This window comes from Oryctolagus cuniculus, chromosome 9 (assembly GCF_051225735.1).
Source record: "Oryctolagus cuniculus isolate XC-2025 breed Fujian yellow rabbit chromosome 9, ASM5122573v1, whole genome shotgun sequence".
Taxonomy (NCBI): domain Eukaryota; kingdom Metazoa; phylum Chordata; class Mammalia; order Lagomorpha; family Leporidae; genus Oryctolagus; species Oryctolagus cuniculus.
The window spans coordinates 98042391-99017565 of NC_142875.1; the positions used below are offsets into that span (position 1 = coordinate 98042391).

The 975175-nt window shown below is 48.2% G+C and overlaps 11 protein-coding genes, 5 long non-coding RNA genes, 2 other non-coding genes and 4 pseudogenes across 130 annotated transcripts; 11 read left to right on the forward strand and 11 right to left on the reverse strand.

The window, feature by feature from the left end:
* The first annotated feature begins 3113 nt into the window (after window positions 1–3113).
* On the forward strand, window positions 3114–11950 carry LOC149124677 (uncharacterized). Its single transcript, XR_016213430.1, has 2 exons — window positions 3114–3233; window positions 8411–11950. It is a non-coding gene; the product is annotated as an uncharacterized LOC149124677 (long non-coding RNA).
* Window positions 11951–30557: 18607 nt separating this feature from the next.
* LOC103349015 (uncharacterized) lies at window positions 30558–59302 on the reverse strand. The gene is given in 9 exon segments (XM_089303315.1): window positions 30558–30747; window positions 31325–31500; window positions 34799–34991; window positions 43276–43558; window positions 43778–43892; window positions 44283–46672; window positions 48017–48187; window positions 49450–49669; window positions 59123–59302. Coding segments are annotated over 9 exon segments (3918 nt in total).
* Window positions 59303–114035: 54733 nt separating this feature from the next.
* Window positions 114036–217768, forward strand: IQSEC3 (IQ motif and Sec7 domain ArfGEF 3). Of its 5 annotated transcripts, none has more exons than XR_007921003.3 (15): window positions 114037–114886; window positions 143853–143936; window positions 163640–163919; window positions 176672–177789; window positions 179732–179893; window positions 193652–193774; window positions 194035–194201; window positions 201099–201238; window positions 203279–203404; window positions 205317–205416; window positions 205580–205741; window positions 209529–209621; window positions 211300–211349; window positions 211435–212388; window positions 214455–214591. XR_007921003.3 is itself a non-coding variant. In XM_002712787.6 (14 exons), exons 1-14 carry the CDS (start codon window positions 114342–114344, stop codon window positions 214894–214896), a joined length of 3609 nt encoding a protein of 1202 aa, XP_002712833.4. In that variant the 5' UTR covers window positions 114036–114341; the 3' UTR covers window positions 214897–217768. The 5 variants fall into 5 exon arrangements, 3 of the variants coding, with proteins under 3 accessions (XP_002712833.4, XP_008258092.4, XP_051706059.3); XR_007921002.3 differs by having other exon boundaries at window positions 214438–214573; XM_002712787.6 differs by lacking the exon at window positions 211435–212388 and having other exon boundaries at window positions 114036–114886; window positions 214438–217768.
* Window positions 217769–221542: 3774 nt separating this feature from the next.
* On the reverse strand, window positions 221543–222063 carry LOC108176421 (small ribosomal subunit protein eS27-like). The gene has a single exon (XM_089304434.1). It carries the CDS (start codon window positions 221974–221976, stop codon window positions 221722–221724), a length of 255 nt encoding a protein of 84 aa, XP_089160560.1. The 5' UTR covers window positions 221977–222063; the 3' UTR covers window positions 221543–221721.
* Window positions 222064–225852: 3789 nt separating this feature from the next.
* On the reverse strand, window positions 225853–252330 carry SLC6A12 (solute carrier family 6 member 12). Of its 5 annotated transcripts, XM_070048303.2 has the most exons (17): window positions 252212–252330; window positions 251741–251824; window positions 250174–250250; window positions 247879–248135; window positions 240436–240570; window positions 238548–238688; window positions 237781–237868; window positions 236583–236715; window positions 235327–235461; window positions 233538–233641; window positions 232880–233004; window positions 232517–232629; window positions 231986–232123; window positions 231324–231426; window positions 230360–230460; window positions 229899–230069; window positions 225863–226365 (listed from the first exon to the last, which is right to left on the reverse strand). In XM_070048303.2, exons 4-17 carry the CDS (start codon window positions 248090–248092, stop codon window positions 226222–226224), a joined length of 1845 nt encoding a protein of 614 aa, XP_069904404.2. In that variant the 5' UTR covers window positions 248093–248135; window positions 250174–250250; window positions 251741–251824; window positions 252212–252330; the 3' UTR covers window positions 225863–226221.
* A 4569-nt stretch (window positions 252331–256899) lies between these two features.
* On the reverse strand, window positions 256900–293566 carry SLC6A13 (solute carrier family 6 member 13). Of its 5 annotated transcripts, none has more exons than XR_016213431.1 (15): window positions 293435–293566; window positions 290610–290816; window positions 280255–280389; window positions 278265–278405; window positions 273843–273927; window positions 273107–273239; window positions 271934–272068; window positions 265646–265749; window positions 264152–264276; window positions 261258–261370; window positions 260862–260986; window positions 260256–260358; window positions 259589–259689; window positions 257557–257727; window positions 256900–257345 (listed from the first exon to the last, which is right to left on the reverse strand). XR_016213431.1 is itself a non-coding variant. In XM_002712785.6 (15 exons), exons 2-15 carry the CDS (start codon window positions 290809–290811, stop codon window positions 257223–257225), a joined length of 1809 nt encoding a protein of 602 aa, XP_002712831.1. In that variant the 5' UTR covers window positions 290812–290816; window positions 293435–293566; the 3' UTR covers window positions 256900–257222. The 5 variants fall into 5 exon arrangements, 3 of the variants coding, with proteins under 3 accessions (XP_002712831.1, XP_051706062.1, XP_051706061.1); XM_002712785.6 differs by having other exon boundaries at window positions 260862–260999; XM_051850102.3 differs by having other exon boundaries at window positions 260862–260999; window positions 290684–290816; window positions 293435–293560.
* Window positions 293567–314276: 20710 nt separating this feature from the next.
* LOC100355619 (twinfilin-1 pseudogene) lies at window positions 314277–315701 on the forward strand (annotated as a pseudogene). Its single transcript, XR_016213433.1, has one exon. The product of XR_016213433.1 is annotated as a twinfilin-1 pseudogene (transcript).
* Window positions 315702–319952: 4251 nt separating this feature from the next.
* KDM5A (lysine demethylase 5A) lies at window positions 319953–414545 on the reverse strand. The gene is given in 30 exon segments (XM_089304435.1): window positions 319953–323857; window positions 324329–324391; window positions 324393–324410; window positions 331029–331439; window positions 333885–334105; window positions 335989–336148; window positions 342979–343122; window positions 343492–344043; window positions 345788–345949; window positions 346540–346719; window positions 348473–348611; window positions 352740–353095; window positions 357371–357485; window positions 363675–363825; window positions 364449–364573; window positions 364925–365106; window positions 367513–367707; window positions 370946–371065; window positions 373701–373863; window positions 375779–375960; window positions 380194–380352; window positions 381669–381788; window positions 384272–384430; window positions 385331–385422; window positions 386734–386839; window positions 395497–395631; window positions 399513–399683; window positions 408319–408441; window positions 409847–409924; window positions 413851–414545. Coding segments are annotated over 30 exon segments (5154 nt in total). The 5' UTR covers window positions 414016–414545; the 3' UTR covers window positions 319953–323650.
* A 7227-nt stretch (window positions 414546–421772) lies between these two features.
* CCDC77 (coiled-coil domain containing 77) lies at window positions 421773–462841 on the forward strand. 35 transcript variants are annotated; one of them, XR_016213436.1, is made up of 14 exons: window positions 421792–421924; window positions 426084–426137; window positions 429997–430049; window positions 433823–434006; window positions 438551–438693; window positions 448250–448346; window positions 450897–450969; window positions 452235–452323; window positions 453868–454016; window positions 458316–458535; window positions 459588–459861; window positions 460932–461057; window positions 461148–461300; window positions 462015–462841. XR_016213436.1 is itself a non-coding variant. In XM_070049210.2 (14 exons), the coding sequence occupies exons 4-14, from the start codon at window positions 430012–430014 to the stop codon at window positions 462159–462161; spliced, it is 1437 nt and encodes a 478-aa protein (XP_069905311.1). In that variant the 5' UTR covers window positions 421792–421924; window positions 426084–426137; window positions 428316–428365; window positions 429997–430011; the 3' UTR covers window positions 462162–462841. The 35 variants fall into 35 exon arrangements, 33 of the variants coding, with proteins under 33 accessions (XP_069905316.1, XP_069905313.1, XP_051706069.1 ...); XM_070049210.2 differs by lacking the exon at window positions 459588–459861 and adding an exon at window positions 428316–428365 and having other exon boundaries at window positions 433805–434006; XM_089304439.1 differs by lacking the exon at window positions 459588–459861 and adding an exon at window positions 428316–428365.
* Window positions 429637–429744, forward strand: LOC127492190 (U6 spliceosomal RNA). The gene has a single exon (XR_007921350.1). It is a non-coding gene; the product is annotated as a U6 spliceosomal RNA (small nuclear RNA).
* LOC127492256 (U2 spliceosomal RNA) lies at window positions 435754–435958 on the reverse strand (annotated as a pseudogene).
* A 7099-nt stretch (window positions 462842–469940) lies between the features above and the next one.
* LOC100355799 (small nuclear ribonucleoprotein-associated protein B pseudogene) lies at window positions 469941–470793 on the reverse strand (annotated as a pseudogene).
* A 12663-nt stretch (window positions 470794–483456) lies between these two features.
* B4GALNT3 (beta-1,4-N-acetyl-galactosaminyltransferase 3) lies at window positions 483457–600168 on the forward strand. Of its 6 annotated transcripts, XR_016213438.1 has the most exons (22): window positions 483461–484042; window positions 566423–566526; window positions 567682–567759; window positions 576530–576625; window positions 576980–577070; window positions 577339–577439; window positions 577786–577853; window positions 578605–578683; window positions 578778–578844; window positions 580672–580815; window positions 581983–582092; window positions 582752–582852; window positions 583035–583096; window positions 583453–583491; window positions 584277–585072; window positions 586288–586607; window positions 587379–587532; window positions 587671–587743; window positions 588812–588965; window positions 589452–589578; window positions 598469–598566; window positions 599584–600168. XR_016213438.1 is itself a non-coding variant. In XM_051850758.3 (21 exons), exons 1-21 carry the CDS (start codon window positions 483877–483879, stop codon window positions 598497–598499), a joined length of 2961 nt encoding a protein of 986 aa, XP_051706718.3. In that variant the 5' UTR covers window positions 483461–483876; the 3' UTR covers window positions 598500–598604. The 6 variants fall into 6 exon arrangements, 5 of the variants coding, with proteins under 5 accessions (XP_089160578.1, XP_051706718.3, XP_008258073.4 ...); XM_051850758.3 differs by lacking the exon at window positions 599584–600168 and having other exon boundaries at window positions 598469–598604; XM_008259851.5 differs by lacking the exons at window positions 598469–598566; window positions 599584–600168 and adding an exon at window positions 594740–595281 and having other exon boundaries at window positions 483462–484042.
* On the reverse strand, window positions 597666–773106 carry NINJ2 (ninjurin 2). Of its 2 annotated transcripts, none has more exons than XM_089304453.1 (4): window positions 772725–773106; window positions 599110–599341; window positions 598465–598648; window positions 597666–598029 (listed from the first exon to the last, which is right to left on the reverse strand). In XM_089304453.1, exons 2-3 carry the CDS (start codon window positions 599261–599263, stop codon window positions 598482–598484), a joined length of 321 nt encoding a protein of 106 aa, XP_089160579.1. In that variant the 5' UTR covers window positions 599264–599341; window positions 772725–773106; the 3' UTR covers window positions 597666–598029; window positions 598465–598481. The 2 variants fall into 2 exon arrangements, with proteins under 2 accessions (XP_089160579.1, XP_051706721.1); XM_051850761.3 differs by lacking the exon at window positions 772725–773106 and adding an exon at window positions 695658–696119.
* LOC149124678 (uncharacterized) lies at window positions 603183–619479 on the reverse strand. The gene is made up of 2 exons (XR_016213442.1): window positions 618218–619479; window positions 603183–615156 (listed from the first exon to the last, which is right to left on the reverse strand). It is a non-coding gene; the product is annotated as an uncharacterized LOC149124678 (long non-coding RNA).
* On the forward strand, window positions 640852–643402 carry LOC149124679 (uncharacterized). The gene is made up of 2 exons (XR_016213443.1): window positions 640852–641553; window positions 642882–643402. It is a non-coding gene; the product is annotated as an uncharacterized LOC149124679 (long non-coding RNA).
* LOC149124680 (uncharacterized) lies at window positions 664436–669529 on the forward strand. Of its 2 annotated transcripts, XR_016213441.1 has the most exons (3): window positions 664436–664709; window positions 665820–665965; window positions 669297–669529. It is a non-coding gene; the product is annotated as an uncharacterized LOC149124680 (long non-coding RNA). The 2 variants fall into 2 exon arrangements; XR_016213440.1 differs by lacking the exon at window positions 665820–665965 and having other exon boundaries at window positions 664437–664709.
* Window positions 708629–742959, forward strand: LOC103349012 (uncharacterized). 3 transcript variants are annotated; one of them, XR_007921228.3, is made up of 5 exons: window positions 708629–708800; window positions 734950–735162; window positions 738865–739085; window positions 741133–741298; window positions 742730–742959. It is a non-coding gene; the product is annotated as an uncharacterized LOC103349012 (long non-coding RNA). The 3 variants fall into 3 exon arrangements; XR_016213439.1 differs by having other exon boundaries at window positions 738979–739085; XR_001793726.4 differs by having other exon boundaries at window positions 708633–708800; window positions 738858–739085.
* On the forward strand, window positions 754075–755486 carry LOC100354862 (mitochondrial-processing peptidase subunit beta pseudogene; annotated as a pseudogene).
* Window positions 773107–774745: 1639 nt separating the features above from the next.
* Window positions 774746–946330, forward strand: WNK1 (WNK lysine deficient protein kinase 1). Of its 50 annotated transcripts, XM_089304486.1 has the most exons (33): window positions 774746–775691; window positions 837755–837927; window positions 862071–862291; window positions 864917–865074; window positions 891012–891100; window positions 895025–895244; window positions 896701–897031; window positions 898789–898976; window positions 902155–902412; window positions 904164–905402; window positions 907739–907822; window positions 912862–913011; window positions 914163–914621; window positions 915344–915625; window positions 916308–916405; window positions 917598–917760; window positions 918665–918781; window positions 919116–919289; window positions 919494–919551; window positions 919689–919811; window positions 920315–921768; window positions 923155–923238; window positions 926690–926773; window positions 927696–927756; window positions 928540–928616; window positions 929904–930565; window positions 930987–931189; window positions 936080–936274; window positions 937122–937214; window positions 939773–939814; window positions 941639–941665; window positions 942573–942760; window positions 943455–946330. In XM_089304486.1, the coding sequence occupies exons 1-33, from the start codon at window positions 774927–774929 to the stop codon at window positions 943770–943772; spliced, it is 8838 nt and encodes a 2945-aa protein (XP_089160612.1). In that variant the 5' UTR covers window positions 774746–774926; the 3' UTR covers window positions 943773–946330. The 50 variants fall into 50 exon arrangements, with proteins under 50 accessions (XP_089160612.1, XP_089160580.1, XP_089160582.1 ...); XM_089304454.1 differs by lacking the exon at window positions 902155–902412; XM_089304456.1 differs by lacking the exon at window positions 902155–902412 and having other exon boundaries at window positions 937122–937193.
* On the reverse strand, window positions 789118–789224 carry LOC149124681 (U6 spliceosomal RNA). The gene has a single exon (XR_016213798.1). It is a non-coding gene; the product is annotated as a U6 spliceosomal RNA (small nuclear RNA).
* A 1919-nt stretch (window positions 946331–948249) lies between the features above and the next one.
* Window positions 948250–974913, reverse strand: RAD52 (RAD52 DNA repair protein). Of its 8 annotated transcripts, none has more exons than XR_016213446.1 (13): window positions 974317–974899; window positions 969440–969517; window positions 964035–964139; window positions 961382–961483; window positions 959737–959830; window positions 959548–959615; window positions 956526–956644; window positions 955776–955851; window positions 951340–951459; window positions 950960–951102; window positions 950179–950262; window positions 949635–949865; window positions 948250–948635 (listed from the first exon to the last, which is right to left on the reverse strand). XR_016213446.1 is itself a non-coding variant. In XM_070049257.2 (13 exons), exons 2-13 carry the CDS (start codon window positions 969452–969454, stop codon window positions 948574–948576), a joined length of 1296 nt encoding a protein of 431 aa, XP_069905358.2. In that variant the 5' UTR covers window positions 969455–969517; window positions 974317–974899; the 3' UTR covers window positions 948250–948573. The 8 variants fall into 8 exon arrangements, 6 of the variants coding, with proteins under 6 accessions (XP_069905358.2, XP_089160614.1, XP_051706720.3 ...); XM_070049257.2 differs by having other exon boundaries at window positions 951263–951459; XM_089304488.1 differs by lacking the exon at window positions 969440–969517 and adding an exon at window positions 970172–970291 and having other exon boundaries at window positions 951263–951459; window positions 974317–974448.
* Window positions 974914–975175: the final 262 nt, after the last annotated feature.

Here is a 975175-nt window from a genome sequence, read left to right on the forward strand (position 1 = left end):
AAACAAGAGTAAGGAAGACACCATGACTCCTGCAAAGGAGTACAATAGTATTTCAATATTAGAATGTGAAGATGAAGAGATTGAGGAAATGACAGAAATGGAATTCAAAAAATTCACCATAGGATTATTCAAAAGTAATCAGAAGCAAATCCACGAGCTAAAAAAACCCACATATGACATGAATTAAAATTTCTCACATGAAATTCAGATTTTAGAGAGAAATCAAATGAAATACTAGAAATGAGGAATTCAATAGATCAAATAAAAAACACAGTGGAAAGCTTCAACAAAGGAATTGCTGAGGCAGAATAAATAATATCCGAGTTAGAAGACAAATCTCAGGAAATTTCACAGTCAGACCAAAAATAAGAGAAAGAAATTAGAAAACTTAAAAACAATGTTGGAGATATATGAGACACTATCAAATGACCCAACATATGGTCTTGGGAGTGCCTGAAAGAGCAGAAAAAGAGAAGGGAATAGAAGGCCTACTTAGTGAAATAATTACAGAAAACTTCCCTAACTCGAAGAAGGAAGGAAGGTCCAAGTACAGAAGTACAGGAAGCATGTAGAACTCTTTTTTTTTTTAATTTGACAGGTAGAGTTATAGACAATCAGAGAGAGAGAGAGAGACAGAGAGAAAGGTCTTCCTTCCATTGGTAGAAGGCCTACTTAGTGAAATAATTACAGAAAACTTCCCTAACTCAAAGAAGAAAGGAAGGTCCAAGTACAGGAAGCACGTAGAACTTTTTTTTTTTTTTTTGAATCTGACAGGTAGAGTTATAGACAGTCAAAGAGAGACAGAGAGAAAGGTCTTTCTTTCATTGGTTCACTCACCCAAATGGCTGCTATGGCTGGTGCTGTGCCAATCTGAAGCCAGGAGCCAGGTGCCTCCTCCTGGTCTCCCATGCGGGTGCAGGAGCCCAAGCACTTGGGTCATCCTCCACTACCCTCCTGGGCCACAGCAGAGAGCTGGAATGGAAGAGAAGCAACCAGGACTAGAACCCAGCACCCACATGGGATGCTGGCGCCGCAGGCGGAAGATTAACCAAGTGAGCCACGGCGCCAGCCCGCACGTAGAACTCTTAATAGATATAACCACAAAAGATTTTCACCACAACACATTGTAGTCAAACTTTCCACAGTAAAGCATAAAGAAAATATTTTAAAATGTGCATGAGAGAAATGCTAGATTACCTTCAGAGGATCTACAATTAGACTCACAACTGATTTCTCATCAGAAACCCTACAGGCTAGAAGACAATGGCAAAATACAGTCCAAATCTTAAGAGAAAAAATTGTCAACCCACAATAATGTACTCTCCAGAGCTCTCATTTATAAATGAAGGGGAAACAAAGACCTTCTATAACAGAGAAATTGAAAGATTTTGTCAACCTTGTGTCCAGCCTTATAAGAGATGCTAAAGGATGTGCTACACATAGAAACACAGAAAGAAACCCAGAGTCATGAAAAAACGCGAAGATAGAAAGTCCCCCAGTAAAAGCACAAAAGAAACCCAAAGTAAACAATAGGAATATTCACAGGAAAATGACAGGTCCAAGTAGTTACTTATCAATAGTTACCTTGAATGTAAATGGCCTCAACTTTCCAGTTAAAAGATACAGAATCACCTAATGGATTGGAAAACATAATCTATGTACCTGCTGCATACAAGAAACACACCTCACCAACAATAATACATGTAGACTGAAAGTGAAAGGATGGAAAAATATATTCCACGTAAATGAAAAAAAAAATGGCAGGTGTAGCCATTCTAATATCAGACAAAATAGACATTAACACAAAAACTGTTAAAAGAGACAAAGAAGGACACTATGTGATGATAAAAAGATCAATTCAACAGGAAGACATGACTATAATAAATGTATATGCACCCAATTAAAGGGTGCCTGGCTATCTAAAAGATCTGTTAACATATCTAAAAGAAGACATAAACTCCAATACAATAGTAATGGTGGACTTGGACACCCCATTTTCATCAATGGATAGATCAATCCGACAGAAAATCAACAGTCTTATCTATAAATCAGCAGTATATCAGTATATAGCAGTATATCAACTGTCTTATCTATAGTGTGAAACTTATCACACTTATCTAAAGTGTGAAACAAATTACTAGAGAATACCAGGGAAACCCTGGGGAACCGGCTCCTCTCCGCGAAGCCTCCTCGGGGCCCCACGGCTCTCCCCGCGTCCCGGCCCTGGCAGGGCAGCCACGCTGGCCGCTCAGGCCGCTCCGCGGGCGCCGCACGAACCGCTCTCCGCCGGCGCTTCCTGAAGCAGGCGCTCGGAAAGGCTGAGGGCGGCCGAGCTCGCGCCCCGCGGGACTCGGGAGAACCCGCGCCCGCCGGTGTGCAGGTGCTGGGTGGCGCTCTCGGGTCTGCGAGCGCGCTCGGCCCGAGGCTGGGCTGCAGCTCCGCGGGTCCGGACGCCGCCGCAGACCCGGCCCCTCGGCAGCGCCTCCCCTCGCGACTGGGGGCTCCCGCACCACCCGGCCGCGGCCGCGGCGAGCAGCGCGGGCCCGAGCGCCTCACGCACCGCCGCTCTAGAGGCCGGGGGCCCAACTCAGGGTCCCCGAGGCTCGGCCTCCGCGCTGGGCGCTCCGGGGCGGATCCAGTGAGAGGACTGTCGCGCTCAGGGGCGGACGGTCTGTCGCGCATCTCTGCCCTGGCCGGAGGGGTGAAGGACGGCGCCAGGCCCAGGGTTCCAGTCACGGCGCCCCCACAGCCTCCGACCGTCAGACTTGGGGATTCGGGGCTTCCCAAGCTCCACAGAGCGGGCCCCCGGCGCGCCGAAACCCGCGCCCCTGAGAATCCCGGCAGGTGCACGCGCCGCGGCGAGGGGCGTGGCCAGTCGCGCGCTCCGCGTTGGCCGCTCCTCGCGGCCGGACGGTTGGAAGCGGTGCTGCCTTGAAGAGGGTGAGCGCCGAGCTGCGTGAGGACGGGGGAGAAACAGGTGAGAACCGACGGTCTCCGGCGGGAGCGCTCGTGAGGACTGAGCGCTGCGGCTCCTTGTGTGTGAAGGACGCGGCGCGCCATCGGCGGGGAGCGTTTTCGTCGTGATGGACAGGTGAGGACCCCACGCGAGGGGCGGGGCAGCCGCGAGGCCCACGGGGCGGGGTCCTCCGGTTCTGTAGCTCGTGTTCCGGCGCGAGGGAAGAGTGTGGACGATGTCGGTGTTTAGCGCTGTGGAGACGCGCGGCCGTAGAAAAGTAAAGGAAGGCAGTCGGGATGGGGCTGCAGGGAGGGGCTGGCCAGCGCACACGGGGCGGCCGGTACCGCAGGTGGCGCGGGGGCCAGACCGGCCCGGGAGGTCAGCCGAGTCCTGGGCGCTGAGGCGTGCGTGGGATCGGCGGGGGCCGTGCCGGTGTGCGCGCTCACCAGTTTCCAGTCGGGAGAGCAGCGGCTGGCCACTCGCTGTCTTGGTATTCCCAGCTCGGAGAAGACTCTTGGCTTGGGACAGGAGCTGGAGCGGGAAGGCGGGGGAGGCCGGGGAAGCAGGCGCTGGGCGGGACGCGGCGCGGGAGTCCGCGGTGCTCTGCTTGCTGGGGCCGTTCCTGGAGCTGTCTGCACAGCTCTGGGCTGCAGAAGGGGCCGCCTGCCCGGGGCGCCTGTGGGGCTTCCCCAGGTGGTCTGTGGTCTTCACCTCTCTGGAGGTGTCCTTTCAGGAAGCCTCCCCACATGAACCAGGGGTTTGAATGCCTGGAGCAATTGATTACGTTGCATAATCGAGTGCCTGCCCACCAGCCATCCCTCCACCTCTGGTCATTATGAGTCCCCTAAAGGATGCCGGGAAAGCAGCGTGGCAGTGACCTTCCCTCATAACCAGACTGACAGACGCCCCACAAGTCTTTGAAGCGGGGGTAGTAACCATGGGCCTTGGGTTTATTACTACTAATAAATGGGTTTACATTTGTTAGTATGTGTGCCTAGGAGAGAGGGACCTACCAGATAGCTAGAAGTGACTTCTTCTTATTTATTTATTTAGTTTTTTTTTTTTTTTTTTTTTTTTTTTTTTTTTTTTTTTACAGGCAGAGTGGGCAGTGAAAGAGACAGAGAGAAAGGTCTTCCTTTTCCGTTGGTTCACCCCCCAATGGCCGCTGCGCCTGGCGCACCGTACTGATCCGAAGCCAGGAGCCAGGTACTTCTCCAGGTCTCCCATGCTGGTGCAGGGCCCAAGTCATCCTCCACCGTGCTCCCGGGCCACAGCAGAGAGCTGGACTGGAAGAGGAACAACCGGGACAGAATCCGGCGCCCCGGGATGCCGGCTCTGCAGCTCACTAGGCTAATCCTCCACCTGCGGCGCCAGTACTCCGGGTTTCTTCCCAGTTGGGGCGCCGGATTCTGTCCCGGTTGCTCCTCTTCCAGTCCAGCTCTCTGCTGTGGCCCGTGAGTGCAGTGGAGGATGGCCCAGGTCCTTGGGCCCTGCACCAGCATGGGAGACCAGGAGGAAGCACCTGGCTCCTGGCTTTGGATCGGCGCAGTGGCGCCAGCCGTAGCAGCCATTTGGGGTGTGAACCAACGGAAAGAAGACCTTCTCTCTGTCTCTCTCTTTCACTGTCTAACTCTGCCTGTCAAAAATAGAAAAAAGAAAAGAAAGTGATCTTAGTGCGGGAAGGAGGGCCCGCAGCTGTCTGAGGCCCGTGAAATCCTGTGGCCTGGTGCTGCCCAGGCAGCCGCAGCTGGGGCTCAGAATTCCATCAAGTTGACAATCTGTGGCCTGCAGTGGATGCTATAAATGTCCAAATGGCCCTTGGCAGAAAAGGGGCTCCCGGGCCCTGGGAGGAGGAGCAGGTGTGTCCTGGGAGCCTGGTGATAAAGCCAAGTGTGGAGACCTTGACCCGGCTGAGAGGCAGGAGGCCCGAGGACTGTGCAGGTTCCCGGGACCTGGTGCAGGTGTGTGTGCCTTCTCCAGGGACGGCTTCAGAGCAGCGAGGAGCTGGCTCCTCTGGCTCAGAGTCCCCGGTCCCTCCAGGCTGGGGCGTCCCTTCTTCCACTTAGTAAAGGGTCAGCTGTCTCCCAAGGCCTGGTGAAACACAGATTGCTGGCACACGTCAGGGAGCTTGCTGCAGCGAGTTTCATGGCTTCTTTTCCTCAGCTCAGTACAAAAATAAAAAGCCAGGAAACAGTTTGCAAAGAGGCAGAAATTTCTTAAAAGAAAAGCATCTGGTCCAAGAGGATGCCAGGCAGAGTGCCCGAACGGGACATTGGATTTCAGGAATTGCCTGGGGTTTTTAAGGCATTACTATTTTTTCTTGGGTCATCCTATGGGTTGGCCTATTGGACGGTGGGTTTACATACGTATGTTGATTGGCTTGGGGTTCATGGAGGCAACAGAGGTCTCTTAGAGGCAGCCCAATCCTCCTTAGGGGCTCAGACCCCTCCTCTGCTAGCTCTGGGTGGAAGATTGCAACTAACTTGAAGGTGTGATTTGAAACTGCAAGGTCACACAAGCACAAGAAGCTGTAGTGGGGGAGGTGTCGGCAGGTCTGGGAAGAAGCTTTTCAGCCACAGCTGGCAGCCTGCTTATGAAGAACTTTCCACCTATGTCTGCAGAGCCACAGAACCCCAGCCCCCCTGGGCAGCCTCATTTAGGAACCGCTGAACAATATCTCAGATGCAAGAAGAGCCACTCTCCTCATTGAAGAAATGGTGGAGGATGTGGTCCATTGTATGTGTGTGCAGTGCCCATTTCTGAGACTTCTTGTTTTCACTTCCAGTCAGCCAGCCAGCTGTTACATCCCTGACCTGGTTTCCCTGCCTTCTCTGGGCTGTAGTAAACAGAGAAATGGGAGGAATGCAAGTGGTGCTCAGGGTGAGAAAGGGTGGCTGTGTGTGCTGAGATGCTGTGCACACCCTGCCAGTTGGCACCGCACCTGCAGCACTTCCTGTCCCTCCAGAGCCCTGTTGATGTCCTAGCCGCTATTCAGCGCCCTGCTCCTTCTGCTCCTCCAATGTCCTCCACACCAAACTGACCTCAGTCCTGCTGCTCAGGCCAGGTGGGATATGGCTGATAGGGGCCCTGATGCACTGGGTCTGCAGTTCTCACGTGACCTTGGTGAGTTTGGGGAGGTCTACTGGGCACTGCACCATGGCACCAAGACTTGCCATCCCCAGCCACCCTCTCTCCAGCCACAGCTCCTTTGTATACCTGGTGTGGAGCCTGTGTCTTGGAGCAAATGGTAGAGATCTGCTGTTCATTTGGGGTAGGTGGAGGCAGGCTGGGCAGTAGCCCCAGAAAGCCTGGGACTAGCATGAGGAGTTCTATTTGTGCAGAACAGTGCTCTGGCCTGGTTCCGTTTTCACAGTCAATCTCCAGGCATAACTCCCAGCTCTGCCTCCTTACCTGGGCACGGGGTGCAGAAGGTGTTGTGTAAAAGTCACGTTTCCGGCCGGCGCCGCGGCTCACTAGGCTAATCCTCCGCCTTGCAGTGCTGGCACACCTGGTTCTAGTCCCGGTCCGGGCCCCAAATTCTGTCCCGGTTGCCCCTCTTCCAGGCCAGCTCTCTGCTGTGGCCCGGGAGTGCAGTGGAGGATGGCCCAAGTGCTTGGGCCCTGCACCCCATGGGAGACCAGGATAAGTACCTGGCTCCTGCCAGCGGATCAGCGTGGTACGCCGGCCACAGCGCACCGGCCGCGGCAGCCACTGGAGGGTGAACCAATGGCAAAGGAAGACCTTTCTCTTTGTCTCTCTCTCTCACTGTCCACTCTGCCTGTCAAAAAAAAAAAAAAAAAAAAGTCACGTTTCCTTTGTGTGCCATGGTGCCCTCGTCTCTAGAAATCTGTGATCTCCAGGGTGGGTACCCTCGAAGGCCCACCATGGTTCAGGTCCCAGAAGAGGCACTTGGAGGCCTGGCCTTCAGGGCCCCAGGATGCCACAGGGCAAATAATTAATTAGTGATTTGGACTAGTTTGTGGTGGGCTAGGGGCTTTTTGCCACCGGTGTTTTTCTAGGTGTTGTGAAAGTGTTGGTGCTATAGGATCCCAGTCTCAGGCGTCCCCTTCCCCAAAGCATAGACATTCACAGTGATGATCACTCAGCCTGCTCTCTCTCATTTCAGCCCATTACCATGCCAGCACTGTGGGGTTCCTTGGCTGCTGTAAATTGCATTCTTTGACTGTGGTATTTCTCAGTCTTCATTGCATCCTGAACTCAGTCTGTTCCATTCACTCATCAAGCAAATCACCTGCTACTTTAATACACAGCCCCCTGTCAGATGCCTGTGTTTGAGGACCTCATGTGTCTAGGGTCAGCAGTGTGGCTGGACATCTCACAGTTCTGGTACTGTGCTCCTGTGGCCCAGAGTGGAATGTTAATGAAAGACAAGGCTGTGGGAGTAGATTGAGCAAGACCAGGCCCACCTCCCTGTCTCCAAGTGGACGCATTGTTTCTTCTGTCTTTTCTATTCTGAGGTGAAGCCTGCAGAGCTTTCTGTTTTTGTTGTTGCATTTTCCAGTTCTAAAGTTTCCATTTGGTTTTTCCTTGTATCATCTTTTTATTTGCTGTGATTTTGTTTGTTTGTTGAGCTATCCATTTTATTTGTTTTAAGTATGTTTGCAAGTGCTCATTCAAGCATTTTTATCACAGGCACTTTAAAATCTTTGTCCAAAGGTTACAGCATCCCTGTCATCTCATTTTTAGTGTCTGTTGATTCTTTTTTTTTTCACTCCCTTTGATATATTCCTGGTTCTTGGCATAATGAATTATTTTCTATTCAAATCTATACATGTTTTATTCTTTTGATAACCTGCATCTGATTTGCATCTTACATTTAACTTTTTTTTTTTTTTTTTTTTTTTTTTTTTTTTTTTCTTTTCTGATACTGCTTCAGCTGTGATGGGAGGAGGCACAGCTTCATTACATCCAGGGCAGGTAGAAATCCAGGCTCCCCGCTTAGCCTCTGTTGACACTCATGAGAGGAAGGAGCTCCTCATTGCCCTTGGGAGGGGACAGGAGTCCCATCTTCCTGTGTGGTCTCCTTGATCCTGCAGTAGTGAGTGGTGTTCCCTGTCCATCTTCAGTATGATGTCTCAGAATCACATCTCTTCCTGGACAGCACTGAGCAGGGTCACTGGGCCTTGTGGCTGCTTGTCAAGGGTGGGAGTCTAGGAACATGCTCAGCCTTCACAGCTGTGGTTGTGTATGAGATTGTTGAATAGATAATACCCAAGGTTTTAGTTGCACTTAGTGGAAAGAATAGGGAACAGTGTATCTAGTCCATTTACCCTCTCTGTGTGGGTTGAAAATTGTGTATACAAAGGTGCTTGATAGGAGTAATATTGAGTATAGTACTTTCAATTATCAAGTGTCTCCTCCTGCACTCTACTGTGTTGCTGTTATGGGTTAGTATTGCTCAGTAACTTGTGTTACACTCTGCTTCCCTTCCAGCCCAGAAGTTCTGGAGTGCAGCATGTCCTTTGTTCTTCTCTGCAGCCAGGTTACCTAAATCACGCTAAGTCATTGGTTGGTTAATACTTTACATGCTTAAGTTTTGAGCAAATATTACTCTAGAATTGGTTACATTTTCTTGGAGAAGAACTTCAGCTGGAATTGAATTCATGACTTTTTTTTCAAAATGACTTGATTTGGGAAGATCACAGGATGGGATATAAAAATTAAATTGTGGGGGTGATGCTTAAATTTACTCCTATAATAAAGTTATTGTAAGCACAGTGGATCACAAGAAGATAAATAGCCATGTTAGTAGAGGACACCTGAATACTGCTACAAAAGTAGAAGTGTGAAGAGTTTAGGGTATCTCATACCTTCTGTCTCTGTGTCTGTATGTGCTGTGTGTATTTTACAAAGTGGGAGCATGACTGTACCACCTTGTTTTGAAAATATTTTCCTGTGTCAACAAATAGTATCTGAAGTCATGGGTTTTTAAAATGATTTATATGTAATTGTAAGTTAAGCAAGTCAAAAATAGAGACAGAGATGGATCATATGCTGGTTCATTCCCCAAATGCTTGCAACACCCAGGCTTAGGTCAGAGTGAAGTCAGGAGCTTAGATCTCATCTGGGTCTCTCATGTGGATGGCAGGGATCTGACAACTTGAACCATCCCATGCTGTCTTCTGAATGTGTGTTAGCAGGAAGCTGGACTAGGAAGTGGAGCCAGGACTCAAACCTGGGCAGTCCACTATGGTATGTGTGTACCCCAAGCAGCGTGTTAACTGCTGTACCGAATGCCTACCCCAAGACGTGTCTACTCATGGTCACTCAAGCAGAATGGCCCAACATGGAGCTTCTCCAGCATAGGTAATAGAATGATACTTGAAACAGACATTTCCATAGGCCCTTGATACTGAGTATTTTACCAAAATGTGTATAAATGAAAACTGTCAGGTGAAGGCATGTGCTTATAGCTCTTCCACAGTGCTAGAAGAAAACAATTTGCAAATGAAATGCAGACCTTCAGGATGAACATAATTCACCCGAGCGATATCTGTTTTGCTGAAATCCAACTTCAGCTGCGAATGTGAAGGAGGCATTTGCTCTTTGGGATTATCTCCATGTGCCCCCTGCCCCCTTTTCTCCTGCCAGGTTGCTGTGTTTGCACCGCAGTCAGCTACGGGGTGTGCAGCGCATCATCTGGCTTTCCAGGGGCATGCCCACATGACTTCCTCCTGTCCCTGCGTTCTTTTCTGCTGGTCACTGGTGTATGAGGGTTGCAGCATTCAGTACTTGTCAGTACAGTTCTAAATGCAAATTTTGGCCATGGAGGGAGAGCCTTCCCTTGTAAGATGACCCTTATTCAAGACCATGCTGATGGATTTTAAGATCACTCTGGAGATGAAAATTGAACATGGAAAACAGTTCTTTGTTGGATGTCAGATCCCTGAAGACATGTCTTTGGATCCCACCTGGAACAGTCCTGTGCAGGGTACAAAGCGTGGCCTCTGGCGAGTCTGAGGTTGGATTCCAGGGAGCCACCAGTGCTTTGTGGGTTGGTGAATGCTTCTTTATCTTTCTGAGCCTGAATGTCTGAATCTGTACAATGGAGCAAATGGTCTCTTGAAGCTGTTGATTGAACAGGTATAGCTCTCAGGAGTGCAGATTGAATGATTCTGTTTCTCTCCAGGCAGAGTGCCCACGTGTGCTTTGTTGAAGTCTCCCTTCCCCAGGGGGCAGATCACTTGGTGATAGCTTGGCTGACTTCACAGCCTTCTGCTCACTGTGGGTCATTGACAGTTCACCATTTGAAAATTCCATGTATCTAACTGAAAGCTCTATCTGCTTCTCTTACTGGCCAGATGTATGTCTCTGGGGATGTGAAATGGGAAGAGATAGATTTGTTTATTTTTCTACTCTCATCCCTGTACCTTGTGTTGGGGCGTGCAGGGCAGGAGGAGGCACACTCTCTCAGATGTTTCTTGCCTGTGCTTTTTCAGGTTTTGTAGGGCTGAGTAGGAGGACAAGGGACAGGGGAGTGTCCCTTAATTGGCAGCTGTTAAGTCACTCTTGATCACATTTACTGGTTGCCAGGCCAGTGCTACCTGAGTGTGAGTTCTGTGGAGGGTGGACTCCCTCATGCACTGTCCCTGCTTCTGGAGAAGAAATTAAATTATGATCTGTCAGTTTCTTTCTAACCACTCCTCTTTGGATACCCCCAGCTGTTGTCTGTGTGCTCAAGGGGCAGCCCTCTTGGGTGGAGGTCTGAAGGGCAAGAATCTCCATGGGAATGTGTGACCCCGAGGATTTACCTCCATGCCAATCTGTGGAGTGACAACACTTGTTCTTCTTCTTGCCCGTTTCCTTTCCTCTGTCAAGGTTACTGCAGACAGTCGATTGCTGAGCAGATAGTCACCAGGCATTACAATATGTAAAAGTTCCTGCTCCACACTTTTTCTATTCAGATCCACTAATCTCTCTTAGATTCCACCGAGGGGTAGGGGAAATACCATCCCCAAATTCAATACTTTCCTGTAGGTTAAGGGACATCGGACTTCCCCCTCCCCAGTACTTATTTGTGGACTGTGACAGGGACAGGACAGTACAGAGGCAAATAGGGTGTTAAGTTGGAAGATCTTAGTATGTAGCTTCTTAATGCATGAGGTAACCTTGCCCTAGTTGCTGACTTTTTTTTTAAACTTCTTCATCTGTAGATGTAAGATCTTATTTGCAGGGGCCAGTGCTGTGGCACAGCTGGTTAAAGCCCTGGTCTGAAGCACTGGCATCCCATATGGATGTCAGTTCTAGTCCCGGCTGCTCCTCTTCCCATCCAGCTCTCTGCTATGGCCTGGGGAAGCAGTAGATGGCTCAAGTCCTTGGGCCCTTATACCCATGTGGGAGTCCCAGAAGAGGCTCCTGGCTCCTGGCTTTGGATCGGTGCACTCTCTGGCCGTTGCAGCCATCTGGGGAATAAACCAGCGGATGTAAGACCTCTCTCTCTGTCTGTACCTCTCTCGGTAACTTTGTCTTTCAAATAAATAAAATAAATTAAAAAAAAAAAAGAAAAAGAAATCGTTCTTAAAAAAAAAAAAAAGATCCTGTTTGCAAATGGTGGGATGCTTGGAAAGTCCCACTCAACATCCTCTTAAATAGCTACATTACAGGTTGATGTGGTATTTTTTTTCTTGACAGGCAGAGTTAGTGAGAGAGAGAGACAGAGAGAAAGGTCTTCCTTTTGTTGGTTCACCCTGCAAATGGCCACTACGGCTGGCGCGTTGTGCCGATCTGAAGCCAGGATCCAGGTGCTTCTTTCTGGTCTCCCATGCAGGTGCAGGGCCCAAGCACTTGGACCATCCTCCACTGCCTTCCCAGGCCACTGCAGAGAGCTGGACTGGAAGAAGACCAACCAGGACAGAACCGGCACCCCAACTGGGACTCGAACCTGGAGTGCTGGCACTGCAGGTAGAGGATTAGCATAGTGAGCCGTGGCGCCGACCCAATGTTGTTGTGGTATTAAAGGTGATAATTTCCAACTTATTTATTTGTAAGAATTTTGATGCATGAAACTAAATTGAATGTCATGAATGATAGAATTTTGAATTTTGGCCTCCCCGATCTACACTGATGTTGAAAATTACAAATATTTTATGAAAACATGACAGAGTTCACTAGGGGACTGTGGGGCCTGAAGTCATCTGGAAGTGTCTTCCTGCATCTGCCACCAGGCTCAGCACCCTCCCGTGTCGTGTCTGCATAGCTAGAGTCTCAGTATTTCTGAAGCTGCACTGGAGTTGAGCCTGACTGGGTGAGAAGGAGGAGTGTGCAGGATGGTGTTGGGAATGAGGACCATGTCCTGTTTCCTTGTTTACGCCGTCTTTCCCTATTGGGCCAGAAGGGGCCAGGTTCTCTTTACATCCACTTCCTGAGTGGCCAGGGCTTCTATGTCAGATCCTCCTTTGCAGCTCAGGCTCATTGTAAGCAAGGAGATGGTGCTTGTGTGTGTTGTATGAGGAGACATTGTCCCATCAGGAGAGACAGACTAGGATGCATTTCGCACATGACTCAGCGGTGGCAGGTGTAACTGTAGACTAGCTTCCTTCCTCCAGACCGCATTTTCACAACTCCTGCAGCATCAGGCTGTTTGCAAGGCTGTGCCAGGACGATATGGGGCACTGTCAGGACTCTCAGTGCTGCTTCATCCCTGCTGCTGACTAAAGGAATAGATCCTGGGGCCTCAGCTTTCTGTTAAATGAAATTAGTCTTCTGATTTCAGTTATTACCAGTTTAGTATGATTGCTAAAAGAGTACTTGGATGTTTTACTACTGAAAAGCCATGCAAAGCTCAGTTTACCATGCAATGATTTCTACAAGTTCCTCACAATAAGTGCTTTCAAATGACCTAGTGAGCTTTAAAAATGTCTAAAGCCCACATGCTCTTGTCTAAGTAAATCAGCACCTCTGGGGGCTGTGGCTCAGTGCTGTGTGTTGTTAACATGTTTACATGGCATTGCAATCCTCCTTATTAAAAACCTCTGCAAAGAAATACTGCAGATATAATATGTGCTGTCCAGGGAGTAGTCTATTTCTTAAAAGATTTATTTATTTATTTGAAAGTCAGAGTTACAGAAAGAGAGAGAGGAGAGACAGAGGGAGATCTTACATCTACTGGTTCACTCCTCAAATGGCTGCAATGCCTGGGACTGGGACAGGCCAAAGCCAGGAGTCAGGAACTTCATTTAGGTCTTCCACATGGTGACAGAGTCCCAAGGATTTGGGCCATATTACGCTGCTTTCCCAGGCATATGAGAAGGGAACTGTATCAGAAATAGAGGAGCTGGGACTCAAACCTGTGCCTATATGGGATGCTGGTGCTGCACACTGTAGCTTGACCTGCTATGCCACAATGCCCTCCCTGGAGTGAATCTTTTTTTTTTTTTTTTTTTTTTGACAGGCAGAGTGGACAGTGAGAGAGAGAGACAGAGAGAAAGGTCTTCCTTTGCCGTTGGTTTCACCCTCCAATGGCCGCCGCGGCCAGCGCAATGTGGCCGGTGCACCGCGCTGATCCGAAGCCAGGAGCCAGGTGCTTCTCCTGGTCTCCCATGGGGTGCAGGGCCCAAGCACTTGGGCCATCCTCCACTGCACTCCCTGGCCACAGCAGAGAGCTGGCCTGGAAGAGGGGCAACCGGGACAGAATCCGGTGCCCCGACCGGGACTAGAACCCGGTGTTCCGGTGCTGCAAGGCAGAGGATTAGCCTAGTGAGCCGTGGCTGCGGCCAGGATGAATCATTTTTTAAACATACACATATAAATTGTAGATCATGAAGTATGTATGTGATGTGTTGATGCATTTATATGTTGTGGAATGTTCATATCAAGGTAAGCATATCTGTATCCTTAAAGATTTCTCATTTATTTGGGGTGGAAAATGTTTAGGTTTCAGAAACACATAGTGGGCTGTCACTATTTATAGCCACCCTACTGTGCAGTAGGGTGGCAGAGCTTATCTCTCCTCTCCTGTAACTTACTACCTGTTGAGCAACATTTCCCCATGGCTGCTTCCCCTCTACTAACCTCAGCCTCTAGTAGCCAGCTTTCTTTCCTCAGATTATGAGCTGAAATGTTGTAGAGTCCATATTTGAGTTACATCGTGTATCAGGTATACTGATTTACATCATGTTACATCATGTGTATAGGTATACTGACTGCATTTCTCTTGGGTGTGCACTATGTAGTAGGATTTCTGCCTCAATGTACAGTGGTTCTATTTATAATCACTTGAGGAACTTCCATAATGTTTTACATAGTGACTGTACTAACTTGACTCCTCAGCAAGAGTTTGTAAGTGTTCCTTTTTTTTTTTTTTTTTTTTTTTTTTTTGCCATATCCTCACCACAACTAGTTGCTGCTGTCTTTTTGATAGTAGCCAGTGTAAGTGGACTGAAGTGGCAGCTCCCTGCCGTTTGATCTGCTTTGCCTTCATGACTAGTGATGCTGAATTTTTTCATATACCTGTTGACCTTTGTAAGTCTTCTTCTGAGAAGTCTCTATTTCCTTTTTGTTTTTGGTGTAGAGTTGTTTGCATCTTCTATATGTTGGATATTACCACTTTATCAGATGTGTAGTTTGAAAATACTTTCTTCCCTTGTGTAGTTTTTCTCTTCAGGCTGTTGATTGTTGCATTTACTTTTTTGTTTGATGTGATCCCATTTTTCTGTTTTTGCTTTTGTTTCATTTGCTTTTGGGGTCATATGCAACAAATCCTTGTGCACTGCAGTATCCCATAGCATGTCACTTTGGTGTTCTTCTAATAGTTTCTTGTTTTCAGGACTTACACTTCAGTCTCCAGTGCATTTTTAATTGATTTTTAACGTGATGGGAGACAAGGGAGTCCAGTATGGTTCTGCCTGTCGATAAATTGTTCTCCCAGTAGATTTTATTAAAGTGATGGCTTCTGCCTGTGTATGCTGTTAGCACATTTGTTAAATCTATACCATAAAAAGCATTTACCGAATCAAATAGGTCCCATTCAAAATTTCAGTGACATTCTTCTCAGATATAGAAAAAATATGCTAAAATTCATATGGAAACACAAGAGACCCCAGATAGCTAAAGCCATCTTAAACAACAGAACAAAACTGGAGAGGCATCACAATACCAGGTTTGAAGACATACCACAGGGCAGTTATAATCAAACAGCCTGGTACTGGCACAAAAATAGCCATGATTTTGCTTCTCCTGTCCTCTGAGAAATCCTGTGATCCTTCTTTTGAACTCCTTTCCAGGCACTTCATCAGTCTCTTTGTCTTCACACTGTAATATTGAAGTGTTGCTGTGTTCCTTTGAGGGAGTCATGTTGTCTTCCTTGTTATCATTTCTAGTATTTCGACTTTTACTTTTAGGCCTTTGTGGAAACACTTGTTGGTTTTCTCCACTGATGCATTTTATCTTTGGCCTATGCCTCTGTGGCTTAGTGGAGCGTCTGCCCCTGGTCAGTGTTCAAGGATGAGGCAAGAATCTCAGATGACATGCACGTTGGCATGATACGTCTCTTCTGTTGTCAGTAGGAGGAGAGTGTGATCCCATCTGCTAGTGTATTCACAACCTCACCTTCTCTCTTCCACGGTGGTCAGTGCCTGAGTCCAGTCCACCTGGGTACAGCCCTCATCCATGCTGGTGCATGAACTACAGACAGGATCTGTGCAGTCTTCATTGGAAGCATGACCCCTCTACATTGACCTTGCATGGGCAGTTAGGGAGCTCTGAGCTTCTGATGCCAGACTCAGTGATTTCCCAGAGACCCAGCAACCCCGCCCCACACCCTACTGTGAAGTCACAGATCTCCTACAGTCACAGTGAGCAATGCTCTCACAGTCATGGGTTTCAGAGAATCCTTTCTCAGTCCCATGATCCTGCCCAGTCCATGGAGAGAGCACAGGCATTCCCAGAATCAGCTACCTACAGGTGCTCTGCCTTGGCATTTTGAACCCCAGAGCCTGTGATAGGTAAGAGGATGTGAGCACCTCAAGGTCCTATTTGGCTGCCCTCCTCAACCCTCCTGGCCACACTCAAATTTAGTGGGAAATGCAGATTTTCCCCTCTGGTAGAATCCCCTGGTCGCGCCCTTGTGAGCCTTCACAGGCTCTACTGGTGTCAGAATGGCGCCTTCTCACCAGATGCAGGGTGCTCTTGTGGGGGGTTGGGGAGAAGAAATGTGCTTTTCCATGTGGATTTGGTGGTTTCTTGGGGCCAGTTCTGTGGTGTAGCGGGTAAAACTGCCACCTGCAGTGCTGGTATCCCATATGGGCGCTGGTTTGAGTCCTGGCTGCTCCACTTCCACTCCAGCTCTCTTCTATGGCTTGGGAAAGCAGTAGAAGATGGCCCGAGTCCTTGGGCCCCTGCACCCATGTGGCAGACCTGGGAGAAGCTCCTGGCTCCTGGCTCCTTATCTTCGCAGCTCCGGCCATTGTGGCCAATTGAGGAGTGATCCAGCGGACCTCTCCTTCTCCCTGCCTCTCCTTCTTTCTCTGTGTAACTCTGAATTTAACATACATAAATAAATCTTTAAAAAAGAAAAGAAAAAAAAGAAATTTGGTGGTTTCAGGTCTTCAGTTTAGGTCCTTGATTCATGATTTGATTTTTGTATAGGATACAAGGATGGTGTCTTGTTTCACACTTCTACATTGAGAAGTCCATCTTCCCATCAGCATGTGTTGAAGAGACTTTCCTTTCTCCAGGGAATGATTTTAGCTCATTTGCCAGGGATTAGTTGGTTATAGATACATGGGTTAATTTCTGTTGTGTTCCATTAGTCTATGTTTCTGTTTTTGGGCCAGTACCAGAATGTTTTGATAATAACATCCCAGTATTATGTTTGAAATCTGGTATTGTGGTATCTCTTGATTTATTGCTTAAGATTGCTTTAGCTATTGGGGTCACATGTGTTCCCATCTTTTTTTTTTTTTTTTTTTGCTTTGTGAAGAATGTCTTTGACATTTTGATTGGGATCTCATTGAATCAGTAAATTGCTTTGTGTAGTATAGACATTTTGATGACATTAATTCTATCAAGTCATTAATATGAAATATTTCTTCCATTTTTGATGTCTGCTTCTGTTACTTTCATTAATTTTTTATAATTTTCCTTATATAATTTCATGGTATAATTTTTCATTTTTCCTATTCTTGGGAAAATTTATCCCCTTATATTTATTTTTTTGTAGCTACTGTAAAAAGGGGTGTGTTGTTTGTATATGCTAAATTTTCCAAATTATTTTATCAGTTCTAATGGTCTCTTCATGGATTCTTTTGTTTTCTCTTCAAAAAGGATCGTGCCATCTGCAAACACTGATAATTTGACTTCCTGCTTTCCAGTTTACATCCATGTTATTTCTTGTCCTTGTCTAACATGTCTGGCTAAAATTTCCAGAACTATATTGAATAATAGTATTGAGAGTGGTCCTCCATGTGGCTCTAAAATTAACCCATTCAATAGGTTTCTTATTGTGGATTTGTCATATATTTCCTTTATTGTGTTGTGATATGTTGCTTCTGTCTCCAATTTTGATTTTTTTTTTTTAGGAAAGGAGGTTGTATTTCATCAAATGCTTTCTCAACTCCATCATATCATTTTTAGGATGTGATATAGCATATTTATTGATTTGCGTATGTTGAACGATCTCTGCATCCTGGTATAAAGCCACTAGGTCAGGGTGGATGATCTTTTGATGTGTTGATGGATTTGATTTGTTAGTATTTTGTTCAGGATTGTTGCATCTATGTTCATCAGGGATATTGATCTCTAGTTCAATGACTAGAGAAAATACAAAACTGTTAAGCACAGTCAGAATAGGGTAATATAGTATGTTGCCAGGCAGCATTATGGGGTCATTTGAGGTTAATGTTTATTTAAAATACGGCTAGTCCACAAGTTCAAATGTTTTATGGAAGCCACATTCCACCACTAGTGTGCAGTCATGGAGCAGGCAGAGAAAACTGTATATCATCTGGACTATAGCCAGCCACGGACTACCTCAAAGCAATACAGGAGCAAAGGAAATGGAGTGAAGTGTTTACAAGGGATCCATTATAATTATTTGTCGCTCCCCCTCTTCATGGAGGAACGACACTGAACCCTGCCTAGGCTTCATATCCGAGTCACGGCACCATTATGTCGCTCCCCCTCTTCGTGGAGGAACAACACAGGACCCTGCGCTGTTCTTTCGTCTGCTCGGCCCTCCCCGGGTTTGCTGCTGGTTCTTCCCGGGTTGGCTACTGTCCCTTCCACCTCCGTGGAAGGGCGGTTCCCCCTGGCCACTTTCCCCACTTCCGCAGGGGAGCGGCACACCGCCGGCCGGCTCTCTCGGGGGCTGCACAGGTGTTCCTTCAGATGTTCCCCTTAGATGTTCCTGGTGCATGTCGTCTCTCTCCTCCTTTATAGTCCTCCTCCGCCAATCCCAACTCGGCTGCCCACACGCCGAGCACGCCGCTCTCCTCCAATCAGGAGCAGGATCAGCTCCTGGAGGTCATCACTCAAGTTGGCAAGAGGCAGCTGTGTAGAAGCTGCTTTCTCCTCTCCCAGCGCCACATTGTGGGAGAGCAGATGCATAGAATAAGTCTTAATTCCAGTAACTCAGTCCAGTCCGGGTTGCTCCCCACATTATTGACCATGGAATTTGAATGGAGTGACAAACATGTGGATGTGAGTGGGCTAGGGAGTGTAAGAGAGCAGTCGAATCAATGATGTAAATGTTGCTGTGGAGAAAATTGTTGCAGTTGGGGTACTGGAGGTATGAGCTATCAACAGATGATATTTGGAGAATAACACATTTGAAAGAGACTATGGGAAGGTTGCAGTTCTCTGTTTTTGTAATGACAAATTAAAGATTTTGACCAGTGGCTAAAAGACTACATCATTGGAGAGGGTATTTTAAAAATATCAGAAGCCAAGTATTGGAAAGACCTATGGAATATTGAAGTTGCTGGGACTTCTGACTGATACAGTGATGATGAACAAGGAGGAGGTATTGCTGTAACATCTAGGGTGATAAGTGGTAGACAGTCTGTAGTAGGTGAGTTAAAATAGACTATTTTGGGGGAGAAGAGGGGAATGGTCTGGGAGTAGTGTTGAGGAGTGAGGACTCCCCTCTGTCATTTATAGCCAAGAGATAAGGAGGATATGGAAGTTAACAGGTGTATCTGAGAGAGCTGCAGGTGAGGCAGTGTTATCAAGTGAGGGCCAGAGGTCAGTTGCTGCTCTATATGTTGTGAGGTCATATTGTTATAAACGTCTGTATTAATGATCACTACACATTTTTTATCCACAGTTCCCAATTGTCCCTCATGATGATTTTACCTTCAAATCTATTTTTGTCTGATGATGGTCGTCCTCCTGGCTTTTTTTTTCTTGGTTCATATTTACATTGTTCCATTCCTTTTCTTCCTTCCTTCCTTCCTTCCTTCCTTCCTTCCTTCCTTCCTTCCTTCCTTCCTTCCTTCCTTTCTTTCTTTCGACAGGCAGAGTGGACAGTGAGAGAGAGAGACAGAGAGAAAGGTCTTCCTTTTGCCGTTGGTTCATCCTCCAATGGCCGCCGTGGCTGGTGCGTTGCGGCCGGCATACCGTGCTGATCCAAAGGCAGGAGCCAGGTACTTATCCTGGTCTCCCAGGGGGTGCAGGGCCCTAGCACTTGGGCTATCCTCCACTGCACTCCCGGGCCACAGCAGAGAGCTGGCCTGGAAGGGGGGCAACCAGGACAGAATCTGGCGCCCCAACCGAGACTAGAACCTGGTGTGCCGGCGCAGCTAGGTGGAGGATTAGCCTATTGAGCCGCGGCGCTGGCCCCATTCCTTTTTTATTTGTCCTACCCTTTTTTGAAACTTGTCTCTTCTAGACTGTGTATTGCTAGGTCGTATGTTTTAATACAGTGTGGGAATTATTTTTCTATGAATGAGTCACTTTCATGTTAGAGCTTTGTATTCCACTTTAGTTGGTATTTTTTACTTTGTTTATTTCTTCAAACAGATCATTTTTTTCCCTATGGCTTTGAAAGACATGCATCTTCTTCTGAGTCCCATGTGGCTGCAGGGGCTCAAGGACTTGGGCCATCTTCTACTGCTTTCCCAGGCCATAGCAGAGAGCTGGATTGGAAGAGGAGCAGTTGGACCTAGAAACCGGAGCCCATGTGGGATGCTGGCACTTCAGGCTGGGCCTTTAACCAACTGTGCCATTCGTCAGCCCCATCATTCTTACTCTTATATTTCATAGTATTTCTTAACTGTTTCTGTTTAATAAATTAGTACTCCAAGAGTATTTTCTAAGAGGGTCTTTATGATAGTCTACTCAGACTTGGAGGTCTGGGAATACAGTTATTGTGTCCTAACAGGTAAATGCTAGCTTCATTGAACATAGAATTTTAGAGTTAAAATTTTTTTCAGTGTTTTGAAAAGGCTACAGAATTGTTTTCCTGCTTCTGATGGTTCTCTTGAAAATCCTGATAGCATTCTGAACCTCATTCTTTATGGGTGAGCTGCTCTTTGAAAGTCAGCTTTTTTTTCTTTGCTTAGTCAACATGATCAAGAATTCATCTTCAGTTCCATTGAAGTATCTCTGAGTATTCATATTTCCCTCTCAACCCTATTTGTCACTCCATAGTCATTTCAGGATTTACCTTTCTTTGGAAGATCTTACGTGTTTTTTCATATTTCATTTTCTTTCCCTTCAATACTTGTTTTAAAGATTTTATTTATTGATTTGAGAGGTAGAGTTACAGATAGAGAAAAGGAGAGACAGAGAGAAAGGTCTTCCATCTGCTGGTTCACCCCCCCAAATAGCTGCAATGGCTATAGCGGGGCTGTTCTAGAGCAAGGAGCCAGGGGCTTCTTCTAGGTCTCGCACATGGGTTTAGGAGCGCAAGCACTTGGGCCATCTTCTGCTGCTTTCCAAGGCCATAGCTAGAGCTGGGTTGTAAGAGGAGCAGCCCAGACATGAACCAGCGCTCATATGGCATAAGCCGCTGATCCACAGCACTGGTGCCTCCAATGCATTTGTTAAAATAATTTTTATAAAGATTAATATATGTTAAAAGCAAAGGGAGGGAGGGAGGGAGGGAGAGAGAGAGAGAGAGAGAAGGAGCTGTTCCACCCAATGGTTCACTCCCAAAATGGACACAAGCTGGTTTTGGGCCAGACTGAGGCCAGGAGCCATGAACTCCATCCTGATCTCCTACAAAGGGTGGCAGGGAACCAAGTATTTGGGCCACCATAACCTGCCTTCCAGGGTGCATTAGCAAGAAGCTAGATCCAAAGTAGAGTAACCAGGACTTGAACCATTGCTCTGATATGGGATGCCAGAGGGACAAGCAGTGGTTTAACCCACTACACCATAATCATGGCTCCAATTTTAAAAATTGAAAGGGAGGGACAGAGCAAGGGAAAGAAAGAGAGAGAGAGAGAGAGAGAGAGAGAGAGAGAGAGAGAGAGAAAGAAAGAAAGAGGGGAAGGAGGGAGTTGGGGGAGGAAGAAAAAGAAAAGAAAAGAAAAAAGAAAGGTAGATGAATCAATCTCCCATTTTCCAGGTCAAATCCAGGAAGTGGTAGCACAATCCAGGTCTCCCTTTGGATGGCGAGCTCCCAAGTACTTTAATCATTACCTGCTGCCTCCCAGGGTGTGCATTAGCAGGAAGCTCTATTGGAGTAAGAGTAGCTGGGACTTGAACAAGGCACTCTGATGTGGGATGCAGGCATCCCAAGCAGCAGTTAATGGCTGTGACAATGGCTGCTCCTCCTCTATTTTTCTCTCTTGTTAGGATTCCTATTATAAGAAGGTTGTCATTTCTGTGTCTCCTGTATTTCTTTTGTATTTTTCATCTATTCTTTCTTCTAAATGCCTTTGTAAAGTACCTTGACCTAATACTGGTCTATGTCCATTTTCCTGTGTATCTCATCTAATTTATAAGTAGGGTTTGAATACATAATAATCCTACTACTTTGTTTTTTACAATTGTACATGATTCATCACTTCCTTCTATGGCTTGAGTTTTGCTAGTCTTGTCATCTAGGAAGATATCTTAATTTATTCCCTTTGTGGTTGTCTAGTTATTTTATATATAAAATCTTTTCTCCCTTCTCTACCAAGTCATAACCACTTTCTGATTCTCTAGGGGTTTCTTCTGCTATTTGTCTAAAGATTTCTTTACTTGTTTGAAAGCAGAGTTAGAGAGAGAGAGAGAGTCAGAGGAAGAGACAGAAAGCGAGAGCACTCTTCATCTGCTGCTTCACTCCCCAGATGGCTCAGATGGCCGGAGCTGGGCAAGTCTGAAGTCAGGAGCCAGGAGCTTCTTCTTGATCTCCCATGTGGGTGCAGGAGCCTAAGGATTTGGGCCATCCTCTGCTGCTTTCGCAGGTACATTAGCAGGGTCCAGGATCTGAAGTGGAGCACCTGGGACTAGAATTGGCACCCATTTGGGATGCTAGCATTGGCGGTGGCACTTTACTGACTATATCACATCAAGGGCCCCTTGTTTTCCTTCTTACATCCATTCATCACTTCTGTTGCATCTTTGGGTTTGGATTTTTGGAAGTAAGACTGTGCCACTTTGCTTTCATTTCAGGGGCTCTGACATGTCCCACCCCCTTTTTTTAAGATTTATTCATTCCTTTGAAAGTCTCTACGTTACACACAGAGAGAAGGAGAGGGAGAGAGGGAAGGAGGGAGAGAGGGAGAGGGAGAGAGAGAGTCTTCCATCTGCTAGTTTGCTCCCCAGTTGGCTGTAATGGCCTGAGTTGGGCTGATCCGAGGCCACGAGCCAGGCACTTCTTCCCAGTCTCCCACATGGGTAGAGGGGCCCAAGGACTTGGGCCACCTTCTACTGCTTTCCCAGGCCATAGCAGAGAGCAGGACTGGAAGTAGAGCAGCCAAGACCCGCACCCACGCCCATATGGATTGCCGGTACTGCAGGCAATGGATTTACCCACTACGCCACAGCACTGGCCCCTGATATATCCCTTTTCTGACTCAGCCCTCACCAGGGTTTGCTTAAACTTTGCTTCCAGTGAACTAGAGCAGAAGATATTCTCTTTAAGTAATCATAGTAGTTGTCTGGAAATTAAAATGTTCATTCTAAGAAAATGTAGCAGGACATAAATGCAAAAGACAGATCAAGCCATGCATGAAAAACAAACTGGGCATTTTATTGAAACAGTGAAATTTGTTTTGAACATGCTTGTATTGAATTTTTATAGTCACTTAGGTGTCTTCTTAATCCTGGGAGTGAAACAAGAAAATATTATTACAAATTGCTCAGAAACACATTTGTGGGATATAGGTAAATCATAGGAACCTAAGAGAGCCTTCAGAACTCACAAGGCAAGCTTAGTAAAGTCAGTTTGTAATCCATATTCATGAAAGTCATATTAAAGGACAGAATGTCTTCCAGGACAAAAAAAAAAAAGAGCACTGTGTGACAAAAGCTAATTGCTTACCAGGTAGTATTTTTTAAAATTCATTTGAAAGAGTAGAGGGAGGTTGGGGGGGGGAGAGTGAGAGAGCGAGAGCAAGAGAGAGAGAGGAAGAGAGTGAGAGAGCGAGAGTGTGAGAGGAAGAGAGATCTTCCATCTGCTTGTTCACTCCCCAAATGCCAGCAATATCTGGGATTATGTCACTCATCCAGCTGAGTGACAAGGATTCAAATACTTGAGCCATCCGTTGCTATCTCCTAAGGTGTTTATTAGCAGGAAGCTGGATCGGAACTGTAGGTGGAACTCAAACTCAGACACTTTAATATGAGATGTGAGTGTCTCAAGTGGCATCTTAATCGCTGTTCATGCTCGACCCATTCCACAATATTCTTATCTCTAAAGTTAAAACATGGCTTCAGAATTAACAATGGTTGTTATTTCTGGGGGTAGAATTCATTTCCAATGTTCTACAGCAAGGATGCATTGCTTTTGTAATTAAAATATTTAATGGCATTTTCATAGGGTAATAATTGTATCAGTATGGCAATCACTGCAAGGAAAAATGGAGCAATATTCTTATAATGTTGACAGTTGTCCTAATTTCTATCAGAAAGAGCAGAACAGTACTATAAGTTATCATGCATTTGTATGATTGACTATCATGTAATCAAAAGAATGACAATGTAGGTCTACATTAATATAGGAAAACTTCAAACATATGCTGTTAAGTGAAACAAAAGCAAGTTTAAAAACATACACAATGTGAGCTCATTTTCACTTGGTACATTATGTCTATATTTGGAGAAAAATGCAAGGTATACTAACAAGCAAAAAATAAAACAGAGCACTGCTTAAGAGACAGAGCAAGCCTCAGAATGCGAGCCAGGTGTGATAGGAATGTTGGAATTTTCAGACCAGTATTTAAAGGAATCATGAGAAGTGTGCCATGGAGCGCCAAATGTAAAAAGTAATTAAATACCAAAACAGGTAGAAAATGTAAGCAGAGAAATGGAAATTCTAAGAAAAATTGAAAAAAAAAAAGTTGAAGATCAGAAACGCTAACAGAAATGAAGAATGACTTTGATAGGCTCATTCATAAATTGTACACAACTAAGGAAAGACATCCTGAACTTGAGAATGTGGTGATAGAATCTTCCCAAACCAGAAAGCAAAGTTGGAAAAGGCTGAAAAACAGAATATACAAGAACTGTTGGAAAGTCACAAAAGGTATCACATATGAGTCATGGAAATTCCAGAAGAAGAAAGAAAAACTAACAGAGAAACTTTGAAGCATTAATGACTGAGAATTTTTCCATCTTGACATCAGGAACCAAACCATATCCATGACGCTCAGAGAGCACTAAGGTGTATAAATCCCAAAAGATTCCACTTGATCAATGGAGTAGGAGAAAAAGCCAAGAAGACACCAATCTATGGTCAATTGGTTTTAATCAAGATACATGATGACTGTATATGGGTGAAGTGGTCATTTTTCCCATTCAATTTTTGCTTGTAGCAGTTGTTTGTATTTCCACTAAAGTAGGGTTGTGAGTGATCAGAGCCTGTCACTCCAGGCGTCTACCTCACAGACAACAGTTGATGACTTAGGAGAGCTCCAACAGTGAAAATGACAAGGTAGCAAACAAGGTAGCAAACAATGTGGCAATGCCTAGTCACCCACCCCCCACATACCCGTGGGATGAACTTAGAGGACCTTGAGACAATAACTGATGGGAGGTCATCCCATCCGCACCCAGTGAGGATCCCCACATTTGTGGCAGTACTCAGGTACCCCAGGCTCTCAGGACAGCCGCTAGACCTCATCCCACCTGCATGTTTGCCATTAATATAGAAGTGAACACAAAATTCAGGCCCTGGATTCCAACACCTGTAAAAAGGCTTCTGCTAACCAAGGGCTGAGGATATGCTTGTGTCTTTCCAGAGAATGCAGGTCAGCCCATTTGGGTACCAGCCAGAAATATCAAGCCTGTGACTGACAGCCAACCAGAACCAGCTGAACAAGACTGAGAGCCTGCCTTGTTAGCAGACGCACCTGCCCTAACATCCTACCTTGAGAAACTGCCCATAGCCACAGTCCGATACTGTTTTATACCCCACTAGCTCTGGTCAGCCACTCAAATGGCCCACAGCCTGTGTGCGGTCATGCCATTCCGGATTACCATTGTTCCTCATTCCTACCCCTATCTGAGCAAGAACTCCTGTGGTCTCTTGTTTTGAGCGCTGGTTAGTCAATGACGGGTAAGATCCCCTGGGGGACAACCTAAGACAGGCACAGCCGCGTACGGAGACCACATGGAAACGGGGTCAACAATGGTATGGTCAAGAATCATGCCTCCCGTTGCTCAAAAATAAATGAAAAGGGGGAATGGTGGTGGAATGAGAAGGCCATGCCAGGATGGCCACTGGTAAGCAAGCGTCAGTTACTCAGGAATGGCTTTGAAACCCACCTGGCAATGGAGTCTGCCTGGCAACAGGCTGTGATTGGATGGCTTTGGAAACCACATGGCCAACGGAGCCTGCCTGGCAACAGGCTGTGATTGGATGGCTTCGGATACTGCCTGGCAACAGGCTGTGATTGGTTAGGGCATAAACCGCCCCTTGACCGGATTGGCTGCCTTGGCTATATAAGCTGTGGTACCAACTGAAATAAATGAGTCTGTGGGCTGCTCGCCTCTGGCCCACTTTCACCCGACTCCCAGGGTCTGTGTGGTGACTCCATGCCTCTTGCCCCCACCACGCTCCTCTTCTCAGAGCAAATCAACCTCAACATTGGGTCTCTTTGCTTTTCTACTTGCTCAACTTCTTATTTGGTGTAGTATTAAGCCCTTTTACTGTAATGCAAATTTAAAATGTTATCTCAAAAACAAGGGAAGAGGAAGGAGTGGGGATAGGGAGGAAGGGAATATTATTGTGTTCTTAGAATTGCGTCTACATATCACATTGAATCTGTTAAAAACTTAATTAAAAATAAAAATTTTAACAATTTTTAAGAAAATACATGATTGGGAAAAGACAGTCCATTCAACAAATTTTGCTGAGAAAGCTGCTATCAGTAAGCAGAAGAATGAAATTGGATCCATGTGGGACTTTATCTCTCTCTTATCCAAGAATTCACTAAAAATGGATGAAAGATTTATAAGACCTGAAATAGTGATACCACTACAAGAACACAGAAACTTCCATGGCATTAGATGAGGTGGTGATCTCTGAGATATGACTCCACAAGTCTGGTCATTGAAAGTAAAAATATGTAAATGGGTTTACATCAAATTAAAATGTTTCAGCATGCCGGGGCCAGCACTGTGGTACAATGGGTTAGAGCCATGGCCTGCAGCACCTGCAAGCCAAATGGGTGCCAGTTCCAATCCTGGCTGCTGCACTTCTGATACAGCTCCCCACTAGTGTGCCTGGGAAAGCAGTGGAAAATGACATAAGTCTTTGGACCTATGCACCAACACAGAAGACCTGAAGAAGCTCTTAAGTCCTGGCTTCAGCTTGGCCAAGCTGGGTCAGTGTGGCCATTTTGGGAGTGAACCAGCAGATGGAAGATTCATATTCTCTTTCTCTCTCTCTCTCTCTCTTCCTCCTTCACCCCTCCCTCCTTCACACCTTCTCTCTCTTTCTCTGACTGTGCATTTCAAATAAATAAAAATCTCAAGTTTCTGTATGCCAAGGTGAGGAAATTACCCAAAGAGTCTAAAAAAATTTTTCAAATCATACATCAAAGAAGGGACTACAACCCAAAGTATGTAAGAAACTTAAACTACTCAATAACAAGAAAATAAATAATCCAAATAGACAAAAGTACCCAACTTGACATTTTTGTCAAGAGAAGACATGCAAATGGCCAACAGATACATGAAATAAAAAACTCAACAGTTTTAATCAGGGAATGCAAATTGAAACCATAATGAGATTATTACCTCTCACCTGTTAGAATAGCTCTTATGAAGAAGATGATAACAAGCACCAGTTATGGTTTGGACAAAAGGAAACCCTTGCACACTGTTGGCAGGAATAAGTTAGTCTAGTCATTTTGAAATCTAGTATGGTGGTTCCTCAAAAAATGAAAAGTAGAATTACCCTAGGATTGAGCAATCCCACTTCTGGGTACATATCAACCGAACTGAAATCAGTGCATTGGAGAGATGTTTGTACTTCCAAGCAACATTGTCACAGTACTCAAGATCTGAAAACAACTTAATGTCCAGCAGCAGATGAACAGGTAAAGAATAGGTGGAATACATGCATAATGGCATACTATTTAGCTTTTAAAAATAAAGAAGTTCTGTCATTTGCAACAACATGAATGTATCTAGAAGACACTCTGCCAAGTAAAACAAGTCAAGAACATAGAGACAGATAGTACATGATCTCACTTATACATGGAACCCAGAGAGTTGAATTCATAACAGTAGAGCAGATTGATGATTACCAGAGACTGAAGCAAGGGAGTTCTCAGGAAGAAGGGACATGTTTGTCAAAGGATGCAAAGTTTTCTTTAGACAGGAGGAGTAATTCCTAGGATTCTCTTACACAACATAATTGTCAGAGTTTCTGTAGCATATGTCACAAAATTGCCTGTGATTTTTGTCAAATATTTATTCATTCATTTGAAAGGTAGAGTGATCAGGAGAGATTGAGCATCTTCTACCCAGTGATTCACTTCCCAAATGCTTGCAATAGCTGAAGATTGGCCAGGACAAAGCCAGAAGCCCAGAACTCCATCTGGGCCTCTGAAGGGTGTCAGCTGGGACTCATGCACGTGGTCCATCATGCACTACCTTCCCTGGCACATCAATGGGAAATTGGATCTGACATGGTATAGCCAGGACACAAACCCACCTTTTGATAGGATGTGGGCAATCCCAAGCTTAAGGTGCTGTGCCACACTGCCTACCATGAAAGAGTAGATTTTAAGTTTCTATACCACAAAGAAATGATGTGTCTGTGGATACATGTGATACTAAGCCTGATTTGATCATTCTCCAATATATGCATATATTGAACAATCATATTGTACTGCGTAAGTATATACAGCTACTATTTTCAAGAGAAATGCGAAATACTTAAATGTATTATTAATGTTTTGCACTGTCAGCTAGATACTGTCAACTACATGGTAGACATAGTGCTGGCTAAAAATAAAGCTTGAGAAGGAGAGAAAACAACAATATCACTATACAGTGATGTTTTAGTGACAAATTTACTTTTTCTTTTTTTTGAAAGGTAGAGTTATAGACAGAGAGAGAGAGAGACAGAGAGAAAGGTCTTCCTTCTGTTGGTTCATCCCCCAAATGACCGCTACAGCCGGTGCTCCACCGATCTGAAGCCAGGAGCCAGGTGCTTCTTTCTGGTCTCCCATGCGGGTGCAGGGCCCAAGGACTTGGGCCATCCTCCACTGCCCTCCCGGGCCACAGCTGAGAGCTGGACTGGAAGAGGAGCAACCGGGACTAGAACCCAGCATCCATATGGAATGCCAGCACTGCAGGCAGAGGATTAACCAAGTGAGCCACAGCGCTGGCCCCGACAAATTTGCTTTTTTTTTTCTTAATTTTTTGACAGGCAGAGTGGACGGTGAGAGAGAGAGACAGAGAGAAAGGTCTTCCTTTTGCCAGCGCACCGCGCTGATCCGATGGCAGGAGCCAGGTACTTACCCTGGTCTCCCATGGGGTGCAGGGCCCAAGCACTTGGGCCATCCTCCACTGCACTCCCTGGCCACAGCAGAGAGCTGACCTGGAAGAGGGGCAACCGGGACAGAATCCGGCACCCCGAGCGGGACTAGAACCCGGTGTGCCGGCGCCGCAAGGCGGAGGATTAGCCTATTGAGCCGCGGCACCGGCCCTGACAAATTTGCTTTTAACATTTACTTTCATCTGTTTGAAAGGTAGAGAGAGAGAGAGAGAGAGAGAGACAGACAGACAGACAGACAGATTTAGTACTCCAGTGCCCACAACAACCTAAGGCTGGGTCAGGCTTAAATCAGGAGCTGGGAACTCAATGTTGTTCTCCCACATGGGTGGCAAGGACCCAGATACTTGAGCCATCAGCACCTGCTGCCTCCCAGGATGTGCATTAGCAGGAGTCTGAATTGGAACTCCAGATGCAGCTCAAACCCAGTGACCACCATTTGGGATGGGGGAGTCCCAGCAGCTTCTTAATTACTGTGCCAAAGGCCTGTAGTTTTTCTTCTTTTTCCGTGCTTATATTTTATTTATTTTCCTGAAAGTTGTTTGTTAAAATATACCTAGTGTATATTCTGAAAAAAGAAATTTCATTTTAGCAAAACAAAATAATTTCAGTTATTTAAGGAAAGAAAAAAAGGACATGGAGTGGCAGACGGGTCAGCAGGAGAACATGACAGGGTCAGGGAGTTGTCTCGGGTTGTCCACAACCAGCATGTACGGCCAGGGTGCATGTCAGGTACATCCTTGCAGCAGAGACAAATCGAAATCGTGATCTTAAGTCCCAGTCATATTGATGTCCCATGATTAGTATCTGCCCTGATTCTGTACTCACCAACCAACTTTCTAGTTTATAATTTGTATCTGAAGTAGCTTTTTAAAGTAGAAGGCAAATGTTCTAACAAGTCAATGCAAACATCTGAAAATTAAGATTATCATATACTTAGTTTCAATAATGCAAAGCCCTAGCTAAGACCTATACAGGGAAGCAAAGGATTTTGATGTAGCATACTATGTGCCAGCTGTGAGTTTTCAACAAAGATTTAATGATAAAATTCCAAGAGCCAAAGAGTCACAGAGACACAGGCTGAGTGAAAAGAGAAATGGCAGACAGTCATTCTCAGAGCCCTGATCTCACCCTATTTGGTAAGATTTTCCTGATTTGATTCAGCATGGAAACTCTGCAGTTGACAGTCTGTTTCATGTGTCTGTGATGTGGCACAGGAACATATCTGAAATTCTGCTTCCCCTTAACTTCTGCATCTAAAATGCCTGACCCTGGGAGTTGGCATTGCAGTACGGTGGGTTAAGCTGACTCTTGAGATGCCTGGTTGGTTCGTTGGTTTTATATTTTTCAGAAATGAAATCCTCATGTCTGTGACACACCAAACTCTTACTTTTGGCAACTGCCTGGTGCCACAGGAGAAAGGTTAGGGAAACAAAAGCCAGATGATGAAAAACCTACTTTCCAGGGTGCTCCCAGTCCTTACCGTGTTTTAATGGACGTGAGAGATTTCCTGAAGGTAGACTGGATGTCTAACTCGAGCAGCCTCGGAATGTCTGGATATCCACCCAGCTGGTCCCAGGGTACATTTGTTGGTGTCTTCTCTGTTATTGGGTAGCTTGAATCGCATATATCAGTTTTCCAGATGGCATCCATCTGGTCATCTTGGTGTCTGCAGAGTCAGAGAAGCATTAAGTGAAAGTGCGTGGCTGGGCTGTGCCAATAGCCAATCAAAATGTCTGAGTCTTTCTCTCCCCTCAGTGCTTCACCACGGCCTTGTCCTGTTTTGCCCTCCCCTTGCACTGACAAGCATCAGCTATGCCCACTATGACAGACAGGTGGATGAAAAACTAGAACTTTCTGAAATGGTTAACAAGGCTGAATTTCCATGACTTCACCTAGAAATCCATATTAAAATACCTTCTTAGCATTATGAAGTACAGCAGACGTGGGTGTTTTCTGCTCCCTTCCCAGAGCTCCTCCGGGAGTTAATGCTTCTAAGCTTTTTTATTATACATTCTTAATGTAATTTATTTCTTAATGAGGAAGAATGCATTCCCCCTTTGTGTTTTTAGAAAGGAACTCAAGACCAATAAATCAACCTTTTGGTAAATAGTTCAGAGCATTAATACTGCCTTAGACTCTCCCCTGCACCGTATCATAGTGGTGGGGAAGAGGAGGATCTTGGATGGAAAAACTACTCTAGGTTTTATGCATCATCTGAACGTGTCAGTCTTTCCACCACATACCTAATATTCTTGACAGGTTGCATATCCTCTTCTGCTGGTGGCTGTTGGAATGTCTGCTGTTGGAATGTCTGTTGTTGGAATGTCTGTTGAACAAATTCTCTAGAGGAAGGTATCTCCTTTTTATGGATGCGCAAAGGAATTGGTCGACTAAGATTCAATTTGTATGTCTCTTGGAGCTATAAAAAGTTAAATCAGAAGGAGGATGTCATAAAAAGAAAGGAGCAGACTCTTTAGGGAGATCTTCTGAACTGGCCCTACCCTGAACTCCAGCTCCTTCTTTACCCTGCACTTGCAAGTCTTCCTCCTCCTCCAACTCCCCTCCTACATGCGCAATTTCAGAGATGGAATCTATGGGAACTCAAAACCTGGGTCCCAGTTAAGCTCCAGTCTTGGTCCTAATTGTGAAACTTTGTGTTAGTTGCTTATTTATCTACACCTGTTTATCTTTATTTCTAAAATAGGAATAACAGGAGTGTGGACATTGTATAAGGCAGCATATGTGGAATATAAATTATGATGCACTATGCAAACCTAAGATAGCCAGCATTTACTGAATACTCACTGAATGGCAGACACTGAGCCTGGCACTTCCCACGTCAGCTCATTTGGAATTTACAACTACCTTAGGGTTGGGAATTTTTATTTGTGTCTTACATATGGAGGAGCTAAGGAAAACTTCAGTTTTGGGGCATGTATTATGGTGCAGCTTATTTTTTTTTAGAGATTTATTTATTTGAAAGTTGGAGTTACACAGAGAGAGAAGGAGAGGCAGAGTTAGAGAGAGAGAGGTCTTCCATCCGCTGGTTCACTCCCCAGTTGACCACAACAGCTAGAGCTGTGTTGATCCAAAGCCTGGAACCAGGAGATTTTTCCTGGTCTCCCATGTGGATACAGGGGACCAAGGACTTGGGCCATCTCTGCTGCTTTCCCAGGCCATAGTAGAGAGCAGGATCGGAAATGGAGCACCAGGATTTGAACTTGCACCCATATGGAATGCCATCACAATAGGCAGCAGCTTTACTCACTATGCCACAGCGCCCGCCCCTGTGATGCAGCTTATTAACCTGCTCAGGAATCCTGCATCACATATCAGAGTGTTTGAGGTTGAGTCCATCTCTGCCTTTCAACCCAGCTTCCTGCTAATGCTCCTGGAAGGCAGCAGAAAATGGCCCAAATTCTCAAGACCTTGCCACCTATGTGGGAGACCAGAGTCAATTTCATGGCTCCTGGTTTTGGCCATGTTGAGAGCATGAAATCTTAAGGTGTCCAGGTATCTTACCTGGCATGTGGTGAAAGTGATTTGAATCCAGATAACCTGGTAACAGAGCCAGTCCTCTTAATGATCACTCCAATTCAGTGTAAAGTATTCATTCCTAGCTGCCCTCTTACCCATTTTGCTTTTTACTGTCTCTTCTTAATGCCTTCATACCAGTATGTCAGAATCCAACATTCCTGGACTCAGACCCTTACTCATCATCTGAAATGTGCTAGACCTGTGATTCCTGTTCGAAGGCTCATGTCACATCTTGCTGGGCTCCATGCACAATTGGCCATATTTCCAAATCAAAAAGTCAGGGATGATCTTTTTTTAAGATTTTATTTATTTATTTGAGAGGTAGAGTTACAGACAGTGAGAGGGCGAGACAGAGAGAAAGGTCTTCTGTCCATTGGTTCACTCCCCAAATGGCCGCAATGGTCAGAGCAGTACCGATCTGAAGCCAGGAGCCAGGAGCTTCTTCTGGGTCTCCCATGTGGGTGCAGGGGCCCAAGGACTTGGGCCATCTTCTTGCTTTTGCAGGCCACTGCAGAGAGCTTGATTGGAAGAGAAGCAGCCGGGACTAGAACCGGTGCCCAAATGGGATGCCGGTGCTGCAGGCGGAGGATTAACCCAGTCCACCACAGTGCCAAAGAGTTAATAATATTTAGAGAGAAAATGGTCCTAGAACTGCAGCTTGTGTTGTTTATTCTTAGAACTTCAGTTAGTGCTAGGAGCTTTCAAACACATAATCCCAGGGGGAAAATTCCCATCTCAGCTTTTGGAAGGCTGCTGTCACTCCCAAAACATATTGGCAGTTTTCTTAGAAGGGGCTCTAGGCCATAGTGAGTGTATGGCTGCTTGAACAGGGTTGTCTGGCCTAGTGTTATGGAAGCAGGTTGTCTCCCTTCTTGTCAAATCATGAGAGTAAACCCAGCTGTTTGAGAGTTTTGATGAGAAAGGTAACCAACCACCCAGGATTAGGGAGCAGTGACTTCAAGAGGGTTCACCTCTGGAGTCAGGGAGAGGTGGGATGACCAGGAAGGAGCTGAACGTTTCTGAAACTTGCACCTATTCTCCTCTAGAGATCTACCAAGTATTCCTGTTGTCCATCTATCAGTGTCACTGGTCATGGTGTCATGGTGAGTTGAATCATCTCAAAAGCTTATGCACTCGGAACCTCTGAAAATGTCCTTACTTGGAAGAGGGGGCTTTACATATGTAATTTGGTTGGCGATCTCAAGGTAAGATCACCATGGATTAACCAAGATGTCACTGTGTCCTAAGTCTGATGGCATGTGGCCTCCAAAGAGACCAAAGTGAATCCAGAACACACATGCTGAGGTGGTCATTTGGAAGATGGAGGCAAAGATGGAGTTTAGTGGCTGCAAGCTTAGGAATACCAAGGATTTCCAGTGGCACTGCAGTCTAGAACAGAAGCCTGGGACAGAGTTCTCCCTCAGAGGACCCAGAAGAAACCAGGCCTGCAGCACCTTGATTTCATACATTTCTGACCTCTGGAACCATGGCAGATTTCCTTGGGGGACTTTGTATTCTGCCAGGGCGCATTTGGATATTTATGCCATCATTCATGGCTATAGAAAATTGTCAACTTAAAAATTAGCCTCTTATAAATTCCTTAAATTGCAAGTCTTGCCCGTGGTTGCCTTGCCAGGGCCAAACAAATGATTTCATGGACCTTGTCTGGCCCATGGGCAGAACATTCCCCACACTGTACCATCAAGTTTCTGGTAATTTGTTAGGGTGTCCCTGGAAAAGTGGCATTTGTGGTCTGTGCAGGTTGGTGTTAAACTTTCAAAACATGGTACTGGGGCTGGTGCTATTGCTCAGTGGGTTAAAGCCCTGGCCTGAAGTGCCAGCATCCCATATGGGCACCAGTTCTAATCTCAGCTGCTCCTCTTCTGATCCAGTTCTCTGCAGTGGCCTGGGATAGCAGTAGGTGATGGCCCAAGTCCTTGGTACCCTGCACCCACATGGGAGACCTGGAGGAAGCTCCTGGCTCCTTTCTTTGGATCAGTGCAGCACTGGCCACTGTGGCCATCTGGGGAGTGAAACTGTGGATGGAAGACATCTCTCTCTGTCTCTACCTCTCTCTGTAACACTGTCTTTCAAATAAATAAAGTAAATCTTAAAAAAAGTGTAGTGATTTCGTATTTCTGTCATAACACACTGCAGACAGGGAACAGAAAACAGATTACCTGGCCAAATAAAGGTATCATTTTCCTCAGGCATTGATTCCGTTTCTCTTCCAGAAGCTTCTGCTTCTCAGTCCAGACATGCATCACTCTTTTCTGATAGCCATCAATTTTGCTCAGCATGACATAGAGTTTCTGCATCTCATAACCTTTCCCAGTGTTTCGGGTGGCTTTCACTCGACAGATTATGTAGTTTCTTGAAAAAAAAAAAGGGGGGGGGGATTAGATTGATTAGTTAAAGAGCTTAAGTTTTCTCATTCCTCAAATCATTCCTTGTTTCCCTCATTTCCCTCATTACTCACATCATCTCTTGCATGTAGAGAGCAATGGGATGGGATGGGAACAAGGGCTTTTGTTTCTACTTTTTAACCAGACATTAATCTACTTCTCTATGCGAATACACTTCCAATAATCTATATGGCCACTGAATTTTCATGAACTATTTAGAGTATTTTAGCATTCAAAAGCATTGCTTGTCATTTCAATGTTAAGATGTTTAAATACAAGTATTTTTTAAAAATTGTCTCAATGGGCACAATTCTCCATTTTTAAGAAACTGATATGTAAGACATGTAGCAAGTACTTAATACAGTTATTAAAAGACAGTGTCCATTCCTCCAAAACACTTATATTTTTAATAGTAAACTTTTATTTAATAAATATAAATTTTGAAAGTACAACTTTTGGATTATAGCAGTTCTTCCCCCCATAACCACCCTCTGATTTGCAAACCATTCCATCTGCTACTCCCTATCCCATCCCATTCTTCACCAAGATTCATTTTTAATAATCTTTATATAGAGAATATCAACTTAATATATACTAAATAAAGATTGCAGCAGTTTGCATCTGCACAGACACACAAAGTATAAAGTACTGTGTGAAGACTAGTTTTACCCTTAATTCTCATAGTACAACACATTAAGGACAGGGGTTCTACATGGGGAGCAAGTGCACAGTGACTCTTGTTGATTTAACAATTGACACCCTTATTTATGACATCAGTAATCACTCAAGGCTCTTTGTCATGAGCTGCCAAGGCTATGGAAACCTCTTGAATTCACAAACTCTGACCTTATTTAGACAAGGCCATAATCAAAGTGGGAGTTCACTCCTCCCTTCAGGGAAAGGTACCCCCTTCTTTGATGGCCCCTTCATTCCACGGGGATCTCACTCACAGAGATCTTTCATTTAGTTCATTTTTCACTACAGTGTCTTGGCTTTCCATGGCTGAGATACTCTGATGGGCTTTTTAGTCATATCTGAATGCCTTAAGGGCTGATTCTGAGGCCAGAGTGCCAACACACTTATAAATGAGATAGGGATTGACAAAGTAGCTGTGTAAAAGATACAATGAATAAATGCTAAACAAAATGAAAACAATGCTCTGTGAGCAAAAAGAAAGCATAATTAATAGAAGAGTAATAAAAAAGCTTTAAAATCTTTTAAATTTCATTTTAATTGAAAGGCAGAAAGCACTTCCATCCACTGGTTGACTCCTCAAATGCCAGTAGCAACCAGAGCTGTGGCATGCCAAAAACCATTGTCAGGAACTCAAACTAGGACTCCTATGTGTGTAGAATGGATCCAAGCACATGAGCATCTTAACCAGTGTGCCAAATGCTCATGTGATGAAGATTTTTAGGAATGTACCAAGTAAATCTTGAAGAAATGGCATACACCACCCTCTCCCAAGTTTTGCCATTCTCATTTCTACAGGAGGTAGAATGGGTATTTCCCAAAGTGTGGTCCCTGAGCACCTGGACTTCATCATTGAGGGCGCTTGTTGGAAGTGCAGATTCCAGGGTGCTTCCTCAGACATTTTGAGTCACTATCTTGCTGATAGTCTTTTGGAATCTGCAGTTTCAACAAAACCTTAGGTAAATTTTCTTTTACTAGAATTTGAAAACCATTATGCTAACCACCAGCATGGGAAGAAGAGGATGAAGAGTTTCAGGTTGCCTGGGCAAGCAGTAGAAGATGGCCCAAGTGCTTGGGCCCCTGTACCTGCATGGGAGACCAGGAAGAAGCACGTGGCTCCTGGCTTCAGATCAGGGCAGCTTTGGGGCCATTTGGGGAGTGAACCAATGGAAGGAAGACCTTTCTCTCATCTTTTCCTCTCACTATCTGTAACTCTACCTCTCAAATAAATAAAATATTTTTTTAAAAAAAGAATACTACGGGCCGGCGCCGCGGCTCACTAGGCTAATCCTCTGCCTAGCGGCGCCGGCACACCAGGTTCTAGTCCCGGTTGGGGCGCCGGATTCTGTCCCGGTTGCCCCTCTTCCAGGCCAGCTCTCTGCTGTGGCCCGGGCGTGCAGTGGAGGATGGCCCAGGTGCTTGGGCCCTGCACCCCATGGGAGACCAGGAAAAGCACCTGGCTCCTGGCTCCTGTCATCGGATCAGCACAGTGCGCCGGCCGCAGCGCGCCGGCCGCGGCGGCCATTGGAGGGTGAACCAACGGCAAAGGAAGACCTTTCTCTCTGTCTCTCTCTCTCACTGTCCACTCTGCCTGTCAAAAAAAAAAAAAAAAAAAAAAAGAATACTACCAACAAGCAGAAAATGACAGTTACATTGAGGGTGGTGAGTAGTCTGGGAGAATACAGAAGTATGAGAAGATGTGTCAAGATGTAGTGAGAGAATGAGACAAGGATGGCTGGGTAAAGGAGGATCTTCATAGGTATTTTAAAGAGTTTGGAATGTTTTTGTGGGTAATAGAGACCCTTCAAATATTTTCCTCAGTATATATAAATTTAGAAATCCATGATTACTTTTTTCATAATATGCATTGTTTTCCATGAACTTTTTAGGAGTCATATGCGTGAGCTTCAAAAAATTTTTGGTGCCAGAATAATGTTATAACTATTTCCCATGAATTTAATGAAGTACCTACCTCTGTGTGTGTGTGTGTGTGTGTGTGTGTGTTGATATATTCACTCAGGTGAATCCATACAATTTACCTGAAATTCTGTTTGAAAAATCGCCTTTCTATGGAATGCTACTCAGCCATTGTTTTGCAACAACAAAATGGGTGCAACTGGAAACCATTATACTTAGTAAAATAAGCCAGTCCTAAAAGGACAAATACCATATGTTTTCCCTGAACTGTGGTACCTACTAGAGTACCAAAATTATAATGTATATGAGTGAAATTGACATTTTGAGATTAAGTGATTATTTATGGCCCTTGTCTCTACTGTTGAGGTACAGTGTTTGTTTCTTCTGTTTGTTGAGTGTTTTACTTAGTGTAGGGCTAATCTTATGAGTATGAAGTAGAGTGAGAGTAGATCATTATGAAAATTAAAGGAAGGAATGATACAGAAAGGAGGAGGCTGGGTAGAGTGGGAAGTATTACTATGCTCCAAAATCTGTGTATGTGAAATATTTTTAAAAAGATTTTAAAAGCAAATTTTTTAATTAAAAATATTTTTTTTCTTCTTTCTTCCTCCCTCACTTCCTTTCTTTCTTCCTTTTCTTTCTAGAGATAATAACTTTGCTTATAGGTCTCTTTTTAAGTGGATATAATTAATAATTTGAAACCTGCCGTATATATTGATGTTTTAATACTAATGTGTATTAACTTTTATTTTTTCCCATAAGCCTTTTTTTCACAACACATGTTTTCTATCATTTTCTATTTACTAAATGTGGTCTTTTGAGATCTCTCCCCCCATAATTTTTCCCTTTTGGTATTTCACTACTTGGTAACATTTTGTTCCTTTTCATTTTAGGTATATTATGTTTCATGTATCTTTAGAGATAATTCATTCTGAACTACTCATACTCAGCCTAGGGAGAACCATGGGAATTATCTGCTCATTTAAAAGTCCCTGCACAGAAGCAAGACTATTCATCCTCGTAACCTTTTGCTTCCACTCTCTTAGCCAGTGCCATTTGTATTGATAACATATTGCCCCCATTGTAAGGAATGGTTTTTATCTGCTTTACGTTTACCATGGTTTGCGTTTACGGAATATCTACTTAGAGTCAGGTCAAGTACTAGAAATTATACATCAATCCTCTCAACTATTCGTTGAAGCAAATATCATTGCATTCACAGTATAAACATCACATTTGCATCTCAGAGAGGTTCAAAATTAGACATTTAAACCCAAGTCTGCCTGATTTCCATAACCAAATTTGAGTAGTATATTTTCATGGGGTTTAACCTTGTTCATGTGATGTTTCTTCAAACAATTCTAGATTAGACAAGTTTGAGTCTCCCACAAAAGTTTCTTTTTGTAATTTTACTTATTTGAGAGACAGAGATAGGCAGAGAGAGCTCCCTTCTATAGCTGGGACTGGGCCAGGCCAAAGCTGGGAGCCAAGAAGTCAAACCAGGTCTCCCACATGGGGAGCAGGAACCAAATTACTTGAGCCATCACCAGGGCCTCCCAGGGTTCACATTAGCAGGGAGTTGGAGTCAAGATCCAGACTCAGAGTCAGCTGTTGAACCCAGGGACACAGTGGGGTGGGATGTGAACATTTAACTGCTAGGCTGAATGCCCACCCACCCCCTACAAAATTCATATTTCCTTTGGCCTATCGATTTTTACTGTTTCAAAAGGTCAGTGAATCCACTTTCAATTACAAACCCCACAGCTTTCCCTCAGTTAACTGGAGTTACAGTTAACTGGAGTTACAGTGTGGAAATTCCACCAAGGCAGAGTGTCCTTTAGGACAACAGGAAACCCTGCAGTAGTAATTTCACTGCCACCTTTATATTCCTTCAGGAGTTAGGTGGATGCCCTCTGTTCCTAGCTTATGGCTGTGCATGAAGCTTTACTCCCCCTTAGATCCATCCTCCACATGAATGGCTTTCACTGCCCTAGAAAGGTTCTTCAGTTACCCTCTGTCTTGTGCAGACTGAGTTACAAGATCTTTAGTGTACTATTTAAGATTCTCTGTTAGCTGGCCATCCCTTGGGGTTCTTGTGTCCCATAGCAGAGTGCCTGGTTCAAGTACTGGCTCCTCCGCTTCTAATTTAGCTTCCTGATAATGCACATCCCAAGAGGCAGCAGTTAATGGCTCAAGGACTTGGGTCTCTGCCATGCCCATGGGAGACCTGGAGTTCCAGACTTCCAAGTTCAGCCTGGCCCAGTTGTGGGCATCTGGGACAATTAGGGAGTTAATCATTGGATGGGTATTTCTCTCTCTCTCTCTCTCTGTGTCTCTCCCTTTCATTCTGTTGTTCAAATAAGGAACATCAGCACATTTAAAAAACACTTCCTGTTTAAAAATATTAAATATTAAATAAATTTCTAATAAGATAAATTTATCTGGATGGGATTAAAGTTATATGAAGTTAAATATTCTGGAATGTTGATTTATATATTTCAATTTTTAAATTATTTTACTGAAGTAAGTGTTCCTGTTGCTGAGGTATTCAACATCATCAATAAATCTTTCAAATAAGCTGTTATGTAAACACTGGAAAGCTGTCAAAGAACTCCAAAAGAGTGCCAAGTCCCTATAATATCATAGGTGAAATCCACCAAATATTCAAAGATCAGCTAACTTTCCTATTAAACTTTTTCAGAGTATAAAAAGATGAACATCCATACTTCTTTTAATGGTACAAAATTAGAATCATAACAAAATTTGATAAAGATAAACCATAGAAGTAAACCATCTGCCAAACTTACTCATGAATACCAGTTAAAAAGCCCCTAATAAAATATTACAGATTTCACAACACATTCCAGGAAGTTTATACTGGGAGTGAAACTGACCAAGTTTAAGGATGTTTTGTATTTTCTCTGCCATTGTTGTGAGTGTGCCTGACTCTGCCTTGCCAAGTCTTCTCATAAGACTTTCACAGAAAGAGATTCCTGGGCAAAAGGCAAAAATTCACCCCATTCTTCAGTGGATTCAGTTGAAAACTAGTAATGAAATCAGGTGGCACTCCCAGAGGAGACAATGGAAAAGAATCAGGCTGCAGCTATAAGGAGCTGCAACAGGAAAGGCGCACCTACTGATCCTGCATCAGGGGCACTGCCATCTTAATCCTATCAAGCTGAAGAGGTCACCGTTGTCTGGAAAGCAGGACATGCTTAGGGGTTGACTTTCTCTTTTTCCCCAAGTCCTGTGTTACTGGTTGGTTCAGTTATACATCTGTGCTACTTAAGAAAACAAAAAGTACTTCACAACTTCTCAAAAAGGAGAATGTAAAGGTAAATGGTATTTTTAAACCCGTTGAATGTGGAATTTTCCTAGAAAAAAAACATGGGGAGCAAGTTTTGTGGCAGAGTGGGTTGAGGGACCGCGTGATGCTCACGTCCCATATCAGAGTGCAGGTTTGAGTTTCAGCTACTGGCCTTCTGACTCAGGTCCCTGCTAATAAACCAGGTATAGCAGTAGAAAATGACTCGAGTACTTTGGCCCTTTATCACCCTGTGAGAGACCTGAAAGTGAAAGTCCTGGCTCCTGGCTAGAGCCTGGCCCAGACCTGTCAGATATGGCCATATGGTAAGTGAATCATCAGAAGGAAGATCTCTTTCTCCATCGCTGTGGCATTCAAATGAATAAATAATTTAAAAACGCTAGGCGGCAACTGAGTAGCCATGTGAAAAACACCCCAGCAAAGTCCATCTACTACTGTAGAAAATTAAGGATCTGACTTAACTGTAAGACAAGCAATGAAGCTAATAACCAACCTTAAAGACACCCAAAGAAATCCAGGAAAACATTTAGTAATCTCAGAATGCAGAAGGCCTATCTTAATAAATCAAACCAGCAAATAAAAATAAGAATTTTCTACAAACCCAAAATTACCAAGAGTGGAGTAAAAACACAAATGGGTGAAACTGGCTAGGGGCTACTTTTCCAAATATTTGAATAGGACACATGAATCCATTTCATGAAAACTTGGTAACTATTGAAAAATGGGCAAAGTATTTGAATAGGATCTTCACAGGAAATGAAATGCAGATGGATCTGATGTCTATGAAAGATACTTAGCCTCACCCACAACAAAGCAATGCAAACTAAAACAATGAGATTCCACATTTGATCTGTTGTATTGGCAATGAACACAAAGTGTAATACCCCATGCTAGTCTTTTTAAACATCTGTTCATTGAGGTGGACATTCGACACAGTGGTTTGGGTGACACTTGGGAAGCTCACCATCATGAATTGGAGTTCTTGGGTTCCATACCTGCTTCCTGCTCCCAGTGCAGCTTCCTGCTGATGCACACCCTAGGAGGCAGAGGTGATGGCTCAAGGAGTTGGGTTCCTACCAGCCACATGGGAAATGTGCATTGAGTTCCTGGCTCCTGGCTGCAGCTTGGCCCAGCCCAACTGTTGAAGGTATTTGGGGGAGTAAATCACTGGGTGGGTGGGAGATTCTCTCTCTCAGTCTCTCTGCCTTTCAAGTAGGTAAAATGAACAACTTGTTAAAAAATTAACTTCTCTTTTTAAAAATGCTTATTTCAAAGCAGAAAAAGGGAGACAGAGCAGGAACTCCCATTTGCTGGTTACTCCCTCAAATACCTGCCACACCGAGGCGGTGGTCGGTGTGCTAAACTGTGAGCCGGGAACTCAACCAGGGCTCCCATGTGGTTGACAGGAACCCAGTCACTTGGCCATCACCTCTGTCTCCCAGGATCTGCATTAGTAGGAATCTGGAATCAGGATCGGGAGCCGGATCCAGGGATTCAACACAGTTACTCTGATATAGGACATAAGGATGCTAACAGGTTGTCTTAGCTGATAGGCCATCCATCAGTGTCCATCTCCATTTTTAAAGATCATACATCAACTGGGGTAGTTGATTTGGTCTAGCCGGTAAGTCACCCATTAAGCTAGTGGCTAAGATGCCCATTTCCATATCAAAGTGTCAGGATTTGATACCTACTCTGCTTCCTGATTTCAGGTTCCTGTTACTGCAGACCCTGGGAGGCAGCAGTGATGATGCAAGTTGGGTCTCTGCCAATTTGAGGAGACTAGGATTTTATTCTTAGCTCTGAGCTTTAGTCCTGATCCACTTCTGCCCCACGTGGGCATTTGGGGAGTGAACCAGGAGTTGGAAGTATTCTCTCTGTCTCTCTGTCTCACAAGTGAATTTTAAAAATGAATGTAATTAAACATTATTTTTAAAAAAAGAAATAAAAATCCTACATCTTCTGGTGAACTGAAGATGAAAGAAACTCAGAGTGACCAGCCGGCATCTCTGACCTTTAGAAGTTGATCTTTTGGAGATCAACCATGATTCACAAAACATGCCTTAGCATCTCTGCTTGAGATATGAAAGAATGAAATGGATCTTGTTATTCCCCATTTCTTATTCACTTAAAAATGTCTCCTTTTGCTGTCTTAAACAGGCTTCCATCCTACATATCTTCAATGAAAGGTTCTCTCACAATATACAATCTGACAAACATGACTATACTTCTAGGGCAAGGAGGGAGGATATTTGATATCAGACTGTTCAGGAAAAAGCTGGGCATAGATCAGCTAGATCATTGGAGAATTGTCTACCTGAAGCGCTGGATCAGCCTGTGGGCAGTGTACTTGTGGAACAGGTATCCTAGCCGAACCTGGTCTGTGTGAAGGGTCTCGATGATGAGATTCCTAGCTGTTGTGTGGAGCGGGGAAGGGAGTCCATTAGTTGTTAAGGCCTGATTCAATAGCATCAGGTTCTTCCTCTGAGCCTTCACGTCAACAAAATACATCCTCCCTTCAAGCTCTTTGGGAGAGGAAGGGGGCACCATCATTTTGTCTTTGTTGATGTCTGAAGCTGGCTTCATGAACCGTGGTGTATCTAGAGAGGGGTGTTGGGATTTCGAGGCCCACTGAGAAAGAGGTTTCTGTGATGTCCTGGATATCTGAGGAGTGGCAGAAGGCAGGGCCATTCTCGACCTCTGTCGAGTGTGCAGGATTTCCTCATTAGTGAAAGGGACCTGTGATGCTGGTGTTAGTTGAGGAGCGAGAGAAGGCAGTGATGTTTTAGGCTTCTGCAGAGAGTGCAGGGTCCCCTCACCGGTGTAAGTGATGCATGATGTTGGTGTGCTGTCGCTGGAGAGATGGGACTGAGGCTCCATGGGTGAAGCAATCCTTACCAGTCCTTTCTTCCTCCCAGAAGAGGCCACACCTTTCTGGGGCATTCCAGCAGCTGAGGGGGTCCATGATGTGGAGGGATGCGCAGAGCCGGGAGCGATCCATGGTAAAGTTTCTCCAGGAAGGGTTGATGGTGCCACATGTTGTGCAAGGGCAGAAGGGGCCTGGAGAGAGGGGGGCTGCCCAGTGGAGACAGGAGGCTGGTGTGCCGGAGGCTGTGCAGAGGAGGGTCCAGACTCCAAGAGCGCTCCAGGGAAGGAAGGCGGCCCAGGAGCCAAGGACTGGCCAGGAGAGAGAGGACCATGGAGAACTGGGCTCTTTGTAGAGGTGGATGTTGTTCCAGATCTAATAGGCCACCTGGGAGTGAGTGGGGCCTTCATTGCTGGAGGTGGCCAGGCAGTTTGAGGAAAGTCCTGCTTTGGCCTCACTGCCTCCAGCTCAAGGGGCTGCCCTGGAGTAGGAGGGGCCGTGTCAGGGGTAAGGTGGGCCCCCTGAGTCTGAGTGTGGTGAGGGGCCAGAGTGGTCCTCAGGGCCAGGGCCTGAGTGATCCCTAGGTCCTGGGCTTGCAGGGTGGTCAGAGAGGTCCCCAGGGCCTGGGCCTGCTGATCGGTAAGAGTGGTTCCCATGGCCTGGGCCTGCTGCAGGGTCAGAGAGGTCCCCACTGCCTGTGCCTGCTGTGGGGTGAGAGTGGTCCCCAGGGCGTGGGCCTGCTGGGGGCTCAGAGTGGTCCCCAAGGCCTGGGCCTGCTGATGGGTAAGAGTAGTCCCCATGCCCTGGCTCTGCTGATTAGTAAGAGTGGTCCCCATGCCCTGGCCCTGCTGATTAGTAAGAGAGGTCCCCAGGACCTGGGCCTGCTGTAGGGTCAGAGTGGTCCCCCGCACCTGGGCCTGCTGCAGGGTCAGAGTGGTCCCCACAGCCTGGGCCTGCAGATGGGTAAGAGTGGTCCCCATGCCCATGCCCTGCTGATTAGTAAGAGTGGTCCCCCGGGCCTGGGCCTGCTGCAGGGTCAGAGTGGTCCCCACGGCCTGGGCCTGCTGATTAGTAAGAGTGGTCCCCACAGCCTGGGCCTGCAGATGGGTGAGAGTGGTCCCCATGCCCTGGCCCTGCTGATTAGTAGGAGAGGTCCCCAGGGCCTGGGCCTGCTGATTGGTTAGAGTGGTCCCCCGGGCCTGGGCCTGCTGTAGGGTCAGAGTGGTCCCCAGGGCCTGGGCCTGCTGATTAGTAAGAGTGGTCCCCACAGCCTGGGCCTGCTGATGGGTAAGAGTGGTCCCCCCTGCTTGTGCCTGCTGGGTGGTGAGAGTGGTCCCCATGCCCTGGTCCTGCTGATGGGTTAGAGTGGTCCCCACAGCCTGGGCCTGCTGATTAGTAAGAGTGGTCCCCACCACCTGTGCCTGCTGGGGGGTGAGAGTGGTCCCCACCGCCTGTGCCTGCTGGGGGGTGAGAGTGGTCCCCATGCCCTCATCCTGCTGCAGGGTCAGAGTGGTCCCCACGGCCTGGGCCTGCTGATGGGTAAGAGTGGTCCCCATGCCCATGCCCTGCTGATTAGTAAGAGAGGTCCCCAGGGCCTGGGCTTTCTGATGGGTAACAGTGGTCCCCAGGGCCTGGGCCTGCTGAGGGATTAGTGTTTTCCCCAGGGCCTGGGCCAGCTGAGGAGTCATAGTCTCCACATCTTGGGCCAACTGAGGGGTTAGAGGCCTGATAGCCTTGGCTTTTGGGGGGATCAGAGTGGTCCCCAGAGTCTGGGCCTGCTGAGGGGTAAGAGTGGTCCTCAGGGCCTCTGCCTGCTGGGTGGTCAGAGTGGTACCCAGGGCCTGGGCCTGCTGGGTGGTCAGAGTGGTCATTAGGGCCTGGGCCTGCTGGGATGTCAGAGTGGTCCCCAGGGCCTCTGCCTGCTGGGGTGTCAGAGTGGTCATCAGGGCCTGGGTTTTCAGAGGAGTGAGGGGTTTGTATTTTGGGTGGGGCTGTGGGTAAACAGGAGGGGCTCCAGGTTGTGAGGACTCGGTGAAGGGGGGAGCGGCGTTTGTGTTCAGCTCCAGCTGTCTCTCTCTCTTCAGGCCCTGGCTCAGCTTCGCCTCATTTTCCTCTGAGACCACCTTTTGCTGTTTTGTTGGCTCCAGTGTTTTCAAGTCAGCAGTACCCTTCAAAGGCCCAGGACCCATTTGCTGATGGTCTTCAGGTGGATGGTATTGTTGTCCCGGCAAGTCTGGGGTCAGTACAGCTGGGGCTTTAAGTGAAGAGCCCCACTTTATCTCGGAGGATTTGATATTTTTTGTTGGAGATTTATATAACGTATTTTCCAGTTCCTTGGCTAAAATATTGTCCATACTGTCTGCTATGTCCCCAGCCTTGATATGGGTCCTGGATGTGGGCACTGATGTATATTCTTGCTGGCCTGCACGAACTGTGGATTGAATTAGCTGTTCATAGGTTTCTTCTCTCTCTTGCAGTTTTCATTGCAGCAGCTCGTTTTGCTCGCTAAGGTCACAGATCATCCTTCTGGAGAGTTCTTTTTCTGTTTCGTACTTTTCGAAAAACATGCTGTCACTTACAATGTTAGAAACATTGACTTGTTCACACATGGCACTCAAGGCTTTGTAAAGATTTAATATAGTTGCTGAGATATATTTGATTGCAGTGTTTTCCATTTTGTTGAACATTGAAGAACCTATGAGTTCTTGTAACATACGTTGAATTTCCAAAACCTTGGTGTTGGTTGTAAATTGATCAGAGATCATTTGATCTGGTCTTAGTGCAAGGGCTGTTGCAGGTCGCTTTATAAATCTGTCTTTCCATGTTTTCCATAGAGCACCTCTAGATACTGGAAGCAAAAAAAGTAAAACAAAACAATGAGATCGTATTGCTTCTTTTGTGCTGTGCTCTATGTTTAAGCCTAATGAATTTAGCCCAAATGGACAGGTAACTGTATGTTGAAGATTAGTCAGAAAACTTTAGCTATGACCCTGGCCTTGTGCCACACCAGATTAATCCACAACTTATGACCCTGTCATCCCATGTTGGAGCACTCACTGGAGTCCCAGATGCCCTGCTTCTGATCCATCTCCCTGCTAATGTGCCTAGGAGGATGGTGGGGGATGGCCTGAGTTCCCAGCCTCTGTCACCCACATGGGGATAAACTAGATGGAGTTCCAAGCTTCTGACTTCACCCTGGCCCAGCCAACTGGGAAGTGAACCAGTAGATGGACGATCTCGTTCTCTCTGTGTCTCCTTCTGTCTGTCACTCTACCTTTCAAATGAGTAAATCTTTGAAAAAAGAAAAACAGAGAGAAAACTGTAGCTCTAAAAGTTTTGGTTTTAGAATCATGTTTTCTTGCAATCACCCAGAGTTGCTTCCAGAGGCAAGGAGATGAACTCAGTTGTGACATCATTAACTCACTGTTACTTGAACTTTGGGTTTCGATAGAATACAAATCCAACTTTCCCCTGAGTTTGGCTGCTTGATGTGTTCAGTTTTCTCTTTTGGGTTCCTGACCCCTTTTCTACCTTTTCTTACTGTGAGAAACTTTGATTCTTTCAAAAGGGCCATTAATCAACAGACAAAAGATATACTGAATGGCTGAAGGAGAAACTCAGCAACTTTCCCTGCACAACCAATGACTGAAGTGTCTGGGTCCCAACTGCCCATGTGGAACACCTGGATTGTCAGACATGTATGAAAAGAAAAAGTCCCACAAGATCCAACTACAGGTGACACGCCTTGGATTCAAAGACACAGAGAGCAGAAGTAAAGTGATAGAAAAAAGATACACTGTGAATATGTGGGAGCTGAAGATTATATACTATCTGACAAAACAGGTATCAGCACAACAACAATGGTTCTAGAGACAGTGAGGGTCAATATATCAGCAAGCTGTAATGATTATAAACATACAGCACACAGCCAAGCCCCCAAACACACAGAGACTGACGGAATTAAAGGGAGAAGTAGATAACGTCATAGTGTGGGGGAATACAATTTCTCACTGTCAATAGTGGGTGGAACATGGGCCTGTGTTGGGGCCCTCTGATTGGATTTCAGAGGTCTTGAAAGGTACTGAGAATCATTTAACATGTTGAGTTTTATGGTCTATAAATGATACTTCCACCAACCTGCATTTTGAGAAAAAAAGAAAACTCCATTTGCAAAGTCACAAAACACAATTACCTGTTTTTTTCTTCTGTGTCTTCTTATCGTTAAGGAAAGTGGTGCTGATGCTACATAGTATATTGACATTGTTCTCAATGGCTCTCAGTGTTTCTGGAAACATCTCCATTTGTACTATCCAATGGTAGTGTTCCTCAACATCAAATGCAGTTATTTCAGACAAAATAACATCTTGGAGAGAAGAAAAGCATTATTTTGTGCATACAAAGAGATAAGCATAACCATATAGCTTTATAACATCAGGTAACTATGAAATAAATTGTATTCAGGAGTACAGTCATGGTTATCATGCATTTAGTGCTATTCTGAGGCTTTTCTCAATGAAACAGGTAAAGACTTGGAGGAAGAAGCTGAGTAGTAAGTTTATGAATCAAGTTTTTGAAAGGTATCTGTTTGGTTTTGTTCTTTATCTCCAAGGAAATCAGTGTCTAAAATAGGAATAGATGCTTTCATATTGGGTGTCTAAATGTAAATCGACCTGTTTGGGCAGTTTTCTAGTGTTTCCTAACCCCCATTACATGGAATTTCTTGTAAGGAGATGAAATATTTTAAACAAATGGTGAAGGGCCCAGCATTGTGGCGTGGATTGCAGGATTCTCCTTATTCTACATATCAGAGTGCCGGTTTGGGCCTCAGCTGATCTGCTTCCAATCTCTCTTTTTGTGAATGTGCCTCAAAATGCAGCAGAATATGGACAAAGTTCTTGGGCCCATGCCACCAGTATGTGAGACAGGATGGGGTTCCAGGCTCTTAGCTATGGCCTGGAACATCCTGGGCCATTGTGGCCATTTGGAGAATGAATCAGCGAATGAAACGTCTGTCTGTCTATCCATCTATCTATCTATCTGTCTATCCCTGTTTATCTCTCTCCTTCTTTCTCTGATGCTGTGCTTATTATTGTATGCTTGTTCATTCTTTAATTCAACCAGTGTCTATTCAGATGTGTACTGTTGCGAATCTTGCTGATACAGCCTTAAATACAACAAGTTCCCTAACTTCCTACTGCTTACATTCTAGTGAAAGGAGACAGACAGGAAATAAAAATTAAATTGTGTGGTATGGCAGATACGAATGTGTGTAGACAAAGGTAAAGATGCTTGGTAATGCAGAGTGTGAGGTAACAGGGAATGGGGATGTCAGAAAACACATTGTTTTTAAAGTGAAATTTAGGCAAGGAATGAGTGACAAATGTTCCAGGCAAGCAAACAGGAAGCATAAAGACATTGGGCTGGGGCATTACTGGCATGCTTGAAGAAAAACAAGGAAGTCAGCATGTTCACTAAGTGAGCAAATCTATATTTCCTTCTTACTGGGAAATGAGACAGACATTTTCTGAAAAACCTCCTTAGTGTTTTCTTCTTTAATCTGACTAATGCTCCACAGTAGAGTTGTTGACTTTGTGATTTTTCTCTGAAACACTTCTAGACACTTACTCCATTCCTCTAACCAGGCCAGAATGTAGGCAAGTATCTTCTCTCTGTTTTCAGCGTTCTTAGAGTAAGTACCCATTCTCTCCAGAAACAGGGATCTCTGTTTCCTCATGTGTTCTGTAAGAGAGATGCGGTGTCCAGAGGACAAGTCAAAGTCAAGACTGTAGCGAGCCATTATTCGGTGCACGTTGCTCATTATTTCAGTCATCTGTGTTTTAATGTTCTGAAGAAAACAAAGAGATAATATGTAAACAAAAGCTTTGAAGGAGGGGCTTGTAGAACTGCATTGAAGGAAATTTAAGTCTCAGAAATGGAGAGCTGCACCATCTCACAGATTGAAAGACAGCATTGTAGAGATCTCATGGCTCCCCAGATTAATCAAGATGCTCAGTAGAGATCCAGGCAAAATTCAAACATGTGTTTCACAATGGATTTTAAACTTCTCAGTCCAGTTCCAGAAATTGTACAGATAGAAGAGTAAATGGCTAAAAATTTCCAAGACTTTCCCAGGTAAAAACATTTGATAGTGATGTTGTAAGATTTGATTGGTCACCATTCTGATACTATGAGGGCATCAGAGTTTTATTAGGCCCTTTTCTACACTTGTGGTAATCGGGCTGTGTAGTACTGCAAATCGACCAGTGAGTCAGAATGGAGACCACCAACAGGCCCACACACATACACAGAAAGCCGCTTTATGAAAGAACCAGTTTTACACATCAGTGGGGAAAGAATGAACTTATCTCCAAGTGGTGTTGACACAAGCACTTATCCATCCAGAAAAAGCATAGTAAATTGAACTTCTGCCCCATACTTTCACAAAAAGCAGTTTAGGGTAGCCTAAAGACAAATGTGGGAATGAAAATTATAAAATTTTTATAAGATTCCAAAAAATGTGTTCACTACTAGTTTAGGTAGGAAATGATCGCCCCACAGCCAACTTGTATCTAGCTCTTAAAAAAGATGAAAATAAATGGTTTAATGTGATATAAAGTGAGTGCCAAGCCATAAAGTTAAGTCTAAAAAAAGTAAATGCAGAAGACCATATCCTTCATGTATGAACAAAGAAGATATGATTCATTATGCCTGAGTACTGTCTATTGAGCTCCTTTGCCTATTTTGTAACTGGACCTGTTGGTTTTTTGTTGTTGTATTTTTGAATTGCTGATGTATTCTGGATTCTAATCCTTTTTCAGATAAGTAGCTTATAAATATTTTTCCCACTCTGTTGGCTGTCTCTTCACTCTGATGTTTGATTCCTTTGCTGGGAAACATCTCCTGAGTTTGATAGGATCCTCTTTGTCTAGATTTGCTTTTGTTGCCTGTGCTTTGGGTAAAGTCTTACCCAGGAAGTCATCACCTACACCAGTGTCTTGAAGTGTTTTCCCTATGTTTTCTTCCAAGTCTCAGGCCTTCAATTTAGGTCTTTGAACTATCATGAGTTGTTTGGGGTTTTTTGATATTTGATGAGAGGTAGGGATCTAATTTCATTCATCTCTATCTCTATATCTATAAATATATAGCTATATCAGTTTTTCCAGCACCATTTATTTATAGATGAGACACCCTACCTTTCAAATAAATCTTTTTTAAACAGTAAGGAAACTGGTAAAATTCAGTTCAAATGATACCTGATACCCTTAGAAATCTGCCCTTATTCATGGGCGATACATGCCAAGACCCCCAGTGGATGCCTAAAATGGTGGCTCTACCTAATTCTATGCTTAGCTGGTAACCAAGGTTACTGCTAAGTGACTAATAGGTAGGTAGCATATCCAGCATGAATACACTGGATAAATGGATGATTCACATCTGGGAGAGATGTAACAGTAGTATATGAGATTTCATCACACTTAACCAGAACAGCATGCGATTTAAAACATGCAGCTACTTACTTCTGAAGTTTTCTGTTTAATATTTTCAGACTGCCATTGGCCATGAGTAACCAAAAACCATGGAGTTTGAAACTGGACAAGGCAAGTGGGGAGGCAGTTATAATGATGCAGTGATTCCAGTCATAAAGTTCATGCACACATGCATCAAAAGATATGAACAAAACATTTGTAGCAATAATATTTATAGCGACCACAAATAGCAGAGTGGATGAAATTATAAAATGGAATGATAGTAATGAAACTTAAGGCACTGACAGTGATGTCATCAAGATGATGAAGTAGAATATAACCAGCCTTGATCCTCTACAAAAAACAACTATAGACAACTATGTACATACCAGAATGGGCAAGGACGTATCAGAGGTCCATTTAAAAATCTGTAGCAGGGGCTGGCATTGTGGTGTAGCAGGTAAAACAGCCACCTGCAAGGCCAGCAGCCCTAATGGGCAACAGTTTGAGTTCCAGTTGCTCCACTTCCAATCTAGCGCCCTGCTAGTGTGCCTGGGAAATGGCCCAAGTTCTTGGGGCCCTGACCCCCCATGGGAGACCTAGTAGAAGCTCCTGGCTCCTGGCTTCAGACCAGCCCAGTCTGGCCATTGGAGCCACTTCAGGAATGAATCGCAGATGGAAGATAGTGTCTGTCTCTCTCTTTGTAAATATTGGAAGGAGTCAGCTAGAAAAAGTAAAGGTAGATTTTACTATTTTTTAAGACTTAATTATTTATTTGATTGTCAGAGTTATGTGCACACAGACACACACACACACAGACACACCCCGAGAGAGAGAGAGAGAGAGAGAGAGAGAGAGAGAGGTCTTCCATCCTCTTGTTCACTCCCCAATTGACCGCAACAGCCAGAGCTGCACTAATCCAAAGCCAGGGGCCAGGAGCTTCATCCTGGTCTCCCACACAGGTGCAGGGGCCCAAACACTTGGGCCTTCTTCTTCTGCTTTCCCAGGCCATAGCAGAGAGCTGGATTGGAAGTGGAGCAGCTGGTACTCAAACTGGCACCCATATGGGACGCTGGCACTGCAAGTGGTGGCTTTACCCACTATGCCACAGTGCCAGCCCTAGGTAGATATAACTGTCACATTGTAGGAACCTTTATGTCCCACTGGCCTGCTCCACAAGGAACACTGGCATCTTTGGGCACTGAGGTAACCAATAACCATTCTGACTAGAGAACCAGAGAGCAGGACATGCCTCTTCCTCAAGAAACAGGTCTGTTTGATGCTCTGGGACCAGAGTTATCACCCCTCACCAACCCACTGGTGCCCTGTCTCTGAGCCATGGCTGCTCCATGAGTGCCTACACACTTTGTGTCTCTGTGGCTTCACTGCACTTGCTTGCACTTCAGACACTGGAGCCATCACCATAGTGAGCTAGGTCACAAGCCAGGTCCTAGAAGGAAGGTCTCTCTGTGCAAGCACACATTCTGTTCACAGGGACAACCACCATCGAGAGCCAGGCCCCACCCAGACCCCCAGAGACACTGAGGCTCTGTTCATGCCCATGCTCCCATCCCTGGTTCCTGAACTACTTCACAAGCACCTGTGCTTTCCACAGAGTTGCCAGCATTGCAGAGGAAGTGCCTGTACCCTGGGATCTGGTACCATTATCACCCCAGGCTCCAGAACCATAGTCCCTCCCCATGTGTATGTGCTTCGGGCCTCTGTTACATAGCTGTGCACATGTACCACACAGCAAACACCAGTGCACTGACACAAGTCATTCCACAGCCAGGCCAATGCCAAGAAGGATTCTTTCAGTCATGACTGTGCAGTAGGTGAAGAAGACATTGGGAGAACTGTAGCCTTCCAACAGCTCTTGCCTAGACTGGAAATCCACCATGTTGGAGCTGAGTGTCCCTGAAATCTCTAACACCTTCTTAGCAAATATGCACAGAGACTACACATCTGCACCCTCACTGGCTCCAGACCACTGTAACCGATGCAGATAGTGTCCTTTTACTCTTCTGTCCATAGAAGATATGTATCCAACAGAATTACAACAGATATGAAGTCTCAAAGAAGTGACTGCTCCACCAATTGTATAGACATAATTGCTTTACAGAAACATAACCAAGGCCTAGCATTATGCTACAGTAGCTTAAGCTACTACTTAAAGTGCAGACGTCACATATTGGGGTGGCAGGTTGGTTTGAGTCCCAGCTGGTCTGCTTCTGATCCAGTTTTCTCCTAATGTGCCTGGGGAGGCAGTGGAGGATCTCCTGCAACCCCTGTTGGCAATCCAGATGGAATTCCAGGCCCTTGGCCTGCCCCATCCCTGGTTGTTGTGGCCTTGTGGCCATTTGGAGAGTGAAGCAGCAGATGGGAGAACTCTCTCTCTCTCTATCTCTCTTTCCCTCCCTTCCTCCCTCCCTGCCTCCCTCCCTTCCTCCCCCCTTCTCTCTATCCATAAATCTATCTTTCAAATAAATAAATAAATCTTTTTTAAAAAGAATATGAAAAATAAGATGATAAAGACAATTCAGAAAACAGCAAATGACAAGGAGCATCTAACATGCAAGGACATTTGATAAGACTATCAGTGGATTTCGCAACAGAAATAATACAGATTAAGGTGCAATGGAATGATATGTTCCAATTATTGAAGAAAAATCACTGCCAACAAAATATTTACTTGCAAAGCTGTCCTTAAAAATTAAAGCCTCTCCCAGGAAAACAAAAGCTGTGACATGAACCATAACCATAACCCTTAGCCCCTAACCTCAACCACTTTCTTTACAAATTGTCAAAAATCCACAGTGTCAGGTTTAGCCTAGCAGTTAGTTCATGCTACAGCATGGACTTGCCTTACAATAAATGCTAAAGGTAGTTCTTCAGCAGAGAGAAAAGGATACTGATTAGTAACATGAAAGTATAAAACTCATTTATTAAACTGCATACACAGTAAGATCAGAATGGTTTAATGGTGTAATGATGGAGTGAAAATCATTTATGTCTTTAATGATGAAAAGTAAAGCTATTCAAAGTAATAATGTCTGTGACAATTTGTTAAGGGAAATACAATATCAAAGATGTAAATTGACCTCAAAAACAATGTAGAAGTGAAAATAAAAATGTAGAGTTTTTTTTTTCTAATGTGGTTAAAGTTCAGTTGTTATTACCTTAGTATAGCCAGTTTTACTATAAGGTGTTCTATGTAAGTCTCACAATACAAAAACTATAGTAGATAAGGTGTTTAAATTTGCCCAAGTAGCAGTTATAATCAAAACAGCAAGGTATCAGTACAAAAACAGATGGATAGACCAATGAACAGAATAGAAACACCAGAAATCAATCCAAACATCTATAGCCAACTTACATTTGATCAAGGATCTAAAACCAATTCCTGGAGCAAGGACAGTCTGTTCAACAAATGGTGCTGGGAAAACTGGATTTCCACATGCAGAAGCATGAAGCAAGACCCCTACCTTACACCTTACACAAAAATCCACTCAACATGGATTAAAGATCTAAATCTATGACCTGACACCATCAAATTATTAGAGAACATTGGAGAAACCCTGCAAGATACAGGCACAGGCAAAGACTTCTTGGAAAAGACCCAGAAGCACAGGCAGTCAAAGCCAAAATTAACAAATGAGATTGCATCAAATTGAGAAGTTTCTGTACTGCAAAAGAAACAGGAAAGTGAAGAGGCAACCAACAGAATGGGAAAAAATATTTGCAAACTATGCAACCGATAAAGGATTAATAACCAGAATCTAGAAAGAGATCAAGAAACTCCACAACAACAAAACAAAAAATCCACTTAAGAGATGGGCCAAGGACCTCAATAGGCATTTTTCAAAAGAGGAAATCCAAATGGCCAACAGGCACATGAAAAAATGTTCAGGATCACTAGGCATCAGGGAAATGCAAATCAAAACCACAATGAGGTTTCACCTCACCCTGGTTAGAATGGCTTACATACAGAAATCTACCAACAACAGATGCTGGTGAAGATGTGGGCAAAAGGGACACCCACTGTTGGTGGGAATCCAAACTGGTAAAGCCACAATGGAAGACAGTTTGAAGATTCCTCAGAAACCTGAATATAACCCTGCCATACAACCCAGCCATCCCAATTCTTGGAATTTACCCAAAGGAATTTAAATTGGTAAATAACAGAGCTGTCTGCAACTCAATGTTTATTGCAGCTCAATTCACAATAGCTAAGACATGGAATCAAACTAAATGCCCATCAACAGAACACTGGATAAAGAAATTATGGGATATCTACTCTATAGAATACTTTACAGCAGTAAAAAAAAAATGAAATCTGGTCATTTGCAACAAAATGGAGGAATCTGGAAAACATCATGCTGAGTGAAATAAGCCAGTCCCAAAGGGACAAATGTATGTTCTCTGTGATTGGTGACAACTAACTGAGCACCTAAAAGGAAACCTGTTGAAGTGAAATGAACACTATGATAAACAATGACTTATTCAGCCCTTGTCCTGACTGTTGAGGAACAACTTTATACTTTATTCTTTTTAGTATTTTTTTGTTCTACTTAATACCATTGGTTGAACTCTTTAATTAATACACAATTATTCTTAGGTGTTTAAATTTAACTGAAAATTGATCCCTGTTAAAAATAAGAGTGGGAATAAGAAAGGGAGGAGATGTACAGTTTGGCACATGCTCAGTTGGACTTACCCCTAATGGTAGAACTAGAAACATGCCATGGGATTCCAATTCAATCCCATTAAGTTGGCATGTACCAATGCCATTTTACTAGTTAAAGTGATCAGTTTCCATTCATAATTGATCATAAAGATAGGATTAAGTGTCAAAGGGTTCACATACACAAGACCAGTGTCTGCTAATAATAGCTGATAGAATTAAAAAGGAGAGAACGATCCAACATGGGAAGCGGGATACACAGCAGACTCATAGAATGGCAGATGCCCTAAATAGCACTCTGGCCTTAGAATCAGCCCTTAAGGCATTTGGATCTGGCTAAAAAGCCCATGAGAGTATTTCAGGCATGGAAAGCCAAGATACTGTGGCAAAAGAAAAAAATGACCTAAATGGAAGATCTCTGTGAGTGAGATCCCAGCGGAAAGAACAGGGCAACAAAGAAGGAGGTACCTTTCTCTGAAGGGAGGAGAGAACTCCCACTTTGATTATGGCCTTGTCTAAATAAGGTCAGAGTTTGTGAACTCAAGAGGCTTCCATACCCTTGGCAGCTCATGACAAGTGCCTTGGGTGATTACTGACATCATAAATAAGAGTGTCAATTGCCAAATCAACAACAGGAGTCACTGTGCACTTACTCCCCATGTAGGATCTCTTTCCTTAATGTGTTCTACTATGTGAATTAATGGTAAAACTAGTCTTAACACAATACTTTATACTTGGTGTGTCTGTGTGGGTGCAAACTGTTGAAATATTTACGTAGTATATACTAAGTTGATCTTCTGTATATAAAGATAATTGAAAATGAATTTTAATGAAGAGTGGGATGGGAGAGAGAGTTGGAGATGGGATGGTTGGCAGGTGGGAGGGTTGTTATGGGGGGGGAACCGCTATAATCAAAAAGTTGTACTTTCAAAATTTATTAAATAAAAGTTAAAAAAAAGAAAAAGAAATAATAAAAAAAAACATTCAGGTTCTAGGAGTTCCTGAAGGCATGGAGAGAGAGAAAGGATTGGAAGACCTTTTTTAGTGAGATACTAGCAGAAAACTTCCCGGGTTTGGAGATTGAAAGAGACATCCAAGTATAGGAAGCCCACAGAACTCCCAATGGACATGACCAGAAAAGATCCTCACCATGACACATTGTAATCAAGCTCACCACAGTGAAACATAAAAGATTCTATAATGTGCAAAAGAGAAATGCCAGATTACTTTGAAAGGATCTCCAATTAGACTCACAGCAGACATCTCATCAGAAACCCTATAGGCTACGAGAGAATGGTGTGATACAGCTCAAGTACTAGGAGGAAAAAACACTGCCATCCAACAATGTTATATCCTGCAAAGCTCTCATTTGTGAATGAAGGTGAAATAAAGACCTTTCTTAATAAACAGAAATTGAAAGAATTTGTCACCACTAGTCCAGCCTGCAAAAGATGCTTAAAGATATGTTACACTCAGAAACACAGAAACACAGTCATCAATACAAAAGAAGCTCTCTGCTATGGCCTGGGAAAGTAATAGAAGATAGCCCAAGTCCTTGGGCGCAGGCACCCACATGAAGACCTGGAAGAAGTTCCTGGCTCCTGGCTCCGGATCAACACAGCTCCAGCTGTTGCGGCCAAATGGGGAGTGAACTACTCTCTCTCTCTCTCTCTCTCTCTCTCTGTAACTCTTTCAAATAAATAAATCTTTAAAAAATTGAAATAAGGTGGGCAAAATATTTAACCACCCAGAAAGACTTACCCAGTGCAGATAACCCCAAGGAAAGCGTCTCAGCACCATTTGTTACTATGAAAGTGCAAATGGATACAATTATGTCACTTTTGAGTGGCTGATAGTTAAAAGATTGACCACAGCAAGTGTTGATGAAGGTGTAGAGCAACTGAAACTCTTGTATATTGCTCATGGGAATGTATAGCAGGATGACCACATTTCAGAGAGTTTGATGGGTGTTTTAAAGACATCAATTTGTTTGAAAGGCAGAATTTCAGACTGAGGGGAGAGAGAGAAAGAGAGAGAGAGAGAGAGAGATTGACTCTTTAAAGTCTGGGACAGGCTGAAGCTAGGAGCCAGGAACTCCATGCTGGCTCCCTTCATGGGTGGCAGGGCCCGAGCACTTGGGCCATTCTCTGTTGCTTTCCCAGGCACATTAGTAGGAAGTTGGATCAGAAGAAGGGAAGCCACCATATAAGATGCTGGCCTCCCAAGAGCAGCTTCACCCTCTGTGCCTTATCTCGACCACATGTGCTGTATTTCTTAAGTTCTTGATTAATTCTGACAAGAAGAGATTGATATCAGGTTGGAGCTTTATTAATCAAAGAATCAGAGTCAAGTGACATCATTTGAAGTCTGTTACCGCAAAGTCAAATATTGTGAAATCAGTGAGCTTTAAAAAGAACTTATGGCTCAATAGGCTAATCCTCCGCCTTGCGGCGCCAGCACACCAGGTTCTAGTCCTGGTCGGGGCGCTGGATTCTGTCCCGGTTGCCCCTCTTCCAGGCCAGCTCTCTGCTGTGGCCCGGGCGTGCAGTGGAGGATGGCCCAAGTGCTTAGGCCCTGCACCCGCATGGGAGACCAAGAGAAGCACCTGGCTCCTGGCTTTGGATCAGCGTGATGCGCCGGCTGCAGCGCGCCGGCCGCAGCACGCCGGCCGCAGCAGCCATTGGAGGGTGAACCAACGGCAAAAGGAAGACCTTTCTCTCTGTCTCTCTCTCTCAATGTCCACTCTGCCTGTGAAAAATTTAAAAAAAAAAAAAAAAGAAAAAGAACTTACTGGTCCTGGAAAGATTTTTAAAAGTGCAAGGGTGGGCATCTGGCCTAAGCACTTAAGACAGGTGTTGGGATGCCTGCACCCTGTGGATTGCCTGAGTTTGAGTCCTGGTTCCACTCCCCATTACAGCTTCCTGCACAAATGCACCCTGGGAGGCAGCAAGGGATGGCTCACCTACCTGTCACCTACCTGGAATACTTGGACTGGGTTCCTGGCTCCTGGCTTCAGCCTGGCCAAGTTCCAGCTCTTACAGGAACCTGAAGAATGAACCACTGATCTCTTTCTCTCCCCCCACCCTGTCTCTGAAATAGAAATAATTTTTTTAGCGATGCAGTCTGTATATTTCTGGTTCATTCCTACCTCTCTGGCTCGAACAGCCTGTGCTTGCTCAATCCGAGAGAGGATGTCCTGTACGGAGGCTGGGATTTCAAGTGTTGAGACCGCTGGAACATCCTCAGCGTTCCTGGGGTTTCTTCTCGTGGTGGGGGATTGCTTGGCATTTTTTTCTAATTCAGATTCACCATCTTTCTCACTTGACATTTTGATAAAAATGTGGAGAAATTCAGTGATTTTATTCTTTTTCACAGAATCTAGGCAAGTACTATCAATGGTATCCACTAGGAAGCTAAGAAAATGGGTTTCCTGCTCCCACAGGCAGTGGCTAACCGTTCTAGGAACTGATTGTTAACCATCACCTCCCAGTCCTGGTGATGTCATAGGAGACCCACTGTGACATTCCCCACTGACTCACAGATTCTCTAAAGGGGCCTTCCCATATGTATATGCTGTGAGGGTAGCAAAGAATCAACAACAGGAACACAAAAAGAAGTAGGAGATGAGCCCTGCAGAAATGAGCTTAAAATGCATGGTTAGAGTTCAGAATAGGGTGTATTAAATGTAATTATGTTTTCTTTTCCTGGGATTTTGCTTAAATATCTTTTTAAAGATTTATTTCATTCCAAAGGAAAAATTACATGGTGTGGGGGGGAGAACTCAGATAGATCTCTCCCAACCACTCGTTCACTCCCCAAATGGCTGCAACAGCCGGAGCTGGGCCAATGAGAAGTCAGGAGCCAGGAGCTTCTTCCAAGACTCCCACATGGGTGTAGGACCCAAGCACTTGGGCCATCTTCCACTGATCCCAGGCACACTAGAAGGGAGCTGGATTGGAAGTGGATCATCCAGGACTTGAACTGGTGCCCATAAGGATGCTGACATTGCAGGCAGTGGCTTTACTCGCTATGCCACAGCATTGGCCCCTTGCTTAAATAAGTATTTTAACTTATTTAAGTTAAATAAGTATTTTAACTTCCTCAGGTGTCCCTTAATTTTTCTTAGGTAGAAACTTGGAAGATATCATTTGGATGCTGACAAAGACCACACTCCCTGCCCTTCCATCTGCTGGTTCACTTTCCAAATGTTCCCAAGATCTGGGGCTGGACTAGGCTCAAGCCAGTAGCTGAGAATTCAATGTCCATCTCCCATATTGAATTAGGAAATGAAGTACTTGAGCCAAACTGTCCCCTGCCTCCTAGGATGCACATTAGTAGGAAGCTAGAATTCAGAAGCAGAGCGAGTACTGGAACCCAGATTTTCCAATATGGAATGGCATCTTAACCACTGCATCAAGTGCCCACCCCAAGGGCTATCATTTTTTAAGTGATGATAACCAAAAAGTGGAGTTTGTGATCTTGGCTATAATCTTCATGACTGATGTATTCCTTGTGAAGTGCTATTGGGAGAATGACATTGTTCTCATAGGGTCACCTGTGCAGCCTGATACTGATCACCCTGTATCTTTGTCTCTGATGTATTTTAAATAATTGTCTATGATAGCCCAAAGTCTGAGGTCAGCGTGAGGTCAGGTGGTCACACTCTGTGAGTGGATCTGTCCAGGGATCAGCATTTTTCATCACATTAAAAAGTCACTCTTGAAGCAGGTGGAGGGTGGAGGGGAGGAGCTTAGCCTGCATCGCTGGTCTCCTTCATCCCTGGCCTGACTCAGTTCTCACTGCCCTGGAAGGGTGCACAGAGAGGGCCGCACCACTGCACATGGTGTGTGAGTGTGAGCACTTTGTAGACAAACCCTAGGGAGAGAAGACAGAAATGCAAAGCTATGTTGTCTTGGATGGCTGAGAAGATACTGGCAGCTGCCCAGCTCCAGTTCTACTGGGAGGTTGCCTGAGAGGGGCTGGGGTCAGGGTGCTGTCTGCACAGGTGGGGCAGCCTCAGACCTGCCCCTGAAGTGGATACGAAAGGAGAAAGGCCCAGCCCTAGCACAGCACACCCTCTGTGCAAGAGAAGACACTGTGACTTTTCCAGGTGGTCACACTGGGGCTGCCTCAGTGGCCCCTTAGGAAAGACAGTCATTGGCTACTGAAGCACACGTGTGCTCATTAATAGGCAGTCGGTGTGACTGCAGCCCAGGGAATAGGCAGGGTCAGCAAAGCCGAGTGAGCCGCCCTTGGGTCATCAGCTGCTAGGGTGGAGAAGGCTGACCACAGCCAGCAGAGGAGAAGTCACAGCTGCATGCTGGACACCATACCGCTGGCATCCAAATGAAGATGACACGGCATTGAAATATTCTACTAAGGCCTTTTAAACATGAGTTTGTATGGAAAGAGGGGCTGGCAGGATTGAAATCAGCTCTGTAGGGGCTGGCATCTTGGCACAGTGGGTTAAGCTGCCACTGCTTGCAATGCTGGTGTCCCACATGAGGGCTAGTTTGAGACCTGCTACTCTGCTTCTGATCCAGCTCCCTGATAATGGGCCTGGGAAAGGACTTGGGCCCCTGCAACCGGTGTGGGAGATGGGATGGAGCTCTGGGCTCCCGGCTTCAGCCTGGCCCAGCCCCAACCACTTTGACCATTTGGACAGTGAACCAGCAGATAGAGGATCTCTCTGTCCCACTCTCCGTCACTTTGTTAAATAAGTAAAATAAATCTTTCTAAAACATCAACTGAAGTTCTGGCGGAAAATAGGCTGCCTGCTGTGCGCTGTTGCAGTGGCACTGGGCAGCACATCAGAGCTGGTCATTGTCACCATCGCCAGTTTCCCGGCACTAGCACACCTGAGCAGGATTCGTCCATGAGCCTTCTTGGCCGTGACATCACTCCTCATCCTCGCTCCTCCTTCCTCCCTGTCAGGGTGGCCCAGTGAAGCACAGGGTTGCCTGTTAGAGATGCGTTTCAGATAAGTGATCCAGTTTTTTAGTGTGTCTCCAGGATTGCCCAGTACACACACTAAAAAATTGTGCCAAGCTCTGAAGTGCCTGGTGCATTTATTTGCTGATTCCAGTGCCCTCCTCCGTCCGGGTGCCTGAATTCCTTACTGCACGTCCTCAGGGGCTTCTGGGGATATGGCCTAAGCTCTACTGCTCTGTTTGTTGCTAAGCCAACAATGAAAACACTCAGATTTTCTCTTTTCACCAGGTCAGTCTCTCCCAAGAGCCCACGAGAGGTGGACTCACCTGAGATGGCCAACCTGAGTGTGGGCATAAGGGCTTTGGTTTATTGTTAAACCAAATACCACTTTAGCCAGAAAATTGTTTCAGGGCCATGGGGATTCAATGCTCTTCTCAAAACCAGTTTTTAGTTCTTAGAGGTCACCAGCAGAGGGAGCACATTCCACAAGGCCACTGTGGACATGCGGTGCAGGACACAAGGCTGAGCTCATGGCTGGTCTGGGCCACCTGGGATTGGTCAGGCCCCAGGAATTGATAGAGCACCCCCAGGCGGTGAAATCTCTGTCAAGTACTTCATTTCTGACAGCCCAGGAGAGCTTGGGCAAACAAACCAAACACCCAGACGACAGCAGATAATGAAAGAAACACTCCATGTAGCTGATATGTTGAAGGAACTGCTGAGCTATAGCCAGCCCATAAACAAGAGTGTCAGTTGTTAAATCAACAACAGGAGTCACTGTGCACTTACTCCCCATGTGGGATCTCTGTCCTTAATGTGTTGTACTGTGTGAATTAACGGTATAACTAGTACTCAAACAGTACTTTATACTTTGTGTTTCTGTGTGGGTGCAAACTGTTGAAATCTTTACTTAGTATGGACTGGGAGATGGGATGGTTGCAGGTGGGAGGTAGATTATGGGGGGAAAAAACCACTAAAATCCAAAACTTGTACTTGGGAAATTTATATTGATTAATAAAAGTTTAAAAAAAAGAAACACTCCAGCATTTATCAGCATGAAGTTAGAAGATCTAAAAGGAGGGGCCAGCGCTGTTGTGCAGTGGGTTAACGCTCTGGCCTGAAGCACCAGCATCCCATATAGGCACTGGTTCGAGACCCGGCTGCTCTACTTCCCATCCAGCTCTCTGCTATGGCCTGGGAAAGCAGTAGAGGATGACCCCTGCACCCACGTGGGAGACCCGGAAGAAGCTCCTGGCTCCCAGCTTCAGATCAGCTCAGCTCCGGCCATTGTGGCCACTTTGGAAGTGAACCATCAGATGGAAGACCTGTCTCTCCCTCTCTCTGCCTCTCCTCTTTCTGTGTGACTCTGACTTTCAAATAAATAAATAAATATTTTAAAAAATCTGAAAGGAAAAGCTTCTCTAGGGCTGTGGAATTGGGAAACCGTGTTCAGCCCCCGAGACTTGCATCCTCCAGTGTTCTCTGAGCAGCGGCGCCTTCTCCGCTTTCTCCCGGGAGCTGGACCTGCCTCCGACCACTGCCTTTCATTCACTTCCCCGAGGGGCTGTACATACACTCTTTGAGGCCACCTTGGACTTTGTTTCGGTCCCTCAGGGGCACCGCTGTGGTGTCCGGCATGTAGTGGGCCTCTTCACATACCGATACTCTTGGGAGAATTGAAAGAATGTTTTAAACTATCATTTAAAAGCAGAGCCCACAACTCTCCACCATGAACTTTTGTACTCAAGAAAGTTTTGTCTGGGGCTGGCGTTGGGCACGGTGGGTTCAGCTACCGCCTGTAACACCAGTGTCCCATATGGGCACCAGTTCAAGTCTCAGCTTCTCCACTTCCAATCCAGCTCCCTGCTAATGCACCTGGGAAAACAGCAAAAGATGGCCCAAATGCGGGCCACTGCCACCCACATGCCAGACCCGGATGGAGTTCCAGGCTCCTGGCTTCAGCCAGGTCCAGCCGCAGCTGTTGCAGACATTTGAGGATGAACGAGTAAGTGGAAGATTCTCTCCCTTTTTTTCTCCCCCTCACTTTCCCTCCCCACAACTCCCCCACCATAACTGCATTTCTAATAAATAAATACGTCTTTTTTAAAAAAAATTGCGCTGCTGGCTGCTGGAACTGTGTGTTGGGAAGTTAGCCCTTTACTGTGAGCAACACAAACTGTCCTTTACTTCTTCCCTCTGAAGTGCTGAGCCAGCGTGTCCTTTGTGGAAGCCATGGTCAGTCCCGCTGAATTCTCCTTCCCCTTCTCATCAACCAGCGGAGAAATGGACGGGCGAGCCCATTGGGAGGGAGGAGGAGTGAAAGCAGCAGGAGCTGACTTGAGAAGCAACAAACTGTGAAGAAGAAACTGGACATCAGCCTCCATTGCCTTTGAGGCTTAAGCTGGCTGAGGCCAGAGGCAGGGGATAGAGGCAGACTGCGGAGTCGCTTCCATTTGTTTGATGTGCACACCTAACACTTGCACACAGTGAATTTCTCCATCATTTCCAGCACTAATGTCTTTTGCTTCTTTTTCTTACTGCACTGAGTTAGTCTGTAGCTCATGACTTTAAGTGGAATACTTTTAATGTTTCATTGTTAACCTTGATTCTTTTTGGTAGATGCTCTTTATCAGGTTAAGGAAAGTGTTTTTTAATTAAAAATGTATTTATTTGAAGCAGAGGGAGAATCTCCCATCCACTGGTTCACTCCCCTGAATGCCTGCTTGCAAAATCTAGGACTGGGTCAGGCTGAAGCTGGGAGCCAGGAACCCCGTCCTGGACTCCCTTGTTGGGGGCAGGGACCCAGGTACCTGCGCCATCACTTGCTGCCTCTCCGAGTGCACATTAGCAGAAAACTGGAATCAGAACTAAAGCCAAGACTCAAACCTAAGCATCAGATATTGGGTATGGGTGTCCACAGTGGCATCTTTTAAAATATATGTATTTTTAAAATTTATTTGAAAGGCAAAGTTGCAGAGCAAGACGGAGAGAGAGAAAGATCTTCTGTCCCCTGGTACACTCTCCACATGGCCACAACATTTGGGTCAGAGCTGTGCCAGGCTGAAGCCGGGGGCTGGGAATGCAATCCAGGTCAACCATATGAGTACAGGGGCCCAAGTTCTTGGGCCATCTTCTGCTGCTTTTACCAGACACATTAGCAGGGAGCTGAATCAGCTTTTGCCTGCTACACCACAGTGCCAGCCCATTATTTGCCTTTTTCTTACTAATTTGATGAACTTGCATCATTTTCTTTTGGAAAAAAAAGTGCCAGGAAACAAATGGACCCTTCTGCCTTGTTGTTAGCAGTGGCTTAGTCTGGGGAGGCCTAGCGCCTGGCCATGAGCAGAGAGCAGTCACTGGCATCTTTAGGATGGAGTTGCATAGCCACAGGCAGGCATCAAAAGTACGTGGCAACCTTGGTCCTTCCCAAAGTCACGTGGCCAGGAGTCCCAGCCAGGTGTGTCTTATCAAGACATATAAGAAGCGGGATTGGTTTGGACAGCCAAGCAGGCATCTGGCATCTCTGCTCTCCAACCCCTCTCCAGGGCCTGCATCTGAAGGCTCTTATATCTCAGGACCCCAAATGTGTCCCCAGTGTAGGAACCTCAGGCCCAAGCACATGTCCAGGGGCCACCTCTATCTGGAGCATGACCTGCACTTGAGGAAACGGGATACGGCCCTGACCGGTTGGGCTGGCCCTTCTCCCTGAAAGGGCCAGGAGCTCCTGGAGGCCTGAGGCTGAGCCTGGGGCCTCGGGCCTGGTGAAGTCCGTGGCTTCGTGGCCTTGTGGAGGGAGGCAGGAGAGGGGTGAGGAGGGAGTAGAGCTGAGATGGGTTTCTGGCCTGATCTCAGGCAGGTCTGTCAGCTGCTTTAAGCCCCAGTTCCATCCACTGTAGATGGAGATCCGTCAGCTGCTTTAAGCCCCAGTTCCGTCCACTGTAGATGGAGATGATGACAACTGAAGGGGTTAAACGAGGTGCCACGTTCCCTGTGTTTAGAGCTGTGGATCCCAGGGTCTTGCCCCTGGTGTAGGGGGGGTGGGCAGGCTACTTCCTACAGCAGATGGAATGACCAAATGTGCTGTCTTCTCCCCTGGAGCTTCCCTGTCCCCTGTGAGCAAGCAGGACAATGCGGCAGTGCCCCTGTTGTCTGGGTCACTGGGCAGTCACCCCCGAGGCTCTGGGCCTGGTGTTGTCTTCTGGAACTGGGGTCGTGACATCTGTTGAGTCCCTGTGCTGAACACCGAGTGAAGTGACAGACGTGAGTGGATAATGTGACTTTCCACCTGCTGCCCTGCCTGCCCTGCCTCACCTCGTGGCAGCTGCCAGAGCTTCCAGTGCTGCAGTGTGATTGCTCCAAGGTTCCTGCTGCCATCCCATGTCAGGACAGAGGTTTTGGCCCCCGTCTCGGAGCCTCAGCCCCTGCCCAGAGCTTACAGCCCTGTTACATGGAGACCCTGCAGAGGGAATCAGGAATGCATCGATGCTCTGGGGTGGCACCCTTCTTGGCTCAGGCAGAATCCTAAAGGGCAGGTTGCAGGGGTGGGCTCACCTGGAGCCCTGGAGCTGCTGGCTGGTGGCCCCGTGGAAGGCCAGGGCATCATTCCTGTGCCTGCTCAGCTGCTCCACCACCTGCAGGCTCTCATGCTTGAGCTTGTCATAGAGCATGCGGAACTGAAGTCCTCTAGGGTCTGGGCCAGGGCTGGTGCCCCCTGCAGGTTGAGGCCTTGGAGTGAGACTTTGGGATGAGCAGCAGCCTGGAGTCAGGCCCCAGTGCAAGTGGTTCAGCCCTTCTTCCCTTCCCAGAGATTGGGGCTTTGCAGGAGGACTAGCAGGCAGGGAGAGGGAGGGAGGCCTGCCTGCAGGAAGAGGAGGAGCCCACTGGAGAGGGAAACTGGGATAGGCCAGATGAAGGCAAGAAGTGGCAGTGGCCCCAGGAGGAGCCTTCTCTGAGTAGGTGTGATTGACAGGGCCTTCCTGGCACCAGAGCAAGGCGTGGTGGTGCCTCCCTTGTGGGTGGGTCTCCCTGTCCTCAACCATCTTCCTGAGGAGGCTATTGACTGGGTCTGCCCAGGCCCTCCCTGAGGCTTTGCCTCTACCCTGCCTCCAGCTGTGTCCATCTCTCTGTCTCCAGCTCCCACAACCACCTGCACTCCCCTGCCCTTACCCTGTCTCTCCCCACTGTGCTGTGAGCCCAGGTCCAGCTGGGCTCTTCTAGCACCCCAAGCCCAGGTGTCCGTTGTGCCAAGGGCCATGTTTGGCAGGCACTCACTTGGCTGAGGGGCTCCTAGCTTCATAGGAGCAGGGATCAGGGGCCTCCATCCAGGCGGCCAACGACCCTGCCTCTGCCCAAGTGACTTTCCTGTTCTGCAGGCCCTTCCCGTGGTGTCCTCCTCCTGAAAAAGGACAGCTGTGGCTGGGGGGGGGGGGGCGGCTCCTTTCCAACTGCTCTACTCAAGGGATTGAGGATCATGCAGTCTCCCAAGAATTCTGTATCCAGCAAAACTGCCCTTCAGCAGTGAGGGATACACTAGGAAATTCCCAGCTGAGCAAAACCTGAGCGTTCATCACCACCTTCCCTGCAAGAAATGCTCACAGGATCCCTGAAAAGAAAGGATACCAGACAAGAACCTGAAATGCTAGGAAGAGTAAAGATCTAAGTGAAGGCGAATATGAGGGCAGCGATAAAAGCCAGCATTGTAGCAAAGGTTTCTAACTCCATATTCAGTATTCTATACAATTTAAAAGACAAATACACTCTTAAAAACTATCTATCTGAAAGCTAGTAGTATTATGACTTTGGTTTGTTAATTCCACATTTTGTTTTCTATATAACTTAATAGGTATTTAGAAGAATATTAGCTATTTTATATTAGGTATTTAGAAGAATATTAGGACACATTGGCCGGCGCTGCAGCTCACTAGGCTAATCCTCCGCCTGCGGCACCGGTACTCCAGGTTCTAGTCCCGGTTGTGGCACTGGTCTGTCCCGGTTGCTCCTCTTCCAGTCCAGCTCTCTGCTGTGGCCCGGGAAGGCAGTGGAGGATGGCCCAAGTACTTGGGCCCTGCACCCGCATGGGAGACCAGGAGGAACCACCTGGCTCCTGGCTTTGGATCGGCACAACACCGGCTGTGGTGGCCATTTGGGGAGTGACCAATGGAAGGAAGACCTTTCTCTCTGTCTCTCTCTCTGTCTAACTCTGCCTGTCCAAAAAAAAAAAAAAAAAAAAAAAAAAAAGACACATGGTATATAGAGATGTAATTCTGTGACATTACAATGACAGAGGTGTGGACATAGCTGTGCGGGAGCAAGGTCCTGTGTGTTATTGAGGCTGAGCTGTTGCAGACACAGATCAGGGTGTGACAGCTTTCAGACGTTAAAGCTGATCCCCAGGGTAATCACGAAGAAAATAGCCATAAATATATACAAATGGGAATGAGAAATTTAAACATTCACTAAGAAAAAATAAATTAAATGGAAAAAAAGACAATAGTGCAGGAAAAAAAGAGCTATAAGGCATATAGAAAACAAATAGCAAGTGACAGAATTAAATCCCTTATCCATATTGCTTTTTTATATTTATTTATTTATTTGAAAGGCAGAATGTGTGTGAGAGAGAGGAGGAGAGAGAGAGAGAGAGAGAATTATTCATTTCACTGTTTCACTCCCCAAATGGCCACAGTACCAAGGTCTGGGAAAAGCCAAAGCCAAGACCCAGGAACTCCATCTGTGTCTGCCACATGGGTGGCAGGGAACTTAGCACTCGGGCCATCTTCCACTGCCTTTCCAGGTGCATTAGCAGGCAGCTGGATCAGAAGCAGAAGGGCAGGATTCAAACCAGATATTCATATATCAGTATTCCAACATCACAAACACTGGCTTAACCCTCTATGCAACAACACTAATTCCCAGTAATTATTTTTTTAAGATTTTTTTTTTTATTTATTTGAAAGGCAGAGTTACAGAGAGAAGTAGAGTCAGAGAGAGGCCTTCCATTTGCTGGTTCACTCCCCAGATGCCACAATGGCCAGAACTGTGCCGATCCAAAGCCAAGAGCCAGGAGCTTCTTCAGGGTCTCCCACATGAGTGCAGGGGCCCAAGGACTTGGGCCATATTCTACTGCTATCCCAGGCCATAGCAGAGAGACTGGATCGGAAAAGGATCAGCCGGGACTAGAACCAACAGCCATATGGGATGCCGGCACTTCAGGCCAGGGCTTTAACCCACTGCACCACAGCGCCGCCCCTCCCCCCCCCGTAATTACTTTAAATGTAAGCAAGTTAGGCTCTCCAACCAAAAAAGAAAAAACAGAGATTGGAAGAATGGATAAAAGTGCTTTATCCAACTGTGTGTTGTCTACAAAGCCTCTCTTTAGATCCAAAGACCAAAGAAAAAAGATTGAAAATGAAAGTATGGAAAAAAATATTTATGCAAATTATAGCCAAAAGAGAGCAGCAGTTCCTGCTATGCAAATATCCATAGACTTAAAATCAACAAAGCTTACAAGAGATAAAAAGGACATTGTACATCAATAAAGTATCCATACAACAAGAAAACACATTAGGTAAAATATTTATGAGCTTAATCAAAGACCATCGAAATATAGAAAGTGAAACCTGACAGTTCTAAAATGGTTGGAGACCAATACCGCAGTCTCCATAGTGGGCAGAATAACCAAGACAGGAGCTAAGTTAGGAAACAGAGGACTTAACATAATAAACCAACTGATCTAATGGATGTACATAGACCCTTACTCAACACAGCACACATCCATTTCCCATGGGACATTTCCCAAGATAGACCATATGATAGGTCACCACTAAGTCTCAATGGATGAAAAAGACAGACACCATCTGTTCACCATGGGGTGAAGTTAGGAATCACTATCAGAGGGAAAACTGGAGAAACCAAAAATTGTGGGAATTAAAACAATACACCCCTTTTAAATGAAGTAGATACTCTTATTAGCTACGTCTTACTCTTTTTAATCTATTTTTTTTTTACAGGCAGAGTGGACAGTGAGAGAGACAGAGAGAAAGGTCTTCCTTTTGCCGTTGGTTCACCCTCCAATGGCTGCCGCGGCCGGCGCACCGCGGCCGGCGCGCTGCAGCCGGCGCACCACACTGATCTGATGGCAGGAGCCACGTGCTTCTCCTGATCTCCCATGGGGTGCAGGGCCCAAGTACTCTGGCCATCCTCCACTGCACTCCCTGGCCACAGCAGAGAGCTGGCCTGGAAGACTGGAAGAGGGGCAACCGGGACAGAATCCGGCGCCCCGAGAGGGACTAGAACCCGGTGTGCTGGCGCCGCAAGGGGGAGGATTAGCCTAGTGAGCTGTGGCGCTGGCCTCTTTTTAATCTAGAAACCTTTTATTTAAGGTATACAAACTTCATGTATTACATATATACAAATTTAGGAACCTAGTGATTCTTCCTACCCTACCCTCCCTCCCACCTGCACTCTCACCCTTCTTCCTCCTCCCTCTCCTATTCCTATTATTTTTACAAAGATCTATTTTTAAGTTTATACTCATAGGATTAACCTACACTAAGTAAAGAGTTCAATAAATAGCATGAAAAAAAAAAAGCACCTGCTCCTCAACAGTCAAGACAAAGGCTGTTTGAAATCATTGCATTTCAAAATGTCAATTTCACTTCTATAGATTACCTTTTAGGTGCTCTATTAGTTACCACAGATCAGAGAGAAAATACTGTATTTGTTGTTTTGGGACTGGTTCATTTCACTAAGTATAATGGTTTCCAGTCGCATACATTTGTGGCAAATGACAGGATTTCATTTTTTTATATTCATATTTTTTATGTATGGTATACATATACCATAATTTCTTTATCCAGTCTTCAATTGATGGACACCTGGGTTGACTGCCTATCTTAGCTATTGTGAATTGAGCTGCAATAGCTAATGTCTTTGCCCTTGGGTAAATTCCCAGGAGTGGAATGTCTGGGTCATATGGTAGGTCTGTATTCAGATTTCTGAGGTATTTCCATCCTGTCTTCCACAGTGACTGTACCAGATTACATTCCCACCAACAGTGGATTAAGGTACCCTTTTCCTAACATCCTCACTAGCATTTGTTGTTTGTCGATTTCTGTATGAAAGCCATTCTAATGGGGGTGTGGTGAAACCTCATTGCGGTTTTGATTTGCATTCCCCTGACAGCTTGTGATCCTGAGCATTTTTTCATGTGTCTGTTGGCCATTTGGATTTCCTCTCTTGAAAAATGCCTGTTCAAGGGGGTTCTAAGATAGCAGAATAGCGACAGGGCAGTCTACGCTAGGCTAGGTGGGAATAGTAGAAAAAAAAAGTGGAGAACGTGCTCTCTCTGGGGGAAAGTTGCAGGGAAAATTGAAGTGGAGATTCTGTGGAAGCAGTGGAGACTCCATGGACCTGTATGGAAGGTGCAGACAGGCAGCAGTGAGCACAGACAGAACAAATGACCCCAGCAGCCCTGATCCAGGGAGAGTGCCTGCTCTGGCGAGCAACGTGAGCTCAAACTGCGCAGGCCTGCACCACTGTTGCACAGCTGGATGGAGCTCTCCACCTTGTCAGTGGACAACAGCAGCAGCTCCACTGTGCCCACCAGCAGCGGGTGGGGTGGGGGAGCCATTCTGATGGAAGTGCCACCTGCATGGACTCTTTTTTTTATTTTATTTTTTTTTTATTTACTCCTGCCAAAGTTCGTTTGTAAGTTAAACTTGCATGAAGGCTGATGAGGGGAAGGGAGGCATTGGCTGCACAGGGAATTCTGGCTCCTTTTCAGATTAATTCTTTTCTTCATCCAGAGTATTCCTTATGGGAAGCCAATGATTTGGGATCTAGAAATCAAGGGAGAAATAAAGCACATGATATTGACTACAACATATCTGTGTATATGTGTTTCCTTCCTATGTGTATACATATCTTAAGATTTGCATAATAGTTGAGTCATATCACTTTGTGTTTTAGATTTCTCACTGAAGTTCACAATGATTTCATTATTGACCCAAGTTTATGTAATTAGGCTTACAGATGCACAAAAATATAGAAACAGGGGCAGGCATTTGGTGTCGCACCTAAGATGCTGCTTGGGATGCCCACATCCCATCACTGGGTTTAAGTCCTGGTCCCACTCCTAATTCTAGCTTCCTGTTAATGCACACTCTGAAAGGCAGCAGGTGATGGATCAAGTACTTAGATGCTTGCTGCCCACAAGGGAGACCCAGCTTGAGTTCCCGGCTCCTGGCTTTGGCCTGGCCCAGTCTGGTCTGTTGGAAGCATTTGAGGAGTGATCCTGCAACTGGGAGATGTCTGGTTCTCTGTTTCTCTCTCTCTCTCTCTCTCTCTCTCTCTCTCTCTCTCTCTCTCTCTCTCTCCTGTTCAGTAAATAAAATTATACAGATGCAGAGTAAATATATCAACAGTGGGGGCACTAAAGGAGAAAAGGCACATTTTTTACACAGAATTTCTCCAGCCTTTTTTTTTTTTTCTTTTTGAGGGAGAGGGAGACAGAGAGGCCTCCCATCTGCTGGTTCACTCTACATATGGCTGCTGGGCTGATCCAAAGCTAGGAGCTTCTTCCAGGTTTCCCACGTGGGTGCAGGGGCCCAAGCACTTGGGCCACCCTCTGCCGCTTTTCCAGGGGCATTAACAGGGAGGTGGATGGGAAGTGGAGCAGCTGGGACTCGAACCAGCGCCCACATGGGATGCTGGCACTGCAGGTGGTGGTTTAACCTATTATACCACAGCACAAACCCTCTCAGACTTTTTGAAGACCAATACCAACACATTAAATTTTTTAGAAAACCTTACTATATGTATTGGGTAAAAACAATCTATTGAAAACCTTTCATTTTGCTACATATTCTACTAAATTCTACTTTCAGTATTTTAATATTTCACCGATATACATCTGTGTCTTACATTTTCGGTAACAGGTTTCTGCAGAAGTTTCAGTGATGTGTTGGAATGTGTTAAATGGGTCTCAGGGAGCAGAGTTTCCCCTGCTCCCAGCGTGTACTGCTCTCTAGTTAAAGGCCTTGCCAAGTTCATGTCAATGACTCACTTGTCCAGCAGGAATGATCTGACCTTACGAGAAAACCTCACCTGCCTGACAAAGATGCACGGACTTCACTGTAGCGTGGGGATGGCTCACTCTTCGTGTTCTTGAGCACAGCAAGGCTGGAGCCCAGGCTCATTCCATGGAGGTTGCAGGGCTTGGGCTTCTGTCCAGGGTGAGTTGTCTGGTGGTTTAGAAGATAGTGAGAGGGACCGGTGCTGTGGCATAGCTGGTAAAGTCACTGCTTGCCATGCCAGCATCCTACATGGGTGCCAGTTTGAAACCCAGCGGCTCCACTTCTGATCCAACTCTCTGCTATGGCCTGGGAAAGCAGCAGATGATGGCCAAGTGCACCTGTGTGGGAGACCTGGAAGAAGCCCCTGCTCCTGGCTTCAGATCAGCCCAGTTGCAGCCATTTGGGGAATGACCAGCAGATGGAAAATTCTCTCTCTCTCCCTCCCTTTCTCCCTCTCTCCCTCTCCCCCCCTCCGCCTCTGCCTCTCTAACTCTGCCTTTCAAATAAATAAATCTTAAATAAATAAATAAAAGCAGTGACAGCAGGGGCTAGTGTTATGATGCACTGGGTTAAGCTGCAACCCCTGGGGGCCCTGTTTCAAGTCCCAGCTGTTCCATTTCCAATCCAGTTCCCTGCTATGGCCTGGGAAAGCAGAAGATGGTCCCAAGTGCTTGGGGCCCTGCACCCACATGGGAGATTCAGATGGAGTTCCTTGCCCAGCCCTAGCCAGTGAGGTCATTTGAGGAGTGAACCAGTGATAGGAAGATATCTCTCCCTCCCCCCTGCTTTCCCCTCTCCATCTAGAATTCTGTGTTTCAAATAAATAAATAAATATATTCTAAAAAGCAGGCATGCACCAGGTCTAACCACATTGACTGCAGCCTGGATCTCATGTTGAACGGCACTCTGGAAAGTTCATGGAAACAGAATTGGAAGATAAGCTTATTTTAGTACCAAAAAAAAAAAAATGCTTGGTCTTTTCATAAAATGCTTTTTCCATGAGTTGTTTGAAGACTTGCAACTGTCCCCATCTTGTTTGCTGGCTCCAAGTTTTTATTTTTCTTTATTTTTTTTTTAAAAAAGATTTATTTATTTATTTGAAAGGTAGAGTTACAGAGAGGCAGAGAGAGAGGGAGGTCTTCCATCCGCTGGTTCATTCCCCAGATGGCTGCAATGGCTGGAGTTGTGCAGATCTGAAGCCAGAAGCCAGGAGCCTCCTCCGGTCTCCCACATGAGTGTAGGGGCCCAAGGACTTGAGCCATCTTCTACTGCTATCCCAGGCCACAGCAGAGAGCTGGATCAGAAGTGGGGTAGCTAGGACTCAAACTGGTTCCTATATGGGATGCCAGCAACTGCAGGCAGCAGCCCTACATACTACGCCACAGCGCTGGCCCTGTGGCTCCAAATTTTTAAAAAGGAAAAGGGAGTGAGCATTGGGCACAGTGTTTAAGATGCTCCCATCTCTTGTCAGAGCATCTGGTGCTAGTTCCGGCCCTGCTTCCAGTCCCAGCCTCCTGTTACTGTGGGCCCCAGGAGGCAGCACACCATGGCTCAAGCACTTGCGTTCCTGCCACCCAGTGGGAGTCCAGGATTGAGCTCCTGGTTCCTGGCTTCTGCACCGCCCCAGCTGGTGCAGCCATTTGGAAAGTGAACCAGCAGATGAAGTAACTCTGTCTCTTTGCCTTTTGAATAAATAAATATTTTGATTAAAAATAAGTAAAATAAAACATTAAAGGAAGAGAAAGGAAGAATAAAAAAGGGAGAGGGTGAGGAGGGAGGGAGGAAGGAAAAACCAGCTGAGGTCACATACAGGTGCGGGAGGCTGCAAGCTGTGCACCAGCAGGGGGCGACATTCCCCTGGCTTGCAAAGGTGATGGCACTTCCTGGAACTGTGCACTGTAGGTGCCTGACCTCAGGTACCTCCAGATGGTCACCATCCTGGTCCAGAACCCAGGTGGGCAGAAATGGTCCACTTGGTTCCACACCACTCCCTGCCACCCACGCGAGAGACCCAAATTCTGGGGCTCTTGACTTCAGCCTGGCCCAGCCCCAGCTGTTGCAGGTATTTGGGAAGTTATGGAAGATTGATTCCATGGCAGATGGAATGTTGATTCATTCTCTCTCTCTCTCTCTGCCTTTCAAGTGAAGTGAAAATAAATAATAAATACATTTAAAAATCGGGGTCTCCATTTGCTGCGTTCTCACACGTGCCTGCAGGCGGCGCCGTGCAGAGAGTGGTCAGCAGAAAGGAGCCCGCCCAGTGTGCGGGCCTGGGTCGGGCCCAGCTGCCCCTGCCCTCGGAAGCTCCGGATGGGTCTTGGCGCGGTGGGCTGCGGCCCATCCCGTGCCCCGCGAGGCCGTGCGGTCTACGCCCCCTGATTCCCACCCTCGCCTACTGCCTCTTCCCAACACAGCTCTCCGGCTTCACGGCGGCGCTGCGGGGCCGTTCGGGGCGGGGGAGGGCGGGGGACGTGTGTCAGAAGGACCAAGGGCCCGGGCGAGGACGCCGACCCGACCTCCGGGAGAGTCCAGGAGCCAACGCGTGGAGGAGCCCTTGCGACCACCCCCGTACCGCCCTGGCGACTAGGAACCGGAGGCCCCGGGGCAAGCAGTGGAGACGGGGTGCACAGGGTCTGCGTCCTCTAGGTCAGGGCTCCTGGACGAGCCCAGCAACCGCCGGGCCCGAGGGCGGGCGGCTCTGGGCCTCAGCTCTCCCACCTGAGAACGGAGGGGCCAGGGCTGGGGCCGCCCTGGAGGATGGTGGGAGGGAGGTGAAGGAACAGGAGCCTCCCCTCGTGCCTCCTCCACCGACTCTGTCGCGCAGACGGATTCGGCACCCCGCCCGTTGGTGAGGGAGTGCCGGGCAGTGGTCATCGCGGGGGACACCTTGCAGCCGGTGAGGACACCTGTAACGGCCTCTGCGCGGGGACCCGGGCGGGAATGGATGCACCCTGAGCTCCTGCTCCTTCGTGGGCCCCAACTCCGAGGGAGGGCAGCTCGAACAGGAGCAGGTCCAGCAGCGGCCACGAGGGGGCAATGCTGCACCGTCTCGCTGCCTGGCCTGGGCGCGGGAGCTAGCAGTCGCGGCCCCGCCCTTTGCTACTTACGTGGCTGGGGACGCGTCCCATGGGGAGAGCTGTCTGCACCCTCCTGAAGGTGTTTCTGACTGCTCCCTGCCTGCACCAGCCTCGAAGCCTTTTCTCTCTTGCAAACTGAGGCTTATAAATATTACATTTTAACTAAAAAGCAAAAACGGGGAAATAGAGCATAATCTCACCAATCTGTTAGAATAGCCTATGCATCATTTTTACAGATATGCGTGCGTATTTTTAAAATAAAGATAGTAACGTCTCTACATGCTGTTACGCTTTTTTTAAAACTCAGTAACAAAATGTGTTTTTGTTTAAATCTGGTATTTTAATTTATATGAGAGGCAGAGAGAGTGAGAGAGCACTCCCATACACTGGTTCACTCCCCTCAATGGCCAAAAGCCGGGAGCAGGAACTCAACCCAGGTCTCCCATGTGGGTGGCAGGGGCCTAATTACTTCAGCCATCACCAGTGCCTCCCAGGGTGTGAATATCAGGAGCTGGAGCAGAAGCTGGGCCAGGGCATCAGACCCAGGCCTCAGGCATCTTAGCCACTGGGCAAAACGCCCAACCCTTGCAAACATGTTTCTTTGTTGGCAAATATATGATTATTCCACCGTATCCTGGCCATGCTGTATCCCCACGGATACACTATATAGCCACTCCTCAGGTGTTAGGTATTTAGGCTATTTCTAGTTTCTCCATTTTGAGCAATACGGTGACAGATAGAGCCAGGTCTGCACAGTGCTGATTTCCTTAGGTTGCATCCTAGCAGGTCATTCACTGGCTGGACGGCTGTTCAGAGCTCCGAGTTCCTGCCCCAGATACCTGTTGGACTCACCCCCAAGGCGGCTCTGTATAGATTTGAAGGTTCTCCATTTACCCAGAGGGTTAATGTTGTTCAAGGTCGTTACTGTTTTCAAACCTGGCTGTTGGGGCACCCTCCCTGCTGCCATTGGCCCTTGTCACAGGGCCCCATCAGTCCTTGCTCTCTGCACAAAATATCCAAGGCTCGGCTAATATGAGGATTTTTCAGAGATCTGGAAGTGTAATTAAAAATGCGTTCATTTTGTTGCAAATATTTGAATTCCAGGCCTGGGGCTTTCATGGTTCTCAGTTTCCATGATCTCTCTGAAGATGACTGCTACCTTCCTTGCTTCAGAGCTGGAGCTACTCAGTTCCCCAAGGTGCCTTGTTGTCTCTGAGTGGGAATGAGCTTTAGAAACCGTGATTTGAATGCCAGGTGCCCTGGGTTATCTCTGCTTCTGGGGCATTTTGAGGACCCACAAAATATGCAATGCACGCATAGCTTGTTCATAATACGCAATTTCCATGAAACTGGTTCTCAAAAATCTTGAGCCCATACTGATGTTTCCAAGTCAAAATCAAAGGATTTATTTGACTTGGTTCAAGTCCCGGCTGCTCCACTTCTGATCCAGATCCCTGCTAATGTGCCAGGGAAGGCAGCAGAAGATGGCCCAAGTGCTGGGGTCTCTGCACCCACGTGGGAGACCTGGATGGAGTTTTGGGCTCCTGGCTTCAACCTGGCCCAGACCTGGCTCTTGTAACAGTTTGGGGAGTGAACCAGCAGATTGAAACTAACTCTCTCTCTCTCCCTGTCTTCCTCTCTGTAACTCTGCCTTTCAAATACATAAATGAATTAATCTTTAAAAAAAAAAAGATAAGTTTGGGAGAGTTCACTTCTGACCCCTACTATCCTGCCCTCATTTTTATGAACCACTATCCTGTATTTGCAGTCATTTTGTTTATTTATTTTTTGTGTTGCAAAAATAAGCAAACATCTGAGCACACTCCAAAAAGGTCATGGAAAATGGAATTAAAGGATAAGTTTATTTTGGTGCAAAAAAGAAAAAGAAACCCATGCACAGTTTGTCCATAGTATGCAATTTCCATGGACTCTTGGAAGTACCCTCTGCAATGCATGAAATAATGTCAAATCCTGCCCCCCCCCCACCACCACCAAGAGTTGTACTCCCTGTGTCCCAACAATGACTCACACGGTGTCTGCTGCTCCACCAAATGGACAAACTGAATCTGCCAATCTGACAGGTGAAACCCTGGAGACCTTCATTCAGTGGCTTGGGCTGGGCCCGGCCATGTGCGTTTGTTAAAACCCCCACAGCTGCTTCTCACGCACGGCCAGCACAGAGAATCCTGTGCCACATTAGCCCATATCCTTGGCTGCTCCCATGAGCAGTTTCAATGAGATGGCCCATACGCGTGTCATTAACAGTTCCCTTCTTTTTGCTGAATTGTTGGCAGTTTTTGTTTTTTACCTCCCTTTCCTGTTCCTGTGGACTTCCTGCCACCCAGCCCACATCCTCCCCTCCCTGCCAAGGCTTCTCCACACCTGCCTTCACACCCAAGCCCCTGCAAACCTCTGGGAGGTCTCCGGACACAGGTGCCAGTGCAAGCAAGTCTGCGGGATGGGTGGGGAGATCAGTGCAGAGCTTGGGTGTTTGCCTGGGGCCACCTGCCAGTCAGAAGCAGAGGCCTTGCTGTGCCAGGGACACCACCACCTGCCGCCACAGCCGCTCTCTCTTGCTGATGGACAGTGGGGCGTGGAACAGCTCCTCCCCCATCTCTGCGCCGGCATCATGGGGTCTGCAGATGTTCCTGGTGCTGAGTGCCCAGCTCCCAGGGGTCTTGGCTGCAGCACCAGCCTGGGTCAAGGAAGACATTTCCTGAGCTACAGGAGGCTAGGGGACCAGGTCAGAGAAACTCTCTCTTCCAGGCCCTGGTTCCTGAACTCTTGCGGCTTCCCAGGCCTTACAAGCCAGAGCAAAGCGCTCAGCTCCTGCTGCCCCACTAGACCCAGCCAGGCCTCCCAGCCTCCCAGCAAGGGCCCCCGCCTGGCTGCACAGGTTCGCAGTGGTGTTGGAAGAGCAGCAAGGAGCTGACGGAGCTGATAGTGTGGGAGGCCCCCAAGCCCCTCCTCGGCTTCACCCTCAGCGCAGGCTTGGTGTTCACACATGGGGAAGTATTTCAGCTTCCTCTGGGGGCAGAGCTGAGAGGACAGAGGTGGGGGATTTCAGTGCTGGGCCCTCAGCTATCCCCAAGGTATCCTCTTGGAGGACAGAAGCCTCCAGTGGGCCCTTGGTGCCTCCCAGCCCCCAGAGCCTCCAGGTGTGCGATGAGTGTGGCCCTGACACCTGTGGAGTCATCCAGGGGTTGGCACCTGCATGCCAGGGTCCTGGGTACCCAAGAAGATGGAGCTATGTTGCTGTAGCCGCTGGGAGCTGCATACCTGGCACAGGAGATCAGCTGCACACAGAGGGACGCATCTGGGACTTGAAGCTCTTGAGAGTGAGGGAGGTTGGCAGGCTTGGGGGACAGACTGTGGGGAGAGCAGGGACATGGTGAGAGGGAAGAACTGGCCGCCCACCCCATGGGCCTCCTCACTAGCCTTCTTGCTGGCACAGGCCCACTTTCCAGTGAGTGAATGACTGGGTCCCTGTGCCTTACCCTTCATTCTGGAAGCCTCGCTTAGGCCTTTCCGCATTCCCACAGTGAGGTTTCTCCCACTGCAGGGTCTACTCTGACTCACACCTGCCACGGACTCCTCCTCCGGGTCACCCCTCCAGCTCCCCTGCCCACACTGGCCATGACCCCCATCCAGAGCAGGCGTCACTTGGCACTCACCTGGCCAGAGCACATGCGTGTCCACGAGGCAGGAGAGACAAGGAGGCAGAGAGCAAGCGTCACTCATGGGGAAGGGTAGGAGGGCCTGGTGGGAGGGCAGCGGGGCCCCTCTGTCCCTGGGGTCAGAGACTCCAGCCCAGGGAATGCCAGGATTTCTCCACAGATTGACAGCCACAGGCAAGAATCTGGCCCAAAGTTCCAGAACCACCTCCAGCACCTCATGGAGTCAGCCCTGATGCCTACAGGGGCAGGGGCACAGGCAGGTGCCGGAACAGCCCAGTTCTCCCTGACATGTGGGGGGAGGCTGGCAGCACCCCAAGGAGGGAAGAGGACGGCCCATCTCCTTCCAGTCAGGGAAGTGGAACCGCCCAACCCCCAGGCTCCATATGTTGGGGCAAGGAGAGGGGTCTTGAGCACAGGCACTGTTTTAACTCACACAAGCCCCAAACGCAGCCATCCTGCACCTCTTCCAGCTGTCCGTGGTTACAGAGGCACAGCAAGTGCACAAGGAGACCCAGAACTGGAGAGGGCAGAGGCCACTCTGTCCTGGCCCTGCCGTGGAGGACAGAGCACAGGGCATGATTTCTCAGAGCGGCACACATCAAGCGTAGCGTTCGGCCCCGGCCAGTGTCTGGAGCGGGCTATTCCATGCAGGGTCTGGAAGCACACAGCACAGGGGGAGGTGAGTCCCAGGGGCCAGGGCTGTTCGAGATTCACCTCGCTTCTTTCCCTGGTGCCAGTGTCAGACTGACGCATCACGGAAAGCCTGAGCCCAGTGCATTTTGAGTCAGCATGGATTCTAACAGCATCCTGTGGATGCAGTGGGCACCAGGGCCTGGAGGAGAGCACAGGAAGAAAAAGCAGAGCCAGAAAGACAATAGGGCGCAAATGTGGTCCCCCTGCTGACACAGGGAAAAAAAATTTCTTCCAGGCTTCATCGCGCTCATTCAACACTCAGAAAACTGGGGAGTGGCATACCTGCATTTCAAACCTGGCTCCGACTCCTGACCCCAGCTTCCTGCTAATGCAGAGCCCGGGAACCAGCAGTGCTGGCTGAAATGACAGGGCCCCTGCCACTGATGTGGGAGGCCAGATTGAATTCCTGGCTCCTGGCTGTGGCCATTGCAGACATCTGGGCAGTGAACCAGCAGATGGGAGTTCCCTCTGTGTCTCACTACCTTGCAAATGAATAAATAAAATTAAAAAAAAAGAAAATTGGATACAGACCATGGGGAGGGTCCAGGTGAGCTGCATGGTGAATCACCCGAGTCATCTGAGACCAGAGAACGGAGCAGTCAACAAGGCCAGTGTACAAGAAGTGGCAGGAAGCCCACCATTTAGGTTCAAAGCACACAGAGAGTGAAAGTAAAGGCAACTGGTATACCAGCAAAGACTTAAGCTAGCTCTAAGCTCAGCTGGAGCTAAAATCATATTAATCAGCTTAGAAAAGAAATCAGATCTTAGGGTACACAGTTCATCTCCGTCCATCTCTTACCCCACTTCCTTCTCAACAGGGAACGCTCATGCTCTCTCGGAGGCACCAGAGGGAAAGCAGAGCCCTCACATTGTGAGAACAGACTCTTGTCAGCACCAGGCTCATGCAGTGCTCAAGAGGACCCCTTGGGGGCACCAGTTCCGGGCCCACCTGCTTCACTTCCTAGCCAGTTCCCTGTTAATGCATGTGGGAAGAAAGCTGAAGATGGCCCAAGTGCTTGTGCACCTGCCACCCACATGGGAGACCCATACAAAATTCCTAGCTCCTGGCTTTGGCCTGGCCCAGATCTGGCCATTACAGCCGTTTGGGGAGTTGACCAGCAGATGGAAGATCTCCCTATTTCTCCCTTTCTTTCTGTGACTGTATCTTTCACATAATAAATAAATCTTAAAGAAGACACTGAGCTCCCTTCTAGACAGAAGAATCTGCCCTACTCACTGCTGTATCCTCAGAAGCCGGGACCATGCCCAACACCCAATAAATGCTGGCTGAACAGAAAGTGACAGATACACCTGCACCCTAAGAATGATAGGGCACTGGTGACAGGTGGGGGGAACTCATGTCACATGAAGACAGCTGAAGGGTGTCCTGCTAATGATGAGATGGCTCCGTGACAGTGGCCATTCCTTCCAGGTTGCAGAGCTGTCAAAAGGGCTACAGGGGGCCGGCGCCGTGCTGCACTAGGTTGGTCCTTCGCCTGAGGCACTGGCATCCCATATGGGCACTGGTTCTTGTCCCAGTTGCTCCTCTTCCAGTCCAGCTCTCTGATATGACCTGGGATAGCAATAGAGGATGGCCCAAGTGCTTGGGTCCCTGCACCCACATGGGAGACTAGGAGGAAGCACCTGGCTCCTGGCTTCAGATTGGCACAGCTCCGGCTGTTGTGGCCATTTGGAGAGTGAACTCTGTCTCTCTCACTGTCTGTAAGTTTACCTGTCAAATAAATTAAAAAAAAAAAATCTTAAAAAAAAAGAGCTGCCAAGCAGGAGCCATCATTCTCTGACACTGCCTGGGGCTGCATCAAGACTACTGACGTGGTGCCGAGGGAGAGAGCAGGCCCCCCAATGAGAAGAGCACCCCATCGGTTTGCCATCTCAGTGGGCCGGCAGTAGCGGTCTGGTGGGCTGTGGTAGGAAGGCTGTTGGGCCGCACTAGGGCTGGGATGCTGATGACCTGAGGGTGATTGCCATGCCTGGTCTGCTCAAACTGGGGCCTCGCTGTGAGTCCATCTTCTCAAACATCACTCTCCTTGTCCTCCTAGCCTCACTGACCAGCTGGTAACTAGTAACGTGGGTGCATTCAGTGTGTAAGACACAGCGCTGGGGACTAGGGGGGGCAGAGCTGAGCCACACAAGAGACATCTGTCTTCCCTCGGGGCGGCTCAAATCTCTAGTAGCCGTGTGACCTTGGGCAGGTCACTTACTGGCCAGTGCCTTGGCTCCTGCAGCTGGGAAACAGGAACTCTACCTTCTGCCTGGAGGCCTGACTGTGAGGGCCACTGGGAGCTAAGGTACAGGGCCCTTGTGCCAGCTGCCACATTGCCAGTGCACCCATGCTCAGGTGACACCGCACTGGGAAGGAGGAGGGGCTGCAGCACTCGCAGGAAATGGAGAACATGTGCAGGGTTGGGGAAGTGCATGGAAGAGGCCGCCACAGCAAGTGGAGAGGAAGGCTACCGGCAGGGCCAACAGGCGCCTCCCGAGAGCAGCCCAGGCAGAGGAGCCGCTGAGCCAGGCCAGGCAGCTCCTCTGCCTTTCAGGGAAGGGCTCTGGATGGGGTGGAGCTTGGCTCCTGGCCCACCCCCTCCAGTGACAGTGGGTTGGCTCCCCAGGAAGGCAGGCAGACCGGGGCCCCTGCAGGGCTCCCATGGCAGGCACCCTCAGCTGGATACTCCCCACCCAGCCTGCCTGCTGAGGAGGCACCCCCACTCCTGACCTGATTTGCTTGCCTCTGTCGGAACTCAGGGGAGGCAGTCCCTGAACCCAGAACCTGGGCTCTATCTTCTTCACTCTCTGGGATCATTAAGAATGATCCGCTAATTATGGCTAATTATGCAGGCGGCCTAGTAAGCACTTGGTAATGCTGGGGCTGCCAGGTGCCATCGGTAGGTGGGGAGTGAGAGCAGTGGGGAGGGAGAGGGAAAGCAGAAAGAGGGAGGAAGGAGGGGAAAGAGCGGGGCAGAGAGGGGTGCCAGACAGCGCCCCCCACTGGTGGGCTGATGGTGGGGAACAGAGGAGGGCAGCAGAACCTCCACACCCACCAAGGCCCTGCTCCTCCCCAGGGGCATTCCAGCCCCTCCAGGAAGTCATGTGGACCATGTGATGAAGCAGGAGACGGGGCCAGACAGATATTTCGGGTGCTGACATCTCCCGGGAGAAAACGGGTCAGCTGGAAGGGCTGGCAGGAGTGGGCTGCAGTGGGCCGCAGGGGTCCTTGTCCCTCTCAGCCTCGTTGGGCCCCTGCCGCGGCAGCACAGGAGGAAGGAGGCCAGCTCCCAATGCTCGTGGGCTGCGAGCTCCTGCTCCATGCAAAGGGCCGACTCCAGTGCTGCACAGCGGTGGGGAGGAGATGCAGTGTCTCTTCTCTACCCTCCTCTCTCTGCAAACAGGAGGAGCACGTTTCAGGGGAGATTTGGCCCACCTGTGCGTCCATTGCTGCAGGATGGGAAGCAGGCCTGGGGACAAGGACAGGGGTCACCGCACCCCAGCCCGGCCCCATTCATCACTGCCTCCTCTCTGCCCCTCCTCCTCCTTCCTGTTCTGCCATCACGTGCTTCACTGTTCCCTCTGCTCCACCCAGCCCTGCTGCAACTCCCCTGGACTGCAGCCTCAGCCCCTCCCTGCCCTGACCACAGCCCTGGAAGCCATCGCTCCCCGCTCCCATCTGCCCTGGATGATCTCCTGAAGAGCCAAAGTCTGCTGGTCCCATCACCCCCCTGCTCTAGAAGCTGTGACCTCCTCTGTCACACTCATGCGCTGCTGCGCCTGGCCTGGCTTTCCCCCACCCCACCCCACTACCCCTGCCATGGGGCGCTGAAGCAGACATACCTGGCGGCACTCTGGGGACACAGGATCCAGGGGGAAGCCAGGCCCAGACACACAGAAGTACGTACTGCACACCTGGCCTGCAGCGAAGGAGCTCAAGGCAAGGGGCAGGCGGCAACATCTGGAAGCAAAGCACCCCCATAGGGCCGGCCTCCCCTCAGCCCGCGATGCACCTCATTCCAGACCACAGTAAGGTTCTCTCTATGCCTGTGGCCCCCAGTTGGAGGCTTCCCTGGGTGACCTGCACCTTCCTATCCCTGCCTGCTATGTCCTGTCCCTCTTATGGCCTTATCCCTGCCCTCGCCTCCAGCAGCCATCCCTGAGCACGTGCAGCAGGCATGGGGTTCCCTCTCTGGCATTCACTGCCCCCCTCTGATCACTGCCCTGTGGCCTCTGGGGAAGCCCTGTCTCCCAGGGCTCAGTCTCTGCTGGGGTGATGCCCAGGCAGTAGAGCTCCTCAGACCCAGGCCTGAGCTCCTCAGTGTGTCATAGCCCCCCACCCAGCAACTGCATCCGGGAGAGAAGTGAGGACGCAGCCAGGCCACGGGGACGAGTGTGACTTCTGGGGGAAAGGCTGCCACAGTGCACAGCTTCTCTCCTCCTGGCTCTGAACCTGACTGCACGGAGCTCTGGCTCCCATGGCTGTCACCTTGCCACTGCCCCAGCAAGTAGCCTGAGTCATCCCCTACCCCACCCCACCCCGGTGCCTGTCTGGGACTGGAGCCAACCAGAATCTGCAGGTGAGATGGAGCAAGAGCAAAACCAGGTCCCCAGGGCACCACCTGAGCCCTAGACCCCGCAGCCTGCTCTCTGGTGGTCTGTGCTTAGGTTGGCTTGGGAGGGGTTGGGGGGAGTGCCGGGTTCTGATGGACAGATGCACCGCCAAATCTCACTCCTCTCTCCTCTAGCTCCCTAGCGCCAGCACAGCTCATGCCACACAACCAAGAATCAACCCCGCCTGGCCTTTCCTGACTCTGAGCTCCTTAGAGTGGGAGATGGATGAGGAGCCTAGTGGACCCAGATTCAGCCACGTGGAGGGCTGGTGACAGTGCTCAACAAACTCACCCCTGCCAGGAGAAGGCCCTCCCACCCTCTCCTCATCCCATCCACTGGCCAGACCGCCATCTGCAAGGTACCAAACACCAAAACCTCATGCTCACCCCAGAGATAAGGGGAGCCTTCAGCCACAATCCTGGTGACACGGTGCAGCTCTACAGGAACTCACAGCACCATTCATGCCTGGCACAGGGCACGAAGTGGCCATCACCTGAGGCTGGTGGCTCTTACGGACCCGTGTCCTCTTGTGGTTGTGACCTGTGAGGCATTTAGCTCAGAAACAAGCACCAGGGGGCATCTCACACTTTCTGTAGCCACCGATAGGATGCTACAGGCAGCAGTCATATACACAGGACTGCAACAGATGAGAGCGAACACCTGCTGAGCGCTGGCTGCATGCCAGCACGTTCTCATTCAGTGTATTATTACCTGTGAGGAAGACACCTCCATCATCTCCATTTACAGAACTGAACATGGAGACTTGGGAGGGGTCACAGGATGGGCACATGGTTACAGAGCGCACAAATGGGTAGCAACGCACCTGCTCCACAGGTGACCCTGTGCCCACTCCAGGGCCATGGTCACACTCTGGGCAGGCCCGGGGCAGCCAGGTGAGGCAGTGTACATGGAAGAGCCAGAGGAGTCCAGGGGACCCAGCTGGAGACCATGGCTGCACTCTCTGCTGGGGGTGGGGGGCTTCCGGGAAGAGGTGGACTCCCAGGTGGTCCAGGAAGAGGACACTGCATGGAGAAGGAGAGGACTCCAGGCCTGGGGAGCCCCAGGATGGGGTGGGGGCAACTTGGACCCCAGGAAGCAGCTGAGTCAGGCAGGCAAATACTGCACACTGGGCGGGAGAGAAGGGCAGTGGGTGTGAGGCGGCTCACTGCCAGGCAGACAGGGCCTGGGCACCAGAGCCTAAGGGCTTTGCAAGAACACAGCCAACACCACTCGTTCATTCCCATCCCATAAACATCGAATGAGAAATCACCGTAGCCCAAGGAATGTTCCAGAAAGGGCGGGAGCAACAAACACCTACAGCTCTCTAGCTCAAAGCATCAATGACCCCTACAGCCCTGCCCGCTTCACCAGCCTCTCCTTGCTTCCTCCCAGGCCATTCCCAGCTCCACAGCTCAGCTCATGTCTTTCTTTCTGGAACACTCGCTTCCCCACCTATGCCCCCACACAGATTTTACCACAAATATTATTTCCTCACATCCGCCTTCCTGATCTGCCAGACCAAGCATTACGAATCCTGTGGCACCTCCTCTCGGTGACCATTCCACAGCAGCTGGAGCCAAAAGCCATGGGCTTGAAGCCTGGCTCTGCCACCCAGCCACGTCGCTCAGCCATTGTGTGCCTCAGTTTCTTCCTCTGTAAAATGGGTGTGTAGCAGCATGAGATGAGTTAATGCTCTCAGGTGAACGGAGGCGCACAGCTAATGCAAACACTATTATAAATAGGTCTCACCGTCACGATAATGAAGTAGCTAACCATGCACTTGGATACTGCAGCCACTCTCCTGCGGGCATACCCTACCCTCTTGTTGCCGGGGGCCCCGCCTCAGTCACTGCTGTATCTGAAAACATCAGCGCAGTGCCTCACACACCAGAAGGGCTGAGCAAATCATTTCCTGACTGCAGCAAGAAGTGAAGGAACGTGGCCCCCAGTGGGAGAAACAGCACCAGACAGGAGAGCAGAGCCACGGCTGGGGCCCGTGGGACACACGTGGGACAGCTGGTAGGGAGCTCTCAGGCTCCAGGGACCAAGCATCGCCAGAGGAGCTGCGTGAGGACCCGCCACGATCATGGACAGTCCCTGAGCGGGTGAGGCGGGCAGAAGCACCCAGCTGCTGACGATGTCTGCAGACACCTTCGGCAGGTACTGCAGGGCCCCTGCCAGCTGCTGGGTGGCCTCCTCCCACCGCAGGTCCAGCTGCTGTGCTGGGCCACCGCATAGGGCTGGCCTGCCAAGGTGTGCCTGGGCCCTGATGGGACTCACGCTGGGAACCAGGGTTTGAGAAGTGCTCCATGTCACACCCACAGCCACACCCCACAGGGCCGGGCAGTGTCTCAAATCCAGCCCTCACCCTACGTGCTGTCCAGGTTCAGCCTGTGCAGAGGGTGCGTCAGGGGCTCACAGGAAACGGGATTCTGCTGCTGGCTGCTGAGCAGATGAGGGAGGGGAGTGCCAGACAAGAGGCTGGGAAACTGGCAGGCACAATGGGGAGCTCAGACGAGGCGCGGCCCTGCTGACCCCGCCATGGTGCTTGGTGCGCTGCTAGGCGCCCTTTCCATTCAGTGTCTCAGCTCCACCTCCCACACTTGGACAAACACAGAAGAAACCCTGGCTGCTGAGGCAAAGGGGGGCTGCAAGCAGAGGGATGGGGTTGGGTGGGAATCACCTGGATCACTGCTGGACGGTCCCAGACCTGAAAAGCACAGGAAATGCGGACATGGGTCTCCCTCTTGGGCCCCTGAGGAACTCGGGGCCTGGTCCTGCCATGGACTAGGCTGCAGCTAGTGGTGGTGGTGGTGTCCAGACTCTGCCCCTCCCAGCTAGAGCCAAGGGGCAGGGGGAGGAGGTGCATGTGGGGGTGGAAGACAGGAAGAAAGCATCCTTGGAATCGCACCGCGAGGGCAGAGTCTATTTATATTGGGCTTAATTAACTCTGCTCCCTGCTGCCACTAACGCAGCAATCACACTGCAGACGGCACTGATTTGATTGGCAAGAGGCACACCACGCGGAATATTAAGGATCCAGGCCCCTATAAATAGGCCTAATCCAGCCCCTCACGGGCAGACAGTGGAGAGGACATTAATCAGACCTAGCACTGTGTCCCAACCTAGCTCTGCTGGGCAACACAGTGGGGTCCTTGGTTACAATAGAGGTGTGAGTGGGGTGGGCATGAAGTGCTGTGTGACCTTAAGCAGGTAGCTTGCCTTCTCTGAATCTCTGATTCTTTTTTTTTCCATTCTGCAGAGGGAACTGGCACTGCTAAGGAGAGGTTGTTCTCTGGAGCTGGCACTGTGGCATAGTAGGTTAAGCCTCCACCTGTGGCACAGGCACCTCATATGGATGCCAGTTCATGTCCCGCTGTTCCTATTCTGATCCAGCTTTCTGCTTATAGCCTGGGAAAGCAGCAGAAGATGACCCAAGCACTTGGGCCCCTGCACCCCCATGGAAGACCTAGAAGAAGCTCCTGGCTCCTGGCTTTGATTGGCTGAGCTGTGGCCATTGCAGCCATTTGGGGAGTGAATCAGCAGATGGAAGACCTTTCTCTGTGTCTCCCTATCCCTGTAACTCTGCCTCTCAAATAAATAAAATCTTTTTTTTTTATTTGACAGATAGAGTTAGTGAGAGAGAAAGAGAGAGAGAGAAAGGTCTTCCTTCCATTGGCCTTCCTTCCAAATGGCCGCAACAGCCGGCGCTGTGCTAATCTGAAGCCAGGAGCCAGGTGCTTCCTCCTGGTCTCCCATGTGGGTGCAGGGCCCCAAGCACTTGGGCCATCCTCCACTGCCTTCCTGGGCCACAGCAGAGAGCTGGACTGGAAGAGGAGCAACCGGGACAGAATCCGGCGCCCATATGGGATGCCGGTGCAACAGGCAGAGATTAACCAAGTGAGCCACGGCGCCAGCAATAAATAAAATCTTAAAAAAAAAGTGGTTGCCTATTATTATTATTGCCATATTATCACTATTGGGAAGCTGATAGAATGTCCATCCAGCGGTTCAGTTCCCCGAATGCTGCAACACCCCCAGCTGGAGCCAAAGCCAGGTGCCTCTCACAAGAGTGGCAGGACCCAATCACTCAAGCCAACACTTCTGCCTTCTAGGGTCTGCTTCAGCAGGAAGCTGGAGTCAGGAGTGAAGCTGGGAGCCAAACCCAGTTCTCTGACATGGGATGAAGGTATTAAGTGGCATCTTCACCACTAGATCAAATGCCTGCCCCTGGTAAGTTTTGTGTGTGTGTGTGTGGAAAAAAAAAAAACAAAACTTTTGAAACCCCTGAATTTTGTTGGCATAATGGGCATTTTCCTGGAACATTTTGCAGGCCCCCTTATACACACCACACAGTGTGTCATGCCTACATCCCACCCCCCCCACCCCCCGCTGCACCTGCCACTTTGCTCCTCTGACTTCTGCCCTCCTCGGGCTGGCCTGCACAGGATCTCAGAGGACAGCCCTGGTTTCTACCTCTTCCTCCAGCAGTGCGCTCCTCCTTTGCACTCAGGCATCAAGGACAGACATCCTGGGTTTCCCAGACGGAATCAGCCTTGGATTCTCCTCCAAGCCAGAAGTCACTCCTCACCTCCTCACTTTTCTTCCTAGCAAATAACCAACGTGGGACCAGCCAAACCCCATCCATTTGAAGACCCTAACCCAAGGCACCATCGTACCCATATCAAGAAATTTCCCCCCCTCCTTTGTCTTTAAGATTTTGTTTTTATTTATTTGAAAGAGAGAGCCAGAAAGAGAGAGGGAGAGGGAGAGAGAGGAGAGGGAAAGGAAGAGGGTTGGGGTGGGGGGGGAGAAAGCGAGCTTCCATCTTCTGGTTCAATCCCCAAATGGCTGCAACATCCAGGGCTGGGCTGGAATGAAGCCAGGAGTCAGGAGCTTCATCCAGGTCTCCCACATGAGCGGCAAAGCCCAAGCACTTGGGCCATCCTCTGTTGCTTTCCCAGGCACATTAGTGGGAAGCTGAATTGGAAGTGGAGTAGCTGGGACTTGAACTGGCACCCATATGGGATGCCTGCGTGGCAGGCAGTAGCTTATGAGACCACAATGCCAGCTCCGTTTTTGTCTTTCCATGGATGTAAGTTTGGCCACCCTAGCTTTGTTCTATGCTTCAGTTCTTGTATGTGTCAGACAAGGAAAACACCATCTATGCACATCTGGAAAAGAATCCCTCCTTCGTCCCCACATCTGGCCCGCGTGTGCTGGTGCGTGTACACAGTGAGAGAGCTCCATGCCTCAACAATTAAGGAGCAAATCCACTCAGACCCCAGGAGTCAAAGCACAGCTTAATGGGCTCCCCAGTCTATCTGCAAACATGGACTGACCATCTCCCTGGGCACAGGCATGACCTCAGCACTGGCCAGGGAGAGCCCCACAAACACTGCAACTGTATGTGAGAAGCGCTCTAGACCCGGCTGTGAGCACAGTGCTGAGTCGCGATCATCAGTGCTGACCCGTGCCGGGGCAGAGGGTCAGGAAAAGCCTCTTAACAGGACGCACGGCTCCCCATACCAGACCCAGGCAGAAGGAGCAGCTGGCACAGGGCACATGGGCAATGGCGAGTTCCCTGGAGTGGTGGGGGCATAAGTATCCTTGGGGCAGCAGCAAGAAAGAGAAAGGTCAAAGAGAGGCCAGATGGTGGAAAACACTGCTTACCATGGCTAAGAGTTTAGCCTTGAACCAGGAATGAAATCCTTAAACTCTAATATGGTAGCCATCAGCCACACGGGGCCTACTGAGTACTTGGATTTGGGCCTGATTGAACTGAGATGTGCTGTGAGCATAAGATACACACCAAATGTCAACAACTTAGTAGGGAAAAGAATGTAAAATGTCTTAATTTAATGTTCTTATATTGATTATATTCTTAAATGCTCTATTTTGAATCCACTGGGCTAAATAAAAATGCTATCACCAATTTCATCTGTTCCCTGTTAATTTTAAGAAGACACATTTATTTATTTATTTATTTGAGAGACAGACAAGGAGAGACACAGAGAGAGTGAGAGTGCTCTCATCCACTGGACACTTCCCCCCCACCAAATGCCCACAGGATTTCTGAAGCCAGGAGCTGGGAAGTCAACCCATGCCTCCCATGTGGGTGGCGGGAGCCCGGCCACCTGAGCCATCCCTGCTGCCTCCCCAGGTTCCGTACGATCAGGATGTTGGAGTCAGGAATCAGAGCTCAGGATGGAACCCACGCACTCTGATAGGGACTCGGGCATATTAACCACCAGGCCAAAGCCTACTTCTCTTTATACTTTTAAAATCAATGACTCACGTTTTATTTGTGTGTGTGTGTGTGTGTGCATGTCCTGTTATTCTAAAGAAATGAGTCTCTGTTCTTCTTTTGGGGCAAAAGATATCCTGAAACAGGAGCCTAAGCATCAGAATTAATCATAACATTGTCACTTTATTGCTCCTCCCCCTTATGCAGTAGCTGGTAGATGACTATCTATATGATTTATTGTTACATTTTTGTTAGTGAAAGATAACCTATGTTATTCCTCTTTCAGTAGATAATATTTCCTTATAACAATACTACTAATATTACTCATAACACTAATTCCTACCTATAATCATTGCTAGGAATATTAGCTATAATATAAATGTTAAAAGTACACTAACTCAAGTGTTAAAAGCCCCTGCACTAGGACTGCCAAACCCAGAGAAACCCTAATATCCAGAGGGGAAAAAAAAGTACACTAACTCCTAGTCACAAATTCTCATTTAATCCTTAATATCAGTGAATTTATCATCATCCCCAATGTTAGGTAAGGAAATAGGATTTTTAACAAATAACATTTTTCCAACATCAACTGCTAGCTGTGATCAAGCCCAGACCTGAGCCTCACCTGTCAGGATCCTGAGCTGGTGTTATTTATCGGTACATTTTAATGATTCTTATACATAAAAATGCAAACCTTGATGTTCAAAAATCTTGCCAGCACCAACTGGGAGACCGTTTACCTTGACATTCTGTCCTTCCATGAATCTACAGATTTGTTTTTGAGACTAAAGGAGGAACAGAGAATCAACCACGAACTGCGCCCCTCCTGAGTGGCAGACACCCTCCAGTTCCGTTAGCATGCACCATCTGGGCTCTCCACACCACAACAGGCTAGGGACTTATGCATCACTCAGTTCTTTGTATGAGAAATACATAGGTGCTATGGGTCCCTGCCACCCATGTAGGAGACCCAGATGGAGTTCCTGGCTCCAGCCTGGTTTAGCCCCAACTGTTGTAAGCTTTGGGGAGCAAACTAGTGGATGAAAGCTCTCTCTCTCAGTCTCTCTACTTTTCTCTATAATGTAAAAGTAGTATGTAGTGTGTGTGTATGTATATATATGTAGTCTTCTAAGGGATGACCATAATTCAGCCTGTCTTTGAACTTCCTGCTTATCTACTTTTATTGTTTTCTAATGCACTGCATCAATGCATAACTATTTCTAATAATGGTATTTTTCTTGTGTCTAGGCCATGCTCATCAAGATTTTTTTTCAGTTTCAAAAAACTCAACAAGAATGACCTGTATTACCGAGAGCTTGCGCAGTACACAGCGTGGCCCCAGAGAAGCAGCTGAACCCCAGGGCCTGGCCGTGAACGACTGCCCAGGGCCACAGCCCTCTCTTATCCACGGCTTCTCCTGTCCCAAGCTCTGGGCCGTTTTCTGCAAGCCCACCTAGGTCACCACGCCTGCAGGCTCTGCACTCCGCGTTACAAACCTCTGCGGCTGGCCGGCACCGGTGCCTCCGGGCACTGGCCGAGCTCGCCCTCCCGCGCCCCATGGGCCTGCGGCTCCCCAGCACGCCCGCCACTGGGTCCCAGCGCCATCAGCCGGGAGCGCTGCTGGCTGCTGCTCGTCCATGTCTACACAGAGCACACAGAGACACATACCACACCTGGCTGTGCTACTTGGCACCCCGGGGTCTAGAGCCAGAGCAGCAAGATGGGCTTCATAACGGGTCTCTACCCAAGCCACTGACAGGCGCATCCCCGACCTAACTAAACTGAGGAGGTCCTGGAAGCTGAATCACATCATGGAGATACCTAACCTCAGCCCCTTGAGCTGCCACGGGGGTAAGAAAAGCTGGCTGCTTGTGTGTGTGCGTGCAGCACGTGGCTGCTGCTTTTGCAGCCAGCTGTGCTCCGAGAGCCCCGGCTGTCCTGGCTCCCTCTCAGACAACCCGGGATCCACCAGCATTGACCTCAGAAATTCCTCGGGGAGGTGTAAAGAGACAGGGCAGGGCGTTCAGGCACCATTACAGGCAGAAAACTGGAGACAAGACCGGGAACTTAATGTGAGTTGTTCCTACTGCTGCAGCCCGTGGAGCAGCGCCCCGTCTCCCGGAAGCCACTCGCCTGACCAGCGGGAAATTTCACCAGAGGCCGTGCTTCTGGGGAAGGAAGAGAGGGATGTTCCACCCCCTAGAAATGATGCGTCTGGCTTCTCCTTCCTGGGGTTTCTAACACATTTGGATGCCTGGGTTCATACTCCAGCCAGAGAGCACTGTGGACACAAAATGCCCCCTTTGGCAGCCTTGGACTGCAGGGCTTGAGTGCTGGGGGTTTCGATTTTCCACATCACAGGACGGGGTGCAGGCAGGACAGAACGGATAGGACAGCTCCGTAGGGCCTTCGGGAGCCTTAGCACTAGGTACTAATCTTGACAGCTGTAATGGGAAGGCTCTTCAAGAAGTACATGGAAAATGATGAAAAAACTTTGCATGGTTTTCAAATATGTTTGCACCAAAGTAAGCTAATCTTTTTAAACACATTTAATTACTGATTTGAGAGACAGGCAGCACTCCCATCTGCTGGTTCACTCCTCAGACGCCCAAACGGGGAGCCAGGAACTCAACCCCACGTCTCCCACGTGGATGGCAGGGACCCAACAACTTGAGGCACCATCCTGCACCTCCTGGTGGGCATTAATGAGAAGCCGAAGTCAGGATGGAGCTGAGCCCCAAACCAAGGCACTCCAGGATGGGTTGTGTGTGTCCCAAGCACTCCTTTAACTGCCAGACCAAACACTGACAACCGTAAACATACATTTCTTTAAAAAGGTTTATTTATATAGTTGAAAGGCAGAGTTAGAGAGAAACACTACAGAGAGAGGGAGAGAAAGAGAATCTTCTATCCACTGGGTCACTTCCCAAATGGCTGCAACATCTGGGATTAGGCTAAACTGAAGCCAAGAGCCTGGAACTCCATCTGGGTCTCCCCTGTGGGTGGCAGGAACCTGAATACTTGGATCAGCCTGTACTGCTTTACCAAGCACCTTTGCAGTAAGTAAGGTGTATCAGAAGTGGAGCAGTCAGGACTGGAATCCACATTCTTATGGGATGCCAGCATCGCAGACAGTGGCTCAACCCACTGCACCACATCGTGGGTCCCAAAACTTCCCTTTTAACTCCATTCTCACACAGACATCTTGAAGGACTCTCCATTCCCAGGCATTGCCTGAGCTGCAGGTTTGAAGAAGACGAGCACAAAGAGAAAAGATAAAGGGGAGACACGCGCTTTCCCAAAACTCTCCACCAGCTCCTGTCTCTAGTTGCTTCAGGCCTGGATCACGTGACTGCTTCTAGCTGCAAGAGAGCCTTGGAAAGTAAATATTCATAGCAAAGTATGTTAGCAGCCTGAACAACGTTGAGCTTGTACTGGAGGAAATGGGAGAATGGGGGGGGGGGGTGTTACTGTGCAGCATCTGTGAGAGGCACCTAACTAACCCTTTATGAAGACTGGGAGAATTGTTTGGAGGATTCCCATTGGATGTGACGGCAGAGGGGAAGCTTGAAGGATCAGGAGGAATTATCTCGGCAAAGCAGAATGGGGTCACAAGCATTCCAGGGACATGTGACAGTGCGTGTGCATTAATTAAGGAAAGCCACACAGCTGTGGCAGACTAAAAATAAATAGATGAGCACAGAATGACTGACACACAATGGAGGCTCCTTTCTCACTCACAGAACGCCCCAACAGTGGCCAGCTCTCGGTGACACTTCAAGACGGGGTACTTTCCATCAAGGACTCTGTCATCTGTAGCATGGGGCTCAATGATTGGGAGCAGAAAAGGTTGGAGAAGAGTGCGTGGGAGGTCTGCCGGGACAGACCTGGAAGCAGCGCACGTCGCTCTTGGTCGTGTTACATTGGCTAGAGCGTGTAGCTGCGAACCCAGGAAGAAAGCCAGTCTCTGCTCCAACGAGCATGAGGTGAAGGTGGGGTGAGACTGTGGGCTCCGGTGCTGCTGAAGGGCACAGAGCATGGGGCTGAGGTTGGCGAGGTGGCAGGAGCCACACCACACAAGAGCAGGTACCATTTTTTGGAGTTTCTGGCTTGTGCCAGCCAATGTGCTTTGCTCCTGACACACAGGATCTAAGTTTGTTTAGGTTATCTGCCCTGTGAGAGATGAGTTGGGACAGCCTGCACATTGATTTGTTGTGAATAACGATCCTTTTTCCTAACATATATACACTGTTTCATTGTGTGCAAAACATAAGAGCACTTGGAAAAGTTTGTGGAAAATGGAATTAAAATATAAGCTTATTTTGATGCAAAAAGAATTGAAAGCTATGCACTTAAGAGGTCTTCAAAAATTCGTGGAGGGGTGGGCACCGTGTGGAGTGTCTCATGGCAGAGTGTCTGGGTTCAAGTTCCTGATCCAGTCCCCATTCTGCCCTTATTGCTAATACACACTCTGGGAGGCATCAAGTGATGGCTCAGGTGGCTGGGTCACTGCTGTCCATGTGGGAAACCTGGGCATTTGGAGAGTGAACCTGCAGATGGGGAAAATCTCTGTCCATCTCTCTCTCTCTTTCTCTCCCCCTCTGTCTCTGTCTCTGTCTCTGTCTCTCAAAATAAATAATACATAGATAAATACATTTTAAAAGTTCATGGAAAATGCATATTATGATAGAACTAAGCATGGATTTCAAAAGTTTTGCACTGGGGCCAGCGCTGTGGCATAGCAGGTTAATGCCTCAGCCTGAAGCGCCGACATCCGACATGGGCGTTGGTTCGAGACTCGACTGCTCCACTTCCAATCCAGCTCTCTGCTATGGCCTGGGAAAGCAGTAGAAGATGGTCCAAGTCCTTGGGTCCCTGCTCCAGCATGGGAGGCCGGAAGAAGCTCCCGGCTCCTGGCTTTGGATCAGTGCAGCTCCGGCCGTTGCAGCCATCTGGGGAGTGAACCATCAGGTGGAAGATCTCTTTCTCTCCCTCCCTCCCTCCCTCCCTCCCTCCCTCCCTCCCTCTCCTCTCTCTGTGTAACTCTGACTTTCAAATAAATAAATAAATCACAATTTGCACCAAAACAAACTTCTCTTTGGCTTCCATTTTCCATGGGCTTTTTGAAGGCCCTAATACCATTATGCACACAATGTTAACGCTTAGGAGAATTTGGTAAGGAAAATCTTGCCACCAGTGCCTTCTACAGTTGGAGAGAAGTGCATTCAGAGATTTTGGAACTGGGCCAAGGTCAGTCAGGCCGGCCCACCTCTTAATTAGTACTCTTCTCGCCTGCGTCACGGCACCTCTGACAGAGCGGCTGGCGTGTCCTAGAAAGGAGTCTGGATGCCAGCCAGGGGAGGCTGAGCCCTGGGAGCATGGCCAGTGGGTTTAGGAGAAACCATTCCCTTCTGACACCAAAAGTGGCTCCTTCAGACTTGCATGCACTTACCTGTAATCACAACACCGGGGTCAGGAAGAACTTCAAGAAGCTGCAAATGCATCCTTCCTGGGGCAGCCCCTGGCTCTCCGGGGTGGTGGGGGAGGACTCCGACTTCAGAGGGAGGGCGCTGGAGCTTTGGGAGCCCCTCTGGCCCAGAATGACCCTCAGAGGGATGCCCTCGGCTCCCCTCCCCTCCCCCTCCCTGTTGTTCCCGCTTCCTCTGCACTTGTGGAGGAGGCTGGGAGCTGAGGGAGCTGCCCTGGCAGGGTGAGAAAGGCCAGGGCAAGAGGCCACAGCCAGGCCTGGGAGGCAAGATGTGTGAGGAGCACAGGGCAGGGCTGTGGCCAAGCTGATGGATCCGCCAGGCACAGGGTGCACAGTGCCCAGGCCCCCAGAACGTTCTGAACTGAAATCGTAAGGAAACAGGAACTTACAATGGAAAAACACATTTGAATACTTAACATTAATATATTCATCTTGGATATATCAATATTATTGTAAAATATAACATTTCTTTTGGACACACAGTATACATATTTATGGGGTGTAAGAAATAGGGGCGCAAATTGGTGCCTCCTCACGGGGGGCACCAAATGTAAGAAAAGGGGCACAGAGCAGAAAGAAGACAGAATACAAACTCACAGCCAAACCAAATTTATTCAAAGAGAATAAATCCGCAGAGCTGGGTGACCAACTGCCAGTGTGCACACGGACCAAACACGTGGCCAAGGGCCCAGACCCCAGGGGCTGGGCTGTTTTCTGTCTTAGGTGGGCTAGCGGTAGGGGTGTCCAGAAGAGAGCTCCTCCACACAGGTTTTACCAGTTTAGCTCACTGCCTTCCAAACCTGGGGAAGAATGCAGGAGGTGGGTAGAGAATAGGGTGTGAGACTGAACTGGGCTCTTGAAAGAAGGCAGGGTAACAAGAATGTAAAATGGCTGAGACTCATGTCCTTGTTCCCTAACGGGGTACCGTGTGTTTCCTTTTGTTTAAGTAATGAATGAATTTTATTTCATTTGAAAAGTAGAGAGAGATACCCAAAGATCTCCCATCTGTGTACTGGTTCACTCCCCAAATGCTCAGAGCAACCAGGACTGGAACAGGCCAAAGCCAGGAGTTGGGAACCCAATCCAAGTCTCCCACATGAGTGGCAGGGACCCAAGTATTTGAGTCATCACCTGCCACTTCCCAGGGTGTGGATTAGCAGGGGCTGGATGGGAAGCAGAGCCAGCACACAAACCCAGGCACCCGATGTTGGATGTGGGCGTCTTAACCACCAGGCCGAATGCCCGCTCACATGTGATGTTTTGATCCATGTGCACATTCCAAGGTGTTCAAATCAAGATAAGCTTATCTAGCTCCTCAGTTATTTAAATATAATTTTTAAAAGATTTACTTATTATTATTTGAAAGGCAGTGTTACAGAGAGAGAGAGAGAGAAATCTTCCACTTGCTGGTTCACTCCCCAAATGTCCACAACTGCCAGAGCTAGGCTGATCTGGAGCCAGGAGCTTCTTCCAAGTCTCCCATGTGGGTGCAGGGGCCCAAGGACTTGAGCCATCTTCCACTGCTTTCCCAGGACATATCAGAGAGCTGGATTGGAAGTGGAGCAACTAGGACTCGAACCAGCACCCATATGGGATGCCGGCACTGTAGGTAGCAGCTTTACCTGCTATGCCACAGCACCAGTCCCTCTAAATATAATTTTCAACACCTTTTTAAATGGAGAAAAGGGCCCCACGAAACTAAAGTGGCTAGTCTGTGGATGTTGTAATTAAGACATGAATGTGAGAGGGGAATGAGATGGGTGTGCATGTACGTTGTGTGTGTGCGTGCATGGTGTGTGTGGGCACCTGCATGTGTGAGGCTGAGGTCCTGGGACTGCAGATTCAGCTCTGTAGCTCCTCGTGGTTCTATTTAGGGCCGCAGAGAGCATCCATGTCACTGTTCTCCGATGCCCAGGACACACTACCAGGACCCCAGAGCCCAGAGCCGGTGTCCACTTCCCTTCTTGGATCTGCAGTCCGGAAGCTGCCCCTCCCTCCCTGGCAGTGTCCACAGCCCTGCACCTTGCTTGTGTGGGAGCTGGGCACAGGGCAACAGGACTAATCCTTGAAATAGCTCCGGGAGGATTATCCCAGCCTCCCTCCGCAGTAGGCCCCTGGGCTCACGCCTGGGGCGGGCAGGCCAGAGCCGCTGCCCACCCCCATTGCAGGCCAGGGATGGCAGATGTTCAGCAGTGGCTTCCTGGCTGGGGTGGCCACGAAGGAGAGCTTGGGGGTGGGACAGAATCTCAGAGTGGAATTGTATAAATGAAGCCCACTCTATGCACAGATCTGAAGTTTGAAAAAACTTGGCCTGGGGCAAAGAATTTAAATTATAAAAAATTTAAAAGTATGAAATATGAAAAAAAATGTTCCTTAAGGTGCTCATTTAACAACCAAATCATTTGACACAATGAGCCATGTGTGAAAAGCGTCCCCGCTGCACGCCCACCTATGCTCTGCATCTCCCCTGTCTTCCTTCCCTGTGGCCAAAAGCCCCCTGCCTCCTACACCGAGGATCCACTGAAGGCCCACCCCCTGCAGACCCCGGCAGGAAGGCAAGCCCCCATCTCCGTGTCCCCATCTGGTGAGGGAGAATGCCTCCTAATCCTGAAAGCGTGGATTTGATTAGCGCAGGAATCATCAGTATGCAAATTGGCTTGTGTTTTTGCTAATGTTGATGTGCAGAGATGATCATGTTGATAGAAGGAGCAGGGGAGCCTGGGAGGGGCCTGAGAGCCATGGGTGGCTTGGCTATGGACCAGAGAGAAACTGATTCTAAGGAGAGCTGGAGGTGGGGGTGCAGGGAGGGAGGGGCAGTAGTCACTCGTGCATCTGGGTGGAGAAGCTGAGGATCTGGCTGACTTTCAGAGACCAAGTGGTGGAGCTGGGACCTAGACAGAGGAGGCTGCCTGTGGCTGCGGTCACTCATGAGTGACAGGACCCATGTGTGTGACTGACAGCTTGCATTGTTCATGTGCTTAATTTTAACTAATTGGAAAACAAATTGAAGATGCTCCATTAGACTATTGGAAAGCTTAAGTATGTGTATCAGTCAGCTTTTGGTTGCTTGAACTGAAATACCTGAAAGCAGAGTTACCTTCTAGAGGGAGAGGGTTTCTCCTGGCTCACTGTTTCGCAGGTCTGGGTGGCCACATTTGCCTGGAGTCTGATGATGGTGGTAGAGAGTGAAGCGACTGGGGTGGGAGGATGACGTGGTGACCCAGGGTGCAGGTGGGCAGCAGCTGAGCTGGACCAGGCTTCTACAGGCAACCCTCTCCTGAGAACTGCCTTCCTAGGGCGCCCTCAGGGACCCAAATACCTCCCTTGGCACCTACCTGCTAATCCCCACCCTTCGTCTACTGGCCATTAGCCATTAGCATAAGACTTGGGGGACCAAAGAACCAGTGAGAGGGGAATGAGACAGGTGCATGTGTGCGTGTGCATGTGTGGGTGTGGGGGGGGGGACATCCAAGCTGTAACAGTATATGTGAGGCAGCTTGGGTGCCTGAATCTACTTCCGCAATGTGAGTTTTCTGAAATCTAAATGCAGCCCACACAGCTGCAGAACTTAGTACCCACACTGAGATGCGCCGTGTCAACTACATGAAAAACTTCTAGGACTTCCTATGAACAAAGGGTTTTTCTCTACTACCATATAGTTTTTTATATGATTACGTGCTGAAATGATCCCATTTTGGATGCGATGGGTTAAATCAGTGTATTGTTAAAGTTAATTCCACTTAAAATTTTTCATGTAGCTACTGGAAAATTTTGAATTCCATATGTTGCCCATGTCGTATTTACAAGGGACAGTTCCTTTGTAGACATAATGACTATTAAACAAGACCTAACTCTGGCTTCTGGTGGAAGAGGGAAATTGCCAAAAGCAGAATGAAAGTCTCTCTAGGAAGGGCCAAAGGCAGGTTGGTGGGGGTGAAAGGAGAGGCTGGGTGAAGACCACTCCCACCCAGTGATGCTAAGACTGCATTTCATGGGGCAGGCCACTACCTACTACCTTATACCATGAGGCTCAGGTGCCCCTTAGATACCCCTAGATCTGCCCTTCTGAATACCCCCTGTGCCCCCTTCTCTACATCTTTATGAGCTGCCAGAGTGGGCCTGGCCCTCAGCAGCACAAGCATTGCCAGCATTCCTGCTACTCCCAGGCTATGCTCAGAGAAGACATCATGCCGATGTCGGTGACAGACCGAATGGCGGGTGCAGTGCCACCTGCTTCAGTCGGTGAAGTCTGGATTGGGCTGAAGACAGGAGAGGCTGGGGCCTGAGAGAAGTTGAAAGGGCGCAGTGAAAGCCTGTGGAGGACCAAGTCTCCATATCCCCCGGGAGCACTCCAGGGACCTTAAGAAGTGGAAGGGAGGGGGTGCCTGTGTCAGTCCGACAACACAGCCCCAGACGCCATTGTCTATCTCTCCCTCATGGAAACCTCTCAGCTGGGCTCCTGCTCCCATTCTCCCCCTTCAGTCTATTCCAAATGACAGCCAGAGGTGTCTTTTCAAAACATGTCCCATCATGTGAATTCCCAGCCCCAAACCCTGTCACATCAGGGTGCCCTGGGTGGTGACAGACAGACGCGAGGTTGCTGCATCTCCAGCCTCTCAGGTCCTGGCAGAACCTGGGCCTCGCTTCTTACAGAGAGAAAGCAGCAGGGAGGGCAGGACATGCAGGACTGGAGCCAGCTCTTGCTGTCTTGCAGGAGCAGGTTGATGTGCTGCAGGCTGCCATGTGGCAAAGGCCGTGCAGTCAGAGCCACGGTCAGCAGCCTGGCGGGGAACCCAGAACTCATCCTGCACGTAGGATGCCCGTTCAGAGAAGTCACCTTGACCAAGGTCACTCTTATTTATTTCCAGAACCAGAAGCGAGAAAGGAGATCTTGTGACTGAGCCCACAGCCAGAGAGAGTGGCTTGCTGGGAAAGCTTCCCTGGGAAAGACTGACCCCCTGGAATAACAGTGGGGTGCTAGGGATTCAAATCCAGCCCCACCCCAGATGCCAGGTGTCCTGGGGGCCAGCTTTCTGCAAGCCAGCATAGTGCACTGGGCTGAATGTGGGCCACCTGCTGAGCACTTAGGGATAAGGAGGAGGAGGACCGGAGAGCCCTTGGCTGATGCGCAGAAGGAGGTTGAGAGCAGCAGGCCTGGCAGGGCAGGGAGACTGGGGGAAGCTCAGCCTGGCCTTGCACGCTCTGTGCATCCGGGACACACCTTTCTCTCCCAACCCCTCCTTCATTGCCCAACTCCCTGCTCTGTCTTCTGCCTTCTTCCTCATTTCCAGTCACTCTCCCTGCTTCTTCATCTTCACCTCTCTGGGTTTCGCAGTCCCTTTGGTGTTTATCTCTGCCCCGGGGTCTTCATCTTTCCCTTCCCTCCCATCCCTTCCACTGCTGCTTCTTCTTGCCTTTCTCAACCTCTCCTCCAAGCCCAGGTTGTCGGGGTCAGCCACCTCTACCCCACACCCCAGAGCTGCTCAGGGACTATGGGAGCTTTGACCAGCCCCGCGGAGGACCTGGGTGGGGACTGGGGTGATTCCTGGGCCTGGAGAGCACTTTGCTAAGACAGCTCTCTGGCCAGGCTGTGACTGGGAGGGTGGGATGGGGGGACTCTGCACTGGGGTCCACACTCCACACACTGGACACATCCACTGTTCTACTCCTGAACCAGCTATGTAGCCTTGGAAAAGTCCCTCGACCTCTCTGAGCCCCTCTTTTCTGTATCCAAATTTGAAGTCTCACCTCATAGAGCTGCGTGAGCATTCAGTTGGCTGGACGAAGCACCCCCTACTGATCCAATGTGCCAGGCACCGTGTTAGTCACAGAGGAAAATAATGATGAAGTAGATACAGACCCAATACTGGAGGCAGCTGGGAGAAACTGACATTTGAATTAACCTTTATTCAAGCAGAATGAAATATGCTAACGAGAGGTATATGCAAATGTGCTTCGGATCAAAGAGGAATACGTGATGAGCTGTGATTGGGGAGAAAGCTGGGATTTTTCACAGGTGTCTTGTCAAATAGAATTGCAATAGGCAGAGAAGGGGATGGAAAGACAAAGACTGAGGAAGTGACAGGAGCCGAGTCAGAGAGGCAAGAGGGGGCTTTGGAGGGGTGTCTTGGTGCGGCCCCAGTGCAGGATATGCGTGCCCATGTGAGTGACAGGAAGCAGGGAAAGCAAGTGGTGCACCAATGCAGCAATATTCTTTCTGCTTCCAAACATTTGCCCACGATCCACAACAAGAGCTACATGTCAGGGGAGGGTGGTTGGCACCGTGGTTACCGCACCCTGGGATGCCTGGGCTTCACATAGGAGGGCCTGGGTTCGAGTCCTGATTTCTCTCCTGATTCCAGCTTCCCACCAGTTCTCATCCTGGGAGGCAGCAGGTGATGGCTCAAGTAGTTGGGTCCCTGCCACCCACGTGGTTTGGGTTGGGTTCCTGGCTCCCAGCTGCAGCTTAGCCCTGCCCAGACCATTGTGGGCATTTGGGGAATGAACCAATAGGTTGGAGATCTCTGTCTCTCTGCTTCTTAAGAAAACATAAAAGTAATTTTTTTTTATTTTTTGCCAGGCATAGTTAGACAGTGAGAGAGAGAGAGAGACAGAGAGAGAGACATAAAAGTAATTTTAAAATGTTAAATCTCTAGTCAGGACATAAAAATACACATATATTTAGAAATATGCAGACCTAACTGAAACAAGCTGTGAAGAGATGATGTTCAGCACTCTGCGATGCCTTCTGACATTTTCCTCTCTTTTCTATTTTTTTCTCTGTTTTTAAAATGACCCATGTCACTGATCCAGGACCCACTGCTACCTGCTACTGCAAAGCCCTGCTTAGGGACAGGAGAACCACTGCAGATTTTTGAAGAAGGTAGTGACACAAGCTTCCTTTGTCCGGGAAGACCCTCTGGTGGCGGGGGCAGGGGGGAGGTCGTCTGCAGCAGAGGGGAGGGACTGGACGCAAGCTGGGCTGTCCTGAGGCTGTTGTGACAGTCCTGGGGAGAGATCACATCCAGATGGCTGGGCTGGGCATCTCACGAGCCCAGGGCTGGGAAAAGGTCTGGATGTGGTCATCCTCAGCTAACACTTACACGAAGTGGGAGGACGGAGAGCTGTGGCAATGTTCAGATGCCTGGCGCATCAGGGCAGGCTGCAGATCTTGCTGTGGCTCTCTAGGTGTTTGGTAGGTGCAGGAAAATCCCCCATCCGTGCCGGTCATCTTGCTGGTGTTTCCACTGGGTGCAGTGAGAACTGGCCTGGGGAATATGGGGGGCTCAGGGCAAGGCCATCATCACACGGGCCCCCCCCCCCACCTTGTAAGCTCAGTGCCCGTGCAGTCGGTGATGGGGCAGGAACGTCATCTTCAGATGTGAAGATCAGCACGATTTTTTTTCGGATGAAGGCCCAACCCTCAAGGCCATTGCCTTTGTTGCTCCACAAGGACTTGGGGCCCCTTCCTGCTTGCTCCTTCTGTTCAGTCATGGGCCAGGCCTGGTTCCAGAAAGAACCTGATGACCAGCACCTGCACGTGCTGTCCCCTCTGTCTGAGCACTCTTCCCCTTCTCCTTACCTCCCTAACTCCTGCTTAATCTTCACATCTCATTCAAATATCACCTCTTCAGGGAAGTCTTCCTGATGCTAAGACTCAGTGAGGCTGCCTAATACTATCCCCTTCAAAGAGCCCTGTAATTTTCTCCCATAGCACTCATCAGCTTATAAGGACGTATTTCTGAAGTATGCAATCAAAGTATGTTTCTGTCAATGGATTAGTAAATTGTGTGAGGGCAGGGACTGTGTTATTCATCCTGTGGCCCCCAGCTACATAACATGGGGACCCAGGGGTAAATGAAAATTGCCCTGTACACAGCAGGAAAGGGGCAGGTGTTGTGGCACAGTGGGCTAAGCCACTCCTTGGGACACCCACATCCCATACCAGAGTGTCAGTCTGAGTCCTGGGTACTCCACTTCCAATTCAGCTTCCCATAGCAGATGATGACACAGTAATTGGGTCCCTGCCACCCACACAGAAGATCTGGATGGAGTTCCAGGGTCCTGGCTTTCTGCCTGCCCAGCCCTGGCTATTGTAGGCATTTGGGGAGTGAATCACTGGATAGAAGATCTCTCAGCCAGCGCTGCAGCTCACTAGGCTAATCCTCTGCCTGCGGCACCAGCACCCCGAGTTCTAGTCCTGGTTGGGGTGCCGGATTCTGTCCCGGTTGCTCCTCTTCCGGTCCAGCTCTCTGCTGTGGCCCGGGAGTGCCGTGGAGGATGGCCCAAGTGCTTGGGCCCTGCACCCCATGGGAGACCAGGAGAAGCACCTGGCTCTTGGCTTCCGATCAGCTCAGTGCGCCAGCTGTAGTGGCCACTGGGGGGTGAACCAACAGAAAAAAGACCTTTCTCTCTCTCTCTCTCTCTCTCTCATTGTCCACTCTGCCTGTCAAAAAAAAAAAAAAAGATAGAAGATCTCTCTCTCTCTCTCTCTCTCTCTGTCTGCTTTTCAAATGCATTTCAGAAAATAAATTTGAAAATTCAAATCCATACAAGTATCTTTAACAAAAGTATACAGGAAAATGTGCATAGATTATATGTAAATTATGTCATATATAAGAGACTGGCACATTCACAGTTCGCAGAGACACTGAAATATACCTGTACTTTCCCCCCAAGTCTCCTGCACTCCCCTGGAGTGTGGGCTAACCAGAATTCCGTGCCCATAGGCCACAGGTGAATGGGGTGCAATGAATGTGGACACTCACGTCACAGGTGTCTCCTCCATCATGGACATCCATCATTGCTCTACTGTACCAATGGGTAGAAAAGAACATGAAAAAATGCAGGCCAGTGACAGCAGAGTATTAAGCTAAGTGCAGGGACCCTCTGAGTCAAGGATCCTAAGTGACAGCACACATAACACATACAATGGTGGCCCTGCTAACACCCACCACGTGGTAGATGCTCAGTGAGCATGTGTTAATTTAATGTAGGAATGACTGTCACTTGATATAAACAATTTTTTGGTTTGGGTAAAAGCTAAAGGTCTCCGTATTAGTCAGGTTTTGCTACTATAATGAACTACTGGCAGCAGACTAACTTTAAAAAGAAAAGTAGCTCATCTTCACTGACGGTTCTGGAGGTTCACCGTCCAAGATCTGGCAAGTCCCTTTGGTTTGTCCTGCAATGACAGTGTTCTTGTTGGCAGGGTCCTAAGTGACCCAGGGCACCATGGGGAAAGAGACAGGGAGTGTACTTCTCCAAGTGGGGTCTTTCTCCTTATGAAGCTGCCAGGATCTGATCACGGGGCTACAGCCTAATCCAATGTAATCACTTCCCAAAGACCCCTTCTCTAAACACCACAATGGGATTAGCACTCTGCCTTCTTAGTATCATTCACTTATGACTCTGGAATTTAAACTCCTGCAAGAATCTGGGGGACAGGGCTGGCGCTGTGGCATAGCAGGTAAAGCTGCTGCCTGCAATGCTGGTATCCCATATAGGCACTGGTTCAAGTCCCAGCTGCTCCACTTCCGATCCAGCTCCCTGCTATGGCCTGGGAAAACAGTAGAAAATGGCCCCAGTCCTTGGGCCCCTGCACCCATGTGGGAGACTGGGAAGAGGCTCCTGGCTCCTGGCTTCGGATTGGCACAGCTCTGGCTGTTGTGGCCATCTAGGGAGTGAACAAGCGGATGGAAGACCTCTCTCTCTCTCTCTCTCTCTCTCTCTCTCTCTCCCTCTGCCTCTCTGTGACTCTGCCTTTCAAATAAATAAATAAATCTTTAAGAAAAAAAAAAAAAAGAATCTGGGGGCCAAATCACACCATCGGTGCCTCCCTCTTCCATCACCTTGGAGGTCCAACATAAAACTCAGAGGAGTGCCACTGCCTGGGATGGCCTGTCTCAAGGACAGATAGTCCTCAAATATTTCAGAGACAGAGAGAGATGGACTGAGGGGGTACAGAGAGGCTGGCGAGTCTCACCTGTCCATTCCCCCCTGCACTTGCATAGACAGCAAGGAATACCTTGTAGCCTGTGCCCTTAAGACACAGCAATAAGTGTGAATTAAGTTTCACAGCTCCCTGTCCTCATCCATCTCCACCCCTGCTCTGAAAGAGAGTTAAGAGTTGCTACTTCATTAGCACATGACCTTGAGGCCTCATCTTGGAGGGGATGTGGAGCACAGCAGCCCAGCCAAGGTCAGCCCAACAGGCTAAGGAATGTGCTCAGTTCCTGGTCCTCAGCCCCAGCTCAGCACATGCAGAAAGATCTCAGTGAATTGCCAAGGCCAAGAGCCCAGAGACCTCAGCTGAAGGTCTGGTTTCAACACGCCTACTCCACTGTGTGCCCTCAGCCCCTCCCATCACTTCCTGTGCCACATAGAAAAGCGCCGGATGAACAGATGAAAAGCTCTGCTCCTGGAAGCTCTGATGTCTCGGGAATCTTGCTGGCCAGGGGGTGGGAAAGCCTCGCCACCTTGTCGGCAGGGACAATAATGCTGCACCAGAGGACATCACTGCCCCAGTGCTCTCCTGAATGCTTCGCACACATCAATTCCTTCAGTAGTCACGTTTCCTGTGAGATGGGATTTAACGATCGTGCCCATTTTCAGTTGAGAAACTGAGGTGCTGAATGGGTAACAGACTTAGGAGATTACACAGTCAGTAAACAACATAGCAACAGAGCAGGGGTTCCAACCCCTGGCTCTGGACTATGTCTATCCACACTACTAATCTCCTTTTATTTACCTACCTACCTACCCACCCACCCATCCTCCATCCGTCATCCACTCAGCCAAGCTCCACGTAAGAGTTTCTTTGATAAAGGAGTCTTCTGAAACAATTCTAAAAATAATTTGAAAGCTGAGAACTACTGAGTATTGCCGTTCAAACTGGAGCAGCCCCTGGAGGTGGATGCTATGACTGCTTCCCACTTCCCGGGTCATTCTCAGAGCAGTTTCTGTAGGTGGGGGGAGGAAGAGTTGGCAGCAAGCAGGAAAAGAGAATATTTTGAAACAGTTTGTCCAATATGACAGCCCACAGCTTGTGTGTGTAGACAGATGCTGTATAAGAAGCTCAGGCGGTCTGAAGTCTGACTTCCTTATCTCTTCCCTCCTTCCTACCTCCTCTTCTTTTCCTGGGAAGGCAGAGCATAGAAGGGCTTTATGGGTTGACGTGAAGAAGAATGGGGCTCCAGAGGGCTGGACTCAGAATGGTGAGTGAAAGATAAAGGAAGGCAGTCACAGCTCAGTATAAGAAAAATCTTCCCAGCCATTCTGTCCTTGTGATGGTGGGTACTCATCTTGTGATGTGGGGACCTGAATGTCCCGGGAGATTCGGGACAGAGCCTACTGATCAGGGTAGATGTATTTGGTGCCTGCATGGGGTGGAAGCAATCCTAGGGTAGGCAAGCTCCCCACTTCTTCTCCCTTCTAGACTCTGTGATTCCACCCCATCCTACTCCACCATGGGGCTCCTGAGGTCCAGAGAAAGACAGATCTTGGCCCAGTTTATGCCACTGTCAGGGACAGAGGACAGGTGAGAGCAGGACCAAGAGTCTCCCGCCTGTGGCTGCAGCTCAATAATCTCTCGAGTGCACCCAATTTCATCTCCGCAGTGCCCTCCTCAAATCAGTGTTGAAAAAGGAGGAGAAGGCTTCCCATACTCTTCTGCAGGGTGAGCAGGTTTGTCCAGCGTGCCCGTCACAGAGGCTGCCAGCCTTCTTCGGGACTGAGGCAGGCCACTGACTGGACGGAAGTTGTGGACACAATGGGGAAGAGAAGGCTCTTTTCAGATGAGTTCAACCCCTAACACTTTGCTCACGTTCTTGTTCATGGAGAACTTTCCAGATGGGAGCTCAGGGAGCACTGGTACTGACCCGTTTCACAGGCAACACTGGGGAAGCTCAGTGAGAGTAAGAGACCCACCCCAGTTACCACATTGAGAGGAGTGAACTGACTTCAGGGAGATCTTCCCCACTCCTACTAAAAACTAAAAACTATTAATTATGTGTTACAGGAGCGGTCTTCAAAGGGTCCATGGAGATTGCATAGTATGAAAAAAAAAACTATGCATGGATTTCAAATGTTTTTGTTCCAAAATATATTTGTCTTTTAATTCCATTTGCCAAGACCTTTTTGCAGTACCCCCGCATGCCAGCGTATTATTCAGTTTGCTGTTCGTACAACTGAAACATCAGAGAGAGGCTACTTACGAAGGAAGAAGCTTTATTTTGGCTCAGTTTTAAAGGTTCATAGCCCAAGTTCACGCAGTCCCCCTGGCCTGGTGTCTGCGGAGGGTGCTGGGTGGCACTAGGTGTGTCAAGGACGGAGCAGCTGTGGAGACCAGGAGCACACAGGGAACACGCTCGGCCACATGGGCTCTGTTTGGTGAGCCACTGTGAGTCCATCATGCGGCTGCACTCTAGCAACCTAATCCAACCCAGCCACTTCCCCAGGCGCCCTCTTCAGACACCATAACTAGATCAAGCCTCTGTCCTGCTATTTCCATCAGTCGGTGGCTTTGGGACTGAAATATCTGCATGGGTTGGGGAGCCAAATCCTGCTCAGATTGCAGCCCCAGGCACGGTGCTTCCACAATGCCCCCTGACCCTTTGTCCAGGTGAGGAATCAGTGGCTCAGAGAAGTGACTTCCCCAAGGTCACGTTGTTGGGAGGGGCAGAAGGAGGGCTCGGATCCATGTCTGCCTATTTCAGAATCCATACACTTCTTTACGCTCTGCTCCATTCCCAAGTGCAGAGAAACCCCAAGGAAATGACATTCTGGGAGAAGGGCTCCACCCAAGCTGGGAAGCATGGGTGCATCAGAATGGCTGGGAGCTGGCAGGCCTGCTCCGCGACATCGAGCAGAAAATTAGAGGTGACGAGGCCTGAAGGTGGGACTGCAGCCTGGCGGTAGAGCCCCCTCCAAGGCCCAAACCATTAACCACATGCCCTCAACTGACACTTGCTGTGTGACATGCGGCTGCACTTAAGGGAAGCCCTGTCTGAGAGAACCGAAGACAGCCTGCTCCGAGTGGGGTTCCTGACCCTGGTATCTACTGGCCGAGGGCAAGTCACTTGATTTCTGCCACTTCTGTTCCTTTTCTGCAAGGCGGGGCTCATAAAAAAGCCCACAGGCTTCTTGTGAGGACCAAAGGCACTTGTGTGTCAGAGTACCATGGGCACAGTGCGGCGCTGACTCCTCCATGATAAAGCAGCCTGCCTTGGGCGCAGCCTCTGTGCTGGGCACCATGCTAAGTGCTTCCCTGCTCTGCATCACTGAACCACGCTTCCACTGTTAGGGTTGGGGCCAAACCCCTCCCCCAAGGATCCTCTCCATATCAGATTCCTAATGTGTGGTGCAGAGCAAACAAGGCAGGCTGAGAATAGATCTGATCCAGTTCTACCTTACTGGCTCTGCAACTTCAAGACAGTTGACCACCCTCCCTGAGCTTCATTTGCTACATCTGAGAAACAGGACTAACAGCAGTGCACATGCCGTGTTTGTCATTCATTAGGTATCAAATAAAACAAGTACGTGTGATCACACTCGACATACATTAGATTTTTATTCTTGAAATAAATTATGGTTGGATCCCATTATTATCCCCATTTTACAGTTGTGAAAACTGAGACCCAGAGATACTGAAAGCCATTAAGTGTGGCCGGTGCTGTGGCACAGTGGGTTAAAGCCCCAGCCTGTAGTGCCAGCATCCCATGTGGGCACCAGTTCTAGTCCCCAGCTGCTCCCGTTCTGATCCAGCTCTCTGCTATGGCTTGGGAAAGCAGTAGAAGATGGCCCAAGTCCTTGGACCCTTGCACCCATGTGGGAGACCCAGAGGAGGCTCCTGGCTCCTGGGTTCGGATCAGCTCAGCTCTGGCCATTACGGTTATTTGGGGAGTGAACCAGTGGATGGAATACCTCTCTCTTTCTCTCTCTCTCTGGCTCTACCTCTCTCTGCATCTCTGTCTTTCAAATAAGAACAAATACAAAAACAACAACAATGAAAAAGAAAGCCATTAAGTGGGATGCAAATGCTGGCTAAGATTATCATCACCATTTTTATATACCCATAAAGCCAACACCCACAGAAACAGATCCAAAAGGGCATAGGAGAAGCTGTATTTGTTTTACTTCTCTGCAGGCTGATAACCTGATTTATTAAATATATAAAATGCATGTGCAAACCAGAAGTTCTGCGTTCTGGCTGTGTGTGTGGCAGGAGGTGTGGAGCAGACTAGAGGTCAGCTGCTCTTCTAGCCAGAGTCAGAGGGCTGCAGGGAATGACCCTTGTACAACTTCTTTAGTCGATTTCATGCTTAAAATATTTGTGTGTAAAAATAAACTTATCACAAACATTTTGAAGCACTCCTGCATATGTAGAAAAATTGTGTATGTCTACATGTATGTATTATAGATAGGTATATATAAATACACATATGTAATTTAATCAATATATCACCACCTCATTTATTTTATTGTTTTATTTGAAAGCAAAAGAGAGAGAGCGCACGCTCTTCCATCTAGTGATTCATTCCTCAACTGTCTGCAACAGCTGAGGCTGGGCCAGCTTGAAGCCTAGAGTTTGAAACTTAGTCTGGGTCTCCTATGTGTGTGGCAGGAGCCCAAGTACTGAGCCATCTTCTGCTGCCTTCCAGGGAGCACATTACTGGGAAGCCATAAAAGGTTAGATCCAGCCTCTAAGCCAGGAACTGGATGCACATGTCCCAGGCAGCATCTGAACCACTGTGTTGAACACCTGTCCAACAACATTAGCTGTGAAGAAAACACTTATTAGAACCATAATGATATATTAGTACATACCCATGTTGGTAAAACATAAAAGGGATAAAAATACCAAATATTCTCAAGGATGTGAAATGCCTGAGTCTCATTTTTGCTGGTGAGAACAAAAGATAGCCTAACCACTTGGGAAAGCAGTTTGGCCTTTTCTTATTAAGTTAAATATACACTGTTATTTGATCCAGCAATTCCAGTCCTAGATTTTGACTTTTCATAAGACATGAAATATGAGGCACATGAAGCTATGTGAATGTGTCCACATGAAGACTTCTCCATTAATAATCATAACAGTTTTATTCAAAATAATGAGGACTTGGAAGCAACTGAAATATCTCTCAAGTGAAGAGAAAAACACATTAAGGTATATCTATTGTGATACTATTGTGAGTGGCAAAAAAATGGACAAACTCATCATGTTTGTCACACAGTAGATGAGCCTCTAAAACAGTAATCTGAGGGAAAAGATAGACACAGGGGCCAGCGCTGTGGCACAGAGAGTTAAGGCCCCTGCCTGCAGTGTCAGCATCCCATGTGGGCACCAGTTTGAGCCCCAGCTGCTCCACTTCTGATCCAGCTCTCTGCTGATGCTCCTGGGAAAACAGCAGAGAATGGCCCAAGTCCTTGGGCCCCTGCACCTGCATGGGGGCCCAGAGGAAGCTCCTGGCTCCTGGCTTCAGATCAGCACAGCTCCAGCCATTGCAGACATTTGGGGAGTAAGCCAGTGGGTGGAAGATCTCTCTCTCTGTCTCTGCCTATTTCTTTCTCTGTAACTCTGACTTTCAAATAAATATAATAAATCTTTTTTAAAAAATAAACACAAAAGAGTACATATTCTGTGATTTCCATTGAAATGTAAATCTATAACAGGCAAAACTAAGTATATTTACAGAAAGAACAGCAGTTAACAGGCTGGAGCATGAGAGGAATCAACTGCAAAGGGGTATGAGGGTCCTTTTTTTGCAATTTTGCTTGTGGTGCTGGTTACATGGGTTCATCTGTCAAAATGTATTGACCTGTGCACTCAAAACAGGTGCATACAGTTTATCATCACATGCAAATTACAACTCATGAGTTTTTTTTTAAGTGAAAGAAGAAGACAAAACTGGAAGCACTTGGGCCCCATCCCAAGTGATTCCATACACCAGAATTGATACTGGGTCCAGAAATCTGCATTTGAAGAAAGCCCCATGGGTAATGGTGCTGCCATTGTTCCATGTACAGAAGCAGTATGGTTCTCTGCCAGCACCCAGCTCTCGGACAGTGAACCAATCAAGCTAGAGAAGGGAGCACAGAAGAGTGCTCTTGTCCCATCCCCAGCCTCCACTCTTTGGTAGGAGACCCGATCCTTCCTGAAGTTTTTTCCTATTCTCCCAATGCGGCCCCAGCTGTGGATAAGCTTCCTTCATCCTTTTTAATTCCAGGTTTGCCTGGAAGATAAATGGGAGAAAAACAAAGAAAAATATTTAAGTGCAGAGAAGCCAATTTATTTGCAAAGCACAGGCCGGCGCCGCGGCTCACTAGGCTAATCCTCCGCCTTGCAGCGCCAGCACACCGGGTTCTAGTCCCGGTCGGGGCACCGGATTCTGTCCCAGTTGCCCCTCTTCCAGGCCAGCTCTCTGCTGTGGCCAGGGAGTGCAGTGGAGGATGGCCCAAGTGCTTGGGCCCTGCACCCCATGGGAGACCAGGATAAGTACCTGGCTCCTGCCATCGGATCAGCGCGGTGCGCCAGCCGTGGCAGCCATTGGAGGGTGAACCAACGGCAAAGGAAGACCTTTCTCTCTGTCTCTCTCACTGTCCACTCTGCCTGTCAAAAAAAATTAAAAAAAAAGAATATTTGCAAAGCACAAATTCCTTCCCAGAAGGTCACTCAACTCTGATATTAGATCGGTGTGGCTGTTCCAGCTGTGGACACCTGATAGCCACAAATATGCCTACACCAGGAGAATGGCAGACAGGGAAGTCTGATGTTCTAACATGCAACGACAGGTATGCGAGGATCACCCACCGCCCTGCCTCCTTCCTCGCCCTGGCCTGAGGTCTCACTCCCAGAGGAAACCCCCCACAAACAGCCGTCCCACCCTCAGCTTCCTCAGGGCTGGGAGAAAGCGCAGGCGGAGATGGTATCTAGGGTCCCTTACAGTCCTGTGACCACTGTGCACCAGGGAATTCCCCAGCATTAGAGACTGTTAGACGAGGCCTCTCCTCAGAAGGTCTTTAAGAGACCCCCAACCCCTGGGAGGTGGGGCATAGGAAACAGAGCTCACGACCGGAACGCCTGCCTCTTGTCCCCGTTCGTCCCCACCTTCCTTCCTTCTCCTTCCTCCTTCTGCCAGCCTCTCCCTATTCTCCCCTCTCCTGAGCTGCTTCTCTTCTCCCATTTCCCAGCGCCGCTGCTCCCTTCTCCCTCCCCTCTGGTAGGGCGCATCTCAGTGGTGTCAGGGCCCCGGCGCGCCCTGCTCTGCCACGGCCTCGGCCGGCCGCACGCGCTCACGCGGGGCCCTGGCTGCCGCCCCTCCTCTCTGCCTGCAGGAAGCGGAGCCTCCTCCCGCAGCCAGGAGGGGAGGCCCTGGCGCCGCAGTCCCGCCCTCGGGGCGGGTGTGAGTCTCCGTGGCGCTGACGCGGCGCCGGCGGCGGTGAGGAGGCTGCCACTGCCGGAGAGCGAAGCGAACCAGCCGCGGCGCTGCTCCGCTTCAGCGCGCCCCGGCGCTGCCCGCCGCCAGCCCAGGCAGGCGCAGGGAGGCGCAGGCGGCGGCGGGCGGCATGGAGAGCCTGCTGGAGAACCCGGTGCGGGCCGTGCTCTACCTCAAGGAGCTCACGGCCATCGTGCAGAACCAGCAGAGCCTCATCCACACGCAGCGCCAGCGCATCGACGAGCTGGAGCGGAGGCTGGACGAGCTGAGCGCCGAGAACCGCAGCCTGGGTGAGCAGCAGCAGCGGCTGCAAGCTCAGCCTCCGCCCGGGCCCGTGGCCCCGTCGCCAGCCCCGCCACCGGCATCCCCTGTCGCCGTTCCCGCCTCCGCCGCCGCCGGGGCCCAGGAGCCTCTCCAGGACCACGGACAGCGCGCGCCCTCTGCGCCTGAGCCGCCGGCGCTTCAGCACCACGGGCAGCTCCTGGTGCAGCCCCAACCAGGCCCCAGCAGCAGGGCTCAGGCACCGCAGTCGCCCCAGCAGCCTGCGGGGACGCTCTCGGCCGGCGCCCACAAGGACAAGGAGCGTCCCTCGAGTTGCTGCGCCGCCGCCGGAGCCCTCCTTCAACACAAATCCCCCGCCGCCCTAGGCAAGGGCGTCCTGGGCAGGAGACCCGAGTGAGTGGGGCAGAGGGAAGGAAGGGAAGGGAGTGGGTGTGAGGAGGGGAAGTGGTGTTGTACAAGGGAGTTTGAAGGAAAGGGTGATGCGAAGGGAAGGGTTAAACAGACACTTGGGGTAGAAGAGATCTGGGGGTAAGCGGGGGCGATATGGGGGAGGGGGTGTGATTTGGACGATGTCGGATCAAAAGGAAGTATCCAGCCCTTCTGGAGGGAAGGAGCGAAACGGATTTAAGTGATTGGGGATATTGGAAACTGGCAGGCTTTCAAAGGTACAAAATTAGGGGAAAGTTGGTTGAAGATTAAACTGAAGAAATAAGATCCATTGAAGGATTTTAAGTTCGGAAAAATTTGGGAGTTTGGATGGTAAAATTACTGAGAGGGAGGGTGATACATGAAAGCGACAGAGGCTTGGCAGAGGCATGTTAAGTGCTTTAAAAGGACTGCACTCAGGAAGAGCAGGTTTGGGACCAGGGGAATACAGGAGGAAGAGGATGAAAATGGAAGGCAGGGAGCTGGACTCAGGAAGATCAAGGGTGGGAGAGAGCATTTCCCAGGGGAACGAGCTGGCTCTTTAACTGATGCAGTGGGAGTCAAAGCCAAGAGTGGCTCATCTAGGGAAGCTGACTCTGCTCCGACCTGAGTGGCCACCTTTTTTCTGAATCCCTGCAGAGCGGGGAAAAGGAGAAATCCACCAGACAGACCAATGGAGAGCTCGCTTGCAGCTTGAGTACTCAGTCTGGTGACAGCTTTTTCCTCTGACTCAAGGAGGATGTCAGTGCAGGTCGCTGGCAATTGTGGAAAGGGAACAGTGATCGAGAGACAGCTGGCAAACAGAGTTGCTATTTGAAGGAAAGGGCAGTTTAAATCTCCATATGGCTACTACATGTGAACATTATTTCCTCCTGGTTAATTGGTGATAAGCAGAATCTCACGTTAGGTTTTGAAGGAAATGTTTACTCTTCCAATGAGACCCTCTAAGGACCCAGCTTTTTCATGTTACACAGTCCATACCCTCGTAATATGAAAAGTAAGATAAAAAAGGATGCCAGAATCTTCTTTCTCCTGTATCGAGAAGGCTGTGACCATATCAGCCCCCCTTCTCTGATGAGACTGGTGATAGAATAACTGCCTGGAAGGGCAGCTCAGGGGAAGTCAGTACCTGATTAGCACCTGACCCTGATGATGGCAATGCTAAAGGAGGGAGTGGGTGAGGGGAGAGGGAGAGACAAGCATACCATCTTTATTCAGTTTCAACTATACTTTCATAAGGGGACACTTGTGAAGAATTATCCCCAAAAACTCATTTTCTTCTTCCATCCCCTGCAGAGCTCCAGAAGTTGGGCCATGGCCTATTAGCTCACAGGGTAGCTTTGTTCAGAACCATATGAAATTAAGGATGAAGCTACAGGGGGATCTGCCTCGGCAAGCCTAAAGCATCTGGTCCAAGTCCCAAGAAGATACAGTTTTCTTCCTCAACCTCCTCAGTGGTCCATTTGCTTATGCCCTCAGTTTTATGGTTTTCTTATCTGGCATACAAAGTAAAAGTGGGCTTTTCCTCAGTGCCCACTGTTTAGCAGGAGGTAACACTCTTCTGAGACACTGTGTGTAGCCTTTTCATCACCAGGGGAGAAGTCCTAGTCCATTCCATATCCCTGGGGACAGCCTCAGCTTCCTGAGAATCCAGTTCTTCACCTGCTTCCTCTCCTCCTGATATTTGATATCTTCCTTCTCCAGCACTGCATCACTTCCTTAGCATCCCTTCAGGGGACTGTCTGGGCAAGACAGGTGCAGGAAACGTCATTTTTCTTGGATTAGGTCTGGACCATAGCTCTCACTGTGGTCTAAGGAGCCCAAACCTTTGGCCCAGACGGTCCTACTGGGAATACAGGGATTTAGGAGTCACCTGATTCCTATACAGCCTTACCTGTCAACACCAGCAAGAAACTGCAGTGTCCTCTACCCTTCACCCCACCCTGCTTTTGCTTCCCAAGGGAAACAACAAAACTAAGACACAATTAGCAGGGTGGAGCAGAGGGTACATTGTGGGAAATCGTCCCCTGGAAAGTTGTACCAGGCACTAAGAGGTTAATAACACCAGTGATTCCTTGCTTTTCCCATGCTCCCCAAGGCTGTCTACCCAGAGACTTAGAGAGCAAGGACACGCCTCCTGCTGCAGTCCCTTCCCTGGGATGTGGTGGCAGAGACGTCTTGATTGATTGATTGAATGCCTTTTGGACCACCCACTTCTTTCCCCATTTTTTGCCCAACTTCAACCCAAGTTTTCCCAAGAACCTTGGGAAAAAAAATCACCCTCATTGACTCCATATTTGGCTCCTCTTGCTATGTACCTATGACCCCCACTTTATGTTTGTCTTTCTCTGCCCGCATGTCTCTACAGAGCAGGACTAGATGGAGTTTGGAGGCAGGGAATGGCCCCCATGAAGAGGGGCAGAGAAGAGCAGCACCAGCAGACCTCTCCCTGGTATTTCTCCCAGGGAGTTCCCTGCTCAATCATTTCCCTGCTGAGCATGCTAAAGTTGGTGCAAGGGACAGCAGAGAGCATCTTAGGAGCATAATTTTGCTGTAAACCTTTCTCATTCCCTCTCTGGCCACAGTAGAGTGAGACTGTGGCATCAGTAAGGAGGCTAAAGGCCCCTGTGGCCCAGTTTCTCTTACCCCCAGAACTCCTGCTTCCCACCAATTCCAGGAGAGGCCGGTGCCCTGAGAACCTGGGGCTTGGAAATCATGGATCCTTTAACTGCCATCTGATCTGCACTAATAAACAGCTCAGTCTCTCTGCCTCCTTCAGCTGGGGGAGGCACATAGGTATGGTGGCCTTAGACATAAGGCCAAGGAAGCCATGATGTGGGGGTGGGTGAGGGCAGAGATATGATGGAAGAAAACCACTGCAGGGGTTAAAATTCTCTCTGCCTACTTCTTGGCTCTTGCTAAGCTCTGGCCCCCACTGCTTATGCACTTTAATGAAAGCAGCAAACACAGCTTCCTCCTGTTTATTTTTTCAATCAAGGCTCACAGCATCTCCAGAATTTATTATTATCCCGTACCTGGCTGAAGTCAGTGCCTCAGCCTGGCATGGCCAAGTCCCCTTGCATTGGAAACACATAATGCTCTCTGAAGCTCCTGGCTTCATTGTGACCACAGCATCACCACATGAGCACATGACTCCCCTCCCCATTCCTCTCTCCCACCATGCATTTAGAGTTTGTGATTCCAGGGTCTGTCCATGTCCCCAAGGTCTGAGATGGATGGTTGTTGGAGCTTATTTAAGGGTCCTGCATTATGATCCACATTCAGCTGCTACCCCAGGATCCCCACCTCAACATCACAATAAAGCCTGAATGGCTCAGCAGTTCCTGTCCTCTTCTATCCCTCTTCCTCCCTAGTCTTCCTTTTACATTCTCCCTCTTTTTTTTAAGACATTTTTATTTGTATTTTTAAAAATTTCTTTGAAAGGTGGGGAGAGGGGAGAACTTTCATCAGTGGGCTCACTACCCTATTGGTTGCAACAGACAATGCTGGGCCAAGCCAAAGCCAGGAGCCTGGAACTCCACCCAGATCTCCTGTGTGGGTGGCAGGGGCTTAAGTACTTGAGCCATCACCTGCTGCCTCCCAGTGTGTGCAACAGCAGGATGAAGGAATTGAAAGTGGAGCTGAAACCTGAACCTAGGCAACATCCTTCTTCCTCCCTCTTTTCTCCCACCTCTTTTTCCTTCCTTCTCTTTTCCCCTGTGTTTTCCCTCCATCAAACATTTTCTCTCTCATATCTCTCCATCCTTCTACCCTTTGCTTCCACTTAAGTATCATAGGACGGCAATATCTTTCCTCCCTATGCTCATCCTTTCAGCATAAAATAAATCATGAGTCATCTTTTCAGCTCCTCGGACTCATAGCGACTGGAGGCTGAGGAGGCTAGTTCATCCTGGATGTGCTTTTTAGCCTGACTTGTCTCAGATGCCGATTGGAGTAGGTGTCTCTGCTCCTCTTGAATGAGAGCTGTCTGATTGAAGGTGGCAGCTCATGACTGGTCCATCCTGGAAGCTATTAAGAGAGTATGAAGGTCTATCAGTCAATCAACCAAATGTATGAAGTGTCTTGTTCATTCACAATCCTGCATTCTGTGATGCAGAGAGATAGGAAAGAAGCAAGTGGCCCCTGCTCAGCACACAGGGAAACACAGATGTAGGAACATCTAAACAAGTGAAGCATACTGTAGCTGCTGGGGCTACCCTCTGTCAGAACAGCACAGAATAAAAAGCGTGAACATACAAATCATGTCTACAGCCAGAGGGAAGGTTTTCTTGATTGGAGTCCATGGTTCAAGTCAAGGAATGATAAGAGACAAGGAGAGCTGGAAAGGGAACAGAGCCCTGAACATTCCATTCATGCAGATGTGTGTATTGCATGTGCACATCACCCCACCCTGTGATGGTACAGTACATAGTGCCTGCTTCCCCTTCCCCACCAGGCTTAACCTATCTCCAAGGCAAGGAGAATCTCAGCACACAGGGACCATATCGACCTTGTGTCTGAAAGGCCTATTCATTGAGGAAGCTTCTTTCGGCCAAGGTTCACCAATCAGCCTCTCTTCTTCCTCAGCCCCCACCAAGGGGCTGCCGGCCTATGGTGAAGACTGAGAATGGGCCCAGGATGGAGTCAGTCCTCTGAGCATAGGGAGTGTGTGTCTTTTGGCTCATACCTGGAAGCTGCCATGAGGGAGAGATTTGCTGTCTCCCACTTTTCCAAGAGCCTAGACTCTACCCTCTTTTTTTATATACAAAGCAAAAAGAAACAAATCATTCTCTGCCTCTGGGTAACCCCAAGTGTCTCCCTACTCCTCCCCAGCCCCTGTGACTTGCTTTAGCCCAATCTTCTCCTTCCTCCCAACCCCTCCCCAGACCCACAGCATCAACACACAGGGCCTGACAAAGGCCTCCAGGCATATTGCCCGGCTGCCCCCAACCAAGCAAGAGGAATGGCAGCCCATCCTGCTGACTCAGCAAATATCCCTGCAACCTGAGTTCCAAAGGCTTCTTGGGGCAGAGCCAGTTGGATTCCAGGCTAGGTGAGAGGGAAGGTAAGGGATGGGGAAATAGCTGGGCCTGTGGTGGGAAAGAGACTCAACTCCTGAGTTTAAGTCCTGTGGAAAGGGTTTTAGGCAAACTGCCTTTGCTGGAGGGAGAGGGCTAAACACCTCGACACACTGCCAGTGCCCCTGGACACAGGGCAGCAGCATTGCAGTAAGGAGTTTCTTAGCGAGAGATCCTGGGGACACTCACACTGCCTTGGCAGGCTCCCAGATGTGAGGCTATCTGGCAGAGTCTCCCAGGCCAGGCCCCTGAAGCAACTTCCTCCTCTGTCCCTGGAAAAGCACGAAGTGCAAGCCCCCACAGGCTGCAAGGAGCTCTGTGTTTCCATGGAGGAAACGGGTGGCTGTTGGCATCTCCAACAGCAAGGACATTAACAAGGAGCAAGGAACCCGGGTAAGCAAGGGAGAAGGTCGCCCTTCAGGCTGATAGGAACTTCGGGAACCCACAGGATCATAGAACATCCAGGGGCTAGGCTTCGGGCAGGCACACCCTGGCAGGGGTCCTGCTCCCCACCTACCAGCTGTGAGACCCTTCGTTCATTATTGACTTCAGCCTCTGTTTCTCCACGTACAAATTAAGGAGCAACATCTACTTTAAAGGGTTGTTGCAAAGTTTAAATTAGTATTGCTCCAGGCACACAGTCAGTGCTCAATCATTGCAGTCCTGCTGCAGATACAGAACCCAGGGCCAGGAAAAGAGGCCTCTCTGATGCCAGACGGCAGTGATAGAGCAGCCAAAAGCCAGGCTCAGGATTCCTCCACTCTGCCAGGCCACCTCCCCCCCACCCCAGGCTCTTTCCCCATGGACTCCTCTGCCTGCAGTTGAGCCATTCCAGATCCATGAATCTGAGCTCACCTTGGAAAGTGCCAGGCAAGACCAGTCCACCATCCCCAAGTGATCTACAATGAGGCCCCCACACCCTCAGAGATGGACATGATCTCTAAGCCCAACTCGATTCTCTGCCATTGCTCCTTAAGATCAGGAACTCAGAGACCCCGGTTGCCCCCCAGTGCCCTGTGGCCCTGAGGATGGACTCCCCCATCCCTAAGCAGGGAAACCACAGTCACCCAGGAAAAGGCGCAGTGACTTGGCAAGGACAGCGTGCAAGTGGGGGCAGTTTCCCCCAGTTCTGCTTCCTGGGGATGGAAGTCAGACCTCTCTCTTGTAGGACGTGCAGATGGAAAAGGAGGGCGAGTTCCAGAGGAGAGGAGGCCTGGTGTGGTGGTGTGGGTTCCGGAGTGGCCTTAGGGGCAGGACTCTGGTTTCATTGCCTAAGCCTACAGGGTAAAAGAGGTTCCTTCTCTTCAAGGCTTTTCTTAGGTGGGAGACCTGCTAGGAAAGAGAAAGCATAAGGAAAAGATAGTGGCTTCCACACTTCTCTTACTTCTCTTCCAGGGTAGTGGTGGCTCTAAGGCCACCATGGGCAGTGGCCAGGTATGGCACTGGGGCTGGAGAGATGGGGACAGGTTGTGTGCTCTTCATCTATAATATCAAATCTGGGCAGGTTTGGTCACTCTGAGCCCAGCGGCTGAGCTAAGTGCTACCTTTCCTCCCCAGTGCGTGGCACCTGTGGGCAGAGGGCATGCAGGCAGCCTGTCGGTGTCCCTGTCCAGAGAAGGGCCATGTTGTGTGCTGGCATCAGGCCATTCTCTCAGTGCCATGGCTGCAGGGACTCGGGGCTCTATGTGCTGGATCAGGGCCCCCAGCCCCTCTGGGAAGTCAAGCATGTGTCAGATCTGGAGGGATCCTGTAAGATCACCTGACCCAAACTTTTCTTTTGGTCCATGAGAATACTAAGGCTTGAGAGAGAAATGGCTGCTGTCTCCAAACTAGTTAGTGGCAGAACCAGGTTTAGAGCTCTGCACTTCTTCATGCAATGCTCTTGGCACTTCATGGTGATGAACCAAAAGAGTGGGTCAGGGCAGCTCCGTGGTTGTGCGGGGCCAAACCGAGAGCTGGTTCCTGGGACATGGAAAGAGATCTCTCTGCCCTCCTCAATCTTGCCTATGACAACAACTCCACAACCAGAGGGCGCTTCGGCGCATCAAGGCCATCCTCTCTGTGCAAGGTCTCCTAGGACAGGCACGTTTACTCCTCCCAGTCTTTTACTTCAGTACAAAGAGCTTATCTGAGCAGCTTCCGCGAGCAGGATGGAAAGAGAAGAGGATACCAGGGTAGCACTGCTTGGGTGACGGCCAGGGCAGGAGGCTCAGGAGGGAGGCAGTGGAGTCTCAGCATATCTTTTTATTATATTATTATTATTATTTGAAAGGCAGAGTTACAGAGAGGGAGGGAGGGAGGGAGAGGAAGGGAGGGAGAGAGAGGGAGGGGGGGAGAGAGAGAGAGAGAGAGAGAGAGAGAGAGAGAGAAATAGCGATCTTTCATCTGCTGGTTCACTCCCCAAATGGTTGCAACGGCCAGAGCTGTACTGATCCGAAGCCAGGAGCCAGGACTTTCTTCTGGGTCTCCCACATGGGTGCAGGAGCCCAAGGCCTTGGGCCATCTTCTACTGCTTTCCCAGACCATAGCAGAGAGTGAGATTGAAACAGGAGCAGCTGGGACTCAAACCAATGCCCATATGATATGCTGGCACTGCAGGTGCTACAGCACAGCACCAGCCCCCCTCACTGTATCTTTATTTCCTGTTCATTTTGCAGGGACTTGGAATTACTTTGCATGGCCCTGGTAAGGAAAAGGCAGTGACAGAGAGCACACCCACACTGAGTTGTCATGGAAAATTCATGGGCTATAGAAGGGAGACTTTCCCAATGGGTTTCATGTGCAAAGGTCATAAGAAAAGGAGTTAGGCAGCATCGTGGTGCTCGGTCAGCTCCTTTGCTCCGTTTCAGGATCTGAAAGTCATCTGGGGGATGGCAAAATAGTCACATGGTTCTACTAGGGTTTACTATGGGGTGGGAAGATGTGGGCAGGAAGGACCAGAAGGCCAGAGGGTGGTGACCCATGGGGCCACAGAGGATGGGAAATGAGACCCAGCCTTAATATGGAAATTCCCAGTGTGAAGTTACTGACTGGAGGGAGAGGAGACGGTGTCAGCGCCAAGGAAGAGCTGGGTTGGGGAAGGTCCCAAGGGAGCAGGCCCACGGCTGAGCATGGGTGAAATACCAGATTCAGAGCCCGGGCTCTTAGGGCTGGCTGGGGACTGAAGGGGACCAAGGCTGGAGGGAGACTGCCATCCCAGGGAAGCCACCTGAGCCTTCCTGTCCAGGAGCAAGGAGAGGCCGCCTCTCTGTCTGTCCGCAGCCTCTCCCTCTTCTGCCAGCCTGGGAAGCTGCAAAGACTGAGCCAGCGCCAGCAGGAAGTGCTGCGTCTCCATCACGCACGTGCAGCCCAGGCCGCAGGTCCAACAAGCTGTGAGCAATGGTCTGTGAGGATGCGAAGGAAAGGAGGCCTGGGCTGTGGCCCCTCCTCAGCAGGAAAGAGGAGAGACAGCTGGGTCCTGGGCCCACAACTTGGCCCAGGATGTTCACCAGGAACCAGCACCCAGGCTCAAAGCCTTCTCTTCTTACTTAATTAGGTGTGACAGCTCTGGCAAACCATCAGGAGGGGAGTGTGTGTGGTGCCATCGGTGGGGACAGCTGCGCATAGACCAGTGTGCTATGGGCGTAGGCTAGGAGAGCAGGTTGCGGACCTAACCCACACCCAACAACCCGTAGGTCTCACAGCAAGGCTGGGCATAGCTTTATCTTCTGTCCCCCAAGGACACTGCCGCCTGGTCACACTGTCAGGCTCCACGTCCCCTCCTTTCTCTGCCTGACAAGCTACATCCCTTTGGGCCAGCAGGTTCCTCCTGCATCTTCCCACTGTGAGATGGGGCTGGGTCAACAGGGCCCCCACCTACCCGTCCTTCTGATTCCTCACTCTGCCTGGGACAGCGCTGGGCCAGAGTGCGCAGGTGCAGGGGCTGTGCACGGAGGGAAGTGACTGGAGGCCCAGGAACAGAGCAGTGCGGTGGCTGACTTTCCCTGCAGCTGACTGTGGCCTCGCCTTGGCCAGGGACCACGCCCTCTCAGGGGTTGGGAAATGCCCTGTGCCAGCCTCAAGCCAGGAGTGCAGAAGCAAGGGAAATCCACCATTTCTTCTTTGATGAATGATTCCGACCTACCACATTTTTCATTCAATGCTTCTGATTCAGCACGGTTAAAAAGAACAGAAACAAAGCTCTGCAGAGCAGGTGGAAATTTCGTGCTTGGGTCTTAGCCTCAGGGTTTTCTGCCTAGTCTTTAGGGACCGGTGCCGTGCACGCCCCCAAACAGGCTCACCTGGCATCCTCAGGCACGCGTGATGCCACTTAACGCACAGCGGCCAGAGGGATCGCCAGGGACAGGGAGAGGCATTCGTGGGGCAGCACGGGAGAGAGCTGCTCTTTTCCATCCATGACACCAGCGCTCCGCTGCAGCGCCCTCCCTCGTAGATCCACAATGGAAGCTTGGAACAAGCCCCTCCCCTCTCCGGGGGCCTCCCGTTCAATGGGGATAACCACTCCTTCCTTGCCCCGGGCTCACCAGGTCTGCGGCGAAGCAGAGCTGGAAGGGAGCCGCTGCCGCCCGAAGGACCCGGCTTAGCCTGTGCAAAACGTGCTCAAGGCCAAGCCGGAGGAGGAAAGCTGGGCGCGCGCGGGGGGTGGGGGTGGGGGTGGGAGTGGGGGGGGCGCAGCGGGAGACTCGAAACTCATCCTCCCTTTCGAGAACAACGGGAAGCAGACCCCTGTGGTCTCCCGCGCAGGAGGAGGTGAAATCTGCACAGGCTTCCAGCTTCCAGGGACACTGGAAATTTCCACTGCGCTCCCGCCGGCTGTGACTGCCTAAAAGCAGGAGGGGGGCGCGGGCTCCAGAGCGCCCCTCCGCCCCCGCGCCCGCCTCCCTGGCCCCCTGCGCGCAGGAGCTCCGCGAGCCTGGGGAAAGCCCCGGCTCCCCCGCCGGCCCACTCCCGCTGCGCGCTTCCTCGCGGGGGCGGACACCTCCGGCGCGGGGAAGCCGCACGCCCCCCGCCGCCCCTGTGCGCCCCGCCCGCGCTCGTCGGCAGACCTCGCTCCGCAGACCTGGGCCGGTTCCGCGCCTGGCTGCTTCCCGCGGCCCCTCCCACTCGGTCAGGAGCTCGCCTCCGCCCGCCTACGAGTCTGGAAGCGCAGCTCTCCCCCTGCCCCCCGCCTCCGCCGCTTGGGCCGCTCCTCCCGGGGATCCACGGGGAGCGGAGGGGGCTGCGTCACCGCTCGCCGCTGCGGCTCGTGGGGCCCCGCGTCCTGGGATTGCACCCGGGTTGCGCACTCCTTTTCCGGACCCCCAAAGGCGCCTGCACAGGCTGAGGCACACGGATCGCCTCTGGAGCAGGGAAATTAAGGCGGGAGCGATCAAGAGGGTCCGGGAGCAGGATGATGTCTCCGAGGTCCCCCTTCTGCTCAGCGGTCACCGCTCAGTCTTCACAAAGTGGCCCTTGCAGGAGGGTCCCAGCTGTGCCTTGGCCTTCTCTAAATATATTTGTATTTAAAGAATCATATTCTGAGGATTGCCAAGGTGGTAGCTCTGTGATAAGAGCCTAATAGTTGCAAGGGTAGCGCTAGGGTTGAATCTTGACTCAGTCCTTTACTTGCTATGATCTCCTGCTGTGATGGCCTCAGTTTTCCCGTCTGTAAAATGGGGACTATGAGTAGTGCCTACCTCATTGGGAAAGCTAGGAAATATCAGAGGTCATGCAGATAAAGCACCCAGGAAGCCGAGTTTCCCCGGGGCAGGGCCCAAAGTGTGATCATTGCTGTTTTTTGAGGACCCTTCAGGGGACAAGAATTGAGACAGTGATTTTGAAAGGGGTGGGGGGCAGTGCAGGGGGAGAGAGGTGTCTCCGGCCCGTAGCTCCCAGAGGACTCCGGGATGTGCCAGCCCTCACAAATCCGCAGAGCCATGTCTGCGCCAAGTGGCCTTGTGGGCAGCTGTGCCAGAACACGGGAGGCTGGAGGGAGCCCTCAGCCGGGCAGGTCCAGGACCCATGCCTCCCTTCAGATGTCACCTGGAAGCTGCCAGCCTGGAGGAGGCATCCAGCCCCAGGTCAGCCACAGCCAGGCCTGCCTCACTTGAATAACTGAGGCTTCTGGCATCTGGACTTGTGCCGGCTGCTTTTTTTTTTTTTTTTTTTTTTAACACCAAAAAAGTCTTACTCTTTACACAGCCCTGTTTGTCCATTCTGTTAATCGAGTTGTATTCCTTTATAAATTTCATTTACTGTTTTTCCAATAGATCATAGATTGACCTAGTACCAGATTTAAAGATACAAGAGTTCCCAGGAAAAACTTCCACCCCTGACCACTTATCCCTTCCCCCGGCCCCAGCTGGCAGCAACCACTGCGGGCAGTTTCTCTTGTAGCTTTGCCCTTTTTAGACTTTTGTCTGTGAACATTCAAGCTGTGTGTGTGTGTGTGTTCACACAAATGGTAGTGGACAGCAGTCTGTTCTGCACCTTGATTTCCCCATAATAATGTATCTTAGTGATCCTTCCAGATTCAGTATAAAAAGAGCTGCCCTCCTCTTTAACACCTGCTCGGTGTTCTGTGTCCGCTGAGAGTTTTGGTAGGCAGGCTCTGGGTAGCTGTGATCACTGCCCTGGAGGCTGGGGCGGGCGAGGGGGTTTTGCTGAGGGCCAAGGTTGGGGAGGCGGGCACACACTGGGGGGAGGGGCTCCACTTGAAATGGCCCCTCTGGCTGTTGACCAACTGCAGAAGAAAGATTGAGCAAATGTGCTTCCCAGCCGGAAAGCACTCTAACCTGGCTCGCTTTTGTTCCCTGGGCTGCTTTGTTGCCAGCAGTCAGCCCGCTTGGGGGAAACCACGAGGGCTTCCAATCTTGTTCAAAACAAGGTGAGGCCTAAAGGCCCATGGGAAGCCTTGGCGAATAGCTCAGAGACAAGACGTAAACCAAGTGCTCACAGCCTGTGCGCTTTCCTTCCTCGCCGCCCCCCCCCCCCTTCCCCAGGCTGAGCACACTCCTGTCTTTGCTAAGAGCAAAATTGATTCTTCATTCCTGTGGCTTGGGAAACCTCACTTTCTTCTGTGCATAGGTGTATCGTTTCATGCAGCCTTTCAATCACTTTACTTGCTGCATATCCACCGTGTGCCAGTGCAGTGCTGAACACAAAACTCCCAGATCCTTCAAGAAGCAGACAGAGGCCAACAAGGACTAATAATGAAGATGCCGGGCTTCTGATGGGGAAGTGCTCTAGAGAAAAGGAAAGCTGAGCAACCTGGGGCCCGGGGAGGGCCTCCCCTGGAAGCTGAGCCCTGAGCAAAGGTGGAGGAGGGGAGGAAGGGCTTCTGGGCTTATCTGGGGAACAGTCGGCACCGCACCGAGGCCCAGAGCAGGGCGCCTGCCTGGTTGCTCAAGGGGCTCAGGAAGAGCAGCCTACGGTGAAATGGGAGAGTGCTGGGTGTAGGGCGGGTGGGAGAGTCTCAGCTGGGATTTCCAGACCCACCGGGCAGGGTGGAAGTACGTAGGACATTGTAGCTCTCACGATGGCTGCTGGGGCTGGGGGTCAGCGGAGGCTGTTGCTCTACTGGCACTGAGCGGGCAAGAGCCTTGGCAAACATCAACCAGCAAGGCAAGAACCAGAGACCAGGCCACTGGCGATCCTGCAGAGCAGAGTTTTAGGAGGGCAGTGGGGTGCAGGCTTGTAGTGTGGATTTCAGTGAGAAACACAGAGGCTGATGTTGTGGCACAGCAGGTTAAGCCGCCGCTCGCGAAGCTGGCATCCCGTATCGAGCACCAGCTCAAGTTCTAGTTGCGCTGCTCCTCATCCATCCAGCTCCCTGCTAACACACCTGGGAAGAAAGTGGAAGGTGACCCGAGTACCAGGGCCCCTGCCACCCACAGGGGACACCCAGATGGAGTTCCAGGCTCCTGACTTTGGCCTGGCCAGCCATTGCAACCATCTGGGGAGTGAACCAGTGGATGGAAGATATCTCTCTCTTCCTCTGTCTCATCACTCTCCCTTTCAAACAAACAAAATAAATCTTTTTTTAAAAAAAGAGAAGGAGAAATAGAAGATATATCCAATGTAATGTGTTGACCCTTACTGGGTCTTAATACAAACCAAGCAGCTGGAAAAAGACGTTTTTAAAGCAATCAAGGAAATTAGAACAGAGAGGGCATATTACCTAATATGCGAGAACTCCTGTGACTTTAGTGAGGACAATGATACTGCTACAGTATCTTTTGGATTTTCTTGCCTGTGACAGAATTGTTGCACAGCAGGTTAAACCACCACCTGTGATGCCCAGCATCTTGTATGAACACCAGTTCAAGTCCCAGCTGCTCCACTTCTCTTCCAGCTCCCTGTTAATGTGCCTGGGAAAGCAGCAGATGATGGCTCAAGTGCTTGGGCCCTGCTACTCAGTGGGAGACCCGGATGGAGCTCCAGGCTTCTGGCTTCGACCTGGCCAAGCCATGGCTGTTGTGGCTATTTGGAGAGTGAGCCAAAACCTCTCCCCCCCCCCCATTTCCCTATCACTCTGCCTTCCAAATAATACAATAACATTTGAAATTCTTACCTTTTAGAGATGTATTTTTTAAATATTTTTAAAAAGATTTATTTATTTATTTGAAAGGCTTTTAGAGAGAGAGAAGAATGAATCTTCCATTCATTGGTTCACTCCCCAAATAGCTGCAGCAGCCAGGCTGGGCAAGGCCCTAGACAGGAGCCAGGAACTCCATCTGAGTCTCCCACATGAGTGGCTGGGGCCCAAACACTTGAGCCATCCTCCAGTGCTTTTCCCAGACCATTAACAGAGAGCTGGATCGGAAGTGGAGCAGCCAGGATTTGAACTGGTGTCCAACACCAGCCCCTCAGACTTCTTCTCAGTATGTCCTAATAAAACTCCCTGCATTAGGCTCCCTTCTGCATCCCAGCAGCATGAGATTGCTTGTCCAGGGATGCGGATCCAAGCAATACAGTTCTGGCAGGTGCGGCTCTAGGCCTCTGCTTTCCACTGCCTTCCTGCCGGCAAGTGCTGTAACATGCACACAAATTCCCAAGAGAGGTTTGTTCAGAATGCACTTGGCTGGCACTCAGCCCTGGAGACTGTCATTCAGTGGGGGAGTTCGGGAAGGAGGGTGACGTGTGCGTTAAACATGCTCTCCAAGGCTCCTGATGCCACTCGCTGCTTAAAAGTCCATTAGAACAGATCAGGCTGAACCCACTCATTCATCAGCAGGCACACAGACATCCAGGCCAGTGCTGTGTGCAGTGAGGCTAGTTGGGGCAGGTGGGATTAAAACAAGGTGAGCTGTGCTGCCCAGGAGATCCCGAGCATGCTGTTGTTACTTCAAGATGGTTCTTCCAGGGCAGGGAAGGATTCACGGAGCACCTAGTACGTGTCAGGCTCTGTGACAGGCTCTGGGGACTCCTGGTGACCAGGTCAAAGACTGCCGTGACACGGCTCAGGTGCAAGAGAAGACAGCAAAGGAGGAAATCCAGATGGTGGGGTATCAACTCCTAAGGACAGAAAGTCAGACAAGAGGGTGAGTGGCAGGAGAGCAGCTTTGACAGGCGAGACTTCTTAGGAGGTCCCCTCCGGGCGAGAGAGTAGATCGAGCAGAGTCACGTGGAGACGTGGGGGAAAGCGTGCCATGCAGAGACCCTGGGGCGGCGGAGCAGAGGGAGGGGAAGGAGGCCAGAGAGGAGAGGGCTCGGGCCTGGGCCGGGCGGGTAATGGGGACTTGGGGCTGGAGAGTGACGTGGTCCCTGCGGGCAGAAGCGGCCAGGCGTTTGGGCGGAGAGAGCCCTGGAGTGCGATTCACACTCTCTCAGCATTGGCTCGCTGGTTTCCTTCAACATCCAGGCATTTGTACCCACTCATTACCCTGAAGGGAAGGTGCTTCCATCTCTGCTTCTTGGAAGTGACATCTGAGGTCACACAGCCACTGCGGTATCTGCAGGACTCCTGGGCGAGCTGTCGCCTATGGCGCCAGAGCAGAACTGTCCCCACCTTAAGGGGACTCCCCTGTGGTAGGAGGAGCACGTCCCATGGACAAAGCCCAATCTGGGACAGTCAGGAAGCAAAAAGCCTGTGGCTCCATGCCCACTTGACAGTTGTTCCTGGTGTTGCAGCTCTGAACTTGGCCCTTGGCCCATGCCTCTCTCGTGTCAGGCAGGACACATGGCCACAAGATAGAGGGTCTGCAGCCCTGGACCACAGTGTATACCACCACAGCCAACGTGGCCAGGAGGGTTCACACAGGGGACAAAACACCATTGGTCTCTGGGTGTGTGCTTATGTGTGCATATGCACGTGTGTGCACCCCAGGGTTGTATGTGTAAGTGTGTATGAGGGGACTTCAAAAAGTCCAGTGAAGTAGAATTAAAAGACAAGTTTATTTTGGTGCAAAAAGTTTCTGCAATTCCTGCGTGCTCATGCGCGTATACATATGTAAATATGGCTAAGAGTGAGTGTGTGTGCATGCACGTATGTAGGCATGTATGCCCGCCTGTGTGCGCATAGGTCTGGCATGTTTTACGGAGGACCAGACTGGGAGTTCACTCAAACTTCTCTGCATTTAGGCACGAGCTCCAAATGTGTGCAGGAATGGAGATGTGTGTGTCAAGCACTGTATGTGTATGTGCATCCAGGGCGTGTGGATGAATATTCTTGTCCTGTGTACAAATCCTTGCACAGCCAAGCCACCGGATATAAGTCAGTTGAATACTAGGGTTTAGCCAATTGCCCAGGAGAAAACGGGTGTCTCTCTGGGTAGGCAGGTAGCAGAGTGGGAGTGCAGGGATGCCGTGAGGAGAGCTGGTACTTGGAAGCTGGTTAAAGCTGTGAGATTGATTAGGGGTTGGCAGGATGAGGTTTTGTGTTTCTGTCTGGCTTCAAGAGTCTGGCTGTGCTGTGAAGAGCAAGATCAAGGTCAAGGGGAGGCCACCTCCCCTGTGGCTGTCTGGAGTTGAGTGGTGTGGTGAGAGCACCAGGGGCAGTGTGCAACAGGGGATGGGGCCAGTGTCTTTCCTGGGGGTTCTCAGAAGGGCGTCACACCTCCCCTAGCCTTTGCTTCCTCATCAAACAGCGTTGGTAATAATAATAATAATGATGATAATAATATAGCATTTGCTACAGGTCTGTTCTTAGGGCCTTTGAAAGTGTTCTGTAAGTCAGAAACACTGCCATTGTCATAGATTGGACCACGCCGTCCCCAAGCCGACAGCACTGCATGAGCAGAGCTGACTATAGGTGGACTCATGGCGCAGACTGTGGGGATGGGTGGCTGTGGGGATGGGACGGCAGGCTTGGCAAGCCCCTGAGGCTGGCACAGGTCTGATGGCCTTGATCTGTCCGCACCAGCCAGCTTTGCCCAGGCACATGTCTGCCAGGTAGGAATGAGAGCTCCTGTGAGGAAGCTGGCAAGATGCAGCCAGGGGCCCGGCTCCATCACTTGGGCTCCATTGCCCAGCCTGGCACTGGAAGCTGTCCTGGCTCCCTGCAGGAGGTCAAAGAGGCTTCGAGCCAGGCACCTGGATGGCTCTGGGGTTGCTGGCAGAGGCACTCGGCTGGCCTGGGAGGAGAGAGGGCAGCATGAGGAAGCCCTGATTCTCTGTGGGACTGGGCTGGGGCAACGTGGACAAAGGAGAAGGCTGTTCCACTCCAGCTGCACACTGAGATGCCTGCTCGAGAGCCAGGCTGGTACCAAGACTGTGTGACAGTAAGCAGGTATCTCAGTGTCTCGGAGCCTCCTCTTCTGTAAAGCAAGGATTGGAGTGAGGTGATGTTTGCAAAGTGCCGGCGCTCTGCCTTGAACGTGTGACAGGCAGGACAAAGAGGTCTGCAAGTTTGTGGCCTGGACTTGTGCTTTTGTCCCCATGCCTGTGCATGCTCCGTGTATGTGCAGGTTCCCTGCACATGCCTGCTTCATGACTGTGCAGGCTCCATTCATGGGGATGTTTCATGTGTGTACGTGCTTCATCCCCCACTTCTGTCCAGCATCCCGAGGAACAAGGACTTAGCATTCAGGTGACAAATGATATATGGGAGATGCCATGGACCCGGCCACGTTCTGTACTGGATGTAGAGGTGAACCAGCCGGTCAGATATGGCTCTGGGAATCCCACTCTGTGTGCGGAGACACAGCATGCATATTAGCATCAGTGATGCCTGGTAGACAAATGAATGCTGCGGCCCCTAATACCTTAGGGAAGCTTCTGAGGTGAGCACCTCTGGCCTCGCAGGGCAGAGGGCTGGGGGTCAGGCCCAAGAGCGAAATCAGGGAAGACCGCAGGAGCAGTGTTGTGGGCACTGGGTCCTGCAGGGGGCGCAGCATCTGGAAAGCAGGATTTGGAGGGCGTCTGGGGTCTCTGGCAGAGGCTCCCACCCCACCTAGTCCGCTTCCTAGTTGGGAAATGGGGGTGTGGATACAGCCTCTGCTGTGTCCACGGTCTTTTTGAGTGGCTTCTCAGTCTACAGCCCCAAGGCTGCCAGAGGAGCCACTGGGCCTTGGGCCCCCAAGGGCATCCTGAGTCAGACCTGGCTCCGGCATGATAGACAGCTCAGCTCACTCATTCATCACACAGCTGTCGGCGCCTTCTACTGCAGGTGAAGAAGCTGAGGCTGGGTCGGGCAGAGGGAGCCCAGCCCCAGGACTGGTCCTGTCCCCGGATCAGCGTCTCGCCCCGTGCAGGGCATTGGCCAGACAGGACGTGGGTTATCTTCTTTGACCTTCACAACAGCCTACTTAGGGCCTTCCTTTTATGACCTCCCCTTGACAGCTGGGTAGACTGAGGCTGAAGACAGTCAAATCACCTGCCTGTGGTTTCACTGCCATCCTGGTGGGAAGGCAAGGACTGACTGCAGGTCTTCCCAAAAGGAAAGCTGCTGACGTGCCTTGAACCTGGCTGTCTCCCATGGTTTGAGAGGGAGGTTCAATGCCGTTCCTTCCTCACAGTGTCTGTGGCTCCCACACAGCTCCGGTTCCATGCAGACCTGCTCCCAGTACATGAGGCAACCCCCACAATATGTTCACAGGAGCTCATAACCAATGAACCGCAAACTTGGGGTCCAAAACCATCCTGGACCCCAAATGACAAATACATGCAGTGTGGGCAGGACTCGCAGGGCGGCTCCTTCCCACTCCAGACGCCATCAGCGGTGGGGGGGGGGGGGCTGACAGCGGCTGGAGGTTCTCTTGTAGCTGGCAAGGTGGCATTTGGTTCCTTTCCACACAGGCCTCTCCTTTGGAGTCGCCTGGGCTCTGGTCACCATCATGGAAAAAAGGAGGAGGAGGAGAAACGGGAAGAGGAGGGGAAGGAAAGGGAAGAGGAGGAGGGGGAGGGAAAGGGGGAGGGGGGTCGGCAGTCCACTTCCCAGGAAGCCAGTGGGGGAGGGTGTTTCAAGAAGGAGGCTGTGGCCCAGGGATGCTGCAGTCAGGCTGAGGCAGTCAGGATCTGGGGCTTCCTCTTGGATTTAGCAACCTGGAGATCACTGGGGATCCCTCTGCCCAGGGGAATCTCTGCTAGGGCTGAGGGGGAGGAACCAGAAAGAGCAATGGCAGGAGATCCCGGGGAAGGAGTTCCAGGCAAGCAGACGCCTCCTTCTGGGAGAAGGTGCAGTTATAACAAGGGGAGAAGAGTTGTGGCAAAGAGTGTTTCTGGAGTGAGAGACTTGAGCCTGCTTTGTGTGTGCTGAAGAGAAAGGGGCTATGCGACTAAGACCCCTGAAGACCAGCAGGGGAGGAGAGGGCTTGGAGAGGCAGTGAGCATCACTTCCTGAGACCAAAGGGAGAGAGCCCAGCGCAGTGGGACGTGCTGGCTACTGCCGCTGCTCATTAAGCCAAGCTGGGCTGGAGTTCTTGAGCTCGCTGTTTTAGCTCATTTCCCCTTCATACAACCCTTAACTCTTGTTCTACTACTGCTCTGGTTTGGGTGTGCTGTGCTCCTGCCAAACTCATATTGAAATCTGGTCCCCAGGTAATGGTATTGAAAGATGGTGGGACCTGTGAGAGGTGGAGGTGGTGGGAGGTGGAGTTGGTGGGGAGGCAGAGGTGATAGGGCCATGGCTGCCCTCCTGTAGGGATCGGCCTCAGAGTGCATCAGGTCTGGCAGGATGGGTCAGTTCTCTCGAGAGCACGATAGAGCTTAGCATCCTCCCCACACTTTTATTTCCTGTCTTGCCACGTGAGCTGTCTTGCACACAGTCCCATCATGCCATCTGCCTGTGTGACACAGCCAGGAGGTCCTTGCACCACACCACCAGAATCATGAGCCAAATAGACCTCTGATCTTCATCCACTACCCAGCACCAACTATTTTGGTATAGCAACAAAAAACAGACCAAGAGAATTATTAGCCCCGTTTTACAGATGGGGAGACAGAGGCGATATCTGTACAGAGACAGCTTCTTACAGGCATTAGGGAAAGAAGGGCTGAGAAGGGCCATTGCAGGGAGGAGGGTGGCCAGCAGCTCCTCTCAAGACCAGGATGGCTCAGCAAGGCAGAGCAAGCTTTGGTAGCTGGAGTAGAAGGGTTTTGTTAGGTGCACCTGATGGACACCTGTAATACATAAAAGGGACCAAGTCAGAGCTTTGCTAACTGAGGTGCACGTGTCCATGCTCTGCCTACTCCACTTTCCTCGTGCCCTGAACAGGGCCCCTGGAGCAGCTGGTAGAGCCCTGGGAGTTTTTGCAGCATAAGAGGAAAAATCCGGCCTCTCCAGGAACAGACCTGAATTCTCCATGTGAGCACCTGAAGAAGTGCCGCATGTCTGCAGGACAAACCTGCCTGGAAAGGAGAGGCAGGCTGCCCTGGCCTGGGACTTGCCCATCCTTCTTAAGACCCCCGAAGCGTCCCCGAGGGAAAGAGAGCAGCCAACCGAATCGGAGCCAGCCAGGCTTCAAGTGGAAGCCTCGGTGGAGATTTCAGCCATGGGTAGGCTTGGGGCAGGACATCGAAGCTGGCTGGCCGTCCCGGGTCTGGACGCCAACAGGACAAGGATTCCTGCAGCCTTCTCCCCGGCTGCTAGACCAGCTACCACCACTTGCCTTATCATGATCTTTCTAATGCTTTCGGTGGAAGGCTGGGCAGTGGCAGATGGTACCAGTGAGGGAGGGAAAGCTCTCCCTCCCTCCACAGCCCTTAGGTCTGGCCCCGGGGAGGAGCAGGACCAGGAAGGAAGTCCAGATGCAGCCTGCAGAGTTCCTAGGGGGCAGAGGCGCATCCAATCAGTGGCAGTCATCCTGAGATTTTGCATTTGTGCAGGGTTTATTATGTTGCTCCCTGGGTAGTTTCATAGTCAAAGTCTCAGCAAATCCCCACAACTCAGTAAGACAAGCAGGGCACAGAGAGGAGCCTCATTTACCCTGAGCCTCCTCCCGAGGGCCAGCAGGGCAGGGGAGTGGGGGACGGAGAGTGTCTACCCCACTTTCCCAAGCCATTAGTCCCGGGTCTTGGGGTTCCCCAATTGTCCCCCTTTCTGTCCCCTGGCATGGCTTTGACTCAGTGACGAGCCATCTGCTCTCTGAAAATGTGATCTAGCCATGGAGGAAAGGAAAATACACAGCGACTTCTACTATGGAACAGACTTCATAACCAGGCGCTCTGGGGGTTATGGGTGGCCATCAGAAATCTCCATAAGGCCTTTGATGAAGTAGCAAGAAATGAGAAGATGGAGACAACAATTTGTGTCTTTTTCCTGCTAAAATCAATTGTTATTTTGTATTTTTTCTTTTTTTTTAAAGATTTTTATTTATTTATTTGACAGGTAGAGTTACAGACAGTGAGAAAGACAGAGAGAAAGGTCTTCCTTCCGTTGGTTCACTCCCCGAATGGCCGCTATGGCCGGAGCTGCGCCGATCTGAAGCCAGGAGCCAGGTGCTTCTTCCTGGTCTCCCACATGGGTGCAGGGGCCCAAGGACTTGGGCCATCCTCCACTGCCTTCCCGGGACACAGCAGAGAGCTGGAACCCGGTGCCCATATGGTATGCCGGCACCACAGGCAGAGGATTAACCTAGCGCACCACAGCGCTGGCCCTGTTATTTTGTAATATTTTTTTAAAATTTATTTGAAAGGCAGAATAAAAGAAAGAGAGAGAGAGAGATCTTCCATCTGCCAGCCAACAGCCAAATCTAGGCCAGATCAAAGCCAGGATCTGGGAACTCCACCCTGGTGTCCCACATGGGTAGTAGGGACCCAAATACTTGGGCCATCTTCTGCTGCTCTCCCAGGCGCATTAGCAAGAAGCTGGATCCAAAGTGAAGTAGCCAGGACTTAAACTGACACTTTGATATGAGATGCCAGTGTTGCAAGGGGCAGCTTAAGCCAGAAAATCAGTTGTTTAAAGAAATAATTGCATACCGTAAAATTCAGCTCTTTAAGGTGCATAGTGAGTTTTGACCATTGTATGACCGTCTCAGTTGAGAGACAGAACATTTTCACCAGCCCAAATGACTCCTTAGTCCCTCTTACTGTCAATCCTCCTCTCCCACATTGCCAAGCCTTAATCCTCTTTCTGTCATTGTAGTTTTTGTCTTTTGTGTGATGCTATCTACATAGAATCATGCAGGGCCAGTGGTCCTGTCTGACTCACTTTCTTGTTTAGTATAATGCTTTTGAAATTCATCCAAGTTTCTCCTCCTGTGAGCTGGTCCCTGTTTGTTGCTGAATAATATCCCATTCTACAGGTATGCTACTATTTATCTGTTTACCACTTAATGGACATTTAATTGTTGCTGGTTTTGTTTGCTTGTTTGTTTTTGCTGCTATGAATGTGTAAATGGCCCTATGAATAGTTTTGGGTCTGTGTATGTTTTTATTTTTCTTCGGTAAATACATGGGGATGTAATTGTAGTGCATGTGATAAATTCATGTCTAATTGTATAAGAATCTGCCAGGATGTTCCAACTGTTGTCCCATCAAAAGTGCAAGGGAGTTCCAGGTGCTCCACACGCATGTCAACACCTGCTATTGTCAGACATAGATTACAGTCATTGTAGCAATGGTGTAATGCTATCTCATTATGGTTTTAAATTGTATTTCCCCTAATAGCTAATGTTGTTGAGCCTTTTCTCATGGGACTACTGGTCATCAGTATATTTTCTTTGATCAAGTGTCTGTTCAAATCTTTTGTACAACTATTAGGTTGTTAGTCTTTGTATTATTGATTTGCAAGAGTTCTTCATTTTCTTAACAGTGTCACAAAGAAAAGTTGGTGGGTTTTTTTTTTTTTTTAATGAAATCTAACTTGCCAGTGTTTTTCTTTTTGTGTTTTTGAACACATTCAAGAAATCTGTGTTTACTTTGAAGTCACCAATTATCTGTGTGCTGTTTGAGGAGCTGTACAGTTTTGTTTGTGATTTGTGAGCTCCATTTAGTTTTGCTTTTTGTTCACAGTGCAAGACATAGATTGAACTTCAACTTTTCCCACTTGCTAATCAATCGTCTCAGCACCATCTGCTAAAAAGATGATCATTTCTTCTGAGTTGTCTTGGTACAATTGACGATTTTTGCCTGGGGCTGTTTCTAATCTCTCTCTTTGGCTAATTCAGTCTGTTTGCCAATTCTTATGGCAATAGCACACTGTGTCACTTCAGGTGGCTTTATCTGGTCATGAAATCACACAGTATAGAGCTTGTTCTTGTCTAGCAAGCTTCTTTTGGCTATGCAATCTTCTCCACACCCCAGTTATGGGAGAGACTTTTGAGAAAGAAGGAGTGTCTTCTCTTCCTATTATCATGCTTAGATAAAGATGGCTTCCTGGAGCAGATGAGATAACAAAGAGCTAGTGGAAGAAAAGAAATCAAGTCTTCAGGTTCTACCAGTACCAGGGATGGTGGCACTAGGATGGCTGGGGCTGTGTGATGGTGGTGGTGGGCAGAGGCGGGGGAGGTACAAAAGACTTGAGGGTTCCTCCCTTTTCCTGGAACTCAAGACACCTCTTTCAAAGGCCCCTCCAGTTGGTTCCTCCCAAAGCCTGAGGTGTAAATATGCTGTCTTCAGCTTGGTGAACAGGTGGGTGAGGTCTCCTCCTGCAAAACTGCCCCTCTGTGCCCCCTGGCATTCCCTCCCTTTTCCTCCCACTGGGAGTCCCTGTCCCCATCCCTCGCCCACCTCGCCCACTGCAGCACTGCACACACCATCAGTTCTTCTATTTTTACAGCCAGGCAGTGGGATTCTGTCTCAAGCTAAATATAGACATGTAAAGTTACAGGTGCACAGCCTCTCGTGATGCCGAGAGCCTGGCCTGGCTGAAGCTTGGCACTTGATGGCCCTTCTCCTTCCAGCCAGCCCGCGCCTCCACTCTGCTTCTCCCCTGGCCCCACCATGCTCTGATCATCACAGCTCTTTAAGAAATGGGACCCTCTCCGGTCTAGCCTCAGCATCCCTTGATCCTCCTGGTGCACAGTGCTTCTCTGCAGACCCTTCCCTCCTGGCTTGCTTGAGCAAAGCCTTGGAATTCCCTGCTGTGAGCTGCTTGTCTCCAGCTGAAGAACTCAGACTCCCACTTCACTGCTCTCTCCTTCCACAAGTTCCCTGAGCTCCTTTCCAAGCCGTCCTCCTGGCAGGAGCAGGGAAATGCAGCCCGTGGGAAGCGTGGCTCTCGGGCCACAGGGTGCCTCACAATTTAGGTTTCACCGCACCATCCACCATCCTGCTACCCCAATACCCATCCGTCCTAGTCCGCTTTTCAATGCTATAATGAAATACACGAGGCCGCCTAGCTTTATAAAGGAAAGAGGCCGTTTAGCTCACAGCTGGGGAGGTTCAGAGCCCACACAGTGTGGTGCAGGCTTTGGCTGCAGCAAGGGGCCCAGGGCAGATGGCAGAGGATGACATGCCAAACCGGGAAGCAGAGGGAGAGGGGCTTGCCTCGCTCCCCCCACCACCAAGCTTTTCTAACAGGCCCGTCATGAGGAGACCTCCAAGGGCACGCCCCCAGTGAGCTAAGGGCTGCCTGCTGACCAGCCCACCTCCTTAACGCCACAACTGGGCCAGGATTCCACCCTCCTTACCCCATTCACTTACAGTTTGGGAGCCTAGAGAGCCTGCATGAGTCTGGGGCCACACCATATTCAAACCACAGCCCCGTCGATATGGGCACTTGAGATTGCTACAGCCGGACAGAGATGTAAAGTCATGGATCCTGGAATTCGGAGTTCACAAAACCAGCTTTTGGCCTGGATGCCATAGGCATCCCTCTCACTGAGAATTCCAAGAGCCAATGGCTGAGAAGGGGCCATGTCCCTTCCACTGCCAATTTCCTTAGGTCCCCCACCTCTTACCTCCCCCTCCCCCAGCTCCAGAATTCCTGGGGCCTCAGCTAGAGCAGAAAACCCTACAGGCTACATGGCTACAGGGTGACATGATGTCCCCCCCCCCCCCGGTGGTGCTGAGAATGCCCCTCCCAGGCTCATGCTGTAGGGCAGGCTGGGGACGTGAAGGGCCCTCCACACCCAGCCTCACCCAGAAGGTGGCGACTACCCTCATCCCCATGGGAACCTTGCTCCTGCCCTTGCTTCTCGAGTAGTAATGGGAAGCAGCTGCAGTCCGGGTCCCAGACACTCGGCTGGAAGGCCCAGCATCTTTGGGGTTGGTGAGACCTACTGGGACTCTTCCTGCTCTGCACCAATCTCGATTTCTGCCCCAGTGAAATGGGGATGCAGTGGCGTGTGAGGAATTAGGTACAGAGAGAATGTTCGGGAAGCAGATTCAGAGAGCTGTCCATCTCTGCTCTTTGACTGAGGGGACGTTTCTGGCCTCCGGGTATCCACAAAACACAGCCCTGCTGACTTCAGGGGTGCAAGGAACGTTGCTGGTGGAAGAAAGACCCCTTCCCGTCTTCCTGTCACTTGGACGGATGAGGAAAGTGCGGGGTCAGGACGGCGAGTGGGTAAAAGGCCACGCGTGTAGGCGTCCCTTCACCATGCGCCTTTGCATTCGCTGCTGTATTTATCCTGGTGAGGATTTCTTGGTGAACAAACTGAGGCTTTGAGAGACAAGGGGCTTGAAGAACACACCCAAGGGCTGTGATCCATGTGTGGGCAGTCAGGACCCCTGCCAGAGGGCCCGCATGCTTATCTGGGCAGGGGCGGTGGCAAGACGTCAAGCCCACCCCCCTGAGGACAGAGAGACTTAAGGTTCTGTGGACAGAGTCAAGCTGTGCCCATGGGCCCTGCCTCACGTCCAGAAAGGTTGGGATGGGACATCCCAATCATTCCAGCAGGGCCCCTCCTGTCCTCTGTGCTCCTTCCCAGCCTCTGCTGCCCAGTGGTGGCAGTGGGCCCAGAGAGGAGAAGGGAGATGGGCCCAGGACAGCTGCTCCAGGGCGGCATCAGGCTGAGCCACAGATGCAGGCTCATCACGGCTCCTTTCCAGCTTCAACGAACAGGAACTTGCACCTGCGTTAACGTGGTGTGCTCTTAGCCAGGTGGCTCCCGCAGTGGAAGAGGCACAGCTGGAAGACGGACTGGCCAGTGCCTGGGGAGCAGCTCGAGGTGAATTGCTTCCTTGTGGGCCTCGGTTTTCTCACCTGCAAATTAGGCATTAGCTGCATTAGTTATAAAAGCTTTATTTATTTATTTATTTATTTATTTATTTATTTGAAAGTCAGAGTTACACAGAGAGAAAAGGAGAAGCAGAGAGAGAGAGAGAGGTCTTCCACCCACTGGTTGACTCCCCTGTTGGCCGCAATGGCCGGAGCTGTGCCAATCTGAACCTAGGAGCCAGCAGCTTCCTCCGGGTGGGTCTCCCACGTGGGTGCAGGAACCCCCAAGGACCTGGGCCATCTTCTACTGCTTTCCCAGGCCATAGCAGAGAGCTGGATCAGAAGTGGAGCAGCCATGACTCGAACTGGTGCCCATATGGGATGCCTTACCCACTATGCCACAGTGCCGGCCTCTGCATTAGTTATTAATCTATGGATTATAAAGCATATGTAATCAATAATCTAGTCACAAAAGTCCCATTTAAAAATCGCCCATGTCTTTTCTTAAAATGACTTCAGTATCCCTGCTAATTTCTGATACTTTCTGGTCCTTGTTCAAACCCATGTTGAATTTGTTTGTAGACTTAGTTCTTCAATTGACAGTGATAGAGAAGGGCAGGGGGTGGGGGAGAGAAAGAGAGAAAGGGAGAGGGAGAGGAACAATCTTTCATCCACTGGTTTGCCCCCCAAATGATTGCCAACAGCCAGGGCTGGGCCAGGCCAAAGCAGGGAGCTAGAACTCCACCCTGGTCTCTCACATGGGTGCAGGGGCTCAAGTACTTGGGCCATCTTTGCTGCTTTCCCAGGTGTATTAGCAGGGAGCTGGATATGAAGTAGAGCAGCTGGGACTCAAACCTGTGCTCTGATATAGAATGCCAGTGTTGCAGATGACAGCTCAACCCACTGTTCCTTTTGATTACCCAAAAGACCTGGGAAAATGCACAGCTACACTCACCTTCCCACCTCCTCTCCAGCACTTGTCATTAGCAGGCTTTTGAAGATTTACCCATCTGCTGGATGGAGAAATGGAGTTTCAGTGCTACTTTAACTGGCATTTTCCTGTTGACCCAGCACGGTGGGGGCACCTTTCCATGTATTTATTGGCTCTTTATTCTTCCTCTTTTGTCTACTGCTCTTCACTTCCATAACCGAATTTTTTCTACCAGGTTTGTTAGACATTTGTTGCGGTCAGTTTAGGATATTTCCCAGTCTATGCCTTATCTTATAGCACATTAGGGCATCTTTTTCCATACAAGATGCTGTCATTTAATGTCAGCTAACATGTCTATGTGTTCCCTAATGGCTTTTCAGTTTCCTGTTTGGTTTTAAAATCTCCCCATATATAAGTAATATGCTTAAGTTTCCTTCTGAGCCTTTTCCAGTGTGCGTGTGCTTTAATTTAATCACATCATCTCTCTGGAATTATTTTTTGTAGCATTAAGATAGACTCCAATGCTATTTTCTACCACAAAGACAGCCAGCCTCATCATTTAAGGCCTGCGCCCCAAGCCTAAGGGCTCCCAGAGGTGCCTGAGAGGTGCTGGGGAGTCTGGGAAGTGGCCTCACAGCCCAGCCCTGACCATGGAGCTGTTTGGCTTCTGTTGTTTACAAAACGGGCTTCCAGGGGCCAGTGCCATGGCTCACTTGATTAATCCTGCACCTGCGGCGCTGGCATCCCATATGGGTGTTGGGTTCCAGTCCTGGTTGCTCTTCTTCCAGTCCAGCTCTCTGCTGTGGCCCAAGAAGGCAGTGGAGGATGGCCCAAGTGGGCCCAAGTGCTTGGGCCCTGCACCCACATGGGAGACCAGGAGGAAGCACCTGGTTCCTGGCTTTGGATCAGCACAGAGCCAGCTATGGTGGCCATTTAGGGGGTGAACCAATGCAAGGAAGACCTTTCTCTCTGTCTCTCTCACACTGTTTATAACTTTACCTGGCAAATTAAAAAAATTAAAAAAAAAAAAACGGCTTCCAGTCACCCTTTGGTATGGACAAAGGGTCCTACCTCTGAACTAAGTGTGGAAATCCCTTTCAGATGGCCCCCAGGGACCAGACAATGGGTCTGCACCACTGCATCCCAAAGGGATCCCAGTGTTAACTCCAGGTTGGCTCACAGTGGACACCAAAATCCTAGCACGGTCAAGGTGTCAGGTATTGAAATCATCATCTAGGTCAGCACCCTTCAGTCCCTCTGCCTTGACCCTCTTAGCCCTGGGGCCTTGGAGCCCTGCCAGACCACGTGACTTGGAGCCCCTGTAGCACAGGGCCTGGGCACCCCTATTTCTGAAAATCTCCTGTGACAAATATGCAGCGAGGCTTGAGGGCTGAGAAGCACTTCTCTAGGCCCACTGCCCGATTTCCACAGTAATGAATGGAGACCCAGAAAAGGTGTCCGATGTTTCATACCTCTGGCCAGCTAGTGACTGAACCTTGGCCCAGACCCCTGCCTCCTGGACAGGCTTCTTCCTCTCCCTCAGTAAATCCCTCACCAAGGTCCCAGTGGTGGATTTTCAGCTGACAAAAGTCTCCTTGTGAGTACTTCATATCTTTGCTGATGATCGGCTCAAGCATGCTCAGCACATCGTGCAAGAACAGACCTGGTTCTCCCTCATAAGACCTTAGTGTGGAACCAGATAGCAAAGAATTGTCCCACTGGGATAGACCCTGGCCTGGCAGTTATGACACCTACGCCCCATATTGGAGTGCCTCAGTTCCAGTCCCGGCTCTGGCTCCCAATACCAACTTCCTGTTAATGCAAACCCTAAGAGAGATCACACCTGAGCTATCACCATAGCTCAGCTACATGGGTCCCTTCCACCCATGTGGGACACCTGGATTAACCTCCAGTTTCTGGCTTTCAGGCATCTGTGTTGTGAACCAGCAGATGTACATCTGTCTGTTTAGTTCTCTGCCTCTCAAACAAATGCATATTTTGGTAGATAGATGGTTAGTTATAGAAGGCAGATAGATGATAGAGATAAATAGATGAGAGAGAGAGAGAGAGAGAGAGAGAGAGAGAGAGACAAAAGAACTAACTAACCATGAGAAAAGAAAGGGCAAGTAATGGTCAGTTGCTGCAGGAGAGCCCACTGCAGGGCAGGGGTTTAAGGGGAGACTGGGTGGAGCAGGGAGGTGGGGGACACTCCATGCAGGAGGCTGTGTTTGAGTTGGGCCATAAATGATAGACATAACATCAATGGATCATGACCACCCTCTTCCTTGGAGCAGTTTTTGGCTACTCAGTGGCATACAGGGGCTCCAAAGTCAGGGATAGGGGTAGCCAAACTTCAGGGCAGAGGTGTCATAGCATCTGGTAGAGCCGGGGTCCAGTCTGCCTCAGCCCTCCTCCATCTCACTGCATCTGCCTGATCTTCTCCTTCTGTTCTGCCCACAGGAATGAGACTGTGCTGCACCAGTTCTGCTGCCCAGCTGCCGATGCCGAGCAGAAGCCTGCCTGCTCTGACCTGGCCTCCCAAAGGTGGGATTGGTGAACCCTCCTCCCTCCCCAACCCTTCCTTCCTTCCTCAGAAGCAAGGCACACACCATCAGGCCTCCTGAGTCTTATGTGGTCTTGTTGGTTTCTAGCTCATTCCTTTCACTTTCATTTCTCTTCCCTTCCTCTGGACTCCAGATAAGTAATTCCTGCCTTTAAAGGCCATTATCCCCCATCATTCAAATCCCAAGGATACGCTTCTTCCATCTCAGGATCCTATGTATAATATGATTTTTGCCAACATCCAGGGAAATTCCTTTGTTTATACATACATGTTATGCACTCATACCAATCGCATGGTAGGGGTTCTGGACTCAGTGGGTCCCAACCAATTGATAGAGCCTGATCATCCTTCTAGATCAAAGATGCATACCCTCTCTCCTCCCACAAAGGAGCCAGGGCCACTGACCTTAATGTTAAAGATGTCTCAACCCTCACCGTGTTAGTTTAGAAGGCAAGAGAAACATTGAGGAGTCGGAGTTTGGTGTCACTGCCCTGAGCTTTCATCTTTGTTTTTGCTCAATATTCCAATGGCTCCTGTCCTCTTGACTCTGCTGGTGGGGTGCTCCATCTCTCTTCCTCCTTGCCCACACCCATGTCCCTCCCTCTCAACAGGATCTGCGTGCACCTCAGCCTGACACTTGGTTCTTCTCTTTTCCACCAAGCATTTGACCTCAGCTCTACACATTCCTCTTTTCTTGGCTTATTCTTGACTTCTTTTGAATTTCGATCTGAGATTTGCACCACTTCCAGTCTCCTGGGTAGGGATGAATTGGGGCAAGTGTCAGAACTCCCTGGGGCCTTCATTTCCTTCTGTGTGCGTTGAAGGAATTGGCCTCTCTAGAAAGCAGCACTGATGCAGATGCTCACTGAGCCTCAGACCAGCAGGCTATTCCCTCTGCCTCATGGGGAGGGCTGCAGGGGGAGGCAGAAGACTCGAGAGACTGGCCCACAGTCACACAGTACCAGTGCCTGTACTTGAGCATCAGACAGTCAACTCGTACTGTTCACCATTGTCAGGCTTAAGGTCCAGTGATTCTATGTTCATTCTCCCTTTGTTCCTCAGACACTAACCAGAGACGGGGCCTGCGACCTTGGGGTGTACAAAACCATCCCCTGAAAGGCATTAGTGCTCACTTTCCCTTGAAGGGAAGGCAGTTAGGGTCAGAGACAGAGCAGGGCTCTGAATCAGGGACAATGGGAAGTGAGCCCCAAAGAGGGGCACACCTTGGGGGTCCTTAAACCCAGGCCTGAGAAAAGCATGGGAGTTCCTAAGGGCCATCAGGTTGTACAACAGGAAGTAGAAGCGAAGGACCAAGAGCAGTGCTGATGCCCTGGGTGGCCGCTGCCAGATTTCAGCCAGGCTGAGGGATGCAAAGACCAATAAGGCCCACCTGGGCACCTGAGATGCTCTCCACCCAGTGGGCATTGGGAAGACCCCCAAAGGGTAAGTAGTTTACCTGGAAATGAGAACCAAAGAAGGAAACAGTGGGAAAGAAGAGGAGAGAGGCAAAGGGCAGCTCTGGGGGGCACCAGGGTGGCAGGGAGACGCTGAAGCACACTGGCTCCCTCCTGGGATGCCCCTGGCTCCAACATGCACCCTGAGTCCCTGTCCTGAAAAATGCCCCTATTTTGGCTGTTTTGTCTTCCTCCCCACATCAGATCAGCTCAATTCAATGAGCACAGTAAGTGCCAGGCTCTGGGCAGGTGGGATAGCTTATACCCTCTGGAAACCCAGGCCTGGGCAGGTGTAGGCCATGGGGCTTCTCAATGAGTTGGCTATGGTATTTCACTTCATTTCTTCTCCCGCCTCCCCTCCTGTGGACCGAAGCGCCTCTGCCCCTGCACATCCCTGCCCTGCAGCCCCGGGCCCCAGGTGGGAAGCAGTGGGAGGTGCTGGTGAAGGGCAGAGCAGGCAGGAGCACAGGCAGTTTGCTCCCCACCCAGACCTGGAGCTCCAAGGGAAGCTGAGTGTCTCCAATGTTTGCTGTGGGTGCTAGGAAAACCCATTGCCTTAGTTCCTAAAAACCTTGCTTTCTGCCTTTCCTTTGAAGGGACAGGGGGCAAGACTGGGGGCGGGAGGTGTTCTGGGGAGGTTGGGAGTGTGTTCTTGAACATGGGTTCATGGAGGGGCCAGTAAGCCCCGCCTACTGCAGCCTTCCGTGTGGGGCAGGGAGACTTGTCCCTGAGATGACCCAGGGCTCCAGCCACTGTCTAGCACCCAGTTACCCCAGGATGTCCTGTGTGTCTGTCTGGTTTGTAGTTTCCCCAGAGCCTGTTTTGTCTGCCTGTCTGTCTGATGTCAGTTCCGTGGCTTCTTCTGGGAGGAAGGCCTGTGGATGTGTCCGTCCATCTGTGTGCTCTTGGCTTCTCAGGGAATTCCATTCTAAGCTCACCCCTCCGCCATCAGCCTCTCAACATCCTGCTCCTGACCCCGTCAATGATGCCTCTGCCGCCGCTCCCCTTCCCCACCCTCCCTGCCTTCCCCCAGCCCAGAGTTCCCAGCTGCAGAGAGTATAGCCCAGACTTGGTGGGGAGGGTCCCTCAGGAGGGCCATGTCCAGGCGTCAAGGTCGGGGATAGGCCAAGGGACTAGCAGAGGGTCTGGGTCACAAGGCCCTCTGGGCAGCCCATGGATTGCAGAGACCACTCTGCGTCCCTGCGCACAGCCCCTGTAGACTGACCTTCCCTGGGGGTTCCTAGAGGTCAGCCCGGGTGAGTCAGTGCTCAGGCCTTTGTGTTTGATTTACCCCAGGAGTCCCCTCTTCCTCTGCACCCTGACTGAGGCCAAGGACAGCGGGAGCATGTGGGGTCCCTCCCCTCCCTGCCCCACTGCGAGCTGCGGGCCGAGCACAAGACCCCTTCCTGGAGCCGGTGGGCCCTTCCCGGGGTGGGTGGGGGGACCAGACAGCTTACCTATCTGGACGAAATGCTCCTTCCTGGAAAGCTACAGCCTCCCAAAGAAGCCCTACGAAGGCCAGGACAGCCTTTCCCAGCCTCCCACAGGGGAGCAGCAGGGCCTGGGGTCTGCAGTAGCTCTGTTTTGGGGCCTGGAACCTGCCAGGGAGTGAAGCCTCCTGGAGTGGGAAGCCTTGAAACTGAGCAAGTCGAGAAGCAGTGGGGCCAGTGAGGGGGGCCTGCTGGGCAGCAGTGTTGGGTAGCAGGGAGCTGGGGTACAGGGGAGCGGTTACACGGCCAGGTTGTTTATGATGGGCTCCACTGTCTGCTGTTCCCCAACAGCGCCGGGCACACAACCTGTACCTTGGGAACAAGGTGGGGCCTGGGGTGGGACTGTGGCCACTTCCTCCCGAGAGGCCGGGAGCTGGTCCTCCTTCTGCTGAGAGCTCGTGCCAGGACTTGCTTCTTGGGAGCAGAACGGGCTGAGAACTGCCCTGCTTCCCATCCCACAGGCCACCGCCAGGCTCTCAGTGACACTGCGACCTGAGCTGGCCGCAGCCTCCCAGCACCCAGTAGAACTGCAGGGTTGCTGTCTCCATGGGTGACCACTGGACCACCAAGAGGAAGATTGGTTTCTGTTAGAGGGATGGGAGGAGGAGCATCACTAGGGAGGAGGAGGAGCAACCCAGGCCTGGGAGGGAGAAGGGGTCAGGGGTCCTGGGGCTTGCTCCGGCTGACCGAGCTGACTCAGTGTGGACACTTGCTCTTTCCTGCTCAATCCTGCCCCCCCCCCCCCACACACACAGTGGAAGAGACATCAGGATTGATTAAACATGCGCTGGGTGGTGCAGATGCTACTTGGCCAGTCCCTTATCAGAGTACCTGGGTATGAGTCCCAGTTCTGCACGATTCCCTCTTCCCGCTGTCATGCACCCTGGGAGGCAGCAGTGATGGCACAAGGAACCGGGTTCCTGCCATCCACGTGGGAGACCTGGATTGGTTCCCAGCTTCTGCCTCCATCCTGGCACAGCCCAGCCATTGCAGGCACTTAAAGAGTGAACCAGTGAGTGGGATAGCTCTTTCTCTCTCTCTCCTCTTCCCTCTCAAATAAATACATAAATAAAATTTGAAAATGTATTTGTGAAACCTGCCAGGGATCCTGCATTAAGCACACTATTTTATCTCCCTTAATTCTGTGAGCTGGATGCGGCTCCCACTTAGAGACAAGGACCTAGAGCTGAAGTGACGTCAGCGGGACCTCACTGCCCATCAGAGCTGGAGCTGGAGGGAGGGTCCAGGCGCAATCCCGCGCACAGCCTCTTCCCAGGGAACTGCTGCTGCACATGTTGATTCCAGAGCGTGCGCGCGAGAGAAATCCTCCCAGCTATTTCACACGATCTGAAATGACATCTTTTCTCTGGTTCTAAAGTGTGTGCGCCAAGGCCCCTGAAATAGGAAGAAAATAAAAACTGCATCCAATCATGAAGAATTAACCGCAGTTCGCATGTAGCGGGCAACGTTCCAATGTTTTTTCTCCGCAGTCCCCTACCCCTCCGTCCCCATTATTTGTAGCCTGCATTTCCCACGCGGAATCCTCTGCTCCAGGCACGCCCTCCCCAGCCCACCCCACCCTGGGGGCACGTGTGGCTCCCAAGGGCCCCAGGAAGCAACTGGGGACGCTGGGCTGACTCTAGGATCCTCTAGCAATGCCTGGTGCCTTTTGTGAGGATGGCTGTCAGGAAGAGCCCCGCACTGCCGAGTGCCCCCCCTGCCCCGCGGCCCTCCTCTCCCTCCTCGCCACGGCTCACCCCTACTGGCCGCCAGGGGCGCTGGGCGGGGCGGCGTGAGCCAAGCAGCAGATGCTGACAGAGCGGGGCGGGGTGGGGGCGTGTCGCCGTAGAGGCTGCCGGGAACCCGCCGCCCAAGCGGCCGGGTAGCCGAGAACCCCGGTAGGGGGCTGGGGGCGCTGCCCTGGTCCCGCCTGGCCCCAGTCACTGGGCTCTGTGACCGCTCACCCCGGGGAGGCCTGGCGTGGGAGGGGCGGCCAGGAGCAGTTGTCTGCGTTGCCCTGAGGGCTCAAGAGTAGCTGAGCGTGGCCTGCAGGAGAGGTTGGGGTGCTGAGGCGGTCCCCCCCAGGCAGGACTCAGGTGTGAAGAGCCGGTGGGAGGGAGGCCCTGCCCATAGCCCGGGATGCGGCCAGGCTGTGCTCCATGCCTGGGGGAACTGTGTCCCCATGAACCATGTGACTTGTCGCCTCCCCTTTCTGCGCTGTGCCCCTTCTGCACCTTCCTTGCCAGATCCAAGAGGCCCAAGCAACAAAATCCATGTCCGTGGACCTTAACGCCAGGGGAGGAGACTGTTTTATGTTTCTAGAGAGCGTCAGAAAGGTGCTACCTTGTGGCACTTGACCTCTGCCTTAGGAAGCTGTCCCCTTGGACTTCAGACTCACTGCCCTGGCCGATTCCCTGGTGTGACTTCCCCACCCAGGCCTTTCGTTGTTGTTTGGGAAGGTGAAGTGACAGAGAGAGGGAGGTCTTCCATCTGCTGATTCGCTCCCCAAATGGTGAAACAGCCCGGCTGGGCCAGCCCAAAGCCGAGAGCCCAGGACTCTTATCTGGGTCTGTTTGCCCTCCTCTTCTGCCTTCCCAGGCACATCGGTAGGTGACTGAACACAGATGTATGCCCCAGCCATTTTGGTGTTCTAACAGCAGGGAGCTGGATTGGAAGCAGAGCAGCCGAGACTTGAACCAGTGCTTCAGTAAGAGATGCTGGTGTCATAGGCGGTGGCTTAACCCACTGCACCACAGTGCTGTTCCCCCACCCCCACCCAGGCTGCCTGGGTTGTGCAGAGGGCACTTAGGAGACTCCTGTCCACGCCAGGGGCTATGCAGTGTTCTGACAGACCCCTCTCTGTGAGCGGCTTGTTTAGAAGATTCCTCTTAAATGTTTCTATGCCGTGTCTCCCACCCATGAGAGAGGGAAAGAGAGAGCCAGCTGTTGGTAGGGAACGCTTGCCTGTGCTCCGCAAGTGTGATCTTATTTAACCAACCCTCAGGAGAAGTTTGTGAAATATGACTCCCATTTTTTTAAGATTTTTTTAAACTTATTTGAAAGGCACAGTTAGAGAGAGAGAGGGAAAGGGAGATCTTCCATCTGCTGGTTCACTCCCCAAATGGCTGCTATGGCTAGGACTGGGCCAGGCAGAAGCCAGGAGCCAGGAGCTTCTTCCTGGTCTCCCACATGGGTGCAGGGACCCAAGGACTTGGGCCATCCTCCACTGCCTTCCCAGGAGCACCAGCAGGGAGCTGGATTGGAAGTGGAGCAGCCAGGATGCCCCTATAGATGCCAATGTTGCAGGCATTGGCTTTGCCTGCTACATCACGGTGCTGCCCCCTTTACTCCCATTTTACAGTCAAGAAAACTGAGGCTCAGAGAGACAGTGAATGCCAGGGACCAGAGAGCAGGTAAAGACAAGACCTGGGATTGGAAGCAAGCATCCAGTGCACCCTCTAACTGCTGTCAGATGACAGCAGCAGAGGGCGGGGTCAAGTGCAGGAAGTGATGGGGGCAGCTCCCTGCTCAGGGCCAGTCCCCCAGAGGCCTGGTGTATGATTCAGGGACTGAGAAACTGGGCCCATCCTGGCCTGCACCCTTACCTGTGAGGCTGTTTTCAGACCCAGGCAGGGGGGAGCCATGACCGAGAGGATACTGTTAGGGAAAGGAAAAAAAAAAAAAAGCAGCTCTAGGCTTCAGTGGCCAAGGCAAGGCAGTTCTTCCAGCCCAAGAAAGCAAAAGCTGTGATCTGGCGCTGTGTTTGCTCCGAGTTCACTCACACAGCTCCGCCCAGTTGTCAGGGGGCGTGTCCTGGTTTCATGGACTGCAACCTTGTCCTAAGCTGGAGGATATGATTTTCTCGTTCTCTGGAACATCGCCATCTCACAGGCCTCAAGACTTCTGTTTTGATTGCTGTTCTTTTCTGAAAAAGAGCCATTCGTGTGTCTTTTAACCAGTAACACAACCACGGGACAACGCGTAACTTCAGTAAGCCTGTCGGATGCATGACAGGAAGGTTTTCCACGTGTTCCATGAAGCCAGAAGAGGAAATCCTCTATGGCGAGATCACTGTAATGAGATCAGGCAATTCTCCCAAGGCCTTGGAAGAGGGCTTAAGGAAGGAGGGTGTCAGAGAGTCAGCTGTGTACCTGAGATGCTGATGGGGAGTTCTGCCTTGGACCATGAATGCCCACAGGCCAAAGCACTGGGTTTTCCCTTAAAAAAAGTATTTATTTATTTGAAAGGCAGAGTTATAGAGAGAAAGAGAGAGAGATCTTCCATCTGCTGGTTTACTCCCCAAACACCCATATTAGCCAGGGTTGGGCCAAGCTGCAGCTAGGAACCCATGGGTCCCCCCATGAACTTGGCAGGGACTCAAGTATTTGAGTCGTCACCCGCTGCCTCCAAGGGTGCACATCAGCAGGAAGCTGGAACAGGAAGCAGAGCTGGGACTCCAGGCGGATGATGAGATGGGGGCGGGGGAGTGGAGTAGAATCCCATGCAGTGTCCTAACCGCTGTGCTCTGTGCCAAATGCCCACCTCTGCAGGAGGGTTTTCATGGGTCCCCTTCAGGGTTGCAAAGGCAGTGCGGGGTGAGGAGGTGAGCAAAGGCCTGCTCAGAGTGGAAGATGAGCCCTGGAAGACTTGGGAGACACAGTCATGGTGCGGGGCAGGGCGTGGGCTGCAGCATTCAAATCCAATTTCAAAGCCTGGCCTGGCCACTTAGAAACTCTGTGACCTTGGTCAAATTCCTTGAGCTTTCTACTCCTCAGTTTCCTCATCTGTAAATTGGAGATGACAACATCTGGACACACAGTGAAGACTCGGTGGGCATCACTGATTTTAGAGCTGGATTTTCAAGGGCACAGAGGGAGCCATCAGCCACAATCAAGTCTAGGGGCTCTGTTCTGGCGTAGGAAGGCATGGGAAGAGTGGCCTGACTGCTTCAGGGGAGAGAGGCCCTGCCATGGCAAGCGGGAGGGGACTGGAAACCTTGCGTGTGGTCCATGGTCGCCCAGCTGTGCCCCCCAGAGAGAGGGGTTGGGCCTCCTTTGGGATCACGGCTAACAGGTACAGAGGAGGAGGTGGTCTTGCAGCCATGTGTTTGTGCCTGACCTGTCACAAATGCAGTGCTGGCTAGAAACAGTGCAGGATGAGAGAGAGAGAGCGAGAGAGCGCGCGCTCTGAGAACTGAGGGACCCATTTGGGGAAGAGATCACAGAAGCTTGCAGGTCCGGTCAACAGGCTCGAGGGGAGGTTTGCCAAACATCTGGGTAGGAGCGGAGATGACAGAAGCCAGCGCCCGTGGTCACCACAAAGGCTGGGAGGGGAGCGCGGGCAGAGACATTATACCAGGCACATCCTGCTGCCTCGTTTCCCGAGGGGAACTGTTCAGTCCTGGTAGGCAAAGGCTTAGGGCCTGGCCCTGCCCTCTGCTCTGCCCGCCACATGGGCTGCTCCCCAAGCTGGGGTCTCTGAGGCTTCCTCCAAAGCTGCAGAGACAGCAAGCGGATGTTCCACCCTCACGCTCACCGCAGCAGCCAGCAGCGTCCCTTTCTCCCAAATGCTCACAGCACTGACCCACAAAACTCCCAAGGAAACAATGTGGCCACTCAGACTGCTTGTGTGTGGTTTCTGCAGCATCAAGAAAGACTGAAGCTAGATGTCAGGAAGGACTTCCAGCAGGAACAGGATGAGAAGGAAGGATAGGGAAGCGGATTTAGGGAATCCTGCCCAATGGTAAAGAGGTGAATGGCCAGACCCACGTCCTATCCCACTGCCACTTCTGCCTTTCCCAGCTGTTGGGCCTGTACAAGGCTCCTGTGTTCAGCAGGCACACCCCTGCTTCCGTAGGCACTAGAGGCGTCAAAGACCTTCCCCTTGGTGCATGGTAAGACTGAGACTGTGAGGAGAGCTCCAGACCAAAGAAACACGTACACTGGAAAACGCTTGAGAAGTGTGAGTTTATTTTGACACAAATATTTTGGGGAAAATAATTTTTTGTGCTCTGTGGAAGAAGCGTATTAAGAAAAAGCTCTGTGTGTATTTCAAAATTGTTCCTGATCCAGAATAAATTCATATTGAAAAAAAAAGTTTAAGAGGAAATGAGAGGGAGAGCGAGCGCATGCTCCCATCTGCTGGTTCACTCCCTCCCCAGAGGCCAGGGCTGTGCCCGACTGGACAGCTCCACTTTCTTTCCTGAACATCTGCGTGCGAGAGCCCAGCCACAGTCGGGCCCTGAGTCCGCTCCAGTCCCACCAGAGGGGCAGGGGGCCCCTGCCTTGGAGGTGGTCCCTGACGCCCTTGGGATCCAGGTGCCTCCCTGGGCACCGTGCAGACTTGTCTTTGTGCCACACAGCCATCGCCGTTCGCGGTGGGGCGGCAAGGAAATGTCTGGGGATAAACGCAGGGTGATCAACGCAGGCCAGCCGTACAGGGCTCCTCCGCGGACTGAGGCCGGCAGAGTTCACAGAGCACTGGGGTCCCTCCCCTGGCTGTGGCTGGCGCTGGGGACAGGCGACTGGTTTTCTTTCTTCCTCACATCTCGGAGGGGGCTTCAGAAAGTCACTTGGAAGTGACATCAACAGATATATTCAGTGGGGGAGGCATTGGGGCCGCCACTTGGGACACCCATACCCCATGTTGGAGTGCCCGGTTGAGTCCTAGCTGCTCTGCTTGGAGCCCCACTTCCTGCCGGTGTGCATGCTGGGAGGTAGCAGGTGATGGCTCAGGAGCTTGGGCCCCTGCCACCCACGTGAAGACCCAGAATTCTTGGCTCCTGGTTTCAGCCTGGCCCAGCCCTGGTTGTTGAGAAGTGGATACTGGGCAGAGGATCTTTTTTCTCTCTTTGCCTCTCAATTAGAATGAAAATAATTAAATATATATATATATATGTAAAAGTAACAGTGTATCCCGGCGCCGCAGCTCACTAGGCTAATCCTCTGCCTTGTAGCGCCAGCACACCGGGTTCTAGTCCCGGTCGGGGTGCCGGATTCTGTCCCGGTTGCCCCTCTTCCAGGCCAGCTCTCTGCTGTGGCCAGGGAGTGCAGTGGAGGATGGCCCAAGTACTTGGGCCCTGCACCCCATGGGAGACCAGGAGAAGCACCTGGCTCCTGCCATCGGATCAGTGCAGTACACCGGCCGCAGCGCGCCGGCCGCGGCGGCCATTGGAGGGTCTCTCTCTCTCTCACTGTCCACTCTGCCTGTCAAAAAAAAAAAAAAAGTAACAGTGTAAAAATTTCCAAAACCCATTCATATGAGAGATCTTAACTGTGATAGAAAGTGCACACTGTGAAAAAACTATGTATGGATTTCCAAATTGTTTTTCACCGAAATCCACTTGTCTTTTAATTCTGTTTCTCCCGGAAGCTGTTGAAGTCCCCGCCTATGTTCTATGTATTTCCGTAGACAAAATAATCCCTAACGCACAAAAGAGATTCAGCCGCGGCCTGAGCTCCCAGTAGCTGCAGCCAGAGGACTTCAGCCTCTGTGTTCAGGGCCGTGCTTGGAGGCTGGGGTTGCAGGGCCTGGGAGTGGCAGGAGCTGGGGCCCGCTTCCCCCAGGGCCGGCAGCACAAGCAGATGGATAGGGAGAGAAAATGCTGGGCACGCGGAGATGCACAGAGAGCTCGCTTAGAGGGCGGGGCATGCGTGAGGAGCTGGCCTGTGCTGCCATGTGCAGGCCCATTGATGAGAACATTGAGTGCTGGGACGTGCTAGGAGCTCGGGCCTCTGATGTACCATGAGCCTGCATGGCCCAGCTTGGGAGCCCAAGAGGGAAAGGGCACACTGAGGAGGGCCGAGAGAGCTTCCAAAGGAGGACTCTCGGGAGCACGTGAGGGTCTGTCTTGCCCTGTGGAGTGGGCTAAGCAGGGGAGGTTACCACACGGAGCCCCTGGGACAACCTGTTCCCCTGGCCCAACTTGAGCAAGTGGCCTGGCTGTTGTGGGTCTAGGGAGGGCTTGGCCCTGCAGAAGTGGCTGGGATGCCTTTTATGGGACCCACAGAGACAAACCAACCTGACCAGAACCTTCTGAAAATGCATTTATTTATTTTGAAGGTCAGAATTACAGAGAGCAAGGGAGAGACAGAGACAGAGACAGACAGAGAGAGAGTGCTTCCATTGGCTGGTTTACTCCCCAGATAGCTGCAAAGGTCAGTGCTGAGTCAGACTGAAGCCAGGAGCCTGGAACTCCATGTGTGTCTCCCATGTGGGTGACAAGGGCCCAAGCACTTGGGCCATCCTCTGCTGCTCTCCCAGGAGCATTAGCAAGGAGCTGGAATGGGAGTGGAGCAGCCCGGACTAGAGCCTGCGCCCACATGGGATGCTGGTGCTGCAAGCGGAGGCTTAATCTGCTACGCCACAGCACCAGCCCCATCTCTAGCACCTTGTGGAACAGCAATGGGACCAGAGCCAGGAGTCTCCAAGGAGCCAAGGAGAGAACCTAATGCAGGGCCCTGGGGAGCTGGGCCGAAAAGCACCTGCCACAGGAGCGGTGTCGGGGCAGCCTCCAGAAGCCATGTCGGCCCTTCTGCAGGGGTTTCTCCCCGATTCCTGGCTCCCTGCAGGGGCGGTGGCTGCCAAGGAGTCATGGACCAGGGACAGCTGCTAGTTTGGGCTGGCAGGGCTGTTTCCCACTTTGTCGCTGGGTGTTGGGGGCAGCTGGTGGCAGCGAGGATGAGCAGGGATGGAGCCCTGTGGACGTGGGGCCAAAGGAAGTGGAAGGTGGAGGGCGCTAGGCCACCTCTTCCCAAGGCCAATGCCTCTTGTCCCAACTGCCCAGTTTTACAGGGAGGCTGCAGAAGTCCAGAGAGGGGTCGTGAGCGGCCCAAGGCTCCGCCGAATGCGCAGGCAGAAGCGGAGTTGTGCCTGCTCCCGGCCCAGCGCGCCTCCTGCTACCTCGGGCAGTTTCCAGCCTGTCCGTGGACTCGCCATGCAGTGAATTTCATTCCCGTCCTGTAGCTGACACTGGCCCTCTACTCACCCACCCACTCCCCAGAACCGTCTGAGACCCCAAAAGATATGTGGTTTCCCACACCCAACACCTTCATTCTGACCGTATAAAAATCACCGCCGAGCCAGTGAGGGAGAAAAACAAGAGTTTAGCAAAGGTTGGAAAAGCGTGCAGCGCCGTGAGGCCTGGGGCAGCGTTGGTCTGGGGAATGCGTCATCTCCGCGCCCACAGTTACACGGCTGCAGAGGGGCAGCAGGGTCTGGGAGGGGCCAGTGCTGTCGGCCTGCTGGGCTGGAGGCATCTTGCAGGCTGAGGGCTCCTTCAGCCTCCAAAATACTCCCAGCAAGGTCCCAGAAGTTCCTACTGCAGCCACTGCAGAGATGAGAAACCAGACCACAGACTCGCCCTCTCACCTGCACGCCGAGCCAGAGAGAGAGCACTCATTGCCCCGAGTCAGGTGCCTGTGGGGCTGCACAGCCCCAAGCTGCCCCATGTCCTCTCTTCCTGCCCGCTCCTTCGGTACAAGGCTAGATTCTCATGGAGCCAGGCACATGGATCTGCAAGGTCAGTCCACCATCATCGCTGTCCAGGAAAGGAGGTGTCTGCTCCTCGCTACGAAGCTGCAGCCAAGTTAGACGTCTCACTCACCACCGCCCAGCTCCTGAGCGGCAGAGCCCTGCTGGGGGCCTGCCATGTGCTCTTCCCCGGGGACTAGGATCCCGCCGGAGCCCCAGCCTCTGAAGAGCTCTGTGGTGTTAGGTTGCCACCGTGCCCGGGGCTGCCCACAGGCACAGTTCTCTGCGCACGGAAGGTGCTCCGTGATTCTCTCTTCCTAATGCTGCTCCTCAGCCTGGTCTCTCTCGGAGTCCACTGGGACGGGATGTCCCTGACGCAAAGATAAAATTGGGTGTGTGTGAAATAATGGGCATCTCTCTGTGGCAAGTTCCCAGAACCCTTAGCAGCGGTATCTAGAACCCAGAAAAAGTCTACAGGTCTGGGCAGGGAGGCCAGGGGAATCCTGGCTATTGGGGGGGGAGGGGAGTCAAGTGTGGCAGTTACGCCACCACCAGGATGCCCGCATCCCGTCTCAGAGTGCCTGACTCTGCTCTCCATTCCAGCTTCCTGCCCATACACACCCTAGGAGGCAACTGTGACAGTCAAGTAGTGGGGTTCCTGCCACCTTGATGGGAGACCTGGATTGAGTTCTGGGCTCCCTGCTTCAGCCTGGCCCAGTGCTGGCCACTGGGGCATTTGGGGAGTGAACCAGCAGATGGGAGATGGAACATGCTCTCACTCTCTCTCTCTCTTAAATTAAAAAAAAAAAAGAAAAAGAAAAAAGAAAAAAAGGCTAGAAAGTCTGGGTAGCCATTGTGACCTGGGTTCTCTAGAAAGCAGAGTTGGGGCTGACGGTTTACTGGGGACACCTTTGGGAAGGATACCCATCGAAGGGAGTAGGGAGACGAAGCATGGGGCGAAGTCGCATGGCAGGAGGCCGGCAGCAGCCTCGGTCCATCCCAGAGGAGCTCCGGAGCGAGTACAACTGGCACACTTGCTGCACGGCAGTCAGCACGCTAGGGCCTTCGCCTCCCCGTCTGCGCTGATCGTGGGCTGTGGGCAGCCCTGGGAGGACGGGCCGAGCAGCTCTGTAGCTGAACAGGGTCCACGCGGGTGATGGGGCCGCCAGCGGGAAGCAGCCTCCTACAGCACTCCCGGCCACGGGGCGGGAAGTCAGTCTTGGCTGGAGAATCTGCGTGGGACATCACCAAGCCCAGCCGACTCTCTCTGCCCTTGGGAAAAGAGCAGAGACTGAGTGAAGCTATCCATATACCCAGGATGCCACACTCATTCAGCCTTTATTTAACACACCTTGTGAGCCAATACGCCTGTAATAAAAAGGTGCACACGTGGGGTGGGTGGTGTGGTGCAGCAGGTTAAGCCATGGCTGGGATGTCTGTATCCCATACCAGAGCACCTGGTTCTGGTCCTCGCTCCTCTGTGCTTCTGATCCAGCTTCACACTAATGCGCCTGGGAAGGCAGCAGCAGATGGTCCAGGTACCTGGGTTCCTGCCAGCTACACGAAAGATCCAGGCTCCTGGTATTTGAGGAGTGAACCAGCAGACAGAAGATCTCTCCCTCCCTCTCCCTCTCCCTCTCCCTCTCCCTCTCCCTCTCCCTCTCCCTCTCCCTCTCCCTCTCCCTCTTTCACCCACCCCCACTTCTGCTTTCAAATGAATCAAGAAATCTGTTTTAAAAAGGTCTTGTGTGGGGGCAGAGACATCAATGAATTACCAGAGCAGAGGCAAGTACCAAGGATTATCACAGCACACAGGACTGCAGGACCTACCTTTCCTGGAGACAGTGAATATGTCTTTAAAATGTTTTCATCTATTTATTTGAGATGAGATAGGAAGAGAGAGGTGGTCCAAATGCCTGCAACAGCAGGATCTGGGAACTCAATCCAGTTCTCCTACACCGCTGGCAGGGACCCCACGACTTCAGCCTCCCAGTGTGTGGCAGGCGAGTGGAGTCGCAGCCAGAGCCAGGAAGCAAGCCCGGGTAGCCAGATACTGGAGGTGGCATCCTCCTAGGTGGTGTAACCACTAGGCCAAATGCCTGTCTGGCATGCATCTTGAAAGAGTTGACAAGGCAGACAGAGGAGTGGGCAGAGGGCAGAGGAGTGGAGAGAAGGCATTTGAGATGGGAGGAAGTCACGGGAGGGGTGTGCTGGGCTGAGAGGGCGCAGGAGACCTGCGGAGAGGTTTGGTGTGGACTGAGTGCGTGAGTCATCCAGCGGGGGTGAGGCCAGAAGGGGACGGAGAGGTCAGACTGTGGGCTTTGAGAGCATCCACACTCTAGGAGGTCAGCTTTGATGCGGAGCCCACAGACAGTGCGGGTGGTCCCCAGGATCCCTGGGCAGCCACAGGTGTGTGAGGAGCAGGCACCCGGCGTCCTCTGAGCCCTGCCAGCACAGGCCTGCTCCTCTGCTGCCCTCCCTCTTCCCACTCCCTCTCTTCCTTCTCCCCTTTCCCCTCTCTCTCTCCCTCTCCTCTCTCCCCCCTCCTTCTCTCTCCCCCCTCCTCTCTCCCCCCTCCTCTCTCCCCACTCCTCTCTCCCATTCCCCCCTCCCCTTCCTCTCTACTCCTCTCTCTTCCCCTCCCCCCATCTCCCCTCTCCTCTCTCCCCCTCCCTCCTCTCTCTCCTGTCTCCCTCCCTTTCCTCTTCCTCCCTTCTCTCTCCCCACTCCTCTCTCTCCCATCCCCCCTCCTCTCCCCCTCCTTTTCTCTCCCCTCCTTCTCTCTCCACCCTCCTCTCTCCCCCTCTTCTCTTCCCTCCTCTCCCTCCTTTCTCTCCCATCTCCCCTCTCCCCCCTCCCCACTCCTCCCCCATCCCTCTCTCTCCTCTCCCCCCACCTCTCTTCCCCCTCCTCTCTCCCCGGTCTCCCCTCTCTCCCCCCTCTCCCTGTCTCCCCTGTCCAACACCTCTTCCTGGGCACATGCTCTGTTCCCCAAGGTAACTGCTTGTCCCCCGAATTTCTCAAGGATTTGCATGACCTGTACTCAAACCCCATGGCATGGAAGGACCTCTGTGGGAGCTCACACACTTCCGCAGAAATCAGCCGAGGGTCAGGTGGACGCAGCAAAAGCTGCTTCAGAGCTGCCTTGCTCTGGTGCCACCCGTGTTCGGCTTTTTGCCTGGGAATAACTTGTGAGCGGCGCCATTCAACCAGCGGGATAAGCGGTGCCCCCCAGCTGCGGCGTGCTGGTCTCCAGGCCAGGGGCTCCCACTCAAGGCATTTGTCTCTGCAGCTGGATATGGAGCTGGGGAGAGCTGAGGTCACCAGGCCCCGCCCCCAGCAGGCTGGGGAGGGCCTTTTAGCAGCTGTTGAGGTCACAGAGAAAGCTCAGATCCAGATCCAGGCTGCCTGGGGTCTCCTCTGCCCAGCAGACTCGGGATGGAAGAGTCACAGCCTGCATCTGGGCAGAGTGAGCTTCAGAGGCGTGTCGCTGAGTGGGAACAGGATGGAGAGTCCAGCCTCCTTCCTCAGACCACGCTTGAAGATGGAGGTCAGAGAGGGAGCCAGGCCGAGAACGCTCTGTGAGGCTCAGCCACCAAGTGAGGGTTCTGGAGACTCAAGCCTCTGCCCGCGACAGAGCGCCACATAGCGGACACCGGGGGCTGCCTGCCAGTGCTGACCGCGCAGATTCCCCCGAGACCCGGAAGCCCGTGAGTGGGTGACCCCCCAGGCCCAAGGCCCCTGCATGGAGCAGGAGTAAGAGGAGACCTCAAGGAAGCTGGTCCATCTGGAGGGCTGGGAAAGGCCGAGAGGGGTGATGGGGGCAACCTGCGGCTCCAGGCTAGGGAAGGCGCACCAGGAGGACAACCAGTGAGCGCCTCCTGCATTTCGGAACTCTCCACGTTGTCTTTCTGGGCTTCCTTTGCGGCTCGATGCTGTGGGGTTCTGCCTCAGCAAGCCACCGCCACCACCACTCTCACGGTTTATTAAGGACCCCTGTATGAAAGTTGGAGTTACACACAGAGAGAAGGAGAGGCAGAGAAAGAGAGAGAGAGGTCTTCCATCCGCTGGTTCACTCCCCAGTTGGCCGCAATGGCTGGAGCTGCGCCAATCTGAAACCAAGAGCCAGGAGCTTCTTCCAGGTCTCCCATGTGGGTGCAGGGGTCCAACCACTTGGGCCATCTTCTACTGCTTTCCCAGGCCACAGCAGAGAGCTGGATGAGAAGTGGACCAATCGGGACTCGAACTGGCACCCATGTGGGATGCCGGCACTGCAGGAGGCGGCTTTCCCCACTACACCACAGCGCTGGCCCCCCACAATTATTTTTTATTTCTGGGGCAACCTTGTACAGTGGTTACTCGGATGTCCATTTTGTGAGTTGAAGAGGTTGGGTGACTTGCTCAAGGTCACATAGCGATTAGCAGAATCAGGATTCGGACCCAGATCGTCCCAATCCCAAGGCCGTGTTCTTTGTTCCCCACTATGTAACCTTAAACTTTGCTCTGTTGCCAAGAGCAGTACTGGGTTCCATGGCCGCCTCTTCCACCCACGCCTGCAGGGAGGTCGGTGGAAGGACGGAAGGACATTGTCCTCTTTCCAGCACTTTTTCACCATGGAGCGGGGTGGGGGACACAGTCTCTCAGGTCCATGTGCGTGTGGATGGATGACAATGGAGTGGGTTCCATCGCCAGAGGACCTGAACCTGGCTGGTCCAGAGGAGCTGGGCTGGGTTCTGCACTGGGATCCAAGCCCCAGGATATCCAAAACAGAAGGCTCCTCAGAGACGAGCAAGCTCCGCCTCATGTGACAACTCAGGGAGCAGGTTCAGGAAGACATGAGTTTCCCAGAGGCACTGCGTGTACATGCATGTGCACGCGTGGGTGAGCATGTCACGCAGGTGTGTGCATGTGTCCGTGCGTGTGTGTGCATATGAGCACGTGCAGAAATGCACCCCCCAGCCTATGAGAGGTGGCCCACAAAAACAGCCCATTTGAGAATTGTATTTTGTTTTTGTGCAGGTAGTTTATCTGGGACAAGGTGTCTCTAGGAAGTGGCTGTAGACAGGTGGGGGAATGAGACACAGCAGAGAAGGAAGCCAGTGCAGGGCTGTCAGGGGCCGACTCACTGCTCTGGGCCATGGAGGCCCAATCCCACTGAGTGCTTCAGAGTTGGCCCTCCCAGGGCCCAGGGGCTGGGGTCATCACCCACCGCATGATTGCTGGCTGAGCACTGTGGCCCAGAGCCGTCGACTTGCCAGGCCTCCTTGCCAGGCACACTCCAGCAGTCAAAGGAAGCCAAGGGCTGTTGTTCAAGTGATCTGTGGTGCTGAGGGGTCCCCAGTACTGAAAGAGTGAGGAGGTGAGGAGGTCCTGGGCATCAACTGCGTGCTGCCCTCCCAGCTCTGAACCCGAGTGCTGCTGGAGGCGGGAAGAGCTGTTCCCGTGCACACACAAGGACGAGAGGAGTCCAAGTGAGACCTTAAAAAGAGCTTCCGTGCAATGCTAGCAGGATAATGCATCAAAGATCTCTACAGACACGTCCTTCCCTGTGGCGTGGTGGCATGGCAGAGTGGTCACCCGGAACTGGCGGGCAAGGAACCACACAGGGGCCGTGAGGGGCTGCAGTACACTCACCTGTGCCGGCGGGGGCGAGGGTGGTGCCAGCAGAACAGGTAGGGGGAAGCCGCTCCCCCCCCCCCCCCGTGAGCACGCTGTGGGGCGGACAGGGAGAAGGGAGGCAGGGCCACATCTCTGGCAGGGAGAGGCTGTGCTGCCGGCCCAGCCCTGGGCACTGAATGCGGGGGGGCCGGGTCTTGGAGGTAGGAAGTGCTGAGGTTGCCCGCTGTCCTGTGCCAGGGCCAGCCCGCCTCCCTGGGCCCCCGGGCCTCGCCCGAGAAAGGAGCGGCTGCAGGGCTGCACGGGATGACCTCACGCTCCCTCCAGGCCTGACCTGGCCCCGTCCGCTGCTGAGGCCACCCCACAGCCCTCGGGGCCCCTTCAAATCACCCATCAGCAAGCAGTGCCTGAACTCAGCACGGGCCCAGCGCCGACTGGGGGGACAGGGGCGAGACGTAGAGAAAATAAGGGCTCTGGTCTCTGGGAAGAGGACACAGGAAGGAAGCCCGCATTTTCTGTGCATGAGCCCTGTGCTGAATGCTTTCCGTCTGCGGGCGCCTTGATTCCTCACCCACACCCCGCGAGCTGGGGGCCCAGATGAGGAAACCAAGGCTCAGAGGGAAGCGGCTTGGCCAAAGCCATGCAGGATTGCAGCTCAGCTTGAGCCTGTCCTGTGCCACGGAGCTTCCCCTCCTCTGTGAAACAACAGTGACCCTCTGGGGACAGGTCCTTGTGCTTGAGGAGGTAGAACTGAGAGCTGCAGTCCCCCAGGAAGGCCTCCTGGAGGAGGTGGGCCGTGAGGGAGGGTCAGAACTCAGAGGCTGGAAGCAGCTTGAGTGAGCTAATTCCCCAGTGCAGACTGGACTGTGGCTGCTGCAGCCAGTGAGGTGTCTTCTTAGGGCATCAGGAGGGCACAGTGCTGCCTCAGCCGGCTGGTGACCCCTCGGGAGCAGGAGAGGGGCCAGGGAGGGATGGGTGCCTTCCTTAAGCCAGCAGGGCAAGGATTCTCTTCTTGGCGGTCCCAGCCTCCCAGCCCCTGGCATCTGCCCATCCCAGGTGGCTTATCCCAAGCCAGACTCAGTGGGCCTGGGTAAAGATGGAGCTGGTTTCAGTGGGCGTCAGCTCCCTCCCAGTTGAGCCAATGGCCCGGAGCCAAACCACTGCTAATTGCAGCAGAGAACACCCAGAGAGCTGTGCCTGGAGCCAGGCCCAGTTGTAAGAATCTAAGCCTCCTGACAGCCCTTGAGGCAGGTGCTGCTCTGTGCCCATTTTACAGATAGGGCAACAGGTGCAGTGAGGTTGCAGAGCTCACAAGAAGCTGGGCCCAGATGTGAACCCAGACAATCACTCTCCATCGCTCTGTGGTTCAGCTGGTAAGCAGGGGTTCGTGAGCTCCGGCCAGAGCTGCTCCTGCCCTCTACCTGGGATGCTCTGCCCAGTTCAGCTTCTCCTTCATGCTCTTCCCACTTCCTGTTTGTGGGGGGCTCTTCCCTGCCATGACAGCCCCTCCCTTGAAGGGACAGGAGGAGGCAGCCCCACCAGTCCCCACCAACAGAAAGGGGCCTCAGTGCCCCCATTGCTCCCCTCAACCCTGCACCTGCACGCACCCCTCCCCGTCTTCCCCAACCGAGCACCGTTGCCTTTTGTTCACAGTGATGGCTCCTGCGCCCAGGCCGGTGGGGGCATGGAGGACTCCGTGGTGGCAGCGGCAGCGGTGGCAGCCGGCAGACCCAGTGCCCATGCCCCGAAGGCTCAAGCCCAGGAGCTGCAGGAGGAGGAGGAGCGGCCAGGGGCAGGGGGTGGCTCCCCCAGGGCCGGCCCCCAGCACGTGGCCTCCCCTGGTCGGCAGCAGCCTGCCCTGGCGACGGCGCCCTGCTCCCACGCCCCTGCAGCCTCCGATTACGAACTCTCCCTTGACCTAAAGAATAAACAGGTACCCAGGGCCTCCCGGGGGGTGGGGCGGGTGGGGCAGGGGCCCTGCCTTTGGGGTCTGGCCAGGGCTCTAGGGATCTCCCCATCTGGGCCCACCTCTGCTGCAGGCTTGGTTCCCCCCAACCCTGTGGAGCTCCCTCCTCTGCCCTCCCCTGGAGTCCAGGTCCTCAGGGCACTAGCCCCAGGCCACTGCCCAGCTTACCACCAGAGACTTGCTATGACAGGCTCTGCTTGCTGCAATGCAAGGCCCTTCAGCAGCAAACCAAGTGCTGTGCTCCCTTCACAAGGCGCAGGGAGCCTAAACTGCCCCTGCCACAAAGCACAGGGCAGATCTCCTGGCGTTCTGTGGAGTGGCCTCACCTCCACCCGCTGCTTAGAAGACAGAGCCTGGCTTCATGCCCACACACAAGCTCAGGGCCTGGACACACAGCCCACACAGGGTGCAGAGACAGGGATCTCCTCCGAAGGGATTGAAGATTCCCAAGGTTAATCCAGCTGGGGACAGGGGGCGCTAACTGTCCCCTGCAGGAGAACAAATCCCACGGAGTATTCATCTCCGTTGCCAGTTCCATAAAGCAGGAGGAGAAAGGGGTCAGTCGTGGGGCCCCCACTGAACCCTCCCCCAAAAATAAGTGCACGATGTGTCTTAGTGAGCAGTTACGAGACCCAGAGAAAGAGCCGTCTGTTGGTGTGTGTATGCATGTGTGTGTGCACGTGCGTAGAGAAAGATATGAACACGTGGTACTGGAAAGAAAGAGTTTGAATCTGGAGACCTGGATGTGAAATCCGATCCTCGTTCTTCTCTCCAACCCTGTGACTTTGGGAATGCCAGTTAAGCATTCTGGGCATTGGTTTCCTCATTAGCAAAACTGGGAATCAGACCTTGAATTGCCACCAAGGTCCCATCTGGCTCTAAAACGTGCAAGTGCTAAAGGGCCATCCCCAAGCCCGGGGGTCAAGCTGAATTACAGGGAAGAAGGGTGGTGGGAAGGTTGCTGGGGCTGAGTCAAGCCAAACGGACCTGATTTCTCTGAGCACTGAGGCCAAGCTCTTGTTCTGGCCGAGAGGGTGGCTGTAGGCAGTGCTCCCGGCTTCCTGGGAAGTATTTGGCAGAATCCCCGCAGGAAGTCTAGGTGGACAAGACAGGACTATGTGGATTAGATGTCAGTGAAGTTAAGTAGATTGTTGCCAAGCGGAATTTCTGGAAAGTGTTGATTTCCACCCCCTCAGTGCCAGTTCCGGGGAGCCAAGTAGGGTGCTGTCCTTGGTTCTGTCTGGCTCAATCCTATAGACAAGGCATGGAAGAAAGGGGAATAGGAGTTACATTTGCCAGACTTTCCAATGACAAGAAGCTGAAGGAGGACAGCTGATACCTTGATGACAGGATCCACGGGTCTTAATTTTAAAAACCCGTCAAAACAGAAACATGCTTTCAATGAGGAAAGTCCGTTGAAATGGGGGAAGTCTAAAGTTTTGCTCTTTGCTTTGAAAAACCCACAGGACTAGCGTTACATGGGCAGGCTCGGTCCTGGGAGGAAAGCCTGAGAGTCTCAGTTGACTGGAAGCTCAGATGCAGTGAGCAGCAGGGGAGGAGCAGCTAGCTCGCTGGCATCCCACACTGAGCACATCTGGTCTGGCATCGCCTGGAGCCTGTGCTGGGTTCAGAGGATGCACTGCACAGGACAAGCGAGACTCCTGAGGCTCCTGAAAGAGAACAGGGTGGGCTGAGGTCACGTGGCAAACCTGCAGACAGGAAGGGACGTTTTAAGAATGGAAGGGCTGGGGCGGCGCTGTGGTATAATGGATTAAGCCACTGCTGGCAACACCAGCATTCCATATGGGTGCTGGTTAATGTCTCGGCTGCTCCACTTCCAATCTAGCTTCCTGCTAATGTGCCTAGAAAAGCAGCAGAGGGTGGCCCAAGTGTTTGGGCTCCTGCAACCACATGGGGAACTCAGAAGAAGCTCCTGGTTCCTGGCTTCAGCCCGACCTGGCCCAGCCCTGGCCGTTGTGGCCATCTGGGAAGTGAACCAGCAGTTGAAAGATATCTGTTTGTCTCTCTACCCCCAAATAAATAAATAAACCTTGAAAAAAAAAGAATAGAAGGGCTGGCACAGGAAAAGGGGGTAGATGTATTCTTAATTGATTTATTTTATTTGGAAGGGAGAGACAGGCTGATAGACAAAGATCTTCCATGCAGCTGGTTCACTCTCCAAATGTCTGCAACAACTGGGATTGGGTCAGGCTAAAGCCAGGAGCTCAGACCTCAATCTGGAGCTCCCACAAGGATGGCAGGGACTCAAATACCTGCTGCCTGCCAGTGTGCATTTTAGCAGGAAGCAGGAATGGGAAGTGGAGCCGGCACTTGAACCCAGGCACTCTGATATGGGATGCAAGTATCCCAAATGACATCTTAACCTCTGTGCTGAATGCCCACCCCTAGATGTAGTTTCTGTCATTCCAAGTAAAGCAGTGGTACCAACAACTGAAAGCTGTAGACGGTGAGATTTTAGCGTCATTGACTATTGGAGTTGTTAGATACCTAAAAAGCCCTGCTTGTGAGGCAGTGAGCGGCTGATGGCTGGGAGTGCGCAGTAGGAGCTGGCTGATGACCCCCGTGAAAGGTACTGAGTGATGTGGCCAGTCTGTTGGCACAGATGATGGATTTCTCTCAAATTCCTTGTCACTCTGCCACTTTAAGATGTAAACCAGTTCGAGTTCACTTTTGTACCCTGCCCCCAGCACCTGGCAGAACGTTTTGGAGAAAGTAAAACCTCACTGAGTCATTTTTAACCTGTGATGTGCACAGCAACAAGGGAGCAGTGCACCAGGAAGTGAAAATCGTGCTCCCGCCTTGCCCCCAGACATTGCAGCTCCCTCTCCAGGAGGCGTGCGTGGCTTCCCTCCTGCCTGGATGGAGGACGGAGAACAGGGTCAGGAAAGATGAGAGTGGGCGGTCTGCGTTACCAGGGGTCCCTAAGACCAAGTGGGTCCAGCAGCAGGGCATGTGCCTCCCTTGCCTGGGGCTGCGAGGGAGAGGGCAGAGAGGCATTGAGGGGCCATAGCGAGGCTCCAGGGCACTGACCCTACTCCCTCCTCTTCTAGCCTGGGGTAATTTGCCTGACTTTCCCAGGACGGGGCTCCGCCTGCTGGTCCCTTTGCCTCTTCCTCTGAAGTTGCTCCTCCCCCAAGGCCCCTGCTCTTGGCCTTCTCTTGCTTTCGGTGCCCTGTCTCTGGGCACCCTGCCGAGGCAGCCCCGGTGCCCCTTCCCAGGTGTATCACAGCACCCAGGTGCCAGCCCTGTGCCAGTGTTCCCTGTACTGTCCCCGGAAGGCAGGGTGTTGCCATCAAGCCATCCTCGTTTCCCTGGTGCCTACCTCACTGCCTGGCACAAAACTGCCCAGAGGGTGAAAAAGATCCTGACAACTGAGTAACACAAAGGGGAACTGGGGCGGGCGTGCAGCCTGGGACCAGGATGGGAGTCTGTCTTTCGGTCATCCTGAGAGCTTAGATTTAGAATCTGACCTCCGGACACCTTCCCAGCATCCCCCGCCGCCCCTCCCCCCATACACACTAGGAATCCCATGGTCATGGGACTGGAAAGAGTCTGGGGCAACATCCCCATCCACCACCCCCCAGGCCTCCTGCCAGCCAGTCCAGAACCCAGGAGTGTTTTCCTTGGCTCCACCCCACCCCCACACAGGCGGCTACCTCTTATCCACTTCCCCAGCCCCACTCTCTCTTGCTGTCCTCACTGCCCGCCACCGTCATCACCTCCTGGGGCACCCCCTACTGTGCCGCTGCCTCTTCAGCTGAGTCATCTTTGCAAAGTGCACAGCTGATGATGTGGCTCCCCCACTGAGAGCCTGTGCCAGCCTCATTGTGCGCAGACAAAGCCTCCTCCTGCCTCCCCTCCCGCTGACTCTCAGGCTTCCACAGGCCTCTGGTCTTCCACAGGTTTTATTTCCTCTGCTGGGGACATTTCCCACCCATCCCCCAGTCCCACTTGGCTTGGGTGGTCTCCACTCCTACTCAGCTGTCCGCATAGGCGTCCCAAGCCTGGGCATAGGAATCCCTGTGGCCTGTGACTTAACTCTGTGCTGTCCAGTAGCTGTCCCACTCCTAAGAGCAAGGACCCTGCTGTTCCTGAGGCTGGTGACGAGCTGAGCAGGTTGCACACCTGCAGGGTCGCCATTTGGAGTCCACTTGGAGAACAAAGACTCCCAGCCCCAAGTGCTGCCCTGCGGGCCCACGCTTGTCCTCCTGCCTCCAGCATGGTCCAGGTGCCCAGGATATGCTCAACGTGAAAGGCGCACATGAATGAGTGAACAGGTGAATGACAGTGAACGAGGCCCTCCCTGACTTTCTTTGACCTCTGAGCTGGCCCCCTCCCCAGTCTCCTCTTGCAGTCGCGCATCTAAGAGGGTCCTCCCACATAGCACTGTCTTCTCCTGTAACAGGACGTCTCCCAAACGGGGTCCACTCACCCAATACACAGCAAGCCAATCACCAGGGTGGTGGAAGAAATAGGTGTTTATTGCAAACATAGAGTAAGGAGCTAGGCGGGTACTGATGGCAGCAAGGATGAATTAATCTTTCTCCAGGCTCTTGTCTCCCACAAAGATTACTAAGTGTAGACACCTGTAAGGTGCACAAAGTGACAACAAAATTGACTCCCAAGTGTGGGTCACCCCACACGGAGAAGTACCCATCATGAGAGGGCCAGAGGTTTGTCCAAAGAGAGAAGGGGTGGGGGAGGGAGAGAGCACCTGTGTTACACCTCCAGCCCTGGGAGAGAGAGAGAGCACTCCCCCAGCTATTGGCCTCTTCTGTAAGGTACCAAGTGCTGCTTCCACAGGCAGGAAGCCACCTGAGAATTTCATGACACCTCCACAGTTTCCATGTGGAGTTTCAGATCCACATTTTCACAGCCTCCTCCCTCAGGCCTGGATGGAGCAGGTGCATGCTGGGAAAGGGGGCGTTTGGATTGACAAGTAGGAGGGTAGTGTTACACTTGGGGCCTGCAGAGGCTTCCAGCTCCTGCAGGCCTGTCCAGCAAGTTCATTATCACCACCACGGCATTCTCGGGTCCCTGTGGGCGGAGGGGTGAAGGGTCTTCTAGATCGAGGCTGGGGATCAAAGGGGCTCCGGGCTGGTCCTTTGAGTGGTTGGTGATACGGTGTTCTTTACAGATCCTTGCTGATGGCTAAGCGACTTCCAGCCTGGGGGCTGTGTGCAGGTGGCAGCTACCTTTTTGCTTAGAGCCTGGAGTTCCTGGAAAGAAACCCCTCAAGACAAGAGCAACCATCAGGGTCTTACCTCTGGGGAGATCAGTGACCTCACGAGCCTGTGCCAAGGCCCCCGGAGGGCTGGGCAGGCTGCACCACTCCCTCGAGTCAGTGAGCTGATTTTCATAAAAGTGGGACGAGGAAACGTTAAGCTGTGGGAAGGAGGCTGGGAGACAGTGGGAGACCAGGACTTGAGAGCATCTAGCATCAGCTTCAGAGGCAGTGCACAGGGGCTCGGTTTTACCCAGATCCCTCTGCCCTTGACTCTCTTGCCTCCTCACACTCTGATCCTGGGGCCACCACCTAGGGAGACAGGGACAGAGCAGCTGGTCACTTTGGGGGTGCTTTGGAAAGTGGCTATAGAGGGCCCAGGTTTTCTTTCCAAATTATTCAAGGTCTCTCAGGAGTCCGTGTCCTCTTCTCCAGCACTGGGAGACTCTTGGCGCCCACATGGGCTGTCCGAACTACAGAGCTGGCTGTGCTGTCCAAGCCCGAGGGCCATGGCGCTGTGGTCTAGCATCGGGGCCCTGTTCCCAAGCCAGGGCGGGCCCTGGACGGATGTCACAATCTCCTAGACAGCAGCCCCCTTCCCCCTGGGGCCCAGCTTCCCCGTGGGACGCCTCTCCAAGGCAAAGTGGCAGCTGGGTTTGCAAGGCCCTTGCCCTCGCAGGGCCTCAGACTACTGCTTTGGGAAGCAAGGGCTTCTACACTGTGAAGGCGAGGTTTCCACCGGGGGCATGGAGGGCACTGGGAGCCGCCTGCAAAGGATGGGGTGATGGCATGGGAGGAATCCCCCAGAGAACAGCGTCGCCAGCTGCTCTGTCCCCAGCCCTGTGCTAAGCCTGCGGACAGCACTGTACCATAGCCCCAGTCCCAGGCTCATGGCTCCCCGGGGCTGCCCATACACACACCCGGCAGAGGTGAACGCTGACATGTGTCTGGTACAGTGCCAAGCCTTTGCCCTGTGCTAGCTCCTGGATCTGCACGGAGTTCCTGGGAGGCAGGCACCTCTGCCAGCCCCGTCTCCGGAAGAAAACTGAGACGCAGCCTCAGGACTGCACAGGCCAGGCCAGAAGGTTAACCGGCTGCCCTGACCATCTCTTGTCATGACGGCCCAGGGCACAGGCTCCCGGGAGCCGTCGGAGCAGCCTGAGCTGGGGGTTCCTGAGCGGCTCTTCCTGAAGGAGTGTCTGTGTCCCAGGTGCCTGCTGACCGTAGGGCTCCTCCCACCCCCGCCCCCACCTGAAGACGCTCCCAAGGGCAACCTGCTCCCAGAGTGCCCTGTGCTGTTGCATTTCAGACAGCAGGGCTGGGCCATGGGTGCACACAGAGACACAGCCCAGCATCCTCCCTCGGCCCCCCAGGGCCCCTTTTCTGGGGAAACCCCTAGGCATCCCCAGGACCCCCTCCCTCTCTGGACTGCCTGCTCCTCAGCCTTGCCCTGTTCCGGGGCCCCCTAGCAAGCAGTGTTCCACTGTTCTCAAGGGAGAAACCCCAGCTCCAAGGAAACCCTCGCTCCTGTTTGTAAGCCTCCCACACACGGACCCAGGCCCCTGTTCCCACTGTGGTCTGTGCCTAGCTGACCTCTGCCCCCAGCCCACTGCTGCCATCTCTCTACAGCCCTCTTCAGGGTTGGCTGCTGCAGCGACCTGAAAGAGAGGCTACTGCTGTTCCAGTTACCACCGAGGCTCATCCAGGCCCCTCCACCACCGCTTCTGCCAGAAGCTGGGAGATGGTTCTCTTGGGAGAAGGCATGGCCACAGTTGCCCATGATTCCTTTATCGAGAAGTGGACAGACCTGCTCCTTGGCTTAGAGACCCCACCCTGCCCGGGGCCACACACCCTCTACTCCCAGGTGCCTCTGGCCATGCTTACCCGCAGGACTGGGATGGATGGGAAGGCTTGGCTGGGGCAGGGGAGGAGCCTGGGTCCATGTACTGGGGGAAGAAGGGTGGAGCACCCAAGGCCTGATCTGGGAGTCTGTCCAGCTCAGTTCATGTCCACCTGTGACGCCCCAGGCGTGGGTCTGGAACGTGTGGACATGAGGGGCACAGGCTCAGGTGCTAGTACGGTGCCTGTGGGGAAAGTCTGCTCACGGGTGGCTCCCAGCAGGGACGCAGCAGTGACGGCTGAGGGTGCAGGCGACCAAGGCTGGGAAGAAAGTGGCGAGGGGCAGGGCAGGCTGGGGTGCACCAGGCTGGGCCTGGGGGAGATGGTGGGGCCCGACTGATAGGAAGGTGAGGAGCCAATGCCTAGATTAAAAATCTCTCTGTAAGCTCTGTGCCAGGCACCATGCTGGGTGCTGCAATGGATCCGATGACAGCTGGGACAGGTTAGAGGCCCAGTGTCCATGCGTGTTTTTTTTTTCATGACATGCATTTTTCATGAACTTTTGGATGGATTCCTGTTGTTTTAGCACCAGAGTACACTTACATTTAAATTCCATTTGCCACAAGCTCTTTGAAGCACCCTCTCATTTTGGGCAATGCCTCTCAACAACAACAACAAAAGGCCTGCTGTATACATCTACCCTTTGAGAGGCAGGAGCGGGTTCAGATAGTGTCAGGGGCCAGTTAGGAGACTGACAGAGCTGCACAAGCAAACAAGTAGACTTGCTGGTACAAAGATCAAGGATAATTGCAACAGGCATTGGGAGTAGGGGACCATGGGACTCCGAGGCTGACAAACACAAGTTTCCCAAACTGAGTGTTGTAAGAACCAAGGGCTGATTTAGGCAGGGTGGGGAAAGACAATGCTTCATATAGGCAGAGAGATGGGCCCAGGAGGCTGTCAGGAATGTAGTTCTAGGATCGAGGCTAGAAATGGAGATTCGAGAGGCACTCACATCACCACTGTCAGCATCAAATAGCCGCCACTTACTGAGCACCTGCTGTGTGCCTGGTGCTGCACGAAATAATTTCATCCTCAACACAAACTACGGAGTCAGCAGGATTTACGTCACATGACAGACAAGAACACTGAGAGTCAGAGACATCAAGACACTTGGCCAAGTTCAACCAGCGAGTAAGAGACAGATCTGGGGTTGGATATTCCCCGTTTTAATGCTTACTTGTCAGTCTGTTCAAGTTGGGTGAAATTATGATCGCAGAGGAGGTTCTCGAACTGGGAAGACACTGACCTGTGAAACACACTCAGAGGCATCACAGAGGCTCTGCCTGCCATGGTCCCTTCTTAATGAGCTGTCAGCCATCAGCTCTCAGGGGCTCCCTTAATGACTCCCAACAGGGACATCATGGACATTGCCCAGGAGTGCACGAGGAAATAATTAAGCTGTAAGCCAGCGCCGTGGCTCACTAGGCTAATCCTCCTCTTGCGGCGCTGGCACACCGGGTTCTAGTCCTGGTCGGGGTGCCAGATTCCGTCCCGGTTGCCCCTCTTACAGGCCAGCTCTCTGCTGTGGCCAGGGAGTACAGTGGAGGATGGCCCAAGTGCTTAGGCCCTGCACCCCATGGGAGACCAGGATAAGTACCTGGCTCCTGCCATCGGATCAGTGCAGTACACCGGCCACAGCGCGCCGGCCGTGGCGGCCATTGGAGGGTGAACCAACGGCAAAGGAAGACCTTTCTCTCTGTCTCTCTTTCTCACTGTCCACTCTGCCTGTAAAAAAAAAAAAAAAAAAAAAAAAAAGAAAGAAAGAAAGAAAAGAAATAATTACACTATGTGTGGAAAGTGGGAGCCAGCACTGATGTGACCTGTAACCAGCACACTTCAGGATTCTATAGCTGGAATGGAGATTAAGGAGCTGCATGGAGACAGGAAAACCAAGACGGAGTCATGCAAGCTGGTGGCAGAAAGATCGAGAGCTGCAGAAGGGAGAGAGGTTGAGGGTGGGCCATTGGCTTTGGTGGTAAGAAGGTCACTGCTGACCTTTCCGAAAGCCATTTCAGGAGCCTTGCAGGAGAGGAGCCGGAGTGCAAGGTGTTAGGCCATCCGGGGCTGGATCAGGGCTTGCCATTTGCTCATGGGGCAAGGCAGAGGGTAGGTGGGCCTTCCAAGCGGACCAATAGAAATAGAAAGAGATTGGGTTAGCATAGCAGAGGCTGGGAAGTCAAGCAGAGCTATGGCTTGGTCGGGGGAGATCTGGGAGGGTCTGCAGGCACGTGGCAAGTGGCACATTGAAGGGCAGAGATTGGAAATGCAAGTCAGATGGTAGGGGTCAGCTCCTCCACCCTGGGAGAGAAGAGCTATGGTTCATGTGAGGGAGGATTCTGAGAGTTGCAAGGACAACTTTGGAATTAATTCTCTAATGTATGTGATATATATTCATTCACTGAAGACCTCCTTTGTACACTGTCTACATATTTGGGGTGAGGCAGTGACCATGGCAGGCAGTCTCTTGCCTCCCTGGGCCTTAAAGTCTAGTGGCGGAGCTGATGGGACAGATCTAAGGATTTAAACTCTGGTTTTCTTTTCCATGTGGGTGAAACATAGACACTGAGTGTAGCAGGAGGCTACGGGGTTAACCTCACCCAGGCTTCTGCCTCCAAGTGGGACGGCAGCAGAACATGAGGATGGCCCCTTACTATGGGGGTCACTCCTCGGGCAGAGTGCCTGGGTGCAATTCCGGGCTCAGGCTCCTGAATCCAGCTTCCTGCTGATGCAGACCCTTGGGTTCCTGCCATCCATGTGGGAGATCCAGATTGAGTTTCCAGTTCCAGGCCCTGGGCCCTCCTTCCCCCAGCTGCAGGATTTGAGGAGAGAACCAGTAAGTAGGATCCCTCTCTCTTCCCCTCAGACAAATAAATAATAGTTTTAGAAGCCATGGCTCAGAGAGTCACTCTCGTATAGGCTTTGAAGGAGCAGGCCACCACGTAGTAGAGAGGAGCATGTAGCAGGGGGCAGCAAGGCAGCCTTTGGGACCCGAGAGTCTCAGGCCTGCAGTCTGGCGAGGAGCTGAATTCTGCTGGCCACAGTGAGCTTGAGAGGCCCACATACAGAGGCACCTTAATGCCAGCCTGCCGACACGCCGAGCAAAGAGCCGAGCTGAGCTGTGCCCAGGCTGCCAACACGCACAACTCTGAGGACAGAGACATGGGTGTGAACTGGAGCTGGTAAGCGTTGGCACATTTGCAGCAATAGATATGAACACTGGTGGGTTCTTCAAAAGCACCCTGAAGACCTTGAACACATAAGGGTCTTGACACCATGGGCAGAGCTGCCAGCTTCTGCTTAGGGCCTTGTACCCTGTGAAAAACAGACTTCTTGGGAAAGTCAGACAGGGGGCCTTGTGGGCCGTGTACACCTATTCTAAAGAGCTGCTTAGAGCCCCATGGAGTAGGGAGCAGGGGTGAATGTGGAGATGGACACCTGATGTCTCTAGGTGTAGGAATGGCAAAGGGCACCGAAATGGCAAGGTTGGAAGAGCTGCAGACAAGCACTGAGGTGGCCCAGTTTACCCGGGATTGTCCCTGAGGGTTGGAGTTGTTTCTATAAGAGGGTGCCTGTGCTGTGGGGTGCCATCCCACATCCCAGTGTGACCATGAAGATGTCATTCTCACCTTGAGTGGCTGAGCTCAGCCCTCCCCTATCCCATCACAACTCACAGCTCAGGAGCCACAAGCATGCAGGGGAAAGGTGGCTGTGAACAGGGGGACCTGATTTCAAGGCCGGGGACACTTTCTCAAGTCCCAGTCTTCTCTGATCACAGTCTGACCATGGGCCACCAATGAAGCCCACCCCCTTCACATGGGCCTTGTCCTTTATTTAAATGCAAAACTGTCCTGCAGGCAGCCTTAAATGCTATTGGCTCATCCATCGCGGAGAGGGGGTATCTTTCCAGCCCTTCCCTGAGAAGGCTTGATAAAAGAGAGAGATGAGGACAGAGCCACCTCAGGGGAGAAAAGGCCACAGACATGGGGCACAGACCTGAGAGGAGACAAGGAGGGGCCCAAAGGACAAACCAGCCCATGAGATGCTCTCCTGGGCTCAGACCTGCCCAGGTGAGGTAGCAGCATCCGGCTGGCCCTGCCCTGTCCTGAGAGGACAGCTCCCATTGTGGAGAACAGAGGCGAAGAGAAGTGTAACTGTGGGTAGCCTGGGGGGACTCCCACTCTGGAGACATCCACCCATCTTTTCATTAAATTCACATTTATTAAACATCTGCAGAGGCCAGACCTGGGCTGGGTGCTGAGATGGCAGAGATGGCCAAATCCCAGTTCCAACCCTTATCCTGCTCCCCAGGAGATGGGAGGGTGCCAGTGTGTGGCACCAGTGCCGACAGGGGCAGCAGGTGCACAGCAGTAGCAGCAGATTTTTTCCACATTTCTGTTTAATTTTTCATTATTATTTTAAAGGTGCACAAAAGTAGAATCAACGGTCATAAACACAGCCATCATCCAGCGTCAACCATATTTATTAATATTAATATGGTACTGTCTAAGCTAGCCACTTTTTTGGGCAAAGTATCTTAATGCAAATTCAAGACATGCATTTCATCTGTTAATATTGCTGTGTGCATTGCTGACACAAGCAGTTTAAAATTTTATTTATTTTCATTTTATTTGAAAGGCAGAAAGAGAGAGACAACTCTCCCATTTGCTGGTTCACTCCCCCAAATGCCCATAACGGCTGGGACTGGGCCAAGCTGAAGCTGGGAGCCTGGAACTCACTCCAGGTCTCCCACGTAGGTGGCAAGGACCCAGGTGCTTGAGCCATCTCCAGCTGCCTCCAGGGTGCACCTTAGCAGGAAGCTGGAATCAGGAGCAGAGCCAGGGTGCAAACCAAGGGCTGGGATGCGGGATATAGGCGCCCCAAGCAGCAATTTAATTGCTGAGTCAAAATTCTACCGGCACTTTTTTTTTTTTATTTTTTTGACAGGCAGAGTGGACAGTGAGAGAGAGAGACAGAGAGAAAGGTCTTCCTTTTTGCCGTTGGTTCATTTTCCAATGGTCACCGCGGCTGGCGCGCTGCGCCGGCGCACCACGCTGATCCGATGGCAGGAGCCAGGTACTTATCCTGGTCTCCCATGGGGTGCAGGGCCCAAGCACTTGGGCCATCCTCCACTGCCCTCCCTGGCCACAGCAGAGAGCTGGCCTGGAAGAGGGGCAACCGGGACAGAATCCGGTGCCCCGACCGGGACTAGAACCCGGTGTGCCGGCGCCGCAAGACGGAGGATTAGCCTAGTGAGCCGCGGGGCCTCTACCGGCACGTTTTAAAATAATCACCCCAGCAGCCGTGTCTGAGACCGTCAGTAGCTCCTCTATGCCTTGCCCCCTTGGAACATCAAGAAGTCCCACAATGGAACCCTAAATCCTGCATTTCTGGGAGCCTGGCCAAGAACCCCGGAGCACAGCAGTCCAGATTTGGGCGCTAGGAGTCCCCCGCTTTGCGTTCCTGGGCCCTGCCCAAGTGTGGCCGGGGGTCTCGCCCCGTGGGTGGAGCATTCGGGAGCACGGTGCCACCCCTTCCCCTGCTGAGCCCTTCCCCATCTCTGTCCCCGCTGCAGATTGAAATGCTAGAACACAAGTACGGGGGCCACCTGGTATCCCGGCGCGCCGCCTGCACCATCCAAACCGCCTTCCGCCAGTACCAGCTCAGCAAGAACTTCGAGAAGATCCGCAACTCGCTCCTGGAGAGCCGCCTGCCGCGGCGCATCTCCCTGCGCAAGGTGCGGGCGCCCATGGCCGAGAGCCTGGCGGCCGAGAAGGCGTTCATGGAGGGCTGCGGCCTCGTGGGGCTGCCGCTGGGACGCTCGCCCTCTCTGCCGCCCAGCCTGGCGGGCGCGCTCACCGAGCTGGAGGACTCCTTCAGTGAGCAGGTGCAGTCCCTGGCCAAGTCCATCGACGACGCCCTCAGCACCTGGAGCCTCAAGACCATGTGCTCCCTGCAGGAGAGCGGTGCGTACCAGATCCACCAGGCCCTGCGCGCCGGCGCGGGGCCGCCGGGCCTGGAGGCCGAGAGCCGGGAGCTTTCCGGAGCGGGCCCAGGGCCTGGGGAGGAGGCCGCCGAAGGCGGGGGCCTGCCCCAGGGTCACAGCGGCACCCTCATGATGGCGTTTCGGGACGTCACGGTGCAGATCGCCAGCCAGAACATCTCTGTCTCCTCGTCCACGGCCCTGTCGGTGGCCAACTGCCTGGGCGCGCAGGCTGCCCCGGCCGCCGCAGAGCCCTCGGAGAGCGCCAACGAGGAGGGCGAGCATCCCGGGCAGGAGGCCCCAGAGACGCCCCCTGCGGGTCAGGGGGACGCGCCCGCCGAGGACCCGCGAGCAGAGGCAGGGACGGCCCTGCCAGGGGCCGCAGAGGCCGTGGCGGAGGAAGCCGCAGCAGTGGAGGCCCAGGAGGAAGAGGAGGAGGAAGAAGAGTCAGGGGAAGCGTGCAGAGCGGCTGAGGCCGAGGCGGATGTAGGCGACCACTCGGAGCAGCTGAGCAGCAGTAGCACATCCACCAAATCGGCCAAGTCGGGCTCCGAGGCCTCGGCGACCGCTTCCAAAGAGGCGCTGCAGGCCATGATCCTGAGCCTGCCCCGGTACCACTGCGAGAATCCGGCCAGCTGCAAGTCGCCCACGCTCTCCACCGACACGCTGCGCAAGCGGCTCTACCGCATTGGCCTCAACCTCTTCAACATGTGCGTGAGCCCTGGGACGGTCTGGGACACCCCCTACCCCCACACACATAATATACACACGTGCGCTCGCACCTCAGCCAGCAGGGTGCTGGGTGGTTCATCAAGATATCCCACTGCCCTCCCTGGGGTGGGGGGGCCCCAGATAATGTCCAGGAAGCACACATTTTCTTTTTCACCATGCTGGGTTTATTTCAAGAAGGGTTAGGCGGGCGAAATAACACAACATACGTTTTCACAACTACTGGGGTGCTCCAAAAAGTTGGTGGGAAAGTGGAATTAAGAGAATTTATTTCATGGTGTTTTTTTGTGGTGTGCACTTCCCATGACCTCATATGCATCGATTTTGAATACTCTGCCCCAAAATAATCTTCTCTTTAATTCCCTTTCTGCATGAATTTATGGAAGTACTCTGGTACTACTGTTATTGTTTGAAAATCAAAATAATTGAAAAGAAAATCTAATATTACGTAAATAAGAGTCCAGGCAGTGCAAGAACCACAGAAATCATTGAGGTGGAAAATAAAGACAGGGGAAGCAGGGTGGCCTCCAGGGGTGGGTGAGATGAGGGGCAGGGTGTGCAGGCACGGCAGACCCCAGGAGAAAGGAGATGAGTTGAGAGCTGGAGAGCAGAGTGGGTGACGGAGGAAGGAGGGGAGACAGGGAAGAGAGTTATGGAGCAAGCAGAGGGCGAGGAGAGAAAGGCGCCTGGGGGAGAGCCGTGAACAACTGCCAGGGCTCAGGTCCCCAACCAGATAGGAATGTATACACCCGGTGCCAAGCAGAGGAAGCACACACGCCCTCCCATGGAAAAGTACAAGAAGACACTCAGAACCCTCCACTCAGCCTTGCTCCTGAGACAGGAACATGACGTCATTGCTGCCCGCCTGTGTGTTCCTCTGTCCCTTCAACTGGGATTTCCTGAGTGCCAGGCGTTGTGACCACAATGACGCGTGAGGCACATCCTCTGCTCTCAGGAAGCTCCTGTCCTAGGGGCAGTCGCCGCTGTTCAGAGCTCCCCAGACACCCAGCATCTGCAAACTTCCCAACAGGCTCTAGAGCAGGCATTTCCATGCCACTTTCCAGACAAGGAAACAGGCTCACACAGGCGAGGTGAGCTCGTGAGACCAGACACGCGGGGCTCTAAATCCCTGCTCTGTTCTTCCACACCTGGCTGGCATCCTGGGAGAAAGCCCCCCAGCCGCCCCCGCCCACAGCATCATTGCCACATGCTCAAGAAAACCCCCAGACCCTCGTACCACTCAACAGCAGTGCTTCTCAAACTATGGGTAGCAAAGGACCAGTCTGGTATCCCCACCTCAATATGTTGTGGCTGATACTCTTGTAAAATACGGTAAAAGTGAACTGTCCCGCAAATGACACCGTGCCATAAAGGGTTCCAAATGCTCACCCTCTATTTCCATTCTTACCTTCTCCCAGCGCGGTAAGAAACAGCTCAGGCAGCGGCAGGGATCTGCTTAAGACACAGCCCTACACCCACACACGGAGAGTCCAGACGGGGAAAAGCAGCCTGGAAGAACAGGAGGGCCCCGTGGGAGATGTCACCTGTCTCCCTACCCTCATTCCTGCCTCCAGGTGGGGACTGGGGATTTGGCCCAGACTGCAGGCAGGGAGAAAGGGCCACTGGGGAATGGAGCTCCATGGAGAAGGGCCCTTCTCCTCCACCTCCACACTGGGCCCCTGCACCATCCCCAGAAAGGAAGCCTTGGAGGCTGGCCTCAGGTTTGAGAGATGCTTCCCTTGGGGGGGGGGGGGGGCACCTGTGCAGCATTCAGGATCCTGGCGTTTCCCGAGAGCTCGGTTTCCAAGGATCTGAAGGCACTTTTCATGGCTGCATGGGCGTGGAGGTAGCTATCGAAGACTCCGAGGCCAGCTTGGCTCACTCTGCTGCTTCTTTCCCCCCTCCACCTCCACGCCACTCCAGAAACCCGGACAAGGGCATCCAGTTCCTGATCTCGCGCGGCTTCATCCCCGACACCCCCATCGGCGTGGCCCACTTCCTCCTGCAGCGTAAGGGCCTCAGCCGCCAGATGATCGGAGAGTTCCTGGGCAACAGCAAGAAGCAGTTCAACCGGGACGTCCTTGAGTGAGTGCCCCGCGCTCCGCGGCAGCCCCACCCTGCCCCAGGGCGCCAGGGACTCTCAGGCCAAAGCAGCGTCCTGATTGGCCACAGGGGCCAGAGTCACGTGGTCTTTAACCAATCACGCCAGCTGAGTGAGCCCGTTCCCTGTGAGTGCTCTAGGGCCAGGCACAGTGGTGGCACCAGCGATTTTGTATCAGAGAAGGAGACAAGTCCCTCAAGACTCCCTCCCTCCCAGGACCCATGTTCTTATCAGTGGAGGCAAAACAGGAAGCAGGGAAAAAGAAGTGGGGTGGACATGAGCAGCAGGCGCCACCGTCCTCAGGGCTGAGGAGCAGGGCCTTGGAGCCAGTCGCTGAAACAGGGGGCTTGGGCCCCTGAAGGCTACTCCAGACCCCTCCGTGGGCCACGTTTTTCCTTGCTAGCACTGGGCATGCTGTGCCCACTTCCACCTTCAAGGTCACCATTTTGTAGGATCCACCCCCCCCCCATACACCTCCTTGGGCACAGTCAGTAGGAGTCCTGGGAAAACCCCTCACTGAGGCACTTGCCACTGGGGCATCTATAAGGCCTGCTGGAGAGGGTTTGGGAGGTTGGGCAGTCACCAGCCCATTGGCCATGCCCTGGTTGGGGGCGGGGGGGGGTGGGGCTCCAAGATGTGGCTTCAGTTCATGGAGCTATCTCGCAGCTGTGTCTGCAGGTGGACAAGCCAGGGCCTTTGCTCCATGCCTGTAGAGTTGGGGCAGGTGTGCACCTGAGCTTTGGACCAGCTGTCCCCTGCAGCCCCTGTCACACCCGTGAATTCACTGTTGGGGGCCGTGTGATTGAGTGTGCTCAGAAAGTGAGGGCTCTGGGCGGCCTGAGGGTCCCTGAAGCCCTGGGTGGCCTCAGCTGGGCAGAAGGAGGTCCTGCCTCCAACTTGGTGCTTTCCACCAAGACCCAGACCCTGACCGTCTGTTGTCTGCTTCCCCCCGGCCGGCCCTGGAACTCTCACCTGCCAGCCCACATTGATCTGGGTGCTGGGAACACGCAGTCTTTCTGTGGCGCAGGTTGTGCTGAGCAGCACAATGAAAACTAATTGCTGGTCCTCCCCAGGAGCCTGTGCGTGGGCGTGAGCTGGCTGCACATGGAGGGGAGCCTGGCTGGAGACTGGGCTAGCAGCTGACACAGAGTCAGCCCCAGCTGAGCTCTTCCAGGCAGAGGGGCAGTGGAGGGTGGGTAAGAGAATGGTTGCGCCTGAGCAAGAAGACCCAGATTCCTATGTCTGCTCCTATGTGCTTTACAGCTTTGCTGAGTTACTTCTGTCTAAACCTCAGTCTTCCCATCTGTAAAATGAGAGAGCTGGGCAGTGGGATCACAAAGGTATCTCCAAGCCCTGTGAATCTATCATCTTTTGCATTCCTTACTGCATTTTTAAAAAATGTATTTGAGAGGCAAAAAGAGTGTGGGAGGGCTCTCATCTTGCTCATTCACTCCCCCAAGTGCTTACAATAGCCAGGGCTGGTCCAGGCTGAAACAGAGAACTGGGAACTCAACCCAGATCTCCCATGTGGGTAGCAGGGACCCAAGCACTTGAGCCATCACCTGCTGCCTCCCGGGTGTGCATTAACAGGAGGCTAGAACCAGGAATCAAACCCAGCTCGCCCGATGTGGGATGCAGGCATCTTAACCGCTAGGCCAAATGCCTGCCCCTCCTTGGTGCATTTGTAGCCCACTGGTTGGTGTCATGGAGAGAATCCTCCACCTTATATGCTGGGGCAGCGTCGCAGCATCCTGCCAGAGCACCCGGAACAGGGCAGTGCTGGGCACCAGGTTCGTGGGAGAATGAGATGACCTTTTATGATTCATTCAGCAAATATGGAGTGCTTGCCATGTGTGAAGAATGGGGCTGAGCTAGGCCCCCTGTGTGTGTACGTGGGGCTGGGCATGGCTCATGGTCTCGTGGAAATTACAGATATGTGCGTCAGTGGGGCCTCCAGCCGGCATCCTGTGTTTGGGAAGGGTCACACACAGAGCTGAGCCCCAGTGCTGCCCCTGTGAGATCCTCCATTCTCCACACTTTATTCTGCAGCCACGAAGGCTGGGCTCCAAGGCCCTAGCAGGCTCAGCGTCTGCACACTGACTCAGGAAGCCGCCCCCTCCCCTCCCATGGAGAAGAGCATGGGGAAGATGGAGAAGCAGGAAGAGGCAGGTTGTAGCAGAGCAGCCAGGACACTGAGGGCACCAGCCTTGCCCAGCCCCTCCAGCCGGTCATCCTGGAGCCTTTCGGGAGCCGCCGCCTGCTCCCTCCTCCCACCAGAGCAAACAGGTGCAGTCCCAGAGCCGCCCACTGCTGCTTTCTTTGCCCAGGCCTGGAGGGCCTGCAGGGCTCCCCTGCTGCTGCCGCCCCCCCTCTCCCCCACCCTCCACCTTCCATGCCAGTTCTGTGCGGGGCTGCTTGCTGAATAGAAGGGCATCAATCACCCATCCCTCAGCACGGACATGGCCCAGCACTTTCAAAAAGGGGAGGGATGCAGGTGGGAGGCCCCCTGGAGGGGAAGGGAGGGAGGAGCAGGAGCAGGATCTGCCTCAGCTGCCGGGCTGTGTCTGGTGACGTTTGCACCCAGAGTCGGGTGCTCAAGACCCCGGGAGCTGGCGTCTCCATCCTTCTGGGTCTCGTTTCCACACGAGACCCGCTGCAGGAGTCTGTGCAGATTATCTGCCCATTACCAGATAATCACCAACGGCTCTGAGCGCGCCGTCCCTGGGCCGCGCACTGCTTCCCTGCAGAGGGCCGTTTGGTTTTCGTGGGTTTTTTTGTTTTGTTTCTTCTCATGGTGACTGGCAGGCTTTATTATTCAGCAAAAATTAAGTCCATTGTACACATTAAAAATATAGGACGTTTCTGACGAGGGAGAAACCAACCTCAGTTTCCTCATTTGCAAAACCTGATGACAGTATCTGCCTCATGTGAATGAAATGTTGAAAATGCAGGTGAGAGGCTTAGCTCAGCGCTTAGCAAGTCCCCATCAGCGTCAGCTGTTTCTGGAACCTTCTTTGTCGTTTGAAAGCACAAGGCATTAGAGGCCCCCAGCATTCGCCCCTCCCCCCCCCCCACACACACACAAACACACACACAGCGAGACCCAGGAGATCCTAGCTGCTCCCAAGGTGATGAGGACTGCCCAGGGAGGGCGAGGGCAGGGGGCATCCCTGGAGGTCTCGCACTCCAGCTGAGGGGAGATGAACCCTGCAGCCCCTGCAGTAGGATCCAGGCAGCGGCCAGCCCCTCTGGGGCTGGAAACATTTTCCTCTCAGTTCTCACATGGCTGGGAAAGTTGGCTCTGCTCTATTTGCTTTCTGGAATGTTCACTTTAGCAGGTGCGCGCGCCGGCGGACGGGCGAATGTTCTCTGCTGGCGTGATTCTTTCCGATGTGAATCACATCCATGGGGAGGGCGTAGGCGTCTACCAAGTCTCTGACAGTGCACGAAGGGCAGTCCTGGGCTGACCACCGGGAGGACGCTTCCACAGGTTCCTGCCCTCCACTGCACCTACTCCCTCCTTTGCTCAATTCCAAGCTGTATTAGAGTGTGACGTCTGGGGCAGAGCTCAGGATTTCATTCCGTGGAAGTGTATTCTTCTTAGGGGACACTGAGAAATGAAGGCAGAGTGTCTGTCACACCCAACATTCGGGAAGCCTCTAGCCTTTCTTTTTCTTTTTTTTTTTTTAGATTTATTTATTTGAAAGTCAGAGTTACACAGAGAGAGAAGGAGAGGCAGAGAGAGATAGAGGTCTTTCATCTGCTGGTTCACTCCCCAACAGCCGGAGCTGAGCTGATTCGAAGCCAGGAGCTTATTGCATGTCTTCCTGGAAGGGGCCCAAGGACTTGGTCCATCTTCCACTGCTTCCCCAGGCCGTAACAGAGCTGGATCAGAACTGAAGCAGCCAGGACTCGAACAGGTGCCCATATGGGATGCCGGCACTGCAGGTGGTGGCTTTATCCACTACACCACAGCGCCTTCCACTGTTGTGGCCTTTCTTTGCCAGGAAGGGATTACTGGAGACTGTCCTGGCCCTCAGAGGGACACTTAGCCATAATCCCACAGAACTGCTGCAACAAGGGGCACAACAGATGGGAACGAGGCAGGCGGGGTCAGCGACTTGGGGTTATTTCCATTGCTTCCAAAGCTTTACGCTGCCACGGCTCAGAGGAGTGGAAGGAGGGGGTCTTCTGGTCTATGACCTTGACCCTTCATCCCTCTGGCACCCCACGCCCCACCCCACCACACTCAGATGAAGGATTCTACCAATAGTGAGCCATCACGGGAGTTGAGCGCCTGCTCATTCTTATACATGTGTGGGCATCTTGGAACCCCACATAGGGACTGAATGCATCCAGGGTTGAGACGGCCTTTGGTTAGATCACTTTAGTGTAGAAACCAGACTTCTGCACGAGAAATGACCAGGCCTGCCACCCAGCCCCTTCCTGAGTGCCCAAGCCCAGGTCTGGAAGGGGAAGGGGATCCCTTTCCATCTCTGTGAGGTTGGGCTTCTAGGAGGGACTTCTAGGAGTCATCCTCTCATGGGGTTTTTGGGGGGCAGCGCTGTTGGTAAGCGTGCAGACCACAACATAATTCATGGCAGCTCATAGACACTGAACGCCGGCCGTGAGCCAGCAGGTGCCGCTCCAAGAACCTCGCACCCAGAAGCTCATTCCAGCTTTGCAGCCCGCTGAGAGAGCAGTGCTGCTGATCTGTACCAAATGAAGGAACAGAGAGGTTAGGCACAGAGAGCATCCGGGGCTTAGATCGGGAGTCCCCGGGGTTCTGTGCTTCAGCTGAGAGGAGAGAGAATTTCATGCGTTTACAGTCCTTGTCCACCCCCACATGCACACGACGGCACCAGGAGGCTGCGCCGCGATCAGCTTAGCCAGCCCTCTCCTCTGACCCAGGCAGAGGCAAAGGCCCAGAGGGAGGACACGGCCAGTCTCCCGCCAGTGCAGAGAAGCTGGGCAGAATCAGGTGCTCTCCCACCCTGTGGCCACGCTTCGTTTGCTGCACTCCCATCCTCCCAGCTAGGAGGAAAGCCGGACAGAGAAGCTGATTCATACGTCTCCGGAGGGCTGCGCTAGATTCTCTTTTCTCTCTCCTGTGTGTGTACTTTCAAAGGCCAGTGGGTGACTGTCTAAAGATGCCATTTCAGGCAGAGCTAAATGGTGGCAGAGGAAAGAGCCATCTTCACTCGGAAGCTGGGGCGGGGGAGTACTAAGAAGCCCCTCACAGACCGGGTGTTGCCAGCCTGGGCTTAGTCTCCAGGCACAAAACAAGAGCCACCATTTATTAAGCCCTGATACTCCCAGGAACTCTATATGCATTATGTTTTTTTACAGCAGTTTGGGATTTTGTTTGTTTGTTTTTGGTTTATTGGAAATGCAGTTACAGAGAGAAGAGGAGAGATGGACAGAGAGGAGCTCTCCCATCCACTGGTTCACTTCTCAAATGCTGCACCAGCTAGGGCTGAACTGGGCTGAAGCCAGGAGCCGGGAACCCCACCCAGGTCTCCCACATGGGTGGCAGAAACCCAAGTACTTGAGCCATTATCTGCTGTCTCCCAGGTGCCTTAGCAGGGAGTTGGATCAGAAGTGGAGACAGGACTCAAGCCCAGGCACTCCAATATGGGATTGTAAGCAGCAGCTTAACCTACTGCACCATAACACCCACCCCACACACTGTTACCTTTTAAAACTGGCAGCAGCCCTGCCTAGATGTCACAGGCACTATCTGCATGCTGCAGGTGGGGAAGGTGCAGCATAGAGAGGCTAAGCGACTCGAACTGAACAGCTTAGAGTCGAACCCAAAAGTGTCTGACCCCAAGGGTCTGGCGTCTTCCATGCCACCCCCGGTACTGGCAAAGTGCCTCCTCTGGCAATGCAGAGTCTCAGGCCCCACTCTAGGCCCACACAGCCAGCACTGGGGTGAGGCCCAGCACTCTGTGTTAATAAGCCCGGCAGGTGTTTCCACTGCACGCTGAAGCGTGAGAAGCTCCGGCACACAGGGCTGCTGCCGAGGCCAGCAGAAGGGGGTCATCCGAGGCATCAGTGGTCTCTGGCTTGTCTGGGTGGTCTGCACTTCCTTCTGTGGTTTCCGGTGTCTTCAGGCTGTGACTGGCAGCTGTCCCCTCAGAGGACTCCTCAGAGGACACTGTCCTTGTCCCTGCCGTCCCCAGGAGAACCAGCAGGTCCTCCTGAGTCAGCGTCCTCCTGCTCTATTTTCTTAGCCTCATCACATTTTCCTAAAAGGCCTTGACCTTTGTGGAGCTTCTTTATGAGCGCTGACCAATAAAAATAACTCTGTTGGACAGAGATATTTTTAATTAAATTGTGTGAGCCAAGAACTGCAGAATAAAACCAGGGTCCCTACAGCCCATGGCACTGGGCAGTTTGGTTTTCCATCCTAATCCTGAGACCTGGGCTCGGCTTCCGCGTGGAAGCTCTCACACATCTTCCCAGGCTGCAACAGCGACCTCACCTTTCCATCTCGGCTGTACCATCCAGCCCAATAAAAATCCTTTCGGGTGGGGCCAGTGCTGTGGCACAGCAGGTTAAGCCACTGCTTGCCACACTGGCATCAGCATCAGCTACTCTGCTTCTGGTCCAGCTCCCTGCTAATGTGCCTGGGAAAGCACCAGAAAATGGCCCCACCTGGGAGAGCCTGATGGAGTTCCAGGCTCCTGGCTTCAGCCTGGCCCAGCCCGTTGTTGCAGCCATCTGGGGAGTGAACCAGCAGATGGAAGAAAGATTCTCTCTCTCTCTCTCTCTCTCCACTCCCAACCCCCGTCACTCTGCTTTCCAAATAAATAAAAAATAAATCTTAAAAAAAAAAAGAGAAGGTCTCTGGTGTTGTGGTGCACGTTTGGCACAGCAGTTAAGATGCTGGTCAGGATGCCTGCTTCACATGTCAGAGGGCCTGGTTAAGACCCAGCCGCACTCCCAGTTCTGGCTTCAAGGGGTTTGGTTCCTGACATCCACATGGGAGCCCCAGGTTGAGTCTCCAGGCTCCTGGCTGTTGTGAGAATTTGAGAGGTGAACCAGTTGTGTCTGCCTCTCAAATAAATTTCTTTAAAAAAATTTTTTTAATCCCCACTGTTGCCATTATCTTTTTTTTTTTTTTTTTTTTTTTGGACAGGCAGAATGGATAGTGAGAGAGAGAGAGAGACAGAGAGAAAGGTCTTCCTTTGCCGTTGGTTCACCCTCCAATGGCCGCCACGGCTGGCGCGCTGCGGCCGGTGCACCGCACTGATCCGATGGCAGGAGCCAGGTGCTTCTCCCGGTCTCCCATGGGGTGCAGGGCCCAAGCACTTGGGCCATCCTCCACTGCCTTCCCGGGCCACAGCAGAGAGCTGGCCTGGAAGAGGGGCAGCCGGGACAGAATCTGGCACCCCGACTGGGACTAGAACCCGGTGTGCCAGCGCCGCTAGGCGGAGGATTAGCCTATTGAGCAGCGGCGCCGGCGCCATTATCTATTTTCAGCCCCCATTTTTTAAAAGTTGAGATGACAAAATTCGTTTTGATCACGGTCGTGTAGGGCTCTTCATTTCCCTGCAACATAAACTGATGCCACGCACCCATCAGCGTGAACAAGCAATTTCATGCAAGGCTGTACCTGTTTATGCACGGAACATCTGTGCTGCTGGCTCCCTGCCCTCCTGAGGTATTCGCCGCAGTCCCTGCAAAAGCCCACAGGGAAGAGAGGGAGGCCCGGGCAAGGCTGGCAGCCCTCACCCTTCGCTCATGTATCCAGGCGGCTCCGAGCCAGGTCCAGACACGCTCAGCTGGAAGCAATATAATCAGTGCCATTTTGCCCGCTTGTCGTCACTCACCTGCTCATAGGCAGCCGAGAAAGGGGAAAGCGTGTGCGCCCTGTCTGATCCTCAGGCCATTTCCCTGGCAGCCGTGTCCAGATCTCAGGAAGAGCTCCAGGCGATCTTGGGCAGATCTTGAGAGGAGCAACCCTGGACCCCTGGGGAGAGCTTGCGGGGTTGCGGGTGCCGTCTGGCGGGGCCGCTTCTCCAGCTGACGGGGTGCCCAGGTCCTGCTTGCTGACTCGGTGGCTCAGGCACTCCCTCTTCCTGTGAAGCCCTGAGTCCAGTGTACACCAGGATGCAGAGAGGAAAGAACCAGCCTCTGCTGAAGGAGCTCACGGCCTGGTGGGGAGACCAGCAAGGAGTGCAGACACAGGGTGTAAAATGCAGCGGTAGACAGGAGGCCTGTCTGGGTGCAGGACAGGTGGAGGACGACTCCGAGAGTTCCTCAGCCAGAGACCTGCGAGGCTGGGGTGCGGCGGCAGGGGCCAGGTATGGCGGCCTGGGGGCAGGATGCAGGGGGCAGCCTAGATGGGATAGAGCACGAGAAGCTGGGATGCTCCCAGGGCCTGGCTTGCTCCACTGAGGAACTTGACCTGCACACCAGGGATGTGGGAAGCCCTTGAGGACACAGAGACCAGTGAGTGTCCTTAGAAGGAGCCCTCTGGAAGGCGGGGTTGCAGGGGTGCTGGTTGCAGTTTTGGTGAGAGCAGGTGAGGTCCTGAACCACAGCTGTGGTCCCGGAGAGGGGAGGAGCAGGCAGAGCCCAGAGCTGTGACAGGCGTGGGAGAAAGCCAGGTCCTGAGCTGATGAGAACTGGGGACATTCGGTCTCTGTTTGCTGAGCCTGTCTGTGGATCAGGCCCACTATGTTGGCACCAACTCTGCCAATACTGCTGCGTGTATTTCCAATTTAAGGGGAAGAGCGATATCGGCTGGCTCTGGGGACTTTTCATCCGAAGAACATATCAAACCTATCATTGTCGAATATTTACTCAAAGCGAGTTAAATAGGTGAAGCCTGACTTTGCCTGCAAGAGATGCTGGCACAACCCACGGCCTTGTGAACCTTGCCCAGCGACTGGCAGCCACCTCACAGCACCCTGGATGCCTTCCGCCAGCCGGAATGCCCGAAGCGTGCTGGCCGAGTTCTGATGAGGTGCACAGCCCCCTGGTTCACACGAGCCCGCCACGCGCACTGGCACCACAGCTTTGCATGGTCTTTTACACACCATGGAGGGCAACCAAACAGAAAATCATTTAGTGGGTGAACCAGAAATGAGTGATTGTGCGCCCGCTGCACTTGGAGGCTTTTACGGCCTTGGGAATGGGTGAGGTTGCACAGAGAGACATTGGTGAGAGAGAGAAAAAGGCGGGGGCCTGCCCTAAGTCAGAGCTCAGGGCAAAGGGCCCAGGGTGGGTGTTGGGGTGCAATGGAGGAGGGCCCCCTCCCAAGAGAGACAGGGGTGTGTGACGGGAGCCAAAGAGAAGGGAGTGATCGGTGGTGTTGACAGTGCCGAGGAGCTGTGGAGCTGAGGACAGAGGGGAGGCCATTAGAGCTGGCAGTGTGGTGTGGACAATTCAGTGTTGTGAGCAGGTTGCAGAACAAATGGAAGTGGCAAAGCAGAGACAGTCTGAGTGAGACAGACTTCTACAAGTTTGGGTCCAAGAAAGAGTACAGAAGACAGTGGGGGATAGAGAGCCATGAGGGGTCAAGGAAGGGTGTTAACCTATTAAATTAAAAAGCTGAACCTCTGAGTGCTTAACAGAGAGGCAGAAACTGCAGCTGCGAGAGGGACCTCTCAATCCCTGCCCCTGCCTGTGTCCCCGGCTTACGCCCTCCTTGCAAAGAACAGCGCCTCCATCCACAGTCCCTCTACCGCCTGTCCCATCCCAGATGGCGCCCTCAGTCGGTGCCCGCTGCTCCTCCCTTAGCCCACGCCTCCTCAGCTCTTGTCTAGACACCGCAGCAGCATCCCAACCGACCCTCCCCTTGGTCCCTGCCCCCTCCCTTCCGTCCACTCTCCCCTAATAGCCAGAGAGATCAGCTGGAAGCAAACAGGGTCCCATCACTCCTCTGATCACGCCCTGCTGTTGTCTCCTGCTGCATCCAGGAGAAACTTATGACCTGCGAAGCTCTGCCCCTCCCAGCCCCAGCCACTGTCCTTCCATCAGCCTCCCCCGGCCCCATCCCCAGGGCCTTTCTTGAAAGCTCTTTCCTCCACACAGCCTCTGCCTGGGCTCCACCCCACCCCACCTCAGAGCACCCCCAGTCCTGCCCCGACCTCTAGTTGACTCTCGCTGCTAGTTCAGATCCCAGCTCCAGTGCCATGTTCCCCCAGGAGGCCTTTCCAGACCCAGCAGGATGGACTCCATGTGTGTCTCCTTTGTCTCCTCATGGAACCTTGACTTCTTCCTACATTTGCTTTGTCACTGTGGTTCAGGGATCGTTTTTGACTGCGTTCACCGCCTGCCTCTCAGATCGGAGTCTTGTCTTGCCCGGCCTGGCCTCGACAGCCGGCCACTATCAGGGTGGGGAAAGACAGGAAGGCAGGGGTACCGGCGCCTACAGAGAGCTCTGTGCACTCAGGCCAGCTCCGGCCCTGTGCGTAATCCCGTGGCCACGCTGCTGGCCACAGCCGACAAAGCAGCTCCTCACTTACCAACAGCCAGGCCTCTAGGGCCAGGTCCACATGGCCCTTCCCGGGCACCCACCAAGTACAATAGCAGCCTTCTGAGGACAGAGCTGGAGGGGGGCTCCCACAGGGAACGAGACTTGTACAGTCCCCCTGCAGGGCTGGCTCTCCTGTGAGCACGGAACAGAAATCAAGGGGTGATGATGGCGCAGCACTGGTTTGCAAAGCCTGAGCCGAGCCCTTGTGCCCTTGGGGAAGCCCTAAGCACAGCACCCAGCAAAGAGCTCGAAGGGGGCTTCCCACCACTGGGGGAGCCACCCCGCCCACACAGACTTGAGGGGAAGAGGCCTCCCCCCGACCAGGAAGCCAAGAACCTGCTCTTCCTCATTGTGGGAGCAAGGGGCAAACGTCTGTGAGGTCTTACTTTTGCCTCCTGTGAAATGGGGAGGTTACGCATCAGCAAAGAGCAGCTGGAAGCGTGCGATGGTTCCATCTTAAGGAAACCACCGTCCTGGGTCCTGCGTCCAAGGCCACAGACCCGACTGTAAGTGCTGGCAGACGCTGCAGAGTGAGACGCCCGCGGGTCAGGAGGTGCAGGCTGCAGCTTCCACTGAGGCGTGAAAGACAGCTGTGCTGTGAGGGCACGAGGGCTGTGCGCACCGGGCGAGCACGCGCCCCCACCGCAGGCTCCTTCCCCAGGACGACACAGGCTGGCTGGGGCAGGGCGGGGTGGGGCTCCCAGAGCCTGGGCAGAGAAGGCCCAGGAGGGAAGAGGGCTCCTGAGGGCTCACCTGGGAGGACAGGGAGGTGGCCTGCCCCGTGGACGAGAGCAGCGCCTTGCCACCACCCAACATGGCCTCCTCCCTCCTGGTGGCCGGTGGCCATTGCAGACACCCCCTGGGAAAAGCGTCCCCAGCAACCTGGTGGCCCACTAGTTGCTGATGACCATAGCAGCAGCCCCCAGGCCCCTCCCACTCAGCTCAGCCCCTGGTTTTCACAGCTTAAGAATCCCCTGGGGTGCAAGGCCTCCCCACTCCAACCCCCTCCCCCACCCTGTATTCTCAGGATCTGGGGAGGACTCCGGGGATCTGTATTTCAGTAAATTGTCTTGGAACCTGAGCTGGGGTCCTCAGAACACACTGGGAGGGTCCCCTGGCTCCTGGGCCCAGGGGCTCCCCAGGCCCCCCACGTTGGGGGCCTATGGGGGCTGTCCTCAGTGCACCTGGTTTCATGGGCTGGCACTCCCACCAAGGCGGCTCCTCAGCCTGCCCAGAGCGAGAGAGAGAGAGGGCTGCACATCACCTAAGTGAACGGCTGGAAACTAGGCCACCACGCTTGGCAGCGCAGGGCCGCCCTTACCAGCTGCTGCCTCCCCCACTATGCCCCGGCCTGCAGCAGTCACCCCACCACTGTGGCCCAAGGCCTGTGCAGAGCTCTGGGGCCTGGGGCCTGGACAGAGGGTCTGGATGGGCCATGGGGGGAGGAAGCTGGGTGCCAGGACCTGGAGTGAGGAAGCCACAGGGAGAAAGCAGGAGCGGGGAGCTGGGCTGAGGTGGGCCAGTCCCAGGAATCAGCTGGATACCAGGCCAGAGGGACCAAGCACCCGTCAGGGCCCTCCGAGGAGCCAGGCCTCTCGGTCAGGGTGGGCTGTGTCAGGGGCCTGCAGTGAGGGGGTGCAAGGTGGGTACCCTCTGCCCCATGCCCGTATCCCACCCCATCTACCGTGTCTTCCTTGATTCTCATCTGTGTCCTGCATCCTCTCTTTCTCCCCCTCCCCTTTCCGCACCCGTATCTCTGTTTTCCTGTTTTCTGCCTCCCTCCCATCTCTCCCTCCCTTTTGATCATTTCTCTCTCTCTCTCCCCCTCTCCCCTGCTGCCCGTCTGTTTCACTTGTTCTTTGCCTCTTTCTCTGTCTCCCCCTTTGGTTCTCTCCGTGTTCTCCTTGTCTGCACCTCCCCTCCCAGCGGCTCTCTGTCCCTCTCCTTCCCCGGCCCCCTCACTCTGGCCTGATCCCGGCTGCGTGGCTGCACTGGGCCTTCTCCAGGAATGCTTCCCCAGTCGCCACTGCACCATGGGCGTCTCAGGCCGCAGCCCCAGTCGGCATCACTTGTGGCTGCAGCTGACCTGGGCCATGGGGACAGGCAGATGGGGGCCCCATAAGGCAGCCCTCGGAGCAGCTAGGGAGGACCCAAGGTACAGGTGACAAGGGCCACTGGCAAATCAGAGTGGCCTCTCACCTGGCTGGACCTGGAGGCCTCGGCTCCCCATTGCCCATTCTCACATTTGGGCAGCATTCTCATCCCCCAGCCCCCATTCACCGCCAGCCCACAAACCTGAGAGACACAGAGCCTGACCCAGCCGAGGCTGAGCTCATAGCTGAAGCTGGCCCTGCCCTCGGGAGAGGGAAGGGAAGAGTCTCAGCCCCCAGCGCCCTTCCTTCCCTGTCTAGGAGCCCTTGGGGATGCGCTCTCCTCCTTCTTCCCCCCGAAATGAGGGGGAAGAAGGCCGGAGGAAAGAGACTGCTTATCTGGGGGACTGGCACCACCACCCCTTCCCCATTGGATGCCCACCCTCCAGGCCCAGGGACGGCATCTCAGAGGTGGCCTTTGGGGAGTGGGCACTCTTACCTCCTCCCTGTCAGAACAAACCAGGACTCCCAAAGTGAGTCATGAGCCAAAGTCAGTGGGAAGGCCAGGCCCCAATCTAGGCCTCCTGTCTCTCTGTCCCATCCCACAGGAAGCTAAATTTGACATTGGATCCGCTGAGGCCCTCTCTGGCCCCAGCACAGCCCCTTGAGAGCTGGGGGCTGGCTAGAGAGGGAAGCAGGTTGGCTGTGAGGATGGCCCCAGAGCTTGGCGGGGGTGTGGTCCCCTCCCTACGAGCCCATGCAGAAGGGGGACTTCTGTCACCTGGAGACGCAGATGGGAGACAAACGTTAAACTGGGGAGAAACCACAGCTGCCCCAGGTCTCCAAGAATGGGAGAGCACCTTGCATGGGTTCTGCACTGAAAGCTTTGTGGACCCAGAGGAGTTCTGAGGCTGAGAGGACAGAACTGGGGGTTTAGAGCTGGAGGAGCTGAGTCCCGCCTCCCCCTAGCTCCATGGCCTCAGCTGTGAATGCTGCCAGGGTGCGGTGTTAGATGGCCAAAGACATCCCCTTAGGTTACGGAAAGAGACTTCCCCAGACCTGCAGCCAGTGGGGTGGGAAGGGGGCGGTGCTGTGCCTTGCTCCTCAGCCCCAGCAGGCGTAGCTGCTCCCTCACGGCCCCTCCTCCTTCCCGCCCCCAGCTGCGTGGTGGACGAGATGGACTTCTCCAGCATGGAGCTGGACGAGGCCCTGCGCAAGTTCCAGGCTCACATCCGCGTGCAAGGAGAGGCCCAGAAGGTGGAGCGGCTCATCGAGGCCTTCAGGTAGGACCGTCCGCTGGCCCCACTGCGAGCCGCAAGCCAGGAGGGGTGCTGGGGAGAAGCCCCAGTGGGACAGGACACCCTCCCTTGTCTCTCGCTAAGCACATCTGTATTGAGCAGCTGTGCAAGACGAGGTCCTGGTGGGCAGAGGACTGGTGTAGGGAGCAGGGAGCTAGGCTGCCCCCTCCACCATCCTCTGTTGCCGCACTGTGGGGCCAGGCCGGGGCGAGGGCTCACTGTCCACTCCACATGTGTCCCCGCAGCCAGCGCTACTGCATGTGCAACCCCGAGGTGGTGCAGCAGTTCCACAACCCCGACACCATCTTCATCCTGGCCTTTGCCATCATCCTCCTCAACACCGACATGTACAGCCCCAACATCAAGCCCGACCGCAAGATGATGCTGGAGGACTTCATCCGCAACCTGCGAGGTGAGGCTGCACCCGCCGAGGCCCAGAGCTGTGAGTCGGGGCCCCCGGGGCTGCTCCTCACCTGCTCCCGGGGCCTGGTCCCCCACTGGCAGGCTGAGAAAGCTGTGTGTGTGCCAGGCATCTGGGCCCACTGCCACTGCCCTGCTCAAAGCATCAGGGGTCTTGGGCACTGCTGAGTGGGACATCTTCCCTGGACTGCTCTCCAGGCCCTTGGGCCAGAGTGGTGGCTGGGTGACTCCAGGCCTTCCCACCACACAACCTGTGAGGGAGGAGCCAGGAGCAGGTGCTTCAGGGCTGCGCGTCAGTCAGCCTCTGCCTGCCCGTCAGTCAGCCTCTGCCTGCCCAGTCGTTTGTGATGTATACCTTGCAGCCCTGGTAGGGATCCAGTCAAAACCCACAGAGTGAGATATGTGCACCATTGAGTTTTGGCATTTAAAAAATTAAAAACATACGTGCACATCATTTAATAAAGTGAAATCAGTCCACAGGCTTACTACAGAAAAGTCAGGGCCTGGCCCTCTGTCCACTCTTAAGAGTGCAGTGGGGCCGGCGCCACGGCTCACTAGGCTAATCCTCCACCTTGCGGCACCGGCACACCGGGTTCTAGTCCTGGTCGGGGCGCCAGATTCTGTCCTGGTTGCCCCTCTTCCAGGCCAGCTCTCTGCTGTGGCCCGGGAGTGCAGTGGAGGTTGGCCCAAGTGCTTGGGCCCTGCACCCCATGGGAGACCAGGAGAAGCACCTGGCTCCTGCCTTTGGATCAGCGTGGTGCACCGGCCGCAGCACGCCGGCCACGGCGGCCATTGGAGGGTGTACCAATGGCAAAGGAAGACCTTTCTCTGTCTCTCTCTCTCTCTCTCACTATCCACTCTGCCTGTAAAAAAAAAAAAAAAAAAAAAAAAAAAAAAATGCAGTGGGATTCGTGAACAAAGACCAGACACCAAGGCCAAGACGCAGTCTTGTATCATTATGCCAGCATAAGGCCAGTTGGGTTCACATCCAAAAAGCCAGCACCCAACAAAGAAGGGTGCTCCTTATCTATGGTTTAAGCCTCTTTGTCTCCTTATATGGCTTTCTGCTTAGGTGTGATTAGGTATTCTAATGCTACATGGAGGCCACAGGATTGATACACTGCTGGGCAGGTGTCCATAGTTACTGATGGTGTTTCTTTCACTCATGTACTGAGCTGCACGCTGTCTGGCAAGGGTAAAAGGGTTAATGGCCTTGCCAGTACTAGCATGCAGAAGCCGACATGGTTACATAGAAGCAGATGATAGCCACAGTTGCTGCATTGATAGGCAAGCCGATGCTGCCCACATTCCATTCCCAGGGTAAGTTTCTTTTTTTTCTTTTTTCTGACCTTGGGAAGGCCTCTACCACTAGAGGACCACCAGTTTCAACCTTTTCAGCTATTTACTTCATTTCTTCTGATTCATAATAACGTGCTTCTGTTGCTTTCCATCCTCTCTCGCTTTTGCTTGTTGGAATAGAATACACACGATGATATTTCAAAAAAGTCTGTGATGGAACCAGCATTGTGGCGTAGCAGTAAAGCCACCACCTGCAACCCCAGCATCCCATATGGGCACTGGTTCATGTCCAGGCTGCTTTGCTTCCTGTCCAACTCTCTGCTAATGGCCTGGGAAAAGCAGTGGAGGATGGCCCAACTGCTTCGGCCTCAGCCACCTGGGTGGAAGATCTGAAAGAAGCTCCTGGCTCCTGGCTCCTGGCTTTGGCCTGGACCAGTCCTAGCCATTGTGACTATCTGGGGAGCAAACCAGCGAATGGAAGATCTCTCTTTCTGTCTCTCCTTCTATCTCTGAAACTGTTACTTTCAAATAAATAAATAAATGAGTCTTTTTTTAATTCACACATGAAAAAAGTTTGTGCAAAAATTGAATTGAAAGGTAAGTCAGTTTTGGTGCAAAAATATTTTGAAGTCATTATGTATGTGTGTTTCATGAACTTTTTAAAAAAAAAACTGATTTTTAAAAGGCAGACAGAGAAAGAAAAAGAGAAATCTTCTATCTGCTGGTTCACTCTCCAGATGACTGCAACAACCAGGACTGGGCTAGGATGAACCCTGAAGCTAGGAACTCCATCTGGGTCTCCCACGTGGGTGGCAGGGGCCCAAGTACTCAGGCCGTCATGTGCTGTTATCCCAGCTGCATTAGTAGAGAGCTGATCAGAAACAGAGCAACCAGGACTCGAACCGGCACCCTGAGACTGGATGCCTGCATCTGGAGCCGTGGCTTACCCTGCCGTGCCACGATGACAACCCTTGTCCACGAACTTTTTGAAGACCCCTAGATAGGCAGATCTTTCACAATTCTTCACAGAAAATAAATGTATCTGTTCGTTACATCTCTGACGAACTTTATGAAGCCCTATTCTACCATATAAAGTACATAGGAAGCTTAAGAGCTTGATGGACACGTGCGTTGGTTCAGACCTACGCACCAGGCATGGGTCATTTCCATCACCCAGAACACTCTGTCCCATCCCATTCAACACCTTGGCCCAGGGGTAGCAACTATTTTGCTTTCGTCACTGCTGATTAGTTTTGCTGGCCCTTGAACTTCACATCTAGGACACACACTCAGGGGTCTGGTTTCCCCTGTTAGATGCTGCTCTTGTTAGGTTTTTTGATTTTCACCGTTACCTAGAATATAAATCTTTAGCTCTCTCTCCTATACTTCCCCCAGCCATGTGCTAAGATCAGTGCTTGTGTTACGAGAGCCAGGTAAGCCCATGCAGAGCTGAGCCCTGAGCTTACAGGAGCTTACAGTTCTTTCTGCTCCTGTGTCTCTTGGGGCTAATGTTTGTGCTCTTCTTCCATTTGCCTGGCTTTCAATGTGCCAGCCACTAATTTAGCCCCGCACTTCTCACCTCAAGTGTCAACTTTCTCTCAATCTATTTGGTCCTCGCACATCGTGCAGGGGTTCCCAGAGCTCTGTCTGCACCCGTTACTGGACCAGCCACACAGCTGCTGCATCCGTCAACATCTTCTGTATCTCTGGAATTCTCAGGCAGCCTAACTGCATGAAGGAGAGAGGTGGATTTGGGCTCCTGGTTCTGGAACTTCACAGCCCAAAATGGGGCAGCCCCATTGGCTCAGCAGCCGCTGATGATGCTGTGGCTGGCTGAGTCCGGAGACGGGGGCTCACCTGCCTGTGTCTGCGAAGTCTCTTATAAAACCACCAGCATTCAAGTGCGGGGGCCACCCTGGAACACCATGATTGGATGATGTCTCCACCCTCTTAGATCATTTACGTGAGTGTTTAGGCCCCAAAGCCCTGAATTGGCAAAGACCGACTCATAGCACAGCAGCCGTCATGCTGGGGTCTCCTTCACCTTGCTCTTGGAGTGGATTCCTGGTTCCTGGGTTCCACAGATTCCCCCATTTTGGGTTTCCTTCCAGGGGAAAAGGCACATCAGAGGTAAACTGAGAACTTGTGCCTTGTGATCTGTCTTCCTGTCTTCACCCCTGACTGGGAGTTTGCTGGGAGTGGAACTCCGGGTTCGAACCATGGAAACAAGAGTCGAAGGCCTTGCTGCGATGGGTTTCCTGCTCTGCCACGGCCAATTCCTGGCCTTTCGTGGGTTGTGTTTCTTTCTGTCTCTGAAAACACGTAGGTTCTTCTGTTTGCCTTCGTGTTCTGAGTTCCCACGAATGTGTGCCTTGGCGCGGCTCTTCTCCCGTTCACTGTCTCTGTGCTAGGGTGGTCCTTTCAGTGTAGAGGCAAGTGCTCCGATTGTGCGAGCTTTCTCAGAGATTCTATTTCTTTTTGAAAGAGTTACACAGAGAGAGGAGAGGCAGAGAGAGAGAGAGAGAGAGAGAGAGAGAGAGAGGTCTTCCATCCGCTGGTTCACTCCCCAATTGGCCACAATGGCCGGAGCTGTGCTGATCTGAAGCTAAGAGCCAGGAGCTTCTTCCAGGTCTCCCACGCGGGTGCAGGGACCCAGGGACTTGGGCCATCTTCTACTGCTTTCCCAGGCCATAGCAGAGGGAAAGAGGAGCAGCCGGGTCTCAAACCGGTGCCAATATGGGATGCTGGCGCTTCAGGCCAGGGCATTAACCTGCCGCACCACAGTGTTGGCCCTTAGAGATTATATTTGAAATCGCCCTCTCCCCATTTTCTCTGTACTCTCTCTTTTGAGCTGCTAATATTCCAATGTTGGAGTGCCTAGTTGTTTTTATCTGCTTAAAGATTTATTTATTTATTTGAATTCAGAGCTACAGAGAGAAAGAGAAAGGCAGACGGAGGAGAGATCTTCAAGCTACTAGTTCATTCCCTAGGGCTGGGCCAGGTCGAAGCCAGGAGCTTCATCTGGGTCTCCCAAGTGGGTAGCAGGGGCCCAAGGATGTGGGTCATCTGCTGCTGCTTTTCCCAGGCCATTAGCAAGGAGGGGGCCGGATTGGAAGTGGAGCAGTGGAGACTTGAACCTGTGACCGTATGGGGTGCCGGCATTGCAGGTGGTGGCTTTCCCTGCATTGCAGTGGAGCTCCTGGCTTTGAGTTCCAGTTTTTTGAGTTTTCTCTGGGCCATCTTCGCTCCCTTGCTTGCCTTTCTGGACGATGCCCCTCAGGCTTGTCTTCCAAGGTCTGTCCTCCCACGGTTTTCATTCCCACCTTCGAATTCTTGTCTTCAGGGGCTCGTCTTGTTCTCTCAGTGTCTCCTCTGTGGTATTTGAGTCTTGTTGCATAGATGCAATATCTCCTGTCTGTTTGAAGAGATGATGATGCTTATATCTGTTGCAGTTCCTTCCTCCTTGCCTACGTGTCTCTTCCTCTCCATGTTACTGACCTGAATACAGTTGCTGAGATGTGCTTGCCCATGAGTATTTAAGAGTGCGTGGCTAGAGATGCTGTGAGCTCGGATGACAGCTGCTGATTGCCAAGCTTTGCATGAGAGGCTTGTGGTCGGGCTGTTTTGCTAGAGGCTTGTGGTCGGGCTGTTTTGCTCGGAGCCCTGGCTACAATGTCTTTAGGTATTCCTTCCTGTGCTTATCTTTAAAAAAAAAAAAAGTATTATTTATTTGTTTATTTGAAAGAGTTACAGAGAGCAACAGAGAAAGATCTTCCATCTACTGGTGCATTCCCCAAATGGCCGCAATAGTCAGATCTGAGCCAGGCCAAAGCCAGGAGCCAGGAGCTTCTTCCTAGTCTCCTATATAGGTGGCAAGGACCCAAGCACTTAGGCCATTCTCCACTGCTTTGCCACGTGCATTAGCAGGGAGCTGGATTGGGAGTGGAGCAGCCAGGACTTGAATCGGTGCCCATATGGGATGCCGGCGTTACGGGTGGAGGCTTTATCGGCTACGCCACAGCGCCAGCTCCTTCTTGTGCTTAATGATGCCTGGGAAGAATCACATGCAGGCTGTCGCCCAGACAGTCTGATTGCAGCTGCCAGCTTTCTGCGGATCTTTGTGGGAGACAGACTCGGGGAGTCTCTTAATGCATAGATGCTGACTTCACCCCCACTTTGCAGCACAGGTACCCCCCGCCCTTGTCTGGGCTTAGAGTCCCCAGTCCAGAGTCCCTGGTTCATCCACAGAGGAGGGGATAGGGAAGTCTCCATGGGTTTTTTTCCTCTGATTTTCCATCTGCTTTCCTATTTTACCTCCACATTCAGGCATCCGCACTGCCCCCTCTAGCTGTCTCTGTATCATGCTGAGCACTGGCCTGGGTTCCAGGTGCCTCCGATTGCGCTTCCACACACACTCACACGCACTTCCCGGTCCCACGGTGCTACTGTCTCTCGTGCTGTTCTCTTTGTCTGTGCGGGTTTCTGCCATTCCAAGAAACACCTCCCACCAGGGCTATGCCTGCTGCTCTGCTGACCTGGGAGCCTCTGAGTGGCCACTCCTTCTCCCTGCTCTTTCTCATTGGAAGCCCCCAGGCCCTTGGCCTGAGCTGAACCTAGATCCGACCTGGAAGCCCCAGGGCCAAGCCAGGGAGTTCTGCATAGAAGGCAGCGGGTCCTCCCCAGAGTTGGGAGAAGGCCTCTGGGGGCATGTACCCAAGCTGATATATTTTTAATTGTTTCATCTTACAAAAGAATGTTAATCATTGAGGAAAGATTTGGAAAAGCAAAAGGAAGAAATATTTTATTGCCTCTGTTTTTTAATCTCCAAAGAATATATATTTCTATATTGCCGCAGGAGGGTACATCACAAAGTTCACGGACAAAATGGAATTCAAGGATGTTTATTTTGGGTGGGGGAAAGCATGCATTGATATTTGAAAGCGTGCATTGATATTTCATAATGTGTATGTTGGTGCAAAAAAATGTTTAAATGTGTGCATAGACCTCTTCATAATACGCACTCCCTATGAGCTTTCTGGAGACCTCTGTTGCTAGAGTGTTAGCATTCCTAGGAAGTGGGCGTGGAGCAGAGAGTCTGCCCTGTCCTGCTCCTCAGTGAATCCCTCGCCCCCTCACCCCGTGCTCCTGCTGCAGGGAAGGGGAGGGGAGGGCCCTGGAAGGGGAAAAGCCAAAGCAAAGCACACAGAACACCGTCAGGAGGCTCACGTGGCAACGCAGGGGGAGGTAAAGACCACAGCGCGGGAGGCGACAGAACTGCAGAAGCAAAGACGCTGGGCAGGAGACCGGGGCACCGTGGCTGACGGGCAAGACAGAGTCCTGGGAGATTCGGGCCGCAGGCTCCAGCTGGGGAACGTCAGGAGAGGAGGCAGGAGATACAGGTTGGGCCGCACTGTGGGAGTTTGGGAGTTGTCCTTATTTGAATGGGTATGGCGAGCCAACCATGGGAGGCTTTGGAACAGGGGTATGGCAAAGTCAAGGCTGCCCTCTGGGGGATTCTGTCTGATAGGGCTGGCGGGGCTCTGACCCTCGTCCCCTCCCCGTCCTCTGCCTGCCCCCTCTGTGTTGGCAGGTGTTGATGATGGTGCTGACATCCCCAGGGAGCTGGTGGTGGGCATCTACGAAAGGATACAGCAGAAGGAGCTCAAGTCCAATGAGGACCACGTCACATATGTCACCAAGGTGGAGAAGTCCATCGTGGGCATGAAGACAGTGAGTGCCCGTTGCCCAGCAGTGTCCCTGGGGGGCCAGCTTCCTGCCAAGCCCCTCCCACCTCCTCCCCTTTCTTTCCTCCCGGTGTCTCCTTCCGTCTCCTTCTGTTACTCATGCACTTGGCAGTTACCAAGTGCCTACTGTGGCCAGGCTCTGCCACCTTTCTCCCAGGCCAAATTTCCGTGTTTCCTCTTAGCCACCAGATACTGCAGCAGCCGAGACAGGGGAGATGTCAAAAGGACTGCCCACAGCCTAGGGCCAAGGCCTCTGGGTGTCCAGATGGGGAGGTTGTGGACCCTGTCCCAGGAGGGGGTGGATACCAAGCAATCCCAGGTGGTCCTGCTGAGCAGGGCCTGGCAGTGGGCTCCAGACCTGGTGTCTCACCACCACCTGCCCTGTGAGCTGTGACAGGCGACACACAGCAGGTGTGCAGGGACTTTGAGAGCGAGCGTCCTCTGCAGGATGCGACACTGCTTAGCCATCAGCACAGGTGCATCACCCCACACAAGCAAAGGAGGTGGCGCTGGCTCAGGGAGACTCTGGGAGCCCCTTAAGGTCCTACACTGGTGCATCTGCCCAGCCTGCGCAGGAGTGGACGCTTCGCCCTACAGCCCTTGTCCTGAGGTCCTCGCATCTGTCCACTTTGCTGGCGACTGGCTTTACTTACACACTGGAGCAGTTCCCCCTCCCCTGCTCCTGCACCCTTGCATTTCGGTATGCAGTGGTGAGAGGGGAGGTGTCAAAGGTGCAGGCCCCAGCCCAGGACATGGGGACACCCTCAAGGTCATGGACTGGGAAAGGTTAATAATGGCTGGATTTCTTTTTTAATAAGTTTATTATTTGACAGGCAGAGAGAGAAAGAGAGAGGAGGACTGATAAACAGAGGCAAGAGAGAGAGAGAGAGAGAGAGAGCAAGCTCCCTTCCACTGTTCACTCCCCAAATGCCCACAATGACCGTGGTTGGGCCAGGCTGAAACCAGGAGCAGAGACTCCATCCGGCTTTCCCATGACAAAGACCCGGCTACTTGCACCACCACTACTGCCTCCCAGGGCCCACATTAACAGGAAATTGGAGTGAGGAGAGCTGGCGCAGGGTATTGAACCCAGGTGCTCTGGGTTCTAGGCATCCTTTTTTTTTTTTAAGATTTATTTTATTTATTTGAAAGACAGAGTTACAGAGAGATGTAGAGACAGAGAGAGAGGTTGTCCATCTGATGGTTCACTCCCCAGATGGCCACAATGACCAGAACTGCGCCGATCTGAAGCCAGGAGCCAGGAGCTTCCTCCAGGTCTCCCACATGGGCAGGGGCCCAAGCACTTGGGCCATCCTCCACTGCTTTCCTAGGCCATAGCAGAGAGCTGGAACGGAAGAGGAGCAGCCAGGACTAGAACCAGCATCCATAGGGAATGCCAGCACCTCAGGCCAGGGCTTTAACCTGCTGAGCCACACGCCAGCCCCTGTAGGCATCTTAATCAGTAACACAACCTCTAGGCCAAATACCCACCCCCAGTGGCTGGATTTAATTGTCCTGAAACTAATTTTTTTAATTTATTAATTTTCATTTTTATTCGAAAGACAGAGAGACAGTCAGACAGAGATCTACCATACACCGGTTCACGCCCCAAATGGCCAAGCTGAACCTAATCCAGGTCTCTCATGCAGACTGTGGGGACGCGAGCACTTGAGTCACCATCGGCTTCCGCCCAGGGTGCACATTAGCAGGGAGCTGGATCCCAAGTGCAGGGATGGGACTCAAACGAGGCACTCAGATACAGAATGCAAGCATCACCCAGCCCCCGAAATTACTTTTGATTTCCATCTCAAAACCTTCGTCTCTCCATGGCCTCCAGCATAATGAACCACTCCTGTTCTGGTCTTGCTCTCCTTGCTCCCATTGAAGGGGACCGAGCCCTGGATAGGGGTGCAGGGTTGGGGGAAGGGGAGGAAGTCCGGGTCAGGCCCTGCAGCAGACCTGTTGTCCTAGCCCCTCTCCCGGCTGCACCGGCGGGGCCGCAGGCTGAGCACCACCTCCGTCCCAGGTGCTGTCTGTGCCGCACCGCCGCCTGGTCTGCTGCAGCCGGCTCTTCGAGGTGACTGACGTGAACAAGCTGCAGAAGCAGGCAGCGCATCAAAGGGAGGTGTTCCTCTTCAACGACCTGCTGGTGGTGAGCACCCTGGCTGGCTCCCTGGGACCCCATGGTGGACGGGCAGGGGCGCCGGAGACCTCAGCCAGGAGCACTCCCCGCGCAGTGACAGGGAGGCCGCTGTCGCATGCACCTGCACACTACAGGGGTAATAAGGCTCAGGTTTTCCACATCATGAAACCAAGGTGCAGGCACCGTCAATCGCCTGCTCATGGCTGCAGTCAAGGTGGACATGAGCTAAGCCCAGGCCATCTGCACCTCCCGAGGCCGGCAGGGCACAGCGGTGAGCTTCACGTCGCACGGCCTAGCAGGGACAGAGGGCACCAGTGAGCAGGCACTGTCCCTGGGCCTGGGGAGATGCTGAGGGTGTTAGCACCCACATGTGTGCACGTGTGTGTGCTCATGGTATGCATGTGTGCACACGTGTGTGTGTGCGTGCATATGTGCACGTGCTCCTGAGAACAGACATCCACTCCACACACAGCTTCCCTGGGTCACCGGGGGCCCGCCCTTGTTCTGAATGCTGGGAACCAGGGCCGTGCAGGGTTCCTCTGTCGAGGAGCCCTGGGGTCCCCTGGCCCCATTGCCTCTCCCTGCCTTGCCTGCTGCACTCCAGTCTTCCCACAGAAGCCTCCACTTGGCCTCCCCGCCGCTGTGGGCTGCCTTACGCAGAGCTCTGCGCCTGATGCTGCCTGCCTGCCGCCTGCCGCAGACCAAGCCCAGTCTCTCCCCACACTGCCCTGCTCCCGGAACTTCCTCCCAGGGACCAGGCCTCCCGCCGGCCAGGTCCTTGCTCCTGCAGCTCTTTGTTCCCGAGCAGCTTCTGTGGGCCTTGGCCTGACCTGGCCACTGCATGGTCTCCTCCCTGCTTCGTGCAGGTCTCCATCACGTGTCACCTCCCTCCCACAGGAGCCCTCCCTGCCCGCTGAGCAAGGGCGCCTGGGCGGTGGCTTTCTCCTCCTGACCCTGTGTCACTTCCTTTGAGTCCCTGCGCGGTTTCGGGGCAGCCCATGTTATCCCTTTCTTGGCTCTGTTTCTTTGCTAAGCAGCTTCATGGTCAGTGGGTTGGTTTCCACCTTGGCTGTCCCTGTCCATCATCGCAGAAGCACCTTGGGGGCAGAGCCCCTCTGTCCGGTTGTTCTCCGGCATCCCCAAAGCCCAGCTCACAAAGAAGCAGTATTTCTGTATTGAGCTTTCACTGCAGCGGGGGGGGACATAGAATCAAACAAAGAATACAAATAAGCAAGGTACTCTCCAGTGGGGAGAAGGTCCCAGGATAATAGGCCAGGGACAAGGTTAAGGTGGAGGGTCCAGGAGGGCATCCCTAAGGATGGAGCATTTGAGTTAAGACGTAAGTAATGACAGCAGTACAGCTGTGCAGAAGTTACAGGGAGAGTTGCGGGAAGGGGAGAGCATGTGCAAAGGGCCTGTGGTGGGGGCTGAGTGTGGCCGGATGGGGGACAGTGTGGCTCAAGCAGAAAGCCCAGAGTAAGATAGGCAGTGGATCAAGAAGTGTGGATTCGCTCGCCAGAGAGTCACAACAGTGAAGACAAGGATTTTGATCCAGAGTATGTGCGTCTCTGCATAGGTACAAAACCACTTTAAAACATTCCTGGTAAATGAGATTGAAATGTAAGCTTATGTTTGTACCAAAAAAATTCAATCATGAGTATGAGGCATCTTCAGGAAGTTTATGGGAATGTGAAGAAGCTATGCATGGTTTCAACACGTCATCTTTTCATTCCATTTTCCCATGAACTGTTTGAAGTACCTTCATGTATGTGTGTGCAAAAGGATGTATCTGAGATCTGAGGGTTGTGTGTGTGTGCACCGTTGTGTGTTCCTGAATGTCCTCAGGGTCCAGGCATGCATGTGTGCACACGCGTGTTGACACGAGCGTGCACCTGTTAGCCTGTGGCCGTCTCTTGGACAGATTCTCAAACTCTGCCCGAAGAAGAAGAGCTCCTCCACCTACACCTTCTGCAAGTCGGTCGGCCTGCTGGGCATGCAGTTCCACCTCTTCGAGAACGAGTGTGAGTCCTTGACGATGAATGAGTGACACCAGAGACTCCGCACAGCGTGGCTTGGGGGAGGCTGGGCGGTATGGGGCAGGAGGGCACGTGCCCCGAACCCGCCCCCTCTCCTCTGCCGCTGCTGCCACTCACGGACCACTGGGCACGGGGGTCTGACTTCCAGATTACTCTCACGGCATCACACTGGTGACCCCGCTGTCCGGCTCTGAGAAGAAGCAGGTGCTGCATTTCTGTGCCCTGGGCTCCGACGAGATGCAGAAGTTCGTGGAGGACCTGAAGGAGTCCATTGCCGAGGTGACGGAGCTGGAGCAGGTCCGGATAGAGTGTAAGGACCGGGTGCCCCGGGCTCCCTCAACAGTCGGCATGGAGGAGGGGTGGCTCTGTGGGCAGACACAGCTCTGACGCTGGGGGGCAGCCTGCGGAGGCTTCTGCCCTCTCTAAGCCTCCGCTCTCCCAGGCCTAGCGGGCGGGCGGGACACACCGTGTATAGCTTCCTGGCCCTTGGATCCGAGATCAAAGAAGCTGACCAGGCAGACCCAAGGGGTTCCGGGGGCTCGGCCTTGCCCCTGGGTCAGTGCCAGGGCCGCCCAGCATCGGGCCGGGTTCCTGTCTTAATCCTTGTTCCTCAAGACCCCTCCTTATTTTCTTACAACACCCTCTATTCCCAGAGGCCAGGCTGCTTTTCTTACTATTCCTTCTTGGCACCATGTCCCTGTTCCTCTAAGGGATACCTAGTTTCTCCAGTAGTCCAGCACGGGCACTTTAGTAAATCCACAGGTCTCTTCATCTCGCCAGGCCTTGGCTTAAGACGTGAGCAGCGTGGGCCCACAGCCTGTGGCGTGCATAGCAGGTGTCCAGGTGGTGCACACACCCAAGTCTTCCCAAAGGTCATGGGAAAAAGAAACTTTCTTTGAAACCCAGTTTCCCACTATTTTATCTTTTTTGGTTTGTTTATTAAAGATCTATTTGAAAGGCAAAGTTAGAGGGAGAAAGAGGGAAAGGGAAGCAGAGACAGCTTTCATCTGCTGGTTCACTTCCCCAAATGGCCATAACAGCCAGGGCCGGGCCAGGCTGAAGCCAGGAGCCAGGACCTTCTTCTGGTCTCTCACATGGGTGCAGGGGCCACTACGCCACAATCCACGAACTTCTTATCAGAAGTGGAGGGACAGGACCAGTGCTGTGGTATAGTAGGTTAAGCTTCTGCCTGTGGCACCGGCATCCCATATGGGCAATGATTCACGTCCCGGCTGCTTCTCTCTGATCCAGCTCCCTGCTATGGCTGGGAAAGCAGTAGAGGATGGCCCAAGTGCTAGGGCCCCTGCACCCGCATGGGAGACCCGGGAGAAACTCCTGGCTCCTGGCTTTGGATTGGCCCAGCTCCAGCCATTGTGGCCATCTGGGGAGTTAAACCAGCAGATGGAAGACCTTTCTGTCTATCTCTCCCTCTCTCTGTAACTCTGCCTCTCAAACAAATAAATAAAATCTAAAAAAGGAAAAAAAAAAAAAAAAAGGAAGTGGAGGGCTGGCATGTGCATTTCCGTCTGCTCCCAAGGCTCCTATTGTGTGGCTCTGTGAGTAAGAGACCTGCGGTCTAATGCCCTGAGAACACGACCCGATTCAGCTAACCAGAAACCAGCGAGCGAGACCGCAGGGCTCCGGGAAGGGGGGCCTCATTTCCCACCCTACCCTGCAGCTTGTCGGCTTCCCTGCTTCCTGGGGTGGAACAGAATGTTCTCAAGGGCTGGTCTCAATACCCACGGGGGCCTGCTTCTCAAAGACCCACCTTGAAATTGACTTCACTTCTCTTGTCGTCAAAATGTCACCGATGGCTCTCCTACTGCCCTGGGGTGCCCCAGTACCTGGCCTGGTCCCAGCATTGCAGCAAGAGGCAGCCTCCCCACCCCTGCCAGCCCCCAAAACAGCACATGTGCCCTCTCCCAAGCATGTACCGGGGGAGCAGCTGCCAATGAACCCACTAGGTCCCGAGGTGGACCCCTTTCCTGACGCCTGGAGGGCGGGGAGCAGGGAGGTGGACTTGCACTTGACTCTCAGCCTTCAGATGGAGAGAAGGGGCGGGCACGGCTGACCAGCCATGAGGGCTGGCCCAGGAGGTCAGAGATTGAAAACCTATGGCAGCTGCCTGTTCGCTGAGCACCTACTGCATGCCAGAGCCTGGGCTGCTTGCTGAGTCCATTGTTTCATTGGTACAACTTTTTCTGAGTGGGAGGTAGGATTCCCCAGATTAGATACAAGGAAATGGAGGCTAACAGGGCTGAAGGAGATTGTCCCAGTTCACACAGCCATAACAAAGCAAGATCTGCATCCAGGTTCCCGGGGCTCCTTGCTTATAATTATGACACCGGAGGCCAGAGAGCACCCCCGGGAGAGGGTCAACCCGCAGTTCTGTACAGGTGTCTCGGGTCTTGGATGGTGGGATTTGGATGATCAGGACAAACTGCTGGTTTGGGGGTTTGAAGTTCAGTGTCCCTGGATTCGAGACAGCAAACAGAGCCCAGGCAGGAGAGTAGCTTTAGTAAAAGGAGCATGAAGTACGTCTTCTGGAAAAGAGAAGCCGAAGCAAGGGGTTACTGTCTGTGGTCAGGGTTAGTGTCCATGGTCAGGGTTAGTGTCCATGGTCAGGGGGTTAGTGTCCATGGTCGGGGTTAGTGTCCGTGGTCAGGGGGTTAGTGTCCGTGGTTGGGGTTAGTGTCCGTGGTCGGGGTTAGTGTCCGTGGTCGGGGTTAGTGTCCGTGGTCAGGGGGTTAGTGTCCGTGGTCATGGGGTTAGTGTCCATGGCCGGGATTAGTGTCTGTGTTCAGGGGGTTAGTGTCCGTGGTCAGGGTTAGTGTCCGTGGTCAGGGGGTTAGTGTCCGTGGTCAGGGGGTTAGTGTCCGTGGTCAGGGTTAGTGTCCATGGTCAGGGGGTTAGTGTCCGTGGTCAGGGGGTTAGTGTCCGTGGTCGGGGTTAGTGTCCATGGTCAGGGGTTTAGTGTCCGTGGTCGGGGTTAGTGTCCATGGTCAGGGGGTTAGTGTCCGTGGTCGGGGTTAGTGTCCATGGTCAGGGGGTTAGTGTCCATGGTCAGGGTTAGTGTCCATGGTCAGGGGGTTAGTGTCCGTGGTCGGGGTTAGTGTCCGTGGTCGGGGTTAGTGTCCATGGTCAGGGGTTTAGTGTCCGTGGTCGGGGTTAGTGTCCATGGTCAGGTTAGTGTCCGTGGTCAGGGGGTTAGTGTCTGTGGTCGGGGTTAGTGTCCGTGTTCAGGGGGTTAGTGTCCGTGGTCAGGGGGTTAGTGTCCATGGTCAGGGGGTTAGTGTCCATGGTCAGGGGGTTAGTGTCTGTGGTCAGGGGGTGAGTGTCCATGGTCAGGGGGTTAGTGTCCGTGGTCGGGGTTAGTGTCTGTGTTCAGAGGGTTAGTGTCTGTTCAGAGGGTTAGTGTCTGTTCAGAGGGTTAGTGTCTGTGGTCAGGGGGTTAGTGTCTGTGGTCAGGGGTGAGTGTCCATGGTCAGGGGGTTAGTGTCCATGGTCAGGTCCCCACGGACGGTGACAGGGCAGCTCTTGCCACGGCAAGCACACACATGACCCAATTTGCAGTCCAGTGAGAGGAGCAGGGCTGCGTACCAAGACAGATGCCCTCAGGCCTCTGGATCTCCTGCTTAGGAGAGCTGGAAGAGGCTGCGCTGCTCAGCTGGCTGGGGCGGGCTCAGGCCAGCCGCCACACTGCGGGCTGATGCCTGCCACCCACTGTGACGAAGGCTGCTGTGCCAAGTGCCTCGTGCGTTGTCCTGGAAGCTGGCAGATGTGGCGCGCTAGCCACACACAAGGCTTCCCTAAGGCAGGATGTCCCAAAACCATGCAGGCAGGACGTGTCAGAACGAGGACGTCCCGCCTGCTACGGCCCAGCAGGGGCATCGTCCCCGTGGACAGGCTCCGAGAAGGGCACCATCGAGTGCTGCTGTCAGATGCTGGTTTGTGTCGTGTGGCCCACAGTTGGGGGTGGGGGGACTGCAGGGGGAGGTCCCGGCCTCCTCTGCTGCTCTCGCCTTACTTCCTTGCTCTCCTCGAGGTGGCTGAGCTCCAGGTTTCTCTCTCTGGTCACTGGTCTCTCCCTTCCTCAGGGGAGCTGGAGAAGCAGCGAGGAACAAAGACGCTCTCCTTCAGGTCCGGGGGAGCCCAGGCAGACTCACAGTCGAAGCAAGGATCGCCTACAGGTGAGCCTGCACTCGGGGCCTGGGCTTAGCCACCTGCCTCCCAGGGCGAGCATGAGCAGGAATGCTGGAGTCAGGAGCCAGGGGCCAGGAACTGCACCCAGGTCCTCCGATTTGGTGTCGTGACTGGCCTCTTAGCCACTAGGGCCAAATGCCCACCCCTTGGTTTCCTTTGTTTAATTCCATGGGTAGCAGAGAGGGGGAAGGTGTGTGAGAAATGCCTGCCTTTTGCCAGCTACACCAGCATTGCAGAGCCCGTGTGGAATGTCAGCATCTGCCCTGGAGGAGTCAGGCCACGAGTCCCAGGCAAGAGCAGGGTGGCCAGAAGGGCCTGGAAAGTTTGCCCTGGCCTGGGAGTCCCTTCCCAGATGCGCCATCAGCACTCTCTAATCCCAGGCCCAGGGCAGCCTGCTCCCAAATGCAGATGAGCCCCAAACTCAGTTTCTCAAGTGGCACTGTTCAGTTGGTGCAATGAAGCATTCCAGACCAGGGAGGGCAGCTTGGCACTTGGTGTTTCCTGGGCCACACTCTGCAGACCAGCCAGCTCCCTCCTTTCCACCTGCTGCTCCTAACCTTACCCACCTCCACGTCTCACCAGCCCCAGATAAAAAGGAATCAGAAGCAGGAGATGGTGTAAGAGTTAAATCCCATCCCCAGAAAACTATCTAGAACCATCAGCCAATTCAGCCAGCCCCGGCTGAGTGCCTGCTGCGAGACCCCAGCTCCAGCTGAGTAACACCAGGAGCTCCCACAGGGTCTGGGCTCTCAGCAGATGGCCCTGACACCAGGCATAGGACGGACAGCAGCTCAAACACTTGTGACACCAGCTGGGACCCAGGATCCATTTTCTAAGGAGGACCGTGGCCCTCTGTGCTGGGTGGGGATTCTTGGTGTGGGGGCATCTTACCTGCCACCAGTGTTCGTCATCCCCACTGTGCCTGGTGCCAGTGGGCCCCTTGATTTCTATGAGGCCACAGGACCTGGGGAACTTCTGCTATTCACAACCGTCTGAACCCCAGGGCCAATCCTCAGCCGTGACTCATTCCTAGCGTCCCCAGCCTGTTTCGGGGGAAAGCCACACCAGGCTCGCCTGTCCCCAGGGCCTGCATGTGCATCAGTCACCGCCACAGTGGGATGCTTGCCTCAGACCCCAACAATGGCCAGGCTGCCTCTCGTGTGGCCGAGCTCAGAGAGGGGAAGTCAGGCATGGAGAAACCCCAGGGGCTTGCTGGGGGAGGAGGTAGAAGGCAGGACTGACTTAGCCAGAAAGAGTGCTCAGCCCCTGGGGGTTGCGGGCTCCCTGCTGCTTCTCCAGGCCAGTCGGAAGGCCCTGGCAGAGCCGTTATCAGCTCTTACTGTGCAGGTCCCCGCTTGGTCACAGGAAGTCACAAGGACAGGAATAAAGAAGGGTCCCCATGCATGCCCCCCAAGTCTTGCACAGCCTATATTGGTGGGGGGGTTTATTGGACTCAACCATGCCAGAAGATCCGTAGATCTTCTGGTCTACAGAGGACCAGAGAAGTGCAGTATCCTACCCAGGGCTGCACAGCTACAGAGGGGCCTCTATGCTGGAGGTCTTGCCGCCCTCACTGGCGGCCAGTGGCCATGGCAGGGCAGGGGCAGGCGGCAGGGCTCCTTGGGACCGGTGGAGAATGAGCCCCTGTGCTGTTTGCATTCAAAGCCAAAAGGGAAGCGGCCATCGGGGAGAAGCCAGTGGAGAGCCCGGTGGAGGTAAGTGGAGGCCTGGTCGCCCAGGTGAGTGATCCCGTGCCCCGCTGCTCCCTCTTCTCACCATCTGTGTTGTTTCTCTTCTCAGGTATTAATCAATGCCTCCCCAGCCCGACTCACCATTTTTCCAATTTCAAGAGACACAATTAAAAGTTACTGCTAGCATGGGTCTCACCACTGTTCCAGTGCCCAGTTAAGCTGCAAGCACTCTGGCCCCACTCCCCAGCCCCTTGCCCTCCGGGACCCAGCTCCCAGTCTGACATCATGGCGGTGAAGCCTCCAAGGCCACACCCCCCACACGCCTGCTTCCCCAGCAAAGCACCCAGTGCTCCCCAGTGCTTGCTATCTCGGAGAACCCCCATCCCCTCCCCAAGTCGCTCTGTCCTCATCTGGGCTCCCTCTGAGAGTTACCACTCAAATCAAGTCCCCAGGCAGTCAGTTCTGGGGCAGACCTGCCCATTTGGATGTGTCTTGGGGAAGCCGGGACGTGCGAGTGGGGGCAGCTGGGAAGGACCGGGCTTCTGGAAAGCTAGCTGGGGCCGGAGGTGTGCAGAAGAGCCAAAGTGCATCTGGGGCTGGCTTAGGGCTTCCAGACAACGCTGATCCATCTGCAGCATGTCCATGTTGGAAGGGACAGGGTGCCCATCCCCGGACCACATGGAAGGGATTTGGGGAGAGGGAATGGTGGCAGCCAGCCCCCGCGGGACACCCCCACCTCAGCGGATCCCCTTCACCCCCATGACCGCCACCCGTACTCCTTTCAGGCCAGGCCTGGGGCGGGGGTGCGCCAGCTACTCACATAGCTGCTCTTTTCCCAACCCCCACTACAAGCTGGAGGGACCCCACTAAGACGGCCGAGGGAGGAGCCTGGCCCTCCCAGCCTAAGCCCTAGGAAGCAGCAGGACTGTCCCCCGCCACTCCTCCCACCCCGGGCAGCTCAGCTTCTCTGTCCCCACGGCCCCCACGCCCCACACAGCCCTGTCTGGAGGAGGCACCTTGACACGGAGGAGCTTCCTGTCCCAGCAGCTGACCAGCCCCCAGGGTGGGTATTCCAGCCCCGTCCCCTCCCCCATCCTCCCGCCGCCACCGCCCATGCTCTGGCCTTGCAGATAAACACGCCAAGTTGCCAGCCCTCCAGCTTGCCCACCCGCCCTGCCCATGCCTCAGCCTGGGCTGCCCGTCTTCCTGCCCCTGCCCCGAAGGCCCCCGTGGCTATCTGCAAGGCTGCCAGCCCTCAGCCAGCTCCAGGGCCCGCAGCCTGTGCTCTCCCACACAGAGGGCAGCCCCGCGCCCCTCGCCTCTCAGCTGGACCTGAGCTGCCGCGGCCTCCGCCCTGTCTCCCTCATTGCCTGGCCGTGCCCCTCTGGCAGGCGCTTCTCCATCTTCTCTGAGCTGTTCTGACCCGCTGCCCATGCCCCATCTCCTCTCCTCCCTCTCCTCTGCTCTCCTCTCTCTGTCTGTCTATCTCTCTCTCCTTTATGAGCAGGGAGGTGAGAAGGGGGTTAGAAGGAGAGGTGTTTGCTGTCACTTCCTGCTGTTCACTTCCTGACCTTGAGAGACAAATGGTCCCTGCCAGGGTGGAGACAGAGATGCCGAGGGGAGAAAGGGAGTTGGGACACGAGAAGTGCTGAGCAGGTGCAAGATGAAGCCGAAGGGAGCCTGGGCCACAGAGGAGCCGCAGGGGAGGAGGAGAAAGACCCTCAGAGGGCGGCAGTGGGGGTGGGCTGGGCGTCCATGCTCTGCAAATGAGGCACAAGCCTGACCAGCAAGTGGGGAAGGGAGCCCTGCCCCCCAGCAGCAGCAGCCACAGCGATGTTCTGCCCCAGCCACGGATGGGGGCCATAGGGGGCACCCCTGGGCAGACGTGGCCCCCAGCCCAGCCCCTGCTTGCCGTGTGTCTTGGCAGGGCAGGAGGATTCAGGCCTGGGAAGTGCTGCTGAGGTTGGAGGCCAAGAAGGAGGAAGAAAGCACCCAAGTGCTGAATGTGGCTGCAGGGGCTTGTGACGGTCAAGGGTGCGGGCAAAGACCCAGGGAGCCTCGAGAGCAGCGCAGAATCCCGGCAGGGGCCCTGCGGTCACACTGTTAGCCAGTCCACAGGACTCAGTCCGCCTGCCGGGTGGCCTCAGTTTCTCCATGTGCTCTGAGCAGCCTGCACCTGTGCACGGGAAACACCCTCAGAAAGGCTGGGGTCTTCCCAGGGGATTGCGATGCATCCTGGCTATAGGCTGAGGACTGGTGGGGGGAGGGGGGACAGAATTAAATCCTCTGCCTTCCAGAATCCTCTAGCCGCCCCCCTCCCCCCCATCTGCCTACTCGCTCCACCTCCTGCTGCTGGCCGGACGAGGCCGAGCTTTCCACACTGACCTGTCTCAGGGTGGGGCGCACAGCTCCATCTGGGCCACCCCCGCGTGCTCCAGCCAGGGAGAAGATTAGGGTCCTCTCTGCTGATTTAACCAGGACCAAGCTTGGCGAGAGAAGCAGCTGGGGCCCTGACTCTGCCCTCAGCTCTCTGAGCTACTATGGAATGTACAGGCCTGGCCCTGGGGAGCCCAGGAGGGAGGGGTAGGTCCGGATCACCCTTTCTGGGGTCCCTGGCCTTCTGGGGTTTGGGTGCCTTTATGAGGGCAACTGTGCCAATGAGGCTTCCTCGTTAACCAAGCTGACTGGAAAGGCTCAAAACTGCTTGACTGTCCCCGGGTCAACATTGTCCTGGGCAGGCAGGAAGCAAGGGGCAGGTCCAGTAACGCTGCTTGTTCCCAAGCTGCAGTTCAGCGAGAGGGAAGCAGGACAAGCTTGATGGTCCAGGGCCACCGTGCAGCCCACGAGGCCAGACTGCTGGGCTGTGCAGAGGCCCTTCTCTCAGATGAGTCAGCTGAGGCCAGGACATAGCCCCTGGAGACCAGCGAGGGTCAGCACCCAGCTTCCCTCTGTGTGGCGGTGGGGAGAGGATTCCAGTGAGGGCTCAGAACACCTGAGGGCAGCAGGAAACGGGAGAAGGAGGGAGGCCCGAGGGAGGCTCAGGGTAGCCAGCCCCAGCAGCTGGGAAGTAGTCTTGTAACATTTCATGCTTCTCTGGCTGTTTCTAAACTAGGTGTCAATTCACAACAGGCTTCAATCGTCCCAGCACAGCTCCGGGCTGGGGGCCGAGAGGGGCGTGCCGGTACCACCGCAGCCAGACCTGCAGCCTAGCCCGGCCAGAGAGCAGCCCCCGCCACCCACACCGCTGCCGCCGCCGCCGCCGCCGCCACCACCCACTCCCCCAGGCACGCTGGTGCAGTGCCAGCAAATCGTCAAGGTCATTGTCCTGGACAAGCCCTGCTTGGCCCGCATGGAACCCCTGCTGAGCCAGGCCCTCTCCTGCTACGCCTCATCCTCCTCCGACTCCTGCGGCTCCACACCCCTGGGCGGCCCAGGCTCCCCGGTCAAGGTCATCCACCAGCCTCCGCTGCCCCCACCCCCACCCCCTTACAACCACCCCCACCAGTTCTGCCCACCCGGCTCCCTGCTGCACCGGCGCCGCTACTCCAGCGGCTCCAGGAGCCTGGTGTAGACTCTGCCCTAGACACCCTGCTGTCTGTCCCATAGGGCCACCATTGCTGCTCCCCACACCCTGGCACCACACGTTCCAGGTCATTGGTCACTGTTGTTTTGGAAAGAGAACCCCAACCCCCAGCACTGGGTTTGCCTGGTCCCACTATCCCTCCCTTACACAGGTGAGCCACACACACATGCACACACACAACCAGCTCATGCTCCTGGGCCCCACACAGCCAGATGAGACAGGGCCATCCCTCTCCCCAGTTGGAACCGTGGTTGGAAGATAAGCTGAGGCTTTGTGTCTAGCATCCAGGGGCCTCGGGCTGGTGGGCAGGAGCAAGGGGCTGGGGGGCACAGCAGTGGCGCCCTGGGTGGAAGGCAGGCTCGGCTCAGCCCCAGGACAGCTGTATTTGTGGCCTCACAGGATGGCCTCAGCTCCCTGGAGGGGCCGCTGTGAAGAAGGGGGCTTTCTCAGCTGCCCCCATTCCCTGGAGCCTGGCCGTCTCGGAAGGCTGCTCCTCCACCTCCAGGGACACTGGTCCTGCCCACCAGACTCCAGGAAAGGCTTTGAGAAGCAGAGGAGGGGGTGGGAGTGCTCTCAGCTCTGTCAAAGCCAGCTGAACACGGCCCTGGAATCCCCAGATCAGATACCTGCCAAAGGCACCTTTTTCCAAGTTTCTTGGTTCCCTACCCAACAACACCAAGTGCACACAGGAGAGCCAGGTTAACTTTGCCCACTGTGGAAGCAGAAAAGGGGTGAGGGAGGTCGATTCGCCCTGAGGAGGTGGGACTTCACCTGGCTTGGACCTCCCTTTTGTGTACCTTCTGTGGCCTCCACAAAGGCTGGGTGCAGATGTGGGTGAGAGAAGCGGGAGCTCCCGAGGCACCTGTATCTCCCCTGCTGCCCCTCAAATCTTCCTCCTTCTGGAAGGTACCAGACCCACCTCCAGCAGAGGTCCGGGCACCCTGAAAACTGCAGAGCCAAGCAGGGCTCGCGGGCCTGCCAGGGCTGGGTATGATGGGGTGCAAACCCCTCCCCGGCCAGATGAGAGGCAGCCGCCTCCAAAGACCCCATGGGCAGCACCGCAGCCTGTGCCCTGCACAGACTGTTCAGCAGTGTCCAGCCCCGCTGGGCCAGACTCCCCGGGCCCGCGCCAGCAGCTCCTAGCTTCCCTGCTAAGGCTCCCTCCCGCTCGGAGCCCATTGGTAATGCCTCTTGGGGGACAGCAGCAAACATCAACCAAGTCCAAGGTGGATTTGCTTCTTCCCAGCCCCCACCGGCTCCCCAGGCTGCAGTGCCCTGGGCCGGGTAGGAGGCGTGGACAATTCCTGGCTCACCGAGGTTCTACATGACCTAGTTTCATGTGTGTCTGTGTGGTCACCCAGACGTCAGTACGATGTCACCCAGCAAGCTTATTTTTGGCCCTGTCTTTGTCAGCCCAGGTTCCTTCACGTTCAGCCAATCTCCTGTCGTCCCCCTCTAGTCCCCACCCCCGCCCACGCCTCCGCTTCCCAGCCATTGCCCCTCCCCCTGGGACTCCTCTGTCACTGGGTGTTCCAATCAGAGCCCCTAACAGAGCAGCTGGCACAAGGGGCGCCGGGATTCAGAGGCCTCTGCTGCCTTTGGCTGGGGCAGCAGGTGTTAGGGCTGTGGGAGAAAGTGCAGCAGTGGCCTGAGAGCAGATTTGTCTCGAATGAGGGGCCTGGAAGTGGAGGGGAAATACGAACAGGGAGGAAGTGGTGGGCACAGAGAGTGGGCCGAGGTGGGGGAGGGGTGGGGAGGGGGCGTGGCTGCGGAGGAAAGAGCCAGCCTCAGCCTCAGCCAGCCCAGAACCCACAGCCAGGGCCCTCGTCGCCGGCTCACACTCTGCTTCAAGCTCACCAAGTGCCCGGCTCCCCTGCTGACAGTCCCCCCTTGCCCCCCTGGTGGGGACCCGCAGAGGCCCTCGGTGCCCCACCACCACCACCGCCCCGCCTGCCCATGGTGAGTTGCGGCTGGCGGCTCAAGGGGCTGGGATTCGCAGGGTCCACAGCTGCTTCTGCACGCACCACACTGGGGGTGGTGCTTACCTCCCGGTGGCCAAAGGGGGCTGGGGGGGCTGTATCTGACCCTCCCCACTGTCAGGGGAAACCAGAGCCCCAGGCAGCTGTGGCTCTTTTGCCCTGAGTGGCCAGCAGGCTAAGTGGGTACCTGCCTGGACCCCTCTTCCCAGAGGCCTGGCAGAAGCCTCTGCCCCTTCGGTGGCTGTGGTCATGTCAGGGCCATGTCAGGGCCTCCAGCCTCCTAGAGGGCCCATGGAGGGTGCTGGCTGAGCCCCGACCCTCGGCCCACCCCCCAGGCCTTACTCCACAGCACCCGGATCCCTCTCTCTCCCAGTTTATCCACTTGGCCAAGTCCACAACCCAGAGTGGGAGAAAATGTTAGCTTTCCTGCCCGTTTGTGGGGACAGGTCCCTCTTCCAGACCCAAGGGCCTTGTCCTGGCAGTCTGTCCTGGGAGTCTGCCTTCCCATCTGTCTGTCCGTCTGTCCATCTGTCTGTCTCCAAAGGCGTTTTGCTCCCCCACCCATTTATTGGCCCTGGGCCTTTGACTTCCCAGGCGCCTGTCCCCTCAGAGCCTGCCAGGCATTCTGTCATGCCCAGCAGGCTTTCGAGACTCCCATCTGTCCTTCCGTCTGTCCCCATGTCCGCTGTACAGACCTGCACTCCTCCCGCGCACACCCTCCCCTCCACCCGCATTGGAGAGAAACCTCTCTGGGGAAAGGTGGGGTGGCTGCACCCAGCAACTAATCCAAATGGCAAATATTTTGTAACAAAATAGCCCAGAGGTATTTTATCTGTCCAATTCATAGAGTTTTAGAGATTATATTGAAATATGTCACTTGAGCGCACTGTGTCGGTGTCTTCTATGCCCCCAGGGGAGGGGCCTATCGGAACCTCTCGCTGGGCAGGAAAAACAGCTGCTGACAGCCCCGGAGCTGCGGGTCGGAGCCTGGGGTGTCTGCACATGTGTGGTGCTTTGGTCCCAGGACAGCGCAATGGCAGGCATTGCTGTGACCCGTTGCTGTCTTAACTAAAAGAGGCCTGGCTGAGGGATGAGCGCAAGGGCAGAGCTGGGGGGAAGCACCAGAAAACTAATGGCTTGTGAGGCCTGCCTGGCCCCCACCAGCATGCCCGTGGCACCCACAGAGCCAGCAGAGGGGGCAGGTGCCAGCCAAAGTGTATGCGAGCTGCAGGTGGTGCGAGTGTGGACCCCTGCGGCCTGCCTCGTTGGCTGCAGTGGAGAGCAATGGTGTGTTGGGGGCGAGGGAAGCCGTCCCCGGGTCAGGGCTGACCAGTAGCCTCTGGTGATTTGCCCCTGAGGGCAGCTCCCAAGGTCTGAGACCAAATCTGCCAAGACCCTGGGCACGAGCTGCCTGCAGTGGAGGGGTGAGGATTAGGGGAACGTGGCTGGGGAAAAGCATGGAGCCACAGAGAGCAATTTAGCAAACCCTGCTGTGTGCCAGGTCTCCTGCTGGAAGGGAGGCAGATTGGGAAGGAGGCTATGACAGGAGGAAGGGCTTGGGCTAGTGTGCCCGGCTCAGCTCTGTGGACAGGCACTGGCCACACAGTGGTTCTCCTAGACAGGAGGTGAGAGCAGAGCCTTCTAGCAACCCTAAGTCATCAAGGGCACTGCACCCGGCCAGGATGCCGGGCCTGGGACAGCTGGACAGAGGGCCCTCCTGCGGAGCAGAACTTAGACCATCCAGGAGCCCAGACTGCACCCCTCCGCTGGGTCCCCTTGTTTCCTGGCCAAGGAAGAGGGAAGGGAGCATGACCTCCTCCTCCTCCTCCCAGGAAATGGGGAATTGCAGAGGAAACCGGAGGCTAGCGAGGGCCTATCCCATCTTGGGAATTCTCTGACCCAAGAAGCTGAAGACTGGCCCTTTAAGAGCACTCTGGAGAGAACCCAGCTCTGCCCAGGCCTGGGACAGGGGCCTAGGGCCAAAAGGACCCCCTGCTGCCTTGGCCAGGGATGTGAGACAGCCACTGGCTCTCTCCAAACCTTCTGGTGAGAGAGGGAGGCCTCTACGGAGATGCACCGCTTTGGCGGTCCAGGCCTCTGCCTTGGGACACAGCACTGTGCTCAGGGCAATCCCCTTTGTAAGACCCTTTGCAGAGTGGGGAGTGGAAACTCATCACTGACCCATTGACCGAGGGTGTGTCCTGGGATTCATGGGCTTCAGGCTGGGAGCCACGAGCCGAGCCAGAAGGAGAGGCCAGTGCTAAGCACCAGAGTGGCTTCTGCACCAGCGGCTGAGCACCTGCCATGCAGCGGCCCCCGGGCAAGTGCGGGGGCTGGAAATGGCGCTAGTGAAGAGCCGGCTGGCAAGTCCACACTGGGGGTTGGGAGGTATCAAAGCTAAACAAGAAATGGACCGACTGAGGGAGGATTTAGGAGAGCACTCAGGAGGCCTCTGCAAGGCCAAGGCCAGGTGACCAGAGGCTACCCCTGCAGCAATGGATGAGCACGTCGTTTTGAGATGGAAACCAGGACAATCTGCCAATAGTGTGTGAATTTACTCACATAAAAAGCTCTTACTGGGCTGGCTCTGTGGCGTAGCAGATAAAGCTGCCGCCTGCGGTGCCAGCATCCTGCATGGGTACCGGTTCAAGTCCCCGCTGCTCCACTTCTGATCCAGCTCTCTGCTATGGCCTGGGAAAGCAGCCCAGGATGGCCCAAGTCCCTGGGCACCAACACCCATGTGGGAGACCCGGAAGAAACTCCTGGCTCCTGGCTTCTGGCTTCAGATCAGCAAAGCTCCAGCCATTGTGGCCATTTGGGGAGTGAACCAGCAGTTGAAAGACCTTCTCTCTCTCTATGCCTCTGCCTCTCTGTAACTTGGCCTTTCAAATAAATGAATAAATCTAAAAACCAAAACAAAACAAAGCAAAACAAAAAAAAATACCTCTTACCAAAGTGTAAATATGGAATTAAAAACCACTTTTATCTAGGAAATCCTAAAATTGGTCTTCCAGAAAACAAAAAGCAGATGGTCATAGACCGAGCAAAGAAGGAGCCGCAGGGACACATCCAGGTAAGGGGTCAGGGGCAGCCCCTACAGGAGGCCGCAGGCCCCCAAAGTAGGCCCTAGACAGACACCAGCGACAGGGGGCGCTGAGGAGGCTGTGAGTGCGGGGCCTGAGTCTGTGCAGACGGCACTCTGGCTCCCGATGCCAGGGGCCCTGTGGCCACTCCCACTGGGCTCTGGCAGGACAGTCCTGCCCACTGACGCAGGAACTCCAGCAAACCAGAGCAAGGCGAGATTGCTGTGTCCCCGGTGCGGCCGGCGCTGCCTGACCATGCTGGCTGTGATCCTGGCTTTCCAGGAGTCACATCCATCAGTGCCTGCTGACCCCAGGGTGACAGGAAGTGGCCGCCCAGCCCTGTGGTGTCCTGCAGGAAGGCACTACAAACAGAGACAGCTGCAGCGCGGGGGGCAGCAGGCCAAGGCTGGGACCTTCCCAGGCCCAGAGCGGAAGCAGCGTTGAGAGGGGCACTCGTGTGTGTCCCTCTGCCTGGCCCTGGGACCCTTGGGGCTGCCAGCCCGCCCTGTTCCCTCTCCCTGTCCCTCGGACCCCTCAAGCAACTCCTCCCACCCCACAAACTCCTTCCCTCCCACCCACGGGGCGGGCGGTGGCAGCTGGGGTCCCAGATGCAGCTCCAGGGTGGGGTGAGGAGGGGAGAGGCCACATCAGGGGGCAAGGGTCCTTGTGCCCTTGCTGCAGGCAGGGGGCTGTCCCTTCTGGAGGACGCGAGACCCAGCTGACATCTGCCAGTCCAGAACTGGTCCCACCAGGAAAATTCCACTCTGAATGTGGCTGGAGGATGGGAGAGCCGCAGTGTGGGTGCTGGGAGGGAGGATGGGAACGCGGCTCACCCCACCCTGCTGCACACCCCCGCAGGGGACCAGGCAGCCCAACTCCCCAGCTGGGTCCCTGGCACCTGGGCAGTTCCTGCTCCCATGACCTTGGCCCTGACTCTGGGAAAAACTTTGAGGACAACCTCAGGGGAGGTTGTCCAACAGTTCCCCCCCCCCCCAACAGTTTCCCACTTGCTAGACAGACCTGCCTCACCTCTTCCCTCCCCAAAGCTCCCAACCCCCTCTCCTTCCAGCCCTCAGGGCACAGAAGTTCCCCTGAGGGTAGCCTCCTGGGTTTGTTAGTTCAAGGCTGAAAAAGTCACAAAAAGGACAGCAGGACAAACCCAGAGCAGTAGGAGGAAGACAAAAGCCGTGAGAATAAAGACGAAAGCAGGAAGTGTAAGCAGAAAATTCGCAGACAGTCTGAAGGATTATCAAGTCAGAAAGTCATTCTCCCAAAGGCCGAAGCTCTGATGCCGCTGACCGCGAGAGAGGGGCAGAGAGCTGACTGCCAGCGGTGCGCAGACAGCGTATTACAAGTTAACTGCAAACCTCGTGGCTCGACGTACAGCCACCTTCATGGGATGAGCACAACCTTACACAAACACAAGGGTTGGAACCGAAAGCAGGCATTTATTTTTTGATGCAGAAGAATTGAGATACGTGCATAATGTTTTCATAACATGCATTTTCATGTACTATGGAAAAATTTGCACCAAAATAGACTCACACTTTTACTTCCATTTTTCCATGAACATTTTTTTTTTTTTTGCCCATAATCAAAACTTTATTGAAAAACTGACATCAAAATAGGGGATAACTTGTATACCTTATAAAATCAAACAAAATTACATTATCTTAGTAGATTCACTAGAATCACTGAACTTATGATAAGGCTTTCTGTGAGAACACAAATCCAGGAGGTTGTGTGGGTCACTAGTGTTGCTTTCTTCTAAAGGAACAGCCTTCTGTGAGTCGGGCCTTCCCTCCTGTAGGCTGGCACAAAACTGTAGAACAGCCTACACAAAGAACCACTGTTTGGGCATGGCTGAAAACCGTGGTGATCTTGTAGCAACCTGGGCATTTTACGTCCATAAAATAAGAATTCGGACTTTGAACTAGCCGTTTCTTTTTATGTTTCTTCTTTTCCTCCTCCAAAGAGGGATGGAGTAAATCTCTAGCCAAGGGCATGTCGGCGGTCCGCGAGCCCGGCGCCTCTCGCTGGTTCTGGCTACTCCCCTAGTGACTCCATGAACATTTTGAAGTTCCCTCATGTCTCCCCAAGCGTTGCATAAGAATAAGTGGAAAATTTGAGACATACAGTCAATGAAGAAATTTGAATATGTAGTTCAAAGTTCATAAGCCCCACCCCCACCCAAAAAAAGGAACCTACACGTGGAGCCAGGCATTTGGCCTAGCAGTTAAGATGTTGGTCAAGACACCCGCATCCCAGTCCTGGCTGCTGGGAGCAGCTGCCTGGGTTCCACTCCATCTCCTGAGTCCAGTACCCTGCTGATGCAGACCCAGGGAGGCCACAGTGATGGCCCCCCTGTTGGGTTCCTGCCACTCGCGAGCAGGACCTGAGCTGAGTTCCAGCCTGCAGGCCCAGCCCTGGCCTGCCACACTTGGAGGATGAACCAGTGCATAGGAGCTCATTCGTCCTTTCTCATTCTCCCTCCTCTCCCCCCTCCTCCTCCTTCTCCCGCTCCCGTTATTAACATAGCAACAGTTAAAGGCAAAGAACCCACACGCAACCAGGACAGACAGTTGTACAAAAGCCCACCATTCATCCAGAAACACACGGGCCAATCTCATCTGAACTCTTTCAGAAACGAGGGATAGAGAGAATGTTGCCAACCTCCTTTTTATGGACCTAGCATAACCTTAAAAAGCCAAAGCCGGCGAGGACACTATGGGCAAAGACAATTGTGGCCAATTTTGCTTAGGAGCATAAAAACAAAAATTCTAACCAAAATATTAACAAACTGAAACTAGCATTGAATAACCCATAAATGTTACACCATGACCGAGGTAAGTTGTCCCAGAGACCAAAAGTTGGTCAAATATTAGGAAAATTGATGAATATAATTCATCCCACTAACAAAATAAAGGGAAAAAAACCAATAAGATCATCTCAATAGAGACACAGAGCAATCAATAAAATTCAACCCTTATTCTTGATTTGAAACAAAAACCTCAGCAAACTTGCAACAGAAGAAAACTTCATAGCCTAATAAATGCGGCCTAAAAAACTCCATGTTGGCCCTCATATTTGATGCGAAATATTAGGATTCTCGTCAAGACGAGGAAGGAGGTGGAGGGGTTGGCTGCCACCCAGGACCCAGCTCACCGCCTCATGCAGAAAGACGAGAGGAGAGAATAAAAGGATTCGACGATCAGAGAAATACAACCGTGGTGATTTCCAGTCCGACTGCTTATGTAAAAGGTCCAGGAGAATCGGGAGAAAACCAAAGTGCAGAGGAAGGGGCTGTGGGCCCCAGGGGCCCAGCGTCCTGCCAGCTGGCTGGCCAAGGGCTGCCCTGGCGGCTGCTCTCTCCTGGGTCCCAAGGAGCAATGACTGTGGCCGCGGAGGGTCTCCCTACCAGGAGCAGCCCTGGCATTGCTGGAATGGGCCAGTGGGGGTTCGAGCCTCAGGCCTGGGGTTCCATGCTAGCCTGCGCCGACCTCGGCAGGTTGGGGAGTCCGCTGTGGGTGGAGACGCGGTGGCCAGAGCCCTGGGAGGGCAGTGGGGCTGGGCACTGATCCTGCAGGAGGCCCTGAGGATTCAGTGTAGAGAGGGAGTGCGCGCTCCCCGCTGCCTAGGGCTCCACGACTCCAGAGCTGCCTCCCTGGCCCAGGGACCTGCTGGCATCAGACTAGACACAGAGAGGGCCAGAATGCAGGATGCCATGCCAGGGCCCTGGCCTGCCAGGCCTGGCTCTCGTCCGTCCCTTGCCCTCCCATCCTCCCCCTGCACGCGTGGCCTCCCCTGGCCTCGCTGCATCCATGGATGGTTAACAACAAGCTTTTCATCCCTGTCAGACCTAATCAGCCCTTGTGACTTCACTGAGAGCAGCCGAACCCGCAGGGAGGCCACGTGGGCTCAATCAGCAGGGAGCCGGGCACGTGAGCACGCAGCAGGGCGGGGGCGGCCCCACCTGCCCAGAGCGAGGAGGAGGGCTCGAGTCAGGGGCAGCAGAGGGCCTCCAGGGGACAGAAGAAGCAAGGAAGTGGGAGGCAAGGAAAGGACTCAGACAGGAAGGGTGCCACGGGGCTCCCCTCGTTCCCGGGTGCTGCGCTCACCTCTGCTGGGGCCACACCTGACCCCTCCCCACCCCCAAAGAGGGCCATTCCCATCCTCAGGGCGGCCAAGGGCTGGTGTCAGGCACGCACTGCTGCCGCACACCCCACTCCAGACCTCAGTGGCTGGAAGCCACCGCACACATTTCCTGTCTGCGGCCACAGGGCAGGAACAGAGGGCGCACTTGGAGGGACCGTGGTGGCTCAAGGCCTCCTGAGGTTGCATCAATCAGCCAGGGCTTCCTCCACCTGGCCCCCAGGTTGGTGACAGCTGGGGGCAGGAGGCCAAATAAAGCTGCCGGAATAGGCCTCTGGCCACCAGTCTGAAACCCCAAAAGCCTGGGAGTGAGATAAACACACACACACACACACCCGCTGCTCCTCACACACACATGTGTGTACACAGTGCACACTCTCAAGAGAAAAACTGCTGCTGCTTGTCCACACTGTGGGTCTGATGAGTGGGTCCCTGTAGGCCGGGACGCTGCCCTGATGTCCCCTCCCCCCCACTCCCTCTTCCACCAAGCCCCACCCCCGCCCCGTCCCACCCCAACCAGCAGAGAATGGAAGAGAGGAGGGAGGAAGTGGCCCGGTCGGCCTCCCTCCAGCCTTGTAGGTTGAGAGCCGAGAGCCGGGGCCTGGAGCAGCTCAGAGAACGTGCATGGGGCAAAGGGGAGCGAGCAGCGGTGTCCACAGTCTCTGAGAGTGTCCACAGGGCTTGGGGGCTGCGTCCAGCTTGTGCCCCAACTGGCCCACCACGGAAACGGGGCTGTGTGGTTGCAAAGGCGGCTGCTTGACCTCAGCAGCTGAGGCTGCCCCCCAGCCAGAGACTCGCTCCTGGGGGACGCCATCGCCACCACTCCGCACTGGAACCCAGCGCGAAGGACGCAGGAGGTTTCAGCCGTCCACAGGAGGCGCACTTCCACAGCGCAGGAGAGCAGTGCTCACCCCCCACCCAGCTCAGCGACCCCACCACCACCACTTGAGTGCGGCAGGGTATCTGAGATGCACAGGGCACGTGTGCTGCTCCCCTCCGCCACCGGGAGGCAGCAGCGAGCACCCTGCCAGCCACACCCTCCTGTCCCCCTAGGCTGTGTCTTGAATGCAGCGCAAGGCTGAAACACTTTTCCTCCAGGCCTTGCTCCTGGGTCTCCCTCCTGCCCCCAGCAGCTCCAAGAAGGCTGAGCACAGGTGCACAGAGCAGTGCAGAGGGACCGTGAAGCCGGGGCGGGGACACCTGCCTGTGCCCAGTGTGTCAGAAGGTGTGCCCTCACAATCTAAGACCCTACACTAAGTCCCCTGCCTCTGGGGCACACCGCTCCATGCACTCTCCCCTCCCAGGACACTGTCCGGAAGCGCTCCACCCTCTCACCTCTCCCACTTCCCTCTGAACACAAGAGCCTGGAACTTATCCAGACCCTGCCTTCCTCCCCCAGGAAGCCCTCCAGAGCCAGACCAGGACTGCAGTGGTCTGCGGGGGCGTGGGCAGAGGAGGGCTGTGTGGAAGGGGAGCAGGGGGGTGAGGAAGACACGGAGCAGGCATGGTAGCAACAGCCGCCTGCTTCTCTCACGGCCCCATGTCGGCCCCTAGAGGAGAGAAGGGGCAGACGGCAAGAACTACAGGGTCCAGAGGGGAAGTCTGGTCAGAGGAGGCTGAACCGGAAGTGAAGATACTCAGGCAGGGGCGCCAATCTGGGGAGGGCCCTCCCCCAGGAGAGACAGGACCTCTGTGCTCCCACCCCAGGACAGTGAGACGGAGCAGCAGCAGGCAGTGGCAGGAGATCCACACACATTTGTTAGCTAAGGCAGGAGGGTGTGACAGCAGTGCCACCCGCTTCAGCACAGGGGGCCGGGGCACGGTCCTGTCCCTGACTCTGAAAACGTCACTGTGTCTCTTGGGTCCTCGGTTTCTCATCCGTGCAGTCAGGGCGGTGGGTTACAAGCAGGATGGCCGGTGGGACTGCCTGGACCGTCAGGAAGGACCTCGAGGTCTACAAGCGGCCATCTGCAGGGGGCGCCCCAGAGCTTGTCTGAGAAGCTGTGCTGGGGAAACGGAGGCAGCGGCTGTCTCCAGGGGCGCAGGGTGGCCCTGACCTAAGTTCCTGGTCCAGGGACCACCCGGCCTCTGGCCACGTCCTACAAGTGAGTCTCCTTCTCCACGGTGACGAGTCCCTCTTTCGCTGGGGACGGCCTGCGGTCCTGGCCAGGGCCGCTGTCCAGACGCAGCTGCTGCGTGGGCTGTGGCAGGCTCGGGTCGGGGGTGATGAGCTGTCGGAGGCGCTGTGGAGAGAAGACGCCAAGATGGAGCCTCAGATATGCAGCCCCTGGGCCCAGCCAGAGCCGGGCACACAGGGCAGCTCAAGACAACGCAAGTAGATAAGCGAACAAGGATTTGAAGAGGAGAGGCATGACATGGTGATTAAGAACGTGGACTGTCGGGGTGCCTGTGCAACCTGAGGCATCCCACTTAACCCTCTGTTCATGTATTCCTCTCCATTTCTTTTCTTTTCTTTTTTTTTTTTTTTTTTTTTTTTTTTTGACAGGCAGAGTGGACAGTGAGAGAGAGAGACAGAGATAAAGGTCTTCCTTTGCCGTTGGTTCACCCTCCAATGGCCACCGCGGCCCGTGCACTGCGGCCGGCGCACCGCGCTGATCCGAAGCCAGGAGCCAGGTACTTATCCTGGTCTCCCATGGGGTGCAGGGCCCAAGGACTTGGGCCACCCTCCACTGCACTCCCTGGCCACAACAGAGGGCTGGCCTGGAAGAGGGGCAACCAGGACAGAATCCGGCGCCCCAACCGGGACTAGAACCTGGTGTGCCGGCGCCACAAGGATTAGCCTAGTGAGCAGCGGCGCCGGCCCTCCATTTCCTCATCTTAAAAAGAGCATATTAGGGGCCAGCATGGTGCTGCAGCTGGTTGAGCTGACCTGGCATCCCAAGAACGCCAGTTCAAGCCCCAGCTGCTCCACTTCTGATCTGGCTCCCTGCTAATGCACCTGGAAAAGTAGAGTGGAAGCCCCTACACCCACATGGGACACCCGGATGGAGTTTCAGGCTCCTGCGTCAGCCTGGTCCAGCCCTGACTGTTGTGGCCATCCGGGGAGTGAGCCAGTGGATGCATGATCTCTCTGTCTCTGTCTCTCCCTCTCTGTAACTCTGCCTTTCAAATAAATAAATAAATCTTTACTTTAAAAAGTATAATAGAACACACCGCATAGAACAGTGCCTGGCCCAGAGTCAGTGATAAATAGATAACCTGTTTTTTATAGCATCAGGACCAACCATCCTGTGCTACGTTAGTGTCTACTGGTTTTTCTCATTATTAGCAGTACCATCTCCATTGCTATTGTTGTCATTGGTACCATCTCCTCCTCCCTTCTTTTTTTTTTTTTTATTAGATTTTATTTATTTGCTTGAAAGGCAGAGTTACAGAGAGGCAGAGGCAGAGAGAGAGAGAGGTCTTCCATCTGCTGGTTCACTCCCCAGATGGCTGTGATGGCCAGGGAGCCAGGAGCTTCTTCCGGGTCTCCCATGCAGGTGCAGGGGCCCAAGACATGGGCCATCTTCTTTTTTTTTTTTTTTTTTTTTTTTTTTGACAGGCAGAGTGGACAGTGAGAGAGAGAGACAGAGAGAGAAAGGTCTTCCTTTGCCGTTGGTTCACCCTCCAATGGCCGCCGCTGCAGCCGGCGCACCGCGCTGATCCTGGCAGGAGCCAGGAGCCAGGTGCTTTTCCTGGTCTCCCATGGGGTGCAGGGCCCAAGCACCTGGGCCATCCTCCACTGCACTCCCTGGCCATAGCAGAGAGCTGGCCTGGAAGAGGGGCAACCGGGACAGAATCCGGCGCCCCAACCGGGACTAGAACCCGGTGTGCCGGCGCCGCAAGGTGGAGGATTAGCCTATTGAGCCACGGCGCCGGCCGACATGGGCCATCTTCTACTGCTTTCCCAGGCCATAGCAGAGAGCTGCATTGGGAATGGAGCAGCCAGGGCTCGAACCGGCGCCCATATGGGATGCCGGCATCACAGGCAGCTGCTTTACCCACTATGCCACAGCACTGGCCCCAATGCCCCAGCGCTGGCCACTCCTCCTCCCTTCTTAAGTGCAGATGTGTTGACAAGGATCATGGCAGCCTTGCTGCAACCATGAGGAAGATAAGCACAATGTTGAAAAGACAGCAGATGGAGGCACAGAAATATAGGAAGAGTTTGGGCCCTAACGGCCTCGTTAGGCAGCCACACCCGATGCCAGCAGCCTCTCTGATCTTTTTTTTTTTTTTTTTTGACAGGCAGAGTGGACAAGTGGACAGTGAGAGAGAGAGAGACAGAGACAAAGGTCTTCCTTTGCCGTTGGTTCACCCTCCAATGGCCACTGCGGCTGGCGCGCTACAGCTGGCACACCGCGCTGATCTGATGGCAGGAGCCAGGTACTTATCCTGGTCTCCTGTGGGGTGCAGGGCCCAAGCACTTGGGCCATCCTCCACTGCACTCCCTGGCCACAGCAGAGAGCTGGCCTGGAAGAGGGGCAACCGGGACAGAATCCGGCGCCCCAACCGGGACTAAAACCCGGTGTGCCGGCGCCGCAAGGCAGAGGATTAGCCTAGTGAGCTGCGGCACCGGCCCTCTCTGATCTTGATAGCAGCAAATAAATAGGTCTCCGGCTTGTACTGCTGTGGCCTGCGCTTTCTCTTACTCGTAGGCCAGAGAGATCTCTGCAGAGGCGCTGTCTTTGGGTCACAGGCTCTGCTCCCTCCAGGGGCTCTCAGCAGGAGGAATCTGTGTGGCGTGCGTTGTGCTAACTGGTGGTCCCCTCTCCAAGAGCGACAACTCTGTGCTTACAGGCTTCCACGTCCGGACGCCCTCACGTGCCTGCTGCTGACTTCATTTCCGCTCAGCCCTTCGGCAGTCAGCCCTGGGTCTGCCCGCCAGGCGACCCGCCGGAGGCCAGCGCAGGGCCAGCAACCCAGGACCCGTGAGAGCCGTGGTGGGTGGGCACCGGGTGTAGCAGTGAGGCTGCCGCTCGGGGCACCAGCACCGGGTTCGCGTCCTCGCTCCACTCCCAGCTCCAGCTTCCCTCTAACGCACTGCCTGGAGGCAGCAGACCCTGCCACCCACACGGGAGACCTGGGTTTGAGTCCTCATCTCCCAGGTTCAGCCTGGCTCAGCCCTGGCTTTTACAGACATATGGAGAGTGAACCGGCAGATGGTAGGGGGAGCTCACTCGCGCTCTCTTTCTCTCCTTTTCAAATAAATACCTGCATTTTTTTTCCCCCAAAGAGACAAGCTTGCAACAGGGAGAACTTTTTTTTTTTTTTTTTTTTTTTTTACAGGAAGAGTGGACAGTGAGAGAGAGAGAGACAGAGAGAAAGGTCTTCCTTTTTGCCGTTGGTTCACCCTCCAATGGCCGCCGCAGCCGGCGCGCTGCGGCCAGCGCACTGCGCTGATCCGATGGCAGGAGCCAGGAGCCAGGTGCTTTTCCTGGTCTCCCATGGGGTGCAGGGCCCAAGCACCTGGGCCATCCTCCACTGCACTCCCTGGCCACAGCAGAGAGCTGGCCTGGAAGAGGGGCAACCGGGACAGAATCCGGCGCCCCAACCGGGACTAGAACCCGGTGTGCCGGCGCCGCTAGGTGGAGGATTAGCCTAGTGAGCCGCGGCGCCGGCAGGGAGAACTTTTTATAAAAAATCTGAAAATGAAGCCATTGGACCAGTCTTCAAAAATCTTTAAGAGTCCAAGTGGCAAAAGAGCTGCCCCACACTACGAGTGTGCGTGGGCTCCCCGGGCCCACCTCTCGGGGGTCAATCCCTGGCCACCTACCTTCGTGAAGGAACCCTGGGCCTTCAGGAGGGCGATGACGATGCAGAGTGGGACGCAGGCCATGGAGGAGAACGCCAAGAACCAGCCGACGCAGTAGCCCCAGGCGGGATACACGTAGACGTTGTTGTATCGGAGAGGGCTGTACTTGCTCAAGGAGAAGAGGAAAGTGGCCTGGGGAGAGGGGTGCCCAGCGGGTCAGAGGCCACGGGTGCCGCAGGAGCCCCGCACGGAGGACACCAGGGGCCCCCACGCACTCCCACCGGCACTGGGGCACACAGAGATGGAGAGCTGGGACATGGGGCAGCGAAAGGAGGGGAGCAGGAACTGCAACAGACGGTGGCAGTGACGAAACACCGGCTGCGGGGGAGTGGACCAGCCCCGGAAGTCAGCCGCGCCCCCACCCCACGCATCCCCACAAGTCCAGGGCAGCGGCAGCAGGTGGCAGCTGGGTGGGCACATACCAGGCAAAGTCCAGGGGTCAGAAACAGCCAGGAGATCTTCACCAGGGGCCAGGGCCGGTAGCCAATCATGTCCTGGATGTTGTCATAGAAACGATCCGCCCCTGACAGGTGCGGGGAGGGGAGATTGTGAGACCCCAGAGCTCTGCGTCCCCTTCTGCCCCAGCCATGAAGGTGTGGTTCAAGTGGAAGCAGTAAACCGGCCAGGGGAAACCCCCCAGGCCCTGGGGACCCGTGAGGCAGCAGCCCCGATTCAGAGAGCCAGGGAGTTCCACCTGGGTTCCCCAGGGAGGCCCGGCTCACCTTGCCTTTGCTTGCCCTCTCCACGTGTGCCCAGGCTGTAGGCAGAGCCAGGCCGGTCAGAAGGGAGGAGCCACTGCCAGGAGGGTCAGCACCCCAACCCCACACTCACAGCGGACCCCACCCTCAGGAACCCAAGGTTAGAAAGCAGCCGCTGCTGGGCGGGGGGAACACATGGAGGTTTATCAACCATGTGGGGTGTTGGTGGGGGGAGAAGGTAAGAGACAGCTCCAAGGAGAGAGAAAGGCACTGGGGAGGAAGGCTTGGGCTAGCAAAAGAACAGGACCTGGAGCAGTGGAGCCCAGGGGGTATGGTCGGTGACAGCTCCCGCCCCTACTGGCTGCGGCAGGAGACCCAACCTGCCCGAGCCTCCCCTTCCCTGTGGAGGGAGGCTGTGCAGATGGCGCGCGCGCTCGTGTGTGTGTGTGTGTGTGTGTGTGTGGCCACAGCACCAGCCCAGCACATCCAAGCTTCTCCGCCTCGCGGTTCTCAGGCACGACAGTCAAGGACGTCAGCTGTCACCCTCCCAGGCGCTGCCTGCCCTGGCCTGCCCCGTGTCCCAGGTGTGAGGCAGCTACTGTCACACCAGGACGCACAGAGAGCAGCCCCACCCTCCGCCAGGCCCCGGGGGCTCTCCACCCGCCCCCGGACGCCCCTCCCCACTCACCGTACACCCAGCTGATGGAGACCACCTCGAACACGGAGAGGAAGAGCAAGCATATGCCACTGCAAGCGTAGTAATCGAACAGCTGGAAGATGTACATCCCGCCCTGCGGACAGGGCGCGGAGCTGACACCTCGGGCCCTCGGCCAGGCCACAGACACCTGCTTGGGGCGCCACCCTGCCCGGCCGTGCTGGACGGACGTTGCCTTATGTGCCCAGCACCCCACCTTCTGGAAGCTGGCAGCACCTTCCTCTGCCTCTTTTAGTTCGGGGTGTCCCGTTCCCTGCTCCAAGCTGCACTCGGGAGAAGGCCCTCTCTTCCGTCTGCGGTTGGAAAGACGAGCCCGACGCTGCAGGAGCCACCTCATCTCACAGGAGGGAACCCTGCCTGGCCACAAACTTACAGGAAGACAGGGGCCTTCCTGCCAATGGCGTCTGAGCTGCTGGATCCAGCCATGCCTGAAACCCATATCTCTAGACTTATCTGTTACTCAACCCAATCGATTCCCCTCCTGCTTAAGCCACCTTGCGCTTGGTTTGTCACTTCAACCAAAGGAGATCCAAGTGAAGAGATTCTGAATGGTCACAGGGAGGGAGGAAGGGCCGAGGTCACCACCCCCACCCAGCAGAGAGTGTGCCTCCGTGTGCAGCTGCCAGCCCACTCACCTCGGTGACCAGCAGGAGCCCTATCAGGTAGCACACAACTGCGATGGCCAGGATGAGGAGCTCACGCCGCCCGCTCTTGCGCAGCTGCCTGGGGAACATGTCCACGGAGGCTGTCACCAGGCACTCCATGCAGACAAACTGTGGGCCAGGAGGGGCGGGCCAGATGAGAGGGGCACGCACCTGCCCCTCCTCCCTTCACTCACCCTGGTGCCCTGGGGTGCAGGATGGGAGGGCCGTGGGCCACAAAGTGTCCCATCAGAGAGGGCTGCAGGGGAACGATCTGTCCCCAAGGCCAGCGGGCTGTGGGGCTGGGCAGCTGGAGCAGCATGGGGCAACAGCACCCGGCCTCTTCTCAGAGGAGGGGCCCAGGGCCCGCGCCACCCAACCCACCCCAAGCAAAAGCCCTGGGCACCAGAGGGGACCTCCGATTCGTGGGCAGGGGAAGGGGTGTGCGGGAGGCGGTCCCAGCTGCCAGGCCAGGCAGAGGCCGGGAAGGGGTCACGGAGGCAGGGCGGAGCTGGGGGGCCGCACCTGACTGTCCAGCCCGAGGAATATGAGCATGATGAAGAACAGGCAGGACCACAGCTGGGACAAGGGCATCATGGTCACGGCCTTGGGGAACGCGATGAAGGCCAGGCCAGGACCTGCCGGGCACACACAGCACAGTAGGGTGGGCTCGGGGCCTCTCCCAGGCACCGTGTGCGTGCGGGTCCCCACACACGCATGCGCGGGCAGAGGGCTTCCGTCCACTGCTCTGTTCCTTCCGTGCACCCGCCCACGGGGCAGCCTTGGGCCACCCCCGTCCACGCGCCCTGCCCCAGTTCTTGGAACTGCCCAGGGCTCCGGGCGCTCCGCCTCCCGCTCCCGGCAGGCCCCACACAGCACAGCACCCACCTGACTCGGCCACCTCGGAAATGGGCACCCCCTGCTCCTGGGACATGAAGCCCAGGACCGAGAAGACGACGAACCCAGCCACGAAGCTGGTGGCGCTGTTCAGGAAGCAGAGGGCGATGGAGTCCCTGGGGGGGTGCAGACAAGGAGGAGGAAGGAGGGGGGTGAGGAGGACAGGGAGTGAAGGGAGGGGGGAGTGGGGGAAGACCCAGCCCAGAGCCCAGGCACCAGGAGGGGAAGGGGGACAGGCGAGCGAGAAAAGGGTGCAAGAAAGAACTTCAGTCTGGGGAGTGAACCTAGTGTCAGCCCGACAGGGCTCGGGCCTCCCTGCCTGGGCGGAGCTGTGGCACAGCAGGTGCAGCTGCCCCCGGTGACACCAGCATCCCCAGTGAGCACCTGTTCCCATCCCGGCCAGCTCCCTGCTAATGGCCTAGGAACGCAGTGGAAGATGGCCCAAGTGCTTGGGCACCTGCCACCCACGTGAAGATTCTAGAGGGAGTTCCAGGCTCCTGGTTTTGGCCTGGTCCTGCCCCAGCCATTATGGCCTTATGGGGAGTGAACTAGCACACCCCTCTCTCTCTTTTTCTATTACTCTGCCTTTCAGGGGCCCTGCCCTCAGCTCCCAGGGAGGCCCGGGGCCCCCAGCACAGCCGGCGCTCACCGGTAGCAGTTGTTGTGGTACTTGTTGTAGCTGCCCAGGGCCGTCAGGCAGCCCTGGCAGATGGCGAAGGAGAAGAAGATCTGGGTGCCCGCGTCCATCCACACCTACAGGAGACCCCAAGAATGTTGTCGATGGAGAGCGGGAGGGGGCCCCAGGACCTGACCAGGGAGACCAGGGACGCTCAGCTGTCACCCCACCGTGAGCGTCACACTCGGCTTCCCTCTCATGAGTGGGGCCGTCCCTGTTCCCATAGCGACCCTCCCCCAGGCAGGGAACATTTGCAACTGGTAACCCCCCCAACACTGGTGCCCCCTGAATGCCTCCGGCGAGTCTGCACACCACGGGTGTGCCCCGGGGAGCAGGGCACAGCTGAGAGCCGCTTGCTCGCGCTCAGCTAGTACCTGTCTACCGAGGGCACTGGAGGCCACCGTCACCTGGGGCACAGAGGCCACTTCATGAAAACACAAAGAAAGACATCAAGATGTGAGCAGGGGGACAAAAAAAAAATGTGTGTTCCAAGGAGTCCTGGAGGAGATGCAAACAGTCCCATAAATGTGGGAGGCGGTCAACCCAATTCTCAGTAAAAGATAATTAGAGGCCAGCACTGTGGCGTGGCAGGTTAAGCCACAGTCCTCAACACCAGCATCCTCCATTTGGGCACCAGTTGGAGTCCCAGCTGCTCCACTTTCAATCCAGCTCTCTGTTAATGCAGCTGGGGAAGCAGTGGAGGATGGCCCAAGTGTTTGGACCTCTGCCACCCACACGGGAGACCTGGAAGAAACTGCTGGCTCCCTGCTTTGGCCCAGCCCAGCCCCAGCCATTGCAGCCATTTGGGGAGTAAATCAACGGATGGACAATCTCTCTCGGCCTCTGCCTCTGTCTCTCTGTAACTCTCTCAAATCAGTAAGTCAATCTTTAAAAAAAAAAAAAATAGATGCCCATCCCTTATCAGAGCACATGAGCTCAACACCACCCCCTGCTCCCGACTCCCGCCTCCTGCTGATGCAGACCCTGGGGGGCAGCAGCGATGGCTCAAGTAATTGAGTGGGAGACTTGGATTCAGTTCCTGGCTCCCAGATTCAGCCCCAGCCCGGTCCAGTCCCAGACACTGCAGGCAACAAGCAGAAGGGATATCTACCAGGGGCTGGTGCTGTGGCATAGTGGGCTAAGCCTCTGCCTGTGGCGGCGCCGGCATCCCATATGGGCTCCGGTTCACATCCCGGCTGCTCCTCTTCCTATCCTGCTCCCTGCTATGGCCTGGGAAAGCAGTGGAAGAGACCCAAGTGCTTGGGCCCCTGCACCCACGTGAGAGACCTGGAGGAAACTCCTGGCTCCTGGTTTCAGATTGGTCCAGTTCTGGCTGTTGCAGCCATTTGGGGAGTGAAGCAGCAGTCAGAAGACCTCTCCCTCTCTCTCTCTCTCTCTCTCTCTCTCTATCACTCCCTTTCTGCGTCTATAACTCTGGCTCTCAAATAAATAAATAAATAAAATCTTTTAGGAAAAAAAAGACTATATATCTGTCTTTTATCCATCTCCCTCTCTACTTCTCAGATAAACACACACACATGATACACATCGCCTAGAAAGACAATTTGGATGGAAATATACTAAACGCCAACAGAGACTATGTCCCAGTGGTGGGATTACATGAGATTTTTAGCTCCTTTTCCTTAGCGTCCTCTCGCACGTTCCCTGGTTTTCTGCAGTGGGCATCAGGTACTTTAGAACCCCTGAAAGCACAGTGACAGCCCTGGGAAGATGAGGCCTGGGGGTGGGGTGGGGGCGCCACCTGGGGGTCCTTGAGGCGCAGCAAATCCGGCTTCAAGTAATAGACGATGCCCTGGTAGGCTCCAGGAAGCGTCACGCCGCGGATCAGCAGGATGACCAGCATCAGGTAGGGAAACGTGGCTGTGAAATAAACAACCTGGGGGGAGGGGGGAGCCAAGGTCACTGCTTGTGGGGACCCCCGGCCCAGGCAGCACCAGCTGCACTGAGCTCCCTCGGGGCCGCCGGGGGGTGGGCACTGGGGACTTTCCACCTCTGCCTCTGCACATCCCAGCAGGGTGTGAGATAGACGTCAGCAGGGACGGGGGCGCAGAGGGGGGCAGGAGGGGTGCCCATCTCCAGGCGATAGCCTTTCACGGACTGTTTAAAACCCAGAATCTGGTCTCCCTTAATCCCCGACCCTGGCAGCTCCCCCGACATCCCCCGGGCCCACTCTACCCTGGCAAGGGTGGGCCTGCCCCTCACCAGGGGGAGGGATCAGACTTGTTCAAGAATTCGCTGGGAAATTTAGACTGTACTTTTCCAGGCTTATGGCTGGGACAGCAACGGCCGCCTGACAGCCCAGGTCCCGAGCTGGCGAGCTGGCGTGTGCACACACACACAAAGGGTGTTTTCACTCTGCCCCAGGCGAGCCGGCTCCTGGCCCCAGGTGGCCACCTTTCTCTGCTATTATTACCACAATGGCCACTTTTATCATGACTGTGACTGCTATGATTGCAACAATCCACAGGCCCGGGTTAATCAGAGAATCCAGGGCTCTGTTCAGTCCTGGCTTTTAATAAAGCACAAGGCGAGGGTGGGAAACACTCTGCCACCTGAGGCTTCCCTAACAAGCCCACCAGTGTTCCCTCCTGGCTCGAACGTTGCGCTCTGATGGGAAATTCGCCATGTCAAAGACAGTTCTGTTTGCTGCTTTGTCCCGCAAACGGCCTTCGTGCGCTGTTAGATGCTTTAAGCTAGTCCACAGACACACAGGCAAGGTCCTGCGTACGACAGAAACCAGAAGCAGCGCGGCAGAAGTCCACAGCATTAGCAGGTCACCCTGATGGCGCACTCCAGCACCAGGACGTCCGTATTTCCTGTTTTGCTTTGAGTATCACTCATGCAAACAGGTCTCTCAAAGCCTTATGGAAACCCACAGTCTTCCATTGTATGGAGCCAAGCCCGGCCTTCCGGTTCTCACTACACCTTTCCCCACCTTTGCAGGGGCACTCCCCCCAGGCAATCCCAGAGAGCTCCCCAGGGGCCAGCGCTCCTCACCTTGCCCGTGTACTTGACGCCCTTCCAGATGCAGAAGTAGCAGACGATCCAGGCGAGCAGGAGGCACAGGGCCAGCTCCCAGCGCAGGGCGCCCAGGTCATGGATGCCCGCCGTGATGCCCAGCACCCGTCTCCTGACGGATGGGGCAGAGTTGAGCACTGGGGCGAGGCGACGGGCACAACCCGCCTTGTCTTCTAGCCTCCCGACCCTTGGCTGCCCCTCCGAGCTCCAGTCGCAGCTCTTCCCCACCCCACCCCGCTCCTTCCTCACAGCCCCGTTCCCACCACGTCTGCATGCTCTTGGCTGCCCCACAGGAATCCTGGCTTTCTAACTCACCAGATCCCTCTGCTGTCCAGAGACAAAGACAGAGGTGAGGGTGGAGAGGGAGGCATGAAGGAGCGTACCGGGGACCTCAAAGGACGTGTGGGAAACACCATTTAGGGAAAGTATGGAAGTGGGCAGCAGGTAAGACACCACTTGGGACTCCTGCACCCTATTTTGGAGGGCCTGGATTCAAGCCCTGGCTCTGCTCCTGATTCCAGCTTCCTGCTAAATATAGACCCTGGGAGGCAACGGTGATGGCTCAAGTGTTGGGTAAGTGCACCCAAAGGAGAGACCCCAGTGGAGTTCCTGTCTCCTGGGCATTTGCAGACCGAACCAGCAGATGAGAGACCTCTGTCCGCCTTCCAGATAACTTAAATAAATACAAAATTTTTAGTTATAAAAGTTTTGGTGAAAAAAATTTTGAATAGTGTGCATACAAGGGGTCTTCAAAAGAGTTCGTAGAAAAGGCTTGTTATGAAAAAAGACTATACACACATCAGTTTTTTCAAAATTTTCTGCACCAAAATAAACTTATGTGTTAATTCCATTTTCCATGAAGTTTTGGGGTACCCTTGTGTGGTGTGAGTGTACGGGTGAGGGTGGATGTGAGGGCATGGACGGACATGAGAACATGATTAGGAAGTGCAAGCACAAGTCTAGTGGGCGTGCGTGGGTTTGGGGTGGGTGGACAAGGGTGGTGGGTGCCCGAGTGCCCCTCACCGCTGCGTGGTGGGTGGGGTCGGGGGACGAGTGGGAAGGGAGCAAGTGCTACAAAGTGTTGCACAGCCAACCTTAACCTTGAACCCTGGACATTCAGACTGCACGGCTCAGCCACCCAAAGCCCCCCTGCTTGGGGCCCCCGGCCCACACGTACTCCCAGAACTCCATGACGGGTGAGGTGAAGTTCTCAGTGGAGCTCCCTATGCCGGCTCCCGAGTGGTTCAGAGCGTGCTGGCAGTACTCTGTAGAGGACAAGGCAGGGGGTAGACCAGTGAGGGACAAGACAGGGAGAGCGGCCCCCTGGCCCTGCAGCCTGGTGGTCCCCACCCTCCCTGTCCCTGGGTGTCCTGGACCGGATCTCCTCTCCCACCCCCGCACTCCCCCACACAGCTACTCTAATTCCCAGAGAGCCCGGCCAACTCCAGGCCCAACCCAGACTTCACAGCCCCATGCGCCTCACTTGGCCCTGTGCTCGGCATGAAACGGACGTGGGAGACTCCTCCTCTGCAGGCTGCACAGGGAGCCTCCCCCCCCCCCCTTGGCTACAACTGCTGCACTGTGAATTTCACCCAGGGTAAGTTGTGGCTGGTTCACACATGTGTTTCTACCACTGCACTACGAGCTCCCATCGGCTGGGACCACGTGACTCGCGTTCAGCAGCAGACCTGGCACATAGTAGGTGCCCAGTGAACATTTGTTAAATGCATGAGTGGTGATAACCCCTTGCCATTGGACGCTACAGTCCCACTACATTCCCGCAATCCTAGTGGGCTCACCTAGCGGCCAACCCACACAAGGAACAGCCAACAGAACTGGCACGGAGCCCACCTGGCTTGGCTTTCAGGCCAGTTCTGCCACGTCCTCTGTCGCTATCGGGCCATCACCAGCCAGCACGGCCCAGCCTGGAGGGGGGCGGCTTACCTGTGTTCCAGGAGTTGGTGCAGGTGGTCCAGGGCAGCTCAGAGGTGAAGGAGCTGAACAGGTAGAAGAGAGCCCAGGCGAGGATGATGATGTAGTAGACGTTCAAATAGGACTCAATGACCACGGATGCCAGCCCGATGCCTTCCAGGGTTAGGTGGTAGCAAGAAGACAAATCAGAGGAGTCACATTAGCCAAAAATAACAAGCACAGAGAAACCACAGGCTACGAGGGTTCTGGGGGCTCCACAGAGCAAACTAGCAGGATTACTGTATAGACGTGAAAAGCCATTTTCAGCACACTTGTTCGAAGCGAGAGAGGTGACAGAACAGCTCCCTACACGTTCTTCTTTGGTGACACATCCTTGAATGCACATGCGCAAACTCCAGCAGAGTCTTCACCCAAAACTCCACAAGCGGTTTGCTAGGTCTTGGGATTTCAGCACACTTTGTCAAGTATTTTTTCTATTACTTGTCCTATTACAATCATGTGTTGCTTGTAAAATAAAGGAGACAGGCAGAATACAGGGCTAAGCAGGAGGGATGCAGGGCACCCAGTCTCAGCATAAGAGCCAGAACACAAGGCAGAGAGGATGAGGCAGAAACCCCCAGGCCTGGGGCTCCGGGGTCTGAGCAGCGCCCCACACCACCTCTGACACCAGCGCGGACTCTCAGGGTTGGCGGGGACACACGGTCTCCTGGGGCACACGTGTTCTGCAAAGTGGAATCATGTCACAGTCAAAAAGTGGCAGCTGTCATCCTGTGGGACAGGATCCTAGTGAGAGCCCATCCCGCCCCCACCATCCTGGGAAGCTTCCCAGCTGTTTAATGGAGGCCAATGGACGTTGGAGAACAAGCCCTCGCCGGAGAACGCCCCAGACTTGGGGACTGGGCGCGGGGCGCAGGGTGCTGACACTCACAGGTCCCCAGCAGACTCCTGGCCGACATGCGCAGCACCTGGGGTGAGCCAAGCTTCAGGCTGTTCCAGCACCAAACTGGCCTTGGCTCGAAAGAACCCACGTGAGTGCCACCTGCTCACCACCATCCAGCCCGCTGGTTAGGCCCCTTGCCCAGGGGACAGGAGTCCCCGGATAGCCTAGTCCCTAGGCGCCTACAGGGACTGGCATGAGGGCAGGGGTCTGCTCACCACCTCAAACGCACAAGGAAATGCTTCCCACTGGGCCCCAGGGGATCAGTCCAGTCAACTAAAGAGAGGGGAAGGCACCCCAGCCTGCTCACACATCCCATGTGATCCAAGGAGGCAGAAGCCGGGGCTGTCTCCGGCACAGTCCAGCAGGAGGGCGGAGGAGCAGCCTCCCGCTCAGGGGTGGGCTGAGTGACCTCGTTTGCCTTATCTTCAGATCAGGGGTCGCTGGGGTTTTTGGAGGATTGACAGGAGGCGCATGCTCAGTGCTCACCGGGCCCTGACACACAGTAGGGCTCGAGAGATACCAGAGCGCCCCCCATCATGATCGTCACTAGTGCACAGGGACGCTTCTCAGCACTCAGGGAGAGACAGAATTCAAGTTTGTGTCTAAAATCCATGCACGGTTTTCTCAGCATGAGCGTTCTGCATGGCTTTCTTGAAGACCCTGCAAACTTTGGAGGCCTGCCGGGACCAGGCCACATACCCAGAAATGCATTCCCTGTGAGGTTACTGAACACGAAGTTCATGGGCCCTCCCTTGCAGGGGCCCCCGCCAAAGCCCTGCACCTGATTTGCTACCTGCAATTTTCTATGATTTTTTTTCTTGCTTCCTCCAAGATTTGATAGAGCTGGCGCCACCAGGCCTGATTATGCATTTGGCCCAGGATGAGAGTGGGTGCATGAGTAGGAGGGTGAACAGGTCAGCAAGGCGGGTCGACAGCCCCACGAAGAGGAAGGCCACTCACCCTGGAAGAGAGGGCAGATCTTCTTCCAGGCTGTGACACTCCCCTGGCTCGTGTACTGACCCAGCGCCACCTCCAGGAAGAACACCGGGATGCCACAGCTGAAGAAGAAGATAAAGTAGGGGACGAAGAAGGCTCCTGCAAAAGAGAGGGCAGGGGCTGAACCAACCCTTGCTCCTCCCCTCCCAGCCCACCCAGAGAGCTACCCTCCAGCACCCCCACCCCTCAACTTCCTGTACCTCCCACAGGCCCACATCAGCTAGAGGTGTCAGGCAGGTAAGGGTGGCAGCTTTGTGGCCTGAGCCCTTCATGGGACGGGAAAGAGCTTTGAAGGTCAGAGTGGAAATTAAAGAGTCGGTCCCCAGCACATGCACCGTTTCTTTTCATGGTGAGCTTTGTGGGTATAATCTATGTATTATTTCCAGAAGCCACACCTGTGTTCTGTAGAACTCGTAATGTTTGTGAAATTATCAAATTTATGACATGTTAGAGGACCACAAACCAACACACAGACCTTGGAAGCATGGTTTCCTCTCTAATAATTTCGAGAGGGTTTCCTCTCCCTCACCGGGCTCCCGGCCGAGAAGGCGCTGACCTACAGGTGCCGAAGGCAGGCCAGGCTGAGAGCCACCAGGCAGATTATCCGAGGGCAGAGTGGGAAGGCGGCTCTGAGCGCGGCCATCCAGGCGCGCGCTTCGCCCAGAAATCCAGCCGCGGGTGAGCGCCTCGCTGCTCGCCACAGAGCAGCCTTGGCAATGAGCAGGTACTGACAGTCACCAGCTTCAGCATCCCCCCAGAGCAGCCTCCCACGGGGTAGGGACCATGGGACCCCCATCTTACAGATGAGAAAACTGAGGCCAGTTTAAAGATTGGCAAAAACAGAAGCACACATGAGGAAACTCTGGCACAACCCCCTTGGTCTGGTCCCGAGCCTCTGCTCCTAAACCCAACCTTACGCCCCTGAAGGTGACCCTCTTACTTTGTGGAACAGGTAGGAAGTCCAGAGGGAGAGAAGCCTGCTATGTCCTTCCAGACCCCTTCTAAGCACGTATGTCTCCTACTCCTGCGTTATTTGATAACCATTTACAGTTTACACTGCAGGGCCAGGGCTGGGGCACGGTGGGCTAAGCCGCCACCTGTGCGGCCAGCATCCCATAGCGGAGCACGAGTTTGAGCCCTGGCTAATGTGCCTGAGGAAGCAGCAGAGGACGGCCCAAGTGCTTGGGCCCCTGCCATTCACGTGGGAGACTCAGATGGAGTTCAGGGCTCCTTGCTTCGGCCTGATCCATTCTCGGCCATTTGCAACCATGAGTGAATCAGCAAATGGAAGATCTCGCTCTCACTCTCATTCTGTCTCCTTCTTTCTCTGTAGCTCTGCCTTTCAAATAAATAAATAATCTTTTTAACATTTATATTGTGAACTTCTTTATAGCAATACATATATACCTATATCATCATTTTCCAGAGTGTGTAATATTCCACCATATGCATCTATCCTTAAGTCCCTTGTCACTGGACATTCTGGTGGCTTCATGAGGAACCCTGCCGCGTGAGACCAGCGCCCACATCTTGGTGGTCTGGCTAGCTTACTCCTTAGCACACATTTCCAGTAGAGGACTTGCTGAGGCAGGGGCTGTGTACATTTGGGGGCAGGCCACTACAACCATCTGGAAGTGTAGAGTTCGCTGGCATTACGTGGGTTCTCAGTTTTGCTCAGCCGGCACTGTCACCCACCCCCAGAACACTGCCACCATGCGAACTGCGACTCTGCACGCGTTACACGTGAGCAGCCCCGGCTCTCCTCTCTGCTGGCGTGACTGTCCTTTTCCAGGGACCTCACCTCAGGGGAAGCCTGCAGCATTCGTGCCCCGCGAGGTCACCCGCGCCAGGCCCAGTGCTGTTCCTGCGCTCTGGCCCCACAGCAGCTCCGGCCGCGCATGCATTAGTGGAGCGCTGGCTGCCGCCTTCGGGGAATGCACAGTTTTAAGGTCACTGACGCACATTTCCAAATTGCCCTTCAAAACGCTTGTCCCCCTCTGTACTCTGCACTGGCCTCTGTGCAAGAAAAGGACAAGGGCCTGTGTCTTCTGGAGCCCCGGGAGGCACCACAGCCAGGAGCCCTCCGCAGAGTCCTGGAGCTCCTTCGAACCCCACGTCTGCCTTTCCCACCTGGGCAAGACTGCAGCGTTGGCAAACACTGCCTGGAAGGCCCTGCCTCGTCTGGACAGTGCCCAGGAGAAGGGCCTCCCCCACAGGGCCCATCACAGGAAGTCTGGGGGGCAGGGGCACGAGGCCCACGGACCCCTCCCCACCAGCTTCTGTCCTACCCCCTGGCATGTGAACTGTGTCCCACACAAGACGGGCTGACCTCAGTCCAGGGCCACCCTGACCCGGCAGCAGCAGGCCCGGGCCCTCGGGGGGTTCCAGATCGGGGCAGGGGTGCCCACCCCCAAAGCCCCCTCGTCCTTTGAACCTACCAGAACCCATGCTTTGGGCTCCAGCCTCGTCCACAGTGGCCTCAGTGCATGGCCAGGCTGTGGACACGGGGGTCTATGCAGGCACTGTGATTGGCACTTGTGCCAAGTGTAAAGCCTCCCCCACCCCCTCGGCTCTAAGTCACACCAGAGTCTCCGCGCCAACAAAGGATCTCAGGACGGGCTCTTGTCTAGCGGCTTGAACCACTTCCTGCAGCTGGCCTGCCTTAGCAGCCCCTCTCTGTCAAAGACCTACTGAGACCAACGACCATATAACTGCTTTTTTCTTTTGTCTCTTGTGAACGATTTTTCTCTATAGAACTGTGCTTATTAACAAACAATTTCCCTGCATGTTTTAATAAAGACTGTATTTAGCTGCTCATCAGGGTGTATGATTAGCTTAAGAGGAACCCTATCACCACAAAACAGGGCCCTTGGGTTCATCTGTGATGTCCTGGTCCCTCTTCAGTCTCTTCCCAGGCTGTTGGGAAACTCATCTCCTCGCTTTTCTGCCTTCCTAGATCACCAAAGACCAACAACCCCAGACTGGAATCCCAGACTGCTTCAGCCCTCTTGCGTTAAAGACAAATGAAAGACCCCGGATGGCAGCACAGTCGGCCTCCGTGTCCACGGCTCTGCCTCTGCCTGTTCAGCCCATCACAGGTAGAGAACAGTCCGCCAGCCACTGCCTCTGTGCCGCACACGTCCTCGCCCCCTCAGCAGTACAGGAGCAGGGCCATTTGCACGGCGTTTGTAGGTGCTCCATACTGTCAGTCACACAGAGGATTTCTTTTAAAGGTTTGGTTCCTGACTCCAGATCCTGCTTCCAGTTTGCTGCTAATACGATCTCTAGGCGTCATCTGGTTCCTGCCACCCATGTCAGGACCTGGCTTCTGCCCAGCTGCGGACCACCGCAGGCACTTGGAGAGGGAACCATCAAGTTGGAACGCCCCCTCTGTATCTCAAATCCATTACTCGTTTTTTTTTTCTTTACAACAAGAAACCACTGGCAGGGCAGAGGCAGGGTGGACACTGCTGGAGCCCGAGGCCCCATTCAGGTGGAGCAGTGGGCTGCATGCAGGGTGGTGGGGCCCAGGCAGCCTGGGTGCCAGGAGCCCCTGCCGTCCTCCACCACCGTGGTGCTGGGCAGGTCCTGCTCTGCAGCATGAGGGCTAGCGCCTGCCCTGGCTCCAATAGCCTGTAGGTCCAGGAAACTGTGGCTTGCGATGGACCCACATTCCCAGCCTGGCCCCCTCTGATTGCCTCCCTAATGTCCATGTTGTACTGGTCTCCTGCGTACAGCCACGGCACCACGGCCCTGGCCCACCGAGCAACCTCATTCCCATGTCTTTGTACTCACTGAGGCTGGCAGCTTGTGGATGAACCACAACATAAAGATGATTATTTGGAAGGCAAAGTAACAGAGAGGCAAAGGCCAAGAGAGAGGTCTTCTATCCGCTGGTTCACTCCCCAGATGGATGCAATGGCCAGAGCTGGGTCGATCCGAAGCCAGGAGTCAGGAGCTTCTTCTGAGTCCCCCATGCGGGTGCAGGGGCCCAAGGACTTGGGCCATCTTCTACTGCTTTCCCAGGCACATTAGCAGGGAGCTGGATTAGAAGTGGAACAGCCGGGACTCGAACAGGTGCCCCTATGGGATGCCGGCACTGCAGTCGGTGGTTTTACCCGCTACGCCACAACGCTGGCCCCTGGTGAAGGATTTTCTAAACAGTGTTTATTTCCAAATGGGAGTGTTTCTAATAGTTATCATCTTCCTTTCCACCAGAAGAATAAAAATCATCTCCCCGAAGGCAAATACAAATCTGTTCCGTCGCAGAGAACGACATACTGAGCAATCCTGCCTATATGAAATATTCCAAATGGGTTGATCCAGAGACAGGCGGCAGCTTGGTGGATGCCAAGGCCTGGCGCTGAGGGTGGGCGGAGATTAGGGAATGACGGCTGATGGATACTGAATGGAAATGTTTTAAAATTGATTGTGGCCGGCGCCGCGGCTCACTAGGCTAATCCTCCGCCTTGCGGCGCCGGCACACCGGGTTCTAGTCCCGGTTGGGGTGCCGGATTCTGTCCCGGTTGCCCCTCTTCCAGGCCAGCTCTCTGCTGTGGCCAGGGAGTGCAGTGCAGGATGGCCCGAGTACTTGGGCCCTGCACCCCATGGGAGACCAGGAGAAGTACCTGGCTCCTGCCATCAGATCAGCGCGGTGCTTCGGCCACGGCGGCCATTGGAGGGTGAACCAATGGCAAAAGGAAGACCTTTCTCTGTCTCTCTCTCTCTCACTGTCCACTCTGCCTGTCAAAAAAAAAAAAAAAAAAAGTAAAAAAAAAAATTGATTGTGGTGATAGTTGCCCAATTTGGTGAATATACGAAAATCCATTGAATTTCACACATAAAAAATAATAACAGGCTGGCACTGTGGCATAGTGAGTAAAGTTACCACCTGCAGCTCCAGCATCGCATTTGGATGCTGGTTCAAGTCCCAGCTGTTCCATTTCCAATCTAGATCCCTACTAACGCACCTGGGAAAGCAGCAGAGAATGGTTCAGGTGCTCGGGACCCTGCACCCTTGTGGAAGACCCAAAGAGGGGCCGGTGCTGTGGCTCACTTGGTTAATCCTCTGCCTGCAGCGCCGGCATCCCATATGGGTTTTAGTCCAGGTTGCTCCTCTTCCAGTCCAGCTCTCTGCTGTGGCCCGGGAGGGCAGTGAAGGATGGCTCAAGTGCTTGGGCCCTGCACCCACATGGGAGACCAGGAAGAAACACCTGGCTCCTAGCTTCGGATCGGTGCAGTGCCGGCCATAGCGGCCATTTGGGGAATAACCCAACGGAAGGAAGACCTTTCTCTCTGTCTCACTCTCTCACTGTCTATAACTCTAAGACCCAGAAGAAACTCCTGGCATTGGTGGCTATTTGTGGGATGAACCTGCAGATGAAGGATCTCTTTCTCCCTCTCTCTCTCTCCCCCCTTCTCTCTGCCCCTGCCTCTCTGTAACTCTACCTTTCAAATAAATAAATAAATATTTAAAAAATTAATAACAACTGTATATATGAAATACACGAAATTTGTTCACCTTATATAACTTAAAAATTTTAATTTAAAAATAATGATAATAGGGGCCAGCACCGTGGCTCACTTGGTTAATCCTCTGCCTGCGGTGCCGGCATCCCATATGGGCACTGGGTTTTAGTCCCGGTTGCTCCTCTTCCACTCCAGCTCTCTGCTGTAGCCCGGGAGGGCAGTGGAGGATGGCCCAAGTGCTTGGGCCCTGCACCCACATGGGAGACCAGGAGGAAGCACCTGGCTCCTGGCTTCAGATCGGCGCAGTTCCAGCTGTAGTGGCCATTTGGGGGGTGAGCCAAAGGAAGGAAGACCTTTCTCTCTGTCTCTCTCTCTGTCTATAACTCTACCTGTCAAATAAATAATGATAATAATTATTATCTGACCCCTCCACACCCTGACTCTGCTCATTTTTGCTACCATTGCCAAACAATAATAATAAAAATATGTTTCTTGAGGCCAGCATTGTGGCATAATGGGTTAAGCTGCCACCTTTGATACTAGCATCTCATATGGGTATCGGTTCAAGTCCCAGCTGCTCCACTTCTGATCCGGTTCCCTGCCAATGAGCCTGGGAAAGCAGCAGGGGGTGGCCCAAGTACTTGAGCCCTTGTACCAACATGGGAGACCTGGGAGAAGCTCCTGACTCCTGGCTTTGGCCTGGCCCAGCCTTGGCTGTTTCAGCTATTTGGGGAGTGAACCAGAGGATGGAAGATCTCTCTCTCTCCTCTCTCCTCCCCCCCCCCCCCGTAACTCTGCCTTACAAATAAATAAAATGAATCTTTTAAAACAAAAAAGTATGTTTCTTCAGTCTGCAGACATCATTTCTCAGATAACAGTTCTTCACGGCTGCCATCCCACGCAGGGCACAGGCACCAGCTGTGCTCCCTGCCTGCCCCTGACAGCACTCCTGCCTTTCCACTCCAGCCACTTGGCCTCTGCAAGCAGGCCAGCTGTACCCTCACCCCAGGACCTTTGCACTCGCTGTTCTGGCTGTTGAGAGACTCGCTCCTTCACCTCCCCCAGGTCCCGGCTCACGTATCGCCTTCCTGATCACCCACCTCCCCTGCTTTCCTCTGCTCCACTCGCCACATCTGACCTGCCACATGTGTCACTCATTTGAAATCTGCCCCTCCATCAGAACACAGCGGCCGGAGTGCATTGTGTGCGTCTCTGCAATAGTGTCTGGCACACAGTAGGCCTGAAGTGATATTAGTTGAATGAATCGATTCTATGACCTCACATTTGTATACATTTGGGGGGTGAACCAGAGGACGGAAGATCTCTCTCTTTCTCTCTCTCTCTCTCTCTCTCTCTCTCCCTCTGTCTCTCTTAAAGAACCAGCTTATCAGAAGCTCAGATTCTGGGCTGGGTGTTTTAGCATAGCAGAGATCAAGAGGCCACCTGGGAAGCCTACAGCTAATATCAGAGCGCTGGCTTCAGGCCCAGCTCTGCTCCTGACTCCAGGTTCTTGCTAACGCAACCCCTGGGAGGCAACAGACGACGGCTTTGGTAGCTGAGGCTCTGGCACTCACGTGGGAGACCCAGACTGAGTTCCAGGCGCCTGGCTAGCAGCCTGGCCCTGCCCTTGTGGTCGTGGGTACTTGGGGAGCGAACCAGTGGACGGTGGTGCTTGCTATCTCGCTCTCTGTCTCTGGTTTTCTTTCTGTCCCTCAAATTAAGTAAATGCATGCTTTCAAAATGAAACTGGCCCTGCCCGTTGCCTCATTCAAACTTCGGCACAGCCCTGTTTGCCAACATCCCCGCTTCACAGAGCGGCCCTGAGGCTGGGGGTGGAGCCGGGCCTGCCTCCAACTCCAGCGCCTGCCCCCTCCCGCTCCACTGCGCTGCCCGGGCAGGAGGGGCCCAGCCACCACGCCTACCTCCAAGTGAACTCACCACCTCCATTTTTGTAGCAGAGATAAGGAAACCTCCAGACATTGCCCAACCCAATGATCTCCCCGGCCACTGACAGCACAAACTCCATCTTGTTGGTCCATTGGCCCCGATCCTTCGCCTGGTCCTCGCCTTCCTGCTCCAGTTTCTCGCCCTCCTCGGGGACCCAGGAGACCAGGGGAGGCGCATCCTCGTGGACTGCCAGCTTTGTGTCCATGGCCCCGGGATGGACTGGGAAGCCCCGCGGGGAGGGGCAGAGCCTGGGGGGAGGAGAGGGGTGAGCTGTGACCGCGACACGCGCCCGGCCCTCCTGTCCCCGCCGTAACCTCCGCGGCTGTGACCTGGTGTGTCTCCCCAGAGTCTCCATACTACTCACACCTCAAGTTGCACTCAGCTCCCCTGACTCCCACAGCAAACAGGGAGCCGGTCTCAGCCGATATTTTTGGAAGGTGGATTTATGTATTTATTTATTTATTTGAAAGGCACAGCCAGAGAGAGAAAGGGAGCGACAGAGACAGACAGAGAATCTTCCATTGGCTGGTTCACTCCCCATGTGACTGCTAGGGTTGGACCAAGCTGAAGCCAAGGAGCCTGGAAGTCCACCTGCGTCTCCCACGTGGGTGCAGGGGCCCCAGCACTTGGGCCGTCTTCTGCTGCCTCCCCAGGCCCATTAGCAGGGAGCCGGATGAGATGCGGAGCACCCAGGTCTCAAAGTGGTGCTCTGATGTGGGCCAGCGACATCACAAGCCGCTGCTGACTTTTCAGATGGAAAAATCCAGGCCGCCAGTTGATGAAGAGCACAACTGGGATGAAAAAGCCAGGGTGGAGCCCTTACTTCAAGTCCCCTTTGACCTTCACAGCCAAACACCACTCCAGGGGACCTGTGGCCTCCAGGTCAAGGGGATCGAAGGCTGTTGGGGTGGCCGAGGTGACTGCACAGCACAGCACGCTGCTGGCCAGCTGTGTGCTCACCCCTGTGCTGGGCAATCGACAGACTCAGGGTAAACAGGGCAGCCTGGGAGCTCTCGCATCTGATTGGGCGGGGAGGAGAAGGTGGGGCCTCTGCACAAGGCCACAGGAGCACCAGGCTTGGCCCCAGGGCCAGGCACAGGTCTTCGAGGGAACCCTGGCTCCTCTGCTCTCGGCCACCTCTGTCCTGAGAAAACATGACACTACCACTCCCACCTGCGATGACCAAATGACAGGGCCCCACAAAAGTAGGGCATGCACACCAGGACAGGTCACTGCCCTTGGCCTTGCCTTTGCCCTCCTAAAGGGCTCAAAGCTCCCTGGACCTCCAGAAAAACGACACGGGTCACGGAGTTTCACTCTGTCCCCCCTACCATGTGTTTGTCAGTTGCCAGGCGACAGTGCAGCCCTGTCACGTTGGATGGTATTTGCCTTCCCCCCTCCCCCATGGACAAACAGCTTGAGGCCACCTCTGCCTTGGTGTCCAGGGACTTGCAGGAGGGGTGCCCTGGCTGTGGAGGAAGTCTCCCCAAGGCACCGCCCTCACTTCCGGGGGCCGCTGGGGGGGGAATCAAAGTGACCAAGCCTACCAGGGGCTCCGAGAAACACAAGGATTCCCTGTATGAAGGAAGCGTCTGTGTTTATTTGTTGGTCCTTTCAACCCAGGCAACAGCCCAAGCCCCAGTCAATTAGAGAGGCGTGGGCGGGAGCCCTTGAGGGTGATGGAAATTTTTGAAGGTGACTTGGAGTGCTCAGGTTACCCCAGGAAGGGGGAAAGTGTGTCCGGGTGGAATTCCAGTATGGGGACCTACTTGGGGCTTCTCATGCCAGCTCAGGCTAGGAGGGAAGACCAGGAGAAAGTCACCCAGTGGAGAGCAAAGGCCTTGAACCTCTGATCTAAGGGAGGAGGGAGATGGAGAGGAAGAAAGACAGCTCCAGGGTTGGAGACCCAGCGAGAGGTTTGGGCTCAGGGGAGAAGCTGGAGACACCTGAACCCCAACATGGATGTTGCTACAGAATCAGGACTGGGGCACCCAGAGCAGTGACCCCAGAATCATTGGCAAGCAAATGAATGAACATGGGTGATAGAGCACCAGACAGGAAACTCAAGTTCTAGACCAGACCTAACTCAAAGTTCACAGTAATAATAAATAATTGTAGAACACACATTTCTTCATATGCTGAGATAGAAGGCACAGTCTTTGTGGTAGGTACTGCCTTTAGCTCCACTTTATGCTTGAGCACACGAAGCTCAGAGAGACTAAAGGAACAACACCTGGCACCCAGCAGCGCTCAATAAAACTGTGTGTGAATGGTGAATACACTTACCAAGACAAAAAGGGGCGGAGCTGGGTCTTGCAGTGTGACCTCAGGCAAAGCACAGCTGCTCTGAGCTTCACTTGTCCCTGGAAAAAAAAATGACTCCCGCTCAATAGGGTTATCCGAGGGAGAGAGGAATGGGGTCAAAAAGAAATTCTAGTGTTGTCAAGCCACAGGGGAGCTCGACCCAGGGCAAGAACGGAGCACAGGGTTCCCCATGATGATGATGATAATGATGATGACAGGAGAGGAATAGTCCAGCCCCTGTCTGCAGAGCTGAGGCATGGGGGTGAGGGGGGACCCCATTGCAGCGGAGAGGAAGTGGAGAGAAAGCTGAGGAGAGCCAGAGCAGGGACACAGGGCTCAGGCTGTATCAGAGAGGGAGAAGCAGAGGACAAAACACACGGTGACAAACTGACACTGACATCTTTTTGTAAAGTAAACTAAAAAAGTTAAATGGGAGGGGCATAACTCCTTGGTAACGATGAAAACCCGGAAGGGCAGAAGGAAGCAAGAGCAGACGACTGGGAAAGCTGGCCCCGAGCCATGGGGGCTCAAGGGAAACCGACTTCCCTCGCAGCAAGAGTGACTGGAGCCAGACTCAAGGAAGAAATGTGCTAGGGACGCTGGACACCGAAACGAGCCGTGTGGAGGTAAGGATGGCGCGCACCACCGCCACGGTGGCCGGCTGCGAGGAATCTCGTCACAACGGAGTCATCCACTGTCAAGACAACTTCTGGGGCTCCCCTTCCCCAGGGTCCACCCCAGCACCTTGTCCCCAGGTTTCCCGCTTGCTTTGCTAACCCAAGGCGGGGACTGGGGGACAGAGGATGACCCTCACCATACGTCAGTGCCTTCCAGAAGCAAAGACCTACTGGTCTAGTCTTCCCAAATGAGCGAGTGCAAAGTCAGCTCAGTTTTCAGGAGCCGGGGGTGGGGGGTGGACAGAAGCCTGGTGGGGGGCTAGCAGAGGGGCGTGCAGGGGTTGCTCCCCACGTGCAGGTGCTCCAGCGCAGTCTCCTTCCCTCCCCAGAGTGGCCCACACCCACATACCAACACCCAGTCCCCTCCACACGCAGTGCCATTCCCGTCACGTCCCTTTGCACACACATACCTGTGTGCACGGCACCAAAGCCTGCCTGCCCCTGCGCTCCCTCACGCCCCGTGGGCGGTCCACGCCTCCCCCTCACGGCCCTCCTGAGGCACCTGCTGGCCTGTGCCTCCCCCACCCAAGGCCCAGGCTGCTTCCTTCTTCTGGGAGACACTGGTTCCAGCCAGGCCCCGAGGGGAGGGCAGGAGGTGCACCTTCGGTAGCCGACTGCAGACCTGTGCCTTCAGCACCACCCCGGCTTCTCCACCCCCTCTCGCTTCCCACCTTGCTGGACACCAGCCGTCACCCGCCTCTGCCACTCACTGCAACAGTGGCCTTTCTCGCCACACGGCCTCAGCCCCGACCAGGCAGGGGAGCTATGGGGCGCCCCACTTCCACCAGAGCTTTTCTCCCAGCCCTCACCCCCGTGCCCCCCCACCCCCCCAGGATGGTCCAACCTGAGCTGGCCCCTGGTTCCCTGCTCACCTCCGTCCCAAGTCAGGCTCCGGCGGTCAGCGGAGCCCCGTGCATCAGGTCTCCGGCGAATCCCAGGAAAGTGGCTTCCGGGAGCTGAAAGGGAAGCCGTCCTCCACCTTCACCCCTCCTGCTCCTCCCCGTGTGGAATCTCATCCCAGCTGATCTGGGACTCCAGAGTGTGTGTGTGTGTGTGTGTGTGTGTGTGAATGCACTGGGAAGTGAAGACACAGAAACACCACAAGCAACAGAACGGACTGAGGCCAAAAGTTTGTGAACCAAGATTACAACACCGACCTCAGGAAGCCAAGTCCCCGTGCCGCCCCGGGCTCCTCCCACCCATCCAGACCGGTGTTCCCTCGGGCAAGGGAAAGGGGCTCAGGGACCCACATCCCAGCCCCACCTGCCCTCTTTCTCATCCCTTGTCCCTGGCCGGCGAGCCCCCTCCCAGGGAGGACCCCAGCAAGATGCGGCCCCTCTTACCCGAGCGGGAGGATGCAGCCACCAAGTCCCAGCTGGACACTGAGCTGCGGGAGGGGCTGGCCGCCAGGCCAGAGCAGGGAGGAGGGTGAATCAGACTCTGGAGTTTTCCACCAAGTACCTGCTCTGGGTGCTACCCGTGCGGCTCCAGAATTTCCCAACCACCGCCCTTCTCCTTGGCATGGTTAGGGCAAGTTCCTAGCCCAGGGTGGCAGCCACGCCCCCTGGGGGTTCACTGGGGGAGCCTCAGTTTCCCCATCTGTCCAAGGTGAATCACAGGACCTGGTTGGCCGGGATACTGTGGGGGTTTTAAAGCGGGAGCAAGAGGCTGCTCGGGAGGTCACAGTGGCTGGGGGCGGGGAGGGTACTCGGTGGCCGGTGGCCCGGGCCGGGGATTCCTCCAGAAGCAGGCGGGGGCGGGGGGGGGGGGCGGCGCTGAGATCATGGGGTGGCGGGGCCGGGCAACACTGAGGCAGGCTCGCCGACCGGGGGCCCTGCTCAGAACAAGGACGATGCTTTTGCGGCCAGGTGCTGTGGCGGGAAAGGACGCCGCGGAGAGGAGGGGAAATTTCCCTTCGCGCGAGCTTCCTCTCTGGGTGCCGGCGCTCCCCGGCGGGGGCGGGCTGGGGAGCGAGCGCCTCCGGCTGTAGTTTTCCATCGGGCACCCCGACTCGGCGCCTCGCCTTGGGGCGCGGGGCAAGAGAGATTCAGTTGGAAGCCACGCCGGGGTGCGCTGCCGCCTGAGGCGGTGGCCACCCCGGCTCCACGAGGCCGAGCAAGCAAGCGCACCCCTGCCAGTGCAGATGGCGGACACACCGCAGGGGGCCACCCAACTCCAGGGGACCGCCGGGGTGCAGCTGCTTCGGAACCCAACACCAGGCTCTCTCCAAAGGCTCCCTCTTTTCCCAGCTGATGCGGGCGTCTCTGTCTTCCCAGAGAGCAGAGTTGGCTGTTATACCCGGAAAAGCCTGCCCACCCCTCCCAGGCTTTTATCTGAGCGCCTCTGGCCTTGGTCTCATCATCTTAAGCTAGAGCCCTCCCTTGTTCAAGGCCACCCCCAATTGGAAAGCTGAAGGCCTCAGATGCCAGAGACCCCCCCTCTTTGCAAAAGGTAGGAGTCCTGGGATGTCTCTGTCACCCTGGACTGTCCAGAGTTGAAATGAAACACGGTGACAGGAATCCACCATCTTGCTGCAGTAAGAACTGCTGGACCCCTTGAGTGTTCTCCTCACCACGCTCAGCAGCCAGTCCCTGCGTCCTGGGCGTCTGACTCAGGCCAGGCACCTCGCGGTCAACCTCGCTTGTCCCCATGGAGCCTTGAGACACAGCAGGTGGCAGCCCTGTTTGACAGACAAAATGACGGATGCTGAGGAGCTAGGTGGTCTGTGCCAAGGCCATGCACCAGTCAGTGACACAGCTGGGCTGTGAACCTGGATGCACACATCCACCCGTGCTCCACGCCGCCGTATTGCCCCGTCTCGTAGCACAACTCTTTGTTTCAACCGCTAGCATTTAATGTATGTGGCTTTGGAGTAATCACTGTTTATTAGCTGGATGGATGGACAGATGGAAAGATGGATGGGTGGATGGAGAGGTGGATGAGTGGATGGGTGGACAGCTGGGTGGATGGAGGGGTGGACAGGTGAGTGGATGGAGGGATGGAGGGGTGGACAGGTGGGTGGATGGAGGGATGGAGGGGTGGACAGATGAGTGGATGGAGGGATAGAGGGTGGACAGGTGAGTGGATGGAGGGGTGGACAGGTGAGTGGATGGAGGGATGGAGGGGTGGACAGGTGAGTGGATGGAGGGATGGAGGGGTGGACAGGTGAGTGGATGGAGGGGTGGAGGGGTGGACAGGTGAGTGGATGGAGGGGTGGAGGGGTGGACAGGTGAGTGGATGGAGGGATGGAGGGGTGGACAGGTGGGTGGATGGAGGGATGGAGGGGTGGACAGTTGGGTGGATGGAGGGATGGAGGGATGGAGTGTGGACAGGTGGGTGGATGGAAGGATGGATGGATGGACATCTGGGTGGATGGAGGGTGGACAGGTGGGTGGATGGAGGGATGGAGTGTGGACAGGTGGGTGGATGGAGGGATGGAGGGTGGACAGGTGGGTGGATGGAGGGATGGAGTGTGGACAGGTGGGTGGATGGAGGGGTGGAGGGGTGGACAGGTGGGTGGATGGAGGGGTGGAGGGGTGGACAGGTGGGTGGATGGAGGGATAGACCCAACTTAAGAGAGGAAAATTATCCCAATCTTCCCTCATCTGGGAAGGGCTGTTCTCCCAGAATGGGAAATTGACAATGGTGTAGAGGGTGAGGTCTTGCTCTCCCGGACAGCACTGCTGTGCTGAGCAGCACGCTCAGGCCACAGGATGCAGGGGCACTCCAGGGCCACCTGTTGCTGCCTCCTTCTAACAATGGTTATGTCACTGACGGTGTGGCCTTGCCCCAGGGGCCCAGCACAACCCCACGTCTGGGGCAGGGGGAGCAGGGGCCAGCAAGGCTGTGTCTGAGCTCTGCATGGGCTTTTCCGTTGCACGCACAGCTGACGTGGTATGGCTGCAGTCATGGGAAACAGGGCGCATTTGCTGGAGTGTGTTCCAGTGACACTGTGATGAGGGTCGTGTCACTCTTGTTTCACAGAAGAGACAGGGTAGCTTGCTCCAGGCCACACAGCTGGGAGGTACAGGGGCTGGATCCCAGCCAGGACTGCCAGCCTTGTGCAGCAGCGGGCTCGGTGGACAATGGGGTCTCACGTGCACATGTGAGGACAGCGAGGGCCTGTGTGCACGCCCATATGGAAATGCAAGAGTTGGTGACACCTGCACAAGGGCTGAAGTCTGAGGCCCAGGGCTGCCGTCCATAACTCACCAGCCCCCACGCTTGGCTGTCTCCTCTCAGCATCACCTGCCCCAAGGCTGTCCCTGCCTCCCTGTCTTCTCTCACAGAGTTCGCCTCTGGACAAGAGAGAGCTCCTCTTCCCTTTGGATCTGCAGGCTCCAGGTTCTGCCCTTTCAGGCAGACAGGACTGACACAGCAGCCCCTCCATGCCCACTGCCATCCCCGTTCTTCAACTCGTTGGCCAGAGCCAAATCCAGGCATTGCTGCTCCCAGCCCTGACCTTGGCCCGCAGAGTTTCTGCAGTGCCGCCTGTCGGCCTATCCAGTTGGAAGAGCATCTCTCCCCCAGCCGTGCCTTCACTGGGTTTGGCACCAAGTGATGGGAACGGCCCTCGTGTGAGCCTCTTGCACACCGGTGTGTAGGGGGCATGCCCAGTATGAGCTTTCTCTGAAAAGCAACAACCAGGCATTCCAAGGAGCTTCCACACAGGCACACAGCTAGTTAGAGGCAAGTCCGGGCCAGCACGCATCTCCTGGGCCTCATGCCAAGGGGTGGCTCCCACCCCAAGCAGACCCCCTCAGTCAGGATCCAGTCACCATCACAGAGATGCCTGCCTGCACAGCTTCCTGGACCCGATGGGTTCTGGCACCTTGATCAAATGTGTGGACAGAGAGACAGATACAAGGCAACTGCAAGAAGTCCACGGAAAAAGGAAGCTTGTCTTGGTGCAAAAAACACAGGGATCTTCAAAAAGTTCATGAAAATGTGCGTCATAAAAACCAGGTGCACAGATTTCCTTTTTCCTTGCTTGTCTTTTTTTTTTTTTTTTTTTTTTGCTCCAAAATAAACTCGCCTTTCAACCCCACTTTTCCAGGTACGCCCGCAGAACAGCTCCGTGCACCTGCCCAGAGAGCAGCTACTCCCAGCCCATCACCCTTTTCCTTCATGGCGTTTGTCACCACTTGTGGTTTAGGAAATCATGTCTGATTTTGCCCAGCACGCTTTACGAGCGCAGCCCAGTCCAACACAGCTGGCGTTCCGGAAGCGCAGCCAGGTGGCGGGAGATGCCAGGTGCGTGGCAGCTCGCCTCCAGCACCTGCCTCCAGAAAGTCCGATTCTCCCACCGAGCCCTGGGGGTGAGCCTGGCAGCTTTGGGGAAGACCCGCCCCGCCCCTCTCCGGGAAGGAGTAGTGAAACCAACGTACGGCAGAGCCCCCAACACTGATTTTTTTTTTTCCCCAACTTCCAGCAACAAGAAATCAAATGCTGAAGACTGGCAAAGATGTCAGTGCGGATTAGGCCCTGACAGGGGAGCTGTGCTTGTGGCAATGCCCCCTCGCGGCCATGTCTGGTAGTGACACCACCCCTCGTGCAGTCCTCCGGCAAGCCTAAGAGCCAGGCGGTCCTAAGACGGTGAGCTCCCTCTGCTGGCAGAGCTGGAGTAGTGCCCTCTGCCCAGGCTAAGACGTGCCAGCTTTTGCCTCGTGCACCAGGCCTTGGAGGTGGTGGGGCATACCCACAGGGAGGCAGTTTGGGCAACCGGGGGCAGGTGAGGACCAGCAAGGAAAATGTGGGCAGGAAGACTTCGAGTGGTGGTTCCCTTAGCCAGAGCCTGGCTCTCCTTTCTTACTCCACTGCTAAAGAGGAGCAGAGGGCCTCTGGGGGGCGGGGGTGGCAGCCTCCTCCCGTCCCCAAGTGTGGCGATGGCAGATCTCCATCACGGCTGCTGCCTGGGGAACTCAGCGAAGGGAGGCAGCATGGGGAGCGGGCAGGGCCCCAGGGCTGCGACCTCAAAGCAGGCCAGCGGTCCATGCAGCAAGGCAGAGGGGCACAAACCAGACACGACAGCTGGCCGCAGGAAGGACTTGGATTTAATGGAACGACAGGCAGAAGGGCCCAGAGGCCAGCCACACACACACACACTGCCTCCCCTGCAGCCCTCGCCCAGCCTCCTGGCCCCGCCAAAGGGATGCTCCTGACACTAGCATTTCCTTGTCTGTCCCTGCCACTCCCAGGCCAGGGAGCTTCCAGCCGACAGGGCCAGCTCCAGAACAGCCCCTTGTGTCTTATCCACCCCATGTGGGGGAGGGGGGGGCTGCTTCTGCTCACGCAAGCACACCCCCTCAGCTGTTCCCGCAGCCAGGCCGGCAGGCACCCTCCGAGGGCCTGGCCCTAGCAGTGAGACTCCAGCTCTGTGACTCTGAGAAGGGATGTCCTGGGTGTGGCAGGAGCAGGGGGTCCCGCTGGGCTCCTCTGGGGCAGGTCCTCAGCTGGGCACACAAGCTGGCGGAGTCTCTGCGAGGGGAGAACAGGTGGCTGTCACGATGCAGGGGTCAGTCTGGGCTTCTCCCCAGACCTGGACCCTCAGTGAGGCTTCCAGACGCCCACCCTGTATCTCCCTAGGCGGGCACCAGACTCGCTGGCCCCTCCTGGGCACCAGCCCCGCCCCAGCAGGAAGCTCACCATCTCACAGGGCCCCCCTTTCGGCCTGCTCCTAGCCCCCTACCTCTCGGAGGGGGCCCTTGAGGGTGCTGAGTTTGTAGAGGCCCCAGGCGGGGATGCAGACCATGGAGGACAGAGCCAGGAGCCAGCCCAGGGCGTCGCCCCACCAGGGGTACGTGTACTTCTTGTTGTAGGTCAGGGGCGTGTACTTGACCAAGGAGAAGAGGAAGGTGCCCTGAGGGTGACAGCGAAGGACACAGGGGCTGAGGGGCGGACCCCTGCACCCGCAGAGCCCCCCCACCCCACCCCACGAACTGGCCTGGGAGCCCTCACACTCCAAGCTGGATTTGTCCCCATGCTTGTCTGGGCCTCCAACTTGTACCCACCTGCGCCCCAACCTGCACACTACCCCCTGTAGGTATTTCTTTAAAAAAAAAAAAAAAAAAGATTGGTTTATTTGAAAGGCAGAGAGACGGAGACAGAGAGAGAAGTCTTCCACATACTGGTTCACTCCCCAAATGGCTACAATGGCCAGAGTTGCACCATTCAAAGCCAGGAGGTAGGAGCTTTCTCCAGGTCTCCCACGTGGATGAAGGGGCCCAAGGACTTGGGCCATCTTCCACTGCTTTCCCAGGCCATGGCAGAGAGCCGGATCGGAAGTGGAGCAGCTGAGACTCGAACTGGCGCCCATATGGGATGCTGGCACAGCAGGCGGGCTTAACCAGCTATGCCACAAGGTCACCCCCCCAACACACACAGGGCCCTGTGCCCCCAGGCACCCCAGCACCAGCCTGGCTCCCTATGAGGACGCAGTTAGGTGTTGCTGGGGGCTTTGAGGTGTTTGCATTCTGGAGCACCATTTGGGGCTGGCGGTACCTCAAGGGCAGGATCCACACCCCCCACCCCCGCCCTTCCTCCTCTGTAACCTGCACACAGCGGGGCTGGGCAGCTGCTCCCCTAGGCAGCTCCAGGCTCTGCCACTTTCCAGCTGAGGTCTCACCTGCAAAGTGAGGATCGCAGAGCACAGCTGGCTCCACGCCCAGGAGCTCCGCAGGGGCGACCTCAACCAACCACAGACTGGGAAGATTAAAGAGGAGGGGCGGGCGTTCGACCCGGTGGTTAATCCGCCAGTTGGGACACCTGCATCCCAAATTCCGGCGCCTGGGTCCAGGTATTGGCTCCGCTCCCAACTCTAGCTTCCTGCTACCACAGACCCTGGGAGGCAGCCCGTGATGGCTCAAGTGTTTGGGTCCCTGCCACCCACATGGGAGACTTCAGTTCCTGGCTCCTGGCCTGGCCTGGCCTTGGCCACTTCAGGCATTTAGGGAGTGAACCAGCAGATGAGAACAATCTTTCTCTCTCTCTCTCTCTCTCTCTCTCTATCTCTCTATCTCTCTATCTCTCTATCTCTCTATCTCTCTATCATCTTTCCCTGTCTCTGAAGAAAAAGAAAAATAATCTTTAAATTCGTAGTAAAAAAGAAAACACTTTTTCAAATGTTTCTGTACTGAGTCGTGCAGTCTCCTTCTTGCCATGTCCCTAAGCGACCGCGTAGCGTGATGTCCGCAGCATTTACAGCGTGCTGGCTGAGACGATTTAAAGTCTGCAACACTACACCGCGTCACAGAGGGACCTGAGAGACACACCTAGGGTGTGCTGGAACCAAGCTCCTGGGGACACTGAGGGGTCATCTCCACTGATCCTATGAGGATGAAATGAGTGGCTGCAGGCACGGCGCTGTGAGCCCAGCACGGAGCAAGTGCTTGGCTGCCCCGGCTGCTGTTACTGCCAGGGGACCTCAGTACTGCTCTGAGCTAGCCCCGCCCTCGGGTTTCCGTCCCGCCCACCACGTGCCATGCACACTGCGGGTGGTGCAGGTGGAAGTGCCTGCTCTGGCCCTCAATTCACCATCTGTGAGATGGAAAGGAAGACCCTATCTTGCTGGGCTTTCTAGACTCCCACAGAAGGCAGGACTGTCCCAGAGAACTTTGCTCTGCTGGGGAGAAGTCCCCTGGAGGGCTGACGGCCTCCCCATGCCGCCACCACCACCACCATCTCCTCCACCTCCCCTCGGCTCTGCCTGAGGGCTGTCTCACCGTGCACACAGCCGGGGTGAAGAAGAGCCAGCAGTACTTGATGAGGGGCCACGGCCGGTATCCAATCATGTCCTCGATGTTGTCGTAGAAGCGCCTGGCTCCTACCGCGGAGGAGAGGAGGCGGGGAGGGGGGGACACCTTTAGCACCCGAAGCACGAGCATGGAGGCCACACGGACGAGGGCGGCAGGGGCACAGAAGGCGCCGTGGTTTTCCGTCCTGCTTGCTGTGGGGACAGGAACCCTGCCTGCCATCCTCAGGCACAAACGGAGGGCAGAACTGGGTTGAGTGGCAGCAGTGGCTTCCTGACCAAGGGGGTGAGAAGGTGAACAGGCCTGGGTAGGACAGGGCCCCCCTGAAACGCACGGGCGCGGCTCTCACCACGAGGTGGGCACAGCGACCCCTGCAAGGCCCTTCTCCTGGGAGGCATTGAAAGCCAAGGCTGGGCTGGGGTCAGAATCAGGAGCCAGGAACCCAGTTCCTGTCTGAGTGGCAGGGACCTGACACCTGGCGCCCCCACTGCTGCCTCCCAGGGTCTGCCTTAGCAGGGTGCTAGGGCTGAAGGACCACCCAAGGAGTCTTGGGGTTTGGGGGGGGTGAGATTTCATCCACGGGCCCAGAGACGCAGGCGAGTGGTGGGGTTGGGACCCTGGGGGACAAGTCACTCACCGTAAACCCAAGCCACACAGAAGGACTCAAAGATCGCCACAAAGAGCAGGCACATGCCGCTGGCTGCGTAGTAGTCAAACAGCTGGAAGACGTACATGCCGCCCTGCCGGGAAGGAGGCAGCGACTTTCAGTGACTGTGTCTGGGGAGGCCCACCTCGCCCTGCCCCCACCCCCAGCCTCACACTGCGGGGACACGGGGCGTGGTTGGAGACACATAGGAAAGGAGAATTTAGCGTGTGAGCCCCAGAGCAGCAGGCAGCTGCACCACAGGTGGCTGTTTTTGCGCAATGCAGATGGCCGTGCAACCTTCCCGAGAACACTGAGCGGGTACCCAGAGCCGTCGGTGGTGTGAGGAGCGCACTCTCAGGGCTGTCTTGGGGTTCAGCCAGTGACGCGCTCTGCACCCCCTTCCTCCTCTTCAGAGATGCCATCCATGCGCCAAGAAGCTTCCGGGGGTGACCCCAATGCGCGCCTTCCCAATCACCCCTTAGCGCAAAGTACCCAGAGGAAGGCGGCCGGCTCCCCGAGGCCGGAGGAGGCGCTTGCCTACTTTCCCCTTGCTGCGCAGGGGCCCTGCGCCCCCACCCCCTGCCCCCTGCCCCTCACCTCTGTGAGCATCACCAGGCCCACCAGGAAGGAGGCAACAGACACGGCCAGGATGAGGAACTCCCTGCGGTTTTTCTTGCGGAACAGGCCGGGGTACATGTCCACCAGCGCCGTCACCAGGCTTTCTACACACACAAACTGGATGAGAGGGGAGAGAATTGGAGGGAAAGAGAGCTCCCAAAACAAGCCCTGGCCACCAGCCCTGGCTTCCTGCTCTGGCAGGCTCCCCCGTCCCCAGCGCTGCCACCTTTGCAGCTTCAGGATCTCCCCCCGGGGGCCCTGCAAGGGCTCCCACCTCTGACATTGGCCTGGGGCCCTGGGAAATCAAGGCCAACCTCAGGTGCTCTGCTCTGCCTCCCCCAGCCCACACCCAGCCACTCGGCCACTTCTCGGTACCTGGCTATCCAGTCCCAGGAGAACGACCATGAAGAAGAAGCAGCAGGCCCAGAGAGGGGAGAAGGGCAGCATCACCACCGCCCGCGGGTAGGCGATGAAAGCCAGGCCAGGCCCTGCAGCAGGGAGCAGAGGAACACAGCCAGTGCCTGGCCAGCTCCCGGCCGGCGGTGACCCTGCGCTTCCCAGAGTGAGGCGGTGGGAGAGCAGACCCTGGGGGAAACTTCACCCCAAAGTTCCCATCCTCATCCTGAAGGAGCCCCCCCCCCAACCTCTACCTGCTCCTCAGATTCCCAAGCCACCACCTGCTGTGTCCTTAGTGGCAAGAACAGAGGCTGGAGACGACATGGACAGAAGACTCTGCACGGTGAGGCGCTGTGGATCCCCAAGCCGGAGGACTCAAACTCAGGGTGAACCCAGGGGTGGCCAGCACCCAGTTCAAAACAAGAGGAAGTGGCCAGGCCTGGTGGAGCTGCAGCTCTTGTGCCCCAGCCGAGGGCGGTGACTTGGTTGTGTTTATGAGGCAGAGGGGTTCAAAGACAAGACGTCCCTGGGCACATCTGGCTGGGGCCTGCGGCCAACTGCTCTGCACCTGTCCCCCTCCAAGGAGTGAACTGGCGTGCGTCTCGGAACACAGCAGACACACACCCCGCCAAGCGCATGGTTGTTCCTCTCGGCCAACTCAAGTGGCAGCAACAACTTGCCGAGCCAGAGCCTGGCTGGGTCCCCAGGAAATTTCCTCCGAAAAATAAAGAGCATCCCTGTGGCCCTGGAGACTCCTAGACTTCTTCAGGCCCAGGGTGGGGTGAGGGTGGGGAGGCTGGGACTAGAATTAGTACCCGTATCTGCACCACGGGACAAGCAAAAACCATTCGTGCTGCGTTTGGCAGTTGCCAGGTGCTTAATAAAGCAGAAATGAGGCAAGTGTTGGGCACAGCAGTCGAGACGCCGCCTGGGACGCCCACGTCCTGTATCAGAGTGCCTGGCTGTGAGCGCTGGCTCTGCTTTCTGATTCCAGGTTCCTGCTAATGTGCACCCTGAGAGGAAGCAGGTGGTGACCTGGGTCCTCACCACCTGTACGGAAGATCCAGCTCCCGGCTTCAGCCTGGGCCAGCCCTAGCTGTTGGGGAGTGAACCATTTGAAGGAAGATCCTTGCTGTTTGTCTGTCGGTCTCTGTCTCCCCACCTCCCTCCCCCTGTCTCTCTCTGCTTTCAAATAAACAAATAAATTTTTAAATGAAGATATTATCCTTTCTAATTAAAAAAAAAAGTTGCTCAGTCCTTGGCATTGTGGGTAATAGGTGTGGATGCATAGATAAAAAATGATCTTGCTACAGTAAAAGTGTGTGGTCCACAAGAATGGGGGACAGTAGGGGTCATCTGACAGCTCAACCATATGGGGAACCAGTCTCTGAACTGATTTAAAAGCAACAACATTGAGGCTGGCGCTCTGCAATGCCAGCTTCCTACAGGGGCACCAGTTCGAGTCCCAGCTGTTCCACTTCCCATCCAGCTCCCTGCTAATGCATCTGGGAAAGCAGCAGAAGATGGCCCAATTCTTTGGGTCCCTGCACCCATGTGGGAGACTGGGATGAAGCTCCTGGCTTCAGCCTGACCCAGGTCCAGCCACTGGGGTCATTTGGGGAGTGAACCATCTAATGGAAGATGTCTCTCTTTCCCCTTCTGCCTCTAGCTGTCTTTCAGTAATTCTGCCTTTCAAATAAATAAGATAAATTTTTAAAATAAATAAAGAAAAATAAAAGCAACATCGCTGCCTGGTAGGAAGGCAGTCACTAAGGGAGGGGGATCTCTACTTGCCCCTGACACTGATCTCCAAGATACACTTTAAAGTGAACAAAATAAGGCAGGGGCAGATTACATAAAGTAACAACAAAGTAGCTAGTATGGGGGCCAGCACTGTGGCACCACAGGTTAAGTCACTGTCATCCCATATAGGAGCAAGTTTGAGTCTCGGCTACTCCACTTCTAATCCAGCTCCCTGCTAATGCACCTGGGAAAGCAGCAGAGGATGGCCCAAGTGCTTGGGCCCCTGCCACCCATGTGGGAGACCCTGAGGAAGCTCCTGGCTCCTGGCTTTTGCCTGGCCCAGCCCCGGCCATTGCAGCCATCTGGAAAGTGAACCAGAAGATGGAAGACCTCTCTGTCTCTCCCTCTCTCCCTCTCTCTGTAATTCTGATCCATAAATAAATAAAATAAATATTTTTTAAAAGTAGCTAGTATGTTATCATTGGATTTTAAGAAGGAGGTAAGAGTGATATGTGTGAATGTATGAATGTGTATGGGTGTATGTAAGCCTAAACTATTTCCAGAAGAGTAAACATGAAGTTGACAACACTGGTTGCCTCCAGAGTAAGGAACTAGAGGCCAGCGATGGGAGATAGCTGTTCACTAGTACCCAGGTCCTCCTTGAAGCTGTTTAAACCCTCCAGCAGCGGGCACCTGGTACACACTTAAAACACCTCTTGGGATACCCACCTCCCATATCCAAGTGTCTGGGTTTGAGCCCCAGCTCCACTCCCTCTTCCAGCTTCCTGCTAATGCACACTCTGGGAGATAGCAGGTGATGACCTGCGGGCTTGGATCACTGCCACCCACATGGGAAACCTGGGCTGAGTTCCCAGCTCGCTTCCCAGGGAGGCATTTGGGGAGTAAACCAGCAGATGGGAGTGTGTGTGTGTGTGTCTCTCTCTCCCCCTCCCTCCCTCCCTCCCTCCCTCTCAAGTCAATAAACCCTTCCCCAATTCTAACCAGCAGGTGTTCACTGCAAAGTGACCACAGCTCACCTAGAGTGCAGGTGCCAATGGCCACGCCCCCAGATCCTGACTGCCAAATGCTCAGAGCAGGCTCAGGCCCCGCTGCCCTGCCCCGCTACTCACCTGACTCGGCCACCTCGGAAATGGGCACCCCCTGTTCCTGGGACATGAAGCCCAGGATGGAGAAGATGGCAAAGCCGGCCACGAAGCTGGTGCCGCTGTTGAGGAGGCAGAGGGCCAGGCAGTCTCTGTGGGGCGGGGCAGGGGAGGGTGCAGTCAGGAGGCTGCCATACCCATCAGGGCCCCAAGAACCCTGGGGACGACGGAGGGGCAGTCCCTGGCAGAATCCAGAGGCCTGTTCCAGGCGCAGACTGCTCCACCAGCCTGGACCCCCGCGGGCTCAGCTGTGAAATGCAGCGAGGTGGTCCCATAAGGCGCAAAGGGAGTGAAGCACTCATCTCAATATCACACGCGGCCTCCCCTCCCTGCCACGTTGCGGCCACACAGCTGCCCTGTGTGACATGTTTGCAGGCTGGAGGAGGGGATACAGACATAGATCCCTGCAAACGAGAGGGAATTCTGAGGCCCTAAATTCCAGCGTGAAACGTATGATCGGATTTTTTTTTTTCAGCCATAGTGCTGAAATTGACTTAAATTCCCTGAGCATGAACCAGGTAGGCAGGAGGAGACAACAGGAGAGGACATGCAGTGAGGGAATAGCAGATAGGAGGCTTCTGAGGGGGCTTCCACGATAGGTTAAAACCCCGACTGCAGCGCCCCCTGCAGGGCTTCAGGTCTCAGTTCCATTCCTGACTCCAGCTTCCCGCGAATGCAGACCCTGGGAGGAAGTGCCCATGGCTCAAGTAGTTGGGTTTCTGCCACCCATGTGAGAGATCTGGATGGAGTGCCCAGATCCTGGCTTCAGCCCAGCTCGGCCCAGACAGCTGCAGGCATGGAGTGAACCAGCAGATGGGGGTGCTGTGTGTGTGTGTGTGTGTGTGTGTATCTTCCTACCTCTCAAATAAATAAATACAAATTTTAAAACGTGCTTGTGGGGCATGGAATTAAAAGATACACTCACTGAAGTGGAAGAAGTTTTTCATAGGATACATTTTCCACAATCTTTATAGGAAGCCGCCTGGTAGGCAGGGGCTTCAACCTTTTATGCACCAAAGTAAATGTATCTTTCATCTGACTTTCCACCTCCTGTGCGGGAGGTGAGTTGGGATTGGGTGAGTCTGCATGCTTGCGGGGACACCGCGATCAAGCAGGATGGACCTCGGCTGCCCTGTGTGACGTTTCTGCTGATTGCTCAGGCCTGCCTGCCTGGTGCCCCTGAGCCCACTGACCTCCCCGTTAGCCAGACTAATCAAGAAATCCACGCCTCCCTGGCCAAGCCTCACTACGGCCTCCGGGCTGACCAGGACCCTCGTACCCTTCCGGAAGCGGGGCCCCCGCCCCTGCTGCAGGTGGCTCCTGGTAGCCCTGGGATTTTGGAGACTGGGAGGAGGCACAGATCCTGCGGCTGCTGCCCCCTGCACCTCAACCCTGGTCTGGCATGGCTGGAGAGACAGGAGAGAGACAGGTGTGTGACTCGGGCCCACGGCCGCCACTCACCGGTAGCAGTTGTTGTGGTACTTGTTGTAGCTGCCCAGGGCCGTCAGGCAGCCCAGACAGATGGCGAAGGAGAAGAAGATCTGGGTGCCCGCGTCCATCCACACCTAGGAAGGGAAGAAGCAGGAAGCCTGAAGTCCCAGGGTGCCAGGCCCTCTGGGCCTCCGGGGGAGGGCGTAGGTGGGGATAAACCTGTTCCGAGCCAATGCAGCCACCCCCGGGGGAACCCTGTGTGCTCTGCTCCCTGGGCTCCTGCCTGCAGTTTCTTGGTCACCACCAGGATAGCAACAGGCATTCAGCGGCCAGAGAAGATGAAAAGTCCCGTGCTGCAGAGGTATGCGTGGGGCCCCAGGACAAAGCCAGGTCTGGGGTCCAGCTGTGGACGGAGGGAATGTGGCCCTGGGCTCTGTCCCATCTCTCCTCTCACGGGCCTCCACGGCAGTGTGGCCAGTGACGAGGGAATCCAGACTCAGCATCCGCAGACAGCTGAGCCCTTAACTCCAAGGCCGTCACATCTCAGAACCTTCGGGAAAACAGGGAGTCGTGCACAGCTCACAGGGAGCCAAGGGGTGAACAGAAATACAGCTGGAAAGGCTTTGTACTCCTTGGGGGGAAAATAACTTCTGGCTAAACACAGGGCATGGCTGTTCCCATTATTATCTCAGCTGGCTGCCCCAGCCTGCGCGTGCTGTGATTTCGATTGAACAGCTAGAATAACACCCCAAAGAGGACGGCCATAGAGCATCCAGACCTGCAGGTGGCGGGCCCTGGGGCTGCAGGCCCTCCCCAGCCACTCCTGCCTCCGGCTATGGACACAGGCACTGCCCAGCAGGCGTTCCCGCTCCTCACAGAAAGGGCGCTGGACCACCCCACCTCAATGCCCCCATTCTCCCCTCACTTCCTGTGTCCAACATCAGGCCTGCGACTCCCACACACACCAAAGCCTTGGTTTCTTTCTGGGCAAAGCTCTTCGGTCACCATGGCCATCACCCAGAGCCCCAACCCCTGGCTCCATCTTGTCACACTCACCCCATCACAGTGCCCACTGTCCACGGCATCACAGGGTCCCAGGGACCCCCTGGCAGGCTGACCACCTCAGAATCACACTGATGCCCCTGCCCCCAGTCGAGACACCGAAGGAGGGCCAGGGACTGCCCCTTTCCCGGACTCCCAGGTGAGGCCATGCTCAGAGCCAGCTGCGGGATTACTCCCTCCAGCACCTGGGAAGGGGCATCAGGGATTCCACAGGGGTCTCCTCCTCTTCTCACACTTCCACTTCCGCGGGAACGTGGACAGGGCAGGGGGACACCTTGGGAGAGAGGAGCCGGCCCCAGCCCTGGCCCTGTGTGGTTCACGTGCCAGGCAGGAGCGGAGAGGCACAGAGGAGAGTGGGGAGGGGCCAAAGTGAAGCAGGGAGGAGGGAAACTAGGAAAGACAGGAGAAGGCAGGCAGGAGACGTGAGGCAGGTGCTTGCAGACCCCCAGGCTGCAGGGACGCCTTGGCCAGCCCCTGCCCCGCTCCCAGGTATCTCAAGCCCTTTCCCACAGCCCCGGGGGAACGGTCCTTTGCCGTGAAGGTTACCGTGTTCCCTGCCCTTCCTGCTTCTCTTCACTAAAAGCTTTGCCCAGGGTGGGAGCTGGCTGGATGGGGGGTGGGGGGAGGGCCTCAGCACACGCTCAGGATGCGACCCCAGAGCCTTGAGATCGAAGCCTGGGACTCACTCCCCATACAAGATGTGCACAGGCGCCACTAGTCGGCAAGGCCACTCCCGAGCGCCCTCACAGGTGGGCAGGCGCTCCGGCCTTTGCTGGTGATGCGTTCTGTTCCGTGAACTTGTGCATGCAGAGTCAGAGGCAGCGTGACTTGGCTGCCCACTGGGCCGGTGGGGGGCAGCCCCAGAGGGAGCTGGGAGGAGGGGGTGATGGGAATAGAGAGGAGCTCCGCAGGAGGGCTGAGTTCAGAGCCTCCGCCCAGAGCCCCCATGCCGGGAGCTTGGCAAGCCCAGCTCTCGGCACAGCTGCAGCCTGGCAGGCCTGCCGGGCCGGCGGGAGGGGATGGAATGGGGTCAGAAGGCCGAGCGGAGCGTGCTGTCCTGTTCCCCGCCTCAGGCGACCACCCCCTGCCCATTCCAGGAGCCCTGACTTCTCAACAAACCTCTGATGTGTCTTTGGCTGGGGCAGAGGACTGACCAAGAGGAAAAGCAAGTGCAAAAGGCACTGACTAAGTGCAGGTAAACAGAGGCATCGGTGGGGCCAGAGGAAGCCCCCCGGGAGGTCCAGGAAAGCAAGCCCCAGCACCGGGAAGACCGACCTCACTATTTTAGGGAAAAGTACCCCGAAGCTGATCTGGGCGCAAATCCTCACTCCAGTCACGCATGAGTCCTTTCACCTCTGGCCCCCTGCCCCCGCCCTGTTCTCAGTAGGAAATGGGTATCATGACAAATAATACAAAGTATGTGAAACGCCTACCACATGAGTAAATGCTAGTTCCCTCTCTAGTTCCTGGAATATTCAAAAGCAGCCCTCCAAACACGCAAGCAGGGGTGAGAATTGCGGCACAGTGGCTACGCCTCTGCTTGGGAACCCTGCGCCCCATATCAGAGTGCCTGGTTTGAATCTTGGCTACGCCGCTTCCAACCCAGCCTCCTGCTAACGCACATCCCGGGAGGTGGCAGAGGACGGCTCCAGTGCCTGAGTCTTTCCCACCCAGGTGGGAGAGCCTGATTCAGTCCCACAATCCCGGCTTTGGCCTGGCCTGGCCTAACTCTGGTTGTCACAAGCATACGGGGAGTGAACCAACAGGTAGAAAATTCTCTCTCCGTGTCACTTGTTCTTCAAATAAAATGACAGTAAATAAACAATTTTTTAAACTCTCAATTAATTCATGAACTTTGGAAAATACCTATCACGGCGACTAAGACAGCAGACTTAGAGATGACTTGGGATGAAAGCTGAGCTCCACCACGTGCTGGCTCTGTGTTCTAGGCAGTGCCTGCCTGCCTGCCTTCCTCCCTTCCTCCCTCCCTTTCTTCCTCCCTTCCTACCTTTCTACGTGAAAGGCAGAGCAGCAGAGTGAAAAATGAAACAGAGAGAGAGCGAGCTCCCATCTGCTGGCCCACATCCCAGATACCCCCAACAACCAGGACTGGGCCAGGCCTAAGCCAGAAACTCATTCTGGGTCCCCATGCAGGTGGCAGGGACCCAGCCACTAGAGCCATCACTTGCTGCCTCCATTAGCAGGAAGCTGGATGGGAAACAGAGGAGCCGGGGCTCGAGCCGGAACTCTGATATGGGATATGGGTGTCCTAAACAGCAGCTTCACCACTGCCCCACAGCGCCAGCCCTGTGAGCAAATTTCTTAAGTCTTGTCCGCTTCCATTCCTCCCTAGCCACCCACTAGCTCACTGGGTCAGGCCCTCAGTGCTGTGCCTGGCAAGTGACAAGCACATGAACACATGAAGAGGGGTCAGCTTTTGCAGCTGTTTGTGGTTGCTGTTATTTTTTTTTTAATTCAGCTTTCTGTGCTACTGGGGCATCATCGCAGACGTAAGGTGTTACACCAAACTGTACGCATGCATTAGCCTTCTGAGCCTTGCTTAACCCCGGGACTGCAAAGGCTCAGCTCAGGCTCTCTGGACAGTCTCCTCCCAATCCCGCTACCCTTATCTATCTGCCAAAGTTCAATACAAACAGAGGGAGGTCGAGGGGAAGAGGCGAGTGGCCTGCTCCAAGCACACACTGTTCAGTGGCACTCCGTGGCCCCAGAGGTCATGCCCAGCGAGAGAGAGGCAAACCTGGGAGCACAGGACAGGCAAGGACTGGCCCAGCACCTGGCCAGCCAGGCAGAAGAAGAGGAGGGAACAAGACACAGGCACTGCATTCCCATGGCCTGGCTCCCAGCTCCCAGCCCTGGTGCTTGGCAGAGGGAAAGTCTTGGGTTTTCGCAATGGTTAGCAGGCGTTTTGCAGCTCTCAAGCACCTGGCAAATGCCAGTTGGAATGATCGCGCTTCCCAGGGAGAGCCAGCTAGATCCAATGAGGGCTGTGGCAGGGTGTTCCACCGCGCGGGTGCCTCTCTGTCTCCCGGCAACAAAGGCCACGCTTCAGTGGGGGCCTGCAGCTCAGGACCGAGTCTGGCTGTCGCAACACCTCCCTCCCTGCAGCCTTGAAGCACTTGGACGCCAGGAGCAGCCTGCACAGTCTGCAGTTGGCCAGGGTTGAGGGGTGACACCCTGGGGTGCAGATGAAAAGAGCCCCCATCTCCTGCAGTCACTCACACACGGCCTGATCAGTCGTCAGAGCTGAGAGAACCTGGCTGCTCTTCACACGGCTGCACCTGGCACCGGCCCAGCACGGAGCAGATGCTCAACAAGTTTTGCAGAAGGAACAAACTGTGAGAGCGACTAACAGGAGCCAACAGGGGCCTTGCCTTTCGGAGGGATCGTAAAACATTTGTGGGACTTTTCACGACTCCAGCCTGGCTCCACAGGAAATTCTTCCCTGAAAATAGAAGCTAGCACGTCATTAAGCTCTCTGGCCTCAATTTCCCTGTCTGTGAACAGGGCAGTCACCCGCCTGCTGCCTAGGATCTGCGGGAATGATGCATGCACACCTCCTACCGAGGCCGAGAGGAGCTTCAGAAAGTTCTCAGAAAACGTCTAGCAGGAAAAATACTCCATGGATTGTATGTGTGTGTGTGTGTGCGCGCGCGCGTGCCAAAATAAACTTATCTTCTAATTCCATTTCCCACAAACTGTTTGGAGTGATCTCATAAGCAGCCACCAGTTGTTAACCACACAAAGCCACAGTGGGTTCTGGAAACCCCAGGCCTCCCTCCTTTTTCTCTTTCCCGGCCCGTGTTGTCTCCCTGCCCAAGTGCACCCCTGCCCCTGGGCCCTGTCTGACCTCTGCCATGGATGGCAAGGGCTCCCTTTGGGGTGGGGGATCCCAGCTACAACGCTTCACCCGGCCCTCAACGCCTCCCCTCCAATCTGTTGCCCCCATCTTCTGCTTTGTGCCCACCTCTCTGCTTCCCAGTACATTGAAGGGCTTGGGATTCGCAAAGCCACCTTGGCCTGCCACCCACATGCTGCATGAGTTGGGGCCACAACTTGCTCCTTTGTGCAACAAGAAGACTGTGGGAGACAACCCTGGGGTTCATGCAGCACCCACGGCTCTGGCTCTATGGCTGGATTCCAAACCCCGAGCACAGCCCTGGTGCCCAGTGTGGAAATGAGGCCGGAGCCACTGGGGTCTCCAGGACATCCAAGACAGGTGGAGGGGAGGACACCCGGAAGATGGCTAAGAAACACCCGGCACCGGACTCTAGGCGGAGGTTCCTGAGTGGAGCCCCGGCAGTCCCAGTGGAAGAAAGCTTTGGCTGGGGGACTTGGGATCAGCTCAGCTCGTGGATCACCCCAAACCCTGTTTCAGGACAGCACTGCCTCATGGTTAACCTGACTCCTGGGCCCCCGAGGGAACCCCGGCACTGGGTGCCCAGCCCTTCCCCTGGCATCCCATCATGCTTGCAGAGACTGTGCACTCCGTGTAAGTTTGGAAAGCCACTGAGTGCCTCTGCCTTGGGAACCGTCCACCCTTCAGTCTCCCTGGTGCCCTCTTGTCCACCCAGGGCACAGCCAGCACTACACGTCCCACCCAGGGGCCAACTGGATGGCACTTCAGGGGCCGTGGTGGGAGCTGCCCAAGAGGAGAAAATAGGAGACCTGTCAGCACCAGGCCTGGCTCCGCAAACCCCTCCAAGCCCAGCAGCTCCGCCCTCCTGCCGGCCACAAGGAAGCTGGCAGCAGAGGACCAGGGAGGGGGTGGGGGTGGGGGTGGGGGGTGGGCCTGGACAGCTGACGGGAAACCCAACACCAGCCCAGCTGGCACAGGGGCTGGGGAAGCGGGCACAGAGGGCCGCAGAGGGTGTCAGGTGGAGGGGCAAAACAGAAGGCGGCTGATAGGAGACGAGAAGACGCCAAGATGAGCAAATTAGGTGGCTGGAGAGGAAAGGGGCTTAGTGACAGGCGTTCAGCCCCCAGGGAACATTCCACGGGCCCCCGGGGCTCCCTGGCAGCCACGAACCAAGGAGTGACACTCAGGACCCCAGGACATCTTATGAACCACAGGCAGTGGCTGACAGGTGTCTGGCAAAGGCAGGGGCGCTCCGCCACCCTAGGGGATGCTCCAGGGTCAGGCCAAGAGCAGGAATCCCCAGCAGAGCAGAGGGGAGGCCTGCGGGCCCATGCACCTCCATAGCCACCCAAGGACCCCCGTCCATGACTAAGTCTTACCTGGGGATCCCACAGGCGAGTGAGGTTTGGGTACAGGTAAAACTGAATTCCTTGGGCCGCTCCAGGCAGCGTCACCCCGCGAATTAGCAGGACCACCAGCATGAGGTATGGGAACGTGGCTGTGAAGTACACCACCTGGCAAGAGTAGGTGGGAGACAAGGAGCCCGTGCGTTAGGAAGCAGCAGCCCGGGGAGGCCACCGTGGGGGCGAGGGGCTGAGGCGGGAGCTGCCACCCCCCGGGAAAGGCAAGGGCGTCCCTCTCCTGGCTCTGTCGCTCCGCTCCGTCTCCCCTGTGCTTTGAGCCACAGCCTCCTCTCTTCCTCCCCTGGTGCACATGCAGTAACTCTTGTGTTGAGTGACCACATGAACTTGGGCATCCTCCCAGCAAGAGTGCCTGGAGTGATGGCACGGGCCGTCAGGTAGGAAGAGATCTCAGCACAGGGTCCCTTCCCCACTCAGCTGATGAGTCTGGCTCCACCTATCAGCCTGACGGGGACAGGAAGTGTCCCCTGAACCCTCGCATTGGCCGAGTACCCCTTTGAGAAGAACAGTCTTCACGGATTCTTTTTCCAAAGAATCATTGCGTGAAATAGGAAGCCATGAATGGTACTCAGGGCAGCATGTCCACAGGTGTGGTTGACTGCGAGATCAGGTTTCTTGCAAGGGCGCTTCCTGTTTCTCTCTCTCTCCCTCCCCCCTTTCACCTCCCTAAACACCAGCAGGACATGGGAGCCCCGCCAAGTCTCTCCTGGTCATTCCCTTGTGGAGGCCACCCAGGACCTGGCTCCTCGACTCCTGCATAACTTAGTGGTCCTGAGTGGTTAGAGACTTGATCAATTCTAGTATCTGGAAGGCCGGCCCAGTGACAGGTCATTGAGGGAGTACCCTTGGAAGGCAGTTGGTTATAAAAGCCTGAGAACCAGGCCCAGCCACTTCCTGGCTCAACGTGTGATGCCCACCCTCCACCTTCCCATCTACCCCCTCACCGGAAGTCCCCCCCCAGGTGGCTACCAATTTTGGACTGTGAGCCACCAAAGCTGTGAGCCACAGTCAACCTCCTTCCTTCATAAGTAGCTTCTCCCGGGCATTGCCTACAGCGATGAAAGGCTGACTAACCCATTAGGGGAGTCCTGAGTGCCAGCCCCCTGTGAGGGCAGTGCTCTCCACACACACCTTGCCCGTGGACTTGACACCCTTCCAGATGCAGAAGTAACAGATGACCCAGGCGAGCAGGAGGCACAGGACCAGCTCCCAGCGCAGGGCGCCCAGGTGCTGGATGCCATCCGAGATCTTCAGGACCCTCCTCCTGGGGAGAGAAGGGCCGAGCGTGGCTCCACTCTGTCTTTCAGCCTCTGTGTGAGAACCCACGGAGCCTCAGGCCGCAGGGCCAGGCCTCCAGGCTCTTGTCCAAAGGCTGGTCCACCCTTTTCGCTAGAGCTGATGAGGCTCTCCTTTGCCCAAAGATGCAGGTAGATGTAAAGGATGGCGAATATAAACTGTCGCCCGGCAAGTTTGCTGTGAGCACGCACTTCACCCAGGGAAGGTGGTGCAAACGTGTGCTTTCACAGCCATGGTTTCAGGATGCTTTGCTATCAGGAACTGTGCCCTGGGCGAGTCGGTACTAGGGGAAGAGGAGGGTGGGTGGGAGAGTGGCTGCCCCTGCACCTGCACCGCCCGCCATGGGGGCAGGGACGTGGGTGAGGAAAGGGCAGAAAGAGAAGAATTGCAAAATTCCCCTCTCTGAAACCAGGCCAGCATTCAATGCAGGCGCAAGAGGAAGGAGCCACGCCGGTGACAGTTCCAGCAAAGCAGGAGATGGCCACTCCGCCCTCGCTGCATAGCAGGAGGGGCCACTGCGCACAGCCCGCCCCCTGCCCTCCGAGGTCAAGGGGGGAGGGGCCTCACTTACTCCCAGAACTCGATGACGGGGGAGGTGGCGTTCTCAGACGTGACGTTCAGGGAGCCATTTGTCTTCTGGAACTCCACGCAGTGCTCTACCCGGGGACCCAGGGCAGGGAGAAAGAGGAAGGGCATCAGGCCACATTGCAAGGCTAGAGAGCGTGGGTGGGGGTTTTAGGAGAATGGGAGGAAGGGGGTCTGGAAGGAGCCAAGGCTGAAGCTGTCTGCACAAAGCACCCTGGCAGACAGAGGGACTCAGCGCTCCCCGCCCCCCCTGCCCACGCACGCACACACACACACACACACCCCACACGGGAGTCTGTATCTGGCTATGTTTTCTCACTGCTGCGCTATTGCATGGTGCTAGGAAAGAGACTCGGAGTGTCAGCTGCTTCAGAGCCCACAGATGTCTCCGGGCAGCTGTCCTGCATAAAGTCACAGCCTTGGAGGAATAATGATGCCTTCCAGGTGCCAGGTCAGAAAGCGCTGGCTCGGGGCCGGCGCTGTGGCACAGTGTGCAGAGCTGCCTCGGACACTGCCAGCTCCCATGTGGGCGCCGGCTCAAGTCTCGGCTGCTCTGACTCCTATCCAGCTCCCTGCTAAGGCGCTTCGGGAAAGCAGCGGAAGATGGTCCAAATATTCGAGAATATGGCCCCTGCTCCCCACACTGCAGCTCCAGGCTCCAGGCTTCAGCCTGGCCCAAGTGCTGGCCGTTGCAGCCATTTGGGGAGTTAACCAGTGGGTGGAAGAACTCTCTCTGTCTCTCCCTTTCTGTCACTCTTTCAAAATAAATAAACATTTAAAAAAAAAACCAAGTGGCCTGTCACAGCTCGTCAATGACCGCATGTCGGCTAGACTCCAGGCCGTCAAATTATCAAGGTTCTACCTTCCAAATACCTAGAATCGGCCCTTTCGCATTATCGCCACTACACTACACTGCACCAGTAACCTGGTGCGGGCTACTGCTATCTCATGGCCCCAGGATGCCCCCAGCCCCCCCAGTTAGAGCTCCATACTGGGCCACCTTGTTGAACCTTGAGTCACTTTTTGTCCCTCCCCAGCTTAAAACCCTGCAACGGACTTCCCAGCTCACTCCGAGAAAAAAGCCAAAACTGTTCCAGGCACCTTCCAGCCCTGTTCTATCAATCCTGCCGCACCCGACCTCACCACCTGTGCCCCTGGCTACTCCCCGCACTCTTCAGCCACAGTGCACCCAGGGCCTTTGCACGTAGGGTGCTGGTCCCCGTCTCAGCTGCACGGTCCGCCGCCTCCCTCAGACCGTCATAGCTGAAGTCATCTGAGTTAGGCTTTTTCTGACCACATGACTGAAGATTACAACCCCGCACTCCCCACCCCCCACCCCACCCCACCCCCACCCCACCCCCGGCGCTGTGGCATAGCAGATACAGCTGCTACCTGCGGTGAAATCAAATCCTGTCGTTTGCAACAAAATGGATGCAACTGGAAAACATCACACTTAGTGAAGTAAGCCAGTCCCATAAGGACAAACATATGTTCTCCCTGACCTGTGATGACTAATAGAGCACCTAAAAAGGTAATCTATAGAAGTGAAATTGACACTACAAGATGCAATGACTTTGAACAGCCCTTGTTTCCACTGTTGAAGAACAGGTTTTTTTTTTTTCATACAACTTGTTGAACTCCTTACTTAGTATAAAGTTAATCAAAAATAGATCTTAGTAAAAAAAAATAAGAATGGGAGGGGCCAGCACTGTGGCGTAGAGGGTAAAGCTGCCTCCTGCGGTGCCAGCATCCCATATGGGCACTGGTTCAAGACCTGGCTGCTCCTCTTCCAATCCAGCTCTCTGCTATGGCCTGGGAAAGTAGTGGAAGATGGCCCAAGTCCTTGGGCTCCTGCACCCACATGGGAGACCCGGAGGAAGCTCCTGGCACCTAGCTTTGGATCGGCGCAACTACCGCTGTTGTGGCCAACTGGGGAGTGAACCAGCGGATGGAAGACCTCTCTCTCTCTCTGTTTCTCCTCTCTCTGTGTAACTCTGTCTTTCAAATAAATAATAAATCTTAAAAAAAAAAAAAAAAGAATGGGAATAAGAGAGGGAGGAAGAGGGCCGGGAAGGCGGGTATGGTGGGAAGAATCACCATGTTCCTAAAATTGTACTTATGAAATGCATGAAGTTTGTATTCCTTAAATAAAAGGGTTTTTTTTTTGGGGGGGGGGTACAAAAACATTAGAATAAAGTAGATTTTTGAAACCTTTATTCATTCAACCAATGTTTCCAAGGGCTTATAAGACAGCCAACACTGTGCTCAGCAGGAAGGCTGCAGAGACAAACGTCCTCAAAAAAAATAGTCTGCACTTGAGATCTTACTATCAAGGGCAAAATCCGAGGCAATAAGCAGACAGGAAGCAGGGGAATGGCCGCGGTGGCGCCGGGGTCCTCACAGGTGCTGATCCACTGGAGAAAAATCGAACGGAGGCCTGGGGCGACCAGGGATGCACCGCCAGGGTGTCCCTCAAGAAAGGATGGTGGGACGGAGGTGGTGGCAGGGACTGCAAGGGCATGTCTGAAGGGGAGGCTGGGGAATGAGGGCAGGCATGGTCCCGGCAAACTGGGAGCAGCAAGCGAGGGCAGAAAGGCTGCCGGGAGACGTGCAGCAAAGGTGCCATTCCCTGCAAGCAAAGGACGCAGCTCTGGTGCGGGGCTGGGGATCTATCTGAACAAGAACAGAGTAATTAGCCAGCGCCACAGCTCACTAGGCTAATCCTCCACCTAGCGGCACCAGCACACCGGGTTCTAGTCCCGGTCGGGGCGCCGGATTCTGTCCCAGTTGCCCCTCTTCCAGGCCAGCTCTCTGCTGTGGCCAGGGAGTGCAGTGGAGGATGGCCCAAGTGCTAGGGCCCTGCACCCCATGGGAGACCAGGGAGAAGCACCTGGATCCTGCCATCGGATCAGCGTGGTGCGCCAGACGCAGCGCGCCGGCCGTGGCGGCCATTGGAGGGTGAACCAACAGCAAAAGGAAGACCTTTCTCTCTGTCTCTCTCTCTCTCTCTCACTATCCACTCTGCATTCTGCCTGTAAAAAAAAAAAAAAAAAAAAAACAGAGGCTAACACCACTTCAAAACGGGGGTCTCGTGGACAGACCCCGACTGGTATTGGAGCAACCAGCACCGAGAAGCCGAACAACTCTGTCCAACATGCTCTCCATCTGTGCTGGCCAAGAGGGCAGCCGCTAGCCGTACGTGGCTACTTAAATGAAAACATTGACCTCCTGCTCTTCACACACACTAGCCACATTTCAGGGGCCCAATAGTCATGTGTCCCTAGTGGCTACCATGTGGCTAGTGCAGAGAACATTTTCATCTTCACAAGCACATGACAGTCCTACCCTAGACATTGCTGTTGATTTTCGTATGTTCGATCCAGTGATTCTATCGCCCTAGAAGGTTTGTGCAGTCTTATAAGCCCAGGTCAAGTTCACTGATGTTCTAAATTATAGTGGTGACACACAAAAGAGCTCATCCCCTAATTAAGTTAAGATGAATATAAGCTTGAAAGATCTAAAATAGTCTTAGAAAGAAGATACGAGGAAAAAAACCAAATGAACAAATAATATATACATTTATCAAACTAACCACATTTCAAATAGAAATACATAGCTACACCACATTTTTAAAAATCAGTTCTATTTACCAAATACATGAATTGAATGCTTCAAGTCTTTTCTTAAAGTCTGTGATGCAGAGAGAGACTATCAGACAGAGAGCTGCCATCCACTGGTTCATTCTTCAAATGCCCCCAGTGGCCAGGGCTGGGTCAAGCTAAAGCCAGGAGCCTGGAACATGATGCAGGTCTCCCATGTGGGTAGGAGAGACCCAACTAGTTGCATCATCACTGCTGTCTCCCAGGGAGTGCCTTAGCAGGAAGCTAGCACTGGGCGTGGAGCTGGGATTCCAATGCAGGGTCTCCAGTATGAGATGGCCAAACACCTGCCACAGTCTTATTTTTTTTTTAAGTTCTATTTATTTATTTATTTATTTGAGAGGCAGAGTTACAGACAGAGAGGTCTTCCATCCGCTGGTTCACTCCCCAAATGGCCACATCGGCCAGGGCTGGACCAGGAACCTAGAAACCATCCAGGTCTCCCACCTGGGTGCAGGGACCCAAGAACTTGGGCCATCTTCCACTGCTTTCTCAGGCCACAGCAGAGAGCTGGATTGGAAGAGGAACAGCCGCGACTCGAACTGGCGCCCATATGGGATGCCGGCACTGCAGGCAATGGCTTCACCTGCTGCGCCACAGTGCCAGACCACAGATCTTATTTTTGACGTAAGCTCTCCTTATCTACATGTCCTGAGAGGGCACTGGGCTACCTGGGATGCAGAGCTATCGCACTCCTGGTTAATGTGGCAGAGTGGGAGGCGGGGGAGGGCCTCCGGTGGCAGCCTTACCTGTATTCCACTCGTGGTGGCAGCTTCCCCAGGGCAGGTCGAGAGTGAAGCTGCTGAAGAGGTAGAAGAGGGCCCAGGCCAGCACAATGATGTAGTAGACGTTGAGAAGGACAACGATCATCTGGGAGGCATAGCCGATGCCTGCGAGGGGAGCTGCAGGGTTGGGCTGGGGACGTGGCCGCAGTGCCCAGCCCAGGGAGGAGAGCGCGCGCTCCATGGACAGCGCTCCAAAGCAGGCCTGGGGCCTCGGCTCCTGGCTCCCGGCTCGTTCCTCTGCACCCCAGCCCCCACCCTCTGCAGGTCAGAGGGGACTGCCCTCCCTTTCACGGCTGCGCACGTTCCCTGTTTCCTGCACACATTCATCCAGATCCTGTCCTGAGAGTTCACCAGCTCAAAGTTCCTTTTAAAAGTGTGAGACTAACTCCAAGGCCCCCATAGTGCATGTTGCCCAGGTGATACCTTCTGAAACAGGGAAGCACAAGCTAAGAGCAGGGACCAACAATTCTCACAGAACAAAGTGCAGGGAGTCTCTGCAATACGCTCACCCGGCCATTGCAGGTGTGCGAAATGAAACTACAAGGAGGTCCCATTCTGCACTCACAGCCTTGGTGAGTGTTTTTAGAAATTCCATCATTCAGAGGTTTCCAGGCTTGTCTGCTGATCAGAATTACTTAGGGATACTTTAAAACATCCCGTAGTCCCGGATGGAGCTCCAGCTACAGTGTACTTTGAAGGTCCCTGGGCGATACCCATGTTCCGGAACCACTGAAAGAACGCAGCAGTAGGCACGCCAATTGTGCCTGGTGACACTGGAAGTCAGTAAAATACTTCCACAGGACAACTTGGTCCACAAGATCAAGAGACAGCAACCTGATTACACACTGGATCCAGTCATTCTCATCAAGGACTTTTTTTCCCAAAGAAATCATTCCCAAAGGTGGGGGTGCTATCTACAGGCATAGACCCAATAGCAGAATATAAAAATCTTACGAGTAAGCAAATGACGCTGTATTTATCACCTTGATGAAAGTTTGTGCAATTAAATGATCAGCATGCAGAAAATAAAAAACACAGCTAACTGAAAAAAAGGAGAACATAACTGGTCCCATTCTCTGTTAATAGATACAGAAATTGTGTGGAAAAAATAATGAAATAAAACCCACCATACAGGAAACAACTCAGTTCTTCAGGGTGTGAAGGGTTAGACTGTGGAACTGCTACACTGGGGAACACTGCTCTCCACAAGGAAAAGGAACAAGTCGTGGACACACGATCTAGCTGGATCACTGGGCCTTGAGGGCATCACGCGGAGTGGGAAAGTCAGTCTTGAAAGGTTACATTCTGCATGATTCTATTTCTAGAACTTTCTCAACATGCCAAATGTATAGAGGTGGACAACAAAGGCACTGGTCATTTCCAGAGGGCAGACGTTGGGGGCAGGGAAGTTTGGCCATGAAGGGGGAGTGTGACAGACAGCCTGGTGCGGAGGTGGTGGCATGAATCTGCCATCACGACAGAACTGCAGAGTCGCACTCACACACTCACAGATGGCTGCAAGGAAAACTGGTGGGACCTCATAAGGCCTGGGGACGGTACTAAGGTCGCCTTCCCCGTTCCGACACTGTGCTGTAATTCGGTAGGATGCTGTCACTGGGGGAAATGGAGGAAGGGTACACAGGCCCTCTGAGTTTTTGAGTCTCTATTGCAAAATAAAACTTAAAAGAAAATTACAAACATACATATACAAATTACAAAGTTACATGCACACACATACATATGCAGTTTTCTTGGTTTTTATTTTGGAGTAAAATGCTCCCCCAGCATCTGGTGGGCCAGGTGACCAGTTGAGAGTTGAGCCCAGACACAGAAGTTCAACACAGAGACACCAAGTCTAACCTGGACCCCACCTGCTGCTCAGCACCCGGCCCTTGCAAATGAGGCTTGAAGCGACGAGTGGGGAGACCCCGGAGTCAGGCATAAAGTTACTCACCCTCAAAGATGGGACAGATCTTCCTCCAGGCTGTGACGCCACCCTGGCTAGTGTACTGGCCCAGTGCTGTCTCCAAGAGGAAGACAGGAATGCCGCAGGTAAAGAGGAAAATGAGGTAGGGGATGAAGAAGGCACCTGTGGGTAGAAGGCAGGCTGTGTGTCACCTGGCGATATCCTCTTGGCGGTCCACATTCGCCTCCTCCCATTATCACCCCATCCTGCCAGCCGGAATCTTGGGGTGGGCAACATGCAGAACTACAGGAGACACCTGTCCAGATGCCTAGAGCTGCAGCAGGGAGGAGCCAGAGGTTCCAAATGACCTAGGAGCGACACAGCCTCATGCCTCGTTTCCAACCACATCTACCCAGGTCTGCTCCTCGCTGAACATCAGCCACTGCCTAGACGGCGTGACGGATGGCGGACACCCAGGAGCAGCAGCAAAGTCCCCAGGCCATCATTCTCCTCCAAAGAATAACTGCCTGCAGGGAAGCAGGCAGCGACACTCGGCGGGCTGAAATCAGATTTCCCTAGAGGAACCTCTCTGCTTCTGTTTGGCTGACATGAGCCTGCCAATGCCAGAGATGCCGGTACTGTCTCTGCCCGGCACCTCCATCTCCTGGAGAGGAAGCCCACGGGAAGGACCCAAGAGCAGGGCAGGGAGAACCGCACAGAGAGGGACACCGGAGCCCCTGGGAGAGTCCCCTCCGGCTCCCTGCGGGTGCGGGTCAGGACACTGTGTGCAGGAATGACCCGAGGCAGGTGATAGACCGTGCTCACACAGCCTCCTCCCACTGGTTGGACACCACCTCCAGAGTCACTGGGCAACCATAGAGCGCGCAGCAGCCCATCTCCTCAGCAGAATGGAATAATTCACCCTGGACCAAGCGCAATTTCAGTCCCACCTATGAAATCTTCGAAGCAGCATACAAAAGGATCAACTGGCTTCACGGGTTCCAGAACAGAGCTCAAGAAAATCTATGGAAACACAGAACTATCCAGCATGCAAGAAGGCAGGAATTTCCCCAGCTCTGGCATCTATTCAAAAACCCCAAGGAAAGCAAGGAAGGAGGAAAACGTGACTCACAGGTGTCCGTCGACACACGGGTGTGTAAAGAAGATGTGAAACCCACGCACAGTGGAATATTACTCAGCCACTAAACCAATGTCATTTATGGCAGCATGGACGGAACTGGGGGACGTTATGTTGAAGTGAAAGAAGCCAGGCATGGCCGGCGCCGCGGCTCACTAGGCTAATCCTCCGCCTAGCGGCGCCGGCACACCGGGTTCTAGTCCCGGTCGGGGCACCGGATTCTGTCCCGGTTGCCCCTCTTCCAGGCCAGCTCTCTGCTGTGGCCCGGGAGTGCAGTGGAGGATGGCCCAGGTGCTTGGGCCCTGCACCCCATGGGAGACCAGGAAAAGCACCTGGCTCCTGGCTCCTGCCATCGGATCAGCGCGGTGCGCCGGCCGCAGCGCGCCAGCCGCGGCGGCCATTGGAGAGTGAACCAACGGCAAAGGAAGACCTTTCTCTCTGTCTCTCTCTCTCACTGTCCACTCTGCCTGTCAAAAAAAAAAAAAAAAAAGAAGCCAGGCATGGAACAACAAATCCTGCACGTTCTCATTCCTAGGCAGAAGCTTCAACAGTTAATGTCGTGCAAGCAGAGAGTAGAATGGTGGTCGCTAAAGGGAAGGAAGGCTGGGCGGAGGGAGGACGGAGAGGTGGATAAGGACACCAAAATACAGTTAGATTGGGGGGGGGGGGTGCAGCAGATCAAGCTGCCGCTTACGGTGCCCACATGCTAAATCAGAGGGCCAGTTCAAGTCCCAGCTGCTCTACTTTGGGTCCAGCTTCCTGCTAATGCATCCTGGGAAGCAACAGATGATGGCTCAAGTGCTTGGACCCCTGCCACCCATGTGGGAGACCTGGGTGGAGTTCTGGGCTCCAGCTTCAGTCTGGCCCAGCCCTGTCTGTTGCAGCCACTTAGGGAAAGAACCAGAAGATGGAAGATTGATCTCTCCCCTCACTCCCCACTCTCTGCTCTTCAAGTAGATGAAATAAATTTTTTTTTTTTTTAAATACAGTTAGGTAGAATAAACAAGTTCTTTTGTTCTATAGCACTGCATAGTGATTATAGCTTATAACAATTTATTATTTATTTTATAAAGAACTAAAGAAAAAGAGTTCAAAAATTCTCAACACAAAGAAATGATAATTGCTTAAGCAGAGGGAAACGCTAATCACCCTCCTTTGATCATTATGCATTGCATACAAGTATCAAATTATCACAGAGTACCCCATAAATACATACAATTTGTATGTGTTAATTAAAATTTCAAAAAGATCTGTTAAGTTTTTCAGCTATAAAATTGAAAAGACAGGGACTGGCATTTTGGAGCAGTGGGTTAGACCACCGCCTTCATTCCATACAAACACTAATTCACATCCCTGCTGCTCCACTTCCAATCTGACTCCCTGCTAATGCACCTGGGAAAGCTGTGGAGGATGGCCCAAGTGCTTGGGCCCCTGCCACCCACATTAGAGACCCAGATGGAGTTTCAGGCTCCTAGCCTCAGTCTGGCCCAGCCCTGGCTGTCGTAGCCATTTAGGGAGTGAACCAACAGGTGGAAGATATCTTTCTCTCTCTGTCACTCTCTCTCTCTGTAACTCTGACTTTCAAACAAATAAATATTTAAAAAAAAAAAACTGAAAAGACAATTATAAAAGAAGCAATTCTTCATTCACTTTTAGTAAATCCATGATCTAACATTAAAGCAAGCTATTTTAATATTAAAAAGCTACTCATACTAAACAAATAAACCAATGAATTGAATCTCACAGACATTGGAATTAGCATATGAGGAAATTTAAAAAACTATTACAGAGGCCAGTGCTGTGGTGTAGCAGGTAAAGCCGCTGCCTGCAGTGCCGGCATCCTGTATAGGCACCCATTCAAGTCCTGCCTGCTCCACTTCCAATCCCACTCCCTGCTAGTGTGCCTAGGAAAGCAGTGGAAGATGGCCCAAGTGTTTGGGGCCCTGCACCCATGTGGGAGACCCAGAAGAAGCTACTGGCTCCTGGCTTCGGATCAGCACAACTCTGGCTGTTGCGGCCAACTGGGGAGTAAACCAGTGGATGGAAGACCTCTCTCCTTCTCTCTCTGTGTAACTCTGACTTTCAAATAAATCTTTAAAAACATAAACAAACAAACAATAAAAGCTATTACAGGAGGCAGCACTGTGGCATAGCAGGTAAAGCCTCCACCTGCAGTGCCGGCATCCCATATGGGTGCTGGTTCATGTCCCAGCTGCTCCACCTTGGATCCAACTCCCTGCTAATGTGCCTGGGAAATCAGCAGAGGATGGTGCAAGTTCTTGGGCCCCTGTTCCCATATAGGAGACCCAGATGAAGCTCCTGGCTCCTGGCCCGGGCCTGGCTCAGCCCTGGCCATTGCAGCTATTTGGAGAGTGAAACAGGAAATGGAAGATCTCTCTCTCCCTGCCTCCAACTCTGCTTTTCAAATGCTATTACAGCTGTATTGCACATGTTCAGAACATTATAGGCTTGAAAGTTATTGGGAGACGGCGCCGTGGCTCAATAGGCTAATCCTCACCTAGCGGCACCGGCACACCGGGTTCTAGTCCCGGTCGGGGCGCCAGATTCTTTCCCGGTTGCCCCTCTTCCAGGCCAGCTCTCTGCTGTGGCCAGGGAGTGCAGTGGAGGATGGCCCAAGTGCTTGGGCCCTGCACCCCATGGGAGACCAGGAGAAGCACCTGGCTCCTGCCTTCGGATCAGCGCGGTGCGCCGGCCGCAGCACACCGGCCGTGGCGGCCATTGGAGGGTGAACCAACAGCAAAAGGAAGACCTTTCTCTCTGTCTCTCTCTCTCTCACTGTCCACTCTGCCTGTCAAAAAAAAAAAGTTATTGGAAAAGACCTAAATCAGACTTCTAAAAATGAAAATAACAATGTATGGAATGAAAAGTGCGCTGGATGGTATTGATGCCAGGAGGCACAGCAGAAGAAAAGACTGGTGAACATGAAAACTGGCAGAAACTATTCAAATAAAACACAGTGAAAAAAAAACAAAAACAAAAACAAGATAGATTTTATTTATTTGAAAGGCACAGTGAGAGGGAGACAGAGTGAGATATTCCATCCACTGGTTCACTCTCCACATAGCCACAGCATCCAGGGTTGGGCCAAGACAAAGCCAGGAGCCAAGAACTCCACCCTGTTCTCCCATGTGAGTGGCAGTGGCCCAAGCACTTGATCCACCTTCCACTGCTTTCCTGGGCACATTAGCAGGGAGCTGGCTTGGAAGTGGAGCAGCCAGGTCTAGAACCAGTGCTCCTATATGAAATACCAGCATTGCAAACAGTGACTTAACCCACTGGACAACAATGCTCGTCCCCAGAAAAGAAATCTTTTGAAAAGAACCAGTATCAGTGAGCTATGGGACAACTTCAAACTAATATACTGATAATTAGATCACCTAAGAAAATAAAAAGAGAGAAGGAACAGAAGAAAAATTTAAAGGAATAACGACTGAAATTTTTACAAATTTAATGTAATCTATAAATCTATAGATCCAAGAAGCTCAACAAACACCAAATCAAGAAACATGAGGAAAACTAAACCAAGACACATCATTGTCACATTATTTAAACCAGTGATAACAAGGTTTTTAGAGGACATCTTGAAGGTAACCACACACACACCAAGAAACCCATAAATACAGAAGAACATACACCAAAAAACTATTCCATCAAATTTCTTGTTGGAAACAATGCAAATGAGAACACAGATAGAGGAGCAATTTGTTAAAGGAAAAAATGCTGTCAACATGAAATTTTATACTCCACAAAAGGTTGTGTGGGACCCCTGTTGTGGTACAGTGGGCTGAGTTGCTGTGGGCATCCCATATGGGTGCCAATTCTAGTCTCAGCTGCTCCACTTCTGATCCAGGTCTCTGCTAATGTGCCCGGGAAAGCATCAGAAGATGACCCAAGTGCTTGGGCCCCTGCATCTACATGGGAGACCCAGATGGAGTTCCTGGCTCCTGGCTTCAGCCTGGCCCAGCCCTGGCCTTTGCAGCCATTTGCGGAAATGGAAGTTTCTCTCTCTCTGTTCTCTCTCTGTGTGTGTGTGTGTGTGTGTGTGTTCTCTCTCTCTCTCCCCCACACACACGCACCCCATAGCTCTGCTTCTTAAATAAATAATGTAAATATTAAAAAAAAAGAAGTCAGGATAATAAGGGTTCAACTATTGACATGAGGAAATGATACATGGATGAATCTCAAGATAATTATGTGTGTGAAAGGAGCCAGATAAAGGGTCCGGCGCTGTGGTATAGCTGGTTAAGCCGTTGTCTGCAGTGCCAGCATCCCATATGGGCGCATGTTCGAGTCCTGGCTGCTCTACATCTTAGGAGGCTCCCTGCTAATGCTCCTGGGAAAGCAGCAGAGGATGGCCCAAGTATTTGAGCCCCTGAACCCCCATGGGAGACCCAGTTGAAGCTCCTGGCTCCTGGCTTCAGCCTGGCCCAGCCCTGGCTGTTGCAGCCATTTGGGGAGTGAATCAGCAGATGGAAGATTCTCTCTCTCTCTCTCTCTCTAATTCTGACTTTCAAATAAATAAGTAAATATTTTAAAAAGAAGAAGCCAGATAAAGAAAGTGCATGATGTATGAGTCTGTGCATATAAAACTTGAGAGCAAAATGCATGTATGGTGACAGAACAGACGTGGCTGTGTTGGGGTGCGGTGGGGAGGGGGCAGAGATGGGGGGAGGATGAGAATGGAGATGATGGATGAGTTCGTTTTCTTGACAAGGCAGTGGTTTCAGGGGTGTACACACCCTGGAATGAGGGGGGTCTTCAAAAGTTCACAGAAATGTTTACCATAAAAAATTATGCATGGACTTCATTTTTTTTTGCACCAAAAGAAACTTATCTTCTAATTCAGTTTTCTATGAACTTTTTGATGTACCCTCAACTGATCGAGTTGTGCACTTCAAATACGTGTGAAGCGGAGTCCTGGGCTCTTCTACACGTCCTGAGGCAGTGAGCGCCTGCACAGTGCAGGCACTCAGGGGGCTCTGGAGGATCCTGAGGGGGAAGAAATAAAGATTACAGGCAATGCAGCCTCATCGGGCCATAAATTAATCCAAGACTTAGTGAGCAAGAGGGGAAACTTAGGCCGGAAAGGACCCAGTAGCCGATAGGAACAGCTCCTGAAAGGAAGCGACCAGGCTGGGGCTCAAGCCCTCCCCCTATTTGCGTGGCCTGCTCTTGCCCAATCAACCGGGCCAATCTTTAACCGCAGTGGGTTCCCGCCTCCTCTGACTGCGAGCACCTAGGCCGCCTGGCACAGGAGTAAAGTCCACACCTGCCAGGAGGACCTGCTGCCCTGGAAGTGCAGGAGGTGCCCAGGAGGAACCCAGGTGCCGACCAGGGCGTCCTGAGCGGCTACTTGGTCCCCCCCAATCACCGCTCTCAAAAGACAAGAGTCAGGCCCGGAGTCGGCAGATGGCATGCCCCGGTGCCTGTGCCCCTGTGTCACCCGCACTGGCCTCGTGAAAATGCTAACAGGTGCCGGCGTCTCCCCTGTGACACAGGCGAGACCGACTCGCATCTAGAGAGTTGCTAGGTGCTCTGGAAAGGAGCACAGTCTCCCAGCTGCTGTCACAGAGAGAAACCGGCCATGGGCTGTAGCAGCCGGGCCACAGGGAGCGCCGTGAAGCGGCACCAGCGGTGGGCATCGAGGAAAGGCAGGGAAATGGTGACAAACTGTCCCACGATGACTGTTCGGACACAAATGGAAGAGAAGTGCTCCCCCTTCCTCTGGTTGTGATCCCTACAAGCACATCAGCTTACGGGGTGTCCCCATGTGCCCTCTCCTCACCTCCTCACCCTCCAGAGCTGAGGTGGGCTCTGCTGCCGCCCACCCCACAGTCCTTCCCCACAAGACACCCATGCTCAGGGCCCGGCTGCGGGGGCTCCAGTCGCACGGATCCTGGGTACTGAGGAGCTCAGGGAGCTGGAGAAGCTCCTGCCAAAGACCCAGATTCCGGAGGAAGCATCGGGGCCAGGTGTTGGGGTGACCACCCACTGGGAGAGAAAGAAGGAGTGCAGGGGGATTCCCAGAGCTTCTGCTCTCCCTCCTCCCTCCTCCACCCTCCACACAGCCCCAGCTCAAAACCCCTGCTCGCTCCACAGGGCACTTCAATAAACGCTGAGACCTTGCAATGGCCCGTAAGGCCCTCCCTGATCTGCCCCCAGCCCAGCCCACCCATTTTCTCCTGGACCTGACCTTCTGCTCACTGCACCTGCTCCAGGCTCCTCCAACCAGCCTCTGCTGCTCTGCCCTCTGCACCTGCCTCCTGGCAAGCCTTCTCTCAGACGCTCTCCACGAGGCCTCCAGGCCACCGTACCCACACTCCTGCTCTCCTGTCCCCACTGCACTCAGGAACTCCTGACAACTGTCTAATTTGTGTTTATTATCTGTCCCCACCCTACCCCCCGCCACCACCACGAGGACAGGGTATGGTCTGGTTTAGCTGCCAAGTGCTAGGAAGCACCTGTGATCCACCTCAGCCAGCCAGGGCATGGCCAGCTGTGTGCCGATGCACCTGAGACTGGAGAATCAAAAAAGCCACAAGCATGAGAAGAGGCTTGGAGGTGGATGCGTGACGGGTCCTGCACAAGCAGGAAGACTGCCCAGGGATGGCAGAGACGGGCAGCCCTCCCGACCACGTCCCTAAAAGCCCACCTGTTGCTTCTGATGTGTGTGCGGGCTCCTTTATCCAGGTTAAGTATCATTCAAAATGTCTGGGGCCTTGGGGTGGGTGTTGTGGCTTACTAGGGTAGGCCGCCACCTGCAGCCCCACCATCCCATATGCCACTCCAATCCAGCTCCTTTCGAATGTACCTGGGAAAGCAGCAGAAGATGGCCCTAGTACTTGGACCCCTGCCATTCACATGAGAGACCTGGGTAGACTTCCTGGCTCCCAGCTTTGCCCTGACCCAGCCCCAGCCATTGTGACCACTTGGGAAATAAATCAGCTGATGAAAGATCTCTCTCTCTCTCTCTCTCTCTCTCTCTACCTTCCAAAGAAAATTTTAAAATATCTTGAAAGAATTTAAAAAAAAAAAAAAAAAACAAGACATGAAGATGACAGGAGGAAGCGCCAGGGCTGGTTCTCTGCTGGGCTGGTTTTCCTTGGGGATGAGTTAGTTGGAGGCGTTCCCCTGTCCCCCTGTCCTGCTCTTGACTCCGCCCCTTCCCTGCTCTGGAACTCACTTCAAATGAGATCTACTGTATCTTGACATCTTTAGAGTATTTGCATATGAGTATGTGCACACACACACACACACACATACGTATGGCAAATATATAAAGTTCCCCCTGTAGGAGTCATTTGATGACAGAGTGACCTGGGAACACCAGAAAACAGAAAACGAGGCAGGTGTGAGTTCCTCTAACGACCATACTCATCCTTGATCAGAGGCCTGTCTGTCAATTCCCCCAGTGGCCCTGGGTGACTTGCGACAGCAAACCTGCGATTAGCATCTGGCTCCAAAGTCCCTCCGTACGCTCCCTTCCGGCTGTCGGCTCTGTGCTTCCTCAGGGGGAGAAAGTGTCAGGGTGGTAAAAGGGTTAAACAGAATGTGCCTGGATCACAGGACCCCTAAGAATGTCTGACTACCCATTGGGATCACGTGCGGGAAGGCAGGTCCTATCCACGCAGCAAGAACCCACCACAGCCACCCCACCACCTCCACCACGGGCCACAGGCCACAGACCATGGGCACGTTTTGCTTCCTGCTTCTGCACTTCCACACACCACGCAGCCAGCACATTCCCGCACACACTCGCCCCACCGCCCTGTGGCATAGCCTGAACCCACGCACTGCCAGACAAATCAAACAGGGCGAGCCCCACTCCCCACACTCCCCTCCGCTGCCCCTGCTTCAGGCCTGGACGCCACTCCCTCCCAGCTCCGGGAGCCATTCCTGCTAATTCCCAGGCCAACCTTTACCCAATTCCAGAGAGGCTTGGGAAAAGCTGCTCACCTCCTAATCCTCCTGCCACGTGAGGCGCTAAGCCGGTTACTGGGTTCCAGATACCGAGTCCCAGATGCCCGCTTACATCCCCGGCCTCCTGTCTGTGCCCTGGCCAGCCCCACCCCTCACCTACTTCTCTAACGCAGGGCCGATCAGGCCTGAATTCCTGAACAAGCATGCGGTGGGTCCAGGGCTAGGGAAGAAGTGGGAAGGCCTCCCTCCTTCCCTCACGATATGTGTCCTGAACAAAGTCCTGTGATTTCAGGCCACTGGCCAGAAACTCCTGGGGAGCAAGGACATGATAGCCCATTCCCTTCCCTCTGGAAAAACACAACCCAGGGCCAGTCTGCAGCCGACCCCACCTCCGGTCTGGGCTCCGTGTGTTCCCGCTCTGAAGCCAGCACGAGACAGCCACATGAGGGTGGGTGTCGCGATAGAGGCCCCTCCAAGCCTCGGGATGGCTGCCACTGCCACCGCCACTGCTGTTGGCATTTTCCCCGGTGACCTGCTTCTGCCTCCTGCTGCCGGCTCCACACAGAACCTGACCTACTCGCCAACAAGATCTCGCTAAGCCACAGATCAGCCAGAACACCTCTCAGTACCCAGGAAACCCCTCAGGGGCTCCCCAACAGAAACTTGCCATCCCCTGGCAGTAGGTAACAAAGCGCCCCGGCCGCTGTGGGCATAACAGCGAGCTTAGCCCAGAGAAGGAGAAGCCAGTAGTAACAGTGAAGAACTGCACAAGTGCACAGACACGCATGCGCACACTTGTCCCGGGAAGTTTTCAAAGGCAGAGCCACTCATGTCAAAGGTCACAGTGCAGTCCTGGCAAGGGCTTGTGATGAGTGGCTCCAGGGACATCATGCAGCCAGCAGAGGAGGTGGCAGATGCCAGGTCAAGGCTCAGGAATCTGAAGACCACACAGCAATGTGGTGTCAACAGCAGCAGCAGCATTGCAGCTGTTTATTAACCACTGCATGTGCATCAGCAACCTGGAAAAGCAAGGCTTATCATCTCAGCTGAGACTCTGAGAGCTTACAAACTTGGCCACAACCACAGACAGCCTAAGGAGCAGATGCTGAACCCAGACCCTGGTGCATCCAGTTCCAAGTCTGCACTCCTATTTCTATGACGTCACACTCAGAGAAAGAGCCCTGCAAACACCACGTGATTTTTTTCTAGGTCCTTCCTGACCACCAGCATCCTACACATCTAAGGACTCCCAGAGGGCCAGCAGGTGCAGGAGGCGAAGGCGTCCTCCTTCCAGGGGTGGGTGGCATGGCACAGCGGCTCTCACCTCCCCCATTTTTGTAGCACAGATAAGGAAACCTCCAAACGTTGCCTAAGCCAACGATCTCCCCAACCACTGACAGCACAAACTCCATCTTGTTGTTCCAGTGTCCCCGCTCCAGCGTGCCATCTTCCTCCGCCTTTTCCACGACTGGATACACTGGTTTCGTCTCTCCATTACTGGTTGTGCCTGAGACCCTGCTATCCATCCCACCTGAAAAACAAGTGGGGTGCTGTGTTACTTACTGCTGGAAACCTCAAAATCAAAGCCCTCCTCCTCCTCACTCCCTTTACGAGTCAGGTCCCAAGGGAACGAATACCCTGGGAGAGGGTGCATGCCTTCCCCCCCCATCCCCCCCACCCACCGCAGGCTCTGGCCCTCCTCTGGCATCCGAGAATGGGCGAGCTGGGTCATGACCCCGGAGAATACATTGTCCTGCCCTTTTTCAGGAAGGGCAGGCTTGGCTTCCACTGCACAGGTCCCTGGGGTTCCAAGTTCTCCCTGCCACCCTCCAGCCAGGCTCGTCTGTATTGGCTGGTGCTTCTGTTCCTTTACTCTGTGTGCTGGGGACTGTTAGAAAGACCTCAAAGCCAATGGGTGAATGTACCCTAAGGAAATCATTGTGACTGAGGGTCAGGATTTGGTTTAGGTACATAATGCTAATACAAACAAAGGGCGTAAAGGTAGAGAGGATGGCGGGCGTCTGGTACAGTAGTTAATGCCGCCACTTGGGGAGCCGGCATCCCATGTTTGAGTGCCTTTGGTTCAAGTCTTGGTTCCACTCTCCATCCCAGCTTCCTGCTAAAGCTCCCCTAGAGAGGCAACAGGTGATGGCTCAGGTAATTGGGCTCCCATCACCCATGTGGGAGATCTGGATTGAGTTCCTGGCTTCAGCCTGGTCCAGCTCTGGCAGTTGTGGGGCGCTTGGCAAGTGAACCAGCAGATGGGAAGTCTCTATGTGTCTGTTAATCTCACTCTCTCAAATAGAGGAAATCTTAAAAATTTTAAGTGGTAGACAGGTTAGTAAACCATGGCACCCATATGCACACAACGGACTACCATAGACTCATTTAAAACTGTGTTGGAAGAAATGTAGTGAAATGAGAGGTTGTTTACAACATATGGAGTGAAGACATCACATGCAATACAATTGTGCTTGCCAAGTATGAAGCATTTACCAGCACTGAAAGATAGGCTGTCCACCAAAATGTTCCTCTCTTAGTGGTCAGACCCTGGGAATATTTTCCTTATCTGTATACTCTACAGCCTCACTGAAGAATGTGTTTTTATTTGAGTACTCTGAAAAAGTAAAACCGTTTTTTCCTAGAAATCCCCCTAAGGGGATGCAAGAGGCTGAGTGGGACCGGAGACTGTGAGCAGGCAGCCTGACCTGTCTGGACGCTCCCTCCACCTCTCTCTGAAATCAGCCAGGGGCTCTTCCTTCCCTGTCGGTGACGACACACGAAGGGAGGACGGACAACAGAGCCGCCGTTCGAAACCTTTCACGGTCAACGTGCTCCCTTCCCGACTGCTGTTGGGGCTGAGGGTGAGACTGCACGTGGGGACACGTAGTGCACTGGGTATTTTCACATACATCTGTGCACTTCATTCTCACAAGTGCCCTGAGAGGCGGGCGGCGTCCCTGCTGCTTCCTGGGGGAAGAGAGGACGGCGCAGCTCGGGGAGGAGCCTGTTGCCAAAGAGCTGGGGAGTTGCACAGCCAGGACTCGAACCCAGTCCAGCTCGCCTACACTTCCAGCTCCTGGAGCCGTCACGCGTCTAATAGAAGCATCCTCCAGTGAGCCCTCTCTGCCCACTTTTGGATGTGGATGGCTGGGCTTAGTCTTAGGCCCCAAAAACACTCTCAGCAGGGCGCCCCTCCTGGCCACAGACTCCCCCCAAACAGACTTTGCCTCCCCAGCGAGAAGTCAGCATTCACTGAGCACCTTTGCTTATTTGACAGATTAGGAGCAGGCTACAAAGATCGTGCATGGGCCAAGTGGAGAAATTTTAGCCACGGGACCCACGAGGGCTCCTCTGTCCTTTGGAGGAGTTGGTTTAAGGTCTAGTGTTGGTTCGGGGCTGCCGTCCCCACCTAAAGGACATGGCCCGGCGCTGGGGACTCGTCACCCTCCGCTTCCTGACCCTCCCCTAGGGTGGCCTCACTAGGGTGGCCGCTCAAGGGAGCAGGTTGAAGTTGAAAGGACACCGGCTGCAGAGGGGCACCAGCCTGGGTTCCGACCCGAGCTTTTTCTCATGCCGCTGCCTGACTTCGGGGAAGTTAATGAGTAACTCTGAGATGAGAGGATTCACGTTGCAACAGAATTAAGTGAGGAGATAGCCGAGGAAACGCCAACAAGCTCGTGAAAAACGGAATCAGCACGTCAGTCCGGGTTACTGCAAAAACTGTGAAATGCAGGCGGTTTGCTCTTCCTACCCCATTGCCGTGAACTTCTGGAAGACCCCTCGCGCGGTGCCCTAACAGACACTCAGCTATTCATTTTCTGTCAGTCCTGTCAAAGACTTGATCATGGTCTCATTTCACAGAGGAGAACGCCTTGATTTTCTTGGAGTTAAATTCAGACATGCTTCCTCTCCATCTAGGGTTCTCGTTCTCGAAATCACACTGTCCCTTAAGTCATCAGCCACCCATGCTTCCAAAAGTCAGGAGAACAGCCCAGTGTCTGCACATGCACACTGAAGTATCAGCCGATCAGGGCTTTCTTGGGTTGTCAGTCCCATGGATCCACCAACCCGCAGTCTGAGACCCAGAGACAGAAGAGGGAGGGGGGGAGAGAGAGAGAGAGAGAGAGAGGAGAAAACATTCCGAACCTTAAGAGAAGTGGCTGCCGGAGGTCCAGTTCCCAGGAGAATTGTCCAAGGGAGCAGGGGCGGGTCCTGGCTATTTAAAGTGTGGTTCCAGCAGGCCTCTGTGCCACTTGTAATTCGAAACCTGGCCCAGCCCACATTCCGCCCTCATGCCTCCCCCCTCCCCTCCGCCCCCCTCCCCTCGGCCACCAGACAACCCACAGGAGAGTAACTTTGCAGCCTGGGGCCTGTGTGCACACCCTGGCAGCCAGGCCAGTCGCCTGGGAACTTAATGGTAGCACGTGCGCTGTTCCTGCAGCTCCCGGATCTCCCATCCTGGTGACCCCAAGGTCTCCCCAAAGGGATCCTGCCTTGCATCACTTTCTCCAGCTCATCCATCCATCAAGAATAGGTGTTTTGGGCGGCGCCGTGGCTCACTAGGCTAATCCTCTGCCTTGTGGCGCCGGCACACCGGGTTCTAGTCCCGGTCGGGGCGCCAGATTCTGTCCCGGTTGCCCCTCTTCCAGGCCAGCTCTCTGCTGTGGCCAGGGAGTGCAGTGGAAGATGGGCTGAGTACTTGGGCCCTGCACCCCATGGAAGACCAGGAGAAGCACCTGGCTCCTGCCATCAGATTAGCGCGATGTGCCGGCCGCAGCGCGCCGGCCGTGGCGGCCATTGGAGGGTGAATCAACGACAAAGGAAGACCTTTCTCACTGTCTCTCTCTCACTGTCCACTCTGCCTGTCAAAAAAAAAAAAAAAAAAAAAAGAATAGGTGTTTCAGGGCTGGTGCTGTGGCGCAGCAGGTTAAAGCCCTGGCCTGCGGCGCTGGCATCCCTTATGGGCGCTAGTTGAAGTCCCAGCTGCTGCACTTCTGATCCGGCTCCTGCTATGGCCTGGGAAAGCACTAGAAGATGACCCAAGTGCTTGGGCCCCTGCACCCATGTAGAAGACCAAGAAGAAGCTCCTGGCTCCTGGCTTCAGATCAGCTCAGCTCTACCCATTGCAGCCACAATGTGTGTGGAAGACCACACACCCCCATCTCTACCTCTGTAACTCTGTCTTTCAAGTAAATAAATTAAATATTTTTAATTGTCATTTAAAAAAATAGGTGTTTTTTCGGGCAGGGGCTGTGAAGACTAACGTAAAAGGATGCTTGTCTTACCCACTTGCAGCTTTCCATCTGCAATGCACAAGGAAGGAAGATATGTCGATACAGAACTCTGAGAAGCCTGAAACGCTTCCTAAACATGCACGCATTCATTCAAAAAAGTCTGAGACACCTAACGCCACAGCTGAGAGTGATTCCATTGGGTGAGTGGTAGGACTGAGGTCGGGAGATGGCTGTAGAGGAGATTTTTCACTTCTGCTCAATAAGTTTCAGTACTGAGTCCTTAAAACACGTGCTCGAAAAAAAATTTTAAAGATGTAGTTATTTATTTGACAGGCAGAGAGCGATCTTCCATCTGCTAGTTCACCACCCAAATGGCTGTAACAGCGAGAGCTGCTCCAGGCCAAAGCCAGGAACCAGGAATTCCATCCGACTCTCCCACAAGAGTGGCAGAGGCCCGAATATCTAGGCCATTCTCCACTGCCTTCCCAGGTGTAGTAGCAGGGAAATGGAGCAGCTGGGACTTGAACCGGTGTCCATAGGGGATGCTAGCACAGCAGGCGGCGGCTTAATCTTCTGCACCACAGCACCTGCCCGGAAATTTTTTTTTTTTTTTTTGACAGGCAGAGTGGACAGTGAGAGAGAGAGACAGAGAGAAAGGTCTTCCTTTGCTGTTGGTTCACCCTCCAATGGCCGCCACAGCCGGCGCGCCGCGGCCGGCGCACCGTGCTGATCCGATGGCAGGAGCCAGGAGCCAGGTGCTTTTCCTGGTCTCCCATGGGGTGCAGGGCCCAAGCACCTGGGCCATCCTCCACTGCACTCCCTGGCCACAGCAGAGAGCTGGCCTGGAAGAGGGGCAACCGGGACAGAATCCGGCACCCCAACCAGGACTAGAACCCGGTGTGCCGGCGCCGCAAGGCGGAGGATTAGCCTAGTGAGCCGTGGCGCCGGCCCTGTTTTTATAATTTTTAAAATCAATAAAGAAAAGGAGGTGCCATGGTTTAGAACAGCACAGTCCTACACTGGGTCAGTGAGGAAGGTGGCGGTGAGGCCGAGGCGGGCCCAGCCCGAGCAGGCAGCCGTGCAGAGCAAGGTCTCCTTCTGGCCCCCGGGTCCCAAACACCAGGGACACAGGCCCAGTCAGTCACTCGCTGAAGTGCAGCGCAGGGTAGCAGACAATCGCTTAAACTGAGACAGCAGCAAGGCAGGGCCTGTGCTCTGCTTCTGTCACCTCCTAGCTTGGGGTCTCGAGCAAGAAATCCAACTTCTGCATGTCCTCTTCTCATCTGTAAATGGGGAGACTGCTCCTGACCTTGTGGCTGGTGTGAGACTGTCCCTCGGTACCCACAGGGGACCTCTCTGGATCACTCACAATCCAATAAAGGTGGACATGAACACAGGGCATTTACAGTGTAAACACCAAACACATAATAATGGCTGCACTCTGTTGTATACAATATGTTGTATGCCACACAGCAAGAATGACGAGGGAAAGGTGTCCGTTCAATACAAGGTTGGGTGAATCCAGAGGCAAAACCCGGGACCTGCGGAGCCAAATGCACCTGCAAAAGGCCTGGCACGAAGCAACCCTCAGACAGGAGCTGCTGCCTGCTCATCCTAAGGCACACTCCAGAGTAGGGACATCATTGTCATCTCTTTTTTAAGTTGTTTTTTAAGATGTATTGATTTGTTTATTGGAAAGGCAGAGCAACAGAGAGAGGGAGAGAGAGAGAGAGAGAGGGCAGGGAGAGGGGGAGAGACAGATCTTCTACCTGTTAGCTTACTCCCCAAATGACCACAGCAGCCAGGGATGGTCCAGGCCAAAGCCAGGAGGAACCAGGAACTCTATCCAGATCTCCCTTGTGGCAGGCAGGGGCCCGCGTACCTGGGCCATTCTCCATTGCTTTGCCAAGTGCAACAGCAGGAAGCTGGACCACAGCAGAGCACCTGGGACTCAAACCCACGCTCAGACATGGAATGCCAGCTGTGCCACAATGCCGGCTCCTTTTTATAGTTTTCAATGATTTATTTTCATCTTATTTGAAATGCAGAGAGACAGACGAGCAATCTCCCAAACACTATTTCACACCCAAATGCCCACAACAGCCAGGGCTGGGCCAGGCCGAAGCCAGGAGCCCAGAATTCAATCCAGATCTACATGTGGTGCTCGAGCCATCATCTGCTGCTTTTCAGGCTGCAGGTTTGCAGGAAGCTGTGACTGGAGGCGGAGCCGGGATTGAACCAGGCCCTCTGAGGGTGTCTTAAATAGCATCATAACCTCTGCACCAAACGCACACCTGGAGATGATGATTCTTACATTTTAGTTCTTCTTTGTCCTCTCCCTTCTAACTCTCCACCTGTTTGATTTAACTATGCAAAGCTCAGGCTGCAAACTCACGCAAAAAAAAAAGTCCATCTTCAAAGCAATCTCACGGAGTCTTATTTTTCCTTACCATCGGGTGATGCTTCCCAATGGCCTACGAATGGAGCACCCAAGCATTACAAACTTCGGCCTCTGTAGTCTAAAATTACTGGATGACTTGTGTTTACTGAGGACTCAAGTTCACTGTTGACGTTGACATTGACGTTGGTATGCGCAACGGCCTAGGCAGCACTGCGCAGCCCCTCTTGTGTCCTTGTGTCCCTGTGTCCCTGCACATGCAAGCTGCCAGCACTTTCAGTTCTCAGGGAAGACTGTCAGTGACCAGGGCATCACCTGGGTTATTCTGAGTTGGTCTTGCATTGCCGCTCTTGCATTAAGGAATGTCGATCCTTTTTACCTAACTTTTGCCATATTAATGTTTTGATTCCTCTCCAAGTCTTTGTCATTGCTAATTTCTTTTTCCTCTTGATGTGGGAATAGATATGATAGGTCTTTTGCCCTGCTCAAGTTGATTAAAATAATAAAAAAAGTTTGAGGGGCTGGTGTCATGGCATCGTGGGGTAAGCCACTGCTTACGCCAACAGCATGATCAGAGTGCCAGCTGGGTTCCAGCTGCTGTTTCTGATCCAGCTCCTTGTTAATGAGCCTGGAAAAGCAGCAGATGATGGTTCAAGGGTGGAGCTCCTGGCTCCTGGCTTTAACCTGGCTCAGACCTGGTTGCTGGGGTCACTGGGGAGTGAACCAGTGGATGGAGGATCTCTCTGTTTCTCTCTGCCTTTTGAATAAATATATTTTTCTAAAGTTTGCCAAGTGGTAAACAGGTGTTGGTGACAGTCCCTCACAAATCAAGTAAAAATAGCTTTGTACCTATCACTTGTTTAAAAAGATTTATTCAGTTAGTTGTAAGGCAGAGTTGGAGGGGAGCAGAAAGAGAGAGAGAGAGAGAGAGAGATCTTCCATTTGCTGGTTCACTTTCCAAATGGCCACAATGGCCGAAGCTGGGAAGGTATGAAGCCAGGAGCCAGGAGCTTCTTCCAGGTCTCCTACGTGAGTACAGGAGCCCTTGGATTTGAACCATCTTCTGCTGCTTTCCCAGGCCACAGCAGGGAGCTGGTCTGGAAGTAGAGCAGCCAGGACATGAACTGGGGCCCATATGGGATGCCAGCACTGCAGGTGGTAGCTTAGCCTGCTACGCCACAGTGCCTACCCCTGCATCTGTCTCATGTTGCCATCATCCTTCGGTCTCTTGGGTACAAGGTTGAGAAACCCAGAAAAAGATATCAGAGTTCGCCTTCAAGAAGGTTTTTTGAAAGATTTATTTATTTATTTAAAAGGCAGAGAACAAGACATCTATCTGCTGGTTCATTCCCTGAAATGGCCAGGAGCCAGAAACTTGATCCAGGCCTCCCACTTGGGTGGCAAGGACCCAAGTACTTACACCATCATCCACTGTTTTCCAGGCGCATTGGCAGGAAGCTGGATGAGAAGCAGAGTAGCCACAAGACCCACCCTAGCACTCAAGAGTTTCTAAGGGAGAAGCAGCTAAAGTTCCAAGACTCACCAGGGATTGCTATTGAAGGTAAATGGAGCCTCCCAAAGCAGAAGTGCATGAAACAAAGTGAACCATAGAAAAAGCAGGCCTAGGAAGGCTTGGTGTATCAAATTGATCCTGGGTATATTTCAATGCCAACAAGCTATGATGTACCCTTGCAACAATTGTTTGTCTCTACTAGGAGTAGAACAAGAACAAAAAGACTAAAAGAAGATGATTTCTTTCAATAGGAACATATCTGGGGTCGACGATGTGACACAGCAGGTTAAGCTGCCAGCATCCCATTTGAGCACCAGTTTGAGCACCAGTTTGAACCCCAGCTGCTCTACTTCTGATCCAGCTCCTTACTAATTCACCTGGGATAGCAGTGGAAGATGGCCCAGGTGCTTGGGCCCACGTGGGAAACTTGAATAAAGCTCCTGGCTCCTGGTTTCAGCCTGGCCCAGCTGTAGCCCTTGTGGCCATCTAGGGAGTGAATCAGTGGATGGAAAAAAATCTCTCTTTCTGTAACTCTGTCTTTCAAATAAATAACTAAATAAATCTACCTTTAAATTAAAAAAAAAAAAAAGAACAGTTCTGAGCAACCTAAATTCCACCCTTGGGACCGTGGTAGAGGGAGCAGTGGGATCTCCTCCTCTGAACCTTTACATTAGAGGCGCAGTGGGGAGGGGGCGCTTCCTCAACCCCTTTTCAAACATCACAAAGAACAGAAAGACAAAGGAGCTCGCAGAGTGATGGAGACAACAAAGTGTGGCCACCTAGGATCGGGCCGATCTGAACAGCAAAATGAATAAGGAAAGTATTGGATTACAGTGCACAGAACAAAATTCATTCACAAGTTCATGCTTATCTAATTGAATAAATCAGTGGGACAGAAAGGACAGCTCTTCCTTACAACAGCACCGAATTAACAGTGGAACAGGAAAGAGAAACAGAAAGTCGCTATTGGACAAACATCACTGTAAAACTGTTGCATTTGAGATCTATGGACAAGCGTTCAAATCCATGGGCGAAAAGTTTGAGGAGAAACAGAATTTATGACATCTCAGAGTGTCTCCCCACAAGGTATTTACTAACGTCAGAGGGAAAGGTGGTGACTAACAGAGAAGCCAAGCAGGAGCCACCTCACGACCAATGTCAACATCACCACGAGAAGACGTGTCCAGCCCATGTCGTGAGCCACATGATAGTACGTGCTGAGAGGGACACAACATTTCTGGGGCATTCTTGCCCAAAATAGGTTCAATCATGAGAAAGCATAAACCCAAAATGAGCAGCATTCAAAGGAGTCCAAGTCTTAGAGGACAGGGAAGGAATAAGGAATTGTTTTAGGCTGCAGGAGAGTAAGGAAAAGTAACAGCCAAAAGCAAGGATCCTGGAGAGGATCATGGGACTAGAAAAGGACATTAACATGCAAACTGGTGAAATCTGAATAAAGTCTTCAATATTATTCCCTTTTTTTTAAAGATTGTGTTTATTTATTTGAGAGGTAGAGTTACAGACAGTGAGAGACAGAGAGGAAGGTCTTCCATCCGCTGGTTCACTCCCCACATGGCTGCAATGGCTGGAGCTGGGCTGATCTGAAGCCAGGAGCCAGGAGCTTCTTCCAGGTCTCCCACACGGGTGCAGGGGCTCAAACATTTGGGCCATCTTCTACTGCTATCCCAGGCCATAGCAGAGAGATGGATGGGAAGAGGAGCAGCCAGGACTAGAACTGGCACCCATATGGGATGCTGGTGCCACAGGCAGAGGCTTAACCTACTGCACCACAGTGCCAGCCCTCAGTACTATTCTACCAATGTTCATTTCTTGATTCTGATGATGGACTATGGTTATGTAAGATGTTAAGATTCGGGGAAGCTGGCTGAAAGATATGTGGGAACTCTGCATTGCTTTTGCAACTTTTCTGTAAGTCCAGTTAGTTTAAGATGCAAAGTTTTGCACTTTGGAAAGAATATGGTTTACTCCCTGACCACTGGGAACCTGACCCTGCTGGGAGAAGTTCCGGGATATTAGACATAGAACCCAAAGGTGGGGCTGCATACTCTGACAGGTTTTCCTCTGGGTTTGATTCCAGATAAGATAATTAACCTGAATTCCATAATTCCAAAGCCTTAAAGAAACAAGACTTATGACAGAGATTGTCAGCGTGCTAGGTGTTGTGCTGGCACCATCTCATTTTATCCTCAGAACAAATCCTTAACACGGGATCACCACTGTGACCACCTGAGAGAGAGAGAGAGAGAGAGGGCGAAGTGACTCATTCAAGATCACATACGGGTGAGCAGTAAAGGGCTGGAGTCTGAACTCCGGTCTGTAGGATTCCAAAGTCCCTTACGCATAACTGCCAGGCGATCCTTTAGTCCTAGGAGGAGGAGAAAAGACCAGGACAAGCCTGAACAACGGCAGGTCTGGTGCTGTGCCTAGTGTGGCTGCTGCAGGGCCATGAGACGAAACACAGCTTGCTCAGGAAGGAGGCGAGTGACCAACGAAAAGGACAAGAAAAACGTTGCTTTCGCCGAAAAGTCCATCTGACTTGGAAGGATTGTTTAAAAATCTAGCGAGCAGGCTCTCTCCTGCCCCAGCAGGGGTCTCCTGCAATCCTCTCCCGCTGCCCCCCCCCCCCCCCCGCACAGCGGGGAACCACCTTACCTCTTTAACTCCAGAGAACTGTGATTTTCCAATTGCATCTGTTTCTTCTGATCACTGCTTCCCTGATTTCTGGGCACGGTAAGAGTTTGCGCCATTTATGTAACTAGTTCCCAGCAGGAAGCTCATGGCTGATTAGCAGTTGGCGAGCAGGGATCCTGAGCAAGGGACAAATTCCTCCCATAGCTCCTACCCTGATGCTCCTGAGCTGTGGCGAGGGATTAGGGCAGAGAAGCAACATTTTAAAAGAGCAGTTTCAACCACTGGGCCCCCTTTTACCCAGACATTTTTAAAGGAGCATGTTTATGAAGAACAAGAAGGTATGTTGACGCCCTGGTGACGTGGGTGAGTGACGGAGAACGCCACAGTCTCAGCCCTCCCTGCTCCTGACTACACGGCTCTCCTCTGACCTGGTGTCCCCAACGAGAAAAAGCAGACAGGCACCTGCTAATGCGCCTGAGAGGGCACAGAGGATGGCCCAGGTGCTTGGGCTCCTGCACCCATGTGGGAGACCCGGAAGAAGCTCCCAGCTTGGCCCAGCCCTGGCTGTTGGAGCCATTTGGGGAGTGAACCAGCACATGGAAGACCTCCCTCTCTCCGTCACTCCTCGTCTCTCTGTAACTCTGCCTCTCAAATAAATGAAATATATCTTAAAAAAAAAACTGTGATTAATCAAGTTGAGTTTATTACTCTTTTTTTAAAATTTTCATATATACAGGTTTTTTAAAAGATTTATTTATTTATTAGAAAGGCAGAGTTACAGAGAGGCAGAGAGAGAGAGAGAGAGGTCTTCCATCCGCTGGTTCATTCCCCAGATGGCTTCAATGGCCAGAGCTGCACCAATCCAAAGCCAGGAGCCAGGGGCTTCTTCAGGGTCTCCCATGTGGGTAAAAGGACCAAAGGATTTGGGCCATCTTCTACCGCTTTCCCAGACCTTAGCAGAGAGCTGGATTGGAAGTGGAGCAACCAGGACTCAAACCAGTGCCTTCATGGGATGCCGGCACTGCAGGCGGTGGCTTTACCCATTATGCCACAGCACCGGCCTGTGGGTTTATTACTCTTGAGACAGGCAGCTGGAGGAAGGGGTATTGGTAAGGATTTATTACAGGACAGACTTGTGACAGGGAGGGTACAGGAAGCAGGGCTCTGCTTGGGACTGGATGTTGCTAGCCAGCAGGGTTAACTTTGTGATCGATGTCCCCCAGATCTCACCCAGAAGGCAGGAAGACTGAGGGAAGATCTTGTTTGCTCAAATCTGATCAGAGTGGTCCCATGTGTGCATGGATCTATTATGACCCCACGAGGCCCGGTCTGATGGCGGTGGACGGAATTGAGTAGGTAGAACAGAATGCCAGGCCCAGCTGGGACAGCCCCACAGGGTCAGTCCAGTCTCTGGCTGACAGGGGCTTCTTTCCTCCTACTCAGAACTGAGGGGAGCAAGATGGTGACTCCAGGGTGACTTGCAAGTGACCCTTTCTCCCAAGGCCTGAGCTGCGGGTTGTCATTTCCTCTTCCCCACTTCCTCTTCCTCTTTCAGATGAAGCCCAATCCCAGGTTCCCTTGCTCTTGTGTTTTATCCCTATCCTTCCATTAAAAACATATTTTTTTCTAGCATCAATTGCACCGTTGAACCATTTTCCTCTCAATTCTTCCATCAGATCAAAACTTGACATTGTCTGAACCAGAAACCATAAAGCAGGGGCAGGCATTTGGTACAGTGGATAACGCACCAAAGATGCCAAAGATGCCCACGTCCCATAGCAGAGTCTCTGGGTTTGAGTCCCAGCTCTGCTTTCAATTCCAGCTTCCAGCTTCCAGCAAATGCACACCTGGGAGGCAGCAAGTGATGGCTCAAGATGGACTTCCTGGCTCCTGGCTTGGAAAGCCTGGCCCAGTTGTACTGTTACAGGCATATAGGGAGGAGGATGGGTGAACCAGCAGATTGAAGATCTCTCTCTCTCTCTCTCTCTCTGATTCTCTGCCTTTCAAATTTCTTTTCTTAAAGAACTCTATACTAGGGCTAATGGCCACACCCACCCCTCCGGATTGACTTCCCTCCTAGTTTCAACCTCTTCTTCCTCCAAACTCCTTCTCTCCAGGCCCCCCAAGGATGTCCTCCTGGTTCCCATCTCTCTGGCATACCCTTCTTCATTCATTTTTCCAAAGCCTTGTCTGTTCTCTGCTAAAATCCCATGCGTTCCTGGAAGTTATCACTTGCTGAGCCACCTGAGTGGGCAGTTAGTCTCTCTTGTGTTTCTTGTGTTGTTCTCCAACTGGCTTCTTGCTTTTTCTTTTCTTCTTCTTCTTTTTTTTTTTTTTTTTTTTTGGTAAGACTTATTTATTTAGCAACCAGCGCTGTGGCCTAGCAGATAAAGCCACCACATGTGGCACTGGTATCCCATCTTGTCGCTCCCCCTCTTCGTGGAGGAATGACACTAAACCCTGCCTAGGCTTCATATCCGAGTCACGGCACCATTATGTCGCTCCCCGTCTTCGTGGAGGAACGACACAGGACCCTGTGCTGTTCTTTTGTCTGCTCGGCCCTCCCCGGGTTTGCTGCTGGTTCTTCCCGGGTTGGCTACCGTCCCTTCCACCTCCGTGGAAGGGCGGTTCCCCCTGCCACCTTCCCCACTTCCGCGGGGGAGCGGCACACCGCCGGCTGGCTCTCTCGGGGGCTGCACAGGTGTTCCTTCAGATAGATGTTCCTGGTGCATGTTGTCTCTCTCCTCCTTTATAGTCCTCTTCCGCCAATCCCAACTCTGCTGCCCACACGCCGAGTACGCTGCTCTCCTCCAATCAGGAGCAGCTCCTGCTGTTTATTGGTTGAACTGGAGGCAGCTGTGTAGAAGCTATTTCCTCCTCTCCCAGCGCCATATTGTGGGAGAGCAGATGCATAGAATAAGTCTTAATTCCAGTAACTTAGTCTAGTCCGAGTTGCTCCCAGTTGCTCCCCACACCATCTGGGTGCCAGTTTAAGACCAGGCTGCTCCACTTCTGATCCAGCTCTCTGCTATGGCCTAGGAAAGCTGTAGAAGATGGCCCAAGTGCTTGGGCCCCTGCACCCACATGGGAGACCTGGAAGAAGATCCTGGCTCCTGGTTTCGGGTTGGCCCAACTCTGGCCATTGCGGCCATCTGGGGAGTAAACACACACATGGAAGACAGCAGCTTTACCCACTACACCACAACACCAGGCCCTAATTAATTTCAGTGCAGGAGCTTGTGAATTCCTTCAAAGGGTAAAATATCTGTTTCCTCTATTCCTAAGGGATCCAGTGGTACCAAAAACATCGTAGGTGCTTATCCTCTTTTGCTGACTGATGGGGCAAGGCTCCCAACCTCAGCTTAGCATACACATGGGATTCACTAGGGAAGGGGGTGTGGAATATAGGACATGCTCAGTGGTGTTGTTCAAGATGAATTAATGCTGTCGAAATCTGCAATGCCTTCATCCCAGGGGGGATGCTATGAGGGGTGTGGCCTGCCTGGGAAACCCAGTGAATGCAATCCTCACTAGACGGTGAGTCCCCTGCTGGCACTGGGTCGGAATCACCCAGAGCAGTGTATGAATTTATATAGAGCTCGCTAGCTATCCACATTGCACAGGAATTTAAGTGCAATCAAGGCCCCCACCTAACAGATTTCGATCCCATATTTCTGGGGTGAGGTCCAAATACCCATTACTTAAAAATTTTTTAAATGTATTTGAAAGGGGCCGGCGCCGCAGCTCACTAGGCTAATCCTCCGCCTTGCGGCGCTGGCACCCCGGGTTCTAGTCCCGGTCGGGGCGCCGGATTCTGTCCCGGTTGCCCCTCTTCCAGGCCAGCTCTCTGCTGTGGCCAGGGAGTGCAGTGGAGGATGGCCCAAGTGCTTGGGCCCTGCACCCCATGGGAGACCAGGATAAGTACCTGGCTCCTGCCATCAGATCAGCGCAGTGCGCCGGCTGCAGCGCACCGGCCGTGGCAGCCATTGGAGGGTGAACCAACGGCAAAGGAAGACCTTTCTCTCTGTCTCTCTCTCTCACTGTCCACTCTGCCTGTCAAAAAAAAAATTATATATTTGAAAGGCAGAGAGACCAACAGAGATCTCTCATCATCTACTCCCCAAATCCCCACAACAGCCTCGACTGGGCCAGGCCAAGGCTAAGAGCCAGAAACTCAATCCAGGTCTCCCATGCGGATGGCAGGGAGCAATTCTGAGCCTCACCTGCTGCCTCTGTGTATTAGCAGGAAGCTGGAAGCGGAAGCGGGGCAGGGATTCAAACCTGGGCGCTGGGACATGGAATGCAGGGGTCTCCGGGGGAATCTTAAAACCGCTGCAACACATGCCGGCCCCTGCACGCACTCAATCCCGCTGCACAGCTACAGGGTTGAGGCCGTCTGAGGAAGGCCGGCCTCTGAACTCCGTCCCAGAAGCTCTGAGTCTTAGACCATTTCCAAGCGGGAAGACGGCACACCCCAGACCACGTAATCCCCGGCAGTTGAAGAGCTTTGATCCTGCCCAGAGCCCAGGGCTTCTGCATCTTAGCCGCCCACTGAGGTCACCCGGGAAACGAGGAAGCCATGAGAGGCCCGGCCCCTGTGTGGCGGGGCGGTCACAGGAATTTAAACCCGCTCCCCAGGTGTCTCCAAGAGGGCAGCTCCATTTGCAAACTCCGGCGGCCTCTCCCCTCTAATTTCTCCTTCTAGCGTCAGGAGAGAGGTACTACACTGGATCTGAAACACTGTCCAAAGCCACCCTCAGCTGTCTCTCCTCCAAGATAAATAACCCAAATCCTTTCATCCTGCCTGAGTTCTGACTCTCTCCCCACCGCTGTTTACACTGCTTTCCTCTGGAGGCTCTCCAGACTCACAGCTTCCATGACATCCTCAGGGCTCCCTGGCGCTGCGTTCCTGTCCACCGCCCACCGGCCGTGCTTGCTTGGACGGAGGTTCCGCATTGCCATCCGAGTTCGTGGCTCCCACCCGTGCAGACACTCAGCGATGGAGAGAGCTCTGCCTCCCCACTAGGGGCCTGCGAGGGCCAAGCCTGAAAGGACCCAGAAGACAGACAGTTCTGCAGCATGGCCCATGGAGAGCGGAAACGTTACTCGAAAGAAAGGGCTTAAGTGCAGGATGAGATGAGAGCAAATTTCAGCGTGATTGAAATGACAGACGGCACGACAGGGAAGCCACCGCGCAGGACGCCGGCATCCCACATCAGTGTCCTGAGGCCCAAGCCTGGCTCTACTCCGGATCCAGCTTTCTACAAATGCACACCCCAGGGGGCAACAGCGATGGCTTCGGGGCTCCTCCCTCCCCTGCGCCTGGTTTTGAAGTCTTGATTCTGCAGTATTTTTCATAAAGAGGACTCCCTGCAATTGCCTAAGCTTCAAGGCATACAAAACCTCGATCCGCTTCTGTACTCGGCTCCCGAGTTAACATAAACACTACCATCTTCTTTGGTAATTTCAGAGTGAGGGTATTCAGCAAACATAAATTTAAGACCGATCTGGCTGGCTGTCAGCTCTAGAAAACCTATGGTGGTTTTTTTGTTTGTTTGGTTGGTTTTTTTTTAAGATTTATTTATTTAAAAGAGTTAGAGGCTGGCGCCACGGCTCACTAGGCTAATCCTCCGCCTGCGGCGCCGGCACACCGGATTCTAGTCCTGGTTGGGGTGCCGGATTCTGTCCCGGTCACTCCTCTTCCAGTCCAGCTGTCTGCTGTGGCCAGGGAGTGCAGTGGAGGATGGCCCAAGTGCTTGGGCCCTGCACTCACATGGGCGACCAGGAGAAGCACCTGGCTCCTGGCTTCGGATCAGCGACAAACCGGTCGTAGCAGCCACCTGGGGGGTGAACCAACAGAAAAAGAAAGACCTTTCTCTTTGTCTCTTTCTCTAACTCTGCCTGTCAAAAAAAAAAAAAAAAAAAAAAAAGAGAGAGAGAAAGAGAGAGTTAGAGAGATAGAGCCAGAGAGAGAGAGAGATTCTTCCATTCACTGGTTCACTCCCCAAATGACCACAACAGCCAGAGCTGAGCTGATCTGAAGCCAGGAGCTTCCTCTGGGTCTCCCACATGGGTGCAGGGGCCCAAGCACTTGGGCCACCTTCCACTGCTTTCCCAGGCCATAGCAGAGAGCTGGATTGGAAGTGGAGCAGCCGGGACATGAACCAGCACCTATATGGAATGTCAGTGCTGCAGGCTGGGGCTTTAACCCGTTGTGGCACAGTGCCGGCCCCAGGTACTTTAAAAAAAAAAAGCAACAATACAGGGGCCAGTGTTGTGGCTCAGGTAAGCCACTGCCTGTGATGCTGTCATCTCATATGAGCAGGGTGGAGTCCCAACTGCTTCATTTCTGATCCAGCTCCCTGCTAATGCACCTGGGAAAACAGTGAAAGATGACCCAGGTGCCTGGGTCCCTGCCACCCACGTGGACCATCTTCCCTAGCTTTCTTAGGTGCACTAGCAGGGATCTGGATCAGAAGTGAAGCAGCCAGGACTTGAACTGGTGCTCATATGGGATTCCAGCACCCCAGGTGGTGGCTTTACCTGCTATGCCACAGCACTGGCTCCCAAATAAAGCAGTTTTTGCTAACAACTCCAAAAGCATTTTTCCTTTTTTTTTTTTTTTTTTTGCAGAAGAAAAATAAAACATATAGAAGAACAAATTTGCAAACTTAACCATGCATAAAAATATAAAAACTCAAGGAGACCGCATTCCTTCATTCAGAATTTTAGTTTGAAAATTAAAATGAGGCTTTGCATTGATATGAAAAGGACCTGAAGTTGTTGAACCAGTAGGATCAAAGAACTCAGAACATATGAAAATAGACTTGATGAGAGTCAGAGTTCTCTGTTTTTCTGAAAAATGGAAAAGACAAATTCTCTCTCTCTCTCTCTCGCTCTCCCCTCTAAGATTTATTTATTTATTTGAAAGTCAGAGTTACACAGAGAAGGGAGAGTCAGAGAGAGAGAGAGAGAGGTCTTCCACCCAATGGTTCATTCTCCAGTTGGCTGCAACAGCCGGAGCTGCGCCAATCCGAAGCCAGGAGCCAGGTGCTTCTTCCAGGTCTCCCACATGGGTGCAGGAGCCAAAATGACCTTGGCCATCTTCTGCTGCTTTCCCAGGCCACAGCAGAGAGCTGGATCAGAAGTAGAGCAGCCAGGGCTCGAACTGGCGCTCATATGGGATGCCAGAGCTTCAGGCCAGGGTGTTAACCCGCTGCGTCAAAGCGTCAGCCCCTCTCTCTTTTTTAAAATTATTTATTTATTTGAAAGAGATACACAGAAAGAGGAATTGAGAGAGAGAATCTTTCATCCACTGGTTCACTCCCCAAATTGCCCCAATGGCTGAGTCTGGGCCAGGCCAGAGCCAGCAGCCAGGAGCTTCTTCGGGTCTCCCATGTGAATGCAGGAAGCCAAGCACTTGGGCCACCTTCTGCAGTTTTCTCAGGCACATTAGCAAGGAGCTGGACCAGAAGTGGAGCAGCCAGGTCTCAAACTGGCACCCATATGGGATGTTGGCATTGCAAGTGGTAGCTTAACCTACTGTGCCATAGCACCAGCTCCAAGACCTGTTCTCTGGAATACAGGAGATTGGCCAAAGAGCAGTTATAAATATTTCAATTTGTAGCCATGTTACAAAATTTTATCCCAGGTGAAAAAAAAAGCTTGTTTTTCATGAATATTAGAAAAACAAAGACATCACACTTTCTCTTTGCAACTGAACTTGAATAGAAAGAATAGAGAGAACAAAGTTTATGAATTCCTAGGAAGTTGGCATCTTTCCCCAGGCACCGCAGACTTCGTGGGATGCAGCGTATTCCTCCCCCGCCACCCCACCCACCCCCGGCTATGTGAGTGTGGCCTCACGCAATCCCTGTCTTCTGGAGTTCACACGCTTCCGGGATCTCCTCCTGCTGGGAGCAGCTCCTGTGACCTGCTTCCACCTCACAGAATACGGCCAAGATGCGTCCAAGATGCTTATGTTTACCTCCACCTTGCCAGGACACTCTCCTCCTCGCCGGCTTTGAGGAAGCAAGTGTCCATGTTGGGAAAGCTCAGGAAGCAAGGAAAGGGAAGCTGGCTCAGACTGGGGGTCAAGCGGAAGCAGAGGTGCTCAATCCCACCCCCCACAAGGATCAAGATGCTGCCCACAACTGCCTGTGCTTGGAAGTAGATGCTTGCCCAGCTAGCTTCATCTGGGTCTCCCATGGGGGTTCAGGGGCTCAAACACTTGGGCCAGCCTCTGCTGCTTTCCCAGGAGCATTAGCAGGGAGCCTCCTAAGATGTAGAGCAGCCAGGACTCGAACAGGCGCCCATATGGGATGCTGGCACTGCAGACAACGGCTTAACCCGCTATACCACAGCGCCGGACCCTTTATCTGGCTCCTTTCACACACATAATTATCTTGAGATTCATCCATGTATCATTTCCTCATGTCAGTAGTTGAACCCTTGTTATCCAGACTTCTTTTTTTTAAGATTTATGTTATTTATTTGAGAAGCAGAGCTACGGGGTGGAGGGGGTGACCCCAGCCTCAAACACCGCCCTGACGGCAGCCTTGTGAGACTTTGAAGTGGAGTAACCAGGGAAGGGGTACTGACTCTGGGGCCGAGAAACTGAGAGGGAATAAGTACGGGTTGTTTTAAACTACTAAATTTTTAGCAATGTTATACCGCAAATAGAAACCTACTGCCATGAGTATACGGAATGTACACACATATGTAAAGTTGTGCTTGGTGTTAGAGGCCTGGGGGTAACAAGATATATACATGTGCGGAAATGCAAGACGTGTACCCAAATACTCTGAAGAGTCAGTGAGTGTATTAAAAAAAACCTGAGAGAGATAGGGGCCGGTGTTGTGGCGTAGCGGGGTAAGCTGCCACCTGCAACGATGATCTATCATACAGGTCCTGGTTCGTGTCCCCGCTGCTCCACTTCCCATCCAGCTCTCTGTTTATGCACCTGGGAAAGCAGTGGAAGATGGTTCAAGTGCTTGGGCCCCTGCACCCACATGAGAGATCTGGATGAAGCTCCTGGCTTCAGCCTGACCCAGCCTTGGCTGTTGCGACCTGGAAGTTGGGCCATCTTCTACTGTTTTCCCAGGCCATAGCAGAGAGCTGGATCAAAGAGGAGCAGGCAGAACTAGAATCAGCACTCACTAAGCCACAGTGTTGCCCTGAGAGATCATTCTAAGGATGTCAGGAATACCAGGAATTATAAAACTGAAGAGGTCAAGTTTACATCATTAAACTTTGTTACTTCTAAAAAAGAAAAAAATAAATAAGGTTAGAGGACTAATAAGCTGGCCAAATTTTGCAACACAAAACAAAGGAAGAATGGCTCAATATAGAAAGGTCTTTAAAACCATTAAAATCCCATATAAGGGGCTGGCGCTGTGGCATAGCAGGTAAAGCCACTGCCTGCAGTGCCAGCATCCCATATGGGCGCCGGTTTGAGACCCGGCTGCTCCACTTCCAGTCCAGCTCTCTGCTATGGCCTGGGAAAGCAGTAGAAGATGGCCCAAGTGCTTGGGCCCCTGCACCCTGGTGGGAGACCTGGAGAAAGCTCCTGGCTCCGGGCTCCGGATCAGCATAGCTCTGGCCACTGCAGCCAATTGGAGGAGTGAACCAGCAGATGGAAGACTTGTCTGTCTGTCTGTCTCTCTCTCTCTCTGCCCCTTCTTCTCTCTCTGTGTAACTCTTTCAAATAAACATATCTCTTTTTTTTTTTTTTTTTTTGACAGGCAGAGTGGACAGTGAGAGAGAGAGAGAGACAGAGAGAAAGGTCTTCCTTTGCCGTTGGTTCACCCTCCAATGGCCGCCATGGCCAGCGCGCTGCGGCTGGCGTACCGCGCTGATCCGGTGGCAGGAGCCAGGTACTTCTGGTCTCCCATGGGGTGCAGGGCCCAAGCACTTGGGCCATCCTCCACTGCACTCCCTGGCCACAGCAGAGAGCTGGCCTGGAAGAGGGGCAACCGGGACAGAATCCGGTGCCCCGACCGGGACTAGAACCCGGTGTGCCGGCGCCGCAAGGCAGAGGATTAGCCTAGTGAGCCGCGGCGCCGGCCCAACATATCTTTAAAAACAAAACAATACAGCTTATATTTATGATGACATACAAATGTTCTCAAAATGAAGTGAAAGAAGCAAGAAAGCAAGCAGTCTGCGTAGAGAGGTAAACAGCTGGATAGATGTGCAGCCATGACTGGCGGGAAATAAATTCAGTTAAATCTTAACAGGGGTTACTTGAAGGTGGAAGATGATTTTTCATTTTTTGTCAGTTTAAAACAAACATACTTTCCAAAAACTGTTTTGGAAATATTCATTTGCCTATAAGCAAAAATCTATTATTTGGCAGGGAAGTTAATCAGAACCACTGAGGGCAATTTCTGGTGTCCACATTATCTCAGGCAGGCTGCTCCTCACACACCTCCCAGTGTCGTTTACCTACAGGGAAAGGCAGCCGACAGGTGTTTCTGAATAACTCGCAGAAAGCATGAGAGGCCATTTTGGATGATTCTAATATGTGTAAAGGAAAAATAACAAAATGGTCTACTATGTTCCATTACCAAATTGATGATCTTTGTCATACTAGTGGTGAAAGCACGCATGGGCATAGGTGGGCATAGTGGGCCTAAGTGTGAAAGTATGTGAAGCATCCTTCTTACACGCAGTTCTTAAATATCACCGAGATTCCTCACAACGCACTGTAGAACTGTGGTTCTCAGCCCTACTCACATGTAAAAAATCATCTGAGAGCTTGAAAACCATCCTGGTGTGGGGTCTCCAAAGGGCAAAGCTTTGGAGACAAAGAACAGGGAGAGTCTGTGAGCAGACGTCACAGCTTTTGCTTGTTTTTGTTTTGTTTAAGATTTACTTATGTATTATTTGAAAGACAGAAGATGACAGAGACAGAGAGAGAGAATGAGAGAACCTTTCTTCTATTGGTTCACTCCACAAACGGCCACAACAGCCCAGGCTGGGCCAGGCTGAAGCCAGAAGGCAGGAGCTCCAGCCAGGTCTCCCACGTGAGAGTCATCCTCTGCTGCTTCCCAGGCGCATTAGCAGGGAGTTGGATTGGAAGTGGAGCAGCCAGGGTTCACAAAGTGCTACAATGTGGGACATGTGCACCCCAAGCAGCAGCTCAATCTGCAACACCTACCCATAGTGTTTCTTTTAGGGGTCATGGAAACATTTCCAAGTTTGTATGATGTGGTGATGGCTGCACAAGTCTGTAAATGTACTAAGAAGCATTCATCAACGTTAAAATGAGTCAATTTAGTGGCAGGTAAATTATACCTCCTTAAAGCTCTTCCAAAAAAGACTGATGCGGCAGGTATCTGGCATGGTGGTAATGATGCTGCTTGAGATCCCCGATCGTGTATCAGAGGGCCTCGGTTCAAGTCCTGGCCGTTCCTGATTCTAGAGCGCTGTTAATGCGCACCCTTGGGAAGCAGCGGGTGGTGGCTGAAATACACGGGCCCCTGCCACCTACATGGGAGACCTGGACCCGGTTCCTGGCTCCTGGCTTCAGGCTGGCCCAGCCCCTGCTTTTGCAAGCATTTAAGGAGTGAATCAGTAAATGGGAGATCTCTGTTTCTGTGTCTCTGCCTTTCAAAATCAATAAACAAAACAATTTTTAAAAAATATTCATGGGGTCGGCACTGTGGCACAGTGGGTTAATGCCCTGGCCTGAAGCGCTGGCATCCCATATGGGTGTCGGTTCTAGTCCCAGCTGCTCCTCTTCGATCCAGCTCTCTGCTGTGGCCTGGGAGAGCAGAAGATGGCCCAAGTCCTTGAACCCCTGCACCCACGTGGGAGACCCAGAGGAAGCTCCTGGCTTTGGATCAGTGCAGCTCCAGCCATTGCAGTCATTGGGGAGTGAACCACCAGATGGAAGATCTCTCTCCTTCTCTCTGGCTCCATCTCTCTCTGCAGTTCTTTCAAATAAATAAAATAGATTTTTTTAAAAAATGCTGATGCTTGAGCTCCACCCTGGGACACTTGCGGTTCGAGCAGTCTGGAGCAGCAGTGGCAGCATGTTTTATGAAAGCTCTCCAGGCAGGTCTACTGTGCCACCAGGGCTCAGAACCACCGAAGCCATTACCAGAAACCATGCTGCAGAATGACTTCCATGCCACCAAGGCCAGGCGAACACAGGCAACATCGCTGGTTTCCACTGCACACCAACTGCACAGACGCAGCGCTGATCATGCTCACTGCAAACTGTCTCCCACTGGGGTGATCTTACAGAGTTCCACCATGCAGAACTGTAGCTTGAAAACTAAAACCAACTCTGATATGTTTAAGATGGGCATGCAGTAAGGTGGAATTTGCTCAGATAAATCCAATGAGGAAGGCAAAGGGATCCAAAGTCATGACACACTAGAATTAGTGACATTAAACCAGACAGGCAGAGGATGAGGACTGGGCAGGTAGAGACGGTGACTACGATCAAACTGTTGAAAGGCTGCCAGAGAGGCACTTGAACGAGTTTCTCGTCCCTTTACCATACTCCTGTCCTAGGCGCCGTATTAGGTCTTGGGGATAGAAACGTAAGGACTGCATCTACTGAGTGAGTCTCAAACGCCCGTGTGCATCCCAGCTCCCCAGGGGCGTTGGCCTCAGCCACAGACTTTCTGATTCCAGGTGCCTGGGGTGGGGCCTGGGAATGTGCATGTCTAAAAGTTTCCAGGTGGCGCTGATGCTACCGATCCAGAGGCCACGCTTGAGGGCATGGCCGTCCACACATGGAGAACAACAAACAGGCAAGAACGTGAGCATGGAGGAACCAAGGCATGAAACGGCTCTCATCCACAGTTATCTATTGAATATTCTAGTTGCTGGGTACAGAGAGACAGAGGACACAAGCCTCCACTCTCGGGGAGCTGATAAACAAATCCGTCACCTACACCAAGGCCCGTCAGGAGGAAAGGAGGCTGCTGTGAGAGCCAACAAGGTGCTCTGAAGAAGCAGCACTGAGGCTGACATCGCCAGAATGAAAACACGGGCATTGCAGGAAGGAAGCCTAGCGTATGGAGAGAGAAAGAAAAGGAAGAAAAAAATAAGTGAGGGAGGAAGCAAGGAAGGGGAGGGAGGGAGGGAGGGAGGGAGGGAGGGAGGGCCAGGCCTCAGTATGGCTGAAGCACGGTGCCTGGGGCATGTGTGGCAGCTGATGTGCTTAGAGAGGTACAGGACCAAGGCAGGCGCAGACCGGCTCCTTAGACGGTTCGTTCTGGCGGTAACCTGGAAGATAAGCTGAGTGACCACCCTAAAGCCTAGCAAAGAAATCAGGGTGGCAGTGACGACAGCATCACAAGGGAAACAGATGGGAGTGGCCACCGCCGCGTCCCACCAGCCCGGCATGCAAGCAAGCCAGAGCCAGAAGTGGAAGTACAGACCTCCGAAGGCGCCCGTGGAAAATGAGCAACTTGTGATTGGCTCCTGCCATCAGCCCACAGACTCCTGGGATAAGGGTTATGATCCCCCTGCTCTGCCCCTGTTGCAGCACAAAGAGCCGTGCTACATGTTGTTCAGGTTAGATTCTCACAATGGCCAGGGCTGTCAATGGATATTCTCCAGATCAGTCTCATGCTCATCAAGAAATGCAGGCTGCAGCAGCAAGAGCGACTGAAAGGCGAGTCTGCAGGTGGCCCATTAAAGGTGAAGTGTTTGGAGCAGTGAAGGAAGATGTATCCTTACATGGATATAAAAAACAGCTGCCGGGGAGAAGTGACAGCAGATGAAAATCAGTGAGGTACAGACTGACCTGGGTGTGGACACTCAGCGTCAGACACTACAAGGAGAAACGTTTCCTAATTCTCGAGACGCTTTGCAGGCTTTGGAAAAGTTGAGTAACAGCTCAAATGCATGAAGTTGGAAATAGATATAAAAAATGAAATTATAATTTGGCCAACACAACAAAGACAGAACTGAAAGATTTGCCAAAGAGGATTCCCAAGGATTCAGCACGCTCCCGTTTCTTCGTGTATAACCATTCCCACGGGGGAGACTATTTTGAGTCCATAGTTTGTATTTCCATGCCTGCGTACACATGCACTGTGACAGAACGGTTGTGCGCTCCAGCTGCGAGCCCTCTGCTAGTGATTATAGAAAGACAACGAACTACAAGTGGATGCAATGAGGTGGAGACAGAGCACAGGGATGGGCTGACGGCGACTTCCTCTGAGAAGATGTGCACCCCAAGCAGCACGCGTACAGCAGAGTTCTGCAAAACTCAAAGGCCCTGCAAGAAAAAGAGGAATCCGAAGACTAATTAGGGGTCCAGCTGAAATGGAAGCCACTGCTGATTACAATCATTACATTTCACATTACAATACTAGTTTAGAAAAAGAAGAGAGAGATGGAGATAAAAGACAGGTCAATCTAAAGGATTTTTGCATGCAAAAAGTGCATGGGCAGAAAGAATACCGTGATGGCTCACAGGGTTTTGGCTTGGGCAACTGGTCATTTGTTTGAACAGGGAATAAAGGATGTAGAACTGGTTTGGAGTGGAAAGAAGGTTAAGTTTGGTTTTTGAAACAATAAGTTTGGAGGGATTAAAACAGAGGGCCGGCACCGTGGCTCACTTGGTTAATCCTCTGCCTGCGGCACTGGCATCCCATATGGGTGCTGGGTTCTAGTCCCGGTTGCTCCTCTTCCAGTCCAGCTCTCTGCTGTGGCCCGAAAGGGCAGTGGAGGATGGCCCAAGTGCTTGGGCTCTTGTACCCGCATGGGAGACCAGGAGGAAGCACCTGGCTCCTGGCTTCGGATTGGTGTAGTTCCGGCCATAGCAGCCATTTGTGGGGTGAACCAATGGAAGGAAGACCTCTCTATCTCTCTCCCTCACTATCTAACTCTATCTGTCAAATAAAAAAAAATTAACCTAGTGGAAATGGTTACCAGTCGATTCAAGAACTCAGAGAGCAAGCAGGGGATGCTGATTTGGGCATCACTTGAAGAGAAGGGGTAACTGGGAATGGGTTAGGGCATGTAGATATATAAAGAAGAACCCCATGACACTCTTTTAAGGGGATTCGCAGAAAAGGGAGCTGATTAAAGAGCAGCTGGAGACAAAGTTAGCAGAGTAGTGGCATTCGAGAAGTTTGAAGAACAGACAACCATATCAAACATCAAAGAGAGGTCAATCAAGAACAGGAGTGTTCACTGGGCACCACTGATTTCAGTGAGACGGCGAAGGGAGGATCCACATTACAGCAGGCACAGGAGCGATGGACGAGACGAGACCGGGCGCTTTCAGGGCAGTGCGGCCGCACACCACAGGAGTGAGTTGGCAGTACGAGATGCCAGCATCCCACATCAGAATGCCAGTTCAAGCCCCAGTCGCTCCATTTCCAATCCAGCCCCCTTCTAACGCCTCTGGGAAGGTAGGAGAAGATGGCCCACATGCTTCTCAGCCTGGCCCAGCCCTGGCCTTTGTGGCCATTTGGGGAGTGAGCTAGCAGATGGAAGATCTCCAATTCTTTCTCTGTATCTTCCTCTGTCATGCTGCCTTTCAAATAAATAAATGTTTCTTTAAAAAACAATAAATGAAAGGAGTGAGGCCAGAATGATCTGACAAACTAGAAGGAAAAGGCCATTTAAGGAACTGAGGTAAGTTGCATACACTAAGAAATACATCAAAGGTCAAGACATTAAAATCAAAGTAGATGAACAGGATCCTAGCATTCAGTGTTTTAGGAACGGTGCTGAGACATGACATGAAAACCACTATGGGAAGCAGACGTCCAGAAACTGCAGCTCCTCAAGATCAGTGACACTGCCCTGGATGATGGCAGCGCTGGGGACAGAGATGCCGCAAAGCCATCCAAGTCCCTCAGAGACGACACTCCGGAGGACAGATGGTACAGCTAAATAGCAGAGGCCTCCTTTTCGCTCAGCGAGGCTCAGGTTCCAGCTAACCAGTAGCAGGGCTCCTTACAAAGGAACAGAAGAGTGACCTCAGCAATCACAAACCAGCAGTACTGAAGGTCATGACCTAACGCAGACGTGCTTGAATTGTTCCGGGTTCCAAAGAGAGCCTTACTACTAAGCTGGTCTTCCACCAAGCTTAGCCCCAGTGAAAGACTAAAGTTGCCAGTGCCCGGGGCATACCAAGCCACAAAGTATGGAAGCAGGGCCTCGTCTTTTGATTGGGGAAAAAATTACTAATTGAGGCAGCTTTCCCAGAGCATTAGCAGGAAGCTGGATCAGAACTGGAGCAGCTGGGACTTGAACTGGTGTCCACACAGAGAATGCTAGCACTGCAGGCGGGAGCTTAAACCACTACACCACAGCACCAGCCCCACAATAAACATTCTTAAAAATCCCATCTTACCGGGCCGGCGCCGCGGCTCACTAGGCTAATCCTCCGCCTAGCGGCGCCGGCACACCGGGTTCTAGTCCCGGTCGGGGCGCCAGATTCTGTCCCGGTTGCCCCTCTTCCAGGCCAGCTCTCTGCTGTGGCCCGGGAGTGCAGTGGAGGATGGCCCAGGTGCTTGGGCCCTGCACCCCATGGGAGACCAGGAAAAGCACCTGGCTCCTGGCTCCTGCCATCGGATCAGCGCGGTGTGCCGGCCGCAGCGCGCCGGCCGTGGCGGCCATTGGAGGGTGAACCAACGGCAAAGGAAGACCTTTCTCTCTGTCTCTCTCTCTCACTGTCCACTCTGCCTGTCAAAAAATTTAAAATAATAATAATAATAAAATAAAAAATAATTTAAAAAAATCCCATCTTACCCTGTTAAGGAGTGGGGCTGTGACTTACATGTCTTCATATCTGTGTGAGCTAACTCGATATGGTAGGAACCCAGTTCCAGAGGAGCTGGGTAACCAACTGAATGGCACACAGTTACAGACCACAAACCCAGCTTCTTACCCAGTTTTTTTTCCCCAAGATGTATCCTATTTTAAAGGCAGAGTTACAGAGAGACACAAGGAGAGACAAAGAGGTCTTCCATCTGCTGGTTCATTCCCCAAGCAGCCACAATGGCTGAGACTGGGCCAGGCCCAAGGCCAGGAGCCAGGAGCTTCTTTCCGACTTCCCACATTGGTGCAGGGGCCCAAGCACTTGGGCCACTCTGCTACTTTTCCAGGCACATTAGCAGGGTGCTGGATTAAGTGGAGCAGCCAGGGCTTGAACCAGTACCTATGTGGGATGCCAGTGTCACGGGTGGCAGCTCTGGCTGCTACACCACAATGCTGGCCCCTATCCAGTGTTCTTTACGTTATATAACACTCAGCTTGGTAGTCTCAGATAAGACTTCATCACTGTGTCCAAGAACTCAAAAAGGTTCCTTAGCAAAATTTCACCATCTGACCATTCTTGGGGTGCTTTTTTTCTCTACTGACAAGACACAGAAGGTAGCTCCAAAGACAAGGTTAGAGAAGTCTCATCTAATGAAGACATTCATGGGACTTTACAGAAATATGAAATCCTTCTACTAGAGTAGAAATACACTTAAAAGAGCTAAGGGGCGGGGGGATGAGAAGAAACTCAAAAGCTACTCTGTGTTTATCTGACTGTATTCCTTCGTACCGTTCTCTACTTTTTATCATGCGTGAATTTCCAATCATTGGCCAAGTGTTCCAAGAAGAAATTCCGGATCCTCCATTCATAGGTATCAACCAGTGTCAAAGACTCAAGAAAAAATGTGATCTAGACAATTCTAGAAAGGATTTGTCACTTTATGAAATTTCATGGATCTTTGTGGGCAGGAAAACTTCTAAGTAATGGGATAACCAGAATTCTCTCCCCTCTTAACAACCAACTCTTCCACTACCCCCAACACAGACACACAGTCACACACCTCATGAAACTGTCAATTTCACTGCAAGCATAACCTTAACATTCGCCCTTCACATGTGCATCACCTGGGAACCTGGCGATGGAGGAAGGAGTGTCATTTACTTCTCTGAAGTCCCTTGAGGTCTGAACTAGTTGTGAGCATCTGGATCCTCATCTCCCCTGCAAAGGAGCACATTTCTCAAGAACCAAGGATGGACTCACGTCTGCTGGTCATCAAGGGGCTCTTGTGGAAAATCAAGGACCCGGGATATCTTCCGGAGTCACTTCCTGTACTTCAGTTTCAAAAACATTATTCTTAGTAATAACAATGGGCTAATCACACCACTGACCAGATTATTTCGGCTCAGTTCTTTATTGTATAGTTAGCAAGTAATACTAAAAAACTGCTTTGGCACAGGTTAGAAGTAGCTCTCATGTACTTGCTAATTTTCCTTAGGATTATCAATAATCATTACCAAAATTTACCTTTACTTGGTTCCCATTTAAAGTCGCCACAATGTAAATGAAGGGGGTGAGAGTAAGGGGGCAGGGGTGGAAACGATTAGGAATCTGAGCACAAAGAGATTTTTAGACGTAATGCAATTAATCATACCGAATACTCATTCAAAAAACCAAAGAAATACAAAACATGCTCAAATGTCAAGAAATCAAGTTATATTTTTCATAAGGCACCACCAATAACTCTGGTAAACTGTAATAAATATGTAAGGGAATACCCGTTAGAGGTCCTGAGGCTCACAAGAGACATTCCCAGGAGACAGCTCTATCAGCTGCAAAAGAACAAGCAGGACGCATCTCCAAAACCCCGCCACATGCCTCCCCAGAGCCCGTCGTCTGTTGCACAGTGGTGACTGGGAACGACCCAGGCCGAGAGAAGACACGGAGACAGGGATTCCAGAATCTATCAGCGTCCATTCTTTCCCTCTCCTGCTGTAAACACTTCTTTGGCACATCTGTGTCCAGACATGGGGTATGCTTTAATGTAAGGAGGTGGGCAGAGGTACTCAACAGGAATTCTACTTAAGGACTGACTGACTGCAAAAGCAACTTTCTACACATGAAGATAACGCACATGTGAAACTTTATTGAACCTAGTTATATGTGGGGCCAACAACTCAATTTCCCCAATTTACAGTTTTCAAATCCCACTCCAAATGGTCACCTTCTCTTCTATAAAAGTGGATAATCCCAACCCTTTGGGTTTCTTAATTTTTCCTTTCATCCTACTTTACAGAGTCCTGGATGATATTCACACAAATGTATTACAGAATCAGAATACTGACAAGGCAGGGAGTTTCTTTACATGCACTGAATTGCATCCAGAATCTAAAAATTAGGAAAAACAAATTAACTGACAGCTCTTGTGCACCTGTTATGAATAAAAGCAGAGAAGAACATGAGCAAAGCACACATCAAATCATGCTACTCTTACAGGTCTGTCAGTGTGTGCAGTTTTTTGATTATTAAAGTAGACTGTGGGCAATCACAGATTTAATGTCTGCCTTCTAACTATTCAAAAAAATATGACACGCAGTAATTTGTACTTTTACTGAGGCACAAATGTGAATCACGCAGGCCAAGCTGTTCTGCAGCATCCCTACGAGGGAGCCAGCATCTACACCTCGACACGGCTGTGCTGCAGTACCGTCGAACGCTGCGCTTGTGCTTCTGACCTGGGGATCCCTACAGTTCCAACGACTCACCCCTTTTAAGAATATCGAAGACCTATCATTTTTAAAAAATTTTCCTTTATTTAACCTTTGCCAAAATGTCTGTAATGAAGGCAGTGAAAAATTCCTTTGAAAGAATTAAAACACGCAAGATAAAATACCAATGAAAAACTGAAACTCTGCAAGTTAGGGAAGGTAGAGAAAACATTTAAAATCAAGATAAAATGTTACAATACAGAAGACTAGAGTTAAGTTGTAAATAAGTAATTTCTTCTAAGTGAAAACAACACTTTATAGAACACCAACATTTCTCTAAATGGATGTACCTTATTTCATTAATTCAAAAACTACAAATTTGAATTTTGAGTTTGTTTTGATTCCTTTTGGTGGGGGAGGAGGGAGGCACTAATCTCTGTTTTTCTCAGCCTTGGTCTTAATCTGTGGTCAGGTCAGACCAAATCCTCCATGACTTCCAAATATATACAGAAAATCTCACAGTACCAGTTAAATGACACACTTCAATTTCAAAATATTAGGACATAACAGGAAGCTATTCATGGTTGGAGACTGCCTTGTATTTTTCTCAGGTCTCCTACAGGCAAATACCATATCAAGCACATAAATGACTCCCCAAACAGCCATCCACTCCATCTCCTTTTCAAGTACTTCAACGTGCCAAGCAGCTTAACAACCACCTTTCTTAGCATCCTCAACACTCTCCATGGACAACAGAATGGATGATTGGAAAGGAAAGGTAAAATTTTAAATATGTTCCAGGGATCCATCACTGAAAATTACATTCAATCTTTAATCCACACGTATTTGAAGACTTTACAAAGATCCAATGGCAAAAAAAAATAATAATAATAATAATCGTGCTTTCTTCTATAACATCAACCAGATGAAAGTCTCAATTGAGATAATCTTTATATAGTTGGCAAAATGAAAACTTGGTACACTGGTTAATTACCTTAAGATATCCCTTGAAATCTCCAATCATACACACACTTACTTGAGATGAGCTCAAGACACATGCTACAGCAACTCTTACAAACCTTTTAATAGGCCAAAGCACTCAAAATGTTATCTAGTATTAAGGGAAGAGTGACCAAAAAGTAGGTAGTATAAACCACACAGAAAGCATTTATAGAAATTGGATTTTATAAGAAAGCTTTTGCTGTTTTGTTTTTTTTTAAAGTAAGATGCCTTTTGAGTTAAATCTCATACCCACTCAAACTGTAACTGGACAGTACATTTCACTTCTAGGTACTAGAAGACATTTCTTTAAAAGAGACTGGGGCAAAAATGGAAGAGGAAGCTACAAAGCAGTTTCTAGGTCCAGCCCACTACCCCCTTTAAGGGAAAGTTGATGAGTTTAAGTCGAACCACAGATTTTTAAACCAAAATAAAGGACACAGGCTACTGAAGACAAAAGCTTTTTAGTAACTTTTTTTGTCCTTTAAAAAATTAGCCCCATTCTAATAAAAGTTTACATACAGCTTACCTAACACCTTAATCAGAACAGAGAACAGAACAGAGGGAAGAGGACACAGCACCATAGTTTCAAACATTCACATATAAAAGAAAAAACAGCCAGCAAAGGCTAGAGTAAGACCAAATTTTCCAAAAGACAGGGTTAATTCCCAACACACAGAGGAAGTTTAACCGTCTATTTGAACAAAAGCAACATGGTCAAGCTAGGATGGAGAAGAGAGTGCTACTCCTTGTACTACAAGGAATGGGGTTTCTTTATTACAAAGCAAAAAAAAAAAAAAAAAAAAAAAAAAAAAAAGCCCCCAAATGGATTTTTGATGCTGAAACTCTGTCATATGTTGCTGGTAACAGTAAATATATATATTTATATATTTATATATTCAGATATGTATATTAAAAAAAGAAAAATAATCTATTTATAGAACAGTCAGTAGTCAGAGACATTTAGAAAAAAGTAAAAACAAGTCCTTTTTTGTTTTCTTTTTAAAAATGGATTTACTAAAACAACTTCATCCACCAGAGGTGCTACAACCCCACATCCTCTGATGAAGCCAAGCTGTTACTCAATAGCATCTGCTGTGGGCTGATGTAGGGAACAGTAGACATCAGGGTCAAGGCTGCAGGGCAAAAAGCTGTTATTTGCTGGTCTTGCTCATGGCCATGCCTGAAGCCTGGTGGTGTCTGGAATACTTTGAATGAAGGTTTCCCCCAAATACATGCATCATTGTGATTCTGTAAGACAATTTTACTGGTCTTCTTCTTCCTCCTTTTGCAGGAACCTGGATCCACATACCTGCTCTCCTCTAAAGTGCAGACCCAAGACAGCCAGATTGCTCAAAACCAGAAAAAGGGGGAAGGGGGTTCTTGCCTTGAAATAAGAAAAGCTCTTCTTCCATTATCCAACTGGACTTCTGAATTAGATTACATCTTCCTCCTTAGGAAGATGAGGTGATCTGCCCCAGATGGTGAGAGGTTCTTTTTTTTTTTTTTTTTTTTTTTTTAGAGGTTCTCTTATTTGGGGCTTTCTTCTTGGTAGAAACAAGCACAGGTAACCAAGAGACGGTGCCACTATATACCATGACTGCTAACAGAAGTAACTTCAGTCCTGCTTCTCCTGGTTCTATCTGTAGGGCATGAAATGCCAGGTAACAGTGAAAGGAGGGTGTGCCGATTCCTTTCCAAATATTCCAACTAAAGAGACCCAAACAATCAGTATTCAGTTGGTGCTGCCCTAGGTCATAAGCCTCTAAGTAGTATCAACTGGTTTTAAGCCACATCCTACACACCTTGCCAGCACATCACTGAATTTAATGCCCACCACCACCCTAGAGCTCAATCAAGTGTTTGACCTTAATGCAGTAAACCATACCCAAGGGAGACAGGCAGCTGTACCAAATACACCCTTCGCATAGATGTGCTGCTAGAGAGTGTAGCCCACACAGTCCATGCAAAGAGGAAGCCAGCACTAACGGGACTTTCTCTGAAGGTCATTCATCTTTGGAAGAAACATTCTGAGTGGATCTACACCACTCTAATTGATGACCAAGGTCTCAAATGTGGTCCATTGTCCCCCATGTCCCAGACTAAACAAGCATCTGCTAACTGGTCTCTTTAAGATCCTCCATGGGTAGTTTGTAGCTCATTATGAAGGAAGGAGGCGGTGCTTGACCTGGGCTATCTGGGCCCTGCTTCTTTGCACAGTTTATACAGATGTAATCTTCATTTTCAGCCATTTCTGGAGATACACCCACACAAACTTGATGAAACCACTCATCACAGCCACCATCACATTGTACCCAGTCTACCTGTAGGAGACAAGATCGGGGAATGTTTAGGTTACATAAATATTTAGCCTAGAGTAAAAGCAAACCAAAGAGCTTTCTTGGCTTAAATGATAGCAAACAATTGGAATGTCCTCAGACAGACAATGACTTCGTATGGGGTTATTTTTTTTAAATGAAAGAAGCTGAGAAGTTAAAACCCCCAAATTATATTTTACCATAGTGTGTCCACAAAATTAGGCCTCTTAGGTACTCCATTACCTCATGAATACCTGGGGCTCCTTGTGAGGCAGAAACATGTTTGAGAAAAACTTGACAAAAAAAAGGAACTTCTAATAAGAGCAGTCAAGTAGTTTTAGCTAATATTAACAATTTCTAGGCTCTAAGACAATGCAATTATCAATCAAGAAAGGAGGAATACAACAACGTGAAGGCAATCCTGTGTATTAGCTTTATTTCAAAGAGATAAGCCAAAGTACTAAGAACATTAAATACCTTTTTAGAAAAGCAGTCACATAGGCCACTTTTAAAACTAATATTTTTTATTCTTCTCTTCTTCCGTTACAAATACAACTCCCTATAAAAAGTTAGCAAATATCAGAGGTCAAATCTTACAAATTAACCAATTATAACAGTAAAAGACACAGGTCAATAGATCACTCTGGGCTTCAAAATTCAAGTCTGGGAAACTGATAGGTCAGTGGCAGGTGCCAGGCAAACTTTGCCCTGCAGAGAATACTGATTATAGGAGGCCAGAAAGGGAATGCAGTTTAGTGACTTTAAGCCTTGTACTTAACCTTTGTCACTGAACAATAAAGTGACTTTTGGCTTTTATATTTGGAGCATGATTTTTATAGCTAATGTCATGGCAGATGAGAACCTTTAAGATGAAAAGTGCTACTCTCCCTCTCCAAAGCTCAAAGGTGACCATTTCATTGACAAAATAGAGCCACTTAAAACCATGAGCAGATTATCAGAGCAAAGAGAGGTGTATAAAGGAATCAAAGAGGTATGTCAGGACAGTTTATGAGAAAGAACAGAGGAAAGAGGTTTTGGCTAGGTAAAAGAATTTCATTCAGGGAAACTGAGAGGGTTTCAAAATTGGTTTCCATATCCCATAAAGATAATCAAAACCATGTTATAGTTTTAGGCTTGTAATAAAGGATGGAAAATAATTTTTCAAAATAATCTCCCTACTTTTATGTTTGCTAGAGTTCTAGATCTTAAGAGGTAGTGTTGTTTAGTATAAAGACTTTGCTAGACTCCATCACATAATTTCATTTAATCTCACTGAGGCCCAACTGCCACAACTGTAAAATGGAAATAACATCTGAATACAAGATTATTGAGAAGGCCCAAGAAATAATATATGGCAAGGGGCTGGCATTGTGGCACAGTGGGTTAAGTTGCCACCTGCAATGCCAGCATCCTATCTGGATGCCAGTTCAAGTCCTAAGTTGATCCACTTCTGATCCAGCTCCCTACTAATGCATATGGGAAGGCACCAGAAGATGGCTCAAATGCTTGGGCCCCCGTGGGAGACCCAAAAGAAGCTCCTGACTCCCAGCTTCAGCCCAGTCCCAGCCATTTTGGCCAAATAAATAAATCTTTAAAAAATAATAATAATATATGACAAAACACCTAGTTCACTGCCTGAGATACTGAAGCTATTTCTTAAAATTAGTCTCATGGCGCTACTCATTATCGTATACAAAACATTGTATACTTTGCTGTAACAGTTTGCAGCATTGCTACTCAAAATGTGTGGACCTCCTGCAACAGAATCACCTATTTTGTTTGTTAAAAATGGAGCTAGGACCCATCCCAAATCTCCAGTCTTAGACTATGTAGGGAGTCTACAAGTCATTCTCACATATTCTAAGTTTGATCATCACTGGCACTTCGTGAGACTCACAACAATTTAATGATTCCTTCCTAAACTGAATTGTTTTTGTCCTGTAACTATGTTTAGTTTCTCAAGTTTATGAAAAAAAAAAAAAAACTGATCAAAATGTTCCTGTTGCGGGAAACTTATCAAGAAAAAAGGTAAGGGGATAAAGGCTTCTGTGCAACAAAGATAAAGGTACTACAAGCAGGTGAAGATTTACAAAGTGCCCGATGGACAGGTGGTGAATCCGGGATAAATATTTTGGCTGTCTGGAGATAGTAAAGGGAATTGGAAAGATGAACTGTATTTCTTTGGGCTGTCCAAGTTTAAGAAATTATGCTGTTAATAGTGCTACCCCTGAACCAACAGATATCTCTACTCCTAATTCTAAAAATCTCTTAAATTTAGTCCAGTCCACAGGATAACAGAGTTATTAATTTTTCAGTATCTGCTATCAAATAAGGTGTACCAAGCTTTTTTTTTTTTTTTTTTTTTTTTTTTTTTTTGACAGGCAGAGTGGACAGTGAGAGAGAGAGACAGAGAGAAAGGTCTTCCTTTGCCGTTGGTTCACCCTCCAATGGCCGGCCGGCGCACCGCGCTGATCCGATGGCAGGAGCCAGGAGCCAGGTGCTTTTCCTGGTCTCCCATGGGGTGCAGGGCCCAAGCACCTGGGCCAAGCTTTTTTAAGTCTAGTTTTTCACTGGACCTACTCATTGGCTTCCAGTTTCCAAAATTATATCACTCTCTTTCAAATCCAACAGTATTTTCCTTTTTCTGATTCTGACTAGAGGTCAAAGCCTGAAGTCCTAAGGTCACGGGTCCCAAGCCTAGCTCTCCCATGATTTCCAGAGAATACATAACTTTCCTTGAGATAGTCATTGGTATACAGATTCTATTAAATAACCTGCAGGATTCTATTGCAATCTGCAGGTTTTTTAAGAATTTAACCCAAAAATATGGCAAAGAAAAATAGTCCTTCTCTTATCACTATCTTCTTATCATGTTCATCTATTAACAATCCTTTGTTTGAAAAGGCCCATTGGATCGTCAGCAAACTAAAGTTTGGAATTTCCACTGAATCTACAAAAATCTAACACAGGGGCAACAGACTAGGTAATAGCCTGGCAAATCAAGAGTTTAGAGTCTGGATGATGGCACATTAAATTCTAGTAGCAATCTACCCTTTTGTGCCTAGTGAATTACAGAAAAAACTGTTAAAAGCTTCACAACCATGAGCCATTTAATTATTAACAGATCACAGATTTAAATTATAGCATAAATAGGTTACCTTATCCAGATCTGAGAGAAATGTCTGTTTAAAAGACAAATATATGACATAGAAGAAATAATTTTTTGACATTTATGCTTTGCTATTTGGTTTCACATTTATACTTAAGAATTTGGCATATTATAGTTTGTTAATTTCTTACAGCCTATTACTGCAGTAGGGAAAAAGAAAATTTGTGATATTCTTAGCTTACTCAATTGAGTTTTTGTTATTTGGATATTCAATCTCTTTTGTACCAAGGTTCCTTGCAAAGGCCAGATTTGAAAAACAAAAACAATTCACTTAGAGAAGTTCATTTGTTCAGTATCCCTGTGTATAATTTTTTGGTGCTCTAAACATTAAGTGGTGAGTTTACCTAGCTTGCCCAGAAATGATAAATTTTCCCATAGTGAAAATTTCCACGTTAAAACTGGTGAAGTCTCAGGTAAGCTGGGGTAGTTGGTTACCCCATCTCTACACCACCACTGTGTGTAAGACACACATTTATGTAATCCAACCTTTGACTATCTGTGCTAAAAGGAGCTATGAACTGGTAAAGATGGCAATAATGCAAATATTTTGGTAGAGACAACACCTCCACACAAATCCTTGAAAATCAGAGTGCCATAAATTTATGAACTTCAATCCTTTAATTCACAATGCCAAACTTTTTATGGGAATAGTAATGGGTAAATAAAAGGTCCCTAGAGGGTGAAAAAACCTCTTTTCAAATGGAAAAAGTGATTAAGTATTTATCCTAACACTAAAAACAAAATGCTATGTAAATATATCAGCCCTAAAGAAATTTGTTCTGTTAAGTAAACTTTTTTTTATTCTTAGTACCAATAAAACTGAATAAAGGGATAGAATTCAAGAAGAAAAAGATTCTGAACTTTAATTTTTTATATTTTATTGATTGATTTATTTGAGACACAGAGAGAGAAAGAAAGACAGAACTCCTATCTGCTAGTTTACTTCCCAAATTTGCACAACAGCCTGGGCCTTGCCAGGCTAAAGCCAGAAACTAGGAATTTAATCCCAGTCTCCCAAGTGGGTGGCAGAGAGCTAAGTACTTGAGTCACCGCCTGCTGCCTTCAAGGTGTGTGTTAGCCAAGAAGCTGGAATTCGGAGGAGAGCCAGGATTCAAACCCACTTGCATTCAGAACTGCTAGGTCAAAAGCCCACCCCTAAAACTCATTTTTGGAAAATAGTTATATTTTTAAAATTAAGTTTAGCTTGAAATTAATCTGATAATTGATAGAGGAGTGGTACTGAAAAACACCTAGTACACATTCTGTTATTTTCTAAAACATCTTGAAATTGAGGCAGGGTACATTTAAGTAACCATTCCTCTAATTTTTAAAAGATATTTCTCAATCTGCATTTTTCTAGGGAAAGTAATAATAATTACCGGTTACAGAAATAATACAGGTACACTTATCTGAAAACAAGTGAACCCTAGAAGTAAATTTTTGCTGCATATTTTAAAGAATGGCCTTCCCCAAAAAGCATTTTCTTATCATTTTGTTTGAAAACATGCGCCATGCATTAATTAGATCTCCTTAGAGAAACACTATAAACTGAGAAAGCTGTAAATTTTTTTTATTTAAATAAATACACCTTTTATTTATTGAAACTAGTGTTAAGAACATACAGGGAAAATTATGAAAGACTGCAAAGTGTAATGATAGGTGAAATATTTATAATCTGAAATAATTTGTTTAAAATTAAATACACAGAAATCTAACACTAAGGTTATTTTATGTAAGCTAATGACAGGGTAAGCACACTCTGCTCACCTTTACATACTTTAACAGTTTAAAATAGATATTTTCTCTGAATAGTTAGCTAAATCCCCAATGTTTCATAAAATGTAAATAACTTTCTAGATTTAAAGAAAGTATATAGAAACAAACCTCAGAGTTCATTAAAGTTAATCATCACATTTTAACAGTTGTATTGCATTTTTGGTTAACAAGTGCTTTCATAGAGATTATGACCTTTTCCTCTTAACCCTTTGAGGGCATGTGTTAACAATTTTGTAACAAATGTAAAAAAGTCAGGCCTGTGGTGCTTACAGGCCACAGCAAATATAACAAGGATAAAAAGACTGAATCATATTCAAATACTGAGCAGAGAACAGGGGAAAGATTAAGTGACAAAGAAAAAAAGTGAAAAAAGAGAAGATAAAACATGAAAGTTAAAAAAAAAAACCCACTGGGGAAGGGCGTGGGGAGGGCATTGTGGCACAGTGGTTTGGGTTGCTTCTTGGGAAGCCTGCAACACGTGGTGGAGTCCCTGGGAGCAAGTCCTCACTGCATGTCTGGCTAACGCACACCCTGGGGGCAGCAGATGATGGCTCAAGTGCTTGAATTTCTACACCCATGCGGGAGACCCAGGTGCAGCTCCAGGTTTTGGCCTGGCCTGGAGTGCTGCAGGCATCTGGGAAGTGATCCAGAGTATAGAAGATGCCCTTATCTCTACCTCTTCCTCTCTGTCACTCTGGCTTTCAAATAAATTAAATAAACTTTTTAAAAAGAAAAAAAAAAAAAAAAACAGAGAAAGAAACATATCTTTCTGCTGGTCTTCAACTTTCTTGTCGATAGTCTTGAAACTGCCATAAAATTGATTAAAGGAGAAAGAAACAGAAGGTTCTCCCAACAGTGAACCTCCCAATTAACCTCTTTACTAAACTCAGACAGAAGTAGAATTCAAAGTGAAAGAAAAAAATTATGTATACACATGAGATGTATCTACTAAAATTCTTGAAAATGTTTATAATACAGGAAAATGCTTATGAAGAGATTAAAATAAGACACAAAGTGAACAGATAATATGACAATGATACAAAAAAGAACTATAGAAAAAGAATTGGAAAGAAACACACCAAAATATTAATAGCTGTTATCTGAGTTATCTTAAATATGTAATTTACATATATAAGTATCACTGAGTTTTAGAATGTGCTTTTGTACTTACATCTCATTTATCAGTGGGACTGGGATATTTATTTGAAGAGAGATCCTAGTGTGACAGCCAGGGAACCAGGGGTCTACTTCTGGTTTTACCACTAATTAGTTTGACTTTGATGACATCATTTATCATCACTGAGTCCTGGTGTCACCATGTGTGAAATGAGGAGCCTGACCAAGGCCACCTGCTGGCCTCTTCTAGCTCTAAAAAATGTAGCAGGTATTTGAGGAGGGAAGTGAGGGTACAACCCGCTGTGACCGTGACACAGCTTTACTGATTCTGCTCATCTTTTTAAACTGAGGCGCTAGTAATATTCTAAATATCAAGTGGTATAAAGAGCATAATAAATAAAACTATGAATTTATATTCTTAATGAGAACTTTATGCTTCCAATCACTTAAAGAACTGGATTTTTTTTTCATAAAGTCTGTCCATTTTTCTCAGGAATTCTTATCCTCAATATAATAGCCATCACAGAACACTCTGCTTAAAACTTAGTGTTACAAAATTTTAAATAGTATCTCTAAGGGTCTGAATTATTTGTTACAAAGGATTTGGAAGAGTTAATGTTCCATTTTGGAGAGTAAACACAGGCCTGAGAGTGGGTAAAACACAGTTAGTTTTAGGTTTTTAGAACACAATCTTAAAATTAATGCAATTTACCAAAATCTTAAAATACAGGCCCAGGATTTTTTCAGGCCATTGTAGTTAATTGACAAGGGAATTAGTTCTCTGGCTCATCCTATAGGGAAGGCGTAATACTATTCTATAACTTGTTTTGTCCACTGCATAGGAAATACACCACCTGCCGGACAGGTCACATAGCTTCTCTCTGCTCCTGTCCCACGCTCACGAGGTTCATGACTTTTAAAATACAACACTGCATCTATTCAGCACACTGACCTAGGAACTTCTTTATTCAAAAGAGTTTATAGAAACTGTAGAAAATAATTATGTTAGGAGTCCAAATCCTGGAATCAAAACACACTATCAGCTCATCAAACAGATCTCCACAGCTGCTGGGCCTTGACGCCTCGCACACTCGAGCGTGAGGAGCGAGAACTCACCTTGTCTTTGCAGGGCCTCTGGCAGTTCTGCGCGGCACACACGGCATTCTCATCATCAGACTCCTCCGCTCCCGACCAGTCATACTTGGAGGGAATGTCTAGCACTTTTTTCTCTCTTTTCTTCTCTGTATTCTCTTTCACAAGTTCAACTTTGGCTGCAGTAGCCTTCTCCTTCTTTTTCTTTCTTTCTTCTTCTTTTGCTAGCTTCTTGGCCAGTTTGTTCAGCTCCTTTGATTTGTCTGCATTTAATTTTAATTTTTTCTTTTTAGGTTTGTCCATTTTCTTTAACTCCTTAGACTTCTGTTTTCCTTCCCCAAAAAGCTGTTCTACCTTTTCCAGCTTCCGTTTCCGTTTCTTCTCTGAAGAATCCTTTCCCTTCATTTTTAGTGGTTTCTCTTCCACGCTGTCATCCTTGAAAAATACAATATTTGAAACAATTTTAAAGCAAGACATTTAAAAACAGTGCTATCCTCCTGAGGTGCCCACAGGAGGCAAATTCAGAGGCAAAGCAGAATACAAGTTGCTGGGGCTGGGAGGGAGAGGAAGCAGAGACTGCGGCTTCCTGGGCTCCGAGTTCCTTTTAGGAAATGGGCTCTGAAGACAGCTGCCCGACACATGAACATACTGACACAACTGATGGTCCACCTAAAAAGGGCTCAAATGGTGAGTTCTCTATCATGCCACAACACAAAAAGATAAAAAAAAAATACTGCTGCTCTAAAGACTTTTAAAAGATATTTTTAAAAGGCAGTTACAACAGTCAATGAATACAACTCAAGAGTAGAAAGTAATGAAAGCCCTACATATAATATGAGATTTAGTTGTGGGTAGTTGCTAGGGGGATAGGGCAAAAAAATGTTTTCAATGTTAATACATATTAATATAATTTGCAGCATTTCTGAGATGAAAACCTTCAAAGAAAAACAGCTGTACTTAATCATGTACTTAATACTAAAATTCTTTAAACAATAAATTCCTGGTGGTTATCAAAAATGTTTGGAATACATATAAAAATTGTATCCATGATTCATTACAACAGGTGTGCAGTGACTTTCACAAGGGTTAGAGCATAGTTCGTGTGACAAAGTAAAAAATCAAGTAATTTATCTTCTCAGCTTTCTAATATTGTTCCCATTACGTATCTACATAATAAACATTGAAAATTTAATAGAAAAAGTGTGCCTAGTAACTGAAAAAAAGCGAGGGGATTAGAAAAATACTGAAAAACATAATAAAATTTGAGAATTTCATTAAAAATACGGGAATTCATCCTTCTGCAGATTTGAGACTTGAGAACCTTTGCAGCAATCTAAGCAAAAGAATTCAGAAGAACGCTGGGTTATAAATGTCTGAAGTTTGTAACACCTTGAACAAAATACTTATCCTCTAATTTTTTGTTTTCCTTATATGGAATGAAAAGATTCAGTAAGATAATGGGTGCGCAGAAAATGTTTTGTAGACCAGAAAACAATCTCTAAATTAGGCCACCAACAAGGAGGAGTCAGATGTCAGAGTTAGAATCGAGGTGTTTTATTTTTACTAGCTGTATAAGCTTCATTTCACACCTCTTTGCGCCTTCATTTCCCTGCATGCAGAATGGAAACAATCAGCCTGTATTTCCTTTGGCCTCCACACCCTCTACCCCCTCAGAATTACGATGAAGATCAAATGAGATTCCAGATACAAAAAAAATTATATGTACTACAAACTGCTAGGCAAGTTTACTATATGAATGCAGATTCTCCCTCCCACCCAAACACTTCTATTTAACCAATACCCTTGATTCTTTTTAAAAAATTTTAAGATTGACTTATTTGAGAGGCAGAGAGACAGTGAGAGACCAACAGACAGACAACACAGTTCCTCATCTGCTGATTCACACCCCCAAATGTCCATAACGTTCAGAAGTAGGCCAAGCCAAATTTATGAACTCAAAAATCTTAATTCGGGTCTCCCACGTCGGGGCAGAGACTTGAGCCATCCCCTGCTGACTCCCAGGAGGAGTATTACCAGGAAGCTAAAACTAGGAGCAAGCCTTAAACCCAAGCATTCCAATATGGGATGCAGGTATCCTAATCAGTTATCTTAACTACCAGCCCAAAGGCTCACCTCACCTAAATGGTTTAAGCATTAAATTCATACCTCTGGGGCTGGCGCTATGGCGTAGAAGGTTAAGCCTCTGCCTGCAGTGCAAGCATCCCATAGGGCACCTGTTTGAGTCCTGGCTGCTCCACTTCTGATCCAGCTCCCTGTTAATGCACCTGAGAAAAGCCCTGGAAGATGGCCCAAATACTTGGGCCCCTGTACCCATGTGGGAGACCTGGAGGAAACTCCTGGCTCCTGGCTTTGGCCTAGCCTAGCCTCAGCCATTGTGGCCATTTGGGGAGTGAAGCAGCAGATAGAGGATCTGTCCCCCTCTCTCTCTCCCCTTCTCACCCTGTATCTCTGCCTTTCAAATAAATAAATAAATCTTTAAAAAAATAAAAAGAAAAAAGGGGCCGGCACTGTGACGTAGTGGTTAAAAGCCGCTGACTGCAGTGCCAGCATCCCATATGGGCACCAGTTCAAGTCCTGGCTGCTCTACCTCCAGTCCAGCTCTCTGCTATGGCCTGGAAAGGCAGTGGAAAATGGCCCAAGTCCTTGGGCCCCTGCACCCATGTGGGAGACCCGGAAGAAGCTCCTGGCTTCGGATCGGCGTAGCTCTGGCTGTTGTGGCCATCTGCGGAATGAACCAGCGGATGGAAAACCTCTCTCCCTCTCTCTCTCTCTCTCTCTCTGAACCTCAGCCTCCCTGTAACTCTGCCTTTCAAACAAAATAAATAAATCTTAAAAAAAAAGAAAAGAAAAAATCCATACCTCCATGATATGCAGGAATCTGTCTTCAGAGGGTGGGTGTGTCGCCTGCAAAATGCGCCATATGTGTTGAGTCTCATCCAGAGACACTTCTAGGAGATCTCCCACCATCATCAGCTCTTCCAGCTGGGCTTTGGCTCCAGGTGACAACTCCAACACTGGAGGTTCCAAACTTCGGGGCACCAAAGGGCTCTTCCGAGGTTGTTTCCTTGGTGTGCTAGAACCTTTCCCAAAATAAAACATAAAACAAAAGAGGAAAACTATGGAAAAAATGTATTGTTTTGAAGTAAATACTTAGGGATAATTACTGACTTTAGGTATCTGGATTTACTGCATCAGTAAGAAGTAAAATTGAATTAAAAACACACACAGAAAACAAAACACTTAGAATTCTAAAGCCCACTCTAAATAATAGACTTAAGAGTTTAAAATTGGTTTTTTATCCTGATTATTTGTCCTTATGAATTTTTTAATCCTGTGGCAACAGGAGTGGAGGCAGATTCTCTTAAGTCATTTTCTCTAAACCATAATAAAAAACTGAGCAGTTAGCTGCCTTGTGTAAATAGTTATCTTCCTAATGAACCAACGATAATATGCTGTTCCACAAAGGCCTAATTTATTATAGAGGAACACCTCCATCTTGCAGAATTGTGACCTAAAGCAGTGTGAACTTGTTTTCACAGGCAAGAGAATAAGTGAACAACATGGAGAAATCATCTACCAAGAAAAGAATTTCCTAAAACTTAAAACTACCCAAAACCAAATTCTATCTTAAAAAGAGTGAGTTCCTCAGGGAGTTGGCACTGTGGTGTGGCGGGTAAAGCCACTGCCTGCAGTACCAGCATCTCATATGGGCGCCAAGTTTAAGACTTTGCTGCTCCACTTCCAATCCAGCTCTCTACTATGGCCTGGGAAAGCAGAAGAGGACCCAAGTTCTGGGGACCCCCTGCACCCATGTGGGAGATCTGGAAGGAGCCATCTGGGGCAAGAACTAGCAGATGGAAGATCTCTCTCTCTCTCTCTCTGCCTCTCTGTAACTTTGCCTTTCAAATAAATAAATTAATTAAAGAAAAAAAAAAGTGAGTTCCTCAACAACTGGTCAGAATCACGTAAGAAAGGTAGATAACTGGGGCCGGTGCTGGGGCATAGCAGGTGGGGCTGCCACCTGTAATGCCAGCATCCCATGTGGGCATCAGTTGGAGTCCCGGCTGCTCCACTTCCTAACCAGCACTCTGCTGTGGCCTGGGAAAGCAGTGGAAGATGGCCCAAGCCCTTGGGTCCCTGCACCCACATAGAAGACCCGGGAGAGGCTTCTGGCTCCTGACTTCAGCATAGCTCCAGCCGTTGGGGCCAACTGGGGAGTGAACCAGCAGATAGAAGACCTCTCTCTCTCTGCCTCTCTTTCTCTCTGTGTAACTCTTTCAATTAAAATAAATCTTAGGGCCGGCGCCGCAGCTCACTAGGCTAATCCTCCGCTTTGCGGCGCCGGCACACCGGGTTCTAGTCCCGGTCGGGGCGCCGGATTCTTTCCCGGTTGCCCCTCTTCCAGGCCAGCTCTCTGCTGTGGCCAGGGAGTACAGTGGAGGATGGCCCAAGTGCTTGGGCCCTGCACCCCATGGGAGACCAGGAGAAATACCTGGCTCCTGCCATCGGATCAGTGCGGTGTGCCGGCCGCAGCGTGCTGGCTACGGCGGCCATTGGAGGGTGAACCAACGGCAAAGGAAGACCTTTCTCTCTGTCTCTCTCTCCCTCACTGTCCACTCTGCCTGTCAAAAAAAAAAAAAAAAATCTTAAAAAAAAAAGGTAAATAATTACTGATCAGAGATTTTACACAAATGAGAAATGGGACTTGATGGCTTCTAAAGTTCTTCTAATGAAAACTGTATATATACTTCTATTTATGTTTCTAGGTTGTAATCTAATGATAATAAATGCAACCAGGAACTACCTTTTTTTTGTCAAAATAGCATTTTCAGGTTCTATTAGTATATCATGGCCTGGCAGCACATTCAATGCAAGACGAACTCACAGTCTTGATTCATACAGTATTTCTTTTCCTCATTGGTGTTAAGTTTACCTTCTCCCCATTTTCATAAAGCAGTATTACCTTGAGAACAACTCTTAGAAGCAGAAGAATAGGCATGTTCTGCACAGAACGAGGGTGCTGTCCACATGTGAGTTACTACCTCCTCTGACTTGATGGGAATCTCTTCATCACAAAAAAGATTGGGTTCCAGACTACTAGAGGACTTCACACTAGCTGTGTCCTAGAGAAACAAACAAGAACCCTAAGAACCACTTTACCCATTCTATGACAAAGCTCTAAAGTTGTCTTCAGGTTGAGCTTTCAAGTTAAAGCTATTATAATATACTAAAAACACATTAAAACTTAACATATTCAATAAGATAGAAAGTCTTACTGGGGAGAAAATCTGTAATGACTACAGTTTCAAGCCAAAATGAAGAACAAAACTCAAAAATAATTCAGAGAGCCGATGCTGCAGCTCACTAGGCTAATCCTCTGCCTGCGGTGCTGGCACCCCGGGTTCTAGTCCCGGTCGGGGCGCCGGATTCTGTCCCGGTTGCTCCTCTTCCAGTCCAGCTCTCTGCTGTGGCCCAGGCAGGCAGTGGAGGATGGCCCAAGTGTTTGGGCCCTCCACCCTCATGGGAGACCAAGAGGAAGCAGCTGGCTCCGGGCTTTGGATTGGCGCAGCACGCCAGCCATAGCGGCCATTTGAGGGGTGACCAATGGAAGGAAAACCTTTCTCTCTCTAACTCTGCCTGTCCAAAAAAAAAAATCCAGAGATAATAAATCTATGAAGAAATTACTATTAAGTAATCTACAATCTATAATTAGCATACATAAAACACTGACATCACAAGTTAAATGCATTATATCCCATCATCCTACAAACACTTAAGCAATAAATACACTACAATTGTAACTGTAAACCTGTACTTGCAGAATTGAAACTGAAACTTAGTGGGTGAAGGAACCTTGATCCTTTAAAAGAAAATAAAATGAACTTAAGAGGGGAAAAAAGTTTTAGATGTGACATCTTAAAGACACACAAACTATTTAATTTTCTCTAAAGGTTTCTAAGATAAGAATCTCACCAACTGCTCTTATCAGTCCAATGAAGAGCCTGACTGACAGTATAGAAATTTTACACCTGACAGCTGTAGTTAGTATCAGTTGATTCTCCCATGGAATGATTTTCACAAGCCCATCTGTACAACTTTAAAAGTCAGAGTGTGAGGCCGGCGCTCTGGCTTAATAGACTAAGCCTCCGCCTGAGGCAACAGCATTCCATATAGGCATCAGTTAATGTCCTGGCTGCTCCTCTTCTGATCCAGCTCTCTGCTATAGCAAGGGAAAGCAGCAGAAGATGGCCCAAGTGCTTGGGTCACTGCACCCAACTGAGAAACCCAGAAGAAGCCCCTGGCTCCTGGCCCAGCTCCAGCTGTTGCAGCCATTTGAATAGAAGACATTTCTGTCTCTCCCTCTCTCTGTAAGGCTACCTCTCAAATAAACAAATAAAAAAATAGAAGAAGAAAAAAAAAAAGTACAATCAAGAAGACAGAAATTGTACCAGGTATTTCAATAGGGAGAATTTAATATAAGAAACTAGTTAAATGTGTATTAAAAGACTGAAAAGGCAAAAGGGAAACAATGAGTTAACAAATCAAGATAATTGCAGAAAAGAGCTACCATCTGTCACAGTTTAAATAGGATTTGTCGGCAGGTGCCGCGGCTCACTAGGCTAATCCTCCGCCTGCGGCACTGGTACACCGGTTCTAGTCCAGGTCGGGGCACCGGATTCTGTCCCGGTCGCTCCTCTTCCTGTCCAGCTCTCTGCTGTGGCCCGGGAGTGCAGTGGAGGATGGCCCAAGTGCTTAGGTCCTGCACCCGCATGGGAGACCAGGAGAAGCACCTGGCTCCTGCCTTCAGATCAGCGCGGTGCGCCGGCCGCAGCGGCCATTGTGGGGTGAACCAACGGAAAAAGGAAGACCTTTCTCTCTCTCTGTCTCTCTCACTCTCTACTCTGCCTGTCCAAAAATAAAAAATAGGATTTGTCTCCCAAACTCACCCAGACGTTTATTTTACATTTCTTCCTTCTTTCCTTCCTTCTCTCTCCTTTCTTGCTTTAATTTGAAAGGCAGAATCACAAAGAAAGAAAAAGTAGTGATCTTCCACCCACTGCTTCACTCCCCAATGACCCAACAGCCAGGGCTACGATTGAAGCCAGGAGCTTCATCTTGGTCTCCCACATGGGTGGCAGAGGTCCAAGTATTTGGGCCATCCTCTGCTGCTCTCCCAGGAAAATTAGCAGGAAGCTGCATCAGAAGCAGAGTAGGCAGGACTCGAACTGGCACTCTTCTAAGATGCTGGCATCAACAGAGCAGCTTAACGTGCTGCAGCATGCCAGCCCCATGCAGACTTTCAAATCTTTGAAGCTTAGGAGCTGGAGTTGCGGCACAGTAGGTTAAGCACCATCTGCAATATCCTCATCCCATGTGAGCATCGATCGATAGTGCCCCAGCGGCTCTACTTCCGATCCAGCTCTCTAATGGCCTCGGAAAAACATCAGAAAATGGAAACAGTGCTTGGGCTCCTGCCACTCAATGGGAGACTTGGATGGAGCTTCAGGTTCCTAGCCTCAGCTTAGCCCAGCCCTGGCCATTGTGGCCATCTGGAGAGTGAACAAGTGGATGCAAGATCTCTCTCTCTCTTCTCCATATCTCTGTCTTTCAAATAAATATGCTTTAAAAACAAAACAAAACAAAACAAAAAAACCACCTTCGCAGTTTTTATATTAACAGTTAACAGACTGAGAGTGGGAACTTGATGCAATCTCAGTGTCTAGAAGGCGGGTCCAGTGAAAGATCCTTAGGTCTCTGGGGAATGTCCTGAGAAGACAGTTCTGCTGAGAAGGTTGCTATTTAAAGTGAGATTGGCCTTTCTTGGGGGCTAGGATGGGGGAGGGGTGTATCCTTCTGCTTTCTGGTTCATCACATGGTCCTCCCTCTACACTTGTTCTACTGTCTTCAGACCAGAATGGGTGCCAGAATAATGGGACCACCCATCTTGCACTGTAAGCCCCCAAAACCGAGCCAAAAATAAACTTTTTTTCCTTCACAAGTAGCTTCTCTCAGGTATTTTAGTTACAGTAATGAAAAACTAGCATACTATCCCTAGAGCTGGAGGCGACAAAGGGTAGGAGATACAGGCTTAGAAAAAAGAGTCCTGCAGAGCTGCCATCTAGACCTCTGAGTAGGAAGTGCTGACGTGGTTGGTTTAGCAGTATAGGGGAAAAACTGCAAACTGGAACCAGTTAGCTGACTCTGCCAGGGTGGAAAAAAATGTAATAAGCATACAATTCAGAAAATGATGTCAGGAATAGGTTAATAAATAGGGAACAGATCACATTCCTTCTTATTGTTCAGATCTTTTAATTTTCTCTAATAGCTCCCATGGGCAGAAGAGAAACACCTGGCTAAGGACAAATGTATACAGCAGTGGCTGGCAAACTATAACTTGTGGGCCAAACCCAGTTGGCAACCTGTTTTTATATAGACTGTGAGTCAAAGATAGTTTTTATATTTTTTAACAGTTGCAAATAAATAAACAAATACTGTGCAATACAGACCAAAATATTTACTACCTGGCCTTTTAGAGAAAAGTGGATACCCAGCCTCAGCATCACAAAGCAGAGTGGGTTAGAAGATAAGAGACAACAGCTTAGTAACTAACCCAACACTTAAATCTTTTTGTAAGGTGCACGAGAAGGATCTATCACTATCATGAGTCTGTTCTTAATTAAACAGGATAATTTCCAAAAATCAAGACGTTTCAAAGTAATAATTAGCTTTGGAAAATATAACTCAGAGGCAAAAGGGTTTGACAAGAGGAATCTGTAAGACAATGCCATTCACTCATATTTAGGAATAACAGTTCATAGTCGTCTTCTACTCAAGTCACCAAAGGCAAAAGAACAACAAGTACAAACCCCTACACCTTCAGTTCCCAGGTGCTTTTTCTTCCTAATGAGAGTGGTCTGTTTTTGTCCTTGACTTCTCTCATTTCATTCTAACTCATGCAGGGGTCTTTCACTTAAACTTTCAAAATGGAAAAGAAGTGACCAGAAAATAACATAATGCAAAGTTAAAAAATTTTTGAAATTATTTTCCTGGTGTGAAGTATGTAATGTGAAAAGATACAATATTGGATTTGTTGAGTTAAAGATGCATTGTTGGGGCCAGTGCAGGCATCCCATGTGGGCACCAGTTCTAAGTCCTGGCTACTCCACTTAAAATTCAGCTCCCTGCTGATGGCCAGGGAAGGCAGTGTGGCCTAAGTGCTTGGGCCCCTGCACCCAAGTGGGAGACACAGAGGAGGCTGCTGGCTTCAGATCTGCCCAGCTATAGCCATTGCAGCCTTAGGGGAGTGAACTAGCGGATGGAGGATCTCTCAGTCTGTGTCTCTCCCTCTGTCTGTAACTCTGCCTTTCAAATAAAATAAATAAATATTTAAAAAAAAAAAAAAGATGCATTGTTATGGGCCAGTATTATGGCATAGCAAGTGATGTTGCTATGATGCCAGCATCCCAAATGGGCACCATTTTGTTTCTCAGCTGCACCAATTCCAATACAGTTCCCTGCTAATGGCCTGGAAAAAGCAGCTGAAGATGGCTCAAGTATTTGTCCTTGATGAAGCTCCTAGCTCCTGCCTTTGGCCTGGCGCAGCCATGGGGGAGTGAACCAACAGATGGAAGACCCCCTCTCTCTCTGTAACTCAGCCTTTCAAATAAATAAATAAATCTTTAAGAGGAGGTTATCCCAAAAGATTCATTTCAGATTTTGCTTCACTAAATATGTATCTTCCTAAATCTTAATGCTGGTCAGATTGTTTTAGTGGTGATTGCAGACTGTTACATGCAAAATGAAATAATCAAACTATACAAAGTACAAAATGCTTTAATATTCAAATGATATTGCAACTAAGATCAAAAGACTCATATTATTTTACATTCTAAGTACCAGCTTTTCTTTCTAAACCAGCAAGGGGCTCTTCCTCAAGCAAAAATACTGCAGTATTTTAAGCAGAATTCATGGTCACAACAGCAGATACCACATAAGAGGAAAAAAATCACCAAAAGAAATATAGTAAGTTAGCAAATTTGCAAGTAAGTGCTTTATAGAAAAATGCTGAAGAAGGGTATAATTCTTTTCATCCAAAAATACTAACATCAACATAAATTTGACCCTGAATTACAAGTCTTTACCACATTCTTCCATTCTATTAAGCTATCAAATACACTGCTAAAACTATAAAATTTGTAATTTCATTTTTCTAGTCTGCCAGTATCCTCTACCAAAGAGCCTATAAGCTAAGAGTCCCACAAAAACTTTACAAAACATCAAACCAGAGTTTTAATTCCTACCCCTGAAAATCATGCAATATTTGTGTTTTATTTTCACCAGTTACCAACCTGCTTCCAAGCAAAGCCCATCATGTTTAGCCCAGTCACAGTATCAATACTAATGTGCTAGAAAGCAAATACCACAGTACTGGAGGCCTCGAAGCTATGGCAAATAGGTGATCTACTACGAGTAGAAAGCCAGCTAACTAATATTTAGCTTGTGCAATATTCCCTTTCAGCTGCTCCTGGTCATTCTACACAATTTTATAAACAAAGACAATCATTAAATTCAGGCTAACAAGAAGTTCAGAAGCTTACTTGAAAAAGCTAATGCCAGCTTCAACTTTTCTCAAATTTAATTCACTTAACCGAAAAGTTCCTCATTGAAACATCCCATGCAGGGATACATTTTTATATTCAGAACAGTATTTTCCAGAAGACAAATTGGCAAGCATCTATGAGGGATGATTTTAATTAACATCCTAGGAGTTTTAATCCTGATGAGATTCATGCTCTAAAAATGAGCAGTACCTACCCCTGATCTGCAAGCTGAAAAGACAAAGTCAAGGCAACAGAACCTCCCTCATTCTTTGGAGGCAGTGTCATTTTAAAGTACAAACTCTCACGTTACAGGCACAAATTCTAAACAGAGTAACTGAATATCACCTAAATCAATAGATGAACTGTATTCTGGCAGGATGTCTGCCTAGATGATGATGTAATTACTAGGTCAAAAGCAAAAGATCTGTATGTGACATGGACAGGCCAACAGTATCCAACTCTAACTTGCCAGGGCAAGTGCTGTGGTGAAGTGGGTAAAGCTTCTGCCTACATTGCCAGCATCCTATATGGCCGCCAGTTGGAATCCCTGCTGTTCCATTTCCAATTCAACTCTGTGCTATAGCCTGGGAAAACAGTAGAAGATGACCCAAGTCCTTGGGCCCCTGCACCCACATGGGAGACCCAGAGGAAGCTCCTGGCTCCTGGCTTTGGATTAGTGCAGTTCCGGCCATTGCAGCCATCTGGGGAGTGAACCAGCAGACCTCTCTCTCTGCCTCTGCCTCTCTGTAACTCTGCCTTTCAAATAAATCCTTAAAAAAAAAAAAAAGAAAAGGAAAAAAAACTTGCCAACACCTTTTCACCATCAGTGTGGTGTTTTTATCCAAAGAATCATATTTACAGGATATAATTTGTTCTAACTGTAACTACACAAATCCCAATCACGGGCCCAAGCATTTCCCATCTCCAAATACGACATTCTATTTAATCCCATGCAAACAAGAGAACAGAGCAGAAGACTCCTAACACAGGCAGAACAGGATTCTCAAAATCTAACTATATAGATTTTAACAACTCAAGAAAAAAAAATCTGAAACACTGATATTGGCCATGAAAGCTTTCAATAACATTAACACAAAATTTTTCTACTCCTACTGTCATAAGGAGTTGGAAGACGAGGAAACTAAATGTAGGATTAAAATCCCCTTTAAAAAAAAAAACAGTATTTCAGCAATCTGTACTCCTGTAGAGTTTTGAAAAAATTGTATCACCATAGACTCAGGACAGATAACTAGCTTTCCTGTCCCCTTTTACACCTCAAACATCAGCATTCAATAGCTTTTCCACAAATCAAACAATCAGGTATGTACCCACACAGCCTGCCATGGAAATACCTTCATGTCATAGCCATAGGTCTCCCGAATGTCTTCATCAGAATCTGTTTCTTCATCATCATAGTCCATCGTTTGTCGAGGAGAAGATGATACACTGCTCACCGCCCGGTTAAAAGCAGACTGCTGGAAACTAGATAAGTGTCCCTAAACAGCAAGTGATCCCAAGGTGAACAGAGAGCAACACTATACAAACATGGACAATTAATACATGTTTAAGGAATGTAATGAACTCATACAGTGCACACCAGAGTTATTCAACAGTTAGTAGAAATTAAATTACTTGATTATGACACCAAGATCCACCTGGATTATATTTCCAGTTAATATTTTACTAAAACAACCAATCTATTTACCCAAAGAAAAGGCTCTGGGTTTATGCAGAAGGAAGATGCCATGGTTATAAACTGCAGGCAAGTTACTGCTGTTTTCTTAGCCAATTAGTAAGACAGATTTACTATGTATATACTGACACTATTAAACAAAACAGAAAAAGAATATAAATCCTACACTTGCCTGTAAGTCTGGATTGGCAGCTGCTTTTTGGAGTTCTGCACTAATGATCTTTTCAGTTTTTTCTCGAGCTGCCTGTTCCACCATACGCTGGCTCAACACAGACAGCTTGGCCAGTGCAGAGGACAATTCATCAGTGGCTAGGGCCTGCCGGGCTCTATCTTGCCAACTCATAGCACGTTCTGTCAAACACTGTAGGGCCTCTCCTTCTGGCAACCGTACAGGCAACTTCTGAAGAGACACCAAGAGTGATAGAATAGTCTCTAGCCTCGGCCTCCGAGAACGCATGCAGAGAGGGCAAAGGAATTTTACTTCTTTGGCCTGCCAACTGGATGCTTTCTTCTGGGAACTTGATTTAGGAAGGGGAACACAGCTGTTATGGAACCAGTCTTTACATAGCTCACACTGTAGCATAAACCCACTTGCTGTCTTGCGGCAAATGCAAAATTTTACTTCCTCTATGCGGTCCACCATCGTCATCTTGGCTAGGTTGGCTGCTCTGAGGGAATGCATGGCTTCAATCTCCTTTTGCTCCCGTTCTTTGAAAACTGCCACCTATAAAAAATAAACATTTAATTAAAAACAGTCACTGCAGGACACTCCTCCACCATACACCAAATCTTCAAGGCTTAGTGTTTTTTCTCCCCAAGTTATGGCCTCGAAGTAAGAACAAATCAGCTTCCACATACTCTTCATCTATGTTATGGACAAAGGGCTACCACATTTGCCAATCCACATTAGTACATGCTCTGAACACCTTACAGAGTACAACATAAAATGGTATACTTTGATATCACGCAACCTGGGAACAAGCCTGACTCCTGTACTTGCAGATGGTTGATCTGCAGCACAAGTTTTCTGAATCTCAGTTTTCTGAAAAATGAGGCTAACACCAATGCCTACATCAGTACCTGGCACAAAGTAAACAGAATTAGCTACCCTGGTACTTCACTCTCAGAAGACAAGTTCTATGCAAATGAATTTGTTATTTCTCACCACAAGAACTCTCCAGTTCAGCTGGAAGTAGAATATGAAAGTCTGGTGACCAATTATAACATTAATGTTTTATGAAGTTCATTTCAATAAAGTAAATACAAGCAAACAAAATTATCATAAATATCATCAGTGTATTTTTTTTAAACTTCTGGCAGTGCCTTTCTCTCTCTCTCTCTCAATCTCCTTCCCTCCATGCCTCCCTGATTTCAAATGAATGAAAAAAATAAAACTGGAAAAAAAAAAAAAAAAACAGGTGTGGGCAGCATTCAACCTAGTAATTAAGCGGCTTCTTAAGATATCCATATCTGTGGCTCACTTGGCTAATCCTCTGCCTTTGGCGCCGGTATCCCATATGGGCGCCAGATCTAGTCCCGGCAGCTCCTCTTCCAGTCCGGCTCTCTGCTGTGGCCCTGGAGTGCAGTGGAGGATGGCCCAAGTCCTTGGGTCCCTGCACCCACATGGGAGACCAGGAAGAAGCTCCTGGCTTCGGATGGGCAGAGTTCCAGCCATATGGGGTCATTTCGGGGGTGAACCAACGGAAGGAAGACCTTTCTCTCTGTCTCTTTCTGTCTATAACTCTGTCAAATAAAAAATAAAAAAATAAAAAAAAAAGATACCCACATCCCATCAGAATGCGTGGGTTCAATACCCTGTTCCAACTCCTGACTCCAGCTTCTTACTACCATGGCAGGGATGATCCAATTGATCGGGCTCCTTCCACCCCTGCAGGAGACTTGGATTGTTCCCAGCTCCCAGCTTTCTTGCAGCATCTGGGGAGTGAACCAGTGCACGGAAGATTTCAACCTCTCTCAATCTCTCTCTCTCTCTTGCTCTGTCTCTCAAATAAATTAAAAAAAAATTTTTTTTTAAAGTAAACTACTGGTAGCTTTGAAACAATTTCAAAATAATTTCCAGTCCCACTTGTCTGGAAACATTGACTTACTATTAGGCTACGCTGTAATAAGAGATGATTTTCATTGGCACCAAAACAGGATGATTTGTAGGCAGAAAGAATCTTTTCAAGTTGGCTGGTATACACAATTCTCTATTATTATTATTATGCATTGCTCCAAATTCTATCTTCACTGTATACTTCCTCAGGTTCCTAATAAACTTAACACATTCTTCTTTGCCATCAAAAAAGCATAATTATCACCAGCTACTAACATTTTATTGCATACTCACTATACTGTTGAAAGCTAAAAGAAAGGAGACATTTTTAAAAGCAACTGAGGTTTGCTAGTGTTTTCACAGAATTCTCAAGTCACAAGGTGAACTCAGGATACATTACATCATTTCTTACCACCACAGCTGTGTCTCTGGTTTCCTCCAATCCTTCCTCCAAATCACTCAAAGGCTCAAGGTCCAGATCCTTTTCTTTTTCTTTTTCTATTAGTTCTTTCACTTTTTTCCTTCTATTTTTACCACTTCCATATATACCAATGTCAGTCCGGGGACTTAGCACCTACAAAAATATGAGCTTGAGCTCTGATTTTCAAAGGAATCTTGAAAATTTAAATAGTAAAAAGAACCCTTTACTGTCCACTCATCAAGTCACAGGCACTTTTCTTAAGGATTTTATACACATTACCTAATTCTATCTTCACCATAACCTGTTCAATAGGTATTATGACTCACATTTTACAAACATGAGAATTGGAGACTCATAAAGCAAACAACCTGTCTAAGGACACATGGTTACAATTAAAGAACCAGGCCTTCAAACCTAAAACAATTTCATTCCAAAGCCTATGCTGCTAACTACTATGTCCAACTGCTCGAGACAAAAAGGCTGCTGAATATTTAAATTTGTAGTTCTGAGAAGGAAGATCTTTCAGTGACAGAGAACAATAACAGAGATAAAATCCAGGCTGACTGCTTTTACTGTACATAGCACAAGATTAATCAGAAATGAGTCTTCCCAAGGCTCCAGACTTCAGGTCAGTGTGTGATATCGCATAAGAGAAATCACTTGTGAAAAAAAGAAACTGAAAATAACCTTCACTGTCTACATAGTGGTGTTCAATTATCAACTGCTCAGCAGTGTTGAAGTACCTGTAACAATGTATGGCTCGAATTCTTCTTCAGAAAGGTTCGCCCAGTTCGCTCTCTCCAAGCCCGTGCTGCTGCAACCTGTGATTCCACCTGGGGCAGCGCATCAAGACGCACAGGGATAGGGCGTCCTTTAGCAGACAAACTCTCAAGTTGTTCCAAGTAAGCATAGTTGCTGCCACTCTGAAAAACGAAAGCAGATTCTCACACAAATTGAGTCCCCTTATGGAGTCTTGTTGTAAGACAAAAATTTTTAAATTAGCTGTTTTATTAAATATTATTCTTTAAAACTAATTGCATCTCTTGAAATAATACAACCTCTCATTTCTCTGCCTTAAAAAGTTTATATTAATTCATTTCTTTAATGAGCAAGTTATCAAAGATTTATTAGTTTATAAGAAAATCAGTAAGATATAAAAAGCAGTACAAAGGACAATCTGAAGGACAAACTTAAATGCAATTAAGAATGAGGCAATAAAAATAAGTGTTTAGAGGGCCGACGCTGTGGCATAGTGGGTAAAGCCATTGCCTGCAGTGCCAGCATTCCATATGGGCACCAGTACAAGTCCCAGCTGCTCCACTTCTGATCCAGCTCTCTACTATGGCCTAGGAAAGCAGTAGAAGTCCTTGGGCCCCTGCATCCACATGGGAGACCTGGAAGAAGCTCCTGGCTCCTGGCCTCAGATCAGCACAGCTCCAGCCATTGCAGCCAATTGGGGAGTGAACCAGCGTACAGAAGACTTTTCTCTCTGCCTCTCCTCTCTGTGTAACTTTGATTTTCAAATAAATAAATAAATCTTTAAAAAAAGTATTTAATATCATTTATGGGGGCTGGTGTGGTACAACAGGCTAAGCTTCCACCTGCGGTGCTGGCATCCTATATGGGTACCAGTTCATGACCTGGTTGCTCCTCTTCCAATCCACCTCTCTGCTTATGACGAGGAAAGCAGTGGAAGACAGCCCTAGTGATTGGGCCCCTGCACCTGCATAGGAGACCTAGAAAAAGCTCCTGGCTCTAGGCTTCAGGTCAGTGCAGCACCAGCTGTTGTGGCCATCTGGGAAGTGAACCAGCAGATGGAAGACCTCTCTCTGTCTCTGTCTCTCTCCCTTTCTCTCTGCCTCTCTGTAACTCTACCTCTCAATAAATAAATAAATATTTAAAAATATATATATCATATGACAATGGAATCATCTTTCCTACAGTGGGGAAATTCACTGTAACATTACAGACAAACTGAATTGCTTTTCTATGGCACAGAACTAAAAGCAGTATTTTAGTTCTGTAACCACCTTGATTAAATGTTATATAAAGAGATGAGTTAATATTTTCTGAGTTCATAATGTTTCAGTATTTCCATGTAATGAACTTATTATTGTTTTTAGAACTTTTTTTTTTTTTTTTTTTTTTTTTTTTTTTGGACAGAGTGGACAGTGAGAGAGAGAGAGAGAGAGAAAGGTCTTCCTTTTGCCGTTTGGTTCACCCTCCAATGGTGCTTATCCTGGTCTCCCATGGGGTGCAGGGCCCAAGCACCTGGGCCATCCTCCACTGCACTCCCTGGCCACAGCAGAGAGCTGGCCTGGAAGAGGGGCAACTGGGACAGAATCCAGTGCCCAACCGGGACTAGAACCTGGTGTGCCGGCGCCGCTAGGCGGAGGATTAGCCTACTGAGCCATGGCGCCGGCCTGTTTTTAGAACTTTTAAATTTCTTTCCAGTAAAAGATTATTTCCCATGTACATTTGCCTATAACTGATTTTTTTTTTTAATTTTTTGACAGGCAGAGTGGACAGTGAGAGAGAGACAGAGAGAAAGGTCTTCCTTTGCCGTTGGTTCACCCTGACTTTCAAATCAATAAATAAATCTTTAAAGAAAATAAAAAGGATTCATGTGTAAAACAGGTATCACCTGTGGGTACAATGATCTAAAGGTCTCCTCACCTGAAGAGCTTCCACTTTAGCTGTCCAATCTCGAGCCTTCTGTAAGGCTTCTTTCAGGGACAATACATTGGGTAGAAAGGCTGGAATGTTCTTGGCTTCATTCACAATGCTCTCTAAGCTTGCCACACTGTGCCGCGGTCTAAAGAAAAATAAAAACAGGGTAGGATTTATGAAAAGTCCAACTGCTACCAACACTTAAATAGCATTTTATGGGGTGGGCATTTGGCACAGTGGTTGAGTATCCTGTGTCAAAGCACCTGGGTTTGAATCTTGGTGCCACTGTCTGTTCCAGCTTCCTGCTAATGTACACCCTGCCTGGGAAATAGCAGGTGATGGCTCTCAAGTAATTGGGTCCCTGTCACTCACATTAGGAGACCATTCAGATCCAGCTCCCATCTTACTCCAGCCCAGTCCCAGCCATTATCAGCTTTTGGAAAGGGAACCAGCAGGTAGAAGCACACATGTGCTCTTTCTCTTTCCCTCTCAAATAAATATAAACCAAAAAAGAATATTCCTTTCACCATACAATAGACTGTCCCTGCTCTAGCTCTCTATAATATCTGAAGTTGTCAGAGACAGTATGTTTGATAACAAGAAATACAGCAATAGACTAGAAATCCAACAATGTTGACCATGTAAATTTAATTCTACTACATTTAATAATACACAAAGATAAATAAAAACATCAATCCTGTCCTCAATCAGAATACAAGATAAGAATTTTACTTGTACTGGGAACCAAGACCAAATTACAATGGGAGGGAGTAATTAATAATGTTTAGATGAGTTCAGAAGAGCATTAAGCTAAGCCTTAAGAAAGTATGTTTCTGTGGCAGGAGTTTGGCACAGCACTTAAAACAGTGCTTGGGACACATGCATCCCCTATCAGAGTGCCTGGATTTGAATCCCAACTTCACTTCTAATTCCAGCTTTCTGCTTCTGTGCACCCTGGAAGGATGCAGGTAACAGCCAAAGTGATTGGGTCCCTGCCACCAATGTGAGACACTGGAATTGAGTTCCTGGCTCCTGGCTTCAGATTGGCTCAGCCCTCACGGTTACAGGCATCTGGGAAATGAACCAGCAAATGAAAGCTCTCTCTAATCTCTCTGCCCTTCAAATAAGAAAGAAAAAAATTTTATTTAAGAAGTAGGACTTGGGAGCTGGCGTTGTGGCACAGCAGATAATGCCTCCACCTGCAACCCTGGCATCCCATATGTGCATCACTTCAAGTCCTGGCTGCTCTACTTCCAATCCAGCTCTCTGCTATTGGTCTAGGAAAAGTAGCAGAAGATGGTCCAACTGTTTGGGCCCCTGCCACCCATGTGGGAGACCTGAAAGAAGTTCCTGGCTCCTGGATTCGGCCTGGCCCAGTATTGGCTATTTATTTATTTGAAAGTCAGATTTACACAGAGAGAGAGAGAGAGAGAGGTCTTCCATCTGCTGGTTAACTCCTCAGCTGGCCACAACAGCCAGAGCTGTGCCGATCCAAAACCAGGAGCCAGAAGCCAGGAGCTTCTTCTGGTTCTCCCGTGCAGGTTTAGGGGCCCAACTGCTTGGGCCATCCTCTACTGCTTTCCCAGGCCATAGCAGAGAGCTGGATCGGAAGAGGAGCAGCTGGGTCTCAAACCCACGCCCATATGGGATGCTGGCACTGCAGGCAGCAGCTTTACCCGCTACACCACAGTACCGCCCCCTCAAATAAATCTTTAAAAATTTTTCTTAAAAATAAAAGACCTCTGGACTGAAAAGAAAAAAAAAAATGGGACAGAATAATACATTCAAAGTACTGAGACAAAGTAATTATTAACCTAGAATTCTACACCCAGTGAAAAACTGGTGTAGAAAGAAGGTGAGGGACTGGCACTGTGGTGCAGTAGTAGGTTCAATCACTGCCTGCAAGGCCAGCATCCCATACTGGAGTATCAACTTGGTTCCCAGCCGCTCCCGTTCTGATTCATAATGCTCCTGGGAAAGCTGTGAAAGACAGCCCAACTACTTGGGACCCTGTCACCCATGTGGGACACTGGATGGAATTCCAGACTCCTGGCTTCAGCCTGGCCCTACCCCAGGTGTTGCAGCCAACAGATGGAAGATCTCTCTCTCTCTCTTTCTCTCTCTCTCTGCCTTTCAAGTAAGTGAGCACAACTTAAAAATAAATAAATAAATAAATAAATAAATCCATTTGCAAATAAGTGCATTAAAAAAAAGAATGAAAGTAAGAAAGACTGAGGAAATACAATCTACATGAGTAAGTCTGTGATGAACTAGAAGGGAGAGATGAAGTTAACCACCAAAGTACCTACTTGTTCAAATCAGTGAAAGACAGTATAATTCACAGGAAAAAAAAAAAAAGGGAAAAGGGTATGGGGAAGAAGTTTACAAGCCCAATCTGGACACAAGGATTTTGAGGTATCTCTGGGACACCCACTGGAATTATCTAACAGGCAAGAGTAATTATGAAAGAAATGCATATTATAGATGAAGCCAAGAAATCAGATGAAATCTCCAGGGAGACTATACGAGTGAGAAGAGAAAGAGGTTTAGGTCAGAATCTTAAGGAAAGCCATTGTTTATTTTTTTCTTTTTTTTTAACTTAAGGTAAAGAAAGAAAGAAAAGTCACTGTTTAAGAGACAGAGAAAGATAACCAAAAGAACAGGATGAAGATACCAAGAAAAGAATGGTAACTGATTGGCAATCAATATTAAGAAATCAAGAATATTGAGGATGTGTCTCAAACAGTTCCAACAGAGGGCAGAAAAGGGAAGATTCTACTTCCCACTAATCACATCACCCTGTATTTCTTTACCAATTTTATTTTCTTCATCACACTAGTTATCTGAAATTCACTCATATACTCATCTCTCTCCCCACTAGAATGTCCCCTCTGACAGAGGGGACCTGGTGTGTCTTCTTCACTACCTATCTCTCCAGAACTCAGAAGCAGTGCCTGGCACACAGTATCTACTCCATTAGGACTTAACAAACTGCGAAGGATAAAGGGCAAACTGAGAGGCCTACAACTAGAGGTCAGCAACAATGGGACTGAAAGACAAGACAGACATTTTAGAGGCAAATTCATCAGACTTTGGTAACTGATTAACTGTAGAAGACAGGGAAAAGGTTTTCACATAGTACTACCAACAAAGTTTTCTCGGGTAGGCTACTATCGATTGTATTAGGTATGCCAAACCATAGTTTCACAATCCAAAAGGTCGTCAGCTTTGCTCCCACCTCCTTTAACTATCAAGACTCTGAAGACAGAGTAATTTGAATACTTCAGGCAGGAAAAGCTATGAATAAATTTTAGTATGTATTCTACACAGAATTTGGAGATCAAAATATTCAGTTTTTACAAGAGGCTTCTCTCAACCAAGCAGGGCTTTGTTAACTGAAACATCTAAAGCTTTTCTAATCAAATGCATCCAAAGTAACTGGCTGGCATAGTAAAGTACATAGAGATTTTGGATTGAAGTGGAAGAGGCTTTAAATGTCAGCTGTGCCACCGAATAACTATGTGATCTCGCTAAGCACCAAGTTTCCTCATCCTCACAACTGAAATTATACAAACATGAACCTGAGCTGCTAGAGAAAGGCTTTCCGAAGGAACACCAGTTACCAGTTAAACTAGCTGGCAGGCTGTCAAACCAATGAACACTTGACTTCAATAGTAGCGAGTTCCCTGGGGCTGCCAACGCTGAGGCAACTGGCAACCAGATAGTTGCTCCCTGCCACGGCCTGCGTGACACTCTACTCCAGTGAAGCACGTCTGTCATATGGACATATCCAGCACATTCCTTAACCCAGCTTACCACGTTTCTCTTGCCTCTTCCTCCCACTTCACTCCTACCACTCAATTCTTCAGGCTTTGCCCTAGTTTTTACTTTTCTCTCAAGCTTCTCAACTGAACATCTAACCTCAACATTCTCTCTCCTCCTCTGAATTCCTATTAACATTTCTCTATACTCCTTAGTCACCATTAATTAAATGCTTCAATGAGCTTTACAATTCTTAGGTTTTAACTAAACCTGTAGGCTCTAAACAATATACAACGTGGTATCACTGGAAGTATTTAGCAAAGTACTCTAAACAGTTTGCACACATTTGAAATAGCCTATATGAAGTACCATTTGATAGCCTAGTAACTGATCAGGAAGATATAAAACATTTAATTACACACTTAATGAAACAGGTCCTTATGTTCTTCCTTCTTATCCTACCTTCTGACTTAGTTATTAAAGAGCAACAGTCACCAAAATATGCGTTCACCTTGCCTGTAGGCAGACCTTAGCCTTTTCCTCCCATCGTTCAGAGACTGTAAGGAGCTCCTGTAGTTCAGCCATTGCTTTCTCCACAGCATGGTGGGGCGCCAACCCGACCCCAGAGTCAATCAGTTTCTTCATTACATCCAAAGTGACTTGTTGTGGATCTGACAGGGTCAGTCTTACTTCATCCAGCCACCGAGCCTGTTGTAGCTCTTGCTTCAGTCGGGGTAATTCAGGTAGCTCTACGTAGAGGCTGGAGCCCATGTCTATCAACATCTGGAGTTTAGAAGAATCTGGAGTTTCATCCATCATGGCCTCCTGTGCACGTTCATGAAACTCTTCCACATCATCCAGCAAATTCTTAAAAGGTTAAACAAAATTTTAAATAAAAAACAACTTTAACAGATAGAAAACGTGTACAGAACAAACGTAGTTCATGCAAATTATTAATTCTAGACTCTCTTATCTCATCATCATAGAACTTAATATTCAGAGGAGTTAAATTCATAAATATGCGTCTCTGTAATTAACTTCCATCCAGACATACTTTTAAAATATGAATAATTCATCCAAAAATATTTAATGGCTGGCTTACACAGAGAACCTACTCTAGGCACACAGCATAGAACAAAACATATGGAGTTCTTGTTTTTTTAAGATTTATTTGAAAGGCAGTCAGAGACAGAGGGAGAAACAGCGCTATCTTCCATCTCTGGTTCGCTCTCCAAATGACTGCAATGGCCTGGGCTCATCTGGGTCTCCTACATGGATGCAGGGGCCCAAGCCCTTGGGTTTCCTCTGCTGTTTTCACAGGTGCATTAGCAGGGAGCTGGACTGGAAGTGAAGCATCCAGGACGTGAACCAGTACCTTATATAGGATGCCAGCATCACAACACTGGCTCCAAAGTCCTCATCTTTAAGAACATACATTTCAGTGTAGGTAGCCAGAGGGTGAATATATGAATAAAACATTCCAGTTAGTGCTAAGTATGCTAAAAATAAAACAGGGCAGAGAGGGTAGGGGACACATTACTTAGCAATGGAGATCACAGAAGACAGATGACCAAAAACTACTACGAACAGGTAGAGATGGGAGCCATACAAAGATCTGAGAAAAATATAGCTCAAGAAGGGCAAATAATAATTGCAAAAGCTTAATTTTAAAGAGGAATGAGATTAATGAATTGTTATATGTGGATGAAGGAGAAATGTAGTTAAAACAAGCAGAGGTCAGAGTATACGATGTCTTGCAGATTATATAAGAAGTTTGGATTTCATTTTAATGGTTTTCATTAAAATGGCTCTGGAGAATCAACAGAGGATTTTAATCATTGTGGAGTGATATGATTTGATTTATGTTTTAGATGATCATTTTGGCCATCAAACAAAAATTAAGCTACTGGGACAAAAGTAGAAAGGAAAGCAGTTAAGGGGCTGCTATGATGGTAAATGGTTCAATCTGGGATATATTTTCGAGGTAATAGCAGCTCTTCTTTAGGTATTAGACATGGGGTATATGAGGTACATAGGAAGCAAGGAGGTTGATTCATCTGACTCAGAAAAAGGCTTCTACAAATGCAATTTAGTAGGCCAGACAGAAATGTGAAGCATAAATCTGGATGTACAAGTCTAGGGAGAGAGGGGCAGTGAGAGCTGCAGAATTGGGAATCAAGAGGATATAAGTGATACTTAGTATCAATGCACAAATAAGAAAATATCAGAAGAGGGTGCATCTAGAATAAAGAAGGACTGAGATTCCTAATATATTCTGACACTTAGAAAACAAATCAGGGCCTGTTGCTGTGGATTTGTTCTGAGAGGAGGAGTGTGGTGGGGCAAGAGGCGCACAGTCACCACACAGACCCCAGGAGTCGGGTAAAAGTGGGCCAGAGGCAAGCAGCCTGCAGACTCATTTATTCCAGTTGGTACAGCAGCTTTTTTTTTTTTTTTTTTTTTTTTTTTTTTTTTTTTGACAGGCAGAGTGGACAGTGAGAGAGAGAGACAGAGAGAAAGGTCTTCCTTTTGCCGTTGGTTCACCCTCCAATGGCCGCCGCTGCAGCCGGCGCACCGCGCTGATCCTGGCAGGAGCCAGGAGCCAGGTGCTTTTTCCTGGTCTCCCATGGGGTGCAGGGCCCAAGCACCTGGGCCATCCTCCACTGCACTCCCTGGCCATAGCAGAGAGCTGGCCTGGAAGAGGGGCGACCGGGACAGAATCCGGCGCCCCAACCGGGACTAGAACCCGGTGTGCCGGCGCCGCAAGGTGGAGGATTAGCCTATTGAGCCACGGCGCCGGCGGTACAGCAGCTTTAATAGCCAAGGCAGCCAATCTAGTCAAAGGGCGGTTTATGCCCTAACCAATCACAGCCTGTTGCCAGGCAGTATCCGAAGCCATCCAATCACAGCCTGTTGCCAAGCAGGCTCTGTTGCCATGTGGTTTCCAAAGCCATCCAATCACAGCCTGTTGCCAGGCAGGTTCTGTTGCCAGGTGGTTTCCCAGGGGGTTTCCGAAGCCACTCCTGAGTAACTGACACTCACTTGCCAGCGGCCATCTTGGCATGGCCTTCTCATTCCACCACATTTCTCCCTTTTTGTTTATTTTTGAGCAACGGGAGGCATGATTCTTGGTCATACCATTGTTGACCCCGTTTCCATGTGGTCTCCGTACGCAGCTGTGCCTGTCTTAGGTTGTCCCCCAGGGGATCTTACCCATCATTGACTAACCAGTGCTCAAAACGAGAGACCACAGGAGTTCTTGCTCAGATAGGGGTAGGAATGAGGAACAATGGTAATCAGTAATGGCATGACCGCACACAGGCTGTGGGCCATTTGAGTGGCTGACCAGAGCTAGTGGGGTATAAAACAGTAGCGGATGTGGCTATGAGCAGTTTCTCAGGGTAGGATAATAGGGCAAGTGAGTTTGCTAACAAGGCAGGCTCTCAGTCTTATTCAGCTGGTTCTGGTTGGCTGTCAGTTGCAGGCTTGATGTTTCTGGCTGGTACCCAAATGGGCTGACCTGCATTCTCTGGAAAGACACAAGCATATCCTCGGCCCTTGCTTAGCAGAATGGGTGTTGGAATCCAGCACCCAAAAATTGCATCTACTCCGACATTAACGGCAAACATGCGGGTGGGATGGGGTCTAGCGGCTGCCCTGAGAGCCGGGGGCGCCTGGGGACTGCCACAAATGTGGGGATCCTCACTGGTTGCAGATGGGAATGACCTCACATGGGTTACTGCCTCGAGGTGATCTAAGTTCATCCCACGGATATTCAGGGGGTGGCTGACCAGGCATTGCTATGTTGTCTGCTGTTATGTCATTTTCACTGTCGGAATTCTCTCTCCCCAAGTCATCAACTGCTGTTGCCTGTGAGGCAGAGGCCTGGAATGACAGGCTCTGATCACTCACAGATTCGAAAGCAGGCCAGAGGCGAGCAGCCCACAGACTCGTTTATTCCAGTTATTACAACAGCTTTAATAGCCAAGGCAAGCCAATCTGGTCAAGGGGCGATTTATTGCCCTAACCAATCACAGCCTATTGCCAGGCAGTATCCGAAGCCATCCAATCACAGCCTGTTGCCAGGCAGGCTCCGTTGCCAGGTGGGTTTTGAAGCCATTCCTGAGTAACTGACCCTTGCTTGCCAGCGGCCATCTTGGCATGGCCTTCTCATTACATCACAGGGGCCAGTGCTCTAGCACAGTGGGCTAAAGCCCTGGCCTGAAGTGCTGGCATCCCATATGGGCGCCGGTTCTAATCCCAGCTGCTCCTCTTCCAATCCAGCTCTCTGCTATGGCCTGGGATAGCAGTAGAAGATGGCCCAAGTCCTTGGGCCCCTGCATCCACGTGGGAGACCTGGAAGAAGCTCCTGGCTCCTGGCTTCGGATTGGTGCAGCTCTGGCTGTTGCAGCCATCTGGGGAGTGAACCAGCAGATGGAAGACCTCACTCTCTGTCTCTACCTCTCTCTATAACACTTTCAAATAAATAAAATAATTCTTAAAAAAAAGAAAAGTTAAAAAAAAAAAACAGCAAGGAAGACTTAAGGAATTGCCAATGAGCTAAGAAGAAAATCAGAAAGTGTTGTCACAGATATTTAGAAAAGTCATTCAGCAAAAGTTGTCAACTATCAAAACATTCTTACTAAATGAAGACAACAATACAACTGATACTAGGTTTTGCAAGCTGATAAACTTGATAAAAACTATTTTAGACAACCTCAACCCCTGAAACACAAAGCAAATGTCAAACTATCAAAAGATTACTACTAACTATGCAGATTAATAATTTGAAATTTTACATATTCATTAAACTTACATTAGGGCCTTGGTAATTTCAGAGCTAACTCACACATTCAGTGTCTTTTAACTAATTATTACATTTCAGTAATGTCTATGTTCAATAAGGATCCTGCCCTAAATTGATACAGAAAAAAAAAATTCTAAATTGCATTACATCCAGAATATTAAAAGGGAATAAAGGCTAAGAAAAACATGAAAGCACCTACTAAGGAACCATCAAAAGCAGCATACATGTGAGAAAAGAAACAAAATAAAAACTCACCCAAATATACCATTCTGTTAACTCAAACAACAATCTATACCACCAAGGAAATTATCCAAGAAAATAATGGAATACTCCACCTTGACTTGTCGAGCTTGGCTGATGATGCATGGAAGACTAAAAAGCTGCTGGACAAAGGCCTTCAACTCTTCCACTGTCAATTTGGTCCGGGTCCTCCCACTATCTGGGCTCTGCCTGATGTAAAATAATATTGAGATCTACGTAAGAAAAATTCAGTCATTCTGACATCGAATGGGCTCCTACTATGCTCGGAATTTGAACCTAATAATCCTAGAACCTTAGCATTTAAGATTCCACGTTAAAGTAAGTTTTTAAGCTCTTCAGTTAGAGACTCAAAGATTGACCTCTCCAAATTATAGTTCCCCTAATCTACAAATATTAAACACTAAAGAAATTCCTCAGAGGCCAGCGCTACAGCGCAATGGGTTAAAGCCCTGGCCTGAAGCACCAGCATCCAATATGGGCACCGGTTCTAGTCCCGGCTGCTCCTCTTCGGATAGAGCTCTCTGCAATAGCCTGGGATAGCAAAGATGGCCCACGTCCTTGGGCCCCTGCACCCACATGGGAGACCCGGAAGAACCTCCTGGCTCCAGATCGGCGCAGCTCTGGTCGTTGCGGCCAACTGGGGAATGAACCATCAGATGGAAATTCTCCCTCCCTCCCTCCCTCCTTGCCTCTCCTCTCTCTGTGTAACTCTTTCAAATAAATAAATCTTTAAAATAAAAAAAATTCCTCACAGTGAACAGTTAAGTGCACTAAGTATTTCAAGAAGCTTAATACTATACAAAGGCCTCATGAGCTAACGAATCTTCTGAAACGGTTTCCAAATTTTTAAGGAATGCGCATTTTTCTTTTTTTTTAATTTTTTAATTTTTTTGACAGGCAGAGTGGACAGTGAGAGAGAGAGACAGAGAGAAAGGTCTTCCTTTGCCGTTGGTTCACCCCCAAATGGACACTGCGGCCGGTGCACCGCGCAGATCCAAAGCCAGGAGCCAGGTGCTTCTCCTGGTCTCCCATGGGGTGCAGGGCCCAAGCACTTGGGCCATCCTCCACTGCACTCCCGGGCCATAGCAGAGAGCTGGAATGGAAGAGGGACAACCGGGACAGAATCCGGCGCCCCAACCGGGACTAGAACCCGGTGTGCCGGCACCGCAGGCAGAGGATTAGCCTATTGAGCTGCAACGCCAGCCGGAATATGCATTTTTCTAAGACAGTCCCTAAGTTTTTGTAACATTCTCTAAATCGATCAGTGACCCAAAGGGTCAAGTTAAGATCTACTGATCAATTTCTCTAAAAAGGCTGTCTGAAAATGGTAGTTGAGGCCAGCGCCGTGGCTCACTAGGCTAATCCTCCGCCTTGCGGCACCGGCACACCGGGTTCTAGTTCCAGTCGGGGCGCCGGATTCTGTCCCGGTTGCCCCTCTTCCAGGCCAGCTCTCTGCTGTGGCCCGGGAGTGCAGTGGAGGATGGCCCAAGTGCTTGGGCCCTGCACCCCATAGGAGACCAGGAGAAGCACCTGGCTCCTGCCATCGGATCAGCGCAGTGCGCCAGCCGCGGCAGCCATTGGAGAGTGAACCAACGGCAAAGGAAGACCTTTCTCTCTCTCTCTCTGACTGTCCACTCTGTCAAGAAAAAGACAGAAAGACAGAAAGACGTCGCTCCCCCTCTTCGTGGAGGAACGACACAAGACCCTGCGCTGTTCTTCCGTCTGCTCGGCCCTCCCCGGGTTTGCTGCTGGTTCTTCCCGGGTTGGCTACTATCCCTTCCACCTCCGTGGAAGGGCAGTTCCCCCTGGCCGCATTCCCCACTTCCGCAGGGGAGCGGCACACCGCCGGCCGGCTCTCTTCGGGGGCTGCACAGGTGTTCCTTCAGCTAGATGTTCCCCATAGATGTTCCTGGTGCATGCCGTCTCTCTCCTCCTTTATAGTCCTCCTCCGCCAATCCCAACTCGGCTGAGTACGCTGCTCTCCAATCAGGAGCAAGTCCTACAGTTAATTGGTTGAACTGGAGGCAGCTGTGCGGAAGCTGTTTACTTCTCTCCCAGCGCCATATTGTGGGAGAGCAGATGCATAGAATAAGTCCTAATTCGAGTAACTTAGTCTAGTCCGGATTGCTCCCCACAGAAAGACAGACAGACAGACAGACAGAAAGAAGGAAAGAAAGAAAGAAGGAAAGAAAGAAGGAAAGAAAGAAGGAAGGAAGGAAGGAAGGAAGGAAGGAAGGAAGGAAGGAAGGAAAGAAAGAAAGAAAGAAAGAAAGAAAGAAAGAAAGAAAGAAAGAAAGAAAGAAAGAAAGAAAATGGTAGTTGAAAAGTGTCTAAAGTAACAAAATATAATGTGAACTGTTATAGAAAAAGCAATTCAGGTATAAGAAATGTTTAAATGACTGAAAAAAAAAAAAAAAAAAACAAATGCACAACTCTACGCTCCTTAACAGCAGCTGCCTCTGCATTTATCGAGGTTACTCTTTGCTGCCACCTGCCTACAATCTGTAGTATCATTTTATATATTTACTTACATTTACTTACTGTACATCTATTATGTGCCAGACATTATTCTAAGAACAAGAAATACAAGAATAAAAACAAAAGTGGTCAGCATTGTGGCATAATGGGTAAAGCCACAACCTGGGACACCGGCATCCCATATGGGTCCCAGTTCATGTCCCAGCTACTCCACTTCTATTTTTTTTAAAAAAAAGATTTATTTATGTATTTGAAAGTCAGAGTTACACACAGAGAGAAGGAGAGGCAGAGAGAGAGAGAGAGGTCTTCCATCTGTTCACTCCCTGGTTGGCCACAACAGCCAGAGCTGTGCTGATTCGAAGCCAGGAGCATGTGGGAGCAGGGGCCCAAGTACTTGGGCCATCTTCTACTGCTTTTCCAGGACTTAGTGGAGAGCTGGATCAGAAGTGGAACAGCCGGAACTTGAATCACACCCATATGGGATGCTGGCACTGCAGGCAGCGGCTTTACCTGCTACACCACAGCACCGGCACCATTGCTGCTCCATTTCTAATCCAGCTCCCTACCAATGGTCTGGGAAAAGCAACAGAGGATGGACCAAGTATTTGGGTCCCTGACACCCACATGGGAGATCCAGATGAAGCTCCTGGCTTCAGCCTGGCCCAACCATGGTCTTTGCAGCCATCTGTGGAGGAAACCAGTACATGAAAGATCTCTGTCTCTCCCTCTCTCTTTCTGTAATTCTTTCAAATAAATACATAAATCTCTTTTTTTATTTTAAAGATTTATTTTATTTATTTGAAAGTCAGAGCTACACAAAGAGAGGAGACAGAGAGAGAGATTGAGAGGTCTTCCATCCACTGGTTGACTCCCCAGATGGCCGCAATGGCCAGAGCTACACCGATCCAAAGCCAGGACCAGGAGCTTCTTACAGGTCGTCCACATGGGTGCAGGGGCCCAAGGACTTGGGCCATCCTCTACTGCTTTCCCAGGCCATAGCAGAGAGCTGGATCGGAAGAGGAGCAGCCAGGACTAGAACCAGCGCCCATATGAGATGCCAACGCTTAAGGCCAGGGCTTTAACCCACTGCACCACAGCACCGGCCCCCTATAAATCTTTTTTTTTTTTTTTTTTTTTCCAAAAATTCCCTGACATTCTAGTCTAGTGTATATCCTAGTGAGAGTTAGGGAGAGGAGAGGAGACTGAAAATAAGTAAGTAAATTAGTACATCAGAAGGTGGTAAGTAGCAGAAAAACAAAGCAGGAAAGAAAGAAGGTTACAAGTGTTGTCAGAACTAGGGCAGGTATTTGGCACAGCAGTTAGGATGTCACTTGGGACACCTACATCCCCTATCAGAGTGCCTGAGTTGTATCCCAGCTGCTCTGCTTTCAATCTAGCTTCCTGTCAATAAGCATCCTTGGATGCAGTAGAGGACAGTTCAAGTACTTCGGTCCCTGTTACTGAGGTGGGAGACCTGGAATGAATTCCAGGCACCTGCCTTTGGCCTGGCCCAGCCCTGGAAGTTGCAAGCATTCAAAGAATGAGCCAGTAGATGGAAGATCTGTCTACTTTTTAAACAATAATTAAAATAATAATAGGGCTCACCAAGAAAGTGACATCTGAAAAGAGACTTGAAACAAGTAAAGGAACCAGCCACCTGGATACGGCGGGAAGAGTTCTACAAGCAGAGCAGAGAGCAAGTGTGAGGGCCATAAGCAAGAACGCGCCGCGGAATGGAGGCAGAACGCAAGCAGGAGAGCACGGCAGAGTGCACTGAGGAAAGGAAAGCTCTTGGAGAAAGGAAAAATAAGATAATCCATTTTCATAAAAGGTAGACTATGAAGTTAATCTCTTGACCCAAAACTACTTTACTTTGGATCCTATGTTGTTAAGAATCTTGATATTTGCTGTTAAGGAAGCTGAATTTGGGGCCTAATGAGTGAAAAACTAGTTTTAGTCAGCTACTAATCAACTAATAATAGATTTCTTCTGGGAGTTCTTCCTATTATTCAACGTAAGGAAAGGAAACTTGCTTTCCAGTTGTCTACAGGAACCTGTTTTACCCATCATAAAAGTGAACTTTTAAATTTATACAAAGGGACCAGTGTTGTGGCACATCAGGTAAAGCCGCCACCTGCAGTGCCAGCATCCCATATGGGTGCTGGTTCGAGTCCTGGCTGCTCCACTTCTAATCCATGGCCTGGGAAAGCAGTAGAAGATGGCCCAAGTCCTTGGGCCCCTGCACCCAAGTGGGAGAACAAGAAGAAGCTCTTGGGTCCTGGTTTTGGTATGGCCCAGCCCCAGCTGTTGCAGCCATTTAGGGAGTAAACCAGCAGATGGAAGACCTCTCTCTGCTTCTCTGTAACTCTGCCTTTCAAATAAATAAAACTTTAAAAAAAAATTTTATGGGGCCAGCACTGTGGCGTAACAGGTAAAGCCATTGCTTATAGTGCCAGCATCCCATATGGGCACAGGTTTGAGACCCGTTGCTCTACTTCCAATCCAGCTCTCTGCTATGGCTTGGGAAAGCAGTAGAAGATGGCCCAAGTTCTTGGGTCCCTGCACCCAAGAAGCTCCTGGCTCCTGGCTTCAGATTGGCGAAGTTCTAGCTTTTGGCGGCCAATTGGGGAGTGAACCAGCGGATAGAAAACCTCTCTCACTCTGTCTCTCCTTCTCTCTCTGTGTAACTCTTTCAAATAAATAAATGAAATCTTTTTTGAAAACGTTTAAAGAAAATTTATATAAACCTCAAGATTCAGGAATCATGTTTCAAAAATCTAATTTTAGAAGTCACTAAATGCATTCAGTGTAGAGATGAAGCCAGGCCATAAAATATATAGCTATTAATTAATTAATTAATTAATTTGGCTATATTGAAAATAAACTAAACTTCGTAGGCCTTACAAAATTATTTTCCCGCCTACCGCCAAGGGTTTGACCCACAGCCACTATACAAACTTCAATGTAATCAGCAGCACTGGGTCCAGCAGACCTGTCTACTATTGTCCTGCTACAGCAACTTACACTAACTTGAATTATAAAGAGCTTCTTGGGGCAGTGTTGTGACACAGTGGGTAAAGCCTCCAACAGTGACACTGGCATCCCATATGGGCGCTGGCTGGAGCCCCATCTGCTTCACTCCAAATCCAACTCCCAGCTAATGACCCAGGAAAAGCAGCAGAAGACAGCCCAAGTGCTGGAAGAAGCTCCTGGCTTTGGCCTGCCCCAGCCTCCACCACTGAGGCCATCTGGGGAGTAATCAGCAGATGGATGAGCTCTCTCTCTGACTTTCAAATAAATAAATAAATCTTTAGAAAAAAAATTAAAGAATATTTCACAGTTTCTGAGCACCTCTGCCCCCTAAAAAAGAAGAAAATAGCAGGTATATTTTGGGGGAATAGAAAGTCAAGGCCACAAGAAGTAAAAGATAATGTCAGATCTCACAGGTAACTTAAAATTCTGGCTTTTTGGGCCAGTGCTGTAGCATAGCAGGTAAAGTTGTCACCTGCAGTGCTGACATCCTATATGGGTGCAAGTTCGAGACCCAGCTGCTCCACTTCCAATCCAGCACTGTGCTACAGCTTGGGAAAGCAGTAGAAGATGGCCCAATTCCTTGGGCCCCTGCACCCACATGGGAGATTCGGACGAAGCTCCTGGCTCCTGGCTTCGGATTGGCTCAGCTCTGGCCATTGCGGCCAACTGGGTAATGAACCAGCAGATGGAAGATAGCGCTCCCTCTCTCCCTCTCTCTATGTGTAACTCTGATTTTCAAATAAATAAATAAACTTTTAAAAAATAAAAAATAAAGTCATTCTGCATACTTCTGACAGCTTTAAAAAAATTCTTTCACTCCAAAAGCAACAAAGAGCCAGTAGAAAATCAAACTTTTGTTACGCTTACCGGTGTTTCTGCTTTTTACTCAGGAGTAGCTGAGCCACAGAAGCACAGGTCTCAGCTTCTTTTACAGCATCCCTGAGTTTTCGAAAGAGCTCATTCTCTGGGTATTTCCTGTCCTCAGCATCTTCCAGCATTACTCGCAATTCAATCAAATCTGTAAAAATAAAAATACCATATACTGTGATCACAGAACAAAAGCCATTCTAAAATGTTCCCTAAACTCACTCAAGTGCGTTATCAACCTAATAGAAACCTACCACAGCTGTGCAATGAAAGCTGCTGACCAGGTGGGTGCTCGTTCCCTAATGCCTGTTCACAAACATAATAATCAAGTCTAGGGGCTGGCACTGTAGCATAACAGATTAAGCTGCCACCTACAACACAAGCATCCCACTGGTTCAATTCCTGGCTGCTCCACTTCTGATCCAGCTCACTGCTACTGGCCTGGGAAAAAGCAGCAGAACATGGCCCAAGTGCTTGGCCCCCTGTACCCATGTGGAAGAACTGGAAGAAGCTCCTGGCTCTTGGCTTTAGTCTGGCCCAGCCCTGGCCATTGTGACCATTTGGGGAGTGAACCAGTGCCTGGAAGACTGACCTCTGTCTCTCCCTCTCTATCTTTCAAATAAAAATAAGTAAACCTTTCAACAACAACAAATCAAGTCTATATTCAATCAACCCCTAGTCTCAATCCCAGAGGAAAAAATAACCCAAACTGAAAAAGACCTCTTTTAAAATGACATTCATTTCAACAAATTCATCCAAAAGGGGAAAAGTAACCTTTCTTGTGGTTGAAGTTAGCAGCTAATGCTTCTGTAACACGACTGACCCAGGTGTCATAGGACTGTGCCCTGACTTTCACACCATATAACAGAGAAGGGAGGTCTTCTAAAGGGTAACGATACCTATAAAAAAAAAACAGAGATTAAATCCAATAACAACGTCAAAATAAGTTTCAAGTACAATCAGCTTAAGTACAATGGCCAGAGGAATAGGATCTTGATTTATATAAAATCAAAAAAGCCCACAATTTTAAACCAAAGGGAGATAAAGAACATATGAAATAAATAATAAGGAAACTACATTTTAGCTGCCAAGTATGGTCCAACTTTAAAGGACTAGTTCTCAAGCAGGGGAATTAGAGGAACAAACAGAAGGTATCAATCTAGAGACAGAGAAGGGAATAACCAACAACATCATTAACCAACAATATCATTAACAAGATAATGGAGGCCTTACAAGACACTTTTAGATACCTAAGACATTTCTTCTGCATGGGGCAGGGGCACAGATCAGTTGGATGGTAGAGACATACAAGCCGCTCAGGATTACAGGAGCATGTGAGAGCAGAGAGAAAACAGGTGGTTCTGCATGCTGAACACTGTCGTTCATCATCAGGAACAAGTTCAAACACCTCTTCTTCTGACATCAGGACACCCTGAAATATAATTTATGCCAGTAAATGAAATCTTTCTAATTTTTAAGGCATCAAAAATCTTGATTTTTATCTCTGTGGGCAAATTTCTGATTTAAGACATAAACATGAAAAGTACAATAGCACAACATGAAAATAATTTCTAAAAATAATCATTACTAGGGTGGGTGTAAGGGGCAGCAGGTTAGGGCCACTGTTTCCACGGCCCACATCCCAATCTAGAATGCCAATTCAAGTCCCAGCTACTCTGCTCCCAATCCAGCTTCTTGCTAATACACCCTGAGAGAAAGCAGATGATGGTTCAAGTGCGTGGGACCTTTTCACCCACATAGAAGATCTGCATGGAATTCCAGGCTGCGGACTTCGGCACGGCCCAGCCCTGGCAGCAGGGCATCTGGAGAGTGTACTGGGGGTGAAATTTCTGTTTCTTGTCACTCTGCTTTTTGACTAAATGAAAATAATTTTTTAAGATTTATTTATATATTTGAAAGTCAGAGTTACAAAGAAAGAGGAAAGGCAGAGAGAGAGAGAGGTCTTCCATCTGATGGTTCACTTCCCAATTGGCTTCAATGGCCGGAGCTGCACCGATCCAAAGCCAGAAGCTAGGAGCTTCTTCCAGGTCTCCCATGTGGGTGCAGGGGCCCAAGGACTTGGGCCATCTTCTACTGCTTTCCCAGGCCATAGCAGAGTTGGATTGGAAGTGGAGCAGCCAGGACTCAAACCGGCGCCCATATGCTATGCCGTCACTGCAGGCCAGGGCGTTAACCCGCTGCACCACAGCGCTGGCCCCAATAAATTTTATCAGAAACATAAAAAAATTACTCAAATTTTTAAAGTAGACAACACTAAACTTTGATATCCAAGGATGAACATTTGTGTGATAAAACTATAAACAATATACAAATAGGTGACAACTACAAAGTCAAGATAGCTTTTAGAGGGGGAAGGTGGAAACTAATTGTGAGATGATTTTGGGGGTGGCTGACAAAGTTCTATTTAATGAACTGAATGGTGATGACAAGCTTTAACATATAGTTCATTAAGCTATATAAATTGTTTTACATGGGCCAGCGCCACAGCTCAAAAGGCTAACCCTCCACCTGCCTGGAAAAGCAGTAGAGGATGGCCCAAGTCCTTGGGCTCCTGCACCCACGTCGGAAGACCCAGAGGAAACTCCTGGCTTCTGGCTTCAGATCGGGTGCAGTGCCAGCCACTGCAGCCAACTGGGGAGCGAAGGAGTGGATGGAAAAATATCTCTCTCTCTGCCTCTCCTTATCTCTCTGTGTAACTCTGACTTGCAAATAAATAAATAAATCTTTAAAAATTTTTATATAGCTTCAAAACAGCTGGCAAAGGGGACACTAATAGGATAACTAACAAAGTTGGGCTGCTTCAAGAAATCTGACACCATTTCCCCAAGTACACTCCAAGGACCACTAATACCAAAAGACATTTTGAAAACAACAGTTCTTTTCTGGAAAATGTAGATTGGGGCTGGTGTTGTGGTGCAGCAGGCAAAGTTGCCTCTTGTGATGACAGTATCCTATACAGGCACTGGTTCTAAGTCCCAGCTGCTCCAATTCAGATCCAGCTCCGCGCTAATGCACCTGAGAAAACAGCAGAAGATGGTCCAAGTCTTTGGGCCCCTGACACCCATGTGTGAGTCCTGGAAAAAGCTCCTGGCTTCAGATTGGCCCAGCTCCAGCAGCTGTGACCATCTGGGGTGTAAACCAGTAAATGGAAGATCTCTCCCTCTCTGTCTCTTCCTGTCTCTTTGTAACTCTCCTTTTCAAATAAATGAAAGAAATAAAAGGAAGAAAAAAAGATGAATGCTGTATATCATATCCCTCTCACTTTGACAAATTAACAACAGACACCAGCATATTAAAGTAAAGCAGTAAGGATAAAAGAAGGAAGGAAAAAGTGATGAGACACAACGCCAAAGCAAAAACCCTGGGGCTGGCATTATGGAATAGCAGGTAAAGCCGCTGCTTCCAAGGCCGGCCTCCCATACTGGACTGCTGGCTGAGTCTCAGCTGCTCTGTTTCAATTCAGCTCCCTGCTGGTGCACCTAGAAAAGCAGCCTAACTTAGGCTGCTGCAATTCCATGTGAGAGACCAGGCTCCTGGCTCCAGTCTGGCCCAGATCTGGCTGTGGAAAACACGTGGGGAATGAACTAACATTTGAAAAGATGTCTTTCCCGCTCGTGCTCTTTCTGTCATTCTGCCTTTCAAATAAGTAAAGTAAAACTTTAAAAAAAAGAAACAAAAACCATCTCCAAACTAGATATTTTTTGTGTTCAACTCCTGCAGGGATCAAGATGAAAATGGATTCTTCCTAAAGGTTTACTTTTTATTTTTAGTACATTCCATAAGTAGTATCAGTTACAGAGAACGTTAGCAAACATACCATTTGTACTACAGATTCCCTTAATCGTGTTTCTTCTTCCATCATGAGCGTCAATTCTTTGCAGACCATAGCAGCCAAGCCTACATCTAGGCATTCAGGATCTGCTGCCATCTTGAAAATGAGTTCTTCATGGGAAAAGACACAATGACGCCTTAGCCGGCGGTAATGATTCACACACTGACGTCCAATGGGCAACTAAAAACAAGAAATTTCTATGTTAAATTATGGTTAATAACATATTCCGGAACTGAGCCACTATTTTATCCTTCAGATCCTCCCTTTTATTATAAAGATGACAGAATAATAAATTCTATTTGAATGTAAGAGCCAGCTATACACACACACACACACACACACACACACACACATATAAACCCTTTATGACCCAGTAGGAATTTCAAAGGCTTTCTCAGAGAAAATTCCTATAATCTCACATGTTAAAAGCTTCTAACCTAAGCTGTTGATTTTCTATTCACGTACATCAAGAATTTCCTTGGCATATAAACGAGGCAGACCAGTCTAATGTGAGCCTAACAGAAAAAAAAATACTGTAAAAATCAATATATAATTTTAAAGTTCAGACCATAAAGGATTAAGCTTACGTAATAAACATTCATTTCCACAAAACAAGAATAGATATGATTAGAAGGGAGAAACTGGAGGGAAGGGGGAGAAATACTACTTAATCCACACTAGCTCCTGGATTCAGATCGGCCCAGCTCTGTTGCAGCCATCTGGGGAGTGAACCAGCAGCTAGAAGATCTCTCTCTCTCTCTCTCTCTCTCTGCCTCTGCCTCTGCCTCTCTGTAACTCCACCTTTCAAATAAATAAATAAATCTTTAAAAAAAAAAGGCAGAAACTTACCATAGCTCATATATGAATCACCCTGTTTCCTACCCAACACTTTACCAAGTACCATATAAATCACAAAACATTCAATGAATGTTTGTATGATTTTGGTAACAAGTGTTGTGGCACAGTGTTAAGATTAAACTATATGTGGGATCTGCACATTCCATAAGGGAGTGCCAATTCAAATCTTGAAACCACCACTTCTAACCCAACTTCCTGCTAATGTACCCTTAGAGGCAGCAAACTTGGGCCCCTGCTACCACATGGAAAACTGAGATGGAGTTTCAGGCTCCTGGCTTCAGTCTTGCTCAGCTGACTGTTGTGGACATTTGGAGAGTGAACGAGCAGAGAAAAGAGCTCTTTCTCCCTCTCTGACACTCTGCCTTTCCAAGCAGATGAAAATAAATAAAATTAATTTTTAAAAGTTGGTTCAATTTTGGGGCCGGCACTGGTCCTAGCTGCTTCATTTCCAATCCAGCTCTCTATGTCCTGGGAAAGCAGTGGAGGATGGCCCAAGTCCTTGGGCCCCTGTACCAATATGGGAGACCCAGAAGAAGCTCCTGGATCCTGGCTTTGGATCAGCTCAGCTCTGGCCATTGCAGTCAACTGAGGAGTAAACCAGCTGATGGAAGACCTCTCTCCCTCTCTGGTTCTACCTTTCTCTGTAACTCTATCTTTCAAATAAATAAAATAAATCTTTAAAAAAAAAAGGTGATTCAATTTTTAAAAATACATTACAATCCAAGGTAAAATCCTAAATTTAGTCTTATTCTTGCTAAATTATGCTACTACCAAAGAGTAACAAAGAAGAAGTTTAAAATTACTAGATCTTTGGGGATGGTGGTGTGGTACAGTGAGTTAAGCCACTGCCTGTGACACCGGCATCCCCTGTGGGTGCCAGTTCTTGTCCTGGCTGCTCCACTTCTGATCCAGCTCCCTGCTAATGGCATGGGAAAGCAGCAAAAGACAGTCCAAATAGTTGGGCCCCTGCCACCCATATGAGAGACCTGAAAGAAGCTCCTGGCTCCAGTCTGGCCTAGCCCTGGCTATTGTGGCCATTTAAGGAGTAAACCAGTGGATAGAAAATCTCTCTCTCTGTTCTTCCCTCTCACTCAGTAACTCTACCTTTCAAGTAAATACATCTCCTTAAAAAACTAATAGATTATTCATTAATCAAGGAAACAAATATTACCTCTCTACAGTTAATCATGGGACTTAATAAATTAAGATGTCCACAGAGGGGCCTGTGCTGCGGTGTAGGAAGCTAAGTCTCTGCCTGCAGCACCAGCATCCCATATGAGAGCCATTTCTAGTCCTAGCTGTTCTTCCAATCAAGCTCTCTGTTAATGGCTTGGGAAAGCAGTGGAAGACTGCCCAAGCACTTGGGCCCCTGCACCCACATGGGAGATCCTGAAGAAGCTCTGGCTCCTGGCTTCAGGTTGGCCCAGCTCCGCAATTGCAGCCAATTGGGTAGTGAAACCGAGGATGGAAGACCTCTCTCTCTCTGACTCTCCCTCTCTCTCTGTAACTCTGCCTCTCAGATAAATAAATCAATCTTTAAAAAAAAAAAAAGCTCACAGAAAACAAAAAACACAGAAAAAGCTCCAATATAACTAATATATTTGCCCCAAAAGGTTAAGTAAGGCAACAAAAATATATTACTGAAAGAAAAAGACAATGTGTATTATAAATATACAGTCTTTCCCCAATCAGTATCACATAACCGTAATTACTTTTTGATATCTACCTCATATAAAAGCAAAACACTGGTATTATCAAAAACACTGGTATTATCATTTACATAAAAGTACAGTACACAGTCTTAAAAAATTTTAAAAAGGGAATATAGCAAATATAAAATAGCAGAAGAAATGTCTATCAGAAGGAAAATGATGGCAAAATATATATTTTTTAAAGATTTTTATTTATTTATTTGACAGAGTTACAGACAATGAGAAAGACAGAGAGAAAGGTCTTTTTTCCATTGGTTTACTCCCCAAATGGCCTGGAATATTTTAAGATAAAAAACAGAACTAGATATTTGAAAATGTGGTAGAATTAATACTTGAAATTATCTCTAAAAGCCTGATGATCAACTTTGTACCACATAAATCACAAAACATTCAATGAATGTTTGTACGATTTTGGTAACAAGTGTTGTGGCACAGTGTTAAGATTAAGCTGCATGTGGGATATGCACATTCCATAAGGGAGTGCCAATTCAAATCCTGGCACCACCAATTCTGACCCAGCTTCCTGCTAATGCGCCCTTAGAGGCATCAAGCTTGTAAGCTCCAGGAGTGCTCTGAGAAAGCAGGAATCATATATTCCTAGAAAAGTATTAATTGCCCATTTAAAGTTTAAACAGAATGACAAAAAATTATAAAAGGATAAAGCATAAAGAACTAAAAAAATCTTCCAAATAAATAATATGGAAACTCAAAAAACTTTCTACTGCAACATTTAATCCAGTCTTCACGGAAATATTCATAACTGAACCCAGCTAAGCAACTCTGACAACTCAGCAACATTTTATGGGGGTGTTAGTAGACGTACAACAGCCACTTGTTATAGAACAGACCCAGTCAGCAGTACAGAAGTTCACAGCTTCAGCAAAGTTGTAGCCCTGATTAAATCCAGAGTGATAGGCACGAGGAAACGTCACAACAAACTCGCCAGCACACTGATTGGTCCTGTATACCTAAATGCAAATTGGGAAGCAAAAAAAGAAACAAAATAAAAACAACAAAAAAGAGAAAGATTTTATCAGATAATTTCAGAAGCCTTTTCTAAAACTGAAAACACTAAACTGTTAGCACATATCAGAAAATATCAGGATTTTAGAAGTAGCTAAAAAAACTTGCCATGGGACTCCAAATCCCATTAAGTTGGCAGGTACCAATGCCATCTTACTAGCTAAAGTGATCAGTTTAAGTTCATAACTGATCATAAAGATAGGATTAAGTGTCAAAGGGGTCACATAAATAAGACCAAGTGTCTGCTAATAATAATTGATAGAATTAAAAAGGAAAGAACGACCCAACATGGGAAGCAGGACACACAGCAGACTCATAGAATGGCTAATGCCCTAAACAGCACTCTGACCTCAGAATCAGCCCTTACGGCATTCAGATCTGGCTATAAAGCCCATGAGAGCATTTTAGGCATGGAAAGCCAAGACACTGAGCAAAAGTTGACCTACATGAAAGATCTCTGTGAGTGAGATCCCCGTGGAGAGAACGGCCATCAAAGAAGGAGGTACCTTTCTCTGAAGGAAGGAGAGAACTTCCACTTTGATTATGGCCTTGTCTAAATAAAATCTGAGTTTGTGAACTCAAGAGGCTTCCATAGCCATGGCAGCTCATGGTAAGAGCCTCGGATGATTACTGACATTATAAATAAGGGTATCAGCCGGCGCCGCAGCTCACTAGGCTAATCCTCCACCTGCGGCGCTGGCACACCGGGTTCTAGTCCCGGTTGGGGCGCTGGGTTCTGTCCCAGTTGCTCCTCTTCCAGTCCAGCTCTCTGCTGTGGCCTGGGAAGGCAGTGGAGGATGGCCCAAGTCTTTGGGCCCTGCACCTGCATGGAAGACCAGGAAAAGCACCTGGCTCCTGGCTTCAGATCAGCACAGTGCGCCAGCCGCAGCAGCCATTGAGGGGTGAACCAACGGAAAAGGAAGACCTTTCTCTCTGTCTCTCTCACTGTCCACTCTGCCTGTCAAAAATAAATAAATAAATAAGGGTGTCAATTGTTAAATCAACAACAGGAGTCACTGTGCACTTGCTCCCATGTAGGACCTCTGTCCTTAATGTGTTGTACTATCAGAATTAATGATTAAACTAGTCTTCAAACAGTACTTTATACTTTGTATGTCTGTGTGGGTGCAATCTGTTGAAATCTTAACTTAGTTTAGAGTTGAACTTCTGTATGTAATAAAGATAATTAAAAATGAATCTTAATGAAGAATGGAGTGGGAGAGGGAGTAGGAAGAGGGATGGTTTGGGGGTAGGAGGGCAGGTATGGGGGAAAGAACTGCTATAATCTAAAAGTTGTACTTATGAAATTTATATTTATTAAATAAAAGCTTTCTACAAAAAAAAGAAGTAGCTAGAATTCTACTTTCTTAACATAGTCACTGATATTTGTTATAATTCATGACACAAATTAGCAGCCAAGAGATTCTCAAGAAGAAAATGTTACTCTTACTAAGCTACTAGTTCCCTAATTTGATAAAATTTTTAAGAGAACTTTTTGTATTGCTGTATTGTAAATAGTGGTAAAGGATGGAATTGCCTGCTACCTTTGAATAATTTTCTAGAAACTAAATTGATTAGTTCACATGTCATATGGGATATCCCCAAAATCCACACATCTGAATCTCACTTCATTTTATAATAGCACATGTGTCTTCTGAAAAGTGCCAGATTCTAGTATAATTCATTCTTTAAAGATGAAGCAGCATTACAGATGTTACTTAACTGGCTGCCTCATTAAGGTTATAATGAATATTTGAGTATATGTACACACGTACTAGGCTTATACTTTATCTTGCTTTAGTTTCTATTTGAAAATCACTATAAAATCTGAAAACTAGGAAAGTTATATCATAGTATATATTTACTTCACTGTCTCATATATTAAAAGCTCTGAAATCTTTATACAAAAAATACGAATAAAGATTATTATTATTAAAGATATCACATGGGGTTGGCATTGTGGAGCACTGGGTTAATAAGCAGCTGCCGTGATACCAGCATCCCATATGAACACCAATGGGAGAGGCTGGCAGCTCAGTTTCCATTCTGCTCCCTGGGAATGCGCCTGGGAAGCCAGGGGAAGTGGAACATGGCCCAAGTAGTTGGGCCCCAGCCACCCATGTGGGAGACCTGCACAGAGTTCCAGGCTCCTGGCATCAGCCTGGCCCAGCCCTGGCCATTGCAGCCACAGCAAGTGAACCAGCAGACAGAAGTTCTCTTTCTGTCTCTCCCTCTGCCTATCAAATAAATAAACAAATCTTTTAAAAAAAATATATATATATCTTAAAATATACCTATATTTTGGCAAAAGGGGGATAAAGAATAGGAGTTTATTCTTCAAATCAGAAAGTAATTTACTGAAAACAGAAGATAGCTATACATAAAGCATGATTCAGATTTTAAAAACATCCCTTCTTAATCAGATAAAAGATGTTCCCTTCTGAGTATAAATTTAGCTGCTAGATGATACGACCTTTCATTTTGAGTTACAAAATAAGGCATATGTTTTGACTCCATTCTAATCAAAAGCAATAATAACTTTAAATTTAAAATACTGAAGGGAGACACAAAATGACTCACAGGCACACCATGCTCCATTAGCACATTGGGGTTCATTATGGTGACTAACTGATGTAGGAGATCAGGCTGGGATTCAAATAATTCAGGAGCCAGCTCCCTCATCACCTCCTCCAGTTGTTCTGCAGCATGAGATGGCACACCATACCATGTCTTTGGCTCCCCCCTAGCAAAAAAAAAATAAATAATTGTTTAGCTTTTAGCTAGGCAGAACATAGTACCAATGAGACCAAGGTCTCTGATTCAAATCAACTAAATTAACTTTTTCTTATTCCATGGCCGGAGATTATATACCCCAAATTTTAGACAACCATCTCACAAACCTGTGCTACCATTCATAACAAAAAACTACAGAGATCAGACACATACTTATCACCTCTATCAGAAAAGCAACTCAAAGCACATGGACTTGTTAAAGTGGATGAGTACCTTCAAACAGGAAAGACACTAAATGGAAAGCAAGCACTGTTCCAAATGAAACTAATATACTGCCTGGATTCACAGGTCCACTGGACAGTCTAATTATCCCCAAAATAATCAAAGCAAAAGCAATAATCAATGCTCTCTAGAATACCTGTAACTTCATTCAAATTGAATTCAATTTTACTACCCAAGAAAATAAGCCAAGGCTAAAATTTATTGAAAACTTGAATATAGTTATGTCTATAAACCTTAAGGACCAAAATCTTGACATCATTAGTCCACTAGACTTCAGAAGACTACAATTCATGTAGAACACTAAGTTGTACTCCAAGGAAAAAGATTTAATATTAGTCAAGCTATTTATAGGAAAACTATATTCTTAATCCTCTAGAATTCATAAGACTATAGAACAGTTCTGTCCACAAAAGAAGTTACTACAGTGATAATAAATGTTCTGTTTGTGCTGGTCAAAACAGTGAGCAGTTCCTACTCACATGTCTATGAAGTGCTTGAATGTGGCAAGCACAAGTAAATTTTTAATTTTACTTATACTTAACTACTTTAAATTTAAATAGCCACATATGGCTAGCAGCGATCATATCACACTATACAGCAGTAAAACATGACAAGAAAATCACGAGTTTTCTACTGTATATTATGTAGTTTCTTCGACATGGAGAAAAAAATATCATCCAGCTAAGATTTAATAGTGGGCAGAGAACTGCCTAAGAAAGTAAAAGCTGTGGGTCAGACACAAAACAAGTCAGCAAAGTATTTAATCACTTTTGTGATTATGTGTAACTTGGGAATTTTTAGAGAAAATTTATTTTAAAAATATTCTTGAAAATTTCTAATACTGAAGGTTATATCTTAATTAAACAAACTTTAAACATCTGTCCAGCATAACAAAGGATACACCATAGGACAGGTGGCACAGTAGTTAGGACACCACTTGAGGTGCCCACAGCCCATATCAGAGTATCTAGGTTTGATTGCTGGCTCCACTCCTGATTCTAGCCTCCTGCTAATGTACATCCTGGGAAGCAGAAGATAACGGCTCAAGCATTTGGGTCACAGCCATCCACATGGAATACCTGGGCTGAGCTCCTGGCTTCTGGTTTCTGGCTTTCGCCTGGCCCAGCTCTGACTGTTACAGGCATCACAGGAGTAAATCAACAGATGGAAGACTCTCTCTCTCTCTCTTTGAAATGAATAAAAATTAAAAAAAAAAAAAAAAAAAAAAAGACAAACCAATAGAGTTTTTACAAATATACATCATTTGCTCTAAAACTCTAGGCACTGCCACCTACATTTTTTTTTAAAAGACTGATTTATTTATTTGAAAGGCAGAGTTACAGAGAGGCATAGGCAGAGAGAGAGAAATCGTCTTCCATCCGAAGTAGAGCAGCCGGGGCTGAACTGGCGTCCATATGAGATGCCAGCACTGCAGGCAGCAGCTTTTACCAGCTATACCACCGTGCCAGCCCCTACATATACTTTAAAATGCAAAATCTCCTCTCTCTCCAATATATTACTAGTCAACATTTGGGTAGGAAATACTTGCAAAGTTTGTTCTCCTTAAACTATCACCTAATATTATTACATCTGAGAAAAGGTCACTAAGTATGTATGGATGCAATACTGAATATAGCACATACCAGTGTAGGTAATTGATGGAATAACTCCAGTGATCTTCAATGTGCCAGCAAAAAGAAGAAAAACACATCCCCACATACAGCCATGGCACCTTCATTCCAGAGATGTCCACATTAATATGTGCAAGAACAGACTGATCTAGGACAGGCATGTTATTCAAATTCCAACCAGAAAGTGCATATTCCTATAAAAGACCAAAAAAAAAAAAAAGTTAAGTGAAAGAGCAGAAATCACAAGTGTACAACAGAAATCTAAAAGGAATCTACCCCCCAAAGTAAATTCTGTTTATTTACAACAATCTAGGATATAGAAAATGTGCTCTTTTTTCTCAACTACATGTAACTCATGTAACCAAATATTTAATCTCACCTCCTATCTAGGTTCTATTTACATTTCCTTCTATTTCAGATACCTCTGGATTTACTCTGAGGCCCAAGAGCAAAGCTTATTATTACACCCCAGACTATCAGTAAAAAAATGTGATGCCTGTTTATTTTTACTTTCATTTATTTGGAAGGTAATAAGAGAGAGAGAGAAAGAGAGTGAACTCACATCTGCTAGTTCACTCCCCAAATGCCTGCAATGGCCAACATTAGCCTGGGCCAATTAAGTCAGGAATTCATTCCAAATCTCCCATGTGGGTGGGAAGAACCCAATCACTTGGTAGCCCAATTACCAGGATGGGGAATGTCAAGACTGCAGATCACTTAAGTCCCACAAACTCATTTGGTTGCCTACAAAGAGAAACACAGGTGGGACTCAAAATTCAATAAATCTGTAGCAGGCTAAACGGTAACTGGGTAATTTTGTATGGCCTGTGAATGTTACATCCCAATGGCCTTTGGTATAAAAAAGGTCCCCCACCACTGAGTCCTAAAACATCCCCACTGGGTCCCAGGGTCTACACTGGCAAAAAGCTAGAATCAGGAGCCAGAGCTGGAAATGGAACCAGACCTAAATGCCTGCTGTGAGGCCTATATTGGGAGGCTGTTATTATATTTCTATTTATCGGCCGGCGCCGCACCTCACTAGGCTAATCCTCCGCCTGCGGCGCTGGCACACCGGGTTCCAGTCCCCGTTGCTCCTCTTCCAGGCCAGCTCTCTGCTGTGGCCTGGGAAGGCAGTGGAGGATGGCCCAAGTGCTTGGGCCCTGCACCCACATGGGAGACCAGGAGAGAACACCTGGCTCCTGGCTTCGGATCAGCACAGCACACCAGCCATAGCAGCCATTTGGGGGGTGAACCAATGGAAGGAAGACCTTTCTCTCTGTCTCTCTCTCTCTCACTGTCTAACTCTGCCTGTCAACAAAAAATAAATATTTAGAATTTCTATTTATCCCCAGTAGCATAACTTCCCAAAACATCGTTACTGTATTTACAGAATGGTACTAGATAATGTGAAGACACAACATAATAAAATAGACGACCATGAATCTGTGGCAACACTGAAGGCTGACGTGATACACAAAGTCACCACCAGAGCCAGCACTGTGACACATCCCATATGGGCACCGATTCAAGACCCTGCTTCTCTGCTTCTCTGCTTCCAATTCAGCTCTCACGTTGGGAGATCCAGAGGAAGCTTCTGGTTTCTGGCTTCAGATCAGCCCAGAACCAGCCATTGCAGCCATCTAGAGAGTGAACCAGCGAATGGAAGATCTCTCTCTCTCTCTCTCTCTGCCTTTCTGTAACTCTGCCTTTCAAATAAATAAATCTTTAAAAAAAAAAAAAAAAGTCATGGAGGAGAGAATAAGAAAGTCTACTATCAAAGAGGGAAGTTCAATATGAAATGAGATATAACTTCTACAATCTAAAAGATTAAAAAACAGATTTCAATAGCTACTACCCCCCACCGTGTTTTTCAGTTTGTCAGTTAGCTGGTTGAAAATATAAGCAATCTAACTGAGGAAACAAGGTCTACACACAAAAAAGTTACCACACAAGGTAATATAAATCAAATTCCAGTTACAGCTATATACAAATAAATTACACAGTTCTCCAGGGGACAAGGAAATAGTTATCATCATGAATTTGATATGTTAGGAAAACTTCATAAAAAAGGAAGAAACTTTGAAGGGTAGATAAGATTTCGTTAAACATTTCGCGAAGGACAGCTACAGCAAAGAAAAAGATGAAACAGAGATGGAATACACTCATCCGGCTGCTGAAGTGGCACAGTGCAAGAGTCATACAAATAAGAAATAAGAATGGAAAGAACTAAGCTTGGATTTTAACCTACATTCTACAGGGAAATAAACATTTTGAAAAGTCAAATACAATAAAGTAACTTTAAATATTTTTTTAAATATCAAAGTGTTTTTACTCATCCTGTATCTTTTCTTTCAATTTGAAAGGCAGAGTTACAGGGTGATCCTTGACATTATAAATAAGAGTGTCAATTGTTAAATCAACAACAGGAGTTACTGTGCACTTGCTCCCTGTGTGGGATCTCTGTCCTGTACTATACGAATTAATGGTAAAACTAGTCTTCAAACAGTACTTTATACTTTGTATGTCTGTGCGGGTGCAATCTGTTGAAATCTTAACTTAGTTTAGAATTGAACTTCTGTATATAAAGATAATTAAAAATGAATCTTAATGAAGAATGGAATGGGAGAGGCAGTAGGAGGTGGGATGGTTTGGGGGTGGGAGGGTGCTTATGGGGGAAAAGATCGCTATAATCCCAAAGTTTACTTTCGAAATTTATATTTATTAAATAAAAGTTTTCTTAAAAAAAAAGCAAGTACAAGAAAAAAAATAGTTTCCTACACTAATATTAAACTTCCTAAATATAAGAATGGATCACAGTGCCCAAGACATTTGTGCAATGTACTTTTAGGCTACATACTTGCTTTCCTTCCAAGAGTCCAGAATTTTTGTGCACATTTAGCAAAGGGTACTCAGGTCACCAGTCCCCAGCATAAACCTTGTGCACTGTGTCTCTAATGAGCTTCTCTGGGAGGCAACATTTCACACATGTTGCCAGCATTTGATAATGGAGTAAATTCAGCACTTCTTTCAACAGGAGACAAAACCCTTAAATTACAATCAATTATGGCAAGGACCAGAGGAAAAAGAGAAGAAATGAACATCTCAATTCAGCTTTGTACAAAAAAGCTTTATACATCTCCTAAGGGACAGGACTTTATTTGCACATTGTTTTAAAAGTATGCTTTGGGGGAGGGTGCTGTGGCATGGTGGGTTATGCCACTGCCAATCCATATGGGATGCCAGGTAGAATCCAGGCTGCTCACTTGCAATTTACCTCCCTGCTAATGCATGTGGGAAAGCAGCAGAGGATGGGCCAAGTCTTTAGTCCTCTGTACCCACATGGGAGACCCAAAAAAGCTCCTGGCTCCTAGCTTCGGCCTGGCCCACCCCTGGCCATTGAGGCTATTTGGGGGGTGAACCAGCAGATGGAAGATCTCACTCTCTTTCCTTCCTTCCCTTTCTCTATAAATCTGCCTTTCAAATAAATATCTAAAATCTTTAAAAAAAAAATGCATATTTGGGAGGACACATTTGGCTGAGCAGCTAGGATGCTGGCTAAGGTATCCATGTCCCATATTGGAGTACCTGGGTTCAATACCCAGTTCTGGCTCCTGATTCTGGCTTCCTGCTAACGTAGACCCTAGGAAGTAAGTGATGGCTAATAGGATTGGGTTCCTACAACCCACATGGAAGACCTATACTGAATTCTTGGCTCCTGGCTTAGGCCCAGCTCAGCCCCAGCTGTTGCAAGAATTCAGGAAGTGAATTAACAGATGGAAGCTCATATTCTCTCTGCCTCTCAAAAGATTTTAAATGTATAACTGAAAGTCTATCTGCTCAAGCACTAAAGGAAAATTATTTTTGAAACTATCAATAAAATGTAATTTAAAAAAATAATTAAAATGAAGTTAAATAATTATAAAGGCATTTTGAATTTGCTGTTTTTTAAACTGAAGACTAATTTATATTGTCCAAATCCTACTTTTTTTAAAGGTTTATTTATCTATTTGAAAGGCAGAATTACAGAAAGAGAGGGATAGATACAGAGATCTTCCATTACTGGTTCACTCCCTAAATGGCCTCAATGGACAGGGCAAGACCAGGCCAAAGCCAGGATCCTAGAACTTCATCCCAATCTCCTACCTGGGTGGCGGGAGCCCAAGCAATTGGGTCATTCTCCACTGCCTTCCCAGACATATTAGCAGAGAGCTGGATCGGACATGAACCAACACATATACGGGATGCTGGTATCACAGGTGGTGGCTTAACCCACTATGCCACAACACCAGCTCACAAATCCTAAATACTTCATGCTTTTAAGATAACATGATAACATGGTCCCTTATGAGCAGAGAGAGGTAGTTTTCTATGCAAAGGCCAACTCAGCTTGAGGGAAAAAGCAGACGCTTGGATAACACTATATGCACCTCTTCTTCTGGTAGCATCTTCCGCCGACCATCTTTGACAGGAAATCCACTTCCAAAGTCTTTTGAGGAGATATCAGCTCCATACTCTACAATGACATCTTCTTCAATGCTGCTCACCAGCCGCCAGAATTCCTTTTCTACAAGTTCTGTGGGAACCATCTACAGAGACAAAAAATGATTATTAACGCCTTATAACTAAAACCCACTAAAACATAACACTCAGGTCAAGTGACACAAACTCACAATGGAATTTAAAAAAACCTCAGTTCCCAGGGCAAACATTCCTCAAGTCTTAGCTTTCTCCACTGAAAATGGGGAAAACCTGAAGACATTAAAGAACTTTAATGTTCAGAAAAACATAGTGACCTTAAACAGTCTTTTTCTGAAAAAGCTGCTTCTCAAATAAGAGGGACCCCAAGGAGAACAAGGAAATATAACAAGGCTGAATGTTAACAGTTTTAGCAAAATTTTTTGACAGGTACTAAAATAAGCCCAAGATCACCAAAGAAAATAAACAAACTCCATATCAATTACAGGCTGGTCTTGTGGTGCGGTGGGTTAACACCCTGACCTGAAGCACCAGCATCCCATATGGGCACCAGTTCGAGACCCCACTGTTCCACTTCCGATCTAGCTCTCTGCTAGAAAGCAGTGGAGGATGGCCCAAGTCCTTGGGCCCCTGCACCCACGTGGGAGGCCTGGAGGAAGCTCCTGGATCTTGGCTTCGGACCGGCCCAGCTCTGGCCATTGCAACCAATTGGGGAGTGAACCACAGGATGGAAGACCTCTCTCTCTCTCTCTCTCTCTGGCCATTGCAACCAATTGGGGAGTGAAACATAGGATGGAAGACCCCTCTCTCTCTCTCTCTCTCTCTCTCTCTTTCTCTGCTTGTCTCTCCTCTGTGTAACTCTGACTTTCAAAAGAAAAAAAATAAATAACTAAACAAGGGGTGAGCATGTGGTCAAGTTGAGGCCTACAATGCCAAAATCCCATTTTAGAGTAGTAGTTCAAGTCCTGGGTACCCCACTTCCAATCCAGCCCCCTGCTAATGCACCTGGAAAAGCTGTGGAAGATGGCCAAGTCCTTGGGCCCCTACCACCCAGGTAGGAGACTAGGATGGAGTTCTAGGCTCCTGGCTTTGGTATGGCCCAGATTTGGCAATGGCAGCTATCTGGGGAAGTGAATGAACGGACAGAAGATCTCTCTCTCTAATTAATTAATTAAAAGCAGCAACAACCAAATACCTCATGCTTTTCTGTAAGTAAAAAGGGCTAATAAAGTAATTCAAACATGAACGTAGATTTTTTAACAGGCAAGTATAAACTACCACACTAGTTTTAGATTTAATGTTCTCACACCATTTTCATGCTGTCCCTGTTTTCCACAAAATAATGAAAGTAATAAATAAGCTGAAAGATTTTAAATCAAATAAATCTTTGTATGTTCACAAAGTGACCTAAAAGATAGCTACTCACATGGACTGGCATATTGAAATAATCAGACTTAAAATTATCTGCCATCTCTCCAAAGCTCTGAAGTGTATACTCTCGTACAGCTTGTTCAAATCCAAAGGCTTCTCGAGGTTTGTTACACTCCTGGAAAGAAAAAATCATCTAAGATTAACTCACTGCAACTGAACTAAAGAAGCATTAGGCTGGCGCCGCAGCTCACTTGTAATCCTCCACCTGCGGCACTGGTACCCTGGGTTCTAGCCACAGTTGCTCCTCTTCCAGTCCAGCTCTCTGCTGTGGCCTGGGAAGGCAGTGGAGGATGGCCCAAGTGCTTGGGCCCTGCACCCATGGGAAACCGGGAGGAAGCACCTGGCTCCTGGCTTCAGATGGGCACAGCGTGCCAGCCGTAGCGGCCATTTTGGGGGTGAACCAACAGAAGGAAGACCTTTCTCTCTGTCTCTCTCTCTCTCACTGTCTAACTCTGCCTGTCAAAAAAAAAAGAAAGAAAGAAAGAAAGAAAGAAAGAAAGAAAGAAAGAAAGAAAGAAAGAAAGAAAGAAAGAAAGAAAGAAAGAAAGAAAGAAAGAAAGAAAGAAAGAAAGAAAGAAAGAAAGAAAGAAAGAAAGAAAGAAAAAGAAAAGAAAAAGAAAGCATTAATGCTCTTAGGTACTACCTCCTTTGATCATTTTTCTAGGTAAAGCAAATCAACGAGGAAGCAAAACAAATATCACCTAAAGTAGTAACAGAAAATGATGTTCAAGAACCTCAACTTCTTTTTCACAACAGGAAGGCAGAAATGAGACAAGTGTAGACTCTGCAATTCACATTGAATTCTGGCACCAAGACAAGCACTGGAAGGATTACTGAGCTAGAATCAAGCCCAGAGATGCCTGTTATGCTTAGCGCATCAGCAGATTTGGCCATGAAGAAAGAACCACTCAAGAGAGAAGGAAAGGTAATGGATAATGGGATAGCCACTGAATTGCTAGGCTATCTGGACAGAAAAATTTGTTCACACTATCAATCACCATGACCAACATCTAAACAAAAATTTAGAGTAAAACTGCCTCTGATTCTTCAACCTTCAAAACAGTAAATAAATAATTCAAAGGCCATAAACAGCCTCTGAACACACCTACATAAACCTAGCCAACTCCTTTTCTTCAATGTCCTATCATATCTTGTAAAAGTAGTAAGCAGACTAGACATTTCATGAAATGACATTATCAATCTTATCATTAAGAAAAATTAACAACAGTAAAATGAAAATGTGAACAAGCTAAAAGACGTCACCACTTTAACAGAATGAAAACTGAAAGCAGAAATCTCAAGTTCTAGAGCTTCAGGTCTTATTACACATTTTTTAGTTAAAAATTTTAGAAACACTGAGGCTGCCGCATGCAGTGCCAGCATCCCATGTGGGCGGCAGTTTGAGGCCCAGCTGCTCCTCTTCCAATCCAGCTCTCTGCTATGGCCTGGGAAAGCAGTAGAAGATGGCCCAAGTCCTTGGGCCCCTGCACTTGCGTGGGAAACCCAGAAGAAACTCCTGGCTCTTGGCTTCAGATTGGCGCAGCTCCAGCTGTTGCGGCCAATTGAGAACCAGCGAATGGAAGACAGACTTTCTCTCTCTGTCTCTCTCTCTGCCTCTCTCTCTTTGCATCTCCTTCTCTCTGTGGGTAATTCTGACTTTCAAATAAATATTTATTTTTAAAATTTTAGAAACAGGAGCCAATGTTGTGGCTCAGGGAATCAACTGCATACCATATCAGAGTGTTGGTTTGAGTCCTAGCAACTCCAGTTCCAATCCAATTCCCTGCTAATATGCCTGGGAAGCAGGTGATAGCTTAAGCATTTCAGTCCCTGCCAACTATGTGGGAAATCCAGATGGAATACCTGGCTCCTAACTTCAACCTGATCCATCCCTGGCTGTTGCTAACATCTAGGGAGTAAACTAGCAGAATGAAGACTGATCAATCTCTCTGCCCCTACCCTTCCTCTCCCACCCTACTCCTACTCCTCCATCACTCTGCCTTTCAAATAAATATGTACATAAATTTTTAAAAATCTTAAAAAGAAGACCTATAGCTTTCCTTCATTTTTATTCCACAAATAGAGTTTGAGGAAAAAGTAGCAGAAAATGGCCCAACTATATGAGCCCCTGCCACCCACATGGAAAGCTCCTGGCTTCAGCCTAGCCCAACTCTGGCCAATGCAGCCATCTGGGGAATGAACCAGCTGACAGAAAATCTGTCTCTCTGTCTCTCCCTCTTTAACTCTTTCAAATAAGTAAATAAATATATCTTGAAAAATGTATCATCTGAAACCAGGTCTATCCAATTTCAATTAGAAAAAAAAAGAAATATAGTTTGAGCAGAAGTCCCACTCATCTGCAGCAATAAACAGATCTATCTAACCAACAGTCAGAAAAAGAATATTCAAAAGGTAAGCTGCCACAACACAACTGTTACATTTCTATTCAATACAGCTCTTTTTTTAAACCCTGGGAATTTTAAATGCAATTGAACAAAGAGAGTGAGAGAAGCTTTTAGGAATCTGTTTACATGTGTGTAGGTATGCTTCAATTACTGTTCTTAGTTTAAAAAGGATCCATATAGGTAAGGCTTATACCTCAGCAACACATTTAGGACACCTCCAGTCTCCTTTGGGCACATCAGGTAGTGGAGGAATTAGACAAAATGTATGGTAGCTGTCATCACATCCATCACACAAAAGCAATTTATCTTCATTGTTTCCCCGACCACAAAACATACAAACATAAAGGTCAACCTGTTAAAAAGAAAAATAAAAGTCTATTTTCTATAACACAGAATATTAAATTTTTACCAGGGACTCCTTAACTGAAACAAACAAAATAATGTATACTAAAATGTAAATATAATTTAAATTCTGAATATTTATTTCAAATAATTGTACCTAAACAACTTTTTTATACAATAGCCTAAATATCCTTCCAGAGCATTTAAGGCAAATTAATAAAAGAATATTAAGTTGTTATACTAAGTGCAAATCTAGAGTATTTGAAAATCAGGTTAATTTAAAACAAAAGTATCACATCATTCTTCCTACATACAAGTACTCTTTGGCAAAGCCTGAATACTAAGAACCTGTGTAACACAACTAAACATTTGACAGTTTTCCTTGGTATCCACTGGGGATTGGTTCCAGGAACCCACCCCTTACCCCCACCTCCTCGGGTAACAAAAGCCATGGTTTCTCAAGTTTCTTATGTAAAATGGTATGGTTTGCGTACCTATGCACATCCTCCTATATACTTAAAATTATTTGTAACACCTAATACGATGTAAATATTGTGCAGTTTTTAGACTGCATTGTTTAGGGAATAAGGACAAGAAAAGTCTGTACACATTCAGTACAGACACAATTTTTAAATATTTTCAATCTGCAGTTGGTTGAACTCACGGATCCAGAACCCACGGATACAAAGGACCTGCTGTACACAAATTCATGTTCATTCTCTAAGCTACCACAAGGCAATGACTTACGGGAAAGAGTCTGTATAGACATGATAGAGCAAGGTTAACATTACATGAATAAAACTATCTCCTAACCAAATGAACTAAACAGCATAAAAGTACACCAGGATAAAAATGTGAAACTAAAATAAAAATTAATCCTTTCCCTCCTGACACATCCCAAAGCACTTACAAAGTTAACAGAGAGAGTTCCTTTCCGTTGTCTCATTTGCATGTTAAATGCGTCTGACCTGTTGGTAACTTTTCGTCTTCGGGTGACCTCATCTTAAAATAAAAAGTTATATAATAATAGTAAAAACTAATGTTGAGAGCTTGCTATGGACCAGATACTATTTAAAGTTATTTAATTAGCTAAAATCTCACAATACTATGAGGTAGATATACTTTTATCTCCCAATGAAGATAAACCACCTGCAGAATACAGAAACTAAAAAACCTGCTCAAAATCACACAGCCAGTCATATGGCAGATTTGGGATTCTAATCCAAGCAATGAAGCTCTGGAGAGCTTCATTAATGCCATACTGTCTGTATACAGTACTTAATACACACTGCCTATATGTAGTACTTACAGGGATTCTCAAATTGGCTAAGAATAATTTTCAAAATCATCGCCAGCAATATAATTACAATTTTAAAGTTTTAAAATCATTGCTAGGCAATACAATAATTACAAGAATAACAAAGGTGGAACACTTAATTCTTAAAAGGGCAGTAAGAAACATTCAAATGTATTCAGTAAATCTTACTACATTGAACATTTTGAGAGTGATGGAACATTATCTGATGTGCTAGAGTCTAGTCCAAAATCTGAATTAAACGACTGAACTATCCACATCATACAATGCATAATAATATGATTTCTTACTGTAGCATTATATTATGTTCTACAATACAGTCAAAACACATCTAGCCTTATCTTTCTGTTAGAAAGCTACAGCAACTGCAGCAGTGTTTCTAAACATGACATTGAATCCACCTGCCAGAACTGAGTTTTAAATTTGACATGTTACATAGGGAGAACAGAGGAACTTGATCTTTGCATAGTAATTCTACTCACAAAAATATTTCAAACCTGCAAAGCTGAAGAATACAGGCTTTCTGAAGAAAACACATAATTTCATTGAAGTGGCATAATACAGGGAGGGCAAATATTTTTAAAAATCAAAGTTATGGATAGAATTTGAAAGTTCTAAGCTTCCCCCAACCCCAATCTATCTCAATACTAATGGTCAGAAAATCCTGTTTCCCTTTTAATTTAAAAGATTTACATTTTATGTTACCAAGTAAAAACCAGTAATTCCATCATTCTCTTGCAACCAAACATTTAGAAACTGCAATAAACTTGCTTCACCTAACAGACATGGAAAAGGAATGGTCTCTCTTCCAAGGTCATAAAAATTCAACATACTGTTCCTCACATCTTAAATTAATCTTCTATAAAAAGGTGATTTCCCTAGAAACTTTGTTGCAAATTTATAATTCTTAAGAAATTCCCAGCACAGACAGCAATTCAAGTATCACTTCAATCTTTATAACCACATTCTTTCTTTTTATGATCAATAACAAATTTTACCTTCTTTATCCTTTGCTCCCATCGCCAGGCCCACAACCTTGGGCCCAGCCCCAAAAATCTGAAGTTTCTTCAGTTCTGTGTTTCTATTCATGTCTCCAGGTTCTGACTACAGAAATAATGAACAAAATTCATATTTAGCATAATTACTTTGGTTCATGCATTTCTTTTTAAACCCAAGAAAGGCTTTAGTATGCTCTCCAAAATGAAGGAAAAAATTATCTGATTTCCTCTCAATCCACCTGCTGTCATTACAACATAGAAACCAGTCTCCAAAGCATCACTCAAAACTAGATTCCTTTCCACAAAATAAAATATGTTTCTCATAAAAGCATAGTTGTCCTTTTGGTTCTGTCTGAAGATAGACACCACTGGTTATTATGCAATAGAAATTCACACTTCTTTATTTTTTTTTAAATAAGGGCATTTTGAGGGCATATTGTTAGAAGCAGCTTCCACGGTCTTTTTTTTTTTTTTTAAGATTTATTTTTATTTACTTGAAAGGCAGAGTTAACAGAGAGAGGGAGGTCTTCCATCATCTGGTTCACTCCCTAAACAGTCCCAAAAATAGTCGCTAGGCCAGGCCAAATCCAGAAGCCAGAAGCTTCTTCCAGGTCTCCCACATGGGTGCAAGGGCCCAAGGACTTGGGCCATTCTCCACTGTCTTCCCAGGCATACCAGCAGGGAGCTGGATCAGAAGTGGAGCATTTGGACTTAAACCAGCACTGCAGCTACACCATCGCGCCTGCACAGAATTTGACACTTCTAACTTGCTAAGAGACACCTGTCTTTGATGAGAGGACATTATGCCTAATTCAGGGGATGAATCACGACTGTCCTAAGCAAACTATGCTAATTTCATTTCTCTTTGTTGGTGACAGCATAGCTACTAGGGGGTGGGAATGTGATCCAGTTCCAGCCAATGAGACATAAAATACCTGACTACAAGACTCTGGAAAAAAATTTTATCTTTTAGTAAAAGGGAAAGCTTCACTAAGAGTAAGTATTTTGCTCAACCTCCCTTCCTTCCAAGAGTACTCCATCTGGTGAAAATACAGTGCTGGATTCTGCCACAGTCATGTAGGAAAGAGTCTATCACGAATACACTAAAGAAAGCAATGCATAAGAGTGAGCCTGGGTCCTTGATGAGAATGTAAAAATGCTACACCAACATAGGAATGTAAAAAACGTGTTCCTGGGGCCAGTGTTGTGGCAGAATTAAGCAGTTGCAGGAACCAGTATCCCAATTGGGCAGCAAGTCAAGTCCCAGCTGCTTTACTTCCAATCCAGCTCTCTGCTAATGCACCCAGGAATACCCCAGAGGATAGCCCAAGTGCTTGGACCCCTGCACCCACGTGAGAGACCTGAAGAGGCTCCTGGCTCCTGGCTCCTGTCTTCAGATCGGCCCAGCTCCAGCCATTGTGGCTATTTGGGGAGTGAACCAGAGTATGGAAGCTCACTTGTGTTCTCTCGCTCTCTCTTTCTCTGTAACTCAGCTTTTCAAATAACTAACAATAAAATCTTTTTAAAAAACGAACTACAACATAAAAATAATTTTGTGCTACTGGGTTAAGTGGAATTATCAGTATGAAGGATATATGAACCAGCAAGAATGACTAATTAGCCAAATTGGAGCAAACTGGTTCCAATTTTTATCTAATTTTTCCATTAGTCTAATTTAGAACAACTAAATCACCAAAAACTAATTTTAAAACAATAGCAAAAAATGGTAATAACAAAAAAGTGTGAGAAGAAAAAAGCTATATTTTTTTAAAAGATTTATTTTGAAAGAGATACACAGAGATCTTCCATCCACTGGTTTACTCCCCAGGTAGCCACAATGGCCAGCCTGGGCCAGGCCAAAGTCAGGAGTCAAGAGCTTTATCCAGGTCTCCCATGTCAGCAGCAGGGGCCCAAACACTTGGGTAATCTGCTGCTGCTTTCCCAGGCCATTAGCAGGGAGTTGAGTCAGAAGTGGAGCAGCCTTGACACAAACCAGTGCCCATATGGGATGCTGGTATTGCAGGCGGTAGCTTGAACCCACCATGCCACAATGCCGGCCCCGAAAAGCTGTTCTTTAGGAAATAAATAAATAAATGTGGAAGGAATGACAGAAGGAGACAATTAACCTGTTTGCAATCACCAACATAATAAATAAAAGAGGTAACAACTGCCAATGAATATAAAATCATTGGGTAAAACAAGACTGGAAAACAGGTTACTCACATTGTCTCGGTGTTTATTCTGACTACCTTGATCACAAAGAAAATAAGTACTTTACAATGCAGAAAGCTGGCTGAAACTTACAGGTTGGAGGAGTCAGCACAGGAAAGGGAAGATACAAAAGGACTGAGATACTAAGGACTGGCCAAAGGGTGAAACAGATGAGAGGGATCACAGAAGTCAAAGAAAAATAAGTTAATCAAAGTTCAAGGAAAGGAGTCAACAACCATAAACACATGACCAGTGATAGACACATCAACATAATATATACATGACCAGACACGACTTAAGAGATGAAACAGGGGCCGGCGCCATGGCTCATTTGGTTAATTCTCCGCCTGCGGCTCCGGCATCCCATTTGGGCGCCAGGTTCTAGTCCCGGTTGCTCCTCTTTCAGTCCAGCTCTCTGCTGTGGCCTGGGAGGGCAGTGGAGGATGGCCCAAGCAACTGGGCCCTGCACTTGCATGGGAGACCAGGAAGAAGCACCTGGCTCCTGGCTTCGGATTGGTGCAGCGCCACCGTAGTGGCCATTTGGGGAGTGAACCAACGGACGGAAGACCTTTCTCTCTGTCTGTCTCTCTCTCTCTCTCTCACTGTCTATAACTCTACCTGTCAAATTAAAAAGAGAGAGAGAGAGAGAGAGAGAGAGGAAACAATGGTGGGGCCTGGCACTCTGTAGCATAACAGGTAAAGCCGCCCCCTGCAAAGCCAGAATCCCATATAGGTGCCAGTTCATGTCCTGGCTGCTCCATTTCAGATCCAGTTCCCTGCTAATATGCCTGGAAAAGCAACAGAAGATGGCCCAAGTGCTCAGGCCTCTGTCACCTATGTGGGAAACCGAAATGAAGCTCCTGGCTTCTGGTTTCATCTGGCCCAGCACTGGTCATTATGGCCACCTTGGGAGTGAACTAGTGGATGGAAGCTCACTCTCCCTCTCACTTTCAAATAAATATTAAAAAAAAAAAAAGAGAGAGAGAGAGAGAGATGAAATAATGGAGTGGGCATTGTGCAGTGTGTTAAGCCATCAACTGTGACAGATGAATCCAATATCAGAGCAACCAGTTCAAGTTTTAACTGCCCATGTTCAATTCAGCTCCCTAGTAAGGAGCCTGGGAAAGCAGCTAAAGATAGCCCAAACTGCATCTCCCTGGAGAAGCCACCTCCTGCTGAGAAGCCACCTCCTGCTGAGAAGCCACCTCCTGCTGCAACACTGCCTTGACTCCCGTTCCCAAAGACGCCCCTTTTCAGCATGAAGCAGCCAGAGTGATCATCGCCCAGTTCCCCCTAACAGATGTTAGGGCTTCCATCTCTGGGAGGAGGAAATGTGAGGAGTCAGATGGGTTAACAGATAGGGGATCGCAATGCAGTATTTGCTTCCTTCCCCTAAATTTTATCTTTAACAAGAACAAACAGGCTCCCTTCTTCCTTCAGAATCTCCAAATTTACCTGAGAATAGCAAGGGAGCTCCTCCTGAGATTCCACCATCGCAGGCCAGACAAGATGGAGAATTGTAAATGAGGTCTTTTGATGGTTTCTGTCCCTGCTTGGCAACTGAATGCCAATCTGATTACTGAAATTGTACTTAAAGCTGACTCCCACCAGTCCCTTTGGGTTTTCCTCTCTTGGAAGCCCCCCTCCACACCGCTCTGGCTGGAGGTCCTTGATTCTAATAAATACTTTTAAATCTCAAAAAATAAATAAAGATGGCCCAAGTACTTGGGAAGATGGCCCCAGCCACTCACATAGGAGACCCAGATGGAATTTCAAGTTCCTTCCTATCTTCAGCCCAGCCCAGCCCAGCCCCAACTGTTGTAGCCATCTGGAGAGTAAGACAGTGGACGGAAGACCTATGTCTTCCCCTCTCTGTCACTGTGCCTTTCAAATAAGTAAAATAATCGGGGTCAGCACTGTGGCATAGCAGGTAAAGCCACAGCTTGCAGTGCCGGAATCCCATATGGGCACCGGTTCAAGTCCCGGTTGCTCCACTTCCGATCCAGCGCTCTGCTATGGCCTGGGAAAGCAGTAGAAGATGGCCCAAGTCTTTGGGCCCCTGCACCCGCGAGGGAGACCAGGAAGAAGCTCCTGGCTCCTGGCTTCAGATCAGCGCAGTTCCAGCTGTTGTAGCCAATTGGAGAGTGAACCAGCGGATGGAGACCTCTCTCTCTCTCTCTGCCTCTGCGTCTCTGTAACTCTGCCTTTCAAATAAATAAATAAATATCAAAAAGATATGAAAACAGGACCTTTAATTTTGACAATTAAATACTCAACGTGAATAGTGAAGATTCAATGTAATGATTTAGATCAAAATCAGATTATCAAGTACAAAAACTAAACAGACACTGAGGAAAAAAGACAACGTAGATTGTTTTTCAAGAGACTTCTCTGTGAAAAGAGGCAAGCAATAAGGTATTATATTTAGAAAAGAATTTTATTGCTAAGATGATAATGACTTATACTGACAAGGGAGGGGATCTTCTCTGCTCTCAGAGATAGGCAACAGACTCAGGATGAAAACTGTTAGTTTTGTGTATGGGGCAAGAAGCTCAAGAAGTTCTACCACAGAGCTTTTTCTTTTTCCCCTAAGACTAGAAATGATACAGACTAACAATATAGCATTTAAATACAAACTGAGTCAAAAAATTCTTAATTTCAAGATCTAAAATAGTTCTAATATCCATCTGACAGCAAGCCATCTGACTATAGCTATCATTCTCACGATGGGTTCAAGAATTCTATGTAGTTCCTATGTTTATAAACACATACAGAAAAGCAATTAGAACTAGGCAAGACTTTCTCAAGGTTTCAGGGAAACATCTACAGGAATTTCAGCACAAGCAGGTAATTAAACAGAAACTCTGGGGCAACTCTTTAGAGCTGAGTCACCACGTCAGAGACCAGTCTTCTGTGTTTCAAGTCCTGAATCATAACTCTATACTCAAAGATAATCAGGGCTTCTGAGATCAAACACACTAATAAAAAGAATTTAAAGACTAAAGCACAGTTTAGTAATTGATAATGGAAGTACCATTTTCAAATGAATTTCCATAAAATTCACATCTTATCCAGGACACCTACATTCCTGCTACCAAAGTACCTAAGGGCTGAATTACTATTCAATGAGTTTAAACTCAGAACAAAAGTCAAAATGGCATGATGGGGGCCAGTGCTGTGGCACAGCAGGTAAAGCTGTCGTCTGCAGTGCCAACATCCCATATAGGCACCAGTTCGAGTCCCAGCTGCTCTACTTCCAATCCAGCTCTCTGCTATTGCCTGGGAAAGCAGCAGAGGATGGCCCAAGTCCTTAGGCCCTTCTACCTGCATGGAAGACCCAGAAGATGCCCCTGGTTCCTAGCTTCGCTCAGCCCAGCTCCAGCCATTGTGGCTGCTCTGTCTCTCTCTCTCTGCCTCTCTATAACTCTGCCTTTCAAATAAATAATTAAACCTTTAAAAAAAAAATAGTATGGGGCCAGCATCATGGTGCAGTAGGTTAATCCTCCACCTGCAGCACCAGCATCCCATAATGGGCACCGGTCTAGTCCCGGCTGCTCCTCTTCCAATCCAGCTCTCTGCCGTGGCCTGGGAAAGCAGCGGAAGATGGTCCATGTCCTTGGGCCCCTACACCCGCATGAGAGACTAGAAAGAAGCACCTGGTTCCCGGCTCTTGGTTTCAGATCGGCACAGCTCCAGTCATTGCAGCTACTGGGGAGTGAACTAACAACCAGAAGACCTTTCTCTTTGTCTCTCCCTCCCACTGTCTGTAACTCTACCTCTCAATAAATAAATTAAAAATCTTTTAAAAAATAGTATGTGAAGAATCCCCCAGGCTCTAGAAAAATGAGATGTGGTGTCATTAGCCTGCCTCACCAATGACAACATCACACACAATCTCAGATCCAGTGCCTTTTCTCAAGACACTTATCCTGCTTCTCTGAATACCACTTTCAACTATTTTCTTTTTTGTAACACTGCCTCTGTAGATGCTAAAAATCAATGATTAGGAGCCTGTTAAGTCAAATTTCAGCATTCTAAAGGCATTTCACTATCTTAAAGATCTGACTTTACTAAAAATCTTTTTTTTAAAGACTTATTTATTTATTTGAAAGTAAGAGTTACACAGAAAGAAAAGGAGAGGAAAAAGAAAGAGAGAGGTCTTCCACCTGATGGTTCATTTCCCGATTGATTGCAAGGAGTGGAGATGTGCCAATCCAAAGCCAGGAGCCAGGAGCTTCCTCCAGGTCTCCAACACAGGTGCAGGGGCCCAAGGGCTTGGGCCATCTTCTACTGCTTTCCCAGGTCACAGCAGAGAGCTGGATCAGAAAAGGAATAGCCAGGACACAAAACAGTGCCCATATGGGATGCCAGCACTGCAGGTGGCAGCTTTTACCTACTATGCCACAGCACCAGCCCCCTAAAAAATATTTAAAAATACAACTATTAACACCTCAGGCCGGCGCCGCGGCTCACAAGGCTAATCCTCTGCCTACAGCGCCAGCACCCCGGGTTCTAGTCCCGGTTGGGGCGCCGGATTCTGTCCCAGTTGCTCCTCTTCCAGTCCAGCTCTCTGCCGTGGCCCGGGAAGGCAGTGGAGGATGGCCCAAGTGCTTGGCCCTGCACCCGCATGGGAGACCAGGAGAAGCACCTGGCTCCTGGCTTTGGATTGACATAGCACGCCGGCTGCAACACGCCAGCTGTAGCAGCCACTTGGGGGGTGAACCAACGGAAGGAAGACCTTTCTCTCTTTCTCTCTCTCACTGTCTAATTCTGCCTGTCAAAAAAAAAAACAAAAAAACAAAAAAAAAAAACAAAAACAAAAACAAAAACAAAAAAAACCACCTCAAAGAAAAAGTAATGGGAAAAGAGAGAAGGCAGACAAAAAAAGAATTAGGGCATTTTCTTTTTCTTAATTTTTATTTGTTACACAGGTACAGAGAAAGCTCCCATCTGCTGGTTCACCCTCCAAATGTTCACAATAGCCAGCAGGTAGAAGCCAGAATTCAAGAATTCAATCTAGATTTCCCACATGAGTGGCAGGAGGAACCATCAACACTGCTTCCTAGAGTACACATTAGCAAGAAGCTAGAATCAGAAGCCAGAGCACAGCACCAAACCTGAGTACTCCAGAGCCACTGCTGTAGCATGGCAGGTTAAGTCCCAGCTGTTCCACTTCCAATCCAGCTTCCTGATAATGCACCTGAGAAAGCAGTGGGCCCCTGCCACCCACATGGGAGACAAGGCTCCTGGCTTGAGCCTGGCCCGGACTTCACTTTTGTAGCCATTCTGGAAGTAAATCAGTGGACAGGAGATCTCTCTCCTTCTCTCTGTCACTCTGCCTTTCAAATAAACAAATAATATGGCACTGTGGCTCACTAGGCTAATCCTCCGCCTTGTGGCGCCAGCACACCGGGTTCTAGTCCCGGTCGGGGCGCCGGATTCTGTCCGGGTTGCCCCTCTTCCAGCCAGCTCTCTGCTATGGGCCGGGAGTGCAGTGGAGGATGGCCCAAGTCCTTGGGCCCTGCACCGCATGGAAGACCAGGAAAAGCACCTGGTTCCTGGCTTCAGATCAGTGCGATGCGCCAACTGCAGCACGCCGGCCGCGGCGGCCATTGGAGGGTGAACCAACGGCAAAAAGGAAGACCTTTCTCTCTCTCTCTCTCTCTCTCACTGTCCACTCTGCCTGTCAAAAAATAAAATAAATAAACAAATAAATCTTTAAAAAAAAAAAAGGGGAGAAGCGGGTAAAGCTGTCACACACAATGCCAGCATCCCATATGGAATCCAGTTCATGTTCTGGCTGCTCCACTTACAATCCAGCTCCCTGCTGGTGGTCTGGGCAAAGTAGCAGAGGATGGCCTAGTGTCTGGGCCCCTGATACCTTTGTGGGAGTCCTTGAAGAATCTGCTGGCTCCTGGCTTTGGCCTGGCCCCAGCGCTGGCTGTTACAGCCATCTGGGGAGTGAACCAGTGGATGGAGGATCTGTCTCTCCCTCTTTCTCTGTAACTCTTTCAAATAAATAAATCTTAAAAAAAAAAAAAAAAAAAAAAAAAAGGTACCATGATGATACAGCATGCAGGAACCCTAACTAGCATCTTAACTGTTAGGCCAAACATCCACCCCAGGGCATTATTTTCTTCTGGATGCATCAGGGGTTGAAATTATTTTTAGATTACATAAACACAATAGAAGTTACACTGGAAACCTACATTCCAGTTCTTAAATGAATGGTGGCTGAAAAATAAAATGACTGCTAATTCTCTTATTTCTGCTAACCATTAAAACAGAATGTAGCAGAATTCATCAGCATGTCTATGAAGTTAGCAGTACATTATCCACAGTCACCCTAATCTGTCATCTTCAAAAATTGTTCAAAATTAATAGCCTTCTAAATCAAATTAGACTGATTTTCACAATTCCTTCTCTATTCATCTCAAAGGTGAAAGATGATGTCACTTCAAGTTTTAAAGAACAACAGTAAATAAATGGCCTCCCATAACCAGACAATTGCTCTTCATTTAATGGTGAAAAATGGCTTATGGACATTGATACCTGAGACTTTACACGTCTTGTTCTCTTCGGTAGAATATTCATTCTGGTGCCTGCATCAGGGGAAGTTTGGGTATCAGTGCCAAGAACTTCAGGCTCCACTTTTTCCTTAAGATCTAAATTAGGCATTTGTACCCCCTAAAAGATGAGAGCACAGAAAGAAGTTTACTGATAGTAAATGAGGTTTGAGAATCAGTGGAGAAATAATACATTTCCAATAAATCCCTAAACTACAGGAAACCAGTGGTAATTCATCTACAGACTCACGGCAATTCCTAGCAAAATCCCAACAAAATTTTTTTTGGGGGGGGATAGAAATTTAAAGCTGATTCTAAAATATAAAATATAAATTGTTGATAAATTTTGAAAAATAACAAAGTTAGAAAACTTACACCACTGAATATCAAAAGTTATTTTAAAGCTACAGTACTCAAAGCCGGCGCCGTGGCTCAATAGGCTAATCCTCCACCTTGCGGCGCCGGCACACCGGGTTCTAGTCCCGGTCGGGGCACCGGATTCTGTCCCGGTAGCCCCTCTTCCAGGCCAGCTCTCTGCTATGGCCAGGGAGTGCAGTGGAGGATGGCCCAGGTGCTTGGGCCCTGCACCCCATGGGAGACCAGGAAAAGCACCTGGCTCCTGGCTCCTGCCAGGATCAGCGCGGTGCGCCGGCTGCAGCGGCGGCCATTGGAGGGTGAACCAACGGCAAAAGGAAGACCTTTCTCTCTCTGTCTCTCTCTCACTGTCCACTCTGCCTGTCAAAAAAAAAAAAAAAAAAAAAAAAAAAAAAAAAAAAAGCTACAGTACTCAAGACAGTGTGGTACTGGTATTTGGGAAGACATGGAACAGCAGTACCCCCTTATCCAAAGGTTATGTGCTCCAAGACCTTCAGTGGATATCTCAAACAGCAAATGGTACGTAGGAACCCTATGTGCAGTAAGTTTTCTTCTACAATAAAGTTTAATTTATAAATTGGGTACAGTAAGAAATTAACAATAAAATAGAACAATTATAATAATATATTATGATAAATTTATGTAAATATTGTCATTCTTTCTCAAAATCTTAATGTACTTTCACCTTTTCATTGAAAGGAAGTACATTATGGCTTCTTTCTAGCATATCCAAATTTCTAGCATTACCACTCGTATTTTTGTGTCATTTGTGTAAAATATGAGTACTCATGGGGCCGGCACTGTAGTGCAGCGAGTTAAAGAACCAGTCTGCAGCGCCAGCATCCCATATCAGTGCCAGTTCGAGTCTTGGCTGCTCCTCTTCTGATGCAACTCTCTGCGATGGCCTGGGAAAGCAGTAGAAGATGGCCCAAGTCCTAGGGCCCCTGCACCTATGTGGAAGACCCAAAAGAAGCTCCTGGCTCCTGATCAGCTCAGCTCTGGCTACTGCAGTCATTTGGGGAATGAACCAGCAGAATGGAAGACCTCCCTCTCTCTTTCTCTCTCTCTCTCTCTCTCTCTAACTCTGTCTTTCAAATTAATAAAATAATTCTTTAAAAAAAAAAAAAAAAGAGTACTTGTGAACTATCACTGTGATACCATAATAGCCAACCTGCTAACTAACCTGGCTACCAAATGACTAACAAGCAGAGACAGAGGAATGATTCATGTCCCAGGCAAGATGGAGGGTAGCACAAGATTTCATCACACTACTCAAAAAAGCATGCAACTTAAGACTTACGAATTGCTAACGGAATTCTCTACTTAATATTTTTGAACTTCAACTGACTGTAAATAACTAAAACCACAGAAAATGAAACCATGGATTGGCCAAGGGTTGAGGGTGGGGGAAGACTACTGCAATCCAATGGAACAGAGTTCAGAAATAAACCTACACATTTATGATAAACTGATTTTCAACAAAGGTGCCAAGTTAAATCAATAGAAAACAGATATTGTTTAAAACAAGCAGTGTTCATCACAACTGAATATTCACATACCCTTCCAAAAAATTAACATGTATCTTTAACTCACATAGTATACACACATAAAAAAGAAGATTCAAAATGCATCATGAACCTAAATCTAAAAGCTAAAACTTAGGACAGGCATTGACACAGCAGTTAAGACATCGCTTGTAAAACCTTAAGTCCCAGCTCCATTTCAAAATCAGCTTCCTGCTAAGGCACACCCTGAGAAGGCAGCAGATGATGACCTAAGTACTTGAGTCCCTGCGACCTGGATTGAGTTCCTGGTTCCTGGCTTTGGCCTGGCTGTGAGGTAATCAGCAGATGGAAGACCTCTGTCTCTCTGCCTTTCAAATAAAATGAAAATAAATGAATGAACGATTAAATTCAAAGGAAACTGCTTTTTTAAAAAAACTAAAACTATAAAACTTCCAAATGGAGAAAAAAAATTTGTAACCTTGGATAAGGAAAAGATTTTTTAAATATTACACTAAAACCACAATCCATCAAAGAAAAAAGAAATCAAATTGTTCTTCAAATAGATACCATTATGAAAATGAAAACATAAATCACAGACTAGGAGCAAATATTTACAAATCATGTATTTGATTAAGAACTTACATTCAGAATATATAACAAACAAGTATGCAAAGACGACCCAACGAACACTTTATTGAGGAAGATATACAAATGGCTAATATGAACATGAGAAGATGCACATCATCATTAGCCTTCAGAAAAATGCAAATTAAAACTACAATGAAATACCACTACACACCTACTAAAATGGCTATAATCAAAACAAGTGACAATATCATATGTTGGCCAGGACATGGGAGAAACTGGAAGCTTCTATATTACTGGTGGGAATGTAAAATGATTTAGCCACTCTGGCGAACAATCTGGCAGTTTCTTAAAAAGTTAAACACAAACTTACCGTATAACCCAGCAATTCCACTCCCAGGTATCTACCCAAGAGAAATGAGAACATATGTCCACACAAAGACTTGAACATGAATAGTCACAGCATTATTCATACTGGAACAATCCAACCATCCATCAGTTGGTAACAAATAAATAAAATGTGTTATATCCAGACAACGGAATATTATTCAGCCATAAAACAAATAAAGTACCACTATAAGCTATACTATTGATGAATATTGAAAACATTAGGCTAAAAAGCCAGATACAAAACCATATTGTATGATTCTATCTATGCAAAGTTTCTAGAAAAGGCAAAAAATGTATAGCCAGAAAGTAAATCAGAGGTTGCCTGGGTATGGGGTTAAGAACAGAAACTGACTTCAAAGAAGCATAAGAGAACTGTGAGCTGGTGGAAGTTTTCTAACACTGGACTGTGATGACCGCAGCATAAATATATAAATTTCTGAAAGCTTTTTAACTGCACCTATAATGAGTGAATTCTATAGTACATAAACTATACCTCACTAAAGCCATTTTAAAAATATGTAAGCAGGAAGAATTTTTCAAAAAGTGTTAAGTCACAAATATTTATTTTAAATAAATAAGAAAACACCCTTCATTCACATTATTTTTTAATCTGAAAACCACTAAAAAATACATATGACTTTTCTACGACGATACATGCTGATCTCCCAAACTGCGGTGCCTGGAGATACCTATTCTACTTCACTATGCATCAGCAACTGTTGTGAACAGTCTAAAGCTTACACTTGGCAAACAGGACTTATTCACTTGTAAGAACAATGATGGCCGGCGCCACGGCTCACTAGGCTAATCCTCCACCTAGCAGCGCCAGCACACCAGGTTCTAGTCCCGGTCGGGGCGCCGGATTCTATCCCAGTTGCCCCTCTTCCAGGCCAGCTCTCTGCTGTGGCCAGGGAGTGCAGTGGAGGATGGCCCAAGTGCTTGGGCCCTGCACCCCATGGGAGACCAGGAGAAGCACCTGGCTCCTGCCTTCGGATCAGCACAGTGTGCCAGTCGCAGTGCGCCGGCCGCGGCGGCCAATGGAGGGTGAACCAACGGTAAAAAGGAAGACCTTTCTCTCTTTCTCTCTCTCTCACTGTCCACTCTGCCTGTCAAAAAAAAAAAAAAAAGAACAATGACGCCATCTTACCATAAGGCTGACACCAGACTGGAAAAGCTCATATGGGTAGAGAATTCTTTCATAGTGTGACTTCAAAAGAGACCCAGTTCCTTTTCCCGGCAGATATCCCAATCGACTACCCACTTTAGACCACTTCTTTTCTTTGGTGACCATTTCAAAACCACCTTTGCTGGCAACAATCTGAAAGAAAAAATTATTTAAGTAGATTCAAGTACTCTCCGCTAAATATAAAAATTATTCTGGGCTTAGATTTTAAATTTCAATAAATATCTGACCAAACTGACATCTCTAAGTATTTACAGGAAGGAAGAGAGACAACAATTTTTGGAGGTTTTAACTCTAAAATTTAATTCATATTACTGTGCTTATATTCAAACCAGGCATTTAAAGTTTAGTGAATTAATACTTTGTACATTATGCACCACAGGACAATTAAGCAATGTACACACTCTATCAAGGAACTCAATAAGATAAACTAGCATAAAAAAACAGAGACATAAGAATGTTATAGGGAGCCACCGCCACGGCTCAATACGCTAATCCTCCGCCTGGCGGCGCCAGCACACCAGGTTCTAGTCCCGGTCGGGGCGCCGGATTCTATCCCAGTTGCCCCTCTTCCAGGCCAGCTCTCTGCTGTGGCCCAGGAGGGCAGTGGAGGATGGCCAAAGTCCATGGGCCCTGCACCCCATGGGAGACCAGGAGAAGCACCTGGCTCCTGCCTTCGGATCAGCACGGTGCGCCGGCCGCGGCGGCCATTGGAGGGTGAACCAATGGCAAAGGAAGACCTTTCTCTCTGTCTCTCTCTCTCTCACTGTCCACTCTGCCTGTAAAAAAAAAAAAAAAAAAAAAAAGAATGTTATAGGGGCCAGTGCTGTGGCACAGCGGGTTAACGCCCTGGCCTGAAGCACTGGCATCCCATATGGGTGCCAGTTCGAGACCCAGCTGCTCCACTTCTGATCCAGCTCTCTGTTATGACCTGGGAAAGCAGCAGAAGATGGCCCAAGTCCTTGGGCACCTATACCCACGTGGGAGACCCAGAAGAAGCTCCTGGCTCCTGGCTTCAGATCGGCATAGCTTCAGCCACTTCGGCCAATTGGGGAGTGAACCAGCGGATGGAGGACCCCTCTGTCTCTGCCTCTCCTTCTCTCTCCATGTAACTCTGACTTTCAAATAAATAAATAAATCTATTTTTTAAAAAAAGTTAAAACTTGAAAAAACACTTGAAGGCAGATATACAGAGAATAACTAGAGCAAAGGTGGCAAATTAAAAGCATGCTTGGGGGCTGGTGTTGTGGTGCAGTGGGTTAAACCACCACGTGCAACACTAGCATCCCATATGGTGCCAGTTAAGAGTCCCAGCTGTTCTACTTCTAATCAAGCTCTCTGCTAACATGCCTCGGAAAGCAGCAAGCAATGGCCCAAGTTCTTGGGCCCTTGCTACCCACATGGGAGAACGAGATGAAGTTCCAGGCTCCTGGCTTCAGCCTGGCCTAGGCCCAAATGTTGTGGCCATTTAGGCAGTAAACCAGCAGATGAAGATCTCTCTCTGTCACTCTGCCTTTTAAATAAAAAGAAAAATAAATCAGTCTTAAAAAAAAAAAAAAATGAAGTAAGCCGGCACCGCGGCTCAATAGGCTAATCCTCTGCCTTGCGGCGCCGGCACACCGGGTTCTAGTCCCGGTCGGGGCGCCAGATTCTGTCCTGGTTACCCCTCTTCCAGGCAAGCTCTCTGCTGTGGCCAGGGAGTGCAGTGGAGGATGGCCCAAGTGCTTGGGCCCTGCACCCCATGGGAGACCAGGATAAGTACCTGGCTCCTGCCAACGGATCAGCGTGGTGCGCCGGCCGCAGCGCACCGGCCGTGGCAGCCATTGGAGGGTGAACCAACAGCAAAGGAAGACCTTTCTCTCTGTCTCTCTCTCTCACTGTCCACTCTACCTGTCAAAAAATAAATAAATAAATAAATAAAAATTATTAAAAAAATGAAGTAAAGCTTTCAAAATACTAAAGTAAAATGATTTCAAATTTAGATTTTTTTTTAAGATTTATAAAAGATCTTCCATCTGCTGGTTCATTCTCCTGATGGCTATCATGGCCAGGCTGGGCCTACCTGAAGCCAGGAGCTTCATCTAGGTCTTCCATGTGGGTAGCAGAGGCCAATTACTTGGGCCATATTCCACTGATTTTCCAAGGCCATCAGTAGGGAGCTGGATCAAAAGTGGAGCAGCCAGAACAGGAACCTGCCCCCATATATGATGCCAGCATTGCAGACAGCAGCTTTATCCACCATGCCACAACCCCAGCCCATATAATTAACTTCTAAATTAGATTTCTAAACCCTATCAAACTATCAATAAAGTATAAAATAAGAACATGTTCAAACAATGTTCTTTTTTCTTTTTCAAAGATTTATTTATTTTGAAAGTAAGAGTTACAGAGAGGGACAGACACAGGTCTTCCATCCACTGATTCAATCCCTTGATGCCACAATGGCCAATGCTGGGCCAGGACAAAGCCAAGAGCCTGGAACTTCATCCAGGTCTCCCGTGTGGTTGGCAGGGAGTACCCAGGACTCAAACTGGCATGCATATGGGGATACTGGTAGTACATGTGGCAGCTTTAATTGCTACACTGTCATCTTGGCCCCAAAAACAAGATTCCAAAAATTTACATACCATTTACTTTTCTCATTAAACTTGTGTAAGAAATGTTCCATGAAAAACAGAGAGTAAACCAAGTAAAAGGAAGACTTACAACGAAGGAAGAGGCAAAAGGAATCCCCAGAGTGACAGTGGTAAAAGGGGGTTCCAGGCTTACAGCTGACCTTGAAAAACAGCTAGTCTGGAGCCCGCACTGTGCAGAGTGGGCTAAACCACGGCCTGCAGCACCAGCATCCTATATAGGCACTGGGTCAAGTCCTGGCTGCTCCAAATTCTGATCCAGCTCCTTGCTAATGTGCCTGGCGAAGAAGCAGAGGATAGCCCAAGTCCCTGGGACCCTGCACCAACGTGGGAGACCCAGAAGAAGCTCCTGGCTTCAGCCTGGCCAGCCCCAGCCATTGTGGACATTTGGGAAGTGAATCAGCAGATGGAAGATCACTCTGTCTCTCCCTCCCTCTTTCTCTGTAACTGCCTTTCAAATAAATCCATAAATCTTTAAAAAAAAATTTTAAAAATACAGCTAGTTTGAAGTGAACAGTAAAGAAGACTCCAGGAGGAATGGATCCAAGAAGAAAATAAAATTGATGGATTCCCCTGATGGGTGGAAGCATCCTGAGAGATTTATACTTTTCCTAGAAAATTTGAAAGTAAATTTTTGATGGTTACAAAGAAGCTTACAAAATGAAAATAGGAAGGGGAATCAACAACTCTAAAGAAAATAAAAATTGGTACAAGGAAACATAATCATAGCATACTACAAGGCTCAGAAATAAGTAATATTTATAATCACTCACAGTAAAATTTTTTATTAATAAAACGTTAACAGGGCCAGCGCTGTGGTATAGTGGGTAAAGCCGCTGCCTGCAGTACCAGCATCCCATATGGGCACCAGTTCAAGTCCTGGCTGTTCCACTTCCAATCCAGCTCTCTGCTATGGCCTGGGAAAGCAGCAGAAGATGGACCAAGTCCTTGGGCCCCAGCACCCACATGGGAGACCCAAAAGAAGCTCCTGGCTCCTAACTTCAGATGGGCCCAGCTCTGGCCATTGCAGGCATCTGGGAAATGAACCAGCAGATGGAAGACCTCTCTCTCTCTCCCTCTGCCTCTCTTTAACTCTGCCTTTCAAATAAATAAATAAATTTTTTTTAAATTTATTTTTGACAGGCAGAGTGGACAGTGAGAGAGACAGAGAGAAAGGTCTTCCTTTTTCTGTTGGTTCAACCCCCAATGGCCGCTGCAGCTGGCGCACTGCACTGATCCGAAGCCAGGAGCCAGGTGCTTCTCCTGGTCTTCCATGCAGGTGCAGGGCCCAAGCACTTGGGCCATCCTCCACTGCCTTCCCGGGCCACAGCAGAGAGCTGACCTGGAAGAGGGGCAACCGGGACAGAATCTGGAGCCCCAACCAGGACTAGAACTCAGGGTGCCGGCGCCACAGGCGGAGGATTAGCCTATTGAGCCATGGCACCGACTTAAGTAAATCTTGAAAAAAAAATGGTCTATATCTTCATCTCAGTGGTGCTTATACAGGCAACACATGGATTTAATGAACTGTACATTTAAAATGTGTGCACTGCATTATAAGTTATACCTCAAAGCAAAAGAAAACAAATTTATGTGGTGAGAAGCAGCAATCTCACAATGACATTTAGGGAACAAAGTACTATAAAACGCAAACTGCACAAATACAATGTCTGCCTTGTACCTATTAATCTGTTTTTTAAGTGTTCTCACAAGTTAGGGAAAAACATGTCCACAGGTACTTTCAAAGAATACACTGAAGACTCCACTAAGGGCCAACATCGTGGCACAGGGGGTTAAGCTGCCATCTGTGAGGCTGGCATTACAAATGAGTACCAGCTCAAGTCCTGGCTGCTCCACTTCTGATCCAACTCCCTGATAATGCACCTGGGAAAGCAGCAGAGGATAGCCAAGTACTTGGGCCCCTGCCTCCCACATGGGAGACCTAGATGGAGTTCCTGGCTCCTGGCTTCAGTATGACCCTGCACCAAGCCATTGCAGCCATTTTGGAAGTAAATGAGCAGACAGAAAATCACTCTCCTCTCCCCCTTTCTCTGACACTCTGCCTTTCAAATAAATAAATAAATCTTATGGTGGGGGGAGGACTCCAGTAAACCCTGAAAGAGATTTAACCTTCAACCACAGTGTATTTTTAGTAAGTTCTCTAAGTATCTAAACCAGGGATACTTCATCAGTAGTGTCCCCTCTTTAACAAAAAGGAACTAGTTTTCTGAAAATGGACTGCAACAGTATGAATGACAAATGCTGTAACAGTTGTACAGTAGGCTGCCTGATTACGTTATCTCAAAAATCCCTTCCTAATTTTCCAATTCTGCTTCTCTAGAACATCAAGAATGAAATCTAACTTTTCACCAAATTAAACCTAATGCTTACCTTTCAACTAGGAGAGCTCTGAAAGTTTAGATTTTGTAGATCATTACTTACATTACTCAGCCTAGCAAATTCCACAGGGTATACCAGAGGTATGAGAATGAAGAATACTTTAGCTGAAGAATACCACACTGTTATTATTAATGATGAAGTAATTCTTAAAAATATTTTGTATTGGGGCCAGCACTGTAGCATAGCAGGTAAATCCCGCAACCTAGGAAGCTGGAATCCCATGTGGGTGCCTGTTCAAGTCTCGGCTGCTGCACTTCCTATCTAGCTCCTCTACTTCCCATCCAGTTCCCTACTAATATATCTGGGAAAGCAGTGAAAAACGGCCCAAGTGCTTGGACCCCTGAACCAACATGGGAGACCAGAAAGAAGCTCTTGGCTCCTGGCTTGGATTGGCCCAGTTCTGGCCATTGTGGCCATTTGGGGAGTAAACCCTCTCTAACTCTGCCTCTCAAATAGTAAATAGAATCTTTAAAATATACATATATTTTATTCATGCTATGTAAGTCAAATCAAACACATTCAAAACCTTGACATCATACAGCAAAACCTACTAGGATTAAGATTTGATTAAATAGGGGATGACTCTGTCATCAGCATCCCATATGGGCACTGGTTATAGTCCCAGCTGCTCCTGTTACGATCCAGCTCTCTGCTATGTCCTGAGAAAGAAGCAGAAGATGGCCCAAGTGCTTGGGCCCCTGCACCTGCATGGGAGACCCAGAAGAAGCTCCTGGTTCCTGGCTTCAGATTTGCTCAGCTCCAGCCATGTGGTCATTTGGGGAGTAAACCAGAGGATGGAAGACTGAGCTCTCTAACTCTACCTCTCAAATAAATAAATAAAATCATAAAAAAAAAAAAACTTGATTAAATGTCAACAAAGATAATTCTTAAAATAAATATTTATCTTAATGACTTCCTGCAAAAAGACACAAATTCACCCTTCAAGTTTACTATAATTTGCTGCTTAGTATCATAGATTGTCATACAACTGCATAGGTAACTGTTGACACATGCTTAATTATTCGAATGACAGAAAAATCTAGAACTGTGTTTTAGCCTAAGACCATATTTCTCAAAATTTTTAGAGGATTTTGACCTGACACTAATTTAAAAATGCATCATGGGGTGGGCATTTGTCTAGTGGTTAAGACAGAGAGGACACCAAATTCCCACACCAAAGTATGTGGGTTCAAGCTCTGGTTCCAGCTCCAAATTCCAGCTTCCTGCTAATGTGGACACTGCGAAGAAGTAATGATGGCTCAAGCAAATGGGTTCCTGCCACCCACATGGGAGACCTGCATTGAATTCTGGGTGCCTAGCTTGCAGGCATTTGATGAGTGAACTAGTGGATAAGAGCTCGCACTCACTCTCTCTGAACCTCTTAAATAATTTTTTAAACTGTTAGAAAATGTATCATTAAGGACCAAGGTTTGGCATAGCAGGTTAAGCTGCCACCCACAATGCCGGCATCCACTTGGGCACCAGTTCAAATCGTGGCTCCTCCACTTTTGATCCAGCTTCCTGCCAATGTGTCTGAGAAAGCAGTGGAGGATGGCTGAGTACCCTAAGTCCCTGCCACACACACCAGAAAACCTAGCTTCAGCCTGGCCCAGCCACAACTGATGTAACCATTTAGGAAGTGAATCAGCAAATGCAAGATCTCTCTGTTTCTCCCTAACTCTGCCTTTCAAATAAAATAAATAAATCTTTTTTTAAAAAACTATTATTAAGGGCCAGCACTGTAGCAAAGCAGGTAAAGCCTCCACCTGTAGCTCCGGCATCCCATACAGACGCTGGTTCGAGTCCTGGCTGCTCAAGTTCTGATCCAGTTTTCTGCTATGGTCTGGGAAAGCAGAAGATGGTCCAAAGCCTTGGCCCCTGCACCTGCGTGGGAGACCCGGAAGAAGCTCCTGGCTCCTGACTTCGGATCAGCCCAGTTCTGGCCGTTGTGGCCATGTTGGGAGTAAATCAACAGATAGAAGACTCTCTCTCCCCAACTCTACCTCTCCGTAGCTCTGCCTTTCAAATAAACAAACCTTAAAAAAAAAAGTATTATTAAAAATAATTTGAATACATCATCACTTTTTTCCTTCAAAGTGATAAATTCCAAAATTAACTCTGCAATTTAGATGAGAATACTATAAGTTTTTATTTCAAAATAATGTGTCAATCATAGTATATGAAATAGGATATGAAAGGCTACAAAAATAAGTTCGTAAAATTTCTCAGATAATTAAGCTGTCTTTACCCACAAGACAAAGAGATTACAAATTTTATTACTATACGAACAAAACATGCTTTCACAGTAATTATAATCTCTTTCAGGTCAATTAGCTTTTACTACATTAGGGAATGTAATGTTAACACAAATTTTGGCAAAAATGAGTATACGTTTCTCTGCTTTACATTACTGAGCTACTGCTCATTCTACTGAGTAATGCTCGCCTCAGCCATTAACATGACTTACAGGTATAAATAAAAGTGATATATACCACACATGAAACTGCTGAGTAACAGCAATCCTTAAATATTTCCAGTCTTCAATTAAGTACAAAAATAATGACAAGCTCAACAGAGAACATTACTCAAGATTACTTCAAAAAGGTCATGAAAAATTGAATCAGAAGTTTATTTAGGGGAACAAGCATTAAAACATACCCAATTAAGTGGTTGTAACATTGGCAATCCATGTGGGAGTGCCACGGGCAGCTCTGTTTCCAATCTAGCTCCCTGCTAATACCCCTGGGAAGGAAACAGATAATGACAAGAACTTGGGCCCCTTGCTCCCCATGTGGGCTATCCTGGAACCTGGAGTTCCAGGTTCCTGGCTTTAGCCTGGTCCAGCCCTGCCTGTTGTGGCCATATATGGAATGAACCAGCAAACAGATCTCTCTGTCACTCTGCTTTTCAAATAAATAAATCATGAAAAAAAATTTATTTTGATGCAAAAAAAACTTGGAGCCCACGTAGTTTTATCATTTGCATTTTCTACAAACTTTTCAAGACCCCTGCCATGCACAAATGTCAAAATTTTCTGCACCAAAATAGTATCTTTTAATTCTATTTTTCATGAATTTTTGAGGTACTCTCACACACTCATCAAATTATGGAATTTGTAGGTTGGTTTCTTTTGCATATTGTGCATCACATGGCCTAATCATCTGATTAAGTCATTAAACAATCTCATAACAAATTATTAAATAGCTTCTTTTTTTTTTTTTTTTTTTTTTTTGACAGGCAGAGTGGACAGTGAGAGAGAGAGACAGAGAGAAAGGTCTTCCTTTGCCGTTGGTTCACCCTCCAATGGCCGCCGCGGCCGGCGCACTGTGGCCGGCACACCGCGCTGATCCGATGGCAGGAGCCAGGTACTTATCCTGGTCTCCCATGGGGTGCAGGGCCCAAGCACTTGGGCCATCCTCCACTGCACTCCCTGGCCACAGCAGAGAGCTGGCCTGGAAGAAGGGCAACCGGGACAGAATCCGGCGCCCCGACCGGGACTAGAACCCGGGGTGCCGGTGCCGCAAGGCAGAGGATTAGCCTAGTGAGCCGTGGCGCCAGCTTAAATAGCTTCTTAAGATAGTTTTGAGAACCATCATTTCTGTTTACTCATGCACACATGTCACTGTCAAATAAACCCTGTTTCAGAAGTCATGCTTCTCACTAAGTTCAGATGAAATTCATAGTTTGATAAATTCATAAGTCTCTACTCCAACTTCTAAACCAAGTACAAGCTTCACCTTGCTCAAAGCATACAGATCCAGAATTTTTCTCTCCACCACAGGGATCTTCAAAGTAGATCCTTGAAGTTCCCAAAATTTTGCTAGTTGATCCAAGAAGTCCAGTCTCACTCTAGTCATTGCCTAAGATTATTAAAATACAAAAATCAGAAATAAGAATTGAGTTATATGTGAATCTTACTTAATGCTTATTTCTCTAAAAGAACACAAAGCCTTTTCATTTTCACTTAGTCTATTTCATAAAATAAGCCAATAGCCAAAGAGGCAAAATACTTCTAATAATTTTTATTAAAAAAGTTGCTCTAATATATGTACAAAGCTTTCATATTAGCAACCAGAACAATTTTTCAATTTGGTTTAACTTTATGATTAACTAGGAAATTAAGTGTATCAGATGATCCTCTGCTGCTAAGCATTCCATCATTTCATCTGTAAGTACCGTGCACACTTTAGGTACATCAACTCCCTACCTCACTAATATTAAGATCCTTCTCATCAACTATCTGATTACAAGACACTAAGGGAAGACATAGTTATTAAAATGTCAGAATATCAGAAAATGTTTTAGGAAAATATGGGAGAAAAAAATCCTCAGCATATAATAAGCCTTACATATCAAAGATTTCCCTTTTGTATTATTTAATTAATAGTTTTTATACCACACTGAAGAATCTTCTGAAAACGTGGCAGGCAGGAGAAAATAACAGTATTTAAACACACTTCAGTTTAGAAACTTTTTAAAAAAAAATTAATAATAATGAAAAGGATATCTTAATTAATCAGATTAAGAGACTAAGAAAAGTTCTGTTAAAACCAAAAAAACTTAGGGCCAGAGCTGTGGCAGGGCGCGTTAAGTCCCCACCTGCAATGCCTGCAGTCTACATGGGCACTGGTTCAAGACCCTGCCGCGTCGCTTCCAGTGCAGCTCCCTGCTAACAGGCCTGGGAAAGCAGCAGAGGGAAGGCCAAATACTTGGGCCCCTACACCAATGTGGGAGACCTGGAACAAGCTCCCGGCTCCTGGTTTTGGCCTGGCCCAGACTCAGCAGTTGCAGCCACTTGGGGAGTGGACCAGCAGATGGAAGATCTCTGTCTTTCTGCCTCTCCCTCTGTCTGTAACTCTTTCAAATAAATCTTTTTTAAAAATTGGAAAACTAAGCTTTTAATCTTAATAGAATTTAAAAATCTATTTTTGCCAGGGTCAAAGAAGTCCAAAATTACCCCCCAAAAAAATCACTTTTATAAGCATTGAGAAAATGGAATTTGTGAATTCTCTAAGTCTCCAATTGAATATTTCTACTATGAAAAACACAGCTATAGTTTCCCATAATCTGTTAAATGGAAAAATCATAGTAACTGCTTTAAATAATATACAGACAATGAAATACTTCCTTTGAACATTAAGTAATTATTCCCTACAATTTCAATTACCAAACTCGGGGCCCTGGTACATGAGCTTCTCAAAAATCTCTACCTACAGCCCTAAAACAGAATGAATCTGGAAGCAGAAATGGTGATTTAACACTCACCTCAAGTTCATTTAGGCGCTGGACTCTTGGAGTGAAGCGAAAGCTTTTTACTTCACATGCAAATGGAGGTTGCCAATCCTAAATAAAAAAAATTTTTTTTCAAAGACAGCAGCATTATTTATTCCCTTAACTTAAGGAATGAGATGCTACAAGTCATAGTGACAACAGAATAACTTGGAAGAAAGAGAGTAGTATTTTTAGGAAAAATAATTTTAAAAGTAGAGAAATGATTCTTCGCAAATCTTTCTGGTCCCACTATTTACAAACCACAATTACACTTGTTCAAGTACTCAAGTGGAATGCAATGAGTCCAAGTACCACAAATCAATCTCTAGTAAACATGTTTATCAAATTTAAGAGAAAATCTGGGGGCTGGTGCTGTGGTGTAGCAGGTAAAGCTGCCACCTGCAGTGCAGGCATCCCATGTGGGCACAGGAGTCCCAGCTGCTCCACTTTCGATCCAGCTCTCTGTGATGGCCTGGGAAAGCAGCAGATGGCCCAAGTGCTTGGGCCCCTGCACCCACGTGAAGGACCCAGAAGAAGCTCCTGGCTCCTGGCTTTGGATCAGCCCAGCTCCAGCCTTTGCGGTCATTTGGGGAATGAACCAACGCATGGAAGACCTCTCTCTCTGCCTCTGTCTCTCTGTAACTCTGCCTTTCAAATAAATATATAAAGCTTTAAAAAAAAAAAAAAAAGAATAAAATCTGGGGGGAAGAGGGGATGGAGGGGATGGAGCAAAAGGATAAAGATTAAAAAAATAAAAATTGGGGCCGACGCTGTGGCACAGTGGGTTAAAGCCCTGGCCTGAAGCACCGGCATCCCATATGGGCGCTGGTTCTAGTCCTTCTAGTTCTAGTTCTTCTCAGGGTGTTCTGCTCCTCTTCCAATCCAGCTCTCTGCTATGGCCTGGGAAAGCAGTGGAGGATGGCCCAAGTCCTTGGGCCCCTGCATCCACGTGGGAGACCTGGAAGAAACTCCTGGCTCCTGGCTTTGGATCAGCCCAGCTCTGGCCACTGCGGCCATCTGGGGAGTGAACCAGTGGATGGAAGACCCTCTCTCTGTCTCTACTTCTCTCTGTAACTGTCTTTCAAATAAATAAAATAAATCTTTTTAAAAAAAATCAAAAAAATTATTGAGTACTTATTTAAATAACATGTTCACTTGTGTGTTGTAGCAGAGCACTTCACAATCCATATTAACCAATGTTTTGTTCAAAATCCAGCTTGCAGGAACCCAAACATTATAAAAAAAAAAAAGCAAGCAAATCCACAAACAAGGACGATTCCCAGATTATACTATAAATAAAATGAAATAATTTCAAACACAATTCTATAGAACGTAGTTTGATATAGCCTATATTACATTAAATCCGCTTTAAGACACAAATAGTGCTCAAAAAAATGCATCTCACCTTGGATACTATAGAAATGTGCCAGTATTTAAATTCAATTTTGTGGGACCAGCATTGTGGTTTAGTGGGTAGACCTGCTCCCTGAAATGCCAGCATCCCATATGGGTGCTGGTTCAAGTCTCAGCTGCTCCACTTTTTTTTTTTTTTTTTTTTTTTTAAAGATTTATTTATTTGAAAGGCAAAGCTACAGAGAAGCAAAGGCAAAGAGAGAAGAGAAAGAGTTCTTCCATCCGCTGGTTCTCTCCCTAAATAGCTACAACAGATGGCTGGCTGCTCCACTTTTGAACTTTCAATCCAGCTCCCTGCTAATGTGTCTGAGAAAGCGGCACAAGATGGCCCAAGTGTTTGCCAATCATGTGGGAGACCCGGAAGAAGCTCCTGGCTCCTGGTTTCAGATTGGCAGAGCACTGGCTGTTGCAGCCATTTGGGGAATGAACCAGTGGACAGATCTGTCTCTCCCCTTCTCTCTCTGTAACCCTGCCTTTCAAATAAAATAAATCTTTAAAAAATAATTATATTCCATTTTGCTTATAAACAACTTATTTTCAATAACGTGACAAAAGTAAATTATCCCAGTCTTTTTAAAATAATAAAAATTTTTAACCAAAGAACACTGAGACAATTTCTAACTGGATAAATGCAATACAGCAGATGGAAATATGGTTTAGGAAAAACTTCAATGCTTAAGATTTGTTGATATTAGATAATTATGATAGAGTCATGGGAAAGCTTTTAGAGAATGGTAATCCATGTCACCATAGCAATTACTTGCTAATCCTTTGCATGCACCTGATAGTCTGTAATTTTAAACAAATGGCGTATATGTTTTAGAACACCTGATCTTTGGCACTGTACTATGGCACAACAGGTTAAGCCACCATCTGCAATGCCCACATCCCATATGGGCGTCAGTTTGGAGTCCCAGCTGCTCCATTTCTGATTCAGCTCCCTAATGTACCTCGGAAAGCAGTGGAGGATGCCCCAAGTCCTTGGGCCCCTGCACCCATGTGAAAACCTGGAAGAAGCTCCTGGCCCCTGGCCCCCGGCCTTGCCCAGCTCTGGCACCCTAGCCACTGCAGCCATTTGGGGAGTGAACCAGCTGATAAAGATCTCTGACCCTATCCTCTCTCTCTCTGTAACTCTGCCTTTCAAATACATAAATATAATTTTATTAAGAAAGAAAAAAAAAGCCTGATCTCTCAAAACCTATTTTGCCACTTGCAAACTTATGCAGACTTTCCTTATCTGTAAAATGAAAATTTTACCTACTAGGTCTTCAAAGAGTAAACAAAATCCTACAGAGATGCTAAATTAGCTCCTTCTCACTCTTAGCCGAGCTTTTAATCCACTGTGATGCCTACCACTGTGGTAGTCTGTGATGAGGGCAGATGTTTTTCAAAATCCAACACCGTAACAGCACTTAATGGTCTATCTTTACTACTACTAGACAGAACATCAAGTGTCTTTAAGAAGCACTGTGTAACCAATGGCTCCCAAACTTGAATCTGCATTAAGATCTAACGGTACTTGCTAGAAAAGCAGATTCCAGAATTCTCACATCCAGAAGTTGATTCAACTCTCAGAAAGGTGCAGGGAATCTGTACTTGAACAAGCAACCAGGTGACCCTGGTGCAAGCTGTCCGGCAACATAATTTGGAAGCACTGGTCCAGTGGGTAAGAAAAACACTTTTGACCTTGAGCATCTCACTCAACCTTGTAGGGCATTGATCCCCATCTCTGCTCCCCAGACAAGGGATACTTTCCTTACCTTAAAGATTGAGCATTATAATTAACCTCAGAAAAACCTAGTTACTTGCAATAATTCCAATTCTGAAATCTTTCATCGTGAAGTGTCTCACATAAGGAATTCAAGATTTTCTTTATCCTTCCTAAGCCTCTACATTGTGACTACTACTAATTGGTGCTCCTTTTCTTCCCCCAGAGAATGTTTCATGGCAGCAGTCATTAGTCTGGTGTTCTTGTCTTGTGATACCCTCCTGGGGGAGAGCTGCAGCTCAGATTACCTTCCACCAAATCCTAGCCTGAGATGAGGCCTAGAAACAGCCGACAAGCTGAGCATTAGCAGGGCATGCCTAGGGAACAAGCCGACACAGTAGCCGGAGTTGATCGGCTCAAGCTAAACGAGCGCTGAAATACTACCCTGCACCCCATAAAAATGAACGAGCATTACAAGTTTATCAGAATTTTAACCGAAGAACAGAAATGCCAGTGGAGGGATATTTTTCACTATCGAATCATAACAAGGACTGGACACGAGGGTAGGGCATGCCATAAAACTAATCCTTCAAATACCTGGCTGGCCTACGAAAGGCCTACAGTTTTTGTTTTTGCTTCGCGTTTTAATCCTTGCCCCCAGTCCAGAATCCCAAATTCTAGGCGGAAAAGGCCCAGGGACACTACTCTCTCGCGTTCAGACGGACCCACACAGGCGTGCAAAATAAACCACGTCCGGAGACCCGGCCCCCAGTTGCTGAGAAATCGGCGAGAGAGGGTACAGAGACAGGGTGCAAGGAGCAGCGGGGTGCAGCGAGCCCGAGCGCGCCCACGCCGCCTTTCTCCCAGACCCCCGTACCTTGGGCGGTCGGATCTTGCAGATGCCCGTTTTCTCGGCCAGAGGCCGGATGCGGCCGATAAAGCTGAGCGGGTCTGTGAACTCCTCCCAGCTGGGCTCAAAGACCGGGCACTCTGGCGGTGGCACGAACTCCGCCGCGTAGCCCCCCGGCCCCACGCCCGCCATGGCAATAACCACGGGGCCCCCACGGGGGAACAGGTGGGAAAAGGCTGGCCGAAGCCCACGGAGCCCTCTCACGTCCCTGCACGGGGACAGCAGCGCATCTTCTCGGACGAGAACAGCTCAACGCACAAACCCCAGAACCGCTTCCTCCTCTCGTTTGTTATTGTTTCCTTCGGGGCTTTTCCTGGGGGGGGGGGGGGGGGGGCGGGAGGGGGTAGGCAGGACTTTCCGGAAGTTCCCGCACTGTCAAATCCTTCCGCCACCGCAAGAGGCAGATCCCTCCGCCGCGACACCACGCGCCGCGCCGCCGCACGGTCCTTCCTTCCGCCTCCCCTGGCCCGCGGCGCTGTCGCTGTCGCTGTTGGTCGGCCGGGGTTCTGCGCAGCCGGCCGGTGTCGGGCGGCTCACCCCTGAGTCCCACTGTAGACGCGGGACGGATGAGCCGAACGCGCTCTTCCGGCGCGGAGGAATGTGTAATACCCTGGCCGGCGAGGTTGTGCTTCCGGTGAGGAGGGCCCACTTCCCCTTTGTGTGATGATGGACGTGGAAAGCGGCCGGCGCTAACCTCTGATGCCCCGCCTCGTCGCCGGCTCTTCGTCATTAGCCTAAATCTACCTGTCCGCGTATTAGCGAGTAATTGATCTCTCCGGAGTTCCTCCCGCTCTGCTTAGCCGCGTTGCACCCCCTTTCATCCTAACAAGTCGAGCCCGCTCCCCACACCCCGCAGCTTTGCCTGAAGCATCATCTAGTTGCTTCTCGTCCCACCTAGGAACAGCTCTGAACCATGCTTTTGTAGTAATTGGCACTCAACCCCAAGTCGTAGCCTTAAAAAAAAAAAGATGTATCTATCCACTTGAAAGAGAGAGGAAAGGCAGAGAGAGGTCCCCCATGCGCCGGTCCACTCCCCAGCCCGCCGCAATGGCTGGAGCTGCGTGGATCTGCAGCAAGGAACCAGGAGAGCCTTCTCCGGGTCTCCCTCGCCGGCGCAGGGGCCCCAAGGACTTGGGCCATTTTCTACTGCTTTCCCAGGCCATAGCAGAGAGTGGGTTCGGAAGTGGAGCAGCCGGGACCAGAACCCGTGTCCACATGGGATGCAGGCACCGCAGGCTGCAGGCTCACCCACTGCACCGCAGCGCCGGCCCCCAAGTCGTCGCCTTTTAATAGAAGCCAGCTCCTGGCACCACACCTGCATTAATTAATGTGCTATGAAAGCTCTGGGAACTGTTCTGACCCCTGCTTGTCAGGAACATCTGTACCAACCAAGTGACCGTCCATCTGTCACTTCCTCCAAACTGGGGGGAGTAAGGAAGTCGAACAAACTGTGAGAGGGTCGTTTTTAGTATCAAATATTAGTACGTGTCAGGCCAGTGTGTGGATGGACATCACAGAGTATTCGGTGGCATGGAAGGAGGTGGGGGGTGAGTGGCAGAAATCCAGAACCCCAAGGCAGCTCAGGGAACCCAAAGGGAGCCTGGATCCAGTCACGGCACCAATGTAAGGCCACAACAAAAACTCACCAAACGCCACAGCTAAGGGAAGGGTTTTATCCTCTGGTGTGGGAAGCCCGCCTGGCCAGGGGGAGAGGGCAAGAGAGTAAGGGAGCTACCTAATGGGCAACTCCAATTGGAAATTCAGAGTACCTTAATATCACTTGCCATTATTCAGTTTTTAGGGTTTCCATAAGTGACTTTATCTACTCAGTAGCCTGAGCAAAAAAAAAAAAAAAAAAAAAATCGTGATTTTTCCTACTCCCTTCCCACGTGCAGTCAGGAAATTCCATTACTTAAAAGTCTTGGCCGGCGCCGCGGCTCACTAGGCTAATCCTCCGCCTAGCGGCGCCGGCACACCGGGTTCTAGTCCCGGTCGGGGCGCCGGATTCTGTCCCGGTTGCCCCTCTTCCAGGCCAGCCCTCTGCTGTGGCCAGGGAGTGCAGTGGAGGATGGCCCAGGTGCTTGGGCCCTGCACCCGATGGGAGACCAGGAAAAGCACCTGGCTCCTGGCTCCTGCCATCGGATCAGCGCGGTGCGCCGGCCGCAGCGCGCCGGCCGCGGCGGCCATTGGAGGGTGAACCAACGGCAAAAGGAAGACCTTTCTCTCTGTCTCTCTGTCTCACTGTCCACTCTGCCTGTCAAAAAAAAAAAAAAAAGTCTTAAGTATGCCCATGTGTCTTTGCCCTTATTACCATTATCCAAATTTAAATTCTCTCTCATCTGAACTGTGGTAACAGCTCAGTTCTTGTCCCCTCTCAAATCTTTGTCCATTCAATACTTAGTTGGATTGTCTAAAACCAGGGTTTCACCTTCTTCACTTTTTATCTCCAAAATCAACATACAATTTAATTTGTTGCATTCCTTTCCTGCTCCAGGTAACCCACAGAAGCTTTTGTGGTAGCTTTAATGCACCATGTTTTTCTCATCTCAACCTTGCACATTTATCTCCTCTGTATTTTTATATTTAACCGGCACAAACCCATCCCTACAGATTTGTATATCTCCATCCTGGCTAAATTCCTACTAAGAGCTAATCAGATGAGAGATCATTTCCTCTGGTAAACTTTCCCTCATCTTCAGAACTGGCGTCAGCAGCAACACGTACTTCCTTGACAAACTTTTTAAAGTTGTCAGTTTAAATTGCCTTTTTTAAATTTTTTAAACATTTTTTGAATAAAAGAGGTCTTTTGTCTTTAAGATTTATTTATTTATTTGGAAGGCAGAGTTACAGAGAGGCAGGGGTAGAGAGAGAGAGATCTTCCATCTGCTGGTTCACTCCCCAAATGGCTATAATAGCCAGCACTGTACTAATCCGAAGCCAGGAGCCAGGAGCTTCTTCCAGGTCTCACATGTGGGGGCAAGAGCCCAAGCACGGGGGCCATCTTCCAGGCTCCTTCCCAGGCACATTAGCAAGGAGCTGGATCTCAAGTGGAGCAGCCGGAACACGAACTGGTGCCCATATGGGATGCCGGCACTGCAGGCAGCAGCTTTTTTACCAGCCACAGCGCCAGCCCCTAAATTGCCTTTCTATCTTAATTAGACTATAAGTTATACAAAGGCAGGGACACTATTTGTTTCATCGTTTCCCTGGCTCCTAGAAGAGCCAGTCTTGGTGTAGGAGATGTGCAATAAATATCTGTTAAGTGAATAAATAAGTGGATTCACCCAATAAATAAATAAACTGGCTTCACAGCCAGCTCATTTTGTGTTTCACTGCCTCATCCTATACTTACATACAGCAAATATTATCTGGGACTGTAGTAGGATGTAACATACATAATATCATCTGTTTGACTATAGACTCCACAAAAGCTAATGCCCATTTACTCATACCAACCAGTCTAAACCCCATTCACAAACACTGTCAGGAGATGGTTCTCTTTCACATATGTTTTTTGTAAAACAAACTACCACAAAAGTTAATGACTGAAGGGCCTGCATTGTGGCAATATGAGCGTCAGTTTGAGAGACTCCCAGTTCCTATACCTCCTATCCAGCTCGATGGCCCAACTTGGGCCCCTGCCACTCAAGCAGAAGAAAAAGATGAAGCTCCTGACTCCTGGCCCGGCCTAGCCCCCGCTGTTGTGGCCATTTGGGGAACAAACCAGCAGAGGGAAGATCTCCCTCTGTCTCTCCCACCCTCTCTAACTCTGCCTTTCAATAAATAAATAAATCTTAATGAAAAAAAATCAATGGAAAATCAAAACATCACAGTTCTGTGGGTTGGCAAAGGAATGGTCTCATGGCTTTACCTGGGGTCACTCATGCTATTACAGTCAATTAACAATTTGATTCGTGTGAAGCTTAATTTTTTTATGTCAGTTTGGCTGGGCCACAGTGCCCTGAAACACAATCCAACATTATTCTGCCAGTTTCTGTTGAGAGTGATTTGGGGTGAGAGTAACATTTAAACCAATAGAGGTTGAGTAAAGCAGGTTGCCCTCACAGAGCAAGAGGAAAACACTGACCTTTCCCAGGCAGGAAGGACAGCCCTGGACTTGAACCACAGCGTTGGCTCTCTCCTGATCACCAGCCTGCTAACCCACTCGACAGACTGTGAACTTACCAACCTTTACAATCACATAAGCCAAAAACAAACTAAATATCTATATTAACTCGCACATCCTAATTCTTCTGTTTCTCTGCAGAATCGTGCGTTTTATTTGCCATCTGTCCCTAAGATGTCTGTAGCAGTTGTTTACACTCACAGTGAGTCTGCAAGAGAGGGCAGTGAATATCCCTAGTGGGGATAGAAAAACTCCAGTTTCCCTCACTCATATTCTTTTGTTTGTTTGTTTGTTTGCTTGTTTTTTATTTGACAGGTAGAGATATAGACAGTGAGAGACAGAGAGAAAGGTCTTCGTTCCGTTGGTTCACTCCCCAAATGGCCGCCATGACCAGCGCTGTGCCGATCCGAAGCCAGGAGCCAGGTGCCTCCTCCTGGTCTCCTATGGGGTGAAGGGCTCAAATACTTGGGCCATCCTCCACTGCCTTCCTGGGCCACAGCAGAAAGCTGGACTGGAAGAGGAGCAATTGGGACTAGAACTCGGTGCCCGTATGGGAATTTTAAAGATTTATTTATTTATTTGAAAGTCAGAGTTACACACAGAGAAAGAAGGAGAATCAGAGAGAGAGAGAGAGAGGTCTTCCATATGCTGGTTCACTCCCCACATGGCCTCAACAGCTGGACCTGAGCTGATCCGAAGCCAGGAGTCAGGAGCTTCTTCCAGGTCTCCCACACGGGTGTAGGGGATCGGAAGTGGAGCAGCAGGGACTTGAACCGGTGCCCATAAGGGATGCCGGGACTTCGGGCAGTGACTTTACCCACTATGCCACAGTACCGACCCCATTCACTCATATTCTGATGGTCTCCTTGGGGAGAGTAGATGAGTCCCAACCCCACTCCCCAAACACTCGTACCTTTGAGAATCACTATTGAAAAGATCCAAATGTGTGTTTTATCAGTTCCTTTGAGGGCATTCTACAACAGGATATTACAGATAGCCAATGCTATTTGACTCTATGGGAGAATAATTGAGTGTAGCTATGGTTTAATGATGCTTGTATTATTTACAGTCTTGAAAATAACTTCTCAGAGGAAAACACATAAATAATGTTACAGTATTATAGCTTATCCAAAATTTACTAACCTGAGTGAGTACCTAAGTCTGATAATCATATGGCTAGCCTGCAGTCTCCAAATTATTTTTCAAATGCAATAAAAACCTCACAAAATCAGCCTAATTAAGGGAAGGCCAGTTTAGAGAGCAAAAAGTTAAAAATCACCTCATTTTAAAAGAAACACTTTTATTGTTATTTCAAGAATAGCTTTTAGCAGTGGCTCTCAAAATTTTTAGTCTCAGGACTTCATTCTTTTTCTTTTTTTTTTTTTTTTTTTTTTTTGACAGGCAGAGTGGACAGTGAGAGAGAGACAGAGAGAAAGGTCTTCCTTTTGCCGTTGGTTCACCCTCCAATGGCCAACGCGGCCCGCGCACCGCGCTGATCCGATGGCAGGAGCCAGGTGCTTCTCCTGGTCTCCCATGGGGTGCAGGGCCCAAGCACTTGGGCCATCCTCCACTGCACTCCCTGGCCACAGCAGAGAGCTGGCCTGGAAGAGGGGCAACCGGGACAGAATCCGGCGCCCTGACCGGGACTAGAACCCGGTGTGCCGGCACCGCAAGGCGGAGGATTAGCCCAGTGAACCACAGTGCCGGCCTTTTCACATTCTTAAAAATTATTGGAAGGCCATGTTGTGGTGCAGCAAGTTAAGCTGCCATCTGTGATGCCAATCCTATATGAGTGCCAGTTGGAGTCCCAGCAGCTCCCTGCTAATGAACCTGGGAAGACAGCAGAGGATTACCCAATTACTTAGTCCCTTACTACCTATGTGGGAGACCCAGATGGAATTCCAGGCTCCTGGCTTTGACCTGGCCCAATCCTTGCCATTGCAGCCATTTGAGGAGTGAGCCAGCAGATAAAAGATCAATCTCTCTATTTGTTTTTCTCTCTCTCTCTCCCTCTCTCTATGTAACTCTGCCACTCAAGTCAAAAAATAAATTTCTCTTTTTTTTAAGATTTTATTTATTTATTTGAGAGGTAGAGTTACAGACAATGAGAGGGAGAGAGAGATAGAGAAAGGTCTTCCACCTACTGGTTCACTCCCCATGTGGCCGCAACTGCCAGAGCTGCACTGATCTGAAGCCAGGAGCCAGGTGTCTCTTCCCGTTCTCCCACGTGGGTGCAGGGACCCAAGGCCTTGGGCCATCTTCTACTACTTTCTCAGGCCACAGCAGAGAGCCGGATCAGAAGTGGAGCAGCCAGGACCAGAACCAGCGGCCATATGGGATGCTGGCACCACAGGTGGAGGATTAACATACTGCGTCACAGTGCCAGCCCCAATAAATATTTTTTAAAAAATGGGAACCATGGCCCCGGAATGTCTTCTTTATAAGAATTATAATGGGGGCCAGCGCCATGGCTCACTTGGTTAATCATCCGCCTGCGGTGCCGGCATGCCATATGGGTTTTAGTCCCAGTTGCTCCTCTTCCAGTCCAGCTCTCTGCTGTGGCCCGGGAGGGCAGTGGAGGATGGCCCAAGTGCTTGGGCACTGCACCTGCATGGGAGACCAGGAGGAAGCACCTGGCACCTGGCTCCTGGCTTCAGATTGGCATAGCTCCAGCCATAGCATTTGGGGAGTGAACCAACAGAAGGAAGACCTTTCTCTCTGTCTCTCTTACTGTCTAAATTCTACCTGTCAAATAAAAAAAAAAAGAATTATAATGATATCAGAAATTAAAACTAAGGGTCTGTGCTGTGGTAAAATTGCCACCTGCAGTACTGGCAGCCCATATGGGTGCCGGTTCGAGTCCCGGCTGCTCCTCTTCCAATCCAGCTCTCTGCTATGGCCTGGGAAAATAGTAGAAGATGGCCTAAGTGCTTGGGCCCCTGCACCTGTATGGGAGACCTGGAAGAAGCACCTGGCTCCTGGCTTCAGATAGGTGCACCTCTGGCCATTGTAGCCAATTGGGGAGTGAACCAACAGAAGGAAGACCTTTGTCTCTTCCCTCTCACTGTCTGTAATTCTACCTCTCAAATAAATAAATAAAATGTTTTTTTAAAAATGATTTATTTATTTGAAATATATAGTTACAGAGAGAGGGATAGACGTGGGAACAGGGGCCCAAGGACTAGGGCTATCTTACATTGCTTTCCCAGGCCTATTAGCAGGGTGCTGGATCAGAAGTGAGCAGCTGGAGTCTGGAACCAGCACCGATATGTGATGCCAGCACTGTAGGCAGCAGCTTTACCCACTACTCCACAGTGCCGGCCCGCGGGACCCCAAAATTGGGTTTTTAACTTGCTTATTTGGTTAAAGTCCATTCTTCAAACCTCTCAGGAAAGGGAAGCAGTGTCCACTATCAAACAGTGGTGTTTAAATATATACTTTCCTGACCACAGAAATTAAACTCCATTTCCTGTCTTGGCTCTAGGCCAGAAGAAATTGCTTTCTTACAATCTTCCCCCGTGATCCATTCCATGACAATGCATCGCATTTTTCATCATTTTTACTGATAAAAAAAGTAGTTGAGCAAGTGCCCACAACAAATGTGTTCAGACCCCAAATACCACTTCGTCAGTGTTGGGATGTGGATTGCAACCCCGCTACATCCACTACGCAGAGGGTCGCGTGCAGAAGAAAACTACATTTCCCGGCGTCCTCTGCGCGGTGAGGCGCTGGCGAGGAAAGGCACGATGGGACCTGCTTCCGTGTAAACAAACTTCCTATTGGTGCTTAATATGAAGAGCCGTGTAAAGTGGTAAGCGATTGGACGGACCCGTGGGCACTCGGTGGCGCCGCGCCGCTCGCTGATTTGACTTTTGTTTTTCGGTTGGTTTCTGTGACTCGGAGGCTTAGTGTTTTGTAAGTACGTAGTTTTGGGGTTAGGGTGAAGGGGTTAGGGTCGAGGCTTTGAAAAAGACGGTTTGCCGGCGCCGCGGCTCACTAGGCTAATCCTCCGCCTTGCGGCGCCGGCACGCTGAGTTCTAGTCCCGGTTGGGGTGCCGGATTCTGTCCCGGTTGCCCCTCTTCCAGGCCAGCTCTCTGCTGTGGCCAGGGAGTGCAGTGGAGGATGGCCCAAGTGCTTGGGCCCTGCACCCCATGGGAGACCAGGAGAAGCACATGGCTCCTGCCATCGGATCAGCGCAGTGCGCCGGCCGCAGCGGCCATTGGAGGGTGAACCAACGGCAAAGGAAGACCTTTCTCTCTCTCTCTCTCACTGTCCGCTCTGCCTGTCAAAAAAAAAAAAAAAAAAAAAAAGACGATCTGGTAAGGGAGATATATCTGTGGAGGCTGTGCAGAAGAGAGGGACAGAAGCCTGCAATCGGGGTCCTTAGAGGTGCTAGGGGCCGGAAATGGGAAGTTGGACTCTGCGAAAGGATAGACGTGGGGGTGCGGAACCACTGGGGAGCTATGGCCGTGAGAGAAAGAACAGGACGAAGTGGAAGGAAGTACAGGATGTGGCCATCTTGGAGATGGGTATGGGCGTGCCCCACACCCTACCTCCGCCAGTCTAAGCCTCAATGTCCTCGTTTGTGAACTGTAATAGGGATTAAAAAAATACATTACAGTTGTTGGGGTAAATAAAACTGAATTTCAAGGTGCTCAACAGATGTTAGTGAACAGCTAGCTGTAAGAGCTGTCTCTGAGCAGGAATATCAGAGATGGAGGAATGGGAGCTGGCTGGAACTCAGTAACTGATCCGTACACGAAGGCATTGGTCCTTTCAGACCATGCATTGATGAGTAAGACCCTCTCAATGAGAGCAACAACTGATATTTTTTCAGAGAATTGGCAGATTAGTTCGGTCATTCTGCTAATTCATTTTGGATGGAGAGACTCAAGAAAGATGAATACGATACTATCTGGGTTTTCACTGAAAGGCTAGATTTCACTGAGTGGAATCAAGAGGGTTGTGGAGGGAGCTGTTTCAGCTGGACACAATCTTGTGGAGGTTAAAGAGTTCTCTGGGAATGGCACATTTAAGGAAGAAGAGGGAAATAAGCAGGAAAATTAGGTTTGCCTCTTGTATGGAAAGCCATGAATGCTAATCTTTGGAGTTTGACTACATGCTGTAGACTATGAGAAGCCACTGGTGAATTTTAGCTTTTTAAGAAAATGATCCAGGGGACACAAGGAATTGGTAGAACAGTTAAGGTGCTGTTGTAGGGGAAGATGATATTGGAATTCTGAATTAACATGGTCGTTGTGGAAGTAAAATATACAAGATTTTTTTTTTTTTTTTTTTGACAGGCAGAGTGGACAGTGAGAGAGAGAGACAGAGAGAAAGGTCTTCCTTTGCCATTGGTTCACCCTCCAATGGCCGCCGCGGCCGGCGCGCTGCGGCCGGCGCACTGCGCTGATCCGATGGCAGGAGCCAGGTACTTCTCCTGGTCTCCCATGGGGTGCAGGGCCCAAGCACTTGGGCCATCCTCCACTGCACTCCCTGGCCACAGCAGAGAGCTGGCCTGGAAGAGGGGCAACCGGGACAGAATCCGGGGCCCCAACCGGGATTAGAACCCGGTGTGCCGGCGCCGCTAGGCGGAGGATTAGCCTAGTGAGCCGCGGCGCCGGCCCAAGATTTTTTTCATAGTGATGATGGGAGATTGACTAGACTAGAAGGAGTAATCAGAAGGTGAATTTCAGTCCAGGTTGCTGGGCAGTGTTGAATTGCAACTGAAACAGCAAAGTCAGAAGGAGCATTAGTCTGGAGTGTGGAACAGCTGGCCTGTGGGCTGTAAAGACCCGCGATTTCATTTGGTCTGGCCCTGCCAAGGCAACCACAGGCGGGACTCGAAATTCAATACACCCATAGCAGGCTTAACGTCTTTAAACTGGTAAGTTGGTATGGCCCTCAAATTAAGTCATAAATATTCAGATGACCCTTGGTGGAAAAAAAGGTTCCCCCACCCCTGAAGATGAAAAAAATAATGTATTAGACTTGAGAATTGTTAGTTGAGGTAATAAAAGTATGTAGCTTGGTTGATTTTTGTAAGTTACACTTTTAAAGCTCCAGTGAGACATAGGTGAAAAAGTTCAGCACATACTTGGGAATTCCCATCAAGATGTTAGAAGAGATGTCTTTTGTTCATTTATCACATAGTTGTTAGTTATTCTATGCCAAATAAGGCTTTAGATAAGATAATCATAAAGGCAGTAGGAATAATGATGTTCCCAAAGAAATGGGCAGAAGAAGCAGTAAAAGCTGAAGACCCTTTTGAACCAAGGAAGTAAATTTCTCAGTAATAATGATAGCCTGTATTTGTTGAGTACTTGAATATGTCAAACGTTGCCCTCATTATACCAACATATGACAGATGAAGGTACTTCAAAAAGTTCCTGGAAAATTGAATAAAAGATGAGTTTATTTTGGTACAAAGTAGTATTAGAAATCTGTGCATGGAAAAAAACATGCTATGAGAAAACTGTTTAATTTTCCACAAACATTTGAAAGCACTCATGTAAGTAACTGAGGTTTGGAAAAGATAACTTGCCTGAGGTACACAGGTAACAGAGGCCAGAGCTTTGATTCACACCCAGGTCTGTTGGATTTCAGGGCCCATGCCATTAGCTACAAAGCTGTGTTTTTAAAAAGGAGTGATTGGCATTGTCAAGCATAAGTCAAGGAGTAACTTTTGGATGAAGGATGGGAACTGAAGAGCAACTGAAATGAGTAGCTTTGTGTCCACAGACCAAGAAGCGCAATTTCAGTTGTAGTCGTCGATGTAGATTGTTGGGGACTCTAAAAGTCAATGGTTCCTGAGAGTGAACAACTCTGTAGCTGCACAGTGGTCGGGAAGGGGTGAGGACAGGAAGCATGAGGGAAAAGAAAGTTGCAGCTTGTTTGAAGGTTCTTTTTTTTTCTTTTCTTTTTTTAAGATTTATTTATTGGAAAGAGTTGCAAAGAAGCAGAGGTGGGCAGAGAGAGAGGTCTTCCATCTGCTGGTTCACTCCCCACATGGCTGCAAGGCCGGAGCTGGGCCAGACTGAAGCCAGGAGCTAGGAGCCAAGAGCTTCTAGGTCTCCCATGTGGGTGCAGGGGCCTAAGCACTTGGGCCACTTTTACTGCATTCCCAGGCCATAGCAGAAAGCTGGATCAGAAGTGGAGCAGTAGAGATTCGAACCAGTGCCCATGTGGGATGCCGGTGCTGCAAGTGGTGCCTTTACCTGTTACCCTATGGCACTGGCCCCTTGAAGGCTCTTTTAAAGCTCTGAGTTACTCTTGGGGCTGGTGCTGTGGTGCAGTGGGTTAACGCCCTGGCCTGAAGCCCCAGCATTCCATATGGGTGCTGGTTCTAGTCCTGGCTGCTCCACTTTTGATCCAGCTCTCTGCTATGGCCTGGGAAAACAGTAGAAGATAGCATAAGTCCTTGGGCCCCTGCACCTGCATGGGAGACCCAGAAGAAGCTCCTGGCTCCTGACTTTGGATCAGCGCAGCTCCGGCTGTTGAGGCCAGTTGGGAAGTGAACCAGCGGATGGAAGACCTCTCTCTCTGCCTCTCCTCTCTCTGTGTAACTCTGACTTTCAAATAAATAAATAAATCTTTAAAAAAAAAAAAGTTCTGAGTTAGATAGTTTCAGAGCAGTGAAATGCAGCTTTAAGGTGCCACCCATATCCGTACAGTGGAATATTAGCCTCAAAAAGGAATGCAGTACTGATACATGGTACAACCTCAACATTGCCATGTGAAAGAACCCAGTTACGACAAAGTGCAAAACAGAGAAGACCATAGAGATAGCAAGGCGGTTTGCAGTTGCACAGGGCTCTGGGGATGGGGGTGAGAGGTGGGGCGCAGGGTTGATAGCTAAAAGGTACAAGGTCGGTTTTGGAAGTGATGAAAATATTCTGTAATTGACTACTGATAGTTGCACATATCTGTGAATACAATCCGTCACGGAACTGTACATTTTAAATGGGTGAATTGTATAATATGTTTAAGTTATATCACCATAAAGTTACTTAAAAACAAAAGTGTCACCCATGATCCTATCATACCAATCCAATAACCATGTTTACTTTCTAGGTTGCTTTTAACAAGAAGAGATTGGCCCAATTTGGAGAAGTTTTGTGGAAGGAGGTGAGTTTGAAGGAAAGTGATCGTTTTAAAGGAGAGAATCAGCATAAGAGAGATGTCATATTTGAAAAGTTGCTATAGAAGAAAGCAAATGGAATGAGAAAAGCAGATTTATTTTGGTTAGATTGGATGGACTGACCAGCAGTAGAAAAGGATGTGTGTGTGTGTGTGTGCGTTCAGTAAATATGCATTGAGCACCTGCTAGGAGCCAGGCACTATTTTAGTTACTGAGGAGATGGCAGTGGTTGCAACAACAACAACAAAACCCCTGCCGTTAGTGAGTTTGCACTTTCTAGTGTGGGAAGACAGACAATTAAAAAATAAGTCAGATGATGATCAGTGTCACAGAAAAAGGTAAAGCAGAGAAGGCAGATGAGGGGATGTGACAGTCTGGGAAGACTTCATCAGGAAGGTGACATTTGAGCTCTCAGTTCTTTACTGAGATGCCTGCCTGATGTGTCAGGTGTACTGTCTTCATTATTTCTCTTCATTAAACTTTGCTAGCGTGCTTACCACTTTAAAAAAAAATAAAAGAAAGAAAGAAAAGGAAGGTGACATTTGAGTCCTGAAGGAGGAGAGAGTCAGGTCACATAGAGAAATGGAGAAAGTGGCATAGACCCAGAGAGCTCCTTGTGCAATTACTCTGAAGTAGAAATTTGTCTGGTATGTTTGAAGAACAGCAAAGAGAAGATGAGGTGCAATCATATGGGACCTTACCGAGCATTTGAAAGACTTTGAGCTGAGTAGGGTGAAAATCATTTGCAGGCTTTTGAACAGAAATTCTGCATTTTGACTTAGAAAGGAACGACTAACTGCTGTGTTGAGAGTAGACTGCAAGGGCTAAGGTTGAGAGTGCAAGCAGAAAGACCAGTTAAGAGGCTGTTGTCTTGGCAGAGGGTAATGGTGGGCTGGACCAGGGCAGGAATGGCCTAGGTGCTGAGTAATTGTTAGATCCTAGACGTTTTGATGTTACAGCAGTAGGTTTGCTAATGAATTGAGTGTAGCATATAAAACAAGAGCAGGAAAGTTTCTCCAACCAAGTTGTTTTGTTTTTTCTTTGTCATACTAGCAGGATAGAATTAGTATTTAGTGGAATGTGAGTTTCTGAGAGAAGAGCAGGTTTGGGTGGGGGGAAGGATTTGTTAAGCTGAGCGACCTGTAAGACATCCAGGTGGTGGTAGAGCGCAGCTAGATGTGTGACTCTGAAGTGGAGGACGGTGTGGACATGATCATTTAAACCAGAATACTTCATGAGATCACCAAAGCAGAGAGAAAGATAAGGAAGGACTAACAGTGACTGGGAAGTAATGACCAGTGAGGAGGGAGGAGGACCAAGAACAGGTGTTCCAGAAGCCGTGAAGAAAGGTTTCAGGGAGAACGGGAGGAGGCAATGTGGGGTTCTGAGCAGGAAAATGGTCTAATGTGGAATTAACAGTGGCAGTTTTCTCTTTTCACATTTTTCCGCAAAATTCTCCCCCCAAAGGGCTGAGGATTGTAAGCCAAGTAGAACACAAGAACAGAACAGTACATCATTTCTTTCTTCTTCTTTTTTTTTTTTTTTTTTTTATTTGACAGGCAGAGTGGACAGTGAGAGAGACAGAGAGAAAGGTCTTCCTTTTGCCGTTGGTTCACCCTCCAATGGCCGCTGCGGCCGCCACACTGCGGCCGGCGCATCACGCTGATCCGAAGGCAGGAGCCAGGTACTTATCCTGGTCTCCCATGGGGTGCAGGGCCCAAGCACTTGGGCCATCCTCCACTGCACTCCCTGGCCACAGCAGAGAGCTGGCCTGGAAGAGGGGCAACCGGGACAGAATCCGGCGCCCAGACCAGGATTAGAACCCGGTGTGCCGGCACTGTAAGGCGGAGGATTAGCCTAGTGAGCCGCGGCGCCGGCCAGTACATCATTTCTTGAATTGCTCAGAATCAGGATGGATTGGCAAAGCCTGCTTTGTTTTCACCAAAGCTAATAAAAACTCAATCTGTGTCGAAATCCTATGACTTGGTATCGTATTCGCTTCCCAACTGTGAGGTTTATCTCTGAAAATTTCTGTTAATAAGATTGTTCAACATAGAAGAGCTCAAGATCTTATACTATCAGTTGAAATAGAGATTGTGAGTAAACTTTTTATGGTTTATAAGTAGTTTTTTTCTGATAAAGATTTATTTATTTTTATTTGAAAGGCAGAGTTACAGAGAGACCTGGGGAAAGAGAGAGTGATTCCATCCATAAGGTACATGCACCAAGTGGCCACAACAGCCAGAGCTGGGCCAGGCTGAAGCCAGGAGCCAGGAACTTCATCCAGGTCTGCCATGTGGGTACAGGGGCCCAAGGACTTGGACCATCTTCCACTGCTTTCCCAGGCCATAGCATGTGCCGGCCTGCGGCACAATGAACTGGGTCTTCCTGAAACAGAGAGTGGGAATGTGGGGACAAGGACGCAAAGAATGGAGCCAAGACAAGTCCTGATCAAGGCTCGTTTATTGAATAAATGCAGTAGTATTTAAACTTGACCAGTTGTTTACAAGGAGGAGCACAAAAGATTTACATATCAAAACGGCTCTTAAGGTTACAATAAAAACACTTAGGTGATAAATGAAGGTTACAGGTGTGACTGATTATTTGTATCATCTCTTGTGAAAGGTTTAGGTTCCTCCTGCCTCTTCCAGGAATCTCCCCTAGCCTAATTGTCTGTGCCGGGAAGTCTCCATTCATATGTTTAAGTGTAAACAAAGGGAGTGACTACCTGTGGCTGCCCACAATAGCAGAGAGCTGGATCGGAAGTGTAGCAGCTGGGACTCAAACTTGCACCCAGATTGGATGCTGGCATTGCAGGTGGCTTAAGCCATTAATGCCACAATGCTGACTCCAGTATTATTTTGTTTTGTTTTTCTTTAGCTAAGATAAAAGAATAGGGAAAGCATGCCAGTACAGATAGTATCCATGGCTCTGTGTTTCTCTTAATTTGTTATGTTAGTTACTCTACCTTAACTTCTATTTGTTTTTTTCTTGCTTATTAAAAGCTTCTCAGGGCAGTGCTATGGCATAGCTGGTAAAGCCGCTGCCTGCAGTGCCAGCATCCCATGTGGGTGCCCATTCAAGTCCCAGCCGCTCCACTTCTGATCCAGCTCTCTGCTGTAACCTGGGAAAGCAGTGAGGATGGCCCAAGTGCTTTGGCCTCTGCACATGAGTGGGAGACCTGGAAAAAGCTCCTGGCTCCTGACTTCAGATCAGCTCAGCTCTGGCCATTGCAGCCATCTGGGGAGTGAACCAGCAGAATGAAGACCTACCTCCCTCTCCTCCCTCACTCCCCCTCTCCCTCTCTAACTCCGCCTTTCAAATAAATAAATAAATCTTTAAAAAAAAAAAGCTTTCCTGCATCTCCTTCTCCCACAGTTTTAGCAGAAGGATCGTGGTGGGTTTGTTTTTTACATTATTGTAGATAAACAGTATGCTATGGAACTTTCTTCCCTTGTGTCCTTATCCATGCCAATAGTCAGTGCCGTGCTCGCTTCGGCAGCACATATACTAAAATTGGAACGATACAGAGAAGATTAGCATGGCCCCTGCGCAAAGGATGACACGCAAATTCGTGAAGCGTTCCATATTTTAACAACAACAACAAAAAAAAGTCAATGCCATTCTGATTTTGTTTGGAAGTAATGAGAGAAGAGTATGTTATAAAAATTTAAAAGGCATATATTTCAGGATTTCAAGCTGCTTCTAAAAATGCTACATTTTATAGTCTCACATTTTGTATAGTAAGTAAATATGATTTAGGAGAGGGAACCAGTCTATATATCCTGTACTGTTTTTATTTTTCTATTCTTGGTCCCCCATTATAAATTTCTGTGTATTTGATAGGTGTGAATTGACAACATGAACTTTACCCCGACACACACTCCTGTCTCCAGAAAGTAAGACTTTTGCTTATTTTGGAATTGTTGAAATAGCCTTAGTCTTATAGCCTTAGTTAGCATAAAAGCTAGAAGGTTTGTGTTTCCTAAATTTTTATTTGAACTGTATAAAATCTCATTTCTCTATTATGCAGTGTTTGAATTTTAAAATTAAAATTAAAATTATTATTTATTTTATTATTTTTTTTTATGGGCAGAGCGGACAGTGAGAGAGAAAGACAGAGAGAAAGGTCTTCCTTTGCCATTGGTTCACCCTCCAGTGGCCGCCGCGGCCGGTGCATCGCGCTGATCCAAAGGCAGGAGCTAGGTACTTATCCTGGTCTCCCGTGGGGTGCAGGGCCCAAGGACTTGAGCCATCCTACACTGTACTCCCCGGCCATAGCAGAGAGCTGGCCTGGAAGAGGGGCAACCAGGACTAGAACCTGGTGTGCAGGCGCCACTAGGCAGAGGATTAGCCTATTGAGCTGCGGTTACTGGCCCCTTTTTATTTTTAATTTTAAAATTAAAATTATTTTAAAATAATGGTAATGCCGCTTAATTCATTCAGCATGAATGGGCTTGGCTCAGTGCCAGTGGATCCTGGCTTATGGAGGAAATCACCAGTATGCAGATGTGGGACTTTTCTGTTCTGCCACCAACTTGCTGCTTGACGTATCCTGCTCACCCCTCAGTGCCACAGCTGCTACCTGCAGAATCTGAGAAGTACCCCTTGCTACATCTGTTCACCTGTTCTCTTGAGTTGTTAGAAGGCAACCACTGGCCGGCGCTGTGGCTCACTTGTCTAATCCTCCGCCTGTGGCGCCAGCACCCCGGGTTCTAGTCCTGGTTGGGGCACCAGGTACTAGTCCTGGTTGCTCCTCTTCCAGTCCAGCTCTCTGCTGTGGCCCGGGAAGGCAGTGGAGGATGGCCCAAGTGATTGGGCCCTGCACCTGCACGGGAGACCAGGAGGAAGTACCCGGCTCCTGACTTCGGATTGGTGCAGCGCCAGCAGTAGCTGCCATTAGGGGAGTGAACCAACAGAAGGAAGACCTTTCTCTCTGTCTCTCTCTCACTATCTATAACTCTCTCTTTGTCCCCCTCTTTCACTCTCTTAACTCTGCCTGGCAAAAAAAAAAAAAAAAAAAAAGAAAGAAAGAAAAAGAAGGCAACCACTTTTGAAAATATGAAACACTAAGTAAAATAATACATCCATCACAGCTTTTAATGATTAAGGACATGTTAGGTATTTTTCTTCATTCTAGTTGAGAATAAATTTTTTAAAGATTTATTTATTTATTTGAAAGAGTTACACAGAGAGAGGAGAGGCTGAGGGAGAGAGAGAGGTCTTCCATCCAATGGTTCACTCCCCAGTAGGCCGCAACGGCCAGAGCTGCGCCAATCCAAAGCCAGGAGCCAGGAGCCTCTTCCGGGTCTCCCATGCGGGTGCAGGGGCCCAAAGACTTGGGCCATCTTCTACTGCTTTCCCAGTCCATAGCTGAGAGCTGGATCAGAAGTGAAGCAGCCAGGTCTTGAACTGGCGCCCATATGGGATGCAAGTGCTTCAGACCAGGGCGTTAACCTCTGTGCCACAGTGCCAGCCCCGAGAATAAATTTTAATATTTCTCCATTCTTGCTTACTTAGAAGTGAACAGTTACAGCGTGGGTATTTGGCACAGCAGTTGCCACTTGGGAAACCCCCATCTCATATCTGAGTAACTGGCTTGAATCCCTACTATTCCACTCCTGATCTAGCTTCCTGCCAGTGTGCACGATGGGAGGCAATAGATGATGGCCCAAGTACATGGGTTCCTGTCACCTATGTAGGAAACCTGGATTGCATTCTGGGCTTCTAGCTTCAGTCTGGCCCAGCAAAGGGCATTTGGGGAGTGAATCAGTGGATGGAAGATCTCTGTCTCTGTCTCCCTGTCTGTCTGTCTCTCTCTGCTTTTCATATAAAAATGAAAATAAAAACTGTTTTTCATTAACTCTGGACTTCGACTGTAGTTTCTCCACTCTACCATTTTGTTCTGTTATAAACTGCAGACAGCCAGTTGGGAATGATTTTCACATGAAGGTTTCTGTACTTGTGCATCATTAGTTTTCTGACTTCCATTGTGGTACCTGAAGTCTCTTGTTTGCTAAAAGTAAGCAAACAAACAAACTCCTCGTCTAGCCTTTGATCAGAGTCTTGCCATTTATGACATGTAGTTCCAGGCTGCAATTCTAGTGTCTCAGATACTAGAGATTAGGATCCAGTATGGTGGTTTCCATTGCTATGTGTCTTAAAGTACTGGCTACAGTGGCCAGTACTGGGCCAGGCCCAAGCCAGGAGCCAGGAGCTTCATCTGGGTCTCCCACATGGAGCAGGGGCCTAAGGACTTGGGCCATCTTCCACTGCTTTCCCAGGCACATTAGCAGGGAGCTACATTCGAAGTGGAGCACTTGAACCAGTGCCCATTTGGGATGCCAGTGCCTGCAGACAGCGATTTTACCTGCTACGCTATAGTACCAGCCCCAGGTTCCTAACTGTTTAGGTGGTCTTACTTAGTTTATGAGGGAACTTCAAAATGTTCATGGAAAATGGAATTAAAAGCTTTTTGGTGCAAAAAACTTTGACGTCCAGGCATACTTTTTAAACAGTATGCATGTCCCATGAACTTTTTGAAGAAGGCTCATATATTCTATATTTAAATGATCTTTTTAGTATTAATATGTATTGTGAATCCATAAAATAGATTTTTTTTTTTTTTTTAATTTTTATTTTTGATAGGCAGAGTGGACAGTGAGAGAGAGAGACAGAGAGAGAAAGGTCTTCCTTTTGCCGTTGGTTCACCCTCCAATGGCCGCCGCTGCAGCCGGCGCACCGCACTGATCCGATGGCAGGAGCCAGGATCCAGGTGCTTTTCCTGGTCTCCCATGGGGTGCAGGGCCCAAGCACCTGGGCCATCCTCCACTGCACTCCCTGGCCATAGCAGAGAGCTGGCCTGGAAGAGGGGCAACCGGGACAGAATCCGGCGCCCCGACCGGGACTAGAACCCGGTGTGCCGGCGCCGCAAGGTGGAGGATTAGCCTATTGAGCCACGGCGCCGGCTCATAAAATAGATTTTAAATGATTGATACTTGATGGTTCACAAAATTTTTCACAAACCTGTAACATCAAACTGTGATGTATGATTAATTAAATATAATTATAATCACTGTAAGATTAAAATTACATAATCTGTATATAAGGATTGAATATTGCATTGTAAGCCCTTAATTATAATCACTGTAAGAGCACAAACCTTTTTATTTACAAAACTATGTTTTTGGAGCCAGCATTGTGACGTAGTGGGTAAAGTCACCACCTGCAAAGCCAGCATCCCATATGGGCACCAGTTCACATCCCAGCTGCTCCACTTGTGATCCAGCTCCCTGCTAATGGCCTGGGAAAAGCAGCAGAAGATGGCTCAAGTACTTGGGCCCCTGCTCCCACGTGGGAGACCCAGAAGAAGCTCCTGGTTCCTAGGGTCAGATCGGCCCAGCTCTGGTCATTGTGGCCACCTGAGGAATGAACTAGCAGATGGGAGACCTTTCTGTCTCCCTCTCTCGATAGATAGATAGATAGATAGATAGATAGATAGATAGATAGATAGATAGATAGATAGATAAACTCTTTCAAATAAATAAATAAAATCTAAAAAAGCGAAACAAAAAACTATGTATGATAAATGTTCAGAGTTTATTAAGTATGTCTTTTCTAATTTCACATAGACTTAGCAACTGTCTCAACACAGTGTCACCTTTGATACCAGGTGGAAGGGGATGGCGGATTCACTGGAGTCAACTCCCTTGCCTTCTATCCAAGATCGTCTGGCCGTCCTTTGCCCTTCTCAGGAGCTTCTGGAGTATTATCAGAAGAAGATGGCTGAGTGTGAGGCGGAAAACGAAGACCTCCTGAAGAAGCTGGAACTTTACAGAGAAGCTTGTGAAGGACAGGTGAAGATGTTGTATGCCCCTTAGGGACTCTCATTAAGTCTAACTGTTAGATAGTGAAGCCTGGAAATGCTAGCTTGTTTCACAAACAAGTATTTTATAAAAATTAAAAATATGTTTGATTCTTCCATCCATTGGTTCACTCCCCAAATGGCCACAATGGCCGGTGCTGGACCAGGCCTGAGCCAGGAGCCAGGAGCTTCATCTAGGTCTTCACATAGGTGCAGGGGCCCAAGTTCTTGGGCTGTCTTCCGCTGCTTTCCCAGGCACGACAGCAGGGAGCTGGATTGGAAGTAGACTCAAACTGGCCCCCATACAGCTTGATCCACTGTGCAACAATGCCAATCCCTATTTTCTTTAAAGATTTTATTTATTTGAAAGGCAGAGTTAGAGAAAGAAAGGGAAAGATCTGTCTGCTATCTGCTGGTCACAATGGCCCAGGCTGGGCTGGGTACTTCATCCTCGTCTCCCACATGGGTTCAGGGGCCAAGGACTTGGACCATCTTCTGCTGCTGTCCCAGGCAATTAGCAGAGGACTGGATAGGAGTGGAGTAGCCAGGATTTGAACCAGTGCTCATATGGGATGCCGGTGTCACAGATAGTGGCTTAACCTGCTGTGCCATAATGGCAGCTTCTGACAAGTCCTATCGATTCTGTTTCCTAAATATTACTTAAATCCATTCTGTATTGCGATGACATTACTTCAGACCCTCATTGTCTCACCAGAACTATTACAATATCCTTCTTGCCAGTATCCCAGCCTCTTGTCTCTACCTCTCTCGTCTGCAGTACTGAAATATTGCTGATATGTTGTCCAAACATATTGGACTTTTTTTGGACACTTAATTTTTATCACATTAAATATTTATACTTCTTTTAAAAATAATCATAGTATTGGGACACTGAGTACCAGAGGCATTCCCCTGTCTGGCCCAGAATTGAGTGTGTGCTGTGCAAGGAGAAGGGTGAGACACTTGGTGCTGTGTTTCCTGTGTACTCCCTTGCTTGGTTACCGTGAAGGCCTTTGGCCTGACCAAACCCAACCATGCCTTTAATTTTGGAAGAATCATCTGTACAGAGATTTAGAAGAGATGACATTGTTGCAGGAAAAGGCCACTAGAAAAGAGCATGTGATGCCCGTACTCTTGTACTTGATCTTAGCCAAAAGGCCGAGAAGCGATGGTGCCCTTACATCTGAAAAATCCAAGAGTGACCCAGAAATCAAAGTGTGATAGACAGAAATCACAGAAGCAAGCAGAATGTCTTAACAATGGAAACCCAGGTGCTATGGTTGTTCCTTTTACAATAGGAATATAGTGAAGACCAGTTGTTCTAAATGGGATCAGTCAGATGAGTTTGTGAAAAACTACAGTAGTGCTATGATTTGATTGTTCAGTGTCCCCCAAAGGCCGTGTGTTTAAAGACTTGGCTCCTAGAGTAGCATATTGGCAGGTGGTGGAACCTGTAGAGGGTGTTGCTAGGGAGAGAGCCTTAGGTCATCCATAGTGTGGCCTCAGAAGGTACTTCTTGTGGGAGGGTTGTGATCAAAGTCTGAGTTTAGTAACAGCCTCTGTGGCTTACCATGTGATCCTTCTCTGCTCTCACTCCACCGTCCTCCTTCTGGCCTTCAGCAAAGCCTGTGTCTTGCTGTTTAGACTTTGAACCTCCAGCACAATGAGTTAAGTAAGCCTTTGACTTTATAAATTAACTGCCTCAGGTATTTCATTATAGTAACCAAAATGCTGACCAATAAAATTAACCTTCACAGGAGTCCCGCAAGTCCCCATTAAAAATGCACAAGTGCATTTTGCAGAGAGTTCACTTGATATTTGGTAAAAATAAAAAATAAAAAAATCCGAATGGGAAGAACTACTCTATGATTGTGAATAATTTCTTGAAACCCATCAGTGCGGAAGGCAGTTCACTTGATCTTAGCCAAAAGGCCAAGAAGCGATGGCAGTTCAGGAAAAGGCAAGACTGGGACCAACAGTGGCTTCCACCAAGGTAGTAATAAGTAAAAGTAGAGCCTTAATTTTTACATAAAATGGACATTTGTGCTTGAGCCGAAAGGTGGCTGAGACTTCATGTCTATTAGCAACTTAAGTAATGTATATAACAGCCATTACTGTGCCCTAATAGTCCAATATATTTTTGATATAGAATTGAAACTAAATCTAAATTGACAAGACTAGACAAACATCTCTGTAAAGTACCACTTTGTCAGTTTTGCCATGGATCATTGTGGCTTACAAAAGCAATAAAAATAATTGATTTGAAAATCCACTTAATCGTATGTTCGATAAAATTAGAGGAGAGGTATTTGGCATGGTGCTTAAGGCACTGCTTGGAACACTTGCATCCCATATGATAGTGCCTGGTTCGAGTCCTGACTCCTCCACTTCCAATCCAGCTTGCTGCTAATACACATCTTGGGAGGCAGCATATGACAGCTCATGTACTCAGATCCTTGCCACCCACGTGGGAGACCCAGATGGAGTTCTGGGTTCCTGGTTTCCACTTGGCAAACCCCTGGCTGCTGCAGGCACTTGGGGAATGAACCAGTGGATGAAAGTGGTCGCTCTCTTTCTCTCTCTCTGCTGTTCAAATAAAATGAAAATAAATGAACAAAAAAATTTTTTTTAAAGATTTATTTTATTTATTTGAAAGGCAGAGTTACAGACATAGGTGAGGGGAGAGAGAGAGAGAGATCATCCATCCTCTGGTTTACTCCCCAGAGGTCCACAACAGCTAGGTCTTTGCCAGGCTGAAACCAGGAGCTTCATCCAAATCTCCCATTTGGGTTGCCGGGCCCTAAGCACTTGAGCCATCCTCCACTGCTTTCCCAGGCACACCCGAGGGAGCTGGATCAGAAATGAAGCAACCAGGAATTGAACCGGTGGATGCTCACATTACGGGTGGCAGTTTAACCTGCTCCACCACAGTGCCCCCCCCCCCCGATTTTTTAATAATAGATTTTTTTAAAAAACAGAATCAGAATAATTTTAATTTCTGTTATCTATGATAACATTGTTATCTCTATTTTGAAACAATATAGGCACAAGTTAACCTGCACCCTCTTCCTACACTTTTCTTCCCCTTTATTATTATTTTTTAAATCATCTTAATCACTTTTAAATGCACCGTCAGTAGTGGCAAGTATGTTTATATTGTTGTGCAACAAAACTCCAGAGCTTTCCCATCCTATAAGATGAAAACTACCCCATCAAACAGATCCCCAATATCTGGCCCCTTACCTGTAACTACCTTCTATTCCTATGAATTCCTATGAGTACTTTAGCTACTTCATATAAGTGGAATCATGCAGTGTTTTCCTTTTCTATTCTTTTTTAGGTAACATGCTTTTTACATTTATTTTTTATTTATTTGAAAGGCAGGATTACAGAGAGAGGAGGGGAGAGAGAGAGAGATCTCCCATCCTCTGGTTCACTCTCCAGATGGCCACAATGGCCAGGGCTTGGCCATGCCAAAGCCAGGAGCCAGGAGCATCATCCAGGTCTCCCATGCCGGTGCAGGGCCCAAGCACTTGGGCCATCCTCCACTGCCCTCCCGGGCCACAGCAGAGAGCTGGATCAAAAGTGGAGGAGCCGGATCTCAAACAGGCAGAGGCTTTACCTGCTGTACCACAATTGCCGGTTCAGGTTTTTTTCTTTTTGACTGGCATATTTCACTTAGCCTAATCCTCAAGGTTTGCTCATGGTGCAGCAAATAATAAGATTGCCTTTCTTTTCTGTATTCACTGCCCTGTCCTCTGAGTGTACCTACCCTCTGCTTGTCTCTCTTTGACTTCCCAAACAGACTTCAGAGATTTTATACCTGCCACACTCTGCTTCTTACCAGTTGTCTCGTGTGCTCTGCCATCAAATAATTATAGCTTAATTGTTTGCATGTCAGTCTCCCCATGAAATTTCTTAGCTCTGTAGACAGGAATCATATCTTTTGGTCTTTGTTTTCCTGAGTGTCATGATAATGTGTATTATATGGGAAGCATTACCTTACTGAACATGTATAGAGAGAACAGGTGAGTCATATGGCATTCTGGGTGTTACAGTCTATAAAAAAATTAGCATTGCTGTTATTTGAATTTTGTATTGGTGAAACCATTTATTTTGGAATCTAATACGCAATACCCCTTTGAAACACAGTATCTTGGGGCCGGCACTGTGGCATAGCGGGTAAAGCCGCTGCCTGCAGTGCTGGCATCCCATATGGGTGCTGGTTCGAAAGCCGGCTGCTCCACTTCCCATCCAGCTCTCTGCTATGGCCTGGGAAAGCAGTGGAGGATGGCCCAAGCCCTTGGGACCCACGTGGGAGACCCAGAGGAGGCTCCTGGCTCCTAGCTTCAGATCGGCGAAGTTCCAGCTGTTACGGCCAAATGGGGAGTGAATCTGCAGATGGAAGACATCTCTCCCTCTCTGCCTCTCCTGCTCTCTCTGTGTAACTCTGACTTTCAAATAAATGAATAAATCTTTAAAAAAAAAGAAAAAAAAGAAGCCTGGTATCTTTTCAAGTATCTTACTGTCTTGCAGCATAAACTTGAATGGGATTTGCAGCAGAGGGAGGAAGAGATTGCTGAACTGCAGAAAGCTCTGAGCGATATGCAGGCCTGCCTCTTCCAGGAGCGGGAGCACGTCTTACGCCTCTACTCGGAAAATGATCGACTGAGAATCAGGTACCGGGGAGGGGAAATGTTGGAGTTACAACTACAGAGTACAAGTGAAAAACAAATCCTGGAGTGGACATCGTGGCACAGTGGGTTAAGCTACCACTTGGGATGCCCACATCCCATGTTGAGTGCCTGGGATTGAGCCCCACCCCTGCTTCTGATTAAACTTTCCTCATGTGCCTGGGAGGCAGCAGATGATGACCCAGGATTGGGTTCCTGCCACCTACATGGAGAACAGGATGGAATCCCTGGCTCCTGGTTTTGACCTGGCCAGGCCCCAGGTGTTAGCAGGCATTTGGGGAGTAAACCAGCAGATGAAAGATATCTCTCTCTTTCTCACTCTGCTTTTCAGAGAAAGTAAAAACAAACAAAAAATTTTAACAGAAGATAATTCCTTTCCAGAATATACAAGGAACTCAAAAACTCTATTGCAAAACAACAAATAAGCAAAAAACACAAATAGTGCCATTTTAAAATGAGTAAGTGATCTGAATGCCTATTCATTACTCCAAAGAAAATACACAAATCACAAATATATGCAAAAATGTCCACCATCACTTATCATTAAGGAAATGCAAATCAGAACCACAATGAGGTACCATCTCTCTCCAGTTAGAATAGCTATTATCAAAAAAATGAAAACTGAGAAATGCTGGAGAGGATACAGAGAAGGGGATCTCTCATACAAGGTGGGTAAAAATATTCCTTAGTACAGTCATTATAGAAATCAATTTGGGGCTCAGAGCTATGGCACCATGGGTTAAGCCACGGCCTGCAGCACCTGCAGCCCATATGAGTTCAAGTCCCAGCTGCTCCACTTCTGATCCAGCTCCTTGCCAATGTGCCTGGGAAAGCAGTGGAGCATGGTTCAAGTCCTTGGGCCTCTGTACCCATGTGCCAGACCTGGAAGAAGCTCCTGGCTCCTGGCTTCTGCCTGGCTCGGCCCTGGTCATTGTAGCCTTCTAGGGATTAAACCAGTGGATGGAAGATCTCAATCTCCTCTCTCTGTAACTCTCTCAAATAATTTTTTTTAAAAAAAGCTACTAGCATGTAAAAAACATGTAAATTTCTCTACATTTATTTAGGTTGTATTTTGCAGGAAAACAGATCCTGTGATAGAGACAGTTAGCTGGGGAGCTCTCAGGAATAAGACCTCTGAGCAGATTTGGATGGGGGAGACTGAACGGTGAGACAGTGGTAACAGGCCTTAACCAACCCACAGGACCCTCTAAAGCTAGGGTGGTCTCTCAAGTACAAAAAATTTCGGCTTTTGTATTTCTGCGTTGTCTAGTCTTTGGGTTCAGGCTCCCCCTGGGAGAAGAAGCCCCTTTCAGCCAAGCACAGTTTTTGGAGAAGGATTGGGCTCTTGGGAGATGGAAGATAAGCACTAAAAGGAGGCATCTTAGCAGTGCAGAACAGTCTGCTTCACTGAATTTCTGTGTGTGTGATAAAATATACATTACATAAAATTTACGATTTTCAAGTGTGCAGTTCAGTTGATGTTAAGTATATTTATATTGTTGTACAATCAACAGAATCATTCAACTTCATAACTTTTTCATATTCCCACAGGGAAACTGCTTTTCTTCTCCCCCTAAATATTCTATTAATGGAACTTCGAGGCCCAGCCCATACCAAAGGCCAACAACTGTACTATATGGGTTAGGCCCCATCTACCACGCCCATCTGATGTTTTTACACCAGAGCTTTCATATTCTTGTTCTCATTCTCATTTTTATCCCAATGTCCATGCATTATTTCTATTTCACCGATGAGGACAGAGATCCACAGATAAGTTAACTGATTCATCTAATGTCAAAGGGAAGCCAGTGTTAAGGACTAGGTATAGCCCAGGTCTTTGATTCTTTTTTTCCTTTTAATTAGATTGTATTTATTTGAAAGGCAGAGTGACAGAGATGGAGAGAGATCGTCCATCTGTTGAATCACTCCCCAAATGGCTATGACAGCCAGTGCTGGGCCAGACCAAAGCCAGGAACCTGGAATTTCATCTGGGTCTCCCACATGGTTGGCAGGGACCCAAGCACTGGGCCATCTTTCACTGCTTTCCCAGGCCATTAGCAGGGAGCTGGATCAGAAGTGGGGCAGCCAGGACATGATGTTCTGGTGCTCACATGGGATGTTGGCATTGTAGGTGGTGCTTTAACTCGCTGTGCCACAATGCTGGCCCTAGGCCTTTGATTCTTTGCCCAAGGATCAGTGTATCACAACACAGTGCTCAGCCGTGGCTGTTGGTGTTAAGTGAGCTTCACATTTTGGGGGAGGACACTGAGCCTAATGTAGGAAAAGATTGGGGCCAGCACTGTGGCATAACCGGTAAAGCCACCGCTTGCAGTGCCGGCATTCCATATGGGCACTGGTTTCAGACCCGGCTGTTCCACTTCTGATCCAGCTCTCTGCTATGGCCTGGGAAAGCAGTAGAAGATGGAAGTCCTTGGGCCCCTGCACCCACATGGGAAGACCTGGAGGAAGCTCCTGGCTCCTGGCTTCAGATCAGCCCAGCTCCAGCCATTGCAGCCATGTGGGGAGTGAACCAGCGGATGGAAGACCTTCCTCTCTGTCTCTCACTGTCTGTAACTCTACCTCTCAAATAAATAAACACAATCTTTAAAAAAAAGCACCCATATGGGATGCCAGTGCTTCAGGTCAGGGCTTTAACCTGTTGTGCCACAGTGCCTGTCACAGGCCAGTTTAACCCATTGTGCTAAAATGCCAGCCCTAGGAAGTACCACCTTTTTTTTTTTTTTTTTTTTTTTTTTTTTAAGATTTATTTGTTTATTTGAAAGAGTTACAGAGAGGGAAAGGAAGAGGTGGAGAGAGAGAGAGAGAGATTGAGATCATCCATCTGCTGGCTCACTCCACAAATGGCCACAACAGCCAGGGCTTGGCTAAACCAAAACCAGGAGTCAGGAAGTTCATCCAGGTCTCCCACGTTGGGGCAGGGGCCCAAGCACTTGAGCCATTTTCCACTGTTTTCTCAGGCAGGGAGCTGAAGCAGAAGTGAAGCAGCTGGGACACGAACCAGTGCCTAAAAGGGATGCTGGCACTGCTGGTGGCTGTTTTACCCACTACGCCACAGTGCCCAGAAAGCACTGTCTTGAGGGTACTCTTTTTTTTATATTGTGTGAAAGACAGAAGGATACACAGAAAGAACTCTCATTTGCTGGTTTAGTTCTCAGATGCCCACATTGGCTGGGCTCGGGCCAGACTGAAACTGAGAACCAAGAGCTGAATCAGGTCTTCCATATCCGTGGGAGAGCCCTCACCTTGTACTTCCCTGGTTTTGCATTGACAGGAAGTTTGAATCGGGATGTAGAACTGGAACTTGAACCCAGGTACTATGATTGGGATGTAGATGTCTTTTTTTTTTAAGTTTTTTTTTTTATATATTTGAAAGGCAGAGTTAGAGAGGGAGAGACAGACATGACTTCCATCCGCTGGTTCATTCCCCAAATGGCTGCATTGGCCAGGGAAGCTCCAGACCTGAGCCAGGAGCTTCATCTGGGTCTCTCATGTTGGTGCAGGGTCCCAAGGACTTGGGCCGCCTTCCACTGCTTTCCCAGGCACGTTAGCAGGGAGCTGTTGGGAAATGGAGCAGCCAGGACTCACACTGGTGCTGGTGTGGCGGATGGGGACTTAGCCTGCTGTGCCACAGTGGTGGTCCTGGTAATTCCATTTTTAATATTTTGAGGAACTGCTGTACTGATATTTTCATGGCAGCTACGTCATTTTATTTTCTCATTGACAGTGTACATGGATTCCAATGTTTCCACATCCTTGCCAGTATTTACTATCTTATTTTTATAGCAACCATCTTCATGGATGTGAGGAGAGATCTCTCTTTTTTTTTTCTTTTTAATAAAGGTCTTCCTTCCGTTGGTTTACCCCCACAAATGGCTGCTACGGCCGGCGCGCTATGCTGATCCGAAGCCAGGAGCCAGGTGCCTCCTCCTGGTCTCCCATGCGGGTGCAGGGCCCAAGCACTTGGGCCCTCCTCCACTGCCTTCCCGGGCCACAGAGAGAGCTGGACTGGAAGAGGATTAACTGGGACAGAATCTGGCATCCCAACTGGGACTAGAACCCGGGGTGCCGGCGCCGCAGGTGGGGGATTAACCAAGTGAGCTGCGGCGCTGGCCACTGAGAGATCTCATTTTGATTTTGACTTGCTTTTCTATAACTAATAATGTTAAGCATCTTTTCATGTGTTTACTGACCATTTGTATTTCTTCTTTAGAGAAATATCCATCCAATCCTTTGCACATATTTTAGTTGATGGTGGTGGTGGTTGTTGTTGAGTTGTAGATGTTCCCTATATATTCTGGATACTATTTTTTAAAGATTTACTTATTTGAAAGGCAAAGTTACAGAGAGAGGGGGAGAGACAGAGATCTTCCATCTGCTGGATGGGACTCCAGCCAGTGCCCATATGGAATGCTAGTGTTGCAAGCAGCTGCTTAACCTACTGTACCACAGCATTATTCTGGAGATTGTACTTTTATCAGATAGATGATTTGCAAATATTTTCTCCCATTTCCTAGACTACCTTCATAGTATCCTTTGACACATAGAAGTTTTGAATTTTGAGATAGTCCAAGTTCTTTTTTCTTTTTTCTTTTTTTTTTTTTTTTGCTAGTGTGTTGGGTATTACATTCAATAAATCATTGCCAAATCTAATGCCAAGAAGCTTTTCCTCCATGTTTTCTTTTTTTAAAAAAACTTTTATTTATTTATTCGAAAGCCAGAGTTACACAGAGAGAGGAGAGGCAGAGAGAGAAAGGGGTCTTCCATCTAATAGTTCATTCCCCAATTGGCTGCAATGGCCAGAGATGCACCAATCCAAAGCCAGGAGCCAGGAGCATCCTCAAGGTCTCCCATGTGGGTGCAGGGGCCCAAGGGCTTTGGCCATCTTCTACTGTTTTCCCAGGCCATAGCAGAGAGCTGGATCAGAAGAGGAGCAGCTAGGTCTCGAACTGGTGCCCATATGGGATGCTGGTGCTTCAGGCCAGGGCATTAACCCGCTGTGCCACAGCGCCGGCCCCTCCATGTTTTCTTTTAAAAGTTTTGTAGTTTTAAGGCCGGCGCCGCGGCTCACTAGGCTAATCCTCCGCCTTGCAGCACCGGCACACCAGGTTCTAGTCCCGGTCGGGGCACCGGATTCTGTCCCGGTTGCCCCTCTTCCAAGCCAGCTCTCTGCTGTGGCCAGGGAGTGCAGTGGAGGATGGCCCAAGTGCTTGGGCCCTGCACCCCATGGGAGACCAGGATAAGTACCTGGCTCCTGCCATTGAATCGGCGCGGTGCCATTGGAGGGTGAACCAACGGCAAAAGGAAGACCTTTCTCTCTGTCTCTCTCTCTCACTGTCCACTCCTGCCTGTCAAAAAAAAAAAAAAAAAGTTTTGTAGTTTTAGTTCTTACATTTAGGTCTTTGGCTCATTTTGTGTTAACTTTTGTCTGTGGTATTAGGTTTAGGGTTCAACTTCATTCTTTTTCATGTGTTTGTCCAGTTTTCCCAATGTCATTTGTTGAAAAACTTAGCCATATGTTTTTGCTTTTCTTTTTCTTTTCTTTTCTTTTTTAGATTTATTTATTTATTTATTTGATATGCCAAGAGAGAGTGGAAGATCTTCCATCTGCTGGTTCACTCCCCCAAATACCCACAACAGCTAGGCCTGGGCAAGGCTGAAGCCTGGAGCCAGGACCTCCATCCAGGTCTTCCATGAGAGTGACAGAAACCTAAGTACTTGCGGTCATCATCCTCTGCCTCCCAGGCACGTTACCAAGAAGCTGGATTGGAAATGCAAGTAGCCTGGGGTCAAACCAGGCCCTCCAATATGAGATGCAGGCGTTCCATATGGTGGCTTAACCTGCTGTGCCACAACACCCACCCACCATGTTTTCTTGATGTCTCATGGTCAAGTGTCCAGTCTCTAGCAGGATCCAGTGGCATGTCAGAGCTGTTTTGCAAATGTTTGATCATTATCATGGCCTTGCTACAGATTCTCAGAGGGTATATGTTATGATTCTTGTAATGTGACTTACTATAGACTCCATGTGACACCTTGTGCCACCATATAATAAAATCCACCTATAAAATTTACCAGGTCACGTGACTTGGGCAGCAGAGCTGCTTCTACCACAGTGTGGACCTAGTACTGATTCTCCTTTCTCCACTGGGCTGCACTGAAAGCTCACCTTTGTGTCTCTTGACGGGCGGGTCAGAGCAGTATTCCAGAGGATGGAACGTGGTTACCTCCAGGACCTGGAGTCTTTAAAGGCATTATACTTCCTTCTTGGTGATGGTAATGCTAATCACAAAGTGTTCTGATAAGATGGGACAGCCCAGGAAGGTGCCTGAAGGACACTAATTTGTTCCTAGGGGCTGGTGCTGTGGCTGAACAGGTAAAACCACCACCTGCAGTGCTGGCATCCCATATGGGTGCCAGTTCAAGTCCTAGCTGCTCCATTTCCAATCCAGCTCTCTGTTATGGCCTGGAAAGGCAGCAGAGATGGCCCAAGTGCTTGGGCCCCCACACCCATGTGGGAGACCCGGAAGAAGCTCCTGGCTCCTGGCTTTGGATCTACGCAGCTCTGGCCATTGGTGGCCAATTGGGGAGTGAACCAGCGGATGGAAGACCTTTCTTTCTCTCTCCCTCCCTCTCCTCTCTTTGTGTAACTCTGACTTTCAAATAAATAAATAAATCTTTAAAAATAATCATAATATTGGCCGGCGCCGCGGCTCAATAGGCTAATCCTCTGCATGCAGCGCCAGCACGCTGAGTTCTAGTCCCGGTCAGGGTGCCGGATTCTGTCCCGGTTGCCCCTCTTCCAGGCCAGCTCTCTGCTGTGGCCCGGGAGTGCAGTGGAGGATGGCCCAAGTGCTTGGGCCCTGCACCCGCATGGGAGACCAGGATAAGCACCTTACTCCTGGCTTCGGATCAGCGCGGTGCGCTGGCCGCAGCGTGCCAGCTGCGGCGGCCATTGGAGGGTGAACCAACGGCCAAGGAAGACCTTTCTCTCTCTGTCTCTCTCTCACTGTCCACTCTGCCTGTCAAAAAAAGAAATCATAATATTAATTTGTTCCTTACTTTGGAGAAAGTGTCCTGGCATGCTTAGATCAGACCCATGAACACTTCCCCAATGTCCTTTTAAGGTTTCCTTCCAGCTTCTTGGAGCATGCATATCTTATCTAGGATCCCAGTGTACCTGCTGTTTCTTATCCCTGTACTCTGATTAAACATTATGTCAATAATGAACTAAGGTGACCTGGTGACCTGAGGAATGGCCAAATCCAGGTCCTTTTGTCTTGTTACTGACAGAGAGCAGAAGAGTTAACATGGTTCTCCAGAAAGACTGTAAAACTTCTCTTGGTTCAGGAGTTGTGGCACTGTGGGTTAAGCTGCTTGGGATACCTGCATCCTATATGAGAGTGCCAGTTCAAGCCCTGGCTCCTCTACTTCCTATCCAACTTCTTGCTACTGTGCCTGGGAAGACATCAAATGGTAATCCAAGTACTTGGGTCCTGCCACCCACAGGAGAACAGAATGGAGTCCCTAACCCCTGGCTACAGCTTGGACAAGACCTGGCTGTTGTGGGCATTTGGGGAGTGAACCCGTAGGTGGAAGATCTGTCTCAGTCTCTCTCTTTCTGTCATTCTTGACTTTCAAATAAATAAAACTTTCTAAAAAAATATTCTGTTGTCCAGTCTGCCTGACTGTGGACCTGTGTTACAACTTGCCTTTACTTTTCTTTAGGAATAACTCTTCAGGTATTTTGCCTTGCTGTCCCACCTTATCAGAAAGGCCTGTGATAAACACTTAAACTTTATGGTGGAGAGTGGCGCCAGTGAGGCTGGCAGGTGGTCTGTTTCGTCCTCAGAGAGGAACGTTCATGTGGAACTCACTCTGGTTTGCCATTGCACACCATCTTGACTGGGTGGGGAGGAACAGTTTCCGAGGCTTCCCATTGGCTTACCCCAGAAGCCACGACACTAACTTGAAGGTTCTCCCGACAACCAAATCTGTCCATTCTAGTTGCGTACTAGAAGAGACGTCACCATTTACTGGATCTGTGGACCCAGTAAACTGGGAGCTGGGCCTGGGCAAAACTTGCATTTATTACATAGTCCCTGTGTGCCCTGCGCCATGGTGACACTCAGGTCACCAAGTATCAGTGTTGCCTCAGACCCTGGATGCAGCTTCCTTAGGATGACTGGGCGCTCCCTTTGCCCTAGTGTCCAGTTATTCAAGTAAGCGGCCATGGCAGGCTGGCGCCGTGGCTCACTTGGCTAATCCTCCGCCTGCGGTGCCAGCATCCCATATGGGCACCAGGTTCTAGTCCCGGTTGCTCCTCTTCCAGTCCAGCTCTCTGCTGTGGCCCGGGAGGGCAGTGGAGGATGGCCCAAGTGCTTGGGCTCTTGTACCCGCATGGGAGACCAGGAGGAAGTACCCGGCTCCTGGCTTTGGAGTGGCACAGCACCGGCCGTAGTGGCCATTTGTGGGGTGAACCAACAGAAGAAAGACCTTTCTCTCTGTCTCTGTCTCACTGTCTATAACTCTACCTGTCAAATAAATTAAAAAAAAAAAAAAAAAAAAAAAAAAACAGAAACAAAGTGGCCATGGGCCCTTTAGGGAAGAACTGGAAACTCATTCCCATGTACACATGCTGTTTTGTGGCAGGTCCGCCCTCCTCAGAGATCCAGCTAATAGTCTAGGACCCAAAACTGGCTTGAATCTGGAAAATGGGTCAGGAATTGTGGTTTTGCCTGGGGCGCAACCCTCAGGCTTTTCCATCTTTGATTTGTTTTGACTACCCATCCATCTGTCTTGCTCCCAGGAACACCGAGTTCTAGAAACTATCTCCATATCACTGGCCCAAATCACTGGCTGCCTTTCTAGAGCTTACTTCCTAATCCCAGTCCTGATATCAGCTGTCCTAGGTTGAGTTCCCTGGGAAACAAGCTGCACAACGGAAATTGCTTGCTGGGAATTTATTGGAAAATGCTCTGAGGAGTAGCCAGCTATGAAGAAATGAGGAAAGCCTCGTGGGGCAGAGGGCGAACTTAAACTGACTTGGTTACAGCAGGCCTCAGCCAATTCCACAGGGGCTTCTGAAGCTGGGGTGGCTCTACTGAATCGTCAGAATTAAGGCAGGGGATTGGCTTCTGACCAGACACTGCATGTCGTCTGTCCCTGAGGAATGGGACGCGCTGACCTTGGTGAAGGCAGATCTGGAGAGAGTCAGCTGTCAGAGGGCGGTGACATTACCAGCAGCTGGGGAATGAGCTGTCAGTGCTGGAGAGGTGGACCTGCACAGCACACCTCAGCAGCCACTCCTGCTTCTGTCTAGAAACTGATAAGAGATAATTTCCTGACTGCTTCTCTCCAAATTCCTGAATGTGAATACCTAATACTTTAAAAATGAACTAAGGTCTACGTGGATCCTATTCAATTTTAACTTGAGGTGACTATTTTAAAATCAAGTCACAAAGGAGATCCTTTAAACAGAACAGGTTATTTACTGTGTGCTTACTTTCTGTGAGAATTGCAGGGAGCTAGAAGACAAGAAAAAGATTCAGAGTCTCTTGGCTCTTGTGGGAACAGACACTGGAGAAGTAACCTATTTTTACAAGGAACCTCCCCACAAAGTAAGTCATCTGTGATATAGTACGGTAAGTGTGGCCCTGACGAAGTACAAGCTAGCATCCATAATCAGCCCAGTTTTTTTGTTTTGTTTTGTTTTGTTTTGACGATTTATTTTACTTATTTGAAAGGCAGAGTTAGACAGAGAAAGGTTGTCCATCTGCTGGTTTACTCCCCAGATTGCCATAATGGCCAGAGCTGGGCCAGAACAAAGCCAGGAGCTTCTTCCTGGTCTCCTACACGGGTGCAGGGACCCAAGCACTAGGGCCATCTTCCACTGCTTTCCCAGGCACAATAGCAGGGAACTGGATTGGAAGTGCATCAGCTGAGACTCTACCCAGCACCCATATTGGATGCTGGCACTGTGAGTGGTGGCTTAACCTGATAAGCCACAGTGCCAGCTCACAGTGTTTTTGTTTTGTTTTGTTTTGTTTTTCCTTAAGATATATGCATTTAAAAAGCAGAGTTACAGAGAGGGAGAGAAGTCTTCCATCCACTGGTTCACTCTCCAAATGTCCACAATGGTCAGGACTGGGCCAGGCTGAAGCCAGGAGTCAGGAGTTTCATCCGAGTCTCCTACATGGATGCAGGTGCCCAAGTACCATTTTCTGCTGTTTTCCCAGGTACATTAGCAGGGAGCTGAGTTGGAAGCGGAGCAGTTGCAACATGAACCGGCACCCATATGGTAGCACCAGCCCCCAGGACAGTTTTAATACTTGTTAAGGAAAGCAGATGGAATCTTAGCTGTAATGGTCCTGAGTTTTCCTGAGATAGCAGTATTGCATATTGGAGTGCCGGTTCAAGTCCTGGCTGTTCCACTTCCAATCCAGCTCCCTGCTAATGCACTGGGGAAAGCAATGGAAGATAGTTCAACTACTTGGCCCCCTAATACCCACATGGGAGACCTGGGAGAAGTTCCAGGCTCCTGGCTGACCCAGCCCTGGCTATTGCTTCTGATCCAGCTTCTTGCTAATGTGCACCTGGGAGGCAATAGGTGATGACTGAAGAACTTGGGTGCTTGCCACCCATGTGACAGACTCAGATTGAGTTCCTGGCTCATGATTTTGAATGTTAGGCATTCAGGGAGTAAGCCAGCAGATGGAAGATGTCTTTCTGTTTCTGTTTCTTTCTGTCTCTCTACCTTTCAAATAAAACAAAAATATAAATAAATAAATAAAACATTAGGGGCTGGTGTCGTGACGCAGCAGGTTAGGCCATTACATGCAATGCTGGTATCCCATATGAGTGCTGGTGCAGGACCTGGCTGCTCCACTTCTGATCCACCTCCCTGCTGATGCACCTAGGAAAGCAGCGGAAGATGGCCTGAGTTCTTGGGCTCCTGCACCCGTGTGGGAGATCTGGATGGGGCTCCTGGCTTCAGCCTGGCCTAGCCCTAGCTGTTGTGGCCTTTTGCGGAGTGAACCAGCAAATGGAAGCACTCTCTGTAACTTTGCCTTTCAAATAAATAATAAATAAATAAATAAATGTTAAAAAAATAAAAGTTTGGTGTATGAATACTTCTAGCTCTTTTTTCACATAAAAATATTTATGTGTATGAATATATATGTATGCTTTCCATTTTTTTCTAGTGGCTCATTTGAGGCCATATTGTTTTTATTTTTTAAAATTATTTGAGAGGCAGACAGAGACAGAGAGAGAATGAGCTCCTATTTGCTGGTTTCACTGCCCAAATGCCTGCAATGACATTGTGAGTTAATCCAGACTGAAACCCAGACCTGAGAGCTCAGTCCAGGATCCATATGGGTGGCAGGAACCCAAATACTTGAGCCATTACTGTTGCCATTAAGAGTGTACATTAGAGGCTGGTGCCGGTTCAAGCCTCGGCTGCTCTACTTCTGATCCAGCTCTCTGGTGTGGCCTGGGAAAGCAGTAGAAGATGGCCCTTGGGCCCCTGCACCCACATGGGAGAACTAGAAGAAGCTCCAGGCTTCTGGCTTCAGATCGACCCTGCTCTGGCCATTGCAGACATTTGGGGAGTGACCCAGCAAATGGAAGACCTCTCTCTCTCTGCCTCTGCCTCTCTGTAATTCTGCCTTTCAAATAAACAAATAAATCTTTAAAAAAAAAAAGTACATTAGCAGGAAGCTGGGTCAGAAGCAAAGTAGCTAGGACTCAAACCTGGCACTCCAATATGGGATGTGGAAAGCCAGTCAGCATCTTAATCCCAAATACCAGCCCCTGTCTTGTCACTTACTTATTGTCAGTTTGCCTGTGAGCTTTTTTTTTTTATCTGTATCTGCATACTTCTGTGTTTGTTACATTCCTATAGATCCTTGTCAAGAATGTTGTTTTTGTTGTTGTTTGAACCATATATTAATAAATAGCACTGACTTTTCTTTTTCTTCTTCTTCTTTTTTTTTTTTTTTTTGAGTTTATTCATCAACACTGGGTGTTATCAAGTTTGGCAAGTGGCCCACATGGGCTCTCATATTCTTGACATCCTGACATCCTCATAGTTATTATCAGTTTTGACCACTTACCTTTAGTGTTTGATCTGCAAAACTAAGGCTTCTGCACATTTTTTTGCTTCATAGGTGAGCATTCTCCAAAAGACCATCCAGGCTGTAGGTGTGTGTGAACAGAGTGAATCTGCAACTCCCAATGCAGGTAACAGCCATGTTATTAGAAATTCTTTTTAATCCAGAATTAAAAATCACAGTGCAAGTAATTAGCAATTTTTGCATCCTGTACCATGATAATTAATGTTCATAATGATGCCTCTGGTAGTCCCAAGATCTTACTGAGCTTGAGTCACCCACAGAATTAAACTTTGCTCAGACTGACTATTTTTTATTTTATTTTATTTTATTTTATTTATTTTTTAAAGATTTATTTATTTATTAGAGAGATAGATGCAAAGAGAGAGAGAGAGAGAGGTCTTCCATCCGCTGGTTCACTCCCCAGATGGCTGCAATGGCTGGAGCTGTGCCAATCCAAAGTCAGCAGCCAGGAGCTTCTTCTGGGTCTCCCAGGCGGGTGCAGGGTCCCAAGGACTTTGGCCATCTTCTACTGCTTTCCCAGGCCGTGGCAGAGAGCTGGATCGGAAGAGGAGCAGCCGGGACTAGAACCCAGCGCCCATATGGGATACCGGCACTTCAGGCCAGGGCTTTAACCCGCTGTACCACAGCACCGGTCCCAAGGTTCTTATTTTTAAAATAACTTGTTTGTTGAAATTTGTGTGGTATATTATAACTAAAATGTTTAGCTTTTCTTGTTCTTTACCTATTCTGATTAAATAGAACTTAAGGGCCGGCGCCGTGGCTCAATAGGCTAATCCTCCACCTTGCGGCGCCGGCACACCGGGTTCTAGTCCCGGTCAGGGCGCCGGATTCTGTCCCGGTTGCCCCTCTTCCAGGCCAGCTCTCTCCTATGGCCAGGGAGTGCAGTGGAGGATGGCCCAGGTGCTTGGGCCCTGCACCCCATGGGAGACCAGGAAAAGCACCTGGATCCTGGCTCCTGCCATCGGATCAGCGCGGTGCGCCGGCTGCAGCGGCGGCCATTGGAGGGTGAACCAACAGCAAAGGAAGACCTTTCTCTCTCTGTCTCTCTCTCTCACTGTCCACTCTGCCTGTCAAAAAAAAAAAAAAAAAATTTAAATAGAACTTAAGAAAACAGACACAGCTGCAAGGGAAAATTTAGTATTTGATTCTGCTGAAAGATGAATATGATTGTCCAAGTGAAATGCTGCAGAATTCCCTTATAGAAATTCCTGTTTGAAAAGTAATACACTGTAGCTAATCAGTATTTTCCTTTTCCTTCCTTTCATTTTGTTATAGAGAAATAAAACTGCTCTCCAAGGGTAATACTGACACTTGAATAGAGAAATAAAAGTTGAATGAAGTATTCTTAATGGACTTTGTTTTTTATTTTAGATCCTAAAGTAAACAAAAGATCAGCAGCGAGAGAGAAGGTGGGAAGTTCTGAGCAGTACCACAGAGACATGCAAACACTCATCTTACAGGTAACATGGGAGTATTTATTTTGGCAAACCAAAATGGTTTCTATCTATAAAGTTAGCTCTTTATAAGGTACTCTCCGTATCTCATAATAAGTATCTCCTTGCACACAGAACACATGTAGGCATCATGTGATGAAGAAACTTGGTCGTTCCTGATTTCTAGGACCTTACATTTTAAAATGGTTACTCTAGTTGAACATTATAGAAGTGCTAGTCTTAACTTTCAGTTCATGTGCCTAACCCTATCTGACAAAACCATCGTGAAGTAAGAATTTACTTTGTGACTGGTCCAGAGAAATGAAAAAAGGGAGATTGGCTATGTTGACAGAATGACATTTGGGGGTATATCCATGTAATTAGCACCTCTGGGTGCACTGAAGTTCTTGTCCTTATCATGGTGGGGGTTACGTTGCTTTACGTGACAGTTTTTCTTTTTCTTTTTTTTTTTTTAAGATTTTTATTTATTTATTTGAGAGGTAGAGTTACAGACAGTGAGAGGGAGAGACAGAAAGGTCTTCATTCCATTGGTTCACTCCCCAAATGGCAGCAATGGCCAGAGCTGCGCCAATCCAAAGCCAGTAGCCAGGAGCTTCTTCCTGGTCTCCTATGTGGGTGCAGGGCCCAAGGACTTGGGCCATCTTCTGCTGCTTTCCCAGGCCATTGCAGAGAGTTGAATTGGAAGAGAAGCAGCCAGGACTAGAACTGGCGCCCATATGGGATGCTGGCGCCGTAGGCGGAGGATTAACATACTGTGCCACGGTGCCGGCCCCAGTTTTTCTTTTTTTTAAAAAAAGATTTATTTATTTATTTGAAAGAGTTACACAGAGGGAGAAGGAGAGGTGGGGGCGGGGGGAGGCTTTCCATCTGCTGGTTGACTCCCCAATTGGCCACAACGGCCGGAGCTGTGCTGATCTGAAGCCAGGAGTCAGCTTCTTCCAGGTCTCCCATATGGGTGCAAGGGCCCAAGGACTTGGGCCATCTTGTACTGCTTTCCCAGGCCATAACATAGCTGGAACAGAAGTGGAGCAGCCAGGACTCCAACTGGCAACCGTATGGGATGCTGGCACTGCAGGTGGTGGCTTTACCCGCTACGCCACAGTGCCGGCCCCTGCATGACAGTTTTTCATCTTTGGTCGGTACCTCCATGTGAAGTTGGGACAGCCACTCTCAGAGAAGGGCATTATATTATATTCATTTTGCTCTGGTTTTTGAAACCAGAAATGATGAAAAGAGTCACTCTGTTTCCACACAGCTAGGGCATCTTAAAAGGGAGACTAAAATGGCAAGAATCACAGGGTGGGGAAACTGGGTCTCATAGCCTTGGTTATGAGACAAAGGTGCAGGACAAAGAGGCTGCTCTTGTATAGCCTAATCCCCTTGTTATAACATGAAATAAAGAGAAATGGAGATGTTTCTACTGTTCACGGTACTGCTGTGTTTTTGGTCGGTTGGTTGTGTTTTCCCCAGTGTTTCCTGGAGAAGGGTTCACTTTCAGAGGCATGGGTAAGGAGAAGCAGGAGTGGGACCTCCTCTGTTGGCCTGTCTAGGTGGAAGCTCTGCAGGCTCAGCTGGGAGAGCAGACGAAGCTTTCTAAAGAGCAAGTCGAAGGGCTGATGGAGGACAGACGGATTCGTGCCGAGGAAATCCAGGTGCAGCACCAGAGAAATCAGGACAGAATCAAAGAGCTAACCCAAAAGTGAGTATTCAAGAAATCTGTACCTAGTGGATGCTTTATTTTTCTGAATAGCTTAAAAGTTAATGGTTCTATACATCAGCAATGTAGGATGTTAGAACTCAAAGAGATTGAAAAAACTGTCTTTTTCAGGTACCTCTGTCTGTGGGGCAGTGAGTATCCAGGCTTTTCCTGGCATGCTGTTTTATCTTCCTGAATAATTGGGAGTGTTTTGCATGTTTTTTTTTGTTTTTTTGTTTTTTTTAAAGATTTATGTATTTATTTGAAAGGCAGAGTGGCAGAGAGGGAAAGACATAAGGAGACATCTGCTAATTCACTCCCCGTTACCCACAGCAGCCCAGGCTGGGCCAGGCTGAAGCTGGGAACCAGGAACTTCATCTGGATCCCCCACATGGTGGCAGGAACTCAGCTACTTGGGCCATCTTCCACTGCCTTCCCAGATGCATTAGCAGGAGGCTGGATCGAGAGCACTGTGGCTGGGGCTGGAATTAGCACTCCCGATCTCAAGCGGCAGAACCTGTTGTACTACAGTACCTGGCCCTCTGCATGCTCCTTTTAACCCACTTTAGTGCTCTAGCTTGATTGTAGTGGTTAAGAAATGTTCTTTTGGGGGCCGGCATTGTGGTAAAGCCACCTCCTGTGACATCCCATATGGATGCTGATTAAAGTTCTGGCTGTTACACTTCCCTTCCAGCTCCCTGCTAATGTGCCTGGGAAAGCAGTGAAAGATGGCTCAAGTGCTTCAGCCCCTGCACCTCTAGGGGAGACCCAGAAGAAGCTCTTGGCTTCTGCCTGGCCCAGTCCTGGCCATTCGCAGCCATTTGGGGAGTGAACCAGCAGGTGAAAGATCTCTCTCTGTCTCTCCTCCTTACTTTGTAATTCTGCCTTTCAAATAAACAAATAAATCTTTTTTTAAAAAAATGTTCTTTTCGCCTCTAATCTGACTGAGTGCAGTAGTGCCTTTTTCTTTTCTTTGGCCCTTCATAAATTTGGAATACATGACTTTACGTACCTGTACCAAAAACAAAAGTGGAAAATCTCTATGTTCCGTTTGTGTTTCTTACTTGTTTACCTTTCCTTACCTTTCTGCAGTCTGATTTGATCCCCACCATTTTATTAAATATATCCTTTCTAAAGTTACCGTTAATTTCTTAATGTTTTTAAAGAACTTTCCTTTCTCCCTCCCTCCCTTCTTTCTACTTCCTGCAGCGTGAGAAGGAAAGACCTAGAGATTCTCTGTCCACTGGTTCACTTTCCAAATGGCCACAACAGTTGGGCCAGGCTGAAGCCAGGAAATCCATCTGAGTCCCCCACATGAGTGACGGGGGCCCAGATACTTAGGCCATCATCCACTGCTTCCCAGGTACATTAGCAGGGAGTTGGATCGGAAGCAGAGGCCTCAGGCAGGCACTCCATCTGGAATGCGAGTAGCCCAGGAGCAGCTTACACACTGCCACAATGTTGAACCCCAATTTCTTAATTTTTTTTGACAGGCAGAGTGGACAGTGAGAGAGAGAGACAGAAAGAAAGGTCTTCCTTTGCCGTTGGTTCACCCTCCAATGGCCGCCACGGCCGGCGTGCTGCGGCCGGCGTGCTGCAGCCGGCGCACCGCGCTGATCTGAAGGCAGAAGCCAGGTGCTTCTCCTGGTCTCCCATGGGGTGCAGGGCCCAAGCACTTGGGCCATCATCCACTGCACTCCCGGGCCACAGCAGAGAGCTGGACTGGAAGAGGGGCAACCAGGACAGAATCTGGCACCCCAAGCGGGACTAGAACCTGGTGTGCCGGTGCTGCAGGCGGAGAATTAGCCTATTGAGCTGCAGCACCGGCCTGTACTTGGTTTGTTTCTATGTGTTTGGCATCAGTGATCATCCCCTCCCTGAAGTCCACCTTCTTTGATTTCTGCAGCACCTGTCCATTTGGGTTCTTCTGCCTATCTAACCATCCCCCGCCGTTTGACTAGTTTCAGTGGTCAACTCTGCTCTAAAGACACCCTCAGTTTGAACACCTCAAATTTGCCATTATTAAAACCACACATGTGGGCCGGCGCCGCGGCTCACTAGGCTAATCCTCCGCCTAGCGGCGCCGGCACACCGGGTTCTAGTCCCGGTTGGGGCGCCGGATTCTGTCCCGGTTGCCCCTCTTCCAGGCCAGCTCTCTGCTGTGGCCAGGGAGTGCAGTGGAGGATGGCCCAGGTGCTTGGGCCCTGCACCCCATGGGAGACCAGGAAAAGCACCTGGCTCCTGGCTCCTGCCATCGGATCAGCGCGGTGCGCCGGCCGCAGCGCGCCGGCCGCGGCGGCCATTGGAGGGTGAACCAACGGCAAAAGGAAGACCTTTCTCTCTGTCTCTCTCTCTCACTGTCCACTCTGCCTGTCCAAAAAAAAAAAAAAAAAAAAAAAACCACACATGAAGACAGCTACGTGGATCTGACAATATTTGTTCAGTGGAAAACTGTAGTCATTGCTTCATGATGGTATTTAATACCCTTGCAGCAGTTAGATTATCCAATACAGAATTTTCTAGATGTTAATGTTAAACTGATGAGTTCTAGGATGGTCTTTTTTCTTTTTTTAATTTATTTGTTTATTTGAAAAAGAGTTATAGCAAGAAAGAGAGGGAGGGACAGAGAGAGAGAGAGAGAGAGTTTCTGTCTGCTGGTTCACTCTTCAAAATGGCTCAAAGGCCAGTCTGAAGCCAGGAGCCTGGAATTCCATCCGGGTCTCCCACTTGGGTGGCAGGGCCCAAGCCCTTGGACCATCTTTGACTGCTTTCCCAGGCGCATTAGCAAGGAGCTGGATTGGAAGTGGAGCAGCTAGAACCCAAAATGGCACGCATATGGTATGCCAGAGTCACAGGCAGTGGCTTAACCCACTGTATCACAACACCAGCCTCAGGGCTTTTCTTTTTAAAAGACAGAAATATGATTTACTGGGGTGTACATTTAGTGTTGTGATTAAGACACCACATGGGACACCCACATCCCATGTCAGAGTACCTAGGTTCAATTCTCAGCTCCACTTCCAATCCAGCTTTTTGCTAATGTGCTTCCTGGGAGGCAGCTTAATCAACAATTAAGCAAATGTGGGTTCCTGCCATCCATGTGGGAGACCTGAGGTCCAGGCTCCTGGCATTAGCCTTGCCCAGCCCAGCTGTTGTAGGCATTGGGGAGGGAATCAGTGGATGAATGGCCTCTCTGTCTCTTTGTCTTTCAAATAGAAAATGAAAGTAAATAGATTTTTAAAAACTTAAAAAGATATATAATGTATTTATTCATAAATATTAAGAAATAGTCATCAGAAATTTATTTGGTGCCTGTGTAGGTCCAGTAATTGATACTGTCCTTGACCGTCTGATGGTAGCAGGGCAAAAATATGTGACAAATGCAGTGTATGTTTTCACTTGGGCTGGGGATACGTGTATTGATGGCTAAAATATGGCTTAGTGTCTAAGCCATTGTTCAGTGTGAGATAGTATATATATTAAAACTGATAAGGAGTTTCAGAGATAGAGAAATTAAAATCAGCTAGTGTTGAGATGACTACATAGAAGTTGATCTTAAAAAAAGGGCAAGATTTTGATATTTCATAAAGCAAAGCTGTTTTATTATGTTGGAACTTGTGTTGGCTTTTAGTCAGAACATCATGGGTCGGTTCTTCCATTATTGCATTATCCCTAGGAGTAGTCTGTGTGTATGCAGGTACCTATAAAGGTTTCTGTTGTCTTTTTTTTTTTTTTTTTTTTTGTATATTTATTTTGTTTATTTGAAAGGCAGAATTACATAGACAGACAGGGAGAGACAGAGAGATCTTTCATCTGCTGGTTGACTCCCCAAATGGCCACAACAGCCAGGGGTGGGCCAGGCTGAAGCCCAAAGCCAGGGTCTTCCACATGAGTGCAGGGGCCAAAGCTCTTGGGCCATCTTCCGCTGTTTCCCAGGTGCATTAGCAGGGAACTGGATTGGAAGTGGAGCAGCCTGGACTTCAACCAGTATCCATATGGGATTCCGGTGTCACAGGCATCATAACCTGTTACGCCACAATACTGGCCTCTTCTGTAGGCTTTAGAATCATGTAACCTCAGATTAGCACTCAGGAAAGTCTATCTGTAAAGACAAGTTTGTCTGTCAGTGAGCACGAATAGTTGCATTGCACTTTGCATGGTAAAACAGGTAGGATTTTTAACACTGCTGATAATATGTTATAAATTTCATATATTATACAATTTTAAAAGGACCTGTACCTCCCCTTCTGGAATAACTGTTTGAGATGTGCTTCATGACCGCATTTGTCCTTTCTTTCATAGTCTCCATCAAACCCAGGAACTGCTCTATGAGAGCACCAAAGACTTTCTGCAGCTCAGATTTGAAAACCAAAATAAAGAGAAGGCGTGGATGCTTGAAAAGGATGATTTGCTATCAAAAATTAAGCAATATAGGGTGCAGTGTAAGAAGAAAGAAGATAAAGTTGGAAAAGTTCTGCCAGTTTTACATGACAGTCATCATACCCAAAATGAATATATTAAGGTAATGTCCTTCTTTATTTTTAACATTTTATTTATTTACTTGAGAGACAGAGTTACAGAGAGAGGGAGAGACAAAAGGTCTTCCATCCGCTAGTTCACTCCCCAAATGGCTACAATGGTTGGAGCTGGGCCAATCAGGAGCCAGGAGCTTCTTTCGGGTCTTCCACATGGGTTCAGGGGCCCAAGCACTTGGGCCATCTTCCACTGCTTTCCTAGGCCGTAGCAGAGAGCTGGACTGTAAGAGGAGCAGCGGGGAATAGAACCGGGGCCCACATGGGATGCCGGCGCCGCAGGCAGAGGATTAACCTGCTGCGCCACAGTGCCGGCCCCAGTGTCCTTCAATCTTACAGAAATTGTTACTTTTTCTGAAGAGCTGAAGGAACTCAAGAATTCCAAAGAACCTCTGACTGCAAGTATACTTGTGTCATATAAAAGCCATTCAATCTAAGAAGCTGTTGAGGTGGCAGGCTCAGGAACTAGGAGGAGCTGATCACACCAGCGTTGGGGATTTAAAACCCTGGACCGTGAGTGAGTGAGTGAGTCACTCAGGGACTGTGCATTGCACTCTAGAGCTGCAGCAGTAAATAACTTAGAGGGAATCTTCCCTCATGGTGGTCGCATTGTGATGAGTGTGAAGAAAACAGAAATATTAACAGGCTCAAGAAGTGATAGATGATAGGAATGGGGTGTTAAGAGCAGACAAGAATTACATGGTTATAGTTGTGGGACCGCCTACCTTTGAAGGGGATCCATTCAGGACAGTCTTATGTCTGTGTGGTTGCTGAAACCTGAGCAGTCGGGGCCAAGCTTGCCATACAGACCTCGGAGAAGAGCATTCCCAGCAGAGAGGACAGCAAGTTTAAAGTCCCTAACGTGTGTTCTGTGAACAGGAAGATGTCACTGTGATCACAGAGCAGTAAACAAGGAGGAAGGGGGAGGAGTTGGAGAAGGTTGAGGGTTAGGCAGTGGCTGGCCACAGTAAGGAATGTGAATTTAGATCTGATCATTTGCTATATTTTCTTTTTTTTCTTTTCTTTCTTATTTATTTGACAGATAGAATTAGTGCGAGAGAGAGAGACAGAGAGAAAGGTCTTCCTTCTGTTGGTTCATCCCCAAAATGGCTGCCATGGCTGGAGCTATGCCAATCTGAAGCCAGGAGCCAGGTGCTTCCTCCTGGTCTCCCATGCCGGTGCAGGGCCCAAACACTTGGGCCATCCTCCACTGCCCTCTGGGGCCACAGCAGAGAGTTGGACTGGAAGAGGAGCAACTGGGACTAGAACCCGGAGCCCATATGGGATGTCGGTGCCGCAGGTGGAGGATTAACCAAGTGAGCCACGGCGCTGGCCCCTCATTTGCTATATTTTCAAAGGACTGTGTGAGAAAATAACAAGGTCTGATTAGATTTTCTCTTTTTTTTTAAAGGCAGAATTGGGTTTTGGGGGAGATATCTTCTATGTGCTGGTTCACTCCCCAGATGGCCACAAATGAAGCCAGGAGCTTCATCCAGGTCTCCTACCTGGGCTGCAGGGGCCAAAGCCTTTCCCAAGCCATTATCAGGGAGCTGGATTGGAAGTGGAGTGACCTGGACCTGAACCAGTACTTATGGGATGCAGGCACTGCCAGCAATGGCTTTACCCATTGTGTCACAATGGTGGTCCCTGATTTAAGTTTTTAAAATATCTTTTTGGGGCTGGTACTGTGGTGTAGTGGGTAATGCCTGTGGTGCTGGCATCCTATATGGGTTCCAGTGTGGGTTCCCACTGTTCCACTTCCAAATCCAGTTCCCTGCTGGTACACCTGGGAAAGCAGCAGAGAATGACCCAAGTGCTTGGGCCCCTGAAGCCACATGGGAGACCTGGAAGAAGCTTCTGGCTCTTGGTTTCAGATCGGTCCAGCTCCAGCTGTTGCGGCCATTTGGGGAGTGAACCAGCAGATGGAAAATTGCTCTCTCTCTAACTCTGCCTTTCAAATAAATAAATCTTTTAAAAAATAAGTTAATTTTTAAAAAAATGATCTTTTTGCCTGATCAGTGGAACATATATGTGTTATTGCTGATATTTCTTCCTTTTTTAAAGAAGCACTTCAGAAATGTGGCCCCAGACATAGATTATAGTGTCTTTACCTGGAGAAATTCTGCACCCCACCATGTAACGCTTTCCAAAGACAAAAATATTTGTTTTAAAGAATTTCTTCTATGGGCCCTTCAGAGAAAGGGCTGAGAGAATAGTCCAGAAACAGAAGGTTTTCTTATCTTCTCCAAAGTCCCTTGCCATCTTGTTCTGTAATGTATGTTGTACTCCTGGAAACCCTTGCTTTCCTTTGTTTCATTACCTAAGTCTTTGTGAACCACTTAAATTGTAGAACTGAGTATTAATGTTTTGTCCTTTTGACCTGCAGTCCCTAAAGGATAAATTAGCACAAGAGAAAAAGCTGTCCACCATGTACCAAGAGCAGTGCATTTCTCTAGAAGAGGAACTGGCCCGAATTCGTGAGGAGGCGGGAGTGAGGAGAGAGATCTTCAAGGTGCAGAATTGCTTACCACTTAGGATGGAGTGGGAGGTACAGGTGGTCCTGGGGCATCTTCCTAAATACCTTCTCCCCACTCATATTTAGGATCGCACTGACAAGATGGGGAAGCGCTTACAGGTGATGACGAGACGTTACGAGGCCTTGGAGCATCGCCGACTCTTGGAAGTAGAAGGTTTCAAGACTGATATTAAGGCTCTCCGACAGAGACTGAAGGACTTGGAGCAGATGCTGTATAAGGTAATTCCTGGTGCTGAGTTACCACAAGTAAGGAAACATGGTCCCGAGAAAGGATGTGCCATTGCCCTAACAGACCCCTCCCCCAGAAGCCCCCCTGGAAATCAGCTCAACAGGTGCACGCTGGAGGGAAAATTTAGGTACACTGAAATAATTGCCACTGCACCTTTACTGCAGCTGTCTAAGTTAAACTGAACAGAAACTCTCATTCCTCCCCATTCAAGAAGATTAAAAGAACTCTGTTTTACAAATTGGGAAAGTGAGTAATTAAGGAAAAAGTAGTTTTCCCCAGTCAGACACAGCTTTTTAGAATTCACGTCGCCTCAAGGGCCTTCTTAAGGAGATTTAACCAGTTATCCGTGGCCCTAAGTGATCCCTGTGTGCCGAACGAGGGATTTCCTAATTAGGAAAAAGGAGATGCTGCCCCTCACCTGCAGCAGAGTTACCAGTGCTGCTCTTCGTATTGGCCTCTTCTTTTTGTGTGTTGTTGCTTGTTTATTGGTCTCTAGCTCAAGGCCTCCCCGTGAGAAAGCAAGGAGTCGGGTGCTTTTTCTGCTCTAATTCTGTTTTCCTTCTTTCCCTTACTGAACACACTAAGTGTTGAATTTGTCCTGTGTACTAAAAATCCCATGAAAAAGCCAGCATGGTCTGGTGTTTGTGACTCCTGATCTCGTGCCCTGGCATAGCCATAATCAATTCTTTCTTCTGAACCTCTAGGCAACAATGAATGCCCAGGCAAACCAGGACCTCGCCATTCTGTGCGAAGTCCGTAACGGCAATAGACGGGCACATAAGTTACAAGGAGAACTGAAGAGCCTCAAGTCCAAGTTGTTTGGTCTGGAAAATGAACTTAGACTCTGCTGATGCCTGCTTTTGGAAATGGCCCCTGTTTGCAAGAGGTTTGCTCCCTGAAACCAGAGAAAAAGTGTAGACCTGGAGTTGGTCAGCCTGTAAGACCGGGTGAAGAATCAGGGACCACTGAGACAGCTTCCCCCACAGGCTGAGCTGTGTTTATGACTTGCACTATCCTGTTAACCTTTTCTAGGCGTCTGGATTATGACCTGGATCACTTAGAGATTTTCCCACATTATCTCTCCTGTTTATGTTAACAAGTGTTTGCTTTTTCAAGACAATGATGAAAACTCCAGAAGAAAGTTCATTTGCCATGAACTTGATGGAAAGTCATTGGGAAGAACACTTTGTAAAGAGATAAAGGCACCCACTGGGACTGCCTTTATCCTAGGCAGAGGGAAAAGGCAGCAAATCACGTATTGTCAAATTTGAATAGGCAGTAGTAGTTCGGCCACGTTCAGGCATGAGCCTGTCCTGAATTTCCTTATCAGACACCCTGTGTCCAAGTCTCACCAGAGGGCGCTAGAGACCCTGCTCTAAAGGAATGTGTTAATCTGGAAAAACAAAGGTGCCACCTGGGCAAGTGAAGCTAAAGTGGTCTTTGTATCAAAAATCTGACATTTTGTCAGTAACATGTTTTTTTTTTTAATTATTTTGAATAGACTTTTCAATAAAACATATAACTGAAAATATTAAAGTTTCCAATGATTTCTTAAAACCAGGATTATACTGTCTCAGTTTTCTTTCTTGTCCATGGTCTCTGCAGTTTGGTACAAATGTACAAGTTTTTCTGAATGACTCCCTTGAGTTCATCTGGTGTTGGAGGTAGCAAGGATAGGATAAGAAACCTTGCCCATTTTTAGTCTGATTTGCTGTGCATCCCCTGAAGCTATAGATAATCCTGGGGAAGTGAGTTGGTCCTAGTTTAGCGTAATGTCATTCTCATTTACCCAAATCACAGGAAAGAACTCGGGCTGGGACAAACTGAAGCCAAGAACTCAATCTGGGTCCACCATGTGGGTGTAAGGACCCCAGTTCTTGAGCCACCTCCTGCTGCCTACCAGGGTGTGTCAGCAGGAAGCTAGAACCAGGAGTGGAGCTGGGACTCAAACCCAGGCCCTTTGATGTGGATTCAGGCGTCCCAAGCAGCCTCTTGACCACCACCAAAGGCCCACCCCCAGGCTTTCATATTTGTATTAAGGAAAGTAGACTGCCAGAGGGTGATGTTACCATTTTTTAAAAGATCTATGATAGCAGATCATTTTATAGTATTGAGAAACAGAACTTCCCAGAGAGCCGCATTCCCAGGCCTTAAAGAAGTTTGCATAAGTGGATGATGGTGCTTCCTTTGCCTTGGCACTTAGGGAATTGACTTTTCATGACTGTTGTAGGTTTTTGATGCTGACAAAGCAAAGACTTACTCAGAACATTTCAGAGTAAAAAAGAAACTTGGACATCATAGATACCGTGCTGAGTCCTACTGTGTGACTTCAGCCATCAGCCTAGTATCCTGGTCTCAATTCCAATGACACCTTCGTGGTGACCACCCACTGGTGTGGCCGCTCTCTAAGTCTCATCACCAGCTACAACTGTTCTCACCAAGAAGCAGCGTAGAATAGCAGAAACAGCGCAGGTTTGGAGACTCACAGATCGAGATTCAATCACACATCTTACAGAAGCTCTCCAGGCCGCAGCCTCTTCATCAGTAAGAGAGAAATCTGTGTTTCAGAAGGCTGATTGTGAGGATGTAGAGAGAAAAAAATCTTTATAAAATATATATATGAAATATATGGAAGACTCTTACAGCTTAGTAATAAACAGACATTTCTCTGAAGAGGACGTACAAATAGCACATGGAAAGGTGCTTAGCACTGCTAAGGAAATGGAAATCAATGAGATGTCACTTCATACTCGCTAGGGTGGCTAAAAGCAAAAAGATGGTAACGAGTGTTGACAAGGGTGTGGAGAAATTAGCTTCCTTTGTTGCTGGTGGGAGTATGGAACAGTGCTGCTGCTTTGGAAAGTCTGGTAGTTTGTCAAAAAGTTAAGCATGGACAAGTGTTAGCATAGAAGTTAAAACACTACTCGGGGTGCCTGCATCCCCTATTAGGTTATAAGTCCTGCCTCTTTTTTTTTTTTTTTTTTTTTAATTTATTTGAAAGGCAGAGTCAGAGAAGTCTTCCATCCACTGGTTCACTCTCCAAATGGCCACAACGGCTGGGACTGTGCCAGGTCGAAGTGAGGAGCCCAGAGTTGCTTCTGAGTCTTCCATGTGGTTGCAGGGGCCCAAATACTTGGACCATCTTCCACTGCTTTCCCAGGCCGTTAGCAGAGAGCTGGATTGGAAGTGAAGAAGCTGGGTCTTGAACCGGTGTCCAAATGGGATGCTGGCATTGCAAGCGGCATCTTAAGCTGCTACGCCATGGTGCTGGTCCCCTGCCTCTGTTTCTAATCCAGCTTCCTGTGGTTGTATACCCTGGGAGGTACTGGGAGATGGCTCAAGTGGTTGAGTTCCTGTTACCCGTGTGGGAGGTCCAGATTGAGTTCTAGCTGCCTGGATTTGGTCAAGCCAGCCCTGGCTGTTGCAGGCATTTGGGAAGGGAACCAGCAGATGATCTTTCTATGTCTGACTCTGTCTCTGCCTTTCAGATAATTTTTTGAAGTTAATAGAGTTACCGAAAGACCTGACAATTTCACTCCTTAATTGTATACCCAAGATGGTTATGGCAGCATTATTCTTAGTAGCCCAAAAGTAGCAGCAACCGAAATGTCCATCAGCTGGTGAATGGATAAATAAAAGCGCTGTGTCCATACAATGGAGTGTTACTTGGCTGTAGAGAAGAATGAAGTACTGATATGTACTGCAGCACCAGTGAACCTTGAAGCATTCTGCTGGGGCTGGCATTGTGGCCCAGCAGGTTAAGCTACAACCGGGGTTGCCAACATCAATATGGGCACCACTTTGAGTCCCGGCTGCTCTGCTTTGATCCAGGTCCCTGCTAATGGGCCTGGGAAAGCAGCAGAAGATGACCCAAGTGCTTGGGCCCCTGTTACCCATGTGGAAGACTTGGAAGAAGCTCCTGGCGCCTGACTTTGGCCCTGCCATTGAGGCCATTTGGGGAGTGAACCAGCAGATGAAAGGATGAAAGACTTCTGTCTCTGTGCCTCCCTCTCTATCAATCTGCCTTTCAAATAAATAAATAAATCTTAAAAGAAGAAAACGTTCTGCTAAGAAGCCAGAAGCTTGGGGCCGGTGCTGTGGCACAGTGGGTAAAGCTGCCGCCTGCAGAGCCAGCATCCCCTGTGGGCGCTGGTCCTAGTTCCGATTCAGCTCTCTGCTTTGACCTGGGAAAGCAGCAGAGGATGGCTTAAGTGCTTAGGCTCCTGTACCCACATGGGAGACCCGGAAGAAGCACCTGGCTCCTGGCTTCAGATCGGTGCAGCTCTGGCTGTTGTGGCCATCTGGGGAGTGAACCAGCAGATGGAAGACCTCTGTCTCTCTCTCTGCCTCTCTGTAACTCTGGCTTTCAAATAAATAAGTAAAAAAAAAAAAAAAAAAAAAAAAAAAAAAAGCCAGAAGCTAAAGGCTGTGTATTGTCTGATCCCATGAACTGTCTGGAAAAGGAAGTCCATAGAAACAGAGTAGAGTAGTGATTGCCTGAGGATGAGGAGAAGGGGCGATACCTGGTTGTCAAATTCTGTCAGTACCAAGTACTGAAGTGTGTACTTTAAAGGAGTAAATATCATGTGTGTGGAATGACATAGTCTGGTGTGTTTTGTGCCTGGGAAAGTAGGAGATGCCTGCTTACTTTCTTAGGAAGGAGGAAGAAGCACTCTGCAGCAATAACATGAAGTGCTCATTTTCTGGAAAATCTTTATACTGTAGATCAGGGTAAGGTGCCGTCCCTTAATACCAGACTCACTGCAGTCTCTGCAGGAACAAAGCACAGGATGGTGCAGCAGATCTCTGGGAAAGAGCCATCAGGGGCTGGCGTTGCGGAGCAGCAGGATGAGCTGCTTCTGGGATGCCAGCACCCCCAAACAGAGCACCAGGTGGATTCCCAGCTACCTGCTTCCAATCCACCTCCCTGCTGATGTGCCCGGGAAATCAGCAGCAGATGACCCAAAGCCTGGGGCTCCTGCCGCGTACGTGTCAAACCCTCACGGAGTTCCTGGCTCCTGGCTCCAGCCTGACCCAGCCCGGGCTGTTGTAGCTATTTGGGGAGTGAAGCAGCAGATGGAAGACCTTTCTCTTTATCTCTGTTTTATTCTGCCTTTCAAATAAATTAATCTTTTTTCTAAAAAGCCATCAATATCATCTGTCTTGCTTTATAAATTTTCTCTTGTAGCATATAGATAGATAGATGGACAGACAGATATGAGTAAGTTATTATCTTTTTTGTGCGTGCAACTTGATGTTTTTGTCAACGTAGAACAGCCTCTGGCTATGTTATTTTTGGCCATGTTAAAATTCTCACTGCCTTTCCACCCACACTGTACAAGGTAGGCTACCAAAATTTACTGTAATATTTGTGATTTAGCAGATGGTACCATCACCACTGGCTACATAGAGGGACAAAAGGGGTCGGCTACTGTTTATCTAGAAGAGACCTGCACAGCCCTAAGCTAAGAGAGACAGAACAGAGCCCAAGGGATAGATCTAAGGAACACTCGGGTAGAATGGAGATCACACCTTTGTGGTAGATGAGGCATGAGGGTTGGGGAAGAGTTAAGGGTGGTTCTGTAATTCCAAAGTCTCTGGCAGAGCCACACACACACACACACACACACACACACAGAGCGAGCGAGAGAGAGCGAGCCATGTGGATGGGGGTACTTCCAAAAGTTCACAGGAAGGGGCCGGCGCCGTGGTAAAGCCACCACCTGCAATGCCGGCTTCCCATATGGGTGCCAGTTCAAGTCCCGGCTGCTCCTCTTCTGATCCAGCTCTCTGCTATGACCTGGGAAAGCAGTAGAAGATGGCCCAAGTCTTTGGGCCCCTGAACCCACGTGGGAGCCCTGGGGGAAGTTTCTGGCTCCTGGCTTTGGATCAGCGCAACTCCGGTCATTGTGGCCAAGTCAACCAGCGGATGGAAGATCTCTCTCTCTCTCTCTCTCTCTCTCTGCCTCTCCTTCTCTTTTTGTGTAACTCTGACTTTCAAATAAATAAATCTTTAAAAAAAAAGTTCACAGGAAAATGGAACTGAAAGGTAAGTTTCTTTCAGTACCAAAAACAATTGAAATTCATGCATACAAGAGGTTTTCAAAATTTTCATGGAAAATGGCTATAATGAAAAAAACTGGATTTCAAAATTTTTGGCACCTAAATTAACCTACTTTTAAAAAGAGTTATTTATTTGAAAGGCAGAGTGGCAGAGAGAGAGTGCTTCCATCCACTGGTTCACTCCCCAAATGGCCCCAACAGCCAGATCTGGGACAAACTGAAGCCAGGAGCCAGGAACTCCAGTTAGATCTCCTATGTGGGTGCAGGGACCCAAGTACTCGAGCCATGATCTGCTACTTTTCCAGGTACACGGCAGGGAGCTGGATTGAAAGCAGAGCAGCCAGGGCTGGCCCTGTGGCATAGCAGGTAAAGCTGCTGCCTACAACAGCCACCCCCCATTTGGGTGCTGGGTCGAGTTCTGGCTGCTCCACTTGTCATCCAGCTCTCTGCTAATGTGCCTGAAAAAGCAGCAGAAGATGACCCAAGTGTTTGGGCCCCTGTATCCACGTGGGAGACCCCAAGGAAGCTACTGGCTCCCTGCTTTAGCCTGGCCCAGTACTGGCTGTTGTGGCCATTTGAGGAGTAAGCCAGCAGATGGAAGATCTCTCTCTCTCTCTCATTCTCTCTCTCTCTCCCCCTCTGTCTCTAGCTCTCTCTTGGTAACTCTGCCTTTCAAATAAATTAAAAAAAAAAAAAAAAAAAAAAAAGAACAGCCAGGATTTGAACCAACATTCTGATATGAGATGCTGGCCGATGGCACAAGTAGCAGTTTAACCTGTGTGCCACAACGCAGGCCCCAATTAACATCTGTTAATTCCACTTTTTCATGAACTTTTGGAAGTGCCTTCATATCCTGATGTCATTAGCTGAGATTAAGCATATATGAAAAGCAGAATTAGATTTCAAATTAGCAACATCATTGAAATCATGAATTCAATGCACGAATGTGGATGAGGGCAGAGATGGAAAGCAAACAGAACAAGAAGAGAAGACAGGAGAGGAGAGAGACTGTCGGGAGGGGCAGTCAGGAATAAAGGAATGGTTGGAATATCAGGATCCTGGCATTCTGGAATCCTCAGGGAATGACGACATCGTCAAACGCCTCAGAAGAACAAGCTTTGGGGATTCAGTAGCAGGTGAATTTAGAGCAGTTTCAGTGGAATGGAGATGCGAGTGGCTCTAGCATAGGTTGAGGGATCAGGCAAGCAGGGAGGTGAGCGGTGGCTTTCGAGCTGGTGAAACCAGGGCAGAAGCTGTGATCGCTTTAGGCTGGGCTACACTTGGCTCATATTTGTAGGCAAAGGCCAGAGAAGACACTGAAGATAGACGAAGGACAGGTCATGTTGGCAAGGGAGATCCAGCACTGATGGATGCAGTAAGAACAGGAAGCTGGCCACTCTAAGGGGATACTTGTCTCGTTTTTTTGTTGTTTTTTTTTTTTTTTTTTTTTTTTTCCCACAGAGGGCGTAAAATCAAGGCCATTCACTGAAGTGAGATGTGGCATTGGTGTGCTGGGAGGAGTCAGAGGGGAAGACACATGTTGTGAACGATGGCCAGGAACGGACAGGGACGAGGGACAGAATTGCTAGGAGTGGGTCCTGATGAAGGACTCACTGAGTGACTGCCAGTGAAAGTCACCGTCTGCTTCATCTGCCCTCCTAACTTCCTGAGGAGGTAAGGGCGCAGAGCCAAAAGGGATCCAGGACAGGCCAAGGGCGGGGGGGGGGGGGGGACAGCGAGCCAGAGGAAGCTTTGGCTGCAAAGTGGAGGGAGGACCTGCAAAGAAAATGTGAAAGGGTTCTTTTGCTTTCAGCTTTCCACCTGCAAATGCGGCTTTAAGGGCTGACACTGTGAAGTATCCCACTCCTGCAGTAGCTGGCTGCTTAGTGTTTTTTTTTTTTTTTTTTTTTAAGATTTTATTTATTGATTTGAGAAGCAGAGTTACAGAGAAAGAGACAGAGAGAAAGGTCTTCCTTCCATTGGTTCACTCCCCAAATGGCCACAACGGCTGGAGCTGCACCAATCTGAAGCCAGGAACCAGGAGCTTCCTCTAGGTCTTCCCATGTGTGTGCAGGGGTCCAAGTACTTGGGCCATCTTCCACTGCTTTCTCAGGGCACAGCAGAGAGCTGGATTGAAAGAGGAGCTGCCAGGACTAGAACCGGTGCACATATGGGATGCCAGCCCCATGGCTGCTTCATTTTAAATTAGCCCTACAAAAAGTGGCTGTGAGGATGAGGTGTTTGGTGCAGTGAGTAAGACTCCACTTGGTGCGCCTGCACCCAGTATGCCTGGGTTGGAGCCCAGCTGTGTTCCTGATTCCAGCTTCCTTCTGAGGCAGACCGTGGGAAGCAGATGTGATGGGTCAAGGACCTGGGTCCCTGCCACAAATTTAGGAGACCTGCATGGAGTTCCAGTCTCCTGGCGTGGGTCTGGCCCAGCCCTGGATGGTGTGGGCATTTGGAGAGTGAACCAGCAGATGGAAGATTTCTCTGTTTTTTTTTTTTTTGTTTGTTTGTTTGTTTTTATGATATTCTTTTAAGAGTTTATTATAAACCAGTTTCCTAGGCCACAAGGAAATAAAAGGACTATGTACAGCCTTACAGGACACAGGCAGGGAGCTGAGGAGGGCCAAGATGAGTCTAGGGCCTTGGTGGGCGCATTCCTGGGGGAGGGGGCCCTGTAAGGGAAACCAGACAATCTGGTGAGACTCCACGAACAACAGCATAACAAACGAACAGGTCTGTGGTAGTGTGGCCCTGGGGGATCGGGCCCACGCCTCTGTGGATCTACTTCCATAACTCTGTGGCAAGGGTCAAAGGAGGCCTCACATCCCAGGGGGAGGGGGCCGCATCCCTGGAGGGGGCATGCCCATTGGAGTTCCTCGTCCAGGGGGAATTCCCATTGGGGGACCCATAGGAGGCCTCATACCAGGAGGTGGGCCCATCATGCCTGGAGGAGGTGCACCTCGGCCCATGGGTGGGGGAGGACCCGCATGGCCAGGTGGGTACTGGGTGGGGGCCCCTGCAATACTAGCTGTGGCAGCTGCTGCAGCGGCTGCAACAGTGCCTCTTCCTTGAGGGGTCATCACCTGTTGGGATGGCCCACCAACCCCACGGACCGGGCCAGCAAGACCTGCAGGAGCCTGAGGCATGGGAACACCCGCTGGGATTCCTCTGCCAGCGGCCCTGCCAATCCCTGGGCCCCCAACAGCTCCAGCAAGTGGTACGCGGGCAATGCCAGTATCTTTGGGAGGAGGACCCTCTACCGTCATGGAGACCAGGTTCTCCCCGCGCAGCAGCACCAGGCCGAGGACTCGCTTCTCTTCCCTTTCTGCCTGTTTGGAGTTCTTCGGCTTGATCTTCCTGAACTCGTCAGTCACAGAGGATCAAATTCATTTGCTTGTCAAAAGCCTTAAAGGTGCCGATGAAGAAGCGGCCGTCCTGCAGGCTGCACCTCATCCTGTAGTCGATGTGCTGCAGCATCTTGCTGCTCTTGCCCACCGTCATGTTGGCGGTTCTGATGGCTCAGATCCCCGCCGTATTCCCTTCCACCAAGGCCTAGACGCCAGCCAGCGGCCCGACTCCCGCCGTTCAGATTTCTCTGTTAATTTATCTCTTTCTCTCCCCCTTTCTCTCTGTAACTGCCTTTCAAATAAAATAAATATCTTTTTTTTGAGATTTAAAGATTTATTAGAGTCAAAAACCTCCAGCCAGAGCGGCATGGAGGGGGGCTCCCAAAAGAGGGAATAAATAAATAAATCTTAAAAAAAAAAAAAAAAAGCAAGAGAAAACCAAGATAACATTGGGATCTGAAAACATAGAGCAAATGTGCAGCCAACCCAGAAGGGAAAAATAATTCAGACTGATTTCAAGTCTTGGAGGTCACTTTGCTAAATCCTCTGAAGGAAAACAAAATGTCAGATGTTTCCTCAGAGGACCCGGGGTGACAGGTGCACGTCTGACCTGGGGTTAAGGCACCCACCTCCCGCATCTGACGACCTGTCGGATTCTCCAGTCAGGCTCCCGACTCCAGCTCATGCTACTGCAGCCCCTGGGAAGCAGTGGGGAAAGCTCAAGTACTTGGGCTCCTGCCACCCACATGGGAGACCTGGACTGAGTTCCTGGCTCCTGGCTTTGAGGCTGTTCTAGCCTCAGCTGTTGTGGGCATCTGGGGAGTCACCCAGCAGGTGAGAGCTGCCTGTGTCTGTCTCAGAAACAAAGAACCTGAGAGGAGAGGATGCAAGACCCTACCAGGCACATTTCCCCTTGGCCTGCCTTGCAAGCCCTGTTCTGAGGTTCAGACACCTGGCTGAAGAGCAGAATTTTGGAATAGGCATTGTAGCACAAGTGGATTAAGTGTTGGTTCAAGTTCTGGCTGCTCCACTTCTGATCCAGCTCACTGCTAATGTGCCTGGGAAGGTAGTGGGAGATGGCCTGAGTTCTTGGGCCCCTGCCATTCACATGGGAGTCATAGCCATTTGGAGAGGAATCAGCAGAGAAAAGATGTCACGCCCTCCCTCTCTCCCTGTCTCTCTCTGTCACTCTGCATTTCAAATAAATTTTTTTTTCAAAGATTTATTTATGTGAAAGTCAGAATTACAGAGAGAGGGAGAGAGAGAGAGAGAGATCTCCCATCTACTGGGTCACTCCCCAAATGGCTGCAACGTCCAAGGCTGAGCCAGGCCAAAGCCAGGAGTCCGGAGCTTCCTCCAGGTCTCCCACGTGGGTGCAGGGGCCCAACCACTTGGGCCATCACTGATTTACCAGACACATTAGCAGTGAGCTGGATTGGAAGCAGAGCAGTGGAGACTTGAACTGGAGCCTATATTAGATGTTGGCACTACAGATGGTGGCTTAACCCACTATGCCACAGTGCTATTCCATCAATCTGTTTTTTTTTTTTTTTTTTTTTTTTTTTTTTTTTTTTTGACAGGCAGAGTGGACAGTGAGAGAGAGAGAGACAGAGAGAAAGGTCTTCCTTTGCCGTTGGTTCACCCTCCAATGGCCACCACCGCCGGCATGCTGCGGCCCGCGCACCGTGCTGATCCAATGGCAGGAGCCAGGTACTTATCCTGGTCTCCCATGGGGTGCAGGGCCCAAGCACTTGGGCCATCCTCCACTGCACTCCCTGGCCACAGCAGAGAGCTGGCCTGGAAGAGGGGCAACCGGGACAGAATCCGGCGCCCCGACCAGGACTAGAACCCGGTGTGCCGGCGCCGCAAGGCAGAGGATTAGCCTAGTGAGCCGTGGCACCGGCGTCCATCAATCTGTTTTAAAGGCAATTATCATCAAGGCATAAGAATTCCTTTTTAAAAAATATTTATTTATTTGAGAGGTAGAGTTACAGACAGAGATAAGGAGACAGAGAGAAAGGTTTTCCATCCACTGGTTCACTTTACTCCTCAAATGGCCACAATGGCCAGAGCTGGGCTGATCCAAAGCCAGGAGCAGGAGCCAGGCTCCCACATGGTTACAGGGGCCCAAGCACTTGGGCCATCTTCTGCTGCTTTTCCAGGCCATAGCAGGATCAGAAGTGGAACAGCCAGGCCGGCGCTGCAGCTCACTAGGCTAATCCTCTGCCTTGCGGCACTGGCACACCAGGTTTTTGTTTTTGTTTTTTTTTTTTTTTTTGTCAAAAAAAAATAAATAAATAAATAAAAAGAAGTAGAACAGCCAGGACACAAACTGGCACCTATATGGGATGCTGGTGCCACATACAGAGGCTTAGCCTATCATGCCACAGCGCTGGCCCCAAGAATTCATTTTTAGATTTTTTTAAATTATTATTTGAAAGGCAGAATGACAGGCAGAAAGAGAGAGGGGGAGAGAGAGAGAGAGAGAGAGAGAGAGAGAGAGAGAAAGAGTGCTTCCATCTCAGATTCACTTCCCAAATGGTCACGACATCCAGGGCCAGGCCAGGCTGAAGTCAGGAGCCAGGAACCCCATTTGGGTCTCCCACGTGGGTGGTAGGGGCCAAGTATGTAGGCCACTTTCCACTGCTTTCCCAGGCACATTAGCAAGGAGTTGGATCAGAAGTGTAACAGCCAGGACTCAAACTGGGGCTCACATGGGAAGCTGGCATTGCAAGTGGCAGCTTAACCTCCTATGCCACAACACCAGCCCCAAGGCAGAAGAATTCTTTATAAGATTCAGGACAATAAAAAAGTTTAGGAAGAATTTAGCATTCTACTTTCTCCAAAAACATGTCCTGGCGCCAGACACCTGCTTCAGACCCCTCCTCCACCAGCACACACCCCTTGTATGTAGTGGTGGATAAGGGAACAGAGAGACAAAAAACCCTCATCCCATGACTCCGTAGTTTCATCCACTGTTCTTATCACAAATCACTAAACTGGGTTCATATCCTTTCTTTGTAGCTTAGCCAGATAAGAATGTTCTGACTCCATTGGTTCTTGCAAACCGACTTGAAATCAGACCCCCACACTCAGCACCTTTGCGCTAAGCCCTGAAAGAGCCGGAGCCTCCACGGGCTGCTAACAGGGTGGGACATCCTCTCCCCATCAACTTCTCCCCTTCCCCATCTTGACAAGGCTCAGAGTTAACGGCCTTTGTCGCCTGCAGAGGGCGTTGAGGGTAGAAGAGCAATGTTGCTCTTTTAATTTTCCCTCTCCAGGGCCAAGTTAAATTCCAGAGAACCACATACAGTGGGGATTTTTGTTTTCTTTCTTCCATCCCCAGTCCGGGTGGCGGCAGAGCTCAAAGAGTAGTCTGTTCTGGGGAAAAGACGGCGTCTGCCTCGCTCCCAAACCAGCCCTGATCAAATCCCAAGCAGCCGGTGCTTAGATAACATGGCTGAGAAACCTGAAACCAACAGCTCTGCCTCTCATCAGCGCCCAGCATCACCGTCTGGAAACCGAGACAAGCCGCTGAGATGCCGCAGTGATTGAGTGTTAAGTGGCACGGCTGGGGTTCTCGCATCGGAGTTTATAGCTGGGACCTGTGAACTTAGACAAAGAAGGTTTTCAGAAAGTCTGTCTGGGGCTTGAGCACTTGCGCTGTTTTGGGGCACTCACACGTGTGCCAGCTTTAGGATCATTGTCCCTCCCTAGCAAAGCCATGAGGTAGGTGAATCCAGCCATGTGGGCCAGCAGGTGCACGGGCCCCACTGTGTTTGAGGCAAGAGAAAGAATACCCATACCCGGTTTCTGTTTGATTTAGGGGAAGGCATCCTTAAAGGAGGACACAGCCTCCATAAGCTTGAGGTAGTGGGCAGGGGAGAACATTCTCCATAATTAGAGACTGTTTATTGAATGAACTCTGAGCTAGATGCTATGGCAGGAGTACAGACTACAGAAGGTAGAAGAGATATGGTCATTGATAAGCCCTGGGAGGGGTTGGAGAAACTGAAGTTGGGAGTGGGAGATGCACTTGTTAAAGTGTTTCCTTCTCCAGGCAGGAATCGGTTCTGTGGGACAGCAGGTGCAGCAGGCGAACTGCTGCCTGTGACACCGGCATCCCATATGAGTGCCACTTTGAGTCCTGGCTGCTCCACTTCCAATCTAGCTCCCTGCTGATGTGCCTGAGAAAGCAGTGGAAGATGGCCCAAGTGCTGGGGCCTCTGACACCCATGTGGGAGACCCAGATAGAATTCCAGGCTCCTGGCTTTGGCTTGGCACAGCCCCAGCAGTTGCAACCATGTAGACAGTGCACCAGTGGATGAAAATCTATCTCTTTCTCTCTGTAACTCTCTGTAACTCTCTGTAACTCTGCCTTTCAAATAAATACCTTAAACCTTAAAAAAAAATAGAGGTAGGAAATCAGCTTTGCTCAGAGGCCTAGAGACTTATTACAGCTTATTCTGAAAATGCTGAGAACACCCTCAGAGCTGCAGAAGGTGGTGCCAGAGAGCTGAGGTGTGCAGGAAAGCCGCCTCCCAGGCCATTGTCAGTGCAGCCTCCCCCAAGAGACGGAGCCTGTGGCTCTGTGCATGGGAGAAGAGAAGGAAGCACCAAGCCTGTACTCAGAGGAATAGCATTATCCTGGCTCCACAGCGAGCTACACAGCTTCTAGGTATCTAACACTTGCCATGGCTTGGAAATGGAAAGAGGCCTCTCAGAGCTGGGCTCCTTAACCTTTAACTTCAGCTACAAGCGCTCTCACCGTCAGCAGTAGTTACTGCAGGATGCAGAGATGTCTTTCTAGAAAAGGGTGAGAGAGTTGTCCTTTAAGTGGGGTTTTGCGCCAAGAGACGGGGGTGGCGCCCAGGGAAGGCTCACTCAGGCTGTGTTTCAGCGCCAACTTCTAAGCAGTCAAGAGTGCTGTTCACCCAGTCTCCACGTGTTTCCCAGCAACTAAGCAATGTGGAGTGGAGAGAAATGCAGTAATTGGTATCACTCAGTTGAAAAGCCTGAGCAAGTTAAAGTGAATTTTTCAACTTGTATAAGTGTCTCTTGGCTTGCTGGGGAATCCTCTCCCTTGAGGGAGGCAGGCAGAAAGAGTGCTTGTAATAATCTGGAGGCCTTCCCACTGCAGACTGGAAAAGGAAGCGAGGCCGAGCCGCAGATGCCAAACTCAGAACTTCAAAGCACACAGCTCTGCTTCGGGTTACCCCTCACCGTTGGCCGGGACCGGATCAACAACTCACTTGTTTGGGAGAGCAGTGAAGTCATAAGCTCTCAGTGTGTGAAGTGCCTGGGACCTGGGGTAGGCAGTGAGCTTCATTTTGGCCCTCAGCATAACATCTCTGCCCTCTCTTTATCCTTTCACGTCCTTCGTGGGAATCCTCTGACTCCGTACAATGTACTCTTGTACCTGTTCTTCTACAGGGGTGGCAAATATTCATTCACTCCCAGCACTGGGCAAAATTATGTAGGACCACAGGCGGAGAAATAAGGCTTGGGGCTTTGCCAGAACTCTTCCCACCTTTCCATCCTCCCCAGTGTCCCGGGAAGCATAGGCAAGAAGCAGTCAGTGAGGGGTTCCACCCTCTTCTGGGACCGGCCTCCCTATCAGCAAACTCCGCAGAGAGATTTGTAAAAGATGGGACTCATGAGAGGAGCTACAGGAAGATAGAGCTGTGCAGAGAACGGCAGAGCAGACGGCGCTAGGGTCGGGGAGGGGGGAGGGTGGGAAGAATCGTCACGCGGCTCAGTGAGTTATGGATGTGCTGAAGGTGAGCATCGAGTTTCCAGGGTGAATATATTTCTCCAGAGGAACTTCCAGGAGAGCAGCACAGGGGAAGGGGAAAGCACTGGATCTGACGTTGGAACGCTTGAGCTTGCGTCTCATCCGAGACATGTCACCGCGTGACCTTGAGCAAGTCATTTAGCACCTCAGAACCCATTTCCTAATCTGTAAATCAGTGAAACCTATAGCTTCCCATACGAATGATTTGCATGAGTTGAAAGAAATGCATAGGAGCCAGCACTGTAGTATTGTGGTAAAGCCGCTGCTTGAAATGTTGGCATCCCATATGGGCACTGGTTCAAGTCCGGGCTGCTCTACTGCCAATCCAGCTCTCTACTGATGTGCCTGGGAGAGAAGCGAAGGATAGGCCAAGTCCTGCGTGGGAGACCTGGAAGAAGCTCCTGGCTCCTGGCCTTGGATTGGCCCAGCTCCAGCCATTGTGGCCATTTGAGGAGTGAACCAGTGGATAGAAGACCTCTCTCTGTGTCCCTCCCTCTGTAACTCTGCCTTTCAAAAGAAATCTTTTTTAAAAATATTCATTTTATTTATTTGAAAGACAGAGTTACAGAGAGAGGTAGAGACAGAGAGAAAGTCCTCTGGTTCACTCCCCAGATGGCCGCAATGGCCGGAGCTGCACCGATCTGAATCCAGGAGTCAGGAACTTCTTTTGGTCTCCCACGTGGGTGCAGGGGCCCAAGGACTTGGGCCATCTTCCACCACTCTTTCAGGACATAGCAGAGAGCTGGATCAGAAGAGGAGCAGCCGAGAATAGAACTGGCACCCATATGGGATACCGGCACTTCAGGCCTGGGCTTTAACCCACTGTGCCACAGTGCTGGCCCCCAAAATAAATCTTTTTAAAAAAATAAAGAAATACACCTTGCGGCGCCGGCACACCGGGTTCTAGTCCCGGTTGGGGCGCCGGATTCTGTCCCGGTCGCCCCTCTTCCAGGCCAGCTCTCTGCTATGGCCAGGGAGTGCAGTGGAGGATGGCCCAGGTGCTTGGGCCCTGCACCCCATGGGAGACCAGGAAAAGCACCTGGCTCCTGGCTCCTGCCAGGATCAGCGCGGTGCGCCGGCTGCAGCGGCGGCCATTGGAGGGTGAACCAACGGCAAAAGGAAGACCTTTCTCTCTGTCTCTCTCTCTCACTGTCCACTCTGCCTGTCAAAAAAAAAAATAAATAAATAAATAAATAAATAAAGAAATACACAATGCTCACCACAATGATTATGGCACTTAGGGCTCGGGCAGCTACAGCACTATTCTGTCGTAGGAATTGCCTCAAAGAAAAGGAACTCAGTGCACCCATGTCTCAGGCTAAGACTTGGCTTAATGATCCCCCAAAGGGGCAGGCATTGTGGTGCAGTGGGTTAAAGTGCTGCTTGCAATACCCACATCCTATATCGGAGTGCCAGGGCTCTGCATCCCTGCAGGCAGTGGCTGATGGCTCAAGTACTTGGACTCTTGCCATGAGTTTGGGGCTCTTGGCATTGGTCTGGCTCAGTCTTGGCTGTTGCAGGCAATTGGGGAGTGAACCAGCAGATGGAAGATCCCTTTCTCTCTTTCCGCTTTTCAAGTAGATGAAAATAAACTAAAAAAAAAAAAAAAAAAGATGGCCTGAAGACCTTTATTGATTTATCATTCGAATTTCTGCTACCCAGATACATCCATTGAATGAATTTGGGTAACAGAGAAGCTCCTAAAGTAAAAGAGAAGAGGGAGGAGAGTAAGTGTCCACATCTATCAGTATATCTGTCTGGAGCATGGGTGGTCCAGACAGAGAAGAAGAGCTCTCTGGGTACAAAGAAAAGAGGGCCAGCAGGCAAACGCTCTGGTCTGGTTCTGATTCTGTCAATTACTGGTTATGTGAACTTGGTGCAGGTCACCTTGAAGAGACTGGGCTTGCAAAGTTTATGTGTAAATAGAGGCGATTACTTCCCCTGCTATTCTCATGTGATCGAAAGAAATAAAACACACACAATGGAGCCAGTTAAGATGCCACTTGCAATGCCAGTGTCCCATATCAGAGTACCTGCTTGAATCTCAGTTGCTCCATTTCCAACTCAGCTGCTCCCTGCCAATGAGCCTGGGAAGGCAGAGGAAAATGGCCTGAGTGCTTGGGACCCTGCACCCATGTGGGAGACCAGGTTGGAGTTTCAGGCTCTTGGCTTTAGCCTGGGACAGCCCCAGCCATTGCAGTTATTTGAGGAGTGAACTAAGCAAATGGAAAATCTCTTTCTCTTCTCTACCTCTCTCTGACTTTCAAATAAATAAATACTTTAAAAACAGCAAAAACCACATGTAATATAAATGTAAAAATGCTTAATAATCTCAAAGATGCTGGTTTACAATGTAGATGCTGGGTTTCAAGAAACGGAAAGGGAGGCACAGGGGTCACAGGAGCTTAGTGTATTTTGACATCCCTGTAAACTACAGTAAGAATCACTCTAGGGTCTTCAGCCTAGCAGTTTAAATCCCACATTGGAGTGTCTGGATTTGGTACCTGTCAGCAGCTCCTGATGCCAGCTTCCTGCTAATGCAGACCATAGAAGGCAGCTGTTATAGTTCAAGTACCTGGGCCCCTACTACGTAGGAAACCTATGTTGCTTCCCAGCTGCTGACTTGCAGACCTTTGGAGATTGAACCAGTGGATGGGAGCTCTGTGTCTGTCTCCCTGCCCCTCAATTTTGGTTTTGCTCTGGCTGCAGCAGTTCTACTGCCATTTCTATAGGTCACTGTACACTCTTCCGTTCTGAATTCTCTACGCATCAGAACTTTTTTGGTCTCTGTGCTAATCTTGGTCCATTTTAGGAAGCTTCGGTTCATCTCTGTTGCAAGGATTCCGTGATTTGTGGTTTGACCTGTCCTGACTCTGACATTCTTCCAAGACAAAGACCAGAGCCTGTCCCCAAAATATCACAGGTGACATAGAGGAAATGAGTTTTCCTTTCAGGTGCAAGGTTTTCCATATGGCCTTGGGCCATTCTAGGCTAGGGGCTGTGGCTGAAGCTGGATGTTGAAAAGTGGGTTAAGCCACTGCCTGTGATGCTGGCATCTCATATGAGCACTGGTTCAAGTATCAGCTGCTCCACTTCTAATCCAGCTCCCTGCTAATGTGCCTGAGAATGCAGAGAAAGATGGCCTAGGATTTTGGAACCCTGCCACCCATGGGAGAACCGGATAGGGTTCCGGACTCCTGGCTTTGACCTGGCCCAGCCTGGCTGTTGGGATCTTTCAGGGAGTGAACCAGTAGGTGGAAGATCTCTCTTTGCCTCTCTTTCTCTAACTCTGTAGGGTGTCTGAGTTTGAGTACTGACTCTACTGATTCCAGCTTCCTGCTAATGCAGACCCAAAAAAGTTTGGATCTGCCACCCATGTGGAAGATCAGGATGGACTTCTAGGTTCTAGCTTTGGCCTGGCCCAGCCCCAGCTTCAGCCATTGTGGCCATTTGGGGAGTAAACTAGCAATTGGGAGATTCTCTCTCTCTCTCTCTCTCTCTCTCTCTCCCTTTTGCTGTAACTCTGCATTAAAAATAAATTTAAAAAAATTTAAAAACAAAATGAGTTCCCAGGATAATGCAGTTGTGGGCATTTGGGAGAATAAACCAGCAGATGCAAACAAACACACACACACACTCTCTCTCTCTGTCTTTATATAATTAATTAATTAGTTAATAAAAGAAAAACGGTTAAAGTGAGGAAACTAAAAGGTGCAAGGTGACCTCATTCCTCTTTTGAATTTCTTTGAAACAGAAACCTGGTCTTTAAAGTGTCAGTTTTTTTTTTTTTTTTAAGATTTATGTATTAATTTGAAAGAGAGTTACAGAGAGGCGGAGAGAGAGAGAGAGAGAGAGAGAGAGAGAGATATTCCATCTGCTAATTCACTCTCCAACTGCCTGCAACAGCAGAGCTGTGCCAATCCAATGCCAGGAGCCCAGAGCTTCTTCCGAGTCTCCCATGTGGGTACAGGGACCCAAGGACTTGGACCATCTTCTGCTGCTTTCCCAGGTGCATTAGCAGGGAGCTGGATTGGAAGTGGAGCATCCGAGACTTGAACTGGTACCCATTTGGGATGACAGCACAGCAGGCAGCAGCTTTACCCGCTAAGCCACAGCACTGGCCCCAAAGTATTAGATTTCTCTACCTGTGGAATCTCTTCTCGACTAAACAGCATGCTCCTTGCTTTATATCTCTCCCAGTTCCCACTTAATAGAAGCTTTGAGCATTTGGTGCAATAAAGTGATTTTGTGAGTTCTCTCAAGAGGACCAGTCTCCAGAAGAGAGCCGGATGGGGCTGCCACCTGTTTCCATGACAAAATGCTGAAAATGACTCAGTCAAACCCCTTGCTGGGTTGCCCCCAATGACCCTTCCCACTTGACTCAGCCAAGTTTGTACACCCCGGTTGCTCATCTTGGACTTTTGGAAAGGAAGCATGGGAAGTGCATGAGTCTATGGCTCTGGAACCTCACGGAGACATTTCCCAGGGACCACCATTAGAGAATTGTCCTAAGCATTCGCCTTCTGCTAAAGAAGTTGAGGGAACATTCCAGGGGATGTTTGCTCAAAACACTACTCTTATCTTCAGCCCTGGCTGCGTGCTAAACAGACCTTGCACTCCACGCGAGGATGCAAGGGCCTGCCACCGTTGAAGCCCTGCAATAAAGCTGGGGAAACAGGACACACTCAGAGCAAGTCTCAACATGTCAGTGAGACACATGGCAATTCTACCAAGGAGAGGCAGACGCAGCACTACACTAGTCCCAGAAAGCTTGACTGAGCCTTGGAGAAAGGGTCAAATTTGATCGCCTAGAAAAGAAAATGTGTCGGAGAGCAGTGAATAGATTCATTTTAGCTGGAGCAGCTTTCATATGGTCACACAAAGTTGCAAAAGGTTTCCAAAGGCCTTGAATTCCAGACTTACAGTTTGCATTTTAATGAGTGAGCACTGGGAAGCCATTACGTATTTTGAGCAGGTGTGTGGATGTGTAACTGAATTTTATAAAGGCCTCTGGAGGCACAGGAGGCAGGGAGGGGGAGGGGGTTGGGGGAAGGGGCTGGCGGTTAGGGGGGTGGGGAATGGTAGTGGTAGAGTCTGGGAGTTAGGAGGGCTGGTTAGGGAAAACTACAATAGTTTAGGAGAGGCTTTTGGACCAGTGAGCTATCAGCTAAGGTGGTTGCAGACAAAAGGAAACAGGGCCGGGTGTTGTGGCATAACGGGTAAAGCCTCCAACTGCGAGGCCAGCATCACATATGGGCCCTGGTTCACGTTCTAGCTGCTCTGCTTCTGATCCAGCAGAGTGCTTAGGCCCAAGTGCATCCACGTGAGAAACCTGGAAGAAGCTCCTGGCTCCTAGCTTCAACCTGGCTTGAATGGCTGTCGCTGCCATTTGAGGAATGAACCAGCAAGACCTCTCTCTAACTCTGATTTTCAAATAAATAAATCTTTAAACAAAGACCCCAAATAACAATACAGGGAATTCAAAGTCCATATAGGGGCTGGCACTGTGGCGCAGCGGGTTAAAGCCCCAGCCTGCAGTGCCAGCATCCCATTTGGGCACTGTTTCGAGTCTTGGCTGCTCCACTTCCAATCCAGCTCTCTGCCAGGGTATGGGAAAGCAGCAGAAGATGGCCCAAGTCCTTGGGCCCCTGCACCTACATGGGAGACCAGGAAGAAGCTCCTGGCTCCTGGCTCCTGGCTTTGGATCAGCTCAGCTCTGGCCATTGTGGTCATTTGGGGAGTGAACCAGCAGAATGGCAGACCTCTCTCTCTCTGGCTCTACCTCTCTGTCTTTTAAATAAATAAAATAAAAGGTGACATATATAGTAAGGAACACAGCACTCTAGTCTGCAAATCTCTGTCTTGGAACAGTATTTGCATGATACACATTTGATTTTAAAATGTCCAGAAATACGTTTTTTCATGTCTATTTAATTTACTTGAAAGGCAGAGAGAGAGAGAGAGGAGAGACCATCCATCTGCTTGTTCACTTCTCAAATGCCCAAAACAGCTGAGACTGGGTCAGGCTGAAACTAGAAGCTGGGGAGCTGCACAAAGGTCTCCCAAGCACTTGAGACAGAATCTACTGCCTCCCAGGACCATCAGCAGGAAGCTGGATGGGAAGCCGGGACTCCGGGCACTGGGATCTGGGAGGCAGACTTTGCAAGGCATCTTCACCTGCCTCTGGAACACGTGGGGCCTCCAGTTTCTCCATGGCTTCCTGACACTTTTTTTCCCAGGAGAGGGAGTTGGAACGAAATCTGCAGCATTACCTGCTGAATGACCTTGGGCAGTTCACTCTGTCCCTGGAACATAAGGAACTTAATTATCTCATTTAAATCAGATAATGAGGCTTTACCTGCCAGAAGGCAGAGAGCTGGAATACATGCTCTCTTGGTTATCTTCAACTCCATCAGTGACTATCTTTTTTCTTTTTAAAAATTGTTTTTAGTTTTTCTTCGGAGCTCTCCCATATTACCCTCTCCCATTCCAGTCTGGGGGCCACTTAAGCTCCCCCAGTGCCTCTGGGAGGCGTGGGTAAGGCTGAAGAGCAAGGGTCTTCAAATCTGGCCTGGAAGGTAGGATCACGTGTCCGCCGCCTCCCAACTGAGGTGTCCTCTGCTTTCCTGGGGGGCTGCAAAGGAAGGAGAGGCCCGGAAGCCAGTGCCTCGGGTGTCGCAGCAAGGAGCACCTGCCTTCGCCTCACCTGCCCCGGAGCAACACCCGAGCTACTCGGACGCTCGGGGTTCAGAGCGGCTCGCCTCCTCGCTCACCGCGCTCATACCGGGTCTATACTGGGTACGCGTTCCTTGGCCCCATCCTTCCCAGCCCCGGGGGCTGCCAGAAAGGCATTTCCCGCCCGGCTCGGCTCCTCGGGGGCGGAGCCCACCTGTGTCCGGGGGCGGGGCCTAGGCGGAGGCGGGACAGGTGGGCGTGAGGTAGTGGCCCAAGCTGGAGAAAGAGCCCGAGCTGGCCGAGGCGAGAGGACAGGCGGGCGGGCGGGCACCCGGGACGGCCTCCTTTAGGGTAGCCGGAGAGCGCGAGCGGCGCAGGAGGGAAGCAGCGAGCCTGCGACCGGAGAGGCGCGGAGAGCGGAGCCCGGCGCCGAGGACGCTCGGGGAGGAGGGGCCGCCTCTGCTCCCGGAGGGGACCTGCGAGGCGCCCGCGCGGCCGGGGGACCCTCGGACGCCGAGCATGGGCCGGCGCCCCGCCGGGAAGCGGCCGGGGGCGGTGGCCTCGGCGCAGCCCTGAGGCTCCGCGCTGGGGCTCGGGACGCCCGCGGCGCTGGGCCCGGCTGGGGCCGGGGGCTGGGTGCGGAGCAGTCCGCGCTGGCGGCGGCCGCCTCGGCGCCGAGCCATGGGGAGCCCCCGGGCCGCGCTGCTGCTGCTCCTGCGCCCGGCCAAGCTGCTGCGGAGGCGCTTCCGGCTGCTGCTGGCGCTCGCCCTGGTGTCCGTGGGGCTCTGGACTCTGTATCTGGAACTGGTGGCGTCGGCGCAGGTCGGCGGGAACCCCTTGAACCGGAGTGAGTAGCACGGGGCTGAGGGCGGGCGCGGAGGCGGGGGAGGCAGCCCGGGGCGCCCGCGCTGGGGGACCCGCCGCGCCCCCTCACACCCGGCTTCCAGCTCGGTTTCCTCTCCAGGTGCCCGGCGCCGCCCCGCGTCTCCGTGGGGAGAGAGGGGGGTCGGGGCGGCCGCGGAGCCCCAGCGCCGAGTCCCCGAGTCCGGGCCTGCCCGCCGGGCCATGTGGGGCCGGGACATCCTCGCCTGTCCCCGGGGGAGATGCGCCGGGAGAGGCGCTCTGCGGCACGGCGGGACTCTAGCGTCCGGAACGCCCCCGGCCGCACCCCCACCCCCTCCCGATGGGGCGCGCTCCCGCGGCGGGGCCCAAACTTTGCCCACCTCGCGCTGGCCGGCTCGCCCGGGCTCCCCTCCCGCCGCGTCTTCACGGCTGCCTTTTAAACAATGCCCCCCGAGAGCCTCCTCTCTCCTCCCTCTTCCCACGCAGCCCTCCCCTCTTCCTCCTGGTACCCCAGCTCCTGCCCTGGCCACCCTTCCTTCTGGTTTTCTGAAGCCTCCTTGGGACCCCCGCAGAGTCAGCCAAACTCCCCAGACCTTGCTCGAGGAGACAATGGGCGACTTGTGGGCTGGCAGCGCCCGGATTCCTGCTTCTGTTTTATCTTGGCCAGACCACTTAATGCTTCTGTGCCTCAGTTGCCTCCTAGGATAATAACGGCATGCCTCAGTTTCCTTTTTTGCTTCGGGGGGCGAGGCTGTCCCAGGTGATTTGCAGTGTACTCTCGGCGGTCGGTGGCAGAGGCTGTAAAAGATGAGTTTGAGAGCTGGAAAAGGGGTGAAGGAATGCCCCGGACTCGCAGGTTCCTTTCCCAAGCTCAGGGGGGCCCAGGACCAAAGCGCCAGCGCCGGCTTCCCTGCTGGCGCTTCTGCCTTGCAGGAAGTTCCGACCACCGCAAGCGATGAAATTGCTGCCCTGGGCTTGGGTCAACTCCTTTACCCTGAGGTGGGTGTGGTGCTTTGCCTCCTCCTGTGGCCAAGAAGAGGGAATTACTAGGGACAGAAACCGAGCTGGTTCAGGTTGGAGATATATATTTATGGCCTAACCGCTCACTCTGGCAGTGGCAATAATTCTGGCTGTGAGTTGGGAAAGGAGTGTGTGTGTGGGGGGGGTTGTTCCAATCTTAGCTCTGCCACTAACTAGCCAGGGACTCACGGGAGAAAGCAAGTCAGCAGTGCAGGTAAAACGAGGAGTTTGGTGTAGAAGATCTTCAGGTCCCTTTTGGTCTGGATCCTGAGATTGTGGAACCCCCCACCCCCCCACTGCCACTTGAGCCTTCTCAGGACCAGAGAGCCCAGCACGGCACGAGCAAGGCCATGCTTAGCCTGTTCCCCAGCTCTGCACAGGAGGGTTCTTTCTGATGACCAAAGTCTGCCTTCCCACAGCTGGCTCTTCCCTCCCCTGAGCCTTGTTCTTCTCCCCAAAGCCATGAGGTGACTGCTCTTCCAACACCCTGGCCACTCAGATCCCAGTGGAGGAGCTTAGCCGGAGTGTGTGCAGGGGGGAAGCCTGGGAGAGCTTCCTGTGCCCTCCCGGGGATGCCCCTTCCCAGTGAAGTCATCGTGTGTGTGTATATGTGTGTGTGCGTGTGTGTGTGTGTGTGATAGTCGGTGGGATCCTCTGTGCAAAGAGTAGCTTTGTGGCCCCAAAGCCGGTGACCTTCTTTCCTCCCCTTCTCCGCTTTTCCTTTGCCTCACCTGTGCTTTCTCCTCCGAGACCTGGAGCCCCTTTGCAGGCTCACCACCTCGTGCTCTGGCTCCTCACGCCTCGCTCCTGTTGCCCACCTCATCCTGAGCCGCCAGTTCTTGGGTCTGGTGACTCTCCCTCCTGCATGAATTTACCTGAATTGTCTTGGTCTTTTGTTTCCATTTCCCAAAGGACCTTTTCTAGAAAAAATGGTCGCAGCTTCCCCTTCCGGAACAGGCTTTTCTGTGGTGCTGTGTGTTTTACCCAGAGGCTCAGCCTGGCCCTGCTGGGTCACTTGTTTCATCTTCTCAGTCTCTTAGAACCTCCAAGTCCATCTGCCAGGCACTGGGCTTCCCGCCGAGTTCTGCCCCTTCCATGATTTTCCCGTGGATGAACTTCACATTGTGGTTGTGATTTCCGACTCCCATCCTTTTTTGTTGTTAAGAAGCCTGGACATCTTTTATCAGAACTCCCTCCTGTCCCATGGGGTTTTACTGCCAGCTCAGTTAGCCTCTGGAGGGAGAGTGGGGGATAGGGAGGTAGGAGGGGGCTGCTCCCCTTTCTTCCTGCCACCCTGGGGCAACAGCAGCAACCCAGCCAGTAAAATGGGCCCTCCCAGGGCTGTGCTGGGAGGCTTTGGCCACAGCCCCCATCTTGGCTCTGCTTCCCAAAAAGCCGCCCTGCCCCTCTTCCTAGCCAGCTCTGCCAACTCACTCCACCACCAGCTTTCCTGTCATCCGAAGGCCAAGCCCTGTCCCCAGGAACCTTTCATTTGCCTGCCCCTGGGTGAGTGGCACATTGATCCGGCTGAAAGAAGCGCATGGAGAGACGACGCTCGCAAGCTGTGGGGTGGGAAAGTAATGACAGGGGAGCCGGCTTCCTGCTTCATCTTCATGAAATAACCCAGTATTTTAAGATACACATGATGTGCCATTTGGGCTCCGTGTGTAGAAAAAGATAGAACCACAATTGGAGTGGCTTCGAAGAAAAACAGCCAACCAAAACCATTAACAAGTAGCAAATGGGTCCCGTGGATAAAAGAATTGGAGCTGCTCACTCACTGACTGATGCAAGTACTTATTTAGTGCAGGCCTCCCGCAGGGCATGGTGCTGGATCACTCAGATGTGATAACCAGCGTACTGCGTCCCCGCTCTCCAGCTGAGGCGCCCGCATAAAAATAATCAAATGGCGAACCTAGAGGTTTCTTTCCCTGACACTCCTGGAAACAGGGCACAGTCCTTTCCACTAGTAGTTCATGGACATGGGGCGTTTGAGACCTTGAGGAGTTACAGCAAGATTTTGATGGATGCAGAAAGAGGGGGTTATTCCAGACGAAAGGAGCAGCATCAACAAAGACTAAGATCAAGGACATGGTATGTGGGAATGCCAGGGACGCAGAGGTTATGAAGGAGAATGTAGGGTTGGTGCTGTGTTATGGAAGACTTTGAATGACAAGCTTGGAGCGTGGTGTTCATTCCGCAGAAAGCCGTTGAAAAGTTTAGAATAGGTTAACATTGTAGAATGAAACAATACTTTGGGGATGGAATAGGGGTCCAGGAATAGTTCCTGAAGGTCTCTTCTTGCTGTGCCTGGCATTAGCCCTTTAGCTGCTGGGCTATGACACTGTCGGGGGCGGTCTGGGGGATAGAAGGGTACCGAGAGGGCCTCAGCAGTCACCATGTACCAACACATACCCAGGTATTTTCATGTTTTTGTAACTGATACAGCTATCCTGGGATGTGCTGGTTAAAGAGCAGCCCTGGGAACAGACTATTATTGGAAGTTAAAGATTCTCCATTCTGGCAGGTTTTAACAAGCCATACCCATTTGTTCAGATTGGATTAGCTAAGGTTCTGCCTGAAGGCAGAGGTCTGAGCTGAAATGGTCTCTAGGTTCTTTGCTCTGTTGTTGACTTGCTGCTGGGACCAGCTTGGTGCCAGAGCCAGCCAATGACCAGGGTGAAAAAGAGAGTGTGTTCTGACCTCTTTGTAGATCTCTCCAGGCTGGGGCTGGAGTATTCCCATGTCAGCTGAGGTTCCTATGCTGAACCCCAAAGGGCTCTCAAGCACAGGACTAATTGGTGATGTTGGCTGCCTTAAACCGACACCACATCCTTCTGGTTGGCCCTTGCCCTTCCTGATTGACTGGAGCGAGCTGTGCAAGGCTCACCCACAGATGTCAGGCGGCCACTTGTGCCCCGGTCACTACAGCCATTCCAGTGGGAAAGGACATAATCCCTCCAGCAACGGAGGTAACTCAGGGCAGAGCCGTAATCTGAGACGCAGGCAGGGAGAGAGGGAGAAGCAAATGAGACAGATGTGTGGGCCGAGCAGGGATAGCGTGGCTTAGGGTTGAAATTCAGAGCAAAGGCAGGCACAGAGCTTCACGTGGGCCAGGCCGTGTTTCCTCTGCCCGGGCTGGCCTTGCCTCCCTTCCCCATAGAACGCTGGGCTCTGTTTCCAGTGCCCCACTTCCCTCTCTTCACGCTGAAATGCTGGTCACCTGGCTGCTGCGGGTATCTCCCAATCGGTATTGAAGTCTGGGTACATGGTAGGCACTCAAGTAAGTACTTACTGGCTATAAATGGTCAGCTCTGAACTTCAAAGCACCTGATCTTTTCCACTGGCAGATACTCTGTTTATCAGTGGCTGATCCAAGAATAGCACCCAGGAATTCTCATTCCTGGTACCATAATCCATATAAACAACAATGGCCTTTGAATACAAATGAAAAAGGTAAGAACTGGCCAGTGATGCTTTTTTATTTTATTTTATTTGTTTTATTATTTATTATTGTTTTATTATTTTGCTTTAATTTTATTTAAGTTATACAAGTTTCATGTATTTCATATACACAGATTTAGGAACATAGTGACACAAGGGTGCTTTTTTGCTCCGTGTGTTTTCTCTGGGCCCACCACTGCATGCCCCAGAAGCACAGCATTTGATGGGAGGCCTCGCCACACGTGTTGGGCAGCTCTCCTTTCCGGGGTCTCGTCAGTCCCTGTCCTGAGGTGGCCAGCAGAATTGCAGCAACACGTCTGCCGTCGTGGTCCTGCCCCCCACCCGGGCAGCCTCAGTGTCAGTTGAGGTCCAAGCTGCCCTGCTCAGCGGTGCTGGAGCTGCCTGCCACTCCCTGTCCTGGGAGCTGTTCCCGGCATGGTTTTAACTGCTTTGCAGCACAAGGTCTTCTGAAACAACCCGTTTTGTGCTGGTGTTGGGAGAGGCTGGTAGGTGCGCTGCAGTAATTTTCCAGGCCATAGAGCCTGGTCTTGCCCTCTAGTGCTGAGCTTTATGGAGCAAAGCAGCGCAGCGCAGGCGCCGGAGCCCAGTTTGCTTTGGAAGGGGGCCTAGAGTATGTTCTTGGAGTCGCTGCTCACTGTCTAGTTCTCTCCCAAGTTCGCTGGTCTCAAAAGTTACCCTTTTATTTCCCACAAACATTTTTCCTGTATCTAAAAATGATGAGGTTAAAATGAGGCAGGACATGTATTTAAAGTTTTCAGAAAATCCTCCTTAAGTCTTATGTGACTTGCGTAATTAATAGATTTGTATGTTAGCTGATACACAAAATGCCACTGGAGGAGGTGGGTGTAGTTTGAACAGTGTATGTAACGAGTGTGTTGTATATTCTGAGCAAAGCCTTCAGGTTCTAAAAAGTGCTGCTTGGTGAGTACAAATGATTATTCTTTTTATTCTTGTAACTTTTATTTTTTTTTTAAAAGATTTATTTATTTATTTGAAAGTCAGAATTACACAGAGAGAGAGGAGAAGCAGAGAGAGAGTCTTCTATCCTATGGTTCAGTCCCCAGTTGGCCGCAACGGCTGGAGCTGCACTGATCTAAAGCCAGGAATCAGGAACTTCTTCCAGGTCTCCCACACCAGTGCAGAGGCCCAAGGACTTGGGCCATCTTCTACTGCTATCCCAGGTCATAGCAGAGAGCTGGATAGGAAGTGAAGCAGCTGAGTCTTGAACCGGCGCCCAGCTGGGATGCTGGCACTTCAGGCCAGGGCATTAACTCGCTGCCGGCCCCTAACTTTTAGTTTTATGCTTAATGTTTTACTTTTTTTTTTTTTTTTTGACAAGCAGAGTGGACAGTGAGAGAGAGAGACAGAGAGAAAGGTCTTCCTTTTCCATTGGTTCACCCTCTAATGGCCGCCGCGCTGATCCAAAGCCAGGAGCCAGGTGCTTTTCCTGGTCTCCCATGGGGTGCGGGGCCCAAGCACTTGGGCCATCCTCTACTCACTCCTGGGCCACAGCAGAGAGCTGACCTCGAAGAGGGGCAACCGGGACAGAATCCGGCGCCCCAACTGGGACTAGAACCCGGTGTGCTGGCGCCACAGGTGGAGGATTAGCCTATTGAGCTGCGGTGCTGGCCTTTACATCTTAACTTAAAAAAAAAAAACCTTATTCTGACCAACAGCTTAATTTCCTATTATTATTGTTTTTTAAAGATTTATTTATTTATTTGAAAGGCAGAGTTACAGAGAGGCAGAGGCAGAGAGAGAGAGAGAGAGGTCTTCCATCCGCTGTTTCATTCCCAAATGGTGCAATGGCTGGAGCTGAGCTGATCCTAACCAGGAGCCAGGAGCTTCTTCCATATCTCCTATGTGGGTGCAGAGCCCAAGGACTTCGGCCATCTTCCATTGCTTTCCCAGACCATGAAAGAGAACTGGATCAGAAGTGGAGCAGCCAGGACTCAAACTGGCACCCATATGGATACTGGCACTACAGGCAGTGGCTTTACCCACTATGCCATGGAGCCGGCCCCTTATTATTGGCTTTTAAAAAAAAATTTTCTTTTTTTGGCTTATTTTCTTGAGAGGGAGAGAGAGAAAGAGAGAAAGAAAGAGAGAGAATGCTCCCGTCTGTTGGTTTGCTCCCCAAATGACTACAACAGCTGGGAACAGGCTAGGCCAAAGCTCAGAGCCAGGAATTGAATCCAGGTCTCTCACGTGGGTGGCAAAAACCCAATTACTTGAACTGTCAGTGCTGCCTCCCAGGGTCTACAATAGCAGGAAGCTGGAATCAGGAGTGGAGCCGGGAATGGAACCCAGGCACTCCAGTGGGAAACAGGACCTTCATCTGGGTCTCCTATGTGTGTGGCAGGGGCCCAAGTGTTTGAGCCATCTTCTGCTGCTTTTCTTAGGCTGTTAGCAGGGAGGTGGATTGGAAGTGGAACAGCCAGGGCTTAAACTGGCATTCATGTGGAGGCTTTACCAGCTGCGCCACAGCGCCAGCTCCACCACTGATACTTCTGATCACATTTGTCATACAAGTATATCCCCTCTTCCAAAGATTTTAGAAGAAGACTCTCTCACACCTATTGCGAGACTGTGAACCTGAATATCTGTGACTACTGTCTGGCCTGTCATAAACATGAAAAATTCAGTCCCCTTATTAACAGCTAATAAAATGGGTTCAAGGGAGAGACTTGCCTTGCCCACCCATTTTTTCCTGTTCAGCTATGTTTTTTGTTGTATGGCAGAAGCTTTGCTTGCATTGTACTTCATAGGAGGTAAAATTGTTCTTTGTGTCATCAAGTCCTAGGAGGAGGGCCCATGGATGGGAAAAGAATAAAGGTAAGGGTGGGAATAGAGAAGTGACATTCTTGGCCAACCAAGGAATCCAGCAAGTTAAGGGATGTGTATTTTTCAGTTTTTATTTTGCAAATCTGGAGTGGCTGCAGAGGTGGTTCATTTTAAAAATTAAAGCAAAAATGTTGGTGGAGGATTTACTTTTTTGTGGGGATTGAATGGAATGAAAAGCATTGATGGTTCCTGGAAAAAATTGTGGAATTTGAAGGCAGGGCGGGATTCAAATCCAAGCCCTGTTACTCACCAGTTGTGAGGCCTTATAGAAGGTGCTTCTTCCTTTCTAAGCCTCAGATGCTTCATCTGGCTAATGGGGTTAGGATGCCCGCCTTGTAGAATTTTTCTTGTAACTAAGTAAGATTTAGAAAGGAGCTACACATTTGGACTAGCAGTGGAGATGCTGGCATGCCATTTTGGAATATCTGGATTTGATGCCTGGCTCTGGCTCCTGACTCCAGATTCCTGCTAATGTGGACCCTGGGAGGCAGTGGTGATGCCTCAAGTAATTGGGTTCCTGCCACCCACATGGGAGACTTTGCCAGGGGAGGCTCCTGACTTCATCCTGATCCAGCACTAACCATTCAGGGCATCTGTGGAATGCAATCAGTGGATGGATGTTTTCTGCCTGTAAAATAAATAAATGAAAAAAAAAAAGAAAAAACAAGAGTTAGTGAACCCACTACCTAGTTGGTGGACAGTTAGATTTAATAGAAGCCTGGTGCATGTTGGGCACTCCTGTTGGTTCCCATACAGCCTGGTAGGGCCTGGAGGATGGCTGTGCAGGCAGAGTGAACAGAGCCCTCAGCTGGCTCCTTTGCCAGTGCTTCTGCAGCTTTTCAGTCCCCAGCAGTCACAGGGCCACCCATGTGTAGCACCTGCTCCCACATGCACACTCCTCACTCTGTGATGCTCAGAACCGACTGGCTCACCTTCCCATCCCCTCCCCAGGCAAAAGTTTGCTTGGGGGGTTGCATGGGTAGGTCAGGAGCCAGGAATCTCCATTCCTGGGAATGGGAGGTGCCTGGGGGATATGCCAGGGCAGGAAAGCACAGCCAGGGGGAAATGGCAGCCTGCCACTCTGCAGCATTGCCTCTGAGCACACTTGGGGTTTCTGGACTGGAGGAAGATCGCCTGGCAGTTACCTCCATTTAAATCCAGCTTCGCAACTGACTGACCATGGGCCCTGTTCTTTGTTTCATAAGCTTTGGAAGGGGATGCCTCCTTTAGGAGTAGATTTGGAACTCTTCTCATGCCCTAAGGAGCCAATCAGTCTTAGACATTCTGGCTCTGGCTCTGGTCTTTCAAGACACTGTGTCCTGAACCGAGAGGTGGCAGCTATCCCAGGGCTTCTGGCCACTTTGGCCTCCAAGGTCATCTCTGACAATGTGGTCTCCATACACGGAGGTGCCTGAAAGATGAAAGGGCTCCCTGCTGAGATCTTCTTACAGATCCTCTGACCCCCTCCTTGCTGCCCTGCCTGCCAACCCATGGTTCAGATGAACGCATGCGGCATGTGCTCATTCACGCCCTCCCCCCCAGCCAACTGTCTCAGTACCCTGCTCACACCACAGCTGGCTCAACCGTTGGCAGTGGTGGGAACCCAGAGAGTCACGCAGCGTGATTCACTGTTACGGATCATTGGCCTTTGAGGACAACCCAGTCATCTTTACCTTGGCCAGAATGTGTCTGTGGAGGGCTCCCAGAAAAAGGCACTTTGATTCCGTGTATTGATTATTGGGGTGCCTGTGGGGCTAGGGGAGGGAATCATGGTGTCACTGAGGGTGCACAGGCAAGGCAGCTCCGTTAGGCACACCTGGACTCCTGTCGCTTGGACCCAAGTTGTTGTGTCTCAGTGTTTACTTAAACAGCAAGAATCGTGTGTCTCCCGTTTGTGCTTAAGCACCAGCTCCTCATTTGCACAAATACTTGCAGGTGTATTTGGGCATTCTGCTGTAGAATGTAAACCGGGGCGCTGAGAGCAAAAGGAAGAAAGAGAAAGGTTGACGGAGGGAGTAAGGATGTTGAGGATAGCCTGTTGAACCAGGGTCTGCAGGCGATACATGTTCTCATTCTTGGTTCTCCTTTTGTGTTGGCTGAGAACCTGGGGAAAAGGAGATGGAGACGGGGAGCCCAGCCCTGGTGAATGGCATCAGCAAAAGGCAGTGGGAGAGAAACTGAGAGAGAGGTTTATACTTTTCACTTAGTGGCTCTATTTTTTTGAAGATTTATTTGATTGCATTTCAGATTCATTGGGTCCCTTTAATCTGTTTTTGTTGTTTAATTTGAGGCTGAGATAGAGTAGCACACAAACAGATGAAGAGAGAAAGCTCCCATCGCTGGTTCACTCCCACATACTCACAGTGTCCCCAGGCTGGGCCAGGCCAGGAGCAGGGAGCCTGGAACTGAATCCAGGTCTCCCTTGTGGATGGCGAGAATCCAGTTACTTGGGCCATCAGTGCTGCCTCCCAGGGTCTGTGTTAGCAGCAAACAGGAGTCAGGAACTGGGAATCAGACCCAGGCACTTGGATGTGGGATGCTATCCTAAACCACCCCTCCTATTCAGTGCCTTTTATCTATTTATTCAAAGTCAGAGTTACAGAGAGAGGGAGAGAGAGAGAGAGAAATTTCTCTGCTGGTTCATTCCCTAGATGGCTACAACAGCTGGGGTTAGGTCAGGCCAAAGCCAGGAGCCAAGAGCCTCTTCCAGGTCTCCTATGTAGGTGCAGAGGCCCAAGTACTTGGGCCATCATCTGCTTTTTCCAGGCATATTAGCAGGGACCTGAAATGGAAGTGGAGCAGCTGGGACTCTAACCGTGCCCATATGAGGTGCCAGCATCGCAGGTAATGGCTTTACTTACTATACAATGCTGGCTCCGCCCCTGTTGGGTCCCTTTTAAAATACTATGTTGGTCTTCGATTTATAATAATAAATCTATTGATTTATAAATTTAATGATTTATAATATATTTTATCGTAATCTGTTGTCTAAAATTGTTGATTGTCCCCAACAAAGAGGCTGCCATAGTGATAGCTTCTGCTGGCTGCTCTGGCTTTTCCACTTCTTTATTTTTTGGTCCTTGAAGATTTCCCTTACTTTATGGAGGACTTAACGAGGTAAGTAAAAGGAAGTTTATCGTATTTCGTGCAGCATTTTACAGTATTTTGCTGTGGAAGTCCCCGGGCTCGAATTTCCACAGCAGCTCCAGTGAGGTTATTGGGAGAGCCTCTTGAGGGCCAGGCTGCTGAGCAAGGGCTTGGAGGGCAGTAAACTAAATTTTTTAAAAAAGATTTTATTTATTTGAAAGGCAGAGTTACAGCTAGGGAGAGGTAGAGAAAGAGAGAGAGAGAGAGAGAGAGGTCTTCCATCTGCTGGTGCACTCCCCAGTTGGCCACAACAGCCAGAGCTGCACTGATCCAAAGCCAGGAGCCAGGAGCTTCTTCCGGGTCTCCCACGTGGGTGCAGGGGCCCAAGTAGTTGGACCATCTTCCACTGTTTTCCCAGGACACAGCAGAGAGCTGGATTGAAAGTGGAGCACCTGGGACATGAACCAGCACCCATATGGGATGCCCACACCACAGGCAGAGGCTTAGCATACTACACCACAGCACTGGCCCCCTAAAATTTTTTAAAATGGGTTTTGTAGAATGAAGGTGATGTTTTCCTCTTCTCTCTTTTTTTTTAATTAATTAATTAATTTTTTTGACAGGCAGAGTGGACAGTGAGAGAGAGAGACAGAAAGAAAGGTCTTCCTTTTCTGTTGGTTCACCCTCCAATGGCCACTGTGGCCGGCACATCACGCTGATCGAAGCCAGGAGCCAGGTGCTTTTCCTGGTCTCCCATGTGGGTGCAGGGCCCAAGCACTTGGGCCATCCTCCACTCCCTTACCAGGCCACAACAGAGAGCTGGCCTGGAAGAGGAGCAACCAGGACAGAATCCGGTGCCCTGACCGGGACTAGAACCCGGTGTGCCTGCGCCGCAGGCGGAGGATTAGCCTAGTGGGCCATGGCGCCGGCCTTTCCTCCTCTATTTTTAAAAAATTAGTTTCCTATTTTTTTTTTTTTTGACAGGCAGAGTTAGACAGAGAGAGAAAGACAGAGAGAAAGGTCTTCCTTTTTCCGTTGGTTCACCCCCAAAATGGTCAATACGGCTGGTGTGCTACGCCGATCTGAAGCCAGGAGCCAGGTGCTTCCTCCTGGTCTCCCATGTGGGTGCAGGGCCCAAGTGCCTGGGCCATCCTCTACTGCCTTCCCGGGCCACAGCAGAGAGCTGGACTGGCAGAGGAGCAACCAGGACAGAATCCAGCGCCCCAACCGGTACTAGAACTTGGGTTGCCGGTGCCACAGGCGGAGGATTAGCCAAATGAGCCGCGGTGCCGGCCTCCTAATTGTTTTTAATTAAAGATTATTTTATTTAAGAGGCAAAAAGAGAGAGAGTTCCTACCCACTGCTTCATTCTCCAAATGCCCATAACGGCCCCTGGCTGTGGCCAGAGTGAGGAGCTCAATCCAGGGACCCAACTGTTTGAACCATCACCACTTTGCCCTTCAGATTATCTTGATTATACATATTTGTGAGAACAGTGTGATGATTTGACTCATCTGTTCAGTGGGTAGTGGTTAAATCAAGTTAGCATTTCCATCTCTGTTTAAACATTTTTTGATTAGCATTTAATAATTGTATAGTATAGCATTTCAACAGATGTCGACTGTGTACACTGATTAAATCAGAACCATTAACGTTACCCCTCCTTGCAATGACTGCTGGTGTGGAGCCTTTGAGATCCTTTCTTTCATCTACTGAATTGTACTTTAATTCCTTTTTTTTTTTTTTTTTAAGATTTATTTATTTGAGGGCCGGCGCCGCGGCTCAATAGGCTAATCCTCCGCCTAGCGGCGCCGGCACACCGGGTTCTAGTCCCGGTCGGGGCGCCGGATTCTGTCCCGGTTGCCCCTCTTCCAGGCCAGCTCTCTGCTGTGGCCCAGGAGTGCAGTAGAGGATGGCCCAAGTGCTTGGGCCCTGCACCCCATGGGAGACCAGGAAAAGCACCTGGCTCCTGGCTCCTGCCATCGGATCAGCGCGGTGCGCCGGCCGCAGCGCGCCGGCCGCGGCGGCCATTGGAGGGTGAACCAACGGCAAAGGAAGACCTTTCTCTCTGTCTCTCTCTCTCACTGTCCACTCTGCCTGTCAAAAAAAAAAAAAAAAGATTTATTTATTTGAGAGGCAGATTTACAGATGAAGGGAAATACAGAAAGATCTTCCATTCGCTTGTTCACTCCCCACATGGCTGCAACAGCCAGAGCTGGGCTGATCTGAAGCCAGGAGCTGGCAGCCAAGAGCTTCTTCTGGGTCTCCCACATGGATACAGGGGCCCAAGAACATGGGCCATCCTCTGCTGCTTTCCCAGGCCATCAGCAGGGAGCTGGATAGGAAGAAGAACAGCTGGGATGCAAACCGGAGCCCTATGGGATGCTGGCACTGCAGGCAGAGGCTTAGCCTACTATGCCACAGTGCTGGCTCAGTATTTTAATTCTTTTTTTTTTAAGGTTTACTTTATCTTTAATGAGCACTGTTTAACATTTTGTATTTTAATTCTTAAAGCGTGTCCTGACCCCTTCTATGTCCTGGGAACTGTGGCTGTGGGTAGATTAAGCTGTCCGGAAGTTTGCAGGGTGGCTTGGAGGCAGGTGGTTCTGCAGTGGTCCAGAGGTCACTGAGTGTCAGGCTGGGAGGGTGCAGATGAAAGCTGAGACGGGTCAGGGACGGAAGTGAGAAGACGGAAGAGCTTGCTCATAGTTGATGTGGAAGGTGAAGGAGAGTCCTGGGTTTCAGACGTGGTTTTCTGCCATGGTAATTCTAATTTAGAGTTGTTCTGCCTACCCAGCACCTCACACACGTTCTCATGAGAGAAAGGCACCTTCCTTCTCCCTGCACCCTGGCGCCGGGGTCCCGTGCTGCTCCTGGGGAGCACGCAGAGGGACAGGGCGGTGGACACCATTCATTCAGCGGGGATGCTCTGGGCACTCAGCTGCCAGACAGCACTCCAGGTTTTAAAGACATAACAAGGCACAGGAGACTTAGGGTCTTTCACTGTCGTGGGCGCTACATTTCTGGTGAGGAAGAGACAGATAATCACATCAATAAGTAGGTGACAATTTCAGATGAGTCATCTTGGGAAGAAAAACAGAATGTGGTGGGCTTGTATTGTGTTGTGTGGTGCCCCTAGGAAAGCAGCAGAGGATGGCCCAACTGCTTGGGCCCCTGCATCCATCTGGGAGACCCAGATAAACCTCGTGGGTCCTGGCTTTGGCTTGGCCCATCCCTGACCATTGTAGCCATTTGGGGAGTGATTCAGAGGATGGAAGATTCTCTCTCTCTCTCTCTCTCTCTCTTTCTCTCCCCTCCTCCCTCCCTCCCTCCCTCCTTCCCTCCCTCCCCCCCCTTTCTCTCTCCCTCCCTCCCTCCCTTCCTCCCTCTCTGTAACTCTGCCTTTCAATTTGAAAGAGTTATACAGAGAGGCAGAGAGAGACAGAGGCCTTCCATCCACTGGTTCACTCCCCAGATGGCTGCAACAGCCAGAGCTGCGCCAATCTGAAGCCAAGAGCCAGGAGCTTCTTCCAGGTCTTCCACATGAATGCAGTTGGCCGCAATGGCCTGAACTATGCTGATCCAAAGCTAGGAGCTTCTTCCGGGTCTCCCACGTGGGTGCAGGGGCCCAGGGACTTGGGCCATCTTCTACTGCTTTCCCAGGCCATAACAGAGAGCTGGATCAGAAGGGGAGCAGCTGAGTCTCGAACCAGCGCCCATATGGGATGCCAGCACTGCAGGCTGTGGCTTTACCCACTACACTGGCCCCTGGTAAAGAAATCTTAGAAAAGAAAACAGAATGTGGCAGTGGCACTGAGTGCTGGATGAGAGTCCAGAGAAGTGAGCAGTTTGGAGTGGGTGCAAGCTGTCCAGGAGCTCACTTTGGGAACGAGGTGCTGGTCTTGCTGAGCGCCAAGTGAGTGTCAGAACACAAGGAGTTCAGCGTTTCAGGGAATGGGGGCCGTGTAGAAGAGGAAGAACATGTAGAATGGCATCCCCGCTGTGTTTCAGGGTAGCGTCTCCCCCCTCCCCTCCTGTTGTCCTGAAAACAGCTCTCTTGCCCTCCTGGCAGGAAGAGAGAGCCAGCCTCAGACTCAGCTTTCTTCTGGGAGTGCCCGGGAAACAGATGCCGCTGAGAGCTCTGGGCCCCGGGAGAAACCAACAGTGGTGGGCTTTTTCCTCCTTATGAACCTGGGTCCCCAGACCGCAGGGTGGGCAGGGGATGTCCTACTGAAAGCCGCTGGAAATGAGCCTCTGCCCGCTGGGTCCAGTAGTGCACTTATCAGAGTCTGCCTTGCATCAGTTGTTTATGTCCCTGTTTGTCCTTCTCCCTAGTGCAGAGATTGTTAACCCTTTGTGGCTCACAAACACCTGTGAAGAAGTGGTAGATCCTCTCCCCAGAATCTTGCCCCCCCCATATATTTCCTGTACCGTTTTGGGGGGAGGTGCACACAGGCCCCTGATCCCTAGTTAAAGACTCAGGCCTGAATGCCTTACCCAAAGGCTAGTACGTGGCTGTCTCAGGGCATGACTGATTGTGGACAGTCTGCCAGTTAAACTGCTCACCCCAGTTGCAGACGACAGACGTTGGGTGGGAGAAGGAGAGGAAGCAGCCGGGCTGCTAGGAGATGCAGGAAACAATTGTGCAGCTTCGCCGCCTCCCAAACCTGGAGAAGCGCAGCTGAGGTCTCCTCCCTCGTGGGCTGGTCTTTTCTCAGACTCTTGACTGCTGCCTCTTAGCCTTTGCTCATCCTCTCCCCAAGCTCGTGACATCCCTTCTGCTTGCCTCGCCAAAGCTCTACCACTTTGTCCCCTCGCTTTCCCGGGGCCTTCCTCTACCTCTTTGGAACCAGCTGACTCCTCCTTTTGGGAACTTCTGTTGCACTCAAGTTGTCTGATACGTCAGCAGAGCCTGCACTGTGCCCTCCAGGCTCTCTGCCCTTGTCTTTATGCTTCATCTTCCTTGCTTCATCGTGGCTCAGTAGTCAAGGGCAGAGCTGCAAAGTCAGACCATCTCAGTTTGAATCTGGGCTCTGATGCTGTGCCCCAGTGCAGATTCCTGAGTCTCCATCAGTATGCCCCATTCCTTTCCTGTACAGTGAGCCTAGTAGGAGTACCTACCTCACTGGGTTTTTGTTGTGAAAATCAAGTGAAGTAATACAGGTAAAGTACTTAAATGGGGTGGCTGTTTGGTGCAGCAGTTAAGACACTTGCATGCCATATCTGAGTGCCTGGTTCAAGTCCCAACTCTGCATCTGATTTCAGCTTCTTGCCAGTATTTACCCTGGGAGGTAGCAGGTGATGGTCTAAGTCCTTGGGTCCTTGCCATCCATGTATGAGACTCAGATGGAGCCCAGCTATTGCAGGCATTTAGGGAATGAACCAGCAGATGGAATATCTCTGTCTCATTGCCTTTCAAATTAATTAAAAACATTTTTTTTAAAGAATAGCTCCTTGATTCATAGTGTTTAAGACTTTTTTTTTAAAAAGATTTATTTATTTTATTTGAAAATGAGAGTTACAGAGAGGCAGAGGCAGAGAGAAAGAGAAAAATCTTCCATTCGCTGGTTTGCTCCCCAAATAGCTGCAACGGCTGGAGCTGAGCCAATCTGAAACCAGGGTCCAGGAGCTTTTTCCGAGTCTCCTACACAGGTGCAGGGGCCCAAGGACTTGGGCCAGTCTCTGCTGCTTTCCCGGGCACATTAGCAGGGAGCTGGATTGGAAGTGGAGCAACCTGTACTCAAACCAGCACCCATATGGGATTCTGACGCTGGAGTTCGGGGCCTTAACCTGTACCACAGCGCTGGTTGGGCCATCTTCTACTACTTTCCCAGGCCATTGCAGAGAGCTGGATAGGAAGTGGAGCAGCCAGTCTTGAACTGGCACCCATATGGGATGCCAGTGCTTCAGGCCAGGGCATTAACCAGCTGCGCCACAGCACCAGCCCCAGCTTATTATCATTTAATCAGATTTTACAGCCCTTCTCTCTCTCTTTTGTCTGGTTTTGGGGTGCCGTCTCTCAGATATCAAAGAATCGCAGATCAGGGATGTATCTTAGAGATTTTAATTCAGAGGTGGACAGTACCTGCTTTCCTGTTGAGGCTCTTGGCGCAGGTATCTCCAATAAAACATAAAATTCTCTTACTGAGCCCTGATGCAACCTTGGACTCTTCGTCCACACAGCTCTCCAGGCAGTGACTACAAACTGCTGTTGGCCTTGCCTCCTGACTGTGCCAGTAGAGAGCTGGACCGAGTCTGGTCTCCCTGCTGCAGAGGCCAGCGCTCCTGACGCCTGCACTGCTCTTCTCACCATCCCGGGCTGCGCCCCTCTGCCTCACTCCCTCCATTTTATTTGCTGAGAATGTTTCCTTTCAATGCCTACATTTTGTAAGGTCAGGAGAATCTTTTTTTTTTTTAAAGATTAACTTGTTTTAAAGATTAATTTATTTGAAAGAGTTACAGAGAGGTAGAGGCAGAGAGAGAGAGAGAGAGAGAGAGAAAGTCTTCCATCTACTGGTTCACTCCGCAAATGGCTGCAAAGGCTAGAGCTGAGCTGATCCGAAGCCAGGAGTCAGGAGCTTCTTCTGGGTGCAGGGGCCCAAGCACTTGGGCCATCTTCTACAGCTTTCCCAGGCCATAGCAGAGAGCTGGATCGGAAGTGCAGCAGCTGGGACTCAAACTGGCGCCCATATGGGATGCCGACACTGCAGGCAGTGGCTTTACCTGCTACGACACAGCACCAACCCTGGGAAATACTTTCTTAATAATTGTTTGATTTATGTATTTTACATTTTTGAACAATAGAGAGATGGACATGTCCCATCTGCTGGTTCACTTCCCAAATGCCTGCAACAGCTGGGGTGGGGTAAAACAGAAGCCAGGAGTTGGGAACTTATTCTAAGTCTCCGACATGGGTGGCGTGGACCCAAGTACTTGAGCCATCACCTGCTGCCTCCCGGGTGCACATTGGCAGGAAGTAGAATGGAGCGCGAAGGCAGCACTCCAACCAGGCATTCTGCTGTGGGATGCCGGTGTCCCAAGCAGTAGCGTTAACTGCTGTACCACAATATTCACCCCCCTAATTATGTGTTTTTTTTAAACCAGTGAACTGGCTAAAGTTGTTGCCACTTAGTGGGGGTGGATCATGTTCCCCGCTCAGCTGCCATTGGGAGTGATCTGTGGATTCTCTGAAATTTCTCTGGTGATACTAACTTTGATATTGGTGGCTGGGAGCAACCTGCAAAAGAGTGCTTGTTGATGTTGAATTCTCACATTGCAGAGGGCAGGCCAAGACTTGACATTTCTCATCTAACCATTCTCTTTGTTCTGCACTCCCTGTCTTGAGAACAGCCCCTTCCAATGTAGCAAGGTGGGGGGCAGTAATTGGAGACTGGAGTCATGACTTCTATCATACCTCCTTGGATTGAGCAAGGCAGGGAATGACGAGCAGATGGGGTCGATTTTAAGTCAGAAGAATCATAGAACACAGGAACCAGGAAGCTGCTGGGGCAGAAAGTTGCATAACATATTTCAGGCTTTCTTGTCTTCTCCTGTATCCTCTTCTGTGTAGAAAGATACAAGTAGATGAGGGCTGATGTTTTCACGAGCCTGGCCCTAGTCAGCAAATGGAAGTCCGTTACTGGCAGTGCTGTGTGGGGCTAAAAGATGCAGTGGAGCAAGCATGGCATGGCGATGGCAACAAGTGGATTCAGATGGCAACAAGTGGTTGGAAGAGGACAGACAGGAAATGAAAAAGGACTATTCCTGCTTGATTTCACATGTCGAACAGGAATTACAACAGTGAAGCTTTCATTGTATTACCCAGGAAATACCACCTCTGTTATGGGGAGATGTTTACTGAGGCAAAGACCTATCAATGGGAAATTGATACGGATCATGGGAGAAAAAGAAACGAATCTAAACCTGGCCAAGGTTCCTGTTGATACTAAAAAGAACCGGGAGGTTCCACTTGGGGGAAATAAACATATATTCTAAGATTTTTAGGGAAGCAATTATGAAATATTTTTAGCACCTTTAGCAAGTCTGAAGTAGTTTTTTGTTTAGCAAGATAAACATTGCACATGACTTTGTTTGCTCAGTTAGGATCGTGCTTGGTGTACAGTGGACGGCCTGAGAGGCAGAAGAGAGAACAACAACCAACAAAGCAAAGATGTTTCCTCAACTTTCTTTTCCCCCCAAAGAAAAAAAAATTGTCGAGAGCTGTTTTCCTATGCATTTTGTTCCTTTCTGTCTTTAGGAAGGTTTGGGGAGTTAAGGGGCCGTGAGTACTTCCCCCAGCCTGAGGGTTACTGGAAGCCAGTCCTGGGAGGGAGAACATCAGGATCTTGTTTTCATGTAGCACCTTCCTCTCGGAACTCAGGCTGCAGGCAGGTTTTGGGACCAGAGGTTCCACGTCTCTCCTCCCACCTGTCCGGGGAGGTGTCCTTTGCCACAGCGCAGGGTCTCTAAGGAGCCCCTGGGGGTGGGGAGCGGCCATCACGTCCTGGAGCTCAGCACAGACAAAGTCCAGCCCACTACCTCCTTTCTGCTGAATTCTTTTACTTGAAAGGCAGGGAGACAGAGACTGACAGAAGAGAGAGCTCCCACCCACGGGCTCACTCCCCAGATGCCCACGACAGCCAGGAACTCGATCCAGGGCTCCCATGTGGGTGGCAGTGACTCAAGTACTGGAGCCATCACCTGCTGCCTCCCAGGGTCTGCATTAGCAGGGAGCTGGGATCAGAAGTGAAGCCAGGGCCGGCGCCGCGGCTCACTAGGCTAATCCTCCGCCTTGCAGCGCCGGCACACCAGGTTCTAGTCCCGGTCGGGGCGCCGGATTCTGTCCCGGTTGCCCCTCTTCCAGGCCAGCTCTCTGCTGTGGCCAGGGAGTGCAGTGGAGGATGGCCCAGGTGCTTGGGCCCTGCACCCCATGGGAGACCAGGATAAGTACCTGGCTCCTGCCATTGGATCAGCGCGGTGCGCCAGCCGCAGCGTGCTGGCCGCGGCGGCCATTGGAGGGTGAACCAACGGCAAGGGAAGACCTTTCTCTCTCTGTCTCTCTCTCTCACTGTCCACTCTGCCTGTCAAAAAAAAAAAAAAAAGTGAAGCCAGGACTCAAACCCAGGCACGCTGATGCAGGATTCAGGCATCTGAAGAGGGGTCTTAACCGCTGTGCCAAGCGCCTGCCTCCTTTATAGAGAGGAGAAGGACGCTAAGGTAAGAGGGAGCTGCCACTGGCAGACTCACAGGTCCCGAGTCCACCCATGGTGTCCCTGAAGGATTGCAAGGCTGGGTAAGGGGTAGCGGCCAGTTCAGAAGCTCAGGGGGCCAGAGTGTAGGTTCTGGAATCTCTCGGGAGGAACTCCTGTCTTGCTGAGGATGTTTTGTTTCTTGTCTGGGCTTTGGGGATGTCACTGCCCCACCTTGCCTTGAATCCTCCCCTAGGCATGAGCAGATGTTCCTTGGGCTGCCGGAGCTGGGCCGGGGCAGAGGGACTTGGAATCTGGGCATCACCAGCGACAGGGGATCACCTGGGAGGCCCTTGGCCTGCCTGCAAGTAGCCAGTGAGGGAGACAGAAGGAAGACTTTGGGCCGGTGCCGCGGCTCACTAGGCTAATCCTCCGCCTTGCGGCACTGGCACACCGGGTTCTAGTCCCGATCGGGGCGCCAGATTCTGTCCCGGTTGCCCCTCTTCCAGGCCAGCTCTCTGCTGTGGCCCGGGAGTGCAGTGGAGGATGGCCCAAGTACTTGGGTCCTGCACCCCATGGGAGACCAGGATAAGTACCTGGCTCCTGCCATCGGATCAGCGCGGTGCTCTGGTCGCAGCGGCCATTGGAGGGTGAACCAACGGCAAAAGGAAGAGCTTTCTCTCTGTCTCTCTCTCTCTCACTGTCAATTCTGTCTGTCAAAAAAATAAAAAATAAATAAAAAAAAAAAAAAAAGAAGGAAGACTTTGGGAAATATGGGGAAGGCGAGTGGCAGTGTCAGGTGTCCTGGAAAAGTCCAGAAGGACTGGACCCGAGAAGGCGCCAGCAAGTGTGGCCAAGGAGCAGCGAGCAGCACTAGTAACTTTGGCCATTAATCGAAATCTCTCCTAGCAGGAGGAGGAAAGTAAAGCCACGTTACGAAGTCATGGAGTCGGCTGCAGGGGAGCATGGAGCATGGGTTAAGGCAAGGCAGATCCCGCAGTTACAGGGAGCATTGGGCGGGGTTAATAGTCAGAACTGACCCAGGCAGGGGAAAGTGTGAGTTTTTTCAGCACAGAGTTAGGGGTTAAAAACCCTGGGCCAAGGGCTGGCGTTGTGGCACAGGGGGTAAAGCTGCCTGTGTTACTGGCATCCTATATGAATGCCGGTTCGAGTCCTGGCTGCTCCACTTCCCATCCAGCTCCCTGCTAATGTGCCTGGGAAGGCAGTGGAGGATGGCCCAAGTGCTTGGTTCCCTGCCACCCACATGGGAGACGTGGAAGAAGCTCCTGGCTCCTGGCTTCAGCCAGGCCCACCTGTGGCCCGCTGCCAGCTGTTGTGGCCATTTGGGGAGTGAACCAGTGGATGAAAGATCTCTCTTCCCCCCTCTCCCTCTGTAACTCTGTCTTTCAAATAAATAAATAAATCTAAAAAGAAGGCAGAGCCCTGGGCCAGGTGTCCAGGCTGGTGGGCGTTGGGTTGCAGCCTTGGTCCTAACAGGACCTAGGTCTGTGACTCTGAGCAAGGCAGTTTCCTTTGTGTAAAGGCAGAGGCTAGACTGACATTTTCCCAAAGAAAATAGTATTTGTCTCAGTCCTGAAAATTCTGGGCTGGAAGGAAGACTGGGAAAAGGAGGCTCAGGAAGGATGCCTGGCTTCAGATCTGGCTGCAACCCTGCCTTTCAGTTCAAGCCGGCCTGGGAGTCAGGGCCTCGAGCCAGCTCCTATCCCTGGGCAGCAGCTGCTCCTGTCTTCCCCTGCTCGCCTGGGAGTGGAAGCGTGGGTTCCAGGTGTGGTCGCTAGGAGGGAGGGGTTGAGGTTGCATGAGCTGTGGGTGATGGTTCCTCAAGAGACAGTCTCGGGAAGCTTTTGGCTAGAGAGGCCCAGTGACTCTGGGGACATTTCCCTAGGCCCTGGTGACCGGGTGTCTTTCTCAAAGTCCTCCTCCTCTGCACTGTCAAACTACAGACAGCTCGAGTCCCACCCCTGCGGCCTCACCTCCAAGGCCCTGTGCTCGCACACTGCCCTGGGCTTAGTTCAGGGGCTGCCCGTTGAATTGGCCACTTCCACTGGCAGTTCCCGCCAAGGCCTTCAGACCAAACCATCAGAAGCTGAGTGAAATGGGGTGGGAGATAGTGAGTCACAGGCCGTGTCCCTCCAGGAAGCAGACTCCCTCCAAGAGGGAGGAGGTGGCACTTCTGGAATCTTCCTCTCGGGATGATCAACTTAGGTCAACTAATTTTTTTTTAAAGATTTATTTATTTATTTGAAAGTCAGAGTTACAGAGAGAGGGAGAGAGACAGAGAGAGAAGAGACAGAGATCTGCCATCTGGCTCACTCCCCAGATGGCTGCAACAGCCATGGCTGGGCTAGGCAGAAGCCGGGAGCCAGGAGCTTCTTCCAGGTCTTCCATGTGGGTGGCAGTGGCCCAGCCACTTGGGCCATCCTCTGCTGCTTTTCCTAGGACATGAGCAGGGAGCTGGATGGGAAGTGGAGCAGCCAAGACTAGAACAGGCGCCCATATATGGGGTGCCGGCATCACAGGCGGAGGCTTTATCCGCTATGCCACTGTGCATCCCAGGGGTTCTGTGCAGTGCACATAACGATCTGGCCTCACAGATGATCTGGCACCTCTCAGACGCTCCGTGAACATTTGCTTTCCTTTCCTTGGTGGGCCTGGTGTCAGGGACAGGACTGGGGGTGCCCCATGGATGCAGACATGGACGAGAAGCAGAAGCAAAGCAGGAGTCAACTTGCCCACCCGCCACAGTCTCCAGGGTGCAGACTGAGGCTGTCCCGCTGGCGCTCAGTGCCGCCTTCTCTAACCCCTCGTTGTCCCGAGGCAGGGCAGACGGGCTCCCAGTCATTACCTCACCGCATGGCCCCCGTCTGCCAGAGTGCGTGGTGGAACTGCCTGGGTGGAGAGCTCCAGGCTAATTTTAGACCTGGAGACTCCCTGCCAACAGCTGTGGCTGGGCCCAGGCAGCTGGACTGGGACGAGGCGGGGGTGGGGTGGTTGGTGCTCCGTCTCCTAGCCGGGAGCCCTGGACACGGTTCTCTGGGTCTGCTCTCAGGGCGATTCCTGCCTCTGCCTCAGCTGCAGGGAGAGCTTGGGATGAGGGGGAGGGGACTCCTCGCCAGAGGGTGGGGCCTTGAAGCCACCACATTCTCCAAGGTGACCTTACTTTCGCACTAAGGTGGCTTTTTAGGTCAGAAGCTACTGAGAAGATGGCACCCTTTAGAGTGGGCCCGTAGGCCTCTGAGAAGGAGCAGCAGGGAGCAGAGGGTAGCCCCAAACTCTTGGATTTATAGGCCAGCCTCCCACGCAACAAGCTGATAATCTAAGAGCTTCTCCACCTTTTTGCTTGTTGGCACAGCGGAAAAAATGGCGGGAAGCGATAACACTGTATCCCACTTGGGGTATAGAGATAAGGGTAGGGGTGGTTAGACACGACCCGTGAGGCCCAGGGGTTGACATGGGCTCCTCTGCTGCCCGTCTGAAGCCCAGCAGGGAGCTCCGTGCCAGCCGCTCACGAGCCACTGCTCCCGGGAAACACCTCTGGCATGAGCTGCAGGCGTATGCTGGAAGGGAACTCGGGGAGCCTTGACCCGTTCTTCTCTCTTTGCAAGTGAGCCCAGAGCAGCTCAGCCGAGGTCAGGCAGCTAAGAAGTCAAAATAAACTCAGTTCTGCCGGGGTACTCGCTCCCTTACTTGCCCAGCATTTCTTGGTTCCTGTGCAGTTCAGTGTCTGGGAATACAGTGATGAAAAGCAATTGCTGGGATCGACTCTGGTGAAGAGGAACTCGGGCAAACACAGTTCAGGGAGGCAGAGGGATGGGTTGTGCCTGGAGAGGGGGCACTGAGGGCTAGAGGATTTAAATTTTGTTATCTGGGAGTCAGGCAGAGCTCCCATCTGCTGGCTCACTCCCCAGATGCCCACAGCAGCCAGGGATGGGCTGAAGCCAAGAGCTAGGCACTTGATTCAGGTTTCTCGTGTAGGTGGCAGGAACCCAGTTACTTTTTAATTTTATTTTATTTTTATTTATTTGCAAGTGTCAGAGAGAGAAAGAAAGAAAGAGAAAGATATCTTCCATTCGCTGGTTCACTCCCCAAATGGCTGTAATGGCCATGACTAGGCCAGGCCAAAGAGCTTATAACTTATAGTTATAAGCCAGGAGCTTATAACTCCATCCAAGGGCGCAAGCACTTGGGCCATTCTCTGCTGCTTTCCCAGGTGCATTAGCAGGGAGCTGGATTGGAAATGGAGCAGCCTGGATTCTGACCATTGCTCCGATATGGGATGCTGGCATTGCAGATGACGGCTTAACCCACTGTGCCACAGTGCCGGTCCTGGGAACCCAGTTATGTAAATGAGCCATCACTGCTTTTTCTCAGGATCTGCATTAGCAGGAAGCTGGAGTCAGGAGCCAGAGCCAGAGCCAGGAGTCAAAGCCAGGCACTCAGTGAGGCACAGGTGCATCCTGACCGGTGGCTTAACTGCTGTAGCAAATGCCCTCCCCTGTGTTCTTCTTCGTCAGGAGATTTTGGAGTACCAGTTCAGTCTCCTTACCAGTTATAGGCCAATTAATATTTTCTATTCCTTCATAATTTAGTCTTGCTATGTTTTGTTTCTAGGAACTTATTCATCTCATTGAGGTTATCTAATCTGTTGATGTTCATAGTACTCTATTATAATCCTTTTTATTTCTGTAGAGTCAGTACTAGTATCTCCACTATAATTTCTGGGCTTGGTAATTTGAGGTCTTCTCTCTTTTTATAAGTCCATCTAGATGAAGGTTTACCAGTTTTGTTGATATTCTCAAAGAGCTGATGTGGGATATGGGTATCTTATTCTCATTTTAACCACCAGACCAAATGCCTGGCCTTAGATGATATTCTTGATACTCCTTTAACCATCCATGTGTACGTAAGTAATGGAGGGGGCCAGCATTGTGGCATAGCTGGTAAAGCTGCCGCCTGCAGTGCCGGCATCCATATGGGTGGTGGTTCACGTCCTGGCTGCCACACTTCCGATCCAGCTCCCTGCTAGTGGCCTGGAGAAAGCAGTGAAAGATGGCCCGAGTGCTTGGGCCCCTGCCATCCATGTGGAGACCTGAATGAAACTCCTGGCTCCTGGCTTCGGTCTGGCTGAACCCTGACCACCGTGGCTATCTAGGGAGTGAAACAGTGAATGGAAGACCTCTCTCTCTCTCTCCCTCTCTGCCTTTCAAATAAATCTTTTTTTTTTTTTTTTTGACAGGTAGAGTTATAGACAGTGAGAGAGAGAGACAGAGAGAAAGGTCTTCCTTCCATTGGTTTACCCCCCAAATGGCCTCTTCGGCCAGCACTGCGCCGATCCGAAGCCAGGAGCCAGGGGCTTCCTCCTGGTCTCCCATGCGGTGCAGGGGCCCAAGCACTTGGGCCATCCTCCACTACCCTCCCGGGCCACAGCAGAGAGCTGGACTGGAAGAGGAGCAACCGGGACTAGAACCTTGCACCCATATGGGATGCCGGCGCCACAGGCAGAGGATTAACCAAGTGAGCCACAGTGCTGGCCCCTATAAATCTTTAAAAAGATATAAAGAAGCATGATTGCTATATCCAGTTGGTATCCCAAGAGTTATGGCATTCATGCACAAAATGTACATGTCAAAAATAACAGATCCCCTTGATATGTTCTCCCCAGCACCCAGAAACCACCCTCTCCGAAGAAATAAATGTAGCATAGAGGAGAATGATTGGAGCTGGAACTTCAGTGAGGCTGAGAATTTCAATAGGAGGTGTCGAGGGAGGGAGGATGGAGACAGAGGGAACCAGCAAGAGTGCGCCCAGGACCTGACAAGCGGGGCCTGGTGGGAGAGGCTGCAGTTGCTGGGGAGGTTGGCGGGAGAGCAGAGAAGGACCTCCAGTCCCAGAGTAGCTAACAGAGAGAAGGAGAGGCAGAAGTCAGCTGTGCAAAGTGGGTGCTGACTCAGTACAGAGTCGAAGGATGGATGAATTATTGACCGTTAACGTAAATTTGAACTTGATTCCGTGATGGGAGGAATCAGCACATTGGGACTCCTGTGGTGGGGTAGTGCCTGCAGATGTCCATCCAGGAACAAGAGATGTGCACAAGCTCAGAACTGGAAGCCTTTAGGCCTCAGTTGGCAGCCAAGGATGACTAGGCAGTGATTTTCAACCCTGGCTGTGTGTGACCCCCACTCTCCAACCCCCAGGAAGCTCAAGCTAATTCAGGCAGTACAGGCAACTACATGTATCAGCAGTCCTGGAGCGGTTCACTTCAAATGGGAACTTTTTTTTATTTTAAGATTTATTTATTTACTTGAAAGTCAGAGTTAACACAGAGAAGGAGAGGCAGAGAGAAAGAGAGAGGTCTTCCATCCACTGGTTCACTCCCCAGCTGGCCGCAGTGGCTGGAGCTGTGCTGATAAGGAACCAGGAGTTTTTTTTTTTTTTTTTTTTTTTTTTTTTTTTCATATTCTTTTTTTTTTTTTTAACTTTTATTTAATGAATATAAATTTCCAAAGTACAGCTTATGGATTACAATGGCTTGCCCCCCATAACGTCCCTCCCACCCGCAACCCTCCCCTTTCCCACTCCCTTTCCCCTTCCATTCACATCAAGATTCATTTTCGATTCTCTTTATATACAGAAGATCAGTTTAGCATACATTAAGTAAAGATTTCAACAGTTTGCTCCCACACAGAAACATAAAGTGAAAAATACTATCTGAGTACTAGTTATAGCATTAAATCTCAATGTACAGCCCACTAAGGGCAAAGATCCTACATGAGGAGTAAGTACACAGTGACTCCTGTTGTTGACTTAACAAATTGACACTCTTGTTTATGGCCTCAGTAATCACCCTAGGCTCTTGTCATGAGTTTCCAAGGCTATGGAAGCCCCCTGAGTTCACTGACTCTGATAATATTTAGACAAGGCCATGGTCAAAGTGGAAGTTCTCTCCTCCCTTCAGAGAAAGGTACCTCCTTCTTTGATGACCTGTTCTTTCCACTGGGATCTCACTCGTGGAGATCTTTCATTTTTTTTTCCCCAGAGTGTCTTGGCTTTCCATGCCTGAAATACTCTCATGGGCTTTTCAGCTGGATCCGCATGCCTTAAGGGCTGATTCTGAGGCCAGAGTGCTGTTTAGGACATCTGCCATTCTATGGGTCTGCTGTGTATCTCACTTCCCATGTTGGATCATTCTCTCCCTTTTTGATTCTATCAGCTAGTATTTGCAGACACTATTCTTGTTTATGTGATCCCTTTGGTTCTTAGTCCTATCATTATGATCAATTGTGCACAGAAATTGATCACTGGGACTAGTGAGATGTCATTGGTACATGCCACCTTGATGGGATTGAATTGGAATCCCCTGGTATGTTTCTAACTCTACCGTTTGAGGTAAGTCAGCTTGAGCATGTCCCGAATTGCACATCTCTTCTAATGAAGAACTGGATTAAGGATTCCTCTGGGTTGCCTTTAGAAATCTCTCTTTTTTTTAAATAATAGGTAAAATCCAACAATTTTATGTAGTACAAGCAAGTGGTATTTATCCCACGTAAGCAAGGCTGTCAGCATTTTAAAAAATCAATAAATTGGACATACTACACAAACTGCAAAAGTGTTAAATGGTTACATCAACTTTTGTAAAAGATATTTGGCATAAAAAAACTGAGCAAACAAGAAACAGAAGAGAAATTCCTCATCTAGATAAAGAATATCTACCAAAACCAACTTTAATAGTGAAATTGGACAGTTTTCCCTTAAGTTGGGGAAAGGCGGAAGTGTCTTTTTCTCACCACTACTTTTCAATATTATGGTGGAATTACTAGACAGTGCAGTAACACAAAGAAAGGATACAAAATGCATACATATTGGGAAGGAAGACATAAAACTGCTAGCAAATGTCATTATTGCATGTATAGAAAATTCAAAAGTACATCATAAGTACCCCTGGAACAATGTTAGTGTAGCAAAGTGGCGAATTACATGTACAATTTAATTGTTGTTCCATGTATGGGTAAGAGCTAGGATTTGAAATTTAAAAACAAAATTAAGCATCATTTAAAATTGCATCAGGTTAAAAAGCAAATCCCAATCGGTGTCTTTTAACTGGACAGTTCAGGCCATTCACGTTCAATGTGACTAATGAAAAGTGGTAACTTTGCCCTGCCATTTGCCAAAGATAAGTTCTAATATATGCTTTGAATTCCCTGTGATCTTTTGCTGTGAGGTTTCCTTCCTTTACCTTCTTTCATACTGATGACCGTGTTTCTTTGTTTCTGTGTGTAACACATCTTTAAGCATCTGTTGCAGGGCTGGACGAGTGGCGACAAATTCTTTGAATTTCTGTTTGTTATGAAACGTCTTTATTTCACCTTCATTCACAAATGATAGCTTTGCAGGATATAATATTCTGGGCTGGCAAGGAACCAGGAGCTTTTATCGGGTCTCTCACGAAGGTGCAGGGCCCAAGGACTTGGGCCATCTTCTACTGCTTTCCCAGGCCACAGCAGAGAGCTGGATCAGAAATGGAGCAGCCAGGACTCGAACTGGAGCCCAGCTGGGATGCTGGTACTGCAGGTGGTGGCTTTACCTGCTACGCCACAGCGGCGACCCCAAAATGGGAACATTTTATTGTATTCAAATCATATTTGAATAAGCTGACTTTAACACAAAACAAGCCTGGCATATAGGGAACACAGAAGTTACCACTCCATGCTAACAAGACAAAGTCTGAACACACCGAAAACTCAACAGTTCTTAGATTCTTCTGAGAGGTGAGGTCACAGGAAAGACTTCTCCCCAAATCAGAGAGACTGGCAGACACGAGGAGTATCACAGTTCACCACAGCAGAAATCCACCAGCAGAACCCTCCCCGGAAACCGCCTGTGTGGGCAAACCCACACTGTAACTGATAAGTTGCTGGGACTGTGCACAGTCCCAGAGCTACAATCTCTGGGAACCCAGGCATTCCTGCACCCAGCCCCACCTGTGTGGATTTTGTTTCTAGGAGCTCTGCCTGGGTGGAGTTCCTGGCTCCTGGCTTTGGCCAGGCCCAGCCCTGGCTGTTGTGGCCCTTTGGGGAATGAACTAGCGGATGGAAGATCTCTCTCAGTGTCTACCCTGTCTCACTCTGCCTTTCACATAAATAATAAAATCTTTTAAAGAAGACCACACACACAATTTGAAGAGAATGCATCAAAAAGTATCAAAACAAGAGGCAAATATGGCAGAAATATAAAATTATCAGGCCAGAAATTTAAACAACCACTTCTTTATATCAACTAAAACTATTAATATCAACTATAATTAAAACAACTAAAGATTTTAGTGGAAAAAGTAGACAACATGCAAGAACAGATGGATAATGTAAATAGAGTTAGACTTTTTTTTTAAGATTTAAAAAAATTATTTGAAAGGCAGAGATACAAAGAGAGGAGGAGAAATAGAAAGAGCGAGAGTGTGAGAGAGCTTTCATCTCCTGGTTCACTCTCCAGATGACCGCAACAGCCAGAGCTGGGCCAGGCCAAAGCCAGAAGCCAGAAGCTTCTTCCAGGACTCCTACGTGGGTGCACTTGGGCCATCCTCTGCTGCCTTCCCATGTACATCACCAGGTAGCTGAATTGGAAGTGGAGCAGCTGGGACTGGAACCAGCGCCCATATGGATGCTGGCACTGCAGATGGAGGCTTAACCTTATGCCACAGCACTGGCCCCTAAACAAAGTTTTGCACCAAAGAAATTCCATTTTTCCACAAACATTTTGAAGTGCCCTCATGTAAGCACAATGGGATCGAGGGATTAGAAGTATTTTCTGATTATAATGTACTTGTACTACCTGGGGAGCGGTATTCTGCTATTTGAAAGTGTATATTGCAAACTCTAGGGCCCCACTTTTCTAACCATCACAAGTAAGAAAAGGAGTGCAAGTTGAACTTACTTAATATGAAAACCCAAATTGGAAAACTCAAAGTCTGAAACCTGTTGAATACTGACGTGGCATTGTAAGTCTGATGGTTCAACACACACAAACATGGTTTTAGTACAGATTGTTAAAAATATTGTACAAGATTTCCTTCAGGCTATGTGCATAAGGTATATAAGAAATGTAAATGAATTTCATGTTGTATAATTGTGAATTTGTAAATATTCCAAATTCTAAAGAACAAAAACAGGGACTAGCACTGTGGCACAGTGGGTTAAAGCTCCAGCCTTCAGCGTTGGCATCCCATATGGGCACCGGTTCTAGTCCCAGCTACTCCATTTCTGATCCAGCTCTCTGCTATGGCCTGCGAAAGCAGTGGAGGATGGCCCCAAGTCCTTGGGCCCCTGCGCCCGTGTGGGAGACCCGGAAGAGGCTCCTGGCTCCTGGCTTCAGATCGGTGCAGCTCCAGCTGTTGCGGCTGATTGGGGAATGAAGCAACGGATGGAGGACCTCTCTCTCTGCCTCTCCTTCTGTTTCTATGTAACTCTGACTTTTTGGCAAAATAAATAAATCTTTAAAAAAAAAAAAAAAAGAACAAAAACTAAAGAACCTTGAAGTCTGAAACACTTCCCATCCCAAGCATTTTAAAGAAGGTGCACTCAACCTGTATAATGGATAGAAAGTGGAATCATCAAAATACTCAGTTAAAATTATGAAAGGTGAGGAAAGAGTAGAATACAAAAAGAACAAAGAACAAAGGCAATGATAGGGGCCAGCACCATGGCGCAGTAAATTAATCCTCCACCTGCGACATCCCATATGTGCACCGGTTCTAGTCCCGGCTGCTCCTCTTCCAATCCAACTCTCTGCTCTGGCCTGAGCATGCAGTAGAAGATGGCCCAACTGCTTGGGCTCCTGCACCTGCATGGGAGACTGGGAAGAAGCACCTGGCTCCTGGCTTTGGATCGGCATAGCTCTGGCCGTAGCGGCCATTTGGGGAGTGAACCAATGGAAGGAAGACCTTTCTCTCTGTCTCTCCCTCTCACTGTAACTCTACCTCTCAAATAAATAAATAAAATATTTAAAAAAACAAAAGGCAATGAATAGAAAACAGTAACAAATGTGGTAGATATTAATCCAACTAAATCAATAATCACTTTAAATGTGAATGGTTTAAATAATTCAATGAAAAGACAGAAACTGTCAGAGTGGATTCAAAAACAAAACCCAACTCTATGTTGTTGCCAAGAAATCTACTTTAAACATAAAAGTGCCTATAGATTAAATGAAAAGAGATGGAAAAAACAATATGCTAACATGTCTAGAGAAAGCTGATGTAGCTGTGTTAATTTCAGACAGGGGCCCAGTGTTGTGGTGCAGTGGGTTAAGCTACTGCCTGTGATGCTGGAACACCATGTTGGGGCATGGGTTCAAGTCCTGCCTGCTCTGCTTCCTATCCAGCTCCCTGCTAATGTTTTTGGGAAGGCTACGGAAGATGGCTCAAGTGCTTGGGTCCCTGCCACATATGTGGTAGACCCGGATGGAGTTCTTGACTCCTGGCTTCTTCTTGGCCCAGCCCTGGTCCACAGCCATCTGGGGAGTGAACCAAGGGATAGAAGATTCTCTGTCTCACTCCTTCTCTCTCTCTCTGTAACTGCCTTTCAAATAAATAATATATCTTTAAAATCATTTTTAAAATGACAGAGCAGGCTGCAGAGTAAGGAAGAGTCCCGTGGATATAAAGGGGCACGACATAATGATTAAGGGGTCAATACACCAAGGAGACAATACTTAAGATGTATGTGCCTAACAACAGACTATTGAAACACATGAGAGAAAAGCTGATGGAATTGCGAGGAGGAATAGATGAATCCATTAAAACAGTTGCGGACTTAAACACCTCTCTTTAGAAATGGACAAATCCAGCGCGCAGAGAATCCGTGAAGACATAGTTGAACTCAGTAACACATCAATCAGCTGGACTTGACTGATGTCTGTTGATTATTTAATCTGGCAGCTGCAGAATACACTTTCTTCTCACATTCACCAAGGTAGATCACATTCTGGACCATAAAACCTCAACAAATGTGAAACAATAGAATCCTACAATGCCTGTTCTCAGACCACGAGGGAATCAAACTAGAAACCAGTAACAGAAGATATTTAGAAAATCTTCAAATATGTGGAAGTTAAACAGCACACTTCCAAAGCACACATGGGTCAACGAGGAATTTAAAGAGGAATTTTGAAATATTTAGAATTAAATGAAAATGAAAAATCACCTATCAAAGTTTGTGGAATGCAGCCAAAGAAATGCTTAGGGGAAATTTTGAAACGCCAAAAGTATCAGAGAGGAAGAAACATATAACTTAAGTAGTTTGAGGGAGCAGGTGTTGAGGTGCAGTGGTTTAAGCTGCTGCTTGCAGTGTTGGTATCTCATGTCAGCATGCTTGTTCAAATCCCAGCTGCTCCACTTCTGACCCAGCTTCCTACGGATGTGCCTGGGAAGGCAGCAGAAGGAAGATGACCCAAGTACTTAGGCTCCTGCCACCCATGTGGGAAACCAGAATGGAGTTTTCTGGCCCCTGGCTTGCTTCAGCCTGGCCCAGACCTGGCTGTTGAGACCATTTGGAGAGTGAACCAGCAAATGGAATCTCTCCCTCTCTGCCTGTCATTTTGCCTTTCAAATAAAATAAATAAACCTTTTTTAAAAGTTTGAGCTTCCACCATAGGAAAAGGACAAATTAAGTTCCTAGTAAGCAAAAGAAAAGAAATATTAAAACTGATAGGCTGGTGCCGCGGCTCACTAGGCTAATCCTCCGCTTTGCAGCGCCGGCACACCGGGTTCTAGTCCCGGTTGGGGCGCCGGATTCTGTCCCGCTTGCCCCTCTTCCAGGCCAGCTCTCTGCTGTGGCCCGGGAAGGCAGTGGAGGATGGCCCAACTACTTGGGCCCTGCACCCCATGGGAGACCAGGAGAAGTACCTGACTCCTGCCATCGGATCAGCGCGGTGCGCTGGCTGCAGCGCGCCGGCCGCGGCAGCCATTGGGGGGTGAACCAACGGCAAAGGAAGACCTTTCTCTCTGTCTCTCTCTCTCACTATCCACTCTGCCTGTCAAAAAAAAAAAAAAAAAAAAAAAAAAACAAAACAAAACAAAAAACTGATAGCAGGGGCTGGCGCTGTGGTACAGCGGGTTAATGCCCTGGCCTGAAGTGCCGGCATTCCAGATGGGTTCCGGTTCTAGTCCCAGCTTCTCCACTTCTGATCCAATTCTCTGCTATGGCCTAGGATAGCAGTAGAAGATGGCCCAAGTCCTTGGGCCCCCGCACCCACCTGGGAGATGCAGAAGAAGCTCTTGGCTCCTGGCTTCCGATCAGTGCAGTTCCGGCTGTTGCGGCCAATTAAGGAGTGAACCAGCAGATGGAAGACCTCTCTCTCTCTCTCTCTCTCTCTGCCTCTCCTTTCTCTGTGTAACTCTGACTTTCAAATAAATAAATCTTCAAAAAAAACCTGATAGCAGAAATCATTGGAACTAAATGTTAGTCCTTTGAAAATGTTAATAAAATCAATAAGCCTGTAAGGCAAGGTAAGGAAGAAAAACAGAAACATAGTTTATTATTATTAGAAGTGAAAGAGGGTTCATCACTGCACATCTCATAGACTTCCAAAGAATAATAAAGTAATATTCTGAGTAGCTGTGAGTCCACAAGTTTGATTACCTAAATGGGATGGACCAATTCCTTGAAAGACAGAAGCTACCTAAACTCACATAAGGAGAAATAAACAATATTAATAGACCTTTATCTATTAAATAAATTCAAATACCAGGTCCAGATGGGTTCAGTAATGAATACTGCCAAGCTTATTTTTTTTTTTAAGATTTATTTATTTATTTGAAAGAGTTATAGAGACAGGAAGAGAGAGAAAAAGCGCTTCCATCTGCTGGTTCACTCCCAAGATGACCACAACAGCCAGGGCTGGGCTGGTCCAAAGCCAGGAGCCAGGAGCTTCTTTGGGGTCTCCTACATGGGTGGCAGGGGCCCAAACACCTGGCCCATCCTCTGCTGCTTTTCCCAGGCCATTAGTGGGGAGCTGGATGGGAAGTGGAGCATCCAGGACATGAACCAGTGTCCATATGGGGTGACATTGTTGCAGGTCATGGCTTTACCTGCTAAGCTACAACACCAGCCCCTACCAATTTTTTTTTAAAAGATTTCTTTATTTATTTGTAAAAGACTTTATTTATTTATTTATTTATTTATTTGAGAGGCAGAGTTATAGACACAGAGGGAGAGACAGAAAGGTCTTCCATCCACTGGTTCACTCCCTAAGTGGCTGCAATGGCTGCAGCTGGGCCAATCTGAAGCCAGGAGCCAGGAGCTTCTTCTGGGTCCTCCATGTGGGTGCAGGGGCTCAAGGACTTGGGCCATCTTCTACTGCTTTCCCAGGTCATAGCAGAGAGCTGGATTGGAAGAGGAGCAGCCGGGACATGAACTGGCTCCCATATAGGATGCCGGCACTGCAGGTGGAGGTTTAGCCCACTACGCCACAGCGCTGCCCCCAAGCTGCATTTTATTAAAATTAAAAACTTGTGGGGCTTATGTTGTGGCACAGGTTAAGCAGCTGCCTGACCCTGCCACCCACATGGGAGACCCACTTAGAGTTCCAGGCTCCTGACTTCAACCATTGCAGATACCTTGGGAGTGAACCAGTGGATGGAAGATCTCTTCTATCACTGTACATTTCAAATAAAAAATAAAATAAATGTTTTTAAAAGAGTTTTAAAACAGGCCGCTTCTATGGCAATGTGGGTAAAGCCGCCGCCTGCACTTAGCATAATGCTTCCAAGATTTATCCCTGTTGTAGCATGTTAGTACTTGCTGCATTTTTATGGCTGAGTAATATTCCATTGTACAGGTATACCACAATTTGTATATCTACTCTTGTGTCAGTGGGCATTTGGGCTGCTTCCTCCGCCTTTGGTGATCGTGAGTGATGCTGCTTGTGGGCACTGGGGTGCACATGTTTGTTTTCAATTCTTTGGATGTGTACCTAGGAGTGGAGCTCCTGGGCGAGGCAGTAGCTGTGCTTAGCTCTCTGTGGAGCCACCTCTGTTCATTCCTGTTGAATACTCCGCCAAGCAGTGGCTTTTCCTCTGCCATGCGTGGCTGCTTTTTTTTCTTTTAAGGTTCGTTTATTTATTTATTTATTTATTTATTTATTTCTATTTGAAAGGCAGACTTACAGAGAGGGAGAGACAGAGAGAGAGGTCTCCCAATTGCTGGTTCACTCCCAAAATGGCCGCAGTAGCTGGAGCTGGGCCAGGCCGAAGCCAGGAGCTTCTTCCAGGTCTCCCATGTGGGTGTAGGGACCCAAGCACTTGGGCCATCTTCTGCTGTTCTCCCAGGCACATGAGCAGGGAGCTGGATCAGAAGTGGAGTGGCTGGAACTCGAACCAGTGCCCATATGGGATGCAGGGGATGCAGGCACTGCAGGCCTTCTGTGCCACACCGACCTCTTTTCTGAGTTAAGGTTTAGACATTTTGCATTTCTTGTCTTCAGTACCAGCATTTCCAAACCCTGTGTCTTCTTGGGCTGTTCATGGCGAGGTCTGCTTCCTGTGTTGTTCAGCAGCGCAGCTACCTCTGAAGTGTTTGCAGTTCTTAGCTTGTTTGCAGTCGCTGTGGTCCTTAAGTCTCCTGCTGGGTATAATGCACACTGCTTCAGTCTCTTTCTACCCCAGCGCCTCTACTTTCATGCCCAGATTTCTTGCATGATGACTAGACAATGAACACATCTGCCTCTACTCTTTCAGTTTTTAAAATCTAAATTCAGGGTCCAGCACTATGGAGTAGTGGATAAAGCTGCTGCCTGCAGCGCCTGCATCCCATATGGGTGGTGGTTCAAGTCCCAGCTGCTCCTCTTATGATCCAGCTCTCTGCTATGGCCTGAGAAAGCAGTAGAAGATGACCAAAGCCCTCGGGTCCCTGCACCCGTGTGGAAGACCAGGAAGACACTCCTGGCTCCTGGCTTCAGATGGGTGCACCTCCGGCCATTGCGGTCATCTGGGGAGTGAACCAGCAGATGGAAGACCTCTCTCTCTGCTTTTTTAATTTTTTTAAAGATTTATTTATTTATTTGAAAGTCAGAGTTACACAGAGAGAGGAGAGGCAGAGAGAGAAAGAGAGAGAGAGAGGTCTTCCATCCGCTGGCTCACTCCCCAATTGGCCGCAACAGCTGGAGCTGAGCCAATCTGAAGCCAGGAACCAGGAGCTTCCTCCAGGTCTCCCATATGGGTGCAGGGGCCCAAGGATCTGCGCCATCTTCTACCGCTATCTCAGGCTTTAGCAGAGAGCTGGATTGGAAGTGGAGCAGCCGGGACTCGAACTGGCACCCATACGGGATGCCGGTGCTTCAGGCCAGGGTGTTAACCTGCTGCGCCTCAGCACCGGCCCCTATACTTTAAAAAAAAAATTTTTTTTTTTTCTTTTTATCTGAGAGGTGGAGAGAGAGAGAGTGAGTGAGTGAGTGTTCCTATGTGCTGGGTCACTTCTCAAATGCCTACAATGGCTTGGGCTAGGCTGGGGCCAGAGCTAGGATCAGGGAATGCAAGTCTCACATGAGAGGCAGGAACCCATTTCCCTGAGCCATCTTGGCTCCCTCCCAGGGCTTGCACTGGCAGGAAGCTGGAATTGAAGCCAGGTACTGGGATGTAGCGGGTGAATGTCCTACCTGCAGGCTAATTACTACTCCTTTTCTAGAACTGTATACCCCCCTCCTCTATTGCCCTGCCCACTGCAAGTTGTCTGTGTTGCCTCCTGGGCTGATTTGTTGTTCCCTGGCAGTGCTCCACAGTTGCCCCCGAAAAGAGACTTTCTTTCTTTCTTTCTTTCTTTCTTTCTTTCTTTCTTTCTTTCTTTCTTTCTTTCTTTCTTTCTTTCTTTCTAAATAATTATTTTATTTATTTGAAAGACATAGTTACAGAGAGAGGTAGAGCCAGAGAGAGAGAGAGAGGTCTTCCATTCCACTGGTTAACTCCCCAAATCACCGCAGTGGTCAGAGCTGAGCTGATCCAAAGCCAGGAGCCAGGAGCTTCTTCCAGGTCTCCCATGTAGGTACAGGGGCCCAAGGACTTGGGCCATCTACCACTGCTTTCCCGGGCCATAGCAGAGAACTGGATTGGAAGTGGAGCAGCTGGGACTTGAACCAGCGCCCATATGGGATGCCAGCGCAGCAGGTTGGGGCTTTGACCCGTTGCGCCGGAGCACTGGCCCTGAGACTGTTTTTCTCTCTTCTCATTTGAGGCTGCTCCTGGTTGGGGGTTTTGAAGCCAGCCCTTACGCGCCTTCATGTTGAGAGCCTGTTTTGAGTGAAATGCGATGCCTCTCCAGCCTCCTCACCACCACTTTCACCCGCAGACCAGCTGCTTCAGGGTGGGTGTTTAGCCCAGCAGTTAAGGTGCCAGTTGAGACCCCATCCCCACCCCCATGATGTCCCACATTGGAGTGCCTGGCTCTGGCTCCTGGCTCCAGCTTCCTGCTCATGCAGACCCTGGGAGACAGCAGTGATGGCTAAAGTAATTGGGTTCCTGCCACCCATGTAGGTGCCCTGGATTAAGTTTGGGGCTCCCAGGCTTCAATCCTGGCCCACTCTTAACCATTGTGGGCATTTGGGAGTGAACCAGCAGATGGGAGCTCACTTTGTCTCTCTGCCTCTCAAATAAATAAATAATTACAACAAAAAACCCTGACGCTTCAGCCACAGGTCGCGATGAAGCTGCACTGAGCTGGCCTTGTGCCTTGAGCCAGTGCCCTCTGCCAAGCAGTGGAATGGCGCTTGATGACCCGTGGTAAATTTAAATAACTACTTGTGTCGGCCCATTTAACACTGACTTTCTGATTTCATGTTGTTGCTCTATCCCTTGTGTGTTTGCCCCTCCCCTGCCCCCCTGTTGGTTTTCGATGAGTCTCAGGAAGCGAGGCTTCCTGCTGATGTGAGACCATGAGCTTGGGGTACACGGGAGAGAGGCGTGACTGGGCTGGCACCCCCGGAAGAAGGGGAATTTTCAGGAAACAGTAACAAGCTGAGGAAGGCCAGCACACAGGGCTCCGCTGGCTGGTGGAAGATTCAGAAGTCGGAGGTGAGGGGTTCTAGTCTTCGGGCAGCCACAGATGCTGTCCTCTTTGCTGCTGGTGATCTCTCCTTAGAGCCTCCATCCAGCACCCTAGACAGCTGGCTGCCCTGGCCTGGGAAGAATTTCAGTGTTGGTGTCATCTGCTGTCTTGGTCCATTTTGTGCTACTATAGGAAAACCCTTGAGACCCGGTAATTTAAAAAAAAATTTTTTTTTTGGACAGGCAGAGTGGACAGTGAGAGAGAGAGAGAGAGAGAGAGAGAGAGAGAGAAAGGTCTTCCTTTTGCCGTTGGTTCACCCTCCAATGGCCACCATGGCCGGCGCACCGCGCTGATCCGAAGGCAGGAGCCAGGTGCTTCTCCTGGTCTCCCATGGGGTGCAGGGCCCAAGCACTTGGGCCATCCTCCACTGCACACCCGGGCCACAGCAGAGAGCTGGCCTGGAAGAGGGGCAACTGGGACAGAATCCGGCGCCCCGACCGGGACTAGAACCCGGTGTGCCGGCGCCGCAAGGCCGAGGATTAGCCTAGTGAGCCACGGCGCCGGCCAAAGACCCAGTAATTTGTAAAAGACAGAGATTTATTTGTTACAATTCTGGGGGCTGGGAAGCCCAAGGTTGAGGGGCTTGCATCTGGTGAGGACTTTCTTGCTGTGTTTTCCCATAGAGGAAGGCAGAAAGGCAAGAAGGCATAAGAGGGAGAGAGCGCCCTTGCTTATCCTTTTTTCAGGAGCCCAGTCCCACAGTAATGGCATTAATCCACTTGGGGAGGCAGATTCATGACCGAATCACCTCTCAGAGGTTCTACCTTTCAACACTGTTGCACTAGGGATTAAGTTGCCAACACACTGGGGGCTGCATTCCAACCACAGTACCTGGACAGAGGAATTGGGTGGGGGCTGCATTCCAACCATAGCACCTGGACAGAGGAATTGGGAAGTTGATGACTCTCAGGGCAGAATAGCAGAGCTTTGGTGTGGAGAGAAGACACAGAATCTAGTGGGGGTACGTAGGGCACAGCTCAGGCCTACAGTATAAAATCTGAGGACAGGACTTTGATGGAGATGAGACTGATGCTCCCCTTCAGGAAGCTTGAGTGGAATCGTGGAAGCTGCCCACCTGGTCATAGTTACTCTTATCAGTGTACATCTTGAGATGTAGGTGCAAATATATGCTTTGTGTGAGTGGTGGTGACTGGGGTACAGTGGACAGCCTGTGCTGTCCAGGTACAGGACGGCGCTTGGCCCATGAGAGGCACCCACCATTATTGTTGTTGTTAAATGAACATATAAAGGAGTGGCCACTGCTTGTGCCCAGCCCCTTGTTTTTATTTGGTTATGAGCCCTGCTTTGCCACATTGCACTGTTTTCCAAGAAAACCTAGAAACTGGGAGCATTATGTGAAGTTTTCCAAGTCTTGAATATCAGCTCACATTTATCTAAGGCATTATGAGTTAGAAGGCGTTTGCAACTCCCAACTTAAGGCTTTGATCTCTAGTAGGTGCACAAGATTGTAGAGAAGTCACTTTTTAAAATGTTACCCTGCTGGCATAGCGACACCAGCATCCCATGTGGGCACTGGTTCCTGTCTTGGCTGCTCCGCTTCCGATCCAGCTCCCTGCTAATGGCCTGCAAAAAGCAGCGGAAGGTGGCCCAAGTATTTAGGCCCCTGACACCCACCTGGGAGACCTGGATGATGCTCCTGGATCCTGACTTCAGCCTGCCCCAGTGGGATGCTCATTTGGGATGCTGGCATTGCAGGTGGCAGCTTAACCCACTGTGCTACAACACCTGCCCCAAATCTAAGATTTTTGAAATTTAGATTGAGCCTTTGGCTTGGTTCCTACCCTGTCTTTCTGAATAAGTCAAGTTCTACCTGATGGAAAGCTCCAGTGGCACGTGGCAGGCACCAGGATAACTGAGCTGTCTGGACAGGATGATGGAGTAGAAGGAGTGGGGCGGGTTCAGCAGGTGTGCACTGATCCAGTCCTTCCACTTGTGTTGCAACACTGAAACGTTGCTAAGCTGGGAGGTGAAGAGCTGCTGCCCTGAATCATCTGAGTGCCCAACCCTTGACCCTCAGATCTCCCTGCGGTCTAGCAGCCAGAGGGGCAGTGCCTGGCCATGAGTGGGTCTCTAGGACTGTTCCGTTGCCAGGCCTGGCATGCATTCTCCGTGGTCACTGCCTTTGCTATAGTACTGGTTAAGTACTTTGAACTCATTCCTGCATAAAAAGAGTTTCAGTCCTGGCTCCACCTCTTACTTGACATATTACTTAGGCTGGAAGGCTCAGCTTCATTAAAAAAAATTGAGGATAATGCAATTAATACCACTTGTTTGCAGGACTGCTGGGAAGAGTGGCTGATGAAGCTCATTACTCGTTTCCACAACAGCAGGAAAAGAGCACCCTTCCTCACCTTGCTCCATACTGAGACTTGGAGAAGTAGGAGTCAGAGGGGTAGAGCCTGGCGAGTGCACCGTCTCAGGACCCACTGGGTCCCAAAAGTTGCTAATGAATCACCTAAGGGGGTTGTTAGATGTGAGTAGTGATCCCTTGAAGGTCTAATTCAGCCTGTCTGGGCGGTGTCTGGCAATCATAATCATTATTTTTATAAAGACATTTATTTATGTGAAAAGCAGAGAGAGAGCGCGCACGAGAGATATTGATCTTTCATGTGCTGTTCACTCTCCAGATGGCTGCAGTGGCCAAGGCTGGACCAGGCTGAAGCCAGGAGCCAGGAGCTTCATCCAGGTCTCCCACAGGGCTGCAGTGGCCATCCTCCATTGCTTTTCCCAGGTGCACTAGTAAGGAGCTGGATCAAAAGTGGAGCAACTAGGACTTGAACTAGCACCAATATGGGATGCCGGTGTTGCAGGTGGTGGCTTAACCTGCTATGCCACAGTGCTGGCTCCAGCAGCAGTTATTTTTATCGAGGGCCCTTTCTTGATCCTGATGGACAGCTGAATCAGAGAACCCTCCTGCTCTCTCATCAAGGGCAGAAATAGTGCCATCTCCTGTCTCTGTCTGTCTCGTCATACACAGAACCTGGTACAGGCAGCACTTGGTACCTATGGCGGGTGCTCGGTCCACACGATGGACCGGCGTAAACAGAGGAGCATCCCTCAGCCATTTAGGGTGGGGCCTTCTTTGCACCCTGCCCTCTGTTGCTGCCTGTGTCAGATTCTGGTCCCATCCTCCAGGTGGGATATAGGAGTGCCCGAAGGCTGAGAGCAAAGATGGGGAGAATAAGCCGGAGCATAGCTCAGCTTCAGGATAAGGCAGGCACGCAGGGAGAGGGTTGGGTTTCCTGCCCTGCCCAGGAGATGGACTGTAGGCAGATGAGCTTGTTTGTGTTTTCCCCATCACATCCCCCCAGGGCCTGGAGCCAGTTGGCCGACCTTGTGTAAGCCACCTGTTGACAGGGCCGGGCAGCCTCCTGCCCTCTCGGCGGCAGGTGCTGGGACTCGCAGCAGCTGTCGTAGGGGAGTTCCTGTCCTGCCCGGCAGCTGCACTCCTTGCCTCTTAGTTAGACCCTGGGGGCCTCCCTTGGAGACAGAGAATGTTATACCACAGTCTTAGGGGTTCTGCTGCCAGGGCTGCGTTAGTTCCCAGTGATCGGGAGACGTGTGAAGAGGCAGATGTGGAGGGATTAGAAGTAGAGGGAAGAAAGGACTAAGGGGAGAAAAGGAGGTGATAGACTGGGGAAGAGAGAGGCCAAGACAGATGTGTGTGGTGAGAGCCGTTCAGCTCTGGAAGGCAGAGGAGAGGCAGCGGTACCAGCACACCGTGGGGCGTGGCGGTCCCCGCCTGTATTTCAGGAGTGACATCTGCGAGCACGTTTCCCTTGATCCCAACAGGTGCCTGAGCAGGAGCTCCTAGCTAGACCAGATGCGGTGACTCAGCAGACGCAGTTCAGTGGGAAGCTTTTGGGTTTGCAGTTGCTGTCGGATTCTGCCTTGGTTCCCAGCAGTGAGATGGCAGGGATTGTGGGTGTGTGCGCACTGACTCACAGGTTACAGCTCTGCCTCCCATACCTGCTCGCTCTCACCTACACACCTGTCTGCCACCTACGCAGTGACCACACCCCAGTCTCAGTTGTCCTCATCTCAGCTTCCTCTGCCGCCAGGCCATAACCACCAGGGACACACCTACTTCCCTCTGGCAGAGGCCACTTCTCTTCCTAAAGCCGGGGTTTCCTGGGAGCTGTGACTTCTGTGCGATCAGTTGTCAAAGGCTCCCTGGCTCTTGCACAAAGCATTTTTCCTGCCCGTGTCTCAGATGTCTGACCTGTAAAATGAACCTCAGGCTTTGCGGGGACTTCTCCCCGCTGGGTGCACTTGCTGCTTGTCAGATGAAAGTCAGTGCTCCTTTTCTGCCTCTCCGCCTCTGCACCTGCACCCCTGATAACCAGACCCCTGTCTCCCAGCCCTTCTTGTTGACTATGCAGATAAGCCCTGCTTTCCATAGCAAGTCACTGAAGGTCTGTGAAGCCCCGTAGGTCTGTGCTCCCCAGTCTTTCTCCCACTCTCCTCTGCAGCATTGGCCGCCTTATTCTAGAAGCAGAAACGAAATGCATACTCACTGTTTAAAAAACCCAACACAGTAGACTTGGAAGTCAAATGCTGAACGGACCTCTCACTGCCCTATGCTCTTGTGAAACGGGTCTCTAAGGCAGCCTCCTGTCTCTATAAGCACTGACCAAATTCGAGTGTCTGTTACCTTTTATTTGAGGTCAGAGACTCTTTGTCTTGTGCATTTTCCTTGTTGGGCACAATGCATAGCACAGTAGGCATCTGTAAGCATCTGGGAAGAAGAGAGGAAGCGGAAGGGGATGGAGAAGGGAAGCCAGGAAAGAAGGAAGGAGGGGGATAGGAAGGCCGGCACTTGGTACAGTGGTTAAGACTCTGCTTGGGACCCTCAGTGTTCCAGATTGGAGTGCCTGGGTTTCACTCTGAACTCTGCTCCTGATTCCAGTTTCCTGCTGATATGCACCCTGGGAGGCTGCGATGATTCCAGGAGCTGGGTCCCTGCCACCCATGTTGGGGGCCTGAATTGAGTTCCCACCTCCTGGCTTCCACTTGGCCAAGCCCCAGCCAGCTGTTGTAGGCATTTGAGGAGTGAACCAGTGAATAGAAGATCTCTGTCTGTCTCTGCCTCTCTTTGCCTTTCAAATAAAATAAATACTTTTTTAAAAAGGAAAGTGTTAATAAGGACACTGGACTAGCATACACATCTTTGCTCTTTTGCTTACATGTTGGGTGAACTTAGAATCAATCTTTCTCTGAAAAAGACCTTCAGTTTTTTCACCCCTAAAATTGGGATACTAATTCATGCCCCCCGGCTGCCCCGGGTGCACAGGGCCTGGCAAGGTGTCGAGATGGCTGCCCCCATCCCTTTGGCAGCCTGTGGCTTGCCCTGCTGTAGTTGCTGGCTCCTGCTATGCAGAACCTGGACTGAGCCCTTTGGCCTGACAGGAAGTTGCCGGTCTGCCCATGGGGAGCTTGTGGTTTGTCTGGGGAGCCACGCCCTGCACAGGGGCGCCACAACGCAGGTGCTGTACCAGAGGCCCAGTGTTTGAAGAGGGAGAAAAGGAGGAAGCCTTAGGGGAGGATTTGTATGATAGGAGCTGGGTAGTTCTATTGAGAAGAATGAATGGATCAACTTTCATAGCCCCGGGCAAGCTATGGGATGTGGGAGAGGCGTGTGATGTGTGAGGCCACCTGCTACCTCTCTCTCCCATCTCAGCCGGTCTTCCCACATCAGACACTCCTACGTTTTCCCGTGAGCCACTAAAAATTAAATACACGCACCCAGGTGGACACTTTACATCACCAGTGCAGACAGGCACGCCACATGGTATCCACATAGCTGGAACAGGAGCTTACCAGAGCAGTACTTACGCCATGTGCGGGGACTGATACTCTACTGGTCTTCATAGTGGATGATTTCTTTTTTTTTTTTTTTAACTTTTATGTAATGAATATAAATTTCCAAAGTACAGCTTATGGATTACAATGGCTTCCCCCCCATAACTTCCCTCCCACCCACAACTCTCCCCCCTCTCGCTCCCTCTCCCCTTCCATTCACATCGAGATTCATTTTCATTTCTCTTATATACAGAAGATCAGTTTAGTATATATTAAGTAAAGATTTCAACATTTTGCACCCACATAGAAACACAAAGTGAAAAATACTGTTTGAGTACTAGTTATAGCATTACATCACAATGTACAGCACATTAAGGACCGAGATCCTACATGAGGAGTAAGTGCACAGTGACTCCTGTTGTTGACTTAGCAATTTGACACTCTTGTTTATGGCATCAGTAATCTCCCTAGGCTCCAGTCATGAGTTGCCAGGGCTATGGAAGCCTTTTGAGTTCACTGACTCTTATCACATTTAGACAAGGTCATAGTCAAAGTGGAAGTTCTCTCCTCCCTTCAGAGAAAGGTACCTCCTTCTTTGATGACCCGTTCTTTCCCATAGTGGATGATTTCATGGCCTCTCAATGCAGTACTGTCTGGCTCAGCACTTCCACTTGAAGTTGCCTGTCCTTTCCATTCTGCTGTGTCTTGTTAGGGAAAGAATTTGTCTGAGGATATAAGCCTCGTAGGTGGCAAACCCAGGTCTGTGCGGCTCCACAGGCCACCCACTGAGCCACAGCCCTCTTGCTGGCACTTCTCATGGGACCTCTGCCAGCCTCTCACTGGGCCCGACATCCAGGTTGTTAAATGTGGTCTATGTCTTTGTATCCTGGATGTTTGCCCAGGGTGACCCCAAAGACCACATTGGACCAAACTACTTCAAAAAGTGCATGGAGAGGCCGGCGCCGCGGCTCACTAGGCTAATCCTCCGCCTTGCGGCGCCGGCACACCGGGTTCTAGTCCCAGTTGGGGCACCGGATTCTGTCCCAGTTGCCCCTCTTCCAGGCCAGCTCTCTCCTGTGGCCAGGAAGTGCAGTGGAGGATGGCCCAAGTGCTTGGGTCCTGCACCCCATGGGAGACCAGGATAAGTACCTGGCTCCTGCCATCGGATCAGCGCGGTGCGCCGGCCGTGGCGGCCATTGGAGGGTGAACCAACGGCAAAGGAAGACCTTTCTCTCTGTCTCTCTCTCTCACTGTCCACTCTGCCTGTCCAAAAAAAAAGGCATGGAAAATGGTATCCAAAGATAAGTTACTTTTGGTGCAAAAAATTTTGAAATCATGCATGTGAGGGATCTTCAAAAAGTTTGTGGAGATATGCATTATGAAAAAGCTACATGGATATCAAATTTTTTTTTTACAAAATAAACTTTAATTTCATTTTCTAGGAACTTGTTGAAGTACCCTTGTATTACTATCAAGCGGTACCCTTAGCCAGTGAGATTTTAGATTTTTTTAAAAATTTTTGAGGACTTTATTTGGGAGGTCTTTTTCTTTTTAAGATTTATTATATTGTTTATTTACAAGGCAGAATCACACAGAGAAAGAGAAAGAGAGAGGGAGATCTTCCATCCGCTGGTTCGCTCTCCAAATGGCTGCAACGGCTGGGCTGGGACAGGCTAAAGCCAGGAATCTCTCTTGTGGTTGCAGACCTCAAGCAGCTGGGCCATTTTCTGCTGCTCTCTCAGGCAGGGAGCTGGATCAGAAATGAAGCAGCTGGAACTCAAAACCGGTGCCTGCATGAGATGCTGGCATTGCAGGCAGTGGCTTAACCTGCTGCACCACAACGTCAGCCCCAAGTTTGTTTGTTTGTATTTATTTATTTATTTTATTTTATTTGAAAGGCAGAGAGACAGACAGATGGACAGACAGAGATCTCCTGTCTGCTGATTCACTTCCCAAATCCTCATAGTGTGCAGGGCTCGGCCATAGAAAAGCCAGGAGCCAGGAACTCAGTCCAGGTCTCCTATATGGGTGACAGAGACTCAACCATTGAGCCATTGCCTGTTGCTTCCCAGGGTGTATATTGGTGGGAAACTAGAATGGGAAGCAGAGGCTGGATTTGAACCCAGGCACTCTGATATGGGATGGAGTTGTCCAAAGCAGCATCTCAGCTGACGTGCCACGTGCCTGCCCTGACGCGACTTTACTGCACCCTCTCACCCCGTCGTGCAGCAGTGGTATAAAGGAAGAGGGCAGACCAAGCTGCTGCCCAGCAGCCACGTAAGGTATGACAGTGCCCACAGTGAGAGTGCGTGTGAGGACCTTGCTCCTCTGTCCCTGCCGCCCATGGGTAGTTAGAGAGGGGGACACTGCCCTGTGCCTCCCCTGTTCCTCTTTATATCTTCCCACTTCATAAACTGCAAGTCTGGGTGTCATAAAGGGTGGAACGAGCAGAGATTCAGAGAAGAGGAAAATATCAGGAAAAGAAAGGAAAGGGAGCTGGAGGAGCTGAAGCAACCCAAGAGTGAGAGAATCTCCCTGCAAGGCTTTTCCTGCAGCCAAAGCCTCTGACTTAAAAAAAAAAAAACAAAAACAAAAACAAAAAAAAAAAACAGAAGCTGCCGGAAGGAAAGGGCAGTGATTATAGGTTTTATGGGGAGAAGGAGGCTGTTAAAAAGGATGTCCAGTGGCAGTTAAAAGCCAAGGGCGAGGAAAGGGAGAGGAGCAGGGGCCCGGGTGCCCTCGCCGTTGGAGGAGAAGCCTGGGGAGATGTGGGCAGCAGGCTGAGAAGCGGCAGAGCTGGAGGCCTGCCAAGCCCTCCCTCTGCCCTCCTGGTGCCACCTGGGGGTCCCTGTGGTTGGATTACTGTGCACGTGGCAGGTGTAGCGGTCCCAGTGAAGCCTGGACCATATGACGAATACCACCGCCATGGCAGATTTGTGGTTGAAACTTCTTTTATTGGAAACTAACAAGCAGAACTGATTTGAAGTGATCGTAGCACTCCCCCTCCCGCACCCACCTGACTCAAAGCACAAATTATGTGAATACAGTATGTGTAGACATAAAATGGCGTTTTGTTTTTCATCAAGTCCTGTAACATGCTGGAAGCGGCAATGGTTATCATCCCATGACATGAAGCTGTGTCAGAAAATGGCTTCCTGGGCTGGTGTTGTGATGTAATGGGTTAATCCACCATGTGCACCCGGCCGGTTCAAGTCCCGACTGCTCCACTTCCCATCCAGCTCCCTGCTGATGTGCCTGGGAAAGCAGTGGAAGATGGCCTTTGTGCTTGGGCCTCTGTACCCACATGGGAGACCTGGATTGAGTTCTGGGCTCCTGGCTTCAGCCTGGCCTAGCCCTGGCCATTGTGGCCATTTAGGGGGGGAACCAGTGGATGAAGGATCTCTCTCTCTCTCTTTCTCTCTCTCTATCTCTCCCTGCCTCTCTTTGTACTCTGCCTTTCAAATAAATAATCTGGAACTAAGGAAGAAAATGAAGGAAAGAAGGAAAAAGGAAGGAATGAAGGTTAAAAAAAAAGAGAAAAAAAGAAATTGGTGCATCACTCACTCAAGATGGCTGCCTGAGTAAGCCGCAGACCAGGCTGAACACCCTGGCCGGGAGCAGGAGTTTCTTGCCGCAGTCTGAGTGCCTGGGTTGTGTGCTCAGCTCTGCTCCTGGCTTCAGCTTCTACTACTGCAGACTCAAGGAGGCAGTGGTGATGACTCAAGAGATTGGGTCCCTGCCACTCACATAGGAGACCTCTAGCTCGGCTTCCTGGCTCCTGGTTGTGGGCTTGATGCCAGCCATTGCAGGTATGTGGGGAGTGGCCTCGTAGATGGGAACTCCTGTCTCTCTCTCTCAAGTAGATATTTATATATATATATATATATATTTTTTTTTTTTTTTTTGACAGGCAGAGTGGACAGTGAGAGAGAGACAGAGAGAAAGGTCTTCCTTTGCCATTGGTCCACCCTCCAATGGTTGCTGCGGCCGGCGCACCGCGCTGATCCGATGTCAGGAGCCAGGTGCTTCTGGTCTCCCATGGGGTGCAGGGCCCAAGTAGTTGGGCCATCCTCCACTGCACTTCCTGGCCACAGCAGAGAGCTGGCCTGGAAGAGGGGCAACCGGGACAGAATCCGGCGTGCTGGCGCCACAAGGCGGAGGATTAGCCTATTGAGCCCCGGCGCCGGCTAGATATTTATATTTTAAAATCTAGTTTGGATTTCTAGATCCAAAGTTTGACCTTTCTTGAGTGCCAGGGTTATCATGTTCACCCCAGGGGCAGCCTAGCCACTTTGAGTGGTCTTCTTATATAATCCATTTAATTCTAACCATTCCCTTAAGAGGATACTTCTAAAAAAACCTGATAAAAATGCATATTATTTTAAAACTTTGCCTGAATTTCAGAAACTTTTTGCTCCAAAATAAACATATTTTAGCTGAATTTTCCTTAAACTATATTAAGTACCCTCAAATCCATGATCACTGTTTATCAGTTTGTACTGAACTATTATTATTGGTACTTTTATAAAAGATCAAAACTTTTTAGAAAGATTTATTTCTGTATTTGAAAGGCAGAGTTAGAGAGAGAGAGAGAATCTTCCATCCTCTGGTTCATTTTCTAAATGGCTGTTAACAGCCAGGCCTGGGCCAGACAGAAGCCAGGATCCAGCGATTCCAGCCTGGTCTCCTACAGGTGGCAGGGACACAAGCACTTGAGCCATCTTCTGCTACATTCCAAGGCACTTTCGCAGGGAGCTGGATCAGAAGCAGGACCAGAAGCTGGAACCAGTGCTCTGATATGGGATGTCAGTGTTGCAAACAATAGCTTAACCCAGTGTGCTACAGTGCTGGTACCAAAGATTAAATTTTTCATCTTTGTGTTAGTCTGATATTCTCAAATTGAATGATAAAGTGCTTGAAGTTAGAGTCAAGTCTTTTATTTCTTTACTTAAAAAAAAAAAAAAAAAAAAAAGAGGCAGATAAGGGGTGTGTGTGGTGGTGCAGGGGTGGATGCTGGCATCCATGCCAGAGCACCTGGTTTGAGTCCTGGCTACTCTTCTTCCAGTCCAGCTTCCTGTGATGTGATCCTGGGAGGCAGCAGGTGATGGCTGAATTGAATCCCTGCCACCAAAGTGGGAGAGCTGGGTGGAATTCTAGGCTCCTGGCTTTGGGTTGGCTCAGCCTTTAGGCGAGTGAACCCCAGAGGATGAAGAATGATTTCTCGATCTCTCTCTGTCTCTCTCTCTCTCTCTCTGCCTTTCAAATAAATAAGCTTTAAAAGTTTTAAAAATGATAAAATTATATGTATCGTGTACAACATCTTTTGAACTCTACATACATTGTGGAGTGACTAATGTAGCTAATTAACATATGCATTACCTCACATAGTTTTTTTTTTGTGGTAAGAACACTAAGCACCCACTCATCTAGCATTTTTCAAGAATCAATAACAATAGTCACCATGTTGTCAAATCTTCTGTTTTTTCCTAAACCCTTCTACCTCAATCCCTCCATCTCCTCTGCAAACCGCTCATATGCATATACAATCTTGTAAAGAGTTCACCAGAATGGTAAATAATTAACAGATAGTCTCCACTATGCAGCCAGTGAATCAGCTAGTTATTTGCTAGCTCTGCTTTGAGACAGCTTGGGGTTTGACTGTTTTCCTAGAATAAATTAACATCTGATGAAAGAATAGAGGGACCGGAATCCCACATGCCGGCCCCCACGTGGAGAAAGGAGAGCAGCATCGGTGGCTGTCACAGCAGCCCACTCGGTTCCCACCACAGCCCCAGGCCTGGTCTCCCCTGAGCCCAGCAGGCAAGAGGAAGGCTCGTGTGCACTGTTGCACACCACCAAGTCCCTCTTGGATTGGAGAAGTGCTTTGGATGGGCCGAGACTTGCCAGGGGGAGAAATTCAGCCCATCCTTAGTTTTAGCCTTTGAGGTGCCTGGCTGTTCTCACGCTTCCCGTCCTGTCACACTTCTTGGTTGGGGGAGAGCGTCCTGGTAGACCCTTGTTCCCCGTGACCGGCCGGAGATGGCTATCTTCCGAGAGATAGGGGTCTGACCAGGGCTGTGTCCGGATCCTCCTGCGTCTGGGCGGAGGGGAATGGGAGCAGCAAACAAAGCCCAGGCCGGGGCGCCAAGGATTTTCTGCTCTGTCCCATGAAGAGCCCCAGATCAGTGACAGGTGGGAGAGCTGCCATTGCAACTCCAGCCATCTTTTTTTTGTCTTCTTTCATTTGCATAGATTTGAGCCAGTTAAGCAGCAGCCAGTACTCCTCCTATAATTCAGACGGTAACCCAATTTGCTTTCTCATTCTTTTTAACCTTTTTAACTGCACTGGGACAGTATACCTATCAATGTGTCCCTGAAAAAACCTTTTTTTTTTTTTTTTTTAAAGATTTACTTATTTATTTGAAAGGAAGAGTTACAGAGAGGGAGAAATAGGGAGAAAGAGATCTTCCATCCACTGTTGGTTCACTCCCTAAATGGCCACAACAGCTCAGGGTAGGCCAGACCAAAGCCAGGACCCTGGACTCCATCTGGGTCTCCTATAGGGGTGGCAGGGTCCTAAGCACTTGGGCCACTTTTCACTGTTTTCCCAGGCCATTAGCAGGGAGCTGGATGAAAGCAGAGTAGCTGGGGCTCAAACCGGTGCTCCTGTGGGATAGAGGCATCACAGGTGGTGGCTGAACATGCTGCACCACAGTGCAAGCCCCCTGAAGAATTTTATGCTGTTCAGGTTTTATTTTTTATTTTATTTATTTATTTATGTAATAATTTATTTGAAAGGTCAAGTTAGAGACAGTGAGAGGGAGAGGCAGAGAAGGTCTTCCATCCACTGGTTCACTCTCCAAATGGCCGCAATGGCTGCAGCTCAGCCGATCCGAAGCCATGAGCCAGGATCTTACTCCAGGTCTCCCACAGAGATACAGAGGCGCCAGGACTTGAGCCATCTTCTGCTGTTTTACCAGGCCACAGAAGAGAGCTGGATGGGAAGAGGAGCAGCCGAGACTAGAACCAGCACCCATATGGGATGCTGGTACCACAGGCAGAGGATTAACCTACCGTGCCACAGCGCTGGCCCTAGGTTTTTATTTTTTAGAGTCTGAATTTTTTTTTTTTTTTATTTTTAGGAAAAGTTTATTTGAGAGAGCAAGAGAGACAGGGAGAGGCAGAACACTAGCCTTCATCTGCTGGTCCACTCCCTAAATGCCTGCAATGACTGGGGCTGGACCAGGCTAAAGCCAGAGCTAAGAATTGAACCCAGGTACCCCGAAGTCGGGTGTGAGTGTCCTAAGTGGTGTCTAATCCTGTCACCCCTACCCGTAGCTTCAGTTTTCTAATCTGTGTGGCAGGGTTTTAAACCCAGGTTTCTGGGTTGCCATGTGAGGCCTTCCACCTTGTCCTATCCCACGGTGTTCTGCTGAGTGGCTGTTGCCCGACGTTTCACACCACCCTTGGCCAACAGCCCTGTCTAAGGTGTCACCGGGCTTCGGTGTTATCTGGTGAGTCAGACAGATGCTTCCGGCTGTCTTGGGGTTTTGACACTTTTAGGGGCAGGGAACACAGCCGTGAGCTGACAGAGCTCCATGAAGAGGAGCTGAGCAGGCCCTCGGCCCCTTGCTCTTCCCACTCGTGGCCCCGTGGGTGTGAGGAGGGTGGCTGAGAGGCTCGCCTCTAGGCTGTGCTTGGCTGGGAGGCCTACAAGGGAAAGGAACCTGGTGGCGGTGTGAGCTGTCTGGCAGTGGGGCCCACTGCTTCGGCCGCACCACCCTCCGTGTCTCTGGGTATTTCTGGCGGTGGCTGGGTGGCTGCCTGTTAGCCTTGCTTGAATAGAGGGTTGGTGCGAACCTGTGGAAGAAATCTCTGCTGAGCATCCGTTATAACTGGAACAGATCTGGGGGATGGCAGACCCCAAGGTCCCGGCACCAGCGCGGGCAGTGTCTTCTCTGACTGCCTCTGCTCTCCTGCCCTTCAGCTCTAGGCCATGTGATTCACATTAGTCAATGAAGGGGAAGCTTCCAGATCCTTCACACAGTCTGTCCCTGCAGAAGGGCCCGTGCATGGAGCAGGTGTGTGGTCCCGTGGTTAGGACAGCTGCATTCCATTTCGGAGTGCCTGGGTTCGGGTCCTGGCTCTGGTTCACGACTCCAGTTTCCTGCAGATCTTGGGAAAAGCAATGATGTTTCAAGAACTTGGGTTCCTGCCACCCTCATGGGAGACAGACTGAGTGCCTGCCTTGTGACTTTGGCCCCATCCAGCCTGGCCATTGAAGACATTTGGAGATTGAACCAGCAAATGGGATCTCTCTCTGCTTCTCAAATTTAAAAAAAAAAAAAAAAAAAAAAAAAAAAGGCTGGTATGTCATTTGATCCAACTTTTATATTTGTAAATCTCACCCAGTTTTGGTTCTCTGCACATGTCCCCTGGAATTGTCTGCCTTGAGCCGTCTCACTCAACATCGTACCCCTGTCTCAAGCCCCAGGTTCACTGCTGCAGCTGTGACCCCTGAGCTCCAGGGCTGTTCTTCCTCCACTTGAGAGTATAATGAAGGGATTTTTTGTTTCCACTTTGACCTCACACGTGGGACCTAAACCAAAGTGGAGAGAGAACTAGACACCTCTGCCTTATTCCACAAAGCCCCCGGCAGGCTCTGCGTCCTGCACAACAGAGTACATCACTTCTCAGGGAGAAACTGAGGGCCCAGGGCCTCTCCTCCTGTGCCCTGGGGGAAGGGGCGCCCGCTCCAGGAGCCCTGGGCAGCAGTTGCTGCGCTTGGGAACGGTGGACACACGCTCTGCTGTTGCTTCTTGCCCAGTGCAGAGTCTCCCCTGGGTCCCAGTGGGTATTTAGGAAAGACACATCAGTGACACTGCTTCCCCATCGCTGCCCGACTGTGACACGTCAGAGGCACCAAGGCTGACAGTCAGAGGAGCCTGCGCATAGTGACCTGCAGCTGCGCCCGGGCCTCCTCTCCCTTCTGGAAACTGACACCCCACTTTTAGGAGGGGTCAAAAGTATTTTGCAAAATGCAGGTGCTTAATGGTAAATGAGCATTAGAAGGTGGCCTGGGGCCATGGGGTTTTAGGAGATTCGGGTGCACAGGGAGGACAGGAGGAAGGGAGATTTCCAGGGCAGGAAGCAAACGGATAGGGTGTGGGGCAGCTTCCTGGGGGATTTAGATGGTGCTGAAACCCGGACACGGACTAGGAGAAAAAAATAGCGACGTCACTCTCAGGAGTCTTTGCTCTCCCGAGTGCTGATTTCACTGACCTAAATCAGGTCTCTGCTCCTGTTTGCTGGGACCTATTTTAGGAGCGCCTTATAAATACACAAAAGCGGAAATGCCTGGTGGGGGGTGGCAAGGATGTGGTTTTAGGCCAGGACCGGACTCGAATCACATTTCCCTCCTAGATCCCAGGCTGGCAGAAGGGACAGTGACGAGCTGGTGTTGGGAAGGAGGTGCTGACAGCAGAACGGGGCCCGGAGGAGCTCCTGCCAGCGCTGCAGACGGAGGCGCAGCTCGGCCGCAGGGCGCCGGGGCGAGCCGGGAGCTGTGGGAGCTGGAAGGCCAGGAGGCCAGGAAGCCTGTTCTGCATGCACCCCTCCCTCTTTCTTTGCTGTATCACCTGGAGCACGTCCACTTATGGGTCAGGCCCCTACCAGAGCTTTGTCTTTCCCGAGGCGCCTCTCCAGGGCCCAGGGAGTTCAGTCCATGTTGAATCAACTGCAAACTCACAGGTCTTAGACTCTGGAGAACTCATCTAGACGCTCACCTTTACTTTCCAGGTACCGTGAGTTATGGACCCAAGATCCCAAGCTAGTAGCCGCTTGTCGACTCTAGGGCATCTGACTGGAAGCAGGATTGGCAGGGCTGGAGCACCCCCAGCAGCTGCGCTGGGGTCCGCTGGTGTGGGGCCAAGATTGGCAGGCCAGGGAACCCCAGATCCTGAGCTGGTTGCCTGCTGGCTTTGTAAGCAGTGGAGCTAAGAAGGCGAATACGTCTGCTCTTTGAGAGGCTGGCGGGCTTGCCTTGTGGGTGAGGAGGCACAGTGAGGAGGGGTAGCAACTCCCCCTGTCCTTGGTCCTTGGTTTCTTCCTGTTCTGCTCTAAGAAGGGTGTTGTTGTGAGAGCAGGTCAGACTCTTGTGAGCTGTTTACCCCGCCCGCCTGTGCCCAACGGTGCTGTGTGAGTCACTTAATCTAATTGGTTTAATAAGTAAACGATCTGGGTACAAAGAGGGGTGGTTAGGAGAGGGAGGGGCAGCGTTATCAACAAACCCGACAGAGTCAGCTTTGAAAAGAAACCTGCCATCAGCTCTCCAGGGACCTGGTAATTAAACTGGGAGTGGAGACGCTTTGGGGAGGTGGGAAATGGAGAGACCCAGATGTTGGGAAGGAAGAGAAGCAGAGGCCATGCCAGGGTCAGCCCGCATTCTCAGTGTCCATCTTCAAAAGTACTTACTTGTTCAGTGAAGTATATCAATTTGAGGGTGCCTGTGGCCTTCACTGGAGTACCTGGGGTCAGTCCTCAGCCCTGGCTTCTGATGCCAGCATCCCACTGGATGGCAGCCGTGATGACTCAAGTCTGATGGGGTTCCTGCCACCCATGTGGGAGACTGCATTGAGTTCCCTACGCCCAGCTTCATCCTGGCCCAGTTCTGCTGGTTGTGAGCATTTGGAGAGTGAACCCGCAGATGGGAACTCTCTGCCTGGCTCTCTGTCTCACAAGTAAATAGATAACTAAATAATTTAGGGGAAAAAAAACCATAAAATTGCAGTGGTTTTAGTTTATCCACTAGGTTGTGTGACCATCACTACCATGTAATTCCAGAACATTACGGTCACCCCAAAAAGAAACCCAGCTTCCCTTAGCAGTCACCCCCGTTTGCCCTAACCATGGATATCTTCTGTCTCTATGGACTGCCAATTCTCAACATTTTCATGTAAGTGAAATCATAAACTTTTATGTGGCTTTCTGTGTCTGACCTGTTTCACTTTGTATAATGGTCCATTCATATTGTTGCATTGTTTGTACTTCATTTCTTTTGGTTGGTAAATAATATTCTATTGCACGTAGATGCCACATTTTGTTGATGGACATTGGGCTTGTTTCTACTTTTTGGCCATTAGGAATACTACTGCTTTGATATTTTCGTTTCTTGTGGATATATATCTAGGAGTAGAATTGCTGGATCGCAGCAATACTTTTCGGGAACTGACAACTGTTTTCCAAATCAGCTGCACCATCTGACATTCCCACTGGCAGTGTATGAGTGTCCGCATTTCTCCACATCTTTACTAAGACTTTGAAAAATGGGTTGTTGTTTCCATTTGAGAAGCAGCGACAGATGGGCAGAGAGCTCTCATTTACTGGTTCACTTCCCAAATGTCCACAACAGCCAGGGCTGGACCAGGCTGAAGCGTGGACCTGGACTCAAGTGGGTGGCAGGGTTCCAACTATTTGAGCCATCACTGTTGCTTCCCAGGGTCTGCATTAGCAGAAAGCTAGAATTGGAAGTAGAGTTGGAGCTTGAACCCAGGTACTCTGATATGGGATATGGGTGTCCTAACTTCTAGGCCAAATGCCTGCCCTCTCTGGCTTTTTGATGATAGTGTTTCCAATGGGTATGAAGGGCTTCTGTGCTTGTTTTTAAAGTAATTTCCTTGGGGCTGGTGTTGTGCCACAGTGGGTTAAGTTGCAGCTATCTAATGCTGTCATCCCATATTGGAGCTCTGGTTCAAGTTCTTGCTGCTCCACTCCCCTTCCAGCTCCCTGCTAATGCCTCTGGGAAAGGTGCAGAAGATGGCCCACGTGCTTGGGCCCCTGCTCCCTGGGCGGGAGACCTGGCCGGAATTCCTGGCTCCTGGCTTCAGACTGCTCCAGCCCGACCATCACAGCTATTTGAGGAGTAAACCAGCAGATGGAAGATCTCTTTCTCTTTGTCTCTCCCTCTCTGCTACTCTGCCTTTAAAGTAACTAAAGTAAAAATTGTACCTGTTTGTGAGGTGCCATGTGATCTTGCAGTACATGTATACATTGTGTAATGTTCAAATCAGGGTAAACATAGCTATCTCCTTAATTTAAAAAAAAAATCTCTTTAAACATTTATCATTGTGGTGAAAGCATACAAAATACTTTCCTTTGGCTTTTTCCTTTTTTAGAAAAATAAACAGTACTTAATATTATCTGTAGTCACCTACCATGCAATTGAAGATTAGAACTTCTTCCTCTTAACTATAACTTAGTACCTGCTAATCATCCTTTCCCCATTCCTTCCTCTCCCTAAAAAAGAAATAATTTAAAAAATTTATCTATTTATTCACAAGGCAGGGAAGCAGAGAGATCTCTGGTTCACTCTCCCAAAACCCCACAACAGCCAGAGTTAGGCCAGGCTGAAGTTAGGAGCTGGCCCCGCTGCCTCCAGGGTGCCCGTTAGTGGGAAGCTGGTACTGAGAGCAGAGCTGGGCCTGGAACCCAGGCACTCTGATATGGGATGCTGGTGTTCCAAGAAGCACTCACTCCCTGAAAAAGTGTGTGTGAGAATTAACTGAGTTATTAGTAAACTGTTTAACACACCACCTGACACATCATGAAAGCTAAAAGTGGTAATTCTTGTTAATGTTGTCCCAGTATTTATTGACCAGCTACTATGTATCACTCATTGTGTCTGTAATAGCCACATACGGGAGCAGGCACTGTGGTGTAGTGGGTTGATCTGCTGCTTGGGACCCCTACATCCCATATACTTTGAGTCCTGGCTACTCTGCACTTCTGATCCAACTTCCTGCTAAGGTACCTTGGAGGCAGTAGATAAGGACTCAAGTGCTTAGGTTCCTGCCATCCACGTGGGGACCCCAGTGGAGTTCCTAGTTCCTGGCTTTGGCCCGGCCTGGCCCTAGCTATTGCAGGCATTTGGGGAATAAACAAGCAGATGGAAGATGCCTCTCTCCTCTCTCTCTCATCACTCTACCTTTCCAATAAATAAAATGAAATCTTAAAAAAAAATAAGGTAAATACTACTATTTTTACAGAGAAGAAAATCTAGACGTAGAGATTCAGATTATAAAGATAATTCCACAGCATCTGACTCACTGTTGAAATGAATACTATAAATGGTGATGTCTGTCATTGGTTCAAGCAAGTGCCTGCCGTGTGCTAAGCATAATAAACAAAATAGACACATTTCTGCTCCTATGGAGCATACGGTCTAGTGTATGCATGTGGGGAGAAGAAAGTTTATACATATGCACAACTAACATGTCAAATGGTCGTAAATGCTATTAAGAAAAATAATATGGAGCCAGTGTGTGGCACAGTGGGTTAAGCCATCACCACCTGCAATGCTGGTATCCTATATGGACGCCAGTTTGAGTCTTCGCTGCTCCACCTCCAATCCAGCTCCTTTTTAATTCACCTGGAAATGCAGCGGAGCACAGCCCAAGTACTTGGACCCCTGCCACCCACGTGGGAGACTTGAATGGAGTTCCTGGCTCCTGGCTTCAGGCTGGATCAGCTCTGGTCAATGCAGCCATTTGAGGAGTGAACCAGTGGATGGAAGATCTCTTTCTCTCTCACTCTGCCTTTCAAATAAATAATTTTTTTAAGAAATAATAATAATGCAGGGGAGACATTTGACACAGTGGCAAGATGCTGCTTGGAACACCTGTGTCCCATTTCGGAGTGTCTGATTCAAGTCTTGGCTCCACTCTAGATTCCAGCTTCCTGCTAATTCTCAACCTAGGAGACAGCAGATGATGGCTCAGATAGCCAGAACCCTGCTACCTGTGTGGGAGACCTAGATTGAGTTCCAGCCTCCTAGTTTGGGCTTGGTACAGCCTTAGCTATTGCTAGCACTTGGGGGGTGAACCAGAGTTGTCTTTCTGTCTTTCAAATGAATTAAATAAAAAATAGAAAGAAAATAATAAATTATAAAAGAAAAGGAATGTAGAGTAGTGTAGAGAAATGGGTAGGATCAGGAAAGGCCTCCAGTGTCTGAGCAGGGACCTGAGCAAAGGCAGCCTGTGAGCCGTGCACATATCTAAGGGAGATGTGGTCCAGGCAGAAGAAGTTCAACAGCCCTGGGGTACAGCATGCTTGACTGCAGGCAGAACAGCAAGGAGACCAGTGTAGCTGCTGCTGCATGATGATCAAAGGGTAGCAGATGAGGTCAGAGGATACCCTAAGGCCTCATTAATAGAGTGACTATCACTGACCAAATTGGAACACATTTGAGAGGAGAAGTGAGTGTTACTAATTACTCTCCCAGGACAACCCATGTAACCTGGGTCTGTCCCCAGCAAACCTTACTCATAGGCCATCCAGAGGACCTTGGATTGTATTCTGAGGAAGCTGGGAGGGCACCAGAGGGTCCTGAGCAGGGAACAGTGACAGTGGCCTGCCTTACCTTTCAGTGGGGTCACACCAGCTCCTGAGTGCAGGGTGAAACATGGAAGCAAAGCGAGCAGATAGAGGCTGAGTCTCGGAGTGTGGAGGTGGAGAGGGCAGAGGGAGAAGTCCTCATCTGTGGGCGGGGACAGTGACAGCACTTGCTGAGGCATCGGATATGGAGAGAAGGGTGAGTGAGTAGAAAATTCCCCATCTGGGCAGCTGGAAGGCCAGAGCTCCTGTTTATGAGATGGGGAGCGGAAATGAAGTTTGGCTTCAGACACTGTGAGATGTCTCTCTGATATCCAAGTGGTAGAGGAAGCCAATGAGATGGGAGTGCAGGGGCAGTCGGGGCTGGACCACGGGGGCCACCGACACTGGGGTGAGGGTCAAAAGGACCAGATGGGATTTGCAGGGTGTGAGCACGGATAGGAAAGAGAATCGCCCCGGACTAACCCCAGGGTACAGAACCGAGCGCTTAAAGGCAGGAAAAGAGCGGTGATTTCAGGGGATTTGTCACTTTCTGCAAGATGCAACGTGATTTAGGGAAGATAGTATTTGTTCCAGAGATCTTCAGAAAGTTCATAAAAGATGCATGTTATGAAAATTCTGTACATGGATTGCAAAACTCTATCTCAAAATAAGCTTTTTAATAAAAAATAAAATACTGTCTGAAAGGCAGAGACAAATTTCTGCCTGGTTCACTCCCCAGATGCTACTCCAAAGCCAGGAGCCAGGAACTCCATCTGGGTCTCCCCTGTGGGTGGGAGGGACCCAAGCGCTAGAACCATCACTTGCTGTCTCCCAGGGTGTACATTAGCAGGAAGCTGTACTTGAGAGTGGAGCCAGGACTCTAACGCAGGCATTCCAATACGGGATCTTAACTGCTGCTTCTTACATCCACCCTTAAACTTACCTTTTATTTATTATTATTATTATTTGAAAGGCAGAGTTATAGAGAGAATGGTGGGTATGGGGAGTGGCGGGTGAGAGAGATTGTCCCATCTGCTGGTTCACTTCTCAAATTGTAACAGCTGGGGCTGGTACAGGCTGAAGCCAGAATACTAGAACTCCATCCTGGCCTCCTATGTGGGTGGCAGGGGCCCAAGCACCCCAGGCCGTTCCCTGCTGCCTTCCCAGGCACTGCAACAGGGAGCTGGGTCATAAGCAGAGTGGCCCAGACTTGCGCCAGCATTCTGATATGGGATGCTGGCATCTCAGGCAGCAGCTTAGACCCTGGTGCCACAAAGCTGGCCCCTTAACTTATCTTCTAATGGAATTTCCATGAACTTTTTGCAGTGCTCTGGTGTGTTACTTTTTTTTTTTAAGACATATTTCTCTCTCTCTCTCTTTCTTTCTTTTTTTTTTTTTTTTTTTTTTTGAAAGAGAGAGAAATCTTCCATCCACTGGTTCACTCTCCAAATGGCTGTGATGGCCAGAGCTGGGCTGATCTGAAGCCAAGAGCCAGGAGCTGCTTCTGCGTCTCCCATGACGGTGCAGGGGCCCAAACAGTTAGGCCATCCTCTGCTGCTTTCCCAGGCTCATGAGCAAGGAGCTGGATCGGAAGTGGAGCAGCTAGGACTCAAACCGGTGCCCATATGGGATGCCAGCCCTGCAGACCAGGGCTTTAACCCACTGTGCCACGGCACCAGCCCCTGGTGTGTTACTTTTATTTGAGAAAAGAGCTGGAGTTTCTGGGTTGCCCTGTAAAATCTAGGTCTTCTGAAGGGCAGGGATTTTTCTCCATTCCCAGACCCAGCAACTCCACCAACCCCATAAAGCCACTTCAAGACCTGGGTGTGAAATCAGGCCCAGATGTGCACGGGTGGTGATGGCAGAGCTGTCGGCTGTGAGTTATCAGTGCCTGCCCTGGGCTGATTCCCTGGCCTCTGCTTCCAGCCCTCCATGGCAGTGGGGCACCGTGGCCCTGGCTTCACAGGGCTATGCTGAGGATTAACCAGGCAATGGGAGCCTGTGGACTTTGAAACCAAATAGAACTAGTTTGAATCCCAGTTCTGCCACTGCAAGGCTGGTGCAGATCATATGAACTCTTTAAACCTCAGTGTTAGCATTAGGAGCATGGGGAGAATAACACCTCATAGAGTTGTTGTGCAGTGGAATTGAAGAGATGTGAAATGCCTGGCAGAGAGAGCTGATTGATAAACAGTAGCTAACACAGTGAAGACTAAAGAAGCTGCCTGTGGCCTCATCCACATTGAACGCATGTTAGTTGACTTCCTTTGTGGCCCCAATTCATCTTTCCATCAGAATTATGGGAGTGGGGCATGGGGCGACAGGCGTGGAGACGGTGAGGGGCTTACCTCAGTCACACAGGTAGAAGGCAGTGGGCAGGGATTCAATCCAGATCTTGCTGGCTCTGAAATTAGTTATTTTTTTTTCCCTTCAAAATTGCTGGCTTAGGAGATTATTTTTGGGGGCCAGTGTTGTGGCATAGCAGGTAAACTGCTGCCTGCAATGCCGGCATCCCATATGGGCACCAGTTTGTATCCCAGCTGCTCCACTTTCTTTCTTTCTTTCTTTTTAAAATATTTATTTATTTATTTATTTGAGAGGCACAGGCAGAGAGAGAGAGGTCTTCCATTAGCTGGTTCACTCCTCTCAGGTGGCTGTAATGGCTGGAGCTGGGCCAATCTGAAGCCAGGAGCCAGGAGCTTCTTCTGGGTCCCCCACACAGGTGCAGGGGCCCAGGAACTTGGGGCATACTGCTTTCCCAGGCCATAACAGAGAGCTGGATCGGAAGTGGAGCAGCTGGGACTCCAACCCGTGCTCATACGGGATGCCAGCACTGCAGGCGGCGGCTTTACCTGCTGTGCCACAGTGCCAGTCTCCCAGCTGCTCCATTTTCAATCCCACTCCCTGCTAATGGACCTCTGCCACCCACATGGGAGACTTGGATGAAGCTCCTGGCTTTGGCCTGGCCCAGTGCTGGCCATTACAGCCATCTGGGGAGTGAACCAGTGAATGGGAGATCTCTTTCTGTCTCTCCCTCTCTCTGTATTTTTTTCCTATAGTATGCATTTTATGTGAACTTCTGAAGATGCTGTTTATGGATTTTAAAATATTGTGCACCAAAATACTTATCTTTTTTTTGTTTCAAGATTTTTCTATTTGAAAGTCAGAATTACAGAGAGGGGGAAAGAGAGAGAGAAAGAGAAAGAGAGATCTGTCCACTGGGTTACTCCCCAAACGGCTGCAATGGTTGAGGCTGGGCTAGGCCAAAACCAGGAGCCGAGAGCCTAATCCAGGTCTCCCATGTGGGTGCAAGGGCCCAAGCACTTCGACTGTCCTCTGCTGCTTTCCCAGGTGCATGAGCAGGGAACTGGATTGGAGTGGAGCAGCCAGGATATTAACCAGCACTCACAAAAGGGTGAGAGAGGCGGCCGCTCACTATGCCACAGTGCCAGCCCCTCAAAATACTTATCTTTTAATTCCATTGCCACCAAGTTTTGAGGCCTCCTCACATGTACTAGATGCTGAGTAAATCCAGCTTGCTCACTGTCTGTTAAGCTTCCTCTTGAAGGGCTGCTTCTCAAAGTTTCCCACTATGAGCCATTTTGTGCAACCATCAAGACTCAACCGATCCAAGAAGCCAATTCAAAACAAATAACAGACCGTGCAGCCTTTGTGAGAAACCCGTGTCTGTTTTGTACAGCAGTGAACTCTAGGGAAACCCAGCTCAGTGCCTTTGCCCCTCATGGGAATGCATTTGCAGCTTACTCTACAAATCGCCTACAACACTCTGAAAGATGGAAAAGATATTCCCCTAGGATCTGGGAAAGCTGAACAGTTAACAGCTTCCCAAGGGTTTTCTGTATTACTGGGATACTGACAGTTATCACGGGTCTTTAAATATCAAAGTTTATGCTCATGAGGCTTTTTAAGAAAATCCAAGTTCTCTGTGCCTCAGTTGTCTTCCCAAGTATCTCAAATGGGAGAAAGTTCCAGAAATTGTGTAGGTGCCATGCAGGTAAAATGAGAGTCACACAGATCGGAAGGGTTGAGTGTTAAACTGTTGGCAGCATGCGGCTCAGGGAGTGTAGTAAGTCTCCCTCTTGCTTTTCATGCTTGGAGATTTCTCGTAGCAATGACTCCCTCTCCAAAATGTTATCTCTCTCTCTTTCTCTCTCTCTCTCTTGCTTTCTTTGAGGGTAAGGATCAGAGTCATCTGTCTTTTTCCTAAGCAGGTTTTTTTTTTTATTTTTTAAGATTTATTTATTTATTTGAAAGGCAAAGTTATAGAAAGGCAGAGGCAGAGAGAGACACAGAGAGAGAGATCTTCCATCTGCTGGTTCACTCCCCAAATGGCCACAGCAGCCGGAGCTGTGCCGATCTGGAGCCAGGAGCCAGGAGCTTTCTCCGGGTCTCCCACATGGATGCAGGGGCCCAAGGACTTGGGCCATCTTCTACTGCTTTCCCAGGCCACAGCAGAGAGCTGGATCAGAAGAGGAGCAGCCAGGACTCAAGCTGGTGCCCATATGGATGCTGGCGCTGCAGACCAGGGCTTTAACCCACTGTACCACAACGCTGGCCCCTCCCCTTCCTTTTCTATTAGATTCATCCCTGTGGCCATTGTACTGGAACTTTGTGTATTGTATGGATGGTAAGAATTGTTCAGGAGTTTAATTGGCCAGCCCAAGAGTCAGTATGTCAATGCACTTGTGAAGGTACAAGCAAACCCACAGAAATCAGCTTAGGGAACTGTGACCAGTGATATCTGAGGTCAAGCAGCCTTGTTAATTGCTCTGCTGTTCTGTGAACACATTCTGATTTGTGCTTGTAGAAAACAAACATAAACAATATCCACCATGAGAATATTTCAGGCATGGCAAGCCAAGACACTGTGGCAAAAAATGGCCTACATAAAAGATCTCTGTGAGTGAGATGCCAGTGGAAAGAACGGCCATCAAAGAAGGAGGTACCTTTCTCTGAAGGAAGGAGAGAACTTCCACTTTGATTATGGCCTTGACTAAATAAGGTTGGAGTTTGTGAACTCAAGAGGCTTCCATAGCCTTGCCAGCTCATGACAAGAGCCTCAGGTGATTACTGACGTCATAAATAAGAATGTCAGTTGTTAAATCAACAACAGGAGTCACTGTGCACTTGCTCCCCATGTAGGACCTCTGTCCTTAATGTGTTGATCTATGAGAATTAATAGTAAAACTGGTCTTCAAACAGTACTTTATACTTAGTGCCTGTGTGGATGCAAACAGTTGAAATCTTTACTTAGTATAGAGTTGATCTTCTGTATATAAAGATAATTAAAAATGAATCTTAATGAAGAATGGGATAAAAGAGGGAGTAGGAGGTAGGATGGTTTGGGTGTGAGAGGGTGGGTGTGGGGAGAAGAACTGCTATAATCCAAAAGTTGTACCTATGAAATTTATATTTATTAAATAAAAGCAAACTAAACTAAACTAAACTAAAATAAACCTAAAAAAAAAATCAATATCCACTGAGCTATTGGTGTTCCTACTTGGCTTCTTTCGCCACCTGAGCCTGAATTCCTCTTCCTTCTCTTTGTTCATTTATTTTAAACAGTAGCTGTTAACCAAGTAAGAATATTTTTCCCATGTAAAGTTAAAGTAGTATTTAATGTGCTTGTGGATATCAGTATGTATGTATGTTAGAATTTTTTTAATATTAAAATAATTTTTAGGGACCAGCACTGTGGTGTTGTGGGTAAAGCTGCCGCCTGCAGTGCCAGCATCCCTTATGGGCACTTGTTCAAGTCCCAGCTGCTCTGGGATAGCAGTGGAAGATGGCCCAAGTCCTTGGGCCCCTGCACCCACGTGGGAGACTCACAAGAAGCTCCTGGCTCCTGGTTTCAGCTCGGTGCAGCTCTGGCCATTGCGGCCAATTGGGGAGTGAACCAGAGGATGGAAGATCTCTCTCTTTCTCTCTGCCTCTGCCTCTCTGTAACTCTGACTTTCAAATAAATACATAAATATTTAAAAAAAAATTTAAAGTATTTATTTACTTGAGAGAGAGAGAGAGAGAGAGAGAGAGAGAGACCATATCTGCTAGTTCACTCTCCAAATGCCCAAAAACACTGTACCAGGACTGTAATGGGAATTGGAAACACAATTCAGGTCTCCTCTGAGGATGGCAGGAGCCCAATTACTTTAGCCATCACTGCTGACTCTCATGGTGCACATTAGAAGGAAGCTGGAGGGGCTGGCGCTGTGGCATAGCAGGTAAAGCCACGCCTGCAATGCCAGCATCCCATATGGACACTGGTTCAGGTACCGGCTGTTCCACTTCCAATCCAGCTCTCTGCTAATGTGCCTGGGGAAGCAGCAGAGGATGGGCCAAGTGCTTGGGCCCCTGCACCCATGTGGGAGACCCAGACGAAGTTCCTAGCCCAGCCCCTGCCCTTGTGGCCATTTGGGGAGTGAACCAGCAGATGGAAGTCTTCTCTCTCTGTTTCTCTGTTTCTCTCTCTCTGTAACTCTGCCTTTCAGATAAGCAAAGTAAACAAAAGAAAAAAAGGAAAGCTGGAGCCAGGAGTCAGAACTGGGTTTTGAATCCAGGTATTCCTTTGTGGGTTGCAGGTGTCCTAACCTGTGTCTTAACTGCTAGATTAAATGTCAGCCCTGGTTAAATACTTGTTGGTAAGGTGCTTGGAGTACAAAAATACAGTAAATACAAAAGGAATTTTGATGAAATCTAGTATCATTCAATGTACATCTTCTGTATTTAAGACTGAGCTAACCTGGGGAGCAGAGGTAAGAGTGGCACAGCCCATGCTTCTGAAGATTCTGGGCTTGGAACTGGTCTGGATCCAAACTAGTAGGCTCTTCAGTTCGCAGAGAATCTCGTTCTCCAAGCTGCTTCTTTAGAACACGACCCTTTTTCTCTAAGGGGCTGTGTTCACTTCTGAGATTCCAACCTACAAAAAAGTGCTCCATTGCCACTCCTGACACTGCTATTCATTTATCATCAGGCTCACAACCTGGGAACAACCCCGCTGGTTGGCACACTCAGCGTGTGGTCTGCACTGAAGACTGCTGGTTTGAGTTCTGGTTCTGCCTCTGACTTGCTTTGTGACCTCAGACCTAAGCCTTCAAACCTTCAATTTTCTTTTCTTTCCTTTCTTCTTTTTTTTAAGATTTATTTATTATTTAGTTGATAGGCTGAGTTAACAGACAGAGAGGGAGAGACAGAAGGAGTGGTCTTCCATCTGCTGGTTCACTTCCCAAATGGCTGACATGACTGGAACTGGGCTGATCTGAAGCCAGGAGCCAGGAGCTTCTTCCGGATCTCCCACAACCACTTGAGCCAGTTTCCACTGCTTTTCCCAGGTGCATTAGCAGAGAGCTGGATCCGAAATGGAGCAGCAAGAATGCAAACTGGCACTCATATGGGATGCCTTTGCCGCAGGCGGAGACTTAACCTACTAAGCCTATTTAACCTAACAGTGCCGGCTTGCAACAATGAACCTTAGGTTCCCCTGGATTGCAACAATTCTTTTTAAGATTTATTTATTTATTTGAAAGGCAGAGTGACTTAGGGAGAGAGGGAGAGACAGAGAAGAGAGAGATCTTCCATTTGCTGGTTCACTCCCCAAATACCCACAGCAGCCAGCATTGAGACAGACTGAAGCCAGAAGCCAAGAACTCTGATAAGAAATGCAGGTGTGCTGCATGGTGCCTTTACCAACTGCAACACAACATTTGCCCCATTTGCCATAATTCTTAAATTTCCTCCTCTTCCTCCTGCTCCTCCTCGTCTTTTTTTTTTAAAAAACCAAGGCTAAAGTGAGCTGATGGAGTATTACTTCCAAAGGTTCTGACAAATGTGTGTTTTATTTCATCTTTCCAAGGACCATGTTTTGAACATTATGTACCTGTGTGAGGCTGGAACGCCTCTTTCCTGGGATATGCTAAATCATGAATTCTCCCATCTTCCTCACAGTCTATAAAGTTCCATAAATACTGTAACACTAACTCTGTGTGTTTGTATCTTTGATATCATCGGCTATTTGCATTTTATGTACTTAAAAAATAAAGTGACTCTTAGGTAAGTCTCAACCTTGTTTTAAGAATAACAATAGGGGCTGGTGCTGTAGCATATCAGGTAAAGCCTCCGACTGCAGTGCCCACATCCCATATTAGTGCTGGTTCAAGTCCCGCTGCTTCACTTCCAATCCAGCTACCTGCTGATGGTCTGGGAATGCAGTAGAAGATGGCCCAAGTGCTTGGGCTCCTGCACCTGCGTGGGAGAACTGGAGGAAGCTCCTGACTCCTGGCTTTAGATCGGCCCAGCTGTGGCCATTGTGGCCATTTGGGGAGTAGACTAGCAGATGGAAGATCTCTGTCTCTGTATCTGTCTGTCTCTCTCTTTCTGTCTATAACTCTGCCTCCCAAATAACTAGATCTTAAAAAAAAATAGCAATCAGTTATTTAGAGTTGAGCTGTGTTCACAGGGACGATCCGGAAAACTCCCTTGGTGACCTGTTATTTCAAGGAACTCCCCGAATGCAGTCCATTCGTCACCACCTGGGCATGTGAACCCTAGGCCCCTCAGACTCCTTCCTGAGGGTGTAATTCCTAAGCAGAGACTTGCACAGACATCATAGGATGGCTGCTGAGACTTAAGTCACTGCCCTGTTTGCTGGTCCCTTTGGGGTCCTGTGTGTGTAGTTCTCTCTTTGATTCTGTGAGCTGCTGTGATCTTTCCCTAAGTTCTCTGTGGCTTAAGTTAGGAAGGAAGAGGGGCAGACAGGCCCGTGATGCTCCCTGGAACAAATGGTCTGTAGGAAAGGCCTTGTCTTCCCTGTCTCTGTCTTCACTTTGTGATCCGACACTGGACTCGCACAAGGCGGTGCCACATGGCGCCAGCATTCAGCCTGCACGAGCTGTGACTCAGCACGGTGCGGTGATCCCACTGTCACAGGTTGATGTTGCTGCAACGTCCAGTTGCCCTGCTGGGTTCTAAACACTTCCCTGCTTCTGTACCAGACTCATGCAAACAGCAGTTTCTAGGGGACCCAGCAGCTAATCCGTCTCTGAAGCTGGGCAATGTTGACTACTGATTTCCACACCCGCTAGTGCATCTCTGTCCCCCAGGGAAAGTTTTACCCTGGGTCCACTCAGAAGCTCTGCTTTTCCCTGTAACCTGCTGGCTGGGGTTGCTCCAGTCTGGCTTTCCCCACACAGCACTCTTCTTTGTACCTATTCCCAAACACAAGCTTTTCCACCTTGTTTCACCCACTCTCTCTCTCCCCCTCTGTCTTTCAAAAAAAGAAATCTTAAAAAATAAATAAATAAAAGAAAAAAAAAGATCCTACATTCAGTTCTTTGAGTGTGACATGCTCCTCTAAACTGCAAAAACAATGTGAGGCTGAAGGCTAGGGAGGGGAAGAGAGAGAGGGGGGCGGGGGAGAGGGAGACACACACACACACAGATTTCTGTCTGCTAGTTCACTTCCCAAGTGGCCACAGTAGCAGGGACTGGGTTGGGCTGGGCCAGGTGGAAGCCAAGAGCCAGGAACTCCATCCAGATCTCCCATATGGATGTCAGGGGCTCAAGCACTTGGGCCAACTTCTGCTGCCTTCCCAGGAGGCATTAGCAAGAAATTGGAACAGAAGCAAAGCAATCAGGAGTTGAACCAGTGTTCCAATGTGGGATGCTGGCATCACAAGCTATGGCTTAACTGCTGTGCCGTAAGGCTGGCCCTGAAAGCAGGATCTTTAGGAGATATTTGAATACCCGGGTTCATTGCAGCATTTGTTACAATAGCCAAGAGGTGGAAACAGCCCAAGTGTTCATGGATGAATGGATAAACAAAACATGATCTATGCATACAATGGAATATTGTATAGCCCTCAAAAGGAAGGAAATTCTGCCATGCTCCGTGGATGAGCCTTGAGGGCACAATGCTAAGTGAAATAAGCCGGACACAAAAGAGCAATGTTGTAGGATTTTACGTCTCCTCTGTGATCGGTGGAACAGTAACATTTGTAGAGAAAGAAAGTGAAGCAGCGGTTGCCAGAGGCTGGGTGAGGCAGCGAGGGAAGTTGTTCTGATTTTCAGTTTGGGACCGTCAGGTTCTGGAGATGGATGGGAGTGATGGTCCCATTAAACTGTCCATTTAAAAAAGGTTAAAATTGTATGTGTGGGTGTATGAGCACTTAATCCCATTAAACTGTCCATTTAAAAAAGGTTAAAATTGTATATTTTGTTTATTTTACAACACATACACACAAACAGAAATCTAAACATTGAATTTGAAAAAGAGAAAAAGTGCCCAAGAGAAAAATGCTGTGTTAGAGGCACCTTCAGGTTCTACCTTTTAAAAAATTTAGATTTTTTTTTTTAAATTTATTTAGACACAGAGAGAGAAAGAGAGAGTCTGACCTTCTGTCCACTGGTTCACTCCCCATATGGCCATAGCCAAAGCCAGGAGTCAGGAGCTCCACTCAGGTCTCTTACATGGGTGCAGGAGCCCAAATACTTGAGCCATCGTTTACTGCTTTCCCAGGTACATTAGCTGGGAGCTGGGACATTAGCATAGCAACTGGGACTCAAACTGGCACTCCTAATGTGGAATACTGGCATCACAACTAGTGGCTTACTCCACTGGGCTGCAGCACTGGCCCCCAGCTTATCCCTTTTTCATTGGTGCCCCAGTGGGTGTCCACAGGGTGCTAAGACATCCCTGGAGCTGGCTGTTAATTTCTCAGCATGACTGGGCCAGTGTCTCTCTGTCATTCAGCCTCCAAACCAAAAGATGCCTAATTCCTCTGGCCTGTCCCATAAACCCTCCTTATCATTCATTCATTCAGCCACTCCACATGCATCAAATGCCTGATTTACACAGTAGGAAAATGAGGTCAGAGCCGGGTCATTTAACCCCTCTGTGCAGCTGGGATGTGTTGGAAGTGGTAATAGGAACTCCTTTATACAGTGGGGATGAAATCGTGAACATGACCTAGTTTTTCTGCCTGCACAGTGCTTTCAGTCCTTTCCTACATTAGGCTGGATTGGTGTCCTCTCCCAAAACGTGAAACTCACTTAACACTAACAGCCATGGCTAAGCCCTGTGTTGTGATACACCAAGCCTTGGGCCGAGAATCAAAGACCTGGGCTGTAGCCTGGTCCTTAACAGTGGCTTCCTTTCAACATTAGACCAATCGGTTAACGTATCTGTGGTCTCTGTCCTCATCAGCAAAGTGGAAATGATGCATGAGCATTGGGGATAAAAATTGAGAATGAGACCAAGAATATAAAAGTTCTGGTATAAAAACATCAGGTGGGCCGTGGTGGGCTGGGGCCTCATCCAAACAGCATAGCCCTTGGCCCTTGGTACGGGCTAGGCCTTGAAGTTCCATATGTGTCCTATGCTGTGAGGACAGGGAAGGTGGAATGCCCGTGTTCCTGTCTAGGGGAGCAGAACTAATGACTCCTGTTCCCTCTCCTCCCCGAGAACAGGTTACACAGCCTCAGCGTGGCTTTGGAAAGTCACCTTCATCAGACCTTGCACACCTAGCCGCTGGCAGCCCCCCAATCAGATAATGCACCTCATTTGTTTTTAAGCCTGATGCAGAAAAGAGAGGGAGCTCAACAAGATGCTTAAAAGAGTTGTTGCTCCAATAGGGGACGTCAAGTGGGGAGAGGGCGGGGCGGCAGTGGCTCCTGGCTGCTGGGCCCAGCCTAGCCCCTGTGTGGCCCTAGAAGACTTCCTTGTCCTCAGAGCCCCTACCTCTCCCTCCTTCCCTTGGATTCCATTGCTTTTTCATTCAACACACAAAAGAGTCTGTGTAAGATACTTGTTAAGAGATTGGGGGGGTGGGGGTGGGAGGAGAAGCAAACAAAACAACGGGAGTCAAATCTCAACTTGTTATTTAGAGGTGGTAAGGTCCTGGGCAGATATGTGTCCTCCTGATCACTCAGAACCTCAGTTTTCTCATCTGTAAAATAGGGGCAATGCTCACATCCACCTGAAGGATTGCTGTGAAGACGACATGAGACGTGGTGTGTCAGGTGCTCAGCACAGTGACTGACCTGGGTGATCGTACATTTGTTAGCTGTTTCTGGTTTTGTGAATGCACCTGCTAGTGGGTATGGAGAGAGCTTTGTTTCTCTCCCATATTCTCCCATATTCTTTTGACATCCTCCTGTAGTCACAAGTCTTGCTTCTTCCTAATTAACAGCTATTATCAAATTGTTCCCACTTCTCTATCTCATTAGTTGGCTAGGTGAAACTCTCTTCTCTTCTCAAAAAAAATTTTTTTTTGAAATTTGTTTGAGAGGCAGAGAGACACAGGGAGAAACGGAGATCTCCCATCTGCTGGTTTACTTTGCAAATACCTGCAACACCTGTGACTGGGCCAGGCTGAAGCCAGGAGCTAGGGACTTAATCCAGTCTTCCACCCGGGTGGCAGGGGCCCAGCTATGTGAGCCATCACCTGCTGCCTTCCAGGGTCTGCATTAGCACGAAGCTGGAGGCAGGAGCTGGAACCAAGACTCGAGCCAGGCACTCTGGTGTGTGGGCTTTTGGCCAAATGCCTGCCACTCCGTTCTCCTTTTCAAAGCTGTGCTCCCTGCTCTATTCTCCCCTTTTAGTGTTTTCTTTTTTTTCATTCTGGTTTCGATTCTCTTTCTATAAAGCCTTTTCTCCCTGCAGGCCTCCAACTATGGAAAAATGTTCTTATTCCTAAGTCAGGATGGAGTCACCTCCTCCCAGCTGGAGGAAGAGAATTCCGGCTTCCTTCTTCCACATGAAAGAGAAACAGACCAAAAGCACACAGGCGGTAACTCCCTGCCAGGCTGCCCTCCTGCATGGTGCCCTGGGGGAAGTCAGACCTGCGGCGGGGCCTGGTGATGCCTAGGTGTCCTCTTAGAGCATCAGGGCTTTCCTCTATCTGTTGCTTCTCCCTAATCCCAGAGAATCTTTGCAAAACATTTCACCCGAGGTTTCTGCAAATCTGGAAAACAGAAAATCAGTGAGGGGCCAGCACCGTGGCTCACTTGGTTAATCTTCCACCTGCGGTGCCAGCATCCCATGTGGGCACCAGTTCTAGTCCCGGCTTCTCCTCTTCCCATCCAGCTCTCTGCTATGGCTTGGGAAAGCAATAGAAGATGGTCCAAGTGCTTGGGCCCCGGCACCCACATAGGAGACTGGGAGGAAGCGCCTGGCTCCTGGCTTTGGATTGGCACAGCTCCGACCACTGCGGCCATTTGGGGAGTGAACCAACAGAAGGAAGACCTTTCTCTCTGTCTCTCCCTCTCACTGTCTGTAATTCTACCTCTCAAATAAAAATAAATACATCTTAAAAAAAAAAATCAGTGAGCCGGGCTGCCTGGTGTGTGCCTGCTTGTTGCATGAGGCAGCATCAGCTTGTGCATACCCTGCACGCGGGCATGAGCCTGAGTGCAGGGCACATGCACGTGGGCACAGCCTGCTGGTGTTTTCCCTTGCTGCGAACGTTGCTCTCACCGCACCCAGGACCCGATGGACCTGGACATCTCCAGGTGTGCCTTGCTGGCTATCACAGTAGTCAACGGAGAAGTCAGGATGCAGCAGGTGCTCAGGAGATACCTGGGTGCTTAGGTCATTGGCTCGTTTACTTGTTTTCCCCAGCCTGCTCACTCCTGACCACCGCTGAACCTCTTCTTTGAGACTCCAGCAGGGAAGCACATAGACCACATACTCCCTCCACATGCAAAAGCTGCCCTTCGTCCCAGTCCAGAATGAAGCTGGGCTGTCGTGTGGCACAGCAGGTTGAGCTACTGCTTGCAATGGTATCATCCCACATCAGAGCACCAGTTTGAGCCTGGCTGCTCTGCTTCCGATCCAGCTCCCTACTAATGCCTGGTAAAGCACTGGAAGATGGCTCAAGTACTGGGGCCCTGCTACTCATGATAGGGACCAGGATGGAGTTCCAGGCTCCTGGGTTTGGCCTGTCCCAGTCCTGGCCATAATGACCACTTTGGGGTCTTTCAGATAAATAAAATAAATCTTAAACAAAACAAGAATGACAACTCTGTGGATTTGGAAAAGTCAGTCCCAACCTGGAGTGTTAGGGAGCACAGAATCCTGAATCCTGGAAGACCTCTGGGGCCACCAGGGGAGTACAGCACAGCCCCCCTTTGGGGAGCTCAGGCCAGTGCACTCCAAATTCCCCTCGCACAGGACTGTGTGTGTGAATGCAATTGTCACCCTGCTGATGGGTTGGATTGTCATTTATTTGATAATGTTGATACCCAAGGGGTGAGCCATGGCCTGGGTAAATATCCAGGGCCCCCCACTGGTCAGATTCATAGCATGGGGAATGGAAATTCACTGAGTCAGGCCCTTTGTGTCTCCAGGTCCCCAGAGCGGTGGCGACAGAGTAGAAAGGGCACTGCTTTCCCGTTCTAGCTCTTGTCCTCATCCTTGCCCTTGGTTTTGTGCTTTAATCTGGATGTTTGGGTGAGCAGGAAGCACTGCCAGTGGGGCTGAAGACCTGGGCACATCCCCGGCAGGGGCTCGGCTGCCCTTGGTTGGGCCCCCTTTGGGCAGCGCCCCCAGGGCTGTGGGGCCAGTGTCTTGTGTGTGCAGCTGGCAGCCCCTGCTCAGGTGCAAGCTTGCAGGAGGCTCCCGAGATGCAGGTGGCCGTTCTGCAGGTTCCCAGGCCTGGCGCTGAGCAGCAGTGGGCCTGCGGGCTGGCGGCCGGGAAAGGCCTTCTGAAAGGGTATTTCCAGAGATCAATGGAAAAATTCAATTAGAACATAAGTGTATTTTGGTGCAAAAATTTTTTGAAACCCCTACAGTTTTTTCATGATGAGCATTTCCCGTGACCTTTGAGAAGATCCCATGCATCTGCTCATCAGAGCGGTGCTGGGGAGACCTTACCTCTCACCTCTCTGCTGCTCCCCTGCCCTCTCCACTCCCACTTGCACTGCGGATACCTACGCTGTGAGTGACAGTGAGATGGAGCTGAATGACCCCTGAAACGCTGGCCCACCTCCCGCCCCGCCGCTGTCCACACACACAGCTGGATCGTCCATGTTGAGAAGAAGGCTCTGTAACCAGGGAGAGGGTGGCAGGAATGCTCCCCTGTCCACTTCTCCAGCTGTTTGGGACTCAGTACATGTGGGCCTCCACACTCCCTGCTTGCATTTCCTGGGCTAATATGGAGCAATGTTAGTGGCCAAGTTAGAGACAGTAAAGAACTGAACTGAGGTGTGTGTGTGCATGTCTGAGCGTGCATACATGTGTGCATGCATGTATGCATGTATGTGTGCGCACGCACGCACGTGTGTGTGTGTATATAGGGGTAATTGAGGAGGAGACAGGAGAGCAGGGATAGGGTGCTGAGTATATGGGCACCTGACACCAGCTGATCATGGGTGAGGTTGGGCGTGGACAGAGATTCCCAAGCACACTCAGTATGGAGCAATGGAATTAAGTACACAGTCTTTGTCCTGGGCCCGACTTTGGCCAGTTGCTGCCTTTGTGACTTTTGGTAACATTTGAAATTCCTAAGCCTTGTCTTCCTATATGGGATTTACATTAAATAAAATAATTTGTTTACTTGAATACAAATAGGCATATGTATAAACAGGCATAAGTAATTGCAAGCCTAAACCATAAACATCACTTGTTAGAGTTACATTAATAATAATAGTTATTGCATCAAGTTCTCTGGGGTGTCATGGAGTGGAAAGGACAGGTTTAGCCACACAGCCCTGTCTCTGCCTTAGCGACTCCTCCCAGGTGACCCGGCTCTGACGGTCGTGACTGTCTCCACCCCTTCGGGTTTCTGCTGTGAGGCCCAGGCCCTGCTGGCATCCAGCCACAGCAGCACTGCCTGCCGAGAAAGTGTGACCGACTCCCAGGAGCCGTCCCAGGACACAGCCGTAGTCCCTGCCTTTTCCTCCTGGCAGGTGTGGAGCTGAGCCCCGGGGGTCACAGCTGCTTTCCCTTGACAACTCCTGCCCTCCAGGGGCACAAGGGCCCCGTCTCTGAGCAGTGCCGCTGGCTTTCATCACCTTTCCTCATTCCAGTTTGAGTCTCTGGGGGAGAGTTCTCCATGCAGACTCCGGGGCTCCTTAGCCAATGTGCATTCACCCTGGTTCTGTTGGTACTGTGTGAAAGCAGCTACCCCAGGCTCCTCCTCCCCCACCTTCCTCCGGCCCTGGAAAGGCCAAGCCCCTCCCCTCTGGCCCCGGGGAGGTGCAAACCCCGTATCATGGAGCCCTGCCTCAAGGCTGAGAGAGCTGCAGGAACACCCTTGCTGTGGTCTCTGCCTCCTGGGTGCTACCCACCACCAAGGGTTCTATTTCTGTTTCAGTCGTTACTTTCCTGTTGGCATTCCACATTTATTACGTCTCTGTTCATTGCTTACTTCCCAAATGCCCATGACATCCAGGGTTCCAGGAATTGAACCCAGGGACTCTGATGTGGGACGCAGGCATTCTAACCGTCATCTTAGCCAACAAGTCAGACACCTGACCCTACTTGGCACCTATGAACTGTTTGCAGGCTCCCTGTTGATGTAGAGAGCTGGCCTTTGTTGGGGGAGAGGTGCTAATCCATCTGCTCCACTCCTTTACTTATGGACCCTGCTGTGTCTGCTCAGTGACATCACAGTCCTTTTCCACATGAGCAAGAAGTAAGATGTGGGAGTGAAGGGTGAGGTGGGTCTAAGCCATTTGGGGCTGCTGGTGGTACTCTCTGTGTAGACCAGTGGATGATTTGAACAGACCTTGGGGATATATTGGGCTCCATCGCTGTTCACCATGAAGTCATGTGAGCGTGCACACTCGTTATCTTCCCCTTTACAGTGGAAGAAAACAGCACGGTAGGGGCCGGCATTGTTGCACAGCGAGTTAAAGTGCCACCTGCAACCCCGGCATCCCGTGTGGGTGCCTGGTCTAGTCCTGGCTGCTGCACCCACGTGAGAGACCAGGGTGGAGTTTCTGGCTGCTATCAGTATCGCCTTTATTTTTATTTTTAAAAATTTTTTTTGACAGGTAGAGTGGACAGTGAGAGAGAGAGAGACAGAGAGAAAGGTCTTCCTTTTTGCCATTGGTTCACCCTCCAATGGCCGCCACGGCCAGCGCGCTGCGGCCAGCACACTGCGCTGATCCGATGGCAGGAGCCAGATACTTATCCTGGTCTCCCATGGGGTGCAGGGCCCAAGCACATGGGCCATCCTCCACTGCACTCCCGGGCCATAGCAGAGAGCTGGCCTGGAAGAGGGGCAACCGGGACAGAATCCAGCGCCCCGACCGGGACTAGAACCTGGTGTGCCAGCGCCGCAAAGCGGAAGATTAGCCTATTGAGCCACAGCGCCGGCAGTATCGCCTTTATTACAGTTAATTAGGAGTAAAAGCTGTCTATCCAGCCGTGTGCCTTGTGACACGCCTTCTTGGACATTGATAGAGGTTTGAATAAATTCTTCGTTAGGCCAATTTGGGGAGGATTTTCTGATAGTGGGCCATGGCTCGGGTATGGGGTAGGGGTCAGCTTCTTAGTCCAGGATCTTTTTTTTAAGCTCCCTTTTTCTTTCTTTCTTTCTTAGATGGAATTATTTGAAAGGCAGAGTTACAGAGGGAAGAAGAGACAGAGATCTTCCATCTGCTGGTTCATTCCCCAAATAGCCACAACAGCTAGGCCTAGGCCAGGCTAAAACCAGGAGCCTGAAACTCCATCCAGGTACTACCACATAGATGGCAGGGATTCAAGCACTTGGGCCTCTTCTGCTGCTTTCCCAGATGCATTAGCAGGAAGCTAAATAGGAAGTGGAGCAACTGGGACTCTAACCAGCACACATAAGGGATGCCAGTGTCACAGGCCCAAGTCCAGGGTCTTTATTCCTGGGCTTTAGGACTTTCTACCTACATGCAGAGTTAGTCTACACCCATGTGCAGTCGAAAGCACTGTGGAGTGTCTTGTCCCTAGAGGTGGAATTGGGAGTCACAATCTGTGACACCAACACCGGCCTGAGCAGTAAGGGGCTTCCTTCCTCTCTCAGCCACATGCTACACAGACAAGAGCATCAGGCCAGGGTCCCAGAGAGATGGAAGCAAGACCCAGAGCTGCACCATCGTGATGAACCATAAACAGAAGAAGCTTCGGTGCACTGAGTGCGTATCGTGTTCCAGGCTCGGAATCTTTGATGTGGGTTATCTTATTCATTCTGTGACCTGAGGCTGATAACTTTACCTTTCTGTTTCTGCGTCTTCAATATAGAGTGGAGATGACAGCACGGAACAGGGAGGTTGAGAGGAGGAAATGAAATAATGTATGTGGGAGTTGTTGCGAAAAAGCACAAAGGGATGTACGCACTGTATTTTCACCAGCGAGCCGAGATGGTGATCTTCAGGCCTTGAAAGAGCCTGCGCTGTGCGGGGGAGGGGTGTTGGCAGTGCTCCAGCTGATGGTGAATGTGATAGCCCAGCTTTGTGAGAGCAGAATATGAGGCCCATGGTGGTGCTTTATCTGTCACCTGAGAGCTGAGTGTCTGTCTCCTGGCGCAGATGTGACACCTGTTGCAGGAGAAACAGGCCCTGGCAGCTGGCCCTGTGGGAGGAGAGGTCTGGCCAGGAGCAGCGGGAGTTTGCTTACCAGAGGGCAAGTGACAAGTGTCACTAGTCAAATCCACACACCTTTAGGTCCAGTTTCCCCTGGGGTGCTGAGCAGTAGTAGTGTGGAGGCAGACAGGAATAGAGGAAGTATGCAAATATGGAGCGCAGTGCCAGGCCCATGTGTGCTCTTAGTGACGCTGGGGCAGCAGTTCCCATGAACAAAGAGGAAGGGTTAGTCACTAAAAAGAAATTAAATTTATTTATTTGTTTGAGAGATGGATGGGCACAGAGAAAGAGAGAGAGATCCCATCCGCTGGTTCACTTCACAAATGCCCATAATGACTGGGCCAAGACAGAAACCAGGAGCCAAGAACTCCGTGGCTATCTCCCACACGGATAGCAGGGACCCAACTACTTGAGCCATCACCTGCTGCCTCCCGGAGTTTCCATTAACAGAAAGCTGAAGTCAGGAGTCAGAACCAGGTATTAAGTTAATGGGCCAGTGCTGGGGCGTAGAGGGTAAAACCTCTACCTGCAGTGCCGGCATCCCATCTGGGTGCCAGTTCAAGTCCCGGCTACCCCACTTCCAGTGTAGCTCTCTGCTATGGCTGGTGAAAGCAGTAGAGGATGCCCCAAATGCTTGGACTCCTGCACCCACATGGGAGACCTGGAAGAAGCTCCTGGCTCCTGGCTTCGAATTGGCTCAGTTCTGGCAGTTGTGGCCATTTGGAGAGTGAACCAATGGAAGACCTCTTTCTTGGGGCCAGTGCTGTGCACAGTTGGTAAAACTGCCACCTATGACGCTTGCATCCCATATGGGTGCCAGTTCGAGACCCAGCTGCTCCACTTCCAATCCAGCTCTCTGCTAAGGCCTAATTAGTAGAAGACAGCCCAAGTGCTTGAGCCCCTGCACCCGCATGGGAGACCTGGAGGAAGCTCCTGGCTCCTGGCTTCAGATCAGCTCAACTCTGGCAGTTGTGGGCCATTTGGGGCGTGAACCAGTAGATGGAAGACCTCTCTCCCTCTGTGTGTCTCTCTCTGCGGAGGAAGGCACTCACCCTGTGTCAGACACCACACTAGACCTGGCTCAGGTAATCCAATCCTCACGGCAGTCCTGCGGGGCAGTTGTTTTGATCTCCACCATCAAGATGAAGAAACCAAGGCCAGAGAGGTTAAGTTACTCGCTCAAGCAGCTGCAGTTTGTGATTGGTAGCTACACAAGTAGATAATTCCCACACCAAACCCTTGCTTGTCTGTCTACTACATCTGTGAGCTCTGCGGAGAGATGTTCCAGTTCCTTCCACCACTGATGGCTCTCCCAGGTTTCCAGATATCTCAGAGCCACCCAGGTTACCTGTGGCTCAGGGGCAGGATCCCTCTCTGCCATCCCCCTCCCATCCCCTTCGAGGATCTGTCCTTGGCCAGCCAGGTAGAGTGCCACCTCCTACTTCCTGTTGGAGAGGAATGGGCCGGCACATGCCATTCAGGACTATTGCAATCGCGGAGGGAAACTTCATTGCACAACTGAGCTCAGTTCTGGATATGGCAAAGCCATCTGGGAATTCACAGCAGGGTGAGGGGTTAGGTGGGTAGGGGGATCCTTGCTAAACTGGCCTTACAGGATTCTTGCTGAAGGCAGGGGTAGGAGATGGGGAACTGGATGAGATGTGGAGGGTGATCACATGTCAAGGGTGGAGGGAGTCTTGCTAAACTGACTTAGCAGGATTTTTGCTGAAAACTGGACCAAGCAGGCCCAGGACAGGATGCAAGGATGGGGCCTCTGGGGTTGGCATTGTGGTGCTTGAAACGGCAGCATCTTATATTGGAGCACTGGTTCAAGTCCCAGTTGTTCCATTTCCCATCCAGTTCCCTGCTAATGTGCCTGGGAAAGTAGGAGGTGATGTCCCAAGTACTTGGATCCTTGCCACCCACATGGGAGACCCAGATAGAATTCCAGGATCCTGACCCAAACCTGGCTGTTATAGCCACTTGCATAGTGAACCAGCAGATGGAAGATTTTCCTTTCTCTCCCTATCACTCTGTCTTTCAAATTGCCACCCACCAGACCCGTGTCGTGGTGTAGTGGGTTAAGCCCAAATGGGTGCCAGTTTAATTCCTGGCTGTTGCACTTTCTTTTTTTTTTTTTTTTTTTTTTTTTGGTTTGCTCTTGTCTTTTTTTTTTTTTTTTTTTATCTTTTATTTAATGAATATAAATTTCCAAAGTACATCTCATGGGTTACAATGGCTTTCCCCCCCATACCGTCCCTCCCACCCACCACCCTCCCCTTTCCCACTCCCTCTCCCCTTCCATTCACATCAAGATTCATTTTCGATTATCTTAGTATACAGAAGATCAGCTTAGTATACCTTAAGTAAGGATTTCAACAGTTTGTTCCCACACAGAAACATAAAGTGAAAAATAATAGATGATTTTTTTTTAAATGATGATGAAATCAGATCAGACCTATTGTCATGTTTAATCCCAGTGAGAGTCAAGTTGGGAATTGATAGTTTCTTTTCTTTTTTTTTTTTTTTTTTAACAGAAGATCAGTTTAGTGTACATTAAGTAAAGATTTCAACAGTTTGCACCCCCATAGAAACACAAAGTGAAATATACTGTTTGAGTACTCGTTATAGCATTAAGCCTCAGTGTACAGCACATTAAGGACAGAGATCCTACATGAGGAGTAAGTGCACAGTGACTCCTGTTGTTGACTTTACAAATTGACACTCCTGTTTATGGCATCAGTAATCTCCCTATGCACCAGTCATGAGTTTCCAAGGCTATGGAAGCCCCTTGAGTTCTCCGACTCTTATCTTGTTTAGACAAGGTCCTAGTCAAAGTGGAGGTTCTCTCCTCCCTTCAGAGAAAGGCACCTCCCTCTTTGAAGACCTGTTCTTTCCACTGGGATCTCACTCACAGAGATCTTTTTGCCTGGCTGTTGCACTTTCAATCCAGCTCCCTGCTGATGCGTCTGGGAAAGCACCAGAAATGACCAAGTACTTGGGCCTCTGCACCTACGTGGGAGACCTTGATGAAGCTCCTGACTTTGACTTGGCCCTGCCTTAGCCATTGCTACCACCTGGGGAGTGAACCACTGAATGGAAGATTCTCAGCCTTCCCTCCCCCCGTATCTCTGCCTTTCAATTAAATAAATCTTATATAAAAAAAAAAAAAAAGGTTTACAAATTGCCACCTACGTGGGAGACCTGGACGGAATTCCAGGCTCCTGGCTTTGGCCTGGCCCAGCCCTGGCTTTTGCACCCACTTAGGGAGGGAACCAGCAGATAGAAAATCTGTGTGTGTGTGTGTCTCTCTCCGTCACTCTGCCTTTCAAATAAATTACATGTTAAAAAGAAAAAAAGCATGAGGCCTCCTTGAGAAGAGGCTGCAAGGAGCCCAGCATCTGGCCTGGGCGTCACGTCACTTCCCTGCAGACGCCAGGACAGGGGAACTGGGGACCCACAGTAACAGCTGGGGGCCTTTGCTGTGACTTCCAACAGTCAGAATTGGGCTGGCACTGGAAACCGGCCTCGGAGAAGGAATGTGCCTCTGAGACGCACCTCAGCTCCCGTGGGTAGGCAGGCAGTGTTTCCGGGGTGCCCCTGCACAGCCTCCTCTAGGAGGAGATGACCCGATCACTCATGTGCAGAAGGGGGCTGGGCCTGTCCTGTGACTCACTCGTCCCCCAGGCACTGGAACCTCCCAGCACCAACCAGCAGCTCCTTGGGGCAGAGAACGGAGTTGGCTTTTACTTTGGCTCCGGGTTTGAGTGGGGATTAGCAGATAAACAAATGGCGTTCCCCTGAGCTCATCTAAAAGTGGAGGATGTAGGTCTGGGGACACTTTAACCATTTTTATTTATTTGCATTTTATTTGAAAGGCAGGGTAAGAGAGACAGAGAAAGAGACAGAGACAGTGTGCACTCCTGGCCACTAGTTCACTCCCCAAATGCCCACAACACCCAGGGCTATTCCAGGCCAAAATCCAGGAGTCCAGAACTCCATCTGGTCTCCAAGTGGTGGGGCAGGGACCCAAGCACTTGAGCCATCACCTGCTGCTCGCAGGATGTGCATCAGCAGGAAGCAGGATGGGAAGCAGAGGGACCGTGGCTGGAAGCAGGCACTGGGATGTGGGATGCAGGTATCCCAAGCAGTGGCCTAATCGCCATGCCGCACAGCCACTCCCTGGGAGCATTTCCTTGTTTTCTCCCTCCGCTCTCTGTCTTTTCACCTCATCTTATGGACCCCAGCATCCTGCTTCCTCGGAACACACCTTGCACTGGGCTCGGGGAACCTGCTCCTGGCTGCCACTGCCCGGCTCGCCATGGAGCCAGGAGAGACCTTGACCACAGGAATCCCTGTGACCCTCACATGGGCAGAGGCTTCCTATCCATGCAGAAACCCCAGACACAGGTGCCTGCCAAGGCCTCTGCCCCAGGACTCCTCAAAGTGCATGCCATAGCCTGCCACGGGAGACAGGTGAGAGAACGCTGGTGGGCGAGAAGGGGGCGCTCTGTCCCAGTCCTGGCACCACCACAAGTAGCACTGACGTTAAGCTTTGCATAAGGTGGGGGTGATCAGACCTGGCCTGTCCCACGGGAGTCTCAGGGGCTCAGACGGGGTCATGCCTCTGAGGTGCATGCAGACAGAACCACCCCGCCCCTGCACTTCAGGCTGTGTGCCCCGTCCCGTCCCCTCCCGCAGTCCCTTCCCAGAACACTTGCACAGCATGGACGTCCTCCTTCCATGGTGGAGTGTGGACTTCCTTGTGGACTGTGCTCTCCGTTCCGGGTCTGGCTGGCCGGGCAAGGCTCGGTTGCTGCTCCCACAGGGGTTCCTGTGACCCCTGTGTTTACTGCCAACTATGGGCTCCCACTGATTGGTGACAGTCAGTTTCAGTCCTTGTGTGCAGGGCCCACCACAGTGTCATGAGGACATCTTGATGAAGCTGTTGGAGAGACAGTAGCAGCTGTCCACTTGGGTCTGGGTCTTAGCCTTGGCTATTTGCTGAGAGTGAATTGATCAGTCACGTATCTAGTCCGAGTGTCATCTTCCTCCTCTGAAATGAGGCCCAGGTGATCCTAGCTCCTGATGGTTTCTGTTCTCGGTTCATGGCCAACAGTTGTTTGGCCCCAACTTGCTCCAAGTCCAGCAGGTGCCTTGCAGGCTGTGACCCCTTCACAGCAGTGCAGCCCCCCCCCCCCCAGCTCTTTGCTTGTTTGTGAATGCATGCGTGTACTCCAGCCGTTTCCTGCTCCCCCACCCACCCACTCATGCCGTGGTTTAGCACCTTGCCTTCCCAGATGTGTGTAACAGCTGGATCCAGGGCAGGCATCCCAGTCATGCCCAGCCTCCAAATCAATATGGGAGTCACTGGGCCTTGCATCTTATATCTTCAGCTATTTATAAACTTGTTTGACAAGCACCAAGTCCCAGGCCCCTCCTTTCCTGTCTTCTCCGATTCTGTTTCCATCCAGAAGCCTGGGGACGGATGGCGAGGCCGGAGCAAGGCCTCCCCCGCCCCGAGTAGTCCCCTGCTGTTTCCCTGGACAGGGACTGAGCTAGAGGGAAGAGAGTGCACACCCACTTCACAACTGTTTCTCCCCAGCAGCTCTGGGGCAGCCGGGGCAGCACCAGCGGTCACCAGGACAGTGATCCCTGTTCACCCGGCCCAGTGGCTGGCTATAAGCTCAGTTCCTTGCTTTACCCTATTGACCTTTGACCCTGGTCAAGTCTGTAATTGCTTCCTGCTCCCGCTTCGAAGCTACTGTGTGAGGAGGGTGAGGAGGAGGTGGACAAAGGGAAGATGGCTACCTCCGTGATTCCGCCCCCACCCCTGGCAAATTGTGCAGATTTATGAGGTCTTTGAAGCGCTGTTGACCTTGATTTCCTCTTCTTTCTCTTCCATAGGGTATGGCAGCTGGAGAGAACTGGCCAAGGCACTGGCCAGCAGGAATATCCCGGCTGTGGACCCACATCTCCAGTTCTACCGTCCCCAGAGGCTGAACCTCAAGGTGCGGGGCAGAGCCGGCCTTCTTCCCTGGGCCCCCCGCGCTCCAGCCTGTTGTCTGGGAGGCACACACCCTGGAATCCTAGCCTGGCACCCGGCATTTCCCAGCTGGGCCACTCTGGGGCTTCCGTGGGCCTTAGTCACACGGTTCAAAGTGTCCTTGTCTGAGCTGCTCCATCTCAAACTGCATGTCCTACTTTAGATTCATTTTTTATTTGAAAGGCAGAGTTAAAGGAAAAAAAAAAAAAAAGGAAGAGACACAGCAGGGTGGAGTGGAGAGAGAGAGACAGAGAGAAACTTCCATCCACTGGTTCACTCCCTGAGTGGCTGCAGGAGCCAGGAGCTCCATCTGGGTCTCCCATATGAGTGGCAGCATCCTAAGCCGGGGGCCGTCTTCTGCTGCCTTTCCAGGTGCAGAGAGCTGCATTAAACAGAGCAACTGGGATTAGAACCGGTGCGCACTGGGGATGCTTGTGTCACAGGCGGCAGCTTAACCTGCTGTGCCACAACACCGGCCCCTGTCCTACCTGAGAGAGGGTGCCAGCTGCAGGGAGTCAGAGATGTGGCTGACAGACCCTCTTGGCAAATAGCTGGGACTGCAATTGGTGAAGCGCACTTCCTTGGGCCAACAGTCCCTAGTGAGGCTGATGAGGGAGACTGGGGTCCAGTTCTGTCTGAGACTGAGCCTAGAACAGAAATGGTTCTGCCTGACAGGGAGGGTTTTGGGGTGTCTCTGAGGGGCTCCCACCTGTTGGGATAAGTGAGTCATTGTGCAGGGCCTTGAGTGATAGAGAGGAAGAAGGAGTCAAGAACCTGCACACAGGGGGTCCTGATGTAGTTAGAACTTTTGTCAGGGCAAGGTTGAGAACATTCAGGAAAGCAAAAGCATGCACTGTATGGAGGTGGAGGTAACCGAGTGCAAGCCTGCCCCTTCGCAAGCTTCTGTGGGGCAGGGCCGAAACAGCCATGGTTAGCAGGAAGCTGGAATCTGGTGGCGAGCCGGGGCTGGAGCCCAGGCACTTGGCTAGGGGATGCGGGGCTCTCAGGCACTGTCTTCAGCATGTGCCCCACGCCTGCACTTGCCTGGGCCCCCGCCTGGTGTCTAGCCCTCAGGGTCTCACCCTGAGCTGCTCACCAACTTCATTCATTCTTCTTCTAGGACCAAGAAGTCGACCGAGATGGAAGCAGCAACAGGAGCTACTTGAAGTGGAACAAGCCTGTTCCCTGGCTCTCAGAGGTGAGGGACTCTCTTCTGTCCACCCTGTTCTTTGACAGAGCTGAAAAATAGTCCTTACAGGCAATTTCAGAGCGCTCCGGAAGCTTTCTTTGAATGGCTGTCATTATTGAGAGCCTTCACCCCTGGATTCTAAGCTCATTTGGCTTTCTTCCCAGAGAGGAGCACTAACATTAGCTGAAGACCTACTGCGCGCCAAGCTTTGCGTGTCGTCTCATGCCAGCTTCATGGCCCTGGAAGATAGTGTGATTCTCCTTATTTCATAGGTGGGAAAAACAAGACTGAAGAAAGTGACTTTCCTGACCACGTCAATCCCCAATTTTTCCCTCTTCTAGAAAATCAGAGACAGAGAGACAGTAGAGCCAAAGGGTGGGCATTGTGCAACAGGTTAAGCCACCTGCATTCCACTCTCATAGTGCTTGGGATCTTGGTTTAACTCTGCTTTTTTCTTTTTTTAAAGATTTATTTATTTATTTGAAAGTCAGAGTTAGAGAGAGGAGAGGCAGAGAGAGAGAGAGAGGTCTTCCATCAGATGGTTCACTCCCCAGTTGGCCACAACAGCCAGAGCTGTGCCGATCTGAAGCCAGGAGCTTCTTCCGGGTCTCCCATGGAGGTGCAGGGGCCCAAGGACTTGGGCCATCTTCTACTGCTTTCCCAGGTGCATTAGCAGAGAATTGGATCGGAAGTGGAGCAGCCAGGTCTCGAACTGGCACTGATATGGGATGCTGGCACTTCAGGCCAGGGTGTTAACCCACTGCACCACAGTGCCGGCCCCTAACTCTGCTTCTGGTCCAGTTTTCTCTTGATGGATGTCCTGGGTGGTAGCAGGTGATGACCGAAGTAGTTGGATCCCTGCCACTCATGTAGGAGACCCAGCTGGATTTCCAAGCTCCTGGCTTCAGATGTGGCTGTTGCAAGCATTTTGTGAGTGAGCTAGTGGATAGAAGGTTCTCTCTCTCTGTTTCTCTCTCTCTCTCTTTCACTCTCTCTGTCACTCTGCCTTTGAAATAAATGTACACACACACACACACACACAAAACAAAGCAAAAAAAAAAAAAAAAAAAAACACAGAGCTGTGAGTCCAGGAGCTCTGATAAGTGCGTGCAGGCGTCCCAAACAGCGATTTAACCATTGTGCCAGATACCTGCTTCCAAGCCCCAGTCTTAAAGATAAGCTCTCTAACCTGTCTTTCTTGGACCACCAGTCCCGTAAGGTTTCCGGAAGTCGTTGTTAAGAAAGTATGAAAAAGCAGCTCCATCCTGCATCCCTTTCTTGGAGATGGGTCCGAGAAGCTCTTCGGTCTGTGTAACTTGGTTTAGCTCAGCATGTCCCACGTTTATTTGCCCCTGAATTACTTTTTTCTTTTTTTTTAATTTTTATTTATTTATTTTTATTTTTTTTGACAGGCAGAGTGGACAGTAAGAGAGAGAGAGAAAGGTCTTCCTTTGCCGTTGGTTCATCCTCCAATGGCCAGCGTGCAGCGGCCGGCACACCACGCTGATCCGATGGCAGGAGCCAGGTGCTTCTCCTGGTCTCCCATGGGGTGCAGGGCCCAAGCACTTGGGCCATCCTCCACTGCACTCCCTGGCCACAGCAGAGAGCTGGCCTGGAAGAGGGGCAACCGGGACAGAATCCGGTGTGCCGGCACTGCAAGGCGGAGGATTAGCCTAGTGAGCCACGGCACCGGCCTGAATTACTTTTTTCTGTGAGACGTTATTAATATTCTCTGAAATGGGTGTCCTAAGGAAACTCTGCCTTAGAAAATTCTTGTCGGAAGTAAACGTGAGTCGAAATCATAAGCATCAAGAAAGCTTTTATCTACGGAGGCTTTGACAGCAAAGAATCGCAGGCTCAGGGAGTTGACGAGCATGCGCAGGGAGGCCTCCAGACGCTGCGTGTGCCGGGACTCCAGCGTAGCACGGTGCTTTGGCCGTGAAGGGCGTAAACTTGGTTTTCCCGGGTTACGACTCGTCTCTTAGGCTTGGGGTCTGTGGAACGGGTTCCTTTCTTGGCTGAGTGGTGTCGGCCCGCCTGTGGTCTGTTACCCATGCCCATCCCACAGCTTGAACTCTGCGGCCCGTATGGTTTTATTTCCAAATCACCCCCTTGTTCCAGGGCAGGAGTGCAGGAACAGCATTGTACTGCAGGTGATGACAGGTTATCTGCACCGTGAAGCCGCCTCCTTTTAAAACCCTGAGAGAGGCGGGGGCCCCAACACTGGCACACCTGTACCAGGTGACATCATCAGGTAATTATGCCCCACCCCACCTGGAGATAGTATGTTGAAAATGAGTGGCCTCCCTCAAAGATTATTTCGTCTGGGAATCTATATTTCTTTCTTTTAATAATACTTATCGAGTTATTTTAATAATACTTATCGAATTCTTTTAATAATACTTATTGAATCAAGTATTTTGAAAGATTGTAGCCATGTAACATTCAGTGTTTATGAATAATTTCCCCAACGTTTACGTCACTCAAGGGTATATGGATATAAATGAATATATAATAAAACAAAAATAATGAACATGTAAATACTGATTAAATAGGATTAACTTTTTAAAGAAATATTTAATATTTTAGTAAGTTTGTATGGCCTTTTAGTATAAATGAGTTGATTTCCTTTTTTAAAAAAATATTTTATTTATTTACTTGAAAGGCAGAGTTACAGAGAGGCAGAGAGAGAGAGAGAAAGCAGGAGGTCTTCCAGCCAATGATTCACTCCCCAGATGGCTGCAACCGTTGGAGCTGTGCCAATCCGAAGCCAGGAGCCAGGAGCTTCTTCTGGGTCTCCCGTGCAGGTGCAGGGGCCCAAGGACTTGGGCCATCTTCTACCACTTTCCCAGGCCATAGCAGAGAGCTGGATCAGAAGTGGAACAGCCAGGACTCAAACCAACACCCATATGAGATGCCAGCACTGCAGGCGGTGGCTTTTACCTGCTGTGCCACAGCGCCGGCCCCTTTTTGTTTGTTTCTGACAGAGACAGGTGGCACTCTTATCCACTGGTTCACTCCCCAGCTGTCCCAGCCAGCTACGGCTGAGGTCAAAGACAGCAGCTGGGTGCTCAGTCCAGGTCTCCCACGTGGGTGGCAGAGACCCAGTTCCTTGAGCCATCACTGCTGCCTTTCAGGGTCTACATTAGCAGAAAGCCAGAGTCAGGAGTTGGAGGTGGGACTTGAACCCAGACACCCCAATAGGGGACATGGTCATCTCAACCAGTGACTTAACCACTAGGACAAATGCCTCTGCCTTAATTTGCTTTTGGTTGTTAGTTTTAATAGGAAAGGTAGCTTCTAAAATCATTATTTTAGCCCTCATGGATCCTTAGGGATGTGCTGACCAGTCTTGTTATTTGCCCAAAAGGAGAATAAGGCCTCGGGAGGTTAAATCAAAAAGTCACACAGCTGAACAGGGCCCACTCGCTCTCCGCCCAGCCTCGGGGTCCCTCCACACCCTGTGGCCTCTCTCTTCCCATCTCCTTACCTGTCTGCTGCCTGTGGACACACAGTTTCTGTGGCAACATCCCAGGTTACCAGTGTAGGTCTTTGATTGAACACCTGCCAGCTGTCAGTGCTCTCATGGCCCTTTTCAGAGAGGCTAACGTGCTGCTGCTGCTGCCGCCGCACCATCGCAGAGTTGTCTGGGAGCCCAGCTGTGAAGGTGAGCCAGGGCAGAATCTGCAACAGACAGTGACAGTCTCTTGTTTCCGGGTTTCCTTTCCCCGGGCTTTGGCTGGCAGCTCAGTGTCCCTGAGGCTAGAACTTGCTCTCAAAGGCCCAGCAGAGGTGGCCCGGGCGTCTTGCAGTAGCCGACTCAAATCCTAAGATCGCGAACATCCACCAGTGGCAATCTGTTACCTGAGCGTTGACTAAAGCATCCCTCTCCCAAAGGACCAAAATACAAGAGCACTTCAAAAAGTTTGTGGAAATGGAAAGAAAAGACAAGTTTATTTGGGTGCAAAAATCCACGCATTTAAGGGGCCTTCATAAAGATCACGGAAAAACGCATATTATGAAAGAAATAGGCATGGATTTCAAAAGTTTTTTCCCCAAATAAACTTATCTTTTAATTGCATTTTCCTTTTTTTTTTTTTTAAAGATTTATTTATTTATTTGAAAGTCAGAGTTACACAGAGAGAGAAGGAAAGGCAGAGAGAGAGGGAGAGAGGTCGTACATCTGCTGTTGCTGTAGATTCGTTCCTGAGAGGAAGAGCATGGTGGGGGCAAGAGGTGCGGAGTCACCACACAGACCCAGGGAACCCGATGAAAGCAGGCCTGAGGCAAGCAGCCTGCAGACTCATTTATTTCAGTTGCTACAGCTGCTTATATAGCCAAAGCAGCCAATCTGGTCAAGGGGCGGTCTATGCCCTAACCAATCACAGCCTGTTGCCAGGCAGTTTCCAAAGCCATCTAATCACAGCCTGTTGCCAGTCAGGCTCTGTTGCTAGGCAGTTTCTGTTGCCAGCGGCCATCTTGGCATGATCTCATACCACCACAATCCGCTGGTTCACTCCCCAGTTGGCCGCAATGGCCTGAACTACGCTGATCCAAAGCTAGCAGCTTCTTCACGTGGGTGCAGGGGCCCAGGGACTTGGGCCATCTTCTACTGCTTTCCCTGGCCATAGCAGAGAGCTGGATCGGAAGTGGATCAGTCGGGATGTGAACCAGTTCCCATATAGGATACCGGCACTGCAAGCAGTGGCTTTTACCTGCTATACCACAACGCCAACCCATAATTGCATCTTTCTACAAAGTACTCTATAAGGAGGAAATTTGATGAGCGCAAAGCCAGATCAGAGAGCACCTCTAAAGATTTATTTTGTTTATTTGAAAGCCAGAGTTACAGAGAGAGAAGGAGAGACAAAGAGAGAAGAGATCTTCCATCTGCTGGTTCACTCTCAAATGGCCACAATGAGCCTGGACCTCCATCCACACTCCATGTGGGCGCAGGGGCCCAAGCACTTGGGCCACCTTCTGCTGCTTTCCCAGGACATTAGCAGGCAGCAGGATTGGAAGCAGAGCAGCTGGGACTCGAATCCACACTCTAATATTGGATGCTAGCATCACATGTGGCAGCTAACCACATGCTCCCCCATACATTTTTTAAAAAGATTTCTTTATTTATTTGAAATGCAGAGATACACAGAGAGAGAGAGATCTTCCATCTGCTGGTTCACTCCCCAGATGGCCACAATGGCTGGGGCTGGGAGCCAGGAGCTTACTCCGGGTGCAGGGGCCCAAGCACTTGGGCCATCTTCTGCTCTTTCCCAGGCATATTAGGAGGGAAGTGGATCCGAAGTGGAACAGCCAGTACTTGAACTGGCACCCATATGGTGTGCCAGCATTGCAGGTAGAGGTTTAACCCACTATGCCATGGCGCTCCCCCTCCCCCCCATACATTTTTTAAGATTTATTTATTTGAAATTCAGAGTTACACAGAGAGAGAAGGAGAGGCGGCGGGGGGGGGGGGGGGAAGGTCTTCCATCCGCTGGTTCACTCCCCAATTTGCCGCAATGGCTGGAGCTGTGCTGATCCGAAGCCAGGAGCAGGAGCTTCCTCCGGGTCTCCCATGTGGGTGCAGGGGCCCAAGTACTTGGGCCATCTACTGCTTTCCCAGGCCACAGCAGAGAGCTGGATAGGAAGTGGAGCATCTGGGCCTCGAACCAGTGCCCATATGGGGTGCCAGCACTGCAGGCAGTAGTTTAACCTGCTACGCCATAGTGCCGCCAACCGCCCCCCCACCCCCACCCAGTACATTTTTTTAAAAAGAGCAAATTGAGTTCCCTGAAGCTCCGGCTGGAATCTAGTGCATAGGAAGCTGCGGCCTGATCGCCCCACTGGGCTGAGTGTGTGTGCTCCAGCTTCCTGCACTCCTCCAGGCCCCGGCCTTGGTGTCTGGGGAGCTAAACGCCCAGCCACGTGTGCTGGTCCTGGGAGTTTAACCTGTTAGAGCTGTGGCGTGTCGTAGGGGGGGATCTCAGGGCTCACATCCTTTGATGGGCTTCTCTCTTCCACTGGAGGTGGAGCTGCCCTCAGCTCCTCCCACCTCTGCTGCAGCCCCTGGACAGGTGACAGCCATCTGGGAACATGTCTCTTCCATCTTCAATTGAGACTGAGCAGATGCTCGGTGCTTACAGAGCAGATGGACTGTGCTGTTCTGTTCTTGGCTTCTGCAAGCATTTGTTCCTTCAAATCAGAGGTGCAGTGCACGTGGCAGAGGGAGCTGTCAGCTTTGCCTGGGGAAGTCAGAGAGGCCTCCGAGAGAGACTCCAGAGGCTCGACGGCCGAGCGGGAAAGGACTGGGCCCGGGAACTGCTCTGTAAAGCCCTGAGAAGGGACAGAGCGTGGCAGCCTGGGCAAAGGCCGGGTTTTGTGTTTGGCCGGGGTAGCGCGCAGGTGTGCAGTGGGCAGGGCTTGAGGTGAGGCTGGGAAGGTGGGTGAGCCAGGGGAGACTTCCTGTGCCCGGCGGGGTCTTGCTCTAGGCTGGTTGGGGGCCTTTCTGAACTTTCCCAGAATGACTTGCTCAAGTCTGTGTTTCACGGCCGTTCTGGGGGCAGAGGGAGGCCTGGATGCAGGGAGAAGCAGGGGCCCAGTTAGTGAGAGGCTCAGCTGCAGGCCTGGCAGAGTGGGGTCCCGCAGCCGGCCTCCCTTCCTGATCCCCACTCCCGTCTTGCTTCTGTTGGTTCACCCCCCAAATGGCTGCTACGGCCGGTGCGCTGTGCCAATCCAAAGCCAGGAGCCAGGTGCTTCCTCCTCCCATGCAGGTGCAGGGCCCAAGCACTTGGGCCATCCTCCACTGCCTTCCCGGGCCACAGCAGAGAGCTGACTGGAAGAGGAGCAACAGGGACAGAATCCAGCGCCCCGACCGGGACAAGAACCCGGGGTGCCAGCGCCGCAGGTGGAGGGTTAGCCTAGTGAGCCGCAGCACCGGCCTTCTCCATCGCTTCTAACTAGCAGTTCCCAAACTGTCCTTGGCCACACACGGCCCTAGTGCTGGGAGCATCCCCTGCCATTCCCTGGCCCTAGTCCTCCTGGGCCCGGAGGGAGTGGGCAGAGTAAGGTGCTGACATGCAGGAGTTCCTGTCCCTGCCAGACACGGGCTCCGGAACTTGGAGGGGCACCAATCCCGGGGGTCGCCAGGCCAGGCCTGCAGGGAGCAGGGTGCCCCTGGTTCGCGAGACCCTTTGCCCGCCACCTGGGGCTGCCCTACAGCTGGGCCAGTGCCTAGGCCCCAGAGGACCGGGCTGGTTCCCTGACAGCAACACAGCCTCTTGTTCCTACAGCAAGAAAGCCCCCGCCCCCACACCCACACCATGGAGGCAGGCAGCCCTCGCCCAGCCTCACCCCATTGCCCCATCCCTGCCCATGCCCCTTGGCCTCCAGGCGGAGTACACAGACTTCTCTGGCGACTGACCCTCTCCCGCCCAGCTCCCTGCTCCCGGGAGTGGGGGAGAGGCCATTTGTAGGAGACAACCGCGTCTTGTGCGCTGGACTTGAGGAATTTGCCCAGAAGTAGCACAATGGCCCCATTCTTCCTTGTGGCCTTAATGCGCCCCCGCCCACCCAGCCCCCCACTCCTGTTCCTGTGAGTGGGGCCGCATGCCTAGCACCCAGCCAGCCAGCCGGTGTGCCCAGGAAGTGACACGTGGCTGAAGGGGCCGGGAGTGACAGGCCCCCCAGGGCCTCTTCCAGACCCAGCTGTGAGCAGTGGTCCCGAGGCTGTGCGGCCACAGCAGCCACACCTCACGTGGTTGCGGCTCCCAACTAGGAGTTCCCCCTCCCCCTACACGTGCACCCCCAGGACATCCTGCTGAAGACCTGGGCCGGTCATTCTACCTGGGCTCCAATCCCTGTGCCCCTTCCCCCTTGGCCAGCTTTCCGAGGGGCAGTGCGGCTCTGACACCTGCTGGACCCTGGTGGGGAGAAGGGCGGGGCCTGTCTGCAAAGAGTCACAAGGCGCCACCTCCCACGACCTGGCTTTTGGGCTCCCGGGCTGAGTTGGGGTAACCAGAAACTCATTGTCTGGGTTCTGCGGGGACAGCGCCCCAGGCTCCCTTCTGCAAGTGCAGCCCTTCTCTCCTCCCAGAACCCTGGCACCTGCCTTAGCCCTTCCTTCTCAAGGGGCCTCTGCCCCAGGCCTCCAAGCGCAGTCCTGCCCCCATCAATGCTCCTGTGTCAGGAGGGGACAGGGGCTTCCTCCAGTCCCTAGGCTGCCTGCAGCGGAGGCCCGCTGGTCAAGGGAGGCCACTGAGCCTGGGCAGCCCAGCCAGGCCCCAGGGATGTCCTGCAGCAAGGTGTCAGCGGCTTCCCCAATGCAGGAGTAGGAGGCCCCCCTCCCCCCGCACAGCTGCGGCTTCACCAGCAGACGGCTGTGGGCCACAGAGAAGGGGCAGGAGGAGAGCTAGGCCTTAGCTGAGCATCCAGCACAGCTCTGCCTTCTGGTTCTCCGTGTGCCTGCAGTTCTGTTCTGGCTGCACCCACCATCCCCTGGGAAAGGCCAGCCAGCCCCCTCCCCACACGGAGAAGCAGCAAATGTGCGTGTGTGTCTGTGTGTGTGCGCCCAGGCACATGGGTGTGCATGGCGAGGAAACAGACTGCATCCTCGGGGCCAGGCCACGGAGGTGGACATCGGTGCCAGGGCCCCAGGAAGCAGCTTTGGGCGCCAGGATGGGAGCGGACTGCCTGGGCCGCGCCTGTGCGGGAGACGCGCACCAGGGAGCGCCAGGGGCAGGTCTGGGGCGCCCACCCTCTCCCACTTTCTCTTCCCGTACAGTTCCGGGGTCGGGCCAACCTGCACGTGTTCGAGGACTGGTGTGGCAGCTCCATCCAGCAGCTCAGGAGGAACCTGCACTTCCCACTGTACCCCCACGTGAGTGCCCACTCGGCCGCCTCGCCCCTCCTTTCTGTCTCGCTCAGCTTTCCTTGCTGCTGTTCTGGTCCATCTCGCCTTCTTTATGTTGAGGTTCCCCTGCCCATCATAGCCCCCTTGCTCCTTCCCCAGGGATTCTTTCAGTCCTGCGTCACTCCCGTGTTAGGCTGTCTTTGTGCCTCATGACAATGGGCTACAGTTGTGCTGGTCGTGCACTGTACAAAGTCCCTTGGGTGCAGAGACAGGTGGGAGCTGAAATCCACTCTGGTCCCTCCTGGGCTTGCTGCCAGTCCTGAGCGCACTGACATCTTTGGCTTCTCTTCCCTCTTCTGAGTGACGGTTCTCTTGGTACAGATCCGCACGACCCTGAGGAAGCTGGCTGTGTCCCCCAAATGGACCAACTACGGCCTCCGCATCTTTGGCTACCTGCACCCCTTCACTGACGGTGAGGCCGGCCCCGAAGCCCCGTTCTTCCTGCTGCTGCACAGCCGTGCAGGGCACGGGAGCCTGCAGCTGGGAATAAGCCTGGGCGGCCCAGCGCCTAGAGTTACCTCTTTGGGGCGCGGTCTGGCAGCGGCTCCCCCGTGCGAGGCCTTGCGCCCCTCCACGCGGTCTTCCCGGGTGTAGAAAGCCCCACTTCACAGAGAGGGAGGTCGCGGCCCTGTCTGCCGGGCCCTTCTCGCCTCACCTGGACACTGTCCCCGTGTGCCCAGGGACAGTCCAGTTTGCCATCGCTGCAGACGACAACGCCGAGTTCTGGCTGAGCCATGACGACCAGGTTACAGGCCTTCAGCTGCTGGCCAGTGTGGGCAAGGTAGGCCCGGCTGGGCCCCAGGAGCCTCTGCCGGGAAACCGGGGACGAAGCTGTGTCCCTCCTCCCCGCCGGCCCCTGTGCTGCCAAGGTGTGCCAGGAGCCCCAGGCTGGGGCGCCGGCCTCGTCCATCTCTGGGGCCCTGCAGTCTTCAGCGTGCACGCTGTGGGCTGCGGGGCCGGGGCCCTCTAGCAAGGGGTTGGGGGTGCCTCTTGCTGAGACCGGCCCCCTGCTCACCTCCCGCCTCTCTGTCTTCCTCTCTCCCTTCCCACGGTCCTCCTGCTCTTCTCACTCTCCTCTCTTCCTCCCGTGCTTCTGCTGCTCTTCTCCCTGTTGCTCCCCACTCTAGACTGGAAAGGAGTGGACCGCCCCTGGAGAGTTTGGGAAATTTCGGAGTCAAATTTCCAAGCCGGTGAGGTGAGAAGGGTGCATTTTTGCGAGCACCTGGGGTGCTGAGTCCAGTCCGGGCGAGGGAGCCCTAAGGCTTCCTGCAGCAGAAGCTCAGCGTCCCTGGAAACCATCTGGCCTGCCCCTTGTCACTTTACAGAGGAGCACGCTGCGAACTGAGACCCAAGGAGGGGCGTGCCTCAGGGCAGGTCACACAGCTAGCCGTCCCGGGACACTCAGGTCTGGGAACCAGGGCTCCTTTCCCCTGCTCCTCCATGCCTAGAACAGCCTGGACACGGGCCACAGGGAACTGTAGGAATGACCTCCTAGCAGCCATCCCCTGAATGGACAGGCCCCCAGGATCGCTTGGACTGGTTGGAAAAGGGACCTTAACCCAGTGTCAGAGCGCCACCTGGTGGGTGGCATGCATACACCCCCTACACAAGGGCAGGGGGTTCCCCTGAGACAACCTAGCCTGCAAAGGGTTTGGGAAGCAGTAGTGTTGCAGTGAGCACTGTCCAGGTCACTCCCACCACTTATGGCCCATGTGACTTGCAGCAAATTACCCAAGATTTCCGTGCCTCCGTCTTCTTGTTTATCATGGCAACTACTCAGTTAGAGTTAAGGTTACTGTGGTCTCCCTGTGGCTACCGCACCTGACAGAAGGTCACACTGGCAGAGAGGGGCCCCCAGCCCACACGCGGGTGTGGCAGGCTCCTGGGGAAGGGACAGACATGGGGGATGGCGCCGGCGAGCCCGTGTCTCTGCTCTCTCCTGCCAGCCTGTCAGCCTCACACAGGTACTACTTTGAGGTACTGCACAAGCAGAATGACCAGGGTACTGACCACGTGGAGGTTGCGGTGAGTGCCCCCTGCTGTTCCCTATCCAAGCTCCGGGAATCCTCAGTGAAATCAGCTGCCTCCAACCTCGCTCGTCCACCCTGTCTCCTTACAGTGGCGGAGGAGCGACCCCGGGGCCAAGTTCACCATCATTGACTCCCCTTCCTTGTCCCTCTTCACAAGTGAGTAGGTGCTGCCTGGCCTGCAGCACACGGGCTCACCGTGAGCCCCCTGGGTGGATGCTCGGGGTGAGGTGGCAGCACTGGGGGCGCTTGGGTGGGGTGAGGAGCAGGGCGGGACCTGAAGGTCATGGGTCTTTAGCTCTCTGGGGTCAGCGATGCCTTTGAGAACCTGCTGGAAGCTCTCTGAGCCCTCAGCAAAGTGCACCTGTCCACGAGCACCACCTCCCCAAGTCTTGCAAACAGTTTTGGGGGTGCAGAGCCCATGCAGCAAATCCCCTGCCTCCCGACGAGGCGGCCGTGGTTCTCAGAGCAGAGGAGAGCGGACTTCCTCACCAGCTCCACGTCTGCAGGAGGACTCCCCCATCGGGCTTACATCGGCCCATTTTCTCACACTCCTGTCTGAAGGTGAAAACCGGCACCCAGAGGGGACAGATGTGGGAAGAGCCAGCAGGGCCAGAACTCCCCTCCCCCCAGAGAGGGTCAGGAGTGAGTGCAGGAGGCTGGAGAGACCAGGGAGGACTTGTGTTGGAAGGAAGCGAGGACAGGGGCCGGCACTGTGGCGCATGGATTAAGCCACTGCCTATGCCACTGGCATCCCATAAGGGCATTGATTTGAGACCCAGCTGCTCCACTTCCAATCCAGCTCTCTGCTATGGCCTGGGAAATCAGCAGCAGATGGCCCAGATACTTGGGCCTCTGCACCCATGTGGGAGACCCGGAACAAGCTCCTGGCTCCTGGCTTTAGCCTGGCCCAGACTCAGCCATTGCAGCCATTTGGGGAGTGGACCAGCAGATGGAAGATCTCTTTCTGCCTCTCCCTCTGGAGTCTGAAATACTAACACATCTGAAGCTTTGGGGCCTTCTGTGCTCAACCAATAAGATCTAGGCGAATATCCCCAAATCCAAAAAACTGAAATCTGAAACACTGCTGATTCCATGCGTTTTGGGGAAGGAATACTCGGCTATATGCAAGTCAGATGGTTTCGAAGGCTAAATGGATAAATGTGTGTAAGGTACCAGAACAGTGCTCAGCTTATTATTTAGTGAGTGCTAAGTTTTAAATAAACTAAATTCAAAAGGGGTCTTCAGAAAGCTTATGGGAAATTGAATTAAAAGATGGATTTATTTTGATGCAAGCAGTTATATGAGGGGTTCTGTGGGAGGAGCAGGTCCTCAACCTGGGGGTAGGAGGCCCCACCCACACCCTAGTGTCTGAGTTCACTTCCCGGCTCTGGCTCCTGACTCCAGCTTCCTGCCAGTGCGGGCCCTAGGAGGCAGTAGTGAGGGCTCAGATAACTGGGGCCCTGCCTCCCAGCTCAGCTGTGGCTGTTGCAGGCATTTGGGAATTGAACCAGCAGAGGCGAGCCTCTCTGTCTCTCTCTCCCTTTCTACCTAAAAAGAAGAGTACATGCAAAATGCATATTATGGAAAAGGCTATGCATGATTTCCTATGTCTTTTTTGTTTATTTGTTTTGCACCAAAATAAACTCATCTTTTAATCCCATTCTCCACAAACATTTTGAGGTCTGCTCATACTAAGAGCGGTAACTTTCTCATCAATAGCAGCAAGAGGAAGAGGTGTCCTTTTCCAGGTTATGCAGATTCTGATGTCGGCCTGCCATCCAGCCAGGAGCCAGGGGTGGGAGGGAAGCAAACAGCTGGATGCCAGGCAGGGCGGGCGGGGACGGGACGTGTCCTTGCGCCTCCTGCCGCGGTGGCCACCCCGTGCCCGAGTCTCTTCTCTCATTCCTCAGAATCAGGGCCTGGTTCTCAGCTGGGTTCACTCCGAGACTCACGGCTTCCTCTGCTCTTCCCTCCCGGGCTCAGATGAGACGGTCCTCAAGATGGATGAGGTGGGCCACATCCCACAGACAGCAGCCAGCCACGCAGGCTCAGCCGACTCCCACCCCCGAGACGAGCAGCCCCCCGCTGACATGCTGCGGCCCGACCCCCGCGACACCCTCTATCAAGGTGAGGCGCCGGCCATGCACTGGTCCTCGCGGCCAGGGGACAGTTGGAGAAGACTAGGGAGACCTGCTGCTTCCGCACAGTATCCCAGAAGCCGCGGGACCTTTTCGCCCTTGTGGTGTCAAATGTAGACGGGTACAGAAATGTGCCACCATGTTCATGTACCGCTTTATGGTTCTACAGATCCTTCTAGTGAGATCTGTGTGGCACCAGACAGCGCAGAAGGAGCTGGAAGCCACATGCTTGCCATACGTCCCTGGCCTGTCTTGGTCTAGACCCACTGGATTCCAGTCTTCGTCCTTCACTGATAATAAAAGACAGGCATATTTATGGGGGCACCATGTGACGTTTTGATTTGTGGATTCCTCTCTTGTCATTCACTGACAGAAACATGTTGGAACTTACTAAGGTGTTTGAGTGTAATCCTCTTTTTAATTTTTTTTTTTCCCTATTGGAAGAGCAAAGAGACAGAGAGACAGACCAACAGAGAGATCTCCCATCTGCTGGTTTACTCCCCAAATACCCAGAAAGCCAAGAACCTAAACACCATCTGGGTCTCCCATGTGGGTGACAGGGACTCACATACTTGAGCCGTCACCCACTGACTCCCAGGGTGCGTATTAGCAGGAAGCAGGAATTCAGAGCGGAGCCAGGACTTAAACCCAGGCACTCTGAATGATAGGGGCGCACATATATCGTGTCTTAGGCATCTGCCCCTGGTGTGTCATTCCTCTGGGGAGTGTTTACATTTTAAGCAGTGACAGGGTGCCTCTATTTTCCCCCTCGGGCTAAAGACAGCTGGAGGATAGGAAGAGCTCATCTGGGGAGGGACATCTGGTTATCAGTGCTGCGCAGGCCAGAGCCCATGGTCTCTTGGAAGTTTCTAGACCTCCCCGAGCTGTCCCTCTCCAGTGATCCCAGAGTCGTGCTGTGTCTCGTGCCAGGGACCAACCACATCCTGAGCCCTCTGCACCGGGGTGCTCTCTAAATGCCCTCCTTCCCTCTGACAAGAAGAGCAGTGCCAGTGTGTTGGGCAGCCTTGGCTGGTGGATGCCCACTCTGACAGCGGCTGTCACCAGTGAACAGGACAGGCAGCCCCTCAGCCTCTGGGGCAGGCCCAGGGGCAGGCTCTCACTTGCACCCTCGTTCCTCTTCCCCCACTGTCCTCAGTGCCTCTGATCCCCAAGTCTCACCTCCGCCACGTGCTGCCTGATTGTCCCTACAAACCCAGCTACCTGGTGGATGGGCTCCCCCTGCAGCGATACCAGGGACTCCGGTTTGTAAGTCTTGGGCCCGGGTAGCTCCCTGGGCTGGGAAGGGACTGCTCTGCAGAGCCCAAGGGTGGGGGGGCTGTGGTCTCAGGACAATTCTCCCCCAGGCACTGCACCTCTGCCCCACCAGGGAGGCTGGGAGGCAGCCCGCTGCTCACTGCCACCAACCCCAGCCACCAGTATTTATTCAACTCGCCATCCAGGCACCAGGGGCAGGAGGGGGATGAACAGTGTGGGTGGGGGGGAAGGGTAGCTTCAGAGAGGCTCTGGGCTGTGTGGGGACCGGAGAGACAGGTGGACACTTACAGAGACCGCAAGGTGGGGCTGGAGGCAGGAGTCACTGCCTGGCCAGAGCAGGTGGGGTATAATTGAGAAGGTCCCAGTGGAGGTGACCTTGAGCTGTGTTCAAGGGGGATGAAGGGAGCAGCAGGGTGGTAACCAGGAGGGGCGGTGCCTGGGCTGAGGAAGGAGGGAGCCATGAGGGCTGTGAGCTGGGACAAGAGAGGAAGCCGTGGGTGCCATGGGGCTAGGTTCAGCTGTGTTTGGTCCAGAGAGCTCACAGGTGGGCTGGAAGCCTGGGCCCCTCACCATGCATGATCCCGGCCAAGGGCAGGCTTCTCCCTGGCTGAATGGTTTCTTACTGCTGCTGCTGCTGTCCCCACTTGCAGGTGCACCTGTCCTTTGTGTACCCCAATGACTACACTCGCCTGAGCCACATGGAGACCCACAACAAATGCTTCTATCAGGAAAACGCCTACTACCAGGACAGGTGAGTGGGCACACGGCCGTGCCAGGGGCTGCCTGGGCTGGAGTGGCCACCTGTGCCCTCCCCCTCCCAAGCAGCCTCTGCTATAACTGTACTTCACCTATAGACGCACCCTCACTCCCACTGCAGCCCAGAATGAGCCTGCACGCTGCCGGGTGCCAACCCCTTCCTCTTTCCCCCTGCAGGTTCAGCTTTCAGGACTACATCAAGATCGACCAGCCTGAGAAGCAGGGACTGGAGCGGCCAGGTATGGCAGACGTGGATGGAAGCTCCCGGGTCAGGCTGGGAGGGGCACGGCCACCTGCTCTTAGGGGAGTGCAGACTGTGCCAGCTCTGTCCCATGGGGCTTCAGATCTAAATCACACCCAGTCCCCAAACCCAGTGCACATAGAAAATGACACTGCCTTTGCCAGCATGCTGGGGTCAGCTGCAGGAGCCTCTGCTGGCTGCCCGAGTGGCTTGCTGGCCCTGGCTCTGGCCCAGCATTTGGGCAGCTGTGCTACGGGGAAGCACTGGTCTCCTGGCCTCTCTCGTGGAGGGATGGATGCTGCTTGGTCTTCAGAGCAACCCTAGGAAAGATGAATTTTTATACCTTTGATGCAGGTGAAGAAGCTGGATTGATGGAGGCTGAGTTTGCCCAAGGTAATGCACGCAGTACGTGGCAGAGTCTGGGAATCCTCCATGTGTCGCACACAGTCCTTCCACTGTCTTGGGCATCTTGTTGGGAAAAGGATGAAAACCGGGGCAGGCTTTGGCTTCGTGGTTAAGACACTGGCATCCCCTATCTGGGGGCCTGGGTTTGGGTTCCAGAGCTGCTCCCAATTCCAGCTTCCCCATGGTGTGCACTCTGGGAGGCACAGTGATGGCTCAGGCACTTGGGCCCCTGCCATCCACCTGGGAGACCTGGTTGGAGTTCCAGGCTCCCGGCGTCAGTCTGGCTCAGCCTTGGCTGTGCAAGCATCGAGGAGTGAACCAACAGATAGGAGGTCCCTCTTCATCTGTCTTTGTCTTTCTACCTTTCAAATAAATTAAAAATGTTTCGGCCGGTGCCATGGCTCACTAGGCTAATCCTCCGCCTTGCAGCACCGGCATACCAGGTTCTAGTCCCGGTTGGGGCACCGGATTCTGTCCCGGTTGCCCTTCTTCCAGGCCAGCTCTCTGTTGTGGCCAGGGAGTGCAGTGGAGGATGGCCCAAGTGCTTGGGCCCTGCACCCCATGGGAGACCAGGAGAAGCACCTGGCTCCTGCCTTCGGAACAGTGCGGTGTGCCGGCCTCAGTGCACCGGCCGCGGCGGCCATTGGAGGGTGAACCAACAGCAAAGGAAGACCTTTCTCTCTGTCTCTCTCCCACTGTCCACTCTGCCTGTCCAAAAAAAAGTTTCTAAAAGTTTGAAAACTGCTGATGTGAGGAATGGTTATCATGAACAGGTTTGGAGGAGGACCTTCTAGAAGAATCCCAGTATGAAGACGTGGCAGAGGAGACCCCTGCCTCCAATGCTCGGCATACCGCGATGCCAGAGGGCAAAGAGACACCTGCCGCCAGCCCCGAGCAGGAGGCCACGGACTACCGGCTCCGGAGCCTGCGGAAGCTCCTGGGCCAGCCCCAAGCCGGCCTGCTGGCTCCCTTCTCCAAGCGGAACTCCACGCCCTTCCTGGGGAGGCCTGGGGACCTCCGGGCCCAACTACCCCAGGAGAGGAAGAGGAGACCCCGCCCCGCGCCTAGCCCCGGCTCGCCTCCCGCGGACAGGTGGCCCCCGGGGCACATGGCACGGAGCCTGCCTCAGAGGAAGAGGCCCAGGCCCACCGCGGCCAGCCCCGGGAAGATGCTCGGGCAGGCCCAGTGGCTGAGTCAGGTGGAGTCGTACATTGCAGAGCAGAGGCGGGGTGACGGGGCAGAGCCGCAGGCCCCCGGGCCGGCTTGGCGCGGGGAGGAGCCGGTGGTGGCCGCTGCTGGCTTGGAAGAGCAGACCGAGGCGGAGGAAGAGGGGGAAGCGGAGGAGGAGGAGGAAGAGGAGATGAGTGAGGTGTTTGAATACGTGCCGGTGTTTGACCCGGTGGTCAACTGGGACCAGACCTTCAGTGCCCGCAACCTTGACTTCCAAGCCCTGAGGACCGACTGGATCGACCTGAACTGTAACACATCCGGCAACCTGCTGCTCCCGGAGCCCGAGGCGCTCGAGGTGGCGCGCATCTTCCTGAAGCGGCTCAACCAGCGGAGCCGGGGGTAAGGTAAAGGGCTCTCCTGGCTGGGCAGCGCCCGGGCCCCTCAGCTGCGTGTCCCTCCTGCAGGCGGCTGCGGCTGTCCCTCAACCTTGGGGGGTGTGGTCCCTTCGCAGTGAAGAGAAGAACCGGGTGAAGCCGAGGTGCGAAGCCCAGGCAGCCCCCAGCTGTGGGCTAGAAGGGCTGGGAATGGACAGGACCTAGAGCTCTCGTTTCCTATTCATTCATTCATTCATTCAGGCAGGCAGACAGCACTCTTTAGAGTAAATTCATTGACTTGAAATCCATATTTTAGAGTGCACAATTCAGTGCACTTGGAAGTATGGTCGGAGCCTTGTAACCATCACCGCTAAGTCCGGAACGTTCTGTCCCCTCCAGAAGCCTTTCCAAACTCAGTGGTTACTTCCCATTGCCCCTCCCTTCCAGGCCCTGGGAACCCATACCTTGCTCTCTTGATCGATTCTGGACACCTTGGGTCAGATGAATTAAAGGCACTTGTGTGCCCTTCTGTGCCTGGCTTCTTTCCCTTAGCAAAACGTTTTTAGGGCTCTCGTGTGCCGTTGAGTGAGCCGAGGAGTTTGTTCCTTTTTGTGGCTCTAGTGGTCAGTCGGTGGACACTTGAGTGGTTTCTGCCTTTGGCTGTTGCAAGCCCCGGGCTGCCACAGGCAGTGAGTGGCCAAGCCGCTGGAGGAACCGCCTGTCTGTTTTCCAAATCTCCTGCATCAGTTTACGTTCCGAGGGTCCTGGTTTCTCTGCATCTTCATGAGCACTTGCTGTATTCCACTTTGTATTGCTTTGTTTTAAATAACTGTCCCAATGGAGAGCCACCCTAACAGCCCTTAACGGGTTCGTGATGCCTGCCTTCACTCTCAGGGCACTAATGGCGGTGAACCATGCCGTCGGTGTTTATGCCATGGGCTACTGATGGGAACAGAGTGTTTTCATTCATGAGGGTCCGTTTCTGGCACCATGACCCCTCTCACTCACCTCATGTTCTTAGAATCTTCGAGATCCTCAGGGCTCAGAGGAACATTTTTAAGACAGAAGCAGTGAACTCTAGAGAGGTCGTGCATTCTGCTTCAGGCCCCACTGCTGGCCAGTGGCAAAGCTGGGAGGAAAACCAGCTGTCTCTAGACCACCGCCCTGGCTGGCTTCTACCACCGCACGCCCATCACTGGACGGCTAGGAATTGTTCAAGCCCCCACCCTTTCTGCCACAGGAGGTACCAGCTGCAGCGCATCGTGAATGTGGAGAAGCGACAGGACCAGCTCCGGGGTGGCCGCTACCTCCTGGAGCTGGAACTGCTGGAACAAGGCGGGCGCCTGGTGCGGCTCTCAGAGTATGTGTCTGCACGAGGCTGGCAGGGCGTCGACCCAGTCGGTGGGGAGGAAGCCGAGGCCCGGAACCTGCAGGGCCTGATCTGGAGCCCACACAACCGTCAGGGACGGGTCCTGAACGTCCGTGCCCCGGAGCCCAAGCTGTGCTGGCCCCAGGGTTTCTCCTGGAATCACCGTGCGGTGGTCCACTTCATCGTGCCTGGTAAGCCTCAAGCTGAGCCTGGTCCCCATCAGCAGGACAGGGACAGTAATAAAAAGTCATTAGCCTGGGGCCAGCGCTGTGGCATAGCGGATAAAGCCACCGCCTGCAGTGCCAGCATCCCATATGGGCGCCAGTTCAAGTCCCAGCTGCTCTGCGTCCGATCCAGCTGCCTATTCACGTGCTTGGGAAAGCAGCAGCAGATTTTTGTGCTGGGGTCGCAGCTGTTCTGAGAAGTAAGGCAGGGCTGGTGTTGATGGAGTGAGTTGTGAAGCAGCGGTTGAGATACTGCTTGGAACACCCACATCTTGTGTCGGGGTGCCTGTGTTCAAGTCCTGGCTTTGCTTCCAACCCCAGCTTCCTGCTGGTGCATGCCCTGAGAGGCAGCTGGTGATGGCCCCAGGGTTTGGGCCCCTTTGCCACCCATGTGGGAGATTCGGAGTGAGTTCCAGGCTCCTGGCTTTGGCCTAGCCCAGCCTCGGCTGTTGCAGGCAGGAGTTGCAAGCGTGGGGTAGGGCCGGAAGTTAAGGATGACGATGAGCTGGACAGTTGGCAGCGTGTGATGGAGCATGGCGGGGCTCCCAGGAGAACTGCTGCGGCCCTGCCTTGGAGGGTTTGCGAGGAGCAGGGTGGAGAGGCCCCTCCATCCCGTGAGCTCTGCCTGCATGGCTCACAGCCCAGAGCTCCTCCTCCCATAAGCAGAAGCCAGAGGGGCCTTCGAATGCTCACCTTCGCCTTCCCTGTCTCTTTCTGCCTGTCTGGCCCCCGGGGTAGTGAAGAACCAGGCACGCTGGGTGCAGCAGTTCATTAAAGACATGGAGACACTGCTGCAGACCACCGGCGACCCGCACTTCAACGTCGTCATCACTGACTACAGCAGTGAGGACATGGATGTCGAGATGGCCCTGCAGAGGTCCAAACTGCGCAGGTGAGGGGCCCCCGCCCCCGGAGAAGCCCCCTGCCCGTAATCCTGTCCCAGGAGCCATCCTGGTGGCACACCTGCCAGCTTCCTGCAGGTGTCGCCTCAGCTCAGTTCTAACTCTGCCCCTCTCTTCTCGTCCTGCAGCTACCAGTACATGAAGCTAACTGGAAACTTTGAGCGCTCAGCTGGACTTCAGGCTGGCATTGACCTGGTGAAGGTAGACGGCCTGCAAGGGGCTTGGGAGATGGGATGTCAGACTGTTTCAAGGGTGGGCGGTTGGCGCAGCAGTTGAGGCAGCGCTTGGTCGCCTGCATTCTGTATTAGAGGGCCTGGGTCTCGATGCTGGCTCTGCTCTCAGTTCCAGACTCCTGCTCATGCAACCCTGGGAGGCAGCAGGTGAAGGCTGCAGTGGTTCTGTTCCTGCCCCCTGATGTGGGAGGCCCAGACGGAGTTCCAGGCTCCCAGTTTCAGGCTGACACAGCCCCGTCTATTGCAGACATTTGGAGAGTGAACCAATGCATGGGAGATCTTTGTGTCTCTTTCAGTCTCTCTGCTTTTCAAATAAATTCAAACAAACAAACAAACAAGACTGAGTAAGAGGTAGGGAGACATTTGGGAGGTATACGTTAGCCAGCACCTGAGGGGGAATGAGAATGAGGGCACAGGAGGGTCCTCTCTGCACAGCTGGTGCAGGCCTGCACTGGGGGACAAAGCATGTGACAGCTGACTCTCAACCAGTGTCCTCAGGGTCCACAGTGGGAAGAGGAGTTGGAACTCACTCTGGTGGTGCGAACCGTGCTCGGATGCCCAGGCTGTGCCGATATGCACAGGGGTGAGATTTTTGTTGTTATTGTTTTTAAAGATTTATTTGAGTTACAGAGACAGAGGGAGAGACAGAGAGACACCTTCCATCTACTGGTTCACTCTTCAAGTGGCCACAGTGTCTGGGGCCTGGCCAATCCAAAGCCTGAGGCCTGGAGGTCCATCCAGGTGTCCCACGTAGGTGCAGGGGCCCAAGCACTTGGGCCTTCTGCTGCTGCTTTACCAGGCACATTAGCAGGGAGCTGGATCAGAAGTGGAGCAGCTGGGACTTGAACCGGCATCCATATGGCGTGGCCAGTGGCCATATAGCTGGCCACGCCACCATGCTGGGCCCCGGGGGTGAGTTTTGTGGAAGCGCTGTCAGCCATTCCGGTCGGGAGAGCCTTTGGATTCTGCTAGGAGGAGGCCTGGCCTCCCCGCCCAGGTCAGAGGGTCTGCTTACCCTGCCCGCATCTGTCCCCAGGACCCTCACAGCATCGTCTTCCTCTGTGACCTCCACATCCACTTCCCAGCTGGAGTCATCGATGCCATCCGGAAGCACTGCGTGGAGGGCAAGATGGCCTTTGCTCCCATGGTGATGAGGCTGCACTGCGGCGCCACGCCCCAGTGGCCTGAGGGTGAGCCCCCCCTGCATGGGGGGTGGGGGAGTGGGGACCACCTAGCTGGACTCAGTCACAGCCATGAAGGAAGTCCACATCCTCCTCCCCTGTCCTGCTGTGGTCTCTCTCCTGGGCCACCACAGAGATGTGCTCCCAGGGCTGCCCCCACAGCACTGCAGCAGGTGCATCCGTGGTCATTCCTGCCCCATATTTCCCTCCATTCATTCATCAAACATCTAGTAAGCACCTGCCGTGTGCCCATGAGGGTCCGGAGGTGGGACCTACCTTCTCTGGCTGCTGCCGTCCCGTGGATTCACAGAGCTGCTGCCCGCCTGTGGCCGCTGCCTGCTGGGACTGCTGCACCCTGCACTTAGTCAGGGGGCTTTTCCCAAACAGGCGAGGGGTATGCTCTGCGAAGACAGTGGTCAGCCCCAGCCACCCCCAGCCCTTGCCTTTGGGAAGAGACCCCGGAAGTCTCATCTGGGGCTTCCTGTCTGTTCGCAGGCTACTGGGAAGTGAACGGATTTGGACTGCTTGGCATCTACAAGTCCGACCTGGACAAGATCGGGGGCATGAACACCAAGGAGTTCCGGGACCGCTGGGGCGGGGAAGACTGGGAGCTGCTGGACAGGTGACTGGGAAAAGGGTGCACTGGGAAGGAGCCTGGGCCGCGTCGGCCTCACTGGCACCCTTGGGTGCAGGTTCTCAAGATGCAGGGAGAGAGCAGTGGGCTCCACGGAAACTCGGCCATGATGTAGCCTCACTCAGCCTGGCAGAGGGGAGTGATGCCCCCTCCCTCTGTCACAGACCCAGAGTGGATATCCCCGTGCTGGGTATACTGTCAGGGGAAAAGCACCCGCTGCTGAGTTGCATGAACATAAACTGCAATGTGCTGAGCACCAGGCAAGGTGCTGTGAGTGCATGCACTTGGCCATGACCCCCTCTGAGCCCAGCTGCCTGGGGGGGCCTGCACTTGTGGGAATGGGTAAGGGAGACACAGGTAGAGGATCAACACAAGCTGCAAGGCTCCAGTCAAAGATGACAAGACAGTGCTGGCGCTGTGGTGCAGCTGGTTACTGCCTGGGATGCCAGCAGCCCATACAAAGGCCGGTTCGAGTCCCGGCTGTTCCACTTCCAATCCAGCTCCCTACTAATGCTCCTGGAAGTGCAATGGAGGATGGCCTGAGTACTTGGGCCCCTGTACCCATGTGAGAGACCCGGATGGAGTTCCAGGCTCCTGGCTTTGGCCTGGCCAGACCTGGCTGTTGTTCATTCACTTTTGAGGAGTGAACCATCAGATGGAAGATACCTCTCTCTCCCCCCACTGCACCCCCTCACACTGCCTTTCAAATAAATAAGTAACTCTTTAAAAATGTGGCAATGAGATATCCAGGAGGCTCTGGGTCCCTGGAAGCCAAGAGGGAGAAGGTTTGGGGAGGAAGAAGCGATTTAGTCAGAGGGCCTCAGAGAAGTGCGGATGGGCAGGTGGTAAGGACAGGGTGTTGTAGCTGGGCACCAGAACGTGGGTGCTGTGTTTGTGTCAGATTGCTCTTGTAACAAGTTTGCTGCCAAGAAAAGGGAAAGAGAATGGTACCTTGAGTTTTTTTTTTTTTTTTTTTTTTTTTAAGGTTTATGTATGACAAGTTACAGAGAGAGGGAGAGACAGAGACAGAGAAAGTTTTTGCATGCGTTGATTCACACCCTGAATAGCTGTAATTACCAGGGCGGAGCCGGGCCCAAGCCAGGAGCTAAGAGTTTCTTCCATTCCTCCCCAAGAACTTGGGTCACTCTTCTCTGCTTTCCCAGGCATATTAGCAGGGAGCTGGATCAGAATTGGAGCAGCTGGGGCTCGAACTGGTAATGCATACGGGATGCTGGCACTGCAGGCAGTGGATTTAATGGCAGCCCTGATACCTTAAGTTTGAGCTTAAGGGGAGGAAGCAAAGGAGAAAAGGAAAAGAAAAGGACCAAGAGGCAGGTATTTGCCCACTTGGATCACCTTCATCGCCTCCTTAGAGTACGTAGACTTGAGTCCCGGCTCCGCTCCCCATTTTGACTTCCCGCTAATGCACACCCTGGGAGGCAGCAGTGATGGTTTAAGCAAAGTGGTTGAGTCTTTCCTGCCCATGTGGGAGACCTGAATGGAGTTCCTGGCTCCTGGCTTTGGCCTGCCCATTCCCAGCTGTTATTTGGGGAGTGGACCAGTAGATGAAGGATCTCTGTGTGTCTCCATCTCTATCTTTTTGCCTTTTAAATAAATAAAAATTGTCTAGAGGAGGTAGACTGGGCAAGGTTAGGAATACCTGGGGACCTTTCAGGAAGACAAACACTGCTTGCTGAGACACAGGTAGAATGTGGTCCACAGTCACAGGGCACCTGCTGTGCAGGTGTCTCCATCCCACAGTCACGGGGCACCTGGTGTGCAGGTGACTCCATCCCACAGTCATGGGGCACCTGGTGTGCAGGTGACTCCATCCCACAGTCACGGGGCACCTGGTGTGCAGGTGACTCCATCCCACAGTCATGAGCACCTGGTGTACAGGTGACTCTATCCCGCAGTCACGGGGCACCTGGTGTGCAGGTGACTCCATCCCGCAGTCATGGGCACCTGGTGTACAGGTGACTCTTTCCCGCAGTCATGGGCACCTGGTGTGCAGGTGACTCTATCCCGCAGTCATGGGGCACCTGGTGCGCAGGTGAGTCCATCCCACACAGTCACAGGATACTTGGTATACAGGTGACTTCATCCCACAGTCACCTCATGTGCAGGTGACTCCATCCCACAGTCACCTCGTGTGCAGGTGACTCCATCCCGCAGTCACGGGCACCTGGTGTACAGGTGACTCCATCCCACAGTCACGGGGCACCTGGTGTGCAGGTGACTCCATCCCGCAGTCACGGGCACCTGGTGTACAGGTGACTCCATCCCACAGTCACGGGGCACCTGGTGTGCAGGTGACTCCATCCCGCAGTCACGGGCACCTGGTGTGCAGGTGAGTCCATCCCACAGTCACGGGGCACCTGGTGTGCAGGTGACTCCATCCCGCAGTCATGGGACACCTGGTGCACAGGTGAGTCCATCCCACAGTCACGGGACACCTGGTGTGCAGGTGACTCCATCCCACAGTCACGGGACACCTGGTGTGCAGGTGACTCCATCCCGCAGTCACAGGACACCTGGTACACAGGTGACTCCATCCCACACAGTCACAGGATACTTGGTATACAGGTGACTCCATCCCGCAATCACAGGACACCTGGTGTACAGGTGACTGCATCCCGCAGTCACGGGTCCCCTGGTGTACAGCTGACTCCATCCCGCAGTCACGGGACATCTTGTGTGCTGGTGACTCCATCCCGCAGTCACGGGATACTTGGTGTACAGGTAATTCCATCCCATAGTCACGGGACACCTGGCATGCAGGTGACTCATCCATGTCACCAGACCTCGATGAGTAGGAGTTTGTCTCCAGTTTTCAGAGGAGAAAACTGAGTCTTAAAGAAAAGTTCATAACTTGCCTCAAATGCCAGTCTCCAGCGTGTCAGAGGCTGAAAAACCATGCCTGTTTATAATTTTCACCTGGAGGGAAGAAAAGAGATGATGCAGCAAAGAGCCCCTAAGGTGAACTGGGGGGAGTTGAGGGAGTGCAGGTGACATGGCTTGGATCCCAGGATCCCATAAATCCAGGTCCCTGTGGATCCCAAGGCAGCTGGGACCATGGTGGGGAAGCCTGGCCAGTGGCTGCTTCCACACTGGATCCGTGCAGACTTCCAGTCCATTTTTTTTTCCTTTTTTTTTTTTTAAAGATATATTTATTTATTAGAAAGTCAGAGTTACACAGAGTGAGGAGAGGCAGAGAGAGAGAGAGAGAGGACTTCCATCCAATGGTTCACTCCCCACTTGGCTGCAATGGCTGGAGCTGTGCCAATCCGATGCCAGGAGCCAGGATCTTCCTCCGGGGCTTTCCCATATGGGTGCAGGGGCCCAAGGACTTGGGCCACCTTCTACTGCTTTCCCAGGCCATGGCAGAGAACTGGATCGAAAGTGGAGCATCCGGGACTTGAACTGGCGCCCATACAGGATGCCGGCACTGCAGGCGGAGGCCTTACCCATTACACCATCCAGTCCATTTCTTAACCCTCCTGCACTCTCTGGGGGCCCAAGGGAAAAGAAACTGCTTCCACTGGCAGCTGCCTGCAGCTCTTCCAGGAGCACAGGTCTTTCCTGGGAGGGGCTGTTGGCAGCTGTGCACGTGGAAAAGGGCGGGGAGGGCCTGGGGCAGGTCGCCACCAGTGTCCCCTGAGGGTAAGCTTAGTCTTGGTGTCTGTCAGGAGCTGTGCCGAACACTCGCCCCCATCACCTGCGGTATCCACCACGTTTTATACCAGGAGCTTCAGAATGTTCGTAGAAAAAGTGAATTAAGAGAGAAGTTTATTAAATGCCAAAGAATTCTGAAATCCATGCACAGCTTTTTCATAGCTCAGTTTTCCATGGACTGCGTTGTAAAGTTTATTTATTTATTTACTTGAGAGACAGAAAGACAGATCCCTCGTCTGCTGGTTCACTCCCCAGATGCCCACAGTGGCCAAGGCTTGGCCAAGGCTGGACCAAGGCTGAACCAAGAGCTTAGAAGCCAATCCATTCTCCCACATGGGTGGCAGGCACTCGATCACTTGAGCCGTAGCCTGCTGGCTCCTGGAGTCTGCATTAGTACGAGGCCACAATCGGGAGCCAGAGGCACTCTGATGTGGGATACAGGCAGTTCAACTTCTAGGCCAGACACCTGCCTTTCTATGAACATTTTTTAATTAATTTATTTGAAGGGTAGAGTTAGAGAGACGGAGAGAGGGAGAGATCTTTCATCTGCTGGTTCACTCCCCACATGGCTGCAACTGCCAGGGCTGGGCCAGGCTGTAGCCAAGAACTGGGTCTCCCGTGTGGGTGCAGGCCCCCAGCACTTGGACCATCTTCCGCTGCTTTCCCAGGCACATGAGCAGGCAGCTGGATCGCAAGTAGAGCAGCCGGGACTCGAACCACTGCTCATGTGGGATGCAGGCTCTGCAGGCAGCGGCTTCACCTGCTGCGCCACGACACTGGCCCCTCCATGAAACTTTTTGAAGACCCCTTTTATGCATGGGTATATTTTTTTTGCACTAAACGGACTTCTATTTTTATTTTAAAGGTTTATTTTATTTATTTGAAAGAGAATTACAGAGAGATAGAGACAGAGAAAGAGAGGTCTTCCATCTGCTGGTTCACTCCCCAGATGGCTGCAATGGCTGGAGCTGCGCCGATCAGGAGCCAGGAGCTTCTTCTGGGTCTCCCATGTGGGTGCAGGGGCCCAAGCACCTGGGCCATCCTCCACTGCCCTCCCGGGCCACAGCAGAGAACTGGACTGGAAGAGGAGCAGCCGGAACTAGAACCGGTGCCCACATGGGATGCTGGCGCCCCAGGCCAGGGCTTTAACCCACTGCGCCACAGCACCGGCCCCCTAGACTTCTATTTTAATTGTTTCCCATGAGCTTTGTGAGGCTCCCTCGTGCTCCTGCACCTGTCGTAGTATCCTCTCTCTGGGGGGAAGCAGACAGGCTCTGACAGATGTCCCCACTCAGCTGTCACGGAGCTGGGACCCAAGCCTAGCTGTGTGGCCCCTTCCCACAGCAGCCTGCTTTCTCTGCCGCATGGGCAGTAACAGGGAGGGGGACAGGGACAGGGTCTGAGTGGGCACGAAGGGCTCCTCCCCCGCGCCTCTTGGGCCGCTCCCGGCTCATCCCGCTCCTCCTTCCTTCAGGATCCTCCAAGCTGGCCTGGAAGTGGAGCGACTTTCCCTCAGGAATTTCTTCCACCACTTCCACTCCAAGCGGGGCATGTGGAACCGCCGGCAGATGAAGATGCCGTGAGGCCGGGTGTGGCCCACGGACCCAACACTTCCTGCCCCTGGCCTTGAGGTTGCTCCCCAGGGCCCCTGCTGGCCACCGCAGGAGGGTGCACAAGGCGGGCAGAAGCCATGGCTGGACCCTCAGAGGCCTCCCAGGGCCAGGCGCTGAGGCTCCTGTCCCCGCCCCTGGGGCTGCAGAAGGGAGGACTTTGGAGAGAGGCCAGAGGGGCGCTTGCTCTGTACCAGAGTTCCTGAGAAGGCCAGGATGCTCAGGCCAGGAAGGAGACACCTGCCCAAGCCCCCCCACCCCCCACCCCACCAGCTGCTCCTCGAGGTGCAGCCTCACGTGCAGCGGGGCCCCTCCTATGGAGTGCTGACTGGGACCTGGAAGCTTCTACTGGACATATTTTATGTGGGGGGAGGGCTGTATTTTTGTTTTTCACCAGAGAACCAAACTGCTGTGTAGAGCCAGCCTTGACCGTGAGAGGGGCTGGAGTGGGTGTGCCCCCCCACCCCACCCCGCACACGTGTGTCCCTCTCTGGGGCTGGCTGTGTGGGAGACAGTCCTCAGCTCTTGCCCAGGCTCGTGCCTTCCAGAGACGCACAGCTCTCCCAGGAGCCACCAGGCAGCTGCCCCTTCCCCTCTGAGCGGCTTGGGGGCAGGGCTCTGCCCTTCCCCCACTGGGGCAAGGTGAACAGGAGGGGAATGAGGGCATTGGTGAAATCTGTGGGCTCCCCTTGGGTGAGAGGGTGAGAAGGGAAGAGGAAACTCAGTCTTCCCAACCCTGCACCTCCTGCCTTGGGTAAGAGGGAGCGGGCGAGAGGTCTGGGACGCTGAGGAAGAGAATGGGACGGGGCAGTTTCCGGGGAGATGGCCTTGGCTTTCTCCGTCCCGGGGAACCGGATGATCACGCACATGTGTCGCCCCAGTGGTCCCCGGCTGCTCCAGTGGCTGGGGTCGCTGCCGCCGCCGCCGCTGCTGCTACTGCTGCTGCCGCCTCCGACGGGTGCACCAGGGGTGCATCAGACGTGGGCCCTTGCACACCAGTCTCTTAGAGGGAGGTGGGCCCGGGGCTGCAGGCTGTGGAGAAGGCTGATGATGGGAGGTGAAGCCACATAACCCAGCGCAGGCTCCCCGTGGGACAGTGTTGTGGCTGCTGGTCCACCTGGTGGGCCTTGCGTTCACCGAGAGCGAGAGCGTGGGCTCGGTGTAGTGGAGGGAGGACTCCCACAGACCCTGCTTCCCTGGATGGAGCCAGGAAGGATGAAGGCTTTTCCAAGAACTGGCCGTGCCCACCCCCTGTCCTGCTGCCCGCTCAGGCCTCCAGCCCTCTGGGCTCACAGGGAACTGACCGCGGCTGCACAAGTCTTGCTGCCGTGTCAGGTTTCTTCCTGGGCCTCCCGCTTTCTAGAACGTTGCCTTGGAAGGCCTGGAGCGGCCCCGCCCCCCGCCTCATGCCTAACTCAGGAGCCAGGAGCCAGCCCCAGCCACCCGGCCCCGCCCTCACGGCCAGTCCCCAGGCCAGTGCCTTGCGTTTGCAGTGTCTTACCTCCACACCGTCTGCCTTAAGGGGGAGGGCCTGCTGTGGCCCTTACCTGGAGGGAAATGTCTTGGGGGTTGGGGGGAGGGAGTGGGATGGTGGGGGCGAGCATTAAATACAGCATCTTCTTAGGAAAAAGCCGGTTCTTGTGTTTTCCTGTTGCCCATCCGCCGTGGGAGAGGGGTGACTGCGGAGCGAGCCTGTCTCTGTCCCTGTCTGATGGAGGTGCCGGAGCCCCTCCCACACCCCCTGCACCCTCACCTCTGCTCTGGTGTGTGAGGTCGGAGCTGGGGTTTGCTCAGGATGGGGGTGGAGGGGCCCAGGCACCCTCTCTCCCGCAGGGTCCTGGAGGTTGGTGGTTCCCGTTGTAAGGGGGAGTGGGCAGGCTGGGTGACGGAGGGAGGCGGGGCTGGTTGGAGAGCAGCAAGGAGGGCGAGGGGTTGCTTGTTCTAAGGCAGCAGCAGTCTCAGGTACCGTCCTCCACTGGGGCTCCCTGTGGGTGCTGCAGGGGGCAGCTCTGCCTTCCTGGTTGTACTTGGCCTAGGCAAAACCCAGGTGCTTTGTGCTCCCTAAACATACATGTAAGAGCCTGCTCGTGTGCGAGCTAGGTGTACAGTAGGTTCTTGAACAGGACAAAGATGGGCTCCAGGGTGGGCATTTGGCCTGGTGGTTAAGATACCAGTTAGGTTGCCGGTGCCGTGGCTCACTGGGCTAATCCTCCGCCTGCAGCGCCGGCACACCAGGTTCTAGTCCCGGTCGGGGCGCCGGATTCTGTCCCGGTTGCCCCTCTTCCAGGCCAGCTCTCTGCTGTGGCCCGGGAGTGCAGTGGAGGATGGCCCAAGTGCTTGGGCCCTGCACCCCATAGGAGACCAGGATAAGTACCTGGCTCCTGCCATTGGATCAGCGCAGTGTGCCGGCCGCAGCGCACCGGCCGCGGCGGCCATTGGAGGGTGAACCAACGGCAAAGGAAGACCTTTCTCTCTGTCTCTCTCTCTCTCTCACTGTCCACTCTGCCTGTCCAAAAAAAAAAAAAAATACCAGTTAGGACACTCATGTGCCACATCAGAGTACCTGGGTTCGAGTCCCAGCTCCAGCTTCCTGCTAACCTGGACCCTAGAAGACAGCCAGCGATGGCTCACATACTTGGGTTCTTGCCCCCAAGAACCTGGATTGAGTTCCCGGCTCCTGGCATTGGCATTTGGGAGTGAACCAGTGGATGGAAGTGTTCTTGCTCACTCTCCTCTGCCTTCTCTAGCTATCCAAAAAAAAAAAAAAAAAAAAAAAAGATTGACTTAGAGTGGATTTGCAGAAACTTTTATAGATAGAAATCATTCCATTTTACAGAAAGGGAAACTGAGGCCTGGGGCAGCGGAAAGCAACGGGGCGAAGTCAGAAGCGTAGTCCCTAGGCTGGGTGGAGCCGGGCTGTGCAGACGCGCCTCACATGCTGGAGGTGCCACCCACGACGGGAAAGGCCGGCAGTACCCAGGGCTGAGCTCGGAACTCCAGCCCAGTGAGGCAGTACGTCTTAATTCCGGCTCGTGTGGTTGGGAGCGAGGACAGCTACACTGCCACGAAGGGAGCTCTCCCAGGGGCAGTGGAGAGCGCCCACCCCCCTGGCAGCAGGGAGAGGAAGGAAGCGGAACAGCTGCAGACCCAGTACCTGCGGAGGAGGCAGAGACGGCGTGAAGGCGGGGGCGGCCGCAAGTCGGACTTGCACATGCGCACACTGTGCTGCCAGCTGTTCAGATGCAGGTGTTGAGACTGCCTTTCTGGGAGGCCCCCAGCGGCTTTGCTGCTGTTGCTGGCTCTTGGCCCATTATCTGAGCAGCAGGGATTTCTCCATAGCGCGAGGAGAAATCCGGCATCTCCGGCCTTTGCTCCCCCACCACCCGCCCCCGCGGGGGGCCCGCAGCCTGAGCAGGGCCTCACAGAGCCCCAGCCCCAGGTCTTACAGATACCCTGGCCCCCAGCGCTATAGGCTTCGGCCTTTTGCCTTGCAGGGCTATGTCTCCCAACCCAACCTCCAGAGCTGAGAGAAGGGCCGGCCGCCTGGGGGCGCCCCTGACCCCGGCTACCTTTCGGCCTTCTCCCTCACCCAGGTCCCTGCTGTGTTCACAGAGGGTTCCTTGAGGCCCTGACAGCCAGGAACCCCGTCTGATGCGCTCCGAAGGCTGTGATGAAGACGTTGATGACGACGGTGAGGAAGATGAAGGTGGTGGCCACGTTGTTGAGCTGGTTTAGCCGCCCCTGCTTCTCTACCTCATTCAGGTTCAGCCGTGCTGTGGGGGAGCCAGGAGTGGGAGGAGGACAGTGTCAGAGCAGAGGCGGTGGCCTGGAGCTGCCCCACCGCATCCCCTGGAGTGTAGAGGAAGCCTGGCGTCCCAGAAACCACGTGGTCTGTGGATCAGGGAGGTGGCAATGCTCACTGGGCGGGGGTGCCCATGGCCCTCACTGACAGGTGCTCGGGGCTTCGTAGAATCGGGATTCAGTGGAGATAGGAGCTTCCCAAAAGGCTGTCGAGACCTGTGCTGCACATTAGTGGGACAGGCTCTCAGCCAGTCCTGGGGGTCTGCCCCGGGATTCCTACAGACAGGACAGGGTGCCTGCCCTCACTCCCCAAAGTTCTCATTTGGACATTTGCAGGCACAGGGGCTGACGCCAGGCTAGGGTATGGCTGAGCAGCCGCGTGCACAGGGGCACGGGTTGACAGGGAAGCACCTGCCACAGTACGCCTCCTCACCCATGAGCACCAGGAGGATCCCGATGACCAGCTGCAGGAGCAGGGACGCGCTGATGAGGCTGACCAGGGTGGTGTAGTAATGGGAGGACGGCCCCTGCTCGAGCACCGCCTTCAGCCGCAGGGCGTTGGACATGAAGAGGGCCACGTCCAGCATGCTCTCTGCCACACTCTTCTTGGTGGTGTAATGGTTCAGGTTGATGGGCTGGTTCCTTCTTGGGCTGGAGTGCCCGGGCTGTAAGGGAGAAAGCAGGCTCCCTGAGGAGGCTCCAGAGGAACGCACTTAAGAGACTGGAGACAGGAGAGAGGCTTGATAGCGAGGCTGAAGGTGATCAGGAGCTGAGAATGATGGTGAGAAAAAATTGCAAGGCGGGGGGGGGGCTGGCGCTGTGGCACAGGAGGTTAATCCTCTGCCTGTGGTGCCGGCATCCCATGTGGGTGCCGGTTCTAGTCCCAGCTGCTCCTCTTCTGTTCCAGCATCTCTGCTATGGCCTGAGAAAGCAGTAGAAGATGGCCCGAGTCCTTGGGCCCCTGTGCCCACGTGGGAGACCTGGGGGAAGCTCCTGACTCCTGGCTTCGCATTGGCCCAGCTCCGGCTGTCGCCCCCATTTGGGGAGTGAACAGAGGGTGGAAGACCTCTCTGTCTCTCCCTCTCACTGTCTGTAACTCTACCTGTCAAATATAAAATAAAAATATTTTAGGCCGGCGCCACGGCTCACTAGGCTAATCCTCCGCCTGTGGCGCTGGCACCCCGGGTTCTAGTCCCGGTTGGGGCACTGGATTCTGTCCTGGTTGCTCCTCTGCCAGGCTAGCTCTCTGCTGTGGCCCGGGAAGGCAGTGGAGGATGGCCCAAGTGCTTGGGCCCTGCACCCACATGGCAGACCAGGAGGAAGCACCTGGCTCCTGGCTTCGGATCGGCACAGCGCACCAGCCACAACACGCCGGCCGTAGCGGCCACTTGGGGGGTGAACCAACGGAAGGAAGACCTTTCTCTCTGTCTGTCTCTCTCACTGTCTAACTCTGCCTATCAAAAAATAAATAAATAAATAAAAATTTTTTAAATAAAAGAATGGAAGGAGGATTTTGGAAGATGTTTTAGCCTGATGGTAGGGAGGCTGAGCCAAAAGATCACAATAGGATAGATATCTGTTGAGTGGATGGTTAAATGGATGATGGATTGGTGGATGGGGAATGGAGGGATGGATAGATGGGTGGATGGAGGGATGGATGGATGGACAGGCAGACAGGTGATGGATGGTTGGACAGACAGGAAGATGGATGGATGGATGGATGGATGGACTAGTGCATAAATGGATGGGGTGGGAGGATGGGTTGGTAGATGGGCAGATATCAGAGGGTCTGGATACTTCTTGTACTCAGTGTGACCCCAGCATGCCACTTCACTTGGATAATTACACAGAGGCCAGCCGAGAGTGGAGAGAAGCCTATCTGGATAGCACCTTTGGACTCCAAAGATCCTTAAGATGTCTTGAAATGCAGTTGTTGCCAAAATTTCTTGTTAGTATAATCCCAGCATTAAAAACCATCTTTGGTAATGCATTCATACTACTTGAGGGTACTTCAAAAGGATTGTGGGAAAATATAATTAAAATACAAGTTTATTTTGGGGTAAAAATTTTGGAAATCTATTGTGGTGGAATGAGAAGGTGAGAAGGTCATGCCAAGATGGCCGCTAACAACAGAAACTGCATGGCAACAGGCCATGATTGGATGGTTTCGGAAACTGCCTGGCAACAGAGCCTGACTGGCAACAGGCTGTGATTGGATGGCTTTGGAAACTGCCTGGCAACAGTCTGTGACTGGTTAGGGCATAGACCACCCCTTGACCAGATTGGCTGCCTTGGCTATATAAGCAGCTGCAGCAACTGAAATAAACGAGTCTGCGGGCTGCTTGCCTCAAGCCTGCTTTCACCCGACTCCCGGGGTCTGTGTGGTGACTCCGCGCCTCTTGCCCCCACCACGCTCTTCCTCTCAGGAACAAATCCACAGCAACATCCTATGAGGAGTTTTTTTTACAAAAATTGATTTTCCATGAACTTTCTGAAGACCTTTCATCTGTACATCCTTTCATTACACATCAGGGAAGTAAAGCCTCCACCTGTGCCCATCCCATAGGGGCACTGGTTCAAGTCCTGGCTGCTCCACTTCCGATCCAGCTCCCTGCTGATGTACTTGGGAAAGCACAGGTGCTTGGGCTTCTGCACCCATGTGGGAGACCTAGAAGAAACCCTGGCTCCTGGCTTCGGCCTGGCCCAGCCCCAGCCGTAGTGGCCATTTGGGGAGTGAACCAGCAGATGGAAGATCTGTCTCTCTCAGTTTTCTCCTCTCTCTGTGTAACTCTGACTTTCAAATAAATAAATAAATATTTTAAAAAATCATGAACATATTTCACTGGATTAATACATATCATAAAATATACAAAAGAAACTTTGAGATTACATAAAAATTAACATATATACAAGTTTAATTTTCTTATCATATCGCAAAAGCCAATCTTGAGGACCCCTCATTGGAGACCTCTGCTGGGCCAACAGCAGGGGTGTCTGCCCCTGGCCCTTCGAAGCTCAGCCTGAAGTCTCCACCGACCTCAGCAGCATTCCCAGGCTCCAGGGTCAAGCCTGAGCTGCGTGTGGGGCGCAGACTCAGCCTGGGCATCCCTTGGCCCAACGCAGGGCAGGTCCCCGCACGTGACCTGGTCATTATCAGCATTTCATGGGAACCCCCTTTCTGGGCAGGGTAGGACTCATTGAGCCTGGGGGTACATGGGACTGGGAGACCGCAGGGAACCCCTTGTGTGACAGGCTGTGCATCCATGTCCCGCGGTGCCTGTGCTGTGAGTGCCACCCGCCCATTCTGCCCCTCCCCCAGGTCGCTGGTTGGTACTGACCCGTCTGGTGGGTAGTCACTCACACCAGGCTCTGTCCAGATACAGCTGTGGCCCCAGCCTCCCTGCCCCTGATGCACCCCACAGCCATCAGCGTGTCCAGTGGTCACCAGCTTGGCACTGTCTCCCCCCGCCAGATGGGCTCTCAGTTCAAATCTGACAAACCCGTCTCGCCCGGAGGAGGCTCCTTCTCCAAGGAGCTGCATGTCAGTGGCCAGCAGATCCCGGGCCTCCAGGGCTTTGATCTGAGTGCTGAATGGCAGGGCCAGAGGCGGGTGGGGGCCTTGGGGCTGTGGCAGTCTTCCTGGGGGGCTGAGAGTGGGTTCCGGCAGAGCTGGGTGGGGCTCGGAGCTACATTCTCACAGAGGATGCAGGATTCACAGCGGCCTTCGGAGGCGGAGGCGCAGGCCTCCGCCTCTCCTCCCTGAATGTGGGGCCTGCTCTGGGCTCCAGTTTTGCTGGATGTCAATTCAGGGCTGCTTTGAGCTGAGCCCGCCCTTTCAGGGCCTGCATTGGGTGGGTGGCATAGGCTAGGCACTCGTCTCCTGGAGGTGTCACTTCTCCCAGTGTCCACATGGTGGCATGCGGGGCCCAGAGATGTGCCCTGGGCACTGGCTGCCAGCTGGAGTTTCTCCACCAGGAATCCACGCCCAGGGCAGGATGGGAAGCAGCCTGGACTGCCTGGAGGCCCCGGGCCGGGAGCTTGGTGCACAGGCCTGGAGCGGTCCACCTGGGATCCACCAAGCGCGTGTGCCTTATGAGAGGCCAACGCTGAAGTGAGGCCCAGTGCGGTGGGGTGAGGTGGTGGTTAGGAGGGAGCCCGCTTCAAGGCCCTGGCCGGAGTGCCTTGGAAAGGGTCACTGGGTAGTAGCTTCTGTAAAAGCAAGGACAGAGTTTTCTTAATCCTGCTGGGCCAGTTTAGGTGCAGCCCGCTCAGAGGCAGAGGGATGACTTAAATGGCCTAGTGCCCCTCCTTGATAGCCTGAGGACTGGATTAGATCAACCCTGAAATCCTGTAGGATGCCATCCTCCTTACCCACAGCCCCGAGACTGGGGGCAACGCAGTGGGGGTGGGCAAGGTAGCCTTTGCTCCCGCCTCAGAGGAGCTGGCCCTTTAAGGCCAGGCCCAGGCACGTCAGGCACAAAGGCCCGGGAATGTGGGCTGGGCCGCAGCCGCAGTCTGAGTCATTCCGGGCCTGGGATCTGGGCTCTCCCTCTCCAGCTCTCCGGCCCTCCCTGGGCTGCCTGCACGCCCACCTCTGACCCCAGCCCCTGCCAGCCCGCAGTCCCTCTCAGCACAGGGGTCGGGGGGCCGCGGTCTGGTCCCCACGGCTGTGAAGCAGAGGAAGAGCAGGTCTCTGGGGGAGCAGAAGCTCTGGGGCCGCTAAATGACACTTTGTTCCTCCCCTCCGGGAAGGAGCCACGCGGAGCTCTCCCCAGCCTGAGTCACTCTCAAAGGCCCTCTGTGTCCCGGTGGCTCCACTTGACCTTCGACCTTCACGCAAGACCCCCCAGGGACGCCCTGAGGAAAGGCACCCTTGCACCCGCTGCCAACCAGTGCTGCTTCGGGGGCTCTGAAGATGGCGCAGGGGTGGGGCGTGGGGGGCCGGCGGCCGTGGGTTTGATGCTGCGGCTGTGGACACCACAGGCCCACTCCAGCAGTTTCCCAGCTTCCCCCAGCACCACCCCGTCCCTCCCTCTTTCTCACCCCTCCCCACCCCCACCCAGGCCCTCTTGCTGAGTGGCAGCTCCCACTCAGGGACAGCCTCTGTCCCTGGAAGTCCCCATGGCTCCATTGTTCCACCGGCGATCGTAGACCCCCTTAAACTTTGCTGGCCTATGTTTTTGTCTCTTTATGAAACTGAACTTGGGTCAGAGAGGAAGGAATGTTCCCCAACAGGAGGGCAAACTCATTTGCACACTGTGTTGACACTAACGGTCAGTGGGGACTGTCCGTCTTCCCTGGAAACACGGCACAGGGCTGTGCTCCCAGAAGGTCCTGGGGGCGGGGCAACCTCGGAGGCCTATTAACTGTCCACCACTCAGTGCACTTGGGACCCAGAGCCGTGGCGGGCGCGACAGTGAGGGGCTGAGTGGTGAGCACTGGTGGCAGCCTGGCCCCAGGTGCAAAACCCTGGCTCTGTTCCCAGTGGCAGGTGGTGAGCAGTGCCCCTCACTGGGCTCCTTTTATTACCTGTGAGATCCAGCAGGTACAGACAGAGGGATCTGGGAGTGGGGACCCCTGATCCCAGGCTGAAGGGAGGGGCTAGAGGCTGAGGGTAAGCCCTCCCAGAGGCGGAGCTCGGGAACTGTGGGGCCAGGCCTGGGGGCAGAGGCAGTGAGTCACTGGGCAGGCAGCTCACCTGCACAGGTGACCCTCAGTGAGTCATCCCTGGGAGAGCCGCATGAGAGCCTTCCTGGTGTCTGCTCCAACTTGGGGCGGCAACCAAGGTAGGCCGGAGCGGTAGTGGCTGTGGCCCTTCCACTGGCTCAGGAGGGCCGAGCCCCCGGGACAGCCAGGCCTCACCAGAGCAAGAGATGGGGCCAGCTGATAGCCCAGAGGGAAAGGGTGGGAACCGGCCCGGGAGTGATTTCCTCCAATGAATGGATTTGGGTGACCCACTCTGCCAGTGGCTTTTAATTAGGTGTCCAAGGTCTTTACCCCTGTCAGAGACCAGCGGGGAGGGGGGCCTGGGCATGTCCCACTGTGCACGGGAGCAGGTTCTCAACGCACTGGAATGAAGTCGCTCCCGCTATGGAGTGCATGCCTTGTCATCTACGTCGTCCTCACAGGAGCTCTGAGAAGTAGGCAAGGGCAAGGTTATTGCCATTGAGGAACAGGAGGCACAGAGAGACTAAGTGACTGTCCAAGATCTCAGAGCACAGGCTGTGGCCCAATTCTGTAGGTGTCAGAGCCCGTTGTTTGAAAAAATTGTTTGAGAGAGAGAAATAGGAAGATGACAGATAGATGATAGACTGAAAATAGATACGGAGCTTCCATTAGCTGATTCACTCTCCAAACGCCCAAAACAGCTAGACCTGGGCCAGGGCCAAAGGCAGAGCTGGGAACTCAATCCACATCTCCCAGGTGGGTGGCAGGAGCTCAGTTTCTCAAGCCATCACCACTGCCTCCCAGGGCCTGCGTTAGCAGGAAGCTGGAGTCGGGAAGAAAACCCAGGCACCGCAAGGTGGGACTCGGGCATCTCAGCCACCAGGCGCATCTCCTGCCCCAGCCCGGGGTTTTAACCCCTTCTGCAAGACCTCCAAGCAGCTGAAGACCAATTCTCTACCACCCAAGAGTTTAGGATCTGAAGGTAAACCTCCATGCCTTGTGATGAAAGAAGACCATGGGACAGTGCCACACAGGTGCCTGTGCCCACTTGCCAGGAGGTGAGTGATGCAGGTCCCAGGGGGGCCTGACTGCAGTGGGGCTGTGAACCCTGAGCCCTTGTACTGCTGTGGCAGAAAGGCTGTGAGATCCGAAGGTAAAAGGCATGGGTTCCAACAGGTACGAAGGGAAGGAAGTAGCTGGAAGAATAAGGTTGAACAAGGGGCTTCTGTCTGTTACCTTTTGAATTTTGAACCAGGTGTATATTTGAACGATCTAAAAAATTAATTGGAGGGGCCAGATTTGTGGCATAACGGGTTAAGGGGCCGCCTTCAACACCAGCATCCCATGTGGGTGGCCGGTTCGAATCTAGACTGCTCCACTTCTGATCCAGCTCCCTGCTAATGCACCGGGGAGAGCAGTGGAAGATGGCTCAAGTCCTTGAGCCCTTGCACCTGTGTGGGAGACCTGGGTGAAACTTCTGACTTCCGCCTGGCCAGCCCTGGCTGTTGCGGCCATTTGGGGAATGAACAAGTGAATGGAAGACTTCTCTATCTCTCTGGAACTCTTTCAAATAAATAAAAATCTATCTTAAATTAATTAATTAATTAATTTGAAAGAAAAAAGTACATGCCTGAATTTATAATTTTCTCACGCAGACCATAGCTTCTCCACCTGTGCCATGGGAGTGGCTTCCGCCCTGTCTGGCACAGAGCGTTGTTAGAAAGAGCACTGAGGTCACGGGTGACTGAGCTTTGAGAACTGCCAAGAGACAGACAGGTGTGGGGTGACGGAGAAACCTCTGGCACTCAGAGCACACTCCCACCTGCGGGCCTGCAGGCGCTTGAAATAACGTTGTCACTCGGGGCTTTTCCTGGCCCAAATTTTGAGGCAGGCACCATTTATCTTCTCAGCAAGCTGCAAGTTGATTTTTTTTTTTTTTGCCATTTTTTTGAGAGGTAGAGAGGTGGACCCACAGGAAAAGCTCACACAGAAAAAAGCTCCCAATCTGCTGGTTCACTCTCCAAACACCTGCAATTGTCTGGCCTGGGCTGAGCCAGGCTGAAGCCAGGACCCAGGAGCTCAATCCAGGCACCCCCAACCTCACCCCCAGGCATGGGTAGCAAGGACCAAATGATGGGAGCCATCACCTGCTACCTCCCAGGGTCTACATTAGGAGGAAGATGGAGGCAGGAGCCAGAGCTGGCTCCCAAGTATTCCTATGTGGAAGCTGGCATCTTATTGTCAGTTGAAAGGGAGAGCGACAAAGGAGGTGGGGATTTTCTATCCACTGGTTCACTCCCTAAATGGCCACAAGGAGCCCAGAATTCCATCCAGGTCTTGCATCTGGGTGGCAGGGCCCCAAGCAGCTGGGCCATCTCCGATGCCTTCCCAGGTGCATTAGCAGGGAGCTGGATGGGAAGTGGAGCAGCCAGGTCTTAAACCTGCGCTGGGATGCCAGATGCTGCTGTCCCAAGCAAGCAGCCTAACTAACCCCCGGCGCCCCGGCTGGCAGTGAGCCGGCATCTGCGGTACTAGGCCGCAGGCCGCTCCCTGCCGTGGTCTGTGAAACGCCTTCTCTGCCATCCTGCAGTTCCTGTCCGTGCCCCGGGGGCCGTCACCTCCACGCCAGCTGGCCTTGGGTCTCCCCCTGGCTGTGGCAGGTAGCCCCTGCTAGACCCAGAGCGGCTCCGCTCTGCAGCCGGCCAGAAAGCCTCTTTCTGAAGCCGCCCTGCCTGCCGCCTGGGGCCTGCTCCCCGGCCTGGCGGGCGCACAGTGCACAGGGCCCGCCCCGGTGTCTTCTCTGCCAGACCTCATGCAAAAGGGCACAGGCAAGGCCCTAGACGGGTGGGAGCCAGGGCCCTGCTGGCAGCCAGTCTTTCCCTTCCAAATACATAAACAAAATAACCTCTGCCCTCAGAGCCCGCCTCCGCGCGGCAGTCCTCCGGCGAGCCTCAGGGAAAGAATGAGTCAGTCTGGAGACTGCCGCCGGGTCTTCAGGCCAAAACCTGCAGGAGCCGGGACCCCAGGGACCTCGACCTCGGGCCGGAATGGCAGAGCGCAGGCGCCGCCCCTGCAGCCAACCCCGTGCCCTCAAAAGTCAACGGTCTCTAATCCACGTCAGGGCGGGGTGTCTTCTGCGTGCTATTCTGGTAATAATCCCTGACTGGCCTAGAAATCTGCTCTCAGTCCTAAGCGCAGCGCCACAGCCAGGCTGCAGCCCCGGTGTGGGTTCTGCAAAGCCGGGCCTCCAGGCGGCTGCGCTCCGCGGACCGGCGGCCCCGGGCAGGGCTGCAGCTCCTCTGTCTCCCACCAGGGGGCGCCCAGGAGCCCGCGCAGCCCGCCGAGGGCCGGAGCCCTTTCCAACCGTAAGGGGTTGGAGCGGATAGAGAGAGCGTGCGGCGAGGGGCGAGAAAGCATAGGGGCTGCAATGGGACCCCGTGCTCACTCTTAGGAGGCACTTCCCACCTTCCCCGCGAGAGGTCACTTTGTCAGTGGCTTTCCGGAAAAGCTGGCATCAGTCAGGGTGCAAGGTGGAAACTGGACTTACCGCACCGCGAGACCCGAAGAGTTTACCCGTGCTCCCCCAGGGCCCCCAGGCCCACCTTACGTTTTGCCGAGTACCCCTCTTTGACTTGGGGGTCCCAGAGGCATTCTCCCAGCCCCGCCAGCCCATCTCGGAATCCTACTTGTGTTTTGAGGGCCACCAAAATGAGCCAGAACTTATCAGGAATATTTAGAGGCTGAAAATGTCAGGTGCTGCACATGCCCCTGTGAAGTCGGTATAGCAATAGCTCCCTTGACAATGAAGGCATTGAGGCCTGGAGGTTAACCGCCCAGAGCCATCGCATAGTCAGAATGGTCCCCATGTCCAAATCCTGAGCCTATGTTTTCTTTTTAATTTTAAACAATTTATGTGAGAGGCTCACAGAGTTCCCATATGGTTTGCCCCTGGAATGCCTGCCGTGGCCGGGGTGGGAACTCAATCCAGGTCTCCATGTGAGTGACAGGAGCCACCACCACCACGGCCTCCCAGGATCTGCATTAGCAGGAAGCTGGAGTCAGGAACCAGGGCTGGAACTCAGGATTGAACCCAGGTAGTGCAAAATAGGACACAGGTGTTGCAATTTCTAGCCTCAATGCCTGTTCTCCTGTTCGTTCTTTTGCCTATCAGTGGTTTTCAAACTGCAGTTCTTGCAACAATAGCAACAGTGTCTCCTGGGACCCATTAAGAAAAACACCCAGGGGCTGGCACCATGGCTCACTTGGTTAATCCTCTGCCTGCAGTGCCAGCATCCCATATGGGCGCCGGTTCTAGTCCCGGTTGCTCCTCTTCCAGTCCAGCTCTCTGCTGTGGCCCGGGAGGGCAGTGGAGGATGGCCCGTGTGCTTGGGCCCCTGCACCTGCATGGGAAGCACCTGGCTCCTGGCTTTGGATCGGCGCAGCGCTGGTTGTAGTGGCCATTTGGGGAGTGAGCCAACGGAAGGAAGACCTTTCTCTCTGTCTCTCTCTCACTGTCTATAACTCTACCTGTCAAATAAAAAAAAAAAAAAAGAAAGAAAGAAAAAGAAAAACACCCAGACCCACTGAATCAGAAACCCAGGCCACAGCCCAGCAATCTGTTGTAACAAGGTGATTCTGATGCAAGACCAAGTCTGAGGACCACTGGCCTATCCCAGCTGCCTAACTGTCAGTGCCCCTCTTTTCCAAGCTCCAAGTACTGACATTGTCATTCAGCTCTCTTACTGGCACCTGTTTTACGGATGAGAAAACCAAGGCTCAGAACAATTCCGTTTCTGCCTGAGGTCACCCGGGCAGGCTCTGGGTCCTGGGTCTCAGGCACACAGCTCTGGCAGCACAGCCCTCGGAGTTGGGCGCTAGCCTAAAATATTTACAGGTAGGACAGGAGACTTCAGAAAGTTCACACATACTTTAAAAGTACGTGTTTCAGGGCAGGCGTCCGGCAGAGCAGTCAAACACTTCTCGGGATGCTCTCGCTCCATACTGCAGCGGCTGGTTTCAAGTCCAGGCCCCCATCCTGATTCCAGCTGCCTGATAACACGCCCCTGGGAGCAGCAGGTGACGACACAAGTGTCTGGGTTTCCGCCACCCACACAGGAGAACTAAATGGAGTTCAGGCTCCTGGCTTCGGCCTGGTCCCACCCTGGCTGTCTCAGGCATTTGGGGAGTGAAGCAACATCTCTCCCTTTCTCATTTTCAAATAAATAAAACATTTTTTAGAAATGCGTCATCACCTATACTTTTTTTTTTTTTTAAAGATTTATTTGAAAGAGTTACAGAGAGAGGTAGAGCCAGAGAGAGAGGGAGAGAGAGAGAGGTCTTCCATTTGCTGGTTCACTCCTTAAATGCCCACAATGGCATGAGCTGAGCTGATCCAACACCAGGAGCCAAGAGCTTGTTCCAGGTCTCCCACACAGGTGCAGGGGCCCACGGACTTGGGCCATCTTCCACTGCTTTCCTAGGCCATAGCAGAGAGCTGGATTGGAAGTGGAGTAGTTAGGACTTGAACCGGTGCTCATATGGGATGCTGGCACTGCAGGCTGGGGCTTTAATCCACTGCACCACAGTGCCTGCCCCACCTAGACTTAGAGTAAGAGTTTATTCTGGTGCAATTTTTTTTTTCATAATGTGTGGAAATATATATTATGAAAAAACTTTGCATGTATCTCGAAAACATTTTTATACCAAAATAAACTCATTTTTCTGCCTCCTTTTTCCATGAGCGTGTTGAAGTATGCTGGTATACCTGGGTCTTTCCACAGAACGGTGCCTGAATCAAAACCTGTCTTTCGTAGCAGCAGTGGCCACGGCGGGTAGGAGCTCCTACCCGCCGTGGCCACTGCTGCTCGTGGGTCTGGTTGGTGCTTTTACTCCGGGATCCTGTTTGTGTCTTCATTTAGAAACATTTACCGAGACTCTTGTTTTTGTTGAACCATGGGGTTTGTTGTGGAACCCTAAACACAGGTCAGGGACGATGACTTTCAGAACAACTAATCATAAAGCAAAACATCCACATTCCACACGACGATGCGTATGAGGCTTGTATGTCCCCACCAGATTACATGTTCCAAAAAGGCAGGATTATTGCCTCGGAATTTAAGGCAATTAGAATGGGGAGAGCAAGGGCTGGGGCTGCAGTCTCTGGCTGCAGTCCAGGTGAGAAGCCCTCGTGAAGCCGATCATGCCTGACAGTGAGACGGGAAAGGGGAAGGTGGTGAATTTCCCACCCCGCCCAGCCGTGCAGAAAGCCTGCCAGGATTGCCTCTCGGGCAGGTTCAGCAAACACGGTACCGGCCGCCATCAAGCGCCAGGTGACTGGGACACGGAAGAGAGCCCTGCCCGCCCCACAACCCTTTGCTCCAACTGCTACAAATGACAAGGCTCAGAACAGGAGGAAGGGTGGGAAGGGGGAAGCCACGAGGTCAAAAGACTTTTCCATCACACCACCCCTAGGGATAAACTTCATGGGAATGAAGACTTTGTCTCATTCACGGCCGTGCCCCGCAGCCTGGCACAGCGTGGGCAGTGAACGAGTAAGGGCCTCGCCACCTGCTGTATTCAGAGCTGAGGGCCACGAACCCCTGAAGTGGAGCCATCCGGGGTGCCCGTGAATGATTGCTCCTGAACCCTCCCAGTGTACCGTCCTGCTCAGAGCGTGTGACTCCCGTCCCTGGGCCCTGCCACAGGAGAGACAGGCGACAGAGCCGCGGCCACACTCCCTGGAAGAAGCAAAAATGCAGCTGCAGATGCCATCAAGATGGAGAAGTCCCTGGAACCCGGAGTCCCAGGGGCCAAAGTCAGGGTGGAAGCCCCCTCCAGGGACCCCTCCAGATTAGTCTGCCAGCCATGAGAGCCAGCCTGTGTGGGCAGTGCCAGTCCTGAGATGCCCACCCCAGCAGGGCCAGCCTGGGTGCCACCCTGCAGCCTGCCTCCCCTTCCTGACCCAGAACTTGAATGTGGCTGAGATGCTGTGAAAGCCCAGCCCCTGCACCCGCACAGCGGGCCCGTGGGGATCTAAACGGAGCTGTGCAGCCTCGCTGCTTGTCAGTTTCCTCCCGTTATGAGCTAGCCCGCGGCCCAGCTTACACAGATCAGCGTACAGAAACCAGCGACACCCAAGCCAACCCCACCCCGGCTTCAGAGCTTTCCCAGAGCTATAGTCCATGGATGCCAGACATTTAAAAAAATGTACTCATTAATTAACTGTTTTTTTTGTTTTGTTTTGTATGAATGGCAGAGAGGGAAAGACAAAGAGAAAGAAAGATCAACAGAGGTGGATAGATACAGACAGAGATCTTCCATCTACTGGGTCACTCCCCAAATGCCTGCAACAGCCAGGGCTGGGCCTTGCTGAGCCAGAAGTCAGGAGCTCCATCTGGGTCTCTCCCATGGGTGGCAGGGGCCCCAGCACTTGAGCCATCACCTGCTGCCTCCCAGGGTGCTCATGAGCAGTAATGGGAAGTGGAGCAGAGACTCTGCCTCAAGCCCTCAGATTTGGGATGCGCCTGCCAAACACCTGCCCCAGATGCTGGCCACTGGGAAGAACACAGCTCCAGAATTCTTCCAAATCTACAGCGTCTCTTTAATGCCTGCCTTGCTTCAGCACTTAGCTTGCTCCAGGCGCTCTGCGAAGTGCTTCACATGCATTGACTCACTGTATTTCTCACAGAAACCCTTTGAAGGGAAATTTAGGCTCAGAGACATTAAGTAATCTGCCCCAGGTCACACAGCTAGGAGATAAGGGAGTCAAGATTTGAACGTGGGCTGGAGCCCAGACTCCTAGCCGCTGTGTTGTCCCTCCTGCCACTCCTCCACTCTTGTTCTTTTGCCACCGTCCTGGGAGACCAGCGCTCTGGGGAACTGTCTCTTCTGGTGTCTAACACAGTCTCTGGCTAGGAGCGTGTGTGAATGAATGCAGGCTTGCCCTCATGCCAGTCCTGCCCTTAGCCACTGGGCCAGACCTGGCTGGAAGCTCCCTTTCCACGGCCTGGGCCGGCCCCAGAGCAGGGAGGCACTTGTCCTTGCCCTCTTTCTGGACATCCAAGGGAGCCCGAGCCCTCCAAGGCACCACACAGAGCCAGCCCCATACAGCTCAGCATTGTCACCTGGCACCTGCTCCCTCTGGCCTCCTGCCCGACTGCTGACCCTGCCACCCCTGGGGCTGTTATTGCAAGGCAAAGTCCAGGTCTGCAGAGGCGCTGCCCGGCCCAGCTGCACTCCTGCCGACATGTGGGGGCACCAGGACAGTGGGGACGTCTTTTCCCCTAAGCTCGGTCACAGCTGGGTCTGCATTCCTCGCACCTCCCCCGCCCTGCGCGTGTGCAGAGTGAGCGGCACCTTGCTCTGAGGGTGTGGACACTCAGGGTCAGGACCCAGGATCAAGCCCAACTGCACCTAAGAGCTGCATGACTGGGGACCTCCGTTAGCCACCTGCTAAAAACAGGAACAATGAGGTCACGCAACAGAGACTGAATTATCCTATCTTCAAAGCTATCTGAGTAAGCTTATATGCGTGGTGAAGTCTGATAGGATATGAGCTATTCTTTTCTTTTGGCTTTATTTTTTAATATGAAAACAATAATCATAAATTAGCACGGACGTGTTTGTGTTTGCTCACACGGTAGTTGAAGAATACTGTTGGTGAAAATGCCTTGCAAACTGTAAAGCACTGTGCAGGTGTCTGAGGGACTTTTTTTCTTTTTTTAATGATGTATTTATTTATTTGAAAGGCACAGTTGAAGAGAGAGAGAGAGAGATCGATCTTCCATCCACTGGTTCACTCCCCAAATGGCCACAACGTCCAGGGCTGGGCCTGGCTGTAGTCAGGAACCTGGAACTTCATCTGGGTCTCCCACATGGGTGGCAGGGGCCCAAGCACTTGGGCCATCTTCTGCTGCTTTCCCAGGCGCATTGGCAGGGAGCTGAACCAGAAGTGGAGCAGCCGGGATTGAACAGGTGTCCACATGGCATGCTGGTGGTGCAGGTGGCAGCTACACAGGCTATGCCACAGCGGCACCCCCCTCCCCCAGGAGGTTCTTAAGATAAGGTTCCCTGGGGTCCTTTGGGAAGTCCAGGGATGGGGAGAGAACTATTTACTGCCCGTAACCCAGCAGCAATGCCCAGGTCCCTAAGGCCAGTTCTGTTCTTATCAGATGGGAAGAGGAAAGAACGGTGCAGATGCGAGCCTTGGCTGAGTCAAGCCCACAGCCTCGTGTGTGTGTGTGTGTGTGCGTGTGTGCGCGCGCGCACATGTGCTTGTGTCTGTGTGTGACAAGCTGGCTTGCTCAGTGGATGACTCAGCAGCTTTGACTACGCACCCACTACATGCAGCACCCCGCACTGTGTTCTGAGAAGATAGCTCTGTTTGCTCTCCAGCCAGTCAACATATGGGCACAGCAGAGTGCAGAGGGCATGGCTGGGCATGAATAATCCAGATGGAAGCTCGCGATTAATCACAGGGTGCGTGTGAGAGACACAGTGGAGTGGGAAGGCAGGGTGCCCTTGGAGGGAGGTCGGAGGAGACACCGTGCCGCGTCGGCACCCAGCTCTATCTGGGCGCCACAGACCCGCTGTCTTGGGAAGCACGGCCCTATGGGAAAGTACGGTCAACACGCTGGTAAAAGGCTTCCAAGTGGGTGTTACTGTAGCCCAGGAGAATTCATGAGACCCAGCACGAAATGTGCACGTGGGGCCTCTCCTTCAAGCTCACTGAGGATTTCAAGATGGCAACAGCAGAGTGTTAAACTCAGCACGGGGACCTAATCAGGGCCAGACCCGGCTGAGCGGGTCCGACGAGGCCAGCCCCTTGGCCAGAAAGAGCAAGGGCAGAGGATTCGGGATTTCTTGCTGCCAAGAGGACCACGCTTTGTTGTTTGTATCCTGAGTGGTGAAGGTCGAGGCGAACTGGCCAGGTCCACTCTGCGCTGAACTCTTCCCTTTGAGGGCCAGCAGAGGGCTCTGTCTCTCTTAGATGACGGCGCCCACGAGGCAGGAGGCTGGGGGCTCCTCTCTCAAGAGCCAGCGCAGAGGGAGCCGCACAAAAGCACACAAACTCAGATGCCTTGGGCAGTGAGAGCGGTGGAGAACGCTCATCCCAGGGCATTGCTGCCCCCGTTAACCGCCTTCCCCTGCGGACTGTGTGCGCTTCAGCCGTCTCGGCCCCGTGCCCAGCTGAGAACTAGAGGAGAAGGGACCTGGCCCGAGTGCTGGACGGGGAACTCAGCTTCCGTCGGTCCCGCCATGCGCCCTGTCCCCACCTGCTGGGTACCTTTCTGTGCCCTCCGTTGGGACAGTAGGGATGCGGGATAGGACTGGCCTCTGCAGTGATCCTGACCTCTAAGTCCCTGCCACACGTGAACGATGCCGTTCGCTGGGCTCCAGCAGGGTGGAGAGGAGTTGAGGTTTGGGTGGAAGACGCGTCCCTGTGCCAGCCCTCACTTTTGCGCAGATGGTATAGCCACCTGGCATACCAAGGCCTAAGGGAAACTGCTGATGGAGTCCACCCGAGGAGGAGGAGTTTCTTGGCAAAGGTTCTGCAATGTTGGAGTTGAGCCCAGGACGGGTCTGCAAACCTGGAGGTCTCACTCCGGGGTTAAACTGCCCCTCCACAGGAAGCAGGTTCTGGAGCTCCTGAGCGAATGCGGAGGGCTGAGCCCCACCAGGACGCCCCCACCCCCGCCATGGGAACAACTCGCATTCAGTCCACAGCAGAAAGTGCCCCAGGCTGTGCAGTGTTTGGGCTGTGTAGGATGGAAGATCGGCTTGCACGCTGTCTCGCCACGGGCCGGAGCTGAGGCTGTGTACCCAGGATGGCAAAGGGAACTCGGTGCCGTGCAGTTGCTCTTATGCCCATCTGACCCAAGAAACTCCAGCCCAGAGGAGAAGGTGGGTTTCCCCGGCCCTGATCCGGCCTCTGACCCCTCCGTCTCCTTGTCTCACTGCTTCTTCCGGAGCTACAGCAGGCTCCTCAATGCCCCGGTGCCCCCGTGCACAGGTGAGGCCCAGGGTGTGGTTCAGGGCGGCACGGACCCCGATCTGCACGCGATTTCAGGGTGGGCATTCAGCCTGGGGGTTAACACACCCATGTCCCATACAGAGTTCCTGGCTCCAATTCCTAGCTCCCCATCCTGACTCCAGCTTCCTGTCTGTACATCCTGGGAGACAGCCGTGATGGCTCAGGTAATTGGGTTCCTGTCATCCAGGTGAGAGTCCTGGCTTGAGTGTCCAGCTCCTGGTTTTGGCCTTTGCCCAGCCCTGACCACCACCGGAATTTGGGAATTGAAACAGCAAACAGAAGATCTGTCTCTCTCTGTTTGCCTTTCACAAATAAAAAATCAAATAAAAATTTTAAACAATAAGCAAATAGGGAACGTGAACAAATGAGGCCCCAAAGAAACACTCAGTGTGAGTGTGAGTGAGTGTGAGAGTGAGTGTGTCCAGTTACACTGACAAACGTGTAGGAGCCTGCTAACACTCAGTGTCTGCGAAGATGTAGCTAAACCAGCATTTTCGCATCCTTGATGAGAACGTAAATTACCGCTGAGTGCTCCCAAACCCTGCGGTCTGTTTTTGGAGGATAATTTGGCAATCGGCTGTTAGAAGTGAAGGTACTCTTGCCCATTTACCCAATAAGCCCACTTTTAGGAATTTCTCCCACAGTAAGAGTCCCTGAAGACAAGAAGCTGCACCACCGTGGGTAATGAGAATTGTAATTGACAGTGCATTGACTAAATTGAACAGGCTACCCACTCACAACGAAACACATCCTAAGTCTTTAGAAAGAACGAGGCAGACCCTTCTGCGTAGACCTGGGAAGATGTCTAAAATGTCTTTCTTGAGGAAAAAGTAAGAATATGATATGATCTTTTATTGGTAAAAACTAAACAAAATAGAGTGTCTTTTGTATTAGCACACACTAATGTAAGCAGAGCAAACAAATGTGGGATGAATTTAAATCACACCAAGGGCTTCTGATTTTTTAAAACCTATCTATTTATTTTTATTTGAAAGGCAGAGAGAGCAATATCTTCTGCCTGCTGGTTCACTCCCTAAATGGTTGCAATGGTCAGGCAGGGCTGGGCTAGGCTGAAGCCAGGAGCCTGGAACTCCGTCCTGGTCTCCCATGTGGGTGCAGGGGCCCAAGCACTTAGGCCATCTCTGCTACATTCCCAAGTGCGTTAGCAGAGAGCTGGATCAGAAGCACAGCAGCTGAGACTCCATTCTAATTTTCGACAACTAATACATCATCCTCTTACAATCAGAACAAAATGATATAATTAAATATACAATGAATAATTAAATAGCAGAAATCACCCTTCCCTGTGTCTTTAGTTAGCATACAAATTTGTATTAGGCGCTGATGTCCCAGGCGCTGAGTCCCAGGCGCTGATGCAAGAGGTCAGGAATGCAAAGACTAAGCCAGCCCTGCTCTCAAGGAAGCTCTCCAGTGAGGGTAACAGGTGGCGAATCTGGGCAGAGCAGGGGTGTGGGAGGGGTGGGAGGAGAGCAGCGCTCCGGGCTCTGTCCTCCTGGGCTGGCGGAGGGGCTGCTGGGCTGCTTGGGGAGAGTGTATAAGGGGCAGCATTTGCACAGAGGGCACAGCAGGCTCAGCGCTCAGGACCCACGAGGTCCTTCGGGAGGGGAGGAGGGAGGTGAAGGGGCCAGGAATGAGGCTGGAGTGCTGTGGGGGCGGGGCAGAGCAGGGCCCCTTAAGGTGCAGTTGTTCCTTGGTATCCGAGAGGGGATTGGTTTCAGGTCCCCTGCAAATACTAGGATCCATGGATGCCAAGTCCTTTATATAAAATGGTGCAGTATTGCATGTAACCACTATACTATATGTGGTATGCTATATACTTTAAATCTTCCCTATATTATACTGCCTAATGCAATGTCAATGCTATGTAAATAGTTGTTATATTGTTTAGGGAATAATGACAAGAAAAAAGCCCGGGCATGCTCAGTACAGGTGCCATTGTTTTTTCCCCAAGTATTTTTCAATTTGCCTTGGGTAGAAGCTACAGACGCAGAAGCTGTGGCTGCAGAGGGTCCACCATGCTTAGACGTGGTCCTGGCTCCTGTTTCTAGCTTCCTGTTAATGCACAGTCTGGAAGGCAGGGTAGGCTGGTTCACGTGATTGGGTCCCTGCCCCACATGGGAGAGCTGGATTGCATTCCTGGCTCCCATCTGGGCTAGCCCTGGTGGCTGCAAGCACTTGGGCAGTGGACGGGTAGATGGTAGCATTCTCTCTCTCTCTCTCTCTCTCTCTCTCTCTCTCTCTCTCTCCCTCCCTCTCTCCTGCTCTCGCTCTCTCCCTCTCTTTTCCACACACACACACACATACACACACACACACAAATGAATAAGTTAAAAAGTTGGGGTGGGCAATGGCATACAGCAAATTAAGGTGCTGCTTGGGACGCCTGCATCCTGTTAGAGTGCTTGGAATTGGATCCTGCCTTGGCTTCTGATCCAGCTTCCTGCCAGTGTGCACCTGTGAGCAGCAGTAATGAATGGCTCAAGTAGTAGGCAGCTGGCCCAGACTTGGCTGTTTGTAGCCACTATAGGACTGAACCAGTGGATGAAAGAATCTCTCTCTCTCTCTTCCTCCCTTCATTCACATAAGTATTTAAAAATTATTTTCCTCAGCAGGTGACTTTCTTAGACAGCATTTTAGAAGGAACATGATGGCGGCAGCAGAAAGGATGCATTGGCACAGAGGGAGCCACAGCCCCGGGGGACGTGCCGGGGCGCGAGTCCCAGCGGGGGCTGTGGGTAGGGACATGGGACTGCCCAGAGAGAGGTTAAGGCAGTAGGGCTGGCAGGACTGGGTGCGGGAAAGGGAGGGGTCGGGGATGCACCTGTGTTTCTGGCTGAGTGACAACTCCTCTGAGTCCCGAGGCTGGGATCTGGCCCTCCGCAGTGCGGCTCGGCTAGGAGCCAATTGATTCAGCCCGCGAACAACCTTCCGGGACTGCGGCGTTTGTACAGTTTGTTGGTCCTTGGCAACACCGCGGCCTTTGCCTGCGGCCGATTGCGACAGTCCCCTGCCCTGGCCCCATGCCAGCAGGTCTGGAAGGCGGCTGGGGCCAGAGTCCTTTCTGCCCCATGCTTTGTGGCGAGCGGCACCCAGGACGAGCCGGTGTGCCACCCCGGAGACGACAGCAAGACGGCAGAGAAGGAAAGGTCATCGGAAGCCAGGCCGCGTTTCAAAGCGCCGAGATGATCCCTGGGTCCCCTGGCTCGTGTGTCAGCACCCGCCGCACCCTTCACACTGCCTTGGTGAACCAACAGCGAGAGTGACTGCAGGTGCCGCTGGTGTCAGGGCCCCAGCTCTCAGCTGGGCTCCAGGGTGCTTTGCCTTGATGTCGCAACTCCCTGCGGCGTCTCCCCTCACCTTCTGCTGGCTGACAACTCCGTGCCTGGGCAAAAATAGCCCTGTGGCACCCACAGGCCCAGCGCCATGCACGTCACCACCCGGGCTTGCGGCCGTCCTGACGCAAGGCCTGTGTCCCCTCAGTCGTCACTGCTGTCAGCGGCTCAGTGCTCACTGGCCTGCCACCTGGGCCAAAGACTGGGGCCGGCTGTGATGGCCAAGCTTCTGGAAGGGCAGCGCCATCGGAGCCCCCACAGAGCTGGTCCTCAAACCAGAGGCCTTTTGACTTCACAGAGTCCCTGGGGGCATGGTTTTCAGCTGTGGACAGACGTCACCGAGAGAGCAAGGCCATGTCACTGGGTCCCCGGGGTGTGTCTTATCTTATCGTGCAGCTGGGCTGAGGGTGCTGCCAGGCTTTGGGGGAGCCGCCCCTGAGGGCCAAGCGAGTTTCTTCTGAGGCGTTTCTCAAGGTCTGGGCCTCACATTAGCCCCAAAGCCTTCTGAAAGGGTGACTCACCCAGCAGCGAGTGTGGGATGGGAAACCCTTGGTGGATGTGGGGCAGACAGCTCTTCTGTCCTCACCAGGGTGTCCATCCCCTTGTCTCTCCCACTCTCCTCATCCTTCCAATGGGTCCTTAAACCTAAAGGCCTAGACACCCAGCACCAGGCTGTAGCCGAATACAACGGGACTTCCCAAAGTCAGTGGAAAATGGAATTAGTAGATCGGTTGACTCTGGTGCAAATATTTTTTCGAAATCCACATGTAGGTGTTTTTTTTTTTTTTTTTTTTTTTTGACAGGCAGAGTTAGACAGTGAAAGAGAGAGAGAGAGAGATCTTCCTTCCTTTGGTTCACCCCCCAAATGGCCGCTACAGCCGGCGCTGCACCAATCCGAAGCCAGGAGCCAGGTGCTTCCTCCTGGCCTCCCATGCAGGTGCAGGGCCCAAGCACTTGGGCCATCCTCCACTGCACTGCCGGGCCACAGCAGAGAGCTGGACTGGAAGAGGAGCAACTGGGACAGAATCCAGCACCCCGACCGGGACTAGAACCCAGGGTGCCGGCACCGCAGGCAGAGGATTAGCCTAGTGAGCCACGGCGCCGGCCCCACATGTAGTTTTGTCACCTCATTTTCCATGAACCTTTAAAAGCCACCCCCCTGCAAAAATTTTATTTTCATTCTTGGTGAGATGAAAACTGTGGACTCTGAAGTCAGTCTGGGGTCAATCCAGCTTTCCTACCTGCTAGCTGGGTGACCTTGGACATGGTGGGTTGATGGTCTTGACCTCACCGGGTTGCTGTGACAATGAGAAGGGTAATATAAACATATGTGAAACAGTGGCGCGCCTGCTAAGACACAAAAGGAGGGCACGCACAGAGCCCGGTGGTTAAGATGCAGGTTCGGACACCCATACCCTACCCTGGAGTACGTGAGTTCAATACCCGGCTCCAGTTCCTCACTGCAACCTCCTGCTAATGCACACCTGGGGAGGTGGCAGCTGATAGCTTAAGTCCTTGGGCCCCTGCCATCCAAGTGGGACACCTGGATGGAGCTCCTGGCACCTGGCTTCGGCCTGGCCCAGCCCCAGCTGTTGCAGGCCTTGGGGGAGTAAATGAGCAGATGGAAGATCTCTTCTGGTCTCTGTTCCTCTCTCTCTAGGTCACTGCTTCTCCAAAATAATAATAATAATAAGAGGGGATTAGAATCTTTGTTGGAGCTATTCAGGGTCAGCCATCATGATTTGAACAAAAGGACAAAGATTCAGGCCCAGATTCATGGGGAGGCAGGACTTGGTGGGGTCCTTGGCTTTTGAGCTCTAAAAAGCTGACTTTGTTGATTATACTTTATTTTTTTTTAAAGATTTATTTATTTACTTGAAAGTCAGAGTTACACAGAGAGAAGGAAAGGCAGAGAGAGAGAGAGAGAGAGAGAGAGAGAGAGAGAGGTCTTCCATCCACTGGTTCACTTCCCAATTTGCCTCAATTGGCTTCAAATGCTGGAGCTGCGCGAATCTGAAGCCAGGAGCCAGGAGCTTTTCCGGGTCTTCCATGCAGGTGCAGGGGCCCAAGGATTGAGCCATCTTCCACTGCTTTCCCAAGCCATAGCAGAGAGCTGGATTGGAAGGGGAGCAGCCAGGACTAGAACCAGTGCCCATAAGGGATGCCGGCACTGCAGGCGGCGGCTTTACTTGCTACGCCACAGCGCCGGTCCCTGATATACTTTTAAAAAACTATTAACCAAGGTATATTCCAGGCTTTCTTTGAGTTTCAGTAGATGTCTTGCTGCTACTCTTTTTCTCTATTCCAGCATCCCATGCAGGAAGCCACATGGCGTTTCATGCGCGTGTACCGATGCTCTAGCCTTTGGAAGCAAATTACTAAGTCTCTTCCACAGTCAAAAGTGAGGGGTCCTAGATCTTGAAGAACTTTATCCAATTATCCTATTATTACACCTACAGATGATCACAGTAACTGCTTAATATCAGCAAACATCCAGTCAGTGTTCACATTTCTCCATTTGCCTACATTGCAGTTAGTTGACATATTTCAATTTTATTTAATCTATAAGTTCTTTTTTTTTTTTTTTGACAGGCAGAGTGGACAGTGAGAGAGAGAGACAGACAGAGTTTCTTTACCATTGGTTCACCCTCCAATGGACGCCGCGGACGGCGCACTGCGGCCGGTGCACCGCACCTATCTGAAGGCAGGAGCCAGGTGCTTATTCTGGTCTCCCATGGGGTGCAGGGCCCAAGCACTTGGGCCATCCTCCACTGCACTCCCTGGCCACAACAGAGAGCTGGCCTGGAAGAGGGGCAACCGGGACAGAATCCGGTGCCCCAACCGGGACTAGAACCCAGTTTGCCGGCGCCGCAAGGTGGAGGGTTAGCCTACTGAGCCGCAGCGCCGGCCTAATCTATAGGTTCTTCCCCCTTCTTCTGTTCTTTCCTTGCAATTCATTTGCTGAGCAAACTAAGTCATTTTTCCTCTAGAGTCTCTCAGAGGGCTGTAGGCAGCCTGCAAGGGGACTGCTGGGATTCTTGTTTCATAGTGGCCCGCCTACACGGAATAAGGCTGACCCAACTCACCAACAGAATATTTCAGCAAAATGGTGCTGTGGGATTCCAGGGCTGGGAGGTAGAAGATGTGATTTTCATTTTGCTCTTTTAGCAATCACCTGCTCTGGAGGAACTAGCATTCTGAGGTCACCAGAGCGGCCTCTGCAAAAGTTCACAAGGCACAAGCTGAGGCAGGAACCAGAAGCATTGATTAGGGCCGGCGCTGTGGTGCTGTGGGTTAAGCTGCTGCCTGTGACACTGACATGCACATGGGCGCCAGTTCGTATCCCGGCTGCTCCACTTCTGATCCAAGCTCCTTGTTAATGGCCTGGGGAAGCAGCAGAAGATGGCCCAAATCCTTGGGCCCCTGCCACCCACATGGGAGACCTGGAAGAAGCTGCTGGCTCCTGGCATCAGCCTGGCCCAGCCCTGGCTCTTGCAGCCCTTTGGGGAGAGAACCAGCAGACAGAAGATCTCTATGCCTCACCCTCTCTCTCTGTAACTCTGCCTTTCAAATGAATAAGGAAAGAAGCATTAACTTGCAGCCATGTGAGTGAGCAATTTTTTTTTCTTTAGAAGCAAAGAGAGAGGGTGAGAGACAGAGAGCTCCTAATTGCTGGTTCTCTCCACAAATAACCATAACAGCTTAGACTGGACTGAGACTGATGCCAGGAGCCAGAAATACAATGCACTGGCAGGAAGTGACAATCAGGAGTCAGAGGCAGGAATTGAACTCAGGAACTCCCCTGTGGGATGCAGGCATCTTAGCCAATGTCTTAACCCCTAGACTAAATACTTGCTTCCAAAGAGAGTCATCTTGCAAGAGGATGCTGCAGCTTCAGGCAAGCTGTTGATGGTGCATACCTGTCTGACATCCTGAATACAGTCTCACGGGAACCATCAAGGCAGAATGGCCCACCTAAACCACTCCTGACTTTCTAACCCATAGAACCCAGGACAGGCGCTGGCGCTGTGGTGTAGCTGGTAAAGCTGTGGCCTGCAATACTGCTGTCCCTGTGGTACCAGTTTGGGTCCTGGCTGCTCCACTTCTGATCCAACTCCCTGCTAATGCACTTGCAAAAGTACATGAAGATGGCCCAAGTCCATGGGCCCCTGCATCTACTTGGGAGACTTGGAGGAAGCTCCTGGTTCCTGACTTTGGCCTGGCCCAGTCCTGGTCGTTGCAGCCATTTGGGGAGTGAACCAGGAGAGGGAAGTTAAAAAAAAAAATGAAATGAACTAGGAGGACAACAAGTATTTATTGTTGTTGAAGCCATTAATCTTTGGAGTGATTTGTTCCACAGCAGTAGATGACTAACATACACAGGTTAGCCTTTGTTCCTTAATTCTCTGTTCCCTCTTAAAGAGACTTGCACTGAACATAAAATTCTAGGTTACAGATATTTTCTCTCATCATAACAAAAATAATACTCATCAAGGGGCTTGCATATTCCTGTTAAGAAGTCAGTCTTGGGATTTCTCTGTGGTGCAGCAGGTTAAGCTGCTGCCTGCAACACAGGCTCCTCGATCCTGGCTCCTGGCTCCTGGCTCCTGGTTCCTGGTTTCGGATTAGCCCAGCTCCGCCCGTGTTGTGGCTATTTGAGGAGTGAGCCAATGGATGGAAGACCTTTCTCTCTCCTGCCTCTCCTCTGTAACTCTGACTTTCAAATAAATAAATAAATAAATGTTTTAAAAAATCATTGTCTAATTCAATATCACAAAGATTTATTCCATTTTTTTCCCCAAGTGTTTTACAGTTTCAGTTCTTTTGTTTAGGCCTGTGATCCATTTTGAGTTAATTTTTGTGATGACGTAAAGTCAGGACCCAGTTGCATCCTTTTGCATGCAAAGAGCCAGTTGTGCTTGCATCATTTGTTGGAAACATTGTTCTCTCCCCCTGACATTACGTTGTCTTGGCACCCTTGTGAAAATTCATGGATCATAAAGAAGAGGTCTTATTTCTGGATTCTCAGTTCCTTCCCTGTGGTTTGTTTATCTCTTTATCCAAGCACCAGGATATCTTGATGATTGTGAACGCATTTGTAGTTCATTCTTGGAAATATAAAAGTGCATTTTAATTAAAATTCTGGAGCAGGTAAAATATTTTTAAGAACAACTTATTGTATTGGTAGATCTATGTTTGAAAATTTAATATATGAATGTAGAGAGTTAATATATATACTCCAAGCATAAAATACATGCAGATTTTTAAAGACAGAATGATTTACAGACTTGGATATAAAATAGAAGATTGAAAGTGGAGCAGCCAGGACTCAAACCAGCGCCCATATGGGATGCCAGCACCGCAGGCAGAGGCTTAACCTGCTACACACAATGCAGGCCCATAAATGGCCATTTTCTAAAGAAGCTATGTGAACAGCCAGCAGGCATTTGAAGAGTTGCTCAATATCATTAGTCATCACAAATCAAATCCATGATGAGCTAACACTTCATTATCATTAGAATGGCTATCAAAAAATGAGGAGGTTGGTGCTGTGGCAGAGTGGGTAAAGCCACCACCTGCAACACCAGCATCCCATATGGGCATTGGTTCAAGTCCCGGCTGCTCCACTTCTGATCCAGCCCTGGCTGATGACCTGGGAAAGCAGCAGAAGATGGCCCAAGTGCTTGGGCCCCTGCACCCATTAGGAGATCCAGAAGAAGCTCCCGGTCCCTGGCTTCAGACTGGCCCAGCTCCAGCTTTTGTGGCCATTTGGGGAGTGAACCAGCAGATGGAAGATCTCTTTCTCTGTCTCTCTGTCTGTAACTTTGCCTCTCAAATAAATAAATTAATTAATTAATTTTAAAAAAATGGAGTCCAGACTGAAGAGGTGAGCCTTGGAAACATTATGCGAAGTGAAAGAAGCTGGATACAGATGTCACCGCAGGCATGGGAGACATCCGAAGTCAGCAAATCCAGAGAGGAAGGAGATCCACAGTGCCCAGGGCTGGGTGCGGGCAAACAGCAAGTGACTGCTAACGGGGGTGAGGTTTCTTTAAAGGGTAACACAAACGTTCTAAAATTAGATTATGGTGATGATGGCAAAACTCTCTAGATATATTAAAACCATTGATTTGTATACTTCAAGCAGACGAATTTGAGAGCATACAACTATGTCATCCAAAAAAAGCTGTTTTTAAAAACTCAGTTACAAATTCTTTAGTTAATTATGAGAATCAGAATATACTATGGAACATAGTCTATGCTAGGTTCAGATGTAAATGAAAAGAAACAAAGGGAAAATCACTTCAGAAAAGTTATAGTAAGAACATAAAACACACCTACGGGAAGCAGGAAGAAATAAGAGTTTCAGAATTTATGCTTGATAGGGGCCAGCTTTGTGGTACGGTGGGTTAAGCTGTCACCTGCAGCACTGGCTTTCCATGTGGGCCGGGTTTGAGTCCTGCCTGCTCCTCTTCCGATCCGGCTCCCTGCTGGTGTGCCATGTACTTGGGCCCCTGCCACCCAGGCCGAAGCCAGGAGCTTTTTCCGGGTCTCCCATGTGGGTGCGGGGGTCCAAGCACTTGGGCTATCTTCTGCTGCTCTCCCAGGCACACCAGCAGGGAGCTAGATCCCAAGTGCAGGTGGCGGCTTAACCTGCTGTACCACAGTGCTGGCCCCCCAAATAAATAAATCTTTAAAAAATATATATGAACTCTTAACATACCAGGCTTATTATAATACTAACGTGATATAATATGTTCATTTGGAAAAATATTAAGTCAAAATTACTAAGAATATTTGGGGAAAAGGATACGGTGGCAAGAATTACCCTATAATATAGAAATATCTATTAAATAAACAAATCTGTCAACTTTGAAGCAGATCGTGGTATAAATAAGAATATAACAATGTTGAGAAAGCTTCAAAAATTTATCAGGGAAAGGAATAAATTGTTCATTAAATAAATTTTTACTATCTTAAGTAATAAAAGGTATAAAAGAAAAAGTAGAAAGAAACATCCTCAACTTGACAAAGAACACTTCCAAAAAACCTACAGCTAACATCGGACTTAATAGTGAGAAACTAGGCATTTTCACACTAAGATCTGGAATAAGGCAACATGTTTTTATGAATACAATAGGCAACAAAAAGAATAAAGGTATGCAAATTAGGAAGCAAGAACTAAAATCGTCTTCGTTTGCAAATGACAGAATTGTCTATGTAGAAAGTCTGAAGGAAACAGCAACAACAAAAACCCTCCTGGAACTAATAACGCATCACAGCATAGTTACAGGATACAAGGTCAATACACAACAGTTCATTGCTGGGGCCGCGCTGTGGCGCAGCGGGTTAAAACCCCGGCCTGAAGCGCTGGCATCCCATATGGGCGCCAGTTCTAGTTCCAGCTGCTCTTCTTCCAATCCAGCTCTCTGCTATGGCCTGGAATAGCAGTAGAAGATGGCCCAAGTCCTTGGGTCCCTGCACCCACGTGGGAGACCCGGAAGAAGCTCCTGGCTCCTGGCTTCGGATTGGCGCAGCTCTGGCCGTTGCGGCCAATTGGGGAGCAAACCAGCGGATGGAAGACCTCTCTCTCTGTCTCTATTTCTCTCTTTAACTCTGTCTTTGAAATAAATAAAATAAATTTTTAAAAAAAATAAAATAAAGGCCGGCGCCGCGGCTCAATAGGCTAATCCTCCGCCTGCGGCGCCGGCACCCTGGGTTCTAGTCCTGGTTGGGGTGCCGAATTCTGTCCCGGTTGCCCCTCTTCCAGGCCAGCTCTCTGCTGTGGCCAGGGAGTGCAGTGGAGGATGGCCCAGGTGCTTGGGCCCTGCACCCCATGGGAGACCAGGAGAAGCACCTGCCTCCTGGCTTCGGATCAGCGCGATGCACCGGCTGCAACACGCCAGCCGCGGCCATTGGAGGGTGAACCAACGGCAAAGGAAAACCTTTCTCTCTGTCTCTTTTTTTTTTTTTTTTTTTTTGACAGACAGAGTGGACAGTGAGAGAGTGGCCGCCGCTGCAGCCGGCGCACCGCGCTGATCCTGGCAGGAGCCAGGAGCCAGGTGCTTTTCCTGGTCTCCCATGGGGTGCAGGGCCCAAGCACCTGGGCCATCCTCCACTGCACTCCCTGGCCATAGCAGAGAGCTGGCCTGGAAGAGGGGCAACCGGGACAGAATCCGGCGCCCCAACCGGGACTAGAACCCGGTGTGCCGGCGCCGCAAGGTGGAGGATTAGCCTATTGAGCCACGGCGCCGGCTCTCTCTCTGTCTCTTTCTCTCACTGTCCATTCTGCCTGTCAAAATAAATAAATAAATAAATAAAATAAAAGGGAAAATAAATACCTTACTATTATTATTTTTAAAAAGTTCATTGCTTTTCTAAATGAACATACTTCAGTAAATTCATGGAACATGGAATTAAAAGGGAAGTTTATTTTGGTGAAAAAAAAAGTCAAAGTCCATACATATGAGGGGTCTTCAAAAAGTTCATGAAAAATGTTTATTATGAAAAAAGTATATAAGATTTTCAAAATTTTGTGCCAAAATAAATTCATATTTTTTATTTTTCACAAACTTTTTGATGAACTCTGGTATATCATCAATGAACATATGGAATCTGAAATTTATAACATGATACCATTTACATTAGCAATAAAAAAAGGAAAGACTTAGGTATAAATCTAAAGACATGTAGAAGATCTATGTGAAGAAAACCACAAGATTCTCATGAGAGAAATCAAAGTAAACAAATGGAGATGTATTTGATATTTATGAATAGGAAGACTCACTATTGTCAAGATGTCAGTACTTATCAACCATATCTATAAATTCAATGCAAATTAAATCGAAATCCCAAATTTTGGGATTGATTGTAAAGTGATTATAAAGTCTATATGGGAAGACAATAGACTCAGAATAGCCAACACAATATTGAATTCAGGAGAGGGGCCAGGGCCGTGGCTCACTAGGTTGATCCACCGCCTACAGTGCCAGCATCCCATACGGGTGCTGGGTTCCAGTCCCGGTTGCTCCTCTTCCAGTCCAGCTCTCTCCTGTGGCCCCGGAGGGCAGTGGGAGATGGCCCAAGTGATTGGGCCCCTGCACTTGCATGGGAGACCAGGAGGAGGCACTTAACTCCTGGCTTTGGATCAGCATAGCTCCGGCCGTTTCGGCCATTTGGTGGGTGAACCAAAGGAAGCAAGACCTTTCTCTCTAATTCTGTCAAATAAAAAAAAAATCTTAAAAAAAAATATTGAAGTAGAACAAAGTTGGAGATCAACACTATCCAACTTCAAGACTTACTATAAAGCTAAAGTAATCAGGATAGAATGATTCTGACAAAAGAACGGATAAATAGATCAATGGAACAGAGTAGAGAGCTCAGAAAGAGAACAGCACAAACATAGTCAACTGATATTTGACACACAGCAGCACAGGCAATGCAACAGAGCAAAGATAGCCTTTTCGGCAACTGTGCCAGAACAACTGGACATCCACATCTAGACTCAGACCTTACACCCTTCCAGAAAAACGAGCTCAAAATAGATCACAGGAGTCGGCATTTGGCCTAGCGGTTAAGACACTGGTTAAAACACTTGCATCCCGCATCAGAGAGCCTGGAGCCGCCTCTGGCTTCTCACTCCAGCTTCTTGCTAATGCAGACTCTGGAAGGCAGTGGTGAAGACTCAAGAAATCCAGGTCCTACTATGCATGTGGGAGCCTGAATTGTGTTCCTGGTTCCCAGCTTTGACTTCTGCCCAGCTGTTAACGGCATTTAGGGAGTGGACCGGCAGGTGACTCTTTTTCTTCCTGTCTCTCATATAAAATATATAAATAAAAAAAAAGATCTTAACCTAAAGGTAGTTCCGTTTCCTGTGGAACATGGAGAAAACCCAGGTAAGCTTGGATGTGCTGATGGTATTTCAGCTACAACATCACGGGAATGATTCATGAAAGAAAGAATAGTGAAGCTGTACTGCATTAAAATTAAAGCCTTCTGCTCAGGGCCGGTGCCGCGGCGCAGTAGGTTAATCCTTCACCTGCGGCACTGGCATCCCATATGGGCTCCGGTTCTAGTCCCAGTTGCTCTACTTCCGATCCAGCTCTCTGCTGTGGCCTGGGAAAGCAGTGGAAGATGGCCCAAGTCCTTGGGCCCCTGCACCCACGTGGGAGACCAGGAAGAAGCTCCTGGCTCCTGGCTTCGGATCGGCGCAGCTCCGGCCGTTGCGGCCATTTGGGGAGTGAACCAACAGAAGGAAGACTTCTCTTTCTGTCTCTCTCTCTCACTATAACCCTGCCTCTCAAATAAATAAACAAAATCTTAAAAAAAAAAAAAAAACCTTCTGCTCTGTGAAAGAGGGAGAAGATATTTGCCAAAGATACGTCCACTAATGGACTGTTACCCTAAATATATAAAGAATTCTTAAAATTCAACAATAAGCAAACAACAGGAGAGGCGTGTGTTTGCTGCAACAGTTGAATCATCATTTGGGATGTTTATATCCCATATTAGAGTGACTGTTTCAAGTCTCCACTCTGCTTCTGATACCATTGTCCTGGTGCACCATGGAAGGCAGCAGCTGATGGCTCAAGTGGTTGGGTCCTTGCAGCCCATGTGGGAGACCTGTATTAAGTTTGTAGCTCCTGGCTTTGGCCTGGCTCATCCCCAGCTGTTGTGGACATTTTGGGAGTGAACCAGCAGGTGGGAGACCTCTGTTTTCTCCCTGCCTTTCAAATAAAAATAAATAAATAAATAAACATACATTTGTTTTAAATGGGCTAGAGACCTTCATGAACACCTTAACAAAGAAGATACATAGAGGGCACATGAGCATCCGAAATGACGCTTCACGTGACATACCATCAGGGAGACGCAAACTTCACCCACAACTTGATTAGACTGGCCTCAGCCCATGACCCTGAAACACCAGCTGCCTGCAAGGATGCGGGCGCTCGCTGCCATTGTGCATGGGAAGGCAGCAGAGACTAGGGAGGCAGAGCACATGTGACAGCAGGGAGTGCGTGGGAGATCTCTGCCTGCCTCTCAATTGTGTGAACCTAGAACTATTTTTTGGAATTTTTTTTTTTTAAAGAGAAATAAAACCAGAAGACCAAATAGTGGCCCTATAATGGAGAAAGAATTTCTAACATGAAACAGTGGTAGAAATCACATCAGCAAAGATCAAAGGACACACAAAAATGCGAAACTTCTGTTCCATTAAGTTTCTTAAAATGAAAAGACATTAGGGCCAGAGTTATGGCGTAGCGGATTAAGCCTCTGCCTGCAGTGCCAGCATCCCATATGGGCGCTGGTTCGAGTCCCTCTGCTCCTCCTCTGATCCAGCTCTCTGCTTATGGCCTGGGAAAGCAGTGGGAGTGGAAGTGCCTGGCCCCTGCACGACATGCGAGACTCAGAAGCAGCTCCTGGTTCCCGGCTTCAGCCTGGTCCAGTGCTGGCCATCACAGCCAAATGGGGAGTGAACCAGCTGATGGAAGAGCTCCCTCTCTCTCTCTCTTTCTCTGTATAACTTTGACTTTCAAATAAAAATAAATACATCTTTTTAAAAATAAAGAACAAAAAAAAACTTCGCAAATTTATATCTTGAACAAAGCAACACCCTTAAAACCTATTAAGCTTATCTGTGATCCCATTTTATAAAAAGAAAACATAAAACCTTTTATATGCAGGGGAGAAAAAGGGAGGACGAAACACTAAAGTGTCAGCCGTTTTAGGTTGTGTGTTTTGTCTGTATGACTTTGGGCAGTCGCTTAACTACTCTGTACTTCAATTTCCTCACGTGTGGAGTGAGAATATTAAGTGTCTTCCCAGCAGGGCTATGAGGAGGCCCACGTGAATTAATGCATGTAGAATACTTGCAACTAGCCTGGCGTGTCGTAAGCACTCTATAAATCTTGGTCTTGCTATCATTCTCATATGTTGGGCTTTCAGTGTTTTCATGATGTTTCCCAGGGTATGAAAGGCTGTTCTGGGAACATGGTGTCCTGGGAACACCAGGACCCTGTTTGACACTGATAGACTTCGAGTGCGTAAGAAATGTACAAGCAAAAACCGGCCAAATCAGAGAACGAAGGCAGCACATTCTCTGTACTACATGAAGCAAAGGAGATGTTATACAGGGATGCACTGTGGTGGATTGACCCAGGATTTTTTGACTTTTTGATGATGAAAGCAACACATATGCATGCTAACTATAGTTTTGGATTTTTATGTTTTCCAGGGCTAGTCATGTGTGGTCCCCTCGTTTCCTGTGAGGCTGGGCATCTCCCAGTCACCCCGTGGTCACGAGCGGGCACCACCAATGGTCTACAGTGAACTGGGTTGCCACGTTAAGATACTCAGTGGGGTAGGCATGGTTAATGCATGTTTGACTTACAACATTTTCAACTTACGAGGAATTTATCAGGTTGTAATCAATCGTAAGCCTAGGAACATCCCTATACATGATGAATTGAAGAAGTCTCAGAAATCATACGTTGACAGACAGGCATTATGGAGCAGCAGTCTAAGCCACCACTTTTCTTTTTAAGATTTTTTTTTTTAAAGTCAGAGTTACACAGAGAAGAGAGGCAGAGAAAGAGGTCTTTCGTTTGATGGTGCACCCCCCAATTGGCCGCAACGGCCGGAGCTGCGCCGATCCAAAGCCAGGAGCCAGGAGCTTCTTCCGGGTCTCCCATGCAGGTGCAGGGGCCCAAGGACTTGGGCTATCTTCTATTGCTTTAGCTGGGACTAGAACCGGCACCCATATGTGATGCCGGCGCTTCAGTCTAGGGCGTTAACCCGCTGAGCCACAGCACCGGCCCCTAAGCCACAACTTGTAACAACAGCATCCTGTGTCGGAGCTCCCCATGGAAGGCCGGCTGCTCTGCTCCTGATCCAGCTCCCTGCTAATGTGCATGGGAAGACAGCAGGGGATGGCCCAAGTGCTTGGGCCCCTGCACCATGTGGGAGACCCAGATGGAGCTCCTGGTTCTGGGCTTAGACCTGGGCCAGTTCCCAGCTGTTGCAACCATTTGGGGATTGAACCAGTAGATGGAAGATTGATCTCTCTCTCTCTCTCTCTCTCTTCCTGCCTTTCAAATAAATAAGATAAATCTTTTGTTTTAAAAAAGAGAAGTGTCCCTGGGAGAGATGGGCTCTTAGCAAACAGAACAGAGGAGTTCTTACTGTTTGGAGTTCCAAAAACAACTAACCTTAAGAAGTGTCGCAGGTGCCTGTATCTCTGAGGGCAGAGCTAACTGGGAATTGAAGAAGTGTGTGGACTGGGGCCTTGCTGGCTTGGGAGAATGCTGGACTGTTGGAAGCCTTGGCCTCATTGAGCTCCTCCAGGACTTACATGATGTTCCAGACTTCTAGTATAAAGAAGTCTTGTTACCACCTGTAGGATTTTCCTTTGTAACTCTGGGCTCCTATGTGTAGGTGGGAGGTCCCCTTCAGAGACAAATTAATCTGTCATACATAAACGTGTTTCACAAGCATCTGCAGATCAGCTTCCTATAAAGAGAGGAGTGTGTTAATGGATGGAGAAAGGCTGGCTCACACACAGAGCCCTGCACTGCCGCTGCATGTGCGCCCAGAGCTGTAATTGTGTGTGTGTGCATGTGTGTATGAATGTGCACGTGTGTGTGTGTGTGTGTGTGTGTAGATCTGTACGGATAGGATCTTGCCGATGACCTGCTCCTGGGTTTCTACACCTGGCTGCTTCCCAGGTGTTCTCGCTTCCTTTCCCAGGGGCGTGGAAGAGTGCGTGCCAGAACTGCTGTCCACAAGTCCATTTTGTCCCGCCGTCCCCTTCCTGCTCTCGCTATGCCCAGAGAGGAGCTGGTGTTGGCTTGCAGGGAGGACTGGTGGAGGCTGCCCGAGCTCACCCTCCGCTCAGCCTGGGCTTACGAGAAAAGAGGGGAAAGGGAGGGGGACATTTAAAACTGGATCCTTCTTTGAATCTCAGTAGAATCATGCAAGGGACTCCTGATCTTAGCAACTGTTTTTTTTTTTTTTTTTTTGGACAGGCAGAGTGGACAGTGAGAGAGACTGAGAGAAAGGTCTTCCTTTTGCCGTTGGTTCACCCTCCAATGGCCGCCACGGCTGGTGCGCTACGGCCGGCGCACACGCGCTGATCCCAAGGCAGGAGCCAGGTGCTTCTCCTGGTCTCCCATGGGGTGCAGGGCCCAAGCACCTGGGGCATCCTCCACTGCACTCCCTGGCCACAGCAGAGAGCTGGCCTGGAGAGGGGCAACCGGGACAGAATCCGGCGCCCCGACCGGGACTAGAACCCAGTGTGCCGGTGCCGCTAGGTGGAGGATTAGCCTATTGAGCCACGGCGCCGGCCAGCAACTGTTAATAGCATTTGTCTTAGGAGGATGGAATTAGGGAAATGTAATCCTATGTTTGAGGTTTGTGTGACATGAATGTATTATTTTTATAAGCAGAAAAAAGAGAAATGCTAAAATAAATAAAAGACAAGTTTTAGAAGTTGTCTGCAGATCTCAAAAGCCTTAAAAATATGCTTACTGGGGCCAATGCTGTGGTGTAGTAGGTTAAACCTCCATCTGTGGTGCTGGCATCCCATATGGATGCCAGTTCGAGTCTCAGTTGCTCCACTTCGATCCAACTCCCTGCTAATGGAGTGGAAGATGGCCCAAGTGCTTGGGTCCTTGCACCCATGTGGGAGACCTGGAAGAAGCTCCTGGCTCCTGGCTTCAGATCGGCACAGCTCTCTTTCTCTCTCTGCCTCTCCTCTCTCTGTAACTCTGCCTCTCAAATAAGTAAATAAATCTTTTAAAAATGTGCTTACCATCGGAAGCAGTAGTTTCATTTTAGAAACTTATCCTAGAAAAATAACCAGAAAAGTGTGCAAAAAACTTTTAAGATATGGAAAAATCAGGTATAATTGACAGTAGGGGATGACTTAAATAAATGTTGGTAAATCATACTATAAGATATCACCTTCTCATTTTATTTATTTATTTTGTTTGAAGGGCATAGGGGAGAGTGAGAGGGAGAGGGAGAGAGAGAGAGAGAGAGAATCTTCCAAGCACTGGTTACTTTCCAAATTTCTACAGTGGCTGGGACTGGGTTGGGCCAAACCCAGGAGCCAGGAGTGCAATCTGGGTCTCCCATATGGCTGTCCGGGACCCCAGTACTTGAGCGACCACCTGCTGTCTCCCAGGGGGCATCTTAGGAGGAAATGGGAATCAAGAGCAGAGCTGGTACTCAAACTCCAGGATGGGCTGTAGGCGTCCAGGCAGTGCTACATCTCTGCCCCTGCTTTGTCACTTGAAATAAGAGTATATAAGATTGATGATGACATGTGTAGCGCCCAGATGACATCATTAGGATCCGAAGTAGCACACCAAATGTGTACTTTCCAGTGCTATGTACATAAGCCAGACGACTGAGAGACTAAACATGGAAATGGTAACTATGGTTATTTGTGAGGACCCAGATTATAGGTTATTTTGACTTTGTATTATTTTCCTGACATTTTCAAAATCTCTGTAATAAACATGTACTACTTTGTAGTCATATTGTAAAATAAACCTTTGAAGATAAAACTCCCACTTATCAAGAGATGAGAATAACAAAAGGAACCCCTAGAAATTCAAGAAAATCATAGCTCCCTAGGAGAGCTTGGACGTCCTCACCACCGTGCCTTGGGCGTCAGAGCTGCACTTGACATCACAGTATCACCTCTGGCCCTGACCGTGTCCTGTAAGGTGGGGATGACTGTCCCCATTCATAGATGAATGAACGGCTCAGAGCTGTTCAGACGCTTGTCAGAATCCCACACCATGTCCCTGGCTCCGCTGGGATTTGAATCCCTGGGATTTGAGCTGGGGGAATAGTCTGGAAGGGGGGATGCCCTTCCCCTCCCCCCATCCCTTCTGCCTCACCTCCTCAGCTTGCTGGGGCATAGACATCAGCACGCTCAGGGGAGCTCACATTCCTCGCGGGATGCTCCCGCAGATTTACAACATCAGGGCGCCCGCTGCCCGTCTGCACAGGAGCAGCCCCGGCGCTCAGGACGCCGCCCACATCAAGGCTTGTACTTGGCGGGCAGCAGCCTCACCTGCCTGGCAGGACCCTGCCTGCCTGCTTGCTGAGTCTTGGGAAGGTGCAGATTCACATTTGCTCCTTTCCTGCCTCCAATCTCCAGGGCAGCTGGGGTGGGTGGGGGTCTTGGTGGCTGTGGAGACCCCGCGCCTCAGGTGTGAATTTCTCCAAGTCAGTCTTGGGAGGTCCTCTGAGCCGGGGCCTTCTAAAAGACTTGCAGTGAGGGTGCTCAGCCCTAGGAGTGGAGGAGGCCATCCACTTATTGAGGGAAATGGAGCTGGAAGCTTTTCAAAACTGGGTGTGAAATCAGATCAACAACAGGTGGCAGAATTGTTAAATTCCTTTCCTTTTTTTCCATTTGTTAGGGTTGTTTGTAATATTTCCGTAGTTAAAAAAATCAATCTTGAGTTCTGAAAGTGTGGAAAACTATGGGGAAATTCCTCTGAATCCTCCCATGGTCAACACACTCCGGATGTCCCTGGCAGGTAGCGCTGCGTCCTGTGGAATATGTGTGATCGCTGACATAGCAGCTCGTTCCTTGGCTCTCTCCTCACTGCGATTTTTTAAAAAAGATCACACAGCACAGACTTTGTGACTTGCATTCACTGTGCTTTCTGGTCCACTCTTGCTGTAGCATGGTTGGGTGCTTCCTTTCTTTCTGTTGTTGCATACCTATTCCGTTCAATGGCTACACTACGTTTTGCTCACCTGTTCTTCAGCTGATAGCTATTTGGAATGATTATTTACTGTGTGGATGTGTACACCCAGGAGTGGAGTTGCTGGGTCATACAAGATCTCTATGTTTACCTTTTTTCCCCCCTTATTTTGGTGAGCAGGGCTCCCATCCCCTGGTTCATTTCCCAAAGGCTCACAATATCCCAGGCTGGGCCAGGCCAAAGCCAGGAGCCAGAAACTCACCCAGGTTTCTCCCATGGGTGTCAGGGGCTCAACTACATGAGCTTTACCTGCTGATTCCCTGGAGTTGGGAGTGGAGCCAGGACTTGAACCCGGGCATTTCAATGTGAGATCAAGGCATCCCATTGAGTGTCTTAACCACTAGGCCAATAGTCTGCCCTCCTGTGCTCAACTTTTTGAGGAACTGCCACTGTTTCCCCAAGTGATTGAATCATTTTTCATTTCCATCTGTAATATGTGATGATCCACCTTCCCCACATCTTCACCAACACTTGTTCCTACCTGCTTTTTGATAACAGCATCCTAATGAGTGGGAAGCGGTATCTCATTGTGATTTTTGAATTTGTATTTCTTTTTTTTTTTTAAAGATTTTATTTTTTTATTGAGAGGTAGAGTTACAGACAGTGAGAGGGAGAGACAGAGAGAAAGGTTTTCCATCTGTTGGTTCACTCCCCACATGGCCACAACGGCCAGAGCTGAGCCGATCCAAAACCATCCGAAGCCAGGAGCTTCTTCCGGATCTTCCACATGGGTGCAGGGGCCCAGGGACTTGGTCTTCTACTGCTTTCCCAGGCCATAGCAGAGAGTTGGATCAGAAGAGGAGCAGACAAGAACCGGTGCCCATATGGGATGCAGGTGCTGCAGGAGGAGGATTAACCTACTGTGCCACAGTGCTGGCCCCTTGAATTTGTATTTTTCAGCAGCCAGCTTCTAAGAGTTTTAAATTTTTAGCTTTTATATTTATTATACATATATATTTATTATTAGGTCTATGATTCATTTGGAGTTATGTTTTGTGTATGGGTATGAGGTAGGAGGCCAACTCCAATCATTTACACGTGGATATCCAATTGTCCCACCACCACTGCACATCTTTTTTTTTTTTTTTTGACAGGCAGAGTGGACAGTGAGAGAGAGAGACAGAGAGAAAGGTCTTCCTTTTTTTCCGTTGGTTCACCCTTCAATGGCCGTGCACCGCGCTGATCCGAAGCCAGGAGTCAGGTGCCTCCTTCTGGTCTCCCATGCGGGTGCAGGGCCCAAGTACTTGGGCCATCCTCCACTGCACTCCCGGGCCACAGCAGAGAGCTAGACAGGAAGGGGAGCAACCAGGACTAGAACCCAGGGTGCCGGCACCGCAGGCAGAGGATTAGCCTATTGAGCTGCGGTGCCGGCCTGCACATCTTTTCATGTGCTTATTGGCCACTTGTATATCCTCTCTGGAAAAATGTTGACTCAGCTCCTTTGCCCATTTTGAATCTGGGTTATCTTTTTATTACAGAGTTGTAGGAATGCTTTGTATATTCTAGATACATGTCAGATACGTGATTTACAAATATGTTCTTCCATTTTTGTGCAATCTCTTTTAATTTTCTTCTAAGAGTTTTAAATTTTTAGCTTTTATATTTATTATACATATATATTTATTATTAGGTCTATGATCCTTTTGAAGTTAAGTTTTTTGTATGGGTATGAGGTAGGAGGCCAACTCCAATCATTTACATGTAGATGTCCAATTGTCCCACCACCACTTGGTGAAAAGACTATTCTATTTTTAAGATTTATTTATTTGTTTGCTTGCTTAGTTGAAAGGCAGAAAAAGAGAGTGATCCTCTCCCTGCTGGTTCACTCCCTAACTGCCCACAACAGCCAGAGCTTGGCCAGGCAGAAGTCAGAAGCCAGGAAATCCATCAGGGTCTCCCATATTGGTGGCAAGGCTCCAAACACTGGGCTATCTCCCACTGCTTTTCCAGGCACATTAGCAGGGAGCTGGAGCGGGAGTGGAGCAGCTGGGACTCAAACTGGCCCTCAGTTATGGGATATAGCCGTCCCACATGGTGGCTTAACCTGAAGTGCTACAAGGCCCACTTTAAAATTATTTATTTACTTATGAGAGAGAGAGAGAGAGACATTCCCACCCACTGAGTCAATCCTAAAATGCACAAAACAGCTGGGGCTGGATCAGGCCAAAGGTTGGAGACAGGAACTCAATCCAGTTCTCCCACTAGGGTGGCAGGGACCCAGTCATTTGAAACATCATTGTTGCCTCCAGGGGTCTGCGTTAGTAGGAGGCTGGAGTCAGGAGCCAGAGCAAGGTGTTGATCACAAGCTACTCCAACGTCGGATGCTGGCGTCCCAACTAACATGCTGACTTCTAGGTCAAAATGCCTAACACCCTTGTCAAAAAACCAGCTGATCACAACAATGGGCATTTGGCCTAGCAGTTAAGACATCTGTGTTGCACATCAGAGCGCCTCGGTTTGATTTCTAGCTTTGAATCCTGACTCCAGCTTTCAGCCAATGTGGACCCTGGCAGGTAGTGTTGATAGATCGAGTAATCAGGTTCCTGCCTCCCACATGGGAGACCAGGTTTGCATTCCCAGCTCCTGGCTTTTGGCCCTGGGCCAGGCCCTGCTGTTGTAGCCATTTTGCAAGTGAACTAGCAAATGGGATCTCTCGCGTGCTCTCTTGCTCTCTCTCTCATTCTCACTCTCGCTCTCTTTCTCTCCCCATTCCCTCCTGCCCCTTCCTGGTGAGAGGGAAAAAGAGAGAGAGAGAGAGAGAGAGAGGCTCACATAAAAAAAATCAATCCATCATGAGTATAGGGATTATTTCTCAATTCTGTTCCATTGATCTGTGTATCTCTAGACCAGTATTACACTGTCTTGATTCATGTGTCTATGTATAAGTTCTGAAATCTAAACACATGAGTCCTTCAATCTTTTTGAAGATAATTTTGGCTATTATGGGTCCCTTGAAATTCCATACATGTTTTAGGATCACCTCTGCAAGGGAGGCTGCTGCACTTTGACAGGGATGACTGTAAATCTGCAGACCTAGAAACTGTACAAGTATTAGTTGCAAGAACAAAGAGACTGGGAGAGGAAACAAGTAGGACAAGGGGAGGAAATGGCCGGGTTGAGCAGTGGGAGCTGTAGCCGGATGCCCGCAGAAGGAGCCAGCGGGACACACGCAATTCAGGGAGGCCCTGGCTGCGGAGGTGAAGGGACTGGGGGCAGAGCAGAGCTGCACATGGGCTGAGAGTCCCTTTGCAGAGTATCTCCTCCGCCACCCTCTCAAAGCCAGGACAGTGCCTCCCCAGGGCGCGAGACCAGAGGCAGTGCTCCAACGGTTTAGGTCCACAAACTGTTACCAGCTCTAATAATGGAAATATAGAAGGGAAGAATAAGCATTCAGAATTTCCCAGAAATTTGACACAGCCTGAACATTCAAACGTGTGCTCAGGGGGTTCTTTTGGCTGAACAGGATATAGCCATGTGTGGACACCTGACCTCCCAGGATGAGGCACGTGCATGGTGAGGTGTGGCAGGGCACGGCCAGTAGGGCCACGAAGAGCCCTGCAGGGTGCAAACTAAGAGCAGGGTGTGAGGGGGGCTGCACTGGGAGCTGACAGGTGCAGCTGGGAGTGAGTCCTTGGGGGAGGGTTGGGACCCTGCCTGAAGACCTGAGTGTTCCACAGTTGGGTCCTGAGCCTTCCTCCCAATCCCGTTCCAGAAAACTGGCTATGAGATTATGCCTTCCCCAATACCAGTCTTCACACAGGAGTCTAGAAGATTCTATTAAAAAAAGACTAAGTGACCCAGAAAGAAGACACAGTTTCTGAGAAGATATCTAGACACTGACATTCACAGTCCCCTCAGTGAAAAAGCTCGCTTGACCCCTCTCTACCTCCCCACAGCGAAGTTTCCCAGTGGACAAGCCCCACCTAGACATATCAAGCTTGAAACAAGCTTTAAAATGATTTTGTTTGTTGCTGGAAAGGTGCTTTATTTTATTTTATTTTTTTAACAGGCAGAGTGGACAGTGAGAGAGAGAGACAGAGAGAAAGGTCTTCCTTTGCCATTGGTTCACCCTCCAATGGCCGCCGCGGCCGGCGCGCTGCAGCCGGCGCACCGCGCTGATCCGATGGCAGGAGCCAGGAGCCAGGTGCTTCTCCTGGTCTCCCATGGGGTGCAGGGCCCAAGCACCTGGGCCATCCTCCACTGCACTCCCTGGCCCCAGCAGAGAGCTGGCCTGGAAGAGGGGCAACCGGGACAGAATCCGGCGCCCCGACCGGGACTAGAACCCGGTGTGCCGGCGCCGCTAGGCAGAGGATTAGCCTAGTGAGCCGCGGCGCCAGCCTGGAAAGGTGTTTTATTAATATGATCTGGGGCTGCTTGCAATACCACCACCTCATGTTGGAGTGAGGGTTTGAGTCCCAGCCGCTCTACTTCTGATCCAGCTTCCTGCTAATCTGCCTGGGGAGCAGCAAATGATGGCTCCAGTGCCATCATCCATATATGATGGGAGATCCAGACAGATTCCTGGCTCAGGTTTCAGCTTAGCCCAATCCTGGTTGGTGCAGCCTTTCGGGGAATGAACTAGCAGATGGAAGATTCTTTCTCTCTCTCCCCCCCTCCCCTCCCCCTACCTTTCAAATAAATAAATCTTTACAAAAATATGATTCAGAATTCAAAATAATCAGAAGGCACAATGAAGAGGACTACATTCCTTCATGGTTGTTCCTTGCGATGTAGTTCCCGTTCCAGTGAGCTTGTTGGGGTCTCTCATTTTACTATATAAGAATGCCTACAAGAAAGAGACAAAAGTGAAGAAGTAAGAGAGAACACAGAGAATGCAGGAGACAGAAGGAAAGTGCAGGGGTCGGTGCTGTGGCGTAGTGGATAAAGCTGCTCTCTGCGGCACTGGCCTCCTATGTGGGCACTGGTTCGAGTCCCGGCTGCTCCACTTCTGATCTAGCTCCCTGCTAATGCACCTGAGAAAGCAGTGGACGATGGCACAAGTGCTTGGGCACCTGCACCCACATGGGAGACCCAGATAAAGATCCTGACTCCTGGTTTCAGCCTGGCCCAACCCTGGCTGTTGTAGCCATTTGAGGAGTGAACCAGTGGATGGAAGATCTCTGTGTCTCATCCTCTTTCTCTGTAACTTTGCCTTTCAAAAGAATAAGTAAATCTTTTTTTTTTTAATTGACATCCATTAAAAAAAAAAAAAGGATGGAGCATTGACATGGCCTTGGATGTGACACTGGAAGCTGGACTCTGTACCCACCCACTCCATCAATCAAACGTGCAGATATTTTTAGTGCTGTTAGTACCCGAACATTCCACTTCCTTCTCTCACTTTAGGGAATTACAGGCAGCCATGTGCCACCCAAACCAGGGAGTGCTTCAAGAAGATGTGGACTCCCCAGCACTGTGGCAGCGTCACCTTGGCACTAAACAGAGGGGAGGGGCAGATTGCACAGAAAAAGCAAGGTCATGAGCTCCCCTGGGGACTCTGGGCAGTGGGACCCCGGGCTCCAGCTTTCCCTGAGGTTCGGCTGCAAACCAGTCCTTTGTCAGACAGGCCACGGCCCGGTCATAAATTCCTCTCGTTGCTTAACTGCTTCACAGCGGATGCCGATGACTTACAGCCAGAAGATTCTGCCCGATCCCTTGCTACTCCAGGAATCAGAACCTGCAGTCGCAGTGTTACCGGGAGCTTGTCAGAAATGCAGATGCTCAGGCTTCCCCGGGGCCTATGCAGCTAGAGCCTGCATTTTCACAAGACTCCCGGGGGACCTGCGTGCACGTCCAAGTCCTCGTGCACCTCCCTGGCAAGGAAGGGCGCTGGGCGTATTGCAGGTGGGCTGTAAAAATACCTGCCAGAGCACGTGTTTTGCAGGAGGTTCTGACCACGACCAGGATGGTGACTGGCGTAGAAATACTTGGAAATCACGACCTCAGGAACTCCTCCTCCCGGGACCGTCGCGAGTGATGGCTGTGTGACAGGTCACAAGGAAAGTGCTGGTTGCAGCTCTACTCCAGGAACCTGTCAGGTGAGTCAGCCCAGGTGTCCACATAGGAAACCATTGAGAAAATCCACCTCTCAGGTGTGGCATTGGCTGTGAGTGACTGACAGTCAGCATCCGGGATGACGCCGCCCGGCAGGAATGTGGCGCTGCTGCCCCCTTTCTCAGCAGAGCAGGCCCTCTGCCCCCCACCCCCCACCCCCGCACCGTGCACTCAGGAAGCAAGCTGGGAGGGGCACGGCCTGGGTGAGCAGCTCCTGATAGCTTTGTTGAAGAGGAAACCGTTGGCCTCATAGAACTGAGGTGGAGGGAGATGGAGGAGAGGAGGCGGCTGAGGGGCTGGGATAGGAATGCGCGTCATTCTTGGCTGGAGCAAGGCTGCCTCTCACATAGTTCCCTCGGCGCCGATCTTTGGCATCCAGCCACCTTCATTGTGCTGGGGTTCCACTGACTCTCCAATGCTGAGCAAACTTGCATGGAAAGGGGGATTTTAAGGATTTTTTTTTTTTGACAGGCAGAGTGGACAGTGAGAGAGAGAGACAGAGAGAAAGGTCTTCCTTTGCCGTTGGTTCACCCTCCAATGGCCGCCATGGCCGGTGCACCGCGCTGATCTGATGCCAGGAGCCAGGTGCTTTTCCTGGTCTCCCATGGGGTGCAGGGCCCAGGCACTTGGGCCATCCTCCACTGCACTCCCTGGCCACAGCAGAGAGCTGGCCTGGAAGAGGGGCAACCGGGACAGAATCCGGCGCCCCGACCGGGACTAGAACCCAGTGTGCCAGCGCCGCTAGGCGGAGGATTAGCCTAGTGAGCCGCGGCGCCGGCTGATTTTAAGGATCTTAAAGGAAGAAGCAAATGTGCTTGTAGAAAACAGATGTCCTTGGAGGGCAGGTGCCCAAGGGCTGGATCTCCCCGAGGGGGCACTGGCCAAGGCTTCCTAATTGTCCGCCAACTGCTTGCATGGGACTGCACTCAATCCGTTACCCCAGCCCTCCATGAATTTGCATGGCAGAGTCTCCCAGGCTCTCAGAATACCTCCCGGGATCTTACCCTATTCATTCCTGAGCTCTGCCCTCAGCAGGTGGCTGTCCTGCAAAGCTACCAACTCTCAGCCACCGCCGCAGCAAGAAAAGCCAAAGGGTAATTTCAAAAAGTAGCCAACACTTAATAATGTGCTTACTACCTGCCAGACACTCTTCCAAGTACATTTTTGGAACATTTATAAGTATTTGTGAATTTCTTTTAAAAACCAATAATGCACCCAATTACTTCATAACATTTTTTATGAAAAACAAGTACTTCCTCCCCAATTTTTGTTTTATATTTCCAAAACTCTTTCATGTCTGCTTTCCTTGTAGAAAATTAGATTCTCAACTCTCTGCTTCTGCATTCAATCAATATGTTGTTTCCATTTGAATATGGGAGGAAAATCTGGCCTCACTTAGCGACGTGGTGGGAAAAGATGGGGTGCTTTTGATCACGTTTACAGATCGTTGTGGATGCTCTTCTTTGATGCTATGCCAACACGCGACAAGTCGTCATTTCTTATTAGCTGCAATGTGAAACCTGACATTCGGCTACATTAAAACCTACTGGTCTTGGGCAGGCGTTGGAACTGTGATTAAGCTGCCACTGGGACAGCTGCATGCCCTATCAGAGTGCCTGCCTCTGCTTCTGTTCCAACTTCCTGTACTCTGGGAGGCAGCAGGTGATGGCCAGGTTCTTGAGTCCCTGTCGTCCATGCGAGAGAACCAGACTGAGGTGTGGGCCCCCAGCTTTAGCCTGGCCCACCGCTGGCTGTAGTGAGCTTTGGGGGAGTGAACCAACGGCTGGGAGATCTCTGTTTTTGTAATTTTCAAATAAAATTAATTAATTAAAATCGACAGTAGTGTCATTGTAGTGTCATTCTTGGCCATCTGGAAACATTTGAACTCGCTGAATTCTCACAATAACCTCATGAAGTTAAATACAATTTCAGTCCCCATTTTACTGGTGAGGGAACTGAGGCATAAGGAGATGAGACGAGGCCCCAGAGCTAGTGCGGGGCAGAGCTGGGATTCAAGGCCAGGCAGTCTGGCTCCGGAGCATTACCATTGGCCTGAATTTGTGGCACAGGTGTCCCCTGTTGCAGCCCCTATGGCTGTGTGATGGCAGCTGCAGAGCTCAGCGCCGCATGGTGAGAGCAGAAGCTGAGCTGTGGTGAGACGTGGGGGCGGTGGGGGGCAGGAGAAGCTCGGGATTCTACTCCCCAGGCTGCCACCCAGAAAGGACGCAAGTATGGATCAAAGGCATCTTCCGTGTTCAACCTTCCCAGATAGCCTGTGTAACCTTGGGCAAGTCACGGTCGCTCCCTGGTCTGCTTCCTTATCTGTGACGTGGACTGCGTGGTTTCAGGGTTGCTAATGGTTTTTCATTCAGTCTGGACCACACTCGCTCAGGAGTCACTGTGTGCATGAAGGGGCCAGGGACACACAAAACGCCTCTGCAAGGCTCACGGTCCAAATCTCTTATCCGTTTTGGAAATCCTTTAGAGTTGAGTTCAGTTTATTACCCTTTTTTTAAAAAAATATGTATATATAAATGTGGGAAATAATGCTTGAACATGGAAGGGTCACACAGCTCAGTTGTAGCGAGTGTGACCCCCAGTTGACCCCGACCTCAGGGCTCCTCTGTCTCCCGGCTCTCCTACCCGGTTGTGACATCAGTGTGACTAACAGCTGCAAAGTCCACGTTGAGGTCGTGACTTCCCACAATCATTCTGCATCGCCCTTCTGCCTTTCCCGTGCTGACATCACACACACACACACACACACACACACACACACACACGACACAGAATCTGTGCCACTGAGCCAGTGAAAATCAGCCTCCAACTGGAAGCTTCCTCCTTGCCTAAGGCCAGGCCTGGTGGTGCAAGTAGAGACATGGCCACCAGGACACACATCAGGACAGAAATGACAGCTGAGACCACTGCTGCTCTTTGTAGGAGCTTGTCCTTCATGTCCACTTGACCTACTTGCAGAATGGGAGCATTTTTGACTGGACACTTGATCACCTCGCTAAGGTCAATGTTTCCCAATCTCTCTTGCAAATGGCCATGTGACCAAGGTTCCTGAGAGTTTAGCAGCAACTGTAGGGCCCTTTAAGAGGCCGCTCGCTGACCAGAATGTGGACTTGGTGGTGAGCCATCTTAAAGCACACATATAAGGCAAATACATACCCTGAGCTAGAAAGAACCTGGGGCCCTATCATCCCGGGACTGCTGGCGTGCAGACTGCTTTGCACAACAAAGAAACTCCAGCTTCCAGCAGGGCGGGAGGCAGTCCAAGATGCTCCCCGCTCCGCTAACCTAGCGCCACCACGTCCAGTCTGCACACGCCTGTGTCCACTCCGCTAGGCGTGGGGGTCCCACCCAGCAGGGACAAGCAGATCCTTTCTTCCTGAATTGTTAAAAATGTTTGCTTATCTTTCATTCATTTGAAAAGAAGAGAGAAGGAGAGAGAGAGAGATTGAGATCCTCCATGCGCGACAATAGCTGAGCCTGATCAGGCTAAGCCAGGAACCTGGAACTCAGTTTCTTCAATGTGGGTGGCAGGGACCAGCTACTGAAACCATCACCTGCCGCCTCCCAGGGTATGCATTAGCAGGAAGCTGGAATCAGAATGCAGCAGGGACTCAAACCCAGGCACTCTGATATGGGATATGGGTGTCCCAAGCAGTGTGTAACCACTAAGCCCCAGACCCACCCCTCCCACAAGTTTGGAAATGAGACTCACTGGTGCGTCCCCTCTCTGCTGCTTAGGTGAACCACGGCGCACAGGGAGAAGTCCAAACCAGGAGACAGCAGGCAGCCCCGAAAGGGGAGGGGAGAAGTCACCGGTTTCTGTGGGCGTCCTCCTTTCTGCCCCAGGTCACTCCGACCTCTCGCCTGTGGTTCTTAGGAGAGACCCTGACGCCTTATCAGAAAGTCCTCTCTTTGGTCTTAGATGCTTTAGGTGGCCAGAAGTGCCGGAGTCTCTTGTGGTGCTGGGAAAGACACAGGGGTCCTCGAAGCGGGGGGACCCGGCCTCCAGAGCATGCCCTCGGCGCATGGTGCGCTCTCCATCTTTGAATGACAGAAGGCTCTCAGGTGAACCTGGGTTTTCTTTTCTTTTTTTCATTTCTCTATCTATTTATTTATTTTTCAAAGAATTACAGAGAGGGAGAGACAGAGAGAGAGTTAGAGAGATCTTCCATCTGCTGTTTCATTCCCCAGATGGCCACAATGGCTGGGATTGGACCAGGTTGAAGCCAGGAGCCAGGAGCTTCTTCCTGTCTCCCACGTGGGTGCAGACCATCCAAGGTGACCTGGGCCATTCTCCACTGCTTTCCCAGGCACATGAGCAGGGAGCTGGATTGGAAATGAAGCAGCTGGAACTCCAGCCAGTACTCATGTGGGATGCCAGTGTCACAGGCAGCGGCCCAACCCACTACACAACAGTGCTGGCCCCAAACCTGAGTTTTCCCGGAAACACTAAAACACTAACCAAGCCTCAGGGGGTGAAAGGGACAAAAACACCAGGCAAAGTGCAGAGAGGGAGGGATAGTGAATTGTCCAGTCGCCACAGTTCAGCAGCTATACTTGGGCCAAACTCCTGGTCCGGGACCCTCTCTGGCTCACTCTCTCTCCTGCCATCGCTGACTGGCCTGGCTTGGGGGTGCTTGGAGACAGCAGGAAGGGCACCCCCATGCTAATGAGCACACTCCATCTGCAAACTATGCCAAGCCTATCACTTCTGCGCCTCCTGGAAACAGTGCAGACAGCTGTTCCTCCTTTGCTGGGTCTCCCTTTAATCCCAAATCTTAACCTAAAACAAATAACTTTTCTTCTAGGGAAGGATGACCACTGTCCCTTCAACACACACCAGACCCTGTGCATGGCACTCTCTGGACACTCACTTGCTCACTCTTTCTTTTTTAAAAAAAAAAGATGTATTTATTTATTTACTTGAGAGGCAGAGTTACAGAGAGAGAGGGAGACACACACACAGAGACACACAGAGGTCTTCCATCTGCTGGTTCACTCCCTAAATGGCCCCAACAGTCGAGGCTGGGCCAGGTCGAAGCCTGGAACTCCATCCGGGTCTCCCACATGGGTGGCAAGGGCCCAAGCACTTGAGCCATCTTCTATTGCCTTCCCAGGTGCACTAACAGGCAGCTGGATCAGAGGCAGAGCAGCAGTGCCCTGAACTGGCGCTCACAATGGGATGCCGGCATCACAGGAGACAGCTTAACCCGCTGCACCGCTTCGCTGGCCCCTCCAAATGCTATTTCATCTATACCCTACAAGAACTCATTTTCTAGGAGAGGAAACTGAGGCTGAGAAAGGTTGTGATTTCCCTAACACACACAGCTAGTGTGAATGGGGCCGGGAGTGGAGGAAGAGTGTGCAGCCTAGCAGGTAAGACACTAATTAAGGTGCCTGCACCCCACATTGCAGTGCCTGGGCTTGATTTCTGGCTCCAGCTCCTGACTCCAGGATCCTGGGAGGCAGTGGTGATGACTCAAGTCATTGCATTGCCTCTACCCACGTGGGAGGCCTGGATTGAGTGCCACGCTCCCAGCCCACAGCCCCAGCTTAACCCTGGGCCACTGTAAGCATTTGGGGAGTGAATCAGAAGATGGGAGCTCTCTCTCTCTCTCTCTCTCTCTCTCTCTCTCAAATAAATACAAAATGAGAAAGAACAGCACTGGGGAAGGGGCCCAGGCCAGTCTAGCCAGACATCTGCAATGCCTCCCAAACAAGATCCACCCTGAGTGGTCACATTGGCCTTCACTTTCCAGACTTCCTCATGGGCACGTTCGCAGCTGGACTTGGCTGGGGTTTGTCAGCACTGAGAGCCCCAGGGGACGTGGATGGGCGGGGCGGGTGCCTGCCGGGAGGCTCAGCAGATGGCACTCTTCCCTCACCGCCCTGCCCTCGTCCTGCCTCCTCTCTCCTCCTGCCCTTCCCACTTCCTCTGGCCACATCTTCCTCCACCCCTCAGCATTTCTCACCCCAACACGATCCCTTCCTCTCTCTTATCCTCAACAAAAGGACAATTCCTCCTGAGCGTCCCCTTGACCAGAGAAGGCACCTTGTTATCTCATTCTTCTCCTCGGGGCTTGGCCTGCCTGGGTTTTGTTGTTGTGTTGTTGTTTTGATCTGTGTCTGCACCCGGAGCTGGGTGTCTGTCTGGCGCAGGTTCCCAGAGCCTAGGGGCAGGACCACGTCTTCACATGCCAGGTGTCGTGCCCTGTCAGCGCTCTACAGAAACCAACAGAACAGCTGGGATGCTAGGACAAGGGAGCTGCCTGGCTTGGAAGGCTCTGGCACTGAGCTCAAAAAATGTAGGCTTGCAGTCTTGACCCCTGCCATTTTTCACTCCAGCCTTTGTCCCTGACATCACCCATGGAGGCAGTGCAGGGTGACTGTGCCGTCTTTTGTTCTCTCTGAAGCATCGAGGTGGAGCCATTTCTGTGAATGTATGAAGCGCACACGTGGGAGGACCCTCTAATTTCACTGCACTTCATAGAGACAACTTGCAGTTGTCTCCCCATAAGGGAGAGATGCAGGCCCCACCAGGAAGGCACATCAGAATCTGAGAGCAGGTGATAAATGGGAACGTTTTATGTTTATCAAGAGGAGCACTGGGCAGGCACGCGGCCTAGCAGTTAAGATACCTGCAGTCCACTTGGGAGTTCCTGGCTCCCACTTCCTGCTAATGCAGGCCCTAGGAGGCAGCAGTGATGGTTCAAGTACTTGGGTCCCTGCCACCCACATGGGAGACTTGGATTGAGTTTCCAGCTCCTGACTTTGGTCTGGTCCAGCTCTGGTTCTTGTGGACATTTGGAGAGTGAACCAGCAGATGGAAGATCTCTGACTCTCTCTTCCTGTCTCTCAAATAAAATTTTAATTAGTTAATTAATTAATTTAAAAAAAGAAACTAGAGGACGAAAGAAGGAAACAGAGGCGATGGTAATAAGCTGATCATTGGGGTTACGTGTGTCACGGTGCATTGAGTAACCCACAGACTGCTGATCCCTCTATGGTCGACACCTCCTGACTGCTTGCGTTCTGTGGATTGCAATGGATTGCTTGAAGGAACAAAGAGGCATGTGTAGGTCGAGAGGCGTGTGTCATGGAAGACACAAGTCTGGGTTGTTGTGTTTGGGCACGAAGTGCTGGAAGATGGTCTCTGTGGGTGCTGTCTTCATGCTGGTGACACGTGTGATTTCCCTGGTCCCAGGGACAAGGCTAGTGACTGTTGCAGATTGCACCACCTCACCAGGAAACCCATCAGCATCCTAAATAGGAAATAGACCAGGACATCAAGCACAGGGACCTCGTGACCTCGTGACCTCGTGACCTTGTTACCGACTCCTCACCCAGAAGTGAGACTTCTGAGTCGGGGAAGGAAACGGAGCACGCTCTCCCTTCTCACACCTGCACGGTCTGCACGCACTGCAGCACCTTTCTCTACAGGAGCCTCCTAGGTGACCTCAGTCTGGAGACAAGAATCCCCAGTTAAGCCAGTGAGGGATTAAAAAGTCTCTGGGCTCTTCCCTGGGCGTCTCTGGCATTAGCAAAGCTCAGAGTGCCTTCAGTTTATTAAGAGCATGTAATCGCCTCCTGTCTGGTCCCAGGTCTCTAACCCCAGCAAGGTTGCTGCAGCAAAGCCTGGGACGCGCTAAGACACCAGCAGACAGACTGGGCACGCACACGCAGCAGTGCCCGCTCTGCACATTGCCCTGCACAGAGGATTCCCAGGCTACTCTCCTTGCAATTACGGCCCCAGCCCTGTGTGGAGAAAGCCTCCTTCTAATGCCTGCCTGTCTGTGCCCATGGCCTGCCATCGCCCCTGCCTCCAGAGCCGTCTCCACAACACTGACGAGGCAAGCATCCGGGCCACAGCACAATTTACCTCCTCTTTCTTTCTAGGCTGGTAATTAGGGGGTGTCTGGGCAGCTCTCAAGCTCCGGGAGATAAAAGGCTGGGTCTGGCCCCGTCCTTGTTCTCACGGTTCTCCTCCGCCAGGCCCCTGGTGGGTCGCGGCCCCCTTGCTCCTGGCCCCGCGCCCCCGTGGCGTCAGCATGTTTTCTGCTCTCTTTGCCCATCCCCAGGATGTTCTGATTTCCTCACTCAGCTCTCTTTGTTTAGCCACAGAGGTTGGGCAACTACCGTTGGGCAGCGGGGTCAGGGCCCTGCTTCCTAGGAAGGGCTTCCTCTCTGCAAGCCAGGCTGAAGCCACTTGTTCGGCAAAACTGGGGTCAAAGCCTGGGCCTTGACCCTGACCTTGTGGCTCTGCCACCCTGCACTGATCTCCTGGGTGGAAGGGGTGCTGTACACTGGTCAGGAATGCAGGTTCTGAGATCACCTTCTTGAAAGGGAGTCTGGGACCTGCCACCTCCAGGCTATCTGACTTTAACCTTTTTTTTTTTTTTTTTTTTTTTTTTTTTGAGAGGCAGAGTGGACAGTGAGAGAGAGAGAGACAGAGAGAAAGGACTTCCTTTGCCGTTGGTTCACCCTCCAATGGCCGCTGCGGCCAGCGCACCGCGATGATCCGATGGCAGGAGCCAGGTGCTTCTTCTGGTCTCCCATGGGGTGCAGGGCCCAAGTACTGGGGCCATCCTCCACTGCACTCCCTGGCCACAGCAGAGAGCTGGCCTGGAAGAAGGGCAAACGGGACAGAATCTGATGCCCCGACCGGGACTAGAACCCGGTATGCCGGTGCCGCAAGGCGGAGGATTAGCCTAGTGAGCCGCGGCGCCGGTCTGACTTTAACCTTTACCATCGAGTGAAATGAAGCTCAGAATAGTTCCCCTGAGAGGGATGGGAGGGTTAAAGGTGATCATTCTTTGAGAATGTCTGACCCTCAGCAAGTGTGAGCTAAATGGTTTTATTAAAAAAAAAAAAAAATAGGACTGGAGTTGTGGTATAGTGGGTAGAGCAGCAACCAGGGACGCTGGCATCCCATATGGGTACTGATTTGAGACCTGGCTGCTCCACTTCTTGTCCAGCTCTCTGCTCTGGTCTGGGAAAGCAGCAGGAAATGACCCAGGTGCTTGGGCCTCTGCATCCATGTGGGAGACCTGGAAGAAGCTCCTGATTCCTGGCTTTGGCCTGGCCCAGCTCCAGCTGTTGCAGCCACTTGGGCAGTGACCCGGCAGATGGAAGACCTCTCTCTCTCTGTCTCTCTCTCTGTAACTTTGACCTTCAAATAAATAAATAAATATTTAAAAATGTTTTTGAACTTTATTTTTATGTATTTGAAAAGCAGACACAGACAGAGATATTCCACCTGCTGGGTCACTCCCCAGATGTCTGCAACAGCTGGAGCTGGACCAAGCAGGAGCCTAGAACTCAATCTAGGTCTCTCATGTGAGTGACAGAGACCCAACTATCTGAGCCACCATGTGCTGCCTCCCAGGTGCACACTAGCAAGAAACCGAGTTGGGACTTGAACTTTGATAAAGAATATGGACATTCTAAGCAGCATTTAACCACTGTGCCAAATACCTGCCCTGGTTCGATTTTCTGAGAAATGTTGAACACTTTTGGCCCCATTGTCACCTTTGGATTCAGACTAGAAATCTTCCTTGAAGAACCAAAACAAACAGCTTTTCAGGCTGCGACCAGGGCCCTTGCTGCCTCAGGGCAGCTACACCTGGTGAGTGGGCCTGGGAACAGAACCCGAGTCCCAAAGAGGTGCCCAGGACCCCTGATTGATTTCTGCAGACAGGGCTGTGCTGTGGGTGGGAGGGTCTTGCTTCCACTTTTGAAGGGTCACCTCATTTTTCTTTCCTCATTTAGGGCGCTTGTATCCTTTACCTCGCGCCCCATCTGCCAAGCCCTTCCTCCTCTAGGGGAGCCTGGCCAACCTGCAGGACTTAGCTCTAGGCCTGTGTGGATGGCGTGCCCTTAGCACTGCCCTTCCCAAGGACGAGGCCTGGGGCTTCCTGAAGGAAACTCAGAGCCTCTTGGCCGGTGCCTCGGCTCAGTAGGCTAATCCTCCGCCTGCGGCGCTGGCACCCTGGGTTCTAGTACCGGTCGGGGTGCCGGATTCTTTCCCGGTTGCCCCTCTTTCAGGCCAGCTCTCTGCTGTGGCCAGGGAGTGCAGTGGAGGATGGCCCAAGTGCTTGGGCCCTGCACCGGCATGGGAGACCAGGAGAAGCACCTGGCTCCTGGCTTCGGATCAGTGCGGTGCGCCAGCTGCAGCGCGCCGGCCACAGCGGCCATTGGAGGGTGAACCAACGGCAAAAGGAAGACCTTTCTCTCTGTCTCTTTCTCTCACTGCCCACTCTGCGTGTCAAAAAAAAAAACAAAAAAAAAAAAAAACAAAAAAAAAAACGAAAGAAACTCAGAGCCTCCTTCTGAGGGGGCTTCCTTATCCCCCCAGCGGTGGTCTGCAGTTGCAGGTGAGAAAGGGAGAGGAAGGGGCCGAGCCTAAGAGGCCCTGTCCTCTGTCCCAGGGCTGTGGCTGGTTAAAGACTTTTCTATGTCCTCTCCCACAGAAACCATGAGGGAAAGAGCAGAGCAGGCAGGGACGGCCAAGTACCCCCGTCCCTCACGACCCCTCTGCTTTCTCTGGATCTTGTGGTGGGAAGGAATGGGGTGGGTGCTGCGTGTCCCTTTGCAAACTACTTAGAAGCTCTTGGTTCAAAATCCAAGGTCGGGGTGGGGAGCGGGTGGTGGCTGTGACAGGCATTTGACACGGTCGTTTAGCTGCTGGTTAGGATACCTGCTCGGTCCCAACACCAGAGCACGGGGCTCCTGAGAGACTGCGGTGCTGCCTCGGGAGCTGCATGGCCTCGTACCCCAGACGTTTTCAGTCTGCAGAGAAAAGGTGGCCCTCAGCCTCCCGGGCAGCAGGAGGCAAACACAGCTGGTCAACAGGAGCCCTGGAGAAAGCCGCAGGAGCGGAGAAGCACCCTGTGCGCACCCCTGTCCTTCTCTTGCCTTTAGCTCACTGCCTGGACCCAGATGGTAAAGGACTGAGCTGCCAAGCCTTGAATGGCCCCTCAGGGGTTGGCGAGAGCCCAGCTGCAGGGCAGGAAAGCTGCACTCATGTCTTCCAGGCAGAGCCACCCGGGTCCCACAGACGAAGGCTCTCAGAAAGGCCAGGCTGCTTTCTGACGGAATAGCCAGAAACAAGCCCCAGCATTTCAGAGGTCAGAGCCGCTGGGAATCGGGGAGAAGCGGCAGCCGGAATGAACGGTCCGGGAGGAAAGAAACATATTGTTGGCACCATGAGGTTTCATTTAGCGGCTCCTAGCAGGAGTCAGTTCTGTGTCCAGATCCTAGCCAGGTGCTTGAGGTAAGGGATGCTACAGAATACACTTAAGACATGGCCTCCACTTGCAAGGAACTTCAAGGGGATATAAGACTCTCACTCACGGATCCAAAGAGAGAAAAGGCAGAAGCTGTTACCGACCAAAGAGAAAATGCTCTGGATTGTAACGAGAACAAACATTGTGGACTCTCCTAGTTCTCATGGGCACTGTGGAGTATGGAAACCTGTTCTGTTTTGTTTTAAGATTTATTTATTTGAAAGTCGGAGTTACAGAGAGAGGAGGAGAGACAGAGAATTATCTCCCATCCATTGGCTCTATCCCCAGATGACTGCCACTGTTGGGGCTGGGCCAGGCCAAAGCCAAGAGCCTGGAGCCAGGAGCCAGGAGCTCCATCCAGGTTTCCCACTTTTTCCCTGCTTTTCTCAGGCCATCAGCAAGAAATTCTGGATCTGAAGTAGAGCAGCCGGGACTTGAACCGGTATCCACATAGGATGCCGGTGTCATAGGGGGCGGCCTTATCTGCTATGCCACAATGCAAGCCCCAGAGTATGGAAATCTTTACACTCTAGTTAGTTTGTGGTTGAGGAGAAAGCACTACTTTTTTAAAAAATTATTTATTTATTTGAAAGGCTGAGAGAGAGAGAAAGAGAGAGAGAGAGAGAGAGACTCTTATCCTCTGTCCACTCCCTAGATGCCTGCATAGCCAGAGCTAGGCTGGGGCCCAAACCAGAAGCAAGAACACAATCCAGGTCTCCCAAAGGGTAGCAGGAAGCCCGATTATCTGAGGCCTCACTGCTGCCTCCCAGGATCTGATTAGCTGGAGTCAGGAACTGGCACTGGGAACTGAACCCGGGCACTCCGAAGTGACATACGGGTGTCTGAGCAGTAGGCTACGCGCCCGTTGCAGGGGAAGGAGCATTTTAGGATGGGGAACAGTCTGAGCAGAGGTGAGGATGTGCATAGGAACTCATCTTTTGCAACCTATTGTGCACAGAGGCTGTGAGCTAGAATCAGGGTTGTAATGAGCCCTGGGGGTTGAGTTTCGTCGGTGGAGGTCCTCCCCGGGCTCTTAGCAGATGTGGCCAAGATGCTTTATGCTGCAGACAGAGCTTCTGGCAGACAGGGGCTGACTTGAGACTGAGTTTAGGATGTAAAGGGCCAGAAGATACCTTCATGCTAAGGAAGCACTGAGACCCCAAGCCCCGGCGGCCCTGTGTGACGCAGCCATGGAAGAGCGTCCCTGGTGGTTACCATCTCAGAGCCGGGATTTAGCCTTGGCTTTGAATCCTATCTCTGTGTGACTTTGTCATTAACCTCCCTAAGCCTCAGCTTCCTCATCTACGAAGTGAAGGTAACGATTCTGAACTCACAGGGTCGCAGTACCCACGGCAGCTGAACTGTAGCTTCACGGTCCAGGCTGTTGCCAAGGCCTGGTGTGGCACGGTGGAGTCTTGTTGGATTGTTTCCCGAGTCAGGCAAGCCCTCGGACAGTCCTTTCTTCCCTCACGTGCCCTCAGACAGCCTTTAAGGCGGGAGAAGGCCGAATGCATGCCCCATCTGGGGCTGCACAGGCGTCCTGCAGAGAGCCCGGGAGGCGGGGTCAGAGGGCCAGGGCTCTCCCTAAGCTCACTGCAGCTCGACTTCCTGGTCTACAAAGTGAACAGCTATAATTAGACCTCTGATTCCCACCCGGTCACCCTGGGTCACCCTGGGGCTCTCTCAATCCAGATATACACATTGCCTATAGCCCAGAGAAGCAGTGCGTCTCATGAGGAGACGCTGGGCTAATTTTCTTTTTCTTTTTTTTAAAGATTTGTTTATTTATTTTTAAGATTTGTTTATTTGTTTGTTTGTTTTTTGTTTATATATAGAGAAAAGGGGAGGCAGAGAGAGAGAGGTCTTCCATCTGCTTTTCACTCCCCAATTGGCTGCAACGGCTGGAGCTGCACCCATCTGAAGCCAGGAGCCAGGAGCTTCCTCTGGATCTTCAACATGGGTGCAGGGGCCCAAAAACTTGGGCCATCTTCCACTGCTTTCCCAGGCCATAGCAGAGAGCTTGATCGGAAGTAGAACAGCCGGGACTTGAACTGGCATTCATATGGGATGCCGGCACTGCAGGCGGTGGCTTTACCTGCTACGCCACAGCGCCAGCCCCTGGGCTACTTTTCAAATATGTGGAGATGCTCTTAAAACTTCTAAATACACATTTTTGAAATTCCCAAATGCGTTGTCCCTTCTTATTGGCAAGCAGTTCTTCATTATTGGATACTAAAAACACAATGACAATTACTTTAAGGAATTCAAAAGTGGCTTTGCAGTTTTAAAGAGGTACTCAGGCTTGAAAACTTTGGCTCCTACTGGATCTGATAAAAGACACACTCAACCTTCCCTGGACCAGGGCTGCCAATTTCTACCTCAAACAGCAGCAAGGAGAACAGGGGCCCAGTGGCAGTGACAACAGAGCTGATGGGTGAGAGGGAGCAGGATTAGCCAGAGAGAGGAAGACAACTTTTATAAGACAATCTGTGAAACACTCGGGATTTGCTGCTTTAAGGCCTTTTATGTCCGTGTGCTGCCCATTGTTTCTGCACAGGGAAGTGGGAGGAGCTGGAATGTCCTCCGAATTCCCCAGCACCCAGTCCCCACCTTCATCCTACAGGAAAGCGTGGGGCTTTGTTCTGCTTAATTTTTCAAGGAGTCACAGAACCTTCTAGAACCTGGCCGGGGTTGTGGACCCTCAGCGCTCTTGCCCACATGCAGCCACATGCACACATTTGTGGGTGCTTTTAGCCCCCGAGTGTCCCAGGTCCACCCCCCGGATTCACGTGGAGACCCCGGGTTAGGGAACGCCGCTCTTCCATGGGCTGCTTTCAGCAAGTTCAAATTTACTTCCTCTTAGTCTTCCACAGTTCTAAGACCTAACCTCTAAATGTTCCATTCCCCACAGGCAACTGTAGGCCTTTTAGATTCCAGAAGACTGGACCAGCAGAAGGCTGCAGGCTTGGGGCCTGTGCTATGGCTAGCAGGTAAAAGCTGCCGCCTGCAGTGCCGGCATCCCATATGGGCGCCAGTTTGAGACTTGGCTGCTCCACTTCCGATCCAGCTCTCTGCTATGGCCTGGGAAAGCAGTAGAAGATGGCCCAAGTCCTTGGGCCCCTGCATCCGCATGGGAAGACCATGTGGGAAGACCTGGAGGAAGCTCCTGGCTCCTGGCTTTGGATCGGCACAGCTCTGGCCGTTGCAGCCAGTTGGGGAGAGAAACAGCAGACGGAAGACCTCTGTCTCTCTCTCTCTGCCTCCCCTCTCTCTGTGTAACTCTGACTTTCAAATAAATAAATAAACAAATCTTTAAAAAAAAAAAAAAAAGAAGGTGCAGGCTCTAAGGACAGTAAGCCTAGGTTCTCCCTCCGGGTGCTGGAGTGAGGGGAAGGGAACCAAGACAGCGCTCAGGCACAGGGTCTGCCTGAGAGTCCAGAGTCCCCCCTTGGCAGGCATCTGATGCAGTGGTGAGTGTACTGTCTGGGGCGCCCACGCCCCATGCCAGAGTGCACAGGGTTGATCCTGCTCCCACTCCTCATTCCAGCTGGCTGCCTGTGCTTATCCTGGGAGGCCACAATGACAGCTCAAGTATTGGAGTCCCTGCCCCCACCCTGGGAGACCTGGGTGGAATTCTGGTCTCCTTGCCTAGCAATGCGTGGGCATTTAGGGAGTGAACCAGTGGGTGGAAAAACTCTATCTGTCTGTCTCTGTTTCTCTTTATCCGTCTCTCTGCCTTTCAAATAAACAAAAACAGATAAATAAGTTTTAAGCCACACTTCCTTTAGAAAAAAGGGCAGCATTTCTTGCTGATGGTGGTGTTTTAGAAGTTTCTCTTCTAGGGCCTGCAGACCTGCAGTAGTTCCTGAAATGCAAAGCTGCTCCATTGTCTGGGAAGACAATGGACTTGGTTCACATCCATGTGCCCTGGGACGAGAGTGGGGAGAACACGAGTTCTACAAGGGCTCCAGGGGAACCAGCAGGCCCAATGGGGACCAGCCAGGCTGCGAGGCTTGGGGAAGATGCCACTATTTGTACTGGGGAGGTAATTCCCCAAATACCAGGATGTTGGGCAATATTTCAAAGAATGAAATTCATTGCAATTACAGCTCTTCCTCTATCCCCACACTGAACTCTAGGTCCCATCCCTTTCCTCTACGACAACGCACAATGCAAATGACGCATTGCTTTTTCATAATCTTACCCTGCTGGGTTCAATTCCATTTCAGCTTCCTGGGACCTGAAACTCATGGCTGACTAGATGTCTTTACAACTAAGGTGAAGGTATGAGCACTTTTAAAAAAAAATTTATTTGAAATCCAGAGAGACACAGAGACAGAGATCATTCATTCAATGCTTCACTTCTCTAATGCCCTCAACAGCTGGAATTGGGTCAGCCCAAAACCAAGAGCCTGGAACTCAGTCCAGGTCTTCCACATGGGTGGCAGGGCCCAACTACTTGACCCATCAACTGCTGCCTCCAAGTGTGCACATTAGCAGGAATCTGGAATAAGAAGCAGAACCAAGACGTAAACCCAGGCTCTCTGGTGTGGAATGCAGGCAAAGCAAACTTCCTCTTAACGGCTGCACCACATGCCTGCCCGGCATAAGCACTTTGAAGGAAGATTGGCAGGGAAACACTCTATGTGCTCAATACACTGCTTCAGTATTTTCCTTTGATTTTTAAAGTTAATTTATTCAATAAACATTAATGGAGCTCTAACTGGGTTAGGATACTAGAATATGGGGGAATATACAGAAATAGAAAGATGTCCTGGGATACCAAGATATGTGAAAATATACAAATGAATGAGGTTTGGATTCTGCTTTCAAAGAGATTTCTGTTTAGTGGAGGAAATAAGATATAAATAAACCACAATACATGATATATATGTCCCCTATCATCACAACTATTTGTTATGTAGCAAGTGACATTTAAGCTGGTCACTGAGGGGTGGCTAAGAGCTGAACAGAGAAGAAAAGGGTCCTGGGTGGAGGGAATGGCATGAAAAGAGCTTTGGAAACAGTGGGATTGGACCCAGATGCAAAGAGCAAGCAATTCTATTTGGCAAGAATGTGGGGAAAGGGGGAGAGAGAGAGAGAGAGAGAGCAAGCGAGCAAGCTGGGAAGCCAGAGTGGAGTCAGCCAGGGAGAGGATGGTCTTGAATGCCAGGTTTAAGAGTAGTTTCCGGGGCAGGTGTTCAGCCTAGTGATTGTGCTAGTTAAGATATGAGCATTGCACATCAGAGTGCCTGGGTCTCAGTGATGGCTCTGCTCCTGACTCCAACTTCCTGCTAATGCAAACCCTAAGAGGCAGCAGTGATGGCTCAAATAATTGGGTTCCTGCCACTCACTTGGGAGGTCTGGATTGAGTTCCTAGCTCCTGGTTTTGACCTGGCCCATTCCCAGCTTCTGTGGGCATTTGGGGACTGAATCAGTAGATAGGAGTTCCCTCCATCTCTCTGCCTCTCAAATAAAAAATACATGAGAAAAAGGGTGACTTAGGACTTTTAGGGGTATCATTGATTTTTTTTAGATTTTTTAATGCACATAAAAGGTGCACATATTTATGGGCTATTATGTGATGTTTTGATTAATGTACACATTGTGTAATATCCAATCAGGTAAATATAGCTATTTCCCCAAATATTTGACATTCTTTTATGGTGAAAACACTCAAAATTCTAATTGTTGGAGTTTTTTAGAGAAATACACAGTACCTTAACATTACCTAGAATGCCCATACTGTGCAATACACTAAAGGTTGTTTTTTTTTTAAGTTTTATTTTATTCTTTCAGAGACAGAGACAAATAGGTAGGGATCTTCCACCATCTGATTCACTCTCCAAATGGCTGCAACAGTCAGGGTTGGTCCAGGCTGAGGCCAAGAACAGGAAACTCAGTTCAGGTCTCACACACGGGTGGCAGGGACCCAACTGCTTGTATCATCACCTGCTGCTTTCCAGGGTGTGCATCAGCAGGAAACTGTGACTGAAAGCGGAGTTGGGACTCGAACCTGGGCACTGGAAGTGGAATGTAGGCATCCCAAACAGCATCTCAGTGCCAGGGCCAAACGCTCTCCCCATAACACACTGCGAGTTTTTTAGCAGAGGAGTTCATGAGGATTATAGGTGTATCAGAAAAGATTAATTTGGGGGGGGTGCTGGTGTTGTGGCACAGCAAGTTCAGCTTCTGCTTGCAAAGGCAGCATCTCTCACTGAAGCAGCAGTCTGAGTCCCGGCTGCTCCACTTCTGGTCCAGCTCCCTGCGAATGCACCTGGGAAAGCAGCAGAAGATGATCCAAGTGCTTGGGCCCCTGCACCCATGTGGGAGACCTGGATGGAGTTTCAGTCTCCTGGCTTTGGCCTGGTTCAGTCCCAGCCGTTGCAACCACTTGAAGAGTGAACCACTGGAAGATCTTGTTCTCTCTCTGTTTCTCCCTCTCTCCATCACTCTGCCTTTCAAATAAATAAAATAAAAAATCTTTTTGAAAAGAAAGATAAATTTAGTGGAGAAAAAGTAAAGAAACAAAAAGGGTTGGTTCCTGATGGTGGGAAGGATCACAGAAGAGGCAACTTCTACAGGGCATTTCCCAGGAAGCTGCTTGTGGTCCGCTGGTCAGAGTATGGCTGCGCTCTGGCCGCAGTGGGCCTCGCGGCCGGGCCTCTCGCGGGGAGCAGGGCAGCAGGGTGGGGAGGGGCACTTTGAGGTCAAAGGAATCTAGGCTTGAATTACAGCTCTGTTGAAGACTAAGTTCCCAGTATGAGAAGTCAGATAATTACACCCAGACTTGTTACACAGATGAATGAGATAAAGTGTTTTAAAACACTCATGAGCGCAGACACAGCAAGCAAGCAATTAATACGTGGTTGAGATGATGATCATTATCCGCTGACTCCTGCTGTAGGTAAGTGTCATAGAACTAGAATCATGTCCTTCATTAGATTCTAAACTGTGGGAGGCCAAGAAGCCGGTTTATTTTGTCTTTCTTAGTGTTCCCTAGCTTCCTGTGCCAGGTAGGCAAGCAGCAACTGTGAAAAATGATAACATTCTGGGTTGGTGATTAAGATTTTCGCTAAATTTAGGAGAATCTATGGCAGGCATTTCGGACAGGGATGCCCATTTCCCTTATTGGAGGGCCTGGGTTGGAGTCCAAGCTCCGCTTCCAATTCCAGCTTCCTGCTAATGCACACCCTGGGAGGCAACAGGTGATGATGGCTCAAGTAGGTGGGTCCCTGTCACCCATGTGGGAGACTCGGATTGAGTTCCAGGCTCCTAACTTCAGCCTGGCCCAATCCCAGCTATTGCAGGCATTTGGAGAGCGAACCAACAGATGGGAGATATCTCTGTCTATCTCTTTCTCTTTCAAATAAATAATTTTTTAAAGAAACATTTAGAAGAATCTGTCCCTTTGAATGAAGACTGGTACCTTGTTGCTCTGACCACAGAGATACATTCAGTGTAACTTGGCAGATATGGGGAGAAATACTGAGAGGTGGGGTGAATCTGTCCTTGAGATGAGAGGTTAAGTCCCAGGGCCAGGGATTTTGGACTCTCTGGTCCTGGCATGCATTACTCTGAAATCACAAGGCCTCTGGGCCTGTTTCTAATGGGCCTGTGTCACGTGTACTTGCTATAGAGCTGACTTCACATCTGGCTGGCTGCATTCATAACAACTTAGCGGAGGCATGGAGAAAGAGCGGGGTTCGCAAGGAGGCGGTGTGAGCTAAGTTCCCCCATACAGGGCTTGGGCCCTGGCCTCTTGGTCTCATCCCAATTCTATTCTGCAGAACCATGAAATGTTGGACAATCGCTTCTCCTCTCTGTATCCAGGCATGGCTGAGCACCTCCTACCTGCAAATGCTCTTGACCTACAGCGGCAGTGACGCGCTAAGTGCTGCAGGGGCCTGGCGGAAGGCTGAGCCAGGTGTGTGCCTTGTTAGAGTTTCGGTCCAGCTGAACAGGAAAGCGGACACTCAGGAGAATCGGCCCTTCTGGTTGAGAGTCAAACGGTGGACCCCGGCCGCTTGCTTCAGATGCCTGCTTTTCCCTTGCTGACAACGGTTAGGAACTTAGCTTCCCTTAGCACCTTAGTCTCTTTAGCTCCAAAACAGGAATAGCACTGTATAGCCATAAATAGAATAATCTGTGAAAAGTACTTAATACAGTACTGGCCCACAGAAAGCACCCCAAAACCATTCACTCTTTGTTATTATTCAGTTAAATAAGAACATCCAACCAAGGAGCAACACATGGCAGTAGGCAATTTTTAGAATTTTTTTTAATCCCTTTGGATTTTAAGCTTCCATGAAATGTCCTATATTTTCCTTTTACAGACCCCTCCCCCCCCACACCCAGTGCCTTGTAATCAGGCCCTCAAATATTTCCTGAGAATGTATAATGAAATGCATTTCTGTTTTCCCAATGAATGGAATAGGTAACTAGGAAACTGGGGACAAGAAAAATGATGCAGGCCAGGCAGTCAGGGAATGCTTCACAGAGGAGGCGACGCGGAGGTGGACAGATCTTGACAAACTGGGGCAGGCACAGCAAAGCAAGGAGGATTCTCACTATAAACGCCTAGAATGGGTTGGGAGTGCAAGAGAGGTAGAGGCAGACTTGGTGCAAGGCTGTGGTACACCAAATACAGGCTAAGGCTGGTACCAGGGTGCCAGGGCCTGCCCTGAGTGTAGGGCCAGGAAGACAGGCTGGAGGTGGAGCCAGCATATCCTGGGCAGACGCTGGGCCATCAGCTGCTCTAGAGAGCCTTGCCAAAGCCACAGCTCATCTTTCATGTCCTGGGTCAGACAGCAGGGGGCAGACAACTGGCCTGAGGACCACGGGGACAGGCAGTCACTTCAGCAGGGAGCTGGGTGCCAGTGTGTCAGAGGCCTGCGGGGCCCTCCACAGCTTATCAGACCTCTGGCTGACCTCTGTCCCACCACCTTTCACCCTGGCCGAAGAGGGGTGCAGAGCTCCCCCTTTCGCGTCCTCTGCGGGAGCCTCTGTCCCTCACAGAGGGTGGCAGGCAGGTCTTTCCTCCCTCTGCAGCCCCTCCCAGCATCACTGGCACACAGAGGGTGCTCTTCCTGTCCCTGGGGCAGAATGACTTCAGTGTGATCACCAACAGCATTCCTCGCTTTCAGACAGCGAGAGCAAACAACGTAAGCAGGGTAATGCTTGTGTATCAACTGGCAGTCCCTTCTCTACATACTTTGCTGGTATTAATGCAGCTCAAGCTCATAACTGTCCCATGACTAGGCAGGCACAGTCATTGTTCCCATTTGGCAGATGGCAAAACTGAGGCCTGAAGGTTGAGGAACTCGCCCAAGTCCACACAAGCAGTAAGCAGGAAACACAACGAATTCCCTGGGGTAGGAAGCTGGCAGTGTGGCTCTGCTGGCCACTGGGCTCTTGCTACCTGGATGGAGGTAAACAGGGGTCTGCTGAGGTAGGAACCAGCCCAGGGATCACATCTTCAGATCCCTTCACACGACTGTCACACACAGTCCAGTCCCTGCTGTCCCCAGGGCCCTGCCTCAGTACCTGTCCCCAGGTACCAGGAGAGCAGAGTGGAATTTTACCAAGCCCTCTCAGGTGCCTTCCTCCGGAGACTGCGCATGCCCTGGAGACTGCCTGCCTTGACGGCAGCCTTTTTTTTTTTTTTTTTCCTTTTTGAAAGAAGGTGGTAAACACCTGAAAATAGAGTTATTGAGGGAAAGTGACTCTTCAGGCATAATTATAGCCAGAGTGGGCCCCTGCTTGCTATAAGCAAGAAAACTGTTTCTAAATACAGCCGCAACACGCCAAGCCCCACGCCGCAGGCCATGCCCCCCTGCAGCGCTGTCCCCTGCCCACAGACCCAGGTGTGGGAGGGCCAGGGAAGGAAGCGGCCGTCTTTGGACCTGCTGCCCTCCCGGAAGAGAGTGAACTCCTCAAATGTGTGCAAGGAGCAAGGGTGCGCTTGAGAACATTTCAAAACGCCTTCCCATTGGAAATAAGAATTAAAAAAAAAAAACAAAAACAAAAACAAAAAAACACGCCTTCCCGTGCGGGGTGAGGCGGGGCCCCACTGGGGAGTGGGGAGGACGCCGCAGGGGCCCGGCCCGGCTTCGGCACAGAGGCCTGCCAGCTCATTTTCTATTTCTAGCCCAATCCCAGGCAGCGGAGTATCGTACTCAACCTGGTAATTCGGAGACAGCAGCGGCTACGCGCGGAACAGCGCGGATGCTGTCCGGACAAAGGCTCGGAAAGCAAACCAAACGGAAGTCCATCCCCCACGTTTCCGCTGGCCAGTGTCTGTAACCATCAGGGAATGTTCTGGACACGCCTGGGCATCTGTGAATTCACTCACCTAAGAGTAAATTCTGATCCCTGGGATCACAGATCAAAGGCTGATTCTGTGTGTGTGTCTGTCTGTGTGTCTGCGTGTTTCTGTGATAGTGTGTGTCTAGTCTGTGTGTGTGCCTGTGTGTTATTGTGTGTGTAGTCTGTGTGTGTGTCTAGTCTGTGTTTGCGTGTCTCTGTGTGACTGTTTGTGTCTATGTATCTGTGTGTATCTGTGTGTCTACTATGTGTGTGTGCATGTCTGTGTGTGTGCATGTCTGTGTGTGACTGTGTGTGTGTGTGGCTGTGCCTATGTATCTGTGTCTGTATCTGTGTGTGCGTGTCTGTGTACGTGTGTGTCTAGTGTGTGTGCATGTCTCTGTGTGTGACTGTGTGTGTATCTGGGTATATCTCTGTGTGTGTGTCTGCGTGTCTGTGTGTGTCTGTGTGTGTGACTGTGTGTGTATCTGGGTATATCTCTGTGTGAGTGTCTGCGTGTCTGTGTGTGTCTGTGTGTGTGTGCATGTCTGTGTGTGACTCTGTGTGTGTATCTAGTCTATGCGTGCGTGTCTGTGTGTGACTGTGTCTATGTATCTGTGTGTTTCTCTGTGTGTGTGTGTCTGTGTTGTGCTCCACAATCCTGACCTTTCTTGGTCTTCACCCCATTTTCAATTAGAGGAAAAAAGAAGGAAAGCAACAACAATGAACCCAAAACAAAAAATTGAGCTCGAAAGTTTTCCAGGAACTGTGATCTGAAACTGCTAGCAGCCTGGAACCAGACAGAAAGAGAACTAGCAGAACTACAGGCGGCGGCGCGCTCTTGGGGAGCGTGCCCTTGGAGATAAGGGGCTTTTTTTAGCGCTTCAGAATTATTCCAGAAAGGCACACAGATCTGAAGATAACCGGCTTGTGAGGAAGCTCAAGATGTTTGGTGGGATGCTCAGCTCTGGGGGAGTTCAGCTGAAGCAGCAATTAGTGGGTGGACTATTAGCGGGGAATCGGCTGCAGAACTCATCAGAAGTTGGAGGGACAGGATGCGGAATCCAGTTGGAACGCAGGCTGAGGATATGGAAAAAAGATATGGAGACCCTGGGGGTCCTGTGTGCTCAGGATTCGAGCCCCAGCCAGCCCCAGCCAGCCCCAGGCGTGAGGAGTAGAGTCAGAGATTCCACTCAGCAAAAGCAGACAGGAAAACAATCTCTTCTCTTTGTTTTCCTGGTTGAAAACCAAACACAGTAGCCATTTGATGAAATTCCAGTGGCAGAAGTGTTGGAGGTGAGGGTGGGGGTGGCGGGGACGGGGCCAGCGCCTGGCTTCAGGGAAGGCTGCGTAATGGCGCCAGCTGCAGCTCCAGCGCTGGAATGCTCGCCGGGGTCCATGCAGCTCCTGACTCCAGCCCACAGACACTTCCTGCCCCCTCTCTCTCTCTTCCGTGACCCCAGATCGTCAACTGGCGCGGCTCAACGTTCCTGTCTGGGCTGAGCAGCTTCAAAGGCCTGCATGAGTCACAGGTAACTGAGGGAAAAGCGAGCGCTCCCAGGGCACAGGCAGTGTGCAGCAGGCTCTCCGGGCCAGGGGCAGTGGCAGTGGCCCACCAGTGGCCCTGCACCTTCACCACGGAGAAAAATTCCACTTGATCCACGGACAGCTTTAGAAAACTTGACCTTTTGTAAACACGAGGAAACTAAAATTATAGCCCTGTGTGTAGCTTGGAAACTTGGCAAGCCGGGGAGAGTGCCAATCCAAACCAGAACCCAGTGTGGAGATTTCATGCTATTAGCACAAAAGGTTAGTGGGCTGGGTTGAACTTGGGCAAGCTCTCACAGGATCTAAGATCCAGTGCATTTTCTGACAGTAGATTCCAATCAGAAAGGTTGGGAAATCACTTTGGTCTGGAGTTGGGCTTGGGACAAAGACCTGCTTTGCTTTCAGGAAAATCCTATGAGACCTGAATTAATCCCTTTAGTCCCATCCACCTTACCTCCCCTCCTGGACCAGTCTGTCTAAAACAGTGCCTCACTCCTCCAGAAAACAAAACAAAACAAAACAAAAAATCCTTTCATTTAAGAACTTGCTACTGTCTCCTAAATCAAGTACACAGGCCCTTGCCTGGTTAGCTAAAAACCCTCCCTAAGTTAGCTCCACCCCCCAGGGCACTGTGCACTGTGCACTGACACACACACTCTCTGCCTTAGTCGGTCTGACCTCACTGTCCCCAAACATCTTTGCATCTGAATGTCTGGTATTCAGGGCAGGCGTTTGACCTATGATGAAGACACCTGTTAAGATGCCCACGTCCCATTTCAGGGTTCAATTCCAGGCTTTAGTTCCTGTTGCCACCCTCCTGCCACTGCAGTCCCTGGGAGCCAGCAGTAATGGCTGCAGTGATTGGGTCCCTACCATCCTCATGGGAGACCTGCCTTGCATTCCTGACTTCTAGCATTAGTCCCAGCCCAGCCCTGGCCATTATGGGAATGTAGGGGAGTAAACCTACAGATGAGAGCTCTCTCTCTCACTTTCTGTCTCTCTCTCTCTACCTCTCAAATCAAATCAAAACAAAACAAAGCAAAAACCAACATTCTTTACCTTTACCGCTGAATCTAACAATTTAACAATCCCAGAAGGCCACACCTTTGGAGATTTTGTTATTTCAAACTTCATCTCTCCATCTCCAAGGAATGACCAAGTCATTGCTTGACTACACACCTCCCCAGCCAGGTGCCCAGCCTCTGTGAACTGTGTGTGACCGCCTCATCAGTTGTGCTCAGTAAGTTTCTGTGATTGAGTGCAGTTTCTCCAAAAGTTAAAAGAGTCATAAAATCAATCTCTTTCCAATCGTGTGGGATTTCAAGACAAGACAACCCAAGTTCGCGAGGTTTAGTAACACTGTGAGAAAGTGGTGTGAGAAATGATTGTGCCGAAGGCAGTAAGTGGATGAGTTCAAGAAAGAACACAATGCTTATTGAACTCTGACATCTTCTTCACTTGTCTGAAAACTGGGCACCCCCAGAATGGTGCACTCTTCATAACATTCAAATTCAGGGCATCATACTATGAAATTCCTTTGTCTTTAAGATTTCGCCTCCTCATCTTTCTCTGGAGGAGGGGTGGGGGTGAGGAGTGAGTACAAGCAGGGGAAAGAGGTTGGAAGAAACCACATTCTTCTTCTTTTTTTTTTTTTTTACAGGCAGAGTGGAGAGAGAGAGAGAGAAAGGTCTTTCGTTTGCTGTTGGTTCACCCTCCAATGGCCGCTGCGGCCATTGCGCTGTGGCTGGCGCACCGCGCCTATCCGAAGGCAGGAGCCAGATGCTTCTCCTGGTCTCCCATGGGGTGCAGGGCCCAAGCACTTGGGCCATCCTCCACTGCACTCCCGGGTCACAGCAGAGAGCTGGCCTGGAAGAGGGGCAACCGGGACAGAATCCGGCGCCCCGACTGGGACTAGAACCCGGTGTGCCGGCGCCGCTAGGTGGAAGATTAGCCTATTGAGCCACGGCACGGACCCCACCATTCTTCTTAAATGGAATAGGGCAGATGTATAGACCAGTGAAATAGAATTAGAGCCCAGACACTGGTTTGAGTCCTGGCTGCTCCACTTCTGATCCAGCTCCCTGCTGGTGTGTCTGGGAAAGCAATGGAAAATGACCCAAGTGTTTGGGCCCCTTCATCCAAGTGGGAGAACTGGAAGAAGCTCCTGGCTCCTGACTTCAGATTGGCGTGGCTTCTGCCATCAAAGTCATTTGGGAAGTGAACCAGCGAGTGGAAGACCAACTCTCTGTCTCTGCCTCTTCCTCTCTGTAACTGTACCTTTCAAATAAATAAATAATCTTAAAAAAAAAAAAAGAAATAGAGTCCAGATAGAACCCCTCACATGTGTTGTACATTGTTTTTCAAAAGGGTGTTAACATTCATTGAGGAAAGACAGGCTTTGTTTTTTTCTAAAGATTTATTTGAAAGAGTTATAGAGAAGAGGGAGAGACAGAGAGAGATATTCCATTCACTGGTTCACTCCCCAGATGGCCACAATGGTCAGAGCTAGGCAAGCCCAAAGCCAGGAACCAGGAGCTAAACACTTGGGCATTTTCCACTGCTTTTCCCAGGCATATTAGCAGGGACTTGGATTAGAAGTGGAGCAACAGGGACTCGAACCAGCATCCATATGGGATGCTGGTGTTGCAGGCACTGGCTTTACCTCCTATGCCACAGTGCTGGCCTCAAAACACAGTCTTTTCAACAAATAGTACTGGGAAAACTAGATAATCCTATATATAAAATAATGAAGTTTGACTCTTATGCCATTTACAAAAATTAACTTTAATTGGACAAAAGACTGAAATTTGGGAGCTAAAATTATAAAATTCTTAGAAGAAAAAATGGGAAAATCCTCATGACATTGGATATGGCAATGATTTCTGGGCTATGACAGCAAAGGTACAAACAACGAAAGAAATAAACAGATATGGGTCGGTGGTGTGTTGTAGCAGGTAAAGCCTCTGCCTGCAGTGCCAGCATCCCATATCGGTACTGGTTCGTGTCCCAGCTGCTCCACTTCCAGTCCAGCTCCCTGATAATGACATAGGAAAAGCAACAGAAGATGGCCCAGGTGCTTGGGCCTCTGCACCCAAAGGCCTGGCTCAGCCCTGGTCATTGTGGCCACTTGAGAAATGAACCAGCTGACGGAAGACCTCTCTCTCCCTGTCTCTCTCTAATTCTGATTTTCAACTAAATAAATAACTATTTTTTAAAAAAAGATCAATGGTCTCATCAAAATTAAAAACTTTTGTGCATCGGAGGACACTATCAAAAATGTGAAAGGAAGGCACAGAACGGGGCGGGAAGGGGGATATTTGCAAATACTCTATCTAATAAAGGATTAATATCCAGAACAAATAAATAACTATAACTTAATAATAAAAAAGACCTAATTCAAACATAGGCAAAGGACTTGAATAGATACCCAAATGGCCAATAAGCACATGAAAAGGTGTTCCATTAGGGTAATGCCAATCAAAACCAACATTTGTAACTCATTAGGATGATTATTCTAAAAACAAAGAACAAGTGTTAGTTTGGAAGAGGAGTAATGGAATCCTCTTGCACTGCTGGTGAGAATGTAAAATGATACAGCTATTGTGAAAAAGATTAGGGCCTGTGCTGTGGCATAGAAGGTAAAGCCGCTCGCTGCCTGCAATGCTGGCATCCCATTTGGTACTGGTTCGAGTCCTGGCTGTTCCACTTCCAATCCAGTACCCTGCTAATGTGCCTGGGAAAGCAGTGGAAAATGGCCAAGTGCTTGGGCTCCTGCACCCAAATGGGAGAACTAGAAAAAGCTCAAGGCTCCTGGCTTTGGCCTGGCCTAACCCCAGCCATTTCAGCCATTTGGGGAGTGAACCAGTGAATGGAAGATCCCTCTCTATGTCTCCCTCTCTTCCTATAACTCTGCCTTTCACATAAATAATCTTAAAAAAGAAAAAGTTTGGCAGTTCCTGGAAAAGTTAAAGTTACCATATGACCTAGTAATTTTATTGCTAAGGATATCCCCAAAATAATTGAAAGCAAGGATTTGAATAGATACCTGTGTATCAATGTTCATAGCTGCATTATTCAGGACAGCTGAAAGCTGGCAATCATGTAAGTGTCCATCAACAGATGAATGGATAAACAAAGTACAATGGAATATTATGCAGTCTTAAAAAGAAATGAAATTGTGATACATGCTATATTATGGATGAACTTTGAAAACATTATGCTAAGTGAAATAAGCCCCTAACAAAATGACAAATATTGTGAGTCTATTTACATGGTACCTAGAATAAATCAACTCTTAGAGAAAGTAGAATAGAGGTTACTAGGGACTGGGGAAAGGAAGAATGAGGAATTATTTAATGAGTACAGTAATGATGTTTGAGATGAAATTCTGGACATAGATATTGGTGACGATTGCATAACATTGTTAATATACTTAATGCCACTGATTGGCATACTTAAAAAGGCTAAAATGGGGGCTGGCGCTGTGGTGTGGCCCGTAAAGCTGCCGCCTACAGTGCTGGCATCCGATATGGGTGCCGGTTTGAGTCCCGGCTGCTTCACTTCCAATCCAGCTCTCTGCTATAGCCTGGGAAAACAGTGGAAGATGGTCCAAGTACTTGGGCCCCTGCACCTGCGTGGGAGACACTGAAGAAGTTCCTGGCTCCTGGCTTTGGATTGGTGCAGCTCTGGCCGTTGCAGCCAACTGGGGAGTGAACCAACGGATGGAAGACCTCTCTTTCTCTCTGCCTCTCCTCTCTCTGTGTAATTCTGCCTTTCAAATAAATAAATAAATCTTTGAAAAAAATGGCTAAAATGATGAATTTTGTGTTCCCATATTTTGTCACATTTGTGTTTCTTTCTTTCTTTCTTTTTTCTTTTTTTTTTTTGAAAGCCTGAATCCAATTGTAAGGGGAAAAAATGGGAGAAATCCACAACTGTGGGTCATTCTCTAGAATGATTACCTACACTCTTCAGAAATGTCAAGATTGTGAAAGGCCAGAGATGGGGTGTGGTTACTGGTTAAAGCAGATTTAAGAGGCAGGAGCAGCCCATGTAATGAGTAAATCTCAATTTCACTTTAATTTTAAAAAGGAAAAAACTATAAGGGACATTATTGTTGAGTTTTTTCAGAGTGATAGTGGGGTTGTGTAGGATAACACTCTTTCTAGGAGATAGATACTGAAGTATTCATTGGGGATTATGTCTGCAAATTTCAAATGGAAAAAAATGTGTACCTCTACATAGAAATAGTAAATATTGCAAAACCAATGCCTATAGGTGAGGAATGTAAAATGTTGTCAATGTGCTCATCTTTCCATTTTTTGGTGTTGGAAAAAAAAAAGAGGACCACGAGGGCTAGTCATTTTGGTTCCCAAATGATCCAGGGAATACTGACTTTCCGTGACTCTGAACATAGTGTTGATGAAATGGCCACACTGGTTCATCCTGCTTTATGGAACTCACTCCCCGCAGATCCCAGAGGGGCTGTGCAGCTTACTGGGCCGATGGGAGTACAGGCTTCTTTCTGGCATTGGTGGCCCCTCACATTCCTGCCCAGGTCTTGCTGCTGTGCTCTCCCACAGCACACAGGCAGGCGCTTCAAAAAGTTCATGTAAGGGGCCGGCACCACGCCACAGCAGGCAAAGTCACCGCCTGCAGTGCCAGCATCCCATGTGGGCACCAATCATCTTTCAGTCCAGCTCTCTGTTACGGCCTGGAAAAGCAGTAAGAAGATGGCCCAAGTACTAGGGCCCCTGCACCCACGAGGGAGACCTGGAAAAAGCTCCTGGCTTTGGCCTAGCCCAGGCCTGGCTGTTGCAGCCATTTGGGGAGTGAACCAGTGAATGGAAGACTTCTCTCTCTTTCCATCCCTGTCTCTCTGCTTCTGCCTCTCTGTAACTCTACCTTTCAAATAAATAAATCTTTAAAAAATTTTTTTAAAGTTCATTTAAAATGGAGTTTCAAAATGGGTTTACTTAGATGCAAAAAAAAAAGTCTTGAAATCCACATGCAGGTTTTTCATCATATACATTTTCCATGACCTATTGTTTGCATGGATTTCAAAAATTTGGAAACCAAGTAAACCTATCTTTTAATTCCATTTTTATGTGAATTTTTGAAGTGCCCTCTTACTGTCCATGTCCCCTACCTTGACCACTGCAGAATCTGCTGTGTTGCATTCTTCTGTATATCAAGATTGTAAACTCTCAAAGTCAAGGCCACTTCTCACTTTTCTTCTAACCTTCCCTATCCAAAGTTTCAAACTTCATGCTTTGTACATAGCCAAATAACACAGGGGTATCTCGTAAATGCTTTCCTATTAGCTGACTATAGTGCATCAATGGGCAGGTATGGAGCATAAAAGGTCAGCCCCACTAAGATATTAAAACACTATCAGGCGAGGCATGGAGGCAGCAATGACAAGTGTGGGCTTTGGCACAGCCCAAGTCTTTGTGGCAACCAGGTGTTGCTGGCTGTGGTAGTGATTAGCACCTAGGGGCAGAGTAAGAAGAAGCAGAGCAAAAGCCTGTGGACGTGTAAGTGCAGAATGTCTCCAGCGTGACCCCATGGGGCAACCGTTCTCACAGACCTGTGAGTTCTTCCCAAGGAATCAGGGCCAAACAAAGGATTAAGGAGCTCAAAAGGGGAGTTCCATTCGGGCTTCCTGAGTAGGCTCACTGTGCTTCAGGGCCCTGCACCGTTTGTACCAGGTCTACGTGAGAAGGAGTCAGAGTGGCCCCCTGTACCGCTTCAGAAGGAAGGCGCTGCCCACATGCTGAGCAAGCTGCAAGAGGCACCCAGCCTGCTGCATTCCACCTCCGGCTCAGACACCGTGGGCTGCTCTGTTGCAGCTTGTCAAGGGAGTGTAGACTTGTCCTTCTTGTCTTGAGTCATTTTTCAAAGAGCTGAAGATCCAGAGGGTAAATTTCCTATCTGCTCCAGCCAGGGTTTCCAGGAGGCAGGCCCTCTGCTCCTGTGTACTCATATACAGGTGCTGTTCTGCCTATTACAGTGGGTCTTCTCACTGGCCACTGGGCACTACATTAGCACTGACACTTCACTCTGAGTTCCCTTTAATATTTTATTATGTAGCTTCGTGTATCGGTCTCTGATTATTTCACCTTAAGTCTTGGGTTCCTCCCCTAAATTACAAACTTCAAGGTCTATGGGCCTTCACCACCCATGCTCCCTCCCACATTCAGTCCATGGTAAACAGCAGATACTCGATCAATATGGCAACATGTAGATAATACAGTATTTAATCCCGAGTATACACTCCGTAACAGTCAGAAATAGTGGCAGGTATTCGGTGTGGCAGTTAAGGTGCTGCTTGGGATGCTTGGATCCCGTATTAGAGGCCTGGGTTTGATCCCTGGCACTGCTCCTAATTCCACCTTCCTGCTAATGGAGACCCCAGGAGGCAGCAGGTGATGACTTGGGTTCCTGACCCTTATGTAGGAGACTCAGTTTGAGTTCCCAGCTCCTGGCTTTGGCCTGGCCCAATCTTAGCTATTTTGGGCATTTGGAGAGTGAACCAGAGAATGGTTCACTAACTGTGTGTGTGTGTGTTGTGTGTGTGTGTGTGTGTGTGTTTGTGTATGTGTCTGCCTGTCTCTGCCTTTCAACATAAATAAATAAATAATTTTTGACATGCAGCTATGTCCAATTCACATTTTTATGTTAAAAAATAGGCAATAAGCACAGACTGAAACCCTGCATACAGGAGAGACATGCAGAAGAAACAAGAGCCTGGTCTACACCTGCTTATTTTCTTTCTCACATCCTAGGGAGCGTCACAAAATTCATAGAAAATGGAATTAAAAGATAAGTTGATTTTATAAACAAGCTTTATTTTTTTTAAATGATAAGTTTATTTCAAAACTAATTTGAAATTCATGGATATTTGATAATATGAATTTTCCATTAAACTTTTTTAATGTATTTGAAAGCAGAGAGAGAGAGAGAGAGAAAAAATATCTTCCATCAGTTGGTTCATTCCCCCAAATGCCCAGGGCTAGGACAGGTCATAGGCAGGAGTCAGGAACACCATTCAGGTCCTTTACAGGTTGGCAAGACCCCCAGCACTTGGGCCATCATCTGCTGCCTCCTAGGTACATTAGCAGGAAGCTGGATCAGAAGTGTGGAGCAGCCAGCACTCCAGCGTGGGATGCAGGCATCCCAAACTGCAGCTTAACCTACTGTACCACAACAGCTGCTCCTCCACGGTCTTTTTGAAAACCACTTGTACATTCCTAGTAACAGACATTCGATATAAACTAGTAGAGCAGAACATAGTAATCTTGTATTTTCCTTTACAAAAGAATGGTAGCTAATGTTAAGTAATGTTGAGTATAAGGCAGTCAGCATAGGACTCTCCATAATCAATAGCCACACTTACATGGGGTAGGCATTGTAGTTAGTTCTTGCCATGAATTAACTCAGGTCACACAACAATCTTAGGAGAAACAGAGGCACAGAGAGGGTAACTAATTTGCCCTAAACTGGACAGAACAGCAAGGAAGCAGCAGAGCAGGATTCAAACCCGAGCAGTCCAGCCCTGGAGCCTGTGCCCTTAACCACCCTGCAAAAAGAGCTCAATCGATGTGGTTCTTTCCCATCCCTTTCCCTCCCTTTCCTTTATTTCTACATCTTGAATCTGTGTCAATGATGTGAAGGAATTTGCTGAAAAGGAAAAAAATAGTCCACACCCTAACCTATGGCTCGCTCCATCTATGGATGTGAAGGTCTGAGGTACTTAGAAGAAGGTGCTGATGCCTCCTGGAAACTATGCGTGGGTAGCTCCTGAGAGAACACGGCCATTTGCTGTGCCTGTGCTTAGTCAGGTGATAAACATAGATTCTCTGGCAAGTGCCTCCCAAGGATGGGTTTGGCCCCAACTGTAGATCCTATCAAGTAGAACGGCAGCTTTGACAATGGTCTGGGGTAATAAGCCCCACCTCCTCGAGCCTGGGGGGACAGCCCTGGCAACTTCTGACAGATATAGGCATCAACAGAAGGTTTCTAGGACGCTGACTCCTGGCTCCCCAAAGCCCTCAGACATTAAGACTGATGCTACTTGGAGCGAGTTAGAAGGGCCCAGGCCCAAGTTCCCCAAGAGTGAGCTGGCTATGACACTGTGTTGAGCGCCATTTCAGATTAAATGAGCACCCCTCAAATTTTCAGGCCTACTGTCACAACTCGATGTATGCCCAGTTCACACATGTGGAATGTTTGCTCTCTGGCAGCCAACAGCACTTGGAACTGGCAGTGATGATCTCATACAGCAGGAAAGCTGAGCAGTTAGTCAGATGATTAACACACTGGTGAGATGGAGGAGTTGAGCACCACTTAATGAAAATATCGCTGGAGTCAGGAGCTTCCCAATTTGGGGGCACCTTAGGAACCATCGCAGCCAGAGTCCTTCTTTTACAAAGTGGAAATAAAATGGTAAAGAAAAAAAAAAAGAGTAGGCACTAGAGCTTCTGGTTTGAGAAAAATCAAAGTGCAAATCTTCCCATAAAATTTGCCCTGCAGCTACAGAGCTGTGGGCTGCTCAGACCCCTCAATCACCCTGTGGCCTAAAGCCTTAACCAAGGTCATTAATTCTTCCCAGGTGCCTGGTACTGTCCATTCTTCCTCTCCACAGCCTGTTTTTTTTTTTTAATTTTTTTTTTTTGACAGGCAGAGTGGACAGTGAGAGAGAGAGAGAAAGGTCTTCCTTTGCCGTTGGTTCACTCTCCAATGGCCGCCGCGGCCAGCGCGCTGCGGCCAGCGCACCATGCTGATCCGATGGCAGGAGCCAGGTACTTCTCCTGGTCTCCCATGGGGTGCAGGGCCCAAGGACTTGGGCCATCCTCCACTGCACTCCAGGGCCACAGCAGAGAGCTGGCCTGGAAGAGGGGCAGCAGGGACAGAATCCGGTGCCCCGACCAGGACTAGAACCCTGTATGCCAGCGCCACAGGCGGAGGATTAGCCTATTGAGCCACAGCGCCGGCCTAAAGATCTTAAGGTATGGGTCCTCTGAATGGTGTCAGGCTTTCCTCTTATGTAATCATATTTATGAGGTGAAATGATTTGCCAATTTGCTTGTACTATTTTCAAATCATAAATATTATAAGCAGCCATAGCCCCACTGATGCCTCCCCTGTGCATAATGCTCTCTGGCTTTGGAAACCACCACTTACAGCTTTGCAAGCAAACTTTCCCTCTTGCTCGGAAGGGGCTTTTGGGGGCACACGGATGATTCTGCTGGGGCAGGGAAGGATAGGGCCTGGGAGAGTATTGTCCTTGGCCACACTGAGCTCTGCCCAGCGGCTGCACCCAGGGCCTCCCTGTGTCTCTTTCTCCTGCCCCTGACCTTCCTTCTTCTCCAGGTCGATCTGCAGTTAGGTTGCAACTGCGAGAAGCCCTGACAACAGCAAAGGCTTGTTTTCTCTACAGGTTGAAAGGAGCAGGCAGGGGTCATGAGGACAGGAGGAAGAATGTGCCCCAAGCCAGGATGCTTCTCAAAGAACTCCAGGTTCTGACAGACCACTAGTGCTGAGGGTCAGGAGTTGTGGGGACATTTTTTTCTAACACGGCCTGCCCTAGAGCCAGGCTACTTCCTAGCCCGGCCCAGAAATGACCACATCACAGTGTCAGGGTAGGACCTCGTAGGGCGCCCCCTTCTTCATGGTCCTAAAGAGGCCTCGCGGGGAGGCGGCCACTTCCTAGCTGTGGCCTTGAGCAGGTAAGTCCTCTGAACTTCAAGGTCTGTCATCTGCAAATTGGGGTGATGGCACCTACACCGCTACCCTGAAAAAAGTCCGAGAGGAACGGCTCTGTAAGATGCCTGCTTGATACACAGCGCTCTGAAAGTGGCGGCTGCTATTGCTCACCACCTAAAGGAAGCCTGCAGGGGCAACTGCAGGAAACCAAGGGCCTTTCTGCGAAAAAAGGAACCGAAATGGCCCTGGCCGTGGCCCGTCTCCACCCGTGCGCAGGGGACGGCAGGAAGAGGCGCCCTGCCCTGGGCGCTCAGCTCTGGCCCTGCCCAGCCTCCGGTGCCCTCCTTGGAGCCGCGCCGTTGTGGGAGGGGGGTGTGCCGAGGCGTGGGGGTTGCTGCCTTATGCAGGGGAAGGAAGCCATAACGCCACATAACCAAAACTCAAGGCCCAGCCGGGCAGGCCGCGGGGCCGGGTGGGATCAGCTGCCCTGGACCGTGGGCCCTGCGGCATCGGCACAGCCAGGACCGCTCCGGGCTCTCGGAACCCGCGGGCGGCCCGCCGGGGGCCACACTCCGCCCACGCGCGCACGCCGGGCGGCTCCTCCCTCGGCGCGCTCCGCCTTCCTCCTCCGAGCCAGCGGGGGCCAGCATGTACTGGGGTCACTCCCTGCCAGTGTGGGCAGGGGAGGGCCAGCTGTGCCCAAAAAGCCCCCGGAGGCCACAGCCCGCCCTCCGGAAAAGAATATTCCCCTTCCCACCGAGGCCGTCGCCAAGGAATGTGCCCTGAAGGGCGGGCTCTCCAAGGCCGCCCTGGGTCGGTCGCTCTGGCTCCTTGGGACTCTTCAACCCTGGCTCTTTCTTCCCTTCCAAACCACCGTTCCTGGGACCCTGAGCAACCCCCTCCCTTCCTGCTTGCGCACCTCGGCGTCCCAGCCCCGGTTTCGGGGAGCCCAGGAGGGCGGTGTTTGGAAGCCCTCGGAAGCAGCGCTGGCGGGCCTGCATCCCGCCGGCGGCTGCGCGGTCCACAAGCTCGGTAAAGGGGGCGCTGTTTCAGTAGGCGACGGCGCTCCGGGCCCCGACACCACAGCAGCTCCTCTTAACCCTCGGGAGCACCCCGCGAGGGGCTGTCCCCTCATCCCAGGCCTGAAGCCGAGGACGCCGAGGCTCTGGGAGATTCGGATTTTCACAGCTATCGGAAGCTCTGCTTTGCACGAAGGGACCGAAGCCGAGGTTTCTTTGCGACTTGGCTTCACACCAGACGACACCAAGCAAGGCACATACTGCAGGGTCTCTTGTTTGCGTGGGGAGCAAACAGCAAGAGCAGTCACATAAAATGCCTTTGGATAGCCCCTCCCCCAACAGAACGTCCCCACAGGTGACGGCAATTTGAGCCACCTCTTTCCACAGCTACTCTGCCATCTGCCCAAAGAGGTCGGCTTTCTCCTCTGTCTCTCTTGGAAGCCCCTCCCCGTCTCTCATTCAAGTACACACTGTTTGCCTGGGTATCCTGGCCGTGCTTCCTATGTCAGCTGCTTGCTAGTGCACTCTCTGGGAAGCAGCCAGTGATATCACATGGGAGACCCCGATGGACTTCAGGGTTCCTGGCCTCAGTCTGGCCCAGCCCTCGCTGTTCTGGGCATTTGGGGGAATGAACCAGCAAATGGAAGATTTTTGTCTCTGTCTCTCTGCCTTTCAAATAAAATGAAGATAAATACATTTCTAAAATTAAGCACACACACACACACACACACAATGATTTGCCACTCCGGAGGGAGATCCTTGAGCGCACAAGCCCCCACCAGCACCTCTACTTCCCTTTTGATAGACCCTGTCACATCGCACATTGTGACTACGTGTTTCCCTAGGTCTCCCGCTGTAGCGGGGAGAAAGGTAGCTGAATGCAGGGGCCGTATCTCGACTGGGACTTCAGCAGTTAACTCAATGGCACGGTCCAGCTCCCAGGGTGCCAGTGAACTAGAGTCTGGAAGTTAAAATAAGGCAAGAAGGAAACGAGAGACAATTGTAGAAGTCTGATCTTCAGGGCTGCCCATATCAGAGTGTCTTTGTTTGAGTCCCAGCTGTGCTCCTGATTCCAGCTTCCTGCTAATGCACACCCTGGCAGGCAGCAGGTGATGGCTCAAGGGCTTGGGTCCCTGCCATCCATGTAGGAATTCTGGATTGAGTTCCTGGCTCCTGGTTTTGACCTGGCCCAGTCCCAGCTATTGCAAGCGTTTGTGGAAGGAACCAGCAGATGGGAGATCTCGCTCTCTCCCTCTCCCCTTCAAAATAAATAATTTTTTAAAATCCTGAGCTTTAGTAATCATGACAGTAGTAGCACCAATGTTGGCTATCATGTATTGAGTGTTCATTATGTAACTGGCATTGTTCTATGTATGTGAATGCAGCATTACTCAAACTTAAATATGCATATGAATCACCTGGGGATCTTGTTAAATGCAGGTTCTGATCTGCTCTGTTGGGGTGGAGCCTGAGAGTCTATAGTCTAATAAGCTCCCAGGTGAGGGTCCTTGGATCATGCTTTGTGTTATTTTATCTTCTTAATGGCTTTATGAACTAGGTACCACTCTCATTCCCATTTTACAGATGAGGAAACTGAGAGGTTGAGTATATATGAACTTATGTTAAAATAAACAGACTGCAGGGCAATGAGAAAGGAGAGCATAGTGTGGGCCATGTGCAGTTGTAGAAGAAGGAGAAACAAAGTTTGAGGCAGGAAACAGTATTTATAAGAAGCCTGGCATGCAAGGAATGTGGGCAGGAGCTACACACAGGCCTGTTCTGCCCGTGAGGCACTAGGTGCCCAGGACTTGGAGCTACGAGCTTTCCAAAGATTCCAAGTGCTATTCTTTGAGACCTGAAAAAAAATTTAATTTCCACCTACATATGAAAACTGAACATCTAAGTCAGTAACTCAAAAATCATATCACTGAAAGTCCTTTCGGTGGCACAGCAAGTTAAGCCACTACCTGCGATGCTGGCATCCTATATCAGAGTGCCAGCTGGAGTCCTGGCAATTCGCTTCTGATCCAGCGCCCTGCTAATGTACTTGGAAAGACAGTGGAAGATGGACCCCTGATACCCATGTGGGAGACCAAGATGGAATCCTGGCTCCTGGCTTCAGCCAGGCCCAGCCCCAATCATTTCAGCCATTTGGGGAGTGAACCAGTGGATGAAAGATCTCTTTTCTCTGTTCCTGTCTCCCCCTCTCTGTAACTCTGCCTTTAAAATGAGTAAGTAAGCCTTTAAAAAAAAAAAAAAGATCCTAGGGCCTGCACTGTGGTATAGTGGGCTAAACTTCCGCCTGGCATCCCATATGGGCACAGGTTCGAGTCCCAGCTGCTCCTCTTCCAATCCAGCTCTCTGCTATGGCCTAGGAAAGCAGTGGAAGATGGCCCAAGTCCTTGGGCCCCTGCACCACATGGGAGACCTGGAAGAAGCTTCTGGCTTTTGGCTTCAGATAGGCCCAGCTATAGCCATTGAGGCTATTTGGGGAGTGAACCAGCAGATGGAAGACCTCTCTCTCTGTCTTTCCCTCTCTCTGTCTGTAACTCTGTCTCTCAAATAAATAAATAAATACATCTTTTAAAAAAAGCAAAAAAATAAAAAAATACTGAGTTTAAAAAAGCCTTTGAAATTTTTATGTGAAAAAAGTCCCTATTTACTGAATGCTATGGGTGTATTTTAATATTTGATCAAAAATGGGGAGAATCCATAGGAGTTCATGGGTTTGAGTCCTGGCTTCACTCCCAGTTCAAACTTCCTGCTAAGGTACACTCTGTGAGGCAGCAGGTGATGGCTGAAGATGTTGGCTCCTTGCCACCCTTGTGGAGACTCCGGATGAGTTCTTGGCTCCCAGCTTTGTCCTTGGCCCATCCCAGGCTGTTGTAGGCATTTGGGGAGTGAAGCAGCAGACGGAAGATCTTTGCCTCTCTGCATATCTGTTCTTTCTCTCTCTCTGTGTGTGTCTCTACCTTTCATATAAAAACAAAAACAAAATGGAGTAGGACTCACCAAGGACAAGACAGGCTCTGGCCATGTTGGGTTTGGACATAATCCTGAGGGCAGCTGGGAACCAATGACAGGGAGGAATATGTTCTCTGTGGTTGGGAGGAGAATGGACTGGAGATAGGCCAGACTGGTGCCTCTGCAGCTGGAGGCCAGAGAGGCAATTACTGTCTTCCAGGCTACGAGGCAATCTCGCCTCAGTGCCAAGATTAGCCTAAAATGTTTGCATTATATGACCCGGTTATTCTTTGATTTCTCCAGTGCCAATCTGACTCAGTGGCCTAAATTTACCTAAGATTCGGGGACAGGGTCTTGTGAAATCGTTTCTCATTAATGCCAGCGTAGGGGAGGCCCTGAGCCTGATGAGAACCTCGGCTCTGCACGTGCCAGCTGTGTGACTGTGCACAGGTGATTTCTCTTCTCTGAACCCCAGATCCCCTGCTGGGAAAGTGGGCATGATACGAGGGTACTTCCAAAAGTTCATGGAAAGTAAGATTCAAAGTTTATTTTGGTTTTCACATTTTTTGAGAGTCGTGAATAATTTTTTTCCCTTGTAGGCATAGATTTCAAAAAACTCTGTGCACTAAAATAGACTTATCTTTCAGTTCCATTTGCCATGAACTTTGGAAGTGCCTTTGTACATTCTTCGCAGAATTCAGCAAGATGAACTGTAGTGACAGAATAGGATGTGGGATGGACGCGCCGTGGTTGCGTTTTCTCTCGAAAGACACAGCAGGGTAAAAAAGTCTTTTCATCACTCTTCGGAGGCAGAAATTACCCTCATTTTGCACACAAGGAAGCTGGGGTTCGGAGATCAGATAGCAGCTCAGCGAGTTGGAGGCCCAGAGTGGTAAACATTCAAGAGCTGAGGTCTTATTATTTGTTTGTACATTCTCTCCAGAAGCTGACATCTGCTGCTGCCTCTACTCTTCTTCTTCTTCTTCTTCTTTTTTTTTTTTTTTAGAAAATTTTATTTATTTGAAAAGCACAGAGTGTCATCTTCCATCCATTGGTTCATTCTCCTTATGCCTGCAACAGCTGAGGCTGAGCCAAGCCAAAGCCAGGAGCCAGGAGCCAGGAACTCAATCTGGGTCTCCCATGCACGTGGCAGGGACCCAAGTCTGCCACCCAGGGTCTGCACTGTGATTGGAAATGGAGCCTGGACTTGAACCCAGGCGTTGCGATATGGGATGCCGGCGTCACAGGTCCGCCCCTCTCTCTACTCTTTTCCCCTTAGTCATGCCCTGAATCCGTCTGGATGGCCCCAAGGCACACCACCAGAGACTCCCCTCTGGTTCTGCTACCCTCCATTTCTTTTCTTCCCCAATCTCCCCACTACCTTGTCCCCCAGTTCTGCAGTCTCTGGGTTTCCCTTTTTAAAGAACTTGCCTCTCTGAGACGCAGACAGAGCCGCCCTGGACTGGGCTGCCTTCCAGGGCGCCTCCCTTTAAAGGGAGTAGATAAGTAGGTCACCTCGGGATGATGGGGGAGGACGCCGATCACATGGAGAATGGAAAACAAAATAGCAGGGCTTCTCTCGCCTTCTCTTTCCCTCCTTCTCTTTACCTCGCACTCTCACAGGGACAGCCTCTTGCCGGCTGCTATTACCACGGAGGTGACCCTGGTAATACTGAGCTCTGGGGGTTTGGGGACCCGAATGGAAAGTGCAGTGAGTCTTTTGCACCCCCCACACCCTCCTCCCCGCCCCAGCCCGCCGCCTCTCCACGTCCTATCCCAGCCCCCGGCCCCCCGGGCTGCTTCAGGACGTGGAGACGCGGCTCCATGCTTCCAGGGGCTTGCCCTCGCTGACTGCTCCTCTGGGCTGACAGCACACAGCTCTGCAGCTTGGAGGCTGCCCTGGCTGTGACTCGCCTTGCACAGATGCTGCCGCGGTGATCTCTCTCTTGCCCCGACCGTCTCCAAGGCAGTTCCCAACAGGGGTGTGTATGAGCGTTAAGTTACGAGACGGCTGTGAACACGCAAGGCAGGTGGGGAAGTGGAGATAGGGACAGGGACAGAAGCAGGGTGTGGTGTTACAGACCCAACACTACACTACCAGCTCCACCCTGCCCCATTATCCCTTGGGAATGAGCCCTGTTTGAATCACAACACTGGGCGGTCCCATTTCTAGGAAATGGCCGCTAAAGGGGAAAGGTCCTGGCTGCGTGAGCGAGGCTGTGTACACATCAGGACTGAAAACGTGTATCCGGGCAGACAATCGCTCCCTGGACTCCACGCCCGGGGCACAAGGCAAGCATACAAAAACAAAAGGACCAAAGCGTGACCCTCGGACCTTGGGGTAAACAAACCCACTTGCCTGGACAGGGGCTGTGGAAACAGGGAGTTCACCTCTGGAGAGGATGGGGGGTTTTCCATCCTCCTGGCGTGCAGCCTGGGGGACATACAGCTGCTGGTGTTAGGACACTGTGCGCTCTTTTGCAGAGGTGGGAAGGGGACTCTCTGGACTCTGGGATGCAGCTCGCCCGGAGCTGGCTGATGTTTCTGCCCAAGGGCCTGGGCAGACTATTCAAGAGTCCTGGGTCCCTCTGGTCTTTTTCCTTTACCCCTTAGAAAGGAGAACCCCGCACCCACCAGGCGTCTGTGCCCAGGGGCTCCGTGGGAATGTCCCATCCTCGCCTTCGTCACTGCCCTCCCTCTTGTCGATCATGACATCATGATGCCAAGTGACAGGAGAGAGACATCCATTGTCACCTGTGCCCTCCATTATGCTTAATCTCCCAGGTGAGGTAGGCCCGTGGAACACACCTCTCTTCAGGGCTGGAGTAATCCCAAACCATCTCTCATCAGAGTGAGTGTAAGTCCCAAGTATGTGGCAGGCAAGTAGTAGCAGCGCCAGCATGGCGCAGCCTCATATGGAAACAAGGAATGTTAAGACTCCGATCCTTAGTGCTCCCACAGAGGTCCTGGCAGCTCCTTGTCCTCCCTGGCATCCACGCCAGGCCAGACCCCTTGATTTGCCAACACCTCTGCCTGACCCCGGGTTGGCTCCCTTACTCCAGGTCTGGGACAAGTGCTACACCTGGGCTTGCCATGCCCACCTGAGATCAATTAGTGATGATCTCAGCAGGGGTTCTGAAGCTTTAGGGTGTATCAGAATGACCAGAGGGCTTGTTAAAATACAGGTTGCTGAGTCTCCTGCCCACGGCTTTTGATTCTATAAGTCCAGAGTGGGCACTGAGAGTCTGCATTGTAAGCAAGTTCTCTGGTGGGAGGGTGTTGCTGTTCTGGGACCATATTTTGAGAAAACCTAGGTTTAGCCTAGCAGTTAGGATGATGCCCATGTCCCATTTCAGAATGCCTGGGCTTGATTCCCAGCGCCAGCTCTTGATTACAGCTTCCTACTAACGCAGACCCTGGGAGGCAGCAGTGATGGCTCAAGGAATTGGGTTCCTGCCACCCATGTGGGAGACCTGGATTGAGTTCCTGGCTCCTGGCTCCTGGCTCCTGGCCCTGGCTACTATGGGCATTTGGGCATTGGAATGAACCAGCAGATAAGGCTGTTCTCTCTGTATACCTCTCAAGCAATTAAAAAAAAATTACTTTCTAAATAAAACCTAGGTTTGGGTCCCAGCCCTGACACTTTCCACATTGACTTCCATGAGCTTTGGATCCCCATGCACTGCAGGTGTAGAAATGCCCACTGGGTAGCTGACAAGATCAGATTGGATCATGCACTTTAAAGATGCTTTCACTGCGTGTGGCACACCATATACAGAAGTTAGTCAGCAAATAAACTGTGTTTGTCTGCTGTTTGCTGGATCCCTGCCCAGTGCCATAAATTAACTTTGAATAGACTGTATGTGAGGATTCTAAGGGATGAAACATCAATCAACTCTGGACCTCAGGAGCTTTGGTCTGCTAGGCCAGCTCATTGGGGACGAACTCGACCGATGCCTCTGGAGACTGATACTCTGTGTGCTGTAGAGGGGGGTGGGCTCTCTGCTGGGGTCCTGGAAAGGGAGAGGCAGGAATGAGAAATACGGCTGAGCCCCTGAAAGCCTGAGCCTTCCTCAACAGTTGAGCTTCGGCACAGGACCTGGAAGGGCTACTGGTCAAGCAGACCACACCTGGCCTGCAAAGCCCATTGTGATCTGGTGCAACCTCCCTTTATACCCGTTTTTCCCACTCATTCTCCTCCACTGACCTTATAGTCTAGACAAACTAAACTACTCATGTCTCCCCAGATATGCCCTGGGGATCCTGTCTCCAGCCTTTGTTCATCCGGTTCTTGTTACCGGAATACCCTTGGACTACTCATGTCCTATTGGTCCGTCCAAGCTCAGACAGTGATGACCTCATTCAAGAAGTGGCATAAATCCCTCTACCCATCTGTCTATCATCTGTCTACCTACTGACCTATCTATCTATCTGCCTACCTAGTTATGTATCTACTCATCTACCCCATTACCTACTTATCTATCCACCTACTTACCTGTCAATCACAAGTTATTTTCATCATTTACTTTAGGTGGCAGTAGGGCATATTATTGAAATGGTTAAGTAAAAATCTAATTAACCTCAGGGAAGAGGCAACCACCTTACTTCCTCCTACTTGTGCCTGGTATGGTTCTTCTGTAGGAACTATGTAGAAACTCAGTGGTCTGCAGATTTGACCCTAGATGTCATTTTCCAAAAGTCTGTTCTTGGGGCAGGTGTTTGGCTCAGCAGTTGAGATGCGGCTTGGAAGGCCCACATCCCATATAAGAGTGTCTGGGCTCAAGTCTGGCCTCTGCTTTCTATTCCAGCTTCCTGCTAATGTGCATCTTTGGAAGGTAGCAGGTAATGGCTCAGGTACTTGGGTCCCTGCTACTCACGTGGAAGGCCCAGATTGAGTTCCAGGCTCCTGGCTTCGGCCTGACCTAGTCCTAGCTCTTGTGGGAATACAGGGAGTGAATCAGCAGATGAAAGACCTTTTTGTCTCTCTCTCCATACCTTTTAAGTATAAACAATAATAAAAAAAATATTTTATTCTCAAAGTATACTCAGATACGAAAAACAAGAGTTGTGGTATGTAAAACTCTTGAAGAGTGGGATAGCTACTTAAAAATAGACACCTACATATGCACCAGAGTAATCAGCTGTTCATTTTCTACAGTCATTAGAGTTGGGAATAAATGCATGTGTGAATATATATGCTATGACCTGTGTTTAAAAATCTACTCATTTGCAAACAGGCACACCTGCTTCTCTAATTTACTTTTTTAAACTACAGGGTTTTTTTCCCTCCTATTCTAAATATAATATATGGGTTGGTAGAAAATTAAAAGTAAAAAGAAAAGTACAGAAAGAAAATAAGTCATTCAGAAACCCATAATCCAGAAATAACCAGTAAATATTTTGGTATACTTCCTGTCACTAGTTTTTCTACACACATTTATTCTATATAATTTTGAAAGGAAATTGAGATGAAATATTTAAACACTCTTGTATCCTATTTTTTGACTCAACATATGATTAGCATTTTGATATTCCTTTAAAATATTCTTCCAAAACAAACAAAAATCCATGATATCCATTCATAGGTGTATCAAGCTTTCTGCAACCATTCATTCACTACTGGACACTCTTTTTTAGCTATAAATAATATTTCAATGAATACTGTTGCATATCTGAACACATATCTGACTTTTAATTTAGACTAATTCTAGAAATGGGTCATGTTTAAGCTTCTTCTTAATACACACTGCTAAATGTTTTCTGGAACTTCCATTTGAAAATACTTCCACTTCTGGTTTTTGGTTCCACACAAAAGAGCTTGGAAGTAGACACTCCATTCTAGTAAGTGAATGTCTGAACAGACCGGAAAATCAGCTCTTCTTGGATCCAAAAGAGAGGTGAGAACACCGGGCAAATTACTGCTCCCAAGATGGGAGAGACAGCTAGGTAAACACAGGGAGTCAAGGTTAACGGGGCAGACTCAAAGTGGAAACCTCCCCAGGAACCAGGGCCAGGTGGGAAAGCCTGGAGGCTCAGCCTGCACAAGTCTGAGAGTAAAACCTCTGGGGGGTGACGGTGGGATGGGAGCACCAGAAGCACTTTAGTTACAGAGAGAGGGAGAGAGAGAGAAATCTCTATCCCCTGGTTCACTTCCCAAATGGCTGCAACCACTGGGGCTGGGGCTAGGCCAGGCTGAAGCCTGGAGCCAAGAGCTTCCTCCAGGCCTCTCATGTGGGTGGTGGTGCCCAAGCACTTGGGCCATCCCGCATCGCTTTCCAGGCTAATTAGCATGCGCCCATATGGGATGCCGGCAATGAAAGCGGCAGCTTAACCTGTTATGCCACAATGTAGGTCCCACCCAGAAATACTTTTGTGAGGTTTACTTCCAGGTTTTCACAGTAAATACTGGAGATAAATCTCATGCTCCAGGATGGGGGCGGGGGGGCGGGGAAGGGGAGGAATCATCTGGAAATATACTCAAGCATCCTGCCTTTCTTAACAAGATCTGACCTCAGGAGAAACTATTTAACCAAAGCCAAGCCTGATGGGATTTCATCAGTGCCTAACTGACCTGGGGGAAGGAAATACTCAACTCCAGCTCACTCCAGCCATCCTGTCCCACCTGAGGAGATGAAGCAGGACTAAGAAGCACTTGTGGGGGCTGGCACTGTGGCATAGCGGGTAAAGCCTCCGCCTACAGTGTCAGCATCCCATAGGGGTACTGGTTCAAGTCCCAGCTGTTCTACTTCCGATCCAGCTCTCGGCTGTGGCCTGAGAAAGCAGTGGAAGATGCCCCAAGTCTTTGGGCCCCTGCAGCTGTATGGGAGACTGTTGGGCATAGCCTAAAATCTCCATTACAATATGGCGCCTGGCGGATGTTCAAGGGGCGTGTCTGCAGCTGCCCGATTAAGCTAAGTAAGATCAGACCACCGGCAGGGATAGCTCCGCTTTAGTTCCAGACACGTGGACAGTGCGTGATCCCTATACTTTACTTAAGGTGGCCCTGTGCATGATCCACCCGTGCCTGCGTGACCTTTTCTCTGATTGGCTCCCCTACTGCGCATGTCTTTCGTAAGCTTTATAAGCCTGTACACTTCCTCAATAAAGCGGTTCCTGCTTTGACAGAACTCACGGGTGCTTGCTGTGGTGCTCTTGACCTGTCGACCTTATCTTTCCCGTTCACCTTGTTGGGGAGTGTCTGTAGTGGCCCCTGCTGGTCAGGGGCCAGCCTAGGGCTTGAGACCCGGACAGGAGACCAGGAAGAAGGTCCTGGCTCCTGGCTTTGGATCGGTGCAGCTCCGGCCGTTATGGCCATTTGGGAAGAGAACCAGTGGATGGAAGACCTCTCTCTTTTTCTCTCTCTCTACCTCTACCTCTACCTCTACCTCTACCTCTACCTCTACCTCTACCTCTCTGTAACTCTGACTTTCAAATAAATAAATATTTACAAAAAAAAAAAAGAAGCACTTGTGAAATCCAGTCCATGAAAAAAAAAAAAAAAAGAAAAGAAAAGAAAAGAAATCCAGTCTAGAGGTGTAGGCTCACTGAAACACTGGGACCAGAGGCCAGTGTTGTGGCGTATTGGGTTAAACACTTGCTTACAATGCTGGTATTCTATATGGGCACTGGTTTTAGTCATCTGGAGTTGAGCCGATCCCAAGCCAGCAGCCAGGAGCTTCTTCTGGGTCTCCCACGTGGGTGCAGGGGCCCAAACACTTGGGTCATCTTCCACTGCTTTCCCAGGCCATAGCAGAGAGCTGGATGGGACGAGGAGCAGCTGGGATTATAATCTGTGCCCATATGGGATCCTGGTGCTGCAGGCAGAGGCTTAGCCCACTATGCCACAGCGCCGGTCCCAGATTTTAAATATAAAGCAAATATAGACTGAAGGTAAATGAATGGGGTTCAGCGCTGTGGAAGGTAGGTTAAACCTCCGCCTGCAGCACCAGGATCCCATACAGGTTCAAGACTCGGCTGCTCCTATTCCAATCCAGCTCTCTGCTTATGGCCTGGGAAAGCAGTGGAAGATGGCCCAAGTGCTTGGGCCCCTACACCCATGTGGGAGACCCCGAAGAAGCTCCTGGCTCCTGGCTTCAAAATGACCCAGCTCTGGCTGTTGCGGCCATTTGGGGAGAGAACCAGTGGATGGAAGACTTTTCTTTCTGTCTCTTCCTCTATCTGTCTGTAACTCTACCTCTCAAATAAACTAAAACAAACAAACAAACAAACAAAACTTAAAAAGAAAGTAGATGGAGGGGCAGGCACTGTGGTACAGCAGGTTGCACTGTTGCTGCCGTCTGCTGTGTCTGCATCCTATATAGGTGGTGGTCCATGCCTGGCTGCTCCACTTCCAAATCAGCTCCCTACTAATGGTCTGCGAAAAGCAGTGGAAGATGGCTCAAGTCCTGGGGCCCCTGCCACCCATGTGGGAGATCTGGATGAAATACCTGGCTCTTGGCTTCACCTGGCCGAGTGCCAGCCATTGTGGCCATCTAGGAAGTGAACCAGCAGGTGGAAGATCTCTCTGTCTTTCTTTCTGTCTCTGTAACTCTGACTTTCAAATAAATAAATACATCTTTTTAAAAAAATATATATATAATTTTGATGAAAGGAAAGCAAGAGAAGTTATATTAATTTAAGATAGAGCAGAGTTCAGAATGAGGAAAAAAGGGGCATTACATAGTGATAAAGGAATAAATTATCTAAGAACATATAACAATCCTTAATGCATATGCCCCTAGCAACAGAGCATCAAACTGTGTGAATTAAAAGCTGATAGAATTGTTTCTATTATAGTTGAAGACTTCAATGCTCTTCTATCAGAAATAGATAGATCTAGCAGGCAGAAAATCAGGAAAAAAATAGCTGAACTCAACACCACCATCAAACTACTGGATTTAATTGACAACCATACACATGCACCAACAGTAAGTTTTGTATTCTCCTCAAGCTTATATGGAACATTCACCAAGACAGACCATATTCTGTGCCATGAAACACATCTTAGCAAATTTAAAAGAAGTCACACAATGTCTATTTTCACACTACGATGTAAATAAACTACTAACCAACAATGGAAAGATGAGATAAATTTCTCAAACATGTGGGGATTAAATAATGCACATCTCAATAACACATGAGTCAAAGAAAAAAATCTCAAGAGAAATGTTAAAATATTTTGAATCAAATGAAAATTCAATTACCAAAATTTGTGGGATGTAATCAAAGCAATCCTTAGAGGAAAATTTACATCAGCGAATGAAGATATTTGATAAGAAGAATGATATAAACCTGTAATCTAAATTTCTAGTTTAGGAGACTAAAAAAAGAAGAGAAGATTTAAATAAAATAGCATGGGGTTGACACTATGGTGTAGCTGGTAAAGCTGCCACCTCCAGTGTTGGCATCCATATGAGCGTCAGTTCGAAACCTGGCTGCTCCACATCCTATCCAGCTCTCTGCTGTGGCCTGGGAAAGCAGTGGAAGATGGCCCAAGTCCTTGGGCTCCTGCACCCACGTGGGAGACCCAGAAGCTCCTGGCTCCTGGCTTCAGATGGGCGCAGCTCTGGCCACTGCAGCCATCTGGGGAGTGAACCAGTGGATGGAAGACCTCTCTCTCTCTCTCTCTGCCTCTCCTTCTCTCTCTGTGTAACTCTGACCTGCAAGTAAATAAATAAATCTTTTTAAAAATAAATAAAATAGGCATCAGAAAAACAATAAAAATCATAACAGAAATCAATAAAATTGAAAGCAGGAAATCAATAGAAAATCAATGAAAGTGGAAGCTAGTTCTCTGAAAAGATCAATAATATTATTAAGCCTTTATCCAGGATATCTAAGAAAAAAAGAAAGTGGGCACAAATTACTAACATCGGCAGTGGAGGGCCACAACAGACACCATGGGCATTAACAGGATAATAAAGGAATATTATGGACAACTCCAGGGACACAAATTTTAGTACCTAGATAACATTTTTTTAAAAGATTTATTTATTTATTTGAAAGTCAGAATTACACAGAGAGAGGAGAGGCAGAGAGAGAGAGGTCTTCCATCTGATGGTTCACTCCCCAGATGGCCACAACGGCCAGAGCTGTACTGATCCAAAGCCAGAAGCCAGGAGCCAGGAGCCAGGAGCCAAGAGCTTCTTCCAGGTCTCTCATGAGGGTGCAGGGGCCCAAGGACCTGGGCCATTTTCTACTGCTTTCCCAGGTCATAGCAGAGAGCTAGATGGGACGAGAAACAGCAAGGACTAGAACTGGCACCCATATGGGATGCTGGCGCTTCAGGCCAGGGCATTAGCCTGCTGCGCCACAGCGCCGGCCCCGATAAAATTTCTTGAAAGATACAATCTACCAAAACTCACCCAAGAAGAAATAGACAACCTAAATAGGCCTAGATCTATTAAAGAAATTGAATCATTGGTACCCCCCAAAACAGGCAAGTTGAACTCTACTAAACATTTAAGGAAGAGATCAGTTCTCTCCAATCTCTTTCAAAATATAGAAGCAGAGGGAATACTTCTTAGCTCACTCTATAAGGCCAGCATTAGCCTAATAACAACCAAACAAAGATTTACAAGAAAATTACAAATAAATACTTCTCATAAACACAGATGTAAAGATACTCTACAAAATAATATCAAATTGAATCCAATGGTATATCAAAAGAGTTACACACCACACCAACTGGGATTTGTTCCAGGCTGGTTCAACATTTGAAAATTTAATTAACGTGCTTCATCATATCAACAAGCTAAAAGAGAAAAATCACACGATCATATCAGTAGATGCAGAAAAGGTATTTGATGAGAATTACCCCTATTCACCAGGAAAGTGCTCAGTAAACTAGGAATAGAAAAGAACATTCTCAATTTGATGAAAAATTTCTGCAAACACTCTACAGAATGCATTACACATAATGGTGAGAAAGTAGACACATGCCCTCTAAGATTAGGAAAAAGACAAGCTGATCCCTCTCACCACTCCTTTTCAATACTGTAATAGAAATCTTGCCTAATGCTATAAGACAACAAAAGGAAAATAAATTGGCCACATAAGAGGAGAAAAGACATAACTGTATTTACAGATGACATGATTGTCTATGTAAAAAATCCAAATGATGCAACCAAACCTCCTAGAACTAGTAAGCAATCATGGCCAGACTGCTGGAATACAGGTTAATATATAAAATTCAGTCACCTTCCTATGAACCAGAAGTGAATAAGTAGGATCTGAAATTAAAATCAGCATCATTTACATTAGTATCCAAAGTCTGAAGTTCTGGGATAAGCATTTATTTGGCTCGGTGATTAAAATGCTGCTTGGGACTTCTGCACCCCATATAAGAGTCCCTGGAGGCTGGCACTATGGTTCAGTGGGTTAACCTGCCGTCTGCAGGGCTGGCATCCCATATGAGCCCCTGTTTGAGTCCTGGCTGCTCCACTTCCAATCCAGCTCCATGCTAATGTGCCTGGGGAAGCAGTGGAAGATGCCCCAAGTGCTTGGACTCCTGCACCCACACCCATGTGGGAGAGCCGGATGAAGCTCCTGGTTCCTGGCTTCTGGCTTCAGTCTGGCCCCAGTACTGGCTATTGTGGCCATTTGGGGAGTGAAAAGATCTCTCTCTTTCTCTCTGTCCCTCTCTCTCTCCGTAACTCTGACTTTCAAATAATTAAATAAGTAGGAGAGAGAGAGAGAGAGAGAGAGAGAGAGAGAGAGAGAGAGAGAGAAATACACCCTGGGTTTGAGTCCAGGCTCTGTTCTCAATTCTAGCTTCCTGTTTTGTTTGTTTGTTTGTTTGTTTGTTTGACAGATAGAGTCAGACTGAGAGAGAGAGAGAGACAGATAGAAAGATCTTCTTTCCGCTGGTTCACCCCCCAAATGGCCACCATGGCCGGCGCACTGTGCCGATCTGAAGCCAGGAGCCAGGTGCCTCCCCCTGGTCTCCCATGTGGGTGCAGGGGCCCAAGCACCTGGGCCATCCTCCACTGCCCTCCTGGGCCACAGCAGAGAGCTGAACTGGAAGAGGAGCCACCAGGATTAGAACCTGGCGCCCATATGGGATACTGGTGCCACAGGTGGAGGATTAGCCAAGTGAGCCATGGCGCCGGCCCCCTAGCTTCCTGTTAATGCACGTCCCGGAAGGCAGCAGGTGATGGTTCAAGTAGTTGTGTTCCTGTCATCAAGTGGAAGACCCGGACTGAGTTCCTGACTCCCATCTTTGGCTTCAGCCCTGACCAATTAGGAGCATTTGGTAAGTGACCCAGTGAATGGCAGCTGTCTGTCTGTGTGCCTCTCTCTGTCTCTGTCTCTGTCTCTCTCTGCATCTCAGAGAGATGTTTGTAGCTATCTATCAACAAACTGGTTCTAAAGTTTATCTGAAGAGGCAAAAGGCCAAGAACCACCACCACCGCATTGAAGAACAAGGCTGGAGGACTGACCCAGGTACAGTAATCAGTACAGTGTGACACTGGCAAAGGAATCAACAAACAGAACATCGGAACACAATACAGAGTCCAGAAATAAACTCACCTATATATAGTCAACGTATCTTTGACAAAGGAGGAAGGCAATCAAATGGAGAAAAGAGAGTCTTTCCAGCAGATGGTGCTGAAACAACCAAGCATCCACAAACAATGAATCTGTTTACAGACTCACACCCTTCACAAAAGTAACTAAAAATGGAAGAGGAACCTAAATATAAAATGTAGGAGCAAGAAATTCAGAGATAATAACATAGGAAAAATATAGCTGACCTTGCCTATGTCTATGACTTTTTAGACACAACACCAAAGACATGATCCATAAAAGACACAAAGGATAACCTGGACCTCATTAAAGTTAAGAACTTCTGTTTTATGGAACATAATGTCAAGAAAACATGAAGATGAGTCACATACTGGGTGAAAATATTTGTAAAAGATACTGCTGATAAAGGACTGTTGTTCAAAATATCCAAAGAACTCACTTTCAAAACTCAACATTAAGAAACCAACCTGGGCCAGCATTGTGGCATAGCAGGTTTAGCCACCGCCTGCAATGCTGGCATCCCATATCAGCACTGGTTCTAGTCCAGGCTGCTCCACTTCTGATCCAGCTTCCTGCTAATGTACCTGGGAAAGAAGTGGAAGATGGCCCAAGTACTTAGGCCCTGCACCTGCATAAGAGATCCAGATGCAGCTTCTGGCTCCTGGCTTCGGCCTGGCCCAGCCCTGGGTATTGCAGCTATTTGGGGAGAGAACCAATAGGTGAAAGATATCTTTATCTTTCTCTCCTTCTCTCTCTGTATTTCACATAAGTAGCAGATCCCCCCCCCCCCCCGCCTCTTTCTCTTGTCTTCCATCCATTGGTTCACTCCCCAAATGGCTGCAATGGCTGGGACTGGGCCAGGCCAAAGCCAGGAGCCAGGAGCTTCTTACAGGTGTCCCACAAGGATGCAGGGGCCCAAGTACTTGGGTTACCTTCTACTGCTTTTCTAAGCGTATTAGTAGGGAGCCAGATTGGAAGTGGAGCAGCTGGGACTTGACCTAGTGTTCATATGGGATGCCGGCACGGCAGGTAGAGGCTTAACCTTCTATGCCATAGTGCCAGCCCCAATAAATAAATCTTTTTTAAAAATAAAATTTAAAAAATAAAAAAATAAATGAGCTAAAAAGTCAGGAAAAGACAGGGAAGAAATTTAAATGAATATTACCAAGTGAAAGAAAAATGTTACATATTGTGTGATTCCAATTACATGGTATGTGGAAGAGGCAAAGCTTTGGAGACAGTAGAAAGATAAGTGGTTGCCAAGGGTTGGGAGGGGAAGAAAAGATGAATAGGCAGAACCCAGAGGATTTTTAAGGCAGTGAAAAATACTCTGCAGAATATGATAGTGGTGGGCACATGTCATTATGCATTTGTCCAAACCCATAGCAAGTGCAACATCAAGAGTGGACCCCGTAAACTGCTGACTTTGGCTGGTAACAACATGTCAGCATAGAGTCACCAATTTTTTTAAATGTGGGGGATATTGATAATTGTGGAGTCTCTGCAGGTGGAGATGATGGGGTTGTATAAGAGGTCTGCACATTCTTCTCTATGTTGCTGTGAATCTAAAATTGCTCCATATATGTACATTTAAAAATAAAAAATACTTCGAGAGTATTTTATCTATAACTCTTGTATTCCTAAGGAATTTTTAAAAGATTTATACATATGTATTTATTTATATATTATTTATATATATATATATTTATATATCTATCTGAGAGGTAGAGTTACAGAGAAAGAAGAGACAGACAGAGGGAGATCTTCTGTCCACTGGTTCACTCCCCAGATGGCCACAACAGCTGGGCCTGGGCTAGGCCAATGCCAGAAACCGGAAGTTCCAGAGTGGCAGGGGCCCAAGAACTTGGGCTGTCTGCTGTTTTCCCAGGCATATTAGCAGGGAGCTGAATGGGAATGAAGCAATCAGGATGTGAACAGGCACTCATATGGGATGCCAGTGTTACAGGCAGTGGCCTAACCCACTGCACAACAACCCTGTCCCCTAAGGGGTTTTCTTAATAACAGGATGAAAAACAGTAAGACATCCACATACTTTCTATGTGTCTTTCCTGGCATGAATAACACATTTAAAGTTGAAGAATTAGTCTTTGGTCACAAGAGAGCAAAATTATATACTGAGAAAACATGGAATTAAATATGTAATCATTGATCAGTAAATATTAGCTGAATGGATGGATGCACTGGTTCAGCTACAGTCCATAGATCTTTACCATCCCCAGGGAAATCATCAAAGGAAAACAGAGAAAGAACTAGCATTTATTCCATATGTGATTTCACGAAGCCTTCCTCTGAACTTCGTGTAAAGGAGAGGACAAAGTCATGTTTCTCAGGGACAGCTGCCGCCACCTGTCCCTAACCAAAGCGCACCTTCTTCTCAAAAGATCACACTTAGTTTCCCAAAGGGATTCACAACCTAATTTAATCCACAGAGCTGGATGGGAAGTTGTAGTCAGTAATGCACAAACTTCTGACCCATCAAATTAATAAATAACCGAAGAAAGTTGTGGATGAGCTACTGGAATAACACAGTATACTGAGAGAGAGATAATTAGTCTAATGAAGGAGGAGGAAGTGTGGGTGGAGAAAGAAGAGGCAGCACTTTAGTCACCTGCTAAAGACAGACACCTTTATCAGGCCTGGCCAGTAACTTCCTTCTGCTGCTTTCTCAGGCATATTAGCAGGGAGCTGGATCAGAAGTGGAGCAGCCGGGACTCGAACCAGTGCTCACATGGGATATTAGAGTTGCAGGTGCCAGTCCAACCCACTGCACCACAGCGCCGGTCCCCCACAAACTTTTTGAAGACCCCTCCATATTCATGGCTTTCAAAATTTTTTGCATCAAAATAAAGATATCTTTTACCTGTATTTCCACAAACTTTTTGAAGTACCCTCATACACTGGGTTCCCGCTTAATATTTTGTTTGCAGACTGGGTTCTGCACTCAAAAATTCTTAATCTCAAACATCCTTTGCTGCTCTGCAATTGGCCAAGTCTCTGAGAAGTTCTCCCATATTCTGCCAGGGTTATGGAAAAGTGGCTTCTGCTCCGTGGGAGTCAAGTCAGGGAGTGCAGATCCCCTTCTTGCCGTCACATGCCATTCGCTTGGCCTGCGCTAGTCCATGGCACCTCTGATACCAGTGCCAGATTTGAGGACACAGGACTCTGCATCTGCCTGGGAGATTACTGTAATTTCCTTTGCTTGCACTGTACCAGGGAGGCAATTCCTCTCCTATGCAGGAGAGCCTTGTCGCAGCCAAGGAATGGCTCCAGTTTTTCCCAACCTGTAAAATGCAAACTTGGCCAACTGCCTCTCTTCTTAGCTCCCAAACTCATATCTTGCCTGGACTCCAGAGAAATGTCTGGCTGCACTGAAATAGGCCTCCACTGTCCTGGGGTTTTGGGAAAAGCACTGCACGGAATGTGAAATCACTCTCTGGTAACATAGAGCTCATTAGCTTTTGATGGACAAGACGAAGCAGAGGTCAGGAGGGGACTGAAAAAAATCCGTTTCTCACATGTTTCAAAGCAAGTGAAGAACCAGATAGGGTAACAGAGAAAAACACGACAAAAATTGGAGAGATTCTGAAGAAGGGGGTGAGTAAGAAAGAGGGCAGAGCCTAGTGATCAAAATGTGAATCCTCTGTTTGCCTCTGCTCCCGATTTCCCCTTCCCTCACTCCCAGAGAGGACTTACTTGAAGGTCGCTGATTTCTCTTTCTGATTCCATCTGGCTGCCCTGGGTCCCTTCGCAGGCACGGAACCGGGAGCAGACTGCGTGGGCTCCTCCAGCTTCACTCCCTGCCTGTCTGCCGCTGGCTTAGGAGGGGAGAGAGCACACAGCAGGCAGCACAGACCTGCTATTCAGCCTTGTGATGTGGGATGCCCGGCCCGGCCTCAGCCCCTGGGGGAGGTGACCGCAAGCACACGTGCAGGTTTGTGTGTATGTGTGTGCATATATGTGCACTTCAGGAGGTGGCCCATGGCTCACTGCTAAGTGGCCCATTGAGTTGGTAGTGACAATGCCCCTTGAATCCTAGTGGTGCCATCTGAGGCCACGCAGCCTGCTTTGAGCTAATGGCTTTCTTACTGGCAAAGAAACACTGTATTTATCAAGGACACGGAGCAGCAGCTTGAGGGCGTTGTCGGAGTTCATACTGGTGCAAGGGTCTCCAGTGGCCAGGAGTGAGGTGGCCCCCACTTGATCTCAAGACAAAGGCTGAGAGATTTCTGTGGTTCTTTGATTTATTGCCTCTGTCTCTAGGAGTTAAAAAGAAAAAAAAATGGTAGTTTACCTAATAGGCTCCTAAAACATCAGCCTTATTGTACACAGTGAGTAAACAAGATTTTTTAATAGTTAGATTGTTGGATATCCTCAACTTCTCTCTTGATTAATGAGAGAAAGAGAGAGAGAGAGAGACTGAGCAAGGAAAGTTGTATTTTTTGAGTCTTGTTTATGCAAGTAGTTGCATTTTTCCTACTTTTAAAATAAAGCTCCCAGGAGTGAGTCTTTTTTTGGAAAGTCCTTTTTCCTCCTATTTACCTTAGAGCCTAAGGCTCGGTTGTCTTGTTCCTGAAGCTAGTTTTAGACCCAGGCTTGTGTGTGTGTGTGGGTGGGTGGTGGAAGTGTTGTGACTAAGCAGGACAAGGAAGATGTCATGGGAGCAATCCCCATTCAGAGCTTAAAGCAGCAGGGGCAGGGGTAGGGAGAGGACTAGAGTCACAAATTTACTCCTACCACATTCACACACACACACACACACACACACACACACAGAGAGAGAGAGAGAGAGAGAGAGAGAGAGCGAGCAAATTTCTACTCAGTGTCTTTATAAGTTGCCCTCTGTTGGACATTGGTGTGATTGAGGGTCTGGGCATGGCATGAGGATATTTTAGTGTAATCTAATTAGCAGAGTGGTATCTAATCATTTCAGTGGTGAGCAGTCCAGGTGAGGACACCCAGTCCTCCAGATTCCCGCTGCTGTCTGCTAAAGATGGATACCAGGTGTAGAGGAGGAGTGAAGGGTGATGGGCCGTGGATCTGTCCTGTGCCGTCTCCACCTCTGCTGGTTCCTGCTGTGTGGCTCCTGGGCTGCTGACTGCTAGGACCTGCTCCTAGGCCTCCTGCTGGCATGGGTCGCCGACATCTGAGGCCAGGGTAACTCAGGGTCTTTTCACTCTGTGAAAAGGATCCAGCGGTCTCTTTGGTTGACTTGACTGTCCTACCTTGGCTCTTATGGTGGTGTGGAGCGACCTGAATCCTGGCTTTGTGGTGCCAGTTCGGTGGTCCACCTCTCTGAGATGATCTCTCTGGAAACTCTCCTGTCAGAGACAGACCCTACTGACATCCCTGATCCTCCAGGGCACGAGAGAATTAGAGAAGGGCAGGTTCGGCTCCACTTCTGGCAAGCAATTTGCTTTGGTGTGATTGTCCCAGGTTGGAGAAGGGCATGGGGGTAATCTCCCAGATTTCCCAAGGAGAGTGACACATACAATGTGCTCTTTTCCCAGTTTTCCTTCAACAACTTGCAGTAATATTTATTGCCCTCATCCACATAGTACTACTGCCATATGCTAAGCACTGTTGGAAAGCATTTTAATGCCTACTCACCTTAATTAGTTTTCATCACAATACTGGGGAGCAGGCAACATATGATTACAAGTGAGGAACCAGAAGCACAAAGAGGCTAGGAACTCAATTCAGGTCTCCCACATGGTGCAGAGGACCAAGTACTTGCACCATCACCTGGTACTTCCCAGGCATACATCAGCAGGAAGCTGAATCAGAAGTAGAGTAGGGACTTGAACCCAGGCACTCAGACATGGGATGCAGGCATCCCAAGCAGTGTCTTAACCACTGTGCCACATACTCACTCTTGCTTTCTCTTCTTGTTTTGCTACTATGACTCTTATGTGGAACTCTATAATAATAATTCAAAGGGGAAGTAAATTTAGAAAATCCTCTTTCAGGGGCCAGAACCATGGCACAGTGGGTAAAGCTGCCACCTAGCTGCTCTACTTAATCCAGTTCCCTGCTAATGGCCTGGGAAAGCAGTGAAGGGTAGCCCAAGTGCTTTGGCCCCTGAACACATGTGAGAGAGCCAGGAGCTTCTGGCTCCTGGCTTCAGCCTGGCCCAGCCCTGGCTGTTGCAGCCATTTGGGGAGTGAACCAGACGATGGAAGATATCTATCTCTGTCTCTCTCTGTCCTTTTCTCTCTCTCTAACACTCTGCCATTCAAATAGATAAATAAATATTTTGAAAAAGAAAATAATGGGGCTGGCGCTGTGGCATAGTAGGTAAAGCCGCTGCCTGCAGCATCGGCATCCCATATGGGCACTGGTTCGGAGTCCTGGCTGCTCCACTTCCGATCCAGCTCTCTGCTATGGATTGGGAATGCAGTAGAAGATGGCCCAGACGCTTGGGCCCCTGCACCCACATGGGAAACCCAGAAGAAGCTCCTGGCTCCTGGCTTCAGATTGGCCCAGCTCTGGCTGTTGCGGCCATCTGGGGAGTGAACCAGTGAATGGAAGACCTCTCTCTCTCGCTCGCTTTCTCTCTGCCTCTACCTCTCTGAAACTCTGCCTTTCAAATAAGTAAATAAATCTTCTAAAAAAACAAAAACAAAAACAAAATAAAACCCTCTCCCAACAAAACCTGGCTGTCAAAAAATATTGTCTTGGGCCCAGCACTGTGGTGCAGCAGGTTAAAGCCCTGGCCTGCAGTGCCAGCATCCTATATGAGCTCTGGTTGAAGTCCTGGCTGTTCCATTTCCCATCCAGCTCCCTGCTAATGCACATGGGAAAGCAGTAGAGGATGGCCCAAGTCCTTGGGCCCCTGCACCCCTGTGGGAGAACCAGAAGAAGCTCCTGGCTGCTGACTTCAGACCAGCCCAGCTCCAGCTGTTGTGGCCATTTTGGGGAGTGAAACAACAGATGGAAGACTCTCTCTCTCTCTGTTACTCTCTGTCTCTCTGTCTCTCTCTCTCTCTCTCTCTCTCTTTTTTTTTTTGACAGGCAGAGTTAGACAGTGAGAGAAAGACAGAGAGAAAGGTCTTCCTTCTGTTGGTTCACCCCCCCCCCCCAAATGGCCGCTACGGCCAGCGCGCCACGCTGATCTGAAGCCAGGAGCCAGGTGCTTCCTCCTGGTCTCTCATGCAGGTGCAGGGCCCAAGCACTTGGGCCATCCTCCACTGCACTCCTGGGCCACAGCAGAGAGCTGGACTGGAAGAGGAGCAACCAGGACAGAATCCAGTGCCCCAACCGAGACTAGAACCCGGTGTGCCGGCGCCACAGGCGGAGGATTAGCCAAGTGAGCCACGGCGTCGGCCATCTACCTCTCTCTAATAAATGTTTTAAAATCTTTTAAAAAAATTATTGTCCTGATGGAAAACCTTATTTTGGATGTTGAAGCAAAATATCAACTATTTCTTTGTTTTTGCCTTCCTGTTGTGACAATCCTATCTTTTAGATAATATGGGTACATCTGGCTGAATAGAGGGAAACCAGAAAATGCAAAAGAGAAAGGCACCTGAATATATCCCCCCCCAAAAAAAAATTTCCCTATTAACAAACACATTGGTCTTAAAAGGAAACAGCTGTAATTGGTTTTGGTAAGTGTTTGGGTTTAGCAAGATCTTTCTGGATCTGTGCTTTTCCCCACCTCTTAAGCATCAATTGGGAGCAAACAGAAAGCAGGATTTGGAAAGTGGTTTATCTATCCCTACCACACTGTGACTCCCGACCAGGGGTCAGCTAACCTTTCTATAAGGGGTCAAAGGGCATTTTTTTTTATCCGTTGCAAGTCATATGGTTTCTGTTGCAATTACTCAACTCTCCTTTCATAAAATCACCCCCAGACAATACATAAACACATGAATGTGGCAGCATTCCAACAAACTCCATTTACAAAAGCAGATAGTCAGATACGGGTATTTGAAAAACAGACCAGAGTTGGCCCCATGGTTGTGGGCTACTGACCCTGTTCTGGAATTTCAGCAGAAAAAGTCATTTGAGTCTGATTTCCACTCCAGCGGTAACTGCTGGGTCCCGACTGCATGGATATCTCGTTAAACACTGCGGGGCCGTAAAGCATCAGGGCATGGCTGGTGAGCACATAGCGAGGTGGGCACAGAGGGGGCAGGATATTGGTGCAGCGGCTAAGACCCTGCCTTAGACATGCACAACCCCAGTCCCAGTGTCTGGTTCCCGTCCCAGCTCCTCTGCTTGAAATCCAGTTTCCTGCTGACCTACACACTGGGAGGCAGTGGTGATGTCTCAAGTAGTCGGGTCCCTGCCACCCTGTGGGATACCTGGGTTGAGTTCCTGGCTCCTGGCTTTCACCTGGCTTGTTGATGATGTTTGAGGAGTGAACCAGAGGATGAGATCTGTCTCTCTCTGGATCTTTCTCTCTCTCTGCCTTCCAAATAAATAAAAATAAATTTTAAAGTAATTTTAAAAAAGCGCTCCTGACATTTGCCTGTGGCGCTGACGAGGGACCTACCTGGAGGCTGCTCAGTGTAGCTGGGGCAGTTTCTATTTCTCTCTACTGTGAGGGTGATTTTTGTGGTGTGAAGCCCAGGGGACGTTTTTAGGGGAACTGTCTCTTGGGAAGTGTATTTTTTTTTTAGAACATACTTGAACTTATAGATGAGTAAACAGAGTGGCCGGAAATGATCTGAGTTCATTTTCGTGGTGGTGGGAGGTGACCCTGAGGCCCTAGGGCTCTTGCTGTGTAGAAGGAGCACAGAGTGGTGGTATCCTAATGATGCCAGCAATAAGAAGGTCCCTTAATTCTGAACAGCAGGGAAAGCCCTAGGCTGCAAGCCTAGGTGACGGGTGACGGGTGACGTGGGCTCCTCCCAGCCAAGTCACTGTGTGTTCTTCTGTGACTCACTTAACTTCTCTGGGTCTTTTCTTTTTTAATTTCTTAATTTTAAAAATGTCTTATTTTTACTGTTATTTGTTTGGCAGACAGACAGAGAGAGATGAGTTTTAAGAAGACGCTAGAGGCTGGCGCCGCGGCTCAATAGGCTAATCCTCTGCCTTGTGGCGCCGGCACACCGGGTTCTAATCCCAGTCGGGGTGCTGGATTCTGTCCTGGTTGCCCCTCTTCCAGGCCAGCTCTCTGCTGTGGCCAGGGAGTGCAGTGGAGGATGGCCCAAGTGCTTGGGCCCTGCACCCCATGGAAGACAAGGAGAAGCACCTGGCTCCTGCCTTCGGATCAGCGCGGCGCGCTGGCCATTGGAAGGTGAACCAACGGCAAAGGAAGACCTTTCTCTCTGTCTCTCTCTCTCACTGTCCACTCTGCCTGTAAAAAAAAAAAAAATCTGAAAAAGCTTCTGATTCTACCTTCACCACTAAACTTCAGCTGTAAGATTGACCGTTTGACAGGTTCCTCATCTTGGAGCGCAGTTTTGAGTCTCTAAGCTCTGACTTGCACTCTACTCCTCTGTCCCCATTCCTCCTGACTTTCACTGTCCCCAAGCCCTGACCATGCATCCACAAAAAGGCCCCGTGGGCCAGTATCCATCTGCTTCTGGGTAAATAGCCATAATTGCGACTTTGCTTGTTTGAGAGGCAAAGAGAGAGGGCTTCCATCTGCTGATTTACTTCCCAAATGCCCGGAAGCTGGAAATTGAAAGCAAGTCTCCCATTTGGGGGACAGGAACCCAGCTAGTTGAACCATCACTTGGAACCTGGAATCTTGAGTGGAGCCAGGACTCAAATCCAGGCACTCCAATATGGGTTATGGGCTTCCCTAGTGGCATCTTCCTTGCTGACCAAACATTCGCTACTTGAATGTGATTTTCAAATCTTTTTGCTGTTTTTTTTTTTTTTAAGGTTTGTTTTATTTAAAGTAAGAGTTACCGAGACAGAGGGAGAGATGGAGAGAGAGATCTTCCACCCACTGGTTCACTCCCCAAATGGCTGCAATGGCCAGAGCTGAGCCAGTCTGAAGACAGGAGTTAGGAGCTTCTTCCAGTTCTCCCACATGAGTGCAGAAGCTGAAGAACCTGGGCCATCCTCTGCTGCTCTCCCAGACACATTAGCAGGGGGTTGGATTGGAAATGGAGCAGCCGGGACTTGAACTGCTATTTTTTTTTTCCAAGTCACTTCAAGACTTGTAAAAGCCTACACAATTTCATATGACTTGCAACTGTTTACCTAATACAGCCAAGACCCTTAGAGGCTTAGAAACCCTGCCCTTGCCCAGAATTCGAGTGACTTCCAAGAGGTACCTCAAGGATAAGGTTGAGAAATGGAGGATGGTGGATGGAGGATGGAGGATGGAGGATGGGGCAGGTGGGTCAGACCAAGCAGCCTCACCATCATCTCCTTTATATTTGCTTGCACCTAAGTTTATGTTTAAAAAAGGGCTTCCCTGCTTTAGGAGGTTTGAAGCCACTCATCTCTCTCCCTCTTATCCCTAAGAAGAGGTCAGCTGCTACCTTCCCAGAAGCCACCAAGAGAGTGGTAGGTGCCTTCTACTAACTTCATTAGAGGTGAGAGGTGAGAAGTGTTCCATTTAAACAGCAGGGAGCTCGCTTATGCGTCATTCGTTGACTAGTGAGTCACAGTTAAAATCTCCCTACTCTGAATGTGAAACAAGGCAGGGGGATTTCACTCACCACAACCAAGAGCAGCCCTGGGCCTCACGGGGCCTTCCCACGAGAGCTGCATGCCCTGAGGCCCTGTTTATGTCAAACCCAGCTTCTGCCTGATGAACATCTATCCAGACGTCAGCAGCTGGGATACAAGTGATAAATCCATGACGGTCACTGCCAAACAACGTTCCGAGTTCCACTGGCCAATATGGTGACCACTAACAAGTTACATGTGAATTTATTAAAATGCAGACAGATTGAAACTCAGAGCCTCAGTCACAGCAACCACATTTTTTGTTCTCTTTACTTCTTGTTATTTGATAGGCAGAGACAGAGAAAGAGCACTTCCATGTGCTAGTTCACTCTCCAAATACCTGCAACAGCCGGGGCTGGATCAGATAAAAGCCAGGAGCTGAGAACGCAATCCAGGTCTCCTATGTGTGTGACCACTTGAGCCATCACCTGCTGCCTCTTAGGGTGGACATTAGCAGGAAGATGGAATCAAGAACAAACCCAGGAACTCTGAGCTGAAACCCAGTCATCTTAACCCTAGGCCTAAGGCATCCCCAGTCCCCCACTCCAATTCTTAATCATCTGTTTGGGGGCCAGTGCTGTGGCATAGAGGATACAGCTACCATCTGCAGTGCCCGTATCCCATATGGGTGCTGGTTCAAGTCCCGGCTGCTCCACTTCTGATCCAGCTCTCTGCTATGGCCTGGGAAAGCAGCAGAAGATGACCCAAGTGCTTGAGCCCCTGCACCTGGGTGGGAGACCTGAAAGAAGCTCCAGACTGGCCCAGCTCCAACCATTGCAGCCATTTGGGAAGTGAACCAGTGGGTGGAAGACCTCTCTCTCTCTTTCTCTCTGCCTCTCAAATAAATAAATAAATAAATAAATAAATAATCATCTGTTTGGCCGCTCTGGCTCCCTCTGTAGACCCCCAGAAAGCTTCTCTTTGTCATCCGTCATGGCCCCAGGATCCTTGGATCAGCACAAGTCTAAGTGCTGTGTAGATGAGCGTGAGTGAATGTGTGAAGGATGTTCCAAAGCTCACCTTGATCCCCGTTTCTGTATCTTGTTTGATGTGTGACCACCCTGCCCAGTCTCCACTACCAGAGGCAGCAGAAGGTTAACTGTTCCCCTAAATCTTCTGATTACGTAAACATTACATTAGGGAGGGTTTTATAAGTAAAACTAAAATTAAAATACTGGACTCTTCTTGGTCTGTTTTAATGGAAAAAAAATAGCACCACATTTCTAGACCTTAACTAACCAGATGGGGATCTGAGATGCTGAACCATCACACAGGAAGTGTTTAATGCAAACACACGCTAGGAGCAGGATGTAAGAGTTGGATCTTAGGAGTCAGCCAACTGTTGGGACAGCTTCACTCTGCACAGAGAAGAACAAGACCCTGAGAAGGGGCAGGCATCTGCATAGACGGCTCTTGGGATGCTCTCATCCCACACCGGAGCACCTGGGTTCAGCTTCTGGCTCCGCTCCCACTTCTAGCGTCTTTTTATTTTATTTTATTTTATTTTATTTTATTTTATTTTATTTTATTTTTTTATCCTGGTGTGTGCCGGCGCCGCAAGGCAGAGGATTAGCCTAGTGAGCCACGGCGCCGGCCTCAGATTTATTTTTATTTTATTTGAAAGGCAGAGTTAGAGAGAGGGAGATACAGAGAGAGAAAGAAATCTTGCATTTGCTGGTTCACTTCTCAAATGGCTGAACCGGTCAGGGTGTCAATCCTGGTTTCCTGCGTGGGAGGCAGGGGTCTAAGTCCTTGGGCCATCTTCTGCTGTTTTTCCAGGTGCATTAGCAGGAGGCTGGATCAGAAGTAGAGCAGGGGAATGATAATTGATAGAATTAAAAAAGAGAAAAGCCGGCACCGCGGCTCACTAGGCTGATCCTCCGCCTGGAGCACCGGCACCCCGGGTTCTAGTCCCGGTTGGGGCGCTGGTTCTGTGCCGGTTGCTCCTCTTCCAGTCCAGCTCTTTGCTGTGGCCTGGAAAGGCAGTGGAGGATGGCCCAAGTGCTTGGGTCCTGCACCCGCATGGGAGACCAGGAGGAAGCACCTGGCTCCAGGCTTCGGATCAGCGCAGCGTGCTGGCCATAGCGACCATCTGGGGGTGAACCAATGGAAGGAAGACCTTTCTCTCTGTTTCTCTCTCTCACTGTCTAACTCTGCCTGTCAAAAAGAAAAGAAAAGAAAAAGAGAGAGAGAATGATCCAATATGGGAAGCAGGATATACTGCAGACTCATAGAATGACAAATGCCCTAAACAGCACACTAGCCTCAGAATCAGCCCTTAAGGCATTCTGATCTGACCAAAAAGTCCATGAGAGTACCTCAGGCATGGAAAGCCAAGACACTGTGGCAAAATAACCTAAATTAAAGATCTCTGTGAGTGAGATTCCCCTGGAAAGAAGGGGCCATCAAAGCAGGAGGTACCTTTCTCTGAAGGGGGGAGAGAACTTCCACTTTGATTATGGCCTTGTCTAAATAAGGTTGGAGTTTGTTTTTTTTTTTTTATTTTTTTTTATTTTTTATTTTTGACAGGCAGAGTGGACAGTGAGAGAGAGAGACAGAGAGAAAGGTCTTCCTTTGCCGTTGGTTCACCCTCCAATGGCCGCCGCTGCAGCCGGCGGACCGCGCTGATCCGATGGCAGGAGCCAGGATCCAGGTGCTTTTCCTGGTCTCCCATGGGGTGCAGGGCCCAAGCACCTGGGCCATCCTCCACTGTACTCCCTGGCCATAGCAGAGAGCTGGCCTGGAAGAGGGGCAACCGGGACAGAATCCGGCACCCCAACCGGGACTAGAACCCGGTGTGCCGGCGCCGCAAGGTGGAGGATTAGCCTATTGAGCCACGGTGCCGGCTGGTTGGAGTTTGTGAACTCAAGAGGCTTCCATAGCCTTGGCAGCTCATGTCAAGAGCCTCAGGTGATTACTGATGTCATAAATAAGAGTGTCAATTGTTAAATCAACAACAAGAGTCATTGTGCACTTGCTCCCCATGTTAGACCTCTGTCCTTAATGTGTTGTTCTATGAGAATTAACAGTAAAACTGGTCTTCAAACAGTACTTTATACTTTGTGCCTGTGTGGGTGCAAACTGTTGAAATCTTTACTTAGTATAGAGTTGATCTTCTATATATAACGATAACTAAAAATGAATCTTAATGAATAATGGGTTGGGAGAGGGAGTAGGAGGTGGGATGGTTTGCGGGTGGGAGGGTGGTTATGGGGGGAAGAACTGCTATAATCCAAAAGTTGTACTTTTGAAATTTATATTTATTAAATAAAACTTTTCTATTAATAAATAAATAAATTTAGGGGCCGGCGCTGTGGCCCAGTGGGTTAACGCCCTGGTCTGAAGCACCAGCATCCCATGGTTCAAAACATGGCTGCTCCACTTCCGATCCAGCTCTCTGCTATGGACTGGGAAAGCAGTAGAAGATGGCCCAATTTCTTGAGCCCCTGCATCCACATGGGAGACCCGGAAGAAGCTCCTGGCTCTTGGCTTCCGATCAGCTCAGCTTCAGCCATTGTGGCCAATTGGAGAGTGAACCATCGGATAGAAGACCTCTCTCTCTCTCTCTCTCTCTCTGCCTCTCCTCTCTCTGTGTAACTCTAACTTTCAAATAAATAAATAAATCTTTAAAAAGTAAATAGATAAATAAATAAATTTAAAAAAGAAGTAGAGCAGGGGGCCGATACTATGGTGTCGAAGGTAATGCTGCTGCCTGCAGTGCCGGCATCCCATATGGGCGCCGATTCGAGTCCTGGCTGCTCCACTTCCAATCCAGCTCTCTGCTATGGCCTGGGATAGCAGTAGAAGATGGCCCAAGTCCTTGGGGCCCCTGCACCCACGTGGGAGACCCGGAAGAAGCCCCTGGCTCCTGGTTTCAGTTCCGTGCAACTCTGGCCATTGCTGCCATCTAGGGAGTGAACCAGTGGATGGAATATCACTTTTTCTGTCTCTCTTTGCATCTGCCTTTCTGTAACTCTGCCTTTCAAATAAATACATCTTTAAAAAAAAAAAAAAAAGAGAGAGAGAGGGTCCGGCGCAATGGCGCCACAGGCTAATGCCCTGGCGTGCAGTACCGGCATCCTATATGGGTGCTGTTTCGAGACCCGGCTGCTTCACTTCCGATCTAGCTCTCTGCTATGGACTGGGAATACAGTAGAAGATGGCCCAAGTCCTTGGGCTCCTGCATCCAGGTGGGAGACCTGGAAGAATCTCCTAGCTCCTGGCTTTGGATCAGTACAGCTCCAGCCATTGCGGCCAACTGGGGAGTGAACCATCGGATGGAAGACCTCTCTCTCTCTCTCTCTCTCTCTCTCTCTCTCTCTCTGCCTCTCCTCTATGTGTAACTCTGACTTTCAAATAAATAAATACACCTTTAAAAAAGAAAAAGAAAAAAGAAGAAGAAGTAGAGCAGCTAGAACTTGAACCGGTGCTCATGTTGGATGCTGGTATGGCAGGCAGTGGCTTAACATGGTTCACCACAATGCCCGCCCCTGAATTACAGGCTTAGGAGCTAAGTTTCTTGGTTACCTCCTTAATCACTGGGCTGAGTACGTGTCAGTGTGTTTGAATGTGTGTAACAATGATTTTGGAATCACTTACAGTCTGAAGACTTCTTTGTGCAGATGTTATTGCATTTGACCCTCACAATTTACAGTTGAAGAAACCAAAGCCAGAGCAACCTGTTCAAGATCACACAACTAGAGATGGACCTAGGACTCAACTCAAGATGTCTTTCTTCAAATTTTTTAAAATTATTATTACTTTTAGACATTAACACATTGAGGTTGGTGCTGTGGTGCAGTAGATTAAGCCACCATCCACAGTGCCGGCATCCCATATGGGTGCTGGTTTGAGTCCAGCTGCTCCACTTCCAATCCAGCTCCCTGCTAATGAGCCTGGGAAAGCAATGGAAAATGTCCCAAGTGTTTGGGCCTCTGCATCCACGTGGGAGATCCGGAAGGAAGCTCCTTGCTTTGGTCTGACCCAGCCCTGGCCGCTGCGGCCATTTGGGGAGTCAATCAGTGGATGGAAGATGTCTCTCTGGCTCTTGCTCTCTCTCTGTGTAACTTTGAAAAAAAAACCACATAATTGTATATATTCATGGAGTGCAATGCAATGTTTCGACGGGTATATTATCAAATCAGGGTAATTGGCATATCCATCACTCAGACACTGATCCCTTCCACTTCTGCCTTTGTTCTCCACAGGCTACTACTTAACACACCCCCACCCCCACCCACAGGCGCATCCTGTCATTGTGTCATTATTGCTGCCTGTGCAGTGGAGCTTAATAGATTTTTGTTACCAGTAACTCACACTTAAGGAGACCCAGTTGTTTTTTTTTCTTTTTTGACAGGTTGAGTTATACAGTGAGAGAGAGAGACAGAGAGAAGGTCTTCTTTCCATTGGTTCATCCCCCAAATGGCCAATGCTGCGCTGATCTGAAGCCAGGAGCCAGGTGCTTCTTCCTGGTCTCCCACACGGGTGCAGGACCCAAGCACTTGGGCCATCCTCCACTGCCTTCCTGGGCCACAGCAGAGAGCTGGACTGGAAGAGAAGCAATCTGGACTAGAACCTGGCGCCCATATGGGATGCTGGCACCGGAGGCAGAGGATTACCCGAGTGAGCCATGGCACCAGCCCCAGGAGACCCAGTTTTGACTCTGGTCCTGCTCCTTACTAGCTCCGTGTGTGTGTGTGTGTGTGTGTGTTTCAATGACTTTATTATTTTTTTCAATGACTTTATTTTTTAAAGCTGTTTCAGACTATCAGCAAAATTGAGCAAAAAGCACTGAGAGTTCTCCCATAGCACTTCCTTCCCCTGCTCAACCTCCGCCGACTGTCAACATCCCCCACCAGAAGAGTACTTTACTGCTTGGTGAACATGAACCCATGCAGGATTAGCAAACCCAAAGTCCATAGTTTACATTGGATTCACTCCTTTTTTGTTTGTTTTGAAATGTTTTTCAGGCTATGTGAGGGGGTTTCCATTGATTTACTCTGAACACTCACTGGTTCCCTGCCTCCTCTTCGTCCTCCTCCCCTGTCCCCTCCTCTTCTGGATTCACTCTTAGTGTAGTACATTGTTGAGGATTTTGATTAGCCATGCTTTTGCCTCTTTCCTTCCTGAAAAATGCGGACCACTGGGAAGATTCAATTAAATCAGGCAGTGGATGTGGAGCAAGTTATCTGCCTGGCACAGGTAAGAACGCCCTGCATGGAAGTGATCCTTATATTCACACCAATGTCCTCAGCATAAGCCCCACTGTTTAACACTCCTGAGCTTTCCCCCATTCTCCTCTATCTTAGCCCAGAGCCTCTAGTCTGAGCCTTGAGAACCCTGCCAGAGCTACTCTCTGGAAGGTCCTTAAAGATGGCTGGGCATTCGGCCTAGCGGTTTCTAACGCTGGTTGTGATGCCCGTGGCCCACAGCTGAGTGCCTGGCTCCTGCCTCCAGCTTTCCACTGAACCTGAGGCAGAGGTGATGGCTCAAGCGGTTGGGTTCCTGCCACCCACGTGGGAGACCTGGATTATGTTACTAGCCTCTGCCTTTGGCCCAGTCCCAACCATTGTAGGCATTGGGGGAGTGAACCAGGAGATGGAAACTCTCTCTTTCTCTCTCTGTCTCTCACATTTAAAAAGATATTAATCTATGGAGATTTACTGTGCTGCCAAGAGGAACTTAGAATTTCAGTTTGGCTCTTGGAGGAGGGAAGGGTTGGTACTCAGGGATAAAACACATGAATGTTCTCAGACTCCTTCAGGTCGGCCACGCCCCAGCACATTTCAGCTTTGGACGACTCGCCAGGACAAAGAGAAAGGGAAGAGAAAGTGCAGGAGGGAAAATCACAGCATGGGAGCCAGCTGCTGTGAGGGCGGAAATGCAGAAACCGTGTCAGCGCTATGTCAGAGAAACTCGCCAACCATCATGCACGCTTCTGCCCCCTCCCACCCCCTCACCCCCGCATGCTGGCTCTCCTTGGCCGCCTTCAGGACCGTAGCTGCAGGGACAGAAGAAGGCCAAAGTTTCCAGAACTTTTAATTTGGAAATAACCTTGGTAAAAAAAAAAAAAATTTCTGGCGGGGCCGGCGTTGTGGCACAGCAGGTTAAGCCACTGCCTACAATACTGGCATCTCATATGGGCCCCCGTTCGAGTCCTAGCTGCTCTGTTTCTCATCCAGCTCCCCACTAATGCACCTGGGAAAGCAGCAGAAGATGGCCAAGTCCTAGGGCCCCTGCACTCATGTGGGAGACCTGGAAGAAGCTCCTAGCTCTTGGCTTTGGATAGACCCAGTTCTGGCCATTGTGGCCACTTGGGGAGTGAACCAGCAGCTAGAAGACCTCTTTCTCTCTCTGTCTCTCCCTCTCTTTCTCTCTCTGTAACTCTGTCTTTCAAATGAATAAAATAATTGTTTTAAAAGATAGTTGTCCCCATGTTCTTTGTTGCTCCTCTGGCAACAGTTCCTCCCAACCCTGCCCCCACTGTGAGCTGCATTACAGACAGGAAGTCACTATTTCACCTACAGCTGTAAGAGCCTGCTGTAGGCCCTCTGAGAACAGAGTCTGTGGCTTCTACGTCTGTACTTCCCATTCTGTGACCCCTACCATGCTGCACCTCATCCTTCCCCCTGGGCCTCTGAGGGACACCCCCATCTGCACAATGCAGTGCTGGGGCCCCAGATCAAGTCAGATGCCTATAGGGAGTGGTGCTAGAAAAGCTGGGTAACTGAGGCCCGAACGAGTGAGGTGCAGAAATGGAAGTGCAGTTTCCTGGATGTTATCACAATGTGACATTGATTGCTATGTGATTTTAGATGAGTCATTTCCTATCTGTTACCTTAGTTTCACTCATCTGCCAAATGGGGAGAAAAAATTGTAAAGGAACCCACATGTATTCATTTATTCCTGATTAGAAAAGTAATATGTGTTCATTATAGAAATGTAGAATACATAGAAGAATAATGAAGAAAGCGAAAATCATCCTTAAAACTGCCCAGAAATAAATGCCGTTTACATTTGGACTTACTGCTTTTTAATCTTTTTCCTCTGTGTTTTAGCTTTGAGACAACCCAATCAGGAAGCAATTCTGCACAATGGGTCAAAGGCTGAATCCCCTGTGTCACAGCTGTGTGTGTGTGCACACACACAGAATTTGCAAGGCCCTGTACAAAATGAAAATGTAGGCCCCTTGTTCAAAAATTTTGAATTTTAGGGCCAGCTTTGTAGAATAGCGGGTAAAAGCCCCAGCTCGCAATGCGGGCATCCCATATAGACACCAGTTCATCTCCTGACCACTGCTCCTTGTTAGTGACCTGGGAAAAGTGGCAGAAGATGGCCCAAGTGTTGGACCCCTGCCACCCATGTGGGAGACCTGGAAGAAGCTCCTGACTCCTGGCTTTAGCCTGGCCCAGCCCTAGCTTGTTGTGACCATCTGAGGAGTGAACCAATGGATGGGAGATCTCTCTGTGTAACCTGCCTTTTAAATAAACAAATCTTAAAAAAAAATAATAATAACAGGGGCCGGCGCCGTGGCTCACTTGGGTAATCCTCCACCTGTGGCGTCGGCATCCCATATGGATGCTGGGTTCTAGTCCCGGTTGCTCCTCTTCCAGTCCAGCTCTCTGCTATGGCCCAAGTGCTTGGGCGCCTGTACCCGTATGGGAGACCAGGAAGAAGCACCTGGCTCCTGGCTTCGGATTGGCATAGCTCCGGCCGTAGCGACCATTTAGGGGGTGAACCAACGGAAGGAAGACCTGTTTCTCTCTCTCACTGTCTAACTCTACTTGTCAAAAAAAAAAAAAAACAAAAAACAAAACCAACTTTAGAATTTCAATATGGCAACAGCAGAGCGTTAAACCAAGTATGGGGCCGCGTGTGACTACACAGCCATGTACCTACAAAGCAAGCTCTTTATATCCCCATCTTCAAATAATAGTAAGATCATGTGTAGAGTATTTTCTGTGTATCAAATATTTTAATGATTAATTAATTAATTAGCTTATTTATTTACGAGAGAGAGAGAGCTCTCATCTGCTGGTTCACTCCCCAGTGCATCTAAGGACCAAAGTTAGGGGCTGGAAATTCAATCCAAGTCTTCATGTGGGTGGCAGAAATCCAATCCCTTGTCTATTACTGCTGTCTCCCAGGGTCTACATTAACAGGGAGCTGGAACTGGAATGCAGCCAGGACTTGAACACAAATACTCTGACATAAGATGTGGACATCCCGTGGTGTCTTAATTACTAGGCCAAACACCCACCCTTCAAGTATTTTATTTAATTAGTTCTAGTTCAATTCAGCTCCCCGAAAATAAATGGAATTCTTCCCTCACCCTGTTTTGCAGTTGAAACAACCAGGATTAGAGAATTGAAGCACCTTCCCTGAGATGATGCAGCTAAAGTGGCAGACATGCTATTTGTACCTTTGTCTTTCCAAGTTCAAGTCCATACATTTTCCATTTATAGCATATTCTTGTCCATTCCAACTTTTATAAACTAGTGAGTTTTTTTTTAAATAAAACAAATTATACCATGGAATGATACTTCAAAATGTATGTGGAAATGGAATGAAAAGATGTTTATTCTGCTGCAAAAATTTTAAGAATCTATACATAGTTTTTTTTTCACAACATGTATTTCCATGAACTTTTTGAAGTCCTATTGTATAAAAAATCTTATACTGCATTCTTTTTCATTTTATAGAATTAGAGTTTTTTTTTCTCCATATGTCATTAAAAATCGGAAAAAAACAGTTGCTGTTACGTAAAACGAAATGCTGAGGACAACTTCATTGCAAGGTTATATTTCATGGAAAACACTAATGAGCCAAAGCAGGAATCTACAGCCAGTAGTGACTTGGCCAAAGCTGAGTGGCTGGATTTAGCCATATCCCCCACCTGCTAAACAGCATATGGACATCTCAGTCCTCCTGCTGTGAATGAACTCCCCGTTAAAGAGGATGTCTCTGCACACCACCAACAGCCAAGAAGATCCTGGTCACACTTTACTTTTGATTCCAGGACGCTCTTGAACTTGCCTCCACCACCGTTTTCCTTCCCTGCTCCATTCTGCTTCTCTTCTCTCACAGCCACTACCTGTGGCCCGCGTTTCTCCATCGCAGCGCTTGACCACTTCCTCTCCCAGCCTAGGCAAAGCCTGCAGTGTTCTAGCACTTTCAGCTTTACTTTGCAAACCTAACAAGTGGGGAAGCCCCTTCCTTTCCTGCCTTTGACTTCTCTCCCCATGTGAAGTGAACGTCTACATACGTGAGAGATGGGGATCCTCACCCTCACAATGGGTTCTATTTTGGTTTGAGTTCTCATTATGATGTTTTGAATTGTTAGCATTATATAAATCCATTATGAAATATTTGGAGAGTAGAGAAAGGGGAAAATGCAGGAATAATTTTGTGTTTCTTGTACACCCTTGTCCTTGGTCTGCTTTAAGAAGAATTGACTCTCCACTCACTCCTATAACCACCACATTGTTTTTGCACTGAGGATATCTTGTAATCTCATGGTTTCTTTTCAAGACACTAATGCTAATTTATGGGCGCAGGGCACCGTCGACTGCCCAGCCTTGGTTGATCAGAGAGTGACCACAAATCCAGCTAGAACTGAAGGCCTGGTCAGCTTATTTTACACAGTTCTATTGCCTCCTGAATCAAAGACAGCCTTTATGAGGAAGACATTGAGACTGGCTGTACTTAGGGGAATGTCACTCTGCTTCACCAAACACAGCCTTCCTGACAGCTGTGCATTCAAATGTTCATTGCAATTTAAGCAAGCTCAGAACATTTTCATGAAAGGAATTACTTAGGGATAGAGAAAGAATACATCGAATGCATCTGTATATTTAGTAAGACTCTTTGTAGCTTGATTTAAAATCCTGGCTTTAGATGTATAGGTACATAAGGTCATGATACATGTACATAAAATGATAGAGATAGAAATGACTTCAGTGGTGGTTGTGGGTGATGTGTAGGTGGAAGATACATCATAAAAACCTGGAGATAGCCAAATATGGAACACATGAAGTAATACCTTCAGAAGGTGTAAAGAAATACTACAAATCAATAGGAAAAAAAGATAAACAATCCATCAGAGAAATGGACAAAGAATGTGAACAAGTAATGCACAAAAAGAAACCTAATAATCAAATGTGGAAAAAAATGTTCCATTTCACTAGCAATCAGGAACATGAACCTTGACAGCAAGATCTATTTTCATATCCAAGGTTTGGCTAAACAAAAGTCTCTAGACAGAATGATGGAGAGACAGAGTGTGGAGAGAAGAGAACCATCTTCTGGCTCACGCCCAAATGTTTGCAACAGCCAGGGCTGGGCCAGGCTAAAGCCAGAAGCCAGGAACTCCATTCTAGTCTCTCACATGGGTGTCAGAAGCCCCCTAGTTGAGCCATCTTCTGCTGCCTTCTCAGATGCGTTAACAAGGAGCTGGATCAGAAGCGGAGCAGCTGAGACACAAACCAACCCTCTGATATGCTACACGGGTGCAGTAAGTGGCACTTAACACACTGCACCACAATGCCAGCCCTGGAAATGGAATTTTTGAAAGTTTGTATTGTTGCAAAAAAAATTTTGAAAACCATATGTACGATGAGTATTCAAAAAGTTTATGGAAAAATACATTTATAAAATAACTATGCATGGATTGATTTCAAAGTTTTAAAACTGCACTAAAATAAACTTACATTTTCATTCCATTTTCTACATTTTCTGTCCCCTTGTAATATGAATAGTGTATTTGTGGTAAAACATAACATAGGATGCAGATACGCCTCACACTCATGACTTGTACCAGTGGGGAGGGAAGCAGTTCTGGAGCCACAGGACTGTGACTTTTCTTCCAGGACCATTGTGGGATTCCATTTCTTTACCTTCTTTGAAGTTGGATGTGATCCTACGACTTAGGTCGGCCAGAAAAATGTGAGTGGAAGTGCTACTTCAGGACAAGATTTAAGAGCCAGATGTACAACCAACAGTGTTCTTTATCTGTTTGCTATGGAGAACAGTGTTTACATGTCAGTGCTCAGTCTCCTTCACCAGCAGGTCCTGGGGTGAGGACAACGCGTCTCAAATGACCCACAGTGAAGCTGAGGCATGGCTGAGAAATAAACCCTTGTTGTTTTAAGCTCCTGAATTGTGGGATTGTATGTTTATTACTGTAGTCAAACCAAGCTATCTTAATGGACTTCCACTTTATCTGGACTGTTTTATTTATTCCTTTCACTTTTTTAAAAAAGATTTATTTGAAAGGCAGAGTTATACAGAGAGAGGAGAGGTACAGAGAGAGAGAGAGAGAGAGAGAGGTCTTCTGTTCGATGGTTCACTCCCCAATTGGCCTCAACGGCCAGAGTTGAGCCTATCCGAAGCCAGGAGCCAGGAGCCAGGAGCTTCTTCCAGGTCTCCCACTTGGGTGCAGGGGCCCAAAGACTTGGGCCATCTTCTACTGCTTTCCCAGGCCATAGCAGAGAGCTGGATGGGAAGTGGAGCAGCCGGGTCTCTATGTGATGCTGGCACTTCAGGCCAGGGCATTAAGCCACTGCGCCACAGTGCTGGCCCCTATTCCTTTCACTTTTAAAGTTTAAAGAAAATACGGCTAAGTGTTAACAAGTGTTCATTTTTGACTGGGTGCTATATTCCCCTCACTATTTTTTTTTTAAGATTTATTCATTTATTTGAGGCTGGTGCTGTGACATAGTGGGTAAGGCCACCGTCTGCAGTACCGGCATCTCATACAGGTGCCAGTTCGAGTCCCACCTGCTCCACTTCTGATCCAGCTCCCTGCTATGGCCTGGGAAAGCAGTAGAGGATGGCCCAAGTCCTTGGGTCCCTACACCCATCTGGGAGACCTGGAAGAGGCTCCTGGCTCCTGGCTTTGGATCGGCGCAGCTCCGGCCGTTGTGGCCATTTGGGGGGTGAAGTAGCAGATGAAAGACATTGTCTCTTTCTCTTTGCTTCTGCCTCTCTGTAACTGTCTTTCAAATAAATGAATAAATCTTTTTAAAAAGAGTTATAGAGAGGGAAGGAGGGAGGGTGGGAGAGAGAGAGAGAGATCTTCCATCCACTGGTTCACTCCCCAGATGGCTGCAATGGCCAGGGCTGGGCCAGGCCAAAGCCAGGATCCAGGAGCCTCTTCCAGTTCTCCCACATGGGTGCGGGAGCCCAAAGACTTGGGCCATCTGCTGCTGCTTTCCCAGGCCATTAGCAGGGAGCTGGATCAGAAGTAGAGCAGCTATGTCTTGAACTGACACCCGTACGGGATGCTGGTGTCATAGGCAAAGGCTTTACCAGCAATGCCACAGCACCAGCCCCTTCCCTCACTATTTTTGAGGATTTTCTTTTTAATTAAACAAAGTTCTCTGGAGTGAATTTTCACAGTAGATATTTGCTATGCAGGGGTAGGAATAATGTAAAAGGCATGTGTATCTTGAAAAAACTCCCCCTGGTTAATTTGATATACTTCCCTGTCTCCTCCGTGACCTCAAGGCTATTTCTTCATTTTATAGAAGGGGAAACCAAAACCTAGAAACACCCAGTATCTTGCTTGTTATCGAAGACCGTGTAACACTATAGTCACTGGCCTTGCTATAATATTCTTGACTTTAATCCAACGTTATTATGGAAAATAGTCCTAAAGCTACACCTGGGACACACGTTGTTTTTTTTTTTTTTTTTTTTTTTTACAGGCAGAGTGGATAGTGAGAGAGAGAGACAGAGAGAAAGGTCTTCCTTTGCCGTTGGTTCACCCTCCAATGGCCGCCACGGCTGGCGCGCTGCGGCCGGCGCACTGCGCTGATCCGAAGGCAGGAGCCAGGTGCTTCTCCTGGTCTCCCATGGGGTGCAGGGCCCAAGCACTTGGGCCATCCTCCACTGCCTTCCCGGGCCACAGCAGAGAACTGGCCTGGAAGAGGGGCAACTGGGACAGAATCCGGCGCCCCGACCGGGACTAGAACCCAGTGTACCGGCGCCGCAAGGTGGAGGATTAGCCTATTGAGCCACGGCGCTGGCCATGTTGTCTTTTATATTGCACAATAACCCCTAAGATATAATCCTATGTGAGAAAAAAAAATTAGGAATTTAATTCCAGAAAATCCTTTTCTCTTGTGGGTAACTGGTAGGCATCCACCTTTCTTTCTAACGTATTTCCCTGTTTGTTGTGGTTACCGGAAAGCTCAGAGACAAATATGTACTCAATATGTATGTAGCCTTCCTGATTTTTTTTCTGTTACACTAAGCAATTATGATACAAACTTTGTGGTGTGTCCTTGGTTTTAAGCTATCTCAAACCTTTTTAGAGAACAAAAATGAATAAAGTTTGCATCCTCTATCACACTGCTTCCCTTCCAGACCCCCTCTTTGTGCTTCATTTCTCCTACAGCAAGGAAAGCTGGACTGCAGGAAGACCTGCTCCTCCACGCTCATGCTGCTCACCAGCCGAGGAATAGCCTGGCATAACGACAGGGAGTCTAACCTGGGATTCGTCCTGATGGCCCACACTAGCCTAATAAGGGAGTTTTCTCTGTGGATATGCATGTGGGATCTACTTCCTATTTCTCAAGCACATGTTTCCACGACTACCGTTTCTTTTCCTGCCCACACAGTATTTTCTATTAAACATCCAAATGAGAAACACAGAGTCAAGGTAATTCAGAGGGCTCAGAAATAGGCTTCTCCTGTAAATCAAATCAAAGGAATTCACTTCAGCAGTGGAAACAGCTTGCGTGGAGAAACAGGATGCCTCCATGCTACCAGCAGTGCGCCTGCGTTCCATGTGACCTGGCCCCTGTAAGATCTGGCTTCCTTTTGTACAATATGACATTTCTCTGACTCACTTCCTATCCCCATTTAATTTTTAAAAGTTAGAAATGATTACTTTCTGGTATTACGTTCTCAAAAATTTTAAAAAGGAAAAATTAAAAAAAGGATCCAAGGGTGGTGGTGTTGCACAATGCCACACTGTCGCGCCAAGCATCCCATATGAGTGCCACTTTGTGTCCCAGCTGCTCCACTTCCACTCCAACTCTCTGCTGATGCAACTGGGAAGGCAACAGAAGGTGGCCCAAGTTCCTGGGTCCTTGCCACCCAGGAGAGAGACACAGGTGGAGTTCGAGGCTCTGGCTTCAGCCTGGTTTATCCTTGGCTGTTGCATCCATCTGGGGAGTAAACCAGAGGATGCAAGAGTGTGCTCACCTGCTCTCTCTCTCTCTCTCTCTGTCTTTCCCTCTCTCTCTGTAACTTTGCCTTTAAAATAAATAAATCTTTAAAATAAAAAGAAATGAAATGCTATATTTCAAAAAATTTTTAAAAAATGAAACCCAATGAAGAGTTGAGATATTACACATTAGCAAAGTACATGATCAAAGACAGGCTGTGGAGGGAGGGAGTTCCCAGGCACGCAGCAGAAAGTGATACAGAAATAAAATGTCTCCAGGGTGGCCCTAGGCTGATATGAAGGCAACATTAGTTCAGATATGTTTTTTTCTTTTAGCATCCCCAGAGCAGCTTGCTTTTATAATAGGAAGAAATTAGAGGAGTAGCATTCATGCCAAGATGGTCAACACTGCCCTTCCTCTTTCCCCAACTAGTGCTCTGAGGAGCACTTAAGAGTTCTTAAGTGGTCAAATTTGGAAAAAGAAGTGTGCTCTCTCTGTTGGAGATTCTGAATGCTTATTATCTTTTTTAAAAAGATTTATTTATTTATTTGAAAGTCAGAGTTACGGATAGGCAGAGGCAGAGAGGGAGAGAGGTCTTCCATCCGATGGTTCACTCCTCAGATTGCTACAATGGCTGGAGCTGCACCAATCCGAAGCCAGGACCAGAAGATTCTTCTGGATCTCCCATGTGGGTGCAGGGGCCCAAGGACTTGGGCCATCCTCTACTGCTTTACCAGGCCCTAGCAGAGAGCTAGATTAGAAGTGGAGCAGCCGGGACTTGAACCACCGCCCATATGGGATGCCAGCGCTACTAGGCAGCAGCTTTATCTGCTACGCCACAGTGCCAGCCCCCCTAATGCTTATTATCTTATTATGGATTGGGAAGTCCCGTAGAAAAGAAGATGGTTGGGGCTGGCATCATGGCACAGACACCCGCCGCTCCACTTCAGATCCAGTCCCCTGCTAAAGAGTCTGGGAAAGCAGTTGAAGACCAAGTGCTTGAGCCTCTGCTCCCACATGGGCTAGATGGAGTTCCAGGCTCCTGGCTTCTGCCTGGCCCAGCCCCAGCTGTTGAGGCCATTTGAGGAGTGAACCAGCAGTTGAAGATCTGTGCGTGTGTGTACAGATATGTGTAGATTTCTCTCTCTCTCTCTCTCTCTATCTCTCTCTCTCTCATTCTACCTTCTAAATAAACCCTTAAAAAAATCCTGAAGCTGGTATGCTGGCAACTGAAGTTGGGGAATTGTGGTAATACACCCTTCTACCTCCCAAAAAGGGGAGAAAAAGTCACAAGCCAAAGGCCAGTTAGATTCACTTTTTAAAATATGTATTTTCAGGATAAATTGATTGTTAACATTTTTATTTATTCATTTATTTTATTTTAAAGGCAGAGAGACTGAGAGTCAGAGACAGAGCTCCCATCCTTGGTTCACTTCCCAAATGCCCACAATGGCCAGGGCTGAGGCCAGGAGCTGGGAACTCTGCCCAGGTCTCCCACAGGGATGGCAGGGATCCAACTACTTGAACCACCACCTGCTGCCTCCCAAGGTGCACATTAGCAGGAAGCAGAAATTGGGAATGGACTTGAACTCAGGCCTCTGACATGGACTGTGGGTGTCCTACCCAGCATCGTAACTGCTGAACCAAACATCATCCCCTAGATTGATTTGACAAGGCTTTCAGCTTGTTTCTGTGCGCAAGCAAACAAATTTCCTCTAGGTTCCTGAGAAGGAAGTCAGCGGAGGAAATGAAGTTCAATGAAGGCTGAAGGCTGGCAACAGTTGCTGTGTTTACCTGGATGAGGGGGTGGGACAGAGAGAAATAACTATGAATGGGAGATCTGAGCTGCAGAAATGAGCCCCGTCTCCTACAGAGAAGGAAACAATGCCTTGAAATCCTTGGCAACCCCCTCCTGAACTTCCGACTGTGAGGCTGCCAGGTCCACCTTTCAGCTCCAGGGATAAAGGAGAGGTCTTGAGACTTCTCAGTGGCAGAAGCAGTCCACTCAACTCGTTCAAGTCAAGGAGGGACAAAGGAAGAAGGGGTTTGACAGAGTCACTGAGTTTCATCTAGACTACCAATAAGTGCAACCAGAAGTGAGAATCAGCACACAAGATTGTTGCCTGGGGTTTCATTTTGGGGGCGGGGGTCATCTCTGCTTCTCTGAGGTTCTGCTTCATTCTCTGATTCTCAGCTTCATCAGGAATAACCATCTGGGTTCCAGCTTCACATGGCTTCACAACCAAAGAGTAAAGTTAACAGCTGAAAGAGTGGAAGCTAGCCAGTACCCTGCCTCTGGGACTCAATTTTTTTTTTTAAGATTTATTTATTTATTCGAAAGGCAGAGTTATGGGGAAAGAGAGAGAGACAGAGAGAGAGAGAGAGAGAGAGAGAGAGAGTCTTCCATCCGATGGTTCACTCGACATATGCCGCAACGGCCGGAGCTGTGCCGATCCGAAGCCAGGAGTCTGGAGCTTCTTCCGGGTCTCCCACACAGGTTCAGCGGCCCAAGGCCTTGGGCCATCTTGTACTGCTTTCCCAGGCCACAGCAGAGAGCTGGATCGGAAGAGGAGCAGGTTAAGCCACTGACTCTGATGCTGGCATCCCACATGAATGCCTGTTGAGTCTCAGCTGCTCCACTTCTGATCATGTTCCCTGCGAATGTACCTGGGAAAGCTGAAGAAGATGGCTCAGGTGCTTGGACTCCTACACCCATGTGGATGGCCACGATAGAATTCCGGACACTTGACTTCAGGCTGGCCCAGCTCTGGCTGTTGCAGCCATTTGGGGAGTGAAGCAGTGGATGGAAGATCTCGCTCTCTGTGTCTAACTCTTCCTTTCAAACAAATAAATAAATCTTTATTTTAAAAACTGGGATCATCTTCAAAGCCAGAAATTTCTGCAACCCTATAATCTATAACACCATACCTAAAGGAGAAGGGAGAAAGGCTCTCGGAGTAAACAGGTTGATCAGGGTCACATGAAGATGGGCGAGGTCTGATTTATTAGAGGAGAGGACTCTTCAAGAGAGGTTTGAAAGGTTTAAGGACAGGCTTTGGTGGAAGGAAAAAGGCCATGTATGTGGTAGAAGGAAAGGCCTAAGATAATGGCTTGGGTAGGAATTAGAAGTGTGGTGCTGGGGCTGGCGCTGCGGCTCACTAGGCTAATCCTCCGCCTAGCGGCGCTGGCACACCGGGTTCTAGTCCCGGTTGGGGCGCCGGATTCTGTCCCGGTTGCCCCTCTTCCAGGCCAGCTCTCTGCTGTGGCCAGGGAGTGCAGTGAAGGATGGCCCAAGTGCTTGGGCCCTGCACCCCATGGGAGACCAGGAGAAGTACCTGGCTCCTGCCATTGGATTAGCGCAGTGCGCCGGCCGCGGCGGCCATTGGAGGGTGAACCAACGGCAAAGGAAGACCTTTCTCTCTGTCTCTGTCTCTCTCTCTCACTGTCCACTCTGCCTGTCAAAAAAAAAAAAAAAAAAAAAGTGTGGTGCTGGGAAAGAGACTTGGATCAAAATGTGGTTGAGATGGGAAAATAATCTCTCTCTTCTGGGTCTCAGCTTCATCCAGTTCTATTTTTTAGAGAAGGAAGTTGCATAGAGAGGGAAATAGAATCTAAGTTAAAGTGTAAAAGAAGTTTAGTGGGTTGGAGTGGCAGGAAGACTGAGGAAGGCTGATGAGGTATCTTGAAACCTGTGTTAAGGAATTTCCCTGGCCTGAAAAAAGGTAATTGGTTTTTACCATTAAAATCCCTTTGGTTTTTACCATTAAAGTTCCAAAGTTGCAAGCCTCTATTCCTCTTTACAAATGTTGGTTTACTTATTGGGTGCTGCCAATGCACAGGGGAAGAGCTGAGGTTACAGCATACACGTTACGTATTGGCAGTGTTAGCAGGTCTACAAGATGACTCAAGCTGAGTTCATTTTCAGCAGAATGCCTAAGTTTGATTCCTAGCTATTGACTCCTGCTTTCCATCAGTGCAGACCCTGTGGGCAGTGGTGATAGCTCAAGTAATCGGGTTGCTGCCATCCATGTGGGAGACCCAGATTGTGTTTCTGGCTCCCAGCTTCAGCCCCAGCCCAGCCCCAGCTGTTGCAGCATTTGGGAAGTAAATCAACAGATGAGAATTCTCTCTCTCTCTCTCTCTCTCTGGTTCTATTTTTATTTCTCTGTCTCTAAAATAAATTAATTAAAAATTTTTTAAAAAGAATGCTAATGTTTATTGAGGCTTTTTGTATATTAAGTACTTTCTCATTTACTATCTTTTTTAAAAAATATATATATATATATGTATAAAAGGCAGAGTCAGAGAGAGAGAGAGAGAGATCTTCCATCCACTTGTCCACTCCCCAGGTGCTTATAACAGCCAAGGCTAGGACAGACCAAAGTCACAAATCACCAACTCCATTTTACCACATGGATGGCAGGAACTCAAATACTTAGGCCATTATCCACTGCCTCCCAGTTACATTAGCAGGTAACTGGATCAGAAGTGCAGAGTAGGGGCCAGCACTGTGGCATAGCAGGTAAAGCTGCTGGCTGCAGTGCCAACATCCCATATGGGTGCCGGTTCGAGTCCTGGCTGCTCCACTTCCGATCCAGCTTTCTGCTACGGCCTGGGAAAGCAGTAGAAGATGGCCAAGTCCTTGGGCCCCTGCACCCACATGGGAGACCTGGAAGAAGCTCCTGGCTCCTGGCTTCAGATCAGCACAGCTCCGGCCATTGCAGATAATTGGGGAGTAAACCAGCAGATGGAGGACCTCTCTCTCTCTCTCTCTCTCTCTCTTTCTCTCTCTGCCTCTCCTTCTTTCTCTGTGTAACTCTGACTTTCAAATAAAAAAAAAAAAAAAAAGAAGAAGAAGTGCAGAGTAGACAGGACTAGAACCAGGCACTCCAATATGGGATACAGGCATCCTAAGCAGAGACTTAATCTACTCCCCCAGTATTTCTTTTTAATCTCCACATTGTTAAAAGCAAAGAAACGGGCCTTAAGAAACATTTAAATAACTTTTAAAAAAATATTTATTTATTTATTTATTTGAAAGTCAGAATTACAAAGAAAGAGGATGACCCAGAGGGAGGAATCTTCCATCTGCTGGTTTAACTCCCCAGATGGCCGCAGTGGCCAGGTCCAGGCCAAAGCCAGGAGCCAGGAGCTTCATTCGAGTCTCCCACTTAGGTGGCAGAGGCCCAAACACTTGGGCTGTCTTCCACTGCTTTTCCCAGGCCATCAGCAGGAGCAGGATTGGAAGTGGAGTAGCTGGGTCACAAACTGGCACCCATATGGGATGCAGGTGGTAGCTTTACCTGCTACACCACAATGCTAGTCCCACATTTAAGTAACTTAAAGTTTCTCTGTTAGATGAAGGTACTTCAAAAAGTTCCTGGGAAAAAATGGAAATAAAAGATACTTATTTTGGTGAGAAAATTTTTGAAATCCATGCATAGTCTTATAATGTGTTTTTGCATAAACTACTTGAGGACTTTTGTAAAAGACAGAACTGAGATTCTTATGACTACCAAGCCCTGGCTCTTTCCATACAAAGACCAATAAGTCAGGCCCCTTCAGGCCATTAGCTACAAGAAGGACCAGATGAGTTGGAGGGCAAGGAGCAGGTTTTCTTTTCTTTTCTTTTTTTTTTTTTTTTTAGATTTTTATTTGTTTATTTGACAGGTAGAATTTCAGAGAGAGAGAGAGAGAGAGAGAGAGAGAGAGAGAGAGAAGACAGCACTCTCATCCACTGGCTCACTTCCTGAATACTTGCAATGACCAGTACTAGGCCAAGCTGAAACCAGGAGCCAGGAACTCAGTTCAGGTCTCCCACATGGGTGACAGGGACCCAACTACTTGAGTCATCACTGCTACTTCCTAGCATCTGTACTGGCAGGAAGCTGGAAATGAAGTGGAGCCAGGACTCAATTGCAGTCAGTCTACAATAGGTCATGGGTGGCTTCACAAAGTACCCTTAGAATAGGATTCTTGGGACTGGCCTTGTGGTGTAACAGGTAAAGCCCCTGCCTGTTACACTGGCATCACATGTAGGTGCTGGGTCAGTCTCTTAATCTCACTGACGAAATCTCATTATCTACCAAGTGTAGTTACAATCAATCCTGACTATCCCTGGATTCCGCCTCTGGGAATTTGCCTACTTCCTGAACTTTATGCATAACTCTCAAGCCCACCCTCACAGACATGTCATTCGGGAACAGGTGCAGAGAAGTGAAAAGCCAAAGTCCCCCACATGATGATGCGCCCCCCCCCATGTGAGGCTGAGCAGAGTGAGGCTGTACTTTCCTGTTTCGGTGCTCATGCGGTGAACAAGTGTCTTCCTATGAGCGGCATGCCCACTGCTATGTGCTTCATTTTTCGTGTGCTCCGAATTGTGGGGCTGACGCGCTGTTGGACACTTGAAGTGCAAGATGACTTGCATCTGCCTCACGGAGAAAAACCTTGTGTTACGTAAGCTGCACTCAGGCATGAGTTATATGCTGTTGACCACAGAGAGTCCATGTCAGTGAATCAACAATATAGACAATATCTCTGAACAGAAACACATGATTGATTGGTTGATGGAAATAAAATAGCTAAAGGCCCATAGGAACCTAACCCTGAATTACCCCTCAGAGAAACACGTCAGCATTCGGGGTAACCTCATAGACACTAAATATTATGGATAAGGAGAACTGACTGCATATTGTGGGGAATTTGAGGAGGCAAGAAAGAACCATAAAAATCCCAACCAGATGTGGTCGGCGCTGTGGCATACTAGCTTAAACCTCTGCCTGTGGTGCTGGCATCCCACATGGGTGCCGGTTCAAGCCTCAGCTGTTCCTCTTCTAATCCAGCTCCCTGCTGGTAGCCTAGGAAAGCAATAGAAGATGGCCCAAGTGCTTGAACTCCTGAACCCCCATGGGAGATCCAGAAGAAGCTCCTGGATCCTGGCTTTGGATCAGCCCAGCTCTGGCGATTGTGGCTATTTGGGGAGTAAACTAGCAGATAGAAGAACTCTCTCTGTCTCTCCCTCTCTCTCTCTCTATAACTGCCTCTCAAATAAATAGATAAATCTTTTTTTAAAAATTCCAACCAGAAAAAAAGGAGGAAAAACTTGAAAACTGACCCAAAACTTGGCAAATATAAATAAACATATATAACCTGTGTGGGGACTTCAAAAAGTTCATGGAAAATGAGTATTTGGAAAAAACTAAGCACAGGCTCCAAATCTTGTTCACATCAAAATAAAATTATCTTTTAATTTCACTTTCTATGAACTTTTTGACGTACTCTCAACTCGAAGTATGTTATTTCTTGAGCGATTTCATATGCCAGAATACAGGAAGCGATTAGTGCTAACAGTTACTGTAACATCACAGTCTCCTACTTATCCTGGCAAATAACCCTTCCTTTGTGCAAAATGAAGCTTGGGCTCCCATCTCCGTCAGCTCTGACCTTGGGGAAGTGTCAGCACCCGCTCAGGATGCCAGGCTTCTAGCATTCACACTCAGGCCTGGTGGGGGGAAGGCAGGGCCTCACAGCTGCTGTTTCTCTCTCCCTCCCGCTGTACCCAGAGAACAATGTATCCTGCTGATGGAGGGACAAGAAAAGAATATGGTCCATTGTTGGCAGAGCAGCTAACGCTAGGGCTCTGAACTTGGGGATCTGCTCCTGCTCCCCTCATCCAGGGATGAAGCCAGGAGAGTGCTCTAGAATGCAATATAACACAGAGCCACACACGCACCAAGAAGGCAAATAAATGGCCTAGAGCTCAGACCAGACCTATTTGACAAAGAGGTTGGGGAGGGAAGAGCTGCCCAGCAGCACAGGGACGCGGAGCCAGACTGCAAAGCTGGGGGAGGAGAAACGTAGCTCGAATGGGGTAGTGGCAGGGTCTGAGTACAGGGAGAAGGAGGAAAGGTGACCAGTGGCAGAGTGTGTGGAGACACTCTCCCTTTCCTTTGTTTTTATGTTCTGTCATGAACGGTGTGGTTTTAGTACACATCCTCCTGGTCTGTTTAGCACAGAATCAAGCCTGACTCTGTGTGCTTTCACCGGTTCTGTTTCCCTCCTGCTGGTGTCAGTTGTTTCCCTCTGGGACACTTGATGACACAGCGAGAGAGGGGATGGGGGTGCTGCTTTTCTCAACATTGTGCTTATGGGTTCAGACTGAGGTTGTCTCTTGCAGCAATTTCTTTTGCTTTTAGCCATTACTTGATGGAATAATGAGCTAAAGCTCCTCTTTGGTGTATTGATCCTCTTATCTCATCTTCTGCTTGACCTGCTTCATGGCAACATACGCGTTCTATTAATAGAAGGCACTGTGTTTGCATTTAAAACATGTCTACAATGACAATTCCTAGCAATTGCGTAGGGGTTGGGACTTGAAAAGTGAGTAGGAAGAAAATGAAATATGGTGAGATTCTCAAATTGTTTCATTTATTGGCCTTTGATTTTATTGTTCCATTGTACACTTTCTCCCCAGTAATTTTGTTATCTTCCTGTGCGTCTCATGCCTCCCTCTTAAGTGCTTTCTTGTTCATGTTATTGTTTGTTTTACACCTAGCTCTCAAGAGTACCATCTTCACTCTATAGGCTAAAGTGAAAGAGAAGAGATGAGTGTGTATGAAAAGCCACAAGAGAAAAGTAGGGGCCAGCGCTGTGCACAGTAGGCTAAGCTGGCGCTGTGGCGTAGCGGATACAGCCACTGCCTGCAGTGCAGGCATCCCATATGGGCGCCAGTTCCTGTCCCAGCTCCTCCTCTTCTGATACAACTCTTTGCTTATGGCCTGGGAAAGCAGTGGAAGATTGGTCAAGTGCTTGGGCCCCTGCAGCTGCATGGGAAACCCAGAAGAAGTTCCTGGCTCCTGGCTTTGGATCAGCTCAGTTCTGGACATTGCAGCCATTTGGGGACTGAACCAACATATGTAAGACCTCTCTCTTTCAGTAACTCTGCCTCTCAAATAAATAAAATCTTAAAAAAAAAAAAAAGAGAAAAAAAAAAAGAACATGGCAGTCTGGAAACAGAATTCCTAAAAAAAAAAAAAAGAAAGGAAAGAAAAATTTCATGATAAATTTAAAGATGATAGGCTTATCCAGCATCACTTGAATCCAGTTTCTTCCACTGATAATTTTTGGGTGATTTTATTAGACTTTTTTGAAAAATATAGAAGTTACTAAAAAAATTAAAAATAAAATTTCCATACAACCTATCAATTCCATTTCTGGGTGAATATTCAAAGGAATTGAAAGAAGAGTTGTGAACAAGAGCAGGCAAAAGGCAGCAGCCATCCAAATGTCTACTGATGGAAGAATGGATAAACAAAGTGTGGTACAGATGCGCAATGGAATAATACTCAGCTCAAAGGTAAGGCAAGCCCAACAGATGCTACACAACCTTATGAAACTTGAGGACATTGTGCATAGTGAAAACAAGGCAGTCAGAAGAGATGTAACACAGGATTCCACTTAGAGGAGGTACTTGGAGTCGTCAATCATAGAGACAGAAAGCAGAATGGTGGCTGAACAAGGAAGGGGGAAATCTGGAGCTGCTATTTAATGGAAATAGAAGTTCAGTTTTGCAAGACTTTTGGAAATTGGTTGCACACTAATGTGAACGTACTCAATACTACCTAACTGTATGCTTAAAACGATCTTAAAAGGCCGGCACCGTGACTCACTAGGCTAATCTGCCGCCTTTCGGCACCAGCACACCAGGTTCTAGTCCTGGTCGGGGCACCGGATTCTGTCCCAGTTGCCCCTCTTCCAGGCCAGCTCTCTGCTGTGGCCAGGGAGTGCAGTGGAGGATGGCCCAAGTACTTGGGCCCTGCACCCCATGGGAGACCAGGATAAGTACCTGGCTCCTGCCTTCGGATCAGCGCGGTGCACCGGCCGCAGCGGACCGGCCTCGGCAGCCACTGGAGGGTGAACCAACGGCAAAGGAAGACCTTTCTCTCTGTCTCTCTCTCTCACTGTCCACTCTGCCTGCCAGAAAAAAAAAAAAATCTTAAAAATGATTAAGATGGTACACTTTACGTTATGTGTATTTTACTATTGTTAAAAGACAAAAATCAGTGACGAGTGTTTGGCCTAGTGGTTAAGACTTCGCTTGGTGCTCTCACACCGCATGTCAGAGTGCCTGGGTTCAAACAGTCTGCTCCTGATTCCAGGTTCTTGCTAACCTAGGAGGCAACAGGCAATGGCTCAAGTACCTGGGTCCCTGCCATGCCCTTGGAGACCTATACTGAGTTCCTGGCTTCAGCCTGGCCCAACCCTGACTGTTACGGGCACTTGGAGAGTGAACCAGAGAATGGGAGGTCTCTATCTCTCTTTGGCTCTCTCTTTCTCTCTCTCACTCTCTCGCTCTCCTCTCTCTCGCTCACTCTCTTTCAAATAAATAAAAAATAAATAAAACAACTTTTCCTGTAGAAATATGTCAAAACTACATTTTGGTAAGGGAGCATTTAGGAGAACATTTCTCAAGTTGGTTTTAGTGTGTGCAGTTCTTTGAAAACAGTGGTAGATCTGAGATCCTGCCTGTGGGAAAGAAGAGAGGTAAATCTTCCTCAAAGTATGTGGGCAGAGAAAGATAAAGCCTTGAAGAGCCATGGCAAAGAAGAAGACAGAAGTTCTCAGAGGAAGGAGTGCCAACTGTGGGAGTCTCTGCCCCAAGTGTCGCTGTGAGGGGGCCATGGGGCAGATACTTCTTGTGCCCTTCAAAGGTGATCTGAAGGAAGAAAGTGGAAACGGTGCTTGGGTTCACTCACAGCTATGAACTAGCTGGAGCTGGTTGCATGCCACAGCCCAAGGAAACTGGAAGGAAAAGCCATTTGTTGTGACTCTCAGGGGGCGATTACAATAACAGGTGCTAAACAGGAAGAACCAGAAAAACAGTTCTTGAAATCCCATTCAGCAACTTTGGAAAAAATGCCTGAACGGCTCAAAGTCTGAAGTTTTGAAAGCAAACATGACAGCAGGAACAATAGGCTGGTATCGGTCTGGGTATTCTAGCAGCCTGGGACAAAAGCTGAAGGGACGCTCTGATAATGGATCAAAGTCTCTGTCAAATCCTTGGGTGCCAGGTGGTGTTCTGGCCTTGGCCTTGGCTCATGACCATGAAAGAGGAGCCAAACAAACAAGTCTAGTGGAAAGCTAAACCTTGTAGGAGTTCAGTTTCAGAATAACCCAGTCAACTACCAGCCTGGAACTACTTTTCTCAAATCATAGTCACACCAGGTGCTATAGCTGTGGATGTCCCCATTTGACGCACTGGTGAGAAGTACTAGTCTGGCTCTTAAATTCACCTTGGTCCCTTTTCCAGAGGCCCCCAAAAACTGTCTTATGAATTTTTCCTTTCCTCCCTCCCTCCCTCCCTTCCTTCCCTCTCTCTCTGATAAAATCCATTTAACATAACGTTTACTGTTTTAACCATTTTAAAGGGACACTTCAAGTAGCATTAAATCCAATCACAATGTTGTACAACGATCATCAATATCTATTTCCAAAACATCTGCATGATCCCAAATAGAAACTCTGTACCCACTAAACAGTATCAGCTGAGCCCCAGGTGGCCTGTAGTCTCCTTTGTGTCTCCATGAATTTGCCTTTGTAGAATCATACAATATTTGTCCTTTTATCTGGCTTATTTCATTTAGCATGTTTTCAAGTTTCATACAGACTGTAGCATCTATCAGAATTTCATTGGTTTATAAGGTATGTCAATGGGCACTGAATTGTACAGTTAGAAAGGAGTATGGGTGTCTATAAATGACAATAATGTACTGTACATCTCAGAAAAGCTAGAGGAAAAGGTTTTGAATGTTTGATGAGATGATATGCTTACTCTGATTTGAACTTTATATAATTGTAGATGTATTGGACATCACATAGTATCCCATTAATCTCTACAATATTTTTAAAAGATTTATTTATTTATTTGAAAGACAGAGTTACAGAGAGGCAGAGAGAGAGAGAGAGAGAGAGAGGTTTTCCATCCTCTGGTTTACTCCCCAGGTGGCTGCAACAGCCAGAGCTGCACCCATCCGAAGCCAGGAACCAGGAGCTTCTTCTGGGTCCCCTACGTGGGTGCAGGGGCCCAAGCACTTGGGACATCTTCCACTGTTTTCCCAGGCCATAGCAGAGAGCTGGATTGGAAGAGGAGCAGCCAGGACTTGAACTGGTACCCATATGGGATGCCAGCACTGCAGGCCACGGCTTTATCCACTATGCCACAGTGCTGGCCTCCAATCTCTGCAATTTTTAATGTGTCAGATAAAATAAGATTATATTTTTAAACAATTTCCTTCCTTTTTAAGGCTGAATAATATTCCTTTGATTATACATGCCACATTTAGCTTGTCCATTCTTCTGTTTATGGACAGTTGGGTTGCTTCCAACTTGTGGCTGTTGTGAATAATACTGCTGTGAATATTGCTCTATTAGGTATCTATTTGAATGCCTACAGCAAGTTCTTTTGGGTAAGTGTATATTTGGGAACGAAATTCTGCATCATATGTAATTTTATGTTTGACTTTCTTTTTTAAGACTTATTTAATTATTTGAAAGTCAGAGTTAGAGAGAGACTGAGAGAGAGAGAGAGAGAGAGAGAGAGAGATCTTCCATCCACTGTTTCACTCCCTAAATGGCCACATGGCCAGGTCTGGGCCAGGCTGAAGCCAGGAACCAGGAACTTCCTCCAAGTCTCCCTCGTGGGTGCAGGTGCCCAAGCACTTGGGCCATCTTCTGCTGCCTTCCTAGGCACATTATCAGGGAGCTGGATCAGAAATGGAGTAACCAGGACTCAAATTGGTGCCCATATGGGATGCCAGCACTGCAGAGAGTGGCTTAACCTGCTGCACCACTGCACTGGGTCCTGTGTTTGACTTCTTAAAGAACCTCCAAACTGTTTCCATAGCAGCTGCACTATTTTATATTTCTATCAGTAACACAGAGTTAAAGTTTGTTTACATCTTTACCAACGTTTGTTATTTGGGGGGTTTTATTTTTAATAATAACCAGAGTAATGGGTATGAAGTGATATCTCTTTGTGATTTTAATTTGCATTTCCCTAGTGACTAGTTATGTTGATCATATTTTTATATGCTATTGACCATCTTGTATCTTCTTTGGAGATATGTCTATTCAAGTTCTTTGCACATTTTTTTAATAAGGTGGTATTTTTGAGATTTTTTTTTGTTTAGGGCTTATTTATTTTGGAAGTCAGAGAGAGAGAGAGAGAGAGAGAGAAAGATCAATCTTCCATCCACTGGTTCACTCCCCATATGGCCACAATGGCCAGGACTGGGCCAGGCTGAAGCCAGGAACTAGGAACTTCTTCTGGGTCTCCCACGTGGGTGTAGGGGCCCAAGCACTTGGGCCATCCTTCACTGTTTTCCCAGGCCATAGCAGAGAGCTGGATTGGTGCCTGTTGGGATGCTGGTGTCACAGGTGGCAGCTTTACCCACTATGCCAAAATGCCATCCCCTTGAGTTGTTTTTATATTATTTGGATACTAATCCTTTATCAGATATACGATTTGAAAATTTTTTCTCTCCCATTTTATAGGTCATCTTTCACTCTTTTTTTCCAGGCCATAGCTAGGAAGCAGGAACTTCATACGGATCTCCCACGTGGGTGGCAAAGGTCCAGGAACTTGGGTCATCTTCCACTGCTTTTCCCAGGCCATTGGCAGAGAGCTGGATTAGAAGAGGAGCAGCCATGGTCTCAGTTCTTCCTTTCATGAAAGAATACAGGCTACTAGCGTAAACTTAGTCTCTTGATATTACTTGTAGTTTTTTTTTTTTTTCAGTATAAAATAACTAATTAATTCTTGCAACCAGTGATATAAGATTAAGAGGAAGGTAAGCATTGGGAGTTAGCATGGTTTTGGCTGTGTGGTTAAGATAGAAATACTTGGTTTCTGAATTAGGCTAAGCCAAGGTAATAGTCTGAAATAGCCACTCTTATGGGATCAGCTATTTTGAAGTCACTGTCAGTTGACTGGGAGATATAATTTCTCCAGGCCATCATCATTGGGTCGCCTTCACAATGCATTGCTCTATGTGGAGAGCTGGTGTAGTAACTTCTTCTTGCTTTTATTTTGAATATTCATTTGTTTTTAAAATGTTCAGTTCAGTAGTTTTGTCTTTAAAGATCTACTTATTTATTTGAAAGTCAGAGTTACAAAGGGTGAGACAGGGACAAAGACAAAGAGATTTTCCATCCATTGCTTCACTCTCAAATGGCCTCAACAGCCAGGCCTGGGCCAAGCTGAATCCAGGAGCCAGGAGCTTCTTCAGGGTCTTCATGTGAGTGGCAGGGGTGCAAACACTTGGGCCATACTCCACTTTGTGGGGAGCAAACCGGACTAGACTGAGTTACTGGAATTAAGACTTATTCTATGCATCTGCTCTCCCACAATGTGGCGTTGGGAGAGAAGTAAACAGCTTCCGCACAGCTGCCTCCAGTTCAATCAATAAACTGTAGGACTTGCTCCTGATTGGAGAGCAGCGTACTCGGCGTGTGGGCAGCCGAGTTGGGATTGGCAGAGGAGGACTATAAAGGAGGAGAGAGACGGCATGCACCAGGAACATCTATGGGGAACATCTAAGGGAACCCGTGCAGCCCCCGAGAAAGCCGGCCGGCGGTGTGCCGCTCCCCTGCGGAAGTGGGGAATGCGGCCAGGGGGAACTGCCCTTCCACGGAGGTGGAAGGGATAGTAGCCAACCCGGGAAGAACCAGCAGCAAACCCGGGAAGGGCCGAGCAGACGAAAAGAACAACGCAGGGTCCTGTGTCGTTCCTCCACGAAGACGGGGAGCGACACACTTATTTTCCCAGGCTCATCAGCAGGGAGCTGGATCAGAAGTGGACACAAAATGGTGCCCATATGAGATGTTGGCATTGCAGGCGGCAGCTTTATCTGCTATGCCACAATGACAGCCCCAATTCAGTAGTTTTAAGGTTATACACAAAGTTGCATGAGCACCACCATTTTCTAATGCCTAAACATTTGGGTCACCCCAAACAGAAACCCATACGCATTAGCACTCTCCTACTTGCCTCCTCCTAGCACCTGTAAACCATTCATCTACATTCTGTCTCTAAAAACTGGCCTATTGTGGACATCTAATATTTGTGGGAATCCTATTGTATGTGGCCTTTTGTGTCTGAGTCTTCCATTTAGCATAGTGTTCTCAGGGCACATCTACATTGTTGCATGCAGCAGTGCTTCTGAGGTTCTTCCTGATTCCAGTTCTTTACTACAACCTGGGTGCCATACAATTCAATTCACGGCTGACACTAATTGCTGGGTTAGCGTAGACCCCACAGATTAAGAGCTCAATCCTACAACTGCCTGTCTTCACATGCCAGGTGCAAATGAGGTATCCAGGCTATCCACATTTCTAACCAGCCTACCACAGGTGTAGGGATTCCCATCATGGCCTCTCAGCTTCAGTAACTCAAGGGAGCACTTTACTTACTGTAACCAGTTTATTACAAAGAGTGTAACTCAGGAATTTCCAAATGGGAGAGATGCACCAGACAAGGCATGGGAAGAGTGGTATGTGATGCATCCTTGCCCTTTCCAGAGCACAGTTTAATGTGTTCACCATCCTGAAAGTTCTCCAAACTCTGTCAGTTAGAGGTTTTAAGAAGGTTGCGCTGCATAGGCATGACTGGTTGAAACATTGACCATTGGTGATTGAATTGAACTACCCCTTCCTGGAGGTGGGGGGTGGGGCTGAAAGTTGCATCTCTGTAATCATGACCTAGTAGGCTGGCTCCCATCCAGAAGCTCTCAACACACACACACACACACACACACACACATGCAAATACACTTATGTCGCCTCATTAGCACCAAGTCATGTATGATTGAAAAGAACTAATGGTGATTACAAAGGACACTTCTGTCATACTCATTACTTAATAAATTCCAAAAGTTTTAGGAATTCTGTGCCAGGAACCCAATAAAAAGAAAAAATATGTATTTCTTCTTTAAAGATATATTTGCTTGAGAAATGGAGAGTTAGTGAGCGAGAGAGAGAGAGCTCCCATTTACTAGTTCACTCCCCAGATATATACAATGGCCAGGCCAGAGCCAGGAGCCTGGAACTCAATCCAGGTCTCTGATGTGGGTGGTAGCAACCAGTGTCTTCAAGCTTCTGCAAGCAGGAAACTGGAGTCAAGAGCTGAAGCTGAGTATTGAACTGAAGCCACCAGTCTAAATACCTAGTCCAAATATATGTCTTCATAAAGTTGTCCCTTGGCATCTACAGGGGGTTAGTTATAGGGTCCCCTGTAGTTACCAAATTCATAAATGCTCAAGTTCCTTATATAAAATGACATAATACTTGCATATTATCCATACTTTTAATATGTCCAGATTACTTATAATATCTAACACAATGAAAATATTTTGTAGGGCTGCCACTGTGGCACAGTGAGTTAAAGCCATGGCCTGCAGCACAGGCATCCCGTATGGGCTCTGGTTTGTGTCCTGCCTGCTCCACTTCTGATCCTGCTCTCTGCTATGGCCTGGGAAAGGAGTAAAAGTTGGTTCAAGTCCTTGGGACCCTGCACCCATGTGGGAGACCCAGAAGAGACTCCTAGCTCCTGGCTTCAGATCAGCACAGTTCTGGCCTTTGCGGCTGATTGGGGAGTGAACCAGCAGATGGAAGACCTCTCTTTTTTTCTGGTTCTGCCTCTCTCTGTAACTCTGTCTTTCAAATAAATAAAATAAATCTTTTAAAAAAAAGAAAGAAATGCTTTGTAAATAGTTGTTATATTGTATTGTTTAGGAACTAGTCATGAGAATAAGAAGGTTTATACATATTACAGACACAATTTTTAGGGGGAATATTTTCAATTTGCTCTTGGTTGAATCCAAGGATGTGGGACTCCTGGGTATAGAGCTGACTGTATATCACATTATTTCATTTCTTTGAATGAATAATATCCAATTGAATATTCTGCTGCACGGATATATCACATTTTATCCTCTGCTTAATGGACACCAGGTGGCTATCGTGAACTGTACTGCTGTAAACACTCAGGTAAGTTTTCACATTGACGTGTGTTTCCATTTCTCTTAAGTAAATACCCAGGCTCAAAGGACAAAATACAGCAATTTGGTTTAAAGAGCTTATTTGACTTTCTTTTCTTTCTTTCTTTTTTTTTTTTTTTTTAGAAAAAAACTTTTAAGAGGCAGAGAGTCAGAGAGAGAGAGAGATAAAGAGAGAGAGATCAGTCTGCTGGTTCACTTCCTGAACGCCCTGAACAGTGTCCTAGCCCGGACTGAAGCTGGAGGAACAATCCTGGGGGCCATCTCTGCTGCCTCTGGGGATCCACTGGATTCAGGCGCTGGAGCCAGGAATCAAACCCAGTCCCTCCCGTGTGGCAGGTAGGTGTTTCAGCTGCTAGATCAGAAGTCCACTCTGGCTTTACTTTCAGTTCTAGAACCAGGTAACATACATTCCACAAAATAAATGTTCTGATGAGCTGAGCAGAAAAGGTTGATTTTAGGCAAAGAGAAAGCCTGAGGAAAACAAAAACAAAAACTCACACAGTGGGTTGGTCCTTCAAAGTTACTTTCCTTCTAAGGCAGGACAGGGAGACAAAACAATGCAGAAGTGAGTGATTGGTTGACATCAGGTTACTTTAGGTTATCTTTCTTTGCCTAAGGATTAAGGCAGAGGGAGCCTCATTCCCATGCCAACTGACACTGGTTGATTTGGGAAATTTGACTGTTACCTCTAACTAATCCTGATTTGTAGGAGAGTCAGATCAACAGCTTCCTTCTGGTTGGTTATGCAGAATTTAGCATGTGTGACTTCATTTTGTTTTTTAGCTTCATCTGTGTAGAAGCTCAGTACACAACAATGACCTCCTATAATTTTAACGCTAGGGGTGGAACTGATGGATCCAGTGGGGAAAATGTGTCTTGTTTTGAGGAGACAAACTGTCAAAGTGTTTTTGTAGCTTTCTAAATAGATTTCTATTTAGATTTGATCTCCCCATTAACTTCATAAACTCCTACTTTGTAAATAGTTTTTTACTTTCCTGCATCTGCCTGTCTCCCCTAATGCCTCACACCAAGTTGGAACTCAGTGACTATTTGATATGAACAGCCAGCGCTGTGGCACAGCAGGTTAAGCTGACACCTGCAGTGCTGGCAAACCATATGGGGGCCGGTTCAAGTCCCGGCTGCTTCTCTTCCAATCCAGCTCTCTGCTATGGCCTGGGAAAGCAGTGGAAGATGGCCGAAGTCTTTAGGCCCCTGCACACACGTGGGATACCTGAAAGAAGTTCCTGGCTCCTAGCTTCTGGCTTCAGATCAGCACAGCTCCAGCTGTTGATTGCCATTTGGGGAGTGAATCAGCAGATGGAAGACCTCTCTCTCTCTCTCTCTCTGCCTCTGCCTCTCCATAACTGTGCCTTTCAAATAAATAAATAAACAAACAAATAAATAAATCTTTTTTTAAAGACAGTATGTTCCTGATCCCAGGAGTCAGTACCAAAAACTGCCTATGGTCAGCTGCTTGATAGGAACACCTTCTTTTGCTTTCCTTACATAGTGTATTGAAAAAATTCAGGCCACTGTTGGTGTGTGTGTAGTGTGGGCAATGGACAGAGCATGGTGATGGTAGACGGTGGTTGACAGTACAGGGCATAGCAGTGGGATTTGAAAGGAGTGGCTTCCCCTGCTCTTTCTGGTCAAGCTCTCACACAGATTCTCTGAGAAGATTAGAATCAGTTCTTGGCCGGCGCCACGGCTCACTAGGCTAATCTTCCGCCTGCGGCGCTGGCACACCAGGTTCTAGTCCCGGTCGGGGCACTGGATTCTGTCCCGGTTGCCCCTCTTCCAGGCCAGCTCTCTGCTGTGGCCAGGGAGTGCAGTGGAGGATGGCCCAAGTGCTAGGGCTCTGCACCCCATGGGAAACCAGGAGAAGCACCTGGCTCCTGCCATCAGATCAGCGTGGTGCGCCAGCTGCAGCAGCCATTGGAGGATGAACCAATGGCAAAAGGAAGACCTTTCTCTCTGTCTCTCTCTCTCTCTGTCCACTCTGCCTGTCAAAAAAATTAATTAATTAATTAATTAAAAAAAAAGAAAGCTACTCTTATTAAAAAAAAAGAATCAGTTCTTATTCTGAGTGATATGTGTAATACAGAGTTACAGGGGCAGAGAGGGAAAGAGAGAGAGAGAGAAAGAGAGTTTTCTATTCACTGGTTCACTCCCTAGATGGCCACAATGGCCAGAGCTACACTGATCTAAAGCCAGGTGCCAGGAACTTCCTCCTGGTCTCCCACGTGGGTGCAGGGGCCCAAGGTCTTGGGCCATCTTCTACTGCTTTCCCAGGCCATAGCATAGAACTGGATGGGAAGTGGAGCAGCCAGGACTCAAATCAGAGCCCACATGTGATGCCCGCACTGTAGGTGGCAGCTTTACCTGCTACGCCACAGCGCTGGCCCCTGGACTTGGCCTTTATAACCAACCCACTCATAAAACCAACATTCCAAGCACATGTGCTCAGCGACCCAAGGACATCCCACAAGGCCCACCTCCCAGACACCATAACCAGATCAAGTCTCCTCTCTTCATCCAGTAACCATTAACAAAAGACTTTGGGGATCAAACCTTTAATACATGAACTTTTGGGAACATTCAAACCCAAACTATTATCTACAACTTAATATTCAGTGAAGTGAAAGACCAGTGGAGGGAGACAGCATAGGGGCGTAGTGGGTAAAGCCGCTGCCTGCAATGCCAGCATCTCATATGGGCACCCTACTAATGTGCCTGGGAAAGCTGTGGAAGATGGCCCAAATGCATGAACCCCTGCACCCACGTAGGAGACCTGGAAGAAACTCCTGGCTCCTGGCTTCAGTCTGGCCCAGCTCCAGTCATTGCGGCCATTTGGGGTGTGAACCAGTAGATGGAGAATCTCTCTCTCTCTCTCTCTCTCTCTCTCTCTCTGTAACTCTGACTTTCAAATAAATAAAATAAACCTCAAAAAAGAAAGAAAGGCCAGTGGAGGCTGGCAAGCAGTGATTCTGATTTATACATCACATCCTTGCTAAAAGCAAACCACCAAAAGAATGACCCAATGGAAGAAAATGTGGACAAGCAAGAACATAGAAGAACTCAGAGGGCCTTACTCAACCAGGGACCCAAGAAGCATTAGAAATGGCCTCCAACAGAGGCTTACTCACCACCTGCGAGGCATTCAGGCCATGCAAGGTACTCGACAGGCTGCTACAGCCCCTCCCGAGGTTTGCCTGTCTGCAGGAGGGCAGGGAAGAAAGACACTTGAGCTCCTGAAAGCTAAGCACTTGGTTGCTGGTGAAACTGAAGGAGGACCTGAAGCAGTTCTGCTGTTGCTGGAAGGCGGACCCTTTTCTGTTCAGGCATACAACGACAGCCCGGGCTGGGGAATGTGAGGGAAACCTGCCAAGTTTACAGTCTGCCTCACTCAGCCTAGACGGCCTTTGAGAGAGGAGCGTATCTTTTGACTTTGCAGAAATGACACAGAGGAGAGAAGGAACATTTCTCATGAGTGTAACATGCAGACAGTGTCAACATGCCGCTGAATCTGTTTTGTTCTAACCGTGAGAAAGCAAGACTTATCCCCAAACAGAAAAGAGGTTGTAATTGTGGGGTTTTGAATTTAAGGAGTCCAGAATGGCTCCTCCAGATAAATCCATCTCTGCTAATCATTGTTTACCATTGCAGTATTCTTTTATTTATTCATTTTTACAATGAAAATGAACTTTTCCTGCTCGTAAAAAATAATACATGGTTAAAAATCCAAGCATGGGGAGCATTGTAGTTCAGAATCACACACATACACACACCCACATGTGTGCGTACACACAGGCACACACACATATACACACAAATTCATACATGTACATGTACAACGAGGAACATTCAATTAATATTAACTCTGTAGGACATTACCAGGTGCAACCACAGTGTGGGCGAAACCACTTCCCCAAAGGCAACATGTAATATTTCCTGGCCAAATGGGAATAGTGCTTTACACTTTTTGTGCAGTGTTGTGTCAGTCACTTCCTTTTCTCCTTTCCTTTCATGAGAACACAGGCCAGGAGGCCACCTGCACAAGGAACAGAAGGCTTTCCAGAGCTGTGTGCTGATTGATGGCTACATTGAGAACCTGAACCAGCTTCACAATAACCCCTGTTTCTGTACTTCAAGCCAATTCACAAGCCCAGGGAGACCCATCAGGAGAACAAGGAGGAAATCGGAGAGAGTGTCATCCATTTATCCAAGAACCTACTCCTGCGGTTAAGTGTGAGATGAAGGTAGTGGGAATCTTCCTGTCGGGGTTGGGAGTTAACAATTCATAGCTGAATTTTTACCTTTAGTTAATCTTGGGTAGTGGAATTTGGGATTTTTTTCATTCTACAGATTTTTCTGTATTTTCTACAGTGAATTTATGTCGCTTTTAAATGCTACACAGAGCATTTAGTATGTTAACCTTATCTTCCTAACTACAAACTCTCTCTCTCTCTCTCTCTCTCTCTCTCTCTTTCTTTTTTTCTTTCTTTCTTTCCTTCTTTCTTTTTTTGGTCTGTTTCCCATACCTACAATTTAGGGCACATGGCAGGCACTTAATAAACTTTTGTTGACAGTCATTAATTTGGAGTCTTTTCCATAGCTATTCCTGGGGGAGGAGATTACACAGACGAGGTCTTACCTGGGTCAGAATGACCCTTGTGGAACTCACTGCCGAGTAGGGTTGAACGAATTGTCCTAGACTGATCTCTCAGGCATGTATTTCTACTTCGAATGAGCGCCCACACTCAAGATGCTGTTCGTCAGGACCCTGCATCAGGATTCTGTTACGTGCTGTTATTTTAAAGTTTGGATTGTGTTTACTGATTTGGAATGGGCTTGCCACCCACAGGCTTACTACTGGATGGTGTGGAGGTTATTACTTCATCCAGGAAGCCTCCTCTGACTTCCTTACCAGAAACAATCTTTCCTTTGACTAAAATTTCATCAGGCATGACATTTACCTCCACATCACCCGCCACTCTCTAAGTGTGTTTTAGAGTTACTTATGTACACACCTAACCTTCTCTGCTAGAGTTTGTGTTTCCTGAGACCTGGACCCATCCCTCAGTTACTCTGTCCTACAACAAGATAATGACCAATCAAGTAGTTACTTGTGTGCCAAGCCCTTTATGTGGACCAGTGATTTAAACCTTACAACTACTTCCCATGAAGTGTTTTTGCTCTCCACAGTACAAGTGAAAAAAATCTGAAGGCCAAAAGGGTTAATATCCAGCATAAGCTCAGGCAGCTACTAAGTGATGGAGCCTAGACTGAAGCTCCAGTAGTGTGAGTGCAAAGTCTATACTCTCAGCTACTGGGCCACAGCAGCCCCTAGCAATGACCCTTGCACATTGTAGCCAGGAAAGATGCAGAAAATACCTGTTGAATTCATTAACACAGTGACGCAAGAATATTGGGCAGCTGATAGTAGACTTGTCTCAGTTTCAGCTAGTTCTTCTGACCGACCATATTAGGACAGCTAAGGCTCCAAAGGGTTTAGCAGTAAAATTAGGGAATATTGAAGGGTTGAGCATCCAGACCACTATGAAACCAAGATATACCAATTGCGCTAGTGACATTAGAATCAACCTGAGACCCTGCTCTACAATCCCATGCAGACTTAACTGAGTCAGATAACTTCCTGTTAAAGAGAAGCTATGCATCTCAAAAAACTAAATTATGTTGCTTATTAGAACCTTGGTGTTGTGTGTGTCAGGAGGAGATAGCAATAACCTCATGGGGCTACTGTGAGAGTTAGTGGGGGAATGTGAAGTACCCAGTTCAGTGCTTGGCACATAGCCTGAACTGCACACATACTGGCCTTCCTTTCACTCTTCCTTCACTCCCACTTTGCAGCAAAGTCGAAAGAAGGCAAAAAGCCAAGAGGAGAGATGAGTGGATGACAGCTGGCAACAGAGATGTTAGTCACATTCCACAGGGCTAAGTGATTGTGAATCAGAGGTGTCATGGCCCACGCCCAAGATTCCCCAGAGCAGCCTTTAGTCTTACAGGAAACATTAGCCAGGAGAGGGGCAAGTGAGAGGCCTAATAGAAGGAAAAGGAAGTAGCTATTCCTAGCAGAGGGTGAAGTTCATTTGGGGGATTCCTTCACTGTAATCAGTATCTATCTTGTTGGCCAGGATTGGATTAATTTAAGGATATACAAAGATCTATAGATCTCACTGGGTCATCTATATTTTACTGAGGAGTAGGAAGATTAATTGCAGGCACCTGTTTGTCTAGTCACCCTCATTCACGTAAGCAACTTTGGAAATTCCTCTCTCATTCCAGAAACTTCTCAGCCTCATGCTTCTATGAAGCCTGAACATGTGTCTGGAAAAAAGGCAACTGAGACCTCGCTTTCCCCAAGCAGTAGAATCAGCCAATCTCAGCAAAGCTCCAAGTTTGTCTTAAGAATCTGGAAGGCTAAGAACCACTGCAACAACCCACATGTTAGGTAAGCTCCCTGCCCCCACCCCACTTCCCACGACAGACCCCTAGACAGAGATGTGCATGCAGGGTTGGGTAGATTGTTTGGTTTTGATGGGGAGTAGAGTGATAACACCTGGATGGGAGTGAGGGAACCAGAATTTGGTACAGGGAGAAGTTGAACTGTGATGCTGTTGCAACAGAGAACTCTGCTAAGGTTTTGGGGTGCTAGGTGCAGTGCAAAATTGCCCGGGTGAGGCAGAGTGTGGATCTTTGTGTCCTGTATTGGCCCAGTCATTTGCTGCTGGTTGACCACAGAGAAGGGCTGTAAACATATGCAAGGCAGCTCGCTCTCGCTGAGGGCAGTGCCAGGAGGAGGATTCAGCCCTGACACACCAACAGCTAGTGCTGCAGCTGCAGCTGCAGGAAGCAGAGGATCTACTATAGCTTGCTTGCTGTGTAACTGTGAGTTGTGTTTAAGGTTCAAAATCTAGGAGAAATTTTGAGCTATTGATTTATACAGAGGAAGAATAGGGGGTGGGGGAATGAGAGAATTTCATCTAGAGGTTGACTTGGGAAGGGGAGGGAATAGGGAAGTGATACAATTAGCAGCTTTCTGCAATAGAGATGGACGGTGTAGGGCTGGATGACCTCAGAGGCCATTCCAGCTATGTCTGTGGTTGATGGAGAATCCACGCATTTTTAATAACTTATTCATTTATTTATTTTCATTTTATTCAAATGGCAGAGAAATATCCATTCTTCTATTTGCTGATTTACCCCTCAAATGCCTAAGGGCCTATAACAGCCAGGGCTGGGCCAGGCTGAAGCCAGGAGCCCAGAACTCCATCCATGTCTCTCATGTAAGTGAGAGCATTAGTGGAAAGCTGGACTGAAAGCATGGAGTTAAGGCAGGACTCTAACCAGGCACTCCAATATCAGATGTGGGTATCTCAAGCAGTGACTCACTGCTGCACCAAACACCCATCCAGTGCACATCTCTTTTTGACCATAGAAGTTAGCAGCCAGTTTTGTGGTACAGTGCTTACATTCCATATGTGTACTGGTTAGAGTCCCAGCTATTCCACTTCTGATTCAGCTCCCTGCTAATGCACCTGGAAAAGTGGTGGAAGATTGCACCTATGTGGGAGATCCAGATGAAGTTCCAGGCTTCTGGCTTTGGCCTATCCTACCCCCGGCCGATGTGGCCATTTGGGGAGTGAACCAGTAGATGGGAGATTCTCTCTCTCTCTCTCTCTCTGTGCGTGTGTGTGTGTGTGTGCGTGCGTGTGTCCCTTTCTCTCTCTGAACTCTGCCTTTCAAATAAGTGAATCAATTTTTTAAAAGATTCTCTTCTTGGAGCTGGTGCTGTGGCGCAGCGGGTTAAAGCCCTGGTCTGAAGCACCAGCATCCCATATGGGCGCTGGTTCTAGTCCCGGCTGCTCCACTTCTGATCCAGCTCCATGCTATGGCCTGGGAAAGCAGTGGAAGATGGCCCAAGTCCTTGGGCCCCTGCACCCGAGTGGGAGACCCAGAAGAAGCTCTTGGCTCCTGGCTTCAGATCAGCATAGCTCCAGCTGCTGCAGCCATCTGGGAAGTGAACCATCGGATGGAAGACCTCTCTCTCTGTCTCCTCTCTCTCTATAACTCTGTCTTTCAAATAAATAAAATAAATCTTAAAAAAAAAAAGATTCCCTTCTTTAAAACAGAAAGAAATTATGGAACTAAACAATGCAACACCTGGGAACTTAACCTAGTAGCATAGAATCACAGACATGACACATAGGAAGCACTCAGTAAGTGTCTTTTTGAATTGAATTGCATTACGCTGGCTTGGCAATCCTGACTGAGACCCATTAGATCTCTATGCTGAAAGTAGGGAAAATTTTCTTTGCATACAAGCACAAGTCTGCCTGCCTTGACTTAATCTCCCACAAGGATCTGGATGTCTGATTTGTAAAGTTCATCAAGCCCTTGGAAGAAAAGGTGAAAAGGTAGAGCTTTTAGACACTGGCAAAACAAACATCACTGCTCCCAATGGTTTCCTCCATGGCTGATCCTTTATATTCCGACAGTATTTTCCCTGTACATCTCACTTAGAATCTCAATTAAAGAGCTTTGTGGGGCTGGCACTGTGGCAGAGTGAGTAAAGCTGTTGCCTGTAGTGCTGGCATCCCATATCAGCACCAGTTCGAGTCCTGGCTGCTTCACTTCCGATCCAGCTCTCTGCTACCACCTGGGAAAGCAGTAGAAGATGGCACAAGTCCTTGGGTTCCTGCACCCGTGTGGGAGACCTGGAAAAAGCTCCTGGCTCCTGGTTTTGGATCAGCACAGCTCCATTCTTTGAGGCCAATTGGAGAGTGAACCAGAGGTTGGAAGACATCTCTCTTTCAGTCTCTCTGCCTCTCCTCTCTCTGTGTAACTCTGACTTTCAAATAAATAAATAAATAAATCTTTATTTAAAAAAAGAGCTTTGTGTTTTGTTTCTTGTTTCTGAAGTAGGCAGCTGACTTCTCCTTGTATCATGAATTTCCACAGAGGAGGATCTCAAGATTATCCCACCTTGTCTTCCCACAGTGAGGGATGATACTCAAACTAATTCAGCACAGGCTCTAACTGATTAAGATGGACACAGGTTTAAGCATTTCATATGCCCATACTGGTGTGTACAGCTGAAGACTGGTTCTTCACACAGAAGCCATACAATAAAAAAATTGAGGTGAATATCATCAGTTTAATAGTCCTTTACATGGAAAATAATGACTTTTTTCAGAAGTCAGTGGCTTTCTCTTACCAAAATATGATCACAATAATTTGTTCTTCCATGATTTATATTCTATAGGAGAGTGAAATAATTTTGAAGAACTTTGCAAGAAATAGACACTATGTATCTCCATGGTCCAGCACGGTAGTGACTAGCCATCTATATAAAATTGTACAGTATAGGATGCAGGGCTGGTGTTGTGTGCAGCGGAGTAAGCCATATCCTGCAACATGGGCATCCCTCATGAGCACAGGTTCAAGCCCCAGCTGCTCCTTTTCCAACCTAGCTCCTCTACTAATGTGCCCGGGAAAGCAGCAGAAGATGGTCCAAGTTCACATGGGACACTAGAATGGAGTTTCTGTCTCCTGGCTTTGGCCTGGGCATTAGAGCCATTTGGGGAGTGAACCTGTGGATGGAAGATCTCTCTCTTTTTCTCTGTCCTTCCCTTTTTCTCTGCAACTCTGCCTTTCAAATAAACAAACAAATGTTTTAAAAATATATAAGATGTTAGTTATATTGGAATGTCAATTTTTGAAGCACAATTCTGTAAGTATGTTACATCTAATATTTGGGGCATACTTAAACTATAGAACTATCTGTCAGGGCCAGTGCTGTGTTGTAGTGGGTAAAGCCACAACTGTGGCACCAACATCCCGGAATATGGGGCCAGTTCGAGTCCTGGCTAATCTACTTCCAATGCTATTCCCTGCTAATGAGCTTGGGAAAGCAGTGGAGGATGGCCCAAGTGCTTGGGGCCCTGTACCCACCTGGGAGACCTGGAAGAAGCTCTTGGTTCCTAGCTTCTGACTGGCCCAGCTCTTGCCATTGTGGCCATTTGGGGAGTAAACCAGAGGATGGAAGATCTCACTCTCTGTCTCTCTCCCTCCACCCCACTGTGTAACTCTGCGTTTCAAATTTGAAAGGTAGAGTTACAGAGAGAGGTAGAGACAGAGAGAGAGGTCTTCCATCCGCTGGTTCACTCACCAGATGACCCCAGCAGCTGGAGCTATGCCGATCTGAAGCCAGGAGCTTCTTCCGGGTCTCCCATGTGGATGCAGGGGCCCAAGGACTTGGGCCATCTTCTATTGCTTTCCCAGGCCATAGCAGAGAGCTGGATCGGAAGAGAAGCAGCCGGGACTAGAACCTGTGCCCATATGGGATGCTGGTGCTTCAGGCCAGGGTATTAACCTACTGCGCCACAGTGCCGGCCCCATAATTTTTTTTTTTTAAGAACTATCTAAGCCGGCGCCGCGGCTCAATAGGCTAATTCTCCACCTAGCGGCGCCGGCACATCAGGTTCTAGTCCCAGTCTGGGCGCCGAATTCTGTCCCTGTTGCCCCTCTTCTAGGCCAGCTCTCTGCTGTGGCCTGGGAGTGCAGTGGAGGATGGCCCAAGTGCTTGGGCCCTGCACCCGCATGGGAGACCAGGAGAAGCACCTGGCTCCTGCCTTCAGATCAGCGCGGTGCGCTGGCCGCAGTGCGCCAGCCGCGGCGGCCATTGGAGGGTGAACCAACGGCAAAAGGAAGACCTTTCTCTCTGTCTCTCTCTCTCTCTCACTGTCCACTCTGCCTGTAAAAAAAAACAAAACAAAAAAAAAAAAACTATCTGTTACTTATTTGAAATAGATAATAAACTGGGCATCCTGTACTTTGTTAATTAAATCTAGTAAATTTACACTGGACTATCTAAATGTAAATTAATTACAATGTAATTAAAAGTCTAGAATTCAGGGGCTAGTGCTATGCCATAGTAGACTAAGCTTCTACCTGAGGTGCCAGCATCCAATATGGGTGCCAGTTCCTGTACCCGCTGCTCCTCTTCCAATCCAGCTCTCTGGTTATGGCCTGGGAAGGCAGTGGAAGATGACCCAAGTGCTTGGGCCACAGTACCCATGTGGGAGACCCAGAGGAAATTCCTGGTTCCTGGCTTCAGGATGGAAGACCTTTCTCGCTGTCTCTCCCTCTCTCTGTCTGTAACTCTACCTCTCAAATAAATAAAAAAAAATTTTCAAAAAAAATTTAGAATTTAGTGCTTCAATCTCACTAGCTCCAAGTGTTCAGTAGACACATGTGGCCAATATGAGGGTTTTCAAAATTGTCATGAAAAACACATATTAGGAAAAAAAACTTTCCATCATTTTCAAATTTTTTTGCATCAAAATAAACCTATCTTTTAATTCCACTTCCATACACTTTCTGAAGTTACTGTCCTGAACAGCACCAGCATAGTACAGTTCCATCGTCACAGAAAGTTCCACTGGATGCTGGTTTTGCCAAGCAAAGGACAGAAGGAAAGCTCTGTGTACTTTACAGGTTATAAAAAGTTCTATTTGGTCGGGGGGCAGACCTTGAGCCTAGCAGTTAAGATACCTTCATCCCACATCAGAGTACCTGGGTTTAATCCCCAGCTACAGCTCCTGACTCCAGCTTCCTGCTGGTGTAGACTCTCAGAAGCAGCAGTGATGACTCAAGAAATTGGATTCCTGCCGGCGCCGCAGCTCACTAGGCTAATCCTCCACCTTGCGGCGCCGTCAGGGCGCTGGATTCTGTCCCGGTTGCCCCTCTTCCAGGCCAGCTCTCTGCTGTGGCCCGGGGAAGGCAGTGGAGGATGGCCCAAGTGCTTGGGCCCTGCACCCCATGGGAGACCAGGAGAAGCACCTGGCTCCTGCCATCGGATCAGCGCGGTGCGCCGGCCGCGGCGGCCATTGGAGGGTGAACCAACGGCAAAAAGGAAGACCTTTCTCTCTGTCTCTCTCTCACTGTCCACTCTGCCTGTCAAAAAAAAAAAAAGAAAGAAAGAAAGAAAGAAAGAAAGAAAGAAAGAAAGAAAGAAAGAAAGAAAGAAAGAAAGAAAGAAAGAAAGAAAGAAAGAAATTGGATTCCTGCCACTATATGGGGTCCTAGATTGAGTTCCTGGCTCCCAGGCTGAGCCTGCTGCTGAGGGCATTTGGGAAATGAACCAGCAGATGGGAGTGGTTATCTAACATCTATCTGTCTGTCTGTCTGTATGTATGTATCTCTTTGCCTCTCATATACATTTTTATAAAAAGTATGTTTGGGCCTGGGAAACTACTAGCAAATCCTGGAAGTCACCTCTGACACAACAAAGAAGTCAGTCTCCCTGTCTCTATCTGTTACTGTTACTGAATATGTAGAGTATTTTATTAAACTGTAGAAGGCACCTTTGTACCAATGAAGGAGTTAATATGAAAGAAGCCACTCTTGGGGCTGGCACTGTGGTGCAGCGGGTTAATGCCCTGGCCTGAAGCGCCAGCATCCCACATGGTCGCCGGCTCAAGTCCTGGCTGCTCCACTTCCGATCCAGCTCTCTGCTATGGCCTGGGAAAGCAGTAGAAGATGGCCCCAGTCCTTGGGCCCCTACACCCACGTGGGAGACACAGAAGAAGCTCCTGGCTTTGGATTGGTGCAGCTTCGGCCGTTGTGGCTATCTGGGGGGTGAACCAGTGGATGGAAGACCTCTCTCTCTCTCTCCCTCTCTCTCTCTCCCTCTCCTCTCTCTGTGTAACTCTGGCTTTCAAATAAATAAATAAATCTTTAAAAAAGAAAAAGCTCTTGCAAGTCTACATTTGTGGACATGGCTGTTCTGCTTTTCTTATAGAACGACCAGGAAATAAACTAGCTATCAGATCAGAACAAGTGAAATCTTAAAAGATCCTAAATGAGAAATATATGTATTGCTATTTGACTTATTATCACATACTTTTTAAAATTATTCACTACTCATACTTTTTAAAAATTAAAGTCACAGAGCACCATCAACTAGAATATCTGCTTTATAACCCAAGTCACAGAGGCACTTGGTAAACATCACAGAAGCACTGCCTCTGTTAATTAGCCTTTTGGGAGAAACTGTGTTTTGAATTGCTGCCTGCAGCCCTGGGGGCCTTGTAAGAAACAGGAGCAGATCAAGGGCTAGAAGACACACGTGCCCCAAGTTGGTTTGTATAGATGGTACGGTGAACCTTGAACAGAAACTAGAGAACATGCCAAATGGAACCCACTGAAAAATGTGTGAAGCCTGTGCCAACATCAAACACAGAAATCGTGAAGAAAATGCTTGACGGACTTGATATAAGGTATCAAAAGTTTAAAAAGGCAAAATACAGGCAGAGGACTTCCATCTTAAAATATTGCTGTGTATGAGACATGGTAACAAAATAGCCACTGTATAAGTAAATGTCTATGAAAAAATGTTTTGACTTCTGGACTAATCAAAGAACTGCAAATTAAGGAGTGGGTATAGTGCCCACATCCCATAACAGAATGCCTGGGTTCCAAGTCCTGACTCGTCTCCTGACTCCAGTTTCCTGCTAATGCACACACTAGGAGGCAGCAGGTCCTGGCTCCAATAGTTAGGTCCTTACCACCCTCATGGGAAATGCAGATTGAGCTTCTGGCTCCTGGATTAAACTTAGCACAGCCTTGGCTATTGTATGCATTTGGTAAGTCAGCCAGTAGATGGGTGCACTCTCTCCCTCTCTCTCTCTCGCTCCCTCCCATTCCATCTTTGTCTCTCTACTCTTCAAATAAATTAAATTCATTTACAAATTTTTTAAAAGAATTGCAAATTTAAAAACAAGATATAATATTTTAACTTGCAGTGATGAAAAAAAAGAATCACTGGTATTGGTAACGACGAGAAGAAATGTGCCATATTACACACTGTTAAGAAAATCAAGTGCTGTAAGTTTCCCTAGGGCAAATTGAGACCATTTAAAAAAAGAAAAACCTGCCTAAAACTTTTGACACAACAGTTTCATTTCCAGAAAGTTGTTCCAAGAAAGGACAAATGGCTAAACCTGTGTATACAGTGGTAGTGCAGATGACGTGTGCTTTGTGTCTTTGTTGGGTCAAGTATCGTGTGATACTCTCCTGACCTTAGTGGTGCAAACAAGACATAGACGTGGGATGCATCCACTTCAGGCCACTCCTCCCATGGGATCATCCAAGTCCAAGATGGAAAAGGAGTTCTCTCTTTGTCCTTCAGCATTTCTGGCTTTAAGGGTGAGCCTTCAAAACCTGACAGTGGCCACACCATTCACTAGAATGTGGCCAACATACAGAGATAGAGATGAGGTGGAGAGGTAGAGAGAAAGACAAAGAGAAAGCATTCTGGTGTAATTTTGAGTTGACAGATCCAGTTAACCCAAAGGCCAATGTACTTTCTTCCTTCCCATGGTTAGATTATGTGAGCCAATTAAGGCTGTCTCTCTGGCAAAAAATGGCAAGAGTGTGAACTTACATTTCCAGCCAAGACAGAATATCACAGTGACCACATTTAATCCCAACCCTTCTCCCCTCTAAAAAACAAAAAAAAGCAAAACCTCAGCAAAACATTTTTTAAAAAGATTTATTTACTTGAGGGGCAGAGAGAGGGAGAGACAGAGAGAGAAGTCTTCCATCCACTGGTTCACTCCCCAAATGGCCGCAATGGCCAGAGCTGGGCTAATCCAAAGCCAGGAGCCAAAAGCTTCTTCCAGATCTCCCACGCAGGTGCAGGGGCCCAAGTAATTGGGCCATCTTCTGCTTCTTTCCCAGGCCGTCAGCAGGCAGCTGGGTCAGAAGTGAAGCAGCCAGGACTTGAACTGGAGTCTATATGGGATGCCGGCGCTGCAGGCAGAGGCTTAATCTACTGAGCCAGAGCACTGGCCACAGCAAAACATTTTTTTTTTAAGATTTATTTTATTTATTTGAAAGACAGAGTTACAGAGAGAGGTAGAGACAGAGAGAGAGGTCTTCCATCTGCTGGTTCACTCCCCAGCTGGACATAACGGCCGGAGCTGTGCCAATCCAAAGCCAGGAGCCAGGAGCTTCTTCTGGGTCTCCCACGTGGGTGCAGGGGCCCAAGGACTTGGGCCATCTTCTACTGCTTTCCCAGGCCATAGCAGAGAGCTAGATCGGAAGAGGAGCAGCCGGGACTAGAACCGGCACCCACATGGGATGCCAGTGCTTCAGGCCAGGGCTTTAACCTGCTGTGCCACAGTGCTGGCCCATTGCTTTTTGTTTTTAATGCACACATTTGCATGCATGCACACACACACACACACACACAGAATTTCCACCCACTGATTTACTGCTCAAATGCCCACAACAGTAAGGGCTGGGCCAGGGTGAATCCAGGAGCCAGGAACTCCATCCAGGTCTCCCACGTGGGTGGCAAGGGCCCAAGTACTTGAACCAGTACTTGCTGCCTTCGCAGGGTGAACACCGACTGGAAATCATAATTCACAGGACGTGAGGTTAAGTACTCAGGATGGGCTTGCCTCAGTTGTGGAATAAAATTGGCTCCTGACCCCATGATGCCCTGGTCCTGCTTTACCGCATCTTCAAAAGCAAGACCTCAAAGGATCAAACTGTTTCCAGGTAACTGTGTCTCTGAACAAACTCAAGAATATTTATGAGACTACACAAATATCCAGCCCTAACAAAGCAAATTAATTCACAATGAATGGTATGAAAAATCAAGCATACAAAGAAACAGGAAAATACAACTCCTAATGAGGAATGCAATTAACCAAACTAACAGAAAAACTGGTTACTAGAATCAGCAGGCAAAGTAACCTGTGTTGTTTCATGGTGGTTTAAGATGCTGTCTGCAATGCCAGCATCCTATATCATAGTGCTGATTTGAGCCCGTTATGTTCTGCTCCCAATCCAGCTCCCCGCTAATGTGTCTGGGAAAGGAGCAGAAGATGGCCCAAGTCCTTGGGACCCTGTCACCTGCATTGGAAACCAGGATAGAGTTCCAGGCTCCTGGCTTTGGCCTGGCTCAGCCTCAGCCATTGTAGCCATTTGGGGAGTGAACCAGCAGATGGAAGAGCTCACTTTCTCTCTCTCTCTCTGTAACTCTGCCTTTCAAATAAAAGAAATAAATCTTTAAAAAAAAAAAGAAACTATAATGTCTGAAATGATTACTATATTGGATGGGATCAATGAAATATTATCCATAATATTTTCAGTGTTTACCTATGCCAAATAAACACTGGTCCAAATCTTTGTCTTTTTTATTGTTGAAGAATAAGAGTTCTTTGTGGATTAATGTTCCTTTATACATAGATGATTTGCAAATATTTCCTCTATTCAGTGGGTTTTCTTTTTACTGTTTTAATGATGTGCTTTTTTTTTTATTTGACAGGTAGAGATATAGACAGAGAGAGAGACAGAGAGAAAGGTCTTCCTTCCACTGGTTCACTCCTCAAATGGCCACCACGGCCGGCGCTGCGCCGATCTGAAGCCAGGGGCCAGGTGCCTCTTCCTGGTCTCCCATGCAGGTGCAGGGACCCAAGCACTTGGGCCATCCTCCACTGCCTTCCTGGGCCACAGCAGAGAGCTGGACTGGAAGAGGAGCAACTGGGACTAGAACCCGGTGCCCATATGGGATGCTGGTGCCGCAGGCAGAGGATTAGCCAAGTGAGCCACAGCACCAGCCCCTTAATGATGTGCTTTTAAAAAATTTTTAGGGCCAGTGCTGTGGTACAGCAGGTTAAAGCCCCAGCCTGCAGCATCAGCATCCCATATGGGTGCCAGTTTGAGTCCTGGTTGTTCCATTTCTGATCCAGCTCCCTGCTAATGCACTTGGGAAAGCTGCAGAAGATAGCCCAAGTGCTCGGACCCCTGCATCTATGTGGGAGACCTGAAAGAAGCCCTGGCTCCTGGCTTTGGATCAACTCAGCTCAGGCCATTGTAGCCATTTGGGGCATGAAACAGCAGATGGAAGACCTTTCTCTCTCTCTCCCCCTCTCTCTGTAACTCTCTTTCAAATAAATAAAAATAAATCTTTTAAAAAAGTTAAAAAGTGATACATTGTGGGTTAGTATATAATAGGAGGAGAGAAAACATAGAAAAATCAAATCCAAAGTTCTGATTTTAGCCAGAAAATTTTGTCTCAAAATTCATCCCCCCATTTTTTCACTAAACTTTCGGTATCCTTTAATCTCTCCGTATGAAATATGTAAATAGCTTGAAAGATACACCAAATGAGAAGGGAGGAGAGGACAGCAGAGGGGAGGGGAGGGGAGGAGAGGGTGAAGGAGGGGAGGGGAGGGGAAGAGAAGAAAGGAGAGAGGAGAGGAGGGGAGGAGAGGGGAGCAGAGGAAAGAGGAGAGGAGGAGAGGGGAGGAGAAGGGAGGGGAGGAGAGGGAAGAGGAGGGGAGGAGAGGGGAAGAGAAGGGAGGAGAGGAGAGGGAAAAGGAGAAGAAGAGAGAGGAAGGGAGAGCAGGGGAGGGGAGGAGAGGAGAGGGGAGGGGAGGAGAGGAGAGGGGAGGGGAGGAGAGGAGAGGGGAGGGGAGGAGAAGGGAGGGGAGGAGAGGTGAGAGGAGAGGAGGCGAGGGGAAAGGAGAGGAGAGGAGGGGAGGGGAAAGGAGAGGAGGGGAGGGGAGAGGAGGGGAAAGGAGAAGAGGGGAGAGGGAGAGCAGGGGAGGGGAAAGGAGGAGAGGGGAGAGGAGGGGAGGGGAGAGGAGGGGAGGAGAGAAGAGGGGAAGGGAGAGGGGAGAGCAGAGGGGAGGGGAGGGGAGAGGAGGGGAAGATGGAAGAGGGGAGAGGAGGGGAGAGAAGGGAAGGGGAGGAGAGCAGAAGGGAGAAGGTCTGAAAACTCCACAGGCTTTTATTTGAACCTGAATAATTCAAAGGAGGTGTTATAGTATATTATGATCTTACATCGCTTCTCGGCCTTTTGGCTAGATCAAGTGTAGCATGATCTTATAAGAAATCCTTATCACAGGGAAAGGTAATTCCATACTAGCCCTGGGGGAGTTTTTTTTTTTTTTTAACTCAACAAACATTTTCCAGTTTAAAGTGTAATTATTATTTAACAAGCCTGGCTAGCAGAAGAATGTCAGGATGCTGGGCAAAATCATTTTTGTTTCCTTAGGCCACAGTGTCTTTGTCTATTTTTAAAAAGGGGGTGGAGTTGGAAATAGGACTAGATTATCTCTGAGGACTCTTCCAGAGTCTTCTGAGATCCTGAGTTAACATTCTATTTAAATATGTTCTCCCTGATCTGTGATAACTGATAGAGCACCTAAAAAGGTAATCTACACAAGTAAAATTGACACTTTTAGATGCAACGACTTTGAACAGCCCTTGTCTCCACTGTTGAGGAACAGTTTTTTTCCCCCATACTATTTGTTGAACTGTTACTTAGTATAGAGTGAATCATATGTGTATAAAGTTAATTGAAAATAGATCTTAGTGGGGCTGGCGCTGTGGCGCAGTAGGTTAATCTTCCGCCTGAGCCGCCGGCAGCCCATATGGATGCTGGTTCTAGTCCTGGCTGCTCCTCTTCCAATCCAGCTCTCTGCTATGGCCTGGGAAGTCAGTAGAAGATGGCTTAAGTCCTTGGGCCCCTGCACCCATGTGGGAGACCAGAAGAAGCTCCTGGATGCTGGCTCCTGGCTTCGGATCGGCGCAGCTCTGGCAGTTGTGGCCATTTGGGGAATGAACCAGCAGATGGAAGACCTTCCTCTCTGTCTCTCCCTCTCACTGTCTGTAACTCTACCTCTCAAAATAAATAAAATCTTTAAAAAAAGAAAAATAGATCTTAGTAAAAAAAAGAATAGGAAAAGGAGAGGGAGGAGGAAGAGGGGTGGGAGGGTGGGTATGGTGGGAAGAATCACCATGTTCCTAAAGTTTTACTTATGAAATGCATGAAATTTTAATTTCTTAAATAAAAGACTTCTGGAAAAAAAACACGTTGTATTTAAGTCATTTATCTTTTGAGAAAGGTGCTATTTTATATGCTTCATTAAATATAACTTTAAAAAAACCCACACAAGGTAGATAAAAAACACTTTTCACTTTTAAAACCTTTATTTATTTGTGTTCATCTACTTAAAAGGAAGAATGACAGAGAGAGAGAGAAGGAGAGAGATCATCCTTCTGCTGGTTCACTCCCCCTATATGGCTCCAACAGCCAGGGCTGTAGCAGGCTGAAGCCAGGAGCTGGAACTCCACCTAGGTCTCTCATGTAGGATGCAGGAACCCAAATACCTGAGCCATTTGGTGATGCCCCTAGCAGACACGGTGGCTCGAGGGGCCACTCTGGAGGTTCACCCAGAAGCTCTGGGTCCTGGCTTTGCAGGATGGCCATTACATTTTGGAGGGAACAGATGGAGAAGTACACAGGCTGCTACACAGGATGTTCTGAATGTTCCTGAAACTCAAGTAACGTGTCTGGAAAATGGACTCTCAGTGGCCTCTGAAGCCTCGGGGCTGTCCACATGCACCACTGGGCTGTGGATTGACACTGGAAGTCATTATGCAAATAAGAAGAATAATGGAAAAGCCCACTTTCTGGAGCACATGGTTTTCAAGGGCACCAAAAAGAGATCCCAGTTAGATCTGGAACTTGAGATTGAAAACAGCGGTGCCCATGGCAATGCCTGTCCCTCCAGACAGCAGACTGTGTATTATGCCAAAGCATTCACCAACGATTTACCAAGATCTGTAGAAATCCTTGCTGATATAATACAGAACAGCACGTTGGGAGAAGCAGATTGAACATGAGCCTGGAGTAATCCTGAGAGGGATGCAAGAAGTTGAAACTAATTTACAAGAAGTTGTTTTGATTGTCTTCATGCCACAGCTTGGATGGACACTTTTGGGACTGAGAATATCAAGACTATCGATCATGAAGACTTAGTGGATTACATCCCCACCCATTATATGGGGCCGAGAGTAGTGCTTGCTGCTGCTGGAGGTGTTTCCCATGATGACCTGCTTGAGTTAGCAACCTTTCATTTTGGTGACTCTTCGGGCACACACAGAGGAGATGTACCAGCTCTGCTCCTGCAAATTCACAGGAGGTGAGATTCGAGTGACAGAAGACAAGATGCCTTTGGCACAACTTGCCACAGCTGTTGAAGCTGTTGGTTGAGTACATCCAGATGCAATCTGTTTCATGGTTGCAAACACAGTGATTGGCTGGCAACTGGGATCATTCTTTTGGAAGAGGAATGAATTTATCCAGCAAGCTGGCTCAGCTCACCTGTCATGGCACCCTCTGCCATAGCTTCTAGTCCTTCAATACTTCTTACACTGACACAGGACTGTGGGGACTGTATACGGTTTGTGAACCAGCCACAGTTGCAGACATGCTACGTGTTGTTCAAAAAGAATGAATGTGATTCTGTACAAGTGTCACTGAAAGTGAAGTTGCACGAGCCAAAAATCTTCTGCAAACAAACGTGCTTCTGCAGCTTGATGGTTCAACTCCAACTTGTGAAGATATTGGTAGGCAAATGTTATGCTAGAGTAGAACAATTCCTATCCCTGAGCTTGAAGCAAGAATTAATGCTGTGAATGCTGAGACAGTTCGAGAAGATTGTGCCAGATATATTTATGATAAGAGTCCAGCTATTGTTGTTGTTGGTCCCATTGAACAATTACCAGATTTTAACCAGATTCTCAGTAACATGTGCTGGTTTCGTGATTAAAATACTCCTAAATCAAGACATTTTGAACATATCTAGAAAAAGATTCGCAAATTTTATCAATCCCTAAAGAAAAAACAATTATTATCTCACAAAAGACTACCACCCTGAGGAAAAAAAATCCCAGTTGCATTAGCAGGAAGCTGGATCTGGAAACAGATTACCCAGACTCAACCCTAGGCACTCTGCTATGGGATGCGGGTGTCCCAAGGGCTTAACCCGCTGCACCACAATACCTGCACCTCTTTTCATTCTTAAGAGTATCTGGGGATGGGTGGGAGGAGTGCTTAGGAATCTACCCAACAATGATAAAAATCAGGGTATGACAGACTTCTAGAGTTGAAAGGGTCCTTAGTGGTCATTCACTACAACATTCTGCCCAGCGTGAAAATAGCCCTTAGTATCACTGACCCATACTGAGTTTCTGTCTGAACATTTCTTGAGACAAGGGGTTTACTGGCTCATAGAACAATGGAATCCAATTTAGGGCAACTTTAATTATTAGCAAGTTCTTGCTTACATTAAGCTGAAATCTGTCTCCTTGTAACTTCCATCCTTCTGCCCTTTGGAGCCACACAGAATAAATCTAATCCATATGCACACACAAGCCCATCAGATATTTGAGGAATTTTGTTATCATGTTCCCAACACAAATTTTCTCATCCATGCTTTGTTTCCTGTGTTCCAACTGTTTTCATAGGATATGGTTTATAAGCCTTTTGTCCTCCTGGGCCCCAATAGTTGACACCTGCTTTATTAATTTCTTATTTTAAAATAATGCTCAGAACAAACACACTTTAGATTAGTGGGTCTTAAGTTCATTTTTTTTTCTCTTTTTCTGGAGGAGAAGGGATCAAACACACCTTTGGGAAGAAGTCATGAAAGCTGCATACCCTTTCCCTAAATGAATGTAGACACAAAAGTCTTCATTTGCTTAGCTCTGTTCAGTGAATTAGACCCAGTCATTAGATGTATTTGTAGATTGTGTTACCTTAACAGTTGATAAAATCTAAGGTTTCTTTTATCCCAGGTTTATTTTTTTTATATTTAGATCATGGATTTTGGCAAATGATGGTCTCCCTCTCTTTCTCTCCCCCCCCCTTCTTTTACTTTCTTTCTTGCTGATAATGAAATATCTACAAAGCTTACTTGTACAGCTGATTATTTACATCTAAGCTTAAGATCTTTAGATTAATCTTCTAAAATTTTATTTTCACCATGTAGCTCATTAATCAAGCTTGTCCAGATAGTTTTAAACCTTGGTTTGTTAGTCATGGAATTAACCAACCATCCTTCCAAGGCTGTCATCTGGAAGCTTAGTGTTTCTTAGAGTGTTTGTCAAAGTCATTGATTAAAATATTGAACAGAACAGATCAAGGACAGTTTTGTGGCATGCTCCTGAGGATTTCTATCCCATAGAATAGCTGCATTCTTGATATCTTCCAGCTCCCATTTTTCCATCTTACTTGCAACAACATCCTAAAAGACTTTGTAATAAATTTTGATAGAAATAAAGGAAGAAGGGCCAGTGTTGCGGTACAGTGGGTTCAGTTGCCGCTTGGGACACTTGCATCCCATATCAGAGAGTATGTTCAAGTCCTAGCTACTTGGCTTCTGATCCCTGGCTCCTGGCTTCAACCTGGCCCATCCCCAGCTGTTACTGGCATTTGAGGAGTGAACAAGTGGGTTGGAAGATCTCTGTTGTCTCCTCCTCTGTGTCATTCTGCCTTTCAAATAAATAAATAAATCTTTTTCTAAAAACAAAACAGGCCGGCGCCGCGGCTCACTCTAGGCTAATCCTCCACCTGCAGCACCGGCACACTGGGTTCTAGTCCCGGTCGGGGTGCCGGATTCTGTCCCGGTTGTCCCTCTTCCAGTCCAGCTCTCTGCTGTGGCCAGGGAGTGCAGTGGAGGATGGCCCAAGTGCTTGGGCCCTGCACCCCATGGAAGACCAGGAGAAGCACCTGGCTCCTGGCTTCGGATCAGCATGGTGTGCCAGCCGCAGCGCGCCAGCCTCAGCGTCCATTGGGGAGTGAACCAATGGAAAAAGGAAGACCTTTCTCTCTGTCTCTCTCTGTCACTGTCCACTCTGCCTGTCAAAAAAATAAAAAAAATTTAAAAACAAAACAAAAAAGGACACTGTCATATAGCATTTTTGTTTGGATTCCGTAGGTTAGTATTCCTATCAGATCAGGAAATGGAGATTGAACAAGGAGTTTTAGGGTTGGTACTTAGTTATCATTTTGTGTAACAGTCATGCTCTTAGGAGGATCTGTGCAACTTGTACCTCCATAATTCCTAATACTTCCACAGAGCTTGCTACTGGTCAGACTGTCCAGCTGACTTACATCCACTTAGTCATTTAACCTAACAACCTGAGGAGGTGGGTCTTGTTATCATCCCTGCCTTACAGATAAGGGTAAAGGCTGAGGGAGGTTAAGACACTCAGGGAAGTTAAATAAATAGCTGCTAAGTGACAGAGCCAGAGTTTGAACCCAGATAGTTTGTCTGGAGAATTCATGACATATCCAGACTTGCATTTTTCAAGCCCCGGTTCAGCGTAAGGAATACTCAAGCTTTGATAATCATCTGCAAACTCGGTTGCCTCTCTCAGGATTGCTACCCAGATTCCAAGAGAATGAACACAGCATGGGCTTGCTATCTGTCCAGAACAACATGTTTTAACCCAGGCATCTTTCTTTCCAATCAGTAAATAAGAGGGGGAAATCCACGAGACCCACTAGGGCCTGACGCCTGGGATCTGGATGCTGGCTTTATGTGGACATATGGGGACATACTCACCAAGTTTAGTCTCTAGCTGGGTGACTCTGGAGCCAAATTCTTCCCCTTTCTTCCTTCTTTTTTTAAGATTTTATTTATTTATTTGAGAGGTAGAGTTACAGACAGTGAGAGGGAGAGACGGAGAGAGAGAAAGAGGTCCTCCATCTGATGGTTCACTCCCCAATTGGCTGCAATGGCCAGAACTGCGCTGATTCGAAGCCAGGAGCCAGGAGCCAGGAGCCTCTTCCCGGTCTCCTACGCAGGTGCAGGAGCCCTAGGACTTGGGCCATCTTCCACTGCTCTCCCAGGCCACAGCAGAGAGCTGGATTGGAAGAGGAGCAGCCAGGACTAGAACCGGCGCCCACATGGGATGCCGGCGCCCACATGTGATGCCGGCGCCCACATGGGATGCCGGTGCCACAGGCAGAGGATTAACCTACTGTGCCACGGTGCCAGCCCTCTCTTCCCCTTTATGTGTCTCAATTTCTCTATCTGTTTTTATCCCAGTGTCTTCCCTAGGTCACAGGGACTGTAGGAGATTGAAAATGAGAGTATGGCCAGCTAAAGAATTTCGAATGTGAAAGATACTAGAGAAATATAAGGTGCTATTAGAATTTAACTGTCTTGAACAATAAGCCATTAAAGACAATTAACACGCTTTAAGAACTAAGACTACAGTTAAATAATCAACTTGAGTGTGCCACTGCCTCATCTTTAACAAATGGGCTTACTGGAGCAGGTGTTGGGGCTCAGCTGGTTAAGCAGCTGCTTGAGACTTCTGCATCATATGGGAGTGCTGCTTGGAGTCCCGGTTGCTCCACTTCCACATTACTCCCTGCTAATGTGCCTAGAAAGCAGCCGATGATGGCTCAAGTGCTTCAGCTCTTGCCAGTCATATGGGAGACCAAGACAGAGTTCCTAGCTCCTGGCTTCATCCTGTTCATCCTGGGTGAACCAATGGACTGCCAGCCTCATTTATTTTAAGTCACATAAATGGCCATCTGTAAATTCAGGGACTATGGTTAACAAAGCATTTAAACTGTGGAGTGACTCTTGTCAGCATTAAGCAGCTCAAAGTTTATTTGACACATTATCTATCCCTGGTGCTTTTATTTTTATCTGAAAGATATATTACAACTGACTAGGAATGTCTTTTTTTCTTTTTTTTTTAATTTTTGACAGGCAGAGTTAGACAGTGAGAGAGAGAGAGACAGAGAGAAAGGTCTTCCTTTTTCCGTTGGTTCACCCCCCAAGTGGCCATTATGGCTGGAGCGTTGCGGCTGGAGCGTTGTGGCTGGTGCACTGTGCCGAAGCCAGGAGCCAGGTGCTTTCTCCTGGTCTCTCATGCGGGTGCAGGGCCCAAGCACTTGGGCCATCCTCCACTGCACTCCCAGGCCACAGCAGAGAGCTGGCCTGGAAGAGGGGCAACCGGGACAGAATCCGGTGCCCCAACTGGGACTAGAACCCAGTGTGCTGGCGCTGCAGGCGGAGGATTAGCCTAGTGAGCCATGGCACCGGCCAGGAATGTCTTTTAAAACCCTAGTCAGTATCATAAAAATACAAAAAGCTGATATTGTGTTAGAAGTCGACGAGGTATCATAACATCTAAATGGATTTGTTGACCTTTAAAAATGATTTGGCTCTGATGTTCATTTGTCACAATTTCCTACTAATTTCCTTCCCCACCTTTTCCATTGTCAGTGCTTGTTATTCTGAGTGGTCATGGAAAAAAAATTTATATTACTTTGAGGGCCTTAATGTGACCCAAAACAACACAGACCGTCGAGTCACCTCTCCTCCTTTCAGGGCAGTGTCTGACTGGGCTCATTTCAGAGCCCCCAGCAGTGAGCATGGAAGGCTTTAGCACCAAGTTTGTTCCCATGAATCTCACTGAGAGGTTCACTTTGGTCTTCTCCCTGCTGCTCAAGCACATACTCTAGTGATCACACTCAGCCCCATGTTGTGTGTTCCACGTGTCATTAAAATGTGACAGGGTTAGCAGCTTGCTTGTGATTTTATGAAGCATGCTGTATTGGTGTGAGGAGAGAAGGCAATCTGGAAAAGGAGAAAGGAATGTAAGACTGAGTTGCGGTGTGGGACAAGTGGATTTGTCAAGCTGAGTCAGAGATGTAAGGACTAGAAGCACTCTATATCTTATTTAGTATTAAAACAATAATGAAATAAAGGCTCTAAAGGAGTTCTGCTGATACAGTGGGCTATTTGAAAGGCAGAGTTACAGAGAGCCAGAGGCAGAGAGAGAGTCTTCCATTTGTTGGTTTACTCCCTGGAGGGCCACAACACCTGGAGCTGGGCTGATCCAAAGCCAGAAGTCATGATCTTTCTCCAGGTCTCCCACATGGGTGCACGGGCCCAAGAACTTGGGCCATCTTCCACTGCTTTCCTTGGCCATAACAGAGAGCTGGATTGGAAGTGGAGCAGCTGGGACTTGAACCAGCCTCCACATGGGATGCTGGCACTGCAGGCAGTGGCCCTACCTGCTATGCCACAGTGCCGGCCCCTACTTGTATTTCTATTTCTAGTCCACATTGCACAGAACATCCACTCACAGACCTTGAGCTGAAGACAGAGCTTCAAAATGCAGTATGTTCAGTCTGTTTATACTAGTGAAATATTAGTAACAAATTATAAGTCCCAAAGTGGAGAGTGTTTAGATAAATTTTGGTTTACTCATATGATGGAAGGCTAGCCCATCATGTAAGATGGTATTATAAGTAAAAACTTAGTGACATGAAAATATTATAATATTACATAAGGCATTAATAGTGTAGCAGTAAAAATAAGGACAGAGGCAACATGTACACACATACAAGAAAAAACACTGCTCTATTAAGTACTTTTAAAAAGGGGGGGGGTAGATTGTTTCCTCTCTTGGAAGCCCCTGTCCATGCTGCTCTGGCTAGAGGTCTTTGATTCTAATAAATACTTTAAAAAAATAAAAACAAAAACAAGAGGGGCCGCGCTGTGGCATAGCAGGTGAAGCCGCCGCCTGCAGTGCCAGTATCCCATATGGGTGCCGGTTTGAGTCCTGGCTGCTCCAGTTCCAATCTACCTCTCTGCTATGGCCTGGGAAAGCAGTAGAAGATGGCCCAAGTCCTTGGGCCCCTGTACCCATGTGGGAGACCGGAAGAAGCTCCCGGCTTCAGATCAGCACAGCTCTGGCCGTTTTGGCCAATTAAAGAGTGAACCAGTAGATGGAAGACCTCTCCCTCTGCCTCTCCTTCTCTCTCTGTGTAATTCTGATTTTCAAATAAATAAATAAGAATAATGCCAAGAAAAAACACTGGAGGGAAGTATTCCAATGGTAATCTCTCTGTGTGAGAATTATGAGTAGTTTTTATTTTTTTGGATTATCTTTATTTTCTAGCTTTTTCTGAAAACATGTATTATTGCTGGAATTAGAAAACAATAAAAGTTATTTTAAAATAATACAATAAGTAAGTGAATAATATGAGTTTGTGGCCTTTGAACAGATAAAATAATACCATTACAAAAGGTTTTTTTACTATTATGAACAAAATTCATTAAAAACCTAATTCATTGTGTGTATGAATGTGTAGGCAGGTAGACTTGGAGACAAAAAGCTATACATATATATTATTTTTATTTCTTTATTTATGAGAGAGAGTGAGCACTCATTTGGTGGGTCACTTTGAAACTGGGCAGGTTGAAGCTGGAGTGGGGAATGCAATCCAGCTTTCCAGTGCGGGTGTCAGGAACTCAAGCACTTGAGCCATCACCTGCTGCTTTCCAGGGTCTGCGCTGGCAGGAAGCTGGAGGCAGCAGCCAGAGTCAGCAGCCAAACCCAAGTACTCCGCTGTGGGACTAGGATGTCTTAACCAGAGTACTGACCACTCAGCCGGACACCCAGCCATACAAATGTAATGTTTTAAGTTAATCCTGTAGTTAATCAGTAGCTACTGTATCTAGAATCTTGTATTAAATATTTTAGAGGACACAAGTAAAAAAGTGATTGTCTAATTATGTAGGAATGTCAGTAGTTGGTAAGTAGTTCCAGTTAGTTGGTAAGTTTCCCACAAGTCACTGCCAGATGTTTCACTCACTTAACTTGTTGAACAGAAGATGTTCCTTGAGATCTGTACTTTTGAAAACATCTCAGCTAATCTATTTTGGAGTGTTACCTGTCCTTCAGGTGTCTGAAGAGGGGAGACCTTTTGTATTTAATGTAAAAGAATATATCAAAAAATAAATAAAAATACAAAAATTGCATCAGAATTGATTTGGCAATAAGGCTTAAGACTTTACAGGGACATTGCATATAATATGTAGCCTTTGGGGTCTTCTAAGGACTAGCTGTGAGCAAAGAGGTCTGAGTTAATTAGTAAATATATGTGTGTGGAAATTACATACATATATATAGGAAAAGTAACTAAGTAAATATATGAAAGTAAGTGAGTAAATATATATGGACTATAAAGTAAAGATAAATTATAAATATATAAGAAAAGAAAAGCAAATAAGTAGAGATGTATGTTTATTTATTTATTTATTTATTTGAGAATCAGAGAAAACAGAGAGACAGAGATAGAAAAGGAGAGCTCCTGTTTGCTGTTTCACTCCCCAGATGCCTGCAATGACCAGGACTTGGCTGGACTGAAGCTAGGAGCTGAGAACATAATCCAGGACTCCCCTGCGGGTAGCAGGGACCCAACTACTGGAGCCATCACTGGCTGCCTCCCAAGATCTGTATTAGCAGGAAGCTGTAATCAGGGGCAGAGCCATGACTGAAACCCAAGTATTTAATATGAGGTGTGAGTATCTGAACTGCTAGGTCCAATGTGCCTACCCACAGACTTTCATTTTCTTTTCTTTTTTTTTTAAAGATTTTATTTATTTATCTGAGAGGCAGTTACAGACAGAGAAAGAGAGAGACAGAGAGAAAGGTCTTCCATCTGCTGCTTCACACCCCAAATGGCTGTAATCAATTGATTGATTATATATATATATAGATAGATAGATTGATAGAATAGAAAGAAAGAGGATGGCACTGTGGCATAGTAGTCTAAGCCTCCACAGGCTCCACCTGTGGTGTCAGCATCCCATATGGGCACTGGATCCTGTCCCGGCTGCTCCTCTTCTGATCCAGCTCTCTGCTGATGGCTTGGTAAAGTTGGGAAAGCAGAGGAAGATGGCCCAAGTGTTTGGGTCTTGCACCCACATGGGAGACCTGGAAGAAGCTCCTGGATCCTTAGAGTAAATATGACTTTATTTAGTTCTAAAGATTTATTTTTTTTATTTGGAAAGCAGAGCGAGAGAGAGGGAGAGATTTTCCATCTGCTGGTTCACTCCCCAAACAGCTGCAACAGCTGGGCCTGGACCAGACTGAAGCTAGGAGCCAGAAGCTTCCTCTGGGTCTCCCGCATGGGTGCAAGGGCCATTCTCCACTGCTTTCTCAAACACATCAGCAGGGAGCTGGTTTGGAAGTAGAGCAGCTAGGTCTCGAACAGGCACCCATTTGAGATGCCAGCACTGCAGGCTGGGGCTTTAATTCACTAAGCCACAACGCTGGCCCCTAGACTTTATTTTTCTAACCAAGGCCTATCACTTGTATCCTGATTCCTTTTGGTAGCTCATTCAACACTTCAACCTGCCTTGGCTTGTTATAGGCAGAGACAAGTGATAAAAGACTCCCCAGTCCTATTTTATCATTCTTAATACCTCTGTCAAAACTTGGTGATAAGCACTGTGGAGATGCATAGATAAAGAGCTAAAATCATCCTGGCAGTTGAAAGGGTCTAATTTAAGAAGCTATTCCCAACATGTTCTAAGCTAGGAGGCAGTGTTATCTTGTCTTTCTGTACTCCTCACATTCCTGCCTTTAGTTTCCATTCACCATGAACATAACCATAACCTGTTCCCTTATTATCCTGATGGTTATTATTATTCTTGGCACCCTCCTTTTTAAAAAAATAGATTTATTTATTTATTTGAAAAGCAGAGTGATGCGGTGGGGGTTGGGGGGAGATAACTTTCATTTGTTGGTTCACTCTCTAAACGCCTGCAACAGCCAGAGCTGGGCCAGGCTGAAGTCAGGAAATAGGAAGTTCATCCGGGTCTCTCACATCAGTGCAGGAACTAAGTACTTGGGCCCTCATCTATTTCCTCCTAGGCACATCGGCAGGAAGCTGGATGGAAAGCAGAGGCAGCATTCCATCCTAGACTTTGTGAAATGGGATGCAGGCATCCCAAGCAGCAGTTTCACCCACTGCACCCTTATTGAAGAATTAAAATTGCACAACACACGAAATGTGAAACTAGACATACTTCCTCTCAAGCAGAAATCTAATCTAGATATGTAAACAAAAGAGATGAAGATTTTAGGAAGCTGAGTGAGAAGACAGAGGAAGGGGAAAAAATGATCATTTAAGGGTTTTCATAGAGAAAGTATAAAGAAATAAAGAAATTTCACAGGGAGTCAATTCCAAAGGGTGTAGGTTGAGGTAACTTGCCACTCTTAAAATGCAATATTACTTATTATTAATTCAGTTCAACAAAGGGCCCAGCTCTGTAAAGACTGCATTGCCAAGGTCTCCTCCACCCCTGCCCTCAGTAGCCCAAGCCCCTTTTTCTTTTTTATAAATCTTCTTTTATAAATTTTTTTATTTGACAGTTAGTGAGAGAGAGAGACAGAGAGAAAGGTCTTCCTTCTGTTGGTTCACCCCCCAAATGGCCACCACGGCCAGCGCTGTGCCAATCCAAAGCCAGGAGCCAGGTGCTGCCTCCTGGTCTCCCATGCGGGTGCAGGCGCCCAAGCACTTGGGCCATCCTCCTCTGCCTTCCCGGGCCACAGCAGAGAGCTGGACTGGAAGAGGAGCAACCAGGACTAGAACCCCGCGCCCTATGGGTTAATGCTGGCAGCGCAGGATTAACCAATTGAGCCACAGCACCAGCCCCGCCCCTTTTTCTTCATCTTCTTTCCTGTTATTTTCTTTTAGAATTTTATGAGCTTTGTGATTATGATAGAGAAGTATGAGACCACTGTTTAAGCACTACACATATTAGTCTTCAAAGAATGGATACTTTGCCCACTGAAGAGTAGGATGCCCTGTAGAACTTGTAGCTCTTGCCCTCATTTTTGGCTAATCTAGAAGAGTAAATGTATCATGTCTCCAATTGGTTCCAACACAGACATTTAGAGGAGAAAATCTTGGTTCCAACACAGACATTTAGAAGAATAAAATTACCTTTGTTATCGAATTTGTTAAATGCTCTTTCCAGTTACAGAGTGAACCTGACTGTGGCGGTTAATTCAGGAAAATCACTATCTGAAAAATCAGAAAATTATTACTGAATACAATATTTTAAATTTATTAGCAGTGCATTAATTTGCCTTGATTATAAATGACTAAATAATGTGAGAAAACTTTTAAGGGTGCTCATAAGGAATCAAGAAATTCATCTTTTTATTTATTGATAAGAAAGTTTACAAAAGATGGACTTTATTTGTAATTCTTTTCAATATTTATCATCCTCCAAACCACTGAAATGGGTAAACATGCCTACTGCTTAAAGGTTTATCAAACTGAACTAGTAATTTCATCTTTAAATTTTTACCCATACAGTTTCTAGCGATTTTCCAGTATTATGTTTACATTTCTTGGGTTTTGAGGCAAATAATTGTAAGCAGATAGGAAGCTTTGTGGAGTATATGATGCATCGGTCATTTTGACACCATTATGCGCCATTTAAAAACTGATTTGTTGAAGAAAAACTTATAAATGATAGGAAATCTCCCATTTAAAGTGTAATCACCCATGTAAAGAGTTCGGAATGAATACAGTCATGTAACCACCGACAAAATTAAGACAGAAAACATTTTCATCACACAAAAAGTTCTCTCATGCTGCTTTGCTATCAGCCCCTTCCTTCACTCTTTGACCCTGGAATGGCATTTTCTCTTACCATAGCTCTACATTTTCAAGATTGACATTGAATACTCAATAGTATTCGGCCGGTGCTGTGGCGCAGTGGGTTAAAGCCCTGGCCTGAAGTACCGGCATCCCTTATGGGCGCCAGTTCTAGTTCCGGCTGCTCCTCTTCCAAGCCAGCTCTCTACTATGGCCTGGAAAAGCAGTAGAAGATGGCCCAACTCCTTGGGCCCCTGCATCCATGTAGGAGACCCGGAAGAAGCTCCTGGCTTCGGATTGGCGCAGCTCCAGCCTTTGCGGCCATTTGGAGAGTGAACCATCAGATGGAAGACCTCTCTCTGTCTCTACCTCTCTCTGTAACTCTGTCTTTCAAATAAATAAAATAAATCTTAAAAAACATTATTTAATATAGCATTTTTATGTCTGGCTTCTTTTACTTAGCCTAATGCTTTTGACTTTCTTCTTTATTATTGTTCTTATCAATACTTTGTTTTTAATGCCTAATAGCATTCCATTATACAGAAACATCACAATTTACTACCCTTTCAACATTCACAAGTGATAGATTTGTTTCGATTTTTGGACTATCATGAATAAAACTGCTATGAAATTTTCCATACAATTCTCTGTGTTGACATATTTCTATTTCTTCTGGGTGAAAACCCCTTGGTAGAGTTGTTGGATCATATGGTCAGTGTATATTCAACTTAAATGGAAAGTCAAGCTATTTTCCAAACTCATTGTACCATTGTACATCCACCAGCTATATATCAGAGAGCTAATTGTTCTACATCCTTGTCAACACTTGATGATACTCCCAATTTTTTTTTCTTTCAGTAATTTCAGTAACATTACATTGTGGCCTTAATTTTCACGTCCTCAGTGACTACAGGTAAACATCTTTTCGTGTGTTTATCTGCTATTCATTTCCCATTTTGTGAAGTATCTGTTCATATCTTTCAAACATTCCATTGTATTGTTATCTTAATATTGAATTGTAGGCCAGCGCCATGGCTCACTAAGCTAATTCTCTGCCTGCGGAACCGGCACCCTGGGGTTCTATTCCCGGTTGGGGTGCCATATTCTGTCCCAGTTGCTCCTCTTCCAGTCCAGCTCTCTGCTGTGGCCCAGGAGTGCAGTGGAGGATGGCCCAAGTGCTTGGACCCTGCACCCGCATGGGAGACCAGGAGAAAGCACCTGGCTCCTGGCTTTGGGTCAGCGCAGCGCGCCAGCTGCAGCAGCCATCTGGGGGGTGAACAACGGAAAAAGGAAGACCTTTCTCTCTGTCTTTCTCTCTCTCACTGTCCAACTCTGCCTGTCAAAAAAATTAAATAATAAAAAAATTGAATTGTAAGTGTAAATTTGTTTTATAATATTCACTCTCAATCTGTGGCCCTGTCACTTAAAAACAAAAAATTTCTATGAATATGTTAATTTGCTTCACTACAGTAACTATCTTAGTATTTATGTGTCCCATAACATCATACTATATACTTTGAATATACACACACTAACATTTATTTAAAAAAATTTTTAATTTTGATGAACTTTAGGTTAATAAATTTTTCTTTCATGATTTATGGCTTTTTTGTGTCCTAAAAATTATTTGCTTAAGCCAGGGTCACAAAGATTTTCCCTTAGAAGTTTTATAGTTTCAACTCTTATTTAGGATTAAAATGTCTTCTCAAGGAATTGAGCTCTTCATTGTTATGAATTCTGTTTTGTATAAATATAGTCACTCTTGTTTTCTCTTGATTAGTGTTTTCATGTATTTTTCCTTTTTAACTAAAAACATTTAAAAAATTTATTTGTATGGCCAATGTTGTGGGTTAAGCTGCCACCTGTGAGGCCGGCATCCCATGTGGGTGCCAGTTTGTGTCAGAGCTGTTCCACTTCAATCAAGCTGCCTGCTAATGCATCTGGGAAGGAAACAGGAGACAGCCCAAGTGCTTGGGTCCCTGAATCCACATGGGAGACCCAGATGGAGTTCCTGGCTCCTGACTTCAGTCTGGCCTAGCTGTGGCTGCTGCAGCCATTTGGGGAGTGAACCAGTAGATGAAGATCTCTAATTGTGTGTGTGTGCGTGTGTGTGTGTGTGTGTGAGAGAGAGAGAGAGAGAGAGAGAGAGAGAAAGAGGGAGAAATCTCATCTGTTTGTTCACCTCCCAAATGTCCAGAATGGATGGAACTGAGCAAGCCCAAAGCAGAACCCTGGAGCCCAGTGCCTTCTCTGGGTCTCCCACATGGGTGTGATGGCCCAAGCACTTAGGCCATGCTCAGCTGCCAACCCAGTAGCATTAGCAAGGAGTTGGATCGGAAGTGGAGCAGCTGGGTCCTGAACCTGTGCACACATGGGATGCCGACATTACAGGCAGAGGCCTAATCTACTATGCCACAATGCTGGCCCCAATAGACACAGGTATCTTAACCAGAAACCTAACCACTAGGCTAAACACCTGCCTCACCTTTGTTTTTTAAACTTTAATTTAATAAATATAAATTTCAAAAGTACAACTTTTGGATTATAGCAGCTTTTCCCCATATACCTCCCTCCCACCCACAACCATCCCATTTCCCTCTCCTTCTCCCATCCCATTCTTCATCAAGATTCATTTTTAATTATCTTTATATACAGAAGATCAACTTGGTATATACTAAGTAAAGATTTCAACAGTTTGCACCCACACAGGCACAAAGTATAAAGTACTGTTTGAGTAGTAGTTTCACCATTAATTCCCATAGTACAACACATTAAGGACAGAGATCCTACATGGGGAGCAAGTGTACAGTGACTCCCGTTGTTGATTTGACAATTGACACTCTTATTTATGACGTCAGTAATAACCCGAGGCTCTTGACATGAGCTGCCAAGGCTATGGAAGCCTCTTGAGTTCACAAACTCCGACCTTATTTGGACAAGGCCATAATCAAAGTGGAAGTTCTCTCCCCCCTTCAGAGAAAGGTACCTCCTTCTTTGATAGCCCATTCTTTTTTTTTTTTTTTTCTTTTTTTTTTTTCTTTTATTTTTTTTTTGACAGGCAGAGTGGACAGTGAGAGAGAGAGACAGAGAGAGAAAGGTCTTCCTTTGCCGTTGGTTCACCCTCCAATGGCCGCCGCTGCAGCCGGCACACCGTGCTGATCCGATGGCAGGAGCCAGGATCCAGGTGCTTTTCCTGGTCTCCCATGGGGTGCAGGGCCCAAGCACCTGGGCCATCCTCCACTGCACTCCCTGGCCATAGCAGAGAGCTGGCCTGGAAGAGGGGCAACCGGGACAGAATCCGGCGCCCCAACCGGGACTAGAACCTGGTGTGCCGGCGCCGCAAGGTGGAGGATTAGCCTATTGAGCCACGGCGCCGGCTTGATAGCCCATTCTTTCCACTGGGATCTCACTCACAGAGATCTTTTATTTAGGTTATTATTATTATTATTTTTTTTTTTTTTTTGCCACAGTGTTTTGGCTTTCCATGCCTGAGGTACTCTCATGGGCTTTTTGGCCAGATCCAAATGCCTTAAGGGCTGATTCTGAGGCCAGAGTGCTATTTAGGGCATCTGCCATTCTATGAGTCTGCTGTGTATCCTGCTTCCCATGTTAAATAGCTCTCTACTTTTTAATTCTATCAGTTATTATTAGCTGACACCTTTTAATGTGATGAAAAGAAATGCCTTTTATATTTCCCAACATATTTTTCTACTGTTTTCTTTCCTTGTTCAAATACCAATTTACTAATTTAATAATCTACTAATATTTTCCTTTAAACCTTTTTATTTTTAATATTTTCTATAAAAAGCCCAGAGTTATTCTCTGTGCACTTAAATACACTCACATAATTTTTCTTTAAAAAATATACAACATATGATCTAGTACATATTCTTTACAGCTTGAGCTTTTAACTTCTTATACTACCACTTAATATTTATGCCACGTTTATATTTACTTCCTTTTTTTCTATTAGTGCATGGTGTTTTTAAAATTGGAGATACCTTAGTTTATTTCACTTTTTAATTGATAGACATACAGATCATTTGAATTTTTGCCACAGATAAAGCCATGATGAATGCTATTATATTTCTTAGTGCACATCTGCAAGCATTTCTCAAAAAAAAGTGGAAAAATCTATGCTCATGGTGCATTTTAGTAATTACTAATAAACTGTTCTCAAAAAGGTGATAGCAATTTATATCATCATTGACAGCATGAGTTTCCCACATCCTTGGCAACATCTGACATTATAAATCCTTAGAAATTTTGCCAATTTTATGAAGGAAAAATATTATTTTAATCTACATTTCCCTAGTTAACTGAGCTTTAGGATTTTCTCATACTTATCTTTTGTTATTCGTGTTTCTTCATTCCTAATTTTTTATATCCTTTTCTTTTTTTCTATATGGTTGTCTTTTTCTCAATGATTTACGATGTTGTTTTATATTTTATTTTGGATTTTAGCCTTTTGTTATGTAGTTTCCAAATTTTTTCTGCCAGCTTGTCACTTGTATTTCATTGAATGAAGTTATTAGTTTTGATACTGTCAATTTTTATGGCTTTGAGATCGTGTTTGAAGCTCTCTCCTAACTCATGTTCTCATACATTTAAAAAAATCATTTAAAGCTCTTTAAAGTTTAACTCTTAAATCCAAATGGAAAAGAATTTTGTGAATGATGTGAGGTGGACACTGACTTACTTTGTTTTTAAAGTGCATAATTAATTGTCCAAATGCGGTTTATTGTTTTGCTCCACTAGAAATGCCAACTTACTCATATATGAAATTCCCATACATTCATGAAACTGTTTTTCTATTGTGTCCTCTGTTTATGTATCTCAGTGCCATACAGATTTCATTTTATGTTTTTATAATATATTTTGATGTAGGGCAGATCCTAACCCCTTTATTTCATTTATAATAATTAATTTTTTTTTAAAAATCTATTATTCATTATTTAACTGCCTGATTTTCACTTCTTCCAGAGAACAGAGAGGTAAATGAAGTTATCCACAAGCAAGAAAAAGAGCATGGGGAACGAAAGGAGACAGAGGGAGAGAGAGAGATGCCCTGTATGGTATTACCCCCCCCCCCACACTTCCAGAAGCTACCCTGTGAAGTATGCCACCTTTTAAAAAAGGTGGAATTTGTGTGTTCAGGATCAGTCAGTCACTGTCTAAATCAAAGCTGTGTCTGATAATGGCAGGGACCATGGAAATACAAAATGTGAATGGATGGGAAGTAGAGAGAAGCATGAGCCAACATGAGAAAATGAACAGCACTAGAGTGAACAAAGAACACGATGAGAGAGAGACTAAAATACTTGTATTTTTCTGATGGACCGAAATGTCAGGAAGTGAGACCTGCAAGCTTAGTGCATGCACTGAATCCTGGTTGCCTGTTAACTTTCCTCACAGCCACTTGATATTTTATGTGGATTTATAGAGGGGTTGATCGTTTACCTGACAATTAAAATGACAGAGAGGAAGAGTAGCTATTAGAGATTACAGACTGGGTAAGGGAAGATATCATGTTACTGGGAGGTTGGTTAGCAATAAAAAGAGAACTGGGTAAATTGTTTGTAGTAAAATACTCACTAAACAGTAAAACCTTTAAGTCTAACCGTCGTATACAATATGATTATACTCATCTTAAAATTGTATGTTTTCATACTGAAGCTAACATTACACAAGTAGGAAAAGCTGTCACATGGACAAGTGCGGTTTTAAGTCAACACTTAATTTAATTATTTACAATGAATTTAGTTGTTCGTGGTTGAAAAGGCATGTCCATAGGGTGTGGTGATTGTCAAGGCACCTGTGTTCAAGCCTAAGTTGGAGTGCAACAGTGAAATCCTTTAATAACTTATCCAAACAGAAATATCCACAAATTTTTATGCAGCCAAAAAGTGAATATGGCGATTGACTGCACTCTTTTTAATTCACTAGTTTATTACTAGTTGCCTTTAGTTTAAAAGCAGACAATTTTCTGGTAGGAAAGCAAGTTCTAAGCACCCTCAAGAAGTCCAATAAAAATGTACTTGACAGTCCCTTTGTCCCTTGTTCACACTAAGCTCAGAACGGGAGATAAACCATTAATTACATTCACCATAGTGAAATGCAACCATTACCTCAGCTGAGGAATGAAAGGCACGAGTTCTCAAACAACGGAACACTGTTGTTGCAGCCCTCTAGTTGCCTCTACTGAATTTGTTTTCTAAAATGTTCATAACCCGCCAGCTTCAAGAAACCTAACAAGGACTGGCTTGAAACAAACGTCTTCGTAAAGCAGAAAGTGCAGTTTCTTTGGAGAAGCAAAATAAGAAAAACAGCGTTAGCTATCTTGCTGCCAGACCAAGGCACACGACAGGCAGGGACAAGACTTCCCCCAGCGCAGCGCTCACCAACGCGCGGCGCCGAAGCGCCTTCCGCCAGGGCGCCTCCGAGCCGCGCTCTCGGGGGGCTCCCCGGCGGCGGCGCGCGCTTCTGGGCCCGTCCCGCAGCGGGCGCCGGGGAGGCCAGCCGCGCCGGGACGCTCGGTTGCGGTTGCGCACGTTTGAGCGCTTCCCGCTCTTACCCGTCGGGCGAAGACTTTCAACTGCCATCTGGCTCCCGAGGCGGGCTTCCTGCTCTGTCTGGTGCCCCCTGGTGCTCACCACCTGTACCATCCTGGGCAGTCGCAGAGAGCAGAGGGGTCCAGGGAGCACAAGGATGCTTTCAAGAAAAGCGTTCCATTACTGGCAACTTCTGTGTGGCCCCGGGCTTCCTGGGTGCAGAGCCTTTGTGTGAATCACACGCGCGCATACACGCGGGTCTAGAGGAAGAGGATGGCGATGTTTTAACAGAGCCAGACTGAAAACACGTTTCAGTCAACTACAAAGGCAGAAGTCAACTCAGACCTCAAGTTTGTGGTCAAACACGCAACGATGTGCGGATTTTATCTTTGCCCGAATCATCCTCCTTCCCACTCCAGCCCCACGCCCCTTTCACTGGTTTTCTGGCAACGTGAAGAGAGTTCATGATGATCCTGGATTTCAGTACAGTAGTTCATTTTTGCGAACGGGCTTGGGACTGGTAGCGCCGAGAAATGTGGCCTTAATTGTCATGGAGGGAAAGAGGATGCAAGATAAATCTCCCTGTCTCCTTCTCCAGTCACGTAATCGATATTAACCTCCTGTACCATCTTTACAAAGTTTCTTTAATCCTACGTTAGGAGTCGTTGGCTCCTCCAACACTCTGGACTCGAGCTCGGGTTATCTTGCTTTGCACTTCCCCTCCACCCCAACGCCCCCACAGTCACTCAACACTGCAGCGGCTCTCTCCATTAAAGATCATTTTTCATTGCATGGCAACCCTAAGAGCCCTCTTGCCTTAGCAGAGCATGATGGGAGTCTCTCCTCTCATTCTCCCTCCCTCTTTCTTTTTCTTTCTTTTTTTTCTTCCTTGCCCTTTTCCACAATAAATCTCTAAATAATAATTTTCCTAGCTAGCGCTGACTTCGGGATGGGGTTTGAGCGACCCACGATGACGCTCCCATCGGCCTTCCAGAAGGGGCGGTTTCCGAAGAAAACTACAACTCCCAAGAGGCATTGGGCTAAAGCGGCCGCAGGGCATCACGGAAGTCGTAGGCTCCACTTCACTCCGCCCCGTTAAGCCCTACAATTCGCAAACTACAAGTCCTAGGACGCCTCGGTCCTGGCGCGCCTGCGCGAGAGCCCCCCGCGCGCGGTGGGGGTGGGGCTGCCCCGGGCGGCGGGGGGCGGGGTCGGAGCGGGCTGTGTGGAGGCTTCAGACTCCCGGCGCCATTTAGCGCGGAGAGTTTCCCCGGCGGACGCGGCTCTTCTCCGTCGGCCACCCCGCACCCCCGTCTTCGGTGACAGAAGGCGCCTGGTGGGGTGACTGCTCTCTTCTCTCCCCATCCCCCTTCACCCAGTCCTCTCGGTCTCCTCTCCTCTCGGCCCAGAGAAGCAGCGGAGCCCGGGCCCGCGGTGAGCGGCCCTCCCCTCCCCACCGTTCCCTCCCTCCTCAGCCCCCGGCCCCGGCCCGGGAAGGAGACGGGGGTTTGCCAGGCCCGGGGCGGGCAGGGAGGCCTTGGGGAAGGGGGGGCCCGCTCCTCAGGCTCCGAGGCTTCGCGGCTTTGGCCCTTCCCATTCGGGCGATGGGCGCCCTGTGAGACCGGTCCCCTGACTGGGGGCGCGTGTGAAAGGAGGCGACCGCCGGAGTGACCGGGAGCCCCGGGGCGGCGGCCCTCCCTCGCCGTCCTCGGCCCCTCCCACTCCTGCCCTGAGGCTGCCACCGCCTGGGCGTCGGAGCTCGTCCCTTCCGCGCCGTGCCGCCGCCCTCAGGGCCTAGCCCGCCCTGCTCGGCGAGCGGCGACGGTGGGAGCTGAGCCGCCGCCGCCGCATCCGCCGCATCCGCTTCGACTCGCTGCCGGCCCGGTGCCCTGCCCCTCATGACTGCGGCGCCTCTGCTGCCACAGCCTTCCCGGCCGCCGCTCGCCGCAGGATGGATGCGGACCGTGCAGCGCTAACCCCCGTGGCTCCGCTGCCGAATCGCCCACCGACGAGCCCGCCTCGTGAGCCGCAGCAGCAGCCGCCGAAACCGGGCCCCGTGTCCCGCCTCGCCTTCGTGGCGTCCGGTCGTTGCTGACTGAGAGTCGTCCGGGCCGCTGCGAACCCGCCCCGAGAGAGCGGTGCCCTGCGGACCTTCGCGGCTCCCGCGGGGCGGCCCTTCACCCTCTTTTCATTCACAAATCCGAGCTCGCGCCCGCGGACCCACCATGTCTGGCGGCGCCGCAGAGAAGCAGAGCAGCACCCCGAGCTCCCTGTTCCTCTCGCCGCCGGCGCCTGCCCCCAAGAATGGCTCCAGCTCCGATTCCTCCGTGGGGGAGAAGCTGGGCGCCGCGGCGACCGACGCTGCAGCTGGCAGGACCGAGGAGTACCGGCGCCGCCGCCACACTATGGACAAGGACAGTCGCGGCGCGGCCGCGACCACCACCACCACTGAACACCGCTTCTTCCGCCGGAGCGTCATCTGCGACTCCAACGCCACTGCGTTGGAGCTGCCCGGCCTCCCTCTGCCGCTCCCCCAGCCCAGCGTCCCCGCGGTTGTTCCGCAGAGCGCGCCACCCGAGCCGCCCCGGGAGGAGACCTTGACCGCCACCACCGCCTCCCAGGTGGCCCAGCAGCCTCCAGCCGCCGCTGCCCCTGGGGAACAAGCCGTCGCCGGCCCCGCCGCCTCGACTGCCCCCAGCAGTGCCAGCAAAGACCGGCCAGTTTCCCAGCCCAGCCTTGCGGGGAGCAAAGAGGAGCCACCGCCGGCGAGAAGTGGAAGTGGCAGTGGCGGCGGCAGCGCCAAAGAGGCCCCGGAGGAACGGAGCCAGCAACAGGATGACATCGAAGAGCTGGAGACCAAGGCCGTGGGCATGTCCAACGATGGCCGCTTTCTCAAGTTTGACATCGAAATCGGCAGAGGATCCTTTAAGACGGTCTACAAAGGGCTGGACACTGAAACCACCGTGGAGGTCGCCTGGTGTGAACTGCAGGTAAAGCCCCACCTCCTGCTTCAGCTTACGGTCGTGTGCAGCCCCAGTTTGCCTCGGTTAAGACAGTTTACCGAGTTCACCCCCTTTGGTGTCACTCTCCGAGTGGGAGGGGGAGGCCAACTTTGAAAGCAGTTTACGTTAGGAGAGTGCATTTACCTCAGCGTCGGCACTGGGTCAGAATGATTGGTAGCCAGAGGGATTTGCTCCTGGGCAGGGGGTGGGGGAGGTATCCGTAGTGTAAACAAATTGTCTCCTGGTTAATGGCCTCGTGTCGGGCAGGAAGCTTGGAGATGGTGGGGGAAGTTTTTGAGTTAGGAAAGTACAGAGTCGTGTCTTGCTCTGGTGCATTTCGGTCTCAGGAGAGGCTGCGGTGCTGAGCTGCCCCTGTGTTAGCAGCCGTGTTCCGTCCCTGAGTCAGGCCGTTCTCTTTAAGAACCAACTGTTCCTTTGGACATGTCGTGCTTGGTGGTTGCACAGACATTTAGTGTAAAGCAGTTGTGAAAAAGCCTTTTCTGTCCGTTTTGGATAAATGCCTTGGGACTAGTGCAGTGAAAGAGTGAGCGATGCTGGTCCGCCTAATGATGCCTTATGGTGGCTAGCATTGATTAGGACGGTCATTAAACTGACGTCTTGTGTAAGTGCTTTGATTGTTTCAATCTTGTTTTAAAACACTTTGAAGTTAAACTTTCTTAAGAGTTCAGAGGAGTCACAGTGGTGCTTCCTTTTTACCTCTCAGGGAGGTTTTTGTTGTGCTATTGCAGTTGACAAGTGTATTCTAGGTTTAAACAGCTGAGTTTGGGCTACTTGTTGCTGGACCTATTGTAGCAGCTTGCTTGAATGTCCTCACTGGGAGGTGAACATAGGTTGCTGGTAAAAGCAGTTGCCATGAAGGGAAGAAAATTAGTCCGCTGCATACAAGAAAAACGCCATTATCGATAATCTTGCCAAGAAAATAGAATAGGCTGAAATAGGATACGAAAGTAACTGAATGATCTCGGAATTTGTTTTATCCATCAACTAATATGTTAACAATCTTTTGAATTCAGCTTCCAAATGACCAAAGCCATGTCAAATGTGAAAGGAAATTAATACAGTGTGTGGAAATAACTTTAAAATTGACAGGTTCTTTGGGAACATAATGATTTTTAAAGTTTTTCTTATGTTAGTTGTTTAGAGTTAGATGACACTTTTTTTTTAGCAAAAAAAAAAAACCCAAAAATGTCGAATTGTCAACTTTATTCCAATTGGTTGGTCATGCTCAGAAACTTAGGACTGATTCCTTTTGATTTTTTTCATTTTTGGATGCTTATTGCTACTGATCCTGGAATTTTATTTTTCCACTATCATTCCATATTTTAATAGGTGCTTTTTTTTTTTTTACCTTTTTTTGTTTCTTTAGATCCAACTAGTTGTTGAGCACTTTATGGATTATTTTGTTAGTTTCAATTATCTTACTTGTAAGACTTACCAGAATGTAATGATGTGCTTTCTCCTTATCACCTGGAATTTGCCGATAGTTTATGGTCTTGGAAAAAAAACTAATATTTTTATGTCTAATGTCATACATAATAAGAACTCTGTCTAAGCGTCTCGGTTTTTTTTTTTTTTTAGAATGCCTGCTGGGTATTTAGTTCACTTATGTGGGCATGGGCATGATCAAACTAAGGTCAGTCTTATATCACATATTTTTAAGCCAGTTCAGGCTTTGGATATAGACCAAAGGAATTCCTAGGTCACTGAGTGACATCCTGGTTTAGAAGCTTCCGTGTCATTTCCCCATGCTACAGTTTTTCATCTTGATTTTAAAAATGTGACTGTCGTAGCCCAAGGATTCATTACAGTTGTTTTTGTTTTGAGCAAGGCACTTGAAGTATGTGTCTAATAAAGTATAGTTACTAAGTCAATTTGAATTTTTGTCTTGAGATCCAAATTAAAGGACAAGCCAAAGGATTACTGAAACACTGGAAATAAAGGAAAGTTTTTTTCTTTTTTTTCAACTTTTATTTAATAAATATAAATTTCCAAAGCACAGCTTTTGAATCACAGCGGCTTTCCCCCCCCATAACCTCCCTCCCACCCGCAACCATCCCATCTCCCACTCCCTCTCCCATCCCATCCTTCATCAAGATTAAGAAAGCTTTTTCACTAAGTGTATACTGCTAATACACACACACACACACACACACACACGTATTTTCTATGAAGCAAGGTAAAAGAAATACATATTGTGTTTAGCTGTTGAGTTAAAAAATTTCTAGTCTATTAAAGCTGGAAGAAAAGTTATCTCAGCTACTTGTTTGATAAATAAGAAATCTGAAATCATACAGCAGGTAAATAAGTTACTAAGACTGATTAAAAAAACACACACACACAAAATTTAAACTGGTTAGGTAAAACACCTGTTGTCCAGTGGCTGGGTTATTAGTCATTTTAAATGAAGCAATAGTATTTTGATGTGGAAGTAGCTGTCAGATTTTTTAGAAACATGTAGTCCTATAACCATAGCAAATCTCAAGCTTCTGTTTTACATGTTGATTTTATCACTTCAGGTGGGCTTTGAGGAATGGGTTAGTGTGGTAAGTAAATCAAACTATTTTCCATTTTATTTTTAGAGTCACAGTATGCATACCTATCTAGTTGCACAAGCATCAATTATTATTAAGTAATACCTGGGTAATACTTTGATACCATAGGCTCTTAGGTAATCACTGAGGTTCTTTAATTAAGACACAGATTTCTTTACCTGGATTTATTAGGCAAATTGTGTGCTTTAATTTTAATACCTAGTTGCCTTGGTCAGAAAATGTTACTGCTGGATTCTACCTGTAGAATTTACATTGCTTTTATTTTTTTTAACGAGGGATCTTATTTTTTAAAAAAACAAAGTAGTTTAAGAAAGCATTTTTATACAAATTTAGGAATGGTTCATTTTTTTTTTTAAAGATTTATTTATTTATTTGAAAGTCAGAATTACACAGAGAGGAGAGGGAGAGGGACAGAGAGAGAGAGAAGGTCTTCCATCTGATGGTTCACTCCCCAATTGGCCGCAGCGGCCAGAGCTGTGCCGATCCGAAACCAGGAGCCAGGAGCTTTTTCTAGGTCTCCCATGTGGGTGCAGAGGTCCAAGGATTTGGGCCATCTACTACTGCTTTCCCAGGACATAGCAGAGAGCTAGATCGGAAGTGGAGCAGCTGAGTCTTGAACTTGTGCCCATATGGAATGCTGGCGTTTCAGGTGAGGGCGTTAACCCACTGTGCCACAGCGCCGGCCCCGAAATGGTTCACTTTTAAATATTTTTCTTCAAAGTTGGCTCTGAATAATGAATTCCGTTGATATATTATGTGTGGATGAAATTGTTCTAGATCTATATGAAAAAAGTCAAATCATAATTTTTGCTTAAGTTCCTCTGGCCTTCAGTAAGTTAAGGCTCATGTCTCCTCAGTTTATATTAATATTTTATGAGAAGTTTTGCAGTGTTGCTCTGGTTCTATGATTAGGAAATCATAACATTTCTTTGCTATAGCTTTTTTTTTTTTTTTAAAGATTTATTTACTTGTTTGAAAGGCAAAGTCACAGAGAAGGAGAGGCAAGGCAAAGAGAGAGAGGTATCTTGTATCCACTGGTTCACTCCCCAAATGGCTGCAATGGCCAGGGCTGGGCTAGGCTGAACCCAGGAACCAGGAACTTAATCCAGGTTTCCCTGTCATTGGTGGCAGGAGCCCATGTACTTGGGCCATCTCCCACTGCTTTCCCAGTCCTTGAGCTGGGAGCTGGATTGGAAGTGGAGCATCCAGGACTCAAACTTATCCCATATGGGATGCCTGCATTGCAGACAGCTGCCGGCCTGCCCCTCTGGTAGCTTTTAAAATATCTTAGATAAGCTGTAAAAGCATGGGCTGGCGATGTGGCATAGAAGGTTAAGCCACTACCTGCAGTGCCAGCATCCCATATGGGTGCTGGTTTGAGTCCCAGCTGCTCCACTTGCAATCCAGCTCCTTGCTGATGTGCTAGTGGAGGGTGGCCCAAGTGCTTGGATCTCTGCGCCCATGTGGGAGACCTGGAAGAAACTCCTGGCCTGGCCCGGCTCCTGCCATTGCTGTCATTTGGGGAATGAATCAGCAAAGAAAGGTCTTTGTCTCTGTCTTTCTCTGTGTCTTTTCCTCTCTCTCTGTAACTTCAAATAGATAAATTAAAAACACACACACACACACACACACACACAACTAAAAGCAGCAAGAGTGTTATACTCAGACTGTAATTTCTGAATAGTAGTATATCAGCAAATAGTTCATAATAATTACAGTTAGCAGGTTTTTGCTATACCAGTATTTTATTAGTTTGCAAAAAAATTTTTTAAAGCATTTATTTTATTTGAAAGGCAGAGTTACAGAGAGGCAGAGGGAGAGAGGTCTTCCATCCACTGGTTCACTCCCCAAATGGCTGCAGCAGTCGGAGCTGTGCCATTCTGAAGCCAGGAGCTTCTTCCAGGTCTCCCATGCCAATGGAGGGGCCCAAGGACTTGGGCCATCTTCTGCTTTCCCAGGCCACAGCAGAGATCTGGATTGGAAGTGGAGCAGCTGAGACTCGAACCAGCACCTAAATGGGATGCTGGCACTGCAGCTGTGGCTTTACCCACTATACCACAGCACTGGCCCTTACAAATAAAATTTTTAACACAGAATGGATTCTCTGCAAGTAGGTGAGGCTTAGCATGACCTCAATTTAGGTTTGAAGAGAACACTTTTCTGTAGTGTGCCAAACATAGTAGTTAAGAACTGGAGTGCCTGGATTCAAATTCTGGTTTAGCCACATGATTATGTCACCTTGGCCAACTTTTGTACTACAATTTTCTATCTTTTATAGACAGTTTAAAGAGGATCTACTTTATAAGTTGTTGTGATGGTTAAATGAGTTAGTAATATGTAAACCATCAAGGACAGTGCCTAGTACGTAAATATTAATTATGATGATACAAACTTAGTTGGAGTTGGCATTTTGGTGAAGCATGTTAAGCCTCTGCCTGCAACAGCAGCGTCCCATATGGGCACTGGTTTGAGACCCCGCTGCTCAACTTTCAGTCCAGTTCCTTGCCAATGAGCCTGGGAAAGCAGCAGAAGATGGCCCAAGTGATTAGGTTCCTGCATCCATGTGGGAGACTGGATTAAGTTCCTGGCTCCTGGCTTCAACCTGGCCCAGCCCCAACCATTATGGTCATTTGGGGGATGAACCAGCAGATGGAAGAACTGTCTTTCCTAGGCGCATCGATAGGGGGCTGGACCTGAAGTAAGTGGTACAGCCAGACTTGCACTGGCACCCATTTGGGATGTTTGTGTTGCAGGTGGTAGCTTTACACGCTGTGCAACCATGCTGGCCTCGAGTTTTTGTTCTTTCCACTTTAAAGTACTTTAGTTCTAGTGGAATCCTAAGTCTTGGTAATCCTTTTAACAATCAGTTTAACAATTGTCACTTATAGTTGAGCATCTTCTGCCTTTTATAGTTTCTAATGAAGCAGTCTACCTAAAGGGCCTTTTACACTGCATACATGCATAGTTGTTTTTGTTTAAAATTTATTTATTTGAAGGGCAGAGTTTTATATATATATTCATATATATATTTATTTATATTTAGAATGATAGAATGTTATTTCTAGTAGTGAATGTGTAATGTGATTTCTATTTAATAGAGACATATGAGTTACGTTAGCTTTTTTTTTGTCAGTGGTATCTAGATGACTACTGTGTATAAAGTGTTTTCATTGACTTAATTTTATGTAGTTTGGGGATTGATGGTATTGTTTGGGCCCGGCACTGTGGTGTAGTGGGTGAAGCCGCTGCCTGTGGTGCTGACATTCCATATGTGCGCCAGTTCTAGTCCTGGCTGCTCCACTTCTGATCCAGCTCTCTGCTGTGGCCTGGGAAAGCAATGAAACATGGCCCAAGTCCTTGGGCCCCTGCCCCCACATGGGAGACCCAGGGGAGGCTCTTGGCTCCTGGCTTTGGATTGGCCGAGCTCCAGCCATTGTGACCAATTGGGGAGTGAACCAGCAGATGGAGGACCTCTCTCTCTGCCTTTCCTCTCTCTAACTCTGCCTTTCAAATAAATGAATAAATCTTTTTTTTTTTTAAAAAAGTATTGTTTCTTACCTTAGTTCTTAATACTGTGTGAAATGACAATTTTTTTTTTTTGGCTTTCACTTCTTTGCTTTCTAAGTTTACTTTGATGTTCATGCTTTTGAGAAGGATTTGACTGTCTTGTTTGTATGAGTTCCAAATAGAAATCCCATTTAAATTTAATGTTTTGAAATTTACCAGAGTGTTAAATTTATTCAGTATTGTTAGGGGAATAAGATGTTCCCTCACCTCCAGAAAGAACTGATGCCTACAGTGCCGGCATCCCATATGGGTGCTGGTTCCAGTTCCAGCTGCTCCACTTCCAATCTTATGGCCTGAGAAAGTGCAAGATGTCCCAGGTGCTTGGGCCTCTGCACTCACATGGGAGACCCCAAGGAAGCTCCTGGCTCCTGGCTTCAGATCTGCACAGCTCCAGCCGTTGTGGTTATCTGGGAAGTAAAGACCTTGCTGTCTGCCTCTGCTTCTCTGTAATGCTGCCTTTCAAATAAATTAACTTAAAAACAAACAAACAAACAAACAAACCTGAAGTCTTCTCAAAACTAGCAAGGCTTCATATTAATTTGGTAAAACTCTTCAAAGTGTATCATTTTCTTGTTTTTTTAGGTAGAAGGTCTACATCTCTAAAGAGAAGGGTTAAGAGCGCTAATTACCGTATTAGATGATAATGTACTTAAAGGTGATGAGCATGTTGCCTTTATACTCCTATACTGTGGAGTTTTTGAAAAAATTAGTTCAGGTCACAATAGATCATGATGATAGGTCTAAGAGTCAAAAGGATCACATAAATAAGACTAGTGTCTGCCAATACTAAGTGATAGAATAAAAAGGAGAGAACGATCCAACATGGGAAGCAGGATACACAGCAGACTCATAGAATGGCAGATGTCGTAAGCAGTACTCTGGTCTCAGAATCAGCCCTTAAGGCATTCGGATCTGGCTGAAGAGCCATGGAGAGTATTTTAGGCATGGAAAGCCAAGACACTCTGGCAAAAACAAAACAAAACAAAACCCTAAATGAAAGATCTCTGCGAGTGAGATCCCAGTGGAAAGAACGGGCCATCAAAGAAGGAGGTACCTTTCTCTGAAGGGAGGAGAGAACTTCCACTTTGACTATGGCCTTGTGGAAATAAGATCAGTTGGCGAGCTCAGGGGGCTTCCATGGCCTTGGCAACTCATGACTAGAGCCTGGGGAGATTGCTAACGTCTTAAACGAGAGTGTCGATTTGTTAAGTCAACAACAGGAGTCACTGTGCACCTACTCCTCATGTAGGATCTCTGTCCTTAATGTGTAGTTTAATGTGAATTAATGATATGACTAGTGCTCAAACAGTATTTTGCACTTTGTGTTCTGTGTGGGGGCAAACTGATGAAATCTTTACTTAATATATACTAAATTGATCTTCTGTATATAAAGATAGCTGAAAATGAATCTTGATGTGAATGGAAAAAAAAAGAAAAGAAAAAATTAGTTCTTGCCCCAGGTTCCCCCAACCCAAACATTTGTTATGTCAGTAACTACTTGCTGTTTTTGTCTCATTTGTATCCTACTCTTCAATGGTTGCTGCTGATTTTCTCTGCCTTGAGCAACTAAATTGCCAGTTTTGTTAGAATTGGTTTTAATGGTTTAGAGAGGAATTAGGTGTATGTAAAATCCACTAGCTTTAGCATGTTGTCTGCTTCTCAGGACTGTCTTGGCTTTCAGGGTTTGGTTTTTCTAGTGATACCTGAGTGTGTGTTAATGCAATATTTTGAAATTGTTGGGATACTACTTTGTTGGTATTTTATTTAGCTTAGGACACTTGAATTGAATTAAAGTATCTCAAAGCTGATAGAGGTGATCAGTATATTATTCATTGATGGCTAGAATGGGTTACTAGAAAGTGTATGTAGACTACTAGGGTTTTTTCTTTTTCTTTCTTTTTTAAAGATTTTATTTATTTATTTGAAAGAGTCACACAGAGAGGAGAGGCAGAGAGAGAGCGAGAGTGATGTTTTCCATCCAATGGTTCACTTCCCAATTGGCTGCAATGGGCAGCGCTGTGCTGATCTGAAGCCATGAGCCAGGAACTGCCTCCAGGTCTCCCATGTGAGTGCAGGGGCCCAAGGACTTGGGCCATCTTCTACTGCTTTCCCAGGCCATAGCAGAGAGCTGGATTGGAAGTGGAGCAGCTGGGTCTCGAACCAGTGCCCATATGGGATGCCGGCGCTTCAGGCCAGGGCGTTAACCCACTGTGCCACAGCGCTGGCCCAGATTTTTTCTTTTACCTATAAAATTCTCTTAAAGGTAAACCATGTTTATCATTAACTTTATATGTATTTCCTGGGATTTGGGATTTCAGTGTTAGAAATAATGTAGTTATAACCTGCATGATCCTCTGTTAGTTTCTCTTAATATTATTTCCTGTGTAGACAGCCAGCACAGGAGATGAGAGTGTATCATCCCATAGACTTAGATTCCTTGATATTCTTTAGACCATAATGATTGTTTGAAGTCAGAAAGTCCCATAACCCTCTTAAACCAGGGGTAATGTACTTGGGCACACAAAATCTCACTTTAGAATTTGGCAGATTTATTAAAATGTTTCTGTTGTGGTAGTAGAATAGTTCAGTTTGTAGCGGTTTTCAGCTTCAGCCACATACAAAAAGGGGCTTCGAAAAGTTTAGATAATGGATATTCTAAAATCATGCTTGAGTTTCAAATTTTTTGCACCAAAATAAACTTTATCATTAAAAAAGTGTGTTTGTTTTCACCGATTTGAAAGTCAGAGAGAGAGAGAGAAAGAAAGGTGGGGGGGGGAGAGATTGATTTTCCGTTTGCTGGTTCACTCCCCAAATAACTGTAACAGCCTGTGCTGGGCCAGGCTGGGGCCAGGCTGCTTCCTATGTGGGTAACAGGGGCCCCAGCACTTGAGCCATCATATGCTGCTTCTCAGGACACCTTAGAAGGAAGCTGGGTTGGAAGTAGAGTAGTCTGGACATGAGCCAGCACTCTACTCCAATATGTGTTGTGGGTATCCTAAGCTGTGCCTTAACCCACTGATCCACACTGCCTGTCCCTAAACTTATCTTTTAATTCCATTTTCTCAAAGAGGTTTTTTTTTACAGGCAGAGTGGACAGAGAGAGAGAGAGAGAGACAGAGAGAAAGGTCTTCCTTTGCCGTTGGTTCACCCTCCAATGGCCGCTGTGGCTGATGCACTGTGGCCAGCGCGCTGCGCTGATCTGAAGGCAGGACCCAGGTGCTTCTCCTGGTCTCCCATGGGGTGCAGGGCCCAAGCACTTGGGCCATCCTCCACTGCACTCCCTGGCCACAGCAGAGAGCTGGCCTGGAAGAGGGGCAGCCGGGACAGAATCTGGGGCCCCGACCAGGACTAGAACCCGGTGTGCCAGCGCCGCAAGGCGGAGATTAGCCTATTGAGCCGCGGCGCCAGCCCTCAAAGAGTTTTTAAAGTACTCTGCTACAAATCACTGTTTAATATCCAAGGTTTGTTTAAGCTTTAATTCTCCCATCATTTAGAATGAGTTGCGTTACTGTGTGTTTATTTTCTGGATGGAGGAAACTTGTACCAGTGGATCTCATTCAGGGTCATTTAAGTCTTATCAGAACATTTTTAATAACATTAAAACAGAAATCCTTTGAGTCTCATTTGCTTTAAAGAAGGCTTTTTTTTTTTTTTTTGCATATTTCTACACACTTTTGCTCAATGTTTAATATTATTGATAGGAACAAATCCAAATCTTACATGCTTTAACCAGGGTCTGATTGCTTCAGTTACATAGCTGAGAAGGGCCACTCTAGTGCTTCTTCACAAAACAAAAAAGATGCCCCTCTGCTGCTCCCCCGGGCCACAGCAGAGAGCTGGACTGGAAGAGGAGCAACTGGGAGTAGTACCCGGGACTCCAACCAGGACTAGAACCCGGGGTGCCGGCACCGCAGGTGGAGGATTAGCCAAGTGAGCCACGGCACCGGCCACAAATAATTCTTTTCTACCATAGTTGCCCTACTGTGTTAACAGAACATTGGAAGTTATTCCTCTTACCCACTATGTTTTTTTTTTTTTTTTAAGATTTATTTATTTATTTACTTGAAAGATGGAGTTACAGAAAGAGGGGAGAGGTCCTCCATCCATTGGCTCACTCTACAAATGGCTGCAACGTCCACGACTGTGCCAGGTGGAAGCTGGGAGCCAGAAGCTTCTTCCAGATCTCCCACATGGGTGCGGGGACCCAAGCACTTGGGCCCCTCCAGCGCTTTTAGTAGGGAGGTGGATTGGAAGTGGAGCAGCTGAGACTCGAATTAGCACCCACATGGGATGCTGGCATCTCAGATGACAGCTTAATCCACTATGCCACAACACCGGCCCCCGCACTCTGTACTTCTTTATCATACTCATTCCATCCCTCATCTCTTCTCCTTTTGAGATACTTTCAAAGGTAACAGTTATCCTAGGTTTTATTAGAAGCTCTCTTTGCTTTGTTATTAACATGTTCCTATCATTTTTTTGATAATATCTTTACTTTTTGTGCAAAATGTTCTAGACTCATTTTATTATTTCCCCACTCTGGAAATAATTTCCAGAAATTTCCCCACTATCCATTTCTCTTGGAATCTTGGTTCCTTTCAGTATGAAATGGTGTTCAGAAAATAAGATCTGGGTGCCATATGTGTTTATGGCTATACTGGGTCATTGCTGTATCTGACACAGTGAAGAATCAGTGTCTCATTAAGTTTGTGCTACCATAACAGAATACCACAGACTGAGCAATTTATGAAGAACAGAAATTTATTTCCTCACAGTTTTGAATGCTGGGAAATCTTTTTTATTTTTTTAAGATTTATTTATTCATTTGAAAGTCAAGAGTTACACGAAGAGAGAAGGAGAGGCAGAGAGAGTGAGGTCTTCCATGCGATGGTTTGCTCCCCAGTTGGCTGCAATGGCCCTGAGCTGTGCTGATCTGAAGCCAGGAGACAGGAGCTTCTTCTCGGACTCCCATGCAGGTGTAGGGGCCCAAGGAGTTGGGCCATCTTGTACTGCTATCTTAAGCAATAACAATAGCAGAGAGATGGATCAGAAGTGGAGCAGCCAGGACTTGAACCAGCGCCCATATGGGATGCCGGCACTGCAGGCGTTGGTTTTACCTGTCACGCCATAGCACTGGCCCCTGGGAAGTCTTAAGATTAAGATCAAGGCACTGGAATCTTGTGAGGGGCCTTCTTGGTGCCTTCCTCACCTGAAGAAAAGCAGAAGGGTAAGACTGAGTGTACCCTCTTCTGCAGCCCTTTCTGTGGAAGCTTTAATTCATTTTTGTTGCATTGGGAATTCAGTTTCCAACACATGAATTTTGGGAGTTGCATTCGGACAATAGTAGTTGAGAAATAATAAATATGTGTGTATGTCTTACTCTAATATCGTCCTTTCTGGCAGTAATATTTTAAAATTAGTTTACTGTCCTTTTATATTTCTGTTTCTGCATTTGAGGATAAGAGATAGCTTTAAACCTCAAACGAAGATGAGTAATATAAACTAGCCTGAATTTGTGACTTTGTAGTTGTAGAATATTGCAGTCATGGAGGAGAATTTTTCCTCACTCACATGCAAAGTCAAATAGAGAAAACCACTATGAATCTAAGAATGATATGCAGTATTTATATAAGTTTCTTAAAATTGTTAATTATTTACTCAGTTGTGTATGTCATACCATGTTTCCACTGAGTGCTAGCTTTAATAAAATGTTTCACTGTTTGAACACGAAATTATTCTAAAAGTTGTCTTTGTTTAGTTTGAGAGTTTATAGTGCATAGCACTTAGGCCAAATGCTGTTCATTATGGTAGTCAGTAACTGAGCACTTAAAATAAGGCTATAGTTGGCTAAGGAACTGAATTTTACATTTTAAGTTTTTAAACCTGTCAGCCTGTTTAGTGCCCATATCCATACCTTAATGATATTGAGAATTAAGTTCATTTGGTTTTTGTTATCTCTTGCTTGTGAAAACAGAAATCGTTTGTATTTCAACTATTTATTTGTATGAAGATTTTTCCAAATTAAGTTCCTGACTCATGCCTCCCTAATAAAGAATGGAAAGTTATTAGTGAGAACATAGTTAACTGGGCCAGTGCTATGATATAGTAGGTTAAGCTTCTGCCTTTTGCACTGACATCTCATATGGATGCTGGTTCAAGTCCCGGCATCCCACTTACAAGCCAGTTCTCTGTTAATGGCCTGGGAAGGCAGTGGAAGGTGGCCCAAGTGCTTGGGCCCCTGCACCCACCTGGGAGACCTGGAGGAAGCTCCTGGTTTCTAGCTTTGGTCAGCCCAGCTCCATCCATTGCAGTCAACTGGGGAGTGAACCAGCTTATTGGAAGGTCTCTCTCTCTCTGTCTGTCTCTCTCTCTCTCTCGCTCTTTCTCTCTCTTTCTCTAACTCTACCTGACAAACAAATAAATAAATCTTAGAAAATTCAAAATATCAATTTCACTCATGTACATTTAAAAAATATAGTTAACTGCTTTATCTTTAACAAAGTAATATTAGAGATAGTATGAGATGCCATGACAATGCTTATGAAATTCTTAATATTATTATTATTAACTGAAAATTTAAAACTGATACTTCATTTAATTATTGGAAAGCTTTTTAAATATGCTTGGAACAACTTGGCTTATGTGGGTCTACTTTATTAGTAACAAATCTTATGAAATGTAAATACAGATCAAGTATTTCTGGTGAAAGTTTAGCATCCAAATTGATATGCATGTATACAAAGTACACACAGTTTTGAAAATTTAACTCAAGAATGTTAAACCATTTCAATTAAAATAGATTGCAAGTTATATTTTATATATTGGTTAAATAAATATATGTATTATCTGATTCTTTTTTAACGTGACTAAAAAATTTTAAATTGCATTTAGCTTGCAATGTATTTCTGTTGACCGTTGCTGACTTAGGATATTCTATTAAAGTGTTATACAAAGAGCTGATGTTAGAGAAAGTTTACTACATTCTTTTTAAAAATATCTTAGTATCTTCCTTTTTGTGGTTTCTTTCATTAGCACTCTTTACAACTCTTTGGTTGTTGTTGAATACAGAAATACAGAGTTTTAAAGTCTTGTCTTTTTCATTTGTGGGGCATTTTATACTTGATTATTATGGAAACTGAACCCCTGCCATTTAAAATTTTATCTTTTGTTATTTTGCCTGTATGTCTGTATCAGAAATGTTATTTCTTATGGTCTTTGAGTATTTTTTTTTTTTTTTTTTTTTTTTTTTTTTTTTTTTTTTTTTTTTTTTTTTTAAAAATATGGAACGCTTCACGAATTTGCGTGTCATCCTTGCGCAGGGGCCATGCTAATCTTCTCTGTATCGTTCCAATTTTAGTATATGTGCTGCCGAAGCGAGCACGGTCTTTGAGTATTGTAGTTGTTGCCAAGAGCATATTAGAAGTCAGAATTTATTATAAATATCTTGAAGTAGTTAGTAGATATTTTTGTTTATTTTATTTTTTTCATAAATACTTATATTTATTTTTTAATTTCATTGAAAGAGTAGTAGAGACAGAATGAACAAAAAAATCTTCCATTTGCTGGTTCACTGCCTAAATGGCAGCAACAGCCAGGGCAGGGCCAGGCTGTAAATGGTGGGTTCACTCACCATGCCACAACATCAGCCCCTTTTTATTTATTTTACATAAACTACTAGAATATGTTTGGATGTTTATTGAATATGTACACTTGCTGCTTTGTATTCTTTCATAATTCCTAGCCACTGTGGCTCCTTAAATTTTGTTAACAGATTGCCCAAGTTTCTTATCTTAATGATATCCAGAAGTAAGTTTGGTATGTATTTCTTGTAAAAAGAGAAATTGTACTTCAACTATTTGTTTGCATTATGTTTTCCTAAATTAGTTAAATTCTAGCTATGCTTTTATAATAATAATGAAAAGATTTTAGTGAAAATATGGTTAATGGCTTTATTTTAATAAAGTTGTACTGTACCAGTTTACAGATGCCATAACAGTTCCTTTCAAATTCTTAAAGGTAATTTGCCTAATTTCCTTAAGGCCTTATTATTTTATTTGCCAGGAAGAGAGAGAGAGAGAACGCAAAGAGAGCACTCCCTTCCACAGGTTCACTTCCCAACTGTCTGCAGTGGCTAGGACTGAGCCGAAGCCAGGAGATGGGAACTCAGTCCTGATCTCCCACATGGATGTTAGGAACCCAGTTAATTTGAGTTACCTCCCAAGTTTTGCATGGTGAGAAGCTGGAATACAGAGCTGGAGCCAGAACCAGCCTTTGAACCCATGCACTCCAGAATGGGACATGGTCGTCTTAACCTAGCTTTTAACTGCTAGGCCAAATGCTTGATTAATGTAAGGACCTTTGATAGTCCTTTTTCATAGCAGTATACTAATTTGATTTGGACTAAATTATCTGAGTTATAAACTTCATTTATTTCTTAGTTTTCATAACCATTTGTAAATTAAGGTTACTTAAAAATTTGTAGAAGGAATACATTTTCATTATGAAAATTAGGAGATTAGAGGGGGAGAAGGAAATAACAGTCACCTGCAATCCTTCAGCCATAGGTAAGCATTGTTACCATTTTTGACACTGTAATTTCTGTTTTTTTTTTAATTGTGATCTCATTGTATGGTAGTACATTTTGCCTGTTTTATACTACCATAGAATAAAAATAGCTTCTCATTTAAAAATTTTGAGGGTTTTATATTTTAAAAAGCACCAAAATATTTGTGTATTTTAGTCATAATTAGTGTATGCATAGTTGTGATGCTCTGTGTTGTATGATAGTATAATTTGCCTGATACCTCATAGAAGAAAACATTTCCCATGTTAAAGATTTGAGATAAAAAACTAAGTTATTTGTTATTAGAATTGTTCTTGATATTTTATACTACTGTACGTGAAGTTAAGAAATCATCAGTTTTGTATTTATGTTTTGATCTTGAAGTTAAAATACACAATTTCTCACCCGAGTATTATTTTTTAAAATTATTTGGGGAAATAAATTAGAATGTCTGGCAAATGTAGATATTAGAAATAAATCTAGGATATTGGTCTTTGATGAATTTGTTCATTCAGAACAAAAATTTAACAGTCATGGTTGATACATTGCAAAGCTAAATTTTTTTTCTCACTTTCAACCTGTTATCAGAGATTTGCAAGAAAGTTTATTCACTGCTTTTCATATGACTTTAGGTCTTATCAGAATATTTTAGACCAGTAGTTTGTTTTTATGACAGTTGTTACTGTACAGGTCAGAGGTTTGTAAAAGCCAAAGTGGTAGGGGCTTTAATAACATTGAAAGATTTTTGAGGAAGTTTGTTTTGTAAATCGACCAAGCTAGTGGGGAAAAAGGCTTAGTGTGCTTTTTCCACTTCCTACCCACTAAAGATAATCCAAGTCCTCTTCCTTTATTCAAATTTGCTGTTAATTCTCTACTCTAGGGCATGCCAAAGATGTTTTGCAAATACAGGAAATTCTTAATGCATTTAAAGGGAACTACTTCCTATTCAGTTCTTTGCATTGTAGAAGTCATACATGTATATACATCTAAGAAAATGGAAAAATGAAAAGCCAAAATAATCACTAAAAGACAATGCCAGTATATAATTTTGAAATGTTTCCCTTTAGTTTCTGCCTCCCCCTCACTATAGATTTAATATTTATTCAACTACTATATGCCTAGGGTTGTCTTAGGTAGCAAATAGAGATGAAACTCTGTCTTCCTGGAACTTATATTCTGTTGTGGTCATAGGCGTGTCATGTCTGGGGTGTGTGTGTTTGTGTGTTTATAATGTTATATAATTTTAATTTTGTGATTTATTGTAACATAAGAAGATAGGTGGCTGGTGCTGTGGCACAGCAAGTTAAGCCGCTGCCTGCAGTGTGGTCATTCCATATGGGCTCTGGTTCAAGTCTTAAGTCCCAGTTGCTCCACTTCTGATTCAGCTCTCTGTTAATGTACCTGGAAAAGCAGCAGAGGATGACCCAAGTGCTGCACCCATGTTTGAGATCGTAATGAAACTCCTGGCTTCTGCCTGGCTCAGCTCTGGCCATAGGCAGCCATTTGGGGAGTGAACCACTTCTCTCCCTCTCTCTCTCTGTAACTCTGCCTTTCAAATAAATAGTAAATCTTTAAAAAAAAAAAGAATTAGGATAAATATTTTTGACAGCTGCATGATAGTTCTTCTATGTATACATCATAATTTACTTCATTTCTTCTCTAATGTTAGGTACTATTTTTTTCTGTTGTAAGCATAGTTGGTGTGAGTCATACCTTACAAGGTTGTAACTATGAAATATCATATTCCTGATTTACTAAATTCACATTTAATTTGTATTGTACCTTCACCTAGTTTAGTTGGTTGGTATTTTCCTGTACAGCTTGCCCTCTTTTCCATCTTTGCAGAGCTTTATATAATCTAGAACTTTGTCTGGAAAGAGCTTTCTACACTTGATCTTAGCCAAAAGGCCGAGAAGCGATGGAAAGAGCTTTCTAATCTTAATCTACTGTCATTAGCATGCCCATTTGTGTAAAATTGGAAGGTTTTTTTGAAGGCCAAGTTACATAGAATCTTAGGTCCTGGGGTCTTGTATAGAATTTTGCATAGCATAGTTTTTGTTTGTTTGTTTTTAGGGAACCTATTTTAATGAAATGAAAACAAACCATCCAACCAATTTTTGGAGTGAGCATTTGGCACAGTTAAGATACTATTTGGGACACCCACAGCCCATGTTAGAGTCTCTGGATTTAAGTCCTGACTGTGTTGGACTGTGTTGCTTGCTTGCTTTCTTTCTTACATTTATCTATTTAAAAGACAGAGGAAGAGTTCTTCCATCTGCTGACTCACTCCCCAAATAGCTGCAACAGCCAGGGTTGAGCCAAGCTGAAGCCAGGAGCCTAGAACTGTACCCAAGTCTCCTGTATGGGTGGTGAGGGCCCAAGCACTTGGGCCATCTTCCACTGACTTGCGGGTGCATTAGCAGGGAACTGGATTGGAAGCAAAGCATACAGGACTGAAACCCATGTTCTCATATGGAATACCCACCTCACAGGCAGCAGCTCTTAACGATGCCAGCCCCTGGTTCTGCTTCTGATCAAGTTTCCTCATAGCAAAGTTTTTACCATTATTGTTTCCCATCATCTTCCCCTCGCCCTACAGTTCCCAGGGGGAATAGGACAGTTGATCCTGGTCTTGATGAATCCTCTAACTCCCTCCTTTTCCCACTGCATTCACACCTCAAGCTTCCCTTCCATTCTAGTATAGTCCAGCTGAATTCCTTTCTTTGGGCACAGACTTTCTCAAGTAGAATGCTGCTAAGGGGATTGTCTTCTGATTTCTGGTGCTAGAGTAATTCGAGAATCTGAGACCAGGAGCCACAGATCTTGGCATAGAAGGGAATTTACCTGTTGCCTTGTGAACAAAAAGCAAATTAGTACCTGAGATTTCACTGTTTAGATTCTGAACTATTTTCTTGGGATTAAATTTCAGAAATGGAATCACTGGTTCTAAGGTAATGGACATGTATTTCTTAATGCTTTATAGCAATAGATTTTGAGAGGTAGAGTTACAGATAGAGAGGGAAAGACAGAAAGGTCTTTCTGCTGGTTCACTCCTCAAATGACCACAGCAGCCAGAACTGGACCAATCTGAAGCCAGGATCCAGGAGCTTCATCTGGGCCTCCCATATGTTTAGCAGGGGCCCAAGCACTTGGGCTATCTTCCACTGCTTTCCCAGGCCGTAGTAGAGAGCTGGATCAGAAGTGGAGCATTGTGGGGGAAAAAGCCGCAACAATGCAAAAGTTGCACTTTGTAAACTTACATTTATTAAATAAATTAAAAAAAAAAAGTGGAGCAGCCAGATCTCGAACCAGTGCCCATATGGGATGCCGGCAGGCGGTGGCTTAACCTGTTACGCCATAGCGCCGGTCCCGTAAAGTCTTTTTAAAAAGTGATTTTTAGGAGTGGGTGTTGGGCTTACCAGTTAAAACACCTGCGTTCCATATCAGAGTGGTGAGATTTGATACCCAACTTTGTCTCCTGACTTCAGTTTCCTGCCAGTGCAGAGCTTGGAAAGCAGTGATGATAGCACCTGTGATTGGGCTCCTGCTGGCCACGTAGCATCCCTGGATAAAGTTTCTGGCCCCTGGCTTTGGTTTCAGTCCAGTCCTAGGCATTTTGGGCATTTGGAGAGTGAACCAGCAGAGGGGATTTCTCTCTCTCTCTCTCTCTCTCTCGGTTAAATCTCTCTTTTTGCCTCTCAGAAAAATAAATAGAAAAAATAGTTTTAGGTGCTTTATAGAAGTTGAAGGAAGCACCTATCACCTTAACATTTATTGTAATTACAACTTGAGAGTTTGAATGACTTTTTAAAATACAAAATAATACAAGACAGGACATGTGCATTTTGAAAGGAGGCGAATGTAACCAAGCTATGGAAAAATAAGATCCTAAGAAAAGACTAGATAAATTTTTTATACACTGTAGAGCAAGAATCTTCAATGCTACTGGTTTAGTGGTAACACAGGTATGACTTTTCTTTGATAGGGTGACCACACCACAGTATTAGGTGAGGACCTGAAAACGTTAACAACAGTCAGTATCTGTTTTTCAAAATTCAGTATTAGGATATTCAAATAACATATCTAGAATCTTGTGACTGAAGGAGAAATAAACACTATAGGAGGAACAGCACACAATGGGAGATATTGTTTGAGGGATGAGAAATTCTCAGAATTTTACTGTTGTAAAATGGAAAATAGAAGAAATCTAAATTTTGTTCTGCTCTACGCTCAGGACACAATGTTGTCTTATGTTAACATCACTAATGATTATTTATTTCTTCAGATACTGAAGATCATATAGTTCCCGTCTCCCAAGGAATCGAGTAGTATACTTATTTTCATTATGAGGGTACTTGGAAAAGTTCACAGAGTGGAATTAAAAGATATTTATTTTGATGCATATTTTTTATTTTTTAAAAAATTTATTTAATTTATTTGAAAGACAGAGTTACAGAGTGAGGTAGAGACAGAGAGAGAGGTCTTCCATCTGCTGGTTCACTCCCCTGATGGTCACAACGGCTGGAGCTGCACCAATCTGAAGCCAGGAGCCAGGAGCTTCTTCAGGGTCTCCCACGAGGGTGCAGGAACCCAAGGACTTGGGCCATCTTCTACTGCTATCCCAGGCCACAGCAGAGAGCTGGATGGGAAGAGGAACAGCTGGGACTAGAACCTGCACCCATATGGGATGCCGGCGCTTTAGGCCACGGCGTTAACCCGCTGCGCCACAGCGCCAGCCCCTGATGCATATTTTTTAAGCTAATGGATAGGATTTTTTATAATAAGCATCTTCTTTGAACTTTCTCAAGTACCCTGTATTTTAGAAAAATGAGTGATGAACTTTGGTAGCCCTTATATTTGACATGAGTGATATATGCTTTCAAGTTGAAAATTTCATGGTGAGAAAGTCCTAAGTTACATTAAAGTGAGTATAATACAAAAATATAGAATTAAGTCACTGCTTGGGATGCTCCTATCCCATATTGAAGTTCCTAGGATAAAGTCCTGCCTCTGTTTCTGATCTAGCTTTCTGTTCATGTGCACCTTGGTCCCTGCCACCTTCTTGGGAGACCCAGATGAGTTCCTGGCTTAGGCCTGGCCAACCCCTGTTGTTATGACCATTCGGGGAGTAAACCAGCAGGTGGAAACTCACCCTCTCACTTTCTTGCTCCACTTTTAAATAAATAAATTAAACAAACACCCACATCCCATTTCAGAGTACTTGGTTGAGTCCTGGCTTCTCACACTTCCAGTCTAGCTTCTTGCTAATGGGAACCCAGGGAGGCAGAAGATGGTACTTCAATACTTGGGTCCCTGCCACCCACATGGGAGACCTGGATGGAGTTTGGAGCTCCTGGCTTTGACCTTTACTAGCTCAGTCCTGGCTATTTTGGGCATTGTGGGAGTGAACCTACAGAAGATTTTTCTCTTTCTACCTTTTAAGTAAAATGAAAATAAGGAAATACAAATTTTAAAAATGCATTGTTAAATTTTCTTAAATTTTTGAAACAAAAATTCATACACAACTTTGTGAATTGACTACACGGTAGAATAAAAGTAGTGGACCCTTTTTTTTTTGACATGTAGAGTTAGACAGTGAGAGAGAGAGACAGAGAAAGATCTTCCTTCCATTGGTTCACTCCCCAAATGGCTGCCATGACTGGAGATACGCTGATCTGAAGCCAGGAGCCAGGTGCTTCCTCCTGGTCTCCCATGAGGGTGCAGGGCCTAAGCACTTGGGCCATCCTCCACTGCCCTCCCGGGCCACAGCAGAGAGCTGGACTGGAAGAGGAGCAATCGGGATTAGAACCTGGCATCCTTATGGGATGCTGGCGCTGCAGGTGGAGGATTAACCAAGTGAGCCAAGGTGCTGCCCCCACCCCACCCCCACCCTTTTTTTTATCTTAACCATTATGCATACTACAGGCTTGAATGAATAAGATATTTTCTCTCTCTCTCTCTCTCTCTCTCTCTCTCTCTCGAAAGATTTATTTATTTATTTGAAAGGCAGAGTTACAGAGAGGCAGAGGCAGAGAATCTTCCATATGCTGGTTCACTCTCCAGATGGCTTCAATGGCTGGAGCTGCACTGATTCAAAGCCAGGAGCCAGGAACTTCTCCCGGGTCTCCCACATGGGTGCAGAGGCCAAGGACTTGGGCCATCTTCCATTGCTTTCCCAGGCCATTGCAGAGAACTGGATTAGAAGTGGAGCAGCTGGGACTCGAACCGACATCCATATGGGATACTAGCGCCACAGGCTGGCTTTACCTGCTATGCCACAGTGCCAGCCCTGATATTTTCTTTTTGGATCCTGTCTGAGTAAGCTTCTTTCCTGCATTTGCTTGAGATTTATATGTACTTACTGATTGACTAGACATCATAAGTTTCAGTATCTCTGCCATTTTCAGTGTTTAGCAATTTTATTTTTTTAGGTTTATTTATTTTTTGAGATTTTATTTATTTGAGAGGGAGAGTTACAGACAGTGAGAGGGAGAGACAGAGAGAAAGGTCTTCTATCCTCTGGTTCACTCCCCAAATGGCTGCGCTATACAGATCCATAGCCAGGAGCCGGGAGCTTCTTCTGGGTCTCACATGTGATTTCAGGGACCCAAGGACTTGGGCCACCTTCTGCTTTCCCAGTCCATAAGCAGAGAGCTGGATGGCAAGAGTAGCAGCCAGGACTTGAACCAGCACCCATATGGGATGCTGGCATTGCAAGTGGAGGCTTAGCCCACTACACCACAGTGTCAGGCCTATCTAATTCAGTTTTAACATCGATCTTTGCATGTTTCTTTTACTGATTTAATTGTTAGTGAAGATTTGTGTGGGTGCCATCGGTGTGTCACAGCAGGTTAAACTGTCCCCTTTGACACCATCATTCCCATATTGGAGTATTGTTTCTAGCTTCAGCTGGACTGCCCAGATCTACCTTCCTGCTAATGTGCTTAGAAAACAGTGGAAAATGGCCTGAGTACTTGGATCCCTGGCTTCTGGCTCTAGTCTGGCTTGGCCCAGCCCGGGCCATTGAGGCTATTCAGGGAGTGGACCAGTGGATGGACAGTCTCTTCCTTTCTCTGTCTCTCCTTCTCTCTTTGTCTCCTTTTCTCTCTGTCATTCTGCCTTTCAAATAAATAAAAATGAATCTTAAAAAAAATTTTTGGGCCAGCGCCACGGCTCACTAGGTTAATTCTCTGCCTGCGGCACCGGCACACCAGGTTCTAGTCCCGGTTGGGGCTCCGGATTCTGTCCCACTTGCTCCTCTTCCAGGCCAGCTCTCTGCTGTGGCCTGGGAAGGCAGTAGAGGATGGCCCAAGTGCTTGGGCCCTGCACTTGCATGGGAGACCAGGAGAGGAAATACCTGGCTCCTGGCTTCGGATCGGTGCAGCGTGCCAGCCGTAGTGGCCATATGAGGGGTGAACCAACAGAAGAAAGACCTTTCTCTCTGTCTCTCTCACTGTCTAACTCTGCCTGTCAAAAAAAAAATTTGTCAGATGGAAATGAAGCATTTTACATAAATGGGACCTCTGAAAATATTTGTAGTATTTTAATAGCAGGGTATACAAATCACAAAAGTAGGAATTTGTTGTAATTTGCTTTTAAATTTGGACAGAATCTGGAAATTTAGGAAAAATTCTGGTTGTATTACAGCCATGGCTATGCATTCCCAAATGAAGTGTTTTACATTCCTGAGTGTAGTGTGTTGCATGCACTACTGAACATAATGGGAAAACAAAAGTGTCATAAAAAGCTAAGTACCAAGTAACTAGCTAGAAAAAGCTTTTAATGGGAGAGCTGGTATGTCATTAGTCTGGTAAAATAGTACTTGAGGTAATGGCTGCATGTGTTAAGCTGTGGTTTTTTTAAAAAAATTTTTTGGTTATTAGAAATCAACATCAGATATTCAAAATTTGTGCTTAAAATGCTGTAATGGCTTTCTGCAGGGCAATTTAGTACAAAGAGAATTAGAATGTGAGACTTGGTTCTAATAACAAACTATATAAGAATGACTTAAGTAAGTCTGTTTTATTGATAAAATGAATGGTTGTTGAAGGATATACTTAGCTTTAGGCCTTTTCATGAAATATGCTTGCTATCCTTGCACAATCAAAAAGGATGATTTTTCAGTCTGTTTATCACAATCTCCCTTCAGTTTCAAGTTTGCTTTAGACAGCCTTGCAATGGCTTTCAAACCTCTTTAACTGAGACTCAGTCTTCTTTTTTAAAAAATATTCATGTATTGGGGCTTGTGTTGTGGTACAGTGGATGCAGGGACCCGAACACTTAGGCTGTCATCTGCTGCCTTCACAGACGCATTAACAGGACTAGAACTTGGGCTCTGATATGGGATGCTGGCATCGCAGGCAGTGGCTTCACCTGTGCCACAGTGCTGGCTGCCCAGTGTATTTCTTATAAACAACACTTAGATTATTTTTAAAAGCCTGTTTCAAAGATTTAATATGGAATTTTAACCTATTCACATTTACAATGATAACTGGTATGTCTGGAATTGATCATCTTCTTGCCTTCTTTGTAGTTTATTTTTATTTATTATTAAAATAAATTTCTTTTTCTTTTTTTGGCAGGTAGAGTTAGACAGTGAGAGAGAGAGAGACAGAGGGAAAGGTCTTCCTTCCGTTGGTTCACTCCCCAAATGGCTGCTACGGAGGCTGCTGTGCCGATCCGAAGCCAGGAGCCGGGTACTTCCTCCCGGTCTCCCATGGGGTGCAGGGCCCGAGCACTTGGGCCATCCTCCACTGCCCTCCTGGGCCACAGCAGAGAGCTGGACTGGAAGAGGAGCAACCGGGACAGAATCCGGCGCCCCGACCAGGACTAGAACCTGGTGTGCCAGCCCTGCAGGCGGAGGATTAGCCTAGTGAGCCACAGCGTCGGCCATCTACCTGGTACCCCAACCGGGACTAGAACCCGGGGTACTGGCGCTGTAGGCAGGCCCTATTTTCTTCTTTTTAAAGATTTATTTATTTATTTGAAAGTCAGAGCTATACAGGGGGAGAGAGAGAGAGAGAGAGGTCTTCCATCCAATGGTTCACTCCCCAGGTGGCCTCGGCGGCTGGAGTTGTGCTGATCTGAAGCCAGGAGCCAGGAGCTCCTTCCGGGTCTCCCACATGGGTGCAGGGGCCCAAGGACCTGGGCCATGCTTTACTGCTTTCTGGCCAGGGCATTAACCCGCTGTGCCACAGCACCGGCCCCAAGATAAATTTATTTTCTTTCCATGTTTATGCCTACTAGTCTTTATGCTATTTAATTTTCCTTATTCAAGTGATTTCACTAGGTTTCAAGAACTGAACTCTAACATTTTAGTACTAGATTATTACTTATTAAAACTAATGTTATTCCTCTATTTTCTTTGGGGTATAGTGTAATGGAAAAGAGCACGGACTCCAAAGCAACTTAAGTTTCTGTTTGCATCTTGGTGTCCTTTGCTGCTTTTTGATTATGAATGTCTGCTGCCATTTTCCATCTTTTAAAGAGGGAATAATAGCAATACCTGCCTTACAGGGGTATGGTTAGATTTGATTATGTTAATAGGGACAGGCATTTAGTTTATTGGGTAACATGAAAGTTAAGACAGGGCATCTCACATCAGTGTCTGGGTTTGAGTCCCAGCTCTGTCTCCTGACTCCAGCTTCCTGCCAGTGCGCGTCCTATAGGAGGCAGTGGTGATGGGAAATACTTTATGTATAGAAGAGAAACCTATTTTAAAATGTAAGTGAGCATCATTAAATGCTGTACATTCATTTGGTGCCAATAATATTAATAATTGTTTAGACTTCATCCTTTGTTTATAGTACTTTTTCTGGAAAAATTTATTAGTTGAATGCTACTATATGAGGATCACATACTTTCTTTAATTAAGGCCTAAGAACAAAAGAGGATAGCTTAAATTTTGTCTTTGTTGGTGAAGTCATGGGTAAAAGAAAATGTAAGGAATCTAGAACAGAATTAGAAAACTAGAACTAGAACAGAAGCTGGAACTCATAAATTGGGAGGTGAAGAGCTGAGATTCTTAGGTAGCTTGTAACTTTGGGAGAAGGTAGATTTTTGCTGGACACCATAAAGGGCTGCTGATTTATAAATCCAGAAAATACCTTAATCTCATGCACAAAGCTCTAATGGCTTTGCATACTAGTTGTTCAGTGGAAAGTGTAACAGTGTACTATGTAAAGATAGATAATATTAAGGCCGGCGCCGCGGCTCACTAGGCTAATCCTCCGCCTAGCGGCGCCGGCACACCGGGTTCTAGTCCCGGTCGGGGCGCCGGATTCTGTCCTGGTTGCCCCTCTTCCAGGCCAGCTCTCTGCTGTGGCCAGGGAGTGCAGTGGAGGATGGCCCAGGTGCTTGGGCCCTGCACCCCATGGGAGACCAGGAAAAGCACCTGGCTCCTGGCTCCTGCCATCGGATCAGCGCGGTGCGCTGGCCGCAGCGCGCCAGCCTCGGTGGCCATTGGAGAGTGAACCAACGGCAAAGGAAGACCTTTCTCTCTGTCTCTCTGTCTCTCACTGTCCACTCTGCCTGTCAAAAAAAAAAAAAAAAGAAAGAAAGAAAAAAAAAAAGATAGATAATATTAAAGAATAAACTTTTTTCTTTTTGCTGTTAAAATGGAAGTATAGCTTATAGCCACGGTAGTATGATCTGATGTACCGTACTAGTCAAAAAATTTAAAATCTTTTCCCACTTCTACTACCTATGTTAGTCCTTCTCTGTTCAATGTCCTGGTAGTTACTGTGTGATTATATTTAAAATCTGTTTCTTCCCATTTCATCAAACCCTGTCTATTTTATCTCAGAAATATTTTCTGTTTTCTCCTTTCATCTGAAATTCCTTAATTTAGGCCACCATCTCATGTTGATTGGTAAGCTGTTTGGCATCTAACTGTGTTATCCCTGTGTATGTATCCACACTGCTTCCACCGAGTTGTACCCTTATATGGAAATTTTCATTTTCTTACATTCTGTTGGCTAGAATTCCATTTTCTTGACAAAAATATGGAAGTTGAGAATTGTATATTGTAGGTCCTATGAAATTCTACCTTAAAAAAACCATTGTTTCCATGTTGAGAAATCCTGTGCTGTTGCAGTCAAGTCTGATTCTCTAACTTGGTCAGTTTTTTAGTCTTTTTAGTAAACCAACCTTTTTAGCATCATCTTTTCTTTCTATCTTAAACACATACACTAGCACAGTTGTTTAAGGAATGTGTGTGTGTATCCACTTAGACACTGCAAAATTCAAGCCATTTTCTGTCTTTTAAGTTGCAAATAATCTTTATAAAGATGGAGAGGGGGAAGGAACATTTTGCCTAGCAGTTTAGATGCTTATGTCCCATATTGGAGTTTGAGATACAAGGCTTTGATTTCTGACACCAGCTTTCTGCTGCTGCTCTTCCTGGGAGGAACAGTGATAGCTCAAGTGATTGAATTCCTGACACCCACAGGGAGACCTGGATGGCTTCATCCCTGTCCCAACTTTGACTGATAAAGGCATTTGAGGAGTGAACCAGTAGGTGCGAGTTCTCTATCTGCCTCTCTCAAATTTAAAGAAAAAAAACAAAGGTATGCCTAACACATTTCCCTAGGAAACTAAGTTACTATGTCCTGAGTTACTATGAAGGCTGTGTTAGAAATTTTTTTTAAAAAAAGGAACATGTAGCAACTAGTTCAGATTATTGAAACATGTACTATGAATTAAGGGCCTTCTAAGAAACTGCTAATCAGTATTTGAAGAGACAACAGTCTTCATGTCTTATACCTTAGGATTAACATTTTTATTCTAGGAGATAATATGAGTTAACAGCCTATATATTACTTTGCCTGCCTTCTCTTCCATTCCTTTCTTTCAGAATGGAATTTAAGCACCTCTTTTTGTTCTTTCTACCTGATGTTGTTCTCTGAATTTTAAAGATGTAGATGTAGAAATCTGGAAAGAATAAATCATTTGACTGAGCTAGGCTTAGCCACATCTTTGAGGGAAATGAATTGCCACTATCATGAAAAAATAAGGCATGGGACCTGCGCTGTGGTGCAGTGGGTTAAAGCCTGAAGCACTGGCATCCCATATGGGCATTGGTTCTGGTACCGGCTGCTCCCCTTCCGATCCAACCCTCTGCTGTGGCCTGGGAAGGTAGTAGAAGGTGGCCCAAGTCGTTGAGCCCCTGCACCCACGTGGGAGACCTGGAAGAAGTTCCTGGCTCCTGGCTTCAGATCAGCTCAGCTGTAGCCTTTGCAGTCATTTGGGGAGTGAACAGGTGGGTGGAAGACCTCTCTCTGTCTGTCTCTGTCTCTCTCTGTAACTCTGTCTTTCAAATAAATAAAAATAACTCTTTAAAAAAAATAAGGGAAATGTGCCATATTTAGATTCTAGAGAAACAGTTCTCATGTTCTTCCTAAATGTCAGATAGCCTGATTTTTTTTATTTTTTAAAGGTTTATTTGTTTATTTGAAAGGCAGGATTTCAGAGAAAGGAGGAGAGACAGACACTGATTCACTCCCCAAGTGGCTGCAAGGGCCAGAGCTGGACCAGGCCAAAACCAGGAGCTTCATCCCAATCTCCCACATGGGTGGCAGGGGCCAAGCACTTGGGCTATCTGCTGCTATTTTCCCAGGAGGATTAGAAGAAAGCTGAATTAGAGCATCTGGGACTTGAACCAGTGTTTATTTGGGATGCCGGCATTGCAGGCAGTGTACTACCACAGTAGCCCTTGGCCTGTTATTTTATAAAGGGGATATAAAAACTGTTTTTTTCTCGGGTTGATGGATTTGTGGATTTTTTTTTTTTTTTTTTTTTTTTTTTTACAGGTAGAATTAGACAGTGAGAGAGAGACAGACAGAGAGAAAGGTCTTCCTTCCGTTGGTTTGCCCCCCAAATGGCTGCTATGGCCGGAGCTATGCCGATCTGAAGCCAGGAGCCAGGTGCTTCCTCCTGTTCTCCCATGCAGTTGCAGGGACCAAGGGCCTGGGCCATCCTCCACTGCCTTCCTGGGCCACAGCAGAAAGCTGGACTGGAAGAGGAGCAGCCGGGACTAGAACCCGGCGCCCATATGGGATGCTGGCGCCGCAGGCAGAGGATTAGCCAAGTGAGCCACGGCGCCGGCCCCGGGTTGATGGATTGTTATAAATATTGTGGATGTTGTCGTATTACAGTATATAATATGGTATGTTCCAGCATACTTGGAATAGAAATCTAGAAATGTCAGTAACAGAATTTTATTGTGTGAATGTGAGTTTGTATGTACATGTATATTTAAAATGATGAACATTATAGTAAAGGTCTTATAAATAAGAGAACAAGAATAATTACACGTCAGGGTGCCGGATTCTGTCCTGGTTGCCCCTCTTCCAGGCCAGCTCTCTGCTGTGGCCAGGGGTGCAGTGGAGGATGGCCCAAGTCCTTGGGCCCGCACCCCATGGGAGACCAGGATAAGTACCTGGCTCCTGCCATCAGATCAGCGCAGTGCGCTGGCCGCAGTGCGCTGGCCGCAGCGGCCATTGGAGGGTGAACCAACGGCAAAGGAAGACCTTTCTCTCTGTCTCTTTCTCTCACTGTCCACTCTGCCTGTCAAAAAAAAAAGAAGAAAAAAAAAAAAGAATTACATGTAATAAGGCTCATCTGAAAATTTTTATCTGCATAAAATTCCAGTGATATAATACTGTTATAAATAATATTTTATTATAAAACTTTTATGGGAAAAAGCCTTTATGTACAATATGGTCCTTAATTTATCTAAAACCTGTATCTGTGATTATATTTAGTATTTTCTTCCTGATTTAAGTTTATGCTTGCCTCAAGAAGGTACTTTTTTATTGTTTTTAAAATTTTATTTATGTGTTTATTTTCTTGAAAGGCAGAGAGACAAAGATCTTCCATCCACTAGTTCACTCCCCAAATCCCTGCAACAGCTGGAGGTGGGCCAGCCCAAAGCTAGGAATTTGAAACTCAGTCTAGATTTAACATATGGGTGATAGGGACCCAACTACTCTATAACCACTGCTACCCACTAGGATGTGCAATAGCAAGGAGCTGGAATCAGGGGCAAAACTGGAACTCCAACTCAGGCACTTTGATATGGGATGTAGGCATCTTAAGCAGTGTCTTAACCTCTGCACCAAATACCTGCTTTCAGAGGTACTTTGTTTGAGAAGGCTGCTTTTTTTTTAAGGTATATTTCATATGTAACTTGCCACCCTAAAAGGCAAAACCTTTTGAGTTCGAGTATTTATTAATAATTTATTAAAGATATTGAAGAGGACAGATGCGATTATCTGCTTATATCTTGCTTAGCAGAAGACATTATACTTAAAGTATGTAACATTAGCGATTAATATGATTGGTATGTCCTTACCTGATAATTTTCTCTACATTTATAATCTTTTTTTTTTTTTTTTTTTTTTGACAGGCAGAGTGGACAGAGAGAGAGACAGAGAGAAAGGTCTTCCTTTGCCGTTGGTTCACCCTCCAATGGCCGCCGCAGCTGGCGCGCTGCGGCCGGCGCACCGCGCTGATCCGATGGCAGGAGCCAGGAGCCAGGTGCTTTTCCTGGTCTCCCATGGGGTGCAGGGCCCAAGCACCTGGGCCATCCTCCACTGCACTCCCTGGCCACAGCAGAGAGCTGGCCTGGAAGAGGGGCAACCGGGACAGAATCCGGCGCCCCAACCGGGACTAGAACCCGGTGTGCCGGCGCCGCAAGGCGGAGGATTAGCCTAGTGAGCCGCAGCGCCGGCCTACATTTATAATCTTAAATTAAGGGAAGATGTTTGTTTATTGTTACCTTTCTATTTTTATACATTTGGTGATAAGGAATCATGTATTAATTCACGTTTAAAACACTTTATATGACCCCTGCTTCCTCTTCCAGGCTTTAGAATGAATAGCAGTTTTATTCTACTAAAGTCCATAGAGTGCCAGCAGAGATGGGAAATAATAGGATGTCCCAGTACCCCAAAAATTAGTCAGCTGGCCTTTCTTTCCCACTTAGACCTAATGATAACAGCTTTATTAATTATGTTAGTAATACCTAATATACAATCCCATCCTTTCCCCCCCAGTCCTGGCTGAAGTGAGAGAACATATCAAGCAAAAGTTTGTTGGAGTAAAAAATTAGCTACATTTGAAAGGGGAGAAGGAAATAAATTTACATAAGGAAGGAAAAAGGTCTAATGATGAGAGAGGTTGGCACAGAGCTATAGTAATATAAGTGTGTTAATTTGGTTAATAAACTTTCCATTTTTGTAAGATTTCTATTGCAAGAAAATTTACAAATAAGAATACATTTATGAGTATCCCATTTAAGATTGAAACCATATAAAGATATTTATAGCAGAGCTTGATAGTTCCTTCTTGCGTTGTCTTCCTGCTTTTACTCTGCCCAGAGGCAACCATGTATTTGTGGTTTGTTCTTTATGCATTTCTGCAAATATGAGAGGTGTCCAAAAAGTTTATGGAAAATATGTATTATTAAAAAACTGTACATGAATTTCAGATTTTTTTGCACCAAAACTCTTTTAATATTATTTTCCATGAACTTTTGTGCTGTAGTGGGTTAAGCTGCCACCTACAATGCTGTCATCCCATATAGGTATTGGTTTGATTTTCAACTACTCCACTTCTTATCCAGCTCGCTGTTAATGGGCCTGGGATTGGAGTGGAAGATAGCCCAACTTGGGTTCCTGTAGCCACGTGGGAGACCCAGAAGCAGCTCCTGGCTTTGGCCAAGCCCAGCTCTGGCCGTTGTGGCCATTTGGGGAATGAACCAGCATTTGGAAGAACTCTCTGTCTCTCCTTCTCTCTGTAATTCTGCCTTTCAAATAAAATAAATAAATCTTCTTTTGAAAATTAAAATATTATGTAAACATACATTCTATAACTCATCTTTTCCCTAATTTATAGAGTTCTTCTCAGGTCTAGTGAACTTTGAGGATATAAGACATAATTTGTAGTCACATACCATATCTGTTTGTAAAGAATAAGATGGCACCTATTTTCTAGACTTCTAACAAGGATTAAATAAGGCTACATATTAATTTCTTCACATACTAACTAGATCTTGACAAACTAACACATGGTAACATTAATAATAAGTAAGATTGGATGCAGCAGGTTAAATAAAGCCTTGGCTTGAGGCGCAGGCATCCCATATGGGCGCCGGTTCTAGTCCTGGCTGCTCCTTTTCCCATCCAGCTCTGTGCTGTGGCCTGGGAAAGCAGTGGAGGATGGCCCATGTCCTTGGGCCCCTGTACCCATGTGGGAGTCCCGGGGGAAGTTCCTGGCTCCTGGCTTTGGATAGGTGCAGCTCTGGCTATTGCAGCCATCTGGGAAGTGAACCAGCAGATGGGAGACCTCTCTCTCTGTCTCTACCTCTCTCTGTAACTCTGTCTTTCAAATAAATAAAATAAATCTTTTAAAAAAATATAAGTTAAGATTTCTTTATCATTCTCCTATACTTAAGAAATAAACCTGTAACATTAGGGTACAGTCAGCCAGCCCTCTAAATCTAGAGAAGAAAATTATTCAGGAAGCCTGTTAATGATCACTGTTATCAAGTTTTTGAAAAATTGTTTTATGAAGAATTATTTTTTAGGATTATTGAGATATCAAATATTTAGTTGTTTGTGGAAGAACTTCACATAGCAGAGATTACTAAATTTGAACAATCTGAGACATCTATGAAACTATAAAGGGGGAAAAATGTTGATCTTCCTCATTGTAGTATAGAAATGAAGAGATCACTCACAAGAGCTAAATAATAAATTTAAGGAAAATGGATAGTAATTATTAAAAATAATTATTTCAGGTAAAGAGTGGTAACAGGTTTGTTTGTTTATAATGATTGAGATAATAGAGATTTATGTTGGATGATAGTATGAGGAAAGGACTATCTCTAAACTTTTCTAAAAGATTTCTCAGTCTATATATGTTCTTATCTGGCACTGTCTGAGACAGAACCTTGGTATTAGAGCTTATAGGTTTAACTAAATGACAATTCTTAAATCTATGGTGATGGTTTGTATTTTGTTAACTTAACATTTGCATTTTTAAAAACAACTTGTATGGTATACTTCATATATAAGTCATCTGTACAGTTTAGTAGTTTAAAAAATACAGTGTTATATTACAGTACAATAATTTTAAGAAGTTTTCATTGCCCACCCTCCCACCTCAAGAAGACTGCATTTTCCACCAACACTTCTAGCCATAGGTAACCACTAGCATACTTTTTAGTTCTACTTTTGCCTATGCTGGACATTTTATATAAATGGAACCATACGTTATATGGTCTTTAGTGACTGGCTTCTTCCACTTAGCATGTTTTCAAGGTTCATCTGTGCTGTAATATGTAACAGAACTTAATTTTTAAAATTAAATGACTTTGAGAGAAAGAGTATGCACATGAGTGAACATTTGCATATTCCCCACTTAAATTCCTGCACCCAGCCACGACTGAGCCAGGCTGAAGCTGGGAGATAGGAATGCAACCTAGATCTTTCAAGTGGTTAGTAGGGACCCAACTACTTGAACTGTCACTAAGGTATGAATTAGTTGGACATTGGAATTGAGAGCTGGAGCTGGTTCTTGAAAACAGGCACTCTGATGGGGATGTGGGCATTTTAACAACTAGGCCAAATGCCTTTTCCAAATCTTCATTCCTTTTTATGGTTGAATCTAATATTTTATTGTGTGGATATCCCACATTCGATTTATTTACCAGTTGATTGACATTTATTTTGATGTACTTTATGGTTAATATAAATAGTGCTGCTATGAACGTTTGACACAAATTTTTATATCAATATACAGTTTTCATCTTTCCTGGGCAGATATTGAAGAGTGGAATTGCTGAGTCATATGATAACTCTTTTGGACCTTTTGAAGAACTGGCAAAGTTCTCTGGCAAAGTGACTACACCGTTTTACATTGCAATCAGCAGTGAATTGAGGATTCTAATTTCTCCACATCCTCATCAGCATTTGTTTTTATCTCTTTTATTTTAACCCCTAAATAGGTATAAAATGATATCTTAATGTGGCTTCTCTAATGTTTGATGACCTTGAGCAGCTTTAAAAAAAAAAAAAAGATGCTCAGCATCCCATATGGCTGCCAGTCTTAGTCCTGGCTTTTCCTCTTCCAATCCAGCTCTCTGCTATGGCCTGGGAAAGCAGTAGAAGATGGCCCAAGTCCTTGGGCCCCTGTACCCATGTGGGAGACCCGGAAGAAGCTCTTGGCTTCGGATTGGCACAGCTCCGGCCATTGCGGCCATCTGGGAAGTGAACCAACGGATGGAAGACCTCTCTCTCTGTCTCTGCCTCTCTCTGTAATTCTATCTTTAAAAAAAGATTTTATTTATTTATTTATTTATTTGAGAGGTAGAGCTAGAGATAATGAAAGGGAGACAGAGAGAGAGGTCTGCCATCTGCTGGTTCACTCCCCAAATGGCCACACAGGCTGGAGCTGAGCCAGTCTGAAGCCAGGAGCCAGGAGCTTCCTCCAGGTCTCCCACGTGGGTGTAGGGGCCCAAGCGCTTGGGCCATCTTCCACTACTTTCCCAGGCCATAGCAGAGGGCTGGATCAGAAGAGGAGTAGCCGGGACTAGCACCCATATGGGATGCTGGCACTGCAAGCAGAGTACTAACCTACTGTGCCACAGCACCTGCCCCGTCTTTTTTTTTTTTTTTTTTTAATAACCAGTTGTGTGTATATATATTCAGACCTTTGCCTATAAAAAACAAAAGGCTTTTATTTGTTTGAAAGGCAGAGTGGGGCCTGCACCATGACGCAGTAGTTTAATCCTTCACCTGTGGTGCCGGCATCCCATATGGATGCCGGTTCTAGTCCCGGCTGCTCCACTTCCAATCCAGCTCTCTGCTATGGCCTGGGAAAGCAGTACAAGATGGCCCAAGTCCTTGGGCCCCTGCACACATGCGGGAGATTGGGAAGAGGTGCCTGGCTCCTGGCTTCGGATTGGCACAGCTCAGGCCTTTGTGGCCATTTGGGGAGTGAACCAATGGAAGGAAGACCTTTCTGTCTCTCCATCTCACTGTCTGTAACTCTGCCTCTCAAATAAAATAAATAAAATCTTAAAAAAAAAAAAAAGGCAAAGTGACAGAGAGAAAGTGAGACAAAGAGAGATTCTTCCTTTTGCCAGTTTATTCCCCAAATTGCTGCAACAACTGGGGCTGGACTAGGCTGAAGCTAGGAACCTGGAATTCCACATGGATATCCCACATGGGTGACAAAGGCCCAAGCTCTTGGGACATCTTCTACTATTTACTTACCCAGGGGCATTAGCAGGGAGCTGGATCAGAAACAGAGCAGCCAGGACTCAAACTGGTGTTCTGATGATGGATGCTGGTGTCTTGGGTAGCAGTTTAACCTGCTGCATCACAATGTTGAACCCCTTGCCCATTTTTAAATTGGGTTGTTTAGCTTTCTGTTGTAGAGTTGTAAGAGTTCTGACTGAACTCTTGAACAGATTGAAGTATTTTATCACAGGTAAAGTTTGCAGAAATTTTCTCTCATTTTCTTGGATTGTCATTTCACTTTTGTAGTGTCCTATATACACAAAAGTTTTTAATTTTCAAAGAGTAAAATTTATTTTCTTTCATCATTTGTGCTTTTAAAGCAAGCTAAGAAGACATATTTACCCTAAGGTGAAAGATTTAGTCCTGTGTTTTCTTCTAAGTGGTAGTTTTAGCTCTTAAATTTAGATCTGTGATTCATTTTGGGTTTATTTTTCAGTAGATGACCAATTGTTCCAGCACTGTTTGTTCAAAAGACTGTATTTTCTCCAATAGAGTTGTCTTTGCATCCTTCTTAACAGTATAGATGTTAGGACTTCTTTCTGTTGCATCCTGTTAATCTACATATCTCTCAGTATGCCAGTACCACACTATCTTGACTGCTGTAGTGATATTTTATATTAAGTTTTAGGATCCTAAAGCCTGATTTCTCCAGTCTTGTTCTTCTGTTTTAAGAAGAAATCTTGAATTTACGTATGATCAGCAGCAGGTCGACCATTTCCACAGAAGGGATAGCATATTGTGTGTGGGGGTTGAGGGTTTTGTATCGATTGTATTGAATCTAGATCAGTTTGATGGGTATTATCTTAATAATATTAAGTCTTCTGAACCATGAGCTTGGATGTTTTTCCATTTATTTGGTCATCTTTAATTTCTTTCAATAGTGTTTTGTATTTTTCTGCACAGAAGTCATGTACTTCTTTCATTAAATTCATTTAAATATTGTCCCTTTTTTTAACCAGTTATTCCTTTGGAGAATTTCAAATTTTTTCATTCATTTATCTTATTTATTTGAGAGGCGGAGAAGAGAGAAAGAAATTTCTCATCCAGTGATTCTCTCTCCAAATATCCACAAGAGCTGAGGCTGGGCCAGGCCAAAACCAGGAACCAGGAGCTTCTTCCAGGTCTCTCATGTGGGTAGCAGGGGCCCAATTACTTGCGCCATCTTCCTCTGCTTTTTACAAGGAGCTGGATTAGAACTGGAATGGCCAGGTCTCCAACTGGTGTTCATGTGGGATGCCTGCCTTGCTGGTGGTTGCTTAACTTGCTTTGCCACAGTGCTGGCCCCCCAGGTGATGTAAGGTCAAACACCTACCCTTGTAATTCTTTTTGATGGTGTTGGAGGTTCCCCACTTCACTCCCCGCCCCTGACCCATTTTTGAATATTTAATGTATATAAACATTTTGTCAATAGAAACAAAACTCACTTTATATATTGATCTTGTATCCTGTAAACTTGTTCAACTGCATTATTCTAGTAGTTGTGAATTCCTTAAGACCTTTCATGTAGAAGATCATAACTTCTCCTGTGCACTCCCTCTCCCTGACATTGTCCTGGCTAGCGCCTTCAAAATTATATTAAAAAGAAGTGGCAAGAGCACTTCTTTGTTTATTCTTGATCTTCATGAAAAAGCATTCAGCCTTTTACTATTAAGGTGCAGTATAATGTTCGGTAGTTGTGAATTTTTCTAGATTCCCTTTATCAGATTAAAAAAGGTCCCTTCTCCTAGTTTGTTGAGTGATTTTTTTTATTCATAAAAGAATATTGAATTTTGTTTAATGCTTCCGTGTTGAGATGATTACTTGGGCTTTGAGTCCTATTTATTCGGTATATTACATTGACTTTTGGATATTAAACCAACCTTGCATCCCTAAGGTGAATCCCATGTGACCATGGGAAAGAATCTTTTTTTTATTCATTGCTGGATTTGTTTCACTTGTATTTTGGGTGATTTTGTGTCTGTATTCATAAGGGTTCCTTAGTTGTCTTGTGTTTTTATCTAGTTTTGGTATTAGTTTGATACTGGTATGATAAATCTCTCTTTTTTTTTTTTTGAAGAGTTTGTAAAGAATTGATGTTAATTCTTTAAGTTCTTGATATAATTAACAGTGAAGTCATTTGGGCCTGGGTTTCTCATTGTGAGAGCTTTTTAAAAATTACTAATTCAGGGGCCTGCATTGTGGTATAATACTAGCATCTCATGTGAGTGTCAGTTCATGTCCAGCTGCTCCACTTCCAATCCAACTCCCTGCTGGTAGCCTGGGAAAAGCAGCAGAAGGTGGCCCAAGTGCTTGGCCCCCTGCCACCTAGGGGAAGACCTGGAAGAAGCTGCTGTCTCCTGGCTTTGGCCTGGTGCAGCCCTGGCCATTGCAGCCATCTGGTGAGTGAACCAGTGAAGGGGCAATCTCTCTGTGTCTCTCCCTGTCTTGTCTGTAACTCTGACTTCCAAATAAATCTTTTTTTAAGAGCTTGTTTGGAGGTTCTAGCAGGGGAGCGCAGCTACTTGTATACCCTTGACCAAAGGGTGTACTCCTATACTGGTATACTCATATACCCTTGACCTTCCTCTAAGGAGGGAAGATCCTCTTCTTTCACCAATTGTGCAGCTTCAGGAGGGGTGCACCTGGAGCAGTGAGGGAGGAAGGGGATATCCACCTAGCCAGCCAGATCAGCTGAATCAACCCTGGCAATCATTGGGGTGACAGATGTCGCAGCTAGGTCGTCCTCACATCCAGATAAATTGTTTTTAAAAATTATTAATTCTGGCCAGTGCCACGGCTCACTGGCTAATCCTCCGCCTGCGGCGCCAGCACCCCGGGTTCTAGTCCCGGTTGGGGTGCCGGATTCTGTTCCGCTCGCTCCTCTTCCAGTCCAGCTCTCTGCTGTGGCCAGGGAGTGCAGTGGAGGATGGCCCAAGTGCTTGGGCCCTGCACCCGCATGGGAGACCAGGAGGAAGCACCTGGCTCTTGGCTTTGGATCAGCGCAGCGCGCCGGCCACAGCGGCCACTTGAGGGGTGAACCAGTGGAAAAAGGAGGACCTTTCTCTCTGTTTCTCTGTCTCACTGTCTAACTGCCTGCCCAAAAAAAAAAAAAAAAAAGCTAATTCAGTGTCATTATTTGTTAAGCTTTATTCAGATTTTCTGTCTCTTTTTTGAGTCAGTTTTTATAGCTTGTGGTTTTCTAGGTATTTTTTTCCCCTTTTCAGGATTATCTAATCTATTGGCAATATGGATTTTTGTAGCATTCTATTTAAATTTTTTAATTTAATTAGTTTATTTGTTTGAATTTAATAGTATTACTGATGTTGGTACCTGTTTTCTCTTTGTTTCATCCTTTATCTCTTTAATTTCTTTTTGACTTTGGCTTAACTTAGTATTCCTATTTTATCTGCACCATTAGCTTAATATGTATTTCATTTAAATTTTTTTAGCAGTTGCTCTAATATTAATAATAAAACATTTAAATTCATCAGAAAGTACCTTCTAATAGCATTCATCTTTCAAGATTAGTGGAAGGATCTTAACAATAGTATGTGCCAGAGGCCAGCGCTGTGGTGCAGTGGGTTAAAGCCCTGGCCTGAAGCGCTGGCTGGTTCTAGTCCCCGCTGCTCCTCTTCCAATCCAGCTCTCTGTTATGACCTGGGAAAGCAGTAGAAGATAGCCCAAGACCTTGGGCCCCTGCACGCAAGTGGGAGATGGGAAGACGCTCCCGGCTCCTGGCTTTGGATCAATGCAGCTCCGGCCATTGAGGCCAATTAGGGAGTGAACCATCGGATGGAAGACCTCTCTCTCTGCATCTCCTTCTCTCTCTGTAACTCTGCCTTTCAAATAAATAAAATAAATCTTTAATAAAAAAAAAAAAACCAGTAGTATGATTCAAATTGCTCCATCTTGTTCTTTTTGCTATTTTTATACATTTTTCTGAATTACAGGAATGAGAGAAAGTATAAAGAAGAGAAACAAGAAAAATATTCTGCTTTATGCAGTAAGGAGCTTGATAATTGAAAGAGAAAGGGCAACATAAGAGAGGTTAAGAAAGGATATACTCTGGTGAGTATTTGGCCTAGTGATTAAGGCACTCTTGCCTATGTGAGAGTGCCTGGGTTCTGTTTCTGGCTCCAGCTGCTGACTCCATCTTTCTGCTAATGTGAACCCTAGCACAGTGACTGCTTCAGTGGTTGGCTTCCTGGCACTCTTGTGGGAGATAGGGATTAAGTTTCTAGCTGCTTTCTGAGCCTTAGAGGCAGTTGTTCGGGGGCATATGGGAAGTGAACTGTTGGATAGATCTCTTTCTTTCCCTCCTACCCTTTTTTTCTCCCTCTCAAATAAATAATACATATTTTTTAAAATAGAAATTATAATCCGAATTCTTAATGAAATTTCAAGTCTCAAATTGAAATAGACTTTAGTAAGAAACTTCTGTCTAATCATTTTTTTCTGTTTTTAAAACAATTTTTTTGAGAATTTGGATTTGTCTCTTTCCTTTATGTCTTCATTCTCTATTTTTTTTAATATTTTATTTACTTATTTGAGAAGCGGAGCTACAGACAGAGAGAAGAAAAGACAGAGAGAAAGATCTTCCATCGGCTGATTCATTCCCCCAAATGGCTGCAATGGCCAGAGCTGGGCTGATCCAAAGCCGGGAACCAGGAGCTTCCTTTGGATCTCCCACTTGGGTGCAGGGGCCCAAGTACTTGGGCCATCTTTTTTTTTTTTTTTTTTTTTTTTTTTCTCAGAAAGCTTTTATTTAATTAATACAATAGTGATTCTTCCCCCTACCCGCCCTCCCACTCCCACTTCCACTCCCATCCCACCTCCTATTCCTTCTCCCATCCCATTCTTAAGATTCATTTTTAATTAATTTTATATACAGAAGACTGACTCAATACTAAGTAAAGATTTAAATAATTTGCACCCACACAGACACACAAAGTTTGAAGTACTGTTTGAAAACAGATTTTACAGTTAATTCTGATAATATAACTCATTAAGGACAGAGGTCCCACATGGAGAGTAAGTGCACAGTGACTCCTGTTGTTGATTTAACAGTTAATACTCTTATTCATGACGTCCATGATGACCCAAGGCTCTTGACATCAGTTGCCAAGGCTATGGAAGCCTTTTGAGTCCACAGACTGACTCCATCAGTATTTAGACAGGGCCATAAGCAAAGTGGAAGTTCTCCCTTCAGAGAAAAGTACATCCTCCTTTGATGGTTGGGCCATCTTCTACTGTTTTCCCAGGCCATAGCAGAGAGCTGGATTGGAAGAGGCGCAGCCAGGACTAGAATTGGCACCCATAGGGGATACCTGCGCTGCAAGCAGAGGCTTAGCCTACTATACCATAGTGCCAGCCCTCATTTTCTATTTCATTTTTATAAAAATATTTTATTTAAAATTTTTTTAGTGTTTATTTTCCTCTTATTTGAAAGGCAGAAATATAGAGACAGAGAGCTTGCATCTGCTGATTCACTCCCCAGATGCCTACATTAGGGGCTGATCCAGGGCAAAGCCTGGAACTGGGAGCACAGTCCTGGTCTCCCATATGGGTGGCAGGGAATCAACTACTTCAGCAATCTTCTGCTACTTCCTAGGGTGTGTGTTAGTAAGAAGCTGTAATTGGAAGCGGAGCTGGTACTGGAACCCAGACATCCCAATATGGAATGTGAGCATCGTAAGTGATGTCTTAACTTCTGTGCCAAATACCTGGTTCCATTTTCCATTTCTAATCAACTATTTTGTCATTTTGGTTTTGCCTGTTCTATAGACCAATACAACAGTCTACCAGAAATAGTTTTACTGCTGTGTATATATTTCACACTGATGCTAGAGTGATCAGATAGAAATCTGATCGTATCTTTTTAAATTTTCAGTGGTGCTCTATTCTCTACAACATAAATTTTCATCTCCATATTAAGCTTGGGAAGTTCTCCCAAGATTTTAGTGATACTTATCTAGCCTTCCCTCCTACCATTTCTCTTTTCAGAATATATGTTTAAACAATTGCCAGACTTCTTATTTTGAAGTTATCTCCACATGTTTTTCATTTACATATTCATGATGTTCTGTTTTCATTCCTAATAAGTCCATATTTATTTTATTTTATTTGTTGATTTATTTATTTATTTGAAAGTCAGAGCTATAAAGAGGCAAAGGCAGATAGAGAAGCCTTCCATCTGCTGGTTCACTCCCCAGATGGCTGCAATGGCCAGAGCTGGGCCAATCCAAAGCCAGGAGACAGGAGCTTCTTCTGGGTCTCCCAGGCAGATACAGGGGCCCAAGGACCTGGGCCATCTTCTACTGCTTTCCCAGGCCATAGCAGAGAGCTGGATCAGAAATGAAACAGCAGGAACTTGAACTGGTGCCCATGTGGGATGCTGGCGCTGCAGGCGGTGGCTTTACGCACTAAGCCACAGTGCCAGTTCCTGTATTCATTTTAAAAGAATACAAAATTATTGTACTATCTACCTCTATGAATTCAGCTTTTTTAAAAAAATTAATTTATTTGTAGGGCAGAGTTATGGAGATAGATTTTCTATCTGCTGGTTCACTTTCCAAAAGGCTACAATGGCCAGGGCTGGGCCAGGCCAAAGCCAAGAACCTGGAACTCCATCCTGGTTTCCCACATGGGTGGCAGGGGCCCAGGCACTCAGGCCATCTTTTGCTGCTTTCCCAGGTGCACTAGCAGGTAGCCTGATTGGAAGCAGAGCAGCTTGGATGCAAAACAGTGCACATATGGGATGGTACTGCAGATAGTGGCCCAACCCCCTGCACTACACAGGGTCCCATGAGTTCAACTTTTTTTTTTTTTTAAGATTTGTTTATTTATTTGAAAGAGTTACACAGAGAGAGGAAGAGAGAAAGAGCGAGAGAGCAAGCAGGTGAGCTTAGCACAACGCTGGTCCCAATACATTCAACTTTTTAAAACTTTTTATTTTTTTGAAAGAGAGATCTTCCATCTGCTGATTTACTCCCCAAAATGCCCCCAACAAACTAGGCTAGGCCAGGCTGAAGCCAGGGGCCAAGAAATCCATCCAAGTCAAGAATCCCACTACTTGAACTATCATCTGCTGCCAGGAGCTGGGAGTTCAATCCAGTTCTGCCATGAGTCTTTCTCTTGAGTGTCAGGGACTCAACTACTTGAGCCATCACCTGCTATCTCCCAGTGTGCATTACCAATAAGCTGCTTTGTAAGTGGAGATGAGACACAAATCCAGGCACTCCCATATGGGATATGGCTGTCCCAGCTACTTAACCCACTCTTGCACAACACTTAACCCTCATATTATTTTTGTTTTGTTTTGTTTTTTATTTGAAAGGCAAAGAGAGAGAGAGAGAGAGAGAGAGAGAGGCCTTTTATCCACTGGTTTACTCCCCAAATGACTACAACAGCTGGAACTGTGCCAATCCAAAACCAGGAGCCAGGAGCTTCTTCCACACAGGTGCAGGGGCTCAAGGACTTGGGCCATCTTCTGCTGCTTTCCCAGGCCACAGCAGAGAGCTGGATTGGAAGTGGAGCAGCCAGGACTCAAACCAGCACCCATATGGGATGCTGGCACTGCAGGTAGCAGCTTTACCCTCTATACCACAGCACCGGACCCTCATTAAGTTTCCAAGAATGCTATACAACTGTCTTCCCCACCTGTCTCCACCTTTCATGGGTTGATCTACTCAAGAGTTCCTTGTGTTTCTTCTTCTTCTTTTTTTTTATTTGACAGGTAGAGTTATAGACAGTTAGAGAGAGAGACAGTGAGAAAGGTCTTCCTTCCATTGGTTCACTCCCCAAATGGCCACCACAGCTGGCACTGTGCCGATCCGAAGCCAGGAGCTAGGTGCTTCCTCCTGGTCTCCCATGCAGGTGCAGGAGCCCAAGCACTTGGGCCATCCTCCACTGCCCTCCCGGGCCGCAGCAGAGAGCTGGACTGGAAGAGGGGCAACCGGGACTAGAACCGGCGCCCATATGGGATGCCTGGGCCGCAGGCGGAGAATTAACGAAGTGAGCCACAATGCCGGCCCCCATGTTTCTTCTTTTTTTTTTAAAATTATTTTAAAATTTATGAATACATCTTTTAAGATTCTTGAGAATAAAAAAGTATGCATATATGATGAACTTTTAATGCCTTCACATGAAAATATCTTTTTTTTTTTTTTAATTTTAAATCTTGCTTTGTTTGGGATTCTTTCCATTTGTCCTCTTTAGCACACCTAGTATTCCTCCCCATCTCTGTATATTTTTTGGTTTTGAAAGCTTAAAAGAATGGTCTTTCTTTTCATCCTGTTTTTACTGTTTCTCTGCTATCCAAGTTGTTAAATAGACTCTTGTAAATATGTTTTTCTGCTTTGTAATTTCTGTTGTAATTTTTGGATGATTTATCTTCATTTTTCTCTGTTTTCTTGTTTTTGAGGAATATAATATTTTTATGTTGAAGTTCAGGTAATGTCTTTCCCCTACTCCTTACCTGACATTGTGGTTTTACATTATTTTCTAAGATTACATTGAATTATCATTTTGGTAAGTTCCTTCTGATTCCCCACCCCCATCATTTTCTGTTCTTGTGTGTACTCTCTAAAAGTAAAATAATTAATTTAATAAGTAAAAATATATCACAATTTTCATTAAAAATGATTATTATTTTTGGAAAGGAAAATTTCATACATTAAAAACTTAAAAGAATGGGGGCCAGTGCTGTGGCTCAGCAGGTTAATGCCCTGGCCTGAAGCACCAGCATCCCATATGGGTGCTGGTTCAAGACCCAGCTCCACTTGATCTAGCTCTCTGCTATGGCCTGGGAAAGCAGTAAAAGGTAGCCCAAGACCTTGGGTCCCTGCACCCACATGGGAGACCTGGAAGAAGCTCCTGGCTCCTGGCTTCTGATCAGCGCAGTTCCGACCATTGCGGCCAATTGGAGAGTGAACCATCGGATGGAAGACCTCTCACTCTTTCTCTTTGCCTCTCCTCTCTATGTAACTCTGCCTTTCAAATAAATAAATAAATCTTTAAAAAAAACTTAAAAGAATTAATACCAAAATCTTCACAAATCCAGAAAAAAAAGTAAGCACCTGACACCATTGCTGTCGTTTTTAAAATTTTATCTTCTTCCTTTTTTTTTTTTTAAAGATTTATTTATTTATTTGAAAGTCAGAGTTACACAGAGAGAGGAGAGGCAGAGAGAGAGAGAGAGAGGTCTTCCATCCAATGGTTCATTCCCCAATTGGCCACAATGGCCGGAGCTGTGCTGATCCGAAGCCAGGAGCCAGGAGCTTCTTATGGGTCTAACAAGCAGGTGCAGGGGCCCAAAGACTTGGGCCATCTTCTACTGCTTTCCCAGGCCATAGCAGAGAGCTAGATCAGAAGTGGAACAGCTGAGTCTTGAACCGACGCCCATATGGGATGCTGGTACTTCATGCTAGGGCATTAACCTCCGTGCCACAGTGCTGACCCCTAAAATTTCATCTTCCTTAATCACTTTTTCACTTGGCAGTGAGTTGTAATAGTTCTGAAGAGGTCATACATTTTTACGGAAGGATTTAGGCTTCTTGCAGAATGAGTTTATTTTTGTTTTTCAGTTGTTATCTTTGCAGTTTCTCCAGTGTGATATATTTGGTGGTATGCTGGTATTTAATAATTAGACTTACTATAAATTTTGAATATAGGTGGGCTTGTTAACAGACTTCATTCTAATGTAAAGAATGACATGGATCCCCCAAGATGAAAGAATGCTGGGAGATTTTATTCTGGGATGCTAATTTCCCCATTCAGTGCTTTGATATATGTAGAGCCCTAGTTTCCCCTTCTATCCAAGGGTAAAACTCCCAGATGAACACTTTGCTATGTTTTGAAATGGAAATCACCAGGAGAAAAAATCTTTCCATTCTCAAAATTCATTCAGAAATCTGATCTGTAGTGTATGCTAACCAGAAAATTGAGCAGCCCTTAACTTTCCCTCTCACATTTTTCTTTTTTTTTAAATGATTTATTTATTTTATTTGAAAGGCAGTTATAGAGAGACTGAGGCAGAGAGGGAGGTCTTCCATCTGCTGGTTTACTCCCCAGATGGCTGCAACAGCTGGACCTGTGCCAATCTGAAGCAAGGAGCTAGGAGTTTCTTCCAGGTTTCCCACACAGGTGCAGGGGCCCAAGGATTTGGGGCATCTTCCACTGCTTTCCCAGGCCATAGCAGAGAGCTAGCTGGATCAGAAGTGGAGTAGCCGGGACTCAAACCGGCACCCATACGGGATGCTGGCACTTAGGCGGCGGCTTTACCCCTTATGCCACAACACTGGCCCCACATTTTCTACATATAAGCAACGTAAAATGAGATGGTGGGTGGAGAAGCTTGTAGAAACAGAAACTGAAAATGAACATGTAGCGTGCATGGGCCATGGCTTTATTGTCCATACAGTACATACACTTCTAGAGTTAAAAGATAATCTTATGTGGTATATAAATGAGTATTTTACTACTTATAAATTTGTTTTAATAACCAATAACAATACTAACTGGTTAAGAGGATGCTGTTGTAGGTAGTAAGTATATTGATGTGTGTATGTGTATAATGATTTATTTCATTTATTTGAAAATCAGAGTTTCAGAGAAAGAGAGGAGCTAGAAATCTTGCATCCTCTGGTTCATTCTCCACATGGCTGAAATGGCCAGGGCTGGGCCAGGCCCAAGCCTGGAGCCAGGAACTTAATCCTGGTCTTCCACATGGGTGAAGGGGCCCAAGGATTTGGGCCATCTTCTGCTGCTTTTTCCAGGTCATTAGCAGGGAGCTGGGTCATAAGTGGAACAGCCAGAACTCGAACTCAAACTCCTATGAGTATCCTATGATACTCATAGGATGCAAGCATCTCAGGTGGCAGCTTTACCTGCTATGTCACAATGCAGTCCCCCTTCCTTACCCGCTTTTTGTGTGTAATGACTGATTGTTTTATTTGAAAGAGTACAGAGAGAGAGGGAGAGAAGGATCTTCTATCCACTGGTTCATTCCCTAGATGGCCACGTTGGCCAGGTTGGGCCAAGTCAAAGCCAGCAACCATGAGCTTCTTCCAGGTTTTCCATGTGAGTGGTAGGGCCCAAACACTGGGTCATCTTCCACTGCCTTTCTCAGGTCATTAGCAGAGAGCTGGATCAGAAGTGGAGCAGGGGCCAGCACTGTGGTGCACCTCTTCCGATCCATTCCTCTGCTTAACCTAGGAAAGCAGTACAAGATGGTCCAAGCACTGTCTCTCCTTTCACTGTCTGTTAACTTCACCTTTCAAAAAAAAAAAAAAAGTGGAGCCGCCCATACAAGACCTGGCACTCATGAGGAATGCTGACATTTTAGGCGGTGGCTTTACCTGCAATGCTACAATGCCGGCCCCTGGAACTGATTTCTTAAGACAGAGTTTAAAGGTTAATTCCGGAGTATTATATTGGTTTCTAAATGAAAGTAATATGATACTATATAAAGTGAAAGATGGACAGTTAACAGGTCCTCCCTAAAGATTTGCTTATTTGAAAGTCAGAGTGACATAGAAGAGGGAGTGACAGAGAAAAATATCTTCCATTCAGTGGTTCACTGCCAAATGGCCTCAACAGCTAGAACTGGTTCAGTCTAAAGTTCGGAGCCCAGAACTCCTTCTGTGTCTCCATATGGGTGGCAGGGGCCCATGTACTTGAGCCATCTTAATACTGCTTTCCCAGGTGTGTTAGCAGAAGCTATTTCAGAAGCAAAGAGGTCAGGACTCAAACCAGCACTCTGATATAGGATGCCAGCATCTCTCATGAAACTGTCTTTTTTAGTTACAAATTAAAGCTGCAAAAGTTTTTATGTTTGATTGGTAAAGGAATTCAGAGTAAATAGTTGATTAGGAAAATGTGCTGATATTAGGACATCTATATCTACCTGCAACCAAAATCATTAGCAAACTTAGTAATGAATACATCAGATTTGTAAATTGCTATTCTCATTTGGTTGCTAATGTTATTCAAAAAACAAACTGCTTAGTGAAATCTTTGGTCAACTAGATGAGCCAGAATATACATGTATTAATTTTTACTTAGTAGTCAAAATTAGACAGAAAATTCTTTTAGTCACCTCTGATATATGTAGTCTCAAATTAAGAAAATGCTACCTTATTCTGATGGCTTCTTCAGTAGCCTGTTTCTTTGAAATATAAAAAAGACTAAGTTTGAATTATATTCAGGAATATATATGGGAGAATAAATCACTGTGAATAGGGTAGCTGACATTAAGATAATGTCCTTAATCTGCATATTTCCGTGGTTTTCAAAAAGTATTTACATAGAGTATGTTAAGTCCTCAAAAGGAAACTAAAATTCTGGGCAGTTACTTTAGAAATAGAAGTACAAGGAAGAAATGAGCATGGCATGTGAGAATTTAGGAGTTCTTCTATCTTGTAGTGAGTTGTTTTGGACGGTGTTGAGAATGAAGGTGTATCAGAGTGGCTTTGAAATTTGGATTTGATACAATAAGTATTTTTTGTTAAGATTTATTTATTTTTATTTGAAAGTCACAGTTACACAGAGAGAGGAGAGAGAGAGAGAGAGAGGCCTTCCATCTGTTGGTCCATTGGTTCACTTCCCAATTGGCCACAGCGGCTGGAGCTGCGCCAATCCGAAGCCAGAAGCTTATTCTGGGTCTCCCACGCGGGTGCAGGGGCCCAAACACTTGGGGGTATCTTCTACTGCTTTCCCAGGGCCATAGCAGAGAGCTGGATGGGAAGAGGAGCAGCCAGGACTAGAACCGGTGCCCGTATGGGATGCTGATGCTTCAGGCCAGCACTGCACCACACAGCTGGCCCCAAGAGTATTTTTCAGACTTGTTGGTCATGAAAAGGATATCTCCTGTGCAGATATGAGTCACTGGGTCTGGGATTTATCCTAAAATCCTTGATAGGGTTTGGGGATATACTATATTGAGGTTTTGATCAAAATGTTCAGTAATCATTTGGAAATACTAATTTTAATTATTTTAATTATATTTTTAATTTTAATTATAAAACATTAACTTATTACATTAAAAAGTAAGATCTTGCTGCACATAAAGATATCACATGTTTATTGTCAGTATAAACCTGTGTTAAGACAGGTTACATTTGTTGTGGGAATTCAGCTTTCTGTTTTTGTTTTTCCTAACTCTAAATTTTACTGCTTTCTGGGCTTTTGGGATGAGTCTCCCCATACATTTGAAACACCTATTTCTTACTTCCCAAGTGATTATAGGGAGGAATGAGGGGGACAATTAAGATTGAGCTAATGGCCGGCGCCGCGGCTCACTAGGCTAATCCTCCGCCTGCAGCGCCAGCACTCCAGGTTCTATCTCTGTTGGGGCGCCGGATTCTGTGGCCCAGGAAGGCAGTGGAGGATGGCCCAAGTGTTTGGGCCCTGCACCCGCCTGGGAGACAAGGAGCGGGCACCTGGTTCCTGGATTCAGATCAGCACGGTGTGTCGGCCACAGCGGCCACTGCGGGGTGAACCAACGGAAAAAGGAAAACCTTTCTCTCTGTCTCTCTCTCTCTCTCACTGTCCACTCTGCCTATCAAAAATAAATAAATAAATAAATAAAAGATTGAGATAATAGGGGTTAGTGCTGTGGCGCAATGGGTTAAAGCCCTGGCCTGATGTGCCAACATCCCATATGGTCGCCGGTTCTAGTCCCGGCTGTTCCTCTTCCCATCCAACTCTCTGCTATGGCCTGGGATAGCAGTAGAAGATGGCCCAAGTCCTTGGGCCCCTACACCCACATGGGAGACACAGAAGAAGCTCATGGCTCCTGGCTTCGGATCGGCACAGCTCCTGCTGTTGCGACCATCTGGGGAGTGAACCATCCGATGGAAGACCTCTCTCTCTGTCTCTACTTCTCTCTATAATTCTGTCTTTCAAATAAATAAAAATAAATCTTAAAAAAAAAAAGATTGAGCTGATAAGAAAAGGGTCTTAGAAAAAAAAATGTAATACAGAAGTTCGTTATTTGAAGTTAATATGAATTGGAGGGACCAGCTCTGTGGCGCAGTAAGTTAATCCTTCACCTGCAGTGCCGGCGCCCCATACGGCCGCTGGTTCTTGTCCTAGCTGCTCCTCCTCCAATCCAGCTCTCTGCTATGGCCTGGGAAAGCAGCAGAAGGTGGCTCAAATCCTTGGGCCCCTGCACCCATGTGGGAGACCTGGAAGAAGCTCCAGGCTCCTTGCTTTAGATAGTTCAGCTCCAGCCATTTGCGGCCATTTAGAGAGTGAACCAGCAGATGGAAGACCTTTATCTCTGTCTCTCCCTCTGTCTGTAATACTACCTCTCAAATAAATAAATAAAATCTTAAAAAGTATATGAATTGGAAATGACATAGACTTTTTGGATCTTACTTTCTTAAATAAATACTTTGTCTTGCATATTGAAAATTTAACACATTATGTTTTTATGTATTGTACTCATTTTCTTGATTTCTTGTATAAAATTGTTGGTTTTTTAAAGATTTATTTTACTGATTTGAAAGGCAGAATTAGAGAGGGAGAGACAGTCTTCCATCTGCTGGTTTATTCTCCAAATGACTGCAACCACTAGGGCTGGGCCAGCCTGAAGCCAGTAGCCAGGAGCTTCCTCTGAGTACCCCACATGGATGCAGGGGCCCCGGTGCATTAGCAGGGAGCTGGATTGGAAATGGAACAGCTGGGACTCAAACTGGCACTCATATGGAATTGCCAGTATCCTAGGCAGCAGTCTTACCTGCTATACCAAAACAACAGTCCCTTGTTGTTTTTAACAGCTAAGAGTTTTTTCATTTGAGTCATTATTTGCTTCTAGTAGTTATTTTCTCAACCATACCTAGGCCTCAATCTCAAATTATTTTTAAGTTTTCAAGAGTAAGATACCTAAACAATACGTCTGTCATCTTTGAATTGCTATTATACCAGACGTCATTAATTATTTATATGACACATTTCTCTTAAAATACAGAATAATTCTCTACTTTTTTTCCTGTAAATAGTACCTAAAACCATGCTGTGTGGTAAAACAGTGTTTCAAACTTCTGTACTTTATGCCTGAAAACAAGTTTTTATTTCTATTTCCCAGAACCCATCAACAATTAATATCACATTGAATGACAGAATAGATGCCCAGGTCTTTGCTACGTCAGGGGGGTGCAGAAAGTGATAACGAGGGAGGGCTCCTATAGTGACCTAAAATATTTTAATCAAGGAATTCCAGACACTTCTCTCCACCCATATTTTGATAGGTAGACATATCATATGTAGTCTTAATTTAGCAGTAAAACCTGAATATTGCTGAAAATAAATGCTACAGAAGTTTAAATATTGACTTAAGATCAAAAGCTTTGAGGACTATAATTGTTAACTAATAAAGTGAAAATTAAAAGATTGGTTTCCATTAATTAATCTCTGCTTCAATTGCATAGTTGGTGTGGAAGGTTGGCTTCTAGGACAAATAAAATAAGCAGTAGAAAGATACAGGATTGCTACTTTAGAAAATACTGATATATGATGGTAGAGGATGATTAAAATAAAATAACTTTTGAAAAATAAGGGTCTGGGCCGGCGCCGCGGCGCACTAGGCTAATCCTCCGCCTAGCGGCGCCGGCACACCGGGTTCTAGTCCCGGTCGGGGCACCGGATTCTGTCCCGGTTGCCCCTCTTCCAGGCCAGCTCTCTGCTGTGGCCAGGGAGTGCAGTGGAGGATGGCCCAGGTGCTTGGGCCCTGCACCCCATGGGAGACCAGGAGAAGCACCTGGCTCCTGGCTCCTGGCTCCTGCCATCGGATCAGCGCGGTGCGCCGGCCGCAGCGCGCCAGCCGCGGCGGCCATTGGAGGGTGAACCAACGGCAAAGGAAGACCTTTCTCTCTGTCTCTCTCTCTCACTGTCCACTCTGCCTGTCAAAAAAAAAAAAAAAAAAAAAAAAAGAAAAAGAAAAAGAAGGGTCTGGAGATATGCAAATTGCTGTAAAGCTATTGTCTGAAACATTAGCAGTGTTTTTATCAAGAAGAAATTACATCAACAAATAACTTGTGTATTATTTGGCTAGTACTAAAACGAACAATTGTTGTTGCTTGGCTCCCCACCCCCCAGTAGTATGGAACTGTGCATGTTATGGGAGGTCATGTGACATTGATCCTTGGTTTTGTTCATTTAGGCTGTCAAAACAATTTAATGTAGGTGAAAAGAAATGAATTGAATGAATAGAATGGGTTAGCTATATCAGCTATACCGCATGAATATATATGCAATAGTATATCAAGTTCCCAAGAGTATCCAACTTAATAATGCTGGAGAGAATGTTCTAACAGTTGCTTGACTATTCATACTTTGATGTTTTACAATTCTTTTTTGAGATGACATTTTAAATTTTTATTACTGTCTTCATGATAATTTGATTGATTAGTTGGTAATAAAGTATCTAGTTGTTTTCAGTTATCTCAGGTTAATAAGAAAAATATCAATGTGGATCTTCCAAAAACTATTTAGAAGCTTTTCAACATTTTTAGGATATGTTGGTATAGTGTAGTGAATAGAATATGAAATCTGAATAAAATCTTCATTTGACTAAGGGTTCTGCTTTTCATGTGAATTTGAAGGGTATGTTAAATTTTTCTGAGTTTATTCAACTGTAAAGTAAAAGGAATATTTCCTAACATCTCACTTGGTTTTCTGAGAATCAGATGTAGTAAAGCACCCAACTCGTAGAGACACTTTACAAATAGTTTTTAAAAACCCAGCCATTGCTGTTGGTCTGTGTGCTTATGTTAGTTTTGATCTATTTTACTATTATCTTTTAAAGTTTTTTGAATGCTAAAATAACATACTTCTCTGAGATATTTTATGTAGTTCTACTTGATTAAAAATAGATTTGGTTATAGCTAGAACAAGTTAAGACATCATTTAAAGAAGTCCCAATTATTTATTTAGGCTTTTCCCCTGCTTATTTGATGATAATTTGTTCTTGTTCAACTATACTTGCAATTTTAAATATTTGGACAACATCTCAGGGTCCTTAAATAATCTTTAGAAAGTATAAAAACATATAATAAATACATATAATAGCTCTGTTAGAAGTATAGATGACTTCTAGGCAAAATTAGAAATAAGGTAATATTCCCATGAAATATTTAGATTTCCATTCGGTGTATTCTTAGGGAAAATTGGTTGCAGATTTTTGATAAGTGAGAAGTCCCATTTTTTCCTTTGTATTTATGCTTTGCTATAATTAATTAGTTGGCAGCTTTTTTAAAAAAGAAATTTTATTTACTTATTTGAAAGGCAGAGTTACAGATACAGAGAGAGATAGAGAGGTCTTCCATCTGCTGGTTCACCAAATGGCCACAACAACCAAAGCTGGACTGATTTAAGCCAAGAGCCAGGAGCTTCTTCCGGGTCTCTCTCTCTCTCTCTGCCTTTCTTCTCTGTGTAACTCTGACTTTCAAATAAATAAATCTTTTTAAAAAAAAGAAAATGTGTATTATGAAAAAACTGTGCATGTATTTCAAACTGGTTTGCACTGAAATAACAGCTTCCTGCTAATGCGCACACCTGGGGAGGTAGCAGGTGATGACTCAATACTTGGGTTCCTCCCACATACTTGGGAGACCTAGATTGAGTTCCCTCCTTAATTGGCCTGGCTCAGCCCTGGCCATTGTAGGCATCTGGGGGGTGAACCAGTGGATAGGAACGTGTATTTGTCTCTCTGCCTCTCAAGAAAAAAATTTTTAAGAGATTTATTTATTTATTTGAAAGTCAGAGTTACAGAGAGAGAGAGAGAGAGAGAGAGAGAGAAAGAAAGGTCTTCCATCCTCTGGTTCACTCCCAATTGGTCGCAACAGCCAGAGCTGCACCAATCCAAAGCCAGGAGCCAGGAGCTTCTTCCAGGTCTTCCACGCGGGTGCAGGGGCCCAAGGATTTGAGCCATCTGCTGCTGCTTTCCCAGGCCATAGCAGAGAGCTGGATCAGAAGTGGAGTGGCCAGGACTTGAACTGAAGTCCATGTAGGATGCTGGCACTGCAGGCAGTGGCTTTACCCACCATGCCACAGTGCTGACCCCAGAAATTAAATTTTTTAAGGACATCAGTTGAGATACTGTCATCCTATATTGGAGTGCCTGGGTTTGATTTTATGGCTACAGCTTCCAATTCTAATTTCCTTCCAAAGCAAACTCTGGGAGGCGGCAGGTAATGGCTTCAGTATTTGGTGCCCTGTGACCTATGTGGGAAACCTGAATTGAGTTCCTGCCTCCTGGCTCATTTAGGGAGTTAACCAGTAGGTGGCAGTTCTTTCTGCCTCTCTGACACTTGAATAAATAAATTTTTTAAAAAGTCTTCTTTTAATTCCATTTTCCATTAAATTTTTGAAGTACCCTTGTATAACGTGTACTACCGGATTCAGCTACAGTGGAATACTATGATGGGGAAATAAGCAAATTTAAGTAGACAAAGTTGAATTTCATAATTGTTATTTTGTGTTCCCGGCCTCCAATCTATATCCTACGTTCTAAGTTCACCTATGTAGCCTTTTTGTTTTTGCAGATTCTTAGGCTCTTTAGCATTTAAAGAATTATTTGACTAGAATTGTGGATACTTTCATGTCTATGAACTTACTTAATCCTTAGGGTAGTCTGCTGATAATGTACCCTTCTTATGAGGCTTGTGCACACTTAAAGTGGATGTTTTGTGACATATTCTGAAAGCATTCAGTTTTTCCCCTTTGTTGTAATTAATAAAATCATCCCTCTTTATATTGTAAGGTCTAGGTTATAGGAACTTTATCTTTGATGTTCTTATGCTGTTGTCATACATAGGACACCCAGATATTTGTTAAAAATTTAAACAAACATAAATTGCTAAAAAAATGAATGTTGCACATTAAAGAAAGAGTATTTATCAATACAATTAAGTAGATAGGTTTTAGATTAAAAATTAAAATATCCCTTAATGGTAGGTTAGCTGTCATAATTTGGCTCATATGATTAGTTTTCTAATTGTTTTGATGCTAGATTAACTTCGCACTTTTTTTTTTTTTTTTTTTTTTTGGACAGGCAAAGTTAGAGAGAGAGAGAAAGGTCTTCCTTTTCCGTTGGTTCACCCCCAAAATGGCCGCTACGGCTGGTGCGCTGCGCCGATCTGAAGCCAGGAGCCAGGTGCCTCCTCCTGGTCTCCCTTGCGGGTGCAGGGCCTAAGCACTTGGGCCATCCTCCACTGCCTTCCTGGGCCACAGCAGAGAGCTGGACTGGAAGAGGAGCAACCAGGACAGAATCCGGCGCCCTAACCGGGACTAGAACCCGGGGTGCTGGTTCTGCAGGCAAAGGATTAGCCAAGTGAGCCGCGGCGCCGGCCACACAATTTTTTTTTTAAAGATTTATTTATTTGAAAGAGTTTAAGAGAGAGAGATCTTCCATCTGCTGGTTCACTCCCCAGATGACCACACAGCTAGGGCTAGGCCAGACCAAAACTAGGAGTGTCATTTGTGTCTCCCACAAAGGTAGCAGGGGCCCAAGCACTTGGGCCATCTTTTGCTTTTCCCAGGCCATGAACAGGAGCTAGATTGGAAGTGGAACAGCCGTGACATGAACCGGTGCCCATACAGGATGTCCATGTCTTAAGGGCGTCTTTATTGCTACACCACAACACCAGCCCCCACATTTTATTTTATTTATTTGAAAGAGTTATAGAGAGAGAGAGGTCTTCCATTCACTGGTTCGCTCCCCAAATGACTGGAGCTGTGCCTATCTGAAGCCAGGTGCCAGGAGCTTCCTCCAGATCTCCCCCATGAGTGCAGGGGCCCAAGGACTTGGGCCATCTTCTGCTATCCCAGGACACAGCAGAGAGCTGGATTGGAAGAGGAGCAGCTGGAACTAGAACCTGCGCCCATATGGGATGCCAGCGTTTCAGGGCAGGACTTTAAACCACTGCACCACAGTACCAGCCCCCTGCAATAGAAATTTTCTTAGTTCAACTATAGAAAGGAGGCCGGCGCCGCGGCTCACTAGGCTAATCCTCCGCCTAGCGGCGCCGGCACACCGGGTTCTAGTCCCGGTCGGGGCGCCGGATTCTGTCCCGGTTGCCCCTCTTCCAGGCCAGCTCTCTGCTGTGGCCCGGGAGTGCAGTGGAGGATGGCCCAGGTGCTTGGGCCCTGCACCCCATGGGAGACCAGGAAAAGCACCTGGCTCCTGGCTCCTGCCATCGGATCAGCGCGGTGCGCCGGCCGCAGCGCGCCGCGGCGGCCATTGGAGGGTGAACCAACGGCAAAGGAAGACCTTTCTCTCTGTCTCTCTCTCTCACTATCCACTCTGCCTGTCCAAAAAAAAAAAAAAAAAAGGCTCAGAATGTCCAATAGTATGAAAGGAGTCAACAAGCAATCCAGATTTCCCTCTTATTTCTGCCTGAATTTCCTTTAAATGAGGAGTATTTAAGAATGTTTGGTAAATAAGATTTTTTAAAAATTTATAATATATTTTATAATATATTTTGAATATATTTAAAAACATATTTTATAATATATTTTAAATATATAACATATTTTAAAAAAACGTATTTGGGAGCTCTTATTACAAATTAAAAACTGGACTCTTCCCACTGTAAAACACCAGATAATTTGAATTTTTTATTTTTTCATTTTAATTTATTTATTTTTTTACATTTATTTTATGTATTTGATAGGTACTTTAAGAGGAAGCGGTGGGGGGTGGGCGGTGAGAGAGAGAGAGAGAGAGTCAGATCTTTCATCTGCTGATTCGCTTCCCAAATGACTGCAGCGGCCAGGGCTGGGTCAGACCGAAGCCAGGAGCTTCTTCCGGGTCTCCACGTGGGTGCAGGGACCCAAACATTTAGGCCATCCTCTGCTGCTTTCCCAGGTGTATTAGCAGCCAACTGGATGGTAGGTGGAGCAGCTGGGACTTGAACCAGTGCCTATATGGGATGTTGGCATCATAGGTGGCAGCTTCACCACTATACCACAATGCTGGCCCCTTCAATTTTTTTTAAAAACCAGCAATAACTAACTTTTCAAATGCATAGCTGAGCTTGTAATAATGTAAAAATAATTTCCAAAATCTAAAACCTAAGAGGAAACTAAAGACCACAGTGGGAAAAAATATGAATTGACAAGCTCTTTTTGGTTATATTTGCCAATCTTATTAAGTAAGAGACATGATTTTGCTATCTTTCAGAGGATAAATGAAATCTCCAGTCCACAGAGATATTAGAACTAAGATCCAATAAAGTCAGTTTATTCAAGGAGTTACAATTTTAATGAAAGGGAAAATTCATTCTCTGAAACTGGAAGAAGATGAGGAAATGTTTCCGAGTAAAGTAAGATAAAAAATAGTTTATCCTGAGAGATTATAACCAAGGACCTGTATTCACACATAAATGAGAGCGTTAAACTTACTGCATGGAGTTATAGCCAGGACTAATAATATCTCTGGGATAAGTTCAGAGCCTGTCTACAGGGATATACTCACAACTGAGTATATGCAGGAGTCTAACAAATAACAGCTTAAGATAACCTCATATCCTGTATTGTAAGTTACATGAGGAAACCAACTACTGAAAGCAAATGTCAGCAGCCAAAACAGTTGGCAAAATCAGATTTCCTGATACTTGAGATAAAAGTGAACTGAAAAGCTTAAAAACAACACACCAACCTGTGTTGAGGGGAGCTGCAGTGAATAATTTATAATGAAATGAAAATGCAGTGAAATTAAATACCAGGTAAGAAGTATTATCTTTCTTAGTAATTTGATCCCAGATACTTTGGACTTGTCCTTTGGCCACCTAATCTCTGGGAAAGGCACATTTTAGGATAGCCCAGGGTGAAATACCTCTGCTGCCATGAATCTTTCACCTCGGGGTATGTGACTGTGGCAAGAGGGTGCAACCTCTAGTTGGAGGGTTGAAATAAATGTGAAAAGGGGCTTTTGTAGAACTTTGAGAGAAGCCAATTTTGAGAGGGAAAGAGGTTCCAAGGTGCGTGCCAGGAAAACTTGTCTGTTCATGAAGCAGGAATGGTATAGTGTTGGAAGGATCATTGCAAATTGGGTTGATTATCATACCCTATTCAAAATTCCACGTTTAGGGGTTAATGCTGAATGAGGAGGGACAAATCCCTCTCCCAGACACTGGGCCTGGTGAGATAACTGAAGAATTCCTCCACTACTGAAGTCTTAAGTATATACCTAGCTTCCCTGCTAACACCTTTTCTCCAAGCTTTGCTTTTGATACTAGTATAGAAAGAAGGACAGGTGTGGGGATTTTAATTCCCTTTATCAAGTTTCCCAGTGGAGACTTTTGGTGATGGACTACTTGATTCTATGGTTTGTTTTCTTTATGGATGTCCAGATATTTACCCCTCTTCCAACACCCCTGTCTTCCCAGATTTTTGTAATAAGCTGTGTCTAGTTTGTGTTCATTTTTCCTTATTTCTGGAACAGAGGCTGAGACCCTAAAATGTGTAGTTTTTATCTGTGCCTCCTTTAAACCTTACAGTTCAATTAATAATAATAATACAGAGGAAAAATGGCCTGTTTGTTCATTCTGCAGGGAGGGGAAATAAAAGTGTTTTGATATATATACGTCTACTTTTGCCAGAGGGTCAGTTCTGTCCTCATCCTAAAAGATGTCCACAGAATTCCCTAGTCTGTGGTAGTCTGGCGACACAAGAATGGTGCTGCTGCTGTATACAGTCAAAACTGAAGAGATAAATAGTGAACAAGAAGATAAATATGAGAACATTGCCCAGAAAGGAGCAGAGAGGAAGAAATGGGAAATGAGAGAGAAGTTTAAAAGAAGTTTAAAAGATAATAAGGATAAAATAAGGTTACACGTGCACTAATTCACACTGCATCACATACAAAATCTTAGGAAGAAGAGCATGAAGTATGGGTGGAGGTGGTATTTAAAGAGATAACAGTTGAGAATTTTACTGTCTTCAGGAAAAATACTTGAAACTTTCAGCTTGAGAAGCATGATTAGCCAATTGAATATAAATAAAGCTAGATGCAAGGTAGTGAGTGATTTGCAGAACACAGCAGGAAAAAAAAGGAGTCTAAGAAGAGCTTTTTTTTTCCTTAAGATTTATTTACTTATTTATTTATTTGAAAGTCACAGTTACATAGAGAAGGAGAGGCAGAGAGAGAAAGTTCTTCCATCCGCTGGTTCATGCTCCAATTGGCTTCAATGACCAGAGCTGTGCCGATCCGAAGCCAGGAGTCAGGAGCTTCTTCTGGGTCTCCCATGCTGGTGCAAGAGCCCAAGGATTTGGGCCATCTTCTGCTTTCCTAGGCCTTAGCAGAGAGCTGGATCGGAAGTGGAGCAGCCAGGTCTTGAACTGGCGACCATGTGGAATGCTAGCACTGCAGGCGGTGGCTTTACCCATTACATCCCAGCACCGGCCACTAAAAAGAACATTTTTTTTTACTGATAACTACAATAGAAAGCAGAATAACATGATGCGTTATTTTGAAAGTGCTGGGGAAGAAAGAGCTAACCTAGAATTCTGCACCCATCTAAACTATCATTCAAGAGTGAGTAAACTTTTCAGGGGCTGGCTTTGTGGCATAGCAGGTTAAGACACTGCCTGTGACACTGACATCCCCCATGGGCACTATCTGTGTCCCAGCTACTCCACTTTTGATCCAGCTCCCTGCTAACATGCCTGGGAAAGCAGTGAAAGATGGCCTAAGTGCTTGGTGCCCCTGCACCCATGTGGGAGACCTCAGTGAAGCTTCTGGTTTTGGTTTGGCCCGGCCCTGTTTGTGGCCATTTGGGGAGTTAACCAGTAGATGGAAGATTGATACCTATTTATTTATTACTCCTTCTCTCTGTCCTTTTCACTATCCCTGTCTCTCTCCTGGTCCCTCTATAAATAAATAAGTCTTTAAAGCAAAAAGAAACACTTAGAAAATCTAGGATTCTTCCACTAATGGATATTTAGTGATAGAGTTTTGAAAAATATATTCCAAAAAATAGAAAATTGACTGGAGAAGGGAGTAAGGAGCAATTAGGAATATATGCCATTTATAGTCATAATTATAAAGATGAATACTTAAGGTAAAATAATTATTAAGGGAGATAATGTATAAGAGGTGGAATGATTGAAGTAGTGATTTTTGTGGTATACAAATTACGCCTCAATAAAATTATTTAAAATTAGTATACATTGGGGCCAGCACCATGGTGTAGTAGGTTAATCCTCTGCCTGCAGTGCCAGCATCACATATGGGCACTGGTTCTAGTCCCGGCTGCACTTCTTCCTATCCAGCTCTCTGCTGTGGCCTGGGAAAGCAGTAGAAGATGGCCCAAGTCCTTAGGCCTTGCACCCACATGGGAGACCAGGAAGAAGCACCTGGCTTCTGGCTTTGGATCGACAAAGCTCCGGCTTGCAGAGGCCATTTGGGGAGTGAACCAACAGAGGGAAGACCCTTCTCTTTGACTTTCCCTCTCACTCTCTGTAACTTTACCTCTCAAATAAATAAATAAAATCTTAAAAAAAAAATTAGTATATGTTGGGGCAGGGATTGTAGCTCAGCAGGTTAAGCCACTGCATGCAATACCAGTGTTCCATGTTACAGTGCCTGTTTGAGTCCCGATTACTCTGCTTCCGGTCCAGCTGCCTGCTAATGCCTGGGAAAGCAGGGAAGATGACCCAAGTACTTGGCCTCTGCTACTAGTTGGAGACTAGGATTTAGTTCCTGAGTCCTGTCTTTGGTCTGGCCCATCCCTGGGTATGGCAGCCATTTTGGAAGTGAACTAAACTTCTCGTTGGAAAAAACATAGCCTACACAATTTCAATGAACTTGGGGAGTGTGTGTCACAAAAATTGTCCCATTAGGGGTGAATTATTATAAAGCTGTAGTAATTAAGAAGTTATGGCATTAGTACAGAAATAGACTGTCCATTGGGATAGCATATAGAATCCAAAAATAGAACTATACTTACTAAAAATTGATATATGATGGAGCGAGGAAAGAATGAGTTGTTCATGATCAATCTCTCTCTTACCTTACAAGAAAATTCCCCAAATCTGGCAAACAAAACAAATTTTATATTTTCAGGTGAAAAATTATGGCCTTAGTATCTGAAATTACTGCCACCAAGTAAAAAGATTTTTCTGTAGTGAAAAACCATCTGTAAATCAGAAAGCATCATAAACAAGTTGAAAACTTATACCACAAATTAAGAAAACTCAATTGTAAGTTGTTAAGACCGGTAAAGAATTAGTATCCAAAATAAATGAAGAATTTCTCCAAATCAGATAAAGAAGTTATATGACCGAGCAGCTAAGAGAAATCTCAAGTAGTCTGCAAAGAAAACAGAAAAGGTTGCTCAAACATTTTATTGATTTTGAAGAAGTAAATGAAGCAAATGGAAATTATTTTACACCTATCAAACAGGCAGAAATTGTCTGATACTACTAAGTACTGCTGTATGTGGAGTAATGGTAACCTTCATACATTGTTAGTGGGAGGGTATCTTAATTTGTTCAGGCTGCTATAACAAACTACCTGAGGCTGAATAATTTTTATTTTTATTTATTTACTTTTAAAGATTTATTTTATTTATTTGAAAGAGTTACAGAGAGAGGTAGAGATCTAGTGGGAGGTCTGGGAGCTACCATAACTTCAAAGTAATGATTAATGCAAGTCACATTTTGAGATACTGTGACCCTTTGTTATGTGACACGAAAATATCTTAAGTCTTTTGGTGACAGAAATCACAGACTGCTAAATACTACTAGCTGTACACATTTATAATTGAAGGAAATATCAAAAATCTTTATTATTATTTAACAATGTTATTATTGAGAGAAATTTCCCATCTGCTGGTTCACTCCCCAGATGACACCAATGACCAAGACTGGACCAGTCCAGTGCAAGGAGCCAGGAATTCCATCTGGGTCTCCCACATGGGTGATAGGGACTTAAGTGTAAAGCTGCTTTCCAGGCGCATCAGTAGGGAGCTGGATCAGAAACAGAGTAGCTGGAAGTTGAATGGGCACTTCAATATGGAGTGTAGGTGTCTCAAGTGGCATTTTAACTGAACACCGCAAATATCTGCCCCTAGTTTCTGTTTTAATTGACAGAGCAACTCAGAGTTTTAATGTACAAGACATTGTCTAAATAAATAAATAAAAATAAGGGGGCTGGCGCTGTGGCGTAGCAGGTAAAGCCACCGCCTGCAGTGCCTACATCCTATATGGGCACTGGTTCAAGTCCTGGCTGCTCCACTTCCGATCCAGCTCTCTGCTATGGCCTGGGAAAGCAGTAGAAGTTGGCCCAAATCCTGGGCCCCTGCACCCACATGGGAGACCCAGAAGAAATTCCTGGCTCCTGGCTTCGGATTGGCGCAGCTCTGGCTGTTGCGGCCAACTGGGGAGTGAACCAGCCAATGGAAGACCTCTCTCTACCTCTCCTCTGTGTGTGTGTAACTCTGACTTTAAAATAAATATATAAATCTTAAAAAAAAAAATCGAGTTCTTTCCCTCTTTTACTTCTCAAATAAGAAGTGACTTGACCTGTGAAATATCAGGGTTTTTTTTTTTATTTATTTTTTTATTTTTTTATTATTTTTTTTTTGACAGGCAGAGTGGACAGTGAGAGAGAGAGAGACAGAGAGAAAGGTCTTCCTTTTTTGCCGTTGGTTCACCCTCCAATGGCCGCCGCGGCCGGCGCGCTGCGGCCGGCGCACCGCGCTGATCCGATGGCAGGAGCCAGGAGCCAGGTGCTTTTCCTGGTCTCCCATGGGGTGCAGGACCCAAGCACCTGGGCCGTCCTCCACTGCACTCCCTGGCCACAGCAGAGGGCTGGCCTGGAAGAGGGGCAACCGGGACAGAATCCGGAGCCCCGACCGGGACTAGAACCCGGTGTGCCGGCGCCGCTAGGCGGAGGATTAGCCTAGTGAGCCGCGGCGCCGGCCGGTTTTTGTTTTTTTAAGATTAATTTATTTTATTTGAAAGGCAAAGCTACAGAGAAGCAGAGAGAGAGGGAGAGAGAGGTCTTCTATCTTCTGGTTCACTCCCCAGATGGCTGCAATGATTGGAGCTGCACCAATCCGAAGCCAGGAGCTTCTTCTGGGTCTCCTACGTGGGTGCAGAGGCCCAAGGACTTGGACCATCTTCTGCTTTCCCAGATCGTAGCAGAAAGCTGGATTGGAAGTGGAGCAACCCGGGTCTCCAACCAATGCCCATATGGGATGCTGGCACTGCAGCACCGTCCGTGCCACAGCACTAGCCCCAAATATCAGGTTCTTTAAACATGTGATGAAAGCCTTGCCCATAGGTTACTTAATTATCATAGCAATTCTTGCGATGATATATATTCATAAAGGAAAGTAATTTATTCATTCTGTCCTTTCACTGTATTTGAATGGCAGAGACACGGCATCTTCCATCTTCTGGTTCATTCCCCCAAATGCCCACAATAGTTGGACTGGGCCAAACCAAAGCCAAGGACCTGGAACTCAATCTTGGCCTCCACATGGGTGGCAGGGACCCAGGTATTTGAGCCATTATCTGCTGCCTCCTGGGATACATAGGAATAGTAAGTTAGGTTGGAAGTGGAGGAGCTGGGACTCAAATCAGGCATTCCAACATGGCATGTGGACGCCCCAAAGCATCGTCTTAACCATTGTGCCAAATGCCCACCCCAGTGAAATTGTAATCAATGAGAGGGAAGAATTGGAATTTATATTTAGACCTTTCTGCCTCAAAACCCCATGTTCATTCCGTGACATTAAATTGCATATCTCTAGCAATTGATGACTTGTATTGAAAGTGGCAGGTTAACTTCACTTTATAAAATGAGACTATATCTTTAACATATTAAGAGTAAATATACAAAAGCATGATTTTGTAAGCTAGAATTTTCTTAAAAACAATTTAGCTTTTTCTCATAGTCTTAAGGCACGCTGGTGAACTGTCATTAATAACTTCAGTGTTGCTGTTTTAATACTGTTGATGATTTAGTACATGTTTAGCATTTAAATTTTAACTATGTAACTTGGTACTTAAAATTTGAAAACTATATGTTGTTTTGGATTTTGATTTTAGGATCGAAAGTTAACCAAGTCTGAGAGGCAGAGATTCAAGGAAGAGGCTGAAATGTTGAAGGGTCTTCAGCATCCCAACATCGTTCGATTTTATGATTCATGGGAATCCACTGTAAAAGGAAAGAAATGCATTGTTTTGGTGACTGAACTTATGACATCTGGAACACTTAAGACGTAAGTCTGTCAATTACTAAAGTTGACCAAGAATTAGGAAGAATTCTACTTTTGTTGCTCAGCCTAAGGAGGAAATAGAATCCTTCCATCTTTTATTACATGCATATGTCTTCTTGTCCAGGTAGTCTTCAGACATGTGAAGTGATTTGATAATTATTTGTTGGTAAGGATTGAAATGAGAAACTACTTCAGAATAAATCTAGTTATTTTAAATTACACTAGTCTGTATTTCTAAAATTGAGTGGCTAAGTAAGCATGTCAAATATCATGATAGCCCTCTAGTGGTTAAAATGAGATTACAGTTTTTTTGAGGTACCTTATCCATTTTTTACCACTTGGTATTGTTTTTTGCTACATCTATGTAACTATGTTGTATGCAAAGTATATTGTGATAATTATTGCTTAAAATTACTTTCACTTTCATTTCCCATATCATCTCATTTATTCCAGAAGAACTAGACCTATTATCCCAGGAAAACAGGTAAAAATGCAGAATTTCCATTACCTGTTAAAAAGGATGTTAAATAAGAGAGTATGCTTTTGGAATCCCAGGTCTATCAGAGTATCAATTTGTATTCAGATAAGACCCTGTTATAAATTATACAGTGTAAGTTTTTCACTGTGGAGGTACTTGATCTTTAAAAATTGTGACTATGGTATATATTTATTCCCTGTTTAAAAAATTTACTGACCTAATTAATCCCCCCTTAATTGATCATGATTTATTATGTGCTTAGCATCTTAAACATGTTGAATAATCCCAACATTATTGAGCAGATAAATACTACTTTGAAACATAGTATTTTATTTTCGAGATATAGTCAACTTGAACATGCCCTTCAAAACCCAAGATTCACATGACAGAAAGCCAATGGATCCTTTATTTTTTGAAATCTTAATTTCACCACCCAACTTCTCCAACTCTGTTTATGACAACTTCTTTTTTCCTAGTTATCCATGTTTCTTGTCACATATCTGTTTTTTCTACTAAACTGTACTACCTAGCACTGTATCTGAAACTTGGTAGTTATTTGAATGAGTTAAGGAGAATTTTGTGGTAGTTTTGTGTGTGTGTATACATATATGTATATATTTGTATATATACATACTATGAGAATCTTTTCACTGGTTTAGATACTTAGTTGGTTGTCAGAAGTCCATCAAGCATGCCTAATATTTACTAGTTTTTAAAACTATTTTGAGGGGCCGGCACTGTGGCACAGTGGGTTAACGCCCTGGCCTGAAGCGCTGGCATCCCATATGGTTCGAGACCTGGCTGCTCCACTTCCTGTCCAGCTCTCTGCTATGGCTCAGGAAAGCAGTGGAAGATGGCCCAACTCCTTGGGCCCCTGCACCCATGTGGGAGACCAGGAAGAAGCTTCTGGCTCCTGGCTTCGGATTGGCACAGCTTCAACTGTTGGGGCCATCTGGGGAGTGAACCATTGGATGGAGACCTCTCTCCCTCTCTCTCTCTGTGTAACTCTGACTTTCAGATAAATAAAGAAATCTTTAAAAAAGGTAAATAAAACTATTCTGAGAGACTTTGGGTAACATAGTAGATTGATCTCTTCTGAAATGGTTGTTCCCCACCAATGAACTAAAATATGGAATATGATACACATGTTTTCAATAAACTTCCAAGCTTCAAAGAAGATAAAAAAGCAAAGAAGAGGTAATGTTACTCAAAACCAAAACAGGAGCTGATATCCTAGCAGTCTATTGGGATTTCATACCCAGCATAGGACTTGAAGAGTGTAGATACTTAGAGTTGTAATGTCCATGCAATGACAAAAGGCCTTACTATTCAGTAGAGGGAAGAGAGCAGGAACTTAGGCTGTGGAAAATGGAATTGTCTGTGAAAAGGGAGAATTTGACACCATAGCCAGTAAAAACTACAGGGAGTTTGCCCCTTTGCCAGGACTATGGATGAGAGGGGAATCCCTGTGAAAAATCAAAATTCCTGGGGGCAGCGCTATGGCGGAGTGGGTAAAGCCACCACCTGCAGTGCCAGCATCCCATATGGGCGCCAGTTTGAGACCCAGCTGCTCCACTTCTGATGTCCTGGAAAAGCTGTAGAAGATGGCCCAAGGGCCTCTGTGCCCGCTTGGGAGACCCAGAAGAAACTCCTGGCTCCCGGCTTCAGATCAACATAATTCTTGCCATTTGGAGAGTGAGCCAGTGGATGGAAGAGCTTTCTCTCTCTCTCTCTCTCTCTCTCTCTCTCTCTCTCTCTCTGCCTCTGCCTCTGCCTCTGCCTCTGCCTCTGCCTCTCTCTAACTCTGCCTTTCAAATAAATAAATAAATCTTTAAAAAAAAGAAAAAGAAAAATCAGAAGTCCCACTGTTTTGTCCACTTTGCCTCTCTAGATGTTGCCAGTGTTAATACTCTACATTCTTCCATGTCATATGTAAATGACTTTATACTATAAATTTACACTATCTGCTTTTTACAAGAATCCTAAGCCAAACAAAACATATCATAGTTGATCTAGAAACAAAGAAAACTCCCAGGAGCATATTCACAGTTCATTGGACCAAGTAGTTTTCAAAGATAACCCATCAATTAAATTATAAATCATAACAGTGAAGGTGAACAGACACAACTGGAAAATAGCACTGCAGCAATTAAAGATGCTATAAACAAGTCTAAAATTGATTACAAAATGGGTATATAAAGACATCTATAAAGAATATAGAGAGAGTACATAAAAATTTAAAAATGAATAGAAGTTGTAAAGAAGGAATAGTGCTCAACCAAAGAAGGATAAACATAATTGAAAAAGACCTGGAGAACTTCCAGAAATGAAAACAAGTCACTGAAATTAAAACTTCAGTGGTTGGCTGGCGCTGTGGCTCACTTGGCTAATCCTCCGCCTGCGGCGCTGGCACCCCAGGTTCTAGTCCCAGTTGGGGCGCTGGGTACTAGTCCTGGTTGCTCCTCTTCCAGTCCAGCTCTCTGCTGTGGCCTGGGAGGGCAGCAGAGGATGGCCCAAGTGCTTGAGTCCCTGCACCCGCATGGGAGACCAGGAGGAAGTACCTGGCTCCTGGCTTCGGAGGATCAGCGCAGTACGCCGGCTGTGGCAACCATTAGGGGAGTAACCAACGAAAGGAAGACTTTTCTCTCTGTCTCCCTCTCACTGTCTATAACTGTCTCTCTCTCTCACTATCTAACTCTGCCTGGCCAAAAAAAAAAAAAAAAACACACACACACACACACACACACACAAAAAACCACTTCAGTGGTTAGGATAAAGAACAGCCTAAATTGAGAAAGTAGTGGCTCATATAGAGGATATGTAGAGTTCTTTCTTTCTTTTTGAGATTTATTTATTTATTTGAAAGGCAGAGAGAGCGAGAGACAGAGAGATCTTGTATCCATTGGTTCACTTCCAGATACCTATAACAGTGTCAGGGCTGAGCCAGGCCAAAGCCAAGAATTCCATCGAGGTCTTCCACATTTGAGGCAGGGGCCTAACTACTTGGGGCTGTCATCTGCTATCTTCCAGGATACATTAGCAGGAAGTTTTATTGGAAGCAGGGCAGCCAGCTGATATTCAAACTGGCACTCCAATATAGGTTACCAATGTCACAAGCTGCAGTTAAACCCATTGTGCCATAATGCCTACCCCGGTAAACAAGCTTCTAAGAAAGTAGATTAGGAATATACAAACAAGCTTCTAAGAAAGCAGATTAGGAATATACATAGTTATACCCTGAAGAATACAGAATAACTAGGAACACTAGTAGCATTTGAAGAGGCACACTGGGTGAACAGAATGGGAGTGAGTTACAAGGAGTGTGCTTTTTGTATCTTTAATTTCTACCTTTGTTCTATACATATAAATACTTAAAATATAACAACCATATCCAACAATTAAGATGACAAAGTATCAGAAAGTTTGAGGCCAGCGCTGTGGCTCACTATGCTAATCCTCCGCCTGCGGCGCCAGCACCCCGGGTTCTAGTCCCAGTTGGGGCGCCAGATTCTGTCCTGGTCGCTCCTCTTCCAGTCCAGCTCTCTGCTGTGGCCCTGGAGTGCAGTGGAGGATGGATGGCCTAGGTCCTTGGGCCCTGCACCCTCATGGGAGACCAGGAGGAAGCACCTGGCTCCTGGCTTTGGATCAGCGCAGCGTGCCGGCCACAGCAGCCACTTGAGGGGTGAACCAATGGAAAAAGGAAGACCTTTCTCTCTCTCTCTCTTTCTCACTGTCTAACTCTGCCTGTCAGAAGAAAAAAAAGGAAAGTTTGAGTCAGAAAGTGGAAATAAATTTAGATTTATTTTATAAGTTGACATGAAATTTGCCTAACAAAATTAATTTTAACTGTACAATACAGTGGCATTCATTACATTCACAATGTTGTGTAACCAACACATCAAGCTCCTAAACATTTTCATCATCTTAAAAACAACAATCTGTATCTACTAAGCATCTCTTCCTGTTTCCCCTTCCTTTAAGCCTATGCTATGTATGCATTCTTTAATTGTGAATTGTCTAAGTTGTTAGGCATTTTTCTTTTTAAATTCAAAACTCTTTTCTGATCATTATCTGCTTCAATTTCGAAGCCTCAGAGGCTAAGGTGGCAGGAGGATTTAGCTGAGAGAGCCTTAGACTTGAAACCCCAGCTCCTATTATCAACTCTGCCTCTGACCAACTATAATTTGGGGCAAGTAGCTACCCTTTTCTGGACCCCTCGTCCCCATCTGAAAACAAGGGGTTGGACTAACTCATGTTTAGTGTTCATAGATGGAAATTTTATAAGTTTGTTAAAAAATTAAGGGGAGGAAGATAGGTAAATTTGCTTTTATACATGTCTTCACCAACTTTTATATATATATATGTATAATTTTTTTTTTTTTTTTTTTTTGAGAGAGAGAATTACAGACAGAGAGAGGGAAAGACAGAGAGAAAGGTCTTCCATCTGCTGGTTCACTCCCCAAATGGCCTATCCAAAGCCAGGAGCCAGGAGCTTCCTCTGGGTTTACAATTTTTTAAAAAAAGATTTATTTGTTTACTTGAAAGACAGAATTATAGAAAAAGAGGGGAAGAGACAGAGATTTTCCATCTACTGGTTTATTTGCAATGGCTGGGGCTAGGCCAGGCCAAAGCCAGGAGCCAGGAACTTCTTCAGTTCTCCCAAATGGGTGCAGGGATCCATGCACTTGGGCTATCTTCCACTGCATTCCTAGCCACATCAGTAGGGATCTGGATCAGAAGTGAAACAGCTGGGACTCAAGTGAGATGCTGTTTTAAATGTGTAGTTCAATAATGTCAACACATAAACACTTTTTTGATTTAAGGTTTGTTTTATTTGAAAGGCAGAGTTAGAGAGAGGGAAAGACAGATAGTTCTTCCATCTGCTGGTTCACTCCAAAATGTCTTAATGCCCTGGGCCAGACCGAAACCAGGAGCCTGGAACTCCATCCAGGTCTCCAATGTGCATGGCAGGGGTCCTGATATTTAGGACATGCCCAACTATTTTCCCAGGTACATTAGCAAAGAGATGGATCAGAAACAGAGCAGCTAGAACTCAAACCTACACTCCAATATGGCATGCCAGCATTGCAGGCAACAGCTTAATCCCACTGCACCACAACACTGGTCCTGCTATGTGTTTTTCAATGCCCTAGACCATTTTTGTTCCTCATCTCCTTCATCACTACTTTCTTTTTTTTTTTTTTTTTAAGATCTATTTTATTTTTTTATTTATTTATTTATTTTACAGGCAGAGTGGACAGTGAGAGAGAGAGACAGAGTGAAAGTCTTCCTTTTCCGTTGGTTCACCCCTCAATGGCTGCTGCGGCCGGCGCCCCGATCCGAAGCCAGGAGCCAAGTGCTTCTCCTGGTCTCCCATGTGGGTGCAGGGCCCAAGGACTTGGGCCATCCACCACTGCACTCCTGGGCCACAGCAGAGAGCTGGACAGGAAGAGGAGCAACCGGGACAGAATCCGGCGCCCCGACAGGGACTAGAACCTGGTGTGCCGGCGCCACAGGCGGAGGATTAGCCTATTGAGCCTCAGTGCTGGCCTAGATCTATTTTATTTTAAAGGTAGAGTTAGAGAGAGAGAGGAAGAGACAGAGAGAGAGGTCTTCCAATGGTTTGGTCTGGGCCAGGCACTTTATCCAGGTCTCCCATGTGGGTTCAGGAACCCAAGCACTTGGGCCATCTTCCACTGCTGTCCCAGGCACATTAGCAGGGAGCTGGATTGGAAGAGGAGCAGCCAGGATTTGAACTGGTGCCCATATGGGATGCCGGCGCTGCAGGCAGAGGCTTAGCTTTCCCTTTTTTCTTTTTTTTAAATTTAATTTAATTTTATTTTTTTATTTGACAGGTAGAATTAGACAGTGAGAGAGACAGAGAGAAACCTTCCATTGGTTCACTCCACAAATGGCCGCTACCGGCACTGTGCCGATCCGAAGCCCCCACAAATGGCCGCTGTGGCCAGTGAGCTGCTGCCAGCACTGTGCACTGATCCGAAGCCGGGAGCCAGGTGCTTCCTCCTGGTCTCCCATGCGGGTGCAGGGGCCCAAGCACTTGGGCCATCCTCCACTGCCCTCCCGGGCCACAGCAGAGAGCTGGACTGAAAGAGGAGCAACTGGGACTAGAACCCGGCACCCATATGGGATGCTGGCACTGCAGGCGGAGGATTAACCAAGTGAGCCACAGCGCCGGCCACTGGAGGCTTAACTTACTACACCAGCGCACTGGCCCCCATTACTCTTGTATTTGTTTTTTGTAGTTTATCATTGTGATTCCCTTCTCATTCCTTTTTGAAAATTATATGTATTTTTAATTGATACACAATAATTATACATATTATGGGATACTATGTATTATGATCAGGTCAGGATAATTTATCACCTTAGACATGTTTCATTTCTTTGTATTTAGGATCCTTTTGCATGTATTTTTTAAAGGTTTATTTTATTATTTGAAAGTCAGAATTAATAGAATTATATAAAAATTACAGAATTGTATGGAGGGAGGGAGATAGATATCCAGATAGTCTTATGCGCTGGTTCACTCCCCCGAATGGCTGTAATAACCAGGGCTGACCCAGGCCAAAGCTGGGAGTCCAGAACTACATCTGGGTCTCATATGGGTAGTAGGGATCCAAGCACTTGGACCTTCTTCACTGCTTTTCCAGGCACATCAGCAAGAAGCTGGATCTGAAGTGGAGCAGCCAGGACTCAAAACATCATTCATGTGGGATAGTGTCCCAGGCAGTGGCTTAACTCATTGTGCTACAGTGCTTACCCCTGTGTATATTTTTTATAGACATTTTCTTATTGGTTATCTTGAAGATCACAGTTAATAATGTCACAAGCTGCAGTCGAACCCATTGTGCGGTAAACTGTGTACAAATTTCTAACAATCTATTTGGAATCATACCAACTTAGTTTTATTAACATATAAAATCTTTGCTTTTATATACTTCACTGATTTTTATTTGTATATTTGTTCAACTTTTATTTAATAAATATAAATTTCCCAAATACAACTTTTGAATTATAGCGGCTTTTCTCCCCATAACCTCGCTCCCACTTGTAACCATCCCATCTCCCACTCCCTCTCCCTCTCCCATACCATTCTTCATCATGATTAATTTTCAATTATCTTATATACAGAAGATCAACTTAGTATATACTAAGTAAAGATTTCAACAGACTGTACCCACAAGACACACAAAGTATAGAATACTGTTTGGGTAGTAGTTTTACCATTAATTTACATAGTACAGCACATTAAGGACAGAGGTCCTACATGGGTTGCAGGTGCTGCACACCAATTCCTGTTGTTGATTTAACAGTTGACACTCTAATTTATGATGTCAGTAATCACCCGAGGCTCTTGTCATGAGCTACCAAGGCTTTGGAAGCCTCTTGAGTTCACCAACTCTGTTCTTATTTAGACAAGGCCATATTCAAAGTGGAAGTTCTCTCCTCCCTTCAGAGAAAGGTACTGCATTCTTTGATGGCCCATTCTTTCCTCTGGGATCTCACTCACAGAGATCTTTCATGTAGGGTTTGTTCCCCCCTCCCCCCACAGTGTTTTGGTTTTCCATGCCTGCGAAACTCTCAAGGGCTTTTTAGCCAGATCCGAATGCCTTAAGGGCTGATTCTGAAGCCAGAGTACTGTTTAGGGCATTTGCCATTCTATGAGTCTGCTGTGTATCCTGCTTCCCATGTAGGATCATTCTCTTCTTTTTAATTCTATCAATTATTATTTGCAGACACTGGTCTTATGTATGTAATCCCTTTGACACTTAATCCTATCTTTTTGATCAATTGTGAATTTAAACTGATCACTTTAATAAGTAAGATGGAATCGGTATATGCCACCTTGATGGAGTTGAATTGGGATCCCCCAGCATGTTTCTAGATCTACCGTTAGGGGTAAGTCCGAGAGAGCATGTGCCGAACGGTACATCTCTTCCCTCTCTTATTCCCACTCTTATATTTAACAGGTATCACTTTTCAGTTAAATTTAAACACTAAGAATAATTGTGTGTTAATTAAAAGTTCAACCAATGGTATTAAGTAGAACAAAAAAATACTAAAAGGAATAAAATAGTAAGTTGTTCCTCGACATTCAGGGCAAGGGCTGATCAAGTCACTGTTTCTCATAGTGTCCGTTTCACTTCAACAGGTTTGCTTTTAGGTGCTCAGTTGTCACAGATCAGGGAGAACATATGATATTTGTCCCTTTGGGACTGGCTTATTTCACTCAGCGTGATCTTTTCCAGATTCCTCCATTTTGTTGCAAATGACCAGATCCCGTTTTTTTTAACTGCCATATAGTATTCTTTTTTTTTTTTTTTTTTTGACAGGCACAGTGGACAGTGAGAGAGAGACAGAGAGAAAGGTCTTCCTTTTGCCATTGGTTCACCCTCCAATGGCCGCCACGGCTGGCGCGCGCGGCCGGCGCACCGCGCTGATCCGAAGGCAGGAGCCAGGTACTTATCCTGGTCTCCCATGGGGTGCAGGGCCCAAGCACTTGGGCCATCCTCCACTGCACTCCCTGGCTACAGCAGAGAGCTGGCCTGGAAGAGGGGCAACCGGGACAGAATCCGGCGCCCCGACCGCAACTAGAACCCTGTGTGCCGGCGCCGCAAGGTGGAGGATTAGCCTAGTGAGCCGCGGTGCCGGCCAAATTCTATAGAGTACATATCCCATAATTTCTTTATCCAGTCTTCTGTTGATGGGCATTTAGGTTGATTCCAGGTCTTAGCTATTGTGAATTGAGCTGCAAGAAACATTAAGGTGCAGACATCTGTTTTATTTGCCAATTTAATTTCCTTTGCGTAAATTCCAAGGAGTGGGATGGCTGGGTTGTATGGTAGGGTTATATTCAGGTTTTTGAGAATCTCTAGACTGACTTCCATAGTGGCTTTACCAGTTTGCATTCCTACCAACAGTAGATTAGTGACCCTTTTTTCCCACATCCTTGCCAGCATCGGTTGTTAGTTGATTTCTGTATGTGAGCCATTCTAACCGGGGTGAGGTGAAACCTCATTGCGGTATTGATTTGCATTTCCCTGATGGCTAGTGATGCTGAACATTTTTTCATGTGTCCGTTGGCCATTTGGATTTCCTCTTTTGAAAAATGTCTATTGAGGTCCTTGGCCCATCTCTTAAGTGGGTTGTTTGTTTTGTTGTTGTGGAGTTTCTTGATCTCTTTGTAGATTCTGGTTATTAACCCTTTATCTGTTGTATAGTTTGCAAATATTTTTTCCCATTATGTTGTTTGCTTCTTCACTTTCCTGACTGTTTCTTTTGTAGTACATAAACTTCTCAATTTGGTATAATCCCAGTTGTTAATTTTGGCTTTGACTGCCTGTGCCTCTGGGATCTTTTCCAAGAAATCTTTGCCTGTGCCTATATCTTGCAGGGTTTCTCCAATGTTCTCTAATAATTTGATGGTGTCAAGTCATAGATTTAGATCTTTAATCCATGCTGAATGGATTTTGTGTAAGTTGTAAGGTAGGGGTCTTGCTTCATGCTTCTGCATGTGGAAATCCAGTTTTCCCAGCACCATTTGTTGAATAGATTATCCTTGCTCCAGGAATTGGTTTTAGAATCTTGATCAAATAACAGATACTGTGAGAGTCGTCGGAGGGTTTTGCTACAGCATGTGCATGAAGGCTATGAGAAAGATCTGTGGGAGTACATTGAGGACTGAGAGTGGCCCCGCATAATATGAACTCTGAAATCTTTACCATCTAGAGTGCTCATGCAATTAAAACAAACAAAACAAACACAAACAAGGAGGCACTAAGCCTATTCTGACACGACTGGTCTATAGTACCAGAATTCTGTTTTGTTAACGGAAAGTTTAAGTAAATTATATTGTAATAAAAAAGGTAGATAAACCATTGTACAACAGTATTCTAGGCCGCCAACAAAAGTGTGACACACACTAAAAGCCCTCCAACTTTAACTTGTAACGTAGCTTCATTCTCAAAGTTGACTCCTTGTTTCTTTTTCTTTTCCCTGAGTGTAGTACAGTTAAACTTTCCAACAGCTCCTTGACACTGCTTTTCATGTCCAAACCAGACATTTTGTTGTACTTTGGTAAAGGCCCTACCCACACACACAATACGCCCACACACACAGGCTGACTCTCTTACTCAAAGTCATGAGTGAACGATTACTCCTTGTGAAGAAAATTCTTGGGACAAGGAAGGGGGTAGGCAGCAAGAGGATTAAACAAACGAAAACAAAATACTTTGTATATGACTTTTAAAAACAAGAGGACAACACAGTATTTTTCAAAATTGTATATAGCGCATATGCATGGACAAAGCAAGCATGGCACGTGTTTGCATAATGTTCAATTACAAAAATATTCTTTAAAAAAAAAAGAATCTTGATCAAATATAAGTTGGCTGTAGATGTTTGGATTGATTTCTGGTGTTGGTGTTCTGTTACATTGGTCTATCCATCTGTTTCTGTACCAGTACCATGCTGTTTTGATTATAACTGCCCTGTAGTATGTCCTGAAATCTGGTATTGTGATGCCTCTGGCTTTGTTTTTGTTGCACAAGATTGCTTTAACTATTCGAAGTCTCCTGTGCCTCCATATGAATTTCAGCATCAATTTTTCCAGATCTGAAAAGAATGTCTTTGGTGTCTTGATTGGCATTGCATTGAATCTATAAATTGCTTTTGGAGGAATGGACATTTTGATGATATTGATTCTTCCAATCCATGAGCATGGAAGATTTTTCCTTTTTTTTTTTTTTGTATCCTCTTCTATTTCTTTCTTGAAGATTTTGTAATTCTCATTGTAGAGATCTTTGACGTCCTTGGTTAAGTTGATTCCGAGGTATTTTATTGTTTTTATAGCTATTGTGAATGGGATTGATCTTAGCAGTTCTTTCTCAGTCATGGCATTGCCTGTGTATACAAACTTCTATGAGTTCCAATAGTTTCTTTGTAGAGTGCTTTGGATCCCCTAAATAAAGAATCATATCATCTGCAAAGAGGGATAGTTTGAGTTCTTCCTTCCCAATTTGTATCCCTTTAAATTCTTTTTCTTACCTAATGGCTCTGGATAAAACTTCCAGAACTATATTGAATAGCAGTGGTGAGAGTGGGCATCCCTGTCTGGTACCAGATCTCTGTGGAAATGCTTCCAGCTTTTCCCCATTCAATAGGATGCTGGCTGTGGGTTTTTCATAAATTGCTTTGATTGTATTGAGGAATGTTCCTTCCATACCCAGTTTGCTTAGAGTTTTCATCATGAAAGGGTGTTGTATTTTATCGAATGCTTTCTCTGCATCTATTGAGATAATCATATGGTTTTTCTTCTGCAGTCTGTTAATGTGGTATATCACATTGATTGTTTTGCGCACATTGAACCATCCCTGCATACCAGGGATAAATCCCACTTGGTCTGGGTGGATGATCTTTCTGATGTGTTGTTGCATTCTATTGTCCAGAATTTTATTGAGGATTTTTTTCATCTATGTTCATCAGGGAAATTGGTCTGTAATTCTCTTTCTCTGGTGCATCTTTTTTCAAGTTTAGGAATTAAGGTGATGCTGGCTTTATAGAAAGAATTTGGGAAGATTCTCTCATTTTCGATTTTTCTGAATAGTTTGAGAAGAATTGGAGTCAGTTCTTCTTTACATGTCTGGTAGAATTCAGCAGTGAATCCATCTGGTCCTGGGCTTTTCTTTGTTGGGAGGGCCTTTATTACTGATTCAATTTCTGACTCAGTTATGGGTCTGTTTAGGTTTCCTACGTCTTCATGGTTCAATTTAGGCAGGTTGCATGTGTCCAAGAATCTGTCCATTTCTGATAGATTTCCCTGTTTGCCGGCATACAACTCTTTGTAGTAATTTCTGATGACTTTTTATTTCTATGTGTCTTTTGTTACATTCCCTTTTTCATCTCTGATTTTATTGATTTGGGTCTTTTCTTTTTTTAGTTAGTTGGGCCAATGGTTTGTCAATTTTGTTTTTTAAAAAAAAAAACAGCTCTTCGTTTGGCTGCTCTTTTGTAATGGTTTTTTTTTTTTTTTTTTGGATTCAATTCTGTTGATTTCTTGTCTAATTTTAATTATTTCTCTTCTCCTGCTAGTTTGAGGGGTCTGGTTTGCTGCAGTTTTTCTAGATCCTTGAGATGCATTGATAGCTCATTTGCTTGGTGCCTTTCCAATTTCCTGATGTAGGCACCTATTGCTATATACTTTCCTCTTAATACTGCTTTTGCTATATCCCATAAGTTTTGATTTGTTGTGTTGTTATCCTCATTTACTTCCAGAAAGTTTTGATTATTTTTTTGATTTCTTCTATGACTCACTTTTCATTCAGGAGCATGTTATTCAATCTCCATGTGTTTGCATATGCTTTAGGGATTCCTGAGTTGCTAATTTCCAGCTTCATTCCACTGTGGTCTGAGAAGCTACATGGTATGATTTTGATTCTTTTGAATTTTCTGAGACTTGCTTTATGGCCTAATATGTGCTTAATCCTAGAGTAGGTTCCATGTATTGCTGAGAAGAATGTGTATTCTTTAAGTGTAGGATGAAAAGTTCTGTAGATATCTGTTAGATCCATATAGTCTATAGTGTCAATAAAATCTGCTGTTTCCTTGTTAATCTTCCGTCTGGTTGATCTATTTCTTTTTTTTTTTTTTTTTTTAATTTTTTTATTTTTTTGACAGGCAGAGTTAGACAGTGAGAGAGAGAGAGACAGAGAGAAAGGTCTTCCTTCTGTTGGTTCACCCCCCAAATGGCCGCCATGACCGGCACGCTATGCCAATCCGAAGCCAGAAGCCAGGTGCTTCCTCCTGGTCTCCCATGTGGGTGCAGGGCTCAAGGATTTGGGCTATCCTCCACTGCCTTCCTGGGCCACAGCAGAGAGCTAGACTAGAAGAGGAGCACCCAGGACAGAATCCAACACCCCAACTGGAACTAGAACCTGGGGTTCCGGCGCCGCAGGCGGAGGATTAGCCTAGTGAACCACGGTGCCGGCCCATATGTCTATTTCTGAAAGTGGAGTATTGAAGTCATCCTATACTATTGTATTGGAGTCTAAGTCTCGCTTTAAGTTCCTTAACGTATCTTTCAAATAACCCAGTGCCTTGTAATTAGGTGCATATACGTTTATAATAGTTACATCTTCCTGTTGAATTGATCCCTTAATCATTATATAGTGCCCTTCTTTGTCTCTCTTAACAGTTTTTGTATTAAAGTTTATTTTGTCTGATATTACGATGGTTACGCCAGCTCTTTTTTGGTTTCTGTTGACATGGAATATCTTTTTTCAACCTTTCACTTTCAGTCTGCATGCATCTTTGCAGCAAATAATGGGTTTTGTTTTTTAATCCATTCAGCCAGTCTGTTTCTTTTAATTGGAGAGTTGAGGCCATTTACATTCAATGTGACTATTGATAAGTAGTGACTTTGCCCTGCCGTTTTTCTAAAGATATTTCTAATATATGCTTTGAACTCCCTGTGATCTTTTACTAGGAGGTTTTCTTCCTTTACCTTCTTTTGTATTGGTGGCCATGTTTCTGTGTGTAACACATCTTTAAGCATCTTTTGCAGGGCTGTATGAGTGGCGACAAATTGCTATGAAAGGTCTTTATTTCACCTTCATTCACAAATGAGAGCTTTGTAGGATATAATATTCTGAGATGGCAGTTTTTTCTCTAGTACTTGGGCTATATCTCGCCATTCCTCCTAGCCTATAGGGTTTCTGATGAGAAGTCTGCTGTGAGTCTAATTGGAGATCCTCTGAGAATAATCTGACGTTTCTCTCTTGCACATTTTAGAATCTTTTCTTTATGTTTTACTGTGGTGAATTTGATTGCAATGTGTCATGGTGAGGATCTCTTTTGGTCATGTTTATTGGGGGTTCTATGTGCTTCCTGTACTTGGATGTCTCTGTCCTTCTCCAAACCTGGGAAGTTTTTCTGCTATAGCATCTCACTAAAAAGGCCTTCTAATCCTTTCTCTGTCTCCAGACCTTCAGGAACTCCTAAAACCCAAATGTTGGTTTTTTTAATAGTACCCTGTAGATTCCCCACAATATTTTTTAGATTTCTAATTTCCTCTTCTTTTCTTTGGTTTGACTGTATAGTTGTTTTTTTTTTAAACAGGCAGAGTTAGACAGTGAGACAGAGAGAAAGTGAGAGTTATATACAGTGAGAGAGAGAGAAGGGTCTTCCTTCTGTTGGTTCACTCCTTTAGTGGCTGCCACGGCCGGTGCTGCGCCAATCCAAAGCCAGGAGCCGGGTACTTCCTCCCAGTCTCCCATGTGGGTGCAGGGCCCAAGTACTTGGGCTATCCTCCGCTGCCCTCCTGGGCCGCAGCAGAGAGCTGGACTGGAAGAGGAGCACCAGGACTAGTGCCCGGCACCACAACCGGGACTAGAACCCGGGGTGCCGGCTCCATAGGCAGAGGATTAGCCAGGTGAGCCACGGTGCCAGCCTTAACTGTATACTTTTCTGTGCTCTGTCTTCTAAGTCCTTTATTTTCTGCCTCACTGATTCTATTTTTAAGACTCTCAAATGTGGTTTTTATTTGTTCTATTGAATTCTTCATTTCATTTTGGTTTCTGTTCAATATCTCAATTTCATGTTCTAGTAAATTCCTCATTTCATTTTGATTCCTCCCTATTTCATTTTCACGAGAGAGATTTTCTGTCCTGTCCTGTATGGATTTCTGTAGATCATGCATTTGTTTTTGATAGCTTCTAAATGTTCTTATCATAAATTTTTTGAAATCCATAGCTTGCATTTATTTTATCTCATCATCTTCATAATCTTGTATTGGAGTGTCATGTTCATTTGGGACCGTCATGATGTCTTCCTTGTTCTTGTTTCCTCGGTTTTTGCGTTTTTTGTTTGGCATTGTGGAGATATTCTTGGCCTCCCCCTCCCCCCGCCCGCCACTGTGGTGACTTTTCTCGGCATACTAGGACTCTAGATTAAGTGGACTGTCTGCTTTTGGTGAATCTCTAGAGGCTTATGGTGGGTATGGCCAGAGAGCTCTGTTCAGTTCTTCAGAGTTAAGGGTATGCCAAAGGTGACACACCCAGGTTTGGCGTGGTAAATCTTCTCTCTCTCTCTCTCTTTTTTTATTCAGAAGGGAAGTAATTCTACTCAGCTGAGCTCTTCTCCTCGATGGCAATCAGTACCTGAGTGCCAGCCCCAGTGGGTATAATATTCGTCTGCTCTGTCCCAAGGACCATGCAAAGGATCTGTGCAGTCCTCAGTGTAAGCTCAAATTCCCCTGCAATATCTCTCATCAGGTAGCCAGGGCTGCCTGAGCCAGATTCCCCTGCAGTATCTTTCACCGGGTATCCAGGGCCATGTGAGCCAGATTCCCCTGCAGTGTATCTCACCAGATAGCCAAGGCCGCCTGAGTTTGTGGCATCTCCCACCAAGACAACTCACGTTTCAGCCACACCATGAGTTCTCCCACATACCCTCAGTGGTTTTTTTTTTTCCCACTGTCCTGGTTCATAAGCTGTACACATTCACTAGGTCTTAGTCTCATGTTATTACTTCCCACCAGAGTCAGGTTCTTCTGCTTGGCTGAGGGCAGGCACAGCCCCGAGCTGGCACAGCTGTTATGTATGTCCAAAATGGCACCTGCTCTGTTGTCTCACACCCCTTTGTAAGGTGTGTGGAGAGAACATGTCCGTACCGTCCCTTTTATTTTTTTTCTCTCCTCTAGTGAGGCTGGCGTACTTTCCCCAACAGGGCTGCAAGCCTCCTTCCCTCTAGGCTCTTCCCGCTGCTTTTCCACCAGTGTCTCAGGCTACTGCAGTTTCGCCTCACCTCTTTTCCAGCACTGGTGCAGAGAAGGCAGCTGGGCTCCTGAGCCATGGGCACCCATGTCCTCCATATAGATCCACCGTGTCCCTTAATTCCAATAGAGTTTCCTCTGCAGTTTTTTTCCTAACTCTTCCCTGAGACTACACTATCTCCACTTTTATTAAACTATCTTTTCCTGGACTATCAGTGAGTTCCCTCCCTATTCTGCCATCCTGGAGCCCCTTTCCTATTCGTATATTTTTAAAATATTTTATTTATTTATTTGAGAGGTAGAGCTACAGACAGAGAGGGGGAGAGACAGGGAGAAAGGTTTTCCATCCTCTGGTTCACTTCCCAATTGGCCAGTCATGAAGCAGGAGCTTCCTCTGGGTTTCCCACACTGGTGCAGGGGTCCAAACAGTTGGGCCATCTTCTACTGATTTTCCAGGCTATAGCAGAGAGCTGGATCAGAAGAGGAGCAGCTGAGACAAGAACGAGCACCCACATGGGTTGCTGGTGCCACAGGAAGTTACATATATATTTTTAAAGGTTTATTTTATTTGAAAGGTAGAATTGCAGAGAGGGAGAGACAGAGAGATTGAGGTCTTTCATCCATTGGTTCACACCCCAGATGTCTGCAACTTCAGGGCTGGGCCCAGCCAAAGCCAGAAGCCAGGAGCTTCATCTGGGTCTCCCACATGGGTGCAGGGGCCCAGGGACTTGAGCCATCTTCCACTGCTTTTCCAAGCTCATTAGCAGGAAGCTCGACCAGAAATTGAACAGCCTAGGATGTAAACCAGTGACCGTATGCAATGCTGGCATTGCAGACAGCAGCTTAACCTGCTATTCCACAATGCTGATCCCTTAATTTATCTTTATAGTTTTTTTTGCCCATTAACATGGATTTAGAATTATTATTTGATGTGTTTTTAAATCACATAGGTAGTAAGATAAATTATGAATTCAGAATGCCTTAATGCTGGTTTTGATATTTAGTTATATAGTTACTTTTTTAAAAAATAAAAGATATTTATTTGAGAAGAAGAAAGAGAGAGAGCGTCCCCATCCATCAATTTGCTCCCTTAATGCCCAGTCCAGGACTGGGCAAAACAAGGAACTCAGTCAAGATCTCCCACATGTGTGACAGGGACCCAACTACCTGAGCTGTTACTGGTACCTCCCAGGTTCTGCGTTAGCAAGAGGTGTTGGAGTGAGGAGCTAGAGTCAGAGAACCCAAGCACTCTGATTTGAAATTCAAGTGTCCTAACTGGCAGCTTAACTGCTAGACCAAATACCTGCCACCATATCTGGGGTGTTTTTGTTGTTGTTTTTAATGTCTGTCTACACCGAGGGTGTCTGGTTATCATGTTTCTCCATTAAGCTGTGTGGTTGAGGCAGTTTTAATTTATTAATATTCCCTTTTTAGCACCACTTCTTATTCTCACTATATTTAGTCTCTCTGAGATGGAAAATGTTGCATTTATGGTTTGATGAAGCAGATTGGATCTCTTCTTATCCTTATTCTCACTTTGTACAGTGCTACAGTAATCATGTATGTATATGTATGCTTTAAAATAAGTTGTTTTAGCAAAAATAAAGGTTTTCTTTGTTAATATGGGTGAATGTAAAATAGGTTTCTAAAATGAAATATAAGTCAAAGTGTGTGTAATTTTCATTTTTTTAGAATATTTATTTGACAGGTAGAGTTATAGACAGTGAGAAAGAGAGAAAAGTCTTCCTTCCATTGGTTCACTCACCAAATGGCTGCTATGGCCGGCACTGCACCAATCTGAAGCTAGGAGCCAGGTGCTTCCTCCTGGTCTCCCATGTGGGTGCAGGGGCCCAAGCACTTGGGCCATCTTCCACTGCCCTCTTGGGCCACAGCAGAGAGCTGGACTGGAAGAGGAGCAACCAGGACTAGAACCCGGTGCCCATATGGGATGCTGGAGCCACAGCACCAGCCAATTTTTTTTTTTTTTTTTGAACAATAAACCATGAAGGAGGACTTGTTTACCTTTCCAGGCCTTGATTTTCCAAAACTGCAGCTCCTTGCCCTCTAGTACATAGCCATCTGTTCAGCCACACCAGTGAATCTTAATGCAGTGTACAGTGTATAAAAGAAGCTTGCCCTGGGGTCTGTGCTGTGACGTAGTGAGTAAAGCCACTGCCTATAGTGCCAGTATCCCATATAGGATGTTTGATTCCAGCTGTTCCATTTCAGATCCAGCACCCAGCTAGTGTGCTTGTGAAGGCAGTGAAGGATAGCCCAAGTATTTGGGCCCTGCACCCACAGGGGAAACCCAGAAGAAGCTGTTGGCTCCTGGCTGTTGCAGCCATTTGGGGAGTAAACCAGTGGATGGAAGATCTCTCTCTCTTTCTCTCTGTATTTCTGCCTTTCAAATAAAATAAATAAATATTTTTAACAAAGATGCAATTTACCCATTTCTCCTCTTTAGCATATGCTAACCTAAAAATGTTTTTTAAAAAGGAAGAAACAGCAGCAGCGTGGCCGGCGCCGCGGCTCACTAGGCTAATCCTCTGCCTTGCAGCACTGGCGCACCGGGTTCTAGTCCCGGTCGGGGCGCTGGATTCTGTCCCAGTTGCCCCTCTTCCAGGCCAGCTCTCTGCTGTGGCCAGGGAGTGCAGTGGAGGATGGCCCAAGTCCTTGGGCCCTGCACCCCATGGGAGACCAGGATAAGTACCTGGCTCCTGCCTGCCATCGGATCGGCGTGGTGCGCCGGCCGCAGCGCACTGGCCGCGGCGGCCATTGGAGGGTGAACCAACAGCAAAGGAAGACCTTTCTCTCTGTCTCTCTCTCTCACTGTCCACTCTGCCTGTCAAAAAAAAAAAAAAAAAAAAAAAACAAAAAACAAACAAACAAAAATAACAGCAGCAGCGTGCCCTGCTGGGATTCCTCCTCTAGAAGGCTGCTGGTTTTGGCATTACTTTTCCTTTTATCATATTTCTTCTGAATTTTCTTTGATCTTTTTTTTTTTTTTTTTCCCAAAATTTCTTCCTCCTCAGGAGTTAGCTTGGCCCCCTTCTTGCAGCCCAAGGGCAATGCATAGTGAGACTTGTACCACTGTTGATACGGCGTGCTGTCTATAAGCAAAATGCAGTTCTTCACCAGCCTCTTGGTGCAGACCAGCTTGTTATTAGAGACATTGTAGACAACATCAGTAATCCTTGATTTCCTAGTACAATACTTGAAGCCCCAGGAGATGTTCCTCACATCTAGCCTCAAGGTGCGATACTTCTAGTTACCTCCTCACACCTGCACTGTATTTATGTTCGGGGAGGGGGTGGATTATCTTAGTTAGTGTTGGCCTCCAGGCCGCCCAGCTCATACTTACAGTAGAGCTTACATTTTCTCCCAGTCTTACAACGCTTGTGCCAGTTGTTCGGAGATGCTTATTGCTGGGCATTGGCTGGAAGGAGTGTAATTTTCATTTTAAAAGCAGTTGAGAATAAAGTATGATTTGTTCCCATTGTTTAGGGTAATCTAAACCATGACTTATGGGATAGGTAGATTTTATTTGTCCTCTCCTCTCCTACCCCCCACCCCTTTAAAGATTTATTTAGGTTCATATTTTTTGTTAAAAATTGGAAGTTTATAAGGAGATATAATGACATTTAAGGCCCCCAACATTTTATTGTAAAATTTTTTGATTTTACAGTTAAAATCATTAACAACTTTTTGCTGAATTTGTTTACTACATTCTGTTCATCTGTCTTTTCATCTCCCATCAATCTTATTCATTCCCAAATAAATGCATTTCATTAGAAATGAAATATATACAATATTTGTATGTTTTCTTTTCATCACAGTTAAACTTACATACAATAGCATAAATCATAATTGTAGTGAATCAGTGACTTTTGACGAAGACATTCACTCCTATAACCAAGATCCTTAAGATAGAGCATTTTCATCATACTAAAAAAAAAAAAAAAACACCCTTTTTACTCCTTCCCATGCAGCCCTTCCATCACCCTTACTGATATGATTTAATTTGTAACCTATAAAACCTACTTTTGCTATCAATTTCCTTTACCCAAATGAGGTAGAATTTCATTGTAGTTCCACTATGCTTTTTTAAACATTTATTTATTTGAAAATCAGAGAGAAAGCTACATCGAGAGAGAGAGAGAGAGAGAGAGAGAGAGAGAGGTCTTCATCCACTGATTCACTCCCCAGTTGGCCTCAATGGTCAGAGCTGTGCCAATCCGGAGCCAGGAGCCAGGAGCCTCTTCCAGGTCTCCCATGCAGGTGCAGAGACACAAGGACTTGGGCCATCTTCTACTGCTTTCCCAGGCCATAGCAGGGTGCTGGATCAGAAGTGGAGCAGCCAGGCCTCGTTCCAGCGCCCATATGGGATGCCGGCTTTGCAGGGGGCTGCTTAACCCGCCACAGTGCCAGCCCCTGTAGTTTCACTATTTTTTTTTTAACTTTTATTTAATGAATATAAATTTCCAAAGTACGGCTTATGGATTACAATGGCTTCCCCCCCATATCGTCCCTCCCACCCACTACCCTCCCCTTCCCCCCTCCCTCTCCCCTTCCATTCACATGAGGATTCATTTTCGATTCTCTTTATATACAGAAGTTCAGTTTAGCATACATTAAGTAAAGATTTCAACAGTTTGCTCCCACACAGAAACATAAAGTGAAAAATAATAGATGATTTTTTAAATGATGATGAAATCAGATCAGACCTATTGTCATGTTTAATCCCAGTGAGAGTCAAGTTGGGAATTGATAATTTCTTCTTCTTCTTTTTTTTTTTTTTTTTTCAGAAGATCAGTTTAGTATACATTAAGTAAGGATTTCAACAGTTTGCACCCCCATAGAAACACAAAGTGAAATATACTGTTTGAGTACTTGTTATAGCATTAAGTCTCAATGTACAGCACATTAAGGACAGAGATCCTACATGAGGAGTAAGTGCATAGTGACTCCTGTTGTTGACTTTACAAATTGACACTCCTGTTTATGGCATCAGTAATCTCCCTATGCACCAGTCATGAGTTTCCAAGGCTATGGAAGCCCCTTGAGTTCTCCGACTCTTATCTTGTTTAGACAAGGTCATAGTCAAAGTGGAGGTTCTCTCCTCCCTTCAGAGAAAGGTACCTCCTTCTTTGAAGACCTGTTCTTTCCACTGGGATCTCACTCACAGAGATCTTTCATTTAGGTGTTTTTGTTTGTTTGTTTGCCAGAGTGTCTTGGCTTTCCATGCCTGAAATACTCTCATGGGCTTTTCAGCCAGATCCGAATGCCTTTAGGGCTGATTCTGAGGCCAGAGTGCTATTTAGGACATCCGTCATTCTATGAGTCTGCTGAGTATCTCGCTTCCCATGTTGGATCACTCTCCCCTTTATTTATTCTATCGGTTAGTATTAGCAGGTACTAGACTTGTTTATGTGTTCCCTTTGACTCTTAGTCCTTTCATTATGATCAATTGTGAACTGAAATTGATCACTTGGACTAGTGAGATGGCATTGGTACATGCCACCTTGATGGGATTAAATTGGAGTCCCCTGGTATGTTTCTAACTCTACCATTTGGGGCAAGTCAGCTTGAGCATGTCCCAAATTGTACATCTCTTCCCTCTCTTATTCCCACTCTTATGTTTAACAGGGATCACATTTCAGTTAAATTTCAACACTTAAGAATAACTGTGTATTAATTACAGAATTAAACCAGTCATATTAAGTAGAACAGACAAAAAAACTACTAAGAGGGATAATGTATTAAGTTGTTCATTAACAGTCAGGGCTATGCTGATCAAGTCACCGTTTCTCATAGTGTCGATTTCACTTCAACAGGTTTCCTATTTGGTGTTCAGTCAGTTGTCACCGATCAGGGAGAACATATGGTATTTGTCCCTTTGGGACTGGCTTATTTCACTCAGCATGATGTGTTCCAGATTCCTCCATTTTGTTGCAAATGACTGGATTTCGTTGTTTCTTACTGCGGTATAGTATTCTAAAGAGTACATATCCCTTAATTTCTTTATCCAGTCTACCGTTGATGGGCATTTAGGTTGGTTCCAGGTCTTGGCTATTGTGAATTGTGCTGCAATAAACATTAAGGTGCAGACCACTTTTTTGTTTGCCAATTTAAATTCCTTTGGGTAAATTCCAAGGAGTGGGATGGCTGGGTCGAACGGTAGGGCTATATTCAGGTTTCTGAGGAATCTCCAGACTGACTTCCATAGTGGCTTGACCAGTTTGCATTCCCACCAACAGTGGGTTAGTGTCCCTTTTTCCCCACATCCTCACCAGCATCTGTTGTTGGTAGATTTCTGTATGTGAGCCATTCTAACCGGGGTGAGGTGAAACCTCATTGTGGTTTTGATTTGCATTTCCCTGATTGCTAGTGACCTTGAACATTTTTTCATGTGCCTGTTGGCCATTTGGATTTCCTCTTTTGAAAAATGTCTATTGAGGTCCTTGGCCCATCTCTTAAGTGGGTTGTTTGTTTTTGTGGAGTTTCTTGATCTCTTTGTAGATTCTGGTTATTAACCCTTTATCTGTTGTATAGTTTGCAAATATTTTTTCCCATTATGTTGTTTGCTTTATTCTTAGAGCTAGATTTCCGTGTGTGTGTGTGTATATGTGTTTTTAAAGTGGTTCTCTGCAAATTGTGTTTATATCTTTAACACAATTTGATTTATACTGTACAGTTTAATGTAAAATATGACCCGTGCACAGATATACTTTGATTTAGCCTCTTTAATGCTGTTCTTCATGCCATAATTTTCATGATACATTTATATATTCTGTAGACCCCCATAGTGTTAAGAGATTTTCTTCTAACTAATCAAATGTATTTTAATGGTACTGAGAAAAAGATAATTTTTATATTAGCACTTTTAGTGCTGTTGATTTTTTTCCTCAGAAGTCCATTGTATTGTGCATTGCAATTCAATCCCTACTTTATCTTCCCTGCAATGAGTAGCATTCGAAATCTAGTGGGTTTTTTTAGCATTGGCTGGGTTGCCAGTATTTCATATATTTCACATATTTCAGAGGTCATCTGGAGTTTTGGCAGAGAGAGTATGCAGAGTTCAGGATTTTCCTTCTGTGCTTACTTACTTGGATTTTCTCCTTTCCTCTGTAGATGTCCACTGTCCCATAGATCTTCCTCCAATGATGGAACTATTCTACAATTTGTACTGTCCAAAGTGGTACCTTGTGCCACATGTGACTTTGAGTACTTGAAATGTGGCTAGTGCAACTAAGAAACAGAATTTTTACTTTATTAATCTACACTTAAATATAGCCATGTTTCTGTGGCAGATACTTTCTCTGCACTGTTCTCAATGCAGTGGTCATTTCAAACTCTCTTCATTTTTGTCTGGATTTTAGCTGACCTACAAATTAGACTAAGGTTTTCTTTTGGGTGCAAAGGTATAGAAAGTACAAAACTTAAGCATTACTTTGTCTTCATCTTTGTGAGTTTTCCCTTCAATTTATGACTAGTTGTAAATGTTCTGCATAACTTTCAAGTAGTTGTGTTATATATTTTTTGAGTTTTATAAATATATCTATGTTGATAAGAACTGCCCCTCCATTTAGCAGAAGCAGAATTCTATCTCTTCTTCCCCTTAGTCATTTTAATAGTAAATAATTGTGGTTACCTAATCCTATAACTATTTGGATGAAAAAGTTCTTAGAAGACTTATTTTTCTGTATCCCTTAACTCTCTTTGGCCCTTTAACCTTACTAAAAGTATCATTAACCTTTAAGGTTGCTGAATCTTAATATTCTAAATTTGATATTCCTATCACTGGTATGCTAGAATTTAATGGAATCCTTCAAAGCAACAAACTCATATCATTGATAACTTGTTTGGTGCCTTTTCCAGGTACCTGAAAAGGTTTAAAGTGATGAAGATCAAAGTTCTGAGAAGCTGGTGCCGTCAAATCCTTAAGGGACTTCAATTTCTTCATACTCGAACTCCACCTATTATTCACCGTGATCTTAAATGTGACAACATCTTTATCACTGGCCCTACAGGCTCAGTCAAGATTGGAGACCTTGGTCTGGCAACCCTGAAACGTGCTTCTTTTGCCAAGAGTGTGATAGGTATGTTTCAAATATACCTTGGAGCCTGACTGGGCTTCTGATTTCTTTTATTTAGAAACTTGGCCCTATCAGAGCTTTTATTAAGTGATATAGAACTTCATAACTTGAAACCACAAAAGGATCAATTCTGCTTAAGAGATTTGGGATTCTCTAAATTCATGCTTATAAAATTATTTTTTGAACTATTCATGTTTTATAAAGTTCCATGCAAAAGAAGTAAGATGGACTTTATTGACAACCTCATGCAACAATCATATTGAGTCATCTTGTTGATCCTCAATTTTATGCAATATTTTTATAATCATTGGGGCTGGACACAATTGCCACTTCATATGAGAAATTTTTGGGGAGGATGAGGTTGTTTTTCAAGATTTATTCATTTAACACAGTGACAGAGGGAGAGAGATCTTCTCTCTGCTGGTTAATACCCCAAGTGACCAAAATGGCTGGGACTGGTCCAGGCCAAAAGAAGGTCTCTGAATGCTGTTGGGGTCTCGCATGTGAATAGCAGGGGCCTAGCTGCTTGGACCATCTTCTGCTGCCTTCCCAGGTGCAGTAGTATGGGATGCCAGCATTGGAAGTGGCAGTTTAACAAGCTTTGCTACAAACACATCCCAGAATTAGAATTTATATGTGGCTATTTTCCAAGATGTTAAGTATAAATATTCAAAACTACCTGCCTGTTAAAATTGTAAAAGTGTGAAACAATGATAGTACATTCTGAAAAGTTCGTTTTACCAACTTTTGGTTACTTCCACTCTATAATTTTTGAAATTAAAACAGTTTTTCAACCTCAGTAATTCTGACATTTGGGGCTGGACAATTCTTTGTTGTAGAGAGCTATACTTATTGTAGGATTATTTAACAGCATTCCTGGCATATGTCCACTGGATGCTTGTGGTATCTCCCTATCCTTTTACTTATAGTCCTTCAGGTGCTGCCTTCTGTCCTCTAGTGGTCAAAATCACCTCCTATTGACCTAAAGAATAAAGCTACCCTTTTGTACATTTAACTAAGAAAATCACAGCTGGGAAAATAATTCAGTGCCTATTTTGATAAGCTTTCACTCTTTGAGGATTGTATCACAGTTTAAAAACTTAAAATCTTCATGGACATTTATTCTGTTTCCCCTACAAGACAAGATGACAAAGAAAAATTCACTAATTTTTAAATGGGGCTAGAATCCTTAGTATTAATAGGAAAATCTTAGAAAATTAGTAATTTGCAATCTTAAAAGTATTATTCTCCTCAGAATATTACATAACTAGGATTTAGAATGCTGGTTTTAAATTTTCTTACAATAAATTAACAATAAGGAGGGAAGAGTTGTTTTTAGCAGAATTTCCTTTTTGCATTCTTCACAGAAAGCATTTTTTTTTCTTTATTTCTTTGTTAAGTCATAGGGTACAATCCTGTTCTTGGAAGTGCCCTGTAATTTGAAATGTATAGACTTAATTTTGGAAGCATTGGCGAACCTAGTCTTGTGGGATCACACACTCTGTGCTCATAAATCAGTCTATTAGAGTTCAATATTTGTGTTGTGTGTTTGTGTATGCATATATATGTATATGTGTGTGTGTATATATATATATATATATTTACATTCTGCCTGTAGAGTTTCCCTCACTATATTTCTTCTATCTGCAGTAGACTTATTTGTATACTGTAGGTTGAATGGTAAATACAAGAAAAGGGCTCCGGTGAGTGGCCTTTGTAGACAGTTACACTTTATTTTTTTAAAAGATTTATTTTCTTATTTGAAAGAGTTATGCAGAGAGAGGAGAGGCAGAGAGAGAGAGAGCACGAGAGGTCTTTCATCCAGTGGTTCACTCCCCAATTGGCCACAATGGCCGGAGCTGCGCTGATCTGAAGCCAGGAACCAGGAGCTTCCTCCAGGTCTCCCGTGCGGGTGCAGGGGTCCAAGGACTTGGGCCATCTTCCACTGCTTTCCCAGGGCAAAGGAGACAGCTGGATTGGAAGTGAAGCAGCCGGGTCTTGAACCAGCGCCCATATTGGATGCCAGCACTTCAGGTCAGGGCGTTCACCCACTGCACCACAACGCCGGCCCCAAGTATTACTTTATTTTTTAAGAACTTAGTGAATATTGAGGTTTCGTTACAAGGCCCACTTACAAAATGAAACTGATCGGATAGAGTCTTAATGGCAAGGGACTAATTGTAAATGCCAGCCTTACAGCTACCATTCAGTAGGGGGCAGACAAGTATTTTGGTCTTTTTAAATCCATCATTATATCTTACATTTGCTTTATTCCTTTCTAGGTGGTTGCCTTTTCTTTCAGTGTGAGTTACATTACTTTGACATATTGTATGACAGGAATCTATTTTAAACAGTAAACAAATGGACAGTTGACCCTGTTCCAGTTTCCTGTGAAGGCCTTACAGTGGAAGATCTTCTTTAAGATATTTGATGGAAAACAGAATTTTTTCCCCTCCTTCATTTTCTTAATGAAAATTTCTTAATTTCTTTTGTTCTTTCATTCTTTCCCTTTTTTGCCCCTCCAATTTCTGCTCTCTACAGGTCAACCTCTACTTCTCCCCACCCTTCAGTGAGTGACATCTGCCACCTTCTGCTCACATTGAGTCTGAATCGTTCTTTTAATTTAAGGTACCCCCGAGTTCATGGCCCCTGAGATGTATGAGGAGAAATATGATGAATCCGTTGATGTGTATGCTTTTGGAATGTGCATGCTTGAGATGGCTACATCTGAATATCCGTACTCTGAGTGCCAAAATGCTGCACAGATCTACCGTCGAGTGACCAGTGTAAGTCTTCTAACTACTGTTGACCCTGGGTGAGATCTAACAAAAAATCTCCAGCTGGATAACATAAATCATGCGAAAGAGGACAGCAGTAGAAAGCATACTGAAGAGAGTGTTGGTGCAGGGAGGGGTTGAGGTATGTGTTATATGAGAGCAGAGAACCCTTGGTTTATCTTGGACCTTCCTGTATTCATTTACGCTTTTATTATATATTTCATATATAATATAAATGTTTTATTTTGTTTATTTGAATGGCAGAGTTATAGATCTTCTATCCACTGGTTCACTCCCTAGATGATGACAGCAACAGCCAAGGCTGGGCTAGACCAAAGTCAGGAGCTTCATCTGATCTCCTACATGGGTGGCAGTGGCCCAAACACTTGGGCCGACCTCTGCTGCCTTCCCAGGCCATTAGCAGGAGCTGGATTGCAAATGGAGCAGCCACGACTTGAACCAATACCCATGTGGGATGCCAGCACTGCAGGATGAGGTTTAACCTGCTGTGCCACAGTGCTGGCCCTCATTAATATATTGTTTAAAAATTCATTTGAGAGATTAAGGCAGAGCTCCCATTCACTAGTTCACACCCCAAATAACTGTAATGGCCAGGGCTAGGCTAGACTGAAAAGCCAGGAACTGGGAATGCACACCAAGTAATAAAGCCTACGTCTCCCACGTGACTGGCAAGAACCAAGCTACTTCAGCCATCTGCTCCTTTCCCGCAGGGATCTGTGTTGACAGGAAGCTAGAATCACAAGCCCCAGCTGGGACTCAAACACAGGTATTCCAGTGTATAACATGAGTGTCTTAATTGCTAGGTTTACTACCCACAAGCAAACCTGTTTTTTAATGATGTGATTTAATTGAATTTTGACATATTAGAAGGTCTGATTTTAAATTGCTTATTTAGGGGCAGGAGTTGTGGCATAGCAAGTTAAGCCACTGCCTGGAATTCTCATATCCCATATCAAAGTGCTGGTTTGAGTCCTGGTTGCTCCACTTCCAATCTGACTTCCTGCTGATGTGCCTGGGAAGGGAGCAGAAGATGGCCCAAGGGCTTGGGTCTCTGCCACCCATGTGGGAGACCCAAATGGAGTTCCAGGCTCCTGGCTTTGGCCTGGTCCAGGCCCAGCTGTTGTTGGCATTTGAAGAGTCAACCAGTGGATGGAAGATATCTCTCTGTTTCTGTATCTTCTTTTTAATTTGTCAGTCTGCCTTTCAAATAAATAAAATTTTTTAAAAATATTTATTTATTTCATTTGAAAGGCAGAGTTACAGGAGGCAGAGAGAAAGAGATAGGTCTTCCACCCACTGGTTCACTCGCCAAATGGCAGCAATGGCTGGAGCTGAGCCGGTACAAAGCCAGGAGCCAGGAGCTTCTTCCAGATCTCCCACACAGGTGCAGGGCCCAAGGACTTGGGCCATCTTCCACTGCTTTCCCAGGCCATAGCAGAGAGCCTGATCAGAAGTGGGGCAGCTGGGACTCAAACCTGCACCCATATAGGTTGCTGGCACAGCAGGTGGCAGCTTTACCCTCTATACCATAGCACCGACCCCTAAATAAATTTTTTATAAAACAAATTACTCATTTAGGTTTTTATAGCTAATCTGAATGGAAATTTGACATTATTTTGAAAACTAATGGGTAACATTTGGCTCTAGGTAGACCAAATTAAATTTTGTTTGAAAGTCAGAACTACCCAAAGAAGAGAAGAGACAGAGAGAGAGAGATCTTCCATCGGTTAGTTTACTCCCCAAATGGTCAAAAGGGCCAAGCTGAAGCCAGGAACCAGGAGCTTCATCCAGGTCTCCCACATGGGTAGCACTGCTTTTCCCAGGCCATTATCAGGGAGCTTGACTAGAAGTAGAACAGCTGCGCCAAGAATTATATCAGATGCCATCATTAGGTGGCTGCTCAACCCACTACACCACAATACTGGTCCCAGACCAAGTTAATTTTACATCATGACAAAGGCTTAGAAGAAATTTTGTAATCAAAGATTAATTATAATTTGATTGTAATTGTTATGAATATTCTCTTATTTTTCCTTTGGTATGTAATTCTGTGTGATGGATATGAAACATTGAACAGTTAGTTTAATTCAGTGTGAATGGTAAGAACCAATATAGTCTTCATATCCAGTAAAATACAGTACTTCTTATTTGCATTGAAGACAGCATTACTCTTAAGTTACTCCTGGTATAATAAATGGAGGCTGTTTTATCATTTATTATTGTTTAAGTCAAGTCTCTGTTCCAAAGCTTTTCTGATGTATTTATCAACCTGTTTTCTTTATCCACCTATCCCATCTGACTCCAGGTTATTCTAAGCCTCGAAGCACTGATTCTCAACTTGAGCTAGAAGGGAACAGGAAAAAAACGTACTTTATTAATCCTACAGATAATTCTAATAAGCACTATAATCATTATTCTACAGTTATATCTTAGGCCTATGTGCCTTATCTCTCAGAGTTCTAAATCTCTGTTTCCAGTTCAGGTATCTTATTATTATTCCCTATTCTTTCAGCAGTAATTTATGCAACACTAATTTACATTTTTTTTTACTGGATGATTTCCTCCTTTATTCAAGAGGTATATTTGATTCCTTGTGTTTTAATTCTCTACTGTTTTATCATGTTCTTTTTCCAAATACCTCTTAGATGCAACTTTTCTTCATTCCACTTCCACAATTCTGATTTTGTATCTTTATTACTTCAGATCTTATGTTATTTCCAGAGTAGTTTACATTCTGAACTCGTTTATTCATTTCACTTAAAGGGGTTGAACTTTTCTCTGTCTTCCTGATATAAAGAATTTACATGATACTGGTTTGCCTGTATCAAAACCAAGACAAAAAAGATTTGTTTAACAGGCAGATTGAGGGAGAAACAGAGAAAGATATCTTCCATCCACTGGTTCACTCTCTCTAGGCTGAAGCCAGGAACCTGGAACTCCATGTGTGTCTCCCACGTGGTAGCAGGGTCCAAGTACTTGAGCCATCATCCACTGTTTTCCCAGTCACATTAGTAAGGAATGGATTGTAAATGGAGTCACCAGAACTCGAATAGTAAATACTTTAATAAAGATAATAACAAGAATAGTAGAGGCACAGTAATTCACTATGGATGAGGGAAGGTTTCACAAAAAGAGCTGTTACAGGAAAGTCAAAAAGTGAGAAGAATCACAGGCGTTTAATGCTGATTGAGTCATATGTATCCATGTTTGAGTACCTGAGTTCATCCAGCTTCCTGTTATGTGAACTCTAGGAGGCACAAGTGATGACTCAAGCAGTTGGGTTTCTGCCACCTATGTAGGAAGCCTGGATTGTATTCCACACTCCTTTTTCCAGGCTATTGTGGGCGTTTGGGGGATGGGCCAGCGCATGGGAGCCCTCTCTCTCTGACTGTTGTTTTCTGTTTCTGTACCTTTGAAACGAACAGATAAGCAAACAAACAAAAAAGTTGGGGGCAGGTGTATGGCACAGCAGGTTATGCTGCTGCTTAGTAATCAAGTCTTGCCACCACTTCTGATCCAACTTCCTCATCTAGCACCTAGGAAGCAGCAAATGATAGCTCAAGAACTTGAGTTCCTGCCACTCATGTAGGAGACCTAGATGGAGTTCCTGGCTACTGGCTTTGGCCTACCCAGTCCTGGATGTTATAGGCATTGTCAGATCTCTCTCTCTGTCTCTCTCCCTCCCCCCCACCCCCTTTCTCCATCACTCTGTCTTTTAAATAAATAAATCTTTAAAACACATTAAAAAATGAACTTACAACTCTTGATGATTTCGGGGGAACTATTTTGTTTTTAAAGAAGAGTGCAACCTCATATATAAGCTTTTGGAAGGAACAAAAGACAGAAAGAGAGGTTGAAATTACAGTAGTAGAGGTGGGGTAGATAATTGATAGAGTAATATCCAGGATTCATAGGTATCTAGAATATGGTGTAATTGCAAGCCTTAAGAAGGAAGGTGTTTTTCTTGAGATAAGGTTTTAGATGGGTTTGGGGGACAAATGTTCGGATTCATATCCTTGCTCTGGTTGTTGTTACATTATCTTAAGCAAGGCAGTTAATTTTATTTTGTTCTAAGAGTGATATCCTTTCTCACTTAGAGATTGCTTAGCATGGTACATGGCCCTGGTTATTTTCTGTGAAATGTGAGATAAGGCTGCTTCTGAGAGGTATAGAATGAAAGATGACTTTTTGGCTGGCGCCGTGGCTCACTTGGCTAATCTTCCTTCTGCGGCGCCGGCACCCCGGGTTCTAGTCCTGGTTGGGGCGCCGGATACTGACCCGGTTGCTCCTCTTCCAGTCCAGCTCTCTGCTGTGGCCTGGGAAGGCAGTGAAGGATAGCCCAAGTGTTTGGGCCCTGCACCCGCATGGGAGACCAGGAGGAAACACCTGGCTTCTGGCTTCAGATCAGTGTAGCGCACTAGCCGTAGCAGCCATTTGGGGGGTGAACCAATGGAAGGAAGACCTTTCTCTCTGTCTCTCTCTCTCTCTCTCACTGTCTAACTCTGCCTGTCAAAAAAAAAAAAAAGAAAGAAAGAAAGAAAAGAAAAGAAAGAAAGATGACTTTTTGAAGAAGATAATAAAAGGCTTTGGCTAACAACTGTAAGTTATGTCACACACACACACACACACACACACACAATGAGAGCACAGAGCTCATTTCTGAAATGCCCACAATGCAAGCTAGAAGCCAAGAACTCAATCCACATCTTGCATGTTGCCCAAACCACTAGCCTAACACTTGTTCCATAACACTTAGGGAATTTTAAATAGCTCAGAAAATAGTAGGAATTGAGAAGCAAAACCAAGCTTCCAGAATACCTTTTAAGTATTGATAAACAATGTTATATAAAAGCAAATCCATTGTTTTTACTTGTATCTATAAGTAGAAGAAAGAAAAAAAATTAAAGATTTATTTATTTGAAAGGCAGAGTTACAGAGAGGGAGACATCTTCATCCACTGGTTCACTCCCCAAATGGCTGCAACAGCTGGGGCTGGGCCAGATTGAAGCCAGGATTCTGGAACTCCATCTGGATCTCCTACACGCACCTACATGGGTGCGTGTGCCCAAAGACTTGGGCCGTCTGCTACTACTTTCCCAGGTGCATTAGCAGAGAGCTGGATCAGAAGCAGAGCAGCTGGGACTTGAACCAGTGACCATTTGGAATGCCAGCATTGCAGGCGGCAGCTTAACCCACCATGCCACAGCATCAGCCCCATATAAAAAAGAGTAAATTCTTTAGACTTTTTGTGACACCAGTAATACTTTAGCTTGCTTTGTTTGTCCTTAGTTTTTGTTTTTGTTTTTGTTTTTGACAGGCAGAGTGGACAGTGAGAGAGAGAGACAGAGAGAAAGGTCCTCCTTTGCCGTTGGTTCACCCTCCAATGGCCGCTGTGGCTGGCGCGCTGTGGCCGGCGCAATGCGCTGAGCCAGTGGCAGGAGCCAGGTACTTATCCTGGTCTCCCATGGGGTGTAGGGCCCAAGCACTTGGGCCATCCTCCACTGCACTCCCTGGCCACAGCAGAGAGCTGGCCTTGGAAGAGGGGCAACTGGGACAGAATCCGGTGCCCTGACTGGGACTAGAACCCGGTGTGCCGGCGCCGCAAGGCAGAGGATTAGCCTAGTGAGCTGTGGCGCCGGCCCCCCCTTTTTGTTTTGTTTTGTTTTGTTTCGTTTTGTTTTGTTTTTTTGACAGGCAGAGTGGACAGTGAGAGAGAGAGAGAGAAAGGTGTCCTTAGTTTTTGATATTCTCAGTTCTGTGCACTATAGTTTGAAGAGTAGAATACGGTAACTTTATACTGATAAATTAGGCATCATAGGTGAAAAATTAACTTTATTTGGAATTCTTTCTTTTTGATACATTCAATTTTTCACTTCATCTTTTCATTTGATAGATTTCACCTTTGTAACTAAGCATTATGCTATGAACTGAGAATACATCAGGTAAAAAAAAAAAAACTACCAGTCATAAAGCTTATGTTAACATGTATGAAAAAACTAACAACTTAAAATTATAATGAAGTTCCTGTCTAGATTAGATGGGAAACAAAAATTGAGAAATTGAACTAGCTTAATTGTTGTGGTACATTGAATTCAGTTACTGTTACTTTTTAACTGAAATGTATGATTATTATTATTAAAATAAATAACCAAGTCATGAAGGCAGAAATATAAGCCAATAGATTTGAAGCTGAGGAAAACATACCTAAAATTAGTATGGATTAAAGAAGATTTATAGATAGACTGTATGAGTGTATCTAAAGGTATTTTTATTATGTAACTTCAAGTAAATCATTTCTCACCTTGATTTCCTCATATGAATACTGTAGCCTTAACTTCTTGGCTTACTAAAGTTGTTGAAAGAGCAAATGCATTGAAACTATATAAGAAAATGCAAGGTTTAAAAATATTTTTACTATATTTGACATGTAACTAGGTCATCTCTAAAATGTTTTCTATCTCAATATATACTTGATACTTCTGAATGGTTTGACTAAGGGTTGTTGCCATAAAAAAATCAGGAGGATAGTAGCAATAAATAGCTGTTTGACATTTAATGAGGCTCAGATACATTGTTTACATGAAAGTCCCAAAATCTATTGGGGTGTATTTTTAACATTTTTTTTAACTTTAGCTTTTTTTTTTAAAGACTTATTAGACTTATTTAATTAAAAGGCAGAATTACAGAGTGAGTGAGAGAGGCAGAAGTCTTCATCCACTGGTTCACTCTCCAAATGGCTGCAACAGCCAGGGGTAGGCCTGACCGAAACCAGGAGCCAGGAGTTTCATCTGGGTGTCCCATGTGGGTGCAGGGACTCTAGTACTTGGGCCATCTTCTGCTGCTTTTCTAGGCCATTAGAAGGGAGCTGGATCAGAAGTGGAGTAGCCAGGATTCAAACCACTGCCCATATGGGATGCTGGTGCCATAGATAGCAGCTTAACCTGCTACTCCACAGCTCTGGCTGCTAACCTTAGCTTTTTAATAAACTAGTAAATATATGATAAATTATTCCATGTACAAGTGAATGTATAGATATTGAAATAGATATGACTACTTTGTCAACTCATGGGCTTTCATAGTCCTTAAAATCTTGCTTTCTTTGGATGAATTTTCTTTGATAAATTTATTACTCTAATGTTTTGTGTTTAATATTTTTATTGAATCTTTGAGGGCCTTTGAGGATTTGGTTCCTGATTGATTAACTCTGTGTAGCATAATGCTCCAAGTTAGTCTTGATTAGGAATAATTTTTTTTATTATATGTGTGTAATAAAAAATGTGTTTTAATACCTTGAGATATTTTATATGCCATCTAATTCATCAATTTTAAATGTATCATTCCATGATTTCAGTATATTCACAGGTAGGTGCAGTTGTCACCACAGTCAGTTTTAATGAAAAAGAAATTCTGTACTGGGTCAGTACTATGGCATAGCAGGTAAAACCACTGCCTGCGGCTCCAGCATTCCAGCTACTCTGCTTCTGATCCAGCTCCCTGCTAATGCGGCTGAAAAAGCAGCAGAAGATGGCCCAAGTCCCTGGGACACTGCATGCTAGAAAAAGCGCCTGGTCTTGGCCTGGCACATATCCAGACATTGTGGCCATTTGGGGAATGAACCAGCAGATAGAAGACCCCTGTCTCTCCCTCCCTGTCCCTGTCCCTGTCCCTCTCCCTCTCTCACTCTTGCTCTCTCACTCTCACTCTATAACTCTTTCAAATAAATAAGTAAAATATGTTTTTAAAAAATCTGTACCTTTTAGCTGTCACTTCCTTAATCCTAAATTCTTCCCATCTCTACCCACAACCCAGCCATAACCAACCACTAATCTATTTATTTACTTTTTTTAAAGATTTTATTTATTTATTTGAGAGGTAGAGTGACAGATAGTGTGAGGGAGAGACAGAGAAAGGTCTTCTATCCACTGCTTCACTTCCCAAATGGCTGCAACCGCCAGAGGTTGGGCCCATCTGAAGCCAGGAATCAGGAACTTCTTCGGGTCTCCCATATGGGCACAGGGGCCCAAACACTTGGGCCATCCTCCATTGCTTTCCCAAGCCTCAGCAGAGAGCTGAATTGGAAGGGGAACAACCAGATCTAGAACTGGCACCCATATGGGATGCCAGCGCCACAGGTGGAGGGTTAACCTACTGTGCCATAGCACACCCCTAGCCTATTTCTGTCTCTATTCCCTATTTCCCTATTCTGGACATTTCATATAAAAGAAATCATATAGTATGTGGGATTTTTTTTTTTTAAGATTTATTTTATTTATTTGAAAGGCAGAGAGAGAGAGACAGAGAGGTCCTCTGTCCACTGACCTACTCCCCAAATGGCCACAATGGCCAGGGCTGGGCCAGGAGTTTCATCTGTTGTCTCCCACATGTGTTGCAGGGGCCCAAACACTTCAACCATCATCTGCTGCTTTCCCAGACACATGAGTAGGGAGCTGGATCAGAAGTGGGGCAGCTAGATTTGGAATTGTCACCCATATGAGATGCCAGTGTCATGGGCTGTGGTCCAACCTGCTGTACCACAGTAGCAGACCCAGTGTGTGGTCTTTTTGTAACTTGCTTCTTTCATTTATCACAATGTTTAAAAAGTTCATCCATGGTATAGAAAGTATCTGTACTTTATTCCTTTTCAAGACTGAGTAGTGTTCCATTGTAGGGACACACCACAATCAGTTTAGCTATTCATCCATTAGTGAACATTTAAAAAGTGTTTCTACCTTTTGGCTATTGTGAATAGAGCTGCTGTGAATATTCAGGTATAAAAGTTGTTTGTTTACAGATTCTTGCAAGGATAGGTGCTTCAAAATATTCATGAAAAAATGAAATTTGAGGATATGTGCATTTCCCATAAACTTTTCGAAGTCCTCTCCTGTACCTACGAGTGAAATTGCTGTGTTGTGTCCTGTGTTTTGCCATTTGAGGAGCTACCAGTTTGTTTTCCAAGTGCCTGCATCATTTTACATTCCCATCTTCAGTATAAAAGAGTTCTGTTCTCTCTGGATCTTTGCCTACACCATCCTACTAGATTTGAAGTGATCTCTTACTGTGGTTTGGATTTCCATTTCTCTGATTGCTAATGATATTGGCTGTCTTTTTCATATGTTTATTGACTGTTAAAAAAAGGCCTTTCAAAGAGATCCTTTGCTTGCTTTTAAATTGGCTTATTATTTATCTTTTTAAAATATTTATTTATTTATTTATTTATTTGAAAAGCAGAGTTACAGAGAGGCAGAGAGAGAGATCTTCCATCTGCTGGTTCATGCCCCAAATGGCCGCAAAGGACAGAGCTGGGCCAATCCAAAGCCAGGAGCCTGGAGCTTCTTTCAGTTCTCCCACAGGGGCCCAAGGACTTGGGCTATCCTTCACTACTATCCCAGGCCATAGCAGAGAGCTGGATTGGAAGTGGAGCAGCTGAGATATGAACCGGCACCCATATGGCACTGTAGGCAGCGGTTTTACCCACTATGCCACAGCGCCAGCCCCCTGCCCATTATTTGTATTTTTATTACTTAAGAGTTCTACAAGATCGTTTTTCAGTTATTTTCTTCCATTCTATGGTTTGTCTTTCTTAAAAGTGTCATTTTCTTTTTAAGAAAGATTTATTTATATTATTTGAAAGGCAGAGTTACAGAGACAGAGACTGAGATCTTCCATTCCATGGTTCATTCCCCAAGAGCCCTCAAAAGCCAGAGCTGGGCTGATCCAAAGCCTTGAGCCAGCTGTCGGTGCCGCGGCTCAATAGGCTAATCCTCCACCTAGCGGCGCCGGCACACCGGGTTCTAGTCCCAGTTGGGGCGCTGGATTCTGTCCCGATTGCCCCCCTTCCAGGCCAGCTCTCTGCTATGGCCCGGGAGTGCAGTGGAAGATGGCCCAAGTGCTTGGGCCCTGCACCCCATGGGAGACCAGAAGCACCTGGCTTCTGCCATCAGATCAGCGCGGTGCACCCGCCGCAGCGCGCCGGCCGCGGTGGCCATTGGAGGGTGAACCAATGGCAAAAGGAAGACCTTTCTCTCTGTCTCTCTTCTCTCACTGTCCACTCTGCCTGTCAAAAACAAAACAAAACAAAACAAAAACAAAACAAAGCCTTGAGCCAGGAACTCCATCTGGGTTTTCCATGTGGGTGCAGGGGCCCAAGCACTTGGGCCATCCCCTACTGCTTTCCCAGGCCATATAAACAGGGAGCTGGATTGGAAGTGAAGCAACCAAAACTTCAACCAGTGGCAATAGGGGATGCTGGCGCCATAGACAGAAGCTTAACCTACTATGCCACAACACCAATTCCAATAGTGTCGTTTTTTTAATGTCTGCCAAAACACGCAGGTCATAAATAATTTTGATGAAATTATTTTTTGCTTCTGCTTTTGTTGTCATATTTAAGGATCAACCCCCAAATCTGAATTCATGAAGATTTATTTCTGTTTTAAATTGAGAATTTTAGTATTACAATTCAATCTTTAGTTCATTTTTAGTTAATTTTTGTTTCTGGTGTGAGGGTCTAGCTTCATTCTCTTTCTTATGCCTGTCCGAGCACCATTTGTGAAAAGACAACTTTTCCACTTTTGGAGGTGTGGCATCCCTGCTGAAAATTACTTGACCACAGATATAAGGGCTTATTTCTGGAATCTCAATCTTGTTCCACTGATTTAATATGGTTTGATTACCATTGTTTTATAATAGTTTTTGATCAACAAGTGTGAGTCCTTGAACTTTTATTTTTCTTCAAGATTGTTTCAGCTTAAAATTCAGCTTGTCAGTTTCTACAGAGATATCAGCTGGAATCCTGATAGCTGTTAATTGTATACCTATATAAAGTTTAGTATAAGGATCTTCAATATACTTCACCCGCATTGTAGTTTTCAGAGTGTAAGTTTTGTACTTATTTTGTTAAATTTCATCCTATGTGATGTATTTTATGGAATTGTTTTCTTAATTTCAGTTTTTGGCCATTAGAAATAGTACAGGTTTTGAGGTCTGTGCTGTGGCATAGCAGGTAAAGCCACTGCCTGCAGTGCCAGCATCCCATATGGGTGCCAGTTCGAGTCCCAGCTGTTTCACTTCTGATCCAGCTCTCTGCTATGCCTGGGAAGGCAGTAAAAAGATGTCCCAAGTCCTTAGGACCCTGCATCCACTGGGAGACCCAGAAGAGACTCCTGGCTTCAGATGGGCCCAGCTCCGTTTGTTGCCACCATTTGATGAGTGAACAAGTAGATGGAAGATTTCAGTCTGTCTCTCTCTCTCTCTCTGTCACTTTCTCTCTCTCTCTCTAACTCTGCCTTTCAAATAAATAAATCTTTTTTTAAAAAAAAGATAGTACAGGATTTTAGATATTGATCAATTCTAATAATTTTTAGTGAGTCTTTATGAATTTTTCTGTAAACAAGATCATGTCATTTGCAAGTAGAGATATTTTACTTTTTCATCATCAACGCAGATTCCTGTTTTTTCTTTTTCTTTTGTTTTTTTTTTTTTTTTCCTAGTTGCTCTGCCTTGAACTTCCAGCACAATGTTAAATAGAAGTAGTAAAAGTAGGCGTCTTTATTATCTTTTTTCTTGATCTCAAAAGAGAAAGCATCTACTCTTTGGGGAGTATTCCATAGATACCCTTTATTATGGTGAGGAAATTCTCTTCTGTTCTTAGCTTGTTGAATATTTGAGTCATGAAAGGGTCTGGGTTATTATCAAAAGCTGTTTCTGCATCTATTGAGATGATCCAGGTACAGTTTTTTATTTATTCTATTGATACTGCATATTACATTCAATGATTTTCAGATACTATATCAACTTTGCATTGCAGAACATGCATTTAATGTTAAGCTCTATAAAATAATTTCTAAATACATTTGTGATTGAATTTTGAAATCTTGTAAAAAAAATTACAAACTTTGGCAAGAGCTGGTATATGCTTTGTGAGAATAATTAAGAAAAATGGCTGGTTCTTACATTAGCAGAGATTTGGGGATAAAACTGGGAAAACCAAAATGGTGAAACATGAAATGATTGGCTTCTGAAAGAAGTTTCTCTTGAGAAAAAAGACATTATCTTTTGATGTGTCAGAATCTACTTCCACTGTAATTATACAGTCCACCTATGTGAAAAAAGGTGAATACACATTTCTCAACTTATTCAGTGAAATAACCAATAAAATTTTAAGTCTGTTTTTAAAAATAATAAGCAAAGATGTATAAGTAAATTATTTTTCTGTTATTACTTTGCCTCAAGAGAGTTTACCTTTTTTTCCCCTTTAGGTTGATTGGGATTTTATTTGCTTTTTAAATTGTCTTGATTTTGCTTGAAATGACAATGGTTTACAATTAAAACATTGAATTGAAACAAAATCTGAACCATCCCATTATTTTTCAGAGAACTATACAAACTCTTGTTTGAGGAAAAATATGTGAATTAAATCATTTTTCACATAGTGATACATCAAATTTACTTTACCAAGTCTATGCACATTGGCCAACTTTTACCTAACTCCAGGAAGAGATGGACGTAGAGGTGTGGAGACACAGAGGAAATTACATACCCTTGAAATTTAAACTGGCTTACCTGATAGTCGAGCACAAAATGTATCTGTGTCCTGGGGCTACCATAACAAGTGCCACAAATAGGGTAGTTTAAAACAACAGAAATGTGTTGTCTCACAGTTCTGGAACCTTAAGTCCCAAAGTAAGATTTCATTTGGCATGATTATACGCCATGTATGGGAGAATCTTCCTTTCCTCTTTTTAAAAAATATTTATGTATTTGAAAGGCAGAGTGACAGGGAGGGAGAGATAGACAAACATGGGGGTGGGGGTGGTAATCTTCTGTCTGCTGGTTCACTCCCTTAATGGCCACAACAGCAGGTAGGGGCCAGCCTGGAGCCAGAAACTCCATCTTGGTCTCCCACGTGGGTGGCAAGAGCCCAAGCACTTGAGCCATCTTCACTACCTACCCAGGCACATTAGCAGACAGCTGCATCTGAAACAAAGTATCCAGGACTCAAACTTGCATTCTGATATGGGATATGTGGTAAGCAACTCCTTAATCTGCTACTCCACAATGCTGGCCCTCTTTTCATTCCTCTTTCTAGCTAGCTTCTGGTGCTAACAATTTTTGGAATTCCTTGGTTTGTGGCTACAGCACTTCAATTCCTCTGTCTTTACATGGGATTCCCCCTGTCTGTCTGTCTGTCTCTCTCTCTCTTTTAAGATTTATTTGAAAAGCAGAGTTACAGAGAGGCAGAGAGAGGTCTTCTATCCACTGGCTCACTCCCCAAATTGCTGCAACAGCTGGAGCTGAGCCTATCCTAAGCCAGGAGCTTCTTCTGGGTCTCCCACATGGGTGCAGGGGCCCAAGGACTTTGGCCATCTCTACTGCTTTTCTTGGCACATTAGCAGGGAGCTGGATCAGAAGTGGAGCAGCAGAGACTCGAACTAGCGCCCATATGGGATGCTGCCACTGCAGGTGATAGCTTTACGCGCTGTGCCACAGCACCAGCCCTGTCTTTTCTGTTCTTAAAAGGATACCAGTTATTGAGTTGAGGGCACACCTATACTTCATTGAGCTTACTTTATTATCATTCTTACTTGGGAGACATACAGTTCCCATCACTAGTTCACTCCCTAAATGCCCACAACCCCTGCCTTCCAGGGTCTCCATTAGCATGAAACTGAAATCAAGAACTTTAGTTGAGAATTGAATCTGAGACTGAAACTCAGTACTCTGATATGGAACATGCATATCTTAACCACTAGGCCAAATAAGTGCCCACCTAGAGACCTCATCTTAACTAAATTTAACCCCTGCAATGATCCTTTTTCCAAATAAAGTTACATTGTAAAGTACTAGGAGTTAGAGCTACAACATAGATTTTGGGGGACACAGTTCAACCCATAACAGCTTGTGGATTCATTTAACAAATACTCATCTCCCTTCTGTGTTACAGAATTTTCTAGATCTGAGTTATTGAATAATCATTGTATCAAGCAGAATCTCTGTCTCTAAAGAACTGAATAAGGGAAGAGGAACAAAGAAATCAGATAATTACCATATAGTATAAAGAGTTATTTGGGGGCAGGTATTTGGCACAATGGTTATGCTGCCTGTTGGGATACTTGTATCCCATAGCAGAGTGCCTGGGTTTTTGAGTCCTGGCTCCACTCTCCATTCCAGCTTCATGCTAATGCATAAGGGGCTCGGGAGTGGGTAGCAGGTGATAACTCAAATATTTGGGTCCCTGCCACCCATGTGGGAGACTCAAATTGAATTTCCAACTCCTGGCTTTACTGTATTCCAGCTCTGTCTGCTGTGGGGATTTGGGAAGTGAGTGATCCAGCAGATGGGGGATCTCTCTTTGTCTCTCTGCCTTTAGTGAAATGATAAGTAAATAGTTATTCTGGTGGTAGGTAATTAATAACAGTACTTACAGGTAGTGCCTAATCAAGTTTGGACAGGTTAGAGAAATAGTGTTAAGGACGGATGAACTGAAATACTGTAATATATGAGGGATGTATAATTCTGTGTGTCTACCAGATGTGGAGAGGCAAGGTAGGAACGGAAAACTTAGACTTTATTCTAAATAAAGCACTGGGGGAACCATTCTAACACCTTTAAGGCATTCAAGCAGATTTAAATTTCAGAAAGATTATTCTGACTACAGAATGGGGAATGGATTTGTGGAGTTTAAAAACTGAAAACCTAGTGAAAGTGATATTGTAGTAATCTGAGGAAATGACTAATGATCTGAAATAAAGAGTTGTAGGAAAGATGGACAAAGTAAATGGATTAGAGAGATTTTCTTTATGAATCATGATTACGCTCTTTTCCACTTAAGATTAATAAAATAAATGGCCCATTGTAAATAACATATACTTAAGATCTAGTAGACTGTCAAACCTGATTATGAGATTAAATATATACCTTTAAATTCTATATACTATAGAATTTACAACTTATATATGGAATGATTTGCATATTCTATTTGATAACTTACCACCGTCATGATTGTGTACTCTAAACTAGGGAATATCAAATTGTAATTCCTCAGACTGAATAGAGAGAGTTGGGTGGTTGTTTTGCATAGTCCATTTCTTAAGAATGCTTTTTACATTTTTAATAGCTGGTGAAAAATCAAAATAATATTTTATGATATGTGAAAATTATATGAAATTTAGATTTCAGTGTTAGAGTTTTTTTGGAACACAGCCACACTATTTTCATCCATATTAATTTTCCCCTAGAGAGTTCTTTAAGTAGTTATCAATCTTCAAAAACAATGGTGTTGTTCTTATGTTCTTTTAGGAATGCATTAGCTTCTGTACTTGCAGTATACTTGAGATTATTAGCTGTAAAAATTTGTAAATGCTCATTTTGCCTCTCTTAATGGTAAATTATCACCTTAATATCTTTATTTGTCAAATGTAATCTCAAGTTTAGATGACAAGAATATCTCCTTAAATGAAAGAAGACTTTGATGTTAAGTTTAGTAGAACCTGGCACTGTTGCATAGTGGGTACAGCCGCTGCCTATAGCGCTGGCATCCAATATGGGCACCCGTTCAAGTCCTGGCTGCTCTACTTCCAATCCAGTTCTCTGTTATGGCCTGGGAAAGCAGTAGAAGATGGCCCAAGTCCTTGTCCCCTGCACCCATGTGCGAGTCTAGAAGAAGCTCCAGTCTCCTGGCTTTGGATCTGCCCAGCTCTGGCCATTGAGGCCATTTAGGGAGTGAGCCAGTGGATGGAAGACCCCACCCCAGCATGCGTGCATGCCTCTGCCTCTCTGTCTCTGTCTCTGTAATCGTACCTTTCAAATAAATAAGTAAAACTTAAAAGGAAAAAAAGAAGAGGAAGAAGAACCTAGAAAGATCAGTACCACTGTTCCATATTCTTAATATACTGTTTAACCTTTCAGTTGTTGAGTGGTTTTGTTTTTTGGGTTTTGTTTTGTTTTAAGATTTATTTATTTATTTGAAAGAGTTACAGAGAGAGATATCTTCCATCTGCTGGTTGACTTCCCATATAGCCACAGGTCAGGACTGGGCCAGGCTGGAGCCAGGAGCTTCATCCAGGCATCCCACATGAGTCCTGGGACTCAAGTTACTTGGGCCATCTTTTACTGCTTTCCCAGGCCATAGCAGAGAGCTGGGTCAGATGCCAGCACTGCAGGCAGCGGTTTTACCCACTATACCACAGTGCTGGCCCCAGAAATAAAGGATCTTTAAGCTCAGGTATTTGGCCATGCAGATAAGCCACCAGGTAGGGTGCCCTGATTCCATATTGGAGAGCTTGGGTTCAAGTTCTGGTTCTGCTCTGGATTCCAGCGTCCTAACACCGACCCTGGGAGACAGAGGTGATAACTCAAGTAGTTAATTCGCAGCCACCCACTGGTTGAGTTCCCAGCTCCTTTCTTCATCCTGATTCAACTCTACAATCTACCCTCCCCCCCCCCACCCCGCCCCGCCACCACCACCACTTCTCTCAAATAAAATTAAAATATTTGTGAAAACAAGAGTAACATGCAAACATAATGGAGCCTGCATTATGTTGTAAGTTAAGCTGTGCTGCCTGCAACTCCAGCGTCCCATGTGGATGCCAGTTTGTCACCCAGCTGCTCCATTTCCCATTCAGCTCCCTGCCATTTTACCTGGAAAGGCAGCAGAAGATGACCCAAATACTTGGGACCTTGCCACCCATGTAGGGGACCCAGATGGAATTCCTGGCTTCTGGCTTTGGCCTGGCCCAGCCTTGGCCATTGCAACCATTTGGGGAGTAAACCAGTAGATAGATCTCTTTCTCTCTTTCTGTCTCCCCCTCCTCTTCTCTCTGACTCTATCAAAGAAATCTTAGAAAATGAAACAAAGTACAAGAAAAAAGCCACTAATCTGTAACATGACACACTAAAACAAATCTTAACATTTCTTTCCTTTACCTGTTGGTTTGTTCATTTTTTGTTGAACTTTTCTCTTCCTTAAGGTGGAAAAAAATCTGAAGATAAATTACTTAGAAGATCTAGGCAGTAGCAGAAGTGTTAAGACTGGTCTTACAGTTTAGGGCCATATGTAAAGGTTCATAATCCTTGTCTAACAGAGGAAAAAAATAGTTAAAATGCTATATCTGTGATCTTGATCCAGTTACCTTCAAAATCTATGCCACTGGTAATGAGAAGGTCCAAATAGGAGTGGTAATGGATTTAGCACAACCTTTGTTTGCTATTGCAAAATAAATAAAAACCACAATGCGCAATGGCATCACCTTTTTTTTTTTTTTTTCCACGAAGGATAGTGCATATGAGGTTAGAGCAGCATAAGCTTTCATGTGTGCAAAGAGTAATGAGCCTTGGGCTCATGAGGCAAGTTAATTTCCTTTGATAGGGTAGCTCAGTTTGGTAGGGTGTTTGAAGAGGTTTGTTTTTCAGTGGGATCATAAGGTATGTTCAAATTCCTGTAAATTAATGGTTCATACCAGTAAGAATCTGGCTGAATCCAGCCCCTTAGCAACCAAGTTAGAAATAATGAGGATTTTTAATTACTTTGTTTGTGTAATTTGACTTTGTCGCTGATTCCATCAGCCTTTGGATTGCAGAGTTTGAACATTGTTTCTGGGACAAACAGAATTAAAGCTGTTAGGGTAAAATTCCTTTTAGTTTTATATAACAGATTACAATTCAGCCATTTCCACCCCTCCCCTTTTCTTTTTTATAGAAACAAATGAGACTGATTGCTGATTGGAGTTTGAAAGTTGAGGAAACCTTTGTATTTATTTCTTTATCAGTTAGAATGTTTTTTATGCTATCACAGAAAATAACTTACTGGAATTAGGTGAATGGTTCTGATAGGATGAAGATAGTTTCCATATTTAAATTCGTTTTAATAGTACTTACATGCTAAATGCTCAAAGATTCATATAGTTAGTTTATAATTGCTGCTTTCTCATAATGGGCTATATATTTGATTTGAGGTATATGGAACTTAATTGCCTAAAATAAGAAGAAATAAATAATTTTTGTTGCTTGAAATGTGCATTAAATATTTAGTGTACAAATAATCCATTTGACTGGACTTATTGGAGTGTAGGAAGAATATTCTTGTCAGTGGAAACATTTATTAGTATTCAGTGAACAAGTAACCAGTTTGGAATTAATTTTCAAGAGGTAAGGATAGAATTGTAGGTAGAAGTTAGATTTTAAGGGGTTTTCGTACCACATTAAGGAAATTAAAAACACAAAAACATGGACTGGAAATAACTAGACACTGGGTAATCTGTGTTCTAGCATTTGTTTTACATTGAGGAGACCATTACCTACTGGAATAAATATACTTACCTTATTCTAGCTGCTGAAGATAATACAATATTATCTGATAGATGGCTGATACCTGTTACTTTAGACTTCATAGCCACCAATTGAATTTGTGAATCTACCTTTGATGTAGCATTACTCTGTTTGGGCCACAATTCTCATTTGAACAAGAGGGGATTCTTAGGTTTTTTATAAATGTGTTATGCTCTGACCATCTTACAGATGTGAAAAACCTAACCATTTTTGAACAACATGATGTGAGTTAAATAATCTCAGGTGATTGGAAGTGGTTATGTGTCACATGTTAAATGCAATCAGATTGTTGAGCTAGTCACACTGTAAAACAGAAATTTGAGATGGAGAGATTGGAAAAATGAAGCCCATCTTAAATTGATCTAAGCTTAAAGAGATGAAATGTTAGTAATCAGGATTTTTTACATCACACTTGTTGCAGTTTGTTACATTTATGGTCATAATTGTAATGCAGAAAAAGGAAAGATTTTGAGAGGTTAGGATCTTTTGGCTGCTGAGGAATACTGTGAAAGCTCATAGCAGAACCATTTATTAGCTGTTTTTAACATTTGTCTATTTGAAGAGTTAGTAGAGAAAAATAGTACTTAAATAGTGTGGAAAAAGCTTCCAAGAGTGACTAAGGTTTTTATTCTATTCTACTGAAAAATAGGGAAATTCAGAGATAGACACTGATTTGAGAGAAAGAGGAATTAGTTTAGCTATGTACGCTGCTACTTATTATATATATGATATATATCAAAAACTATTGATTTACTGTAAAGGTTGCTCTTTACAGAAACTAGGTATTTATATCTTCAGATACCTTTGTCCAAATAAATAAGGTATCCCAACTTGGTTCGCTTATTTCTTGCCCAGTAGAGTTAAAAACCTATCCACATCTTTTTATCTGGTGGACCTTATGAAACAGGAAACAAGGCATCTGCTTTCTATTTCATTGATTTAACCAAGCTTACTCCTAAACAGGATTGTTTATAGGTTTAAGTTAAAGTTGTGCTACATTTTTGCCTAATACTTGACATTCTAGACTGCTTCTCTAGCAGGGATGAACTATGTTGAGCAAGAGATCTGTGGCAGCTGCTTTGAGAAATAGCCTGTTGGAATTAGTAGCATTTCCAAACTTTTAGAGTAGAAGTATTCCTACCAAATAACTTCTGAGCCCTTATTTACACTACAAGAATGGTAATACAATTTGCCTTAATATCACCACTTTCCAGTTGAGTTTAAGGGTGTGGTCCAGTTCATAAAAACTCAGTATATGGTACACTGTATTGTGATTGTGATTCCTTGTCTAGTGTCCTTTTGGGTATATATTCCAAGTTTAGACTTTGTGTATTGAACCCAATCCCAACACCCCTCACCCTTTAAAAACAAAAAAGGCATAGTTTCAACATGGTTTAGAGTGAAAGCAGTGTTTCAGTAAATTAATTTCAGTTAAACATACAGTTAAGTCTCCAAGACAGCTTTTGCTGTCAAGGAGGCAGAACTTGTGGACAAAGTAGGTGGAGCTTTAAATAAGTGAAAAGTCTCAGTTTTGCTGTCCAGGGATCTGTTGGCATTGGAGAAGTATAAGAAGGAACAGCAGGCAGAATAATTTTCCTGCTGTTCAGCATGTAGTTTTTTTAATAGGGCCAATCAAGAATAAGTAGGTTGTTGGCAGTGCAAAGCACACTCATGTCGAAGAGCTGGGCAAGCATGGCTGTTGTTATACAAGAAACTGTGCTTCAGTCTGACTTTGCTGTCTGCCTTTCTTATGCCGTGGGCTAATTTATTTTGTTAATTTATATCTTACCTATTTCTCTTCTGACTGTAACAAGTCTATTTTGCCTTTTCTGATGGATTTTACAAAGAAAGATTTTTGCTCTGTATTTGTCATTGTAAATTCTCATTGCTGCTGCTGTCTTCAAAAGGACTGTATAAATGAGGTGGGTAAGAAATTCTAAAAAATATAAAGTTTATATTGTAGTCTTTTTGTTGATATATATGTAAATATTTATATATGAAGTTTCAGTTAAAGTATTGAAATTGTTTACTTCAGAGTGCTTTAAAAGTACAAGGGACTTCAAAAAATTCATGGAAAATTTGAGTAAAAAGTATGAGCTTATTGGTGTAAAACTTTTTGAAATCTATGCATAGTTTTTTGATAATATGCATTTTCCATCAAATTTTTTAGCAAATTTTTTTGAACTACAATAAATTCCTACGTTTCATTCCATTTTCTGCAGACTTTTTAAAGTATCCTATTTGTTAAAATTATGTAGTTAATGTATACTGTGTTCTTTCTGAGAAAGAAATGAGTTTTTTTTCTCTTCTGAATGGTTAAGAAAAGCTTTGTATTCATCAAATGTTGCCCTAAAACATTTGAAAATTAAAGTTTTAAGAAGCCAAAATGTTGGCACTTTAGAGCTAGGAGGTTGAACCAGAGACTTCTGTATTATGACTCTCTTTGTTGGCAAACATTAAGTATACAGAAGTCTAAGGAAAAGTCAGAGTGTGTAGCATGTATGTATGTATTTTTGTAATTTAAGTCCAAATAAAGCAACATACTGACAAATGTTTATATGAACTCTTGAAGTGCCCTATGCAGTCACAATTGTTAAATTGTGTAAACCATTTAATACTGTATATAAGTGACCTTGCATTTTTTTGTTGGGTTTAAGAGAATAATTTTATATAATACTGAAAATATCTTTTCCTTTTTTTAACTTTTATTTAATAAATATAAATTTCCAAAGTACAACTTTTGGATTATAGCGGCTTTTCCCCCCCATAACCACCCTCCTACCCGCAACCATCCAGTACTGAAAAAATCTTAAATGAGCATGTATTAGGTATGCAAGAAGTACTTATGTTTAGTTAGGAGAATTAAGCTACCATTCCAATTGAAAAATCAAATAAATAAATGGTACTACTTTGTAAAGAGAGATCTTGTAAATTACAAAAGGCAGGAATATTGGCAGAGCCAGTAGATTGATGGCTCTAGAAAAATAGAGTGTTGTATGTCCTTAACAAACTTTAGTTTTGTTCTAAGAGTAGCCTGGTTTATTCACAGTACTTTTCTTTCCTGTTTTGTGCTTTTTCAACCTCATACAGAATAATTGGGTAATGCTTTGCCTTTACTGGTTAGAACAGGATTAAATGGGGCTAACTTGGAGAGTAAAGAAAAAGGGGTGACTTCGGCAGGATTGTTTGGCTTTACCTTGATTGGTATATGAAATAGGAAGTAAGGTGAGGTGTAAGTTATAAAAAATACATTGAGTTCTTACCTCTTAAGAAAAGACTTTGAGTGTGTGATGAGTATATAAAAATTTTAATTGTTTCTTTTTAAATAGCTTTCTATTTTATGTCCCAGATGACTTTTCTGTAGGTCACTTTCAGGGTCATTGAAGTTTCATATCCATTCTATACACTTTCAATTACTCATTTTTTAATATATAATCCCTCTGTATTCTCCTCAAATTATTCAGAATCCCTATGCCAGGTTATTTTGGTATTCTGATTTATTTGTGGTAACTGACTGTTGGAATTTCTTGGCACATTTTTCAGTATCCAAGTGGGTAGCACTAAGCATTCTTAATCTTTTAACATCAACTACTGGACTGGTAAGATGTATAGCAGCTTTATTTGCTACCTTGGCACTTACGGCACATTTTTAGGTGGCAGTGGCAACTCACTGTGTTGCGTAGCACTGGTGTGGAGTTGACTGTACCTAAATCTTGGCTACAGGGTGAGAAAACAGGATGACCAAGTAAGATTTGAGGTTATATCATGTACAGTTACTGATTTATTGTATCTTCTGTCTTTTTCAATTAGTATTCCTGTTTGGAAATAGGAATTCTTTTCAGTAGAGCCATGTGTGGATATATGTTTGGATGGTTAAGATTATAAGAAGATTATTAAGGATAATTGAGGATGAAAGGATCATACAAAATTTTACTTCCTTTTAACCTTATGCTTTATTATCTTAGGTGATTGTCTTCTAACTCAGAGGTGGCCTTAGTTCAACAAAGCTTAGTAATTCAGGGTTTAGTAATTTACTGGGTGCATTTTGGTACAGCAACATTTGTCAACATTGCAAATTGAAACATCATTTCTAGTCCTGGCTTCTATGCTTCCAGTCCAGCACCCTGCTTATGGGCCTGGAAAAGGAGCAGATGATGGCCCAGATATTTGGGCTATTGCTTCCCACATGGGAGATTCAGATGGAGTTTTGGGTTCCTGGCTTCAGCATATCCCAGCCCTAGCTGTTGCAGCCATTTGTGGAATGAACTGGTAGATAGAAAATCTCTCCTTTTCTCTCTGTCACTGCCTTTCAAATAAATAAATCTTATGAAAAAGAACTTTCAATCTAGACATCTGATTCAAATTTCTACTTATTGGACAGAGAATCTGAAGCTCAGAACTGTTTTCACTTGTTCAATTTGCACCAAATTCAAATCTTAATTGTTAAGTCCTCTTTCCTCTTTTGAACATGCCAACGCTAGATCAAAACAGATCTATCCAGCGCGGTGCGCCAGCTGCAGCGTGCCAACCGCGGCGGCCATTGGAGGGGGAACCAACGGCAAAAGGAAGACCTTTCTCTCTGTCTCTCTCTCTCTCTCACTGTCCACTCTGCCTGTCAAAAAAAAAAAAAAAAAAAACAGATCTATCATTATATATTTTATTGGCCGGCGCCGCAGCTCAATAGGCTAATCCTCTGCCTGCGGCACTGGCACCGCAGGTTCTAGTCCCGGTTGGGGCGCTGGATTCTGTCCTGGTCACTCCTCTTCCTGTCCAGCTCTCTGCTGTGGCCCGGGAGTGCAGTGGAGGATGGCCCAGGTGCTTGGGCCCTGCACCCGCATGGGAGACCAGGAGGAAGCACCTGGTTCCTGGCTTTGGATCGGTATAATGCACCGGCCGCAACACACCAGCAGGCCAGTTGAGGGGTGAACCAACGGCAAAAGGAAGACCTTTCTCTCTGTCTCTCTCTCTCTCTCTCTCATTGTCTAACTCTGCCTGTCAAAAATGAATGAATGAATTAATTAAATTATATATTTTATTAATTTAATATATGGATTTTTACTGCCAGTAGGCCAAACACATTTCCCCCAAAATGTATGAGCTTATGAGAAGGATAATTTTTCTTCATTAGATTCTGTGTTCACTTTAGTCACTTCTCTATAATATTCAAGCTATCATAAGTCCAACTATGTATGACAGTCTAATTTGACCAAAGAACAATCTTTCAGATAATTTTTGTTAGTAATAAATGTTCTATAAACTTAATATATACAAGAGGCATTCAGAAAGTCCATGGACAGGGGATGGCACTGTGGTGTTATAGATTAAGTCTCCACCTACAGTGCTGACAATCCCATATGAGCACTGGTTCAAGTCCCAGCTGCTCCACTTCTGATCCAGCTCCCTGCTGATGTGCCTGGGAAAGCAGTGGCAGATGGCCCAATTCCTTGGGTACCTGCACCTACATGGGAGACCCGGAAGAAGCCCCTGGTTTTGGCCTGACACAACCCTGGCCATTGCAGCCATTTGGGGAGTGGAAGATCTCTCCCTCCTTCCCTCCCTCCCTCCCTCCCTCCCTCCCTTCCCCCCTCCCCCCCTTCTCTCTCTCTCTCTGCCTTTCAAATAATAAATAAATCCTGAAAAAAAAAAGTCCATGAAAAATACATACTGTAACAGTTATACATGGATTTCAACTTTTTTGCATCAAAACAAATTTATTTCCATTTTCCACAAAATTTTTGAAGTCCCCTCATGCTGCATTTTAGATGGTTCTCCCATTATTTTTATAAATGACCTTTCAAGAAATCATGCGACAGGGCCCGGTGCTCTGGTGTAGTGAGTTAAGCTGCTACCTGCAGTGCCAACATCCCAAATAGTCTGTGGTTAGAGTCCCAGCTACTCAACTTTCAACCCAGCTCCCTGCTGATGTGCCTGGGAAAGCAGTAGAAGATGGCCCAAGTGTCTGGGCCCCTGCACCTATGTGGGAGACCCAGAAAAAACTTCTGACTCCTAGCTTCAGATCAGCCCAGCTCTGGCCATTGCGGCCATCTGGGAAGTGAACCAGAAGAAGGAAGATCCGTTTCTTCTTCTCTCTCGCTCCCTTTCAGATAAATAAATAATTAAAAAAAAAACTAAAATTATGCAGATTTACATGCTTATCATAGAAAACTGAAAACAAATATAAAAATAATTCCATTTTTGTACTGCCAGAGAACTTTTTAGTATACAGCATCTATTTATATTATTAAGTTTGAAATATCACATATCTCTTATTAAAGCAATCTTTTACTTCAGGAATATGGTTTCCTTGTTATTAAACTCACAAAAATACCACAAAAAGTTTTTAGAAAAATAAAATTGAAGATAATTCAAGGGGGTGTGTGTGGTCTGTAAGCCACCACTTAGGACATCAACATTCCACATCAGAGTACCTGGGCCCAATTAGTGGCTCCCATATCTGATTCCAGCTTTAAAAGGAAGAAAGAAAGGAAATGTTTAAAAAGGTAATTCTGTTTTGGTGCAAACAATTTTGAAATCCATGGATATCAGGGGTCTTCCAAAAGTCCATGAAAAAATGTGTGTTATTGCATTAACTGCATGGATTTCAAAACATTTTTGCAGCAAAATAAGATTATCTTTTAATTTTAATTTCCATAACTTTTTGAAGTTACCCTCTCATATGAAAACAAGGGTAAGTTGGGATTCAAAAAGATAAGAGAATTGAAGAAAATCTCAATAGTGATCTTTGTAGTCATTTTTAGATACAAAGTTTTAAAATACATGGTTTTAATTTTAGGATCAGCCCTATAGTTTCTTGCTGTGAAGTTAGCCCTCAAGATAGAATTCTCCAGGTCATGACTTTGCAATGATATAATGAGTAATTTTGAGAATTATTCCATGTTGGATATGACTCTGGTATTTAAAGACTTTGGAGATAATGATTTTGTGTATGCCAGTTCCCCTATAGGTTCCAGTGGGATGTGTAAAACTTGGTAGAGCTCTGAATTCTAGTATAAAATGCGTGAATTTCAAATTTTTGCACCCCAAAATAGACTTAACTTTTTTTGAAGAATTTTTTTAAAAAAATGTATTTGAAAGGTAGAGTTACAGAGAGAGAGAGAGAATCAGAGGTCTTCCATCTACTGGTCCGCTCCCCAATTGGCCACAAGGCCGGAGCTAAGCTGTGCCGATCTGAAGCCAGGAGCCAGGAGTTAGGAGCTTCCTCTGGGTCTCCTATGCAGGTGCAGGGGCCCAGGGACTTGGGCCATCTTCTACTGCCTTCCCAGGCCGTAGCAGAGAGCTGGATTGGAAGTGGAGCAGCTGAGACTTGAACTGGCACCCATATGGTATGCCGACACTGAAGGTGGCGGCTTTACCTGCTATGCCACAGCGCTGTGCACCCCTTTCCCCCTGTTTGCTTTTGAGAAGCTAAATTGACCACCATCCTTCCTGACCTTGGCTGACTAAGCTCCTGCAGGCAAGTCGGAAAAAAGCTAGGATGATAAGAAGGTAACATAGTAGAACCTTAATTGGAAAGTTAAAAACAAAACTCAAAGGCACTGCTGTTATTAATGTGTTTCTGTGGCTATTTTTATGGTTTTCAGGGGGTAAAGCCAGCCAGTTTTGACAAAGTAGCAATTCCTGAAGTAAAGGAAATTATTGAAGGATGCATAAGGCAAAACAAAGATGAAAGGTAAGTTGCCTGTTTCGTAACTAACATTTAATACTTGGGATTAGGTTATCCATTTATGCCATGTAACATTTTTTTTAAATGGGGTTATTCAGATTCAGTACAATGGAACATAGTAAAAATGTTGTTAGGAGGTAAGCACTTGGCCTAAAGGTTAAGGTGTAAGTTATGCCTACTCCCTCATCAGAATACTCCGGTTCAACCCCTGGCTCTGGCTCCTGATTGCAGCGTGCTGCTAATACAAATGGTGGGAGACATCATTGATGGCTCAAGTAATTGGATTCCTGCCATTCATGTGACAGACCTGGATTGTGTTCATGGCTTTGACTCCTGGGCCACTGCAGGCATTTGGGGAGTAAAGCAGCAGATGGGAGTACTTTCTCTCCCTATCCTTCTCTCTGCTTCTCAAATATTTTTAAAAATTAAATGTTTTTAAAGATTTATTATTTATTTGCAAGTCAGAGTTACACAGAGAGAGGGAGAGGTCTTCCATCCGATGGTTCACTCCCCAATTGGCCTCAATGGCCAGAGCTGCGCCGATCCGAAGCCAGGAGCCAGGAGCTTCTTCCGGGTCTCCCACGTGGGTGCAGGGGCCCAAGGATTTGGGCCATCTTCTGCTGCTTTCCCAGGCCATAACAGAGAGCTAGATTGGAAGTGGAGCAGCCGAATCTCGAACCAGTGCCCATATGGGATGTTGGCCCTTCAGGCCAGAGCATTAACCTGATGCGCCACAGTGCCAGCCCCTTAAAAAATTAATTTTTAGCCGGCGCCGTGGCTCAATAGGCTAATCCTCCACCTTGCGGCGCCGGCACACCGGGTTCTAGTCCCGGTTGGGGCGCCGGATTCTGTCCCGGTTGCCCCTCTTCCAGGCCAGCTCTCTGCTATGGCCAGGGAGTGCAGTGGAGGATGGCCCAGGTGCTTGGGCCCTGCACCCCATGGGAGACCAGGAAAAAGCACCTGGCTCCTGGCTCCTGCCAGGATCAGCGCGGTGCGCCGGCTGCAGCGGCGGCCATTGGAGGGTGAACCAACGGCAAAGGAAGACCTTTCTCTCTCTGTCTCTCTCTCTCACTGTCCACTCTGCCTGTCAAAAAAAAAAAAAAAAAAAAAAAAATTTAATTTTTAAAAAGTGTTGTTTGGTGGAGTTTAAAGCAGAACCACTTTAAACATAGCTGTTGCATTCAGTATGAGTTATTGCATCATGATTGTAAATATGAGTAGTCTCTAAGGGGCCAGTGCTGTGGCATAGCGGGTAAAGCTGGCCCTTGCAGTGCTGGTATCTCATATGTGTGCCAGTTCCTACATAACTACAGTTGACTTTAAAAAGTTAAGATTTTTTTCTGCCTTTTGGACATCTTTACCTTTGGGTAAACAACAAAGGATCAGATCTAATGACAGATTTAAATAAAATTTAAATGAAAAGTGATATATTGGGGCTAGTGCTGTGGTGCAGCGGGTTAAAGCCCTGGCCTGAAGCGCCAGCGTCCCATATGGGCTCTAGTTCTAGTCCCGGCTGCTCCACTTCTGATCCAGCTCTCTACTATGGCCTGGGAAAGCAATAGGAGAAAGCCCAAGTCCTTGGGCCCCGCACCTATGTGGGAGACCCGGAAGAAGCTCCTGGCTCCTGGCTTCGGATTGGTGCAGCCTCCAGCTTTGCAGCCATTTGGATCCTAGCTTAGCCATGTTTACTAACTGAGGACTGTGGGGAGCAACTCGGACTAGACTAAGTTATTGGAATTAAGACTTATTCTATGCATCTGCTCTCCCACAACATGGCGCTGGGAGAGGAGGAAACAGCTTCTACACAGCTGCCTCCAGTTCAACCAATAAACTGTAGGACTTGCTCCTGATTGGAGGAGAGCAGCGTACTCGGCGTGTGGGTAGCAGAGTTGGGATTAGTGGAAGAGGACTATAAAGGAGGAGAGAGACAACATGCACCAGGAACATCTAAGGGGAACATCTATCTGAAGGAACACCTGTGCAGCCCCCGAGAGAGCCGGCTGGCGGTGTGCCGCTCCCCCGCGGAAGTGGGGAAGGTGGCAGGGGGAACCGCCCTTCCACAGAGGTGGAAGGGTCGGTAGCCAACCCGGGAAGAACCAGCAGCAAACCCGGGGAGGGCCGAGCAAATGAAAGAACAGCGCAGGGTCCTGTGTCGTTCCTCCACGAAGAGGGGGAGCGACAAGGACTTTTTTCAGAGGTGTGACAAGAATTTGATTTGCCCTATAGCTGATTCATCACCTATTTAGGCATGGGAGGGGGCCAGGGTCTGTTTTTGAAAGACAATCTACCTTCATCTTCTCCTTATGTATTCCAACGAGAAAAAAATAGGCTAGCTAATAAAAATATAAAGTGTAAATTGAGCATATTCTACCTCCTGAAGATTGAGAACAATCAGGTGTATCAGTCATTAATTCTATATCTTTTACTTTTCCATTCTCATATTTTTATAACTTTGTTATTTGGAAGAGCTTAGCATGATAATCTTTAAGGCTTTTTAATAGAAATTTGTTTGAGTTTCTATTTTTGTGGTCACTGAATCCTTAAATCTCTTTCAGAACTTTTGTTACAGTCAAAGGAATGTTTTGAGTCTCAGAACATGTTATTCTCTCTTTTCTGGATGGCACGGTTAATTAAATTACTGGTATTTTGAAACCATTTTTTTTTAAAGAAGATTGTTCTGTAATTGTACTTCTTGCCTAGTACACAAATTCTTGAAAAGAGGAACTGAAAGATTTTACTGCAGTAAATAAAGGTTATTACGGTAGAAGGCACCAAACTAGAAATCTTTTTTTTTTTTTTTTCTTTTTTTTGGACAGGCAGAGTGGACGGTGAGAGAGGTAGAGACAGAGAGAAAGGTCTTCCTTTTTCCGTTGGTCCACCCTCCAATGGCCACTGCGGCCAGCGCACCGCGCTGATCTGAAGCCAGGAGCCAGGTGCTTCTCCTGGTCTCCCATGCGGGTGCAGGGCCCAAGGACCTGGGCCATCCTCCACTGCACTCCCGGGCCACAGCAGAGAGCTGGACAGAAAGAGGAGTGACCAGGACAGAATCCGGCACCCCGACCAGGACTAGAACCCGGTGTGCTGGCACCACAGGCGGAGGATTAGCCTATTGAGCCACGGCGCCGGCCTAGAAATCATTTTGATTCATTTACAATGAACAGGATTCTCAACATCCATTCCTAATCATTAGGAGTTGATATTTTGTTTGGTGTTGATCAGTGATCAGACTAGATTATACACAGGAAGGGTTTTTATTACTTATGAAATGCTACATAAATGATTATGTGATATCTTTGTTATTCCATGCATGCTTGCCATTACTGTTACACTATTCTTTTAAGATTTATTTATTTATTTGAAACAGAGAGGAAGAGGAAGAGAGCGAGATCTTCCATCCATTGGTTTACTCCCCAAATGACCGCAATGGCCAGAGCTTGGCATGTCTGAAGGCAGGAGCTTCTTCCAGATCTCCCACATGGGTACAGGGGCCCAAGCACTTGGGCCACCTTCTGATGCTGTCCCAGGCATATTAACAGGGAGCTGGATTGGAAGTGGAGTAGCCGGGACTCAAACCATCATCCATATGGGATGTCAGCACTGTAGGTGGCAGCTTTATCTGCTATACCACAGTGCTGGCCCCTACTAGTACACTATTAATGAGATTAAATCATTGGATTTAAGTGTTATTTCAGTGAACTCTTATTCACAAATATGAGATTTTTGGATGTTCTATAACTTTATAACTTGATTATAAAATTATGTAGTAACTATCCAAATAGTATAGTATAGGAGTGATTTTGAAATTATTTTCTTTCTTTTCACAACCTTTTTTTCTTATGAATAAAATTAATCGGCCACATTTGAAGATTATCTTTTCAAACTAATGGAGTTTTGTTTTGTTTTTTTTTTCTTTCTCCCCTTTTTTGAAAGATATTCCATCAAAGACCTCTTGAACCATGCCTTCTTCCAGGAGGAAACAGGAGTACGAGTAGAATTAGCAGAAGAAGATGATGGAGAAAAGATAGCTATTAAGTTATGGCTACGTATTGAAGATATTAAGAAACTAAAGGGCAAATACAAAGACAATGAAGCTATTGAGTTTTCCTTTGACTTGGAGAGAGATGTGCCAGAAGATGTTGCTCAAGAAATGGTAAATTGACATTAATCAGCCATTTTAAAACTAATGTAGATATATATGCACTGATATTAATGAGAAAAAAGTAAATTATACAGTGGTGTGTGACATCATTGGCATATAATTACATTGGCCCCAAAGACAATCTTTGAATGTGAGACTTTGCTTTACCACCCTTCTTTGTACTTTTTTCTATTGTTTGATAATGGGTATTAGATTTTATAATTAGTTATAATACATATAATATAATATATAAATATATAGTTTTATAAAGAGCCAGGAGCTTCTTTACTAAAGTTATTTTTGAGATAATATATACATATGAATGTATGAATGTATATATAGGGGTAGATGAAAGAGAGGAAAAGTTAAAATGCATTCTGGAGTCATTTTGAAAGTCTATAAGATTGACTACTAATTTGTATAAAAACTCTCCTGTTTGAATGATGTTATGTTTTTAAATATTGGTTTGCTTTTGATCAGTCATTGGATAAACCTTATATAAATAGCCATAGGATCATATATTGTTTTTACTTTGAAGGGAGTTTTCAGGATCAATTATTAGTGGGCTTCTTTTGGTGTATCAGTATTTAAGTAAGTTTAAAAGATCACATTTTTGTTTTATTTCTTGAAGCTGTATTTGTTTGAAATGCAGAGATAGAATCAGGTCTTCCATCTGCTGGTTCATTCCCCAAATGGCCACAGCAGCCAGAGCTGAGCCGACCTGAAGCCAGGAGCCAGGAGTTTCTTCCAGGTGTCCCACATGGGTGCAGGGGCTCAGGACTTGGGCCATCTTCTACTGCTTTCCCAGGCCATGGCAGAGAACTGGATTGGAGTGGAGCAGCCGGGTCTCAAACCAGCACCCATGTGGGATGCTGGCACCACAGCCTGTGGCTTTACTTGCTACACCACAGTGCCGACCCCTAAAAGATCACTTTTTAAAAGAAGCCCTTCACCAAGTTTAAGCTTGCTACCATGCTTAAAATAGCCGGTTATTTTGCAAAGATACTCATAGAATATCTGTTGGGATTGATAAGAACCATTCAGTGATAGGTATTAAAAAATACTTTTTTTACAACTTTCATATACTTATACAGGTTTTTCATTTGGATAAGCAGTTGCATAGTGAAAGAAAGTACAAGTAACAAAGGTTAATGTTAATGATTACATGCAAGAAGGAAATATACTAGATTGAAGAATAGAGTACCTTACTTGTTTTAAAACTCATGGTTTCAGGTGCCCTATTGTTTCATTTTTTGCTATAAAGATTGAAGGTATCCGCACACTTCTGGCATCTACAAAAGTGGTGGGGAAATGTAATTTGGAGACCAGTAAGTTAACCATTTGGTCAAGATCTATACTGAGATCCATTCTTCCTTCTTCTCTGTTTTGCTGTAGTGCCTTCTTTTTTCATTTTTGGGGTTTTTTTTTAATATCCTTTTGCATCCTAATACACTCTTTTATTCTGTAGGTAGAGTCTGGCTATGTCTGTGAAAGTGATCATAAGACCATGGCTAAAGCTATCAAAGATAGAGTGTCATTAATTAAAAGAAAACGAGAGCAGCGGCAATTGGTACGAGAAGAGCAAGAAAAACGAAAGCAAGAAGAGAGCGGTCTTAAACAGCAAGTAGAACAATCAAGTGCTTCTCAGGCAGGAGTCAAGCAGCTCCCCTCTGCTAGCGCCGGCATACCTACTGCTTCTGCCACTTCAGCTTCAGTTTCTACACAAGTAGAACCTGAAGAACCTGAAGCAGACCAGCATCAACAACTACAGTACCAGCAACCTAGCATATCTGTGTTGTGTAAGTAGTCAAATATGCCAGTGATGCTTCTGATTGACTTTTCTTCATCTTGTTTTTGGTTTTTTCCTTGGGTTTGAATTATGAACCTAACATACAATAAGAACTGTTAAGGTGGTTGCCATCTAGTTTGCTTTTTTTCTTATCTCCATGACTAACAGAATAGAATGTGACATTAAAGAAAGATGTTTAGATTATGAAATAATTTCACAAGTTCCAGATCTTGGACATTCCAGTTTGCAGATTTCTACTTTTTACAATTCTTTTTTTTTTTTTTTTAAAGATTTTATTTATTTATTTGAGAGAGTTACAGACAGTGAGAGAGAGAGAGAGACAGAGAGAAAGGTCTTCCTTCCATTGGTTCACTCCCCAAATGGCCGCAACGGCCTGAGCTGTGCCTATCCGAAGCCAGGAGCCAGGTGCTTCTTCCTGGTCTTCCTTGTGGGTGCAAGGGCCCAAGCACTTGGGCCATCTTTTACTGCCTTCCCAGGCCGTAGCAGAGAGCTGGATGGGAAGAGGAGCAGCCAGGACATGAATCGGCGCCCACATGGGATGCCAGCACTGCAGATGGAGGATTAACCTACTGTGCCACAGTGCCGGCCCCTACTTTTTACAATTCTTTAAAATAAAATGTAATCAATGAAGAATGAAAAAACTTAGCTACTTAAAATTGGATTCATGAATCTGGTTTAGCTCTTTAAGCAAAGTTCAATGTGTACAGACTAAAAATGAATGATACTACTAGTTTTTTTTTTTTTTTAAGATTTATTTGAAAGAGTTACAGAGAGATAGACAGAGACATCTTCCATCTGCTGGTTCACTCCCCAGATGGCCGCAACGGCCAGAGCTGCACCGATCAGGAGCCAGGAGCGTCTTCCCGTCTCCCACTTGGGTGCAGGTGCCTAAGGACTTAAGCCATCTTCTACTGCTATCCCAGGCCATAGCAGAGAGCTGGATGGGAAAATGAGCAGCCAGGATTAGAACCAGCGCCCATATGGGATGCCAGCACTTCAGGCCAAGGCTTTAACCCGCTGCGCCACAGTGCCGTCCCTACTAGTTATTGATTGACCTAACTGATGAGAGCTCGCAGGTCTCCATACTTAAGACTTTAACAGCATTAAATTTAAAGCTTACTTGCAATGCTGTATTTTTTTTAAAGACTTATTTATTTATTTATTTAAGAAGTGGAGTTAACATAGAGAGGGAGAGACAGAGAGGTCTTCTATCTACTGGTTCACTCCCCAAATGGCCGCAATGTCTGGAGTTTGGACAGTCCAAAGTCAGGAGCCAGGAGCTTCTTCTGGGTCTCTCATGTTGGTGCAGGGGTCCAAGCACTTAGGCCATCTTTCACTGCTTTCCCAGGCCATCAGCAGGGAGCTAGATTGGAAAAGGAGCATCCAGGACATGAACCAGCACCCATATGGGATGCCAGCTCTCTAGATAGAGGCTTAACCTACTACACCACAGCACCAGTCCCAGCAGTGCTATATTTTATTTCCCTTGCTCTTCAGGTGATGAGATTCTGTGATAACCAGAGTAACTTTTTAAAAATATACTAAAACATGTTTTTACCATAGGAATCCCTTATTTAAATATAGAAATTTACTTAATAGGACTACTGTTCATTTATTTAGTTTAGGTCCATGCAAAGAAACAAATAATTAATTCTAATGTAATTAGCCTAAAATGTGAACTTCCTTTTCTGATTTATCTCTTTCCCTCTCTCTTTCTGTTTTTTTGATGATTCATTTCTCCTTCAGCTGATGGGACAGTTGACAGTGGTCAGGGATCCTCTGTCTTCACAGATTCTCGAGTAAGCAGCCAACAGACAGTTTCATATGGTTCTCAGCATGAACAGACACATTCTACTGGCACAATCCCAGGGCATACCGCTTCTGTTGTTCAAGCACAATCTCAGCCCCATGGGGTATATCCACCCTCAAGTATGGTAAGTAGATGCATAGAGAATCTACGAACTACAGTGTGAGCCAATAGATAATCTGCTAAATTCAAATCTGTTGCTATTCAAGTAATATCAGGAGTCTGAAGTAGAAAATATAAGTGATGTACAATCAGCCTTCTATATCCATGGGTTCTATATTTGCAGATTGAACCAACTGTGGATTGAAAATATTAAAAAAAAAAAAGCTGTACTGTATTGAACATGTACAGACTTTTTTTTCTTATATTTCCTAAAATGTAGTACAATAACTGTTTATATAGCACTTATATCATACTAGGCATTATTAGTTTTCTAGAAATGATTTTAAAGCATATGGGAGGGTGTGCTTAGGTTATATGCAAATAGCGTGCCCTTTTATATAAGGGGCTTGACCATCTTCAGATTTCATTGTCTACTGGGGGTGGAGGCAAGGAAGAAGTCCTGCAACCAATCCCTTGAGGCTCTGGAGGGATGACTGTATTTCTAAAGAAAATAGGCTTATCATAGAGTATAATAATAATTCAAGCACAGCAGAATATATACATTAGTGTTTAGAAATTAGATAAACTGCCTCTGAGAAGCAACTAGATGTAAGATTTAGACTAATATGCAGTTAATTGAAGGTAATAAATACTCTTTTTACCACAAATTGAAACTGTTTTCAAGCAGCAGCATAAACTAGATTTGGGGGTGGGGTAAGGAGAATTTTTCAAAGGCTTATTTATTGAAATAATTATTAAGTATTTTCTGTAAGATTTTTTATTGTGTAAAACACAGGTAAGAACTTCAAACCATTATAGAATGCTGCATGTGAGTACTCCAGAGTGAAGGAATCCTTTCTTTGTATGACCATTTAATGCTTGTATTTAGTTAATCATCAGTTGCTATGCGTGTTCCTGCGTTTATAAAGTCTTTGTTGGACACAAGTTCCTTCCCCAGTATACGTTCATTTGCTTTTTCCCTTTATTTAGTATCTGTTTTATTACTGATTTACTTTCAGAATCAACTTATAGAGATAATTTGCTAAAATATTTTATTCTTCTGCGCACATACACACACATTATCCAGTCTTGCTTCTCATATAGAGCAGGTCATCAATTTATACCCCATTTATTTTGCTGACCCTCTGACGTCTTCAAAGGAAACTACATCATTTGCCTCAGAAGCAAATTAGAAAATCACTGAATAGTACTTGTTGCCTAAGATTATTAATCAGGCAGATTTTTTTTCCTCCTTCTCAAAAAGTGTTTAATCTGAACCTTTTGGAATTCTTACTCTTCATTAAATGAAAATCATTCTGTTAACATAGTTCTGCTTCCTCTGGTCTTTTATTCTACAGCTAGAATAAAAGATTCTTGTTTGTTTCTGAGTACGTTGACTAGTCCTTTTTGATGAGCTCTGTAGATGAATTCATGGCACAGTCACCCAAAGAATGTACTAATAATATAATAATGTACTGATTTGTTAAGTCTACTTTCTAACTTTTAAAATAGGTAGTATAGAAGAACTTTCTGAAGACTGCATAGAAGATGTATTTTCTGTTTTCTGACAAATACTACTTGTCAACATTTCTTATCAGTTTCTACTTTTTATGTACTTGATTTTTTTTCTAGGTCATTTTAGCTAGATTTTAGAAAATTTTTTCTTTTTTTCATTTTTAAAAGATTTTATTTATTTGAGAGGTAGAGTAACAGAAAGAGAGAAAGACAAAAGAATGGTTTCCCATCTGCTGGTTCACTCGCCAAATGGCCGCAACAACCAAAGCAAGAAGCTTCCTCCAGGTCTCCTACGCCGGTGCAGAGGCCCACTTGGGCCATCTTCTGCTGCCCCTCATGCCATAGCAGAGAGCTATGGAAGAGAAGTGGCCAGGATACAAACCGGCCCTCTAGAAAATTATTTTTAATTTTTGGCTTCACTCATCATAGGGTTAAGAACATTAGGTGTATATTTTAGAAAAGAGAACAGTCACTTGTGAGGATATTAATATTCAAGCCACTAACATAAGTATGTTTATTGATGCTCTAACAGCAGACTGTTTTCTTGCCTTTTAATGCTAATAGTCAATATTTTTGCCTTTTAATGTCAATATTCTTGCATTTTAATGTCAGATTGAAGAATTATTAAATATTTAGGATTTCACAAAGTTTTATAATTCTATTCCTCTCTCATTCCAGAAAGAACTTACTGTGACTTATAATAAGATATGAATTATAGGTGGAATTTTAAAAAATTAAAATGAGAGAAATAAAGGGCAGAAAAAAATGGAACAGGGAATGAAGCTAAATAATCGTAAGATGATACTTACATACTTGTTACTAGTAGGCTACAAGGTTGACTCAGACCATTCCATACAGCCAGTTTGGGAAAAGAAAATAACTACATAATTCACAAAGCTAAAAGAGAGTAACAAACATGCTCAAGACAACCTTACAATATTAGACGTACTACTTTGTAGCTTATTAAACCCTTTCTGTTAAGGTACCCCAAACTTTGTAAATCTGAGTTGAATCTCTGATATGTTTGAAAATATTTTAACTTATAGATTCAAATTGAAGATATTTTTCCATTGGGTACTTTAGTAAAAGTACAGAATGTCTCCTACATCCAATTGTGACTTTCTTTCAGAAGCTCTACTTTTTCCTGTAGATAATGACTTTTTACATTCTCAGATAAGATTGGAAAATATAATAGGTAAAATATTGTGAACCAACAACCTATTTATTCTGATGCCTTCTTTTCTGAAGTTTCCAGAGATCCTACAAAATAGTATGGTTTTAATATCTTCTACATCATATAAGATATTTTAAACTAATAGAATTCAGTCTTATAAATATTATCTAAGTTTGTAGAAACTATAAGCTCTGATATTCATTATTTTCTCTGCCTGCTACCTTTAGTCAGTCATCCATAACAATTGATATTATTTCAAAATATTCAGGATGATAATTGATCATTATTGCAATTATTCATAAGAAAACCTGTACTTGACCTACAGAATAGAGAGAAAAATTGTTTTCTGCCAGGTGTGCTTTGTGGAATTACATGCCACCTCAAAAAAACTAACTTTGAGGAATTAGAGGAAAGGTGGAACATTTCTTTATGTTAACTATGCCGTTATCACTATACATTTGGTTATTTTGTTTTCAAAGTACTGTGTTTTTCATGTGTGTTTTTTTCTGTTTAGCCTCGTCGTGGCCGTAGCATGTCGGTTTGTGTTCCCCATCTTTCTGCTGTTCCCTGTCAGTCCCGCATCTCTCCCAGTGCTCCTTCCACCCCACCACCAGTGCTGTATGCACCTCTTTCTCCTTCCCTCCTTCGGACTGCCCCTGAGGAAACTTTTGCCGAAAAGCTTTCTAAAGCATTGGAGAGTGTCCTGCCTATGCATTCTGCCTCTCAGCGCAAGCACCGACGCTCCAGCCTGCCTTCCCTCTTTGTCAGTGCTGTATGTAAATGTAAACTTCCAACAAACAAAAACGTATTACCAATGAATACATCCAGGCATCTAGAATGTCAATAAAAATTGAGTAAGGAACAGGACTAAACCTGGTTACATACTGTGCCTATAAGGTACTGGTTGTATTAATCAAAAGCTTTTTTATAAAAAAGAAGTCTTTAATGGGGAACAGAAACAGAGGTAATGAGAGAGAATACTCGTAATATCTTTGGCACATATCAGTACGTGCCCAATAAAATTTAGCCTTTGTATCCTCCCATCCCCCTACTGACATAACATTTTTGCATTTTCATATTCTAGTAAAAATATGTGCTTTATTTAATTTGAAACTCTGGCTTAGTCAAAAGCAAATTAGATCAAGCATCATGAAAACATGTTTTCTTTTCACTTTTGTCTTAAGGAACACTTACAGTAAAGCTGGATGAGTTCATTTTTTTTACTCTGTTAAGTAAAGAATAATTGAGGAGTAAAAGTGGGTTTTATTTGTTAAAAGGAATTTAAGTAAAAGTCTGTTTTAATTTGTAAAGTGATGTATCAGCAAACTAAAAGGCCTCATGGAAAGTATTCTTTTATTAGATTGAATAGAATGAGGTCTTGACTAATGATTACATTAGAAACACATACATTATATGACTTTCTTTGGCTCCATCAATGTCTATAAAAGATCTACCTTTTAAATTTTTTAAGCACCATGGAACTTTATTGCTGCTTTTCCAGATATAAAATGTAGTTCTGAACTAGCAACCCAGAATCTTCAAGATTTTTACATACAAGAATGATTAACAGTACAATGTTGTATGGACTTGGAACATACCTTAAACAAGCAGTAGTAAAAGGAGCATTTTGATTCAAAATAGAAATCTTTTAGCTATTACGAGTGAATGAAAATGACCTCTTTTTAAAAGGGATTCCATGACTGAATTATTGTAGTATATACTGTTTGCATTGAACAAGCCAGGATTCTAAATTTAGACCTTAAATCTAGAACTGTTTCTATGAACAAAACATGCATTAAATAAAACGGTCATTTATATTTTCCTTTCTACCATCATCTGGAAATTCATGGTTATTCAACCCTTAACTAGGATCAGGCATCTGTAACATTTCATGTAATAAAACCATTTGCTGCATCTCGTTTGTGGTAGGCAAAGGGAAGACATTACTGTTACAAGTCAAGTGGTATTTCTTTGACTATATCCACCAGAAATCTCTTCTGATTTCTAGTTAAGAGACAATCTATTAGTTGTTGAAAAATAACTTTGAAGCCTCTAACGCAAATGCAGTATAGTAAGAAAATAGAATATAGAAAGTCTTAATAGGTTAAATTGAAGCATACTTCTTACATTGTAGAAATAATTGGACTGATTGCCTGCCTTTAACTTGTTTTCCATTGACATATTGTGCGTTAAATCTGAAAATTACACATACTTATTGTGGGTGAAAGTAGAATAATAATCACTTAGAAAACTCAGTTCATCCATTTCTTTTTTAAAAAAGGGAAGTTGTGGAAAAGCAGCTCTTACCTGATGCAGAGAGTCCCATGGATTGATTTTATTGGCCCTGGATGTATTTAATGGATTTTTACTATGCACATGATTTCCAAAAGCATTGTTACTTCCTTATTAATTATAAATTTGGTATAACCATTTATCAGGTTATGCAAGCCACCCAGTTGTGCATGTCTGATGTAATTTCACTTGTGAATGTATGAATTACTTGTCTTATTCATGTTGATACAGCCTCAGTCCGTGGCGCATCCGTGTGGGGGGACCCCAACATACCCAGAATCACAGATATTTTTCCCAACTATTCATGAACGTCCAGTTTCTTTTTCACCACCTCCCACCTGTCCACCGAAAATATCCATTTCTCAGCGACGTAAGAGCACCTCCTTCCTGGAAGCCCAAACTCGCCACTTCCAACCCCTGCTGAGGACTGTTGGTCAAAATCTTCTTCCACCTGGTGGCAGCCCAATTAACTGGACACCAGAGGCTGTAGTTATGTTGGGCACTACAGCCAGTAGAGTAACCGGAGAGCTATGTGAGATGCAGGTCCATCCTATTTTTGAACCAAGTCAAATTTACAATGACTATAGACCTGGACTAGTACTTCCAGAAGAAGCTCACTATTTTATTCCTCAGGAAGCAATGTATCTAGCTGGGGTACATTATCAGACCCAGGTGGCAGAACAGTATGAGGGCATTTCATACAACTCACCAGTAATGTCAAGTTCTTTGAAACAGATGCCTGAACAGAAGCCAGGACAAGGGGGTTCTACCACAAATTCTGTCTTTGAATTTCCATCTGGACAGGCTTACCTGCTAGGACACCTTCAGAATTTAAGGTTAGATTCTGGAGTGAGTCCAGGACCTCCCCTCTCTAGTATTTCTGCACCTATCAGTACAGATGCTACAAGTTTAAAGTTTCACCCTGTCTTTGTTCCTCATTCTGCACCTGCTGTGTTAACTCATAGCAATGAGAGCAGAAGCAACTGTGTATTTGAATTTCATGTTCAAACACCAAGCTCCTCTTCAGGAGAAGGAGGTGGAAGTTTACCTCAGCGTGTTTACCGAAATCGACAGGTTGCAATGGATTTGAATCAGGAAGAATCGCCGTCTCAATCATTTGGATTACCTGGCCACCTACAGCCTGTGACTGAAGAACAACATAATTACCGTGTCCCTGAATTGACTGTTTCTGTGGTAGAACCTGTCGGACAGAACTGGCCAATAGGAAGCCCAGAATATTCCAGTGATTCCTCACAAATCACTTCCTCAGATCTCAGTGATTTTCAGTCACCTCCTCCTACAGGGGGAGCAGCTGCACCTTTTGGCTCTGACGTCTCATTACCCTTTGTTCGTCTGCCTCAGACAGTGTTACAAGAATCCCCACTTTTCTTCTGTTTCCCCCAAGGAACCACATCTCAGCAGGTCTTATCTGCCTCATTTTCTTCAGGAGGATCAGCACTCCATCCACAGGTTATAGGAAAACTTCCACAACTCTTTTAAACTTCCCTGTTATGCACCATGACATTTAAATTTTCTGTTCCTCATTTTCTTGAATTATGGATTTACATTGTTTAATTTTGCCAATAGTTTGCCATCTTTTAGGGATTATAAACTATTTGTATTTAAAAACAAAACATGAAACAGAAGCTACCTGATTTACCTATATTTCCAAATCCTTGGAAAAGAGAATATAAAAACTAGAATTTTAATCATTCATCAAAAACAATTACTTTTATTCCTATTTATGGTATTTTCAACTAGTAGTGAAATGCAAATGTCTATAATGTAAGGTTGGACTCAGCATTGATTATTTAGGCATACTGAAAGTATTGCTCCTTCTAAATAAGCTTTTTTAGAAAATACTACATATGTAAAATGCAAAGGCTGAGATATAGGGAGTGGTTGAATGGGGGAAGTATTAAGAATTAATACACAAAGTTTTCATTATTTGGAAGTATCTAAAAAGACAGGAAAAGGAAATTTACCTTAACAAATGAAGATGCCTTTATAAAATGACATTAATTAACAGGTCACTATAAATTATATGTCCAAATAAAATAGTAAATCCATTAAGTTAAAGGCTGATTCTAGTCTTTACCAACCATGTTAGAATCAAGTTGGTAATATCTTTATTATTTTTTATTTTAAAAATTTGTAGTATGTCTCCCAAGGTAGATCTCAGACCTTTCTTTTTTTTTTTTTTTTTTTCCATGTACACTGACATACAAATAATGACAAGGGGACCCAATAGAATTCAAGAAGTAAGGTCAATATTGACCATATATTCTTTTTATATATATCATCAAATATATAACAGCTTATAAAATTACATAGAAAGCTACACAATTATATATTCAAAAACACCATTTGGATCATTAAATATTCCACCTTAATTATTTTTTTTTGTTTATTTATTTATTTATTTATTTTTTGATTTTCACTTTATTTCAAAGGGAGAAACTGAGCTTGTCCACCTACTGGATCACACCTCAAATGCCTACAACATCCAGGACTGGACCAAGCTGGAGCCAGTAGCCTGAAACTCAATCCAGACCTCCCACATAGGTGGCAGAGACCCAAGCACTTGAGCCATCATTTGCTGCCTGCTAGGGCACACATTAGCAGGAAGCTAGATCTGAAGCAGAGGAGCTGATTCTTGAACCAGGCATTATGATGTGGAATGTGGTTATCCCAAGCAGTCTCTTAACTGCTACACCCAATACCCACCCTTTTATAAAGTACTATATGTTTTTCTTCCTACTTTTTCCTGTGTTCTTCCTCCATCAAGAACCCCAACAATGATCATAAAGTGACAATTACTTAAAATAGTACTAAGATTCTAAATGATCAAGAAATATCAGTTTTCAAGTTGTCAACCCCTACTGTAAATATTAAAGTTTTATCAGCCATTCTTTAAACACAGATCTATTACAAAAGGAGTGTATACTTTTAGTGGTGAAGCTATAATTCATTGTGATAACATATCCATATAAGATTCAGAGAACCCCCTTTAAGTTGAACAGGAACAACAAAGGTAGTATTTCATTTCCTTAACTTATTTATATATATAGTTCTGCATTCATTTCTCACTTTCTCATTTATTTTGAATTAGACTTCTTGATAATTGAAACACTTGGTTTCTCAAAATCAAAATTATTGACATTCTGGATTGGATAGTTCTTGTTGGGGGGTGCTGTTGTTTGGATTGTAGAATTTTTAACAGCATCGTTGGTCTTTACCCACTCGATACTAGTAGCTAGTAGCAGCCATCTCTCCCAGCATGACAACCAGAAATGTCTCTCTATTTTGCCAAATGACCCCTTAAAGGGTAGCAAAATCATTCTTGGTGGCAACCATTATTATAGGTACTTAGCAGTTGATAATAGATCTTTAACATTTCTGATAAAAGTCACTATGGCACTATGTGAAATAGCAAAATAAAACAAATTAGCATTATCAAATAATACTTTTCTTTCATTGTTCAAATAAAAATTTTTACATTGATAGTCATACCATTTTTTTCTGATTATTATATTTTCAGTAACAATATGACTGATTTTTCTAGCCAGCCTGAGCTTCAATAGTAGATTGTTTTTACTATATAAGTAGTTTTTGTATGGAATGGGATCAGCCATTCTGTGATTATGATCCTTCGCCAAACATTTCTTAGAAAAGGTGCCCAAAGGGCTTTTTCCATACAGACTTAAGGTAATATTTCATTTTGATCAGTTTAACTGCTATAAAAGCTTGACCTACTGTATACATTTATTGGGGCTTCTCTAATTTGTCATGTTTCTTTCCTTCAGGTACAGGGGCAGAGCCAGGTCCAGCCACCCACAAGTAGCTTAACAGGAGTTCCATCTTCTCAACCTGTCCAGCATCCTCAGCAGGTAAGAAGAATCATTGCTGCATTATATGGATTAGCAGTGGTTAAAACACTTTCACATCTCTTGTTAGATTCCTAATGTAATTGACTTGTTAAGTTTTTGAAAGGAAAGCCAAGAGGCACAATATTTTTCATGTTTAATAACATTTTAGAAAATCTTTTGCTTAATATATTTTTTAGCAACTTGGTAGACAAGTTAAACATTTAAAAGAGTCATTATTACAGATGCATTATGATTTATCTGCCTTCTTAAACAGATAATTCTGTACATAATTTAACAACACAAAAAGGAGTAGAGGATATGGTGTTTGGCATGGTGGTTAGGATCCTGCTTAGAACATCCATATTCCATGTTGAGACCAGCTCTTCCTCTTCCCATTCAACTTCCTGATAATGTGCACCCTGGGAAACAACAGAGGTTGTCTCAAGTGCTTGGGTCCTAATCACCCACATAGAAGACCAGAATTAGTTCTAGGTTACTGGTTTTGGTTGGCCCAGCTCCAGCTTTTGCATGCATTTTAGGAGTGAGTGCACCAGCAGATGGAAGATATCTTTCTCTCCCTCTCCCTCTCTCTCTCAAATAAATGAATGAAATATTTGTTTTTAAAAAATGAGGTAGTTGGCCAGCGCCGCAGCTCAATAGGCTAATCCTCCACCTAGTGGCGCCGGCACACCGGGTTCTAGTCCTGGTCAGGGCGCCGGATTCTTTCCCGGTTGCCCCTCTTCCAGGCCAGCTCTCTGCTGTGGCCCGGGAGTGCAGTGGAGGATGGCCCAAGTGCTTGGGCCCTGTACCCCATGGGAGACCAGGAGAAGCACCTGCTCCTCCCTTCGGATCAGCGCGGTGCGCCGACTGCAGCGTGCCAGCCGTGGCGGCCATTGGAGGGTGAACCAACGGCAAAGGAAGACCTTTCTCTCTGTCTCTCTCTCTCACTATCCACTCTGCCTGTCAAAAAAAAAAAAAAAAAAGGAGTAGTTTGCCTAGCAGTTAAGATACTGCTGGGGATGCCTATATCCTGTATCAGAGTGCCTAAGTTCAGGTCCCTCCTCCACAGCCCCCATTCCAGCTCCCTGCTACTTGAGCACCTTGGGAGATATCAGGAGGTTTATGTGATAGGGTATCTGCCCGCACATGGTAAACCTGGACTGAGTTCCTGGCTCCCAAATTCATCCTGGCCCAGTCCCATCTTGTAGACATTTGGGTCATGAATGAGTAGATGGGAGCTCTCTAAGTTATTTTTTGTTTTATTCCAGAGGCAGAGAAGACAATCTGCTTGTATCATCTAATAATGGACTCCCCAAATGTCTGTAATGGGCAGGACTGGGCCAGGGAAAATCTGGGAACCAGGAACTCAATCAAGGTCTCCCATGTGGGTGTAGGGACCTAACCACTTTAGCCATCATCTTACTGGGAACCTGGTCTCAGGAGGCAGAGCCAGTTAACAAGCCTAGGCACTTCAGTATGGGAAAATAGCATCTCAACCAGCCTTTTAACTGCTAGGCCAAATGTCTGTCCCAAAGTCCTTTTCAGTTATTCCTAGTCTGCAAGATAGGCAATCAGATTTTATGCTAAGAGGCATTGAATGAAAATCTAAGGAACATCTAAAAAAATTTTTTTTACTTGTTTGTGTATATGTGTTTTTATTTTTTTAGGAAGGTCCAGGGAACTTAAGAGATTAGTGCAGTAATACAATTAGTAATTTTCTTAAAGATTTATTTATTTCTTTGAAAGAGTTACAGAGAGAAAGGGAGAGACAGAGAAAGAGACATCTTCCAACTACTGGTTCACCCTCCAGATGTCCGCAACAGCTGTGGCTGAGCCAGGCTGAAGCTTGGAGCCACGAATCAGGAGCTTCCTGCATGTCTCCCACGTAGGCAGCTGGGGCCAAGCACTTAGGCCATCTCAGATGCACTAGCAGGGAGCTAGATCAGAAGTAGAGCAGCTGGGACACGAACCAGCGCCCATATTGGGGATGTGGTGTCACAGGAGGCGACCTAACCTGTTATGCCACAATGCCAGAGTTTCGATCTAAGTAGTCTAACTAGACAGCTATGACCCAAAAGGAGAGAACTTAACATCTTTCCTGAACTGGAAGGCTACTTGAAAGAGATGGCATTTGAATTGAATTCTGATTATAAGTTAGACTCAGATGTAGAAATAAAGAATATTCTAGGCCAGAAGGATGGAAGGGTGAGCAGTGTGTGCAAGATAGAAGTCACAAGGGTAGAAAAATAAAGGACAGCACAAATAATAGTTCAGTTTAGCTAGAACATAGTTATGTGAGGACATAAGTTCAGAAAGAGTTGATGGAGTCTAAATTTTGATGTGAGCATAATTCTGAATTAATAGGGTAGGAAAGGAGTAGAGGAATGTATGATTGCCATATGCTCAAATATAAAGTAGGGACTTTTCCTCAAACTTAGGCCTGGAATAGAAGGGAGCCACCTTGTATTCAAACCTTTGTCGTGCTTCCATATCAACAGGTTTCCTTTGCTATTTTTAACAGCAAGAACCAGTAAAATGTTAATGAAAATCAAGTGAGACTAGTAAGATAAAAAGTTAATACAAAAGTTACAGAAATATCAGTCTATAAGATATGAGAAAAAGAAATCCCACTATCTTAACATTATCCTAATAGGTATTTGTCATTGCAAATTTTACATCAAGGCAACCATAAGTGTTACATCAGAAAACTACTGTAGCACTTATGATGTAGCTACAATGAAAATAAAAGTTGTTGATATTACATATGAAGAGTTTGGTGAGGGAGCTGAATTAATATGTTTGTGTAATATGCAATCCAGTTTAGGTAAACTAATCAGTTAGACGGTTGTTATTTCTTTCACATTCCTTAAACTTTAAGTGTATTTAGACTTTAAAAAGATTTTCTTTCATAGTAGGAAAATGAGGAAATCATTTTATGTTGAGTTGCCTTAAAATTGGTTATCTATTATGTATCTTAGTTGCTGAGAATAAATTATATATAATTAAACATTTATTCATTTCTGATTTTTATGAATGTTAAAAACACTTTATTGGAGGGAAGGATGTTCATCCTAGCAGTTGAAACACCAGTTAGAACACTGTATCCCACATCAAAATGTCTGAGTTTGATCTTTGGCTCAGCTCCAGATTCCATCTTCCTGCTAATGTGAACCCTGAGTGACAGCTGTGATAACTCAGTTGGTTCAGCCCCCATCCTTTGAGGAGCAGGCATCTGGGAGACGACCAGCAGATCAGCAGATTGGGGGGGGGGGGGAGGGGTGTATCTGCATGTATGCGTCTCAAAAATTTTTTTTTAATTAACAATACATTATCAGAAATAATTAAGTACAAATAAAACATCATGACTTTTTGCTATTTCAGCACTCCTTGGATGATTCTATTTGATAAAGTTAGAGAATTTAGGAAAAAAAAAATAAGAATGTCAAAAATAGTATTTGTAGATCATCACCTAGGAAAATATTTTTATTTAATTGAAAGTCAGAATTACACAAAGAGAAGAGAGGCAGAGAGAGAGAGAGGTCTTCCATCTGATGGTTAACTTCCGAATCGGCCGCAACAGCCAGAGCTGCGCCTATCCGAAGCCAGAGCCAGGAGCTTCTTCCAGGTCTCCCACGCTGGTGCAGGGGCCCAAGGACCTGGGCCATCTTCTACTGCTATCCCAGTCCATAGCAGAGAGTTAAATTGGAAGTGGAACAGTGGAGTCTCGAACCAGCACCCATATGGGATGCTGGCGCTTCAGACCAGGGCGTTAACCCGCCGTGCCACAGCGCCAGCCCCACCTAGTAAAATCTTAAGACACTTGTTATAAGTGACTACATTTCTAATAAGTAGCTTACCTTTATACCAACAGTAAACAGTTAATTTAATGGATTTATTAGTGCTGGTTGTAGCATTATTTTAAGTAGGAAAAAAAAAAATCACACAACCAAAATGTTCACTCTTAGGAGATTAAGTTAAGATCATTAATAAATGAAATGAAAATAGCATGTTGTAAAATACTGTGGGATGGGCATGTTTTTGTTTTGTTTGTTTTAACAGAGCAAGGAAAATGTATCTATGTGTAAAATGATTTCTTATGCATAGGAAAAAATATATAAGGGGGTACATACTAAGAATGGTTGCCTCTGGAGAATGAGATTAGCAATCTTTTCATCTGATTACTTTATCATCTGGTGTGTTGGTCATAGTTGATTATAAACAGTTATTGTTTTATATTAAAAATTTTTAATATGTGTTGGAGTCTTGAGTTATAAAGCTCAGTTTTTATTTTGTTAGGCAGAAAAATTTGTTAGGCTAATAATTTTGATGGTTCTGTTATATTTGTGTGATTTATTAGAAAATTTACTATCTGCATGGAATTACATGACAGTACCTAATGCATGATTAATTCCCAGATATTACTCCCTTTGCACCACTTTGGATTGAATGATAGTGTCCTTGTTTTTTTTTAAAAAAGAAACTTCATTTTTGCAATAAAATGAGAAATCTAAAATATTAAGGTTAGTAAATACTAAATCTCAAATTTATAACTCTCCTGATTCCAAATTGAATACTTTTCTCATCATCTTGTAGCTATAATTAGAACTATTCTTCAAGTACATTATACAGTGAATAAAAATAGGATAAGGAAAGAGATTAAAGAAAGAAGGTGTAGTAGTCTAGTAGGGGGCCCAAAGTGAGAGCTGATCAAAGAAATAGGAAATGGTGGGTGGGAAAGCTTTGGTGGAGTGGGAAAAAGAGCTGTTTAAGGATGGTGTTTAAATGTCTTTAAAAGATCTGCTTAGTGATGGATGATGCTAGATGAAGGACCAATAGTGACTTGAATTTTGAAAAATTAATTTGTCTTGGTGGTACCATCGGAAATAAAGAACATCAGAGGAAAAACAGATGTGTAAAGATTGATGGATTTGGATTTGTTGTACATGTTAATTACCAAAAATATCATTTACAGACACGGAAGGCCTTAGGTAAGCATACTGCCTTAAAAGCATGATAATAATGATTTGAAATGAAACTGAATCATTTTGTTTTATTCTTAGCAGCAGGGAATGCAGCAGACAGCTGCTCCTCAGCAGACTATACAGTATTCAGTTCCACAGACATCTGGATCCAGTGAGGCCACTACGGCACAGCCTGGGAATCAGCCACAGCCTGCACAGGTCTTACCCCAAGTATCATCTGCAAAGCAGGTAGACTTTTAATTTCTGAAAGGATGCTAAAAGGAATCTTCATGTAACTTACCCTAGCCAGCGTTCTGCCTTCTGTTCTAATAGTGAAGTATCTGCTTACGTTAGTTGGCCTTCCTACAAAATGCAGTAAAAATTGCTCCATTTTCATTGTTTAATATAAATGGAAACATACTAATAACGGTGCCAGTTAAAAATGTTTCATGTTTAGGTTTATCAGTATCAATAGATAACCTGTTAGAACTAATGGGTTAAATAAAAGTGCTTTGATAACTGAGTCTGACGTTCATTCTCAGCCATATCTAATAGTCTAGGTTTGCAACAATGCTTTATTTTCATATAGATTTCTGCAGTTTCCTCTCTCACTGCCTATTTGACAGTAAGTCCAAAAACAGCTTGTATGGAATGGTGCTTTACTTCCCTATGTAGTCTTTATTACTTGAAAAGTACCCTGTAGAATTCATGCTCTTCTCCATGACCTTTTTTCAATTTTATGCATATTGCCTTGTATTGTATGTGTATTGTGTGTTACTGTCATGTTTTATTGCCTCTGAGATGCTATCAGCTGTAAAATGCTGACACATTACCAGCTGCATAATACATCCCCAATTTTGCATATATTGAAAATGAGCAGTAGAAGAGAGGGGTAAAAACATCCTACAATTAGTGAATTGTGTTAATTTTACCCACTTTTTTAGAGCTATGTTAGACTTAAGAATTGTGGAAGTAATTTGATTGAAGCTTAATTCCTTTGGGAGGAAATTCATCTGAGTTTCCATATTATTGCAATAGCAGTTAATAGATGTACTGACAGCAAGCATGATAATAGATTATGGTATCTGAAATATATAGCAGTAAAGCTGTTTTTAAAAGAGAGCCACTTTTGCCAGTGAAAAGGTTATCTTTATTATCAAACAATATAATATTGGCAAAATTTTCTACTACAAATGGTTTGGAACAATGGCCAGTGTATTAGCCTCTTTGTCTCCTGCTTTTTCCCTATTACATGGCACATTAACTTACACTAATGTATGCAGGGTTTTGTTTTGTTTATTTTTTCCTTCTTTTTGGCTATACATAAAGCTTGCTTTTGGCAGCCTTGCTTTTTGTTTTTTATAAAAGTCTGTCTGTTTTGTTTTTCTTTACCTTCCCAGCTTCCAGTTTCCCAGCCAGTACCAACTATCCAAGGCGAACCTCAGATCCCAGTTGCAACACAACCCTCAGTTGTTCCAGTCCACTCTGGTGCTCCTTTCCTCTCTATGGGACAGCCACTCCCTACTTCCTTACTCCCTCAATACCCTGTCTCTCAAATTCCCATATCAACTCCTCATGTTACTACGGCTCAGACAGGTTTCTCATCCCTTCCCATCACAATGGCAGCCGGCATTAATCAGCCTCTGCTCACCCTGGCTTCATCTGCTTCGGCAGCTGCAATCCCAGGGGGATCAACTGTGGTTCCTAGTCAGCTTCCAACCCTTCTGCAGCCTGTGACTCAGCTGCCAAGTCAGGCTCACCCACACCTTCTACAAACAGCAGTTCAGTCCATGGGAATACCAGCTAACCTTGGACAAGCTGCTGAGGTTCCACTTCCCTCTGGAGATGTTCTATACCAGGTATTGTGTTAGCTAGCTTAAAAGGAGGGCATCACAGGGTTTGGTTCTAATAGTAGACCATCAAAAACTTGAAAACCTAGTAGTTAAGTATCTGAATAACGGTAACAAAAGTTGGTGATCTTGAGAGAAGCTAAAATAGTAAAATTCTGAGAAAGAATAGGGTGATGGTGTTTGTTGATTATTTCTATATTCTTAAGACACCACTTGGGAGGAAAATGGTTATTTGAATATTCAATGTAAGTTGGTTGAATACTGGGCATCAATAGAGTACCTCTATTGTATATAGGTGGTCAACTGGTATCAACAAAAACTTTCAGGGTTTAGATTTCTAAGACAAGCATTTTATAAAATGACTGGAGTGACTAGATACCTGTAAGGGCATTTGCATTCTTCTATTTGAGATTGGCCAGAAAGTATTTTTTAAGGGGAATTATTAAGTCTATTTCCTCATATCTAAATAATCTCTAGAAGGGAGAAAATCCAACAATTTTTAAGGTATGATTGTAGAATCTTGTCCCCCAAATTGGAACCAGTCTACCATTTCATTTTGAGAATGATCTTTAGATTATTTTTTCAGAAAGAGAGATTAAGAGATAAGGAGATAAGGCTACAATTCTTTTTTTCGCTGTGTGCCTTTTTTTTTTTTTTTCTTGCACGTCTTGCTGTTGTGCTGATTTGATGACACAACCTGCACTAACTTGCCTTCCTCGTTTCTGTCACAGGGCTTCCCACCTCGACTGCCACCACAGTACCCAGGAGATTCAAATATTGCTCCCTCCTCCAACGTGGCTTCTGTTTGCATCCATTCTACAGTCCTATCCCCTCCCATGCCGACAGAAGCATTGGCTACACCAGCTTACTTTCCTACAGTGGTGCAGCCTTATGTGGAATCAAATCTTTTGGTTCCTGTGGGCGGTATAGGAGGACAGGTTCAAGTGTCTCAGCCAGCAGTGAGTTTAGCACAGCAACCCCCCACTACATCCTCCCAGCAAGCAGTTCTGGAGGTAAATGGAATTGTTGCATGTTTATATACAAAATAAATATAATGGGATAAAAATGACAAAGGAAACACATAGGCTCCCCTGGTATAGAACTCATTGGGAGACTATATCAAACTAACTTCTTGAATGACTTTTTCTTACAGCAGAATGAAATGCCAATGTGGGGGCCTTGTTGCCACTGGCTGTTCTGTTGGGAAGTGAGTGTGCCTTGGAGATTAACCCTATTAGCACTTCACTTCTCTAGCTAGTACTTTAGCCATTATTCTTATCTTCACACACTCTTGTCATTGGCAGTCATAAGAGTATCTTGACTTGCTATGCTCCCAGCAATCATTTTTGCCCTACTAGGGGAAAGATCTGAACTCATCTTTGCACTTTGCTCTGCCTGCCCTGTTGCACATCTCTGGTAAGATGCTGGCTGCATGGCAAGTTGTAGTTTCACACTGCCTAGCAAATACGTTGGCTGACCGCACACCATGCAGTCTGTACCAGAGACTAGCTTTAGAAACTTTGTTTTTAAGACCACTGTCTCTAGATGCTGAATGATGAGGATTACTAGTAAATTTAGTGCTTCTAGGACTTGGGGGAGGGATAAGAAAAAGAGAAAGAAAAGAGTAGTCTGCTGGGAATGGTGAGTGATAAAGTATGTTACTGCCAAGATTTCAATTGTTCTTTCCATTCACAGAGTACTCAGGGAGTCTCTCAGGTTGCTCCTCCAGAACCAGTTCCAGTAGCACAGCCACAACCTCCCCAGCCTCCCACACTGGTTTCCTCTATAGACAGGTATGTAAAACTAAAAACTCCTTCCTCAGCTGGTAGGTAGAATAGTATGAAACTTCAAAATATCAGACTTTTGAGGTATGCATTGTGGTACAGCAGGTTAGGCCACCAGTTGGTACATCCGCATCCCATATTGGTGCGCCTGCAATCAAGTCCCATGTCTCTGCTTCTGATTGGCTTCCTGCTAATACACCTGGAAGTTAACAGATAGGGATTCAGGTTGTGAATCCCTGCCACCCACCTGGGAGACACAGATGGAGTTCCTAGCTCTTGGCTTCAGCCTGACCTGGCACCAGATGTTGCAGGCATTTGGTGGGTGATACAGCAAATGGAAGTTGTCTCTTTCTTTTTTCTCTAGCTCTCGTTCTTTCAAATACATAAAAATGAATAGGGACTGACATTGTCATGCAGCAAGTTAAGCTGCCACCCTCACTGGCATTCCATTATGGGCACAGGCTGTTTGAAGTTCCAGCTGCTCCACTTTTTTTTTTTTTTTTTTTTTTTTTTGACAGTCAGGGTGGACAGTTGAGAGAGAGATACAGAGAGAAAGGTCTTCCTTTTTGCCGTTGGTTCACCCTCCAGTGGCCGCCGCGGCCGGCGCACCACACTGATCCGATGGCAGGAGCTAAGAGCCAGGTGCTTTTCCTGGTCTCCCATGGGGTACAGGGCCCAAGTACCTGGGCCATCCTCCACTGCACTCCCTGGCCACAGCAGAGAGCTGGCCTGGAAGAGGGGCAACCGGGACAGAATCCGGCGCCCCAACCGGGACTAGAACCCGGTGTGCCGGCGCCGCTAGGTGGAGGATTAGCCTAGTGAGCCGCGGCGCCGGCCTGCTGCTCCACTTCTATTCCAGCTCCTTGCTACTAATGCTCCTGAGAAAGGAGTGGAATATAGCTGAAGTGCTTAAGTCCCTGTACCCATGTGAAAGACCCAGATGGAGTTCCAGGTTCCTGGCTTTAGCCTGGTTCAGCCCTGGCTGTTACAGCCATTGGAGGAGTGAACCAGCAACGAAGGAGCTTTCTCTCTCTCTCTCTCTGTCTCTCTCTGTCTCTGTCTCTCTGTCTCTCTCACTCTGTGTGTGTGTGTGTGTGTGTGTGTAACTGCCTTTCAAATAAATCTTTTAAAAATTTAAATATATATAGAAATATCAGATTTTAAATCTTATATTGAAATTAAAAGTTTTTTTTTTTTTAAGTGCACATTCAGATGTTGCTTCAGGGATGAGTGATGGCAATGAGAATGTCCCAACCTCCAGTGGAAGGCATGAAGGGAGAACTACAAAACGACATTATCGAAAATCTGTGAGAAGTCGATCTCGTCATGAAAAGACTTCACGCCCAAAATTGAGAATTTTGAATGTAAGTATTGCTGATTCATGGACTTCATATTGTTAAACAAATTTTGCCGGCCTGGCGCTGTGGCACAGCAGGTTAACACCCTGGCCTGAAGTGCTGGCATCCCCTATGGACGCTGGTTCAAGACCCAGCTGTTCCACTTCCTGCCCAGCTCTCTGCTGTGGCCTGGGAAAGCAGTAGAAGATAGTCCAAGTCCTTGGGCCCATGCACCCACGTGGGAGACTCAGAGAAAATTCTTAGCTCCTGGCTTTGGATCGGCACAGCTCCAGCCATTGCAGCCAATTGCGGAATGAACCATTGGGTAGAAGACCTCTCTCTCTCTCTCTCTCTCTCTCTCTGCCTCTCTCTGCCTCTCCTCTCCCTGTGTAACTCCTTCAAGTAAAATAAATAAATCTTTAAAAAAAAAAAAAGGAATTTGGCACTAAGTGGAATTTTAGAGGTCACAGTGATGGTTCAGGTAATTGGGTTCCTACCACCCACATAGGAGGCCTGGATTGAGTACCTAGCTCCTAGCATTGGTCCTTCAGCTGTTGTGGGCATTTGAAGAGTGAGCCAGTAGACAGGTTCGTTCGTTCTCTCTCTCTCTCTCTCTCTCTCTTTTGTCCTCTCTCTCTGCCTCTCAAACAAATAAACAAAAATCTAAAAAGAAAATGGGTAAAGAGTTTTAACTTGTAGGAAAGAAATCTTTATATTCCTTCCATAGTCTTTAGGGAGTAGCTCAAAGTCCAATACCATTTCAGATTTTTCTAGTTACCAGTTGAAGAGACAAAAGTACTTGTGGTCCAAGGAACAGTGATAACACCATGCTTCCTGAGGCTTAAATTCAACTGCTAATCTGGATGACTTTTCTCAGATTTGGTAATAAACCTGAATATGGTTTTGAGATGAAGTTCCTTTCCCTTTTTAGGTTTCAAATAAAGGAGATCGAGTAGTAGAATGTCAGTTAGAGACTCATAATCGGAAAATGGTTACCTTCAAATTTGACCTAGATGGTGACAACCCTGAGGAGATAGCAACAATTATGGTATGTCTGTATTTGTGTTCCAAATTTTTCTTTTGTACTTCATCTTAATATCCATTGCTCTGCGCAAATAGGCAGTGTCTTATAATCTGTGTTTATCTTGTCAGTCGTATATTTATTCCAATGTAAATGTAACTAACATACCCAACTTGTGGTTTAGAAATATTTTGTCTAGGACATGTCTAACTAGGTACTGAAGTTCTTAAACAGGGAAGAGCTAACACTAAGTAAATAATAAAATTGATATGTAAATAGAAGTTTTTGAAAGTTGTATTTAAATGATTTAAACCTTAAGAAATGTCACACTAATCAGACTGACATCACATTTCTTTCACAGGTGAACAATGACTTTATTTTAGCAATAGAGAGGGAGTCATTTGTGGATCAAGTGCGAGAAATTATTGAAAAAGCTGATGAAATGCTCAGTGAGGATGTCAGTGTGGAACCAGAGGGTGACCAGGGATTGGAGAGTCTTCAAGGAAAGGATGACTATGGCTTTTCAGGTTCTCAGGTAGGTTTTCCATTCCATAGTGAAGCTTTGTTAATTTAAAATATTCTCATAGCACTGTATTTGTATGCATATTTATATATCAAATAATATCATATTATGCCTATGACTAAGAGCATTTATGTTCTCTTCACATGTGGCAGTTGGCTTTGTCTAATTGTTGAGATGGTTTTTGAGAATGAATGTCATCACTTTTGTTTGTTGTAGAAATTGGAAGGAGAGTTCAAACAACCAATTCCTGTATCTTCCATGCCACAACAAATAGGTGAATTTCTCTTCTTGTCTATTTTTACCTTTTACTTGGGTAGTTATTTGTGCCAATAATGAAATTCTTGAAGCTTCATGTTGGTAATGATATATATAATAATACTGCAGTTAAGTGGTTTGCTTCTTGTTGACTAGGTGTTCCCACCAGCTCTTTAACTCAAGTTGTTCATTCGGCTGGAAGACGGTTTATAGTGAGTCCTGTCCCAGAAAGTCGATTACGAGAGTCTCAAGTTTTCACCACTGAAATATCAGATACTGGTAAGGATTGATTTACCATATCCTTCTGTATCTCTACTATGCTGAAATCTTGATCATCAAGCAGTAGTTTGTGATGACACAGATAACTTTTTAGAAAGTAGAAAATGGAGGTTATAACCAACAGGTAAACATGAAAGAGGGAAATAAGTAGTTGGTAAATTAGAGGGATTGAAGAAAAAGAATAAAGGACGACCATACAAGATATAACCTATGTAGTAGATACTATGGTATGTATTTGTTTCTGTATTTAGAACCATTGTATGTGCTTTCAGGTTTCTCCGTGTTCTCTTTTTCCAGAAATAGATCTTCATTCAGACTGACTGACTTCATCAAACTACTGTTGGCCTTTGCTCTTTCAGAATCTATCATTTTCTTAGGAGAGTTTCTAAACCTTGTTGATATATGTGATATTAATGGTTGTCACAAAACAGGTTATTAGGACAGTCTTTTGAATCCATCCTTCTAAAATTGGCTGATTCTTATATTTCTGTTTTTCTTTGCAGTTGCTGCCTCCACATCTCAGGGCCCTGGAATGAACTTATCTCACTCTGCTTCATCCCTTAGTCTGCAGCAGGCCTTTTCTGAACTTAGACATGCCCAAATGACTGAAGGACCCAGTACAGCACCTCCCAACTTTAGTCATACAGGACCGTCCTTTCCAGTAGTATCTCCTTTCATGAGTAGCATTCCTGGAGTCCCAACCACAGCAGCGGCCACACCTCCAGTATCAGTCCCTGCAACAAGCAGCCCCCTAAGTGACATTTCTACATCAGTTATTCAGTCGGAGGTTACAGTGCCCATTGAAAAGGGGATTGTTGGTGTTGCTACTAGCACAGGTTCAATCACTTCAAGTGGTGTTCCTATACCTACTGTGTCTGAATCACCAGTACTCTCTAGTGTTGCGTCAGGCATCACAATACCTGCAATGGTCGCAGTATCTACAACATCCCAGTCAGTTCAGGCCCCCACTTCTGGGGGCATTGTTTCTAGTACAGTCCCTTTACCTTCTATAACAATTCCAGTGACTTCAGCCTCTGCAGTGGGCAGTACCTCTGGCCCAGGTGCTAAGCCTCCAGCTGTGTTATCTCAGCAGGCAGCAGGCAGTTCTACGGGAATAGCCACATTAACATCACTTTCTACCACCACTCCTCTCCCAAGTGTAGGTTCACAGCCATCCCTTCAGCTCAGCAGCAGCACCTCTGCTCCTACTCTAGCTGAAACAGTGGTGGTTAGTGCACACTCACTTGATAAGACATCTCATAGCAGTACAACTGGATTGGCTTTGTCCCTCTCTGCACCATCTTCCTCTTCCTCCCCTGGAGCAGGAGTATTGAGTTCTATTTCTCAACCTGGGGGAGTGCATCCTTTAGTCATCCCATCAGCTATAGCCTCTACTCCTGTCCTTGCCCAAGCAGCAGGACCTACATCTACACCTTTATTACCCCAAGTACCCAATATCCCACCCTTAATACAGCCTGTTGCCAATGTGCCTGCTGTGCAGCAGACACTAATTCATAGTCAGCCTCAACCAGCTTTGCTTCCCAACCAGCCACATACTCATTGCCCTGAAATCGATGCTGATGCACAACCCAAAGCTCCTGGAATTGATGACATAAAGACTCTTGAAGAAAAACTGCGGTCTCTCTTTAGTGAACACAGCTCATCTGGGGCTCAGCATGCCACTGTCTCATTGGAGACATCACTGGTAGTAGAGACTACTGTCACACCAGGCATCCCAACCACTGCTGTTGCACCAAGCAAACTCCTGACTTCCACTACAAGTACTTGCTTACCACCAACCAGTTTACCATTAGGAACAACTGGTTTATCGGTTATACCAGTGGTTTCACCTGGACAGGTTTCTACACCAGGCAGTTACGTGTCAGCCCCAGTCAGCACTGCATCGGGAGTCAAGCCTGGAACTGCTCCCTCAAAGCTACCTTTAACTAAGGCTCTGGTAAGGTCCTTGTTTTACAGTAGATAGGTGTGATCACTCTTTCCCTCCACTTTGCAATTTAAATTCGCAAATTAGACATGTAATTGTAAAGTGCCTGCCTTATAATAAGTAGGCACTCAGTGTTAAACAGATTGACAGTAATTTTATGAAAACATGAGATTTTTTTTTGGCATGGCAGAATTTTGGGTTGAATTATGTTGCACAGTTTTCTAAATGCATATTATCAGGTATAAATACAGGTATTTCTTCCAAATATATACAGACTATAAGAATTTGTATCCCAAGAGAGCTAAATACATTTGTCAGCAAAATATACATTGTAACAGTAGTTTACAATCTTTGTATCAATTGAGAATGAAGCAGATTTTTATTTGCTTTGTTACAGATTCCACAGATGAAGTTCAGGATTTATTTTAAAAATTGGAAAGACTCTAATCTTAGTAATAAAATAATTAAACTGTGTTATCTAATTCTGTAGTGCTGGCTTTCCTCTCATTCTGCCATCTTCAGTCTCTAATCTTCTCCAGACAAGGCTGTATTATGTCTACTGTATTGTATGCTTCAGCCATCTTTGTGCATTGCCCTTGATCTGAGATTCTTTGTAGGGTAGGTGAATAGATATGCTCCTTGACATACAATAGAATTACATCCCAATAAACCCATAGTACATTGAAAATATCCTAAAATAAAAATGCATTTAATATACCTAACCTACTTATGGTTGTTGCTTAGCAGTACAGTACACTATAGAGTATCCATTGTTAACCTTGTGGTCTCATGGCTCGCTTCCACTGCCCAGCTTCACAAAACAGGATCAGACTATATATTGTTAGCTCTGGGAAAAGATCCAGATTCAAAATCTGAAATACCATTTTTACTGAATGTTTATTGGTTTTACATCACTGTGAGTCAGACCATCATAAATCAGAGATGATCTGTATAGAGTTCAGACAAACAAGAAATTCCTTGATAGTATTAGATTTCTCATGTCTTTTGTTATCAGACCTGCCCTTGGTTATTTCTGAGCTGGCTACTGTTTTCTCAGAAACTGTAGTATTTACTGTAGCAAATAAGTGGCTCAAGAATATTTAGACTGTTCCTGTTAGGTCTTTGTTCTCTATTTTCTCTAGGGAACAAACTTTTACAGTATTTTGTTACTCATTTTATAAGTATTTTGTAGTAACCTCTATAATAGTATCTGGGGTTAATAATGTCCTTTATTTAAGACTGATACCAGAATATAACCTAGGTAATAATGAACCTACATTAACTGGACACATTTGAATTGTATATTTCTCTGCATTCAAATTAGTTGATTTGTTCTTTAGTATGAATACTGATACTATTAGTGCCTCATGGACCTGAATTTCCCCTCATTGTCTATAGGTTCTGCCAGTGGGTACTGAATTTCCAGCTGGTACTCTACCCAGCGAGCAGCTGCTACCTTTTCCAGGACCTTCACTAAGTCAGGTGCCTCAAGATTGGGCCTGTTTCTTTCTGTACTCCTACTTTTCTTTCATAAAACTTACTTAAATTCTTCATCGCATGATCTTGGCTTATAGCTCTTTTTTGGCTTTGACTTACTAACACCTTTCTTTAAAAACTATGTAGATCATGACCCAGACTATACTTAGGGTAAGAAGCTTCACAGTTTTTCTGTTTATATTATTACTTAAGATCATCTAGAAAACATTTGATGTTAATATTTTTTCATATCCTAAGAAGGAAGAAAATGTTCATGTTGACATTTTGCTAGGTAAATGTTAGCACCTTTTATCATTCACACTTTTGTAGAATGGTGAAATAGCATCTTAAATTTGAAGTTCATTTATAAGCCATTCTGGAAACAAAAACTTACAAATAATGAAAATTAACTTTGAAAGTTCCTTCAAAAACAAAACCACCTTGATAACTAGTACATCTTTTCTTTGAGTTCAGTGAAACAACTTTGTCTTGAATGTTTATCATTTCTTTCATTGATCGTCTAATGAAATAATCAGTTTTACATATAGGTGGGTTTGGGGTGATGTTTCATAAAAATATATACTGTATTTTTAATATAAACATCTTAATATGTAGATATCTTTATGAAAGATATATAGTTTATGATATGTGTATAATATGTATGCTATATAATGTAAAAACTACTTAGCTTAGCAAAAATGCTAACATTATGAGGTTACTCATAGAAGAACTGAGACAGACCAACAACATGAACTTGAGATTCTCAACTCCCAGTTCTTTTCATTGAGTACAGAATTATCTGTACCCATTGGTCAGAATTATCTGTAATATTTAAATTGTTATTTCCCTTTCCCATTCCACCCCACTGTGAACACATTAGTTGAATACCCATTAGGAAAGCCATTGTAAACATGAAAAGTTTCAGACATAAGACAAGCTAGTAAGAATTAATTTTGGAATCACTAACATGGTTAGTTGCTAACTTGAGAATCTTAGTCTGAATTTTTTCTTACTTTGATCCTGACTGATGTAAAGAACTTGTCATACTAAAGTAAAATACCACTCCATCAGCCATAAAGTTTTAAATTTTAAAAAAATTATATATATATATGCATATATATATATATATATAGTGTGGTTAAATCTTTTGAGAGTTTGATTTTTAAAAATATGTGTTCAGTTTCCTAAGGAAGTTCAAAATAATGAGAAACAGCAAATGAGAAGTGAGGAATATAAATGGGTAGTACTTGCATACAAAGAAATATAATGAATAGGTCCTCCATGTAGAAGGGGAAGCATCCCATCAAAGGCTGCATTAGAAAAGAGTGATAGAGGGTCCGGTGCTTTGTCGAAGTGGGCTAAGCCTCTGCCTGCGGTGCCCGCATCCCATTTGGGAGCCAGTTCATGTCCCAGCTGCTCCGCTTATGGTCTAGCTCCCTGCTAATGGCCTGGGAAAGGAGTGGAAGATGGCCCAATGCCTTGGGTTTCTGCATCCACGTGGGAGACCCAGAAAAACCTCCTGGCTCCTTCCTTTGGATCTGCCCAGCTCTGGCTGTTGCAGCCATTTGGGGAGTGAACCAGTGGACAGAAGACCACTCTCCTGTCTCTCCCTCTCTCTCTCTTTCTCTCTCTCTCTCTCTCTCTCTCTGTAACCCTGCCTCTAAAATAAATAAATCTTTAAAAAAAGGACAGAAAAAAGAAGAGTGATAGAAGCCAAGATTGACATAAGATTAGATACTGTAACAAGGGTAAAAGATTTTGCCTTAGGGTTGATTACACAAAAGCTTGATTAACAGGATGGAATGCCTAGTTCTTGTCCCCATCTGTAGAGTAGACATGTATATTTCAAGATACGAAAAAGAAAATTCCTTAAGAATGACGGAATATATTAATGCTGTCTTTTGTTCATAAGGATACGTTCCCAGGGGGTTAACTGGTTAATCTGCCACCTGCGACACCTGCATTCCCTATCTGGCATCCCATCTGGGCACCAGTTCAAGTCCTGGCTGCTCTACTCCAGTCCAAGTCCCTTACTCTACTCCAGTCCAAGTCCCTGATAATGCACCTGGGAAAGCAGAAGATGTGCCAAGTACTTGGGCCTTTACACCTACATGGGAGACCTGGAAAAGGTTCCTGGCTTCCGGCCTGCCCAGCTCCAGCCATTGCAACCATTTGAGAAGAGAACCAGCGGATGGAAGCTCGAGTTCTCTCTGACTTTCCTTCTCTATATATAACTATGCTGCCTTTCAAATAAATAAGTAAATCTTAAAAAAAAAAAAAAAAAAGGTTCCCAGAAAGGTGTGTAAAACTGAGAAAGAAAATAGGGAACACAGGATACAGTTAATCTACCAACAGAAATTGATGAATTTTTCCCCCAGAATATATTTTCTGTTTTTCAGTGCTTATTTGTTCATTTATTTATTTGAAAGATAGAGTTACAGTGAGAAGAAGTGGCAGGGGGGAGAGAGAGAGAGATCTTCCGCTTACTGGTTCACTCCCCAAATGGCTGCCATGGCCAGGGCTGGACCATGCCAAAGCTAGGAACCAAGAGCTTCATATAGGACTCCCACATGGGTACAGGGGCGCAAGCACTTGGGCCATCTTCTGCTGCTTTCCCAGGTGCATTAGCAGGAAGCTGGATCAGAAGTGGAGCAATTAGGATTCCGCAAGGTGTCCATAATGGATGCTGGTGTTGGTGTTGCAGATGACAGCCTAACCCACTGAGCCACAAATGCTGGCAGAATGTATTTTTAAAAGGAGAACAAATAAGGCCGGGGCCGCGGCTCACTAGGCTAATCCTCTGCCTAGCGGTGCCGGCACACCGGGTTCTAGTCCCAGTTGGGGTGCCGGATTCTGTCCCGGTTGCCCCTCTTCCAGGCCAGCTCTCTGCTGTGGCCAGGGAATGCAGTGGAGGATGGCCCAGGTACTTGGGCCCTGCACCCCATGGGAGACCAGGAAAAGCACCTGGCTCCTGGCTCCTGGCTCCTGCCATTGGATCAGTGCATTGTGCCGGCCGCAGCGCGCTGGCCGCGGCGGCCATTGGAGGGTGAACCAACGGCAAAAAGGAAGACCTTTCTCTCTGTCTCTCTCTCTCACTGTCCACTCTGCCTGTCAAAAATAAATAAATAAATAAATAAATAAATAAAAGAGAACAAATAAACAAATTTTCTGTCACTTTGGGTAACATCAAACATAGAAGATTAGAAAGACTTTGAAACTGTGCAAATGTAGTAAATGGATTACTCTAAGTCTTAGTAGACTGACATACAATCTTGAGAATCTTGTAAATTATCAAAGCAGTGTACTAAATTTAGTATATTGAGTCTTGTATTCATTGAAGACAAATATGTCACGAAAGCATAAAATAATGTATTCTTACATAAATTGTATATAATGACTCTGATCTTCGATCTGAAAGTGCCAAAGAACTATATTTACTACGATTATTTTTGTTCAGCCTCAGCAACCTCTAGAAGATCTTGATGCTCAGTTGAGAAGAACGCTTAGTCCAGAGACTATTGCAGTGACTTCTGCGGCTGGTGTAAGTTTGGAAAATCTTGACAAAACCTTCCGTAACCTTTATGTCATCATGTTAGCTTATATTTTGGGAACAGAAACTATAACCTAAACCGTAATTAATTTTTTAAAACTTTTTCAGAGCCCTACTTGTTACAACCAATAGATATGAAACAGATTAATGAAAGATTTAATACTGATTCAGTAGTATAACTATGGAAAATATTTTATGTAATACACTTTTTGTATCTTAACCTCTGGTGATACTGTATCAGCTGAATCCTTTGCACTTTGCATTTATGCTTTGAGAAAGCTAAACTTTGTAAGATAATGTTTTGATTAAAACTACATTTTAATGAATATTCATATGGGAAAAAATTAAGAAAGTAACAAGAAGGATTAAGATTCGAAACTGTGGCCGGCGCCACGGCTCAATAGGATAATCCTCTGCCTGCGGCGCCGGCACACCGGGTTCTAGTCCCGGTTGGAGCGCCGGATTCTGTCCCAGTTGCCCTCTTTCAGGCCAGCTCTCTGCTATGGCCTGGGAGTGCAGTGGAGGATGGCCCAAGTGCTTGGGCCCTGCACCCGCATGGAAGACCAGGAGAAGCACCTGGCTCCTGGCTTCGGATCAGTGTGATGCGCCGGCTGCGGTGGCCATTGGAGGGTGAACCAACGGCAAAGGAAGACCTTTCTCTCTGTCTCTCTCTCTCCCACTGTCCACTCTGCCTGTGGGGGAAAAAAAAAAAGATTTGAAATTGCTTTTTAAAAAGCTGGCTTTCTTTACATAAGACTTATTTTCAGATATAAAGAAGACAAAATTCCCTCAGATGTATTTCTTCACGTATACTGTATTTCTCCCATTTTATAAAGATCAGAGGAAAGTACAAAAGTTTAAGAAGAACTGAAGTTAAAGTTGTTACAGTTGTTTGTGTGTATGTGTTTTGCAGACTGTGTCCATGGTGGCTCCAGCAGCAGTTATAGAAGCAGGAGCACAGCCTCAGAAGGATGGTGAGAGACATCCTCCTTTTATATTACTATCCACAGTCCTGCCCTGGTGTTTAGAGATTTACTCTTCAAAGGTGCATTCTTGAGAAATTGATGTATTTGAGACTACTATGAGGAGAAGTTTCTGTATTTCATGACTGAAGAGCATTGATACTAATGTCGAAATCATGGAATAAGCAGATTAATGAGTCTTTTAAGTTATTGGAAGACAGGGTGTTGTACATAGAGTCATGATGGTTTCTTGGCATAAGACCCTTTCTAACTAGCTAGGTAAGATACTTGCTATAAGATATTAAGAAATTCAAGCTTATTTATAAAAGTCAGTTTACTGATAACTCCTTGGCTTTTGTGACACTGGATACATAGAATTAGAGATAAGTTTCAATAGCTTAGACATGTATTTCTATATAAGTATAAGTGTAAGATTTCAATTAATCAGTTTAAGCATTATTTTCAAGGCAAGTAGATTCTGAATTGACTCTCTCGTTTTAAAAGAAGTCATTTGCAAATTGATAGTATGGACTAGGAAGTCTAGAAATGGATAAATTTAAGAGAAATGTAGATTATAAAACCTTAAGTTATATACCTTAAATATTTATAATAAAAATGAATCAATTACATAAATATGGAATAAAATGGAGAATGTGAAAAAGTTGTGCATCCTTTGAAATCAGTAAGAAAATGAGGAAAAGAACATGTATTGGGCCTGTGTTTCTGACCAAAGGAGAAAGACGCTAACTAAAAAGAGATGTTAATTTGTTTTTCTCTTTGGTGTATTTGTTTCAGTTTCTCAGGGCACTGAAGGCCCTCTGCTAGCTGCTGCTAGTTCAGGAGCTGGTGTGTTCAAGATGGGGCGATTTCAGGTAAGATAATTATTGTCTTTGCCTTGATTCCCTCTTTTGGGAGAGTTGTATATATAACAAAATAGTGACCCATTTGGGACATAATTGACAATCCAATGATTTTGTTGTATAACTCTAGCATTCTCCCTCATACAAGTACTACTAGTTAAAGAAAACACAGAATACTAAGCACAGTAGAGAAACAGTGGGCACACCATCTACCCACGTAGTCCCAAGATTACTTTTTAAGATTTTATTTATTTATTTATTTGAGAGGTAGAGTTACTGGCAGAGAGAGGGAGGGACAGAGAAAGTTCTTCCGTCCCCTGGATCATTCCTCAAATGGCCACAATGGTTCGAAGCCAGGATCCCAGGAGCTTCTTCTTGGTCTCCCATGCGGGTGCAGGGGTCCAAGCACTTGGGCCATCTACCACTGCTTTCTCAGGCCATAGCAGAGAGCTAGGTCGGAAGAGGAGCATCTGGGCCACAAACCTGCACTTATATGGGATGCTGGCACTACAGGTAGAGGCTTAGCACACTGTACCACAGGTCCCCTGCCTACCCCTTCCCTCTCTACCCATCCCCACGATGCTCCAAGATTACTTTTTAGGATATATTTCCCTTCACTCCTTGTTCTCTATGCAAATGTGTATCTAAAATGGACCACTGCTTCTGCTCCTTTTAATAATACTGTTAGTTTATTTCCCAGCTTGGTGGTTACTTTACCTAATCATTTTTCTAAATTTTTTTTCAGCATAATAAGCAGAAAAACAGTAAATATCCTTGTCTATAAAAAGTTCTTCCATGTTTAGGATAATTTTCTTAGGAATAATTCCTTAAGTGAACATACAGAGTCACTGTCTAATGAAACTGTGTCATTTTATTTTCCCAACTGAGCCAACAAAGTAAGCATTTTCTGGCTTAGCCATTTGTATTTGTAATTCATAGATCTAGGTCCCCTCTTTGGCTTCATATAGTAATCTTAACTAGTTACTCAAGATTCTATGATCAGTTATTTTTTATTTTGATTAGTATCTGAATCTGAATCCTGTGTATGATATGAGGTATGAGAGAAAATCATGTACTTAACTTATTAAGTTTAGCCAGCCATTCCAAATCTCTATCATTACAGATATGTTCTTTGTCATTGTATTCAGTTTACCTTCACAAAGATGGGGGTGCTTTGTAAGAGATACTTAGCCTATTTATTGATTGGAGAATAAAATAATTCTGTTTTTTAACAGTCCATGCCACAAATTGAATATTGGGGACTTCAGTTTTTAATCTCACTTTTTCTTTTTCCATCAGGTTTCAGTTGCAATGGAAGATGCCCAGAAAGAGGGTAAAAGTAAGTCAGAAGATACAAAGTCTGTTCATTTTGAATCCAGTACTTCAGAGTCCTCGGTGCTATCAAGTAGTAGTCCAGAAAGTACCATGGTGAAGCCAGAGCCTAATGGAATGACCATCCCTGGCGTCTCTTCAGAGGTGCCAGATAGCACCCACCAAACTCTTGCCTCAGAGGTAAAGTCAGAAACTGGGCAGCCTACTAAGGTTGGACGTTTTCAGGTGACAACTACAGCAAACAAAGTGGGTCGTTTCTCCGTGTCAAGAACCGAGGACAAGATTACCGAGGCAAAGAAAGAGGGACCGGTGACATCTCCTCCTCTAATGGATCCCGAACAAGCGATTCTTCCTGCTGTGATACCAAAGAAAGAAAAGCCTGACCTTTCTGAGCCTTCACATCTGAATGGACCATCTTCTGACCTTGAGGCTGCCTTTTTAAGTAGGGATGTGGATGACGGTTCAGGTAGTCCACACTCTCCCCACCAGCTGAGCTCAAAGAGCCTTCCTATTCAGAATCTGAGTCAAAGCCTTAGTAATTCATTCAACTCTTCTTACATGAGTAGTGACAACGAGTCAGATATTGAAGATGAAGACTTAAAGTTAGAGTTGCGACGACTACGAGAAAAGTATGTATTATTTTTATTAATTAATAGTACCTCTTTTCACTATGAGCTACTCTCAGCTGTTTATTAGTCCACCAAAGGAATTCAATGATGGCACTGTTGCATATAAATAAGTTGCAGGTTTTGTTAATTATATATGGCAGATTGTATCAGAGTAGCAAATTCAGTCATCCTGTAAATTGCCTCAAAATTCAGAAGATCTCCCTGTAACATGTTCTTTGTTATTGGCTAAGAGCTTTTTGGAATGGCGTGGTTAGGGAGTGGAGGCCAACAAGATGAGCTGACAGAGGAGAGTCTGGTGGTAGTACATGTGGGGGCAAAGCTTTCTAAATAAGTAAAGACTTGAATACAGTTTAATAAGCTGTTAATTCTAGTTTGAGCAAAGATGGTTATAATATTTTGAATTGTTTTATTGTTTTTATAGACATCTTAAAGAGATTCAAGACTTGCAGAGTCGTCAGAAACATGAAATTGAATCTTTGTATACCAAACTGGGCAAGGTCCCCCCTGCTGTCATTATTCCCCCAGCTGCTCCCCTTTCAGGGAGAAGAAGACGACCCACAAAAAGCAAGGGCAGCAAGTCTAGTCGCAGCAGTTCCTTGGGGAATAAAAGCCCCCAGCTTTCAGGTAAAAAGCCCTCAGCTATCATTTGTTTCTGTCTTCAAACTGTGCGTGTAACCTATTGAACATTTGGTATTTTTGTTTGATTTCAAAGGTATTTGTCTTTCCTAATATTCTTGCTTCCTTCTCTACTGTGATATTTATTGTACCTCTTTTTGAATCTATGGAATTAGATTGGGTGAGTACAATGGCTTATTCCATTGTAATCCATGTTTCTATCTACTGGGAGCCTTCTTAATTTTTTTTTAAGATTTATTTATTTATTATTTGAAAAGCAGAGTTACAGAGAGGCAGAAAGAGAAAAGTCATCTTCCATCTGCTGGTTCACTCCCCACATGGCTGCAATGGCTGGAGATGAGCTGATCCAAAGCCAGGAACCAAGATTTTCTTCTGGGTCTCCCACATGGGTACAAGGTCCCTAACACTTGGGCCATCTCTACTGCTTTCCCAGGCCATAGCAGAGAGCTAGATCAGAAGTGGAGTAGCTGGGACTCAAATTGGTACCCATGTGGGGTGCCAGCAGCTTTACCCACTATACCACAGTGCCAGCCCCTGGGAGTCTTTATAGTTGTTCTTAATCCCATATGAGCACCAGTTCAAGTCCTAGTAGTTGCACTTCTGACCCAGCTCCCTGCTAATGTACTTGGGAAGGTGGTGTAAGATGGCACAAGTACTTGAGCCCCTGCAACCACATGAGAGACAAGGAAGGAGTTCAAGGTTCCTGGATTCAGCCTGGCCCAGCCCTGGACAATGCAGCCATGTGTAAGTGAACCAACAGATGGATGACCAATCTCTCTCTCTCTCTTTTTTTTGTCTCTGCCTCTCTCTCTCTGTAACTTTGCTTTTCAAATAAATAAAAATAAGTCTTTAAAGAAAAAAAAAACACTTAGCTTTGCCTGTTAGCTCATATAACTCAAATTTAACCAAACTTGACAATATGACTTACTCTCAAGTAAATTTCAGGTATTTCTTCTTTTAATGAGTTGGTCACAACTATAGCTGGACTGAATGGATCTATCTCAGTGATAACTTTCTTGAGTAGCTTTTTTTTTTCTTGGTGATTGTTATTGCTTTTAATTTGAGAGTAAGTTTTTCACTTCTCATCCATTGTTCACTCCCCAGGTGCCTGAGAGCCTGGAATCCAACCCACATCTCCCACATGGGTAGCAGGTAGTTGAGCCATCAGCTCCTCTGCCTCCCAGGGTCCACATTAGCCAGAAGCTGGAAGCTGGAGTGGAGCCAGCCCCTGAACCCAGGCACTATCATAGGGATGCTGGTGTCCTAACTGACATCTCAGTCACTATGCCAAATGCCCCCTGCTCCAGTTTAAAGCTTGTTATTTTGTGTATCTGTATTGTGATTAAGAACTTGCTAGTGGGGGCCAATATTGTGGTGTAAAGGGTAAAGCCACCGCCTGTGACACTGGCATCCCATATGGGTGCTGGTTTGAGTCCCAGCTGCTCCAAGTCTGATCCAGCTCCCTGCTGGTATACCTGGGAAAGCAGCAGAGGATGGCCTGAGTACATGGGCCCCTGCACCCACATGAGAGACCCAGAAGAAGCTCCTGGCTCCTGCTTCAGACCAGCCATTACGGCCATTTGGGGAGTGAACCAGCGGATTGAAGATCTCTCCCTCTCTCTCAGTAACTCTGCCTTTCAAACAAATAAATAAATCTTTAAAAAAAGAAAAAAAGAACTTGCTAGTGGTTATAATCAGATAGTTAAACCATAATCTCTTGTAATGGACTAGAGTTTGTCTCTGTTAATTGGAATAGTTGTTAATCCTTTATTAAAATTGTGTAGTGTTAGCAGATAATTAGTTGTAAGAACCAACATACATTTTTATTTCATATTTGCTCTCCAGATACAGTTTAAATGTGTTGGAGAGCAGTTGCAAACTTCTTAGCAGCTCTCCATTCTTTTTTTTATTTATTTGACAGGTAGAGTTATAGACAGTGAGAGAGAGAGAGAGAGAGAAAGGTCTTCCTTCTGTTGGTTCACCCCACAAATGGCTGCCACGGCTGGCACTGCGCTGATCCGAAGCCAGGAGCCAGGTGCTTCCTCCTGGTCTCCCATGCAGGTGCAGGGCCCAAGCACTTGGGCCATCCTTCACTGCCCTCCTGGGCCACAGCAGAGAGCTGGACTGGAAGAGGAGCAACCGGGACTAGAACCCAGCGCCCATGTGGGATGCTGGTGCCACAGGCGGAGGATTAACCAAGTGAGCCACAGGTGCCGGCCCCAGCTCTCCATTCTTGAAAGCTTTCATAAGTGCCCAAACCTTTCTCTAACATATGAGGACTAATTCATGAAATGCATTTGTAAAGTGTGATTATAAGGGAATTCAACTGATTTAGATTCTGATCCCAATTTTCACATACTTCTTGAGTGGACTGCTAGTCAATTAGTAATTGGGGAACAATCAACTTGGTCAGTTTTTAGGACACTTGATCTAGCAATTGCAGCCACTGCCAATAATTTTAAATATTCATTACTCTAAAGTTACCTCCTACATCATTTTGACACCTTTTTTCTTTTCTTTCTTTTTTTTTTTTTTTCCTTTTAACTTATTTGAGAGATTGAGCTCCTATCCACCGGTCTACTTCCCAGATACCCAGGGGCTGAGACTGGGAACCAGGTATCAAACCCAGGCACTACACTGTGGGATGCGAACTTCCTAATGAACAGGCCAAACATGTACCATTGGCTTCTCTTTTGTATCCAATCTGATGCATATTTACCAAAAAAGTCTAATAAGCAGAGACTGTTGAAAAAATTTATTTTTATCATCAACATTTATTTATTTTATTTTTTTGACAGGCAGAGTGGACAGTGAGAGAGAGAGACAGAGTGAAAGGTCTTCCTTTGCCGTTGGTTCACCCTCCAATGGCCGCCGTGGCTGGCACGCTGCGGCCGGCGCACCGCGCTGATCCACAGGCAGGAGCCAGGTGCTTCTCCTGGTCTTCCATGGGGTGCAGGGCCCAAGCACTTGGGCCATCCTCCACTGCACTCCCTGGCCACAGCAGAGAGCTGGCCTGGAAGAGGGGCAACCGGGACAGAATCCAGCACCCCGACCGGGACTAGAACCTGGTGTGCCGGCACCGCAAGGCGGAGGATTAGCCTAGTGAGCCGCCGCGCCAGCTCATTAACATCTTTTTTTTTTTTTTTTTTTTTTTTTTTTTTTTTTGACAGGCAGAGTGGACAGTGAGAGAGAGAGAGACAGAGAGAAAGGTCTTCCTTTGCCTTTGGTTCACCCTCCAATGGCCGCCGCAGCCAGCGTGCTGCGGCCGACGCACCGCGCTGATCCGATGGCAGGAGCCAGGAGCCAGGTGCTTTTCCTGGTCTCCCATGGGGTGCAGGGCCCAAGCACCTGGGCCATCCTCCACTGCACTCCCGGGCCACAGCAGAGAGCTGGCCTGGAAGAGGGGCAACCGGGACAGAATCCGGTGCCCCAACCGGGACTAGAACCCGGTGTGCCGGCGCCACTAGGCGGAGGATTAGCCTAGTGAGCCTTGGCGCCGGCCAACATCTTTTCTAAAAGGGAAAAATAATGAATGATTGTGGAATTGCAAAATGTCTTCCCTGTATCCACGACATATTTTAGTCATTTTACTCAGCTCAGGCTTAGGAACTTTCTAGGTTATCTAAAACTTCTGGGATTCTTTTTTTTTTTTTTTTAAAGATTGATTTATTTATTTGAAAGTCAGACTTACACAGAGAGGCAGAGAGAGAGAGAGGTCTTCATCCAATGATTCATTTCCCAATTGGCCACAACGCCAGAGCTGCACCAATCCAGAGCCAGGAGTCTCCTCCAGGTCTCCCACGTGCATGCAGGGGCCCAAGTACCTGGGCCATCTTCTACTGCTTTCCCAGGCCACAGTAGAGAGTTGTATCGGAAGTGGAGCAGCCGGATCTGGAACCTGCACCCAATATGGGATGCCAGCACCTCAGGCCAGGGTGTTAACCCATTGCGCCACAGTGCCGGCCCATCTTCTGGAATTCTTAATGTCACTCCTCGTGTGCCCTTCTGTAAATGAAGACCTTTGTCTTTCATCAGTTTATAGTTTTTGACCTAGCAATCACTCAGTGGGACAAACTGAAAGAAATAAGAATGGTATCTGTTTGTTACCGGAGAAATTGCAGGGTTCTTGTCTTCGCGCAAGAAAGAATTCAGGCTTGAGACAGAGAGTAGTGGGAGGTAAAATAGCAAGGTTTATTTAGGGCAGGGACATCCGTAAGGATGGATGGGCACCTCTCCAGACAGGACCTGGGAAAGTGCCATCACTCAGATTCGGGGGGGGGGGGGGCAAGGTTACATGATTGAGTGGAAAGATTATACCTGGCCAGGCAGGTGGGCGGCTCAGCAGAGAGGCAGAGGGCTGAGCTTGCAGTCCAGTTGAGGCCGGGGGTGGGGTGGGGGGTGGGGTTTAAGGAGATGGTTCTTGCTTCCCCACCTCTGCTCCTCTTGGAACAAAGGGCTTTTTGGATGTAAAAGAAAAACTTCTGAGTTTTCCCCTGAAGGTATCAGACAGGAGGAAGCCTAGCTGGCTGGGTTCAGAGGAAGGGTGAGCAAGACCCTCTGGAGAATGGGGATCCGGAGCAGGGTGTTTGAAGTGCAGATACTGGGCTGCACCTGGGAGACTATGGAAGATTTGTCAGGCAGAAGGGGCGGGGACCCCCACCTGGCAGGTTATCAGGTAGAAGGGGGCAGGGCAGGATGTAAAGGCTGGGCTGCCGGTGAAACATTGTCAGGATGACTGAGATGCAGATGCATATGCTGGACACATTAGGCCTTTATGTCACACACACATAAGCTCATAACTGACTTCCTACCTAACATGTTGAGTACACTGGCAAAGCTGTACATATTTTCTCATGCTGCTTTACTGCTTTTTGGCAGGTAACCTGTCTGGTCAGAGTGCAGCTTCAGTGTTGCACCCCCAGCAAACCCTCCACCCTCCTGGCAACATCTCAGAGACCGGGCAGAACCAGCTGTTACAGCCTCTTAAGCCATCTCCCTCCAGTGACAACCTCTATTCAGCTTTCACCAGTGATGGTGCCATTTCAGTACCAAGCCTTTCTGCTCCAGGTCAAGGTAAGAAATGAAAGCAGCCATCATCCATAAACACGAAAATGGAAATACTGCTATACCTAGGATAAAAGCTTGATGAATAATAAGTGGGTTAGGTGACCAGGTAACCAGAACATAGCCTGTGTGTTGAGCTAAAAAGAGAAGTTGAGTGATGATTGGAATCAGTGGGCCTATAGCCACTATCAGTGAAATAGCCTTTTTTCAAGAGATAATGATGAAAACATCTTTCTATAGCCTGTATGCGTAACTCACTTGGGATTTAGAACTTAAGTTTAATATTAGACCAAGATGTTCTGGGCCAAATCCTAAAGAGTTTTAACAATTTCTGAAGTTAATTCATTTTCTTAACTAGTATAGAGTTTTTTAACTTTCTAAGCATGGAAATAACACAATAAAATAAATAGGCCTATAATTAAATTTTTTTGTCCATAGTCTAATTTCCATTTATAGTTTTGTTTGTTAATTATTAATCAAAGCACTTCTGCAGGAGAAAGAGCTTCAAGTTAATGTTAAACAGGAATTGAAAGGAGTTGGGTATCTGGGTAGAAAACAATGAAAAAATAGAGATAACTAACTTAGGCACCTTTGCCACAATTTCATAAAAATTAAATGATCTCTTCACAAGGTACTCAGTGAGCAACACAAAGCAGGTAGCATTATTGCCACCGAGAAGAGCTTCAGCCTTTTGCAGATAGAGGGAACTATGTATCTGACCTTCCCCCAGAAGCTTGCTCTTCTGTGTGCCATCTTAGTGCATTGCCCCTCTCCAGCCTCGAGTTTCTAACATCTTGTAGTTGTGTTCTGTCTCTTCTCCTCTCTCTGTTCTCCCCTGTTTTTACCCCTCTCACAGGCTGTGCGAAGTTTAACTGTGCATCTGAACAGGTGACATTCAAACCTGGTGGCAGGAGGACCCGATTTCTGAGTACGCCCTGCTTGGCTCTTTGTGTGTAACACCTTTACTCCTTCCTTGTCCTTGCTTTTCTGCTGCTTGACTCGGATGTCTCACACAGTCCCTTCTCATTTGTCTCTGTATATCATCTACTCAGTGCCTTGGCTGACCTAGTGTTACCCTCAGAAGTTTGGGTCCCAACGTTAATTATGGTAAAAGATGGAGAAGTAATAATAGGTTTCCATAAATGTCAAACAAATTTTCTAGTAGAATTACTTCAGAGATCCATGGCCGAGGGTAGAGATGGTGAAAACTGTCATGTCCCACAGTCATGTTCAACACGGCCTCCCTGCCTTGGCAGAAAGCATCTTGACCACTGACGCACCGAGATCCCAGCAGCAGGTAAACGTCCGCCATTTCTTCCCCATCCTATTGAGAGGAGGCAGCCACTTTTCTTAATTACATTTCAGCATCTACCAGTTGAAAAGATGCCAGAATCTCTTCACTGGATTCTTCCAGAACCACTGCCCTCATAACTCCATAAAAATCAGTCACTCAGAAAGGGTTGCGATGGTGGTTATCCTGATAAGACACTTACTCTATTAAATGTCAAAGCCCAGCATTTGCAAGCAAAAACTATCTTTAACCTGATTCTCAATTTCTCAGCTTTCTGTTTAAGAATAAGGCACAATAGCAAGTCATTCTGTCTTTCTCGTATGTCAGAAGAAAATGTTGCCTATCTACTATGGCTGCTGAACAAATCAAATAGGCTCATATACAGAAAAACAGGTACTAGTTAAGACACTCATGATTTTCCTCTGATTTAGCCAGTGCCTGCCTACTGAACACACAGTAGGCAGTCAGTAAATGTATATTGATATAAAATTCTAAAAAACCAAAGCTCAAATGAAAAGCCTTTGTTAGAGTTTGGATGACTATCTGTTAAGGTCTCAAACTTCTGGTGTGGTTATTGAAGTGCTTTTTAAATGCATGTGCTAAGGCCATCAATGTTTCTGAATGTAGTTCAGAGATCCTTGGGCTTCTTCATGGTGGGAAGAATTTACTCTCCCCTTTTGTAGTGACCAGATGTAAAGGAAAGAACAACAAACCTAAGCTTTATGCATTCCATTTTAAAATTTCCATTTACTTATTTGAGATGCAGAAACAGAAAGAAGTGTCCTGTATACTGGTTCACTCCCCCAAATGCTTACAATAGCCAGGAATGAGCCTAGGCCAAAGCCAGGAGCCAGGAACTCAATCCTGGTCTCCCTTATGGGTGGCAGGAACCCAGCTACTTGAGCTATCACCTGCCTCCTAGTGCATGTGTTAGCAGGAAGCTGGAATCAAGAATGGCCCCAGGCACTCCAGTTACCAGATGTGGGCATCTCAAGTGGCTACACCCAACATCTGCCGCCCAACATCTGCCCGTATGCATTACATTCAGCTTCCCTTTCTCTCACTCACACATTTGTAATTCCCTGGTTCCTCTATTTTTCACCTGAGTTAAAAGTGGATTGGCTCTGAGACAGTCTCGTACCACTTTCTCCCACATGTTACAAGTCCAAGGCTAAAGAACAGGGTAGAAGGTATTACCCAGTTTGGTAGTTTTTCAAGACTATGTGATTTATTTTTTGAGCACTCAGATCAATAATTTTTCTGATTAAACTTCCCTGGGCTATGCATATTAGCATCTTGACAGCTGAATAAGCATTTAATTGTCCAGCTAAAAAGATGAAAAACATTAATAGATGTGCAGCCTGAGATGTCTGAGAGGAAAGGAAGAGAACGGAGGCTTCCTTTCGTGAAGTGTCGTAGGCAAAATATCACTTTAATTCTGCAGACTCTCATCACCCTTGTAAAGGTAGGTGGTATTACCCCTGTTGTCAAATGAAAGTGAGTTAGAATTACTAAATGTTATCAGTTTCCTTTGGGTCTAAATGAGAGGCCCTGCATCTGTGAAAGTCATGTCAGAATCTATTATGTAAGCCTGGTGAACAAATCTCCAGAGGCCAGCTTACAGACAGGGGAAGAAAACAGACTGGGGGTAGAGGGGTTGGCTTACTGGTTTTGGATGCCTTATTCTATGCTCTCAGTCGGTAATGATTTGGAAGCACGGCTTGGCTTTACTGCTCTATTTATGTTTAGAAATTGCTTGTTTTCCACATACTGGTAAAAGATTTTTCTGGAAGGGAAGGGGTTAGTATATTTGTTTAGAACGTGGAAGTATAATAGCCAATTAAATTAACTTAAAACCGTACTAATTTGAGTGCTTTTAAAACAACCCAGCAGGAGAAACAGAAAGTGGGACAGGATCCTCAGAAACACTGCTTGGATGTTTGCAATTCAAACAGTGAGAACTGAGAGATTGGAGCCTTAATTCAAGGCATTATGCTCTTTTAGATGCAAAGAAGGGGTGTGGAAACTCAATGTGTGTGAGCCAGAAACACAGCCAATCAACAGACCACATGGAACTGTAACTTTTGTCAGGGCTGCCAGGTCCTACCCATCTGTCTCCCCTCCTGTTCTCTCTTGCTGGGCCTGTGTGTGCTATTAGAGTCTAAAGATTGTACACTGATGTTTCTTTAACGCACTGCTCTCTCTTTGTGCTTCAGGGAAGATGGTGAAAAAAGTCTGTCCCTGCAACCAGCTCTGTAGTAATTATCCTTTCTTCCTGTTACTTGTGGTCCTTGATCGCAAAGCCTGCTATCCATGAGATCTTTGAACTTTGAAGCTTCATGACTCTTTAGTGCTAACTTCTATCTCTGCACCCTTTTCTGATACAGTCTTTAACATGCTTAACTGCTAACTACTGGCTATTCTTTCAGATCGAGAAAGCACCTCATAGTCAGTGCTCAGTGATGACCCCATGTGCGCCTAGCTGGTGACAGTCATGGATTGGTAATGCCCATGGATAGGAACAGGGAGGTTAGGAATGCCTGGCTCCTGTAGGAAAAACAGTCCTTTAATCAGCAAATACATGCCTGTCACTGTTCTACCCCTGCTGGAAAATTAGCAGTGATCAAAGCATGCAGTGGTCCATGGCCTCAAATAAATTTACATTAAAGTGGGAGATATGGGCTGGGTGGGTGAGAAGAGAAATGCTACTTTTATACAGTTTGGCTTCTTACATGGTGCCCTCTCTTTACGTTACAGATAATTCAGCAACCCAGCAGGCCACCTATATGGTTCTAGAAAGGGTAATAAGAACACTCTAGAGATAGAATATTACATGATAAGTTGTAGTTCATAATGGGCATTGTTGCTGTCTGGTGGTATAGGAGACATGTATTATGGCAGGAGGAAATCAAAAAATTATTTGGGGGCAGTAAAGTATATACTGCTACCCAGGGCTTCTCAGAACTAAGCAAAGTAGTAAAGGCAAATAGTACCCTCTCTAGAAGGCTTCTCTGTTAGCTTTCACAGTCAAGTCTGCTTTTCCCAGGGGTTGATTTCTGGTCAGAAAGGGAGGTGTGTTTCCTTCTTTAATGGGAAACCAGAATAAGAACGCTGCCTATATGATGACTGTCCCTTGTGGGATAAACCCCACTTCCAGAATTCAGTGTTAGGTAATATAAGGTAAAGTGAAACTTGGTTCTAAAGGGGCCTCACGCCATGGAGCAGACTGATGTCGAGACTAGAGGTGTGATCCCGCATGAGTGCTTTGTGACGAGCGGTGCTCACCTTTCTTGAGCTTCTTGTACTTGGCTTCTGACAGCTCTGCTGGCTTGTGGTGATTTCTGTTTTGTTATTTCGTCGTCTCACTCACCAAGCTCACCAGACAGTAGTCACCAGCAGGGTGATGCCCTCATGCATGTGATGTGCTTGCTTTCTGGATTTCAGCACAGTGCCTGCCTGCCCATTGCCTGTGGTTCCCGCTTCACCACTGGCTCCCATTCGCTGTTAGAAGAAGGCTGTTCTGTGCTTTTATACTTCACCTGGCTTCTGGTACTGTAGTACTGTAGGGGATCCCTTCTTCCCTTTACACTGTCTGCACCATAACAGGCCCCTCGGGGCTCCAGGCCAAGCGAGCCGACACTCAGGCTACAGGAGTTCCGTGTCTTGCCATGGTGGTAAGAAGCGTGTCCCCTTCCTCACACTACAGCGTCACTCCGGGATTAGCTGTTCCTCTAGCACAGACAGCTTGTGTGCGCCGCTCCCTGGGCGGTGATACAAACTTGACTGGAGGTCAGCAGTGGATGGCGAAGGGCTCGGAAGTGACACAGGGTTGGTGCAGTGTGCTGCTGTGCTCTGGCGCTGCTTGGACCTGGAAGCAGGAAAGCGCATGTACTCACCAAAGTCCCTGGCATCACTTGGATATTCTAAGGCCTAGTGGCTCACGGCTTACGTCGGTAGTTTTTATTTATTCTGCAGCGAATGTGTGAGATCTGGTAAGAAATGGGGGGTGGTGAAAATGCAAAACGAGACCGTGACTCTTCTTTCCCTCTTCCCTAAAACTTGCCTCTTCGAATAATCTCCAGTGTGCCCTCCAGCAGAGCCGAAATCAGGCAGGACACAGACCTCTTCTTCCTCTCTCATCAAGCCATAGAAATAGAATTCCTTCATTGTATCCTCAAAGCTTCTTCCTCCCTTTTACGCCCCTGCCTCAACTGGATTTCCCTGTTGCTTCTAATGGGGGTGCTTGCTGTTCTTGGAGGAGTGGGGAGAGGGACTGAGAATCCTGGAACTACTTGAAACTGAGACCTTCAGGAAAACCATGTCTTCCTGGAGTTGAGAGGCTCAGACCCACCATACAGTTGCTTTCTCATGAGGAGTCTTGGTTTTTACTCAAGAGAAATGGAGAGAGGTTAAAGGCTTAACTCCTCCCATGTTTGTATTTACAAATTGAGGTTTGTGGGTCCAGGTGAAACAGATTTTCAAGAGAGCTATGCTATTATTAAAGTACGGCCAAAGCATGTGGTAGTTTCCACATGCTTTAGGAACCCCATCTTCTCCTTGGCCAAGCACCTATCTGCATTCCTCCTCCTCCTTTAACTCTCCCTGGTGCACAAAATATCCTTCTTCTGCCTGCTCTCCACACCTGTTCACAGTAGCCAGCCCTGTTGCCCTTATCATACAGCTCCCTCATCACTGATGCTCAAAGTAGAGTACTGGCAGAAACAGTCCCTGCGCCCATGCCTGCCATCGTCCTGAGTTGTCAGCCTTATCTGCAGCTATGGAAGAGAAACTGATTTAATTTTACAAAAAAAAAAAAAAAAAAAAAAAAAAAAAAAAAAAAACCAAAAACAAAAACAAAAAAAACACAACATCTTCCTTTCATGCATGGCTTGCCATCTCTCTGCTCCCCATTCTATGGCTTGCCATCCATCCATCATCCTGTGAAGTGTACCTTCTTCCTGAAATTATAACCCAGGCTTCCTCTAATGCCTGTATCTTTTTTTCTTGTTACTCTAGGGACCAGCAGCACAAACACCGTTGCAGGGCCAGTGAACAGCCAGGCTGCGCAGGCTCAGCCTCCTGCCGTGACATCCAGCAGGAAGGGCACATTCACCGATGACCTGCACAAGCTGGTGGACAACTGGGCCCGAGATGCCATGAATCTTTCAGGCAGGAGAGGAAGCAAAGGGCACATGAATTACGAGGTAAATCGTCCCTTTTTGCCGTCTTACTACCTGATCAGAGAATCCGGCGATACACACTTGAATGAGAGAAGATGGAAGCTGCAGCATCACCTGTTCTAGTGGCTCATGATTTTTTTTTTTTTTAGATTTTTCTTATTATTTATTGAAAGGTTAAAAGGCAGAGAGTTACAGAGTACAGGAGAGAGATCTTCCACCTACTCCCTAAATGGCCACAACAGCCAGGTCTGAACCAGTTCAAAGCCAAGAGTCAAGAACTCCATCCTGGGCAGCAGAGACCCAAGTACTTGAGTCTTCTGCTGCTTTTCCAGGCATATTAACAGGAAGCCGGGTTTGTGGCCAAGTAGCCAGGACTCAAACCAGCGCTCCTATATGAGACGCTTGCATCCCAAACAGCAGTTTGACCTGGTGTGCCACGATGCCAGTCCTGTTGGCTGCCGATTGGTCAGCTTAGTTTTTTCTCAACTTTTCCTTCAATATGCTGTGTGCATACAGTCTATGCATGACACCCTCCTCTTTAGAATCATTATTTTCACCCCTATTTGGCAATTACAGAATCAGCAAATATAATGGAAGGCTTTGTTTTATCTGTAAAATTAAAACAGTCTCCGTTGTAGTCTTATTTTAGTACCACCCATTTTATACCCATTGGTGTTATTCCCCCACCAGACTTTACATGTAGTTGTTTTGTTTTCAGGGCCCTGGAATGGCAAGGAAGTTCTCTGCACCTGGGCAGCTGTGCATCTCCATGACCTCGAACCTGGGCGGCTCTGCCCCCCTCTCTGCAGCATCAGCTACCTCTCTAGGTCACTTTACCAAGTCCATGTGCCCCCCACAGCAGTACGGTTTTCCAGCTGCCCCATTTGGCACGCAGTGGAGTGGGACAGGTGGCCCAGCACCACAGCCACTTGGCCAGTTCCAGCCTGTCGGAACTGCCTCCTTGCAGAACTTCAACATCAGCAATTTGCAGAAATCCATCAGCAATCCCCCGGGCTCCAACCTGCGGACCACTTAGTCACACCCGGAGACACCCACCATAGATCTGGGCAGGAGATGGAATGGTGGGGTGGTTGGGGGAGGGGAAGGAGCTGATATATTAATGACTAGTGCTGCATTTAACTGACTCCTGTCAGAAGGGAGTATTTAACACCGCGTTGAGCCCTCAGAATGGACCTGTCCCTCCCCTTCTACTTCTTGATTACAGTGGAACAGAAGGAAAAAGCAGCTTTCTTGTGAAGGGTAGCTTCAGATCTGCTTTGCTATCTGTCTGTACCCAGCGGTGAGGGCAGGGGCTGTGAAAGAGCATGTTATTGATCAGGAAGCTACTAGAGCTCAACGTAAAACCAAACCCCATCTGTATTCTCAGGTTGGGTGGAGCTCTCAACTTTGGTACATGCCCCAAATCCCTTACTTCCTCAAAAATCCAAACCACAAGACAGAAAAAAAAAAATGGACTCTCTCCCACCCTGCCCTCTACTTTTATTTTTTCCTCTAAACCCCAGTAAAAAAGACCAGGGGACTGGGGCTACAACCCTTTCTTATGATAGGTCATTAGTGCTTTAAGCAAAAAATATTAGCAGCTTTGACTGCAGCATTAGCAATTAGGAAAGAAAAAATTAAGTTCCCTGCGGACATGTAACTTTGCCATCAGTTTTGATGTGGAAACACTGTGATATATAAATGTTGTTGGACAACAGTAGTTTTAAGAGTAAAATATGAAAGATTTAAAAAGTTCCCAAAAAAAAAGCTAGCTCTGTCCTTTACTTATTGAGACACTTTAACTTTTTCCTTTGTATTCCCGTTGTATTAGATAAATAAATGTGAATGTAAAATTGTATAAATTACTGTACTTGAATACTTCTGTTCTCCCAGTATTGCTTGCTGGACATTTTAGTGCCTTGGACTTCTATTGCTTCTGCCATTAGCATCAATTTACCAGACCCCGGATCAGCAAGGGCACGTGGAAGGAAACCTTAGGTCCATGTGACCCCAAAAATGTATATGCCAAAGGGAAATTGAAGCTTTTTTTTTTTTTTTTAAAAGTCATCAACAGTTTTGTCTTGAGCAGGTGGAAGATGAGTAGGTGAGAAGTTAAGTCGACGTCAGTGGTTCCGAGCAGTCTGTTTCAGGAATAGTGAGAAGGGGTCCTACAACAAAATTAGGCAATTTCAGAGATTCTATGAGCGTGAGCGGAATGACAGAAAGACTGAAGAATGGGAACAGACTTGTTTAGAAGACGTGTGATGCCTGGCCAGTGACTGTCATAACCCTTATTTATTTAAGCTGGGCTTGAACAGACGAGACCAAGAAGATGCTAAACAAAGAGAAGGGTATAGGTGATAGTTTCAAGTTGGGAAATATGATTGTAAAAAGTCACAGGTGGTAAAAGTTGCTCTAAGAAAAATCATTTGGCTTGCTTTCCTCTTGGTGCACGTGTACCATGCAATTCCCTGCTTGGGGTACGGTATTTTGTGGAACGTAGATCCACATTTGAATTACTGAGCATCACAGGGAAGAGTGCTCATTCCTACCCTTTCTTCTGTGAGGTCCAAAATGGTTGCAGGATCACAATCTAATGTGCCACCACTATTTCTAGAATTCCATCTAACATTCACACATTTTCATACAAATATTTTTCTTAAATGTAACTGCAACCAACCAGTATTATTTAATGCTATGCCTAATTGTAATGGGCACTTGTATTATTTTCAGAGTTTTCCAGAAGTACTGTGCTAATTGGCTATGTTGGGGATCTCTGCTATCTCTGAAGACGGAGAAAGAGCGAGCACCCCACTTGGAGGTGCTTCTTCTCCTGACTTGGTTGAGAACTTGACCTGTTGCCAGCCTTCTGCCCTCCTCAGTGGCACATCCCAGGCACCACCAGGCTGGGAAGAGCCTGGCCACTCCCCGAATGCTGTTCCTTCCTTTTCTTTTTCAAGTTGGCCCAGACCCTTGACATGTAAATGACAACCCGAGGTTTAAAGAAGGTACAAACAATAAGGACTGCGGTTTCAAGCCCTGATTCAAAACTATTGATCTGCCCTCTGCTTATTATTCTTGTGGGGAGGGTTAGAGTAGGTAGCACAAAGGTACCAGGTAATGAGCAGCGGGTCCCAAACGTGAGACAGTCAGGCGCAGCACGGTGGTGTTCTGTTACTTTGGTTTAAACATTCTGAGATCTTCTCACTCACACCCAAACAGTAAGAACTGGTTTTATTTACTATTGATTTTTCCCCCTCCTGTGGATGTAGTAACTGAAGCCTAGAGGAATTAACTAGTGCTACTGAACTGTTTAAATTATTTTTGTGTTAATAGTACACTTTGAGTATCTTTTTCCACATTAAAAAAACTTTCTGAATTATAAATGTTTTCCTTACATTATTTAACAATGTACACTATTTTTTAAAAAACTGAATTCAAACCTTGGGGGTTTCTCAGCAGCCGTTAACTGTACATTTTGCACTAACTCTGGGTGTTGCGCTTCTTGTAAGATTGCGCTTCGTGCTTCAGTTTGTTACCTTTGTAGACTTATTTAATGAAACCATTCAAATAAACCAAACTTGCTTTTGTTGAGCTGTGGGGTTTCATTTCCAGCAAGCACCTTTTTAATCTCATTGGCTATATTTTGAATTGTGTGCAGAGTCCCTAATTCCCAGGAAATGTTTTTAGCATAAATTTTGCCCTGTCCTACAGACAAAGGTGATTTTTGTTTTCGGAGAACAATGATAAGCATACCAAAATCAAAATATGAACATATGATCGAACCCACATGACAGGTAAAGTCAGAGTGGCTGAAAGGAAGGGTAATTTGGAGAACTTGCCGCCTCTTCGTCCTCCGGAGGCCTGGAACTAGCTGGCTCTTAGCCCAGGATTTTTTTTTTTTTTTTTTTTTAAGATTTATTTACTTGAAAGGCAGAGTCAGAGAAGGAGAGCTGCTTCTGGATCTCCCATGTCGGTGGCAGCAGGCCAAGCACTTGGGCCATTCTCTGCTGCTTTCCCAGACACATTAGTAGGGAGCTGGATTGAAAGCAGAGCAGCCAGGACTTGAAACAGCACCCATATAGGATGCTGGCATCACAGGCAGTGGCCCCTGGCCCAGGCTTACACAGCCCCTCGCCTCTCACATTCACAGCTTTCCACTCAGGGCATTTGTGAACCAACAAATAAGAAGCTACTGCCTTGACATCAGACATAGCCCATTCCAAATAGCACCTTAAAAAGTAAAACTGTGAACTCCTTGTTTGAAACATCCAAAACCATGAGAAGTTGATTTATGTTAAGGTAGGTTGCATCTCCCATCTGAAATCTGTATTTTCTTAAAAGATTTCCTCTTCTCCAAAGTGCAATAGTGATACTGGATGTCCAGATATGCCAAAGAGAAGCCATGGAGCACTTTTTACTAAAAGTAAAAAGGTAAAAATTCTCGTTAAGGAAAGGGAAAAAAAAGTACGCCAGCCCTGCTAAAAATCTAAAGAATTTTTTTAGAGATTACTTATTTATTTATTTGAAAGGCAGAGTGCTTTGATATGCTAGTTCACTCCCCAGATGGTCCCATTAGCTGGGGCTGGACCAGGCCAAAGACAGGAACCAGGAACTTCATCTGGATCTCCCACATGGCTGGCAGGTGCCTAAGTTGGACCATCCTCTGCTGCCTTCCCAGGTACATTAGCAGGAAGCTAGATCAGAAACCGAGCAGCCAGGACTGAAACCAGCACTCTTAGTGTAGGATGCCGGCTCCTCCAGGTAGTAGCTTAACCTGCTGTGTCAATTGCCGGCCTCAGAACTAATCTTCTGTAAGACTGTGGAGAAGGAAAAATGGTTTTGTTTGTTTGTTTTTAATTTTTTGACAGAGTTAACGAGAGAGACAGACAGAGTTATAGACATTGAGAGAGAGACCAAGAGAAAAGTCTTCCTTCCGTTGGTTCCCTCCCCTAATGGCCGCCACGGCCGGCGCTGCGCTGATTCAAAGCCAGGAGCCGGGTGCCTCTTCCTGGTCTCCCATGCAGGTGCGGGGCCCAAGCACCTGGGCCATCCTCCACTGCATTCCCAGGCCACAGCAGAGAGCTGGCCTGGAAGAGGAGCAACCGGGACTAGAACCTGGGGTGCCAGCGCTGCAGGCAGAGGATTAGCCAAGTGAGTCATGGTGCCGGCCGGAAAATGTCCTTTCTATCACACCGCAAGCTGCAACAGTTACAGCTAAAATGCTCAGTAAAGGTAGACGAGGCACTCGCTGACAGGGCTTGGCACTGAGAGTTCAGGTATCCACTGGGCGTCTTGGAACGGATCCCTCAGGGATGCAGGAGACCAGGGTAGCACAGGGACTCGGCCACCTGCATTGATACAAAGTAAGAGGCAGCAGCACCTGCCTTGTTCTGAGGAAAAGGGAAAGAAGGGCAGGGCCTTCCTTGCTACAATTTCAACTTCATCAAGGCCTTTAAAGCTGGCACTCAAGTGTGGCCTACACTGCTTGGAGGCAAGCAGCCATGGGCAAGTCCTAAAATGTCTGTCTTTATTAACAGTTGCGTAGGAATAAATACTGAAAAGCATCAAGGGCCAAAGGCAAGGCATTCCATCTGTCCAAGACCCCCACTCCTTCCCCCCTACCTCCCCACCACCACCCCCGCCACTGCCACGTGTGACATCCTCAGGCACTCGGCTTTCTCTGCAGCAGGCTCCGACAGATCCCCTGGGAAGGTTCGGGATGAACCCCGGTGTGAGCCCGTGGACAGTCCATTCCTCAGGGACGAACAAGTTCATGACTCAAGAGTAGCTTCCAAAGCCCCTTGGTAATGAAGTCCAGGCATGTGGCCTGAGCCTCAGGACGGGTCCCATTTCCTTTTCTTCATGTCCCGGCTGTTCCTATGAGATGCACAGTCTCCTGGAAGATAAAAGGGCTTAAATATTGCTGCAATTCTTTTAAAATAAGGAATAAACCGTTCATAATTGGGGGGTTGTATTAGCTCATGATCCCAATTTAGAGTCAGAGCCCAAGAATGACGATCAGCCTTTGTGGCATCGTGCTCACGATGGACCTACTCTTAGCCGAGAAAGCTCAGTGCAGTCATGCTTCCTGGCTGCCATCTTAGACTCAAAAAATGGCCTGGTTCTTAAACCAGTCAGTCACCTTCTCCTTAACATTTCTTACTGCCTTAGGCTAATTCTATCCAACTTCTTTTAAGTTGACTTACTCATTTTAAAGATTTATTTATTTGAAAGGCAGAGTAACAGAGAGGAAAAGACAGATCTTCCATCTACTGGTTCACTCCCCAAAAGCCCAGAACAACCAGGGCTGGGCCAGGCTGAAGCCAAGAGCCAGGACTTCATCCACGTCTCCCAGTGGGTGGCAGGGACTCAAGCACTTGAGCCATCATCTTCTGCCTCCCAGGCCTTAGCATGGAGCCGGATAGGAGGTGCAGCAGCTGTAACTTGAACTGACACTCCAATATGGGATATGGACATCCCAAGTAGCTTAACCTGCTGTGCCACAAAACCGGCCCTGAATTTAGTCATTTGTTTTATTATATTTGAAAGCAGAGAGAAAAACCTCCCAGCCTCTGATTTACTCCCCACATGCTCTCAATTGCAGGGCTCTGCCAGAACAAGGCCAGGAGCCAGGAATCCAGCCCTGAACTCCAGCGTGGGAAGCAGGGCCCCAAGTTCACTCCTGAGGAACCACTGAGCCATTGCCACTGCCTCCCAGAGTGCACGTTAGCAGGAATCCGGAGCTGGGAGCAGAGCAGGTTCTCCAGTGAAGGAGACAGGTGTCCCAGGCAGCACCAAACACCTGTCCGGCCAGCTCCTTCAAATGCAATGTCATCCTTTCTTTAAAAATGCACAGAACTAAACCCGTATGTCCCTGTCATTTTGTTCTTGCTACCTGTTCCATGCTGGTTAGTGTCGTGAATTTGGGGGTGCCGGGGCACAGATTCTGTTTGTGGCTTCTGGTGGCAAAGGCCGTGGGGGTTCTTGTTCCAGGTCTCCAGCTCCAGATGGTTCGGGGCTGGCATGGCAGACATCTGGGCTGGTGCTGCTCTTGACAAGGGCTTGGCAACATTGTCCAGGATGTCTGGAGTCTCATCCCACAGGTCCAGGTTGTCTTCAAGGTTCTCTGCAGAGGCCACAGAAAGTGCAATGTGAGCAAATCAGTGTCACATGAAGCACTGAAGACGTGGTCAAAGAATCGCCCATCTGGAGTGCCCTGTCACTGACAGATCTGGAATTTCTCCCCCGCCCCCGTGGGTGCACTAACACACGGCTGTGGTCAGGACAGCTCACTCAGAACCCCCAGCAGTCTATTCTGGGTCCTCTTCCCGTTCTTCGACTACACAGGGCTATGAAACAGACAAAAACGACGATTTGGATGCCTCTTAAAATGTATTCTATGACCGCGGGTGTACTGCTGACGAGTTCCGGAGCTGTACCTGCAAGGGAGTCTTCCTCCGGGCCCGGGTCAGGGTCAGCAGGTTTGGGAGTGCTGTGCGTCACGGGCGGGGCAGGCAGCGCCACTGCAGTGCAGGTGAGAGGGCACAAGTCACACGCCGCAGAGCTGGCTGGGCTGCCCCAGGCCTGCCTGCATTTGAATGTATGGAATTCAACATTTTTAAAGCCATAACCCTTGTTCACACAAAATGTTAGGCAGAGAGCAGGATAAGGTAGATAAATACTGGCTCGGGTGGTCTGATCAGGAGTGGGCACCCCCACACAGAAAGCGGGCCCGCTTTCACATCTTTGCCGCCTCTCAGGGCCAAGGAGGATATTAACAAACCAGACCCGAATGCAGTCCTTTGTGAATCTTCCAAAGGTGTAGGAAAACGGGGAAATCTCCTCAGCACTCTAGGCCCCCTGCCGCTGCCCCCATCTGTGCCTACCTGCTACTCCCAGGTCTGCAGTGAGCCAGAGTTCAGGGATCAACAATCTACCCAGAGCTCCTGTCCAAACCCAGTCTGCCTCGCTCCCAAGGGCACCTCAGAAACAAGCAGCTCTGTCGTGCAGAGATGATCAAGGTGTCGGAAGCAAAAAGTTCTTCCCCTTGAACTTGTTTCCAGAAGGGGCGCCCAGGCCGGGTCACCCCCTGCCTTTAGAAAAGGAGAGTGTGGGGCGGAGTTCACCGTCTTCATCTGGGCGCCGTCTGTCACCTGTCCCGCTGAGGTCTGGCAGCACTCAGGGCACCCTGTCACCTACCAGGGCCCGCCTCCCACACACCCTCACGTTCTGTCTCCGCGGGCGGGGCGGACGTCTGCACTTGCTGCTGTCTCTCCATCTGCTCCCGGAACTGCCGCTGCAGCTGCTGCTGCCGGAGCTTCCGCTGCTGGGTGGTGTCACTCCCCGCGGAGCAGGCCGGGGTTCTAGGACCAGAACACCGAGGTCGGGCAAGTTCCAGAGGCACCTACCTGCTCCACAGCCACCCGGGGACTGCAGGGCCCCAAGCAGCACACAGCCCAGCTCGCCGTTCCGGAGGAGAACGGGAGGCGAGGAGGGCCGGGAGGTGCAGGGGGGACCCCGTACCGGGAGCTGCTGTCCTTGTCCCCCTGTGTCACAAGGTGGGGATTATCTGGGAGGCCTGGTCTGCAGGGGGAGGTCACCTCCTGTGGTCGTGGGGGTGCCAGGGCCGTGTTCAGTCGGCAGCTGTTATATCTTGCTTGTTCCACAGATGGTTCAAAATCTTGTCTCTTTGCTTTACTCAAATCCACTTCAAGAGGCAACTAACAAGGAAGAAAGAGAGAGGAAAAAAAAAAAAAAACTTCCTCCAACTGCTCTTCCCAATGAAACTGACAAACCTTGAAACCTTGAAAGACAACTTAGGTCAGTGATGAGAATTAATTTTAAAATTCTCAACAAAATACTAGCAAGCCAAATTCAAGAGCACATTAAAAGGATTGTGACCACGACCGAGAGAGTGCTGTTCCCAGAAAGGCGGCTCACCAAGGGAAGCCCTATCAGCATAACACACGTGAACGGACGCAGGACAAACCCAGGATCATCTCAACTGACTCAGAGAAAGCATTCAACGAGCTCCAATACCCTTTAGGATAAAACGGCTCAATAACCAGGACTAGAAGAACCCAGTGCAATATGAGAAAGAGCATATGGAAAAGGGTGAAAGATCGAAGCTTTCCAGGAAGATCAGGAATGAGGCAAAGAAGCCTGCTCTCACCATTTCTATTCAAGAAAGGGCTGGAGGTGCCAACCACAGCGATTAGGCATGACAAAGAAAGAAACGGCGTGCACACTGGAGAGGAAGAAGTAGGCTTATCTTCAGATTTGACATGATCTTTTTTAACAATTTATTTATCTATTTGAAAGAGAAAGAGAGACAGAGAGAGACAGAGACAGAGACACCTTCTGTCTTGGTCCACTCCCCAAATGGCCCAACTGCCAGGGCTGGGCCAGGAGTCAGGAGTTTCATCCAGGTCTCCCACGTAGATGGCAGGGGCCCAAACACTTGGAACACCTGCTGCTGCTTTCCCAGGCCCTAGCAGGGAACTGGATGGGAAGTGGAGCAGCCAGGACTCAGATATGGCATGCCTGCATCTCAAATGGTGGCTTAACCTGCTGCCCCAGGCTGGCACCTTACATGATCTTCTGTGTAGAAAAGAGTAAACTCTACACACACACACACACACACACACACACACCCTGCTAGAATAAATGAATTCAGCAGAGTTGCAGGGACAAAATCAAAACAAGAATCACTAGGCTGTCTATGTATTAATGAACAATCTGAAAAGGTAAGAAAACAATTCCATTTGCAAGAACACCAAAAAGAACAAAATCCTGAGGAACAAACCTAGCCAAGAAAGTAAAAGACTGGTACACCAAAAACTAAAAAACACTGCTGAAATACAGACACAAATAAATGGAAAGACTTCCCAGCTTCCCGAACTGGAAGACTCAAAATTGCTGTAACATCCATGCTACAAATTCAAGGCAATCCCTATAAAAATCTCATCAGTATTTTTTTGCAGAAATAGAAAAATCCATACTAAGATTCACACAGAATCCCAAGGGACCTCAAATAATAAAAAGGATTTTGAAAAAAGAAAGTCAAAGGGCTCAAACCTCCAAAGTTCAAAACCTGGGGTTCTTCAAAGGCTCACGGAGAGACTGTCTCGTGCTGCCGCTCTCTGCAGGCTAGGCCGCTATTTGACACACCTGCATCTCCTCCCTGCTAATGCACCTGGGGAGGCAGCGGAAGATGGCCCAAGTACCTACGCCCTGCCACCTGGAGACCCAGATGGAGTTCCAGGTTCCTGGCTTTGGCCTGGCCCAGCCCTGGCTCTTGTGGGCATTTGGGGAATGAACCAGCAGATGGAAGCTCTATTTGTCTGTTTCTCAAGCTAATTAAATAATTTAATTAATTTAAAATGGCAAAGGCTTGAATACACATTTCTGCAAAGATGATATGAAGCCAATTTACAAAGAGATGTTCAACATCACTAATCATCAAGAACAGGCAAACTGAAACGACAACAAAATATCACGTCACCCATCAGGCTGGCAATTACAAAAAAACACAGAAAATGACAAGTGTTGTCATGCATGTAGAGAGGCAAACTCTTAGATACTGTGGGGACCATAAAATGCTGCAACTGTTGTAGAAATCAGAACGGCAGTTCCTCAACAAAATGACAAACAGAACCACCACGACCCACGGGCACGCAGCCCGAAGACTGGGAGCGCACCCACGTCACAGCAGTGCTCCTCACAGCAGCCACAGCAGAAGCAGCCCAAGTGTCCATCGGCAGGTGAAGGGTCAACCGTGGTCTAGACAAACAGCAGAACTCAGCCTTAGAAAGGAAGGGAGGCCGGCGCCGCGGCTCACTAGGCTAATCCTCCGCCTAGCGGCGCCGGCACACCGGGTTCTAGTCCCGGTCGGGGCGCCGGATTCTGTCCCGGTTGCCCCTCTTCCAGGCCAGCCCTCTGCTGTGGCCAGGGAGTGCAGTGGAGGATGGCCCAGGTGCTTGGCCCTGCACCCCATGGGAGACCAGGAAAAGCACCTGGCTCCTGGCTCCTGCCACCGGATCAGCGCGGTGCGCCGGCCGCAGCGCGCTGGCCGCGGCGGCCATTGGAGGGTGAACCAACGGCAAAGGAAGACCTTTCTCTCTGTCTCTCTCTCTCACTGTCCACTCTGCCTGTCCAAAAAAAAAAAAAAAAAAAAGGAAGGGAATCACGGGCACACTCCAATAGGGATGAACCTTGAGATGTGAATGCTAAGTGAAATGAGCCTGGCAACCTACACGCTCTCACTCGCACCATCCAGCTCACAGGAACACAGTAGAATGGAGGCAGCCATCTGGCCCAGTGCGTCCCCCATCAGAGGGCCAGGGTTAGACACCAGCTCCCGACTTCAGCTTCCTGCTATGCAGGTCCTGGCAGGCAGCGCGCTGGCTCAAGTGGCGGGGTTCTGGCCACCCCCGGGCTGAGTTCCTGCTACCAGCTCCAGCTCCAGCCCAGCCTGGTGTTTGCGCACATTTAGGGGGTGAGCCAGCAGATGAAAGCTTTCTGTCTACCTATTTCTGTCCCTCAAATAGATAATTAAAAATAAATAAATAAACAAAAAACAAAGCTAGAATGCTAATCACCAGAGGCGGGTTGAAAAGAAGAGAGAGTAGCCTTTTCTGGATGGAGTTTGATTTTGGAAGAGGAAAAAGTGCTGACAGTTGGCTGCAAACAATGGGAACAGACCAAGCTCTCCTCACCCAGACACTGAAGATGCTCACGTGGCAAACTGCATTACAAGTTGTAGTCCAAAGAAAAACTATCAAGTAATATCCCTTGTAAATATGGGTGCAAAAATCATTGACAAAATATTAGCACACCGAATCTAATGTTTAAAAGAATTTTTTTAGCCGGCGCCACGGCTCACTAGGCTAATCCTCCGCCTTGCGGCGCCGGCACACCGGGTTCTAGTCCCGGTCGGGGCACCGGATTCTGTCCCGGTTGCCCCTCTTCCAGGCCAGCTCTCTGCTGTGGCCAGGGAGTGCAGTGGAGGATGGCCCAAGTGCTTGGGCCCTGCACCCCATGGGAGACCAGGAGAATCACCTGGCTCCTGCCATTGGATCAGTGCAGTGTGCCAGCCGCAGCACGCTGGCCGCGGCGGCCACTGGAGGGTGAACCAACGGCAAAGGAAGACCTTTCTCTCTGTCTCTCTCACTGTCCACTCTGCCTGTCAAAAAAATAAATTAGAAAAAAAAAATAAAAGAATTTTTTTAAAATGGCGTTTTGGAGGTAAGCACTGTGACACAGTAGTTAAGCCACCACTCGGAAAGCCCACCTCTGTTCCTGTTGCAGCTCCTGCTCCTGCTCACCCTGGGACACAGCAGAGGATGATTCAAGTGCCTGGGTCCCTGCCGCCCACGTGGGAGGCCTGGATTGCGTCCCAGGTTCCTGGTTCCGGCCTGGCCCAGAATTAGCTGTTCTGGGAGTGATAGAGCAGATGGAAAATTTCTCTCTCTCTCTCCCTCTCCATCATTCTGTCTTGAGAGGGAGGAAAGGAAGGAGGAGATCTGACAGATGCCAGCTGACACACACACATCTATTAGGGGTTCCGCAAGAAAAGAAGCCCTCGAGTGCAGGATGGGGAGCACTGCCCAAGGTGACAGCAAGGCAAGAGTCTCAGAGAAGAGCAGAGAGTGAGCAGCCCCCTCCAGCAGGTGGGCAATATGCCAGAGGACTCGCGTGACTCCATGCTGTCCCACTGCAGACACCATTCTCCACGGGCGGATGCTTGGGAAGGGAGTAGGGGTCGACAGGCCAGGCTCTGAGCATGACGGGCACACGGCAGTGGTGCTGGAGGGGGCTCCGTGCCCTCTCCACTCGCAACACAGCTCTGAGGATCCATTACGCCTGCTTCTTCAGTCATGAGCTGACGTGACTGACTCCTGCTGGCTCTGACACTCAAAACGGGACCACTCTAGACCCTCTCAGTAGCTGAGCCCTTGTGTGTTTCTCCCTCCCTCCCACAGATTAATCCATGACACAAGGAACACCTCAAGTCATCCTCCCGCTGCCGGCTTACCTGGCGCGGAAGCTTATTCAGGGACCGCAGGTAGTCTTTGTCCAGGACACAGTTTCCAAGTGCATTCCCAAAACTCCTACCCGCAACACCGCAACAGCAAGGCCAAAATAGGGAAACAGGGTTGAGAATTGTTACAAGTGAATATCAGAGAACAGAATTACAACTTTTATTTTTATTGAAAAGCAGAGACAAAGAGAAAGAGGGAGACCTTCTATGTGCAAGTTCACTCCCCAAACGCCTACAGAGGCTGGTTGGAGCTGGGAACTCAGTGGGGGCAGGGTCACAGGCACAGTCCAGCCATGGACACATGGGACTCTGGGGGGGGCGGATCACGGGCACGCCATTCCGTAGTGCATCCGTGTTTTTCTGGTGACTCAACTCACTTCAGTTCTCTAAGGTGTCCTGTCTCTGACCCAAAACACCACCTTGTGCTACCTAACTAGGCCGACCCACCGGGACACCGGGAGGAGGGTTACGGTACAGAGAAGGAGGAAGCGAGCTGCGGCCTCGGGAGGAACGGCTGGGTACACGAGTGAGCGGGGCAGCAGCAGGGGCGAGCACCCAACACGGCCCTCCCAGCGTCCCACCCCCGCACCCACAGGAAGCATTATATAGTCGGGAGGAGGCTACAGGCGAGGGCATCCCTTCCCGGTGCTCAGACTTCCAGACCACCTGACTACATTTCGGTTTCCAAAATCTGCCAGGAAATGGGCTGAAGCAGCAGGTTCCGCCCTGGCCACTTGTGCTCACCTGAGTGCTCGCTTCAGCCCATCAGTCACCGCCTCCTTCCTCGCCTTCTCCAGCGCCAAGGCCTTGGACTTGAGGCCCTCACTAACACCATAGCCCACATCTTCATGATAGGAGCCATCCTGGGGGAAGAAGAGAGCAAGGCTGTGGCAGGACCCTGGCTCCGCAGCGCCTCCTGCCGCCAGCAGCAGACAGCTGCAAGACAACCCTCCCGCACAGTCCCATGCCCCCTTACCGGCCCCTAGCCACATATGGAAGGCCATTTCCAAGTGGCCCCAAATCTTACTAAGAAACAGGCCCCCAGGGTATAAAAACCCCTCCAATACCATCCAAAAGGAATATCTGAAAAATTGCATCAAACGGACTCTAAGAGTCGTACAGCACATCATTTTCCATATCAGGCAGTGCCCATTTCTTGGTTTTCACCAACAGTGAAGAAGGGTGGACCTGAGCACACTTGGCTGATAGAGAATTAAATATAATGTGGCCGGCGCCGCGGCTCACTAGGCTAATTCTCCGCCTTGCGGCGCTGGCACACCAGGTTCTAGTTCCAGTCAGGGCGCTGGATTCTGTCCCGGTTGCCCCTCTTCCAGGCCAGCTCTCTGCTATGGCCAGGGAGTGCAGTGGAGGATGGCCCAAGTGCTTGGACCCTGCACCCCATGGGAGACCAGGAGAAGCACCTGGCTCCTGCCATCGGATCAGCGCAGTGTGCCGGCTGCAGCGCGCCGGCCGTGGCAGCCATTGGAGGGTGAACCAACGGCAAAAGGAAGACCTTTCTCTGTGTCTCTCTCTCTCACTGTCCACTCTGCCTGTCCAAATTAAAAAAAAAAAAAAAAAAAGAAGAAGAAAAAAGAATTAAATATAATGTTTGATGATAGCACTGAGTTTTGGAAAAAAACTTGAAAAAGACTCAGAGAAACAAGTGATACTATTACAAACCACTTCTCATCCCAGCTATTGAATTTATGTGAATAAAATTGTTCAGTACTATTTATAAAAATAACAAGTCAGGGGTACTCTCATCTTGGAGTCCAAGTTCTGCTTCCTATTCCAGCTTCCTGGGAGGCAGCAGGATGGCTGAAGTACCCAGGTCCCTGCGACTCATGTGGGAGACGTGGCTGGAGTTCCTGGCTTCCACTTGGCTCAGCTCTAGCCATTGCAGAAGTGAACCATCCAGGAAGTGAACCAAAAGATGGGTGTTGTTTATATCTGTCTTTCAAATGAATAGGAGTTTTTATTTTAAAAAGCAAAATACATAAGTCAAAACAGAAGTAATGCTGAATATTCATAAAAGAAATATATGATATTCAATCACAGAATATATAACTAACTGAAAAGTAAGAAGATAAGTACCATGACCTCATTAAGTGCATTTTCCATGCCATTTTTTAAATTTTGATTATCAAAATTTTGAGCATTTACGTTGTCTCTTAAAAGTAAATACAACTGGGGCCGGTGGGGTGGCACAGTGGGTTAATCCTCCGCCTGCAGTGCCGGCATCCCATATGGGCGCCAGTTATAATCCCGGCTGCTCCTCTTCTAATTCAGCTCTCTGCTATGGCCTGGGAAAGCAGTAGAAGGTGGCTCAAGCCCTTGGGCCCCTACACCCATGTGGGAGACCCGGAAGAAGCTCCTGGCTCCTGGCTTCAGATCAGCACAGCTCCAGCCATTGCAGCCATTTGGGGAGTGAACCAACAGACAGAAGACCTTTCTCTCTGTCTCTCCCTCTCACTGTAACTCTACCTCTCAAATAAATAAATAAATCTTAAAAAAAAAAAAAAAAGTAAATACAACTGTCTGATCAATTATGCGTTAGCAATGACAGTAACTCAACCCAGAAGAACTCTTTCCATATTTGGAGCCTTAAGGTCACTAGAAATTTACCCCTAAAATTTCTTCTTATACACACACTTGCACATATGTACACACACACAGGCAGAGAAGCCTAATAAGGTTAATAAAGCTTTCAATCACAAAACACAGTAGGATAAAAACCAGTGGAGAGGGGCTGGTTAACAGTAGGTTAATCCTCCGCTTGCAGCACCGGCATCCCATATGGGCACCGGTTCTAGTCCCAGCTGCTCCTCTTCCAATCCAGCTCTATGCTATGGCCTGGGAAAGCAGTAGAAGATGGCCCAAGTCCTTGGGTCCCTGCACTCGTGTGGGAGACCGGGAAGAAGCTCCTGGCTCCTGGCTTCGGATCGGCACAGCTCCAGCCATTGCAGCCATTTGGGGAGTGAACCAGCTGATGGCAGACCTTCCTCTCTGCCTCTCCTTTTCACTGCCTGTAACTCTATCTCTCAAATAAATAAAATCTTAAAAAAAAAAAAGAAAAGAAAAGAAAGAAACTATGAACTCAGATAAGGAACAATGTGAAATTTCTAATGACTAAAGAACTGGCACTCAAATTCCATGGGTATACTTCTTTTTTTTTTTTTTTTTAAGATTTATTATATTTATTTGAAAGAGTTACAGAGACAGAAACAGAGAAAGAATCTTCCATCCACTGGTTCACTCCCCAATGTCCGCAAGAGCCGAAGCTGGGCCCAGTCAGAAGGCAGGAGCTTCCTCCAAGTCTCCCACGTGTGTGCAAGGGCCCAAGCACTTAGGCCATCCTCTGCTGCCTTCCCAGGTACATTAGCAGGGAGCTGGATCAGAGGTGGAGCAGCCCGAACTCGAACTGGCGCCCATATGGGACAGCAGTGCTACAGGCCCGGGATTTAACCTGCTCCATCACAGCACCAGCCCTCCCATGGGAGGGACCTTAAAACTGTATAGATTTCCTAAAACTGTAACAGATTTCTTTAAAAATGCCAAATATCAAAAAGAAAGAAAGAAACTCTGAACTAGGTAACAGGTAGTGAAAACTGTCTAAGTGTAAATTAAAAACATGAAAGAAGACAAAGGTTTTCAGAGTTCTTTTCTGGAGGCCCTCCGGGGTCCGCTCTGAAACAGGTCAAGGCCCTGGTGCCCGCCGCCCCCTCCCTCGCCTGCCAGTCCTTCCGCGCAGTGCCATCAGCCTCACCTTCAACTGCACCCTCACAAACGCGCAGACTCCCACGTAGAACTTGCCGTTGTTGAGGTCAACAAAATCTAGGGGCGAGAAAGAGCACAGCTGAAGAAGCCACTGCTCCCTGGCCGTTCCTGCATTCCTTATGCGTGTGCGCCGCCCCAGCCACAGAATTCCCGCAGCGGAACTCGGAGGCCGACTCACCCACATTCTGCTGCGTGACCGAGTGCGCCCAGCCGTTGTACCCAAACATCTCGTTGGCCAGGCTAATGACCTTGTGACCCTCAATGTAACACACCTGGAAAATATTTTTTAAAGAAAAAGCTATGTTAAAAATTCTCTGCCAGCAGCACCATGGCTCATTTGGCTAATCCTCTGCCTGCGGAGCCGGCACACCAGGTTCTAGTCCCGGTCAGGGCGCCGGATTCTGTCCCAGTTGCCCCTCTTCCAGGCCAGCTCTCTGCTATGGCCAGGGAGTGCAGTGGAGGATGGCCTGAGTGCTTGGGCCCTGCACCTGCATGGGAGACCAGGAGAAGCACCTGGCTCCTGGCTTCGGATCAGCACAGCGCACTGGCCACAGCAACCATTTGGGGGGTGAACCAACGGATAAAGGAAGACCTTTCTATCTCTCTAACTCTGCCTGTCAAAATAAATAAATAAATAAAAAATTCCCTGCCAGGCCAATGCTGTGGCATAGCAGGTAAAGCATAGCGGATAAAGCAGCACCGCCTGCTGTGTCGGATGCAGGTTCAAATCCCGGCTGCTCCACTTCTGATCTAGCTCTCTGCTATGGCCTGGCAAAGTCCTTGGGCCTCTATACCAGCGTGGGAGACCCTGAAGAAGCTCCTAGCTCCTGGCTCCGGCCATTGTGGCCATTTGGGGAATAAATGAGAGGATGGAAGCCCTCTCTCTGTGTCTTTGCCTTTCTTTAACTCGGCCTTTCAAATAAATAAAAATAAATCTTTGGGGCTGGCGCTGTGGCACTGTGGGTTAAAGCCCCAGCTTGCAGTGCCGGCATCCCATATGGGCACTGTTTCTAGTCCTGGCTGCTCTACTTCCGATCCAGCTCTCTGCTATGGCCTGGGAAAACAGTAGAAGTTGGCCCCAGTCTTTGGGCCCCTGCCCCACCATGGGAGTCCTGGAAGAAGCTCCTGGCTCCTGGTTTTCGATCAGCTCAGCTCTGGCCATTGCAGTTATCTGGGGAGTGAACCATCAGATGAAAGACCTCTCTCTCTCTCTCTGGCTCTACCTCTCTCTATAACTCTTTCAAATTAATAAAATAAATCTTAAAAATAAATAAATATTTAAAAACAAATTCCCTGCCATCTTTAACTGTGAATCAAACTTTACATAATTTGTTCTTTATCTGTTTTTTTTTTTGGGGGGGGGGGGGGGCAAAAACTGCTCTTAAACAGCCCAGGGAAATCCCCAGTGGATTTACTCAAAAGCTCTTTTAGAACAGGCCAGCTGGAATTGATGGTGTGTCTCTGGGGAAGAACTACACTACAGTCACCCACCTAAGGGTTTCCAGACTCAGTTTCAACAAAAGCACAAATCTCAGGTTAACATATTTGATAGAACACCAAAAGCATATAAATTAAAATGAGAAGCAAATGACAAAGGGAACACTTTGAAAAGATGATGTAAGATGATGTTATATGAGTCTCAATGCCTGGGCTGCTTCAAATGACAATGAAGGCTGGACCCCAGCACCCTCCCCTCACCGGGGCCTGGAGCAGACACCCCACAACAGTGAGCCAGAGCCTTCTGACAGCCTGAGGCCGCAGGGGGACTGGCAGGAGCACCTGTGACCCAGGTACCCACCGTGCAGGGCCGGAAACTCTCCTACCTTCTGGCCTCCCCCAGCCGTGCGGCTGCTGATATATTCCGGGCCCAGCCTCTGCCTCAGAGCACTCTGGATGGCCTGGTACTCCTCCGCTGTGTACTGGCACTGCAGCCCGGGGAAGACAAATGGGTTAACATGGTCACCACACCCAAGATCCATGAGCCCCCAACTTTGGGTGTGAGGACCCCCTTCAAGAGCTTTTGTTCATGTGGGTTATGTCTATGAATACTTTGAACTAGAGATGGACATTATTGTGCAGGGAGTTAAGCTGCCGCTTGGGATGTCCACATCCTGAGGTTTCAGTCCCACCTCCACCTCCAATCCAGTGTCCTGCTATCCAGCTTCCGGCTGATGCACACCTTGGGAGGCAGAGGGTAATGGCTCAGGTGTGGGAGAACCCGATGAAGTTCCTAGCTCCTGGCTTCAGTCTGGCCAGCCCTGACTGTTGCAGGTATTTGGGGAGTAACCCAGAAGATGGAAGTTCTCTCTCTCTGTTCCTCTGCCTTTCAAACTAAAAAATTTTTTAAAGCTTTCTTTATTTATTTGAAAGGCAGAAACAGAGGGGGGGTGACCTTCCATCCACTGGGTTCATTCCCCAAATGACCTCAACGGTCAGTGCTGGGCCACATCAAAGTTAGGAGCCAGGAACTTCATCCAGATCTCTCACGTAGGGGTGTAGGGGCCCAAGCACTTGGGTCATCTTTTGCTGCTTTCCCAGTTGCATTAGTAGGGAGCTGGATTGGAAGTATAGCTGCTAGGATACTCATATGGGATGCTTGCATTACAGGTGGTGGCTTAACTGGTTGTGCCACAATGCCGGTCCCATAAACATTTTTTAAAATGAGGAATTAAAACTAAGAGGGGCTGGCGCTATGGTACAGCGGGTTAATGCCCTGACCTGAAGCACCAGCATCCCATATGAGCGCCGGTTCTAGTCCCGGCTGGCCCTTTTCCGATCCAGCTCTCTGCTATGGCGGGAATGCAGCAGAAGATGGCCCAAGTCCTTGGACCCCTGCACCCATGTGGGAGACCCAGAAAAAGCTCCTGGCTCCTGGCTTTGGATCGGCACAGCTCCGGCTATTGTGGCCATCTGGGGAATGAACCAGCGGATGGAAAACCTCTCTCTCTGCCTCTCTCTGTAACTCTTTCAAATAAATACAATTAACCTTTTAAAAAATAAAACTAAGAAACTTTTATGTTTTTTAAAGATTCATTTTCTTTATTTGAAAGGCAGGGTGGACAGGGAGAAGGGGAGAGAGAGATTTTTCATCCGCTGATCCACTCCCCAAATGGCGACCAATGGATGGAGCTGGGCCAGGCCAAAGCCATCCTCTGCTGCTTTGAGATCCCTTAGCAGGGAGTTGGATTGCAAGCAGAGCCGTGAGAACTCAAACTTCAGGATGTATGAGGATGTGGGATGCTGATGGTTTAACTGCTATGCTATATGCCATCCCCACTGAAAAACCAGTATTACTCTGAAAATAATTCTGACCTCACGGATGCTGAAAATGTCCCCAGGGCCTGCAAATGCCACCAGAGAACTGCTGCCTTAGCCGCCCCTCCCCCTCTGATACAACCTGTCAAAGGGCCGGTGTTGTGTGTGAGTGAGGCCACAGCCTGTGATACCGGCGTCCTGTGTGAGCCTCAGTTTGAGTCCCAGGTATCCACTTCCCATCCAGATCCCTGATGATGTGCCTAGGAAGATGGCACAAGTGCTTGGGCCTCTGCACCCACGTGGGAGACGCAGATGAAACTCCTAGCTCCTGGCTTCAGCCTGTCCCAGGCCATTGATGCCAACTGGGGAGTGACTCAACAGATGGAAGATCTCTCTCTCTCTCTCCCTGTAGCTCTGCATTTCAAATAAATAAATCTCTTTTTAAAAAGAAAGGGGGGGGGGTATCTTTCTTGAGTACAAATAAGAAACTAACATATTCTGCTTCAGCAGGGGCCGGGAGTTTGGCCTAGCAGTTGACGCCTGCATCCAGGCCCAGTGATCAAAGACACCTCTCGGGACACCTGTGTAATATAACAGACTGCTTGGGTTTGAGTCCTGGTTCCACCTCCAATTCCAGCTTCCTACTAATGTGCAACCTGGGAGGCAGCAGTGATGACTCAAGTACTCAGGTCCCTGCCACCCACATGGGAGACCTGGATTGAGTTCTTAGCTGCTGGCTTCATCATTGGTCCAATCCTGGCTGTTGTAGGCATTTGGGGAAAATATCAGCAGGTGGAGTTTGGTAGACAAAACAGAATTCCCTTTTCTATGCCCAGAATTTCTCTACGAAGAATGAGACCCCCTCGCTTTGGCTGCCTCCAAGAGAGAACTGGGCGGCAGGTGACAGCAATGATAAGGAAATAGGGAGACTTCTGACACGGCCTCTTGGTTTCATGTTGAATTTGATATCATACGAACGTGTTAGCTATCCAAAATCTGGATGGATTTACATCTAAATGGAACTCCCCTTTTGTCTTTTAGTGCTGAAGTTTCAAAACACCCTCAGAGGTAACCAGAGATTCCCCCAAATAATGCCTCTAAAGTAAAAACCAGTCACAATAAAGAGCCCACACGTGCCTGAGGGTGCTCTGCAAATTGTTTCTCCGTAACCCTTCTCCTGAACCTCATCCTTCCCCGGGCGTGAGGAAGCCATGCAGTTACCTGTCCAAAGCACAACACAGTGCTGCCGCCCGCACAGCGGGAATGGTTGCCATGTGCTCCAAGTGCTGCCTCCCCAGCCCCAGACATAGTGACCCTGGTTGGTCTCTGTAAAAATGAAAAGGTAAAGACAGACCTCAAAGAATGCTTGCAGTGAAAGGCAAGGGCAGACACAGCACCCGCAGGCAGTCCTCTGGGAGCTGCTTTCTCTCCTGCGCTGCAGCTCTGCGCATGCCACCCCATCACCACACACACTGCACTTCCCAACACGGCCCCCTACAGGCCACGGCTCTCCAGGGAGCTGGGTCCTCCAGCTACTACCAGCTTCTTCCTTTCTGCCACCATTTTTGTTACGCTGGTGCTATTAACAGTGATTTCTACAATGAGAATGTATGACATTTATAATTGGAAAAAAGATCAAAATTACAAAAACATTAAGGAAAAAATAAGGAAAAACCAACAACCAATTATGTCTACACATCAGATCATCATGTTGTTCTCTTTACAGTGTATAACTTCAAATTTTTCAATCATATCTCAATAAAGCAGGTTGGGGGGACCAAGAGAGTCCATTTTAAAGTATAAAACAAAAAAGCCTTACTGCTTCTACTTTCTGGGCAAAAGGATCACAGTCACTGTGGACTGAGAAAAGAAACAGGAGCCACAGCAAGAGAAGTACCACCCAGGAGCCAGCCAGCAGCTGGAGGGAGCCGGCAAACAGAGGGGCCAGCTAAGGCACAAGGGAAGGTGACAGAGAAGACACCTGCAGCTCAAGGAGTACAGAGGGGGCTTCAGACCAGGCTGTTTCTCGAACAGGAGCATGCTCCCCACCACCTGGAATCAGGCCCTGCCCGGGGTATCCTGAATCGAACCCTAAGGATGAGGCTCAGTAATCACCCACCAGGTGATTCTCGTGCATTGAGGGCAAATGCCTTAGATTGAGACTCTACAAACCCTCAGGTCCGTCAGAAACTACAATCACGGGGCAGGCGTTGAGATGCAGCCCACGTCAGAGCAGCAGTTCAAGCCCCCGCTGCTCCACTTCCTATCATGGGCTTCCCAATAGATGTGATGAGGTCACAAAATCACTTCTGTAGCACATGTTTTTCTGCCAGTCTAATATTAGGACTCTCTGATCATGGAGGAATTAAAAGACGAATTCAAATCTGCAAAGCAACTACCCTGGAATCTTAGAAAACAAATGTCGAAGTCTCAAAAAGCAAAAAGCCTGGGGAACTCCCCAGTATCAAAGGAGATGACTAACGTGCCACCTGTAACACTGGTATCCCATACTGCAGCACCAGGTCGAGTCCTGGTCGCCTTTTTTTTTTTTTTTTTTTAAAGATTTATTTATTTGAAAGTCAGAATTCCAGAAGAGAAGTGACAGAGACAGAGGTCTTCCATCCACTGGTTCACTCCCCAAATGGCCACAACAGCTGGAGCTGAGGTGATCCAAAGCCAGGAGCCAGGAGCTTCTTCCAGGTCTCCCATGTAGGTGCAGGTGCCCAAGGACTTGGGCCATCTTGTACTGCTTTCCCAGGCCATAGCAGAGAGCTAGAGTGGCAGCAGAGCAGCCAGGACTCGAACTGGCACCCATATGGGATGCTGGCACTGCAGCATTATGCCATTACCCCATTACGCCACAGTGCCAGCCCCTGCTCAGCCCCCGATCCAGCTCGCTGCTAATGTGCCTGGGAAAGCAGCTGAGGATGGCCCAAGTGTTTGGGCCCCTGCCACCAATGTGGGAGACTCGAATGGAGCTCTGAGCTCCTGGCTTCAGTCCGGTCCAGTCCGAGCCACTGAAGCCATTTGGGGAGCGAACCAGCGGATGGGAAATCTTGGTGTCTGTCTGTCTCTCTTCTGTCTCTCCCTCTCCATCATTCTGCCTTTCAAATAAATAAATGTTCTTAAAAATTACATGATAAAGACACCTGAAAACAAACTGCACCTGATAAAATTCTTGATCAAAACAAAACTGACCTTGATAAAATTCTGGATCAGGAAAGAGAGGGTTGATTATAAAGGACATTACTGAGACAATGGGAGACATCTGAAGAGGAACTGTCAAATTTACCAGTGCGGTAAGGGGATCACGGCTTGGTAGGAGCATGACCTTGTGTCTACAAGATACATAGTCCCCTTCCCTACCTGTGGTGCCTATGGTCCAAGACCCCTGTGGACAAAAACCCTATATACAAGTTATCCTACGTCTTCTCCCGTGATACACTCCTATGATAAAGTTTAATTTATAAGTGAAGCACAATAAGAGATTGTCAACAATAACTAAACATAGAACAATTATAAGATACCATAATAAAGGTTATATAAATGTGGTCTCCTTTTCTCTCTAAAATATCTTAATTTCTCACTCCACTAGAGTATTATTTTTGGAATGAAAATTCTGAAAGCAAAACTGCAGATTAAGAGGGAACAACCATATATGATAAAGTATGAGAGAAAGATGCCATGTTTTCTGCAACTTATTCTCACTCCATTCAGCTAAGGAAAAGAGCAATGTGTGAGTGTATGTAAAAAGAAGAGAAGGAGATAGAGAAAAAGTAACAAAGTTATGAATTAAATAGCAGATATGCAGGCATTCATTGTGTAACTTTTCTGAAGGCTCCAAATCTTTCCAAAACAATGACAGGAAACACCTCCTGCATAGCCAAGGTGATGGCAACTACATGAACCTAAAATTTTTAATTCTCCAAAGACTACATAGACCAAATATCCCACATCATCAAACATAATTAGATGAGACTGGGCATGTTCAGGGTGGTATGGCCATAGACTTGAAACATAATTAGAAAACTAAAAATACTACAAACTTGGGACCGGTATTGTGGCTCAGTGGCTCAGAGCTCTGGCTTGCAGGTCCAGCATCCCACATAGGCACTGTTTAGTGTCCTGGCTGCTCTGCTTACTATCCGGATCCCTGCTGGTGTGCCTGGGAGGGCAGCAGCGGAGGGCCCAACTGTTTGGGAGACTCAGGTGAATTTCCTGGCTCCTGGCTTCAGACCAGCCCAGCTTCAGCAATTGCGGCCATTTGGAGGAGTGAACCAGAGGATGAAAGACCTCTCTGCCTTTCTGCCTCTGCCTCTCTGTAATTCTGCCTTTCAAATAAATAAATAAACCTTTTAAAAAAATACAAGTTTCAAGTCACCTCTAAGAAGACAAATATCATTTTCTGGTGGAGATATTTCCTGAAGCCTCGTCCTAACTCTTTAGGGAGAGCAAGGCAGAATCCAAGAAGGAAAAGGAAATATATAGAATAGAGGAGGAGAACAAAGAGCCTAAGATGGAACTAACATCAGTCCCTGAAAGAGAAAAGCCAAATTAGGTATAAAAATTCTGACGATTTTTGATAGGTCAAGAGGGGGCAGACAGAGCAAGAAAAGACGGAGAGAGGACAACTTGAGTAAAACAGAACTTAATACGCTCAAGTTCTCCACAGTCTTGGAAAGTCAATGTTTTGGATGAAAATGGAGCTAAGGAATGGAAAGGAATCCTCTGAAAACCTTGCTGTGCAGGGCAAGAGAGAGGGATGCAGGCAATGCAAGAGAAAAGAAAATTTGGGGCCAGCATTGTGGCATAGAGGATAAAGCGGCCTGCAATGCTGGCATCCCATATGGGCTCTGGTTCAAGTCCCAGCTGCTCCATTTCCCATCCAGCTCACTGCTATTGGCCTGGGAAAGCAGCTGAAGGCTTTCTCTCTCTTTCTCTCTCTCTCTCTCTCTCTCTCTCTCTCTCTCTCTGGTTCTACTTCTCAAATAAATAAAATCTTTTTTTTTTTTTAATTTTTTTATTTTTTTTGACTGGCAGAGTGGACAGTGAGAGAGAGAGACAGAGAGAAAGGTCTTCCTTTTGCCGTTGGTTCACCCTCCAATGGCCACCGCGGCCAGCGTGCTGCAGCCGGTGCACCGCGCTGATCCGATGGCAGGAGCCAGGTACTTCTCCTGGTCTCCCATGCGGGTGCAGGGCCCAAGCACTTGGGCCATCCTCCACTGCACTCCCTGGCCACAGCAGAGAGCTGGCCTGGAAGAGGGGCAACCGGGACAGAATCCGGCGCCCCGACCAGGACTAGAACCCAGTGTGCCGGCGCCGCAAGGCAGAGGATTAGCCTAGTGAGCCGCGGCACCGGCCTAAAATCTTAAAAAATAAAAATAAAAATAAGATAATGGTTCCAAATTTCCCAAACTGGTTGACATAAATTTATAGATTAAATAAGCTCAACAAACCTCAAGTATAATAAATACAAAGAAACCCAAACCTGGACATACTATTGGCAAACTGCTGAAAACTAAAGATAAAAAGAAAAAATTGGGGCCAGCGTTGTGGTAAGGTGGGTCAAGCCACCACTTAGGACACCTTTGCCCACTCATGTCAAAGATCCTGGCTCCTGGTTTTGGCCTGGTCTAACGCCAGCTACTGTAGGCATTTGAGGAATGGAAGATTCTCTCTTTCTCTTTCTCTCTCCCCCCCTCTCGGTTCTCTCTCTTTTTTTATCTTTCTCCCTCCTCCCCCTATCACTCTGCCTTTTAAAATAAATAAATAAATGAACCTTGTAAAAGAAAAGAAAAAAGAAAAACTTGAGGGGTAGGCATTTGGACACCACTTGGCTTGGAGGTACACGTCCCAGATTGTAGCGCTTGGGTCTGAGTCTTGACTCCACTCCCAATTCCAGTTTCCTGATGATATGTGATCTGGGAGGCAGCAGGTGATGGCTCAAGTGGTCAGGTCCCTGCCACCCACATGGGAGACCTTGATTGAGTTCACAGCCCCTGGCCTGGCTCAGACTCTGATGTTGCAGGCATTTGGGGAGTAAACTAACGGGTGGGACCTCAGTCTGTCTCTCAGCCTTTCAAATAAATAAAATAAAATTTGAAGTAATAGTTCCCTTAAAAAAAAACCTGGAAAGGCAGCCAGAGAAACAGGACACACTCCATAGAGTAATGAATGATACAAATGAAGCTCTTTTTGACAACAAAGTTTAAAAAACAGGGGCCACCGCCGCCATGGCTCACTTGTTAATCCTCCACCTGCGGCGCCAGCATCCCATATGGGCTCCGGGTTCTAGTCCCAGTTGCTCCTCTTCCAATCCAGCTCTCTGCTGTGGGCCTAGAGGGCAGTGGAGGATGGCCCAAGTACTTGGGCCCCTGCACCTGCATGGGAGACCAGGAGGAAGCACCTGGCTCCTGGCTTTGGATCAGCATAGCTCTGGCTGTAGCGGCCATTTGAGGGGAGAACCAATGGAAGGAAGACCTTTCTGTCTCTCTCTCCCATGTCTCTCTTTCACTGTCTAACACTATCTGCCAAATAAAAAAAAAAAAAGGAAAAGAAAAAACATACTGGGGGGGGGGGCAGCATAGTGGTATAGCGGGTAGTGGTATAGTAGGTAAAGCTGCTACCTGCAATCCTGGCATCCCAGATGGGTGCAAGTTCAAGTTCCAGCTGATCCACTTCCTATCCAACTCCAGGGTAATGGCCTGGAAAAGCAGCATAGGATGAGCCAAGTGTTTGGGCCCCTGAACCCACGTGGGAAACTGGAGGAGGCTCCTAGTTTTTGACTTTGGCCTCGCCCAGCCCTGGCCATTATGGCCATTTGGAGAGTGAATCAGCAGATGGAAGACCTCTCTCTCTTTCTAACTCTGCCTTTCAAATAAGCAAAATAAACCTTTAGGAAAAAATAAAAATAAAATACAAGGGGATTTCAAAAAGTTCATGGAAAACAGAATTTAAAAATAAGTTTATTTTGAAATCCATAATAACACTTTCCATGAACTTTCTAAAGAACCCTCATAATAGGAATAAATTTAACAAAAGACACATAAGATTGTTGCACTGAAATTGACAGAACAGGACTAAAAGAAATTGAAAATCTAAATCAAAAGGATATATACCTCGGTCATATATTTGAAGACTCAATACAATGGCCATTTTTTTAAAATTAATTTATAGATTCAGTGCAATCCTAATTAGACATTTTGTATAAACTGGTAAGATTATTCTACTATCATATGAAAATGCAAAGGAACTAAAATATCCAAATCAATCTTAAAACAACAGCACTGGGGAACCTAAACTACATAACTTCCAGACTTACCTTAAAGCCACAGTAATGAAAATAATGTGGTACTAACCTAAGGACTCATCAGCTGAACAGAACAGCCCAGATGTTAACCACCATTCATATAGTCATCCTGATTTCAAAAACGCAACACAACAGCATTTTCAACAAACAATGCTGAGCAACTAGATACCTATCCAGGAAAAAAATGAATACTGAGTTGTACCTCACACCACTCACAAAAATTAGAGATGCATCAGAGTCCTAAACATAAAAGCTGAAACTATAAAACCTCTAGAAGGAAATATAACAGAATATCTTCATAAGTTCAAAGTGGCCAAGATTTCTTAGTACTCAGAATAACTAAGAAAACAATGCTAAATTTACAACATCAAAATGTAAAACTTAGCACAACTCTAGGAAAATGAATAGGCAATCACAAATAAAGGCTATATAAGGAATTACAAAAACTCAATAATAAAAAACAACACAATTTAAAGTGGGCAAGTGCCTGCATTTGATTTCTGGCTTTGCTTTTGAGTACAGCTTCCTTCCAGTGCAGACCCAGGCGGCACCAGGGAACGGTTCGGAAATTGTGTTCCCGTAAACCACATGCATCGAGTTCCCAGCTCCTGGCCCCAGCCTAGTCCCACTGTTGTGGGCATCTGGAGAGTGAACCAGTGGATGGGTGCTCTGTCAATCTCTCTCTTCTCTCTGCCTTTCAAATGAAAAACCATTTTTAAGTAATGAAGTGAGCAAAAGATATGAGTGAGCCCTTTGGGAAGGAAGACATACAAACGTCAAGAAGCACAGGAAGGCTGGTGCCATGGCTCAATAGGCTAATCCTCCGCCTGCGGCACCGGCACACAGGGTTCTAGTCCCGGTCAAGGCACCGGATTCTGTCCCCGTTGCCCCTCTTCCAGGCCAGCTCTCTGCTGTGGCCAGGGAGTGCAGTGGAGGATGGCCCAAGTGCTTGGGCCCTGCACCTGCATGGGAGACCAGGAGAAGCACCTGGCTCCTGGCTTCGGATCAGCGCGGTGCGCCGGCCGCAGCAGCCATTGGAGGGTGAACCAATGGAAAAGGGAGACCTTTCTCTCTGTCTCTCTCTCTCACTGTCCACTCTGTCAAAAAGAAAAAAAAAAAAAAGCACAGGAAAAAGTGCTCAACATCATTAATAATCAAGGACTAAAATTAAAACCCCAACCACATACCGCTTTACCAGAATGACTAAAAATAAATGACTGACACCACCAAAAGTTGGCAAGGACATGAAGCAACTGGAACTCTCAAACACTGCTGGCAGGAAATACACTGATAAAACCACTCAGCTATCAGCTAGAGTTGTGGTGCAGCGGATTAAGCCTCTGCCTGGAGTCCTGGCTGTTCCACTTCTGACGTGCCTGGAAAAGCAGCAGAAGATGGCCCACATACTTGGAACCCTGACGCGAACAGGGGAGACTCAGATGGAGTTCCTGGCTTTGGCCTGGCCTGAGCCATTTCAGCAATTTGGGAAGCGAACGGTGGATGGAAGCTTCCCACACACACACACAATTTCTCCCTCTCTAACTCTGCCTTTCAAATAAATAATTATTTAAAAAAGAAAAACACTCAAATGTTAACACATGCTACCCCTCAAGAAAGAGGAAAAGTGACTCCAAAGACTGAGTCCCTGGCCCAAGTGTGGAGAAGCAGAGGGTTATTCCTAAGCCTTGAATCTTCCTGTTTTTTAAAAAAATATTTGAAAAAGTGACTGGGGGGAAAGGGGTGTCTTCCATCCACTGGCTCACTCCCCAAATGGCTGAGGAATCCAGGATCCAGGAATTCCATCCAGGTCTCTCACAGAGGTGGCAGGGACCCAAGCACTCAGGCCATCCTCAGTTGCTTTCCCAGGTGCATCAGCAGGGAGCTGGATCAGAAGCAGATCAGCCAGGACTCAAAGCAGTGTCCATACTGGATGCTGGTATCACAGGCAGTGAATTTAACCACTGTACTACAACACTTGGCCCAATCTGGTTTGTTGTTTTTTTTTTTTTTTTTATAAATACTTATTTATTTATTTGAAAGTCAGACTTACAGAGAGGCAGAGGCAGAGGCAGAAGCAGAGATAGAGAGATTCCATCTGCTGGTTCACTCCTCAAATGGCCACAATGGCCAGGGCTGGACCAGGCTGAAGCCAGGAACCAGGAGCTTCTTTTAGGTCCAAGAACTTAGGCCATCTTCTGTTGCTTTCCCAGGCCATTGGCGGGGAGCTGGATTGGAAGTGGAAGCCAGGACTCAAGCCAGCGCCCATATGGGATGACAGCGTTGCCACAACGCCAAACTTACTTGGATGCCATTCTAAACAGCCAGAGTACCAACCAAAAAAACCCAAAATCTGAAAAACAAAACACTAAGTATACCAGCAAAAGGGTACTCAGAACAGTCTGAGGGCTGAAACAGGAAGGTGGGGTCCAGCATTGGCCTCAGAGTGGGACATGAATGGTGGGCAACTCAAATCTCAAAATAGGCCAGCCCCATGGCTCACTTGGCTAATCCTCCGCCTCTCTGCTATGGCCTGGGAAATCAGTGGAAGATGGCTCAAGTGCTTGGGCCCCTGCACCTGCGTGGGAGACCCGGAAGCTCTTGGCTCCTGGCTTCAGATCGTCACAGCTCAGGCCGTTGCAGCCATTTGGGGAGTGAACCAGCAGATAGACGACCTCTCTCTTTGCCTCTCTGTAACTCTGCCTTTCAAATAAATAGATAAAAATCTTAAAAAAGAAAGAGAGAGAGAGAGAAAGAGACAGGGACGGAGGGAGGGAGAGGGAGAGAAAGAAAGAAAGAAGGAAAGAAAAGAAAGACACCCACCTGACACGCAGGCCAAAAATAAATAAAAGCAAGCCCACAAACTTCAGCTAGTAAGTAAATTTGCAAATACAGAAACCATGAATAATGAGGGCTGACTGGTTTTGTTTTGTAGGGAAAGCTCTCTCCTACAACTAGCTAAGTTTTCTTGCACTCATGCCAACCACACCCTGTTTACAGTTTATGGTTTAGGATAAACCTATATCACACAACAGCAACATCCATGGTTTCTGCCTCCCTGGGAAGACAGGCGCACTCACTCTTTCCTACATGTCACCTATACAGGTAATGGTCTCATGGGTGCTGGACTGAGAAAACTGAAGACTTTAAAAAGACAAACTCTGGGGCTGGCGCTGTAGCGTAGTGGGTAAACCCGCCACCTGCAGTGCCAGCATCCCATATGGGCGCCGGTTTGAGTCCCTGCTGCTCCACTTCTGATCCAACTCTCTGTTATGGCCTGGGAAAGCAGTAGGAGATGGCCCAAGTCTTTGGGCACCTGCACCCACATGGGAGACCCAGAAGAAGCTCTTGGCTCCTGGCTTCGGATCGGCACAGCTCTAGCCATTGCTACAACTTGGGGAGTGAACCAGCAGATGGAAGACCTCTCTGCCACTGCCTCTCTGTAACTCTGCCTTTCAAATAAATAAATCTTAAAAATGACCAAAAAAAATGCATGGATTTCAAATTATTTCACACCAAACTCAAGTTATCTTTGAATTCCATTGTCCTGAGAACTTTTTAAAATGTCCCCGTAGGATTTCACGTACAAGAAATATTGGGAAGAGGCAAACTCGCAGACAAGAAGGGGATTAGGGGTGTTGGAAGACAGGTGTGGACTAACGGGCCTCGGGGCTTCTTTCTGGGGGTGATGAAAACGTTGTCTTGGATTAGATAATGGCCACCGCCACGCAAATACACTGGAAAACAGCAGGCTGTACAATTTAAAGGGGTGACTTCAGCTGCACATGAATTGTATCACAATTTTTACAACAGTCTACAACGGCTGAATACACGGCTAAACAGAGAGCCAAATGCCTTTTTAGTCGATCACTTCTTCCCAACTTCACCTACTCCATACAAGCAGCTGTCCGGCAGCTACTGACACTCCGGTAAACAGGTAGGGCCCGGGCGTGGTCGCCATTCCCACGGAGGGGTCCCGGTGCGCGCGCTGCGCCCCCCGTTCCTCCCACCCACTGCCTCGCAAAGCCCCGATCCAGATCCTCTTGCTGCACTAATGAATTAGCACAGGCCTCTGGACACCCGCAAGACGAGCTCAAACGTCTCCCCAGTGCTCCGCTCGGAATCTGAGCGGCGCCACGTTCCACAATCCCCAGCCGGAACCACGGAAACAGGACCAGCCTCCCCCTCCTCACTTACGCGCCTCCGGCAACGCGCAGTGCACGCAGGGAACCTCGTACGGCAGCACGTAAGCGACGGGAACTAGGGACGGGATGCGCAGAGGAAACTGGGAAGGAAGTGCAAGGGCACCCTGGGAAGAAGGTCTAATCCCAGCATCGGCCTCAGGGAGCCGGGAGAACGTGAGGGACAGATTTGAAAAAGCAGAAGGAGGAGCCGTAAATCAATTCGGATGGTGAGGAGAGCCGCAAAGCAGCCTGCTGGAAGACGTAAAGCAATTTAGTTGCATGATGAAGGTTTCTGTGTCGCAAACCGCTTTCTCGCGAACTTCTTACAGTCTGCTGCCGCCCGGGCTTCCGCTCACCCTCGTGGACCTGGCGAGCTCCTTCTGGGGCTGCGGCTTAATCGTAGGTCTCTTGGGGCCAAGTCTTCCCGCGCCATCACGTGTACTCAAGGTCCAGTTCCGGGCGGGGCGGGAATACCTCCCCAATAGCTCTCCCTGCACAATTGGGAAAAGCAATAGCGCTTTTAAGTCTTGTTGGGATGGTTTTTACATCCCTCCCTGGATTCCTCTCGGGACAGGCACAGCAAGCCAAACGTGAACACGCTTATTCATTCGTCACCTCCGGGCTCATCCATTCGTCACCTGGTGACGTCCTAAAAAGTGGCGAGGAGCCGAGGGGAAGGGCTAGGTGGAGACTTGGTGGAGGGGACGTCTACTTCTGAATGTCCCATGGCACAGCTCCCTGGACCTGGATGACGAGTGCACATCCTGTTAGCAATGCTCAAAAAATGGTTTTAGAAGTTGAGTCATCACACCCTAAGTACGGTACAGACGGTCATGAATGAGATTGTGGTCTGTGGAGGTATTCGTGGTAGG

Excerpts from the sequence above, each read along its gene's own strand:
- IQSEC3 (XM_002712787.6), top strand. The coding sequence starts at position 114,342 with ATGGAGAGCCTGCTGGAGAACCCGGTGCGGGCCGTGCTCTACCTCAAG. Across the intron at positions 177,790-179,731 it reads GGCCTCAACCTCTTCAACAT|AAACCCGGACAAGGGCATCC; the intron begins GTGCGTGAGCCC and ends ACGCCACTCCAG. Across the intron at positions 209,622-211,299 it reads GAAGCAAGGATCGCCTACAG|CCAAAAGGGAAGCGGCCATC; the intron begins GTGAGCCTGCAC and ends TTGCATTCAAAG.
- LOC108176421 (XM_089304434.1), bottom strand. The coding sequence starts at position 221,976 with ATGCCCTTGGCTAGAGATTTACTCCATCCCTCTTTGGAGGAGGAAAAG.
- SLC6A12 (XM_070048303.2), bottom strand. The coding sequence starts at position 248,092 with ATGGACACAAAGCTGGCAGTCCACGAGGATGCGCCTCCCCTGGTCTCC. Across the intron at positions 232,124-232,516 it reads TCCTCGGGCTGGACAGTCAG|TTTGTCTGCATGGAGTGCCT; the intron begins GTGCGGCCCCCC and ends CCTGGCCCACAG. Across the intron at positions 230,070-230,359 it reads TGACCCCTGGACTTTGCCTG|GCCACTTTCCTCTTCTCCTT; the intron begins GTATGTGCCCAC and ends CCCTCTCCCCAG.
- SLC6A13 (XM_002712785.6), bottom strand. The coding sequence starts at position 290,811 with ATGGATAGCAGGGTCTCAGGCACAACCAGTAATGGAGAGACGAAACCA. Across the intron at positions 280,390-290,609 it reads GTGCTACAAAAATGGGGGAG|GTGCCTTCTTCATCCCCTAC; the intron begins GTGAGAGCCGCT and ends TTCTACCCACAG. Across the intron at positions 261,371-264,151 it reads TTCCGAGGTGGCCGAGTCAG|GGCCTGGCCTGGCTTTCATC; the intron begins GTGAGTAGCGGG and ends TCCCTGCTGCAG.
- CCDC77 (XM_089304436.1), top strand. The coding sequence starts at position 421,801 with ATGAAGAGCCGTGTAAAGTG. Across the intron at positions 452,324-453,867 it reads TGCAAACACTCATCTTACAG|GTGGAAGCTCTGCAGGCTCA; the intron begins GTAACATGGGAG and ends TGGCCTGTCTAG. Across the intron at positions 461,058-461,147 it reads TGAGGAGAGAGATCTTCAAG|GATCGCACTGACAAGATGGG; the intron begins GTGCAGAATTGC and ends ACTCATATTTAG.
- B4GALNT3 (XM_008259851.5), top strand. The coding sequence starts at position 483,877 with ATGGGGAGCCCCCGGGCCGCGCTGCTGCTGCTCCTGCGCCCGGCCAAG. Across the intron at positions 582,853-583,034 it reads AACGCCTACTACCAGGACAG|GTTCAGCTTTCAGGACTACA; the intron begins GTGAGTGGGCAC and ends TTCCCCCTGCAG. Across the intron at positions 587,744-588,811 it reads CTGGCATTGACCTGGTGAAG|GACCCTCACAGCATCGTCTT; the intron begins GTAGACGGCCTG and ends ATCTGTCCCCAG.
- NINJ2 (XM_051850761.3), bottom strand. The coding sequence starts at position 695,690 with ATGGAATCAGAAAGAGAAATCAGCGACCTTCAA. Across the intron at positions 599,342-695,657 it reads GAGAAATCAGCGACCTTCAA|CCCGGGCACTCCAGCCCAAG; the intron begins GTAAGTCCTCTC and ends TCTCCCTTACAG. Across the intron at positions 598,649-599,109 it reads GATCCTCCTGGTGCTCATGG|CACGGCTGAACCTGAATGAG; the intron begins GTGAGGAGGCGT and ends GCTCCCCCACAG.
- WNK1 (XM_089304486.1), top strand. The coding sequence starts at position 774,927 with ATGTCTGGCGGCGCCGCAGAGAAGCAGAGCAGCACCCCGAGCTCCCTG. Across the intron at positions 895,245-896,700 it reads AAGATGTTGCTCAAGAAATG|GTAGAGTCTGGCTATGTCTG; the intron begins GTAAATTGACAT and ends TTTATTCTGTAG. Across the intron at positions 905,403-907,738 it reads GATCAGCACTCCATCCACAG|GTACAGGGGCAGAGCCAGGT; the intron begins GTTATAGGAAAA and ends TCTTTCCTTCAG.
- RAD52 (XM_070049257.2), bottom strand. Across the intron at positions 951,460-955,775 it reads TGAATAAGCTTCCGCGCCAG|TTGCCTCTTGAAGTGGATTT; the intron begins GTAAGCCGGCAG and ends CTTCCTTGTTAG. Across the intron at positions 950,263-950,959 it reads CGCGGAGACAGAACGTGAGG|TGGCGCTGCCTGCCCCGCCC; the intron begins GTGTGTGGGAGG and ends CCTGCACTGCAG.